Source organism: Podarcis bocagei (genome assembly GCF_964188305.1).
Source record: "Podarcis bocagei genome assembly, chromosome: 11".
Taxonomy (NCBI): Eukaryota; Metazoa; Chordata; class Lepidosauria; order Squamata; family Lacertidae; genus Podarcis; species Podarcis bocagei.
The window spans coordinates 55,593,452-56,746,884 of NC_138136.1; the positions used below are offsets into that span (position 1 = coordinate 55,593,452).

General features: G+C 46.0%; 10 protein-coding genes, 8 long non-coding RNA genes and 1 pseudogene across 41 annotated transcripts; 12 read left to right on the forward strand and 7 right to left on the reverse strand.

The window, feature by feature from the left end:
* Nucleotides 1–20,684: 20,684 nt before the first annotated feature.
* Nucleotides 20,685–373,690, reverse strand: LOC308597447. Its single transcript, XR_014012995.1, has 2 exons — nt 373,651–373,690; nt 20,685–24,235 (listed from the first exon to the last, which is right to left on the reverse strand). It is a non-coding gene; the product is annotated as an uncharacterized lncRNA (long non-coding RNA).
* Nucleotides 27,008–28,181, forward strand: LOC308597499 (E3 ubiquitin-protein ligase TRIM11-like; annotated as a pseudogene). Its single transcript has 2 exons — nt 27,008–27,035; nt 27,098–28,181. The product of its transcript is annotated as an E3 ubiquitin-protein ligase TRIM11-like (transcript).
* Nucleotides 32,391–224,108, reverse strand: CTIF (cap binding complex dependent translation initiation factor). Of its 3 annotated transcripts, none has more exons than XM_081212910.1 (13): nt 223,866–224,108; nt 172,794–173,006; nt 171,114–171,197; nt 165,185–165,307; nt 162,782–162,855; nt 161,609–161,713; nt 155,979–156,054; nt 119,622–119,698; nt 88,234–88,672; nt 84,437–84,736; nt 44,195–44,350; nt 36,692–36,745; nt 32,391–33,924 (listed from the first exon to the last, which is right to left on the reverse strand). In XM_081212910.1, the coding sequence occupies exons 2-13, from the start codon at nt 172,971–172,973 to the stop codon at nt 33,709–33,711; spliced, it is 1,884 nt and encodes a 627-aa protein (XP_081069036.1). In that variant the 5' UTR covers nt 172,974–173,006; nt 223,866–224,108; the 3' UTR covers nt 32,391–33,708. The 3 variants fall into 3 exon arrangements, with proteins under 3 accessions (XP_081069036.1, XP_081069035.1, XP_081069037.1); XM_081212909.1 differs by having other exon boundaries at nt 84,437–84,766; XM_081212911.1 differs by lacking the exon at nt 165,185–165,307 and having other exon boundaries at nt 84,437–84,766.
* Nucleotides 273,725–508,993, forward strand: ZBTB7C (zinc finger and BTB domain containing 7C). 5 transcript variants are annotated; one of them, XM_081212897.1, is made up of 6 exons: nt 273,725–274,094; nt 359,601–359,665; nt 460,743–460,896; nt 488,332–489,510; nt 502,535–503,201; nt 505,186–508,993. In XM_081212897.1, the coding sequence occupies exons 3-5, from the start codon at nt 460,844–460,846 to the stop codon at nt 503,169–503,171; spliced, it is 1,869 nt and encodes a 622-aa protein (XP_081069023.1). In that variant the 5' UTR covers nt 273,725–274,094; nt 359,601–359,665; nt 460,743–460,843; the 3' UTR covers nt 503,172–503,201; nt 505,186–508,993. The 5 variants fall into 5 exon arrangements, 4 of the variants coding, with proteins under 4 accessions (XP_081069023.1, XP_081069020.1, XP_081069021.1 ...); XM_081212896.1 differs by lacking the exons at nt 273,725–274,094; nt 359,601–359,665 and adding exons at nt 410,859–410,937; nt 420,977–421,037; XR_014012872.1 differs by lacking the exons at nt 273,725–274,094; nt 359,601–359,665; nt 460,743–460,896 and adding an exon at nt 410,617–410,937 and having other exon boundaries at nt 505,186–508,345; nt 508,395–508,993.
* On the reverse strand, nt 295,881–296,150 carry LOC308597088. The gene is made up of 2 exons (XR_014012833.1): nt 296,080–296,150; nt 295,881–295,975 (listed from the first exon to the last, which is right to left on the reverse strand). It is a non-coding gene; the product is annotated as an uncharacterized lncRNA (long non-coding RNA).
* LOC308597451 lies at nt 326,070–329,443 on the reverse strand. The gene is made up of 3 exons (XR_014012999.1): nt 329,423–329,443; nt 328,092–328,172; nt 326,070–326,821 (listed from the first exon to the last, which is right to left on the reverse strand). It is a non-coding gene; the product is annotated as an uncharacterized lncRNA (long non-coding RNA).
* Nucleotides 508,994–514,329: 5,336 nt separating the features above from the next.
* Nucleotides 514,330–520,196, reverse strand: LOC308597437. The gene is made up of 3 exons (XR_014012983.1): nt 519,816–520,196; nt 516,630–516,811; nt 514,330–514,497 (listed from the first exon to the last, which is right to left on the reverse strand). It is a non-coding gene; the product is annotated as an uncharacterized lncRNA (long non-coding RNA).
* Nucleotides 520,197–520,556: 360 nt separating this feature from the next.
* SMAD2 (SMAD family member 2) lies at nt 520,557–558,991 on the forward strand. 4 transcript variants are annotated; one of them, XM_081213018.1, is made up of 12 exons: nt 520,606–520,652; nt 521,584–521,652; nt 532,164–532,448; nt 543,801–543,890; nt 544,940–545,133; nt 547,213–547,347; nt 549,488–549,562; nt 551,236–551,289; nt 554,052–554,264; nt 554,695–554,832; nt 555,022–555,166; nt 556,304–558,991. In XM_081213018.1, the coding sequence occupies exons 3-12, from the start codon at nt 532,213–532,215 to the stop codon at nt 556,425–556,427; spliced, it is 1,404 nt and encodes a 467-aa protein (XP_081069144.1). In that variant the 5' UTR covers nt 520,606–520,652; nt 521,584–521,652; nt 532,164–532,212; the 3' UTR covers nt 556,428–558,991. The 4 variants fall into 4 exon arrangements, with proteins under 4 accessions (XP_081069146.1, XP_081069143.1, XP_081069144.1 ...); XM_081213017.1 differs by lacking the exon at nt 521,584–521,652 and having other exon boundaries at nt 520,558–520,652; XM_081213019.1 differs by lacking the exons at nt 520,606–520,652; nt 521,584–521,652 and adding an exon at nt 521,237–521,404.
* Nucleotides 558,992–798,233: 239,242 nt separating this feature from the next.
* Nucleotides 798,234–800,258, forward strand: LOC308597459. Its single transcript, XR_014013006.1, has 3 exons — nt 798,234–798,697; nt 799,600–799,654; nt 799,789–800,258. It is a non-coding gene; the product is annotated as an uncharacterized lncRNA (long non-coding RNA).
* Nucleotides 800,259–936,251: 135,993 nt separating this feature from the next.
* LOC308597455 lies at nt 936,252–955,650 on the forward strand. Its single transcript, XR_014013002.1, has 3 exons — nt 936,252–936,313; nt 953,939–954,039; nt 955,525–955,650. It is a non-coding gene; the product is annotated as an uncharacterized lncRNA (long non-coding RNA).
* On the forward strand, nt 947,838–949,243 carry LOC308597353 (peroxiredoxin-5, mitochondrial-like). Its single transcript, XM_081213270.1, has 2 exons — nt 947,838–948,210; nt 948,797–949,243. The coding sequence occupies exons 1-2, from the start codon at nt 947,929–947,931 to the stop codon at nt 949,004–949,006; spliced, it is 492 nt and encodes a 163-aa protein (XP_081069396.1). The 5' UTR covers nt 947,838–947,928; the 3' UTR covers nt 949,007–949,243.
* Nucleotides 955,651–960,775: 5,125 nt separating the features above from the next.
* Nucleotides 960,776–995,955, forward strand: SKOR2 (SKI family transcriptional corepressor 2; the record flags this gene model as incomplete). 2 transcript variants are annotated; one of them, XM_081212735.1, is made up of 8 exons in its annotated part: nt 960,776–963,052; nt 966,724–966,787; nt 967,246–967,320; nt 979,164–979,229; nt 979,681–979,779; nt 983,624–983,691; nt 987,785–987,855; nt 995,919–995,955. In XM_081212735.1, the coding sequence occupies 7 exons, from the start codon at nt 960,776–960,778 to the stop codon at nt 987,845–987,847; spliced, it is 2,712 nt and encodes a 903-aa protein (XP_081068861.1). In that variant the 3' UTR covers nt 987,848–987,855; nt 995,919–995,955. The 2 variants fall into 2 exon arrangements, with proteins under 2 accessions (XP_081068861.1, XP_081068860.1); XM_081212734.1 differs by lacking the exon at nt 995,919–995,955 and adding an exon at nt 990,132–990,167.
* A 4,005-nt stretch (nt 995,956–999,960) lies between these two features.
* LOC308597413 lies at nt 999,961–1,008,140 on the forward strand. Its single transcript, XR_014012957.1, has 4 exons — nt 999,961–1,000,056; nt 1,003,824–1,003,879; nt 1,006,091–1,006,208; nt 1,008,024–1,008,140. It is a non-coding gene; the product is annotated as an uncharacterized lncRNA (long non-coding RNA).
* An 11,484-nt stretch (nt 1,008,141–1,019,624) lies between these two features.
* Nucleotides 1,019,625–1,024,180, forward strand: IER3IP1 (immediate early response 3 interacting protein 1). Its single transcript, XM_081213288.1, has 3 exons — nt 1,019,625–1,019,821; nt 1,022,765–1,022,866; nt 1,023,996–1,024,180. Exons 1-3 carry the CDS (start codon nt 1,019,731–1,019,733, stop codon nt 1,024,049–1,024,051), a joined length of 249 nt encoding a protein of 82 aa, XP_081069414.1. The 5' UTR covers nt 1,019,625–1,019,730; the 3' UTR covers nt 1,024,052–1,024,180.
* Nucleotides 1,024,181–1,027,261: 3,081 nt separating this feature from the next.
* On the forward strand, nt 1,027,262–1,043,427 carry HDHD2 (haloacid dehalogenase like hydrolase domain containing 2). 3 transcript variants are annotated; one of them, XM_081213214.1, is made up of 8 exons: nt 1,027,263–1,027,593; nt 1,029,379–1,029,469; nt 1,033,004–1,033,112; nt 1,035,272–1,035,480; nt 1,039,051–1,039,135; nt 1,040,737–1,040,953; nt 1,041,044–1,041,107; nt 1,041,993–1,043,427. In XM_081213214.1, the coding sequence occupies exons 3-8, from the start codon at nt 1,033,012–1,033,014 to the stop codon at nt 1,042,094–1,042,096; spliced, it is 780 nt and encodes a 259-aa protein (XP_081069340.1). In that variant the 5' UTR covers nt 1,027,263–1,027,593; nt 1,029,379–1,029,469; nt 1,033,004–1,033,011; the 3' UTR covers nt 1,042,097–1,043,427. The 3 variants fall into 3 exon arrangements, with proteins under 3 accessions (XP_081069342.1, XP_081069340.1, XP_081069341.1); XM_081213215.1 differs by having other exon boundaries at nt 1,029,382–1,029,469; XM_081213216.1 differs by lacking the exon at nt 1,029,379–1,029,469 and having other exon boundaries at nt 1,027,262–1,027,593.
* A 1,111-nt stretch (nt 1,043,428–1,044,538) lies between these two features.
* Nucleotides 1,044,539–1,080,988, reverse strand: KATNAL2 (katanin catalytic subunit A1 like 2). Of its 2 annotated transcripts, XM_081212969.1 has the most exons (16): nt 1,080,792–1,080,988; nt 1,072,279–1,072,349; nt 1,069,473–1,069,639; nt 1,068,121–1,068,157; nt 1,067,248–1,067,371; nt 1,064,934–1,065,029; nt 1,064,561–1,064,659; nt 1,062,816–1,062,893; nt 1,060,576–1,060,674; nt 1,059,521–1,059,584; nt 1,058,591–1,058,709; nt 1,054,879–1,054,970; nt 1,052,737–1,052,847; nt 1,050,831–1,050,993; nt 1,049,466–1,049,568; nt 1,044,539–1,046,920 (listed from the first exon to the last, which is right to left on the reverse strand). In XM_081212969.1, the coding sequence occupies exons 1-16, from the start codon at nt 1,080,840–1,080,842 to the stop codon at nt 1,046,781–1,046,783; spliced, it is 1,614 nt and encodes a 537-aa protein (XP_081069095.1). In that variant the 5' UTR covers nt 1,080,843–1,080,988; the 3' UTR covers nt 1,044,539–1,046,780. The 2 variants fall into 2 exon arrangements, with proteins under 2 accessions (XP_081069095.1, XP_081069096.1); XM_081212970.1 differs by lacking the exon at nt 1,069,473–1,069,639 and having other exon boundaries at nt 1,080,792–1,080,986.
* Nucleotides 1,080,989–1,083,865: 2,877 nt separating this feature from the next.
* On the forward strand, nt 1,083,866–1,126,506 carry PIAS2 (protein inhibitor of activated STAT 2). 10 transcript variants are annotated; one of them, XM_081212901.1, is made up of 15 exons: nt 1,083,889–1,083,991; nt 1,095,682–1,095,785; nt 1,100,388–1,100,862; nt 1,101,259–1,101,343; nt 1,102,113–1,102,163; nt 1,102,258–1,102,348; nt 1,104,361–1,104,495; nt 1,105,658–1,105,763; nt 1,106,980–1,107,053; nt 1,108,542–1,108,702; nt 1,109,621–1,109,754; nt 1,111,533–1,111,701; nt 1,112,890–1,113,029; nt 1,113,294–1,113,331; nt 1,113,898–1,115,159. In XM_081212901.1, the coding sequence occupies exons 3-15, from the start codon at nt 1,100,391–1,100,393 to the stop codon at nt 1,114,087–1,114,089; spliced, it is 1,848 nt and encodes a 615-aa protein (XP_081069027.1). In that variant the 5' UTR covers nt 1,083,889–1,083,991; nt 1,095,682–1,095,785; nt 1,100,388–1,100,390; the 3' UTR covers nt 1,114,090–1,115,159. The 10 variants fall into 10 exon arrangements, 9 of the variants coding, with proteins under 9 accessions (XP_081069028.1, XP_081069027.1, XP_081069025.1 ...); XM_081212900.1 differs by lacking the exon at nt 1,083,889–1,083,991 and adding an exon at nt 1,088,562–1,088,702; XM_081212902.1 differs by lacking the exon at nt 1,095,682–1,095,785 and having other exon boundaries at nt 1,083,866–1,083,991.
* On the reverse strand, nt 1,116,871–1,137,075 carry LOC308597139 (elongation factor 2-like). The gene is given in 16 exon segments (XM_081212726.1): nt 1,116,871–1,117,235; nt 1,117,941–1,118,073; nt 1,118,834–1,119,016; nt 1,119,563–1,119,916; nt 1,121,919–1,122,026; nt 1,124,533–1,124,791; nt 1,125,105–1,125,300; nt 1,125,966–1,126,104; nt 1,126,390–1,126,503; nt 1,127,457–1,127,562; nt 1,127,967–1,128,148; nt 1,129,739–1,129,950; nt 1,131,215–1,131,396; nt 1,133,288–1,133,502; nt 1,136,837–1,136,922; nt 1,136,925–1,137,075. Coding segments are annotated over 16 exon segments (2,799 nt in total). The 5' UTR covers nt 1,137,061–1,137,075; the 3' UTR covers nt 1,116,871–1,117,041.
* LOC308597469 lies at nt 1,119,923–1,121,836 on the forward strand. The gene is made up of 2 exons (XR_014013016.1): nt 1,119,923–1,120,219; nt 1,121,347–1,121,836. It is a non-coding gene; the product is annotated as an uncharacterized lncRNA (long non-coding RNA).
* Nucleotides 1,137,076–1,153,433: the final 16,358 nt, after the last annotated feature.

Genomic DNA, 1,153,433 nt, shown 5'->3' on the forward strand with positions numbered 1-1,153,433 from the left:
AGCCATGATAGAAGTTTAGAACATTATAAAAGGTAAGAAGAGAGTTTTCTTCCTCTCTCATAATTCTAGGACTTGGGGTAGAACTGATTAGCAGAAGGTTCAGGGATGGCAAAGGCAGCATATATTCATATGAGTCTTAGTTTGCTAATGCCAGAAGATGTGACTGTGTTGTGCTACCAGCCAAGTTAGCTAAGAGGAACCTCAGTGTATAAAGTATACCTGAATACCAGGTGTTGGGAGTGGGTGTGGGGCGTGAACGTTTGTGTAAGAAAGGACTATCTAGTGAAGCTCTTTGTTGAAGATGTAATATGGATAATGCTTCTTTGAAACATATGCTTTTGCTGTGCCCCATACTTACTAAGTTTTGGGAGAAACTGCTGGACTATATAAACAAGACACTTTTCAGAGGTGAATAAGCTCTTGAACTATATACCTATTATACGGAAGCTGACAGCAAAAATGGATTCTATGTGCCCTAATAGGGGCCAAGAGACTGATACCTGTGAATTGGAAGAATAGAGATACAATCCCCCTTGATCAATGGCTTGGCAACATTAGCAGCATTTGAACGTACAGCTTATAGACACGGACTGTCTTTGGTTAAATACAATGATATTTGGAATGAGTCTACACAGATTGTATTAGGTTATTTATAACTAAGTGTTTATTAGGATAAGATTATACACATCTGCATGCTAATGTATGGAAATGTAACTTGAGTATTTCCCCCCTCTTTTTCAGTCTCACTCACTTTTTTCTTTTTTTTGTCGCTATCCTTTTTTATAAATGAAATTCTTCCAATAAAGTATATTTTTTTAAGGGAAGTGCCGCCTCTTTGTGCCCTCATGAACTTCCCAGAACAATTGGTCTGGCCCCTAAGAATTCTGGCCTCGATGAGCTAAAAACATCAGAGGAGCCTCTTTGTAATATATTGTTATTGGATTTTCTATTATAGCAGCTATTACATCAAGACAAAACCACAAAACTACAAAAGAAAAACAAAACAAGAGAGTACAGAGTTGAATACAGGAAGAAGACAATGCTACCTCATAAACAAGCATCCTTAGCTAAGGCATAGAGGATAAAATAATTATTTTAGAGAAGGAGGATCAGCATGGTATTATCATGGGTTTTTTGCAGGGGATGGCCTTTCTATTAACACCAGCTGTAGTCACATGGGCAGGGCCCAGGGGGGCACAAATATTACTGAAAAGCATTGAAAGTACTCAGTTATCTTCTTCTTCTTTGGCGATCACTTGTAGCCGAGTAAGATTGTCTTCCATAAACATGGTTTTAACAATGAGTCCGTAAGTGACTGTGGAGGCCAATTCTGGATCCACAAGTCCTTCCACAGTGGGGACATTGGTTCCCAGGCAGGAGTTGATCACGGTGTGGATTTGCCAAGCATGCCTTCCTCTTAACACGTTTCTCCCCTGCGTCCTGAGTTCGAGTGTCTTCAAAGCCCATGACACCTTTGGTAAAGGCTGTTCTCCATCTGGAGCGCTCGCAGGCCAGTGTTTACCAGTTGTCAGTGTTTATACTACATTTTTAAAGATTTGCCTTGAGACAGTCTTTAAACCTATTTTGTTGACCACCAGCATTGCGCTTTCCATTTTTAAGTTTGGAATAGAGTAGTTGCTTTGGAAGACGATCATCAGGTATCTGCACAACATGACCAGTCCATCAAAGTTGATGTTGAAGAATCATTGCTTCAACACTGGGGATCTTTGCTTCATCTGAGGTTCTGCTCCCCCCCCCCCAGCAGAAGCCTGCCCCCCGCAATGTCCTTTTTACAGGGTATTTTTACCCATGATTCCCCAAGAAAAGCTCAACAACTTTGGCTTCCCTTCCTAACAGAAATCCAGCCTATACCCATGCATAGTAAAGGTAAAGGGACCCCTGACCATTAGGTCCAGTCATGGCTGACTCTGGGGTTGCAGCGTTCATCTCGCTTTATTGGGAGAGGGAGCCGGCGTACAGCTTCCAGGTCATGTGGCCAGCATGACTAAGCCGCTTCTGGCGAACCAGAGCAGTGCGCGGAAACGCCATTTACCTTCCCGCCGGAGCGGTACCTATTTATCTACTTGACTTTGACGTGCTTTCGAACTGCTAGGTTGGCAGGAACAGGGACCGAGCAACAGGAGCTCACCCCGTCGCGGGGATTCGAACCGCCGACCTTCTGATCGGCAAGCCCTAGACCCTGTTGTTTAACCCACAGTGCCACCCGCATCCCTTATGTGTTGAATAGAAGGATGCTAATCAATAACAAAGTGGGCTCTATTTGTCCTTCCCTGAGCTTTTTAAACAGCTAGTCCTCTTCTCTGAGTCAGTAGAACCTCTTTGGATTAGACCAAGGGGCCAACTAGTATAGCATCTCATTCTGGCCAACCAGATGTCTCTCCTGGGAAGCCCACAAACTGGACATGGGCACAAGAGGACTCTGACCAACTGTGATGTTCAGAAGCACAGCACTTCTAGCAGTGAAGGCTGAGTGAAGCCACTCTTGGCATGAACCAGGGGGCAGCAAACTTTTCCAGCAGGGGGCCAGTCCACTGTCCCTCAGACCTTGCGGGGGGCCAGACTCTATTTTTTTGGGGGGGGGGATGAATGAATTCATATGCCCCACAAATAACCCAGAGATGCTGCTTGCCTTCTATCACTGTGCCATTGAGAGCGTGCTCACTTATGGCTTATGTGTGTGGTACGGAAGCTGTACTACCCAGGACAGGATGGGGTTGTGCAGGGCTGTTAAGGCAGCAGAGAGCATTGTTGGCTGCCCACTCTCCACCTTGGAGCAGATTTATGCCACAAGGTGCCATAGGAAGGCACTGGACATAGTAAAAGATCCATCGCATCCTGGTCACTGTCTCTTTGAGCTCTTGCCATCAGGACAGAGATACAGGACGATGAAGACAAGAACGAGCCGTCTTAAGAACAGCTTCTTCTCCAGAGCGATCTCGGCCCTGAATGGGAAGCCCGGACTTTGAAAGTCATCTAATCTCCCTTGCTGTATTATACTGTATTGTTTAATTAGTGTTTTTATGGAGCAGTCAAGTAATTTCGTTGTCCCCGAAGGGGGCAATGACAATAAAGATATATTATTATTATTATTATTATTATTATTATTATTATTATTATTATTATTATTACAAAACAAAACCACACACTCTCTACTCATGTAAAAACACCAGGCAAGCCCCACAAATAACCCAGAGATGCATTTTAAATAAAAGGACACATTCTACTCATGTAAAAACATGCTGATTCCCGGACCATTTGCGGGCCAGATTTAGAAGGCGATTGTGCCGGATCCGGCCCCCGGGCCTTAGTTTGCCTACCCATGGCATGGACTGATAGTGGACAAGGCATTTCTTATGCCCAGCCAGTAGACTAGAAATCTTGACACCACTGAGATAATGCGCCATAGTGGGCCCAAGCATTTTTGCCACCTGAAGCAAAGCCCTAGCAGCAAATCCCCACCCACGCTAAGGCCATGCTTTAACGAGCGTTGCTGCACCATTGTCCCGAACCACACAGTACCTGGCAGATGCTAGCGTGTAGCCCAAAGTCCAGTCAGGTCATGTTTCAGCCTCTGCAGCCGATCCAGGGGTCAGGACAGTCCTGCAGAAGGACAGACCCATGGCCTCCACGCCGTGGTCCAACCAACCCAGGAAGTTGAGCAGACACAGCACCTCAGCTCTGCATGCTGATTGCAGCAGCTGGGCTTGATGAGGCCAGTGAGCCTCACCTGTTCAGAGCCTACTCCAGCTAAGGAATCACTCACCTCCTCCCAGAGCTAGCGAGCCCCACCTGGCCAGGTAAGGAGCTGGGCTTTCGGCACTTGCTTACCTCTGCCACCTACAGCATAAACTCTCTATGTCTCAGAGCCTGCCATGTTCATGGAGACAAGGGCCCCTCTGGCTCTGGTGATGGGTCCTGTTGCTCCGGTTCCTGTGCAGTGACCACCATCCCCTTGCCATCTTCTGTCGCCCTGTGAGTAGTTTCTACACCTTCCCCTCCATCTCCAGCCCCAGTTTGCCATGGTGTGTCCTGGTCCCAGCTACACCCCTCGCCAACATCCCCTTCCTCCTCCCTGCCGGTTCATGACAACCATTCAGACATCACTGTCTGCCTTCATCTAGGGCTTGTCCACATTTAAGCATGATTTAGCTGTTAATCCACAGCAATTTGAACTAGATGAAAGCAGTCCAGGGCCCCCACAGATTTGAACCTGTGTACATGCAGCAACTTGGGTCTTTCCCATTCAGACCAGTAGGTATTCCCTTTTGAGTTTGTCCCAACCTTCTATTTTCTATTATTATTCTATTATGCTAATTAAATACTTACAATGCTTTTTTTTTTTTTTTTTTAATAACCAGAACTTTCAGCCCAGGAAGGTGCAAAAGCACATTGTTACACAATTGTAAATTCTCATCACAAAATTGCTTGTAGTTTTGTTTCAATAGTTTTTTATTAAAGTTTTTTTTTGTAACACAAATCAAACAAATAATGAAAAATACATATAGTGTCTCCACTTTCAGTGTAGAGTCTTTTTCACTGTTTGTTTATGTTTGTTATGAGACATTATTGTCATAGACTTTGGGGGAAAAGAGGGGCGAGAGGGAGGGAGGGAGGGAGAGGACTGGTGGCTGGTGATATTTTCATTTTATTACATAGCGTTTATGCAACGTTTGTGTGTCCATGTCCCATGGGTAGTTCCTTTATTTATATAGTTATTTGTTTTTATTGGTGTTGTGAGAGATTGGAGGGTCCAGGTTTTGGTTGGTTGTGTTGTGTTGGTTGTGTTCAGTTGGTTGCGGTGTGGTTTGTTTGTATGTCGGCGGGGTGGATTGTGTCCAGTTAGCCATATTGAGTTGTATGTTGTTGTGGAGCGGGGGTAGGTCATTGTCTTGTTGTGCTGCATATGTGCTAAAGGGGAACCACACTGGGGTTAAGGCGGCTTCCTTTGCTTGTCACCATGCTAGTTTAAGTCTGTTGTACAGTTTTCTGGTTTTGCGCAAATCTGAGGGATTATTTATTGCCTACCCTCCTCTTTCAGGAGCAATGGAAACCAGAAGCACAACTGAAATAGATGAACGGAATTGCAAATTCTTGGCACACACCTTTCATATCAATTTGCTGTGCAATATCCGGTGTAGATTTTTTAAAATGTGGTTTGCATGTGCAGCTTTCTGGTTTTGTGCAAAACTGAGGGTTCAGAAGTAAAATATATATGTTTAGGCGCATGCAGGGAATATTTATCTGCACAGCCAGAAAATAAATGAAAGCATTGAGGAAGTTATGTATATGGAAAGGGGAGTAACAGGAAGTGACGATTGATTCACACACCCTAAAACACCAAAAGAAATAATGTGCGACCACAAGTAGAGCGGTTTGGAGCCTGATTTCCCCAAATTTATTACCGCCGTGTCAGGTAAATCTGAACTTAAAGGGAGAAAGCATCAATACTGGTATGCTTGAAGGTACCAACATGTGGACTACACAGATTAAATAAGAATGGGAAGGCCAACAGCTGCAAGCACACAGTAAACTATGGTTTGCAAAAGCCCCTAGCCTTTGCTCACGAAACCAGTCAGTCCTGAAACAGGTCATTTCACCTCTGCAGGATTTCAGGGCTGCCCCTGATAATATGTGTTATTAGAATCATCACCAGGTCTATGATTTTCACCAGCTCTTGCAAGTTTTGTTCCGCTGGGCCAATACGGCTACCTGTTTGTTTGTTTTTTTCATACTGAGGAACTTTGGCAGCATTCCTGCTAATTAGAATAATGACAGAGCTAGGGGTGCTGACGGAACAGGTTCAGTCAAGGAAGCAAAGAATCGATTACAGGAAGTAACCGTAAAATGTAGCCTTTTGCAAAATTATATTGCAAAAGAATGCAAATCGGTTTGCACAATAATTATGGCTATTCCCCACCTCGGGCAATATATATTGCAAAGATTGTCTTTCTCCAAGCTACCGGTATATGGTATGTGTATAATTACCTTGTAGGCATGGTATTCACATAAGCTTCCTGATCGGTTACAGACACTCAGACAAACACAATCACTCTTAACTTCCTGGTCCCCTCCCACACTTTTATCATGAAACTACATAGACATTAATATTTCTTTTTCCCAGGCCATCCGTTCCGTTTTTTAGGAGTGCAGTGAAGGAAGCTGCCTTATACTGAATCAAACATTTGGTCAATCTCACCCGCTATTGTCTACAGACTTGCAGTAGCTCTTGGTGCCATCAGAGAGGTCTCCCTCAGTCCTGCCAGGAGACACTGGGCACTAAAGCTGCCACCTTTTGCATGCAAAGTGAATGCTGTCCCACTGAGCTAAGCTACCACACAGGCACCGTTAAGGTGTGGTCTGTCCCATTCCAAGGAACTCACACAGGCTGTTCAAAACTGCAAGAAAACACCTGCAACCTATTTTGGTTACCCTAGGTGAACATTTATTTTGCTCCACCCCAAAAACGTCTATAAAGGCATAATAGGGTTTTAGTTTGGGTGGAAGTGCACCTTCTTGCTTCAAAGGTATTCCCACTACTATCCCACATGTCTATCTAGCTGAGTAGTGTCTACTCTGACTGACAGCAGTGCCACAACATTTCAGGCAGAGGCCTTCTCCATCACTAGTGACTAATCCTTTCTCAACTGCAGATGCTACTTGCCCCACACTTCAGACCTTGCTGTTTCAAGGGTCTGGGCAGCGGTTCTCTCTGTGGGGCACTTTCTCTAACCCCCCAAATCCTGCCATTCCAGGCAGCTGCCTGAGCTGCCGATTAAGTTGGGCTGGACCTTTACCTTTGCTGAGAAATCCCAACTCCTACAAAAGCTCAAAGACTTGAGTTCGAAACTGGGTATGAAAATCGAAGGAAGTGAGTAGTTTGCATAAACTTTATTGATTTGCGCAAAAATATCCTGCGGCTGTATTGTTGCCATTTTGAACAAGCCTCCTATGCAAGTTTGGAGGAATGGAACAGATGTTAAGTTGAGAAAAGAGGGAGGGATCCTGATCTGCAAAGATGAGTTTGATGATTAAAATTATTTTTTTGGTTGCTGCAGCTCCCGAACAGTCCTGGGCTTAAGATCCAGACAGCGGTAGCTCCATTTTCTTTCGCCTGACCTCCACATTTATAGAGAGATGACTTATTAATGGTGTTAGTGGCGGATCAAACATTACTAATTGATGCAGCCAATTTGTTTCCTCTGAATCAAAGTTTAATCAGGGAAGCTGGCCTCGAGGATTTCAAACGGGAGAGAGTGTGCCAAAGGTTGAGAGAGAGACAGAGAGAGTGAGGGGCTGCCGAAAACCAGGAGGCTATCTATAATGGAGGATAAATGTTTGCTGCAAATGCAGAGCTTGGCTGCTTCAAGCCTTTCCCCAGGTGGAGACAGGACTGTCTCGGCCTTACATTTGCCAAATGGGGTGAGCTCTGCAGATGCACAAAGGAGGAGACTTTCGCCCATGCTGCTGGCCAATGGCAAGTCTTAAAAAGCTACCTTGGTGCAGAGCAGTGGCCAGGTCTTTGGAGCAAACATGGCGGGCACAGCTGTGGACTTGAAGGCCTCCCATGATGCATACGCTCCAACATTTCTCTGATGAAAATAGGTAGGTCCCATTCCATAACGACAATTTTACTATTTACACACCACACATCTTATTGGGTTGCCGCAGCCACTCTGGGCAGATTCCAACATATATAAAAACATAAATGCACCATTAAACATTTAAAAAACCCTTTCCTATACAGTCATACCTCAGATTACAGACACTTCAGGTTGTGTGTTTTTGGGTTGCACATCGCGCAACCGGAAGGGGTTACTTCCAGGTTTCAGCACTCGCGCATGTGCAGAACCACTAAATCACACTTTGCGCATGCACAGAAGAGCCGAACCGCGACCCATGCATGCGCAGGCGCGGTGCTGCGGGTTGAGAACGCTGCAGGTTGCGAACATGCCTCCCACACGGATCACGTTCGCAACCCGAGCGTCCACTGTGTAGGATTGCCTTCGGACGGCTCAGGGGATCAGATAACTCCATATCTTCCAACATTTATTCAATGAAAATAGGGGCATCCTAAGGAAAAGCAGGACATTCCTGGATCAGATCTAGAAACCTTTTCTAAATCAGGGATCCCCCAGGAAAATAGGGATACTTGGAGGGTCTGCTGGTGCCCATGAAGCCTCTAAGTCTCCTCACTGCCCCCTTGGTCACAAGGTGGTAAGGGCAGGTCTTTCTCAAAGGAGAAATATATCGAGCTGAAGGAAGAAGTTGGAAGAGAGATGCTCTTTCCCACTTCCCCTTTCAGCTGGTCAACACCCTTTCTTATTGCTAGGGACGTGGGTGGTGCTGTGTTCTAAACCACTGAGCCTCTTGGGCTTGCCGATCAGAAGGTGCGCTCTGGTTTCCGTCATGGTGTTCCTTTGCGCCAGAAGCGGTTTAGTCATGCTGGCCACATCACCCGGAAAGCTGTCTGTGGACAAACGCCAGCTCCCTCAGGGCACCACGACCCCATAGTCGCCTTTGACTGGACGTAGCCGTCCAGGGGTTCTTTGCATGTTTATTATTATTATTGCTAGGGGATCTTTCCACTCCATGGATGGGGCAGGACCAAGACCCATTGCGACTTTCTCCCCTTCCTTGGCCTCTGAGGCAAAGGGACAATGGCCCTTTCCTCCCACTTTCGGTGCTCCTCAACTATCAAATCCTCCACATCGTCCTCTGGTAGCAACTGCCACTCTCATCCTGAACCGGACAGGATCGCAGAGCTCATGACACCTTTATTTATTTATTTAATGTGCATTTGTAGCCGATTTCATGGCTTTGATGTATGTTTTGCATGCACTTAGCTGTGTCATGAGGTGATAAATTTGTGCGTGTGGACTGATCCCAATCACTCATACACAATCGCTGTTTGCTGAGGTCTGGAACAGATGTAAATTTTCCCAAGAAATGCTAACAACAATATTAAGTATAATGGCTTCCCATGGTGCCAGCTCTGTAAATAAAGAAGAACGGGTTGTACTATTCCCTCCCCAACCCCAGCTGTTGAGCAAATGATGCAATAGGTGGCCTGAGACCCAGCTGCTTGGCCCTACACCCAATGAACAAAGAAAAAGGGGTGCAACTCCTGGGAATCTCCAGCCTGTGGCCATATATGTTGACATGTGGGTCTTGGTGGGTAAGGAAGGATGGCAAAAAGCTGAGGGAGGAGTCGACTGGAGGCAGAGCCAACATGGTATGTTATTTATATAGGTAAAGGTAAAGGTAAAGGGACCCCTGACCATTAGGTCCAGTTATGGACAACTTTGGGGTTGCGGTGCTCATCTCGCTTTATTGGCCGAGGGAGCTGGCGTACAGCTTCCGGGTCATGTGGCCAGCATGACTAAGCCGCTTCTAGCGAACCACAGCAGCGCACGGAAATGGCGTTTACATTCCCACTGAAGTGGTACCTATTTATCTACTTGCACTGTTGTGCTTTTGAACTGCTAGGTTGGCAGGAGCAGGGACTGAGCAACGGGACCTCACCCAGTTGTGGGGATTTGAACCGCCGACCTTCTGATTGGCAAGCCCTAGGCTCTGTGGTTTAACCCACAGTGCCACCCGCATCCCATGTTAGTTATATAGGGGCTGCCAATATACATGGTATTTTACAATGCGCCAGGTGTAGTAGGTAACCAGTATCGAACTGCAGAGATGAAAGAGGATATCATTAACCTCCCCCAGTGCCCCCCAATATTGAGGGGGCTGCCACCCCTTGCCACTGCCGTGCACCCTCCATGCACCCCAGCCTCCACCCGGCAGCTCGTGAAACAGGAGGCGGCTGTGACAACTGCGGGAGATCTTTGCTTCGCTTGAGCAAGTGCAGACGTTGCCCTCCATGCGTCCCACCCCGGGTGGCATCAGGTGACGCGTGATGTGATGTCACATTACACGTCATGTGACCATGACTGCGCTCACTCCTCAATGTGGGGGCAAGTCAGGACCCCTGGGTGGTGCAATGGGTCAGTACATCTGGCTGTTAACCAGAAAGAAGGCTAGTGGTTGGAGCCCACCCAGAAATAGCTGTGGGCAGGATCCTGAAATGCAGGGAACTAGATGACTCTCATGGTGCCTTCGAACTCAATAATAATAATAATTTATTTATACCCCGCCCATCTGGCTGGGTTTCCCCGGCCACTCTGGGCGTCTTTCAACAGAATATTAAAATACAATAATCTATTAAACATTAAAAGCTTCCCTAAACAGGGCTGCCTTCAAATGTCTTCTAAAAGTTTGGTAGTTATTTTTCTCTTTGACATCTGGTGGGAGGGTGTTCCACAGGGTGGGCGCCACTACCGAGAAGGCCCTCTGCCTGGTTCCCTGTAACTTGACTTCTCGCAGTGAGGGAACTGCCAGAAGGCCCTCAGAGCTGGACCTCAGTGTCCGGGCAGAACGATGGGTGTGGAGACGCTCCTTCGGGTATACAGGACCAAGGCCGTTTAGGGCTTCAAAGGTCAGTACCAACACTTTGAATTGTGCTTGGAAACATACTGGGAGCCAGTGTAGGTCTTTCAGGACTGGCGTTATGTGGTCTCGGCGGCCGCTCCCAGTCACCAGTCTAGCTGCTGCATTCTGGATTAGTTGTAGTTTCCGTGTCACCTTAAAAGGTAGCCCCACATAGAGCGCATTGCAGTAGTCCAAGTGAGAGATAACTAGACCACGCACCACTCTGGCGAGACAGTTTTATGATTCTATGATTCTGGGAGCCCCACAGAGCAGGATCGGCGGGGGGAGGCACAACTTACTTCCCTAGAACTACTCTCTGAGTACCCAAGGAGGAGTAACTCCACCACTTCCAAGGCTGCCACATCATCTCCTTGACTTAGAAACAGGATGGAGTGGGAAACTGAGGTCTGGGAGCTGAATGTGGCCCCCCAGGCCTCACTCTCTGGCCCTCTTTAGACCACACCCCTCACCCACCCTGCTTCCGACTCTCCTTCAGTCTTTTTGCCTGACTGGAATGTGTCCTTGAACTCTGACCATTCCTCTTGTTTGCCTATACAGAGAAGGGTGTGTGTTTCTAGAAACTAGCCTACTGTATAAAGGTAACATGTATAGCCATTGCTCTGCCCACTTTGGCCTCTAGCCTCGCCCATCACTAGTATTTGGCCCCTGGGACATTGCCCAGAAGGGAATGTGGACCTCAGGCTAAAAAGCTTTCCTCACTCCTGATGTCAGGGAGCCAGCCAGCAATAAATCACACAGTGTATGTAATGTTTACTCTTTATTAGAAGAAGCCGGGCCTTCTCAGTAGGTCTTGCTCCTGCGAGGCAGTTGTGGAGGCTTTACACAGCTCCTCCTCTCCCAGGTGCTTCCCAAGCAATCTGAGACTATGCCAACGCACCTCTTCATACCTCTTCTGGTCCAGGGAGGGGAGCTTGTCGCATCAGGAGGAGGACACCCTGGCTTCTTCACCAGCCTGATTCATATCTGCCTCTTGACTCTGCTCCTCTCTCGTTTCAGCTTCTGGTCTCCTTTCTGCCACAGACTCTCCCTGCTCACAGGGTTCTGTACCCTCTGCAGCTTCTGACACCTCCTCCTCCCTGGCTTCTCCCTCTGACAGTAGTCCCACCACCACTCCCTGTGCTCTGAGCCTTCTTCCCTTGGGGATGTCCCCAGCTGGAGCCTCCTACCATCCCTCTGTGTCTAGCAAGTCCTTGACTTGGAGGCAATTTTTTGAAGATGGTAGCCCAAGGCCAATATGACAAAGAAGCAAGCTTGGCCACAGACAACATCTCTATTTCCGTTGTCCTTGGTGGGCAAGAGAGATCTGTCGGAGGCTGAGCTCCTGGCTCATCAGCTGTGACCTCTGGACCGACCAACGGCACACAGCATCTTCCTTCTCCAGGAAGACCTTTCCCTGCAAAGCACTAGCAAGCCCTTTCCAAAGGGAGTGGAGGGAGCCTGCCTTGCTGTGCGTTGCTCCGCAGTGACAGTAATGCACAGGATTACAGAGCAAAGATAGATTTTACTGGAAAGATGAAAGGAAATTGCATCTTTAATAATTTAACTTGGGCAGTTTGGAGGGAGCCGCCAGGTTGTGGTCTCGGTGCCGTCAGAAAAATCCCACCATCTGTTCCTGGAAATCTGGCTGGCTCCACCGCCCAGCCAGAAAGACCACAGGAGGCTCTGCTTTCTCATTAAAAAGGGACAGTGAATACTCCACCGTGTCTAGACCAGGGTGAAAGGTTAAAACGCTCCAATCCCTGGAACATGTTAAAGTGATATCCCTGGCCAAAAGGGAGGTGGGGGAAAGATATGATAGAAAAATGTAAATGAATAAATAAAACTAATCTATAGAGCTGGAACTGACACAGGCAGATAAGAGTGGTTCTTTCTGTCTCCGTTAATAAGCATTGAATCCTGTTTTATCTTCCAGTGCTGCTACTTACGTCTGAATCTGCACGTTGCTTTATGGTCTATGCGTTGTGAGGTTAGTTCTGTTAGATGCCCTTTTCGCCTGTGGAGGTGAGTCTGAATTGGTCACTGGCAAAGGTGGCACCTGATCCTGAGTGAACCACAATTTCTCCACTTGTCTTTTTGAGTTGTTGCGGAAGCCTAGTTAAAACGTCTTCCTTGCATTGCATCAAAAAAGAAGGAAGAAGAAAAAAGCCTACATTTTTTCATAAACCTTCCCTCTGAATAGATGAGTTACAGCGATCGAGGCAATATGAAAACAAGGTTACTAGCGGAAACGGTTTGTAGGCAGCAGCACACATCTCTAGCTCATAAAAGGATGTTTTCAGAAATTGTGGCCACACAAACCAGCTCTTTCTGCATCAAAGACTACAGATGTCTAAAAGCAAAGTGTCTCTGTGATTGAATACAATTTCTCTTGTCAACACCTTTTTGAAAGTCTAAGGCAGGGGTGTCAAACTCAAATTCATCGGGGGCCGCATCAGCAGTTTGGTCACCCTCAAAGGGCCGGTTGTATCTGTAGGACTATGTAAAGGACATGTAAAGTGGAGGTTTCCCGTGTAGAACGGCCGGCGCCGCTAGAGGGCAGACATTCTCTGGCTTGCAGGCTGCCGCACATGCGCTGAAGAGGCGGCTTTCTTGTGTCAAAAAAAAAAAAAAGCGAGAATGAAAGGTGAAGGCTGGCGGCCAGCGGCGGCTACATGGGCCACATGACGAGGTCTGGCGGGCCGGATTCAGCCCGCGGGCCTTGTGTTTGACACCCGTGGTCTAAGGAAACAACATCTCTTGGACCACCCCTATTCACATGCCTGGTGACCCTCTCAAAGAACTCTAAAAGGTCAGTGAGGAAGGATGTATATTTGCAGAAGCCATGCTGATTCTTCTTCAGCAAAATTTATCCTTCTGTGTGCTTGATAGTTTTATCCCTTAATACTTTTCGCCAATTTACCTGAAAATAACATTAATCTGACTAGGCCTGTATTTTTCCTGGATCAATCCCAGATCCCTTTTATAAAATAGGCTGTACGGTAACCATTTCCTAGTCCTTTGGTAGAGATATCGATCTGTTAACTACTTTTGTTACAAGATCAGCAGTGCCATATTTGAGTTCCTGTTGGATGGACGTCATCTGGCCCTTTAATTTCTCCATAAGGTTTGGACCTTCATCTTTTGTCAGTACCTTTTGCTTCAGTTCCCCAGACTCCATTTCTGAAGATATATTTGCCATTCATCTTCTGCAGTGAAGTCAGATGCAAAAAACAAACCAACATTCAGTTTCTTTGCAAACTTATGTGTTTATTCTCTGTTAGCACATCTTTCGCTCTCTTGCTATCCCATGGCCCAACTGCCTCCCTAGCTAATCATCTGCTTTGGATATATTTAAAGATTTTCTTTTTATTGCTGGTCTCAATCAGGAGCAGATGGCGTGGTGGGTTGGCAGTGCTCACCCGAACTCCAGGTAATTCACTGATGCCTACCAGGAGGGACAGTGGGAGGCGCCTGGTGGTGGGAAGAACTGTGCTGTGCAGATGCACTGGGAGGAGCTGGTGGCGCTGTGGTCTAAACCACTGAGCCTCTTGGGCTTGCGGATCAGAAGGTCGGCGGGTTGAATCCCCGTGATGGAGTGAGCTCCCATTGCTGTGTCCCAGCTCCTGCCAACCTAGCAGTTCAAAAGCACACCAGTGCAAGTAGATAAATAGGTACCGCTGTGGTGGGAGGGGAAACAGTGTTTCCATGCGCTCTCGTTTCTGTCACGGTGTTCTGTTGCACCAGAAGCGGTTTAGTCCTGCTGGCCACATGACCTGGAAAGCTGTCTGTGGACAAACACTGTCTCCCTCGGCCTGAAAGTGAGACGAGGGCCGCAACCCCATAGTCGCCTTTGACTGGACTTAACCATTCAGGGGTCCTTTTCCCTTTTTACCTTTACTGGGAGAAGCATAGTATTGGCTGTCCCTGCCACTTAGCTGCTCCCCCTCTCCTCATTTGACAAGACATTCGTTTTTTGAAGGAAGCCTTTTTTTCTCAGATAGCTTTCTTGGTTCTTCTTGTTAACCTCTTGGACTTGGTGGTTACAGTTCCTGACCTGCAATATACATTACAGGTGAGCTTCTAAGATTGTGGTTTTGAGTAACCCCAATGCACTCTACAAAGTTTTGACCCTCTTGAGTTTCCATTTCAACTTTCTTTCCCCCACTTCCCTCATTTACTTGCTCTTCAGAAGTGAAATGAGACTGTGTATTGGACATTTCCAGCAATTTCCCCCTTACCTGTAAATTAAATTTGACTTGGTCATTGTTTCCAGTCTATTTAATACAGTGGTACCTCAGGTTAAGTACTTAATTCATTCCAGAGGTCCGTTCTTAACCTGAAGCACCACTTTAGCTAATGGGGCCTCCCACTGCTGCCGCCATGCCGGAGCACAATTTCTGTTCTCATCCTGAGGCAAAGTTCTTAACCTGAGGTACTATTTCTGGGTTAGTGGAGTCTGTAACCTGAAGCGTATATAACCTGAAGCGTCTGTAACCCGAGGTACCACTGTACTGCTTACATATTGCTCTTGTTCTTGGGTCCCACCTGGAATTAAGTGCAGGGTCGCTTGCAGCCATTTAGAGTATCTAGAAATTTTTCCTTCTTTATTGTAACCAGAATATGCATTTATCTGGCGAGGATAACTGAAGTCACCTTTTACTATTACTTTATTACTTTACTACTTAATTATTTATTATTACTAAAGACACTTCTTTCTTTGGATGTCTCCCTGATTTCATTTTCCATCTGAAAGTCATTCTGAGAACATTCCCGGTGCTAATTATTTTTGGAACTTGGCGTTGTCACACACAATGGGAGTCTGTCACTGTTAAAGGATGATGGCAGACAGCTACCTTCAGCTCCTTCCTTGGACTGCAGTCTTGGATGCTACGCTCTCCTACAAATGGTCCTTTAGCTAGCTAGGAGGTTCTAGCAGAGTAAAGCAGCTGTTGTCTTCCCTTGACTGAAGACCAATATGCACCTTCTATACGGGATGGCAAATCCTCTTCCATTGAACACACAACTTTGGAGGGATGCACATGGAGTTGCGAGGGAGGAAGGGGACATCCAACTAGCCATATCAACCCTGGTGATCGATGGGGTGACAGATGTCGCAGCAAAATCGAGTCTTTCTAGTTTGTTTGGGTGGGTTATTGGTTTGTTTTTATTATGTATTTTGTGTTCTCCTTTTGTGTTTTTATCTTTTGAGCCACCCTCTGATTTTTGGGTGAAAGGCAGTACAGTGGTACCTCGGGTTACAAACGCTTCAGGTTGCAAACTCCGCTAACCCAGAAATAGTACCTCAGGTTAAGAACTTTGCTTCAGGATGAGAACAGAAATCGTGCAGCAGCAGCAGGAGGCCCCATTAGCTAAAGTGGTGCTTCAGGTTAAGAACAGTTTCAGGTTAAGAATGGACCTCCGGAACGAATTAAGTACTTAACCCAAGGTACCACTGTATACAAATTTAAATAACAACAACAACAACAACTTCCCCTTTAAAACAAAGCATATTTGGTTGTTCTTTTAAATATCTGCTTTTATTGTTTGTAAGTCACTTTGAGTTGTTGTTTTTAAAGTGACTAATAAATGTAATTAATAATACTGGCAACTTCAGGGTACTCAATTAAAGTTTGTTTGGCACTCGTGTGCAACAAACCTGTTTCCCCAAAAGACTGGAAATTTTCCGATAAGGAAAGTGATGGGAAAATTCACTTGCTTGATCCAGGAGTCAGCAAACTTTTTCAGCAGGGAGCTGGTCCACTGTCCCTCAGACCTTGGGATGGGGTGGACTATATTTTGGAGGAAAAAAATGAATAAATTCCTGTGCCCCACAAATAACCCAGAGATGCATTTTAAACTAAAGGGCACATTCTACTCATGTAAAAACACACTGATTCCTGGACTGTCTGCGGGTCAGATTGAGAAGACGATTGGGCCGGATCCAGCCACGGGCCTTAGTTTGCCTACCCATGGCTTGATGCATCATCTAATCTCCCTGCAAACGAGTCAATAAACAGGCTGCTGGCAAGTGACCATAGACTTCCTCCTGAAAAGACAAGACCTACCTTTTCACCATGCTGCTGCAACTCCCCTCTTCATGACAGTAACGTGTGGTCCTTCTTCCATGCCTAACAAATGGGGGGGGGGCAGTCTTGCAGTTTGCGGTGTGAGGGGAGCAGCTCTGCTGCTGTTCACCCTCCTTTAAAAAAAATATGAAATAAGGGATTGAGCTAGATATCTGATCCACTTTCAGAAAACATTTGTACTGATTAGCTGATTGGAAGGAATATTGGATGGGCGAGATTAAGTGCTTGTCCACACTTTGTCCCATGACCAGAAAGCGGGGGTCCAACCTTTGCCCTCCTGATTTCCACTGGAAACCCCACACTTTAGTGAGAAATCAGAACAAAGAAAACCCAATTGCTGTGTGCTCCAATTCATCCCTAAACCGTGGGTTTTCTGGGGGTGGAGAGTGGAAGGGCAAATGGTTGTGTGGACATGGGCATAACCAGGATCAATTTTTTTTGGGGGGGGGCAGAACCAAGCCATCTGCAATATGATTGGTTTGTTAGTTAAGTATTTTTATTATTTACTTGACTGGGGGGGAGCAGCTTCCCCCTGCCTCCCTTGGCTATGCCCATGGATGTGAATGAGCCCTAAATCCTGGAGAATTCCAGCTTTGTGTACTCAGTGTTGGCTGCTGAAGCTGGCTGGGTTCATAGGACCCCTTTGGCCCCCAATAAAATATTTGTGGAGTCCCCACAAGGGCATTGCCATTCATATGGTGTATGTGCATCGCATCATGTGATCGTTTATGCTGTGCGGGGCTTATCTCTCCCCCCCCCAAATATTTTATTCAAGTTGGCTGGGCTCTTGCGCGGAGAGCTTCTGTACTGCCCCGGCTTGACTGGGGCGAGTGTGTAGAAAGGGCACAGATTTTTTTACCATGGTTGCAGAGAGAAAGGAGACAAAACATGACAGAGACAAAAAGAATGCGAGCGCTGGATGTTCCTCCTTTGTTGCTTAGAAGGAAAGCAATGCCAAGACTGAAGGACAAACGCATAGGCCATGAATAGGAGTACATTTTTTTCAGAGTCACTACAATGACTGCCTTTTCCTTGAATTCCATCCAACACCAGGTTGAATATAATAGATCACACAGATTAAAGGAAAACACTTCTGAGTAAGAATGATTGGGGTTCTTTTGCACGCAGAAACACTAAGTGCCTTTTTCAAATGCACCTGGGTGCATGTTCAGAGATGCTCAGGCGTGGGAGGGGAACATTATCCCTGCTATTGTACGCCTCTCTATGGCCCAGTTCAGACGTTCCCTGAATCACAAGGCAACACTTTTCCTGGGCTGCACCTGCTCTGTCTTCAGGCATGTTTGAAAGATGTCCTGCAGGAAGAAAAAGCCATCCTGTTAATGGAGACATCCCATGACCAGGACGCTATGTGCTGCCTAGTTCCTTCAAGTTTTCTGTGTGCAGGTTGGGAGAGCATTCAAATGTACAAATGGCCTCCTGTGCCTTGATGTCATGCGGTCCAGGAAGAGGCATATTTGATTCATGGTGTAGTGGTTAAGAGCAGTGGACTCGTAATCTGGTGAACCGGGTTCGCTTCCCCGCTCCTCCACTTGCAGCTGCTGGGTGAACCTTGGGCTAGTCACACTTCTTTGAAGTCTCTCAGCCCCACTCACCTCACAGAGTGTTGGTTGTGGGGGAGGAAGGGAAAGGAGATTGTTAGCCGCTTTGAGACTCCTTCGGGTAGTGATAAAGCGGGTTATCAAATCCAAACTCCTCCTCTTCTTCTTCTGCCTATAACACCCAGCATTTAGCGGTTAAGAGTTTTGGGAGACCAGGGTTCAAATCCCCTCTCAATGGTGAAGCTCAGTAGGTGACCTTGTGCCAATCACTCAGCCGGACCTACCTCACAGTGTTGTTGTGAGAATAAATTGGAAAGTGGGAGAATTATATACACCACCCCTTGAGCTGCTTGGAGTCATGGTGGGATTGATTAATATGTAATAATACTAGCAGTAACAGTAATGAAGTGGGCTGGTTCAGGGAAGCCCACTGCTAAATCAAATCAAATTCAGAGACTGCGCTTGTTAAATAGTGGCACTTCTCCGTCTGCCAGAACACACACCTGTGATAGAATTGGAGAGCTGGAAGGGACCCCAAGGATAATGTAGTCCAGCGGTTCCCAACCTGTGGGTCCCCAGATGTCGTTGGACTACAACTCCCATCATCCCTGAGCTCTGGCCTTGCTAGCTGGGGGTGATGGGCGTTGTAGTCCAACAACATCTGGGGACCCACAGGTTGGGAAAAGCTGATCCAGTCCAACACCTTACAATGTATGAATACGCAGCTGCCCCATACTGGGATCGTACCAGCAACCTTGGCGTTATCAGCGCCACGCTCTAACCCACCAAGCTATGAGTGACTCAATATCTAAGCTGTGAAATTTTGCACCATCCCCACCAAAGGCAATACTGGGGAGTTGTAGTTCATTGAAGGTCTTTCCCCAGAAAAATAAAAAGAGCATTCTCATGTCCCCGGCATAGTGGCTGCTAATGCACAACACAACGTCTTTTGGCCACTCTTAAAAGTGAAAAAAATGGTTCCATCCAGACCCAAGGTAGGGTGCATTCCTACCGCTGCCCAGAAGCCAACAGAACAGCCAGAAGGATTTGGGATAGCACACATGGGTCCTCTGGAGCCCCCACCCCCAGTATACCTGTGGAAAGTTCAGCCATCATAAATGCAATAATGGTGGATTTCCACCAGAAGTGATGAATGGACGAGGAAAGGACATGCTGGGACGCCCTTGAAAACGTAGCTTTCTGGAATTACCAAGGAAGAATGGCAATTGAAGCTAATGGAGTACGCAGAACTGGCCAAAATGACGGGAAGAATCCGAGAACAGCGGGACCCAAAGTTCATCAAGGACTAGACCAAATTGTAAATTATTTGAAAGACAATTGTATTCAATCAAATACATTGGTAGGATTGCAAGCAGCTTTGTAAGGAAAGGTACAAAAACCACTGCAGATAAGAATAAGAATGTATGATGTTTTCATGTTATTGATTTTAAAGCAATGGTCAAATAGTGAAAATGCAGAAATTTGAAATGAAAAGATAGGAAATCATAAGGAAGTCAGGGCCAAAGTGTGTAATATAAGAGGAGACAATGGAAAGTATTATTGTAAAACTAATAAAAATGATATGAAAAAAGAAAATAAAAAAGAAAATGTAGCTTTCAAAGCCACCCACGCTGTTTTGTTTTCTAGCTTAATGGGGCTTACTCTATGGTAAATGGAGATAGGATTGCCGTCGAAGGTTGTTTAATTGTGTGATGGTTTCGGTAGCATGCCCAGCCCTCTCCACTGCAATTGAAAGGGACTGTTGGATGCAACTAATAGACTACATGGAGATGGCGGAAATGACTGGCAGAATCCGAGACCAGGGAGAAGACTCAGTGGAAGAAGATTGGGGGAAATTTAAAATTTATTTGCAGAAATATTGTAAAATTTTTGAATGTTGATGACATTGAAATGAACCGCAGGGGTTCTAGCAACAAGGTAAAATGTAAGATTAGATCAATAATGGATAAATTAATAGGATATGAATTTGTTGAATTAATTCTTAAAAGGGATACAAGAACGGGAGACGTGAGGAAGTCGGGAAAATAAGTTAATTGGAGATGTCAAATTAAGAAAGAGAGAATTTTTGTTTTTTATTATATGTGTTTTTATCTCTTTTTTTCTTTCGTTGTATTTAATGTTCGTACTTTTGTATTGTATTTTGCGACTTTGTATTCTTTTTGTTTTTGTATTTTTTCTTGAATTTTTTCTTTGTTAAAACCCAATAAAATATTTGAAAGGGACTGTTGTAAATGTCTGTGTGTGTTTGCTGTGTGGTGAGCATTTAAAGACCGGAGTCGCTGGGAACAGCATATGGATGCTTCTTGCTGGATCAAGCACACAAATGAACAATACAGTCCGTTCCAGCTGTTCTAAAAGTGAAAAAATGGCTCCATCCAAACCCAGGGGTTTTGTACTTTTTTTTTTTGCTGTAATGGCTTCCTTTCTCCCATTCTTCCTTCCAAGCCAAACAAAATAAGCAAGTCTTTTAAGACCACCAGAACTGATACCACATATCAACAGAGATGGCAAACTGTCGAGCTTGAAACTTTTATTACTCAGATGATGTATTTTATAGCATACAGCGGTTCGGGATGTTCCATAAACAAAACTGAATTGCCATGAAGAATTGTCCTCTCCCTTCCCTTAACAGTCTATTAAATGTTGGAAATGATGGGAGCGTTTTCTCCCCAGCCGCCTTCCTCTTATTACAAACATCTAAGTCTCCCCAGTTCCAGAATGGTTGTTTTTTTTTAAAAAAAATTAACAATATTTTTAAAACAAAAGCACTTAAAAAAACCCAAAATATGATAAATGATTAAATTAAATGTTGGTTTTCAAACAAAATAAATACATTTTTTTTTGCAATTAAAAAAAAATCGTTAACGTAACTCTGTGTTCTAAAGAAAACCACTGTTCCATACTGGGTTTTTTTGACACAGGATTTTGATAGCTTAAATGTTAACTTAATTCTGCAGAGCCTAGATGTGCATCCAGGTTGATAGGAGTATTAATGATTAGCCAGTTTAAGAAAACAATTAGCTTTAAATAAATTAAAAACAACAACACCAGACATATCCACAGGGTGGGGAATAAGAACCAGGGCTGCAATCCAAGGCATACGTTTTCTGGAGGTAGACCCCATTGTGCAAAGGATCGCAACAGAAATGAGTAACTTCAAGGATGCTCACACGATCACTTAACAAGCTACCGTTGTTGTTTTTTTGTCCTTCTCCAACAGGCAGGCTTTGAGGGAGACCTGCAATTTCATCTGGCCTTCGCCGAGCGTCCTGGATTTCGATCAAGACACGGTAAGAACTTTTGCTCAGCACGGCAGCCGAGTGGAAAAGAAACCCCCTGCCCCTAAAGGTTCTGAATTTGGATTTCACGCAAATAGCGTTCCTGCGTTGCTATCTCGTTCTGAAAAGGCAAAGGGCTACGACTGCCCGTCTCTCCTCTTGAGAAGACCTATTTGTTCCTACTCCGTTCCCAGTCAACGACCTCATACCAAACAAGCACATGGGAAACATTTTATTGCTTGAACCAACTGTACTATGGCGCCTGTAGTTTTGTGAGAGGCTGGGCTTCTTCCAGCCCTTGGATCAGGGTGCAGATAGCCTAACGGCTGCCCCCCAAAAGTTAGGAAGTCCTGGTATACAGGACCCAGTGTTGTGAGAGCATAGGAAATAAAAAGGGGACTCACCATCCACTTTTTTAAAAAAAAAAAACCCCATCAAAACCCTGGAGCAGAGAGCAATATTAAACCAGATTAATTTACCCCGGAACTGGCATGATCCACATGAGCGGCTCAGGACTGTGGATCACGCTTCACTAAAATCTTTAGGAAGAGTGGAGGAAACCCCCTTCTCCCTGTTCATGCAAACCCACTTGTCAAACGAAAGGGTAGCTAAAAGCGTTCCGAAGCTTGTCTGGTGTACTTGAGTTCTTCTGAAACGTTGCGGTAATTGTGAGAACAGAACAAGGGGTGGACCTTTCATTCCAGATTAGAATTCAGAGTAAAGAAGACAGTTCCCTTAAGAGTTGCTCTGTATGAGATTCCCAAGGGAGGGTTGCTACATAAGTCTAAGATCCTTCAGTGAAAAAACAAAAAACAAAAAAACTGGGGCTGGATACCACCACAAAGTGTTTACAAAGAAATAAGCTGTTCCGCGCTACCACAATATGCTGAAATATCAATTCATTCCTGGTACAGAAAGGGGAAGGCCAATCACTTAATTTTCTCCAGACTTTTAAATCTCTCCCCCCCAAAAATCACCATGCTGTCACACTCAAGTGTGACCAAGAAACAAGGTTCAGGAAAGAGCTGTGAAGCAGGTTTGATTCTCACTGTCCTGAGTCCCCAGGGACGGAGGCCAACTTTAGCCATCCCCCTTGTGATGTCTCCAAGTGCACTTCTTCCTTGATCCCATAGAAGTCATAGAATTGATTGCCCATCATTCCTATGGGAAAGGTACATCACTGTGCCACCAGCTAAGGGCTCACTATGAAGTGCGCTGCATCTCTGCATCTTAGCACTGCACCGCCTTCCTGGGGCTCTACAGTGAACAGCCCCTCCTGGAACATACTCACATTTTGCTAGGTTCATTTGAACCAAAATCCCCCATGAAAGAACCCAAAACCTTCAGCTCAGAAGAAGGGAAGCCTCTTGAATAAGAAGTGCAGGTGTAAGAAACTCGCAGTTTAGTGGGGTTCAGTCATGGTGTCCCCAATACAGTATGTTAGTGTAGGTGTATGAAATGCTATCTGGCCCTTGATCCGAATGCAGCTAATTTTCACAGAATTGTAACGTTGGAAGGGACCCAGAGGGTCATCCAGTCCAACCCCCCTGCGATGCAGGAATCTCAACTAAAGCATCCATGACAGATGGCCACTCAACCTCTGCTTAAAAACCCCCAAGGAAGGAGAAATCACCAACTCTTCTGGGAGTCTGTTCCACTGTCGAACAGCTCTTACCATCAGAAAGTTCTTCCTAATTTTTTTGCTCCCTCTTCCATGTGATAGCTCTTTAGATATTTCCTCTCAGTCTTCCCTTATCTAGCCTAAACATACCCAACTTCCTCAACCATTCCTCATAAGGCTTGGTTTCCATATCACTGATCATCTTGGTTGCCCTCCTCTGCACATGTTCCAGCTTGGTCATTATCCTTCTTAAATTGTGGTGTTCAGAACCGGACACAGTATTCCAGGTGTGGTCTGGCCAAGGTGGAATAACAGAGTAGTACAATGACTTCCCTTGATCTGGAGATTATACTTCTGTTGATGCAGCCTAGAACAGCACCAGCTTTGCTTTTCTGCTGCTGCATCACACTGTTGACTCATGTTAAGCTTGTAGTCCACCAAGACCATTAGATCCCTTTCAAATTACTGGCAAGGCAGCTACCCCTCACATCTTATATTTTTGCAGCCGGTTCTTCCTGCCTAAGTGCAGAACCTTACATTTGTCCCTGTTGAAATTCATTTTGTTAGCTTGGGCCCAGTTCTCCAATCTGTTAAGGTCATTTGAATTCTGATTCTGTCTTCTGCGGCATTAGCTACCCTTCCAAGTTTGGTGTCATCTGCAAATTTGATGAGCGTCCCCTCCATTCCTTCATCCAAGTCATTTATAAAGACGCTGAACAACAACGGGTCCAGGATAGAACCCTGTGGCACCCCACTGGTCACTTTTTTCCAGGATGACGAGGAACCATTGATGAGTACTCTTTGGGTTCAGTCAGTCAACTGGCCACAAATCCACCAAATAACTACCTTGCCCAGCCCATGTTACCAGCTTCTCTGCAAGAATATCATGGGGAGCTTTGTCAAAAGCCTTACTGGACGGTGATGTAGCTGATTTATTCCATATTGAGCTTGGCAGAGGCATCTCAACTAAATAAGAGATTGTCTTGCTGGATCAGCCCAAAGTTGTTCTACTGCAGGATTCTGTCTATAACAGATACGACAAAGATTCTGTCTCAGAGAAGCTCAGGGAAGGAGGGCATTGAGGTCTAATGCTTTCTCTTTCTGGCTTGCCTACAGCATCTGGCATTTCTGATGTATACTGCAGCTGCAAGTGGAAGTTCCATTTACCTGAGGAAAAGCACCCCCAATCGGAAGCCACTAGTTTGTTGCTGTTGTTATATTTTAAAAGCAACAACACACCAACAATTTGTTGATGTCAAAGGGCTCAGGAGAAGCTGTGTATAATTTTTACCAACATTTAGATTTCCACAGATGAGTGGAACAATCAGAACATCAGGTTAAATAATCAAGACACTGGCTGAAAGAAATTAAATTGGAGGATGCTTACATATAAATTAGTCATGGAAGGGCACTGGGACACACCGCTATCGGGAGATGAACACAGATGTTGCTCACTGGAGGCCGAGGAGGAAACCCAGGACTGCAGAAGGAAGTAATGGGACCGATTCCATTAAGGCTGGGTCCACGGCTGCTATTCAAAAGCAATCTCTATTAAAGGCCATCCCTGACCGGAGCTTTCATGGCTGGCGGCAGCAAAGCACTTTAACAGAATTACCGTCATGTGGCTTTTGCTTTCCCTCTTCATAGTCCAAGAAAATTGCAAGTGATTAAGTGGAAATTTAGGGCTTTCGAAAGGCAGTAAAATATAGGTCTGCGCTGGAGTAGGACCTCCCTTTGCCCTCCATTTAATATTTTTCGTAGGTCAAACTGAAAGCACTGAATGGAACAGAGGAGGAACGCTGCACTTCCATATATGACACCAGGCAGTTTGTGGCCGTATTAATTCTTTGTTGTTTTCTACCTCTTTGCTCCCTTCCAATTACTGCAGGAGAAGAGATTCTTCCATTTGCCTAAACCAGAAAGAGTACACAGGGTTGTGGTTGGTTTTTTTTGCAATAGTGACGGGTGGAAAATAAGTTTGCAAGGGACACACACCAAGTGCCACCGAGGCCGAAATTACCTCTGAAAACTTAGGTGCCACACAGATTAGCAGGCGTTTCGGGACAGGCAGAAGGGAAGTGGCCAAACAACTGGGAAAGTAACCCCAAATTGCAGCTCAGCAAGGGAGATGAAGGCTGATGCCCTTCGCAAAAGCCCCAGGCCTCCTCAGAAAGTCTCACAACAAGGTTTCAAGCTGGGAGCCTACATGTGGCAAATCTTAATTTTAGGGTAACTTGCAGTGAAACAGGACACATAGATAACACACTTCCCCTGTTGTCTGCTCCCAGTTAAGAGTTTCTACAAGGAAGACTGCCTGCTAACAGTTAGCAGTTGCTGGTTTCCTCCCCTCCTCCATGAACTTCTCTTATCCTCCTTCCTAAGCGAATGGCATTTGCAGCATTTTCTGGCAGCAGGAGCTCCCAGACTATCACAGTTTTTGGGTGGGATTCAGTCTCTCACTGTCAAATTCAGGTTGCACAAATGATGCTGATTTGATTCCCTTGTGTGACTAAGCCACTTCTTTCTCACCAGGAAAATGACAAGGAAATGCACTGATGTGTTTTATCAATGGCTGCTACTCCAAGGACTGGCAGGTGTGTGCACGCCTCTGCCAGTCCCTGGGAAGCAGCTGTTGGAGAAAGCCATTGCCCTTTGCCTTCTCCTTGTGGGTTTCACATTCGGGTTTACTGGGTGGCCAATGTGTGAAATCGGCTACTGGACCAGATAGGCCTTGGGGGTGTGAGCAAGCCAGCAGGGCTCTTTCCATACCCTTACGATCCAGAAAATCTGGTTTAAAACCAGATCTGCAGCTTCTTTAATGGTACCCCAAAATGTGCCAACTTAAACTGCACTTCCTCACCTAGTCTAGCAGCAAAGGGGTGGGGGCCCTGCGAGATTCTTTTACAGAACTACTTTTCCCTTGGGATGTTAAGACTAAAGCCCTGACAGTTAAAAACAGGTTTATTAAAGTCTGCAATGGAGATGTGCTCATAGCTAACTTCTAGGTTAGGGCGTCCTCGCTTTAGGTTGCTCCCTATGACGGTGCTTGAAAAATCCCTGAGCTTTTGGTGGAACTGGAAGGATTGGGGGCCCAATCCACTGGATGTCCAGACGATTCCAAGGCAACCAACCCCACAATATAAGGGCCTTCAGGAGGGCCAAGCCCTTGGGCCGGTCCAGGAGGGATGCCTGCCCTAGATCCTGAATACTCAATCCTGTCTGTGCTGTTGAGACAACTCCTGTGCAGTGGAACCAAGGTGGTCTATGGGCATACTTTGTCTGCTACCGACAAATAATGCACGCTTGATTTTTACGTGGGTCCACTTAAAAGTGTTGGTGTGGACCCTTAAAGCATTATATATGTCTAAAGAGACACCTTGACCTTATATGAACCTGCCCAGACCCTGAGATTGTCGACTGATTCTCTGTGTGCCACCTCCGAGGGAGACCTAGAAGGTGACAACGAGAGAATGGGCCTTTTCTGTAGAAACTCCCATTGATGGAATGCTCTCTGCAGCGAGGCCCACCTAACACCAACTTTGCCACCTTCCCGTGCCAGGCAATGGCATTTTTGGTCATATCAGGACAGCCCCAATGACTGGATGTTTGCATTGTTTTCACCACTGTGCTTTATTCTTCTTGTGAATCGCTTCAGGGCTTCTTGTTGCTGGAAGGGATTCACAAATCTAATAAACCGAAACGTAAACCTTAAACACGGTTAACAACACGAAGTGCCGTGACTTGCACCAGGCCTCATCCTGCCTCACAACTAAGTTTGACACTGTTATCGAAAGGCCTGCGGCCATTTCTGGCCCCAACCAAGGACAGAGCTGCTTTTAAAATGAAGCGGGAATTGTGGTGTGAAGTACTCAGAAGGAACCTTGCCGTAGCAGCTGTGCCACCCTTCCTCTGCTCCAGTCTCCATCAACCTTGGTCAAGATGGAGGGATCTCCCTTGATATCCCTGAGTAGCATCTGCAAAGACTAGACGGAAGTCTGTAAGCAAGGGGTGACTAACTGGGTCCCTGAGCCCCACAGGGCTGGCACAGAAAAAAGGGAGAGATCTGTCGCCGCCTGAAGATTCTGAGGAAAGAGAGAGAGGAAATTCTGGCCTATCAAGCAGCCCTGGACAAGGAAAGCAAAGAACAGAAACGGAGAGGCTGAAGGCCGTGGAGAAGTTCAGAGAACTGCGCCAGTTCCTGGAAGAACAAGAAAAGCATCTGCTGACTCATGTGGAAGAAGTGGAGAAGGAGATTGCAGGGAGAAGGGATGAGCAGCTGGCCAGACTCTCCAGGAAACTCTCCTCTCTTGAGAGGATCATCCAGGAGATGGAGGAGAAGAGTCAGCAGCCAGCGAGTGAACTCCTGCAGGATGTGAGAAGGACCCTGCAGAGGTATGAGAAAAGAGAGAGTCCAGAGAAGCCACTGACTTTCCCTCTAGAGCTGAGGAACAGGATCTTGGAATCCTGTGATCTAAATCACCTTGTGGAGGATACAATGAAACAATGGAAAGATGCTGTGTTATACAGAAAACCGATTCAGAAAGCAAATGTCACTCTGGATCCAGACACAGCCCATCCTGTCCGAGGATCAGCAAAGTGTGATATATGGAGACAAACCTCAAGCCCTGCCTGACAATCCTGAGAGATTCAGTGACTGGCCTTCTGTGTTGGGACGTGAGGGATTCACAGCAGGCAGACATTTCTGGGAAGTCACTGTGAGAAGTGGGGAATATTGGACTCTGGGGGTTGCCAGGAAGTCTGTGGAGAGAAAGGGCTATTTCAAATTCAGTCCTGAGAGAGGGATCTGGGCTGTGGGGAAGAGGGGAGATGAGTACTTGGCCTGCACCTCCTCTGTTTCCTCTCCTCTGTCCCTGAGGGAGAAGCCCAGGAGGATCCGGGTGACTCTGGACTATGAAGGGGGACGTGTGTCTTTTTCTGACGCTGACTCAGGATCCGAACTCTACACGTTCTCAGGAGCCTCGTTCTCTGGAGAGACCCTCCTCCCTATCTTTCGTCTATTGGATAACAAAGCCCAGCTCAGTATCTCCTGAGGGGACTAAATCTGCCTCTCAGGCCCAGCAGGAGTTTCTCTCCAGACCAGAGTGACTGACATAAAAACCAAACTGACTAATGTGGGGGAGGGAGACAGTGCTCCTGAAGGTAGGAGTCTATCAATTGATGAAGATGATCATCCAAATGTCATAGACCAAATGGAGCAAACAGCACGCAGACCTAGTGGTGGGAGGAAAAAATCCTTAAATAAGAGACATGGGGGAATGATTAATGGACTTCAATGTCTGTACACTAATGCGCAAAGCATGGGAAATAAACAAGATGAGCTTGAGCTCTTGGTACAGCAAACTAAATATGACATAATAGGCATCACTGAAACCTGGTGGGATAAGTCCCACGATTGGAATGTAATAATGGGGGGATACAATCTATTTCGGAGAAACAGACCAGACAAGAAAGGAGGAGGAGTGGCGTTATATGTCAGGGATGTAGTAGATAGGTAGCCGTGTTGGTCTGCCATAGTCAAAATAAAAAAATTCCTTCCAGTAGCACCTTAAAGACCAACTAAGTTAGTTCTTGGTATGAGCTTTCGTGTGCATGCACACTTCTTCAGATACACTGAAACAGAAATAGAAGGATCTGGCAACTTCTGTTTCAGTGTATCTGAAGAAGTGTGCATGCACACGAAAGCTCATACCAAGAACTAACTTAGTTGGTCTTTAAGGTGCTACTGGAAGGAATTTTTTTTATGTCAGGGATGTGTATACCTGTGAAGAGATCCAAGATTTAGAACCTCAAAGCCAAAGTGAGAGCATTTGGGTCAAAATTAAGGGAGAGAAGAATAACAGAGACCTCATTGTGGGAGTTTACTATAGATCCCCAAGCCAAACGGAGGACATAGATGATGCCTTCCTGGAACAGATGGCCAAGCATGCAAAAGGAAGGGAGATAGTAGTAATGGGGGACTTCAATTACCTGGATATTTGTTGGATGTCAAACTCAGCCAAGAGCATAAGGTCAAACAGATTCCTCACTGGCCTTGCAGACAACTTCATTGTCCAGAAAGTGGGAGAAGCAACAAGAGGAACAGCCATTTTAGATCTGGTCCTAACCAATGTTGATGAGCTGGTTAGTGGGGTAGAAGTGGAAGGATCATTAGGCGCGAGTGATCATGCTCTTCTGAAGTTTACTATGCAGCGGAAAGGAGCAGCCAAGCATACTAGGACTCAATTTCTTGACTTTAAGAAAGCCGACTTCATAAAACTTAGGGAAGTGCTGGGTGAGATCCCATGGACAGTAATACTAAAAGGAAAGGGAGTTCATGATGGCTGGGAGTTTGTTAAGAGGGAGATAGTAAAAGCACAACGTCAGGCAATACCAATGAGACGGAAACATGGAAGGTGCCTAAAGAAGCCAGGGTGGCTATCTAAAGAACTTTTAACTGAGTTAAGATTAAAAAAGGATGTGTACAAAAAATGGAAAAGGGGGGAAACCACCAAAGAGGAATTCAAACAAATAGCCAGCACGTGTAGACACAAAGTCAGAAAAGCTAAAGCACAGAATGAACTCAGGCTTGCTAGAGAGGTTAAAAGCAACAAAAAAGTCTTTTATGGGTATGTTCGTAGCAAAAGGAAGAACAAAGAAACAGTGGAGTCACTCAGAGGAGAAGATGGTGAAATGCAAACAGGGGACACAGAAAGGGCTGAACTCCTCAATGCCTTCTTTGCCTCAGTCTTCTCCAATAAAGAAAACAATGCCCGACCTGAAGAATTTGGAGCAAATGATTCAGCAAAGGAAACACAGCCCAGAATAACTAAGGAGATAGTACAAGAATACTTGGCTAGTTTAGATGTATTCAAGTCTCCAGGGCCAGATGAACTGCATCCAAGAGTATTAAAAGAACTGGCAGATGTGATCTCAGAACCACTGGCAGTCATCTTTGAGAATTCCTGGAGAACAGGCGAAGTCCCGGCAGACTGGAGGAGGGCAAATGTTGTCCCTATTTTCAAAAAGGGGGAAAGAGAGGACCCAAATAATTACCGCCCAGTCAGTCTGACATCAATACCAGGGAAGATTCTGGAGCAGATCATTAAGAAAACAGTCTGTGAGCACCTAGAAAGGAATGCTGTGATCACCAATAGTCAGCATGGATTTCTGAAAAATAAGTCATGTCAGACTAACATGATCTCGTTTTTTGACAGAATTACAAGCCTGGTAGATGAAGGGAACTCAGTGGATATAGCCTACCTTGATTTCAGTAAGGCATTTGACAAGGTGCCCCATGATATTCTTGTAAAGAAGCTGGTAAAATGCGGTCTTGACTATGCTACCACTCAGTGGATTTGTAACTGGCTGACTGACCGAACCCAAAGGGTGCTCATCAATGGTTCCTCTTCATCCTGGAGAAGAGTGACTAGTGGGGTGCCACAGGGTTCTGTCTTGGGCCCGGTCTTATTCAACATCTTTATCAACGACTTGGATGATGGACTCAAGGGCATCCTGATCAAATTTGCAGATGACACCAAACTGGGAGGGGTGGCTAACACCCCAGAGGACAGGATCACACTTCAAAACGACCTTGACAGATTAGAAAACTGGGCCAAAACAAACAAGATGAATTTTAACAGGGAGAAATGTAAAGTATTGTACTTGGGCAAAAAAAATGAGAGGCACAAATACAAGATGGGGGACACCTGGCTTGAGAGCAGTACATGTGAAAAGGATCTAGGAGTCTTGGTTGACCACAAACTTGACATGAGCCAACAGTGTGACGCGGCAGCTAAAAAAGCCAATGCAATTCTGGGCCTCATCAATAGGAGTATAGCATCTAGATCAAGGGAAGTAATAGTGCCACTGTATTCTGCTCTGGTCAGACCTCACCTGGAGTACTATGTCCAGTTCTGGGCACCACAATTCAAGAAGGACACTGACAAACTGGAACGTGTCCAGAGGAGGGCAACCAAAATGGTCAAAGGCCTGGAAACGATGCCTTATGAGGAACGGCTAAGGGAGCTGGGCATGTTTAGCCTGGAGAAGAGGAGGTTAAGGGGTGATATGATAGCCATGTTCAAATATATAAAAGGATGTCACATAGAGGAGGGAGAAAGGTTGTTTTCTGCTGCTCCAGAGAAGCGGACACGGAGCAATGGAGCCAAACTACAAGAAAGAAGATTCCACCTAAACATTAGGAAGAACTTCCTGACAGTAAGAGCTGTTTGACAGTGGAATTTGCTGCCAAGGAGTGTGGTGGAGTCTCCTACTTTGGAGGTCTTTAAGCAGAGGCTTGACAACCATATGTCAGGAGTGCTCTGATGGTGTTTCCTGCTTGGCAGGGGGTTGGACTCGATGGCCCTTGTGGTCTCTTCCAACTCTATGATTCTATGATTCTATGAAGATGCTATTGGGCAACTCAGTGCTGGCAGGGGCTGATGGGAACTGTAGTCCAAAAACATATTGAGGGCATCAGGTTGACGGAGGCCTCACCACCGTAACTCCCTTCTCCCTAACTCCCTACAGACATCTTAAGGCAGCCCTGTTTAGGGAAGCTTTTAATATCTGAAGGAGTATTGTATTTTAATATTTTGTTGGAAGCCACCCAGAGTGTTGGAAGAAACCCAGCCAGATGGGCGGGGTATAAATAATAATTTATTATTATTATTATCAGCTAAAAACTTCATCTCACACAGATAAATAATCCTCTTTGGGTGGCTTATTCACTCAGAAAACTGGCCTTATAGTGGGAGAAATAACCAGATGGCAGGTTTCAGCTAAAACACTATTGCTCTGCAACACAATAAGTACTGGGAAAATAAACATAGGGTTGTATCTAGACCCACTAAAATTAAAGGACATGGCTAACTTAAGTCGATCAGTGTCAATGGGTTTACTCTGAATATGACTCACACTGGATACAACCCATAAAAATGAAACTCTTCTTGTCAGAACACAAAAGCCTTCCTTCCTTTTTTCTCTGTCTCTGTCCAAAACTTCAAATACCACATACATACGTACATATCTCCTCCTATTTACTGACTTCTAAAGAACAACTTCCACTCCCCTCTTCCCACCCCAATTCTCTTTCTCGTTTCTAGGCTTAACTATAAGGGGCCACCGTTCAACTGCGTAATTAGGAATAAGACTGGAATTAAAAAGCCGTTCGTAAGCAGGAAAAGTGTTAACGCACAAACCCCAACTCAAAGGCTGAGCTGCTTCTTGATTAGCTGACAAATGTCATCCCCCACAACCTTCAACTTCAACCGATTAGCTGCAGACTGACTGTTTCTGAAATCATCTGGCGCACTGCTCTGAATTTCATTTAAGATATGCTTTAATTTAATATAATTTAAGTGCATGATTAAGGAACATCAACACATTGCAACTGCTGAGAGAAACACCAGTGTTTCTTGTACTGAACTCTTAACGTGTGGATATCCTCTGTCCCTGTGCATACGCTTCTTTAAACACTTATGTACACGGCAATTAAAAGATTTCAACACTTTTGTATGAAATCACTATGTTAGACGTTCCCTTCAGGAAACTGGTACCAACGCTGGTGTATTCTGACAGCAATTGCAACGTGTGGATTTGACCTTTTATCTGGAAAACAAGTCCCGGTGAAATAGTCATGGAATCAGGCTGTTAATGCGAACCCACCGGCAAAGACGTTTTGTGGCTATAATACTTCTAAAGTGGCTTTGGGGTTGTGCTCCCAGTACTTCGAGGTCCTCAAGCAACCCTCCGTTTGCGTCATAACATTATCTTTGCTTCCCAAAACTGAAGATAGCAATTTGTCCGTTCGTTCGTATATATAAGATATATGCTATACATAATGTGCATAAAATAATACACCAATGAGAAAAGAAAAGGAAAGATACCCAGTGCAATTTTTCTTTTTTGGGAGGGGGGGAAAAAGAGAGTGAAAGAGAGAATTTTATCCCCTCTGAATGTCTAATCTGGAATGGGGGTTTCAGGGTTGGATGAAAGGGGGGTGGAACAGGAGGAAAGCGAAGGAGACAAAACCATGAAGACAAGAGGAGTGGAAGAAAGGAGGGGGGAGGAGGGGGGTGTCTCTTTGCCTGACAAAAGCTGTCAATTACCAGAGTCTGGTGTGGAACGTGTCTGCCTTTGTCCCCCCAAAAGACATCTGCTGCGTTCTGCCTCCCGCCAGTTGGTCACTGCAAGCCAGGAGGCGGCTGCTGAAAGCCATCTCTGCCTGGCTCTCCGCGCTCCCTATTCATATCCGCCGTGTTCTTTCTCGAACCGAAACAATGACCCGGCGGGATGTGGAGCTGAATGAGCGACGGGGGCGGGATGGAGAAAGGGGAGCCTCGAAACAAAAAAAAAGCAGGCACGGAGGGAGTGGGGGGCGGCGACGGCACTTGAGGACAGGGCTGAAAAGAAACATGCTTCGCCCCCAGGAACATATTCGTACGCATGCTGGGAGTTTGTCTTCTTAGGTATCTGGACCACAAAAGGTCGCTCGGTCCTTTCCCTGGTTGCTGTAGCTCAGTTCCTTGCCCAAATCCTTTCTCCTCTCTCTCTCCTGTTGTGTTTTGCTTTTTGTTTTGTTTTTAAAGTGCGTGTCTTCCTCCTCCTCCTGGCTCTCCACCACCAACCCCGCCTCCCTCTCAGGCTGTCAGTTTCTGGATTGTCTTGTTGTAGTATTGCGTGATGGGGGGCGTCAGGGGGTTCCAGCTGTTGGCGTGCAGCTCAATGACCTCCAGGAGGAGGGACCGGGTCAGCATGGACTCCGAGGGGCACAGCATCTTGTCGCGGGCAATCGCCAGGAGCTCCATCATCATCTCGGGCAGCTGCTCCTCCAGGAGCCGGCCGGTGCTTTGCAGCTGTCGAGAAAGAGAGAGAGAGAGAATGAGAACGGGGTCAAGCGCTGGGCATTAAAGAGGGCCCGTCCTGCCCTGTTGCCACCAAGTCCACCTTCTCTCTCCACCTGGGAAGAAAGGAGGTGGAGAAGGAAGTCTCATCTTGTTTTGCTTTTCTTTGGGCAAGCGTACGCATTTCGCTCTGGGGCTGCAGCCGGTGCAAAACACAGCAGTCCAGAGGGGCTCATGGGATCAGACTGCGGCCATCATGCTACGTCTCTGCTTAAAAGGATCGCAGCATCTGCCAGTGAGCGGCCAGGCTAAGTTCAAACGGCTGGTTTTGGTGTACAAAGTCCTATACAGTGGACGCTCGGGTTGCAAATGCGTCTGCGCACGGGCGGGTTGTGATTCAGTGCTTCTGCGCATGTGCAAAGTGCGATTTAGTGCTTCTGCGCATGTGTGACTGCCAAAACCTGGAAATAACCCGTTCCGGTACTTCTGGGTTTCGGCGGTCCGCAACCCAAAAAGACGCAACCTGAAGAGGCTGTAACCCAAGTTATGGCTGTACAGCTTGGGACCAGGATACCTAAAATATCGTCTCATCCCTTATATACTGCGCTCTGCCAGAGACGCCGTCCTGCAGATATTCAGTTTATTAATTTAATTTGTATACCACCCTTCATCCGTTGATCTCAGGGCAGTTTCGCATCATAAAAATGCAAGATAAAAAGACAAAATACATGATGAAACAAGAACAAAGCAGACCAATAACACCCCTCCCTCCCTCATTAGGAGGTCCAGTTCAAATGATACCAGAATCCGGCCTTTAGCATGGTGGCAACTCCTCGCTGGAGGCAGATGCTTTCTCTGTTGTCTATTGAGAATCTGCTAAAGGCCTTTTTTCAACAAGCCTTTTAAATGAGCAGTTTTATCCCATTCTGTATCTGCATTGGTTTAGATTTTTTTTAAATTTTTATTTTTATTTGACTCTAAAACGTATAAACTTACAAAACCCACCCAAACACAATTCAAAATCCAAATATTGAGATTACTCTGAATCTCCTGACCCCCCCCCCATCACTTCCATGGGTCCAAATGATAATATTTACAACCACATGTCAATACTTGTCCAAATGTTATCCTTCCAAATTATCTATACTTTCCGTTACTTTACAAGTGGTCTTTAAAATCCTGCTAATGTTCTAACCTGCTTACAATGGTCTTGTAAATAAATTATAAACTTTCCCCATTCTTTTTTTAAAGTTCTTGTCCTCTTGATTTCTGAGCTTCCCAGTTAATTTTGCCATTTCAGCATAGTCCATCGACTTGGTTTGCCATTCTTCTCTGGTTGGGGTTGTTTCTTCCTTCCACCTTTGAATTTTTTTTCGTACGCAAAACCATTTTAATTGTGCTTATATGTGAGACAGTTTTAGTGGCTGGTGCTTTTATAGTAAGAAATTCGTAAATGGAAATAAATAAACAGTGACATTATTTTGATTCATATCCTGCCTTTCAAACGCAACATCAGGGCGGCTGGACACAGCAACCCTATGGCCCTATTTGGATATTTACTCTTGCAGGATTACAATTTATTTTATTTATGGCAGTAATACCTAGGGCCGTCTTTAGCTTTTGCGCCGCTGGGGTGCTAAGATCCGCCCAGCACCCCCAAATTTAGTTTAGCCGCCCCCAAATTAACTTTCGTTGAGCTTTTTTTTGGGAGGGGGGAAGCCAAAGTTGTTGACCTTTTGGGGAGGGCAACCTCAAAGTTACTGAGCTTTTTTGGGGGGGAGGGCTCGTTTGCCTGTAACAACGGAAAAAACTGTTTTGTTTCTTGACTCGTTGGGACTTTCATAGAATCATAGAGTTGGAAGAGACCACAAGGGCCATCGAGTCCAACCCCCTGCCAAGCAGGAAACACCATCAGAGCACTCCTGACATATGGTTGTCAAGCCTCTGCTTAAAGACCTCCAAAGTAGGAGACGCCACCACACTCCTTGGCAGCAAATTCCACTGTCAAACAGCTCTTACTGTCAGGAAGTTCTTCCTAATGTTTAGGTGGAATCTTCTCTCTTGTAGTTTGGATCCATTGCTCCGTGTCCGCTTCTCTGGAGCAGCAGAAAACAACCTTTCTCCCTCCTCTATGTGACATCCTTTTATATATTTGAACATGGCTATCATATCACCCCTTAACCTCCTTTTCTCCAGGCTAAACATGCCCAGCTCCCTTAGCCGTTCCTCATAAGGCATCGTTTCCAGGCCTTTGACCATTTTGGTTGCCCTCCTCTGGACACGTTCCAGTTTGTCAGTGTCCTTCTTGAACTGTGGTGCCCAGAACTGGACACAGTACTCCAGGTGAGGTCTGACCAGAGCAGAATACAGTGGCACTATTACTTCCCTTGATCTAGATGCTATACTCCTATTGATGCAGCCCTTTCGCTCCATTGCTTTTCACTGCCACCAATCGAGAGGGACCAGTATACAGTAGCTATGCATTTGGAGCCCCCCAGAATTGGGCGCCTGGATGCCCGGCACCCCTTTGCACCCCCCAGGTAAGGACGGCCCTGGTAATACCCCACCTTTTTCTCCAAGCAGCTCAAGATCTCCCAGGTCCCAGTCTATCCACTACACCATGGGAGGCGGGGTGCAAACGATTATTGGCCAAGCTCTCCCCACCCTCTTTCTCATCCACTGACTGATTTTCAACCACAGAGAGACCAACAAGAAAGCAAAAAACGAGGGGATCCATCTCCCGGCCTGTGTCTCAAGATGAAAATGTCAGTATTCGTACCTCCATTGCACAGCAAAGGACAGCATCTTCCTTTATGTCCTGAGACTGCAGCAACTGTAAAAAAATACAAGAAAGCAAAATCACACCGTGAGATGCCACTTCGAAAACCCTTTCATGTACTAGAGATTTTCCATAGCTTCCATATTAATCCATCCATTAGACTGGAGGGTGGGGAGTACCTGCGGCCTTCTGGAGACTGTTGGACTTCAACTCCCATGAGCACCAACTAGAATAGTCAGGGAGGATGAGAGCTTAGTCCAGCAATGTTTGGAGGGCTGCAGGTTCCCCACCCTTACTTTAGATCAGCCTCCCGCAACCTTGCACCCTCCAGTGTGAGCAATAGTTGTCAGGGACTGGCTGGAACCCTGAGGAGTGGGGCACTGGGAGAAGTAGGGGTTGGAGACTGACTTGGAAGAAGTGGGTCAATGATCTGGGGGAGCCTGGAACAGGCAGGAGGCGAGAGGCAGAGGCAGGTGAAGCTGCAGAACTGGAGAGCAAAGAAGGGGTGCAGGAGGAGAGAGAGATCAGGCTGTTGTAGAGTCAAGGTCTTCCACATCTTCACCTCCACTGTCTCCTGGGACCAGGAGAGGATTGGAGCCAGGGGCAGGTTACACACAGGCGCAGTCATGGCCTGCTTGCAGGCGCAGTCATGGCCTGTATCTTGGGTGGGCAAGATACATAAGCTGAGGTCTCCTTTGCAAGTATACCCACAACATAACTGGCTGTGTTTAACTATATGAATTCTTTAAGCATCATATAAACATAACTCTTTTCACATTATCTAATTGAGCAGAAGCAATTAAGGACCAACATTTAGAACAGGAAATACAAATACAGTGGACGCTTGGGTTGCGAACGTGATCCGTGCGGGATGCACGTTCGCAACCTGCGTCTGCGCGGGTTGCGATTCAGTGCTTCTGCGCATAGAGCGATTCTGCGCATGTGCGACTGCTGAAACCTGAAAGTAACCTGTCCCGGTACTTCTGGGTTTCGGCGGTCCGCAACCCGAAAAAACACAACCTGAAACAGCTGTAACCCGAGGTATGACTGTAGATCAGTTCTTATATACGTAATGTCCAAATAGAAGCTTCTGTGTTCCATGTATGTAGAAATGAATCAGTTTTTTTAAATGTAATGTCCAGATAAAAGCTTTTTGTGTTCCACGTATGTCTTAGCAAATACATGTGTCTAACGCAAGAACTTTAAGGAGCAGTACTTTCAGGGTGCATGCCAAGGAGTAGCTGAGAGACGTAGGACGGATGGACACGCCTTCCCCTAACCTATTAAGTGCACTTTTGACAATAAAGAGCTAATTCCACTCTCTGGACATGCCATGACAGTCAGGGATGGTGGGCAAAGATAAAGGTAAAGGGACCCCTGACCATTAGGTCTAGTCGTGATCGACTCTGGGGTTGCGGCGCTCGTCTCGCTTTATTGGCCGAGGGAACCGATGTACAGCTTCCAGGTCACGTGGCCAGCATGACTAAGCCGCTTCTGGCGAACCAGAGCAGTGCACAGAAACACCATTTACCTTCCCGCCAGAGCGGTACCTATTTATCTACTTGCACTTTGACGTGCTTTCGAACTGCTAGGTTGGCAGGAGCAGGGACGGAGCAACGGGAGCTCACCCCGTCGCGGGGATTCGAACCGCTGACCTTCTGATCGGCAAGTCCTAGGCTCTGTGATTTAACCCACAGCGCCACCCACGTCCCTGGGATGGTGGGTATTGTACTGCAAAACATGCTGAGGACACTGGGTTGGGGAAGTTTGCTCCAGACCTTCCCCTCTCCATGGCTGTCTTCTTGGTCCACCAGGGCCACTCAATTGTCTCTGGGAGGACCCCAGGCAGGGCAGGCTGGAGACAGCCATCCTTCACTGCTTGCCTCTTCTGCCTTTGAAGGAAGGAAATGGCGGGAGTCGAGTTAATCTCCTTCGTCAGACGAGGAGCGGCCTTTGCTTTTGGAGCTAGAATAACACACTGCAGAAGATTCCTTGGCATCCCATGTGGGAGAACCACCCAACCGGCAGACAGACCACATTTCCTGGCTGTCTGAAGCTGCACTAACTTTGTGAGAAGAGGATGTGTGACTTCATCTGAAGAACGCTGGGAAACACAAAGCATGAGAAAGACACACACACACACACCGGGTGCAAGAGAAGGCATTCTGAAAGCTCCTCGCCCATCAAGTGATAGGGGGCCCAGTCTGTTTCCACGCATCCCCTATGGGCAGTGCTATGCCATCCATGTTTACATTTCTCAGGAGGACGTCTCTGGCAGGTCACCCCAGAGCAAGGACAAGGAAAGGGAAGTGATGAAAGCAACACCATGTGAGTGACAAAGCCTCTTCCAAGGAGACGGCATTTGGCCTCACTCGCCAACTCTTATTGCTTCCCTCCCACATTTTAACTAGACCTGGAAATGGGAAGAGGGAGGGCATTTCCTCTGCCAGCTGGCACGGCATTCCTCTTCCAGGAGCAGCTTGCTGTGGGTTCACCGGTGGAGCTGAAACAGTAGCTGATCTGCAACGCTTACAGCTGATCTGAAACGCCTTCTGGCACTGCAGAAGGGCCAAGCTGCCATGTCTAGAAGAGGGTCAAATCCTGCCGCTGAGCAAACTACAGAGAGGAGTACTGTATAAAGGTGCTGGAGAACCAGCGTGGTGTAGTGGTTAAGAGCGGTGGACTCGTAATCTGGTGAACCGGGTTCGCTTCCCTGCTCCTCCACTTGCAGCTGCTGGGTGACCTTGGGCTAGCCACACTTCTCTGAAGTCTCTCAGCCTCACTCACCTCACAGAGTGTTTGTTGTGGGGGAGGAAGGGAAAATGAGATTGGTAGCCGCTTTGAGACTCCTTAGGGTAGTGATAAAGCGGGATATCAAATCCAAACAATTCTTCTTCTTCTTCTTCTTCTTCTTCTTCTTCTTCTTCTTCTTCTTCTTCTTCTTCCACACCTTAAGGAGGCAGTGATGTACCTCCTGTTTAAGATGTCCTTCCTTACTCCAGAATTTTAGACAACTATCGGCTAGTTGCAAATGTCTGCTTTGGGGGCAAGTGCTCAAGAAGGCGATGGTGCTTCAACACAAATGGGTGCTGATGATCTGGACCTATTTCAGTCTGTTTCCAGGCCCACTTTTGGCCCTGTGACAGCCTTGGGTGCTTTGCTTGAGGGCCTTTGTCAGGAAAGAGACAGGGAGAGCACATGCTTTTCAATATCTAGGTGAAGCTGCTGAGATGTGTCCTCAGGGGATCTGGAACAAGGAGGAACCAATATGCACTGTTTCTCTGTTGCAGGTGAGGCAGGATAGCGGCTGGATGTAGGCCAAGAAACCCCCCCAAAAAACTGAATCCAGGAAAAACAGGTGCTATGGGCTGCAGGTTCTTGGGTCCACGATTTTGAGAAGATTTTCCAGATGTGATTGCGCTCCCCTTGAAACAGCAGGTACACAGCTTGGGGTTGCTCCTTGATCCAGCTTTGTTGCTTGAAGCTCAGGTGATTTCAGTGGCGAGGAGTGCCTAATTCCAGGCACTTTTGCCTTACCCCCCCCCCCAGCTCCAGAATCAGAAAAGGATGTATTTGGGCAGTGTGGGATTCTGTCCTGAATTCCTGGCCACACAATCCACAGTGTTGAAGGCAAGACAGGTGGCAGTCTGCACCACACGCCGTGAAGTCTCCAGTTCAAATCCTACCTTGACCATGAGTTCACTAGGTGGCTTTAGTCAAGCCATTCTCTCTCTTATCCTCAGCTTTTCCACCTGCACTATGGGGATAATAATACTGGGTTCCTAAAAAGGGCTGTTGCAAGGATTCCTGAGATAATATACATGAAGCGCTTTGGAAAATGTAGCATTTTAAGAATGACAACATTCAGTTTTCTAGTATGAAATGGCCGGGGGGGGGGGATATGAATGTAGGGAACATTTCTGGTTTAATCCTCCAATGCCAAACAGAGCAGGAACCACTTTTGAGTTTTTGAAACTGTTTGGAGGGTGGTTTTTTAAAAATTATTATTCAAGTGGTGTATAAATCTTGTGAAATGAAATAAACGAAATAAATAAATAAATAAAATTCCCAGCCTCTGGGGTACTGTGCCCCCTCCCCCCCCCAAGACATCTCACACGTGGTGGGTGCCTAAGTGACAGAGGGCCTTTTCAGTGGTGGCACCTAAATGGGCGGAAACTTCTTCCCAAGGGAGACTTGCCTGGCCCCATCATTTATAGGAAGTTAAGACTGACCGGCTCAGCTCCTTAGGGAGTAATGGTGGTAACAACTAGGCCACGGGGGTGTGGCCTATACATGGATTGGGAAATCTTATTTTCAGAGGGGAAGGGCCATAGCTCAGGGATGCAACCTCTGCTTTGCATGCAGAAAATCCCAGGTTCAGTCCATTGCATCTTCAGCTAGGACTGGCAACGACTCCTGCCTGAAAGCCACTGTCAGTCACTCAAACAATACTGAGCTAGATAGGCAAATGCATTGATTGGTCTAAGGTGGCTTCCTAAGATACACACAGACACACGAGGCAGTTTCAGGGGGCTTTTGGGAAAGCAGGTAATTAATTTCTCCTATGCCCGACACCTCATTCTTGCAGTCCTCTAAACCGCAGTGAGCTTTTACAGTATTGCTGTTTTGGCTGCGATTTCAAAAAAACAACAACAACCAAACAAACTGAAGTCTCTTGGGTAGCTGTGCTCTTTGCGATAAGTCCTGCTAAGGCTACTTTTCCTTTATTTGAAACACTGCATTGTTGCGGTGCTCAATGGCTGGGATTAAGCACACTCCCAAAGCTTTCTAAGAATGGAAGCAAACATGAATGGGAAAAAAAAGTTAAACAAAACACAGATGAGAATGAAATGACTCAGGGAAACACTTCCTGCGGCTAGATCGCAGTTAAACTGTCTGCCTTTAATAATATAAAACTCATGAGAGCTGAGAGAGTTGGTGCAAATATTCCAAAAAGTGCCTTTTTTTTGCTGCCTCCTGCAAACTTTTAAGAAGACTCTGCAGTGAACTGGTGGCAGCGATGGCCTGAGGGTTAACAAAATGCCTGTCCTCATCCCAGCACAGGGATTCCCTGAGCCCCACATCCAGCCCTGCTTCACCGCTCCTCAGCCGCCTTGCCAATTCTAGCCTGTTTACTCTGTCCAGTATAACGTCACAATACTGCAACCTGGGAGTCATCCCAAGTTAAATTATGGAACCCTTTGCCACAGGATGTGGTGAAGGTCAGCTTAGAGGGCTTCAAAAGTGGATTCGAGAACTTCATAGTGCAGAAAGATCTATCAGTGGCTAACTGTTTCACTTGGCTAAGTGAAACCTTCCAAGTTCAGAAGCAGTAAAGGTAAAGGGTAAAGGGACCCCTGACCATTAGGTCCAGTTGTGACCGACTCTGGGGTTGCGGCACTCATCTCGCTTTATTGGCCGAGGGAGCCGGCGTACAGCTTCCGGGTCATGTGGCCAGCATGACTAAGCCACTTCTGGTGAACCAGAGCAGCGCACGGAAATGACGTTTACCTACCCGCTGGAGCGGTACCTATTTATCTACTTGCACTTTGACGTGCTTTCGAACTGCTAGGTACCGAGCAACGGGAGCTCACCCCGTCGCGGGGATTCGAACTGCCGACCTTCTGATCGGCAAGCCCTAGGCTCTGTGGTTTAACCCACAGCGCCACCCATGTCCCATTCAGAAGCAGCAGATCTCCTGAAATGAGCTGCTGGAGAACATCACCACGGAGGACCTTACGGTCTTCAAACAAAAACATCTTGGAGATCCCGGGCCACAGGGAGGTTCGGCTGGCCTCAACCAGAGCCAGGGGTTTTTCAGCTATGGCTCCGATCTGGTGGAGCGCTCTGTCACAAGAGACTAAGGCCCTGCGGGACTTGACATCTTTCCGCAGGGCCTGAAAGACGGAGCTGTTCCACCAGGCCTTTGGCCAAGACACAGCCTGACCCCCTCCTTTGGTAATCCTCACAGAACTCTAGCTCAATGGTTGCCATTAATTTGATTTGAACTGATTTTATAATGAACTGATTTTAGAATGCTGTATTATTTTACTGTTGTTAGCCGCTCTGAGCCTGGCTTCGGCTGGGGAGGGCGGGATATAAATAAAGTATTATTATTATTATTTTATTATTAAGAGAGCCGCTGCACTTAGGTCCTGTTTCCCATTGGCATCTGCAAGAAGCAGGGTGCTAGGCTAGAAGGCTCTCTGGCCTGATCCAGCCCTATCTTAACGTTCCTAAATGTGTGTGTGAATAACGGTAAGAGTGGAATTCAACCTAGCGCTAAGGTGAAAGTTCCATCGGCACAATAATTTCTCCTTGAGTGACAGAATCTTCTTCCCGTCTCCCAGCCTGCCCCGTAAATCTGTCCTATTGCTTCCAAGAATCCTCCGGAGCAAATTTGGGGACCAGGCTGGGATTCAGGCAGGAATCTCTCCCAATCCTACCTAGAGATGCCAGGGAAGGCAGATGTTCTACCACTGAGCTATGGCCCTTCTTCTCCAAGGCGACGAGGAGAAGGGGAGGAAGTCCTTTGTTTGCGAGTGGAAGTCGTTCTATCCGAGTAATTATTGAGTGGAATCCTGCCCTCAGCCCTGTCTCGGGCTCCTTTCCTTGCTGCGACAGGAGACTGGACTGAATGTTGCGAAACGGCTTTTGCACAGTAAGCCTGCAGGGCAAAGAGATGGCTGGCTTTTGTTTGGACCAATTAGATAACTCTTCCCCCTTCCCTGCCGCTGTTCCTTCGTCTCCTGCTCTCCTTCCTATGGGCTCCCAGGTCGCAGCAATGCTGAAGCAACAGCAGAATTACGGTGGTACAGCCTCTCTGCCTAGCACCCCTATTCCCCTTGAGGGTCCTGAAATATTACGTTGGAATACTAAATCCATTTGCCCATAATGGTTTTCATGTGTATCCCTCCATGATAATCATTCCAAGACAACTCTCGAGAAGGGAGAAGTCGGGACTGGGTGTTTTCCTGTTTTCTTTCCTTCCTTCCTTCCTTCCTTCCTTCCTTCCTTCCTTCCTTCCTTCCTTCCTTTCTTTTCTCTCTCTCTCTCTCTCCCCTTCCTTCTTTCTCCTTCCTTCCTTCCTTCCTTCCTTCCTTCCTTCCTTCCTTCCTTCCTTCCTTCTTTCTTTCTTTCTTTCTTTCTTTCTTTCTTTCTTTCTTTCTTTCTTTCTTTCTTTCTCCCTCCCTCCCTCCCTCCCTCCTTCCTTCCTTCCTTCCTTCCTTCCTTCCTTCCTTCCTTCCTTCCTTCCTTCCTTCCTTCTTCCTTCCCTCCCTCCCTCCCTCTCTCCCTCCCTCTCTCCCTCCCTCCCTCCTTCCTTCTGGTTGGAACAAGCCCTTTGTTCTAAAAATAAAACAAAGGAAACTGGCGGAGAAAGGGTTATCAAGCGCTAATAAGGAAAAGGTGAGGGGGTGGGGCGGCCTGGAAGCTGCAAAACTGGGGCCCTGTTGTCAAACATGTCGTGTGGCTTGTCACTGGCTGACCCCGGAGATGCCTTACCTCCCTGAGGCAGGTATAGATGGGGCAGACGAGGACTCGGAAGGGCTCCGCAGTGCTGCTCCTCATGGTGCCAAAGACCTCGCATAGGAAGGTGATGAAGCCCAGCCAGCGCTCCACGTCGCTCTGCTGCAGCTCTTCCCGCACGGTGAAGTCTTTCTGCAAAAAGAAGAAGAAGAAGGGGAGGAAAATGTGAATGTGGAGAGGCAAATCTCTTCCATTACAAGGTCCCAGGAGCAGGTTGCATTATTAATTCTTCTTCTTATTATTATTATTCAATTCACAATTAATAAATTAAATTTGTATATCTGCAGGCCTCAGGGCTGTTACAACATAAAAACACAAAATGAAAAACAACAACTCCTTGGAAGATTAGCAAAGCACACAACGTGTGGGAACCAAAGCAAAATGCAAAGAGTTGAACCAGGCATAGGCAAGCTCGGCCCCTCCAGATGTTTTGGGACTACAATTCCCATCATCCCTGACCACTGGTCCTGTTAGCTAGGGATCATGGGAGTTGTAGTCCCAAAACATCTGAAAGGCCAAGTTTGCCTATGCCTGAGTTGAACTATGGTCTGTGCATCTTGGTGCCACGTCAAAAGGCATGTTATCTAAGCAAGGTTTTCTGGGGGAGCAAATGGGAGAAGCAGCAAGGTATACTACTTGTTTAATGAAGCAAGATCATCTCTGCAAAGAAATCCAGGAACTGAAGCCTATAAACAGGACAGGTCTGTCTTGTATGTACAGGTGAGTAGGCCCAACACTGGATACAACAACTCCATCTCTCTGGAAGCCTCCTGACCTATCCCTAGTCCTCTTCCTTAGAAATCCAACGGTTGCCGCTGAAACCCCCAGCTTCTGGGGTAAACTGCTTATTTACTCTCTTGCTTCCTGTAACCATGGACCACATCAATGGGTTTTGAAAGCTGCGAAGTGTCCTGCAATTTCCAATGCATGATCTGAGCTGCTTAGGATAACCACATGGATTCTGGATTATGATTCAGGCAGCAAAACGAAACAGCTATGCTAAAGCAAAAATAAAGGGGGGGGGCAGAAGAGCCGTGCATTCATTTGTGCGGGTTTTGACCCCGCCCTGTCTCAAGAACCGCCAGTGGAAGAAACAACGCTTTAAGGCAGAAAAACAGAAGGAAAACTACCCTTGAACCCCAGGCAAATCCCAGGGGATGAAAGCCCGTTCCATGAGAGTTGCTCCCGATGCCTTCATATTCTCCCCCATGGAAATACACGATTGCATTTATATATATAAATATATAATAAATATAAATATATATAAATATATAAATATATATAATATATATATAATATATATAATATATATATATATATATATATATATATATATATATATATATGCAATCGTATATATAAAAGTATATATCGTATATATAAAAGATTATATATATAATCTTGCTAAAAAGTTGACCGCACTCTGATCATATATTATTTATTTATTTATTAGTCACCTCATGAAAATACTTCTCTAGGCGACAAGTTGATGCAAATGAAATTATTTTTTTTTTTATAATAATTTTTATTGCGTCTTTTTCCACATTACAGATATAACAATAACAAGAAGTAAACAAAAAAAAAAGAACACGAAAAGGCAAATAAAAAAAGAAAAGAAAAAAGAAGAAACAAGAACAATAAAACCAGACCATTTCATCAACTTATTTCAAATTTCTATCGAACTTCCCCACGTCTCCCCATAATGCATTCTTGACAATAAAGTTATCAGCAAGTTATAACCTTGTTTCGTGTGTTTTTTGTATTTTCAATTACTATTCAAGTTTAAATCTCTTATATTCCAATTGTTTTAAAAATCTTACAATGTTTCTTTTTTACCCATTTAAACTTTGATTCTTCCATAGATAATTCAACTTTCATAAATAGTCTGCTTATATTGCTGGGGCTGACATTCCGAATCATGCGACATCTTAAGATTCATATAATTTATAATACTTTTGCAAATAGTCCTTAAATTTTTTCCAATCCTCCTCCATCGCTTCTTCTCCCAGGTCTCGGATCCTTGCAGTCATCTCGGCTAATTCCATGTAGTTCATCAATTGCGTCTGCCAGTCCTCCAGTGTGGGCAAATCTTGAGTCTTCCAATGCTTAGCAATAAGAATTCTTGCTGCTGTTGTAGCATACATAAAAAAGGTTCTGTCCTTCTTTAACACCTTCTGGCCGACAATGCCCAGAAGGAAGGCCTCTGGTTTCTTAGGGAAGGTGTATTTAAACACCTTTTTTAACTCATTGTAGATCATTTCCCAGTAGGCCTTCAATCTTGGGCAGGTCCACCAAAGGTGTAAGAATGTCCCCTCAGCTTCCTTACACTTCCAACACTTGTTATCGGACAAATGGTATATCTTAGCCAGCTTGACCGGGGTCATGTACCACCTGTATACCATTTTCATAATGTTTTCTTTCAAAGCATTACATGCAGTAAACTTCATACCGGTGGTCCATAACCTCTCCCAGTCTTCTGACATGATGTTATATCCAATGTCCTGAGCCCATTTTATCATAGCTGATTTAACTGTCTCATCCTGAGTGTTCCATTTAAGCAGCAAGTTGTACATTCTCGATAATAACTTGGTCTTTGGTTCTAACAGCTCTGTCTCAAGTTTCGATTTTTCCACCTGGAATCCTATTTTTTTGTCTAGCTTAAAAACCTCATTAATTTGGGCATAATGTAGCCAACCTTGCACCATACTTTGTAATTTTTCGAAGCTCTGCAGCCTCCATTTACCTCCAATATTTTCTATTATTTCCCAATATTTCGGCCAGTAGGCCTCCATGTTGGGTTTTTTCCGAGCTTTGGCCTCAATTGGTGATACCCACCTCGGAGTTTTGCTTTCTAATAAGTCTTTGTATTTTTTCCAGACCATAAATATTGCTTTTCTGACAATATGGTTTTTAAACATTCCATATGTTTTTGCCTTGTCATACCACAAATACGCATGCCAACCTAACGAGTTATTAAAGCCTTCCAGATCCAGGACATCAGTGTTTTCCAACAAAATCCAATCTTTCATCCAGCAGAAGGCTGCAGCTTCGTAATATAACCTTAAGTCCGGCAGGGCAAATCCCCCTCTCTCCTTTGCATCAGTTAGTATTTTAAACTTTATTCGGGGCTTTTTGCCCTGCCAGACAAATTTAGAGATATCCTTCTGCCACTTTCCAAAACATTCCACTCTGTCCACAATCTGCAAGGCCTGGAACAAAAACAACATCTTTGGCAAAACGTTCATTTTTATAGCTGCAATTCGGCCTAACAAGGATAACTTCAGTCTTGACCAAATTTCTAAATCTTTTTTAACTTCTAACCAACATTTCTCGTAATTATCTTTAAATAAATTCAGGTTCTTGGAAGAGAGATTAACCCCCAGGTATTTCACTTTTTTAACCATGTTTAGTTCTGTTTCCTTCTGAAACCCTTCTGTTTCAGTAGCTGTCAAATTTTTCCCTAACACCTTAGTTTTTTGTTTGTTCAGATGCAAATGAAATTAAAGCAATATTACAATTCCACCCCAATAAAACTCGCCCAGCAATAAAATCAGCACGGCGTAAACAACACGTCAGTCACTCAAAGATGATCGTTAGCGGCAGAGCGTCCCTGCGAAAGATAATACTAATCCGTTGCCACCAGTCTAGGAGGCCACGTAGAACATCCCATGATGTTTAACATATATTAAAAGATATTAGAAAATCTGGGAGGTTCCTGAAAAAGGGCACCGAGGATGAATGACTTGAAATTATTCCACACTTGGTGTGCGTCTTTATGAACTGCTAGCTGGGCCATTTTATAGTGTCAAGATGTCTTACTATTTGTTACATGGTGCCCTCCCAGATGTTGCTGGACTCCAGTTCCCATCAGCCCCGGGCAGAAGGGCCAATGGCTAAGGATGATGGGACTTGTAGTCAGCATCTGGAAGGTGCCATTGTAAGCCACTTGGCTCCTTGCTCTTAAAGCTGATTGTGGCATTTGCCTCCTAGGTGGGTCATAAGGAAAGGGTTAAAATGAGTGTGATGTGATTGGCCAAAGAGAAACTGATAGGAGTTAAGAGTGAGAGTCGGTGTTGTGTGAAAGTCAGTTGAGAGTGGGGAGTTGGAGAAGGTAGAGGGAGGATAAGTCTGTGGGTTGGTCGAGTTGTGTTGTGAGGGAGTGAGAGGAATTGGTAGGTAGAGTCAGATAGTTAGCTGGGATAATCAGTTTGAAGTTGTTAGGAACGTATAGGACATGAAAGGAACTAAGATTAAGAAACTGCCAAGAAAAATTAACTGAAACCATAAGCTTGTTCATGCCTATAAAATAAACTTGATTATTTGTTAATGTTAACAACTCTTTGGACTCTGTGTGTACCCGTGAGAAACAGGTTGGTGGCAGCGAAGAAAGCAATCACAGTGGTGGCACAGGGTCAATAGACCGTCAAACGTCCGGGGACCCTGTGTGATCGCCACACTGATATTTATTTATTTTAAAAAAATTAAAGTAATACGGGTGGTGAACCTTCAGAATCTCAGTCTTTGGGTGTTGCCGTTGAATGTGATGCCTCCGTGAGTAACTCCCCATGACTGCAACCTAAAATGGGAAGGATCTCTTTGGATGAGTCACAGCCTGGCTATGTATGAAACCAGGGTTGGGGAGCCACCAGCCAAGAGGACACATCTGGTCTGTCAAGCCTCTGGCCTGTGAGGCTGTTTCAGCCAAGACATACCCACCTTGGGCAGGTAACAGCAGGGCTTGGGTCGATCTATCAATCGATCTATCTATCCAGAAACATCAAATGTGTGTGTATTTTTATCTGTAAGCTGCCTTGAGTCCCTGTCAGGGAAAAAGGTGGGTTATGAATAAATAACTACAGTGGTACCTCTAGTTATGAACTTAATTTGTTCCGGAGGTCCGTTCTTAACCTGAAACTGTTCTTAACTAGAGGCATGCTTTTGCTAATGGGGCCTCTTGCTGCCGCTGCACCGCCGGCACACGATTTCTGTTCTCATCCTGGGGCAAAGTTCTCAACTCGAGGTAACTCTTCCAGGTTAGCGGAGTTTGTAACCTGAAGCTTTTGTAATCTGAGGTGTTTGTAACTCCAGGTACCACTGTATATCTTCTTCATCATCATCATCATCATCATCATCGCCAAAAGGAGTGTTACACTCCTAAGGTGGTTGGCTGGGGCCCTTATTTCAGACAGGTAGAAGTACTACCTGTCTGTGGCTGCATGTTGACGGCGAGTGGAAAATAAAATAAAAGTGGACATGATTCCGCAAACATGTGTACCTTACACACATACAACATGCACCACAGAAACACATCCCTCTATGAAGATCCACCCCATACATAGTAATTAAGCTTAAGAAAATCTCTGTGGGCTGGGGGCTCTGCATCCCTGTTCTGAACCAACAAGTTGGAGAGAGAGAGAAAGCAAAAGTCTATTGAGTTAATTGGGAACCGATTCCTAGCAAGTCTTGGTAGCACGGCACTTCTGATTGTGAACACTTTGGGCACAGGGGGAGGCAGCCCCGACATTTTGATGGGATTCCTCCAACGCCACCCCTTAGCCCATGGGAAACAGTGGGGCAAAGATATACTACAGAGCTGCATAAAACAATTCATTTGCTAGGGCACACAACTGGCACTTGGGCAATATAGGTTTGCTCCAAAATGTGGAAACGTTACAAACTCGGACAACGCACAAGCATATTTTAGGGCTGCGCTCTATCCATGTGTTTTGACTTTTCAGCTGAAAGCAGCAGGGCTTAGAAACGCCGGACATAGGCAGATTGTGTCCTTGATTTGGTATTTCTTTAAACTCTGCTTCAGAAGGCAAGTCCCTATAGAATATATATATATATATATATATAGAGAGAGAGAGAGAGAGAGAGAGAGAGAGGGAAGCCAAACCTTTAAAAAGTGCAAGGCAGGCACGCTTTTCATCTTAACTAACAAATTCCAGGAGATTTTATGTTTTGACTACGGCCAGAGCAATGGGGTTTGTTGCCAGCTCAAAGGCTTCAAATAGAAAATGCACCTCTCCATATTTATCACTGGCAATGGGCTGCCATTAGCTGTAAGTAGTTCATGCTGGGTGCTTTAAAAGCTGCTGTGAAGCTGGCCAGATAACTAGGAATACGTGAACTATAACACACCGGTGATCCTTGCTGGCTTTCCGTTATTTTAAGCTCTCCTCGATGCCAATAAATCCCTTCAAAGAAAATGTTCCTAATAATACAGTTATAAAACTCCCATTTACCTCGATGGCTATAAGAAGGGTCCAGATAGGACTTTGAGAAACTGCATGTTTAGATGCCGGTATGTGTATATATTAGCAACGAGGAGTTCACGTTTTAAAGCAATCCAACCCAGCTCTCACTTCCGGGACTTTTATGTGGATCAGAATGCCATGATCAATCAAACTACGTACTTCTCAAAATCCTGTGATGTTGTTTTGGTTAAAATAAATGGACAGAAAGAGACGGTAGGTAGGAGCCTGGTTTAATTAGCAGTAGCAATGCCTCACGTTTATATAACACTTCGAGAGTGTACAAAGCACCGTATTTTTCGCTCTATAAGATGCACCAGACCACAAGACACACCTAGTTTTTGGAGGAGGAAAACAAGAAAAAAAATATTCTCAGATTCTCCCAGAATCTCAGAAGCCAGAACAGCAAGAGGATCGCTGCGCAGTGAAAGCAGCAATCCCTCTTGCTGTTCTGGCTTCTGTGATAGCTGCACAGCCTGCATTCGCTCCATAAGATGCACACACATTTCCCCTTACTGTTTGGGAGGGAAAAAGTGAGTCTTGTAGAGCAAAAAATATGGTACTTTACATACGTTGTCTCAATAAACCATACAACAACCTTAAAAGGTAGGTTGGTACTATTACCACTGACATCAGAAGACCCCTGCAGGGTCTGAGCAAAGGTCCCACATCCTGTTTCCAAAAAACAGGCAGCCAGAGGTTTTCTGGGCACCCACAAAATACCGATTGTTATGGCGGAGTATAGTGGCTACTCCAGCCTTGTAAATAAGCCCACCAAATTTACTGGCCTGCATAACTGTCCGCTAGCTTGCTGGAAGCCGGCGGGAAAGGGGCAAAGCACTCTACCAACCTCCTCACTTGCCTGAATGGAATACCGTGCTGCCGGGCTAGAGCTTAAACACAAGGCTAGTTTACTTTTCTCCCCGTTGGGGTTGTGCTGGACCCGGGGGTTAACCCAAGCAACGCGGTGCAGGACCGGTCCTGAATCCAAGGATTCCGCGAGGAGTCAGTCCGACAGGGCCAAGGCAGGAAACCAGGCAGGCTAGGTCAGGCCAGGCACAGGATCTCAGGCAGGGTCTAGCAAACAGCAATGCTGCTCCCGCAACCTGGGACAGGGTCCGACAGCCTTTTATATTTGTCGGGGTAATGGCCGGTCCTGATCCCCTGGTGACTCACCTCCCTGTCTCACCCGAAGGCAAGCACTCCTCCTGTGAGTACTCAAGTCTCTCCTTCTCTCAGACCTTAGTCTCTGTAGCTCAGGAGACGTCGTTGGGTTACTAGACCCAGGGCCTGCCTCACCCTCCCCTGACCCAGCTGGTAGTGGAGCAGCTGTTAGCGATGGCCCAGCTGAAGGCAACGAGGTCATCCCCGCATCTGGAGCCAGGGCAGGATCAGGCCCCTGACTCGGCCCAGCTGGTGTTTGTTGCAGGGGAACCTGTGCAGACTGGGACTCTTCAGGATCAGGCCCCAGACTTGTTTCAGATGCCGCCTGAGGCAAAAGATCCAGTGCGGACTGAGACTCCTCTGGTTCCGAGTCTGAGCCCAAGTCCCAGGCCATCACAGGGGTAAGCACCCATTCACTTAAACAGGAGGAAGGAAAGGGTGCGGTTGGGAGAGATGGGGGTGGGTGGGGGGTGAACCTGCTCTCACTGACCCCATCCATTGAAAACCAAGCCTCATGGAATTTAGCCGGCCTCTCTTCCTGCACAGCCCCATGCACGGTCTCTTAGTCGTGCGGAGAGTGTGACAGAATGCTGGAAACCAGATTGTATATATAGACAGGCAGATATAGATGCCATTCAAGAGAAATTTGTGCATGTCATGAATTCATGCGCGCAGAAATCCGTTCATGGTTCTTATTACTGTGGTTGTTTATGCAGCAGATTCTCCAAGGCCCTACCGGCCACGTCACAAATAGCTCAGCCAGGCAACCTCCGCTTCATGGTGCAAAATCCCCCTTGCTGTTAAGTTCCCCCGCCACCCCCATATTTCCACCCCCTTCCTTAGAAGCCCAAGAGAGGCAGCTGGAACTCCCGGGAGGCCTCTCAGACAAGTTTGCGTTGTGGTGTGAAAAGTCAGCCTGCTGCCAGATGTGAACAGAGCCAGGGCTCGGATGCTTCGAAAGGGGGGCAGGAGGAAGTGGTCTCGGGGCAGGCCTACAAGAGGGCTGCGGGGGCTCCTGGATGGAGACCCGACAGTTTAGCAGCCTGTCTCACATGTACGTGGTAATGTGCTCATGACACCGTCCGAACAGGTTTGCAACGAACTGCGACTTCACAGCAATTTGTCAGACAAAGAAATCAGGGAAGCAAACGCTATTCGGTCATACCTCGGAGGTCGAATGGAATCCATTCCGGAAGTCCGATCGACTTCCAAAACGTTTGAAAACCAAAGCGTGGCTTCTAATAGGCTTCAGGAAGCTCCTGCAGCCAATCGGAAGCCCCGTCGGACGTTTGACTTCCAAAAATAGTTTGCAAACTGGAACACTCACTTCCGGGTTTGCGATGTTCAGGAACCAAAACATTTGAGAACTGAGCTGTTTGAAAACTGAGGTATGACTGTATATAGGTGTGTCTGCCTTCTGTCTTTATTTATCGATCGGGATTGATCTATCTATCCATCCATCCATCCATCTCCATACAAATCCGAAACTCGAACTCAGCCCCATTTTGAGACGAGGTGCCCTTCCACAATGCTGGTTTGTAATTTGCCATGTTGTGTTGTGGGAAGGCATTCCAGCAGAAGCGGAAGGTGGCGATGCAGCAGGGGGACGATTCCATGCCAACGGCGGACAAAACCGTTTCTGGATTGCATCACAGCTGACTGGAGGTGTGGGAACCATGCGCTTGAATGCTCTTTTGTATAGTATAAAACTACCCTCATGTGCCGCTCCTAGGAATTTGCACGGGTCTCATGCAGATGAAGCGCCCAGAGCGTAAGATTCACTTGTGTGTGTAGGGACACCGTTTTCCACAGCAGGCACTAAAATGCCTGAGGCAGGTCCTGGGAGTTGGGGAATCCACCTTGGACGAAGCGCGGGCCATGCTAGAAGAGGAGGAGTTTGGATTTGATATCCCGCTTTATCACTATCCGAAGGAGTCTCAAAGTGGCTCACAATCTCCTTTCCCTTCCTTACCCCCAACAAACACTCTGTGAGGTGAGTGAGGCTGAGAGACTTCAGAGAAGTGTGACTGGCCCAAGGTCACCCAGCGGCTGCATATGGAGGAGCGGGGAAGTGAAACCCGGTTCACCAGATTACAAGTCTACTGCTCTTAACCACTACACCACGCTGGCTCTCAAGCTACTTGCTCCCAAGATGTTCAGACACTCAGCAACAAAGGAGGAATGGGAAGGGGGGAAAGCCCCAACTTTTACCAAAATACTGTAAATATAAGCACATGGGAACAGCTGGATCATGCCAGTGATTCATCGAGTCCAGCATGCTGTTCTCATAGTGGCCAGACCTGAACACAACAGCCCTCCCCCCCCTGCAGTTCCCAGCAGTTCAGGAGCATTGCTGTCACCAATAATGGAGGAAGAAGATTACCACTGGGTTTTCCGTTCCGTCTTAATTGGAGAGCCCATATAATCTCTCTCTCTCCAAAGGGCCCTGGAGAAAACTTACACGCACATCTGCGAAGGAGCAAGCTGGCTGCCGAACATCTCCAACACCCTCTTTCCAAGCTCCTTCCTCTCTCACGCACAAACACGCTCGCTACGTCTTCATTTCAAGGCAGAGGTGCCAAGGAGTCTGGTGGGTGCCTTCGGGTCAGCAAAAACGGAGAGCAAGTAAGGGAGTGGGGCTCTGCGAGTGCCGGCATTTCCCCTCGCAGCCTTCTCGGCAGCCGCTGGTCTTTCACAGAAGAGACATAACCCGATGAGGAATGCGCACAAGGACGCTCCTGTTGAGTGCGTCCACCACACACCGCTTGCACCCACTTTGTATTTCGCATCTCTTCGTCCCGTTTGCCCTCAGCTCAGCCGAGGAAACTGTCCTATAACGACCCAGACCCTTGATCCATGTTAGTAGCTCAGTGCTGTCTGCACCGGAAGTGAGCTGCTTGTGGCCTCCTGGAAGCTCCAGCCAGCATGACCAATGGTCACAAATGGTGGGAGCTGTGCAGCCCAGGAACATTATGACAAGCCCACCCTTGGTCTACACTGGCTAGGCGTGCCTCTCCAGAGTTTCAGACAGGGGACATTTCCAACCCTACCCAGAGACCGGAAAATAGGACCTTCTGCATGCAAAGAACAAAGAATCATATAGTTGGAAGGAATCCACAAGGGTGCTTAGCCCAACTCCCTGCTCTTCCACTGAGCTATGGTAAAGTTAAAGGACCCCTGGACAGTTAAGCCCAGTTGAATTCGACTATGAGGTACAATGCTCATCTTGCTTTTCAGGCCGAGAGAGCCGGCAATTGTCCATAGACAGCTTTCTGGAACTTCTATTTGGCGACTTCCCTGGCTTTTTTCTGGCCCACGTAGGACCAGTCTGGAAAGTTAGCTTTGGTGAAGACTTGACGTTTTCATCCCTCCAAAAGTTTTTGATTTGAGTTTCCATTTGAATGAGGTTGTATTTTAATGTTTATGTTGTATTTTAATCTTGTTTTTAAGTTGCATTTCAATCAACTTGTTTTTATATCGGGTGTTAGCCACCCTGAGCCCGGTCTTGGCTGGGGAGGGCGGGGTATAATAATAATAATAACAATTATTATTATTATTATTATTATTATTATTATTATTATTCCATGATGGAAGCCAGAGAGCACAGAAATGCTGTTTACCTTCCCACCACAGCAGTACCTATTTATCTACTTGCTAGGTTGGCAGGAGCTGCGACAGATCAACAGGAGCTCATCCTGTTGTGGGGATTCGAACTGCTGACCTTCTGATCGGCAAGCCCAAGAGGCTGGGTGGTTTAAACCACCTTTACCATGGGGGAAATTTATAATTCATCTTAAAAACCATTGCAAAAAGTTAAAATCGCTGTAACACTTGTAGTTTAATGGTGAATTTTTGATATAATGGAGATGTAAAAAAATTGGATTATTATAAAAGACACAGGAGGGAATGGTTAACAATAAGGGAAGCCCAGCCAGATGGGCATGGAATAAATTATTATTATAATTATTATATAATAGGAATCCACAAAGGAGAGGAGGGAAGCCCAGGAAATTCTTTGGAGTTTTGTTTTTATGGTGTATTCTGGATATGTGATCGTGCAACTTTGATTCAAAAAACCAAATAAATAAAGGATAAAAAAGAAAACAAGCTGTCAGTGTTGACACCTTAACAAAAAAATAAATAAAAACCACCTTTACCCTTTGTTACTAGAGGTAGGAATGACTACATGGCCAGAGTGGTAATAGCTAAGCATGTCATGAAATCTGAGGTGCTGTGTTAAATGGCAGACTCTGTTTAGCTGCGGTGACAAAATGCTACTGCAGGTCACATCCTCTGTGAATTCATCTAATGCTGTCTTAAAGCCCCTGGCTCCAGTTATTGGCAGGGCAGCTAGCTGTGCAGAATCAGCTGGCAGCTTCGGGTGGGAATGCTGGCAGCGTGGAAAGGACCCCATTTCCAGTTCCAAGTGTGGAGCCCAGAGAAGCATCAGGTAGTGTGGTGCAGTGGTTAGAGTGAAATATAGGGCTGCTGCCTTTAAAAACACTTGTAGCCAACCCCTCATAGAACTACAATTCCTAGCACTCTTAAACTACAGTTCCCAGAATGGGGGGGGGTGTATGTGTGTTAATGTGCTTTAAAAGTATGGTGTGTACACAGCGTAGGTTCAAATCCCCACTCACTTATGAAGCTTCCCAGGAGAACATGGGCTGTTCACTCCCTCCTGGACTAACCTCCCTCACAAGGTTGTTTTGAGGATGAAATGGGGATGCCGGACGCAGCCCTTTGGTAGGATACTTCCAAGATTAGGGCGCATTGTTCCCAACAATATTTGTACATTGCTGCAATCCAATCGCATCTCTGAATTGCAGTGTTCAAAACTCCCATTGTTCCTGGCGCATTTTGCGACAGGGAATTTCATTGTCGCAAGCAGTTTCTGAGCTCTGGGCGCAGGACTCCGCCTAAGATTTCAGATTAAAACTGCAGAGTGGAAGGAAAAACTGGAGAAGAGACCCCTCTTAAGAATATTAGGGGGTGGGCAGGGGAAGGACTAGACCATGTGAAAAATGAACATAGCATCTTAGCTGCAGTTCATTCATTTTCAGCTTTTGTATTCTTGTGATTAAAAAAGCGAGCCTAGACATTCCGTTGTCGCGCCCATAAACCTAGGTTTAAGATTTAGCTCCTAGCTTTCATGTCTCTGTTTCTAACACAGCTGAACTACCTGCGGTGGCTGTAAAATACATATTGCACCAGCGCATTTGACAGGTGTGGAAGATGCATGCATGCAACAGCATTATGAAGCTCTTGTCTTGTCTGTTCACACACTGACGCTTGCACCGAAGGCCGGAAAGTTTTGCAATCCGAAAAAGCAGGAGAGGATGTAACCAGAAGCGGCCGTGTGTCCCCTGTCACATGCAAGCAAGTAGGCCGTGGACACCATGAGCTGGAGTTTGCCAACAGACCGCATTCTTCCTTTAAGCTTCACACTCGCAGGGCGTCCATTTTATAAGGCCGAGGTGCCGAGGAGTCTATGGGGAGCTGCCAAGTTTGGAAAGAGAGATGCGAGAGAATCTAAAAGGGTAGAGGGGAGGGGGAGGGAGGGAGCGAGGGGGTGGGGATGCAAAGGGAAGGTGCCATTCATGTGCACTTATCGGGGGTCTTCTTCCTCTTTCGATACATTTACGATCGATCGTAAGCGCAAAATGCCAGCAATGTCAGCCAGTGTCGGATTTACGTATAAGCTAAGCAAGCTATAGCTTAGGGCCCCCACAAAATATTATAGGAAAACAACAACAACTGGATGTACGTTTCCAAAATATACAATTAAAAACAAATAAACTAAAGCCTACATACAGCAACAGTGTTTTGTGCTGTGTAGGCTCCTATGATGTAAGTAATGGGCCCCCAATCATTTTAAGTTAGAGCTTAATAATTATATCACTATTAAAATACTTCTCTTAATTGTATCTCAGTTCAACAATTACTTTGATAGAATACGTATTTTTGTTATGTGCAAATGGCTTTAGATACCTATTGGGTCCATAAATTGCCATATAGCATATATTCAACACAAAAAAACAGTGACAATTTGTTGTTGACAAAGGACAGCTGGACATATAAAGGGCCCCATTACCTGCAGTAGCTGAGGGCCTCATCAAACCTAAATCCAGCCCTGGGTGTCACAGACAGAATGAATCTAGGTTGCGGTCACCACAGGGGAATAATAAATAAATAAATAATAATAATAATAATAATAATAATAATAATAATAATAATAATAATAATTATACATTGCCCATCTGGCTGGGTTCCCCCAGCCACTCTGGGCGGCTTCCAACAAAATATTAAAAATATAATAAAACATCAGACATTAAAAACTGCCTTCAGCTGTCTTCTAAAAGTCAGATAGTCCAATAACTTAAATTATTATTATTTCTGAAGGCAGCATCCGGCCTGAAATCTCACCTTGGCCATGAACTCAGCAGACGGCTTAGGCAAACTGCAGAATAAGGTGACTTCGTTTCTCACCTGGCGAGTTCTGAGCTCCCCCCCTTTCAAGGGCACTCGAAGAGCCATGGCTGAGTGCCAGGACACCTGCTTGGCATGCAGAAGGTCCCAGTTCAATCCCCAGCAGCTCCAGGTAGGGCTGGCAGGGGGTTGGACTCTAGAGATGGCCCTCGAGGTCCCGTCCAACAGTTCTAAGATTCTGTGACCCCTGCCTAGAACCCCAGAAAGGCACAGCCAAGCAGTGTAGACACTGGTGACCTAGATGGACCAATAGTCTGACTCGGTAAACAGTGGCTTCCTATGTACTGCAATGTGAATCAGAGAAATGTAGAGTTGGAAGGGACCATGGGGGGTCATCCAGACCAACCCCCTGCAATGAAGGCGTACACATACTCATTCAGATGGAGAAAGTGCATTTGGCTCACACACATACACCGAAACACTGCGTTGCTGAAGGATCTGCTGCATTCAGTGTGAGAAACTCAGGTATATAAGCTGGGCACCAAATGGAACCTCGAATCTAGGTTGCAGTCGCCACAAAGGAATATAATACTAATACTATTATTCATTCATTCATACCCCGCTCATCTGGCTGGGTTTCTCCAGTCACCCTGGAGGTATTATAAAAATATAATAAAACACCAGACATTAAAAACTTCCCTAAACAGGGCTGCCTTCAGATGTCTTCTAAAAGTCAGGTAGTTGTTTATTTCCTTGACATCTGATGGGAGAATGTTCCACAGGGCAGGTGCCACTACCAAGAAGGCCCTCTGCCTGGTTCCCTGTAACTTCGCTTCTTGCAGCGAGGGAACCGCCAGAAGGCCCTCGGCGTTGGACCTCAGTGTCCAGGAGAACGATGGGGGTGGAGACGCTCCTTCAAGTATACTGGACCGAGGCCATGTAAAAATATGCTGATTCCCAGACCATCCGCGGGCCGGATTTAGAAGGCGACTGGGCGGATCCGGCCTCCGGGCCTTAGTTTGCCTACCCATGGGCAAGAGATTTAACTTCCTCCCTGAAATCTTTTAAAGCAGAAGCTTACCAAGCTAGAACTGGCCTCTCTGAACTGGCTCCTTCAGATGGAAAATGAATGACACCTTATTAAGAAATCAGGAGATTATTAAGAAGGCCCAAAAGACTTTGAAGGACTATTTTGAAATAAATTTGAACACTGCAGTGGAAAAAAGAGTAATCTGGGACGCAAGTAAAGCGGTTATGAGGGGGTTTCTGATACAACAGAATACAATAAAGAAAAGAGTGCAGAGTGAGAAAAAAGATAAGATTTTGGAGAAAATAAAGGAATGTGAGAAAAAGTTAAGATCGAAACCAAAGTCACAGGAGATTTTGAGAGAAATCAAACTCTATCAAGCACAATATTCTAAACTGATAAATCAGGAAGTTGAGTGGAAAATTAAGTTAATGAAACAAAGGACATTTGAATCGGCAAACAAATGTGGAAAACTGCTAGCATGGCAGTTGAAAAAGAGACAAAAATTGAACACGGTTACTCATCTTGAGATCGATGGGAGAAACATCCAGAACCCCGTGGAGATTAGAAAGTGTTTCCACAGATATTTTAAACAACTTTACACTCAAGGCCGCAAAAAGAGATTGAGATAGACCAATTTTTAAGAAGTAATGGACTACCAAAACTATCCCAAGAAAACAGGACAATATTGAACTACAAAATAACACAACAAGAAATTGAAGGAGCCATTCAGAATATGCAACTGGGCAAATCTCCAGGGCCAGATGGGCTTACCTCCAAGTATTATAAGACATGGAAAGATTATTTGACTCAACCACTAATGGAGGTTTGCAATGAGATTATGGAGGGGAAGAAATCACCGGAATCGTGGAAAGAAGCTTTCATCACATTGATACCTAAATTGGAAACTGAAAAGACACAACTCAAGAACTACCGTCCCATCTCTCTTTTAAATGTGGATTACAAAATTTTTGCAGACATTTTAGCAAATAGATTAAAAAGAGTGCTAAACGACGTGATTCATAAAGATCAGGCAGGTTTTCTCCCAGGTAGACATTTATCTGATAACACAAGGAACATTATTGACATTTTGGAACTTTTGCAAACGAACATAAATACAAAAGCAGTACTGATTTTCATAGATGCGGAGAAGGCCTTTGACAACATCTCATGGAAGTTTATGAAGAAAAATCTCGAAGGGATGGGAGTGGGACGGGGGTTTGAAAATGGTATAGATGCAATTTATTCAGAACAAAAAGCTAAATTGATAGTTAACAATGTGGTGACAGAAGAGTTTAAGATTGAGAAAGGAACACGACAAGGTTGCCCTATTTCTCCATTGTTATTTATTTCAGTCCTGGAGGTGCTCTTGAACATGATTAGAAGGGACCGGTTGGTTGAAGGAATACAGGTCGGAGCCAAACAGTATAAACTTAAAGCTTTCGCAGATGACTTGGTTTTGACATTACAGGAGCCAGAATCTAGTACAAAAAGGGCGTTAGAACTGATTCAAGAGTTTGGTCGGGTGGCGGGATTCAAATTAAATAAGCAAAAAACTAAGGTTCTGGGAAAAAAATTGACAACCTTAGAGTCAGAAAGGTTTCAGAAAGAGACAGACCTAACCGTGGTTAAAAAGGTAAAATACCTAGGGGTAAATATGACAGCCAAAAATTTGAACTTATTTAAGGATAATTACGAAAAGTGCTGGTCAGAAATCAAAAAAGACCTAGAAAGTTGGTCAAGATTGAAACTTTCCTTGTTGGGCCGAATTGCTGCTATAAAAATGAATGTATTGCCAAAAATGCTGTTTTTGTTTCAGACCCTACAGATTGTGGACAAGGTGGAGTGTTTCAGAAGGTGGCAGAGAGACATTTCTAAATTTGTCTGGCAGGGCAAAAAGCCCAGAATAAAATTTAAAATATTAACTGATGCTAAGGAAAGAGGGGGGTTTGCACTGCCAGACTTAAGGTTGTATTATGAATCAGCAGCTTTCTGCTGGATGAAAGATTGGCTGCTTCTGGAGAACACTGATATTTTGGATTTGGAAGGGTTTAACAACGCCTTTGGATAGCATGCATATTTGTGGTATGACAAGGTAAAAGTTCATAGAGCTTTCAAGAACTATATTGTCAGGAAAGCAGTGTTCAATGTCTGGACAAAATACAAAGATTTATTAGAAAACAAGACCCCAAGGTGGCTGTCACCAATGGAAGCTAAGGCTCAGAAAAGACTCAATATGGAGGCCAAATGGCCGAAATATTGGGAAATATTAGAAAAAGATGGAGACATCGGGAGATTGCAGAGTTTTGAGAAATTAAAGGATAAAGTGCGAGATTGGTTACATTATGCTCAGATTAGGGAGAATTTCAATATGGACAAAAAAATAGGTTTCCAGGTGGAGAAATCGAAACTAGAAACAGAACTGTTAGAACCAAAAACTAAGGTACTTTTGAAAATGTACAACTTGCTGTTAAAATGGAACACTCAGGATGAAACGGTTAAATCAGCAATGACAAAATGGGCACAGGACATTGGTTACAACATTATGTTTGCTGACTGGGAAAGGTTATGGACCACTGGTGTGAGGTTCACGGCATGCAGTGCCTTGAAAGAAAATATTATGAAAATGATATATAGGTGGTACATGACCCCAGTCAAGCTTGCAAAAATATACCATTTGCCAGACAATAAATGTTGGAAATGTAAGGAGGCTGAAGGAACATTCTTTCACCTTTGGTGGACTTGCCCAAGGGTTAAGGCCTTCTGGGAAATGATCTATAATGAGTTAAAAAAGGTATTTAAATATACCTTCCCTAAGAAACCAGAGGCCTTCCTTTTGGGCATTGTCGGCCAAAAGGTGTTAAAGAAGGACCGAACTTTCTTTATGTACGCGACTACAGCAGCAAGAATACTTATTGCAAAGCATTGGAAGACCCAAGACTTGCCCAATCTGGAAGAATGGCAGATGCAACTGATAGACTATATGGAATTGGCAGAAATGACTGGCAGAATCCGGGACCTGGGAGAAGAGACGGAGGAAGAGGACTGGAAAAAGTTTAAGGACTATTTGCAAAAACACTGTAAATTGTATGAATGCTAAGATGATGCAGGATAGAAAATAACTTGGTACCACAAACTAGTTGAAAGAAGTATGAAAATAAGCGATTTATAAAAGTAAGGACGTAACTTTATATAATATTATGTCAAAATTAAATACTTAAATATGTGAAAATTAAAATTAAAATTGGAGACATAATATTTGGAAATTACAAAGTAAGATTGAAAGAAGGTGAAGTATTGCTGACTCAACTTTATAATTGGGAACGCAGATAAGGGAGATGTGAGGAAGTCCCAAAGGAAGGCTATGGAAATATGGCTTTTTTGGAAATTAACTATTCTGTTTTTTATCTGGTATGTGTTAAATTTTTGTTTTTCTTTCTTTTTTGTTTGTTTTATGTTGGTGATGGTGTTTTATATGTTTGGTGTTATATTGTCTAAAACCTTTAATAAATATTTTATATATATTAAAAAAAAGAACTGGCCTCTCTGAGGCACCATTTTGGAAGAGGCTTGGGATAAGATATTTTAGCGAGACGGTTCTGGGTGAGAGTCAGCAATGCTCCTAGGTGCATTCCATTCTCAAAAGCAAAAAGCAAAGCTCAAAGCCACCTGTCACAATTCTCCTTTTCAAAAACTACTGCAGTTTTATTGATACAGGAGACCCACTGTTTGTACTGAAGCAAAATAATTCGTGTGCTTTGCACTTATACCTAGTACTGAGGCCCGTTTAATTGGTTGTAGCTACCGTCACTGTTTGTGCAGAATCAATGATCTGGCGACCTATGCAGGTAAGAAATATGAGAGGTGACACCTGCCACTAAAGCCTAATGTCCACACAGGTAGTAAGTCTTGTGCCTGGGCTTGCAGCACATACACACACTTTCGTGACAGACTGTGCTTCCATGCAAGAAATCCCCTGTACATTAGAAAAGTAGTGCATCAGGGAGACAGGGCTTAGCCTAGGTTTGTCCCTGACACACTAGCTTTCTAATTGCGGGGAGCTGTCTCGCATGGAGGAGGCATTCAGTCACGCTGCACTCCTCCTGCCAGCACCCCGAAGTGGCTCAGCCCAGATGCAGAAAACAAAGGGAGTCGACGGAAAGACCGAAGCCGTAGATATTTGAGGCGGTAGGGTTGTGCGAGCAATTGCAGGCTCTTTTCTAAATTCTTTTGGTCGTGAAATGACAGAGGGGAAGAGAACGCGGCAACTGTTTAGTCTGCAAGGGGGGGGGCTGACCCGGGAGCTGGGAATATGCTGCTGTTTGACTGAGGACTTGAGACCAGCCAGTTACACCTCTTTCCATTCTTACCGCTCCGCTTTGCTTCATCCTACTTTTGCTTATCTGCCTCTCTGATGCAAGCCAAAGCCCTGGCCCTGCCATTAGCCCCCTGGGGGAAAGCATGATCCCAGGGCAGGGTTGAGAACCTCTGCAAGGAATCTCAGCTAAGGCATCCATGACAGATATCCATCCAACCTCTGCTTATAAGCCACCAAGGAAGGAAAGTTCCCCACCTCTCCAGGGAGTCTGTTCCACTGTTCCGTAGCTCTTAACATCAGAAAGTTGGAACCTCTTTTCTTGTAACTGGAATCCATTGGTTTGGGCCCTAGCCTCTGGAGCAGGAGAAAACAAGTCCATGCCCTTTAGATACAGTGGTACCTCAGGTTACATACGCTTCAGGTTACATACACTTCAGGGTACAGGCTCCACTAACCCATAAATAGTGCTTCAGGTTAAGAACTTTGCTTGAGGATGAGAACAGTAATTGTGCTCCTGTGGCACGGCAGCAGCAGGAGGCCCCATTAGCCAAAGTGGTGCTTCAGGTTAAGAACAGTTTCAGGTTAAGAACGGACCTCCGGAACAAATTAAGTACTTAACCCGAGGTACCACTGTATTTTCAGATAGCTATCATATCTCCTCTGTCTCCACTTTAGCAGGCTAAACATACCAAATTCCCTCAACTGTTCCTCATAAGGCTTGGTTTCCAGACCCTTGACCCCCCCCGATTTCTTTTTTAATCATATAATTTCAGAGTTGGAAGGTACACCAGTGGTCATCTAGTCCACCCCCTGAAGCGCAGGAATCGTGGCTTAAGAATACCTGACAGATGCTTGACATACAGCAGTGTGCCCACCACAGTAACATCATGCTTTGCTGTGGGCTAGTATATGTATCTTCTTCTTCGAACCCTGGGCAGGTGGGTAGCGGAGGCTGCCCCTTCCAGGCTCCCCTAAACAGTTCATGCCACATGGAAACGCAAAAATTCAAGACAGGGGGGTGTTCCAAGGAGTTGGTAGGGTCCCTGCACCACTGGTATCCTCACCTTGCCATTTGCTGCCTCCCCTGTAGGAGGTCACCTGTTGGTTAGTCCCACTGGGTAATATCAAGAGCAGTTTTATTATCTCCGTGGCGGCTCCGTGGGACACAGTCCAGCTTTCGCTCGCCAGGGTGGCAACAGGCACAGCATGTTTGCGGGTCCTGTGTTTGCAAAGCGATTCCAGGGGGGAACTTAATTAGCCGGCGATTCTGCAGAATGCTTTGAATTATGCAAGCCATCTTCATTACTTTGGGTTAAAAAAGAAACCGTTCGTGCGGTTCAGACCTTGCTTTACATGCCAAAACGTCAAGCTGGATCAAATTATTGCCTCCACCGATATTATACATGCTTCTCCCCCCCCCCTCCTGCCCCCCTTTTAAAGCAAGGTTAATAGAGAAAAATGCTGGATGTTCATTAACAGCAGTCATGCTTCTTAGCTAGGCCAGGAAACACACCCACACAGTGTCCACAATGCATCCACTTCCCCCAAAATGCTTAACTATGACCGGTGCATTTTAATTTCCACTTTATGGAACAAAATTCATTGAGAAAGACACTTGCAAAACACAGCACACATTGAAGTGCTTGCTTCAAGCCTGTAGCAGAGGGACTGAGTGCATTTTGTGTGTATTAAGTACCATATTTTTCGCTCCATAAGACGCACCAGACCACAAGACGCACCCAGTTTTTGGAGGAGGAAAGCAAGAAAAAAAAAATTGTGAATCTCAGAAGCCAGAACAGCAAGAGGGATCGCTGCGCAGTGAAAGCAGCAATCCCTCTTGCTGTTCTGGCTTCTGGGATAGCTGCGCAGCCTGCATTCGCTCCTTAAGACGCACAGACATTTCCCCTTACTTTTTAGGAGGGAAAAAGTGAGTCTTATAGAGCAAAAAATACGGTACCTTGTATTTGTGTCTGACCAGGTCCTAAACAACATAGGCGCCACCTACAGGTGGCTCAGGCCCCTACGAAGCTTCAAAGATGCCACGTTATCAGAGTGTGCACTTGACGGGCAAATCTCGGCTTTAAAGGTTGAAGCAAAAGGAATGCTGGCAGGTAGATGAGCAAAAGGGGAAAGTTAATGCAAGCAACCAATATCTTTAAAAACATCCCACTGCAGATGGATGCACCTAGACCTTCTCAATGCCAAACGATGACAACAAACAGCAAAGTGACTTGTGGCATTGGGCTTGGATGGAGAAAAGGCCACCGGGCTTCAGAACTCCTGGGAAAGTCATTCCCCTCTGCCTCACCAGTTTTGCGGATTTGGTGTAATAAAATAACGCCGGGTTGTATCCAACGCACGTCCAACTCAAGAGCAGACCCACTGAAATTAATGGAGCCAAGTCAGACACGCCCATTAACATCAATGGGTCTACTCCGAGTAGGACTCGCATTGGATACAACCCTATGCTAGTTTATTGAAAGGTAAAAAGGTAAAGGACCCCTGGACGGTTAAGGCCAGTCAAAGGCGACTATGGGGTTGTGGCGCTCATCTCGCTTTCAGGCTGAGGGAGCTGGCATTTGTCCACAGACAGCTTTCCGGGACACGTGGCCAGCATGACTAAACCGCTTCTGGCACAACAGGACACCGTGACGGAAACCAGAGCGCACAGAAATGCCGTTTACCTTCCCGCTGCAGTGGTACCTATTTATCTACTTGCACTGGAGCTTTCAAACTGCTAGGTTGGCAGGAGCTAGCACAGAGCAACAGGAGCTCACCCCTTCGTGGGGATTCAAACTGCCGACCTTCTGATCGACAAGCCCAAGAGGCTCTGTGGTTTGGACCACAGCACCACCCTCGTCTTTTTTTATTCCTTTACATTAGGGAGGCTGGAGAGGGTATAATCCTTAAGAGTGCAGTCCCAACACATACCTGCCCTGGAGCAAGTCTCACTGAACTCATTGGGACTTGTTTATGAGAGCTGGAAGGGACCCCAACGATTCAACCCCCTGAAATGCAGGAATCTCAACTAAAGCATCCACAACACACAGTCATCTAACCTCTGCTTAAAGACCTCCAATACAGGAGACCCCACAAACTCCCGAGGGAGTCTGTCCCACTGTCGAACAGCTCTTACTGTCAGAAAGTTCTTCCTGATGTTTATGTGGGGCTACCGTTGAAGGTGACCCGGAAACTACAACTAATCCAGAATGTGGCAGCTAGACTGGTGACTGGGAGCGGCTGCCGAGACCACATAACATCAGTCTTGAAAGATCTACATTGGTTCCCAGTACGTTTCTGAGCACAATTCAAAGTGTTGGTGCTGACCTTTAAAGCCCTAAATGGCCTCGGTCCAGTATACCTGAAGGAGCGTCTCCACCCCCATCGTTCTACCCGGACACTGAGGTCCAGCTCCGAGGGCCTTCTGGAGGTTCCCTCACTGCGAGAAGCCAAACCATAGGGAACCAGGCAGAGGGCCTTCTCGGTAGTGGCGCCCTCCCTGTGGAACGCCCTCCCACCAGATGTCAAAGAGAAAAACAACTACCAGACTTTTAGAAGACATCTGAAGGCAGCCCTGTTTAGGGAAGTTTTTAATGTTTGATGTATTACTGTATTTTAATATTTGGTTGGAAGCCGCCCAGAGTGGCTGGGGAAACCCAGCCAGATGGGAAGGGTATAAATAATAAATTATTATTATTATTATTATTATTATTATTATTATTATTATTATTCACAGCATCAATTGACAGAATCATCTGAGACCCAACAATGTGATGCCAACAGTGTGACGCGGCAGCTAAAAAAGCCAATGCAATTCTGGGCTGCATCAATAGGAGTATAGCATCTAGATCAAGGGAAGTAATAGTGCCACTGTATTCTGCTCTGGTCAGACCTCACCTGGAGTACTGTGTCCAGTTCTGGGCACCACAGTTCAAGAAGGACACTGACAAACTGGAACGTGTCCAGAGGAGGGCAACCAAAATGGTCAAAGGCCTGGAAACGATGCCTTATGAGGAACGGCTAAGGGAGCTGGGCATGTTTAGCCTGGAGAAGAGGAGGTTAAGGGGTGATATGATAGCCATGTTCAAATATGTAAAAGGATGTCATATAGAGGAGGGAGAAAGGTTGTTTTCTGCTGCTCCAGAGAAGCGGACACGGAGCAATGGATCCAAGCTACAAGAAAGAAGATTCCACCTAAACATTAGGAAGAACTTCCTGGCAGCAAGAGCTGTTCGACAGTGGAATTTGCTGCCAATGAGTGTGGTGGAGTCTCCTTCTTTGGAGGTCTTTAAGCAGAGGCTTGACAACCGTATGTCAGGAGTGCTCTGATGGTGTTTCCTGCTTGGCAGGGGGTTGGACTCGAGGGCCCTTGTGGTCTCTTCCAACTCTATGATTCTATGATTCTAAGAGACCCTTGGCCAGCCTTGGCCATCCCCCCTCCTTCCCAGTGTGCAGATCGGTCCACACATTTTGTGCATGTGTGTGTTAAGATCATGGGATCCCATGTGCTCTATTGCCGATGTCACAGCTTAAGGTACCCCCAAACTGTGGCACTCAAGAGAGCACCTTGGCACCTGAGCCCAGCAAGCTGTGTTTCCATTCCTGGAGAATCCCTGGGTCCTTTTAAGCACCACGGAGACACATTCTCACTGCCCTATTAATGGCTTTCAGAAGGGCACTGATCTTCTTTCCCCTGGGAAAGCTGTAAGTGATGACAGGAGCCCCTCTTGACCGGAGGTGGCAACCGACGCGCTTATCTGAGAATCTATGCTTGTCCTCCACACGAGAGGGGTTTGCAGCTGGAGAAGTGGCTTGAGACGCCACCTTCTCCTTTATACCGCAAGCCGCTGAAAATAGATTGGATGCAAATTGGTCTGGGAAACTTCAGCCTTGCCTTTGTTGATGGAACCGGCTCAAAGGAAGTGGAGCAAAACAGGCCAACAAACTCTGTGGGCTGTCAAAGGTCTTCCCTCTTCTGAGACTTGCAGGCACAAAACAAACCCTGTTGTCTCTGCAAAGGAGAACGACCCATTCTAGGGTGGTTTTCAGATCCACAGGACAGGGGTAGGCCTGCCATAAAGCTATCATTTCCAATGTAGCCCTTTTAAAAGCCTGAGGACCTTGGTGGGAAGGGGCTGGGGGCCACCCATAGGCTGTAGGTGTAGCAGGAACTGGCAAGGGGAAGGACCAACACCCCAAAGTGGGTGGGGATAGGATTTTCTCTTTCTCTGCCATGCTCTCATCTTTTACTCCTTTCCTTCTCTCTCTCTCTCCCACATTCCGCCCCTTCTCAATCTAACCATTCTCACTTTCTTTGCCGTTGTTGAGGGAGGTCAGGGCCACATGAAGCTCATGGGCTGCCTCCTCTGATTTACACGAATGTCCCCACCAATGGTGAGATCACAGCACCCTCACATGAAAAGCAGCCACCTAATATACCTGCTGTTTTTGTCCATGGAATTTTCTTGGCAGGGATACTGGAGTGGCTTGCTGGCAATGACAAACCTAGACAGCATCTTAAAAAGCAGAGATATTACCTTGCTGACAAAGGTCCGTAAAGCTATGGTTTTCCCAGTAGTGATGTATGGAAGTGAGAGCTGGACCATAAAGAAGGCTGATCGCCGAATAATTGATGCTTTTGAATTATGGTGCTGGAGGAGACTCTTGAGAGTCCCATGGACTGCAAGGAGATCAAACCTCTCCATTCTGAAGGAAATCAGCCCTGAGTGCTCACTGGAAGGACAGATCCTGAAGCTGAGGCTCCAATACTTTGGCCACCTCATGAGAAGAGAAGACTCCCTGGAAAAGACCCAGATGTTGGGAAAGAAAGACCCCTTGCTCTCTTAAGATAAGACTTTTTTTGAACAGGAAAAACCAGAGAGGAAATCATTTTGTATCTTATTTATGCAATGTGAAGGGACCATGTAAGGATAGCCGGCTCTTTCCGGCATTAGTTGTCTGGTGCCAGGATCTGGGATTTCCCAACGCTGCAGCCGGTTAACACCGGCAATAAAACTAAAAGGTTCAAGTTCAAGAGATTCTAGCAGACTGACCTGGATTTAAGACGGCCTGTTCGGGAGCAGATGGCCTTGCAGACTTAATGCATTAGACTGGCTGAGTCCTTCAGCTGGCAAGATTCAGGGCTCTTTTCCTGACTTGGGGCAGGATGCCACCCTTTGAATGACAATGCAATCTGCCCCAGGCATAGGAAAAGCCAACTGGACAGTGACCCAGGATTGGGTTTCAATGGGAGGGGGGAAATAGCCTGAATTTTGTGCACCTCTTACAACTATTTCACATCGAATAGGCATCCTTCCTTGCGCAGAAGGCTTGCAGTCCTGCGGTGCATTTGCCAGGGGTCAGCCTGCGATGGTGGGCATGATGTCCAGAACTGGGGACCCAAAGGACACGATGTGAAGCTTCAGAATGACTGCATGCAGCGTTGGGCCGTGAGCTGCCAGCGTCCGGGGAAAGGGAAGTATCCTTGGCACTCCCTGGCGATAGGCTGGAACGACGGGGCAATAGCCCTGAAACCTACCAGAGGTTGCATGCGAGCTTCACAAAGGTTAGCCACAGTGAGATCCTTCTTCCAGGCTTCCCAGAGCAGCTGGTTGGCTGCTGTGCGAACAGGATGCTGGACTTGGGCCTGATCCTGCAGGGCTCTTCTGACCCTCTTCTAAATGGCTGAACTGGCAAATGGAAGCTTGTATCTCACTTTCCTCCTAGCGTGTTGTTGGCCTCCGTCTGTCCCAAGAGACAATGGAGTGCACCTCTGGGAGTGAAGTCAAACCCAAGTAGGCTCCTTGAAGCACAAGCCTGGACAGCGTTTCTGGAGGGCCTGGGCTACCCAGATGAGAAGACCTCACTGATACGGTCCAAAGGAAAGCAGAGCAACACATTTGGCACCAGCTTGGCTGCAGGAGTTGCCGGAAGGAGGAGTTAATAGGCATACAAGGCGCCATCCAACCGACTCCACTTCGGATTTGTGTAGGGTTTACTCCTTAGCATTTTCTTCTCCCAAAGATGTCCCACAGGGCAGTAGAGGTTCAGGATCAGAGTTTTCCTTCTCCTAGATGGGCTCCCTTCCCAGGTGGATGAACTCCATCTGCCCCACACTTCCTGTTTAGGGAAGCTTTTAATGTTTGATGCATTAAAAGGTAAAGGGACCCCTGACCATTAGGTCCAGTCGTGGCCGACTCTGGGGTTGCGGCACTCATCTCTCTTTATTGGCCGAGGGAGCCGGTGTACAGCTTCTGGGTCATGTGGCCAGCAGGACTAAGCCGCTTCTGGCAAACCAGAGCAGCGCACGGAAATGCCGTTTACCTTCCCGCTGGAACGGTACCTATTTATCTACTTGCACTTTGACGTGCTTTCATACTGCTAGGTTGGCAGGAGCAGGGACTGAGCAACGGGAGCTCACCCCGTCACGGGGATTCGAACTGCCAATCTTCTGATCGGCAAGTCCTAGGCTCTGTGGTTTAACCCACAGCGCCACCTGCGTCCCGTTTGATGCATTACTGTATTTTTATATTTTGTTGAAAGCTGCCCAGAGTGGCTGGGGAAGCCCAGCCAGATGGGCAGGGTATAAATAATAAATTATTATTATTACTTCTACAGCACATGAAGAAGCCATATTCTTGACTGTTGGACCCACTCTTGTCTTGTCCGCTTGATCCGCCATAGCCTGTCTTCACATGCAGAGGAAGTCCCTAACTCACAGAGGGTTTAAGACCCATCAGCTACCCTTACCTGGTTATCCTATCACGCAGCAGGACAGCATCCCAGCTATGCTAATCTGGCCATGCCTCCCCTTGCTGGGATCTGTTGCCCTTTCCCTGTTCTGAGCACAATGGTCCTTGCTTATCACAGCCTGCTCCGGACTCCCTCTTTGCTGCCTTATCCCCAGAGGCACCCAAGGGAGAGCATTACATAACACGGCAAGGAAACTTTCCGTGGCTGGACGTTGCCAGGATCCGCCCTCCCTTTAAACCCCCCTCTCTGCCCAAGCCAGCAGGTATAAGCAGCCTGTTCCTGAGAGTGGCTGCCGGGCGTTCTTGCCTTAGGCTGAGATTCAGCACATTGCTAGTTAGCATGGCTGGGATTCTCTTGTCTGCCTGCCTGACTAGGCAGGAATCCGCCCAGCCACCCAGGCTCCCCCCTCCTCCCACGCTGGCTCGGGGTGACGGAAAGGATATTCACATTAGCCGCTCAGACGGGCCCAGCCCGAGAGGTGCCGCTGCTCCGCTTACACACCGGGAAAACTTTGTGGAGCCATGCGGCCGGACACTTAATACGGGCTTCTCCGATAGCTCGCTTTATCTGCATGGGACCCGGCGGAGAGCGGCTCCCGTAACATTAACAAAACACAGTGAGGAAAGCCTATCAGGAGATTAGGGAAGAAAAATATGCAAAGGCGGGCGGCTTGGCCAGACTCACTGGGCCGTGGCGGAACATTCCCAGCTCCGAGCGAAGTCGTGGTGCAGCCGGAGGTGCCTATAGCCCTAATTGATTCCAAGCTTTCATTTTCACCTGCCTCTTTGGGCAGCCGTCCAGAACCCCCTTCTCTTCTCCTCTCTTGGCAACTCCCCCCCTCTCCTCTGCCCCCATATCTCATGTCTCAAGGTGGAATTTGGGTGATTGCAGACGCTTGCACACCCTGGCTACCAAGGAGTGTACGAGATAAACACGTCGCTACAGAATTACCCGGAGACGTTCAAGGGTAAAGGAACAAATCCCTGGTATCAGGCTGAGCCCAGGAACGCAGTAAGCTGCAGGATTTCATCTCAGTTTTTTCCCCTTTTTAACCGTCAATTATATCTATAACACTTTAATGTGCTGGGCACCTGATGATTCTGATTTTGCTCAGTCGCACAACACCCCTGTGAGGGAGGGCAAATAGGAAGTGTTTCTGTTCCATGGCTGGAAAATGAAAAACCAAGGGGTTGTGACTTTCCTAACGCCATCCACAGAATTCAGGGCTAAGCAGGAAGCTGAACCTGCCCCCAATGCTCTGTCCGGGCCACCAGGATGGACTAGATGCCCCCTGGGGGACCCTCCTAATTCTATGGCTTCTTTGTGGCCTCCCAAAAAAAAATAGGGCACAGTCCATTGGGAAGTTCTTCTGTGCAAGCTCCAATGATCCACTTGGAGTGTAGAAAGATGGCCTGGGAAAGACCGATCTAATTCCAATCGGGGAGACTTGGGTTCAAATCACTGGGGACAAGCTACTCAACAGGGTTGTTGTGAGAATAAAGCGAGAAAGGCCCCCACACAGCGCCTGGAGCTTCCTGGAGGGTGAAGAGGATTCAGACAAAAAGAAATAAGTACAGTCATACCTCGGGTTAAATATGCTTCAGGTTGAGCGTTTTCAGGTTACGCTCCGTGGCGACCCAGAAGTAACGGAACGCGTTACTTCCGGGTTTCGTCGCTCGCGCATGTGCAGACGCTCAAAATGATGTCACACGCATTCGCGGAAGCGGCGAAATGCGACCCGCGCATGCGCAGACGCGTGTTACGTTCTACTCAGGACGCGAACGGGGCTCCGGAACGGATCCTCTTTGCATCCAGAGGTACCACTGTAAATGCATTCTTTCTTTCCTGAGGCTAAGAGGCAAGTGGCCAAGGTGATTCAATGGGGTGAATGGCAGAGACTGGGATATTATCAATGTCCAGGGGTCGTCTGCGAGGTATGACCTACCTGGAGGAATACACTGGCTCTGATTATTATTATTGGCTGATTATTATTATCATTAGTAGCAGTAGTAGTAGTATATCACCCTTTATCCGCTGACCTCAGGGTGGTTCACAACATAAAGTACGTTATAAAAACACAAAAAACAGGAACAAAAGACACAAACCCGAAATTCCCCCTCCTCCAAACTCCAAACACATTTAAAAGGGGTTAATCAGCCTGTTTATAAACGGTTTTACCTAGCAGCTAATGGTATATTATGAAGGCAGCAGCCAAATCTCTTTGGGAAGAGTGTTCCACATACAGGGAGCCACTGTAGAAAAGACCCTTTCTCATGTTGCCACCTTCCGGGCCTCTTGCGGAGGGGGCACACAAATATAATAACAATAACAACAACAACAATAATTTATTTATACCCTGCCCATCTGGGTGGGCTTCCCCAGCCAGTCTGGGTGGCTTCCAACAAAATATTAAAATACAGCAATGCACAAAGAAGGGCCTCAGATGATGACTGCAGGTTCCGGGTTGGTTCATATGGGAGACGTGGTCCTGAGCCATTTAAGGCTCTATAGGTCAAAACCAGCCCTTCAAATTGGGCCCATGAACTAACTGGTAGCCAGTGCAGTTGACTCAAGATCTGTGTCATATGCTCAAACTGTCTTGCCCTGGTGAGCAGCCTGGCTGCTGAATTCTGCACCAGCTAAGGTTTCCGAACCATCTCCAGGGGCAGCCCTATGCATAACACATTGCAGTAATCTAACATAGAGGTTACCAGAGCATAGATGCCAGAAGCTAGGCTTTCCTTGTCCAGATTGGGGCGTAGCTGGGCCAATAGCCCAAGCTGATGGAAGGCATTCTGGGCCACCGAGGTCACCTGGATTTGATATCCAGTTTTATCACTACCCGAAGGTGTCTCAAAACGGCTAACAACAGTGGCATAGCGTGGGGGGTGCAGGGGGGCCGGCCGCACCAGGCGCAACATCTGGGGGGGGGCGCTCGCACTCGCAGCTCTCTGCCCCCTGCTAAAATCCACGGGTTAGGGGGTGCAAATTACTTGCCTTGCCGTGCTACGCCACTGACTAACAATCTCCTTTCCCTTCCTCCCTCACAACACACACTCTGTGAGGTGAGTGGGGCTGAGAGACTTCAGAGAAGTGTGACTAGCCCAAGGTCACCCAGCAGCTGCATGTGGAGAAGCAGGGAAGCGAACCCAGTTCACCAGATTACGAGTCTACTGCTCTTAACCACTACACCACACTGGCTCACCTGAGCCTCAAGCGACAGCAAAGGACCCAAAAGTACCCCCAAGCTATGTACCGGCTCCTTGTTTACCATGGTACTACCACATTTTAAATGCATGGTGCAAATGTGGGCAAGGCCGATGATATTTAATGATGAATGAAGCTTTCGAGTTCACAAAAGGAGAGAACTCTTTAAATCGTACTCTTGGTACCTTGCAGGAAAACTGAAACTCTAAAAAAAGAAAAAGAGCATGGGCCATTGAGCAACGGTTTGCGACATGCGATACTTTCACCAAGCGCTGGTGGGTTTTAGCATGGAGGAAGATATGGCCGAAGAGAACATTCTGGATTGTTCTGTGACCTGCTCCTCACATGCCTGGAATTCCAGTGTGACTGGGGCCAGCTCTGATTACAAGGCTGCGCTCCCTACAGGAATTTGCTGCCTGCCACTCAGGTAATGCGGCCGCACACTGAAGCTAAAGCACTATAAGGCATTATGGGATGCCTGGCTAGTCCATGCACATTTGTGCAAAGCGCACGTGGTTGTCAAGGGTCTTTGGGTTAACCCTGGGGCTTGCCATGCCTTTCTCATGTGCTGACAGCAGTAGTCCCCAACCTTGTGCCCTCCAGATATTTTGGAATGCAATTCCCATCAGCCTGACCATAGAGAACTACACCCAGATAAACTAGACCAGCAAGCCAAGATGAGAAGTGTGAACAAGGGCTATATGTGTCTTTACACAACCTATGTGAACTGGTAATCTCAACAACAGCTCTGCAAAGTGAAGTGGTAGTGACCCCATTTTACAAATGGGGAAGAAGCTGAGGAAGGAAGAATAATATATTTGCTGCTGAGGCGAGATATGTCCAATGGTCATGGGGTGGTTTACAATAGAAATTAACAACTAAATGATAGTTTGGGCTGACGATGCTATCAAGAACTATCCTCTTCAGTTTATGACACCTGACCTGCAGGACCATCACAGCAAAGCTGCTAAAATCTCATGGATGTAATGAGGTGATAATAATAAATGATTTCATTGTTACTCCATCCTACACGAAATATAGGCTTTCAGTTAGTTCAGGCTTCCTCAACCTCGACCCTCCAGATTTTTGAGACTACAATTCCCATCATCCCTGACCACTGGTCCTGCTAGCTAGGGATCATGGGAGTTGTAGGCCAAAAACATCTGGAGGGCCAAGGTTGAGGAAGCCTGAGTTAGAGTCAAACCCATCTTTGGTCTGTTGGGTTTCTTTTAAGGTAATCATTTCATTGCATTACAAGAAAATGTAATTCTGTATGCTTCATCTGAAGGAGAGTTCTGGAGAACTGGAAAGCTTGTTCATGTGGTGGCATTTTAGTTGCTTGAGACAAATGTGCCAATCAACTGTGATCTTCTCAAGTGGACAAAGACAACTACCTATTGCTTTTGCACAGCCTGTAAAAGAAGCTTTGACCAAAACTCTGAAAATCTTGAGGTTCCTCTCTGTGAGAATTTCCCAATGGGAAAATCTAGCAAAACCAGGTGGAAAACAACACACTTTGAACCCGCCCCCTCGGTTGGACATCCTGCCTTTGAAGAACAAAGCCTTCCATTCAGGTAGAAAAGTATCCTGGCTCCTTTGCTATAGGTTCGCAGCTTGCAGAATAGCATCAAGGACGGCTGCGCGGAAGCCATTTTGACTTCCTTTGCTGGATTCTGTCTGGCACGTGGTGCATTCGACGGCGCACCTTCCTCCGTAAACTCCCGGGAGATCCAGAGATGAAAAGCATTCTGCGATTGTCGGGTTTTTATTATTATTAATAATGCTACTACAAGCCAATCACCTGCACACAAGCCTCAGGGGAGTGATTCTCAATCTGTTATAGCAGATAACTGTTCACTCACCAAAATAACTCATCAGACCTTGATAAATGAGGGAGACTTCCGCGATTCCACCCCCCCTCTTTTGCGGAGCACAAATCATAAACCATAAAGACCTCGGCACTGAGGGAGAAGGAAGTTGTAAACCCTACACTACAAAGTTAAATGCGTTTGCTTGTCTGGGTCCTTTAATGAAGCCGTTCCATTTCTGTTTTATAGCTTTGCCTTTGTAAATACTGTATTCATATCCACAGGATCCAAGTTCCTGGCAAACGTTTTGGTTCAAGGCCCGATCCAAAGAGAGCTTTTTATAAAATGCCTGAGGCAGGAGACACAAATGTTCTACAACCTCCCAATTCTCATTTTGGAAAGGCATGTTCGGGAAAACCTCTGGTGCACCTATGTCAATTCACAGGAGAAGGAAATAATTCCGTTTTTCATTGCCTCAGGCTTTAAAAACATCAAGCCTCAAAATCACGTCTGTCTACTTTAAGATGAGATTTAGAAACACGTACATTGAGGTAAAATGTGCATTTTAATGCATTTTACGATAAAAATATTTTATGAATTTCTGTGTGGATTTTAAATCAATCACTCAATCACAGTTTGAAGTAGAAACGGGAAGGAACGGACTTAATGAATGAACACACGTGAACTTGACATGGTCCAGAAACAGACCGAGAGGGTATGGCAGAAATTACCGTATTTTTCGCTCTATAAGACGCACTAGACCACAAGACACACCTAGTTTTTGGAGGAGGAAAACAAGAAAAAAAATATTCTGAATCTCAGAAGCCAGAAAAGCAAGAGGGATCGCTACGCAGTGAAAGCAGCAACCCCTCTTTCTGTTCTGGCTTCTGGGATAGCTGCGCAGCCTGCATTCGCTCCATAAGACGCACACACATTTCCCCTTACCTTTTAGGAGGGAAAAAGTGAGTCTTATAGAGCAAAAAATACGGTATATCACATGCTACTGTGGAGGGAAATAACTCAACCCTTGGCTGTCATATTTGGTGATGGCGACTTTGTCTTTCCTCATTTTACATTTAGTTCGTCTCTCCGAGGATATGAAAGCCTGGAGAATGGAACAGATGTTAGAAAACCGGATTCCGTGAGCTGTTCAGTACTAAGTGAAGAGGACTTGGATATCAGATGCTGACCGGCATTATTAATGTTATTACACTTAAATCCCACCTTTCCTCCAGTATGGAACCCAAGTCAGGCGTACACATGATTTTGAGGGGGCCTCCTATCGTTCAGTTGCAACTTCCCAGTCCTCCCTCCAGACCACACCCACTTTTTCAAAGCCACGCCCCTCAGCGGTCCTACTTTACACCCTGAATGTCTTTGAACTCTGGGTGGATGGAGACGGATCTGTGAGATGCCCACAGAAACTCAGCTCTCACCTGTGGCTCCTAGAAGCTGTGCCAATGGCCACACCCTGGGAACGCCTTCGACTGGCCGGCTAGACCAGGTGAGGGTAGCCAATGGGTCTCTCAAACCCTTGTTGAGTTAGGGACTTCCCCTGCATGCAAAGACAGGCTACGACGGATAGAGCAGATGAGACCAATAGTGAGTCCAATGGTCAAAAACAGGGGTCGGCAATTTTTTTTAGCCGTGGCGTGGGCTGGTCCACTGTCCCTCAGACCTTGTGGTGGGCCAGAGAAGCGGTGGCGGCGGGGGAGCTAGAAGAAGAGGCGAGGGGGGCAAGTAGTCTTCCTCCCCACCCCCCGCCGTTGCGCTTACCTTCCCAGGGGCAGCCGCTGCCACCACCACCACTACTTCTCATAGGTAGGAAGAAAAGCTCATCCACTGTGATGTCTGACCCACAGGAGTACCAGGGGGCGGCGTTGGAGGGGAGCTGAGCAGCGCGAAAGGGCTGGCTCCGGAGAGGGGCTGCTTAAAATGGCGCTCAGCCCAGGGGCGAAGGAAGGAGTCGTGACACCCGGGGCAGATGTCACGACATAGGGCACGTGTGTGGCATTGCTTCGTATGACGCATGCGCTGTACATAGTGACGCTGCACATGCGCTGTATAGCGGTTTGCTGCCAGTGCCTCTCCAGCGCCGTACGGATGGTGCCAGGCACCTGCAGCCACGAGCAGAGGATCCTGGCACCAGCTGGCCGGCGCTGGAGTGGCGCCAAGCCACTATACAGTGCATGTGCAGTGCCACACACATGCACTGTACATAGTGACGCTGCACATGTGCTGTATAGCGGTTTGGCGCCGGCGCCTCTCCAGCGCTGTACGGACGGTGCCAGGATCCCTCCGTTGCGGTTGCAGCCACAAGCAGAGGAACCTGGCATTGTCTGTACGGCACTGGAGTTGCGCCGGAGGCAAACTGCTAAGTACAGTGCATGTGCAATGTCACACGCATGGGCTGTATGTAGCGACGCTGCACATGCGCTGTATAGCGGTTTGCCGCTGGTGCCAGGATCCTCTGCTCGTGGCTGCAAACGGGGGATCCTCCAAAGGCAGCTGAGGCGGAGCAATGGCTGCTCGCGCCGCTGCGAGCCCCCGCGGGGTGACTTCTTGTCCCCCCCGCAGGCATGGAACCTGGGGCGTACTGCTCCCCCCACCCCGTTGCGCCGCCACTGGCTCAGCCAGCTTAGCCCAGCCCCCTTCCTCCTCTAGGCAAGGCGGGGAGAAACCAGGAGGAGGGAGGGAGGAGGCAGCGCTGCGGTGTGTGGGAGGGAGAGGGGGGGAAATGGAATGGCACAGGGGGGAAATGGCGCAGCCCAAACTAACAGAATCCCCACGCCGATCCATGGACAGTCCGTAGGCTGGATCCTGAAGGCAATTGAGCCTGATCCGGCCCGTGGGTCTTAGTTTGCCGACCCCTGGTCAAGAAGGTGTAGAGGGAAATGAGGGGTAGATGGGGCTCATCAATCTGGGAAGATAGCCCATCTAGGAGAAGGAAAACTCTGTCCCGCCGTTGCCTTGCGGGACAAGAAAAGGCTAATGAGTGAACCCTACACAAATCTGCAGATGGTTGGATGGCGCCTCCTTCTGGCAGCTCCTGCCAAGCATCTTGCTCTGCTTTCCTCTAGATCAGTGTTTCCCCACCTTTTTTGGGCAAAGGCACACTTGTTTGATGAAAAAAATCTCGAGGCACACCACCATTACAGCCCCGTGACGTCAGCGCGCAGCGTCACGCCGGGAGGGACGCATGAAAGTGTAAGTTTCAATTTTTTTCCCTCCCCCTTGCCGGGGAACCTCCAAGCTTTGGGGGTGGGGGGGGGAGGAGGCAGCAAAGCGAGGCAGGAAGGAGAGCGCGGCTTGGCTGGGTGAGCTTTGGCAGGGGCAGGGAATGAGAGCCGCGAGGCGGGCGCTGCGGACGGAGGCGCTGCCCGCTGAGCTCGCAGGCAGCCAGGCAGGCAGACGGCGAGAGCCCCGCGCTGGGTGGCCTCTCCTCGCCGCCGCCGCCCCGCCTCTCGCCGCCCGACTCGCCCGCCTCCCTCCAGGCAACATCTCGCGGCACATCAGGCAACATCTCGCGGCACACTAGTGTGCTGCGGAACAGTGGTTGGGAAACACTGATCTAGATCACATCAGTGAGAGTGGGGTTGTGCCAGAACCCCCAAACACACTGTCCTGGCCTGCACCCCAGGAAGGTCACTTTGGTGCTGCTAACACAGCCGTTTGACTTCTCCCTCGGAGGCACACTCCATTGTATCTCAAGAAGGACGGATGCCGATAACATTATAAAGCTAAAATTTATATATGTTGCTCCGCCCTCGTTCGCTCCTGGCCCCTCCCAACCCTGGCAATGGTGGCTCCCAGGAAGTTGCTCAGAAGAGAATGTGCCCCTTGGGCTAAGGAAGGTTTCCCCTCTCCAGCTTCAGGCCTTATCTTGGGATGTGTCTCAATCTCCTTTTTCACGCCCTCTTGTCTTGCAACATCCCGGTCGTGTCAATAACTGCATATGGATCTGGCAGTTTTAGTGCCTCTCCCTTGACCCCACCTCCTCTCCCGAAAGGTATCACATCCTTCTGTTTGATGTGTTGTTAGGAACGGTTGCTAAGGAGAGAAGGGTTCTATTACAATCCCAGTGATGCCCTCTCTATTAATACACTTTGCTATGCATACTTCAGAAGCAGACACCTCTCGGTTATAAAGAGCACGCAGATTTCAACAGAGGAATACTTTAACTTAGGTTACATACCCAGAGCTTGCAGGCAAGCCAATTAACGTCCCTCCCTCCCCACCCACAAACACACACTCCGGCCAATGCAACTGCTGGTATTTATAACAATGGTTGCCAGAAGACTCCCAGGGGGAGTATCTTTCCAAACTCCACAATCACAGGTCTCCCTCCCTCACGTTCTTAGAAAATGGAATGGTTTGCCTGTTCTCAATGGGGTTACCTCGAGGAGGTATTTCCACATCCATTGCTGCAGCTGGAGGTGGCCTCAGTGGCGCAGAACGCCTTCCATCAGCTTCGGCTGGTGCCCCAGCTACACCCCTGTCCGCACATAGCCTAGCTTCTGTCACCTAAGCTCTGGCAACCTCTAAGTTAGATTACTGCAACATGTGGGGCCACCTCTGAAGACTGTTTGGAAACTTCAGCCGGTGCAGAATTCAGTGGCCAGGTTGCTCAGATATAATGGATTTGAACATATGGCACCCATCTCGGCCTGAGTGCAGCGATCTCAGAATTCTGGGCCCAATTCTGAGCATAGCACACCATGTATGATGGTCCACTATCATGTGAGTGGGGACACACACACACCCTTCTTCAACCCAAGGGCCGCTTTCCATCATGGCCAACCTTTCTGAGGGCCACATATCATAGGTGACGGACAGACGCCACTCTCCATTCTCCAACCAGGCAAGGAAGAGGCATTTTCACAGTTTAAGGAGGAGTAAACATAAAAGGAGTTACAAGAGCATAGCAGGGCAGTGAAGGTGACAGGAGCCAGCCAGCCATAAATCACACTGGGCAAGTTGGAGTTAACTCTTTATGAGCAAAAGCAGGATCTAATGAGCACAGCATCTCATCTCTGCCAGGCCTTTGCCCAATGAAGCAGTTGCGGAGAGTCTGAAGGTCCCTGCCTTCCCACTGCTGCTGCAATCCCCTCCTCTCCAGGGTCTTTCCCAAGCAATCTGAGACTGCACCTCCATGAAGCTAACTTCTCCGCCCTCTTCATGCCTCTCCTGGTTCTGGGAGACCAGGGGAGAGGGGAGCTTGTTGCAGCAGGAGGGGGAGACACCCTGGCTTCTTCCCCAAACTGGCTTATCTTGGCCTCCCTCTTCCCTTCTCTGCCACCAACTCTCCCAGCTCACTAAGCTCTGTTACCTCTTCAGCTTCTGCCACCTCCTTCTTCCTGTCTTCTCCCACTGACCACTCATTAACATCCCAGCACCAATTCCTGGGCTCTGAGCCTTCTTCCCTTGGGGGCTCCCCAGCTGGTTCCTCCCACCATTCCTCTTCATCCAACCAGTCCGTGGCAGAAGGGTGCAGCCTGCGTAGGATTTAGAGGGCCAGGCAGACAGGTCTGGGGGGCCGCACGTGGCCCCCAGCCCTGCCAGTGCTTGAGTGTGTTAGGCCCTCTGCTGAAGCGTGCTGTGAGACTGCTTCTTGCCAGCCTGCCTAAGCTTTTGCAGCCATTTGCTTCTGAGTCCACAGGGCCTTCTTTAAAAACACGAGCATCTGTTAGGCCCATATGCGAGGGGTTCAGGTCCACCGTTCCTGCTCAGTGGCTGGACTGAGAATTCAGAGGATTTAGCGGTAATGAGGAAAGATGCTTATCCCCTATTTATCACACCCTTGCACAGCCTGGCAACATCAGGCTAAAAAAGGTCCTTCACCCTTCGGGGATAATGCACAAGGCCTCCGCAGAGGCTTTATCTTGAATTCAATTCTGCCTTAATTCCTGGTGAGAAGGAGGTGTGAACTTAACCCCTGCTGCTGGCTCCTCCTAGCCAAAGCCTGTTTCGTGTTTTATCAGGAAGTTGGCAACAACTCACATTGATAACAGTTTTATATTCAATCTGGAAACGCTGGTGATTTGAGGTTCCACCCCCAAAACCCAGATTCCCAGAAATTTTTTAGTTGCCTTGACTTGAGGCACGTTCGGCTTTGTGATAACCTTGCCAGATAGGCTTGGCCAACAGAAGCATTGGCTAGTCGGTCGCCATCTCTCCAGAGCAGGAACTTGAATCGGGGTCCCCTCTGTTCACCTGGCTCTCGCAGTTGCAAAATGACAGCTGTCACAAGTCAGCACTGAGCCCGGCATCCTGTTTTCTATAGGGATCCAGCCCTGTACGGCTTACTCCCGATAGAAATGCAGAGTGTTTGAGGATCGGGACATTCACAGGGAAACCAAAATGCTTGTTTAGAAAGCTATTGTACTACCAATTTTACTGTATGCTTGTGAAACATGGACCACTTATAAACGCCATCTCCAACTCCTCAAAAGATTCCATCAACAGTGTCTCCGAAAATTTTTACACATCACTTGGGAAGATAGGCGAACTAATGCTAGTGTACTAGAAGAAGCAAAGATCACCAGTGTTGAAGCATGGATTCTTCAACAACAACTTTGTTGGCCATGTTGTGCAGATGCCTGATTATCGTATTCCAAAGCAACTACTCTATTCTGAGCTTAAAAATGGAAAGCGTAATGCTGGTGGTCAACAAAAGAGGTTTAAAGACTGTCTCAAGGCAAATCTTAAAAAATGTAGTATAAACACCAACAATTGGGAAACACTTGCCTGCGAGTGCTCCAATTGGAGAATAGCCTTTACCAAAGGTGTCATGGGCTTTGAAGACACTCGAACTCAGGACGCAGGGGAGAAACGTGCTAAGAGGAAGGCACACTTGGCAAATCCACACCGTGATCAACTCCTGCCTGGAAACCAATGTCCCCACTGTGGAAGGACGTGTGGATCCAGAATTGGCCTCACAGTCACTTACGGACTCATGTTAAAACCGTGTTTATGGAAGACAAAGACAATCTTACTTGGCTACGAGTGATCGCCAAAGAAGAAGAAGAACCAACACCAATATTTTTTAGGTGAACTCATTGTTGCTTGATCCTGAGCATGGACAGGACATATATTCACTGTATTGAAGAAACTAGGCTGACCATTCATGGCTTCCTCCAAAGAATTGTGGGAAACGTAGTTGCAGGAGAGTGTTGGGAATCTGGCATTAAGACAAACCCAGTTACGACACAGAGCAACAACCCCGCAGAGGTCTGTGGCTGGGAACCAGGGCAGTTTAAAGGTATTTTAAACTGGTTTAAATTTGTAGTGTGGACACACCTTACTGTGTAGCCACAGAACACCCTCACTTTCTGGGATAGGAAGCAAAGGTCTTACGGGTCTTAAGACATAAACAACATATGATGCAGCTTACTGAGGTTAACCCTGCTCTCTTCCAGGCTTGGAAAAACCTTTTGTTGCCTTGTTCCAGGGCTAATTTCAGCCTGGAGAGAGGGCTGGGGGACATGACCTCTGCAGGCAGATGTCCTCCTGGGTCCAAGTCTGTTCCTCTATGATGGCACAGACACACCAACTGAGTTCCACTGGGGAGGCTCGATTCTGGTGCAGGGCTTACTCTGTGGTGCTTCCATACATGCGACGAAGGTCTGCCTTGCAATGTCTTGTGGGAAAAGCCTTCATGGTCCTGTGAGAGGTTTGACCCCCTCCCTCCCTCCACCTGCCTCTTTTAGCCTCTTCAGGCCACCAGATTCACACGCAATTTCAAAATTCTATGCAAACCACCTTCAGAAGCCACCCGTCTGCTGGGCCCTTCATCCTCAGGGCAGGTATCCAAGGCTACCTATTCTGCCCTGCCTTCCCCAAATCTATGGAAGCCGCCCATCAGTTCAAAACAAAAACAAAGTCCAAAACCAAAGAATCCGTAGTACAGATCCACCTGGTCTTACAGTGAGATGAACATGTGCTTTGGAGAGACCACACAATTGCTAAAGCGGGCATTCAAAATAGAACAGGAGGCGGGCAGCGCCTATAAAATTATATCAGTCCGTCGTAACCATGAAACGCTCATGTAAACAAACACAGAACTGCTGCCCTGGGTTCCCTCTCTCTCGCTCCCCCTTTATGCTTTCATTTTTCTAAAATTAATTGGGTGAGAATGGAACGAAGGAGGCAGCTCAAGCACGGTCAGAACTTACGGACTTCTCTCTCCGTAAGCGACGGCATGCTGGCAGCAGCAGCAAAGGCAGCAAAAGCCGCGGCTGCGATTTGTCTGGTTACCTGTAGCATGTTGAGAAGGAGGCTCCGGAACTTGGTGCCTTCCACCATGAAGAGCGCCATCTTGTCGCAGAGCTTGGCGGCCATGGAGGCAAAGCTGCGGTCCGTCACGGCCTTCTGGTAAATGGTCCTAACAATCTCCCCAAGCATCTCCTCGGAGTTGGTGGAGTTCTGGGCCTCCTCCATGAAGTTGGTGAGCTTGGAGTCCACCCCGCTGCTGTTGTTCCGCATGCTGTTGAGAATTTCAATTAGTTTGTCCATTTTGTTCTTTTGAGGGTTGGTGGACTCCACGGCCACTTCGTCCTGATCCGTGAAAAGGGAAAGACAAGGCATCTGTTATGCAAGGGAAACGTGGAGCCGGGGGGGGGGGGGGGAGAAGAAAAAGGAAGGAAAGAAAAAGAAAAAAGACAGATCAGCACAGTTGCACCAAGCAAACGACAAGTTTGGAAGCATGGAAGGAGGCCTATGCAATTAAAGTATACATTAAGCATGCTGCGAAAAATCCGAACCTGCAGTGAGGAGCAGCTTAAGTTTTAACTGGTACTTGGACACAACATCCGAAGGCATGTCTACACCGCACACTGAATCCCATGTAACTGTCTCAGCTCAGTTGGGGCAGGGGCATATAGCTTAGGGGCTAGATGCAGAAGGTCCCGGGTTCGATCGATCGATCGATAAATAAATAAATAAATAATTTATACCCCGCCCATCTGGCTGGGTTTCCCCAGCCACTCTGGGCAGCTTCCAACAGAACACTAAAATAAAATCACCTATTACCGTATTTTTTGCTCTATAAGATGCACCAGACCACAAGACGCACCTAGTTTTTGGAGGAGGAAAACAAGAAAAAAAATATTCTGAATCTCAGAAGCCAGAACATCAATAGGGATCGCTGCGCAGCGAAAGCAGCAATCCCTCTTGCTGTTCTGACTTCTGGGATAGCTGCGCAGCCTGCATTCGCTCCATAAGACGCACACACATTTCCCCTTACTTTTTAGGAGAGAAAGAGTGAGTCTTATAGAGCAAAAAATATGGTAAACATTAAAAGCTTCCCTAAGCAGTCTTTGGCATCTTCAGGTAGGACTGGGAGCAGGGGCAGAGGAAGGGGGGTGCGGTGGGGGTGGTCCACCCTGGGTGTCACTACTGAGGTGTGGTGACAAAATGGAGGACAAAATGGAGGACGGCACTCAAAATGGACGGGGCCTGCAGCGTGCCCAAGCCACGCGACTCTCCTGGGAGAGACATGGTGGCTTGGGCGCACACAGGCTCCGCAGTGCCCAAACGGTCCGCCCGCTGCCTTCCCCCCCAGCTGTAGGGCAGCTTAGTGGGAGGGTCAGGCAGACTCCTTGGAGGCCCAGCAGAGCGTCTTGCCCTGGCTGGCCCCGCCCCTGGGCACAGGGCACGCACGCCACCCCAGGCGCCCGATCAGCTTGCTCCACCTCTGATTAGGAGACAACCTTGCCTGAAACCCGGGAGAGCGACTGCCAGTCAGAGCAGACAATTTGGAGTTCGATGGACCAATGGCCTGACTCAATATAAACCCTGTGTTCCTATGCTCACCAGGCAACTAACTAGAACAGCTCGGCTCAGATATGCTGAGCTTCAGAAATGGAACTGGATGAAGTGCCTATAGGCTCCTCTTCTGGGAACGAATCTTAAGGAAACCACAGCAATCAAAAGAGAAACCTATTCCAAGCAAACATCTGGATAGGCTTCCAAGTCCAAAACTCTGCAGCCAAATGGGCCACTTTTTAAGGATGGAAGCTCTGTGCTTTTAACAGCCACCTGACAGAAAGAATTGAAGGAACGCAGCTATCCCAAGATCACCATGAGATGCTGTTGAAAAGCCATATGTGTGGAATTTCTGCCGCACGTTGCAGGCTAAGAAAAGCTTTCTGACGGAAAGAGGTGTTCGGCAGGGGAACAGACTCCTTTAGGTGGTGGTATGGACTGATTGTCCTTGGAGGTTTTTAAGCAGAAATTGGATCTCTCATGGGTGCTTTGGTTGAGGGAAATTAGCACAATAAATACTATCTTTCCATAGCTGGTTACTGGGCACATGTCTGTGGCAACGTTTTTAAACAAGAGGTGATAGATAGGGGTGAATGTATATTGTTTTGGGGGTATTAGTCCTCGTAGGCAAAAGCAACAAGCAGCACAGAGTGACACCTAGTGGTAAGACGCGGAATTAGAGGACACTGCGCTGGACCCGTTAAGGCAGAAAACCAATGACATATAGCGACACCTAGTGGCAACAACCTTTCTAATGCAAAGAGAAGACAGAGGGCAAAAGGAAATTCCGCAACAACCACTTTTTCCTATAGGATCAACCTTCCCCGAGTTCCATAGTACTCAACTCTGAACATAAAGCACATACCCTGGAAAAAGCCAACTAAAACATACCAGCGGTGTCCTATATAAATATATATACACATATCTGTGCGTATATCTATATGGGTGGGTTTGAACACAATCCATCACAGACCTTTGTGAAGATGAAAAAATATACCTGCGTGATGAAAACAATACATTATGTTCCCAGTAAGGAGAACTACTAAAATGGACACCCCAGATTGTGGCTCGGAGCCACAGTATTCAGAGATGTCTGTGATGCGGGATGCTTATTGCAAACTCGGGGGAAAGGTTGGCTCTCTGGGGTTTGTGGTTTCTCAATTCCAATCCACACTTTCCCTCTCTTCCGTCTCCCCCCTGCCCATGACTCCCTTCTTACTTAGCAACTGCAGCATGGAATTCCTTCCTCTGCCACTTGGGATAGAAAGACCCAATCTCTGGCTCGTGCCCATGCCAGCATCACATTAGGCTGGCACAACAGAACCCCCACCGCCCACATAAAGGGGCCCATTGTCTGGGTTATGCCAAGGTAAGCCGCCTAGGGAAGGGCTCGGACAGGATTTGTTTGTCTGCTAACCTCCTAGCTGTGTGCGCTTATTTTTAATCTTCTTGGAGAAACAGGAAGTTGCTGCATTCCCACTGCACTACAAGCGACAATGATAATGTCAATGAACACATAGCATTTTTGCAGCTAAGAATCCACAAACGCGACTCTCACTTTGAACTGGCAGGAGCAGAATGGTTCTCTCTAGCTCAGCCTTTCTCGACCTGTGGGTCCCCAGATGTTGTTGGACTACAACTCCCATCAGCCCTAGCTAGCAAGGCCAGAGCTCAGGGACGATGGGAGTTGCAGTCCAACAACATCTGGGGACCCACAGGTTGAGAACCGCTGCTCTAGCTGCTTCCACCCTTCTGCACAAGAAGTGGCTCCCTTTGCCTTTGGGGACTGGAAAGAGCACAGGATATACCTGCAATGTTTCTAGACCTCATGGTGCAGAGCAAAATGTGCATGCTAAGCCAGTTCTAAGAAAGGGTCAGGAACTAGCAAAGGCCTCTCTGAGAGCTCCAGAGATCAGAGGGCAAGGGGTTTTGCCCTGCCCCTTTCTCCAAACAGCTCAGCCCTCCCCTGTGAAAACTGCTGGGCATATAAGTGCACACCCATATAACAGCAGGGGCAGCTTCGTCCCACTTTGCTGCTTGAGCCCAAACAGAAAGTGCCCTGCTGCTGCCACTCCAGGCCGAGAATCGGGAGCCAATTTGGGATGAGACCCTGCCCACTGATGCCGGCGCTGCTTCTCCGCCAGTGGCGGAGGCAGCAGGGCAGCTGCGGCACCCGCAGGAGCGCCACTTCCGGGGCTTCCACCGCCCGAAGCAGTGGCTTCCCCCTACCTAACGTCTGGGCTGGGGGTGCCTGCGTTTCAGCTTGCTTCAAGGGGCAAGGGAGTCACCTTCTCTTTTAGCCTCCTGCGTAGTCTGTCTTTGGAGGACTGGAGCAAGTTGATTTTGGGCCTCTCGCTTATCCGCTCATGGAGACTATCTTTCCGCTTGCTCTCCAGGTCCTGGATGTACTGCGGCGACTGCCTGTCCATGCCTTCGCTGCCACGGTGGACCTCCAGGGGGATGTGCACCGTGCAGACAGAGGCGTCCTCGATTTTCAGGTTCTCAGTCTCTTTGGCATTTCTGTGCGCCTCCTTGTCGTTGGGCGAGTGTTTCTGGTTGTGGTGCCACCGCCGGTTTTGGCTGTAGCCGTGATGGCCGGGCCGGCCTGCGGAGTGCGGCGCTTGGCCTCCCTGCGAGGGCTTCTGGTGTTCCCTGTTGTGTTTGGCAGTGCCCTGTTGGTGCTCCGTGTGTTGCTGAGACTTGTTTCCCCCAGGAGCCCTTTGCCTCCTGCAAAGACAAGCAGAGGGGTTATTGATTTAGTCCTCTTCCTCCTTTTTTTATTTAAAAAAATGCTGAATCTGTTAGCACATTTTTTCCCCATTTGTAATTACATAAATATATTTTCACATTACCAGAACCTCAGTACAGTGGTACCTCGGGTTACATATGCTTCAGGTTACAGACTCCGCTAACCCAGAAATAGTGCTTCAGGTTAAGAACTTTGCTTCAGGATAAGAACAGGAATTGTGCTCCGGCGGCGTGGCAGCAGCAGGAGGCCCCATTAGCTGAAGTGGTGCTTCAGGTTAAGAACAGTTTCAGGTTAAGTACAGACCTCCGGAACGAATTAAGTACTTAACCCAAGGTACCACTGTATAGATACCTTAAAAATATCAAACAAACATACCCCCCCCCCCGGAGCAACAATAAAACTCCCAGAACAGTTGTAAAGCTAAGCAGGGTCCGGTATGGTTTCAAATGGGATGGGGAAGCACATGTTGAGATTTCTGCACTGCAGGGGGTTGGACTAGATCAGGCATAGGCAAAGTTGGCCCTCCAGATGTTTTGGGACTACAACTCCCATTATCCCTGACCGCTGGTCCTGTTAGCTAGGGATGATGGGAGTTGTAGTCCCAAAACATCTGGAGGGCCGAGTTTGCCTATGCCTGGACTAGATGGAACCTGGGGTCCCTCCCAATCCTACGATTGTATGATTCTATAAACTGAAGATAAAGAGCGTAAATAAATAACTATTACAGCAGGTGGAAAGCAGCACAAGCTTGGACATTACCACTGAATTTCTTGCTCTGAGCATTATAAAAAACACCCATTTCCCCATAAACCTGTTCATATGTATTCTTTTATAATAAGGTAGCTTAAGCATAGTTCAATGGACCAAATCTTCTCGATTCATTCAGATATTGTAAGGATATATATTCTTCCCCCGTATCACTTTTTAGCTATTATAATCTTAGCTGCAATTATAAGGTGAACCATTATTTCGTGATCATTTTCCATTATATCATCTTTTAGATAGCCAAGCGGAAATATTTTAGGTTCCAAGGGGATATGGTCCAGGGAGTGCCTGGAGGCGGTTGGAGGTTGGATGGTGGCTAACAGATTGAGGTTGAATCCTGACAAGACAGAAGTACTGTTTTTGGGGGACAGGAGGCGGGCAGGTGTGGAGGATTCCCTGGTCCTGAATGGGGTAACTGTGCCCCTGAAGGACCAGGTGCGCAGCCTGGGAGTCATTTTGGACTCACAGCTGTCCATGGAGGCACAGGTCAAATCTGTATCCAGGGCAGCTCCATCTGGTACGCAGGCTGAGACCCTACCTGCCTGCGGACTGCCTCGCCAGAGTGGTGCATGCTCTGGTTATCTCCCGCTTGGATTACTGCAATGCGCTCTACATGGGGCTACCTTTGAAGGTGACCCGGAAACTACAACTAATCCAGAATGTGGCAGCTAGACTGGTGACTGGGAGCGGCCGCAGAGACCACATAACACCGGTCTTGAAAGACCTACATTGGCTCCCAGTACGTTTCAGAGCACAATTCCAAGTGTTGGTGCTGACCTTTAAAGCCCTAAACGGCCTTGGTCCAGTATACCTGAAGGAGCGTCTCCATCCCCATTGTTCTACCCGGACACTGAGGTCCAGTGCCGAGGGCCTTCTGGCGGTTCCCTCATTGCGAGAAGCAAAGCTACAGGGAACCAGGCAGAGGGCCTTCTCGGTAGTGGCGCCCTCCCTGTGGAACGCCCTCCCACCAGATGTCAAAGAGAACAACAACTACCAGGCTTTTAGAAGACATCTGAAGGCAGCCCTGTTTCGGAAGCTTTTAATGTTTGATGTATTATAGTATTTTAATATTCTTTTGGAAGCCGCCCAGAGTGGCTGGGGAAGCCCAGCCAGATGGGCGGGGTATAAATAAATTATTATTATTATTATTATTATTATTATTATTATTATTATTATTATTATTATTATTATATATCAGCAGTATCAGCCTGAATGGATTTCCAGAATATTTCCAATGGATGATAATTCCGGAAGATATGCACATGATTTGTTTTCCTTTGGTCCTTTTTGTACCTGCACCTGCATTTGGGAACACCCAAGGGCTTTAGGGATGCGGGTGGCGCTGTGGGTTAAGCTACAGAGCCTAGGACTTGCTGATCAGAAGGTTGGTGGTTCGAATCCTAGCAGTTCGAAAGCACGTCAAAGTGCAAGTAGATAAATAGGTACCGCTCCGGAGGGAAGGTAAACGGCGTTTCCGTGCGCTGCTCTGGTTCGCCAGAAGCGGCTTAGTCATGCTGGCCACATGACCCAGAAGCTGTACGCCGGCTCCCTCAGCCAATAAAGCGAGATGAGCGCCGCAACCCCAGAGTCGGCCACGACTGGACCTAATGGTCAGGGGTCCCTTTACCTTTAAGGGCTTTAGAAGATCTTCTGCCTCCCAGACATTAATGACAGAACTCACCAACCGTATCTGACATTATACTGACAAGCAGTGTATGGGCTTTACTCATTTATTTTTTAATAAAATACCATCTACTGCAATTTCACTAATAATAATAATAATAATAATAATAATAATAATAATAATAATAATACTCAGGACAGTGTTTCTCAAACTTCGGTCTTCAGCTGTTATTGGACTACAACTCCCATCTTCTCTGACCACTGGTCCTGTAGCTAGGGATGATGTGTGCTGTAGTCCAATAACAGCTGGGGACCCAAAATTTGAGAAACACTGACATAGGAGGTTGGAAGGCACAGAAGATAGGAGGGTGGCAGGGCTGTTTTCGGTGGTGCAGCCTAGTCTATGGAGCACTGTCCCCCCAAATGTAATCTCAAAATGCCAATTGAAAACGTTCTTGTTCATTTGGGCATCCGGCCTGTGATTTATTCTATCCTGGGTAACACTGCCTCCCTATAGAGATCTGTTTGTTGTGCCTATGCTGTTAGGTGTCGTTGCCGTCCTTGTTGTTTTAAAAACAATTAATTTTGTGGAGGCGTCCTGTACTCCGGATCAGAGGAAGGATGGGGCAGAAAAAACACCCAACGGGCAAACAAAAAGACGAACAAACCAATTGGCACCCCAGAAAATAAGTTATTGCAGCAACAGGTCTTAATGTGGCGGCGGCAGCCCCACTCTGCCAGATATCATTGGTTGCATTTGTGAATCGCTTCCGCCAAAAAATCCTGAAGCGATTTAACAATAAAACGTACCTAAAAACGATTTTGAGCTCAACACATATACAGATTGTATCCTGTTCTCTCTTTCTTTTGGAGTGTGGGGTAGAGGAGGAGGATGTGCTTTAAATGTATGGCGCGTCTACAGCCTGGGACAAAACTCTCCACTCAAGTGGCTTGTTGGAAAAAGGAAAGGCTTTCGTAGGCGCCAAAAGGATAACAGAGACAGAGCCTGTCTGATATGGGCTGATACATGCAGCAGCTATTGTACAGGGAGTCTCCTTATACTCCTTATCAGGAGCACCCTGGGCAAGGAGCTATATCGCCGCCCCTCCTGCCCCCTTGGCAAGGAGCGCGCCCAGATGTCACAGGGGCCCCCTAGCTAAAGAAACGCACACGGCAGATAGTTAACTCTGCATTGTCAAAAGCGGACACTTAACAGTTGTTCCTACGACTCCAAATACAGTGGTACCTCAGGTTACATACGCTTCAGGTTACAGACTCTGCTAACCCAGAAATAGTACCCTGGGCTAAGAACTTTGCTTCAGGATGAGAACAGAAATCGTGCTCCAGAGGCGCGTCGGTAGCGGGAGGCCCCATTAGCTAAAGTGGTGCTTCAGGTTAAGAACAGTTTCAGGTTAAGAACAGGCCTCTGGAATGAATTAAGTCCTTAACCCGAGGTACCACTATACCCACAGACACCAGTCTAGCGTGCTCACCCGAAACCTTCTGGGGCTTTGCCTGCCTGCGCCTTTGCACCTGCAGGCACTTGGAGCCAGCGCAATGTATTACCAGAGCTCAAAATGTCCGAAACCGGTATCACAATCTGAAAGCCATATCGGTTTCTGACCATTTATCAATATATTGCCCAGTTCTACTCAGCCCTAGGGATGCGGGTGGCGCTGTGGGTTAAACCACAGAGCCTAGGACTTGCTGATCAGAAGGTTGGCGGTTCGAATCCCCGCGACGGGGTGAGCTCCCGTTGCTTGGTCCCAGCTCCTGCCAACCTAACAGTTCGAAAGCACGTCAAAGTGCAAGTAGATAAATAGGTACCGCTTCGGCGGGAAGGTAAAACGGTGTTTCCGTGCGCTGCTCTGGTTTGCCAGAAGCGGCTTAGTCATGCTGGCCACATGACCCAGAAGCTGTATGCCGGCTCCCTCAGCCAATAAAGCGAGATGAGAGCCGCAACCCCAGAGTCGGCCACAACTGGCCCTAATGGTCAGGGGTCCCTTTACCTTTACTCAGCCCTATCCGGAGACACTGGGGATTTGAACCCGGGACCTTTGGCATGCAAAGCACGCACCCTCAACTATGATTCAGCAAAGGAAACACAGCCCAGAATAACTAAGGAGATAGTACAAGAATACTTGGCCAGTTTAGATATATTCAAGTCTCCAGGGCCAGATGAACTGCATCCAAGAGTCTTAAAAGAACTGGCAGATGTGATCTCAGAACCACTGGCAGTCATCTTTGAGAATTCCTGGAGAACAGGCGAAGTCCTGGCAGACTGGAGGAGGGCAAATGTTGTCCCTATTTTCAAAAAGGGGAAAAGAGAGGACCCAAATAATTACCGCCCAGTCAGTCTGACATCAATACCAGGGAAGATTCTGGAGCAGATAATTAAGCAAACAGTCTGTGCGCACCTAGAAAGGAATGCTGTGATCACCAATAGTCAGCATGGATTTCTGAAAAATAAGTCATGTCAGACTAACCTGATCTCGTTTTTTGACAGAATTACAAGCCTGGTAGATGAAGGGAACGCAGTGGATGTAGCCTACCTTGATTTCAGCAAGGCATTTGACAAGGTGCCCCATGATATTCTTGTAAAGAAACTGGTAAAATGCGGTCTTGACTATGCTACCACTCAGTGGATTTGTAACTGGCTGACTGACCGAACCCAAAGAGTGCTCATCAATGGTTCCTCTTCATCCTGGAGAAGAGTGACTAGTGGGGTGCCACAGGGTTCTGTCTTGGGCCCGGTCTTATTCAACATCTTTATCAACGACTTGGATGATGGACTCAAGGGCATCCTGATCAAATTTGCAGATGACACCAAACTGGGAGGGGTGGCTAACACCCCAGAGGACAGGATCACACTTCAAAACGACCTTGACAGATTAGAGAACTGGGCAAAAACAAACAAGATGAATTTTAACAGGGAGAAATGTAAAGTATTGCACTTGGGCAAAAAAAATGAGAGGCACAAATACAAGATGGGTGACACCTGGCTTGAGAGCAGTACATGTGAAAAGGATCTAGGAGTCTTGGTTGACCACAAACTTGACATGAGCCAACAGTGTGACGCGGCAGCTAAAAAAGCCAATGCAATTCTGGGCTGCATCAATAGGAGTATAGCGTCTAGATCAAGGGAAGTAATAGTGCCACTGTATTCTGCTCTGGTCAGACCTCACCTGGAGTACTGTGTCCAGTTCTGGGCACCACAGTTCAAGAAGGACACTGACAAACTGGAACGTGTCCAGAGGAGGGCAACCAAAATGGTCAAAGGCCTGGAAACGATGCCTTATGAGGAACGGCTAAGGGAGCTGGGCATGTTTAGCCTGGAGAAGAGGAGGTTAAGGGGTGATATGATAGCCATGTTCAAATATATAAAAGGATGTCACATAGAGGAGGGAGAAAGGTTGTTTTCTGCTGCTCCAGAGAAGCGGACACGGAGCAATGGATCCAAACTACAAGAAAGAAGATTCCACCTAAACATTAGGAAGAACTTCCTGACAGTAAGAGCTGTTCGACAGTGGAATTTGCTGCCAAGGAGTGTGGTGGAGTCTCCTTCTTTGGAGGTCTTTAAGCAGAGGCTTGACAACCATATGTCAGGAGTGCTCTGATGGTGTTTCCTGCTTGGCAGGGGGTTGGACTCGATGGCCCTTGTGGTCTCTTCCAACTCTATGATTCTATGATTCTATGATTCTATGAACTAGACAGCTACAGCCCTTCCCTTCCCTTTCTGCAAAAGCTTGAAGTCGCAGCCGACCCCTAGAGCCTTTTGTTGTCTCCTAGATAAAATCAGGTACAGAAGTCAACAATCCAGTTTTGCCAAACCCTGCGAAGGAGGCAGATCTCTGTCTCGTGTTGTCATAACACAGTAACTACCTCCAAGCACTACACTTCCTTTTACATGCAGAACAGCCCTGGGGTCAGGCCACCGTAATGGCACACCCCTCACCACAAAGATTGCATCTCTTATATTTATTTAAATCTGGGGGAAACCTACAAGCAAGTTATAACCCTAAAGTGACCGTTGGCTTTAGGGCTGTGATCCAAGCTTGCTTACTCGGAAGCAAGTGCCGCTGATGTCAGCGGAAGGGGCTTCCGGTAAAATCTAAGATATTTTGGAAGAGGCTGATTGATGATACAGTAAATCTGCAAAGATGTGGAGTTCTTGCTCTCTTGCAGTACAGTGGTACCTCGGGTTACATACGCTTCAGGTTACAGACTCCGCTAACCCAAAAATAGTGTTTCAGGTTACGAACTTTGTTTCAGAATGAGAACAGAAATCGGGCTCCGGCGGCGCGGTGGCAGCAGGAGGCCCCATTAGCTAAAGTGGTGCATCAGGTTAAGAACAGTTTCAGGTTAAGAACAGACCTCCAGAACGAATTAAGTACTTAACTCGAGGTACCACTGTACACATTTATTCGAGGCCTGAGAATGCCCAAGGACCACGTGGCCATTTCAAATGGGTTTGCAAAAATTCATCCCCTCATCGTTTTTGCATGTGCACCCCTTATCTCTCGCCTGCGCTCCCAGTTTCCCTGCCTCTCCATCTAACGCTTCCCTGTTGGCTATCTCATATCACAACCCCTGCCTTAATTCCCCTTACTAGAAGCGGCCTAAGGGGGCCTGGTTTGTGTAGGCAAACAGGGGCCCATTTATGGTCATAGCCCACTGACCACAGAGACTATGTCCAGAGGAGGGCAACCAAAATGGTCAAAGGCCTGGAAACGATGCCTTATGAGAAACAGCTAAGGGAGCTGGGCATGTTTAGCCTGGAGAAGAGGAGGTTAAGGGGTGATATGATAGCCATGTTCAAATATATAAAAGGATGTCATATAGAGGAGGGAGAAAGGTTGTTTTCTGCTGCTCCAGAGAAGCGGACACGGAGCAATGGATCCAAACTACAAGAAAGAAGATTCCACCTAAACATTAGGAAGAACTTCCTGACAGTAAGAGCTGTTTGACAGTGGAATTTGCTGCCAAGGAGTGTGGTGGAGTCTCCTACTTTGGAGGTCTTTAAGCAGAGGCTTGACAACCATATGTCAGGAGTGCTTGATGGTGTTTCCTGCTTGGCAGGGGGTTGGACTCGATGGCCCTTGTGGTCTATTCCAACTCTATGATTGTATGATTCTATGTTGGTGGAGCAGAAGTACCGCCTTGTAAAAATCCAGCATGGATGCCTTCTCTGACACCCACGGTGCTCGGCCCCGTATACCTGAAGGAGGGTCTCTACCTCCATCGCTCAGCCCGGAAACTGAAGTCCAGCGCCAAGAGCCTTCTGGCGGTTCCCTCACTGGGAAAAGTGAGGTTACAGGGAAGCAGGCAGAGGGCCTTCTCGGTAGTGGCGCCCGCTCTGTGGAACATCAGATGTCAAGGAAATAAATAACTATCTGACTTTTAGAAGACATCTGAAGGCTGCCCTGTTTAGGGAAGTTTTTGATGTTTGAGGTTTTATCGTGTTTTTAATATTCTGTTGGGAGCCGCCCAGAGTGGCTGGCGAAACCCAGCCAGATGGGCAGGGCATAAATAATAAATTATTATTATTATTATTATTATTATTATTATTATTATTATTATTATTAGATGATGATGATGATGATGATGATAATGATGGAAGCCTTACGGTTTTACCAAAGGCTCCCGCATATAACCAAGACATTTGCCAGCATGATACTGTTACATACAGTGGTACCTTGGGTTAAGAACTTAATTCGTTCTGGAGGTCTGTTCTTAACCTGAAACTGTTCTTAATCTGAGGTACCACTTTAGCTAATGGGGCCTCCCGCTGCCGCTGCGTGATTTCTGTTCTCATCCTGAAGCAAAGTTCTTAACCCGTGGTACTATTTCTGGGTTAGCGGAGTCTGTAACCTGAAGCGTCTGTAACCCGAGGTTCCACTGTACTCCTCTTGGTAACAGCCATTGGGGCAGCTTAGCCAGCCCCACCTTTTCCCCATATTCCACTGTATATAGGGGGCACAGTGGACAACACACTGCTGTAGAATAGATGTCCCTGTTTTCATCTGAGGAAGGTTGTGGTGTGTGCAGATGCAGGGACGGAAGGGGGCTGTAGAGTCCACAACATCTGGAGGGTCATCAATTCCCCAAAGCTTCTTTCCTTGAGTCTTCCCCTGTTTTGTCTTGCTACTCTGCTGGGGCTTTGCTTTCTTCTTCCCAAGAGGATCAATGTCTTGTCCTGCTCTCTTAAGATCAAAGCACCATCTCAAGCCCAGCCAGAGGCAGGTAAGATGTAGCTCTGGCCTATGTGACATGAAAACAGCTCGGCCAATAAATTACAGAGCCTGAACTGTCCTCAGCACACAGCAACAAATCCCCACGCACAGTACAGTATAGAATTTGTTGCTGATACATGGTTTCCCAACGCACACAGGATGCTGTCCTATCAGAGGTCAGAGAACTGCGACATCTAGCTCAGTCCTGTCTGTTCCGACGGACAGTGACCGTCTGGGGTCTTAGGCAGAGGTCTTCTCCATTTCCTCTTGCCTAAGCATCTCAACTGAAGTTGCTGGGATTGAAACTTGAACCTTCTGCACACACAGGTGAGAAATTCATGATTTTGAGAGGTTAGTTGAATTGCAGAAGGCAGACTTCCTATTCATTAGAATTGGGGTTTTTTTTGGGGGGGGTCTATTTGGTTTCCGGGATGCGGGTGGCGCTGTGGATTAAACCACAGAGCCTGGGACTTGCCGATCAGAAGGTCGGCGGTTCAAATCCCCGCGATGGGGTGAGCTCCCGTTGCTTGGTCCCTGCTTCTGCCAACCTAGCAGTTCAAAAGCACGTCAAAGTCCAAGTAGATAAATAGGTACCTCTCCAGCGGGAAGGTAAACGACGTTTCCGTGCGCTACTCTGGTTTGCCAGAAGCAGCTTAGTCATGCTGGCCATATGACCCAGAAGCTGTACGTCGGCTCCCTCGGCCAATAAAGCGAGGTGAGCGTCACAACCCCAGAGTCGGCCACGACTGGACCTAATGGTTAGGGGTCCCTTTACCTTTACTACTCATTTTGGATCACAGAGATCTGAAAAGTGAAGGGCATTTTTCTCTTGTCCCTTGCAAAAGGGGGGGGGGTGGATTTCTGCCTGCAAATGCAGCCCAAAAGGGTGTCTTGCATCCTCTCACTGATCTTCAGACACCACAGATTTCCAAAAAGGACACATTATTGTCGGTTGTAACGCAGAAGATTTAAAATAATAATAATAATAAAATTAAGGAAATTGAAGGCCATTTAAGTTACAGAGGAGCCAAGATTTGGTGCATCTTTGAAGTGTCTTCTTTTCCAGAGCTTCCATGTTACATCGTCTGTTTCAAATTGCATTAGATTAGAGCTGTGAGCAAATGGCTTCTCAAAAGTCTCCATCCTATTTGCAAACAGAGAAACCGGGAAGCCCTTTTCAACAAACTTCTTCAGGAATATTTTTTTTAAAAAAAGTTTTCTTGGGAATTGCACAACTTATTTCCTCCCCCCCCCCCATAATGGTGGAGGTTGTTGCCCATTGGAACGGGTAGGGTGGAAAGCTGGGAGGCCAACAGTAGATGGCGCTAGAGCCAATGATAGGTAGAGGCAACTAACTCTGGTTTTGTCCCCAATTTCCTCCCTGCTGAATTCTACAAAGGCAAAGCTGGAACCAGGGAGGAGGAAGCGGACAACCCATGCCACCTCCTAGACTGGATGTAAGTAAGATGCAGTGAGAGGCGATGCCCATCACATGGCTGACAATTTCATGGCATCATGACCTCCTTTTTCCAGGGGAGAAAAATGGAAATTCTCAGTAGTTCTCAAGGCGGGGGGGGGGGGGGAATGTCTCCTGTGAAATTTCAGCTCAGCTCTAATTAAAATAGTATTTCAAAGCTCCAGTGCTTTCTTAAGCGCTCACGCCGTTTTGCACGGGGAAATCCCAATTAAAATCCGATTAAACATTTTTCACCTGCAGCTAATGAGCTGATCACAACATGAGCTGATTCTGTTTTGGCCTCTTTCACTGGAATTCTATGTACACGAATAGGAATTTTAAACACAGACTACTGTATATAGTAGGGCTTGCTGGTCTCATTTGTCATTTAACTCTCCAGACTCTTGAAAGCCAATGATTCCCAAGGCCTGAACGATTACCACGATGCAGAAATTTCCGAAGGAAAGGTCAACAGGAAATGGAGTTGCAGGCCAGCAATAGAAGTTCTAATTTCTTCAGGTCCTTGTAAAACCAGGGGACTCCTCTCTCTGTGTTGACTAGCCAAGCACCCATTGCTGTGAAATGCAAAGTTTTGGGGTAAGGAGCACTGGTATATTTCAAGGGGGCTGAGAAGATGCACAGGATCATCACTAGGAGGCAGGTTACACACTGGGGAAGGGTGATAGTTCAGTGCTTGGCATGCAGGAAGGTTGATGTAAGTAATACTGAGCTGGATGCATCAATGGCTTGACTCAATATAAGGCAGCTTCCCATGTTCCTAGAAGGGAGGTTTTGCCCCTGCAGCAACAGTGACCTCTAGTGGCACCTAGCTGTCATTCATTTCTACAGAACAAAATTAATTTGTGGGTTTATTTATTCGTCTTTTAGAAGGCATAGGTTTGCTTTTCTGTCTATCAAGCCAGCTGCCTGAGGAAAGAGCTGTGTTTGGAAGTAGAAGCCCAGACCTCCTGATCAGGAACACCTGATGTGCTCCAGAATCTGACTTGGTGGTAGAGGTGGCAGTACCCTGACAGGTTGTTGATTGCCAAGGCAGAGTAAGACAATCTCCAGAACCTGACTTAGCCTAAGGTAAGGGGTGAGGCCCACAGTGATTTTTTTCTAAAAATATGTTTAGGGGTACAGTGGTGCCCCGCAAGACGAATGCCTCGCAAGACGGAAAACTCGCTAGACGAAAGAGTTTTCCGTTTTGGAGGTGCTTCACAAAACGAATTTCCTATGGGCTTGCTTCGCAAGACGACAATGTCTTGCGAGTTCCTGCTGGTTTTTTCCCCTCCCCCCTTTTTCTAAGCCGCTAAGCCGCTTATCAGCTGATCCGATCAGCAGATAAGCCGCTAAAAGCCGCTAATAGCGCTAATCCTTCAATGGGCTTGCTTCGCAAGACGAAAAAACCGCTAGACGAAGAGAATCACAGAACGGATTCTTTTCATCTTGCGAGGCACCACTGTACTCTCATTTTCCTAATCATACTGAAATACAGTCATGCCTCATGTTACGTCCGCTTCATGTTACGTTCTTTCAGGTTATGTCCCGCGGTGACCCGGAAGTACCAGAAAGGGTTACTTCCAGGTTTCATCGCTCGCGCACGCGCAGAAGCGCAAAAATGACATCATGCGCATGTGCATAAGTGGCGAATCGCAACCTGCGCGTAAGCAGACGTGCTGCTGCGGGTTGTGCTCTTTTCATGTTGCGAATGGGCCTCCAGAACGGATTCCATTCGCAACCAGACGTACCACTGTACTGGCCTTCAATGAGGCCAAACTTAGATTCACAAAATGTTTAGGGGTATGTGTACCCCTTCACACCACCAGAAAAAAGCACTGGGTGAGGGAGTCCATTCTTTTGTTCTAAACAGAGTTTCATTAAAAAAAATATTTCTCATTTTCAATTTTACAACAAATTCACAACAATATAACCAAACCATCATCATAATTTTGACTTCCCTCCCTCCCCTCCCCTTCCAAGGTTCATTGTTGTCTTATCTTTTACTGCTGCATATTCTAGTTCCTCCTTATTTAATCTTAACCAATTTATAACGCATTTACCATTTCCTCCTGCAATTATTCTAATCCTGCTAACGTTTTTAGCTGTTTGGAATAAATTTTCAAAGAATCCACAATTTCCCCCCATTCTTTCTTTAAAAATTCTTCCTGATCTCAAACTCTGTTAAGTTAGCCATCTCAGAATGTTCCATTAATTTAGTCTGCCAGTCTCCCTTGTAGGGGCTGTATCTTCCTTCCATATCTGGGCATATAACCACCCGGGCCACTGTGGCTGCATACATAAATAAATTCCAAGAGTTTCAAACAAAGATGGGCTCTCCCAAGCCCACATTCCCAACAAGTTCACACTGCTGTCTCAGTGATGTCTAAAAGGTAAAGGTAAAGAACCCCTGGACGGTTAAGTCCAGTCAAAGGCGACTATGGGGTTGCGCCGCTCATCTCGCTTTCAGGCTGAGGGAGCCGCTGTTTGTCCACAGACAGCTTTCCAGGTCATGAGGCTAGCAGGACTAAACTGCTTCTGGTGCAATGGGACACCATGATGGAAGCCAAAGCACATGGAAACGCTGTTTACCTTCCCACCACAGTGGTACCTATTTATCTACTTGCACTGGCGTGCTTTTGAACTGCTAGGTTGGCAGGAGCTGGGACAGAGCAATGGGAGCTCACCCCGTCGCGGGGATTCGAACCACCGACCTTCCGATCGGCAAGCTCGGTGGTTTAGACGTCTATGCTGGCATGGTCATGTCTGCAGATTGGAAGATGTCAGGATCCCTAAGGGTGTGCTCTACAGGAGCTGGTTTCCGGCACCAGATCAACTGGCAGACCAACTCTGCGTTACAAAGATGTTTTCAAACATGACATGAAGGCTGGCAACATTAACTCTGTTGTGAGTTAAATCTGTTGCTGACAACTGCGATGCCTGGGGATGGGCAGTTAGATAATGTATCTGTAGCAGTGACCAGGGGAGGAATGACCTCTGGGAGGAGCGCAGAGAGAAATAACGCCATAGTGCATCTGCAGTAGCACAACCGGACATCCTCATCTGCTCCAGATGCGACAAAACATGTCATAGCAGGTATAGCAGGTGCTAAGTCCAACAGTTTGACTTCACAAAGGCACATTCTTGCATCGCCTCCTGAGACAGACGGTTGCCAACAACTAGACTGCATGTACTACAGGAAACACTTACCGTATTTTTCGCTCTATAAGACACACTTTCCCCCTCCTAAAAAGTAAGGGGAAATGTGTGTGCGTCTTATGGAGTGAATGCAGGCTGTGCAGCTATCGCTGAAGCCAGAAGAGCAAGAGGGATCCCTGCGCAGAGATCCCACTTGCTCTTCTGGCTTCAGGGATACCCACGCAATCCTGCCTCTTCGCTCAAGAGGCTTTGCGGTGCTTTCTTGTTTCCCTCCTCTAAAAACTAGGTGCGTCTTATGGTCGGGTGCGTCTTATAGAGCGAAAAATACGGTGCGTTGTCTCTGTGGGGCAGGGGGCAAGAAAGCTGAACCTCACTGACCACTGGAAACAACATTTGTCTGCCAAACGCAGCCAAAATGTGTGGACCCCTGTTTGGGAGGCTTTGTCACCAGCGGAAGGTCACAAATAGACTAAACGCAGGCAGTCAACTGCTTTCTCTCCCTGAAATGCTTGCCAGTGCCTCTCTCACCGTGGAGAACAGCAGGAGGAGAAGGCAGACAGGCTTATGGGCACAGAACATTCTCTGTAATAATTATCATTAACGGACATAGTGCAGACCTATAGCACTTGTTACACACCAGACCAGACACAACCCATCATCTGTGTACGGAGGCCAGAGAATCTCTCTGTTTGCACAACAACAACAAAAGCAGTCATTATGAAGATGTTTCTTGTCAGGCAGGCAGCAAAACCAGAAGTTCATTAAGCCGTGCCTCAAGGCCATAGCTGAACAAGAAGATCTGTAACTGGAAGCAGGAGCAATGATAGGGGAAGGGCCAGAACTCAGGCACAGAACATCTGCTTTGCATGCAGAAGGTTGCAGGTTCAATCCCTGGCATCTGCAGATAGGGTCAGGAATGCCCTCCTACCTGAAACTATGGGGAACTACTGCCAGTCAGTGCAGACAATACTAGCTAGGTAGGCCAGTGGTTTGACTCAGTACAGTGGTACCTTGGGTTACATACGCTTCAGGTTACAGACTCCGCTAACCCAGAAATAATACCTCAGGTCAAGAACTTTGCTTCAGGATGAGAACAGAAATCGTGCTCCAGCGGCGCAACGGCAGCGGGAGGCCCCATTAGCTAAAGTGGTGCTTCAGGTGAAGAACAGTTTCAGGTTAAGAAAGGACCTCCAGAACGAATTAAGTACTTAACCCGAGGTACCACTGAATACAGCAGCTTCCTGTGTTCTTCTGTTTACCCCTGTCTCCATTTCCCTCCACTTAAAAAACCAAAAACTTTATTTTTAGATATTTAGCCATTGGGGTTTAGGATGTGTCTTCTCAATCTCTGTAAAGTGCCGTGCAAACAAATAAAACAATCACGTCAGCACAGGAGCAGGCAATTTGTGAATACTACTGCGATTCACAAAACTTAGTTCAGCGAAATATTTAACTTATACCCGCCATAAGAACAAGCAATCATCTTTCTGAAGCTCTGCTTTGACGATCCCCACCTGACGATCTCAGGAATAATTCCCCTCTGGAGAAATGTTATTTTAAACATTTATTTTTTTAAAGGCACAGAGATTTGTTTTACTTTGCAAAGAAACAAATTTGCGCTGACCTGCTTAAAATGTGCTTCGCTGGAGGAAGTGGCCATTAGCCTTCGCTGGTCAGTGGCTAAAAGTGTCCCCCGGGCTTGTTTGCCAAACCAACCTTGTCCATCAAAATTGTATTCCTTGGCTCCCCTAGGAGGTCAGACCTCGTTTCTGTGGCCAACTGGCTCTTAACTGTCAAGACTGAGCCCTTGTGTTTGGCTAAACAGAGGAAGAGCTGACCTGTTTTCTGTGGTAATGGAAGGAATTCGTGCTTAAGGTTTTTTTTTTAAAAATGGTTGGCTGAGTTTATGAGACACTGGACCGTCTTTTACCAGAAAGCTGGTTGGAAAATCAGGTGAGGGAGCATTCCTCTCTGACAGCCTAGCAGGAGTGCCTCCGTGTTACAGTGGAGCAGAATGAGTGCAGGTACCACCCTCAAGTCTGCATTTGCAGGAGCAACATGTCTGAGCTCGTAGATCAGAACATCACTACCGCACCACTGTTAATTAACCGAAGGTGACTAATTTTAATGGTACAGTCATACCTCGGGTTACAGATGTTCCAGGTTCGTTTTTTCGGGTTACAAACCGCCAAAACCCGGAGAATGGGTTACTTCCGGGTTTCGGCGGTCGCGCATGCACTGAAGTGCTAAATCACGCTTTGTGCATGCACCAAAACGCAACCGCGCATGCGCAGACATGCCACTGCGGGTTGCGAACGTGCATCCCGCATGGATCACGTTCGCAACCCGAGCATCCACTGTACAGTGGTGCCTCGCAAGACGAAATTAATCCGTTCCACGAGTCTCTTCATCTTGCGGTTTTTTCGTCTTGCGAAGCACGGCTATTAGCGGCTTAGCGGCTATTAATGGCTTAGCGGCTTTAAGAAAAAGGAAACAAACTCGCAAGACGTTTCGTCTTGCGAAGCAAGCCCATAGGGAAATTCGTCTTGCAGAACGACTCAAAAAATGGAAAACTCTTTCGTCTTGCGCATTTTTCGTCTTGCGAGGCATTCGTCTTGTGAGGTACCACTGTATTATCGTTTCTGTCCTTGTGTTTACAGGGTGTGTGTTTTTTGCGCCGGTTGTTTATTGTATTTAATGTATACATTTTTGGTACTTATTTAAAAACAAAGAAACACATGCAGAACACATCTCTGAAATCCTCCCTCCACTCACAGCATCACTATGGCAACTCTGGCCAGCAATGCTTTAAAATGCACATCGAAGATTATGGCGTTTGCTAAGGCTTAGCACCCTCGGGCTACTGTTCCTACGCGATGTGGCTTCTGAGAGTACCGTTGTGGGAGCCTAATTTAAGGCTGCAATCTTACAAGCAGGTTTATATTTCTTTTTTAAAAAACAACTTTTTTTTACTTTATTTTCAACATAGACCACAACAACTCATACACACAAACCCACCACCATTGACAATTTAATTATCAAAATTAAACTCCTATCCCCTTACACAAAGAAAAAATAGCATAAAAATAAAAGACTTCCTTTATCCTATAAATGGCCTCTTTATTTACTTCTTTGTATACTGTTTCTTTTATATGTGATTATTACAATTCTTCCTAATTATGACTTAAAAAACCCACAAAGTCTCCTGTAGAAATTAATCGAAACAAGTCCACGTGTATATTTTGGGCCACGGTTTCATAAAGTATTCTCTGCATTTTCCCCATTCTTTGTGAAATTCTTGTCTAGGTTGTCCCCTAATTGTTTCCGTTAATCTGGCCAATTCCATATAATCTAATAATTTATCCTGCCATTCCTTTTTCATTGGCACAAATTCTTTTTTCCAAGGACTGTATTTCTGAGTAGACACGCAGAGTCTACACAGAGCATGTGAAATTTGCTCTGAAATCGTGTAAAACACGGGGCAAAATAGCATATTAAAAAACTGGAGACCAGATAAGCATAGAATAATTTGTTTCCTCACTTCCTTGCTCTGTTGACGTCCGTTCCGTACAGAATTTTTACATTATTATTCTGTGTCATTGGGCGGCTAAAAGTTCTTGCACTCCTGACGAGTTCACAAAGAGACCTGTCAACTTCTTCCGAGATCAAATGACCAGGCACCGGCTAAGTTTACTTTAAAATTATTCCACTCCTCCCACATGCCCCTGCCTCCCACTTGCTCACATAATCCCAGCTGGAGCCCCACAGAGTCACAACCTGGTCCCCTTTCACCCTTCACAGTTCTAAATAGTCTACGCATTTAAACTATTTCCCTGCCCCTCCTCCTTTTTTGTTACAGCTGTTTTTATTTACATCTCCATGAATCTTTGACCCAGGGCAATGAGCCATTCCTCTGTAGTCTCTTTATTCCACATAAAATATTTTGCAGTAGGACTTGCAGTCAACAAACAATGGCTGTTCCAGCATGAGCCACAGTAAGCTCCTTCAGGGGCTCTCAGGAAGGATGAACTAATCCCAATTTTCCATGGCATTTGGTTACTTCCGAATTGTGGTTTTTGCAAAAATGCACATCAAGCTCAGAAGCATGAACCAAGCCCTTCCAGTGTGAGATCATCATAACTTGTTCCCCCACGTGGATCCATCGCAAGAGATGTGCAGCCGAAGATTCGTCTAGTTGCTACAAGTCACAGTCAAATCCATCTTTCATCGCCCCTTTCCCCCAGGAGCGCACATTTCTTCACTTGCCTTTTGAAAATTTCCCTTCAGACAATCTGCCTTCTGCTTTCCTTACAACCATTGGACTAATGATTCACAGGATTTTATGACTGACCCATCTCTGCTGTTAGAATACTCATGAACATTCTATGACATCACAGCAGCTCAGCCAGTGGGTGAGAGGAGGGGCTTACAGCAGTTTTCAATTTGGACTCACAACTGTCCATGGAGGCACAGGTTAATTCTGTGTCCAGGGCAGCTGTCTACCAGTTCCATTTGGTGTGCCAGCTGAGATCCTACTTGCCTGTGCACTGTCTCGCCAGAGTGGTACATGCTCTGGTTATCTCCCGCTTGGACTGCTGTGATGCGCTCTACGTGGGGCTACCTTTGAAGGTGACCCGGAAACTACAACTAATCCAGAATGCGGCAGCCAGACTGGTGACTGGGGTGGCCGCCGAGACCACATAACACCGGTCTTGAAAGACCTACATTGGCTCTCAGTACATTTCTGAGCACAATTCAAAGTGTTAGTGTTGACCAGGGGTCAGCAAACTTCTTCAGCAGGGGGCCGGTCCACTGTCCCCCAGACCTTGTGGGGGGCCTGGACTATATTTTTTGGGGGGAAATGAATGAACTCCTATGCCCCACAAATAACCCAGAGACGGATTTTAAGGACACATTCTACTCATGTAAAAACATGCTGATTACCGGACCGTCTGTGAGCTGGATTTAGAAGGCAATTGAGCCAGTACCGGGCCCCAGGCCTTAGTTTGCCTACCCATGGTGTTGACCTTTAAAGCCCTAAATGGCCTTGGCCCAGTATACCCGAAGGAGCGTCTCCACCCCCATCGTCCAGCCCAGACACTGAGGTCCAGCTCCAAGGGCCTTCTGGTGGTTCCCTCACTGCGAGAATTGAGGTTACAGGGAACCAGGCAGAGGGCCTTCTCGGTAGTGACGCCCACCCTGTGGAACAGCTGCCCATCAGATATTAAGGAGATAAGTAACTATACAACCTTTACAAGGCATCTGAAGGCAGGCCTTTTATAGGGGAGCAGTTAATGTTTAATCTTTTATTATGTTTTTGTATATGCTGGAAGCTGCCCAGGCTGGCTGGGGCTACCCAGTCAAGATGGGCGGGGTACAAATAATAAAATTATTATTATCTATTATTCAACCATGTAAGTGTTTAGCAGGTACGTGGTTCTGCATGAAGCGGAACATAAAACTGGGATGCTATGGAATTAGGGGGCATCACTAAAACAATGCCACCTTCTGGTAGAAAGGCAGCCATGTTACAACGGAATGGGCTGGCGAGGGGAAAATGAGAGTCAAGAAAATTTGTGCAAGGCAAGCAACTACTTTCAGAAAGGAACAGCCACTAAACACGCTGCCACAATCTGTCACCTCCTTCTCTTTCACTTGAGGCTCTTCTTCTTCTAGCAATGAAAGGGAGGAATGAAACCTGGGCAGATTGCCACTCCACCCACGACATCCCAGGGAAAGATGTCGAAGCGATTTTTCTACACCTTACCAGGCCAGACAGAATCTCATAACTACAAACACCTCACGAGCTCACTGACTACACTACCCTATGTACTGGGGGTGCTGCAAGGCGAAATGGACATTTTCTCAGTACCTCCTCTTCCAGGTACAACCTTGTAACCGTACCCACGCGGCAGGTGAAAAAGCTGAGATTGAGAGAGTGTCTTGTCTAAGGCCACACAGTGAGTTTTGGGCAAAGGTGAGCTTTTTTGGGGGGTGGGGTGGGGTGTTTCTCTGCTCACAGTTCACCCTCTTAACTACAAGGACTCAGCCACAATTCCTCCCAGCTGCATTTGAGGGAAGAATGAGATGGTGAGGCAACCTCCACTGGCCTGACCAGGGGAAACCGCCATTTAGCCCATTGGCTCCCAGAACTGCCTTTGGTCATTATATAGTTTGCTGTTTAACAATATGAAATAAATGAAACTCTGGATATACCGACAGGAGGTATGAAAACACATACTGTTGTTGTTGTTGTTGTTATTACACACCATCTGTAGATTTCAGGGTGGTTCACAGCATAAAAATACAAGATAAATAAACCACAAAATATATAATAAGAACAAGAATAAAAACAAGCCAATAACCGCCCCCACACCTATAATAAACTACCTGAATACACCTATTTTCCTCCTTTTCACCCTATTCCTTTTTTCCTTTTGTGTTGTGTCTCTTAAAGTCACTATTAAGACTGGCCGATATCTGGTTTTCATCCTTGTGATAGATCACTAGCTAAAGGAGTACTGATGGCAGTCAAACGTCTCGCAGCTACAAAAGGCTTCGGAGCAGCCTGTATAAACTTTAGTTTGATGCTCGTGTGATTTGAGGTGATACTGGGCCACTATCCTGTCCCATTTGCTTACTAAGAGCAGGAAGATGAAATGTCCTGAAGTGGTTGTGTTCAAGTGTTTGTCCAGGGCTTTGCATATCAATACAAGAACCTTGAGCCTGACCCACTAGTAGCATATAGGCAACTAGCACAAATGTTACAGGCAAATGTTGCCAGCAATCTGACCCCATGAGCAGTCTAATCTGCACCAGCTGGAGCTTCTGAACCTTGAATTCCATGTGGTGCAATCCTGCGCATGTTTCCTCAGAAGCCCCATGGAGTTATGCCTAAGTAAGTGTGTACACTTTGCAGCTTAAATCAATGAATTAGAAAACAAGCCCTCCAAAGAAACAAAACAGAACAAAAATGGGAGAAAAACAACATCTGGAGGGCCACAGGTTCCCCATCGCGGATCTTACTGAGTTCAAAACAGCCCTGAGCGACGTTCTTTTGTTAAATAACAGGATTACAAACATGTCCCTAACTTTCCAGTTACAGTCTTGCTCAGGTGGGCTTCCTACTGTTAGCTTGGCTTTACACTTAAATGATCAAGTGGAGCTAGCTTGATTTTGGTTTGGTTTTTAAAGATGTTTAATTAACTTCACATCCTGAGAAAATGGCGCCCTACTTTCCACTTAAACCCTTGGAGTAGCAAAAGTGTGTGATTTTGTGTTGTTTTGCTGCGTTTTCTTTAAACAGAAGTGTTTTGTAAGCTGCTGGTGACTCACTTGGTTCATTTCCTCTGTTGATAATTGGGTCACATAGAATCATAGAATCATAGAGTTGGAAGAGACCACAAGGGCCCTCGAGTCCAACCCCCTGCCAAGCAGGAAACACCATCAGAGCACTCCTGACATATGGTTGTCAAGCCTCTGCTTAAAGACCTCAAAGAAGGAGACTCCACCACACTCCTTGGCAGCAAATTCCACTGTCGAACAGCTCTTGCTGCCAGGAAGTTCTTCCTAATGTTTAGGTGGAATCTTCTTTCTTGTAGCTTGGATCCATTGCTCCGTGTCCGCTTCTCTGGAGCAGCAGAAAACAACCTTTCTCCCTCCTCTATGTGACATCCTTTTATATATTTGAACATGGCTATCATATCACCCCTTAACCTCCTCTTCTCCAGGCTAAACATGCCCAGCTCCCTTAGCCGTTCCTCATAAGGCATCGTTTCCAGGCCTTTGACCATTTTGGTTGCCCTCCTCTGGACACGTTCCAGTTTGTCAGTGTCCTTCTTGAATTGTGGTGCCCAGAACTGGACACAGTACTCTAGGTGAGGTCTGACCAGAGCAGAATACAGTGGCACTATTACTTCCCTTGATCTAGATGCTATAATCCTATTGATGCAGCCCAGAATTGCATTGGCTTTTTTAGCTGCCGCGTCACACTGTTGGCTCATGTCACGTTTGTGGTCAACCAAGACTCCTAGATCCTTTTCACATGTACTGCTCTCAAGCCAGGTGTCACCCATCTTGTATTTGTGCCTCTTATTTTTTTTGCCCAAGTGCAATACTTTACATTTCTCCCTGTTAAAATTCATCTTGTTTGTTTTGGCCCAGTTCTCTAATCTGTCAAGGTCGTTTTGAAGTGTGATCCTGTCCTCTGGGGTGTTAGCCACCCCTCCCAGTTTGGTGTCATCTGCAAATTTGATCAGGATGCCCTTGAGTCCATCATCCAAGTCGTTGATAAAGATGTTGAATAAGACCGGGCCCAAGACAGAACCCTGTGGCACCCCACTAGTCACTCTTCTCCAGGATGAAGAGGAACCATTGATGAGCACCCTTTGGGTTCGATCAGTCAGCCAGTTACAAATCCACTGAGTGGTAGCATAGTCAAGACCGCATTTTACCAGCTTCTTTACAAGAATATCATGGGGCACCTTGTCAAATGCCTTGCTGAAATCAAGGTAGGCTACATCCACTGCGTTCCCTTCATCTACCAGGCTTGTAATTCTGTCAAAAAACGAGATCAGGTTAGTCTGACATGACTTATTTTTCAGAAATCTATGCTGACTATTGGTGATCACAGCATTCCTTTCTAGGTGCTCACAGACTGTTTTCTTAATGATCTGCTCCAGAATCTTCCCTGGTATTGATGTCAGACTGACTGGGCGGTAATTATTTGGGTCCTCTCTTTTCCCCTTTTTGAAAATAGGGATAACATTTGCCCTCCTCCAGTCTGCCGGGACTTCGCCTGTTCTCCAGGAATTCTCAAAGATGACTGCCAGTGGTTCTGAGATCACATCTGCCAGTTCTTTTAGTACTCTTGGATGCAGTTCATCTGGCCCTGGAGACTTGAATACATCTAAACTAGCCAAGTATTCTTGTACTATCTCCTTAGTTATTCTGGGCTGTGTTTCCTTTGCTGAATCATTTGCTCCAAATTCTTCAGGTCGGGCATTGTTTTCTTTATCGGAGAAGACTGAGGCAAAGAAGGCATTGAGGAGTTCAGCCCTTTCTGTGTCCCCTGTTTGCATTTCACCATCTTCTCCTCCGAGTGACCCCACTGTTTCTTTGTTCTTCCTTTTGCTACGGACATACCCATAAAAGCCTTTTTTGTTGCTTTTAACCTCTCTAGCAAGCCTGAGTTCATTCTGTGCTTTAGCTTTTCTGACTTTGTGTCTACACGTGCTGGCTATTTGTTTGAATTCCTCTTTGGTGGTTTCCCCCCTTTTCCATTTTTTGTACACATCCTTTTTAAATCTTAACTCAGTTAAAAGTTCTTTAGATAGCCACCCTGGCTTCTTTAGGCACCTTCCATGTTTCCGTCTCATTGGTATTGCCTGACGTTGTGCTTTTACTATCTCCCTCTTAACAAACTCCCAGCCATCATGAACTCCCTTTCCTTTTAGTATTACTGTCCATGGGATCTCACCCAGCACTTCCCTAAGTTTTATGAAGTCGGCTTTCTTAAAGTCAAGAAATTGAATCCTAGTATGCTTGGCTGCTCCTTTCCGCTGTATAGTAAACTTCAGAAGAGCATGATCACTCGCGCCTAATGATCCTTCCACTTCTACCCCACTAACCAGCTCATCAACATTGGTTAGGACCAGATCTAAAATGGCTGTTCCTCTTGTTGCTTCTCCCACTTTCTGGACAATGAAGTTGTCTGCAAGGCCAGTGAGGAATCTGTTTGACCTTATGCTCTTGGCTGAGTTTGACATCCAACAAATATCCGGGTAATTGAAGTCCCCCATTACTACTATCTCCCTTCCTTTTGCATGCTTGGCCATCTGTTCCAGGAAGGCATCATCTATGTCCTCTGTTTGGCTTGGGGATCTATAGTAAACTCCCACAATGAGGTCTCTGTTATTCTTCTCTCCCTTAATTTTGACCCAAATGCTCTCACTTTGGCTTTGAGGTTCTAAATCTTGGATCTCTCCACAGGTATACACATCCCTGACATATAACGCCACTCCTCCTCCTTTCTTGTCCGGTCTGTTTCTCTGAAATAGATTGTATCCCCCCATTATTACATTCCAATCGTGGGACTTATCCCACCAGGTTTCAGTGATGTCTATTATGTCATATTTACTTTGCTGTACCAAGAGCTCAAGCTCATCTTGTTTATTTCCCATGCTTTGCGCATTAGTGTACAGACATTGAAGTCCATTAATCATTCCCCCGTGTCTCTTATTTAAGGATTTTTTCCTCCCACCACTAGGTCTGCGTGCTGTTTGCTCCATTTGGTCTATGACCTGAGATTCTCATGAGCCCACATGGCCAATGGTCAAGGATGATGGGACTCCAGCAACAACGGGAGGGTCAAAGGTTCCCCGATTAAGACAAAATGCTCCCCTCCTTTTCCTACATGGTCTCCAACACTCCTTGCAGGTCTACTGGCCCAGAAAAGCTGTTTTGAGAGACACAAGGAGTTGAACTTTCCCAAATTTTCTTTACTGTTGCCTGGTCTTTCAACCCTGATATTGTTTGGGGGGCTTATAACAATGCTGTTCCAGACATTCTGTTCACCGCCTTTGGCCCTCAAGCCAGAGCTTCCCTCCTTCAACTTTCCTCTTCATCCTTTAGCTCTTGCTCTCCTTTATCCAATGGGACGTGGGTGGCATTGTGGGTTAAACTACAGAGCCTAGGACTTGCCGATCAGAAGGTTGGCGGTTCGAATCCCAGGCGACGGGGTGAGCTCCCATTGCTCGGTCCCTGCTCCTGCCAACCTACAGTTCGAAAGCACGTCAAAGTGCAAGTAGATAAATAGGTACCGCTCTGGCGGGAAAGTAAACAGTGTTACCGTGCGCTGCTCTGGTTCGCCAGAAGAGGCTTAGTCATGCTGGCCACATGACCCGGAAGCTGTACGCCGGCTCCCTCGGCCAATAAAGTGAGATGAGCGCCGCAACCCTGGAGTTGGTCATGACTGGACCTAATGGTCAGGGGTCCCTTTACCATTACCGTACTCCTTTATCCAGTCCTGTCCTACTTAATGGCTTGCTTCGCATGTCATGCTAAGCCAAACCATGAACACGCAAGCCTGTGAGCTCTGGGAAGAGGAGACTGTGGCTACTATGCCTGACAACAAATCCTAATTATTGGATTCTTTTGCCCCATCTTTTTGTGGCTGCCAAACAGCCATGTCATGCTTATGATATTTTATTCTCGTGCTAATTATGCTGTTTTAAATGTGCATTTTATATTTGACTTCACTTTAGCAATGTTTTCTTTTGAAATGTTTTAAGATTTTTTGTTGTTAAATATGTATTCTGTAGTAGACCTCCTTTGTAATGTTTTATTTTGAAACCTTTAAGATAATATTTTAGTTTTCTGTTAATTATGTTGCTTTGATGGTATACTCTATATTTGACTTTCTTCAGATTGGTTTATTGATGTTTTAATATTCTGTAAACCACTTTGAATTTTTTCTTAAAAATATAAAGCGGTATAGAAATGAAATTATTATTAATAATAATAGTACTCTGCCCAACTCTACTTGTTTTGCTGCACTTTGCTAAACCACCACCACCACCACAACAACAACAATTTATTTGTACCCCACCAATTTGGCTGGGTTTCCCCAGCCACTCTGGGCGGCTTCCACAAAGACCAAAAATACACTAAGACGTCACACATTAAAAACTTCCCTGAACAGTGCTGCCTTAAGATGTCTTCTGAATGTCAGATAGATCTATCCAATTACCGCCCGGTCTCGAATCTTCCATTCCTGGGTAAGGTGATTGAGAGAGCGGTTGCTGAACAGCTTGGTAGGTTTCTGGATGAAACATCTGCTCTGGATCCATTCCAGTCCGGCTTCCGCGCTGGTCATGGGACCGAGACAGCTCTGGTCGCCCTAACAGATGATCTCCGCAGGCAGCTGGATCGAGGCGGGTCGGGGCTGCTGATTCTTCTAGATCTGTCAGCAGCCTTTGACATGGTCGATCACGAACTCCTGGACCACCGCCTTGCCGACGTGGGGATCCAGGGCACAGTCCTTCAATGGCTGCGCTCGTTTCTCTCTGGTCGGGGACAGAGGGTGGCGCTTGGGGGGGAATTGTCATCACGCCACTCCTTGGTGTGTGGAGTGCCTCAGGGTGCAATTCTCTCCCCGATGCTTTTTAACATCTTTATGCGCCCCCTCGCCCAGCTTGTCCGGAGTTTTGGGCTGGGTTGCCATCAGTATGCTGATGACACCCAACTCTATCTGTTGATGGATGGCCATCCTGACTCGGCCCCAGACACACTGACCAGATGTCTGGAAGCTGTGGCTGGATGGTTACGTGGGAGCCGGTTGAAGTTAAATCCTTCGAAGACAGAGGTCCTCTGGCTGGGGCGGGACGATATGGGATCGAGGGGGCAACTCCCATCTCTTGCGGGGGTGCAATTAGTGCCAGCACCGGCCGTTAAGAGTTTGGGTGTAATCTTCGATACCTCCCTCTCTATGGAGGCGCAGATTACAGCTATAACAAAGGCGGCATTTTTTCATCTCCGCCAAGCTAAGCAGTTGGCCCCTTATCTCTCTCGTCCTGACCTAGCCACTGTGATCCATGCGACGGTCACCTCCAGACTGGATTATTGTAACTCGCTCTACGTGGGGCTGCCCTTGAGACTGACCCAGAAACTCCAGCGGGTGCAGAATGCCGCGGCGAGACTCCTTATGGGGTCTTCGCTGCGAGAGCACATTCATCCGGTATTATACCAGCTGCACTGGCTCCCGGTGGAGTACAGGATCAGGTTTAAGGTGCTGGTTTTAACCTTTAAAGCCCTATACGGCCTAGGACCCTCGTACCTACGGGACCGCCTCTCCTGGTATGCCCCACAGAGAAACCTACGGTCTGCAAATAATAACATCCTCAAGGTCCCAGGCCTCAGAGAGGTTAGGCTGGCCTCAACTAGAGCCAGGGCCTTCTCGGCTGCGGCTCCAAACTGGTGGAATGCTCTGTCACAAGAGACTAGGGCCCTGCGGGACCTGACATCTTTCCGCAGGGCCTGCAAGACAGAGTTGTTCCGCCAGGCTTTTGGTCAGGGCGCAGCCTGACTCCCTCCTCTGGCAACCTGCTCAGAATTTTGCTTAATTGGTTGCCATCAATTTGATTTAATTAGTTTTTATAATGAAATATTTTTAGGTTGTGTGATTATTTGACTGATTATTTGATTGTTGTTAGCCGCCCTGAGCCCGGCTTCGGCTGGGGAGGGCGGGATATAAATAAAATTTATTATTATTATTATTGTTTATCTCTTTGACATCTGATGGGAGGGCGTTCCACAGGGCGGGCGGCACTACAGAGAAGGCCCTCTGGCTGGTTCCCTGTAGTTTTGTTTCTCGCAATGAGGGAACCACCAGAAGGCCCTCGGTGCTGGACCTCAGCGTCCGGGCAGAATGATGGGGGCGGAGACACTCCTTCAAGTATACTGGACCGAGGCCGTTTAGGGCTTTAAAGGTCAACACCAACACTTTGAATTGTGCTAGGAAACATACTGGGAGCCAATGTAGGTCTTTCAAGACCGGTGTTATGTGGTCTCAGTGGCCATTCCAAGTCACCAGTCTAGCTGCCGCATTCTGTTTTTTTTTTTTAATAAATTTTTATTGGTTTTACAGCATTTTTAAGAAAAACAAACAAACACAAAACAAAACAAACATACAAAATAACTTCAAAGATATTTTCATAAACCTCTTTTCTTGGACTTCCCCATACCCCCCCTCTCTGCATCCCAGTGTCCATATTTGAACTAGCAATTCCCAGTTGTTACTTTCTAATCTCTGTCGTCTTAGTCCTCCTTTATTGTCTAACCTTGTATCCCTGTACCCTGTTACTTCTAGCAACCACAACATTTTAACATTCGTTGAGTTTATAGTAGTCCTTAAGATAGCTTTTAAATTTTTTCCATTCTTCTTCCACCATCTCTTTGCGTTGGTCACGGATTCTGCCTGTCATCTCAGCCAGTGTCATATAGTCCATCACTTTCATCTGCCATTCTTCCAGAGTAGGTAAATCTTGTGTCTTCCAATACTTTGCGATGAGTATTCTTGCTGCTGTTGTGGCATACATAAAGAAATTTCTATCTTTCTTTGTCACCAATTGGCCGACAATGCCCAAGAGAAAGGCCTCTGGTTTTTTAGAAAATGTACATTTAAGTACCTTTTTCATTTCATTATAGATCATTTCCCAGAAGGCCTTTATCTTCGGGCATGTCCACCAAAGGTGATAAAAAGTACCTTCAGTCTCTTTACATTTCCAACATTTATTATCGGGCAAATGGTAGATTTTTGCCAGCTTGACTGGGGTCATGTACCACCTGTATACCATTTTCATAATGTTTTCCTTTAAGGCATTACATGCCGTAAATTTGATACCGGTGTTCCATAACCATTCCCAGTCATCTGACATAATGTTATGTCCAACATCCTGCGCCCACTTAATCATAGCAGATTTAACTGTTTCATCCTGTGTGTTCCATTTCAACAGCAAGTTATACATTCTAGATAAATTCTTAGTATTGGGTTCTAGCAATTCGGTCTCTAGTTTTGATTTCTCCACTTGGAAACCGATTTTCCTATCCTGTTTAAAAAATTCCATTATTTGGCGATATTGAAACCAATTTTCTACTTTGTGCTTCAATTTCTCCTGACTTTGTAGTTTAAACTTGTCTCCATCCTGTTCTAAAATTTCCCAATACTTCGGCCATCCGACCTCCATATTGAGTTTCTTCACTGCTTTAGCCTCCACTGGTGACACCCATCTAGGGGTTTTATTTTCCAATAAGTCTTTGTATCTTATCCAAACATTAAATAATGCTTTTCTAACAATGTGATTTTTAAAGGTACTGTTAACCTTGTCATACCAAAGATATGCATGCCAACCAAAAGCATTATTGAAGCCTTCCAGATCCAAGATGTCCGTGTTCTCGAGGAGCATCCATTCTTTCAGCCAGCAAAACGCTGCTGCCTCATAGTACAATTTTAGGTCCGGCAGGGCAAAACCCCCTCTTTCTTTAGCGTCAGTCAGTATTTTGAATTTAATTCGGGGCTTTTTGCCCTGCCAGACAAATTTCGAAATGTCTTTGTGCCACCTCTTAAAACATTCCATCTTGTCAAGAATCTGCAAGGTCTGAAACAAAAATAACATTCTAGGCAATACATTCATTTTAATTACTGCAATTCGGCCTAACATTGACAGTTTCAGATTTGACCATATTTCTAGATCTTTTTTAATCTCTGACCAACATTTTTCATAATTGTCCTTATACAAATTGACATTCTTAGGTGTTAAATAAACCCCTAGGTATTTGACTTTCTTAACCACTGTCAAACCTGTTTCCTCCTGAAATTTCTCCTTTTCCATATCTGTTAGGTTTTTCCCTAAGACTTTAGTTTTTTGCTTATTCAACTTAAATCCAGCCACCTGGCCAAATTGTTGAATTATTTCTAAAACCCTTTTCGTACTAGTGTTTGGCTCTTGCAAAGTCAATACTAGGTCATCTGCATACGCTCTTAACTTGTAATGTTTAGCTCCGACCTGCACACCTTTGACCTGCTGGTCATTTCTTATCATATTCAGCAACACCTCCAGAACCGAAATGAAAAGTAATGGGGAAATTGGGCACCCCTGCCGAGTTCCTTTTTCTATCTTAAGTTCCTCAGTCACAACATTATTTACAATCAGCTTAGCTTTTTGTTCGGAATATATTGCAGCCATACCATTCTCAAAACCCTAGCCTACCCCCATCCCATGAAGATTCTTCCTCATAAAACTCCAAGAGATATTATCAAAGGCTTTCTCCGCGTCCACAAAGATCAATACTGCTTTAGTGTTTATATTCACCTCCAGCTTTTCCAAAATGTCTATTACATTCCTTACATTGTCTGCTAGGTGTCTTTTAGGGAGAAAGCCTGCTTGGTCTTTATGAATCTTCTCCATCAAAACTCTTTTAAATCTTTTTGCCAAAATGTCTGCAAAAATTTTGTAATCCACATTGAGGAGTGATATCGGGCGGTAGTTCTTGAGTTGAGTCTTTTCAGTCTCTGACTTTGGTATGAGTGAAATATATGCCTCTTTCCACGATTCAGGTGCCCTTTTTCCCTCAAGAATCTCATTACAAACTTCTCTTAGTGGTTGAATCAACCATTCCTTCAGCGATTTGTAGTATCTAGAAGTCAGTCCATCTGGTCCCGGAGATTTGCCCAGTTGCATATTCTGAATGGCAGCCTCTATCTCTTGTTCTGAGATTCTCTGGTTCAAGTCCATCTTACTTTGCTGAGAGATGTTTTGTAATCCATATCTTCCAAGGAATTTGTCTATATCTTCTTCATTTTGCGGGCCTTGGGTGTAAAGTTTTTTGAAATAACTTAAAAAGCAATTTCTAATTTCATTAGGTTTAGATATGTTCTTTCCATCGACCTCTAGGCTTGTAACTGTATTTAGTTTCTGCCTTTTCTTCAATTGCCATGCCAAAAGTTTACCACATTTATTTGCTGATTCAAAAGTCTTTTGTTTCATTTGCTTTATCTTCCATTCAATCTCTTGGTTCATCAATTCCATATATTGAGTTTGATATAACTTAATCTCTCTTAAAATGTCCTGAGACTTTGGTTTTGTTCTTAGTTTCCTCTCTCCTTCCTTTATCATTTCCAAGATCTTCTCTTTTTTCTCATTTTGTTTTTTCCTCTTTATTGAATTTTGTTGGATCAAAAATCCTCTCATAACAGCTTTACTTGCGTCCCAGATCACTCTTTTCTCCACGTCAGTCCTCAAATTTATTTCAAAATAGTCTTTTAGGGTCTTTTGGGCCTTCGTGAGAATCTCCTTGTCTCGAAAGAGGGTGTCATTCATTCTCCATCTAAATTGACCGGTTATTGTGAGTTTCATCTCCATCTTCACGGCGTTATGGTCGGAGCAGGTTTTTGGGCAGATTTCCACTTTCTTAATCTTTGGAGCCAATCCACTAGTAACCCAGATTTGGTCAATTCTGGTCCAGGTCATCATTGCTTGGGAGAAGAAGGTTCCCTCTCTCTCCAGAGGGTTCCTTGTTCTCCAAATGTCTATCAAGTCCATGTTTTCTGTCATTTCGAAAAAAGTCTTAGGGAGTCTCCTGCCGCATTCTGGATTAGTTGTAGTTTCCAGGTCACCTTCAATGGTAGCCCCACGTAGAGCGCGTTGCAGAAGTCCAAGCGGGAGATAACCAGAGCATGCACCACTCTGGCAAGACAGTCCATGGGCAGGTAGGGTCTCAGCCTGCGTACCAGATGGAGCTGGTAGACAGCTGCCCTGGATACAGAATTGACCTGCGCCTCCATAGACAGCTGTGAGTCCAAAATTACTCCCAGACTGCGCATCCGGTCTTTCAGGTGCACAGTTACCCCATTCAGAACCAGGGAGTCCTCCACACCAGCCCGCCCCCTGTCCCCCAAAAACAGTACTTTCACGATGTGAAAACCAGGCCAATAACTCATCTTTCCTTTGGGCACAAGAAAACATGTTGAATACATGCCACTCACAACCCTCCAGGACTTCCATTTTTGGGTTGCTCCCTGCAGATTGAAATCTCAGCGAACACCTGTGATTTTAATGTGTGCAGGATTTTCCTTCTTTAGGTAGATAATAAACACACAAAAAGCATCGCCCGTTCAAAAAGCATTCTCCCTACCTCCGGTCATTCCTCCTCCTCCTGAACAATTTTTTGGTGTGTGCGATTTCAGCTTCGTGTGGCAACGGGTGATAACCCTGGCAGAAAAAGGAAGGGGAGAAATAAGACAGTCATTAATTCAAAAAGAGGAGCCAGTGACACTTAAAGCTCATAAGAGGCAGGATGCTGGCGCTCCCAGGCTCTTACGATGTCCTTGTAACAGACTCAAACGCTGGCTTGAATGAATCATCCATTTCAACTTCCTTTGAGCTGCTGGAACAAAATAAACTTACTGTGACTTGGGGAGGAATCTCACACTGCTCAACACAATCAGCCTCGTTGTTATGCAACTATCAGCACATGAAAAAGGCGTTGCACCAAAAAGGTTTAATATGATCGCCTTCTATGCATCCAAAAAGGCTACTCTTTTGGAATTCACCCAAGAATATTATTTACACAGCACCATCATGGTACTTTGCTAAAACCAAAGAGGACCATGCCTTTTGGATCTTTCAGCTAGTCCTCTGAATGACACAGGTCACCGAACGGGGAGAACTGGACCTCTGTGCTAAAGTTTCAGCACCAAGAAAGAGGAAAATGCAGCCTTAGCAAACTAATGATTTTAGATGCTCCATCAGTCAAGTGTTCACTGTCATGTGACCTTTAGTTGATCATTTATTAATTTTATAAATAGCTCAGTCACTAGAGCAGGCATAGGCAAACTCGGCCCTCCAGATGTTTTGGGACTACAATTCCCATCATCCCTGACCACTGGTCCTGTTAGCTAGGGATCATGGGAGTTGTAGTCCCAAAAAACATCTGGAGGGCCGAGTTTGCCTATGCCTACACTAGAGCATGAGACTCATAATCTCAGAGTTGTGGGTTCAAGCAGCATGTTGGGCAAAAGATTCCCACATTGCAGAGAATTGAACTAAATGACCCCCATAGTCCCTCCCAACTCTACAATCTATGATTCTGTGATCCCATCCTTCTTCCCAATGGGCAGCAAACACGCAAGCAATAAAACATATCAAAACACCTAAGAAGGAACCCCTCAGTTCCAATACAGATGTAGATTGGGAAGGATATCTACTTTAAAAGGCTTGTTGAAAGTTAAGGCTGTATCTGCCGGAGCCCCACTGCTGAACAGAACAGGGATTAGTTGATTTGATTTATATACCGTATTTTTCACCCTATAGGACGCACTTTTTCCCCTCCAAAAATGAAGGGAAAATGTGTGTGCGTCCTATGGGGCGAATGCAGGCTTTCGCTGAAGCCTGGAGAGCGAGAGGGGTTGGTGTGCACCGACCCCTCTCGCTCTCCAGGCTTCAGGAAGCTATCCGCAAGCCTTGGGAGCCCGTGGGAGTTCCCGCCAGGCTCCCACGGCTTGCGGAGAGCTGCCTCTATCCTGAAGCTTGGGCGCGCTGTGCAGTCGCGCCCCGGGCTTCGGGTAGCTCTGCGCAAGCTGTGGGAGGGCTCCCATGGCTTGTGGAGAGCAGCCTGCTCTGGGGGCTGGGGTCGGGGGAAGCTCGGTCTTCCCCCGCCCCAGCCCCACGCCTGGGGGGAAATAAAAGTTTTTTTCTTTATTCCCCCCCCAAAAAAAACTAGGTGCGCCCTATGGGGCGAAAAATAAGGTACTTCGCCGCCGCTTTTCATTCAAAATGAAATGATAAACAACGGCTTGCAAATGATAAACAACAACAACATGATACAAACATCACAAATACAGCATAGGTCATACGGAATAATTAACACGCCATCAGTGAAACAATTACGATCTATAAAGAAACTGTTAACAAAGGAGCAACTAAAAAAAATAACCCAATTAAAGCAAAAGTCAGATTATATTGTTAAGAAATCAATACAGCATTTATAATATATAAAACAGTATCAACATTAACAAAATAGCAACCAAAACAAAAACTAGGTGTTCATACACCTACTCTTCACACCTCCATGACTTGTAAATCTTTCGGTGTATTCAGCTCATTAATATAATATAGGTTTATACAGGGTGAGACAGTATTTAAGGTATCCCAGGTCACAAGATATACAGGGTTTTATGTACACCAAACCAGCACTTTGGACTGAGTTGGGAAAGAAGCACACACACCATTGCAAGTTCTATGACGTGTTTTGCTGCATTAACATGCTGCTCACTGCCTTGGCCTTTGGGCCAAAAAATGCTACATAAACAAACCACAACGTACTTCATGGCAATCCCAAAATGCAGAGACTGGCACTACAAGTTTATCCACTACCAGGGTGTTGCAAGGGATTTAAGAGACTTGAGGCACGGCACAGATTTCCAGATGCAAAAAGGCGCAGATGCAAATGTAGGCCAACTTTTTTTTGGGGGGGGGGGACTCTCGTTCCTGATGCTGGGGCTTACTTCTAGCCACGTACATCCCAATAGGATTTTCTGGTCACAATATTGAATTGGCTAGATTGACAGAGGCAATTGGGGGTCAAACCAAGCAAAAATTCCAAAAAGAATAGGTAAAATATAGAGAACATCTTAAAAAGCGGTGCCCTCAAATTAATACTTGGACCTGTTTCAATTAACTTCCGCAGAATAACTTATGGTACAGTGGTGCCCCGCAAGACGAAATTAATTCGTTCCGCAATTTTTGTCGTCTAGCGAATTTTTCGTCTTGCGAAGCACGAAATCCCATAGGAATGCATTGAAAATCAATTAATGCGTTCCTATGGTCAAAAAAAGTCGAAACAAAGCCAAATTTGGTACAACAACAGTTTATTAACTGCTCTTTAAAGTCACACATACTGTAAAGAGCAGTTCAAAAATTGAAGGGAAAATAAATTAACTTTATAAACAAAACATGTCTTTGTTTTTAGACAAAGGAAACAAAGCCGCGAGACGTTTTCGTCTTGCGAAGCAAGCCCATAGGGAAATTCGTCTTGCGAGGCAAATCGAAAACGGAAAAACCTTTCGTCTAGCGAGTTTTTTGTCTTGCGAGGCATTCGTCTTGCGAGGTACCACTGTACTTAAGTTAAAAATAGAAAGAAAAAGGGGTAATAATGAACTAAAAAGGAGACAGTTTACAAAAAAGAACTGTGTTGAGGATGAAGGAAGTCAATTAGAAGAAAAGAACTGAAATATGGTACATATATATTATTGATTATTTGTTTTGTGTAAGTTTTGTACGTTATCATGTCTTATTTGTATTTTTGTGTGTTTGTGTGTTTTGTTGTTGTTTGTTTTTCTTTTGATTCCGTACTATTATTTTCATGTTTAGTTTGACAAGTGTGTGTGTATGTGTTGTAAATAAAGGGTTTTCTGGTCACAGTTCAGTGTGCGTGGATTGGATCCTCTGCCCCAACGCCTGCAATCACAATTATCCGTGGTCATGGGTTTTCCCCTGTGCCCATTTCATCCTCCTCACCACAACCCCAAGAGGCAGGCAAGGCTGTGAGGGAGTGCCTCACAAACACCCAGTAAGATTCACGGTCACCCAGTTAAGCTCACTCATGGGCTTTTTTCAGATGTTGAGGAGGCTAGAGGAACCAGCAATGCGCTCCACAGGGCCGCGAGCGAGGGCCGCTTTCTTTCATATACAACTTTCTGAGGGCCACAAGGCAGCGGCAGGTGTGCCCAGACAAGCATAAGCAGACAGAGCAGTGGGTATGGCCTTTGTACAATGGCCTTTGTACAGCCATGCAAAAAAAACCAGAGGTTTCTGCGCAGTCGCACGCATCGTCACCCCCTGTCCAGCCAAGCAAGGATGGACTATCACAGTTCAAGGACACATTCTATATAGTCTTTTTTTATATAAATATTTTATTAAGTTTTCACAATAAAAAAGCATACAAAGACAAAGAAAATACAACATCACAAAAAACAGTACAATACAAAAATACAAACATTGAACACATCAAAAGAAGAAGAAAAAAGAGATAAAAACACATATAGTAACAAAAAACAAAAATTCCCTCTTTCTTAGTTTCTCATCTTCAATTAACTTATTTTCCCGACTTCCTCACGTCTCCCGTTCTTGTATCCCTTTTTAGAAATTGATTCAGCAAATTCACATCCTATTAATTTATCTGTTGTTAATCCAATCTTACATTTTACTTTGTTGCTAAAGCCCCTGCAACTCATTTCAGTATCCTTAACATTCAAAAATTTTAGAATATTTCTGCAAATAAATTTTAAATTTCTTCCAATCTTCCTCCACCGACTCCTCTCCCTGGTCTCGGATTCTGCCAGTCATTTCCGCCACAAGGACACATTCTATATAGTCAAAAGCACTCAAGGAGGGCAGAGGGTAAGGCTGTAGAAGGTCACAGCCTGCAGAGAGCTCTGAGGACCGGGTACAGAAGCCTGGGCATTTGGTCTGTGGGTCTGAGGTGACAACACCCACCCCTCCCACTGTAAGCAAAGTCATTTTTTAAAATAAAAAGAGGGGGGAGAGGCAGAAGCTAATAATAATACTAATAATAAATTTTTACATATACTCCGCCCTCATTGGCAAGAGCCGGGCTCAGGGCAGCGAACACCAGTAAAATTACAACAAAAACATAATAGGGAAAAAGAAGAAGAAGAAGAAAAAAACGATTTAAAATACGGGTTAAAATACAATTTAAAATGCATCCTCATTTTAATAGTAGCCCATAGATCAAGACCATAAGGGGAGGGCAACATAAGGGTCAGACTGAGTCCAAACCAAAGGCCAGGCGGAACAGCTCTGTCTTGTAGGCCCTGCGGAAAGATGTCAAGGGCCCTAGTCTCTTGTGACAGAGCGACCACCAAGTCGGGGCCAGTACTGAAAAGGCCCTGGCCCTATTTGAGACCAACCTAACCACCTTGTGACTTGGGACCTCCAAAATGTTGTCATTTGTGGACCTTAAGGTCCTCCGTGGGGCATACCGGGAGAGGCGGTCCCGTAGGTATGTGGGTCCTAGGTCGTGAAGGGCTTTAAAGGTCAAAACCAGCACCTTAAACCTGACCCTGTACTCCACCGGGAGCCAGTGCAGTTGGTAAAAGTTGGTACAGTGGTGCCCTGCAAGACGAATGCCTCGCAAGACGGAAAACTCGCTAGACGAAAGAGTTTTCCATTTTGGAGGTGCTTCGCAAAACGAATCTCCTATGGGCTTGCTTCGCAAGACGAAAATGTCTTGCGAGTTCCTGCGGGTTTTTTCCCCTCCCCCCTTTTTCTAAGCCGCTAATCAGCTGATCCGATAAGACGATAAGCCGCTAATAGCGCTAATCCGTCAATGGGCTTGCTTCGCAAGACGAAAAAACCGCTAGACGAAGAGAATCACAGAACGGATTCTTTTCGTCTTGCGAGGCACCACTGTATTGGCCGTGCTGCAAAAGACAACAGGACACAAGCTTCCTGGACCCCTAATCCAATAGGGTGCTTAAGATCATAGGAAGCTTCCTTACCAAATGTCAAGACTATGGTTCCCTCCTGCCCAGTATTGCCTGCGGTGCTTGTTTAAGCCACTTAGTTAAACTGCGGAACTCGCTGCCACAGGATGCTGGCAATGGCCGCCAATTTGGATGGCTTTAAAAGATCAGACAAATTCATGGAGAAAGGGGCTATCGGTGGCTGCTAGCCAAAAGGGCAGCACTGCTTCTGAAGGCCAGTTACTGGAAACCACAGGAGGAAAGAGGGCTCTTGTGTTTGGGGCCTGCTTGCAGGTTTCCCCCACAGACAACTGGCTGGCCACTGTGAGAAGAGGATGCTGGATTGACTGGGTGACTGGCCTGACCCAGCAACTCAGCTATGGTCTGTGCCACAGTCCAGCAGGCTGCGGTTGGGAGCCCATGAACTCACAAACCATCGCCTGCAAGCTTCAAGAAAAAACCCAGAAGGCAAAACGTCAAACAGCAGGCAGGCAGGAGTGAATTCTCCTCCATTCGGAGTGAATTAGCATCGTCTGTGCGCTGCAAAGGTTTGGCACTGGTGTGTGTTGTTGTTTAGTCGTGTCTGACCCCATGGACCAGAGCACACCAGGTGCTCCTGTCTTCCACTGCCTCCCGCAGTTTGGTCAAACTCATGGTGGTAGCTTCGAGAACGCTGTCCAACCATCTCGTCCTCTGCCGTCCCCTTCTCCTTGGGCCCTCCATCTTTCCCAACATCAGGGTCTTTTCCAGGGAGTCTTCTCTTCTCATGAGGTGGCCAAAGTATTGGAGCCTCAGCTTCACGATCTGTCCTTCCAGTGAGCACTCAGGGCTGATTTCCTTCAGAATGGATAGGTTTGATCTTCTTGCAGTCCATGGGACTCTCAAGAGTCTCCTCCAGCACCAGAATTCAAAAGCATCAATTCTTCAGGGATCAGCCTTCTTTATGGTCCAGCTCTCACTTCCATACATCACTACTGGGAAAACCATGGCTTTAACTATACGGACCTTTGTTCTATTAAACTATTAAACTATTAATGCAAGGAGCCAACTCTTTTTCCAGCTCTGGCACCTGCGTGCTTCCAGTCTTTGTTGTAGTATCGGCCACTGACACTGCTGTTCCAGCTCTCACTTCCATACATCACTACCGGGGAAATCATAACTTTGACTATCAGAGCCTTTGTTGGCAAGGTGATGTCTCTGCTTTTTAAGATGCTGTGTGCTTTGCAATTTTATGGGAGGGTTCTCTGCATCTCCAAGTGTCTAAGCCCCTCCTTATGGTTTCCAGACCATCACACCTCTCCTGTATAACCTGCCGTTGAGTTTCAACTTTCTACACCCATCTTTCCGGCCAGAAGTGACATTCTACAGCCCCCCCCCCCTTAAATACATATATATAAAGCATTCAAATGAAATATATGCTAATCTGCTGAACAGGCGGAAATTTATTCCAGTCACAGAATTTAGAGGGTTTAGTTGGATTGCCAGACCCCTTGAATATGGATTCAGTTTGCACGTTGCCCTGTAGTCTGTGCTGGAATTTCTCTCTCTCTCTCTCTCTCTCTCCCTCTCTCTCTCTCTCTCTCTTTCTGTGTGTGTGTGTGTGTATGACTCTGTCTGAGCCTCAGGGAACGACTGTTATGGTATGTCTGGCCCGGTCCTAGAGATGTTTTGGGGCCTCATTAGTTTGTGTAAAGAGCTCTGTGGTTCTTGGAAGAGGAGACGCAGCTCTCTAAAAATTGCAAAGTATTATTTATTTTCTCAGAACTACAAAGCTGTCGCAACCACTATAGGCATTAAACGTCCTCTTACTTATGAAACGCGGTGCTTTGCAGAGCGGCTGTAAAAGAAGCTTTGTAAAAGCCACTCTTAGGATACCCATAATGATCCATTACCCAGGATTCCTTCGGGAGCCTCCTCTGACACGAAGCCAGTGAATCACAACTGAGGAGGGAGAGAGTATTTCACTCCACTCCAAACCATGATTTGAAACGGGCTCGAAACATCCTGGTTTAGGGGCAGTTCCTGCCTACTGCCAACCATAGTTTGCCCGACTCAGATGTCACAGCAAACCATGGTGATCACAGACCACAGAAGCGAGGAGAGAAAGGAGCCCATGAGCCTAAAGGGCGAAAGGAAAGAGAGTACAAGGTGGGAACTCCATCAAGCCCCCTTCTCTTGTGAGGGGTCCAGCTGCCATCAAGTCTGAGGGAAGAACTGTGTGGTAAGAGAGCTGTCCTGTACTCTTGGCCCACTCTGTTTATGGCTCTGATCTTGGAGGAAGAGAATATGACCTCATAATGAAAGAAGGGCCTGCTGTGCTGGATCAGGGCCAATGGCCCATCTATTATCATATGTGGGACTGTTGTTGTTTAGTCGTGTCCGACTCTTCCTGACCCCCTGGACCAGAGCACGCCAGGCACTCCTGTCTTCCACTGCCTCCTGCAGCTTGGTCAAACTCATGCTGGTAGCTTCGAGAACACTGTCCAACCATCTCGTCCTCTGTCGTCCCCTTCTCCTTGTGCCCTCCATCTTTCCCAACATCACGCTGCAAACTTTCTTTATAGGGGAGCCTCTAAACCTCTCAATCATCTGGGTTGCCTATACTGAGCAGTGTCCTTATATGCAAAACAGAGAGTTTCAGTCACTCCTCCTGCAAAAATTTCTAGAGGGGGAGCATGTTCACCTCCTGCACCAAAAGCAACCAAGAGTTTCGCGGAGGTTTAAAGACTAACAAATTTATTATGGCACGCACTTTTCGTGGGCTCAAGCCCAGCCAGTCAGATGCACGAAGCGAAATCTTATTTGGCAGGTATATACAGAGGGAGGGAGTTGTCAGGTGGGAGATGAATGGCAATGAGGTACAAAAATTACAGGCAGTGATCGTCAGAGCTTCAGAGCATAAAGCCACAGTTGTGGGCTGGCATTCCTTTTCTGCCCTCTAAGCACTCAGCTGAATAAAATGCACTCTGGTCTCTGTGGTGTATTACTGTCTGTTGGGGAAAAGCCATGGCTTTTGTGGGAGAGCATCTGCTTTCCATGCACAAGGTCCCAGACTCAACCCCCAACATCTCTACGTTGGGCTGGGAATGACTGACAGACTGTCTGGAACCCTGCTAACTGCTGCCAGTCTGTGCAGAACAGTCGCTTCCAAATGTTTTTGCGCCACTGTCCCCTTGGTTCCATAAACTCGTCCCCAGTGCCTCCTAATCTACCTTCTAAAACATTATTCCTCAGAACAGAGCCCTGTGCAACCCACTAAGGAAGAGAATAACAAAATTAAATTTGGAGCAGTAACAAATGACTGCGAGTTCGTTCAAAACCCAATTAAAACTAGTCTGATTTGTGCATTAAAACTGGTTATTTATTTGTATACCGCTCTGCATCAGAAGATCGTGAGGCGGTTCACAGCACAGAAATACAAAACAACAACACAAAACACACAATGAAACAAAAGCAAGGCAAAACAATATCAGCCAGATGCCTGGTTGAAGAGAAACATTTTCGCCTGGCACCTAAAAGTTATGTAATGAAGGTGCCAGGTGAGTCTCCCTGGGGAGAGCGCTCCGCAAACGGGGAGCCACCACAGAAAAGGCTGAACTTGCTGCCAGCACTTCACAGTCTGTGATTTACACCTCCAAACCTCCCTGCCTCTTAGAGCAGGGAACCACTGGGCTAGAGAATACAGTTGTACCTTGGAAGTCGAATGGAATCTGTTCCGGAATCCGTTTGACTTCCAAAACATTTGGAAACCAAAGCGTGGCTTCCGATTGGCCGCAGGAAGCTCCTGCAGCCAATCGGAAGCTGCATCAGCTTCTGAAAATCGTTCAAAAACCGGAACACTCACTTCTGGGCAAGGTACGACTGTACTGAGCTCAGTAGACCAGGGGTCGGCAAGGTTTCCCTTGCCTGGGCTGGTTCACTCCAGCAGAGATCCTTTGTGGGCCAGATCGCATGTGCGTGCGTGATTTCTGGCATCTGCGCATGTGTGGTTTCCGGTGCCATGGAAGCGAGTCCCCACGCCATGCCGCTTTAGCGCAGGCACTCACCAAGTGGGTGGCTCAGTTTGGGGGCGGTTCGTGGGCCAGTTAAACAACCCCTGTGGGCCGCTTGTGGGCCATGGGCCTTAGGTTGCTGACCCCTGTTGGTAGACCAATGGTTCAACCTGCTATATGGCAGCCTCCTGTGCCCCTAACAGGAGTGAACAGAGTCAGACGCAATGGACTCCTGAGAGGGTCCTTGCAAACCTTTCCTGCCATTGCTCCATGAGCCAGTGTGGTGTAGTGGTTAAGAGCGGTGGACTCGTAATCTGGGGAACCGGGTTCGCTTCCCTGTTCCTCCACATGCAGCTGCTGGGTGACCTTGGGCTAGTCACACTTCTTTGAAGTCTCTCAGCCTCACTCAACTCACAGAGTGTTTGTTGTGGGGGAGGAAGGGAAAGGAGAATGTTAGCCGCTTTGGGGCTCCTTAGGGTAGTGGTAAAGCGGGATATCAAATCCAAACTCCTCCTCCCCTTCTTCTTCTTCTTCTATCATAATAACAGGCTATTTCAACCATCCCAAACAGCTCTGCGTAAAGGCATTTAACACGCTGGGATGGTGAAATATCTTACGGATTTAGAATACTCCAGGACGTTGCTTTGCAGGAGAGAAGGAGGCGGGGTGGTGGGGGGAATACGCCAGTGGCTACAGCAAATGAGAAACTTTCAGGAACCGGTGTTGCTTGCAGGAAGCTGCCACCTTCCCCACTGTCAGACTCACCGGCACCCTGAACTCAGCTGCCCTTTCAAACATGATCTCAGGTACGAGGGAGCTGCTTTGTACGTGAGCAGAAGCGTTTAAATGACTTGCCTTACCCACACACGGGGGGGGGGGGGTTGGTTGTGTGGGAGAAAATATCTAAAGGGCACCTCAGCACCCAGGTTTCCCTGGATACTAGGCTGAGAGAAACACAGTGAAGTGGGCTGCAGGAGCCCGGAACAAAGCTATTTTTTGCTACCATTCTTGCATGAGAATGCAGCTGTGATAGAATCATAAGAGTTGGGACCTCGAGAGTCATGTAGTCCAACCCAATGCAATGCAGGAATCTCAATGACATTTAAGCTCTAATGATCACCAACTGTGATTTTTATTCAAGTCCCACATTATATAATTTTTATTACTTTTTTAACATACCATTTTCAACAGTAATTAAACATACTTTTACAACTTATTCAATTTTTTTGACTTCCATCAGTCCTGTCTGAAAATTTTCCAATCTAATCTCTTAGTATGCATTTCTTATTTTCTCTATTACATTTCAATCTCATAATCAATATTTCTATCTTTTTCTACTTTGTAACACTTCGTATATTTCAACTTACAAAACTTCCTGTAGTCCTACTAGCATAATTTGTTGATTGCAGTTCATATACTTCTTCCAATCTTCTGTAAATCTCTGGTCCCGCAGGTTTCGAATCCTTCCTGTCATTCTGTCCAATTCTGCATAGTCCATTAATTTCGTATTCAAGACCCACATTGCAATTTTCTCCCTTATACAGTGGAACCTTGGTTTTGGAGCGCCTTGGAAGCCAAACGATTCGGAACCCGAATGCCGAAAACCCAGAAGTAATTGCTTCCGTTTTTGAATGCGCCTCGGAAGTCAAACGGCTTCTGAGTCGCGTTTCTCCATTTTTTTCAATGGAGTTTGCCAACTGCCCATTGATCCTCGGTTGTCTCACGGTCTTCCGGAATGGATTACGTTCAAAAACCAAGGTGCCACTGTATAGCCATCAACAAAGATTTCAAAATATGGTCTGAAGTTCAACATCAAAAAACCTAAGATCATGGCCACCACCTCCTGGCAAATAGAAGGGGAAGAAATGGAGGCAGTGAGAGATTTTACTTTCTTGGGCTCCATGATCACTGCAGATGGTGACAGCAGTCACGAAATTAAAAGACGCCTGCTTCTTGGGAGAAAAGCAATGATAAACCTAGACAGAACATTAAAAAGCAGAGACATCACCTTGCCCACAAAGGTCTGTATAGTTAAAGCTATGGTTTTCCCAGTAGCGATGTATGGAAGTGAGAGCTGGACCATAAAGAAGGCTGATCGCCAAAGAATTGATGCTTTTGAATTATGGTGCTGGAGGAGACTCTTGAGAGTCCCATGGACTGCAAGAAGATCAAACCTATCCATTCTGAAGGAAATCAGCCGTGAGTGCTCACTGGAAGGACAGATCCTGAAGCTGAGGCTCCAATACTTTGGCCACCTCATGAGAAGGGGACGACAGAGGACGAGATGGTTGGACAGTGTTCTCAAAGATACTAATATGAGTTTGACCAAACTGTGGGAGGCAGTGGAAGACAGAAGTGCCTGGCGTGCTCTGGTCCATGGGGTCACGAAGAGTCGGACACGACTAAACAAAACAAGATTTCATTTCAGGAATCTGATGAAGACTGCAGGAGTCCATGACAGCTTACGTTGTAATACATTCGTTAACATTTATTTTGCCACAAGCCTCTTTGTTGCTTTTACACAACGGTATGCATTTTGCTTTGCGGTCTGTGAAAACAAGCATAGCCCTTGATAACTTGATGTATGTTTTCGGTTTATCACCTTCATCATGAGGACTAGAAACATCTCTGTTTTTGTTTTAAACAGAAAGGCAGTCTGTTTCCATTTCTCTGGAAATTCCTCAGTCACAGACGCTGGCTCCCTCGGCCTATAGAGCGAGATGAGGGCGTAACCCCAGAGTCGGTCACGACTGGACCTAATGGTCAGGGGTCCCTTTACCTTTTTTTTTAGAAAGTGAATGAAACCACAGGTTTTTTCATACCAAATACAGAGGCCTGGATTCAAGCCTTCAGCCTCTCTAGGTCACCATTGCTTGCTTTGGTGTACTCAAAATGGCAAAGGTTGCATAACCTACTTTAGGAAGGAGTATAAAAATAACTCACAAAAGAAAATCCCTTTTGTTAGAAGAACCAGCCAGTCAATACAAAAAAATCAGTTACAATCTGATCTAGGAAATCCAGAGTTCTTTTCCCATGTTACGGCTGGGAATGGAACAATACCTTGTGAGTGGATGTGACTGTAATTGTTTTAACTGATGTTATTTTAGTTTTGTTTGGGTTTATTGCTTATTTGTATGCATTTCCTGTACCAGGGGTCACATTTAAAAACAGACTCTAGTATCAGGGTACCTGCACACTGTCCACAAAACAGGAAAGAAACCACGGTTGGCGAAATATTGGGTAAATCAAAATAATGTGCAGCCCGTAAGTCAAATGATTGGGAAAGCCAACAAAAGGCAAAATTTTAGGAAAGAGCGTTACAAAAAGCATAAAAGCACCTCCCTGCGGCAGATAATCTTTACTGAGTCCGCACCAGAAACTTTAGAAGTGCGCAGGAAGGCTCTCAAAGAGAACAAAGCCTCTACAGTGGTACCTCGGGTTACATACGCTTCAGGTTACAGACTCTGCTAACCCAGAAATAGTACCTCGGGTTAAGAACTTTGCTTCAGGATGAGAACAGAAATCGTGCAGCAGCGGCACAGCAGCAGCAGGAGGCCCCATTAGCTAAAGTGGTGCTTCAGGTTAAGAACCGTTTCAGGTTAAGAACAGACCTCCGGAACGAATTAAGTACTTAACCTGAGGTACCACTGTACTGCAAAGGAAGCCCAAGTGAGTCCAATGAGATTTATTCCCAAGCAAAGTGAGCAGAGTCTTGCAGATTTGAAAAAGGTCAGACTCGTACAGGTCAAGTTGCATAAAGAAACTGGCAATGGGTACAGAATACAGCATGTGTAGACTCTTGATAATTTCTTAAAAAGCAAGTTTCCAGTCCTCAGGACTACAAAGATAAACAGAAAGGGAGTTTGGGCAATGCTTTGTGAAACTTGGGAAGTTCTGGAGGAAACAAGAGTGTGAGCGAGCAAGTTGGGTTGGTTGACACCTGTCTGCCTTGGGAGACGTGAGCCTTTGCGGGAGAAGTCAAACTGTTGAAAGGTTGCAGTGGCTGCAGAAACCGATACTGGAGAGACATGTTTTGTTGCAGCTGGGGCAGATGAAGGCGTCCGGTTGTGCTGCTGCGCTGTGATAAGAACACAGCTCAAGTTGCCTTTGTCTGTTCTCGTTCATGCTGCCAGGACCAAATGCGGTTGTCCCACGTGCGATGATCGTTCTCAACTCTGGCATTGAAATCTCCCAGCAGGTATAGGTGTTTTTGAAGTCTGGGAACCTTCTGACAGCCTGGTCTAGTTCCTTGAAAAACTGCTTCTTGGTTTGCATGTCAGAACACACAGTGGGAGCGTAGACGCTCAAGATGCTAACCAGACCAGAGGTGGTTGAGAGGAAGAGGGAATGCAAGCATTCTGAACCCTCGGTTGGTGGATCTATTGCAGGCAGGTGGGAGTTCCTCACTGCAAAGCCTGCGCTGTCAATGTCAAGCGTTTTCAGCTCACGGTCAATTGCATCACAAACACGTTCTCCTCGACCAAGGAAAAACCCCAAGTGTCCTGGAGACATCCAAGGCCAGGCGATGGGAACCAGTTGCACTTGGTTTTCAGCAGACAATTGACACTGAACTGTGTGCGGGTCACACAGGGCTACCACAGTGCCGACTGCGCATGCGCAACTATATACATGCAGATGTGAAAACTGCAGGACTCAGAAGTGCATTAAATGCCAGTTTATCGTGAGCCCAAGGCAGGGTGAATTCTGGATTTCACACTGCGTTGCTCATTACAATGCCAGTCAAGTGCTGATATCTGTTGCCGTCTGTTATTATTTTGTCAGCTGGAATCATTTTTATTCAAAGTGTTGGTGCTGACCTTTAAAATGGCCTCGGCCCAGTATACCTGAAGATGCGTCTCCACCCCCATTGTTCAGCCCAGACACTGAGGTCCAGCTCTAAGGGTCTTCTGCTGGTTCCCTCACTGCGAGAAGCAAAGCTACAGGAAACCAGGCAGAGGGCCTTCTCGGTAGTGGCGCCCAACCTGTGGAACACACTCCCACCAGATATCAAGGAAATAAACAACTATCCGACTTTTAGAAGGCAGACTTTTTCTGAAGGCAGCCCTGTTGAAAGCTGCCCAGATGGGTGGGGTAGAAATAAATTATTATTATTATTATTATTATTATTATTATTATTATCATCATCATCATCATCATCATCATCATTTGAACCACCCCGAGATCTTTTGATGAAGACCGCTATATAAATCCAATAAATAAATAAATCAAAGACGATCTACACCTGTCCTGTGTTGAATTTTAGACAGACTGTTGCATTTCAGGCAGCTTTCAAAATTTATTTTATGATCTGTAACGTTATAGATCAACATTCCCCAACCTGGTGCCCTCCTCACAACATCTTGCTGGGACTGGTGGAAATCCAACAATATAGGGAAGAATGTTATTTACTGCTTCTAAGATGTTGCGAGGAGCCGTCTTGAAAGACATCCTATAACCACATAAAACAATAAATCATAATTATAGCAGCAGACTCCCACTCTACTAAGAGGTCTTCTATATTTGCAACTCTGGTGTTTTGGGATTGTACATTTTCTCTTTGCGTCCCCTCCAAAGCACGTCTGGGTTCCCATGAACTTGTTCTCTTCTCTCTAGACTACACACGTTTCCCCGACTTGACAGCTTAACTGCCCTGGCTTGAATGAGGAACTCTGCTTTGTGGGCATGTAGGAAAACACTTAAAATAAAATAAAAATGAACATTTAAAACAAATGTGTCGGTTTGCTTCGGTGGCGACATCAACGCTTCTCCCATGCCCCAGAAGAGTGACGTTACTGGTTTTTTCTCACCGGTGCGTGAACTATATTAGTTGTCCGCAAGGTTGTGGACAAACCTTGATACTTGCATTGCTCCCCAGCTGAAGTTGGGCTGTGATGGGTCCGTGCATCACCACCAACTGATAAAGCAAAGGGAGATCTCCCACTAGCAAAAGAAGGCTGGAGGTTAATATAAATTCCGTGGGCTTGGCGGGGGAAACGGAGTCAAAGACTCGACAGCAAACCACATTCTCTTTGTCTGGCAGCAGCGAGCTCCGTGGGGCTGAGTTATTGAGGAAGTTCGGCGAGGGTTATATTTGTTCCAGATGCACGTTTCCCTTAACCTCTTGAAGTGGTGCTTCCCAGAGAGTAGTTCGTTCTTCATGGCTTTGCATTTCATTTTCATTTACACAATGCCGGAACAAATAACTTTAATCTTGCTCTTGCTGGGAGAAGTAGAGGGGTTGGGGTGGGGTGGGAGGGTGAAGAGATAAAAAAACCACCACACATGCACCCAGATGCAAAAACCAGAAATAGAAGAGAAGACGTCGCAAAAAAGAAAAGCGTTGAGGCAAAAGGCAGGGGGGAAGAAATGATGGATAAGAACGAACACACACACACACACAGCATTTGCAATCAACCTTCTGTCTTCCTTTTGTCTGAGGTATTGCGTGTGTTTTTGTATTCTGTTGGAAGCTGCCCAGACTGGGGCTGGGGCAACCCAGTCAGATTGGCAGAGTACAAGTAATAAATTATATTATTATTATATCCATAAAAAGAAGGATAAAAAGGAAGAGAAAACCACCTAAATTGCACAAGCAGTATCTAAATGAAAAACAGGTCCAACTCGACCCCATCCCACTAAGAGATACGCAGAAAAATAAGATCCAAAGGCCTGAGGTGAGTAAGACCGTTCTTGTCTGGCACCTACAAAAATGATGGGGAGAGCATTGTATGAGGAGCCACCACCGAAAAGGCCCGTTCTCATGCCTCCATTCTCTGCACCTCCCTTGGACATGGAGAAGGGCCACAGAAGAAGAGGTTTTGTGTTGGTTCATGTGGGGTTGAGGTACTGGGATCCTGAGCCAAGTATGGCTTTACAGCGGACGCTCATGCACACGTCGCGATTTGGCGCATGCGCAAAGTGCGATTTAGTGCTTCTGCGCATGCGCCGAAACATGAAAGTAACCTGTTCTAGTACTTCCAGGTTCAGCGCGGTGCGCAACCCGAAATCGTGCAGCCCGAAGTGTCAGTAACCTGAGGTATGACTGTACAGGCCAAAACCTACACTATGAATTGGGCCCAGAAACTAATGGGCAGCCAGTGCAATCGGGCCAGGATTGGTGACTTCCTTCCCTCTGACTTCCTTGCCTTGGCGGCTGTTTCCGAACAGTCTTCAACAGCAGCCCCACACATAGCGCATTGCAGTAATCTAATCCGGAGTCACGCCTCTCAAATCACACACTGCTTTGCTGGCACCTCCGAACACACTGGCGCCCCCAAGCGGGAGCTTAGATGGCTTTCGCTGCTCAGCCAGCCCTGCGCGAGTGAACAAGCCTTCCTGAAATCCCCACCCAAACAAACCCTGAAGAGAGGAAGCGAAGGAAACGCCTGAGGCTTCCTAGAGGAAAAACTATTCTAACACGCTTTTCAAAAGAACAACATTGCGCTAGGCAAATGACTCCAAGCTCTCTCTCCTCTTACCGAACATGGTCTCCTGTCTGTGGTGATTAAGGAAGGAGTTCTCGCAGAAACACCTAATTTCCTAAGATGGAAACGTCCTCAATATTCATCGCAAATGGAGAAGTTACTCAGAGGCTGGAGCTGAAGGCCATAGCAACAAAACAACATAACACCAACTGGAATTACGTGATAGTACACACATTTATCTGAATTGTCCTATCCTGTACATATTTACTCGGAAGCATGGCACACTCAGTCCCAGGAGTGTTGCTCCTAGGCTAACACGAGGCGACCGAGGTGTTTTTTATTTTATTTATTTCACCCAATTTATAGACTGCTTGATAGTTGTTGTTGTTGTTGTTGTTTTTTAAAAAAATCACACACCCTGAAAGCCGTTTACAAAAAAGATAAAACAATAAAACTATCACTAAGAAAAATTAACAACAGTAATCAAAAATGATAATTTAGTTAAAATAAGTAGACATTATTATCGGAACCTGAATATAGCAGGCACTCTTATGATGTCAGGAAGCAAGTGCGTGGCAGTACAGTGGTGCCCCGCAAGACGAATGCCTCGCAAGACGGAAAACTCGCTAGACGAAAGAGTTTTCCGTTTTGGAGGTGCTTCGCAAAACGAATCTCCTATGGGCTTGCTTCGCAAGACGAAAATGTCTTGCGAGTTCCTGCGGGTTTTTTCCCCTCCCCCCTTTTTCTAAGCCGCTAAGCTGCTTATCAGCTGATCCGATAAGCCGATAAGCCGCTAAAAGCTGCTAATAGCGCTAATCCGTCAATGGGCTTGCTTCGCAAGACGAAAAAACCGCTAGACGAAGAGAATCACAGAACGGATTCTTTTCGTCTTGCGAGGCACCACTGTATTTACCAGTCGTAGAATGGCAGAGTAGGATGGCATCAAGCCCAAGCCCTTGCAATGCAGGAATTTCAACACGCAGTGCCCCTCCAACGTGAAACCATACCGGACCCTGCTTAGCATCGTAAAAACGCTAGCGGTTTTATTCTTCGTTTTAGTATAAGAGCCTTCACATTTCTGATATCCACAACAGCAATATAAAGAAAGTCAGAGAGCAGGGCTCCCCCCCCCCCAAGGGGAACTCCCCAGAACTCAGTTCCAGCACCTCTCAGGCAGGTGGCATTGCCTTTCCAGGAGAAAGAGTGAGGGCATTCGTGATGAGTTCTGGCACCTCTTTTTCTAGAAAAATAGCACTGCCAGAGAGTGTTACAAGGAAGACACGGGCGGCGCTGTGGTCTAAACCACTGAGCCTCTTTGGCTTGCCGATCAGGTCGGCAGTTCGAATCCCCGCCACGGGGTGAATTCCCATTGCTCTGTCCCAGCTCCTTCCAACCTAGCAGTTCGAAAGCACGCCAGTGCAAGTAGATAAATAGGCACTGCTGTGGCAGGAGGGTAAACGTTTCCGTGCACTCTGGTTTCCATCACGGCGTCCTGTTGCACCAGAAGCAGTTTAGTCATGCTGGCCAGATGAAATCGGAAAGCTGTCTGTGGACAAACGCCGGCTCCCTCAGCTTGTAAGCGAGAGGAGCGCCTTCGACTGGACATAACCGTCCAGGGGTCCGTTACCTTTTCCCCTTTACAAGGAAGAATAATGCAAAACCCCAACCAACAAAAAGAGTCTTGTTGCTACAACCCCATCTCACTCTTGCCAACCATTCTACCCGTCCACTTCCTCACATGTTGTCTCTATTAACCAATCCCTCCAACACAAAACCTCTCCTACTCCTTACAACCTGCTCACAAAGAATCGCTCCCCATCTCTGAAGCACTGATGGGCTTCATTTACAGGACCACCTGATACTCCTCTACCATCTCTCACCTGGGAGAGATCTGGAGCAGGCTCTCCCCCTTTTTTGGGCTGTGTGTGTGGAGCCCATAAAACTACTTCCGGTTTTCTCACTTCTAACTACACAAAATCACAGAATTGTAGAGTTGGATGACGCCGCAAGGGTCACCATCCAGTCCAACTCCCTGCAACCCAGGAATCTTTTTGCCCAGAGAGAGATTCATAGAATCATAGAATCATAGAGTTGGAAGAGACCACAAGGGCCATCGAGTCCAACCCCCTGCCAAGCAGGAAACACCATCAGAGCACTCCTGACATATGGTTGTCAAGGCTCTGCTTAAAGACCTCCAAAGAAGGAGACTCCACCACACTCCTTGGCAGCAAATTCTACTGTCAAACAGCTCTTACTGTCAGGAAGTTCTTCCTAATGTTTAGGTGGAATCTTCTTTCTTGTAGTTTGGATCCATTTCTCCATGTCCGCTTCTCTGGAGCAGCAGAAAACAACTTTTCTCCCTCCTCTATGTGACATCCTTTTATATATTTGAACATGGCTATCATATCACCCCTTAACCTCCTCTTCTCCAGCCTAAACATGCCCAGCTCCCTTAGCCATTCCTCATAAGGCATCGTTTCCAGGCCTTTGACCATTTTGGTTGCCCTCCTCTGGACACGTTCCAGTTTGTCAGTGTCCTTCTTGAACTGTGGTGCCCAGAACTGGACACAGTACTCCAGGTGAGGTCTGACCAGAGCAGAATACAGTGGCACTATTACTTCCCTTGATCTAGATGCTATACTCCTATTGATGCAGCCCAGAATTGCATTGGCTTTTTTAGCTGCTGCGTCACACTGTTGGCTCATGTCAAGTTTGTGGTCAACCAAGACTCCTAGATCCTTTTCACATGTACTGCTCTCAAGCCAGATTATCATCCTACAGAAGTCAGATTAGCCTCAACCAGAGCCAGGGCCTTTTTAACACTGGCTCCGGCCTGGTGGAACGCTCTGTCTCATGAGACCAGGGCCCTGCAGGATCTGATTTCTTTCCGCAGGGCCTGTAAGACAGAGTTGTTCCGCCTGGCCTTTGGCTTGGAATCAACTTGATCCCCTTCCCCTCTTTCTTTTTTCCTTTCTCTTTCTGTGATGGAGCTCCTATTTGGGGACTTCCCTGGCTTTTTTCTGGCCCACATAGGACCAGCCTGGATAGTTGGCCTTGGTGAAGATTTGACGTTTTCATCCCCAAAAAGTTTTTGATTTGAGTTTCTACTGAAATTGACTGAAATGAGGCTGCATTTTAATGTGGTATTTTAATCTTGTTTTTATGTTGTATTTTAATCAATTGTTTTTATACCGCCCTGAGCCCGGTCTTGGCTGGGGAGGGTGGGGTATAAATAAAAATTATTATTATTATTATTATTATTATTATTATTATTATTATTATTATTGTAACAGGCATGGTTTTCACTTGGGTAGGCAGGGGAAACTCCTCAGGGTGCGGAAGGCGATTCGGAGCCCAGAACTTGACACAAAAGCGGGCGGCCACCATGTGAGCGCAAAATGGCTCAGCCAAACTCGGGAACGTAAAATCCTTCTTCTTGCCTGGCTGCAGAGCAAACCCTGTCGTGGCGGATCGGCACCGCCTATGTTTGCACTAGGGTGTGAGGCTGTGCGCTCCCAGGTTACTCATTAAACCCAGGTCTGAGGGAACTTGTGTGAGTGTGTGTTTCAAGGGATGTGTGGAGCGGCCCAAGGTGGAGTTTACCTTGCATATCCTGCGATATACAATAGACGCACCCCCCCCCCATTCTGCATTTACAGGATTTCCCAGAGGCCCGCATACACTCCCCACAGAGGAGAGCAGAGGGAGGGGTGGCATTTCCCTCTCGCGCGCCCCCCCCAACCTCTGGATCCCTACAGATTGTGTCAGGCAGCACGTACTTAAGGCCTGGCCGTATAGCTCTGTGAAAAGAGGGAACTTGCCCTTTTTGCGGCAGCTTCCTCTCCTGCGAGAAAGCCTGTCTCCAGGAAAGCCACTCAACCTCTGAGGAAATCCTTGGCTCCAGCAACCTAAAAAGGTTGCGGCAACGTGTTATTGGTGTCCATTTACATGGAGACACTTCCCAAAGGTTGACGTTGGCCCAGGGCCACCTTTTTGTCAGTTCAAGTAAACCCGTTTACGGGGATGGGTTTACGTGCAAAGCACGACGTGGAGAAGGGGGGTGGAATAAAAACCCTTCTGTTTTATGGAGGGAAGCTTGCCGTACGAAATAGGTAGAGTGATGTCCTTGGCCGGGTCAACGTATAGATTGTAGAATAAGGGACACCAAGGGTCATCCAGTCCAACCCCTGCAATGCAGAAATCTCAGCTAAAGCATCCATGACAGATGGCCATTGAACTTCTGCTTAAAAAACTTCAAGGAAGGAGAGTCCACCACCTCCCGAGGGAGTCTATTCCTCTGCCAAACAGCTCTTACTGTCCTCCTGATATTTAGTTGGAATCTCCTTCCTTGTAGCTTGAAGCCACGGGTTCGAATCCTACCCACCAGAGCAGGAGAAAACAAGCTTGCTCCATCTTCCATGGGACATCCCTTGAGATATTTGAAGATGGCTATCATATCTCAGTCTTCTCTTTTCCATGCTAAACATACCCAGCTCCTTCAACCGCTCCTCACAAGGCTTGGTTTCCAGACCACGGATCATCTTGGTTGTCCTCCTCTGCACACGTTCCAGCTTGTCAACATCCTTCTTAAACTGCGGTGTCCAAATGGGTGAAAGGACACACAACCTTTTCCACGACTCAGGGGAGACTCGTGTTTTGAATGCTCCGCTCGATAAAAGAACAGAGAGCTAGCTTCTTAGGGAGAGGCTAGCCGCTAGCCTTCTCCCTGAGCTGCTAGCTTTCTAAGTGCAATGAATTTCACTTCTCCGGTCTCCTTCAGCATGTGGAGCCAATGTGGTAACGGTATTGGACTTCACCATGCCGAACAACTGGCCAAGTTGACAGGGACACCCCTGTCCTACTAGGATAGCAGTCAAAACTTGCCATGCCTTATTTGCAGTCTGAGGCCACACAAGCAGGAGCGAGGAATTGGATCTGTATGGCGGATCAGATTTTTTTCTTCTCCACGCATGCCACAAAATTTGACAGGCGGGTGGAGCCTCTCTGCTAGTTATTATCAGCAGAGAAGAATTAGGGACCAGAGAGCAAGTGGTTGCCCTGACTGATCCAAGCACCTTGCCCACAAATAATAATAATAATAATAATAATAATAATAATAATAATAATAATAATAATAATAATAATTACCCTGCCCATCTGGCTGGGGTTCCCCAGCCACTCTGGGCGGCTCCCAACGGAATATTAAAAGCAAATTAAAATGTCAAACATTAAAAACTTCCCTAAATAGGGCCACCTTCAGATTTCTAAAAGTCAGACAGTTGTTTATTTCCTTGACATCTGATGGGAGGGTGTTCCACAGGGCGGGCGCCACTACCGAGAAGGCCCTCTGCCTGGTTCCCTGTAACCTCACTTCTCTCAGGGATGGAACTGCCAGAAGGCCCTCGGCGCTGGTCCTCAGTGTCCGGGCTGAACAATGGGGGTGGAGGCGCTCCTTCAGGTATACTGGGCTGAGGCCATTTAGGGCTTTAAAGGTCAGAACCGACACTTTGAATTGTGCTCGGAAACGTACTGGGAGCCAATGTAGGCCTTTCAGGACCGGTGTTATGTGGCCTTGGCGGCCACTCCCAATCACCAGTCTGGCTGCCGCATTCTGGATTAATTGCAGTTTCCAGGTCACCTTCAAAGGTAGCCCCAAGTAGAGCACATTGCAGTGGTCCAAGTGGGAGACAACCAGAGCATGCACCACTCTGGCGAGACAGTTCTTGCTTTGCTTGTCTTGGGATGCTGGACTTCCACAACCTTTGATGGCTGTAGGTTATTCCAGCCTCCCAATGCTTAAAACTGGACGCCTTGGGAGACTAGAAGCTCCTGCAGCTTCTAATATCTCTGCTACCAACACCATATGTAGAGGAGAATGCAGAAGGCCCAAGAGACCGACTGGTTTGTTTGGTGTAACCAAGAATAATAATTTTTTAAAATCGCACTGGGCCAGTCCAGACATCCACCCCCGTTATGTTATGTGCCTTTGCTCTATTCTCTTAGGTCTCTAAGGCAGCTTGGATAAATCTCACAATGGAAGGAAAAGGGTGTAGGAGAAAGGATCAAGCCGTTGACCCCTTTATTGTTTTTAGGCCAGAAGATAGCTTCCTCCTGGCTTCTGAACTGCAACACTGAGAATATTTTCCAGCCAAGTCGAGCCACAGAGAGTCACTTTCTGATTCCTCCCCTCGCCGTCGCCTCCCAACCCGGTTTGGCCGAGCCACGGGGAGTCACAGGGTTGAGGCCCATTCACAAATACCTGCCAGATATCACGTACTTTCCCGCCCGCAGCCCCCAACACACGCAGGCAGACACAGCCAGGAAAGGAGCAGAAATCTAAGCAAACGAAAAGAAGTTTTGAATGGGTTAGTGGAGAGAAATTGTGGGGGACGGAAGCGGCAGACTCCCAGACTGGCGTGTCAAGGTTTGAATCTGGGGGGGAAAGGAACGAGTGTGCAGAAGGAGACAGGGGTCTACAAAAAAACCATCAAAAACCCCCACCAAACACGAAAATGAAATCAAATAAGTTTTGTATTTGCTGGTAAAGGAATAGTGAGAGGTATTTTCCCCAAAAACACAGGGCAGAATTGTATAACGATGTTTTTAAACCGAGTGTCACGAGGGTCGCCTTGAGCGGCCGACTGGAAAAACCCAAAGTGCCGTGTCGCCTTTTAATTGCTAAACCAAGCATTAAAAAAAAAAAGCACAGAAAAACGATAATGTGATTGCAAGGAAGGCTGTTCTTCACACACTGATGGGCTTATTTTTGCGCTCGTTTGTTCTTTCCAGCTAAGAGGCCCTTGGGCGCACGTTCGACTTGGTCAGCGATCTATTTAGTCTAGACTCGACTGAGGTCCGTTCTGACCCCCCCTTGCCCTCTAGCTGGACACATGGGAGACAGCTGCTGCAACTTAATAATATGGAGAGTCATAACATTAATAGTAGCCGCCGTAGAGTTAGCAGAAAGGTAGACTGCCCCCAAACCCAAAACTTGCCTCCACCATCTACTCACCAGCCAGCCCAAGGAAAGCCAGCGAACTCTCTGTCCATCAGCCTAGATACAAACACCAGGAGAGTCCTGCTAGATTTGGCCAAAGGACACCTCTAGTCCAGTTCTCTGTTCTCATAGTGGTCAGCCAGACGGGAAGCCAGCACATTACTGGCAATCCAAGTGGCCCCCATCTTATATTTGTGCAGCTGGTTCTTCCTGACTAAGTGCAGAACCTGACATTTGTTCTCCCTGGCCTGAAACGAGATGAGCGCCGCACCCCATAGTTGCCTTTGACTGGACTTAACCGTCCAGGGGTCCTTCACCTTTACCTACTGACATTCATTTTGTTAGTTTGGGCCCCGTCTTCCAATATGTTAAGGTCATTATGAATCCAAATTCTGTCTCCTGCGGCATTAGGTTTCATCCTTCCCAATGGCACAAACCTAAATTCCTGGTATGCCCTTGCCATGCCTGAAAAATGCTGTCAATCTGGAGGCGACCTTAGCAACCAAGTAAGTTTCTGAAGTGGTCCTTTCTTATTACGTTTCTTATACGTTTCTGAGCACAGTTCAAAGTGTTGGTGCTGACCTTTAAAGCCCTAAACGGCCTCGGTCCAGTAAACCTGAAGGATCGTCTCCACCCCCATCGTTCTGCCCGGACACTGAGGTCCAGCTCCGAGGGCATTCTGGTGGTTCCCTCACTGCGAGAAGCCAAGTTACAGGGAACCAGGCAGAGGGCCTTCTTGGTAGTGGCACCCGCCCTGTGGAACGCCCTCCCACCAGAAGTCAAAGAGAAAAACAACTACCAGACTTTTAGAAGACATCTGAAGGCAGCCCTGTTTAGGGAAGCTTTTAATGTTTAATAGGTTGTTGTATTTTAATATTCTGTTGGTCGCCACCCAGAGTGGCTGGGGAAACCCAGCCAGATGCGCGGGGTATAAATAATAAATAATAACAATAATACCGTAGTAATAATGATAATAATTAGAAAGCAAAAAGCTCCTTTCCGCCATCTGCGATGAATAAGGCCCATTATAAAATGCAGGCCGTGTTAAACAACACACACAGGAGAGCAACTTGCTCAAACCAGCTTACTTGCAAGAATACAGAATTAAATTAGCACGTTTACATGGGCCCTGCCCCACATCTCTGGCTCGCTACCAACAAACGTCTTGCGTCTCCTGGTTTGAATGAGGCACGTGGAGCCCCACACGCCACGTTTTTTCTTAGATGTCTGGCGTTTGTTAAAATTGGGCTTTAGTTCCACACACTTGAGAGAGAACACAAGATCCCAGACTGGAAGGGAGCATTTGACAATGGCTCCTAAGTGATTACCTGCCTGCTGCAGACAGGAAGCCAGCATTTTAAGAACTTCTGGTCTCCTATATTGTATTGGTTGCTATTTTCATAACATCAGAGGAAATGCTTAAAGGGGGGATGGGAAGGGGGGGCGCTCGGGGGGGGGGAAACAACAGAGAGGATTCAGTGAGTTACGAACCCATTTTTAGTCTCAACAGGAAACATTAACTGGTTAAGTACCAAACAAAGGATGAAACATTAGCGTAGACTTAGCAAGCAGCCCGAAGTTTAATACGCTAATATTAGGCACCGCCAAAGAGGGAGAACGACTTTGATCGTAGCTTTAAAAAAACAAAACAAAAGAAGTTTCCCCAAACTTTTTCTACTAAAGTTAGATCTAAAGCAAATTTAGAGGGTCCTGATCAGGCATAACGACTGTGTAGAAATGTAAGGAAGTTAAAAATAATTTTGATATAATTTGCAAAACCGTTCAATTTTGTGCTGGTGGCAGCACAGGCGACACGAAAACATGTGTGCATTTATGCATGTACTTACTACCTTTATTACAGTGTTTTTGGTTGCGAAATCAATCCAGGTTAATTTAAATCCCTTTCCTAAGTCAGAGCTGGGGGATGGGGCTAGCCAGGTTTTTTTTTACCCCTGGGTGATGTCTCCAGAGGGGGGGCATTGAGGTTTCCAGCCTGTGTGTGTGTACTGTACACAAATGCGTATGGTTTCTGTCTGTGTGTGTGTGCGAGCGCGCGTGTGCGCACCTGCCAAACTGAGTCTTTGACCCAGGTGAAATAAAGCCTAGTTTCGCCCCTGCCTAAGCTACATTCACATGAGGCAAATGGTTTATGAAGAAGAAGAAGAAGAAGAAGAAGAAGAAGAAGAAGAAGAAGAAGAAGAAGAGTTTGGATTTGATATCCCGCTTTATCACTACCCGAAGGAGTCTCAAAGCGGCTAACATTCTCCTTTCCCTTCCTCCCCCACAACAAACACTCTGTGAGGTGAGTGAGGCTGAGAGACTTCAAAGAAGTGTGACTAGCCCAAGGTCACCCAGCAGCTGCATGTGGAGGAGCGGGGAATCGAACCCAGTTCACCAGATTACGGGTCCACTGCTCTTAACCACTACAGACAAGTACAGTCATACCTCGGGTTACAGATGCTTCAGGTTGCGGTTTTTTTAGGTTACGGGCCACCGAAACCCAGAAGTACCGGAATGGGTTACTTCCAGGTTTCGGCGGTCACACATGCGCAGAAGCGCCAAATCGTGCTTTGCGCATAAGCGCCGAATCGCAACCCGCACGTGCGCAGACGTGCAGCTGCGGGTTGCAAACGTGCATCCCGCACGGATCACATTTGCGATCCACTGTACGGAGAGCCAAACTCTGTCAGAATATTTGTTTGAGGCACCTCAGCAGCTATTTCCCAATCTTAAAAGCCTAAGACAGGGCAAAGCCCTGAGAGCCACCGATGGCCTTGACTTCCACAAATTTGTCTACTTCCATTTTTAGACCATCCGTGTTGGCGACCATCACTATCTCTTCAGTGAGGAAATTCCACACTCTTAATGAAGTAACGAAGTGTCTCTCCCCCCCCCCGCCTGTCCTGGATCTTTCAACATTCGGCTTTATTGGATATTGCCAAGTTTTAGTGTTACAGGAGAGAAAAACTTTCCCTCTGTGTTTGTGTGCAGAGAGCAGCTAAGTCAGTGGTTCTCAAAGCGTGTGGCAGAAGAGGCAGGAAGATTCAAGGGCAATCAAAGAAACATTTAAACATTTCAGTGTAGCATGGCTATACAACCCGAAAGAGTATTCATGTCTGTCTTCAAGAGCATTGGCTGTTCTTCTACAGTTCTCCACAACTTACCATTGTTGATTTTCAACTTTGACAAATATGCAAGATCAGAGAAGAAGAAAAAAGGCTTATTTGTGTTGATGAGATAAGCGGGTTTCTTTGTTTTTTGGTCTCAGATCCAATATAAATGAGATTATCTGGCAAAAGCTAGCTCACCCCTCTCATTGAATGTGTACTTAAACTACATATGTAAGAGATTCGTTTATAATTTTATTTTGGGAATGATTCATGTTCTCATGTAGCTGGATTGTTGTATAGTTTCTGAATGCCCTGTGATCATACACTAAAGTACCGTATTTTTTGCACCATAACACTCACTTTTTTCCTCCTAGAAAGTAAGGGGAAATGTCTGTGCATGTTATGGAGGAAATGCCTACGGGTGGCATGCCTACGGATTTCCCTCCTCTAAAAACTATGTGCGTGTTATGGTCGGGTGCGTGTTATAGAGTGAAAAATACGGTAATTGCGTTCTGTGGAACAATTAAACAAGCACCACTAGGAGTGGTTTCTTTTTTGTTTTCCAGCATATTTCTATTCAATAAGAAATTTGGAGTGGTGCAAGCAAAGGTCCATCTCCAAGGGGATTCTGGCGGTTCCCTTCCTGCCAGAAGTGAGGTTACAGGGAACCAGGCAAAGGGCCTTCTCAGTAGTGGCGTCTGCCCTGTGGAACGCCCTCCCAGCAGATGTCAAGGAAATAAACAACTATCTGACTTTTAGAAGACATCTGAAGGTGGCCCCATTTAGGGAAGTTTTTAATGTTGGATGTTTTGTCGCTTTTTTATATATTCTGTTGAGAGCCGCCCAGAGTGGCTGGGGAAACCCAGCTGGATGGGCAGGGTATAAATAATTATTTTGTTTAATAATAATAATAATAATAATAATAATAATAATAATAATAATAATCTGTAGCCCTCCAGTTATTGCTGAATTGCAATGTTCATCATTCTTGACCACTGGCTATGCTAGGTGATGCTTGTGAGTGATGGAATAATATCAGATCAGATCACAGCCCTGCAGCCCTAAAGATTCACTGTCTCTGCAGCCTAGAGTCAGTCTGTCTGTCTGTCTCTCTCTGGAATCTAAGTTTCCTGATACAGTCACACCTCGGGTTACAGACGCTTCAGGCTGTGCGTTTTCAGTTTACAGACGCGCAGAAACCCGGAAGTACCGGAATGGGTTACTTCTGGTTTTCCGCACTTTGCACATGTGCAGAAGCACTAAATCGCGCTTTGCGCATGTGCAGAAGTGCCAAATTGCAACCCGCGCATGCACAGACGCGGTGCTGCGTGTTGTGAACGTGCCTCCCGCACGGATCACGTTCGCAACCCGGGCACAGGGACGCGGACTTATAAAAAATATTGGGGGGGGCCCGGGAAAGCTCATGAATAATAAATAAGCTCATGAATATGCAAATAAAGTGGCGCCGCCTCCTCGTGAACGAATAGGGGAGAGCGTGCTGCGCCTATTAATCAGCTCTGAAGGAAATTGGGTGGAGCTTTTGCTCGGGAGGGAGGGCAGGAGGCATGCAGCCTGACCCTGTGCATTTTGGGCTGGGGGAGGGGCGGCGATGGCGCTCTGCTGGAGGGGCGCCTGAGATTATTGGGGGGGCAGAGCCCCCCCAAACGAATTTTTGAGGGGGCTCGGGCCCCCTCAAGCCCCATGGAGTCGGCGCCTATGCCCGGGCATCCACTGTATAAGCAATTCACCCACTCCTAGCTGGAAGCAATATGGTCCAAGCACAGTGGCCAGTCATTTCTCTAGAAAGCTTCCCAGAAGGTAGGACAGGCAATGGGAGGAGGGGCAGCCAGCTGCAAAGCTCTCCCTCTCACACATACACATGGATGACAAACGGTGTGAATGCAGGGAAACCCGCAGCGGCTCTCGCTTTCCCCCACCCACCCCCTTTCCCGAGAGCCAGGATCACGGCAGGGCACTCGTGCCAGGCTGGGTCCTGCCTCCGCAGAGCACGGCTCCTTTCGCTTGGGTAAGCCTGAGGTCAGTCTTCGGCGGGAAGAACGTGTGCCCTGACCCTTGTTCAGGATGTTGTATAGAAAGGCTGCTACTAACACATGCTATATTTCACTATTTGGGAAAAGCGACACCGGCAGCTTCCTCTCCAGAGAGCTCTGTTTAGCTTTGCGGGGGGAGAACCTCTCTGCCAGCGTCCAGCTGCCAGCTCACCTTGCATTGGAAAAGCCACATCACCCTCTGCTGCAGCCTGTGGGAGGCGCACCCTTAAAAAAACATCTTTCCCAGAGCATAAATTGCAAGGTGAATCTATGCTTTTGTGGGAAGGGAATAATCAGTGCCGGATTTATCTATAAGCTAAACAAGCTATAGCTTAGGACCCCACTCTCTTGGGAGCCCCCTCCCCCAAATTTTACTATTAATATACTTTTTCTTGTGGGTTAAACCACTGAGCCTCTTGGGTTTGCCGATCAGAAGGTCGGCGGTTCGAATCCCCGCGACGGGGTGAGCTCCCGTTGCTCGGTCCCTGCTCCTGCCCACCTAGCAGTTCTAAAGCACGTCAAAGTTCAAGGAGATAAATAGGTACCGCTCCGGCGGGAAGGTAAACGGCGTTTCCGTGCGTTGCTCTGGTTTCGCCAGAAGCGGCTTAGTCATGCTGGCCACATGACCTGGAAGCTGTACGCTGGCTCCTTCGGCCAATAAAGTGAGATGAGCACCACAACCCCAGAGTCGGTCACGACTGGACCTAATGGTCAGGGGTCCCTTTACCTTTGATACTTCTTCTTAACTGTATTTCAGTTCAACAATTACTTTGATAAAATACATATTTTGTTATGTTCAAATGGCTTTAGATACCTATTAGGTCCATAAATTACCATCTAGCATATATTCAATACAAAAAACCAGCGACAATTTGTTGTTGACAAAGGACAGCTGGACATATAAAGGAGCCCCATTACCTTCAGTAGCTTAGGGCCTCATCAAACCTAAATCTGGCCCTGGGAATAATAACTCAGTCAGATGAGTAGATAGTAATAATAATAATAATAATAATAATTCTTGGAAACACACTGAAACTTGATCAGGCCCTGTCAAATCAGTTCACTAGGGTTTCTCTCTCTCTCTCTCTCTCTCTCTCTCTCTCTCTCTCTCTCACACACACACACACACACACACACACACACACACACACAAACTCATCAGGGCCATTCCACACGTTATCCTTTAAACACAATTTTTTTAAAAAAGGCCCATGAAGTGAAGCTGCTTTGAAGTCCATCTTGAAAGTGCTGCTTAATGAAGTATTCTGCAAATGGTGCAACCTAAAAACTGCATTTATTATTTACTTGAAAGGATTCTGAAGAGATGACCTGTTGCACCCTCCCCATTTGAAAAAAAGAAAGAAAGAAATGCAGTCTTGTAATCTTTGTGTACGATTCCAAGCACACTAATTTTTTTGTCATAGTGTGCATTCTGTAGAACGGAATGCACCCAGGACATTACAGTGGCAGGATAATTCAGAGGGTGGGTATCTGCTGCCGCCTCCTGGTTCCCAATAAGAAATGCATCCAGGTCAGGGTTTCACAAATTCTGTGCGTTCAATGACTCCTTTGACAAGCTTATAAAATTATCATCAACCCCAGCCCAGGTTCTTAGGAATGTAAAGAAAGCAAATTCAAGAAATATCAATATAAAATCAACACAGATTACTCAATCGCCATTATTAGATGCCGTAAAAGGCAAGAAAAGAATTTTGCAGTCTATCTGAGAATATTGTGTTGTGGAATCGTTTTATAAAATACGCTGCCCTTTATTTCTGAGGCTCAGAGTTCCTAAATACATATTTTGTACCTCCTAAACTTCTTTTCCTCCACAGGCCATTTTGAACCTCCTTTTAACCCCCCCCTTCTACTGACCCCAGTGAGTCAACATTTGACCGTTCTGGGAAATGCTGCCTTACTCTAACAGTCTTGGATGGAACTGCGTATTTATCAAAATAACCGCAGGGGTGCCTGAAACAAAGAGGGAAAGACAGAGGACTAGAGGAGATGTGCTTAATACATCTGGTGGAGCTTCTTCCCCTGAAAGATACCCCCTAAGATCTGGAGATATGCCCCAAACCTCAGAATAATGGACAAGGGCTGCAGCTCAGTGCACATGCTTTGAATGGAGTAAAAAAGGTAAAGGTTAAGGACCCCTGACAGTTAGGTCCAGTCGCGGACGACTCTGGGGCACAGCTGTCAACGTTTCCCTTTTTTAAAGAGAAATGCCCCTATTCCGAATAGGATTCCTCACAAGAAAAGGGAAAAATTGACAGCTATGCTCTGGGGTTGCGGCGTGCATCTCGCTTTACAGGCCGAGGGAGCTGGCGTTTGTCCACAGACAGTTATTCCAGGCCATGTGGCCAGCATGACTAAGCCACTTCCGGAGCAATGGAACACTGAAACCAGAGCAGTGCACAGAAACGCCGTTTACCTTCCCGCCAGAGCAGTACCTATTTATCTACTTGCGCTTTGACGTGCTTTTGAACTGCTAGGTTGGCAGGAGCAGGGACCGAGCAAGGGGAGCTCACCCCATCGCGGGGATTCGAACCGCTGACCTTCCGATCGGCAAGCCCTAGGTTCTGCGGTTTAACCCACAGCGCCACCTACATCCCACACATAATCTTTTACACAGACTCTGAATATATCCTACTCTCTGATAATTGCCAAAGGCTGGAAGGGAGAGGATATCCCATCTAAGTCAGACTGGCAAAATAAAATAAGAGAGTACACTGAACTGGTGAGATTATCAGCAAGGCTAAGGGATGTTACAGATGGAAAATTTATCAGAGAGTAGGATATATACAGGGTAGCCCAACAACATCTGGAGGAACAGCAGGTTGGAAAAGGTATGTTGATACAAAACAGAGCAAGATGGACCAAGATGCTCCAAGCTGCTAAAAGCCATCCTCCTCTCCCTCCCTCCCTCCCTCCCTCTCTCTCTCTCTCTCTGTGTGTGTGTGTGTGTGTGTGTGTGTGTGTGTGTGAAGAGAGGTTGCAAAGTGAACACAAATGTTCACCCCAACACCTATTATGTTTCCTCTATCTCAGACTTCCTCAACCTCGGCCCTCCAGATGTTTTTGGCCTACAACTCCCACGATCCCTAGCTAGCAGGGCCAGTGGTCAGGGATGATGGGAATTGTAGTCCCAAAACATCTGGAGGGCCGAGGTTGAGGAAGCCTGCTCTATCTTCCACCACCCCTAGCTAGCAAGGTCAGAGCTCAGGGATGAAGGGAGTTGCAGTCCAACAACATCTGGGGACCCACAGGTTGAGAACCGCTGGTCTAGATCATGAATAGGCAACCTAAGGCCCGGGGCCAAATGAGGCCCAAACGCCTTCTCAATCCGGCCCACGGATGGTCCAGGAATCAGTGTGTTTTTACATGAGTAGAATGTGTCCTTTTACAGTGGTGCCTCGCAAGACGAAAAGAATCCATTCCGCGAGTCTCTTCGTCTTGCGGTTTTTTCGTCTTGCGAAGCAAGCCCATTAGCGGCTTAGCGGGCTTAGCGGATCAGCTGATAAGCGGCTTAGCGGATCAGCTGATAAGCGGCTTAGCTGTTAAGCGGCTTAGCGGATCAGCTGTTAAGCGGCTTAGCGGCTTAGGATCAGCTGATAAGCGGCTTAGCGGCTTGGGAAAAGGGGGGGGGGAGGAAAAAACCCCCGCAGGAACTCGCAAGACATTTTCGTCTTGCGAAGCAAGCCCATAGGAAATTCATTTTGCGAAGCACCTCCAAAACGGAAAACCCTTTCGTCTAGCGGGTTTTCCGTCTTGCGAGGCATTTGTCTTGCGGGGCACCACTGTATTTAAAATGCATCTTTGGGTTATTTGTGGGGCATAGGAATTCATTCACACCCCCCATGGTCTGAGGGACCAGTGGACCAGCCCCCTGCTGAAAACGTTTGCTGACCCCTGATCTAGCCCAAGACACCTGCAATGCAGGAATATGCAACTGTCCCAAACGGGGATCAAACCTGCAACCTTGGTGTCATCAGCACCACGCTCTAAGCGACGGAGGTATCCAACTGAAAAGTCTATGGTGTCTTCCACTAGCTCCTTTGGAAGGAAGGAGGGATATAAGTTGAATAGATAATAATAAAATGCAATGAAAGAAAAGGGAGTTTGGCACTGCTTCAGCACTTCAGGTTTTCAGTCAGATGACTCTGCTACAGGAGCGTGTCCTTCCACCAATGGCCGCCAGATGGCACAACATCCGCTCCAAAACTGCCCGTTCAACTTAAGAGAAGGGCAGTGCAAAACACGTTCTGAGTATAGGCCTCAAGTATGTTCAATGGTCACTCCTGCTCCTCAGGGAACTTTGAAAACTGTACTTCCCTCAGAGAGGGCAGAGGTCTCTGAACCGAGAAGTCACAGCGGTTCCCAACTACAATTCCCAGGATCCTTCGAGGGGCGTCGCGGCAGGAAAACTGGTGCAAAGGAAATGTTAAGGCTGCAGCGTAAATATCATCTTGGATGGTGTGTGTGTGTGTGTGTGTGTGTGTATATATATATATACCCGTGAAAATCTACGAAAGCATATATATATATATATATATATACACACACACACACACATATATATACAGTGGTGCCCCGCAAGACGAATGCCTCGCAAGACAGAAAACTCGCTAGACGAAAGAGTTTTCTGTTTTGGAGGTGCTTCGCAAAACGAATTTCCTATGGGCTTGCTTCGCAAGACGACAATGTCTTGCGAGTTCCTGCTGGTTTTTCCCCTCCCCCCTTTTTCTAAGCCGCTAAGCCGCTTATCAGCTGATCTGATCAGCAGATAAGCCGCTAAAAGCCGCTAATAGCGCTAATCCGTCAATGGGCTTGCTTCGCAAGACGAAAAAACCGCTAGATGAAGAGAATCACAGAACGGATTCTTTTCGTCTTGCGAGGCACCACTGTGTGTGTGTGTGTATATATATATATATGTAAAGGACACCTGGACGGTTAAGTCCAGTCAAAGGCAACTATGGGGTTGTGGCGCTCATCTCGCTTTTTAGGCCAAGGGAGCTGGCGTTTGTCTGCAGACAGCTTTCCAGGTCATGTGGCTGCATGACTAAACCACTAAGCCACTTCTGGTGCAGCAGAACACAGTGATGGAAACCAGAGCGCATGGAAGTGCTGTTTACCTTCCCGCTGGAGCGGTACCTATTTATCTACTTGCACTTTGACGTGCTTTCGAACGGCTAGGTGGGACCGAGCAACGGGAGCTCACCCCGTTGTGCGGATTCGAACCGCCGATCTTCTGAACAGCAAGCCCAAGAGGCTCAGTGGTTTATACAACAGTGCCACCTTCGTCCCATGACAACAGGGGTTGCCAACATTTCTGGGATACTGTGAGCATTTGCAAACTGGAAAAAAACTGTGCTTGGCACCACACACACCCTGCAATCCAGCCCACACCACAATCTGGCCTATTCTCTGCAACTGAATACTTTTTTTCTGAATGTCAGTATTTTTTAGGAGTGGGCTGTTCTTGGCACCAGATGTCTCCGAGGGCACGAGTGGAGCTGCAGGCATCGTGCTTTTATTCGAAGGAGCGCTTGCTCCCCTATTTATCCATCCTATTCAAAGCTTTTGATCTCTGCGGGGCGACGGATACCAAGGAATGAATCCAAGGCGCTAAATGAACATTGGCTACAGGCATCGCCCCCACTGACGCACGTTCTAACTCACCTGCGACCGTGTAGATGCGCGAGAAATAATCGAGCAATTCAATTCGTACCTGGAAATGGCGGGAGGGAGCTGGAAAGTCCTTGTGGCTGGCAAGGGGATTCTCCCCGGAGCCTGAAGAAGTCAGTGAGGGCAGAGGAAGCCCCCAAAGAGACCATAGGCACAGGGGGTTTTGTTTACACTGCTCAGCCTCCCCAGGTAGCAGCCGATTTGTGGGGTAACACAGCAGCAGCCACGGTTTTCCCACACGTCCTCCAGTCTCCTGCCAGCCCCAGTGCTTCAATTCTTGTTGTGGATATTTTTGGACGTGGTAGTTTTGGTATGGATTGAAGAGAGAGCGGCAGAGGGGGTACGTTTAAAGAGCGCTCCCCACTTTATGCGGTTTGTACTTATAATGAAAATACAAAAATCAGAACTCCTATTAGAATAAATGAGTTCCGTTATAAGTACTGAAACACTAAAAAGATGGATAGCAATGTGTAACAGAAAAAGAAGCAGAGAGTTGGTTTAAAAGTGTGTGAAATAAAATAATAGAAGTGGAAAGAAATTGCAATTGAGTAGATTAGAAGTCTAACACAAGGGTGGGGTGAGGGGTGAGGGATGGTGGTGGGAAAAGGAGGTATGTGTGGGATTGAGTGTGGGTATATATGAATATTTTAAAGGATTGTATGAAATGTATGTTTGTCTGTATATTTGTAATATGTATGTATTAATGTTGAATTATTTTAATAAAATAAAATAAAAATACTGAAAACTTTGCGAAGAAACTGCGGCCTCGACACGATTCATTGACAACCGACAATCTTTTGAAACACCACAGCACCGAGAAGCAGATACTGTACATAATCTGACATCCATGTATTCAGAATATCCAGCTGTGCTGGCCGGCTGTACCTGCCAAATTCTGACTGCACCACAGCAAGGAAGCACAAAGATAACAGTTGCCCCAAAACCTTGATATTGTGGAGACTGTTCCTAACAGATGCGCTTAAGAAAACATGCCAGGAGCCTTTCAGTCACGTAACACAGGAAAGGGGCATCTCCTTCTGCATGGGCTCAGAGGACAAATTCTTAAAAATCTATGTAAATAAGAATACTTTTAATCAGTGCTTTTTTTCTACCCCTAAACATTTTGTGAATCTAAGTTTGACCTCATTGAGGGGCAGTATTTCAATATGAGTAGGAAAATGAGAGTACCTCTAAACATTTTTTTAAAGAAAAAAGCACTGCTTTTAATAATATATCATGCCCACACCCCTGTGGAAAATATTGCAGACAGAATATAATTATACAAATCACCTATTTTTAAAAAACACACCAACTTTTATTAAAAAGCATTTACCTCCTTATAATTTGATTTTAACTCACTAATGACTCTCAGTCCTCACTTCTGTGTGAAAAATGACCCTGTGTTCCTCTGAGTCCACAACTCAAGGGTAGTAAAAATATTTATACCCCTTATAACTGATTTCACCCCTGGCCTAAAACGTTGTCCCAGTGATGTGTTTGATGCAACCCTTTACACCGATGTACATGGGCTTCATTCTGCAAATACCCAAAGTGCTGTGTGTATTCTTACATCAAACTCAAAAATCCATAAATGCAACGACAGCAAGGAATGGTTCTTGGCCTGAATGGCCAGAGACCGAGCATATTTCGGACACAGTTGGGAGCTTGGGGGATGAACGGCTCTCCTGTTTGGGTGTCAAGCAGACAGAACAAGTTGTACAAAGGAGATCTGGGGAAAGACTCACCTGCCAGGCTGGGAGAACCTTCCCTATGTCGTTGAGGTTAATTCCATCTCCGTCCTCACTCTTCCCTTTTCCGATCCTGAGTCAGGGACAGACAAAGGGGAGAATGAACACCGTGCGCGAAAATGTGTTCATGCGCAGGCTGGCGGCTCATGGCTTACAAAGGAGTGACAAACACAACAAAACAAAACTCCGGCAGGTGTTTCTCCCAACATGGCAAATGCCGGAAGATCTTTCTTCTTCTCCACGCCCCTCCCCGGCTCCAATTTTCATTTCCATGTCTTAACGATCCACCTTACACGAAAACGTTCCTCTTCCACCAGCCTCTGGCTGACCAACATCCGATACCCTTTTAAATGTGAGGTGGGGGATAGTTCATTTGTGTTCTTATTTTTATTATGCGCTTTGTGGTTTTTATATTGTCTTTCTATGCAGGGCCGGATTTAGGTTTAATGAGGCCCCAAGCTACTGAAGGTAATGGGGCTTTTTATATGTCCAGCTGTCCTTTTTTCAACAACAAACTGTTGCTGTTTTTTTGTGTTGAATATATGCTATATGGTAATTTATGGACCTAATAGGTATCTAAAGCCATTTGCACATGCAGAATGTAGGCACCCTATATATAGAAATGAGCAAACCAGTGTTACAGTGGTACCTCGGAGATCCGTTCTTAACCTGAAACTGTTCTTAACCTGAAGCACCACTTTAGCTAATGGGGCCTCTCACTGCCGCTGCGTCGCCGGAGCACGATTTCTGTTCTCATTCTGAAGCAAAGTTCTTAACCCGAGGTACTATTTCTGGTAACCTGTAAGCATATGTAACCCGAGGTACCACTATATTTTAGGAAGCAGGCTATCAGGCAAGGCCCATTACTTACATCATAGGAGCCTATACAACACAAAACACTGTTGCTGTATGTAGGTTTTATTTTATTTGTTTTTTTATCTTATATTTTGGAAGTGTACATCCAGGCTTTTTTCCTTTAATTTTTTTGGGGGGCTTCCAAGAGAGTGGGGCCCTAAGCTATAGCTTGTTTAGCTTATACGTAAATCTGTGCTGCGAACTGCACCCCTGAGATCTACGGACAAAGGGCAGTATACAGATTTAATAAATTAAATAAATAAACCAACTTGGCTTTCAGCTGCTGAGATGCGTACCATTGTGACACGATAACACATTCCCAAAAGAAATCATGGCAGCTCCAGAGAACAGTAATAAGCTCATTGCAGGTCTGTGGTTGGACACAGAGGCAGCTGCAGTTTGAGTTAAGAGTGCTGGACTAGGACCCGGGAGACAGCGGTTCAAATCCCCAAGGCAGCCACAAAGCTGACTGGGGTGACCTTGGGCCGGTTTACTGCCTCTCAGCCTCACAAAGGTAGGAGAGGGAGAACCATTTATACGATTCCTGAGCTCCTGGGCGAAAAAGGTTGGGGTATGAGTGAAATAAATAACATAGCAGGAAGGGGAGCTTATCGCACGCAGAGGGAGGCCTGTCTGTGGCTCCATTCAACGCACAGAGCCCAGCAAAGGAACACAGAGAAGGGCCTTTTTGGCTGCTTTCCCTGTAAACAGCAGTGACAAAAATATTCCAGGTAAAGTAGAAGTGCAGAAGTGCCAGCATTGAGAAGCACGTACACTTTGGGCACATTTAAAGGTTCATCTGACCACTTCATTACATTTTTTTTAAATAAGAAAAATCTCAGCAAGTTTGGGGAGGAGAAGTGGGGTAAAGAACTGTTAAATGAACTCCTGCGGTTGGATTTTGTATGGAAGTGACTAATAACTTAATGCTGCCTTTCTCCTTTTGTAACTTAAGGAGTTACAGGATTGTATTCAACCTGCTTTACTATTTGCATTGATGTACAGTGGTACCTCGGTTTAAGAACAGCCCTGTTTAGGAACTACAGTGGTACCTCAGGTTAAGAACTTAATTCGTTCCGAGGCCCGATCTTAACCTGAAACTGTTCTTAACCTGAAGCACCACTTTCGCTAATGGGGCCTCCTGCTGCCACAGCCGCGCGATTTCTGTTCTCATCCTGAAGCACAGTTCTTAACCTGAGGTACTGTTTTTGGGTTAGTGGAGTCTGTAACCTGAAGCATATGTCACCTGAAGCGTATGTAACCCGAGGTACCACTGTATTCGGTTTACGAACTCCACAGAACCGGAAGTAGTGTCCCAGTTTGCGAACTTTACCTCAGTTTAAGAACGGAAGCTGAATGGTGAAAGGGCACTAGTGGCAGGAAGCCTCATTAGGGAAAGCACGCCTCGGTTTAAGAACAGTTTCGGTTTAAGAACGGACTGCTGTAACGAATTAAATTCGTAAACCAAGGTATCACAGTACATCACTCTAGGGCCTTGTAAGCAAGCAAATAAATAAGATCTACGCTGCAAGCTTACACAACTTCCCCTGAAATTATCCTGGGAACTATTTGGTGATGCAGTTTCTCTATTAAAGATACTCCCCTCCCAACCAAACTACATTTCCCAGGGGTCATTGTGGAAGTGGGGAGGGGAGAGACTTTTTAGCAAGTCTCTTTAAATCTAGAATGCAGAGGTGCCCGTGGAAACATGTGTACCTATTTGTAGCCTGTACAAAAGGTCAGGAAGGCTTACTGCAATCTCTTTAAACAGCAAGAGTCCAACAAAAATACGACTGCCAGGAGTTTCAATGCCACATGGACCGCATATTTGCAGAAAAGTAAGTTCCACTGTTATTCATCATTAAACAATGGGCAATGTGGATTTCTATGGAACTCGTGGTGAGAATATAACACAAACCAGAAAAACCTAAACCTTTTCCCCTGGTTGCATGCTTACATTTCTTTCGGAACAAAAGCAGAAACTGGATTCAATGGCGTTTCCTCGCAGGATTAACACTTGTTGACCCAATGTCTTGGATGTGAAAGGATTCTAAAAACCCACCCCCAGGATGAGACTTTGAAGCAACCGCCTGCTTAAGCAGTTGTACCTTAAAGTTTCAGTAGCACAAAAGGATTCTATATTCTATACGAAAGGCTGCGTGTTCGCCACAATTCTGCAGAAGGACAGGACAAAACACAAGGTTGTCGTACCGGGTGCGGAATTTAGGTGCTTGAAAAGCTCACACCTTCCATTTCAATAGGATTTTCTAAACAGGCTTCCTAGCTGCTTGGAAACGTGTTGGAACCAATTGCACAGGGCGGCCTAGGGCAGTTCAACATTCGCTTTTCCCTCTATGAAGTGGGATGTTTACTTGTCTTACAAGGCTGTTGCGACAACCCAAGAGAGCAAATGTCGTTCATGCTGCTTCTTTTTTCTTAAAACAAAAGGCACGTAATAATTTACCTCTGCTAATGTTATCATCATCCCCTAATACTGAACTCGGGTGGTCTGGCACCCTACTACCAGTTTGGGTGCAAAAACAAAATTAAGGCAGTGGTTTCTATAGTCAAGGGCTACTTCCCAGGAATGCAGAATTATATTGGCTAGCAAGTTAGAAGACAATTAAAAGAAACTCCACGAAATGAAAACTTCTCAAACGGCCCAATGAGGATCTACGCAAAACAAGTTTGTAGCACCTGTGGATGTCAGTGGGGGCGGGGTAGGAAAATAGAGGGGAGGTTGTATTGTTTGAACCCCAAACAATGCACAGTCTCATGTGTATTGGGTCAGAGGATTAGGGTCAGAGACATGTGTGCCTTGAGTCCTTCTCTGCCCATGATAAAAAGGAGGTTTCAGGAGCAGTGGAAAGTAAAAAAGGATACTTCTTCCCTTTCTGCATCTCCAGAAACCACCCTCCATCAATAATAATAATAATAATAATAATAATAATAATAATAATAATAATAATAATAATTTTTGTTTATACCCCACCCTCCCCAGCCAGAGGTGGGCTCAGGGTGGCTAACACCAGTAAAATTACAGCAAAAATGTAATAGGACAAAAAACCCCAATTTAAAATAAAGGTTAAAATGCAATTTAAAATGCAGGCTCATTTTAAAAGTAGCCCACAGATCAAAACCATAAGGGGCGGGAAACATAAGGGTCAGACTGAGTCCAGGCGGAACAGATCTGTCTTGCAGACCCTGCGGAAAGATGTCAAGGTCTCCAGGGCCCTAGTCTCTTGTGACAGAGTGTTCCACCAAGTCGGGGCCAGTACTGAAAAGGCCCTGGCCCTAGTTGAGACCAATCTAACCACCTTGTGACTTGGGACCTCCAAGGTGTTGTCATTTGTGGACCTTAAGTCCTCCGCGGGGCATACCAAGATAGGCGGTCCCATAGGTATGTGGGTCCTAGACAGCATAGGGCTGGTCAAAACCAGCACCTTAAATTATATGGTTATGTTCAAGCCTGGAAGCACAGCTAGAGAGGACTGGATGGGTGGGGGGAAATAGTGAATTGTCTTTCTCCTGAAACCTCTCCTCCTCCTCTATGAGCTCTAAACAAACTCCTGCCTCAAACTGCGGACACCTCGCGCAGGAGCAGTCCTCTTAGAGGCTGCTGACACACCACAAATGTGGCTTGTTACTGCTACAGGAATCCTTGAAGCAGCCGACCATAACAGCTGCTGGATAGTTCAAGAGGGAAGAGTGATGGTGGACTTCTGTCCTGTCATTGAAGGAGAAGAGGGCTATCGATGGCTACTACCGTATTTTTCGCTCCATAAGACACACCAGACCATAAGGCACACCTAGTTTGGGGAGGAGGAAAACAAGAAAAAATTATTCTGAATCCCAGAAGCCAGAACAGCAAGAGGGATCTGGCTTCTGGGATACCGTGTGGCTTTTCTGGCATCTGGGATAACTGCGCCAAGCCTCTTCAGGGCAGCTGCGCACGGCTAAGGCAGAAGCCAGGACAGGCACGTCACTGAAGGGGCGTTGCGCAGTTCTCCCTCTCTGAGAGGGGAGAACTTCCCTTCAGTGAAGCTGGAGAAGGAACAGAAGTCCCTTCTGTTCTTCCTCTGGCTTCGCATGACAAGCACGTCGCTGAAGGGGCACTGTGCAGTTCTCTCTCTCTCTGCGCAGCGCCTCTCCTTCACAGGAGAGGTGCTGGGCAGAGAGGGAGAACTGCGCAGCACCCCTTCAGCGAAGCCGGAGAAGGAACAGAAGGAGACCCTTCTGTTCCTCCTCTGGCTTCCAGGACAGGCGCTGCGCAGAGAGGGAGAGCTGCGCAGCGCCCCTTCAGCGAAGCGGGAGGAGGAACAGAAGGGTCGCCGTTCCTCCTCCCGATTCACTGAAGGGGCGCTGCGCAGCTCTACCTCTCTGCGCAGCGCCATTCGCTCCATAAGACGCCCTCACATTTCCAATACTTTTTAGGAGGAAAAAAGTGCGTCTTATGGAGCGAAAAATGCGGTCGCTGGAGGCAGAAATGCTTCTGAATTGCTGGAAACCATAGGAGGGGAAGCTGCCATTGCACTCCTGTTCTCCTTCCAACCCCATAGGCGTGTGGTTGGTCATGGTCACAACAAGATGCTGGGCCAAGTGAGCTAGCAGGCTATTTTTATGTCCTTCTCATTTGGGGGCACCTGGTTCGTCACTGTGTGACGCTGGACGAGATGGGCCTTTGGGAAAACCCAGCAGGGCTTCTCTTCCAATGGTCTTTGGGTTTCCTGCCTCCCAACCAGAAAGTAAACAAAGCCCGGTGACCTACTCACCCTTCTCTGTCTATGTGTGGGAGGGGATGCTTGGGGGTGTTGCGGAGCTTTCTGTGGAATTGCGTGAAGTCAAGTTTTTCAGGTTGCAAGTCCCAGGTGGCACCGCTAGGAAGGAGAGAGAGAGCGAAAGAGGGGATGAGACACAGAGCAGTTGAATCGCACACACCACAAAATGATTGTTAAAACTGTGCACGGATCTACTGAACAGGGCACTTGGGAGTTGAATGAACCACCAACCTTGTGCGCTTTTATTAGACTGCTGTGGGCGAATGAGGACTAGATGAGCATAGGCACTCGTTCCTTGGTGCCTATTTATTTTGCAGTAGGTACCACCTTACAGGGACGCAGGTGGCGCTGTGGGTTAAACCACAGAGCCTAGGACTTGCTGATCAGAAGGTCGGCGGTTCAAATCCCTGCAACGGGGTGAGCTCCTGTTGCTCGGTCCCTACTCCTGCCCACCTAGCAGTTCGAAAGAACGCCAGTGCAAGTAGATAAATAGGTACCTCTCCAGCAGGAAAGTAAATGGTGTTTCCGTGTGCTGCTCTGGTTTGCCAGAAGCGGCTTAGTCATGCTGGTCACATGACCCGGAAGCTGTACGCCGGCTCCTTCGGCCAACAAAGCGACATGAGCGCCGCAACCCCAGAGTCGGCCACGACTGGACCTAATGGTCAGGGGTCCCTTTACCTTTACCACCTTACAAGTAGCATTTGCTGTGGTGTGAGAAGTGGAGATTGCTTCTTCTAAAAACCACCAGGTGGCATCTTAGAATAATTTCTATGAACAAAAATAGTGAAGATTTTCCAAAAAGGTATCTTGCCAAATTTTATTAGGGCATCTTATTTTGGTGCCTGCCTCTCTGCAGGGGGAAAAAAAAGCTTTTGAGGCAATCTGACTGATTTTAATAATCAGCTGAAATGTTATATAAAAGCAAAAATCCAGCTTGCAGAACTAAACAGCATTAGGATGCTCGTCAAGGCAGATGGCCTGGAGCTGAGAATTTTACACTTGCTTCCTCCCAGCAATCATCATAAACCAGAATAGATATTGCAACTGTAATGGGTAGAACACTGTACAGAAGTGAGATTAAGGGGTTTAGAAGCAAGCAGAAAAAATTAGCAGGTAACCGAATGGAAATGCGGGGTGGTACGGTGACATTTTAAGAGGTGAACTGACCTGAAGGACTCGAGAGTATTGGCTGCCCAGATATCTGTTCCCAGCATGTCAAGGGAATTGTCTTTGTTGCCGTTCTAAAAAGAAGGTGTAAAATCTTCATTACTTTCAAGCAGAACGACACGTCTACCATGCAACTTTGCCTTAAATAACGGAGAGCGCTTTCAGATTCCCCATTTACTGAGCATTCGGCAATATTTGCTTGCACCAAGTTTGCTTATATACAAATCTAATACATGAAAACAATAATCTTTATTGCTGAGCATTCACCCTGGTCTTCTTGTGAGATGTTTTACACGTCTTCACGCTAGTCATTTCTTCGCTCCACTCTTCTCAATGCGCTTCGCCCCCAAATTGCAAAAAATAAAATAAAAACAGTCTTATTCCTTTCCTTTGCTGGGCTAAAGCGCCAGGCGCACTGATCCAGTTTAGCTGTGCAAACTTGAATCCCTTTCGTAAAATACGGGTGGTCTGGAGGCAATTCTGCCATTGCCGAATCTCAGTTCCAGAGAACAGTGTGAGCCAATGAAACTGAGATGAGTTTGGACAGTGAATCAGGAATAAAACTGATAAATGGGTTGTAACCAAAACCTACCCCAGAGTACATAGACAACATGGCTCAGCACAGATTTAATCAGCCCTTGTTGTTCATGGAGTGAATTGGAAGATGAAGAGAGTTAAAGCACCTAGCGAGATCAGGGATATTTCCCCTTATTCCCCCTCCCCCCAAACCATATAACTGAAGGCCTGTTATTCTCCGGCAGGCGACGCTTAAAACAGATAATCAGCAATAAGTTCTGGCTGAAACAACAGTTGTAGCTGGAAGTTTCTCATTCAGACAATCATCCTTTTGATGGGCTCACAGTTTGGAGGCTAACACAACATCTAGCTTGTCGAAACACTAAAAGCTGGACCGCACAACAACTTGTGACCCTCAACAAACTAAACACAGTCCACAGGCAAAGCACAACTCCTCTTGTGTGTGTGATTTATCAGGTGCTGACAGGCTTCATGACGTGGGAGTGTCACTTAGGGCTGTGCAAATGCTGTACTCAAGTGTTACTCAAATGATACCCACACCTTCCCCTACATTTTGGTCACAGGAGCCGTCCGCATTGCAGTTGTGGCAGCCACATTTCCTCAGGACGCTGAGCACATGTGGACATAGTCAAACTCTCGTGCTGCCCTGGAGAGTATCAAACCATGGGATGCCACCTGTTTGCAAGAGCAAAATCCCCATATAGCAAAATACTGGGCTTAAGAAGTGCACCCTTTATTATCGCTTGGCTTGTTAATGGTTTGGAAATTTTGAAACTGGACTTAACGTAAAAGTAGACTTATGGATTTTTATTTTCAAAAAAGATCCAAATCTGTAAAATTTTGCTATTCACTCAAAAGATTTTGGGGTCTTGCTAGCAACCATTCCAGATCTCTGTTAATTCTATTGAGAAGAAACACATTCATTTTTGTTGGTCAAGTTTTTGTCCTTTACTTTGCAACTTACACCATGTGATGCCGTATGTTTTCTTTTCATGTCCATTTTTTAAAAAACAAAATCAGTAAAAGAGAGAGAGACACAGCCTGGAATTGTAGGACTAATTTTGTTTTTCTGCCTAAAAGGAAGGTGGTTCAGTTGGAGCTTCATTTTTCAGGCATTAAGGAGCTGCCCTTTTTCTCTCCTAACTACCATCCATCAGTCAGCACCCCCAAAATCAATAAGTTCCTTCTCTTGTTTGAATGAGGCAAAACTCGAATTCTTTTTTAAAAAAAAAGGGGGGGAGGAAAACGGAGTTAAATTTTGGGCCAACCCAACAAATTATAGCTTTTCATATAAACGTGTGCAGATGTGTAATTTACTATCAAGTTGTAGGAACGTGAGGTGTTATGGTCACAGGATGTGGGCCCTTTTTGAGGAGCGAGGCCTAGTTCATTCAACCACAGACTCTATGCCACACAGATTACATCCACACCACACATTTAAAGCACTATCATACCACTTTAAACAGTCATTGCTTCCCCCCAAAGAATCCTGGGAGCTGTAGTTTGTTAAGGGCGCCGAGTGTCGCTAGGAGATGCCTGTTCTCTCCTCACAAAACTACACTTCCCAGAGTTTCCTGGGAATAGACGATTTGTTGTATCACTCTAGGAACCGCAGCTCTGCGAGGGGAACGGGTGGAGGGTCTCCTAGCAACGCTCAGCACCCTTAAACTACAGTTCCCAGGATTCTCCGGGAGGAAATGTTTATAAACTGGTGCAGCGGTGCTTCGAATGTGTGGATGTGGCCACACACACACTGAAGACTCATGTCCTTACAGGATGAGGCCTCCAATGAACAGCCATCACCAGACATCTCTTCCAGCTTTCCTAGTCTTGTCTTCCACCACCAGCAAAACCACTAGAGGATACCTTGGTTGAATGACTGAACTGGCTGCTTCTCCCTCGGCCGCCAGACTTTGACACAGACCCATGCCTGGAGCCTGAACTAGGCTGGGATCCTGAGCTGCCACTGCTGCTGTGATCCCACTCTTCCTGGAAACATCAAAAACAACAACTCACTTTAGTTAAGGGCAACTTATCAAAGCTAATAAACGCCTTTTTTTTTTTTGTAGGGCAGGAAGCAGGTGGGAGAGAGTTAAGTCTGGGGTGCCTAGAGACAACTGCTCGCCTTCAATATCTGAAACCTATCTGTTATCCTGAACTAGGAATCCTGACTATTTTGCACCGCATTCTGTCCTGAGAATTCTAAGGTCTCAAATATAGAATATTCATAAATGCACACATATCTAAATATATAACCCATGTGTCTGAAATGGTACAGGAGAGCAATCCTGAAGCCATTTTGACTCTTCCAAGGACCTCAAATATTCCTCTGCAGTAAGCGAGGCAAATAGGGAAAGCCTTCCCATTGTCTTTTCGCTTACAAATCCTATCTTAAGGGCATATTTGTGTATGAATAGGGTGAGCCTGTGACCTGGATTCAGGAACCAAAGTACAGTTGCACCTCGGATCCTGAACGCCTTGAGAGTCAAACCTTTTGGCTTCCGAACGCCGCAAACCCAGAAGCGAGTGTTCTGGTTTGCGAACGTTCTTTGGAACCCGAACGTCTGGTGCGGCTTCTGATTGGCTTCTGATTTATTCCCCCCCCCCCAAAAAAAACGACAACTAGGTGCGCCCTATAGAGCGAAAAATACGGTATATATTTCAGATCTTGTCTGACCAAGATTGAGGTGCTGCTATCTTGAGAGAGCAAAGTACACTGTTCCTCGTCCATCAGGGACACTAAAATTCTTTGCAAGTTAAAACAAAACTGATCTCAGGTGAGCTCAGCTTGGGAAGGAACAGGATAAGCAGGGTTCAACAGCGCTTAAATGCAATGCACACTCAGGAGAAGCACACAAACAGAGACAGACACATGCGCACACTTAGCTGGAAGGGTCGCCCACACTTAAAGCTATCCAGAAGGACTGCAGAGAGGTGCCCTTCATTAAAAAAAGAGTTAAGTCTCCTTAAAAAATGGAATTATGAAGTAAAAGGTGCAGGTACCCTTCTAAGTGATTTCTGTGATGTATGAAATTCTAAATTCACACTAATAAATTAAGAGTTGGCCCCAAGGATGGGAAACTGTACAAATCCCATGATCCCTGCCCATTAGCTATGCCGGCCAGGACTGACGGGAGGCCACTGGTTCTCTGCCTGTGCAGTAGCTTTTGCCAGCCTGGTGCCCACAGCTGTGCTGGCTGAGAACACTGGACGTTGCAGCCCCAAATTTCTGGAGGGCACCAGGTTGGCAAACGCTGCTTTGAAGAGATTATAAACCTTTTCATGTGTGAACATCCCTGAAGGTTCCATAAAAACAGCCTTGATGCCACGGGGAAACACACATCAAGAAGGAATCCTGCCCACGAGCAGAATTGCAAATACTGCAAGTCCTCCCAACGCACATTAATCTATAACACCAGTAAAAATTATTCCACTTTTCAAAGCTCTGCTTGTTCCGATAGGCAACATGATAACGCAGTGTGCATATGCCTTTAAAGAACCCCTTTGCATTCATGAAGCTGAGACCATTTAAAACCATAAAGACATAGCAGAACTCTGCTGTACGTACAGACAGTACTCAGCACATACGTTTTCGAGTTAGAAATGAGACATTTCTAAAACATGGAGACATTTGAGTTTAGGACATGCATGTTGTTATTGTCTTTGTCAATAACAAAGTAGTGTGGTTGCTGACCTTGAGCCAGACATCCTGGAGGGTGAAGTCAAATGGGCCTTAGAAAGTATTGCTAATAACAAGGCCAGTGGAAGTGATAATATTCCAGCTGAACTATTAAAATTTTTAAAAGATGGTGCTCTTAAGGTGCTACACTCAATATGCCAGCAAGTTAGGACTGGAGAAGATCAGTCTACATCCCAATCCCAAAGAAGCGCAGTGCCAAAGAATGCTCCAACTACCGCACAGTTGCACTCATTTCACATGCTAGCAAGGATGTGCTTAAAATTCTACAAGGCAGGCTTAAGCAGTATATGGATCAAGAACTCCCAGAAGTGCAAGCTGGATTTAGAAGAGGCAGAGGAACCAGAGACCAAATTGCAAACATGCGCTGGATTATGGAGAAAGCTAGAGAGTTCCAGAAAGACATCTACTTCTGCTTCATTGACTACGCATTTGACTGTGTCAACCACAGCAAACTATGGCAAGTTCTTAAAGAAATGGGAGTGCCTGATCACCTCATCTGTCTCCTGAGAAATCTCTATGTGGGACAAGAAGCTACAGTTAGAACTGGATATGGAACAACTGATTGGTTCAAAATTGGGAAAGGAGTACGACAAGGCTGTATATTGTCTCCCTGCTTTTATTTAACTTATATGCAGAATTCATCATGTGAAAGGCTGGAATGGATGAATCCCAAACCGGAATTAAGATTTCCGGAAGAAATATAAGCAACCTCAGATATGCAGATGACACAACCTTGATGGCAGAAAGTGAGGAGGAATTAAAGAACTTTTTAATGAGGGTGAAAGAGGAGAGCGCAAAATATGGTCTGAAGCTCAACATCAAAAAAAAACTAAGATCATGGCCACTAGTCCCATCAGCTCCTGGCAAATAGAAAGGGAAGAAATGGAGGCAGTGAGAGATTTTACTTTCTTGGGTTTCATGGTCACTGCAGATGGTGACAGCAGTCACGAAATTAAAATACGCCTGCTTCTTGGGAGAAAAGCAATGACAAACCTAGTCAGCATCTTAAAATGCAGAGATATCACCTTGCTGACAAAGGTCCGTATAGTTAAAGCTATGGTTTCCCAGTAGTGATGTATGGAAGTGAAAGCTGGACCATAAAGAAGGCTGATCGCCGAAGAATTGATGCTGGAGGAGACTCTTGAGAGTCCCATGGACTGCAAGAAGATCAAACCTATCCATTCTGAAGGAAATCAGCCCTGAGTGCTCCCTGGAAGGACAGATCCTGAAGCTGAGGTTCCAATACTTTGGCCACCTCATGAGAAGAGAAGACCAAACTGCGGGAGGCAGTGGAAGACAGAAGTGCCTGGCGTGCTCTGGCCATGGGGTCACGAAGAGTCAGACACTAAACAACAACGTTGTTATTGGACTCCCGTTTCCATTGGCCCCAGCCGGAATGTCTCATGAATTGCAATGATGGGATATGTAGTTAAATGACGTCGGGAGGGTTACTGGTTGCCCAATCCTTGGTTTGGGGGGGGGGGAATGTGACTCAGGTGGAGCATGGTGCTGGTTTTAGAAGTTAGGCATGGTATGAAAAAAGTCAAGAGGATTACAGGAGGTTCTCTGTCTCTCTCTCTCTGCTAGAATACTAGAACTTAGGTCACCCAATGAAAATGGATGGCAGGAGATTCAGGACAGACAAAACAAAATACAGTGGTACCTTGGTTCTCAAACGCCTTGGTTCCCAAACACTGAGAACCCGTCTGTCAGCTTTTGTTTCCGGGGCGCCTGCACCAATCAGAAGCTTCGCCTTGGTTTTCGAACATTTCAGAAGTCAAACGGACTTCTGGAATGGATTAAGTTTGGCGCTTTTGTTTTTGCTATTTATTTTGAGCATTTGTTTTTGAGGCATTTTCGGTTAATTTGTTTTTGTGACTGTGTGGAACCCAGTTCAGCTACTGATTGATTGATTTTGTGACTGCGGAAATGGCTAAAAGCCCCCCATCCAAACAATGACTATCATCAGTGCAGGTAAGAAAAAATAATAAGTTTTATCATCTACAATACTGTCTTATTTATTTTATAGCACAGTGCATTGATTATTGCTTTCATTTTATGGATCAATGGTCTTGTTAGATAGTAAAATTCATGTTAAATTGCTGTTTTAGAGGTTGCGTTTAAAAGTCTGGAACACATTAATCTGTTTTGCATTGCTTTCTATGGGAAATCGCGCCTTGGTTTTGGAACACTTTGGTTTTGGAACGGACGTCCTGAACGGATTAAGTTTGAGAACCAAGGTACCACTGCATTTATTTGTGGAACGTAATATATAGAATTTGCTGCCAAAGGCTTAGATGGCCTAGAAAAAATAATCACAGTAATAGACAAACTGATGGAGGATAGATCTCTCAGAGGTGTTGCACAATCAGAGATTAGCCCAGGGCAAGGAGCCCTGTCTCTCATCTCAAGATGGTGATGGACTACTATTCACATCACCCCTCTTCATTGGCTATGCTGCAGGGGCCAAAGTGAGTCTGAGTCCCACAACAAACGGTACCTCCATGTACCGCCTATTCTTCACATGGAGCTACAATTCTCCATGTGGTTTAACAGTCAAACGCACCTCCCAGGAAACTCTGGGAATTGTAGCCCCATGCGGAGAACAGGGGCCTCCTAACAGCACCCATAACAAAGTGTACTTGCTGCAATTCTTTTCTGGGAAGCTGTGACTGTTCAAAGTGGCATGATATCGCTTTAAATGCATAGGGCAGACGGGTCCCTAGATTGCGTCCTTTCCTATGATCTGTTTCTCCCCTGAAGTAATCATATCTATTACTGTAGCTCTGCCCTTCCCAAATAGCATAGCCTTTATATCCAGCTCCCCGCCCCCAAACTTCCCCAAATTGGAGTAGGGGAGGAGTGGGAGCACTTAACCCTTTCCCCACGGACAGTGGTCCCAGTGCAAATTGCCTTGCTCCCAATAACTGCGGCTGGATGAAGGAGGAGTGATGTTTCGGATGCAGGTTTTCAGATGTCTGGAAAGAGCTGGTTTTCCACTTCCAGCTTAAAGCAGAACAGCAGTGGTCTGGGCACTGCTAAATCTTCCACATCTGGAAACACCTCTGGTTAGGGTGCTTGGCAAAAGAGCTAATGAAGTTGGAGAACTTTGCTAAACCTCAGCAAAACTAAGCAGCTCAAGTTTGTTCATTTAGTTCAGGCATCCCCAAACTCGGCCCTCCAGAGGTTTTTGGACTACAACTCCCACCATCCCTAGCTAACAGGACCAGTGGTCAGGGATGATGGGAATTGTAGTCCCAAAACATCTGGAGGGCCGAGTTTGGGGGTGCCTGATTTTGTTGATAAGATTTATATACCCCTTGACTGCAAAAACCCTAAAAGCGGCTTACAGAGAGTTAGCTTGCAAACAAGCTAAGTTTTATGAAATACTGTTAAGAAAAGGCTGTTTCGCACCGCTGCAAGGTCTTTTGTTTTGATTTAGTTAGCTTGGCTTCTGTAGCATAGTAAGTACAGGTATCAGAGTCCAACAACTTCTCATGATCTAGCAAACAGCTTCGAAAGCAAACTAAGGATAACATAGGCCACGCTGGAAGATCACAACACAGAGGAACAAGCAGCTTTCAAAACTGGCTCCCACCAGTACTATTTTTCTAGGAAAAAAAGGTGCCAGAACTCACCAGGAATGATTCTCTTATAATGGCTATGGTGCCCACCTGAGAGGTGCCGGAACTGAGTTCTGGTGAGTTGTGGCTGGGGGGGGGGGGGGAATCCTGCCTCACACCCAGTTCAAATAGCAGAGCAGTGTAGTTGAAAACGAGACTTTTTCAGAAGCTATCTTCTTCCTTTTTCAGAAGGATCACCCAGGAATAAAATTTCCCAAAGTCGTACATTGCAAGTGAAAATTCAGATGCATTTAAGAGGGAAGGTTTGTGAGCAGTTATCAGCAAGAACCCAAAGTCATGCTTCAAAATCCTTCTGGGGAACATTATTTTATGCTGTCAAGACATCTCAAGTCTTGGGAGGTGAAACCTTGAGGCAAGGAAGAAAGCCACAAAACACAGACAGACAGACAGACAGACAGACAGACAGACAGACAGACAGACATTTCTCGCGGAAGGCTCCTGTTTCCCTTACCTGGTTTTGATTATGAGGTGCTACGTTCTTGCCTCGCGAGGAGGAACGGTTGCCTTCTACCTGTTCATTGCAGTCAGCTGTCCACTGAAACAAAAGAGAATGGGACACAAAGGCGCCATGTGAAACAACTGCTTTGAGGGAGCCCTGGAAAGTCAGTGCTGTAAAACCGGGAGGAGAACAACTTCACAAAGAACTTTGTTTGAGCTTGAAACTGGAGATTGAAGGGGAATCATTTTAAACCAGCCCTGCTGCGAGTCTATGCAGAAAGCTACTGCCCCACAAATTTATTTATTAGCCTGCCTGCCCACAGGTCAGCCACTTGTGGAATATCGACAGCCTAAAATTGATGGAGCTGCAGGGAATGGATAAAATTAAACAAGGGGGTGGATTGGCGCCCCCTCCCAAAAAACCCCCCCTGGTTTCCGTGCTCTAGAGGCAGCAGTGGTTAGTGTTGGACCAGGACGAGGGTTCAAATCCCTACTCAGCCATGAAGCTCACTGAGTGACCTTGGGCCAGTCACTGCCTCCCAGTCTAACCTACCTCACAGGGTTGTCGTTTTGGGGGTTAAATGCTGAGGGGGAGAACCATGCTCACTACCTTGAGCTCCTTGGGAGAAAAAGTTGGGATATAAATGAAATAAATAATATAACTGGAAGAGGAGCTTCACGGGGGGGGGGGAGAGTGAGCTGTAAACCAGCTTGAGAAAAAGGTGGGATATTATTGTTCCTGTTGTTGTTATTTATTAAATGTGTATACCATCCTTCATCTGAAGATAACAGGGCCGTTCACAATACAGTGGTGCCCCGCAAGACGAATGCCTCGCAAGACGGAAAACCCGCTAGACGAAAGGGTTTTCCGTTTTGGAGGTGCTTCGCAAAACGAATTTCCTATGGGCTTGCTTTGCAAGACGACAATGCCTTGCGAGTTCCTGCGGGTTTCCCCCCCTCCCCCCCCTTTTTGCTAAGCCGCTTATCAGCTGATCCGCTAGACGAAGAGAATCACAGAACGGATTCTTTTCGTCTTGCGAGGCACCACTGTACAACATAAAATACAAATACAAACGAGAAGAAAACCCCAAACAAGCCAATAACCTCCTTCCTACAAATACATTTATAAAAGGCATTTAAAGAGGAACGTTTTTGCCTGGCGCCTAAAGGTGTACAGTGGTACCTCAAGTTAAGTACTTAATTCGTTCCGGAGGTCCGTACTTAACCTGAAACTGTTCTTAACCTGAAGCGCCACTTTAGCTAATGGGGTCTCCTGCTGCTGCCGCACCGCCAGAGCACAATTTCTGTTCTCATCCTGAAGCAAAGTTCTTAACCTGAAGCACTATTTGTGGGTTAGCAGAGTCTGTAACTTGAAGCAAATGTAACCTGAAGTGTATGTAACCTGAAGTACCACTGTATAATGAAGGCGCCAGGCAAACCTCCCTGGGGAGCGCATTCCACAAATGGGGAACCCCTGCAGAAAAGGCCCCGTCTTCGTGTTGCTGCCCCTCCGGCGCTCTGGCTGAGGAAGCACACAAAAAGGGGCCTCAGACGATGATCGCAGGGTCTGGGTCAGTTCGTATGGGGAGAGAATACAAATGCCATTCTTCATCATCGCAAATGGCAGCCGATTCGTTGTACTCTCCCCACTGCACCTTACAGCCCCTTGTCCAAGTCGCCCACCTGTACGCACCTGCGAGACATTAGACTGCGTTTTCTCGCTCTCCCCGTCCCCTTCCGTCTTGTCCGTTAGCAAGCCTTGCACCTGATACTCCAAAACGTAGCTGTCGATGAAACGCTCCAGTTCTTCGATTTCCTGCGAACGGTTGCTCCCTGCCTCAGACGAGGCAGAAGCCGCAGAGGAATTTTCCATCACTCTGGATAGGGAGCCAAGAGCGGAAGGGGCCTAAGGGCAGGAGGGGTAGGAGAAGGAGAGAGAAGACATGGTTTTTACCTATGTGCCAATATTCGCATTTAAAAACAGAGAAGTCTGAGGAACTGCTCACTCGCACTCCTCAAGGCCTGTCAGAATTTTAAAGGACATCCCCGCTCCCCTGCCTACGAATATCACAGGGCACTTATTAGACTTTTATCCAACCTTCCTCTGCACCCAAAGGAGCCTACAATACAAAGCAGCAAATACAATACAAAGTTTAGAAAAGGTAACATTTAAAAACGACCAGTCAAATATCCTCACAGCTCAATAGCTGAGAACTAGGAACTGCAGTTTGTTCAGGGCGGATCAATAAGACGCTCCTACCCCCCCCCCCAAATAACCAGCGTTCGAAATTCGTCAGGTGCATTTTTGCACCTATTGGCCACTTGCAATCAAGTGAAGATGCCTGGGCGTTGGGATAGCGCCCGATGTCTCCATCATCTGCCTGGGGATCCTTGGACCTGCGCTGTTTCCACACACCAACAACGCATGCTTTAGAATTTTACCTGTGATATTTCATTTGCAGAAGCAGAACGAATTTCAGGAACGAAAAAACCCATATTGGAAAAATACAACATTTGAGCTGCCCGACCCCAAAATGGCAACGAGGCATTCCGTTTTGGCGATTGTAAAATGGCGGTTTAAGGAGCGGCACATAACTACGATTCCCAGCGTCCTCTGGGAAGAAGGACTGATGGTTAAACCAGTTTAAGTCTGTGGTGCGGATGTGCCCCTCAGGCTTAGATTGGGGGTGGAGGGAGGGATTTTCAGCGGCAACCAGAAACATAAATCTTGTGGGGACACGCCAGACTAGGCCTGGGAGATATATATACCGCTATATCATCCAGGACCGGTATGAGGAGCAGACTGTGATGTTGGTTTCACTCAGCGGTATACCAGTGATGAAACCACTGCGCTCCTGAGTCCCTCTGCCAGCGGCGCAACTTCATCCAAGGGTGATGCTGGCAGAGGGGCTCGGAAACACGGCGGTTTCACCAGCAATGTGATGCTGAGTGAAACCAACATCACAGTCTGCCCTCATACAGCGCAGAGGGAGAAAGAAGCTACAGATGGGGTATTAATAATAATTTATACCTCGGGATAAATGTGCTTCAGGTTGAGCGTTTTCAGGTTACGCTCCGCGGTGACCCGGAAGTAACGGAGCGTGTTACTTCTGGGTTTCACCACTCGCGCATGTGCAGACGCTAAAAAATGACATCACACGCATGCGCTGTTGCGGGTTATGCTCTACTTAGGATGCGAATGGGGCTCCGGAACCTCAGTGTCCGGGCAGAACGATGGGGGTGGAGATGCTCCTTTGGGTACACTGAGCCGAGGCCGTTTAGGGCTTTAAACGTCAACAGCAACACTTTGAATTGTGCTCGGAAACGGTATATCACGGTATATTCTTCAAACCATGTCTGGCTGGTGATGCGCTGCAATGCTGAAAATCTAACATCGCCCAGCCCTGCGCCAGACGCACGTGAAAGAATTAAAATAGCACAGGAGTTCCTCTTTCGCACACCTTCACCACCCTTGAGGGGGGGGGTTCCAAGAAGCAAGCCATTATTAGCTCCTTCCAATCTGTGCGAGCATGTGCTTTGAGCCCCGTGGCAAGCCAAAGATGGCCGAACAAGAGACCCAATTACCAAGGTCAGCTAACAATGGGATATCAAAAGGCTCAGCACCGGGCGAGGCAAAGAAAAGAGGCGACGGCGGGGGTCACATTTAGCTCTTCGAGCGCAGGAAGCCAAGAGATTCTTCCGAGCTCCGCTTTGCAGCGTTGCAGGCGGACCCCCGAAAGAAGTGAAGCTGCGACAAAAGGTTTTGCTTCAACCTCCACATGAAAGCGCAGCCCATTGTAGTCCCTCCTGCAACACGACAATGGAGAGAAGCCGTTAAAGGCCGCCACTCACCAGGGCTCTTATTGCAGAACTGACAGATGGACAATGCCAAGCCAGGCGTGACATATGGGAACATGAATAAACACGGCACAGGGGGTGACGGAAGAGTAAATAATTAACTGGCTCTTAGAGGATAGCGGGACAGAATGAACTGCTGACTCCAGAGTAGGGACTGCAAATGATCCGGATTCAGGTTTTGGCTCATTGGCCCCCTTAAAAAATATATTAAAAATGCTATTAACTGGGGGATAACTCAGCAGACCTGCTGCAATTTCATGCAAGCTATCCATCTCTCGGTGGGACAGAATCAAATCTCTGGAAGTCACTGCCTATTGACGTTTAGGCAGGTGCCTTCATTGCACCGCTTTCAGTGCCCGCTAAAACTTTCCCCTTAAGACAAGCCTACCCAGACATGTAAATTTATTATGTTTCATTGTGAGGGGTTGTTCTTGTTTTTAATCTGCTAGTTTGTTATCTGTTTATTAGGTCTGCCACTTCTAATTGCTACTCTAAGCATTTTACACCATTTCATGAAAAGCGCTGATATTTTAAAAATGACGAAGTGGTATACAAGTCATGCTAAATGTAAGTACAGTGGTACCTCTGGTTACATACGCTTCAGGTTACATACGCTTCAGGTTACAGACTCCGCTAACCCAGAAATATTGCTTCAGGTTAAGAATTTTGCTTCAGGATGAGAACAGAAATCGTGCTCTGGCGGCACGGCAGCAGCAGGAGGCCCCATTAGCTAAAGTGGTGCTTCAGGTTAAGAACAGTTTCAGGTTAAGTACGGACCTCCGGAACGAATTAAGTACTTAACCTGAGGTACCACTTTAGTTAATGGGACCTCCCGCTGCCGCCGTGCCGCCAGAGCACGATTTCTGTTCTCATCCTGAAGCAAAATTCTTAACCTGAAGCAATATTTCTGGGTTAGCGGCGTCTGTAACCTGAAGCGTATGTAACCTGAGGTACCACTGTATCTCAAAATCAAAATCAGGAAACGCCGTTTACCTTCCCGCCAGAGCGGTACCTATTTATCTACTTGCACTTTGACGTGCTTTCGAACTGCTAGGTTGGCAGGAGGAGGGACCGAGCAACGGGAGCAGGGATTTGAACCGCTGACCTTCTGATCGGCAAGTCCTAGGCTCTGTGGTTTAACCCACAGCGCCACCTGCATCCCTTACGTTCTGAACATAAAGGCGGTCAAAAGCATTGTACATGGCAAAATGGTCCTCCTAGCCCAGCTGGCACCCTGAGTCCAGGGACCAATCTGGAGTCCACAAGCACAGAATAAATGGCAAAAGAACTACTGTGCTTTGTCCCCAGTATCTGATAATCCTGGGATGGGGAACCTATGGACCAGCGTTCGAAATTAGCCGGGCGCCAGGCGAATTTTGCAACTGGGGACTGTTAGAGTGAAAGCTCTTCGAGAAGTCTTGTTGCCATGTGTGGCAACTGAGAGAATACAGTAAAAGAATAAAATCCCAACAAGACTATGTTTTTGCACGCAGAACCTAAGTTCTGGGAGCCATGTGACAAATAGCTTTTCTATCCTAGTTTCAAACACTGCTGTAGGCCTCCCATCGCCCCAGACCATTGGCCATGCTGGCTGGGATGGAGTTGGGAGTCGAGGTAATTGTTGTTGTTGTTTAGTTGTGTCCGACTCTTTGTGACCCCATGGACCAGGACACGCCAGGCACTCCTGTCTTCCATAGCCTCCCGCAATTTGGCCAAACTCATGCTGGTAGCTTCGAGAACACTGTCCAATCATCTCGTCCTTTGTCGTCCCCTTCTCCTTGTGCCCTCAATCTTTCCCAACATCAGGGTCTTTTCCAGGGAGTCTTCTCTTCTCATGAGGTGGCCAAAGCATTGGAGCCTCAGCTTCCAGTGAGCACTCAGGGCTATTTCCTTCAAAATGGAGAGGTTTGATCTTCTTGCAGTCCATGGGACTCTCAAGAGTCTCCTCCAGAACCATAATTCAAAAGCATCAATTCTTCGGCGATCAGCCTTCTTTATGGTCCAGCTCTCACTTCCATACAAATCCCTGCTCAGCCAGGAAACTCACTGGGCGACCTTGGGCCAGACACTGCTTCTTGGCCTGCCCTACCTCACAGGGATATTATTGTGAGAAAGTGGAGAGACGGAGAGATGTATGGACACCACACCTTGAGGTCCTTTGAGCAAAGGTGAGCTCTTAAAAGAGTTATGGCCTTTTAAGGCATCCTTGATTTATAACACAAACATGTTGGTTGAAAGAAAGCATAGTTTGCGTCCCTGCTCAATAACCAGCTTGTCACCTGTCAACTACTGCTCTTTAAACTGATCTGTGTTTTCTGCAGGCTCGTGAATGTAGGCTGAAAGTTGACTTGCATACTTGAGGAGAGACTCCTGCCTGAAACCCTGGAAAGCTGCTGCCAGTCTGAGTTGACAACATGGAGGTAGGTGGACCAGTGGTCTGACTCTAAGGCAACTTCCTAAGTACCTCTATGGCAGGGGTCAGCAAACGTTTTCAGCAGGGGGCCGGTTCAGACCTTGTGGGGGGCCAGACTATATTTTGAAAAAATAATAATGAATAAATTCCTATACCCCACAAATAACCCAGAGATGCATTCTAAATAAAGGGACACATTCCACTCATGTAAAAACACCAGGCAGGCCCCACAAATAACCCAGAGATGCATTTTAAATAAAGGGACACATTCCACTCATGTAAAAACACCAGGCAGGCCCCACAAATAACCCAGAGATGCATTTTAAATAAAAGGACACCTTCTACTCATGTAAAAACACGCTGGTTCCCGGACTGTCCGCGGGCCGGATTTGGCCCCCAGGCCTTAGTTTGCTTACTCATGCTCTACGGAGACTCAAAGAAAACATTTTTAAGTAGGTTGTCTTCCGTTTATGAAATCTGAATTCGGGAAAGGCTGGTTGAAAGCTTCTCTGCCGACACACAGAGCTGCCCATTTTTCAGAATTCTCTCTTGAACAGTTAGAAATTGGCAGGACCAGATCTGGCAATGGCAGATCTTCCTGCAGCCTCCCCATGCATAGGAGATCAGGTGGAGGCATACAGAGACAAGATGCAATCAAAGCAGAAAATGAGAAGAGCATCTCTCTCTCTCAAGCGCTTCTGCTCAGGGGCAGTAATAACAGCTGGGGCTAACCTTTGAATAACTGAACTGCGTGGAAAGGAGTTTCCCGGTTAACTTTTAATCCCCTGGAAAACACAGGTTTTTAAAGGGAAAAGCTGGCAGGCCTTTAAAATATACAGTGGTACCTCTGGTTGCGAACGGGATCCATTCCGGAGGACCATTCGCAACATGAGCAGAATGCAACCCACGTCTGTGCATGCGCGGGTCGCCGCTTCTGCGCATGACGTCATTTTGCGCGTCTGTGTATGCAGCGAAATCCAGAAGTAACCCTTTCCGGTACTTCCAGGTCTCCAAGGGACGCAACCTGAAAACGCTCAACCTGAAGCAAACGTAACAAGAGGTATGACTGTACTGTTACGAGCAGGAACCATTCTAATTACTAAAATGTATCTCAGTCTTGCATCAGCTCTATTTGTTCCCCAAAACACACTGCAGATTTAATGCGGCAGCCAGGGACAAACTACACAGTGAGATGCTTTTGTGTAAGCGAATGCCATTCGCCTGCCTCTGGTGTGGAACAGAGTAGAAGAACAGCAGCTCAGAGTCCATCTTTAATCCAGGAAGTGAGGAAAACAAGTAGTGCCGCTTCCTGCCAGCCCATGCAAATGATTTCAGTTTCAAATGTATATCCCAGCGTTCTTGTAAGAAGACAATGCAAGGAGGCCTGCCCCCATTATTTATTAAAGCTGCCAGTAATTCAGTCTCCAACCATTGTTGGACTACAACTCCCATCACCCCTGACCACTGGTCCTGCTAGCTAGGGATGATGGGAGTTGTAGTCCCACAATGTTTGAGGAAACAGTGCTAACTGAACCAGGTAGGGCTGGAAGTTATCCCTGCCTGAAATCTTGCAGGCTTGCTGCCAGTTAATTCGGATGACACTGAGCAACAGAGACCAATGGTCTGACTTGGTAGAAAGACCAATGTTTGAAATTAGCCTGGCACATTTTGCACCTGACTATCTGCCACGCGACCAAGTGAGGATGCCTGGGTGCCAGGAAGTCTTCACCATCTGGAGGTATTTGCCATGAGACCGTTGGATCTTGACTGTTTTCACAAACTAATATCACATCCTGTAGAATTCTATCAGTTATATTTTAGCTGTGCCAACAGAATGAATTTCAGGAACCAAAATGCTTCTTCTGTGTATACTGGGGCAGGAACAGTGAACAACCTTGTACAGTGGTACCTCGGTTGCAGAACAGCCCTGTTTACGAACTATTCAGTTTATGAACTCCACAAAACCAGAGGTAGTGTACCCGTTTGCGAACTTTACCTTGGTCTAAGAATGGAATCTGAACGGTGAAAGGGCACCGGTGGTGGGAGGCCTCATTAGGGAAAGCACACTTCGGTTTAAGAACAGTTTTGGTTTAAGAACGGACTTCCAGAACTGGTTAAGTTCCTAAACCGAGGTACCACTGTAGTTAATTATTGTAGCTTGTCTTCACTTACGCTCCCCCCCCCCCGCCCAGCTGTGAACAATATTCCTGTGTTACAGTCCATGTCGCCATTAAGAAAAAGAGGTAGGAATAGGCCAATATATGGGCACTGTCCCTGGATCAAGTGACTATTCTTCTTTAAAGTTTTCAAAGCTCTTAACCTAGCTCAAGATTGTCATCTGAGCTAGCCAGATGTTTTAACTGAGAATCAACCACAGTCAGACCATCGTTTGAAAAATGAAACTTTGGAGCCACCTTGTCCCAAAATGTCAACTAGACATTCTGTTTTGGCGACTGTAACCTTTGGTTTAAGGAGCCAATTGGCATCTAGCTGATATAAAGATAAAGGAACCCCTGACCATTAGGTCCAGTCATGGCCGACTCTGGGGTTGCACGCTCATCTTGCTTCATTGGCCGAGGGAGCCAGCGTACAGCTTCGGGGTCATGTGGCCAGCATGACTAAGCCGCTTCTGGCGAACCAGAGCAGTGCACGGAAACACCGTTTACCTTCCCGCTGGAGTGGTATCTATTTATCTACTTGCACTTTGACGTGCTTTCGAACTGCTAGGTTGGCAGGAGCAGGGACCGAGCAACGGGAGCTCACCCCGTCGCGGGGATTCGAACCACCGACCTTCTGATCAGCAAGTCCTAGGCTCTGTGGTTTAACCCACAGCGCCACCCGCGTCCCCTAGCTGATATACCCAACGCTGAATTCAAGACACCTTCCTATGCGACGTTCTGAAAACAAGTGCTGTACCCACGAGCTACGGTCTTGTCCTTCATTCTGGAGCTCTCTGGAACAGTACTGAGGGACCTTTGGCCTTCCAGTTGTTCCTGGACATCAGCTCCCATCAGATCCACCAAGCATGGCCAGGAATGGTGGGTGATGATCAACATCTGGAGGTTCTCCACACCTGCTCTAGAAGTTTGGAGGCAGGAGCTATGGTGGGGGGCATACAAGCCAAGAAGTTATCTTTCACATTTAGTGGTCTGTGTGAGAAGCATTGCCCTTGTTGCTCCACAACAATACCTCTGGAGTCACTTCCCCCTTAAGCTCTCCTACCACACTTCAGTCCACGAGAAGAACTTCCAGCAATATCCCGAGCAGCCGCCTTGCTATGCTTTAGCCTCCTGCTCCTGGCTTGTATCGTTAGGCTGTAAGCTCTCCTGCCAAGGTAATGTGATGGGATTTGGCCTTTGTGCACCTGGGCTTGCTGTGAGGTGTCAGATATGCTTAAGAAAGCAGAATGCCAAGATATAATCAGGGTTTGTACATGTTCGATGCCAAAAGAAAGAAAAAGAAACACCCCAAGCTCTGTGTCAAGAAAAAAGCTGAATTCTATAACCAGGAAAGGTTTCCAATTATGCTATGAACAAATGTGATTTGCAGTTTATCCTGAACCAATTCAGCTTTTTAGAACCGGGCTACTAATTTAAACGTACTACGCTAGGAGAGGAGAAGGCAGGGATATTTTTTTTTAATTTCTCTATTAAATTTCCGTCAAATAATGTTGAGCTTAAAAGCAATCGTTGCCTCTGCCTGAAGCTCTTCCCCCAACTCTTACATCAGGTGGTGGTGGCACCAAAAAGTGTTCTCAGTGTCATGTTATGGGTTATGTTTTAAATTTGACTACTCTGGTCTGTATGTCGTCCAGAGAACATGTTTGTTAGGCGACTCCTAAGCTGAATTAATGATGATGATTAGAAGGAAATGAGCCGGTGGAAATTAACACACTGCCAAGCTGAATGGGGATGGAAATATGGAGGCGAAGATTATCCTTTAAAAAATAAAATAATAATCAGACATTTTTGGAAGGCTTTGATCATGAAGGAGGAAGGTCTGAGAAGGGGAGGTAGCTTGGAGGATCTGAGAATGTGCTTCGCACGCAGGAGAGTTCCAGGTTCAGGCCTGGCCTGCGATTTTCCTGGTCTCTGCTGCTGAGAGTCTTCTAAGCACAGATGCCAACCAACATTATGAAATACTGGGCCAGTGTTTAAAAGTACCTTGGCAAGGCGTTTTGAAGCAGTGTTCGAAATTAGCCAGGTGCAATTTCAACCACACGGAGATCTCTGGACACCAGGTTGGCCTCAGACATCTCCACTTGGCTGACCTTAAGCAGGTAAGCTTGTTTATTATTACAGTCATACCTCATGTTACGTTTGTGCGTTTTCAGGTTGCGTCCTGCGGTGACCCGGAAGTACCGGAAAGGGTTACTTCCGGGATTCGCCGCTCACGCATGCACAGATGCACAAAATGACATCATGCGCATGCACAGAAGGGGTGAATCGCGACCCGCATGTGCGCAGACACGGGCTGCGTTCTTTTCAGGTTGCGAATGGGCCTCCGGAATGGATGCTGTTCGCAACCAGAGGTACCACTGTATTAATTATATTTTTTATTTATGTATACCCTGCCCATCTGGCTGGGTTTATTGCATTTATAGCCCACCGTTTTCTCCATGTTCACCCCCCTCCTCAGTTAATCCCTACGACTATCTTGTGAGGTGGGTTAAGGGGGCTGTGACTGACTCCAAGGTCACCTAGTGAGCTCCATGACTGAGTGGGGATTGAACCCTGATCTTCCAGGTCCTGGTCTGGCACTCTAACCACTACACCACCCTGGCTTCCGAGAGTTCTTCTTCCTATGGGGCAGCTCTATAAATTAGGTTGGTAAATAAATATGGGGAAAGCAAAAAGGAGAGAAGGATCTGAAAGCATTTTCCTTGAAGCTTGACTTCCGTTTTGTTCTGCATTGTTTTATTTGATGTTTTAATGTGTTGCAAACCGCTTTGAGATTTTTTCTTTAAATTTTAAAACGGTGCAGAAATGAAATGAATAATGATAATAGACTTCATTGCAAAAGGAAAAGAAAAAAGGCACAGATACATTCCCTTGTGGCGACCGTAACCTAGGTTTAAGGTGCCATTTGGTGATTAGCTTATATATCTAAATTTCTAACAATGTTCACAGCGCCTTGCACCTGATGTCATCGTGATGTCAGGGGGCTGACTATTCACAGAGCCAAAAATGTTCACCACCCCTGCTGTAAAAGGCAGATTCTTCATATGCTCAGACAGCAATGCCAAGAAGAGAGGCATTAACGGTGTAATAGCAACAATCAATCACCCAAAGGCCAGTGGCTCTTTCATTTAATTTAACATTTCTAATCTGCTCATCGCCATAGTCGATTGCAGGACAGGGTATGATAAACTCCAATTAAAACAATAAACTAGTCAATTTGCATCAAGGCAACAAGAAAAGTAAATAAACCACAATTTCAGAAGTACGTCCTTCTAGCCCAGATGTGGGGAGCTATTGGCGCGCCAGGTGTTGCTAAACTACAACTCCCATCAACCCCAGGGTTGACAACAGGAGAACCCCAGGTTCCCCGCATCTGTTCTCACCTGTCCTGGACAACTGACATCCTACAAATCCCCGAGTAAATAAGTGTGTGTACACCATTTTAACGAGGTACATGATTTGGGCAAGAAAAGGGAGGAACCAAAGCAAAGAGTGGCAGCATGCAGCACGAACCATGCTTCTTCCGTGTTGCAAAGAGATCAGAAGGAGACTTCCCGGTGGAAGTGACCGACAGCATGGCTGAATGTCGGAATGAAGGTTGGTGTACAGTGGTACCTTCGGTTACATACGCTTCAGGTTACAGACTCCACTAACCCAGAAATAGTGCTTCAGATTAAGAACTTTGCTTCAGGATGAGAACAGAAATTGTGCTCTGGCGGCGTGGCGGCAGCAGGAGGCCCCATTAGCTAAAGCGGTGCTTCAGGTTAAGAAAAGTTTCAGGTTAAGAACGGACCTCCGGAACGAATTAAGTACTTAACCTGAGGTACCACTGTATTTTGAAAATGGAAAGTGTAATGCTGGTGGTCAACAAAAGAGGTTTAAAACTGTCTCAAGGAAAATCTTTAAAAATGTAGTATAAACACCAACAATTGGGAAACACTGGCCTGCGAGCACTCCAATTGGAGAACAGCCTTTTCCAAAGGTGTCATGGGCTTTGAAGACACTCGAACTCAGGATGCAGGGGAGAAACGTGCTAAGAGGAAGGCACGCTTGGCAAATCCACACCGTGATCAACTCCCACCCAGGAACCAATGTCCCCACTGTGAAAAGACGTGTGGATGCAGAATTGACCTACACAGTCACTTACAGACTCAATTGTTAAAACAGTGTTTATGGAAGACAATCTTACTTGGCTACGAGTGATCGCCAAAGAAGAAGAAGATTTTGCTAGTATTCCAGAAGCACAGAAGCAGCACAAGACCTAGGCTGGCTGTCAGGCAGGCCCTGAGGTTTGGGGGGGGGGGGGGAGACTCGGAAAATGAATGGCCTGTCGGCCATATTGGAAAATGGCATCTATCTCCATCAGGCAGGGGAGCCATTTTGACATGTACCCCAACCAGGAGGAGGCAGGAAAAGTAAGGATGATAAAAAAAAAACCGAGAATGTGAAGGGCATGAGAGGTCAAGGGCTGGCTGAGACCATAAGATAATCCCTATTAGGAGAAGGGGAGAGGACAACATATGGGAATTTAGAAAATCTGTAGGGTCATGGCAAAATACGGCCAATGAAAGTGGGGATGGGGGGGATATACAGGATTTGATGAAATACTTTTCTCTATCCCCTTATCAGAATTCAGATTCTAAGCATCTTTGAAGCAAAGTCTGCTTTTTTTAAATTTTATTTAATTTTATGTACAGTCCTTTCAACAGAAGACTTTACATCCAAAATAAACCAGAATACAAGCAAAAACATGGCTCACATATTTTCATTTGTACCAAATTCTTCTCAAATTCCCTTGTTTTTCTATCCTTTAATGTTAGTCTTCTTTTAACTCCTTGTTCTTAGCCTCTTAAATCACCTAGGCATCCTTATGCCTCCCTCCCCCCGACCCATGGCTTCCCAAAGTCTGCTCTTTTTTATGTCTCTCTGCAAAGCACCCTACACACCGGTGTAATACTGATATTCATATTATCATGTCACCCTAGTACCTGTTCATATATCCAAAATGCTGGTAGCCAAAACAGATGCAACACAGGACAAAACTAGGAGGAACTTTATTAGGCAATCTAAATGAATTCATGAATTCAACAGACTATTAGCAGAAAGAAACACACGCACATACATTCTAAGATGGAATGGTTAATTAAAATATGGCATGTCACCAAACTGAAGAGACTGGCAATGTGTGTTGTTGCTTTTTTTTTTTAACGTAGAGAATAGTTTCTTAATAATACTGTCATTTTGGTATTAGTTGGCAGGAAACTGACGAGCTGGAGGTATCTTTTACACTGCAAACACTGCAATTGTTGTGTAATGCATATTTTATAGGTGCTTGTTTGTATTTTAGCACTATGGCACGAATCTGCTCACATCGAATAGCCTGTGTTTGCATTTGCTTTTACAGTCATACCTCGTGTTACGTCCGCTTCATGTTACGCTTTTAGGTTACGTCCCACGGCGACCCGGAAGTACCGGAAAGGGTTATTTCTGGGTTTCGCCGCTCACGCATGCGCAGAAGCACAAAATGACGTCACGCGCATGTGCAGAAGCGGCGAATCGCAACCCACGCATGCGCGGACACGTTGCTGCGGGTTGGGTTCCTTTCATGTTGCGAATGGGCCTCCGGAACGGATCCCATTCGCAACCAGAGGTACCACAGTACTATGCAAAAAATATTCCATATAAAGAAAGTGATGCGAATTTCCAGACCTGTTCTTCCAGTATCTTATTTTTTAAATGAAAAATGATGAGAGGTAATGAGCTTCAATTTTGATTGCAGCCATGTCACAGAGAAGGGTGGAAGTTGGGGCCATGGTGTCGATAAGAATTTTTGCAGGGTGGTCTGGGTTCAAAGTAAAAACAATGGAAGAGTTGGATTGGGCTAGTTTCTCACAAAAAAGGGAAAAATATAGTGCCTGTAGATTTTGCCTCCTATCTCAATAAATTTATCTACAATAAATTTACTTTTTTTTTTAAAAAGGAATACAGTCGGACCTTGGATCCTGAACGCCTTGGTACTCGGACGTTTTGGCTCCCAAACGCCACAAACGCAGAAGTAAGTGTTTCGGTTTTCAAATGTTATTTGGAACCCAAAGGTCTGATGGGGCTTCCGATTGGCTGCAGGACCTTCCTGCAGCCAATCAGAAGCCACGCTTTGGTTTCCAAACATTTTGGAAGTTGAATGGACTTCCAGAACAGATTCTGTTTGACTTCCGAGGTATGACTGTACAGTGGTGCCTCAGGTTAAGTACTTAATTCATTCCGGAGGTTCGTTCTTAACCTGAAACTGTTCTTAACCTGAAGCACCACTTTAGCTAATGGGGCCTCCTGCTGCTGCCGCGCCGCCGGAGCCCAATTTCTGTTCTCATCCTGAAGCAAAATTCTTAACCTGAAGCAATATTTCTGGGTTAGCGGAGTCTGTAACCTGAAGCGTATGTAACCTGAAGCCTATGTAACCTGAGGTACCACTGTATGGGGATTATGGTTCATGGAGGGGGGCACCTGCCCTCTTAGCCTCCCCTCTGTCAGTGCCCATGGGTAGGGAATTTAACCCCTTCCAAACCTACTATTAGACCTGCTTGGGAGAGCAAACATAATACACACGCCTGCCTTTTTTTTCCTGTGCAGTTAAGAGCTGCTCCTGGGAGGAAAGATGACAAAAATAAGGGGAAATGTGTGTGTTGGGTTGGGGGGACGGCTAAGTTCCCCTCCCCCATATGGTGGCTTTGATTTTTTAAAAAAATATCAGAGCCTTTCACTGCTTTTAAGTTAAAAAACAAAACAAAATAAGAGTAGGGAAGAAATGATCATGGATCTCCAGTGTGACGTCTGTTTTGGCCCCAAGTGATAGTGTTTGCCTCAGCTAATATCAGGATTTTGCCAGTAAAAGTAATGAGATGAAAGCGACTGCTCTTGACAGTGTCATCTAGCTGACTGAGCAAAAGAAAATGGAGAGGGAGGGAGGGGAAAAACAGACTGGGGTGGGATGGGGGATGTCTTTCCGAATCCAGCTGGCAAAATGCTTAGTGCTGCAAACTGGTTCAACTGCAACACAGTCCCTCATTATAGGTATGGTTCTACTTAGTCCTTGAACTCTTTCCCACAACCCACAACCCTGCTCAGAGACCATAGACCTTTCCCCCCAAGATGTAGCCCCAAGGGTTTTAGCCCCGTGTCCAACTCTGCAATTCAATGCTTCAGGAGAAGAGTGCCCACTCTGCGTACAGGAGGACCCAAATTACAGTGGTGCCCCGCAAGACGAATGCCTCGCAAGACGGAAAACTCGCTAGACGAAAGAGTTTTCCGTTTTGGAGGTGCTTCGCAAAACGAATCTCCTATGGGCTTGCTTCGCAAGACGACAATGTCTTGCGAGTTCCTGCTGGTTTTTTCTCCTTCCCCCCCTTTTTCTAAGCCGCTAAGCCGCTTATCAGCTGATCCGATCAGCAGATAAGCCGCTAAAAGCCTCTAAAAGCCTCTAAAAGCCGCTAATCCTTCAATGGGCTTGCTTCGCAAGACGAAAAAACCGCTAGACGAAGAGAATCACAGAACGGATTCTTTTCGTCTTGCGAGGCACCACTGTAAACCCCTGCTATCTCCAGTAGAAAGCACTTGAGATGATAGGAAAGATTTCTATCAAAGGTCTTTCAGAAATACTGCCAGCTACCGATGGTGGTGCCAGACTTGATCAACAGTTTGTCCAATACACAAAAGGGTGAACCAAATGATCAATGCAAGTTGCAGCAGATGGGGAGAGCGTTGTTATGTCCAGGCCTTGCAGGTGGTCTTCTCCTTGGCATCTGCCTGGCCTCTGTGAGAGCCGAGGTAAAGGTAAAGGGTAAAGGGACCCCTGACCATTAGGTCCAGTCGTGACCGACTCTGGGGTTGCAGCGCTCATCTCGCTCTATAGGCCGAGGGAGCCGGTGTTTGTCCGCAGACAACTTCCGGGTCATGTGGCCAGCAGGACTAAGCCGCTTCTGGCGAACCAAAGCAGCACACGGAAAGGCCATTTACCTTCCCTCCGGAGCGGTACCTATTTATCTACTTGCACTTTGACGTGCTTTCGAACTGCTAGGTTGGCAGGAGCAGGGACCGAGCAACGGGAGCTCACCCTGTCGCGGGGATTCGAACCACCGACCTTCTGATCGGCAAGTCCTAGGCTCTGTGGTTTAACCCACAGCGCCACCTGCGTCCCTTGTGAGAGCCGAGCGCTGGACTAAATGGGCCTTTGGACTTCTCTCAAGGTTCGCCAAGCTCATTCCCCTAGAGCAGCGGTTCTCAACCTGTGGGCCCCCAGATGTGGACTACAGTGGTACCTCGGGTTAAGAACTTAATTCATTCCGGAGGTCCGTTCTTAACCTGAAACTGTTCTTAATCTGAGGTACCACTTTAGCTAATGGGGCCTCCCACTGCCGCCGCCACACAATTACTGTTCTCATCCTGAAGCAAAGTTCTTAACCTGAGGTACTATTTCTGGGTTAGCGGAGTCTGTAACCTGAAGCGTCTGTAACCTGAGGTACCACTGTACAACTCCCATCACTCCTAGCTAGCAAGGCCAGAGCTCAGGGATGATGGGAGTTGTAGTCCAACAATATCTGGGGACCCACAGGTTGAGAACCGCTGCCTTAGAGGTTGAGAATAGGCAAACCTAAAAGTGCTTCTGCAACATGTGCCTGTCCAGCCTAGACAAACCTTTGTAAGAGTCAAGCCCTCCTCAAGGGAGAAAAACCCCATTTGGTATACGGGAATTGGATCTTAGTGGCAGAACCTTGAAGTAGCAAAGGAGCTTCCACATACCCCGTCATTAGGTTAGGTCCTCCAGAGAGATGAGGCTGGGAAGAGCAGGCAACGTCACCTCAGACACAGGGATGAGTCAATCTTGTCTCAGCCATTAACGGTCCCTAAAGTGGAGAACTGCTGAATGCTGCTGCATCCATGCCAGACTGTCTCAAAAATCCCTGATCTCTGCATTGCAAGGGACTCCATTTGGCCACAGAGCAGCACTCTGAGACCTTTGACTACCATACAAAGGTAACTCTAGCTGCCCAAGCAAAATGACGACAATTAATTTGCATCTCAAAACCCTTAATTAATTTGCATCTCGAAAGGGACGCGGGTGGCGCTGTGGCTTAAACCACTGCGTCGCTTGGACTTACCATTTGGAAGGTCGGCGGTTTCAATCCCCGTGACGGGATGCGCTCCCGTTGCACTGTTCCTGCTCCGGCCAACCTAGCATTTCGAAAGCACGCCAGTGCAAGTAGATAAATAGGTACCACTGTGGTGGGAAGGTAAGCAACGTTTCCGCGTGCTCTGGTTTCCATCACGTGGTCCCATTGCACCAGAAGCGGCTTAGTCATGCTGGCCACATGAGCCAGAAAGCTGTCTGTGGACAAACGCCGGCTCCCTTGGCCTGAAAGTGAGATGAGCGCCCCAACCCCATAGTTGCCTTTGATTGGACTTAACCGTCCAGGGGTCCTTTACTTTTTTTACCTGTACATGTAGGAACATTTTGCCAGCCCTGGAACAGCAGCGTCAGTGGCCGATACTACAACAAAGACTGGAAGCATGCAGGTGCCAGAGTTGGAAAAAGAGTTGGCTCCTTGCATTAATAGTTTAATAGTTTAATAGAACAAAGGTCCGTATAGTTAAAGCCATGGTTTTCCCAGTAGTGATGTATGGAAGTGAGAGCTGGACCATAAAGAAGGCTGATCGCCGAAGAATTGATGCTTTTGAATTCTGGTGCTGGAGGAGACTCTTGAGAGTCCCATGGACTGCAAGAAGATCAAACTGATCCATTCTGAAGGAAATCAGCCCTGAGTGCTCACTGGAAGGACAGATCCTGAAGCTGAGACTCCAATACTTTGGCCACTTCCTGAGAAGAGAAGACTCCCTGGAAAAGACCCTGATGTTGGGAAAGATGGAAGGCACAAGGAGAAGGGGACGACAGAGGACGAGATGGTTAGACAGTGTTCTCGAAGCTACAAACATGAGTCTGACCAAACTGCGGGAGGCAGTGGAAGACAGGAGTGCCTGGCGTGCTCTGGTCCATGGGGTCACGAAGAGTCGGACACGACTAAACGACTAAACAACAAATTAATAGTTTAGTCCTGCAACTTCACTTCCTTCTGCATCGGCAGATCAGACCTCTCTTAACACATCTTGCCTTCTAGAAACCCGGTGTTATCTGTTTAGAGATGTGGCGTATTCAGAGACCGTAGCAAATCAGCTTCTTATACGATGTGCAGCCAGGCATCTCAGGGTTACCTTCAAAGCCCTCCGGCCAACACCTTTTCTTTCTTTCTAAAGAAAGCAATGAGAAGTGAAATTATCGTCTCCGAGCAAGCAACGCAAGGACCGCTTGGCACCAGCCCCATCTCTCAGAAATGCAGAGAGTTCGGGGAACGAGCAGGGGTATTTCATACACGGAAATAATTCTGCATGAGGCCAGGGGAGCGGGCAAGAAGCCCCGGGTCATGTGACCACCAGGGAGACCTTTTGCAACCTAAGCTAATCCCCCCTTTATAAAGCCAAGCCTACAGCCCCAATAGCAACTAGGTTTTTGTGCTTTCTTTCTTTTGCTGTTGTCCCTGCACACAGACCCGTGGCTGGGATTCAGAACACATTCCAGAGCCGACAGCCAAGCAAAACAGCAACACTGAGTGCAAGTCTCTCTGTATATGTGTGTGTGCTTGCGCACGCCTCACAATATGCATACCAGGGAGACAAAAATAGGCCGCGACAGCCGTGCCAAAGATCCCAGTAACGCTCTGCAAGGTTTCAAGTTGCATTTCTTGCATGCAGCCGTGTTCCCTGTTTAAATAACCGGGTACACCAATTTCCCTCTCTGCATCTTTGGTTTGGAGGTTTTCCCTTTGAACATGCACACCTACACCCACGGTGGGACAGAGAAGAAGCCCAAACGGTGTCTGTTTCAATATATGGTGTGGGGCATATAAAATCATCCATTTTTAAAAAAACTTCCTTTAATTAAAAGTGGTGTCTTTTTCCTTTGAAGTCCCCCAGAATAGATGACCAAGCCAGATACTGTTTTTATTCACCTGCAAATTCTGGTTGATGCCTGTCAAATTTTGCTGATATCATTTCATAGGAATCACAGAAGCAGGTAGATGTAGCTAGGTGGAAAAAAAATACTAGGAAAATAACTCTGCTTTCTTTTGTGTCTTTTTTAAAAAAAAAACCATGGGGCTACAAAACCTTCCAAAGGTTTGACTTCAACCCCAAAGGTGCCTTCCTAAATTGTCTCCCGAAACACACGGATGCCAGCGGCAGAAGCAAAGTCACAAGATCCTCAAAGCACACGGCAAAAAGCCCTTCGGCCTACAGCGGGTGAGGAACCCTTAAGCAAAACTTATTAATGCCAAACTGGTTCTTGGCACACAGAGATTTTGATAGGCAATTGGCTAAGGCCAAGGACTTTGGCAGCCTTTTTATAGATGACTATTAAAGCAAATTCGCGGACGGCAGATTTATCAATGGGTGCATGTTCCAATGCCTAATCCAGGCATCCCCAAACTCGGCCCTCCAGACGTTTTGGGACTACAGTTCCCATCACCCCTGACCACTGGTCCTGTTAGCTAGGGATGATGGGAGTTGTAGTCCCAAAACATCTGGAGGGCCGAGTTTGGGGGTACCTGGCCTAATTAGAAAGGGAAGGTGCCCAACTCAGTGGCAGGGCGTCTGCTTTGCATGCAAACGGCCCCGGGTTCAAATTTGGGCCCCTGCTTCACTTTGCAACCATCTTCGTTTTCTTTCTGGCTCCAGGAGAAGACTTTTCTTTTCACTCTTCCCTTCAGGAGGAAGGGAAAGGAGATTGTGAGCCGCTTTGAGACTCCTTAGGGTAGTGATAAAGCGGGATATCAAATCCAAACTCCTCCTCCTCCTCTTCTTCCTCTTGTCAATAAGTCAAAAACAGCTACGTTTTAACTACATTTCGGTTGTTATCGTTTCACACAGCGTCTAAAATGGTTGCGTTTTATTTGCAAGCCACCAGGAGAATTCGCGCTTTTACACGCCAGCCGTATCATTCAAGCAAATAAATGACTACCTCTCTGCAGAACTTTGCTTTTGCCTTTTGCATTTGACATGGGCACTTGCTCCCAGATTCCTACCGCCATTCCTGCCCTGCTTCCATCAGCTGCCTTGAAAATCAAGCCAATGAAGAATGGGTGGCTACTTGTCCTCTACCGTGTAACGAATCAGGGCCAAAACTGTGTTTACTTTCCAAAGCAGGTGCTCAGCTTCAACTTAAGAAGGAAATCGAAGTGATGCTTCCTTGAAGGACTGAGACTTCAGAGGATGGCAGGATCGGAGCACAAGAAGGGTGGGGGGCGCTTGTACCAGGATCAGACTCATTTGTCCATCCAGTGCCCCTCCCCCTCCCCCCCGCTTGACCAATCGCGGCGAGGAGCTAGGTGGAATCATAGATCTAAAAAAACAGTGTAGACCTGCACACACTGGCCAGCTTCTGTTTTGACTCGAAATGTTCATTTGGGGCTTTCTCAGAATTATGTAAAGGCAAGAAGTTTGGGGGGGGGGAGCGCCGGCCCACAATGACACCAAACTGAGAGGTGACAGAATTGCTCTCCGGCTGAAAAAAACAGCACTGGAGCAAAGACAACTTTGAGTTGCTTCAACACCTGGAGGCATTTAATGAGGAGTTTGATAGCCACCTATCAGGGCCACTGGAGATTCCTGCACTGAGCAGGAGACTGGTCTTTGTGGCCCCTTTAAACTCTAAAATCCTTATGATTCAGTTAACCCAAGAAGAATATTCAAAGAACTGTGGTGGCAAGGCAGAGCCATCACAGCTAGTAGCCGTCAACAGACCTCTCCTCCTATGAATTTGTCTAATCCCTCTTTTAAAGCCACCCAAATTAGTTAGATGTGAGAGCTGGACCATAAAGGAGGCTGATGGCCGAAGAATTGGTGCTTTTGAATTATGGTGCTGGAGGAGACTCTTGAGAGTCCCATGGACTGCAAGAAGATCAAACCTATCCATTCTTAAGGAAATCAGCCCTGAGTGCTCACTGGAAGGGCAGATCCTGAAGCTGAGGCTCCAATACTTTGGCCACCTCTTGAGAAGAGAAGACTCCCTGGAAAAGACTCTGATGTTGGGAAAGATTGAGGGCACAAGGAGAAGGGGCCGACAGAGGACGAGATGGTTGGACAGTGTTCTTGAAGCTACCAGCATGAGTTTGACCAAACTGCGGGAGGCAGTGGAAGACAGGAGTGCCTGGCGTGCTCTGGTCCATGGGGTCACAAAGAGTTGGACATGACCAAACGACTAAACAACAAAGTTAGTTAGTAGCTATCACCACTTCCAGTGGGAGTGAGTTCCACAGATTAACCCGCTGGCGTTCCGTGGCCGTGCAGCTTTGTGGAAGCAGCTCTGTGAAAGGCCTGAAAGCCTCCAAGCCATGCTTTCCAACCCCCGGCTCTTGAATCCAAGCCATTTGGAAACTTCCCACTGTTCCCCTGCCAGCTCTTATCAGCAGAGTTCAGGGAGGAGAGCGGCATTAGCAATCGGAACAAAGCTGTCGTCCCAGGCATGTTTTCAAAACAGCCCTGCTCCTGCCACACGCTCCCCATGCGCGCTTCAGAACTGGGCACTTGTCCCAAGGCTTCCGCAGGGTGACCCACGCTTTGCTTTCCGGCTCTGCCGGCAATTGCAGTTACCACTCTGCCGCAGAGACCTGGCGAAATCACCCCTGCGCCTCCTCCTCTCTATCCGCACAGAGCAGGGAAACGCAGAATCACCTGTTGCCAGCTGTTTCCGACAGCTGTTTAATGCTACCTAGAGCATGGTGAAAGTTTGGAAGGCATCCATAAAAGCAAAACTCTTTTGAGCCTGAATTCCAAGCGCCCCAAGGCATCCGGCGCCACTATCTGCCAGAAAGAAATTAGGTGCAGTTGTTGTACATTAGAAAAAAGAAGCACTTCCCAATTAGGCTGGTTGTGAGATACGGCACTTGCGCCAGAGTTCCTCCTTTTAAAATAAAAGCTGGGAGGGGAAGAGATGCCAAGGGCCTTCGATGCACAACAACACGTTTGTATTGCTGAGTTTCTATCGCTGTCCTGCTACCCAAGACAACACAATTCAAAATGTTCATTTTCTTAACATTTAGGCCTACTTTGATCATGGGATGCGGGTGGTGCTATGGGTTAAACCACAGAGCCTAGGGCTTGCCGATCAGAAGGTCAGCGGTTCAAATCCCCGTGACGGGGTGAGCTCCCATTGCTTGGTCCCTGCTCCTGCCAACCTAGCAGTTGGAAAGCACGTCAAAGTGCAAGTAGATAAATAGGTACCACTCCAGTGGGAAGGTAAACGGTGTTTCCGTGCGCTGCTCTGGTTCGCCAGAAGCGGCTTAGTCATGCTGGCCACATGACCCGGAAGCTGTACGCCGGCTCCCTTGGCCAGTAAAGCGAGATGAGCGCCACAACCACAGAGTCGGCCACGACTGGACCTAATGGTCAGGGGTCCCTTTACCTTTACCTTACCCAAACAATTGGCCGTGTGGGCCTAAATACAAGAGCAGATGACAAGGCTGGGCAATGCAATCAGTCTGCATCATAACAAGGGATGCGGGAGGGAGCGTAATTTGATTTAGTTTGCATTTTGATGACAAACTACAGAATTTGCACTTCTTGAACCAATACGTGAACCCAAACACGGCTAACCTTCAAAATTCGCATTTCTCCCAATTTTGCAAATCAGTTTTCTTACTGAACAATGATTATTAAGAAGGTGTTTATTATGGAGAAATGTGCAAAAAAAAAGATATGCACATATCAGTGGAAATAACTTCAAAATGCATGATGTTAAGAAAAATTGCTTTGAAAAGATGTTCGCATCCGTCAAAACTGGATGCAGAAGTTTATTAGGAGAAATTTGCACTAAAATACCAATGAATTTCCCCAAGGATTTGAAGAAAATTGCAACAGAAAGATGCAGAACTGAATTTAAATTTGGAAAAATGAGAAACAGAGAGGAACCCAAGTTGGCAGATCTTTCCAATCCTAATCAATATTCACTTTTCAAAGTTAGCTAACCGAAGATTCAGGTTGACCAGCTATGCAAAGGCCAGTAGTCATTCTTCCATTAAGCCATGTATGTGTCAGACAAGTGTATCACAAGTGTGCCTAACCTCTGACTGACCACTTCTCCCCTACTGGCCAAACCCCCCCCCCCACGCATTTACTTTTAACCATACCTACCTGCTCTGTCATGGATATATAAATATTTTAATGTACCTACCACCTCCATAGGGATGCAGGTGGCACTGTGGGTTAAACCACCTAGGACTTGCCGATCAGAAGGTCGGCGGTTCAAATCCCCGCGACGGGGTGAGCTCCCGTTGCTTGGTCCCTGCTCCTGCCAACCTAGCAGTTCAAAAGCACGTCAAAGTGCAAGTAGATAAATAGGTCCCGCTCTGGCGGGAAGGTAAACAGCATTTTCATGTGCTGCTCTGGTTCGCCAGAAGCGGCTTAGTCATGCTGGCCACATGACCCGGAAGCTGTACTCTGGCTCCCTCGGCCAATAAAGCAAGATGAGCGCCGCAACCCCAGAGTCGGTCACGAATGGACCTAATGGTCAGGGGTACCTTTACCTTTACCACCTCCACAGCTATAATCTTTTGTAGGCCTGCAATTTTCGCTCCACAGATTATATAGTCCAATCTACTATATCTGTATTTGCTTAAATTAGCAGGCCAACATTAACTGGAAATATTATTTTTTTAAAAACCCCAGAAGAGCTATAAATGAAACTTTGCTCTTGATGCATTACCAGCAGCAGGAAATACAGCCCCCCCCCAAAAAAAATAAGCAGCAACTTTGGATCATTAAAGCACAAGCTACCTTACACTTCCTTTAATATCTCAAAAATGCTGAAGTTTTGGCAATACATAAATTCACCTAAACTTAACTGATTAGCTAGTTAAATGACTAATGATTAATCACCTAAATATTCTTTCATTGGTTGGCAGCCTATTTAGCTCTCTTAACGCCAAAGCCGGCTTCCTTTCCAAACCTCTAATTAACCACTGTTCTCTACACTCATTATCGGTTCCCCACCAGCCTGGAGGAACAGTCGGCTCAGCTTCTCCAACCCATTCAGAGTTGGCGTTTTGCTGCAATGCCTTATTTTAACTGGCTAATCAAACATTTTGTCTCATTTGACATTGCACCCACCTAATCTTTCACTTTAAATAATGCGGTGATTAGGCATTCCTGTGATTCTAGAAAGGCCCAGTGTGTGTGTGTGTATGTGCACAGGCAAAATTCAGAATGCAGAGAAACGAATGACATAAAAACACAGAAGATTGCCAAGCACAGATGATCTCGCACTGGGTAATATTCACCCAGAGCATGGGTAGGCAAACTAAGCCCCAGGGGCCAGATCCGGCCCAATCGCCTTCTAAATCCGGCCCACAGATGGTCCGGGAACCAGCGTGTTTTTACATGAGTAGAATGTGTGCTTTCATTTAAAATGCATCTCTGGGTTATTTGTGGGGCATAGGAATTTGTTCATTTCTTTTCTCCAAAATATAGTCCAGCCCCCCACAAGGTCTAAGGGACAGTGGACTGGCCCCCTGCTGAAAAAGTTTGCTGACCCCTGACCCAGAGGAACATACAACTGTGTAGCTGTACAACACTCACTTATATTTCCCACACATGCTTGCAGGCTCGTGATTTAGCTCACTTGCCTACTCATGAACCATTGACCATTTCTGCTGACCGAGGGCCTCAGTGAGCCCAGAGGGTGAGAACGGGAAACAGCAGGGCACATCTGATATCCCTACAGTCTACCATCTCACAGAAAACTAACCCAAATGTCTATGTCCTCTAGGAACTAAGGAGGTGAAAGCTACAGAATATTGGCTGAGCAGTCTTGAGACGTTTTGATGTGGTCAGCCAATGCACCAGTCATATTACTCATCTCATACCCATCGGCATGATTCCAGCTCTCCAGAATAAGCAACCCCAAATGGGTGGCCTGCATCCCAGCCCGCAGTTCCTAGGTTCTGTAGCAGTTTAAGTAATCACTTGCGTCCTTTAGGTGTGACTTTAAACATTACCAACATATTAAACCGCCTCATACAGACTCAGACATTAAGAGCAGAGAGGAGTGACCAAGACACAGAAACCCAAGAAGTATATGAAAGACTGACTTATTCAAACCAATAATAAATTATGCAAACAACAGCAGCAACAACAACAACCCCAAAGTGTACCACCACATACACACGGAACAGAGGAATTATCATCAAAGATACTCTTATGGCTCAGTTCATTCCACACAGCCAAGATGATGGCTGAATGATGTGGTGAGCTCCTTTTGCTAGAGGGTACAGTCATACCTCATGTTACGTCCGCTTCAGGTTGTGTTTTCGTCCTGCGTCCCATGGCAACCCAGAAGTACCGGAACGGGTTACTTCTGGCTTTCACTGCTCGTGCATGCACAGAAGTGCTAAATCGTGCCTGTGCAGACACGGCGCTTCAAGTTGCGGGCTTTTCACATTATGGGCAGGCCTCTGGAAAGGACTCCGTCCGTAACACAAGGTACCACTGTACTGTAATGTGAGGGAGTCTAGTCCATGCTTTGTGTGTGTGCCCCTATTCACCAGAGTCTGCAGCAGTTCCAGTCTAGGTCTTACAGAAAGCCCTAGAGACCAGTCCCTGAGGCAGCTGAGGCGATGGCTAATGTTGTTATTGGCCAAGGGAGCCGGCATACAGCTTCCAGGTCATGTGGCCAGCATGACTAAGCCACTTCTGGCGAACCAGAGCAGCGCCGTTTACCTTCCTGCTGGAGTGGTACCTATTTATCTACTTGCACTTTGACGTGCTTTCAAACGGCTAGGTGGGCAGGAGCAGGGACCGAGCAACGGGAGCTCACCCCGTTGCGGGGATTCAAACCGCCGACTTTCTGATTGGCAAGCCCTAGGCTCTATGGTTTAACTCACAGCACCACCCGCGTCCCCGCCTAATGTTTAAGTTTCTTCTAAATAAAATTGTTTTGGGTACCATCCATCATGCAAGAGAGTGCATCTTATGGGTACCACTTCCTATTGCTGTGTGAATTTTGTGATGGAGAACGGACTCTAGTTTAGGTGTTGCCTTCTATGTGCAACGAGCATTTCATATGGGGTGCGGCGCATTCAAGCATGCGAGGTCCCCACACTGCAGTCTCAAAGGGTTCAGCTGGGCGATCCTGCACAGCTCACGTCTTACTTCCCTTGTGGGGGGCAAGTCAACAGTTAACATAGGGGTGAAACTTTGTGGGCCTCTGCAGCTAGGCTTTGTGTACTGGATGAGGGACTGATAAGCCGACAAAGCCAGGAAGCCTTTTAAAGGCATGGTTAACAATGCCGGGAATTCTGAGTATGGATTCCAGAGCTGCTGACTCATTATGAGACTCCCTGGATGAATAGCGTAAGGTGATTCAACACCCTCCCCTAAATTTTAGCCAGCTGAGCTTTTCTTAAAATTCACCTGCAGGTAACGTGAATATTCAGCTGGCAGACATCAACAGTTCCGAAAATCTGTTATCTAAATCGAACAGAAACTCTTTCGGAAAGCTATCTGCGGACTGTGCCTGCCCACTGCTAAACTTGTTTGATGCTATCTGGCAGAGAATAGCTTCACTGATTTCAGTCGGTCCGGTCGACCAACTCCCCAGGGACATAATGTGTTGTGTTTTGGAAAACAGGTTATTCTGGGGTGAAATGGAAATCTCTCCGAATATCAAAAAGTCTGTTCAGACATGATACCAGACATGGCACTTTGGGAACATGCCTTGTACTAATAACTAGTGGTCTGGGGTTTCCAGAAAATTTAGAATGATTTGCATTGGGAAATTTGCATCCAAAAAAATTTCAGTTAGCGTAACAAAATATTCTGATGCACTAACATGTTTATTTTACTTGTAAATGCAGCAAAAAACTGCAACACTTGCTTAATACTGTATTTGCAGTTGACATCTTTCACAGACTAATGCACTTATAAAACTGAAAATTTTCTGCAGAAAAAATAAAGCGCTAGAAAAATTTCTATCCCACCTTACTGGCTCACACTTTCCCTCTGATTTAGGAATCAAATCATGGTTTGCAGTGGCATCTGACCCAGGCAAACTATGGTTTGCAAAGATCGAAGTATGCCCAAATCAGATATAACAACAATATTAGAATCATAAAGAGAAACTGGTGTGAAAGGGGGAAAGATGAGCACAAAGCTTGTTCTCAATGCTAAACCATGGTTTAGCCTTACATCTGGCACCACAATTCCAGCACCTTTCTAAAACCTCTGCTAGCTTCTCCCTTCCATCCATTTCCTAGAATTCCACCAACAATTAAGCACCTGTGAGTAACAATTACCACCTGTGTTCTTCCTATTCCAATTTTCTGGTGTGGGTAATACTGGGCTGAATTTGTGTGTGTAGTAATTTTTTATTGGTTTTACAATTTAGATTTACATTCATAAAAAAGAAAAATACAATCCAAAATTATAGAATTTGCCTGAACTTCCACCCTCCCTTTCGTGGGGGGTCTGCTAATAATCATATTCAAGGCACATCATATTATCCTCCATTTACACTGGGCTGAATTTGTGAAACAGCACAAAATAACAGGACTTTGAAAAAGAAGAAGCAAAGAGCCAATTCTGAAACTGGTGGACCAACGGCTGTATCTAGACATGAGCTGAATTTGAGCCATGAGCCATGAGTTGAATTTCCATGAATGCTTTAGCTCAAGGAAACTCCCCACCTAAGTGAGCTTGGGTCCATTGCATAGGTGTTAAATCCTCTCCTAGCCTGTGAGACTAGCATTGAAAGCTCCAGTTGTTCTAGGCCAGCGGTTCTCAACCTGTGGGTCCCCAGATGTTGCTGGACTACAACTCCCTTTATCCCTGAGCTCTGGCCTTGCTAGCTAGGGCTGATGGGAGTTGTAGTTCAACAACATCTGGGGACCCACAGGTTGAGAAAGGCTGTTCTAGGCGCATTTTGCAACAGGGAATTTCGTCAATGTGAGCAGTTTCTGAGCTCTGGGCGCAGTACTGCACCTAAGATTTCAGATTAAAACTGCAGGGGATGGAAAATACCTTTTCCCTGCCTCCCCACTTCCAGCCACTCTCTGAAGACTGGCGAAGGGACCCTCATAAGAATATTAAGGGGGGCAGGCAGGAGAAGTATAGCTTTGTTTTTTGCAGTCTTCAGGTGAGGACTAGACCATGTGAAAAATGAACATAAGAATTTAGCTGCGGTTCATTCATTTTCAGCTTTGTACAGTCATACCTCAATGTTACGTTTGCTTCAGGTTAAGCATTTTCAGGTTGCGTCCGGCGGTGACCCGGAAGTACCGGAAAGGGTTTCTTCCGGGTTTCGCCGCTTACGCATGCGCAGACGCGCAAAATGACAGCATGTACATGCGCAGAAGCAGCAAATCGCGACCCACGCACGCGTAGACACGGGTTGCGTTCCTTTCAGGTTGTGAACGAGCCTCCAGAACGGATCCCATTCACAACCAGAGGTATCACTGTATTCTTTGTTTTTAAAAAGCGCACCTAGAAACTCCATTGCGGCACCTATAGCCTAGGTCTAATATCCCACTTAGCTCCTAGCTCTCATCTCAGTTTCTAACACTGTGTGAGACAGTTAAATGTCCTGCCTTAGTCCAGCCCAAGTCCTGACTACACACAATCACATTAGCTTGTGAGGGTGGGAGCTCACAAGGGAGTATAAAAAGACGCTCTGCCTAAGCTTTGGTTCAGGTGTTGAGGGATCATCCTGCACCGGCAATAATAGCAGTCGACGTTCTGCACCGGCTTCCATTGCATCACCTCCAAGGCAGGCAGACGCAGAGCAGCCTGAAAAGCACAAAGAGATTCTGCTCCAGCCAGCAATTTCCAGTCCATCAATCATCATCTCCCCACAGACACATGTGAACAAAGCACACACACGCGTCCCCCCCCGCCCAACGCACACACCCCAAACTGAAATGTAACGGCGACTCCTCCCGCTTCGAAGAAAGAAATTAATTCCTAGAAGGAGGGCATCTCAAGGAATCTCAAGGTGGAAAGCCGGATTTTGGTAGGGGTGGGAGGACCAGGAGGAAGAGACTGACACTTGGCAATCTTCGTAGGACCAATATGAACGAAGGTTGGCTATTCTTAACACATAAAACTGCCTTACACCAAGTTGGGCTTATTGATTATTGACTGGTTTTTTAATTCCATTTATATACCACCCATCATCTGAAGATCTCAAGGAAGTTCACAATATAGAAAAGTACAGGGTAAAAGCACAAAATAGATAGTTAAAACAAAAACAAACCAGGGCCGAGAAACCTTTCTTAAGCCTCAGGGCCATATGACCTGGTGGGCAACCTTTTGGGGGGCCACATGATAGAGATGGGTGTGGCCAGACACACAGGAGGGTGAAGAGCTGGGCCAGTGAGAATTGCAGCCTGTTGTTTGTGTGTAGAGTCTCAGGGGCCAGACAGGGAGCCCTGAAGGGCCACATTACCTTTCCCAGACCCTGATTCCCTTCCACTGGTGACAGGAACAAGAGTTCATTTCCAGTACTGAAGACAAATTCTAGGCCTAAGAGTCCTTTTATTCTGTGTCTGCCCACAGTTCTAAGCCCCTATTCTGCACTTGGCTCCAACTCGTGGACCTTGAAGCTTTACGAAAGAGCAAAGTAAACCCCATAAATTCGAAGGCCAACCCCTGCTGAGCCAAGATCTCAGAAAGCAAGACTGGGGTGGGGTGGGGTGAAATACCCTCTATCAAGGGTTCTCCCCTAATGTTCAAAACAGATGCTACAGAATACACATGGCAGCAAAGATTTCTACCCGTATTTTCTGCCTTATTTCCTTATATCAAAGGGGGAAGGCCTTGTATTAACCTCCCTTACATACCCAACTTAGGGACGCGGGTGGCGCTGTGGGTTAAACCACAGAGCCTAGGGCTTGCTGATCAGAAGGTTGATGGTTCGAATCCCCGTGACAGGGTGAGCTCCCGTTGCTGCGTCCCAGCTCCTGCCAACCTAGCAGTTTGAAAGCACGTCAAAGTGCAAGTAGATAAATAGGTACCGCTCCGGCAGGAAGGCAAACGGCGTTTCCGTGCGCTGCTCCGGTTCGCCAGAAGCGGCTTAGTCATACTGGCCACATGACCTGGAAGCTGTACCCTCGGCCAGTAAAGCAAGATGAGTGCCGCAACCCCAGAGTCGTCCACGACTGGACCTAATGGTCAGGGGTCCCTTTACCTTTACCTTACATACCCAACTTACAATTACGGCAACAGTTATGGCTCAGTGGTAGAAGGTCCCCAGTATCTCCAGGTATGGCTAGAGAAGATTCCTGATCTGAATCCCCAGAGAGATGCTGCATTGCAAATAGAAGTGAGCTAGATGGACCAATGATGTACTATGTAAATATAAAGGTAAAGGTCCAGTCATGATTGACTCTGGGGTTGCTGCGCTCTATAGGCCGAGGGAGCCGATGTACAGCTTCTGGGTCATGTAGCCAGCATGACTAAGCCACTTCTGGCGAACCAGAGCAGCGCACGGAAACGCTGTTTACCTTCCCGCCAGAGCGGTACCTATTTATCTACTTGCACTTTGACGTGCTTTCGAACTGCTAGGTTGGCAGGAGCAGGGACCGAGCAACGGGAGCTCACCCTGTCATGGGGATTCGAACTGCCGACCTTCTGATCGGCAAGTCCTAGGCTCTGTGATTTAACCCATAGCGCCACCCGTGTCCCCTATGTCAGTATAAAGAAGGTAAAGACTGACCCCATACGGGCCAGTCTTGCCAGACTCTAGGGTTGTGCGCCCATCTCACTCAAGAGGCCGGGGGCCAGCGCTGTCCGAAGACACTTCCGGGTCACGTGGCCAGCGTGACATCGCTGCTCTGGCGAACCAGAGCCGCACACGGAAACGCCGTTTACCTTCCCGCTTGTAAGCGGTCCCTATTTATCTACTTGCACCCGGGGGTGCTTTCGAACTGCTAGGTTGGCAGGCGCTGGGACCGAACGACGGGAGCGCACCCCGCCGCAGGGATTCGAACCGCCGACCTTTCGATCGGCAAGCCCTAGGCACTGAGGCTTTTACCCACAGCGCCACCTGCGTCCCCCTATGTCAGTATACTGCTCCCCAAATTCAAGCTGGGTGCAAACAGCTGGTGTGTGTATGTGTTTGTGTGTAGACCTTTTTTTCCAGGATGCATTAAATTCCATGCACTAAAAAAAAAAGTACAAACCACCACAATCCGGAATGTGCAGTATTGAGATACAGGAGGACATATGGCCCTCAGAGTTCCATTTAGAAATCTGATACAACAGATTTCCTGATCGTTCTCCGCAATGAAAAACAGTGGCTCGCACAGCACAATTCACCCGACGGCTAGATAGTGCATTAAATGCATTTTTTAAAAATTGTTTCCTCCCCTCCAGAGCTCACACAGTAGACAAAACGCTCCCACAAAGCCTATCTCCCACCCCAGATCATGAGCATAGCAGAAGAACACAAAGTGAAGGATCTGTGATGTGTCAGAGGTGTCCTTGCTGTCACCCTTGACTTTTCTGAAGTTGGACATCAGCAATGCCAGGCGATAACCAGGGTTATGTACACTGCCTGTCAAGAAAAAGCACATGCCATGACCCAAAGTAACCCAAAGTCGACACCGAGAAAAGCAAGCTGTTGTAGCATCAATAAAGTTTTCCGGTTTGGCAGGTTTTAAGCTTACTTTGGTGACGGCCGAATGCCCTGATAGAAAAAAGAAAGGGAAAGTGTTCACTGTAGTATTTTATAACGGCCTTATCGCAAGCGCAGAGCCCTATGGGCCTGTGACATATTTGCATATAGATTTTATTTTTGCGAGGCTCCTGCTTTGCAGGGAGTTGGCCGAGATGCTCCTTCCAATGCTATTATTTCGATATTTGCGAGGGCTTCCAGATCAGGCCTCAAACTTTACCTGGGCAACAGCCTTGTGTGTCTCCCTTTCTCAATCCTACACTTGTAAACCTACCTAGTCCCATTCTTTTTCACTCTCTGCTGGCCTCCCTTACACCTGCCCTTCTGTTCCACCAATTTAGATGGGATTCTTTGGGACAGTGGTCCCAAATTAGCTAAGTACTGCAGACCCCGGTTATCAAAAGCCAAGCCATGGACCTCCTACTTTTGAAAACTGTGCTATCTCTATGGCAGTTTTTGGTTATGTGAATGGTGCCACAACCCCCTGGGGTCCACAGACCACCAATTGGGAACCATTGCTTTTTTGGGAGGGGGTCGGTCATGTGCTTTAAGGCCCCATCTGTCCTTACACATTTAAAGGACTGTGATGCCACCTTTAATCATCGTGGCTTCCCCCAAAGTTTAGATGAGGCCCTCAAGAGTCCTGGCAGTTGGGCTATAGAAAGCCTGGGGGTAACATTTGACATCATTTGAAAGTCCCCACCCCAGTCTCATTTATGTACAGTGGATGCTCGGGTCGCGTACGCGATCCGTGCGGGAGGCACATTTGCAACCCGCAGCACCACGTCTGCCCACGCACAGATCGCGATTCGGCGCTTCTGTGCATGCGCAAAGCACGACTTGGTGGTTATGCACATGCGCGAGCACCGAAACCCGGAAATAACCCGTTCCAGTACTTCCAAGTTCGGCACGGTGCGCAACCCGAAAACGCACAACCTGAAGCGTCTGTAACCCGAGGTGTGACTGTATTTAGAAGAGAGAGAGAACCCTTTTCTAATTCTCAACCCCAGGGTTGGTTGCAAACACGTTACAAAACATATTATCCTGCATATTGCAAGGGTGGAGACTGAGGCTTTTCTTACTAAATCCTTACCTTTCCAATCTGCCCAGTGAGCCAAATTTGGCAGGTGCACAGAACCAACCTGCCTGTTAGCCACAATTATCCTGTGATCTATTTTCCCGTGGCCCTGCGGTTTGAAACCAGCCGGTTGTTGGTGCTTGCAAAACTCCCGAGCGCCTCTGAAGCGCCACTGCATTTCGCCAACTAGCGAGTTTATGGCTGAAGAGAGATTTGAACCAGAGATTTCTCAATTGGTAGTTTACACTCTTCGAGTACGATACTATACGCGTCTCCTTAAGAAGCCCCGCTTGATCTCAGTAGGACTTCCTCCCAGGTAAGTGTGTACAGAATTGCAACCAGACTCACTACGCCAGACCTACCACGGGAAGCAAATACACAGAAACTATTTATGACACTAGCAAAGGTCAGAAATGCCCAGGAATCAGGCCCATCACCAAATCTGTTTGTTTTGCTGCAACGGAGAGGAGGAGAGTCCCTGGGATGTCAAACAGGAGATAGATAGGGAAGTTCTGCAATACGTGGACTCCTTGCAGAGATCTATTTGCTTGGATGTCTGAGCATTGGGACGTAAGAGCCTAAGAGTCTTGATAGCACAAGGATGGAAGAATGAGGAAACCCCGACAAAAGAACAGTGGCAAGAGAAATTGATGAACTATGCAGAATTGGCCAAAGTGACATACAAACTGCGAGTTAAGGACAACTGAGACTTTAAAGAAGAATGGGAAATTTTCACAAATTACTTAAAAAGACAACAAAATTATTTGGACTCCTTGGCAGGTTTTGAATAAACATACACAAATTTATTGATTGATAACATGGTAGATATATAATGTGAGGATTTGTATAATTTTATAACATGCAAAGAATAATATGGGTTGAGAAATCAGAGAAAGGAGCCGAGGGAAGTCTCGGGGGGAAGGTTTGAGGATGGCAAGGGGGGAAAATAATGAATATTCTATGTTTTGTTATGTTGAAATTGCTAATAAAAACATTTAAAAACATTTAAAAACAAAACATAAAAGCCTGCCAGATTGAGCAACTGTCCCATTTAGCCTACGACCCTGGTCTTAGAGCGGCCAACCAGTTTTATCTTGCCCAGGGCAAACCAAAGTGACTTAGAACCCAACAAACAGACAATAGCCCCACGTAGATACATTAAAATTAAGAGGAAAAAGAAATGCATTCAAAACATCCCACCCACCTCTGAAAGGCCACAGATAGTTAAAGGTCAAAGGCCTGGTTACAGGCAGGTAGCCGTGTGGGTATCTGAAGAAGTGTGCATGCACACAAAAGCTCATACCAATAACAAACTTACAGTGGTGCCTCGCAAGACGAAATTAATCCGTTCCGCGAGTCTCTTCGTCTTGCGGTTTTTTCGTCTTGCGAAGCACGGCTATTAATGGCTTGGCGGCTATTAACGGTTTAGCGGCTATTAACGGCTTAGCGGCTTTAAGAAAAAGGAAACAAACTCGCAAGAACTCGCAAGACGTTTCGTCTTGCGAATACAGCCCATAGGGAAATTCGTCTTGTGGAACGACTCAAAAAACGGAAAACTCTTTCGTCTTGCGCGTTTTTCGTCTTGCAAGGCATTCGTCTTGCGAGGTACCACTGTAGTTGGTCTCTAACACACTACTGGAAGGAATTTTCTTATTTTGTTTCGTCAAAGGCCTGGTTGCAGACCTAAACGGCCTCGGTCCAGTATATCTGAAGGAGCGTCTCCACCCCCATCGTTCTACCCGGACAGTGAGGTCCAGCACCGAGGGCCTTCTGGCGGTTCCCTCACTGCGAGAAGCCAAGTTACAGGGAACCAGGCAGAGGGCCTTCTCGGTAGTGGCACCCATCCTGTGGAACGTCCTCCCACCAGATGTCAAAGAGAACTACTACTACCAAACTTTTAGAAGACATCTGAAGGCAGCCCTGTTTAGGGAAGCTTTTAATGTTTGATGTATTACTGTATTTTAATATTTGGTTGGAAGCCGCACAGAGTGGCTGGGGAAGCCCATACAGATGGGTGGGGTATAAATAAATTAATAATAATAATAATAATAATAATAATAATAATAATAATAATTACAGAGGAAAGTTTTTGCCTTGTGCCTGAAGATACATTAATAGCATTCCTACCTCTGACCATTGAGGCAGAGGACAGCCATTGTGGCTGGTAGCCATTGATAGCCTTGTTCTACGTGGCTGGTCTGGACCACCAGTCATTCCCCATCTTTCCTCTCAATTTATTATGATTCACTTCATATTGCTTAACTGTGTTTGTTTGTTTCTGGAAAACTCAATTAAAACAACAACTACGAATTAGAATAACAGGAGATAATAGGCACTGAATTCCTCTATATGAGTAGACAAGGTTTTTTGTTTTGTTCTGCTTTAGATTAGCCAATTCTCTTCGTTACATGTCACTGAACTAATTCTTTAAATATCGGTCAGTCAACTGATCACAGGGTTGCAGTTTCTCTAGCGAAACCTGCGCTCCGGGGATTCTCCACCATCTGCAGCTAACACGCAATTTTTTTTCTTCTTAACCTTTACGTGAAATTATATTACAGGACGGGGAGGGCATAGATCCAACTCTTCATCAGAGATTCTTTGTGGAGCTCTGATGGGTCAAGCTGGACTATCCAGATGAAGCAGAAGAGGGTCAAAGTTCAGCAAGCTCATCAGCCACATTTTTTAACTATCCTCAACGAAAGCAAAAAACACACAGAGATAAGTGCTTAATGAAAACCCAGAACAGCGGGAGTGTGGCTTTTAATTAATCCTGCAGACCAACTAGGCTCAAAATCCTGCGTTACAAGAATTTCAGCTACCAGGAAACCAATTTGAGGCTTCCTCCAGTATCCCCCCCACCCAAAAAATCTATTTTTCTTAGCTGCATACCCAGGTTACATACACTTCAGGTTACATACGCTTCAGGTTACAGACTACGCTAACCTAGAAATAGTACGTCAGGTTAAGAACTTTGCTTCAGGATGAGAACAGAAATCGTGCTCCGGTGGCGCGGCAGCAGCAGTGGGGAGGCCCCATTAGCTAAAGTGGTGCTTCAGGTTAAGAACAGTTTCAGGTTAAGAACGGACCTCCGGAACGAATTAAGTACTTAATCCGAGGTACCATTGCATAGATAATCTGATGCAGCAGACTGTATAAAAGCTTGTGCTATGTTAAGTTTTAGTCTTTAAATGGGCCACAAGGCTGTTTTTTTGCTGCAACCAACCCTAAACTGAAATGGAGTTGTCATTCACAATTCCCACAATGTTTTCAGCATGCAAAGTCAGAACTATAAATCCCATTATTTGTGTTATTAAGAAGGGATGGCAATGTCCAGAGCAAAAGAAGTGACCGTCCAGCCTGGAGGCCAAATGCGGCCCTCAAAGCCCCTCAACCTGGCCCTCAGGAGTCTCCCCAGGCCACACACCCTCCTCAGCCTACAGACAGTACTGGCCCTGATCCATGCCTCTTGCTTCCTGGGGTGGAGAATTAGGAGGGGTGTGCACAAAGGTAGCTAGTACACAAAAGTAAAAATTACATTCATTGTTCAACTCGCTTTTGTCCCTGGCCTCGCAAAACCACTGGCATGCGGCCCCTGAAGACTGCCCAGAAGCAAATGCGGCCCCCTCAAGTTCACTGCATATACGGTGTTAAAGGAAAACATTATGAAAATGATGTATAGATGGTACTTAATCCCTGTAAAATTAGCAAAGATGTATCACAATAGTGATAATCTATGCTGGAAATGTAAAGAAAAGGAGGGTACCTTTTATCAAATGTGGTGGACCTGTCCCAAGGTGAAAGACTTCTGGGAGAAGATTTATAATGAATTGGAAAAAATGTTGAAATATACATTTGTTAAGAAACCAGAGGCCTTTCTTCTTGGAATAACAGGTTTGGAACTGCCCAAAAAAGATGTTAGATTGTTTTTGTATGCCACAAATGCAGCTCGAATTTTATTAGCCAAGAATTGGAAAACACAAGAAGTACCAACAGTGGAGGAATGGCAGATGAAGATGATGGATTTTTCGGAGCTAGCCAACCTGACTGGAAGAGTCCATGACCAGAAGGTGGAGGAGCACCAGGAAGAATGGAAGAATTTCAAAGACTATTTACTCAAATATGCTAAGATAAATTAAATAGAAACACTTGCAAAAAAATAGCTAGGCTAAGTATTTAAATATGTGAAGTTATAGAACAACATGTTTAAAGTTAAGATGAAAAGAAACAGAGATGTTAAGAGGACTAAGTAAATGTTATGAGATTTTATTTTGGAAAACCGTTACAATGATATATAATGAAATTCAGTCAAGGGAATTTGAGGAAGTCATTTAACAATGTTACTAAGATTGGACCAAGTTCAGTTATGATTTATGTTTGTTTGTTTAAAATTTTGGAAAACCAATAAAAAAAATTGGAAGAAAAACAAAAACAGAACCAAATGCGTCCCTCAGGCCAAAAGACATCCCCTACCACTGTTTCACGTGCACTCAAAATGTCCAGTCCCCGTTAGCTATTGTAACACCCTGTTTTGGGTTATTCGAAGCTGCCCTGATCATTTTCTTAGGCAGTCGGATTTACAGCGTGTTGCAGGGGTGTTCAGCCTGTGATGGAAGGTGCTGTGCTCAGGATCACAGTTTAGGAATGTTTCTGGATCCAACGCTGTCAACTAGACAGGGACCTAAGTATTTTCCATCAGCATAAGCCAATGTAAAAAGGACTCTGCCATGTGTGTTCATTCTGTGTTGTTTTTAAACCTAGACCACGGTGCTGTTTTTAAAACGGCTTTAGCTGTTCTTAAGGCTAGGTCGCAACTGGACCAGTTGCCAGTCGCAAAGAGTACCTGGCGCCTGGCTAATTTCGAACATGAATTAGATGTGCCAAGTTAAGGACAAGGGTTGGCCACACTGGTGGTGGTCAATCAGACTTGTCCACATCAACAGACCAAAATAATGGGGGGCAGGGGGGGGGAGAGATTCTCTAATAAGCCAGGACCAGGCAGCATTCTGAACACACCCATTGGCAAAGCCACATGACCTTGACCGCTTTGATCTGCGACCATGGGAACCCCATTACACCGGTCTTGAAAGACCTACACTGGCTCCCAGTACATTTCCGAGCACAATTCAAAGTGTTGGTGCTGACCTTGAAAGCCCTAAACAGCCTCGGTCCAGTATACCTGAAGGAGCATCTCCACCCCCATCTTTCTGCCCGGACACTGAGGTCCAGCGCCGAGGGCCTTCTGGCAGTTCCCTCGCTGCAAGAAGCCAAGTTACAGGGAACCAGGCAGAGGGCCTTCTCGGTAGTGGCACCTGCCCTGTGGAACGCCCTCCAACCAGATGTCAAAGAGAAAAACCAACTACCAGGTTTTTAGAAGACATTTGAAGGCAGCCCTGTTTAGGGAAGCTTTGAATGTTTGATGCATTACTGTATTCTAATATTTTGTTGGAAGCCGCCCAGAGTGGCCAGGGAAACCCAGCCAGATGGGCGGGGTATAAATATATTATTATTATTATTATTATTATTATTATTATTATTATTATTATTATTATTATTACTACTACTATTATTATTATTACTATTACTAACACTTTTACAAGTTCCTTATTTTGTTTCTTTGTTCTGCATTGGGGTTGGTGTGCCCATGGATCTACACAAAGATAGATCTCCTTCCAAGGCAATGGGAACCCCAGGCAATGGAAACTGTTTTTTTAATAATATATATATAATTGAGAACTGCACAAATAATGTTTTGTTACAGGGTGGCCCACAAATGCCAAAAATATAAATAACTAAATAAAGCCTGGCTGTGCACCAACAGAAACCTGCAGCAGAATCTAGGAGCTCAGTAAGTCGTGCTTGATGTTGAGAGTGTCTTCACGCATCTGATATTGAATTGCTAGAAGGAGGTCATAGCGTGCAAACCCCCCATTGTAACAGACTGTGTCTAAAAGGACTCATGTGTGCAGCAAAACAAGTTTGGCTACTGCTCCCTAGGAGTCAGCTTGCAACGTCTCTTGCCAAGCTGCTAATCGCAAGAGGATGTGAGTGCGATAATGTACAACTTGCAACCTGAACCTGGTTGCGCTTACTCAGGAGTCAGCTCCATTCAGGCCGACAGAATTTACTTTTGATCTGAGGTTGCAGAGTCGAGAATGCATAACTGCACGCTCTCCAAGATTTGATCCCTTTTATCCAGACATCCAGAGTCCCATGGACTGCAAGAAGATCAAACCAATCCATTCTGAAGGAAATCAGCCCTGAGTGCTCACTGGAAGGACAGATCCTGAAGCTGAGGCTCCAATACTTTGGCCACCTCATGAGAAGAGAAGACTCCCTGGAAAAGACCCTGATGTTGGGAAAGATGGAGGGCACAAGGAGAAGGGGACGACAAAGGACGAGATGATTGGACAGTGTTCTCGAAGCTACCAGCATGAGTTGGACCAAACTGCGGGAGGCAGTGGAAGACAGGAGGGCCTGGCGTGCTCTGGTCACGAAGAGTCGGACACGACTAAACAACTAAACAACATCCAGACATCCCCAGATTGCTAAGTAGCCAACTCACATTTTTTCTAAACCAAAACTGGAAGGATGCCATTTTAACTACAAATTGGAGCCTTTAACAACAACAAAAAAGAGCATGTGTAACTAAAAATTATTTTAGAAGAAGCCTCTTGTTGGAGGATGATTAAACTCTGCAGTAGCTCTCCGAAGAGAGCATCACGACTAACGCTCCAGACAGTGCCAACACATGAAATGTAAATCCAAAATGTCTAGAGCGCACCAACTTGGGGAAGCCTGCTGTGAAATGAACACTGACTGATCAACAACAACAACCTTAATAATCTCAGCACATATGATATTGTTAATGCATGAAGTGCCCTTGTATTGCCAGAGGTCTATTCTGGCTGGCTTCCAGAGTTTTGAGGAATGCACATCTCCCCAGGGATGTGTGTTTGTGTGAGCGCACACATTTTCGAGGAAAGGTATATACACAATGTCAGCACATTTGCCTTTTATTTATGTGCCGTTTATCCTGAGCATTGAGATTTTTCGCCGTTTGTTTTGCACAACTGATGCCCAATCCTACTACAGGCTGCGTCATTTCCCACACAAAGACTTGTACTCGGAGCAGCTTACAATACAATGGTACCTCTGGTTAAGAACTTAATTCGTTCCAGAGGTCTGTTCTTAACCTGAAACTGTTCTTAACCTAAGGTACCACTTTAGCTAATGGGGCCTCCCGCTGCCACCGCAGTGCAATTTCTGTTCTCATCCTGTTCTTAACCTGAGGTACTACTGCCAGGTTAGCGGAGTCTGTAACCTGAAGCGTTTGTAACCTGAAGTGTTTGTAACCCAAGGTACCACTGTACAGTTGTACCTTGAAACCCAGAAGTGAGTGTTCCGGTTTGCGAACGTCCTTTGGAACCCAAACATACGATGTGGCTTCCGATTGGTTGCAGGAGCTTCCTGCAGCCAATCGGAAGCCGCACCTTGGTTTCTGAATGTTTTGGAATGGATTCTGTTCCAAACGGATTCCAGAACGGATTCCGTTCGACTTCCAAGTACGACTGTACACGCAAGAAAGGGCGAACCACAGCTCAGTGGCTGGACTGTCTGCTTTGCATGCAAACGGTTTCAGGTTTGACACCCAACAAGAAGCAGGTATATTGACGCACTTTTGACCTGCTGTAAATGCACAGGAACTTGCCTTACACCAAGTCAGGCCACTGGTCTATCTATAGCTCAGGACTGTCTACACTGACCGCCAGCAGCTCTCCTGGGTTTTAGTCAGGCGACATTCTCAGCCCTACGTGGAGGCGCCAGGGATCGAACCTGGAACCTCCTGCATGCAAAGTATTTGTTCTACCACTGCCCCACTGAACCTTTCCCCATGGAAAAGTCACAGGAAGACAGCTGTGTTTCTAAGAACAGCCTGCAGCAAGAGCAATTTGTTCAAAAGGAAGTACCTCGGTTCTAATCTGTGTAATGATCTACTCCAGCTTTCCCCAACCTGGTGCCCTCCAGATCTTGGGGACTGCAACTCCCATCAGGCCCAGAAGGATGATCCCCAGACAAGGTAAGAATCTCCATCTGATATTTGATGGAGAGTGGCTGGGGAAACCCAGCCAGATGGGCGGGGAATAATAATAATAATAATAATAATAATAATAATAATAATAATAATAATAAGTGGAGCCCACCAATTGTCCAAGCTTCCCAGCATCCTCTGAGAAAGAGACTGTGGCTTGCACCTGGAATGCATGTTTGATGCAAAGTCAGGAAAACCTTTAGCTACCTTTCAAGCAGTATAACTACCGGACAGCACTCTCTGCACAGCAGACAGCATGAGTGTGTGTTTGCTGTTCAGCCAAGGGCAACGTAACTAACCTGATCAGATTGCATGATGCAAGCTTTACCCTTGGACCCATAGTACAAAATCCTGCATGAGCATTTGCATAGCCAGATGGCAGGAACTGCTGCAACTTACAGAGAACTTTAAAAAAAGAAAGGTGGTTGGGAATCAGAAAAATATAGTGGGACAGGACTTTCCTGGACTGTATCCCTTCAAACTGCAGGTGCTGGTTTTAGATTTCTACCCCTCTCCCTGTGAAAGAAATCAACAACACACTACTGTCTGAACCACTGAAAGGCAGCGCCGAATACTGAATACCCGCATGATAAGGACATGCACTAACTTCCCTGGTGGGTGGCTGTTGGCATCCGCTGGTCTTGAGACACAAAGCAGTGTTCCCCCAGGGTGAAGTCAAACCACCACATTAGCATTGTGACCTCTCTGGGGCACAGACCTGGGCAGTGTCCCTGGAGGTCCTGGGCTGCGCAGACAACAAGAACACACACACACGACCTCACTGATGTGGTCCAAAGGAAAGCAGAGCAATGCGTTTGGCACCAGCCTGGCTGCGGGAGTTGCAGGAAGGAGGCATACAAGGCACCATCCAACTGTCTTAGGGACTCCACTCTGGACTTGAGTAGCATTTACTCTAGGGCTCGGTGATGTCAGGTTTTCAACATTGCGATGTATCACCAGCCAAACATCACGATCTGGCGATACATTACAGAGGGAGGAACAAACCAGGCAAGCTTCCCGGATTCGGGTAATCACCTGGGTGATGGGCCATTAGGAGAACAAAGGAAATGGGTGGGACTCCTTCCCCAACTCTTAAAAGATCAAAGCAGGAGTTTGAGAGGGTCAGAATTTGCTGTGATGTGACCTAGAGGGCTGCAGGCTGGGAAGGCAGAGATCAATACAACTTTCCAAGGAATACAGAGAAGTAAATCACAAACTAAATACTTCTGTATGTGGTTTACAAAAATTCATTAACAGTAACGTACAAAAGTTCAATGCCTTCTAATACTTAAAGTCTCAAATGCTATTTACAATGCCAAAATAATAATGACATACACAACTCAATACAGCGGTACCTCAGTTTTCGAACATAATTCTTTCTGGAAGACTGTTTGAGTTCCGAAACGTTTGAAAACCAAAAACTCAAAACGGAAATCTCAATAAGGCAGCCACGTTTCTGGTTTGTCTTCTCAGGTGCGTTTGAAAACCAAAGCATTTGCTTCCAGGTTTACGGCGTTCGAGTTCCAAAACGTTCATCAACAGAGACGTTCAAAAACCGAGGCACCATTGCATTGAGTTGTGTATGTCATTATTATTTTGGCATTGTAAAAAAGAACCCATCCTAATATTCTTGCAATAAGTCCAAGACAATAACTATATGTATACTTGTTGCTGGTGCAATTCCAACAGAACTCCAACAACAAGATAACCAGATTTCAATCTGTTTTGTGAATCTTCTTCTGATCAGCCCGAAATGGAACAATGCAACTGCAATTCAATGCTCAACCAAATAGCTCAGTTCCAACCTTGAAAAAAGGCACATTGCTCTTTTCGAAAAGGCTGCAACTATGGGGGAAGCAAGACCCTCTTGGAGTGTTAATGATGTGAACCCCTCCATCGTAGGCTCAGGTTGTATAAATGTGTAAACCATATATCATAAAGACACCACAGGCTCCGCTCTGCCTCATTGCCAAAAGGAAACACGAATCCTGGGTATGCGCCTGGAACCCCTGGAATCTCGGGAGACTGAGGTGGCGTGCAACACTAGGTAAAGAACCAAAAAGAGTCAGCAGGACAACATGCGTGCACAAAAGTGTGAGAGAAACTCACCTCGCTACAGAAATGAATTGGTTTTGCCACTGTTTTTAACACGCAATTGGGAACCACCCAGAGTGGCTGGGAAAACTCAGCCAGATCATCACATGCATCATCATCAAACCTTTATTGGCATCACTTATAAACATTCAGAATAAATAGGCCAATGCGATCTCGTCGCCATTTCAACAGTAGTCATTTGCCAAAGGGAAGAAGAGGCAAGCAAACTCAGCCAGGTGGGCGGGATATAAATAATAAATTATATTATTATTATTATTAATAATTTAAAGCACCCAACTTTAGTATCCAACTATAGTTTGTTAAGGATGCTGAGGACTGTAAAGAATAAACTACAGTTCCCAGAATACTTTGAGGGGGGGGGAAATGAGCCCTAAATGCACACAGACCAAAGACAAAGAGCAGCCATGTAACTCAGGAAGGCTTTGTGTAGCAGGGCAAGATCCTGACAGGCTGACGTAACCATGCTGACGTCATCGGAGTAACTGCGGATTTAGTGTTGATTGCACCATCATAAGCAGGATCAGAAATCCCTTCCTCTGGGGAAATCCTCAAGGGGCTACTATGGCAACTCGAGAGCCGTTTGATGTCAACTGAGCCAGACCACGGATTCAGCAACACCCAAACAAAAGGATACTGAACTTACCTGCTATTCTTTGCCTGATCTTGTGGTCTATTCCAACTCTATGATTCTATGATCTTACAAAAATGGCAAGATTCAATTTTGCATTCTACACAGCAATGGTGTATCTTGCATGTGCGGGCCAGAGTTTGCTGCAACGTACCGATCCAAGGCGACATAAATTAACTGAACCTGTTAAATCCTTTAAAAAATCCAATCGAGATGTTTCAAGCAACACACTGCTTGAGGGGCACTTACAGAAAACACAACAGGTATTTCAACTTGGGACAAAGGGAAACCATTACATATCGTAATGGATACTGCCTCGTTAAGGTATTAATCTGACTTGCAAACATTTCAGGTCTTCTCAGAGATGGAACGTACTGAGTAACGGGCAAAAGAGGCACAAAAGGATGGTTGGGAACACGGGAGGCAGTGTTCATTTCAATATATAAGGCTTTTCTTTTATCACAAGTTTAAATATCTAATTGCGTTCACACAAGGATCCGTGACGCCACGCGGGTGGTGCTGTGGGTTAAACCACAGAGCCTAGGACTTGCCAATCAGAAGGTTGGCGGTTCGAATCCCCATTACAGGGTGAGCTCCCGTTGCTCGGTCCCTGCTCCTGCCAACCTCACAATCCAAAAGCACGTCAAAGTGCAAGTAGATAAATAGGTACCACTCCAGAGGGAAGGTAAACGGCATTTCCGTGTGCTGCTCTGGTTCGCCAGAAGCGGCTTAGTCATGCTGGCCACATGACCCAGAAGCTGTACCAATAAAGCGAGATGAGTGCCGCAACCCCAGAGTTGGCCATGACTGAACCTAATGGTCAGGGGTCCCTTTACCTTTACCTTTAAGGACCCGTGAAGAATAGGAAGAATGTACACCAGAGTTTCCTAACCTTCAGCCCTTCAGATGATGACAGGAGGGAGTCTTGACAATACCTGGAAATGCATCAGGTGGAGGAAGGAAAACATATTTTCTTCAGAAATATTGGTGTTGGAACAGTGCACCCCATCAGCATCATCTATTTCCACTTATGCAACACGACTCCCCATCCCACCGACACTCCCCCCCAAATTTGCTCCAGAAGGTAGTTGTTTGGGGAACCCCTGGAACATAGCTGTGGAGTAGGAAATATCTGGCTTTCGACTATATGGAACTTGCCGGACTGACTGGGAGACTCAGACCAGAGAGTAGAGACGGTGGAAGAAGATTGGAAGAAGTTTAAAGAATATTTTTTTTTGGGGGGGGGAAATGTTAATATTTAAATCTTAGAATAGCTCTGGAAGTGTATATAGGCTGTAGGGTTAGAAGTAGTGTATTTTAAAATAGTATTATTTGTAAGTGATAAAATGTGAAGATTTTTATGGTAAAAGTGCGATAAAAAATGGCTAGAAATTATGATATATGTAAACTGCTAAAGGTGAGGTAAAATGAAAATCAGACGGGGGGACTTGGGGAAGCTCACCTAAAAATGTTTAGAAAAAATAAGGATAAGACAAGAATTTGTTTGGATTGTCTGTTTTTCTGTTTGTGTTGTTTAGTTGTATTATAAAATGAATAAAAAATTTTTTGGGGAAAAGGAAATATCTGGTTTTCAACATGTTATATCACCAGCTAAACATCATACTAGACTGATATATCACGATGTCTGAAACAAGAATGCAGCTATGGAGAGGAATTGATTAGCTTCACAGTTTTCCCCACATTATAATTTTTTTTACATAGAACAGACGCCACACACCACGTTTCACGATATATTGCCAGGTCAACAATTATGAAACCGATATGGACTTCTAACCAATTTTCGATGATATTTCGCCCAGCCCTACTGGGGGGAATAGAGAAAGAAGGTTCCATTCTGCAAGCAGGAATTCCTCCCGCCGATGGGCTGTTCACTTGGCACTACAAGTAGATACCACTCACTGGTTTTTCCCATATGCAAATCTACACTGATTTATCCGTTGATTCACCCAAGGCTTATTGGCACAGTTGGCTGAGATTTCTGCGATTGTGAGAATGCCACTGCAAGACGTGAGGGCTAGCAAGTGGAATGTGTGACCTGACTCCACTGAAAAGTGTCGGCTTGGAGGAGACATCTGTTAGCTCTGCAAGGCCTATATTTCACATATCAAAGTTGCAACCCCCCTCAACAAGCTGTGAGATCTCTAGAATGCGCATGGCACAAGTGTGTGATATGAAAACGGGTGGAGGGGAACAACACAGGACATTTCCCCCATTCCCCAGAGAGAGAAAGAGAGAGATGAGTTTTTGGCTGATGCTCCCAGCACTGCATCACCACAAATAAACCACCCTGTGATTCTCAGATGAAAGGCAATATAGAAATGTAATAAAATCATTAAATAAAGCAGGGGTCAGCAAACTTTTTCAGCAGGGGGCTGGCCCACTGTCCCTCAGACCTTGTGGGGGGCTGGACTATATTTTGGGGGTGGAAAATGAACGAATTCCTATGCCCCACAAATAACCCAGAGATACATTTTAAATAAAAGCACGCATTCTACTCATGTAAAAACACCAGGCAGGTCCCACAAATAATCCAGAGATGCATTTTAAATAAAAGGACACAATCTACTCATGTCAAAACACGCTGATTCCTGGACCGTCTGCAGGCCAGATTTAGAAGGTGATTGGGCCAGATCCGGCCCCTGGACCTTAGTTTGCCTACCCATGAAATAAACAAACTAGGCCTGCATATTCCACATACTTTCACTATACAGTGGTACCTCGGGTTACAGACGCTTCAGGTTACAGACTCCGCTAACCCTGAAATAGTACCTCGGGTTAAGAACTTTGCTTCAGGATGAGAACAGAAATCGCATGGTGGCGGCGCAGTGGCAGCGGGAGGCCCCATTAGCTAAAGTGGTCCTTCATGTTAAGAACAGTTTCAGGTTAAGAACGGACCTCCAGAACGAATTAAGTACGTAACCAGAGTTACCACTGTATACCCAGTCGATGGGTCTCCTGCAGATACCTCTGTGCATGGCCTCCTCCTGATACCGTATTATCAGGAGGTCTGTCCCCCACACAGTATAGGATCCAGGCCCTTAGAATTCCCTCCCATTGAAAGTTGGGGGCCAGCTCTGTCGTCCTTTCGGCGCCTATTTAAAAACTTCCCTCTTCCTAAGAGCCTTTCCAGGGCAGGGCTTTCCAGGTCTGCATCTGCATTGCAATAGTTTTAAGGATGTTTTTGTTTTAGCACTTATTTGCTAGCCTGAGCTCCTTTGGGAGTAAAAGTGGGATTAAAAATAAAATAAAAATAAAAATAATAGACAGGATTTCAGTGGTCAAACATATGATTCTTCTACAGGAGGTCCCTGGTGCATCACCAGTTAAAAAGGGCCAGGTATATCTGGTGAGCAATGACAAACCTAGACAGCATCTTAAAAAGCAGAGACATCACCTTGCCAACAAAGGTCCGTATGGTTAATGCTATGGTTTTCCCAGTAGTGATGGATGGAAGTGAGAGCTGGACCATAAAGAAGGCTGATCGCCGAAGAATTGATGCTTTTGAATTATGGTGCGGGAGGAGACTCTTGAGAGTCCCATGGACTGCAAGAAGATCAAACCGATCCATTCTGAAGGAAATCAGTCCTGAGTGCTCACTGGAAGGACAGATCATGAAGCTGAGACTCCAATACTTTGGCCACCTCAGGAGAAGAGAAGACTCCCTGGAAAAGACCCTGATGTTGGGAAAGATGGAGGGCACAAGGAGAAGGGGACGACAGAGGATGAGATGGTGGGACAGTGTTCTCGAAGCTACCAGCATGAGTTTGACCAAACTGCGGGAGGCAGTGGAAGACAGGAGTGCCTGGCGTGCTCTGGTCCAGGGGGTCACAAAGAGTTGGACACGACTAAACAACAACATATCTGGTGCACCGGGGGGGGGGGAGCCCTCCTCGCCTTGAGAAACTGGAGAACCACTGCCAGTCAGAACAGGCATCTCTGGGCTAGATGGACAAATGCTCTGACTTTGCGAAAGGCAGATTCATTTACCACCACGCAAAGTGGCCCAGCCCCTAGGCCCATTCCTCTCCCTGCAACAAATAAGGTTGTTTCCATTTCATACAAGGCATTTTGGAAAGAAGTAGTTCCATTGGCTGAACTATGACCTGCCAAGGAAAATTATGCATTCATCCTAGGGGGGCACCAGATATGTGAAATCCCCTCTCCTCCAATGAGTTTTGAGGACCTACTGCTTAGAATTCCTCTAATTCCTAAGGCACTCCTGAGTTGGTCATTCCTAACTTGGTTGCAGTATATTTATTAGCAAGAGTTGCTGAACTTTTATTTTGTTTTTAAATATTTTAAGATCTGGTTCTTATTCCCTTTCCAGATAGGTTCACGCTCAGCCCTCCCCAACCTGGTGCATTCTAGATGTTTTGGACTACAAAAGCCATCATGACAGTGCTGATTGCAGCTGATGGGAATTGTAGTCCAAAACAGCTGGAAGGCACCAGGTTTAAAGGAAGAATGGTACAGAAACAGCAAGGTCTACACTAGCTTTCCCAGTGACATCAGTGTCTGGGGCTACAACTGTAAGACTGCATGCACACTTTACAGTGGTGCCCCGCAAGACGAATGCCTCGCAAGACGGAAAACCCGCTAGACGAAAGGGTTTTCCGTTTTGGAGGTGCTTCGCAAAACAAATTTCCTATGGGCTTGCTTCGCAAGACGAAAATGTCTTGTGAGTTCCTGCGGGGTCCCCCCCCCCTTTTCCCCAAGCCGCTAAGCTGCTTATCAGCTGATCCTAATCCGCTAAGCCGCTTAACAGCTGATCCGCTAAGCCGCTTATCAGCTGATCCGCTAAGCCCGCTAATAGCGCTAATCCGCTAATGGGCTTGCTTCGCAAGACGAAAAAACCGCAAGACGAAGAGACTCGCGGAACGGATTTTTTCCGTCTTGCGAGGTACCACTGTACATTTAAAACACACACAAGCATCATGGGAACTGTAGTTTACCCCTCACAGAGATAGAGTTCCCAGTTCTGGAGTCACACTGAGAGCAATGTGCATAGCTATCTATGCCATCACTTAACCACAGTACTGTATAGATTAGGTGTAAGATGCCGAATATCTTATGATCACTTCTCCACAGGGACCTGACAACAGATGCAAATTCCCCTCTATCCTTCCTAATCATCGTTAAGTGTCACCTTAAGTACTGACCTCACCTACTGTTAAAAGTTTGCCAGGCCATCTTAGCCAAAATTTGCTAACCAGCACCAAAACGCAGCTTCAAACCATGGTTGGTGATGCCAAGGCAGTGATTAACCATCTTTAAACCCATGTGTGAGAGTTTTTTTTTTGGGGGGGGGGATTTGCAAGCTAAAAGGTCTACTTTGAACTCAAAGGTCTGCTTTGAAGAGCAAGCCCCAGTATGGCCTACCAGGACTTCACAAACATGCTGGTTTCAGAGGAGAAAATCACAGGTGTTTTGCTCTTCTCCGGTTTTCTTAGGTCAGTGTGATATGCTTGTTTGGCTTGGTGTGTCATCCGAACCTGGGATTGTGGCCGAAGTCTTACCATGGCTGTAATCAGAGGACAAGCCTTGGCTATGTACCATATTATGATTATATCCTACTGCCAAAATGCAGCAGTTTGCTCTAGAAATAGCAAACACACTGTGCTCTGTGCCGCCCCAAAGATTTGCTAATGACACACAATCCCACTGCACAAGGATTCATAAAGCAAATTCTTCTTGCATGTACTGCAAAGGCACACTAGATAAACCATTTCATTTCACATAGGACAAAATTACTTTTCTGTACAAGTTTCTAGCTCTCATTGAGAGAAAGTGCACTTTGAATGAGAAAAGGGGAAACGGTTTGCTCCTAAAATACAGCACACACTAGTGTATCCAAGCTCCATTCATTTTCCAATTTACCCACCTACAAAAACTTGGATTAAAAGAACAGCAGTTTGTGTTTCCGATTAGAAGCCCACCATTCAAATCCGGCTGCCCACCAGACCTCTGAGAAGCAGCAGTATCCAGCCGTCAAGATATCGGACATTTCGGCGCCTGATTTCACAAACCTGACACCACATTGAGGTGAGCATCCTCTTAAATACAGCAGATAAAAAGCAGAGACAGCTCTTTGCAGAGCTGGTGGTGATTTTGCTAAATGCAAAGATGTGTTTCCCCTGAAGGAAGCTGGAGGAAGGGAAGGACTGTGGCAGAAAGAGAGAGCCTTGCTCTCTGATCTAGCTGCTCCCCCCGCAATCTGTTCTTCCCCTCAATACTGCAGCATAAACTCATGTACAGAAAGCTCTTACGTGGCACAGGCTAGGAGCAAGAGCCCCCACCCCACTCACCTTCCGCTTTCTGGCCTTTGGAAGCATTTATCCTTCCCCATAACTAAGAATGGCAGGAATGATCACCTAGGAGTCGCACCTGGTTACAAGATTGATGAGTTAAGGGCAGCAGGTACAAAAATCACCCCGAAGCACCAGAATAAAAACCACTGCAGGAAAAATATATTATATATATTTAAAAAATGGACCGCACCCATAACGTGCCTGAAAGCTGATCCAGCCTAGGATCGCTCCCCATTATCCATGCAGAGAGGATGGATCTTAAGGCTACAATCCTATGCTCACATGCCTGGGGTAACCACAGCTGGATTCAATGGGACAATGCAGGAAATGTCACCAATGGCAAAGCACTTTAGCCTCTGCTCTATGACAGTACTAGGAGACGATGCTCTGGGATGTTCTGTTCTTATCTATCGCTCAAACCCCTTTCCTTCCCCCTTGGTAACAAGGTAGTGTGAGATTAAAAACGATATCAGGGATTTCGGAATGGAAATGTTCTTGCCACGTCAAGAATTAACACTCAAAATGAGGCCACCGGCTTCCGTGCAAACTAAATCTAATTGTTTTAATGGAAATCTGCTAGATTTTTTTTGATATATGGAAAAGGAATCCAGCTAGGATATGCCCCAAATCACACTGTCACCCAACAGAGCGTTGTGTAGAACTGCACACTGCCTGAACATAATGTGCTGCCTGCACACACACACACAAAGGATACCCTTTGGCTCACTTAAAACCCCAGAACATTGAAAATCCGGATAATCTAAGATCTGCATTTTAATAACACGGCAAACCTGAGTATCTATCAACGCATGACATTTTTAAAAACCCACGGGTGCTTGGACCGTGCTGGCCACGGCTCTCCCTTTCCATAATGCAATCTTGAAACATTCCAGATTTAACCGAAATTGCATGAACCCCACCACCTCTCGGACAGAGCAAAACAATCCAAACCCTTTCCCGGTGTGTGTGGATGTGGAATCGCTCAGAAAAATCTGTGTAAAGCAGCCAGGGCCATTGGGCAGCTGAAAAGGATTACAATAGCCTCTGAACAATTAATCGCGTATTACGGAGGAGGGAGGGATGGAGGGAGATGACCTCAAGATACATCATCAATGGAGGAGGGTTATGATTCTGGAGGACTTTTTAACACAGGAAATACTGGAGAGATCACAAATCTTCCATTCCACCTCTCCTCCCCACCCAAAAAATACCCCTCCAAAAAGACATACGCAGTTGCATAATATACGCTCAAATCAAATTACACACATGCTTTCAAGGATTTATAGGCGAGGGGGTATTAAATAGTGAGTGGCGAGTCTGAATCCTTTTACTACACACAGCGCAGCTTGTGAAAAATTACAACTACGAGTAACATCCATTCTCTATCTCTCCCCGCCCAAATTCGGGCAAGGGAGCCTATCTGCGCGTCTCGGGAGAGATCATGCCGGAATGATGCCTTGCATAAAAGGGCTGAGATAAATGCCACCAGGCCCGGGCTGCAAATCAGAAAAAGACTTTTCCGGACATAAACTGCATTGGTTGGAAACGGAGAGGTGGGGGGAAGAGAAAGCGGGTGGGGGTGGGGGGAGCCGACATGAAGGGGGAGGGAGGAGAAAAGAGGGAGGGGGAGTTGAAGTCTAGACAACATGCAATCGACACGCACATATCCACGCAGAAGGGGGGTGGGGAGAGAATCACATGGGACCGATTTGTGGGGGGAGAAAAGAAAGCAAAATAAACTCCGTTCCAGTTTTGGCCTATGCAGACGCAGGAGAAGAGGAAGCTGGGGGAAGAGAGCAGCTGGCTCTTCCTATTTTGATCCGAAGCAGAGATTCCCTCCTCCCCGCAGCAAAAACGCAGGAACACCTTGCAACTTGGTCCCCCGGTTGCAAAACAAAGGGGAGCCCCGCCTCGCCCCCCGCCTGAGTTACGCGGGTGTCACGCAGCCGCCACAACAACAGGGGAGAGACCCCGAGCGCCCTTCGCCTTCTCTCCCCGCTTTTCCCCGGGAGAAAGGGCTCCACCACCATCACCTGCGCGCGATCCAATGCGTAAAAACGCGTTTGGATCCTATGCGTAAAAAGGAGGATTCCCTCCTCGTCCCTTTTATTGCAACGCCTCCAGGCTGGGGAGGTATTGTGGTGTGTCGGGCGCGTACGCATGGATATAGATCACCACCAGTCATTTGCTGGCAATCGAGGCGCAGCACGGATGCCCACAAAAGGACCCTTGCGCGCGCATTAACACAGCCCTACAGATAACCCCATAGCAGCCCAAACCCACAACAGCGCCGGATGATGATGATTACCTTTCTGGAGAGCCAAGGCTAGGCTGGAGAGGAGGAAAAGGGAGTCTCTGGGTGGATTCCGAGGGAGGAAGGAAAGGGGAAGGGGGTCAAATTCCTTCTTGGAGGTGCATGAGTCCCGACTGGGAAGAGCTTGGGAAGGTGGAGGCAGGAGGAGGGCTTATTTTCGCTCTTATTTTTCCAAGCTGTCCAACGACAGAGAAACCGGGCTCCTGTGACACAGGCTAAGAGAATGCAGGAATGTGACGTTCCCAACTCCTCCCAACGAGCCACGTGCATAGACTTTAAAAAAGAAAGGGACGCGCTAAGCTTCCTGGGAAATGTAGTTCCTCTTCGAGGGGAGGAGAGAGAGAGATGGAGGGATTGTATTTTGGACGTGCGCGATCGGACGCACCTGGGAGAGTCTTTCCCCCCCTCCAGGCGCTGCGATTGCGCAGGGCCGGATTTAAATGGGGCCCTTTATATGTCCAGCTGACCTTTGTCAACAACAAATTGTCGCTGTGTTTTTTGTGTTGAATATATGCTAGATGGTAATTTGTGGACCTAATAGGTATCTAAAGGCATTTGCACATAACAAAATATGCAGAATGTAGGCACCCTATATATAGAAATGAGCAAACCAGTGATATTTTAGGGAGCAGGCTAGCAGGCGGGGCCCAATACTTACACCATAGGAGCCTACACAACACAAAACACTGTTGCTGTATGTAGGTTTTATTTTATTTGTTTTTTATCTTATATTCTGGAAATGTACATCCATTTTTCCCCCCTTAAATTTTCTTGGGGCCCCCAAGAGAGTGGCACCCTAAGCTATAGCTTTAGCTTATACGTGAAATTAATGGAGAATGCAGAATTACATAAGATAAGATGACAGGAAGGATTCAAAACCTGTGCGACCAGAGATTCTTGAAGGACTGGAGTAAATATTTGGATTATTTGAAAAGCAATTGTAATAAACAGATTACGCTGGTAGTATTGCAAGATGCGGTTGATGGAAGTCTAAAGCACTGTATAAGATACGAAAATATGTTCAATTATTGTTAGAAATGATACGTACGTGTGTGTGTGTGTGTGTGTGTGTGTATACAGTGGTGCCTCGCAAGACGAAATGAATTCGTTCCGCAAGTTTTTTCTTCTTGCGAGTTTTTTGTCTTGCGAAGCACGGTTTCCCATAGGAATGCCTTGAAAATCAATCAATGCGTTCCTATGGAGACCGTCCGGGGACAGAGGGGAAACGCCGCTCGCCTTCCCCTCTGTCCCCGGACCTGTTTAAAGCAAGGGGCGGCGGGGAGAAGATTGCTTCTCCCCGTTGCCTGCCCCACAATCTCCGGGGACAGAGGGGAAGGCGCACGCGCCTTCCCCTCTGTCCCCGGACCTGTTTTAAAGCAAGGGAAGGGGCAGCGGGGAGAATCGCTTCTCCCCGTTGCCGCCCCTTGGTTCAAAAGGGGTCCGGGGAGAGAGGGGAAGGTGCGCGCGCCTTCCCCTCTGTCCCCTCTTTTGAAGCAAGGGGCGGAGGGGAGAAGATCACTTCTCCCCGTTGCCGCCCCTTGGTTCAAAAGGGGTCCGGGGAGAGAGGGGAAGGTGTGCGCGCCTTCCTCTCTGTCCCCTCTTTTGAAGCAAGGGGCGGAGGGGAGAAGATCGCTTCTCCCCGTTGCCGCCCCTTGGTTCAAAAGGGGTCCGGGGAGAGAGGGCAAGGCGCGCGCGCCTTCCCCTCTGTCCCCGGAGATTGCGGGGCTGGCAACGGGGAGAAGAGATCTTCTCCCCGCCGCCCCTTGCTTCAAAAGAGGTCCGGGGACAGCGGGGAAGACGCGCTGCGCTTCCCCGCTATCCCCGGAGCTTGCGGGGCAAGCTTCGTTTTGCGAAGCAAGCCCATAGGGAAATGCATCTTGCGAAGCGGCTAAGAAAACGAAAAACTCCTTCGTCTAGCGAGTTTTTCGTCTTCTGAGGCGTTCGTCTTGCGGGGTACCACTGTGTGTGTGTGTGTGTGTGTGTGTGTGTGTGTGTGTGTGTGTGTATATATATATATATATATATATATATATATATATATATATATATGCTTTCGTAGATTTTCACGGGTACAGGAATGCAGGTTTTGTTGTCTTCGGGTGTCTTCCCGTGTAAGAGTTGGGGTGTCTAGGCGACGTTTCGACGAGGTCTCACTCGTCATCTTCAGGCTGGTGCTTTCGGCTTCTTGTTACTGGAACAGAGCAGGATCTCAGTGTTTGAGTTCCTATAAATACTGTTGAGGGGGTGTGGTGTATAGCCTCCAACGTTCTGGGCAGAGAGGAAGTTCCCAGGTTAGTGTGCCTTTTCTTCTTTTGTTCATTAATTACTTGAGGGATATCCTGAGAGATTTCTTGAGTGATATTCTGAGTACCATTTAGGAGGGTCATTAGGAGTGGATTAGTTGCTAAAGCTTTCGTGTCTTGACCTCTTGAGCTTGTGAAGAGTTTTTTTTCCTGAGAAGATGGCTGTACTGCACTTAGTTGTGCTCTGGCTTGGCTTCGTGTATAGGGGCGAGCTGTGGTTTTGTGCCCTGTGCCAGCCAGATCTGTGTAGGGATTGCAGGGGGGTGCAGCATCCGGAGGTGCCACTGTGGTTTGGCTACTGGATGGTGTCTGTAATTTATCTGTGGAGAGGGTCTGGGTTTGGGTCTGGTGAGGTTGATTGGAGATGGCGTTCTGTGTGCCTCTGGTTCTGGTGTCGGTTTTTGTGGGGAGGGCTAATTTCCAGATGTCTGGCATGCGGGACGTGTCGTCACGCTTGTTCATGTTGTGAGGGTGTTTCTCTATCTCTATCTCTATAATCATGGAAGCCATCGAGATAGAGAAACACCCTGCATATATATATATATATATATATATATATATATATATATATATATATATATATAAATATTTTATGGCCTCATGGATTCTTGTGATTGCAGCAGGGAGGGGAGTTTCTTTGCCAACAGAGGTGCATCTAGAATGATCACTCAGAGCACCACCCTCAGAAGGCAGGCCAGAAATGAGAACACATTTAGTTTTTCTGAAGTAATTTTGCAGACGAGGCAGCAGAACGCCATAGGCTGTGGAACTGCCGATTTGTTCGTAAAGGACCAGATGAAAAAGAAAAGAGGACAACGATGTGCCCCATGTTATAGTTGTGTAGGAGATACCTGCTGAAATTTCTCCATCTATGCGGCTATTAAAGGTGCAGGAGCCCTGTCTCCGTTTGCTTCTTGTTGGCCTGGCCTGTTGTGGGACCAAGATTAATATGCTACATCAAACAGTTTAACCCAATCCACTCAGAAGTCGGTCCCACTGGGTTCAATGAGGCTTAAAGGTAAAGGGACCCCTGACCATTAGGTCCAGTTTTGACCGACTCGGGTTGCGGCGCTCATCTCGCTTTATTGGCCGAGGGAGCCAGCGTACAGCTTCCGGGTCATGTGGCCAGCATGCCTAAGCCGCTTCTGGCGAACCAGAGCAGCGCACGGAAAAGCTGTTTATCTTCCCGCCAGAGTGGTACCTATTTATCTACTTGCACTTTGACGTGCTTTCGAACTGCTAGGTTGGCAGGGACCGAGCAACCCCATTGTGGGGATTCGAACCGCTGACCTTTTGATCGGCAAGTCCTAGGCTCTGTGGTTTAACCCACAGCACCACCCGTGTCCCCTCAGTGAGGCTTACTTCTCAGTAAAAAACGTACAGGAGTGCAGCCTGAAGGCATTATTCCATTTTCAGGGCTGGTAATACTTTTGTTTGTTATTTTTACATCTCTTTCCCATACCCCACCCCACTTTCCCCCTAATCATGGTCCCGCAGCAAGTTGCAAAAATACCACAAATAAGGTAAGTACAATTTACATTCCTATAATAAACGAAAACCACAAAAAGCAAAGCATGACAAAGCAACAAAACAGCAGCAAACGGGAAGAGAAAACATCCAGTCATCCAAAGGCCTAGACCAACCTCTCTCAATCTAAGGCCATTAGGATGTTTTGGACTACAACTCCCATCAGCCTCAGCAAGCTCAGCCTGGCTGAGGCTGATGGGGGTTGTAGTCCAAAATAGCCAGAGGCTGACTGAGGTAAAGAGATTTGTCCTAAGCTGTATACTGGAAACAGGTTTGACATTTCACTCCACTGAGCTTCCTCCAGGGCGATCAGAAAGTGACCAGAGTCAGCTCAAAGATGAAAGAAACTTGAAGTATTTATCAAAGCACAGAAAAGATGCTGGCATTTGTAAACAGTGAATGAATTTTCCCCAAAAACCTCAGTCTTTATATACATTATTTACACAATGGGTCCCCTGTGATTGGCTGACTCTGCTTCCCTCCTGCTCCTGCAGGTTGTTGCATTCTAGGATCCTACCAACCTAATAGGCTGATTAACTTCCTCCTGAGACCTGATTGGGCTGCTCCTGCAGGCTTTGTTGCCTTCTATGATCCTACCTGCCTATTGTTCTAGGATCCAAGCTCAGTACATAACACATCTACTCAGAAATAAGTCCTATTGAATTCAACAGAGTTTATTCCCAAATGAGTGGGTTCAAGATTGCAGCCCAACACGGTATTTCTCAAACTTTGGTACCCAGCTGTTGTTGGACTACAACTCCCATTGTTCCTGACCACTGATCCTGCTAGCTAGGGATGATGGGAGTTGTAGTCCAACAATAGTTGGAGACCTAAGCGTACTGGAAATCTAACAAATTTGATTCGGAGTGACTTTGCTGGTCTTTAAATTAAAAAAAGAAAGAAACTTCTGAAACTGTTGGATCCTGCTGTTCTTTATTTCAGGCCTCCTCATACACAGCATTTTGTCAGCATGTTGCCATAGCAACCTCACACCTCTGGTGGGTATCAGTACTTGGGGGAAATGCCCTTTTGTTCTGGGTTTTTCCCTTTCAGACCTTTTGCCCAGATTCTAGCCCTCCAGACCCACCCACACAAAACAGTTACTTCGCTCACCATGGGGTTGCCAGCTTTTTAACAGGCCCCTATAGCTGCATGAAAACTGATGGCAGGAAAATCCTAGGTATAGGAAGACACAACAAGTTACCCCTATTCTAAACTGGTGCCAGCCGACCCATCGAGCCAAGCAGAGAAAAATCAAACCTTTATAACATAACGCCATCTTTTTGCCACTTTTAAGTTCCACATTTGAGCAAGCTGTAGAGACTGCATAACCCACAAGTATCCTGTTATGGCTGCCATGATCTTGTGCGATTTCATGTGGCAATTCCCCCCTCCCTGGAAAAAGCACTTTTCTTGAAGCTGTGATCTCTGTGTTTGGAGGCACCGTGTGCCCCCCCCCCACTTTTTAGGGGAGAAAACCATGGCGTGAAATTGCTCAAGAAGACAGCAACTGAAATGGCTGCTGAAATATACTCGGAGTCGAGTGTGAATTTCATGCTCTTTATTCAGCTCATAGTAGCAATGAATGAATCTTTTCCCAAAATGTCTAGCTATATATACATTATTTACACAATGGGCCCCGCATGATTGGCTAATTCCGGGCTGCTCCTGTAGACCAATCAGGTTGCGGATTCACCTCCTTCAGAAGCCTGATTGGCTGCTCCTGCAGGCCAATCAGGTTGCGGATTCACCTCCTTCAGAAGCCTGATTGGCTGCTCCTGCAGGCCAATCAGGTCGCTGATTCACTTCCACTTGGAGCTGGATTGGGTGGCTCCTGCGGACCAATCAGACTGCTGCATTCTGGATCCTATTGCTCAGTACATAACAGCCGCCTAGTCCCACAATAAAAAAAAATGGGAAGATGGTGTCTGGGAATGTGGTGTGCCAGATTTTGGCTTCCAAGTGTTAGAGGGTATGAGATGGTCTCTGCCCATCCAGCTCTGGCACAAGTCTAACTGCACCCCTTTTGCATCTAAAGGAAATTTGATCTCGCCTTGAGACTAAGCTGGCTCCAGAGAAATCTGAGCGAGGTGGGAGGCAAGACAAGAGCTACTGCCATTTGTTATCCGCAGCATTTCAAACATGTAACTTGGTCCTAGGCAGGGCAGCATTGATTTTCATTAAAGACCAGCACATCAAGGGATGACTCACGCTGTAGAAAGGGTACCATTTATTAGGCTACAGGCTGTCTGTGTTCTTCAGATTTGCACTGACTTGTAGCTTCCGTCGCTCAGCATCGCTACCCCGACACACTCTTTTATTAATGTTCTTGTCAGAGCCAAGGTGAAGCTCTTGCAAGGAAATAGACAGGGATCTGTTAGCAGTCTCCATCTCTGGACACCTTTAGTGAATGACAGATGGCATTGTAAGTGCTTCCAAATGACTGACTATAGCACAGTGGTTCTCAGTTTCCCCCCCTCTGGGCCACACTTTTGGGATGAAAACTAGCTTGCTCCACACCAATTTTTTAATTGATAAGAAATACACTGGAAAACAAAAAGGAACAGCTCCTAGCAGTGCTTGATTTTTAATACAGAACACAACTACTTTATAATATGATCCCGAAACATCCAGAAACAATAAAACAATGCAGCTACATATGGACATGAATAATTCCCAAAATATGATTATAAACAAGCCTCTTGCATATGTACCTTAAACACAATGAGAGGTGTGAGCTACACTGAAATGTTTACCGTATTATTTGCACCATAACACTCACTTTTTTCCTCCTAGAAAGTAAGGGGAAATGTCTGTGCGTGTTATGGAGGGATAGAATATACGGGTGGCATGCCTATGGATTTTCCTCCTCTAAAAACTACGTATGTGTTATGGTCGGGTGCGTGTTATAGAGTGAAAAATACGGTAAATGTTTCTTTGATTGTCCTTGCATCTTCCCAACAAAGTTTCCACTAACTTTCAAAACAAAATACTTGACTTTCGGTTAGCTGCGAGTCCCCTACCTGTATTTTCCAGTATAACCACTTTGAAGCTCCAAAAACATTTCCACTACCTGTGCATTGTGCTATGTTAGCAAGCAACATTAACAATACCTGCTTAACCAAGTTCCTTGTCTCTTAAGCCCCTTTGCTTTTCTCAAGATAGGAATAAAACAGGGGAGTTGCGGGTGAACAAACATCTGGCCATGTTGGCAGATTACAGAATGGTAACAGTTCATAGGTAAAAGGTTAACTCTGCCAAGCTTAATATGTGGAGCTGTCCCTTGCATAGCTGTCAAGTGTCCCTTATTTGAAGGTGAAGGGAGAGGGGAACGGTTAATCATTAATATTATCTACACATAGTAAATTCCTGCACTCTGCTAAGATGGTTACACAGCTAAAAAAAAAATGCAGTTATTTGCAAAAGCCTAAAACAGACAGGTTAGGAGGCCGCTTCCTGCCTAATCAGCTATTTGGAACTGCTGATGTTAGCTACAGGTCAGAAGGTCGCTTCCTGCCCAGCCAGAAACTGCTGTTAACTGAAAAACCACTAGCAAGATGTTTCCTGCTTTGCTTCTGCTTTTAAGTAATGCAAGATAAGAAGAAGATACGAAGGAAATGCTTTGCTAGCAAAAGAAGACACGTGTACAAGGAGGTGGGAGGGGGTGCTTACTGAGCAGAGAAAATGCTTAACCAGCAGAGGAAGTGCTTAGCTAGCAGCCTTAGCCAGCAAATATAGATATGCCCTAAAAGGTAATGAGTTGAAAACTTGCCAGCTGATTGGGGGAGTTTTGGGAGGAGGGTGAATGCTTTCAGGTATAAAAATGCTTGCTGAACATGGTAACAACACAGTCAGATTTCAGAAATTATTCTGCTGACTGTCACTGTGCACAGATTTGCAATAAAACTCTTTTCTCCAAAGAAGAAACTTTCCTGGAATTTTTTTATTCTCTTCTCGGCCCTGGGGACGCGGGTAAGCAATTCTCTGGCAAAGTAAAAGGCATAAGCCTACAGCTTGGTGCGTTGGCCGGGAATTGCCCCACCCCAGGGGCCCCGGGGAGAGCCAGGCTCGACCAGGTGGACAGCTCGGACCGGAGTCAGCAGGCTTTCAGCGCGCACCCTACCAATTCGTGGGGGGAAACCGGCCACACCGCTCCTGAGCAGGAACTTCGGTTGAGGGAGAAAAGACAAGACTGGCCAGGGAAGGGAATCCGCAGCGGAAAGGAAAAGGTAAGCCCGAAGGGAAAAGGGCTAGGGGCCCGAGGGTAAGGGCCAGAGGCCTGATCAGCCTCACCTGGGCATAGCAGTACAGTGCTACCAGGAAGGGAACTGGCCGTGGCAACAGGGGGGGGCCGCCAGTAAGGTTGGGAAAAGAAGGGAAACAGGGGGGAAATTGTATTGGTGTGTTTTGTGTGTTGTATGTTGCATGTTCAGATACTCCTGTGAGTGAATTTTGAGTGTGGGCCGGGGCCTAGCGTTCCCCTTGGCCGGGCGATTGCAGGATTGTGCATTTTCTGGCAGGGAGACCTCGCCCAGATCACAATCTGAATCGTGTGGAGTGTGAAAGAATTTACAGCCCGGTTAGGTGCGGAGTATCTGAAAAAAAAAATGGGGTCTGGGGCAAGCCAATGTAGTCCTCTGGAATGTTTTTTAAACAACTGGAAAGCGGCCACAAAGCATGATGATTGGGGAATCAAATTGCGAAAACAGAGAATGAGGACATTATGTGAAGTTGACTGGCCCGCACAAACTAATTGGCCAACAGGAGGAAGCTTTGATTTGCAACTAATCAGCCCATTATATCAGAACATATTGAATGTCCACCCAGACCAAATCCCCTACATTTCTACTTGGAAAACCAATGTAGAAAAGAATCCACCATGGTTGAAAGCCTGCCGAGGCGACGCCCCACAAAATACAATTTGTGCTGTTCGACCGGCAGGGAAGGCAGAAAAGCCCCCGGTGATACCAGACCCAGAAGATGAGGAGGGGGGAGTCATCAGACCGCCACCACCCTATGCTCCACCAACTGCCCCTCTAGCAAATCCCCCAGGCACAGGTCCCCAAGCACTGGGAGGAACTGGCCCCCAAGCCCAAGCAAGCCCCCCATCAAGCCCAGAACAAAAAGACAGCGACTTGTTAATGAATGATGATTTAGAGGAAAAGAAGGAGGAAGGAGATGATGAGGAATTTATAGAGAAGTTGATGAGATGGACTGAGGAGAATAAGAAGTGGACCAAGGGACAAGAGGAACGCATTACGGCATACGTGAGCCCCTATGCGGAAAAGTTGGATGTGAGCCCCTTGTTAGTTGAGGCAGCAGAATGTTGTACCCCGGACAGGAGAAAGAAATGGCAACGTAAGTGGGGAGAGGCGGCGAAGAGAGTTATGTCTCATAGACAATATGAGAAAACCAGGAAGGGTCAGCCAGCAGGAGTAATGCCCCTCCGAAGGGTTTATGACCCACCGGGACCTCCAGGGCCTAATGGGGTGGAGGTACCACGGACCTACACGGTCCAGCATATACCCTTTTCAAGTGCAGATGTTTGTAATTGGAGAAATCAAAATCCTTCCTTTGAGGAGAATCCAGCAAAAATTATAAAATTGTTTGAAGGGATTTTTAAAACCTATAATCCCACTTTTGATGATGTGCAGTATTTGATGGATGCGCTGCTAACCACAGAAGAAACTAGGCGAATCCATGTTGAAGCCCGAGTACACATGAGAGCACAGGGAACACCGGATGCAGACATTATAACAGGATACCCTGATAGTACACCGAATTGGAATTATCAGACTGCTGATGGCCAGAAAACCCTCACTACCTACCGCCAGAATGTGTTAAATGGTATGAGGAGAGCAGCCAGGAAACCCACCAACTTTGTGAAGGTCAGAGAGGTAGTGCAGGGGAATGAAGAGGCCCCAGGGGCTTACCTGGAACGCCTGAAGGAAGCCTACCGTCAGTATACTCCAGTAGACCCAGATGAGGCTGCCAACGCCCTTATTGTAAAGGCTGCTTTTGTGGCGCAAGCGGCGGCCGATGTCCGTCGAAAGATTCAAAAAAACGAGGGGTTCATGGGCCACACCCTTGAGTGGATGTTAGAACTGGCTCAAACCACTTACAATCAGAGGGAAGAAGAGGAACAAAAGAAAAAGGAGAAGTATCAAGCAAAGAAGTTGATGGCGTTGCAGGCTACCGCACCCATCCCTCAGAAAAGAGGAAGTGCCCGGGGAGGAGGGCAAGGCCGCCTGGGGAGGAATCAGTGCGCCATCTGCCGGCAGGAAGGGCACTGGAAAGGAGAATGCCCACAGGCCCACTTAGGAGGAAGAGGACGAGGAGAACGAGTCTCAGGCCCAATCCCCAGGGGACCTGGACAGGAACTGAGACCTTGGTCATCGACAAATGCCAGCAGGGGTAGAGGACGTGGACAGGGACCTCCCTGGTACCCCTCAGCCCAAAGGCAGCCCGGCATGATGAGCCTGAGAGAGGAGGAAGGATATTAGGACAGACCGGGCCCAGCTGATTTAGGTTCCCGTGAGCCCATGGTCAAAATACAAACAGGGAACCAAACTATCCCCTTTATGGTTGACACAGGAGCCGCCCACTCTGTTTTGCCCGTACCAGTGTCCAAGCCCACCAAGCAAACAATTAACATAATAGGAGCCACAGGGAAATCACAAAGAGCCCCCTTCCTGCAATCTGTTATCTGCCGCCTGGGCGGCCAAGTGGTCCAACACAAGTTTTTGTATATACCGGAGTGTCCGATCCCACTATTGGGCCGAGACCTGCTATCAAAATTGCAAGCCCAGATTTCCTTTCAACCGACAGGAGAAGTGACAATGACTACAGGGCCAACAGGAGAGTTTTCCTTAGAGGTACCCTTGAGGGAACACTGGCGCGTAATGATGGTAAAAGAAGAGGAGGGGATTATTCCAGAGGACCTCCTGCAAGAAGTTAACCCTGGTGTATGGGCAGAAAGCAACCCACCCGGGATGGCAAAGAACATCCCACCTGTAATAGTTAAGCCCAAGCCATTTGCTAACCCTGTGGCCGTGAACCAATACCCTATCCCCCGGCGTGCTGCAGAAGGAGTATGGATACATTTGGAACGGTTGCTTCGCCATGGCATCCTGAGACAGTGTCAATCTCAGTGGAACACCCCACTCTTGCCAGTAAAGAAGGAAGATGGCTCGTACCGTCCGGTCCAAGACCTTAGATTAGTTAACCAGGCTGTGGAAACCCTCCACCCCAATGTGCCCAATCCTTACACACTGTTGAGTTTAATACCTCCTACTGCCTGCTATTTCACGGTACTGGACTTGAAGGATGCATTCTTCTGCTGCCGTCTGGCAGAGGAAAGTCAGCCCCTGTTTGCATTTCAATGGATGGATCCAGGAACAGGCACCAAGGTGCAATATACGTGGACAAGGCTTCCACAAGGTTTCAAGAATTCTCCAACCCTTTTTGGGGTGGCATTGGCCTCGGACCTGTCTAGCTTCCCCACCAGCCCACACAGGGTCTTGTTACAGTACGTAGATGACCTTCTTTTGGCCTGTTCAGACGAGGACACGTGTATGAAAGCCACCAAGGATTTGTTAAATCACTTGGCTGAAGCAGGATACCGAGTATCTAAGAAAAAGGCCCAAATATGCCAACCCACTGTAAAATACCTTGGATTTGATATATCCCATCAGCAACGGACCCTAAGAGAAGAAAGGAAGCAAGCCATTATCCAGATTCCAGAGCCAAAGAATCGCAGAGAACTTCGTGGCTTCTTGGGCTCGGCAGGATTCTGTAGAATATGGATCCCTGACTTCAGCACAATTGCCAAGCCTCTGCACGAGTCAACCAGAGGAACTGAAAAGGACCCCTTTGTGTGGGGAGAGGAGCAACGGCAGGCCTTCAAGGATCTGAAAAGGGCATTGCAGCAAGCACCAGCACTGGGTATCCCAAATCCTGAGAAGCCTTTCTCCCTGTTTGTGGATGAGGACCAGGGAACAGCGAAGGGAGTGCTATGCCAGAAATTGGGGAGCTGGCAACAGCCCGTGGCATACCTATCTGAGCGCCTGACGCCCACAGAACAAGGTTTACCGCCATGTATGAGAGCAGTTGTGGCAGTAGCCACCCTACTGAACAAAGCTGACAAATTTACTTTTGGCCAAGACACTGTTTGTGTGACTCCGCATGCAGTCCCAGCACTGCTTGACATGAAGGGTACCTATTTCCTCTCCCAAGCAAAGATGAGGAAGTGCCAGATGCTATTGTTGCACCCGCGCTTGAAGTTCCAGGTCACCACCGCCCTCAACCCAGCTACCCTGTTGCCGGTAGGAGAAGGTGAGGAGCAGACGCACGATTGCATTGAAGTAATGGACGAAGTATATTCCAGCAGGCCTGATCTCAAAGACGAGGCAAACCCCCACTGGCTTTCATGGTTTGTGGATGGAAGCAGCTTTGTCGAGGCTGGGCAGCGAAAGGCAGGCTATGCAGTGGTAGCCCTGGAAGACCAGGTGGTCGAAGCAAAGTCACTCCCGCCTGGAACGTCAGCCCAGCTGGCAGAACTAACTGCGCTTACCAGAGCCCTGAGCCTGGCGAAGGATCAGAAAATAAACATTTATACAGATTCTAAGTATGCATTCCTGACTTTACATGCCCATGGAGCCTTATGGAAAGAAAGAGGTTTGCTTACCTCCAGAGGAAACCAGGTGGCCCACCCACAAGCTTTGTTGAACCTTCTGGATGCTGTATGGGAGCCTGAAGCGGTAGCAGTTATCCATTGTTATGGACACACAACTGGACCAGGGGAAGTGGCCAGAGGAAATCGATTGGCAGACAAAGTGGCCAAGGAAGCAGCCCGGGAACTGGCCCCAGCTCCGATCATTGGAGCACTGATCCCAGAAGAGATTTTAAGCACCGCTGACAAGCCGGCTTACACAAAACAGGAAAGGGACACTGCAGACGCCCAGGAGTTGACATTGACCAACGAAGGATGGTACCTCACACCTGATGACAGGATATGGATTCCAGAGTCCCTGTCTCGACAGATAACTCAGAGGTACCATGAGTCAACCCACATGGGGCCAGATGCTACCACCAAGCAGCTGGCAAAGTGCTTCTATATAGCCCACCTTTATCAACTGGCAGCCCAGGTTTCCAGGAAATGCCTGCTATGTCAAAAGAATAATCCCAGAACCGGACCACTGGCTCCCCCGGGAGTTCAGCACAGTGGAACTGCACCAATGGAAGATCTTGTGGTAGACTTCACTGAATTACCCCGTTGTGGATTATATCGCTACCTGCTGGTGGCAGTGTGCACCTACACCGGATGGGTCGAGGCATGGCCAACAAAGACTGAAAAGGCAATTGAAGTAACCAGGTGCCTGCTTAAGGAAATCGTCCCTCGCTATGGGTTGCCAAGATCCATAGGATCTGACAATGGACCAGCATTCGTTCATGCAGTCCTACAGGGACTGGCTAAAGCACTCCAGATCAACTGGAAGCTGCATACTGCTTATAGACCCCAGAGTTCTGGAAAGGTTGAAAGAATGAACAGGACTCTAAAGAATCAGCTGTCCAAGCTGACACAGGAAACCAAGTCTAATTGGGTGACCATGTTGCCCTTGGCATTACTCAGGGTCCGCAGTCTTCCGTCAAAACGGACCCACTTGTCACCTTTTGAAGTTCTGTTTGGGAGACCAGTCCCATATGTTAGAATGTTAACTCCGTATGTTAGCCAAGATGTGCAATTGAATAATTATGTACAGTCACTCTCCCGAGTTCTTTCTTATCTCAACAGGTGGACCCAGGCTCGCACCCCATGTGTGTTAACTGAACCGTTCCATCAGTTCGAGCCAGGTGACGAAGTGTGGGTGAAAGACTGGCAGCGAGCCCCCCTACAGCCCTGCTGGAGGGGGCCATACACCGTGCTACTCTCTACCCCTACTGCTGTGAAGGTTGCCGGCATCACCCCGTGGGTCCACCATACTCGAGTGAAGAAAGCCATTTCAGATTGGACAGTAACACCAGATCCAGAGAACTCCCTTCGGCTGACCATCTCCAGACGCCCGGTAGACAACCGCCCTGCTGATATCACTCCGGAGGCTGATATCTCTACGCACGGCTGAAGAATTGGATGGGAGGGGCGCCCGCGGGCAGCGTCCCCAACGTGAAAACCCGTGCCGGACTAATCCAGGAAGTCCACCAGGACATTTACTATTTCCATATGGACTTTCTCTTTTCTTTTTTCTGTTATCTGCTCTATGTCCCACAGCCCTGACCCCACTGAGCCATACCGCCCTTATTGGCCTGCTGGCCTCTGCTACGAGTGGTTCGTCTTGCCGGTGGTAAGAGATGGTGTGCTCTTCGGCTATTGGAAGCTGGGGTTTGATGAGATTGCCGTATTGAGACACCCCACTGCCCCGTTGTGGCTCCTCTCCCACACCACTGTCCAACACGCGTGGATAGTGCTCATACGGGAAGTTGCAGAAACGATCGAACTCTATCGAGTTCTGGACCGCTCTTGCTGCTGTGGGAGGGTAATCAACTGTTATCTGGGAGGTAGAGCACTGTACCAACCTCATTTGATAGACCAGGTCCTACTCTTAATCCAGGTGATAGATGGGACGGAACCTATCTTGATGCAAGTATTGCAGGGGTGGGAGCCTTAACATTGAAATTGCTAAACAAGTGCCAGTAAGAGAGACAGCACGAGAGTTCAATCCACCCAACAGGGTTAGTAGAAAAATTGACCCACATAGTGGGAGCATCAGCTCACCGGTGGGCTCTCATCCTTGAGGCTCAACAGGTAGTCGGGCACAAATATCAGTGGGCTCTTCAACAATGAGCACACCCCCTGAATATTGGTGGGAGGAACCATGGAAGGATTGGGGTTGGTGGATAGGGGTTATCTCAACCGCTCTTGTCATATGGATGTGTGTTTTCTTTTGCTGGCATGAGCGTCACAGACTCTGCGGGAGACGACGGCCAGATCCTTCTATCCCCATGATGATCCTCATAGTATATCTTATGTTAGCTATTGTAGGGGGAGAGGCAAGGACTGGCAAGCAAGGCCAAGGGGGAACAGGTTTGTTAAACAAGACATCCAGGGGAGAAGATTACCATAAGATGTGGGAAGACAATGTTTATATCAAGGATATGTTTAAGTTCGCTACTATGTTACAACTCTCCGATTGTTGGCTGTGTATGCATATACCACCTTATGCACAACGGCCAGGTTTGATGCTACACGGAATTCCCATTGATACCATCTTTAGCATAGAAAATACGTTGAATCCCGAGGAAGCTCAATGGCCACCTGTAAAAATAGCCCTGTCCGAGCCAGCCTTTATTTGTTTAAATTTTTCTGAAGGGCCAAATCTAAGGGGGATTTACCCCAATTGCCAATATGTCTTAAATTTTGTATTCAATAGGACCTGTACCGCCTTCTTTCCTTATGGTAATACCTCCCGGTGTTATCAATCTGATACTAGCTCCAAGTTACTGACAGACATGCACCACCTCCACGAAAGCTCTAGATCCAACTCTTCCGTTATAGCCCTGTTAAACTTCACTGAGGAGCAATGGCACATAAGCCTTCTGTTTTCGCAAGCCTTCCAGTGGTCAGAGCAACGCCGAAACACCAGTCGCCTTCTTCCGAAGGAACTATGGTTGATTTGTGGCGATGCAGCATTCAAAACTATTCCCCGAGACCTTACTGGGGTTTGTACCTTGGGAATGGTGATCCCCCTTTTGTATAAGGTGGAAAAGCTACCAACATCTCTCAGGCTGCGTAACCGCAGGGCAGTTAATACACCTATTAACCACTATATTGGGACCCAGATATCACGAGCCCTGCTACCTTCTTTAGGAGCAGCCATGAATTATAGAGATCTTCATCTGCTGGCCAATTGGACAGAAGGATTATTCAATGATACCATAAAAGCATTGAAGGAGCTCAATCGAGAGGTGACTGCTATGAGGGAGGTTGTCCTACAGAATCGCTATGCTTTGGATGTGATGTTGGCCTCAAAGGGCGGGGTTTGTGCCCTGGTTCATTCTCATTGTTGTATGTTCATCCCAGATAATAATGTCAGTATTTCAGCCACCATCAACCACATGGAAACAATGATAGCTGAAAACCCGCTGAAAGCCACAGGGAGTGATGCATGGGGTTGGTTGTATTCCTGGCTCCCTGATGGCAGTTGGCTCAGGAATGTTATAGTATTATTAGCAGGACCGCTATTAATCCTTTTGCTTCTTTGCCTCTGTATCCCCTGCTTATTGCAATGCTTGCAGCAAATGATGCATAGACTCCTGTCACGAAAGCTAGGACCCACGGTCATCGCTGTGATGAGGGAGTATAGGCCCATACCCCAGAACGAACCTAAGTATTAGGTTGTTCAGAAGAAGAGGAGGGAGTGAAGGGAGAGGGGAACGGTTAATCATTAATATTATCTACACATAGTAAATTCCTGCACTCTGCTAAGATGGTTACACAGCTAAAAAAAAAATGCAGTTATTTGCAAAAGCCTAAAACAGACAGGTTAGGAGGCCGCTTCCTGCCTAATCAGCTATTTGGAACTGCTGATGTTAGCTACAGGTCAGAAGGTCGCTTCCTGCCCAGCCAGAAACTGCTGTTAACTGAAAAACCACTAGCAAGATGTTTCCTGCTTTGCTTCTGCTTTTAAGTAATGCAAGATAAGAAGAAGATACGAAGGAAATGCTTTGCTAGCAAAAGAAGACACGTGTACAAGGAGGTGGGAGGGGGTGCTTACTGAGCAGAGAAAATGCTTAACCAGCAGAGGAAGTGCTTAGCTAGCAGCCTTAGCCAGCAAATATAGATATGCCCTAAAAGGTAATGAGTTGAAAACTTGCCAGCTGATTGGGGGAGTTTTGGGAGGAGGGTGAATGCTTTCAGGTATAAAAATGCTTGCTGAACATGGTAACAACACAGTCAGATTTCAGAAATTATTCTGCTGACTGTCACTGTGCACAGATTTGCAATAAAACTCTTTTCTCCAAAGAAGAAACTTTCCTGGAATTTTTTTATTCTCTTCTCGGCCCTGGGGACGCGGGTAAGCAATTCTCTGGCAAAGTAAAAGGCATAAGCCTACAAAGGGACAGTCCCTTATTCCAGCGCCATGTCCCGCTGCTGTCCCTTATTGATGGATGTCCCTAAAATGTCCCTTAAATGATGTCCCTTAAATTTCAAAGGAAGCAGCTCCCCTCCCTCCCTCCCTCCCTCCCTCCCTCCCTGCCAGCCAGGGAGGAGGGTGGCTCCAACTGTGTTGCTTGGCTGTGTTGCTCACCCAATAAGAAGTCTAAGAACGACTGGGTGGTGGAGCTTGCATGCCTTGTGTGTGGCTAGTTAATGCAAGCTGAGGGGTTTCTTGAATGCTGGACGCCATTTTGTTGCACGTGCTGCTGCAAACTTTGCAGTGCAAAGCCAGGCCGGGGAGCCATCTTAAGTTGAGGCTGCATAGGCCTTGTGGTGCATGTGATTCAGATTCTATTCAGTTGAACCTCTGGTTACAAAGTTGGTTGGACAGTGTTCTCGAAGCTACCAGCATGAGTTTGACCAGACTGCAAGAGGACAGGAAGACTGGAGTGCCTGGAACAGGTGAGGCTTCAGGTCCCTTATTTTGGCTGCTGGTCCCTTATTTTCAAGGCTACTGGTCCCTTATTTTCAAATCTGTAAGTTGACAGCTATGGTCCCTTGAAGACAGCTTAAAAACGTCAATAGGTCCCAGAAGTCGTCAGGTTACTAGCCAGAGTTCCACTTAGAACTCACATAGCCTGAGTTTTAATAAAGTTGCATTTGCCACAGACAATGTGCTTCCATGTCACTCATAACTGCTCATGGAATAGGGAAGGATTCCTCAAACTTGGCCCTCAAGATGTTTTGAGACTACAATTCCCATACTCCCTGATCACTGGTCCTGCTAGCTAGGGATCATGGGAGTTGTAGGCCAAAAAACATCTGGAGGGCCGAGTTTGAGGAAGCCTGGAATAGGGACTGAGCACACAGGAATGTTTGTGTGTTTGTGCTTAATGGTAGAGCTGGGTAATCTTTTGCAGGTCTTAGTTGAAATAAAAATGGCAAATATCAATAGTGAACTGTTTTTTCTCTACTTGCAACCCTAATTATACAGAATCATAACAGCAATTGCCCACAAGAGCTAAGCACACACATTGTTTGTTTAAAACGTGAACAATGCAATTAATAATCCCTCTGAGTCTAAGGAGGGGGGGAAATGAGACAATTCTCTTGCTTGCAAACTTCGCAGTCAGGTGAAGGCGTTGGGCACTTCAGAGATGCTTAGAGGCAATTGCAAAGAAGAAACAGGACAGCCAAAGCAAATGGCAGGTTTAGGCTACTACTAAAGGTAAAGGGAGCCCTGACCATTAGGTCCAATCACAGATGACTCTGGGGTTGCAACGCTCATCTCACTTCACTGGCCGAGGGAGCTTCCGGGTCATGTGGCCAGCATGACTAAGCCGCTTCTGGCGAACCAGAGCAGTGCACGTAAACACTGTTTACCTTCCCGCTGGAGTGGTACCTATTTATCTACTGACACTTTGACGTGCTTTTGAACTGCTAGATTGGCAGGAGCTGGGACTGAGCAATGGGAGCTCACCCCGTTGTGGGGATTTGAACCACCGACCTTCTGATCGGCAAGTCCTTGGCTCTGTGGTTTTAGACCGCAGCGCCACCCGCGTACATATAGGCTACTACAGTGGTACCTCAGGTTTAGTATTTAATTCATTCCGGAGGTCCGTTCTTAACCTGAAACTGTTCTTAACCTTGAAGCACCACTTAACTTGAAGCACCTGAAACTGTTCTTAACCTGAAGCACCACTTTAGCTAATGGGGCCTCCTGCTGCTGCTGCTGCGCTGCTGCACCGCCGGAGCACGATTTCTGTTCTCATCCTGAAGCAAAGTTCTTAACCTGAGGCACAACTTCCAGGTTAGTGGAGTCTGTAACCTGAAGCGTATGTAACCCGAGGTACCACTGTATATGTACATATTAGTGACTTCAAACACAACAAGGTTTTCCCCCTCCCTTCCTGCCATTGTGTTTCAGTTCACATTTATATATAGATGTAAACAGCAGAGGGGACAAGGATGTCTTCACCTGAGACATGTTACCTGATTTGCTTTCACACACCTGCCCCCCTGCATAGGTGCCATCTAGGGGAGGCTGGGGGAGAAGGGCCCCCCAAAATTTTCAAGAAGGGAAAATTTGCAGCGGCTGCCCATGCACTCTGTGTGACATGCTCACCTTAATCACACAGCCCACATGACATGCACACTCTGGCACGTGCGTCACACCTCAACACAGCGCATGGTGTGTGCACGATGTCAGCACATCGCATGGAGCAAGGTGGCGTTCTTGCCCCCTGCACTTATTCAAAGAAGCTATCGTCTGCACATGCCCAACGGCTGTCTCAAATAGACCCACACCAGCTGAACCACAGCTTACTTTTTCAAATCAGATGGAAGCTGGTTTGCTGGAAATCTCATCAATCAACAGTATTTCTTAAGCAACTACAGAGTAAATATGGATTGTGGCTAATGTCAGGGGTACTCGACTTCAAACTCCAGCAATGGGAGCACATTGGAGCTGGAGTAAACAGTAATGTGTACACAATTTTATATATTGCAGTTTGAAGGACACTGCCTTGCAATACAAGACAATGATAACACATAATACCAGATATTCAGAGTTTCTGAGCGCACAAGTAGAGAAGCTCTTCCCCCTGCAGAACTTGACAAATTATTTAATCTGTTTTGTGGCAGCCCCACACATTTTAGCTCCACGGTAGCTGCAAAAAAAGGGAGAGTGTTTTTTGTTTAATTGCCCTGACATGAGGATAACCAGATTTTATTATTTGTAGACTGCGAGAGCCATCCTGCTGCTGCTTATTCATGCCTCTGGAGTTTATTGGTCCCTGGGAAAAATGCTAAATATGGCACTTACTGCTTAAGTGCTTTTTATGTTGGAAACAGAAAAATGCAGCTTTAGTGCATGTCTGCAAACTGCCTCCTCCCTAAAGTGTCTGGCTTCGCAAGCACATCATTTGTTTAAATGAGTGCATATTTTATGAACTTAAAATTGGATTTGGCCATCATACGCTAAAGGAAGTCCAAAGCTGCAATATATCTTGTTTGTATAAAACACAATAATATGGTAAAAATAAACAAATCTCACTCTTTGCTATTTCTTGTACAGTGGTACCTCGGGTTAAGTACTTAATTCGTTCCGGAGGTCCGTACTTAACCTGAAACTGTTCTTAACCTGAAGCACCACTTTAGCTAATGGGGCCTCCTGCTGCCGCCGCGCTGCCGGAGCACGATTTCTGTTCTTATCCTGAAGCAAAGTTCTTAACTTGAAGCACTATTTCTGGGTTAGCGGAGTCTGTAACCTGAAGCGTATGTAACCCGAGGTACTACAGATACTACAAAAATACAGATTTTACTGTATTTTTGGTTTCTATGGAAGCTGCCCAGAGTGGCTGGGGAGGCCCAGCCAGATGGGCGGGGTATAAATAATAAATTATTATTATTATTATTATTATTATTATTATTATTATTATTACTACTGTACTCTCATATGAACGATTGTCTCCATATGTTTTCCAACTGAACACAGGGCAGTCTGCACCTCATCCCAGGCGTAAGCCACAACACATAATTAGTTTATGGGATCCCCTCTGCATTATACATTTAAAGCTGTATCATACCACTTTAAACAGTCATGGTTCCCCTCACAACCAGGAATCCTGAGAGCTGTAGTTTGCTAAGGGTGCTGACGCACCTTCCCCTGAGCCTGAGGAACCAAATGCCTCCCCACTGCTCCCCACTAGTAGTACAGGGCCTCCAGCCGACCAAAGGCCATGAAATCAAGAAGGGAGTGTCACTCTGTCTTCAGGCCTGAGGGCTGGCCCTTTAAGAATCTGAAGTTCCACAAGGGGTGGAGCCTAGAAGAGGTGGCCTGAAGCTTAAAAGCCCCCAGTCTGCTCTCAACCTCCGTGGGATCAGGTTGCTCACGTTGAGCTCTCCGTGGTCCTGAAATGCCTTACCTATGGGCTCCAGCATCAGACCCAAGCATGATAAGATATAAACATAACGAACAAGGACTCATGCAGAAACACAGAGAGGGGCTCCTTGGAGATAGTGTAATTCTAGCTCTTCCTTTTCTGCATATCTCTGGATTTTAATTCAGGGGGGAAATGAGCAACTACAGTTATCAGGAGTACAGGGAACACTGCTCTACAGTATACAGATTATTATAACCCTATTGTGAAATCCCATCATTTGGAGAAGCTCCCATTTAATTTTTAGCAATAACTTGTCTAGACATAATCTACAGCAGAGGCATCTTTATAAGGTCCTGTGTCTTCATAATTTGAAAGATATTACCACTCTGATCCTCCTTTGTTCAGATGTCAGCTGAAGCTCAGTAAATCATTCATAACACATTCCATATCAGATGAATGGAGGTTCTCTTTCTGGGTGCAGTGCACCGTTTACAGTTTTATTGCATTTATTAATATAATATTTCAAAGCTAGACAGCTTTCTTTAAACATGCACACATACGTACAAACACACACATACACCATAGAGCATAGATCAGAATTATCTAGGTACATGTTCCATTTGGCTGGGACTGATTAATGTTTATACAGAGGTTTGACAATATAAAGTATCTTGCACATACTATTTTTTGTCTGAAGGGGAAGGAAATGATACTGAAGATCTGTGAAGCTCAGCAAGCCTTTAATAATTTTGATTTGATCTTACCAAGTATATCCTCTGGACAGTTAGATTCACGGCCACTGTGCTGATGTGGCATTTCCTGTGCCTTATTCAAAACTTAGTTTTACCTGTGCTGTGGTTTATAAGAACTTATAAACTTAACTGGAAGACCCTTGTCTTAAAAGACCCATAATTATGCCCCCCACCAAAAAAATACACAGGGATACCAACAGGATTTCCTGGGTCTGGTACACAGTATGTAGACAGATTACTGTATCCGTTGGCAAGAACTGCTGCTTTATGTGCATGTATTAACTTAGCCTTGCCTACCTCTCAGGGCTGTTACAAATATTAAAGGGTGGGGAGCAGCGGTGTAGCGTGGGTTGTCAGCACCCGGGGCAAGGCAAGTAATTTGCGCCCCCTAACCCGGGGCAAGGCAAGTAATTTGCGCCCCCTAACCCCTAACCTGCCGCCGCTGCCAGCTTCTTCTTGCTGCTGCCTGGGCTGGTCTGGTGTGGTTCTCTCCGGCGCTCAGCGCTGCGCTGGGCGGCCGCTGCACTGTCCCTCCCCCAGATAGTCCCTCGCTCTCTCTCCGCACCGCACGCCTGGCACCCACCCCCTCCACAGTGGGCGCGACCCAGCGGCTTGGATCGGATTCGCACAGCTAGCACTGCAGTGAGAGAGAGTGAGTGAGCCAGGTAGGGGCAGAGAGCTGAGAGTGCAAGCGCGCCCCCCCCAGATGTTGCGCTCGGTGCGGCCGGCCCCCCCGCAACCCCCACGCCACGCCACTGGTGGGGAGGGCGGGGAGTGTAACATACACAATCTTGAAGTCCTGGGAAGAAAGGCAAGATACAAATATGTAATGAAGAAAGATAAAGATGCACAAAACCAAAAGAGCCTCCTCCCTCTACTTTAACTGCAGCATTTCATAGTTCTGATATTTACAGCAAAATACCAAAATGAAATGAAAAACTTGCCAACGCTGGAGATGTATCCACTGCAAATAATATTGCAAATCTAGTTGATTATTGCACAATAATCTCTCCAAACGTTGGGGCCTGTTGCAATTTGTGTGGATGGTGTGCACTGCTACAACACTCGTAATTTTGTGCGTAGGGTATGGCATTACAACCCATTTTCCTGACTGTGTGTGTGTGTGTGTGTGTGTGTGAAAGAGTATCTTTTGTTTGTTGGTGCCATGGTTTTAGAGGGATGAAATCCTCAGAGCTGGACATTTGGCAGCATGGATGCAGAATCTTCTTCTTTGGCCGAGTAAGATTGTCTTCCATAAACACGGTTTTAACAATGAGTCCGTAAGTGACTGTGGAGGCCAATTCTGGATCCACATGTCCTTCCACAATGGGGACATTGATTCCCGGGCAGGAGTTGATCACAGTGTGGATTTGCCAAGCGTGCCTTCTTCTTAGCATGTTTCTCCCTTGCGTGTCTTCAAAACCCATGACACCTTTGGTAAAGGCTTTTCTCCAATAGGAGCACTTGCAGGCCAGTGTTTCCCAATTGTTTGTGTGTTTTTTTACTACATTTTTAAAGATTTGCCTTGAGACAGTCTTTAAACCTCTTTTGTTGACCACCAGCATTAAGCTTTCCATTTTTAAGTTCGGAATAGAGTAGTTGCTTTGGAAGACGATAATCAGGCATTCACACAACATGACCACTCCAACGAAGTTGATGTTGAAGAATCATTGCTTCAGGACTTTGCTTCTTCCAGTACACTGGTATTAGTTTGCCTGTCTTCCCAAGTGACGCGAAATTTTTTTGGAGACACTGTTGATGGAATCGTTCGAGGAGTTGAATAATGTTATATTCAATCGTCACACAAGAAGCAGGATGAGCTCCTACGAAACTTGAAGGATACAACCCAACCCTGCTTTCTCCCCAGCCCCGAAATAATTCTTAGCAACATTGCCATAGTTATTGTGACAAATAATAAAAGTAAATCAATCACAATGAACACTGTCAAAATGCCCCTTTTTTGCTTTTTGCTTTTTTGGCAATATGCAGTCCAATCCTATACATGTTTACTCAGAAGTAAGACCCACAGTGGCCGATGGGACTTAGCCCTGGCGAAGTGTGCATGCAAAATAACTCACTCCCAGGAAAAGCTATGGGGTGGCTTGCAAATTCTCTGAGTGTTTGGCTGCATAATGTCACAGTGGAAAGGCAATAAAGACAGGCGACAGTTCCACATGAGGATCGTAACACCGACCTTCCTCACAAGATTGCTGCACGGATGATTGAGACAATGTATGTGCAATGCTCTGGACACTCAAACATGTCTCTGTAAGTGCTAAGAATTATTAATATCATCCATCACAGCAACCTGGCTTAGGCAATAGTTCAAGTTTCCCTGTGGACCTGTGTGTGCTTGAAGCGAGATGCTTTTGGTTAAGCCAATGCTTAACTGCCCTCTAGTGGATAGTTAAACACAGCCCAACGTAAAGACCTCATATTTAGAATGAGTAGCCTGAACATAAAATCTGCATCAATAATTTTAAAAGTACCGTATTTTTCGCTCTATAACATGCACCAGACCATAACACACAAGTAGTTTTTAGAGGAGGAAAACAAGAAAAAAAAATATTCTAAACGAAATAGTGGATATATGATTTTTGTGGTTCATGCTGTGGCCACAGACATGTGATCTGACAGTGAGTTTGGAGTAGCCCAATGCAAAAATCCTGAGGATCCATGTGGATCCATGCTTTGTAACCACGGAGGAGGGAAGGAAGGGGAACCATGGATCCTCTGCTCACGACTGCAGCAGATCCCCCCCGCCACCTGCAGGCAATCGCTCCATAACACGCACAGACATTTCCCCTTACTTTCTAGGAGGAAAAAAGTGAGTGTTATGGTGCAAAAAAAAAGTGAGTGTTATGGTGCAAAAAATACGGTAAGCCTGTGGAATGGAAGTTCACAGCTAACCGGCCTCCCTGCTCTACAGATCTTTGCATTGGTCCCCCCCCCTTCATTTTGTAGTAGGCAATAAAATTCTTCTACATTTGTGTTTCAGGAACCCTTCCCTAATCTGGAAAAGCTGCTATTTAGACCGATCCTTCAATATTGGATATTCCCCTCATTGCAGAAGCATGCCTGGTGCCTACTGACTATTGTGTGTGTCAGTCGGGGGCGGGTTGTGGAGACAGAAAAAATGTGAATGAAAAGCGGCATAGAAATATAATAAATCAAAACAAAACTGGGAGGGAGAACGGGGCGTAACCCGCTGAAATCCTGAACATGAGTATCCAATCAGAGCTTGATGCTAAAGACATACACTGAAAACAAAAGACTTTTGCATCCACAAATTTGTTCCGAGTACTGAAAATGAACAGAGTTCACAGTCTTCCCCCACAAAAAAACCCATTCCTGGTTACACCCAAACCTGTTACAAATTTTCTTCATTTCCGCAGAAAAAGATAGGTGGGGATGTTCTTGGACCAGGGAAGTCTGGCCATAGCAGTTCATGTGTCGGTTACTTCAAGGCTGGATTACTGCAATGCGCTCTAAGTGGCGTGTCCCTTATGCTTGATCCAGAGGCTACGGTTAGTGCAGAATGCTGCAGCACGGTTGCTGACAGGGGTGAGGCCTTGCCAGCATAGAACACGTGAGCTGCGCATTGAGATCGGCACTGGTTGCAGATCTGCTACCTGGCCAAGTTCAAAGTGTTATTACTGTCACATGCCACCCCAATCTCCTCAAGAAGTGTGTGGTTCCAGGTGTGCTTACCAGGGTTTGTGTTCCCTTTTGAGACAATGAGGCACAGCAGAGACCGTGGTGTCTTTATTATATATGGTTCTATCTACACATATATACAACCAGCACCTGGATGGAGAGATTGCAAAGCCTTCACATCCTATGAGAATAGCATAGGCGTAGCGTAGGCAGTGCCACAGGGGCAGTTGCCCTGGGCACAAAATTCTTAGGGGTACAAAATTTCAAAAGAAAAAAGTAATAAAAAATAGTGTACCTTCCCCCCCACAGAAAATCTCTCAATGTTCGAACATTCTCCACAGTTTTTCAACATGACAGGGCAAATACCATACTTTTCCATCTATTAAAGGTAAAGGTACCCCTGACCGTTAGGTCCAGTCGCGGACGACTCTGGGGTTGTGGGACTCATTTTGTTTTACTGGCTGAGGGAGCCGGCGTACAGCTTCCGGGTCATGTGGCCAGCATGACTAAGCTGCTTCTGGTGAACCAGAGCAGCGCATGGAAACGCCATTTACCTTCCCGCCGGAGCAGTACCTATTTATCTACTTGCACTTTGATGTGCTTTTGAACTGCTAGGTTGGCAGGAGCAGGAACAGAGCAACGGGAGCTCACTCCGTGGCAGAGATTCGAACCGCCAACCTTCTGTTCGGCAAGCCCTAGGCTCTGTGGTTAAACCCACAGCACCACCTGTGTCACGCGTATAAAAGACTACTAACTACCAATTTAGAGAGCACTCTGATGTGAATGTTCATTAAATCTAGTTTGTGGCACAGGTCATCATCCGACGAAGTTAGAGCACTGCTGTGCAGAATCTGGCATCATTGTATGTTGTAGCAGGCTTGGTATCTGAAAGCAGCAGGGAGGTATAGAATTGTTCTGTGCGCCCTGGGTACTTATGGAGTTTAGTTCTCCAGAAGATAGATAGATAGATGATAGATGTCAATTTGTCATGCATTCGTATTCCAGTCTAGAGACTTCTATCAGAATTCTCTAGGCCTCCCTGTTGTTCTGAAATCGGCCACAAGGGGATGCAAGAACTTGACAAATATATTATGGCTGCTATAAAATGCTAGCAATCCGTGCTCATTGCTCTCAGGGGCTGGTTTGCGGCGAGTTCTTGTTATTCCCATGGGCTCACTTTCATTCTGCCTTAATCCAGCCTTTCAGGTCAGTAGGAGAAGGGGAAAATACTCGCATCTGCTCACAAAATATTTTGATAGACCATCTGTTTTACCTGTCTTCATTTGCAACTGACCTGACTTTGGTGACGATGATGATGATGCCATTTATTACCTGCCCTTCACCAGCAGGTCCCAGGGTGGGTAAGGACAAGTTAAAATTCAGAAATAAAAAGGATTAAAAACATCTCACCTTTGCGAGAATGAGAGCCAGTGGGATTTTGGGCCAGCCAACATCTCTTCAGCTGAGCCTACCTGGCAGGGCTGTTGAGGAAAGCATTTTTCTAGAGCCGACCAGAGCAGGTTGTGGTGTTCACATAGTTGGGGCGTTGTACAGTCGCACCAGTAGTGATGCATGGAAGTGAGAGCTGGACCATAAAAAAGGCTGATCGCCAAAGAATTGATGCCTTTGAATTATGGTGCTGGAGGAGACTCTTGAGAGTCCCATGGAGTGCAAGAAGATCAAACGTATCCATTCTGAAGGAAATCAGCCCTGAGTGCTCACTGGAAGGACAGATCATGAAGCTGATGCTCCAATACTTTGGCCACCTCATGAGAAGAGAAGACTCCCTGGAAAAGACCCTGATGTTGGGAAAGATGGAGGGCACAAGGAGAAGGGGACGACAGAGGACGAGATGGTTAGACAGTGTTCTCGAAGCTACCAGCATGAGTTTGACCAAACTGCGGGAGGAAGTGGAAGACAGGAGTGCCTGGCATGCTCTGGTCCATGGGGTCACGAAGAGTCAGACACGACTAAATGACTAAACAACAACAACAACAACAACAGCAGTCACAACAGCTTCTCTGGCATGTAGATGAGCCCAGAGGCTAAAAAAAAGAGTATGGTGACCCCTCTTCTGGGCAGCTGATTCCATGGTTGAGTCACTCTTACTGCCCAGTAGTTTCCCTTAAAGCTGAAACGCAAACCCTTTACAGTTCGCCTGTTTTTAATTGTTTTTAGACATTTTGCTCTTGTTTTCGATTTGATGTGTTTGCTGCCCTGAGCTCCTTTGGGATAATGGGCGGGATAGAAATCCAGTAAATTGGATCCATTTAGTCCTGCTTTCTGGGGTGGTGGGGAGACTTGGATCTGCTCCCACTGATCTCATCCCCTCTCTGTTCCTGGGCTTTGACTTCCAGAACCAGATAACAGGATCTCAATGTCCTGTATTAAGGGACATTTGGCAGCCCTGCCTGCCTGTGCTGTCCTCACTCCCAATTCCTAATGCCTGAGGAATGTTCATTGATCCGTTTAATACGTCTCATAGATTTATTTCTTTTGCATCTCGCCTTGCAGCCTCTCCTGGGGGGCTCTTTCTGTCCATCCTATAAAATGCACCATTTGAAGAGTTTGGATTTGAAGAAGAGTTATAGAATTATAGAATCATAGAGTTGGAAGAGACCACAAGGGCCATCGAGTCCAACCCCCTGCCAAGCAGGAAACACCATCAGAGCACTCCTGACATATGGTTGTCAAGCCTCTGCTTAAAGACCTCCAAAGTAGGAGACTCCACCACACTCCTTGGCAGGAAATTCCACTGTCGAACAGCTCTGACTGTCAGGAAGTTCTTCCTAATGTTTAGGTGGAATCTTCTTTCTTGTAGTTTGGCTCCATTGCTCTGTGTCCGCTTCTCTGGAGCAGCAGAAAACAACCTTTCTCCCTCCTCTATGTGACATCCTTTTATATATTTGAACATGGCTATCATATCACCCCTTAACCTCCTCTTCTCCAGGCTAAACATGCCCAGCTCCCTTAGCCGTTCCTCATAAGGCATCGTTTCCAGGCCTTTGACCATTTTGGTTGCCCTCCTCTGGACACGTTCCAGTTTGTCAGTGTCCTTCTTGAATTGTGGTGCCCAAAACTGGACACAGTACTCCAGGTGAGGTCTGACCAGAGCAGAATACAGTGGCACTATTACTTCCCTTGATCTAGATGCTATACTCCTATTGATGCAGCCCAGAATTGCATTGGCTTTTTTAGCTGCCGCGTCACACTGTTGGCTCATGTCAAGTTTGTGGTCAACCAAGACTCCTAGATCCTTTTCACATGTACTGCTCTCAAGCCAGGTGTCACCCATCTTGTATTTGTGCCTCTCATTTTTTTTGCCCAAGTGCAATACTTTACATTTCTCCCTGTTAAAATTCATCTTGTTTGTTTTGGCCCAGTTTTCTAATCTGTCAAGGTCGTTTTGAAGTGTGATCCTGTCCTCTGGGGTGTTAGCCACCCCTCCCAGTTTGGTGTCATCTGCAAATTTGATCAGGATGCCCTTGAGTCCATCATCCAAGTCGTTGATAAAGATGTTGAATAAGACTGGGCCCAAGACAGAACCCTGTGGCACCCCACTAGTCACTCTTCTCCAGGATGAAGAGGAACCATTGATGAGCACCCTTTGGGTTCGGTCAGTCAGCCAGTTACAAATCCACTGAGTGGTAGCATAGTCAAGACCGCATTTTACCAGCTTCTTTACAAGAATATCATGGGGCACCTTGTCAAATGCCTTACTGAAATCAAGGTAGGCTATATCCACTGAGTTCCCTTCATCTACCAGGCTTGTAATTCTGTCAAAAAACGAGATCAGGTTAGTCTGACATGACTTATTTTTCAGAAATCCATGCTGACTATTGGTGATCACAGCATTCCTTTCTAGGTGCTCACAGACTGTTTGCTTAATGATCTGCTCCAGAATCTTCCCTGGTATTGATGTCAGACTGACTGGGCGATAATTATTTGGGTCCTCTCTTTTCCCCTTTTTGAAAATAGGGACAACATTTGCCCTCCTCCAGTCTGCCGGGACTTCGCCTGTTCTCCAGGAATTCTCAAAGATGACTGCCAGTGGTTCTGAGATCACATCTGCCAGTTCTTTTAATACTCTTGGATGCAGTTCATCTGGCCCTGGAGACTTGAATACATCTAAACTAGCCAAGTATTCTTGTACTATCTCCTTAGTTATTCTGGGCTGTGTTTCCTTTGCTGAATCATTTGCTCCAAATTCTTCAGGTCGGGCATTGTTTTCTTTATCGGAGAAGACTGAGGCAAAGAAGGCATTGAGGAGTTCAGCCCTTTCTGTGTCCCCTGTTTGCATTTCACCATCTTCTCCTCTGAGTGACCCCACTGTTTCTTTGTTCTTCCTTTTGCTACGAACATACCCATAAAAGCCTTTTTTGTTGCTTTTAACCTCTCTAGCAAGCCTGAGTTCATTCTGTGCTTTAGCTTTTCTGACTTTGTGTCTACACGTGCTGGCTATTTGTTTGAATTCCTCTTTGGTGGTTTCCCCCCTTTTCCATTTTTTGTACACATCCTTTTTTAATCTTAACTCAGTTAAAAGTTCTTTAGATAGCCACCCTGGCTTCTTTAAGCACCTTCCATGTTTCCATCTCATTGGTATTGCCTGAAGTTGTGCTTTTACTATCTCCCTCTTAACAAACTCCCAGCCATCATGAACTCCCTTTCCTTTTAGTATTACTGTCCATGGGATCTCACCCAGCACTTCCCTAAGTTTTATGAAGTCGGCTTTCTTAAAGTCAAGAAATTGAGTCCTAGTATGCTTGGCTGCTCCTTTCCGCTGTATAGTAAACTTCAGAAGAGCATGATCACTCGCGCCTAATGATCCTTCCACTTCTACCCCACTAACCAGCTCATCAACATTGGTTAGGACCAGATCTAAAATGGCTGTTCCTCTTGTTGCTTCTCCCACTTTCTGGACAATGAAGTTGTCTGCAAGGCCAGTAAGGAATCTGTTTGACCTTATGCTCTTGGCTGAGTTTGACATCCAACAAATATCTGGGTAATTGAAGTCCCCCATTACTACTATCTCCCTTCCTTTTGCATGCTTGGCCATCTGTTCCAGGAAGGCATTATCTATGTCCTCCGTTTGGCTTGGGGATCTATAGTAAACTCCCACAATGAGGTCTCTGTTATTCTTCTCTCCCTTAATTTTGACCCAAATGCTCTCACTTTGGCTTTGAGGTTCTAAATCTTGGATCTCTTCACAGGTATACACATCCCTGACATATAACGCCACTCCTCCTCCTTTCTTGTCTGGTCTGTTTCTCTGAAATAGATTGTATCCCCCCATTATTACATTCCAATCGTGGGACTTATCCCACCAGGTTTCAGTGATGCCTATTGTGTCATATTTAGTTTGCTGTACCAAGAGCTCAAGCTCATCTTGTTTATTTCCCATGCTTTGCGCATTAGTGTACAGACATTGAAGTCCATTAATCATTCCCCCATGTCTCTTATTTAAGGATTTTTTCCTCCCACCACTAGGTCTGCGTGCTGTTTGCTCCATTTGGTCTATGACATTTGGATGATCATCTTCATCAATTGATAGACTCCTACCTTCAGGAACACTGTCTCCCTCCCCCACATTAGTCAGTTTAAAGCCCTCCTGATGAGGTTTCTGAGATTTTTGGCAAAAACATTTCTCCCAACCGTTGTGAGGTGCAGCCCATCACTTGCCAGAAGTTCATCTTCAAGAAACTGCAGTCCATGATCTAAGAATCCAAACCGTTCCTGTTTACACCATTTGCGAAGCCAGCTGTTCACTTCCACTATTTTCCCCTCTCTCCCTGGGCCACGTCGTTCAACTGGGAGGACAGATGAGATGACAATTTGTGCATTTAATTGCTTCAATTTTCTGCCCAGAGCCTCGTAGTCTTTTTTGATCTTCTGGAGGCTATTGCTTGCAGTGTCATTGGTTCCCACATGAACCAAGAGGAAGGGGTATTTGTCAGTGGGTTTTATGATTCCTTGCAGTCGTTCAGTTACATCTTGGATCTTAGCCCCGGGGAGACAGCACACTTCCCGAGACATCTTGTCAGGCCCACAGATCACTGCTTCTGTTCCCCTCAGTAGGGAATCCCCTATCACCACTACACGCCTCCTCTTAGGTTTGGTCGGGGTTCTTCCATGAGCTGTCCGTTCCAAGGTCGCCTGCACATTCCCTGAGGACTGACTTTGCTGCTCGTCTTCATATACCTGATCGACTGAAATGAGGGAGAGATCCTCAAATGGAGTCTGCTCTTCGTCTTCCATGCTAGGGGAGAGGACCTCAAAGCGATTGTGTATTTCTAAACTATCAGAACGAACCCTGGGCCTCCTATTTCTTTGAGTCACATTTCTCCATATATCTGGCTCCTGTGTTGATGAACTAGCCTCCTTCTCATGGGAGTCCCCTGTCTCCTCCTTGGTGGAGACGGTGTGCTCTGCTGCTTCCAAGAAGAGCTCCAGATCTCTAATTCTTTGGAGCGTAGCTACACGTTCCTCCAGTTGCTGGACTTTGTCTTTTAAGAGGGCAATCAACATGCAATTGCTGCAGGTAATGCTGCCTGCAACCTTTGGCAAGATGGCAAACATTGCGCAGGAACCGCAGGCGACTGCAGCTGTTCCCTCCCCCTCCATCTTGAGAACGTCGTTGGGGTGGCTACAGCGGTCCTCCATCATAAAAAGCGTGAAGAAAGGACAAATAACTCCCCCCACAAAAAACCTAGGTCTCCCCCAACAAACGTTTGAGACTAGCACCCCTAAATCTAAAAGATGGATCAAACTGCGCACGCCGCTAGGCGCGCGCCGCTGCCCTGCTACCTCTGATAAGCTCCTCCCACAGCTAATCACCTTCCTCAACAGAAACCCTGCCCCCTCTGACCTTTGCACAGGGAGAACAGCTAATCAGCCACAAAGAAACACACACACACACACACACACACACACGAAAACCCTTTTGGCTCCTTCTTCAACTGCTGCCCTGCTACCTCTGATAAGCTCCTCCCACAGCTAATCACCTTCCTCAATAGAAACCCTGCCCCCTCTGACCTTTGCACAGGGAGAACAGCTAATCAGCCACAAAGAAACACACACACACACACACACAAGAAAACCCTTTTGGCTCCTTCTTCAACTGCTGCCCTGCTACCTCTGATAGGCTCCTCCCACAGCTAATTGGGAGGAGCTTATCAATCCCAATCGTGGGATAAGTCCCACGATTGGAGGAGCTAATAAGCTCCTCCCACAGCTAGTTTGGATTTGATATCCCGCTTTATCACTACCTTAAGGAATCTCAAAGCAGCTAACATTCTCCTTTCCCTTCCTCCCCCACAACAAACACTCTGTGAGGTGAGTGAGGCTGAGAGACTTCAGAGAAGTGTGACTAGCCCAAGGTCACCCAGCAGCTGCAAGTGGAGGAGCAGGGAAGCGAACCCGGTTCACTGGATTACGAGTCCTCCACTCTTAACCACTACACCACACTGGCTTTCAGTTTTTGTTGTCGCCCCCCCCCCCCGGTGACATCCTCCCCTGCTCGTTTAACACAACCCAAGAAAAAGTTTATGGGGACCTGGAAAGCTTTCTAGGTACTTTGCAACATATTCCCCCCCCCCATATCATTTTTATCAGTTTTACAATAATACTTTCCATTGCAATCTCTCCTCTTATATTACACATTTTGGCTTTGTAGGGCCCTGACTTCCTTCAAACCTTCCTTATGATTTTCTATCTTTTATTTCAAATTTCTGCATTTTCACTATTTAACCATTGCTTTTAAAATCAGAAACATTAAAACATCATACATTCTTATTCTTATCTGCAGTGGTTTTTGTACCTTTCCTTACAAAGCTTCTTGCAATCCTACCAATGTATTTGATTGAATACAATTGTCTTTCAAATAATTTGGTCCATTATATATCATATCCCAGAAGACTTTCACTTTCTTGCATTCCCACCACATATGATAAAAGGTACCTTCTTTTTCTTTGCATTTCAAACATTTGTTATTTACCTTATAAAGTTTGGCTAGCTTCACCTGTGTAATATACCATTTATACATCATTTTCATCACATTTTCTCTTAAAGCATTACATGCTGTAAATATTATTCCTTCTTTCCATAATTTTTCCCAATCTTCTAACTGTATATTTATAACTAAAATCTTTAGCCCAATGAATCATTACCGACTTTACCTCTTCATCCTTCAAATGCCATTCCAACAATAGTTTATACATTTTTGACAATATTTTATACTTATTATTCAATATTTCAATTTCAAATTTCGATTTGATATTTCCAAATCCATTTTTCTTCAGATCATCCTTAAGCATCTCATTAATTTGGTAGTAATGCAGCCAATCATTAACAAATCCTTTCACTTCTTCGTATGGTTTTAATTTACTTGTCCAAATTTATCAATTTCCTCTGATGCTTTCTTAGTACTGACTAATGGTTCTTCTATTGTTAGTATCCTGTCATCAGCAAAGGCTTTAACTTTATGTTCCTTTCTTCTGACTGCAATTCCTTTAACTTCTTGTTTTCCTTATCATCATCAGGAGGACTTCGAGTACCGATATGAATAGTAGTGGTGACAATGGACACCCTTGTCTTGTACCTTTGGTAATTTCAATATTTTCAGTTAAAACATTATTCACTATAAGTTTTGCCTTTTGATCGGAATATATTGCTTTTATACTTCTTATAAACCATTGTTCTAAGTCCATTAACTCCAAATTTTTATTCATAAATTCCCAAGATACGTTATCAAAGGCCTTTTCTGCATCCACAAAAATCAATGCTGCTTGCTTTTCATTCCTGGCCATCAAAGATACAATAATATTTATGACATTTCTTATATTGTCCTTCATCTATCTGCCTGGAAGAAAACCCGCTTGGTCTTCATGAATTACTTCATTTAGAATATTCTTCAACCTATTTGCAAGGATACTAGCAAATATTTTATAATCATTATTTAATAATGAAATCGGCCTATAATTTTTAACTTGTAAAAGATCTGAGTCTGGTTTGGGTATTAATGACTTTGCAACATATTTTAGCTGGTCTTCTTCTTGTCGTTGTTGCTGCTGCTGCTGTTTCCCCCAGTGGACCAACAAGCTATTGGCATAGTTTCCTGATGATCTCCTGATGGTCTCTGCTGACTCTCCAGAGAGGAGGAGGCGTGTCCTGCCTATCTACTTATTCTGCCCAGCAACATATCTGTCTGTGTGTGTGAGAGACAGTCAGTCAGTGTATCAGAGAAAGTGAGAGTGTCAGAGATTCTAGAGATAAGATTGCTGCTAAGTGCAGCTGCAGACTCTCAGTGTAGCATTGATTTATGCTTAGAATATTCAGCTCTGTATATAGTTTTGTATCATAGTTGTAGTTACAGAATAAAAGGAAGATATTCTACAGAGCTGCTCTCCGAGTGGTTTATACTCTGCAAGACTCTACAAAACTCTGCTGCGCAACGACTGTATTATTGAGACAGTGAATCCGGTGCTCTCAGCTCTGAGCTGTGAGTCCACAGCACTGTGACCTGTTCCTGTGAGAAGGAGGTCTCTGGCGGTGCTTCCCAGCTCGCCTAGCCCAGTCGGGGTTGAGGTACATGAGTCCAGTTGGCGCACTGGCTCTAGGGCGATGCTGACATTAATTACCTGTAAAAGGCAAAATAAAATGCGGGAGAAAAACTTAAACAGCAGAGGAAAAGGAAACTACAGGACTCACAGGAAGCATATGACATGTCCACCAAATACCTTTTTAAATAGGAAGATGCTGAACCTTCCTCCTAACCAAAGCGGCTATCCTATCGCATACATCCCTGTAGACAAGGAATTCCATACAGAGAGGCACCACCACTGAAAAGGCCCTCCTCCTCCTCACCTGTGCTACTACTCTAGAAAAGGAGATGCCGGGCAGATGAAGGTGATGGACTACATGGAACTGGCGGAAATGACTGGCAGAATCCGAGACCAGGGAGAAGAGTCGGTGGAAGAAGATTGGAAGAAATTTAAAGATTATCTACAGAAATACTGCAAAATCAATGAATGTTAGAATGATGTTGGATTGAAGTTAAGTGGTTTTTAGCAGCAATATTATAAAGGAATATGTAAAAATGGATTGTTAACAGGTGATAACCTAAAGTTATAATATATTAAGATAAAAGATTAAGATAAAATCAAAGAGGGAAAGGATTTGCTGAATTAACTAATTGAACTGGAATACAAAAAAGGGAGGTGTGAGGAGGTCAGGGAAACAAGCAAATGAAAGATAAGATATGGAAAGACTGATTTGTTTTTAACTGTTTTTACTTTGTATTTTCATTTTTGTTTTTTTTGTTTTACTTTTTTCTCTTATTTTTGTAATATGCTGAAACTTTAATAAATATCTTTTAAAAAAAAAGAAAAGAAAAGAAAAGGAGATGCCAGAACTCACCACGAACCCTTGTTCTCTTAGAATAGCAATGGTACCCACTTGAGAGGTGGCGGAACTGAGTTCCTGTGAGTTCCCCCTGAAAAAAAATGCCCTCGTTCCAGCTGGAAAAAAAGGCCTGCACACAATTTTTAATTGCCTGCTTGTGCACGCACACACACCAACGAACACTTCATATGTGGAAAGAATTCTTTTATCACAAAAAAACTGAATGCAGAGATCACATTCTTCCATGCCTGGGCCTTGTTTTGTTTTTAATATTATTATTATTTATTTATTTTCCAATATTTACCCAATACTGTATTACCAGAGTTCCACCAATTATACAGATTCCAATTAATATCAAAATAATTCCAATTATTTCCAAATTTAAACCAGCATCGTTCTCTCCTCAGATGTATAGCTATGGGGTTGTCATGATGAGCTCTTGTACCACTAAATACATGCTTTTATTAAAATGGGTAAAAATCACAAGATAAACATTCCATCCTTTTCCACAGATGGCCTTAATAATAATAATAATAATAATAATAATAATAATAATAATAATTTATTATTTGTACCCCGCCCATCTGGCTGGGTTTCCACAGCCACTCTGGGCAGCTTCCATAGAAACCAAAAATACAGTAAAATATCACAGATTAAAAACTTCCCTGAACAGGAACATTTATGATGATTATGATGATTCAGTAGGCAGAGTGACGTCTGAAGATCTATTTACTGTGCTATTAGCAGCAGCAAAGTTGACAATTGCAAAGAGAATAATAAAAATAAAAACCTTGGTATGTGAACTTATTAGAACGACGGCAGCAAGACATATGGAGACATGCACAGATGGAAAATTTAACCCGTAGCCTTAAAGAGATGGGGAAAGGAAGCAAATAAGAAAAATGTGTAGAAGTGTATCACTTCCTTGAATATGCCACTAAAAAAGAAAACAATTTTACACCACCAAATACTCACGGTGATCTTTGGGATAATGGTTCTGGATTAAATGTGAACCTCTCTCAAGTCCAATAATGTGTATCTGTTGTATTTTTTGTCATACTGATCCACCTCTCAGTGTAGGGTATAGACTTGTGTTCATTGCTGTCTTTGTTACGCTTTGTTTAAATGTTAAAAAAATCCACAGTACAGTTATTTTTCAAAGAGGACTTCTCCACCACTGCCATTCAACTATTGGTAATACAATGGTACCTTGGTTCTCAAACACCTCGGTTCCCAAATGCCAAAAACCCGGAAGTTAAGTGTTCTGGTTTTTGAACATTTTTCAGAAGCTGAACATTCGATGCTGCTGTTGGGTATTGTTTCTGGGGCGCCTGCACCAATCAGAAGCCACGCCTTGGTTTTTGAACATTTTGGAAGTCAAATGGACTTCCGGAATGGATTCAGTTTGGCGCTTTTGTTTTTGCTATTTATTTTGCACTTTCGTTTTTGGGGCTTTTTTGGTTAATTTGTTTTTGTGACTGTGTGGGACCCAGTTCAGCTACTGATTGATTGATTTTGTGACTGCCGAAATGGATAAAAGCCCCCCCATCCAAAAAATGACTATAATCAGTGCAGCTAAGGGGAATTTTTTTTTAATCATCTACAACACTGTCTTATTTATTTTATAGTATAGTACATTGATTATTGCTTTCATTTTATGGATCAATGGTCTCATTAGATAGAAAAATTCATGTTAAATGGCTGTTTTAGGGGTTGTTTTTAAAAGTCTGGAATGGATTAATCCGTTCTGCATTGCTTCCTATGGGAAAACGCGTCTTGCTTTTTGGAACGGACTTCCAGAACAGATTAAGTTTGAGTACCAAGGTACCACTGTGGTGTAACTGGGATTTGGAAGAAACTAGACGCTAGACTGATTTTTTTGGGTACCCAGAGCTGAAGAAGCGACTTGTAAATGTTATCTTTGACAATAGTTAACTCTCCGCCGTGTGAATTCCTTTGGCTGGGAAGTGTCCTTGACATGGCCTTTCTGAAGGTCTCTGAAGGCTATTGATCTTATCTCCTCCTTGTTCCTCTGTGGATTTCCCCCCAGCCCGCCAATCCAAGGCCATTCTATGTCACTCTGTTGGCCTGTCAACTTTCCAGATCTCTGGCACACCTCTCTCTAGGCTCAGCTAAAGGCAGCCAGTAACAGTTCGGATCCAACCAAGTTGTATGCTGAAAGGAGGAAAGAGGAAGAGGGTGTAGAGTCTTCAGGTGGCACAATTCTCACTCCTGCCCTCTGGTCCGAACCTGCTATGGCAAAGTGCGGAATGGGGTCTGCCTGCAGGAGGTCTAGAGGGTCAGGGTGAGGCAGAGGGACCCCCTCCTCCTCTCCTTTTCAGATGAGAGTCTTATCAAAATGGGGTCATGGCTGTCAACTTTCAGATTTGAAAATAAGAAGAAGAAGAGGAGGAGGAGGAGGAGTTTGGATTTGATATCCCGCCTTTCACTCCCTTTAAGGAGTCTCAAAGTGGCTAACATTCTCCTTTCCCTTCCTCCCCCACAACAAACACTCTGTGAGGTGAGTGGGGCTGAGAGACTTCAGAGAAGTGTGACTGGCCCAAGGTCACCCAGCAGCTGCATGTGGAGGAGCGGAGACGCGAACCCAGTTCCCCAGATTATGAGACTACTGTTCTTAACCACTACACCACACTGACTCTCCATAAGGAGATCAGCAGCCTTAAAAATAAGGGATCAGCAGCCAAAATAAGAGATCAGCAGCCTCACCTGTCCCAAGCACTCCTGTCTTCCACTGCCTCCCACAGTTTGGTCAAGCTCATGCTGGTAGCTTCGAGAACATTGTCCAACCATCTCGTCCTTGTGGTTCAATGTTACTAGGGAGCAAAGTTACCCAGTCAGGATTTGAATCTTGTTCCTAACTTTTGGGGTTAAGTTTCTATTTAGCTGTCCATTAATAATGACAAACTGTATCCCCATTCATCTCTCAGATCCCCTTGTAACTCTAAAGTACTGACCACCTCACCACATCCTGCGGTAAAAAAATTCCCCAAGTTAATTACACATTGTATGAAGGTAAGCACCCGGGGCAAGGCAAGTAATTTGCACCTCCTAACCCGTGGATTTGCGCTCCCTAACCCGTGGATTTGCGCCCCCTAACCCTAACCCCCAGATGTTGCGCCCGGTGCGGCCGGCCCCCCCTGCACCCCCCACGCTACGCCACTGTGAAGCTACAGCATTCCTACTATCAGCTTAAGTGACACATACACATTCATTCTCTCTCTCTCTCTCTCTCTCTCTCTCTCTCTCTCTCTCACACACACACACACACACACACACAGAGTAGAGCCCCTCCGAGCCAAAGGCCCAAAGGCAGAAAGCCCAGCCAGCAGCCAAACGAAGCCTCAAGCAGTGGTTCCCACAGCGCAGCAACCCGGCAAAGGGGGTGCAGCAAGGAAAACCACACCGTCACCTCTCCGCTGGGAAGCGCTGAGCAAAGGCGAGTCCCCAGGCAACGCGACCAATTTGATTGGCTCAAGGCATGCAAGCTCCACCCCCCAGTCATTCTCAGACTCCTTATTGGTGAGCAACACAGCCAAGCAACGCAGTTGAGGAGCCTCCCTGGCCGGCAGGGAGGGAGGGAGAGGAGCTGCTTCCTTTGAAACCCGGGAAATTTACGGGATATCAACAATCCGGGATAGCAGCGGGAAACGGCGCTGGAATAAGGGAGTTTCCCGCCAAATAAGGGACGGTTGGCAGCTATGAATTGTGTGTGTGTGGAAAAGAGGGTCCAGGGAGGCCCCTGAGTAGTTGTGGAGCCTCCCTGGGGAAGGGCCACAGCTCAGTGGTAGAAATCTCCTTTTGCATGTCGCTGGCATCTCCAGGTAAGGCTAATAAGGACATTAGTCCAGATCAGTAGAAGGCAGCTTCCTATGTTCCTGTGTCTCAGAGGGAGCGACTTCCTGGTCCGATCCCTGGGAACCACAAGGACGAGGGTAGCAAATCCTGCCTGATTAATCCGGTTCCTTATGGACACCCTATGTCATTCCTGTTGAAGCACTAGGTTTGAGCATCTTTTGGAGACCACTTTGAGAGCCCCTTTGAGAGCAGGATATAAATATTACGAATGAAGGAATGAATACAATTTAGTAGAGGATTACACTAGCAACAGGCAGGGATCAATGCAAACTGTGTTGCTTAATGAGGCAAAGCAGCCTTTAGGATAAATGTTTGAGGAGACAAAGCAGCCCGGGCTGCTTCAGTGCTTTTTACATGCATCTGCCTTTAAAAACAACTTGGGAATTGGTCCAAAATATGGCTGCTAGATAGTTTTCTGGTTCCTTTGACTGGGCTATGTCATTCCAATTTTGCATCGAAGTAACTGCCTGCCTGTTTGTCTCTAGGCTCCATTTTGAGGGTTTCAGAGCTTATTCTTCCTTTGCTTAAGAGACAGAGCCTTTTCAGTGGTGGCCCCAGAGACTCATAGAATCATAGAATCATAGAATCATAGAGTTGGAAGAGACCACAAGGGCCATCGAGTCCAACCCCCTGCCAAGCAGGAAACACCATCAGAGCACTCCTGACATATGGTTGTCAAGCCTCTGCTTAAAGACCTCCAAAGTAGGAGACTCCACCACACTCCTTGGCAGCAAATTCCACTGTCGAACAGCTCTTACTGTCAGGAAGTTCTTCCTAATGTTTAGGTGGAATCTTCTTTCTTGTAGTTTGGCTCCATTGCTCCGTGTCCGCTTCTCTGGAGCAGCAGAAAACAACCTTTCTCCCTCCTCTATGTGACATCCTTTTATATATTTGAACATGGCTATCATATCACCCCTTAACCTCCTCTTCTCCAGGCTAAACATGCCCAGCTCCCTTAGCCGTTCCTCATAAGGCATCGTTTCCAGGCCTTTGACCATTTTGGTTGCCCTCCTCTGGACACGTTCCAGTTTGTCAGTGTCCTTCTTGAATTGTGGTGCCCAGAACTGGACACAGTACTCCAGGTGAGGTCTGACCAGAGCAGAATACAGTGGCACTATTACTTCCCTTGATCTAGATGCTATACTCCTATTGATGCAGCCCAGAATTGCATTGGCTTTTTTAGCTGCCGCGTCACACTGTTGGCTCATGTCAAGTTTGTGGTCAACCAGGACTCCTAGATCCTTTTCACATGTACTGCTCTCAAGCCAGGTGTCACCCATCTTGTATTTGTGCCTCTCATTTTTTTTGCCCAAGTGCAATACTTTACATTTCTCCCTGTTAAAATTCATCTTGTTTGTTTTGGCCCAGTTTTCTAATCTGTCAAGGTCGTTTTGAAGTGTGATCCTGTCCCCTCAAATATCACCCCTGAGGAGAGCCACCAGATCGCCTCTCTGGACTTGTTTTCACTCTAAGATGAAAAGGCTTTTCTTCTGACAGATTTTTCATGTTCAAAGTTACACTGCTGCTGGCCTTAGAAGCTATGTTTTGTCTTGTTTGTACTGTGCTGTGGCCTGCTCCTTTCAGTTTATTTGTGATAGTTTTTGATTCATACTTTCACTTTCTGAAATATGTTTTCTGTTTTGTAGTTCCTACATGTGAAGCTGCCCAGAGGGCCCTGAGGGCAGAAGAGTTGAGCATACAGTGGTACCTCAGGTTAAGTACTTAATTCGTTCCAGAGGTCCGTACTTAACCTGAAACTGTTCTTAACCTGAAGCACCACTTTAGCTAATGGGGCCTCCTGCTGCTGCCACGTCACCGGAGCACGATTTCTGTTCTCATCCTGAAGCAAAGTTCTTAACCTGAAGCACTATTTCTGGGTTAGCGGAGTCTGTAACCTGAAGTGTATGTAACCTGAGGTACCACTGTATATTTCTTCCTTCCTTCCTTCCTTCCTTCCTTCCTTCCTTCCTTCCTTCCTTAGCCACATTGCATTGTGGCTAAGAGACAGCCACAAAATGTTAAACCTTGGGTTCAGATCTCATCTCTGTGGGATGTAAACACAGGAGCAGTCAATGACAACATTCCTAGAGTGTACATGTTAGAACATGGGGAGGGATGTCTGTCCAGCAAGCAGGTAAACTTCCTGGGGACGGACTTCCTCCGCATGTGACCAGAGGTGGGTGTGGCCTCACCTGTGCAGGTAATGACAAAAGCACAGGGCAGGCAGCCATCTCTCTCTCTCTGCCATCACCTTTCGAAGAAGCAGGATGCCCTCTTGGCTCTCAGCCAAGAGAGGAGAGGGCTATCTTCCTATAAGATAGATTCTAAGTGTATTTTACCTTTTTAAGCCTGTCTGCCGTCTGGGATCATATTGTGAACAGATCGTGAGTAAACTCTTTTATACTTTTATAAAGACTGTGTTGTGTCTTGTATTTTAAGAGGGAACAAAGGGGAAATTACCAGAGTAATTATTATAGAGGTTCTAGCGAACCTGTGCACACGTTACCGTTGCGAACAAAAGGGGAATGTCTATAAACTCTGCTGATATTTTGGGAACTTGTTAGCACAAGTTGGACAAGGATATAATTAGTCAATATATCCTCTCCTGCACCCCAGAACATTCCCACAATCTCAAGCAAGTCTCCCTTTCACTCTCAGCAACCTCATCTGTAATATGGGTATAATAATACTGTCCACCCTTAAGAGGGGTTTTCTCTCTTTTTTCTCTCTCTCTGGTGATCGTTTGTAGCTGAGTAAGGTTGTCTTCCATGAACATGGTCTGAATGGTGTGTGACTGTGGAGCCCAATTCTGGATCCACACGTCCTTCCACAGTGGGGACATTGGTTTCCAGGTGGGAGTTGATCAAGGTGAGGGTTTGCCAAATGTGCCTTCCTCTTAGTGTGTTTCTCCCTTTCCTCCAGAGTTTGAGTGTCTTCAAAGTCCATGACACCTTTGGTGAAGGCAGTTCTCCAATTGGAGTGCTCACAGGCCAGTGTTTCCCAATTGTTGGTGTTTATACTACATTTTTAAAGATTTGCCTTGAAGGAGTCTTTAAACCTTTTTTGTTGACCACCAGCACCACACTTTCCATTTTTAAGTTTGTAATAGAGTAGTTGCTTTGGAAGACAATAATCAAGCATCCGCACAACATGACCAGTCCAACGAAGTTGATGTTGAAGAATCATTGCTTTGACACTGGGGATCTTTGCTTCTTCCAGTACACTGGAACGACTAAATGACTAAACAACAACAACAATTCCTCTTAAAAGAATGGCAACAATGGGATGTATGGGAAATGCTTTGGGTGCTCAATGCTACGTAACATCATGATATGATCGGATATTGTGATATTATCCCCAAGGGGTAAAGTTGGCAGGTCTGATGCATGAGTCAAATTTACCTGCAACGTGATGTACCTGGACAGCCCAAAGCAGCCACCATGTCCTGCCTGTTATATGTCTAATTTTGCATGCAAAGTATTTGATTTTGCATGCAAGTCTGGGAACGTGCAGAGCAGGAGCACATGCAATGTTGTTGTTTTTTGCCCACATGAATATCAGTGTAGCCTGATGGGACGGCTCCTGCTGGGAGGGACAGAGGCTGCAAAGTGGGTGGGGCCATCTGGGCAAAACAGCTTGCAATATTCCCAGATGGCAAATGATGCGTGGAAAACTGTCCACATTCCTAGTTCCTTGGGTTTTATTGCAAGCATCATCATCACATTTTCGGGTTGTTCATAATGACCCTTCCCTTGGTGTCAGGAATTTCCGCTTCAGTTTATGTGCTTTTAAATCCAGCGTTGCATGTTTTTGTGTTTTAACCCTCTTGGTCAAAAGTGAAACCTTCCGGATGGAAGTCTTACTGAAGAACGGGATACTGCAGCCCTTAGAAATAGCACCAACAAGGAGGGGGAAAGCTGCAAGCAGAGGGTGAAAAGCAGGTTGCTGAATATGAAATTCTACTTTGTGACAAGATCCTTTTTTTGCTTAAATTTTTTTAAATGAGTTTTCAAACAATTTAACAAATTCAGTTCAATTTCAGCACAATATTCCCTTATAATTTTGGCTTTCCATCCTTTATTCCGTGATGTTTCAATTCAGATCATTCATCTACTGCCATAAAAGTAATATTTCTCCAAAACATATACCTGTATCCTACATTACACTTCTTTACCATTCCTCAAGTCCTGCCTGTGATTTCATTTGACTATAATATTTTCTCAGATAATCTGAAAAGGGTCCTTTCCCAGGTTGACATGTCCCATCTGCCCCTCACGTCCCTCTACAGCACGTGCAGAAACCTTCTTCTTGGACCCACTATTGGTCTTTTCTGCTCAATCCACCAGAGTCTGACTTCACTTGCAGGTGAAGTCCCTAACTCACCAAGCCTTTGAGACCCATCAGCTTCCCTCACCTGGTTTAGTCAGCCAGTCAAAGCCTTTTCCTGTGGTGTGGCCGCTGTCAGTGTTGCAATGTTGTCATGCTGACAGTTTCTAGGAGCCACAGGTGAGCTCTGAGTGCAGGGTGGACAAACGACCTCAGAAGGAGCACAACGTTTTCCTCACCAGAGGTACTCCTCCTCCACACACCTCTTAGCAGAACTTCCTCCAGGAAAACGTGCAAAGGATTGCAGCCTAATCATCACCTTGGGACAGAGGCTAAAGATCTGAGACTGTTTGCCTGTCAATAAAGTATTCTAGCCAGGAATTAATCTGGAAAAAAAAAGAACATGGCAAGAATGGTCCAGTTCACTCATGCCTAAGTGCTTCACATGAATGTTCAGTGCTTGACGACTCACAGCTGAATGTTCACTGGATGCTTTGAGGCGTCATGAGAATTGCAATTTTGCTGTCGGATCTGTAGCGGCTCATTCACACACATTACTGAACAATCTGTTTCTGTTTTTGCGTATGCACTTATTTATGCAATTCACGATTCGTTCCGGTCTCATTATCTGACTGACTGATTAGGCTTGGCTACTGCTATAAGGGGGAAATAATTTCCTTGGTACTTGTCAATGGCAGCCGGGTAAACTCGCTGACCCTTCAAGATCTCTCAGAATCCTATGATTCCATGACAACCGGTTACCGCTGTTTCACCCTCATTAGAAACACTTTGGCAGATGTTCCTCACCAGCCAGCTGTGCTCTCTAACTTAAGCATATGGCCACCCAAAATTGGAATTCTGCTAAATTTACCCCTTGCAACAGAGATTCGCTTGGTAAGGGTGGGAAATGATTCAGAGTCAGGAAGACATATTTGACCTAGGAATCCCTCCAGACAGGACTGCAATGTCTTGTCAGTGATTGCATGGGGTGTTCCTGGAAATGAAGGCACAAAACTGCTTTGGGGATGGATCTTTGTCAAACCACTGGTGCACCTCGTCCAATATTGTTTCCATTGACTGAGACAATACGGGGCTAGGTAGACTCCAGGGATCTCTGGCGGTGGCGGCACCTCTCCAAATTGCATGGGAAACGGTTTAGAGTCCAGTGTTTCCCAACCTTGCTTCTCCAGCTGGTTTTGGACTACAACTCCCATCATTCCTAGCTACCAAGACCCAGTGGTCAGGGGTGATGGGAATTCCAAAGCAATTGCTCTATTCCGAACTTAAGAATGGAAAGTTTAATGCTGGTGGTCAACTAAAGAGGTTTGAAGACTCTCTCAAGGCAAATTTTAAAAAATGTTGTATAAACACCGACAATTGGGAAACACTGGCCTGTGAGCGCTCCAACTGGAGAACAGCCTTTACCAAAGGTGTCATGGGCTTTGAAGGTGCTTGAACTCAGGACGAAAGGGAGAAGTGTGCTAAGAAGAGAAGAAGAAGAGTTTGGATTTGATATCCCGCCTTTCACTCCCCTTCAGGAGTCTCAAAGCGGCTAACATCCTCCTTTCCCTTCCTCCCCCACAACAAACACTCTGTGAGGTGAGTGGGGCTGAGAGACTTCAAAGAAGTGTGACTGGCCCAAGGTCACCCAGCAGCTGCATGTGGAGGAGCGGAGACACGAACCCGGTTTCCCAGATTACGTGACTACCTCTCTTAACCACTACACCACACTGGCTCTAAGAGGAAGGCACGCTTGGCAAACCCTCAGCATGATCAACTCCCGCCCGGAAACCAATGTCCCCACTGTGGAAGGACGTGTGGATCCAGAATTGGACTCCACAGTCACTTACGGACTCACTGTTAAAACCGTATTCATGGAAGACAATCTTACTCGGCTAAGAGGGATCGCCAAAGAGAGAAGAAGGTGTTTGAAGCCAAGCACACAGATAATAGCCATATAGGTTTCCCGTAGCTGCTTGAGAAATACTCCCCTCTGATGCCCTTTTCCCTCCATTCAGCTTCCATCTGAAGCTGCTGTCGTTGCTAAGATGGCTGCATTTCAGGGAGCTGTTGCACATGCGCAAACAACAGCAGAGACTCGCCAGTCATCTGGTCACACCCGCTGATAAAAGATTCCAGTAGATCCACACCATACCTTTAAAGCCCATCCAATGGGATTCATTCGAATGAAAAGCGGCACAGAAATATAACAAATCAAATCAAATCGATGCACATTTAAAGCGCATGGCTTTCCCAACCTAGAACCCTGGGAACTGTAGTTTTCCCCTCACAGAGCAACATTTCACAGCACCCTTAAGAAACTGCAGTTCCCAGGATGCGGTGGGGGAGCAGCGCCGGATTTAGGGCTGTGCAGGTGGTTCCTCTGTACAGGGCAGCAAGCCAAGGGAGTGCAAAATAAAATAATTAATAATAATAATAATAATAATAATAATAATAATAATAATAATAATAATAATAATAATGTATAAAGAAATTACTGTGGAAAATAAGATGTTTAGGTGGGTGCCAAATTGCTCAGGGTAACATAACCAGGCATCTGCACAGCATGACCAATCCAAAGAAGTTGATGTTGAAGAATCATTGCTTCAAAAACTGGTGATCTTTGCTTCTTCCAGTACACTGGCATTTGTTCGCCTGCCTTCCCAAGTGATGTGTAATTTTTTTCGGAGACACCATTGATGGAATCTTTCCATCAACACCAGCAGTGGGAGCACACCAGCGTTGGAGAAAACAGTACCTTAGCTTTGTTCTAAGCAATGCACAGAAGCTCAGACTGCACTACTGCTTGCTATACTCCAGATGATGAGAATTCTAGCCTGAAAACAGTTGAAGATCCAAGGTTGGGAAACACTGGTTTAGACTAAACTGAAAGAGACCAAAACAGATTGAGACTAAACTGTAGGGAGCACCTCAAGGTGTTTATATTCGCCCCCTGGAACTCTCTCCCAGGCCACACCACTCGCTGGCTCCCACATCTTTGTCTGGTGGGAACGTGTCCTTGAACTCTGATGTTGCCACTTAATTGCCTGAATAGAGGACAGAGGAAGTGTTGGTGTATGTAGAACTGAGCCTACTGTTGTCGTTGGCATCCGTCTGTCTCTAAAGACAATGGAGTGCATCTCCTCAGGCAAAGTCAAACCACTGTGTTAGGAGCACCAAAGTGACCTCCCTGGAGCTGCTCTGTTGAGAAGACCACCGTCTTGGGCTCACTGATGTGTTCCAACAGACCAGCTTGGCTGCAGGAGTTGCCAGAAGGAGGCGTACAAGGCTCCATCCAACCGTCTTAGGGACTCTGGATTTGTGAAGGGTTTATTCCTTAGCCTTTTTTCCTCCTAAAGATATCCCACAAGGCAGCGGAGGTTTAGGATCAGAGTATTCCTTCTCCTAGATGGGCTATTTTCCCAGGTGGGTGAGCCCAGACCCTCCCAGTGTCCCTATTTTCCAGGGACTGTCCCAGATTTACAGAAGCCATCCCGGTTTCTGATTTGACCCCTGAATCTCCCGCTTTTCTTTAGGATGTCCCTATTTTCATCAGAGATATGTTCAAGGGTATGGCACTGGAAAGGGTTACTTCTGGGTTTTGCTGCTCACGCATGCATGGTAGCGCTAAGTTGCGCTTCACGCATGCGCACAAGCGCCAAATCATGCTACGCACCCGCGCAGATATGGCGCTTCAGGTTGTGGGCTTTTCGTGTTGTGAACAGGCCTCCGGAACAGATCCCGTTCGCAACCAGAGGTACCACTGTCTAGGGAAGTTTTTTAAATGCTTAATGTTTTATTACCCTTTTATATATGTTGGAAACTGCCCAGAGTGGCTAGGACAACCCAGTCAGATGGGCGGGGTATAAATATTAAAATTATTATTATGGAATAGGCCATCCTTATTTTCATGGGAGAAATGCTGGAGAGTATGTGAGCCCCGTCTGCCTCTCACTTCCCTCTGCAGCATGCGAAGAAACCGCCTTCTTGACCGCTGGACCCACTATTGGTCTCATCCGATCAATTCACCAGAGCTTGTCTTTAGGGGAAGTCCCTAACTCACCAAGGGCTTGCGATCCATCGGCTACCTCCACCTGGTTTAGCCGGCGAATCAAAGCCATTCCTGGGATTGTGGCTGCTGTTGCATGCTGACAGCTTATTTAGGAAGCCACAGGCAAGAGCTGAGTGCAAGGTGGGAACCAGAGGTGGCCAAACTACCCAAAAAGGGGCACAACAATTTCCTTACCCAATGTGTCACCCCTCTCCTAACACCCCAAGCCTACTGCGCAATGGGAAAGTTTACATTCGCTGCTCTTCCCCACTTCTGCCTCTGGCTTCGGCCACCCCTGGCATGTGGCCTCTGGAAAAGCTGTGCAAATGGGAATGTGTCCCTTAGGCTCACAAAGGTTCCCTTTTCTTTTCCTACCCCTTGCCTTGGAGTTTAGTCCCGGGGCTATGAAGGAAGGCTACTGCGCACACGCCGTCCTGCGCCACCATAACCTTCCTCCGCGCGTTCATTACCACGCCCGCTTGCGCAGGGCTCTCCCGGGTTTCCTTCGGCTGGAGGCGAAAAGGCGTCTCTTTTGTGCGTGCAAGAAAAGCCCGGAAAGTCCAGACGAAGGCGGCACGCCTCCTTTCAGCTAAGCGCGAACACGCCAGCAATGCAAGCAGGAACTCCCCCAGTGCAAACAATCAAAGAGCCCATCCCTGGCAGGCGGTTCTCTCCGCTTCTTTTTCTTTTTTGACAATGAATTACGGGATCTCGATCTCTCTCTCCGGAACGCATTTTCTTAAGGAAACCCAGCGCGCTGCGTCTCAACGAAACGCCTCCCTAGCTACGCCAATGCCCGGTGCGCTGAGAGCTTTCCTTCTTTCCCAAAGGATGCGGCCAATCTTTCAGTCTAGCCTACCTCACAGGGTTGTTGTTGTTGTGAGGATAAATTTAGGGAGGTGCGCCTGCTGAATTAAGAATAGATAGGATTTTATGTGTGTGTAAACAGGGAAATGTTTAATGCCATCCCTGTACATATAGCTCCCTACAAACGAGAAACCAGGCCCCGCCCGACCTAAACGACTGTTAAAATACAATATTTTTTTAAACAGTTCTGCGTAGTTCTGGTGCTCGCTCAAGGGCGCGAAATCTCGCAGTGGTTTAAAAAGTATTTGGAATTAATTGGGGGTTATGCTGAAGGTTGTATTTCTGTGTGTGTTTTGCACAGCATGTCCGCGACTGGACCTAACGGTCAGTGGTACCTTTACCTTTTACGTACATAAATCAGAGACCTTGCTGGACTAGACTGAGCGTTCACTCACCTCTCCGGCTTCTGCCTTCTTAACACTCACCAGTCAAATGCTCCAAGGGGAGCTCACAGAAGGTAACCACACCACTTCTGCCCTTTCTCTCCACCTGCTGGAACTCCGAGGTACACTGCCTCTGGCTATGGAGGTTCCATCTAGCTTACCATGTCTTACAGCCATTGACAGGGCTATCTTGTCTCCCGTGATCTTGCCTGGCCGTGGAAGCCGCACGCTGCTGCGCTCCTGCCGGCGCGCGCCCCTCGAAGAAGCGCTCCCTTCTTTCCTTCTGCTCTGATACCTCACCGGCCGCCACCGGCCGAATATTCTGACAATATACCCGCCTTGCCTTTGCTCCTAGCGACCTGTGCCAGGCTTTTTAGCAAGCTTCGCACGCTGGAAACAGGTGCCAGGGGAGTCTGAGCAAAAAGGACAATGGTTTGCAAAGAGGCGCTTTGGAAAGGCGCGGGGAGCGCTTCAATCTTTGTGTGTGTGCTTATTTCTTTTTAATTAAAAAAAGGGAAAGCTTCCTCCCCGACAGAGACGACTAAAGCTCCTCCTCCTTCTCCTCCTTCGCCTCCAGCAACAGTTTGACTCCCCAAGGAGCGCTGGAGATTCCCCGCCACGCCAAGTGGCTGCGCGTAAAGGGGGCGGCGGAGGAAGGAGGGAGCAGGCTGGAGACACCAGACATCCGGGCCCTTTGCACATTCCTGATCTCTCCCACCACCCCTCCTTTCCTAGCCCCTTTGCAGCAGCCGCCACCTCCACAGCCTGGAGAGAGAGAAAGAGAGAGGGAAGGTGGAGGACGCCAGCCAGTCAGCCAGCAGCTAGCCAGCCAGTCCTTCGAGGCTGCCCAAGTTCGGCGGCAGGTGCTGCCGCGTCCGCCTGCGCCAAGGCGCGCCGAGCCGCCCTGGGTGCCCAGCGGTCGCTGTCACAGCCCGGGGAAGCGGACAGCGGCCGCGGCAACGAGGAGAAGGCGCGCCTCCGCCGCGGCTGCCCAGGAGGAGCCGGGCCGAGAGGATTCTCCCACCTGCAGGCAGCCTCGCCGCCAGGTTGGTGCCGTTCCTTCCTTCTTTTCCATCCATCCATCGAGTCTCCTCTCTCTCTCCGCCCTCCTTTGGTCGGCGGTGGTAGCAACTGCCGCCGGTTTCCCCCGCTGGCGAGGGAGGGTTTCGTCGCAGGTCCGGGAGGGAGGGAGGCAAGGCGAGCCGGGCGCCGGGCGAGCGGACAGCGGACAGTGGCCACTGGCTCTGTGCCAGCCGGATCAGGGTTTGCGCACGGAGCTGTTGCGCGCAACGGTGGCGTGAGCGCACAGGTGGTTGGTGGGTTTTCCCTTCTCCTATTCTCCTTTTCTTTCCTTCTTAAGAAGGAAGTTTTTGGGTGCAGTAGTTTTTCCGAGAGAATCCGAGTGGATTTGAAATGCGCCCGCGTGGAGCGTTTTCCCACAAACCTTCATTCTCCGTTTTTGTTTGAATTTGCAAGGAAGCTGTCTCGTGGTGTGGGGAGCTGGCAAATGGGAAAGCCGTTTCGTTTGCAGCGCTTTTCGATGTGCGGCGCTTCTCGTTTCGATCAGACTTTTCCAGCTTACCCTTTTAATAAAAACACCCCCACCAAATTGACATTTCCCAAATAAAATAAAACCCAGGGTCATTACTTAAAACATACTGCCCAGTAATGAGAGGTCGGTAGATGTATCGCCCTATGCAGCAGGGAAAACCAAGGAAATTTATGGCCTTTCAGGAAAAACGACCCTCCAAAATGAGTGAGGGGAGGCAGGTGGCTGATTGTTCTCGGTACCCGCAGTAGCAAAACATCTCAGCCGGTACCGGATATTGAAAAAACGAGTTGGCTTTCCGACTAGACTTTTTCCTCCCTTCATTTGGAGAGCGATGGCTGACCAGGAGGGGTTTTTCTGACATCGGTGCCTGTTTCCTTGAAAGGGACGACAGCCCTGTAAGGTAGGCTGGCTGGAACAAGAGAGAGGTTGTGTCATGTCTTCGAGGCCTGAGCAAGATTTTGAACGTGGGACTTCTGTGGTCATAACATCACTTCAGGGATGCAGTTCCGTGCACGCTCACTTAGGAGTAAGTGCTACTGAACCCAATGGGACTTTATTTTTGGTAAGCTGCTACAGGGTATCACTGTAAAGGTGGGAGTTCTGTGCACACTTTGGAGTAAGCTGTATGAGACGCAGGTGGGCTTACTTCCGTGTAAACATGGGGTGCATCAAGTTGCAATTATACTGGGACCCTCTTATTTTCCGTTCTTGAATGTTGTAAATTGTCAGATTGCCAGAATAACAGGATTATTATTATTTTTAGCTGCAAGCAAGCTTTTTGTTTGTTGTTTAATAGATGGCAACTTTATGGCCAAGGCTGCAATCCCACACATTCTTCCTTGAGACAAAAGTCCCATTTATCTCCAATGGGCTTACTTCTGAGTAAACATGGTGTAGGATTGCACTGAAGTCTGATTTTGCCTATGAAACAGGTTGTCTAGGAAGTCCTGTGACCTTGTTATCTGGAGGCTTTGTATCAATGCCCCTTAGGGATATTTTATGGAATCTAATTGTAGTGTAGGGAGAACCGGATAACAGGTAGTTCTGGAAGTCTCTCATTACTCCTAACAATGCCATCCTGTGCATGTCTATTCAGAAGTAAGACCCACTGAGTTCAGGTCTGTGAGCAAAGGATTGCAGCCTCAGCGTGTATTCTCTTAATTTCACCCCCAGAGGAATGAAGACAAACAATTGGAACAATTGCTTATTTTCAGTCACTCTCATCTATGAAAAAGTCCCTTTGCAAATAAGGTCAAATGTTATTACAAGTGAATTATTACTGAGAACGTTTGATTTTTTTTTTTTTGAGGGGGGTGCAGGGCTGCAGTCTGAAAAGGACAATTGCTGGGAAGTAGGTTGGATTGGAGGGACACGGATGGCGCTGTGGGTTAAACCACAGAGCCTAGGACTTGCCGATCAGAGGGTCGGTGGTTCGAATCCCTGTGACGGGGTGAGCTCCCGTTGCTCGGTCCCTGCTCCTGCCAACCTAGCAGTTCGAAAGCACGTCAAAGTGCAAGTAGATAAATAGGTACCACTCCGGCGGGAAGGTAAACGTCGTTTCCGCATGCTGCTCTGGTTCGCCAGAAGCGGCTTAGTCATGCTGGCCACATGACCCGGAAGCTGTACGCTGGCTCCCTTGGCCAATAAAGCGAGATGAGTGCCGTAACCCCAGAGTTGGCCACGACTGGACCTTATGGTCAGAGGTCCCTTTACCTTTACCTTTTATGTTGGATTGGGCTCAAACTGGCTTTTAACATATTTAGGCTGCAATCCTGTGCATGCTTATTCAGGAGTGAGCTCCCTTACATTTAATGGGACACAGGATTTGGCTACATGTCATGCCATTTAAGAACATTATTCATTTATCTGGCAGTAACCCACAAGGACATATTCAGTGACTACTGGTCATCATGGCTGCACAGAATCCTATTGCTCAAAGGCTGAAATCTCGTTTTTAGGGTGACACAGCTGGCTTCTCTGCATGACCTGTTTGTTGAGCATCCATCTGGATTTGCTTGTGTGGAGCTTATATATCTTCTGGTCCATGGATCATTTATCCCACACTCAGTGTGCATTTTCTCACCACTTTCCTAACTGCAAAAGACGGAGCGGGTTTTTGGGGTGTGTGCTTTTTTAAACCTTTGGATTTGTTTCACCTGAGTGCCAGAGCACTTTAATAGCACAAACCTACATTCCTGGCCTGCTTTTGAATTCCCACATGATACTGATAGCCTAGGTGTGACTGGCATGAGATTATGATTGGCCATTGAGGGAACAGAATGCTGGACCAGGGGGGCTTTTAGTCTGATCCATCAGGGCTGCTCTTACGTCCTTAATCCCTTGCCTACCAAGAGCATGGTGTAGATTCTGGAACAGAAGCTGGTTTGAGTGCTGGCACTGGGGCGGGGCGGGGTCCAGGTAAGTCCCAGCATCTCCCCACCCCCTTTCTGCTTCTCATTTAATGGCTGCTGGCCTCACAGCCCTCTTGACTCCTTTGGCCAAAGGGAATAGCCGTAGCTCAGTGGCAGAGAAAGCTCCCTGGTAGGAATGACCTGAAGAAGAAGAAGAAGAAGAAGAAGAAGAAGAAGAAGAAGAAGAAGAGTTGTTTGGATTTGATATCCCGCTTTATCCCCCTAAGGAGTCCCAAAGCGGCTAACAATCTCCTTTCCCTTCCTCCCCCACCACAAACATTCTGTGAGATGAGTGAGGCTGAGAGACTTCAGAGAAGTGTGACTAGCCCAAGGTCACCCAGCAGCTGCATGTGGAGGAGTGGGGAAGCGAACCCAGTTCACCAGATTACGAGTCCACTGCTCTTAACCACTACACCACACTGGCTAGAGCTACTGCCAGTTAGTTTAGACAGTACTGAGCTCTGACTTGCTATAAGGATCCTTAAGGCTCGTAAACAGCACCAACAAGAAATACAGTGGTTGAGGCTGGAAGGTAAAGTGAGTAAGCAGTACAGTGGTACCTCGGGTTAAGAACTTAATTTGTTCTGAAGGTCCGTTCTTAACCTGAAACTGTTCTTGACCTGAGGCACCACTTTAGCTAATGTGACCTCCTGCTGCTGCTGTGTGATTTCTGTTCTCATCCTGAAGCAAAGTTCTTAACCTGAGGTACTATTTCTGGGTTAGCGGAGTCTGTAACCTGAAGTGTCTGTAACCCAAGGTACCACTGTGCATGGGATGAATGAAAGCAGTGTGTGTGAATGGGAGTAGCCCCCAAATTTAACTGAATACCAAGGTTGCTTATCCCTAGCTAAGATGATGTGCTGGTACTCCCTTGATCTTCTGCCACAGCCTTTGCCAGCCATATTTCTCTTTAACTTGTTAGCATATTGCGGGAGATGCCCTCGCAAGACCTCAGGTGCTTAACATCAACTTGTCTCAACCTGGATCGCCTTGCTGTCTAGCCCCAAAGCCTAGCCTTATGAAGCCTCCTTTGCCATTGGGATTGAGCTGAATGCATCTTAACCCCCCCGCCCCAGTTTAATGGGTTGCACTTGGGGTGGGGTGGGGGCTCCCTATCGCTCAGCTCGTTCCTCCGTGGGTGGCATTGGCAGGGATGGATAACTGAGGAGGTGGAGGCAATGGCCTCCTCCGTCAGATCATAGCATGGTAGAGTTTGAAGGGTCATCTTCTCTGACCACCGGCAATGTGGGAATCTTTTGCCCAACGTGGGATTTGAACCCATGACCTTGAGATTAAGAGTCTCATGCTCTACCGATTGAGCTACCAAGATGTTGCTGCTGCTGCTGCTGCTACAGTAAGGCATGTTGCAGCAGCAGTATCGCATCTGGCAGGGATACTGAAGGCCCTGCCTCCTTCTGCACAGAGACATACTGATGGCTCCCTGCCTCTTGAACTTTCCAGTCTACAGATGCCCCCTAGAGGACAGCAGAAGCCTAGCACGACTTCAGGTTGCAAACCTGTCATTGGAGTTTATTTACAGTGCTTCTTAAGTTGCTCTCCATTGCAAAAATAAAAAATATCTCTATCCTAGTTGTGGGCCAAATAGCCAGGGCAGGCCATTCAGACTTCATGTTCAGTCTTGGGTTTGGAAAAGTTGGTGTTTCTTTCTTTTTCTTTTCGAAATGAGCAATAAGCCATGATGCTGTTCCGTAGCAATCTCCTTCCCTGGAGGTTCCTTATCACATTTACAGCCTCTCTCTCTCCCCTTCCTTCCTGTGCGCTGCAGGTCCCTAAATTATAGAAAATAAAGACGGGAATGGCCCTATTAGGTCAGCCAGCCTGTCTTCCCTCCTAGCCAGAGAGGAGATGCTCCCCTGCGGTGCTCTTGAGTGCTTTCTCCTGCCAGTCAAAGACTTCAGATCTTTTTTCCTGGAGGGTTTTGGCCAGCTTGCTCTCTTATTCTCCTGGAAGATAGCAACACCATCTCTGCTTAATAGCTTTTGCACAGAGTGAGAAACAATAGTTGAATGAGAACTCCTTTCTCAGTTAAGATAGCCTCCTAGGGTGATTTGTGGAAATTGCAACGTAATTTTTTTTAAAGCAACAACCTCGTTTGCTCAACCTTGTGCATTAAGAACAGGTGTCGCTTTCCAGAGAACTGCTGTTAGGACTGATCACTGCTCTTCCCCTCACTCCTCCATGCTAAATTTCACAGTGTTTCTCTTTAAGACGCAGGACTGCTTGAAATTGATTGCAAAGCTTCCGTAGACGTTACTAGGGGGAAAGGTTCAGGGCACTGCTGTGTGAACGAGAGGCAGACTTTTTTAGCTTATTACGGACATAATTGCAACACCTCTGTAGACCAATTCCTCTGAGCCATGTTAGGCTCAGAGCTGTGGCTGGAACTGTGGAAAAGTTAGAGGAAGGGGGAGAGAGAGGGGAGAGTTTGGCATAATCCATTTCCTAAGCTGAAGAGTTTTCTTGCAAATTTCCCAATTAGCCATGATTACGACCCATCAAGAACAGGAGGGGGAGCTCTCATCGCATTTGCCAATGCAACAATTGGAATGAGGAGGAGGAAAATGATTGGATCAATTCGTTGTGGTTAGGTCTATCAAGGGGTAGTCATCATAATAGGTAAAAATGGAACTTCCATATACGGTGGCAGTCTATCTCTCATTACCAGATAGGTAAAGGGACCCCTGACCATTAGGTCCAGTTGTGGATGACTCTGGGGTTGCGGCGCTCATCTCGCTTTATTGGCCGAGGGAGCCGGCGTACAGCTTCCAGGTCATGTGGCCAACATGACTAAGCCGCTTCTGGCGAACTAGAGCAAGGCACAGAAACGCTGTTTACCTTCCCGCCAGAGCGTTACCTTTTTATCTACTTGCACTGGTGTGCTTTCGAACTGCTAGGTTGGCAGGAGCAGGGACCGAGCAACGGGAGCTCACCCTGTCACGGGGATTCGAACCGCAACCTTCTGATCGGCAAGCCCTAGGCTCTGTGGTTTAACCCACAGCGCCACCTGCGTCCCTCAATACCAGATGCTGGAGTTCAATTGCATCACCTTTATTCCCCTGCCCATACATTTCCTAGCCACTGTTGGAATGGAAAAGGAGTGGCCCCGCTCGGAGAACTTGGAGATATTAATCAGAGAGGCAAATATTTCCCCACTGTGGATCCCTCAATTGACAAGACAAAAACCATCCATGCACAAAAATGAGGTATCTGCAGGCTTGGGGGAGACCCAAGGTTTGCAGAAGCATTTCCCTCCCCAAGTGAGTAAGCTCCCCCGCAAAACAGCCCAGTGAGGTCTGCGCATGCTCAATGTCCCCAGAACGTTGGGTGTTTTTTGGAGGGAGGTGGGAATGGAAAACCTGGGTGTGTGTGGATTGGAGTTGCCTGGAAAAGGGGGGGCTGCCAAAACCCCAAACCTCACATTGCAATATTTTGTGGGAGGTGTTCTAACTCATGGTTGTTGCTGTTTTTGGTTGCTGTTCAACCTGGAGAGTTCACAGGCTATTGGTATTTCCAAAATGGATAGTTTTGCCAGTGTGCCTTCAATGGGTTATTCGCCTGCTATTTTCTTGCTCCCGAACCAAGAGTAGGTTAGCATTGGATTCAATTGGCGCCCCATGGATCCTATGCTGCTGGGATGTCACCACAAAAGGCTTTGTAGGTGGGGGGTCTCCAAAAATGGTTTGGGAATGCTTTCTCCAGGGAAAGTCGCCTAGCTCCACCATGGTCAGTTTTTATTCGACAAGCTAAGACATTTCTGTTTACTCAGGTCTTTGGTAGTTAAGCTAACCTCTAATGTAATGCCCTTCTTTTATTAGTGTGGGGTAGGACTTGTCCTCATTGTGGTTCTGGATGAGCATTTTAGGAAATCTGTACGGTACTGTATTGTACATTAAAAAAAAGAACTATAGCTTTTAATTTATGTGTTTGCATTTTATCTCATAAAGTTGCTTTGAGGCTGCATACACCATACATTTAAGGCACATTATTCCCCCCTGAGAATCCTGGGAACTGTAGTTTGTGGTGGAGTTGGGAATTGTAGCTCTGCTAGGGAGAAACTACGGATCCCAGGATTCTCAGGGGGAACGAATGCGCTTTAAATGTATGGTGTGTGCAGCTTGAGACCTCTTTTGTATAAACAAATGGAAATAATAACGATGATAGTAATAAAGGTAAAGGTAAAGGGACCCCTGACCATTAGGTCCAGTCGTGACCAACTCTGGGGTTGCGGCGCTCATCTCGCTTTATTGGCCGAGGGAGCCGGCGTACAGCTTCCGGGTCATGTCGCCAGCATGACTAAGCCGCTTCTGGCGAACCAGAGCAGCGCACGGAAACGCCGTTTTACCTTCCTGCCAGATTGGTACCTATTTATCTACTTGCACTTTGACGTGCTTTCGAACTGCTAGGTTGGCAGGAGCAGGGACTGAGCAACGGGAGCTCACCTCGTCACGGGGATTCAAACCGCCGACCTTCTGATCGGCAAGCCCTAGGCTCTGTGGTTTAACCCACAGCGCCACCCGCGTTCCTAATGATAGTAATACCTGATGAAATCTTAGTGGGGAAACACAGGAGCACCCAGAAACACAACCTGCCCCCTTCTTTACGTGACCCCCTTCTGTTAGGTTGTGTGTTTGAGGGTGGGAATGATGTAACTTTAAATCTCTATCCCTTATGAGCTACAAAAGAGATGCCGGACAGACAGGAAATATTGAGAGAGAAAAGGAAACACTTCAGCTGTAACAAATGGCGCTTGGCAAGCTGAGAGAAGGAGGATGCGGAAAGCAGGGGAGGGGGAAAGGAAAGGGGAGGCAGGTGTTCCCAGGGAGCAGGGTGTGTCCCGTTTTGTATTTTAAACTCAGCACTTGTGAGTGCTGCTAATTTTACAGCCCACTGGTGCAAAAAGGGATGCGATACTCCCTCTTTGAGTAATGTGATGTTAAGAAAGCAGCTATCTGGTCTGCACTTAAAAAAACCCACAACAACAACTGGCTAAGGGATCCGTGATTCGAAAGAAGTTTCAAAAATGTGCTGCTGTGGGTTTTTTTTTGTTATTTTGGGGGCTTTTGTCGTTTCCTTGCAAGGCATCGAAAGATTTGTTCGACACCGCAGTGCGTCGTATTGCAGCTTGCATTTCTTGTTTTGTAAACGGCTCAGAGACCCATCCAGATGGGCGGGGTAATAATAATAAAATTATTATTATAATTATTATTATTATTATTATTATTATTATTATTATTATTATCATCATCATCATTGAGACTGTTTTTCAGTATATAAATATGTGAAATGAATAATAAGAGCTGAACCAGATTTCCTGTGAAGAGGGGCTTAAGCTGTGCAAACAAACCAGTTTTTCAGGAGTTTGGAGGTAGTATTTCTGGGACATAATTATCCAGGGTACCCAATAGTCCCGGACTCAGTGTGGCCAGAGTTGAGCACCTTTGGGTTCCTTTGCTTTCCCCAAATTATGCTGTAATCGATGTGCATCACGCAAGACAGACTGACCAAAACAACGAGGTTATCCGTCTCGCCCTGCCAAGTGGTAAGGAGAATTTGAAACACACACCAGCTGCCAATGTTCGGTGGAAGAGAAATCAGTCCTGCTTTCAGGGACGGAGCTATTCTCGGTGCACAAATTATTTCAAATATTATTTTTATTGCACTGAAATATATACAGTCCTGAGGTTGTACCACAGATGCACCTGGATTCTCTAACTGGTCTTATCCGTGAAGACAGGGTCAGGTGATCCTTAGGATAGGGTTACCAGACGTCCCCGGTTCCTGGGGACAGTCCCCAGATTTGCAAATCTGTCCCAGGGCAAATTCTGTCCCTGGAATGTCCCCAGATTTGCAAATCTGTGCCCGGGAAATGTGGCAGCGGCAGCCTCAGCAGCCCAGAGCCAGCCTGGTAGCTCAGTTGGCTCTGGCTGGCTTCAGGAGCTGCTCGCTGCCGCCGCCACTGCCAAAGGGGAACCGGGGACGTCCGGTGGTACAGATCTCCTGCCCCCTTCCCCCTTTGTTTTGTAAGACCGGGGGAGGCTCAGGAGTCATGGGCAGGCGGGTGCTGCCCAGAAGGGGCGCAAGGTGCGTGGTTTCTCTGCCAGGCAAGGTGCAAAGCCCTTCTTCTGTACCCTATGAAACATAAATGTGCAGAGGTTTTTTAAAAAAACTGGGCAACAGCCGCCTGCCTGCGGCTCCCAAGCCTCCCCCGATCAGTCAAAACAAAGAAGGGGGCAGGAGATCGGGGGAGGCTTGGGAGTCACGCCATTGCCCAGTTTTTAAAAAACTCTGTGCATTTATGTTCCACAGGGTATGAAAGAAGGGCTTTGCAGCTTTATACAATATGCATGTGTGCTTGGGCCCAGGGTCTTTTGCCTCACTATCCCCACTACCGACTCTCTGTTGCTACTCAGCTTAAAAAACAACACAAAAAACAAAAAAAACAAAAAGTGCCCCCGGTTTCATTGAAAAAAAAAAGTGGCAACCATACCTTAGGATGGCATAACACTTTCTAAAGGGGGAAAGCTCATCTCCAAAGGACTTTCCCTGCTCATCTTTGTGTACAAGACACGGTGGAGCTTTTGCTTTGCTTTGCAATCTCAGAGAGCCAGGACTGTGATCTCACCAGCCAGGGATCTAGCACACACGATATTCTTAAGGTAATTGAACAGGTGCCAGCCTTTGAGGTGGGGGGGGGTCTGCAGAGGTGACGACACTCGCATAGACAGTGAAGCCCTCCACCCGAATACGAACTGGGGAAGAAGCACGATCAGGTTTCAATTTATCTCACCTGGCAGTGGCGTAGCGTGGGTTGTCAGCACCCGGGGCAAGGCAAGTAATTTGCGCCCCCCGCTGCACTGTCCCTCCCCCAGATAGTCCCTCGCTCTCTCTCCGCACCACATGCCTGGCTCCCCCCCACACAGTGGGCGGCGACCCGGCGGCTCGGATCAGATTCGCACAGCCAGCACTGCAGTGAGAGAGAGTGAGTGAGCCAGGTAGGGGCAGAGAGCTGCGAGTGCGAGCGCCCCCCCAGATGTTGCGCCCGGTGCGGCCGCCCCCCCTGCACCCCCACGCTACGCCACTGCCACCTGGGAATGGACCAAAGAGATGCCTATTGGCCAGTTGGGGCTGCCCCCTGGTGAACTCCTGCACCTAAGACTGCCCAAGATTGGTCGATCTGTGGGCACGCTGCAATCCTGCCCAGTCTGTGCCAGATCTCTCATGCCAGGCTGCAAGGTAAAGGTAAAGGGACCCTGACCATTAGGTCCAGTCGTGGCCGACTCTGGGGTTGCGGCTCTCATCTCGCTTTACTGGCTGAAGGAGCTGGCGTACAGCTTCCAGGTCATATGGCCAGCATGACTAAGCCGCTTCTGACGAACCAGAGCAGCTGTGATGGCCTGGGATTCCGATTCAGAGGCTGAACCGGAGGAATCCCAGCCTGCACAGGAGTCCCCGCCTCCAGGGCCGGCTGAACTGGGGCAGGGCCTTGAGTCTGAAGTGCCTGCACCTGTGCCGGATCCTCAGGAGCAGGCACCAGGTGATTCCACTCTGGCTCCGGAGGTGATTGAGGACTCAGTGCCTACAGGTGAGTCTCCCCCTGGGTCCATTAACCCTTCAGCCTCTCCTGAACTGCAGAGGCTCAGGGCAGAGAGGCGAAGGGAACTGGTTTCTCCCAGGAGGAGTGCTCACCTTAAGGCCAGGGGAGGCGGGGCTCCTGGGGGCCGGGACCGCCCCTGGCCTTAGAGAAGATAAAGGGCAGTCAGCCCGGTCCCAGGTTGCGGGAGCAATGTCGTCGTTGAGTACCTGCTCCTACCCGGACCCAGACCTGCCCTTCTAGTGTCCCTGTTCCCCGCCCGGCTTCCTGCTTCTGACCTTCCGGTGTTCCTGTCCCCGCCCGGCTTCCTGCTTCGGACTTCGCCTCGCTCTTTGTGGACTGTTTCCAGGCTAGTGACTCAGGACTGATCTTTGACTATGATAACGGTAACCTACCCCCCGGGACCAGCACAGCAGCGCACGGAAACACCGTTTACCTTCCCACCGGAGCGGTACCTATTTATCTACTTACACTTTGACGTGCTTTCAAGCTGCTAGGCTGGCAGGAGCAGGGACTGAGCAACGGGAGCTCACCCCGTCACATGGATTCGAACTGCCGACCTTCTGATCAGCAAGTCCTAGGCTCTGTGGTACTGCCTCCCTAAGGGTTACCATGCTTTTGTTTCTTGTACAACTGCAGTGGCTTGTTCAACAGGCATAGCTCCCGCTTCCCTGCCAGGCAAATTTGCATGAAATTTTGCATCGTGACACACCCTGTGATCTTTGGATGAAGAGCGGTATACTGATTTAATAAATAAGTTGTAGGCTCCTTGGCGGCAAGGCCCCTGGGCCTCGGGTTTCGGTTTTGGGCCTTGTTAGGTATCCTTTAGTCGGTCTTTGAGTGAAAGGGGGTGGCATCTCATGTACCCCCAGTGCGGCGGCCTTTTTGCAGGGCTTGTTAGAGGGTGTTTGTGGAGTCCCTGGCCCTAGAGCGGCGGCATGAAGGTCAAACTCCCAATTTGGTGCTGTGCGTGGGCACGCTGTGTAAGTTCACGCTTTGCAGTCCCCTCACACGGCAGCTGTCTCCCTGCACATCCTCAACCCCCTGCGTGGTTGAGAAGGATACCTTCCAAGGCCAAGGCCAGGTTGCCTACCTCTGAAATCTGAATTCAATAAAGTTGTGGCCAATTCGAACCCATGCCTTGTTGTCTGGTCTCTTCCTTTGTAGGGGGGGAGGGGCCCCAAGGACAGGGTTGGCATGGGGCCCCGCAAAGTGTTTTTTGAGTGGGTGCCCTTATGCAGCCATCTTTGGAGGCTTGGCGGAGAGTGATAAAACCTTTTCTCCCTACCTCTTTATCTGATCAGCTATTCCTTACACTCTGGCTCCCAGCCCAAGCTGCAATAGCCTGGGAGCCTTCTGTAATCTTTGCGGATGGGGAGGGGAATACTGTGACCTGCTCTCAGCTAGTTAAGGTTGTTTTTCCCTGGCAGGTTGGATGCTGTTTGCCTGAATTTGTACCAAAGGTGTGAAGCAGACTAATTGGGGGTAGGGGCTCCTATTTTCCCCGCTAGTCTGCTTCACATATTTGCTACAGTTTGATATCTCATCTTCCGCACAAGGCGTATAATTCTGGACGTCCTTTTTTATTGTGCATGGCTTGTGACGTTTTGTGCTCATGATGGTATCAGGGCAGTCATACACAATCCCACTTTCAATACCAGTACAGTGGTACCTTGGGTTAAGAACTTAATTCGTTCCGGAGGTCCGTTCTTAACCTGAAACTGTTCTTAACCTGAGGTAGCACTTTAGCTAATGGTGCCTCCCGCTGCCGCTGCACGATTTCTGTTCTCATCCTGAAGCAAAGTTCTTAACCTGAGGTATTATTTCTGGGTTAGTGGAGTCTGTAACCTGAAGCGTCTGTAACCCGAGGTACCACTGTAGTATTGAAATAGCTTCATTTCCAATAGTGCATTTCACATAACACCCTCACAAAATCCTGTACGTTTCTTTACCACGAAGGTTCTGGGGTGTGTGTCCTGCTTTTGTTGCCGTACAGTGCAAGAGTGCCCTTCCAGACACCATCGGTGCTCTAACATTGGGGAAGCATTGTAGAGAAACGCATAAAGCCCAATGGTGTGTGTGGATGGTTCAGCATGAATGCGCCATTAATGAGTCAACGACCTGTTGCAAAACAGCAACAACAACACACACCCTAAGCGTCTTTTCTTTGAAACTGCCAGGAGGAAATTCATTGCCCTGATCTAATTCCCAGTCTGTTTGGGTTCTGGCAGTACCAGCGCATCGTCTCTGGGCAGAGAGAACAGAGAGCCTCTTGGACTGTTGCTTTTGCCTGCTTTGCTTTCTCCTTCTGTTTCCCTGTGCTTTAGGAGCACACGGGGTTAATTCTGTCCAGCAGCAGGAACCTCTTCTCACCCTTCTCCAGCTGTCACTGACACCTCTGTGACTTTGGCCCTCTTCCTTATTATCTCTCATCTCTGCCTCCTGGTTGCCTGGCAACACCCATCACTGTTGACAGGACTTCGTTCTTACACACTACTTTTATATCGCACGCTCCCTCTCTTTTTATTGTTGTAAAAAAAAAAAAAGAAGGAGAAAAAGTTAAAAATGTGCTCATTAACAGAGAGGCTCGGGCTGCCCTTGGTGAGGTCAAAGGGCATTTGGTCCCTGTTTTTTTAGTTTTTTTAAGTTTTTGTCCAAATGAGGGGAATAAACTGTTTCTACACTAATGCTTTGCTACAGAAATAGATATTTGGGGTTTTTTGATTTCTCTGTCCCTGGAGCTCTGGCAGGTCACATTTAAAAATAAAGACGCAACACTGTTTGTCTTTAGATTATTAGATAACGTGACACGTCATCCATCGGTCGATTCAGACGTATCATTTTGCACAGACTTCCCTTGACCTGTAAAATTAGATCCTGTTATTACTGAATTCCTGTTTCTTCCTATGTTTATGATACTGCCTTGTTTTTTTAAATGTCTTATTGCTTTTATGCTGTATTTTTGCATGCCGCTTAGAGAATTGGAAATAGAAAGTGGTTTAGAAATGCTTTTGAATTGATAAATAGGTAAAGCTGTCTTCCAGTTCCATAGTCACCTTAACCACTAGTCAAATCCATGCCTTGTGTCCTTGAACAAGTCACTGCCAGTGACTGTATGTCCTTAATCCTTGAATCCTAAACCCTTGGATCCTAAACCCTAGGATCCAACTCCTAGGGTATGAGGGACCTTTGGCCCACCCCATAAAATATTTGAGGGGCTGGGCCCCCACAAAATTGATGGGCATTGCCATTCAGACAGTGTGTGCATGCTGTGTCTTGTGATCGATTATGTGGGGCAGGGCTTACCTGGCGGCCCCCCACCAATATTTTATTCAAGTTGGCACCTCGACTGGCTGCAGGAATGTCTGTGAGTCTCTTTGCAACAGGGCATCCTGCTCACGTGGGTCTGAGGATCAAGTCTCCCACCCGCAAAGCTGCACAGGAACCTCAAAGTTGTCAATGCAAAACCATATATATATCTAAATATATATATTTATATATTTATATAAATATATATAAATATATATATAAATATATATAAAAATATATAAATATATAAAATATATAAAAATATATAAATATATATATAAATATGTGTATATATATATATATATAAATATATATAAATATAAATATTTATATTTATGAAGGAGGCAGCAGGAGAATCAAGTATCAAGTCTGCATGTGTGCGTTTCTTTATTTATCTTCATTGCTTTCTACAAATCATCTGAAAGCAACTTACAAAATATTAAAATACAGAACAAATGTTATTTGAAACCCCACAAATAAAAAAAACAAACGGACGACAGTCGTACTTCAGAAGTTTAACAGAATCCGTTCCGGAAGTCAGTTCGACTTCCAAAACGTTTGGAAACCAAAGCGCGGCTTCTGATTGGCTGCAGGAAGCTCCTACAGCCAATCGGAAGCCTCACCGGATGTTCGGCTTCCGAAAATCGTTCGAAAACTCTGGAGCACTAACTTCCAGGTTTCGATTGTTTGGGAGCCAAGGCGTTTGAGATCCAAGGTACGACTGTAAATGTTCACCCACAAACAAGCACAAAAAGAACCAATCCTACAGGCCACAATCTTAAGACCCCAAAGCCAGGGTGAACAGGAGTGTTTTTGCCTGGCTGAGAAAACACTGACAAGGTTGGCACCAGGCTAATTTCCCTAGGGAGAGCATCCCATAGCCAGGGAGCCACCACTGAAAAGGCCCACTCTCTTGTTGGTACCTCTGGCACCTCCCTTGAAGGAGACACATGGCAAGGGGCCTCTGATGGCAAGGGGCCTCTGATGAGAAATGTAGAATCTGGGTAGGTTCGTATGGAAAGAGGTGGTTCTTGAGGTATTGGGGTATCACGAGCCACAATACAGGTCCAAACCATTCCTTCAAATTGAGCCCAGAAGCCAGGGGTAGCTAATGCACTCAGGTCATGCTCAGACCACCTGGTCCCAGCCAACAATTTGGCTTCTTAATGCTGGAGTTTCTGAACCATCTTCAAAGGCAGCCCCATGTATAATGCATTGTGGTAATCTAACAGAGAAGTCACCAGGGTACAGTGGTGCCCCGCAAGACGAACGCCTCGTGAGACGAAAAGCTCGCAAAACGAAAGTTTTTTTCGTTTTTGAGTTGCCTCGCAAGACGAATTTCCCTATGGGCTTACTTCGCAAAACGAAGCTTGCCCCGCAAGCTCCGGGGACAGCGGGAAGCGCAGCACGTCTTCCCCGCTGTCCCCGGACCTCTTTTGAAGCAAGGGGCGGCGGGGAGAAGCGACCTTCTCCCCGCAGCCCCTTGCTTCAAAAGAGGGGACAGAGCGGCGCTTCCCCTCTGTCCCCGGACGGTCTCCATAGGAACGCATTGATTGATTTTCAATGCATATTCCTATGGGAAACCGTGCTTCGCAAGACGAAAAACTCGCAAGAAGAAAAAACTTGCGGAACGAATTAATTTTGTCTTGCGAGGCACCACTGTATATGCAACAGAAGCTAGGCTGTCCCCATCCAGATAGGGTTGCAACTATGGCAACTATGTGGAGTGTGTGTTTGGATCAGGTTAACCAGATTGATTCGAATGCTGTTGGGTTTTGTTGTTGTTGTCTTGTTGGGCTGTGTATGTGATAAAGGGTAAGCATACCAGGGTGAAGGCATCATCTTCTGTTTGTCCCATGTCAGTTTCAGTTTGTTGGTTAGTTTTTCTAATAAGGTTGTTTCCCATACTATTTGATACCATTGGCCTATGCTTACTCCTGACAGGTCTCTCCAGTGTCTGGCTATGGGACCGCCTCTCCTGGTATGCCCCACGGAGGACCTTAAGGTCCATAAATAGCAACACCCTAGAGGTCCCGGGCCCCAAGGAAGTTACATTAGCTTCAGCTAGAGCCAGGGCCTTTTCAACACTGGCTCCAGCCTGGTGGAACACTCTGTCTCATGAGACCAGGGCCCTGCAGGATCTAATTTCTTTCTGCAGGGCCTGTAAGACAGAGTTGTTCCGCCTGGCCTTTGCCTTGGAATCAACTTGATCCCCTCCCCCTCTTTCCCTTTCCCTTTCTCCTTCTGTGATGCAACCCCTATTTGGGGACTTCTGTGGCTTTTTTCTGGCCCACGTAGGACCAGTCTGGATAGTTGGCCTTGATGAAGATTGGACGTTTTCATCCCCCAAAAGTTTTGATTTGAGTTTCTACTGAAATGAGGCTGCATTTTAATGTTGTATTTTAATCTTGTTTTTAAGTTGTATTTTAACCAATTGTTTTTATATATGGTGTTAGCTGCCCTGAGCCCGGTCTTGGCTGGGGAGGGCGGGGTATAAATAAAATTTATTATTATCATTATTATGCTTCTGGCTGCTGAGAGTAGGTGGGTTATGAGCTCTTACACAAATCCATGCAGCCTACTTTGTAACCACAAAAAGCAAAAGCAAATGGCTTCGTTGTAACTCTTGAGCAACTAAACAATCATTATTGTATGTCCTACAGCAATGTGTGTTTTTGACTAGCGTTGGTCTTTCTTAGTAGTCTAAGTAAAGTCACAGAGCTCAAATCAGCCAGCACTGATCACTGGCTCCCCAGAATTGAACTCTCCTTCCTCCCTGTTGCTGCTGGTTTTTCAAAAAAACCCTCTAGCAGGCCAGAACAACTCTCCACCCATCCCCAGTGCTGCCAGCTTAAACATCCTGGTCACCCAAGTCTCCTTCTCCAACGACTAAAAGTCATTGCCACCAATCCACACCCTTTCCTCTTGGCTGCAAACATAGGCAAATTGCAAGTTTCGCACTCTGTCTTGTTCACTGCAGTTCACTGCTTTCCACTCTGTTATAATCTCCACTCCCCAATAGCTGCACTTCTCTTTTCAATGGTTGGCTAGCAGAAGTCTCTTCTGCTTGCTCATGGACACCGTTGGATACAAACTCCCACCAGTGGCAGCCAGTGTGCCCAGTGATCAGAGATGATGGGACCGTAGACCAGCAACATCTGTAAGGAAGATGTCTGCCTTAGGAAGACAAAATGTATGTGCTCCTTCTTATCCTTGGAGATTGTGTAGTAGTTTCAGTGAAGGGTTAGGGGTGGTATCTCAGTGTTAGAGAATTTGCTTTGTGTTCCATCCCTGCTATATCCAGCTAGTGCTGGGAGACACATCTGATCAAGCCCTGGGGATTCGCTGCCAATTGCTGTAGCTAGATGGGTGAGTGGCTTGTCTCGGTGCAAGTAACCCTTCCATGTTCAAGGGTTGCTGTGGGTCATGCCTGGGCCTCATTGAGCCCGGGTTCTGTGTTTGACCAAGCTTCACCAATAAACCATGGCTAGCTCCTGTTTTGCTCATGGGATGCCAAGCGAAACTTGGAGGGAACAGACCTTTGGAGGAAATCATCTTGCAGTGGGTAGCAAACCTATGGAAAGGGCCTTCAGGACCAGGGAGAGCTCCCAGGGAAGGCTGATGTTGACCCAACAAGCTCCACAGCTCCGTCAAGCCTTCTGTCTCCAAGAAGGGCTGCATTTCCCTAGCAAGGCAGCTGAATATTTGAATGCAGAGGCAGCAAAAGCGATGCCCTCCAGCGGTTGTTGGACTCCAACTTCTATCCTCCCTGACCATTGGCTTTGCTGTTTCTCTACAGCCGTAGGCTTTCCTTCCCTAACCAGATGCCCTACTGTGCTGGCTGAGGCTGTGGGAAGTTGTACTCCAAAACATGAGCTTGCAGAAGGCTGTCCAGATCTAAGAACTATGCTCTCAGGAAAGACAGAATTTTCTTTTTTACCAGAGAGCAGTGAATGATATACGCCCTGGAAATGATGTTGTTGACTGTTGATGATGCCAAGCAAATGCCCCCCAAAAGGTGTGGGGGAACCTTTGGCCCTCCAGATGTTGTGGAACTCAGTGGTGGAGGAACCCTCTCCAGCACCCAGGGCGGCGCAGCCCGTATGGACTGTGCATGCATGGCATCGTGCGCACTCTGTACAGAATGCTGCACATGTGCACTCCGTATGGGCTGCTGCTCGCGTGTAGCTGTATGAGCTGCCTCTTGCACGGCAACCGTGCAGGCTGTTGTGTGAGTGCCATCTTGTACGGATGGCGCGCGAGTGGCACCTATATGGACTGCACACGCCCTCGGCTGCTCTACAGCTGGGGGGAGGCAGGGGCCATCTTGTCACCCCTCCCAGAGTGGCACCCAGGGTGGCCCGCCCCCTCCTTCCCCCCTTCCTACACCTCTGGTGGAACAACAACTTCCACAACCCCTGGCCATTGGCTTTGTTTGCTGAATGGAGTTGGAGTTTGGCAACATCTGGAAGACCAAAGTATCCCCACCTCTGGTCTAAGCATTTAGTACGTCTTCCGTAGTTCTTTGCATCTTCTGGTTGTAATCCCCAGAAACTCAGTTTGCAAACTGCTGGTTTGCTAGAAATATGTTGATAATTGGGTTGAAACACTTCAAGTTGGAGCAGGGTTTGAAAGAGTACAATGGGTGGGTTGCCTGTGTTGTTCAAGAGGCTATATTGATTTTTGAAAAATGGTCTTTCCCCATGTGTTAGAAATGTATCTGAAATTAATGCTGATTTAATTTTTTTAAAAATGGACAAACACCATTATAATTCTTTCTTTCTTTCTTTCTTTCTTTCTTTCTTTCTTTCTTTCTTTCTTTCTGGCTTTGGGGTGTTGCCCTCTAACCAAGGGAGTGTTATTTATACCTCTCACTTCCTCATCTTCTGGAAACTTCCTGTCTCTTTGGCTTGTAAAGTGCCAAATGTAAAAATAATTGGGCATAAGCCCAATCTGGTGGAGTTTCCTCAGAAGTAAGTCCCATGGAATCAAATGAGGACAATTTCCTTGTAAAAATGCTTAAGGCTGCAGCCTTAATGAAGTTTCATGAGACACAAGACTGGACCTGAGCAGTTTATGTTTAGATCTGTGCAGTTCATCTCCTTAAAAAAGGAAAGGAAACTGCGAGCCCTTTTAAACTGCCTCTGTGATGAAATCAAGAATCGATGTGTGCGCTTATGAGCAGCTGTTTATAACTGGAGCTCTTATTGCGGTGTTTGTGTGTCATGTTCTCTTTAATAGTAATTGCCAGCTTGCTTCAATAGCAGCTCCTTTCTCTGGGCATCAAGGGATTCTGTCCTTATCCCACAAATTAGAAATATTAATTTATTTACATTCTTTTTCATACCACCTTAAAACACTGGTCCAGCGAATGGCTTGTGTGACATATAGACAATCTCTTTGAGCAATACTCATTCCGTTGAAAGCAACAAGTGGAAAAACACATCAGTAATAAAACTGAAATGGTTAATTCAAAATGAAGGGCATCAAAATATAAACATACAGACGTACGGATTTAAAAATGGAGAGCAGAGGGATAAGAATCCATAGAGCTGAACATTATTAGAACAGCAACGTAGTTCGAAAGGCCTGGGGAAATAAAAATTACTTTCTCAGGGGCTGAAAAGATATTGGAGTAGGTATCTTATGGGTCTCCCTGGGGATGGTTTTCCATAACTGGGGAGGGGGAGGCACTACTGCAAAGGCTCTTTGCTCTTCTACTAACCCAGCAAATCTCACTATGGACCCGTCTGCACTATGCATTTAAGTATCATGCCACTTTCAGCAATCATGGTTCCCCCCAAAGAATCCTGGGAAATGTAGTTTAAGGGCTCAGAGAGTTAGAATCATAGAATCATAGAATCATAGAGTTGGAATAGACCACAAGGGCCATCGAGTCCAACCCCCTGCCAAGCAGGAAACACCATCAGAGCACTCCTGACATATGGTTGTGAAGCCTCTGCTTAAAAACCTCCAAAGAAGGAGACTCCACCACACTCCTTGGCAGCAAATTCCACTGTCAAACAGCTCTTACAGTCAGGAAGTTCTTCCTAATGCAGGAGGTCACAGGTTCAATCCCCGGCGTCTCCAGGTAGGGCAGGGAAAGATCCTGGCCTCAAATCTTGCTGTTAGACAGTGTAGGCAATATTGAGCTACATGGAGCAGTGGTCCAGCTCAGCACAAAGCAGCCCCCTGTGCTCTGTGTCCCTCCAGAAGGTGAGTCGGCAGCCTGTGTGCCTCCCATCACAGCGTGCAACTCGGAAAAGGCCTCCTCCCTTGGAAGCTGCGTGTTTGAGGCTGCTTTTGCAGATTATTTCCTCCTGCAGCTGCCGATTTCTCCATGCCTTCCGGGCAGTTGAGTGTGACATTTGGGAACTCGCTGCGCATCTTTCCGCATCAATTCTCAGTGGTGTGCCGCTGACCGTGTTCTCTGTCAATTAAAAACCGAAGAAGGTAAGTGGCTTCTGTGCTGATACGGGAAGAGGAGAAAGGGGAAGGTCACACACACCAGTTGCCATTCATCTCAAAGGAGACAGAAATCAGGTGCCGTTAGCTTCCTGATTGTGTTACACTACCCATTTATACAGGGACACAGGTGGTGCTGTGGGTTAAACCACAGAGCCTAGGACTTGCCGATCAGAAGGTTGGTGGTTCGAATCCCCGCAACGGGGTAAGCTCCCATTGCTCGGTCCCAGCTTCTGCCAACCTAGCAGTTCGAAAAGCACGTCAAAGTGCAAGTAGATAAATAGGTACCACTCTGGCAGGAAGGTAAACGGCGTTTCCGTGCGCTGCTCTGGTTCGCCAGAAGTGTCTTAGTCATGCTGGCCACATGACTCGGAAGCTGTACGCCGGCTCCCTCAGCCAATAAGAAGAAGAAGAAGAAGAGTTTGGATTTGATATCCCGCCTTTCACTCCCTTTAAGGAGTCTCAAAGCGGCTAACATTCTCCTTTCCCTTCCTCCCCCACAACAAACACTCTGTGAGGTGAGTGGGGCTGAGAGACTTCAAGGAAGTGTGACTGGCCCAAGGTCACCCAGCAGCTGCATGTGGAGGAGCGGAGACACGAACCCGGTTCCCCAGATTAGGAGTCTACCGCTCTTAACCACTACACCACACTGAGATATTTTAATATTTGGTTGGAAGCTGGTTGGAAGCTGCCCAGAGTGGCTGGGGAAGCCCAGCCAGATGGGTGGGGTATAAATTATTATTATTATTGAACTGGGTTGGACTTCCTTCCACGTAAACATGGGTAGAATTGGGGCGTGTGGGATCCTGTGAATGGGGGGAACAACCTTCTTGCAGGCAAGGCAAAGCCTGCCTAAAACGGTAAAGTGACCCCTGACCGTTAGGTCCAGTCGCGGACGATTCTGGGGTTGCGCACTCATCTCGCCCTATAGGCCGAGGGAGCTGGCATTTGTCTGCAGACAGCTTCTGGGTTATGTAGCCAGCATGACTAAGCCACTTCTGGCGAACCAGAGCAGTGCACGGAAACGGCGTTTACCTTCCCGCCAGAGCAGTACCTATTTATCTACTTGCACTTTGATGTGCTTTCGAACTGCTAGGTTGGCAGCAGCAGGGACTGAACAACGGGAGCTCACTCCATTGCGGGGATTCGAACCGCTGACCTTCTGATCAGCAAGCCCTAGGCTCTGTGGTTTAGACCACAGTGCCACCCGCATCCCTTCTAAAGCCTGCTTAGTTTATTACTATTTTTTAAAAGTTCCTCCATCCACCCCCTCCCCGAAATTTATTGTTTTCTATACCTAAAGCCCTTTTGACATGGAATTGGCTGCAAATCATTGCTGTCGTCATCTACATTTATATCCTAAATTTAGGACCTCGAGGTGACATGCATTATTTCCCCCATTCTGTCTGTTTTGCTCTCAAGAACCCTGTGAGGTAGGTTAGGCTGAGAGGCTGTGATTGGCCCAAGGTCACTTCTTTTCTTATTTTTAAAAAAGTTTCTATTTATACTTTTCAAATTTATACATTTCATTAATTTTACAATCATTTTAACATTTCAAAGTTTGACTTCCTTCCCCCACTTTCGGCGGTTCCTTACATTTATTTTTAAATATCTACTGCATATCCAAAGTAATTTAATTTGCTCATTTAATTATCTACTTTAGATATATACTGTTAAGAAACTGTATGTTATTACAATAATCCTGCCAGTGTTTTTATCTGTTTGCAATTTATCTGTAAATATTCAATAAACCGTTTCCATTCTTTTATAAAAAGTTTGTTATCTTGATTTCTTCTTCTTCCGGTGAGTTCTGCCATATCTGCATATTCCACAAGTTCCTGTATCCATTCTTCCTTTGCTGGGACTGCTGCTTCTTTCCATTTCTGGGCAAGTCACATTCTTGCTGCTACATAAATAAATTTCTATACAATTTAGGTAGTTCTGTCCCTATAATTCCCAAAAGCTTCATGGCCAAGTAGGGATTCGAACCCAGGACTTCCCAGCTTTAGTCCAACCCTCTAGTAAAGGTAAAGGTAAAGGTAAAGGGATCCCTGACCATTAGGTCCAGTCGTGACCGACTCTGGGGTTGCGGCGCTCATCTTGCTTTATTGGCCGAGGGAGCCGGTGTACAGCTTCCGGGTCATGTGGCCAGCATGACTAAGCTGCTTCTGGCGAACCAGAGCAGCGCATGGAAACACCGTTTACCTTCCCGCTGGAGCGGTACCTATTTATCTACTTGCACTTTTGATGTGCTTTCGAACTGCTAGGTTGGCAGGAGCTGGGACCAAACAACGGGAGCTCACCCCGTCGTGGGGATTCGAACCGCCGACCTTCTGTTCAGCAGGTCCTAGCCTCTGTGGTTTAACCCACAGCGCCACCCGCGTCCCTAACAATAGTAGTTCTCATATAGATTTTCAGGCTGCTCTCTTGAGACCTCCATCTCACAGGACCCGCATTGCAACTGGGTAGTGTGAGGAAAGAATCTTGCGTTTCTCAGCAGAACATTATATTAATTCTGCTTTACGTCTCAAAAATTGCCATGCTATCTTGCCTTTTTATAGAGCCTCTCTGTGTGTGGATGTTTGCTTATTGATGGCAGTTTGCCAATGGAAGCGCTTCAGTTTGGAGACAAGGTTATTGCCTTGTAAATCAGCATGAGGTTATTGCTAATGCCTTTTAATTAAAAACCTAATAATCAGCTGCCTTTGTTTTAACTCTTAAGGAGAACTGTAAGGGGCAAGAGTCTTGTTGGCTTGGGCTGGGGGCAGACATGCACAGCTGGCGCAGACATTAGTACTCATTGTCAGAAGATGAAAATGAAATGTTGTTATTATTCTTTCCCATTCTCCAGTACTGTACACTGACATATCGGAGCCGGAATTAAAGTGTGCCCTTCAGCTCTCTTCCCCTCAGCTTAAAAACGGGCCACTCAACTTATTTCTTTTCCATATTTAGAACACTGATAAACTGTTGGATCAAAAAGATTCGAAACCATTAATTATGCGTTTTCTTTTAAAACAGATTTCGGGTGCTGGATTACTAGCTTGAATTGTGTAACTGTACAAACCTTTACATGCCTGTTTCAGCCAGACTAGGGTAGAGACTTCAGGGTGTAGAGACTCATTCTAATTACAGCGTGAGAAGCCAACTAATTGATGAATTTAAAATGGCCTATCTCTCTCTCTCATCTATATCTATCTATCTATCTATCTATCTATCTATCTATCTATCTATCTAATCATCTATCTATATCTATCTATCTATCATCATCATCTATCTATCTATAACATCTATCTCTCTATCTATCATCTATCTATCATCTATCTATCTATCATCTATATCATCTACAGTGGTGCCTTGCAAGACGAAAATAATCCGTTCCGCGAGTCTCTTCGTCTAGCGGTTTTTTCGTCTTGCGAAGCAACCCGATTAGCGGATTAGCGCTATTAGCGGTTTAGCGGATTAGCGGCTATTAAAGGCTTAGCGGCTTAGCGGCTAAAAGGCTATTAGTGGCTTAGCGGCTTAATTCGTCTTGCGAAGCAGCTCAAAAACGGAAAACCCTTTTGTCTAGCGGGTTTTCCGTCTTGCGAGGCATTTGTCTTGCGGGGCACCACTGTATCTATATCATCTATCTAATCATCTATCTCGCTATCTATCATCTATCTATCTATATCATCTGTCATCTATCCATCATCTATCTATCACATCTATCTCTCTATCCATCATCTATATCTATCTATCATCTATCTATCTGTCTATCATCTATCATCATCTATAGATATATAGATATGTCTACATATGTCACTAACTTAATTTTGCCATTTCCTTTATTAAAATGGGTTTCCTCGGGTTTTCCGGAAGCATTTGATTATGTTGCATATGATTCTCTAAAGTTCTGGTTTTGTTTTTTAAATGCGCATTATGATAAAAATGAATCGCCAGTGTTGCCATAATTTAATCACATTCAGCAAGTGTGGGGGCGGGTGGGGTGGGGAAGGAAGGTGCATCGTGTCTTTTAAACCGTAACCATGAGTGTACCAACGATCCCTTAAAGGTTAAGTTTTCCAGGCAAATCTCATGCCCCTGAACTTCAATTAGGGTTGATATTTCTGTGATTGCCCTTTTCCCATTCCGAAGCCGCTGATTATGGCTTTTAAAGAACTGATTAAGCAGGGACCCACAGGAGTTTATTGCAGTAGTGGGGATGACAGGAGGGGGGCGGAAATCACGTGCGATATTCTCCGTTCTACAGAGGTTTTTTTCCCCAGCGACCTTCTCTTTTGCCCCATGAATACAGATGGCTTCCATCACTGCCTTTGCACCGCAGCTGTCACAACAAACTTTTCTGCCATCGGAAGAACATGGAACGCTTGAGGAAGCGGGCTGGGGCTTTATAGCCACTGGACTCCAGAAAGAAAGAAAGAAAAAACCTCATTCAAATATTCCCTACGAATAGGGGGGAAAATCGCTTGTCTGTATGCTTATAACGGTAGCTTCCAGCAGTGTCAACAATCAGAGCTGTGGCGCGTTCTGTGATTCTCCCTTTACAAGCACATCTTTTGAATGTGGATGCAAAATTTTGCATGCCTTCTGTTACGGAAAAATCTAGGTGCGAGGCTGCTCAGTCCCCCAGCTGGTCGGGCAGAACCCGTGGGTCCCTGTGGAATAAAGGAAGGAGTCCAGCCACCAACCGGAGCAAATAGCTGTAGACCAAAGTTTCTTGTGCAACAGGTTCAAAGAGGAATTTTGAACCCCAAGGATGGGGTGACAAAGACTTTTAAAACTTTCCTACCATATCCCAGAATACAGTTCGTACAGCATCATTGCTACATCATTGCTACATCACTGACATGTCACAAAAGGGGAGGGGTAGACAGGGGTTACACTAGTTTAACCTTGGCAAACATGTCCAGTACAAGATTAGCATAAGCAGACATGGCAGGGCAAGACTCAGGTATAAGATTAGCATAGGCAAACACCTCTGAAGTCCCACCACCCAAAGTACAATAGAACTTCCTTTGCATGTCTGGACCCCTTGGCAAGTTCTGTGATGGGATTAGGCTTTCCTTGGCCAACAATCAGCTCAGCAATTGTCACCTCTGGGAACTTCCTGGAGTTCTTTTTCAAGGAGAAAATAGCTTTGGAATGAAAGAAACTGGCAAAGGAGTTGATTTTATATTATTTTTTAAAGCTAGGTAACTTCCCTGAGCTGTCAAGTTGAAAGGATACATTCAGGCGTAATATTTGTAACATTTAACTTTAAAGATGTGCCCCCCCATAATTTCCATAACGCTTCATAGGAATTGTAGAGTTGGAAGGGACCCCATGTGTCATCCAGTCCAACCCCTTCCAAGTATCCCTATTTTCCAATGGCGGTACTGGATTTACTGAAGCCGTTCCGGTTTCTGATTTGATCCTGGAATGTCCCACTTTTCCTTAGGACGCCCCTCAACTCACCAGAGAAATGTTGGAGGTTGTGGTAGGATGTCCCTGATTTCATTGGAGAAATGTTGGAGGGTTATGTGACACCCCCCCCCCCCGAGCCAAGGAGATAACTAACTCTGTAAGATTTAGAAGACAGCCCTGTATAGGGAAGATTTTTTATGTTTGTTGTTTTATAATGTTTTTATATATGTTGGAAGCCACCCAGAGTGGCTGGGACAACCTAGTCAGATGGATGGGGTAGAACAACAACAACAGCATTTGTTGTTGTTGTTTAGTTGTGTCCGACTCTTTGTGACCCCCTGGACCAGAGCACGCCAGGCACTCCTGTCTTCCACTGCCTCCCGCAGTTTGGTCAAACTTATGCTGGTAGCTTCGAGAACACTGTCCAACCATCTCGCCCTCTGTCGTCCCCTTCTCCTTGTGCCCTCCATCTTTCCCAATATCAGGGTCTTTTCCAGGGAGTCTTCTCTTCTCATGAGGAGGCCAAAGTATTGGAGCCTCAGCTTCAGGATCTGTCCTTCCAGTGTGCACTCAGGGCTGATTTCCTTCAGAATGGAGAGGTTTGATCTTCTTGCAGTCCATGGGACTCTCAAGAATCTCCTCCAGCACCATAATTCAAAAGCATCAATTCTTCGGCGATCAGCCTTCTTTATGGTCCAGCTCTCACTTCCAATAATAGAATAGGACACCCCTATTTTCATCAGAGAAATGTTGGAAGGTATGCACTTTTATTTGGAATGTGTGGGTGGGGAAATCCTCTGCACCTCTAGCCCTTAGCATACTTAGGTTTTCATGTTGGGTATTTGACTTTGGTGGCACCTACACTCACAGAAACGCACCTAGGATTGGAGGTGTTATAGTCCAGAAATATTCTCTCTCTCTCTGTCTCCCCCCCCCGCCACAAATAAAAGGGCACTGAGCAAGAAATAAAACAAAACAAAAAATGTGTCCCGCTTCGCTACGCCCATGATTCTGCTTATTCTGAGTGGCCAGGCACTCTCCCATATTTATAAATTTTAGTCTCAATATTTGGGCCCTGGATTTTAAAACCACTTCCAAATCTGTGTGGGTTCTCCCCTCCTCCGCCTTCCCCACCCCTTAAAAACAAAAAGCATGTGCAAAGGTCAAAAATAACAAACGCGTAGGAGATGGTTAGAAGCGGATCCCTCAAATAAGAGAGAGGCAGCTGTAAAAATCTCTGCAGATTGTTATTATGACCTTTGCGTAAGTGTTTTTATAGTTTCCCTCCCGCTTCACTTTTCTAGCTAGGAAACATGATTATACTTTTGGGTGGGAAGCATGAACTGGGAGTGAGTAACAGAATTACATGGCACAACCAGCTTCCAAACCCAGTTAAGTTATGCAAGTTTTTATTTTATTTTAAGTGCGAATAGAAATTTTGAATTAAAAAAGCAATTGCCCTGATCCAGTAAGGGAGAGCTGTTAAAGGTGTGCAGCATGACTCTTGATATGTTTACTCAGAAGTGATGCACATGGAGGCTTACTACTGGGTGAGTGTGCACCAAATTGCACTCTTAACGTAGTTTAATCCAGGATTCCCCAAACTTGGGTCTCCAGCTGTTTGTGGACTACAGTTCCCATCTTCCCTGACCACTGGTCCTGCTAGCCAGGGATGATGGGAATTGTAGTCCAAAAACTGGTGGAGACCCAGATTTGGAAACCCTGGGTTAATCTTCAATCCCTCTCCACAGGGAACCCTGCGAATTATGGTTCTATGAGGAGCCTAGAGCTCTCTCTTTCTCTCTCTAATAAATAAGAATAAATCTTAGTCTCTTTACCAAATGAGGATTTCCAGGAATTTTTGAAGAGGGAGGAGGAGGGAGCCCCCGGGTTGAGGAGCAGGAGCTGAATGGCCATCTGTCATGGTTGCTTTAGTGGAGATTCCTGCATTTGCCTTTTCTTCTCCCGAAGATATCCCAGGAGAATAACGGGACAGAATAAAACAGTCATCCAGGTAGAGGAGCAACATGGTGATATTTATTAAATTTATACCCTCCCCTTCTTCGTAAAGGAGCCCAGGGCAGCAAATACCTCAGTGATAAAACTGAGCAATTAATAATAAAACAAAAAAATAAATAAATAAAAACATCTAAAAGCCATGTAAAAATGTCTCAAGAGGACCACATACTCTCACAGTTCATAATGTCAGAGTTGCCAGGAACGGAATCTAAGCCATCAAATGCCTGGGTGGACAGGAATGTTTTGAAACCCCTCCTTAAAGTTAATAAAGACGGAGACAGAAATCACCATGGAGGGGATTCTACAAATGGGTAACTTCAAATGACAAGGTCCTGTCAGCGTTGTCAAATGGGCAGACACCTGTAGCCCCTCTTGTTGATTGTAGGGGCCAAAATGGTGGAGATGGCAGAAGGAGCTGTTTTAGGTAACTGGGTCACAAGCCATTTAGGGCTTTGGACACTCGTGCTGACACCTTGAATGACAGCAGCTACAATTTCAGAGTTAGCTTGTTGCTCAGGTTAGCAGCTGGCCTGAAAGTATTTATATACTTTGTATACTATATAAATTTAATAAATAGTAAGGGTGGTGAGCAAGGGACGCGGGTGGCGCTGTGGTCTAAACCACAGAGCCTAGGACTTGCCGATCAGAAGGTCAGCAGTTTGAATCCCCATGACGGGGTGAGCTCCCGTTGCTCGGTCCCTGCTCCTGCCAACCTAGCAGTTCAAAAGCACGTCAAGGTGCAAGTAGATAAATAGGTACCGCTCTGGCGGGAAGGTAAACGGCGTTTCCGTGCGCTGCTCTGGTTTCACCAGAAGTGGCTTAGTTACGCTGGCCACATGACCCGGAAGCTGTATGTCAGCTCCCTTGGCCAATAAAGCGAGATGACCGCCGCAACCCCAGAGTCGTTCGCGACTGGACCTAATGGTCAGGGGCACCTTTACCTTTTGAGGGTGGTGAGCAAGATCAGGAGGAGCCCATCGGAAGAGAAGTGATGTCGCCAAGCTAGGACAAAAGGCAGCTATGCGAATCTTCAAATCTCAGCGAGTGAATGGGGTAAAACCATTTAAACAGGTACATAAAATAAATGACTCCAATGTTCCGGAGTCTTTTCCTCCTTGTAGAGCAGTGACCAAAGAGGCGATCGCTGATCCTGAGGTGGCTGTGGAACATTAATGCTTCTTTCTGCATGTTTTTTGATAGCCCTCGCCAGCAAGTTTCCGATTCCTTGGGAAGCCCATCTCCTTCAAAGCAAGGAGTCAGCTTTGCCAAAAGAAGTATGGAAACAACCTCTGCTCCATTATTTGCTTTAGTGTTTTTACGGTGGTTGTGGTGAACCACCACCAGCGCTTGGTAAAGGCAATGGGACAGTGATTTAAAAAATAATAATGAAATAAATGGTTAAGAAGAAAAGGTTGAGTTTTTTGACGCCAAATTAGGTTTTTATGGTTTTTGGGTGCAGGAAATTTGGAGCCTTGCATGAAATGCTAGATGTTTCATTTCTCCATTATTATTATTTTTTAGCTTTCTTCTGAAACGCCCAGCTCTCCTTAACGAGTTATATTTGCTTGCAAACAGCAGGGGGAAAATATATCACCCATCCATTTGAATGAATTTTTCCAAGGCTCTTGAGTCTGCCCTGATTTCTTCCTGTTGAGGTCAGAGGGAGGACTGGCAGTGACTGCAGCAAAACACAACAGATGCCCAGTGCTGAGTGTTTGGAAAAGTTACCACCTGATGCATGCCTGAAGTTGCTCATCTTTTCCTTTGCTCCCACCACCAAATCGGATTATGAATCAGTGCTACGTAACTTGGGTGCTTTAGAAATATGCAGTGGTGGTGATTTTTGGTGTGGTTTTTTTGGCCTCTTGGAGAAAGGGAAGCAGCTCTTTTTTCAGTAGTGCCTCATGCCAAGATTGCAGCCTAGAATCGGAACGGATGCCAAGGGTCATCTAGTCCAACCCTCTGCAGAGTTGGAATCGCAGCTAAAGAACTCCTGACAGATGGCCATCTAACCTCTCCAATGAAGGAGAGCCCATCACCATCTGAGGAAGCCCATCCCACTGTCAAACAGTTCTTGCTTCCAGAAAGTTCTTCCTGGTGTTTAGCTGGAATCTTCCTTTTTGTCCTTTGAATCCATTGCTTTGGGTCCTGCTGTCTGAAGCACCAAAAAAGCCAAAACAACAACAACAACAACAACAACAACAACAACAACAACAACAACAACAACTTATTATTTATATCCCGCCCATCTGGCTGAGTTTCCCCAGTCACTCTGGGTGGCTTCCAATCAAGTGTTAAAAACAATACAGCATTAAATATTAAAAACTTCCCTAAACAGGGCTGCCTTCAGATGTCTTTTAAAGATAAGATAGCTACTTATTTCCTTCACATCTGGTGGGAGGGCATTCCACAGGGTGGACGCCACTACCGAGAAGGCCCTCTGCCTGGTTCCCTGTAACCTCACTTCTCACAGCAAGGGAACTGCCCTCGGCGCTGGACCTCAGTGTCCAGGCTGAACGATGGCGGTGGAGATGCTCCTTCAGGTATACAGGACCGAGGCCGTTTAGGGCTTTACAGGTCAGCACCAACACTTTGAATTGTGCTTGGAAACGTACTGGGAGCCAATGCAGACCTCTCAGGACCGGTGTTATGTGGTCTCAGCAGCCACTCCCAGTCACCAGTCTGGATTAATTGCAGTTTCCGGGTCACCTTCAAAGGTAGCCCCATGTAGAGCGCATTGCAGTAGTCCAAGCGGGAGATAACCAGAGCATGCACCACTCTGGCAAGACAGTCCATGGGCAGGTAGGGTCTCAGCCTGCGTTCCAGGTGGAGCTGGTAGTCAGCTGCCCTGAACACAGAATTAACCTGTGCCTCCATGGACAGCTGTGAGTCCAAAATGGTCCTTCAGGGGCACAGTTACCCCAAGATTGCTCTATCTTCCATGAGACAGCACTTCAGTTATTTGAAGATGGCTGTCATATCCCCCCAAAGAATGCTGAGAGCTGTAGCCTGTTTAGGGTGCTGAGAGTTGTTAGGAGACCCCTGTTTCCAAACAGTCCCCAGGATTCTTTGGGGGAAGTCATGGCTTTTTAAAGGGGTGTGATAAGGTGAGCCGGACATTTTCCAAGAGACATGTATTAGTGAATAAGAACTCTCTCTGGTAAACAGAGTCAGTTGGCGATGATGTCTCAACCTTCTGACAATAAATATATATATTTTTTAAATAAATTGTCCAATAGCACCTTAGAGACCAACTAAGTTTGTTCTTGGTATAAGCTTTCGTGTGCACGCACACAAAAGTTTATACCAAGAACAAACTTAGTTGGTCGCTAAGGTGCTACTGGACATTTTTAATTTTTTTTTAAAATATATTTCAACTGCGCCAGACCAGCACAGCTACCTACCTGAATCTTCTGACAATAAGCGTCTTAAAAAATATACAGCTTCTATATGCCTCTGAAGGGTATTTTTTGGGTTTAGAAATTCCATTCACCAGTGAGCACAGATAAAAACGCAAATCTGTACCCCTGTGAGTGCTTTTCCATTTCTTTTACTAAAAGGTAAAGGTACAGGACCCCTGGAAGGTTAAGTCCAGTTAAAGGTGGTTAAGTCTAGTTAAAGGGGTTGCTGCGCTCATCTCGCTTTCAGGCCGAGGGAGCTGGCGTTTGTCCACAGACAGCTTTCCAGGTCATGTGGCCAGCATGACTAAACCGCTTCTGGTGCAACAGAACACTGTGACCAGAGCACACGGAAATGCCGTTTACCTTCCCACCGCAGTGGTACCTATTTATCTACTTGCACTGGTGTGCTTTCAAACTGCTAGGTTGGCAGGAGCTGGGACAGAGCAACAGGAGCTCACCCCGTCGTGGGGATTCGAACTGCCGACCTTCCGATCAGCAAGCCCAAGAGGCTCGGTGGTTTAGACCACAGCGCCGGAGTGTGGAATTTTGCCCAACCTGAAATGGCAAAGTGTAGCAACCTAAATACCGGCCGTGGAAGTTTTAGTTTTCTCCTGGGCCTGTGTTTACGATGATGATTCGAGAGACCGGGCCCGGGCGGAAAGCTTAAATGGGCCAGTTCTCATTAGCTATCCCCTCGAGCCACTTTTAAATATAGGCACTGCCTTCTTATCCTTCAGGTCACAGGAGGAACCTGTCTCCATTTCACATTTTGTGTGGGTATTTTTTCCACCCCCTGTCTTTCCGCGCTTTCCGGTATGTCAGGCGGAGATGAACTGACAGCCCCGATTCTCTTCAGCGCGGGGTATGGAGCGGCACTGGCTGCTTGAGCATAAGGTGAAATCTTGATGAGCACCGTGGTGAACCCAAGGGAGGCAAGGCCTGTTTTATTAATGAGATCAGCTGCTGCCAGCTTACTCCTGCTGAGGACTAGGAGGGAGGTCAATCAGGTGAGCTCAGCACCTCGTTCGCCTGCCAAGCTCCGCACTTTAAAAGACCCCCTCAAGCCCCCTTTGGTCCACATATCCATCTAACCTCCTGGTTTTGGAGCAAATGAGCGCAGGTCAGCAGTGAGGCCAGGGAGTGGGAGGGAGGGAAAGGGTCTTTGCAACCAATTTCCCGCTCAGTGCAGAGAGTGTTGCATCTGCCACCGTAATAGGTTCATCTGTGCATTAGCCCGCAAGACTGATGGGAGAATGATTTGTGAAATATACTCGGAGTCGCGTAATGATATCATGCTCCTTATTGCAGCTCTAAAACAGTGAATGAATTCCCACCCCCCCAAAAAAACTGAGGCTTTATATACATTATTTGCACAATGAGTCCCGTCTGATTGGTTGATTCTGTTTCCCTCCTGCCTTTCCTGATATCATCCACAGAAAGGTAAAGTAAAAAGGTAAAGGAACCCTGGACGGTTAAGTCCAGTGAAAGGCGACTATGGGGTTGCGGCGCTCATCTCGCTTTCAGGCCAAGGGAGCCGGCGTTTGTCCACAGACAGCTTTCTGGGTCATGTGGCCAGCAGGACTAAACTGCTTCTGGCACAACGGGACACCGTGACAGAAGTCAGAGCACACAGAAACGCTGTTTATCTTCCTGCCGTAGTGGTACCTATTCATCTACTTGCACTGGTGCACTTTCGAACTGCTAGGTAGGCAGAAGCTGGGACAGAGCAATGGGAGCTCACCCCATTGTGCAGACTCGAACATTCTGTGGCTTTGACCACAGCACCACCTTCTTCCTCCATCAGAGGTGCTACCTCCCTCCTAACACCCATATCTTGAATACACCTGCAGTCTCCTTCTTTGGAGGTCTTTAAGCAGAGGCTTGACAACCATATGTCAGGAGTGCTCTGATGGTGTTTCCTGCTTGGCAGGGGGTTGGACTCGATGGCCCTTGTGGTCTCTTCCAACTCTATGATTCTATGAAATACACACACACTCACAGAACCATTATGGAAGGGCACTAAGCCTCAGCCCTTTCCTTTTTCCTTTCTGCTTCTGTGATGGGACTCCTATTTGGGGACTTCCCTACCTTTTTTCTGGCCCATGTAGGACCAGACTGGATAGTTGGCCTTTGTGAAGATTTGACGTTTTCATCCCCCCAAAAGTTTTTGATTTGAGTTCCTACTGAAATGAGGCTGCATTTTAACGTTGTATTTTAATCTTGTTTTTAAGTTGTATTTTAATCAATTGTTCTTATACCTGGTGTTAGCCGCCCTGAACCCGGTCTTGGCTGGGGAGGGCGGGGTATAAATAAAATTTGTTGTTGTTGTTGTTGTTGTTGTTGTTGTTGTTGTTGTTGTTGTTGTTGTTGTTGTTGTTGTTGTTGTTATTAGCCCCATCTCAGTTATGGTCATGGCAACACTGACAAACCTTTACAGTGGTACCTCAGGTTACATACGCTTCAGGTTACATACGCTTCAGGTTACAGACTCTGCTAACCCAGAAATAGGGCTTCAGGTTAAGAACTTTGCTTCAGGATGAGAACAGAAATTGTGCAGCAGCGGCACAGTGGCAGTGGGAGGCCCCATTAGCTAAAGTGTTGCTTCAGGTTAAGAACAGTTTCAGATTAAGAACAGACCTCCAGAACGAATTAAGTTCTTAACCTGAGGTACCACTGTATTTTATTATTTAAATGAGGATATGAATATGGGAAGCCCTCTGCGTTCTCGGGGAGAGCACCGCACAAATCCTATTACCGTTGCTTCCCTGCTTCCGTTCTTCGTCTTAATTGTCAATACCAATAACAGCAGGACGCGGCTGTTTCTGACTTGCCTGGCCTTTCCCCTTTGCCGCAGTGCAACCACCAGAGATCTCCCATGGCCGCCGGCAACTTCCTCTCTTTCGGTATCCTGGCATGTGAGACAGGGTCAGGAACCCTTGGATGAATCTTCTTCACAGCTTGCCTCTGCAGCTGTCTCGGTCTGCTGCAGAGTTTGGGGAGCTGCTGCCTGAATTCTCATGGCGTCTAATCATCTTCAGCTTTGCAGTCTTTCTGTTTTTGGTGTGTGTGTGTTTTTAAATCACTGGAGGACTAGATTGTGCCCTTTAGATGGAAGGGTGGAGAACTGTGAAGGCGATATTGTCGCCGTCCCCTATCCCCCCAAAAAATCTTTATTAAAAAATCAAGTTGTTCTGCTCAAAGTGCCACATTATGTTTCACGTTGTGTCAAACTCCTCACAGGGCAGGAAAGGAGTTGTTTGTTTTCTTCTTCTAAATTGTCTTCTGTGTTTTCACTCAGCAAAATCGTCTAATAATGGAAATATGGGCGGGTTTCGCAGACAGCTTATGAGCAGTAAACCTGTTTCTCAGACTGTGTATGTTTAAAGGTGCTTTACTGCAAAATACATAAATTCCTGCATGCAGAAAGCTAGCGTGGCAGGGAGCACCATTCTTCTTGACATGCTAGCATTCTGCGTGCAGGGATTTTTAGAATTATTTTTATTTTTGTATGAGGGAACCATTCTAACATGTACCCAGCAGTACCCACCTGCAACTGCATCCTGAAGCAGATTTGCATTCCTCATCTGGAGAGACCGGCAAAATCCTACACTGCTTCGTATGGGACCTCAGGTGCAAACCATCATTTTGAGGTTATTATTATTATTATTATTATTTATTGTAAGCTCTTGGGGCGGCTCGCAGAGTAAAATACAGGATAAAAACAAGTAAATAATTGAAATGAAACAGCAAAGCAATACCACACATTTAAAAGTCTCAAGTCTCAAAGGAGAGAACTCACCATGAAATGATTACAGTAAGTACCAGAGTTTTTAACAGCATAAAAAGAAGTGTTGGCAGGGCTTTTTTTCTAGAAAAAGAGGTGCCAGAACTTGTTGACCTTTGCACCCAAAGTTGGTGAACTTTTTTTAGGGGGACCCCCCTCCCCACATTTAATAGGCTATAAAATACTAATCAGGGATGCGGGTGGCTTTGTGGTTTAACCAATCAGAAGGTCGGCGGTTCGAATCCCCACAATGGGGTGAGCTCCCGTTGCTTGGTCCCTGCTCCTGCCAACCTAGCAGTTCAAAAGCACGTCAAAGTGCAAGTAGATAAATAGGTAGCACTCCGGCGGGAAGGTAAACGGCGTTTCCGTGTGCTGCTCTGGTTCGCCAGAAGCGGCTTAGTCATGCTGGCCACATGACCCAGAAGCTGTACGCCGGCTCCCTCAGCCAATAAAGCGAGATGAGTGCCGCAACCACAGAGTCGTCCGCGACTGGACCTAACGGTCGGGGTGATCCCCTTTACCTTAAGTTCAGCAAAACCCTTGAAATAAATATAGGCAACTAAATTAGATACGGCCCACCAGGAGGAGGAGGAGGAGAAAGAAGATGAGACAAAGCCTCTCTCCCTTCCCTTCCCTTTATACATGCCTTTAGGGACATTTTTAACGTTTGATGTTTTATTGTGTTTATAATATTCTGTTGGGAGCCGCCCAGAGTGGCAGGGGAAACCCAGCCAGATGGGAGGGGTATCAATAATAAAAATTATTAATTATTATCATTATTACTACTACTACTACAGGGAATGAAATTACCTGGCTGCACCACTGACAATAGTTACCAGCATCACAGGGTTGCCGTGAAGGCAAAACCTATCAAATACAGCAAAGCACTTTAAGGTATACATGCTGCCCACCTACCCCAATATATTTTTATTTTTGTGACATTCCAGTCAAGCAAGGCTGATGCCTGGGTCTGCGTAAGAGGTCCCCTGCTCTGTGAGATCCTGGGGAGGGCGAGGAGGGGAGGAACTGAGAAGACCCCCAGCCTGTTACCCAGTTCCCAAAGGATACTGCCTCGATTCCCTGTCAGATACCAAACTGGTTCTGAGATTGCTTTGATGAAATAAGGTGGCGTGTCTTTTGGGGCTGCTTCTGGCGAACCAGAGCAGCACACAGGAGGAGGGCGAAACAGGGAGGTGAGTCGACGGGGGATCAGGACTGGCCGGTACCCCAGCAAAGATAAAAAGCTGTCAGACCCTGCCCCAGGTTGCGGGAGCAACATTGCTGTATGCCAGATCCTGCCTGAGATCCTGTACCTGTCCTTGCCTGGTCTCCTGCCTTGGCCCTGTTGGACTGATTCCTAGCAGAACCTTCGGATTCTGGTCTGGTCCTGGACCGTGTTTCCCAGGTTACCCCCGGGCCCAGCACATGGAGGCCAGGACTGGACGTTTGGTAGTTTGCCAGCAGCCCCTTTCTGTTTGCCAGTAACTTGCAAAGGAAGGGTATTTCTGTAAAATTAATGAATGTTCAAAGAATGTTGGAATGAAGTTATATGGCTTTAGTAGAAATGTTATAAGGAATTAAGTACAAATAGATTAATAGAATATTAAAGGAAAAAATAAGGTTAGAATGTGTTAAGATAATTATAGGATAGAAAACAGATGAAGATGGAAACAGCGGCGTAGCGTGAGTTGTCAGCACCTGGGGCAACGCAAGTAATTTGCGCCCCCTAACCCGGGGCAAGGCAAGTAATTTGCGCCCCCCCTAACCCCTAACCTGCGAGTTGCCGCTGGCGCTGCCGCCCAAATGACGCCGCTTGCCCGGAGGAGGAGGGGGGCAGAGAGGCGAGGAAAATGCAACGGCCCAGCAGCTGCAGCAGCACCGGCGGAGGCGGGGCTGTGAGGAGGGGCTGCCTGGCGCGTCCTCCGTGGCGAGCGCTGAGAGCCGCTGCCTGCCAGGCGCCTTCAGCCCGGACGCGCGCACAGCTCGTCGGTTCTGCGAGACATGCGGCTCCGCTACAGCCTGCGACCGAGGCTCTTCGGCGACTCCGGAGGCAGCGAGCGCGCCCCCCCAGATGTTGCGCCCGGTGCGGCCGGCACCCCTGGCACTCCCCACGCTACGCCACTGGATGGAAAGGAATTGCTGAAACAATTAACAGAAGTGGAATACAAAAAAGGAGGTGTGAGGAGGTCGTTGAAATAAGTGAATGAAAGATAAGATACTGAAATTGTTTGATGTGCTTTAAACTGTTTTTGTTTGGTTTTGTTAGTTTAATGTGTTAGTGTGATGTAGTGTTTTTGTATTGTATTGTATTGTTCTTTTTTGTAGTGTTTAAATTGTTGGAAAAGTAATAAATATTATTTTACAAACTTGCAAAGGAAGGGAATGGGACAATTTCAGAGGAGAGATGACAGGAAGGAGGGACGTGCTAATTAAGCCTCCCACCCACTCACCATTTTCCTCTCTGCACCATCATCCTGCACTGTGCCTGGCCCTTTTTCCAGCACGAAATGGAAATGTATAAATAACGGGGCAAGAGGAAAAAGAGAACACTGGGACTTTTTACAGGAAGTTTAGATGGAAAGACAGTTCCAAGGGAATTTGTCATTTGCAAGGCAGATGCCAGCAGCTAAAATCCCATTATTGGCCTCAATTAAATTTTCTGTTCCAGGTAATTCTAATCAGCATATAACAGAGGGTACCGAATTTGTGGTAGGAGTTGCATCAAGTTGCATGGGGAGTGTAACACAATTCTAGATATGCAATACAAAACAAATGCAAATTTGATGCAAAACAAAATTAGAAAGTCCAGCATTTATTTTTATTTGGCTTTCTACAGCAGGAGGCGGGTATACGAGCCTGATGAACAATGGACACGTTTGCACATAATATTATGCCAAACCGAGGTTTGACCTTGGCTTACAGCTCATGGTCAAGGAAGTGAGAGCTTAACCGCAGCCCCAGATTCAGATGACACACTCAAGTTTCTCTCTTGCAAACCAGCACATTAGCTCAGTCCCAGTAAGCCATAGTTTGGCATACTGTCATGAGTGAACCAGGCCATTATATAGAAGTAGGACATTCACTGTGTGGAAATAGCAAACAATCTGTTTTTGTGAGCTGGTGTCAAATAATTATTTGGTAGCTGAACTGTTGAGAATTGGAGGCAAATGCAAGGTGAGAACATGACGAACAATATTACCTGTTGCTTAAACTTATTGATTACATTGTGTGTAGCTGCTAAGGAGAATTAAGAGTTGGGCAAGCTTTAGATTTTGGAGGAAACATAACACATGAAGGTATATGGACCCAATGGAAGGGAAGGTAAAGGTAAAGGACCCCTGACAGTTAAGTCCAGTTGCAAATGTCTCTGGGGTTGTGGCACTCATCTCACTTTACTGGCCGAGGAAGCCAACGTTTGTCTGCAGACAGTTTTTCCAGGTCATGTGGCCAGTATGACTAAGCTGGTTCTGGCGAACCAGAGCAGCGCACGGAAACGCCGTTTACCTTCCCGCCAGAGTGGTACCTATTTATCTACTTGCACTTTGACGTGCTTTCAAACTGCTAGGTTGGCAGGAGCTGGGACTGAGCAACGGGAGCCCACCCCGTCGTGGGGATTCGAACCGCCGACCTTCTGATCGGCAAGCCCTAGGCTCTGTGGTTTAACCCACAGCGCCATCTGCGTCCCCTATGCAAGGCAGGATGGCCTGCTATCAGTGCAATCCTAGGAATCAGAACTCACTGTAGATAGACTTCTTTCAGCTTTTATCATATTTGAATGATTAATAATTTCTCTCTGCATAACAATTTGAGGGTAATCTGCATCCAAGTGATAACCAGCTGCTCCAGAACTCCTAATAAGTTTCATAAAATAACTAATACCTAAATTCTGGTGTTGGAAACGTAGAATTGTAGGTTAGCTCCATATACCTCCGGGTATAGGACAGTATATAAATGCAACAAAATAAATAAATAAATAAATAAATAAATTCCTTGGGTGGTAGGTAGAACCCAAAGCAAAAATATACTGGGCATAATTTGGAGATGCATTATTATTATTATTATTATTATTATTATTATTATTATTATTATTATATAGAATTGTTCCTTTGTGGTATAAGAAGCTATACATTTATTATTTTTATTTGTGTATAGGCAAAGTTTGAAAAAGTAAGGCTGTGAATTAGTTTCCTAGATGATCACTGGTGCAAGGGTTCTGAAACAATGAGAAACAATGAGAAACCTGTCAGTAAAATAGACCAGAGAAAAAGTTGTTGGATTAGGCGGTATTTGGTCAAACCAACTAATGACGTGAGGGTGAAATAAGAAAGAAGATAGAAATTGGCTGCAATTTGGCTTTTCTTTATTGGTCACAGGGAAAACAGAAAGCAAATCATACATATATATTCAAAAGGGCTTCCCATACGTGTATCCTTATTTAAATAACAAAATAAAGGTTAGTCAGTGTTGCCATCCCATAACCGAGCTGGGGCTGAAGCTTAGTGCTCCTCCATAATGGTTCTCTCTCTCTCTGTGTATTGGGGTGTTAGGGGAGAGGTAGTATCCCTGCTGGAGGGAGCAGATGGCGCTGTGGTCTAAACCACTGAGCCCCTTGGGCTTGCCATTCAGAACGTCGGCGGTTTGAATCCCCACGATGGGGTGAGCTCCCATTGCTCGGTTCCAGCTCCTGCCAACCTAGCCATTCGAAAGCATGCCAGTACAGGTAGATAAATAGGTACCACTCCGGTGGGGAGATAAACGGTGTTTCTGTGCGCTCTGGCTTCTGTCAGAATGTCCCGTTGCACCAGAAGCGGTTTAGTCCTGCTGGCCACATGACCTGGAAAGCTGTCTGTGGATAAACGCCGGCTCCCTCAGCCTGAAAGCGAGATGAGTGCCGCAACCCCATAATCGCCTTTCACTGGACTTAACCATCCAGGGGTCCTTTACCTTTTTACTTTACCTTTCTGTGGATGATATCAGGAAACACAGATTCCCCCCCCCCCGAGTGAAATAATTATATTTAGGAACCAAACAAGCAGACTTCATTTCAGTAGCCCTAGCGGTTGCAAGAAACGTCTGTGGAGATTTTGCTGCACAGTTTCCTCAAAAACCAATTTGCACCTTCTTGGTGCACTTGACTGGCTTGCTTTCAGTTTCACTCAACTCCCCCCGCCAATGTTCCCAATGCCATTTGCGTAGCCCACACTTTTAAGAAGCGTTCATAACATGCAATTGTGTCCCGAGACAAATATAGGGACTGGGATTCTAGGGTAGGCAGCCTGCTTTTCAGACAACAAAGCCATCAGAAAGGGTGTGGTCTGTTCCCAACATCCTCCTGCATAAATACTTGATCTGGTTGCATAGTAACCCAGTGATTGGGCACAATTTAACCTCCCCACCCTCCTCCTTTTTTAAACCCTGGGCCACCACAAATGGCTTGATTTAGCTGACCGGCTCTTTTGCTTATAGGCTGCCCAGTCAACTGCATTCATTTAGTACTCTCCTTGCTTAGTTCAGCAATGAAAGAATGTGTGATCTGTTTAGGGACCGCGGGGGTTAGATATTCGATTCACTTTGCATTTCAAGGAGAATCCTACCTAATCTGAGTAAACCTTCCCGAACTCAGAACGCTTTCAAAGTTTGCACCTCTCTGAATCCAGCAATCTGCACGAAATCTCTACAGATTTTTGGGTGCAAATTTTCCAGTAACCTGCTCAGAACAATGCTCATCGTAGGGGAATCAGCTTTGCAGATATGGGTATAAGAGGGAAAACGGCATGCAAGAAATATGCATCTTAGGAGAAATTAGCTCTCAAATGCTGATGCACTTTCTCAATAACCCCCCCTCCTTTAATTGCAAACTGATGTGGAAATGGAGGGAGCTGCACTGAAGAGTGGAAAAATTTGAAATGGTTCAAATTTGCCCACCCCCTGTAGATCCGACAGAAGAAGTTATTATCTCTTGCTTGGCTGCTCTCCTATCTTGTGTTTCCTTTGCAGAAGTGGAACTCTCACAAACCCTTCCGAGATGCAAATAAAGGGTTTTATGAACTGCTGCTACCTTGACTCATAGAGAATGCATTCCCTGTGCATAAGGAGAACAAGGGGAGGGGCATGGGAAATGTATGTGTCAGTGGGAATGTCTGTCTTGCGCAACATTAATCGATAGGCAGGTGCTCTGATCCAGAGCTCTGTATGTGCCCCAGGGTGCGTGGCATTTCAGCACAACCTAGTTTTGCTTTGTAGGTGGGGAAGGTCCATGTGCACATTGAAGCCCACCTGCCATAGATTCCTATGAACTGAGAGCATGAGCATGGTAGTCACCTCCATGGGATTGCGCTTTGGAAATAATACTTAGCATTTGTACGTGGGTGGTGCTGTGGGTTAAACCACAGAGCCTAGGGCTTGCCGATCAGAAGGTCGGCGGTTTGAATCCCCGCAATGGGGTGAGCTCCTGTTGCTCGGTCCCTGCTCCTGCCAACCTAGTAGTTCGAAAGCATGTCAAAGTGCAAGTAGATAAATAGGTACCACTCCAGCGGGAAGGTAAACAGTGTTTCCGTGCACTGCTCTGGTTCGCCAGAAGCGGCTTAGTCATGCTGGCCACATGACCCGGAAGCTGTATGCCGGCTCCCTTGGCCAATAAAGCGAGATGAGCGCCACAACCCCAGAGTCGGCCACGACTGGACCTAATGGTCAGGGGTCCCTTTACCTTTGCGTATTAAGAGCTCTTTGCCTACACTAGCCCTGTACATTTACTACCTTTATATACCAGGGGTCTCAGGGTAGTGCATATGGTTCTCCTGCTCCACATTTCATCCTCACAACAACCCTGTGAGGTAGGTTAGCCCAAGAGATAGTGACTGGCCCAAGGTCACCCAGTGAGCTCCATGACTGAGTGGGGATTTGAACCCTGGTCTCCCAGTTCTTAGTGTGGCACTCTAACCACTACACCACACTGCCTCTCATGAAACAGCCATGTATGCAGCTGATGCCCTCTCTCTCCTTAAAATTGTCAGGTGACGACAGACCTTCTTCTCTGCTCGGCCCTGGTGTCGGCCTCCATTTGGGATATTTCTCGGTGAATTTAGGCCCCTGGAAATTCAGGCATGAGTCCTCATAATGTTTAAAAATTACGGGAAAAGCCAAGTCTATAGGTGCACCAGAATAATTTATTGTTCTAACGCAACCTATAGCTATCACAAGATTACGACTCTCAAGCCACAATGAGACAAAGGAAAGAGCTATGAAAGCAATCTAATGAAATCGGCTGAGAAAAACAGAGAATACTGTCAACCTGTTACGGGTGCTGACAGACAGATTCATCAGGAAAAAGGATGAAATTTGCTAAGCCGAGACTGGATTTCAAACGGACTCTTTTGGTAGGATGCCAAAGATTTGAGCTGAAGATTCAGTGGAACTGAGTTTTGGCATTCAGCCTTATCTCGCTTGATTGCTGTGAGCTGGAGGGGCTCTGAAGAATCTAACTGAAGGCTATGGATAGAATTGGCCGGAGAGGCAGGTCAATGCCTATTCTCATAAGGTTGTCCCAACAGGGAAGGCAAGTGTGGAGCTGACAGCAAAACCAAGAGTTGTGATTTGCAGGATTTGGACATAGAGGAAAAACCAGCAGAAGGAGAATGTTGGATCCATGCTGAGATTCTAAAATTGTGTTTTAGTGGTATTCCAGTTTTAAAATCAATGCATTGACAATTTTTTGTTTCGTGTGGCATTTTAATACTGCATTTTTGTTTTATTTTGTGAGCTGCCCAGAAAACTCTTATTATTGGACAGCTATAAAGGTAAAGGTAAAGGTACCCCTGACCGTTAGTTCCAGTTAGGTATGTCCTAAGGAAAAGTGGGACATTCCAGGATCAAATCAGAAACCGGGACAGCTTCTGTAAATCGGAGACTGTCCTTGGAAAATAGGGACACTTGCAGCAGCAGAATCCTCTTTACAGATTTTAATCCTTGTTGGGTACAGAACCCCCAAAATTGGAAGGGACTCAAGGCATCATGCAGACTGACCACCCTGAAAAAAACCTCTGCCACCAGTGCTTTTCTCTCTCGAAAAAGAGGTGCAGAAACTCCCACCTTTTGGGGACAGACCCTAAGCTCTATTTTAGGGAGTGCCAAAGTTGTTACACTTTGTTTTAGGGGAACCCTGCCTGCCATAACAACAGAATATTGCTGGGTTGTTGTAGTGTGTGTGTGTGTGTTTTGCAAAGACTTGCAGAGCCAGGCATGTCCAAGGAAGCTCATTGTAATAAAGCAAACCACTGATTCTTTCTTTTCAAATCTAAAGATCTGATGCGATTCATTCCATAGAAAACGGCACAGTTCGCCCGGAGCTTAAATGTACAGGGTGGGGTAGTTCTGCCTCTTTTAAGCTTTGTTAGATATCGGCTCTTTAATTTTTAAAAACTTTTGTTGCTGCTGCTGCTTTTGATCCCTGACAATAGTCGTTGAGAGCGTTCTGCTCGTCTGTCAGACTTCACCCCCCGAAAGCCACCCAACGGGATCCCGACAGAAGCAAATCTTTGTCTTCATATAAGTGCTGTGCTCCTCTTTCATCTGATGCGGTGCTTATAGGACAACAAAGGGATTAACAGACCAAGGAATGCTTTATGTATCAGCTCACGCAGACAACCACGCCCCGGCTTGTCATAATATTGCTGATAATGGTTTTGGGGAGCAATGTTCTTGTGTGGCCGGCTCCCACCTTGCGGGGGAAGTTGGGAGCTGGGGGCATTTTGGGGGCACTCCCTCTGTCCTGGCTGCTGGATGAAGATCTCAAACTTGGGTTCTGGCAAACTCTAGTGCATAAATGTCAGCAAAGACAGTCATACCTCGGGTTGAATGTGCTTTGGGATGAGCGTGTTCGAGTTGCGCTCCGCAGCAACCCGGAAGTAACGGAGCACGTTACTTCCGGGTTTCACCGCTTGCACATGCACAGACGCTCAATGACATCATGCGCATGTGCAGAAGCACGAAACACGACCTGCGCACGCGCAGACGTGCGGACACGGGTTACGTTTGCTTTTAGATGGGAACGGGGCTCTGAACGGATCCCGTTCACATCTAGAGGTACCACTGTACAATGGTACCTCGGGTTAAGAACTTAATTTGTTCTGGAGGTCCATTCTTAACCTGAAACTGTTCTGAACCTGAAGACCACTTTAGCTAATGGGGCCTCCAGCTGCCGCCGTGCTGCTGCTGCGCGATTTCTGTTCTCATCATGAAGCAAAGTTCTTAACCCGATGTAAGGGAACTGACATCAGAGCAGAGGGGGGAGGCGAGGCTTCCAGATTCTGCAGGAGAGGGAACGAGTAAGGGTAGAGAGAGAACGTCATCTGGGGAAGAAAGTCCAGGTGACACCAGGAAGAAGGGAGAGGGAGATAGCATCTCGGAGGTGAGGCTCCGAGACTCTACCAGTGAAGTCAGTGAGGAGGGTGAAGGACCACCACTAGGCACGCCCACTCTGCGCAGAAGGCTTCCGCGCAGAGAGGCGAGGCGAAGGTTGTCCGTTAAGGAATTCTTATGCTGGAGGAAGTTTAGGAGACGCCCACTCACGGATTCTTCTAGCGACTGAGCAGCAGCACCCAAGCTGCTCAGTCAGGGAAAGACACAACCGCCCCTAAGCAGTTTGGAACAGCTAGAGGTTTACACACAAGCAACCCCAATTCCCGTGACACCCGAGGTACTATTTTTGGGTTAGCGGAATCTGTAACCTGAAGCGTCTGTAACCTGAAGCGTCTGTAACCCGAGGTACCACTGTACATGGACAAGGAAAGGGCTAAAGGCGCAGCTGCTGAATTGCGCAACTACGGATGAGCTGAGATGTTGACCCAACAAGCTACACACACCCTGTCTCTTCCTTTTGAAGAGGGCACCAGCTTTAGCATGGCCAACGACTGGTGTCTCTGGTCCAGCACTGTCGTAGGTTAGAGAGGAGAAATCTCTTCCTTATTCTACGGTGCAATGCCCAAGCAACGTCCATCATTAATCATACCAGTGTTTGCGAGCATGGGCTGATGGAACATTGAGGAGGAGGAGAAGATGCAACTTCTTTGTAAGCAGCTTTCATCGCAATTAATTCATAGAATCTTAAGAGGGGGAAGGGACCTAAGAGCCATCTAGTGCAACCCCCTGCAATACAGGAGTCTCAGTTAAAGCAGTTAAGCAACATATAGGTAAAGGTAACGGGATCCCTGCCCATTAGGTCCAGTCGTGGCTGACTCTGGGGTTGCGGCGCTCATCTCGCTTTATTGGCCGAGGGAGCCGGCGTACAGCTTCCAGGTCATGTGGCCAGCATGACTAAGCCGCTTCTGGAGAACCAGAGCAGTGCACGAAAACGCCGTTTACCTTCCCGCCGGAGTGGTACCTATTTATCTACTTGCACTTTTATGTGCTTTCGAACTGCTAGGCTGGCAGGAGCAGGGACCGAACAACAGGAGCTCACCGCATTGTGGGGATTCGAACTGCCGACCTTCTGATCGGCAAGCCCTAGGCTCTGTGGTTTAGACCACAGCGCCACCCGCGTCCCAAGCAATATATAAACACTGTTAAATAAAAATGAATTTAAATCAGCCTTCTTGTTGAAAGGAAGACAACCCTCAGGAAGTGGCCAGCTAATTTTGCCACCTCAAGTTAGATTGACTCCTAGGTCTTATACAGGGATCCTGAAATGTATTCTAAAAGTGCAATCTAATACCTGCCTGCTCAGGAGTAAGCCAGGCTGCATCCAGTTGGACTTATTGTATGGCAGTGATGGGGAAACCTTGGATTGGGGACCAAATACAGCCCCTCAATGCTCTCTGTCTGATCCTTGGGATTATTTTCACTTTCCACAACCACCCCAGGGCACGGCCCTTACCAGCTCTGTTTCATACTGTTTCTGCCTGCCTGGAACGTGTCCTCAAACTCGGATAATGCCTTTCACTTCCCTAAATGGAGAACAGGGAGGGTTCTGTAAAACCCGTGTTGCATACAAAGGTAAAATTTGCATCAATTGCCCCGCCCACCACTGGCCTATGGCCCCCATAAGATTGCCCGGAATGGACTGTGGCCCTCCTTTCCCAGCCCCAACTAAAGTCAATGTTGGTAGATTGTGGCTGTTTGTAAGATCGATCTGTAGGAGTGAGCCATTCTACCATGTCTCTAAGGAGGTGACTAATAATAAATTAAATTATTATTAGTATTATTATTAATTATTATTATTATTATTATTATTATTATTATTATTATTATTATTATTATTATTATTATTTATAACCCACCCATCTGGCTGGGCCTCCCCAGCCACTCTAGGCAGCTTCCAACAAAGATTAAAAATACATTAAAATGTCACACATTAAAAACTTCCCTAAACAGGGCTGCCTTCGGATGTCTTCTAAAAGTCTGGTAATTGTTTTTCTCTTTGATGTCTGGTGGGAGGGCGTTACACAGGGCGGGCGCCACTACCGAGAAGGCCCTCTGCCCGGTTCCCCGTAACTTGGCTTCTCACAGCAAGGGAACCACCAGAAGGCCCTCGGCGCGGGACCTCAGTGTCCGGGCAGAACGATGGGGGTAGAGACGCTCCCTCATGGGGGCTTGGGAGCAGATGAAGATCAGGGGGAGCCATGCAGGTCACCGGAGAGCAGATGAGAAGCCATTTCACATCTCCTTTCCCCTCCACACAGACACTGCAACTGAACGTCGTGGTTTCTCTCTCGTATCCGGCAGATCCCATTACAGAGCATCTCGCAACGGGCTTTTCAATGTTCCTGTTTCCCCCCCCTCTTTCTACACACACACACACACACACACACACACACACAGAGAGAGAGAGAGAGAGAGAGAGAGAGAGAGAGAGAAACCCACACACCTCCTTCCTTCACAAGTCCAGGCTTTTCGTTCCCCCCTTTTTTCTTCTCCCAGGTACCCATTATCTGTGCTTACAAGTCACGCGGGAGGTCAGCTTGGTCTATCAACAGCTGCCGAGAGAGATGCTTGCTCTGTTTGCCTCACGAACATCCACTTCTGTGATCTCCGCATAGGCTTAGCTGAAAGGCAAGGTGAATCCTAGGTCTCCGCTTTTGTTTGGCACGAGGAAAACATCTCCGAGCAGCCTCACATGGGAAAGACGGCTGGTTGCCATTGCTGGTGTGAGTGAGTGAGTGAGTGAGTGAGTGTGTGTGTGTGTAAGTAACGCATAGCAGTTGCTGGAAGCTGCAGGAGGGGCGGGTGCTCCTGTGTTCAGGCCCTGCTTGCTGTGGGGCAGGTGGAGATCCAGTTGGGTCAGACGCACAGCCCAGTTCCCCATGGGGAGCTCAGTGGGGCACACAGTCCCTGCAGAAAGCAGCATTGTCAACCCATAGGCTTGGGACTTTTTAGTGTGTGTGCTGCCAAAGCCTCCTGCATCACGGCTGCCAAGCACTTGACGGCCTGGATAATATTATTATTAATAATAATAATAATAATAATAATAATAATAATAATAATAATAATTTATTCATATCCCGCCTTCCCCAGCCAAAGCCGGGCTCATCAATAAAAGTAACACAGCATTCTAAAATCAATTCATTCTAAAATCAATTCATTATCAAATTAATGGCAACCATTGGGCTAGAGTTCTTTGAAGATTGCCAAAGGAGGGGGTCAGACTGTGCCCTGACCAAAGGCCTGGTGGAACAGCTCTGTCTTGCAGGCCCTGCGGAAAGATGTCAAGTCCCGCAAGGCCCTAGTCTCTTGTGACAGAGCGTTCCACCAGATCGGGGCCACAGCCGAAAAAGACCTGCTCTGGTTGAGGCCAGCCTAACCTCCCTGTGGCCTGGGACCTCCAAGATGTTTTTGTTTGAAGACCGTAAGGTCCTCCGTGGGACATACCAGGAGAGGCGGTGCCATAGGTATGAGGGTCCTAGGCCATATAGAGAACAAGAGCTAGGCTATATAGAGAACCTAGGACCAAGAGAACCAAGAGCTGGGTTGGTTAGAGCGTGGTGCTGATAACACCGAGTCTGCAGGTTCGATCCCTGTATGGGACAGCTGCATATTCCCGCGTGTACAACAAAGGAAATCCCATGTTGCAAAACAGAGAACTCTAAACAACCAAAAGCAACACGCGGCTAATAATGTACTAACAAGTGTTTATGCAAATTCATAAACAAAAAGCATGTCAGAGTCACAAATATAACGTAGAACGGCAGTTTTTCTGGATAATTGAACTGTTTCAATGAGGATTCTTCATCAGCTGACAATATTAGAAATAGAAATCCATTGAATTCAAATATAATACAGAAATTGAAATGACGGACCTGTATGAACAATAATAAATAAAAAATACATACCCAATGAATTGTCCCCTATAGGTACATAAAGTAGCAATGGATCAGGAGTCACTTGATACTGTAGTAAGCTGATACTAAAAGCAAAGCCCTAGCAGCATTATAAAGGCTGCCCACAGGTGTACTGAATCACATATAATTTAAGGAAATTTAAAGATACAGTTCTACGCTCGGAGCACCTATCACCACATACAGGTCTCTGCAGCTTTTTGGCTGTTGAAAGGTGTTTGGTCTCCTTCTTAGTGATACTGAATGTCTACACCTTCTATTTCTGTTCAATGAGCATTTATATGTGTGACTCTGACATACTTTTTGTTTAGGAATTTGCATAAACACTTGTTAGTCCATTATTAGCCATGTGTTGCTTTTGGTTGTTTTGAATATTCCTGCATGGCAGGGGGTTGGACTAAAGTCGGCCCACTGGCTTCCTATGAATTATAAATAAAAATTTAAAACCCTGCATCCCTTTGGCAAGCATCACCCACTCAGAAGGGGCTGCTGTGCTTGCAGTTCTTATCCAATTTAGTCAAAAAGGCAATCCAACAGCCATTTGCTGGTTTCCCTATGATGACCAGTAGAGTGTCACAAAGCTTTGGAAGGAGGTTCTGATTTGAACTTGAGGCAAAATGGCCACCCACCGAAGTGGTCTGAGGAGAATCGACTCACTTTCTGAAATGCTGAAGTGGGGTCTGAATAAAATCTTGTGTTTGGTGCACACCTCTAGCACATAGCTGTCAACGTTTCCCTTTTTTAAAGGGAAATTCCCTTATTCTGAATAGGATTCCTCGCAAGAAAAGGGAAAAGTTGACAGCTATGCTCTAGCGGATAGCTCTCCCTCGTGCTTGAGTGGTTGTGTTTTAGCTTGGAGCAACCCTCAGGGAAAGTGTTTGCTATGATTGCTGGCTGGGCCGGATGGGAATTGTCATCCGAAACATTTTGAGGGCATCAAGTTGGCAAAGGCCCCTAAATCGAACGCACCCCCAAGCAGTGTGACCTGGTAATTCCTGGTAGTTCAGTAGTTCCCTCATAGCTTAAATACCGGTTCTCACCAGGTGAGGGCACAGATTCTCTGTATGGAATTGGCACTGTGGAATCTCTTTGGCAACGTTAGCATACCCAGAACTCAGGTATGAATTGGGTGTCAAACCCCTTTGTCACACCCTAGAGGCCATCACCAAGCCCTGTGTGCAAATCCTTCACTGGAGTCGTCTCAAAGCTTCACCGAGGACTGAGGTGTGTTGGCCCACCATTGGTGGTGGTGAAATCAGAAGTCACAGTAGACTTATACTTTTATTAGGACCTAATAAAGGCGCCGATATGTTATTAAAATGGATTGCAATAAATAATTAGTTGGGCATAACAAAGGTGTTGCCCTACTTTTAGTTTTATGATAAATAGTTTCGCAGAAGAGGCACGGCAGCACATTAATCTCCTTAGAAGGGAGGCCCAGCACCCAAAGGTGCTGTGGGACAATTCATTTTGAACTATTATTTTGGTGCTGCCTTTACTTCACCCGTGTACTAATTTTAAATTGTGCATTTCCTCACCAGCTGGGTTCACATTTTGATGGTTCAGGCAATATTTGGGCCTTGAAATACTGATGCTTTTCAGGCAGCACATTGCGGGGGGGGGGGTCTAAGAGTGTGAATTATGAGCAACTAACTCCTCGGTTCAAATCTCATCCTCACCACGAACCCAGTTAGTTGTTAGGAAAAACCTTGGAGCATTATCCCCCCTGAGGGAACACCTTGCCTAGGGGTATTTAGGGAGTTCATGGCTGAGCTAAGATTTTACCACTCATTCTCTTAGAACTACAGCCAGGAGTGGGTGAGTGCTTTCCTCTGCCCGTAAGGTGGTGGAGGTGCGCCCAATTTTCAAAAATCTACCTCTGGACAAAATGGAGAGTAATTATTATAGAACTGGTGCCACAAAACACCTAATATATCCTATTCTCACCCCCCTCAGGAGTTCAAAATGGCACCCATGGTTCTACAGACCACTGTATTTTAATACTTTGTTGGAAGCCGCCCAGGGTGGCTAGGGAGACCCAGCCAGATGGGCGGGGTATAAATAAATAAATAAATAAATAAATAAATAAATAAATAAATAAATATAATAATTACCCCTATGAGGTAGGTAAGGCTGAGAGGCCATAACTGTGCTCCAAGGTCACCCAGTGATGGTAGTTGTGGGCATCATGTGGACCCACTAAAATCTGGGATCAGGCTACTGAGCCCGTTTCAAGGTCCTTGTATTAATTTGCAAATCCCTGAACAGCTCAGGTCCAGGATCTCTTAGGGACCACCTAGGTATCCCACTGAGATCACCTGTAGGAGTGTTGCTGGTCATCCACCGAGTTGGTGAGGCTCATTGGACATCAGCAAGAAACAAAACCTTTAATATGGATCTTCTGATAGGGATTCAACAGGCATTTTCCATACTGAAACTTTTTTTTACGCTGCTAGGCTTATGCAGGCAATTAAAAAAAACACATTTTGCTGTAAGCGTTCACTGGCCATCAGTAATTTGTGTGTGTTTTATTGTGTATATGTAATTGTACCAAACCACCCTGGATTTGTTATGTTATGAAATTGCAGTATACAAGTCATTTTTATGAAGACATAATGGTTGTCTGTTTAGGTAATGGATTTATAGCTTTCAAGCCACGGTTGTTGCATTTGGAGGCAACCTTCAGGCGGTTGCTATTTTTGGGGTGGGATTCAGTCGCATCCTGACAAATTCAGAGTGTGCAATTTAAGCTGATTGGAGTGCTTGTGCAAGAAGCCCACTTCCGAAAAAGGTTGGATTTTTAAAAATATTTTGGTTTTTTTGCGAAAAGGCAAGTGATGGAAAACTGCCTGGGAAAGTTTGGGGAAATGCTTGCCTGGTGCAATATATCCCAGAAAACAAATAAGTGTAAATGCTCGTTAAATAGCCAACGCCGTCTCACTTCTCTGCAAACAATCTGAGATGAATGCTCAATAAGTAAGGTTTCTGGAATCACCACTGGCTTCCATAGCCCAGCGTTAAAGTCAAGGGGTGGTATTCAACTGTGTTTTGCTCAGCTTAGGTAAAGGTAAAGGGACCCCTGACCATTAGGTCCAGTCGTGACCGACTCTGGGGTTGCGGCGCTGATCTCACTTTATTGGCCGAGGGAGCCGGCGTACAGCTTCCGGGTCATGTGGCCAGCATGACTAAGCCGCTTCTGGCAAACCAGAGCAGCGCACGGAAACGCTGTTTACCTTCCCGCCGGAGTGGTACCTATTTATCTACTTGCACTTTGTCATGCTTTTGAACTGCTAGGTTGGCAGGAGCAGGGACCGAGCAACGGGAGCTCACCCCGTGGCGGGGATTTGAACCACTGACCTTCTGATCGGCAAGCCCTAGGCTCTGTGGTTTAACCCACAGCGCCACCCGCGTCCCTTAGACCCACTTAAATTAATGGACCCAACCTAGCCATGTTCTTTAATTTCAATGCGTCTACTCTGATAATCATCGAACACCATGCTAGGTCTTTGCCGCATTTCCAAACTGCAAGACTAAAGGAGGGTCGCAGATTCCCTTCCCAGCTTTGAAGAACGCTCCCAGTGGGTGATTTGACACCTAAGTACATCCTTTCCCTATTTTGGCCGGCACCAGTTGGAAGAGCTTCCCGAGGCATCCTTAGTTTCTGTGTGCGGAGCTGGAGCAAAAACACGCTCTCTCAGGACCAGCTGAGAAAATGTGTCACAAAGCAGCCATTGTCGCCTTCCGCTGCTGTTCATTGCAGAGGATGTGTGCGGTCTCTGTGCTGGATCCATGCAGGTTGCTGCTTTATAGCCTCCTCCTCCCCAAGAACCAAAGGCATCATTTGTGGTTCGCTTTACGTATTTACGGTGGGAACCTGATGCCAGTCACAGCTTCCCACCGCAAGTACCTGTGGCAACTAAGGATAGATGAATATGTCACTTTCAGTTCCTCAGTTTTTCCAGCCTTACACTCTGTTTGCTTCATTTATGCATCTGTTTTTAAAAGTGCATGAACATTTGTATGTATTTTCTTTTCTTTTTTCCGAAATCTTTTTTATTGAGTCTTACATTGCATATTAAAATTCAAACATTAAACATCATCATCATCATCATTTAAAATTCCCTGAATCCTTTGACTTCCCTCTGTTACCATTATCAAACATTTTCCCCCAAATGCTTCACTTATTTTCTCTATTTTTCTTAAACAATCCATTGTTTACCTTAGTTTTTAATACAAGTGTTACTCAAATCCTGCCAAAGTTTTTAGTTGTTTACAGTGCTCTCTTAAATATATTGTACATTTTTCCCCATTCCTTCTTAAAGTTCTTCTCTTCCTGGTTTCTGATTTTCCTGGTCATTTGCGCCATTTCGGCATAGTCCATCTTCTTCATCAACCATTCGTCTCTGGTCGGGGCTTTATCTTCTTTCCACCTTGGTATGTATTTTCTTCCACATTTCTCCTAAGAGATGCATTTTGATACAGGTTTCTGCCCAGTAGACACACTGGGGGAAATTGTTTGCACAAACTTTGCAGTTCAGGAGGTGTACAAGGCGCCATTCAACCCTCTTAGGGGTTCTGCTCTGGATTGTGTAGGGTTTACTCCTCAGCCTTTTCAAAGATATCCCTCAAGGCAGCAGAGACTTAGGATCAGAGTTTTCCTACTCCAAGATGGGCTACCTTCCCAGGTTGACAAGTCCCACTTGCCCCTCGTTTACCCTCGCTAGATTCAACGTGCTGCCATCTGCCTTATTGCAGGGCAGATTCGAGGGTAAACTATACGCGGAATGAGTCTGCCCCTGAGGCTTGATGGAGGTAGAAACTGTCTCTTCATGCCTTCTTACGCTGTCGTTTCTACGGGGATATACACTCGGCATTTATCATCCCTGCTATACAAAAATCTCCAAATGGGTCGTGAACGTGTGACCTTCAGGTGTGGAGCACACTTCCATCCGCAGATGACCCACAGCTGTCTGAACATCATGCCCTCTTTCTAACCTTTGGCTTTCTCAGTGGTCTGCCGTGTCCTGTCTGTGACCTTTGTCTCCTTTGTTATACATTGTTCAAGGGGAAAGTGACGCGGTGGAAGCAGGTGCCAGAATAACTTTGTACCACCCCACGATCGCATGATTGGCATATATAAAGGGCACAGTCCAAAATGTATCTGACTGGTTTTGCATATTGTGCTAATAAAAAGAGCCTCGGCAGAGCTAGCTGGCAGCTTGCTTGTGTACAGCTCACCTGCATTACCAACTCCTGCCTCATGCCCTTCACTTCAGGCCTGAACTTCAATGTCTAAAATCCCTGGTAGAGGGCAAGGGTCCAGAGATCACACTAAGGGTGGCCAAATTCTGTGTGACTGCCATAAAACTTAGGGAACAAGCTGTGCTACCATAATGACTAAGGCCTTAAATGACAATTTTAGGTTATATTTTAGTGATTAAGATTTAACTTATATATTTTTAACTGCTGCTATATCTGTATTGTCCCTGTTATACCCAATTGCAGATCCAAATGTATCCCTATCGTGTTTTATGACTTCCCTGATATTGTATGTGAGCTGGAACTGGTCTGTGACCGAAATAATAAAGTCATTCATTCATCTGCCCCTCACTTCCCTCTACAGCTTGAGCAGAAATCTCCTTCTTGCCCATTGGACCCACTCTTGGTCTCACCCACTCAATCCTCTGGAGCCTGTCTTTGCATGCAAGAGCAGTCCCTAACTCACTGGGGGTTTGAGACCCATCGGTTACCCTCACCTGGTTTAGCCAGCCAGTCAAAGCCTTTACCTGGGGTGTGGCTGCTGTCCCATGCAGTCAGCTTCTAGCAGTTTCTTTAGGCTGGGTGTTAAAATAAGAGGAGACTAACATGTTGTTGGGAATGGGGCTAAGAACACAAGACAAGCCCTACAGAATCAGGCAGAGGGTCCCTAATGGAATCATCTTGGAAGCCAGCTCAGTTGTGCTAGAACCATTAGAATTACCAGTTTCTTGTGAGCAATCTGACTGCAGAATTCTGCACCAGCCTGAAGTCTTCAGAGGCAGTCCTGTGTGGGATATACAGGGTACATCGGGTTAAGAACTTAATTCGTTCTTAGTCCGTTCTTAACTTGAAACTGTTCTTAACCTGAGGTACCACTTTAGCTAATGGGGCCTCCCGCTGCTGCCACAGCACGATTTCTGTTCTCATCCTGAAGCAAAGTTCTTACCCCGAGGTACTATTTCTGGGTTAGCGGAGTCTGTAACCTGAAGCATCTGTAACCCAAGGTACCACTGTACAGTGATCTACTTCCTGTGAAGATGGAGGCTTTCCTTAGCCATCATGGCAGAAAGCAACTGGCAGTTCCATCTCTCCTGATGGAGGCTGCTCTGCTCCGTGTCTTAAAGACAATGGTTCAGAAATTCTTTGAGGACTAATTAGGTAGTGTGCCAAAAGCACAGCGCCTCAAGTTGCATCAAATGAAGCGGGTCAAAGAAGCAATCGATGTTCTCCCTTTGGAAAAATATAAAAGCCACAAGTTATTTGGATCTGTATCTAGTGTTAACTAGAGCACACGAATCCCTTCCAAGGCAGGGAGCAGCAGCAGAAGAAACAAAATCTTACAATAACAAAGATGGATATTAATTTTAGCTGGTCCACTTGGCTAAGAGTCAATAGAAGCCAAATTGGATAGCTTTACCTGGTGACCGGAGGGCATTTTGCTTCCCCCTCAGGCAAGCCCAAGCTCCTGTGTGTATTTTAGTGTCTATGAATTGTCAACGTCAGAAATGCTAACAAGTGTGTTATAAATTGAATGAGAATAGCTATTTTTAAGTTCTTTTACCTACTTCCTTAAATAGACACTTTGTGCGAAAGGGGCAGGTTTACAAGACGGGGTTCTGCAGCGTAAGTGAAAGTTAAGGGTAATGGAAAATAAATTAGAAACACCTTTGATTAGTCTATGGATATATGTTTTTGTTTCATAGGAATAGCAGGCAATCGCCTTGGATGATCACGATCACCGTTCAGTGTGCCTGGGGAAAAGAAAACTCCAGCATTCAAACACTCATTAGGAACATAACAGAATTGCCTTATAGTGAGTCGGACTCACCGGTACATGTGGGATATCTTCAGGAGAAGAAAAGGGAAAGGAGTAAACCCTACACAAATCTGCCTAAGATGTTTGGATGGCTCCTTGTATGCTGGTGCCAACATCTTGCTCTGCTTTCCTTTAGACCTCATCAGTCTAAGGAAGTCAGATTATCCTCCGCCAGGGCCAGGGCCTTCTCAGTGATGGCACCGACCTGGTGGAATGCTCTGTCCCATGAGACCAGGGCCCTGCAGGAATTAACTTCCTCCCACAGGGCCTGTAAGACAGAGCTATTCCACCTAGCTTTCAATTTGAACGTTTATTCCCCTTCCTTCCCTCCCCCTCCCCTTTTTATGAAGATTGGACTCACCGGTACATGTGGGATATTTTCCCTTTTCATTCCTGGTTGTAGTTCAAAGCATCTGAAGGGCACCAGGTTGGGGAAGGCTGAGCTAGACCCTGGCCAAGTGACATCTCCACTCCTGCTAGTCAGGGATGTTTTGTATCATTTTTAAGACAGACTTCATTTTCAGATCCACAGCATCTTTGATGTCCATTGACTCTGCCCTTTTCAGTTCTGTGTTGCTCCTAGCAATCACGTTAAGTACCTCCATGATCTTTATTTTAGTTTCTTTTTCTGGTCCTAATTAATGACCCCAGGAGGAACGGGGCGGTTAAGTGGTACAGAGTTTTCTCCAGCAACTACCTACCATCAGCCTTGCTCTACATGCAACCACTTTTGAAAACAATAGGGCAATCAGAGCCTCTTCACAAGAGTGCTCATATCTGCCTGGGTGTTTTTTTTTAAGTGGGAGAGAAACAGATTGGGAGAAAGAGGTCAGCCATTTAGGTTAATTGATCCCAAAGAAAGGCTTGGAGAGGTCAGGATTGTAGGAGCTGGGTCCCTGCGGAACAAGTTTGGTCTGCAAGAGTCCAATAACTTGGATTCTACAATTGCCACCAAAATGTTCTATTCATGCGTACGAGCACCTATGTACTGTCAGTCCCAGCATTTCACAGATGAAATTAGGGGTGCTATTGTGCACTTTGCAAAATACACAGTTAGTTGTGTGTTGGTCCACACAGTTGGGCAATTTATTGGGACCAGAATAAATGTCATGAAATATTGGGCGAGCTATAAAAGTCTATAAGGATTGGAGAATCTTTAAAGAATATTTAGAAAACTATGGAATAAAAGGAAACATCTTGGCGGAATTAGACTGATCCCTGTGTTGTATAAATATAAGTTCGTAGGGAGGTAAAAAGAAATTAAATAAGAAATATGTAACTGTGCGGTATAAAGTAATGGATAGACAAAGTACAGTGAGATTAATTGGAAGTCAGTTTTAAATTTGTTTTCTATAAATTTTATAATTGTGTTCAATACCAGGAGTATATATGATGATAATTATATTAATCTTCTTATATCTTAAAAAGAAAGAAAGAAATATTGGGCGAGCTTTGGAGTCCCCTATAAATCTTCATTAGATTGCATGTAAAGTAAAACAGAGGCGAAGGGGAACAGGAGACACAGTGCATTATTCTTTTGGTAAAATCGGAGGAGAACCGTAAGAGTGTTTTCTGTTATTGTCATTGGAAATGAACCTTGCCAGGCTGTTATGTGAGAGCCTAGTCTCCTCACCTCAAAAAGAGTATTGAGGAGATGGAAAAAGTTCAGAAAAGGGCGAAACAAAAGAAAACAACAGTCACAGGAATGGGGTGGCCGTGAAAAATTCACTTGCATTTAGGTTTCTGCACTGATAAGATTCCTTGCAGGAGTGCACTATGGCAGTCACATCCTTGTGTGCTCCCCAGAGGTGTCTGGCTGGTTGCTGTGGCAAGCAGAATGCTGGACCACATAGGCCTTTGGCCTGATCCAGCAGGGCTTTTCTTGCATTCATACCCTCCTCTTCCTTTGCACTAAGTACCACTTAGTTCTCCATTCACCTGTGGCTGCTGAATTTCTGATTTGCTACAGTTTGTTTTCGGGTGGCGCTGTGGGTTAAACCACAGAGCCTAGGACTTGCCGATCAGAAGGTCGGTGGTTTGAATCCCCGTGACGGGTGAGCTCCCGTTGCTTGGTCCCTTCTCCTGTCCCCCTAGCAGTTCGAAAGCACGTCAAAGTGCAAGTAGATAAATAGGTACCGCTTTGGTGGGAAGGTAAACGGCATTTCCATGCACTGCTCTGGTTCACCAGAAGCGGCTTAGTCATGCTAGCCACATGACCCGGAAGTTGTACGCCGGCTCCCTCAGCCAATAAAGCGAGATGAACACTGCAACCCCAGAGTCGGTCACGACTGGACCTAATGGTCAGGGGTCCCTTTACCTTTTTACAGTTTGTTTAACGATTTGATACTATCGCATGTCTTCACACTCCAGGCTTTGCTCCACTTCCTGGATCAGCTACTTCTCTCGCTGGTTTTCTCTTCGGCTCTGCAAACTGCAAAGGTTTTGCAAGTTTAGGCCTTGCTGCTAACACACCACATCCCCATCACCTACTTTTTCTATGCTATTATCCAAGTCCATCCTCTTCTAGTTACATGCACCTATTGGCCAGTGTCAGCTAAGCCTGGCCTGAAGCTATTGAAACGGTGTTGGGGTGAGCATACGCTGACATTCTCCGGTGTTTGTTAAAGCCGTAAAGCTTTTGCGATTTAGGTCAAGAGGGGAGGCTAAAATTCTCTTTGCTTGAGCGGAGAACCAGGAGATGTTCTGTCCCATACAGGCGGGGAGATTTGCTGCGAGACATTCAATGTAATCCTGCATCCCTTTCCTCTCACAAAGTTCACAAAAGCGGAATTCTCGGTGCAATCTTACCTGTGCAAGCCCTGCTGAAACGAAGGGCATTGTGTAAATTTCAGCGGACGGTGCCCTTGGGTCGCCAAGAGAATTGATTGCGCGAAAATGGCCGATAAGCTGCCTGTTGCCCGACTTAATGGGAGAAAGCTTCTCCCTCAAAGGCACACCGTGTTTTCAAAATGGACTGTTTCTTGGCACACTGGTGGGCGGGAGGCCAGAAGGAGTCAATGCTCCGCTTGTGATTCTTCATGGCAGGGAAACTAATTGTTGCAATCAGACGACAGCGAGGAATGTATTCCCTTTCACGTACACTTAAAAGAAAACAAGCCTTTCTTAAGAAACTCAAAGCAAGCAGCCCATGGAGCTGATTGGTCTCCGATTTGTGCTTCCATTAATGCACCAGGTTGGGGGTTGCTCATAATAGATAAAAAATACCCACACTTTCCACCTTAATTAGGCCAACAGTGTTTTGTCTGGTCGCCAGCTGGGCTTCCAGCCATTCTCTTCCCCACCCCCGCTCCACCGTCCCATGTGGAAAAACAGGTCAGAGGTGCAAACTAGGACAGAGAACCCATTTGCCCGAGTGTTTATTTACTTACTGTGTTGCAGTAAGATTTGTTGCCTTAATGTGGAGATCACAGTGCTAAAGCAAAAGAGAAGGTGAATGGAGAAAAAAACTTTAATCAGATATGAAAAAACCAAGACCCTGCCCCCTGTGATTGTGAAAAGGCATAACATTGCTTGCTCCTTTGCGAAGGCTCGTCCTTCCCCGCCCCCCAATTGAAAGTAGGAATGGGCAAATCTGTCAATTTCATTTTCTCTCAGCTTCTCATTTCCCCATCCTTAAGTTCAGTACCACATTTCCACATCAGGTTGTTGTTGTTGTTTTTAAAAAAGAAGTCCTCGTGAAAATTCACCTGCATTTTACTGTTAATTGCTCTTAATACACACAGTTTTCCATGCAACATTGCCTAATACAGTGGTACCTCGGTTTAAGAACAGCCCTGTTTACAAACTATTTGGTTTACGAACGCCGCAAAACCGGAAGTAGTGTCCTGGTTTGCGAACTTTACCTTGGTCTAAAAATGGAAGCTGGATGGTGGAAGGGCACCGGCGGGGGGAGGCCTCATTAGGGAAAGCATGCCTCGGTTTCAGAATGGTTTCAGTTTAAGAACGGACTTCCAGAACGGATTAAGTTCGTAAACCGAGGCACCACTGTATACACGTTTTTGCAAAGCATATTTTCCTTACTATTTATATTTCCCGTAATATAACACATTTCTACCTGTTACACTTATATATGCATGTTAACGTGCACTTTACCCTAGCAGATGTGTTTTTGCATATATTACTTGCCTGCGCTGCAAAATCCAGAGTAGTACAAATTTCGAGGGATGTCTGTTTCGGAAGGTGCAAATCACCACATTTTTCACTCTATAAGACGCACCAGACCACAAGACGCACATAGTTTTTGGAGGAGGAAAACAAGGAAAAAATATTCTGAATCTCAGAAGCCAGAACAGCAAGAGGGATCACTGCGCGGTGAAAGCAGCAATCCCTCTTGCTGTTCTGGCTTCTGGGATAGCTGCGCAGCCTGCATTTGCTCCATAAGACACACACACATTTCCCCTTACTTTTTAGGAGAGAAAAAGTGAGTCTTATAGAGCAAAAAATACGGTAGTGAATGCAACTTCGAATGCCAAACTGAATCAAATTTCTCCTTTGTCCCTAATGCAAGAGCTTTGTCGAAAGAGGGAGAGGAATGGAATTGCAAATCATGCTACAGATCACCTCCCTTAAACTTGAAAAGCGGTGGATCCCATCCCCTTTCTTGTCAATTCGCAAACACTCTGCCTGCTTAGAGGAGAGGTAATGTGCTCCTGATTGGTTAGGGTCACCCACCTGACCAATCCAGGAATCATTGCCCTTGCTAACTTGGCTGGGCTTGATCTTAGTCCTGTCATCACATTGTGGTCTCCGATTGGCTTGGATCACTTCTACACAAGCCCAGGCCTGTTCTTGGCTTGGTTGTGGCTGTTCTTCCCTTCACCATGAAATTACAATTCTCAGATTCTCCCAGGACCAGTCTGTGACTGTAGGGGTGGGGGAGAAATTCAATTCAGTTCATGCTTGAAGGCGGACCTACCTGATATGCACTTTCTGAAAGAATACGAGAACTGAAACACAGCCAAGCTTCAGCATTCACACGACTTCGAATTTTGCCATGCAGTTCTGCTGCCAAGTAATGTATACAAAAAATGCAAGCACTAGGGTGAAATTTGCACAAAAGTGCACATATTTGTAAAACAACAACAACAACAACAACAACAACAACAACAACAACAACAACGTACTAAACTGCAGTGTGTGGGAAATTGCTTTACAAAAAATTGTCTGTTGGACAAAATTGAATACAAACCTGTATATTTATTTGCGGTGGTGGGGTGGGTTAGCCCTAAACCCTATAAATTAATAAACGTTAGGATTTTGGTTATGTGGGATATGAATGAAAATACAAGCTGCAGCACTGTGCCAGACAAAGAATCCCTGGGCTGGCTTCTGCAAACTAGCCTAGGCAGACTAGTGGCGAGCAAAGCCGTTAACGTGACAAAAGGTGTTGATGGCCATCTTAAGACGAATCCTTGGGCCTGGGCAGACAGAGGTTGCCAAGATGACAGTGTCTCTCTGTGTGTGAGGTGACAGGAAAAGTGTCTTTTAGCAAGGTGTGATTGGGCAGGCTGACTGAAAGTAGGCTGGGAGATATGTCTTGGAATCCAGTGCTGCTCTGCTGTGGGAAACAAGCCCCTCTTGAGATGAACCATGCTGTGTGATCTGAACTCCCTTCAACTAAACTCAGGTATAAAAATGTGAACAAATTGTATTTCGCAAGACTGCAACAGTCGCCAAAGCCAAAACCCCTGGAATTACATGTATGGCTTGGCAGGGATTGGGGTGGCCGGTGACAGTGTAATAATTATGCATTAAGATGCTGGTGAGTTTTCGTGGGTACTTTAAAAAACAATAATAATTCACAAACTGAGTAGAGTTGTGAGCCTAAAAAGGGAAAATGGAAAACTGAGAAAAACTGAAATAGAGAAACTTGCCCCTCCCTATCCGTGAACCAGTTTTATGACAGCTGTGATGTGTGTTAGCAGCGCCAGTGGCTGAGGGGGCAGTTGAATGTGACAAATTCGTAAAAGCACAAATGCCCAAATTTCTTTACAACAGGTGCCCAGTATGGCTTGGTCCTTGCTCTGTAGACTCTCCCGATGGTTAACCCTACTCTGATTCAGTCAACTTGCTAATATACTGGTTCCTCACCCAACAATGTCTTTTTGACTTTCCACTGCACTTGCTTCACAACTGGTCATCTAACTCAACGTTGGCTAGGGGGACCAGCCGTGAGGCAACTACGGCGGAATGAGAAATATGGGGAGTAGAACCAACATCCTCTTCCGATTCCCTGCTGGATCAGTCGGGAATCTTGAGTTTGACAGGCCCGTTCAGTCTTTACTCCAGAGGCACTCTCCCCAGGTTTCCACAGAGCTTTGGAGGTGGGTGGGAATTAAGTGAATCAAGACCGGGATAAAACACAGTGTACTCTCTTTCTAGTGAGGAAACCAACACCGTGTGCCAACCCACCCCTTTCATTGGGCTAGCAAGCTACAGCTCGACCCAGAAAGGCTCAAAACCTGGGAGGACTTTGCCCGTCCCTCCCTTCGCTTGCTTCTGCATTTATATCCCAACATTAGTCATAACTTGCAGCTTAGTGCCTGCCCCTGGGCGAAGGTGGGAAGGGGAAAGGATTAGGGGAACAGGCCCTCTACCTTTGTTCCCTTTTTGCAAGCGAATATTACAAGAGAATGTCGGAGGATTTCTTCACCGTATCAAGAAAGCAGGGAAGGAAGAAACTGGTTGAGAGCTGAGCTTCTGGTCTGCATTTTTCAACTTAGGGATGAGAGTATTTTGTGTCTGGAGTACACAGACAGGATTTTTAAGAGAGAAGGAGACAGACAGAGGCCAGCTGGTTCAAGGCTTCTGATCTTTGGGATTGCTGTCTTCCAGTAGTTCCTGCTTCAAGATCTGTCTTGTTTTTCATGGCTCAGGGTGAAAAAATGTCTCCGCAGTTGCCTCCCATACGTCACCCGTGGGTGAGGTAGAATGACCATGAGGCAGGAACCAAATGCAGCCTCCCGTTGGTGAAGTTCTCATCTCTGTGTGCACTAGGCGTGGAGGAGGATTTCAGTTTTGCATTTTAATGAGGAGCCACCCGATTCTGACTTCTCAAACCAATAGATGAACCCAAACACAGCCAACCTTCGAAGTTTGCGCTTCTCCAAATTTTCTGATGCAGTTCACTGACCGAATAGTTTCTACCAAAATGTATGTGTTATGGAAAACTGCGTAAAAATGCATATTGTAGTAAAAAGGACATTTAAAAATGGAAAATTGCTTGCATGTATTAGTATGTATTGGGAAATGGGTGGTGCTGTGGGTTAAACCACAGAGCCTAGGACTTGCCGATCAGAAGGTTGCCGGTTTGAATCCCCGCAATGGGGTGAGCTCCCGTGGCTCAGTCCCTGCTCCTGCCAACCTAGCAGTTCAAAAGCACGTCAAAGTGCAAGTAGATAAATAGGTACCACTGTGGCGGGAAGGTAAACGGCGTTTCCATGTGCTGCTCTGGTTCACCAGAAGCGGCTTAGTCATGCTGGCCACATGACCCGGATGCTGTACCCCGGCTCCCTTGGCCAGTAAAGCGAGATGAGCGCTGCAACCACGACTGGACCTAATGGTCAGGGGTCCCTTTACCTTTATTAGTATGTATTAGTTAAAATGGCATGTTGATCATTTTTTTAATGCATTCTAAGAACAGAAATTTCTGGGCCACCCTTGGAGTGGAATGGATCTCTCTCCCTCTCTCTCTCTCTCTCTCTCTCTCTCTCTCTCTCTCTGGGAGATGGGTCATAGCTTAGTGGTAGAGCATCTGCTTTGCATGCAGAAGGTTCTAAGTTCAATCCCTGGCATCTCCAGGTAAGGCAGGGAGGGACTGTCCCCAAAACCGGGAGAGCTACTTCCACTGAGTTATATAGACCAATGGTCTGACTTGGTATAATACAATTTCCCATGTTCCTATGCCACTATTCCATGGAACAAAGCAACTCACATGTAAGACCGAACGAAGGTCAAAATACAGCATCCTAAAAAAAAACCACTGCAAAACATTCCAAAGTTAAACAGGACAAAGTATTACAAGAAATCTTGAACAGAGTCCTTTCCTGTGCTACTTGCACCATTTTATCCCAATGACGGATCGTCACCTTTCTAGGAGAAAGAGCAGGTCATGGCTTCATCCAATGACGGCAAAATTCTGGGCCATCGCTAGTTCTGCAATGGCCTCTTGTTATGCAGAAAGAAAGGGAGGATTTCTCTAGCTTCTTTTACAAACACCCGAGGAGGTCGATTCTCTCTTTTGATTTATTTGCTTTAATATTCTTGTGCACTGGCTTTGGACCTTTCGACTCCCTTTAAGCCTCAAGAGAACAAAGCCATTCCCAAGTTTGTACTTTTTAATTTCTGCTTTATGGAAATCTTCCCCCCCTTCCCCCTCTCTGGTTTGGAATGAATGTGGCAGTTATGGAACCGGAAAACCTTGTCCATGAACAGGAAGATCTATGGCACCCTTTCTTTTTTTATTAGTCTCCTTTAACCTCCAAGCCCAGAGTCCCAGAAGATTTCACTTCCCACATTTTGCTTCCTTGCCCCCTACCAGGCTCTAGCACCACTGGGCTTCAGGACCTCCTTGGTTGACGAGGGAACACATTTTCTACAAGAATTATGGTGCTGGAGGAGGCTCTTGAGAGTCCCATGGACTGCAAGAAGATCAAACCTCTCCATTCTGAAGGAAATCAGCCCTGAGTGCTCACTGGAAGGACAGATCCTGAAGCTGAGGCTCCAATACTTTGGCCACCTCATGAGAAAGAAGAGAAGACTCCCTGGAAAAGACCCTGATGTAGGGAAAGATGGAGGGCACAAGGAGAAGGGGACGACAGAGGACAAAATGGTTGGACAGTGTTCTTGAAGCTACCAGCATGAGTTTGACAAACTGCGGGAGACAGTGGAAGACAGGAGTGCCTGGCGTGCTCTGGTCCATGGGGTCACGAAGAGTCGGACACAACTAAATGACTAAACAACAACAACAGAAGTGTACTCAACATTTTCATTTTTGCATGCAGACCTTACGAACCATTGGCTCATTTGCACAGCATTCGTTTGTGAAATGGATGCCATCACAGAGCATATGCAGAAATCAGCTGGGATTTAGTCTGTGCTTAGTCATGTGCTACCAGACTGTAATCTGCACCAGTGGGCCACCACTACCTGTTGATGCAGGTGGTAGTAACTAGCTGCAAGGTGGTGCAATTTCCATAGCTGGATTGTGACTCTCAGTGAAGAGTTGTCCGTCAGGACTGGCAAGCACATGGAGCAATGAAGGTGCAAGCCCACAGGCAGGCAACATGTCACAGCAGGCTTGACCCAGGATAGCCAGTATGATGCTTCACAGATGTTTTGGACTACAGCTCCCATAATCCTTGGCGAGTGACCTTGCTGACTATGGCTTATGTTGGTGTTGGAGTCTGCAGCAACTAGAGGTGCCATGATGGCTACCTCTGGATTAAACATGTCATAGGACAAGCAAGGAAGGGTGTGTAGTTGGTCAAGTACCAGGACAGTTTCCACATCTGGAGGAAGTACTGCTTATGAATACCAGTTTGCTGGAAACCACAGGAGGGGGAAGAGAGCTCTGGTGCTCAAGTCCTGCTTGCAGGTTTTCCACAGGTATCTGGTTAGCCACTGTGAGAGCAGGATGCTGGACTAGATGGGTCATTGGCCTGATCCAGCAGGGCTCTTATTAGTCTTGACAGTGAAGGTAGAGTTGCTCCAAAGGAAGAACTGGGAGATATTCTGCAGACTTGCAGGGCAAGGTGGAACATCATTGGTCCTTCATCATTGGAACATCATTGATATAGCTGTTTAGTTAACAAGGTTTAGGCTGTCCAATAGTACTTACTCCTCCCCTCCCAACTGCTGGAGAAGATTTGCTAGGTGAGATAACAGAACCGAAAAGTCAGCTGGCCAACAGCATCTCCTTCCTTCTTGGTATGATTTCACAGAACACCCTTCCAGTTTCCCAAGGCTGTTAGGAGAGAGCCAGAGCATGGTTGCTTCAGCCCTACTGAGGGTAATGTGTAGCCCAGCTACTAAGCATAACATTGAGTTATCCCGTCACACTGAGTTTTTTCCAATGACTTAAGTCAAATAGCAGAAACATTTCAAGTTTGTTCCACCCATCCCATCTGGGCACACTATGTGTTCCCCTCCGCCTCCACGCTTGGGCCTTAGTTGAGATGTGGATCCTGCCAGTCCCTAGCAAATGGTGTCCATCTTTTTCTTTTCCGTTGGCCTGGTCCCAAGAAGTGACTAGCTGGGCTCCAACTGAAGTTGTGGTGTGAGTTGGTGGCGATTATAGATCTGCTTGACAACTGGTGGCCCATCATCTCATAGAATTGGATGGGACCTCAAGGATCATCTAGTCCAATTCAGGAATCTCAACTAAAGCATTCATGACAGTTGGCTTTCCAACCTCTGCTTAGAAACCTCCAAGGAAGGAGAGGTTCACCACCTTCTGATGGTGTCTGTTCCACTGCTGAACAGCTCTCACTGTCCAAAAGTTCTTCCCGATGCTTTGTCAGAATCTTCTTTCTTGTCCTGAGGAAGGACCAGCTACAAAAAATGTGTTCTCCCCCTCCTCCACCAAAGTTGCCCCTGAGTCTAGAAAACGATTGGGGCGTGGACATTTATGTCAAAAGTTCTATTCAACCTTCTGTTCTCCTTCCCTCCGGTCTTCTCTCCCCCTTGCTCACTAATGGAACACTTCTCGGCATCAAAGAGGCAGCTGTATTCAGAACTCTTTATGATTGCCTCTATCTCTTCAAGATTTCAAAACCGCCAACTACTCCTCAATTTGTTATAACCTGAAAATAATGGCAGATAAAGGGAATTTGTACCGGGAAGCATGCCAAGCTAAAGACATTAAATTATTGAGTGATCTGTATCTGGATAATGGATTTATGGCCTTTAACAACTTTTCAGAGAGAGGAGGGGGAATCTAATGTTTTTGTGTGTGCCTAGATTGGGAATTTCTGTACAAATTGTGACCCACTTCTTTTCCCTTCTAATTGTGATAATTTAAAAACTGATGAAACTACATTTGGATGCTATCTGCTGATTTCTTTATATTGGAAATTAACAAAAGGAGCTAATCAGTCATTTTAAGGCACTTTACAAGTCACTGTGTATTGGAAAAGGTACAGCCATTCATCAAGGCAGAGCTTGAGGACAAAATAATTAGAAACCATACAAGCATAGCAAGGGAAGATTAGGCCAGAATTAGAACCTATAAAGTTCGGTTTATTTTGGGTTATGACAAAATCTGAGCAGGGGCTTTTGCTGCCTTGCGTCTTGCTTAAGAAATATTTCATATGCAGGCTGGCTCATTCAAAATGATTTGTGTTGGGATAAAAATGATCTTCTGTTGTTCCCTAGAGGACAGAGTGGTTCTTCAGAGTGTACCTGAAATGTTGCGTGGGTGGGTTTTGACTTTTGATGAGGTTGTGAGAATCTTGCTTTCTCTGAAGTATGGGGATTATTGTTGGACATGGCATGGGGTAATGTGGAAGTTCCGTGGGTCGCTAGCTATTCATAGAATCATAGAATTGGATGGGATCCTGAGGATCATCTAGTCTAACCCCCTGCTATGCAGGAATATTCAGCTGTCCCATTTAGGAATCGAACCCACAATCTTGGCGTTATCTGCATCACACTCTAACCAGCTGGGCTATCCAGTCTTTCAGTGACCTCATCCCACAACATCCCTTAAGGTTGATGAGCATTGGTGCCCAATAGCTTCTGGAGGGATACTGATGCCCCATTCCTCCTCTTTGGTAAAAAGGGACCCCTGACCATTAGGTCCAGTCGTGGCTGACTCCGGGGTTGCGGCGCTCATCTCGCTTTATTGGCCGAGGGAGCCGGCGTAAAGCTTCCAGGTTATGTGGCCAGCATGACTAAGCTGCTTCTGGCGAACCAGAGCAGCGCATGGAAATGCCATTTACCTTCCTGCCAGAGCAGTACCTGTTTATCTACTTTCACTTTGATGTGCTTTCGAGCTGCTAGGTGGGCAGGAGCTGGGACCGAGCAACGGGAGCTCACCCCGTCGTGGGGATTTGAACTGCCAACCTTCTGATCGGCAAGTCCTAGGCTCTGTGGTTTAACCTACAGCACCACCCGCGTCCCTCCTTTGGTAGTTGACCTCTGAAAGTTGTTTGCCATTGCAGGCGAGTGGTATCCTGTATGAGTGAATTTGCTGAAGGAGCAGCCACAAGGGTGTCTTGTCTTGGCAAAACAGCATGTCAGCTGCCACCTACCATAGTGTTTCATAGCAACCCAGATCCAGTTTTGCTACATCTCTAGCTCCAAGCACCCAGGTTTCCAAACGAGAGGAGCAGATTGCCTATTTTGGCAAGCTTAGTTGGCTACCTGTTGCTGTACTGGCTGGTTTGTGGGCTTATCCTACCTTCCCACACCATTTAATTGTGTCTGCATGCTCTTGACTCGGTCCCCCTCCTTAACAGCGCCACACCTTTCTTTCTGGCTCACTTTTCCACCTAGACACACAGTATGACTATTGCTGTCCAAACAGGCACCAAATTTCCATAGGTGGCTGGTGGATACAGTCAGTGGATACCTTCCACAAAAAAGTGGTGTTGGTGTGGTGCTGTGGTCTAAACCACTGAGCCTCTTGGGCTTGCTGATCAAGAGGTCGGCGGTTCAAATCCCTCGGCCAATAAAGCGAGATGAGCGCCGCAACCCCAGAGTCAGCCACGACTGGACCTAATGGTCAGGGGTCCCTTTACCTTTAGCTTACTATAGCTACTACTATGCTATAAGATCCACTGTCCTGTGATATCATATACAGTGGTACCTCGGGTTACAGACGCTTCAGGTTACAGATGCTTCAGGTTACACACAGCCTTTCTCAACCTGTGGGTCCCCAGATGTTGTTGAACTACAACTCCCATCACCCCTAGCTAGCAAGGCCAGAGCTCAGGGATGATGGGAGTTGTAGTCCAACAACATCTGGGGACCCACAGGTTGAGAACCACTGGTACAGACTCCCAGAAATAGAACCTTGGGTTAAGAACTTTGCTTCAGGATGAGAACAGAAATCGTGCGGCGGCAGCGCGGCGGCAGCGGGAGGCCCCATTAGCTGAAGTGGTACCTCAGGTTAAGAACAGTGTCAGGTTAAGAACAGACCTCCAGAACGAATTAAGTTCTTAACCCAAGGTACCACTGTATGAGTTGGTACTACTGATGAAGCACAGGACGGTGAAACAAGGCTAACATTCCGGAAATCCTTGTCTTAGACTCTGTGAAAGGATTCTGCGGAACTGTAACAACCTTTGGTGTGGATTGTTGGACTCTATGAACAGACAGGTGGAATAGACACTTTCACATATATGGACCTTATGCACAAACTGATTAGAGAATGAACTGATCCACTGGGTCTTCTACTTTTTCCGTTGAACTTTATGAGCTACTTCTGTTGAAATCTGCAATTCAATGAATAGTATATCTTATTTGTTCAATCCTCTTTCAAAGCCATTCAAAACCCTCATTCCCACCAGTCCTCACCATCATGAAGAAATCATGAACAAATGGAACCTCACACGCCAAGAGAGAGGAAATATTGGCCGGTGTTGGGGAAGACCAATCTACTACTTGACCCTATGTACAAAGCTTGTTTTCAAACAAAAGCAAGCAGGTAAAAAAACCTCAGGTCTGAGCTGTCATTTTGCATTTAATAGGTGCCCAGTTACATGGTGCTGAATGCCCTCACCTATAAGATTTATAGGTGCCAATCACATGGCACCAATATACACAGCAGACACATAGGCCGGACAGCAGGGATGAGATAGGAAGATTCAGCTGGACAAGCATCTCAGCCACTTGGCTACAGATAAGGTACCCTTCATAATAGTCCCTTGCCTAGTCATTAATGCCTCCTATTTCTTCCCGTCCCTTTGAAAGATAGCCGTAGATAACTCATTAATTTGCCGTTCGTCCATTTCTCAACCCAAATGCCCACACTCGGACAGCCGAGACGTATTCCGTGCCCTGCATGCCTCCCTCGGTCTTCGCAGGGAGGGGATGTTGGATTAAAGGAGGCACGTACAATAGGACTCCTCCGGAGCGTCTCAAACGCCGTCTCGAAAAGATCTGATGGAATGTATCAATCACAACTGCCAGGTCCCCCACAATGCTCCGGCCAATATTTCCTCTCTCTCGGCGTGCGAGGTTGTGCGAGAGCTATTGTTGAGCTCATAATGACTACTCCACTTGGCTACACTCGTGGTATTCAGCTCATTACCTTGCGAAGCACTTTGGGGGAAAAACGCGCGGGAGATGAGAGGTGCCCTGTCGGGCCAAACTCGGCTCCATTTGGTAGTACAATAAGGCGCATTTTATCATGCAACTCTTGACTTTCAGAAGGCAATTGTCTCCCTAATTCAGTATGCTGAGGAGAGTCATTAGCCAGAATTAGCAAAGCCACCGCAGCCCCACACTCTCCCTTTTCGCGGCCGAGATTTCAAAGCCCGACAAGTCAATCTCTGGTACTTTTGCCGTCACTTAAAATCTCTTTCAGGTAGAGTCCGGGGGGGGGTGAAGGGGGGGACAGCCGCAGATACGGCAACTCACTCAACCTCTGCACAAGGAAAGGAGGCAGCCACACGGCTCCAGAATGCTTCTGCAAGTGCAGATTAGCATGCCCGACTGATCGGCAGCACCCTTTGCATGCAAAACAACATGCTGCTAATCTGTTGTCAGCAACCGGAATACCATCCCATTGGAATTTCTTTCAGAGGCACAGTGGGGAGGGAAGGGCCAACTTGAAGGGGGGTCGGCACCTTCAAAAGATGCTCGTTGCGCCACCATGTTTATTTCTGCACTATGGGCATTTCTTATTTCTTAAAGCCCTTTGTGGCTTAGGGCCCTCATATTTACAAGACCGCTTCTCCTGGTATGCCCCGCAGAGGACCTTAAAATCCATGAATAATCATAGTTTAGAGGTCCCGGGCCCTAAGGAAGTCAGACTATCCTCCACCAGGGTCAGGACCTTCTCAGTGATGGCTCCGACCTGGTGGAATGCCCTGTCCCATAAGACTAGGGCCCTTCAGGATTTAACCTCCTTCCGTCGGGCCTGTAAGACAGAGCTATTCCGCCTGGCCTTTAATTTGAATTCAGCCTGATCTTTTATTTCCCTTCTCTTTCCCTCCCCCTCCCCTTTTATGAAGATCACCCACACTCTGAGACCCCACAGCTAATTCTCCCCTGGGCTCCTCGCTGGCCCAAGTAGGACCAATTTCAGCCAGCTAGCCCTGGGGCTTATCTAATGCTTATTAGATGGATTTCCCCTAAATTGATTTCTGAACTTTGAATTTTATTGTTATTCACGTTTTTATACCGTATTTTATGCTGCTTTTACAATTAAGTGTTTTAAATTTGTTGTTAGCCACCCTGAGCCCAGTTTTTGAACCAGGAAGGGTGGGGTATAAATAAATAAATATAATAATAATAATAATAATAATAATAATAATAATAATAATAGGGTGCAAACCTGCTTTAGACTCCTAAATGGTGGCAGGCCATGGGCTGGAACCACAAAAGGCATGGAAGATCCAGACCTTCCAGCCTTCCTCCCATGAGCCTGCACAGGGGTGCCAATCAAAGATCCAAACTGGCCAAATTCAGGTATATTCAGATCTTAACTCACCAGGCAGGTATCAGCACCTGGTATTCTTGGGCAACTGCCCAGGACCCCCCCCCCCAATGTGAGTTGGAAAATTTCTGAAGATTTTCCATTTCATAACTTCATTGGTCAGAGTGAGTCGAAGTCAATTGCAGATGCAACACGAGGCAAGCTTGGCCAGATTAGGTTTTTTTTCCTTTAGCTTTGCTTAAAAGGTAAAGGGACCCCTGACCATTAGGTCCAGTCATGGCTGACTCTGGGGTTGAGGCGCTCATCTCGCTTTACTGGCCGAGGGAGCCGGCATACGGCTTCCGGGTCATGTGGCCAGCATGACTAAGGTGCTTCTGGCGAACCAGAGCAGTGCACGGAAATGCCGTTTACCTTCCCGCTGGAGCGGTACCTATTTATCTACTTGCACTTTGACATGCTTTCGAACTGCTAGGTTGGCAGGAGCAGGGACTGAGCAACGGGAGCTCACCCTGTTGTGGGAATTCGAACCGCCGACCTTCTGATCAGCAAGTCCTAGGCTCTGTGGTTTAACCCACAGTGCCACCTGCATCCCTTATTAGCTTTGCTTACGAAACACAAATAAAACACATGTTCTAAATTAGGTTGCGTTCTAGGGCCCTTCCTTGGGCAGAACAGTTCCTTCCAGACTTTTGATTCCTCGTTGCATCTTCTCAACTTCCTTACTGAACTGTTTCCAGAGGGCCATTTAGTCTGTTAAAATAACCTTGTGGCACGTAAAAGACTAGTGGCTCCATTGTAGTATAAGCTTTTGTGGACAAGAGCCAACAGGTACGTAAGCCTCAGCTGGCAGAGCTGTCAGTCTGCCCATCCATCCATCTGTCTTTACCCACATGAAGGCATAAAGACAGAGAGAAAATATTTAATTATATTTATTTGTTACATTTATATCTGCCCTTTCCTCTTAGGAGCGCAAGTTAGCATGCATAGCCCCTCCTGTTTTTTCCTCACAACAACCCTGAAAGGTAGGTTAGAGGGAGGAACAGTTTCTGGCCCAAAGTCACCCAGCAAACTTCATGGCTGAGTGGAGATTTGAACCCTGATCTCACAGGTCCTGGTGCAACACTCTAACCACTACACCACACATAATGACAAACAAAACAATACCATGCATAGTTTGAAAGGCCATAGATTGTTTAATTAGCCAAAGGCCTGGGAGAAGAGGAAAGCTTTTGCTTGGCGTCAAAAGATATATAATGGTGGTGCCAGATGAATCTCCCTGAGGAGAGCATTCCATAAATGGGGAGCCACTACAAAGAAGGCCCATTTTGTGTTGCCACTCTCCAGACCAGAGGAGGCACATGAAGAAGGGCCTCAGAAAATGATCTCAGGCTCCAGGTAGGTATTGCGGTCCTTGAGGTCTTGAGGTCTTGAGCCATGTAAGGCTTTATAGGTCACAACCAGCACTTTGAATTAGGCCCAGAAACTAATTGGCAACTGGTGCAGTTGGGCCAGAACCGGTGTAATATGCTCAAACAGTCTTTTCTTCAGTAAGCAACCTGCCCGTTCAATTCTGCATTAGCTGAAGTTTCCAAAATGTCTTCAGAGGCAGCTCCACGTATAACATGGTGCAGTAATAATAATAATAATAATAATAATAATAATAATAATAATAATTGTTATTTATAACCTGCCCATCTAGCTGGGTTTCCCCAGCCACTCTGGGCGGCTCCCAACAGAGTATTAAAAACACAATAAAACATCAAACATTAAAAGCTTCCCTAAACAGGGCTGCCTTCAGATGTCCTCAAAAAGTCAGGTAGTTGTTTATTTCCTTGATATCTGATGGGAGGGCGTTCCACAGGGTGGGTGGGTGCCAGTACCGAAAGGGCCCTCTGCTTGGTTCCCTGTATCCTCTCAGTGAGGGAACTGCCAGAAGGCCCTTGGCGCTGGACCTCAGTGTCCGGGCAGAACGATGGGGGTGGCGATGCTCCTTCAGGTACTGAGGCCATTTAGGGCTTTAAAGGTCAGCACCAACTCTTTGAATTGTGCTGGGAAACGTACTGGGAGCCAATGTAGGACTTTCAGGACCTGTGTTAATCCAACCTAGACCACAGACTGCCGAGCATAAACGGCAGAAGCTGATTGCTGTCACAGGACAGGAAATCACCGTCATGATTCAAGCCAAAGTGAATAGAATCGAACTTCCTGGCCAGGCATTTCACACTGCAGTCTCCCGTTGATATTTCCTCCGTTGGAGAATGACAGCATCTGGGTTTGAAGCTAAGGGGATCTCAGTCTGCATGGCAGAATGTGCCATGCTGCCATTTCCAATGCTGGACTTGCGTCTCGTTCTCCTCCTCCTCCTTCCGTTTTACAAAGGTGTGCTATCCAGATCCGAGCACGGCCCTTCGACACGGGCTTGCTGCCTCCGCCGCAAAGGCAGGAGAGTCTTTGCTGACCCTGGACGGACGAGGGTTAAAGCTGGATCACCCTGCTGGGGAGGAAAAGCACCTGCCCCACCCTTTAGGACTCATGCAAATCTGTCAGCCACTGAGGGTGGGAGCTGACAGCTGGGGCCCATCCAGGAATTCGCCCTTTCATGGGGAAGGGCTCGGGGCCTGGGCGAGGCCCCGTTCTCAGGGCGGGGTGTTGGCTGGAGAGCTGCTTGCGGTGCCCTTCCCTGCCTGCCAAGTGCCAAGCAGGGCGGAGGGCGAGATGGGCTGTGCAGAGAGAGGAGGCTGTTTGGCAGCTTCCGGCTGCAAACATCTTCTGACCAGCTAAAGACATTTCCCAGAACAGACGGTCATGGTGAAGCCAGTTTGGCTCGTTCATCTAGGGGCCCCACCAGACGAGCTGTTTATTGGGCGCTCGTCCTGGTTTGCTCCCACAAAGCTTTTCTGGAGGTTAGATTATAGCCAGTCTTTGGCTGTGTACATACTATGCCTTTAAAGCACATTCAATGCACACACCCCCACACAATAATTCTGGTTTAACCCTTGCAGAGTTATGATTCCCAGCAACCCTTAACAAATTATGGTGCCCAGAATTCTTGCCCGGGAAAATGTGCTTCAGTTGTGCTTCAAGCGTACAGTGGTACCTCGGGTTAAGAACTTAATTCGTTCTGGAGGTATTGGCAGTAAAAGCAGGTGATCTGTGATTTTTCCGAGGTGATGCTTGCTCCAAGTCAACAGACCCAGAGAATAAAATTATTGCTGGGCATGTTAATCTTTGGTTCCTGCCATGCCATTGTTACAACCTGACAACAACTGGTACAGAGGCAACTGGTACCTTAGAGCCAGTGTGGTGCAGTGGTTAAGAGCGGTGGACTCATAATCTGGTGAACCGGGTTTGCTTCCCTGCCCGTCCACATGCAGCTGGTGGGTGACCTTGGTCTAGTCACACTTCTTTGAAGTCTCTCCGTCCCACTCACCTCACAGTGTGTTTGTTGTGGGGGAGGAAGGGAAAGGATAGAATCATAGAATCATAGAATCATAGAGTTGGAAGAGACCACAAGGGCCATCGAGTCCAAACCCCTGCCAAGCAGGAAACACCATCAGAGCACTCCTGACATATGGTTGTCAAGCCTCTGCTTAAAGACCTCCAAAGTAGGAGACTCCACCACACTCCTTGGCAGCAAATCCCACTGTCGAACAGCTCTTACTGTCAGGAAGTTCTTCCTAATGTTTAGGTGGAATCTTCTTTCTTGTAGTTTGGATCAATTGCTCCGTGTCTGCTTCTCTGGAGCAGCAGAAAACAACCTTTCTCCCTCCTCTATGTGACATCCTTTTATATATTTGAACATGGCTATCATATCACCCCTTAACCTCCTCTTCTCCAGGCTAAACATGCCCAGCTCCCTTAGCCGTTCCTCATAAGGCATCGTTTCCAGGCTTTTGACCATTTTGGTTGCCCTCCTCTGGACACGTTCCAGTTTGTCAGTGTCCTTCTTGAACTGTGGTGCCCAGAACTGGACACCATACTCCAGGTGAGGTCTGACCAGAGCAGAATACAGTGGCACTATTACTTCCCTTGATCTAGATGCTATACTCCTATTGATGCAGCCCAGAATTGCATTGGCTTTTTTAGCTGCCGCGTCACATTGTTGGCTCATGTCAAGTTTGTGGTCAACCAAGACTCCTAGATCCTTTTCACATGTACTGCTCTCAAGCCAGGTGTCACCCATCTTGTATTTGTGCCTCTCGGTTTTTTTTGCCCAAGTGCAATACTTTACATTTCTCCCTGTTAAAATTCATCTTGTTTGGTTTTGCCCAATTCTCTAATCTGTCAAGGTCGTTTTGAAGTGTGATCCTGTCCTCTGGGGTGTTAGCCACCCCTCCCAGTTTGGTGTCATCTGCAAATTTGATCAGGATGCCCTTGAGTCCATCATCCAAGTCGTTGATAAAGATGTTGAATAAGACCAGGCCCAAGACAGAACCCTGTGGCACCCCACTAGTCACTCTTCTCCAGGATGAAGAGGAATGATTGATGAGCACCCTTTGGGTTCGGTCAGGAGATTGTTAGCTGCTTTGAGACTCCTTCGGGTAGTGACAAAGCGGGATATCAAATCCAAACTCTTCTTCTTCTAAGACATGGCATGGAAGAAGAGCGAAGAGAGAAAGACATGGCAGGAGTCAGTGAATTTTTCACCACTCACCTGTGTTGTGAATCTGACTCAAAAACTGGATCAGCTACTAGCAGTTCAAATGCTGGATCTGCAACCTGCATTGGCCCTGCTTCGTTTCTCTGGGGGCCTGTTGGTTGGGTTTTTTAGCGCAGCTGTACGTATGTTTATACAGTGGTACCTCGGGTTAAGAACTTAATTCGTTCTGGAGGTTCGTTCTTAACCTGAAACTGTTCTTAACCTGAAGCACCACTTTAGCTAATGGAGCATCCTGCCGCCGCCTCGCGATTTCTGTTCTCATCTTGAAGCAAAGTTCTTAACCCAAGGTACCATTTCTTTAGTGGAGTCTGTAACCTGAAGCGTCTGTAACCTGAGGCATATGTAACCGGAGGTACCACTGTATTAGTTTATACAACCACCCTTTGCCGTATGGAAATAAAACATGCAGGTATTTTTTTTTTAAAAAAGGGAACAGCTGCAAAAGTGCTCCAGGGGTTGTAGGCTACTGGATGGAGAAGGTCTGAAAAACTGCAGAATAGGGTGGTATGTCCCCCTCCCTGCTCTTTCACCTCCGGCGCTCACACTGGGAGAGAAATGGTTCTGTTTTGGATTGGAAATGCTCAGGGCGTTTTGATCCAGCTCTTTGCTCCAAGGGTGCTTGTAAAACTGGGTGGAGCAGGGTGAGCGTCGGAAAGTTGTTTCGGCACCGCAATAAAGCCACAGTGTCCTTTTATTCGAAGCCGCCCTTGGGCCTTAGCTATTAGATGATGCACATTTCCTAGCAGGCACCTCCTGGAGGAGTTGGTGGGCTAGTTCAGACAAATGATAAACCATAGTTCAGGATTACAGGAAGAAGCGAGCTTTGGGGAAGGGCAGCGGCTCAGTCGTAGAGATTCTGGTTTGCTTCCAGGTGATCCCAGGGTTCATTCTGCAGCATCTCCCAGTCAGGGTGGGAGAGGTCTCTGTCTGAAACACTGGAGAGCTGCTGCCAATCATTGTTGTCAGTACTGGCTAGATGGACCAATGGTCTGATGTGGCGTAAGGCAGATTCTTATCTTCCTGATGCTCACATTGGACCTCAGTAACTCAGAGAAGCAAAAAGACATTCCTTCTCTCTTCAGTTCAGCTGTGAGGTAGGGCTGGGTGATGACTAGTTTCTAACAATGCGATATATCATCAGCTAAACATTGCGATATACTGATATATCATGATGTCTTAAGTAAGGATGGAGCCACATAGAGACACTGGCTGGCTTCATCATTTTCCCCTACGTTGTGGTTTTTGCACATACATCATGAATCGCAATATAGTGCCAGGTCAAAAATTATGAAACCCATATCGTGATATGGACTTGAAACCAGTTTTGGATGATATATCGCCCAGCCCTACTGTGAGTTGGAATTCAGAAGCTCTTGCATCTTTTTTTGCTTAAGCACAGCTTGCCATGGTGTCTGAACTTGTAGTTAAACCTGGACTGCCTCACTCTGGTCTTCTGGAGCAAGGGAGGTTGGTTCTTGTAGGACCAAGGAGAGCTCCTTGTGAGCCACTTTCTCCAAGGCGAACCAAGGCCTTTTAAGTCACCCCTCTCATGCTCTGCTTCCTTTGTGGGCACAGTCTCTTTTAGGGAGTCTACTGGCCTGAAGATGGACATTCTCCATGTTCTCCCATCTGGTTCACTCCCTAGGTGGTTGTTGTGCAAGAGATGCATGGTTCCTCAAGCTCAAGGGAAGATACTCATAGGGGTCATGGTTCCAGTTCCACAAGTCCTGGTGCAGTTGGACTGCTGCTTGCTATCACCAGGTTCATTGGCCCCTGATTACCAGTTCAGGAAATACAAATCAAGAGATTGTAACAGATGCAGTTGGGTTTTGATGGCCGGCAGTGTTATAGTTAATGATTATTTGCTGTCACCATCTCTCATCCCTTCCCAGTCTTTGAGCAAAACCAGCTGTTAGGACAACTTTCTCTCAAAAGGCACAACCATATATAAAGGTAGTTAGAAGGAGCATACTTGATGTGTGCTATCAAATAATGGCCCAACCAGAATTCGGCAGCGATAGGAAAAGTGAAGCTGGTGGCTGTGGGGAATCCACACCCCACATTTGAGGTATTTTGAGATGTAGATAGCGGCAAGCAATTCCCAGTTACCGGGAGAAATTAAAAACGCAAAGTTATAGCTACTGATAAAGCAGTCACTCGTCTGGATTAGGGCTCGTTCGGCGAAAATTCGTTATCAGCACGCAGAAATAGAAGGAGAGAAGGGTGGAGGCAGGAAAAGAAGAAGGAGACGGCTATCTGACGGAACAAAACCAAGCACAAAAGGTTTTATCTGGCGTTTGTTCAAATGAATAGATTTCTTTTCGAAAGGAGGGGGAATGAATTGGTGGAAAATCTGTATATCTGCCCCGTCATTTTATTATACAAACAAGTGCGCAGCTCTCCAAAAAGAAGATCAGTCAATTTTCAAATAATGAATGTAGAGACTTAAAAGAAAAAGGAAGAAAACCTGCATCTGGATCTGGAGGGTGGGTGGGGGAGAAACACAGCGATAGCCTTGTGGTGAATATAAGTTTTTGTTCCTCAAGTCGATGGGGAGAAATTAGACCGGCCATAGAGCAATTTGAATTAGACAGCCACGTAGGATCCTGAGGTGTGTGTGTCCCCCCCCCCACTTTCTCCAATCTGCTCCTCCCAGCTGGAAAGGGTTGATTGATGTTCTTGGGGTTTCTCAGAGTCCATCCTGTTGATAGTATGAGTAAAAACGACAGTGTCCTTCAGAAGAAGGATGACCAACTTCTTCAGCCTGGGATGGAGGAGGGTGGAGGAGATTATTCTCAGTCAAGCTGCTTGGGAATGAGACTCCGAAGAGCCCTGCTGGATCAGGCCCATCATCCATTTAGTCCAGCATCCTCTGTTTAAGAGGGGCTACCCAGACGCCACAGGTCTCAGGTGCTCAGCAGTGGAGTACGGGCTTTGCATGCAGAATGTCTCCTGTGTTCAGTCCCCTGTGTCTCAAATTAAACAAATGGAGTAGTAGGCTGTTGAAAAGACACTGAGACTCTAGAGCATGGGTAGGCAAACTAAGGCCTGGGGGCTGCATCTGGCCCAATCACCTTCTAAATCTGGCTCGTGGATGGTCCGGGAATCAGTGTGTTTTTACATGAGCAGAGTGTGTCCTTTTATTTTCAGTGCATCACTGGGTTATTTGTGGGGCCTGCCTGGTGTTTTTACATGAGTAGAATGTGTGCTTTTATTTTCAATGCATCTCTGGGTTATTTGTGGGGCATAGGAATTCGTTCATTTTTTCTTCTTCAAAATATAGTCTGGCCCCCCACAAGGTCTGAGGGACAGTAGACCGGCCCCCTGCTGAAAAAGTTTGCTGACCCCTGCTCTAGATCACTAGCGGGCTTTTTCTGGGCAGGAGGGCACATTTGCAAGCTGGAGAAACTGTCACAGACACCACACACACACTCACTGACTACAATAGAAAGCTTCTTTCAGAGCTAACTTCAGCGGTGGGAGGGGACCCTGCAGTCACATATGTATTTGTGGGTGTTGCATTGTCGGCCCTGCCCTAGACAGCCAGTAGGTGCCAAGGGCGCTTCCCAGCCAAAGGAATGCACACAGCAGAGAGTTAACTCTTTACTGTCAAAGATAACACAGTCACTTCTGCAGCTCTAGATACCCACACACACCTGTCTAGCATCTAGGCAGCTGTTCCCAGGTCTGCGCTCTATGGAGCAGTTGCAGCAACAGGGGACCACTTCCCCTCCACCAGTTTATGGGCTGCACACTCGCAAGCAGAGACTACACCTGCATGGAAACTTCCTTCGCTCATCCCTTTTCAGTCCCCTCCTGTGTCACAGTCTGGTTCACGGGCAATCAAAGTCCCAGCTGGGGAAGTCGGGACCAGGGGCAAGAGGGTGGGAGCAAGAACAGGAGTCCAGAAGCCAGGAGTCAGAAAGCCAAGAGTCCGAGGGTCAGAGAGCTGGGAGTCACAAAGTCAGGGGTCCGAGGATCAAGAAGCAAGGAGTCCCGAAGTCAGGGGTCCAAGGATCAAGAAGCAAGGAGTCAAATGCAGGAAGGCAGGGAATGTGTTGCTGTGGTAAAGAGCTGAAGGGAAAATGCTGACGTTATATCCCTTCCTGGCTCTTGCCACCAGGTGCTGTGAGTTACCAATCAGCCTCACTTGTGCGACCGTGCCTTGCCTCTTCAGAACAAACTTAGGAAGGCCCCAGTCCTGCAGAGTCCTATTGGTCACAGGACCTGGCTCCTGCACGCACACCTGACATCCTGGTTCTGGGAGACATTGGTGGGGAAGCACTTGCCTGATCTGCCTCTTCCTTCTCTTCTTCTGGCTCATCCCACACCCGCCAGCTCTGAAGTTTCCCCTGCCTCCAACTCTTGCCTCCTGGCTGGTACAATTCCCCACAAATCACTGGCTCCTCTCTCCTGAGACTCCAGCCCCTCTTTCCCCCGTGCACAATTGTCAGCGTCCTGACAGTCCCTGACAGAAGGAGTAGGAAGATGCCAAGTTAGACCTTTGGTCCATCTAGTTCAGCAATGTCTACCTTGACTGGCAGCTGATCTCCAGGGTTTCAGACAGTGAGTCTCTCCCAGGCTGGACCACTGAGCTACCTTCCTTCCTAGTCAGATTGACTAATAGTCTGACCTGGTGTAAGACAGCTTCTTACATCCAGTGTTCCCATCTCCAACAGATGATGTTCACAGGCACATAGAGAAGCCCTGTAATCTGAGTGAACGAGGACAGGCAGGCAGGAAGAGCATCAAACATCTCCTCCTCCTCTTGTTTTCTCAAGATTGTATCGCTAGTCTAGCAGCCTCCAAATCTCAATTTTTAGTACAATACGAAACAATACGATAATCTTTATTGTCATTGTCCCATACAGAACAACAAAATAGAAAAAAATCTACATCAGACATTCAAAAACCCACAAGCCTGCTATCCCAGCTATCCCAGCCTGGTTAACCCCCTAAAAACTCTGATACCCCATAATTGAATACAATATACTCACATAAAGACTACCTGACCATTAGGTCCAGTTGTGACTGACTCTGGGGTTGCGGCGCTCATCTCGCTTTATTGGCCGAGGGAGCCGGCGTACAGCTTCCGGGTCATGTGGCCAGCATGACTAAGCCGCTTCTGGCGAACCAGAGCAGTGCACGGAAACACCGTTTACCTTCCTGCTGGAGCACTATGACATGCTTTCAAACTGTTAGGTTGGCAGGAGCAGGGATTGAGCAACGGGAGCTCACCCTGTGGCGGGGATTTGAACCACTCACCTTCTGATCAGCAAGCGCTAAGCTCAGTGGTTTAACCCACAGCGCCACCCGCGTCCCTAAAGACTACCTTACACTGCGTTTAAAACCAAAATCGCATTTGGATAGAAACTATTTCTCAGATGGCTAGTCCTAGTCTTTATAACCCTGTACCTTCTTCCAGAAGGCAGAAGCTGAAAGAGATCATTTCCGGGGTGCGCACTATCCTGCACTATCTCTGCAGCTTTCTTATGGCACCTGGAAGCATAGATTTGATCCAAGGTGGGAAGAGTGCACCCAGTTATTCTCTCCGCAGTCTTTACAACCCTGGACAGCATTTTTTCCCCTCTGGCCGTGCAGCTCCCAAACCACACACACAGACCATACGTTAATACACTCTCCACAGTACAATGGTAAAATGCCATCAACAGGTCCTTTGAGAGATTGTTTTTCCGGAGGATTCTCAGAAAATATAACCTCTGCTGTGCTCTCTTCATCAGGTCTTTGCTGTTTTCTCCCCAGGTTAGGTCATCTCTCAACTCCATTCCCAGAAATCGAAACACCAAGACCTGTTCCACACACTTCCCCTCAATAATCAATATCGGAACATAGGAAAGTGCCGAATCAGACCATTGGCTCATCTGCTTTGGTATTGTCTGCACAGTTTCTCCCCGGGATTTCAGCCGGGGTCCTTTCCAGCCCTATCTGGAGATGCCAGAGATTTAACTTGGGACCTTGTGTATGCAAAGCAAGTGGTCTTCCACTAAGCTACAGCCCTTCCCCATAATAAGCTCTGCAGCTCTTTATCAACCAGCTGGTTGGAGAGCAGCTAAAATGGAGATTACAGGGCAAGTGGGCGAGGCTCCTGGGATCCCATAGCCATGAGCCTGCAGGTAATGTTGAGGCTTGGCATGTCGTGAATAGCAGTGGTTCTTCCACACACAGCCCAGGTGTGAGGTTGCGGGTAAGAGTCCCGAACTTGCTGCAAGGGTGTAAATGTTATCAGCAAATCTGTGGCTTATTAATGAATGATGAAAGCGTTCTTTGCGCAATAATGCTATTTGCACACGCAGCGCATGATGGTGATTCAGATCTGCATTTGTGCGGCTGGCTCTGCTTCAGAATGGGAATGGGATGGGGGTTAACTCATGCAGATGGTGATTTCTGTGTTGTCAAAATGGCATTTCTGCCTCTGATTCTGGACTTCTCTCCGCCGCAAACTCCCCCAGCTCACGAAGAAACTGTGATATTAATGCTGTATTCTTAGTTTTAGATTTTGATTTATGTGGAAATTGCTTCCCATGTGGTTGTGTATTTTTTTTGTTATGTACTGAAGTTCTCACCCTGGGCCAGCAGGGGGATACTGTAGATAGTTATGCAAATAAGGGATCGAAAGTGACGTTCAGTGATTGGATAGTTTTAGAAAGTTGCTACAGTTACGTTGTACTGGAGCTCTATATAAGCAGGCTGACTGAACCCTTCAGTTCAGTTCTGTCCTGGCCTGTGAATAAACAATAGTTGTTTGAAGAATCGCTGTGTCGTCTGATATGTTCACCCACAACTTAACATTTTTGGATGTGGTTTATTTATTGTTTATGACTTTTGTAGTTATGTAAATCTTGTCATGCTGTAAGACGCCTTGAGCATTGTATTTTTAACTGGAAAGGTGGCATACAAATAAAAAATGAAAATGAAGCCCTTCAGCTTCCCACACCTCTTCCTCCCAGCCTTTTCCCTCTCACCACTCACTGTCGTCTCACCACCACTTCCTGGGCTCTGAGCCTTCTTCACTTGGTGGTTCCCTAACTGGTTCCCTCTCTGCGAGAAGCCAAGTTACAGGGAACCAGGCAGAGGGCCTTCTCGGTAGTGGCACCCGCCCTGTGGAACGCCCTCCCACCAGATGTCAAAGAGAAAAATAACTACCAAACTTTTAGAAGACATCTGAAGGCAGCCCTGTTTAGGGAAGCTTCTAAAGTTTAATAGGTTATTGTATTTTAGTGTTTTGTTGGAAGCCGCCCAGAGTGGCTGGGGAAACCCAGCCAGATGGGTGGGGTATAAACAATAAATTATTATTATTATTATTACTCCCACCATTCCTCTGCGTCCAACCACTCCACAATATCAGCGTTTGAGGACACATTCCAGGCAGGCCAACACACCAAAAGAGGGTGCAAAGGAAAGCTGGTGAAGGTCATGTCCTGGAGAGAGAGAGAGAGGATTGGTTTGGGGATGGCTGGCGGATGGTGTGGGGAGAATCTCCCTGGCCAAATAGAGAGACCTGAGTTTTCTCACCCCTTGTAGGGAATCAGGACTTCCTGTAAGACCGCTTTTTGAGCTGGCTGCACGAAGCATTCCCCTTTCCCTTCTTGTTGATGGCTTGCTGGTGTTTATCAGCTTTGTGGCCAGGGACCAAACCATTAGCTTTGAGCACAGCCGTTGCACATCAGCCTAATGATCTCGGCTGGCGCGGCAACGAAGGAGAAGCGACAGGCTAAAGGGCAGGAGGTCGGATGCTGTTAAGGGTCTCTGCAGCAGAAGGAATCGTTAGCAGCTTTGGGGAAGGGAGAGCGGGGCGGCGGACGGCGCTTGTTGCTGACCTTAGTGCAAGCCTGTGCTTGCTCTCTGAATTAAAGGATATTGACGAGCGCTCTGCAAACTGTCGCGTGCCTTGCCCGGCACAGTTTGCCTCCTGGGATTGTCGGCTGCATCTCGATTTCCTTATTAGTGTTTTTTTTTTTTAACACCACTGCTTCCTAAAGGGGTGCACCTGTCATGGTGGGGGAGAGATGGTTTTGGAAATACAGCAACTGCAAAGCAGTGGGGGCACGCGTTAAAAAACAATTATTTTTGCAGCTACAGCAGAGAAAAGGGAAATAAATATCTTCATCTGGTACTCACCATGAAAACATTCTGTTGGTCCTGGCTTAACCGTATCCATTAACACAGGCAGTCCATATGTTCAAATGGAACAAGGCTGCCAATTACATCCTGTCCGTTCCAACGTAGAAAGGGGTGTTCAGACCACGGAGGAATGGATAGTGGCTGTTCACCCTTTCTAGCCGTGTAGGATGAATCCCTTTGCAACCGTCAAGGCTTGAAGGGTCCATGCTCATTGCCTATCTGCCAGGAATGAAATTTCAAGAGTGTGTGGACACCTGCAAATATAAAGGATTATGCTTTTTTTTTTGTTTCTTTCCTGTTATTTCTGCTTGAGTCAACTCTGATGAGAGAACCAGCTTCTTAGTAAAAGGAGCCAAAGTGGTGAATGATTAACATTTCCCAACAGTATTCACTGCAGTTGTGCAGCATTCCCCAACCTGAGGGCCTTCAGTTGTTTTGGACCGCAAGCTCTGCCAGCTGCAACCAGAATCACAGCCCAAAGACAGGTGCCCTGCTCTGAGGAGCCTGTACAATCTAACACAGCGAAGGCAGTAAGGGGTAGTGGGAGTTGTAGCCTAATAAATTATGGAGGGCCCCAAGTTTATTTTATTTTTATTTATTAGATTTATATGCTTCCCTTTATCAAAAGGGCGGTTCATAAGATAAAAATACAAGGCAAAAGCACAAATAAATAGCTAAGACAGAAACAACAAAACAATAATGCCCCTTTCCCACAAATACATTTAAAAGGCTGTACAGTGGTACCTCGGGTTACAGACGCTTCAGGTTACAGATGCTTCAGGTTACAGACTCCGCTAACCCAGAAATAGTACCTCGGGTTAAGAACTTTGCTTCAGGATGAGAACAGAAATTGCATGGCGGCGGCAGTGGGAGGTCCCATTAGCTAAAGTGGTACCTCAGGTTAAGAACAATTTCAGGTTAAGAACGGACCTCCAGAACGAATGAAGTTCTTAACCTGAGGTTATAATATTAATCAGCCAAAGGCCTGGTTGAAGAGGAATGTTTTTGCCTGGTGTCTAAAGATATATAATAAAGGCACCAGGCGAACGTCCCTGGGGAGAGCCACTGCAGAAAAGGCCCTGTTCCCATGTTGCCATGCTCCAGACCTCATGTGGAAGAGGCATATGAAGGATGACCTCAGATGATGAACACAGAGTCTGGGTTGGTTTCGATGGGGAGAGGCGGTCCTTGAGGCATTGTGGTCCTGAGCCGTTTTAAGGCTTTATAGGTCAAAACCAGAACTTTGAACTGGGCCCAGAAGTTAGTGCAGTTGGGCCAAGATCGGTGTAATACGATCAAACCGTCTTGTCCCAGTGATCAACATGGCCAAGCTAGGAAAAGCTGTGACTCTTAGCTTGTGATTCCAACATGCACCTACAATAACAATTTCCCCTGTTTATAAAAATCAGCTGGGGTGGGGGCTGCCTATCTAGATTGGGACTGTGGCAGAGGAAGGTGATTTTTTTCCCCTTGCACAATTTCCCTGCCAAGTGTCAACTTGTCATTGGGGGAGGGGAACAGGTGCGACCATATTCTACAGCAGCCTTCCTCAATTTGGCTCCTTCCAGAGATTTTGGACCAAAGGAAATTGTAGTCCAAACATTTGGAGGGGGCACCAGGTTGGGGGAGGCTGTCCCCCTCTCAAGGCTATGGTGCTTGGAAACCTCTGCTAGTTTGAAATAAGGGAGTCTATCACTTACCTGTGTGAACAAGGACATGATCATTATCTCCAATATTCTTCTTTTTGAACTTTCTTCCTTTAGGAAGCGATCAGAGTATCACGGGCGGAAATGCCTTTCTGAAGTTTGACACAGAGGCGAGACAAACAGTGAGTATATAGCAAATTCCTCTTTTACTCCCATAAATGAGCTAGTTAAAGTTGGCTGTTTCTGAGAAATCATAGCCAAGACTATTGACTTAAGGGCACACGCTTATTTCCAAAGAAAGTTAAAGTAAGTGGGATTTGCCTCTGAGCAGACATGCTCAAGAAGGAGAGAATTGCAAAGAATATTTATTTTTGTTGCTTTGTAAAGAAACACTGAAAATAAAGCCAGTCACCTGTACACAAACAATACAACTTGCATTCCGTTTCTAGAAAGTTACGGGAAGAAGCAAATTAAGCAGAAATAGGGAAAACAAGGCATCAGGCTGGACTTTGGTAATCTTTGGTAATATGGCACCCTGAGCGGGGCCAACATTTGCCCCCCTCCCAAATGTTGTTGTTGTTTAGTCGTTTAGTCGTGTCCGACTCTTCGTGACCCCATGGACCAGAGCACGCCAGGCACTCCTGTCTTCCACTGCCTCCCGCAGTTTGGTCAGACTCATGTTTATAGCTTCGAGAACACTGTCCAACCATCTCGTCCTCTGTCGTCCCCTTCTCCTTGTGCCCTCCATCTTTCCCAACATCAGGGTCTTTTCCAGGGAGTCTTCTCTTCTCATGAGGTGGCCAAAGTATGGGAGCCTCAGCTTCACGATCTGTCCTTCTAGTGAGCACTCAGGGCTGATTTCCTTCAGAATGGATAGGTTTGATCTTCTTGCAGTCCATGGGACTCTCAAGAGTCTCCTCCAGCACCATAATTCAAAAGCATCAATTCTTCGGCGATCAGCCTTCTTTATGGTCCAGCTCTCACTTCCATACATCACTACTGGGAAAACCATAGCTTTTACTATAAGGACCTTTGTTGGCAAGGTGATGTCTCTGCTTTTTAAGATGCTGTCTTAAAAATTAGAGACATCACCTTGCCAACAAAGGCCCTCCCAAATAGATCTTCTTTAATTATGGATTTTCTCAGTTTGGCGCCTCCTCGGCTCAGCACCTCTTTCCAGCAACTCCTGCAGCCAAGATGATGCCAAGCATCTTGCTCTGCGTTCCTTTGGACCACATCAGCAAGACCGAGAGGGGGGGTTGTGATAGGAATTTTGAGGTCTTAGATATCTGTTAAATGTTCATAAGTGTACCAACCTAGCACATACATAGATCAGTGCAGGAAGACTGACCTGAAACCATTTTGATTCCCAAACTGAGCAAATGTTTTCTCTGCAAGGTCAAAGGAAAATGGAAAAGCCTCCCCATTGTCTTTTCCTTCACAAATCCTGTCTTAAGGGCACATGTAAGATAGGAATAGGGAGTGAGGCTGTGACCTGGCTCAGGAACTAAGTATTTATCATTACAAAAGACTGGCCAGGCTTCCCAGGCAATCCAATCAAGTGACCATTAAACAGGTAACCTGGCAGACAGGAGGTAAACAAACCACTCAGATTTCTGCTGTAAACCTCCCTTTCTGTGATGTAGGTATGATGTATCGGGGTGTGTGTGTGGTGGTCTTGGGTTACACCCCTTCTGTGATGTATGTATGATGTATGGAGGGGTGGTCTTGAGCTCCAGGGCAGGGAATTTAAAATGTCTTTATAAGCCCTTGCACGGCATTTTGGGGGGTCCTCTTCCTCTCCTGCGTGTGGTGAGTGAGGACCCTATTGCAACAGATCAATAAAGATCAGGCTTACTAGCTGCTTTGCTTCTCAATATTCTCTGGCTGGCCTCTGTTATTTTCTCCTACCAATAGGGAACCTACGTAAGGACTCTATATGGGCTCTTGGATACCCCATAAGGGAAAAGGGCATATTTTTATTTACAACAGGGTCTTGTCATCTGGCCAGCCCAGGACCTCCCTACACACTGTCCAGGCTTGCACCCCGGAGAGGTCACTTTGATGCTGCAGTTTGAGTTCACCCCCCAAGGCACACTCCATTGTCCTTTGAGGCAGACGGATGCCAGTAACAACAACAATTTATATCCCACCCATTTCCGCCATGGAGTCCAAGGTGGTATATATATGTGTTCCTAGCACGGTCACCCATCCAGTTACTGACCAGGCCCAGACCTGCTTAGCTTCAGCAAGGTGGTAGCCTCATGTATTGGGTTGCCATACGGACATAGCTGGTATTCAGCCCTCCTAAACAGCGCCCAAGCAGAAATTGCTGATATGTCCAGGAAAATCTGGGTGTATGGCAGCCCATGTCGGTAGTGTAAGTTTTGGTAAATCTCATTAAAAATAGCTCAAAAGTTCTCTCTCTTTTTTTGAGATTTTGCTCAACAACTTTGCCAAACAACAACAATCCCCAACTTTTGCATCCGGATTTTCACTTTTTGAAATATGGCAACCCTACTCATGTACCTTTAGACTGTAAGCTGGAACAATGAGTGTTACAGATTGATTTTGCTCAGTGCCCTGCAGTATCCCTAATTTTTGCCCCCATACTTTAGCCTTTTGCTCTTCCTCTTTCAAAATAACATTCTTTGTCTGCTTTTTAGTGTTGGTTGTGAGCAAGGGAAGAAAGTTTGCTACGGTGGATGTATACACACATACTGTGGTTATAACGATCCCTCCACCCAAAAGCGAAACTCTAATCTATGGCAAAGTGGTTAGAATCGTTATCTAGGCCTGCATAATTCCCCCTTCCATCCGGGAAACTGATAAAACATCAAATTGGTGCCGTTTTCTTATCAGCACATAGAATTTGGAGGATGCAAAGTAATGACCTGTCAGCTTGCTGCCAGCAAGCCAGTTTTGCAACACGCGGGCCTCCCTTAAAAATACAGAACAAAATACATAAATGCCTCGATTGCCTTTTTAATAAGGGCTTCTAAGACATCTACTTAAACAGAGAGAGAGAGAGACTTGCAACTATATGCATAGCGTGAGTGCAGAGATCGCGCTATAGCTCATTATTTCGGGTATCTTTACGCTGCTGTATTTAGAGTCTGTTGCGTTTAGAGTCAAAAGGTGATGTGAGGTGGGACCCCAATAACAAGGCGACCCACTCGAGGGACTGGAATGAACTTCTTTCAAACCTGGGGTCTGACTGCCTAATGGCAGCCAAGCACGGCAGGGTTGTAGCATAAATTGCTTGCTGAGAAACATACTTCCAAGTGCTGTCAGCAACTCAGCCACAGGCAGTCTTGTCATTATGGGGTTCTGCAAAATGCCAGTGTCCCAAACCTGTCAACAGGAGAGTTCAACTTCCTGGGAAAAGGGAGCATTCGGGTGGCTTGTTCTCAGATTGTTGGTTCTCTGAATGGAAGTGGTGCTTTAAGCAAGTCCAATGGAGCCCTGCATTGTAGGGGTGACCCTCGGCGCTGTGGGAATGTTCAGGGATGCAGGAGAGGATATATTGTTTGATTATAGCCTTTCCAACTTGTGTAAACAAGTTCACAATTTAGCAGAGTAACATTCCCCCTTTTAAACTCACAGTGGATGCGTTTGCTCAGGCTCGCTAAAGCCTCTATAATAACTGTTCTGGTATTTCCCCCTTATTCCCTCATAAAAGATAAGACACGACACAGTCTTCTATAAAAGTATAAAAAGAGTTCTGTTCACAATCAGATCCCAGAAGGCAGACTTAGCTTAGAAAAGTAACATACACCTGGAAACTATCTCATAAGGAGGCAGTCCCTCTGTCCTCTTCTGGCTGGAGGCCAAGAGAGCGTCTTTGGCTAAGCAGATGTTGCTTCTTCGATACATGTAGTCAAAGAGAGAGAGATGGTTACCCTGTGCTTTTGTCATTACCTGCACAGGTGAGGCCATGCCCACCTCTAGTCACATGCAGAGGAAGTCTGTCCCAGCTCAGAAGGAAACAGGAAGTTTACCTGCTGGCTGGACAAACATTCCTCCCCATGTGTAAACATGTTCACTCTAGGAATGTTCTACTTGACTGCTCTTGTGTTTCACATCCCACAGGCGCCCCTTCCAACACTGCAGTTCTGTGATTCGAACCACACCGCACATCTAAAGCCCTAATGGTGCCGGTCATGGCTTCCCCTCAAGAACCCGAGAGCTGCAGTTTGTAAAGGGTGATGAGAGTTGTTAGCAGACCCCCGTTCCCCTTACAGAGCTACAATTCCCAGAGGCATTTAACGGTCAACCCATCTTCCCAGGCAACTCTGGGAATTGTAACTCAGTTTTGGTGCGCCAAATGTCCGCCATGGGTGGCTTGCTATTCCGCACCTGGGGGGGCACCCTCCACACCATGCCCCCTCTCGGGAGCGCACTTGCCCTAGGCAACGCGGACATATGCTCTGCCACTGTTCTTAGGTCTTACTTTCAACAGGAAAGGGGTGTGATTCAGGGTTAGAGTGTTTGCTTTGCACAGAAGGTCCCATCTTCAATTCTTGGCATCTCCAGGTAGGGTTAGGAGGTCCATAGCCTGAAGCTCTGCCAAGAGGGTTGGATTAACCATTAAACAAAATAAGCATGTGCTTAGGGCATAAAGAGGGACGCGGGTGGTGCTGTGGTCTAAACCACTGAGCCTAGGGCTTGCTGATCAGAAGGTCGGTGGTTTGAATCCCCGCAACGGGGTGAGCTCCTGTTGCTCGGTCCCAGCTCCTGCCAACCTAGCAGTTCCTTTACCTTTACCTAGGGCATAAAGGGAAGGGGGCACCGAAGTCATTTTCCATTGCCAGATTTTTAACATTAATGGCTTCAAAATGCTCAGCTGAGTGTTCATTTTCTCAGCTGAAGGGTATTAAGAATCCCAATAGGACAACAGTGCAACAAGGCAGGCTGTGTGCCCCATCTCTACCAAGTATTGAAGCAGATGTGTTACATAAGATTAGTCTTGAGGATCTGATCAAAGACTTTGCAATGAGAAAAAAGATTTTTCAAATATAAATAAAGTGGAAGTGAAAAGATAAACATTGCTTTCCATCTTACTGTAGGTTTCGTTTCATTTTGAAAAAATGAAATTTTATTTTACAGTTTATTATTGTTTCTATTTTGAATTAGATATATATGGGGGCACCAAAATCTTTTAAGTGCTTGGGGGCCTCTGAAGGTCTTAATCCAGACCTGTCTGCCAGTCAGTGTCTATCTAGGGCAGCGGTTCTCAACCTGTGGGTCCCCAGATGTTGTTGGACTACAACTCCCATCATCCCTGACCATTGGTCATGCTGGCTAGGAATGATGGGAATTGTAGTCCAACAACATCTGGGGACCCACAAGTTGAAAAACACTGATCTAGGGTTTCCTAAACTTGGGTCTCAGGCTGTTCTTGGACTACAATTCCCATCATCCCTGACCATCGGTCCTGCTAGCTAGGGAAGAAGGGAGTTATAGTCCAAAAACAGCTGGAGACTTAAGTTTGGGAAACCTTGCTGTAGACAGTACTGTGCTAAATGGACCAATGGTCTGATTCAGTATAAGGAAGTCCATATGGCTCATGGTTCTTGGGGAAGCTGTGCCTGATTTTCGTACATGTAGAAGCTCCCCCTCCTACACTAAGTCTTCTGGCTTCCATCTGAGGGATGCGTTCATAAAACTTCCCTTTTCTATAGTACATCTCCTCCTGAGAGGAAAGGTCTGCTCAACTTCTGGGGATAATAGCAGGACCACTGTTGAGTTGTAGGCATCTGACAAGGCTCTCATGGAGCGGATGCGAAGCAGGGCGCGATAATGGGTAGTTTGCAACATCGCTAACAAAGAGAGAGGGTGTCTTTTCAAAAGGAAATGAATCTAGGTTGGCTTGACTTCCAGCTGTGCTCCACTCCAGCTCTCCCGTCCTCACGCACCCCAAAGAGAGAAAGAGATTGAGCTGAAGAAGGGGTCACTTCTTAGCGCAGACACCCCTTCCTGGGCCAGCCATCTCTGCATCCAATTTCATTGGTTTTCCATGGCTGGGGGGAAGGGAGGGGGCTATAGATAATGTCCTCCTGTTAATAGAGAGCTGTGAGCATTTACACTTCTGTATTGATACGAGCGGCTGTTTCATCCTTGCACGTCTGAGATTTCAGCCCTTTCAGACACAAGGCAGGTCATGGTTTCAACGCCATTGAATGCATTGTGCAGAAGAGAACGGAATTCATTCGATATGAAAGCGTTGGCTCCCCCCCTCCAGCCCCCGGCTTAAAAAAAAAAAGAGTGGGGGAGTCTTCTTCCTTCTTCAGGTGCTGGGCTTTCAAGTCACACAATGCATCAAAGATCCTACGTGCAGGCTTTGAAAAGGGCAGAAGGCGCTCGCTAATATTTGGACGAAATGAATAATCAGTATCCCGAGACCCCGGCAACTAATTTGGAAGTTCTCGACGCACCTCCTGGCAGAATCGCTCCCCTGGAACCCGGAGGCGCAGCTAACGAAACGTTTCAAAAATGCCGCTTGGAGACCAACTTTCTGGCCTCCGCTTGCCCCCTTTCAGAATTGTTCCATGGTTAAGAGCTGCTTGTGAAAAGATAAAACGCTGTCCATCCTGGAAAAAGCACGCTTCAAAGAAAGCCCAGGAGCCAGCGAGGGTCCCCCCCCTTCCTCCCCTTTCTTGTGCCTTGGTATTGAAAGTGTTGCTTGCAGGACTTCGTAATGGGGACCTTACAATGCAAAGGAAAATATATTAGCATGGGGGTCCCGTTTGGCAGCGTTGTATTATACGGAGGGGGTCTAGAAAGATGAAATCTCTCACTGCTGTGGCTTTTGCTTTTAAAAAAGAAAGTTATTTTATTTTTTTTAAAAAAGATGTTTCATTGCATCTTTAGACACAGGCCTGGTTGCTCTCCAAGTAACCTGTTGGTCTTTTACAATGGGAAGAAATGCTTCTTTGCAGAACGCCCGTGGGATCGGTTATTTTTCTGGCGGTGTTGTGGCTTGCCTTAAAAAGATGAAGCAAGCCGTCTCCTCTTCTTAATTAAGCTGGGGGATAAATTAGGCAGGATGAGAGGATGTAGGCACCACCCCTGTGGTTAATTGCCATTTTCTCACCACTTGCGGAACCAGCCCCTTAGAGCTCATCTGGATGTTATAGTTCCAGAGGAATCTCCAGCCCTGTTGTGGCTTCTACCTTCCAGTTTTACTATTTTGGAGTCCTCCTCACTGTGTGAGCTTCCCCACCCACGATCCACCTCAATTGTATTTGCTGGTGACACCAAGGAACTTTTTGAGCTAGATCAAATGAAGGATAGGGTACCTCTGACCTTCCTGGTATTATCACAGTGTGATGAGGTCCACCTGCCCCAAACCTCTCTATGATCTAAAGATTAAGGGCTCGTCCCTCTTGTCCCGTGTCCAGAAAGAATGTCTCTAAGAGCTTTTCCGCTTCTTCCACGCTGCCTAGGCACGGGTGCGAGTGGTTTCACGACCGCCACACAACTATCCCCTGGAAAACATGTTCTTTACTGCTGAATTGGAACAAACAGCAATCTGCAGAAAACCCCATTGGTGTCTGGTCTGATTCAGACCAGCAATCTGCAGAAAACCCCATTGCTGTCTGGTCTGATTCAGCATGACAACACATCATGATATTCAGGGAACATATAGAACGGCAATTTATACCGAGTCAGATCACTGTTCCACCTAGCCAAGGGGTCGGCAATTTTTTTTTAGTTGCGGGCCACTCCACTGTCCCTCAGACCTTGTGGCGGGCTGGAGAAGCAGCATGGGGCGGGGGGAGCTGGAAGAAGAGGTGAGGGGGGCAAGTAGTCCTCTTCCCAGTATGTTTCCGAGCACAATTCAAAGTGTTGGTGCTGATCTAAACGGCCTCTGTCCAGGATACCTGAAGGAGCATCTCCATCCTCATCGTTCTGTCTGGACACTGAGGTCCAGCTCCGAAGGCCTTCTGGCAGTTCCCTCGCTGTGAGAAGCCAAGTTACAGGGAACCAGGCAGAGGGCCTTCTCGGTAGTGGCACTTGCCCTGTGGAACGCCCTCCCACCAGATGTCAAAGAGAAAAACAACTACCAGACTTTTAGAAGACATCTGAAGGCAGCCCTGTTTAGGGAAGCTTTTAATGTTTGATGGACTACTGAATTTTAATATTTTGTTGGAAGCTGCCCAGAGTGACTGGGGAAACCTAGCCAGATGGGCGGGGTATAAATAATAAATTATTATTATTATTGTCAGGGAACTGCCATCAGCTCAGAGGCGAGAGGTGGAAGGGCAGTTGTGTTACAGGGAGCCTCCGAAGATCTTGCGAAGTAGTTCTTCCTCTGGCGAGGAGGGAAGCCCCACCTCCAGTGGGGAGGGAGTGCAAGGATCAGAAGATGCTAGGGAGAGGCTCAACACTGAGCCTGAGCAAAGCGGAGAGGAGGCAAGTCCCCCTTTGCCAGCGCCCATTCTGCGCAGTAGTCTTAGGCGCAGAGAGGGGAGGAGAAGGTTGGGGGTCACATGGCTGTTATGCTGGGGGAAGGTATAAGAATCTGCCACTCCCATATTCTGCTAGCAACTGAGCAGACATGGACTTGCGACACTCTACACTGTAAATAGTTTGTACAGATAATAAAGCCTGGAAAAGACAGGTTGGAGTCTTGCCTGTTTGCTCCAGAGCAACCACATCAGCACCTGACAATTATTATTATTATTATTATTATTATTATTATTATTATTATTATTATTATTATTATTATTATTATTATTCCCCACCCCCAGCCGCTGTGCTTACCTTCCCTGGGGCTGCCGCTTCTCATTGGTAGGCAGAGTGAGCTCATCCGCTTCGCTCTCTGGCCCACAGGAGCACCAGGATGGCAGCGGCAGCGGGAAGGGTTGGCTCTGGAGAGGGGCTGCTTAAAATGGCACTCAGCCAGCTCAGCCCAGCCCCTTTCCTCCTCTAGGCAGGGCAGGGAAAATCCAGGAGGAGGGAGGGAGGAGGTGGCGCAGCGGTGTGTGGGAGGGAGAGGGTGGGAAATGGAATGGCACAGAAAAAAATGGTGCAGCCCGAACGAACAGAATCCCCATGCTGATCCACGGACAGGCTGCGGGCCAGATCCTGAAGGCAGTTGGGCCTGATCCGGCCCATGGACCTTAGTTTGCCAACCCCTGACCTAGCCCAATGTTGTTGACACCGGCTGGCAGCGGCTCCCCAGGGTTTCAGGCAGGGTCTCTCCCAATCTAGGAAATTTTGCCTGCAGGGCACTCTCTGGAAGCTTTCTGGGTTGTGGCCATTCTTGGGTGACGCTTGCAAAAGACCAAAACCCAAACCTCACCCCTCCAAACAATGCAAGTAGACTTTGCACCCAGTTGTGGGATGGTGGAAATAAGCAACACTCAACAAACTTTGCAGTGATTTTAATTTTAATTTTTTTTTTTGGCTCGGCTGCAGAATTTTCTTCCCCAGGCCTTTCCCGGGAGAGACACCTTCCATGGCCTCTTGAAAAAACACGCCATGAATAATATCATTGCTCCAGCAATGGAAACCGAAAGTGCAAAAGTGCCCGACCACAAAAATCATTAAGTGAAACAGAGAACACGCTAATGACTGGGACCAGATTCATTTTATTTTTTTAAGAGCGAGATATTATTACAAAAATCCTCTTTTCTTTTTTTTTAAACAGCAAGTGTCTACTCCGAAACCAGCTCCCTATTCCCCAGGCTGCCCTCGCTTGTCACATCAAACTTTATTTTTACCATCTGTGGAGCTGTAGCTAAAGTTTTAGCACTCACTTATCTCCTTCTCCCCCAGGCCACAATTAATTGAGGCCAGGAGAGAGGCTGGATCTCTCAGGCAATATTTACAAGACGAAGGGAATGTTAATGGCTTGCTTGGGCAGAGGCTATGGGCTTCTTTTTTTTTTGCAAAAAGGTGCTGGGGAGAGCTGGGTGAGGAGGAGAGTTCTGGGAAGAGTCTCTGGGAATTTGACTTCTCGGTAGATAAATAAGATCACTCCCCTCCACCCTCCCACTGCACTTCCCAATTAAACTTATGGCTCGGCGAGTTTTGCATTTCTCAGGGACCCTTTGGGGGATGGAGTCGCTGTGTGAAATGGGCTGCTGCATATTACGTACACACACACACACACACACACACACACACACACACACACACAGCAAATTCACTCTATGCACGCTCTTAGCTTTGCAGTCAACACAACAGCATCCACACACAAGTGGGAAATGCCAGAGCTTTGCGAGAGTCTAAAAAGTCATAGCGGGCGGGCGGGGGGGGGGGCTTAACTGAGGGGAGGGGACCCCAAATCATCAATGATCAAGGGTCTGGAAACCAAGCCTTATGAGGAACAGTTGAAGGATCTGGGTACAGTGGTACCTCGGGTTACATACGCTTCAGGTTACAGACTCCGCTAACCCAGAAATAGTACTTGGGTTAAGAACTTTGCTTCAGGATGAGAACGGAAATCGTGCTCCGGCGGTGCAGTAGCAGTGGGAGGCCCCATTAGCTAAAGTGGCGCTTCAGGTTAAGAACAGTTTCAGCTTAAGAACGGACCTCCAGAACGGATTAAGTACTTAACCTGAGGTACCACTGTATTCTGCATTTCATAATTTCTGTATTGCATTTAATTGTCCTTAACTAATAATTCTCTTCATAGCCTTTCTTGCAATATTTCAAATGATCCACCTTACGAAACTTCTTGCAGTCCTACTAGCGTAATCTGTTCCTCGCAATTACTTTTCAAATAGTTCATATATTTGTACTTAACCCGAGGTACCACTGTATATGTAGCCTAGAAAAGAGGAGACTGAATGGAGAGAGGATAAAGGTAAAGGGACCCCTGACCATTAGGTCCAGTCGTGACCGACTCTGGGGTTGCGGCGCTCATCTCGCTTTATTGGCCAAGGGAGCCGGCATACAGCTTCCGGGTCATGTGGCCAGCAGGACTAAGCCATTTCTGGCGAACCAGAGCAGCGCACGGAAACGCCGTTTACCTTCCCGCCGGAGCGGTACATATTTATCTACTTGCACTCTGACGTGCTTTTGAACTCCTAGGTTGGCAGGAGCAGGGACCGAGCAACGGGAGCTCACCCCGTCGCGGGGATTCGAACCGCCGACCTTCTGATCGGCAAGCCCAAGAGGCTCAGTGGTTTAGACCACAGCACCACCCACGATAACCATCTTCAAATATCTCAAGGGCTGTCCCATGGAAGATGGAGCAAGCTTGTTTTCTCCTGCTCTGGAAGGTAGGACTCGAACTAATGGCTTCAAGTTACAAGAAAGGAGATTCTCATTAAACATCAGGAAAAGTTTTCTGACTGTAAGAGCTGTTCAACGGAGGAACGGTCTCCCTCTGGAGACTGTGGACTCTCCTTCCTTGGAGGTTTATAAGCAGAGGTTGGTCATCTGTCATGGATCCTTTAGCTGAGATTTTTGCATGGCAGGTTGGGACCCTCATGGTCCCATCCAACTCTACGATTCTATAGAATCATAGGATTCTACAACTAGATCAGGAGTCAGCAAACTTTTCCAGCAGTCCACTGTCCCTCAGACCTTGTGGGGGGGGGGGTGCTGGACTATATTTTGAAAAAAATAAAATGTACGAATTCCTATGCCCCACAAATAACCCAGAGATGCATTTTAAATAAAAGCACACATTCTACTCATGTAAAAACACCAGTCAGGCCCCAGAAATAACCCAGAGATGCATTTTAAATAAAAGGACACATTCTACTCATGTAAACTTTTAGAAGACACCTGAAGATAGCCCTGTTTAGGGAAGCTTTTAATGTTTAATAGGCAGGGTATAAATAATAAGTTTTATTATTATTATTATTATTATTATTATTATTATTATTATTATTATTATTATTAAAACATTCTGATTCCTGGACCATCCGCGGGCTGGATTTAGAAGGCGATTCTGGACAGATCTGGCCCCCGGGCCTTAGTTTGCCTAGTTGAACCTTTGACCTAATCCAGCAGGCTCTTCTTATTATCTTAAGTTATTAAGTCAATAAGAACATAAGAATAGCCTCTCTTATTCAGAAGAAATTTCTGGTTTCTGTTTCCATCCATACCTAGCCACCTGCTTCCCGCAGCTTGGGCGAGTCGCACTTTAAAAGCAAGACCTGTAATATATCTAGAAGAGTCAGACTTAAAGCAAAATGTATTCTTCAGCCTAAGGGAGGGGGGGGGGAAACGGTTAACCCGGGTCAGAGAGGTAGCAGAAACCACCTGTGGAGAAATTATCAGCTTGCTGCTTCCTGTGTGTTTTGGAAAGAGAGTGGGCTGTGGGTGGTTTTCTTTCTTGAGGAGTAACTTGAAAGCAGATAAGGTCAGGGCTTTAAGGATTTTGGCTGGGAACAGTTCCCAGTCTTTTTATCAGCACAGAGCAGAAGGTCCCACATTAACCCTCTGCATCCTGGCTTCCCAAACTGCGAGACGAGTGGAGGGTGCAGGCAGGTACAAGTAGTTGCCTGGGTACAATCCTTCCTCTCCAGTCTTCCCCCCTTTTGTGTTTTAATTGACATTGAGTATGTACAATATGGGGACGTGGGTGGCGCTGTGGGTTAAACTAGGACTTGCCGATCAGAAGGTTGGCAGTTTGAATCCCCGTGACGGGGTGAGCTCCCGTTGCTCGGTCCCTGCTCCTGCCAACCTAGCAGTTCGAAAGCACATCAAAGTGCAAGTAGATAAATAGGTACCGTTCCGGCAGGAAGGTAATCGGCGTTTCCGTGCGCTGCTCTGGTTCGCCAGAAGCAGCTTAGTCATGCTGGCCACATGACCCGGAAGCTGTACGCTGGCTCCCTCGGCCAATAAAGCGAGATGAGCGCCGCAACCCCAGAGTCGGCCACGACTCGACCTAATGGTCAGGGGTCCCTTTACCTTTACCTATGTACAATATACCTATCTGCTAACTGAGGACTTGAACTCGGAGTTTCATAGGCCACCTCTAGCCTGTTGAACAGGGCTGGGCGATGGACTGATTATGGATGATTTAATTTCCAGACGACTTAATATATTTTTTAAATTCCCTAAACAGCACACACACAAAAACCCGAAGCAACAAGAGACAACGTAAATTAATATTTTTTTTACACTAAATACGTGTAAAAATGTTACATGAGTACCAAGTTATTAATATATCAGGCATGGCCAAACTTTGCCCTCCAGATGTTTTGGTACTACAATTCCCATGATCCCTAGCTAACAGGACAAGTGGTCAGGTATGATGGGAATTGTAGTCCCAAAACATCTGGAGGGCCAAGTTTAACCATGCCTGTAATATATATGCTGTTTAGTCATTTAGTCGTGTCCGACTCTTCGTGACCCCATGGACCAGAGCACCCCAAGCACATATCCCGCTTTATCACTACCCGAAGGAGTCTCAAAGTGGCTAACATTCTCCTTTCCCTTCCTCCCCCACAACAAACACTCTGTGAAGTAAGTGAGGCTGAGAGACTTCAGAGAAGTGTGACTGGCCCAAGGTCACCCAGCAGCTGCATGTGGAGGAGCAGAGACGCGAACCCGGTTCACCAAATTATGAGTCCACCGCTCTTAACCACTACACCACACTGGCTCCACACTGGAAAGAGCACACTTTTTCCTCGTTGCAGCAACTTTCACATAAGGCTATTAATGCAGAGGCTGTGCCAGGTTGGAAACTCATTTGGGAAGGGGAATAATAAAACCCAGACCTCCCTGAAGACCCACCAGGAATCCAAACACCTGGCCCTCTCTTGGGATGCTAATGACTAGCTCTCTGCAAATGTGATTCAGTGGAGAAAGGAGGAGACCCGCGCCCTGCCTGAATGATACCACAATGTCTCCCTTATTAATACAGCATGTTCTTACATTGTGTATACATTAAATCCGCTTTAATTGTTATTACCGTGGCTTAATTGCCTCTGCGTTGCCCCAAGCACCTGGGTGGAAGGGGCAAGGCTCGATGCTGCCAATATTTTTGGTACAGTTAAACCTATATGTATTATAGAAAAGCCTGTTAGTCTTGCTTCACCCAAGGACATCCTCTCAAAATGGCAGGTGTAAAGGTGAACTAGAAACTAAGAGACATGTGGTGAATGTGGTGGAAGTCTTTTAGAATATTTTAACTAGGATTTATATATTGTAATGTTTGAAGTATAAATTTGGTATTATTGATTATGAAAAGTACTGTATTTTTTGCTCTATAAGACGCACCAGACCACAAGACGCACCTAGTTTTTGGAGGAGGAAAACAAGAAAAAAAAAATATTATGAATCTCAGAAGCCAGAACAGCAAGAGGGATCGCTGCGCAGTGAAAGCAGCAATCCCTCTTGCTGTTCTGGCTTCTGGGATAGCTGCGCAGCCTGCATTCGTTCCATAAAATGTACACACATTTCCCCTTATTTTTTAGGAGGGAAAAAGTGAGTCTTATAGAGCAAAAAATACGGTATTTTTTCTTTTTCCTTTTCATTTATCTTTCATCTCTTTTCTTTTCTAGTCTGCATGTTGGAAAATACGTAGACAAATGTGTTTACAGTGTTATATTGATTGTTGTTTCTATTTCTTTTTTCTTTTTCTTTTCTTGTAATATTTAATAAAAACTAATAAAAACAAATCAAAATGGCTTCCAGCCATGAACGGCATCCTAGTGCATGGGTCCGTGCTCTTGCCCACATAGGGTGGACTTTCCAGAACAATTTAGACCACGTTTTCCCAACCTGGTGCCTTGCGGATGGGGTGTTTCTGTTTTTTTAAAATCACGAATCTTCCAGTCATTTGTTTCACTTGATGCAACTCAGTGCATTTGTTTCAAGCTGTGTAAAAATGCTTCGACTTACAGGAGGAATATTTTAAAATACACCTATCTTGGCGAATGAAAGATATGATTGTTCTTCTTCTTGTTTTCAGCTCTGTGTTTTGTGGCTTTTTAAATAATAATAATAATAATAATAATAATAATAATAATAATAATAATAACAATAATAATTTATTTATACCCCGCCCATCTGGCTGAGTTTCCTCAGCCACTCTGGGCAGTTCCCAATCAAGTGTTAAAAACAGTACAGCGTTAAATATTAAAAACTTCCCTGAACAGGGCTGCCTTCAGATGTCTTCTGAATGTCAGGTAGTTGTTTATCTCTTTGAAATCTGATAGGAGGGCGTTCCACAGGGCGGGCGCCACTACCAAGAAGGCCCTCTGTCTGGTTCCCTGTAGCCTCACTTCTCGCGATGAGGGAACCGCCAGAAGGCCCCTTGGCGCTGGACCTCAGTGTCCGCGCTGAACGATGGGGGTGGAGACGCTCCTTGTGGATTGCATTTGCACTCAGGTATTAATGTAGAGTTCCATAGTTCCGTCGCTGCAGATTCTGGGTGTCTAGGAGAGAAGCAGCTCCCTGGAAACACCCTCCTGATGAGGTCACTGAGCAGAACAGTTTGCAGGTGGCTGCTTTATCTCAGGATCCTAGGTGTGTAACCCGATAGCTCTGTCTGGCACCTGGAAGGGACAACTCAGCCTGCAATCTCCACCTTGCCACAGAGTCTACAAGATGACCTCCAGGTTGCCTTCACTCAGGATTGTGGAGGTGCCAGACTAGTCTTCATCCTTTTCTCTAGAGCAGGGGCCAGCAAACTTTTTCACCTGTGGGCTGGTCCACTGTCCTCAGACCATGTGGTGGGCCGGACTATATTTTTTTGGGAAAAAGAAAATAGAATGAATTCCTATGCCCCACAAATAACCCAGAGATGCATTTTAAATAAAAGCACACATTCTACTCATGTAAAAACACACTGATTCCCAGACCGTCCGTGGGCCGGATTTAGAAGGCCATTGGGCCGCATCCAGCCCCCAGGCCTTAGTTTGCCTGCCCATGCTCTATAGCAGCAGTTCTCAACCTGTGGGTAGCCAGATGTTGTTGGACTACAATTCCCATCGCCCCTAGCTAGCAAGGCCAGAGCTCAGGGATGATGGGAGTTGTAGTCCAACAACATCTGGGGACCCACAGGTTGAGAACCGCTGCTCTAGAGGAACAGTGATCTAAAACCAGTGCTCCTCGCCCCCCAGAAAAATAGGAGCCAGTACTCACCATGAAATTGTTACAGTATGTGCCACACTTTTTAACAACAACAACCAACGAAAGAGGTGCCGGTGTCCCCGGGGGGGGGGGGAGTATGCACTGGCTAAAACCATGTTTAAGTGCAAATGTTTCTGACATTACGTTGTGCGCTCTGCTGCACCCATGAACACAGAGAATGGAGTATCACAGGCTGAGTCAGCAGGCAACTTACAATTTTCCACCTGTGGTGTTCTGATCGAGTACCGAAAGTGCTCGTTTACGGGAGAAGAGAGCCACCCTAATTGTCTCTGACAATCCCAAAGGGGCGTTGCGAGACCAAGCTGCCCTCCACCCGCTTCAGACAGTGCCCTTGTTTTCAGGCTGGCACTTCACATTCCTCCCATGCCGACAGGAGCTGACAGCCTTTGCCCACCTACTGAACCAGCGTTGAAGGCTGCGGTGTATTTTGGGCAGCGAAGCCTCCTTGTAGCGCTTTGGGCAGGGTGGCAAATGGGCTTCCGCACTTGCCTTCAAAAAGCCCGAGAGCATCTCTTTCCCTTCCCTGGCCTGCTTCTGCACTGCCAAGCTGAGGCAGTCTTGTTGCCATGAATGAACCGTGATGACTAGGCTTGTGTTCCACCGAGGCAGCGTGTCGCCCCGCAGGAAAATAGCTGCCTGACACCTCTTCTCATTTGTTTGTTGTTCGTAAATTGCATTTATGCCCCATCCTTTTTCTCCACGGAGATCCAGGTGGCCTAGTTGGTTCCCCCTGCCTCATTTCATCCCACAACAACACTGTGAGGTAGGTTAGGCTGAGAGGCAGTGAGCTGAGAGGCAAGGTTTCCTCAGTGAGCTTTGTGGCCGAGTGGGGATTCGAACCCAGATCTCCCAGATCCGAGTCTGGCACACTAACCACTACACTGTATTGCCTCTCACAAAGGACTTGCACTCGCTTTTGTGTAGAGCCATCACCTCACGCTGTCCTCGGTTTAAGGTTGCTGGTCTGTAGCAGGAACGCCATTCAGGTTCCCTTATTTGTTTTAATTTCTTTATTAAATTTAATAAAGTCCCCTGCCGTGGCAGGAAGCAAGGCAGCCAGTGTGGTGCAGTGGTTAAGAGTAGTGGACTCGTAATCTGGTGAACCGGGTTCGCTTCCCAGCTCCTCTACATGCAGCTGCTGGGTGACCTTGGGCTAGTCACACTTCTCTCTGAAGTCTCTCAGCCCCACTCAACTCACAGAGTGTTTGTTGTGGGGGAGGAAAGGAAAGGAGAATGTTAGCCGCTTTGAGACTCCTTAGGGTAGTGATAAAGCGGGATATCAAATCCAAACTCTTCTTCTTCTTCTAATAAAGGAATCTCAGCTAGGTCATACATGACAGATGTGGGAAGCGATCTGTGGGACTGTATGTGTGTCCTGCACACCTAACAAATTTGGCAGAACAACAACAACAACAATCTCCTTTCCCTTTCCCCCCCACAACAAACACTCTGTAAGGTGAGTGGGGCTGAGAGACTTCAGAGAAGTGTGACTAGCCCAAGGTCACCCAGCAGCTGCATGTGGAGGAGCAGAGACGTGAACCCAGTTCCCCAGATTATGAGACTACTGCTCTTAACCACCACACCATGGTAGGTGTTCTGGCTGAGGTTCATAGAAGCACAGAATTGTAGAGTTGGAAGGGACCATGAGGGTCATCTAATCCAATCCTCTGTGATGCAGGAATCTTAGCTAAAGCGTTTCCTGGGCTTTATTTTGTGCTTTGATTAAACGCATGAATCTACAGCTCCAGATGTAATCTCTCAATCTTGTTAGCATTCCTCAGGGTAGAGAAAGGATGGAAAATGTGGATCCTACCACTCCTCAGGCACGAGGTCTTTTGAAGGTGCTTTATGATCTTTTGTGCTTCTCACAACACCCCTGAGAGGTAGGCCATAATTATTTCCGGTGTGCAGATGGATTTTTAAAATAATAATAATCATCAGATTTTTCTGTTGCAATTCCTCCCGTGCAAAGGGGGTAGGGGTAGGAATTGCGGTAGTGGATGCAAAATTCAGGCCACTGGGATTCTCAGCTGCCACTATTTCCTTAAACAAGTTTCTAGTCCATATGGGTGCAAAGGATTACCTGGAAGTTGCAGCCTCGGAATTGTGAAATGATGCGTTGGCAAGATATCCAGCATCCGAGCGCAGCCCATTCATGCCTTGCGTAACCGCGGGACAAAATTAGCAAATCTGGAGACACGATTATGCAAGTTGGCTCCCTATTTGCATAAGTTATGCAGGTTGCTGCCTTCACTATGTTTGGGGTGTGGGCAGAATTAATTAAAATAATAATGATAATGACGACAACAGCTCGGATTACAGCCTATCCCCGGATATAAATTGCAGGAAGACCTTTCCTCCAGGCTTGGCTTATATCTCCTGCAGGACTTAGCCTTGCTGTGGTCAAGTTAATCCTGTGTCAAAGTCACTTTTCCCTGGAAAAGAGGAACTTTGAATCGGCAGCTGGGGAGAAATTCCCCGATATGGGCGGACTCCTTTCTTTTCCAGTTTTTCCTTTTTACGAGGAACTTAAAATGAGGGAGAATAGAGGAGCTTCTCATTTCAAAACATGTTGTTCAGTCCTAATAGCTTGTAATGAGAGCTGGAGCAGTCTGGGTCTCTGAAGTGGCCGGAAAAGGGCGCCCAAGTGTTGGTGTGTGTGTGTGTGTGTAAAATCTTTAGGAATGAGAAGCGCCATTAATCTTGTTGACGTGCATCCTTGCTACTTCACCGCACTATGCTCCTTCCCTCAATAAACTCATAATAGTCCTTAGTATTTACTGCGAGTGCAAGTGCTGTTATTTTCCATGAAGCCAAAATCGTTTGGCAGGGCTTTTTGGAGCTCTCTTAAGGGAAGGAGAAGATGGGTCTCTGCCCCCAAGGAGCTTCCAATATAGGTTTAGGAGGTAGGGAGAAGAGCAAAGGAAGGGAGGGGAAGGAGGGCTAGACAAGGGGAACCAGGGTTGAGTGTCACACCAGTGGAGTCACACCCCTGCTCAGGCTGGGTTAAAGATGGAGCTGAGGGAGACGTTGTTTATATACTTCACAAAATTTATACGCTGCTTTCTTTCTTTTTGTAGCGAAACCTCAGAGCAGTTTACAAAGGGAATGAAGCAAAAGAATTGCCAGTAAAAAAACACAACCCAACAGTTTAAAACAACTCCGAAATATTAAAAAAAATTATTAAAATTGACGATAAGCTGAAAAGCAAATTAAAACACTGCCTCCAACAGCGAAAGCAGAACATAGCCATTGTGGCTAATAATAATAATAATAATAATAATAATAATAATAATAATAATAATAATTATTATTATTATTATTATTATTATTATTATTATTTATACCCCGCCCTCTCCAGCTAAGACCGGGCTCAGGGCTGCTAACACCAGATATAAAAACCATTGATTGAAATACAACTTAAAAAACAAGATTAAAATACAACATTAAAATGCAGCCTCCTTTCAGTAGAAACTGAAATCAAAAACTTTTGGGGGGATGAAAACGTCAAGTCTTCACCAAGTCGATATTGTCCTCCCCTGTGAATTTGTCTGGCCCCCTTTAAAATCGACCCAAGTTGGTGGCCACCACTGTTTCTTGTGGCAGTGAGTTCCATAGTTTATGAATTGCGTGAAGAAGTACTTTCTTCCTCCCCCCTCCCTGCCCTCTCTTAAGGGCAGCCTGCTGGCTAACCATGGGGAAAAGAAATCTTTTCACAGTGGCAAACATTTGCAGGATTATGCCCTTGGGGAGAGCAGACTGGTGGTCAAAGGCAGCAGAGGAGGTTTGAAGAAGAAAAAAAGGGAGAATTATGGAGAGAGGGAGGAGGAGGAGGAAGTGACTCAGTTGCTTGCAGGGAGGGTGGAGAGGACTGAAGATGGAGGAAAGGGAGGGGAAAGGAAAAGCGTTCCAGAAAGAGGGGGAGTGGTGGAGGACATGAATGAAAGAGAAGTCCCTCCCTGGGCTTTGGAGATGGACAGAGATGGAACCAGGCGTGGGGAAGCCAAAGTGCGTGGGAAGCAGAGAAGGGAGGAGAAGGAGATGTCGTCAGAGCCAAAAAGGCTCTCTGCACAGAAAGCCTTTTCTTAGCAGATGGAATCTGAACAGAAATACCCTCCCTGCCTGTGCCTTAGCAATGATCATCATTATTTTTTTGACGTGTTCGTTGCATTTATATCTTTTTAAAAATTATACATTTTTATTGATTTTTTAACGTATCAGTTCCAACAGTCATACAACATAACTCCTCATCTTATACAATGTTTTAGACTTCCGTCAAAACCTCTGATGCTTTCCCATTCTTTATTCTGCATTTCTTAATTTCTGTATTGCATTTAATTGTCCCTAACTAATAATTCTCTTCATAGACTTTCTTGCAATATTTCAAATGATCCTCCTTACAGAACTTCTTGCAGTCCTACTAGCGTAATCTGTTCCTCACAATTACTTTTCAAATAGTTCATATATTTGCTCCAGTCTTCTAAGAATCTCTGATCCCGCAGGTTTCGAATCCCTCCTGTTAATTTGTCTAATTCTGCGTGGTCCATCAATTTCATCCTCCATTCTCCCCCTCCATTAATCCCCACAAAAACCCTGCCAGGAAGGTTAGGCCATAAGGCAGGAACTGGCCCAAGGTTACTCAGTGACCTTCATGAAGAAGAGTTTGGATTTGATATCCCGCCTTTCACTCCCTTTAAGGAGTCTCAAAGCGGCTAACATTCTCCTTTCCCTTCCTCCCCCACAACAAACACTCTGTGAGGTGAGTGAGGCTGAGAGACTTCAGAGAAGTGTGACTGGCCCAAGGTCACCCAGCAGCTGCATGTGGAGGAGCAGGGAAGCGAACCCGGTTCCCCAGATTACAAGACTACTGCTCTTAACCACTACACCACACTGGCTCTCATGACTCGAACCCTGGTCTCTCCCAGGTCCCAATCCGACACTCTAAACACTACACCACACTGGCAGTGCCCCTGTATACTGCTGTTTCTTGCATTGCTCAGCCCCTTGTCCCTTGACTCTTTCTTTCCAGATCTGAGCAAAAATACCCCCTGAATTTCTCCACCTTATTTACAGACTGCAAAATAGCGGGGGTACGCCATTTTGGCAAAAAGTCTCTTTAACATTTTTTTGGGGGGGTGGGTGGGTAGGAAGGGACTGTCCATCACCACCGGCACAGCTTTCCCCCTCTTCCTCACCTCCAATTTTTATTCTTGGCAACCCTGCTTGCAGCGTATCCGCCATTTTGCACCCCAACAATGTTCCCTAGTCTGAGCATCATCCCATAGGGGGTGGGGGAGGAGGGGGGACGAATGGGAGCTGCCACTCCAAAAAAGCTGGGGCATATTTGGAGAATATTCCATAAAACCCACCTCTTTTTGAGGGAGGAGCTCAAAAAGAAAAATTGGAAGACTCTCAGATGTCTTCTCGGAAAACTCCTTTCGAAGAAATTCCAGCTCGTCTGTTTCCCTTCTCCCTCTTTCTCGTAAGGAGATGAGTCCTGCTGGATCAGACGAAAGGCCCATCAAGTTCAGCATTCTGATATCAGAGCACAATTCAAAGTGTTGGTGCCGACCTTTAAAGCCCTAAACGGCCTTGGTCCAGTATTCCTGAAGGAACATCTCCACCTCCATCCTTCAGCCTGGACACTGAGGTGCAGCACCAAGGACCTTCTGGCGGTTCCCTCACTGCGAGAAGCCAAGTTACAGGGAACCAGGCAGAGGGCCTTCTCAGTGGTGGCACCCGCCCTGTGTAATGCCCTCCCGCCAGATGTCAAAGAGAAAAACAACTACCAGACTTTTAGAAGACATCTGAAGGCAGCCCTGTTTAGGGAAGCTTGTAATGTTTAATAAGTTATTGTATTTTAATCTGTTGGAAGCCACCCAGAGTGGCTGGGGAAACCCAGCTAGATGGGTGGGGTATAAATAATAAAGTATTATTATTATTATTAACCAGATGACATAATGGGAATTCCCCCAAGCTTGAGCTGAGCACAATAACACTCTTCCAACCTGCGATTCCCAGCGACTAGCGCTTAGAGGTGTGCTCCGAATAGCCATAATAGCAGTCTCTTTTGAGTTAAAATGGACCTTCCTGTTTAGGTTCTCGCTTCATGGCTTCGATGCCAGAAGCTCTGCTGCAAGTCATATATGGTGTTATAGATCAGGGGACCTCCCACTAAGCCCTAGAAATTAATGAATGGTAGGATTTGCATTAATTGGGATATGGATGAAAGTACAGGCTGCACAACGCTGCTGGACAAGGAATTCCTGGGCTGGCTCATGCAAACCAGCCTGGCTGGCTGAAATATACTTGGATCAACTCAGTACATAACACTGGCTTAGCGAAGAGCAAATCTGTTAACACGACAAAGGGGCCATCCAAGAGGAAGCCTCTAGCCTGGGGAGACAGGTGCCAGGGTGGGTGTGAAGAGACAGGAAAAGGGAGACTTTTAGCAAGGTGTTCTGGGAAGAAGAAAGAGCAGGAAGAGAGACGGGCATCCATCTTGGGCAGGCTGGCTGAAGGCTGGCTGCACTGCTGTGGGGGGACAAGCCCCTCTTGGAATGACCATGCTGTAAGACATAGGTAGGCAAACTAAGGCCCGGGGGCCGGATCCGGCCCAATCGCCTTCTAAATCCGGCCCGAGGATGATCTGGGAATCAGCGTGTTTTTACATGAGTATGCGTGCTTTTATTTAAAATGCACCTCTGGGTTATTTGTGGGACACAGGAATTCATTCATTCTCCCCCCCCCGATATAGTCCGGCCCCCCACAAGTTCTGAGGGCCCCCTGCTGAAAATTTTTGCTGACCCCTGCTGTAAGATCTGGACTCCCTCCATGCAGACTGAAGGTATAAATAGGTGAATAAACCATATTTCTTAATGCTTAGACACTATCTGCTGTGTCTCAATTCTCCAAAGGAACGCAGACCTGAAGGAGTGCTTGGAACCCCCTGGAATCTTGCAGAGAGTGTGGGGTGTGACACACAACTTTTGTAGCAATATTCTTAGTCTTTAAGCTGTCATGGGACCCTTTGCTGTTTTGCTGGGGGTTGGGGAAGTTGGTTTGCGTCGCTGCAACGGACTAACCCTGCCGAAATATGCCCGCCCTGCATCTGTTAAATGTCCCAGAATCTCCTGGCACCTTATCATTTGCTCAAAGTCAGTAGGATGAAAAGGGAGAGAACTCCCCCACCCTTACGAACCGCTTGTGCGTTAATTGCAAGTTAATAAAAACCCTGGCCGTCTCTGTGCTGAACTCGGGTGCATTCGGAGACTGAAGGGCGAGCTATGCAAAAACGTGTAGGAAGGGATAAGAAAAACATCCCGGCCTCGGGAGCGAGATTGGGCTGGGCCGGAGGGGGAGAGGGAGTTGAGGTCATCTCTCCTTTGGAGAGGCGAGAGGGTGTTTGCGGTTACACTGCATTCCTCAATCTGCCTTCACAGGAATTAAGGCTGTAGCGGCTGGCAGAGGGATTGGAGGTGGGAGAGCCAGGCAAGACCAGCCTGACAGTAAGGAAGATGGCATTTATATTTCCGAGGCGATACGATACAATACGATACAAAACGATACAATATGACGATCTCTATGGTCATTGTCCCATGTTGTTGTTGTGTAGTCGTTTAGTCGTGTCTGACTCTTCGTGATCCCATGGACCAGAGCACGCCAGGCACTCCTGTCTTCCACTGCCTCCCGCAGTTTGGTCAAACTCATGCTGGTAGCTTTGAGAACACTATCCAACTATCTCGTCCTCTGTCGTCCCCTTCTCCTTGTGTCCTCCATCTTTCCCAGCATCAGGGTCTTTTCCAGGGAGTCTTCTCTTCTCATGAGGTGGCCAAAGTGCTGGAGCCTCAGCTTTACGATCTGTCCTTCCAGTGAGCACTCAGGGCTGATTTCCTTCAGAATGGATAGGTTTGATCTTCTTGCAGCCCATGGGACTCTCAAGAGTCTCCTCCAGCACCATAATTCAAACCATCAATTCTTCGGCGATCATTGTCCCATACAGAACAACAAAATTGAAAAATCTACATAAGACATTCAGAAACCAACAAGCCTGCTATCCCAGCCATTAAAATCTGGTTAGCCTCCTAAAAATTCTGATACCCCATTTTTAAATACAGTGGTACCTCGGGTTAAGTACTTAATTCGTTCCGGAGGTCCGTTCTTAACCTGAAACTGTTCTTAACCTGAAGCACCACTTTAGCTATTGGGACCTCCTGCTGCCACCGCGCTGCCGGAGCACGATTTCTGTTCTCATCCTGAAGCAAAGTTCTTAACCCGAGGTACTATTTTCGGGTTTGCGGATTCTGTAACCTGAAGCGTATGTAACCCGAGGTACCACTGTACAATATACTCCCACAGAGACTCCTTATACTCTGTTTAAAACCAAAATCGCATTTGGATAGAAACTGTTTCTCAGGCAGCTGGTCCTAGTCTTTATAACCCTGTACCTTCTTCCAGAAGGCAGAAGCTGAAAGAGATCATTTCCGGGGTGCGCACTATTCTGTGCTATCTCTGCAGGTTTCTTATAGCACCTGGAAGCATAGATTTGATCCAAGGTGGGAAGAGTGCACCCAATTATTCTCTCCGCAGTCTTTACAACCCTGGACAGCATTGTTTTTCCCCTGACCGTGCAGCTCCCAAACCACACACACAGACCATAAGTTAATGCACTCTCCACAGTACAATAGTAAAATGCCATCAACAGGTCCTTTGAGAGATTGTTTCCATTGGTCAAGCAGATGGGAAGCCTATTTGCAGGACACAAGCATCAAACCACTCGTAGAGGAGTAGAGGCTTGATCCTAAGTGTCCCCAGTCTTAGTCTAGCTCTCTAACCATGTGATTGAAACATGTATCACACAGCCAACAGCCTGTAAAGCTGCAAGTTTCGGCAACTTTTTGTGTGTGCACCAGATAATTGACATTATGAGGTAGTTTCTGGATCCAACGGAAAACAAGTAACATGGGAATTTTAACTAGGAACTGTTAAAAGTGGTGCTTCACAGCGCTAAAGAGCTCCCATTACCTTCTCATGTAACCAGCAGAAATCAAATAAATTATGCAAAGTAAGTTGATACATTTTACTGTAAGGGCAATGTGTGTTGCTGTAAGCTCGGTCAATGTTGGCATTTACTGGTCTGTTTTAAGATTAGAACAGGGCCAGGGTTGAAATGTCACAAAAGTTGATGTCGTGACCAACAGAGTGCTCCCGGTTCATGTTCCCAACGATCATTCTAGTGCCAACCCCCACGTTTCCACGGAAAAGAAAATGCTTGGCTTTGGGCATTCTTAAGAACGCCCAAATCCCAACAAAAGTTGTGGCTTAGAAAATAGTAATTGAGAAATTGACTCACCAGCCAGTAGTGTATGAAACTGCTTGGTATTGAAGCAGCTTTAAGGCCTCTTCCAATCCTTATATCTTTTTGACAGGAGATATCATGGACTCAGTCCATGATATGGCACCTCCTACTCAGACTCTTAGGGACGTGGGTGGCACTGTGGGTTAAACCACAGAGCCTAGGACTTGCCGATCAGAAGGTCAGCGGTTCGAATCCCCATGACAGGGTGAGCTCCCATTGCTCGGTCCCTGCTCCTGCCAACCTAGCAGTTCGAAAGCACGTCAGAGTGCAAGTAGATAAATAGGTACCACTCTGGTGGGAAGGTAAATGGCATTTCCATGCACTGCTCTGGTTCTCTAGAAGTGGCTTAGTCATGCTGGCCACATGATCCGGAAGCTATACGCCGACCAATAAAGCGAGATGAGCGCTGCAACCCCAGAGTTGGTCACGACGGGACCTAATGGTCAGGGGTCCCTTTACCTTTTTACTCAGACTCTTGGCCCATCTTGACCACTATTGTCTTAATCAGGTGAGGAGAACCTCCACCTGCAGGTGAAGTTTGGCCAGGCATGGGCCCTAATTTGTCCCACAAGGCCATTCACCTGACCCACACCTGGCACCAGTTGTGATGTCACATGTGGAGCAGGTAGAGTCATGCCTGGACCAGCTGCACAACTGAGATCCCCACGGGGAATTTGATTGCACAGCTAATCCCTGCAGGAAGCAGGGTTGAAATCACCCTCCAGACCTTTGGGGGTTGCCTGCATGACTTCCCCAGTTGCACAGCCCATCCCTGCAGAAAGCAGACTCACCAGCCTGGTGCTTGGGAAACACTGAGCACCAGGCTGGCAAAGGCTGCAGTTCCAACAACCACTGGTGGTTGGTGCTTGGAAAGCATTGCATAAGGGACTTTTGACAACACAGCTGACAGTCATCTGGTCACATGATTGGCAGGAGGGCTGTCACACCCACTTGTCAGAGTTGACCAATGGGGATGGGGACCAATAAGGGTTTGGTCTGCTGGGTCAAAAAGATTTTCCATTCCTGGTTTCAATTCTTGGGCAGGAATCCTTCCCTACCTATCTGCATATATCAGGGCTGGGCATCAGTCCGAGGTGAGTCAGGAACCATGGGAGAGGCCTGTAGTCAAGACCAAAAGGTGGGTCAGAAGTGAATGGAAATGCAGATTAAGGAGGAAGCCAGAATCAAAACCTCAACTGCTTAGGAGCTACTTTGGCAACTAAGCGATATGTACATTAAATGATGGTGATAATGTTGGTAATTTTTTGGAATATTTTTAATTAGAAATTTCAACATAACAATTTATCAAAAACATATCATCCTCATTTCCCCCCTATTTTTCCCTCCCCCCAAAAAGAAAAAAAAAACCACTCCCACCCCCCCAACTTCCCTCAGCTCCCCTCTCTGGTTTTTCAGCACATGTTATTCTCTGCATATAATAAAATTGTAAAGATCCTTAATTTATCTATCTTATCTATTGCCAATACAGTGGTACCTCGGGTTACATACGCTTCAGGTTTCATACGCTTCAGGTTACAGACTCCGCTAACCCAGAAATAGTGCTTCAGGTTAAGTTTGCTTCAGGATGAGAACAGAAATTGTGCTCCGGCGGCGCGATGGCAACAGAAGGCCCCAATAGCTGAAGTGGTGCTTCAGGTTAAGAACAGTTTCAGGTTAAGAACGGACCTCCGGAACAAATTAAATACTTAACCCGAGGTAAACACTGTAATAAATTTGTGTATGTTTATTCAAAACCTGCCAAGGAGTCCAGTTCATTTTGTTGTTTCTTTAAGTACTTTGACAAAGGTTCCCATTCTTCTTTAAAGTCACAGTTGTCCTTATCACGCAGTTTGTGTCTCAATTTCGCCAATTCCGCATAGTCCATCAGTTTTTCTTGCCACAGTTCTTTGGTCGGGATTTCTTCATTCTTCCATCCTTGTGCTATTAAGACTCTTGCCGCCGTTGTCACGTACATGAAGATGTTTTTCAGTTTCCTTGGCAGGTCTTTTCCTACAATCCCTAACAAGAATGCTTCAGGTTTTTTTGTGAATGTTAACTGGAACATTTTCTTCAAATGTTGGTAATTAATAAATGTCTGGTAAGGATACAGGAACACACTAGGGTTCAAGATGGCCTTGCTGTACAAGCAAAGCTCATCTGGAACAGGAGGTCCTTTGATACCCAATACTTTCCAGGCAGCCAATGGGGATGGAGCCAGTTCAGGGTTGTGAAGGTTACTTCATGGAAAAGGGTGCGACTCCCAATTCACTGGCTCACCACATGGGGCAGCTGTCCACAGTTCCCAGCAACTCCTGACCACCCATCTATCGAAATATGCATGTAAATACACGTGGAATCACAGAATTGTAGAGTTGGAAGGCACCCATAGCTGTCAACGTTTCCCTTTTTTAAAGGGAAATTCCCTTATTCCGAATAGGATTCCTCACAAGAAAAGGGAAAAGTTGACAGCTATGAAGGGACCCCGAGGGCCATCTAGTCCAGTGCAATGCAGGAATCTCAACTGAAGCATCCAGTGACAGATGGCTGTCCAACCTCTGCTTAAAAACCTCCAATGGAGAGACCACAGCCTCCCGAGGGAGACCATTCCATTGCTGAACAGCTGTTACTGTCAGAATGTTCTTCCTGATGTTGAGTCGGAATCCCCTTTCTTATAACTTGAAGCTGTCATTTTGGGTCCTCCTTTCCAGAGCAGGAGAAAACAAGCCATGTTCATCTTCCATGTGAAAGCCCTTGAGAAATTTGAAGGTGGCTAGCAGACCTCCTCTCAGTCTCCTACTTTTCATGCTAAGCATTCCTCACTCCCTCAACCATTCCTCATAAGGCTTGGTTGCCACACTCTTGATCATCTTGGTTGCCCTCCTCTGCCCACGTTCTAGCTTGCCAATATGCTTCTTAAATTGTGGCGCCCAGAACTGGACATGGTACTCCAGGTGTGGTCTGCCAAAGGCAGAAAAGAGTGATACCATTTCCCTTGATTGAGACACTATACTTCTGTATATTTCCGTATAGTTAAAGCCATGGTTTTCCCAGTAGTGATGTATGGAAGTGAGACCATAAAGAAGGCTGATCGCTGAAGAATTGATGCTTTTCAATTATGGTGCTGGAGGAGACTCTTGAGAGTCCCATGGACTGCAAGAAGATCAAACCTATCCATTCTGAGGGAAATCAGCCCTGAGTGCTCACTGGAAGGACAGATTCTGAGGCTCCAAGACTTTGGCCACCTCATGAGAAGAGAAGACTCCCTGGAAAAGACTCTGATGTTGGGAAAGATGGAGGGCACAAGGAGAAGGGGACGACAGAGGACGAGATGGTTGGACAGTGTTCTTGACGCTACCAGCATGAGTTTGACCAAACTGCGGGAGGCAGTGGAAGACAGGAATGCCTGGTGTGCTCTGGTCCATGGGGTCACGAAGAGTTGGACATGACTAAACGACTAAACAACAACAACAAAACCTCTGTATACATACATACATATTATATTTTCTTGCTTAACATTGAGTTAGCAGAACTTTGCACATGTACAGCTTCCCAGTTTACATTTCTCGTCTCTCGATTTGCATTGGAGGCCTTTGGGAAAATAGGCTTAGCTCAGGGCTAGCTAACATGCTGCCCTCTTGAAGTTTTGGACTGCAGCTCTGCGGAGCTCTGACCATTGGCCCTGCTGGCCGAGGTGCTAGATCTTGTAGGGTACCATGTTTGCTACCCCTGACTTAGTCACACACTTGCTGTGATCACATGTTTGAGGATCCTGCACCATATGACATACTGCACTTGCACAGTGACCTGGCCTTAGGTAACTATAGGAGAACATCTCTCTGCTTGCCACCAGCCGAAGTCGATAAATGAAGGTTGCTATGGTTAAACACCCCAGGTATTTAATCATTAACACACACTCTCACCCTTTCCCTTTCACTAGCCTCTTGCCCCAGCTTCCTAGAAGGAGCAGCTCTTAGCAGAAGCTACAAGCAAAATTTCAAAAAACGTTTTTGTGTGTGTGAGACCACCCCCCTCTAGTTTTTCCAGACCGTATATCGGGTGGCAAAGTCAAATGCAAATGAAAATCAAGGGGAACAGGCAGCCATTACCCAGAATCCTTTTCCCAAGACATCAGGCCGTTGCCGTATGTTCTTGATGAGTTAATTAATGCTCAAGGACATAATAGGGCAGATTTGTGCAGCCAGTTAAAATGTCGCACAGGTAAAACGAAAATGGATGGGGGAAGGGTCTGCCTGGAGTTGGGTAAAGGGCAGCGGGTGCTCATCTTCTTGTGGAACAACTCCTTAGCAATCTTTGGATGAGTGAGATGCCCTTTGGACGTCACGAGATGATAGGAGTAGCTACTGTGGCATTTTTGTAGGGCTCTCCCCTCCTCCTAATCAGCCGGCTAAGTAACTCTGGCAATTGTGGGTTCGTTGCAGAAGTGGAATTTACGAGGCTCACACCTGACGCCTCTCTTGACAAGTCTCTTCTTCAGGGTTTGGAGATGAGCCGATTCAGAAGTCCCGCTTTGAAACAGACCCCCAAAATCCTGTTGTTTGTAACTCAAACACTGCAAAATAGTGGTCCGGCAAGATCCTCAGCAGTTTTCAAGTCGTCCGTGGGGAGGAAAGGTTTAGGAAGTCCTCTGTATCTCTGTTCCACACGACTTGGAAACAATGGTATTGAATAGCATCTAAATTTAAAAAACCCCAAATAGAATTAGAGTATATACTCCCATCATCCCCAGCCAGCTTTGCCAATGGTCAGGAATGATGGGAGTTGTAATCCAACAGTGTCTGGCGACCCAGGGTTCTTAAACACAGATGTTCACAATACTGAGACGGACCAATGACCTGTGTTGGCGCATGGAAGCATTTTGACTTGCTAAGGTTGTGCTACCATTTGCAGAATGCAATGGGCAAGGCTTGCTTGCTTGCTTGAGCCATTTGGATTGGTTTCAGCATAGATTTCCCACTAAGCAACCAACCCCATGCACCAGAAGCTGGCTTAAAGCAAGCCTTAAAGTTAAGCAGGCATACAATTGCACCGGTTCCAAACTGCAACTAATCCAGAATGCGGCAGCTAGACTGGTGACTGGGAGTGGCCGCCGGGACCACATAACACCGGTCCTGAGAGATCTGCATTGGCTCCCAGTACGTTTCCAAGCACAATTCAAAGTGTTGGTGCTGACCTTTAAAGCCCTAAACGGCCTCAGTCCTGTATACCTGAAGGAGCATCTCCACTCCCATCGTTCAGCCTGGACACTGAGATCCAGTGCCTAGGGCCTTCTGGCGGTTTCCTCATTGCAAGAAGTGAGGTTACAGGGAACCAGGCAGAGGGCCTTCTTCGTAGTGGCGCCCGCCCTGTGGAACACCCTTCAGATGTGAAGGAAATAAGCAGCTATCTTATCTTTAAAAGACATCTGAAGGCAGCCCTGTTTTTAATATTTAATACTGTATAGTTTTTAACACTCAATTGGAAGCCGCCCAGAGTGGCTGGGGAAACTCAGCCAGATGGGCGGGGTATAAATATTATTATTATTATTATTATTATTATTATTATTATTATTATTAACCTGGTTCATCAGAGGGGGTGGTGCTGCTCTGTTTTAGCCTGGAAGAGAGAAAAGAATCCTTTAAAAGTAGTGTTCTGTGCTGGGTTGCCAGGTCGTGTGACCAAGCTGAATGCACTTAAGATTCAGACCAAGTCTCTTCCTCTGCCCCCCCCCAATGGCCCGGGGGGGGGGATTTACACTGACTTTTGGCACAGCTCACCCAAATGTTTCATTGGCTGAGCTACAATTGGAGACTTAACACCGCCTGAGCCCAGTGGACCTTACAATAGGACTGCCCTCCAATTCTCTACCAAGGCAGATCTGATCTCTACCGCATATTTTGAAACAGAATCTATTAGTGATATTTGCGTATGAAGGGTGTTCTCTCGCTGTTTATTCTTACGGCCATGTGTTCTGTCATGATTCCCTGACACTTGGGGCTTATCCACACTTCCCTTTCCTCTGTGCATTCCAAGCGTGGTCCGTGAGCAAAACCTCTGTTTCTGAGCACCCTTTTTCCCCTGCTTTCCCTGTGAAAACCTGCTCTTTAGCACACCGCCGGAGCAAACAGCAATGCACAGAAAACCCCAATTGAAGTTTGCTCCAATTGAGCGCCAAAGAGCAGGTTTTTGCAGGCAGAAAAACTCACGTTTGGACACAGAGCTTTTAGGAAAGGATCTGTGCCTGGAAAGATTGGGGCAAGAGGGATAAGCCCTTAGTCTTGTAGTCAATCTATCGATAATATCCAATCAGCTTTGGGATGTGGAATCTCTGTTACTCCAGGAAGGGGTTCTTGAAGCCAGATACAGTGGTACTTCGGGTTACATACGCTTCAGGTTACATACGCTTCAGGTTACAGACTCCACTAACCCAGAAACAGTACCTCAGGTTAAGAACTTTGCTTCAGGGTGAGAACAGAAATCGTGCTCCGGCGGCGCGGCAGCAGCGGGAGGCCCCATTAGCTAAAGTGGTGCTTCAGGTTGAGAACAGTTTCAAGTTAAGAACGGACCTCCGGAACGAATTAAGTACTTAACCTGAGGTACCACTGTATTGAGAGCCAGAAATCTTTAAGTGGGTCAAGTGAAGATCTGAACCAGGGTGATATAAACTGAACAAGGAAGTTGTTGCAACATCCACCCACTTCCTGCCTCCCCAGCCCAGCTCCCAGCTCCCATTTATCTTTTCTCCATAGGCCAGACCTCTCCGCAGTCATTGTGCTGTGGGCACAAAAAACAGCCCAAGTTCCTTCCTTTGCAGTACAGATGTCCAGTGTGCTGCCCTCCACCCAGGCTGACCCTGACACAGAAGATTGGCTGTGTCATTTCATTTGCTGGGCTTTTGTGCGGGTTTTCCTGATGAAGGCAAACAGATGCTTGACACTATCTGCCCTCTCCATGGTGTCCCCTCCCTGCTTTGAAGAATCACTGTCCCTGCCTCCTCGGGACAGTGGACACTCTGTGGACACGTGGCCTTTGCCATGCATGGCTTATGTCTTCCCAGGGCTTGAGTCCAGATGCCAACCATTGGCTGAAGCCTCTTTGAGGTTACATTATTGCACTTGCCTGGCCAAGCTGCTCTTTCCCCAATTGCTGCCTCTGTGATGGGTCTGATACATCCCAAATTCCTCAAAAGTGCCTTGGTCCCGTATACCTGAAGGAGCGTCTCCACCTCCATCGTCCTGCCTGAATACTGAGGTCCAGTTCCCTCGCTGCGAGAAGCCACATTACAGAGAACCAGGCAAAGGGCCTTCTTGGTGGTGGCACCTGCCCTGTGGAATGCCCTCCCACCAGATGTCAAAGAGAACAACAACTACCAGACTTTTAGAAGACATCTGAAAGCAGCCCTGTTTAGGGAAGCTTTTAATGTCTAATAGGTTATTGTATTTTCTGTTGGAAGCCGCCCAGAGTGGCTGGGGAAACCCAGCCAGATGGGCGGCGTATAAATAATAAATTATCATCATCATCATCATTATTATTATTAAAGTGGGCATAGCCCACCTCTCCCCATTTGAACGAACCTGGACCCTGCGGTCATCAGTTGAGGCCCTTCTTCATGCGCCTCCTTCACAAGACATCCAGAGGGCAGCAATGCAAGAACGGGGCCTTTTCTGCATTGGCTACCTGCTTGTGGACTGATCTCCCCAAGGAGGCTTGCCTGGTGCCTTCATTAAATATCTTTAGGCACCAGGCAAAACATTCCTCTTATCCCAATCTGTGGCTTTTAAAACCGTGTGTGAGGGTTATTGTTATTGTTTGTTATTATGGTATGTATTCTTGTGGGGTTTTTAATTTTAAACTGCTTTAGCATGAAGGGCAGTATAGAAATTTAATGAATAATAGCGATGGTAATAATTGATCAGCCACCTAGTTCTGCATCATAACCGGGCCATGAGAGCACCTGCGTGTTATTCATGTCACTGGCAGATCATGTGCGTAGAACATGAGGCCGGAGGAACATCGCCCGGCTGTGGGGCGTGGAGGCCACACCCCACAAGGCCCTTTCCACCTGGCCTAGGGGACTGGGCACAGACACACCAGTCACCCTGAAGAGGCTCCTTGTGAGGCCGGAGGAACATCACCCAGCTAATGTTTTATTTGTTTATTGATTTTAATACGGTGTACACAGCTTTGAGATTTTTATTAAACATATAAAGCGGTATAGAAATAAAAAAATGGGACGGTTGTACGACAATGAACACTCATCTTGATTCCCTTGTGTGGAGGTAATAAGTCTTCCCATAAATCACTTCTATATCCCACTTTCTTAATGCATTACCCTGTCACTTGCCTAACAGCAAATAGTCATAAAAAGTGGATGTGTTGCTCCAAAGCACTTTACAGTAATTGCATAAACCTGAATGTTATTGAATTCCACCTCCCAAATGTTGGCACCCTATTCCTGCTGTTGTTCCCAAACACCTGGTATTCCGAGCCGCTGGTATACTGAACTGGGAGGGTTCCATGTGGCCACTAACCGTTAATAGCACTACCCTGTATGCATTTAAATCTTAAATGGCAGGCAATTCAGTCCTCTGTGACACTGCCCACTGTCCTGCACAGAGTCGCCCACACAATCCAGATTACTGTGTGATGCAAGTCGGTTTCAGCTGCCTGAAAAGCCACCGGCCCCAGGTGAATCAAGCAATCGAGCCAAGTTGCGCATTGCAGGGGGAAGATGAAAAAGCAGGACAAAAGCGGAAAGGGTGGGGGATAGAAATTAAAACAGGGGTGTGCAGGATCTGACTGACTGGAGTCAGGAAAGATTTTCCTTTGGAGCAGATTGGCCAATGAACTTAAACACACACACACTCACACACACACGTACACACACACATACACACATGATCAGTGGTCATTCTGACCTTGAGAAACTTCCTTCCTGATTCCAGTCAGTCTACATGCAAGCCCAGTCTGTTGTCTGAGGCATCTGAAGGAATCTTTATTAGAGGCAACCTTCCTGCCTCTGGCTGCAACAGTCCCTGGTGTACCTAAGGAAACGACCTGAAAGCCCACCCACAGCTTCCCCTTGGCCAAAATGTCTGGTATACAAAAAGCTAGCTTATCAGGGAGAAGAAGAACCCAGTGTGGTGTAGTGGTTAAGAGCGGTAGTCTTGCAATCTGGGGAACCGGGTTCACTTCCCCGCTCCTCCACTTGCAGCTGCTGGGTGACCTTGGGCCAGTCACACTTCTTTGAAGTCTCTCAGCCTCACTCACCTCACAGAGTGTTTGTTGTAGGGGAGGAAGGGAAAGGAGAATGTTAGCCGCTTTGAGACTCCTTAGGGTAGTGATAAAGCGGGATATAAAATCCAAACTCTTCTTCTTCTTCTTCTTCTTCTTCTTCTTCTTCTTCTTCTTCTTCTTCTTCTTCTTCTTCTTCTTCTTCTCTGTGGCATGCAAGCTTGAGTAGGAAGACAGAGGAGTCTCCCCAACCCCATTCAGCCTCAGTTACCATCCTTGCCACTCTTAGGATGAGAGGCACAGATTCCAGGTTATGGTACTACTACTAATAATAAATTTATACCCCGCCCATCTGGCTGGGTTTCCCCAGCCACTCTGGGCAGCTTCCAACAAAATATTAAAATACAGTAGTCCATCAAACATTAAAAGCGTCCCTAAACAGGACTGCCTTCAGGTGTCTTTTAAAAGTCTGGTAGTAGTTCTTCTCTTTAACATCTGGTGGGAGAACGTTCCACAGGGTGGGTGCCACTACCGAGAAGGCCCTCTGCCTGGTTCCCTGTTATTTGGCTTCTTGCAGTGAGGGAACCGCCAGAAGGCCCTCGGCGCTGGATCTCAGTGTCCAGGCTGAACGATGGGGGGTGGAGACACTCCTTCAGGTATACTGGACCGAGGCCATTTAGGGCTTTAAAGGTCAACACCAACACTTTGAATTGTGCTTGGAAATGTACTTTCCATCTTCCATCCCCTTTCATTACTTGTTGCCTTCCTCTTGTTAGTTCGGGGGTTGCTCAAGTGACTATCCAGTACTCCAGCATAGATTTTTTCAGGTTGAAAACGACAATTTTAGCAATTTGCTTGAAAATTATTTAAACTTTGACATTTTAAACTCCAGTTCAGCTCCCTCCCACTGATTCCCTCCCACTGATTATATGTCATCCCTCCTTTCCTGGTTCTTTCTGAATTAAGTTGTGATCACGTAGGAACATAGGCAGCTGTCTTATACTGTGTCAAAACTTTGGCCCATTTGGTCTACCTGGAACTGTCGCTGGCGATTGAACCTGAGACCTTTTCCATGCAAAAGTGAACGCTCTGCTGCTGAGCTATGGCCCTCGTGAGCAGGAAGTGTCCAACTTGATGGAGCCAACCAATGCTTGCAAAATCAGAAACAGTCAGTGTGCTTCATGATGATGCCATCATGGGGGCAATCAATCTGGGTAAGCAGATATTTTAGAAAGGAGCTACCGAAACTCAAGGGTCGTTGGTGGCGCTGTGGTCTAAACCACTGAGCCTTGCCGATCAGAAGGCCGGCGGTTCGAATCCCTGCGACGGGGTGAGCTCCCATTGCTTGGTCCTAGCTCCTGCCAACCTAGCAGTTCGAAAGCAGGCCAGTGCAAGTATATAAATAGGTACCTCTCCGGCGGGAAGGTAAACGGCGTTTCCATGCATTGCTCTGGTTTCTGCAGTCAAATTCCAGCTCCCTCGGCCTGTAAAGCGAGATGAGTGCCGCAACCCCAGAATTGTTCGCAACTGGACTTAACCGTCAAGGGTCCTTTACCTTTACCAAAACTCAGCAAAAAGGGGTGTGGTTTTTCCCTCTCTCTCTCTCGACACTATTCAAAGTAGCTGCGGAAAAACGGCCAGTAGGGCCGGTGCCTACCATTAATTATGAACAAGTTCAGCTTTGGCTTGTACAAATAACTTATTGCTATTGAGCGCCTAGTATGAATCAGTGTTGTGTTTGGTTCTGCTGCTGGAAACATTAGTAAACACAGAGGTTTTTTTGCATATGCTGCTGCTTTATCGATCCTGTGGGTTTGGCTCAGTCGCCTCTTCTGGAGCGCAAGGACTGAACGTACAAGTTCTTCGTCACGTGAGCCAATGCCATTGATTGCAAAAGGACAGCTCCTGGGGAAGACATCGGCAGGAATGAGATCTGCAGCATGTTTCCTTTATTGCTACATGATTGTGCACAGATAGTGCCCCGCCTGATCCAGGGTGAATTTGTTGCAGAGTTTATCCTTTACAGTGTGATTTCGCTGCCTGATCTTTATCCTCGAGCAGCAAAGAGAAATGCTGGTTTTGGCCTGGGGCTTTGCTTTGCCCTTATCGGGGACTGCAGCTTTACTCATGGGAAAAGGAACAGAATCTATGGGAACCTATTATTATTATTATTATTGTTATTATTATGCCTTGGGGATTCAGGTCTGCTTGAAAGTTGTGTGGTAAAGAAGCAGGTTTTCCTAACTAAGCTAATAGGGGAAATGGGTGAACTGCTCAGATGTATATCTTAAATTTATTTGTCTCAGGATTTCGATCCTACCTTTCCATTTCATGGTTAAGCACTCAAAGGAGCTACCATAGTCAATGAATTATTATTATTTTTAAAGCAAGCAAACAAAAACACCAGACAATTAACAGCAGAAAGTAAAAATAATAATAATCAGTATCAAAAGCGCAGATTGTAAATGTGGGGTAAAAAAAGAAAAAGAAAATAAAAACCTGGCCAAATACCTGTTTAAATGAATAAAGGTCAGAAAGTGAGCCAAAGAGATGTCCTGTTAGATATCCTTGATAAGAAGAGCCCTTTATGTTTGTTAACAACTATGCTTTCCCTCCTTTTTTCTAAATTATTTCTTATTAGAATGTATATTCTGTGCATATCACAATACGGTTAATACGTAGTTCTTTTAACAGAATACAAACATGAAAATACCCTGGCCCTAGTGCAAACAGAATGAGGATTTGTGTTATTTTTCCAATGTTGGTAAACCGCTTTGACACTCCTTTGAAGTATGAAATGGAATACGTGTTATTTGAAAAAGAAAAACTGGTTGTTGGTGTAGTTCGTACAAAAGAGCAGTTAAAAAAAAAATAGCCTGGTTCTAGTTAATAGCCTGACTGCTGTGTTTGGAAATACCCTAAGTTTCTGAACAGTCGTTAAAGACAGCTCCACAGAGTGTGTTACAGCAATCCAGTCTAGATGTTGCTAAGGCTTATATGACCATCGTAGCCAGATTGGGTGAAGGAAGAGGAAATCGCCCCAGACATTGCGTCATACGGAAGAAGCAGGTTGAGGGGCTCAAGCCAAGCTTCTAACAAAGCATTTGGGATTCAGGGCTGATTCTCCATCTATTGGAGAAACAACTTATCTAGAGATTATGCTGCAATTCCCATTAAAGTACCAAAATTTTCTGTGGGTGCGTAATATTTTTCATGCCGGCATCTTCCAATGGAATAGGAGTGGCCAAGTTTTGAAGAGGTGTGTTGAGTCTTCCTTTAGAGTACAGGAACATCTGGTCTTCCAGGTGTTGTTAACTCCCATCAAGCCCAGCCACCATGGCCAATGGATGATGGGAGTGGTAGATCAACATCTCGAGAGCCACAAGTTCTCCATCCACACTAAGGAATGCCAATGGAAGTATCAGTGCTCAAGTATCGGGTTGACGGACCTCCCTACCCCATGCAAGAAAGTGTAGCATTCAATGGCCCTGATGTTGAAAATAGGCTTCAGAGTTGAGCCTTGGGAATCCCTCGCTCAGTTCACGCTCTTGAAGCCAACCAAGAAGACTCGACTGCTGCTGTTAAGACCTTCCTTCCCTCAGGCTTGGCACTTGAACTCCATGTGGGCTGCTTAATTGCAACACAGTGCCGGGAAGAAAAGGTTGGCTTTGGACCAAGAAGTGCTTTGATTCTTTTCAAGGGTATTTCTGGAACCATCTCCTCTTGTGCAGAAACAAGCAAATAACTTGCCGTATTTGATCTGCAGGTCTTAAATTGCTTGCGTTCCAAATTGCTCAGAGGCTCTCCCTTCCCTTGCGCTCTATCACCATCTGTAAGACCGATTAAAAAGTGTTCTCTTTGCTCTCTGTGTCAACGGGCGAGCACAGTAGCTCTCCTTGGACAGTTGCCAAAGGGCTTTTCTGACTTGTATCAAATGATCCGAGAACCTGAGGGGTGCCAGGGACAGTCTGAATGGGGCTTGGCTGCAGCTGGAGTCAGCTGTCACCTCACGGTCCGTATCAGGCAACAGGTATTGGCTTCCAAGGAACTGGATCCAGATTACAAGGGCAGAGAGAGCACAACAGGACCCTGGAGAGCTTCCTGGCAAAGCAGACGTTGCTTTGACCTAAATTGGGGATGAGGAACCTCTATTTCCCCTAACAGAGCTAGAATTACAAGAGTGGTGCGACAATCAATGCCTCTTCCAAGGGAACACAGTGAGGAGAACTGGGGTCTGCTAAACCACAGAGCCTAGGGCTTACCAATCAGAAGGTCGGCGGTTCGAATCCCCGTGACGGGGTGAGCTCCCATTGCTCGGTCCCTGCTCCTGCCAACCTAGCAGTTCTAAAACACATCAAAGTGCAAGTAGATAAATAGGTATCGCTTCAGCGGGAAGGCAAACAGCGTTTCTGTGCTCTGCTCTGGCTTGCCAGAAGCGGCTTGGTCATGCTGGCTACACGACCCAGAAGCTGTATGCTGGCTCCCTCGGCCAATAAAGTGAGATGAGCACCGCAACCCCAGAGTCGTCCACGACTGGACCTAACGGTCAGGGGTCCCTTTACCTTTAATACCCCTCAGCACATTTAACAAACTATACCACCCAGGATTCTTTGGGAAAATTCATGACTGTTGAAGTTGTACAATAGTGATTTAAGTGTGAGCTAGCTGTTGGAACTCCAACTCTCATCAATCTTGACCAGTGACCAAGTTTTCTGGGACTGATGGGAGCTGGAGTCCAGCAACCACTGGAGGAGCACAAATTCCCCTAAATGGTAAAGCAGATGTGCTGAGTGTCTCAAGTACTATAAGCAAAGTGGTGGCCCAAGTATAAATGAGAAGAGCTCTGGCTTGCTGAGCAGCCCAAGTTCCAGCCTTTGTCTTTTCTGCCAGGAGCCTCCAGGAGAAGTTAGATATATTGGGTGGTTAGAGAAGTGGAGGAACCATGCTTTCTTTCTCCTTGCTCCTGGAGCTTGAACTCCTGGACTCCAGCCTTCTCTCAGGAGGTCACAACTGGCGAAACTGTGGCCCTCAACATTTTGTGGGACTGCCTCTCTCGCAAACCCCGGCTATAGCAGGGACTGATGGGAATTGAAGTGAAGCAACATGGAGCGCTGCAGGTTCCCCCTTCCTTGATTTAGGGGGCCAGCAGAGTGCTCTCTCTCTCTCTCTCTCCCTCTCTCTTTCCCCACACACCTTTTTTGGGGGTGTGTGGAAAAAAGGGAAGAAGGCGTATTTTGACATGGCGAGGCATTCAAAATGACATGATGTGAAAGAGCTACGGACATACCTCACAATGGGGCCACAGGCACAATCTAAGACATGGGTAGGCAAACTACGGCCCGGGGGCCGGATCTGGCCCAATTACCTTCTAAATCTGGCCCACAGATGGTCTGGGAATCACCGTGTTTTTACATGAGTAGAATGTATCCTTTTATTTAAAATGCATCTCTGGGTTATTTGTGGGGCATAGGAATTTGTTCATTATTTTTTTCCAAAATATAGTCCGCCCCCCCCCCACAAGCTCTGAGGAACAGTGTACCGGCCCCCTGCTGAAAAAGTTTGCTGACCCCTGATCTAAGAGATGCCTGCATCTTGGGTTGCCACTTCCTCTTTTTGTTTACTGCTCTTCCGCCTATGTCTTGAACGCAACCTGACACACACAGTGCAGGCAGCTGAAGCTTTGACCACCCGTTATCTCCACATTAGGAAAAGCTGATACATTTCTGTGTGTCAGGTTGCTGTTAACTATACAGCGGGAGGGTGATTAAAACAAGCTAGCATCTTTTAAAATTATTATTATTATTTCTGCTTTTCTGGAGATTCCTCATTCCTCTGTCTGCATGCATTATACGACGTAGCATTCGAAAGATAGCAAGCCCCCTCCCCTTCACTCTTGTTGTTTAGTCGTTTAGTCGTGTATGACTCTTCGTGACCCCATGGACTAGAGCACGCCAGGCACTCCTGTCTTCCACTGCCTCCTGCAGTTTGGTCAAACTCATGCTGGTAGCTTCGAGAACACTGTCCAGCCATCTCATCCTCTGTCGTCCCCTTCTCCTTGTGCCCTCCATCTTTCCCAACATTAGGGTCTTTTCCAGGGACCCTTCACTCTAGAATATGCATATTTCACAAAGAATTAATACAGTAGTTGCCTGCTGGATCACACCAAAGGCCTATCTAGTCCACCATCCCATTCTCACAGTGGCCGCATGCAGAAATCGAGTACAAAAGTGCTCTCCCCACTTGTGATTCCTCACAACCGGTATTCAGAGACATATTGCCTCTGACAGTGGAGGTAAAACATATAGTAGTTGTTGTGGCGGCAAGTAGCCATTGATAGCCGTGTCCTCCATGATTTGGCCAAATCCTCTTCTAAAGCCATTCAGGTTGGTAGTGATCACTAGGTGATATCTGGTTTTCAATAGTGCGATATATCACCAGCTAAACATCATAATATACCGATGTATCACAATGTCTGAAATAAGGATGGAGCTATGCAGCTGGTTTGCCGTACATTGCTGGGTCAAAAATTATGAAACCAATATCACAATATGGACTTCAAACCAATTTTGGATGATATATTGATATATCGCCCAGCCTTAGTCATCACCGCACCTTGTGAGAGCAAATTCCACAATTTAGCTATGTAAAGGTAAAGGATAAAGGGACCCCTGACCATTAGGTCCAGTCGTGGCCGACTCTGGGATTGCGGTGCTCATCTCGCTTTATTGGCCGAGGGAGCCAGCGTACAGCTTCCGGGTCATGTGGCCAGCATGACTAAGCCACTTCTGGCTAACCAGAGCAGCGCATGGAAACGCCGTTTACCTTCCTGCTGGAGCAGTACCTATTTATCTACTTGCACTTTGACGTGCTTTTGAACTGCTAGGTTGGCAGGAGCTGGGACTGAGCAACGGGAGCTCACCCCGTCATGGGGATTCGAACCACCAACCTTCTGATCGGCAAGCCCTAGGCTCTGTGGTTTAATCCACAGTGATACATTCTGTCATTAAACACCTCATTTTGTCTGCTCTGAATCATTCAACATTCAGGTTCCTTAGATGGCTCCTGGTATCGTGAGCAAGGGAGAAAAAAATCTCCCTATCTACTTCCTCCAAACCACCCACCATTTTGTACCCCTATATCACACACCGTTTTTTCCTAAACTGAAAATCCCCGAATGTTGTAGCTTTTCTTCACAAAGGACGTTGCTCCAAGCCCTTGATCATTTTTGTTGCCCTTTTCTGAACCCTTACCCTTTTTTGAGTCGAGGTGACCACAGCATTTTTGGGCCACTCGGACTTCCTGCAAGGGGCTGGCTTGCTCGGCTTTCTATTTCTGTTTAACAAAAGCTTGCCCTTTTATATTACTATTATTAAAGCCTGTATTTATTTTGACTCAATGAGGCTTTGCGCTTTTGCCACCTCCACCCATCCCAGGAAGGAGAGGGGAGAGTTCAGGGTGGATATGGGAACGCGAGTTTCTGTCGGGTGATGAATGCAAGACTGGGGTGAGTCTCCCGCTGTGTTTAGACTATATAGCCAAGTTATGGGCTCCGATTGACAGCAGTCTGATGGGGAGAGTGATAGCACAAAGCTGCATATTCCCTGCCGGGTGTTCGCTGCCCATAGGAAGCCGTATTGTGTGACTGAATGTTCCCCAGAAGGTGGGGAGGGAGAAGCGATACGGGTCCGTTCTATATATAATTCATCTGTTTCATTAGCTCTGTGGTACCACGGCAAGTGGGAAGATTATTTCCGCGTTTCCGAGCATTGTCCATCCGAAATGGGCGCCCGGCGTTTTCAAACCCCTTTTATTTAGGACTTCCGAACAATATACCCAAATAAATGAGCTCTCTGTTTATCCAACAGAGATCCTATCTGTCCTGCGCCAGGTCACTTTTGGAGCATGTGAGAAGATTTCTCCAAGTGTGTCTGCCTGGGACTCCCAGCCAGCAGTGCCTGAAGGGGTTTTATTTATTGATGTGTTTTATTTTATTTAATGACATTTATAGGCTGCTTGTGAAAGCAAAACCTGAATGCAATATATATAAAATGCCAATTCAAGAGAGGTTAAAAACAAGTAGCTATAATACAATTATCGAAATATAGGTGGTGGTGAATATTGACCCGCCCTTCCCCTTAAGGTCCCAAGGCGCGTCACAACTGTTTAAAAAGCAAGATTGAGATCTGTTTGAAACAAATAGCAAGAGATGGGTGGGTCCTAGAATGATACATATTAGGCGGCGAAGGCTGAGGTACTTAGAGACTTAGGAGCTGCCACAGAAGCTGCCATCTCCCGGGAAGGAGATGGTCTTTCAGCCTTATAAAATCAATAGTTTAAGGGCAAGTAGACATAACTTTTTAAAAAAATGATTTTGCCTCAACATTGAGCCTTGGGAGTGCAAATAATAATAATAATAATAATAATAATAATAATAATAATAATAATAATTTATTTATATCCCTCCTAGCTGGCTGGGTTTCCCTAGCTACTCTGGGCGGCTTACAACAAAATATCTAAAAATACAACAAATCATCAAACATTAAAAACTTCCCTAAACAGGGCTGTCTGCAGATGTCTTCTAAAAGTCAGATAGCTGCTTATTTCCTTGACATCTGATGGCAGGCGCCACTACTGAGAAGGCCCTCTGCCTGGTTCCCTGCAACCTCACTTCTCGTAATGAGGGAACCGCCAGAAGTCCCTCGGTGCTGGATCTCAGTGTCCGGGCAGAACAATGGAGGTGGAGACGCTCCTTCAGGTATACTGGGCCGAGGCCGTTTAGGGCTTTAAAGGCCAGCACCAACACTTTGAATTGTGCTTGGAAACCTACTGGGAGCCAATGTAGGTCTTTCAAGACCAGTGTTATATGGTCTCGGCGGCCGCTCCCAGTCACCAGTCTAGCTGCTGAATTCTTGATTAGTTGTAGTTTCCGGGGCACCTTCAAAGGTAGCCCCACGTAAAGTTTATAAATGTCCAAACCAACCCTGGTTTATTTAGAGATCTGTTTCTCTCTGTCTCTTGTTTTTCCAACTTTGAATTCAGTTCTCCACAGTTCCTGCAGCAATTTGCAGATTTTCTAACGCTTTGTACGCTTGTGTTATGTGCGCAATGAAAGGTCTCTTAAAGTTTCTCCCTCCTCTTGCCCAAGTTTCCACAGCCACCCTTCCCTGCCTCTTTCCCTCAACGCCCTTTCCTTCTCTGGAGTCAGCATCATCCACCAACCAGTTCCAAAACCAGTTCCTTAAAGCCAAAAGTTCTTCCGTCCCAGCCTCATGCAAATGGGCTGCAGGTTTTCCTTGATGCCAGAGCCAGCCGCCCAATTAAGGAAATTAATTTACTCTTCCCTGCCAATCTTCACAGTTCAGCATCACGCCACATCCCTCACCCCACAAGCAATGTTTCTGTTGTGACAGTGTGATGGAATAACCAAGGGTGGGTGGGTGTTTAAGGGAGGGGGGGAAGATCCTGCAAATAATAGTGATTATAAAGAGAAAAACAATTCTTTTCTTTCTTTCAAAAAATCCCAAAACTTTAGGAGGGTCAACACTGGTTGGGAAGGGCACCACCCCCCACTGCCCAGTGTTTCACCAATGTTGTGTCTGAGGTGTTGTGTGTGGGGGGGAAATGGTGGTCTGTGGCGGCAGCAAAATAAACCATAAACAGTGTTTTAAAAATCTGACTCACATATATCTTTTCTGAACCAACAGAAACTAACCTACTGTATGAAAGTGAACCTTGTACAGTGGTACCTCGGGTTACATACGCTTCAGGTTACAGACTCCACTAACCCAAAAATAGTGCTTCAGGTTAAGAACGTTGCTTCAGGATGAGAACAGAAATCGTGTGGTGGCGGCGTGGCAGCAGCGGGAGGCCCCATTAGCTAAAGTGGTGCATCAGGTTAAGAACAGTTTCAGGTTAAGAACGGCCTCCGGAACGAATTAAGTACTTAACCTGAGGTACCACTGTATTCATCTCTCTCTGTCCGCTGTTGTCTCTGGCCCTGCCACTAGTGTCGTGGGGAATCTCAACTGCAGCTATCAGCAACTTCTACTTAGAAGTGCATAAAACCCACGTCTTTCCGTTTTGAACCTGGAGTGAAAAATGCACCGTTCTGCTGGATTGCTAAGACAGGTCATCTATTAAACAACAGGTGGTGCAATGTGGCCGATTAGAAGAGCTGGCCTTTTGACTGTAGCATATTTTCTTCATGGACATGTATATATTTTTCATTGGATTTGTAGGAAGGCCATAAAGAGTTTAATTTCCAACTGGAACTCGGTCAATACATTCTCAGTCTTGGAGCACTTTTGAGACGTAATACGGAGGATGGCAGCAGAGGGAGGAAATCGGGTCAGCTGGATATTTTAGTTCGGGAGAAGCAATATTAAATGTTTGCCCGAAGCAAAAAGAGGCGGAGGGAAGAAAGAAGGAAGGAAATAAAGTTTTGTGACTATAAGCAGAAGATACATCAGTGGCTCAGTTCAACTCAGGAAAATGATGGGGAGTTTTTTCTTAGCCTGCTGAAATCTTTAAGGCCCTGTCCATACTATACATTTAAAGCAGTATCATATCATTTCCAGCAGTCACGGCTTCCCCCAAATAATTTTGTGAACTGTGCTTTGTTAAGGGTGCTGAGAATTTTTAGGAAGTTCCTATTCCCCCCACAGAGTAACAATTCGCAGAGTGGTGGCAGGACCAGGCATCGGGCTCCCCATATCCAAACCTATATAAATAAGAGACCAATAAGACTGGTTTGGGGTCAAAACAGGCCCGGTTTTATTGAATACAGTGGTACCTCAGGTTAAAGACACCTCAGGTTACAGACACTTCAAGTTACAGACTCCTCTCCTGCCCTGTGGAACACCCTCCCATCAGATGTCAAGGAAATGAACAGCTATATGACTTTTAGAAGACATCTGAAGGCAGCCCTGTTTAGGGAAGTTTTTAATGTTTGATGTTTTATCATGTTTTTAATACAGTGGTACCTCGGGTTACATACGCTTCAGGTTACATACACTTCAGGTTACAGACTCCTCTAACCCAGAAATAGTACCTCGGGTTAAGAACTTTGCTTCAGGATGGGAACAGAAATCATGCGGCGGCAGCAGGAGGCCCCATTAGCTAAAGTGGTACCTCAGGTTCAGAACAGTTTCAGGTTAAGAACGGACCTCCGGAACGAATTAAGTTCTTAACCCGAGGTACCACTGTAAAGACAAAAGAAGCTTGGTTTGGGCATGGGGTAAACTAAATACTTCCAGCCTGCCTGCCGGAAATGATGTGTGGTCATTCCAGACGGGGGATTCATAGGGTGACCCCACAGGGACCACCGTGGGGGGGGGAGCACCTTCGGCCCTGGCCCCCCTGGGCACACGGATATGGTCACTCCCCCCAGATCCCTTTAACGGGATACCCCAGTGTTTAGAGGGGCAGGCGGAGACCACAACCTCCCCTCCGTCCAAAACAAAGGATTTCCCCAATGCCCAACCAGTTGTGACAATTGCTATGAGGTAGGCAAAACCACCGGGTCAGTGCCAATTAGCCCGGTGGGCTAATTCCTACCCGGCCCCATAAAGAACGGCGACCACCGTAGCCACAGCAAAGTCATTGACTGGCAGTGTAAACCATGGGTGGGTGGGCAGGAAAACCCGGCATAGGAACCAACAGGCTGAGCCCCAGGTGTAGGCTGCTTAAATGGGCAAGGGGCAGATCGGAGGGAAGCCCCCTGTCGGCTCCAGCAGCTCTGCCCCCTGGCACAGCCCAGGTCCCAGCCTGCACCCCCATTCGCCAAAGAAGGGTGCAAGCTAGGATCTGGTTCCTGATAGACGGTGGGGCTTATGCCTCCTCTACCCACTAGGAAGGGCACAGCAGTTTGAATTCCTCCATCTGGGCCCAGCAAAGCCTCCTCCGTCCCGCAATGTCACAGCACCAAAAGCGGTGAGTGGACTTCTAAAATAAGTCCCTCTTCCCAGGGAACTCTGGGAGGCGAACAGGGAATCTGCTAGCAACTCTCAGTACCCTTAACAAACTACACTTCCCAGGATTCATTGGGGGAAGCCCAAAGCTGTAGCCACATGTAATAGTATAATTAATGATGTGATTGTTATGTGGTTTGTTTCACATGCTGGAAAAATAATGACGGCGAACTACGGGCTGGAAGAGAAAAGTTGGCAGCGATTACTAGTCCTACTTGCCAGGTTATATGGGCTGCTCCTAAAAAAAGTGGGAGTTCCTGCACCTCCTTTTCTAGAAAAAAAGGAATATCTATTAAAATTTTATTAAATCTCCAAAAAACCCCAAAACATTTACCATCCTATACAAAAAAAACCATCAACATAACTTTCTTCTTGACTTCCCACCCCTCCTTTCCTGATGTTTGTTTTTTACTTCTTTTTATTAGCTGTTTTACAATACATGTGCTTTTACTATCTGAACTTTGCTATTCTGAGTTCTTTCAGTAATCCCCTGCTTCTGTTTCAAATCCTGCCCTCGACTTCATGCATGGGTGATACTTTGATAGATAATCCATCAATGGTCTCTATTCCTCCTTTAACGCCTCGCCATTATGTCCTCTTCGTCTAATAGCTAATTTCGCCATTTCAGTATAAGTTTGCATTCCACTGTCGAACAGCTCTTGCCACCAGAAAGTTCTTACCAACGTTTAATCTGAACCGCCTTCCCTGTGTTTTGATTCTGTTGGTTCGGGCTCTACCCTCTGGGGCCGCAGGAAACACGCTTGCTCCCTAAGGCCTTTAGGGAGGTGTTCTTATATGCAACGGCTGCAGCTCAGACTTCAGTGGCAAAGGGGTGGAAGGAAGGAGAAGTCCCGACAATAACGGATTGGCATAACAAGCTACAAAAATTTGCTGAAATGGTGCAGTTGACAAACAGCCTGAGAGGCAACTCAAAACAAAAAATTATGGAAAAGTTAATAAGGCAAAGGAAGCCAATGAGAGAAGCAGAGGAGATGGAGGGGAAAGGGGAATTCTTGGCAGAGGAATTATGGGTCTCTTAAGAGGGACGCGGGTGGTGCTGTGGGTTAAACCACAGAGCCTAGAACTTGCCGATCAGAAGGTCGGCGGTTCAAATCCCCGCGACGGGGTGAGCTCCCATTGCTCGGTCCCTGCTCCTGCCAACCTAGCAGTTCAAAAGCACGTCAAAGTGCAAGTAGATAAATAGGTACCTCTCCGGTGGGAAGGTAAACGGCGTTTCTGTGCGCTGCTCTGGTTCGCCAGAAGCGGCTTAGTCATGCTGGCCACATGACCCAGAAGCTGTACGCCGGCTCCCTCGGCCAATAAAGTGAGATGAGCGCCGCAACCCCAGAGTCGGTCACGACTGGACCTAATGGTCAGGGGTCCCTTTACCTTTACTATCTTCCATGTGGCAGCCCTTTAAGGGGAGACCTTTACTGCCTTTTGGCTGGTTATGCCAGGGGTTTTGCCCTTCAGCTTGTCTCCTCCCATGGTCAACTTTACAATGCTAGCCTTCTGTTCTTTCTACACTTACTCTCCTCCCAGAAATCATGATCAGTCGGGGCTCAAACTGGGAGGTGGAAGAGCAGATATACACAAGGGTGTATTCCTCCGAGGGCGATATAACCGGAAAAACACTGGGAGGCAATTTTCTTTTTTCTTCTTCATTTCCAAGGCTGGGTAGATTGGCATTTACTGGACATGGCCCAGATTTTGCTAGGACCTTATCTCGGGGCAGGCATATGGTTTGCACTGGCTCTGCTGATTAATGTACCCAGACACTCCTTAGAAAGCCAGTAGCCAGAGAAGTTGCTGATAGCGGGTTGGGTGTGGGATCGTAGGAGAAAGGTGGGAGAGGACGTTCAGAAACCAAAGGATTCCAAAACCTTTAAAAAAACAAAAATTAAAAAAATTCCCCTAAGCATTCAACTTCTGCAATTAAAGTAAAGCCTCACCCAACTTGTCAGCACGCAGATTGCTGCTTGTTCGTCATTTGAATTGGCTGGTCGTATTTTAGGAGTTCTGCCCTTAGCAAGCAGAAAACTTGGGCTGGATAAAGTTTTGGGTGTCGTCGATAAGGGTAATCAAACTTAGCCTTTCCATGGAATTAGAGTATTCCGATCTCGGCAGTCCTTACAGCAACCTCATAAATTTGATTAATATTATCACTCCCATTTGGCAGATGGAAGGACTGAGGCTGGGGGCGGGGAGGAGTAGGGGAGACATGCCTAAAGGCACCCAAAGAATGGTTCATAGTAAAGTCGGGTTTTCAATGGGGATCTTCCAAGTTGATAGCTCAGAAGCTGAAAGCTGGCGGTCCAAGCATGCATAATGAGACGGGAATTAAGAGGTAAATTGCTCCTGAGGTGGTAGAACAGAATATGACAGACTGGAGATTTAGGGTTGCCATATTTTGAAGAGCAACAAAGAGGACACATTTGCCAACTTCAATTTTTAACTGTGGATCGCTATGACGACTTTCATTTTACATACCCATGAAAAAGAGGATGTGTCCTGGAAAAAGAGGTCATATGGCAACCCCTAGATTTAAAAGCAAAGCAAATCACCCTCTTCCCTGGAAGAGGAAGCTAGCACAAGAGGGAAGGAGCTGAGCTAATTTCTCCTTGGTGCAAAAGTTTGTTGCTGCTTTTAAAGGGTATTTAAAATAAAAATAAAAATAAAAATGTGGTAGTGCATTCAAAAGAAAAGACCTCCCAAACATGTAGTGGTACTATCTATTCCATACTATCCAACATTTCTCTGATGAAAATAGGGACGTCCTAAGGAAAAGTGGGATGCGGGTGGCACTGTGGTCAGAGAGCCTAGGGCTTGCCGATCAGAAGGTCGGCGGTTCGAATCCCCGCGACGGGGTGAGCTCCCGTTGCTCAGTCCCTGCTCCTGCCAACCTAGCAGATTGAAAGCACCCCAGAAAGTGCAAGTAGATAAATAGGTACCACTCCGGCGGGAAGGTAAATGGCGTTTCCATGCACTGCTCTGGTTCGCCAGAAGCGGCTTAGTCATGCTGGCTGCATGACCCAGAAAAACTGTATGTGGACAAACGCTGGCTCCCTCGGCCAATAAAGCGAGATGAGCGCTGCAACCCCAGAGTCGTTCGCGACTGGACAGTTGTCAGGGGTCCTTTACCTTTAAGGAAAAGTGGGACATTCCAGGATCAAATCAGAAACCAGGACGGCTTCTGTAAATCCAGGACAGTCCTTGGAAAATAGGGACACTTGGAGGGTCTGTTATTCTACCACCACAGGATTCTACCACTTTTACTGCAGTTGTGCTATATATATTAATAATAGCATGGCATGTGCTATCAAGCTATCAGGCTAGGGGTTCAGTCCCTTACGTGCAGGAATTCAGCCTGGGATGGATGCAGTTAGAACTAGTAATCTCCTACACACATTCCTGCCCAGATAATCGCCTCTACCCTCCTCACCCATTTTTCCTTTCCTTCTTCTAACTGGCTAGATCCCTCCGCAACTGCTGTTTCATACGCTGTCAACGTCCCAAATCTACTACCCTTAAAATGCCCTGTATCTGCCTTCGCTAAACCCTCCAGAAGTTTTGGACTAGCCAGCGTTATGGGAGTTGTAGTCAAAACCTCTGGAAGGCATAATAATAGTAATAATAGTAATAGTAATAATACTAATAATAATTTATTTATTCCCCAGCCACTCTGGGCGGCTTCCAACAGAATATTAAAATACAATAGTCTATTAAACATTAAAAGCTTCCCTAAACAGGGCTGCCTTCAGATGTCTTCTAAAAGTCTGGTAGTTGTTTTCCTCTTTGACATCTGGTGGGAGGGCGTTCCACAGGGCAGGTGCCACTACCAAGAAGGCCCTCTGCCTGGTTCCCTGTAACCAGTACAGTGGTACCTCAGGTTACATATGCTTCAGGTTTCAGACTCCACTAACCCAGAAATAGTGCTTCAGGTTAAGAACTTTGCTTCAGGATGAGAACAGAAATCGTGCTCTGGCGGCGCGGTGGCAGCAGGAGACCCCATTAGCTAAAGTGGTGCTTCAGGTTAAGAACAGACCTCCGGAACAAATTAAGTACTTAACCTGAGGTACCATTGTAATCTGTAACCAGGTTAGCAGAGGCAAACCTACATCAAACAATCTCCTCCCTGCTCCCCTCTAAACACATACCCCAAACACAGTTCACTATATATTGCAGTACAATAGGTTTAAACCTTGCATGGCATAGATATTTTATGGCATATTGCATGTGTGTGTGTAAATTAAGCTCTCTGTGATCCACGGATGTCTTTTAAATTTGCACAGAAGGAATGCATTCTTAATAGTTAAGGTGTTACTGATTGCATTTTCCCCTAATTTAATTATGTTTTAAGTATATCTGCCTTTTAAATCTGCCCTTTGCCTAGTTAGTTATTCGGAGCCTGTGCTCTCGGTTTGCAAAACTGCTGCTTAGATGGCAGAAGCCCGGGCAAGAGCCTGCCTTTCTTTAAGAAGAAAGGAGGGAAGAGAGAGAAAGTCTTTTCAGAAGAAGGCAGTTGCTGAGAAGGGAGCATCCGAAACAGGCGCTAGCTTCCCCCGCGTACTGTTAAGCCTTTCGTACAGGTGGAGAGCCAGGGCTGGCTGCCAAATTCTTTTGGTTTAGAGGGAGTGGTGGGAAGGAATCCTTCAAACCGCTCCTAGAAGGGCTTAACTTTCCTCTTTCAAATGAGGGACAAGCTACTACGTTCTGCTGCAGACGCACGGGGAGAATGCCTTTTTGCAGATGTCTTTCTAAAACAGAACAGCACGTTTTTACGACTGAAGGCTCCAGGGGAAAGGAGGAGGAAAGAGTTGCGGAGGTAGGTCAGGCTAGTCTCCTCTCTCTCTCTCTCTCTCTCTCTCCCCTGCTTCGCTCTTTCCCCGAGAAAGGGTGGTTGGAGTTTATTATTTTCAGTGCTTCCAAGTTTATTTAATCACAAGGAAGCATCCTGTCTTCTCTGTGCAGAGGCTAATTTGGTTAATTAAAAAAATGTTTCCAGTCTGCCTGAAGTGCCATAGCGTGTTTCGGTTTGTTGTTCTCTTTTACAGTCTATCACAGCCAACATGTTTTGTTAATTGCTATTCAAAGGAGAAGCTGTGATTCTCTCTCCTGTCTTTTTAGTGCTTCTTAAATCCTTCCAAAACACACTGGCGTCTTGGCTTGACGTCAACCCAGCAGATAGTAACAGCATCTTCAATTTTTGCATGTTTCCCCCCCATGTTGGATTCAATACATTATTTTTAATCTTCTTTTTCTTTTCTTTTTTGGCTGCTAAAATGTGGCATGGACATAAATTGTTGTTTTAGTGTCTTACTGTGAGTTTGGGCATACTGGATTTTTGTATCCGACAAAATTGTCTCTTTCAGCTTTGTTTGAATCTCCCTTTTTCACGGGGTTTGATTCGTATATCTGACGGTCGCCTTTATGCTCCTTTGTGCCTCTACAAACATGTAGAGTAAAGACTTACCCCGGAATTTAATGTTGCGGATGCTCAGGGCTGTAGTTTAAAAAGCCACTCAGAGCGACTGGTTCCACTGCTCTCAGGGAAGAAGTCTGTCATTATGTACGGAAAACAAGAAACTATCTTATAACCATTGTGTCACTGTGATCCGAAACTCGGGACGGAATATCCTGTGAATAGCTTTGTTCAACTTTTGTGTGGCTTTTCCCTTTTTGCAAATCAGATACTAGGAAACAGATGAGGTACTCATCTTTGTCTTTTCACAGTTCAACCTGTGTGTGTCTACTCAGAAGTAGGCCCCAAGTAAGTGTGTATAGGACTGCAGACATAGGTGTATGTTGGTTTAAAAAAAAATGTTGCAAACATTCTCTGGATCATCATGGTGAAAATAATGTTTTATACCTTATGGTGTGACATAGAAATCGCAGCGATGTGCTTGATCATTAAACTGATAGTTTAACCTCTTGCCTCTCATAGCTGAATGAGCCCTGAATGAGGTCAGGATTCGAGATGAACAAATCTGTCAATCTATGTTTCCCATTTTTCCATTCTTAAGATTTCTACATCTGTTTTCTTTTTCTTTTAAAAGAAAAAATCCCTTGTGAAAGTTCACCATCAAATTACTCCTGAAGTTTTGTGTTCAATTCCCCTGATAAACACGTTTTTGGAAAGCATTCCCCCCCCCCCAAATAACTTATTTTTGTATGCTGTCAATAATAATAGATGCACACAGTCCATTATATGCCTCTTTGTACAGATTACTTGCTTGGAGAAGTACCCTGAAAAATTCAGAGGTGCGAATTTTTTAAATTAAGAAGATGGCTGTTTTTCAGTTTGCGTATTGTTCTGTAAATTACAAATCAGGCAGGTTCACTTTTAAATGTAAATGGAATCAAATTGTTCCCCTTCCTTAGCCAGGATGTATACATTTGCTTTTTTCTTCTTCTGCATAATACGTACCTGAAATCTTCGTGGAAAACTGCTATATGGCCTTTCGTGAATAGTGCGTTGTTCGGTTTCTTTAGTAAAGAGCAGCTTGATATCATCAGTCTTGTAGGAATTGCTTGGACTGGAGTACAGATTATTTAAACAATCCATTGATGGTTGGACTGTGGGTTTCCTTAAATCACACCAAAATTAGGGACACTGAACTTTTTGTCACTCTTGGGATTTCTAAGGCACAATCGTCTCATGGATATCTGTTAAGAAATTGCAAACACACACACACACACAAAACAATGTGTTTATCATGTTTGTACACAAACACCCATTTTCGTCCAAAGACTTCAGAGGCTTAACATTTCCCTCAAACTTTGCTGGAAAACGTTGCTAGCTGTACCGAACATTTCCTTGAAATTTAACTGAGGAAGAAGCTCAAAATTCTCCTCGAATATCTCTTTAGGAAAAATCCAGTGATTGCTTTGTGACATGCAGGAAGTTCAACTGCCACTGCCACCCCATGAATGTTTATTAGTATTTACGGAACCTTTTTTTGCTTTCCTCCCAAATTCCTCACATCTTTTGCATGAGAAACTCTCCGGATTTTGCTTTCACTGTTGCTCTAGGCGAAACGTGGGCGGTAGCTCTAGGTTCTCTGTATTTTCTGACAAAATCGGTTCGCGTCGTAGAAAGATCTTGCGCGAGCCAAACAAGCAAGTCTTTTAGTGTTGCTGTTGACGTTATTAGTAATATTATTTACAGTGCTGCCATTATATGTGCTGCTTTCCTGTGCAACACAGGCAAGCAAGGAGGTTGCTCCTTGTAAAGGGGAGCTAAAAACATAGGGAGAGGGCAGAGGAAGAAGCAGGTGTAGCAAGAGTTAAGTGCAGGAATACACAGGGAATATACACACAGAGGCTTAAGACGGCAGTTGAATGGGTTAGCCCCGAGTCCAGTGGTATTTATTCCCCAAGTTTGACAAAACTGTCGATTTCTGTTTCTCCCAGTTTCTCATTATTTCAGTCTTACGTTAAGTTCACTTTGCCACATTTCCACATTGTTTTGCTTTTTTTGTTTGTTGAAGACTAACGAAAATTCCTAACGAAAATTCGTCAGCATTTTAGAGCAGATGTCTTCTTTTTTGCAAGCGTTTTTGTTTGCAAGCAATTCCCCCTAATATAATGCATTTTAAATGTTTTCTTTTAATAATATGTGTATTTTCATCCATACTTTCCCCTGATATACACAATTTGGGTTGGAGAACTTTGCAAAATTCAGCAAAATGCAGGTTTCAAAAGATGGATCTGTTTTGCTTTGCATATTGTAAAGTACAAACCAAAGCAAAGTTTTCCTTTATCATTACCTGAGAGAGCCTCAATTTCCAAAATATAGATTCCCTTGCAGCCCCCATATTATATTTTTCACATTTCAGGGTAATAAACATGTTCTTAGAGTTGCTCTGATTACATGACATTCACTGGCAGTACTTTTAAGGATTTTCGGAGCCCTGTGCTTGTTTGCAGAGTTAGTTTCAACAGCTAAGCAACAAAACATAACATTGTAGCCCAAATAAGTGCCCAGTAGACAACCCTCTACTGCTAGGCAGAAGACCAGTGTTCACCAGAAATTAGTACAGTTCAGTAGAATGCATGCAAAAAATAAATTAAATGAAATTGAGAACTGGCATAACATAGTGTCTAAAGCATAGTTATCAATTCAGAAGCCATAGAATCAAGGAATTGTAGATTTGGAAAGGACCTCTGTAAGCTTTGGAAAGGCCCACTGGGATGCCTAAATCACAGCTAGGTTGCTGCTTCAAATGTCACCTCTGCCATGAGCTCACCAAGGCGCCTTAAGAAAGTGTCTCTCTTGATTCTTCGGCCCATTTGTCTACAGTAAGTGGACATTACAAGCTCTCGGAGATGATTTTGCAACCCTGGATCCTTTTTTGCAGCCATGCCAGGTTTGGTTCAGTGTGTTGTTTGAACTGGGACTGCCTCTGAACTGGACCAAGCTGCCTCTACAAGCTGTGGCCCAAAAAAGAAATGAGGTTTGGCTTAGCATGTTGTGCGAACCAACTCAATGCATGTGAGGCCCTTTGAACAGTTGTGCTATGAAGATAATAATAATAATAATAATTTATTTATACCCCACCCATCTGGCTGGGTTTCCCCAGCCACTCTGCCACTCTGGGCAGCTTTCAACAAAATATTAAAATACAGTAATGCATCAAACACTAAAAGCTTCCCTAAACAGGGCTGCCTTCAGATGTCTTCTAAAAGTCTGGTAGTTATTTTTCTCTTCGACATCTGGTGGGAGGGTGTTCCACAGGGCGGGTGCCACTACCGAGAAGACCCTCTGCCTGGTTCCCTGTAACTTGGCTTCTTGCAGCGAGGGAACCGCCAGAAGGCCCTTGGCACTGGACCTCAGTGTCTGGGTAGAACGATGGGGGTGGAGACGCTCCTTCAGATATAGTGGACTGAGGCCGTTTAGAGCTTTAAAGGTCAGCACCAACACTTTGAATTGTGACGGTGATGGATGATTGGTGTGAGAAGCAGGGAAGAGAAGATCTCCCAGGATGGGAGGCTAGGAGACGAAAGGGAAGCTCCCAGGTGAGAGCTGGGAGAATTCACCTCTTTCTGAGTGGGGTAAGAGTTAAGATTTACCTGTGAGAGAGGACTTTGTATTCTTCTTTTTCTCTTCTCTTCTTTTCTGTGGTTTTTTTGGTAATGTATTATGAAAAGTCTTAATAAAATCTTATAAAAAGGAAAAAAAGCAGTTGCGCTACAGCAGTATGTCTTTCTGTTGTTAAATCCCTGCAGCTGGGATTGAAATCTGAATTCCGCTCTCTGAAACTGCACTTCGTTCAGGTGTCCAGTTATGTTCCTAGCGAAGCAAGCATGGAAATTCATGTCATTGCCCCAATCCTACAATAGCATTTTAGTTTGTGGTCAAAGTAGTCAATCAGAGCCTCCAAAGAATAGAGCTGTGGTTGTTCGTGATATTTTACCCCACAGAGGGTCTTCATATCTCTCCGTTTCAGCCAAAGGCCCGTTGTGGGACCTAATCACTTTCCCGCTGCGTTCATGCTAGAGTCAGCATTTTCTCTCTCTACACACTGCATGGCTGAAACCACACTGTAGCGATGGATTTCACCACAAAACTATCACACCCCCGAATCCCTTTGTTGTGGGTCTTGTCGATGGCTCAGACTGGTGCTAAAGGATACTTCTTTTAAGTTATTGCTTTTGTTTTGATTGCAAAGGCAATGTGCTCCAGCAAATAGAGCTCAGTTGGAAGAGCATGGGAATTCTTAATCTCTGGGCAGTGGGTTCGAGTCCCATGCTGGGCAAAAAGATTCCTGCATGGCAGGGCTAGATGACCCTCACGGTCCCTTCCAGGTCTACAGTGCTGTGAATCTATTATTCTAAATATGCTGTCAGGGAACTGACATCGGAGCGAGAGGCGAAGGGGAGGCTCTCAGATGATGCTGGCGAAGGACCCAGCAGCAGGGGGAGAAACAGCTCAGTAGAGGGGGAAGCCAATCAGCGCAACACCAGGGATAAAGGGGGGCAGACGGGGGAATTGGAGAGAGGGCTCCAGGACTCTTCACTGGACATCAGTGCGGAGAGCCCAGGTCCTCCGCTACCCACACCTTCCCTGCGCAGAAGACTCCCGCGCAGTGAGAGGAGGAGGAGACTGGGTGTCAAACAACTTTTATGTTGGAAGAGGTTCAAGAAACGCCCACTGACGGATTCTGCCAGTGACTGAGACAGTCACGATGAAAAGGGGCTGTGCAGTCAGAAAGGTTTAACAAGGCAAATTAACCGAGAAAGGCACCAGTTTATGCACGAGTAACTCATACCTATTATATATGCCCTCTTCAAGGGCAGTGGTTCAGACGGACAGCCCTACCTTTTGAGCTCTAGAGCTGAGTGTAGATCTGCTAAAGCAAGGATTTCCATTTGCACAGGAGAACTCCCTCACCCCCTTCCGTTGCTCTATGCTCCCACATCCCCCCCAAAATCTGTTCCAGAGGGTTTGGGGAACCTCCAGAACAGATTTAGGGGTACACAGGGCAAGAAGAAAGGAGGAATATTCCACTGAGCTGTCAAAAGTCCTTACCCTGGCCTATAAAATTGGAGAAAGCGAGAGATACCGTATTTTTCGCCCCATAAGACGCACTTTTTCCCCTCCAAAAATGAAGGGAAAATCTGGGTGCGTCTTATGGGGCGAATGCAGGCTTTCGCTGAAGCTTGAAGAGCGAGAGGGGTCGGTGCGCACCGACCCCTCTCGCTCTCCAGGCTTCAGGAAGATATCCGCCGCCCAGGCAGCCCTGTGGGAGGTCCCGCAGGGTTTCCTAGGCTGCGGATAGCAGCCTGCTTCTCGGAGCGTCGGGCGCCCTGAAGGCAGAGCGCCCGACGCTTCGGGAACCATTCCGCCGCCCAGGCAGCCCTGTGGGAGGTCCCACAGGGTTGCCTAGGCTGCGGATAGCAGCCTGCTTCTCGGAGCGTCGGGCGCCCTGAAGGCAGGGTGCGCAAGGCTTGGGGCGGCAGCGGACTGCTTGCCGGCATGCAGAAGCTTGGGGCGCGCTGACCTCAGCACGCCCCAAGCTTCTGGATTAGCGCAGGGGTCCGCTAGCCCTGGGAGAGGCGCCGGCTCTCCCACGCTAGCGGAGACCTTGCCGGCACGCAGAAGCTTGGGGCGCGCTGAGCTCCGCACGCCCCAAGCTCCTGGTGTAGCGCAGCGCACCTGGGGGGGGAAATAAAATTTTTTTCCTTCATTTCCCCCCCTAAAATCTAGGTGCGTCTTATGGGCCGGTGCATCTTATGGGGCGAAAAATACGGTATATAGCCGCCCCGGCAGCATATCTCTTCTTTCTGGTATCCAAAAATGCAAGAAGGGCCTTTACACTCACCAGAAGCTCGGCTCTGCCCTCGCCAGTCCTGGAAGGAGCCTTTAAAAAAGTCCCATACGCTCAGAGACTTTGCGCCTGTTCATTGGTTGATATAGGAAGCCCAGAGCACTTGTTCTTTAGATGTCCCTTTTATGAAGAGGCACATAGTGAGACCATTGATCCCCTACTGGTGAGGCTCGCTGACCTCCCAGCAAAACAAAAATTCGACCTTTTCCTGTTAGGCAAAGATCAGAAGACCACCCGGATGTTCGCCAGATTCTGTGTACAGATTTGTAGGCGCAGACCATCCCCCAACTCAAACTAGTTTGTTAAGAAAATCCCCAAACTTGGTTTTATGGGTGACTCTGGGTCAGCTCCCTGCGGTAGTTTATTGTTGTACATCGTTTTAAAATTATTGTTGTGCATTGTTTTAAAATTATTGTTGTACATGGTTTTAATTGTTTGTTTTCCTTCTGTGACTGTACCCCCAAGTGTGTTTTATAAGCTGGTATCTGATCTCCATCTATCATCTATCTATCTATCTATCTATCTATCTATCTATCTATCTATCATCTATCATCTATCTATCCTTACCTTGGTGGACCTAATTTGTTGCCTGCCACCCCATATTTGTTGAAAAAGTGCTCAACTGTGCAAGCAACATAGCAAGTGAAATAAGAGGTTGCCCAGTTGAGTGCTCTTGCTCAAGACATCAGGAGGAACATCCTGGAGGTAAGAGCTGTTTGACAGTAGAGCGGACTCCCTCTGAAAGTGATGGACTCTCCTTCACTGGAAGCTTTTAAGCAGAGGTTGGATGGCCAATTCTCATAGATGCCTAAGTTGACATCCCTGCATTGCAGGGGGTTGACTAAATGACCCTTGGGGTCCCTTCAAACTATGATTCTACGACTCAGAGATTATCCATTCCACTCTCTTCCATTCGGGTTAGTTTTCTGTCCGCCTGCTTCCTCCAGTTCAACAGACTCCCAGCATCCTGCCGCCATTGAACATATTCAAGTCCCATTCGGCTTTTCTGTTTTTCTTCTTCTCTTGGACCTTTTGTCATAAAGCATGCTTGTATTCTGACAAACCTTGTGGTTCCCTCAAGCATGACAGTGGCACCTCCATTTTCTTTTTTGGTAGCCCCAATTTGGAGCCACAGCAGTCATAACACAGCACCTGAGCTTGTGGTATTTGTGAGTGTGTACGTGTCTGAACAGGACGCGGGTGGCGCTATGGTCTCAACCATGGAGCCTCTTGGGCTTGCCGATCAGAAGGTTGGCGGTTCGAATCCCTGTGACGGGGTGAGCTCCCATTGCTCTGTCCCAGCTCCTGCCAACCTAGCAGTTCGAAAGCACGCCAGTGCAAGTAGATAAAGAGGTACCGCTCTGGTGGGAAGGTAAACAGTGTTTCCATGCGCTCCTGTAGTCATAACACTCCACCTGAGCTTGTGGTATTTGTGGGTGTACGTGTCTGAACAGGACGTGGGTGGCGCTGTGGTCTAAACCATGGAGCCACTTGGGTTTGCCGATCAGAAGGTCGGCGGTTCAAATCCTTACGACGGGGTGAGCTCCCATTGCTCTGTCCCAGCTGCTGCCAACCTAGCAGTTCGAAAGCACGCCAGTGCAAGTAGATAAATAGGTACCGCTCTGGCGGGAAGGTAAACGGTGTTTCCGTGTGCTGCTCTGGTTTCAGTGTTCCGTTGCGCCAGAAGCAGCTTAGTCCTGCTGGCCACATGACCCGGAAAAACTGCGGTCAAACGCCGGCTCCCTTGGCCAGTAAAGCGAGATGAGCAACGCAACCCCAGAGTCGTCTGCGACTGGACTTAACGGTCAGGGGTCCCTTACCTTTTTTAAACGTGTCTGAATACCCACTTGCTCTCCATCTGACATCAGTTTGAGGATTTCTTCATTCATCTTCCTTGACCAAGCAACCTCTAAGCAAGCCACATGGTTATGCAAATCTGCTTGATTTGAATAATGCATTGGGTGTTGGGGATTACTTCTCGGAACATAATTTATTTCCAGTGTTTCAGTTTAGTATACTAGCTGTGGAACGTGGAGACATCTTTTCGGTTAAGTCTCGTTTCCCCACTTTGCATGGACCCCTCTCAAGAATATCAGCGGACTCTCTGAAGACACATCTTTGCAAAACGCTAGTGCAATGGCATACAGTGGTACCTTTGTTCTCAAACTTAATCGGTTCCAGAAGTCAGTTCCAAAATCAAAGTGTTCTAAAACTAAGGTACCACTGTACTGGGTTTATAAAACCTCCTAGTACTGATTCAGTATTTGTTCATTTTACATTGTGCACAGAAAACCACACTCCTGTTCTAGATTAATGAATCCAGAACAACCACCCACTGTCCTGCTAGTTGCTTTCATAGTGTGGATTTTCAGAGCTTATGAGTTTTTGGTTATTTTTATTTATTTATATAGAGAGGGAGAGCCAAAAAGGTTCCTAGAGCAACAGACTTACAGTCTAGAAGTCATGACACAGAAGGGGGGAGGAACAAGCAGAGAAGAGGGAAAATGCAAACTGGGGTGCTAGTTCTTTAAATTAAACAGAAGTTTTTACAACGACTAATTAAGTAGTTCTTAATTAGAAGCTTTCTTATTGTGGCTCCTGTCCCTATAATTTCTCCTGACCAGTGGGGGATATGGTATTATTGAATTGTCTCTTAATTAGCCTCCCTGTATTCCCCACTTTAGTTATTGTTGTCTGTTGTTAATTTTGCTTTTTCACCATGTAGAGCAATGAAAATAAAAGCAGTGAGAGGAAACAGTAATTAAAGCCCCTGGAACTAAGGAATTAAGTGGGGCAATTCAGGGGCAATTCATCAATAATTTTTGGGCATGGTGAACAGGAAGCAATTACAGCAAGGCACCACGCGGAAGAATCTTTTAATTAAACATGCAGTAGAGTTTTGCTGGGTGGCACATACTTCTCTGTGTTATGTGGTTTTTAATGTGTGCTCTTAGAATCTCCTCACGCCAGTCAAAAACTGTGCATAAATTTGTACTTTACACTGGAATTAAATACATTTTATAAGACTAGGCTATCAATTTACATAAAAATGCAAATAATCACCACTTGAATTAATCTGAATTTTGAATTGTGCTATTGCTTTGGTTACTTCTGCGGCCCTTTTTGATCCAGAGCTTTATTTCCTCATGAACAACAAGAATTCCATGTAATAGTTGTCAAGTCCTCCTGTGTGTGACACACATGTTCACAAATTTCCCAGTTCATTGAAAAGGTTTCTGCTTCAGGTGTTCTTTTTGTGTGTGTTTTCAACCCTTACTCAGTTCTTTTTAAAAAATATTTCAGGTGTTTTTAAGGATTTGCCTGTAAAATTAAAAGGGTAGACGACATGGGCGTAGCCAGGATTTTTGTTGGGGGAGGGCAGAACTCAGTGGGGGAGGCCAGGACTTTTGTTTGGGGCAGAACCAATGTGATTGTTCAGTTAGTTAAGTAACTTAGAAGCCAGAGCGCCGTTTACCTTCCCACCACTGTGGTACCTATTTATCTACTTGTGCTGGTGTGCTTTTGAATTGCTAGGTTGGCAGGAGCTGGGACAGAGCAACAGGAGCTCTCTGGGTCGCGGGGATTTAAACTGCCTGTAAGTCACCCTGGGAAACATATGTGGGAGGCAATTCACGAAACAATGTCAGCATTTGCTTTAGATAAAATCATTTCTAACCCGCTTCCTAGTTCAAAAATCTCTGAGCCGTGTACGGTCTAAGACAAACAAGCAATATATCATTAAAACCAAACTGCAACCTAAAACCAATAGAACAGCAATATAAAAAGACAAGAAAGCATATGGAAGGAACTAAAACAGATATTTGGGGATCCAGGGAAAGCCCGGGCAAAAAGTTATGTCATCATCGCCATCATCAAAACAACAACTGGAAGGGGAACCCAGCATTTATGACATCAGCAAGTTACTGCATGACCCCATATGAACTTCCAATGAAATTCCCAGCACTAGAATTTCCACATTTTCCTGAAACTTGTGAATCATATGAGGAAAGATGGAGATGAAAAACTGGAAGTACTTGGGGTATGACAAAAGAGTGGAGACTTGTCAGGTTTTTCTTCTTTTGAGAATTGGTAATAAGGCTGGGGTAAAGGGGAGGTTTATTTTGTTGGTTTTGTTTGACCCACAATGGAATGTAGACCTCAGGATGAAATGGGGTGACCATTCTGAGTAATTGAAGACTCTCCATCATCAGAGCTTTTAAAGAACTGGGCAGTGTGTTACAGCCACCATGGGGATGTGCTTGAAAATGGCTATCACTGGCGAGTTGTCCGCTCCACTGCTAGGATATCTAGGTTTCCTCATCTTGCACTGCTATCGCGTTGAGTTTGCCCTGCCAGTGGCCTCCACTGGAATGGCACACAGGAACAGGGAAGTCCACAATGTGATCATGTGACAGGAAGCACTCCAGTATGCTATGGAAAGGAGGGGGTGTCAAATCCTGATTGAACCTTGAGCAGAAGCCCTCAGCAAGTGAGGGGCGGCCCTGATCTCATTCACATCCCATTTGTGAGCCCTCAACTGCAGTTGCAGTGGTACATCCCAAAGTAGTGCTGAGAAAAACTTTGTGCAAAATTCAAGAACAGGGCTGTGAACCCCCACCCCCAAATCAGACGGTCAGTTTTGATAGAGAATAAAATACAGTTCAGAGTTTGCATGGAGTGGTCTACTAGCTGCGGCACACTGTGTTTCACTTTTTGTTCTTCGTTGTTTTTTGTCTCTTCCTGATGGCCAGCTGCCGCCGGATGCCATGTCCTCCCCCAATGCCTCTGGAATGATGCTATTCAGGTAGCCACCCATAGAGGCCACCATTTCCTACCCAGAATGCTCCTAGGAACAACGTTGTGTCATGACATAGCTTCCTGCTGGGAGATATATTAAGGAGAATTCAACATGGTGGCTGTCAGCCGTCAAGCGACAGAAGTCATGTTTTGAGTCCTCCCTCTACATGCCCCCTTAGCTGAAAGAGTTCTGCCCCCCATGGTTGTGGGCAGTGAAATTGGAGGGAACATTCCATCATGGTCCTTTCACAAACACAACTAACCCTTCCATGGAGAACCAGGTCTAGGTTTTGTTGACTAGGCATGGATGAATTCAGTCCCTGAGACAGTGAGATCACTTCCAGCCAAGGTCACCCTCTCACACGAGGAAGATCACTGATTAGTCTTTTGAAGTAAGTATTTCTAAGAAAGATTCCTGCTTCTGGGGAGGGGCTGAACCTGATGACTCACGCAGGTGTCCTTGAGATACCACTGACATTTGAGAGAAATATTAGGCTCTGGCATCCTAGACATCTTTGAATGTCACCGTGTAATTTGACGTGGAATGGTAATAATAGTGTAAGAACCAAGAACATGCAGATTGGTCAAGCTGACCCTGAGCTGCAGCGCAACATGCTGAACACACAGAAACTATTAATTCACATCTCCGTGGGTGTAATTATAGGGGAGACTTGTCCCCTCCCAAATTTCAGAATGGGTGTGGGGATATAATTAGTCTATTTCCCCCTCTCCCCTCCTACATCTTTTCAGCCCACAGTCTCCATAAATTCAACGACTTGAGAACATAGTTAAGAGGTAAAAGGAGTGGGAGGGCAGGGCAGGGAATCGCTGCCACCCCGTCTGTCTCCATGGATTGAACAAAGGTTCAGCTGTGAATGCAAGACCATCAACATCTGGTCCTATTTGTTCATAAGTGAAAATGAATATGTCCATATGTTTCGTTGTCCAAAATACTTTAGTACTTTTTTTGGGTGGTGGTAGTTTGTTCCAAAGTAGAAATGTTCTCTACAGCTATGGCCTTCAAGCTGTGTTCTGGTCAACAATGTGGGTTTTCCAGAATCTTTCCTGGGCAAGTTTCAGTAATTTACACTGCAAATGTTCCATGTGCATTGGAAAATTTCCTGGTGCCCTAGAGCAGAACGGGGAAAATCTCTGGTCTGCAAGCATAGTTAGGCCTCCCCATCTGGCTCTCACAAGGTTGCTTTGGCCAAGCCATTTCCACCTGCCCTGTGCCTGGTGTCATATATGGGGCAGGTGAAGTTGTGACTAGGCCCAAGGGGCATGTATAGCTCCGTGCAAGGTGTAGTGCCAGCCCTGAAAATCACTTGGCCATTGGAGTACGTGCAGGACCTGAAGGCCAGCTGATTGCCAAGGCCTGCATTGCTCTCTTCATAGCTGTCACCACCAGGTGATGGACAGGGGTCAACTTTGTTCTCCTGTCTTACTTGGGCCAAAGGATGTCAGAACGATAAGGATCTGGCCTGCCAGCTGGATCCCGTTCCCCACTGCTGCCCTAGACAATTATCTAATTTAGCATTTCAACTTGTATTTAGTAAACAAAGCTAAGAACATGGAAACAGCCACTGACTTTCCTCAGACTCATCACTGAAACTCCCGCCTCTCTAGAAACCGAAGCAGATTTTTTTCTTCCGCATTTTTTTAAAAAAAGATAAATTTGCTCGCTTCTATTTCTTCACCATTGTTGCTCAGCTTCCTCTTCTTTGAAACTAGATTTGGCTACGACTTTACTATGACAGAAAGCGATCCAAGTTCCAGTGGCTTCCTGGCTATTATTGTCAGGTTTTGCATGGAGAGTTTGCAAGGGAAATCAGGGAGCGTTGTTCAAGGCTGTTGCGCAATGTATTCCTAAGGCAGCTAGTGGTCTGAATCCACAGTGGTCTGCACAGAGAGTTTTCGCAAGGATGGCAGGGCTTCTGAGACCTCTTCCCCAGCAACCGCCTGCCTGATTCTAGTTGTAGAACTCTGTCCTTGCAACCAGCCACCCTTGAAGCCTTGGCTAACTTTAGGCAGGCCTGGCCTGAGACAGTACAGGGCAGGAACCCCTTCAACACAGCCAACATGGGCAATGGAAAAAGATGATGGGAGTTGTAGTCTAAAACAGCTGGAGAGCAGCACATCGCAGACTTCTGGTAGTAGGGCTGTCCCAATATATTTTGGCACCTGAGGCAAATCACAAAATGGTGCTCCCCTCCTTTCCAGGGAAGAAAGGGTGACTGAAGATTCCGGTCATGAACAAAGTGGGTGGGAATTTGCATTGGGATTTCTTGCCCCTGTGGATCCTGCCGCCTGAGCCAGTTGCCTCATGGGTGGGACAGCCCTGCCTGGTAGAAAGCACTGTGGCTGGCACCTGAAACCCATGAAATAATCAAAATGTGCCCAGAAGCAGACATGGATCCAGTGGCGTAGCGTGGGGGGTGCAAGGGGGGCAGGCCGCACCGGGCGCAACATCTGGGGGGGCGCGCTCGCTGCCTCCGGAGTCGCCGAAGAGCCTCGGGCGCAGGCTGTAGCAGAGCCGCATGTCTCGTGGCACCCGGCTGAAGGCGCCTGGCAGGCAGCGGCTCTCAGCGCTCGCCGCGGAGGACGCGCCAGGCAGCCCCTCCTCACAGCCCCGCCTCCGCCGCTGCTGCTGCAGCTGCTGGGCCGTTGCATTTTCCTCGCCTCTCTGCCCCCCTCCTCCTCTGGGCAAGCGGCGTCGTTTGGGCAGCAGCGCCAGCGGCAACTCGCAGGTTAGGGGGGGCGCAAATTACGTGCCTTGCCCCGGGTTGGGGGCGCAAATTACTTGCGTTGCCCCGGGTGCTGACAACTCACGCTATGCCGCTGCATGGATCCAAGAACTTCTTAGGATCTTTTGGTGAGTGTTTTTTTAAAGTCTTCAAATGCATGCTAGGACATCTCTGTGGCTGCACCTCTCCTCTCCCTCATTCCTTTATTTAAATTGATTTATATACTGCTGTTTATAAAACAGATCACAGCATAGCTGGCAACGTTTCCCTTTTTTTAAGGGAAATTCCCTTATTCTGAATAGGATTCCTCGCAAGAAAATGGAAAAGTTGACAGCTATGGATCACAGTGTATTGCAAACTTAAATAAAGCAATAAAACAACTGTTTGTGAAAAACAAAAACAAAAAACAAAAACCAAGCGCAGCAAAACAGCTCTAGGACATAGCATAGAACAGTCAACTCTAATTTTCAAAGCTCAGCTGGGATACATTGACTTTTGCTTGTCTGCAAAAAACTAGCAGAGAGGAAGCAGTGGAAACCTGCTTTGGGAGAAAGCTCCCAAGCACTGGGGCTGCAGCAGAGAAGACCCTGCTGCTTGAGGCTGAACTCACCTCCCTATAAGATGTAACCCAGAGTAAGGTGGCAAGATCTGATGTGCCGGAGGGGAGGGTGTTATATGGGAAGAGATGTTCCCCAGAAATAGGGAACTTTTTGTCCTCGAGATATTGTTAGACTCCAACTCCCATCAGCCCCAGCCAGCATACTCAGTGATGATGGCGGCTGTTATGCCAACTTTCCTTTGACCGGCCATACGGGTGTCATACGAATTTCCTTGTTCCTCATAAACAACAGCTAACCAAGTAGGGTAGAGAAAAGGAGGGGGAGATGAGAGCTCCCAGAATGCGTCGTTCCTCTTCTAGGCTCAGAGCTGCTGCTGGCATGTACACAGATCATGAACTGAAAGCCCTAAATGGCCTCAGTCCAGTATATCTGAAGGAGTGTCTCCACCCCCATCGTTCTGCCCGGACACTGAGGTCCAGCTCCGAGGGCCTTCTGCTGGTTCCCTCACTGCGAGAAGCAAAGCTACAGGAAACCAGGCAAAGGGCCTTCTCGGTAGTAGCACCCACCCTGTGGAACGCCCTCCCACCAGATGTCAAAGAGAACAATAACTGCAGTGGTACCTCAGGTTAAGTACTTAATTCGTTCCGGAGGTCCGTTCTTAACCTGAAACTGTTCTTAACCTGAAGCACCACTTTAGCTAATGGGGACTCCCACTGCTGCCACGCCGCCGCTGCACAATTTCTGTTCTCATCCTGAAGCAAAGTTCTTAACCCGAGGTACTATTTCTGGGTTAGCGGAGTCTGTAACCTGAAGAGTATGTAACCTGAAGCGTATGTAACCTGAGGTACCACAGTACCAGACTTTTAGAAGACATCTGAAGGCAGCCCTGTTTAGGGAAGCTTTTAATGTTTGATGCATTGCTGTATTTTAATTATTTGTTGGAAACCACCCAGAGTGGCTGGGGAAGTCCAGCCGGAGGGGCAGGGTATAAATTATTATTATTATTATTATTATTATTATTATTATTATTATTATTATTAACTACCAAGAATGACAGAATATCACCACCCCCAGTCCTGTGCTGATGATAGCTGCACACCCTGTATTTTGCACCAGCAAGCTGACTCCTGTTCCTGCTCAATTTCAAATATACCGTATTTTTCGCTCTATAACACGCACCCAACCATAACACGCACGTAGTTTTTAGAGGAGGAAAACAAGAAAAAAAATATTCTAAACGAAACAGTGGATATATGATTTTTGTGGTTCATTCTGTGGCCACAGACATGTGATCTGACAGTGAGTTTGGAGTAGCCCAATGCAAAAATCCTGAGGATCCATGTGGATCCATGCTTTGTAACCACGTTTTTGCACCACTGCGGCCCCAGGCAACAGTGGGTGCGTGATTTTTTTGGTGCAAGATGTAGCCATGGACATGCTATGTGATCTGATGGTGAATTTGGGGTGACCCAGTGCAAAAATCCTGAGGATCCATGTGGATCTGTGCTTTGTAACCACGTTTTAAGTGGGGAGGGAAGGAAAAGAACTCAAGGGACAAGGAGCACGCGTGGGGTGGGTGGAGAAGGATGCTGCTAATAATGAAGAAGAGGGGTTTAAGGGGAGAAGGCTCCTCTCCTCTCCCACTTTGCTCCTTTAAAGAAGCAGGCTCTCTGTCCCTCTCTCCTCCCCACTCAGCGGCTCTTCTCCCGCTTTGCTCTTTCAAAGTGAGCCACGGAGGAGGGAAGGAAGGGGAACCATGGATCCTCTGCTCACGACTGCTGCAGATCCTCACCACCACCCGTAGGCATTCACTCCATAACACGCACAGACATTTCCCCTTACTTTCTAGGAGGAAAAAAGTGAGTGTTATGGTGCAAAAAATACGGTATATGGGGAAAAACACAGGCTCAGTTGAGGCCACTGGCTCAAATGGCACTTAGTTTCCAGTCTGGCAGAGCCAGCGACCAGGTTTGCTCTTCCCTTTCTGAAAATAAAGATTAGCGCTGGGGATAAGGCTCAGGAGCATGTGGCGGGGTCTGTTCCGCGCTTACAGTAATTACACAGGTGTATAATTGTCCAGAAGTGTTTTGCTTGCCATGTTCCCATTCAGCAGCACGACTGTACAGGTTTGGTCAGTGAGATAGCTGCGTGGTTTATTTTCCTTTGGCAGGGAGCCCCGGAGGATGAATAGAGGGAGGGGATAAGAGGCTGGGGGTTTTTATTTATTTTTCTAATGCCAAGAGCCAATTGGAGACACCCAACACATTAGTCAGGGCTCTTTCACTTCCATTCTTTCTTTTCTCTTTCTTTCTTCCTTGCTTGTTTCAGTGGTGCACCAGGGCTGCCAACACACAGCGTTTAAGAATTGCAAAGCAAATCTCACCAAAAACTCTAGTGTCATTATAAAGAGAGGGGGGGGGGAGGAAAGAATCAGTTATTTCCCCAAAGCCTTGGGGCATTTTGGACTGTGATCATCTGAAGATAAAAATATAAGAATTGTAAAGTTAGAAGGGCCATCTGGTCTAACCCCCTGCAATTCAGCAATCTCAACTAAAGCATCCATGACAGATGTCCATCCAACCTCTGTTTAAAATCCTGCGGTGCTGGATAGTCCATTGAAATATACTCAGAGTCGCAAAGTGATTTCATGCTCTTTATTCAGCTCATAGTGGTGAGGAGGAATGAATGAAAGTCCCCTCAAAGTATCTGCTTTATATACATTATTTACACAATGGGCTGTACATGATTGGTTAATTCTGGAATTCTACTGTAAACCAATCAGGTTGTCGATTCACTTATATCTGGAGCATGATTGGGTGGTTCCTGCCAACCAATCATACTGCTGCATTGTTCTTGGACCAATCAGACTGCTGCATTCTGAATCCTATTGTTCTAGGACCAATCAGACTGCTGCAATTTGGATCCTATTGTTCTAGGACCAATCAGGCTGCTGCAGTTTGGATCCTATTCAACTCAGTACATAACACCCCTCCCCTCTAAGTTCCAGTCCTGCCCGGGAGGTCGCATTCATAGTCCTCAAGGTATGCCGGCGGCCTACGTGTGCGTTGCGGCCTGTGGTGTTCCCTGGTCCGGGGTTCAGGTTCTGGCTCGTGTTCCAAGGATGCTGGCTGTGATGGGCCTGTTTGGTCTGGCGCAACCGGCTCGCTCAGTCGTGGTTCTGGTTCTGGTGTCCTTTCGGCCTCGCGGGTCCTCTCTGTATTTATTGATTCTGCCTCTCCTGCTGGCCCCTGCTGGCCCCTCCTGTCTCAGTCTGAATGCTCAAGATATAGCTAGGTAGCTGGTGGGCTTTACATTTTCGAAAAGGGTGCCAGCAGTCGCTTCCTTGTTGCGGAATCCTAGGCGTCGCATGATGGCAGCAGTACCTGGCAGACTCTTACTTCAATCTGTCTCCAGTCTCCATCTTGAAACTGAGCCTAATTGCACACTTTATGGCTGCATCATCCAGCCAAAGGTTCTTTGCTTTTGTTTTCCACCTCCCTCCGTCTGCACTTTGCATATCATCCACCCCGAATAAAGAGTTCTAGAGAGCGTGAAACGTTTCTCACCATTTTGGATGTTATGTACTGAGTTGAATAGGATCCAAAAGGCAGCAGTCTGATTGGTCCTAGAACCATAGGATTCAGAATGCAGCAGTCTGATTGGTCCTAGAACAACAGGATTCAGAATGCAGCCGTCTGAATGGTCCACAGGAGCCACCCAATCCAGCTCCAAGTGGAAGTGAATCCGCAACCTGATTGGCCTACAGGAGAATCCCAGAATTAGCCAATCACGTGGGGCCCATTGTGTAAATAATGTATATAAAGCAGATATTGTGGGGGAACTTCCATTCCTCCTCCCTACTATGAGCCGAATAAAGAGCATGAAATCCACTCTCGACTCCGAGTATATTTCATTGGGAAATTTTGGCTGGTCCTAATAAATGCATTCTTCAACCGTGGAGTTTTTCTCATAGACCACCGAAGCATCCTTTGCTTTTTTTCATGTTCCAGCTATGGAATTTGCTTCCACAAAGGGTAGTGATGCCTAACACATTGAATGGCTTTGGAAAGGGGTTAGACAAATTAATGGAGGGCAAGGCTATCACTGGCTACTAGCCACAATGGCTTTGTTCTCCCTCCACTGTCAGAGGAAGCGTTCCTTTGAAGATCTGTTCCTGGGAATCCCAGACTTCACATCTTGTTTTCCACTGTGGGAACAGAGTTCTGGGCTAGACACACCTGATCCAGCAGATTCTTCTTAGGGCCTGCTTGATCATGATCTCAATGGGTGCCAGTCATTGGTGGGAACCAAAGTGATCTGCTTTGGGGCTTGTTGTTGTAAGTTGTGCCGGGGTGATGAACCTTTTTCAGCTTGCTGGCTGCATCCATTCATGGACAGCCTTCTGGGGTTCACATGTTGTGGCAGGCAGGGCCACCGGTCATTATTGCAATATACAGCTACCGACTCACACTTGTGTGCATGAAAAGAGTTAACCTGAGCCCAGAGCTCAGGTTGCCAGTGGGTGTAGCTTAGCAGGCATGTGGCCATTGGCTCCCAGCTGCAAGAAAAGCCAAGTGAATGAATATCTCCAAAAAGCAAATTGTGCAGCCTGCGTCTTTGCTAACCCATGATCCTTTTTGTAAGGAAACCAAGCTCTTTTCTTTTTAAAGTCGTTTGGAATCTTTCCCCATTTTTATTTTACTGCCAGCAGATGGAGACTTTGTTTGCTATAACTTCTGGAAACACTGTGGGTAAAATCTCCGCTTATTTGCAAAGCTAAGTGTCTGTGATTTATTCTAGCCTAAGTATTTTCATGGGAAATGTTTGTATAAAGGTGGATGGAGACAGATGCAATAATCACCATTGTGCTTAACTCTGCTAATGGAGAGTAAGCTCTTTCACCCAACCCTCCCTCCCTCTAACAGTTGGCTGATCGAGGGTGCCACCCAAATGTGCCTGTAGGGTGTGAGAGCTATGAATTGTGATTGGCATTTCCAGGGATATTCGAGGAGAGAGAGATTTCAACCCTACCTGGGATAGTAAGCCAAGAGCTACTGTATTGCGGAATCTTGCAGGAGTTTCTTGTTCATGTAGGCAGCTTTTATTGATTCAGGATAACACTGACTCAGCACCCTCTGAAACAATGCCAAGTATCCCTGATCCTAATCATTAAAGGATCATTCCTTTAAAACATGGGGACTCTGGCAGATGGCTCCCTAACTACCACATAAAGTTCTTTTCCCTGAGTCCCGGTTATGTGTTAAATAACGTGCATAACCTTTGCACTGAGAAGGAGAAGCTGTGGTCACATCCCCTGTCCAATAGCTTGTGAATCCCTGCCTCTGTGTCTTTGCACTAAACACCTCTAAAGGGCCACCAGTGTATGAGGAGCTCAATGTGCATTGGTGCGCCATGCAGTCAGGATCCTCGAGCGCATGATGCTCCCCATAAGTGGGCAATCCTTTGTGTGGTGAGTTCCCGCCTCCCCCCAGTGGAAATAAAGACACATGACACAGATATTTAAGGTTAATGGGCTAAATATGGCCACAACTTTATTGGTTACAGGTGATGAGTGGTATTGGCTTAGGCATTGGTCCTAACCGACTATCTGGCTTCAGCCTGTTTGCTTGAAGTCCGGGAAGGGTTAACCACCAGTAGGGGGAGTCCTGCTGATGCACATCAACTAGGAACTCCCCCAGGAGCACTGCTCGGGGGCGTGCCTTAGGCCCTCACCTCCAGAGGCTTTGGACAGGGCCACGCCCCCTGGAATCCTTTATCGGACTACCCTTCAATATGTGGGGCAGGTGATGGCGCTTCCTCCCCACCTTCCATCTACATAACAAACTGGAGCAGCTGGAAGCGGCAAAGAGGGAGATCCCAGGCCTCCCCTGCATTAAATGGAGCAGGCCACGCATCCCAGGCCAGCCAATTGGCTGGCCAGGGGATGATGCAACCAGGGATTCCCTCAATCATGCGGAGGCTGAGAGCCAGCCCCCACGCGCATGGTGGGAGGGTGAAGCCCGCAACCCCACCTCCTTTCTACGTCGTAAGTGGCTTTGCAGATGTTCAGAGCAAATGCACAGACGTGGTAGTACATGGGATAGGAGGTCAGGGCCAACAGTGCTATCTCCCTCCCCCCATTCACACAGAAATGCTGCTCATGACAATGTGAGAATGTTAGACACGCTGCTCACTGGATTGCACCTCCCCAAGAAGAACTAAGGTTTGGAATTGGGTGACTAGTCTCCCTTTTTTCTAGGCCACAGCTGAGGGTTGTCCACACAGACAGATGCGTGCAGAAGGCCATAGCTCTTTCCCCCCCCCCCCGCCCCGAAGGAAAAGGTGAGATATTTTTGATAGCGAATCAAACGGTTCCTAATCTGCATTGTGGGAGGAGCCCTGGGGCCGTTGCAAAATCCAAACAGGCTGTGCTTTCCCAAGATTTTGCCTCGAGTTCACATCATCATCATCCATTTACTTTAATTGCTCCATAATTAATTGCAGCAAAACTGTTCCAGGTTTTGCCTGAACGCACGCACAGCTGAGAAGCTGGAACATCCCCATTGAACCCATGTCCCTTCCTCCCCTGCCTTTATTGCCACGAAAGAAGCTCTTAACCACCACACCACACTGGCAACCCCTCCATTTACAGTCATACCTCGGGTTAAATATGCTTCAGGTTGGGTGTTTTCAGGTTACGCTCCATGGCGACCTGGAAGTAACGGAACGCGTTACTTCTGGGTTTCACTGCTCGCGCAGACGCTCAAGATGACATCATGCACATGCACAGAAGGGACTAATCGTGACCTGCGCATGCGCAGACGCGGGTTGTGTCCTACTCAGGATGCGAACAGGGCTCCGGAATGCATCCAGGGGTACCACTGTACACACGGTCAATATGTGCACGAAATCACGCATCATGCAGAACCCAGGAGTGACCCCAAAGCATCACAAAAAGGGGTGGAATAGGGCAGGGTGAGAACAGGGTGTGCGGGGATGAAATGGGGTGTTTGCAGACTTTTCCAATGGCGTATCAAAAATAAGTGATTTCACATGCGCAGAGCCTGGGAACGTAACCCCCGCATAAATGTGGGGTTTGCCTGTAAAGAAATACATAAACAGTCCAAATCATATTAAAACTCTTTTTGGGCAGAACCTCCTCTACTTCATTATCTAAGTTGCTATACCAAAAAAGAGAAGAAGCCATGAGCAAAGAGATTAACATAAGGGCAAGGGGGGTGGAATATACAAGAAGAATTAGCAGCTGCATAATTCTTTTTCCCTGCTGAACATTATCCAATCTTGTGTTGGCAGAAAGATATATACCATACAATAGGTAGACCCTGTTTGCTGTCTGCCTCCTTTGAAGTTAATACCACAAAAAACACCAACCCACGCTTTAAGTAGCTCGTATATTCTTGCCCTCAGAACAGAGCTTCAGACCTTCAAAATGCAGCGAATGGCTATGAAGGGAAAAATACATATGCCTTTTCTTCCTTAGCAATTCATTTCCTTCTACCATTTCAGCCTCTACCTGTAATAACTAAGCCATTCGCGCATTCACTCCCCGATCACAAGGACTTTCATCACTTTTTTACATTTTGCAGAAAACCCTCTCGTGCAAACAATGGTGGCTGCTTCTTATAAATATCAATCGCGGTGGGTATTCGTTAGAAAGTGGGATGTACTGAGGACCACCTGAAGCCTGTTTAGTTCTGTCACCTGGCGTTGCTCTTGTTTGAACAGATGCACAGATTCCTGCCCTGCCCAAGACTCTCCCCAAATAGTTTTCATAAACAAAGATCGTGCCGTGCTACCCTAAACGCACCTGTGTCCAAACCAATTATGGGTCTCACCAAAATAGTAATCATAGACAAATCTCTCGCTCGGTTATTGGCAAGTTTTCATCCCATTTGGTGATGGGATACGCATGCAATCACCTTCCTGCTTTCTGATGTGGTGATTTCAGCACGCCCATTTTGCATTCTGGATGTTTCCTTTGAATGTGCCATTGTGTGTTGAGAGGCGGTATTTATCACCGCTTCAGTGGGAACCAGTTGCTCTCACTGACGACCCTTCCAGACTGTTTTTTTTTGGGGGGGGCGGTTTATGTGTGGGCATATTCTGCAACCCAGTGATGCAACAATACTGCAATAGTGGTGGATTTATTCTGGACTGTCCATACACCATTCAATTTTATTTATTACTCCATAACTCTGCCCCAGTGTTATCACATTACTGCTACCCGGAGGGGTATATTGATCTACAGTGCAACAAAAGTGAGGCAAAACAACAACAGCCCCCCCCCAACTCTCAGAGCATCTTGTGTTATAAAAGTGACAGCGTTTCAGCAGGAAGTTATGGGATATGCACCGGTCCGAAACAAAGCAGTATATCTGAAATATCTGCAGGTGCAAACCGTATTTAAAGGAGGAAAAACTGCCTCAATACCTCAATTTACCCCAGGGGTACGCAAGGGTACGCAGTACCGGCACCTTTTTTGTTTTGTTTTGTTACTGTTGTTATAAAGTGTGGCCCTTACTGTAATGATGAGTAACCGGCACCTATTTTTCTAGAATATATATATATATATATATATATATATATATATATATATATATATGTATATGTATATGTATGTATATGTATATATAGTTAAATGTCCAGGACAGAGGCTAACAAGAGGGGATGTGAGTCATAAGACACTGAAACATTCCGGAAAAGTATGCTGTTCCCAGGGCCCACCTATAATGTTTGGATGCCCTGTCCTTACTATGGTAAAGGTAAAAGGTAAAGGACCCCTGGACAGTTAAGTCCAGCCAAAGGCAACTATGGGGTTGCTTTCAGGCTGAGGGAGCCAATGCTTGACAGCTTTTTGGGTCATGTGGCCAGCATGACTAAACCGCTTCTGGCGCAACGGGACACCGTGACGGACACTAGAGCGCACGGAAACACCGTTTACCTTCCCGCTGCAGCGGTACCTATTTATCTACTTGCACTGGCGTCCTTTCGAACTGCTAGGTTGGCAGGAGCTGGGATAGAGCAACGGGAGCTCACTCCATCTTGGAGATTTGAGATCATCCCTGACATATCCTGTTAGCTAGGGATGATGTGAGTTGTAGTCCCAAAACATCTGGAGGGCTGGAGTTTGCCTATACCTGGTGTAAGTGTACTTTGGGCAATAAAAGAGTTAATTCCTCGTCTGACAGCACTGTGACAAAGGGCAACTGGGCAGTGGGACCAGAGACGAAATCAAGAATCAGAAGCAAAGAGTAGTCAAGGTTGGACAGCTTCATGGAAGGCAGCAGCAGAGAACTGGACCAAGAAAGGAAATGAGCTTGAGAGTTCAGGTGGACCTTATTGCCCAAGCTGGGATAGAAAGTCCATTATATTCCTCCTTGCCTACGGCAAGATTAGAAGATTAGATTAAAAGATTAGAAGAGGCTGCAATTGCAAGGTTCCCCACAGGGGGCAGTAGGCACTATTTCCTGTCTGAAAGTTGTTCAATGAGACAGTGGCGTAGCGTGGGTTGTCAGCACCCGGGGCAAGGCAAGTAATTTGCGCCCCCTAACCCGTGGATTTGCGCCCCCTAACCCTAACCCCCAGATGTTGCGCCCGGTGCGGCCGGCCCCCCTGCACCCCCCACGCTACGCCACTGCAATGAGAGACTGTGCTTATGCAGTCTTGGCACTCATAGAGGGACGTCTGAATCCAGGTGCATTTCCAACTGAGCTCCTCTCAGTTGGTGCCTGGCTCCTGGAACTGGAAGCTCCAGAGGCAGTTCCCTAGCAGGCCAGATTAACCCTAACCTATCCTTGACCATTTTAGAGAGTCTCCTTTGGGAATTCTGCCGCTTGGCTGTTGCTCCAGTTTGGTGTGGCGCTGCTGAAATATTGGTAGCTCTCTCAGCTGGATTTGAAGCAAACTAAGCTCTTCACCGGGACGCAGGTGGCGCTGTGGGTTAAACCACAGAGCCTAGGGCTTGCTGATCAGAAGGTCGGCGGTTCGAATCCCTGCGACGGGGTGAGCTCCCGTTGCTCGGTCCCCGCACCTGCCAACCTAGCAGTTCGAAAGCGCATCAAAGTACAAGTAGATAAATAGGTACTGCTCCAGCGGGAAGGTAAACGGTGTTTCCGTGCGCTGCTCTGGTTTGCCAGAAGCGGCTTAGTCCTGCTGGCCACATGACCCGGAAGCTGTACGCCAGCTCCTTCAGTCAATAAAGTGAGATGAGCACTGAAAACCCCAGAGTCGTCCGCGACTGGACCTAATGGTCAGGGGTCCCTTTACCTTACCTTTAAGCTCTTCACCTGAAACTTAAATGGGATAGGAGACGGTTCAAAATCATTCAAAAGAAGAGGAGGCGCTGTTGTGCCTGATGGCTCAGGGGGCAGGGATTGATCAGTTGGAGGGCCGGGCTCTGGCACAAGGGCTGCCCCCATCCCCCCTCTTGGACCAGAGAGGTCTATCTGTCCTCCATCGCTCTGCTTGCAAAAAAGGAAAACCTTAGCCCCTCCAGCTGATGACCCTGTACCTGCTATGCATACTAAATCTACTGCCGGGATATAAAACTCTTTACACTGATTAATTTGAGCTCGCTGATGGCTCTTATCCTGGTTTCAGAGTAATTGTTTCTCTTGTCTGCGGTCTTCCCTCCTTACATTTCACTGCATATTTATTAGGTTCTCTGCCGAGGCTATCTGCGGCCACATTAAACCAATTTACTCCTTGAAACGTCTGACCTTCGATCTGCCAGCTGCATCCTTTCTAAACCAGCAGCAGAGAAAGCGGAGCCTTCTTAACAATGGGCTGGCCGAGGATTCTTGTACCTCTGAATTGTCCCCGGGTCCGCAAAGAAATCAAGTTATTGCACCTTAATCACCGAAAGTCATTTTTATGCTAATAGAATTTTCTATTAAGCCCCCTCTGTTTTCCTGGTGACCTGGTGGTGTCATCTTAGTTAAAAATACGAATGCTTAGCCATGTCTGCTCTGAAAGCTCTGTTGATCTTATCAAGGGTGTGCAAGCGAGCAGAGAGTCGGGGTCTCTTGGGACTTTGCACACTGATGCCCTTTGTGGGCCACACAAAGCTGCAGACGGGAGGGGGAAATGTCAGTATAGCCATCCCAGGATTTAACTTGGCTCCTCCCCCTTAGCAGCCCATTGGCTCCTCCTCTCTTGTTGTGCCTATGAGAGCTAGCCAGTAAGGTGTGCATCAATTTTTCCACTTCCTGACCTGTGGTGGCTTCCTGGTCATCTTCAAAGGGGAAATTTGCTAACCTGCTAGATTTCCAGCTTCAGTGTTTTACTGAAGGCTGCTGCCTTCCCTCCGAGTCTTCTTCAGGCAAACATCTCAGCTCAAACTCAACCAGCAAATGACTTAGTCTTCCGTTCAGTTGCTGCCTTTATGTGGCTTTCCCCGCTATTATCTGCCTTGGCTTTCCTATGAGATATCCCCCAGTGCGCCTTCCTAACTCCTGTTTTTGGTGGGGCTAGATTTTGGGCCCTCCTCGTTTGAGCTGGCTTCACAATGAAGGGGACTCTGGGCATATTACACCCTGACAAGACCCCTCCACTTTGTTGAGATTTCCATTCTATCTTAAGGAGCAGACGTGTGGAACTGCTGTGTGTCACATGTCTGTTTACATTCCAGCACAGTATGATGGGAACTTCCGTTGTGTTTTTGTGCTTTTGCTTTTCCCCATTCTCTCTGAGAAAACGAGAGAGAGAGACAACATGTTTCTTTGTCCTGATTTATGATTAATAAATCTGTAGTTGTAGTATGCTTCCACAAGCCTCATGCCTATTCTGTGTGCGCAGTCTGATCTGCTGATAGTGTGCCCTGGCTCTGAAGCCCGGGTCTCTGATTTACATTGGAACAGAGGCCGATGGGTCTTCGCAGCAGACGCCTGGAAGGAGACGGCTCAGCTGGGGCCAGCCAGCTGGCCTCCCAGCCCTCTGCATGTCGACAGATTTATCTCACAGCAATTCTGGGTTGGACTGATGGTTGTGTTGGTTGAAAACTTCTGGAGGGCATTAGGTTGATACCAGCTTGGACTATCTGTCTGTCTATCCCAAGCAGATGGAGAATCAGAGACTGTGCCTGCATATCTGTCTCCTCCCACTTCATGCCTCTTCTGGCCCTGGGAGACCAGGGGAGAGGAAAGCTTGTCACAGCAGGAAGAGGGAGACTCCCATGCCTCTTCACCAGCCTGACCCATCTCTGCCTCTTGGTCTTCCTCCTTTCCAGTTTCAGCTTCTGCCTCTGATTCTGGACTTCTCTCTGGCACAGACTCTGCCCGCTCACAAAGCCCTGTTACCTCTTCAGCTTCTGCCACCTCCTCCTCCCAGTCTTCTCCCTCTGACCACTCATCGTTGTCCTACCACCACTCCCTGGGCTCTAAGCCTTCTTCCCTTGGTGGTTCCCCACCTGCTTCCTTCCAGCATTCTTCCTCATCCAACTAGTCCATGACACTGGCTGGGACTGATGGGTGGGGTGGCCTAAAACTTCTGGAGGGCATTGGTTGATAAAGATTGCTATACCAGCTTGGGCTCTGTGTCCCTCTATCCCAGAAGTGTCTGCTCTGACCAGCAGTGGCTCCATAGGGTCTCAGGTTGTTGTTGTTTAGTCATTTAGTCGTGTCCGACTCTTCGTGACCCCATGGACCAGAGCACGCCAGGCACTCCTGTCTTCCACTGCTTCCCGCAGTTTGGTCAGACTCATGTTCGTAGCTTCCAGAACACTGTCCAACCATCTCGTCCTCTGTCGTCCCCTTCTCCTTGTGCCCTCCATCTTTCCCAACATCAGGGTCTTTTCCAGGGAGTCTTCTCTTCTCATGAGATGGCCAAAGTCTTGGAGCCTCAGCTTCAGGATCTGTCCTTCCAGTGAGCACTCAGGGCTGATTTCCTTAAGAATGGAGAGGTTTGATCTTCTTGCAGTCCATGGGACTTCTCAAGAGTCTCCTCCAGCACCCGAATTCAAAAGCATCAATTCTTCGGCGATCAGCCTTCTTTATGGTCCAGCTCTCACTTCCATACATCACTGCTGGGAAAACCATAGCTTTAACTGTATGGACCTTTGTTGGATCTCAGGTAGAGAAGTCTATTTTCCATTGTCTGCTAAGCTGGCCTCTTTGTTTCCCCAAAGAGTGGAGATGGCAGGGATAAACACTCGGGTTTTCTGCATTCAAAAGGATGTGCTCCACAGCTGAGCTGTGTCCTTCTTCTTGGGACATCTTTGGACTTTTCTGAATCGCCACTCTTGCATTTGCCTGGGCCTTCCCAAATGAACCTGAGAGGACTGTCCGCTCTAACACACACAGCCCCAAATGGCAAATCACAGCAGAGGGAAACATCTGCAAGACCGCATAATGTCGTTTCTGGTCTTGCAGCCCTTGCAAAGGTAGATTTGGTTTCTATTAATAAAGGGATAATAGAATGGGGGAAGCCTGGCACCGGGGCGGCCTTTGGCCGGTTACAGCCGCCTTGCAGTTATAGCAGCAGTTGCTGTGCAATTATCTGACCACACCGTAGAGCCACAGCAGAAACAGAGGCCGCCTGGCTTTTTATTCTTAGTAACGGTATAACGGAGAAGGTGGGTGGGTGGACCTTCATTTGAGCTGCCTTCCTGTGGCTGAGGGGAAAGGCAGAGCCAACGGAAGGTCACATAGACCCCCTTCTGTGTGGCGTGGAAGTGAGTTTAAGGGCTGCGCTTGCGGGCAGAGAAGCAGTGAGCTTGGTTCAAACCCCTTCTTAGCCTTGAGCAATGTGGGTGGCCTTGGTCAAGTTGTTTTCTTGTGACTTTGGGAGCCAGTGTGGTGTAGTGGTTAAGAACGGTGGACTCGTAATCTGGTGAACTGGGTTCGCTTCCCTGCTCCTCCACATGCAGCTGCTGGGTGACCTTGGGCTAGTCACACTTCTCTGAAGTCTCTCGGCCTCACTCACGTCACGTTTGTTGTGGAGAAGGAAGGGAAAAGGAGATTGTTAGCCGCTTGGAGACTCCTTAAGGGGAGTGAAAGGCGGGATTCAAGTCCAAACTCCTCCTCCTCCTCCTTCTTCCCCATCCATTAAAAAAATGAAATTGAAATGGTGTGCACCACAAGGATTAATGGGAGACTGAAAATAGTAAGGACAGTTACCACCACCCCGCCACTTACGTCCATTCCACTCACACACGACCATGTTTACGTGGGTCTACACGATATAAATAAATAGACTGGCCTTCTCTCACTCTGGCTGCTGCCTGGACGTGAGTGAAGGAAGGAACGTCGGAACACTGCCCAAGTGAGGTAAGGCACCCTGGGCAGCAGCCCCAACCGTGGGAAGGCTCGGGACAGGCCGGGCAGTGGCCCCGAACGACTTCCAGGCAGCAGCCCCAGCAGGGCTGGACTAACCATCAAGGAAAAGAAGCACGTGCTTAGGGCATCAGGGGAAGAGGGACACCACAGAAGTTTTCAATTGCTGGATTTTTAACATTGACCGCTACTGATTGCTCAGCTGAGCATTCGTTTTCTCAGTTGAAGCATATTGAAAATCCCAACGGAACAACTATGCAACAAGGCAGGCCGAAGATGCTTTATCTCTGCTAAGTCTTCTTCTTCTTTGGCAATCCCTTATAGCCGAGTAAGATTGTCTTCCATAAACATGGAGTGCTCGCAGGCCAGTGTTTCCCAGTTGTCGGTATTTATACTACATTTTTTTAGCTTTGCCTTGAGAGAGTCTTCAAAGCTCTTTTGTTGACCACCAACATTACGCTTTCCATTTTTAAGTTGGGAGTAGAGTAGTTGGAAGACGATCATCAGGCATCTGCACAACATGACCAGTCCAACGAAGTTGATGTTGAAGAATCATCGCTTCATCACGGGCAATCTTTGCTTGATGTGTTAACGTTGGGTTAATTTTGAGGGTCTGATCAAAGACTTTGCAATTAGAAAAAGAATCCTCCACCCCAAAAATACAAATAAAGAGAGAGTCTACGAAAAGAACAGGATAGCCTGTACTTCCACCTCCCTCCTGCTTACTCCATGGGTGGTTTGTGTGGGTGACATGTGTTGTCCTTGCCTGTTGCTCCAAATTCACAAACCCACTCTCTCATCCCATCCTCATGATGGAGGCACCGACGAGAGTCAGGAGATCTAATCCGCCCACTGAGAAGTCCCTTTGCCGAGTATAATTATTTCTGCTTCCTGAAAGGATTAGAGGATTTAATTAGTGTCCTGTTTGACGTGCTCAGCACAACAGGAGCGGGGGAACGGACAGCCTTCAGAGCACCAAAATACACATTGCAAAAGGCTAAGAAAACGGCAGACATCCAGCGAGCGTGTGTTATGTTTGCGCAGGAGAGAGTGTGGCTGGTTTGGGGCCTTCCATTCAGTCCCCAGTGTCTCTAGGTGGGGCTGGGAGTAGCCCCTGCCTGGTACTCCAAACGCCTGAGGCCGCCACAGAGTCCACCGCCTTCAAATAATTTGTGTGTGGTGATGGAGGAAGCAAAGTATGGTTTAAAATGAAGTTCGCATACCCAGATAGGTAAAGGCACCTTGGAGAAAGAGACAGACAGACGAACAGACAGACAGACAGACAGACAGACAGACAGACAGACAGGGAGAGGTATTGCAGGACACATTAGGGAGGAAGGGAAAATAGCAGAATTGCAACACAGGAGAAAGGATATTGGTTAGAGGTGGTAAATCGTTTCAAAGGTGGGAGTGCTTGCTTGGTGGGGATGCAAAATTGTTTATATATTTTGGACCAGGGTCTTTGGTATTACCTCCTAAATTGTTAAACAACCCCTATTGCCAAACCCAGCCTAAGCCCTGCTTTCCCTAAATAATAATAATAATAATAATAATAATAATAATAATAATAATAATAATAATAATAATAATAATTTATTTATACCCCGCCCATCTGGCTGGGTTTCCCCAGCCACTCTGGGCGGCTTCCAACAGAACACTAAAATACAATAACCTATTAAACATTAAAAGCTTCCCTAAACAGGACTGCCTTCAGATGTCTTCTAAAAGTTTTCCTGTAATTCACATTAATTCTCACAGATTCCAGATTCCAACCCTACTATCCAGCTTAAAGATTTAATTCTTTTTCTACTGGTAGTCGCACATCTAGTGATAGCGTATCACTGGAAATCCCAGGTGGAGCTACCTCTTGAGACCTGGTTCAGTAATTTTTTGGGCATAGCTAGTTCAGAGTGACTAAACGGGCTTAAGAAGAGCTGCAAATGGGGTCATAAAGAAAAATATCGATGAAACCTGGTCTCCCCCCCTTTTTTTTATCCGTAAGGGAAGAAGAAAGTAACGCTCTCCCACCGGCCTCACAAACCTGTCTCTCTTTACCTATGCGCACTGCCAATGTTTTAAGACCATGTAAAATGATGCAATAGCTGTTCTTTGTCTTGCTTTGCTATGACTGTATTGTATAATAAAAATATTTTTTAAAAATTAAAGTGGGAGGGTGGGAGTATAAGGGATGTTAAAGGAGCCTTTCTAGATCAGGCCAAAAGCCCATATAGTTCGGCAGCCTGTCTTCCCAGCGGCCAAGCATATGGTCTAACGCGAAACCCGCAAGCAAGACCCGGGTGCAACAACACTCTCTAGACTCTGTCCTCAGTGGAGGTAGAATGTAGCCATTGTGGCTAGTACCTCTTGATCGCCGTGTCCCCCATGAGTTTGTCCAACAAGCCATCCAAAATGGTGGCCATCTTGTGGGAGTGAATTCTGCAGTTTAGCTAAGAAGGACTACAGTCGTACCTTGGAAGTCGAACGGAATCCATCCCGGAAGTCCTTTTGACTTCCAAAACATTCAAAAACCAAAGGGCGGCTTCTGATTGGCTGCAGGAAGCTCCTGCAGCAGCCAGTTGGAAGCCGTGGAAGCCCCGTCGGACGTTTGGCTTCCAAAAATAGTTCACAAAGTGGAACAGTCACTTCCGGGTTTGCAACATTCAGGAGCCAAAATGTTTGGGAACTAAGCTAAGGTTACCAGACGTCCTCGTTTCCCGGGGACAGTCCCCGGATTTACAAATCAGTCCGCTGCCAAAATCCATCTATTTAGTAGGAAGTTGAAAAGTGTCCCCAGATAGATTGAAAAAAAATTGGTAACCTTAAACTAAGCTGTTTGACTTCCAAGGTATGACTGTAATGTTTTAATGTTGTATTTTAATCTTGTTTTTTAAGTTGCATTTCAATCAACTTGTTTTTTATTTGTTGTTAGCCGCCCTGAGCCCGGTCTTGGCTGGGGACGGTGGGGTATAAATAAAAATTATTATTATTATTATTATTATTATTATTATTATTATTATTATTATTATTACTTTTACTACTTGTTTTGGTCTGTCCTGAATCTTCAATCAGCTTCGCTGGATGACCTTCAAATTATAGTACTGTTGTGGCGGCAGGGCAGGGGGAACACATCCCTCTCTACTTTTTTCACACCCTGCATAACTTCAAAAGACTTTAAAATGTGACATGGTTGATCCCGAATTACATCGCAGGAAACATCTGATAGGTACCTGTCAGGGAACTTCCATCAGAGCTAGAGGCGGAGGGAAGGCTCCAGAAGGATGCCGGAGAGGGTCCCAGTAGGGAGAGAGGCAGCCCATCTGCTGGGGAAGGAAATCAGCGTAACACCAGTGGAGAAGGGGGGCAGATGGGGGAATTGGAGAGGAGGCTCCAAGACTCCTCGCCGGAGACCAGCGGAGAGAGTACGGGTCCTCCGCTGCCCACACCCTCCCTGTGCAGAAGACTTCCGCGCAGGGAGAGTAGGAGGAGACTTGGCGTCAAAGAACTTCTTTGCTGGAAGAAGTTCAAGAAACGCCCACTGACGGATTCTGCCAGCGACTGAGACAGCCACGGGCGAGCGGCTGTCCGGACAGAAAGGGTTCAACCAGGTAACCTAGCCAGGAGTGGCGGCAACTTACGCACGAGCAACCCCTAGAACCATTACAGTACCCATTGTATCCAAGCAGTAACCTTCTGCATGGAAATCACAATAGTCGCGAATGTGCCAGGAACGACTGGCTGCCTATTTTCAGGTACAAACGTGATGCTGTTTTAAACGCTCAGAAAAGCGCTGTATCCGTGCAACAAGAAAGCAGCCTCAGGAGAGAGGATAGGCAAGTTATGGGCAGCAAACAAAAATCAAATATAAAAAGTCGGAAGGCTGTAAGCGGAACCTTGGTAGTCATAAAACATTGTAAGTGCCTCAGGGGCAGCTATCATTTTTACGATAGTCTGTGAAGTGTGAATATTCTTTGTCTTATACAGAACTAACAGCCTCATACCCAGTGTTATTTGGGAACGCTTAAGAAAGAAACAAAAAAAGTCAGTGAAGTGTTGACCAGTGGTTAAAATCAGTCCCGTTTCAATAATAATAATAATAATAATAATAATAATAATAATAATAATAATAATAATAATTTATTTATACCCCGCCCATCTGGCTGGGTTTCCCCAGCCACTCTGGGCGGCTTCCAACAAAACACTAAAATACAATCACTCCACCACCTTGATTCAAAATGGCGCCCAGTTGTATCCAAGCATAGATGGAGAGCTGCTTTGCCTTGTCAGGAACCATGGTGCAAAATTTGGACGCAATGTCTTGAGAGGTGTGCAAACAACTTTCCAAAATATATAGTAGATGCATGAATTAATAATAATAATAACCACTACTCATTATCCATGCAAGGCAAGTACCCGCTTCTCCCTGAAGCATTTCCTCAGAGTGTCTGGAGCCAACATCCTGCCTTTTCTTATGAGGCTGAAATCTCCTCAGGAGCCTTTCCCCACTGCTATCTGCAGATCGTCTCCACTTTTTCGCCGTGAAATACGACACCTGTCTCAAGCCGCTCCACATCCCCTCCATCTTCCCTGAGGATGACAGGAAAGCGGCCGCTTAACAAATGGGCTGCGTCTCTGAATATCCCCGTTTCCGACGCGTCGCTATCATATTTTTAAGGCTGACTCTTTCCCTCCGCACTGTCCGCCCCTTGCGCAGATTGCAAAGAAGCTTTTATTGTTTCCCGAACGATTTCTTGAAGTTTCCCAGCGCGTGATGTCTTTGGGGGGCTCCTTTAAACTTCCCCCTCCAAAGCGCTGCTTATTTTTTTTAGTGCTCTCGCAAAAATGGAAACACTTTCCCAGCTGTTTATACATCGCTATCCAATAGGCTCCCAGGGACGCGGGTGGCGCTGTGGGTTAAACCACAGAGCCTAGGGCTTGCCGATCAGAAGGTCGACAGTTCGAATCCCCGCAACAGGGTGAGCTCCCGTTGCTCGGTCCCTGCTCCTGCCAACCTAGCAGTTTGAAAGCATGTCAAAGTGCAAGTAGATAAATAGGTACCGCTCTGGCGGGAAGGTAAACGGTGTTTCCGTGCGCTGCTCTGGTTCGCCAGAAGCGGCTTAGTCATGCTGACCACATGACCCAGAAGCTGTACGCCGACTCCCTCGGCCAATAAAGTGAGATGAGCGCCACAACCCCAGAGTCGGTCACGACTGGACCTAATGGTCAGGGGTCCCTTTACCTTTTATTTAATAGGCTGAAAATGTATGGGCATAAGGAGCTGGATCAGGCCAATGGCCCATCTAGTCCAGCATCCTTCTCTTAGGTTTAAGGTGCTGGTTTTAACCTTTAAAGCCCTATATGGCCTAGGACCCTCGTACCTACGGGACCGCCTCTCCTGGTATGTCCCACGGAGGACCTTACAGTCTTCAAGCAAAAACATCTTGGAGGTCCCGGGCCACAGGGAGGTTAGGCTGGCCTCAACCAGAGCCAGGGCTTTTTCGGCTATGGCTCCGATCTGGTGGAACGCTCTGTCACAAGAGACTAGGGCCCTGAGGGACTTGACATCTTTCCGCAGGGCCTGTTCCACCAGGCCTTTGGCCAAGGCACAGTCTGACCCCCTCCTTCTGTAATCCTCAAAGAACTCTAGCCCAACTGTTGCCATTAATTTGATTCTGAATTGATTTTAGAATGAACTGATTTTAGATTACTTTCATTGTTGTTAGCCGCTCTGAGCCCGGCTTCGGCTGGAGAGGGCGGGATATAAATAAATTATTACTATTATTATTATTATTATTATTATTATTATTATTAGGCCAACCAGATGTCCATAGGAAGCCTGAAAGCAGCGCCTGAAGGCAACAGCACTCTTTCTTCCTGGCGTTCCAGCAATTCAGTAGCACTGCTGCCTCTAAAAGAGGAAGCGTAGAGCAGGCTTCCTCATCCTCGCCCTCCAGATGTTTTGAGACTACAATTCCCATTATCCCTGACCACTGGTCCTGCTAGCTAGGGATCATCTGGAGGGCCGAGGTTGAGGAAGCCTGGTGTAGCGCATAGGTTTGTAGCCTCTGATAGGTGCTCTATTACTGGGGGGGAAATCACCTCTGGCAACCAAGGCACCCCTCTGATTTCAGATAGTACATGGGCAGACGAGTCTAAAAAGCCCAGGACAGAAATTTTACCAGAAGCAATGTATTTAACGTTAGCTCTGGTAGTGTATGCATGATTCAGACCAAACTAAGCCTCCTGCAGCAAAATACAGTGGTGCCTCGCAAGACGAAAATAATCCGTTCCGCGAGTCTCTTCGTCTAGCGGTTTTTTCGTCTTGCGAAGCAACCCTATTAGCGGCTTAGCGGATTAGTGCTTTTAGCGGTTTAGCGGTTTAGCGGCTATTAAAGGCTTAGCGGCTTAGCGGCTAAAAGGCTATTAGCGGCTTAGCGGCTTAGAAAAAGGGGGGGAAAGCGAAAAAAAATGGCAAGACTCGCAAGACTTTTTCGTCTAGCGAAGCAAGCCCATAGGGAAATTCGTCTAGCGAAGCAACGCAAAAACGGAAAACCCTTTCATCTAGCGGGTTTTTCGTCTTGCGAGGCATTTGTCTTGCGGGGCACCACTGTATACTGCACATCAGGGCAGGGTGCATGGTTGCAATGAAATAATGTGTGCAAAAATGTGTGTATTGTGATAAAGTAATAGATTAAAATGCACAATATTGGAGAATGCAGTAATTTGAAAAAGCATTTCGTTAGGCCAGATCGCTTGCAAAAAATGACCCTATCAGGCAAAACTGTATGCAGAAATGTGTATATCAAGATAATTTTTATCTATAATGCTGACGAATTTTCACGAGGACTTTATTTTTATTTTCATTCAAATTGCTTTGGAAATGTGGAGAAGTGAAGTGAAGTCCAGAAAAACTGAGAGAAATTAAATGGATGGATTTGCCAATCCCTATTGAAGTGAGCTGGGTGAAACTGCCTTCCCTTCGCAATAGGGAGCAGTGTCTGTGGCAGAACGAAACGAAAACCCAAACCCACCCATAAAGGTTCAGGGGTTGGGTGGGAAGTTGCCAGAATGAGATTTTGCCTTGGGCAACAAAATAGCATGAGCCAGCCCTGCATAAACGGTAATTGCAGCAATAGATTTTGGGGTGTGGGTTAATTATATAAATCCCCACACCCTGCAAGGGTGCGGCATTGTCTTTTGACCTCACGGTGCTCTTTAGGGTTGCGTCTTTGTTGTGTGCCTGGTTGTGACTCGTTGGTGTTCTTCCTTTTTTTTTTAATTAAAAGTGGTGTGTCACTTCTAAAACTGGTTTCAGACGCTTCCCGAAGAGTCCTGCTACAGCGTTTCAGGGCTGTTATTTATGTGGAGTTTGGAATTCAGGTGTCTACCGTTAAGTCCTCCACCATGGGCTCTTTCCCTGAAGGGCTACCTTTCTCTGTGCAGGGAGTTTTAACAAATGCAGAGGCCTTAGAAATGCAGACCCACTCAATGGAAGCTGTGAAGGCCTGATAGGACTCTTGCCACGTGATTTTGTATAGATCAGGGGTCAGCACACTTTTTCAGCAGGGAGCTGGTCCACTGTCCCTCAGACCTTGTGGGGGGCCAGACTATATTTGGGGGGGGGAGGAAGAAAGAACGAATTCCCATGCCCCACAAATAACCCAGAGATGCATTTTAAATAAAAGCACACATTCTACTCATGTAAAAATATGGTGATTCCTGGAGCTGGATTTAGAAGGATTTAGATCTGGCCCCCGGGCCTTAGTTTGCCTATCCATGTTGTTGTTGTTTAGTCGTTTAGTCATGTCCGACTCTTCATGACCCCATGGACCAGAGCACGCCAGGCACTCTTGTCTTCCACTGACTCCCGCAGTTTGGTCAAACTCATGTTTGTAGCTTCGAGAACACTGTCCAACCACCTCGTCCTCTGTTGTCTCCTTCTCCTTGTGCCCTCCATCTTTCCCAACATCAGGGTCTTTTCCAGGGAGTCTTCTCTTCTCATGAGGTGGCCAAAGTATTGGAGCCTCAGCTTCACGATCTGTCCTTCCAGTGAGCACTCAGGGCTGGTTACCTTCAGAATGGATCGGTGTGATCTTCTTGCAGTCCATGGGACTCTCAAGAGTCTCCTCCAGCACCATAATTCAAAAGCATCAATTCTTTGGCGATCAGCCTTCTTTATGGTCCAGCTCTAACTTCCATCCATCACTACTGGGAAAACCATAGCTTTAACTATACGGACCTTTGTTGGCAAGGTGATGTCTCTGCTTTTTACCCATGGTATAGATAAATTACAAGACCTATTTTCTTGGCCTGGCTTTTTGTGCTTGGGGCTAGGTTGATAGGCGAACCAGGTATTAACATTTGCTTGATCTCTTTTATTAAATCATTTCACATCTTATTTCATGTGTGGTGTTTCATGGCTGTACCAACTGTAAGCCTCTCTCCATCTACCACACGTTCAGATCAGCCTTCCTCTGAGAAGCTCAGAGAGACATACATGAGCTCTCTTCTTCCACGACACGGCCCATATCACCCCATCAGTTTCCTGGTCAAGTTGGATGGCAAAGCCCAGATCTTACTGGTCCAAGACCTTGAGCAACGAAGTCCAGGCCACTGAGTTCATGCTGTTGGCTCCTGAAACTGGCCTGAGAATATTTTTGTAGCATCTGTTTACAGTGGTACCTCTGGTTGCGAACGGGGTCTGTTCTGGAGGCCTGTTCGCAACATGAAAAGAGCACAACCTGAAGCGCCGTATCTGTGCAGGTGTGTGGCGCGATATAGCACTTCTGTGCATGCAGTGAAACCCGGAAGTAACCCTTTCTAGTACTTCTGGGTCGCCATGGGACGCAACCTGAAAAAACGTAACCTGAAGCAAACATAACATGAGGTATGACTATATTCTAATATTTAGAATTGTAAACGGCGTTGGATTCCTTGGTAAAAAGGTGACATATTTATGAATTCACACGGCACCACATTAGCTTGATGAAGCTGAACAGAAATGCCCACATTTTACAGCATTCTGGTCCCGTGTCCAGAAAGATGCTCCTGAGAAATTTACAAGCATAACACGATGATCATAATAAGCATCCACGTTGAGCCTCAACATTAAGCCTCCATTTGACATTTAGCTGTCATGGTTAATGGTAGTTGGTTAGTCTTCCCTCCATTAAACAGCACAATCTTTTCCATAAAGGCATCTGAGCTTGTAGCCACCTTAGCCAGACAGGGCTTATCAATGTGATGTTGTTGGACTACAACTCCCAGCAAGCATGGCCAAGAATGATGGGAAGTGTAGTCCAACAACATCTGGCTGCCTATCCCTCCTCCAGGAGTTAATCCCATGAATGGATTGTTTCTCTTGTAAGGAAGTATTTCCTTTGTTTTTGCTTCTGAATTGACTTCCTGGCAGCTTTATTGGAAGGAAAGACTAGTCGATCTAGAAGTCAATCTTGCTTAAATGGATATCAATGGCGCTCCCCCCTCCTTTTTCTTTTTGGAACTTTGTTCTCTGAGAAGAACATCAAGCCTGATCTGCTGGGGTTTCAGGATACCGGTGACGGCAATGTCCTCTGCTGGGCTTTAGAGAGGCATTGATCATTTGATTCCTTTGCTCTTCATTTGCTTTGAGTCTGTAATTGCGTTTGGTAGTAGGGGGCTGTTGCTTTTGCGTCGTTTTTACGATGCAAGCTTTTTGACGGGTGTCGAGAATGCAAAATGGAAAACAGGATGTACATTTTAAAAACATATTTTTATTTTTTTAAAAAGGCTAAGTAGTTCTGCATAAGTGTGCTGCTGTAGTAAATTAAGCGAGTCAATCAATCTCTAATGCGATAAATGACCTTGAGTTCACATTGACTCTGCTTCAACCGCTGTCTTGCCTTATGTGAGTAATCTAGGCAGTCTGGCTGTTCATCCAATGTACTCTCTTGCTGTTTAAAGGTGATTTCTTTGTTAGCTCTGGTTAGTTGTCCTTTAGCCTACCATCCAGTGCTATTGACAGTGCAATGTTTTAAAGAGAAAACATGTGGGTATATTATTATTATTATTATTATTATTATTATTATTATTATTATTATTAAATAGCCACGCACAAGGTGGGCATCTGGAAGGGGGGAAACCTTAACCTTTCTCTCTTTTTTTAAAGAAAATCTTTATTAATTTTCACATAGACAAATAAATATATAATACAAAAGACGATACAAATGAATAAAAACAATAAAGTAAGAAAAGTTAGAAAAACAAACAAACAAATACAATATATTACACTTACATAACAAATTAAAATATGTAACTTCCCATAATTCTCATTATACTACTTATGTTATCTGTATTCCTTGCACAGATTCATATTATTTTATTTTGTATATTGATATATAATCCACTATTACATTTTGAATAATTCTTGGTTAACCTTTCTCGTGTTGTTGAAAACAAGGGGTGGCAGAGGCACAGCCCCCTAATTAAAACCACATCCTTCCCACCCAGAATTAGAAGCCAAAATTAAGTTTTAAGGGCTGGGCTTGCTAGAAAGACTTTTCTACTTAAAATGTCTGTTTGGCAATTATAGCTTGGGGTTGGGGGCGGAATCATGACAGACGACCACATCTTCTTGGACTTAATGGTGACTCCAAATACTGCTTCTATTATCTCAGCAATTGAGTCTGCAGTTTTCAAAAAAAAAAAAAAAAGGTGGGGGAAAGGAAGAGAAATAAAGTGCTTAAAATATTCTTTTGAGATTTATGTTCCCATTAGAAAGCTGGCAGAATAAAGTGAGAGAAACATGTAAGGTCATAACCACAGAGAGCCCCAGCTACTGCTAAGGTGTTTGGGAGCACTGCTGTGCAAATTGTTTGATTAATAACCAGGTCCTTGTCATAAAACCATTGGGTGGAGCTGTTTCCCACCATCGCTTGTGGCTTGGCTCACTTGCCCGAGTCATCTAGGCGCTGAAGCATGGTCAAAAGCAAGCAGGAATGGGAGTCACTGAAGTTGCTGGGGGCTTTCCATGACAAGTGGGGGGTGCAAATGTACCGTGACGGAAGCCAAAGCTCACGGAAATGTTGTTTACCTTCCCGCCGCAGTGGTACCTTTTTATCTACTCGCACTGGTGTGCTTTCGAACTGATAGGTTGGCAGGAGCTGGGACAGAGCAACGGGAGCTCACCCCGTTGTGCGGATTTGAACCGCCAACCTTCTGGTTGGCAAGTTCAAGAGGCTCAGTGGTTTAGACCACAGCGCCACTTGTATCCCACATGGTACAATCCCATGTGGGATTGTACCTGCATGGGGAGTGGTAGATGGTTGATGAAGGGACCGTGGGTGGGAGGAAGAGAAATGTCGGTCTCCCAAGGTGAGAAGCTGGAAAGAGAAAGGAAAGGTACCAGATGAGAGCTGAGAGGCTCTGCTACCTTCTGTGGATGATAAGATCTAGGAGCTACCTTTAAGAGAAGGCTCTGTATTTTATTTGTGCTTTTTGTAGCTGGTTTTTATTTACCATATCTGTTATCCATATCTGATTGTATTGTGAAAACCAGGGGTCAGCAAACTTTTTCAGCGGGGGACTGTCCCTCAGACCTTGTGGGGGGCCGGACTATATTTTGAAGAAAAAAATGAACAAATTCCTATGTCCCACAAACAGGGACGCGGACTTAGAAAAAATATTGGGGGGCCCCGGGAAAGCTCATGAATAATAAATAAGCTCATGAATATGCAAATAAAGTGGCTCCGGCCCTAAATAGGGCAAGCCACGCCCCCCAGCCAGCCGATTGGCTGGCTGGGAGGTGTGGCCAGTCGGGATTCCCCTGTTCTCGCGGGATTTCCGGCCGGGGCTCTCCGATTAGGGCGCGCGGCTGGCTGGCTGGCGAAGGAGGAGGCGGGGGACGGCGGCGGCGCTCTGCTGGAAGGGCGCCCGCCTGAGATTATTGGGGGGGCTGAGCCCCCCCAAAATTTTTTTTGAGGGGGCTCGAGCCCCCTCAAGCCCCATGGAGTCGGCGCCTATGCCCACAAATAACCCAGAGATGCATTTTAAATAAAAGCACACATTCTACTCATGTAAAAACACGCTGATTCCCAGACCGTCCACGGGCTGGATTTAGAAGGCGATTGGGCTGCATCCGGCCCCCGGGCCTTAGTTTGCCTACCCATGGTGAAAACCTTTAAGAAGCATCCTCTCTTTGCCCCTCGCTCTAACTTCTGAGATTTTAAGGGACATTACCCACACAGTTTTGACGCTGCTTTCTCAGACATGAAGGCTGGAAACTCCATTTTTTTAAAAAACGGGAAATTCTCACAGTTCCTTAGGAAGCTGAATTCTGCCTGACAATTCTGGACTTTTGCAGTGTTTCTCCAGAACTGCAGCCTAAGCCAGACCCCAGGATACAGCCACATTCCCAATGGCATCGTAGCACAACACTAGCTCCCTTGTGCATTGGAGGGTTTTCGTGTGACATGTCAGGAAAGATCGACTAGATGGACTGCAGACTCTGACTTCGCTCCAACCACCACCACCTCCTCCTCCTTTCAATGCCCAAATTAGGCTGAATGGATTCATCCAGACACTGGGGTTCAAGTTTCATTGCCATAGAAAAGGCTTTTTCTAGGAGTTTGAGGAACAAACCACCTAGTGAGCTGTCTCTCTCTCTCTCTTTTTAAAATTGCAGCTTCAAATTTTAAGTGCAATTGTAAAAATAAATAAATAAGCAGAGAAGAAGCAACCGCAGTCTTTGCCGTGAATTAAATGGAGGAGAGGGTGGAATGGGATACAGTGGGGTAGGGAAAATGTATGTGAAAACCATCCAAATGCATTCTGGAATCTGCATTTAACCAGGCCACAGGTTCTTCTCAGATGCAAAACAGCTTTGGTGGGCCTTGAGGAACGCCATAGAATTACCTAGCATGGTATCTTGAGAAATGGATCTGTTCTCTCCTGAACCAAAGCTTAGCCTGCCTCAAAGCGTTGTTGTGGTGATTGTGTGAGGAGTGTGGAGGACCATGTACGGCACCGCAAGAGAAAAGTAGGGTTTAAATGCAATAAATAAACAAAATAATCAAAGGGCTACATCTTGAATTTTTTTTTTAATCAGTATGGATCCTTAAAGCCTGCCCTTTCAGATTTCATTTTTGATGCCATTTTGGAGTAATAATGCATTTGTTTAATTATTATTCAGTATATATCCTGCCCTTCCTCACAGTCTTTTAGGCACCCTGGTCCCAAACTCTATAGGGCTTTGGATGCCAGAAGCATGAATGGCATGCAAAAAAATGTGGAAGAGATGCACATAAAAACACACAAATTCACACACTGATGCAAAAGTGAGACAAACTGGAGATTATAAAAATGAGAAAATGCAATTGCCAGATTTGTTTATAGCTATACTGAAGTCTTGGGAGGAATGCAAACAATTTGTCAAATCTTAAGTTTTCTCTTCCTAGTTGAGAGTATATACCGTGGGGCTTGCTATAATCACGAGTCTCTGAAAACCTCAGCAGTGATTATATTATGGATGTTGCGTTGAACAAATGTGCTTCTCAGTCTACAGATTGTAATTGGCACAAAACTGATTCTCCTCTGAAAGGCGATCCTGGGTGGGTGAGCTTTGTGCTAGAAGTAAAACAATGTTGAGTAAGTACAGAGCTGTTAGTTTAACATCAGTGATATATGACATGGGTTCACCAAAAGTACGTTGCACCAGATAGACTTTTATTTTTAATATTTTAAGAGAGAGAGAGAGGAGGAGGCGGAGGAGGAGGAAACAAAGAAGAAATTATCTGATTTATTCTGGATGGGAAGTGTGGCTTGATCAAAATGTTTGATTACAGCAACACAGAGTGAGCAGATTATTATTATTATTATTACATTATTATTATTATTATTATTATTATTATTATTATTATTATTATTATTATTATTATTATTATTATTATTATTATTTATATACTGCCTTATACCCTCAGGTCTCAGGGCGGTTCACAGGATAAAATCAGAATATAAAACTACAAAATACATAAATAAAAACAACAACAGCCACCCAATAACACACACCCCAAACACATTTTAAAATGGCATAAGGTGTCGATCAAATCAAATAATGAAATAGAAAGTCAAAGATAGAGGTACTACATACTGGACTAAGAGTGAGTTGAAGGAAAGAAGATTGGAGGATATGCCAAGGAGCGAAGTTTTGAGTCAGCAGAGCTTGGTTCTTCCCTGTTTGTACACGCATTTGGTTGATCCTGCAAGTTACGCATGTGGAGGAGCTGAGTCTTTAGAAGCATCTGTATTGTCAGAGTTGCCAGCCACAGGGACAGCTTTAATGTCTGGGAAAGGATAGCAAGAATTTCCTTTCAAAAACGTCAACTGGACAAATGGGTCTGATCTTAGTGCCTAAGGGCTTCTTCACCCAACACGATACATTAACATGTCTCTGAAAGCCTCTTCCTATGGGTCTCAGAGAGCCTTTGTGCTTATTTCCTTGGAAACTGGGCTACTTGATAAAAGGTGACAGGCAAGTGAGTGGATCATGGCGGGCAAGGGGAGCTCAGGCCTTGGCCTGCCAGCAAATCCCGTTTGCCACCCTTAGGTAAAGGTAAAGGGACCCCTGACCATTAGGCCCAGTCGTGGCCGACTCTGGGGTTGAGGCGCTCATCTCGCTTTATTGGCCGAGGGAGCCGGCGTACAGCTTCTGGGTCATGTGGCCAGCATGACTAAGCCGCTTCTGGCGAACCAGAGCAGCGCACGGAAATTCCGTTTACCTTCCCGCCGGAGTGGTACCTATTTATCTACTTGCACTTTGACGTGCTTTCGAACTGCTAGGTTGGCAGGAGCAGGGACCGAGCAACAGGAGCTCACCCTGTCGCAGGGATTTGAACCACCGACCTTTTGATCGGCAAGTCCTAGGCTCTGTGGTTTAACCCACAGCGCCACCTGTGTCCCGTGCCACCCTTGCCAACTCGACAAGACAAGTTACCCTAATGTTACAGGTGAGGGAGCTGAGGCAGAAAGAGAGGCTTGCTTTGTGAGTTCATGGCAGGCAGTTGTAGCTGGCATCCGTCTGTCTGGGGAGACAATGGAAGAGTGAGCCTTTGGGGGTGAGGTCAAACTGTTGGAAGGTTGCAGCACCTGCTGTGGCTGTAGATGCCAAGATGGGAGAGACATGTTTTGTTACAGCTGGGGCAGATGAAGGTGTCCAGTTGTGCTGCTTCAGATGCCCATGACATTTCTTCTCTCTGCAGTCACTTCTATTATTATTATTATTATTATTATTATTATTATTATTATTATTATTATTATTATATTTATTATATTTATTTATTTATACATACCCCGCCCATCTGGCTGAGTTTCCCCAGCCACTCTGGGGGGCTCCCAATCAAGTGTTAAAACCAGTACAGCGTTAAATATTAAAAACTTCCCTGAACAGGGCTGCCTTCAAATGTCTTCTGAATGTCAGGTAGTTGTTTATCTCTTTGACATCTGATGGGAGGGCATTCCACAGGGCGGTGCCACTACCGAGAAGGCCCTCTGTCTGGTTCCCTGTAGCCTCACTTCTCGCAATGAGGGAACCGCCAGAAGGCCCTCGGCGCTGGATCTCAGTGTCCGGGCTGAACGATGGGGGTGGAGACACTCCTTCAGGTATACAGGACCGAGGCCATTTAAAGGTCAGCACTAACACTTTGAATTTTGCTCGGAAACGTACTGGGAGCCAATGCAGATCTCTAGTCACTGCTATTGGATGCACAACTTGACTGCCTGTCTCCAGGCACTGTGGTCTTCTGCAAGGGATTCCCACAGGGCAGGGTTAATGTTGCCAGCCTTCCTGTCCCGTTTGCAGACATCTTTGTAACGCAGAGTTGGTCTGCCAACGGGCCTGGTGCCTGAAGCCAGCTCCCTGTAGAGCACGTCCTTAGAGATCCTGCCACCTTCTGTTTTGTGGACATGGCCAAGCCAGCGTAGACGTCTCTGAGACAGGAGTGTGAACATGCTGGGAATGTTTGAGACTCATGGCAGGCAACTTGCTGAAAATGAGGATTTCCTGAGTCATCCCTCAGATCTCTTAGCCACAACATTGTACCAGCTTGATCTCCTTTCTAGCAAACCCCTACATTGGCTGGATAAGCATATTGATTTTGTGTGTACGTCTGTTGTTTTTATCCAGTGGTACTCACAGAGCTGAACACAGAAGCCTCAACAGGAGCACATGAGACATGTATTCAAAACGTTGCAATTCATTTAGTCACTGAGGTGAAAGGCAGGTTCATTTATCCTGAATTCTCGTCCCATTAAAGGAGAGCAGCTGGCAGAATCCAACACTATCAGGGCTGCTGAGTTGCAGGTGGAACCTGAGCCCCAGGCAAAGGAAATCTATTTTTGCAGGTCTCTGAGGATTACACGGGAGAGTAACATTTTCTTCCTTTTCCCTGCTTCTCACCCTGCTGAAGAATGAGAACTGTGAAAAGCAGGGGGCATTTTCGTCTCCTCGCTTGTTCACATGGCTTCCTTAACTGTGGTACAGTGTCTGGAATCCTTCAGAACAAAGGCCTCAAACCAAATTCCAAGCTGTTATATAGATTGGCAACATGCCAGACATGCCAGGGGTGTGTTTGGGACGTGAGGCTGAAATCAGTGTGTAGGTAAAAGGTAAAGGTAAAGGACCCCTGGACGGTTCAGTCCAGTCAAAGGCGACTATGAGGTTGTAGCGCTCATCTCGCTTTCAGGCCAAGGGAGCCAGCGTTTGTCTACAGACAGTTTTCTAGGTAATGTGGCCAGCAGGACCAAACCGCTACTGCTGCACGGAACACCGTGACGGAAATCAGAGTGCAAGGAAACGCCGTTTACCTTCCCGCCACAGCGGTACCTATTTATCTACTTGCACTGGTGTGCTTTCGAACTGCCAGGTTGGCAGGAGCTGGGACAGAGTAACGGGAGCTCACCCCGTTGGCGGGGATTCAAACTGCCAACCTTCTGATCAGCAAGCCCAAGAGGCTCAGTGGTTTAGACCACAGCACTATCCATGTCCCTAGGCTAAAGGACACGATCCACTTTAGGAGGCACTGTGCCTCCAAATACAGTGGACTCGTAATCTGGTGAACCGGGTTCACATCTCTGCTCCTCCACATGCAGCTGCTGCGTGACCTTGGGCCAGTCACACTTCTCTGAAGTCTCTCAGCCTCACTCACCTCACAGAGTGTTTGTTGTGGGGGAGGAAGGGAAAGGAGAGTGTTAGCCGCTTTGAGACTCCTTCGGGTAGTGATAAAGCGGGATATCAAATCCAAACTCTTCTTCTTCTTCTTCTTCATCATCATCATTCTGGAGGTCTGTTCTTAACCTGAAACTGTCCTTAACCTGAGGTACCACTTTAGCTAGTGGGGCCCCCTGCTGCTGCTGCCGCACGATTTCTGTTCTCATCCTGAAGCAAAGTTCTATTATTATTATTATTATTATTATTATTATTATTATTATTATTATTATTATTTCTGGGTTAGCGGAGTCTGTAACCTGAAGCGTCTGTAACCCGAGGTATTGGTTGCTGGAAATCACTAATGGGGAGAGGATCTGCTACATTCAGATCCTGCCTGCAGACTTGCCATAGGCTTCTGGTTGGCTACTGTCACCACATTCCCACCATATGTTGAAAGCTGTATCGTTCCACTTTGAACAACGACAGCTTCATCCAACGGATTGTGGGAGCGCTCGTTTATTAAGGCTGCTGAGATGTCAAGGACTGGCTAGACGAGGAGGAATGGTGGGAGGCTACAGCCAGGGAAACCCCCAGGGAAGCATCAGAGCTGGAAGACTCTGAGCCAGGAGACTGGTGGTGGGATACAGGTCAGAGGAAGAATCGTGGGGCAGGTGGGTTGGAGGCTGAGCAAGCGGCAGGTTTGAGTGAGAGTGAGGCAGCTGAGGAGGAGGAGGAGACTGAGGCTCCCACAGATCTTCAGCCCCTGCCAGTTCCACTCTTCTCCTCTCCCTTCCTCCCTGTCTCCAAAAACGAGGAGGGCATTACATGTAGCAGAACAAAAGGCACAGAGAGACCCTCCTTGAAGGGGTTTGCAACTGTTGGGAAGGCAGCCAACTGGGGAGGAGCCTCAGGATGAAGTGAGAGGCTCAGATCCTCTGTATGGCCTCGGTCCAGTATACCTGAAGGAGCGTCTCCACCCTCATTGTTCTACCTGGACACTGAGGTCCAGCGCCGAGGGCCTTCTGGCGGCTCCCTCACTGCGAGAAGCCAATTTACAGGGAATCAGGCAGAGGGCCTTCTTGGTAGTGGTGCCTGCCCTGTGGAATGCCCTCCCACCAGATGTCAAGGAAATAAACAACTATCTGACTTTTAGAAGACATCTGAAGGCAACCCTGTTTAGGGAAGCTTTTAAAGTTTAACAGACTACTGTATTTTAATACTTTGTTGGAAGCCGTCCAGAGTGGCTGGGGAAACCCAGCCAGATGGGTGGGGTATAAATAATAATAATAATAATAATAATAATAATAATAATAATAATAATAATAATAATTGGCAACTGCTTCATCAGGCTAGTCCTGAGTTCTTTGTTTGTATTTTGTCTCTTTGAATAAAGAGTCAACTTACTGCTCATCTTGGAGTCTCTGTGCTGAACCAGCCCTGACATGAGAGTTTGTTAGGCGGCTCCACGTGGAGCTACTGTTCCCAGAGTCCCCTGGAAAGAGGGATTGACGGTTAAACCACTTTTGGATGATGCTCCCTAACTAAACGCCTTGGGAACTTTGGCACGGTCCCTTGGGGCAAAGCAGCTACTTTGGTTCGGTTTGTTTCCCCCCCATTATTAGTGGCTGTCAGTTACACCCTGTTGGCAGAAACCAAACAAAGCCTTATCTTGGGTGTAATAAAGTTCTCAATCATTGGGGGATTATTGTCCCAGAGCATTCTGGGGAATTAAAGATGGCAAGTGGGAGGAACACTGGTGAGTTTCACACACACGCCTGTCCTAAAAACGTGCCACACCTCCTAAATAGGGTGACCCCGTGTCCTGCTGCCAGTGAGCTACCGGGCCCAGCTCAAAGTGTTAGTACTAGCGTACAGATCCTTAAATTGCTTGGGACTTAAGTACCTAAAAAGTATGTTTGTGTAGCTGGCATCCGTCTATCTCGGGAGACAATGGAGGAGTGTGCCTTTGGGGGTGAAGTTGAACTGTTGTGGAGTTACAGCGCCTGCTGTGGCTGTAGAGGCTGACATGGAAGAGACATGTTTTATTGCAGCTGAGGCAAATGAAGGCGTCTGGTTGTGCTGCTTCAGATGCACCATGGATTTTCTTCTCTCTGTGCTCCTTCCGGTGGTCATTCCTCCTCTGGTCAATGCAGTGGAAACACGACTTGACAGCCTGTCTCCAGGCACTGCAGTCGTCTGCAAGGGATTCCCACATGACAGGGTTAATGTCGCCAGCCTTCATGTAATGTTTGCAGACATCTCTATAACACAGAGTTGATCTGCCAACAGGCTTAGTGCCTGAAGCCAGCTCCCCAGAGAGCGTGTTTTGGGGGATCCTGCCATCTTTTAGTATATATTATTATTAATAATAATTTATAATTTATACCCTGCCCATCTGGCTGGATTTCCCCAGCCACTCTGGGTGGCTCCCAACAGAATAAAAAATCAACCATTAAAAACTTCCCTAAACAGGGCAGTCTTCAGATGTCTTTTAAAAGTCAGGTAGTTGTTTATTTCCTTGACATCTGATGGGAGGGCGTTCCACAGGGAGGGCACCACCACCAAGAAGGCCCTCTGCCTGGTTCCCTGTAACCTCACTTCTTGCAGGGAGGGAACTGCCAGAATTGGCTTCTCGCAGTGAGGGAGCCGCCAGAAGGCCCTCGGCGCTGGACCTCAGTGTCCGGGCAGAACGATGGAGGTGGAGGTGCTCCTTCAGGTATACAGAGCCTCGGCCATTTAGGGCTCTAAAGGTCAGCACCAAAACTTTGAATTGTGCTCGGAAACGTACCGGGAGCCAATGTAGATCTTTCAGGACCGGTGTAATATGGTCTCAGCAGCCACCAGTCTAGCTATATACATGATTCTGCTAAAAGTTCTGTGAACTAAGAGAGTGCCTTCCCTAATATTTCACACCCCACAATTGGCAGGTGAGGCCTTTTTGTTGGTGCTACTTGGTTGGCTGCCTAAATGCTGTTGACCCATGACGGGGCCTTTTCAGTGGTGGCTCCCCATTTGCAGAACAAGGTGTGCCCCTCATTGTTGAATTTTTGGAGGAATCTCAATACATTCTTTCTTACCCAGGCATTTGAGGGCTGGAAAATACTTTTGCTGGCTGCTGTTTGAGAGAATACTTAAAACTGTTTTTGCAGTTGTTGTTGTTGTTGTTGTTGTTGTTGTTGTTGTTGTTGTTGTTGTTGTTGTTGTTGTGTTTGCTGTCCTGGGCTTCTTTGGGAGGAAGTGTGGGATATAGACTGATTAATTGAATGAATAGATAGATAAACCTCCCATCTTATACTTGTGCATTTGGTTCTCCTTCACTCTCATCATTTTTTAAAAAATTCATTTGCTTCCTATCGGTTGAACAGTCCAATTTATCCTTTCGAGCGTTCAGCCTTCCCCACAAAGTGTCCTCGTATAAACACAGGCTCTGGCTCTGACATTGGCCCAGGTTGCCAAGAGTTTTGTTGACAGACAGGAAGGCTCACCCAGCTGCGGGTTCGAAATGAGGGACCTTGGGCCGGAGAAGGGGCGTTCATCCTGTCCTCAGTTTTTGACAAAGCTCAGCAAATACTGTGGTCAGCTGGTAGCCGAGGTTCAGGCTGCTCTCACAGAGAATCCTCAGGGAAACTTTGCTAGTTTTGTCAAAAGGGTGTTTTTTTATTTTTTTTGAAGATTGCCAGGTGTTTCTCCTGAGCAGGAACCTCAAAATTCACCTCAGAATTTTCCCTTCAGGTAAAATTCGGCGCCAGCTCAAGCCCCAGGTCCAACAACAGTGGCCGCAGTGTGGAGAATTTATTTACCATCCCGTTAACTCCGATGCTGCTTAGAGATAGATGAGATCCACTGGACAGTTCTCAACTAGCAACCAGTTACCTGAGAGCCCCAGGTAAGACTATGCGAAACTCCCCACCCCCTTTTTTTCAGGGTGGGGGTGTTTAATTTAAATTGAGCAGTAAATGTGCATAAAAATGGACACTGGGCATGTTCAGCAGGCCTCCTGGAGAATGTGCACACCATCTACCCATGAAGAGGGAATTGTGCACATTTCCTAGTCAATGTGCATAATCTCCAAGAGAACTTGAAGAATATGCATTCTCCAGCCAATATGCATCACTACCAACAGACTTTGGGGTAGGCTTGGGAGTTGTGGGTGGGCAGTGCGCCCCCTCAGCGAGGGCACCCAGGGCGGCCCACCCCACCGCCCCCCTTCTTATGCCCCTGGTTACCCCCGAGCTAAGGAGATAAGTAGGCATACAACCTTTAAAAGTCACCTGAAGGCAGTCCTACATAGGGAAGCTTTTAAAAAAATGCTTAATGTTTTATTATGCTTTTATATATGTTGGAAGCTGCCCAGAGTGCCTGGGGCAACACAGCCAGATGGGTGGGGTATAAATATCATCATCATCATGGAATAGGCCGTCCCTATCTTCATTGAAGAAATATTGCGGAGTATGTGTGTGTGTGAAAAGCAGCCTTACTCTGCATCTGTGCTGGGCTGGGGTAACCCGTGAAACGCAGTCCAGGACCGGTCCAGAATCCGAAGGTTCCACGGTTCCACTGGGAGTCAGTCCATCAGGGCCAAAGCAGGACACGAGGCAGGAAACCAGGCAAGGACAGGTACAGGATCTGAGGCAGGATGTAGCAAACAGCAATGTTGCTCCTGCAACCTGGGGCAGGATCCGTCAGCCTTTTATCTTTGTCGGGGTAACGGCTGGTCCTGATCCCACGGCGACTCACCTCCCTGTTTTGCCCGAAGGCGAGCACTCCTCCTTCGAGTACTCAGGTCTCTCCTTCTCTCAGACCTGAGTCTCTGCAGCTCGGGAGACGTCGGTGGGTTACTAGACCCAGAGGCCGCCTCAGCCTCCCTGACCCAACTGGTAGTGGAGCAGCTGTAAGTGATGGCCCAGCTGAAGGCAACGAGGTCATCCCCGCATCTGGAGCCAGGGCAGGATCAGGCCCCTGACTCGGCCCAGCTGGTGTTTGTTGCAGGGGAACCTGTGCAGACTGGGACTCTTCAGGATCGGGCCCTAGCCTTGGTTCAGATGATGCCTGAGGCAAAGGATCTGGTGCAGACTGAGACTCCTCTGGTTCCGAGTCCGAGTCCCAGGCCATCACACCATCCATGGATGTAGTCTTTGGATTGGGGCAAGCATAGGATTGAATGCAAAGTCTCACCCAGATCCATCAAGGGGGCAAAACTGAGGAGGTTGCTTTGGTGATATTGAGGGGGGGGGGAGACTGAGGAGCTCCATTGTCTTTGTAGTTACTAAAGTAAATGAGAGAAAAAAGGAGCAACTTGCCCCAAATGATGTTTTCTGCTGTCCCGAACCTTTCAAAAAATGGTGTGTAATCTCCCTTTCCACACTCCCACCCCCACACCAGTTTATGGGGCCTTCTTTTACTCCTCCTCCCCACCTTACAATTGTTGTTGTTTAGTCGTTTAGTCGGGCCCGACTCTTCATGACCCCATGGACCAGAGCACGCCAGGCCCTCCTGTCTTCCACTGTCTCCTGCAGTTTGGTCAAACTCATGCTGGCAGCTTCAAGAACACTGTCCCACCATCTTGTCCTCTGTCGTCCCCTTCTCCTTGTGCCCTCCATCTTTCCCAACATCAGGGTCTTTTCCAGGGAGTCTTCTCTTCTCATGAGGTGGCCAAAGTATTGGAGCCTCAGCTTCAGGATCTGTCCTTCCAGTGAGCACTCAGGGCTGATTTCCTTCAGAATGGATAGGTTTGATCTTCTTGCAGTCCATGGGACTCTCAAGAGTCTCCTCCAGCACCACAATTCAAAAGCACCACCTTACAATATGAGCCAGTAATTCTCCTCAGGGAACTTTAATTCAGAAAGGAGCAGAGGGAATTGGAAGCAATAAAATCTGGAACCAGCAACAGGGCTGGGCGATGGGATGAAGAGCAAAGGAAGCAAAAAGCTGGACTTGAGGAGGAGTATGTGGGGGAGAGAGAGAAAGAGAAGGGGAAATTGTGGGCTGGACCTCTGGAAAATTTTCTTGCATGGTAAGGTCAATAAAACTTCCCTTCCAAGGGAAGGGGTGTGTGTTCCCTGCAGCTGGAGTGGTTCAGGCGCATCCTTGGAAAAACACAGTGCGGGGAGGAGGGCAATGTTTGAATTTGCAGGGAACAATCCTGTCTTGGCAGGGGACGCACTGGATGTGCTAACAGGTCCCTTCCTTATTATGTATGTGTGTGTGTGTTTATCATTAAATATCTACAATTAAGAAACCCTCTTTCACACTCTTGCCTGGAGACTCTGTCCAGGGCTTGCCTCTACCTGCTTTTAATCCAACCGCAAACCTGCTCAGACGCTCAATGGCTTCCTCGCTTGCATTGTTTCCTGTGCCCCACACCCAGCCCTGATAGAAAGATAACTCCCCTTACACACACACAACACACACACACAGGTCCCACCCTCCTCTCGGTGACTCAGTCCTTCAGGCTGGGAGCTGCAGCCGTGTGGGCACATATGTTTCTGATTTAATGTGCCAACACGCCAACCTCAGCTTCCCCTTCGTTCCTCCCTAAGGGCTCTGCGTTATGATTTCTCCCCCCCACCCCGTTTGTATATATATAATTTGCTTTTGAAAAACACGCCTACGGCCCGTCCCCATCCTCTTTCTCCTCACCTTCTCTCCCCCCCCCCATTCCACTCGTCTCCCTTTCTGTGTTTTTTTCTTTTCTTTTCCTGTGGCGAGTGGCCTATTTTAGGGTTTTCTCGACAAATCCTGACAGCTTCTGAGGACAGGACGCTGTCCAGGTCTGTCCGGCCTGAGGCGCTCTCTGGGCAGCTTTGAGCCAAACCAGTTTTTTGTGGGTAAGCCAGTCTCATATTCTGCAGAGTTTTCAGTCAGGAAGGAAACCCACCCATTGAGTCTGCTGTCAAACAGGGTTTTATATATGTATATTTATATCCTCTTTGGGGACAGGGCAAGAGAGAATTGGCCTGACAGAATGAAATAAAGACCTGCTTAGTTGAAGCTCCTTTCCCAGGAGACAAGTTTAAAGCAGACTTCTCTGACCTGATGCCCTTCACATGTCCTGAATGCCTTGCAGACTGCAACTCACAGAAGCCCCAGCCAGTTTGGCCAGCGGTCAGGGATGATGGGTATTGTGGTCCAAAACAACTGAAGCCTGGGCTAAGAATTTAGTGCCTTTTCAGGTTTTAGGTCCTGTTTCCACTTACCTGGACTCAGTGAGACTTAACGTATTTTTCGTCCTATAGGGCGCACTGGCCCATAGGACGCACCTCATTTTTTGGGGGGGGGGAAATGAATTTTAAAAAAATTATTCCCCCCCCCCGGCTGCCGCCCCAAGCCTTGCGCTCACCTGCTTGAAGCACGGGGCACCCTCCGGAGGGCTCTCTGTGCTTCGGGCGACAGGCTGCCGCCCCAAGCCTCGCGCACCCGGCGGGCCTCCTGCCGGGCGCGCAAGGCTTGCAGACACTCGCCCGAAGCACGGGGAGCCCTCCGGAGGGCTCCCTGTGGTTCGGGCGACAGGCTGCCGCCCCAAGCCTCGCGCGCTCGGCGGAACATCCTGCCGGGCACGCAAGGCTTGCGGACACTCGCGGGGGCTGCAGGCTGCTGCCCGCAAGCCTTGTGAGCCCGCGGGACCTCCCACCGGGCTTGCAAGGCTTGCGGATAGCTTCCTGAAGCCTGGAGAGCGAGAGGGGTCGGTGCGCACCGATGCCTCTCGCTCTCCATGCTTCAGCGAAAGCCTGCATTCGCCCCATAGGACGCACACACATTTCCCCTTCATTTTTGGAGGGGAAAAAATGCATCCTATGGGGCAAAAAATACGGTATATCCGAGTGGATATGTACGGTCATACCTCGGGTTGAAGTAGCTTTGGGATGAGTATTTTTGGGTTGCGCGCTGCGGCAACCTGGAAGTAATGGAGCGTGTTACTTCTGGGTTTTGACGCTCGCGCATGCGCAGACAGTCAAAATGACATCGTGCGCATGCATGGAAGCGGCGAATCATGACCCGCGCATGCGCAGACGTGGGTTGCATTCGCTTTTGGATGCGAACGGGGCTCCGGAATGGATCCCGTTCTTATCCAGAGGTACCGCTGTATAGGATTGGGGAGAAACTTGGTTGAATTCACTTTCGAGGCAAACCTAATTTGCACTTTCTGAAGCAATGCATAAATGGAAAATACAGCCATCCTTTGAAATTTGCGCTGCTCCGAATTTTGCTGAATTTTCACAAGGACTTTTTTTAAAAACAACAGCAAAAAGATAGCAAACTGATGTGTAAATGCAGAGAACCAAACTTAAGACTGGAAAAATGAGAAACTGAGAGAAACCCAGGGCTGGATTAACCATTAAGCAAAATAAGCACAGGCTTAGGGCATCAAGGAAAGGGGGACACCATAGAAATTTTCCATTGCCGGATTTTTGATGTTAACGGCCACAAATTGCTCAGCTGAACATTCGTTTTCTCAGCTAAAGTATATTAAAAATCCCAACAGAACAACTATGCAACAAGGCAAGCTGTGTGCCTCATCTCTACTAAGTATTGAAGCAGATTTGTTTAGAGGATCTGATCAAAGACTTTGCAATTAGAAAAAGTAAGAGAATTTCCCCCCAGATATAAACAAAGTGGAAGTATACACAAACAAACATCGTTTCCCATCTTCTTGTAGGTTTTGTTTCATTTCAAAAAATAAAATTTTATTTTAAGGTTGTTAAACAGTGGTACCTCGGGTTAAGAACTTAATTCGTTCTGGAGGTCCGTTCTTAACCTGAAACTGTTCTTAACCTGAGGTACCACTTTAGCTAATGGGGCCTCCCGCTGCTGCCATGCCACTGCTGTGCAATTTCTGTTCTCATCCTGAAGCAAAGTTCTTAACCTAAGGTACTATTTCTGGGTTAGCGGAGTCTGTCACCTGAAGTGTCTGTAACCTGAAGCATCTGTAACCTGAGGTACCACTGTATTTTGAATTAGATGTATATGGGGGCACCAAAATCCTTTAAGCGCTTGGGGCCTCTAAATGTCTTAATCCGGCCCTGCAGAAACCAAAATTGGTGGATTCATCTGTCTCTGATCTACGGATATAAAATAGGAAGAGGTACTCTTGTTGTTGTCTACAGCTACCCACTGAGCGTACAATCAGCAGCAAACCTGAGTTTGCAATGTGTGGAACAGACCTCCGTGTTCTCACCTTCGGTGGTGAAATGCCCTCCCCTTTTCACACCATGCCAGGCAGGCAGAGCCGCCAGCTTGGGAAGGGCAGCCTCAAAGTCTGAGGGCCATGGAGTCTGATGCCAAGAAAGCCTGAAATCCCAGCTGCGCTCTGTGTTTGCCAAATGAGAAAACGCTGGGCGCTCTGCCATGCTAGAGAGAGCCGCAGCCTGATCCCTGGAAGTTAGCAGCCAGGAAGGTGGAAGCTGGCAAACCGCCTCCCACGCACCGAGTTCTGTCCATAGAGGCTGGAAATTCTGCCGCGGACGTGTTTCCAGGTGAAATCCGAGGAAGGAAGAAAGACATCAGTGGAAAAACCTGGCCCTTGAGGCCTCCAGATGCCAAGGGCCTTTGGAGACAACAAGCGTGTGCCTTTAGAAAAGAAGATCTCTGGACTCACAGGGGAACGTTGCTATTCAAACTGGGTAGAACGCGAGATAATTTAATCCCAAAATATATGACGAGGGCAGCATATGCCCTGAAAGTAAGTTATTACATGAACACTGTTCCACAGCATTTGATATTTTCATTTACATACAGTGGTACCTCGGGTTACATACGCTTCAGGTTACAGACTCCGCTAGCCCAGAAATAGTACCTCAGGTTAAGAACTTTGCTTCAGGATGAGAACAGAAATTGTGCTCCGGCAGTGCAGCAGCAGCGGGAGGCCCCATTAGCTAAAGTGGTGCTTCAGGTTAAGAACTGACCTCCAGAACGAATTCAGTACTTAACCTGAGGTACCACTGTACATTCATTCGAAATAAGATGGGTTTATGAAGCAATTCTATATCCTCCCACCACACTGACGAAGAATTATACGAAACAAGTAGTCTATATCCGGAATCACTGTTCAGTGTTGGACATCATATTTGCTGAATACACAAAGCTTCACAGCTTGTCTGTCATCGTACAAAGTCTGGTTCCTCGCTTCATTTAAAGATTTTCAGAGACTTTGAGACGAAAGATTTCATTTTGGACTTGTTATGGTTTGAAGGAATTCTATAAAAGGTTGCTTATTGCATATGTACATGGTCATCGTGTTGCCTAGACGCTGCTGACGTTCTCTTTGCAACACAGGGGTTTGTTTGGTTACTGAAAGTAAGTGGGACAAACACCACCACCTTTTGCACACAGGTGCAAAAACCACTGCCGCCTGGTGCACAAGAGTGAATAAAGATGCGAAGTCCATGTTGGCTTTTGTTCTAAAGCCATTGCACCAGCCTGCTAGGACAGGGGCTGCCTGTTCCATTTTGTGACTAAATTTTGACTTTGGAGGACTCAGCCAATATTTATGTGAATCTGCCTGCCTGCGGGTCTCCTTCTGTGCCCCTATAATGCCTGCTGGGCTTGAACAGCTTGCAAAGAAAGAATTCAGACTGTTGCAAAGACATTCTAACACTCTGGGACTCTTGCCTTTGAAGGATATTGTCAGGGAACTGCCATCAGCTCAGAGGCGAGAGGTGGAAGGGCAGTTGTGTTACAGGGAGCCTCCAAAGATCTTGCAAAGCAGTTCTTCCTCTGGCGAGGAGGGAAGCCCCACCTCCAGTGGGGAGGAGGTGCAGGGGTCAGAAGATGCTAGGGAGAGGCTCAACACCGAGCCTGAGCAAAGCAGAGGGGAGGCAAGTCCCCCTTTGCCAGCGCCCATTCTGCGCAGTAGTCTTCAGTGCAGAGAGGGGAGGAGAAGGTTGGGGGTCACACGGCTGTTATGCTGGGGAAGGTATAAGGACTGACTGCCCACTCCCAGATTCTGCTAGGGATTGAGCAGACATGGACTTGCAACGCTCTGCACTGTAAATAGTTGTACAGATAATAAAGCCTGGAAAAGACAGGTTGGAGTCTTGCCTGTTTGCTCTCGAGCAACCGCACCAGCACCTGACAGATATGGACCATATAATGTCCGTCCCCCGTTATCTAGGGTAATGAGGAGCTGAAACAATATGATGTGTGGTTTGGAGACATGCAAAATTGCATGTATTGACTTGAAGTTAATAAAGAGCAATGGAGGACATAACCTAGGACGGAAATGACACACAAACCACATTAGTTAGTAAGATTAGTTATCTTCATTTTGCTGGCTGCATCCAAGTAGACACACAACCCATGAAGCGTTGTACCAAACCCAGATTCCCTTTCCATACAGCCACATGAATTTGTATTTATTTGCATGCCCAGAAGTAGCATTGAGTTTTTGGTACTATATTTAAGCCTGGCTTGAATAAAGTTCAGCGGGGAGCACTCTGACTATAGGTGGGCTGTGTGCCTTTTCGGTCTGAGTTCCAGATTGAGTTCCAAATTGTTGTTGCTCTCCTTTTTTAAAGGTCCTTTCAACTAGGACTGAACAGCTCTTCAAAAGGAGGACCATCATCTGTAAAGTAAGAGACACCGCCAGCTTAGCATGGTGCTAGACCTCTTTTCTAGCCACCATGCTAAATCATTTTTGTCTGCTTCCTCCTTCCCTCTCTTACTTCTTCCTTGCGCCTCTTCCTGCGTTTCCCCCAACTCTCTGTCTTCCCATCTTCCTCCCCTTTCTTTGTTAGGAAAAGAAGCAAATAAAATGAGAGTTGAGCCATTGGTATGACCTCCCTTACGTAGAAGCAAGGACAGTAATGGGTCACGATGCAACAGCTGAAGACTCCTGCCCTGGGAGACTCTCCCATATTACAGAATTGTAGAGTTGGAAGGGACCCTGAAAATCAATTACAGTGGTGCCCCGCAAGACGAATGCCTCGCAAGACGAAAAACTCGCTAGACGAAAGGGTTTTGCGGTTTTTGAGCTGCTTCGCAAGACGAATTTCCCTATGGGCTTGCTTCGCAAGACGAAAACGTCTTGCGTTTTTTGCAAGTTTGTTTCCTTTTTCTTAACACCCTTAATACAGTTGCGACTTGACTTCGAGGAGCAACTCATAGAACACGGTGTGGTAGCCTTTTTTGAGGTTTTTGGCAATTTTTGAAGCTTTTCCAAAACTTTTCCGACACCGTGCTTCGCAAGACGAAAAATTTGCTAGACAAAAAAACTCGCGGAACGAATTAATTTCCACTGTATTCCAACCCCCTGCAATGTAGGAATCTCGCTAAAGCATCTAGCCAACCTCTGCTTAAAAACCTCCAAGGAAGGAGAGCCCAATACTTCTGGAGATGTCATACGCCCTCCCATCAGGTGTCAAAGAGAAAAACAACTACCAAACTTTTAGAAGACATCTGAAGGCAGCCCTGTTTAGGGAAGCTTTTAATGTTTAATAGGTTATTGTATTTTAGTGTTTTGTTGGAAACCGCCCAGAGTGGCTGGGGAAACCCAGCCAGATGGGCAGGGTATAAATAATAAATAATAATATATCATCATCATCATCATCATCATCATCATACAGTGCTACAAATACTCGTTTTGTTCTGCCTTGCCCCCCACCCTCTGCAGCTCAGAGCTGTCTCTGCCAGTTTACATGGGGGGAAACTGAGGCAACAAATGAAAGTCAGATGACAAGCCATTAGCAAGTACGGAAGGCAAGGGGCCTCAATTATCTATTAACCAACACAGAGCATGACACAAAGGCAGGAAGGAGCGATTTAAGCTCTAGCAGGAAATCTTTTCTTCAGGACGTCTTCTGTAGTTGGACGGATTAGCGTAATCTTGTGTATGGATCTTAATCCGCTCCTTACTGCCTTGCACAAATCAACATGGAAAAGGGAACCATCTTTTTGTTGTTGTTGCTGCTGCTAGGTTGGTGCTGTTTGAGAGGGCAAGAGAAAGGCAGAGGTTGGGAGCTGGGAGCTTCACCCATGCCGTGGGCCTTGTTGCTGGTGTTTGGGAAGCAGTGAAACCTTCCTCATTACTGTTGTGTGGAATTGTGGTGTGTGGGGGTACTTTTTGGGTGTGTGTGTGTGTTTCAACAGCAGATTTCACGTTGCCTCTTGCGATAGTGAGCATGGTCCCAGAATCATACAGTCTGTATAAGAGATTCTGGGTTTTGTTTGTGTGTTGTTTGGTTACATTTTTATACAGTGGTACGTCGGGTTACAAACACCTTGGGCTACAAACACTTCAGGTTACCAACTCCGCTAACCCAGAAGAAGTAGTACTAGTAGCACCAGGATGAGAACAGAAATCACGCGGTGGCGGTGCGGCGGCAGCGGGAGGCCCCATTAGCTAAAGTGGTACCTCAGGTTAAGAACGTTTTCAGGTTAAGAACGGACCTCTGGAATGAATTAAGTTCTTAACCTGAGGTAAGCCACCCAGAGTGGCTGGGGAAACCCCGCCAAATGGGCTTGATATTAATAATAAAATCATCATCATAAGAGATCATTTAGTTCAACTGCCTGCTAATGAAATAAATAGAGTACTATCTGCGTCCTTTTCAGGGGTGAACGAAAGCTAACCAACACCCAGGGTGGGGCAAACCGCCGACTGTGCATGCATTGCACCTCTACGTATGATGCATGCATGGTGTCGCTACATACAGCGCATGCGTGCAGCACCGTGCACACGTTGTACGTAGTGGTTTGCCGCTGCCGCCACCCGAGCACCGTACGGACGGTGGTAAGATCCTCCACTTTTGGCTGCGGCGGCGGCAGAGGGATCCCAAACTGTACATATGTCGTTTGGGCGGCGCTGATGGCAAACCACTATGTACAGCGCATGTGCAGCGTTGCTACGTACAGTGCGTGCGTTGTACATAGCGGTTTGCTGGCGGTGGCTCTTGAACGCCGTATGGATAGTGGCGGGACCCTCTGCTTATCTAGTCTATCGCCCTTCTCTCACAGGGGAATCTGAATGCCACCCCAGACTGCAACAGTCCCGATAGGTGGGATATTATGTTCTTTGTTTTTGTCTACATGTATAGGATTCTACATGCACAGCCCGTATTTGAATGTCCAGACTGTGTGTGGAGCCATCAGAAGTGGGGTCAGCACCCTTGCTGCCATGGAGGGCATTGTCTTTCTTGTCCCCTGTGCCAGGAGTGGGCTCTCTTCTTGACCAGATTTCAAAAGCGCCCTGTGGGTCATCAGTTCAGCCTCCTGCAAGAGTTGATCTGCCCCTCTTCTGGCATCCCAGGAAGAGACTAGAGCAGGAGTCAGCAAACTTTTTCAGCAGGGGGCCTGTCCACTGTCCCTCAGATCTTGTGGGGGGGGGACTATATTTTGAAGGGGAAAAATGAACGAATTCTTATGCCCCACAAATAACCCAGAGATGCATTTTAAATAAAAGGACACATTCTACTCATGTAAAAACATGCTGATTCCTGGACCATCTGCAGGCAAGATTTAGAAGGCGATTGGACCGGATCCGGCCCCCGGGCCTTAGGTTGCCGACCCATGGACTAGAGATAGAAGGGGTGGCACAAAGAGAGAGAGGGGGGACCCCTGAGAGATTGCTCCCAAGGGAACATAGGTCTTGAGTTAGGACAATGGTTGCCTCCACACACTCAGCATGGTTACAATGGGGACAGGGAGTATCGGCCAATCTTAGATGGTAAAGGAAAAAAACAAACAAAGCCAGCCTTTCACTTCCACTGAACAGGCCCACAGTGCCGCAGAGATTGCTTCCTGAAATTTCTGCTTCCTAAGGCCCGGGAACCTGATGCCACATTGAGTGATTATCCTGGAACTGCACACTAGAAGGATTAAGGAGGCTGTAACACAAACCCTTATTTGTGTGGTCACTATTTAGGGTGGTGCTGAATATTCAAGTTGAAACTGGATATCTCAGCAGAGTTGAATCCTCCCTCCGAAAAATACTTCGATTGTGTGAATGTTCACCTCCCCCGCTCTCTTTTGAATAAAAGCGCTGTTTGGCATCATTTCATCCCCTGGCTCCTGCACCTTCCTAAACTAGTCACATGGGTGATTTTGACGGATTCAACGTGCATGGGTTGAGGAGCACATGTTGTAACAACCTCGCTGGAAGCTGAGCAGGTATTGAGTTTGGTCACTTCCTGGATGAAGTTCCGGAGTTGCGGGGTCAGGGAGTAGCTCCCCCATGTGGTGAACCGCTGAACAGCAGGCAGCACCTCCTTGCGATTTACCCTCAGGCCCTAAATTGGCTCTTCTCTCCTACTGAAGTTCCCATTTGAAGCCAGCAAATGCATCCTCTTTTTTGGTCTTCAAAATATGGCAACCCTAATCTATCTATCTATCTATCTATCTATCTATCTATCTATCTATCTATCTATCTATCATCTATCTATCTATCATCTATCTATCTATCTATCTATCTATCTATCTATCTATCATCTATCATCTATCTCTATCTATATCTATATCTATCATCTATCTATCTATCTATCATCTATCTATCTATCTATCTATCTATCTATCTATCATCTATCATCTATCTATTTCTATCTATCTATCATCTATCTATCTATCTATCTATCTATCTATCTATCTATCATCTATCTATCTATCTATCATCTATCTATCTATCTATCTATCTATCTATCTATCTATCTCTCTATCTACCTTTAAATATATATATGTATTTTTATTAATTTTTACATGAAATTTCCAAAAAACATACAACATATTTTCTCATCTTATTCAGTGTTTTGGACTTCCATCAACCACATCTGAAGATTTTTCAGTCTTTTTCAGTCGATCTGCATTTCATTAATTTCACTATTACTTTTAATAGTCCTTCGCTAAAAATTCTCTTCATACTTTTCTCTGCAATATTTCATGTAGTCCTCCTTGCAAAACTTCTAGCGTAATCTGTTGATTACAATTGCTTTTCAAATAGTTCGCATATTTACTCCGGTCCTCTGAGAATCTCTGATCCCCCAGGTTTAGAATCCTTCCTGCCATCTTGTCTAATTCTGCATAGTCCATTAATTTCATCTGCCATTCCTCTTTCGCCGGTAATTCTTCTTGTTTCCATTTCTTATTTCCATTTCTGTGCCAATATTCTTGCTGCTGTATCTATCTATCTATCATTATCTATCTATCTATCTATCTATCTATCTATCTATCATCTATCTATCTATCTATCTATCTATCATCTATCTATCTATCATCTATCTATCTATCTATCTATCTATCATCTATCTATCTATCTAGTTATCTAGCTATCTAATCTATCTATCTTATCTATCGGCCCAAACATATGCAAATATCCCACCCTACTCCTGTCTGCAAGACGGAAAAACACAAATCCATTGGGGTCAGAAACCGACAGCGACTGGGAGACCCGGCCATCGTCCTTTTCCCCCCCAAAGGAGCTGCCGCTTCTCTCCGGTGCGACCTGCTACGCTCTTGCTCTCTCAACCACATACACAGTTGTTTTCTTAAACAGCTCTCCTGTTTGCTGATGCTGCATTTCCAATTGCAGCTGTGGACTGCCCTGAGTGGTTTGTGGCAAAGGGGAATGACTCAGCAGAGGAAAGGAAGGAGGAGGAGAAGAAGAAGAAGACACAGGGATCATTGTCATTGCTGGAGGCTTGGTTCCCGCCCCCCTTCAAATGAGAGAGTCGGAGGAGGAGGAGGACGGGAACCCTAATAGCCAAGATGGTGGCTTTTGTAGGTGGCTGCTGCCAGATAGAATTTCTGTTTTCACCAGCTTGGAAAAGAGTAGAGTCCTCTTCCCCTTGCCCAGATTTAAAATGCCTTGGTTGTTTTTTTTTAAGAAAAAGCTGTCCCTTAGCTCCATTTTCATTTGTTTCTGGCCCCCAGAAAGCAGGGGAAAAATATTTCAGACATTCCGCGCACCATTTCTGTCTTTCTCATCTGCCCGCTTGAATCGAGGAGGTACTTCAGCTTGCACTTTTGCCTTGTTTTGTGGGTGGCAGCTGTGGACTCTACCCTATCGGTTTCAAGCTTTTGGTTGGTACATTTCCTTTGCCTGCAGTGGTATTCTGTACCAGAGGGTTGAGCATAGCATAGACTTGAGACCTGCTGGCCGATCCCTTGACCATTTGAAGGAAACCAGCAAGGGTTTCTGATCTCCCCTGGCTTGCTTTACTAATGCCAAGAAACTGGACTAGTAGACAGCCGATGATGCAGGACAGGCGAAAGGAAGAACCAAACTCATTCCCACAAGAGGCAGTGAGGGACACCAACCTCTAGAAGGGTTTTAAAGAGGATTGGACAAATTCATGGATGAGGCCTGTTGACGACTGCTAGCCATGTTGGAGCCAATGTTCTTTCTCTTCACAGTTGGAGGCAATACATAATGGTTTCGAAAACCAGTTTCTGGAAACCACCAGAAGGGAGAGTTCTGTTGTTGTGCTTGAATCCTGCTTGTGGGTTTCCCATGGGCATCTAGTTGGCCACTGTGAGAACAGAATGCTGTGCTAGATGGGCCATTGGCCTGAACAGCAGGCACTTCTTATGTTCTTATATGTTCTTATTTCCTGCCCATTCTGGTTGAATTGTTGAAATGAAGAAAGCAGGGTGTGTGTGGGTTGGTGGGGGTGTCCCCCACGAGTGGATTTTCACATATGGCAGGACTGTGATTGTGCTGGGCCTGGGGGGTAACCCGTGAAACACAGTCCAGGACCGGACCAGAATCCGAAGGTTCCACTAGGAGTCAGTCCAACAGGGCCAAGACAGGACACGAGGCAGGAAACCAGGCAAGGACAGGTACAGGATCTCAGGCAGGATCTAGCAAATAGCAATGTTGCTCCCGCAACCTGGGGCGGGGTCCGACAGCCTTTTCTCTTTGTCGGGGTAACGGCCGGTCCTGATCCCACGGTGACTCACTCCCTGTTTTGCCCGAAGGTGAGCACTCCTCCTGCGGGTACTCAGGTCTCTCCTTCTCTCAGACCTTAGTCTCTGCAGCTTGGGAGATGTTGGTGGGTTACTAGACCCAGGGGCGCCTCAGCCTCCCCTGACCCAACCGGTAGTGGAGCATCTGTAAGTAATGGCCCAGCTGAAGGCAACAAGGTCATCCCTGCATCTGGAGCCAGGGCAGGCTCAGGCCCCTGACTCGGCCCAGCTGGTGCTTGTTGCAGGGGAACCTGTGCTGACCGGGACTCTTCAGGATCAGGCCCCAGACCTGGTTCAGATGATGCCTGAGGCAAAGGATCTGGTGCAGATTGAGTCTCCTCTGGTTCCGAGCCCGAGTCCCCGGCCATCACAGTGACCTCCTTTTGGTTCTGGAACTCAGAACAAGTTCCTGGGCTCAGAATTGTTTAATTCGCCGTGGAAGTTTGTTGTGTGAATATCTATAAAGGTAAAGGTAAAGGTACCCCTGCCCGTACGGGCCAGTCTTGCCAGACTCTAGGGTTGTGCGCTCATCTCACTCTAGAGGCCGGGAGCCGGCGCCATCCGCAGACACTTCCGGGTCACGTAGCCAGTGTGACATCGCTGCTCTGGCGAGCCGGCACCAGCGCAGCACACAGAAACGCCGTTTACCTTCCCGCTATAAAGCGGTACCTATTTATCTACTTGCACTTAGGGGTGCTTTCAAACTGCTAGGTGGGCAGGAGCTGGGACCGAATGACGGGAGCTCACCCCGCCGCGGGGATTCGAACCGCCGACCATACGATCGGCAAGTCCTAGGCACTGTGGTTTTACCCACAGCGCCACCCGCGTCCCGTGGATATCTATAGCATGAGCCAAAGCTAGCAGCGAGCAAGTGGAAGCACCTACGTGATAGCTAGCTCCTTCCTCTTTCCCAGATCTGCACCAGCACCAGTAAGTGCTGGGAATGGCAATTCTGAAGCCTGTTTGCTCAGATGCAACTGAATGAGCCAACTCTTCCTGGGTAGCCCCTGCCGGTCTCTGTGGACAGTCGTGAGCTAGATGAACCAATGGTGTGACTCGCTATTGGGCAGCTTCATATGTTCCTATTCTCCCCTACTCTTCAAACAAAATATATTGGGGTGTTAAGGTGAAGCATGCCTCCCATGTTAATTCTGCAAGCCATGTGGAATTGGTGATAAGCTCTTGGTGGGTGCAATGCGGGAAGGCGTGGAGCCCAAGAGAGAGAGGGCCAGTTGATTGATGTCATTGCCTTGGTACACAAAATATATTTCGTTGCAGTGGAGCTCTTGGAGCAGAAGCCACTGGATGAGGAGGGTGGGAGAGGAAATCTCATCTCAGGAAATCAACTCCGCCGATTTGTATTTAATTGCCGTCCCCCTCGATAAGGAACAGTCCCAGAACCCAACAGCTGTCAGCACCCACACGGCCAGAGAGTTAAAATTATGGGCAAAGAGGAGGCCAGGATGTTTAAATATGGAAGAGGGACGGCCTGGACCGAAACTTGAGCAAATCGAACCTGCTTGTTATGATCATGCTATTACATGGAAATGTGCAATTATGTCCGAAAATTGCATGTTTCTGCTGGTGGGTCAGGCAGTCGCCGTTTTACTCATTTCCTCCACAAAGGGATAGAATGGAAATCGCCAGATGCCAACTGCTGAGGGGAGGGAAAGCTCCCCTCCCCTTCCAAGACATTTTGACTCAACTTAAGGTCATTTGGAACGCTATTACGGGGCCCTTGTCAAGGACAGAAAATCCCAGGTTCCCGGTGGCCGTGCACTTAGAATATTGATTCTAGTTCCTAGAGAAGTGGTGGTGACTCCAGGAAAGCTAAACTGTCTTCTTCCAGCTCTACTGGCCCCTACTTGCTTTCTAAGCCTTCATTGGACATTTCTAGAGCTCTCCAGCTTACCTTATGCTGCTTGTTGTGTTTGGGTTTTGGTACTGACATTATGGAAGACTTTCCCAAGGTGCTTGGCGGTGCCCTAAGAGTTTTCCAGATACTTACTCCAGATACTTCAAGATCATCACCCATTGCAAGTCTGTTTCTGGGTTTGATTCAATTTTTAATTTCAAAGTTTTAAGACAATGTATCTGAACAGCAGCCTACTCCCGTAGGTATCTGCCTAGTTGTTGAAATGATCTAAGATCCGACTCTGGGTGCCTTGCACATATCTTCCGAAGGAAGGTGTGTAACTACCAGTGACAGGGTCTTCTAAGTAATGGCACCTTGCTTGTAGAGCCCTTTCTTCTTTCCATTTGTTGATGCCTAATTCATTGACTTTCAGGTTCCGGGTGAAGGCTGAGGCTGCCATCCCAGCTCCTTTCACCTGGGAGTAAGCCCTGCTGGATTCAGGAGGATTTACATCTGAGTAGACCAAGTTAGGGTTGTTTCCCCATGCATTGGGTTCGTGGCAGAAAATCTGCTTCGCTTAGAAAAAGTCGCAGGCAGAATCTGTTGCATTTCCAGACCAGGGTGGGGTTTTTAAGGCACAGAACACCACTCACTGAAGCGAAGTGCTGCGTTGGTCTAGTTCGCGAGCAGGAGACTGGTTGGGAACCTCAGTTCTCTTAGCGTGGACCTTTCTGCAGCCAAAACAGCACCACCAAGGCAGACAAAGAGCTATCAGCAGGCTTGGGGAGACACTAGATCAGCGGTTCTCAACCTGTGGGTCCCCAGATGTTGTTGGACTACAACTCTCATCATCCCTGAGCTCTGGCCTTGCTAGCTAGGGGTGATGGGAGTTGTAGTTCAACAACATCTGGGGACCCACAGGTTGAGAAAGGCTGCACTAGATGAAGATGGAGCACGCTCCTTGGGCACAGAATGCTGTCTGAGGGTGAAAGCGGAGCACCATGGGTGAGGTGGGAATGGAAGGGAGTATTTGGAAAAGGGGCCAGGGCCGTGAACAAGAATATTCCAGAGGGCAACCCCATTTTTACACATATCCCCCCTTTTTTTACTTGCTCTCCCTCCCTTAAAAATAAATTAAATAAATACCGGCTACACTATTGCTTCTCTGTAGTAGGCAATTTTTCACAGCAGAGAATCTGAAGTTGAAAAGAGGGGTGGAGTAGGGACACGACGAACCCCGAGATAAATCTCGAAGCACTGCAGATTGCAAAGCAAAGCCTCTTTCAGAGGCCAGGGTGGGTTTGGCTGCGGTTTCGCAAATATAGTCTCCAGGGTGTGTCCAGGGGAGGTTTGCAATAACAAACTTGGCCTGAGCCCCACATGCCAAAAGGAGAGACAATGGCAGGTTTCCCCCTCCGGCTGTGATCTTGTGGTGTTGTGTGGTTGGGTGTGTGTGTGCGTTGGAGGAGTGGCGGGGGGGGGGCGAAAGAGAGAGCAGAGGGAGGGTTGTTGATTGCTGGTGCTCATAAGGCGGTTCAGGAGATTTATGAGCCAAAGCCTGCCTCGCTTGGAATGCTTCGTGGCTCGGGGGAGTGGGCGTCTCGGCGGATTAATGGATTCTGGTTTTTACCTTGCAAGCTTGAATTTCAAACCCCAACCCTGTACAGACTGGCTTGAAGTTTATTTTCAGCCAGTGATGGCTGCCGTTTTTATATGCAGAACGGAGAAGGCTGCTCCCAACCAAAGCTCTTTCAGGTCATACACACTCTCTCCATGTACAGAGTCCGTTTCTGAACCACTACAAAGACCGGGCTCTCGTTCAACAATTTTTGACCCCTTCCTGCACAAGTGTCTCCCATAAGCCCTGTGCGTAGGCCGTGCCTTTCCTCATCACTCCTCAAAAAGCGAGAACCGTTTTGCATAAAAATGCACATGTGCTAACTTATTTGCAAATTAAGAAACAATTGCAGTCACAGGGCCGTCTTAAGCATATCTGGTGCCGTGGTGCAAAGCTCCCTCTTGCGGCCCCCTCCCCCTGTTTCCCAGAGTTTGCTGCCGGCGGGGCTGGAGGAGGTGGGCAGCAGCTGGAGGGCGGCTCCTCTGGTGGGGAAGAGGCAGAGGCTGGACGCAGGGCCTCACAGTTCAGCTGGCCACTTTGTGCCACGGTGGCCATGGCAGACGGAGGCTCCGGGTGCAGCGCTGCTTCGGCGTGGCATGGCAGAGGCGGGTGAGGGAGGCGAGCTGATGCCGGGAGGTGCCGCGTCCAGCATCTGCCTCTTCCCTGGCACCCTCCAGAACTTGGCGCCCCGGCGCCCCACACCACTAGCCTCTATGGGTAAGGTGCCCCTGTGCAGTCATTTAAATTAGACACGCGTCTCGTCATAGCTGGGAAGATTAGGACTAGGTGAAAGCCTGCTATCCAGTTGCTACTAACTGGGATGGAGAGCTTCAAAGCTCCCTCCTGCTCTCCCTTGTTTAGGTTCTTCATCTTCAAACTGAACCAAGCCGCCTTTCAAATAGAGGACGGTGCTCTGTAACAAGGCCACTCTACCCACGAGGAAGCTTTGCCAGACAGGCTGTACCTCTTCTAGCAGGAGCAAAGTCCCATCTTTTGGGACACGCCATTTGGTTGTAAAGAAGAAATGCATGTGGCATCAACTTAGAGTGTAGGACAGGGGCAGGCAATATAGTGCCCTCCAGATATACTACTACTACTACTACTACTACTACTACTACTACTAATATTATTACTTATACCTTGGCCATGTGGCCAGGCCTCCGCAGCCACTCTGGGCGGTTTCCAACAGAATATTAAAACATGATAAAATATCAAACATTAAAAACTTCCCTAAACAGGGCTGCCTTCAGATGTCTTCTAAATGTCAGGTAGTTGTTTATCTCTTTGACATCTGATGGGAGGGCATTCCACAGGGTGGGCGCCACTACCAAGAAGGCCCTCTGCCTGGTTCCCTGTAACTTGGCTTCTCACAGTGAGGGAACCGCCAGAAGGCCCTCGGCGCTGGACCTCAGTGTCCGGGCAGAACAAAGGTGGTGGAGATGCTCCTTCAGGTATATGGGCCACAGTTTCCATCAGCCTTGGCCAACGTGGCTGATGGTAATGAATTAAGAGAGTTGTGGTCCACAACATTTGAAGGGCACCAGGTGTCTCCTGCTGGTGTAGATCATTATCAGGTTCTACAGAGCGTTGTCCATGTGTAAGGTGGTTTGCACAATTTAAGAGAACAGAGCTGGATTTCGGGGAGCATGGTGGGTTCCCCCATACTGGGCACTGAGCTGCAGAGGTCAGCGTGACTATGATGTACTGAACGCGTACAACAGAAGGCGAGAGGTGGCGGGGGGCACATTTTGACCTTGCATAGGGCGCTGCTGAAATTTGAATTACCAAAGTCTGCCCCTGCCTAAGAGTCATGCAGTCTATAAATCAAGATGCGTGCGGCAACTGAGGAGGAAGAGAGAAATGTGGACACAGCAGTATGCACTTATTGCAGTTGCCTGTACAGTGGTACCTTGGTTGTCAAACTTAATCCATTCCAGGACTCCTGGAAAGATTCAAAAACCAAAGCGTGGCTTCCGATTGGCTGCAGGAGCTTCCTGCACTCAATCGGAAGCCATGGAAGCCACGTCGGATGTTTGGCTTCCCAAAAATGTTTGCAAACCGGAACACTCACTTCCGGGTTTGCGGCGTTCGGGAGCCAAAACATCCGAGTACCAAGGCGTTTGACATCCAAGGTACGACTGTACTTAGGACCCTCCAGCGTCCTTTGTATTGTGCAGTCACAACAATTTGCGCTCATGATGATATCGGGGCAGTCATACGCAATCCTGCTTCTGATACTGTTTGTACCTGGAAAGGTTTCCAGGTGGATGTGCTGTTTTGCTTCCAGTTGGCGCGCATCCTGCAACATACAAAACGAATATGAACAAAAGGAAGACAAAACAATCCTCTGGATCCCACCCCTCTGGGATGTTAACAGCCCATCAGTGGGTACCAGCACACTTGGTACCCATCAGTGGGTACCCATCAGTGGGTACCACACAGACTAGTCCAGGTGTCGGAGGATACAAAAACGGAAAAGGAAAGATTATTAATGGATAAACATGCAGACACATATCCTTCCAAACCCCCATGCCATGTTATTGTTTGTTGCATGTTGACACTAAAGCTTTAATTGTGAGCAAGCTGTGGCTGATGAGGGCTGTGGTTCAAAACATCTGAAGACAACCAGGCCTGTGAAGACTGGGACTGAAACAGTTTGGAAACAGATTATTTGAAGGAACGCCTGCACCCATATAAACCGCTCCCCCCCCCCCCGGCCCAAGACTGGCCTCTGAATCCCCACTTGTAGACTTGCTGTCAACATTAATCAAAATAGTGTGTACTAGAGATGCGGTCTTTTCGTTGGTGGCCCCATATCCCTGGAGCTCTTCCTAGAAGAAGTTCAAATGGCTCCTTCCTCATTAGTTTTCATATGTAACATAAAAACCAAATTGTTCAAATCTCCATTCAGTGAAAAGTATTGCGAGTTGGGTTTTAAGCTGCGGCTTTTAGCTTTTGTCACTGGGATGTGTTATTTGGATTTTAAAAATAAATAAAATTGTTGCAGGGTTTTAATTCTCTGCCGTAAGCCGTCTTGGGTGGTAGCAAGCCCCCAAAGGCATCACTTAATTGCACTCTTAGCAAGGAGTACGCCCGGCAGAACAAAACAGGACTGACTTCTGAGTAGCCTTGGATAGGACTGCCCAGTTAATAAATAAAACAGAAAGGGGCTAGGAAGAGAAATGGCCGGCTTGCTGTTAGGTGTCACCTTCATCCCTCTCTCTCTCTCTCGCTCTGTCTCGGTTTCTGCCAGTTTCACCCTGAAGGGCATGAGATTTTGAAGGTCACTGCAGAGCCGGCTGTTGCATCCTGTCCAGCAGTGCAGAGCAACACAGCTGTCGAATTGTCAGGCTGGCCAAAGGGCGGCTGGGAGAGGCCTTTTCTCCAGACTTATGTCAATGTTGTTTAGAGGGATAGTCGGGATAATTAGCAAATGATCTGAGGGGTGGGGGGTGGAGAGTGCAGTTCTTTTGCTGCAGGTAAACAGGCCTAGCCCTCTAGGTCATTGGAAGACACTGAACTGCGCAGAGACAGAGACAGAGCATTAGGGTTGGGGGATGAATTCGATTCAGTTTGCATTGAAAGGAGAGCCTAACTAAGCCTCTCTTTCCGAAACAATATGTGGACCGAAATGCAGCCATCAAATCTGCCCTTCTCTAAATTTGGCAGTGAAGTTCTTCATCCAAGCAATGTGTACCAAAAATGCATATGCTCGTAATGTACGCTGTGGGTTAAACCACAGAGCCTCGGACAGGCCGATCAGAATGTTGGTGGTTCGAATCCCCTTGACGGGGTGAGCTCCCGTTGCTCGGTCCCTGCTCCTGCCAACCTAGCAGTTTGAAAGCACATCAAAGTGCAAGTAGATAAATAGGTACCACTCCGGTGGGAAGGTAAACGGCATTTCCGTGCTCTGCTCTGGTTCGCCAGAAGCAGCTTAGTCATGCTGGCCACATGACGCGGAAGCTGTACGCCGGCTCCCTCAGCAAATAAAGCAAGATGAGTGCCGCAGCTCCAGAGTCATCCGCGACTGGACCTAACGGTCAGGGGTCCCTTTGCCTTTAACTTATGTGCATTTAACATGTGCACATTCAGCTTTGCAGGCTAGGCAATTTTTTTAAAAAATTAAAAGGCAGGCAGCCATCGGGGGGGGGGGGGAGACAACCTTTGGCAATCCTGCATTTTCACCCAAAGTGTTTTGACTATACACCGTTTTGGCTTTAGGGATATGCCTGGGGTGTATTGGTGAAAATGACATAGAAGTTCCCATTACTGTGTATGAGGGGGAATTGGTTTGCAAAAATGTGTATATTAGGCAATACAGTGGTACCTCAGGTTGCATGTGCTTCAGGTTAAATACGCTTCAGGTTACAGACTCTGCTAACCCAGAAATAGTGCTTCAGGTTAAGAACTTTCCTTCAGGATGAGAACAGAAATTGTGCTCCGGCGACGCAGGGGCAGCAGGAGGCCCATTAGCTAAAGTGGTGCTTCAGGTTAAGATCAGTTTCAGGTTAAGAACGGACCTCTGGAACGAATTAAGTACTTAACCCGAGGTACCACTGTATTGCACATTACATCCCAAGACTGGGAAAATGAGAAACTGAGAGAAACCAAAATGGGTGGCTTTTCCCATTCCTACAGGCTATAGATGAACAGCAACTGTGCTGAAGAGCACACATTTTCACTTAAGATCTAAACAGGGTCAGCCATGGAAGGAGTCAGTGCTAAGCTTTGTATCTGGAATATTTTCTCTTGGGAAGTGAGTGATAACTAGGGATGGACGAATCTCACTTTCACAAGTTTTTGCCCCGTGTTTCAATCCATTTCTACATTAACCTGCAATTAGAAACATAAACTTTCCCTCAAAACATGTATTTTCAGCACTGTTGCTGCTTTTGAGGTGAGCTGTACCACTTGCAAAGTGTACAGACTGCTCCCCTCTGTACAGGTGGAAGGAAGTTCTTTGTACCCAGAAAATTAGCTGTTGAGGAACGAGCTAGGCCAGAAACCTTTCTCCCTGGCATTTTAGCTTTCTGTGTGCAGGAAACCCCTTCGCATGTAGAAGCCCTCAGCCGTGTGAGCTCCTATCCCACAATCTGACACAGCAAAGCCCAAGCGCAGGTCTGCCTGTGAGAACAACATAGCCCAGGTGGGAAAAGGGGTGCCCTCAAAAACAGGTTTCTGCACATAAGGATGTCTTTTGTGCTGAACATAACCAAGGAAGTATCATGAAGGGCATTTACTAGCTGATTTCCCAAGGTTTGAGGTGTCTCGAGTTAATGGTTTAAAACAAAACTTAAATAATACAGAAAACGCGGCTTTAACACCACCAGAAAAACCCAAATAACCAGCCAAGCCAAAAGCTGTTGTTTTGCTTTTAATTATTTGCTTGTTTTTATCCTGTATTTTATTCTGTGACCCGCCCTGAGATCTCAACGATGAAGGGCGGTGTATAAATCCTAATAAATTAAATTAAATTAATTGAGGAAGGTTGGCTTGCAAGAGCAGCTGCTCTCGGTTGCTGCTTTCATCCCATCTCCCAAGGCCGGCCATCCTTCTCCCACACAGTAATTGCCAAGCGAGAGAGGCTGGCTGGCTGGGAGTGTGGGCAGTGGGCATGGCGCAGAGAGATAACCTCAAGGTCTCAGCTGCAGATTGATCTTCTGTGGGCGGGAGGGAAGTGGCACGCTTGAGGAAGCCCACGCCGTAAACATCGGACTGCTCTGCAATCAGAACACATTCCTTTCCCTCTGTACCCTGAGACAAGCTCCCCTGGACTTTTCGAGGTAGAAGAGTTGTTTAAGATGCACCAGCCATCGAAACCGGTTCTAGGTTTCCAGCAGCGGCCGGTCAGAGAGGTCTCCGAATCTCCTTCACGCGTGTCCAACATGTATGTTTGCTGGTGCCTCTGGTCGTTGCTTGGCTACGTTTGGTTTGTTTAAATAAAAAAATTCCTTCCAGTAGCACCTTAAAGACCAACTAAGTTAGTTCTTGGTATGAGCTTTCGTGTGCATGCACACTTCTTCAGATACACTGAAACAGAAGTTGCCAGATCCTTCTATATAGTGAGAAGGTGGGGAGGGGCATTACTCAGAAGGGTGGTGGGAATGGGAGATTGGCAGATAGCTGAGATGAGCCTGTTGACGACTCTTAACGACTGCAATAGGTCTTACAGGAAAAGGCAAGGGGTGAGAAGGTGAAAAATGGCTTAGTCATGTATAATGAGATAAGAATCCAATGTCTCTGTTCAGACCAGGTCTCTCCATGGTTTTGAGTTTGGTAATGAGTTGCAATTCAGCAGCTTCTCTTTCCAGTCTGGTTTGGTTTGTTTGTTTTGCTACATTTCTGAGCAAGGAAGCATAAGCCATCCACAAGACCGGAAAGGAAAAGAAGGTTTCCTCATTCTTAGAGCCAAACAACATGTGATGTTAAGTGCATAGGAAAAAGTAAAGGGACCCCTGACCATTAGGTCCACTTGTGACCGACTCTGGGGTTGCGGCGCTCATCTCGCTTTATTGGCCGAGGGAGCCAGTGTACAGCTTCCGGGTCATATGGCCAGCATGACTAAGCCGCTTCTGGCGAAACCAGAGCAGCGCACGGAAACGCTGTTTACCTTCCCGCTGGAGCGGCACCTATTTATCTACCTGCACTTTGACGTGCTTTCGAACTGCTAGGTTGGCAGGAACAGGGACCGAGCAACGGGAGCTCACCCCGTTGCGGGGATTCGAACTTCCGACCTTCTGATCGGCAAGCCCTAGGCTCTGTGGTTTAACCCACAGCGCCATCCGCGTCCCGTTATGTGCATAGAATCATAGAATTGTAGAGTTGGGAGGGACCTTGAGGGTCATGTAGCCCAACCCCTTGCAATACAGGGATCTCAACTGAAGCATCCATGACAGATGGTCATCCAACATCTGCTTCAAAGCCTCAAAGGAAGGGGAGTCCATAACCTCCCAAGGGTGACCGTTCCACCGCTGAACAACTCTTTCCGCATGTTTAATTGGGATCTCCTTTCTTGGAACTTGAAGCCATTGGTTCTAGCTCTACCCTCCAGAACAGGAGAGAGCAAGCTTGCTCCCTCTTGATTACCAATTGCAGCTTTCTTTCTCCGCTGGCTGGTTGGGTGAGCAGGCAGGCAGATTCTCACTATACAGTGGCATCTCGGGTTACAGATGTTTCATAGAATCATAGAATCATAGAGTTGGAAGAGACCACAAGGGCCATCGAGTCCAACCCCCTGCCAAGCAGGAAACACCATCAGAGCACTCCTGACATATGGTTGTCAAGCCTCTGCTTAAAGACCTCCAAAGAAGGAGACGCCACCACACTCCTTGGCAGCAAATTCCACTGTCAAACAGCTCTTACTGTCAGGAAGTTCTTCCTAATGTTTAGGTGGAATCTTCTTTCTTGTAGTTTGGATCCATTGCTCCGTGTCCGCTTCTCTGGAGCAGCAGAAAACAACCTTTCTCCCTCCTCTATGTGACATCCTTTTATATATTTGAACATGGCTATCATATCACCCCTTAACCTCCTCTTCTCCAGGCTAAACATGCCCAGCTCCCTTAGCCGTTCCTCATAAGGCATCGTTTCCAGGCCTTTGACCATTTTGGTTGCCCTCCTCTGGACACGTTCCAGTTTGTTCCAGTTATTCCAGTTTCAGGTTACAGATGCTTCAGGTTACAGATGCTTCAGGTTACAGACTCCGCTAACCCAGAAATAGTACCTCAGGTTAAGAACTTTGCTTCAGGATGAGAACAGAAATCGCACAGCAGCAGCGGGAGGCCCCATTAGCTAAAGTGGTACCTCAGGTTAAGAACAGTTTCAGGTTAAGAACGGACCTCCGGAACGAATTCAGTTTTTAACCCAAGGTACCACTGTACTTCAATGTATAACAGCAACATGTTTTATTACTGATAACCTTATTATCATCATACACGCTATCAGCAAATTCCAACGTGGATCCGTATGTAGGCAAAATGGTGCCACCAATTCACAAAAAAAGCCCTAAATAGGGAGAACCATAAAAACATTTTATATGGGAGGCTAATAAATAAATTGCTGCTGCTGCTGCTGTTACATTGTGCAATGCCTCTGAAAGCAAGTTCACAGAGGAGTCAGCTTCCCCCTGATGCAGGCAAACAACACGCTCTGTGCTGCCTCCAGCCTCGTGGGGCAACTTTGCTGTGCTGCAATGCTCAGGTGTGTTGCAGCGCCCCGCCCGACCCTCTGCATCCGAGCAAGAGTTGTGCCTATAACACCAAATTTGGACCGGAGCTTGTGCTTCACTCACGCAGTGAAGCTGCACCCTCTGTGCTTGAAAAACCCATGCAGCACAGAACAAGTATTTCAGGGGATGGAAGGATGTGGGAGACACTGCGACCAAGGAGGAGTGCAGCGGCAGGGATAATTAAATGAAGGTGGAGGCCGAAGGCACAGGAGAATAATGGGAGGCGGCTCCATTTGTCGGGAACAGTCTAAATAAAGACCGAGAGCAGACAGAGGAGGGGAGGGAGGGAAGAGTGCAGGGCAGGGTGTGGGATGAGATCACGGAGGGCCTTGAAGGACAGAACAAGGAATTCAATGCCTCGCGCACGGCGAGACGCGATGTGTCTGGGGCACCTGGGAGCAGCCAATGATGTTAATCGTGATTCCCTTAATGTGCTTTCTGAAGGAGCAAAGATGGGGTGGCGATAAGGACTGCAGGAGTAGTGAGATGATAGATGGGCATTTAGGGTGGGGAAGCAGAGACAGGAAGGGCAGGGAGGCACCTTTGTGGGAAGGTGGCTGGGGACGCTTTGTGCTGGGGACGGGAAACAAAAATTCAGTGTCAACGTAAGCTGGAATCTATAGCCTGGGTAATCATGGCAATATTGATGGGGTGGCGCGTGGCGATCAGAGAGGGTCCCCGGACGTTTCACCGTCTATTGATCCCTGTGCCACCACTTTATTTCCCGCTGCCACCACCCAGGCCCTACCTGGTAAAATACTGAGTCCAGTCAGGGTTAAATTGAAACATAAACTTTTGTTTATTTATTGCAGTTTAACAAGCGTGTGGTTTCATAAACAGTATCAGTCAATTACATTCATGGGGGTGCCTATCCAGACCTATAACTTCCGCTCCCTGCTCTCACTCACTAAACCACCTCTCAGATATTTACTTGTCTACCTAGCCCCTAACTGTTCCTGACTCAGCCTATTTTGCTACACCAACTCAAGCTACCCACAGACTCTATCCCAATTCACTCCCACTCCAGCCTACCACCCAACGAACTCCTCACTTCACCCCTCCCAGAGCTGGTTTTATAGTCCCTCTGACTCCACCCCCTGGATTCTGACTGGGCAGCCTGTTTAACTATTTCACCTCCAGCACTCTCTCATATGTTAACGTCACATGGGGAAATAGTAAATTCTGGAGAAACCTTCCAGGGGCCACGTAGCAGGGTGGGCAGGATCAGGAGCAAAACTGGGTGGGCCAATGAATTGACTGGATTCGTGGGCATCCGGCTCTTGCATTGAAAACAGTGAGGTTGATAAGTCCCAGGATCAGAGCATCATTCTCTGAGGTGGCCCTGTTCTGGCATGCCCAGCACAGGAAAATTTGCACAACTCCCTCTCTGTTGGCCTTTAGGAACACTCTAAATGGCCCTTCCATTTCAGAACTGTTTTGTCTGTTGCTTTTATCCTGATGTTTTGCATTGTTTTTACCACTATTTTAAATTTTCAAATGTGAGCGCTGTGTTGGGCTGATTGGTTGCAAGCAATCTTTCTTGGGAGGTTATAAAGCGATTTAGAAATCCCTTAAAAGATGGCGGTGATGGTGATCAATTGCCTGTATCGAAAGGCAGATTGAGTCCCAGGTTTTGAAAGATTTTTCTTTCTGGGGATTTTGTGTCTCTGCTGTCTTCAAGGATAGATACGAATGCGCTAATTCATTTTGTATGTGTGTGTGTGTTTCATCCTAGGGCTCTAAGTGAGAATATGGCCAATGGCATTGAAGACCTTATAGGGATCCCATTCCCAAACCACAGCAGCGAAGTCCTTTGCGGCTTAAACGAGCAGCGGCACAACGGCCTCCTCTGCGATGTCATCCTCATTGTCCAGGACCAGGAATACAGGACCCACAAGTCTGTCCTGGCTGCCTGCAGCCAATATTTTAAGAAACTCTTCACTGCCGGCACTTTAGCAGACCAGCCCTATGTTTACGAGATTGACTTTGTTGAGCCTGAAGCACTTTCGGCAATCCTCGAGTTTGCCTATACCTCGACCCTCACCATCACCACCTCAAACCTCAAGCACATCCTCAACGCGGCCAGGATGCTGGAGATCCAGTGTGTCATCAACGTCTGCCTAGAAATCATGGAGCCCAGTTTGGAGGAGGGAGACGAGAGGGAGGAGGAGGAGGAGGAAGAAGAGGACGATGAGGAAGAAGAGGAGGACGAGGAAGAAGAGGACGTGGGAGACTTCGCAAACCAGAACCTAACAGACGTCCAAGACGTTGGCTGCCACCAAAGTCCTTCCAAATCTGACCTCGCAGAGGAAGCTTACTCAGAGAGACCAAGTGGGTTCTCCAACCATTTTCAGGCGAACAACTCCAATGGCTCCTTGGGCGTGATAAGAGACTTCTCCATTGAGTCCCTCCTAAGAGAGAACTTGTACCCTAAATCTAGCATGCCAGAACGGAGGCCGGCTCTGTCTCCCTTTGTCCCTGACCTCTTCCCGCACTTGTGGAATGGAGACTTTGGCGCCTTTTCCCAGGTGGAGGAGCAGCAGGTGGACAATGGCCCCTTGGATCTGGTCATCCGGAAGAGGAAGATCAAGGAGGAGGAGAAGGAGGAACCTTCTCCCGCCCCGTTCCCCAACGACCTCTTCAAGGACATGTTTGCCAACAACCCGGTGACCCATTTGGGGCACATCAAGGCGGAGAATGATTACGGAGCCTACCTGAACTTCCTCAGCGCTGCCCATTTTGGGGGAGTCTTTCCTCGGTGGCCGGAAGAGAGGAAGATCAAGCCCAAGGCTTCCCAGCAGTGCCCCATCTGCAACAAAATAATCATGGGAGCCGGGAAGCTGCCGCGGCACATGAGGACCCACACGGGGGAAAAGCCATATATGTGCAATATCTGTGAAGTCCGATTTACCAGGTCTGCACACTTTAAAAAAATACTAGGCACCCCAGCAGATATAAGATTTTTTCCTATGTGGTATATAATGAGTGCATGCTTTATCCTGTTCTGTTTACAAAGACTTCAGGCTGTCATATGTACCGTATTTTTTGCTCTATAAGACTCACTTTTTCCCTCCCAAAAAGTAAGGGGAAATGCGTGTGCGTCTTATGGAGCGAACACAGGCTGTGCAGCTATCCCAGAAGCCAGAACAGCAAGAGGGATCACTGCGCAGCGATCCCTCTTGCTGTTCTGGCTTCTGAGATTCAGAATATTATTTTTTCATGTTTTCCTCCTCCAAAAACTAGGTGGGTCTTGTGGTCTGGTGTGTCTTATAGAGCGAAAAATACGGTAGTTATTTTCTCCCCGCCCCTCCATCTTAATCCTCACAGCAACCCTGACAGGTAGGTTGGGAGGAGATGCAGTAGGTGCCATGCGCAGCTGGGGTCTTGAACCATGATCTGCCGGGTCTTAGTCCAATGCCTTGGCCCAAGGATGGAGAAAATGTAGACCCACAGGTGTCGCTGGGCTCCCACTGCCATCAACCCCAATTAAAAGGTTGAAAGGTCAGGGATGATGGAAGCTGAAGTTAAACAGCTTCTGGAGAAAAATATGTTTCTCATCTTTGCATAAAGAATTCTTCAGTGCAAAGAAATCAGTTCGAACAGGAGTCTCCTAAAAACTCTCAGAGCACTTAACAAACACTCTGTACTCCTAACAAACCACAGTTTACAGGATTCTGTTGGGGAAACCGTGGTTGTTTAAAGTGATATAATAGTGCTTTAAATGGATGGTGCAGGTGTGGCCCAAGTCTGTTTTTAATAGCGTCACTTGTACACTATGGGAACTTGGGTAATGGCAATGCTTAGGGCTCACACCTCAGCAGGAGCCCACCAGTCCTTGGGATAGCTCAGTCGGTAGAGCACAGGACTCGTAATTTCAGGGTCGTGGGTTCAAGCTCCAGGTTGAGCAAAAGATTCCTGCATTGCAGGGGGTTGGACTAAATACTAATACTAATAATAATAATAATAATAATAATAACAATAATAATAATAATAATTTATTATTTATACCCCGCCCATCTGGCTGGGCTTCCCCAGCCACTCTGGGTGGCTTCCAACAAAATATTAAAATACAGTAATGCATCAAACATTAAAAGCTTCCCTAAACAGGGCTGCCTTCAGATGTCTTCTAAAAGTCTGGTAGTTGTTTTTCTCTTTGACATCTGGTGGGAGGGTGTTCCACAGGACGGGTGCCACTACTGAGAAGGCCCTCTGCCTGGTTCCCTGTAACTTGGCTTCTCACAGTGATGGAACCGCCAGAAGGCCCTCGGCACTGGACCTCAGTGTCTGGGCAGAACGATGGGGGTGGAGACGCTCCTTCAGATGACCCTCAGGGTCCCTTCCAGCTCTACGATGATTCTATGATTCTTTGACAAGAGCCCTCCCTCTTGCTGCAGTGAGGAGGTAGACTTGGTGAGGAAGGACAGGCATGAGGGAATGAGTTGCCTGAGAGCCCTCTAGGACTGGGAGCTGATGCCGTCTGAGTGCCTTTATTAACAGGCTAAGTCAACCTCATGCCGGCTGGCGATGAGAAAGGGGAGGCAGGGAAGAGAGTCAGAGATGCCCCCAGAAAGCTGCTGGCAAGAATCTGCGTCTCCGTCTCCCAGTTGTAATCTCCAATATCATGTTCTGGTTGAGAGTATTATTATGCTAAAAGACCGTGCTCATTAACCATTAATTATCATCTGCGAGAACAGGCCTGGGAATTGATTTGCCTCTGCAGTCCAATTTCATTCGCCAGGAGGATTTTTGAAAGGGTTCTTTTGCAGAAGAAGGTTAGGCCTGTAGAAGCTGCTGAAAGCCCCTGGTGCTGGGGGCAGGGGCAAACCCCAGTCTCACGCTCCCCTAAGGATATGTGTGGGAACCAATGAGATCAGGCAAGGGAGTGTCCCCCCCCCCAGAGAGTTGCACCAATCCGGTACCAAGGACAAGAAACAGCATCTAAAGCTGCTGTTGAGAATTTTCTTTCATCAAAATGATCACATCCATAACATAGCATGACATTAAGATTCTCACATATTTACATTTTATCTAATGCGCTAGCTAGCTAGCTGGAGATGTTGTGTATAAAAGGTAGGGACCCCTGACCATTAGGTCCAGTCGTGGCCGACTCTGGGGTTGCGGCGCTCATCTTGCTTTATTGGCCGAGGGAGCCAGCGTACAGCTTCCGGGTCATGTGGCCAGCATGACTAAGCCACTTCTGGCAAATCAGAGCAGCACATGGAAACGCCATTTACCTTCCCGCCGGAGCGGTACCTATTTATCTACTTGCACTTTGACGTGCTTTCAAACTGCTAGGTTGGCAGGAGCAGGGACCGAACAATGGGAGCTCACCCCGTCGCAGGGATTCGAACCGCCGACCTTCTGATCGGCAAGCCCTAGGCTCTGTGGTTTAACCCACAGCGCCACCCTTGTCCCTCTCATATTGTGTATATATTGCAGTTAATGTGTAGTTGAATGGAGAGGGTGCATAGGACAATGTGCCTCTTTAGCACTCACATGGTCAGATTTCGGTTCAGTAAGCTGAAATATATACAAGCCTTTTGGCTGTTCCTGCTTCACTCCCTCCTTCTGCAGCCAACTCCCAACCATGGCTTCCTATCCTGGCTTGTTATATTAACCATAGTTTCCTAGTTTGGACGTAACAGGCAACAGTGGTTCACAGAACACATCCTGGTTTGTTTGCTCCCTTTTACAAGGGGTGCAAGCATCTGTGACCCACTCAGAGGTTGGGCATGGTTGCTACTCGAGTGTGTGAAAGATGCACAAACCCCACATCTCTCAACGTTGCTTTCGGGATTACTCACGTTCAGTGTGAGCATTTGGCCTTGAGTTTATCTGGTGCGGTGTAGCCAATCTGCACACCAGCAGCTAAGTAGACATAGGGGACATGAATGTGGCAACCATGGCGGAAAAGGCTTGGGAAACCTCTTGTAGCAGCCTTATAGCAATCTGGTTGTGTGCATTTGGCACCGTGCCTGGGGCGTGGCTTTTGGCACCCCATCGCCAAGGCCCCCAGCAATCAGCAGTTGCCACTTCACATCAAAAACCAATTTCAACAGCAGCCGCTTGTGGCCAACTCTGCCAGTTTGGAAACAAATCGCTGCACGGGCTTTCCCCTTTCCCATCACACATGCAGTTAGTTTTATGACTGTGCTCCAATGCTTGTTTATTTCACTCTAAAGCCAGGTTGGCAAGTTCTGTTGGCAGGAAGGGCCGTAGCTCAGTAGAAGAGTATCTGCTTTGCATGTATAATAATAATAATAATAATAATAATAATAATAATAATAATAATAATAATAATAATAATAATAATAATAAATAATTTATTTGTACCCCGCCCATCTGGCTGGGTTTCCCCAGCCACTCTGGGCAGCTTCCAACAAAGATTAAAAATACATTAAAATGTCACACAATAAAACCTTCCCTGAACAGGAATGCCTTCAGATGTCTTCTAAATGTCAGGTAGTTGTTTATCTCTTGGACATCTGCTGGAAGGGCGTTCCACAGGGCGGGCGCCACCACCGAGAAGACCCTCTACCTGGTTCTCTGTAGCTTTGCTTCTTGTAGTGAGGGAACCGGCAGAAGGCCCTCGGTGCTGGACCTCAACGTCCAGGCTGAACGATGGGGGTAGAGATGCTGGTTCTGGTTCAATTCCTGGCACCCCAGGCAGGACAGGGGAAGATTTCTGCCTGAAATCCTGGACTTTCACAGCCGTTCAGCATAGGCAGGCCTGAACTAGATGAACCGATGTTCTGACTGAGTGAAAGACAGCTTCCTGTTTCTGTGATCGCTGAAGTTTCTCCAGAGGCATTGCCCCTCCTTTGTTGCTGCCTTCAAACAAAATTAGGGAAAGAAAGAAGCTGGGCTTCTGCCACTGCTCCTGAAGACCCTCAACCCCAAGGAACAACTGAAGAATTTCTCTTGCCCTTGGAAAAAATGGTGAAATGGTACCCTGCCCCCCCACCCACCACTATAAAGGTAAAGGGACCCTTGACCATTAGGTCCAGTCGTGGCCAACTCTGGGGTTGCAGCACTCATCTCACTTTATTGGCCAAGGGAGCCGGCGTACAGCTTCCGGGTCATGTGGCCAGCATGACTAAGCCACTTCTGGCGAACCAGAGCAGTGCACGGAAACACCGTTTACCTTCCCGCCAGAGTGGTACCTATTTATCTACTTGCACTTTGATGTGCTTTCGAACTGCTAGGTTGGCAGAAGCTGGGACAGAGCAATAGGAGCTCATCCCGTTGTGGGGATTCGAACCGCCAACCTTCTGATCGGCAAGTCCTAGGCCCTGTAGTTTAACCCACAGCGCCACCCGCATCCCTATAAGAATAGAATAGAATAGAATAGAATAGAATAGAATAGAATAGAATAGAATAGAATAGAATAGAATAGTGGAGCCACCACTATATTGTTCCACAAATAGGGTAGAGAATTTCAAGAAGCCATTGGTACCCAGCAATCATTCACTGTAGCTGCTCTATTTTCCAGGCAGCAGTCTGGGGGCTGGAAGTATATTCTAGCATGCAAATAGACCCCATATTACAGTACCTTCTCTGTTGCTACCACCTGCCATTTCCATTGCAAAAACAAGGGTCTGGTTCTCCTGTTAAAGATGGCAAGGCTCTTTTATACAGCAGGCCTCACCTAGCAAGTAAGGATTTCCTAAGAAGTGCAGGGCATTATATACAAAACTCAAAGAGACACGTGCACATTCAGATCAGAGAATCAGAGTTGTAGAGTTGGAAGAGGGTCATCTGGTCCAACCACTGCAGATGACTAGATGACTCAATGAGATCCAAGAAAGGCGAGTCCACCAGCTCTTGTGGGAGTCTGCTCCATTGTTGAACAGCTCTTACTCCCAGAAAGTTCTTCCTGGGGTTTAGTTGGAATCTCCTTTCTTGTAACTTGAAGCCATTTGTTCAAGTCCTACCCTCCAGAGCAGCAGAAAACATACTTATTCCATCTTCCATATGACAGTCCCTTAGGTATTTGAAGATGGCTATCATATCTCCTCTTCTCCAGGCTCCTTCAACCGTTCCTCATCAGGTTTGGTTTCCAGACCCTTGATCATCTTGGTTGCCCTCCTCTGCACATGTTCCATCTTATCAATATCCTTCTTGAACTGTGTCGCCCTGAACTGGACACAGGTTTCTAAATGCAGTCTGGCCAAGGCAAAATAGAGTGGTACAGTGGACGCTCGTGTTGCAAACATGATCCATGCGGGGTGCACATTCGCAACCTGCAGCGTTCGCAACCCACAGTGGCGCGTCTGCACACGCGCGGGTCGCAATTTGGTGCTTCTGCGCATGCACGATTTAGCGTTCTGTGCATGCGCAACCCCCGAAACCTGGAAGTAACCTGTTCTGGTACTTCCAGGTTTTGGTGGGTCCGTAACCCAAAAAAACGCAACCTGAAGCGCCTGTAACCCGAGGTATGACTGTACTATGGCTTCCCATGATCTGATGTGGAATCTTTCTCACGAGCATGCACACACTTAACTTTAGGGAGGAAGTATATTCACAAGAAGAGCACTAGCAGATCATATCAAAGGTTCACCATCCCATTTCACCCAGTAGCCAACCTGATGCCTATTTAGGAAGACCACCAGCAACAGGGTGGCTTTAACTTCCACCCTTAGCAAGGCGAAGTCTGCCTTTTCGTGCCGGTGAGCACATCTGGAATTTTGAGGAAGCGCTGTGGGCATCAGTCACAATTCACATTTGAAGTAACACTGCTCCTATACTGGGAGGCTCATTTTCCTTATGAACAAAAATGTTTTGACACTTTCCAATTACAGTCTGGCAGGGCTTCCTGGGATCCACTAAGATGGCTTTGTGGCCTTAGAAGTTGGCTCCAAAATCAGACAGAGAACCTATGTCTCTCCAGATAATCAATGATCTCCAATTCCCATCAGCTCCAACCAGCATGAACCCTGGTGATGGATGATGGGGGGTTGTCAGTTCAGCAATCTCCAGAGCGCTACGGGTTCCCCAGTCCATGGTGGCACCAGGTTTGTGCCAAGTGCCCGGGCGTTGCAAAAACAAATGCTAAGATCGTAGCAGTAGTTTAAAGTGCTGCTGCAGTTTTGTGTGGATTTTTAAATTTTTATTTTAAGGACTGCATCATGCCAAGCCATGATTCATGCATCCTTGGGCTGGTATCAACATGCAAGTTGATGACAGGACCATTTGCAAATCCATTGTGCACAGAGGGAGGCAATTGCTCTTTCTTGACCTGCCCAGGTTGCATCACGCTGTTTGCAAACCCTCTGAAGGGCTGGTTCCAAGAGCACAAGCTGTGACCTTGCATGCCGGTACAGCTCACCTTGGAATAAATGGATGGGGCTGAGCTGTGGAACATGGTGGACTTATTGGGCTTATTAGTCTACAGCTTATTAGTTTATGGCAGCTAGACTGGTGACTGGGAGCGGCCGCTGAGACCACATAACGCCGGTCTTGAAAGACCTACATTGGCTCCCAGTACGTTTCTGAGCACAATTCAAAGTGTTGGTGCTGACCTTTAAAGCCCTAAACGGCCTTGCCCAGTATACCTGAAGGAGCGTCTCCACCCCCATCATTCTGCCCGGATGCTGAGGTCCAGCACCGAGGGCCTTCTGGCGGTTACCTCATTGCGAGAAGTAAAGCTACAGGGAACCAGGCAGAGGGCCTTATCGGTAGTGGCGCCCGCCCTGTGGAACGCCCTCCCATCAGATGTCAAAGAGAAAAACAACTATCAGAATTTTAGAAGACATCTGAAGGCAGCCCTGTTTAGGGAAGCTTCTAATGTTTAATAGACTATTGTATTTTAATATTCTGTTGAAAGCTGCCCAGAGTGGCTGGGGAAACCCAGCCAGATGGGTGGGGTATAAATAATAAATGATGATGATGATTATAATGCCATCAGTCGACATGGCACTTTCTCACATAGACAAAAGGGGCACACCCTCTACATGGAGGAGCTTATGGTGTAAAAGTTGAGGGTGATGGAGAATGGATTGCGGGGGGAGAGGGAACAAGGGGTGCACAGTCCTTGGTGCTTCACCTCAAAAAAGACATTGCATTGCTGGGAAACATGCAGAAGGGATAGCCAGCATTGTGTCATCGAGATGTTTTGGCCAGAGCCCAGGAATGATGAGCTTTGTAGTTCCACCCAGAGGGTACCAGATCGGCTACGCACTTTCGTCAGAGTAAGTCCCATTGAATTAGACGCCTCTTACATCTGAGCAGAGAAGCGAACAATTGCTCTGTTAAATGAATGAAGGGTTGGAAAACTAGAAGGACAGATCAAAGGGTTGGAGATCTTTTAGTCTAGAACAAGAAATGGTTCAGCAGGGGGTCGGTGAAGGTTGAGGTGCCACAAAACGGTGACGGGAAAGCTATGGGTAGACAGAAGAAGAAAAAGAAGAGAAGAGGAGTTTGGATTTGATATCCCGCCTTTCACTCCCCTTCAGGAGTCTCAAAGCGGCTAACATTCTCCTTTCCCTTCCTCCCCCACAACAAACACTCTGTGAGGTGAGTGGGGCTGAGAGACTTCAGAGAAGTGTGACTGGCCCAAGGTCACCCAGCAGCTGCGTGTGGAGGAGCAGAGACGCGAACCCGGTTCCTCAGATTATGAGACTGCCGCTCTTAACCACTACACCACACTGGCTCTCAGAAGCTTTTCTTCCAGCTCATCATGCTAGAACTCAGGGAGAGCCGATGAAACTGAATCTTGGAAGATTTAGGATGGGTAAATGGAGGACTTCTTCATACAAACACATACCGTATTTTTCGCTCTATAGGACACTTCAGACCATAAGACGCACCTAGTTTTTGGAGGAGGAAAACAAGAAAAAAAATATTCTGAATCCCAGAAGCCAGAACAGCAAGAGGGATCGCTGCGCAGTTTCTGGGATAGCCGCGCAAAGCCTCTTCAGGGCAGGAATGTTCTTCCCGCTGCCCTGAAGAGGCTTCATGTTGCTATCCCAGAAGCCAGAATAGCAAGAGGGATCACTGCACAGCTAAAGCAGCGATCGCTCTTGCTATTCTGGCTTCTGGGATAGCTGTGCAGCCTGCATTCGCTCCATAAGACGCACACACATTTCCCCTTACTTTTTAGGAGGGAAAAAGTGAGTCTTATAGAGTGACAAATACGGTAATTGAAGCATGGAAGTGGTGACGGTCACTGACTTATGTGTCTTTAAGAAGATGAAAGGCGTGTTTCTGGTGGAAGATCAAAGGCTGTTAGCCAGGATGGCAACATAGAACCTGCATGTTCAGGTGCAGTATACTTCTGAATATCAGTTGATGAGGAGCATCTACAGGAGAGGACCATCACCTCCAAGCCTTGCTTGTGGGCTCTGGTTGGACTTGGACAGCGTACAAAGCAGACCACTGGAGGTTTCTTAGGAGCAGATGCAACAATCAAATTCATTTTCCGGCTTTGTTTCAGCTGGGCATGGGTGGGGTGTCTCAACCTGTGTGCAAGGTAAACAGCAACCCTTGGCTACACCCAGAATACACTGTGCACCAGAGAAGTGTTTGTTGTTGTTGTTTTAAGTGGCAAACCACCCGTATAGAAGCCATGCGGGCTGACTGTGTAACAGGGTGGAGTTTGCACAAAGGACAAAGGCGCTCACAAGAGCCCTCCCTGTGACCCTGTTTCTCAGACTGATCTTGTGACGCCACTGTCAAAAAGTTCAGCGCCTGGCCAATGAAGTGGTGCAGCAAAAGTGGGCATGCGTTGAGAAATTAGAATTAGAAATTTATTATTACGGTCATAGACCAGTTCCAGGTCACTTGCAATATCAGGAAAATCTTAAAACACAACAGGGATACATTGAATTGCAATTGGGTATAACAGAGACAATTCAGATATAGCGGCAGTTAAATACCGTATTTTTTGCTCTATAAGACCCACTTTTTCCCTCCTAAAAAGTAAGGGGAAATGTGTGTGCGTCTTATGGAGCGAATGCAGGCGGCATAGCTATCCCAGAAGCCAGAACAGCGAGAGGGATCGCTGCTTTCGCTGTGCAGTGATCCCTCTTGCTGTTCTGGCTTCTGGGATAGCAACATGAAGCCTCTTCAGGGCAGCGGGAAGAACACTCCTGCCCTGAAGAGGCTTTGCGCGGCTATCCCAGAAACTGTGCAGTGATCCCTCTTGCTGTTCTGGCTTCTGAGATTCAGAATTTTTTTCCCCTTGTTTTCCTCCGCCAAAAACTAGGTGCATCTGGTGGTCTGGTGTGTCTTATAGAGCGAAAAATACGGTGTGTGTGTATATATATGAGTGCTGCAAAGCCAAATATTGGCATGTTTAAGGAAAGGGCCATAGCTTAGTGGCAGAGAACGTGCCTTGGATGCAGAAGGCCTCAGATCAAACCTCTAGCAGCTCCAAGTAGAGCTGGGAGAAACTCCATTTCGGAAACCCTGGAGAGCCAGTCAGCATGGGAGCCATGGGATGAACTTTGCCCAGGGGTCCCTCAATCCTGGAGAGCCGCTGCCAATCAGCATGGGAGCCATGGAATGAGACTTTGCCCAGGGCTCCCTCAACCCTGAAGTCAGCCCTGAATTACAGAATTGCTGGAGGCTGAGCTCTGCATCTAAGGCGTGTTCACTGAGTTATGGCTCCTTCCCAATAGTAGGACCTCCCCTGCCGTCAGCACTATGCTTTAAAGTAGCATCGTGCCCCTTTAAAAGATGCTGGGGCTTCCCCCACAGAATCTTGGGAACAACAGAGCTCCCATTTCCATGGTGGCTTAACCATCAGTCCTTCTTTCCAGGGAACTCTGGGAATTGTAGCTCTCTGAGGAGGACCAGTGTCTCCTAACAACTCTCAGCACCCTTAACTACATTTAAAACAGAATGAAAGATGCGGATTTGAGATGTGGATTTGTGCTGCCACCTGCTGGCTCCAGGAACTTGCTGCTCGCTCAGTTCTTTGTGTGCTAAGCTTTCTGCACAGTGAGGTCCAGTTGTGGCATCTAAGATGGTTTCCAGGAATCATTGTTTGACTTGTGTCTGCATCTACTGTGGCAAAAAGTTGGAGGTTCCTCAGTCTTTTAGTTCTTCTGTTTGATGTGGCCTCTCTTCAGTTGCCTTGATCCAGTTCTTGGAAGTAAAGTCCCCAAATCCCAACTAGATTAGCCCATTTTAGAATCATAGAATTGTCATCTAGTCCAACCCCCTTCAATGCAGGGATCCTGCCCACAGCTGTCCCTGGGTGGTTAACAGCCAGACCCATCAAAAGAACTGTGCGTGCGAATTTGACAATGTAGCACATGTCTTTATGCCGAGTACTGTTGGGGTTTTTTTGCAATTGAATAAATTAAGAAAGTGGGACACGGGTGGCGCTGTGGGTTAAACCACAGAGCCTGGGACTTGCTGATCAGAAGGTCGGTGGTTCAAATCCCCGCGACAGGGTGAGCTCCCGTTGCTCGGTCCCTGCTCCTGCCAACCTAGCAGTTTGAAAGCATGTCAAAGTACAAGTAGATAAATAGGTACCGCTCCGGCGGGAAGGTAAACGGCGTTTCCATGCACTGCTCTGGTTCGCCAGAAGCAGCTTAGTCATGCTGGCCACATGAACCGGAATCTGTACACTGGCTCCCTCGGCCAATAAAGCGAAATGAGCACCGCAATCCCAGAGTCGGCCACGACTGGACCCAGTGGCGTAGCGTGGGGGGTGCAGGGGGGCCAGCCGCACCGGGCGCAACATCTGGGGGTTGGGGTTAGGGGGCGCAAATCCACGGGTTAGGGGGCGCAAATCCACGGGTTAGGGGGCGCAAATTACTTGCCTTGCCCCGGGTGCTGACAACCCACGCTACGCCACTGACTGGACCTAATGGTCAGGGGTCCCTTTACCTTTACCTAAATTAAGAAAAGTAAGTATGAAGGAACAGGTATTGTTCTTTCCATGATTAAGCTACCCAAGGATTCTTGGAGTTGTTGTTGTTTTTTAAAAAAAGGTTAGCCAGTCATCTCTTAGAGATGCTTCAAAACACCTAAAGGAGCCAATGAATGTAATACAGTATAGCAGCTGCCAAGCAATTGCTGAGACACTTTCTGGAACTGCCACCAAGACTGAAATCGTGGGGCCCATGTTTAGTAAGCAGCACCCACCCACCTGGGGATTGTTACAGTTTATTTACATGCCACCAAAAAGGGCCCCCCAAGGCGGCTTCCAGAGAGGAAACACAGGAATTCAAAAATGCAAATTATAATTATTTTTTTGAAAATTCAAAACGGGATCTTAACATTTCAAAAACGTGAAGATCCACGTGAAGGCCACTGCGAAAGGCATCTGGTTGTTGACATTTTTAGGAGCAGAATGTTTAACTGGCAGTGGCCTAGAAGTGCTTTCCTCATATTTATATTCTTTTATGATGTTCATGTGGTATGGTGTAGTGGTTAAGAGCGGTAGTCTCGTAATCTGGGGAACGGGGTTTGCGTCTCCGCTCCTCCACATGCAGCTGCTGGGTGACCTTGGGCCAGTCACACTTCTCTGAAGTCTCTCAGCCCCACTCACCTCACAGAGTGTGTGTTGTGGGGGAGGAAGGGAAAGGAGAACGTTGGCCGCTTTGAGACTCCTTCGGGTAGTGATAAAGCGGGATATCAAATCCAAACTCCTCCTCCTCCTCCTCCTCCTCCTCCTCTTCTTCTTCTTCCTTATGGAGTATTAAAAAGCAATGTTTATACAATTTCTAATTGAACGTTCCCCCTTAACTGTTCTTTTCGAAGTTGTGTTTCTCTTGTGGTTCTTTTCCTTTAGCTATAGTCCATCAACACTGAATGGCCCACAGAGTCTCCATCTGATTCACAGAATCATAAAATTGTTGGGTTCTTCCTGATGTTGAGTCAAAGTCTCATTTTTTGTAATGTGTAGCCATTGGTCATACTTTTCAGAGCAGGAGAAAACAAGCTTCCTGTATCTTCCATGTTCCATAGCCCTTTAGATATTTGATTATGGTTATCATATCTCCTCTCATTCTCCTCTTTTCCAGGCTAAACATATCCAGCTCCCTCAACCATTCCTCATAAGGCTTGGTTTCCAGAACATTCCTGTGTTCCTAAACTAGCCTCCCCCCCCCCCAATCTTGTGACTCCAGGTGGTACTGGATTCCCAACTCCCATCCATCTCAGCTGACCTGGCCAGCCATCAGTGATGTTGCGAATTGTAGTCTGAGGGCCACAGATTCAGAGAGAACCTAATAATAATAATAATAATAATAATAATAATACAGTGGTACCTCGGGTTAAGTACTTAATTTGTTCTGGAGGTCCGTTCTTAACCTGAAACTGTTCTTAACCTGAAGCACCATTTTAGCTAATGGGGCCTCCTGCTGTCACCGCACCGCCGGAGCATGATCTCTGTTCTTATCCTGAAGCAAAGTTCTTAACCTGAGGCACTATTTCTGGGTTAGCGGAGTCTGTAACCTGAAGCGTATGTAACCTGAGGTACCACTGTAATAATAATTATTTATTTATACCCCGCCCATCTGGCTGGGCTTCCCCAGCCACTCTGGGCAGCTTCCAACAAAATATTAAAATACAGTAATGCATCAAACATTAAAAGCTTCCTAAAACAGGGCTGCCTTCAGATGTCTTCTAAAAGTCTGGTAGTTGTTGTTCTCTTTGACATCTGGTGGGAGGGCGTTCCACAGGGCAGGTGCCACTACCGACAAGGCCCTCTGCCTGGTTCCCTGTAACCTCACTTCTCGCAGGGAGGGAACCGCCAGAAGGCCCTTGGCGCTGGACCTCAGTGTCTGGGTAGAACGATGGGGGTGGAGACGTTCCTTCAAGTATACTGGGCCGAGGCCGTTTAGGGCTTTAAAGGTCGGCACCAACACTTTGAATTGTGCTCGGAAACGTACTGGGAGCCAATGTAGGTCTTTCAAGACTGGTGTTATGTGGTCTCGGAGGCGCTGCCCCGAACTAATCATGCTGCTTCTCCTTTTTTGCAGGCAAGACAAGCTGAAGATCCACATGCGGAAGCACACGGGAGAAAGGCCCTACCTCTGCATCCACTGCAACGCCAAATTCGTCCACAACTACGACCTGAAGAACCACATGCGCATCCACACGGGCATCCGCCCTTACCAGTGCAAGTTCTGCTACAAGAGCTTCACCCGCTCGGACCACCTGCACCGCCACATCAAGCGCCAGAGCTGCCGCATCTCCCGGCCCAGGAGGGGGCGCAAGCCGGCCACCTGGAGAGCGGCCAGCTTGTTGTTTGCGCAGAACGGCCAGCCGGACGACAAGAGCTTCCTGGTGCCTCCGGCCCTCCAGGAGATGAGCAGCCATCTTGGTAGCGCGGCCATGTGCCTTCCGGGCCCCAGCCCTAAGCATTTTATGGACGGGGCCAAGAACGCTCTGAATTTGCAAGAGCTGGAGAGCCAGTTTGAGGAAACCCAAATGAAGCTGTTTGGGCGGACGCACCTGGATGTGGAGAGGAACGGAGGCCTATTTGCCTTTGCGCTGGGCCACAACGAAAGCCTCTCGGCCCGGCCGTATTTCTCCCTTCCCGACCCCTGGGGGACGGGGTTCAATGGACTGGCGGGACTCAACCACCTTGCTCCCATTTCCGAAGCGAGCAACTAAGTGCCACCTTCTATCCAATGGATGGTTTTGGTAGGTTGACTGTTGGCTGAGGAGCTAAATTTCAGCTAGGAAGCCAAATCATGTGCAATACTGACTCTTTACTTCTTTCTCTCCCATACAGTACATGTGATTGGTTAACTCTGGTCACATGGGAAGTACAGTGGTACCTTGGTTCTCAAACTTAATCCGTTCTGGAAGTCCGTTCCAAAAGCAAAGTGTTCCAAAACCAAGGTGCACTTTCCCATAGAAAGTAATGCAAAACGGATTAATCCATTCCAGACTTTTACAAACAACCCCTAAAACAGCAATTTAACATGATTTTTACTATCTAATGAGACCATTGATCCATAAAATGAAAGCAATAATCAATGTAAAGGTAAAGGGACCCCTGACCATTAGGTCCAGTCGTGGCCGACTCTGGGGTTGCAGTGCTCATCTCACTTTATTGGCCGAGGGAGCCGGCGTACAGCTTCCGGGTCATGTGGCCAGCATGACTAAGCCGCTTCTGGCGAACCAGAGCAATGCACGGAAATGCCGTTTACCTTCCTGCCAGAGCGGTGCCTATTTATCTACTTGCACTTTGACGTGCTTTCGAACTGCCAGGAGCTCACCCCGTCACAGGGATTTGAACCGCTGACCTTCTGATCGGCAGGTCCTAGGCTCTGTGGTTTAACCCACAGTGCCACCCACATCCCTTCTCCCTCTGACTACTCATCATCAACCCACCGCCAGACCTCAGGCTCTGAGCCTCCTTCCCTTGGGGGTTACCCAGCTGGTACCCCCCCAATTCCTCTGCATCCATCCAGTCCAGGATAGGGGCTAGGGGTTGGTTGTTAAAAGGTAAAGGTACCCCTGACCATTAGGTCCAGTCGTGGACGACTCTGGGGTTGCGGTGCTCATCTCGCTCTATAGGCTGAGGGAGCTGGCTTTTGTCCACAGACAGTCATGGGGAGCTCACCCCGTCATGGGGATTTGAACCGCCAACCTTCTGATCGGCAAGTCCCAGGCTCTGTGGTTTAACCCACAGCGCCACCCGCATCCCTTAATAATCAATGTACAGTACTACAAAATAAGTAAGACAGTATTGTAGATGATAAAAAATAAAATTATTATTTCTTTCTTACCTGCACAGATGATAGTATTTCTTTAGATATGGGGCTTTTATCCATTCCATAGTCACACAATCAGTCAATGAGTAGCTGAACTAGGTTCCACACAGTCACAAAAACAAATTAACCGAAAAAGCCTCAAAAACACAGAAAAACAAAAGCGCCAGACTTAATCCATTTCAGAAGTCCGTTTGACTTCTGAAATGTTCGAAAACCAAGGTGAAGCTTCTGATTGGTGCAGGCGCCCCGGAAGCAATAGCCAACAACCACATCAGATGTTCGGCTTCCGAAAAATGTTCAAAAACCGGAACACTTACATCTGGGTTTTCGGTGTTTGGGAACCAAGGCATTTGAGAACCAAGGTACCACTGGATCTTATTACATTTGCCATTTTGTTTTGTGTGTGAGTGACTTGACTGCAATGGCTGCATCTCCATGAACACTGAAGAAGAGGCAGCGTTAGATAACTGTCTCTCCAATGCAACAGAGGAGAGGAGTGCTAGATCTTAGGACGCAGCCAGTCTGTTATGGGAAGAAACATTGGGGCCCTGAGCTGTTTAGGGCTTTAAAGCACCAGCACCTCGCATTGGGCTTGGAAGCACACAGGCGGCCAATGTTAATTCTTTCAGAATAGGTGTAATATATATCAGTTGAAATTCCAGCAGGCGGTTTCTGCACTCATTGAAGCCTCCAGGTTGTCTGTAAGGGCAGCCCCACAAACTGTGCATTACAGTAGTCTAGCTGGGAGGTTACCAGAGAGCATGGCAAGGTGACCCCCCATTTTTATGTGCAACCTTCCTTCCAAGAATAATGAAAGAAAAACCATAGGACCATGACTTTAAAGAATGGACTACTGAAAGCAAATTTCCCAGTACCTGAAATTTCTTTTCTTTTTCTCTCCGTAGGCCCCCTTCAGGACTGCTTGGCTCCCTCTGGTGAAGGGACCTTTCAAGGATCAAAGACTTTTTTTCTTACTGGAAGACTGTTGAAAATTAAATCACCCCCCCAAAAAAAAACCCTGCCTGCGTTTGTTTAAAACCCACCAAAAGACTTCTCTTATTTGCACCAATGTGGGGAAGGAGAACAGAACCTTTCGAGAACTGCGTCAGACTATTTTTGTTTCTAAATGTACAGACGTCTTTCTGAGCTACTGTTTTGCAGATTATGGCTTCCTTCAGGTTTTGAGGGGTTATTTGAGTGTGGGGAGGGCTTGCGGGGGGGGGTGAGTGTCCTACGATTTGGAGTCCTTGTAAAATATCCAAAGATTCTGAGTACTGTATAATCTACAAGAACTTGAAGCAAAAGGGACACGCTTTTCTTATGTTTCCTGTTTGTTGGGACGGGGTATTGTCAGGAGGGTGGAAGATCCTTTGGAAATTTTCTATTTATAACTATTTTTATGTGACTGCTTTATGTAAAAAGAAGAATGGGGGTGGGATACCATGTCAAACAGATTTGCCTTAGATAATCAAGGGACAATCATCCTTAACTCTTGTGGACGCTCTAGATTCTTGTTTTAAAAGACCGGAAAAGATACTTTTATGTATTTATTAAGCAGTATTAGTTGATTTTCTTTTTCTTAAATTATTGGCAACATGCAGGGTTTTTAAAAAATGCACATCAGTAAAACACGGGGAAGGAAGAGGCTGATTCACACATGACAGGACAGCAAACCTGGGTTTGTCGCCAGGTGTACACTCAGCAGGTGACATAACTGTGGCCGGTCATGGCTTTCTGACAAATGTACTTCGATAATGCACGTGTTTGTAAGCGTATGTCCTTAAGACATCTTCAAGGTACACCGAAGAAACGTAATGTGTGAAAAGATGCTAGCAGGTGTTCCAAAATTTAACCCAGCCTTCCCCCAACCTGGTGCCCTTCAAACGTTTTGAACTACAACACTTAGTTCAAGCCCACCTCTGTACATTTAGTGCCATTCTGTTTGACTCACGGGACCCCCAGACTGGGCTGCTTCCAAAAGCCTTTTCCATGTGACTTTGCACCTTATTAGACTTCTTGATTGTTAAAGGGAACAATGGACGCTGATTGTGTTGCTGTTGTTAACAAGTTAAGGCTGATTGCTCCTGGATGATCTCATTTGGCTTATATGTTAGCTGGCTCGTGGCTGGGCTCATTTTCTGGTGGAAGGGACATTTACAGACCATAATGCTCTCGCAGCTTCTTGACATTTCACTGCAATGCAGGCCCCCTGGCACCCCATAATTGCAGCTGCCTGCTTCGAGGGGGCGAATACCCCATTGTGGGCTGCCCTGCCCTTGACTAATTGTTCCCTGTGATCAAGTACGTGTAGAATTTTCCACAGCACCTGGAACCTAGATTCTGACAACCTTCCACTTTCCTTTGTTTTATTTCTCTTTGTTTTTGTTCTTATAAATAATGCATCCTTCTAGACCCTATGATTTTGGAGATACATTTGAAGTCATGCGACATGGACAGCTGCTCACTTTGGTGCAGTGAGCTCTGGTTGGTGCCCTGGTGAGAGATCTGCTCTACAAAAGGATTTCAGCACACCACACACATAAAGGAATAAGTGAACAGGAAATCTTGCTTCCGCAGAAGCTCTCTCTCTGTGTGTCGGCATCACAGCACAGGTTCTGTACTATAGCAGCTTCTGAAACTTTGGAAATAGGTTTGAAGCTCAGTTATGCATCTGCTGCATTGCTGAGCTTCATCATCTACCCATGCGCCTTGCGTTTCAATTCCCCCGAAGTTATCCACATGTCTGCCATGCAGGTGGAAGCAACTGTGGGCTTTTCTGCCTCCTCTTTCCACTCCAACTGCAGGCAAAAACAGCTGCTGCCAGAGAGGTCTGTGAAAATAGTAGACACAGATGCTCTCTCTCTGGTAAGGAGAAGGTAGACGCAGCTAGCAGGTGCAAATACTCTTCTTCTTGTGGGAACTGGGGAATGGTGTGACCCAGAAGGAATCCCTCCAGCTTCACATCAAGTCCTCCTAGATGAGGGATGAAGAACCAGTGGCTTACCAGTTGTTGGACTTGAACAAACAAGAAAACATGGTCAGGGAAGATGTCCAGCAAGATCTGGAGGGCCACAGATCCACCACCTCTGCCCTAGAAGATGCCGGCACAGGGAGAATGATGTGCTTTAAATGTCTCCCCACATTTAGAGGGTAATACCTGAACTTGCCCATCATATCTGCTAGTACTAAAACAGGAAATTGCCATGCAGACATTCCCAATACGCATCTCCAACGTTATTCTGGTCCAGAATAAAACTGGCATATAACTGAGCAGGGTTTTGTGCAGAAGATATTTGCATGAATTGCAACTGATTTGTTCCATTTATCAGAATTGGAGGGGAGGGTCTCTCACTCATGCAGAATATTATCCTGTAATTCATTCCTCGCAATGTGCAGGATGAATATTCTGATGCACCCGCTTAACCAGGAGGTTCATTCTGATCAAGGGTATCGCTGGAGACAACGCAAAATCTGACAGGCCACAGTCCAGCATAGCTGAGCTGCCCAAAGCCCATAGGAAACAATATTAAAAGTGGGTTGAGCTCCTGAGTATGGGCTGGTTCCCAAGTGACGAATGGACCATCACAGGCATGTCTGAATGGACCGCCACAGATGCAAAACCACAGGCTTGCACTTCCAACACACAGGTCTTCCAGTGGTGTCAGTTCACACCTTCAGCTGCCAATCACAAAGTGCACAGTAATCAAGTTTGAGAGAGAAGGAAGTGGTGGGAAACACTTGAGTAAACCAATCGAAGAACAGATTGCAATAAAATGCCCCAGTCAAATACTCTGCTATAGGCCCCAAAGCTTTGATGCCTGGATTCATCCACTCTTCCCAAAGCCTTCTTTGCAGGCATTGTACAGGTGTCCAGTCCACAGTGACCACCTTTGTTTCGGTAGATGAGGAGAACTGCACGGGGCAGCCCATGGAAGCAGAGAGGGGCATTGGAGATTTGTGTGTGTGTTAACTGAAATTTCAGAAGATGGTTTAAAAATCGTCAGCGGACAGGGATTCAGGGTCCACCATAGCCCTTCCCTGTGACTTGAGAAACCTGAATCAATTGTGCAGAACAGTAGGTGGGGTGAAAACCTGCGGTATAAGTGATGCAAAGTTTTTTTAAAAATGATGTAGCATTGCTCAGTTTGCATAATTTACGCAAGCCACAGGACCCAGCTTTTGTATTGCTCAGGAGAAGACTATTATTATTATTATTATTATTAAGCATTAAGTACACATGACCCCAACTATTTTGATCTTTCCATTACCCTTTCTGCTTCCACATGACTGGATCTCATTACACGCCGATAACGCTTGACATGGGGAATGAAGTGGAAGTCCCAAACCATGGCATTCCCCCTGCTTCAAATGTTACCCATGTGGTCCTGGACATGGGGCAGAGGCAATCATTCTGCAAGCCTTCCTTTTAGTCAAGTGGTTGTTCTGCACAGATGTTTCAAGATACCTTGAGGATGAGCTTGCATGAGCATCTCTGGCCAGGGCAGTAAGCAGTCCATGTGAACATGTCGAGCAAATGTTTTACTTGCACTAATTGTTGTAGAGCAGAATGTGATCAGACTCCTTCCATTTGATTTATTTGGGGGCAGGGAAGAAATTGCAAATCCCATCCACTGACAAGGAGCCGGTCCTGTAAACATACCTATTGCACATTTTTGCAACCCGTGGACAAAATAAAATATTATCTCAAATCAACCAGTGTCCTAAACCTCTCAGAATTATGTGTTGTTATATGATCTGCATCTGTTTCTTAAAAAGGTAAAGGGATCCCGGACCATTAGGTCAAGTCGTGGCCAACTCTGGGGTTGGGGCGCTCATCTCGCTTTACTGGCCAAGGGAGCCAGTGTACAGCTTCCGGGTCATGTGGCCAGCATGACTAAGCCACTTCTGGTGAACCAGAGCAGCGCACGGAAACGCCGTTCACCTTCCCGCTGGAGTGCTACCTATTTATCTACTTGCACTTTGAAGTCCTTTCGAACTGCTAGGTTGGCAGGAGCAGGGACCAAGCAACGGGAGCTCCCTCCATCGCGGGGATTCGAGCCGCTGACCTTCTGATCAGCAAGTCCTAGGCTCTGTGGTTTAACCCACAGCACCACCCACGTCCCTGTTTCTTAAGGCCTCCCTAATCCTCAACCTTCTAAAAGTTCCATCTGGTACGTGTTTGCTCTGAAATAATTCCCCATTAAATTAAACAGGACTTACTGGAATGTGTGCAGGAAGAGGAGAACTAGGATGATCAAGCATCTAGAAGTCAAGCCTTATGAGGAATGGTTGAAGGGTCTGGGTATGTCTAGCCTGGGAAAGAGAAGACTGAGAGGAGAGATGATAGCCATCTTCAGATATCTCAAGGGCTGCCACATGGAAGATGGGACAAGCTTGTTTTCTCCTGCTCTGGAGAGTAGGACTTGAACCAATGGCTTCAAGTTACAGTGGTACCTCGAGTTACATATGCTTCAGGTTACATACGCTTCAGGATACAGACTCCGCTAACCCAGAAATAGTGCTTCAGGTTAAGAACTTTGTTTTAGGATGAGAACAGAAATCGTGCTCCGGCGGCGCGGCAGCAGCAGGAGGCCCCATTAGCTAAAGTGGTGCTTCAGGTTAAGAACAGTTTCAGGTTAAGTACAGACCTCCGGAACGGATTAAGTACTTAACCTGAGGTACCACTGTACAAGAAATGAGATTCTGACTAAACATAGGGAATTTTTTTTCTGACAGTGAGAGCTGTTTGACAGTGGAACAGTCTCCCTCGGGAAGTTGTGAACTTTTCTCCTTTGGAGGTTTATAAGCAGAGGTTGGGCCCCGGGCCTGAGTTCTTTACTCCTTCCAGTGACTGACAGCGATTCTCCAGAATTTCAAATGGGTTTCTCCCAGTCCTACCTGAGTCTATCTGCATGCAGTGCAGATGTTTCACCGCTGAGCTATGGCTTAAGAACAATAATCTCTGCAGCTCTTCAACACCATCTAGTGGCCAAATAATGTGGGAAACTGTCGCAGACAAACTGCACAGTGCTTATTTATTACGAAGATATGAAATTATTTTATCTTCTCAAGGCCTGATAAAGAGTTCTGGCGAAGCGAAACGCCTGCATGCTATTTCGCAACATTCCTCTGGCCTAATAGTGGTATTTATTTCATTTATTTGTCTCATAAAATTTATTCACCACTTGATTGTAAACACACACACACACACACACACACACACACACACCTTAAAGCAGTTTCAAGGAGGTATTGCCCTGCTATGAATTTTAGGGTTTTTTTTAAAAAAAATATGATATTTTTTAAAGTTTACAACACATCCGAAATGAATTGTGTGAAATAAGGTGACAAATAAATGAATATCCCATCAAATAGTTCCCATGATGGAAATCTATTTCTGGGCTGCAGAGAGCTGGAGAGAGTGAACAGACCACAACCAGACTGCGGTGTTTGGGGTGAAGCAAGAGTTCATCCCCAGACCTTCCTGTTCCTCCACATCATGTGACTTCTTCAAAGCAGAAATGGTGGCTGTCAGGGGTTTAGGAGCAGAGGCAAGGGCAAGGGAGGAAACAGAGAGCGAAGGGGAGGAGGCAGAAGAAAAGATGAGTGATGACGACGACCCGAGATCTCCGAGTCTTTCCAGTGAATCAGAGGATTCACAGAAAGGAGCACCAGTGGCCAGGGCAAGGGGGGAGTTTAGGGGGGCACCCCAGGAAGATAGAGCCAGAGGGGACTCAGAGGAGAGCAGTTGGAAATCGGGACCAGCGTCACCGCTAGGGAGCAGGGAGGAGGAAGGGAGCCAGGGGGCAAGCGCTGGCAGCTCACCACAGGAGGGAGGGCATGAGTCAGGAGTGGCCACACCTCCATCGGGGAGCGAAGAAACGGTTAAGCGGAAAGTGGAAGGTTGGGCGCGCGCGCCAAGTTCAAATGCAGAGGAAGTCGGCGCAGTAAGCAGCCCGGAAAGGGAGCCAGGTCCTAAAGCCCGGCGCAAGGAGGCAGGAGGGTCCGGGTCAGCGTCAGAAGAATCCCGGAAGGAAGAAACCCTGGGGGGCAGAGGGACCCAGAGGAGAACAGTCAGGCGGAAAAGGTGGAGCAGGGCTAGGATATTAAGTTGGTGCACAAGGGGTGGAGAATCAGACGGAGCTTCGCCGATCTAGCTACTAGACGTAGAGTTGCACGCAGCAGCTTGAAAATGGAAACTGTAACTCAATAAAGACTTTTACTTAATGATCGCTGGCTAGCGTGATCCTCTGTGAGCTAGGATCTTCGAGCAGCTCTGACAGTGGCCCAACTAAATGAACACAGGAAGCATTAGAAATGCATATTGCATAATCCACTTATGGTTTAGTAAGTTGACTCTGCCTCTCCAGTTACCTGTAGCCAGTTTTAATCTAGATGCAATGCTACCATAGGGAGAATTTTGCCTGATTCAAATGGATCAGTGGTATTGTTAAATAGCCCTTGACGTCAAACTCTATTATTATAAGTGTGTTTACTTCTAACTCCCACTGATGTCAATGGGGAATGTTTGCTAGTGCATTGTATTTTAACTCATGGATAAAAAGGTAAAGGTAAAGGACCCCTGGACGGTTAAGTCCAGTCAAAGGCGGCTATGGAGTTGCAGCGCTCATCTCGCTTTCAGGTCGAGGGAGCCGGCGTTTGTCCACAGACAGCTTTCTGGGTCATGTGGCCAGCATGGCTAAACCGCTTCTGACACAATGGGACACTGTGATGGAAACCAGAGTGATGGAAATGCCATTTACCTTCCCGCCACAGCAGGAACTGTTTATCTACTTGCAATGGCGTGCTTTCGAACTGCTAGGTTGGCAGGAGCTGGGGCCGAGCAACGGGAGCTCACCCCGTCATAGGGATTCAAACCGCCGACCTTCTGATCGGCAAGCCCAAGAATCTCAGTGGTTTAGACCACAGAGCCACCAACGTCCCGTGTATAAGTCATGGACACCCAATGGACACAGCACACAGTTAGACTGAAGGACTTGCTATCACAAGAGGCAGTGACAGCTAACAGCCTAGATGGATTTAAAAGAGGACTAGACAAATTCATGGAGGGGACAGCAACAGATGGCTACTAGCCATGATGCCCGGGCTCTTCGTCCAAGGTCCAAAGTCCTGCTTGCGGATTTCCCACCAGCATCTGATTGGCCACTGTGATAATAGGACGCTGGACTTGATGGGCCATTGGCAGGTTCTTAATAAAGTACTAAGCACCTGTTGCTTGCAGAATTTGGGACCCTGGCTTTCAGCTCCAGCTCCAGATGTCAGAGATCCTGGATTGGACAATACCCAACCCGGGTCAGGAATGGCTCCTGACAGCCCCCGCCCCCCGCCATCTGCTCCGAAGAATGGAAACGTGGATCTCCAATCCGCATGCCATTCTCCATGTCCTTTGAGTACCCTTTTACTCCACAGAGACCAGTTGAGGCCCAAGTGGAAGCCATAAACTTCAAAGTAAGCTGAGATGGGAGCATGTGCTATCTTGTGAAAAGCATTTTAGAGGCAAAGTTTCCAAAAGGTAAAATTGGGGTGGGGTGGGGATTAAATTAATAGAAGAGGAAATTATCCACATGCCTGGCAGGAAACGGTGGAGAGAAGATGATGACATCTTGCAAAAAAAGAAAGGGGTGGGGGAGAGAGACAATTACAAATTACAAAAATATATGAATAATTCAATCATGGGTGACTGACATACAAGAAGTTTTGCATATTGAGTAGATGTGACTTTAGCACTCAAGCAAGCATCTTTGCACATCTGTGAGGCCTGAAGGAGTCATAGAATTGTAGAGTTGGAGGGACTCGGAGCCTCATCTAGTCCAATGTAGGAATCTCAACTAGAGCATCCATGATAGATGGCCATCTAACCTCTGCTTTTAAACCTCCAAGGAAGGAGAGTCCACCACCTTCCACTGTCGAACCGCTCTTACCATCAGAAAGTTATTCTTGATGTTTAGTTGGAATCTCCTTTCTTGTAACTCGAAGCCACTGGTTTGAGTCCTACCCTTCAGAGAAAACGAGCTTCCTCCATCTTCCATGTGACAGCCCTTTTTAGATATTTGAAGATGGCTATCATATCTCCTCTCAGTCTCCTTTCTTCCAGGCTAAACATACCCAGCACTTCAACTCCACATTGTGTGCGTGATTCAGATTGGCTTGGGGGCAGGAGAGAGACATCAATGTCCTCATCGGCTGTAGAACAGGGGTGGGGAACATCATGCCTGGAAGCCAAATGTGGCCCCAGACCTCTCTATCTGGCTCTCAAAACTCCCCATGCCACACCCCCTCTCCATCTCAAGAGACAATGGAGTATGCCTCTGGGGGTGAAGTCAAACTGTATTAGCAGGATTGAAGAGACCTCCCCAGGGCACAAGCCTAGGCAGTGTGTATGAAGGTCCTAGGCTGTCCAAACAACAAGACCCCCCCCCCCCCGGCCTCGCTGATGTGGTCCAAAGAAAAGCAGAGCAAGACGTTTAGCACCAGTTTGGCTGCAGGAATTGCTAGAAGGAGGTGTATAAGGTACCATCCAACTGCTTTGGGGATTCCACTCCAAATTTGCATAGGAGATGATAGATAGATGATAGATAGATAGATAGATAGATAGATGATACATAGATGATACATAGATAGATAGATGATAGATAGATGATAGATATAGATAGATAGATAGATAGATAGATAGATAGATAGATAGATAGATATAGATAGATAGATAGATAGATAGATAGATAGATAGATACCGGTAGATAGATAGATGATAGATAGAGATAGATGATAGATAGATAGATAGATAGATAGATAGATAGATAGATGATAGATAGATAGATAGATGATAGATAGATAGATATAGATAGATGATAGATAGATATATAGATGATAGATAGATAGATAGATAGATGATGATAGATAGATAGATGATAGATATAGATGATAGATATAGATAGATAGATAGATAGATAGATGATAGATAGATATCTCCCTCTCATATGTTTCCAGTGTGCACAGATGGTGTAGAAAATTGGGGTAAATCTCATTTAGGCCCTAATCTGCACAAACATATGCTTAATTAGCCCTAGCCCTTTTTTTACATAGTATAAATCGGAAGCAGACTGTATTGCAATAACTGACTGATCGTACAGTAAATTGGCTTATTCTTATCTTCCTGTCTGTGTCATTCAGATATTGTGCTGAGTATTAACTTCATCCTATTGAAGAGATAAATGAGAAAATAATAAAGGTGAGATCAGGGTTAATCAAACTAAGCCCAAGATTATGGCATGCACTTAATTGGGCTCACATGACTTCCAAAGAACCCTTGGTTTCCTATTACTTCCCCTGCTCTCTTCCAGCATTATGGCTTTATAAATATGGTTTGGGGTGGCCCAAAAACATGCAGAAAGGATTGGCTTAAGTTGTGTGATGCTTTGGACATTGTTGTTTTCACAGGAGGGGTGTGGGTGTAAGCATGAGGGCCAGCTCTGCACCTGCCATCATGAGACATTAGCCAAGGTTCAGACTCCATCAGGTACAACTGCCTTGGTGGCCACCCAAGACCAGCCTTGAAAAGTGGGATGTAAATTTAAGAACAAGGCAATGTTAAGACAGGCCCATTGTCAGGGCTGGGCTGGGAGAGGAATCCCATCTGCACTCCAATCCAGATAAGGAGATCCATGGGTAGAAGGTGGCTCCTGTATGCTTTGCATTTGCTGGGAAGTGGGATGAGACCATAGCTCATTGCAAAAGTCAAATCTTTGGGGGAAGCTGGTTTGCTGTGCAAGACCTCCCAATCTGCTATAATTCTGCAACCTGAATTTGCCACAGTCTGGAAGCAGCCCGAGAGAAATCATTATGCAAGTTTACAAGTGAGACAAATACGTTCACAACCATCATATTCAACCTTAATTTACACAGAATCTGGGTTTACACACTGGGAAAGAGCAAGTTCTCTGTAGAGGAGAACAGATGTATAATAAAAACAAAAACAAAGAATAAAGAGGCTTGTGGCACCTTAAAGACTTAACAAATTTATTATGGCATAAGCTTATGTAGGCAGATGTATGTAGCCTGATGCATAAAGTGAGGTATGATTTATTGATCTATAATGCCCCTTCCGATCGTCAGGAGGGGGGGGTTGCGGGATCACGACCCCGCCCACACTCGCTCTCGCGAGGCTGGCGCCAGCCTCGCGGGAGGCAGGGTTTCCCCCAATTAGCATCCCCTGTGGCGCCAGCCAATCGGCTGGCGGCAGGGGCGGGCCTTAGAAAGGCCACTTAAGGTCGGGGCAGCCCTCGGCTTGCCCCTTTTCACCCTGGAGACGACGCGGTTTCCCACCCACCCGCCCTTTAGGTTTTGCCACTGACCTTGCTATGGGCTTCGGCTGGTCGCCGCAAGGGGCCTGGTAGGAGTTTTTCCATTTGGCTAATTGGCTGGTTTTGTGAGCCACTTGGTTTTTTCGCCTACCTCGTAGCAAATCGTCACAACTCCCTCGGTTTTGGCGGTAGACATTGGCCGGGGTATTGTCATGCAGATGAGGTTGGGGGGGAGGAACGCCATCACCTCCCCCAAGGCTTGAAGGGTAGTTCGTTAAAGGACTCCGAGGGGTGACGCCTCGTCCGAAACCTACGGAGGCTAGGGCCTAAAGCGCGCCCCCGAGCGGTAACCCCTCGGGGAGCACCTAGGGATACGCATCTCGGGTGGCTCCCCCTGTTGGTGTTTAACCCTTCCCGGTCAGACCGGATAGTCGGTTAGGGGCCAATGCCTAAAGCCAATACCCTTCATTTCCTGTAATCAATAAAGTTGTGGCCATTTTCGCCCATTAACCTAAAACGCTGTGTCCGTTGTCTTTATTTATTCCACCTGTGGGGGGGGGAGGGAATAGCCACGCAAAACTTGTTTGCTCCTTCTCTATAAAATGTCTGAGATTATCTATAATAGAACAACAAATTTAGACAACATATATAATTTTTAAAAATGTTTTAAAGCCAGCAGCAATTTAAATATAACAAAAGGAAGACCGCTATTTTTTTAAAAATGCAATTCAGCCTTCCAACAATTCTTTTCTTTTTTAAAAGCTTTTTGGAATTAAAATGCAGGTGTGTCATTTAAATCGTAACGTCTGTAAAGGTAAGTCCATGGAACCAGACTTTAGACACAGATGTGAAAGATGGTGAAGTAATCTTTGGAGGAAACACTTTTTAAATTAGCACGTAGGACCCGGGTTGCGCAGTGTGCAAGGTCAGTACATTGATCTGACAACTAGGTCCCGGCTGCGTAGTATCATAGCAATAATAATCAGAAACGTCTGTTTTGTTTGTTAATTTATTGCATTTTATCTCACCTTCCATCATCTTCAGTTATCTTTGCCAATGCTCAGGGATGAGGAGAGTTGTAGTCTAACAGCTTCTGGAGACCAAAGGTTGAAGAATAGTGCTCTAGAGGACAAGGCCATTTCTATACAAAGGCAGCATTGATGCTTCTCTCAGCTCAGTCTCAAGGTTAAGCAAAGGGCTGTTCTAAGATCTGCATATATTTACATGAAACATAAGGGCAAAAGATATTATAAATAGCCTGTGAAGTCTCTAGGAAACTACCTCACCTTCTGGGAAAAGAAAGAAAGGGGGGAAAGCCACAAAGTGTTATGTGCTAGGGGAAGAGACAGATACACAGTGAGATTGTGACAGATTTAAATCATAACGAGATCAGTCATGAATTAACTGTTCAGCCGAGCCCTGAGAAAGACCTCAAATACATTCCTTCTAAAGTGACCATTAGTCAGCCATTAGGAATTAGTAAGAGGTCTGACCTATAGAACACACTCCCCTTCTCCAATTTGCATCCCAGGGAGAGGCTGACTTTTGTCTGCTTCCACCCCCCCCAACAGCTATCACCCTCGAGGTCCAGCTATTTGTTTTGTAAATTTGAAACATGACTGCATTTTGCAGATTATATAACGATTAAGGCAGAGCTGCTCTGTGTTCACTGATGCCGAGTCTATGCTTCCTTTCAAGAGCAGAAAGAGATCCTTGCAATTCTATAAGAACAGAAGGAAGGCTTGCAGGATCAGGCCTGTGGCCCACCTAGTCCAGCTTCCTGTTCTCACAGTGGCCAAGCAGATGCCCGTGGGAAACCTGCAAGCGGGATCTGAGCATGAGTACTCTCTCCTCATGGAGTTTCCAGCAACTATTATTCAGAAGCATTGCTGCCTCTGCATTACTGGTTGTGAAGGCAGAGCTGCTTCTTCTTCTTTGGCAATCACTCGTAGCCGAGTAAGATGGTCTTCCATAAACACAGTTAGCCATTGTGGCTAATAGCCACAGATTTCTCTCTCTCCTCCATGAATTCATTCAACCCTCTTTTAAAGCCATCCAAGTTGGTGGCCATCACTGCCACATGTGGGAGCAAGTCCCCTAGTCGTCGTCGTCGTCGTCGTCGTCTTCTTCTTCTTCTTCTTCTTCTTCTTCTTCATCTTCTGCTTCTTCTTCCTCCTCCTCCTCTTCTGCGATCACTCGTAGCCAAGTAAGATTGTCTTCCATAAACACGATTTTAAAAGTGAGTCCATAAGAGACTGTGGAGGCCAATTCTGGATCCAACACGTCCTTCCACAGTGGGAACATAGGTTTCTGGGCAGGGGTTGATCACAGTGAAGGTTTGCCAAGCATGCCTTCCTCTTAGCACGTTTATTCCTTTCGTCCTAAGTTTGAGCGTCTTCAAAGTCCACAATACCTTTGGTAAAGGCTGTTCTCCAAACAGCAGTTGGTGGTGTTTATACTACATTTTTAAAGATTTGCCTTTAAGAGAGTCTTTGACCACCAGCATTGCGCCTTCCATTTTTAAGTTCGGAATAGTTGCTTTGGAAGACGATCATCAGGCATCTGCACAACATGACCAGTCCAACGAAGTTGATGTTGAAGAATCATTGCTTCGACACTGGGGATCTTTGCTTCTTCCAGTACACTGGCATTAGTTCACCTGTCTTCTGAACCTTCCAACATTCAGCTTCATTGGATGTCCACGAGGTCTAGTGTTATGAGAGAGGGAGAAAAAAACCTTTTCTCTCTACACTTTCTCCATCCCATGCATAATTTTATAAACTATCGTGTCACCTCTCCCAAATGCTGCAAGCTTTCCTGACAAGAGTGGCTGAATTTTCCCAATCATTTTGGTTGCCCTTTCCTGAACCTTTTCCAATTCTGTAATATCCTTTTTGAGGTGAGGCAACCAGAACTGTACACAGTATTCCAAATTTAGTTGCTACCCTAGCTTCTCAGCAGCTGAGTCGCTGTTGCTTACCAGGAGGGGCAAGGATTGAGCAAAATAGTTCAATCACCAATAAGGCCACATACATATAAAAGATGTGCATTAAATCCCCATAATAGCAATTTGGCATGCACAGAATAGCTAACTTTTCTTGGGTTGCTGAAATAGGAGTGGGAGGACTGTTCATTTGGCCAGTTCTTGATAAAGATCTCATTGGTACTCAGATAAGGTTTATTTTGCAACAGGAGGGATTTCTGTTATCTCTGAACAAATCGGAAAAGTTCTACCCAGCAACTATCTCACTTCAGCTCAGCATAAAAATAATCTATTTCCTGAGGAATTAGAACTTTACAAAGGGATAAGGACTTGATAAAAACTGTATGCAGCTGGAAGCACTTTTTGCTGGTACATTATCACCCGTGAATTGTTGTAGATCAAGCTGGTGTTAAAGACTGTACCTAGGGGCCAGTTAAGGCATTGGCAATCCCAAGGAGCAAAAGACTTGTGATGTTTATTCAGCCATTTCCTTTTCGAATGGTTATCATCAGGGATAGTTTAGCCCTTTATGGACCAAATTATGGCAATGACACTGCCATTTTTTCAGAAATTCTGGCTCCTCAGGAGTAGAGTGCTTCATCTTTGAAGGGTGCCATCTTTGAAAAACACATCTTTTAGAAAGTGAATATCACAGCCAGATACATCTCCTGTCCCCTAATTTCACATCATGTTGTGCTGATAGCTGGCCAGAATACTGACATACAGGTCATACCCACTGGCCATTTTGAGAACCAAATCCATCAGACTTCTGTTCTGTTCTTTTGACCTGAAGTCTAATTTTGAGAGACCTTTGAGCTAGGCCGCACACTTGATCTCCATGACTGCTGTTGTCTCCCTCCCTTCGGTGGGAAACCTGTAGATGTCCAGATGTTGTTGGACTTCAGCTCCAGCTCGACTTGGACCATTTGGGGGATGCTGGCTGAGGCAAAAGAGCGCTGGGAGCCCAACAATGTCCGGAGGAAGCTCTGGCCCTGTGTTATTCCGTTTACAACATCCCTAAGGGATACATTTTGAGGGCGCTTCTTCATCTGCCTCCATCCACACTTTTGCAGACCTGACCGCACACACTGCGATTATGGAAATGGTTCTTCAACAGCCAAGTTTTCCCCTCCCAAAAAAAACAAACAAACCACAGTTCATTCCCTCAGCTACACTCTTAAACCATATTTTGTTCTGAAGGCCTAATTCTGTGCAGTCTCTGAAATTTTACCTCACACACAGGTGTGATGTTGGGCGTGTGCGGGGCCAGGCTGAGGGGGGCGGGAACGGATTGTTTTGTGGCATATTGTGTTTAAAATATGTCTTTATTTTTATTAAGGTGAGCTGAGAAACTGTATGTAACTGTGTTGTTTTGCTCTGCTTTTAGGACGTGGCGGAGCTCGGGGCCTATTTCCCGCTGAGAGAGAGAGAGAGAGAGACAATTCCCGCGCGGAAGGTTACGAAGCGCATCTGGCGGAGGAGTTCTCCGCCGACCTCCTTTCCCTCCACCTCTAGTGCTTTTGCAGCTCAACCCAATTTCTCCCACCCCCACCCGCCTTGGCGCAACCAACCCCCAAATACTGAGAATACGGGGAGGCAGCCCGACAACAGGCGGGAGGGCCAAGCTGACACCCGCCTGGACCAATGCGCCGGCACCTCCCGTCCCTAGCGAGGGCGGTGCCTCTCCCTCTCCTCCCGCCTCCCCTCCGACGCCGCGCGCCCTGCGTGCGAGGCGATTGGCCGGCGCCGCCACTCGCCGCTTTTCCAATGAGAGCTGAGGCAGCAAGAGAGAGCGGGAGGGGAGGAGGGGCCGAGGAGGCGGCGGAGGCGTGGCCGCTCTAAACCCCTCCCCTCCCGTCCCTTCTTACCCACTCGGCGCCGCGGCTTCCCCCGGACGGGCGGCGGAGGCGACCAATGAAGTGCGCCGCGGGAGGGGCCGCTTCCCGGCAGCCAATAGCAGGCGCGGAGCGGCGAGCTCGCGGTGAGGGGGGGGGTGAGAAGAGGGAGAGGGGCCTGCCAGCGAGAGAAGGAGCGAGGGTGGCAGAGGCGCAGCTCGGGGGGCGAGGAGGTTGGTCTCTGAGGGGGACGCGGGGCGGCGGCGGGTCGAGGGGCGGCGGGAGGGGAGGGGGCGCCCAGGCCGGGGGTCCCGGAAGGGCGGGCGGGGGGCGCCCAGCGGCCTAGGCCCCGCGGCCTGGGCTGCGCGAGGGGGGTGGCTCCCTCGCTTTGTTGTGGTGGGAGTAGGCGGTGCTGCGGCGGGGGGAGGGGAGGCCTCCTCCGGGTGGGTGGGGGAGGGGAGAAGGAGGAAGGTGATGGTGTTGCCCCCCAGCCCCTCAAAAGACCCCACTTTCCTTCTGGGGGGGCTTTTGAAGGGAGGAGGATTGTTTGCTGGTACTCTGCGCCCCCCCCTCTCCTCTGACCAAGCTTAGTAGGAGGGAAGCCAGCCAGGCCACACGCACCCCCTTCTATTCAATCAGCTTTGCTCCCCCCCCTCTTTTTCATTACTCCCAAGGTGGGAAACGCGCGTGGGATCGCCGCCCCTTCTCTGCTCCGCTCCCTCCCCCGTTGCGCGCTTGCGCTTCGGAGCCAGCACCCGCCGGGGGTCCTCTCCCAGTTCAAGTGAGGGGTGTGTGTGTGTGTGTATGTGTGTGTGTTTGTGTTCTTTTAACTTTCCGGAGGAGAGGGGTTAACAAGTCCTCGAGCCCCACCACTTCGAAAACAAAGCAAAGCAGCAGCAGCAGCAGCTGAGCGGACGTGCCTGGGAGTTGGTGGACGCGGGGAGTTTGTGCGAGCGCCGACCTCGGAAGGCGTGTTTGCTCGGAAGTAAGCCCCTGTTGCGACTTCAGGCTTTCCCCTCCCCACCCCCTGAGTAATGTGTGCATGAAAGGATTACAGCCCTAGGCGCAGTTACTAAGGAGTCGGTTCCGCCGCAAGTTGATGGGGTTTACCTCTGAGTAAACATGGGTAGGATTACCCACTTATTCTTTATCTCTCTTCCTTAGATGCTGTTAGTTGGGTAAGAGGCAAGCAAATTCAAGCGGCTGCAGAATTCTGTGTTTCCTTACAACCATGTGCGTATTTTAAAAGGTTGCACAGATTGACTTCTCAGTATGCCAAGGATTGCTGTGTACACTTTCTGTTGTTGGGATGGAGGGAAGAGTTAGCAAAAGCCCATCAACATTTTTTTAGCAGTCGTGGGGGTGAAAAGGGTGAAATTCCCCCTCCCACAATTCTTCTTAGTAGAATAAAGTATTTACTTCAAACTTGTGCTACAAAAAGCAGCAATATTAGGAAGGAAATGTCCAAAATAAGATTTTTAGGACAGTCCTTTCTTAATGTTGGTGTTTCTCTGTTCCCTGCACCCTTCTAGCAAACAAGCAATAAGACTGAGAACTGTATTTCTAACATCTCTTCCTAAATAGAGAAAATGAGTTCTATGGCTTTTATCTCCAGGGTTCCATTAAAAACAAGATGAGGACAAGTGTTTATACATTCTGCAAACACAGAAGTTGAGCACTTTGCCATTTGCACTAATCGCAAGTTGTAAAATTGAAAGCTGAGGCTTTCTGAAACAAGGTGTGTTAAAGAACCAACAATATGATGCTGGTCACATCTGCAGGCACACCATATTGTAAAAGGCAGTGTACATCATTTGATGTGTAAAAGATTGGGACTGGGATGCGCAGCACTGTATGCCATGACAGTCAACATGGGAGGCTTCTGGGAATTGTTGGTAATCTTGTCAAGGCTGCTGGGTCATACACAAGTGAGTTTCTTCAGGCTAACTTACTGCTGAGTGGGTTAGATTTGTTCTTGTAATACAGGAAAGGCTGATTCTGATTGTAAAAGGTAATGTACTTGAAGTGCATTTCTGTTGAGCTAAGTTGTGCTCCAGAGTAATTTGTCTGCCTTGTGCAGTACAAAGTCTTGATTATCATACTAAGTATGAGATTAGAGGTGAGTTTGCGGCCGTGTATTGTTGCAGGAACAGCTTGAGTATTATGTGCTGTGAATTTTAAATTTTTATTTTTGTTATTTAACGGCTGTTGTGGTTTTACTTTTACTGTAACCTGCCTTGGAATTGCTGTGTGGTGAAGGGCAGGATATAAATAAATCCAGTAAATAAAATACAGAAGTGCATGCATTAGAAAAACACACTTATGAGCACCTGCTGTGATCAAGGTTGTGAACATGTTATGCACTCATGTGGCAAGCAGCAAACATCTGTTTGAAAGAATTTAATTTAAATAGGCATGCTGGGCAAAGGAGTGAGGGACGCACAGAAGAACTGAATGACTTGCAGTGGAGTGGAAGTAATCTTTTGAAAGTCCTCTGTTGTTTAAAATGAGTTCTAATAGCAAAAAGCAGGTGATGTATTGTGGTTTTACAAGGTTGCCTTAATGTTATTTGTAAGTTGCTATTTGTCTTGTTAAAAGTACTCACTAAGCTGTGAAGCTTTACATTAGTTAAGTTGGAAGTACTGAACTTGGTGAGATCGACTTTGAGCCAACATGGATAGAAATGGACTACCTAGGCCTATTAGGCAATGTGGGCTAGGAAATCTTTGTTTGAGCTCTAACTTTCCTAGGTGTGTTTGCAAGACAGCATTGTCTGAAGATGAGGTGAACTGCTTTCCCCCCAGTCTGTAAAATTTCACAATTTCCTCTGGAAATTTCTGTTCTCACAAGAGTATTGGCTTTGTGCACTCTGAAGGGCAGGAGACTGTTTTTAAAATAGTATTTCACACATTTAAAAGTATTTGACAAATGCTTGCTTGACCTTGCAATAACCCTGTTAAGGTGCATTGCTGATACTTGAAGCCTTAGTAGACTTGCCCCAGGCCATGAGGAGAATCTGTTTTTAATCTGTTGTTAATTTGGGAATTGAGACCAGGTGTCAGCACGCTACCTAATCCTGAGTTGCAGGAGTCAGGTGTTCTGTTTAAATTTTGGGGTGCTCTTACTTAGCTGTCAAAATGTGTAAGATTCTAATTTCAATCTATATGCCTATGTTCACTTATTAGTTTAGATTGAAATGTATTCAGGATTGTTGGAAATGTTTTTTTCCAGGATGTCCTTATGAGTGCCAAAAGGATTATACTGCATGTTCGTATCTGATGCTTTTACAAATGGATTGGGTCAGAGCTTGCAACCTAAGGAGCTGATTACTGCTCTCCATTAGCAAATAATGGATTTAGTAAAATAATGTGGGGAAAACAATTCTTGTTCTTAATTTTGTTCTAACTACAGAGATATCTTCTGCATTTCTTGATTCAAGAGAAATACTGAGCTACCTAGACTTTTGCAAGTTTCATCTTCACTGACTCACTCTCACAAGTAAATGCTCATGTGAGAGGCCTATTTGGCTGAGCAGTATAATGTCAGAGAAGGGGGCATGTGTGAATTTGCACCTCCTCCAAGCAGTTACTCACAAGAGCTTAGCTAAAATGACTCTCACTTCAGTATTTGACACCTGTGTATTTTAAAAAGTGCTGTGGAAAGAGGAGGTTATTAGACTAGACTTCTTACTCTGCACTTGATGGGAAGTCTAAATTTGCAATCTTACCAGTCAATCTTACCAGTACTCTTAAATTCCTCAGATGGCAGTTGTCTATCCAGAGAGCTGCTTCAATGTGAAGTTCAATGTGAAATTCTTAAGATATTACAAACCCATATAGTCAGTACTATTAGAAGAGATTGTTTGGTTCTAAATGAGAGAGAACCATTAAGAGACAATAGTTTGTTCTTACTGATACAGTGAGATTGTCCACATTCCTTTAAATATGTTGTATTTCCAAGGACAAAAAAAGGTAATTGAGCATTACTGTCTGCATCTATGGTGCATTTAGGCACAATACTGAAGAATCTGTATTGGTAGTTACTGTGTTGCATATTTGCCACTAGTCGTTTAATAGCATAGTTCACATTGCCAAGTATCAAAGTGTTTTTTGGTAGGAATATTGGCATGTCTGACTTTGGAAATGTAGTGGTAGTTTAGTTATGTAGCCAAACGCTAGAGGTATTAAACAAATGGTGATGGTACGTCGTCGTCGTCCCCCCCAAAAAAAATTAAAAAAAAATTGGCACTATGTACAGTTACAAATAAATCAAGGGAGTGGCTGTTGCCCTGACACAGCAGTTGATGCATCACCAGTAACAAGGGGGCATTTGTTGTGGCTATCTCTTGTTGGGAAACACAGCCCAAGGCAAGAATGGCAAAGTTCTTCACTTGCAGAGCTGATTTTGCACAGTTAAGCTCTTTGGTGATCCAAGACTTTGTTGTGATGCCCATCACTGCCACCCAGTCCCAGATTTCGGATGAAGAGAATCTGGATCTCCCACTGGCAGAAAGCTAGGGAAGAATTGAACAGTTAGCTTGAACTAATTTTTGCCTGGCTCAACCTATGCTGTTTCCTCAACGAAATTTTGTTAATATGGTGGTTGGACCTTGTCAAATGCTATGGCAGAGGCGTGGCTTCACACCTGGTAGACACTACTTGAAGCAGGAAATGAGACCTCTCCTTTCATTTCCTGCCTGAAGGGGTGGCTGTCAAGTGGGGTAGAAAAGGAGAAGGCTAAAAACAATATCTCCCCCATCTGAGCTGTTGCCACCTGCTTATCCCTTATCTATAGTATATCAATCAATAGACTTTATTTGCCTAGCCGACAGGCCATAGCATCTATAGTATATCAAGTAACTGTTTATGCATATGGATGCACTTTTTTGAGATGAAAGCTCCTTACATCACATAAGGTGCAATTTATAAAAAAAATTCCTTCCAGTAGCACCTTAAAGACCAACTAAGTTAGTTCTTGGTATGAGCTTTCGTGTGCATGCACACTTCTTCAGATACCAACACGGCTACCTATCTACTACTGGTGCAATTTATGTTCCTGTAAGTATTCACTTGGCTGCAAAGAGGCTGTATAAAAGTTGAGACTGTTCTGATAGATCACTCTGGGAAGAAGGGAAGCAGCAGTTTAGGATCTCACTAAGCAAACTTGTCATCTGAGTAGAGTTGGGCTTTTGCCACATTTTCTTTTGGAAGGACAGAACATCTGTGCAACCTGTGCAGTGTAGAGTCTAGAGGAGGTGGTGGTTGTCCTTGCCATGTTAAATGAGGCTTCCTCGCTTCATTGTGAGTAATGACATCCCTGAGCACCTGATAACTGCTTTAATCATGTGTTTAGTGTAGTTTCACAACTGCAGCAGACAGCAAGGTGTGTTCACTACCCACAGTGTTAAGTGTTCACACATTTAGGCCGCCCCTCACATAATACTAGAACTTCAGATCACCAAGGAGATTGATTTGAATTAGTTTTAGGACAAACTAAAGGAAGCACTTTCCCACACAGTTCATTATTAAATTATTGAGTTCCGTACCACGGGATGTAGTGATGGCCCCTAATTCACGTGACTTCTACGAGGATTAAGAGTTATGGTCTTTCAGTAGCTCAGTACTTAAATAGAATCCCCGCTGGTCGTTAGGGTTCCAAAGAATGTTCGCAAACCGGAACACTCACGTCTGGGTTTGCGGCGTTCGGGAGCCAAAATGTTCGACTCGCAAGGCGTTTGAGATCCAAGGTATGACTGCACTGTATATCTCTTATGAGTGTTCTCTTTACATGCATTCTTAAATGTAGGCACTGTAGACAACAGAAATGCAGTGCAAAAGGTCAGACTTGCTGTGCATTGATGTTAGCTGGTGTGTTGACCTGCAGAGGTAATTCCCATCCACCCACCCAGCATGAGGAATAAGCAGTTACGAAGAGAGTTGGTAATCCAACAGCAGTTGCAGGACACCAAGTTAGCTATCCCTGTTATGGACTCTGGGCCTTACTGAGTTGTTCCAGGGCTCTTTTGCCAGCCTATCCTGTGACTACAAGTATATTTAGCATGCCTCTCTATTCCACTTATTTGAGGGGTTTGGAGGAAGATAGAGGCTGTGTTGGGCTGCATTTATCTCTGCCATCTTAGCAGCAGTTGATAAATACTGAATTTCAGGGGTGAAAACCCTCACCCTTCTTGCAAATGGCAATGAACATTTGAGCCTTGTGATGGAGGGGGGGCATCCTCTTGTGTATTGTCACACCAAGAGGCCAGGATGTGTTAATAGTGTGGAAAGAGGATAGGATGCAGCAGGGCCTGTGAATTGTCATTCATGCTGAAGGGAGGAGAGTGAGGAATAAATGTGGATAGGCGAGTGGGGCCATCTATTGCCCTGTGAATAGCATGGTCAGTGCTCTTTGAAAAACTAACCAATTCTTTATTATAGCACTCTGGTTCACAGAGGAAAAAAGTCTTTTAAACTGTAAGAGGTTTGCATACAAATGATCTTGCAATACCAAAAATATAGTTTCTTTACAGTGTGAGTGTCTGGAGTTATAGAATGCTGACCACTTGCACCTTAGAGTGATGCTCATTATTTTGAGCCAAGATTCCACTTATAATATGCACCCTAACCTTCCCCTCTCTTATTACCACTGAGAAGTGACTTGAGTACACCAGCTGCGACTTATCTGCTTCTGTTTTCCCCACTACTTCACTCCTACTTTGCTTTGTTTCTCCACTTCTGAGATAACTGGTTAATGGCCATCCTGGAATTCTTCGCTTTGATAAGAAGTACTGAGAAATATGGGAAATAGACACAAAGTGGTGATAGTATTCTGAAATTGATAATACAGCGTAGTGTAAGTGGATATTCTGTTGGCTAAATGTGAAAAGGCATAAGTTTTACTGTTACACCGTAGGTGAATGATATAATTATTATGATATAATTTTGCTATGTTTTTATATGTGCTGTAAGCTGCCCAGGATGGCTAGGGAAACCAGCCAGATGGGTAAGGTATAAACAATAAAATTATTGTTATTATTACTATTACTATTATTATTTAAAAAAAACTTAATGGCAGTATTGGAATATACAACCATGTCTAGGTTCCCTCCCTTACTTCTGGAAAAGTGGCATCTGGATCAAGTACTGTCCTTTAATCATGTGAACAGTGCCTGTGAATCACGCATAGGTAAACTTGGTCCTCCAGATGTTTTGAGACTACAATTCCCATCATCGCTGACCACTGGTCCTGTTACCTAGGGATGATGGGAGTTGTAGTCCCAAAACATCTAGAGGGCTGAGTTTGCCTATGCCTGCTGTAGATGAATGCAGAAAAGTTTATACCAGGTTTTGTACACTGGGCTATTGTTTAAACAATTTAAGGGTTTTCAGATGTACATTGTATTACCTTATTGGACCATGCATGTAAATTCTGTAATTGGAAGCATCCCTTTAGGGGTTTGACTTGCTAAGTGAGCTGTAAATTCTGCTTTCCAAATTGGATTTAATTACTTCTATTCTAAATCCACAAGACAATACCTAAGCTTACTTTGTTAGAATATTTGTAATTGTTGACCTGTTAAACTGAATTGCTGCAAGTCATGAGATAGGATTAGTTGTTCCATGAAGTAGAAAGTAGTTGTGGTATTTGTGATCTCTGGTCGACTACAAGAAATAGAGGTGCCTAAAAGTTAAAATAATAATCTTTGAAGTCTGTGAATTGATGAGGCAAATTGTTGACTTCAGTTGTTGGTTTGTTCTGGTTTATAGATACTTGATAAGAATGTTGTTCTGCCCCATAAATGACCAAGAAGTAAAAGTGAACAAATGGTTTCTCTTTTTGACGTACATTGAGACTACTATAACAAAGGCAGTTTGAACGCTTTGAGAGCACTAGTGAAACCAGTTCCCTTTTCATGCTACTTTCTATTTATACCCTTCTCTTTCTACATTTTGTGGCCAGGCCCCTTGCTGTGGTCTGAAGATCTGCATGATAGTTTAAGGCCAGCTTTGAAGTACATCAGAAATTATATTTGCTTTATTGTATAAGCCAGAGGTAGCTAACCTGTGACCCTTCAGGTGTTAATTTTAATTTTATTTATTTGTAAAATTTACATTGTTGGTCAGGTCTCAACATACAAAACTACATAAAATGGTATATTAAAAAAATTATCTGCTAACATTCAAAATTTAATTCTGTATCTGACATTCCTCCATCTGTCCTTCTCCAGAATTCAAAGTTCAAAAGTCCTGGTGCCAAAAACTAACTGCTGTCAGTGCCTTCCTCAGGTTGGGGAAGGAGTGAGAGGAGAGGAATCCACAATCAGGGTTCCACCACTGAGAAGTCCAGCTTGGCCAACATCCTGTTTCATTCTTGTGAAAAGTCTATAAACAGGATCTGAAGGACCCAAGGCCTGGAATTCGCATATAATTCTCATGACTTTAACCATTGATGCACATCCTCCAATTCATCGTAACCCCCTTTTAAAAGTAATCTGAGTAAGTGGCAATCAGCACGTTATGTGGCTGCAAATTTCATAAATGGGAGTGCTTTATGAGGAAGTGTTTTCTTTTGTTTGTCCTGAATCTCTGCCCATCAGTTTCATTGAATGAGTCTGTGTTCAAGTATTAATAAGAGGTGAAAAAGGTATCTTTCTCTACACCATGCACAATTTATTAAACCTCTCTGATGTCCACCCTCCAATTGCCTTTTTTTCTAAACTGGGGCTGGGAGGAGGGAGGGACCCTTTTTTTTAGCCAGAGGGCCACAGTTTCTTATGAGGAAGCTTCTGGGGGCCACATGCCAGTGACAAGCTGCTCCGGAAACGAAAAGTAGGTGAAGTAATGGATGTGACTCTTATCTTTGTATAATCATTGAGAATCATACAGCATATGTGAAGTCTGTGTGTGACCAAACTGATGACGGAGGAACGATTTAGTCTTTGAATAAGACAAAGGTTCCATAATCCCAGTTCAAGCCATAGAGAGTCTGAAATGCTTTCCCATTTTATATATACAGCGGTACCTCAGGATGCGAACAGGATCCGTTCCGGAGCCCCGTTCGCATCCTGAATAGAATGTGAGACGCGAGGGCGCGTGCGCTGCTCGCGTTTTGCTGCTTCCGCGCATGCGTGTGACATCGTTTTGAGCTTCTGTGCATGCGCAAGCGGCAAAAACCAGAAGTAACGTGCTCCGTTACTTCCGGGTTGCCGCGGAGCGCAGCCCGAAAGCGCTCAACCTGAAGCACATTCAACCCGATGTATGATTCTATGTTCCTATTAATATCCAACTTATAGATGGAACCTGTTCTTCCACAGCACAGGAATGAATGAAAATAGGTTATTTGAGAATTAATTCCCCAACAGAACCCCTAAATTAGTCTTGACTGGAAAGATAACCATATATTTCCTAATGCTATGGTACTGTTAAACTTGATCCTCATCTTGGTAAAGAATGAATGCAAAGTGCAGTTCCCTTGAAGAAATGAGGTGCTTTGTAGCATTAGCAAGTTGCATCTCACTTTAAAGTGAGCCTCGACCGTTTTGCATGTTCTCAGATGCATTGTAAATCTAGTATATGGTGTTCATTATAGCTGTGTTAAGGCCTTTATAAACATTTTGATTTTATGTTGGAATTTTAACTGCAGGGTGTTTAGTCAGTTCAAGATGCTTTGCATGAGAGCATTTCTTCAGACAGGAAAGCTGTCCCTTTTAATTTTGCTAAGTAGTAGTGTCAGAGCTGAGCTGGTTTTGCTGCTTGGACTTTTTTGCCCCATTTGTCGCCAGTTGAGTAAGTAGTTGGATAGAACTTAGCACAGTGGATGTAGTCGGCAAAAGAACTGGTTACAAGAATGGAGTTTCCAACTAAACATCAGGAAGAATTATGACAGTAAGAGCTGTTCGACAGTGGAATGGATTTCCTTGGGAGGTTGTGGACTTCCCTTTGGAGCATTTTAAGTAGAGGTTGGAAGGCCATCTGGTGTGGATGCTTTAGCTGAGATTCCTGAACAAAGGGGTCCCTTCCGTTCAGCATACTGCTGGTTTCTCCCAACTTCCATTTTTCCTCACCGTGCTTGTGTAGAGAAGTGCAAGCTGGGGCCTTCTGTTTCTGTCTTTCTTTTTCGCCCTATTACTAGAGCACTTGCAGGAGAAATAGGGCACAAGCTTGATTTGGCACTGTTTTGTCTAATACCAAGTTCAAGCTTTTCTAGAGTCACCTGCAGCAGCCGAGTAGAAAGAGTCCATTTCTTCCTCAACGTTAGAAAAACAGATTTCCTTCCACCCACCCCTTCTTTTTTAAAAAGATAAAACAAAATTTATTAGAAATCTGTTATTTAAAGACATTGCTTTCTTTTACTAAAGGGTAAACATCATTTTTACTCTGAATGCACCTACCCCTGTGTAGTTTTGGGTGATGACAGGAGGTTTCATGATACAAATGTTTTTGCAGTCCAATAGAGTGGACGTGCTGGACCCCAATGGCAGGAAGAAAAGAGATGTCGCCACAGATCAGACATTCACAAAATCAGACATTCACAAAAACATGTGGTCTTGATTGTGGGAGAGGTGGGATCTTGTACCTCTCCTTACACTGAGCTTGGGAGACATAGATGCAAGGTCCCTGGGCCAATCCTCTCTCCCCCCCCCCCCCAATTTCAAGAGGAAAACAGGGAATTGCCATGCTTGCCAAAGGAGTGGTGAAGAAGGATGAGCAATTGCATAATTCTCAGTGCTATACAGCAGAGTTCATATTCTGCAGTTAATTAAACCTTAGTCCTCGGGACTGAATTCTGCATTCTATTTTTGTGTGAATAAACCAGATCTCCATGCTCTATTTAAATCCCAATAGCTGAGGTTTCTCCTGAATTTTTTTGGCAAACTAATAAACTCTGAACAGGAGAGATGTGTGAGGAAGGTGTAGAAGCTTGTGGTGTCTTGACGCTGCAACCGTTTGCAAAGATTGCACATAATCAAATGTAACTACAGTCATGAAAACCAGAAACTTGTTTTCAGACTTATCCTCATTGATTGAGCTTTGTAATCAGTAAAATGAATACAGAGACTCTGATAATGGACTTTGCTGAGAGTGGCTAGCACATTGCGCTGTGACAAAGCATTATGCACACATTCAGCACTCTTGTAGTGGCCTTGACACAAAAATGGGCAACCTTTTCCCCCTGTTACTCTTGAGTTTTAGAATTTATTTAAAATGTATAAAAAGAACTTCCCAACATGTATTGGAATGACCAGAAGACACCCTTGCCATACCATTCTAGTATTTTTAACACCAATTCAAAGGAAAAATCTGTCTCCCCTAGTTGCAAAATAGACGTGATAAGCTGAAATTCAGGAAAAGTATTTTTTTTTAATTTCTGCTTAAATCTGTTGCTTGCAGTGATGCATAGGATGTTGCTTGGGAACTTGTTTACAAGGATTGGTGAATTGTAGCAAATCATGCATACATTTTCTAGGCACAACTGAATGATGAGTTATGCCTAATTAATGCTACAGTTCTATGCCCATTTACTGTGGAGTAAGACCCCTCAGAATTGCGTAGACTAAAGCATGCATAGGGCTCTTGCATATCCTCCTGGTTTCAGTTGAAGTTAAGCCTCAGCAAGTAGGTGCAAATGGGAATGTGGGTGCTCATTCTTAAAAGAGAAGTACTGTGGTCAGAACTGTTTAGATTAGATGAAAGATCAGGCAGTGTTCTTCCTTAAACCTTCTAATAGATTTCTTCTTTCCATAGGTTCTAAAGGGCAGCTAAACCATTGCATAAGTTGAGCCACATCTGGGCCATGTCGTCTATATTACCGTTTACTCCACCTGTTGTGAAGAGACTGTTGGGATGGAAGAAGTCTGCCACTGGTTCAGGAGGTGCTGGTGGGGGTGAGCAGAATGGTCAGGAGGAAAAATGGTGTGAGAAAGCAGTGAAAAGTTTGGTGAAGAAGCTCAAGAAGACAGGACAACTGGATGAGCTTGAAAAAGCAATCACCACTCAAAATTGCAATACAAAATGTGTTACAATACCAAGGTAAGAACTCTATAGATCGGAAACAAATCAGTGCCAAAGCAAACAGCAATTTAAGTCTTAAACTAAATAAAAAGTCCTTCAGCAAGGTATTTAATGGTACAAATACCTTTTTACATGGGTTTACTTTCCTTATTTTGCCTGTATTTTAAGCTAACTACATTTTCTTTCTAAGAAGTAGCTGGGATAGTTAAATTGTACTACCTAGATTTCTTGCTGTACCGACATGTGTATTCCTAGAAAGACACATTAACTGACTCTTTCCTTGGTCAACACTTCAGTTCGCTAGCCATGTGTAAATGCCATCCTAAAGTTTTATGCACTGGTCTTCTTTCAGCGGTATAAAACTACGTTTTCATGATATGAATGGGTCTTAGTTTGTCTGTTTCGGTTCCAGAATGTCTGCTTGTCCTGTGTTTGGATTTCTGGAACATCCTTCTGGTGCTCTCAGCATAAGAAAGGAAAGCTTCATGTATGGTGAAGTGGAAAGTATTCTTTGCAGCACAGGTATCCACCAGGATCGGATTCCTTCATGACTTCACACATTTTAAAGTTACGCTCACAGCAGTTGAAGGTCATAAGTATAACTAAGGTGCTAGCATTGTTAGAATGCAAAGTCCATTATAAAAGGAAGTTAAGAAAGTAGAAGAGAAGGAACTGTGTTAGCCCAGATTGAGTAAATTGGTATACAATTTTGTTTAGACAATTGTTCATCTATATATTTATCAGGTATTACTGAGGAAGAGGCACCGTTGTTTCTGCAAAGGAATTGTTTCCTCTTTTATATTACAAATTATTTATGGCTGTTAAAAAATGTAGGCAAGATTAATTCATTGATACGATGTTATTGGATATATAAAAAGCTCTTTGGAAACATTGTTGCCCTTTTTGTTAAAAGGTTACAAATATAGAAACAAGTGGCAAGTATTCTTCATGGTTGAAGGGTAAATGTGCAGGCAATGACTGATTTATGCACTTCCAATTGACGTCTGATTGCGCATGTGCACACAGCACTGAACCTGAAAATGTTACTAAAAGAATGGAACACTTTACTCGGGCCCTACCAACACGCGTGGGGGTCTGGAACATATCCCACGCAAAACGAGGATTGCCTGTTTATCAGAAGGTGTATTCCTCTTCTAGCGACCCACTCAGGATTTAAATAGCACTGGGGGGGGGGGGGTTCAGTAGGCCCAGATGCTCATAAGACTGTTAAATCTGGATGCGCAATATTTTGCATTTTGATGTGATTTATTACAACTGTTATTTACTGGACAAATTATTTAAATAATAATTTTAACCTTCAAAATTTTATAAATAAGTGGAGTGGATGATACTGGAGTATGGTAAAATCATGATGAGTGACATAGAAATTAACTTTAAAACATCCTAGTTTATGGAATTACACGCCATGGAATTATTTATGCTGGGCACAGGTTTTTTAGCCACTACAGGTGGTAAGCCAGAAGCATGGCTTCCTTGAAGAGACACTAGCCCAGGCATAGGCAAACTCGGCCCTCCAGATGTGTGGGGACTACAACTCCCATCATCCCTAGCTCACAGGACCAGTGGTCAGGGATGATGGGAATTGTAGTCCCAAAACATCTGGAGGGCCAAGGTTGCCTATGCCTGGGCTAGACCTATGACTATCCCTAATCAGTTATTTTGTTCTAAATGTAGACAAGTACAATAATAACCACCAATTCTGTTTTCAAAAGACTAATATAATGCTGTAGGATGGCATGTTCTTCAAGCTTTCATTTTTATGTGGTCTTAAGACTCCCAATTTAACATATGGGAGTGATCTTGCTTTTTTAAAATTAGAGTTGGCAAAGTCTCCAAAGTCCATGGTGTAGAAAAAAATGGATTCAGTCCTTGGACCATATGTTTGACAGCTCTATGCTTGAGATCTTAGTCTAATTCCTTTGCAAGCAAGTAACCCAAACATCACAAAGTCAATAAAGCTGCTGGCTCATTTGCTTACTTCTATAGAGTTTCTCTGTGTCACCTTCTTCCATGTTTTGCCCTCCTGTTGACACTAGTGGATCATTTGGTAGCTGCAGTTGGAAATTTAATTAATCTTACTCTTGGTTTTCCATTTCTAAATTTAAAAGACAGATTTATGGGACATAATTAGCAATCAGTCATATGGTTCACATCAAGCCAATTGCAGAACTTCAGTCTAACATGGAAAACAAACCAAGGGTTTCAAATGTGGTCACAAACAAGTCATATGCTGTTGCTCAGTGAAGATAAAACACAAAGTTGCTTATTTATCTCCTGAAGGTTCAAGCTATTTATTGGAAAACTGTTTCCAGAGTTCTTGCAAATTCTCACCCCCCGTTCACTTTCAACTTAGATGGAAACTCCTATCCAGAGCCTTTGAAGAACACAAAAAAGGTTTTAAAATAACTGCATTTTAATTTAAAGGGGAAAGATCAGATAATACTGTACTGTTTTATTGTTGTTAGCCGCCCTGAGCCCAGCTTCAGCTGGGGAGGGCGGGATATAAATAATATTTATTATTATTATTATTATTATTATTAGTATTAGTATTAGTATTATTATTAGTATTATTATTAGTATTATTATTAGTATTATTATTATTATTATTACTATTATTAATACAGGATGCTTCATCAACAGCTGAGATTCTGCCAAACTTTACTCAGAACTATTTTCTTGAACTGACCATCATAGAGCCTAATTAAAATAACCTTGTCTTCATAGCTGAGTTTTTTTAAAAACTCTACTTTATTTAGAGTTCAACAATAACAAAAAAACCTGCAATAACTACTACATAAGTTCATTACAATTGACCATCTTTAACAATAATTGAGCCAGCTAATCTTGATTTTTAATGAATTATAGATATACAAAACAAACTATACCAAGAAAATAATAAATTCATAATATATAACAGTCAAACATAGTAACTATATATATATATATATAGAGAGAGAGAGATTGTTAATCTGGATCTTAACAATATTTCACACCAGTAAGGCAGATACTTGTTATCAGCATTATATTTTAATATAAATAATTGCTATCCAGAGTTGTTCAAATGAACAAAAGTTGTTAACTTAACCACTGAGGCTATATGCCACTATATGGTATCCACTTAGTAGGTATAATTACCTTTGTTGCTGTTAGGAGGTTTCTTACAAACTCCAGATGTTCACATCTTATAACTCCTTTAAAATGCCCAAGTAAAGTACCGTATTTTTTGCTCTATAAGACTCACTTTTTTCCTCCTAAAAACTAAGGGGAAATGTGTGTGCGTCTTATGGAGCGAATGCAGGCTGCGCATCTATCCCAGAAGCCAGAACAGCGATCCTTCTTGCTGTTCTGGCTTCTGAGATTCAGAATATTATTATTATTTTTTACTCCTCCAAAAACTAGGTGCGTCTTGTGGTCTGGTGCGTCTTATAGAGCGAAAAATACGGTATATAAAGGGTTGGTAGTATAGAGTATCAAATCATCTTGTCTGAGCTACAGACTTCTTCCAGATATAGTGTTTGTATAACTCCATGTGTGAAGGAAAAGGAAAAGCAATGCAAGTTTCCCACATTTCCCACAGGTACTACTGACTTCACAGTTTATCTTCTTTTGAGGAGTAATGTCAGCTGTACAAAACCATGTAGAAATTTTATTTTACATTAACACCCTGCTGCAAAAAAATTATTTCATTGTTCATCTGAAATTCCTGTATATTTGGCAATCCTGTTTTAATTTAATTTGATTTCCTTTTAATTTATGTCTGGATATGTTTTTTTTCTGTTACAGCCTGGTCTAAATTTGCTTTTAGAAATGCATTAAATATTTCCAAACTCTCATCCCCATTTCTTAACAGTTTTGCTTTGGCATTTTCCACTGACCGCTCCAAATAATCAGTGCAAGAAACTGAGATATGAAAGCTATGAGCTAAATAGCACCTTAAACCTAGGTGATGAGTGCAACAATGGAACGTCTAGGCGTGCCTTTTTAATAAGAAGAATACAAAGCTGAAAATGAATGAACTGCAGCTAAAATATTTTGTTCATTTTTCACATGATCCAGTCCTTCCCCTGCCCCCCCCCAATATTCTTAAGAGGGTCTGTTCTCCAGTCTTCAGAGAGTAACTGGGAGTGGAGAGGCAGAAAAAGGTCCTTCTTTCCTTCTACTCTGCAGCTTTAATCTGAAATCTTAGGCACAGTACTGCACGCAGAGCTCAGAAACTGCTTGCGCTAATGAAATTCCCTGTTGCAAAATGTGCCTAGAACAATGGGAGTTTCGAACACTGCAAATAATAAACTTTGAATAAACTTCATAAAGCTGTTGGGGTCTTGGGTGCATTTGCACCAGAGTCGAAGGACATTTCCCCTTCTCATTTGTGAATCAACTTGATTCATGCTGTGTGTGTTTGTGTGTGTAGGTATAAGTGCGGTTTCACAAAGAAAAGCAAGCTGTCTCGGCCTCTAGTGACAGATTGGTAAACTGGATGCTCTCTGCTTTCTCTTGTAAGTAATTGCCTTAGATCGCCGGAAAGCACACCTTGTCCAGGAAAAGAGGTATCCTAAGATGTCCTGGCTGCTTTCCAGAGAGCCTCAGGCATGACTCACCCATGCAGACTGACAGTCATGGAAGGACATGAAGCCTTGCAATGTTAAACCAAACCATAACCAAATGTGTGGGCTTTTGGATAGGAGCTTGCACTGCACTGAACATAGTTTGTCTTAGTGCGTTGTCAGAACTTGGTCGAGGGTTAGCTGTCATGGACAAATAATGAGCCTTAAACCATTGGACAAACTATGTCACAGCGGCAAAAAGAACCACTGAAGAGCAACTTGGAGCCTCTACATTTGTGCTAAAGTGGGTTAACATAACCAGTGGATTCAATGTTGCAGCCCTAAAAGCAACTAAAATGGTGTTAAATCCTGATAGCCACGATCCTCTTTATTTAGTAAGGTGATATTAGGTACTTTATCACTTTAGGTGTATATTGTTATGTTGGTACATAAAAATACCTTGTGTCTTTTTATGATATACCATTATCCAGGGAAAGCACCTTTAGTAACCACACAGGCTACTAGTTTGAGAAATGAGGAAGTGGATTACTGGGTCAGTAAGGCATGCAAATTGAATGAATGAATGAATGAATGAAAGTGAAGGCTGAGTGCAGAGCTACTCTTGACTCTTTATCCGGCTAGTAATTTACAGCATGGTTTCTGGATAGTCACAAAAGGTGGGTCTCTCTAATTACTTCATGGTGTTCTGTTGCCCTTCATTGTTCTTCTATGCATAATTTGTTGTACTCCTCCTTGATGCTTTATATGAGAGACATTTGGAGTAGAGATTTGACAATTCTTATCCCTAAGTAGGCTAAGTTTGTAGTACCCCCATTTGAAGTAGGTGTTTGTTAAGCAGAGCAACAACCAGTAATGGTTTAGTGTGCTGAACCACTAGAGAGCACCAGTGTGGTGTAGTGGGTGGAGTGTTGGAGTAGGACTGGGGAGACACAGGCTCAAACCGCCACTTGACCATGAAGTTCACTGTGTGAGCTTGGGCCAGTCCTTATCTCTTGACATAACTTCACAGTGTCCTTGCGATGATAACACGGAGGGAGAAAATCATAGTTTGCTCCTTCAGTCTCTTTGGAGGAAAGGTGAGATACAAATGCAGTTGGCTTTAATGCCCCTTTGGTAATGGATCTGCTTTTAGGGACTGATTAACATTCTATTAACGTTTAAATGTGTTTGTGGGAGGGGGGGTTATTGGTTGGTTTTTGTTTTATAATGCATTTTGCGTTCTCATTTTTTATTTTTATGTTGGGAACTGCCCTGTGATCTTTGGATGAAGGGCAGTATTCAAATTTAATTAATAAATAATACCGTATTTTTCGCTCCATAAGGCGCACCTAGTTTTTAGAGGGGGAATGCAAGAAAAAAAATATGCATCCCAGGCTCTGCTCAGCGCTCCCTTTCACGAGCCGCGTGGAGCATCACTGACAGGTTGCCCTGCTCCCTCCTCGGGGAAAAGCCCCCAAGAGCCGCACACATGCTCTGCGCAGCTCTTTAAAGGGAGCACGGCTCTTGGAGGCTTTTCTGGGAGGTGAAGGAAGGGACAGAGCGCTGCTAAGCCAGAAGCTAGAACAGCGAGAGGGAGTGCAGCGATCCCTCTCGCTGTTCTGGCTTCTGGGATAGCTGCGCAGCCTGCACTCGCTCCATAAGACGCACACACATTTCCCCTTACTTTTTAGGAGGGAAAAAGTGCATCTTATAGAGCAAAAAATGCAGTAATCCCCCTCGCTCATCTGGAACCATTTCTGTATTTGCCGACATTCTGAAACTTCATATGATGAAGTAGACTTTTGTCCATTGGTGGACAGAAGGTGCCTTGTAACCTAATCTTGGACTACTGGCCAGTTTTGGCTTAGTGATGGCATCCTTACAAAGAATGCCTGGATAGCTCAGTTGGTTAGAGTGTGGTGCTGATAACACCAAGGTTGCAGGTTCAATCCCCATAAGGGGCAGTTGCATATTCCTGCATTGCAGAGGGTTGGACTAAATGATCCTCAGGGTCCCTTCCAACTCTACGATTCTATGAATGCTGGACTAAGTGGGCTTAGGTCTGAATCGTGCAAAAGTAATTATGGCTGAACAAGAGCGTTTACTGAAGGTCACTTAACATAGATGAGTTATGTCTTAATTAATAAATCCTGAGTATGCACGCTCAGGGTTGTAAATGTAAAACACATTGGTAGACTATGAGAATTCTAATAAAGGAGACCACACAAGACTTCCAGGCTCGTTCTCGTTGTTGTGGCTCATTCTACAGTAAATGTTAGTCTTGAAATACCACGGGACCTGCTTGGGCTAAGATAGGGAGGGATGCGTACACTTCTGTTCCTATCTTTTGTTTTAGGTCTGCGGTTTCCTACGGAACACAGGTCTGGAACCCTGTTATTGCTGCTTCAGTGTACAGCAAGGAAAAAAGATGCTTGCCTCTGCAATCCCACAGCTGCTTCACATTTGCCACACCAAGTGGAGAAAAATTGTGTGAGAAGGGTTAAGCACACATCCTGCTTGTTCTCCCCCATGCAAATCTCCCTTGGTTTTCTGGGAAGTGATGACCGAGGCTCCTAGAACAGTGAATTCTTAGTTGGACCTAAAGTAATGCTTACTACTTCCTGTTCTTCACCAGCAGGAAAGGAGGCTAGTTCTAAGCAGGCAGTAGCAGCTGCCCAAACTTTATCTGGCGGTTTCCGTGAGTTGCGTTGCATATCTGAAAGGAGGCAAATGTGAAAAACTGTAGCGCACAATCTGATGCTCATCATTGCAGCTTGTCAAGTTCTGCTTAAAAACATCTTTCATCTGCACATCTTTCGTTGTGCACCTTATTATCACCTCTGTACACTCCCAAGAAACTTGCTAAGGCAACCACTGTTGAAGGATTTGCTTCGTGGCAGCTCTGTCAATGCTTCAAGAGCAGTGGATTTTAAAAGTAGCTTCCATTTACTGCAGGCTCTTGAAAACAGCTCCTTATAATTAGCATTCTCAAATTCATATGACACGCGTGGAAGGTCGTAATAGTCCTTTGATGTTTAAAGGAGTGCCCTCATTTTTGCTCTTCTTCCTCCGATGCTTAAACATTTCCCACAGTTACTGCTCTGGGATTTAACCCATTCTGTCTAGTGACCCCAGATATATATGTAATAGACCTTCCAGCTTTGCTTTCCAAGCGTTATGGGTAGAACTGAAACATGTGTCATTCTCCATCATCAGGGCCTTTGTGTGCTCATACTAGAATCCGAAGCATAGAATCGCAACTGAATTTGTGTTTCGTTTCCTGAGACATTTCCCCCAAAATTTTATGGTAGAAAGAAACACTGCCTTTGACCGCTCAACTTTCGTCTTCCTCCCAACGCAGTGGAGTCAGGAGATTCTGGAAACCATTTGAAGCAGAGATAACTGGCTATTAAAGCCTTACTCACAAAGAGTGCACATATATGACCCTCCCATATTAGATTACATATTTGGACCTGCCATAGTAGGGATGTACGTATAAAGAAGCTTTTCAAAATCAGCCCACTCTCTGGGAATATGTATTATCTTTTCTAAAATAGTATTTCTGATTCAGGGTACCAGCATAAATAGCCTTATTAGAGCTTTTAGTAAATACTTACAAAACACAAATGTTTGGGCTAAGTTGTTGTTTTGGCAATGAGTTTGTATTACTTGAACTTTAAATTTTCAGTTAGCCAGGTAGCGTCAGAATAGCAAAAACATACAGTGATTTCTGGCATCCAGAACCTTTGCTCAGTTTTCTTTTAACTGGGTGAGGGGCTTTCTAAAAACTTAGCGAGTCAACAGGAAGTTCTGGTCAACCTTAGCAGGTACTAATTTCCAAAACCATTCCTCTAAAACTGTGCGTGCCAAACGAAAAGCTGCTTTGGAAGCTTCTTCCAAAGGGAGAAAATGGTCTTGTGGGCTTGAGACACTTCAGAGACTGTTTTTCAGAAGTGTCCTTGTGGTCTGCGTACGAAACTTTCCCAGAAAGTTAACTTAATGAAATACAGAAAGTGAATGAAATGCAGCAATAAAGCGCAACAGCCTCATTTTATTTCCAGGGGGCTTCAGTGAGGTTGGAGTCAAGCGCTATGCTTAAATATTTAATTTTCTTACATTATATTATTCCTTTCTTTTGTCACGGAACCAGTGCATATCCAGGCACTAACTAAATCCAGAATTGCTTAGCTTCAACAAATTGTTTTTTTCATGGGCCTTCAGCCCACACCCTGGGACTTCAAGGGTGTAGATTGGCATGTGAGCAACGACAAAACCACACACACACACACACACACACACGGGACTGTTTTGTGGGACCTCCTTGGAATCTGGTGAATTGAACATCTATAGGTCCTAGTGATAGCAGCTAAAATATTTTCTATATTTTAAAAGGTCATTTGTGGCTGCTGTCAATACTAGGGTGAGCCAGTGCCATCTAGAATTCAACCATAATTTAGGAATTGAGGGGCGGCAGCTGCTGCTTGGGTTACTTGGCTGTATGAAGTTTCCCTTCCCTCCTTTAACAGGTTCTTCATTGGAGTTTTAACACTTCTTTTTATTCAGTTTGTGAATGGTATATGCATCGCACCAAGAAGCACTTGGTGGGAACTTCCATGGGGGAATATGCAATCATCTGTGGCCAAGTCCTGGTTCCTCAACTATGGTTAATTGTTCTGAACCACTTGGGATATCTTTAATTTGCAATAAATGAGTGTTGATCAGGGTTATTTATATCTGTTGCACACATGCGGAAAACCTCAGATGAAACATCCATAACACTTGTGCGATTACAATTTATGAGCAGGAGCAGTTTCCAGTTGATAGATCGTTGCTGCAAAACCTTCATAGGTTGAGTACTGAGTTATCTTTTCACATGCAGTGGTGGCTGGAAGAAAAACCATGCATGGGAATTGACTCTGTTTCCTAATTGAAGTCTCTCTAAGACATTGGGGTGTGATGGGAAGTAAGACCAGAAATGGACTTGGTATTTTCAAGAAATTTGTGTATTTTGAAGACTACAAATAACCACTTACTGGTCAGAATCGCATCAGGAATTCCAATTAGGAAAGAATTGTGGAAGTTTTTCATTCTTCTTCTGCATTTCAGCTACAGAAGACTGACACTAGCAAATTGGGCTAGTGTTATATAGCACACATACATGTGGGCTTAGAACCTCAATACCCAAAGGACCACCTTATTTCATAAATCTCTACCTGACCTCCAACATCTACAGAGGCACTGCTCCAAGTTCTTCCTGATTCTGAAGTGTAGAAAGCTACAGAGAAGGCTTTCTCAGCAGTGCCCTCCCACCTCTCAGTTTTGGAACACACTCCTTAGAAAGGCTTGCCTGGCTTAATGTCTTTTTGGTGCTAGACAAGTCCTTTTATTCACTAAAGGTTTTTAGTGTTTTAATTGGTTATTTATTTATTTAGCAAAATTAATAGGCAGTCTGATGGTTAAAACAAACCCTCTAGTTTACAAAAAAAGTCAGTTTAATATAGTGCTAGCATCTTTTATTGATATTGAGTATCTGCTGTCAAGATTGCTGTGTTACATGACAGTGAAGAGGTGTGTTAAGTCTCCTGCGTTGTGGTTCTGATGGATTTCAGTGCTGTGCCATAATTATGTTTTATGACTGTGTATCCATTTAAACTGTGTCACCCAGAGAACCCTCAGTTAAGGGGTGACTCAAATATATTCAAAGAGGTTATTTATTTATTCATTGTACTTGGAAAGTGAATTGAGGAAATCAAAAAAGGGATGTGTTGACCAGTCACTGTTGGGTAACCGCTAGAGTGAAGAAAATTCTAAGCAAACGAAGTTCATACCACTAAGCATGTAAATTGGCTTGCTTCTTTTGACTTGTGACATTTGGCCATCCAGAAATAGGGCATTATTGCCAGAGAGTAAGGTGCATAACTGAGAACTCTTCCAGGAGGTGGAAAGCAAAGTGCAGCGGCTGGTTCCTAAAGAATACAAAACGGTATAGAATAAATAGTCAGTGATATTCCATGTAGGCATTCTGTCACAGGTATAAATCAGGTTTGTTGTAATATTGTACCCATATTGATGACGTTGGTTGCTGGGACATCCATTAAATCTTTGTCTTTTGTGAAATGACTGCCATCTTCATTTGGCAACTTAAAGGTTTTTTGAGTTAATAAATGGCATTTCTTGTACCTTAAGTTGAGCTGTTTGAACTTCTCCTGTTGGATTTCAGCCTGCATAAATGTGTACTTTGCAACAGCATAACATTGGACGTATCCTTTTTCTTATATGGCACTGAAGAAAATGGGAGAGGATTGTCATAAGGCCTTTCCACTACACAGAAAAAAAAAGCCTGCACATTCAAGCTAGTAATAGATCTACATCGCTCTTGTGGTTCCTGATTGCTGTGTTAACAACTTGTGGAAATCTACCATCATACTGACATGGCTTAGTCTGTGACTTTTCATATGCTTGCAAATATACTCCCTAAAGATAGAAGATACTACTGTGTACTGCCACGTTGAGGAGGTTTTGCCTGTTTTAAGGTATATTCAAAGTATGCTGTTTGCTTAAACCCAGCGAACTTGTTCACCTTTTTGGAAACATCATTTTACCTTGAATCACATGTTCCATTTTATTGGCCTTCTTCATATAGAATATACAGCGTTTGAGGCTTAAGAAAAGCTGCATCTTCTATGTGAAAGGAAGCTTTCTGTACATTCCCCCCATGTCTTTACATCATGGTAGTTTGAATAACCATGCTTCCATATTCACATCAACTTTTTTGTTTTTTGTTTTTTTTCAATTTTATACACAGCACTTGCTCTGAAATTTGGGGACTGAGTACACCAAACACGATAGATCAGTGGGATACCACAGGCCTATACAGCTTCTCTGAACAAACCAGGTGAATATTCTGCCCTGTGTCTCATTATAGAGATCTTGTGGGAGGGTTGGCTTTCAAGGGTCTTGTCTAGTGGAAATGCTTCCTAGTCAGCAAAGCATTTTTTTAAAAAAAACTGATTTTGCCTTAAGTGTTCTCAGCTGATGTTTTAACCAATGAAATTCTAATTTTGGAAAAGAAAAAAACCCTCTCTCCACATCAGTGCCGTTCTGAAAAGGGGAAAACTTGGGGTGGGATGGGGGGTGCAACCATATGGTCTGTATTTGTTTAATAAGAATTGGGGGCAAGTGTGTGTGTGTTTAAAACAGATTGCACACTGGGGGGTTTTTTGGCGGGGCGTGGGGTTAGCTGATCAGGTATGTGCATTCAGAGACCTACGGAAGGTGTGGGACACAACTTGGGGAGTGAGCAGCTTGTTTAGGTTTTTGATGGTTTTTTTTCCATGTCACCCTTACTCGCATTGTGTACTGAGGTTTGTCTATCCCATCCCATGAGTCATAAACCATCTGCATTTGTGTAGGCCTAGGCAGTCTATCTTAAAACTAGCAAACCTTTTCAACTGGTAGCAGCAAGGGGTGCGAGGAACCGACCGTGAAACCACAAGCAAGCCCAGTGTATGCCAAACGCAAGCTTCAGGTTGGGAAGTGATGTGGATTGCTTGGAGATCTGACTGCTGTAACCTTACGCGCAATCTTGTATGACAGAGATGTGCTTAAAGCAAGGAGCAGCGTCAACTAAAGTGTAGCATAGTATTCATGGTGAGCAGGCTTAGGTGTAATGTACTGTTTGCTTAGATGTGCAGTCATTGTCACCAGCGCACCCTGTCCCCCAAGGACTCCTTGATTTCAAGTGCCAATAATAGTAGTGTATGCTTTAACGATAACACTACCTCTTACTTGAGAACATCATAAATGTCTTTTGTTGGCTCTCTGGTTTAAAGGGGTGGTGGCAATGAGAGGTGCTGTATATGCCTAATGATACGGAATATCTTGGCTTATATGTGCTTCCTGAGAACTTCCCTAAATGTTCTGGAATACTTTTCCTCCCTTTAGGTCTCTTGATGGCCGCCTGCAAGTATCCCACCGTAAAGGATTGCCACATGTTATTTACTGCCGTTTGTGGCGCTGGCCTGACCTTCACAGTCACCATGAACTTAAGGCAATTGAAAACTGTGAATATGCTTTTAATCTTAAAAAGGATGAAGTATGCGTAAACCCTTACCATTACCAGAGAGTGGAGACTCCAGGTAGGAAGATGGCAAGCTGCTTTTGGCGTATCGGTGTCTGCTGCCCTGGCTTCTTTTGCTAAGAATCTTACTAACAATGTGTGCAAAGCTGAAGTGAAAGGAGTCCATGTTATTGTTTTGGAATTCCAAGAGCTTGAGTGAGAGCTAATCCAAAATTTAATCGGACAATGGTGCTTAAATGTTGAAAGGCATTGTTGTTGTATTGAATGCATGTGTTTGGAGCCTCCCAGGATAGTTTGGAATTGCAAAATGTTAACAAAAATGCTTGCAGCTAGGGCAGCAGAGCGTCTCTTTCAAAACTATTTGTTCTCAGTTGCAGAGACTCGAAGCAAATCACAGTAGTTTTTAACATAAGTTCAATAAATGCACATACAGCTTAAAGGCTCCCCCCCACACACTTTTTTAGTCGTAGCCACTAAGCTGACTTGTATTCTCAGCCTTTTTTTCGTATCTGGGGAGTGGACTCCATAGGTGAGCAGCTACTAGCTGGAGTGCGTCTCCCTTGTGGCTTCCGCCAGTAAAAGTTCAAGCATCAGTAGCAAAAGGAGGTGCATGCATTTAATTTTTTTACTGGCATTTGTACAGGGAGCTTAGAATGTTGCGTCTCCACTCCTGCTTTATCTTCACAACCCAGCCATATGCTGGGAAATAATGTCTGGCTCAAGGCAGCCCTGTGACCTTTGTTGCTCAGTTGGGATTTGCACCCTGGTTGTCCTAGTTGGATTTATGTTCTGTAACAGAATGTTGGACAAAGCTGAGAAAACCAGGGTTCAGATGTTGACCGTAAAACTCAATGGTTGGCCTTGGGCCAGCCTCTGTCTTCCCGCCTGAAACCTGCTTCACAAAGTGGTTATGACTAAAAACAGGGAATGCCATGATATCCAAAACTCCATGGAGGAAGGGGAAATAAATGTGACTGTCCGTCTTAAACTTTTCTGCTTGAGAAAGCACCTAGGGAACGGAGAGCCAAGAGACGAAGGCTGAGCCGAAGACCCTTCGTATATCTGTTGTGGGTAGGGTTGCATTCTCTCTGAAAGGTCAGGTTCATAGTTTGGGGGGGGGGGTGGCTTCACATTTGTTGTTGGCTAGTAGTGTCTTTTATCAACTTAGGGTTGCAGCTAGCAATAAGCCTATCTAGATACAGTGCAGCTTAAATCCAGTCTGGAAAGCTGGAGTCTCCTCTGTCTTGGGCTACATTTTGAAGATTGGAAGCTTCAGCTGGTGCAGAATGCAGTGGCTTGGAGGTTACCCTCAAGGAGCTTCCTGAATGAATAGGGTAGTTGAACCCAGGTCTTTTTTTATTTAAGGAAATGGCTTTTTGCAGGCCTTTCCCACCTGGCCTGGAACGCTGGGGCCCTGATTGACTCCAGCTACAAAAGCTGAGGCTGCTGAACAGCCTTTTGGGTGGGGGTATTGTTTGCTGGCGGGTGAGCCGGGTTTCTCTTTTTGATACTAATTTTTTGTACCCTTATTTTAGAGCTTACCACAATTTATGTCAAAAGTGTTTAATTGGGTTGTGATTTTTTTAATGTTTATTGTTTATGACTGCTTTTGTTATCTTTGTAATTATGTTTATTCATGTTGTAAACCACCTTGAGCATGGTTTTAACTATGTTTTGTTTTCAAAAGTTGCTCATAAAATTTATTAAATAAAATGAATTAAAAAATCAATACATCCTGCTTGATTCCAGGTGAGATAGCACTTGGCATGTTGTCCATACTGGATACTTGTGACTTCTCTCCTACCTAATATTTATCTTGTCTTTTTTTTCTTAGAACAAAACTGATCATTATAACTGATTGAAAATGATATTACCTAACATACTGAGGCTGCAATCCTGTGCATGCTTACCTTTCAGGAAGACCTATTTACCCAAGTCAGTAGCTGTGCAATTCTGTGGTTGTCTGTTGAAGTAAGTCCCAAAATGGGAGTTATTTCCAAGTAAACATCCATAGAACTGCACTGTTAGTCCCACAGATAGGATTGATGCAACTTAGTGTCTGCACTAATCTAGCAAAGCTATAGGAAATCTAGGCAGTCTCTTAACATTTTTTGGGAATTTGTTTCTCCTCTCCCAGTTCTGCCTCCTGTCCTCGTACCACGACATACAGAGATTCTGACTGAACTTCCACAAATTGATGACTATACTCATTCCATTCCCGAAAACACTAACTTTCCAGCAGGAATTGAACCACAGAGCAATTACATACCAGGTATTTATGTGAAAGCAAATGGTGCGACGAGTGGCCTCTTGCCACCTGAAGGACTAATTTCAAGTATAGCAACCAAAGAAAAAGCAAATAATGCAGGGAGGAGGGTGGGGCACCCCAGGATTTGAGTTTCTTTCCAGCGGCTGTGCTGGTGGTAGCTTCTCTGACCCTTTAGAAGCCTGTTCAGCTTTCAAAAGAATCTTTATCAGGATTGATAACCTGCCCAACTCACAATTCAGTTTGGTATCAATGGATTGTTGGGAATGGTCTTGACATTTGATCATCTGCTGACATCCTGGATTTGGGATAAGAGGCACAGTCCACTCGGGCTTCTAGTAGATTTTAATGTGTAGGCAGTAAACGTGCACTAAATCCTTCTTCCTTGTTCTGTTCCTCAAAGCCTAATTCAAGGTGGCTTTATATGTTCCAATCTGTATAGGCTGAGTCCAGGATATCTTTGAGAGTACTTCTTACATAGAAGCCCTCTTGTCCTTTAAGATATGCAGATTGACCCCTGCTTGCTCTCTTGGCTATGGGATGTCAGAGAGCTCTGGCCCAGCATTGTCTGCCTAGAGACACATCGGAATCCTCTTCCTGAAGATTTGTAAACCAAAGAAGTGTTGCATCTTCTTTTTCCAGGGTTTAATCCATTTAACTTCCTATGTGCCTCTAGCCCTGTTTAGCCACAATTTGTTCCCCTACATCAGGGGTCAGCAAACTTTTTCTGCAGGGGGCCGGTCCACTGTCCCTCAGACCTTGTTGGGGGCCGGACTATATTTTTGGGGGAAAAAATGAACGAATTCCTATGCCCCACTAATAACCCAAAGATGCATTTTAAATAAAAGGACACATTCTACTCATGTAAAAACACACTGATTCCTGGACCGTCTGCGGGCTGGATTTAGAAGCCGATTGGGCTGGATCTGGCCCCTGGGCCTTAGTTTGCCTACCCATGCCCTACATTGATTTGGCTTTGTGATTGTTCTGTTCTCTTACATTTTATGTATAAGCCACCTGCAGTTTTGTGGCAGGCAGATAGGATCTACACTATGGAAACAGATCCCGTATGTGTATGAATACACATTGATTCATTTTTCTTAACATCTTTTTTTTTTTTAAGCTATGTAGGTTGCCATATACCTTATTTTTTGCCCTATAGGACGCACTTTTCCCCCTCCAAAAATGAAGGGGAAATGTGTGTGCGTCCTATGGGGCGAATGCAGGCTTTCGGTGAAGCCTGGAGAGCGAGAGGGGTCGGTGCGCACCTGACCCCTCTCGCTCTCCAGGCAGCTACCCGCAAGCCATGGGAGAGCTGTGCGACTTCGCGCAGCTCTCCCACGGCTTGCGGAGAGCTGCCTGCACCCCGAACCCTTGGGTGCGCTGAGCTCAGTGCCCCCAGGCTTTGAGCTTCGCGCGGCTCTCTGCAAGCCGTGGGAGAGCTGTGCAAAGTCACGCAGCTCTCCCACCTCTTGCGGAGAGCTGCCTGCACCCCGAACCCTGGGGCGCACTGAGCTCAGCGCCCCCAGGCTTCGAGCTTCGCGCGGCTCTCCCACGGCTTGCGGATAGCAGCCTGTTCTGGGTACTGGGGTCGGGGGAAGCTTGGGCTTCCCCCGCCCCGCACCTGGGGGGGGGGGAAATATTTTTTTTTCTTTAACACCCCCCAAAAAAACCAACTAGGTGCGCCCTATGTGGCAAAAAATACGGTACTTCATGTTCTACAGTACGTGTTCCGCAAGGGAGGAGGGAAGATGAGAGGTGTTTTTGTTTTCTCCCTGGAAGACTAGAGCCCATTGGCATGTCAGTTGGTATTTGGCTTGCTTCAGACTGGTTATAATCTAGCCCCATTTGTGGTGCACACTGCGTGGCCTCTTTTTCAATCAACTCTGCTAGAAATCCATCCATCCACAGTGTAGAGGGGCATGTAGTGTAGAGAGCAGGGTAAATGGCAGGTGGCTGGTGGGTTTTGTTCCTCTTTACTCACATAACATAGACAGTGACTTAATGAGATCCCCTGCAATTTATAAAATAAAGGCTGTGTGCACTCTTTAATTCTGCAAATTTCGAAAGCTTTAATGTGTTCAGGTTGTACATGACACCGAGAGAACCCTTTCATTTAATGGCTCATTGATTGTACTTTTGGTAGAAACACCACCGCCCGGCTATATCAGTGAAGATGGAGAAACCAGTGACCAGCAGTTGAACCAAAGCATGGATACAGGTAACGGTCTTAATTCTTACTGAAGACTTCAAATATGTAAGGGGGCTTAGCAAACCTCCCTTTGTAATGATGCTTGGCAGGGGGTTGGACTCGATGGCCCTTGTGGTCTCTTCCAACTCTATGATTCTATGATTCTATGAAGATTTATTAAAACATTTCTGTGCCCCCCTTTCCACAGTTCAAGGTGGCTTACATTAACAAAATGAAATCTAATTGTGTCTCAACATGGGGTTCAGCCTTAATTCAGGCTGACTCCAGGTTCACCCCTTGGAATATGACTCCACTTCCAATTGTATCAGCTGATAGGTACATTTCGCACTAGCTGCAGCTTCCAAGTTGCCTTCATGGGTTGTCTTGAGTTGTGCCCCGTGTCTCAAGATCCCTTTCCCCCTAAAGGTGTGACGTTTTTGCAGTAAATGTGGTTGGTAAAGGAGGTTTACCACACCGCACTGCCTTTTTTCAGCCTCAAGGTATGCTTGAAGGCAAGAAGTGGGAATAATGTAACATGTGCAGGCTACCTTTGTCTCCCTCCTTACTATAGAACCAGTAGCTCTGTTAAGAAAGGAAGGGAGTGAGGCAGCTGCACACCTCTTCACAGCAGGAAGGAGGCAGATCTTGGGGCCCAGCTCTGATATAAAAAACCCCGGTTGTTACAAGTACAAACTAGAAACAAGCCTGGCTTTTGATACCCCAATTTGTTAACAGGCTGTAGTTTGAGTGAGCTCCACTTTGCCAAGTTTGGATGCAGCAAAAAACAAGGGCTATCCGTTTTAAACTGTGAACTAGCCCTAGTCCAACAAGCAGTTGTTGTGTCTAAACCAGACCTTTAGTTTCTGCAAGTGGCCAGGCAACCATTTGAGTTTAGTCCAAATCCTCTGACTACTGTACTCTGCCTGAGTTATTTCATGTAAGCAAGGGGCAACATGGCCTTCAGTGTCCAGGGTCAAAATGGGGACGCTGTGGTTGGTGAGAGGTTGAAGTGTTGTGGAGATAAATGCCTGCAAAGATACTCTGCGCTGAATGTGGGTCATTGCTTGGGAAGTCTTGAAATGTGTCAAGAGGCATGAATTGTATTGTGTGCAGATCAAAGAGCAGTGCTTGTCGTAGGACTAACCTTGCAAAGTTTTGTCTTTTTCTTTGCGGAGCACTTATGTAGTGGCGAAAGCACAGGTTATCAGCTTGTTTGATGGTGTTATGTGTATGGGGTTTTTTGTGTGTGCCCGTCCCCCCACCCTGATCCCATAACCTTGGGTTTTTGTTTTGTTTTGCTACTCCTGATAGGGGTAGGCTTAAGTAGTAAGCCAACCGAAGTTAGCCGAGGAAGCGGTTCAGTTTCTGCTCGCCTTCAGTTATGGCAGACGCCCCGTCCCAGGCTGCAAACATGGGTATTTCTCAGTCTTTGTAATACAGGGGCAATATTTGCTGTGCGTATGGCATGAGGTTACTGGCATTTGTTAAGTTAGAAAAAAGCTTGCCTTTGGCTCACTTTCCAAAATATACTTTTGCTGAACAGTAGCAATATTGTAGCATATTCAGAGTAAATCTAACATGGGATTGTGCTAGTGAAAACGGGTCCCAGGACCTCAAAACTGCTGCTGGCACAGCCTCCAAATGGGATTACTAAAGTGATTTTTGTTGTTGTGAACTAGCATTTTTTTGTATTAATTCCTCAGGATCTCCAGCAGAGCTGTCTCCCAGTACACTCTCTCCTGTCAATCACAGCCTGGGTAAGTTGTAAACACTTCTCTATAATAAATGAGGTAAATGTGCTTGCATTTGGTTGATTATATTAGAATCCATTGCAGGTGGAATTAACTTGTGGAGTATGGGGAGAAGCGGTTTATTGAGGTGCGGGGATTAGCAGGGACAGTCTTTTTAATTTTCTTTTAAGCACCTCTCCAGTGTCATGTTTTAAGTATGGGCACCTATGGTTTAATTGCTGTCTTGTGTGTTTTAATCAAGGTGTGTTCTGTGCTTGAACAATGTTGTGCAGGTGGCCTGCTGAGTAGACACACTGGGTAATGTGCTATGCCTAAATAAGCAATATATGGAATATCTTCTGGTCATATACTTGCAGGCTAAAGTAACTACAATATTCAGAACATTGGAATAGTGCTTTTTTAGTGTTGTAGCTGTTTTGTACTCTTCCTCGGCAGTCCTTTTGAGAAGTCCTCCAAGGTAGATTTGTAATGTCAGCTGTATCCTATATGGGAAAGCTGAGGCTTAGAGGGCCTTTTCTGATGGGGTGAGCAAAGTTGGGGGGAGATTTGACCCAGGGCTTTTGTTGTTCATGGCTTGGTTACTTGGCCACTCTGCTACATTGACCCCCCCCCCGGCAAATAAAATCCCTTTCTGTATCTCTGGGGTGTTATTTTTTTAAAAAAGCATATTGTTCTGTTACTGCAACCCTTGTGAGAGGTTACTGGACTGTGCAGTAGTCTGCCCCTTTTTAATAGAAATAGTCAGGCAGACTATTTGGCATAAATGGAAAGGGAAGAATTGCCTGGTTTATTTTTTTGTCCTGGTTGGCAATGTGGAATGGTTTGAGGAGGAGCAAAGAAATATTTGTTGACAGTCGATTTTGGCTGGTAGTTGATCTATAATAGGGACATACTTTGTGGTTACAGTTATATCATATTGTCCTGTAAGAGCTGTTTGTGAAGCAGACTCCCATGAAAGGTAGTGCACTCTCCTTCCTTGGAGTTTTTAAAGCAGAGATTGGATGGCCATCTGTCTTGGATGCTTTAGTTGAGATTCCTGCATTGCAGGGGGTTGGACTAGATGACCCTTGGGGTCCCTGCAGTTCTATGACCTATGATTAAGATTGCCCTTAGAATCTCTTGAAAACTAGACACTGCTGAACTGATATCTAGTTCATTCAGCATCTTCTAGTAATATTTTCTCTGAGGATTGACTCTGTGTTTTGGGCACCTTTAAACTTGAATATTGCTGTGTTAGGTTCCACAGTACAGTGGTGCCTCGCAAGACGAAAAGAATCCGTTCTGTGATTCTCTTCGCCTAGCGGTTTTTTCGTCTTGCGAAGCAAGCCCATTGACGGATTAGCGCTATTAGCGCTATTAGCAGCTTTTAGCAGCTTTTAGCGGCTGATCAGCTGATAAGCGGCTTAGCGGCTTAGAAAAAGGGGGGGAAGGGAAAAAAAACCAGCAGGAACTCGCAAGACATTGTCGTCTTGCAAAGCACCTCCAAAACGGAAAACTCTTTCGTCTAGCGAGTTTTCCGTCTTGCGAGGCATTCGTCTTGCGGGGCACCACTGTACATAATGTAATTGCTTCCTTCTTTTGATCATGGGAAACGTAGAGGTGGTTGACGGTATGTCACGAAGCATGTCTTGTATAGTACAAGGTGTTCTGAATGTGGAGCATTTGGAAAAATCAAGCATTCCAGACAAGAACATGCCTTTAATTTTGTGTGTACGTGTGTGTACACACACACACACACAGAGTGTGTTGAGGCAACTTGAAGAGAACTAGAAGTTTTGGAGACTTGTAAATTGGCATTAAAAATATGTTAAGCTTGTTGGATCTGTCACACAAGATGAAAGAGAAGAAATGCAGAATGCAGAGGTTTCGAAGAAAGTACTGTATTTTTTGCTCTATAAGACACACTTTTCCCCTCCTAAAAAGTAAGGGGAAATGTGTGTGCATCTTATGGAGCGAATGCTGGCTTCGTGGGCTAAGCCTCCGCAGGGCAGCGGGGAGCCTTCATCCCGCTGCCCTGCGGAGGCTTCGCGCGGCTATCCATAGCTTTTGTGGGAGGTGGGGGAATTGAGAAGAACGTGCAACTCTGTCACTTCTCCCACCTCCCGCAAAAGCCCCCAAGAGCAGCGAGGAGTGTGTGTGTGGCTCTTGGGGGCTTTTCCCCGAGGAGGGAGAAAGGCAGCCCATCAGTGACTCCTCAGGGAAAAGCCTGCAAGCACCGCACACACGCTCCACGCAGCTCGTGAAAGGCAGCGCTGAGCAGAGCCTGGGATGCACACAGGCTCTGCTCAGCGCTCCCTTTAAAGAATATTTTTTTTCTTGCATTCCCCCTCTAAAAACTAGGTGTGCCTTGTGGTCAGGTGCGTCTTACGGAGCGAAAAATACGGCATATTATGTCTTTTCTGCTCAAACAATAGTCAATTAAATGTTTATTTAAGCCAGTGAAGGAAACTGCATCAGACACAAAGTGCAGCTAAGAATTCTTTGAGAAGTCTAACAGAAGTCAAGGGAATTTTGTTGTTGTTTAGTCGTGTCCGACTCTTCGTGACCCGATTGGCCAGGCACTCCTGTTTTCCACTGCCTCCCGCAGTTTGGTCAGACTCATGTTTGTAGCTTCGAGAACACTGTCCAACCAAGGGAATAGCCTTGTTTAAGGAGCACAACTAGAGGAGGATTTGGGGAGTATAGCCTTGACTAGCTTCCTATTGCCAAATGATAGCGCAGCATGAATACATGTTAACCACAAGAATTCTTCCTCTTTTCCCTTCCAGACCTGCAGCCAGTTACCTACTCAGAGCCTGCTTTTTGGTGTTCTATAGCATATTATGAATTAAATCAGAGGGTGGGAGAAACCTTCCATGCGTCGCAGCCTTCACTTACTGTAGATGGCTTTACGGATCCATCAAACTCTGAAAGATTCTGCCTAGGCTTGCTCTCCAATGTTAATAGAAATGCCACTGTGGAGATGACAAGAAGGCACATAGGTATGTACTTCTCGCCACATATTCCAGCGGCTCTCCTGCTTCCTCTAACCTTCTTCCCTTGATCTGCTGAAAAAACAGTTCCTTCCATTGCATTCTTCTTTTTAAATTGAACATCGTTTGTTATTTCTTCATCTAAGTAATGGCAGCACAGTAGGTCATTTGTACAGTAGCTGAACGGTATGTTTATATCGCTGCATCTTGGGGCCCCTCAGATCTGCTAGTGATATATATTAAAATATATGAAGAATGGGCAACAGGCAGTAAAACAAAACTAAGCAGCAGAGTAGCAGGTGCTTACTGGAAGAGCACAAACATCCAGAAAATATGTAACCAGAGATTGGCTAAACAAGACCGTTTGCACTTGCAAGTATGTTGGATCTGGCAAATTTTAGCTGCTTCTGTTCGTTTAATGTTCTTTTTCTTTTTCTAGGGAGGGGAGTGCGCCTGTATTACATTGGCGGAGAGGTTTTTGCTGAGTGCCTAAGCGATAGCGCAATCTTTGTTCAGAGCCCCAATTGTAATCAGAGATATGGCTGGCATCCTGCAACCGTGTGCAAAATCCCGCCAGGTAAGAGGTGTATAACCAGCAGAGATCAGTCATCATTTCAGTGTATTGAAATGTATTTATTTGCCTTGCTGTGATTCCTAAGGAAAATATGTTTTGAAAAAAGTTGGGTAGGGCGGTTGAATCACTTAAACGTGTGTAATGTAGTGGTACCGATCATTCATCCTTTTACCGTTTTTCTTTTTTTTGTAGGCTGCAACCTAAAGATCTTTAATAACCAGGAATTTGCTGCTCTTTTGGCTCAGTCTGTAAATCAGGGCTTTGAAGCAGTGTATCAGCTAACCCGAATGTGCACCATAAGGATGAGTTTTGTTAAAGGATGGGGCGCTGAATACAGGTACAGAGTGGCATTCCTCTCCTTGTTGGTAGAACCATCCTGCAGCCGGGATGTTAATGTAGGCCTGACGTTCCCTTTTACAAATTAAGGAAATCGGTATCATCATCATCATTGTCATCTTCAGATGAAGGGTGAAATAGAAATTTAATAAATAAAACCATTGCCCTGATTTTATTTGTATGCCACCTTTCCTATAGTTAAAACCATTCTGGTGGTATATCGCAGTGTTGAAAACCAGATAGCGCCTAGCCCCAAATTGGTGACAGAACTTGCTATTGGATCAGCCGGGGGGGGGGGGTGTTGAGGCACTGGCTCTTTGCCCCCTGTGGTCTTAAAAGTAGCCCTGCAAGCTGATTGTTGAGCGGGGACTCTAACCAGGAGTCAACAAACTTTTTCAGCAGGGGGCCGGTCCACTGTCCCTCAGACCTTGTGGGGGGCTGGACTATATTTTTTTGGGAGGGGGGATAAAGATGCATTTTAAATAAAAGCACACATTCTACTCATGTAAAAACACACTGATTCCCAGACCATCCGCGGGCCGAATATAGAATAGAATAGAATTTATTATTTATACCCTGCCCATCTGGCTGGGTTTCCTTAGCTACTCTGGGTGGCTTCCAACAGAGTACAGTGGTACCTTGGGTTAATTAATTCGTTCCAGAGGTCCGTTCTTAACCTGAAACTGTTCTTAACCTGAAGCACCATTTTAGCTAATGGGGCCTCCTGCTGCCGCCGCGCCGCTGGAGCACGATTTCGGTTCTCATCCTGAAGCAAAGTTCTTAACCCGAGGTACTATTTCTGGGTTAGCAGAGTCTGCAACCTGAAGTGTATGTCACCTGAAGCGTATGTAACCTGAGGTACCGCTGTATTAAAATACAGTGGTCTGTTAAACATTAAAAGCTTCCCTAAAGAGGTCTGCCTTCAGATGTCTTCTAAAAGTCTGGTAGTTGTTCTTCTCTTTGACATCTGGTGGGAGGGTGTTCCACAGGGCGGGTGCCACCACCGAGAAGGCCCTCTGCCTGGTTTAGAAGGAGATTGGCCTGGATCCGGCCCCCGGGCCTTAGTTTGCCTAAACCCTTGGCTTGTATGCTGGCTTCACAGTGTATTTCATCCCCCAACTCTTTCTCCCTTCCTCAGGCGGCAGACGGTAACAAGCACTCCCTGTTGGATTGAGCTTCACCTGAACGGGCCTTTACAGTGGCTGGACAAAGTATTGACTCAGATGGGCTCTCCCTCAGTGCGCTGCTCCAGCATGTCGTAATGCTCCTCGTCTCCACTAGCGCGCTTGAAATGCAAAGTCCAGGCAACAGACTTAAATGTTAACAGCTCGTCTGTCGTAGTAACTCGTGTGTGGTCTCCATGAACTGTTTCCTATCCAAAAAGTTCAGAGAGAGAGAGAGAAAGAGAGAGACAGAAAAGCACTTGAGGGTCTCATCAGTTTCTAAGCACCTTGTGGGTTTTGTTTCCTATACTCTGATGCTCTAGATGAAAAGTTAGTGTATAGAAACGCCTTCTGCCGAAGGAGGGAGGGACATATTAAATACTTTAATGGTGTTTTTTATTGGGTATATATAAATTGAGTGTCCTAAAGGTTTACCAATAACATGAATGGTTCAGTTAATGTATCATGGCATACCCCCCCCCCAATTTTGACACCATTCTGCTGTCCTGAGTTTAAATTCCCATTGATAGATGTGCAGAGCTCCTTGACTTAGGCAGCCATCTCGTAAAAAAGCCCAAGTTCTTGCTTCTCTATATTTTTTTATATTTTTATATATAAATATATATGCAGGCTTTCCGCTGCCCTATAACAGACTTTATGCAGAAAATCTCCTCTCCCCCCCACCCAACCTTTTCCAAGTGTACTAGCTGTCACCTTAAAAAACCCCTCTTTGGAGCGGGAGCGATTCTTGGGTTCCATCTCTTGCGTGTTGAGTATGCTTAGTGGGCCTGAAATAGTCAGTGCCACGTTCAACCTTTCACTCCTTGCCCCACGCCCACCTCCCCCAGGCCAAACCATGCTTTAAAAAATTGATCCTTCCATTGCCCACCTAAAGTAGTGGCATCTGTTGCCGGCGATGGGTGCTGCTGGCCCTGAGGTCCAGCTTGCACCTTAGTTCGAAAATATGGCGGGAGGTCGTTCCTGGGAGATGCACCAACAGGCCACTGCAGCTGTAACGTTGTGTGGTCTTCTGACTAGGGTTAAGAGAGCACAAGGAGGATTACGCTTTCCTGCCTTCTCCTCCCTCCTGCCGTTAGCCATGGTTAATTACCATGGAATCAACATTCATGTGCTAATGGTTTTTCACCTTGACCATGGCTAACAAATGCTACTGGGATCATGCTTAGCTGGGATCAAGGAGGGAGCGGAGGGGTTCAGACCTGGGTGGAAGCGAGGAATCTCTTAACTGCCCTCATCAGCCCTTTGCCTGGAGTGTTGCAATCTCTTAAATTCTAGGTCTGCAGCGCATGCGCACATGCAGCTGTTGCAAAATAAGTTTTTTTTGACAGAATAATCCACATTTTTCTCCCAAGAAAGACTTGTTCACCACCTTCAGATTGGTGAGTGTGTACTTTCAAAGCAGCACCCTTATTTTTCAGTAGTGACAAGCGAGCAGCTGTAAGATGTTGCTGGTCCTTTTGTATCTCGAAACCCTTTATGCGAACTTTCCCTTATCCAGACAGCAGAGATGAGTATGTGAAATGCAGGAGTTGAACTCTATCCCTTTGCACTCGGCAGGGGTTTGTTTGTTTGTTTAAAAGGTTGCCAGGATGCAACCCAGAGTCTCATCTCCGTTGCTCTTAAATCCATTGCTAAAATGCAGGAGAAACAAACTCCAGTTCCTCTCCCTCCTAAGGTGTAGTGGGACTCCAGATACGCAGATTGAAAGGAACGGTTGAGAGCAGCCGCACCATCAATTATCTCCTGCTTCACTGGTAGATTTTTTAAAGATAAAAGTCTAAATCAGATTTAATGTGGCTGCCCTACCAGTTTTCCCCTCTCTCCCACACAGTGAAATGCAACTTCCACAAGGGTTTGAACATAAAACTTAACATTTCTTTGAACGTTTACCGGGCTGGTCCGAACAAAATTGTATGGCTTTGCTTAATGAGCATCCACTGCAGAAGGAGTGGATCTTGCCGAAGTCACTGCTTCTGCAGACTCCCTAGGCTGGGTGTTGCGACCAGCCATAAAAAGAGAAGATTCCCTAGTACATGTTATTGAGAACCCTTGGACACTACATCTGAACCTTGCTTTAAGAAATATTTTGAATTATATTCTACAGATAAGTCTGGGTTGGGTAAGGGTTGGGAAACTGTATAGCAGGGTTATTCTGACTTGAAAAGTATACATCTTACTAACAATCTTGTGATCTAGCCGTCTGTCATTCTCATGTTGTTGTGGCAGTAGCAGGATTGCCTTTTTTTGTCTGTTTTCTTTCCTCCCCCCCCCCACGCCCCACCCCAAATTGTTTATTTGCACTAGTATTGTACTTTGTAAGTACACCTAGTGACAACTTCAGCTTTGAGAACAAACGTGGCCAGTGTTAAGCTTTGCAATCAGCTGACTGAACGGAAGATAAATGATGGATTTTTATGCCTTAAGAGATAGGGCATAGGAGCAATACCAAATATCGAGCCTGAGGGTGGGCAATCAAAGTGGGTCAGACAATTTGAAAATAATTGGCGAAGCCATTACCAATTTGTGTAGTTTTACCAGTAGCCTAATGTATTGGTAGAACTTGTGAACCTAAGAAATAAGCTTTCATGCGTGTTGCATTTGCCTAATATGTGAATACACTAATAAAAAAAATTTAATTCTCACCATGGCTTGTTTGAATGGTTAAGCAGCAACATCCTCTGCTTAGAGGACTGCTTCATATACTATCTGTGAATATAACTGGTCCAGGATCCAAAACACTGTGACTTGTTTTGCATGCCTAAGGGAGTCTGATTGAACTTGTGGAACAACATCCCCAAGAGATTGTAAAGCTCTCTTGAAACTGGAGACGGGGGTGGGATTTGCAATATGGCATGGTTTGATGGGAGCAGGTCTGCCATTCCAAAGCAGAAAAGCATGTGAGGTTTAAAAAATAATAATAATTGGGTATGTCCATGGTTGACATTGTGGGCTTGGAAATTTCGGCTCTTTTGAGCATCTTTTGCTTCCTTGGGGGGACAAAATGCTTTCATTGTCTAGCAGGTGTGAAAGCACAATGGTTTGTGTGTATTGCTGGAGTGATTTCCAGGAACTTGATGCATCAGTATAGAAGACATGGCTGCTGTCAGGCAGTAATCACAAAACATTTGTGGAAAGTGTCTTTCACAGAACTTAAGTTAAAGGAAAAACCAGTTTCTGACCCTCAGTGCCATAATATCAAGTTTGAAAGCAAAACTAGCCAAATTGTCATTTGTTGTGAAAAGTGGGGCAACTGTGGTTGGGCCTTTCTCATTTCCTCAGGATACCTTTGTCCTACTCAGGCTACTCTCCTTCCCTTCCCTTCCCTTCCCTTCCCTTCCCTCCCTCCCTTCCTTCCTTCCTTCCTTCCTTCCTTCCTTCCTTCCTTCCTTCCTCTTGCCATCACATTGCTCCTTGGCAAAAACGACAAAACCCTACAAAATCTCAGCTGTTGGCACTTGATCAGGCTAAAGGGCTTTACACTGTTGTGTTTAGTGGCAATAACCTATTAAAGTTGGTAAACATTGTGATCATCCATGCCTGGTGGTAGTCTTTTTTTTCTTTTTTAGAGAAACAAGTGTATGGCACAAGCGTTTTGCTGGTTGCTGTTCTCTTGAAAAGCTGTTAAAATCTGAGGGATGGGAATTTGTGTTTTAGTGACAACTTTTATTTCCAATCATATTAAGGGGAATTGTGTAATCTGCTGAGCTGTGGTCAGGGTCTGCGCTCTATGCATTGTGTCAGAGAGGCTTTTATAGCCAGCTTGTCTCATATGATACCCTGCAAAAGAGTATGCTGAATTTTGTTCCAATGGCGCCCTATTCATTTATTCCAGTTTGGTTCGAAGGCACCGTCCCCTTCCTGGCAGGTGCTCAAGTTCATTGAACTGTCAATGATAAATATAGAGCTGGTTAATGCAAAACTTGCACAGGCAGGGCGGAACTGTCCAAAGGAAGATGCCTAAAGACATGGAACAATGCAAAACTTGCAAAAATGGACGGAAATTCTTGGCTCTCAGCTGTTCCTCTGGAACAGTGGCCTGTGTTCAATTATGATAGCTGAAAGTGAAGTTGGTGGTGTGCTACTTAGAAGCCATTTAAAAACCTGATAAAACAGAAGAGTTTTTAAATGCTGTTTCCAGTGGACATAAGTCAGGGCTGTAACGTTTTCCTTGGCCTCACCCTTGTTGCAGGGGGATGTGGAGCTTGTGGCCTTCCAGGTATTGAGTAATAAAAGACAGCCAGGCCACAATTTACAGGTATAAATTGGGTCCTGGAAGAAAGCAGGGGGCGAGAGGTCTCGAAAACCAAATTCTCTGCAAAAGGAGACTTTGAGTAAATGGTGCTCTGTCAGTGCCTTGGCTCCCTTCATCATGACCAGTGATCAAAATTAGTTAGGTGCATTTTGCACCTGAATTGTGACCAAGTGAAGGTGCCTGGGTGCCAGGATAGTGCCCGACATCTCCACCGTCTGGAGGTGCACACCTGCGGACCATTGGATTTGGACTGTTTTCACACACTAATACCCCATCCTGTATAATTCTATGGGTTACCGTATTTTTTGCTCTATAAGACTTACTTTCTCCCTTCTAAAAAGTAAGGGGAAATGTGTGTGCGTCTTATGGAGTGAATGCAGGCTGCACAGCTATCCCAGAAGCCAGAACAGCAAGAGGGATGCTGCTTTCACTGCGCAGCGATCCCTCTTGCTGTTCTGGCTTCTGAGATTCAGAATTTTTTTTTTCTTGTTTTCCTCCTCCAAGAACTAGGTGCGTTTTGTGGTCTGGTGCGTCTTATGGAGCGAAAAATACGTATATTTTATCTCTATTATCTGAATGAATTTCTGGCACCAAAATGCTTTTTCCTGTGTCGCCTGAGCAAGAGCAGTCACCATTAAGAAAAAGAGGTCGGAACAGACCAGTATATATGTGGACTGCCCCTCGAGCAGGTGACTTTTCTTCTTTAAGTTCTCAAAGCATTTGACCTAGCTTAAGGTTGTCATCTGAACTCAGCAGATGTTTAACTGATAATCAACCACAGTCAGTCCATCATTTGAAAAATAAGACTTTAGAACCACCTTGCCCCCAAATGGCAAGTAGACATTCCATTTTGGCAACTGTAACCTTTGGTTTAAGGGGCCTTTTGGCACCTAGCTAATATATCTGAGTTTCTAATGCTGATCCAGACCTTACAGAAAGGTAATAATAATAATAATAATAATAATAATAATAATAATAATAATAATAATTATTATTATTATTATTATTATTATTATTATTATTATTATTATTATTATTATTATTTATTTATTTATTTATACCCCGCCCATCTGGCTGGGCCTCCCCAGCCACTCTGGGCGGCTTCCCAAAAAAATATTAAAATACTGTAATACATCAAACATTAAAAGCTTCCCTAAACCAGTGTTTCCCAAACTTTTTTGGGCAACGGCACACCTGTTTACTGAAAAAAAATCTCGCGGCACACCACCATTAAAGCCCCGCCCCGTGACGTCAGCGCGCAGCGTCACGCCGGGAGGGACGCACGAAAGTGAAAGTTTTTTCCCTCCCCCCTCAGTCCCTCGCTCGGAATTCAGCTCGTTTGGGGCATCACTCCGGCTGCTCCCTCTCCCGCCGCGCAGGAGCGATGCCTCTCTCTGGCTCTCCCTCCGCGCAGGCTGAGGGAGGGAGGGAGGTGCGCGTGTGACCCGTCTCTGCTGGGAGACCAAACCCAGCGAGGCAGAGTCGCGCGGAGGCGCCCAGGCAGCGCTGCCGGCTGCGAGGAGGAGCGCCAGGCAGCAGCAGGAGGCGCGGCCTCTCCTCGCCGCCGCCGCCCCGCCTCTCGCCACCCAACTCGCCCGCCTCCCTCCAGGCATCTCGCGGCACACGAGGCAACGTCTCACGGCACACTCGTGTGCCGCGGAACACCGGTTGGGAAACACTGCCCTAAACTAAGGTAAGTTTTGGCGTGAAACGTCAAACGGTACCAAAGTCAAGGATCACTTCACCAGTGAAAGAATGGAGCAGACTGCTTTGACGTTTTGTGAAGTAAGGAAGGATTGCCTGGGAGTGCAAACCTCTCAGGTTTTGAGGCATTTGGTAATGTGGACATAAACGCACGCGTGAGATCTTCAGTATTCTCCTGCCTGTGTGTATCTCACTATTGCAATTTGCAATTGAGGGTTCCCGGTGAGTGTCTCACCATTTGAGGTAAAGGAGATGACTCTGACAGAATGGGCCTTCTTGATGACATCCCAGTTGGTGGAACATTATCCCCAGAAATCTTTGCCTGCTGTTGCCCTTAATTGTTATGAAGACCTTTTTGTTTGTTTCTGAAGTGCAGCTTTGATTCTGCTGACTATTCAATGCTGGTCTTGAGACTTTTTTTTTTTTTTTGCTTAATTGGTTTTTGTATCGTTTTTACTCTTTTTGAAAACTGCCCTGAGAGAACAATTGAAGGGCCCTATGTGAATACAGTGCCACCTCGGTTTTTGAACGTAATCCGTTCCGGAAGACCGTTCGAGTTATGAAACATTCGAAAACTGAAAACTCAATACAGAAGCCACGTGGTATGTTCGACTTCCAAGGTGTGCTCAAAAATTGATGCATTTACTTCCGGGTTTATGGCATTCGAAAACCAAAATGTTCATCAACGGAGGCGTTCAAAAACCGAGGTACCACTGTACTTTCATTTGCAACTTTTTTGTGTGCCAGCCTCCACCCCTCTTTATGCCATCCTCCTTTTTCTCACCCTCCCTTGTTACGAAGCACCCCTAAAAATACCCAGCTTTTGCTATGATAGCCTGCACCTCAGAAGGAAGGAATCCAACCAGTGGCTTCAAGTAACAAGAAAGGAGATTGCGACTCAACATTGGGAAGAACTTTCTGACAGTAAGAGTTGTTTGACAGTGAAGCTGTCTCCCTCGGGACGTGGTGGACTCGAAGGTTTTTAAGCAGAGGTTGGATGGCCATCTATCATGGATGTTTGAGCTGAGATTCCTGCATTGCAGTGGGGGTTGACTAGGTTGCACTACAGTTCTGTGATTCCTTGTGGGGAACTTTCCAGGGGTCTCTTGCCAGGGGTGTCTGGGGTCAGAGGCAAGGATGGGTGGAGCAATAGATGTGTACAACTGAAGTTTCTGCAGGCATCCCAAGCGGAGAAGGACGAGGCATACCTGCTGCTGGAGGACCCATTTGATCCAGGCAAAGACATTCATGGAGGGCACAAAGGAAGGGTGTGGCCTTTTCAGAGTCCCAAGGGCCACAAAGGAAGACCCGGGGGGCCACATTTGGTCCTCTGGGGTGGTAGAGCCTGAATGTGTTCTGACCAGAGTGGAGTTGCACCAGTCACTTGGTGCCAGAGCCTCCGTTTGGCATGAAAATATGTCCCAGGTTCAAGCCTTGGCATGTTCAGTTAAATGGACCAGGTAACAGATTACGGGCTAAGAGCCTTCTTGTGTCAAAAATCCTGGAACCTTAATTAATTCATTCATTTATTGTCTCATTTGTAGATCTTAGCACATGGTTCAGGAAATTATGGTCTGGAGTCAACGTTCCTTGACTGCCAGCAAAAGGCTTGTTGGGCTAATGGGGTAATGATGACACAATATGAAATCATTACTATTTTTTGTTACTTATTAAATTTATATAGTGCCCTTCATCTGAGGATCACAGAGCGGTTTGCAGTCTGAAAATCCAGCGCAACAGTTGCACTAGTGGGAAGTTTGTTGTTCAAATGGGGGTATTGGGGTGACACCAGATCGCTGAACAAGAAGACACAAAAACCGTGCTGGCTTCCTGCGCCTTTTCCTGCCAGGGTAAAGGGGCCCCTGACCATTAGGTCCAGTTGTGGCCGACTCTGGGGTTGCAGTGATTATCTCGCTTTACTGGCCGAGGGAGCCGGCGTACAGCTTCTGGGTCATGTGGCCAGCATGACTAAGCCGCTTCTGGCGAACCAGAGCAGCACAGGAGCGGTACCTATTTATCTACTTGCACTGTTGTGCTTTTGAACTGCTAGGTTGGTGGGAGCAGGGACTGAGCAACGGGAGCTCACCCTGTCACGGGGATTCAAACCACCGACCTTCTGATCGGCAAGCCCTAGGCTCTGTGGTTTAACCCACAGCACCACCCGCTCTCGCTAGCACACCGCTAAAGAACTTCAATTTAGTGCCATATTGAATTTATTCCATTGTCTTCTAAAAGTTGAAACACTGTTTTGTATTCTGCTAAATGGTGTTTTGCCAAAGAGACGCTGGGGAGATAGAATGTTCTAGAAAGCTCACTGGGAGAGACATACACTCTCTCTTTTGGTGATCAAAACCAGAATCGCTTTTATTTGTTTCTGCTGCTCCCACACAAAAAAAGCCATGATTCCACTGAACTTGAAAGAGAAGTTGCACAGGAAATTACTTGCGTTGTATTTTTAAGGTGCTTTTTAAAAAACGTTACTAGAGGCCACCATGATTTCTGGACTTGAATGGAAGGCTTCCATACATCAAAGGCCTCCCTCTTGACCATGAACTGCTAATTTTTATGGTGCATTTGAAATCCCCTCTCCCTTGCCATTTTTAAATTGGATTGTAAAAAATAAAAAGAAATGCAGTCGTAGCCCCTGGTCACAGAAACCTAGAACTGGGAATTATTTTTAAAACACGAGCATATTACTGGCCTTAAAATGAGAAAGGGAAGAAAATGAAATCCATATTTCATGAAAGATGCATGTTGAAATCATGAAAGGAGATATTTATAAGGGAGCCACAGCTCATTTAGGAAGGATGGAATTCTTCCTTTAGTCAAACCACATGGTCGGCAGCTAAGTGATCTGTCAAATGATGTAACTGTGTATCTACACAAAGCAGTATGCCACTACTTTTCTGCTTTCAACCACTGTTGGAAGTGCTCCTACAGCTAGCATGCTCTACAGTAGCAGTCAGCAATTCATGGAGGACCGGCCCTATCGTTAGGTAAAGTGATGTGTCTGCCTAGATGCTTGAGATGGGGAGAGAGTTGCAAGCAAAGAACCAAATACTTGCAGATAAAGTTACATTGTGCAAGGGAATGTATCCAGAAAGGATTCATTCAGGTGTCCTACATGCCAGGAAACAAGATTCCTGCAGCTCTGTTGTCTAATGTTGTTAACAGAGAACAACTTAAGGTTTATGTACAGCGGTTGCAATTGGGTTCAACCACAGGTAATACAGATTACACGGTAAGGGGGAGGATGTTAGGATATTGAATTTCCATTCCACCTTTGGAACAGGCGTGTGGAGTTGTACATCACATGTCTGTTTACTTCCAGCACAGTCTGCTGGGAACTTCTGTTGTGTATAGGTTTTGCCTACGCTTTTTCTTGGACACTAAGGGAAGCAGACATGTTTTTTCCTTTGTCCTGATGCTGAATAAATGTTTGTAAATATGCTTACATGTGCCTCTGTCCGCTACTTCTGTTGCAAAGAGTTCTTATCTGTGCTAGCTGGCGTGCTCAGTCTCTAAAGGTCTCTGAGGCTTGAGTCGCAGTTTTGATGCTGTTCTGAGAACCGGAGTTCGCCCAGCTGCCGGCCGATGGGCTGGAGCCAGCTGGGGGTCTGCCAATTGCCCTCGTCTCCCCAGACACAGGGACGCGGGTGGTGCTGTGGGTAAAACCTCAGCGCCTAGGACTTGCCGATCACATGGTCGGCGGTTCGAATCCCTGCGGCGGGGTGCGCTCCCGTTGCTCGATCCCAGTGCCTGCCAACCTAGCAGTTCGAAAGCACCCCCCGGGTGCAAGTAGATAAATAGGGACCGCTTACTAGCGGGAAGGTAAACGGCGTTTCCGTGTGTGGCTCTGGCTCGCCAGAGTAGCTTCGTCACACTGGCCACGTGACCCGGAAGTGTCTGCGGACAGCGCTGGTTCCCGGCCTCTAGAGTGAGATGAGCGCACAACCCTAGAGTCTGTCAAGACTGGCCCGTACGGGCAGGGGTACCTCTACCTTTACCTTACCCCAGACACATCCCAGCAGTGATGACTGTTCTCCATAAGAAGACCCCCCAAAACCCATCTACTGCAGCATCCTTTTCCCACAGTGGTCAACTTAGATGTCTATGTGAAGCCCACAATCAAGTCCTGGGCACAACAGCACCTTCCCCACTTGAAATTCCCAGAAACTTGTATTCAGAAGCATACGGCTTCCAACAACGGAGGCGAGAGCATAAACGCCACAAATCTATCTAACAAGATTTGTCGACTGTAGAGCAAACCTCTAAACCATTTGCAGAAATTAAAATGGAGCTTTTAAAATTCTCAGCAGAAAAACAGTTAAATACATAAAAGCATTGAAAAGGTGAATTATAATCGACAATAGCTGAAAAGAGAGAGAACGTAACTCAAGATGGTTCCCCCCCCCCCCAGCCGGAACTTGATGGAACTCAGTTCTGGCACCTCTCAGGTGGTTGCCATTGCTATTATAAGAGAACAAGCGAAGTGTTCATGGTGAGTTCTGGAAAAATGGCACTGGTAACTTTTATTATTTTGTTATTTGTTAGATGTGTGTAAAATGTAAAGGGTAAAGGGACCCCTGACCATTAGGTCCAGTCATGACCGACTCTGGGGTTGCGCACTCATCTCACTCTATAGGCCAAGGGAGCCAGCGTTTGTCCGCAGACAGCTTCTGGGTCATGTGGCCAGCATGAGTAAGCCGCTTCTTGGCAAACCAGAGCAGTGCACGGAAACACCTTCCCGCCGGAGTGGTACCTATTTATCTACTTGCACTTTGACGTGCTTTTGAACTGCTAGGTTGGCAGGAGCAGGGACCGAGCAACGGGAGCTCACCCCGTCGCGGGGATTCGAACCACCAACCTTCTGATTGGCAAGCCCTAGACTCTGTGGTTTAACCCACAGCGCCACCCACGTCCCCATTAGATGTGTATACCACCCTTCATTTGCAGATCTCAGGCCAGTTCACAACATGAAAATACAATACGAAAAGGACAAAATGCATAATAAAGATTAGAGCAAAACCAAACCAACAACCCCCCCCCCAAACAACACATTTAAAAGGGTATCTGATGTTAATCAACCTGGTTGAAGAGCAATGTTTTCACCTGGCACCTAAAGGTTTATAAGGAAGGCTCCAGGCAAGCCTCCCTGGGGAAAGCATTCTGCAAATGGGGAGCCAATGCAGAAAAAGGCCTCTTTGGTGTTGCCATCCTCTGCAGCTCTGCATTTCTAGAGAGGCTTGCAAGCAGATAATGAAAAGGCACAGCGAAGCCTTGGGTCAATCGGCAGGGAGTTCCAAAGTGTAGCTGCCGCCACTGGTGATGCCACTGCTGAGCTGGAATATTTGTCACAGTGGTGTTTGTGTGTCTCTGTCTGTGTCTGTCTGCAGGCAGGGCGATCGGGGCATAAAGCCTCCTTACAGAAGGGAGGAGTTGTGAGCGGGAGCCGTTTTCCGTGTTGGCAGGGGGCGTTTTGGCCCCTGCCCAGCTGGCCTGGCTGCCGCGCCACACCCCCAGGTAGCCAACCAGTCAGGTGGAGGCTTGGGGGCGGGGTTTAGCCGCTCAAACACGGCTGCGGCAGCGCTTCCCTTTCATTGTGCTTCTGGTTTTCCATCGGATCGCCCACCCACCCTCCCTTTAGTTCATTGCTTGGTTCTTGACATTGCTATGGACCTGTGGTTGGTCGCCTTGGTTGGCCAAGGGGCCTGGTAGGAATTTTTATCCAACTGGCAAATTGGCACCGGCCGCTTGGTTTTTAGCCTACCTTGTAGCAAATCGTCACAACTTTTTGGGTATTGGCGGTTAGGCATTGGAATATGTTTGTGTATTGCGTATTTTGTGCATACGGCCTAGGACCCTTGTACCTACGGGACCGCCTCTCCCGGTATGCCCCACAGAGAGCCTCAAGATCCATAAATAGCAACACCCTAGTGGTCCCAGACCCTAAGGAAGTTAGATTAGCTTCAACCAGAGCCAGGGCCTTTTCAGCACTGGCTCCGGCCTGGTGGAACGCTCTGCCTCATGAGACCAGGGCCCTGCGGGATCTGATTTCTTTCCGCAGGGCCTGTAAGACAGAGTTGATCCACCTTTGGCTTGGAGCCAATTTGATTCCCTCCCCCTCTTTCTTTTTCCTTTTTCCTTTCTCCTCCTGTGATGAGGCTGCATTTTAATATTTCAATGTTTCAGTATTTTCATCTTGTTTTTAAGTTGTATTCATTCAACTTGTTTTTATTATTGCTTGTTAGCCGGCCTTGGCTGGGGAGGGCGGAGTATAAATAAAAAATATTATTATTTTATTGGAGGGCAGGGTGTGGCCATCGTCTACCCCTCCACTTTATGGGTATTCCGGTAAAGGAATCCGGCGGTCGTGGATCCTGTCCGATGCCCTGCTGGTGGCCAGGGCCATGGCATGACCCCCGGTGACATCAGGGGGAGCTTTCAGTTGTATTTGCCTCAACAGGCTCCTCCCACTGGTGGTTAACCCTTGATAGATTCACCCTTCCCTGAGGGGGTGGAGTCACTCACTGTGGTTTATCCAGTGCCTAAGCCAATAGCTCTCACATGCTGTAATCAATAAATTTGTGGCCTTTTTTAGCCCATTAACCTTATATATGGAAGTGAGAGCTGGACCATAAAGAAGGCTGATCGCCGAAGAATTGATGCTTTTGAATTATGGTGCTGGAGGAGACTCTTGAGAGTCCCATGGACTGCAAGAAGATCAAACCTCTCCATTCTGAAGGAAATCAGCCCTGAGTGCTCATTGGAAGGACAGATCCTGAAGCTGAGGCTCCAATACTTTGGCCACCTCATGAGAAGAGAAGACTCCTTGGAAAAGACCCTGATGTTGGGAAAGATGGAGGGCACAAGGAGACGGGGATGACAGAGGACGAGATGGTGGGACAGTGTTCTCAAAGCTACCAACATGAGTTTGACCAAACTGTGGGAGGCAGTGGAAGACAGGAGTGCCTGGGGTGCTCTGGTCCAAGGGGTCACAAAGAGTCGGACACGACTAAACGACTAAACAACAACAACAACAAACCTTATATACCGTGTCCATGTGTCTTTTTTATCCTCAAGTGGGTGGCAGATCCTCAAATCACAACTCGTGTTGCAGGACAGAACTCATGTTGCAGGACAGGGCCTTCTCTGTACCCCTAAGGCAGCCTCCTGCCCTCCAGACATGGCAAGGGGTTCTGTACTATCGCTTGAAGCTGGAGGTGGTAGGAGTTGACCTTGGGATGTTCTCTGTGCCAAGTGTGTTCTGCAGCTGAGCTGTTACCTGCTGCTGAGGGCCTGGATTAGGCCTTTGCCTGTGTCCTTGTGCAGCTGAACACTTAAACCCATGGGATAAACAGTGACCTTGAAACCAGGATGAGAAGTGCCTGTTTGCGCGGATATCTGAGCCTGTTTTGCCTTGAGATCTGATTGTTCCCCTTCATAAATGTCCCCATCTGTAATACCGAGGGGGGGGGCTTTGAACTGGGAGCAAGAAATTTTCGGCAGGGGAAATAATCCTCCCCCCCCCCTGCTTTGATTTTATTTCTTCCTTTCATGAAACCGATGTGCTGCTTGATTGTAAAAACAAAACAGAACTCAAACTGGTTTGCAAAAGCGTAAAGCAATACAACCATTGCTAAGAACAGTTAAAAGCAACTATTTAAATTGAAACTGAACTGAACAAATGAACTGAAACACGTCATTCTACATATCTGGGTAGAAATGTTTTTAGCAGGTGCTAAAAAGAGTACAGCGAAGACACACGGATGCCAACAAATTCATGAAGGATAAGGCAATCAGTTTGGGACGTGGGTGGCGCTGTGGGTTAAACCACAGAGCCTAGGACTTGCCAATCAGAAGGTCGGTGGTTCGAATCCCCGTGACGGGGTGAGCTCCCGTTGCTCGGTCCCTGCTCCTGCCAACCTAGCAGTTCAAAAGCACGTCAGAGTGCAAGTAGATAAATAGGTACCACTCCGGCGGGAAGGTAAACGGCATTTCCGTGTGCTGCTCTGGTTCGCTAGAAGCGGCTTAGTCATGCTGGCCACATGACCCGGAAGCTGTACGCCGGCTCCCTCGTCCATGGACCTGATCCAGCAGTTGGTTCTTATGTGCAAGACATGCTTAAGAGTTTCACTTATACCCAGCCACACACCCACCCCAAGCTGCACTCATTGGTTTCTCCCTATACAGTGGTACCTCGGGTTAAGAACTTAATTCATTCTGGAGGTCCATTCTTAACCTGAAACTGTTCTTAACCTGAAGCACCACTTTAGCTAATGGGGCCTCCTGCTGTCACCGTGCTGCTGGCATGTGATTTCTGTTCTCATCCTGAAGCAAAGTTCTTAACCTGAGGTACTATTTCTGGGTTAGTGGAGTCTGTAACCTGAAGCGTCTGTAACTTGAAGCGTCTGTAACCCGAGGTACCACTGTATACACCCAATGGGCATCTTTGCCTTTCCTAAACTGTGCCTTTCCCTGTTTTAAGCCAGATAACTTTAGCCCAGTTGAAGGCAAGAAACCACCATCCCCTTTTGACTACGGTTAAGCATTATTGGCAACATCCAGTGTTTTGTGAATGAACCTCCACTTATGTACCAGATCCTTCTCCTTGCAGATTCCCACAGGTCCCCAAATCTGCTCCAGGACATTCTCCAGGTTCTGGGTCTGTTTGGATGGACACCCCTGAATATTTCTACCAGGTCAGGGTTAGAAAAATGCTTCTCTCTGCTAGCATCCCACTTATTTAGGTTTCTGTTGGATGTTTTCTTTCATTTCACAGGGGAAGCAAAACATTCCCAGCAACTGCCGGGATAGTGTACTACAGAGCAGGGCGATAAAGCTTCTAAAGGAACAAACATCATGTCGGCTTAGAAGATAGTGGAAGACGTCAAACGTCACTTAAAAACCAGCTTTTGGGAACTGATTTTTAAAATATCCTTGTCTGCAGAGGCAAAGTTATGTCTGATGGGCTTCTGATGGCCTTGATTGACCACGTCACAGCTCCGAGTGCAAATTCACATGTGACTGTGCATTTAAATAAAATAGAATCCAGCAGCCTTGGATCTTTATCTTTCAAAGGATGGGGGCGGAGTGAAGCTGCCGAAAGAGGCTGGTTAATTAGCACAATTGCATCATGCCAAGGAGATGGAATGATAAGGTATTGTTGGGGTTGCGATTCGACTGGGGGAGCTAATGGACTGCTCCAGGCAACTGCGCAATAAAAATCCAGTTATGAATTTATCAAGAATGCCAAGATAAAGAGCTCTGAAGGCAGTCAACGGGCAAAATTATTGCTTTTTTCACCTTGTCCTCCCCGTCTCCATCGGGATACTGAAACACTATCTGTTTAAGGACATAACCCCTTCTAATTCACCCAGCCTTCTGTTCAGCATTTCAGTTTTGCTGCCCCTTGGGCCACAGGAAGCTGACTTATACTGAGATCATTGGCCCATATAGCTCAGTAATGTCTGCACTGATCGGCAGCTGCTCTCCAGGATTTCAGGCAAGGACCGTTCCTGGTCATACCTGAAGATGCTGGTGATTGAGCCTGAGACCTCCTGTATGTGTAGCAGATGCCCTGTCCCTGAGCTGTGTGGCCCCTTATAGAATCATATATTCATAGACTTCTCCAGCTGGAAGGGACCCTGAGGGTCATCTAGTCCAACCCCATGAAATGCAGGAATTACCGCTAAATTTGAAACTTCATTCACTTTCTCTGCCGTGTATGGAAGCAGACATGCTTCACTGAGTCAGCTTTGATGACCATATTCGGAATTTTGCGATCAGAAGATCTAGAAAGGAGCTTTTTAAATTTCAGCATGCATGGACGTTTTGTGTCATTTTGAAAAATAAAAATAAAAATAATGGTTTAGTATTGCTTTTACAGTGGTACCTCGGGTTAAGAACTTAATTTGTTCTGGAGGTCTGTTCTTACCCTGAAACTGTTCTTAACCTGAGGTACCACTTTAGCTTATAGGGCCTCCTGCTGAAGCAAAGTTCAGAAATTGCCACCGCGCAATTTCTGTTCTCATCCTGAGGTAAAGTTCTTAACCTGAGGTACTATTTCTGGGTTAGTGGGGTCTGTAACCTGAAGCGTCTGTAACCTGAGGTACCACTGTATTTTGAATTACATATGGGTGGGGCACAGTAGCCTTGTAAGTGCCTATGGCCTCTAAAGGCCTTAATCCGGTAGTGCTTTTCATTTTTTTAGCTGGTTAAAAAGAGAGAGGTGCTGGTAGTCATATATTGATAAAAGTCCTGTGGGTGCCAGCACTATATGGCTCTCACAGGCAGCAAAAAAAGTAAGACAGGTGCCAATGTTTACGGTTGCAAAAGAAGTCCCCAAAGCCCTCTCTCTGCCTTACTGTTTTACAATCATCTATGAGATACTCAACCTTGGAGTAGAACCAGCTGGGATGATACGCTAAGTCTGGCCTATGCAATATTCCTCCCCCCCTTTCTTCTGAGCAAAATACATGTATGAGACCAAGACACACTGCTTATGCAACCTGATGAAATGGTGCAGTGTTTCTGCATGTGATACCCATTCATACGCATGCACAAAAGTGCATCTTCAGTTGTAGCCAAGGGCTTTGACACTGTCAGGGGAACAACTGCTGAAACAAAGTCAACTGAAATTGAAATAAGAGGCCAAAAATATTTATCTAGGTCATGTGTGGCCAAACCTGGCCCTCCAGGTGTTTTGGGACTGCAATTCCCACCATCCCTGACCACTGGTCCTGTTAGCTAGGGATGATGGGAGTCCCAAAACAGCTAGAGGGCCAAGTTTGGCCATGCCTGATCTAGATGATCCATTATGTTGTTGGTGAAACTGAAATTACCCCTCCCCACAAAAAAAATTCAGTCTCTTATCCTCACCCAGGTGCTTGAGACAGAAGTTCCCCCTGTTCTCTTCCCTTGGAATATAAGTTTGTGGGAAACCACCTCTGTCTAAAAGATAATTTTTTTGCAGCGGGGCGAAAACCACCCTTTTGCAGGTCCTACAAATTCTGATCCTAGCATGACTTCAGCACCAATTGCATTGCGTTTCACGAAGCGACCACATGATGGTAGCAGAGAATAGGAAACCACAGGTAAGAAGGCGCCATTGACAACCTACTTAGAGTAGAACACTCAGCCCCACCTTCTCCCACGATGGTGAGAGCAGGGCGAGGTTTCAGATCTGCCACTTTGTTGTTGTTGTTTAGTCATTTAGTCGTGTCCGACTCTTCGTGACCCCATGGACCAGAGCACGCCAGGAACTCCTGTATTCCACTGCCTCCCGCAGTTTGGTCAAACTCATGCTGGTAGCTTCAAGAACACTGTCCAACCATCTCATCCTCTGCCGTCCCCTTCTCCTTGGGCCCTCCATCTTTCCCAACATCAGGGTCTTTTCCATGGAGTCTTCTCTTCTCATGAGGTGGCCAAAGTATTGGAGCCTCAGCTTCAGAATCTGTCGTTCTAGTGAGCACTCAGGGCTGATTTCCTTCAGAATGGATACGTTTGATCTTCTTGCAGTCCATGGGACTCTCTGCCACTTAATCACTGCTAAGATTGCTCTGCCTGTTACCAGCCCATGCAATGAGAAGGATGAAGTCCGTTAAGATTCAGCACATCCCATTTGCCTTGCAATGGGTTGTGCTGCCTGCTGGCTTTCCACAAGCATCTGATTGGCCATTGTGGGAGCAGGATGTTGGAGTAGATGGACCACTGATGGGACATCTAGCAGGCACATACTCTGGTTATCTCCCGCTTGGACTACTGCAATGCGCTCTACGTGGGGCTACCTTTGAAGGTGACCCAGAAACTACAACTAATCCAGAATATGGCAGCTAGACTGGTGACTGGGGGCGGCCACCGAGACCACATAATATCGGTCTTGAAAGACCTACACTGGCTCCCAGTACATTTCCGAGCACAATCCAAAGTGTTGGTGCTGACCTTGAAAGCCCTAAATGGCCTCGGTCTTGTATACCTGAAGGAGCGTCTCCACCCCCAGTGTTCTGCCCAGACACTGAGGTCCAGTGCCGAGGGCCTTCTGGTGGTTCCCTCACTGCGAGAAGCAAAGCTACAGGGAATCAGGAAGAGGGCCTTCTTGGTAGTGGCACCTGCCCTGTGGAAATCCCTCCCATCAGATGTCAAAGAGATAAACAACTACCTGACATTTAGAAAACATCTGAAGGCAGCCCTGTTCAGGGAAGTTTTTGATGTGTGACATCTTAGTGTATTTTTAATCTTTGTTGGAAGCCACCCAGAGTGGCTGGAGAAACCCAGCCAGATGGGCGGGGTACGAATAATAAATTCTTCTTCTGCTGCTGCTGTCGTGTTTGTACTCTTCAAACTAACCCACCTGCTAGCAACTGAATGGTCCAACGCCCAATTCTTTTCCTCTGTTTGCTTCAGGGTGGATAAAAATCAATGATTAAAAAAAATCTGATTTTTAAAATTTAAAATGGATTTCTAATAGCATAACCAATCAGTAATTTTTGATATAACTATAAAAACACCTCTGGAAATTTATTATTCCAAAAATGAAACCTTCATTTGGTTGTAAATATTAAGATTATACCAGCAAGAATGAGTATTTCTGTAAAAATAAAAAGGAAAAAGATTTAAATCAAGTCTTACTGGCTAGTGATTTAAATCGTGATTTAAATCAAATCCACCCTGGTTTGCTTCCGCCGCTGCCAGGACCATCCACTGTGCAAGCCAGGCTTTTGGAACCTAGTGCCCTTCAGCCGTGATGGACTACAAGTCCCATCAACCACAGCCAGCACACCTGATGGGACTTGTAGTCCAACATACCTGGAGGGCACCGGGTTGCAAAGGCTGGTCCATATTTCATTCTGTGTCTTCTCTCAGAAGGTGGTGGACTCTCCTTCCTTGGATCTTTTTAAGAAGAAGTTGAATAGCCTCCTGTCATGGTTGCTTTAGTTGAGATTTCTGCATTGCAGGGGATTGGACTAGATGACCCTCAGGGTACCTTCCAACTCTACAGTTCTAAGATATTGCAGTTTCCTAAGTGTACATATGAAAGAAAACAGGTGGTATGGGAAAGGAGACGTACACTACCAACCTCTAACAATAGGTGGTGCTGAATTCTTTGAAATCCCTCTCTCCTACTCTGTATTTGCAACACAACCTTTTCCACCATTGCATCCATGCATGATAAAGGCAGGCCTGATCTCTTCTAATTTGCAATATTTCTTGCAAATCAATCCATAAATATAAACAACAGAATGGAAGGAAAACTAAGCTGGGATTTATACGAGGAGCTTGACAGTTGCATACCAATCCTGGTATTGATTCTGTATCATTATATTACAAACCCCATTATTGCATGGGACTGTATTCTGCTAGATGGAGAAGAGAAAAATAAAAAGAATCTGTTTCAAGGTTATTACACTCTTGTATAGGTATACAAATCTATATTTGCATCAAAGCTGAGGGAAGATGCCCCAGTCCGTTGAAAAGGGCATTGGGCAACCACTCTGCGCTTTCACTGCTCCGGGTTAGCCTGATCTGATAGCGATTTCCTCCTGTGTTAATAACACCCCAGATTCTAGACAAGGGGTGGTTAATCTGTGGCCCTCCTATTGTTGCTGGACATCTGTTGTCTCTGATCCCTGGGCAGTGTGGTGTAGCAGTTAGAGTCTTGGACTAGATCCAGAAATACCCAATAGTATCCGAGAGTCAGGAGCGAGCCAGCAGTAAATCACACAGAGCAGGTGAAGTTAATTCTTTATTAGACGACACAGGATCTGCTCAGGAGTGCCGGGTCTAATGAACACAGAGACTCTTATTTGGTAGATCTTGCCCCTATGAGGCAGCTGCAGAGTCCCACAACTGCCTGTTGCCTCCTCTCCAGGATCTTTCCCAAGCAATTTGAGGCTGCGCCTGTGCATCTGCCTTTCATCCTCCCTCTTCATACCTCTCCTGGTTCTGGGAGGCCAGGGAGGAAGGGAGCTTGTTACAGCAGGAGGGCGAGACTGTTAGCATTTCACTCCTCCGTTGCTGAATGTGTCATTGTTACGTTGCATGTCAGTGTTTACTTTCTAGGCTTGGAAAGTGAGAGAACGGAAGTCAGTCTTATCTCTCTTCCGCTGTACTGTACTTCTGTACTTTCTTGCTCTCTCTCTTTTGGAGAAGATGTGAGAGGAGGCCATGATTGCTTTGTCCTGTGTATATTGCTTAATAAATACTTAGAATGCACACACTCACACTCCACGATTGTTTCTGCTATACAGTGGACGCTCGGGTTGCGAACGTGATCCGTGTGGGATGCACATTCGCAACCCGCAGCATTCGCAACCCGCAGCGGCGTGTCTGCACACTCGCAGGTTGAGATTTGGCGCTTCTGCACATGCGCGACCGCCAAAACCCGGAAGTAACCCATTCCAGTACTTCCGGGTTTCGGCGCGTCCGTAACCTGAAAAAAACGCAACCTGAAGCGTCTGTAACCCGTGGTATAACTGTACAGTGGTACCTTGGGTTACATACGCTTCAGGTTACAGACTCTGCTAACCCAGAAATAGTGCTTCAGGTTAAGAACTTTGCTTCAGGATAAGAACAGAAATCGGGCTCTGGCAGCGTGGCGGCAGCGGGAGGCCCCATTAGCTAAAGTGGTGCTTCAGGTTAAGAACAGTTTCAGGTTAAGAATGGACCTCCGGAATGAATTAAGTACTTAAACCGAGGTACCGCGGTACTCTGCTGATTGAGAGTGCACATAGCTTTGATATGTGTCATGGGTGCGCATTGGGACTGATTTGCAAACGTCCCGGGCAGCGCTTCATCAGGAAGATGCCCGGAGAGGTCTGTCTCATTCCGGGGGGCTGCATGTGCCCCCCCAGGCGTGTTCCGACAGAGACCAGTGGCGTAGCGTGGGTTCTCAGCACCCGGGGCAAGGCAAGTAATTTGCGCCCCCTAACCCGTGGATTTTAGCACTCGAGTCTCTTCCGCGCCCCCCCCAGATGTTGCGCCCGGTGCGGCAGGCCCCCCTGCACCCTCCACGCTACGCCACTTCTCCCACCACAAGTCTTCAGGACAGCCATCCGAAGGCTGGCGCGGGGAGAAGGTCTCGCCGCCCCACCGCCAGGATTCGGAGGAGGTCCGAGGACAGTGGGGTTCCTGCTTCCTCTAGGAGGGCCGGCCAAACGCGCCCCCCCAAATGTTGCGCCCGGTGCGGCCGGCACCCCTGGCACCCCCCACGCTACGCCACTGACAGAGACACCCGTGCCTCTTCACCAGCCAAACTCCTTTCTGCCTCTTGGCCTTCCTCCTCTCCCGCTTCCATTTCTGCTTCTGGACTTCCCTCTGCCACAGCCTCTCCCTGCTCACTAAGCCCTGTTACCTCTTCAGCTTCTGCCACCTCCTCCTCCCTGTCTTCTCCCTCTGACCACTCAACGTTGTCCCACCCCCAATGCCTAGGCTCTGAGCTTCACTTTGCAAATCTGTTTTTTGCTACCTGAGCAGGTGACGCAAAACACAGGAAGTTGTTCTATTATGAGTAACAGGATCAGATTTTATTTGTGCGCGATTCAAAATTACTCATAACCTCTATGTTGTATTGTGCTTGTGGCAGAGAAGCCTCTTACCCTGATTGGTTGAGTTGATGTGATGTCACGGCATGTCGTCCATGAACATTCCTGCTGCTGTTGGAATGTTTGAACTCCAGGTTCTGTGAGGGAAGAGAAGACTGTCAGTTTTGGCTACTATTAAAACATCATATAGACCCTAGAGGTATAAGTAGGTTTGTGGGGATCGTTTGAAGATTAGGAGGAGGTGAAGATAAAGTAAGTGTGTGTGGTTGTTCTGGGAATGTTCAGGGTGGCAGGAGAGGATTTATTGTTTATTAGTATCCTTCCTAACTTGTGCTAGCAAGTTCCTTTATCCAGCAGTTACACCCCCCCCTTTACATGCACAGCAGATAGCTGGTTGCAGGCTCGTGTGAGCCTCTCAATATTATACAAGTCAATCTGTCTCAGATTGAATTGTACGTTCCTGGCAAGTTCCCTTGAATCCCTCTTAAAAGAATAAAAATGCCACAATCTTATTCAAAGTCAATAAAACACCAAACTGGGAGGGGTGGCTAACACCCCAGAGGACAGGATCACACTTCAAAACGACCTTGACAGATTAGAGAACTGGGCCAAAACAAACAAGATGAACTTTAACAGGGAGAAATGTAAAGTATTGCACTTGGGCAAAAAAAAAATATGAGAGGCACAAATACAAGATGGGGGACACCTGGCTTGAGAGCAGTACATGTGAAAAGGATCTAGGAGTCCTGGTTGACCACAAACTTGACATGAGCCAACAGTGTGACGCGGCAGCTAAAAAAGCCAATGCAATTCTGGGATGCATCAATAGGAGTATAGCATCTAGATCAAGGGAAGTAATAGTGCCACTGTATTCTGCTCTGGTCAGACCTCACCTGGAGTACTGTGTCCAGTTCTGGGCACCACAATTCAAGAAGGACACTGACAAACTGGAACGTGTCCAGAGGAGGGCAACCAAAATGGTCAAAGGCCTGGAAACGATGCCTTATGAGGAACAGCTAAGGGAGCTGGGCATGTTTAGCCTGGAGAAGAGGAGGTTAAGGGGTGATATGATAGCCATGTTCAAATATATAAAAGGATGTCACATAGAGGAGGGAGAAAGGTTGTTTTCTGCTGCTCCAGAGAAGCGGACACGGAGCAATGGATCCAAACTACAAGAAAGAAGATTCCACCTAAACATTAGGAAGAACTTCCTGACAGTAAGAGCTGTTCGGCAGTGGAATTTGCTGCCAAGGAGTGTGGTGGAGTCTCCTACTTTGGAGGTCTTTAAGCAGAGGCTTGACAACCATATGTCAGGAGTGCTCTGATGGTGTTTCCTGCTTGGCAGGGGGTTGGACTCGATGGCCCTTGTGGTCTATTCCAACTCTATGATTCTATGAAAAGAACTCACATCAGTTCACAGTTGGAATCCTGAAGGCAGACATAGTTGCAAATATGTACATGTGGAACTACCCCATATGGGGGAATAATCCCAGTGCTTCTGCTAGCTGAGCATTCCTAGCTAGAAGCTGGTCAAATGAAGAAGGAAGTCAAAAAGAGAGAGGTGTGCTGCATGACTCATCCTTTTGTTACCTGGACAGGTAAGGCCACGCCCACCTTCGATCACATGCCAAAGGAAGGATGCTCCAGCCAGGAGGAACAGGAAGTTTCGACTGGCTGGACCAAACCCTCGCATGTCTTCTCTAGCATTATAAGGAATGTTGTACTTGACTGTCTCTCATGAATCACATTCCACAGTTGTGTACCACATATGCTCTCCTAAGTCCCATGGAGGAAGAGCGGGATAAAAATATAGAATCATAGAACTGTCCCCCATCCAATTTGAAGCCATATTGGACCCTGTTTAGCAAGTGTGTTAGCAATTTTATTGCTGCACTGCTAGTAGTTATAGATTCTCTCAAAACGGGAACTGTGTTATTAATGATGGGCGTTCGGCAAAATAAGGCAGATACTTCTGCTGATATAACTCATCTCTTTAAACTGATGTAAAAATAATAACGAACCCTGACACAAGTATTCAACCGAGCTTTGGTGTAAAATAAATAAATAAGAAACTGAAATAAAACCAATTTTGAAATATTCAGTTTGGGCAATCTCAGGACTGGGCATTGGTCCTGAGGGATGGTGAAGCCAGAGGCAAAGAAGAATCCGGAACCAATGCGGAGAAGCCAAGGAGGCTGGAGGGGAAACAACCCGTAGGAAGGGTACAGAATGAGACCCTGCATGAAAATAATGGAGAAACAGGGAACTGAGGGAAGAGAGTTCTCTGACGAAACTTCACAGCACTGAAAATGAAAGAGGCTGTATGTTGGAGCAGGTGAGAGAAAAGAAGGGCAGGTAAAAGAAATGGAAAATATCACAATTTTCCAGGGTGGGGTTAATCTTTGGCAGCAGATACACACCTAAAAGTCCTCTGGCACCGTCTTTGATTTATTTATTTTTTATTTAACAATATTGATATACCACTTAATCAGGAAAAAACAAATCCCACAGACTATAAAACATTGGTCAGAAAATACAGATAAAATCAAACATGAAAGAAACCTAAGTGGACGTAAGAAATCAAAATATGGATTAAAAATCATTTTTTTAAAAAAATGAATACAAAAGAAAAAAGAAATATGCACAATAGAACCACACTTGTTTATTATGGCAGGGTTTAGGGGCCCTGCGACTCTCTGGAGATTGTTGATTTGATTCACCTGGCTTCTGTTTTGCAGGGATGTTTTTCTACGCCCAAGTTATTTATCGCATTATATTCTGTGTTTTCCTCCAAGGAGCTCAAAGCGTCTTTCTCTCCCTCTGAGCCGCTGGTAAAATCCAATAACTAAAAAAAGTAATCGTAAAAAATCGGGAGGGGGGGATCACAGAATAAAGGGTGAAAAAAGCAGAGGTATTACCACAAGTCTGAGTCTATGGTTCTCATTTGGGTGAATGGAAGTTCTGTAAACCGCAAACAAGCAAGTTGCAGTAATACTAGAAAAAAAAAATTCTAATGATTGGTGCATAGCTGCCCTGAGTGCGCAGATGTCATGGAAGCCCCACAAGAACCACGTATATTTTTGGAACTATTTCATACTGTCCCTTTCCTTGAGGGCATCAACAGGTTTGCTCCAAATACAGTCATACCTCGGGTTGAATTGCTTCAGGTTGAGCGTTTTCGGGTTGTGCTCTGTGGCAACCCAGAAGTAACGGAACGTGTTACTTCTGGGTTTCGCCATTCACGCATGCGCAGACGGTCAAAATGATGTCACGTGCATGCGCAGAAGCAGCAAATCGCGACCCGTGCATGCGCAGAAGCGGGTTTCGTTCGCTTCAGGGTACAAACGGGGCTCCAGAACGAATCCCGTTCATATCCAGAGGTACCACTGTAAAGGAAGCAGGTGCGTAAATAATACCGAAGAGAAAGTCCCCCATCATTTTGGCTTTGAGCGGCTCTGTCTAGCCTGTCCACCACCGCAACTCAGGACTCTGGTTTCCGAAGGGGCGTTGGGTCAGAGGTGAAAGTCCTGCCGGCAGTGTGAGGGGAGAATTAGTCCCTTTGTGTTGGCGAGGCCGCCAAGCCAGGGAGCCCACGACCGCTTCCATTCAGGAGTGACCTTTCCGTGACCGAGACTCCATTGAGCGCCCGGGTCCTCCTTAGGTTTCACCTGAAATGTTGTTGACACAAATAGAACCGGCTGTGCAGAGAAGCTCAAAAGTAAGGACCTCGAAGGCCCATGTTGTTTGAAAGTCAAAGAAAAGCGGAACAAGCTGATTGTGCTGATAAGGATTTTTTGGCATGCTAACCAAACCTTTAGCTAATAATACTAAATGCTTACAAAGGCGACCCCTTCGGTCATTTACGGGTAATAAACTATTAATTAGAGCCTTGTCATAAACTACCCTCGACCTCTCAGCCCACACAATAGCCCATCCTGGGTCTTTTGTTCTCTCCCCCTTGATTCCGGCATTGTCAAATGTTGGCTACAGGTGAGCCCTGGGCCTTCTCGCGCTTTGGGAAAGGTGAAGCCTCGTAACTTGAGGATGTTCACCAACTTCAAAGCTAATTAGTTTCAAATTAAATTTTCCACTCTGCCAGGCCAGGCACAATAAGAGAGGTCTCAAGACACAAGAGGGCGTCTGGAAAAGGGGGGGGGGGGCGAAGGAGGGGAGAGAGAGTATGTGTAAAAGAAACAGCAGGCATTTAATATGTATCTACGAGGACTAATTGCGGAGAAAATAAAAAACAGAAGAAGTATCGCTTAGGTTCTTAGGAGCTGCTGCTTCAGCGGAGTGACGCCAGCCTGCATCACCCACTCTCTCAAATGTTCCTCTTTATTGTCAGGGATGAATAGGGGAAGAGGGAATTGCCCTGCTTCTTTCGTTTCCCCCTTTTCTTTCCACCGCCAATGTTATTTGTTAAATTTTGTGATGATCGTATAAAATGAAGGGGAGGAAACCTTTTCAGCCGAAAGAAAAACCCTCCCCAAAGAAAAAAATGCAAGCCACTTTCATGCCTGAAGGGTGTGCAGTCTGCGGCATATTTACTCAGAAGTAAGCCCCGCTGTGTTCAAGGGGCATACTCCCTAACTGGTGTGTTCAGAGAGCAGCAGTCTCTTACATGTTCTGCAGAGAGAAGGGCTGCCATACGTCAGGATTTTCCAGGACATTACCGGGATTTCAAAGGCGGAATTGATGTCCAGGGGGGATTTCCAAAAGGCGACACGCTTTGTCCTGGATCTTAAGCAAGTCAGTCAAAAAATCATGGTTATTTTTGTTTTTGTTTTTAAAAAGGCTCAACAACTTTGGCGTTTGTCTAAAAAAAAGGCCCAACAATTTCGGTGGTTTCATAAAAGAAGTTTTTGAAACATGGTGGCCCTAGCAGAGAAACCACTTCATTGCTATCACATTCCTTTACCCCATAACAGCCTGACCCTGGACTCTGCAGGCAGTGGCGTAGCGTGGGGGGTGCAGGGGGGGCTGGCCGCACCGGGCGCAACATCTGGGGGTTAGGGTTAGGGGGCGCAAATCCACGGGTTAGGAGGCGCAAATCCACGGGTTAGGGGGCGCAAATTACTTGCCTTGCCCCGGGTGCTGACAACCCACGCTACGCCACTGCCTGCAGGAAGTTGGTGGCTGTCCTTACTGCATCTAACATGAGTCAATGCCATGGTCTAACTCTGTGCTGTGTGAAGAAATACTTCATCCGTCCTGGTCTGTATTCAGTTACATTGGATGCCTGTAAGTTCTAGTGTTATAAGACAGAGAGGAAAACTCTCTATCCAATTTCTCCACCCCATGAATAATTATATATGCCTCATACATGTCTCCTCTCACTCCACTGTTCTCTAAACCAGGGGTCAGCAAACTTTTTCAGCAGGGGGCCAGTCCACTGTCCCTCAGACCTTGTGGGGGCCCAGACTATACAGTGGTACCTCGGGTTACATACGCTTCAGGTTACAGACGCTTCAGGTTACAGACTCCGCTAACCCAGAAATATTACCTCGGGTTAAGAACTTTGCTTCAGGATGAGAACAGAAATCGTGCTCTGGCGGCGCGGCGGCAGCTGGAGGCCCCATTAGCTAAAGTCGTGCTTCAGGTTAAGAACAGTTTCAGGTTAAGAACAGACCTCCGGAACGAATAAAGTACTTAACCCGAGGTACCACTGTACTCTGGGGGGGGGGGGAAATGAATACATTCCTATGTCCCACAAATAACCAAGAGATGCATTTTAAATAAAAGGACACATTCTACTCATGTAAAAACACACTGATTCCTGGACCGTCCGCGGGCCGGATTGAGAAGGCGATAGGGTCGGATCCGGCCCCTAGGCCTTAGTTTGCCTACCCATGCTCTAAAACTAATAACTCCCCCCTCCCATTTTTTTTTTTTTGCAACCTTCCTCTACAGGGGAGCTGTGCCACCCCCCCCCCCAGATAAGAGGCTGCCCTTTTCTGAATCTTTCCCAGTCCTACAATACCCATGGTGACTGTGGTTGATGGTACCAAAAGCCCTGACCTATACTTGCACCAAATTCCTTCCCCCTTACTGGCATTTTGTTGTTGTTGTTTAGTCATTTAGTCGTGTCCGACTCTTCGTGACCCCCTGGACCAGAACACGCTGGCACTTCTGTCTTCCACTGCCTCCCGCAGTTTGGTCAAACTCATGCTGGTAGCTTCGAGAACACTGTTCAACCATCTCGTCCTCTGTCGTCCCCTTCTCCTTGTGCCCTCCATCTTTCCCAACATCAGGGTCTTTTCCAGGGAGTCTTCTCTTCTCATGAGGTGGCCAAAGTATTGGAGCCTCAGCTTCACGATCTGTCCTTCCAGTGAAGGACAGATTATTGGCATTGAGCTGGTTTTAACACTGACTTTGTGCTACTGTGTCTCTGGTGGCTTTGAGATGGTTTGATGTGCAGATTTGAATTGTTCATAATATTTCAGAGCACTGTGGGTTGTCTTAATTGGTGGGAGAGGATCGCTGTGTTTCACTGGTCAGCTACCACACACAGTAGCCTCCGGTCAATAAATCAAGTGAAATCCAAGGAATAAACCCTACAAAAAAATCTGGAGTGGAGTCCCTAAGGTGGTTGGATGGCACCTTGTACACTTCCTTGAGGCAACTCCTGCAACCAGCTGGTGCCCAGCCTATTGCTCTGTCTTCCTTTGGGGCACATCAGTGAGACTGAGAGGGGGGTCTTGTCATCTGAGCAGCCCAGGGCCTCCAAACACACTGCCCAAGTTTCTGTTGAGATTTCCATTCCACCTTAAGGAGCTGACATGTAACTGTTGCATGTCACATGTCTGTTTACATTCCGGCACAGTATGCTGGGAACTTTCGTTGTGTCTATAGCTTTTGCTTTTCTCTGTCTCTCTGGGAAGACAACGAGAGAGACGACATGTTTCTTTGTCCTGATTTATGATTAATAAATCCGTAGTTGTTGTATGCTTCCCCAAGCCTCATGCCTATTCTGTGTGCGCAGTTCGCTCTGCTGAAATAGTGTGCCCTGGTTTTGAAGCCCAGGTCGCTGATGTACGTCGGAGCAGAGGCCGATGGGTCTTCGCAGCGGGACGGCTGGAAGGAGACAACCCAGCTGGGGCTAACCAGCTGGCCTTGCAACCCTCTGCATGCTGACAGTTTGCACCCCGGAGAGCTCAAGTCAGTGCTGTAAAATTTATCTTGCACATTGCAAGAATGCTATAAACCACTGGGAGGCCTGAATGGGATATAAATGCAAAAATAATAGTAAAAACAAAGAACAGTTCTGTATGGTAGCAGTAGTAGAAATATTACTACAAGTATTACTTAATCAATGACTTCGAAAGAGGTGGCGTTTCAGAAGATGCCGCCTTCTGGAGGCCCACAGCTCAAAATTTCCTGCTACTGGTGGTCTTGACCAACCAGTGGTTAAATGCAGAGGCCAGTTGTTGTTTTTCCACTCACATTTCTTCTTTGCTCTCTCGTAGCGAGGCTGTAATTGTTCGTAAGTGGTCTTGGCACTTCATGAAGTACAGTATGTGTTTAATGGGTCGTTAAGCCATGATAAATAACCCTGCTACATAGATAGGTGCATCGGAGGCTTATAATTACACAAGGAGATGGTAATCTTGACCGTGTTGTGGAGATTGGCAGAAGGCTCCGGCTGCTAACTGAGCTGCCGTTGGTGCAAGAGCAGTGCAGAAGAATTATTGAAGCACATTTTAGCCTGTTAACATCAGAACCTGACAGACTACTGCTCACCTACTCTGGTCTTGTCTCCTCTGACAAGCAACATCTCAGACAGAGGCCTTTCGCAGACCTGAATCTTTAGAATCAGGATAGAAGAGTTTGGATTTGATACCCCTCTATATCACTACCCGAAGGCGTCTCAAAGCAGCTAACATTCTCCTTTCCCTTCCTCCCTCACAACAAACACTCTGTGAGGTGAGTGGGGCTGAGAGACTTCAAAGAAGTGTGACTAGCCCAAGGTCACCCAGCAGCTGCATGTGGAGGAGCGGAGACGCGAACCCGGTTCCCCAGATTACGAGTCCACCACTCTTAACCACTACACCACACTGGCTCTCAGCCAACTGGTCCTTCCTGAAGTTGTTGGACTACGACTCCCATCATCCCTGACCATCAGCCATGCTGGCTGGGGCTGATGTGAGTTGGAGGCTTACATCCAGAGAGCACCCCCCCACCCTGCAAACTGGAGTCACACACATTCAAACTGGGACTTTCTATAGGCAAAGGATACGCTCCATCATTGAGCTTTGGGCCAAAATCTTGCATGGACAATCATATGATTGGTATTTCTCTCTGGATTCTTTTATCAGCAAAGGCTTGTTTATTTAAGAAAGCATAAACAGCTGCTAAAGGAACATTTCTGATGAGATATGCTATAAAGCAGGGATCAGCAACCTTTTTCTGCCATGGGCCAGTCCACCGTCCCTCAGACCTTGTGGGCGGCCGGACTATATTTTGGAAAAAAAATATGAATGAATTCCTATGCCCCACAAATCACTCAGAGATGCATTTTAAATAAAAGGACACATTCTATTCATGTAAAAACACGCTGATTCCCGGACTGTCCCTGGGCCGGATTTAGAAGGCAATTGGGTCTGGGCCTTAGTTTGCCTACCCATACTATAAAGTTATTAGAAAACAGAGTGTATAATTATATACACCGAGCAAACACAAACATCAAATTATGTTCCTTCATTATAAAATGCCTGAGTCATACTTCAGGGAAGGCTCCCTTTAAAAAGATGTTTTCTGTAGCCTCCTAAAGGTAAGAATGCTAAGCGCTTGCCTAATTTCATTCCAGAAATCCGGAACTGCAGTGCTAAAGGGGGGCAGTTTTTAGTGGGTCGCACGTATCTGTAGGCAAATGGTTCTCCTAGCAATGCCCCATCAGAGGAACACAGTCGCTGGTCAGGGGTCTATGGAGAAAGCAGGGGTGTTGCATGAACTCATAGCGCCTGGAGCGGCTGTGCGCCACTGCTGGCTTCCTCCAAATAATTTTGGGAACTCTAGTTTACCCTTCAAAGAGTTCCCAGCACCCTTGTTGTTGTTGTTGTTTAGTCATTTAGTCGTGTCCAACTCTTCGTGACCCCATGGACCAGAGCACGCCAGGCACTCCTGTCTTCCACTGCCTCCCACAGTTTGGTCAAACTCATGCTGGTAGCTTCGAGAACACTGTCCAACCATCTTGTCCTCTGTCGTCCCCTTCTCCCTGGGCCCTCCATCTTTCCAACATCAGGGTCTTTTCCAGGGAGTCTTCTCTTCTCATGAGGTGGCCAAAATATTGGAACCTCAGCTTCAGGATCTGTCCTTCCAGGGCTGATTTCCTTCAGAATGGAGAGGTTTGATCTTCTTGCAGTCCATGGGACTCTCAAGAGTCTCCTCCAGCACCATAATTGAAAAGCATCCATTCTTCGGCGATCAGCCTTCTTTATGGTCCAGTTCTTACTTCCATACATCACTACTGGGAAAACCATAGCTTTAACAATATGGACCTTTGTTGGTAAGGTGATGTCTCTGCTTTTTAGGATGCTGTCTAGGTTTGTCATTGCTTTTCTCCCAAGAAGCGGGCGTCTTTTAATTTACAAACTACCATTCCCAGGATTCTTTGAGGCAGCCATGTCCTTTAACTGTGTGCTGTGTACGGAGGATCACATAAGAAATGGCTTTATTCTGAGTCAGAACTCTCCTAGTTGAATTTTGATGCTTCCAAATCGTTCTCAATACGGCCGGTTAATTGTTTGACTGATCACTGGCTGCTGGTATTGTATTGTTTGTAATGTGGCCTCTTTCTCTCTCTCTCTCTCCCCCACTCCACCACTTGAAAACCCAACTACATGATACACCCACCAGGTGCCCTCGTGTCAGAATATTTTGTTCCACGTCTAAGGGCTCCCAGGTTTTTCCCCCTCCCAAACACCTCTAGAGGGCAGTCGTGAGAAGTGGAGTCGGCTTTGGCTAGGAGCGAACGCTCTCCTCCAGCAGCTGCGTTTATGGTACCCAAACACACTTCTCTGTTTGGAGGGTAATTTAGAGCAATTACACCGATTATTATTGCTTTTCTAATTAGTGCTTTTCCTACAGAATTAGCTGAGTGTTTATTAGGAACTGCTTGTTGCCAATAGCTTAACTGCTTCGCCGCTGGTTTTTTTTTTTTTTTTTATCAACCGCTAGAAGGATTTGTAAATACGAGTGTACATGTGGGGTTGTTTTGATTGTCTGCCTTAAGACTAAAAAATCAAGCCAATTAGATATTTTGTGTTAACGCGTTGATGAGACGCGTCCACGTTTTCTGACCTTTAACACGAAGGAGGTGTGTGTGATTCAGTCCCTGAAGGTGTTTTTGTGTTTGTGTGGCAAGAGAAGGTTCGAATGCTCTCTACTTTCAGGGTTTTCTTTTAAATCCACAAGTTTCAATCCCTCATGGTTGACTTGATACAGATGTGAGAGTATTGCACATAATTTCCAAGGAAGAATACCTGTGAAATAAGCGCAAGAGTCTGTACACCTAATTATAGCAATGCAGAATATTTCTAAAGGCAAAGTAAAAAAAACAGATAGAAGCTTGCAGACATCTGATACTACCCGTACTCTACAACAGTTATTTGAACAATTGCTGAAAGAACCTCTTTCTCGCGTGCGTGTGTGTGTGAGGAGAGGGAATATTTTATTTTATGTTTTTGTAGAATTTATATCTCACTCATCACTCAAAAACTCACAACATGCCCAATCTTTGGCTGTGTATATGCCATACATTTTCAAAACACATCGATTCCTCCAAAGAATCTTGGGAACTTTAGTTTACCTTTCAACTAGCTAAAGTTCCCAGCACCCTTAACAAACTACAATTCCCAGGATTCTTTGAGGCAGCCATGGCCTTTAAATGTATGCTGTGTGCTCCCCACAAAAGAAGACTGGCAAAATAAATTAATGGAATATGTGGAAATGGCTAAATTAAGGGAGAAACTTTGAAATCAAGACAATAACAAATTTGAAAACGAATGTGAAGCTTTTATTGCATACATATTAAAGCAATGTATACAAGTTTACACATTGGCAGGATTTTAAGAAACATTTGCAATATGATGATAAAAGATACAATGGGATACAATAAGACGAATAATATTACACAGACATGCATGAATTAATGATGAAATAATGGAACCACGGGAAGGGGCAGAGGGAAGCCAAGGGATTTGAGAAATCCCACAGTTGGATGTTTTATTGAATGTGTAAACAGTATTGTAAGGTTTTTAATTTATTTTTATTTTTTAAATGTTTATTTGATGTGATATTGAAAATTAATTAAAAATAGATAAAAAATAAAATAAATGTATGCTGTTTACGAAGGATCACACAAGGAACTGCTTTATTCCGAGTCAGAACTTGGACCCATCTATTCATAGCTTTATCTACTTGGACTGGAGACCATTTTCTAAGAACCAGGTGAAGACACTATGTGAGGAGCAGTTGTTGTTTTACATGAAGATGCCTGGAATTTTAAAATTTATGTTTTATTTTGCCTTTCTCCCAGTGCAAGACTCAAGGAAGCTCACTTTCCTTTGGACCTACTTTCCATTGGACCAAATCAGCGAAGCCAGACAGGGTCTTGTCATCTGGGCAGCCCAGGATCTCCATTCACACTACCCAGGCTTGCGCGCACCCCCCCCCCGGTGCATGCCATTGTCTCTCGAGACAGACGGATGCCAGCAGTTTAAACATGATGCAAGGGAGGATAAATCCACATGCCTAGTCTTCACATTTAAAACTCTGCCCTGAAGCATTTACTGGACTTTTCTGTGTATAAGACAATTTTTTTTACTCTAAAATAATGTTTAAAAAGGGACACGGGTGGTGCTGTGGGTTAAACCACAGAGCCTAGGACTTGCCGATCAGAAGGTCGGCGGTTCGAATCCCCGTGACGGGGTGAACTCCTGTTGCTCGGTCCCTGCTCCTGCCAACCTAGCAGTTCGAAAGCATGAAGTGCAAGTAGATAAATAGGTACCGCTCCGGCGGGAAGGTAAACAGCGTTTCCGTGCTGTCAGGGGTTCAGGAGCAGAGGCGAGGGCAAGGGAGGAAACAGAGAGCGAGGGGGAGGAGGCAGAAGAAAAGATGAGTGATGACGACAACCCGAGATCTCCGAGTCTTTCCAGTGAATCAGAAGATTCACAGAAAGGAGCACCAGTGGCCAGAGCAAGGGGGGAGCCTAGGGGGACACCCCAGGAAGAAGGGTCCAGAGGGGGCTCAGAGGGGAGCAGTTGGAAATCGGGACCAGCGTCACCAACAGAGAGCAGGGGAGAAGAAGGGCGCCAGGTATCGAGCGCTGGCAGCTCGCAACAGGAGGGAGGGCACGAGTCAGGAGTGGCCACACCTCCATCGGGGAGCGAAGAAACGGTCAGGCGGAAAGTGGAAGGTTGGGCGCGCGCGCCAAGTTCAAATGCAGAGGAAGGTGGCGCAGTAAGCAGCCCGGAAAGGGAGCCAGGTCCTAAAGCCCGGCGCAAGGAGACAGGAGGGTCCGGGGGGTCAGCGTCAGAAGAGTCCCGGAAGGAAGAGACCACGGGGGGCAGAGGGACCCAGAGAAGAACGGTCAGGCGGAAAAGGTGGAGTAAGGCTAGGTTAGTAAGCTGGTGCACAGGGGGCGGAGACTCAGACGGAGCTTCGCCGGTCTAACCCATAAGACGTAGAGCTGCGCGCAGCAGCTTGAGAATGGAAACTGTAACTCAATAAAGACTTTTACAAAGTGACCGCTGGCTAGCGTGATCCTCTGTGAGCTAGGATCTGGAAGCAGCTCTGACACGTGCGCTGCTCTTGTTTCATCAGAAGCGGCTTTGTCATGCTGGCCACATGACCCGGAAGCTGTCTGTGGACAAATGCCAGCCTTCTTGGCCAGTAAAGCGAGATGAGCACTGCAGCCCCAGAGTCGCCTGCGACTGGATCTAATGGTCAGGGGCCCCTTTACCTTTAAATGTTAAAAAATGTGTCTCGTCTTATACACGGATAGTGAATGGGGGACGACGATGACGGGTGATTGGCTGCAGCCGCGAGCAGGAGCTTGTCAGTGACAATTTGATGGGTGATTGTTGGCCTGCTACAAGGGCTGCTGTGCCCAGGTCTGGCTTGCTGGCTTCCCATGGACATCTGGTTGGCCTTTGTGAGAATAGGGCACTGGACTAGATGAGTGTTATGTACTGAGTTGAATAGGATCCAAACTGCAGCAGTCTGATTGGTCCTAGAAAAATAGGATCCAAAATGCAGCAGTCTGATTGGTCCTAGAACAATAGGATTCAGAATGCAGCAGTCTGATTGGTCCTAGAACAATGCAGCAGTATGATTGGTTGGCAGGAACCACCCAATCCTGCTCCAGATAGAAGTGAATCCACAACCTGATTGGCTTACAGTAGAATTCCGGAATTAGCCAATCATGTGCAGCCCATTGTGTAAATAATGTATATAAAGCAGATACTGTGAGGGGACTTTCATTCATTCCTCCTCACCACTATGAGCTGAATAAAGAGCATGAAATCACTTTGCGACTCTGAGTATATTTCAATGAGACTAGCCTGATCCAGAGGAGAAGAAGTCAGAGCAGACACAGCGTTGTATCACATGTGTTGTGCATTTGCAGCGCCTAATTTGGTCAGCGGTCTGACCTGCTATGATTCGTTGGTTCGGATGAGCTTTTCATCCATCTCCCCCTCCCTTCTCCGAATGTTGTTACGTATTCTTTCGCCGTCCTTCTGCCTAACCCTCGGTGTCACGGCTTACGGAATGACTACATTGCTAAACATTGACCGGGAGGTAAAAATCCAAAGAATCGCATCATACTTATGAATTTCCGCAAGCTACCTACCTAGTAAATTCCCGGGGATAAGTGGTACGGGAAATAGCGTACACTAATATGTGTATGCACACATACTGGACAAAGCTGTCTTCCTAACTGTTTAACTAGTGAAAGGTGTTGAGATAAATTAAATTCATAGTCAATGGATCAGTCCTTATCCCTCTCTTGGGGCAAGAGGATCTGTCTCACTATAGGAAAAGCTGGTTTCTGCATTGAGAGTTTATACTGTACTTCAACAGGGTGCAAATTAGATCAGCTATGGGACTTTATATTGTGCTCATCCTGCTGGTCTTTTTTGTATTTTGGGAAATTAAGCACACTCCTGTTTCTTTTGTATTTAATCATTTATTCTGTGCTGTTAAGGAATGCTAGAAGAATGTTGGAACGAAGTGATATGGCTTTAGTAGAAAGGTTATAAGGAATTAAGTACAAATAGATTAATAGAGTATTAAAGGAAAAATAAGGTTGAAATGTGTTAAGATAATTAAAGGAAAAGAAACAGGGGAAGATGGAAAGGAATAATTAATAGAAGTGGAATACAAAAAGGGAGGTGTGAGGAGGTCGTGGAAATATGTGAAAGAAAGATAAGATATTGATTTTTTTCTTTTCTTTTTTTTGTTGATGTGTTTTTAAATTGTTTTTGTTTTGTCTTGTTAGTTTAATGTTTTAGTGTAAGGTTGTGTCTTTGTATTGTAATGTATTGCTTTTTCTTTGGGTTTTTTTGTGTAGTGTTTAAATTGTTGTAAAAGTAATAAATATTTTTTAAAAAAATCATTTATTCTGTGCTGTCTAGGATCAATTCACATGTTGTATTATTTTTTGCCCAACTGCTTATTTTGTCTTTGTTTAAATAACATGAGAAAGGACAGAACAGTGTATTTTTCTGGTCAAATACACGAGTTGGGAAGCTGATTCCTGCACCCCCTTAAAACAGTGGTTCCCTCTGGGCCACACTTTCAGAATAAAAATTTGCTCGCACCTCGTTGAATCTTTTATTGATAAGAAATAGATTGGGGGTGGGACACAACTAGCAGGGCTTGATTCATAACACAGAACACAACTACTTTAGAATATGGTCATGGGACATCCGGAAAGTATAAAACAATGCAGCTACATAAGAACATGACGTGGGTGGCGCTGTGGTCTAAACCACAGAGCCTCTTGGGCTTGCCGATCAGAAGGTTGGCGGTTCGAATCCCCGCGACGGGGTAAGCTCCCCTTGCTCGGTCCCTGCTCCTGCCAACCTAGCAGTTCGAAAGCATGCAGTGCAAGTAAATAAATAGGTACCTCCTCTGGCGGGGAGGTAAACGGCGTTTCCGTGCGCTGCTCTGCTTTGCCAGAAGCGGCTTAGTCATGCTGGCCACATGACCGGGAAAAACTGTCTGCGGACACACGTCGGCCCCCTTAGCCAGTAATGTGAGATGAGTGCTGCAACTCCAGAGTTGTCCACAACTGGACTTAACTGTGAGGGGTCCTTTACCTTTTTAAGAACATGAAGCATTCCCAGGATATAAATGAGCCTCTTACATATGCCCCTTAAGTATGTATGCAAACTCAATGAGAGGTGTGTGCTCACTTTTACTGGCGTGCTCTGGCGTTTTCTGGTCCATGGGGTCACGAAGAGTTGTAAATGACTAAACAACTAAACAACAACAAAATTTGAGACAAACAAACTCTCAGCTCCTTATCAACACAAAGAAGCCCCCCTCTTTCTTGATCTTTCATATTTGTCAGAGTTTAAAATCTCTGTTCGCAACCATATGTCGTGGGAAACTGTGGAAGAAAAGTCAGTGTTCTTCAAGAGAGGTGTGGATGCTGTTTCCGGTTGTATATCCCCATGAAAATATATTCTGTACATTTTAGGTGGCCACTGTATACGTAGGGCAGCCATTGGATCGCAGCACTTATGGCTTTCGATCTATCCCCAAACCTAGTCAGTGGGGTCTCAAATTTCAATGGCACCTTGTGTGGTTGGGTTTGTCTTTATTCTTTCTTAGTTACAATTAGTTTTCAAGTTTCAGTATCTTATTTCGTGTTTGTGTGTGTGTGTTTTTCCCCCCTCTCTCCCTTCACTTACAGTGGTACCTCTGGTTACGTACTTAATTCGTTCTGGAGGTCCGTTCTTAACCTGAAACTGTTCTTAACCTGAGGTACCACTTTAGCTAATGGGGCTTCCCGCTGCTGCTGCTGCCGCGCCGCCAGAGAACGATTTCTGTTCTCATCCTGAAGCAAAGTTCTTAACCTGAGGTACTATTTCTGGGTTAGCGGAGTCTGTAACCTGAAGCATCTGTAACCCGAGGTACCACTGTATGCTGCACCTCGTGGGATGACACAATTGCTAAGTATTGTGCCAGACATAAAATCCACTCAGCTACTTCATATTTATGGCTTTCCAAACGCAAGCTTTAAAAGAAATTCTCAGGGATAAGTAGGATCAGAAAGACACCCAATAATATGTGTGTGCACACGATGGTGAGGAAAGCTGTGCTCCTGACGGTTTAAATAGCAGGAGATTGCAAGGAAGATGCATTTTCTGGTTTATTGACATTCTTTTGGGGAGAGTTTGATTTCTGTATGGATTCTGAAGTGGCTTCCTAGTTACAGATACGAAATTATCCCAGTATAGGGCGGGATAACAAAACCTGAGGCACAACTTTTTGGATGTGTAAAATCACCAAGCATGCAGCAAGTTAGCGAGTGGAGGGGGGTATGTTTTGTGGCAACTGGTGTCCATTTCCGTAATGTTGCTTGCCACCCCAAACTCCAAGCGGTGCCAGATTCCAGGCACTTACCCAGGGTTTGGAATGAGGGACAGCAGAGACTGTGGTGTCTGTATGATATATGTATGTATCATACATGCAGCTATGTCTTTATGATTTATTTACACATATACACCACCTAAGCCTACAATTGAAGGGTTCACAGCATTTATACCTTAAGAGGGTATTGGATTCAGATATCAGGCATTGCTCTCCCTTGCAGGCTTCAGCCCACTTCTTCCTCTAGTTTCCAGCTTACATGCACACACAACTTAGCTCTGGCCTTTGTCTTGTCTAACTAACTACCAATGAGCTGAAGGAGGGGAACCCACCCATTTGGCATCTGGCACAGAGCCGCTTCCTTTGTTACCTTCACAACCCATATTTAGAGGACTGTAATCACACCAGGAGGGATGTGGGTGGCGCTGTGGGTTAAACCACAGAGCCTAGGACTTGCCGATCAGAAGGTCAGCGGTTCGAATCCCCGTGACAGGGTGAGCTCCCGTTGCTTGGTCCCTGCTCCTGCCAACCTAGCAGTTCAAAAGCACAACAGTGCAAGTACATAAATAGGTACCGCTCTGGCGGGAAGGTAAACGGCATTTCTGTGCACTGCTCTGGTTCACCAGAAGCGGCGTAGTCCTGCTGGCCACATGACCCGGAAGCTGTACGCCAGCTCCCTTGGCCAATAAAGCGAGATGAGCGCCGCAACCTCAGAGTTGGACACGACTGGACCTAACGGTCAGGGGTCCCTTTACCTTTACCTTTAATCACACCAGGAAGTTAGCCTGGCTATTCCGGGAATTTGAATCCTAGCTTGGATTTTAATGCTTGCTCTATCCAGGAATTAGAAGGGTCTAAGAACACAGACTAACCCACCACCTTTAATCAAAAATACCACAACACTATTATGAATCTGTAGCCCCCCTGCCTTGTCTGCACTGAAGTGCATATTTAACCTGTGTTGTGCTTACTGACATCACCAGGCGATGAGCCTCAGGGTCACACGCATGCTCAGCAAACAATGGCTGCAACGCTGCCGAAGAATTGATGCTTTTGAATTATGGTGCTGGAGGAGACTCTTGAGAGTCCCATTGACTGCAAGAAGATCAAAGCTATCCATTCTGAAGGAAATCAGCCCCGAGTGCTCACTGGAAGGACAGATCCTGAAACTGAGACTTCAATACTTTGGCCACCTCATGAGAAGAGAAGACTCCCTGGAAAAGACCCTGATGTTGGGAAAGATGGAGGGCACAAGGAGAAGGGGACGACAGAGGACGAGATGGTTGGATAGTGTTATCGAAGCTACCAACATGACTTTGACCAAACTGTGGGAGGCAGTGGAAGACAGGAGTGCCTGGCGTGCTCTGGTCCATGCGGTCACGAAGAGTCGGACACGACTAAATGACTAAACAACAAGAACAACACAAGACCTGGAACTATCTAATAGTGTCCTAGAATTCTGCAAATCGACATCAAAACACATAAAAGTTGGGATTTGGGGATTATCTGCAAAGAATGCAGCCTGGTTTTCTTTTGTTTTCTCTCTCAATGCAAAGTAACAGCAGCTCAGCTAGGCTTACGTGAAGAAGGCCTCTCATTCTCTCCCCCACAACCTTCGAAATGGCACCGGGGGAGACTGACAGAGGCAGAAAGCAATTATCGGGGTTGAAATCTTGCCAGGCTAACCGGCAGAGACACCTCTCCTCTTCTTCAAGAGCTGCAGGCACGGAATAATTACAACGGGGCACGATCTCCCATTTTGATATCTGTATCCCAGCCACTGACGTCTTGCCCCGGCTCCATCACCTGTCAGCCGGCCTCCCGCCGTGCAAACGACAGGCCAGGTAACGGTCTCAGAAAAACATCTCCCCGCAGGAGTTATGTTGCACCACCTTTGCCTGTGGAAATCAGAATAGGGGTCTTGGCAGGTGCTGGCCCAGGATGTTGGATACTTGCCAGATCTCTGCAAGGCTGGAGGTGATTAGCTGGTACCTCATTGCTTCCTTCTATGGTTTTCCCATTAGTGATGTATGGAAGTGAGAGCTGGACCGTAAAGAAGGCTGATCGCCAAAGAATTGATGCTTTTGAATTCTGGTACTGGAGGAGACTCTTGAGAGTCCCATGGACTGCAAGAAGATCAAACCTATCCATTCTGAAGCAAATCAGCCCTGAGTGCTCACTGGAAGGACAGATCCTGAAGCTGAGGCTCCAATACTTTGGCCACCTCATGAGAAGAGAAGGCTCCCTGGAAAAGACCCTGATGTTGGGAAAGATGGAGGGCGTAAGGAGAAGGGGATGATGGAGGACGATATGGTTGGACAGTGTTCTCGAAGCTACCAGCATGAGTTTGACCAAACTGTGGGAGGCAGTGGAAGACAGGAGTGCCTGGCGTGCTCTGGTCCATGGGGTCACGAAGAGTCGGACATGACTAAACGACTAGACAACAAGAACAACATTGCTTCCTCGAATGGAAACATCTCCTTGGCTCCATGTTCTTCTCAGTCTTGCAGTAGACGCTGGTCCATTAGGATGAATGGGGCAATACCCCACCAAGCTCAGCTTTACCCTCACTTTACCCCACCCCACATTGATATAGCGCTTGATTGTAATAAACCCTCAAAGCAGTTTGCAAAAAGCCATGCAGTTTCAATGTGGATTTTAAAAAAAACGACTTGGTTTATTTTCACAAGGTTTGTACAACCAGTCCAGCAAAGCGGAGGAGGAAATGATAGCCAGCCTTTTTTTATCAACAGGGAGGAGGATGGACACAACTAGAATAAGTTGACTCACCTGTTTTCACCTCTCTGCTGTGATACATTATTGCAGTCAAACCAACAATTCATGTCTTGCTAGAGAGGAACGTGAAGGTGCTGAGGCTCACAGAGTTTTGCTGTAAAATTTTGCTAGAGTGAACTCTGTCAGATCACTTCCCTTGTCTGCCTTGTCAGGAAGCTGTAACACTACATACATCCTGTCTGGGCAGCCTCCTCTTTCTTCATCATGTCTTCAAGCTGATCACACATGCATCCCTGACCTCTGCAGCTCAGACACCACTTTGAACTTAGATTTTGGACATTAGTAACTTAGATAGTAGTTATAAACCTGCCTTCATTTTACAGCTGTACCTTTGTTTCAAGACCTAGATTATGTAAGTAAATACTACTTTTACTTCTTCACAAAACAATGTGTGTGAGAGATGGTTATTTTTAAGGGGGAGAAAAGGGGTAGGACCAGGAAAACCTAGTCTGCCTTAAAGCATCCTAGACTGTTGTTTCTAGAAGGTTAAATCAATCAATCTTGTATTTGCTTCCACCTTTAAAGGATGGTACTCTGCTGATCTCACTCACATGAGCAAGGAAGGATAATAACAAAATAATATATCCTCTCCTAGTGCCTTAATCTATTCCTACACCCTATTCCACCCAATTAGCAAAGCCAAAGGATGACGTGCATTACTTGACATCTGGTAATCCAGCCCCACTCTACTGAGCCGGGCCCTGGATTTCTGCCCCTGAGTCTTCCCCGGTGTGATGGCCTGGGATTCTGTCTCGGATGCTGAACCTGAGGGATCCCAGCCTGCACAGGATTCTCCGCCTCCAGAACCAGCTGAGCCGGGGCTGGGGAATAAGCCTGAAGGGTCCTCACCTGTGCTGGATCCTCAGGTACAGGCATCAGCTGAGTCTGCTCTGGCTCCTGAGGTGATGGAGGACCCATTGCCTGCAGATGCTCCACTCTCAGCCCTGTCAGGGGAAGCTGAGGTTGCCTCTGGGTCCGGTAACCCTCCAGCCTCTCCTGAGCTGCAGAGGCTCAGGGCAGAGAGGCGGAGGGAACTAAGTTCCCGCAGGAGGAGTGCTTGCCTCCAGGCCAGGAGAGGCGAGTCACCAGAGGATTGGGGCCGCCCTATGCCTTGGGGCAGATAAAAGCCAGCCAGCCCCTGTCCCAAGTTGTGGGAGCAACATTGTTGGTTGCTAGTTCCTGCCTGAACCCTGTCCTGCTTCCTGCCTGAGCTCCTGACCAGCCCTGGCTCCCTGCTTGCTTGCCTGTTCCTGACTTCACCCAACTCCCTGCCCTGCACCCAGCTTCAGCTACTATGGACTGCCTCCACATTGCACCTTTGACCACAGACCAGACTTGGACCTCGCCTCTCGGGTAACCCATAGGACCAGCACACCCTGGTAGTGCTGCTGTGAAATGTTGGAGGGTTTGTTTCCTGTGCTCTCCTTCTTTTTTTACGACTTTTAATTTTTTGTTTTAACAGTCTCTCACCGCTGCTCGTAGTTCAGCCCTTGGGGCATGTGAACTATGGAAATATGCAATTAATACTGCAGCAATCATAATTGCTAATTATTAAATCAATGCAACCTTTGCTCCTCCCCTCCTTTATTATTTTTTGTGTGTGGCCTAGTTCTGTATTGTAACGTGGTCTTAAATAATGGGGGAAGAGTGATTGGTGGCTGAGCAATGTTCCTAGACAGGGGGAGAGCTTAGTGAGCTGTGGATAACAAAGCAAAGGCTCTCTCCATATTTCAGAAATAATCATAAACATTTATTATAACACTAAATTTTATCAGTGTGAAGTGGAGGCAAGGGAGCCAATGGTCCATGTAAGGTCAAGAAAGGTCACTCCAGCTCTCAACCTGGTCAGTGGTCAGGGCTAGAGATAGACAAGACTGTTGATGTCCATTTCTGTCATGTTCTTAATTTCCTCAGGTTAAAATCTGTTCCCTACATCTCCACCTCAGATTGTGAAATTGTTGTTTTCTAAAAACTTCTCATGGAAAATCAACAGCATTTATGTGCGACTTTCTCATATCTGTATGCAATTTTGCCCAATACAATTTTGCAAAAAAGTTTCCCATGCAGAATGCATGTCTGCATATTATTTCCACAGCTATATTTGTGGTTATGCACACTTTGCCCTAGTATATTTCTTGGTTGCAAAATTCAGAGAAGTGCAGATTTCAAAGGATAACTGGGTCTTGGTCCGCTTATTGTTTCAGGAATTATGAACTGGCTTGATTTGCCTGAACCAAACTTCCCCCCCATTCCTAGTTAAGAGATGGTTTTGACACTGAAGTAGTGTTGACTGGATCATAGAATCACAGAACTATAGAATTGGAAGGGGCCAAAAGGGTAAACGAGTACTATAACTCTCTGCAAGTCAGGAATCACAACTAAAAAATCCCCACCCCTTGTCTGAGGGGCAATTTTGTGGGGGTGTTGCCAAGGGTGTGTGTGTTGAAGTTATTTAATATTCCTAAAAATGGTGTATAATTTTAATTTTACTGGTTTTTGTTTTTTTAAGTTACAGTGGTACCTCGGGTTACAGACGCTTCAGATTACATACGCTTCAGGTTACAGACTCCGCTAACCCAGAACTAGTGCTTCAGGTTAAGAACTTTGCTTCAGGATAAGAACAGAAATCGGGCTCCGGCGGCGCGGCAGCAGCAGGAGGCCCCATTAGCTAAAGTGGTGCTTCAGGTTAAGAAGAGTTTCAGGTTAAGAACGGACCTCCGGAATGAATTAAGTACTTAACCCGAGGTACCACTGTACTGTGAAAAATGTGTGAACACATGATGAAGGTTTGTACCGTATTTTTCGCCCTATAGGACGCACCTTTTCCCCTCCAAAAATGAAGGGGAAATGTGTGTGCGTCCTATGGGGCGAATGCAGGCTTTTGCTGAAGCCTGGAAAGCGAGAGGGGTCGGTGCGCACCGACCCCTCTCGCTCTCCAGGCTTCAGGAGAGCTGCAGCACCAGCCCCACAAGGTCGGGGACAGCAGGGAGGCGGAACGCCACCATCCCACTGTCTCCCAATGTGGTTTGGAGGCTGACAGCAGGGAGACGCGTGCTTCTCCCCGCACCAGCCCCGCAAGCTCCGGGGACAGCTGGGAGGTGCAGCGCGTCTTCCCGCTGTCCCCGGACCTGGTCTGCAGGCGGGCGGCGGGGAGAAGAGCGCTTCTCCCTGCTGCCGGCCCCACAAGCGCCTGGGGGTAAAATATTTTTTCCCCTTTATTTCCCCCCAAAAAAACTTGGTGCGTCCTATGGGCCGGTGCGTCCTATGGGGCGAAAAATACGGTATTTTTTTCACTGCGGAGATGGGGTGCACTAGCTTTTGGGACTGAGTCACAGGTCTTTGGATAGAATTTCATAGTGTTTCCTTATGTTAATGAAGCAGCTCAGACTACTCAGAGTCACGAGGTGTTTTGCAAGCAGCCCCAGATCCCTCTGGGCATTGCCCAAGATTCAAGCAAAGCTGGAAACAGAGGGGGACAGAGTTTATTTTGGTTTTTAGCTGAAAAGGCTGGTTTTCAAGAAAGATATGTTGCGGAGCCTTATACTGTGATCAGTATACGTAAGAAGGGAAATATATAACTGAGACAATGCATTATTTATTGTTTTTGTAACACTTAAATCAAGTTTCTGCAAGTGAAGCTTTGAAACTTAATTCTTGTGGTGGAGATTTATTTTTTTCCATACAAGAGACCAGATCAGAGAGAACTTCCGATGCCAATATTAATAACTCGCAAGTGTGTGTGGGAGTTTGGCAAGGGGTAGGAGCCAGTGCGGTTGATAAAGTGTCATGATTGAGGGTACAGCCCCTAGTTTATATCCACACATGCAAATAGCTGAATAGTAATATGTCAGAGATATGAAATCTGTGGCCCTCCAGATGTTGTGGACCAGGCAACATGGCCAGGAAGAAGAAGAAGAGTTTGGATTTGATATCCCGCTTTATCACTACCCGAAGGAGTCTCAAAGCAGCTAACATTCTCCTTTCCCTCCCTCCCTCCTCCACAACAAACACTCTGTGAGGTGAGTGAGGCTGAGAGACTTCAAGAAGTGTGACTGGCCCAAGGTGGACTGCATGTGGAGGAGTGGGGAAGCGAACCCAGTTCACCAGATTATGAGTCCACTGCTCTTAACCACTACACCACACTGGCTCTCAGGAGTCAGAGATGATGGAAGCTGGAGTCTAGCAACATCTGAAGGGCGACACTGACCTAGGTGCTTAATTCTGGAGTTATCCCCTGGATCATAGAATCATAGAATCATAGAATCATAGAGTTGGAAGAGACCACAAGGGCCTGTTCAGTTTCTGTTTCAGTTTCTGTTAATTGGTTCTCGTGGGAAACTTGCAGATTCTAGCTTCACCAATTAACTCAAGCTGGTGTCAATTTACTCTTGGCAGAAAGCCCAGGTCTGCTTGACCTAGAAACTACTCACTCTGATTGGTTAACGAGCAGCACTCAACTCTGTTATCTAGGGATTGCTAGCACAGTTTGATGTGAGGTGTGTTAGGAGTTAGAAGTGCTGTGTATGGTTTTGAGAGAGAGAAAGAAAGAGGATTTATTTGCTTTTATTTGTATGCAGAAAACTCTGCTGGTTTTATTTTTCCTTTTAATAAATCCTGTAAATAGTTATTCTGAGTCTAGCTGAGTAGTCATTACTGCCGCAACTAGCTTCCTCGCTGTGCAGGAAAACTCTGCTACGTTTGGGCTAAAGCCAATAGGGCTATGCCTGACACTCCAAAGTTCCATGAGGTTATGGGCATTGTGCTGCCAGCCTGAGTTGCGGTGGTGTCAGCATCAACGGCGTTGGTTCCAGTAGTTCCAGAAGTTGTTGTTCTCTGGCTGGTTCCTGACCGTGGTGAGCTGGTGACGCAGCGGACACAAGGACAACAGCTGCAGCGTGTGAGTGCTGGGTGCTGTGGTTCCTGTTTTCTCTCTCGGTGGTCGTGAGTAGCTGGTTCCGGGTTCCAGGGACATCGCTCTCAAGATGGCCTCACAACCAGTTCAGATGGCTTTTGAGCGTCTGAATGACTCCAATTACTTGCTGTGGTCGGAACGCATGCAGGCAGTGCTGCAGAGGGATCGTCTCTGGCAAGTGGTGAGTAAGTTTCCTACGAAGCCTGATGATGAAGACCTCGATAAAGACCAAAGAGCAAGGGCCACAATTGTCTTGGGGCTGGAAGATTCCCAGTTGCCATATGTGAGGGGAATCAAGACAGCTAGAGGTGTGTGGCAAGCACTTAAAGAACTCCATGTGCGTGAGACAGCGGTTTCCAAGCTGTTCATTCGCAAGGCATTGTACAAGGCAATGTTACAGCCTGGGGTTACAATGCAGGAACACCTACACAGTTTACAGTTAAAGTTTACTGCGCTACAGGAAAGAGACTGTGCACTAGACCAGCAGGAGAAGGTGGCTATTATTTTGAGTTCTCTCCCGGAAAGCTGGGATAATTTAGTTTTTGTCTCTAGAAGGCATGCAGGAGCATGATTTATCAGTCAGTTACGTTACTGGGCGTTTGATTGAAGAATGGCAGAAGAGGCAAGAAAGGTCGTTGGCTGCAGAGGCTTTTACTGGTGGGCGGTTTGGAAGGAGTTCTCATGCCGTGCCAGAGGTGGAGCAAAAGCAGCGTACTGGTGAGGAGTCAGCGTTTGCTGTTAGGCGTTGTTTCCGATGTGGGTCTTCAGCGCATCTAAAACGACAATGTCCGGAGTTGGTCAAGTCTCAGTTGCCGGTGCAGGAGCAGAGACGAGATCAGCAGCAGCAGCAGCAGCGTAAAAAGAAATTCTTCAAACGAAAACAGTCGGCTCAGCTGGTGACCGGCGAGGTCAAGATTGCTGATGAGAAACAAGCGGTCTGGGTGGTCGATTCGGGAGCGTCTCGCCACATCGTGAATTCAGATGACTTGTTTGTTTCCAAGAACTCAGCACAGCGCAGCCAGGTGGCTTTAGCAGACGGAAGTACTTCCGAAGTGATTTCGGGGGGTGCAGTTTTTGTTCCTTGTCTTCGTGAATGCCTGCAAAATGTACTTTGTGTGCCGTCATTAAGGAGCAATCTGATGTCTGTAGATTGTTTGCTGAAAGCTGGGTTTAAAGTGTATTTTGAAGGAGACAGTTGCATTATTAAGAAGGCTGGTGAGATTTTAGGCACTGCTAAGTCAGAGGGAGGCTTGTTTTGGCTTAAAGCAGGATCTCAAGTTGCAGCAGTAGTCAGTAAATCTCAGCCTGCAGTGAATAACAAAGCTATACATGACAACTGTGTGCACTTATTGCATAGGAAAATGGGGCATGCTTGCTGGAAAAGTGTACTAAAAATGTCTGAATTGGCTGATGGGGGTAATTTAAAGAGTTGTAACAAGTACCTTGATTGTAATGTGTGTAAAAAGGTTAAAACCCACAGAGTCTCTTACCCCAGAAGTGACAGAGTTAGTGAGTCACCGCTACAGCTGGTTCACATGGACGTAATTGGTCCATTTGCTGTAAGCAGGGGTGGATCGCGCTTTTCACTAACAATTGTGGATGACGCCACGCGTTATTCTTGGGTTTTTCCCATGAAGAATAAGGGTGACGTGTTCACTAAGTTTAAAGGCTGGGTGGCATCTGTGGAAAGATTTCTGTCTGTTAAACTCAGAAGGATTCAGACAGACAGAGGTGGCGAATTTATGTCAAATGCCTTTAAAGATTGGTTACAAAAGCGTGGCATTGGGCATAGAAAAACGAACGTTTTTTCCCCAGAGGAGAATGGCGTTGCAGAGCGAAAAAACAGATCTTTACAAGATATGATGTTTGCCATGCTTGAGGATGCTGATTTGCCCATGTCTTATTGGGGGGAGAGCATGCTCACCGCGTGTTATCTCCAAAACAGGCTCTTTCACCAAACAATAGGTACAACCCCGTACTTTAAATTGTTTCAGAAAAAACCCAAAATTGACCACTTGCATGTGTTTGGATCAAAAGCCTGGGTATTAATTCCGAAACAAATGAGAAAGAAGGGAGATCCTAAGACCAAACAGCTAGTGTTTGTGGGTTACCAGGAGCTGGGAAAAGGTTTCCGCTTTGCTGAAGGGACGAATGGCATTGTGATCTCCAGGAATGCCAGTTTTTGTGAACATAGTGGCTGGGAGAGACTACATGCCAATACTGAGGTTTGGTTTGAACCTTCCCAGGAGCTTCATGACTCTGAAAGTAGACACAGAGAATCAGAGTCTGAGGGGGAGGAAAGTTCAGACAAGAGCTCTCAAGAAAGTGGAAGACCAGTGGCTAAGCAACAAAAGAGAGGTCGTAGTTCTGAGGAGGAAAGTGGGTCAGAAGAAAAATTTTCTCCCAGAAGATCTAAAAGACAAAACAAAGGAGTGCCTCCAGTGCGTTTTTCCCCAGATACTGCAAATGTGTTTAGTGTAATTGCAGAACCCAAGAGTTTTCAGGAGGTGTTAAAGTTACCAAAAGAGGAGGCAGAGCTCTGGAAACAGGCAATGGAGGAAGAGATGTCCTCTCTGAATGAGCATAAGGTTTTTACACCAGTGGCAGCGCCTGAGGGGGCAAAGATTGTAGGCTGCAGGTGGGTGTACGAAAGACTTAGGCCCGGTTAGGACATATCTAGGGTTGGAAGTGTGCTGGGCCCAAGATGGCAGCTGCCTAATTAGTCAGCAGAACAAAGTTAAACAACTACTGACTACATACAGGATGCAGGATTGCAAAGGGGCAGCGGTGCCTATGGATCCAGGTTTCATAAAAACACTTCATATAGATGAGAGTCCTGAATTTGAACATCCTGATGTATATCACTCTGTAATTGGAAGTTTATTGTATATAGCACAGTGGTCCAGACCTGATATTAGCTATGCAGTAGGCATATTAAGTAGATTGGTCTCAAAACCCACACTAAATGCCTGGAAAGGGGTAAAACAAGTTCTGAGGTATCTCAAACAGACAATTGGCTATATGTTACAATTAAATTCTTCAGAGGATGAAATGTTGTGTTGCTACTGTGATAGTGACTGGGGAAATTTGCCAGATAGAAAATCTGTCACAGGACTAGTCATAATGGTCGGTGGAGCTTTAATCAGCTGGCGGTCACGCAAGCAAGACGTAGTAAGTGTGTCATCAACGGAATCAGAGTATGCCGCATTGAGTGAATTGTGCAACGAGGTGATTTATTTCAAGCATTTGTTAACAGATTTAAATGTGAATTGTGGAGAACCAGTACAAGTTTACATTGATAATCAAGCTTGTATAACCTTAAGTAAAACAGAGGGCTTCAAATCGCGTTCAAAACATATCTCTGTAAAATACCAAAATGTACGTTGCTGTGTACAAGACAATGTAATCACCTGTACTTATGTGTCAAGTGAAGAAAATGTAGCAGATGTGTTAACTAAACCATTGGCAAAGATAAAGAACAAGCGAATGTGCAAGGGTTTAGGTTTGCTGGAAAAATGATCTCCTACATAGGTGTATTTGGTGTTAATTGTTCAGCAGAATCTGTGAGGGGGTGTTCAGTTTCTGTTTCAGTTTCTGTTAATTGGTTCTCGTGGGAAACTTGCAGATTCTAGCTTCACCAATTAACTCAAGCTGGTGTCAATTTACTCTTGGCAGAAAGCCCAGGTCTGCTTGACCTAGAAACTACTCACTCTGATTGGTTAACGAGCAGCACTCAACTCTGTTATCTAGGGATTGCTAGCACAGTTTGATGTGAGGTGTGTTAGGAGTTAGAAGTGCTGTGTATGGTTATGAGAGAGAAAGAGAGGGTTTATTTTGTTTTATTTGTATGCAGAAACTCTGCTGGTTTTATTTTTCCTTTTAATAAATCCTGTAAATAGTTATTCTGAGTCTAGCTGAGTAGTCATTACTGCCGCAACTAGCTTCCTCGCTGTGCAGGAAAACTCTGCTACGTTTGGGCTAAAGCCAATAGGGCTATGCCTGACACTCCAAAGTTCCATGAGGGCCATCGAGTCCAACCCCCTGCCAAGCAAGAAACACCATCAGAGCACTCCTGACATATGGTTGTCAAGCCTCTGCTTAAAGACCTCCAAAGTAGGAGACTCCACCACACTCCTTGGCAGCAAATTCCACTGTCGAACAGCTCTTACTGTCAGGAAGTTCTTCCTAATGTTTAGGTGGAATCTTCTTTCTTGTAGTTTGGCTCCATTGCTCCGTGTCCGCTTCTCTGGAGCAGCAGAAAACAACCTTTCTCCCTCCTCTATGTGACATCCTTTTATATATTTGAACATGGCTATCATATCACCCCTTAACCTCCTCTTCTCCAGGCTAAACATGCCCAGCTCCCTTAGCCGTTCCTCATAAGGCATCGTTTCCAGGCCTTTGACCATTTTGGTTGCCCTCCTCTGGACACGTTCCAGTTTGTCAGTGTCCTTCTTGAATTGTGGTGCCCAGAACTGGACACAGTACTCCAGGTGAGGTCTGACCAGAGCAGAATACAGTGGCACTATTACTTCCCTTGATCTAGATGCTATACTCCTATTGATGAGGCCCAGAATTGCATTGGCTTTTTTAGCTGCCGCATCACACTGTTGGCTCATGTCAAGTTTGTGGTCAACCAAGACTCCTAGATCCTTTTCACATGTACTGCTCTCAAGCCAGGTGTCACCCATCTTGTATTTGTGCCTCTCATTTTTTTTGCCCAAGTGCAATACTTTACATTTCTCCCTGTTAAAATTCATCTTGTTTGTTTTGGCCCAGTTTTCTAATCTGTCAAGGTCGTTTTGAAGTGTGATCCTGTCCTCTGGGGTGTTAGCCACCCCTCCCAGTTTGGTGTCATCTGCAAATTTGATCAGGATGCCCTTGAGTCCATCATCCAAGTCGTTGATAAAGATGTTGAATAAGACCGGGCCCAAGACAGAACCCTGTGGCACCCCACTAGTCACTCTTCTCCAGGATGAAGAGGAACCATTGATGAGCACCCTTTGGGTTCGGTCAGTCAGCCAGTTACAAATCCACTGAGTGGTAGCATAGTCAAGACCGCATTTTACCAGCTTCTTTACAAGAATATCATGGGGCACCTTGTCAAATGCCTTACTGAAATCAAGGTAGGCTATATCCACTGAGTTCCCTTCATCTACCAGGCTTGTAATTCTGTCAAAAAACGAGATCAGGTTAGTCTGACATGACTTATTTTTCAGAAATCCATGCTGACTATTGGTGATCACAGCATTCCTTTCTAGGTGTTCACAGACTGTTTTCTTAATGATCTGCTCCAGAATCTTCCCTGGTATTGATGTCAGACTGACTGGGCGGTAATTATTTGGGTCCTCTCTTTCCCCCCTTTTGAAAATAGGGACAACATTTGCCCTCCTCCAGTCTGCCGGGACTTCGCCTGTTCTCCAGGAATTCTCAAAGATGACTGCCAGTGGTTCTGAGATCACATCTGCCAGTTCTTTTAATACTCTTGGATGCAGTTCATCTGGCCCTGGAGACTTGAATACATCTAAACTAGCCAAGTATTCTTGTACTATCTCCTTAGTTATTCTGGGCTGTGTTTCCTTTGCTGAATCATTTGCTCCAAATTCTTCAGGTCGGGCATTGTTTTCTTTATCGGAGAAGACTGAGGCAAAGAAGGCATTGAGGAGTTCAGCCCTTTCTGTGTCCCCTGTTTGCATTTCACCATCTTCTCCTCTGAGTGACCCCACTGTTTCTTTGTTCTTCCTTTTGCTACGAACATACCCATAAAAGCCTTTTTTGTTGCTTTTAACCTCTCTAGCAAGCCTGAGTTCATTCTGTGCTTTAGCTTTTCTGACTTTGTGTCTACACGTGCTGGCTATTTGTTTGAATTCCTCTTTGGTGGTTTCCCCCCTTTTCCATTTTTTGTACACATCCTTTTTTAATCTTAACTCAGTTAAAAGTTCTTTAGATAGCCACCCTGGCTTCTTTAGGCCCCTTCCATGTTTCCGTCTCATTGGTATTGCCTGACGTTGTGCTTTTACTATCTCCCTCTTAACAAACTCCCAGCCATCATGAACTCCCTTTCCTTTTAGTATTACTGTCCATGGGATCTCACCCAGCACTTCCCTAAGTTTTATGAAGTCGGCTTTCTTAAAGTCAAGAAATTGAGTCCTAGTATGCTTGGCTGCTCCTTTCCGCTGTATAGTAAACTTCAGAAGAGCATGATCACTCGCGCCTAATGATCCTTCCACTTCTACCCCACTAACCAGCTCATCAACATTGGTTAGGACCAGATCTAAAATGGCTGTTCCTCTTGTTGCTTCTCCCACTTTCTGGACAATGAAGTTGTCTGCAAGGCCAGTGAGGAATCTGTTTGACCTTATGCTCTTGGCTGAGTTTGACATCCAACAAATATCCGGGTAATTGAAGTCCCCCATTACTACTATCTCCCTTCCTTTTGCATGCTTGGCCATCTGTTCCAGGAAGGCATCATCTATGTCCTCCGTTTGGCTTGGGGATCTATAGTAAACTCCCACAATGAGGTCTCTGTTATTCTTCTCTCCCTTAATTTTGACCCAAATGCTCTCACTTTGGCTTTGAGGTTCTAAATCTTGGATCTCTTCACAGGTATACACATCCCTTCAATTTAAAGATAAAATAAAGGGCGTGAGAAAATGTAGTTGGTAAGTACTAAAGAGCAAAGTGTGTCTGCCTGTTCCATCTGCCTTTCCGTTTGATTCTCACAAAGGAGATGCGTAGATGAAAAGCCACAAGGCTCTCTCTCCTATTTAGCAGAGGTGAAAGAAGCGTCCATTTTCCCTGCAAAGGCAATGTGAAAGCAAAATCAAGAGGGCTTATGATAAGATATGAAAGACTTAGATGTGAGCTGGGAAGCTGGCTTTGAATGGTGGCCCCAGGTGGGAGAAGGCACATCTATCATGCGCCGAGCAATTAGGAGCAAGGTTTGTAGTAACTACTTTCTCTTGCTTACTGCTCTGATAAAAGGTGGTCCTGGCAGAACACAATGATAAAGGGCGAAATGACCATCATGAACTGACTGATGCCAACTGGTGCTAAAATACTGCCAGTGCACTACAGAACCCCTAGGCTCTAGGTCAGAGCACGGCCCCTTTAATAGATCAGCTTGCCAGCCAAGAGGGTGATCTTGAGGTGGTCTTTGTTAGGATTCTTGCTCTGTGTTTGCAGTCATGGGATTGTTGTCTATCACATGACTGTGTTTGTTTTCATTCCACCGTGTGGGAAGTGACAGAGACAGGATGTTTGGGTATTACTGTTTTCCGTGAAGTGGGACTATTGCCCTTTGTTCTTTTTCTCTTTGCTGTCTGATGAGAAAGAGGAAGGCGCTAAGGCAGAATGCTCCAAGTGTATTATATGTAAATTGAAATATACTCAGAGTCGAGAGTGGATTCCGCATTCTTTATTCAGCTTATAGTGGTGAGGAGGAATGGAAGTTCCCCCAGAATGTCTGCCTTATATACATTATTTAGACAATGGGCATCATGTGATTGCCTAATTCTGGGATTCTCCTGTAGGCCAATCAGGTTGCAGATTCCCCTCCACCTGGAGCTGGATTGGGTGGCTCCTGTGGACCAATCAGACTGCTGCATTCTGAATCCTATTGTTCTAGGACCAATCAGACTGCTGCCTTTTGAATCCTATTCAACTCAGTACATAACATTTATGTTGTTATTTCATGGGATAAGTCAGTTAATGTACTATATACATAATAGTATTAAGATCTTCAAAATATTATGTTCTTCAGAGGACAAGCCTTCCATTGAGGAGTCATAAGGAGCTCCCTTAAACCGAACCAGCCCATTACCCCATCTCATGCAGTATTGTCTACGCTGATTTGGCAATGGTCCTCCTCCAGACTTTCAGACAGGAGATGCCAGGAATTTAAACTGGGAGTTTTTTTCGTGCAAATCAGATGCTCTACCACTGAGCTGTGGCCTTTGCCCCCTCCATGAGGCTACGAGAGCCAGTTGCCAGAAGGAGTGAAGAAGAAGACCTTGGGCAAAGGTCCCCGAAACACTCCTCCGTACGGATGCTGCCCATGGAACAAAAGCGCCGGCAGGGCCTGGAATTTGCTAGGAACTGACGCCGGTCTTGGAGAGCGGCAGATGGTCTAGGAAACTAGACCGTTAATCCAGCCAAATTATGGCAACAGATGTTTCAAGATGTTTGCATTCAGATTCAAACTGTTAGCCCACTTGGATGTACCACTTTCCTTATTAATTAATAAAAGACACACAGGCGCACAAAATCTGACACCCGCAGTTGCCTGCCAAAACTTCCACGGCTGGGTGTTGATGTGGTTTCTTTTTTTAATAAGCAGCCGCTGAAATTTTAAGGGCCCTTTCCTTCCCATTCTGGCTTCTTGGCGCTTTTTTTTATCCCTTCGGATGGATGAGCCTGAATGTTAGAGCAAAGAAAAGTGTGTGTGTGTGTGCGAGACAGAAATGGCAACAAAGACTGCAGCCGTGCGCCGGCTCGACACATTTTCGCAGGCTACAAAATAGTTAAAAGGAATTGCGGGGGTGGGGTGGGGGTGGGTCGGCTTGAACCCCAGCGCCGCTCCGTGCGCCTGGGTAACAGCGGGATGCACGGCAGGAAAGATTGCTGGACTGTAATGATGTGCCCTTGCCATATGGAAATGCCCACTAGCCCAGCCGCAATGTCCTCTCCGGTGCGCAGAAGGGAGATGTGGCTTCAGTGGCAAGAGGGAGTGTTATTGATGCCTTTGCCTCGGGGATGGAAGCAGATAATGGATGGTGGGACATAGGCTGTGCTTTGTCATCAAACGAGGGGCCTGAATGATGGGGCACGCCGGAATATTATCAGTCATCCCTTGATCAAGATGTAATACCATCAAAGTCCTTTTTCTCCTCTCCCTCCGCACCAGCGAGTGCTTCGCTGTGCAGCAGCAGCTGTAGACTGGACTGTATTAAGGTGCCGTCATTGGCAGGTTTTTCTTTAAGAAAAACCAGCAGCAATTCAGGCACCCAGAAGGCATACTGGATCTCCATTGTCCACACTAGAAAACTGTTCAGGCCTGTGGTTTCATGGGGGTAGCTCTGTATGCAATCTGGGCCAATCCTCTGCCCACAATAGGAAACTCATAGAACTGCTCTGGATTCAGATTCAAGCCCTATCCCTTTAAAGCATTATTATCTCTCTCTAAACAGTCATGGCTTCCCCCAAAGCATTCTGGGAGCTGTAGTTTGTTAAGGGTACGAAGAGTGGTTACAATCCCCATAGTGGTTTATCAATCAATCCCTCTTCCTGGGAAAACGTTGTGGCCCTTGCAAGAGCGCTGGGGCCCTGGAAATCTGCCCAGCATTCTTAGGCGCCAACACCAACTTTGCCTTCGTGTTTAAAATAATGTGAATTTGCGCCACTGCAACCATTTGTGCAACTCACGCTGATCACATTGAAGGTTGGTAAAGATAAAGGGACCCCTGACCATTAGGTCCAGTCATGGCCGGCTCTGGGGTGGCGGCGCTCATCTCGCTTTACTGGCAGAGGGAGCCGGCGTACAGCTTCTGGGTCATGTGGCCAGCATGACTAAGCTGCTTCTGGCGAACCAGAGCAGCACGCGGAAACGCCGTTTACCTTCCCGCCGGAGCGGTACCTATTTATCTACTTGCACTTTGATGTCCTTTCGAACTGCTAGGTTGGCAGGAGCTGGGACTGAGCAACGGGAGCTCACCCCGTCACGGGGATTCGAACTGCCGACCTTCTGATCGGCAAGTCCTAGGCTCTGTGGTTTAACCCACAGCGCCACCCGTGTCCCGTGGAAGGTTGACTTCAATGCAAATAGTGAGTGAATTGCATGCAGCAGGAGCCTGTGTGCATGAAATGGCTTTGCATATGGAATGACTGTTGGATTGGGGGTATAGGGATACCATGGAGTTCTTTTCTGGATGGTGAGAGAAGAGAGAGAGAGAGAGAGTTGAATGCTTTCATTATGTGTTTCTAATTGTTAGTTGCCTTGAGCCTCTGTGGATAAGAGAGGTTATTTTTAATTAAAGATGAGCACCCCAATTCAGCTAAGGAGATACGTACATATAAGCAGGGTTCGGCACACATGTTAATTGCTGCATCAGAAAGTCCCATCCACATTCTAGTGCAGGGCTAGAGCTGTATTGGGTGTGTGTGTGAAATGTTGAGTCAGGCAGTACATACAGTTCAGACCATCTTCCAGTCTGGTTATGACCCCCACTCCCAAGACAGTTAGAGGCCCTAAGCATTGTTACGATTACAGTGCCCCCATATGTAATCCAAAATAAAGACAATGCTAAACCCTAAAATAAAATTTTAAAACCAAACAAAGCATAGATTTATTGCAGCAGATGAGGGAACCTGATTTCCTTGCATTATTTTGATCTTCGTTAGTAGGATGGCCCCCATTTAGGTGGGGATAAGTAATAAAAAGAGAACAGAAAAATGGAGGAAGGGTGTAGAGTGTAAGGCGATGTCACAAAGTTCCGACTTCCCCTGATGACTATTTCAATGCTTAAAAAAACCCCAAAGCTAACATTAAAAAAAAAAATCTCAATTTTTCTATGCACCTGTTTCCTGGTGCCCTAATATGTGCTTAGTCTGCCTGTTTGTTAATCCAGCACTGACCTCACTACCAACTATAAAGGCAGACGGCAACGATGCTGTAATATTGGGGAAACTTTGCAGAACAACTGATAAAGTGCAGGATAAACCCATCACAAATGCACCGTTATTGCACCAATGGCAAGTTCGCTTAAACCCGGGTAAGTTTCTGTTGAAGCTTTTATGTTTTAATTGGATGTCACTGGCTGTTCCTGATAATTGTTTTAGGAAAATTCCATGTAAGCTGCAATACTGCATTTGTGGGGTGGCTGCAAAAGAGACCCTCCCCTATTATTTACTGAATGGTCTCCTTTATAAGCAATGGAAGGGTGATTATCTCTTTGCACTCCCACCACATATGTAGAAAGGTTCCTGTCCTGTTGTTGCATCTCCAACAGACATCACTACAGTTTTTATACATTTTTGCCAGTCTGACCTGGGCTGACCAACTACATTCTTTTTGCAGCACCCCTGTGGGGCTCAGGAGTCCAGTTCTGTCACCCCTTGCCTGCAGAGCTGGCAGCCTCTCACATTTTTCGAACACCCTCCCTTGTGGAGTGTGCCTTCACCCTCCTCTCCTCTCCTCTCTCCTCTCCTTGGGAGTCCTCTGGGCAGCCCCAGAGCCACCATTTGTCTGGAGAGCCAGGGCTGCTGGAACAAACAGCTGTGCAAGCCTTTTGGAGGCAGAGACATGAGAGGGCATCAGAAGAGGGAAGGAAAGAGGGACAGAGGCCAGTGTTGCCCACGGCACCCCTGACCATCATTCAAGGCATCCCAGGGTATCACTGAGTATTACTTATTGGCCGATTCATCCAAACAGCTGGAGTAGCTTTTGCTAGTCTGGGTAGCAAAGTGGGTCCTTTTGTTTTTGTGCTGACATCTGTGTGGCACAAGTTCTTTGAAACGGAAGTGTTTTGATTTGTTTTCAGTGACAAATGGATGTGTGCCGGCATTTGTCACTTCCCCCAAATTGCAATTTTGGTATGACTTACGACCTAAGGGAAAAAGAAATAAATAAACAAGCTTGCTATGCTAATTACTAATGAAGATCAGAGGAACAGGAGGAAAGAAAAGAGAGAAAAAGAGAGGGGGGTAAAGAGGCAGGCTTGTGGTGAGCACATCCTGCTTCTACGTCATCAAGACAAAGTGGATGTGTGAAGAAAATGGACTGATTTGTTATTATACCACTATAAATCTTGCATGGGTGTTTGGGGATTACAGGGTTAACTTGTTAAACCTGGCCTGCTCAGGGGTCAAACCTGAAGGTGGTAGAGTCACTGAGGGTGGTGTGGTTGGCATGGAGTAAGTGCCAGCTGATGAAGAAAGACTATCTAGCTTTTTGGAATTTGTGGAATGGCCACCATGTAGCCATTTGGGTATATATATTAGGGAATCAGATGAAAGGATGAACTGATCAAGGTGTGATGTCAGGTTACAAAGGAAACACTCGCCAGGCTGGAAGGGATGTAAGAAGTGGCAAGTCTTTAACTAGGGAGTATGTCTAGGGGACATACAGGGACACAGGTGGCGCTGTGGTCTAAACCGCAGAGTCAGAAGGTTGGTGGTTCAAATCCCCGCGACGGGGTGAGCTCCCGTTGCTCGGTCCCTGCTCCTGCCAACCTAGCAGTTTGAAAACACATCAAAGTGCAAGTAGATAAATAGGTACCACTCCGGCGGGAAGGTAAACGGCATTTCCGTGTGCTGCTCTGGTTCGCTAGAAGCGGCTTAGTTATGCTGGCCACATGACCTGGAAGCTGTCTGCGGACAAATGCTGGCTCCCTCGGCCTATAGAGCGAGATGAGCACGCAACCTCAGAGTCGTCCGCGACTGGACCTAACAGTCAGGGGTACCTTTACCTTTACCTTTATGTCTATATCGGAGTGATTCAAGAGCTGCATGTGGCTGAACTATGACCCTTCATGTGCAAGAACCAGCACATGAACTTGGGATAACTTTAGGTATTTTCACAGCAATGGCTTCTGCAAGCACACCTAAAATCTCCTGAGCCACTAGTATCGTCTTTGTTGATTATCTAACAGACAATTGTGTTTGACAGAACACCACACAGGCCTTTAACACCAACATAAAATACGAATAGAAATCCAGATTCATGCTTATACAGAAAATTCAGTAAGGGTCTCTCTTTACAGCCCTAAGGATACTCAGGAATTTTGTGTGTTCTGGGTGGTTTGACTGGTCAACTCTTTAATAAAATGTTCTTTATCCATGGAATTCTTTTGATTTTGCAGTGCTCACACAGATCTTCCTCTGCCCGTGAAAACAGACCCATTCATTTCAATGGACGTTGTGCCCTGGTAGGGTTCCGCCTTGGGTTTAACAGAGAAGCCCTTGTCCCGCCTGCATTTCCAATTAAAGATACATTTGCATTCCCAGAAATCATGTGACAAATGCAGAGACGCATTTCCTCCTGATCAGAATAGCTCTGCACTCATCTGAACGGATGTTCTGTGCAGGCAAGATCCCTCCATGGAAGTTAATGGAGATCCCTGCATCTGCACGAGAGGTCCACAGTGTTAAGATGTGCTTGCACCAGGCAGTGGCGTAGCGTGGGTTGTCAGCACCCGGGGCAAGGCAAGTAATTTGCGCCCCCTAACCCGTGGATTTGCGCCCCCTAACCCGTGGATTTGCACCCCGTAACCCTAACCCCCAGATGTTGCGCCCGGCCCCCCCCCACGCTATGCCACTGGCACCAGGTACCGAACCGCAACTGCAGCTGATCCGTTCCAAAAATGCCACTTCCAGACCAAGTTGTTTAGATTTGCTTCTTCCCCTTGATAAGTTGCAATGGCGTTTCCTCTTTTCTCTCGGCGGGGGTGCAATCAGCAGATGTGTCAAATGACTTGCGTGTGCCGCAGTACATCATCTCTTCTGAAGTATGCACATTGAAGGTATCAATAGTAAGATTTACTCGCTCGCGTGGCCCCAAGAGATATATCCCAGGGCTTAGTTAAAGATCATTGCCTCTATTCATCATCTCGTCACCGATTCCAGCATCTCTCTAGACGATTCTATCGGGAGCAAGAGCTCTGGTACCAAGGAGAGAGGATGGGGGAAGAATCAGGGAGGCAGGACTCTGGAGTTGCCCTCTGGAGTTTGGCTGTTGATTTCTGGACTTCACTTTCTGTGGGAATGCTTAAAAATGCACTTGAGTGTAGACAGGAGTGACTATACTTTTTTTATACCCCACCCCCATCTTAAGTGCACTTCTCCACATTTCCACATCAGTTTATGGTGTTTTTCTTTCAGAATTTTGATGCTCACCTCTCCTCCTTTTTTTGAATTTTTTTTTATTAACAATTTCAACATAGCAAATTATCAAAACAAATCATCTTCCTCATTCTCCCCATTTTCTCCCTCCCCCTCCCCAACATACCCTCCCCCCACCTCCCCCCGAGATTTCCCTCAGCTCCTCTCTCTGATTTCTCATCCAATGTTAACTTCTGCATATTATAAAACTGTATGCATCCTTATATTATCTATCTTCTATGTTGTCCCTCAATAAATTTGTGTTTGTTTATTCAAAACCTGCCAGGGAGTCCGATTTATTTTGTTGTATTTTTAGATAATTTGTAAAAGGTTCCCATTCTTCTTTGAAGTCACAGTTGGGCCGTGTTCAGAAAGTGGTGGTGGGGGATGAGTGTTCAGACCCCTGGGCTCTCACTTGTGGGGTGCCTCAGGGTTCTGTCCTCTCCCCCATGCTTTTCAACATCTACATGCAGCCGCTGGGAGAGATCATCAGGAGGTTTGGGCTGGGTGTTCATCAGTATGCGGATGATACCCAGCTCTACCTCTCTTTCAAATCAGAACCAGTGAAGGCAGTGACAGTCCTGTGTGAGTGTCTGGAGGCGGTTGGAGGATGGATGGCGGCAAACAGATTGAGATTGAATCCTGACAAGACAGAAGTACTGTTTCTGGGGGACAGGAGGCGGGCAGGTGTGGAGGATTCCCTGGTCCTGAATGGGGTAACTGTGCCCCTGAAGGACCAGGTGCGCAGCCTGGGAGTCATTTTGGACTCACAGCTGTCCATGGAGGCACAGGTCAAATCTGTGTCCAGGGCAGCTGTTTACCAGCTCCATATGGTACGTAGGCTGAGACCGTATCTGCCCGCGGACTGCCTCGCCAGAGTGGTGCATGCTCTGGTTATCTCCCGCTTGGACTACTGCAATGCGCTCTACGTGGGGCTACCTTTGAAGGTGACCCAGAAACTACAACTAATCCAGAATGCAGCAGCCAGACTGGTGACTGGGAGCGGCCGCCGAGACCATATAACACCGGTCTTGAAAGACCTACATTGGCTCCCAGTACGTTTCCGAGCACAATTCAAAGTGTTGGTGCTGACCTTTAAAGCCCTAAACTGCCTCGGTCCAGTATACCTGAAGGAGCATCTCCACCTCCATCATTCTACCCGGACACTGAGGTCCAGCACCGAGGGCCTTCTGGCGGTTCCCTCACTGCGAGAAGCCAAGTTACAGGGAACCAGGCAGAGGGCCTTCTCGGTAGTGGCGCCCTCCCTGTGGAATGCCCTCCCACCAGATGTCAAAGAGAACAACAACTACCAGACTTTTAGAAGACATCTGAAGGCAGCCCTGTTTAGGGAAGCTTTTAATGTTTGATGTATCACAGTATTTTTATATTCTTTTGGAAGCCGCCCAGAGTGGCTCGGGAAACCTAGCCAGATGGGTGGGGTATAAATGATAAATTATTATTATTATTATTATTTAGTTGTCCTTGTCTCGTAGTTTGCATGTCAATTTCGCCAGTTCTGCATAGTTCATCAATTTCTCTCGCCACTGTTCTTTTGTCGGGGTTTCCTCACTCTTCCATCTATGTGCAATCAAGACTCTTGCCAATGCTCACCTCTCCTAACACGCACATTTTTACATGCAATGTGCACCTTTTTGCAAACCGATTCCCCCTAACGTGATGCAATTTTGCACGTTATTTTTGCCAATGTATTCATTTACACACATACACACACACACACTTTGCCCTATTTATACCCCACCCATCTGACTGGGCTTCCCCAGCCACTCTGGGAAGCTTCCAACATACACCCCTGTGCGAATTATTTGAAACAAAGCATGTTTTCTATCTTACTTGTAATCCTGTACTCAAAACAAACATGAAAAGTCAGTTGATCATTATGGCGTCAGAAGCCTGCAGCCAATGGAATGAATGATGCGCTTGCCACAATATATTGAGGTTCTATGAAACAGAGTTATTCCAGAGCTGGAAAAGAGGTATCCTGATGGTACTGGGATATTGCCCCCTGTCACACATTGAAAGTGGTGAAGAAATTAGTGACAGAGCAGCAAATACAGGTACTTGATTAGCCAGGGAATTCCCCAGACATAAATCCCATTGAGAATTTGTGGGCTATATGCAAAAGCCGCCTCCGTACTGTAGGCTGTACGACTGTGGAGAAGCTCATTCCAGGGGTCCTTTACCTTTAACTTTTACCTGGTTGGCCACTGTGACAACAGATGGACCTTTGGCCTGATCCAGCAGGCCTGATCCTCTTGTGTTGTCAGAGGAGCCCGTCCTTGCTTTCCTGCCCTGGCTTACCCAGCTGTAATTGCAGTAGAAAACCAGGATCACCAAGAGATATTTCTCTACCGATAAGACAGTGGTTTACATTATTGCCGTGGGTTATGTTACTTTACGTTAGAGCAAAAACTCTAACCTTTGGAGGTGACCCTCAGGGAAGAAAGTGTCATATTTAGCTTTTATTGAGAGCTCAGCTTTCATGAATGTTTTATTGCTGGGGGTGGGGTGGGGTGGGGGTAAATATCACTTTCTCTTAACTTATTTACATCCGCCCAGCATATCACAGAGGGCTTGTCAGCATGAAATATTAAACCTTCTCTTGGAGAATCTATGCTTTTGTTAAAAGTGATGCAGCCGCGTGTTTTTGTTTATTTGTTTATTTCTGGTCTCATGTACCCTTCCAACATTTCTCTGATGAAAATAGGGACATCCTATTCCATCATCATAACCAGGCCTCAGGCTGGTAGTGCAAGTGGATCCATACATACTGTGCATGTAAAAATGTGTTTGAGGCGCAACCCTCTCCCAAAGAATCCTGGGACCTGTAGTTTGCTAAGGGTGCTGGGAACGGTACCTCTGTGTGGGGTGAACTACAATTCCCAGAAGTTTTTGGAGGAAGCTATGTGTCTAAATTCTGCCTTAAATTTATGGTACGCCCACAGCCTGCGTTACTGCAGAGTCTCAGCTGAGTGCAGGAACGCAAGCCAAATGCCTCTCTATTCTTTTTTCCAGCTCAGTTTCACTGCCCCATCTCTTTACCAATTTCTTCCATCTCAGAGCTAGGTCCGTATCAAAGCATTTTGCTTTGCTTGGTGTAACAAGAGCACCTCTCATCCACTTTATGTTTTGGGAGGTATCAGAAGCCCGGCACGTTCGCCGGGTGACCGAGTCCCTCTGTATTATTGATTTAGAAACCTTTTGTGTTTTTCCATTTAAAGTAAAAATTGATCTCTCCTGTTGGCCCTTGATCCTGGTGGAGATTAAGGTCAAGGTTTATTCTCTGCGCTTGTGACACAGAAGCGATCCCTCTAGACACCCGGCGGGGAAGGAAAGCATCATAATGGAATTGAGCACATCCACGCCAATCCATTGACAGACCTGCCGAGAGCAGGGAGGACGTCGGGGATGTTGTGTCCCAGGCCTTGCATATCAAGACCTTCCACACCAAGGTCACCAAGTGAGCTGATCTTTCTGCGGAGCATCCGTGTCTTTTGAAAGCCTCTTCCTCTTTTTGTTTCCAGAAATATGCCGGGTTCCTTCATTGCAAACACAGGAAGCTGCCCTTTACTGAGTCGGGCCTTTATTCCATCTGCCTCAGTACCATCTACACCAGGGGTCAGCAAACTTTTTCAGCAGGGGGCCCGTCCACTGTCCCTCAGACCTTGTGGGGGGCTGGACTATATTTGGGGGGGGGGGGATGAACGAATTCCTATGCCCCACAAATAACCCAGAGATGCATTTTAAATAAAAAGGCACATTCTACTCATGTAAAAACATGCTGATTCCTGGACCATCCACAGACCAGATTTAGAAGTCAAGTGGGCAGGATCTGGCCCCTGGGCCTTATTTTGCCTACCCATGGTCTACACTGACTGGCAGAAGCTCTGTGGAGTTTCAAACAGGGCTTTCTCCCAGCTCTACCTGGAGATGCCTGGGACTGGACCCATTGAGATTACAGTGGTACCTTGATTCAGGTAGGTAGCCGTGTTGGTCTGACGCAGTTGAAATAAATTAAAAAATTGTCCAGTAGCACCTTAGAGACCAACTAAGTTTGTTCTGGGTATAAGCTTTCGTGTGCATGCACACTTCTTCAGATACACTGCAACAGAAGCTACCAAGTCCTTATATATAGTGGGAGGGTGGGGTGGGGTTTTTCTCAGAAGGGGTTGTAGGAGATGGGTGATTGAGTGAATCACCCATCTCCTACTACCCTTCTGAGAAAAACAAATTAACCAAAAAAGCCTCAGAAACAAAAATGCAAAAATAAACAGCAAAAGCAAAAGCGCCAAACTTAATCTGTTCTGGAAGTTCGTTTGACTTCCGAAATGTTCAAAAACCAAGGTTCACCTTCTGATTGGTGCAGGCGCCCCGGAAACAATAGCTGACAGCCGCATCGGATGTTCGGCTTCTGAAAAACGTTCAAAAAACTTCTGGGTTTTCGCATTTGAGAACCAAGGAGTTTGAGAACAAAGGTACCACTGTATTAAGGTAGCCCATCTAGGAGTAGGAAAACTCTGGCCCTAAATCTCTGCTTCCTTCTCCGTGAGAACAAAAAGCAAAGGATTAAACCTTGCACAAATTCAGAGTGGAGTCCCTAAGGCGGTTGGATGATGCCTTGTACGTCTCCTTCCAGCAACTCCTGCATCGTCTCCATGTCGAGACAAATGAGCGCCAACCAGAACAACAATTCCTCTATTCTGAGTGAGAGCAGGAAACATTCCCATCACTCTCTGAACCGGGTTGCGTGTAGGCTGTGTTGTGCCATTACATTCGCTACACCAGGGGTCAGCAAACTTTTTCAGAAGGGGGCTGGTCCACTGTCCCTCAGACCTTGTGGGGGGCCAGACTATAATTTGATAAGGAGAAAAAAAAAAGAATTTCTATGCCCCACAAATAACCCAGAGGTGTATTTTAAATAAAAGCACACATTCTACTCATGTAAAAACACACTGATTCCCAGACCATCCGCAGGCCGGATTTAGAAGGCAATTGGGCCGGATCCAGCCCCTGGGCCTTAGTTTGCCTACCCGTGCGCTACAAGATCCCTGATAACTTGGTTCCGTCCCTAGGAAGAAGTCTTCGTTTCAACGGCGTTGAAAGGCAGAAGGGATCAATGAGAATTTAGGGGATATTTTGCCCCTCGCAGGTTCTATTTTCACCCTGAAAATGTTTACGGGTGAACATTCGGCGTCTGCCACTGAGGTAAAAGGTAAAGGTAAAGGGACCCCTGACCATTAGGTCCAGTCATGGACGGCTCTGGGGTTGCGGTGCTCATCTCGCTTTATTGGCCGAGGGAGCTGGACAGCATGACTAAGCCGCTTCTGGCGAACCAGAGCAGCACACGGAAATGCCATTTACCTTCCCGCCAGAGCGGTACCTATTTATCTACTTGGACTTTGACATGCTTTCGAACTGCTAGGTGGGCAGGAGCAGGGACCAAGCAATGGGAGCTCACCCCGTCGCGGGGATTCGAACCGCCGACCTTCTGATCGGCAAGTCCTAGGCTCTGTGGTTTAACCCACAGCGCCACCCGTGTAGGTGGAGATAATTGAATTTCTGTAGGGGCAGAGGTGAGAAAGCTGCTCCTTGCAAAGCTTGACCCAGATTTTTTTGGGAATTTAGTTGTGGAAGTAGTAAGACATGGTTTATCTGTGCATTCTTCACTACTGAGTAGCCATCATTTAACTCTTGGCCTGATTTCCTTCCACTGCATAAGTCTCAAAACCTGGGAGGGGATAATTTATCCACCACGTTGAAGTTTGAATGGACCATCCTGCCATATGAATAGAACAACAAAATAAACTGAGCACCAACATTTACCCAAATCTACTATGCCTTGTAATTCTGGGGGAGCTGAGTACAGACATGCAAATCAAGGGAATTCCATCAAATAAAATAAAATCCTAACCTCTGAAATCTCCTCTTAGGACTCAGTTATGGCGGTAGGATAACCATGCCAGCCGCTAATCTTTCCATTAAAACCACGCTACCTATTTCCTAAACCTTTATTTAGACAAAAGCAGAAGCTTTCAGGACCATTAAAGGCTCAGGCCAAGAGGTAAGGGCAATTTCCTTATTGCTTCAGATGTCTGGTGTTGGGATGGGTGCCACCTGCGATCGTCTTTGGGCAACCTGTTATTTAATGTAACCTATGAGTGCAAGGATTACATCGTAGGGCACAAATTATTGTTCCTTTTCCATATGATTGCCATTAGCAAAACGGTGAGAGCGGATATGAAGGGTGTGATCAGTGGCGTAGCGTGGGTTGTCAGCACCCGGGGCAAGGCAAGTAATTTGCGCCCCCTAACCCGTGGATTTGCGCCCCCTAACCCTAACCCCCAGATGTTGCGCCCGGTGCGGTCGGCCCCCCCTGCACCCCCCACGCTACGCCACTGCGTGTGATAATTGTCCTTCATTGTTCCCTGGCAAATGTGGCGGCTTAGCCTAGTTTCAATTTGCAGGCAGTCCTCAGATGAATCTACTGTGTGTGTGTGCTTGTAAAGTGTTTTGCATTTCTGGGGTCAACACCCGCAACTCTCTTGTCTGTGGCTCTGCGACCCTTTGCCAGCACCTTCCCGATTTAATAATCAGCAAATGATCCTTCTAATTAAAACAAATCTAATCCACTTTCACAGGGTCAAATCAGGTTTTTCATTCAGCCTCTCGAGTGAGGTTTTTAGACAGAAATTCACGAATTAACCAGAGACATTTAAAGTGGATTTGCACTGAGCTATATGGAAATGGCCTCTTCAAATTCTCCACTCTACTTGAGGGGCGCGGGAAAAGAAATTGGGGAGGAGGAGAAAGGCACTTTCATCTAAATTCTCCAGCAGGAAGGAGATAAGACATTTTCTTTTTTTAGAATTTTTTTATTAGGAATTTAGACAGAGCATATTATCTTAAAACGTATCATCCTTAATTCCCCGCCCTTTCCCCCCCTCCTATAAAACAACCCCCCTCCCCACCCCCACCCCGAATTCCCTCAGTTCCAATCTCTGGTTTCTCTATAAATGCTATTTTTCTGCACGTTACAAAATTGTATAAATCCTTAATTTGTCTAACTGGTTATTATCAATAAAAAGTTTGTGAGTGTTTATTTAAAGCCTGCCAAGGAGTCCAATTCACTTTGTTGGATCTTTAGATACTTTGTAAAAGGTTCCCATTCATCTTTAAAGTCACAGTTATCCTTGTACCATAATTTATGTGTCAGTTTTGCCAGTTCTGAATAGTCCATCAATTTCTCTTGCCATAATTCTTTAGTTGGGATTTCCTTGTTCTTCCGAGATAAGACATTTTCAATAGTTTCTCAAGGTGGGAATCACCATTAGATGTGGCAAGAGCACAGCTTGCTTGCTTCCTTCCTGTTGCCACTGGCATTATTATCACTATTAATAATAAATTCCTAGCCCACCAAAGGTGCACAGGGTGTCAATTAAAAACATTTAAAAACATACCCTCACGGCCAAAAATGCCTAGGTTGCCAGGAACAGTATTTTTCAGCCATCGGATGCTTGGGTGAGCAGGAATGTATTTCAGTTCCTCCTGAATGTTAATAATGAGGGAGACAGTAACACTTCACCAGAGAGGGCATTCCACAAATTTATTTATTGCGCTATGGAGAGCCACCACTGAGAAGTCCCTGTCACAAGTCAGGATCCTGGGCATAGAGTTGTTGCAGGAAATGAAATAAAGCAAATTAATTGGCAAAGGTTCTCTTAATAATGCTAAAACAATCTGAGTAAAAGTGTGATGTCCCTACAGCTCTGTTCTGAACCTACAGCTCTTTTCTCTAATTAAGGCCTCTCCCACATACAGTAAAGGATATATTTTTTCTTATGTAAACAAAGAACCCTTCTGATCACTTCTCAGATATGAATGTTTTCACTCTGCCGACCAAAACATAAGCTTTTCATTTTTCACCTGATGAAAATAGTTTGGTCTAGTTTGCTCAGCGACCATAAGATTCTAGCACCTTTTAAAATAATGAGCTTTTCGTTTTTCTTTGCTACTTTGTTTCTTTGAGGGTGGGGCCAGTAGCGGTTGATGGGGCAGCAACACTTCCCTGACTTCTCATCGCTGACATTTCATTGGCTTATCAGCGGGGGCAGCAATGAGCTGGTGGTGAGGTCATCACAGTGCTAACACACCAGCAGAGCCTGTCTAGTATTCCCCCTGCTGCTGCATTCACACTGCGCCACGTCTGCACCTTTTTATTTTATTTTTTTGCTTTGGCTTCATTTCCATTTCCATTTGCTGTCCTCCACCCAGCTCTGATATCAGAAATCCACTATTTTGGGGGAGATGGGGGAAACCTTGTGTTAGCCATGCATTATTGCTTTTTTGGTGAGCAGTGTGACATCTGCAAACAGCTTTCTAATTGCCCCAATAAATCTGTGTGATTGGAAAATTCTTGAGATTTTTATTGGGAAGGATATTTACAGCAATTAAAACTAATTAATTGTGAGTTTCTATATTCATCTGAGGAAGGTTTCTGGTGCCCTGATCTATTTCTGTGCCTCTGAGAATGCAGTCTCAGCAGGAAAACTGAGGAATCCACTGATTTGGGATCAGGGTGGTGCTAATGACCAAGAGTTCTTTGAAAATTAAGGTTTAATTCCCTCCCTTCCTCTTCTAGCAGTTCACATGAGGGTTGGCACATTGTGTGGATAACAATGAAAGACAAATCCTATATCCACCATGAACTCATTAGGTATCCTTGGGCTGGCCGGTATTCTCTGTCTCAAACCCTTCCCTTGAAATGTGGCAATAATAATATTGATCTGCTTACAGGGTTGTTGTAAGACTGGTGGGCATCAAATGCTTCAAACAATAAGTGTTTATATAAGTCCCAATTGATCTATTGATTGATCAATAGATACAATCAATCAAGAGCCATTGTAAGTGGTACTTTGAAAAAGGTTTGGTTTTTTTTCATTTATACGTCACTTTTCTATGATGAAATCAAACCTAAGACAGCTTATAAAAACAGTGGTACCTTAGTTCGCAAACGCCTTGGTACTCAAACAACTTGGAACCCAAACACTGCAAACTTTGAAGTAAGTTTGCGAACTTTGAAGTTTGCGAACTTTTTTCAGAAGCCAAACGTGCTCCATTCTGTGTTACGCTTCCATTTTGAGTGCCACACTTCAGTTTTGAGTGCCACGCTGAGGTCTGTCTGTTTTTCCTATTTATTTCGCGTTTTCGTGGCTCCTTTTTTTGTTTTTGTGACTGTGTGGAACCCAGTTCAGCTACTGATCGATTGAATGATTCTGTGACTGTAGCACATTGTTTATTGCTTTCATCTTATGGATCAATGGTCTTGTTAGATAGTGCAATTCATGTTAAATTGCTGTTTTAGGGGTTGTTTTTAAAAGTCTGGAACGAATTAATCCATTTTGCATTACTTTCTATGGGAAAGCGTGCCTTGGTTTTGGAATGCTTTGGTTTTGGAATGGACTTCTGGAACAGATTAAGTGTGAGAACCAAGGTACCATTGTAAAGAGATACAACAAAATTAAAAACAGTCCTAGCCATCCAAAAAGGATGGCCTTGGGTTAGGTAGACTTGGGCGTAGTTGTCTCTGAGATGATAAAGCCTTGATGAGAGACCCCAGCTGAGGAAGCCCCCAAGGGGAAGATGGCTCAGAGCTAGGGGACTGAAGGTGGGGGGACAATAAGTGGTCAGAGGGAGAGGAGGGAGCAGACTGGGAGGAGGTGGTGTTGGAAGATGAGGAGGCAACAGGGTTTAGTGAGCAGGAAGAGGCTGTGGCAGAAAGCAGTCCAGACTGAGAGGCAGGAGAGGAGGGGGACCAGGAGACAGAGATGAGGCAGACTGGTGAAGAAGCCAGTGTCGGGGACTGGGCAGAGAAGGAATGGTGGAGACCGCCTCCCCAGTCTGATCCTTCCAGAGAAGAAGTAATAATAATAATATAATAATAATATAATAATTATAATTATTTATACCCCACCCATCTGGCTGGGTTTCCGCAGCCACTCTGGGCAGCTTCCAACAAAATATTAAAATACTGTAATGCATCAAACATTAAAAGCTTCCCTAAACAGGGCTGCCATCAGATGTCTTCTAAAAGTCTGGTAGTTTTTTCTCTCTTTGACATCTGGTGGGAGGGTGTTCCACAGGGCAGGGCGCCACCACTGAGAAGGCCCTCTGCCTGGTTCCCTGTAAACAGAAGAAGAAGACACTTCAGAATTACAACAGGGGTTTGAGGGAAGTCACAGCTCAGAGGAAGATAAGGGGGAAATTTGGGAAATAATGGGAGAGGAGGAGGAGGAGGCAGAGTTGGAGCAGCTGGCTAACACTTTATCACTAGAAAGCACTCCAGACCCACCATCTCCCAGAACCCGGCGAGCCTTAAAAGTAGGAGAGCAAATGCTCGGAGGCAGTTGGCCCTCAGGAGCAACCATAAGTGAGGTGGTGCTGTTGACGAATGAAGTTGTGGGAGAAAAGAGGTTTGTGTGGAGATTTGGAATAATGGACTGTTGGGTGATAGCGCCGAGGCCTGGTGCCTCCCCCAAACGCAGCGTCGCCAGGGGTTCATCACTCCAGTCTTCCATCACGCTGATGTGGCCCATATCCAAGGACATGAGCACACGACAAGTAGAGTTCAAACAGAAGCTTAGCCTTGAGGAGTAACATCTAAGCCTAAAGGTAAAGGTAAAGGGACCCCTGACCGTTAGGTCCAGTCGTGACCAACTCTGGTGTTGTGGCGCTCATCTCTCTTTATTGACTGAGGGAGCCGGCGTGCAGCTTCCAGGTCATGTGGCCAGCGTGACTAAGCCGCTTCTGGCGAACCAGAGCAGCGCACAGAAACGCCGTTTACCTTCCCGCCGGAGCAGTACCTATTTATCTACTTGCACTTTGACGTGGTTTCGAACTGCTAGGTTGGCAGGAGCAGGGACCGAGCAACGGGAGCTCACCCCGTCGTGGAGATTCGAACTGCCGACCTTCTGATCGGCAAGTCCTAGGCTCTGTGGTTTAACCCACAGCGCCACCCAAGTCCCTAACGTCTAAGCCTAATTTATTGCAAATTAAATCAAATGCAACAGAACAAAGGAAAACACAGCTCCTCTCTCTGTCTTTCTTCCTAGGAGAGAGAGCTGCAAAAGCAAAAGCTATACAGAGCGGAAATAGCATATTTCCCTTTCCTCTCACAAGACTCCAATCAGTGCTGGAATGTAAACAGAGATGTGACATGTAACAATCCCACACATCAAACTACAGAGTCATGAGAAATTGAAGACTAAAGTACGAGATTGGCTCCATTATTATCAAATAATGGAGGTTTATAAACAAGACAGGAAAATTGGCTTCCAGGTGGAGAAATCAAAATTAGAAACAGAATTGTTAGAGCCCAATGCTAAGAATTTGTCTAGAACGTATAACTTGTTGCTGAAATGGAATACACAAGATGAAACGGTTAAATCAGCTATGATTAAGTGGGCACAGGACATTGGTCATAACATTATGTTTGCTGACTGGGAACAGTTGTGGGCCACCGGGTTGAAATTTACGGCATGTAATGCCTTAAAGGAAAATATTATGAAAATGATTTACAGGTGGTACATGACCCCAGTCAAGCTAGCAAAAATTTACCATTTGCCTGACAATAAGTGTTGGAAATGTAAAGAAACTGAAGGTACTTTCTATCACCTTTGGTGGACGTGCCCCAAGATTAAGGCTTTCTGGGAAATGATATATAATGAAATGAAAAAGGTGCTTAAATGTACTTTCCCTAAGAAACCGGAGGCCTTTCTCTTGGGCATTGTCGGCCAATTGGTGTCAAAGAAAGACAGAATCTTTTTTATGTACGCGACTACAGCAGCAAGAATACTTATCGCAAAGTATTGGAAGACTCAAGATCTACCCACTCTGGAAGAATGGCAGATGAAGGTGATAGACTATATGGGACTGGCTGAAATGACCGGCAGAATTCGTGATCAGGGGAAAGAGACGGCGGAAGAAGATTGGAAGAAATTCAAAGTTTATCTTAAGAAATATTGTAAAATTAATGAGAGCTAAAATGTCCAGATCTTAGGGAAAAAGGGGTTTACAGCTGAAAAAGACCAAGTAAAGAAAAGAATAAGGGAAAAATCTGATAAAATTAAGTGTTAGGATTTGCTGAAATAGTTTTGGAAATTGGGATATAGAAAGGGGAGGTATGGGGAAGTCGACGAAGTAAGTTTTAAGGGAAAAAAGGGTATGAAATTATACATGTTTGTTTGTTTGTTTGTTTGTTTGTGTTTATAAAAATATTGTAAAACCAAAAAAAAAAAAAAAAAACCATCCCACACATCTGCAACTTGGGAGGAATGTAATTCTCAACAAGGACAACACCATTATTCCAAGAGGCTGCATTTTCTATCCCCTCTCTGTAAATATTGAATAAAAAGCAGATGGTAAGAACCTTTCCTTGTCTTATCCGTTCCTGGCCACCTGCCGTGGGGGTTGATTCCTCTGGCGCCAGACATCCATGGAGGCTCCCTGTCCTGCTGCGACCAGCTCCCCTCCCCTCTGGTCTACCAAAACCTACAGAGAAATGAAGAGTAGAGCAACGAGAGACAAGATTGTTATGTCAGTACAAGTTCTCACCCTGGGCCAGCAGGGGGATACTGTAGATAGTTTTCACTCAGGTCCGCATATGCAAATAAGGAATTGAAAGTGACGTTCAGTGATTGGATAGTTACAGAAAGTTGTTACTGTTGCTTTGTAGTTGAGCTCTATATAAGTAGGTTGGCGGAACCCTTCAGCCCAGTTCTGTTCTGGCCTGTGAATAAACAAGAGCTGTCTGAAGAATCGCTGTGTCGTCTGATATGTTCACCCACAACTTAACAAAGACGGTGGAGCCTTAGGCTGCTGGGGAAAGTGGAGCCTTGGAGAACAGTGGGAAGGTGTGGGCCTTCAGCCGCCGCAACTGCCTCATTGGGGCAAGACCTGCTGGCAGGGGTTGCTGAGCTGTCTTGTTTCTTTGAATAAAGAGTTAACTTCATTGACAAACCACGAGCAACTTGGCTGCCAAGTTCTGCACCAGCTGAAGTTGCCAAACTGTCTTCAGAGTTCAGCCCCACATATAATGCATTGCAGTAATCCAGCCTAGTGTTTGGTTGAAGGCGATGGGCTCCATCGAAAGCCATCATAATATGACAATCTAAAGAGCTTTTCTGAACTGATGTGTTTATGTGGGGACCATGTAAAAGCCTTGTTTGTTTGCTTTTCTAAAGGGGGAAAAAATATCTTATCCAAATCTGATAATCATTTTTAAAAATATCTGCCCTGGGACTTAGCATTTGTTTTTTATTCATCACATTTTGTGCTGGGAAGCGGGCGGAGGTGGGAAAAACAAGCCCCTGCTTGCATCAAAGGCAGAAATAATGGTTTGAAAGTACTTAAAAGCTTATGGGTAGGAAAACTTAAAACTGGATGGATTCAACCCAAATCCTATCAGATTTTCTTGGTTCTCATAAACCTTTAATCAGCTCCCGGGGGCCATATTTGCTAAACATAAAGCATGCGATTCAAAAAGCACACAAACTACTAGGATTCTGGGAGTGAGCAGGGAGATTTTGCTTTTCAGCCTGATTTAAGAATGGGACTTTATGAGTGGAGCGAGTTGGTGATAAGAATGCATTGGAAAGGCAGGCCTGTGATCAAGTCCCATCTGGACTGTCCAGCTGAACTCTTCCCATTTATTTTAAATCTTCTGATTTTTAAAAATCTTATTTAAAAATAGTTGTCATATTTTTCCGTTCTTGAAACAAAACAGGGTAAGAATACTAATAACGGTGATAATTATGTAATAATAATAAAAATACCCCTCCCATCTGGCTGGGTTGCAAAAGGTGCCCAAGATTTACAGTTTTGCAAGCCAGATTTTGACTTTGAATAGCAATTTCAATTTTGACTTTTTAATGCAACATTTTTACTCCCAGTTTAAAACGCTCGTGCTTTTCACTTGCTGGGTCATTTTTTTTTCTGCTGGAAAGTGTCAAATATGAAATCTTACTAACGGCCACCTTCAACTACAAAATGCTGTTGCACATCATTTAACAAATATCAGTTCATTGTCAAATATAAAATATCCTAATGTTAGGATGTGATACAGTCAATGAAATTGAATTTCAATAAATATTTACAAGTATGGAAATTTGTCAAAGTTAATTTTTTGCCATTCAATTGTTAAGGTGGAAAATTAGAATTAAGAGTGCCTTGCGGGTTTCTAATTTCGACAGTTGTCCTGTGTTAGATTGTAGAAAATATCTTTCATATACCTTATGAAATTATTTCAAATATGAATGGAACCTATCAGATCCTTCAAATTGCGTTTCACCAATCATATTCTGTCTGATATTGAACACTTTTTGTGAGTCAGGTATTGAATACCAGTGGACAAGATACCAGAGACAAATTCAGAATATTCAGTGGATATGGGAATAGGCAGAGAATATGTTATCATAATCATGAAAATTTTGAGGTGATTTAATTCAGAGCAAATTCATTCCAGTTGTTAAGTTGTGGGTGAACATATCAGACGACACAGCGATTCTCCAAACAGCTCTTGTTATTCACAGGTCAGAACAGAACTGAACTGAAGGGTTCAGCCAGCCTGCTTATATAGAGCTCCAGTACCACGTAACTGTAACAACTTTCTGTAACTGTCCAATCACTGAACGTCACTTTCTATCCCTTATTTGCATATGTGGACCTGAACTATCTACAGTATCCCCCTGCTGGCCCAGGGTGAGAACTTCAGTACATAACACCAGCTCTAAACTGAACCGTCGTGTATTGGAAGCAACTACAGCTGTACCATGGAAGTTGAACGGAATCTGTTCTGGAAGTCCATTCGACTTCCAAAATGTTTGGAAACCAAAGCGAGGCTTCTGATTTGCTGCAGGAAGCTCCTGCAGCCAATCGGAAGCTGCGGAAGCCCCCTCGGACATTCAGGTTCCAAAAATAGTTCGCAAACCAGAACAATCACTTCTGGGTTTGCGGTGTTCTGGAGACAAAACGTTCGAGAACTAAGCTGTTCGAAAACCAAGGTACGAGTCCTGAGTTCAAATTCTGACATCTCCAGGTAGTGCTGGGAAAGGGCCTTGCCTGATGCCCTGGAAAACTGCTGCCAGCCAGTGCTGACAATACTGAGGTAGATAGACCAATGATCTGACTCAGTGTAAGGCAGCTTCTCATTTTCCCAATTCATTTCAGGCCGTTCTAATAACATGATTTTGGAGACAAAGCACTGAATGGTTTATATGAATCTACTGCCTTGCACAGCAGGCTGTCTTCACGAGTGTTTGGTTCAGCATTTGGGGGAATCGTATAGGATTGCCTTACAGCAGCGACTGCTACATTTTCTTTTGCCATAAGATAACCTTTTAATTCCTAATGCCGTACGATTGCTGGAGGATTACTGTGTGCTAATGTAATAGAATCAGATGCAAACCAAGGCGCGAAAGAAGTGGTGGAAGAAACCAGTATTTCAAGTAAAGTAGGTCAGGAAAATGTATTCTGATGGTGGCGGGGGGGGGGGGGGAGGAACGGCGACGACCCAACTCCCTTCAGAAGGGAGGAAAACCCCTCACAGGTATCAAATGCATTAATGGGAGGCTTGCATTCTGTCTTCTTAAAACACCATAAACGAAAACTGCTGTTTATGTAGCTTTAGCGACAACAAAGCCCACAGTACGACATGTAAACACAACGGGTACATGCCAAAGAGCTGCAGCTGCCGTACGAGGCCTTAAAACTACAAAATCCATGATGCAGAGTGACTGTAAAAAAGATAGACATGCACAAGAGCAACTAAGGGGCACAGATGAAGTGAGAAATGAATAATAAGGAGACATGTGGCAGGTATCTTCCCACAGAAATATGTTCAGCTTGGCCACAAAGTGGAATTCCCTTCAGGGAGTGGCCAAATTATACCTCCCTAAACTGACCTTGAGAGGATTATCTGTCAGCTGAATTCTTTCCAACAGACTGCATTTGTTTCCTGTGCTTTAAAGATGCGTCTGAATTCCAAGAGTGTATCTTGATTATATTGTTAAAGTTTCTGGCTGTCCTCAGGCAAATTGCTTGTTAATGGACCAGAATGAATGGTCAATGTCCCTTCGTCCCCCACTTCCAGTGTTTGGGAGATACACAGAGATCTCTGAGGAATGCTTGCAAGGAAAATAACCCACCAAACCTGGGGAAAGTGATATCAGCCTTCTTCCTGTGACTAAGGCCAGGGAATAGGTGTGACGCGGCAGCTAAAAAAGCCAATGCAATTCTGGGCTGCATCAATAGGAGTATAGCATCTAGATCAAGGGAAGTAATAGTGCCACTGTATTCTGCTCTGGTCAGACCACACCTGGAGTACTGTGTCCAGTTCTGGGCACCGCAGTTCAAGAAGGACACTGACAAACTGGAACGTGTCCAGAGGAGGGCAACCAAAATGGTCAAAGGCCTGGAAACGATGCCTTATGAGGAACGGCTAAGGGAGCTGGGCATGTTTAGCCTGGAGAAAAGGAGGTTAAGGGGTGATATGATAGCCATGTTCAAATATATAAAAGGATGTCACATAGAGGAGGGAGAAAGGTTGTTTTCTGCTGCTCCAGAGAAGCGGACACGGAGCAATGGATTCAAACTACAAGAAAGAAGATTCCACCTAAACATTAGGAAGAACTTCCTGACAGTAAGAGCTGTTCGACAGTGGAATTTGCTGCCAAGGAGTGTGGTGGAGTCTCCTTTTTTGGAGGTCTTTAAGCAGAGGCTTGACAACCATATGTCAGGAGTGCTCTGATGGTGTTTCCTGCTTGGCAGGGGGTTGGACTCGATGGCCCTTGTGGTCTCTTCCAACTCTATGATTCTATGATTCTATGATTCTAATAGGTGAGGGTATCCTTGTGTGTCTGAAGAAATAGCTATCGGTGAGCAGAAAGTGGTGGTGGTGATGATGATTTTATTTATACACTGCCTGGGTTGCCATCCTGGGCAGCTATGAACAAGCTACGTACTAAGAGCAGAAAGATCTTGGGGTGTCCAGGATTCGAGAACCAAGGTATTACTGTAAATAAGTAAACAGCCAGGGGCCCCAACCTTTTCGTACCTACCAGCACATTTGCAAATACAGTGGATGCTCGAGTTGCGAACGTGATCCGTGCAGGAAGTACATTCGCAACCCGCAGTGGTGCGTCTGCGCATGCACAGTTCATGATTCTGCGCTTCTGCACATGCGCAAGCGCTGAAACCCAGAAGTAACCCGTTCCGGTACTTCTGTGTTTGGCACAGTGTGCAACCTGAAATCGCGCAACCCGAAGCATCTGTAACCCGAGGTATGACTGTAGAACAATCCATCGTGGGCACCACAAAATACCCATTTCACAGAAGGAAAACTGACAATGCTCAGACTTAGCCAAAACAGGCAAAGCACCTAGACCTTGTCCAAACGAGTAAAACACAGACAAATAAGCAGGCAACTCTTCAAAACTGGCAGTCCACAAACAGTCCCAAATGCTTGATTTTAAAAAGCAACATAGGAGCATCAGGGAGCTTTGGTGGGTACTCAGTTGTCTGTGCATCTGCCGGGACTGTGGCTCCCATGGGTGACATGTTAGAGACCTCCACCCTAGGCATTGGTTTAATCCAGCAAGGGGCTTCCTATGTTCTTAAGCAGGACCCTATGCTTCGGATGGCGTGATGTCATAACCATTAAGAGTTTGTGAGTGTGGACTCTGGCTTTCTACATTTGAAATGTCCTGGACGGCCTTTGCAAAACAGCCGCAACAGCAGTAGAGGATGCAAGGCTGGTGTCCGTCCAGCCTTGATCTAGACTAAAATCTTCAAGCTACAGTAGCTTTTTGCATGCACCATCTGACAGTACCAGAAAGCCCTTTGCAGCCCTGGGTGAAATTATGATAACAAGAGGAGAGAGAGGGAGAAAAGCTATTACTGACACCATGCTTTCATTATGCAAATGATATTAAGATAGGCTGTTCGGATTGCCCGTGGCTATGCTATAATCTCCATGCAGTGATTATAATGTGTCAAACTTAGTCATTTTGATTATGACATGTTAATTACATGCCATCCTCATGCAGACATGAATATTACTCGCAGTCAAACAAAACCACAAATTGGGGGCACTGATTGTTTCGCTTTGTTTGGACTTTTTTGTGGGTGTTGCTGTTGATAAAACGGATCGAAAGATTAGAAGGCTGCATAGTATCAGGCCAAGTCATTAAGGTAAACCAGAGTTTGTGTGGCTGGTTGTCAATGGTTTGCTGTACTGGCATTTGGTGGATGTAGTCTGCCTCCATCCCCAGTTCCTCAGGAGGAACAAAGAACATAACAATTGTTTTGGTGGAGAAGACCATGTTCCACCTAGCCCAACAGTGGCCAGCCACGTAGCTCTGGAAACCAGACTAAGGGGCCATTCCCTCTCGTTTTTCCTTCGTAGGAAGATAGGAAGCTGTCCTGAGTCGAACCACTGGTTCATCTAGTGTGTTGTTGTTGTTCTTTAGTCGTTTAGTCATGTCCGACTCTTCGTGACCCCCTGGACCAGAGCACGCCAGGCACTCCTGTCTTCCACTGCCTCCTGCAGTTTGGTCAAACTCATGCTGGTAGCTTTGAGAACACTGTCCAACCATCTCATCCTCTGTCGTCCCCTTCTCCTTGTGCCCTCCATCTTTCCCAACATCAGGGTGTTTTCCAAGGAGTCTTCTCTTCTCATGAGGTGGCCAAAGTATTGGAGCTTCAGCTTCACAATCTGTCCTTCCAGTGAACACTCAGGGCTGATTTCCTTCAGAATGGAGAGGTTTGATCTTCTTGCAGTCCATGGGACTCTCAAGAATCTCCTCCAGCACCATAATTCAAAAGCATCAATTCTTCGGCAATCAGCTTTCTTTATGGTCCAGCTCTCACTTCCATACATCACTACTGGGAAAACCATAGCTTTAACTATCTAGCGTAGCCTTCCTCAAACTCGGCCCTCCAGATGTTTTTGGCCTACAACTCCCATGATCCCTAGCTAGCAGGACCAGTGGTCAGGGATGATGGGAGAGATATAAAACTTTATTCGCATTAGCCATAGCAACATTACAGTATACGCAGAAAAGGAAATTTGATATAAAAGCACAATTTAAAGTCCTGAATCAGCCGTCAGTTAGTGGCCCTTATTCTGATTGCTCCCGCTATGAATCTAGCAACCTTTGCTCTAATCTGCTCATTTTGATCTGATAGAAGAAAGGACATTGTGGCAGTGGTTGAGCGCCCTGGGATGGTTAGTACGAGTGGGGTGATGCTCTCGTTCCTCTGGTCTTTGTAGAGAGTACAGGACGTGTGCCGCTGTTTCGGTGCTACCATCTCCACAGGGGCAAAGACGTTTCTCAGGCGGGATCTTTTGGAATCGACCCTCAAGTACCCCAGATGGCAAAACATCCAGTCTTGCAAGTGTAAAAGCAGGTCTGCATTTTGGGATAAGACGTTTGTGCAGATATGGGGCCAGAGGATCAAAATGGAGAGGTGGAAACTGAACATACCAAGGACAGAATTTCCTTATAGTGGCCAGCTTGTTCTGATGCTTGATATCTTTTAGACGTTGACCAATTGGACTGTTTGCTTTAGTGGGGCCCATAGTGAGTAGGTGTTGTGGGGACAGGCCACAAGAGTGAAGTTTTTGATAGACGGTTTTAAGCCAGGCACTTTTATGGGAGTCTTGAAATACTAGGGATAGTAAACCTGGGGGATTTGAGTTTAGGCGGAGCCAGAAGTTAAGAGTTCTTTGCCAAGTCTGTACTTCTACTGAAGGGAGACTTGCCTCCAGTCTCAATGATGTGTTTGGGATGCATGGAGGTACAGAAAAATATCTGCCTCAGAAACTTTGATTGAACAGCTTCCAAAGTGCTAAGGTGCTAAGGGATGATGGGAACTGTAGTCTCAAAACATCTGGAGGGCCGAGTTTGAGGAAGCCTGATATAGTGCAACATCTGCACTCACTGGCAGTGGGATTCCCGTGTTTCAGGAGAGAGTCTCTGCTAGCCCTACCTGAAGATGCTGGAGATTAATCACCAAGTAAGGGAGATGCTCTGGGACGCGGGTGGCGCTGTGGGTTAAACCACTGAGCCTCTTGGGCTTGCCAATCAGAAGGTCGGCGGTTTGAATCCCCACGACGGGGTGAGATCCCGTTGCTCGGTCCCTGCTCCTGCCAACCTAGCAGTTCGAAAGCACATCAAAGTGCAAGTAGATAAATAGGTACCGCTCCATCGGGAAGGTAAACAGCATTTCCATGCGCTGCGCTGGTTCACCAGAAGTGGCTTAGTCATGCTGGCCACATGACCCGGAAGCTGTACGCCGGCTCCCTCGGCCAATAAAGCGAGATGAGCACTGCAACCCCAGAGTTGGCCACGACTGGACCTAATGGTCAGGGGTCCCTTTACCATTAAGGGAGATGCTCTATCCCTAAGCAATTGCCCTTCGTCATATTCAGAGGGGTATCATTGAACGCAAAGATTCTGTTTTGCTCCCATGGCTGACAACCATTGAGAGAACCATCCTCCATGTGTGGGGACGATCTTTATAGAAAACCACCTACATTAGTGGCTCCTCCATGTCGCAAGATAGGGAGTTCTGTACGTTAACCATTCATTGTGGGAGATTGCCTTTCGTCTCTGTGGAACCTGCCGGCCATTTTCCTTGAGTGGCTTCTCCTCTCATGAGAGAGGGAGGAAATGATTTCGAAATCGTAAAGACACACGGTAAGTCCTGTTGGATCAGGCCAAAGACTCCTCTGGTCCAGCACAGAGGCCACCCAGAAGTCGCTGGGAAGCTCGCAAGCAGGACCTGAGTTCAGTAATAATAATAATAATAATAATAATAATAATAATAATAATAATAATAATAATAATAATAATAATATAAACCCCGCCCTCACTGGCCAGAGCCAGGCTCAGGGCGGCTAACACCATTAAAATTACAGTAAAAACATAATGATTGTAATTGTAATAATAATAATAATACCAATTTAAAATACAGCTTAAAATGCAATTTAAAATGCAGCCTTATTTTAAAAGTAGCCCATAGATCAAAACCATCAGGGGAGGGAAAACATAAGAGTCAAACTGAGTCCAAACCAAAGGCCAGCTCTGTCTTGCAGGCCCTGCGGAAAGATGTCAAGTCCCACAGGACCCTAGTCTCTTGTGAAAGAGCGTTTCACCAAGTCGGGGCCAGTACTGAAAAGGCCCTGGTCCTAGTTGAGACCAATCTAACCATCTTGTGTCCTGGGACCTCCAAAATATTGTCATTTGTGGACCTTAAGGTCCTCCGTGGGGCATACCAGGAGAGGTGGTCCCGTAGGTACGTTGGTCCTAGGTCGCATAATACCACTCTCCCCAGTTGTAATTTCTTACAACAAGTTTTCAGAGCATAGCTGTCAATGTTTTCCTTTTTTTAAGGGAAATTCCCTTATTCTGAATAGGATTCCTCACAAGAAAAGGGAAGAGTTGACAGCTATGGTTCAGAGGCATGCTTTGTCCAGCAGTGAAGGTAGTACAAAGCCAACATCAAGGCTGTTATCCATTGATATCCCGGTTCTCCGCCAATATGCAGAACTGGCCCACCCATGAGGCAAGGGGAGGTGACTGCCTCAGGCAGCAAGATCCATAAGGTCAGCAGATCCTGATGTAGAACTTTATTCCCTGCTTGTTTCTGATACAGATCTTCACCCAACTCTTCTTCCCTGGTAGGTTTGGGGGCACCATTTTGTGGTTCGCCTCAGGTGCCAACATGTCTTCGGCCGGCCCTGCGACTGTGTCTAGTCCTCTTTGAAAGTTGGCGGCCATGACTGCCTCCTTTCGGAGCAAGTCACTTAGTTAAGCTAGATCTCTGGATCTTTAATAATAATAATAATTTATTATTTATATGCCGCCCATCTGGCTGGGTTGCCTCAGCCGCTCTGGGCGGCTTCCAACATATTAAAATATCAAACACAGCAAAGCGCAAAACATTAAAAACTTCCTTGTACAGAAAAAAAATCTCCCTGTGCACCACGCACAAACTTTTCAAAACTTTTTTGTTGTTGAACAACACAAATAAGCCCACACGCAAAGAGAAAAACAAGCATTAACAACCAATTGATATAAGTTCTACATAAGGAGAAAAATTAAAATACAGGGGAGGAATGAGGAGTATGCTGATTATTATGTTGGCCCTTACTCATTTTTTTTCTATCAACAAAAAAGCCCTTGATTTGATGTTATCTCATATAATATATAAATAAACAAGCCTGCATTTAGAAAACTAGGTGCTAGGGAGAAGGCTTTTCACCTGACTATTCTCCCTGAGATGCTAGATTTCTAAATGCAGGGGTTTTTAAATTAATTTTGTTTTGTTTTGTTTTCAGAGCAGGTGCATGTGAGCCACCAAGGCAATCTGGTCTGGGTATATAGGTTTGCCTCCTAACTCATATCTAGGCCAACGCCTGATTGCTCTCAGCCCCTCACTCCCCTTAATAGGCATTTTTACACTTTCTTTCCCAACCCCCTCCCCCTTTTAAGAACATATAGTTCTTTTGTGGCTTGACGCTGTGAAAAAGTGCAATTTCAGCAGAGATGGTTCAATAAAGTATTCCCTGATGATGAAATGTGTCATTAAATATAGAAATAGATCCAGCACAGCCTGGTCTACAGAGATTCCCTTGAATGGGATATCTAGGTAAGAAAAAAAAGAGGCTGAATTGCCCGTGATACCTTGGTAAATGCTGTTGAGAAGGGGGAGTGCTCTCCGCTAGGGAGAAACACTTAAACCAGACGTATAAAGAGCCGGCATTCTGGCTCAACTGATTAAACTGAAACAAATAAACCTCCATCGAAATAAATCTACAAATACATTGCAGTCTTCCACATCTGTACGGTGCTAGCTAATGTTCCAAATGTATCTAAAGGAGAGCATCATCTTTGACAATTAATTGTGGTGTAGGACTTTTCTAGTGACAGGGATTTGTTTTCTTTACCCCTCCCCCATATGAATACTTGAAAATAAACCGTGGGAGATTGTTCCTGAGCAAACAGCGCTTATTTATTACATTCAGCATGGAGTTTTATTTTGAAATGAAATGTGTTGCATCGCTATGGGCAGCTTGTGTGGTTTTGTCCTCTCCCATATTGTCTTCTTCTTCTTCTTCTTCCCCTCCTCCTCCTCCTCCTCCTCCTCCTCCTCCTCCTCCTCCTCCACCTCCTTCTTCTTCTTCTTCTTCTTCCCCTTCTTTTGTGATCATTCGTAGCTGAGTAACATTGTCTTCCATAAACGCGGTTTTAACAATGAGTCCGTAAGTGACTGTGGAGGCCAATTCTGGATCCACACGTCCTTCCACAGTGGGGACATTGGTTTCCGGGTGGGAATTGATCACGGTGTGGATTTGCCAAGTGTGCCTTCCTCTTAGCACATTTCTCCCTTGCGTCCTGAGTTTGAGCGTTTTCAAAGCCCATGACACAACCCAAGGCTGTTCTCCAATTGGAGCACTCACTAATGGTTAGTGTTTATACTACATTTTTTAGATTTCATAGAATCATAGAATCATAGAGTTGGAAGAGACCACAAGGGCCATCAAGTCCAACCCCCTGCCAAGCAGGAAACACCATCAGAGCACTCCTGACATATGGTTGTCAAGCCTCTGCTTAAAGACCTCCAAAGTAGGAGACTCCACCACACTCCTTGGCAGCAAAATCCACTGTCAAACAGCTCTTACTGTCAGGAAGTTCTTCCTAATGTTTAGGTGGAATCTTCTTTCTTGTAGTTTGGATCCATTGCTCCGTGTCCGCTTCTCTGGAGCAGCAGAAAACAACCTTTCTCCCTCCTCTATGTGACATCCTTTTATATATTTGAACATGGCTATCATATCACCCCTTAACCTCCTCTTCTCCAGGCTAAACATGCCCAGCTCCCTTAGCCGTTCCTCATAAGGCATCGTTTCCAGGCCTTTGACCATTTTGGTTGCCCTCCTCTGGACACGTTCCAGTTTGTCAGTGTCCTTCTTGAACTGTGGTGCCCAGAACTGGACACAGTACTTTAATAATAATAATAAAAAATTATTATTGCCTTGAGACAGTCTTTAAACCTCTTTTATTGACCACCAGCATTACGCTTTCCATTTTAAAATTCAGAATAGAGTAGTTGCTTTGGAAAACGATCATCGGGCATCCGCACAATATGACCAGTCCAACGAAGTTGATGTCAGAGAATCATTGCTTTGACGCTGCTGATCTTTGCTTCTTCCAGTACACTGGTAATAGTTCACCTGTCTTCCCAAGTGATGTGTGAATTTTTTTGGAGACACCGTTGATGGAATCTTTCGAGGAGTTGGAGATGGCCTTTATAAGTGGTCCATGTTTCACAAGCATACAGTAAGGTTGGTAGTACAATAGCTTTCTAAACAAGCATTTGGTTTCCCAGAGAATGTCCTGGTCCTCCAGCACTTCAATCGGGAGAAAGCTGCCCTCACAGAGCTCAGGCGATGCTGGATTTCAGCATCAATTTTGGCCCTTATGGAAATGGCCCCAACTTTACGTCCTGCCCTACCTCATGCACATGTGGCAATCTTGGGTGACCTGCACACCTGACCTAGCGAAAGAGAAGTCCAAGGAAACAGAAGGCCACAGATGTCTGTCTTGAAATGGCCATCCATGACCTATTGGATTGGCTGCATGGGTCTTTTAAATGTCCATCCCCAATCCAGATCTGCCAGTTATTATTATGCAAGGCCTTATCTGTGACTAAAGTACCTGGATGTTATGAAAAGATGCTAATATATCGTGATGGCTATGTACTTCCTTGCATTTTGACTTTGGTGACCTTGACTGTTGGAGAATCGGTCCTAGTGGCTATTTCCCAGCACAAAAGAGGGACCTTAGAACACCCCTTCCACACATCGCTAGACTTCTTTGTAACATTCTAAATGTGTTTCTTCCTGCTGATTCAAATTCAGGCATGTTGTTGTTGTTGTTGACCTTCTACAATCTACACAATTGTCTTGAGGTAAGCTACAAATGAACAGCACGAAACTGTTCACACCCACAAAAGACCCACCCACACCCAGCCAGCACATTGCATTCCCAAGGCACGGGTTAAGTTTTACAATTGTCAAGTTGATGTGCTGAACCACATGGTAGAGTCAAAATGGTGTGCTGAATACCATGGTATAGTCCTTCCTGGACTGTGACTGCGGATGGGCTGAATGATGTGCTTTAATTGTTATTAAGTGTACACAATTTCCTGCACATAGAAAATTAGGATGTAGAAGAGATTCACGTTTAGCCCTCTTATTGGCGTGCTTGTTTTCTATATCACAGGGAGGTGTGTAAATGTGACCAACAGACTTCAGCCTGAAATATAGTTTAGTCCTAGAAGGACTTTGTAAAATGACTGCTCTTTTGGCACTGTAGTTCGACCAGACTGTAACAGGAAGCAGGCTGCTGATAGGCTGGATTTGTACTGTCTTCTGCTTTTTCCTTGCCCCATTCTGCCTTTGCTAAGGGGTGGGGGACTTAACTGGGAAGAAAACGTGGCTCAGAGGTGAAGCTGACTCCTTGCTTAGAAAAGGTCGGCAGTTCCATTCCTGCCACTTAAAGTATCTCAGGGCTGGCAAGACCACATGCTCTGGGTCTTGGAGAATCACTGCCAATCAGAATGAATTATTCTGGCTTAGACGGGGTACTGGTTTCACACAGTGCCTTGTTCGCACATAGCGCTAAGTCAAACTTTGACTGTGCTACTGGGTACTAAGCCCTGGTTTAGCTTAGCATCACGCCCCCAAACAAACCACTAGTCGTAAGACAAGAACAAAGCTTGGTCACAGCTCACAGTTTGTTCTGAAGCGAGACAAACTACAAGCTTGCATGTCAACATAATGCTAAGCCAAACCATAGCTTATTTCCAAGTGGCATGGCAAGAGTGCAACGAGGAACAAGGTGGTTGCAATTTCCCTCCCTGCAGACCAACACACCAGTTCGATCTTGCTAAGCCATAGTTTGTCTTAGCATTGCAGGAGAACCAGGCCAGTGTGACCAGGGCCGGATTTAGGTTTGATGAGGCCCTAAGCTACTGAAGGTCATGGGGCCCTTTATATGTCCAGCTGTCCTTTGTCAACAACAAATTCTCGCTGTTTTTTTGTGTTGAATATATGCTAGATGGTAATTTATGGACCTAATAGGTATCTAAAGCCATTTGCCCATGTTGCCATGCAAGTAGTCTATGCAGAATGTAGGCACCCTATATATAAAAATGAGCAAACCAGTGATATTTTAGGGAGCAGGTTAACAGGCAGGGCCCATTACTTACATCACAGGAGCCTACACAACACAAAACACTTGCTGTAGGTAGGTTTTGTTTTATTTGTTTTTTATCTTATATTTTGGAAATGTACATCCAGTTTCCCCCCTTTAATTTTTTGGGGGCCCCCCAAGAGAGTGGGGCCCTAAACTATAGCTTGTTTAGCTTATACGTAAATCTGGCACTGAATGTGACTATGAAGTCCGATGTTACATTTTATTTTTATTTTTATTTATTTGATCTATTATACAGCCCTTCGCCACAAGTTCTCAGGGCGGTTCACAAGATAAAAACAAAAGGTAAAAGCACAAATAGATAAAATGAAAGCAACAAAATAATAACTCCCACAAACACATTTAATAGGCTATATAATATTAATTAGCCAAAGGTTTGGTTGAAGAGGAACATTGTTGCCTGGTGCCTAAAGATATGTAATGAAGGTGCCAAGCAAGACTTCCTGGGGGAGTGCATTCCACAAATGGGGATCAGCCATAGTATGGTCTCACCTTTGCATCTTGCCTTGTATCAACAAGTCAGACACTAGCTCATCTTTTGGCTGACTGCAAACATCAGTCTTTTTTGTAAAGCTGCTCTGGGGATTGAGGTGGACAGGGAGGAGGGTGTGTCAGTGACGTCCCAGATGCTGGTCAATGGGTGCTGTCCACAGACAGCCTTCTGTAAATTTCAACCGAACCAGTTGATCTAATTTTTCAGAGTTTACCCTAAGACAAGGAGGTACACCACCAGGATGCTTGCCCGCACTGCTCTTAAAAATTACCTCTGTCTTCAGCCTAATTTTCAGTGTCTTCGGGGGCTATGGGTCCCACTCAGTTCTTTCTCCTTTGCTCTCTCCTTAAAGGTAAAGGTAAAGAGACCCCTGACCATTAGGTCCAGTCGCGGACGACTCTGGGGTTGCGGCACTCATCTCGCTTTATTGGCTGAGGGAGCCGGCGTACAGCTTCCGGGTCATGTGGCCAGCATGACTAAGCTGCTTCTGGGGAACCAGAGCAACACACGGAAACACTGCTTACCTTCCCGCCGGAGTGGTACCTATTTATCTACTTGTACTTTTGACGTGCTTTCGAACTGCTAGGTTGGCAGGAGCAGGGACCGAGCAATGGGAGCTCACCCCGTTGTGGGGATTCGAACTGCCAACCTTCTGATCGGCAAGTCCTAAGCTCTGTGGTTTAACCCACAGCACCACCCGCTCTCTCCTTACTTAATGCTTTAATTTCCCTACTCTGTTTCAACCTCAACTTACCTCCCTCCCCTCCAGGCCCAGATGCAATGGCAACTAGATCTTCTATCTCAGCCAATCTCTGTGATAATGCACAGAACAGATTTCTTGTTTGGTTCTGCTCTTCTCCTGCAAGCGACTCCCTAACTAAGCTTACATGACCTCAGTTTTACACCACTGTTGTCGAGGCAGCCGGATCAGCCCCGTCTACTGTACATCAACACCCCCCTCCACCCGCCTCTCCCAAATTCTTCGCCACCTCCACTGACAATTCTAAAGTTGGCTCTTATACAAGTGCAATTTGGGTAGTTCATCTGAGAGTTTGCCGTTTGCTTGTAATGTACAAAATAAATTTTAAATAAAATCAAAGGCATCTCCCCCTAAACATTGTGTTTTTTTTTACAGAGGGACATTTCAAGTCAAGTTTTACACAGGTTTAGCCCAGAGGGAAATTAAACTCTACATTTAAATGGAGATTGCACACACAGGAATCCATTAGTTTCAATATTTCTCAGCAGGAGGGTTCAGAGTTATTTAAATAAGTTTGGATATTAAACCTAAAGTAGCCATTAAAGGAATGTAGATTTGTTTGCTTAGTTTTTATAGAAATCTTTCTGTTTTCCAGCTGACTGGTGGAGGGGGGAGAGAAGAAGGAACCCATTGCTTGCATGATGGCGAATCTTCTTAATGCATTAGCGCATTAGTTGGGGAGGAAATGCCCTTCAATATGGCATTTCCTTTGACTTTTGAAGCAGTAAATTACAGAATACTTAGGAGTTGCAAAATATGTTCTATAGCAGAGACAATTCTCTCCCCCCCCCAACTCCATTGCAAATGTTCATTTTGGGTAACCCTCCACCCTCCTTGTTCTTTATTCCTTCTGAGTAATGCTAATATAACCACGGGCATTAAAGCATATTGGTTATGTTGGGTTCTTTGATTGTCAGCGAGATGATTTTAAAAGTTATTTAGGTCCTTGTGTTACATCTCTGCGACGGCACGGTTTAAAAAACAAAACAAAACGCCAACATTTTGTAATGTTTCTCTTTGTCGGTTTTCTTTGGGGATTCATAAATATTGATTGTACCGTAAAAAATTGATGGAATCTTGAAAGAGACTGCCGCCTGGGCAGCTGGGGAATTCACTCAATTTTTCTCAATAGCTGCAGTCTATAAAAAGAGGAGATTTTTGCAAATTGTTTCTCACCTTGTCTTTTTAGTATTTAATAGCTCTCAATTCTGCAGTCCCGTGAACCATGCATGTGCCTTGTTTTCTATCACAACAGTCTACACACACACACACACACACACACACACACACACACACACACAGGTTCCAAAGGAATTAAAAAGGGAGAGTGGTATCAGAGGGGTTAAACGCCCCTTTTCAGAGGATGCTGGAAGAAGATTCATTAACGTGGCAACAGGCCTCTTCTCCAGCAATTGTTATGTTAACATTCTCCCTCTCCCCCTTACCCCCAAACTCCCGTTCTTTTAGCCAGATTTAGAAATGGACAGGCAGAAAGTGATTTCAGCTTCTTGATGAAAAAGCAGGCTCTGAAATGAATTTGCCACAGTGTCATATCATCCACAAGCTGCCCGGACTCCCCTTATTCCGTCTGTAGATTAAAGGAGTCATTCCCAAACTGTGGGCCGATGCGTCTTTGTGTCCTGTGAGAAAGAGGTTTGAGCACCGGGAGAAATAAATTATTTTCGTCACTAAAGGATCCTGTGCTGCTCAGGGCACACAGCTCTGGAAGAGGGCTCCCTGCAGGATCTGACCCCGCCTGACCCCACCTCCTCCCAATCAGCCTGAGCATGCTCAGTGGCTATGGGGAGGGATGGAAGACTGAACAGGAGCAGTCCACAGGAGAACATTGTGCTGTGGGTCCCACTCACAGTGTCTCAAGAGACAATGGAGTGCGCCTCTGGTGGTGAAATCAAACCAAACAGGACTTCGCCGGGGCTCAAGCCTGGGCAGCGTGTATGGAGGTCCTGGGTTGCCCAGGCAACAAGACTGATGTGGCTTCAAAGGAAAACAGAGCAAGATGTTTGGCTTAGCTGCACGATGTGATGGCCTGGGACTTGGGCTTGGAGTCCCAGAAGATGCCTTTGCATTGGGAAGAAAATCTCACATTGGTGCAAGCAAGGGTTTCCTCCCTCCCAAAGCAAATGTAGTGTGATGGCCTGGGACTCGGGCTCGGACTCGGAGCCAGAGGAGTCTCAGTCTGCACTGTATCCTTTGCCTCAGGTGGCAGCTGAACCAAGTCTGGGGCCTGATTCTGAAGAGTCGCAGTCTGCACAGGTTCCCCTGCAACAAACACCAGCTGGGCTGAGTCAGGGGCCTGATCCTGCCCTGGCTCCAGATGTGGGGATGACCTCGTTGCCTTCAGCTGGGCCATCGCTTACAGCTGCTCCACTACCAGTTGGGTCAGCGGAGGATGAGGTAGCCCCTGGGTCTAGTAACCCACTGACGTCTCCCGAGCTGCAGAGACTAAGGTCTGAGAGAAGGAGAGACACTTGCAGGAGGGGTGCTTGCCTTTGTATGAGACAGGGAGGTGAGTCAGCAGGGGATCAGGACTGGCCGTTACCCCAACAAGGATAAAAGGCTGTCAGACCCCGCCCCAGGTTGTGGGAGCAACATTGCTGTATGCCAGACCCTGCCTGAGATCTTGTACCTGACCTTGCCTGGTTTTCCGCCTCGTGTCCTGCCTTGACCCTGTCGGACTGACTCCTAGCAGAACCTATGGATTCTGGTCTGGACTGGACCTGGACCGCGGTTCTCAGGTACCCCCAGGCCCAGCACACAGGAGTTGCCAGAAGGAGGCATACAAGACGCCATCTAACCACCTTAGGGACTCCGATCCAGATTGGTTTGCTCCTCAGCCTTTTCTTCTACTGAAGATCCATAAGGCAAAGTTTAGGATCAGAGTTCTCCTTCTCCTGGATGGGTTACCTTCCAAGGTTGACAAGCCCCATCTGCCCTTCACTTCCCTCTACAGCACGAGAAGAAACCACCTTCTTGACTGTTGGACCCACTCTTGCTCTTGCCGGCACAATCCACTGGGGCCCTGGAAAGTCCCTAACTCACTGAGGGTTTGACACCCACTGACTACCTTCACTTGGTTTAGCTGGCCAGTCAGAGCCATTCCCAGGGTGTGGCTGTGGTCACATGCTGACAGCTTCTAGAGCAGGGGCCAGCAAACTTTTTCAGCAGGGGGCCAGTCCACTGTACCTCAGACCTTGTGGGGGGCCAGACTATATATATATATATATATGCTTTCGTAGATTTTCACGGGTACAGGAATGCAGGTTTTGGTGTCTTCGGGTGTCTTCCCGTGTAAGAGTTGGGGTGTCTAGGCGACGTTTCGACGAGGTCTCACTCGTCATCTTCAGGCTGGTGCTTTCGGCTTCTTGTTACTGGAACAGAGCAGGATCTCAGTGTTTGAGTTCCTATAAATACTGTTGAGGGGGTGTGGTGTATAGCCTCCAACGTTCTGGGCAGAGAGGAAGTTCCCAGGTTAGTGTGCCTTATCTTCTTTTGTTCATTAATTACTTGAGGGATATCTTGAGTGATTTCTTGAGTGATATTCTGAGTACCACTTAGGAGGGTCATTAGGTGTGGATTAGTTGCTAAAGCTTTCGTGTCTTGACCTCTTGAGCTTGTGAATAGTTTTTCTGAGAAGATGGTTGTACTGCAAATAGTTGTGCTCTGGCTTGGCTTCGTGTATAGGGGCGAGCTGTGGTTTTGTGCCCTGTGCCAGCCAGATCTGTGTAGGGATTGCAGGGGGGTGCAGCATCCGGAGGTGTCACTATGGTTTGGTTACTGGATGGTGTCTGTAATTTATCTGTGGAGAGGGTCTGGGTTTGGGTCTGGTGTGGTTGATTGGAGATGGCGTTCTGTGTGCCTCTGGTTCTGGTGTCGGTTTTTGTGGGGAGGGCTAATTTCCAGATGTCTGGCAGGCGGGACGTGTCGTCACGCTTGTTCATGTTGTGAGGGTGTTTCTCTATCTCGATGGCTTCCATGATTATTCTCTTGTGGTGATGTTCCATGTTAAAGAGCAATTTGGAATCTGCAAAATTAATTTCGTGTCCTGTTTCTTTCATGTGTTGGTAAAGAGAGGAAGTTTTTTCTTCTTTTTTGACGGCATTCTTGTGTTCTGCGATACGTGCATTTATTCGTCTGTTTGTTTGTCCAATGTACGTGGCTGGGCAGACTTTGCAGGGTATTTCATAGACCCCTTGGTTTTCTAGCTGGATTTTATCTTTGGGGTTTCTGAGGATATTGGCTATTTTTTGGTTGGTGCAAAAGGCTGTTTTGATATTGTGTTTATGGAGGATTTTGCTAATTTTATCTGTTAGCTTCGTAACCCTGTTTTGCTGGTATCCGTTGGCGATTAACACATTTGAGAGATTAACACATTTGAGATTAACACCACTTGACAACTGAGTTACAGAATCTCTCAAATGTGTTAATCGCCAACGGATACCAGCAAAACAGGGTTACGAAGCTAATCCAAAAAGAAACACCCCCCAAAAACCAAGACACAGAAGAAAACAATGGCATGGCCCTCCTTCCTTATATCAAGGGCACTACAGATAAAAATGCTGCACCCCCCTGCAATCCCGGCACAGGGCACAAAACCACAGCTCGCCCCTATACACGAAGCCAAGCCAGAGCACAACTAAGTGCAGTACAGCCATCTTCTCAGAAAAACTCTTCTCAGAAAAACTCAGAAAAACTCTTCACAAGCTCAAGAGGTCAAGACACGAAAGCTTTAGCAACTAATCCACACCTAATGACCCTCCTAAGTGGTACTCAGAATATCACTCAAGAAATCACTCAAGATATCCCTCAAGTAATTAATGAACAAAAGAAGAAAAGGCACAATAACCTGGGAACTTCCTCTCTGCCCAGAACGTTGGAGGCTATACACCACACCCCCTCAACAGTATTTATAGGAACTCAAACACTGAGATCCTGCTCTGTTCTAGTAACAAGAAGCCGAAAGCACCAGCCTGAAGATGACGAGTGAGACCTCGTCGAAACGTCGCCTAGACACCCCAACTCTTACACGGGAAGATACCCGAAAACACCAAAACCTGCATTCCTGTACCCGTGAAAATCTACGAAAGCAAATATCTCACCTCTACGGGGAGGAAACCTTCCAGCTGACAAGAACCTACGAGAAACTAGAAATCCGAAGAGCCACCATCTTATGTGATCTCTTGTTCCTACGCAACTGCCGAGACAACAACTTAATTCCCACATGCTTCCAACTTAAATTCCACTCTAAAACCCCAGCTACCGAAAGGATCCTGAAACGAACTGAACTATCCCTAATCAGAAACGAACTACATAAGAAAAGATACCTACTAAACCAAACCAACAAAGATCTGCTCACTCTTCACCTCAAACTCTGTAACAAAATCCACCCTGCACTCTGGGACAAATGCAAACAACTAGCCGTTTGGAGAGCTGAAACAGAGTCCTCACATAAGACAGACACACACACCAACAAACTCCACAAACTAGAGAAACGCCAGAAGCCCAGCCACCCTCCACAACAACCCATGAAACAAACAGTACATAACATATCAGACAGGATCCTCACCTCAACTGAAACCAAAGTACTCTCCAAAGGCTTCAACTTTGCAGTCGCCCCGAGACGCATCCCCACGGAAAACATCATATGCGGAGTCGAAGCTAGCCTAACCAAAATCAACCCAGATGAAGCCAATAAAATCAGACTCGAAGTCACCAACATCCTCTGCTCCAGCAAACCACCCAGAAGCAATTTACACAAAGAAGAACAGAAAGCACTCACCAACCTGAAGAAAGACAACAACATAATCATTCTCCCAGCAGACAAAGGTAATGCCACTGTTGTGATGAACACATCGGACTACCAAGCAAAACTATCAAATCTACTCCAAGACCCTACCTACCAACCTATAAAAACAGATCCCACCACCTATCTGGAAAAAACCACCAAATCCAAAATAAAAGCCTCTCCTATCAGTGAAGAAATCCAGCTAAGAATCATCCCCAGAGAAAAATCATCCAGATGCCCCAAACTCTACGGTCTCCCCAAGATACACAAAGAAGGAACACCACTCAGACCAATAGTCAGCTCCATAGGCTCACCTCTACAAAATCTCGCTAAATTTCTCGCTAAGCAACTTCAGCCCTATGCAGAATCTATCGCTTCACACGTTACAAACTCCTTCCAGTTCATAGAAACAATAAAGAAGCAAAACCTACATCCCGATGACCTACTTGTGAGCTTCGATGTTGTATCTCTCTTCACACAAGTGCCCATTAATGAAGCCTTGACAGCCATTCAAAACAAATACAATCCCCCCGAATACATCCTGGACCTGACCAACCACTGCCTAACCAACACGTACTTCATCCACAATGGACAAAGATACAAACAGATAGAAGGAGCACCTATGGGATCACCCCTCTCACCGGTCATCGCAAATCTGTACATGGAACACTTTGAAACCAATGCTTTAGACAAGTCAGAACACAAACCCAAACTTTGGCTCAGATATGTTGACGACACCTTTGTAATTTGGCCACACGGGAAGGAAAAACTAGATAGCTTCCTCACACATCTCAACAGCCTACACCCCAAAATACAATTCACTATGGAAATAGAAGCCAACAACCAACTTCCCTTCCTTGACGTCCTAATCTACAAAAAACCTGATGGCTCCCTAGGACACACTATCTACCGGAAAAAAACACACACCAACCGCTACTTACATGCACAATCACACCACCACCCTGCACAAATAAACTCCGTAGCCAAGACTCTCATCTCCAGAACCAAACGCCTGGCTGACGAAGACCACTTGACAACTGAGTTACAGAATCTCTCAAATGTGTTAATCGCCAACGGATACCAGCAAAACAGGGTTACGAAGCTAATCCAAAAAGAAACACCCCCCAAAAACCAAGACACAGAAGAAAACAATGGCATGGCCCTCCTTCCTTATATCAAGGGCACCACAGATAAAATTAGCAAAATCCTCCATAAACACAATATCAAAACAGCCTTTTGCACCAACCAAAAAATAGCCAATATCCTCAGAAACCCAAAAGATAAAATCCAGTTAGAAAACCAAGGGGTCTATGAAATACCCTGCAAAGTCTGCCCAGCCACGTACATTGGACAAACAAACAGACGAATAAATGCACGTATCGCAGAACACAAGAATGCCGTCAAAAAAGAAGAAAAAACTTCCTCTCTTTACCAACACATGAAAGAAACAGGACACGAAATTAATTTTGCAGATTCCAAATTGCTCTTTAACATGGAACATCACCACAAGAGAATAATCATGGAAGCCATCGAGATAGAGAAACACCCTCACAACATGAACAAGCGTGACGACACGTCCCGCCTGCCAGACATCTGGAAATTAGCCCTCCCCACAAAAACCGACACCAGAACCAGAGGCACACAGAACGCCATCTCCAATCAACCACACCAGACCCAAACCCAGACCCTCTCCACAGATAAATTACAGATACCATCCAGTAGCCAAACCATAGTGGCACCTCCGGATGCTGCACCCCCCTGCAATCCCGGCACAGGGCACAAAACCACAGCTCGCCCCTATACACGAAGCCAAGCCAGAGCACAACTAAGTGCAGTACAGCCATCTTCTCAGAAAAACTCTTCTCAGAAAAACTCAGAAAAACTCTTCACAAGCTCAAGAGGTCAAGACACGAAAGCTTTAGCAACTAATCCACACCTAATGACCCTCCTAAGTGGTACTCAGAATATCACTCAAGAAATCACTCAAGATATCCCTCAAGTAATCAATGAACAAAAGAAGAAAAGGCACAATAACCTGGGAACTTCCTCTCTGCCCAGAACGTTGGAGGCTATACACCACACCCCCTCCACAGTATTTATAGGAACTCAAACACTGAGATCCTGCTCTGTTCTAGTAACAAGAAGCCGAAAGCACCAGCCTGAAGATGACGAGTGAGACCTCGTCGAAACGTCGCCTAGACACCCCAACTCTTACACGGGAAGATACCCGAAAACACCAAAACCTGCATTCCTGTACCCGTGAAAATCTACGAAAGCATATATATATATATATATATATATATATATATATATATATATATATATATATTGGGGGGGGGTGAATGAATTCCTATGCCCCACAAATAACCCAGAGATCGATTTTGAATAGAAGGACACATTCCACTCATGTAAACACACGCTGATTCCTGGACTGTCCACGGGCCGGATTTAGAAGGCAATTGGGCCGGATCTGGCCCCCGGGCCTTAGTTTGCCTACCCATGTTCTAGAGCAGCCTTCCTCAACCTGTGGGTCCCCAGATGTTGTTGGACTACAATTCCCATCGGCCCTAGCTAGCAAGGAGCTCAGGGATGATGGGAGTTGTAGGAGCCAGAGCTCAGGGATGATGGGAGTTGTAGTCCAACAACATCTGGGGACCCACAGGTTGAGAACTGCTGTTCTAGAGCCACAGATGAGAGCTGAGTGCAGGGTGGGGACCAAAGGTGAAGAAACTACCCAAGAAGCACAACTTACCCCACCTCCACTAGAGATACCACCCCTCCCCTAACATCCCTAACACCCCAATTGTTAACTTCAGTAAAAAGGTAAAGGGACCCCTGACCATTAGGTCCAGTCATGGCCAACTCTGGGGTTGCGGTGCTCATCTCGCTTTACTGGCTGAGGGAGCCGGTGTACAGCTTCTGGGTCATGTGGCCAGCATGACTAAGCCGCTTCTGGCGAACCAGAGCAGTGCACAGAAACGCCGTTTACCTTCCCGCCGGAGCGGTACCTATTTATCTACTTGCACTGTGATGTGCTTTTGAATTGCTAAGTTGGCAGGAGCAGGGACTGAGCAACGGGAGCTCACCCCGTCGTGGGGATTCGAACCATCAACCTTTTGATTGGCAAGTCCTAGGCTCTGTGGTTTAACCCACAGCGCCACCCGTGTCTGTCTAAAGGCAAAAACTTGAGCCAGCACTGGAGGGAATGCTATTCTAGGAAGCAGAGCAGAGGCTCTTCCTTTTTCAGAGAAAGATATCACTCACTTCTTTTAAGAAGGGACCAAATGGCTTTGCATTTCCAAAGGCGATGCTTCACCCTGTAAAAAGAAAGCATCGATGCAGTAAAAGTTCTTCTTCTGGCTTTTGGGCTGAAGAGAACAGGAGTGCAAACTCCCATTAACCTTAATGGAAGAAGCCGAGGGAATAGAGACTGCCAAAAAGGATTGTTGATGGCTTTTGTTGTTGTTTCGGAGCAGGGTGGGAATGGTTTGTACTGCAGGAAAAGTATCTAGAAGATGGTTTATGTGGCCAGAGCTTTAAACCTTTATTACATGCACTCAGAAGAAGAGCATAGGATGGCAAAGGCAAGTAGATATTGGGCAAATGTGTGTGCGGTGCTTAAAAATAAACCCCCCAAAGTCTAAATTCAGCAGCCAGGTAATCCAGATTTTGTAACCAAGGAGAGCTGGATTCACTGAGCTGTATGTGTCATGCAAAGTAAGAAGCTGCATGTTTTTTCCTTGTTTTGGAGTGTGGTGTAGTGGTTCAGAGCGGTAGTCTCGTAATCTGGTGCATATCCTTTGCCTATAGAAAGTCCCAGGTTGAATGTGTGTGACTCCAGTTTGCAGGGTGGGGGATGCTCTCTGGATGTAAGCCTCCAACTCACATCAGCCCCAGCCAGCATGGCTGATGGTCAGGGATGATGGGAGTCGTAGTCCAACAACTTCAGGAAAGACCAGTTGGCTGAGAGCCAGTGTGGTGTAGTGGTTAAGAGTGGTGGACTCGTAATCTGGTGAATCGGGTTTGCTTCCCTGCTCCTCCACATGCAGCTGCTGGGTGACCTTGGGCCAGTCACACTTCCTTGAAGTCTCTCAGCCTCACTCACCTCACAGAGTGTTTGTTGTGGGAAGAGGAAGGGAAAGGAGATTGTGAGCCACTTTGAGACTCCTTCGGGTAGTGATAAAGCGGGATATCAAATCCAAACTCCTCTTCTTCTAAGACATGGCATGGAAGAAGAGCGAAGAGAGACAGACATGGCAGGAGACAGTGAATTTTTCAACACTCACCTGTGTTGCGAATCTGACTCAAAAACTGGATCAGCTACTAGCAGTTCAAACTCTTCTTCTTCTTCTTCTCACACGAGCGATTCCCAGCATCACCTGAAGTGCATCAGACAATGGCAGATGAAGATGATGGACTATATGGAACTTGCCGAACTGACTGGGAGACTCCGAGACCAGAAAGAAGAGACAGTGGAAGAAGTTTGGAAGAAGTTTAAAGAATATTTGAAAAAAATATGTTAATATTTAAATCTTAGAATAGCTTTGGAAGTGGATATAGGCTGTAGGGTTAGAAGTAGAAGATAGTGCATTTTAAAACAGTATTACTTCTAAGGGATAAAATGTCAAGATTTTTATGGTAAAAGTAAGTGTGATAAAAAAAATGGTTAAAAATTATGATACACGTAAACTGCTAAAGATGAGGTAAAATGAAAACCAGACTTGGGGAAGCTCACCTAACAATGTTTAGAAAAAATAAGGATAAGACAAGAATTTGTGTGGATTGTCTGTTTTTCTGTTTGTGTTGTTTAGTTTTGTTATAAAATGAATAAATGAATAATTTTTTTGGGGGGGGGGATGAAGTGCATCAGACACAGCTTTGCTCCTGGGCAAGTGGGGAATGTGAATGGCAGCTCCAGTATGCCAGATGATTGTTGGAAGGCTGTCAAAGGTGCTCCAGGTCAGATGTCAACCACCCAGGAAACTGGAGCCCTGGCAACTGCCCAAGGATCCTGACTTCTGGCAGTGCCCTTGGAAGTGGAGGTGTGCATTGTGTATCTCACTCAGCAACCCTCTTCCTCTGAAGATACGGCAGACCTTTCAAACATACCTCTGCATCCACGGGGACTAGAAGCTTGTCCTTTGGCGGGAGCAGGTGGGAAACAGAGCAAAACTCAGATTCTCAGGATTCCTCATGCATTCTGTGCTTTTCCTATATGCCAGCAGAACTGTGGCATCCACAGTGTCCTGGCGGATAGTAACTCCACAGAAGAGTGTTTTGATCTGGAATGATTTAAATATCATAATGAATGGTGCTGGGGGACAACAAGCTTCCATTTTCAGAACAATACATTTCCAAGCACAATTGAAAGTGTTGGTGCTGACCTTCAAAGCCCAAAACGGCATTGGTCCTGTATACCTGAAGGAGCGTCTCCACCCCCATCGTTCTGCCCGGACACTGAGGTCCAGCTCTGAGGGCCTTCTGGCAGTTCGCTCACTACAAGAAGCCAAGTTACAGGGAACCAGGCAGAGGGCCTTCTTGGGAGTGGCACCCGCCCTGTGGAACGCTCTCCCATCAGATGCCAAAGAGATAAACAACTACAGTGGTGCCCCGCAAGACGAATGCCTCACAAGACGGAAAACTCGCTAGACGAGAGAGTTTTCCGTTTTGGAGGTGCTTCGCAAAACGAATTTCCTATGGGCTTGCTTCGCAAGACGACAATGCCTTTCGAGTTCCTGCGGGTTTTCCCCCTCCCCCCTTTTTCTAAGCTGCTAAGCCGCTTATCAGCTGATCCGATCAGCAGATAAGCCGCTAAAAGTCGCTAATAGCGCTAATAGTGCTAATCCGTCAATGGGCTTGCTTCGCAAGATGAAAAAACCGCTAGACGAAGAGAATCACAGAACGGATTCTTTTCGTCTTGCGAGGCACCACTGTACCTGACATTTAGAAGACATCAGAAGCCAGGCCTGTTTAGGGAAGCTTTTAATGTGTGACATTTTAATATATTTTTAATCTTTGTTGGAAGCTGCCCAGAGTGACTGGGGAAAGCAAGCCAGATGGGCGGGGTACAAATGAATTATTATTATTATTATTATTATTATTATTATTATTATTATTATTATTATTATTATTATTATTATTATTATTATATTACACCCCGTCACACATTTCCAACATTTTCTTGATGCCAGTGAGGACCATATGCTTTTAAGAAACAAGAAAGCATTTAAACAAAGTTGTATTTCTCAGGTCAGACTCTTTGTGTGATTTCTTTTTGCAACTGGGCCATTGTGTTGTAGAATATGCACAGTTCTCCCCTATTAGTGATTTTGATTCTCTCTTTACAGAGGGACTGGCTGCTGTTTCACTTCCCTTCAGTCCTCAGAACAGCCATAAGGAAAAGAGTTTACAAGAACAGAGGGATTCCTCACCACCGCCATATTTTCTGAGATCATACTCCATGAAGAGATGTGTATTTTTTTGAATTAATCACTGCTTAACATGCTGGCTTATTTTAATAATGCCTCTGTGAACACTCCGCAGTCTTCGACACCCATCACTAGGATATGAATTGTCTCATCTTCCTGAAGGTTGAACAATGTTACTCAGGGCTGACGATATATTTGCAGCATTTGCACCCAGCATTTAACAGCACCATCAATGTGTGGAGTTCTTTACAAAGTACGAGAGTGCTGGCTCTCACTCCAAGGAGCTTACAGTCGAAATTTAATGACTCAGGACCGAGAAACCTCAAGGAGCACCACTTATTGGCAAAACCTAGTTGGTGTTTCACAACTTTCCGACTAGTTGCAGGACCTTAGCCAGACCTAGCAGAGTACACGCAGAATCCACGCAGAATCGACTTGGCTGCAGACAGGATAGACGAAGCAGGAACCAGGAACTTGTAGTTAGGTGTTTATTATATACAGTGGACTATTTACAGGAACAGAACACAGATCTTTAGCTAGCTCTCTCTGACACGACTCACAACTCCTATACTCACTGACACACTGAACCACTGAACTCTGAACTAACACATTCCAGTTAGTAGGCCATTAATTATCACTCCCGATAGAGAGCTTGACCAATCAGGGAGTTGTCTCCATGTCTCTGTTATCACCAGGCAGACTTACTCCTTCAGATTGCCTTCTGGCTGGCTGCCAAACCTTAATTGACTCTGTGTGAGTAGCTGCACGTACACAGTTTCCCAACACCACTCCCTATATGAACTGACCCGAACTCTGCGATCATCCTCTGGGTCCTTCTTTGTGTACCTCCTTCACGAGAGGTCCAGAGGGCAACAACGTGAGGGCAGGACTTTTCTGTGGTGGCTCCCGACTTGTAGAATGCCCTCCTCAGAGAGGCTTGCCTGACATCTTCATAACATATCTTTAGGTGTCAGGCGAAAATGTTTCTCTGTAACCAGGTCTTTGTCTAATTAAACAATCTATGGCCTTTTAAAACTGTGGGGTATTGTTTTTGTTTGCTACTATGTTATGTATTTTTGTGTTTTTATATTGTAAGCTGCTCTGTGATCCTTGGATGAAGGCCACTATATAAATGACAACAACTTTTAGTTTCAAAATAAATAAATAAAAATGGATAAATCCTTCCGGTTTCTTAAAATGAGGGGTCCCAGGAATTCCTTGATGTTGGCATCCATCTGTCTCTGGAGTCAATGGAAGAGTGCGCCTTTGGGGGTGAAGTCAAACCATTGGAAGCTTTCAGCGCCTGCTGTGGCTGTAGAGACTGATACGGGAGAGACATGTTTTGTTGCAGTTAGGGCAGATGAAGGCATCTGGTTGTGCTGCTGCAAATGCACCGCAGCAATTTTTTTTCTCTGTGTGGTCCTCTCAGTGGTCATTCCTCCTCTGGTCACCGCCCCATGAAACTTTAGCAGCATTTAGTGCAAATTTATCATAATATCCACCTCTTTATTAACAACCTAACATACACATTTTAGCAAATAAGCTTTCCCTAATGTAAGGCACTTTTGTACGCCATTTTCAGTAATATATGCCTTGCATTTTTGTGCATGTTCCTTGGCTGGAGAAGCCCATTACAAATTTCAAAGCAGGTGGCTGTGTTGTCAGTTCACGTGCTGTTTTTGAAAGTGCAAATTTGGGAGGTTTTGCCTATAAATGAAAACTGACCTGAATTTCTTCCCCGCCTGCACTTGAATATAAAGGTAAAGGTAAAGGGACCCCTGGCCATTAGGTCCAGTCGTGGTCGACTCTGGGCTCATCTCGCTTTATTGGCTGAGGGAGCCGGTGTACAGCTTCCTGGTCATGTGGCCAGCATGACTAAGCCACTTCTGGAGAACCAGAGCAGCGCACGGAAATGCCGTATACTTTCCCGCCGGAGCGGTACCTATTTATCTACTTGCACTTTGACGTGCTTTTGAACTGCTAGGTTGGCAGGAGCTGGGACTGAGCAACGGGAGCTCACCCCGTCGCGGGGATTCGAACCTCCGACCTTCTGATCAGCAAGTCCTAGGCTCTGTGGCTTAACCCACAGTGCCACCCGCGTCCCTCTGTACTTGAATATACCTAGGAGCAAATCTGAGCAGAGCCTGAGCGCTACAAGTGAGTGCAATCACCAAGCTTTCCGGCTCACCTTGATCGTAGCAGATGGGGGAAGGATAGTAATGTGCTCCAGCTGCTGTTAAAACCTCTCCGCCGCCACCCCCTCAAACACTTGAGCACCCAGCTGGCTAAGAGAATTTAGCGCAGCTGTTTAACACCACAAACTTCCTAGATGTGGAGTGGCTTGCTAAATTGCAACTTTCCACTTGTGGCGGATGAATCAGAAGACCTCTTTGCCATTAAGTAGGGGGCCGCCTCAAATGGCAAGCGCAGGCAGACATGTTCAATCATGAGAAGCAAGTTTGTTTACAGTGTCTCTAAAAGGCGGCAGTGGAGATAGCCTAGTGGGAAGGGGCAAAAAGGAGGATTGCTAAGGCTGCTTCTCTTGCTACATTTTGCAGATACTCGATGCCCGTTGATGAGATTGCTTGTGTTTGTGAGGATTATCAGGGTTGTTATACATGATGCTGCTTTCAGCATCTTTTGTGGCTACAAACATTTTGGGGGCAGGCGAGCTGCTTAACTCCCAATCATTGCATGCACTGTTTCCCCCCCTGAAGACGTCCTGTAGCTTTTTACACCCCAGATACCCGAGGGGTATGTGTGTCGTGCTTTCGTTGCGTCCTAGTGCAAAAGGGATGCGGGTGGCGCTGTGAGTTAAACCACAGAGCCTAGGACTTGCCAATCAGAAGGTTGGCGGTTCGAATCCCCGTGACAGGGTGAGCTCCCGTTCCTCGGTCCCTGCTCCTGCCAACCTAGCAGTTTGAAAGCACGTCAAAGTGCAAGTAGATAAATAGGTACCGCTCCAGCGGGAAGGTAAATGGCGTTTCGGTGTGCTGCTCTGATTTGCCAGAAGCGGCTTAGTCATGCTGGCCCCATGACCCGGAAACTGTATGCTGGCTCCTTCGGCCAATAAAGTGAGATGAGCGCCGCAACCCCAGTCGGTCACGACTGGACCTAATGGTCAGGGGTTCTCTTACTAGTGCAAAAGTGCCAATAATATGGACACATTTTGATTATATTTAATGACCACTGTTTTAACAGTGCTTTATGTTTTTGCATCGTAACACCGCCCTGGTGTTTTGTGTATGAGATAGTAGGCAAGTTAAATATATTTAAATAAATGAAATGAAAGTTGCCCCTGCTTCAGATTCTCAGCCCAGAAAGACTTGCTTGTTTGACCCTGTAGGCATGTCCTTCTCTGTGCTTGGGAGCAGCCCAGCTCATTTCCACACAACTCCGCTCATTCCCTCCTTTCCTCAAAGTAGTTTTCAAGTTGCATTAAATAAACAACAGATATAAAGTCCAATTAATTAATGGACACTCCATGCTGCTTAATTTTAAGGCTCCCAATTTGCCGGTATATCTTGTAAGCACAACAAGCCTTGGAGTTCCAGGCTGAAGAGGGGCAATTTACTCTTAAGTATTTCCTTAATTAGATGTTAAAATAAATATGGGGGATTTTTATTTGCCGTGCTGTCTGTAATAGCTCTGTGGATGGCTCTGCAATTTACTCACCTGCAACACAGCATGGTCTGGTTCCTACACCTTGGAGTGGTGGGCTTCTGCACCACTCTGAGAGCCAGTGTGGTGTAGTGGTTAAGAGCGGTAGACTCGTAATCTGGGGAACCGGGTTCGCTTCCCCGCTCCTCCGCCTGCAGCTGCTGGGTGACCTTGGGCTAGTCACACTTCTCTGAAGTCTCTCAGCCCCACTCACCTCACAGTGTTTGTTGTGGGGGAGGAAGGGAAAGGAGAATGTTAGCTGCTTTGAGACTCCTGAAGGGGAGTGAAAGGCGGGATATCAAATCCAAATTCTTCTTCTTCTCCCCCCCCCATGATCTCAGCGAGGGGGATTTGAAGCCAGTGTGACCTCTAAGGTCATGAATTTTAGGGAAACAGGATCTGTTGTCACAGACTGGTTGGATGAGGGGGAATGGTGGGAGGTACCAGCTGGGGAACCCCAAGAGAAGAAGGCTCAGAGTCCAGGGATTAGTGGTGGGACAACAATGAGTGGCCAGAAGGAGATGAGGGAGAAGCCTAGGAAGAGGAGGTGTCAGAAGCTGAAGAGGTAACAGGGTTAAGTGAACAGGGAGAGTCTGTGGCAGAGAGAAGTCCAGAATCAGAGGCAGAAGCTGAAACTGGAGAGGAGGAAGGCCAAGAGACAGAGGTGAGTTTGGCTAGTGAAGAGTCACAGGTGTCTCCCCCTCCTGTTGCGACCAGCTCCCCTTCTGCCTTGCTCCCCAGAACCAGAATAGGGCTGGAATGGGCTGAGCAGCAGCAGGCTGCACACAGACGCATTCTCCAATTGCTTGGGAAAAGCCCTGGAGAGGAGGGGACCTAGATGACTGTGGGAATTTCAGTCTCGGCAACTGATTCATGGGTAAGACATAATGGAGATGAGCTGCTGTGCTCATTAGGCCCGACACTCAGCCAAGTCTGTGAAGGTTGTGTTTTTGCCAGTAAAGAGTTAACTCCAACTTCAAACGGTGTGATTTGCTGCCGGCTCACTCTTGGACAGATGTAGACATAGGCAGAAACATGCCTTATATGGTTTAGAAACTTTAGCTGGTGTAGAATTCAAGAGCCAGGTTGTCCACCAGGACAAGACGGCATTGGTGGTGGGACAACAATGAGTGGCCAGAGGGAGAAGCCTGGGAAGAGGAGGTGTCAGAAGCTGAAGAGGTAACAGGGTTAAGTGAGCAGGGAGACTCTGCGACAGAGAGCAGACCAGAATCAGAGGCAGAGGCTGGACAGGATGGGGGCCAAGAGGCCGAGATGAGTCTGGCTGGTGAAGAGGGGTAGGGGGTCTTCCCTTCCTGCTGCAACAAGCTCCCCTCCCTCCTAGTGGGGTAGGAGATCTGTAAATAATGCCAATATACTTCACATCTGGCAACCAATACCCATTGGCTTTGGATGGTACATGGGTAAAGGTAAAGGTACCCCTGACCATTAGGTCCAGTCGCGGACGACTCTGGGGTTGTAGTGCTCATCTCGCTCTATAGGCCAAGGGAGCTGGCGTTTGTCCACAGACAGCTTCTGGGTCATGTGGCCAGCATGACTAAGTCGCTTCTGGCGAACCGAAGCGGCACACGGAAACACCATTTACCTTCCCGCTGGAGCGGTACCCATTGCACTTTGACATGCTTTCAAACTGCTAGGTTGGCAGGAGCAGGGACCGAGCAACGGGAGCTCACCCCGTTGCGGGGATTCGAACCACCAACCTTCTGATCAGCAAGTCCTAGGCTCTGTGGTTTAGACCACAGCGCCACCTGGGACACAAATTTTCATGGCCCTCCAGTGGCTATGGTAGCTCATTTACCAGGCGTAATGTATTTAGTGTTAACTCTGGAAGTGTAGACTCAATTCTGACCCAATGAAGCCTCCTAACGTACATTGTGCTCTATGATTAATAATTACTAATCAATGAAAATAACACAATGCAGTCACAAGCTGGAAGTGTGCATGGCCAAAAGTGAGTGTAGCCAGTCCTCTCTTGCATGAAAATGCACATTGCCCCCTTCCTGTGTCCCTCTGTCATGGATGCTTCAGTTGAGATCCCTGCATTGCAGGGGGTTGGACTAGATGACCCTTGGGGTCCCTTCCAACTCTTTGATTCTATGATTACTCAGAGGACCTATGAAGGTCCATGGAGGAGTTTGGTTATCACTCATTAACTGATTGATCTGATGGCCAGGGAGCGGACAATTTGCATCCCCATCAGGACAGGACAGTGGGTTTAAATTTCCCTGAAGGGTGCTGGTTCCTCTTTTTTGACCTCCGTGTTATTTGGGGTTGTGTGTGTGTGTGTGTGTGTGTTTTAAAAAAACGACAACAGTGCTGTGCTGATTTTATTATTTTTCTTATCTGTGCTTTGGCAGATCTTTTTATATTGTTTTAATTCTGCTAGAGTTTAATGATTATCTTTTATAAGTATCTTTTTTGTATTTTATCTGTGTTTCAGTTTGTGCCTTGAGACTCATTCTGGGGAAAAGGAGGAATAATAATAATAATAATAATAATAATAATAATAATAATAATAATAATGGGGGGTTTTGTGGAGTGGAGGAAGTTGGAGCATTGTCAGTTTTTCTTCTGGGAAATGGGTCTTTTTTAGGACCCGATTTGTTAGGCTTCGAAAAAGTTTGGAGACCCCTGCTTTGGAGGTACTCCTAAGAGCATCCTTAAGGATCCAGTGGCAAAGAAGAGGTTACTCAGTTCCATACGCCTTTTCTAACACCGCAACTTCTGTCTGGGTCCTGCAAAACAAAAAACTTATTAAGCAGCTGCCTGTCACCTCTCCTTAATAAATAAGAATCTCTTTTGGTCTTTGTGTCTCCTTCACCTCTGGGGTTGGCCTCCTGTAAACACACTGCCAATTAAACCTCGTGTCTAGCAAGGCCAAAACTAATGAAAAGCAATAGAGAATTCACTGCCTTTTAATGAGGAAAGCATTGCTTTTTACTGGGAACAATTTATTGGGCCAATTCCTCCCGTCCATCACCTTGGGGAGCTGTGGCCTTTTCTTCCCTCCCGGTAGCTACTTTGTCAAGCGCCGTGCAAAATTGCACGCCGAACATGGGAAGGTGAAGTCTCTGACTCAATTTATGGTGTGACATCTCTGATCTTGCTCCCTGGATCGGTAAGCGATCCTGGCAATGATATGCATAGAAATTAATTAATGTGCCTGCCGGCTATCCAGCAAGCCCCCATCGCTGATAATAGATCAGTTTACAGGAGTTTGTTAAAGGGTCGGCAGTGTCTGTTTCTGTTTGCAAACGCAGAGACGGTGTCAGCTAAGGGCAAACCTCCAGGATGATTGCCGTCCGTTTAGCCATACAAAGAAAGAGGGATGGCAGAGAAGGATTCAGCATCTGTGGCGGGGAGGGGGGAGTTCATGGTTAAGAGGGAGAGAGAGAGAGGAGAGAGAAAAGAGAGAGATGTGGGTGGAGTAGTCCTGAACTGGTGGAAAGCTTACTGAAATGTCCCTTTTCAGATTGGTGCGGTCAATTTGCATGCACATTGACTTCAAGGGTAACTTAAGTTTGTATCAGGCTTTCCAAGAAGCGATGGTCTCTTCGCTGAATTGATTTCCATTCTTAGACATGGGATGAATACGCAAACATTGCCAATGTCTGTTTCTGCCACAATTCTCTGACATGAAATAATGATAAACTATGTTTTAGCATCAAAGGGACGCGGGTGGCGCTGTGGGGTAAACCACAGAGCCTAGGACTTGCTGATCAGAAGGTCGGCGGTTTGAATCCCCACGACGGGGTGAGCTCCCGTTGCTCGGTCCCTGCTCCTGCCAACCTAGCAGTTTGAAAGCACATCAAAGTGCAAGTAGATAAATAGGTACCGCTCTGGCAGGAAGGTAAATGGCATTTCCGTGCGCTGCTCTGGTTCGCCAGAAGCAGCTTAGTCATGCTGGCCACATGACCCGGAAGCTGTATGCTGGCTCCCTTGGCCAATAAAGCGGGATGAGCGCCGCAACCCCAGAGTCGGTCAAGACTGGACCTAATGGTCGGGGTCCCTTTACCTTTACCTTTATGTTTTAGCATAGAAGGAAATCAGCCCTGAGTGCTCACTGGAGGACAGATCCTGAAGCTGAGGCTCCAATACTTTGGCCACCTCAGGAGAAGAGAAGACTCCCTGGAAAATACCCTGATGTTGGAAAAGATAGAGGGTGCAAGGAGAAGGGGACAACAGAGGACGAGATGGTTGGACAGTGTTCTCGAAGCTACCAGCATGAGTTTGACCAAACTGCAGGAGGCAGTGGAAGACAGGAGTGCCTGGCGTGCTCTGGTCCATGGGGTCACGAAGAGTCGGACACAACTAAACAACTAAACAACAACAAATGTTTTAGCATTATGGGAATGATCCTTGAACACACAAGCTTCCCCCCTGCTCCCTGCTTATATAGTCATAAGACTGGAAACTTTTGCTTTCAGTTTTTACTAACTGCAGTTACTCATTGTGCATGAACCCAGGGGAACTGTGGTTAGACTTACGTATCTTTTAAGGAAACAAGCAAGCTTCAAACCATGGTTTACGATCCAGGCTGTCCCCTGAAGCTGTAGTTAAGAATAACCATGGTTCTGGGTTTAGACATAACGAATAACTGTGTTTCCTCTGAAACAGAATTGGCAGCTTCCAAATCTCTTTCCCAAAGCTATGATGGAGAGGAGGAGTGGGTGGGTGTAGAAATCCAAAGCTCTGGTACAGAACACTACATCTGAATCTGATCAATATGTGACTTTGCTGTAGGATTTGGGTATCTACTTATTTATTTTCCATGCTGATGCCTCACTCTGCACTCTGCATTCCAGTGGAGCAATGCATAACTACAGATAAAACAGCAGTTATCACGGCATCATGAAAAACATCACAGCAGTTAAAAGGTTCAAAAATCAGGGTAAACTAAAAAGCTCTTTGCTGAAGGAACATAAACAACTATCTGACTTTTAGAAGAAATCTGAAGGCAGCCCTGTTTAGGGAAACTTTTGATATTTCATTGTGTTTTTAATATTCTGTTGGGAGCCGTCCAGAGTGGCTGGGGAAACCCAGCCAGATGGGCGGGGTATCAATATATTATTATTATTATTATTATTATTATTATTATTATTATTATTATTATAGCTGTGTGAGAGGCTGGACTTTCTGGGGATGACATTTCAAAGCATGGGCGACATTCCCCACCCCACTTTAGATGTCAGGGACATGTTTCAATTTATTAACTAATCATTCATTTCAACAGTTTTATATACTGCTTAACTACAGTAGTTTCTAAGTGGTGTGCAATAAGCTGAACAAATACAACTGAGAGAAAGCAGTTAAAAACTATAAAATCAGAAAGCTCACTTAACATGCCTGCTGAAATGAAAAGGTCTTTACCAGGCACCAAAAGTTGAATGGGGTTAGGGACCTGTCTAATCTCAGCCACAAGGGGCTCATAATTTTGAATGCATAGCTCCTGGCTGATATCATAGAATTGTAGAATTGTAGAGCTGCAAGGGACTCCAATGCTCATCTCGTCTAACCCCCTGCAAGGCAGGAATCTCAACTAAATCATACGTGACAGAGATGGCCATCCCACCTCTGCTTAAAAACCTCCAAGGAAAAAGAGCCCGCCACCTCTGGTTGGGGTCTGTTCCACTGTTGAACAACTCTTACTGTCAGAAGTTTTTTCCTGATGTTGAGTCGTGATCTCCTTTCGTTTAACTTGTATCCATTGGTCATCTTTAACCTTGATTCTGTCTTCAGCGTCATTGGCTACCCCTCCCAGTTTGGTCTCATTCCTGCAAATTTGATGAGCATCCCCTCAGTTCCTCTGTCCAAGTTGTTTATAAAGATGTTGACCAGCAATGGGCCCAGGACAGAACCGTGCAGCGCCCCACTTGTCACTCCCCCCCCCCAGGATTATGAGGAACTGTTAGTGGGAACTCTATGGTTAGTCAACCACAGGGGTCAGCAAAAGTTTTCAGCAGGAGGCCAGTCCACTGTCCCTCAGACCTTGTGGGGGGCCAGACTATATTGGGGGGGGGAAATGAACCAATTCCTATGCCCCACTAATAACGCAGAGATGCATTTTAAATAAAAGGACACATTCTACTCATGTAAAAACACACTGATTCTCGGACCATCCGTGGGCCGGATTGAGAAGGTGATTGGGCCGGATCCGGCCCCTGGGCCTTAGTTTGCCTATCCATGGTCAACCACCAAACAGCTACCTCGTTCAACCCACATTTTACCAGATTCCTCGCAAGAAAATCGTGGGGACTTTTCCAAAAGCCTTACTAAAATCAAGAAGCAATATGTGTTACGATATAGAAGCAATGCTGCAGCGAGCTGGTGGCTTGAAAGCAAAACATAAATGGGAATGTTGGAACTGTTCCGTGGGAAACAGAGGGACAGTCTATTCACAGTGCGAAGCACCAGAATTAGCTCAGAGTGTAATATGAGCTGTACAGGAAGTACAGGAGGAGTTTGTCTCTCTGCTATTGGAGTTTGAAGAGAGCAGACGTGTTTCTCTGTAACTCTGCAAAGACAGAAATAAAGGCATGTAAATACATTTCTGTCTGTCTCTTTCCCCTGCCCACAGGGGGGGGGGCAGGGAAGAGTGGTGTGTCCTTCTCACGCTGAGGAGGATCGCCGATCGTGACCTCTCCCTGGATCCTGCCAGAGAATGCAGACAGGAAGGTCAACCGGTGATTCATGCTGGGTGCCTGGAGAGTGGCCAGTTTCTCCTGATAATGGCTTGAATCCCAACATCATGTCCACAGCAAGCTTGTAACTCTAACAAAAATAAAAAAATAAAAATAAATGAGATTCATCTGTCATGACTTGTTTTTTGATAAACCCATCCTGGGTCTGAGTAATCGAAGGAAGTGTGCATCTGAGCAAAGGGGGGACTAGCAACAGACACCCACATACACCCTAAAGTCCTCAGTGCTTGGACAGGAATATAAGGAGTCTAAGATATCCTGGACCCAAGTTGCTAAGGGTGTTGTTAAGTAATACAAGAGCTTTGAACCTGGCCTGGTAGCACATGGGCATCCAGTGTGAGCTTCTAAGCAGCCATGTTAAATGCTGGCAATAGTCTGTCCCCATCAACAGCATAGCTGCAAATTTTTGCACCAGCTGGATCTTCCAGAGCAGGTCAAAGGGTATGTATTTAAATTTACAACACATTTCCCCTCACATGGTGGTCAAAGCAGCTTACCATGAGGCTACAACCCTGCAAAATAGCATAAAACATTCTAAAGCAATTCCTTTTAAAGCCACCGAAAGTGTACAAAGGCAGGAGCAATTCACATCTTGCTTCCATTACCAGCTCGGAAGAAAATGAGCTCCCAGGAGCAAGGAAAGCCTGGTGGAACTGAACTGAGAGCAGACATGTTTCGTTCTGCCTTCCATCAATCGAATCTCTCGTCAGCATCACAGTTAGGCAGGTGCAGGCAGTTCCCCTGCACAGGGCACCAAACTGTCCAGGGACAGTAATAATAGCAATAATTTTCCTGTCCCTGTTTTCCAGGGACAGTATTTTTTCCTGTCCCTATTTTCCAGGGACAATAATTTTACTGTCCCTATTTTCCAGGGACAGTAATTATAGCAATATTTTTTTAAAAATAACCCTATATTTATACTGGTACCTACTCAAAGTTGAGACATGGGTGGCACTGTGGGTGGCACAGAGCCTAGGACTTGCCGACCAAAAGGTCGGTGGTTCGAATCCCTGCAACAGGGTGAGCTCCCATTGCTCAGTCCCAGCTCCTGCCAACCTAGCAGTTCGAAAGCACGTCAAAGTGCAAGTAGATAAATAGGTACCGCTCCGGCGGGAAGGTAAACGGCGTTTCCGTGCACTGCTCTGGTTCGCCAGAAGCAGCTTAGTCATGCTGGCCACATGACCCAGAAGCTGTACACTGGCTCCCTCGGCCAGTAAAGCGAGATAAGCGCCGCAACCCCAGAGTTGGCCATGACTGGACCTAATGGTCAGTGGTCCCTTTACCTTTACCTTTAATAGCTACCCCACTAGGGGGCAGAGCGGCAATGGCTCCAGTCTATTTGGCTAGCCAATTCTTCTGGCCTGTTTGAGTCTCGATATTCTTTCCCCGCTTCCTACTCTCTGGTTGCTCACTGGCCCAATCCAGGAGGCTCCTCCTATGCTCTCTCATGCTCAAGCCAAGAAATGCATCGTAAAAATCCAAGTGTAACATCCAAAAGATCAACGTGTTCCAATCCACATATTAATCTAGGAGGTGCAGATCAGAGAGCAGCTCATTTCAGTACAGTGGTACCTCTGGATGCGAACGTGATCCGTTCCAGAGTAGAGCGCAACCTGCGCCTGCACATGCACAGGTTGCGATTCGCCGCTTCTGCGCATGCGCGAGATGCGAAACCCGGAAGTAACGCATTCCGTTACTTCCAGGTCGCTGCGGAGCGCAACCCAAAAATGCTCAACCTGAAGCAACTTCAACCAGAGGTATGACTGTATTCATAGAAGTTTCACCTCCCTCCCTCTTCCATTCCCCAGAATCCTTTGCATTGTGCTGGAGCGTCATGCAAAGCTTGCACCTGGTTCCTTGGCAAAGGAACAAGCACAGCAACGAACAAACAAACCCCCAAAACACCTTTGATGGAACTTTCTACAAAGGATTGCTCTGTGGCCCTAGCTAGAATCTCTACCCAACGGTCAGCATGGTCAAGCGGGAAATCCCCAGGGATTCCCAACAAAAGGGCACGACCTCTGCTTTTAAAAATAAAAGACCAAAGCAGAGCCCAAATACAGGCAAAACGTTTAGCACTGGCAGCCATAACGCTGGCAATGGAAGAAGGCCTCTCTTGCCCCGCCTTCCAGCCCCCCTTCTCCCTCCGCCCTTTCTTCCTCGTCAGAAATTAAACAACTTTTACACACCGCAAAGCCTTCAGTACCGTATGCTAACGATGTCCCTGACGCCCTCTTCATCTGATCAAGCTTAATTGCCTGTGTCAGGCTGCCAATTAACAAAAGGATCTCCTGCATTACCAACTTCCACAGCTACCTGCAAGGTTAATTGAATCATGTATACCCAACGCTCCGGCAGAGGAAACTTTGCGATCCCCTTACAAATCGAGGGCTTAGAAAGGGGAGCAATTAGAGAAAGGGAGGGAGGGGAGGGATGAAAGATTTTCACTTATTTTTAGGACAGTTTTTTTTTTAAAAAATTGTTTCTAACTGGAGTGGTAGACCACTGAGAAAAGTTGGAGCAATTGCCAGGAAATGTCCATTTATGGATGGGGAGGAAATTCAGCTCTGTCTCCAGTCCCATACTGCATGCGTAATATTTGATGGAGATGAAGGAAGAGCGAGAAAGGGCAGCTTTGCTGAATCCCAGTTGCCCAATAAACGGTTGGTCCCAATATGCTTATCAGGCCATCTCTTCCCTTACGTTCCATCTTTATCACTTCAGTGGATGGAGCAGTGGGACTTGATGTGGGGAATTCAGATATAAGGATCTCCTCCTTTCTTTTTTTTAAAGCAGCTGCAAGTAAGGTGGCCAGTTATGTGCCACCCAAAAAGGAGAAAATGCATTGCCAAAAGTGAGGACCAGGCTGGTTTGCATAAAATACGCATATGTTAATGCACTTATTTATTTTAAAGTATTTCTAAGCTGTTTGATATTTAAAGTCTGCGGTAAACCAAAACAGAAACAAGAAAACAGTATCCTTAAAGAAACATAGAAGGGGATGAAATGGAGGCAGTGAGAGATTTCACTTTCTTGGGCTCCATGATGACTGCAGATTGTGACAGTAGTCATGAAATTAAAAGACCCCTGCTTCTTGGGAGAAAAGCAATGACAAACCTAGACAGCATCTTAAAAAGCAGAGACATCACCTTGACAACAAAGGTCCGTATAGTTAAAGCTATGGTTTTCCCAGTAGTGATGTATGGAAGTGAAAGCTGGACCATAAAGAAGGCTAATCATGAGAAGAGAAGACTCCCTGGAAAAGACCCTGATGTTGGGAAAGATGGAGGGCACAAGGAGAAGGGGACGACAGAGGACGAGATGGTTCTCGGGAAGTTCAAACTGGCGGGAACAGAAACAGAAGTAGTTTGTCAGAAAGGGAGGAGGGGGGAGCTGATCCAATTCTTGGACTAAGGGGAGGGCTGTTAGACCGGAAACAAAACAAGAGGCGTAAGACGCGAAAGTTCCCTAACTTCTACAGAACCCGGAAGGCAACTTCAGAAGGGTCATCTTGACTGATGATGTTGGAAGCTGAGTTAGAGCCGTCCTATCTGCTTGTTTTGACAATAAATTATCCTTTTAATTACTATGCTTACTGTGTGATCAAGACGAGGTCTGGGCTCCTGACATCCAGGTTGCTCAAGGTGGTGCATGTGGTTCCTCCTTTCCCCATTTTACTCTCACAACAACACTGTGTGGGGTAGCTTAGGCTGAGAGACTGTGACTGGCCCGAGGTCCACCCAGTGTCCTTTATAGCTGAGTCAGGATTTGAACAGCAGCTTCACCATACTATTGACGTACATGATTGGGTGCCGCCGTTGAGCTTCCCTCACAACACTGATGCTGCTGCTTACCTAAGGGAGAGCTGAACAGTGTGTGTGTGTGTGTGTGTGTGTGTGTGTGTGTGTGTGTGGCAGCAGTACTCCAGCCACACCACCCACACATCCCAGACCTACCCCCTGCAGTGCCATCCCGATAAGCAGTGACACGGCCAGCCTCAGAAGGGCATCTCTGCATCTCACCACCACCAAACTGCTTAACCAGTGACGAAAAGAACCAGATTTTGGTTCTCTACCATCCCTTTGATGCTTTTGAATTGTGGTGCTGGAGGAGACTCTTGAGAGTCCCATGGACTGCAAGAAGATCAAATCTATCCATTCTGAAAGAAATCAGCCCTGAGTGCTCACTGGAAGGACAGATCCTGAAGCTGAGACTCCAATACTTTGGCCACCTCATGAGAAGAGAAGACTCTCTGGAAAAGACCTTGATGTTGGGAAAGATGGAGGGCCCAAGGAGAAGGGGACGACAGAGGACGAGATGGTTGGACCGTGTTCTCGAAGCAACCAGCATGAGTTTGACCAAACTGCGGGAGGCAGTGGAAGACAGGAGTGCCTGGCGTGCTCTGGTCCATGGGGTCATGAAGAGTTGGACACGACTAAACGACACCACCACCCTCCCCTTAATGATGCAAGATCTCAACTGGATTACAGCGTTGTCATATCTTTGCATGCTGTAATGTTAGCATGAGCCTGTTCTCATTTCTGATGGTTTTAATATACAGATGTTGCCATAATCCGTTGCTGTTTTTCTTTTCTTTTTTTAATTTACTTTCCATCTCCCCCATGTACATTTTGCGGCAAGGTACTTTATTCTGCAGCAGCTCATTTATTTTAAAAGTTATTGTCACACATGTCCCTGCTACCACACTAATGTCATTTATGGTGTGCTTTTCAGCTTTTCCTCGGCAGCCTGGTGGGGATTGCATCTTCCATCTCGTTGCCTCCCCCCCCCTTTCATTTTAGAAGTAAGAGCCTGCTTTTTAGTGAAGGTGTGGGGGGAGAGATGCAACTCTGTGCTGTGGCTCACCGACACGCACATGGCTTCATGTACCCTTTTGTTCTGTTAAGTCAGATATGGAAGGAATTTGGCCCATTTCATATTGTAATACAAACCTCTCTGATTTTTGCTTCTCAAAGAAATAGACGAACTGCAACCATCCTTCGAAATTCACGCCTCTCCGGATTTAGCGATGTGGTTCTCTGACGAATCAAAATGTACAAAATTGCGTACGTTTAGGGAATGTGTAGCACAGCGGTTCTCAACCTGTGGGTCCCTAGATGTTGTTGGACTACAACTCCCATCATTCCTAGCCAGCATGACCAGTGGTCAGGGACACTGGTGTAGCAGATGTGTGCATCTTGTTCCAAACTCTTTAATTTGAGGTGCCAGGCATGGATACTGCCCTTCTACATGCAATGCATCCATTCCGCTGTGGAGCTGTCGGCATGTCACATGGACCAAAGCTGGAAGCAGCTAGCAGGAGGGGGCATGAAACCAAAATCCATGAAGTGAAGGCCACGTCTGAACCAGTGACATGTGGTGAATTTTTTCATAGGGGAACAGTTAGGGTCAGAGGCACTAGCTCGCGAGGACATCACGGCCTAGGACCCTCGTACCTACGGGACCGCCTCTCCTGGTATGTCCCACGGAGGACCTTACGGTCTTCAAACAAAAACATCTTGGAGGTCCCGGGCCACAGGGAGGTTAGGCTGGCCTCAACCAGAGCCAGGGGTTTTTCAGCTATGGCTCCGATCTGGTGCAACGCTCTGTCACAAGAGACTAGGGCCCTCTGGGACTTGACATCTTTCCGCAGGGCCTGCAAGACAGAGGTGTTCCACCAGGCCTTTGGCCAAGGCACAGTCTGACCCCCTCCTTTGGTAATCCTCACAGAACTCTAGCCCAATGGTTGCCATTAATTTGATTTGAACTGATTTTATAATGAAATGATTTTAGAATGTTGTATTATTTTACTGTTGTTAGCCACTCTGAGCCTGGCTTCGCCTGGGGAGGGCGGGATATAAATGAATGAATGAATGAATATGTGTAAGCATCATGCCTCCCTCCCAAAGCAGGGCAGAAGCTTCCTGGGCTTTGAGAAGATGCCTGGTCTCTGACAGGATGTGGGAGGCCTCTTGCCTCCTTCCCAGGTGGCAGGAGGGCTCTTGGACCCTGTCAGAGCATCACGCCTCCCTCCCTAAGCCAAACAGAAACCTCCCGGGCCTTGGGAAAGAGGAGCCAGGCTTTAATACTTTAATACTCTAATTTAGTCCCCCTAGTCCATTTGAATAAAAGCACTCTGTTACACCACTCTGGGACTTGTAGCTTTACAGGACAGATAGGGCTCTCCCAACAACTCCCAGAGAGAAAAACTAGGAAGATGGAGCCATGTTGCTTAATCAAGGAGCATGCTTACAGGACTATATCCCTTTTGCCTATTCCAACATACAGAGCAGAACATACATGGGAAATCTTGGATATTTCCCCCATAACCTTGTGGGGCAGCAGATGAGAATCTTCATGGCCGCATCTTTCCAAAATGTATTTGCGATTTGATGATGTGGGTTCTGGGCAGCCTGCTGTTCTCAATTGCCCGTTACGTATTAAGGACAGTTGAAGCCATGAGATTTTTTTTGTTTTGTTAATGTGTTCCTTCTTTTTTTCTAAAAAAAACCACAGTGGATTTTTTTATTATGCATGAGCCACTCAGCGGCGATACTTCCTTTGTTTTACATTTTGCATTCATTAAAAACCAGTCATCTGCATATTTTGTGAGACCTCAGGGGTCTTTTCTCCCCTTGATACTGGCATGCAAGTCCCATTAGTATCAATGGGAATCGAGAACACACTGAGAAAGGAAAATATCATTCAGTGCCCTTTGGTGCCAAGCTGAGATTTTATATATCACGCAACACACACACACACAGGCACACACACAGAGAGACCATAAACTGGGATTTTATGCATAACACTCACATTCCATTGGGGATCATCTTTGCTAAAAGCCACATGTAATGCTAGGCAGGCTGAGATGGTGGAAGTGAAGGACCGGGAACCTGATGCTTTCCAGATGTTGCTGCACTTCAACTCCCAGCAGCCCCAGCCAGCAAAGACAATGGGAGTCTGTAGACCAACCGTATTTGGAGTGCTGCAGGAGCGTCTCCACCCCCATCGTTCTGCCCGGACACTGAGGTCCAGCGCCGAGGGCCTTCTGGCGGTTCCCTCACTGCGAGAGGCCAAGTTACAGGGAAGCAGGCTGAGGGCCTTCTCGGTAATGGCACCCTGTGGAATGCCCTAACACCAGATGTCAAAGAGAACGACAACTACCAGACTTTTAGAAGACATCTGAAGGCAGCCCTGTTTAGGGAAGCTTTTAATGTTTGATGCATTATGGTATTTTACTATTTTGTTGGAAGCCACCCAGAGTGGCTGGGGAAGCCCAGCCAGATGGGCAGGATATAAATAAAAAAAAATATTATTATATCATTACTATTATTTTAACCCCTGATGTATGTCATGAACCTCAGCTGGTTTAACCTGATAACACAAACATACGAAACTGTCCCACCCTCGTTCCAACTGTAGGTCCATCTCTCTTGGCATTGTCTACTTTCATAACTCTCCAGGATTTTGAGCACAGGCCTATCCTAGCATTGCTTCCTGAGATCTTTTAACTGCACATGCGAAGGACTGAGCCTGGGATCTTCTGAGTGTAGAGGATGCTCTGCACCACGAAGCTGCAGCTCCTCCCTGTCGTCATCATCAGTGCGTGTCTCCTATCCTTCTGTGCCTCAATTTCATGAGCTTTGAGCACAGGAACCTCTCACACCATGTTCAAGACTAATATTCACAGAGCAGGAAGCCTCTCGCCAATCTCATTTCACTGAAGCTAACAGAGATTTTGTATTTTTTATCACACCGGCTTTCCTCAACCTTGTGCCCTCCAGATGTTTTGGACAGCAACTCTTATCAGCACCATTCAAAACAACTGCATGGCTAAAACCCTTGTTTGGGGATGTTGTTGTTGGTTGTCTCTGGACTGTGCACCTTTGCAATTACTGCGAAGGCTTCTAAAAACTGCAGGTTGCATCAAATGTGTGTGAGAGAGATAATTATGAGGACTGCAGTAGGGCATAAGGAAGGAAATCTACCCTTTTGCTGATGGCCTAAGGGAAATCCCTAAGAAGAAGATGCCTTTGCATTGGGAAGAAAATCTCCCATTGGTGCAATCAAGGGTTTCCTCCCTCCCAAAGCAAATGTAGTGTGATGGCCTGGGACTCGGACTCAGACTCGGAGCCAGAGGAGTCTCAGTGTGCACCAGATCCTTTCCCTTAGGCATCATCTGAACAAAGTCTGGGGCCTGATCCTGAAGAGTCCCAGTCTGCACAGGTTCCCCTGCTACAAGCACCTGCTGGGCCAAGTCAGGGGCCTGAGCCTGCCCTGGCTCCAGATGCGGGGATGACCTCGTTGCCTTCAGCTGGGCCATCACTTACATCTGCTCCACTACCAGCTGGGTCAGGGGAGGCTGAGGCGGCCCCTGGGTCTAGTAACTCACTGACGTCTCCCGAGCTGATTACTCGCAGGAGGAGTGCTCACCTTCGGGCAAAACAGGGAGGTGAGTCACCGGGGGATCAGGACCGGCCGTTACCCCGACAAAGATAAAAGGCTGTTGGACCCCGCCCCAGGTTGCAGGAGCAACATTGCTGTATGCTACATCCTGCCTGAGATCCTGTACCTGTCCTTGCCTGGTTTCCTGCCTCGTGTCCTGCTTTGGTCCTGTCGGACTGACTCCTAACGGAACCCTTGGATTCGGGACTGGACCTCGACCGCGTTACTCGGGTTACCCCCTGGCCCAGCACATGTAGAATCATAGAATTGGAAGGGACCCTGAGGGTCATCTAGTCCAACCCCCTGCAATGCAGGGATCTCAACTAAAGCATCCATGACAGATGGCCATCCAACCTCTGCTTACAAACCTCCAAGGAAGGGGAGTCCACAACCTCCTGAGGGAGCCTGTTCCACTGTCAAACAGCTCTTACCATCAGTAAGTTCTTCCTGACGTTGAGTCAGAATCTCCTGATTCTCTGCAATGCTTTTGTCACTGTTCAAACAAATGTTTGAAGCTCCTTCAAAGCCTGGAGAGCCTACTTGACCAGAATCCAGAGTGGATCAAGGCAGAAAAGCAAGTTATGTACCATCAGAAATGGTGGCTGTCCCAATCCTCATGATACACACCATATATTTAAAACACACACAAAAAAAGAAACACGAGAACTGTAGTTTGTTTAGGGGTGCTGGGAATTGAAGCTCTCTGGGGGGCTTAACTACACTTCCCAGGATTCGGATTGGGGGCGGGGCGTGCATGCTTTAAAAGTATGATGTACAGTGTAAGTCTAAAGAACTATTATCCTAAATTTGGAACATTATTATTATTATTTTGCTTAGATTTCTTTTCACGGCGGTGGGGGGAACGGAATGTAAATAGCCTAAGAAATTGGACCTGCCGAGTGGGCTTCAGCCTTCCAACTTGGTGTCCTATTACACCACCGACCATTAGCCAGACGTGATGGACTAGCTTCTCTGGACGACTTGTCAAAGCATCCGCAGTGTCTCGAATGTACCATGACCAGTGACAGATGACATGCCGAAGAGTATGCAAAGGCCCCTCTCGACGACAATAGCCCCAACGGTAGGAAAACATTGCAATGGTAAGACGAAATAGATGCTTCGTGGAGCATATAATGCCCTGGCGAGAATGGTAGGTGGAAGTGGGAGGGGTGAAGAATTAATGCCTAATGCAGGCATTAACATACCCTTTCGAGAGGCACCGCGGCTCAGCAGCCACGCACCCTCGTTTGTTTCAATTGTTGGAATGGGGCTGTTGTGTTTAACGCAGCTTTATTCTATTTCTCCAGGCTGCCTCGCGCTCTTATGGGAAACAGTAGGAGATCATTTCTTGAATGGGGAAGCGTGTTTGCTCAGGGGCAAAATGTGCTGTGGAGTGAACTCCTTTGTGTCGGTGTGATTGGGAGGCGGCGGTAGTTTCTAACAATGCAGGAAATAAATGCCTTATGTTCTGTGCACCAAGGGTCCGGAGGACACATTTCTCAACGGAAGAGGCAGAGCAGGGAGCCCTTTGATTTGAAGTGCTAGGAAGCACCAGGCCACCCCACCCTCAGAGTCCTACAACAGCAGCAATGGCTCATTCTGGTACAAGGCTGGTTTAGCTTTAATACAGCAAATTATGAAACTAGGTTGGTGCACAAGGTCTTAGGTCCAAACTTGCACTCTTACTCGCAAGTAGGAATGGAAGAATTTGTCAGTTTTGGTTTCCCCCAGTTTCTCATTCCCCCCCCCACCGTCATTAAGTGTGATATTCTAAATTACAAAATCAGTTTGTAATTTATTTTTATTGTTCTTTTTTTTAAAAAAAACACACACCCCACAATCTGCTAGAAAATTCAGCAGCATTTTAGTGCAAATTTCTCCCAATAAACACTTTTTTGCATTTTCCCCTACTCAAATGCATTTGTGTGCATCATTTTCACAAATATATGCATTTCTATATGCATATTTTACCTCAATATATGCTTTTTTTGGCACACATTAACTGTCCAGAAAGCTGCATTGCAAAATTCAGAGAAGTGCGAATTTTGAAGATTGGCTGTATGTTGGCTGGTGCATTGTTTTGCAATGTGTGAATTGAGTATGTCCACCTTTAAATATGAAACTAAACTGAGTCCCTTCCCCCCCATCGCTGCTTGCAAGTAAGTGCATTCCTTTCCCCTGCTCTACTTTTTGACCACCCGTAACTCTGCTCTTTCTTTCATAGGTGCCAGTCGCTTCGCTGCAAAGCTTTTGCTGAAGATATTGCCAACTAGCAAGATGCTCTCTGAGCGGCAGCACTGGTCATTGTTATTATTAAAAGTAATTTCACTTACATTCTGCTCTTCCTGAAGGAAGCTCAAAGCATGTGGCTCTTGTATTACAGTCATACCTCATGTTACGTCCGCTTCATGTTACGTTCTTTCAGGTTATTTCCCACGGTGACCCGGAAGTACTGGAAAGGATTACTTCCGGGTTTCGCCGCTCGCGCATGCGCAGAAGCGCAAAATGACGTCATGCGCATGCACAGAAGCGGCGAATCGCAACCCAAGCGTGTACAGGCGGCCACTGCTGGTTGCGCTCTTTTCATGTTGCAAACGGGCCTCCGGAATGGATCCCGTTCGCAACCAGAGGTACCACTATATTCCCCAACCAGACAGTTTACAGGGCTTGACTGGACTTCAACACTAGAGGTGACCAAACAGGATGGATGGGTTCTTACTCAGTTCTCCGCTCACTTGTTTTTAAAGGGGGAAAAAAGGAACACACCAAAAGTGACCATGATAACAAAGGAAATAGATTCCATACTGCCTGAACTTGTCTTGCTTTCTAATACTGTATAAAACAAAGCAATTTTCATTCCATCCTCCCTGTTTCACCCACCGAGCCCACACTGGTTCACTTATGACACCTGCATCCCATAATTTTACCGACCGCTCAGTTTAGGTATTTGTGGATTGCAGGGCGGTGAGTTATGGGTTGCTGAATGTGGGGCACATGAGGGCACAGATTTGCATAAAAGTCTAATGTTTACAGATGACAATTTCAGAATGATTCCTATAATTCAAATAGCAATTGCTATTGTGTTCCATGAGCTCCATGTGCACATTTGAAAACTGGGATTGGGTAGGCCAGGAGCAGAAGTCGGAGGAAGTCTCAGCCAGAGTTAAACACTTTTAAGGCCTATTGATTTTACTAAGAAACTTAAACATGTGTTCGGCTCTCCCACTGAAATCAATGCAGGTTGAAAGTACTTAACTTCGGCTGGATTATGCCCAATATTTTTAACATATAAAATTCTGCCAGATCCACTTATTCGGTGCCAGGTGCCTTTGGCCTCAGACACTTTGTGCTTATTCTGAGGATGCTTTTGGAACACAACCGGCAAAAGGAGTCAGCGTTGTCATGCTCCCTGAGCCAACATTGCCATTGCTGTCTATTCACTTGCCATCTCGCAGTGAGCAAGCAGTGAGAGGGGCAAGGATGAAAAACACCAGGTTCCATTGCCTTCTTCCTCTGGGCTGTGGCTCTGATGGGACCGAAAGGAACATGGGGAGCCAATGGGGGAGCAGCCAAAGAAATTTAGTGAGGCTATTCAGGAGGTGCTAAAGGACTTCCCAAAAGCTGGCGCCAATACAGTTTGAGATACTACAGCAGAGCTTTCCAAACTGTGTGTCGCAACACTTCCAGTCCAGACACTGAGGTCCAGCGCCGAGGGCCTTCTGGCGGTTCCCTCACTGCAAGAAGTGAAGTTACAGGGAACCAGGCAGAGGGCCTTCTTGGTGGTGGCGCCCGCCCTGTGGAACGCCCTCCCAGCAGATGTCAAGGAAATAAGCAACTATCTTACTTTTAAAAGACATCTGAAGGCAGCCCTGCTTAGGGAAGTTTTTAATGTTTAATGCTGTATTGTGTTTTTAACATTCGGTTGGGAGCCACCCGGAATGGCTGGGGAGGCCCAACCAGGTGGGCAGGGTATAAATGATTATTATTATTAATAATAATAATTAATTAGTGGTGTGTTGGCTGCAGTGTGTAGGTGTGTCATGCGAACGTTCCCTGCGTTCCTCCCGGGGCTGGAAAGGGGTTAATTTAACCTCCAGTTTGCTAGTAAAACTGAATTAGTGTTGCAAAATGATGCAAGTCTAAAAAGTTTGTCATCTGCATGAAAAGTTGGGAAAGTGCTACAAAGACATTACAAGTTTCTCCTAGTACATCTCCACTGTAATGGCTCCACTAAAGGTAGAATAATGTGAAGCAGGGACCTAGCCTGGAAAGGACAAAGTATAACCTTGAGGATTCACCAGTCTGAATCCTCATGTCTTCAACAGGGCCATCAGTGACCAGTGAGGGAGGCTTGTGGGTTATTGCCAAAGTAACTCAAAGCAACTTACAACAACGAATAAATAAATGACACAAGCACTGAAACTGACAGAAAACAGAACAGAGAAAAATCTAAAACACTCCTTATTTTAAAAGGCAGGATTAAAACAAAGTAAAAGATTAATAGCTGAAACAGATCTAAAAGAGATTTAGTCAGGTGAAAAGGTCTGAACAAATAAAAAGGCAATTGTCTAGAACTAGAAAAACATAACCTGATGCTAAGCAAGACTCTCTAGGGAGAGAAAGTAAGTGTATATAGGATTTTTTCCAAATGGATGAATCTGTCAATTTCAGTTTCTCTCAGTTTCTCATTTTCCTTAAAAAAGGTTTGCATGGAAGTTTGTATGCCTTTTGATGCACGTAGCTCCTATTACATGCAGTTTTGTGTGCAATTTTGCCTAATATGTGTGTTTTTTCAAGCAATTCTCCCTAATATAATCATTTCCCTATGTTGTTTCCACTAACACATGCAAATTTGTGTGCAACCTCCCCACATATTCACATTTTTTTTTGTATGCATATTTTAGTCAGAGAACTTTCACATCACAAAATTTTGAGCAGTGTAAATTTCAAAAGACAGCTGCGCTTCAGGTCACATTTTGGTTTGGAAAGGGGGAATTAGCAGGTTCTCATTAAAACGCGAACAGGACAAATTCGCCACATCCGTAATAGGATTACAGCTGTAGTGCACCTCTATAACTGAAACAACCCTCAATTACACATAATTTCATAATGATTATTTTTTGCATGCCTTACAGTAGTATCTCGTGTTAAGAACTTTTTTTAAAAAAAATAATATTTATTAAAAATTTAAGAATTACAAAACAAAGTAAAGAAGAAAAAGCAAAGGTAAACAATACAAATCAAGACATTACAGTACATATAAAGAAAAAGAAAAGAAAAAAAGACAAAAGCAAAAGCAAAAACAATTAAAAAAACACCTCCAATATTTCCATATCTTTATCTTTCATTGACTTGTTTCATCGACCTCCTCTCACCTCCCTTTTTTGTATTCTAGTTATTAATTATTTCAGCAAATCCTTTCCATCTTTCACTATTTTCTGTCATTTAATTGTCTTAATTTATTTTAACCTTATCTTACCATTAAAATCCTAAAACTTATATATACTTAACTCCTTATAACATTTCTACTAAAGCCGTATAATTTCATTCCAACAATTTTTCTAACACTCATTAATTTAACAATATTTCTCTAAATAAATTTTAAATTTTTTTTTCCAATCTTCTTCCACCGTCTCTTCTCCCTGGACTCGGATTCTGTCAGTCCTTTCTATCAGTTCCATATGGACCATCAACCTGGTGATCTTCTATCCGAGGCTCTTAACTCTTTTCCATGTCCCTTCTGCAGGTCTTCTTCATATCTGTACATGTACTTCACTTTGTCTTCTGCTGATCTTGTTCTTAGTTTCCTTCCTTTGGCACTGAGGAGTAGATCTCGGGGAAACTCCAACCTAGAAATGTCATTGTTCCTTCTCGACAGGTCAGCCCATTCTCCATAGTCAGAACTAAAGTCCAAACAATATTTCAGAGTGTGTTTCAAAGTCCCTCCAAAGCTAAAGGCCCCCACAACTCCAATCTCCCCTTGACCCAAATCCAGATCCCAAACCTGCATAAGGGGATCTATCCAACTTTCCTTCTCCAATCCAAGCGGGACTCCAATCCAAGCGGGACTCCATCCCTCCAAATCTGACTTTCTCTGGATTCAATTGTAAAGGGCAACAGCTTATGTTCATCAATTTGCCTCTGTAAGGCCGAGGCTCTATCCACTTGAATTACTTGAGGTTCAACAACAACTTTCTCCTTCTTCTTCTCCACAGCTTGTAGTGTCAAAACAGATTCCTGAGTCAAATCCTGGGTTATTTCTGTATAGGTATTCACTTTTAGTCCCAACTCAGTCATTTTTTGTCCCATATTGTCAATTTTAATTTCCATGGAGCGGATTCCTCCCGATCAGAGGAAATCCACCATTGCCGGAGGCACTAACCTGGAAGTCCCTCATGTTAAGAACTTAATTCGTTCCGGAGGTCCGTTCTTAACCTGAAACTGTTCTTAACTTGAGGTACCACTTTAGCTAATGGGGCCTCCTGCTGCCGCCATGCCACCGCTGCACGATTTCTGTTCTCATCCTGAAGCAAAGTTCTTAACCTGAGGTACTATTTCTGGGTTAGTAGAGTCTGTAACCTGAAGCGTCTGTAACCTGAAGCATCTGTAACCCAAGGTATCACTGTATTTATAAAGTGTGATACAGTGGTCAGAAGAAGAGCACCACTCATAAGCATTGATGGAAGATATCCCCAAATGCAAGACTGGTCTCATGTCTGTCACCCTAAAAATCTCCTAAAGCCAAAGGGGGATAATGATTTGGTAGGGAGGTGCACAAGAAAACAGGATTGCCTGTAGTGCAGAGGGGTGGCTGCATCCTGTGTCTTAACACAATCAATGAACCCTCTTGTGCAGGTAAGACATTGTTGCCAGAAGCCAAGGTGAACTCAACAACCTGGGGAAAGGTAGGCCAAGGGATTGCAGGTAGGAACAGGATGCCGACCACTTTGCACCAGTCTTAGTGCTGCTGCCAGGACCCTGACGCAGAACGGTTCTTTGATTTACCTGGGGTGATCCCAGCTGGGGTGTTCTGCAGCGAATTTCTTACTGGCCAAACTCCAGTAATAACCACTGGGAGGAGAGCTCCGGTTGAGTTATACTGACCGTCTCTGCAAAGGCAGCCCACCGCTTTCTGCCTAGACATATGCTTGTTCTTGGCAGCCTGGTCTCCAGCTAGCAATGCTGAAGTTGACGGTTGTGCATTCTCTTTTACGAGGTGCCCAGAGCGCCGGTGGGATTGTAAATCTTCCCAATTGCTGCTAGCTGGTTTTCCTTTCTTTACTTTTATACGATCAACGCCAGGGTGAGTTTCTACCTTCGGAAGAACCTAGCGGGAAAGCTGCCCCTGCACTTACGCCATTTCAGGAGGAGGGGTGCCGGTGTCTGCACTTTTGAATGCTCGCCGGGGGGGGGGGGGGGAGAACACATACACAGAGAGAGAGAGCATGTCAGTGAGAAGCCTAGAGTGCCAAGCCTTTCCTGTGATGTGTTCGTCCTGTAGGTGGGCCTCTAGAAATAGGATGATGAATGGCAAGTGTTGATGTTGTTTAGTCGTTTAGTCGTGTCCGACTCTTCGTGACCCCATGGACCAGAGCACGCCAGGCACTTCTGTCTTCCACTGCCTCCTGCAGTTTAGTCAAACTCATGCTGGTAGCTTCGAGAACACTGTCCACCCATCTCGTCCTCTGTCATCCCCTTCTCCTTGTGCCCTCCATCTTTCCCAACAGCAGGGTCTTTTCCAGGGAGTCTTCTCTTCTCATGAGGTGGCCAAAGTATTTGAGCCTCAGCTTCAGGATCTGTCCTTCCAGTGAGCACTCAGGGCTGATTTCCTTTAGAATGGAGAGGTTTGATCTTCTTGCAGTCCATGGGACTCTCAAGAGTCTCCTCCAGCACCAGAATTCAAAAGAATCAATTCTTCGGCGATCAGCCTTCTTTATGGTCCAGCTCTCACTTCCGTACATCACTACTAGGAAAACCATAGCTTTAACTATATGGACCTTTGTTGGCAAGGTGATGTCTCTGCTTTTTAAGATGCTGTCTAGGTTTGTCATTGCTCTTCTCCCAAGAAGCAGGTGTCTTTTAATTTTGTGGCTGCTGTCACCCTCTGCAGTGATCACGGAGCCCAAGAAAGTAAAATCTCGCACTGCCTCCATTTCTTCCCCTTCTTTTTGCCAGGAGGTGATGGGACCAGTGGCCATGATCTTCCTTTTTTTGATGTTGAGCTTCAAACCATATTTTGCGCTCTCCTCTTTCACCCTCATTAAAAGGTTCTTTAATTCCTCCTCACTTTCGTTCCCTAAGGAAACATTTACCCTGTGGACAGGTGTTGGTCATCGTGTTCAAGTTTTGCTCCGCCCAGATGATGAGGCAGGAGGGAAAACGCTTCAGGGGACGTGATTGGCTCCCGATCAGTTTTACGTACTCGCCAAACTCATCGGAGTCAACACAACACAGGGAAGTAAAAATAATAATAGAAAACTCATGTCCCGATAAGGAAAAAACTCGTGAATGATGGTGGCTACAGGGAAATACGTAAACATCTGGATACAAACCATTGCAACGCCCACTAGGGTGAGGTCTCAATAGCCCGGCAAAGCCTCCTAAAATCTACCATTCAGGTAGGTACCAACTGTACTATTTCAGGAGGGTGTCACTGGGCTATCGGGTTGGGATGTACCACAGCATACCCAACTAGGGCAGGATGGAGGGTACTAAGGCAAAAGGACCTGCTGCAGCACCATACTGCCAAAAGCAGCCTCCATCTTATAACAGCTCGATTGCCCTATTTGGAATTAGAAAGAAATCTTCCCTCCTCTGATTGGCTATTGACCTGGAGGAGAAGTGTAACATAGGAAGTAGCTTTATGCCAGGCATAGGCAAACTCCGCCCCTCCAGATGTTTGGGACTACAATTCCCATCATCCCTAGCTAACAGGACCAGTGGTCAGGGATGGTGGGAATTGTAGTCCCAAACATCTGGAGGGCCAGAGTTTGCCTATGCCTACTTTATACTGAGCCAGACCAGGAGAGCAGGGTGGGGAACGTGCAGGCTTCTAGATGTTTGGGACTACCGCTCCCATCAGCAATTGCGATCTGGAGTCCAGAGGGCTCATGACTTGACCTGTTGCAATTTTTAAAAAAGACGGATTTGTGATTAAGCATTTATGAACCCGCCTGGTTGTCTGCCCGCAAAGCACTGCTTAACAAATCTCCTTCTGTCTTTCGTTGTTGTTGTTGCTTTGAGTGGTTAACATGGTAGCTACGTCCCTGAATTACCATTCACCTCTCTTCTCTCCCCCCCCCCGCTTGTGAGAGGGCCAGATGCTACTTTGCGATCTTGGCACTCCTGTAAATGTGTGTTCAAGGAGACCACATATTAATAATGAACATTCGCGACGGGCAGGAGGAAGGCAAGTATGAGGAGAGGGGGAGAGGGACTCTTGGTCAGGAACACGATGCAACTCCCTTCCTTCTATTAGGTTGCCCTTTCATTCATTTTGCTGTGCTAACAATAGAAAAAATAAAATTGACAGGGGGGCTAATTATAAAAACTGCCTGCTCCGCTGAGTAGTTCTGTGGTAGTGGCTGAAATAGACTCACAATTGCTTTTTCCGTGGCCTTGCAGCTTTCTAGCTTGTCCAAAATTGACTCCCTTGCAGATGCGAGCCCTTGCGCACATCTGCCATGGAACCCCTAATACTGCAAAGGATTCTGGGACCACATTCGCACAATGCGTTTAAAGCACCATGATTCTGCTTTAAACAACCATGGCTTCTCCCACCAAAGAATTCTGGGAGCTGTACTTTGTTAAAGGTGCTGAGAGTTGTTAGGAGACACCCTTACCCGCCTCAAAGAGCTACAATTCCCAGAGTTCCCTGGGCAAAGGGCTTAATTGCTAAACCGCAAGAACTGTGGGGTGCTGGGTTAGAAAACCCTTTGGGCTTCCTCCAACAGTTCTATGATTCTGTGAGAACGTCAGAGTGTGGTGAGCCAGTGTGGTGTAGTGGTTAAGAGCGGTAGACTCGTAATCTGGTGAACCGGGTTCGCGTCTCCGCTCCTCCACATGCAGCTGCTGGGTGACCTTGGGCTAGTCACACTTCTCTGAAGTCTCTCAGCCTCACTCATCTCACAGAGTGTTTGTTGGGGGTAAGGAAGGGAAAGGAGATTGTGAGCCACTTTGAGACTCCTTCGGATAGTGATAAAGTGGGATATCAAATCCAAACTCCTCTTCTTCTAAGACATGGCATGGAAGAAGAGCGAAGAGAGACAGACATGGCAGGAGACAGTGACAAACCACAGCACCATTGGACAAACCACTTTGCTTGTATCAGGGCTGGGTGGCTGGAGACCAAGAATCCAGTTCTGGCATGAGCAAACCCAGTCGAATTAGAGCGGTAGAGGCTGGAGTCTGGTCCCAAACAGGAGCTGCTTTCAAGTTCAACCTAGTCTAGCCTGACAGCACAGCATCACACACTAAGGATAGCTGCGGACCGCCTCTCTTCCAGAGGAAACCTAGGAATATAGAGCTAGAAACAGTGTCCATTTCTGAGCTCAGTGGGCCTAGCAAGAGGACTTGCCCTTTGAGGTTTTGAAGGCAAACGTAGGGCAATGGGAAGAGAACTTGCAAATGACCTGCCTGCCTTAACTCCTCTGCCGCTTGCAGGTTGTGGCTCTGTTTAATGGACCATATTCCCTGAAACTGAATGAGAGTTCCTTCCTTCTTTCCCTGTTGATGCTTTAATAACTGGATCATAACTTTCTTTCTTTCTTTCTTTCTTTCTTTCTTTCTTTCTTTCTTTCTTTCTTTCTTTCTTTCTTTCCCCGACACTGATAGGCGAACCCCGTGGATGGGGCCCACGGTATTTTTTTCACAGCGTCTCGGAGCCTCCCTCGTAGCTTAATGTGGGCCTCTGCCGCACCACGCAGCGTACATAATGTGTCCTCCTAGGGAAAATTTGCATAAAGGATAAATAAGAGAATCACAATGTGAAGTTTATTCATTTTTAAATCCTGCAGCGTTTGTGATTGAAGGCCCAAGCTCAGATGTTTTCCTGATGCGTACCATTAAGGCTCAGGGCTTTGCCTAATGCCTCTTCTGGTACTGCGGGGGGACATAAAGCGAGGCTGTTTCCCCACACTGGAGTCTCATTTTCAGCGCGTACCACTTGACTAGGGAGTAGGGAGCCGGCATGCGGCATTATCTTCTAGCAGGCCCGCTCTCTTTAATTTGCTGTAACCGAGCCAGCGCATTAAATACAAAACATATTGATGTTCCCGAAGAACCCTGGAGGGTCTTTACCCTGCCTTGTCAAAGGAGCATTGCGTTCCTTGAGGGAAGGAACAGGCACTTTGCCACGGCGAGAATGGCTTGCGTGAGGCTGGCAAAAGCACAGCTGACAGAGAGGGGCCTGCCCATTTAACTTCCTTAGCGGAGGAAAGCAGAGTTGAAGCCATTTTAGCATCTGACTCAAGATCAGGGTCATAGAATCATAGAATAATAGAATCATAGAATCATAGAGTTGGAAGAGAGCACAAGGGCCATCGAGTCCAACCCCCTGCCAAGCAGGAAACACCATCAGAGCACTCCTGACATATGGTTCTCAAGCCTCTGCTTAAAGACCTCCAAAGTAGGAGACTCCACCACACTCCTTGGCAGCAAATTCCACTGTTGAACAGCTCTTACTGTCAGGAAGTTCTTCCTAATGTTTAGGTGGAATCTTCTTTCTTGTAGTTTGGATCCATTGCTCCGTGTCTGCTTCTCTGGAGCAGCAGAAAACAACCTTTCTCCCTCCTCTATGTGACATCCTTTTATATATTTGAACATGGCTATCATATCACCCCTTAACCTCCTCTTCTCCAGGCTAAACATGCCCTTAGCTCCCTTAGCCGTTCCTCATAAGGCATCGTTTCCAGGCCTTTGACCATTTTGGTTGCCCTCCTCTGGACACGTTCCAGTTTGTCAGTGTCCTTCTTGAACTGTGGTGCCCAGAACTGGACACAGTACTCTAGGTGAGGTCTGACCAGAGCAGAATACAGTGGCACTATTACTTCCCTTGATCTAGATGCTATACTCCTATTGATGCAGCCCAGAATTGCATTGGCTTTTTTAGCTGCCGCGTCACACTGTTGGCTCATGTCAAGTTTGTGGTCAACCAAGACTCCTAGATCCTTTTCACATGTACTGCTCTCAAGCCAGGTGTCACCCATCTTGTATTTGTGCCTCTCATTTTTTTTGCCCAAGTGCAATACTTTACATTTCTCCCTGTTAAAATTCATCTTGTTTGTTTTTGCCCAGTTCTCTAATCTGTCAAGGTCATTTTGAAGTGTGATCCTGTCTTCTGGGGTGTTAGCCACCCCTCCCAATTTGGTGTCATCTGCAAATTTGATCAGGATGCCCTTGAGTCCATCATCCAAGTCGTTGATAAACATGTTGAATAAGACCGGGCCCAAGACAGAACCCTGTGGCACCCCACTAGTCACTCTTCTCCAGTCAACGGAGAAGCTCTGTGTAGGCCTGTGGTCCCAGCTGCGTTTAGGCCAGGAATGTCAAAACTCCGGAACTACCGTATTTTTCGCTCTATAGGACACACCCGACCATAGGACGCACCTAGTTTTAGAGGGGGAGAACAAGAGAAAAAAATCTCCCCCTCTTTGTGCAGCGCCCCTTCAGCGAAGCGGCAGGAGAAACGGAGCCCCTTCCATTTCTCCTTCTGCTTAGCTGAAGGGGCGCAGCGCCTTAGCTGAAGGGGCACCTACCCTTCAGCGAAAGGAACCCAAAGCCTCCAGAGTGCAGCAGGAGCTCCCGCTGCGCTCCAGAGGCTTCAGGCAGCTATCCTTGAAGCCAAGGAGCCTGCATTCGATCCATAAGACGCACACACATTTCCCCTTAATTTTTGGAGGGGAAAATGTGCGTCTTATAGAGCGAAAAATACGGTAGCCCTTTTCAGTATCTTCCAGGCGGTGGCAAAGCTATTTGCTCCAGCACTGGGAGCGGTGTACATCCAGGGGGTGTGGCTGACGCGCATCCTGGGGGCATGGTGCGTGTCCCAGGGGGCATGGCCGTGTCAGTGTTAGAAAACAAAAAGGCTCTGAATTCCTTTGTCTCCTCAGCCTGGTCCTCGGACCCTTGTCAGCATAAAAGAGTCCACGGGAAGAGTGTCCTTGCAGAGTATTTTCTGCTTTTATTCTTAAAAGTCTTTATCTGCAAAACGACCAACTGTACACACATCAACACTACCAGCTTTCACCAACCAACCAACCAACCAACCCACACCCAACACTAACATTGACCACTCTATATACACTGTACCTTGGGTTAAGTACTTAATTCGTTCCGGAGGTCCATTCTTAACCTGAAACTATTCTTAACCCGAAGCACCATTTTAGCTAATTGGGCCTCCTGCTGCTGCCGCGCCGCCAGAGCACGATTTCTGTTCTCATCCTGAAGCAAAGTTCTTAACCCAAGGTACTATTTCTGGGTTAGTGGAGTCTGTAACCTGAAGTGTCTGTAACCTGAAGCATATGTAACCCGAGGTACCACTGTATACAGGTACAATTTGGTGAAAGGGTGCATGAGTCATTGTAGGCCACTGACTCTTGCTGACTCAGTTCTTTTAGCATTAAAGAAACAGCAGCCAATTTTTAGCCGTGATGGGCCCGCGGCCCGCAGGGGGCGTGGCGTGCATTGGGGGTGCGCAGCGAGCGGCATGTGTCCCAGGGTATGTGCAGTGAGCAGCGAGCGGCCCGAGGGGGGGGGCTGCAATGTCACGCCTCTGGGATGGCACCCAGGGTGACCGCTCCCCCCACCCCAACCTTCGTCCACCAGTGCTTGCAGGACAGCGACTACACACACACGAGTAAGGAACTCATAAGTCATTTACTCTCAGCCGCTAGAAATATCGCCACTAGACACTGGAAAGACCTATCAGGAGTGAACATAGACCACTGGTATCAAAATGTATGGGGAAACACCTTAATAGAGAAGTTAGGCATCAAACATAAACTAGCATGGGGACAAGCAAAGGAGGCAGCCGCCTTCATCCCGGTGTGGTTCCCCTTTATCACATGCACAGCGCAACAGGACTATGACCAATCTCCCTCCAACAGCATACAAATCAATATGGCTAACTTGACTCAACAACCGAACGCAACCAAGCGAGCTCCGGACCCCCTAATCTCTTGCAATATCAATAGAAGTAAGTAATTAAATACCGTATTTTTCGCTCTATAGGACGCTCCACAGGAGGGGGAGAACAGGGGAAAAAATTCTCCACCTCTCTGCTCAGCGCCCCTTCAGCGAAGCTGTAGGAGAAACGGAGCCCCTTCCATTTCTCCTCCCGCTTTGCTGAAGGGGCGCTGCGCAGAGAGGGGAAACTGTGCAGCGCCTCTCCAGCGAAGCAAAGCCTGGAGAGCAAGAGTGCACCGACCCCTCTCGCTCTCCAGGCTTCAGGAGGCTATCCGCAAGCCTTCGGTGCGCAGCGGGAGCTCCTCCAGGGGCTTCAGGCGGCTTCAGCGAAAGCAACGCAAAGCCTCCGGAGTGCGGGGGGAGCTCTCCCTCTGTGCTTCGGAGGCTTCGCGTTGCTATCGCTGAAGCCAAGGAGCCTGCATTCGCTCCATAATTTTTAATTTTTGAAGGAGAAAAAGTGCATCTTATAGAGCGAAAAATACAGTATGTAAACAAAGGACCTCCCCACATGATGCTGAGACAAACCCCTACACTAACAATAGGCAATGGGACGAAAGAACAATACCCCCCATCTCTCTCCCTGCTCTCTCCCCGCTCCCTTTCCCCCCAACTGCAAGATGTCTATGAATGAACGATGCGGGTGGAGACGCTTCTCCAGGTATACAGTTATTGGTGGTCGGATCCTGCTTGCTGGCTTTCCACAGGCATCTGATTGGCCACCATGAGATCAGGTTGCTGGGGCTAGATGGGCCATTGGCCTGTTCCAGCAAGCTCGCCCAATGCTTCATTTTTCTATGTGCTCAGTAACAGACGATGCTTCCCATATGGTAGAGGGAATGGCATTATTAGCCAGCCCTTCACCCCAATGTCCCAGGGTGACATTACAACAATGAAAACACAATGCTAAAGCCAGTTTGAAACAACTTACAACCACAGAAACAAGATGAGCCTTAAACATAGAAGTCCTCCTTCCCTCACCCCAGGTGTCAAAAATTAGGGTAAAGCTGCATAATGATTTTCTTTCTATTTTGTACATGCTTTCAGATACTATTGAATACAGTGGTACCTCGGGTTACAGATGCTTCAGGTTACAGACTCAGCTAACCCAGAAATAGTACCTCGGGTTAAGAACTTTGCTTCAGGATGAGAACAGAAATTGCGCGGTAGAGGCAGCAGGAGGCCCCATTAGCTAAAGTGGTACCTCAGGTTAAGAACAGTTTCAGGTTAAGAATGGACCTCCAGAATGAATTAAGTTCTTAACCCGAGGTACCACTGTATAAGGCATTTAAGAAAAATTCTATATTACTCTAGGATTGCACAACAAGGTGGCTAAGTTTGGTTTAAAAAATACTTCCATCCCCAGCAGAAGCAAGTCCTTTAAGAATTGCTGTGTACTTGTACGTATACACACACACACACACACACATATATACCGTATTTTTTGCACCATAACACTCACTTTTTTCCTCCTAGAAAGTAAGGGGAAATGTCTGTGCGTGTTATGGAGGGAATGCCTACGGGTGGCATGCCTACAGACTTTCCTCCTCTAAAAACTACGTGCGTGTTATGGTCGGGTGTGTGTTATAGAGCGAAAAATACGGTGTGGTACCTCGGGTTACATACGCTTCAGGTTACATACGCTTCAGGTTACATACGCTTCAGGTTACAGACTCCGCTAACCCAGAAATAGTACCTCGGGTTAAGAACTTTGCTTCATGATGAGAACAGAAATTGTGTTCCGTCGGCGCGGCAGCAGCAGGAGATCCCATTAGCCAAAGTGGTGCTTCAGGTTAAGAACAGTTTCAGGTTAAGAACGGACCTCCAGAACGAATTAAGTACTTAACCCGAGGTACCACTGTATATATATTTGACTGCTATGGGGCTATAGCAGCATGTGGGGTGGTTGCAGTTTCAAGGAGGTGTTAGATATATCAGACAAATTGCTCAGTATCTTCACATAATTCCGGGGGTGGGGTTGGACAGGGTTGTTAAACTGGCACAAACCAGGTTTAATTTGCAGTGCAGATGCAGAATGTGTTGGCTAGTGTGTCAACGACATCCCAGCTCTTCCTTTTAGTTCTGGACTTGAATTAAAGAGCCTTTAAACTCTTTCCTGGAAATGGCAACTATAGAACAGAGTGTACAGGGACACGTAAAACGAACAAGGAATGTGATTTGCAACTAAATAACTTTGCAAGGGTGGGGTGAGCAGAGCAAAGCACCCCTAACCTGAAGCTGCATTCTTAATCTCACTATTGCTTGGCTCCCTGTTCCCACCCATGGAAAGCTCATGTCAAGCTTATTAAGTTACATGGCAATATGTGCCACAGGTAATGTTTATTCCAAACCATTTGATGCAGCTTTAGCGGCAATCCTTCAGAACCCACGCAATCACTCGCTAGCCTGTGAATCAGAAAACCTTTTGTGCTGAAATACTAACAGTCTATGGAATCACCATATTTCAACTCTTAAGTATGTATTCCATCCCTAGGTGCTGTTTCTTAATACAGGGACAAGGAAATCAGGAATCATCTATCTATTATCTATCTATCTATCATCTATCTATCTATCATCTATCTATCATCTATCTATCTATCTATCTATCATCTATCTATCTATCTATCTATCTATCTATCTATCTATCTATCATCTATCTATCTTATCTATCTATATCTATCTATCTATCTATCATCTATCTATCTATCTATCTATCTATCTATCTATCTATCTATCATCTATCTATCTATCTATCTATCTGTCATCATCTATCTATCTATATCTATCATCTATCTATCATCTATCTATCATCTCCTTTTTTACTTTGCTTTTTTTTTTTGCAAAGGAATTACATGTTCCTTCTTTCGTTTCTTTTTTTGGATAGCAAATCACAGCTTGGAGAGTTTAACAAGGAGCATGGTGTCTGAAATGACTGAGATATTTATTTACACAAAATGGCAGACAGAAAGTTAAAGAAAAGGAAAGAAGGTTTGTTGCTTGAACTGCCAGTACAGTGATACCTCGGGTTAAGAACTTAATTCGTTCCGGAAGTCCATTCTTAACCTGAAACTGTTCTTAACCTGAGGTACCACTTTAGCTAATGGGGCCTCCGGCTGCCACCGCACGATTTCTGTTCTCATCCTGAAGAAAAGTTCTTAACCTGAAGCACTAGTTCTGGGTTAGCGGAGTCTGTAACCTGAAGCATCTGTAACCTGAAGCGTCTGTAACCCGAGGTACCACTGTACAGAAATATAAAAGAGGCAATAGTAGTTAATGCAAATTTACACAGGCTATTTGCTCTTCATTTGGACATACACACAGAGAGAGAGAGAGAGAGAGCGCAACAGCTTCTGACAGATGTTTTCATGGACTGGTTGGACGCAGAGGAATGGTGGGAGGAACCAGCTGGGGATCCCCAAGGGAAAAAGGCTCAGGGCCCGGGCATTGGTGGTGGGACAACAATGGGTGGTCAGAGGGAGAAGAGGGGGAAGACAGGGAAAAGGAGGCATCAGAAGCTGAAGAGGTACAGGGCTTTGTGAGCGGGCAGAGTCTGTGCCAGAGAAAAGTCCAGAATCAGGCAGAATCCGAGACCAGGGAGAAGAGTCGGCGGAAGAAGATTGGAGGAAATTTAAAATTTATCTGCAGAAACATTGTAAAATTTTTGAATGTTGATGACATTGAAATGAATTGAAGGGGCTCTAGCAACAAGGTAAAAAGTATAAGGGGACTAATAATAGATAAACTAATAGATCAGGAATTTGCTGAACTAAATTTAAAAGGGATACAATAATGGGAGACGTGAGGAAGTCAGGAAAATAAGTCAATTTAAAGTGGAGAGATTAAGAAAGAGAGAAATTTTGTTTTTCTTCTATGTGTGTTTTTTTTCTTTTTGTGTTCAATGTCTGTATTTTTGTATTTTGTGTTTTTGTGTTTTTGTATTTTGTATTTGTTTTGCATTTGCCTTTTGTGTTTTTAAAGTTTTCCATTGTTAAAACCTAATAAAATATTATATATATATAAAAAGAAAAGTCCAGAATCAGAGGCAGAAGCTGAAACTGGAAAGGAAGGTCATGAGGCAGAGATGTGTCTGGCTAGTGAAGAGTCACAGGTGTCTCCCCCTCCTGCTGCGACCAGCTCCCCTCCCACCTTGCCTCCCAGAACCAGAATAGGGCTGAAATGGGTGGAGCAACAGGAGGCTGCACACAGGCGCATTCTCCAATTGCCTGGGAAAATCCCTGGAGAGGAGGGGACTTACATGACTGTGGGAATTTCAGTCCCAGCAACTGATTCATGGGTAAGACAGACTGGAGATGAGCTGCTGTGCTCATTAGGCCTGACACTCAGCCAAGTCTGTGAAGGTTGTGTTTTTGCCAATAAAGAGCTAACTCCAACTTTGAACGGTGTGGTTTACTGCCAGCTCACTCTTGGACAGATGTAGAGATAGGCAGAAACATGCCTTATATGGTTTAGAAACTTTAGCTGGTGTAGAATTCAAGGGCCAGGACAAGACGGTTTGGGCATCCTGACTTGACTGCACTGGCTGCCAATTAGTTTCCGTGCCCAATTCAAAGTGCTGGTTTTGACCTATGAAGCCTGAGGACCGCAATAGCTCAAAGACTGTCTCTCCTCATATGAAGTGACCTGGACTCTACAATCATGATCAGAGGCCCTTTTTGTGTGCCTCCTTCACAAGAAGTCCAGAGGGTGGGAACACGAGTACGGGCCTTTTCTGCAGTGGCTCCCTGCTTGTCAAATGCTCCCTGCAGGGAGGTTTCCCTGAGACCTTCGTTACATATCTTTAGGCGCCAGGCAAAAGCATTCCTCTTTTCCCAAGACTTTGGCTGATTAAACAAATCTATGGCCTCTTAAACTGTGTGGTTTTTGTATGTATTTTTTGTGTTTTTATATTGTAAACCGCCCTGTGATATTTGGATGAAGGGTGGTATAGAATGTTAATACAGTGGTACCTCGGGTTAAGAACTTAATTCATTCTGGAGGTCCGTTCTCAACCTGAAATTGTTCTTAACCTGAGGTACTACTTTAGCTAATGGGGCCTCCTGCTGCCGCGAAATTCCTGTTCTCATCCTGAAGCAAAGTTCTTCACCCGAGATATTATTTCTGGGTTAGCGGAGTCTGTAACCTGAGGTACCACTGCAATAATAATAATAATAGCTCCACCCATTTATGCACAATAGCTCCTCTGTTTTCACTGCTGTGTATGACATTTGGATTCCAGACTCATCTGCTGGCTCCATACACTCAAGTGAAACAACATCCTTATTTTCATCTGTGAAACATTCAGGAGTGGCTGGGCATGGTGGGTGATAGTGTAGATTCATCCTACCTGAACAGTGCAAGGATGAGTCAAGGCAACTGTGAGCTTGGGTCTGTGCAGGCGCACCAGTAGGAGGCACCAGATTGGCGCTGACCTCTCTGCCATCCTGCCACTCTAGGAAACATTGCAGCAAGATGGTCACAGATTTGAAAACCGTACTTTGTTTTCAGATGATGCCCCTGTATCTCTCAGGATCCATCTTTGAAGTGGCATCGCCCCTTCTCTCTGACACCTCTTTTATAACGTCGCTTGATTTATGCTGTTGTCACTAGTCTTTCCATTTAAAAACAATCCAACGCTTTTCCAACCAGCTGTCCGTTGAATCGGAAGCACCCTTTCTTTCAGCCTGGCAAAACGTTCTCAATCCAATTCATCTCCTAACAAAATGTTTTCAGTTGATCAAATTTTCTGATCAATTAATCAACAAAACGTTGGAAAACTGGAAAAAAGAAACTGTGACAACAAAAAAGGAACGGCAAGACAAACTGTTATAGAGTATATTGAACTGGCTAGATTAACAGAGGCAATTAGAGATCACACTAGACAAGAGTTTCAAAAAGCATGGGGAAAATGCAGAGAATACAAAACAGTGCCCTAAAATACATACCTGGACTTGTTTCGATTAATGTCTGCAGGAGGCTTTGTGGATATTTAAGTTATAATTGGAAAAATCTGAATAATTATTCATAAAGGAAACAGCTTATAAGAAGTAAATAAGGAGGCCAGATACAGGATAAAGGAAGTCTTTTATTTGGTTGTTTGTATTGTTGTATGTTATGTTCACGTTTAATGAGGGTGGATTTCTGTATTGTGGGGGGTGGGGGGTTATGTTATATTGTAAATAAAATTTCCAATAAAAATTTATAAAACAAAACAAAACAAAACAAAATGTTTTCAGTTGATCAAATATTCTAATCAATTAATCAACAAAATGTTGCTCTTTTACATTATTTTTACCAGTGCCTTTTTTAAAAAAAAACACAACCACACTGTTTTGGTTTTTAATATTTGGTGCCAATCCCATTTGAAATTTTGAAAAGGGGAGGGATTCATGTTTTCAATAAACGAGAGGTGTTTTTAAATAAATGGAAGATGCTGCTCTAAGCGGAGCCTTGGACCAATCTGGCAGGCCTTGTCTTATGTTCTGATGTCTTTAAATAAATATACCTGTGTTTCATAGATATCTCTATCTTCCATTTCTACATGTACCCAGTAGAGTTCAGAGACTCGGGGGATTTATTTGTGTGTTGCGCGCATTTTCTTCCCGTCTCTCTCTCTCTTCACCAGAGTGACTTGTTTGTGCTGTCATCAGCCGTCGTTTTGGTAAATGGCGAGTTAAACAGATATATCCAAGCGTAAAATCTAAAAAATGTTCCCCGTGGGCGCCCGGGGGGTGTTGTTTGAAATCAACTACATATCAATTGAGCGTCAGCAAGCGGATCCGATGATACATTCCAGTCCGCAGACGCCTTATAAATTACATTTTTTTGCTCACGATCTAGCCTCGCCTCTGCTCCCCAGAGGCCCTTCGACGGAGCGCAATGATTGTGTTGGAGAAATGTTTGCTCAGCTTGAGTGTTGCTATTAGCATCGCATGTGCCAGGGCTCCTTCTCCCTCTTCTACCACGCCCTGCCCCCAATTCTCTCTCCCCCCCACCCCACATTAGCGCTCTCCATTCCCTCCCTCCTTCCTCCCCTTCACAAAATGCAATATGTGCCTGGTAATTTTTCTGTTCATTATCTCATTGTTTTCTGTAAGTACAAGGTTAGATTGAATTACCGCTGGCTCTATTGTCTACTTGTAATTCTCCTTCCATGCCGTGCTACTAATGAATGGGCAATTTAGTCAATTCTTTGTAACGGTTTCTTCTGCGCGTCAGCCACTTAATTACTCTGAGCTTTCCTCACTGCTGCTTTATTGCACAGAAGCTCGGGCTGCTTCCAGGCCTGGGCTCGGAGATCTCCGCTGCCACAAACAGAGAATAGGCAGCCATGCTTTCTCGCCACTGACACTGCTGTCGCGGCGCTCAGGCATCATTTATGCCAATAAGCCGGATAATTCCTCATTGCTGTCGAGGCCATCTCAGGTCACATTTGCACCCTGCAGCTTTAAGCATTCACAGCTTCCGTCAAAGATTTCTGGGAGTTCTTTCAGGGTGCCGAGAGCTGCTGGACACCCCCCTATTCCCCTCATGGAGCTACAGTTCCCAAAGTTCTCTGGGAAGAGGGATTGACTGTTGAACCACCCTGAGAAGCACAGCTCTGTGAGGGGCAGAGGAGTCTGCTAACAACGCTCAGCGCCCTTAATAAACTACAGCTCCCAGGATTCACTGGGGGCAAGCAATGAGTGTACAAAGTGGTATCACAGTGCTTTAAACGTGTGGTGTGAATTTGGTCCCAGAATAAGCAACAGGGGAAAAGCAAATCACATTTTATATTTGCAATTCTATTCAACGTACATTTAAGCTATTTAAAAGCACTGACTGTAATGTTTGCACTTCATTGCCACTCATCTCCCACCTTGCAGCCTTCTCCTTTGTATGCCTGCCAACTAAGATTTTTTTTCTACGCTGCTGACGGAGTGGCCCTGAGTCCATGAAACGCTTATGCCATAATGCATTTGTTAGATTCCTTGATGTTTTCGCTGCAAGAGTTTAACATGGGTGCCCCTCTTGAAATGTTATATTTAATTGCCCATTGATTGATTGATTTTTTTAAAAAAGTTTCTAAATCCCTTAATTATTTTATACAAAAAACCTCTGTACGGTATACAAAGATAAAATATAAAAACAGTGGGATAAAAACAGAGGCTCCGCATAAAAACCAGGAAAACGGTGTTATAAAAGATAAAAACAGGAATTCATTAATAATAGGATGCCATCCCAAAATATAATGGCATTATGAGATGTCAAGTGATGGATAGATGATGCCTCGTGTATGGTAGAAGGATATTCCACATTTCAGGAGCAATGGTGGAAAATGCCCATTTTTGGGGTTGATTAAAGGTTGTTGTTATTGCCAATTGATTAAAGATTATCCTTGTCATCATCTGCTGTGTGCATCCAACGACTGTAGTGATAGGGAGAGAGATGCTGTTTCTATACTCTGGCTTAAAAGGTAAAGAGACCCCTGACCATTAGGTCCAGTCGTGGCTGATTCTGGGGTTGTGGCACTCATCTCGCTTTACTGGCCAAGGGAGCCAGCGTACAGCTTCCGGGTCATGTGACAGGCATGACTAAGCCGCTTCTGGTGAACCAGAACAGCGCACGGAAATGCCGTTTACCTTCCCGCCAGAGCGGTACATATTTATCGACTTGCACTTTCGAACCGCTAGGTTGGCAGGAGCAGGGACTGAGCAACGGGAGCTCACCCTGTTGCGGGGATTCGAACCGCCAACCTTTTAATCGGGAAGCCCTAGGCTCTGTGGTTTAACCCACAGCGCCATCCGCGTCCCTATACTCTGGCTTAGATCCTAGCTAATATTCCACTGGAATCCTACCCACCAGCTGAACAGGAGCAGCATTTACCACCTACATCCCGTTCCCTCAGCAGACCCTTCACCCCTTGAAAATCTGCTTCAGGTGGTTGGTGTTTTGGGGACCCATGAGAAGAGGCCTAGGGGGCTGTTGGGCAGGGAGTGACGATAGGCAATAGATTCCACCAGGTCCTTGTATTCCGGAGCAATCGTTAGGACCCAAATTGCTTTGGACTAAAACTTCCACTGGCTCCAGCTGATGGGACTCGCAGTCAAAACATCTCAAAAAGCACCAGGTTGGCAAAGGATTGGTTTAGAGTGTTCCAATCCTGAAAAGATGCCTGCTTCTTGGGAGAAAAGCAATGACAAACCTAGACAGCATCTTAAAAAGCAGAGACATCACCTTGCTGACAAAGGTCCGTATAGTTAAAGCTATGGTTTTCCCAGTAGTGATGTATGGAAGTGAGAGCTGGACCATGAAGAAGGCTGATCGCCAAAGAATTGATGCTTTTGAATTATGGTGCTGGAGGAGACTCTTGAGAGTCCCATGAACTGCAAGAAGATCCAACCTATCCATTCTTAAGGAACTCAGCCCTGAGTGCTCACTGGAAGGACAGATCATGAAGCTGAGGCTCCAATTCTTTGGCCACCTCATGAGAAGACAAGACTGCCTGGAAAAGACCCTGATGTTGGGAAAGATGGAGGGCACAAGGAGAAGGGGACAACAGAGGACGAGATAGTTGGACAGTGTTCTCGAAGCTACCAACATGAGTTTGACCAAACTGCGGGAAGCAGTGGAAGACAAGAGTGCCTGGCGTGCTCTGGTCCATGGGGTCACGAAGAGTCAGTCACGACTAAACAACTAAACAACAACAACAACAATCCTGAAAAGACAGCTCTCTTTCCCCCAAGGAGCTCACAGTCTAAATCTCGACTGTGGTTGAGACCGTGGAGGAATTGGCAGAATCAGGGAGACACACGACAGAAGCCCAGCATCTGATTTTCCTAGAGAAAAGCAAATTCGGGGTTAGGATCTGCAGCAGAGAAGCATAGGACCGCCAACTCAACAGTCTCACCTCTTAGCTGTTCATCTTCTGCTCTGGTTCTGAACAGTTGTTTGCCTCTCCAATGCTTGGGTTGGGGGGGAGCGATTTCTAGTGGTGAAGCTCCTTACCGCCTAATCCCTATCAACAGGTTGTTTTCTCTTGGGAAAAGCAGTTGTGTTTAGGGCTTTTTAAACACATTCACCTAAAGTGTTTCATCAGTGCAAGCCTTGGGTAAGGACTTCCACTTATACAGTGAGACTTTCCCTTCCTCTCTTCTCCCTGTACAGCCCTGGTGCCCCCAATTGGCTTGGGGGAGGTCAGGCGAATCCCCAGATGGAGGAGAGGGGAGATTGCTTCATCTGGTAAGCTGTAATGCTTGTATTGAGAAGATGTTAATCATAGTATAACACTGAATGACACCCACAATAATAATATTGCTGCTGTTGTTAATCTTTTTCAAAGCCACCCAAGGTGACATATTGAAATTCTTTCTATCTATCTACAGTGGTACCTCGGGTTACAAACACTTCAGGTTACAGACTCTGCTAACCTGGAAGTAGTACCTTGGGTTAAGAACTTTGTTCCAGGATGAGAACAGAAATCCCGCAGCAGGAGGCCCTATTAGCTAAAGTGGTGCTTCAGGTTAAGAACGGTTTCAGGTTAAGAATGGACCTCCGGAACGAATTAAGTTCGTAACCAGAGGTACCACCTTTTCTATCTTTCTATCTATCTTTCTATCATCTATCTCACAAAGTTTACAACCAAACAATAATGAATCAATGGATCCATATAATGCTAAAACAACACACTTGCAATATGTCATCATTCCACACTCGGCAAACATTTACAAGGCAGGCAGCCTGATTCACTCATCCAGTTCCTGAACCCAAATATGAGCAGAGAAATATTAATGTTGAATTAAGGCCACCTTTCGCTCTCATTGGCCGAGCTGTGCCTTTGATCACTCAAGGTTCCAATTTCATATAGTTTATGTCATGGATACGACCAGATGCCCGATATGTTCTAAAGAATTACTCAGCTGGGACTCTCCTCTTGGGTGAATTCACACTATGGGCCCAGCCACTGATGAGTTGGACAACATGTAACACAATCCCTCTTCTCTTGAATTAATTTCAAATGAAACTAATTCCCTGTAGCCTCTGTTTACATAGTGGAATACTACTATAGATGAACTCAAGGCCTCAAGGTGAGGCCTCCCGTTTGGTTCCATGGCTGCAAAATTTTTTGAATCTGGGGATAAAACGCTCCCTTAAAAAAGAAAGAAAGAAAAACCTCGTTTGCAATGTCTTCTGATTAAATGCCATTAGAGATATGGAGAGGGATGTGTGTGTGTGTGTGTGTGTGTGTGCGCGCGCGCGCGTGTGCGTGTGCATGTGAATTAAAACCATTTGGCATCCCAATCTTAATTAGCACAATTTGCCGCTGCAAAATTCTGCAATTGGGGTTATGAAATAACAAGCAGGACCTATCGCAAAATGTCACAGTGTTGAGTTCAGGGTTTCGATCATTTAGCCCCTTTAATTTGTTTTCAGGGAGGTTAGATGACACTGTGTCAAAGCAAGCATCCCATTCTTTCCCATTCGTTTTCTTGCCACTTTCCTTATAGCAAAAGCCGTATCTTTTTGGAAAGTAGATGTGTTGCATGAGACTGCTAAACTATCATTGGACAACCTGAATTTATCAGTATGTTACTGAGTTCACATGAAAATAACACATGGAGTTTAAGGCTCTCAGTGGCTACAGTGGTGCCTTGCAAGACGAAAAGAATCCGTTCTGTGATTCTCTTCGTCTAGCGGTTTTTTCGTCTTGCGAAGCAAGCCCATTGAAGGATTAGCGCTATTAGCGCTATTAGCGGCTTTTAGCAGCTTATCTGCTGATCGGATCAGCTGATAAGCGGCTTAGCGGCTTAGAAAAGGGGGGGGGGAGGAAAAAAACCCAGCAGGAACTCGCAAGACATTGTCATCTTGCGAAGCAAGCCCATAGGAAATTCGTTTTGCGAAGCACCTCCAAAACGGAAAACTCTTTCGTCTAGCGAGTTTTCCGTCTTGCGAGGCATTCGTCTTGCAGGGCACCACTGTACTAGCTTCAGCTTTGGCATGCTGAAGTCTTGGTGCCCTCCCACAAGTTATTTTTTAAACAAAACAATATATGTTCTACATCTGCATGCATTTAGAGTGGTGTGGAAATATGACGTTCTGCCCAGAATTATGGACTATCTTTGCAGGTGATGACATTGGTGCATGCGTGAATATGCTAAACATAAAGATGAACTTTCTGACAATAAGAGCTGTTCAACTGTGGAGCAGACTCCCTCGGAAGATTATCTGTCAGGGGTTTCCAGCATTGCAGAGAATTGCACTAGATGACCCTTGGTATCTCTATGATTCTCTGCTCTGAGAGAGGAAGAATTCTCCAACAGTTTGGGAGGAAAGGGGGGTGGAGGGGGTGGAGAGGGAGGCAGAGAGAGAAATGCCAGAAATTTATCTGAAAATTATTTCTGATAAATTTTGGCTCCGCTCCGCTCAAAATTTTTAACATTATATCTCATTCAGGCCCTTTAAGTGAAACACAACATTGATTAAACCTTGCCTGGCATTCAACTTCTAGGTAAAATTAAATTTTAAAAAATTAAAAGGGCTCGCAGGTCTCAGTTAAAAATGGGATGCAACCAATATTGGACCCATTGAAATGAATGGGCCCAAGTTAGTCATGTCTATTAATTTCAGTGGGTCTACTCTGTAAGTAAAACTTAGTTGACTACCACCCACACTATTTTGCCCAAGTTTTCCCTGATCTATAGGATTGGACCCTGTTATCACCGATTGTTGATCATTACTGATTATCATCAATGGGTCTCCTCTCAGTAGAAAATAAAAAGACCAGCATGGGATACAACTCAGTGGTGCTTCCAGATTGAGGGGGGAGGGAATCAATGTTGCAAATGGGTCACTGAGATACCACAAATGAGTAGTTGACAACACCAGAATGTCAAATTCTGGATTAGATGGGTGCAAAATCGGCTGACATCTTGATGTCGACTATTTTGGGTGGGTTCTGCAAGAAAACAAAACAAAATCTAAACCTTGCAGGCATGAGGAGCACAGATCCCACAGTTGACACCCATTTAGTTGCACCCTTTATCTCCCCAATACTAGGCTTGCTGCTACCACCTCCCTTGCAAAATTATTCTGACATCTGCTTTAAGTATAGAAATAAACCTCGTCTCTTCCACATATCTGGGACAGCAGAGCGTTAGGATTCTAAATGGAGCCCACTGGATATCCCCCCTGGAGCAGAAAATTCAGTTTGTCTTTGGAAATGCATGTTATTTAATACCAGTTTATATCTATTTGTCTCCCTCCCAAATAGTTAATGAGAGAGCAAGGAGACGGAGACTCAGCCCAGGAGGGAAGCGAAGTGCTGGCAACCCCCAGATTTGCTTTTCTGCCGCTTGGTTATAATCCTTCATTGGAACTGACACGTTGATAGCCACAGTTTTTTCTCGGAAGTGACCTTCATGTTGTCCATCGATTCCCAGTGGCTATCAACAACTCGCAATTGGAGTGACAGCCCCGGTCAAAGGTCAGTCCTTAAATAAAGCTTCTGGATTACTAAACACCTGAAGTTCAGATGAAAATGGAAATCTGACACCTCGTTTTATGTGACAGGTTACCGCTAATGACACTTTGGGAGCGTTAAACGACTCCTACTCTTTAACTCGAATGCACATTTCTCTGCCTGCCGCTTGATTCTTGCAAGGGCTTCCTTTCCTGCCGCTGGCTGGATTTTGTGGGCTAGACTAGGGCGTGGGGATTTCTCCCTAAAGCCCCTTTCTTATTGTGCTAACCCCCATGTCTTGAAAATTCAGCACAACTCTTTAAGAGGTAATAATAATAATTAATAATAATAAATTTTATTTATATCCCGCCCTCCCCAGCCGAAGCTGGGCTCAGGGTGGCTAACAACAATCAAAATAATCCAACATTCTAAAAACATTCATTATAAAATTAATTAAAATCAAATTGATGGCAACCGTTAAGCAAAATTCTGTGCAGATTGCCAGAGGAGGGGGTCAGGCTGCGCCCTGACCAAAGGCCTGGTGGAACAGCTCTGTCTTGCAGGCCCTGCGGAAAGATGTCAGGTCCCGCAGGGCCCTAGTCTCCTGTGACAGAGCGTTCCACCAGATTGGAGTCGCAGCCGAGAAGGCCCTGGCTCTAGTTGAGGCCAGCCTAACCTCTCTGTGGCCTGGGATCTTCAGGATGTTTTTATTTGCAGACCGTAAATTTCTCTGTGGGACATACCAGGAGAGGCGGTCCCGTAGGTACGAGGGTCCTAGGCCGTATAGGACTTTAAAGGTTAAAACCAGCACCTTAAACCTGATCCTGTACTCCACCGGGAGCCAGTGCAGCTGGTATAGTACCGGATGAATATGATCTTGCAGCGAAGACCCCATAAGGAGTCTCGCCGCGGCATTCTGACCCACTGGAGTTTCTGGGTCAGTCTCAAGCACAGCCGCACGTAGAGCGAGTTACAATAATCCAGTCTGGAGGTGACCGTCGCGTGGATCACAGTGGCTAGGTCAGGGCGAGAGAGATAAGGAGCCAACTGCTTAGCTTGGCGGAGATGAAAAAATGCCGTCTTTGTTATAGCTGTAATCTGCGCCTCCATAGAGAGGGAGGTATCGAAGATTACACCCAAACTCTTAACGGACGGTGCTGGCACTAATTGCACCCCCACAAGAGATGGGAGTTGCCCCCTCAATCCCATATCGCCCCGTCCCAGCCAGAGGACCTCTGTCTTCGAAGGATTTAACTTCAACCGGCTCCCACGTAACCATCCAGCCACAGCTTCCAGACATCTGGTCAGTGTGTCTGGGGCCGAGTCAGGATGGCCATCCATCAACAGATAGAGTTGGGTGTCATCAGCATACTGATGGCAACCCAGCCCAAAACTCCGGACAAGCTGGGCGAGGGGGCGCATAAAGATGTTAAAAAGCATCGGGGAGAGAATTGCACCCTGAGGCACTCCACACACCAAGGAGTGGCGCGATGACAATTCCCCCCCAGGGGAATCACCCAGGGGGGCCTGCACCTCGTCTGGACACGCTCTAATCAGCCAAGACGGGCACGGGTCAAGAGGACAGGTGGTGGGCTTTCCAGCTCGGAGGAGTCTGTCCACATCGGCTGGGGATATCCGCTCAAAGTGGTCCAATACTGGACCCGAGGACAGTCGAGGGGCCTTATTGTATCCAAATTGGCAGGGAGGTCATGGCGGAGCAACAGGACCTTCTCCGCAAAAAAAGCTCGCAAATGCCTCACAGCTGTGTGTCAAATTATTATTTAAATTTGGCTGTCCTTCAAGGGACGTTAAAGACCTAATTATACTAAATAATTGCACCGGGCGAGAGCTAGCGGAGGCAATGGAGGCCGAGAAGTAGGACTTCTTAGCGGCCTTCACTGCCATCTCGTAGGTTTTCATAAAAACCCTATAAGATGTTCTTGAGGCTCCGTCACGGGCACCCCGCCATACTCTCTCTAGCCGTCTGAGGTCCTGTCTGAGGTAAACACATCCAAAGTGATTAAAAATATATATATATATTGGGGGGTATTTGACGTTAACATATGAGAGTGCTGGAGGTGAAATAGTTAAACAGGTTACCCAATCAGAACCCAGGGGGTGGAGTCAGAGGGACTATAAAACCAGCTCTTGGAGGGGCGAAGAGGGAATTTGTTGGGAGTTGGGTGGTTGGTTGGAGTGGGAGTGAATTGGGATAGAGTTTGTGGGTAGGTTGAGTTAGTGTAGCAAAATAAGCTGAGTCACGAACAGTTAGGGGCTAGGAAGACAAGTGAATATCTAAGAGGTGGTTTAGTGAGTGAGAGCAGGTAGCAAAAGTTATAGGTCTGGATAAAGGTTCAATCCTCATAAGCAGGCACCCCCAAACTCAGCCCTCCAGATGTTTTGGGACTACAACTCCCATCATCCCTAGCTAACAGGACCAGTGGTCAGGGATGATGGGAATCGTAGTCTCAAAACATCTGGAAGGCCGAGTTTGGGGGTGCCTGCTCATAAGGAACAGCTATATATTCCTACATTGCAGGAGGATGGTCTAGTATGATTCTTTGGTTCGTATGCATCTGGGGTAGGGATGCGGGTGGCACTGTGGGTTAAACCACAGAGCCTAGGACTTGCCGATCAGAAGGTCGGCGGTTTGAATCCCCGCGACAGGGTGAGCTCCCGTTGCTCGGTCCCTGCTCCTGCCAACCTAGCAGTTCGAAAGCACGTCAAAGTGCAAGGTAAATGGCATTTCCGTGCTCTGCTCTGGTTTGCCATAAGCGGCTTAGTCCTTCTGGCCACATGACCCGGAAGCTGTACGCCGGCTCCCTCGGCCAATAAAGTGAGATGAGTGCTGCAACCCCAGAGTCGGTCACGACTGGACCTAATGGTCAGGGGTCCCTTTACCCTTTACCTATGCATCTGGGGTATACAAGGACCTGAGACTATTTGGATCTTATGTTCATAAGACTCCCTTAGAGTATAAGAAATAAAGTTAGCATGAAGGTGGGAGCAGTGGCGTAGCGTGGGCTGTCAGCACCCGGGGCAAGGCAAGTAATTTGCGCCCCCTAACCCGTGGATTTGCGCCCCCTAACCCTAACCCCCAGATGTTGTGCCCGGTGCGGCCGGCCCCCCCCTGCACCCCCCACGCTACGCCACTGGGTGGGAGAGAAGGTGAAAGAAGGAAGGAAACATGGAATGTCAAATACTTTGACTTCAGCAACGCTGCTCTCCCCTTGGTTTTTTTCTCCTGTAAAGCTAATTTCTTGTCGTTTCTTATTAACCAACATCGTCATCGCTACAAAAACCTGAGAGCTCAATATGTAAGCAGAGCACCCTATTGATCAGATCAGAACAGACTCTTCTCTATTGCAATTGCCTTGTCTTCTTAAACAGTTTTGGACAGACCTTTATTTTAATCACAGTGCGAAAGCTTGGTTTTTTCCCACACCCTCCAGCTGAACTCCAACACTGAAAGCAATAATCAAAGTTTTTTTCTTTTCTTTATGAAGTGACCCTCATGATGTTCATTAATCTGCACTAGCAAGAAAGGGCCACTCCCAACTGGCACAAGGGGCTGGGTCAAAGCCCAGTCAAACCAATGTGTGGATGTGTTGGATGTGTGGATGTACACTACTTAAACAACAAAGCAAACAAAATACCTTGCTGAATGAGTTTTTAAAAACTGGCACAGCGAGGGAGGAAATAGTCTACAACCTCTCTCCCTGACATGTTAGTTTTCTACATGCGAGGAAGTCAGTGGTGGTGGATCTTTCCAAAATGCAGAGGGATGGGTTTGAAAGAAGGAAATTGGTCGAGGAGAAAGACTACTTCTGTCCTCAGTGAAAAGACTTCAGTGAAGGCTGGTTCCCTGCAATGCAAGAAACTCAACTAAAGCCATCCATGAGGGAGACTCTGCTTAAAAACATCCAATGAAGGAGAGTCCACCACCTTCTGAGGGAGACTGTTCCACTGCCAAACAGCTCCCAGTACGTTTCCGAGCACAATTCAAAGTGTTGGTGCTGACCTTTAAAGCCCTAAACGGCCTCGGTCCAGTATATCTGAAGGAGCGTCTCCACCCCCATCGTTCTGCCCGGACACTGAGGTCCAGCTCCGAGGGCCTTCTGGTGGTTCCCTCACTATGAGAAGCAAAGCTACAGGGAACCAGGCAGAGGGCCTTCTCGGTTGTGGCACCTGCCCTGTGGAACGCCCTCCCACCAGATGTCAAAGAGAACAACTACCAGACTTTTAGAAGACATCTGAAGGCAGCCCTGTTCAGGAAAGCTTTTAATGTTTGATGGATTATGGTATTTGAATATTTTGTTGGAAGGCGCCCAGAGTGGCTGGGGAAGCCCAGCCAGATAGGTGGGGTATAAATAATAATAGTAAAGGTAAAGGGACCCCTGACCATTAGGTCCAGTTGTGGACGACTCTGGGGTTGCGGCGCTCATCTCACTTTACTGGCTGAGGGAGCTGGCATACAGCTTCCGGGTCATGTGGCCAGCATGACTAAGCCGCTTCTGGCAAACCAGAGCAGCACACGGAAATGCCGTTTACCTTCCCGCTGGAGCGCTACCTATTTATCTACTTGCACTTTGACGTGCTTTCGAACGGCTAGGTTGGCAGGAGCAGGGACCGAACAACGGGAGCTCACCCCATCATGGGGATTCAAACCACCGACCTTCTGACTGGCAAGTCCTAGGCTCTGTGGTTTAACCCACAGCGCCACCCGCATCCTGCATAAATAATAATAATAATAATAATAATAATATATTATTATTATTATCTTACTGCCAGAAAGTTCTTCCTGATGTTTATTTGGAATCTCCTTTCTTGTAACTTGAAGCCCTTGGTTCGAGTCCTACCCTCTGGAGCAGGAGGAAACAAGCTTGCTCCATCTTCCATGGGAGAGCTCTTGAGATATTTGAAGATGGCTGTCGTATCTTCTCTCAGTCTAAACATACCAAACTCCCTCAACCATTCCTCATGAGGCTTGTCTTCCAGACCATCTTGATCATCTTGGTCTCCGTCCTCTGCACATGTTCCAGCTTGCCAATACCCTTCTTAAATTGTGGCACCCAGAACTGGACAGGCTTGTCCAGGTGTGGTCTGACCATGCTGGAATAGTGGTACCTCGGGTTACATATGCTTCAGGTTACATACGCTTCAGGTTACAGACTCCGCTAACCCAGAAATAGTACCTTGGGCTAAAAACTTTGCTTCAGGATGAGAACAGAAATCGTGCTCCGGTGGCGCGTCAGCAGCAGGAGGCCCCATTAGCTAAAGTGGTGCTTCAGGTTAAGAACAGTTTCAGGTTAAGAACAGACCTCTGGAATGAATTAAGTACTTAACCCGAGGTACCACTGTACTATTACTTCCCTTGATCTGGACACTATGCTTCTACTGAAGTATATGCAGTATATTTTGGGAAAGTGACCGAGAGAAATTGAAATTGAGAGGTCCTCAGATTTAAATCTAGAAGAAAAATCTAGAAGAAAAACCATCCAAAATCTAGACCTATGCTAAGAACATAAGGAGAACCCTTCTGGACCAGGTCAGAGGCTAGTAGGAGTTCTTTCAAGCCAGCATTTTAAACGAACAAAAAATAGAAGAGAAAGAAAGAAAGAGAAAAACAGAAAGCAAATGTTTTCCCTTACTCTAAGACCTTACGCCAAGTTTCAGCCAGGAGCAAATTTTTACAGCCAGGGTGATAAATCAAAACTCAGTTTCTAATGAAAATGCTGACACAGGTTTAACTGTAACGAGACTCGCAGGCACCACTGTAAAGAAATTAGAGCCACAAATTCAGTATTCCCTCGGCACGTCAAGTGGAATGGTTTGCTGCCGGTCTTCAAAAGGAGTTCTGAGTCTCGTGACACCTTAACGATTAACCATTGTATTGTTGCAGAAGTTTTTTTTCTGGGTGGCTTGAAAAAAATAGGATTAGACAAATGGATGGAGAGGGCAGGGTCATCAGAGGCTTCTAGCCATCAATGGCTATGTTCTGCCTACCTTGTTGGAGGCAGAATGCCTCTGAATACCAGGTGCAGAGAATCACAGATGTGAAGACCGGTATTGCTTGCTGGCTTTCCATAGTTATTTGGTCGGCCACTGCGAAAGCAGGATGCTGGACTGAATGGGCCTTTTGTCAGGATCCAGCAAGACTTTCCTCCTTTTCTTCTGAGCCTCAAAGATCAGTTTTCTCTAGTCCACAAAAGCTTGCGCCGCACGTAGCCTTTCACGTATTGCAAGTCCCTCCGCTGTTTTTGCTGTAACTCAGGCATAGGCAAAGTCTGGCCCTGTTTGGGACTACAATTCCCATCATCCCTAGCTAATGGGACCAGTGGTCAGGGATGATGGGAATTGTAGTCCCAAAGATCTGGAGGGCCGGAGTTTGCCCATGCTTGCTGTAACTGGTTAACACTTCTGCTACTCCTGGCTCCCTCGGCCAATAAAGCGAGATGAGCGCCGTAACCCCAGAGTCGGTCACAACTGGACCTAATGGTCAGGCGTCCCTGCAGGGGTCCATGCAGGGATCAGCAAACGTTTTCTGCAGGGGGCTGGTCCACTGTCCCTCAGACCTTCTGGGGGGCCAGACTATATTTTGATAAAAAATAATGAACAAATTCCTATGCCCCACAAATAACCCAGAGATGCATTTTAAATAAAAGGACATATTCTACTCATGTAAAAACACGTTGATTTCTGGACCGTCCGTGGGATGGATTTAGAAGGCGATTAGGCCTTAGTTTGTCTACCCATGATTTAAAGCTCTGGGGGAAGCCATGACTGCTAAAGTGGTAGAAATGTGTTTTAAATGCCTGGGGCAGATGTGACCTTAGTTTTGTTCTGTATGGGAGAGCTTGAAACAGGAAACCCGAAACAAGATCCTAGTCCTGTGTGCTCAGAGTCTGCTGGGTTTTGAGAAGTGGTTTTGTGTTAGGTAAAGGTAAAGGGACCCCTGACCATTAGGTCCAGTCGTGACCGACTCTGGGGTTGCGGCACTCATCTCGCTTTATAGGCAGAGGGAGTTGGCATACAGCTTCCGGGTCATGTGGCCAGCATGACTAAGCCGCTTCTGGTGAACCAGAGCAGCGCACGGAAACGCCGTTTACCTTCCCGCTGGAGTGGTACCTATTTATCTACTTGCACTTTGATGTGCTTTCGAACTGCTAGGTTGGCAGGAGCAGGGACTGAGCAACGGGAGCTTACCCCGTCGCGGGGATTCGAACTGCCGACCTTCTGATCGGCAAGTCCTAGGCTCTGTGGTTTGACCCACAGCGCCACCCGTGTCCCTAGAGCCACCTGTGTTTTGTGTTGCTTCCTCCCTAAATATACTTTCATTTATCTCTCTTAAGACAACAAAGAAGAATAGGTTAGGCAACACATCCTTGGGCATATCCTTTATACAGGCTTCTCTCCAAATCAATCCAGCATCCGAAGAATCAAAGGGCGGGGAGTGGAAGGGAGAGAAAGAGATGCCTTTGTAGCAAAACAAGGCCAGTCAATAGCATGTGAGAAAACAAGTGGAACAGTCCCAAAGGTAATTTGCAAATCTGCTGAAATCCCGAACAAGCTTTGATTTAACCGAAGCTTGAAATGGCTTTTATTTACTGTCTATTGTGGAATAAATGACATCTCATAAACAGGTTTTATCCATTACCCCAGAATGGAGATCACTGTGTTAGGGACATTTTTATCCTCTTGATATAAAACAAGATATGCGATTGCGTGTTATTACAAATGGAAAAATCAATGCCAAGGCACACACCTCTGAAATTTCATTTTCGCCAAACCCCATTTCAAAAAAGAAAAAAAAAGTGAGAAAAACAAACACTCTCTAATAAAAAAGGGGGGCTTTTTTTTAATACAAAACACAGAGCAACAGAGAACAATAACAAAGAATGAATAAAGTTGTTCCATCTCAAGTCCTTCGCTTGTGCATTAGTCACACAGTTGCATATATTTTGGAACATTCCGTTGAGCTCCCACCAGGCAAGGAAACCGAGGGTCGAAATTAGCTTTCCTCTCTCCTTTGCATTTTGTGGAGTGCATTAGCTGTATCTCAGCATCCATAGAGGACCCGTGTCCTCAGTGGCCAAGAGGTAAATAGTTTCGGTTTCAGGAAGACGGATTTAGATTGGTCTCCAAATAAAGCCCCCTTGTCACACGACCAAATATTGTTGTCGGTAAGGGAATAGGAGTGCTGGCATTGCTTATTCAGTAGACACGTAAAGATATAGGAGAGTAAACCTAGGATATCTGAATTCCTTTTGGCACTCGGCCGCATTATCACGACCACAAGGATGCCATGGGTGATAAACAGAAGCCTTGGCTATGAATACCGCACCTCTTAGAGTAGCTAAAACTTTAAACGCTTTGGTTTCAATTGCAGGTGAAGACACGCCTCTTTGCCTAGACCTTTGGGGAAGGGAGATCAGATTGGGGATTCGTATGTTTTGGCTGCCGCAACCTTTCCATCTGTATTTTGCGCTTCTGACCTTTAATGCTGTTTCTAGCTTTAATTTGAAGTTGGATGTTATGTACTGAGTTGAATAGGATCCAAAATGCAGCAGTCTGATTGGTCCTAGAACAATAGGATCCAAAATGCAGCAGTCTGATTGGTCCTAGAACAATAGGATTCAGAATGCAGCAGTCTGATTGGTCCTAGAACAATGCAGCAGTATGATTGGTCTGCAAGAGCCACCCAATCCAGCTCCAGGTGGAAGTGAATCCACAACCTGATTGGCCTACAGGAGAATCCAGGAATTAGCCAATCACGTGCAGCCCATTGTGTAAATAATGTATATAAAGCAGATACTTTGGGGGGACTTTCATTTCTCCTCACCACTATGAGCTGAATAAAGAGCGTGAAATCCACTCTCGACTCTGAGTATATTTCATTGGATCTCTGAAATTATGAATGGTCTCTGATGTTAGTCATACTCCCAGTAGAAGTGCTGACATGAATTTGTCATGGCACAAAGGTCTTTGAGAGCTGAAGCAGTAAAGCGTAGAAAGTGTTGGAAAATGCTGAAAAGTGCAAATTCATTCAGCTAGCTGACTCACCCTCTAGATCAGGCATAGGCAAACTCAGCCCTCCAGATGCTTTGGGACTACAACTCCCATCATCCCTAGCTAACAGGACCAGTGGTCAGGGATGATGGGAGTTGTAGTCCCAAAGCATCTGGAGGGCCGAGTTTGCCTGTGCCTGCTCTAGATCAGTGTTCCCCAACCTTGGGCCTCCAGCTGTTTTTGGACTACAACTCCCATCATCCCTCGCTAGCAAGACCAGTGATCAAGGATGATGGGAATTGTAGTCCAAAAACAGCTGGAGGCCCAAGGTTGGGGAACACTGCTCTAGATGACTCATTCCTTGTACAAATATTGTATTCCCCTTCCTTCCCTCCCCCTCCCCTTTTTATGAAGATTACGCGCTCTGGGATCCCACAGCTAATTCTCCCCTGGTCTCCTCGCTGGCCCAAATAGGACTAATTTAGCCAGCTAGCCCTGGTGATCATCTAATGTTTATTGGATGGATTTTCCCCCTAAATTGATTTTTGAATTCTGAATTTATTGTTATTCACGTTTTATACTGTATTTTGTGCTGTTTTTTGTTGCACCAATTAAGTGTTTTAAATTTGTTGTTAGCTGCCCTGAGCAGGGAAGGGCGGGGTATAAATAAAAATTATTATTATTATTATTATTATTATTATTATTATTATTATTATTATTATCTTTTACAGGAAGACACACGGAGTCAGGAAGGATAAATACAATGAACTCAGTGTGCTTCTCTAGCCTAGTCTAATCTTCTTCTGTTTTACCTTGCTGTCCTACATTATGTGTTTGTAAAGAAGGATGTTTTTGCTTCAGTAAAGTTTTATTCATTTACTGTGAAGACTCTGAGTTTTGACTTCGCTGCGCAACAGAATTGGCATGGCTGAAGTCCTTTCGTATACCAAGTGGTGCTTAGTTGCATACAGCCCGATACATTTCTACTCTGGGACCCTAGAATCATAGAATCATAGAGTTGGAAGGAACCTCAAGGATGATGGGCAGATCACACAGATGCTTTAAAATGAGTAAATATTAGTAAATATCCAGAGGTTGGATGTGAAACCCGTCATGTTTGTTTTGGTGAGATGGAGAATGTTTGACTCTTGTTGCAAACTAGAGCGTCTTCTTTTTCCCTGCTATATTCTTTTCCTCTTTTGGCTCTTGCCCATACTTGCCATTTCCTTCAAATGGCTATAGAAAATCCTTGCTTTTTGCTCTCTATTTTTGGCCAGTGATGTCACAGTGGTACATTGGTCCTGATATTGGAGGTACATACTCAAAGTCATGTGGGCCATTTGGATTAAATGGCAGTTTGGGCAAATGAGGCTAAGGATAGTGAATCATCCTTACGATGGCAAATTAAAAATATTTCAATAATAATAATAATAATATCTTTGATAAGTGACAGAAGCCATGGGGGACTACTCCCCTGAAGACCTCAGAAGCGATAGAAGAGATCAGTCAGTCTCTGAGGCATCCTGGACCCTAGTTGTTAAGGAACTTGTAAATTAATGCAAGATTATTATTTTTATTTAAATAAGATTTTATTAAGACCTTTCATAATACAATATAATAAAAACAAACTAATCTAAACAAAAAGAGAAAAAGAAGAGATCTTTTAAGGACCATGTGTGAGAAGAAGAAGAAGAGTTTGGATTTGATACCCTGCTTTATCACTACCCTAAGGAGTCTCAAAGCAGCTAACATTCTCCTTTCCCTTCCTCCCCCACAACAAACACTCTGTGAGGTGAGTGAGGCTGAGAGACTTCAGAGAAGTGTGGCTAGCCCAAGGTCACCCAGCAGCTGCATGTAGAGAAGCGGAGATGCGAACCAGGTTCACCAGATTACGAGTCTACCGCTCTTAACCACTATACCACGCTGGCTTTCTGAAAAGGAAAGAAAACTCCCAGGTGAGAGATGGAAGGGTTCACCTTTTTCTGTGTGAGATACACAGAAAATGTTCTGTATCCAATGTAAATCTCAACCCTTATCCCACACAGAAAAAGGTGAACCCTCCCAGTTCTCACCTAGGAGCTCCCTTTTCTTCTCCCAGCCCCCCACCTTGGGATATCTTCCCTTCACTGCCTCTCACACAGCTTCATCTCATCCATCATCACCTTCAACTGTATGCAAATCCCTCAAAATTAATGCAACAATCTTGAACTTCGTCCAGTGGCATATGGGCAACCAGTGCCAGCTTTTGACTGCTGAAGTTAGTTGGAGGAGACTCTTCAGAGTCCCATGGACTGCAAGAAGATCAAACCTCTCCATTCTGAAGGAAATCAGCCCTGAGTGCTCACTGGAAGGACAGATCGTGAAGCTGAGGCTCCAATACTTTGGCCACCTCATGAGAAGAGAAGACTCCCTGGAAAAGACCCTGATGTTGGGAAAGATGGAGGGCACAAGGAGAAGGGGACGACAGAGGACGAGATGGTTAGATGGTGTTCTCGAAGCTACGAACATGAGGGAGGCAGTGGAAGACAGGAGTGCCTGGCGTGCTCTGGTCCAGGGGGTCATGAAGAGTTGAACATGACTAAACGACTAAACAACAACAACAGTCTGTCACCATTAATGGGCTGGCTGCAACATTTTGTAGCAGCCTGAGCTTCTGGTCCAGGCCCAAGAATGGTGGCGAGAAGCTGCCCCAGGAACAAAACCACTCCAAACACCGGTGAACTACAGACATGCGTTTTCAAGGTGAGCATTCCACCCCTTCCATTTGCTCAGCTTTGTCAAAGGTGAAATCAGCAAACATTCAGTGCAGTACCACTAAGGATTTAAACAGTGAACTATTCAACTCTGGTACTCAAGACTGACACTGGCTGCCCAAATTCTGCCAGGCCAGGTTCAAGGTTCCCGTTGTTTATCAAGTGTAGGAAAGTAAAAATAAAATTCCAACTAGGGATGGGGAAGAAAATTGATTCAGTTTGCATAAAGCAAGACACAGCCACCCTTTGAAATTTGCATTTTTCTGAATTTTGCAGTATGCCTCTCCAGCCAAGCAGTGTGAAGAAAAATGCATAAACTAGTGTAAAATGTGAATAATAATAATAATAATAATAATAATAATAATAATAATAATGGTTTATTATGTTTTTATATATGTTGGAAGCCACCCAGAGTGGCTGGGACAACCCAGTCAGATGAGCGGGGTACAAATAATTAACTTATGATTTTATTATTATTATTATTATTATTATTATTATTATTATTACCCCACCCATCTGCAAATATTAGTGGAAGTAACATACAAAGTGCATTATTTTATGCAAAATTGCTCTATAAAAATGTGTATATCAGGCAAAATTCTGTACAAATGTATATATTTGAAGAGATTTACCCTAAAATTTTCCTAAGGACTTTTTAAAATCACAAACTGCTATGGAAATGAGATGAACTGAAGGTTATAAAAATGAGAAACTGAGAGTAATGGAAATTGTAAGGTTTGGTGATCCATAATCGCACTCTGTCTTAGTTTTAGTATTTGTTCTGAGTGAAGTCCTGCTGGCAACTTCAGAAATCCAGACAACGTGCAAAATGTTGACGTGTGTTATAATCTGGTTTCTACCTTATCACTGATTTTAATTAATTTTCTTTTTTTTAAAAAAAAAAATCACTTTCTTGAATTGTTTTTACAGATAATTGTATTGCTTTATTCATTCCTGTAAACCGTTTTGAGGTTCTACGGCAATCGAGCAGTACGGAAATCTAAGAAATAAAACAGCGGATGAAATTGGACATCTCACTGAAGACCAAGAAGACAGGAAAGAAAGAAAACCAGCCCGATGAGTCCTTTCTAAAATGAGATTGAATTTTAACCCTGAAACTCGACAAAGGTTTAGGGTCACAAACCGGCTTGTTATAATAGGATCAGAATGAAAATCGCCTTAAGACCCATTGACCTGCTTTTCAAAATGCCAGGTATTTATGGCAGAGCCGGAGTTTCCCACTAGCTGCCCACCTGGGCCAATTGTCCCAGTAAGCCATTTAGGGCAGAAAGCGGTTAGAAATATTTAAGTAGGATTCTGGTAAAGGTAAAGGTAAAAGGACTCCTGACCATTAGGTCCAGTCACGGACGACTCTGTGGTTGCGGCACTCATCTCGCTTTATTGGCAGAGGGAGCCAGTGTACAGCTTCTGGGTCATGTGGCCAGCATGACTAAGCTGCTTCTGGTGAAACAGAGCAGCGCACGGAAACGTCGTTTACCTGCCCGCCAGAGTGGTACCTATTTATCTACTTGCACTTTGACGTGCTTTCGAACTGCTAGGTTGGCAGGAGCAGGGACCGAGCAACAGGAGCTCACCCCATCATGGGGATCCGAACTGCCGACCTTCCGATTGGGAAGTCCTAGGCTCTGTGGTTTAACCCACAGCGCCACCCGCGTCCCGTATAGTATAGTATAGTATAGTATAGTATAGTATAGTATAGTATAGCATAGCATAGCATAGCATAGCATAGCATAGCATAGCATAGCATAGCATAGTATGGGCCTAGATCTACCAAAGGCAGGGACTTGGGTGGCATTGTGGTCTAAACCACTGAGCCTCTTGGGGTTGCTGATCCGAAGGTCGGTGGTTCGAATCCCTGTGACGGTGGTGAGCTCTCGTTGCTCTGTCCCAGCTCCTGCCAACCTAGCAGTTCGAAAGCACACCAGTGCAAGTAGACAAATAGGTACCACTGTGGTGGGAAGGTAACACCGTTTACCTTCCCGCCGGAGCAGTACCTATTTATCTACTTGCACTTTGATGTGCTTTCGAACTGCTAGGTTGGCAGGAGCAGGGACCGAGCAACAGGAGCTCGCCCCGTCACAGGGATTCGAACCGCCGACCTTCTGCTCGGCAAGTCCGTATCCCTCGGCAGATGGACAGAGAGGAAATTGGGGAGAGGAAAGAAAGGAAAGAGAAACCTTTACAAAGTTGGAGGCTGAAGTTTGCCCGAGGCGAATCTCAGCAGTTTTAAGCGACGACTTTTCTATTTCCATGTAAAACTGTCTGTCGAAAGGTCAGGCAACATTTACAATGAGGAAAGTTTTATAGCCTTGCCCATGCATGAGCACCTGCAATCGGAGGTAGTGGGGGAAAAGATTCAATTTACCTTTCCGTTGAAATGCTCAGATTTCCATTTAAAAGTCTAAGGCCCTTGATTATTTATTGATGTCTTTTCTCTTCTTCTTCGCTGTCTGAGTCTTTACTAGGCTGCCGTGTGGCCTAAAGGATTTTTTGAATTAAGTTCTCTCCAAGTCGTTTTCCCCCTTGGGGGATATCCAATGAGACTCCAAGCTGGCCCAAACTCTCCCCCCTCCTCCCCCTGCTTTTTTTTTTTTTTTTTGTCTTTATCCTATATCTATTTACTTATATGTTGGTCTGAAATAAAATTAAGAAACAGCAAAGCAGCCGTCAAACCACTGGTTTATTTGACATTTTATTTTATTTACTTTGGGGTGGGGGGAGAAGGAGACTGAGAACCACATCCTGAGATACATTTTCTGGCAGAACAACTCACATTCGCGAAAAGATGGGCAAATCGTTGGTTTCCCGTTTTTCCCCTAGCCTCAAATTCAGTTTTCCAGCTTTCCACACCAGTTTGCGATTTATTTATTTCTAAAAGACCTCAAGAAAATTCTTCAGTGCTGCGGCGACAGTTTTTCTTAACATAGATGTTTTTGTATGCAATTTCGCAGAAGACACGTCTTTGCAAGCACTTTCCCCTAACACATTGCAATCTTTTTGCTTAATTTCACTAATATACACATTATGCATATTTTCTTCTTCTTCTTCTTTGGCGATCACTCGTAGCCGAGTAAGACTGTCTTCCATGAACACGGTCTTAATGCTGTGTCTGTAGGTGACTGTGTAGGTCAATTCTGGATCCACAAGTCCTTCCACAGTGGGGACATAGGTTTCTGGGCAGGAGTTGATCATGTTGAAGGTTTGCCAAGCGTGCCTTCCTCTTAGCACGTTTCTCCCTTTTGTCCTGAGTTCGAGTGTCTTCAAAGCCCATAACACCTTTGGTAAAGGCTGTTCTCCAACTGGAGTGCTCGCAGGCCAGTGTTTCCCAGTTGTCAGTGTTTATACTACATTTTTTTAAAAAAGATTTGCCTTGAGAGAGTCTTTCAGCCTCTTTTCTTGACCACCAGCATTGCACTTTCCATTTTTAAGTTCGGAATAGAGTAGTTGTTTTGGAAGACGATAATCAGACATGACCAGTCCTTAGTATATGCCTATTTGTAGCACATTAGTTGGCTGGAGAACAGCACTGCAATAATAATAATAATAATAATTTATTATTTGTACCCCGCCCATCTGGCTGGGTTTCCCCAGCCACTCTGGGCGGCTTCCACAGAAACCAAAAAACACTAAAATATCATACATTAAAAGCTTCCCTGAATAGGGCCGCCTTAAGATGTCTTCTGAATGTCAGGTAGTTGTCCATCACCTTGACATCCGATGGGAGGGCATTCCACAGGGCGGGCGCCACTACCGAAAAGGCCCTCTGCCTGGTTCCCTGTGTGGAGAACTCTGAATGCTGATGAAGAGCTACTTTTTGATTCACATATTGTGACGCCAACTAAGAATCATAGAATCGAAGACCTGTAGAGTTGGAAGGGAACCAAAGGGTCAACTAGTCCAAACCACTGCAATGCAGGAATATAAATAAAGACATGTGACACAACTGAAGTTTGGGTGAGACATCGAGTTGTGTTGATTTAATTTTTGGTATATATTTTCTGAAAGTGATCTACAGTGTTGGAACCTAACTGCTAACCAGTTGGGTGAGCCCAACACTGCCACAGGAAAGGGAGAACTATAACCTCCAGAGTTCCCTGGAATGTCAAAAGTAAGACCTATTGAACTCAAAGGGGTTTACTCTCAGGTAAGCAGGATTAGGATTGCAGTCTAAGTCATAGGAATATAGGAGTCTGCCTTATGCCACATCAGGCCATTGCTGCATCTAGCTCAGCAATGTCTACACCAGGGTTTCCCAAACTTGAGTCTCCAGCTGTTGTCGGACTACAACTCCCATCATCCCTAGCTAGCAGGGCCAGTGATCAGGGATGATGGGAATTGTAGTCCACAAGCAGCTGCAGACCCAAATTTGAGAAACCCTGGTCTACACTGACTGGCAGCAGCTATCTAGGGTTTCAGATGAGGGATATTCCCACCCTGGAGACCTGGGACCTTCGCTATGACCCTTCTTGAAGAGCACATCCAGATTGGTGCAATGGCTGTCTCTTGCCCTGCATATCAGATCAGGTGTGGCTCTTTTTCTTCTCCCCCAACCTCCAGCAAACAGGGAATGCTAATAAGTACATGAATTAATGTAGTGACCTCCTTATTGACACACTTTCATTTCACTTCTTCTTAAGCACCATGGGAGGAAAACCCAGAAGAACTGTTAAGAGAAGAGTGACTACATTTAGAAAGAAGAAAACATCTACCATTAAAGAGAGTGCATCCCAGCCTGGTAAGTAGCAGCAAAGTGATGTCATGACGCGGTCCATTATATAGGCAGATATGCACCTCCCAGCCGTGTGCTTTCTCCATAGTCCTCTTGGACAGTTTTCCACCTTAAGTAACTGATAAAATATTTAAAGCAGGATACATCTCTGCATAGACGAGATCTACATTTATAGATCATACAGAGCAAAGTCTCTAAATACCACTCAGTACCACTATATGCTAGCGAAATGCATGTAATTATGGTGGGTTGGGGACATGGATGGAGGAAGGCTTGCGTTATATAGGGAGCTGGTGAGGACCAGACTATATACTGTACTGCATGGATAAGGAGCCTGTTGCCCTCCAGATGTGGTTGGACTTCAACTCCCATCAGCCCCAAGTACCATGGTCATGGTTGATGGAAGCTGTAGTCGTCCACAAGTTCTCCATCTCTGCCTTGCGGGGTGAGTGCATGGCACGAATGTTGTCACCAAGATTGGTGCTCTCTTTTATTCCAGCGGAGTGGGAGAAAGTCAAGGGTTAAGAGGCAAAGCCATCATCCTGCCCTGATTATCTTAACCATTGTGAACCAAACTTCCTTCTGAAGCTTAGCTCCATCCTGATCACACTGGGTGTGTTGGTCACACCAAAGCGCGACAAGAATGTCGGGAGCTATTTATTGCTTCCCCACTTCCATTTTACCTCCGTCGAGCTCAGAGTGTGCTCCTAGTCCCACCGTTCTGCAGCAGAGCATCTCCTTTGCGTACAGAAGGTACCATGTACAAGAGCTGTCATCTCCAGCTAAAAAAGAACACATTATATGGTAATTACAGTGGTACCTCGGGTTAAGAACTTAATTTGTTCCAGAGGTCCGTTCTTAACCTGAAACTGTTCTTAACCTGAAGCACCACTTTAGCTAATGGGGCCTCCCGCTGCTACTGAACCACCAGAGCACGATTTGTGTTCTCATCCTGAAGGAAAGTTCTTAACCCGAGGTACTATTTCTGGGTTAGCAGAGTCTGTAACCTGAAGTGTCTGTAACCTGAAGCGTCTGTAACCCGAGGTACCACTGTAATCAGAAACCCCTGTGCCCGAGATCCTGCAGAGATGCTATTCCATCTAGCGGTCCTGCGCTTGGAGTCACACAGTGGCTAAAGGATGGAGCCACAAAGGATGGAGAAAGTCTCTGGCTTGAATCTCACCTCTGTCATGAACTCACTACATGGCCTTAGGCAAACTTCCCCCTCTCTCTCTCTCGGCTTCAGCTCCCCTAGCTGCAAAATTGTGCAGGGAGGGCATTAATACTGATTTTCCTTGCAGGATTGATTACAATTACTTAATGCATCTGAAGTGCTTTCATAGAATCCTAGACTTGGAAGGGATTTTGAGGACCATCTAGTCCAACCCACCGGTCTAGAAAGACCTACATTGGCTCCCAGTACGTTTCCGAGCACAATTCAAAGTGTTGGTGCTGACCTTTAAAGCCCTAAACAGCCTTGGTCCAGTATACCTGAAGGAGCGTCTCCACCTCCATTGTTCTACCCGGACACTGAGGTCCAGCTCCAAGGGCCTTCTGGTGGTTCCCTCACTGCGAGAAGCCAAGTTACAGGGAACCAGGCAGAGGGCCTTCTCGGTAGTGGCGCCCTCCCTGTGGAACGCCCTCCCACCAGATGTCAAAGAGAACAACAACTACCAGACTTTTAGAAGACATCTGAAGGCAGCCCTGTTTAGGGAAGCTTTTAATGTTTGATGCATTACGGTATTTTAATATTTTGTTGGAAGCCGCCCAGAGTAGCTGGGGAAGCCCAGCCAGATGGGCGGGGTATAAATAATAAATTATTATTATTATTATTATTATTATTAACCCTCTGCAATGCAGGAATATGCAGCTGTCCCATACAGGGATCGAACCTACAACCAACCGAGCTATCCAGGAACACTTGAGTATCCCATACGAATGTTCAAACTTATAATTATTAATTATCTTAACTATAAGACGTACCTATTTGCCCAAACGTTTGGTCTTCAACTTAGACCATACTGTGGTATGATTTATGGCCGGTTTATGCTGTATGTTTTTAGTAGGATGGGGTGGGATTTTTTTTTCCTGTTGATGGATGAACACCTTTAGAATTTTTTCTTTGTTCTGTTGTTTTTTATTCTATGTATTTGGCTTGAAATGATTGACAAGCTGTTTGCTGTTTTAGATATTTGTAAGTTGCTTTGAGACGCTCTCTCCTTTTTTTGGTAGAGAACAACAAATAAGTGCAATCAATAATGACAATAGTAACACTACTACTAATAATAACAATAATTCCAGGATAAATAAAAGCCAATGTAAGTTTATAGAGTCAACTCAATACACCGCTGGAATACAGCGGCATTTATAAATGAGAATTTATGGCTATAATGTTGTGTTGCCCATTTGAAATAACAAGAAGTACAAAACTCTCATAAGATCTTGAAAATGGAAGAAAAATGCATTAAACATTGATTTATATATCAAATCAAACTTGGTGGAGAAATCCTGTGTGTTCATGTACGTATGTGTTGTAGCTGTAGCATATTATCGGGTATGTGAGTTCATTTCTCTTTTTAAAAAATAGTTATAATCATATTAAAGAGGTATCTCTGCATTATTTAAAAGCACATGGCTTAAATTCAGCGGGGGCAAACGATTTGTCCCAGGTTCAAAGTACTGGAAATTCCATTCATCAAAATGAGAAACTCTAAACAATGGCATTTTCCTACCGCCATAATTACTGACATTGATTACATTGTATTATCGAATCTATTCTGATTGGCCTCCCTTTTATTATTTAAGATGCATAAGGAGAAATCTCTTGGAATATTTAAGAGGCTAAGATACTGCAGAAAGAGGAAGGGAGAGAGAGACGGGGGTCTGTTACTAATGAGGTGGAAATTCAGACTAGGCTATTGATGTTTCAAAATGCTATGTTTTGGGAATACGTTCTCCGTTGTAAAATAGATGTTCTAAATGTGGCAAATTATCTCTTACTATAGAGATCCCTGATATTTCACACTGTCTTCCATTTTGATCCATGTTATTGTTCCAGGGCACTAGTAATATGGGTAAGCATAATCACAATAATACTTTGTGGTATCTATATCTGTATTTCGATAAATAGACACTGTGCCTTCAATATATTCTTTCTTTTTAGCACCAGCTAAAATTGCTTTTGTTTAAGCAACCCTTCCAGATACGCAGAATGTTGGCATGTTTCAATAGCTGAATCTGGTTTTCAGCTTAGTGTTGGTTTTCATTGTTTTTGAGTGTTTTAAATAGTTGTTTTAACATGAGGAAAGTCATGGGCCAGTTAGCGAGACCACAGGTCTGAGCTGCCCCACCTTTGCCAACATTTGTTCAATGGAAATAGGAATTCAGTGGAAATAGAGACCACATAACACCGGTCTTGAAAGACCTACATTGGCTCCCAGTACGTTTCCGAGCACAATTCAAAGTGCTGGTGTTGACCTTTAAAGCCCTAAACGGCCTCGGCCCAATATACCTGAAGGAGCGTCTCCACCCCCATCGTTCTGCCCGGACGCTGAGGTCCAGCGCCGAGGGCCTTCTGGCGGTTCCCTCATTGCGAGAAGCAAAGCTACAGGGAACCAGGCAGAGGGCCTTTTCAGTAGTGGCGCCTGCCCTGTAGAATGCCCTCCCATCAGATGTCAAAACGATAAACAACTGACATTCAGAAGACATCTTAAGGCAGCCCTGTTCAGGGAAGTTTTTAATGTATGATATTTTAGTGTTTTTTGGTTTCTATGGAAGCCTCCCAGAGTGGCTGGGGAAACCCAGCCAGATGGGCGGGGTACAAATAATAAATTATTATTATTATTATTATTATTATTATTATTATTATTATTATTATTATTATTATTATTATGTCCTATTTCAGGATAAGAATTACAATTTTATTATTTCTATGTCACCCATTGACATTTTTTTTAAAATCCCTATACAGGGATGCCTTCTGATATCTTCCAAAGGTTGTATAGTTACTTATTTTCTTGGCTCAGGGTCACACCACTCTGTAAACATTTCTCCAATGAAAATAGGGACGTCCTAAGGAAAAGCGGGGCATTCCGGGTTCAAATCAGAAACCAGGATGGTTTCTGTAAATCCAGAAAATAGGGGCACTTGGAGGGTCTGCAAACATTGCATGAATCTTGGGAGCGGAGGGACTGGCCGAAAGAAATATCAGCTTGCCGTAATTAAATGGTTCTAGATTCAGGTAGGTAGCCGTGTTGGTCTGACGCAGTCGAAATATGTAAAAACCTGTATCTGGAGAGGTGGGCATGCACACGAAAGCTTATACCAAGAACAAGCTTAGTTGGTCTTTAAGGTGCTACTGGACAATTTTTTATTTATTTATTTTATATATTACGTAAATAAATGCAGCTGTGTTATGATGCAGCATTATTGACAGGGAGCTGGTTTCCGTTGATTACACGGGCTATTTGAATAGGGAGGCTCATTTTGAGAAAAAGCTATTTATGTGTTTATTATATTGGATGTTGGATTCTCAGCCTTGGTCAAAGGTAACTGGCCATTCTCCAGGCATTCGGCTTGAGATCCTAGTTGACCTCCCCGTCTGCGTCTCCCGGCAGGACACAGGCAAGGTCTCTATCGGCGATCCCACTCAACGTGAGAGGGACACACCCCTCCTCCCTGCTTCCCTCAGGGAGGGGAAAGAGTCAGACAGAAATCTATTTACATGTCTTTATTTCTGTCATTCCAGCAGTACAGAGAAAACACGTCTGCACTCTCCAGACTCCAAGAGTAGAGAGAGAAACTCAACCCCTGTACTTCCAGTACAGGTCAGATGACACTCTGAGCTAACATCCGATGCTCAGTACAGTGAATAGACAGCCCCTTTGTTCCAATAGTACAGTCCCAAACATCAACATCCTGTTTTGCATTCCAGACACCTGCAGCTGGCTCTTGCATTGGTGCTTTTTCCTGACATATCCCACCTTTCTTCCACAGGGCTCAGGGTGTCGCTGAAGGTTCAACAACTCTGCAGGGTAGGTTAGGCTGAGAATTAGGGGCCAGGTAGGGATTTGAACCCTGGTCTCTCAGATTCTAGTCTGACACTCTAAGCCAGGGGTCAGCAGCCTTTTCCAGCAGGGGGCCGGTATACCGTCCATGCGGGGGGCCAGACTATATATTTTTTTGGGTGGGGGGAATGAACGAATTCCTGTGCCCCACCAATAACCCAGAGATGCATTTTAAATAAAAGCACACATTCTACTCATGTAAAAACACCAGGCAGGTCCCACAAATAATCCAGAGATGCATTTTAAATAAAAGGACACAATCTACTCATGTTAAAACATGCTGATTCCTGGACCGTCTACAGGCCAGATTGAGAAGGCGATTGGGCCACATCTGGCACCCAAATTTTTGCCTGTCTGAAAGCCATCTGAGCCGTCCCCTTCATATTTTCTGCTGGTGAATGGCTACCTCAGTTTTTTCCCCTCTCCTCTCCCCGCCCCCCTGCCTGTTCCATGAAACCTTCCCGTTTCTCAGTTTTTCAGCTGGCAAATTCTTCCCTTTTCAAACTGCTTTGGTCAGGCATAATTAACCTAGGTTAGTGAAAGCACATGTAACACTACATGCAAGAGGTCCTAAACTAGAGCCATAAAATTATCGAAGGGAAAATGGAAATCACCCATGTCAACCTGTTATTTTCCCAGCCTGTACCTATAAATTATATTTTACTGGATGTAAGTGCAAAGCAGTTCCATTAATGTGAAATATGAGGCCTCGATGTGTTGACAGAATATTGCAAAAATACTTGGAAAGGAATAATAATAATAAACCACACACACACAGAGAGAGAAAGTGATGGTAAATGGGAAGTTCTGGAGTTTTCCTCCCTCTCTCTTAACACTGGAACTCACTGGGCATCAAATTAAGCTGAATGTTGGAAGATTCAAGACACAGAAAGTGTTGGTTCTGTGGAACAATATCCCTGTCGAGATATGACAGCTGCCCATTATCTTCACTTTCCGAGAACAGTTGAATACAGTGGTACCTCGGGTTACATATGCTTCAGATTACATATGCTTCAGGTTACACACTCCACTAACCCAGAAATAGTGCTTCAAGTTAAGAACTTTGCTTCAGGGTGAGAACAGAAATCGTGCGGCGGCATCAGGAGGCCCCATTAGCTAAAGTGGTGCTTCAGGTTAAGAACAGTTTCAGGTTAAGAACGGACCTCCGGAACGAATTAAATACTTAACCTGAGGTACCACTGTATATTTTTGTTCTGGCAGGCTTTCCAACCTGGATAAATGAGTGTCCAATTGTTAGGATTCTAGTTTTGTTTCAAATGTAAACTTTCAGAGTTTTTAGCTGTTTTTAATTATTTTATGTGTAAATAGCCTTGAGGCACTGGTTTAGAAAGCAAATTGACTGTAGTAGTGGTAGTAGCAGTAGTAATAGTAGTAATAAGGTAGTTATAGCCATCAACTTGCATGGCTTTAAAAGCGGATTACAGGCAGCCCCCCGTTTTTTGTGGGGGTGTTACATTCCGAGGCACACTGCCAATCTGTGAAATTGTGTCTAATTGCTCCTGTTCCACCCTTTTAGTGACTTTCCAGTGATGTCTTTATGGCATAATTGCGCACATATTGAAAGTGCCTAAACAGGGGACTGCCTGTAAGCAGATTCAAAGAGGCGAGGGCTATCAATGGCTACAGGGCATGGTGGCTATGCTCTGCCTCAATGTTCAAAGGCAGTACAGTGGTACCTCAGGTTACATACGCTTCAAGTTACAGACGCTTCAGGTTACACACTCCGCTAACCCAGAAATAGTGCCTCAGGTTAAGAACTTTGCTTCAGGATGAGAACAGAAATCGTGCTCCGGCGACGTGGCAGCAGCAGGAGGCCCCATTGGCTAAAGTGGTGCTTCAGGTTTCAGGTTAAGTACAGACCTCTGAAATGAATTAAGTACTTAACCCGAGGTACCACTGTAATGCTTCTGAATACTGGTAGCTGGGTACTGGAGGAGAAGAGAGTGTTTTTGTGCTTGCTGGTTTCCCACAGTGACCATCAACAGATGATGCTATCTCAAAGGTAGCAACCTCCATCAACCACAGCTAAGATCTGAAGATGTGAAGCTGCCATTGGTAAGGTGAAGATAAAGGTAAAGGACCCCTGGATGGTTAAATCCAGTCAAAGACAACTATGGGGTTGCAGCGCTCATCTCGCTTTCAGGCCGAGGGAGCCGGTGTTTGTCCACAGACAGCTTTCCAGGTCATGTGGCCAGCAGGACTAAACTGTTTCTGGCACAACGGAACACTGTGACGGAAACCAGAGCACACGGAAATGCTGTTTACCTTCCTGCCACAGTGGTACCTATTTATCTACTTGCACCGGCATGCTTTCGAACTGCTAGGTTGGCAGGAGCTGGGACAGAGCAACAGGAGCTCATCCCGTCACAGGGATTCGAACCACTGACCTTCTGATCGGCAAGCCCAAGGCTCAGTGGTTTAGACCATAGTGCCACCCACGTCCCTACCATTGGTAGATCTAGCCCTGTACTATACTATACAGTGGTACCTCGGGTTAAGTACTTAATTCGTTCTGGAGGTCCGTTCTTAACCTGAAACTGTTCTTAACCTGAAGCACCACTTTAGCTAATGGGGTCTCCTGCTGCTGCCGCATTGCTGGAGCATGATTTCTGTTCTCATCCTGAAGCAAAGTTCTTAACCCGAGAGAGAGGTGGGAAAATATTGTTTAAAAAAGGTGTCGTCATAGGTATATCAGTGTATTGAAATCTGAATTGTTAAATTGTGTTATTTTTGATTTTATGGTTTTTGTTGTATGTGTCTTTTGCGGTTGATGTTTGTATCAAAAAAATGATTAAATAAATAATAATCATAAAAAGCTAGCCAAATGGCTAAGTGGCAGCTTGTGCAAATATTTCTGCACCGATGTAACACAACAATGAGCCGCTTCATTTGGCACTAGAATTCCACTCTGGGATGGGAGAGCAGTGGCGGACTTTGGATTTCAGCAGTGTCCTGTTTGACACTAACATTTGGTGCCCCTTGCTCTCTGTTCTAAATCATTGTTGTGGCGCCCCCTGCAGTGCTGGTGCCCAGAGCGTCTAAACCACTCGCACTACCCTAAAACCACCTCTATGGGGAGAGATTTAATTCAGTTGATTTAAAAGCAAATCTGCCTAATTTACATTTTCTGAAACCATATGAGAACTGAGACACTGCCATTCTTCAAAATCCTCATGCCTCCAAATTTTTCAGTGCATCTGTCCAGGAAAGTAACGCCCACAAAAATGCATATACTGGGCCAAAGTGTGAGCAAATGCCTCCATAACAGTGAAGATAACATACAAAAATGTGTTATATTGGGGAAAATTGCTCTTCAGAATTCTGTATTGCTTTGTAAATTGATGCATAACGAGCAAAACTGCTTGGAAATATGTGTATATTTGGAGAAATTTTCCATGAGGACTTTCCAGAAACAAAAGGGACTTGCAAAATGATTTTGTGATCTGAACCCAAAAGGGAAGAAAAAGCAAGAGAAACCCAAAATGGACTGATTTGCCCAGGGGCGAATTTGATACTGCCCAAGCCCCAGCGATATTCAAGCGAGACAGTGAGGAACAAAGAGCTGCAGTTTGCAGCACATTCCTAGCGGATCAAGCCAAGGTCTGCAAGGTCGCAGCAAGTTCCCCCTCTCCTGTCATGTTTGGCCCAGAGTGCAAAGACGTAGCCATGAAGTTTAAGAAAAGTTTGGCATTTATACATAATCTCTTTTGTTGCCACGTCTAAAATAACAACAACAACAACAATAATAATAATAATAAAAGAAGCAGGCCAGGAAGGAAAAGGTTGCATCTACCAGACCTCAGAAAGCAAATACTAATTCAGCAGTCTAGTCACTCTGTCAAACATTTAGTGTATCAGGGTTGATTGTTCCCTGCTAGGTATAGGCCTGGGTATATCTGCCAGGCCTTTTGTCATGTTAACTGCTGCCGATCAATGGATTGAGGTCAGGACTTCTGATGTAGGTGGAAGCTTAGAGGGAAAAAAGTCTCAAAGATTCATTTTTTCTCGTCTGGTAACACTCCGGTCACTTATTTTTTCTCAGTTAGCCTCTGCTGTTCTAAAGTGGATATTGATCAGTGCTTTAATGCAAAGCTGTCAAATTAATTTTGCAGAGCTGGGATATGACTGGCCTAAAATGGCTTCTCCATCTGTTCTCGGCTGCAAACCTATGAATTTTAATCATGACCAGAATGGGCTTCTGGCTTTTTTTTGTTCGAAACTTGAATAGGAAAGGTTTAAACTGTAAATGCCATGGAATGGTGCTGTTTTGTTCTTTTCGAAGGCTCATGTGGCTGAGGTCAAAGAAATTATTATGTCTGCGTATTCTTGTCAGATGCTTGGAATCTTTGTGGGAGATTTCCCTCCCCTCTCCCTCTCTCCTATTCATTTCAACCTTCTTTTGGATCTCTCCCCCCCCCCACCCCCAACTGAGCAAAGGCATGTTGTTAAACATTGGCCGGCCAATCTGAGAGTAGCTGCGCCCATACCTAACACATAAGCATTAATGCTCAATTTCCCCTTACCAGTTCACCATATGATCTTAACTGTTCTTGAGAACGTTATCTCTGCATGCATTCCATGTGGGGCTGCCCCAAGGCTGTTCCAGAAGCCACAGCCAGTGGTGCAAAGGGGGCTTCATTGCTCCATGCGACAGAATATTGCCATTGTGCTATAGATGTCCTCTTTTTTTTCCAGGACACACCCTATTTCTCATGAGCATGTAAAATGAGAGTCATCATAGCGATCCAAAGTTAGAAGTCAGCAAGTACCGTATTTTTTGCTCTATAAGAATCACTTTTCCCCTCCTAAAAAGTAAGGGGAAATGTGTGTGCGTCTTATGGGGCGAATGCAGGCTGCGCAGCTATCACAGAAGCCAGAACAGCAAGAGGGAGGTATGTCCTCCTTTTTTTGCTCTTCAAAATATGGCAACCCTATTTAGGCCACTGCTGGAGGAATTGCGCCACTGGCTGCCAGTTAGCTACTGGGCTATGTTCGAAGTGCTGGTACTGACGAACGAAGCCCAGTAGAATTTGGGACCAGGATATCTAAAAGATAGTCTTGTATACTACCCAACAGATCTCTGCGGTCTGTGTGAGAGCCTTGGGAGGTTTTTATTCCAGTCTGTACCTGTATCTAAAACCATAGTTTCCAATTGGTCACACAGTAGTTTCTAAACTGTCATTAGACGTGTCTTATTGCTTTGCAGTATCTTAAGCAGAGCAATTAACAGGTAAATACATAATATTAGCCTTTTAGTGCCATTGGTTGAATTTTGTGGGATACTCTGCCCATAGAGAATCAGAGGGTGCCTTCTTTTCTGACTTTTAAATGCCTGCTGTAAATTTTTCTATTCCACCAACCCTGTGCAGGCAATTCAGAGCTCATCCTTCCCCAATGGTTTGTTGATGCTCGTTTTTAACTTGTTTGCTTTTAAATTGTTTATAACCTTCTTACACTTTTATTGCACAGTTTTTATGCTTTTGGTGTTGTAAACCGCTTTGATATATTTTTGCAATTTTGCGGTATCTAAATATTCTTATAAGCAAACAAATAAACCATATCTATCAGGGTAAGGCCATAAGCAGCTCAACAGAACACAAGGGAGCCTCAATCTATCTTCTTGTACTGCTGAAACTTCTTACTACAGTAGTACCTTGGGTTACATACGCTTCAGGTTACAGACTCCACTAGCCCAGAAATAGTACCTCAGGTTAAGAACTTTGCTTCAGGATGAAAACAGAAATCGTGCTCCAGTGGCGTGGCAGCAGCAGGAGGCCCCATTAGCTAAAGTGGTGCTTCAGGTTAAGAGCAGTTTCAGGTTAAGAACGGACCTCCGGAATGAATTAAGTACTTAAACCGAGGTACCATTGTATACATATCCCCTTAAGATCAGTTTTAGATTTTATATTCTGTTTTGTTTTAGATTTTGTATTCTACTAAAATGTTTTGTAACTGACTTTGTATATTCTGGATTAAAAGAAAACTAGTAAAAACTGAATTCAGGAGGCTTGCCCTCACTCCCAGTAAACTCAGCTGAACCAACGATGGAAAGGAAAGCAGTCTCCGATCCTCCTCTGGGTAGCTCAGTTTGTCTGGAAGTCTGCACACGCCTTGTAAACTGTGCTGTGATTAGGCTTAGCTCTTAGCAGTGAAGACATCATTGTGGTAAATCAGGGAAAACATCAGATGTGTAATCCAGTACGGGTTTCATCACATACCAGTCACAAGCAGCAGATTGACATTGTCTAATTGATCTACTTTAACCCAGCGTCATATTGAATCCGAGCAATGCCTGTTCCCCGCACAGAGCTATAGTTCCCAGAGTGGTTTAGCAGCCAATCCCTCTTCCCAGGCTCTGTGAGGGGAAATAGGCAGTGCCGGATTTTACGTATAAGCTAAACAAGCTATAGCTTGGGGCCCCACTCTCTTGGGGTCTCACAAAAATTTAAAGGAAAAAAACACCTAGATGTACATTTCCAAAATATAAGATAGAAAACAAATGAAATAAAACCTACATACAGCAACAGTGTTTTGTGTTACATAGGGGACGCGGGTGGCGCTGTGGGTTAAACCACAGAGCCTAGGGCTTGCCAATCTGAAGGTTGGCGGTTCGAATCCCCGCGACGGGGTGAACTCCCGTTGCTCGGTCCCTGCTCCTGCCAACCTCGCAGTTCGAAAGCACGTCAAAGTGCAAGTAGATAAATCGCTACCGGTCCGGCGGGAAGGTAAACGGTGTTTCCGTGTGCTGCTCTGGTTTGCCAGAAGCGGCTTAGTCATGCTGGCCACATGACCCGGAAGCTGTACGCCGGCTCCCTCGGCCAATAAAGCGAGATGAGCGCCGCAACCCCAGAGTCGGTCATGACTGGACCTAATGGTCAGGGTTCCCTTTACCTTTACCTTTAGGCTCCTATGATGTAAGTAATCGGACCTGCCTGCTAGCCTGTTCCCTAAAATATCACTGGTTAGATACCTATTACAGTGGTACCTCAGGTTAAATACTTAATTCGTTCTGGAGGTCTGTTCTTAACCTGAAGCACCACTTTAGCCAATGGGGCCTCCTGTTGCTGCTGCACCGCCGGAGCATGATTTGTGTTCTCATCCTGAAGCAAAGTTCTTAACCCAAGGTAATATTTCTGGGTTAGCGGAGTCTGTAACCTGAAGCATCTGTAACCTGGAGCGTATATAACCCGAGGTACCACTGTAGGTCCATAAATTATCATATAGCATATATTCAACACAAAAAACAGCAACAATTTGTCAGCTGGACATATAAAGGGCCCCATTACCTTCAGTAGCTTAGGGCCTCATAAACCTAAATCCGGCTCTGAGGATAGGAGATCTAACAACTCTCAGCACCCTTAAGAAACTACGCTTCCCAAGATTCTTTGAGGGTGTGATGTTGCTTTAAATGCAGAGCGCAGATGGGTCCTTAGAGTTGACTTCCATTGGGCTAGTAGAAAATGGCACTGGAAACCACCATCCGACCTGGTTTTCATTGTGAACAATTTAATAGTTCCGTAAATGTCAAATGTGTGCGTGATTGATTGATGTGGCGTTACTGCTTCCCCTGCTCCTTGACTGGTGGGACAGGCAGGGGCAAGGGAGCCTCTTAAGTTACCATGGAGCGGGTTTCTTGAACAGCAGCGGCTCTATGATTCCTAAATCAATGCAGGTAGAAGGAAAAAAAGGGGGGAAACTGGAGACACAAAGGAAGAACAAAGTGAGCCCATAAAAAAAAATCAATAACCCTTCCCCATAAAATAAATTAAGATTTGTGAAACTCACTTCCCCTTGACGTCAGAGGTGCCAATTCAGTGATTTCATTTAAAACCAAATTGAAAACTTATCTCAGCCACCGGTTTGTTGTGTCTCTCTCCTGAAGCACACTAAGTTAGAAGAGTCCCACTGCTAATTATTTGCTGTACTGCACACAGGGGCAGTAACCCCCTTACTAGCTATGTAGATGTGCAGCAACAGTTCTACCCCATGGACGGCAGGCAGGGTAGGGTTATGATGTGGGCAGCACTCTGAGATGAGCCAAGAACCGGGATTTGGGAGCCATGGGATTTGGGAGCCATGGGATTTGGGAGCCATGGGATTCGGGAGCCATGGGCATTGTGACAGAAGAGTGATTTGGGACTGAAGAACAAGGAGCCAGGAATGAGGAGCAAGTCAGAAGGCAGTGGCACAAAGTGGGGGTGCGCAACAGCAGGGCGGAGGCCAGGAACCCACAGCAAAAAATAATACCGTAATTGTGGGTGCCCTGCCCCCCCCCCCAGGCCTCCTGAAGTTGGTGCCAGGCTATGGTATATTGTGTAAAGGTAAGTGTGCACATGTACATTAATGCAGCGAGGGAACATGGAGCAATGGCAGTCACTACCTGCAGCAACAGAACATGAAAAATAGCAATGATGGATGTCAAAGTTGCATATCAAGGAGACGGGTTTTGCTTTCCCACAATTAAACTTTGTTGTTTAGTCATGTCCGACTCTTTGTGACCCCGTGGACCAGAGCACGCCAGGCACTCCTGTCTTCCACTGCCTCCCACAGTTTGGTCAAACTCATGTTCATAGCTTCGAGAACACTGTCCAACCATCTCATCCTCTGTCATTCCCTTCTCCTTATGCCCTCAATCTTTCCCAACATTTTCCAGGGAGTCTTCTCTTCTCATGAGGCGGTCAACGTATTGGAGCCTCAGCTTCAGGATCTGTCCTTCCAGTGAGCACTCAGGGCTGATTTCCTTCAGAATGGATAGGTTTGACTGCTGTTTATTCCTTTATGTATTTATTTAGTCAGAAAATGGGTGAGTGTCAGCCACAGGTGGGCCTCATTCAGAAAGGTTTCTGTTGGTAGTGGAGGAGATCACAACCGTAAAGACCCCCACTGCCTTTCTCAAAGGGAGGCATTGGGAGAAGGGTCTCAGATGATGTTCAGAAGGTCCAGCTTTATTCTTGTTAGGAGAGGCAGTCAGTTCAACACATTCCGGAAAGACATCTGTTCCATGGTGTACCCATAGCAAAGGAGAAGTTGTTAAAAAGCTTTGTGAGAAGGTACCGGTCCATGATGCGGGTGGTGCTGTGGGTTAAACCACAGAGCCTAGGACTTGCCAATCAAAAGGTCGGCGGTTCGAATCCCTGTGACGGGGTGAGCTCCCGTTGTTCAGTGCAAGTAGATAAATGGGTACCACTCTGGCGGGAAGGTAAACGGCATTTCCGTGTGTTGCTCTGGTTCGCCAGAAGCGGCTTTGTCATGCTGGCCACATGTGAGCCAGTAAAGTGAGATGAGCACTGCAACCCCAGAGTCGTTCACGACTGGACCTAATGGTCAGAGGTCCCTTTACCTTTACCAGTCCATAAGGAGCTGGTGTTCTTTGATGGTCCAAATGTTTCATGATCTACAAATGGGTATAAACATAGGCAGCTGCCTTATACTGGAGGAGAGCATCAGTTCCTCCAGTTCAGCATGGTCTACACACAAAGCAGCTGTGGTTCCGCAGGGTTTAAGGCAAAGGTCTCCCCCAGTCCTCGTACCTGGAGATGTCAGGAATTGAACCGGGGACCTTTTGCATGCAAAGCAGATGTTCTGCCACTGATCTACAGCCCTTCTCTTGATATAAATGTCTGGGAAAGAGAGAGAGGAAGAAAGGCAAGGGCAGCTTGAGAAGGCACCACAGGGGCAAGCAAATCAGTTGGCAGCGTTGTTATGTTTCTGTTTGGAGGTTAACTCTGACTTGCTCAGCTCAAGTCATTCCATGGCTGAGAGCGGATTCTCGATTTGACCTCCTCAAATTGAATGTTCATTTTAGCCTAGATTTGCAGAGCTATTTGTTAATGCTTGCATACAGGGGCCGTTTTCTCCAGGGTTTTAAAGAAAAAACTCATTTCAATGTAAAATTCACAGCGTCAAATTGAAATTTATTTTGAGAAGAGTTAGCGTTCCTGATTTTCAGGCGCACACAATCACGTCTATGTCAGATGGTAATTACACTTTTTTTTGTGCATCAGCTGCCTGTACAGAGTGGGGGAAAATGGAAGATAATGTTGTTCCATTGAACTATTGAAAGTTCTTTTGTTGCTCTTTGCCCAGGGAGATTCCGGACAGCCAAAGGAAAGAGGGCTCCATTTGAATCAATCTATTGCTGCAAACAAAAACATTATTATTTTTTTAAAAAAACAACTCGGGCTCTTAGACAAAACTCTGGTTTCTTTCTCCAGCCTTTGCTTTTGTTGAAGGGGGTCGTGATACTTACAAGCAAGCCTGCCGTAATGTTCTTCAGGAAAACCTATTGAAAATATTACTGTTACTCTCACTGCCTTTTGACAAGAAACGGAGGCCTGTCCAGCCCCTGTATAGAATTTCCTTAGTTATCTCTTACATGTACATCCTACTGTTCCCCCCAAAAATTCAGGGTCCTGCACACAGTTCTCTCTGCTCTGCTTTTCCCTCACACCAACCCTGTGAGGAAGATCATCTTGCAAAATAGGCAATGGACCAAGGGCATACAGGGAGTAATATTTCTACCCAGTTCACCACATTCAGTTTAACCTCTAACAACTGGACAAAGTACGGACTAGAAGAGGAGAGGTAAGACTTCAGGCTTACAGTGTACTTTACCAGAGATGAATCTGTTGCTTTCAGTTCCTCAGTTTTAAGAACATAAGAGATTGTCGAAACAGGTCAATGGCCTGCCTCGTCCAAAATCCTGTTCTCACACTGCCCCCCCCCCCAGGTGTGTGAAGGAAACCTGCAAGCCAGAACTGAGCAGAAGAGCATTCTCTTCTCCTGTGGTTTCCAGAGACTATACAGTGGTACCTCGGGTTGCATACGCTTCAGGTTACATATACTTCAGGTTACAGACTCCGCTAACCCAGAAATAGTACCTCGGGTTAAGAACTTTGCTTCAGGATGAGAACAGAAATCGTGTTCCGGCGACACGGCAGCAGCAGGAGGCCCCATTAGCTAAAGTGGTGCTTCAGGTTAAGAACAGTTTCAGGTTAAGAACGGACCTCCGGAACGAATTAAGTACTTAACCCAAGGTACCACTGTATTGCCTCCAACCACAAAAGAATAGCACAGTGTCAGTCATGGATAGAAGCTGTTGATCGCCTTGTCCTCTATGAATTTGTCTAGGGACACGGGTGGCGCTGTGGTCTAAACCACTGAGCCTCTTGGGCTTACTGATCAGAAGGTCAGCAGTTCGAATCCCCACGACATGGTGAGCTCCCGTTGCTCGGTCCCAGCTCCTGCCAACCCAGCAGTTCGAAAGCAGACCGGTGCAAGTAGATAAATAGGTACCACTGTGGTGGGAAAGTAAACAGCGTTTCTGTGCGCTCTGATTTCTGTCACGGCGTCCCATTGTACCAGAAGCGGTTTAGTCCTGCTAGCCACATGACCCGGAAAGCTGTCTGTGGACAAACGCCGGCTCCCTTGGCCTGAAAGTGAGATGAGCACCACAACCCCATAGTCGCCTTGCACCATTTACTGTCTCTCAGCCTATCCAACTTCACAGGGTTGTTGTGAGGATAAAATGGAAAAGGGGAAGAACTATGTTTGCAACCTTGCGCAATTTGGGGCAAAAGTGGGGTATAAATCCAATAATAAATAAAAATAAAATAAAATAATCTGTTAAGGAGGGTGGAACTTTTTTCTGTGTTGCTCTGATACATTTGTCTGTGCAGATGGTAAACAAATCCAGATTTTCTTCCTTCTTTGCATGGCATTCCTCATAAGAAAGTGAGTCCTGTGAGCATTTACCAAACATAAAACTTCATGAGTGAATTAGGATTCATAAGATGTGCATCAAACATGAAACACAACCAAGTTGTATACTTATCCTGTCTTCTGTCGTCTTCTTCTTTGGCAATCACTCGTAGCCGAGTAAGATTGTTTTCCATAAACACCGTTTTAACAGTGAGTCTGTAAGTGACTGTGGAGGCCAATTCTGGACCCACACATCCTTCCACAGTGGGGGCCTGTTGGTTTTAATAATCTTTTGAATATGTTTAAATACCTCCTTTAATTGTTTTAAATTGATAATTTTAATGCTTTGTTTTAAATTTTTGTAAACAGCTTACAGGGTTTTTTTATACACATAAATTTTGTTAAAATAAATAAAACACACGCATGCAGATTAGCAAGGAACTCTGCAAAATTGATACTGACAATAACTATTTCTCCTCTAATCCTATTTTCTTGAAGTTTGTGGATAATATTTGCAATGTTACAAAGTGTTCACCTTACAAACAAGATCATTTAGGAATGTCTTCAGCATTTACCAATTCATTTTTGGATATGCTAAACTATTTTTTATCAGTTATTTAAGTTGCAATCATCCACATCCTGAACTCAGTGGCACTTATTATATAGACTATAGTAGACTATATAGGATTGCATTGCTGACATATCTTGAACTTTGCTGGAAGAAGGTATGCATTCACTACCTATGCAGATGAGTATAAAATTCAGATCTTCATACTTTGGATGTGATTTCTTGTGAGAAACTGAGTTGATTAATGTGGATCTCTCTGATGCATTTCCCCCCTCTGTGGAAGGATTTTCTCTGTTTCCTTAGTCTCACTTTCTTTCGCCCTTTGATTCTGTATTGATTTTGACAGCGAAACATCCCTCTCGACTTGCCACACATCTTCTCTCAATATACCTATCTCCTCCATATTTTTGACAAACTGGATTGCCATTTGAGCTCAACCTGTCGGTGGGTCATCAAATTCTCCAGAAGTGGTGCTTCTGAGCCATTCTACAACTGACCCACAGCTTCTGGCTCTCTTGTTACAGTATACAGTGGTACCTCGAGTTAAGTACTTAATTTGTTCCGGAGGTCTGTTCTTAACCTGAAACTGTTCTTAACCTGAAGCACCACTTTAGCTAATGGGGCCTCCTGCTGCCACCGCACCGCCGGAGCACGATTTCTGTTCTCATCCTGAAGCAAAGTGCTTAACCTGAAGCACTATTTCTGGGTTAGCGGAGGCTATAACCTGAAGCGTATGTAACCCGAGGTACCACTGCATATTAGGCTGAACTGCGTTGACGGACCAGAGAAGACTAGGCAAGGATAGCGAATGTGGTGGTCTCCAGATCTATTGAGACTGCAGCTCCTAGGTTATTGGCCATGCCAATTAGGGTTTATGGGAATTCTAGCCCAAGGGCATCTGGATGACACCACATTGGCTATCCCTGAAATATGGGAGAAGAGAAAAGCAGGTTATAGAAAGATAGGACTTTCATTTAGAGTTTACGGTTAGCAGGCAACACTGCGTAGCCCCGGTGCACACATATGACATCACACAGTAGAAGGAGGCACACTGGGGCCCCACACACCCTCTGAAAGGCCCAATGGGGGCCTGCCCCCTCATTGAAATTTTTTTTTGGGCCCCCGGTTGCCATGGCACTGCCTGACTGTTGGTTAATAGTCTCTTTCAAGTGTTCTCTTCACATATTGCTCTCTGGATGTGGAGGAGAAAGAGTGGTGTGGGGCACCCGGGTGCCAGGCTCTCAGGGGTGCCAGGCCGAGAGTCCGGGGCCCGAGAGTTGGAGTCCAGGGAAGAACCCGCCCGTTGGAGTGCCACAGTGGGCTCTTCTGCTGTGGGCGGCTCTGCGCCGCGAGTTTGGGGGCGAGCGAGCCAGCGAGGCACTGAGACAGCTGGCTGGCTCCACCCTCCTGCGTGTCTGGGATTGTCATAGGGCCATGGAGAGGCCTGCCCAGAGTGCGCTGCCCACCTGACGAGGCGTCTGGCCACGCGCTGCCGCCTTGCACTCTGTGCCCTGCACACCCGGGGCCGGGGGAGGTGCTGAGGCAGCCTGCCAGCTCAGCCCTGCCTGTGGGCCTCAGCAGCCAGCCCAGAGCGCACTGCCCCCCCCTAAAAAGGTCAACAACTCTGGGCAACCGGGGGGGCAGCGCTGGGCGGGTTGTTGCACCCCAGTGCTGCATATGCTTAAGATAGCCCTGTATACAGTGAGGTTGGGAAAACTCTTGCTGAGAGCCAGTGTGGTGTAGTGGTTAGGAACGGTAGTCTCGCAATCTGGTGAACTGGGTTCGCGTCTCCGCTCCTCCATATGCAGCTGCTGGGTGACCTTGGGCCAGTCACACTTCTCTGAAGTCTCTCAGCCTCACTCACCTCACAGAGTGTTTGTTGTGGGGGAGGAAGGGAAAGGAGAATGTTAGCCGCTTTGAGACTCGTTCGGGTAGTGATAAAGCGGGATATCGAATCCAAACTCTTCTTCTTCTTTTTAGGGGAGGGTTCATTCCCTTAGGGGTAATCTAACAGGAGCCAAATGTTGATGGTGGGCAGGGCCAGAGCTGGCAGTGGGCAGGGCTAAAGCCAAACATGCAAGTATAGCTCAGTTGGTTAGAGCATGGTGCTGGTAATGCCAAGGCTGCTGGTTCGATTCCTGTAAGGGACAGCTGCATAATCCTGTATCACAGGGGGTTGGAATAGATGATCATCAGGTTCCCTTCCAACTCTGTGATTCTCTGTTTCTGTGGTCAAGGCCAAATTCAGAAGGGGGTGGAGACAACCCGTTTCTCTTTGTCTGCCAATTCCTTCACACCCACACCCCACAAAATTAGCCGGGGGGACACACAGGTTGCTCCCCTGTTTTGCATGCACAAACATTCCAGCAAAATCTGAGGGAGCTGTGAACGAGGCAGAAAACTCCCCAAAATGGCAACCTTAGTCATGCACCCTAACGTTATTTCCAAAAGGCGTCCCTAGAATCTCTCCAAAGGACAAAAATAGGGAGAATGGCAATGTTTCACTAGAGGCAGGTGTCAGAAAAATGGGGAAGGCATTCCTTGTTAAACAGGGACAGATGAAATGTATGCCGCAGTTTGCCTTCTGACAAAATGCTTCAATGACGACCTCAGAGATGAAGACAGGAAGAAGGTCTCACCTCAGATGTTTCCTCGGAAGATAAGGGTTTTCCTTTGCAGCAAAGAACCTCAGACATCTCAAATAATGTATGTAGCTCTGGGGTGGTTTCTGACAGTGCAATATTGTGTATAATAACAATTACCAATGACCTCTATTAGGTTGTCCAGTCGCATTAAAACCAGCACATTTGGAACCTGCCACAGTCAATTTGCCTCAAGAGAGGTTTTATTCGGGGCGATATGATAGAGCTGTAAAGCAATCTTTTTTCATTTAAATAGTTTAATTGAGGAATGCTATCCAGTGTCTCAAAATTTAATGTATACAACAATTTGTTCCCTCTCCTCCTCCTCCTCTTTCCTCTCTCTTTCTCTTTCTCTCTCTCTCTCTCTTTTTCAGAGCTGAGTTGGAAGAAAATGACATCTGATTCTTATAGTAAGAAAGCAATTACATTTTGGCGTCTGCTATGCCCATCTGCATATGTTTTTAAACATAAAAAGAAATTCTTAATATGTAATTGTCAGGTAATAAAAAGGGGGAAATATTTTACTTTGCATTTATGAAGTAATTTTTCAAAAGCATAAGGGAATTGCATCTTAATGCTCTTATGTTTATTACCACCCTGCTAATGCTACAAGTTCAGACATTTGGAAAAAAAGAGGAAAACATCGATAGACAGATAGATGCCAAGCTCACATCTAAGCATGATAATACACTCTAAAGTAATTAGGGAAAGGGAAAATTATAGAAGGAGTTATCTGTATACTGAGGCTCCAAGGGGTGATTCTGATGCTACTGACATCAAGGAGAAAACTTTCGGCTAGTTCCAAGAGGTTGGAATTGAATATGATTAGAAGTGTCATTAACATTTAGGCCATTTGTTTCTCCCAACATAGAGGGCACTGCTCTGCTCCTTTCTCACATTTCCTGACTTCTGATTCATTCCAGACCCATGTAGACATCTGCTTTGCACGCAAAAGGTCCCAATTCAAACCCTGGCATCTCTAGGGCAGACTGGGATCGTCCACTGTCTGAAATCCCAGAGAGCTGCTGCCAGTCAGTGCAGACAATACTGACCTACGTTGAACAATGGTTTGACACAGTAAAGGTGTGGGAATGTTAAGGATAGTAGGGCATAGCTGTCAACTTACAGATTTGAAAATAAGGGACCAGCAGCCTCAAAAATAAGGGATCAGCAGCCAAAATAAGGGATTTTCTGAACACAGGTATGTTCAACTTCTGAGCTCCTCCGAGCCAAAGGCAGAAAGCCCAGCCAGCAGCCAAACAAAGCCTCAAGCGGTGGTTCCCACAGCGCAGCAACCTGGCAAAGGGGATGCAGCAAGGAAAACCACCGTCACCTTTCCGCTGGGAAGCGCTGAGCAAAGGCGAGTCCCCAGGCAACACGGCCAATTTGATCGGCACAAGGCATGCAAGCTCCACCCCCCAGTCGTTCTTAGACTCCTTATTGGGTGAGCAACGCAGCCAAGCAACACAGTTGGAGCCTCCCTCCTCCCTGGCCGGCAGGGAGGGAGGGAGAGGAGCTGCTTCCTTTGAAACCCGGGAAATTTAAGGGACATCATCAATAAGGGACAGCAGCGGGACACGGCACTGGGATAAGGGACTTTCCCACCAAATGAGGGACGGTTGACAGCTATGTAGTAGGGAAGGATATGTTGAACAAGTATTATCCTTCCCTCACTCACGCTAGGAAGTGATGTAGCAGAGCAGATTCCCTGCAATACAGCTGGAGGCTGGTTTGCAGATTCATTTAAATCTCTTAGTTAAGATTATTTCCTGGCATCCCTTTTTATCCCTCCCAAAAGAATAAAGACATGGGTGTCTTTTTGAGTAAAGTAACAAAAAGTTTACTCACATTTCAGTTCACGATACGATTTCTGAAGGGCAGGCTTTGCTTGGTAGTTACACAAAGAAACGGTGAGTTTGTCTCCTATGGATAATGAAGTCATGTGCTGCTGGCTAAGAGCCAGCAGACAGCAAAGTTACATTGAGACAAAGCGGCTGCAGGAGAGCAGCATGGAAGCAAAAAAGAGAACAAGACAACAGAGAGAAGAATGAGAGACGAACTGAGAAGATGGCTGCGTGACTCGGCTCTTTGTGGAATCAGCCGGAACCATGCCCATCTCCCAGGTCACATGCAGGGGAAGGAAGCTCCAGACCAGTGGAACAGGAAGCTACACTGACTGGATGTCCCCCTGCTTGTGCCCAGTCTAGGGAAATAAGGAATGTTGCATTTGACTGTACTGATGGATTGTTGTTGTTTAGTTGTTTAGTCGTGTCTGACTCTTCGTGACCCCATGGACCAGAGCTCGCCAGGCACTCCTGTCTTCCACTGCCTCCCGCAGTTTGGTCAAACTCATGCTGGTAGCTTCGAGAACACTGTCCAACCATCTCGTCCTCCATCGTCCCCTTCTCCTTACGCCCTCCATCTTTCCCAACAGCAGGGTCTTTTCCAGGGAGTCTTCTCTTCTCATGAGGTGGCTAAAGTATTGGAGCCTCAGCTTCAGGATCTGTCCTTCCAGTGAGAACTCAGGGCTGATTTCCTTCAGAATGGATAGGTTTGATCTTCTTGCACTCCATGGGACTCTCAAGAGTCTCCTCCAGCACCATAATTCAAAAGCATCAATTCTTCGGCGATCAGCCTTCTTTATGGTCCAGCTCTCACTTCCATACATCAGTACTGGGAAAACCATAGCTTTAACCATATGGATTACATCCCACAAAAAGTACACCTCCTTGGTTCCATTTTCAGGGGGGCTGGATTTGACCTATAAAGCCCATCTCTGGACACTTTCACGACATATGACACATACCTTCCCAGGGCATTCCTGGAATTACAGAAGCCATCCCGGCTTCTGATTTGATCCCAGAAGATCCTGTTTCCCCCCTCTCCAGTATCATCACCCAGAGGCGGAGCTATCTGCTCTGGCACCTGGAGCAGCGCACTTTCTGTGTACCCATGGGTGGGGCTAGCCATGAGTGGCGAGTGGCCCAGGTGGGCACCATATGTTGCGGCCATCCCAGGGGGTGCTGCCCATGGTGAGCGTCCCAGGGAGGCAGCACGGTGATGTGACCCCCAATCAGGGGTGACACCCGGGGTGGACCGCACCGACCTCACCCCACTTCCTCCATCAGTGTCACTGCCAAGCTCAAAAGTCGAGGATGAGCTAGTGCTTGCAGCCAACTCTGGTGCTTGTGATTGTGCTGCACTCTCACGCCAGTCAGCTGGCTCCCACGAAACCATTGCACCAAAAGCATGGTACGCCCTGATTTTCAAGAAGAAGAAGAAGAGGAGGAGGAGGAGTTTGGATTTGATATCCTGCTTTATCACTACCTGAAGGAGTCTCAAAGCGGCTAACAATCTCCTTTCCCTTCCTCTCCCACAACAAACACTCTGTGAGGTGAGTGGGGCTGAGAGACTTCAGAGAAGTGTGACTAGCCCAAGGTCACCTAGCAGCTGCATGTGGAGGAGCAGGGAATCAAACCCTGTTCACCAGATTACGAGTCTACCGCTCTTAACCACTATACCACACTGGCATGTTGGATGACATCCTGAGCCTTTGTAGGTGGAGTCCCAGGCCAGGTACAATAAACCAGGCAAAGCAGGGAACAGGTTTATTGCAGGACTCACAGCCAGCTCCTACATAAAGCTTAAATAAATAGGCCAAGTTCGAAGGCAACTACTTCTGCCTTACAACTGATGGCTCTGAGAGGAAGATGATGTTCAATTCTATTTGTACCATAAGCAAGGATGGGCTAATGTGTTAATTCTGGTTTTGCTCAGTTTCTCCGCATCAGTTGTGTGTGGGTTTTTTAAAGTCCTAGCGATAATTCATCAGTATTCAAGTACAAATTTACCCTAATATACACATATTTGTATACATTTTTTGACTAATATACACAAAGCAACTTTTCGAAATACAATGTGTTTCTCTGCTATAAGCATTTTTGTGCATGTTGCTCGACTGGAGAACTTTGTCACCGTATTCGGTGAGGTGTGAGTTCTGAAGGATCGCTGTGTTTCAGTTCACATATTGTTTTGGAGTGTCCACATTAGGCAGGTTTGCCTTTACATGTGAATTTCGCCAACATCCTAACGAAAAGACACATCCAGAAATGGTTTGGTAAATCGTTGCGGACGTGTGTTCTCATGTTGCCCATGCAATTTGTGTGTGAACGTAGATATTTGTTGCTGCATTAGGGATTAAGCCCCCTACACAAACACACACACACACTCATAGAATAGTAGTCCAACCCACCTTAAGGCAGGATCCACAGTTTCATAATATCCGTCTTTGACCACATCTCAGCTGAATTAACCAGATCAGACCCTCCAAGCGTCCCTGTTTTCCACGGACAGTCCCGGATTTACAGAAGCTGTGCCAGTTTCTGAATTGATCCTGGAACATCCCTCTTTTCCTTTGGACGTCCCTATTTTCATCGGAGAAATGTTGGAGGGTTTGGAGCTATGCGACCCCCGAGCCATCTGAAGGCAGTCTCATATAGGGAAGTTTCTTAATGTTTAATGTTTTATCATTTATATGTTGGAAGTTGCCCAGAGCGGCTGGGGCAACCCAGGCAGATGGATGGGGTATAAATAGTAAAACTATTGTTATTGTTATTGTTATTGTTAGAAATAGGATGTCCCTATTTTCATTGGAGAAATGTTGGGGGGTATGACAGATGAAACCAAATGGCTCTTCAAACAATTTCCCGTCTTTTTATGAGCTACAGACATGCCCCCATTTGGCTTTTGAACAACTACATAGTTGTTCAAATTTCAGGCATAGGCGCACGCACACACAACACACACACAATGAGTTATATATTCACTGAAGAGGTCTTGTGTGTAGGAATATTATTATTATTATTATTTTAAAGAAGCCCTGCAGAAATTGGAAATGGAATAGCTCGGAGAGAGAAAAATATATATCCTGGTTCAGCTTTTAATCAAATTGTATCAGGCAGTATTCCTAGGCCCTATTTAAAACTAGCACAATAGCAGAATAGCTTCCTCCAGACTCTATACCCACTTAATGCTGCCCTAACAAAAGAGCAAGGAAGAACCTCAAAGGAGCCCTCGGAGATGCAATCTGTACGCCTGGTTTTTTTAAAAACCCTGCTGAATGACTGCTTGAAATGTATTTGCCTTCCGCCTCCAACATACTTAAGATCTCAGTAATAATAACAATAATAAGATGATTCCTGAACCGACAGTGCCTGGCAATTGAACACTCGTCCGGCCCGCGCATTCTTGATAGTAATTTAGAACATTAAGTAATTGCTCGGCTGCGAAACTTTCAGAAATCTACTCCAAAGCGAGAGAGACAAAAGGGAGGCAATGAAATCCAATTGCGCTAGGATGGCAGACAGATGGGGCCTGCTCTCTAATGCCATTGAGTCTATTCACAGCAGGGTCTTTGGAGAAGGCTAAGGGTTCTAGTCCGTACAACATCAGGAGCATCAATGGCAATGGAAGTGGAAATGAAGATCTGTGCTCTGCGGTGGAAGTACGTTTTTGATTCAGGCAGCTGGGGAAAGCATTCAGTCAAGGCTCTAGTTCTCTCTCTCTCTCTGTGTGTGTGTGTGTGTGTGTGTGTGTGTGTGTGTGTGTGTGTTTTAAAAAAACTTATTTAGCAAGATTTACATATACTTAGTTTTTTTAAAAAAAACCCTTCTAAAATGGTAGGAAATATTAATCAATATTAATCAAAATTTTGCCTGTTTTCATTGCTAACTTTTGATTCACATTTGATCATAAAATAATCAAAATACAGATAAAATTAGCAGAATCTGCTGGCTTTATCTGTTTGATAGTTGTATCTATTGCATTTATGTAATAATTTGTTGTTAAACAACAGTATGGATTGCTTCACAGCATAAAGTCATGGAAACAGAGTGCAAGGTTTAAAAAGAATAGAAGACAAAAACAAACAAACCACAAGTTATAAAATATATAAAATAATAGAATTTTAGGGTTGGGAGGAGCTCTTAGCGTCATTTATGCCAACCCCTAGCAATGAAGGAATTCCTGACAAAAACCCCCATCCCGGCAAACTCCAAAACCAGCAAAACAATATTCATCAGGTATAAAATTGATATGGTCTTTATGTAATAATGATGGTGGTGGTGGTGATGATTTAAAACAAAAATAAAACCAACAGATTTGAAAATCAAATTCATGTATTGAATTGTCTGTCGGGGGAGGCTTGCCTAAACAAAACAAAAAATCTTTAGCTGTTGTTTTAATTAGTACAGTGGTACCTTGGGTTAAGAACTTAATTTGTTTTGGAGGTTCGTTCTTAACCTGAAACTGTTCTTAACCTGAGGTACCACTTTAGGTAATTGGGGCCTCCCACTGCCACCGCCACGCGATTTCTGTTCTCATCCTGAAGCAAAGTTCTTAACCTGAGGTACTATTTCTGGGTTAGTAGAGTCTGTAACCTGAAGCATCTGTAACCTGAAGCGTCTGTAACCCAAGGTACCACTGTACAACGAAGGAGGGCTGTGGTAAGGCTAAGGTGGGGGAGATGTTTTCGTGCCACGTTTGAGGGAATGTGCGGTACAAAAATGTAATAAATAAAAGCCAGATTGTGCAGCGACAACACCCAACCATTTGCTTGAAGAGCCATGAAATGAAAAAATAAGAAACTGACAAATGCAGAAGTCAGCGCCACCTCAGAGCTTGGCATAAATCTCTGTTGCCATAATCACTTTCTTGGGCATTTTCTTTCATGGACTATATCAGTACCTTCCCCATCCACAAACTCCTTAACCTATGCAATGCTGAATTTACGTATAAGCTAAACAAGCTATAGCTTAGGGCTCCACTCTCTTGGGGCCCCCAAAAAAATTTAAAGGAAAAAAACACCTGGATGTATATTTCCAAAATATAAGATAGAAAACAAAGCAAATGGCTTTAGATACCTATTAGGTCCATAAATTACCATATAGCATATATTCAACACACAAAAACAGCGGCAATTTGTTGTTGACAAAGGACAGCTGAACATATAAAGGGCCCCATTACCTTCAGTAGCTTAGGGCCTCATCAAATCTAAATCTGGCCCTGGTCACTAGTAATAAGGTTAAAAGGGATGGAGAAAACCAGAGGAAAGACAAATCCATCGATTTTGGTTTTTCTTGGCTAATATTATTATTATTATTATTATTATTATTATTATTATTATTATTATTATTATTAATAATAATAAGGTTTTTTTTCTTTAAAAACATGTTTAGGGGTACTGAATGAATTTATTAATACGGTCACAGACCAGCGTCAACACACACAATATCACAAATCATAAAAAAGAAAAATATCAGAAATACAGAGGACAATATGAATATAACAAGGATTTAAATATAAAAATTAAAATTAATTATTAGCGTGCCCCTTGTAATTAACTTTTAGGGGTTTGGTCATTATAGGATACCACTTGCTTCCTGTGATTAATTGCAGACGCACAGAATTTGGCTACATTTAATGTAGTCTTGCGATTCTTATCCTCTAGCAGTAGTTTTAAACTATGGAGTTCCGAATCTTTCCTGGACTTTTGCAAAACAGGTGTAATAAAAGTCAAGCGTATATCCTCATAAAGACGACAGCGTAATAGTACGTGTGGAGCAGTTTCAACTTCCAACGAGCCACAAGGGCAGACCCGTGCTGTGTATGGTTTACCCTCAAATCTGCCCTGATTATTGAAATACTGCCCCTCAATGAGGCCAAACTTAGATTCAGAAAATGTTTAGGGGTGTGCATCCCCCTGCGTCCCCCTAGGGAAAAAAGCACTGGTAATAATGATCACTTTTATATACCACCCTATACCCACAGGTCTCAGGACAGTTCACAGGATAAAATCAGAATATAACACCTCAAAATACATAATCAAAATAAAAACCAAAACAACCCAATAACCACCACCCCCAATCTTACCTTCAGTTCTCCACATTTCTGCAGCAATTTCCATTTTTTAAAAAATCATCAGAAACTCGTTGCAAATTTCTCTGGATAAACATATTTTGGGTGTGCTTTTGACTAACAAGCGCTTTTTTCCTGCAAACAATTTCCCCGCACATATTTCTCCCTCTTCCCAGTGTTATTTTCAAGAATATATACATTTTTACATACACTTCTCCCACATGGATAGATAAATATGCAGATAAATAGAGAACTGTATTGCGGAATTTGAAGACGTGTAAAGTTTGATGGATAGCAGTGTTGCAGTCCGTGTATTGGTTCAAGAAGTGAGAAGGAGGTACTTTTCTGAATCAAAACCTGAACAAAATCAAACCTCTCCCCCGTCCTTCATGGACGCCTCAAGGGTTGAACATCTCATCCGTTAGAAATAAACATGACATATGTGGTGGACTTGTAATAAGGGGGAAGCATATTGGGAAATTATATATAATGAGCTAAAGAAAATGTATAAGTAAAAAAAGGACTGTTAAGTCCAGTCGCGGACGACTGTGGGGTTGTGGCGCTCATCTCGCTTTACAGGCCGAGGGAGCTGGCGTTTGTCTACAGTTTTTCTGGGTCATGTGGCCAGCATGACTAAATCACTTCTGGCAAAACCGGAGCAGCGTACGGAAACACCATTTACCTTCCCGCTGGAAGGTACCTATTTATCTACTTGCACTTTTTTTAGCGTGCTTTCGAACTGCTAGGTTGGCAGGAGCTGGGACTGAGCAATGGGAGCTCACCCCGTCGCGGGGATTCGAACTGCCAACCTTCCGATCGGCAAGCCCTAGGCTCTGTGGTTTAGACCACAGTGCCACCTGCGTCCCTAATGTATAAGTACACCTTTGTTAAAAAGCCAGAAGCATTTTTATTGGGTATAGTGGGTGAAGAGATACTTAAGGGCAATCAAAAACTGCTTATGTGTGCAACAATTGCAGCAAGAATCCTTTTAGCCCCAAAATGGAAACAACAAGAAATACCAGCAAAAGAAGAGTGGCAGATGAAGATAATCGACTTTGTGGAATTGGCGAATCTGACCAGAAAAATCTGATACCAGCGTGATCAAGCTTTCCCAAAAGACTGGAGTAAATGCATACAATACTTGAAGGACTATTGTAAGCCATTAACAACACTAGCAGGTTTGTAAGAAGACTTGTAATGATAATGGTCACTACCCTTTTATTTTTATTGAAAAAAATGTGATATTCTGAATGAGTGAAACATAAAATGGAAAATGTATAAATGCTATGATACTCAAATTGAAATATACTCGGAGTCGAGAGTGGATTTAATGCTCTTTATTCAGCTCATAGCGGTGAGGAGGAATGGAAGTTCCCCCAGAATGTCTGCTTTATATACATTATTTACACAATGGGCCCCACGTGAGTGGCTAATTCCAGGATTCTCCTGTAGACCAATCAGGTCGCGGATTCACTTCCACCTGGAGCTGGATTGGGTGGCTCCTGTGGACCAATCAGACTGCTGCATTCTGGAGCCTCTTGTTCTAGGACCAATCAGGCTGCTGCATTCTGAATCCTATAGTTCTAGGACCAATCAGACTGCTGCATTCTGAATCCTATTCAACTCAGTACATAACACAAATGAATTCTGAAAACCATGAGGCGGAAAGGAGGGAAGGCGATAGGCTCGTATGAGCAAAAGAAGTGAAGTGGATAATGAAGATGTGTTTAAATATTATAAAATGGAAAATTTATACACACACACACACAAGAAAAAAGCACATGAACATTCCCCAGTCAGGAAAATGACTCTTTTTTCCTAAGCCTTTAGCAACCACATTCAGCAGCCAGCATCCGAGGTTGAGTCGGCGCCCGAGGTACATGAGTCAGCAGAGATGCCCTACATGTTATTGCGGACATGCATCACCTTGATGCGATTTCTGCTTGGTGCTCAGTAGCAGATATTAATGAAGCAATTAATAGAGCTTAAGAGTGATTTCCATTGCCAAATGCTGAATCCAGCTGAGCCATTTTATTACGGCTGCGTCGGAACCGCTCTCCAAGGTCCTGTTTGGTGTAGGCCAGACCCCCCCCCCAAACCCCGCCCTTCATGGAAATCGCCGCTGCTTTCTTTACTTGGTTCTCTTTTGTTCCCTTTGTAGTTACGTGGCAATGCGAGTGGTTGTCAAATCCCAGAATAAACTGGGGTTTTGACGCAGGCTTGAGGGTCTGCCCATAGCTGTCAACTTTTCCCTTTTCTTGCGAGGAATCCTATTCAGAATAAGGGAATTTCCCTTTTAAAAAAGGGAAACATTGACAGCTATGGGTCTGCCCCCTGCTGAGCCACTTTAGATCTGGTTCCAGAAGCCGCTTAATAATTATTATAATAAATATAATTTACTATTTATACCCCATCCTTCTGACTGCGTTTCCACACCTGTCTTGGAGTCCACACCTTGCCCATAAATGGCTTTAATTTGATAGCAGATCAAGCAGCAGGGGATTGGGTTGGTGATGGTGGTGCTTGGATGATGATGATGATGATGATATCCTGCCCATCTGACTCGGTTCCCCCGGGCACTCTTGGTGGCTTCCAACAGAGATAAAAACATAATAAAACACCAACCATTAAAAACTTCCCTATACAGGGCTGCCTTCAGATGTCTTCTGAAAGTTGAGGAGTTGTTTATCTCCTTGACATCTGCTGGGAGGGCGTTCCACAGGAATAATAAATAATCACATTAAGGCTGCAGTCCTACTCAGACTTACCTGGGAGTAAGAGCCATTGAACTGAATCGTGATTGCTTCTGAGTAGGCAGAATTCTGCTCTTCCTAGAATCATCGGATCAGGAGTCCAAAATGACTCCCTCGTAGAAATCTCTCCTGCAAGGAGATCTGCACACGCTCTAAAACACATTTATCAGGAGCTCAGCCCACACTTGAGTAGGACCCTGGCAGAGACACATGCCCGACTGGCATGTTCTCTCCCTCCTGGTCGAGGGTTTGGGAGCTTCAAAAGCTTTCTTCTGCCTGAACATCACAGCGACCGATGCCAACAGACATCGGCACACTTAGGGTTCTGCAGAGTCTTCGCAGCTTGCGTAACAGACCTCAGCAACTCAGCATTTTGGCTAATCTACTTTATTTACATATAAACACACACAGAGCACTGCAACATGGCTCCCTCTCTCTCTAGCATCAGACAGCAAAGAGAAAGAACAAAGGACAATAGTCCCGCTTCACGGCACGCAGTAGCACAAACATCCTGTCTCCGTCACTTCCCACTCTGTGGAGTCAAAACATACACCGTCATGTGAAAGACAGCGATCCCATGACTTCAATCACAGAGCAGGAATTCTAACAGATGATACCCTGCCCATCTGCCCATTTAAGCAGTCTTCTAAGAATTCTTTAAGGAATTGCAGGGCTACAACTCCTTTGCTGAAAGACCAGCAAAGTCTGGGGCTCAGCTATGCAGCTGCAAATAAAAGGTTTTAAGTGTGTTGCAAAGTGCAATATACAAATGCGACACTAGATGGCAACAGTGAGCTATGGCAAATTCAATGTATTCCCCCACCGCCAAAAAACCCCTTTTTTTAAAGAAGCATTTCCACAACGTTTTTGAATGTGTGTGTAGATTCCACCCAGCTCCATCAGGCTCCTCACTAAGCTCTTATCAGCACCCATCACATCAGGAGACCAGAGAGGGACAAAGATGAACCTGTAGGGTTCTGCTCTGTTGAAAGACCAGCAGCTTTTAGCTCCTTCCCTCTTTGACATTGTTCCATTCCAGCTGGTCATTACAAAAACTCTGTAACTAGCGCCTGAGTTCCCCTTATTTCTCTTCCCTCCCAATCCCCTTTCCTTTTGTGTCATTTTTTTCAGATTGTGATTCCAAATGCAGGGCTTGTCTTATTACAGTGGTACCTTGGTTTAAGCTTAGTTTATGAACAACTTGGAATAAGAATGCTGCAAACCCGGAAGGAGGTGTTTTGCTTTGGGAACTTTGCCTTGGAAGCAGAACATGTTCCGCTTCCTGTTGAGTGTGTTCCGTTGAGTCCTGAGCACCCACGCAACACAGAGGTGATTTTTGGAGCTTTTGTATTTGCTATTTTTTTGAGTTTTATTTGTGTGGCCTTTTCATTTTTTTGACTGTGCCTTGTTCTTCGCTTTATGGGACTGACTTGTGGCTGTGGCTTGTGACTTCATTTTTGTGACTTTCTTTTTGTGACTATGTGGAACCCAGTGATGGTGTGACTGCAGAAATGGATAAAAGCCCTCCCTCCAAATAATGACTATCATCAGTGCAAGTAAGGAAAAAATAATAATTTTAATTTTTATCATCTACAGTACTGTCCTATTTATTTTATAGTACAGTACATTGATTGTTGCCTTCATTTTATGGTCTTGTTAGATAGTAAAATTCAGGTTAAATTGCTGTTTTAGGGCTTGTTTTTCATCTTCTGGAACGGATTAATCCATTTTCCATTACTTTCTATGGGAAAGCACGCCTTGGTTTAAGAACGCTTTGGTTTAAGAACGGACTTCCAGAACGGATTAAGTTCGTAAACCAAGGCACCACTGTATTAACATGTGTAAACTGCTCTGGGCATTTTGGGGACAGGGATGTGTGTGTGTGCGCGCGCACGCACGCACACACACTTTACATAAATAACAGGACAGAACTTGAACAAGAGATCCTACCTCCATTCACTTGAGAGGAAGTCCCATTGTCTTCAACAGGACACTTCGAATTAAACATTCTTAGAATTGCAGTGGGGTAAATCCCCTCCCCTTTGAATTGTCACGGATTGGGAGACATAAATAATGATTTTCTGCCTTCACCATCTCCCCAGGTATATTTAGTCAGTCAGCCATTTGAGCGAGAGTCTCCCTTCCTTTCTTCCTTCCTTTATTTTATGTATTTTTAGAATGCTACGTTCCATCCAGCTTGCTGGTAGGGAAGGAGAAATTAAAAGAAGTCTCTGTTTCGGGGATGGGTTATTTATTACCACAATTAGCAGCTAAGTTCTGGTGCGGTGCCAAGAGAACCTTCCTAATTTGTCAACCATGTCACCCGGCACACAAGAAGCTTGAAGGAATGGCGGATTAAGGCGGGTGATTGTGGGTGGTTTATGAAACTTTTTATGGGCATCTGTACAAACAAACCTTTCGAGGATCGTTTTAATGGGCTTGCCTGCCGAACGAGACCGAAAATCAGCGTTCCTCAGTGGTCCACGACACCCGGATTAATCAGAGATTCAGCTGGCAATCAGTGCTGCTGGTTATTTGATTTTTCTGAATAAATAACAAACTGTAAGCGATCGTGTTTATTTATTGACACATTAAAGGCCAGTGATATTTCATTTGCTGCAGAGGGGTGGTTTTCTTCTTCTTCTTCTTGGCAGAGAGAAAAGCATGTGTTTCATTTGATTTCATCCCAGGGGTAGTTTCTGGGTTGTTTGGGGTTAGGCAGTGTGTTAAGAGCACATCTTCCAGACCCTTTAAACGGCTTTCCTACATGGGATCTTTCGCTTAGGCTCACTATAGTCCAAGATATGGAAATCTGGGAAATGCCAATCTCAGATTCCTATATTTGTGACACACACACACACACACACACACACACACACAAAAGAAGGCCCCATCTACACCATACATTTAAAACAGTATCATACCACTTTAATCAATCTCCAAAGAATCCTGGGAAATGTCGTTTTTAAAGGTGCTGAGATTTGCAAGGCGACCTCCTTATTCCCCGTAAAGGTAAAGGGACCCCTGACCATTAGGTCCAGTCGTGGCCGACTCTGGGGTTGCGGCACACATCTCGCTTTATTGGCCGAGGGAGCCGGCGTACAGCTTCCAGGTCATGTGGCCAGCATGACTAAGCCGCTTCTGGCGAACCAGAGCAGCGCACGGAAACGCCGTTCACCTTCCTGCCGGAAGTTGTTTATTGCACAGTTGTTTATTGCAGCAGCCCGGGCTGCAAGCTCCACAAACAAATGGTGGCTTTGGGGCTGGCCGGGGGGTGCTGATTTCCAGGAGCTGAGGCAGCCTCAGAGTAAGCAGAGTAAGCAGCCTCAGAGTCACGACTGGACCTAATGGTCAGGGGTCCCTTTACCTTTACCTATGCTTATGTCTGGAAATTAATTTTGATGGAAAAGTTAACAGAAAGGTTACAGATAGGTAGCCGTGTTGGTCTGCCATAGTCAAAATAAAAAAATTCCTTCCAGTAGCACCTTAAAGACCAACTAAGTTAGTTCTTGGTATGAGCTTTCGTGTGCATGCACACTTCTTCAGATACACAGATGGACTTCCATTTCATGCGGCTCAATGTGGTGCCTTCCATGGTTCCAGTTACAGATAGGTAGCCGTGTTGGTCTGCCATAGTCAAAATAAAAAAATCTGTATCTGAAGAAGTGTGCATGCACACGAAAGCTCATACCAAGAACTAACTTAGTTGGTCTTTAAGGTGCTACTGGAAGGAATTTTTTTATTTTAACAGAAAGGGTATGTGAAAGAAAACAACATGAGAAACTACATAACTTTTACATAACGTGGTCCTCCTTTATTACATAGGCATCAAAGAAAGAACATGCATTTAAGCCACCTAAGACAAATGGGAGCATGTGGAATGATATTTTTTAAACCAACAACTGTAGAAATATTTTTTTATTTGATTATATTACTGAGGTAATTATGAGGATGTAGTTGGGGCTGGTTTTTTGGGGGGAGTAGGGGAAAACTGTATTTGATTGCTTGTATTTGATTATATGTTGTTCTTATATTCAACTATTTTTTTTTTAAATAAAAAAAAAGCTCTTCTGGCCAGCCACTCTGGTGGTACCAAAATGCAACCAGACAGCTCTCCAGGAAAATCCCTGATCTTGTGTATGCGCCGCAGGTCCAGTGAAGTCTGGGGTGCAGAATGTGAGGGGGGAATCAAGGGGAAGTGGAAGGCAGGTGGGGACATCTGAGAGATGGTGAACTGGAGAGAGCAATTGGTGTGTCATGTAAGAATGAAGAAAGAGGGACAACAGCTAATAGACTGAGAAGCCCAGTTGAAGAGAGTTAACTGCTCACATCCAGCAAGTGATGGATAATTGAAACTCTTGCCAAGTCACCAAAAGTGGTTTGGTTTTAGTTCCATTTACAGTCGTACCTTGGAAGTCGAATGGAATCCGTTCTGGAGGTCGGTTCAACTTCCAAAACGTTCGGAAACCAATGTGCAGCTTCTGATTGGCTGCAGGAAACTCCTGCAGCCAATTGGGAACTGTGGTAGCCCCATTGGATGTTTGGCTTCCAAAAATAGTTCGCAAACTGGAACAGTCACTTCCAGGTTTGCAGCGTTTGGGAACCAGAACATACAAGTACCAAGACACTTGACAACCAAGGTACTGTTACAATATGGATGCAATGCGGCAGCGAGCTGCAGCTGGCTGGAAAGCAAAACATGATGGGAATGTTGGGACTGTACCGTGGGAACAAAGGGACAGTCTAATCACAGTGCTGAGCACCGGATTTAGCTCAAAGTGTAATTTGACCTGTACAGGAAGTATGGGAGGTGGTGTTTGTCTCTCTGCTGTTGGAGTTTGAAGAGAGCAGACGCGTTTCTCTGTAATGCTGCAAAGACAGAAATAAAGGCATGTAAATACATTTCTGTCTATCTCTTTCCCCTCCCTGGGGGGAGCAGGGAGCAGGGAAGAGTGGTGTGTCCTTCTCACGCTGAGGAGGATCGCCGATCGCGACCTAGCCTGTATCCTGCCGGGAAACGCAGACAGGGAGGTCAACAAGGAGATCAAGCCGGGTGCCTGGAGAGTGGCCAGATTCTCCTGATAAGGCTTGAATTCCTAACAGGTACGACTGTATTTATTAAGCATTATTGATATGCTGCCCAATAATAAGATTCCCTGGGCGGCTTACAAGAACAAGGAAAATCTTAAAATACAGTTATAACCAAACAACAAGATTGCAATGCTCTGTAAAACTCCAACTGCAGAGAACAAAGCCAATCGATAGCAGAGACTCCCAAGGAACGCCAACAACATTTTAAAGCAATTTTAATACGAAAAATCCAAAGGTGTAAAATAGAAAGGCATTTATGCAGGCCGTGTCCTCCTGTTCCAGCCTATCACTGTGGCACAGAGTAAAATGGCAGGGTCTGGCTGCCAGAGTTCCCTGGTTTGAGAAAATAAGAAGAGCATCAGACTCCTTCTGGAAATATTCAACCAAGAAATGGACACCTGCATGGCACTCCTTCCTCCCTTCCACACAATTGCTAATTAAGAAGTTTCAATAGCCTGAGCCCCCAAATTTATCTTAATCTATTTTCTCCCATCTTACCTGGACAGCAGAATAAGATGCATTTCTAGATGCCATTTCGCAAAACGTTTCCTTTAGACAAATGCTTTCTGGCTGGGACCATTTTAAAACTTTTAACACCCATTCAGGATTTACCGTTTTTGTTTCTATGTTAATTTTCCAGCCCAACTCAGGCATAAGAGGTGACGGTTTTCAGCCTTATTAACTAGGAATCTTTTGGATACCAAGGCGACCTCACCTCTCTATCTGGCAACTCTCCTGTTTGGACTCTCCCCTTCTTTCTCTTTTTTTCTTTCTGCTGCTGAAGATATGCTCTCACCTCCACCTCATATGACTAAACCCCAGCCTCACAGAACAAGTAAAGGTAGCAATCTCTCTCTCAAGCCCATCAGCTGGCCAAACACTCATGTGTCTCTTTCCCCTGTTTCCTGCTTTGAAGCCCAGTCAGGTCCCTCTTTCTGGGGGACACCTGCTCACTTCCTTCCCTATGCATTTCCTTATCTGGTTGCCTCACCCCAGAATCTCAAATACATTTTTATTAAATTTCCACTTTAAAAAACAAACAACAAATTTCAACATTCTTCTACACAACTCCTTTCCGACTGCTCTGCCAAGCAATGACTTCCCTCCCTCCCAGCCACAGGCTTTCTTTCTCAATCTACATCTCACAGTTTCCTGTCCTTTCCAGAAATCCACGTCATAAGATTTATTTCAGTCCTGCTAATGTCTTCAAACTTCTACAGTTATTACTTATATAATCAATAAATTTACTCCAGGCTCTTTGGATTTTTTATTCTTCCTGGTTTCGGATCTTGCAGGTCAGTTTTGCCAGTTCCGCATAATCCATCAGCTTCTCTGCCACTCCTCCAACATTGGTAACTCCTGTAATTTCCAATTTTTGGCTAATAAAGTTCTCACCGCAGTCGTTGCATACCCCAGAATCTCAGATTCCCTCTTTCCTCACGATCCACAACCACCCACTGTAAAATGGACCCTTTCCTCTCAGCCATAGCCCCAGAGTCTCCCACCTGTTTCCTCCTGATTTTTACCTAGAATCACAGAATTGTAGAGTTGGAAGGAACCCTGAAGATCAGCTAATACAACCCCCCGCTCCACTCTCCTGTTAAATGTAATTGATTTAATTGACACTGAAATGGGAATGGCTCTGTGTATTAATGAATGGGGGTTTTCCATGAGGCTAAATTGAAGCCAAGAATCGGACTCTGAGCTCTAGCTGAGTTGATCAACTATTGTTGTTTTCTGCTAGCTAGATACACATGTGATATGTGTATATGAAGAAGTGTGTATCTGAAGATATGTGTATCTGAAGAAGTGTGCATGCACACGAAAGCTCATACCAAGAACTAACTTAGTTGGTCTTTAAGGTGCTACTGGAAGGATGTTTTTTATTTTGATCATGGAAGGAGTTCTTTGTTTCCCAGAATGAGGGTGTAAATGAAGCTCTCCAGGTAAACGGCCTAAGGCAAGATGCAGGCTGTGGAGAGAAACAGACCTCTGCTTCTAGGCCCGTTGGAATTATTTCATATTTTGTAATCCTATGCCTTAGACTGGCATAGGTCTTATGGAACTGTTTGGATGTATCATTTGATGTCTTTGTTCTGTTTTGAAGAAAGTTCCGCAAGTAAGATTTTGAATGATATTTAGTGAGTCTGGACAATGCTTCATTTCCAAAAGGAGTCAGTTTTTATGCATCCAGTCACTTCAAATTGTGCAATATTAATATCTGCAATATCTGCCAGCCCCTTGTTCCTCTGACAACCTCTACTTCTCTTCTACAAACACCTTGGGTCAGCACCCATCTCTCTCCACCTTTCTGGTACAACCTTCACTCCTTCAGCCAACATCCTCCCCCTACTGCCTTTCCTTGACCACATCTTAGTTTCCCTATGTGCTCCCAGGAATGCTTTTTAATGCTTCTGAACGCATCCTAATATAGGCATGCTGTTTATTTGTTTTGTTAATGTCTTTTGTAAGTGTGCTAATTTCCCTTTTGAGACAATACACTAATTCCCTCTTGAGGTAATAAATTCACTTCTGCTTTATCTCTGTGACTGTATTAACTCTTGAGATGCCAAACTCTGGAGTGGGTCAAGGACCCATTGCCAAGAGATCCCTATAACTGAGTGTCAGGACTGCATGTGAGAATTGTAGGTCTGTGTGCAAGCTACACAATTCATAAAAGGTTGGTGTGGAAGGCCAAAACCCGAGGCTTTGTTTTCCAAGATGCAAGGTTTTATATCAATTGCTGCAGGACCCCAGTAGTTCAGCAGATCAGAGAGTGCAAATGTGCTTATTAGAGAATAACTTATTTTGAAACAAACATATGAGAGTCTGGTTAGAATCTTGCAAACAAGTCCAGAAGTAGAGAGTGTGCATTGCCAGAACTCCAACCTCCTCGTAAGCAACACCCAAGGTTTATTTTAACTTACTTTATTTATTTAAACAACTTGTATTCTGCAGTTGTCTCTAGGAGGTGTATAAGAGACCCAATACAATAAGATTTTGAAAATGACTTAAAACTAAAAGATCAGAAGTTCAACAGGGAGGGTGCATGTCTGACCTCAGCATGACTCCATGCGAACATGAGCCATAGATCTGACATCTGGGGTACTACTATCAGTGAGTCCCCCAAAAACCTCAGAGATCAAGCAGAGATAAGGGATAAAGGCAGCCCCTGAAGTATTCGGGAATCAAGTTGTTAAGGGCCTTGGAAATCAATGCAAATTGCATTCTTTCCAAGCACCCCGATTTTCCAGGGGCAGTCCCAGAATTCAGTGGCGTAGCATGGGTGGGGGGCGTCCACAGGGGTGGTTGCCCCGGACGCAAAATTGTTATGGGGCGCAAAATTTCAATACCAGGTGCTGCCTTTATACAGCAGTCTGCTTCCGTTGCTGCGCTCTGTTGAAAACAGTTTCTCCATGCAAACCAGGAAGTGACCTCTCCAGACAACAGAATGACTCTTCTTTTCTTATCTCCATGACTGCGATCTCCTGGGTGATGCAGACGCTGTTAGGCAGTTGAATGCGCATGCGTACTCCATCCATTTCCCTCCTTCCCACCCCCATTCCACACAGCAGAAACCTGTTTGAGTGTGTCACCTGGCTGGGTTGTAGCCTAGTGTACACAGGTAAGAGCCGCATCTATTGCTTCACCTGCTTTTGACTCTGGAACTGCCCACCATTGTCATGTATCCCTCGGGCTGAGAAAGATTTCCTGCCCCTGTTGCAGGGACAAAAAGCTCCAAAGCTGTGGGGCAGTCTTGGCAGGGGGCACGTATTTGAAGGCCCTCTTCTGCTATGGCTGGCAGAACTGAGCAGCCATGCTCATTTGAGTTGTCTCTGTGAACTGGGACGCGAGGGAAGGTGATTGGCAATGCCCAGCACCAACCAAGCCAAAGCTTAGAGCCAAAAGGGGGTGGGGTGTTGGAAAGCACATTTCCGATTTAATACGAAGACCACCTGCAATAGGCAGCAAATTGCTTCGTGAAGATGATTAATTACTATCACGTTTAATTGCGAGATCATAGTTCAAAGCATCTCCGGGGGCCCTTTATTGGACTTTTTTGATGGAATCCCCTTTATCTATCCATTTTTAACATAGTGCGTTTAATTGAGGGTGAAAGGTAGGAATTTGTTAACGGCGCCACTTCTCAGTGGATGCAACACGTGAGTGGCTAATGAAGAAAAATGGAGCGGCGGATGCGTCTGGTAGATCTGATACTTGCTGTGATCAAGAGGAGGAGAATTATCCAGGCTGGTGGAACACAGCAATTCCGCTACAGTTACTCAACCAGCTGGTTTTGCTTCAGTCTACTAAATAAGGGAGCAGGCAGCAAACACCTGAGAGATAGAGGCCTCTACATAGTTCTGCTTTAGAACTGATGGAAGTCCCCATCCATTTTATTGTTGCCTGATTTAGTAAGCCCTTGAAAGTGTGTTTATGTGTGCAGGCAGAGGTGGCGCAACCACTTTATTTATTTGCTTTAGGGTGGCCAGGGTTTTTTTAAAAGAGAAGAAGGAGGAGGAGGAGGAGGGAGTTTGGATTTGATATCCCGCTTTATCACTATCCTAAGGAGTCTCAAAGCGGCTAACATTCTCCTTTCCCTTCCTCCCCCACAACAAACACTCTGTGAGGTGAGTGGGGCTGAGAGACTTCAGAGAAGTGTGACTAGCCCAAGGTCACCCAGCAGCTGCATGTGGAGGAGCGGGGAAGCGAACCCGGTTCACCAGATTACGAGTCTACCGCTCTTAACCACTACACCACACTGGCTGGTGAGAGACAGGATTCCCCCTACATGTGAAGGCAGACTCTGGTGGATTGACGAGGCCAATAGGTCAAGAAGGCACGTGTTGTAGAGGGAAATGAGTGGCAGATGTAAGCTCGTCCACCTGGGAAGGCAGCACATCATGGAGAAGGAAAACTCTGGCCCTAAACCTCCGTGGCCTTGCAGGATATCTTCAGGAGAAGAAAAGGCAAGGGAGTAAACCCTACACAAATCCAAAGTGGAGTCCCTAAGATGGTTTGATGGCACCTTGTACACCTCCTTCCAGCAACTCCTGCAGCCAAGCATATTGCTCTGCTTTCCTTTGGACCACATCAGCCAGGCCAAGAGGATGGTCTCATCATCTGGGCAGACCACATACACTGCCCAGGCTTGCCCCAGAGATTTCACTTTGGTGCTGCAAACTCAGCAAAAACCATTTGGAAGGCAGCAGTTATGCGTTACTGATCTCTGCAGTGGCAGTAGGTGCTATGATTCTCCAGTGGCTTGATTTCAACCACCTGGAGGTGGACACTGTTGCCTCAAGACAGACAAAGGGGGGGATTAATGAATGAATAGGGCTGGGGCTTGCTGCCCTTTCAGAGGATCTCCACTCTTAGCAGCTCATTGGCTGCATGAAAGCCGTGAAACCCTCCAGATGCATTTTCAGACACTCATTGGGTGCAGGACCATGTAAGTTAGTTAGCCACCCTTGACTCCTATTGGCACGCTCCTCTGGCCAGCCCCTTTGATGCATGGGCATTCCATTGAACTGGGGTGACACCAAATGCAAGGCACGCTTGCAATGGGACCATGGGGGGGCACTCTAAGGCTCCCATTGGTTCCTTTGCATATGATGTCAGATGAGTGACAGGTGGGCATAGTTGGAGAAAGACTCCTGGGCCAGATTAGGAATTCTGGGGGGTGGGCCTAATTTGGCCCACGTGGGCTGAAGGTTCTCCATGCCTGTTACAAAGGATATATACTTTTTTTAAAAAAATAATTTTTATTGATTTTAACATATTGATTTTAACATATCAATTATAAAATGTACCACGAAACTTATCACTTATACAATCTTTTTTTTTACTTCCATCAGCACCTCTGATAATCCACCGTTTTATCTACTTCTTATACATTTCTTAACTTTGTATTGCCTTTAAATGTCTTAACAAATTATCCTTCCCCTATCTATTTTTGCAATACTTCCAATAATACTCCTCACAGAACTTATGCAAACCTACAAACGTCGTCTGATCTTCACAAATGCTTTTCAAATAGTCCATAAATTTACTCCAGTCTTCCGTGAATTTCTGGTCCCGCCGGTTTCGAATTCTTCCTGTTAGTTTATCTAATTTGGCGTAGTCCATTAACTTCACCCTCCATTCTTCAGTCGTCGGTAGTTCTTCTTGCTTCCATTTTTGGGCCAATAATATCATTGCTGCTGTTGTTGCATATAAAAAGAGTTTACATTCTTTTCTATTTATCTCACTCCCAACCAAGCATTTAAAGCATTTAAAATGCTTCTGGCTTCTTTATAAATGTATATTTATAAATGTATAAATATAAATGGCTTCTTTATAAATGTATATTTTTACTTATACCCAGTAAAAATGCTTCTGGCTTCTTTATAAATGTATATTTCAACATTTTTTTCAACTCATTATATATCATCTCCCAGAAGCATTTCACCTTACAAAGGATATATACAGTGGTACCTCGGGTTACAGACACTTCAGGTTACAGACTCTCTTTTTTTATTAGAAATTTCAACACAATAATATTAACAAAAATACATCATCCATATTGTTCCCCCCTTCCATTTTTCCCTCCCCCCTAAACAGAAAACCCAACCTCCCACCCCACCCCCGGAGTTCCTTCAGCTCCTTTCTCTGGTTTCTCAACACTTCTTTCTGTCTGCATGTTATAAAATTGTAAATATCCTCAAATTGTCTATCTATATATTACAATAAAAAGATTGCGAATGTTTATTCAAAACCTGCAAAAGAGTCCAGTTCATTTTGTCGCTTCTTCAAATATTCCATAAAAGGTTCCCATTCATCTTTGAAATCACAGTTATCCATGTCACGTAGCTTGTGTGTCAGTTTTGCCAATTCCGCGTAGTCCATCAGTTTTTCTTGCCACAGTTCTTTCATCGGAATTTCCTCGTTCTTCCATCCTTGTGCTATTAAGACTCTTGCCGCCGAGGTTACAGACTCCGCTAACCCAGAAATAGTACCTCGGGTTAAGAACTTTGCTTCAGGATGAGAACAGAAATCGTGCGGCGGTGGCGCGGTGGCAGCGGGAGGCTCCATTAGCTACAGTGGTGCTCCAGGTTAAGAACAGTCTCAGGTTAAGAACAGACCTCCAGAAAGAATTAAGTTCTTAACCTGAGGTACCACCGTACAGCTGTTTGCAAGCAGGATCACAGGGGAGGACAGGACTGGAACTCGCAGCCCAATGAGTACAGTGTTAACTCGAATCCGTAGAGGACCTGAAACAGTGGATCAATAGAATTCAGTTGTACTCATTACTCAGTGGGTTGTTGGATTGGACACTGAAGCTTTGAGGATGTGTGTGTGTGCGTGCTAAAGCATTAAGAGGCACAAGAAACCTCATATGTCTGAGACACCTCCTAGAGAATTTCATCGCTCACACTGTCAAGGTGCGCTTGCAGATCGGGTTGAAATACCCTGTCACACGGATAAGGAAAGCACTATAAACTCGGCCGCAGACGCCTGCTTCAGTCTGCTCAGGTAATCAGCTGGTTTTCACAAAGGCTTTATTCTAGCATCATATCAGAAGGAAATGCACTTTGAAAGCTCCCACAACCAAGGAGAACAAAGGAAACAAATTGATTATGTTATTATTGCACGGATGAGATTGAGGCGGGGGGCACGGAGAGCTCCGCTATTAAACGTTTTGCGGCCCGTTCTCAACCCTCCTCGCTCTGCCTGCGATTGCTAGCGCAGTGCCATGCTATGAGATCGAGAGATTAAACGACCAAGTAACGAGTTTCTGGCCAGTCCTGGTGGTGGAGTGGAGGTAGCAAAAACAGGCAAAAAAAGTTCAACAGCTCAATCGGAACTGCATGGAAGCAAACGGCTGTTTGTTGGCCCTCCTGGCTTGCCATACCTGCCTCACTTGCTGGGGCGGGCCATTCCTTGGTATGCCAGGTGGGCCAACACGCTATGCAAACATCAGGCTTGGCATGTCACTCAAACAGACCACTAGCCAGAGCCAAAGATTGTTAGTTGACTAGTCAGTGGATCACTAATGGTTCAGGCACAGTCAAATACTGTGAAATGTTATTTAGGGGATTTGAATTTAATTCTAAATTATATACCGGAAACGTGGGAGATTACAAGGGGTCAAAAATTGGAAGAGCTGCAAAAAAAATCCCATTGAGCACATGGATTGACAATATGGATAGACTAGTTACATACGAACGAATTGCATATCAAAACAAATTAAGAATGGATAAATATGAAGAAATTTTGAAGGAATACTTAAGCGATAAGGCGGAAAGTGGTGGGAAGTAGGGGGAGGAGCGGTGGGGAAATATTGATAAAAGGGTGTAGTTATAGATATATCAGTACTCAAATCTGAATTATTAAATTGTGTTATTAGTGTTATTGTGGTTTTTGCTGTATGTGTTTTTTGTGGTTGCTGTTTGTATTGAAAAAATGGTTAAATTATTTTTTAAAAAGAAAGAAATGTTTTCGAAGTACTATATTCAGCCGCCCAGTTAGCCTGCGCTGTACTGCTAGCCACTACAAGCAAAAGGGGGCTTCCTTCTCCTCTCCTCTCCTCTCCTCTCCTCTCCTCTCCTCTCCTCTCCTCTCCTCTCCTCTCTCCCTGCATGTCACCAATCCTGGTGATGTTGTGCATCTCATGACACTGACCCACCAAATAGGGCTGCGATCCCATGCAATGGGAGTAGGCTGTGTTGCACATGGGGCTAACTACTGACTCATGCGCAGGACTACCCTATTAGAAGAAGAAGAAGAGGCATTTGGATTTGATATCCCGCTTTATCACTACCCTAAGGAGTCTCAAAGCGGCTGACATTCTCCTTCCCCTTCCTCCCCCACAACAAACACTCTGTGAGGTGAGTGAGGCTGAGAGACTTCAGAGAAGTGTGACTAGCCCAAGGTCACCCAGCAGCTGCATGTGGAGGAGCGGGGAAGCGAACCCAGTTCCGCAGATTACGAGACTACCGCTCTTAACCACTACACCACACTGGCTTCTTCATGGGACAGGAGTTACCATCCCAGCGGAAACTAGACCAATTCAGAGCTGATGACCAAACCGCTATAAAAGACCACACAGAAAGACCACTCACCAAGAACTGGAGCAGATTGTTGTTGTTGTTTAGTCGTTTAGTCATGTCTGACTCTTTGTGACCCCATGGACCAGAGCACGCCAGGCACTCCTGTCTTCCACTGCCTCCCGCAGTTTGCTCAAACTCATGCTGGTAGCTTTGAGAACACTGTCCAACCATCTCGTCCTCTGTCGTCCCCTTCTCCTTGTGTTCTCCATCTTTCCCAACATCAGGGTCTTTTCCAGGGAGTCTTCTCTTCTCATGAGGTGGCCAAAGTATTGGAGCCTCAGCTTCAGGATCTGCCCTTCCAGTGAGCACTCAGGGCTGATTTCCTTCAGAATGGTTAGGTTTGATCTTCTTGCAGTCCATGGGACTCTCATGGAGCAGATTCCGGGTAATTAAATATACAAAGTAATTCTTCCCTTAAGAGATGGCCTTCTCCCATTTATTTTGGTTTGTAAAACCCTTGTAAGGTCTCCAGAGATGTATTGCTGCTTATGCCGTACGCTGTATGTTGTGGGTCTCCCTCCCCACCCCCACCCCACAGCTTCCCCATCAATGTCCAATGCCCGAAGCCGACAATTAAAATAAGTGACATGGATGTGTCTTTAAAAGAGAGATCTATGGAAAACTAAAGGATTGTCTGTCAGAGAGAGGGGTGGAGGGGGGGGGGGCGATGAAAAATGGACGCCTCGCCTCACTGAATGGATGAGTGGGAGAAATTCTTGTCCGTTCCAGCACCCAAAGGGATAAAACCCAATGATAGCCTTCTCAACTGCTTAGTAGATAATGCATGTCCTGTTTGGGAGCGAGTAATGTGTTTTTTACTTCTTTCTATCTGGGAGGAATGAATCAAATATGAGGAGCACTGGAAACATGATTTTCAACCCATTGCTTTTGATTAAGTGCTTGAACATGTGGGTCCTGAGACTTGCAATAATACTAATGGGGCATAAAGCACTCTAAAGAGGACATTCCTACATTTGCCCAAATGCCATTATCCTAGAATCAGAGGGAAGAAAAGGGAACGGCAGATGCAATATGACCACTGTTAACCTTTTCGTCGCCGTCGCCGACAAGAAATCTGCATCGCCCCCGTCCCCACCTCTGGACATGATGCTCCCTTCATAAATTATGCTGTGCATTTCCAGGACACTGTGAGCGATTGCTTAATTTCCAGGAGAAATGGGGTGTGTGTGTGTGCACCTTGCGACGCTTCCTGCGGTGCAATATTTCACTGCGGGAGTCAGATGATCAGCAGAAGGACAGCGCACCTGCAAAGTATGGGACCATCGTCACCCAGCTCTCTTGTCCTGTCTTGGGGGGGGGGGAGGGTTGGGACAGGCAGAGGGAGCCGCCCCTGAACACAGCACGTGATCCAAGTAGGGCATTTGTTGCCTCGCAATGCCTGCTTTGGATGGCTTTTAGGAGAGGATCAGACAGTTTCCTGTCTGTCAAGACATGTAAAGTAAAGGTAAATGGACCCCTGACCATTAGGTCCAGTCGTGGCCGACTCTGGGGTTGTGGCACTCATCTCGCTTTATTGGCCGAGGGAGCCGGTGTACAGCTTCCGGATCATGTGGCCAGCATGACTAAGCCGCTTCTGGCGAACCAGAGCAGCGCACGGAAACGCTGTTTACCTTCCCGCCGGAGCGGTACCTATTTATCTACTTGCACTTTTACATGCTTTTGAACTGCTAGGTTGGCAGGAGCAGGGACTGAGCAACGGGAGCTCACCCCATCACGGGGATTCGAACCGCTGACCTTCTGATCGGCAAGTCCTAGGCTCTCTGGTTTAACCCACAGCGCCACCCGTGTCCCTTGTCAAGACATGTAGTGTCTTGTCAAATCAAAATGAGGCATGTGTGTGTGAGAGAGAGAGAGGGTGAGTGTGTGTGTGTGTAAAAAGGGACTAAACAATGTAATGCAAAGCAAAGCAAAGCAAAACAACAACAACAACAACAACAACAACAACAACAACAACAACAACAACAACAACAAGAAGAAGAAAAAAGGAACCTGCAATGAACTGTTGCATTGTGGCATTCTCCTGCTTAGAGTTCCAGGCAGGCAGTCATGTCCTCTTCTCAGGGCAGTGTACAGCATTAAGAACACATTTTACATTTTATCTCCATCACATTTCTGTTCCTCCTCTGAGGAGTCAGTCAGCTAGATCAGTCAGCTGTTTGGGTTTCCCCTTGCCAACTTAAGTCCCCACCTTAATTTTGGTTTCCCCCTGAAAACTTTTGTCTTTTCTCAAGCCTGCTGATACTTCAGCTTTTTGTGTGCTTTGGCTACAAGGCGGCACTTGGAGACTCGAGTTTGCTGCTAGCTTATAATGGCTGTACAAAGCCTCCATGTTCAGGAGCAGTATACCATGGAATGGCAGGTTCTGGCAAGGGAGGGCTATTGCTTTATTGAGCTGTCACAGGCTCCTTGGAGGCATCTGACTGCCCAATGTGAAAAGCGGACTATACGAGTTCATGGACCATGGACCTGATCTTGCCTTACTTACTTACTTACTTACTTAATTTATTTATTACAAGTCATATACCACTTGATTACAATTTTATTCATTTTGTAAACTGGTTTGAAGTGTTTTTCTTTCTTTTTACAGATAAAAACAGCCATTTAAAACATCCAAGTCATAATTAAAATCAGCGACAAACTAAAAACAAATTTTAGAAAACCTTGCTTGTGTGTTTAGTAATGATGCTTGGGTAGAACACACTGAGGACTAGCTACTTGTCTCGCCAGCTAAGTTCACAATGCTTTTTTAGCAATCCCAGCCAGCAGCAGACCAGCCAGCCAGCTATTTTGCCGTTTCTTGCAAAGTGGGGGGGGGGGGAGAGAATAGGAGGGAGGGTGGAAATTCCACGACGCCTCGGTAACATCGTCCTCAGTGTAAATCAAACATTCCCTGTCATGTTGATGGCTTGTGTTAGTCTAATGTATTTTATATTACTCAAAAGCATTGAAACCCTGCAGCTTTCCTCATATAGGCCGTTATGCGGTTATCATTAAATTGTCTTGCAAAAGAACATTATCGGTAATTATAGCAGACACTAAAATCAAATGATCAGTATGGGACCTTTAACACCAAGAGGAACCATTAGAAGTTAATCAAATAAAAGGATGAGAATAATTATGTTAGGATTAAGCAGTAATATGCCAGAAGTTATACACTTAGCTGACTAGACCTCTTTCTGCCCCAACCTCCCTGCGCTGGCTCCAAAAGTCAACGTCTTGTTTCATATAATAATAGGTCGGTGACAAATGCAAATGACAATCTCATCGGCCGTTTCCCAGATCCATGCCACAAACTGAACTTTCAAGGTTCAGAGGAGGTTCAGATAGAAACGACATCCAGAGTTGCACTCCGATAATGAAGAAGACCAAAATAACAGTGTCGGTTTTTTTAATTTAAAAAGTGCAAAGTTTTTAGAGAGCCAGTGTGGTGTAGTGGTTAAGTGCAGTAGTCTCGTAATCTGGGGAACCGGGTTCGCGTCTCCGCTCCTCCACATGCAGCTGCTGGGTGACCTTGGGCCAGTCACACTTCTCTGACGTCTCTCAGCCCCACTCACCCCACAGAGTGTTTGTTGTGGGGGAGGAAGGGAAAGGAGAATGTTAGCCGCTTTGAGACTCCTGAAGGGGAGTGAAAGGCGGGATATCAAATCCAAACTCTTCTTCTTTAGAATAAAACTCAAATCCATCGGTCAGTGAAGCAGAATGCAAATATGAAAATTGGTTGCAAGCAGGCAAAGGTGGAATTTTAAATGCTTATGGGTTTTGTAATTCCATTCTGGGATTTTCTCAATGCTGTTGCAGGTTGCGGCAAAGCCTGTCTATGCACAAATTCTGTTCACAGTGGCAGAAGCTGAACAGAAGAGCACTCTCTTTTCCTTTCTTTTTTAATAATAATTTTTCTTTATTTTAACATATAAATTATAATACGTACCACAAAACTTTATCACTTATACAATCTTTTTCGAATTCCATCAGCACCTCTGATGATCCACCGTTTTAACCACTTCTTATGCATTTCTTAAATTTATGTTACCTTTAAATATCTTAACTAATCATCCTCCCCCTTATCCATTTTTGCAAAAATTCCAATAATACGCCTCACAAAACTTCTTGCAAACCTACAAACGTTGTTTGATCTTCACAAATACTTTTCAAATAATCCGTAAATTTACTCCAGTCTTCTGTGAATTTCTGGTCCCGCCGATTTCGAATCCTTCCTGTTAGTTTACCCAGTTCTGCATAGTCCATTAATTTCGTCCTCCATTCTTCTTTCGTCGGTAATTCTTCTTGCTTCCATTTTGGGGCCAGTAATATTCTTGCTGCCGTTGTTGCATATAAAAAGAGCTTACATTCCTTTCTGTTTATATCACTCCCAACAATGCCCAGTAAATATGCTTCTGGTTTCTTTATAAATGTATATTTCAACATTTTTTTCCATCTCATTATATATCATCTCCCAGAAGTTTTTCACCTGTCACTCTCTTTTCTTGTGGTTTCCAGCAACTGGTATTCAGAAGCATTGCTGCCTCTGACTGTGGGTGGCTAGTAACTCCAACCATCGTGGCCAGTAACTCTTAATAGCTTTATCCTTGTCCCCAATCTTCTTTCAAAGCCATCCCCATTGGAGGCCATTTCTGCCTCCTGGGGGAACAAGTTCCATAGTCTAACTATGCACTAAGTAAAGGTAAAGGGACCCCTGACCGTTAGGTCCAGTCGCGGACGACTCTGGGGTTGCGGCGCTCATCTCGCTTTATTGGCCAAGGGAGCCGGCATACAGCTTCCGGGTCATGTGGCCAGCATGACCAAGCCGCTTCTGGTGAACCAGAGCAGTGCAAGGAAATGCCGTTTACCTTCCCGCCAGAGCGGTACCTATTTATTTACTTGCACTTGACGTGCTTTCGAACTGCTAGGTTGGCACTGCCGACCTTCTGATTGGCAAGTCCTAGGCTCTGTGGTTTAGACTACAGCGCCACCTGTGTCCCTAAGTATAGGGCTGGATTAACCAAGAAGCGAAAAAAGTGCATGCTTAGGGCATCAAGGGAAAGGGGGCACCCCAGAAATTTCCCTTTGCCAGATTTTTAACATTGATGGCCACAAATGGCCCAGCTGAGCGTTCATTTTCTCATTAAAAATCCCAACGGAACAACTATGCAACAAGGCAGGTTGGGTGCCTTATCTCTACTAAGTATAGAAGCAGATTAGTTCCAAGGATCTGATTAAAAGACTTTGCAATTAGAAAAAGTAGGAGAAACGTTTTAATACAAAAATAAACACTCTTTTCCATCTTACTGTAGGCTTTGTTTCATTATTTTTTTTACAGTTTATTATTGTTAATAAGCAATGAGGTCCAGTCCTTTATGCAGTTCAGTAAACTTTCCCCTCTCTCTCTGGTCCCAGAGAGAGCGCCTAAGCTTTGCATAACTTCTCTGCAGCAACTGCTGCTGCTACTACTAACCATCTCCAAGCAAACACACACTGGCTTCTCAAGTTTTAGCTTCCTGGTCTGAGAGCTCTGCAGCTTGTTTTTCCTGAGCTGAGTCATCAGGTAGCTTATCTCACTCTAATGGAACCACGCTGGCCTTCTCTGCTGCTTTTGCCAGAGTGCAACCTTTTTGCCTAAAGGTTAACTTCCCATTTCAACTTTTTAAACACAATTAAACATTCAAACACAGCATTCCACGTACATTAAACCTATATCTCTAACGTGGAATGTAGCTTATGGTACCTTGACGAGAGTTGCATGCATGGTTTTGTCCATTTTTCCTCTGGTGTCTGTTCCCAGAAAGTTGCTTCCAAGAGAAAATGCTCATCAGACTGAAAGAGGTTCTCTACCCTTGGTGCAAATTCCAGAGAAGATTGTTCAAGAGCATCTTTCATAGCACGGGCAAAGAGGCGACAAATGCTTCCTTTTAAAATCTAGCAATCATAAAAGCAAAGTGGCGTTTCTGCATGAAATAATACCCCTGTTTTACTTCCCTACATTATTTGTTAATGGTAACCACTGCTTATTTTATTTTATTTTAAGCCCTGTCAGGAAAAGGGGAGAAATGTGACTTTTTTTAAAGTGCAATTTTTTGTGGCTGTTTTATTTAGCAATTACTTGGGAAAATTTAGGGCCAAGTCAAAAAGGTTACCCCAGTGTGTAGCTGTTCATAAATTGCAGACATCCTGCGCAATACATATTGTCATCCTGACAAGTCCTTCTAGCTGATTTTCCCCCCCTCTCCCCCTCTGCCTTGTTCCAAAAGTGTATTTTATGAGCCTGTTACTAGCCGATGCTGCAAGGCTTAGCCTAATGAATCTGTCACCAACACTATTGATTGACATGACGGTGTAAGTGAGACATGTGATTCCAATTGACTTCCTAATTACTGCTGCTGTGATGTCTCGCCAACTGGTGAGGTCAGAGGTTAATAGATTTGATGTTCAGTCCTTGCTGCCCCTGGAACCTGGAGTTAAACTAGCTCCTTAGAAGTCGATATCTGAATCAAGTTCTCAAGGCTACTTCAGAAGCTGATCAATTAAGCCTTTCTTGTCTCTTCTTTTGGTTCCCTGACAAGAGGCTGGTGCAGGAGGGGGCGGCGCAGGGAAGGGACACCAAGAGTTCAAAAAAGCAAGAGATTTAAGGTAGTTTATGGATGGTTTTGAAAGAGAGGAACAATTTCTCAAAGCAAAATGCTGTGCATCATGCTTCAGTAGAGGCCAGTATACATCAGTCGGCAAAGCTGTTCAGTGGTTCGTTTCTAAAATGACATGTTCTTGGGGCTGAAGATATCTGCTTGCCACACGAGGTTTCTGGGAAACCTTATCCTCTAATCCCTGATTGATTGATTGATTGATTGATTGATTGACAGCCTTCCTCCTCCTGCACATCTATTAAACCTACAGGAACTCAGCTGCACCTGGTACATTTATTTTATTTCTGATTTGTAAGTTAATTTATACCCCACCTTTCCACACTGCAGAGCCCAAGGTGGCTTGCTAAAAAATATTTTAAAAGTTATCACCATCATCGTTGCTGTTATACAGGGTTATTTGGTGTCTAAATTTTACTAAGCGAAGTGGTACACAGACTGAGAACAAGACAGCCAGTGCCTTACAGAGCAACCCAATAGGAAAGGGGGTAGAATAGGGACAAGTCTCTCCTTCCCCTCTTCTCACCCACGTCAAACCCTCATAGAGTCATACCTCACGTTACATTTGCTTCATGTTACGTTTTTTTAGGTTGCGTCCCGCGGCGACCCGGAAGTACCGGAAAGGGTTACTTCTGGGTTTTGCCGCTCGCGCATGCGCAGAAGCGCTAAATCGTGCTTCGCGCATGTGCACAAGCGCCAAATCACTCCTTGCACCTGCGCAGATATGACGCTTCAGGTTGCGGGCTTTTCATGTTGCGAACGGGCCTCCATAATGGATCCTGTTCACAACCAGAGGTACGACTGTAGTGCTCATTTCAGTGGTCTGAATTACACCAATTTAAGTTTCACTGGCTGAGCCTAGGTGAGAGAGTTATGCCAACATATTTCTGGCTCAGCCAGGGTGATGAACAACAACAACAACAACAACAACAACAACTTCTTCTTCTTCTTCTTCTTCTTCTTCTTCTTCTTCTTCTTCTTCTTCTTCTTCTTCTTCTTCTTCTTCTTCTTTAATTCAACTGATTAGTCACTTGTCACCCAAAGGCCTATAAGCAACTTACGTATATTAAAGAAAAATATATGCACATATTCAACCTCCTAATTATTTTTTGCCCAGCTGAAAGGTGTCCTTGAACTGTAATCACACATTTTGCATTACTGGATGGAGAAATAGGTAAGCAGGTAGATCTGTACCTCCTTCATGTTTGCACAGCTGGAATGTACAAACGTCACATCCATTGCCCTGCCCACTTTGGCCTCTGGCCCCTCCCACCGCTGTCATGAGGCCTCCGGAAGGTTCCTTCCAAGGCAATGCAGGCCTTGAGCTGAGAGAGCTTTCCACTCCTGCCTTACATGCATTGCAAATCTGGGTCCACCGTGCACATATGCATGAAAAATGCAAATTTCTGCCATGCTGTGTTGTGTCTCCATTTCCACCTTTGCTTTCCCCACCGTTAAAGGTAAACTGTACATGAATTGCTCCATCTTCTGGCATGTGCCCCCCCAAAAAAAAATGCCCTGAAGGAAACATGGTCCTTGGACAGAAAAATGGTTCTCCATTCTTGGTCTAAGCTGCAGGTTCATTTGCAATATAGCGTGTCCTCCTTGAAATGAGACCACGTGTTGCAGTGGGGTCTGCCAAGCCAACCCTCTGTTGCCAGGCAGGTTAAAAGTGAGCTGGCCTGGGGCAACGATTGGATGGCCGGGTTGCTGGGGCAAATTGCATGTTGCAATGTGGGTGGGTGGGACCAAAGGCTTTAAATATTGGGGCACTCAGCTTTTGCTTTCTCTTCCGCTGAGTGCGTCGGATCACCCACCTGCCCGCCTTGAGTTCCGGTTGACCTTGCTATGCCTGTCATGGGGTCGTCTGCCATTGGGGCAGGGGCCTAGTACGAATTTTGTCCATTTGGCTGATTGGCTGGTGCCATTTGGTTTTTGCCTAAAAGGTAAAGGTACCCCTGCCCGTACGGGCCAGTCGTGTCCGACTCTAGGGTTGTGCGCCCATCTCACTTAAGAGGCCGGGGGCCAGCGCTGTCCGAGGACACTTCCAGGTCACGTGGCCAGCGTGATGAAGCTGCTCTGGTGAGCCAGCACCAGCGCAGCACACGGAAACGCCGTTTACCTTCCCGCTGTAAAGCGGTACCTATTTATCTACTTGCACTTAGGGGTGCTTTCGAACTGCTAGGTGGGCAGGAGCTGGGACCGAAAGACGGGAGCTCACCCCACCGCGGGGATTCGAACCGCCGACCATGCGATCAGCAAGCCCTAGGCACTGAGGTTTTACCCACAGTGCCACCCGCGTCCCTCGTAGGTTTTTGCCTACTACTTAGCAATTTGTCACAACTTGTAAGGTTGCGGTTAGGCATTGGTTATAAAAATTGGTGGAGGAGGGGTAAGGATAGGCTGGGCCTGCCCCTCCAGTGGTGGTGTGGAAGGGAATTCCGTTAAAGGAATCCAGGGGCTTGCCACGATTTCGTCCAATCCCTGAAATGGGACCAGGGCCGGCAAGCCCTGGGGAGCAGGTTGGGTGAGTGGTGAGAGCCTGGGACCCAGCTCAACTGCTCCCCAATATTGTTTTCCCTTCACTGGCTTCCGAGGGAGTTTGGAAGTCAGTTCTGTCCCAGGCGGGGGGACAGATAGTCTTAACCAATGCCTAAGCAACCACTCAAAGATTTTGTATTTTAATAAAGTTGTGCCCAAAATTATGCCAAAAACCTTAAACAAAAATTATGTGTGAATTGTGAATTATTTTGAGGGGTGGCTTGGGGACCTCGACACGCAACTGTCGGTGAAATAACGCTACTCTTGTTTCAGGACACAATCCTAATGCTTCCTCCAACATCACGTAGAACTCATGGCAGTTACCTTGGAACAAGTGCTGCAGAATGTCAGCAGTTACACAACCTCCCCCAACCCAGAAGTATCGATCCTCTGGGGACCAGGCTGTATTAATTGGGGCCATGTAAGTACCTTAGATAGGATGTTCGGAAGCTAGATTAATTTTCTTTGCAACACCTTTGAGAGACCTGAAGCAGGTTCATAACACACCTGAGGGAAACATTAAAGAAAGCCACCTGAATAACATTAACATTCTCTCGGTGTACTCAATTAGGTCATCCCCCAAACCTGGGAGTTAAGTATGAAATGGGCCCTACTTCATTACTGCTCTCCCTCAAGGCCCAAACGTTTCGCTTCTAAATGTGTGACACCACGAGCTGATCCCTTTCTCTCCAAAGTGCCATTACTGGCGACTGGCATGGGAAGAAGCTTTTTTCTATTATTTCGGAGGAGCTGTTTTATTCTTTCACCTTGGCACATGAGAAATGAAGAGTTTTGCAGACTGAGGTGCCACAGATATTTCCGCCATGTAAATGCTGGGCATCTGACTTGCACAAAAAGTGTGGTTGTTTGTTTGTTTGGGGGAAAATGTACCCCGTGATGTAACTTTACTGATTTCTCTAAAGCCACTTCCGCCCTTCGGAGGAGGTTGAGTTAAGGGCTTCACGGCACCACCACATGCGCGGTGGCTGGAACCCAGCCCCAGCACGATTGGGGGGATTCCCGGCCACATCACTTCCTGGCCAGCCAATCGGCTGGCTCTGAGGGCATGGCCTGCCCTATTTAAGGCAGGATGCGGCCGGGGATCTCCCTCTTTGCCGCCTGCCAGCTGTTCCCCCTTTTCCCACCCTCCCGCCCTATAAGGTTTTCGTTCCTTGACCTTGCTATGGACCTTGGTTGGTCGCCACTGAAGGGCCTGGTAGGAATTTTTCCACTTGGCAAATTGGCACCAGCCACTTGGTTTTCACCTACCTCATAGCAAATCGTCACAACTTTCTTGGTACTGGTGGTTAAGTATTGGTATAGTTCTGTAGATGGAAGAGGGGAGGTAGCGCCATCACCTGCCCCGCATATTGAAGGGTAGTCCGATAAAGGATTATGGGGGCCGTGGCCCTGTCCGAAGCCTGGGAAGGTGAGGGCCTAAGGCACACTCCTGAGCGGTGACCCTGGGGGAGTTCCTAGTTGATGTGCATCAGCAGGACCCCCCCCCTTTACTGGTGGTTAACCCTTCCCGGACTTCAAGCAGACGGGCTGAAGTCGGATATAGTCGGTTAGGACCAATGCCTAAGTCAATACCGCTCATCACCTTTAACCAATAAAGTTGTGGCCTTAATTAGCCCATTAACCTTAATAATTGTGTTATGTGTCATTCTTTCCACTGGGGGGGGCAGGATCTCGCCACGCAACTACTACTACTACTACACAAACACAGTGCTTTTTTGTGATGGTAGTCATTGGTACAGTGTATTATCCTCTCTCTCTTTGCTACCCCTGGCTGCCATTTTGTGCTGGTGCTGTGGTGCTTTTGTCAAAATATGATTCCCTTTTCCCAAACAGCTACATACACACACACACACACACACACACACACACACACACACACACACACGTACCACTCAGGTGAGATTATAATAATAAAAATAAAATACAAAGAATAGATCAGTTAAAATACATATATTGAAAATACACAGCAGATAAAATACGTAACATGAAAATCCATTGAAAATGAATGACAAGAATTACAGAGGAAAATGACAGCTTCCTAGGAATAAATGTTGCAAACTTTAGCAGATTTAAGGGTCAGGGTGCTTAAAGTGGGGACAAATATATGAAGTTCTGGGGCTAACTGACAAATTAACAATTAACAATAAAGGTATGAATACTGTGGAGAAAATGAATTGAGAGAGGCTCAATGCTAGAAGTGGAGGTTAATTAAATGAAATTGGCAGTGGATTTAAGGCATATACATACGATACAATGATGACATAACAATGCAAATACAATGGTGTGTGTGTGTGTGTGTGTGTGTGTGTGTGTGTGTGTGTGTGTGTGTAAACTTCTCAATTGTCAGCCACACTTACAAATCATCCAGTGCATGAAACAATACTTTCACAAAAAGATTTGGAGGACAGAATAGATATTACATATCACCGCCTATTTATTTTCTGACTCACACCCTTGGATCACTCAGACTTTCAGCCTGAGGAAACCCAAAAGCTTCCTTCACAAACATGGAAATTATTGCTATGCACTGTGGTAAAATTGAGTAACTTCTGTAATTAGTTATGTACATGACATAAGTCATATTGCCTTCATGTTTTTCCCACCCCACTCATTGCAATGCAAAGGAAACATGAAAAAATCTAACCAATTATTGTTTGCAGACTGAAAGCAACAACAGCGAATGCTAATCGTATTTGCTGGACAGATTTCCATTCTGGCCCTGAGATGAAGAAGTGAACTTTGGCAATTTCCATTCCCATTTTGTTTTGGGGGTTTTTCAGAATTCTCCTACAGTGAGAATATAATGATCACCTCACCCCAGGAGGGAGACAGGCTGGTTTTTATTCGTCCTTTTCCTGTGATGCAAGTTGGGTGAAGCAGAGGACCAGCTAGTTTTCTTGAGAACTTCTGAATCTACTTTAGAGTCAAGTTTGTAATGGGAATTGATTACATTACCCTGTCAATCAAAGGACAGGGTTTCCCTCCTGCTCTCCCTTTGTGGAAAAGGAAAGAAGATGAGGAAAGCTTGGCCCAAATTCTGATTGATTGCACACCAGGTTGTATTAGACAATCTAGATCATTTTGCCAATATGAATTTTGGAGATGTTAAAATCACAAAGTCTCTTGGAAAAAGAAAGGGGAGGGGAGGAAAGGGGAAACGGGTTTTATGGAAGAGGGAAAGGAAAATCATTAGACACTCAAGAACAGCAATAATTCACCCATATCTGTGTGTTATGTACAAATAATGCCCGCGGGAGTTGCCTACAAACATCATTTTGTCATCTGTCTGTTTTGTCCGACAGCGCTCAGATTCTCATTTATCGCTGCCAGGTTCCTCGCCAGCCATTCCGAGAGCAAAGCAAGCGATGGGAGATTTTGATAACATTTCTTATCTCTCGTCTTTAGTTACAACCAAATCTGGAAGTCCCCTGTGAGTAAATAAACCCGCTAAAAAAGAACGCGCGGGAAACACGTGGTTAGCCAACGCTGCATCTAAATGTCCCACTGTGTCATGAGGAAATGTCCAGGAGAAGCGGGTCAACTCATGAGGAGGGGAAGGAGGAGATGGAGTTGGTTGATCCTGGTAAGGGGCTAGGATGGACCTCATCTGGCCCACAGGAGGTTTTGGAGTCGTCTGAGGAGGAGGCTGCAAGTGCCAAGACCTGGAGAGGGACTCAGTGCATTGTCTGTGGGGGGGGGGGAATTGCCAGACACCCAAAACTAGTCTCCTTCCTTGGAAGTGTCTCCTCCACCACCTTCTTCTGTCAGCAAGCCTCTGTCCGCAGGGGAGGCCCTGGAGAAGAAGCCTGACTTGAGCCAGCAATGTCTCTTGCGTGGTGAGTTCCCAACACTCCCCCCACACACACCAGTAGAAATAATGAAACATGACACAATTATTAAGGTTAATGGGCTTTAAAAAGGCCACAAACGGCCTCAGTCCAGTGTACCTGAAGGAGCGTCTCCACCTCCATCGTTCTGCCCGGACACTGAGGTCCAGCGCCGAGGGCCTTCTGGCGATTCCCTCACTGAGAGAAGCCAAGTTACAGGGAACCAGGCAGAGGGCCTTCTTGGTAGTGGCACCTGCCCTGTGGAATGCCCTCCCACCACATGTCAAAGTGAAAAACAACTACCAAACTTTTAGAAGACATCTGAAGGCAGCCCTGTTTAGGGAAGCTTTTAATGTTTAATAGGTTATTGTAATTTAGTGTTCTGTTGGAAGCTGCCCAGAGTGGCTGGGGAAAACCCAGCCAGATGGGCGGGGTACAAATAAATAAATTATTATTATTATTATTATTATTATTATTATTATTATTATTATTATTATTATTATTATTATTATTTACAAGTAATAAGCGGAATTGGCTTAGACATTGGACCTAACCGACTATATCCGACACCAGCCCGTCTGCTGGAAGTCAGGGAAGGGTTAACCACCAGTAGGGGGAGTCCTGCTGATGCACATCAACTAGGAACTCCCCCGGGGTCACCAATAGGGGACGTGCCTTAGGCCCTCACCTCCCTAGGCTTCGGACAGAGCCACGGCCCCCCGGAATCCTTTACCGGACTACGCTTTGATATGCGGGGCAGGTGATGGCACTACCTCCCCTCTTTCCATCTACAGAACTATTCCAATGCCCACCCCCCTGTGCATGTGGGAGGGTCGTGAAGCCCGCAACTCCACCTCTTCCTCAAGGCAGAAATGGCTTTCCCTCATCACCAAGGACACAGTGCTGTGCAAACAGACGTCTCAGGCCAAGCCCACTCGAAAGAACACTTGTTTGATTGTTCAGTCCAAAGATGCTGCTGCACTGAAGTTGTGTGTCCCCCACTTCCTTAAAGCAGGAGCCCAGCTTATTTTTCAGTCTGATGTGTTGTTTTTAAAGACATCTTTACTGAAAGTTTAAAAAGTACATAATTATATGTGCACTAGACAATAAAGTCTGTGAAATAAATAAAACAAACATGGTTGGTTGGGAATGGTCAGAGTTTTTCCATGGTGTAGCAGTAAATGTTGAAATACAGGTGCTCATGGCGACAACTCCAATAGCCACACTCCCGAGGAGAACCCAAAAGGAGCAGTAACCATATGGATCCCTTATTATGCACACACAAGCCTGCAATTCTATGCATAGCGTCTCCACCCCCATCGTTCTACCCGGACACTGAGGTCCAGCACCAAGGGCCTTCTGGCAGTTCCCTCACTGCGAGAAGCCAAGTTACAGGGAACCAGGCAGAGGGCCTTCTCGGTAGTGGCGCCCTCCCTGTGGAACGCCCTCCCACCAGATGTCAAAGAGAACAACTACCAGACTTTTAGAAGACATCTGAAGGCAGCCCTGTTTCGGGAAGCTTTTAATGTTTGATGTATTATAGTATTTTAATATTCTTTTGGAAGCCGCCCAGAGTGGCTGGGGAAGCCCAGCCAGATGGCCGGGGTATAAATAATAAATTATTATTATTATAGTTCTCTCTGAGAATTTCTGTTGGATAGGTTCATCCTGTAAAACACACTGAAATGTAAGATGAGATCTTCTTCTACCAACAGAAATGTCGCCTTTAATCAGAAACGCAGATGATTATAGTGTTACCAATTAAACAGCTAGCATGAAGTAGCAACTCCATCAAAAAAAGGAGAAGAACACCCCTATCTCTGCTTGCATATTTTCCTCATTATGGTAATCTGTCTCAAACAACTTTGAAAGCCTCATTTTTACTTCCTTCGCTTTGCCAAGAGAGCAAGGTGGGCCCATCGACTATTCAGGTGCTCTGCAGATTGCATCATCACTCGTGATCTGAAAAAAGCCCCCAAACTTAAGCTCCCCTGCATTTTCCAGCCTCTGCTGCATCACAGACATTCTCATAATTATTTGTTCTTTATGAAGTAGATTCATCTCCCTGCCTGAAATCAGAAACTTCAGTCTAAGAATTTGTGGGATGTGATACGTAAGTAGCAGTCAAGTACAACATTCCTTGTTTTCCTAGAGTGGACATGCGGGGGAATGTTTGATCCAGCCAGTCGAAAACTTCCTGTTTCCTCCTGGCTGGGACATACTTCCTTTGTGTGTGGCTAGAGGTGGGTGTGACCTTACCTGTCCAGGAAACAAAAGGACAAGGCACACAACACTCTCTCTCTCTTTGACCTCCTCCATCATTGGAGCAGCTTTTTAGCTAGAAATGCTCTGATGGCTTTTCAGCTTTCAGCCAACAGAGAAGACTGGGATTATCCCCATATGGGATAGAACCATATATATATATACTTTGTAACTAAATCTGCATTCAGGGATCCAACTGTGAATTGATGATGTGAGTAAACTTCTTTTATATACAGTGGTACCTCGGGTTACAAACTTAATTTGTTCCGGCGGTCCGTTCTTAACCTGAAACCATTCTTAACCTGAGGTACCACTTTAGCTAATGGGGCTCCTGCCACCGCCGCCGTGCGATTTTCGTTCTCATCCTGGGGCAAAGTTTGTAACCTGAGGTACTACTTCTGGGGTAGCGGAGTTTGTAACCCGAAGCGTCTGTAACCTGAGGTACCACTGTACTTTAAACAAGATTATGGCGTGTTTATTCTTTTAAGAGGGATATAAGGGAGCTTACCAGGAACCTAATAGGGAGAGGCTTACACAAGCCTGCAACCAGCTATCTGCTGTGTGTTTGAAAGGGGAATGTAAAACTCTAAGCAAAAGATCTTGGTCTGTGTGTGTGGTTTGGGAGCTGCACAGTCAGGAAAAAAACAATGCTGTCCAGGGTTTTAAAGATTGCAGAGAGAATAATTGGGTGCACTCTTCCCACCTTGGATCAAATCTACGCTTCCAGGTGTCATAAGAAAGCTGCAGAGATGGTGCAGGATAATGCGCACCCCGGAAATGATCATAGAGTTGGAAGAGACCACAAGGGCCATCGAGTCCAACCCCCTGCCAAGCAGGAAACACCATCAGAGCACTCCTGACATATGGTTGTCAAGACCTCCGCTTAAAGACCTCCAAAGAAGGAGACTCCACCACACTCCTTGGCAGCAAATTCCACTGTCGAACAGCTCTTACTGTCAGGAAGTTCTTCCTAATGTTTAGGTGGAATCTTCTTTCTTGTAGTTTGGATCCATTGCTCCGTGTCCGCTTCTCTGGAGCAGCAGAAAACAACCTTTCTCCCTCCTCTATATGACATCCTTTTATATATTTGAACATGGCTATCATATCACCCCTTAACCTCCTCTTCTCCAGGCTAAACATGCCCAGCTCCCTTGGCCGTTCCTCATAAGGCATCGTTTCCAAGCCTTTGACCATTTTGGTTGCCCTCCTCTGGACACGTTCCAGTTTGTCAGTGTCCTTCTTGAACTGCGGTGCCCAGAACTGGACACAGTACTCCAGGTGAGGTCTGACCAGAGCAGAATACAGTGGCACTATTACTTCCCTTGATCTAGATGCTATACTCCTATTGATGCAGCCCAGAATTGCATTGGCTTTTTTAGCTGCCGCGTCACACTGTTGGCTCATGTCAAGTTTATGGTCAACCAAGACTCCTAGATCCTTTTCACATGTACTGCTCTCAAGCCAGGTGTCACCCATCTTGTATTTGTGCCTCTCATTTTTTTTGCCCAAGTGCAATACTTTACATTTCTCCCTGTTAAAGTTCATCTTGTTTGTTTTGGCCCAGTTCTCTAATCTGTCAAGGTCGTTTTGAAGTGTGATCCTGTCCTCTGGGGTGTTAGCCACCCCTCCCAGTTTGGTGTCATCTGCAAATTTGATCAGGATGCCCTTGAGTCCATCATCCAAGTTGTTGATAAAGATGTTGAATAAGACCGGCCCCAAGACAGAACCCTGTGGCACCCCACTAGTCACTCTTCTCCAGGATGAAGAGGAACCATTGATGAGCACCCTTTGGGTTCGGTCAGTCAGCCAGTTACAAATCCACTGAGTGGTAGCATAGTCAAGACCGCATTTTACCAGCTTCTTTACAAGAATATCATGGGGCACCTTGTCGAATGCCTTGCTGAAATCAAGGTAGGCTACATCCACTGCGTTCCCTTCATCTACCAGGCTTGTAATTCTGTCAAAAAACGAGATCAGGTTAGTCTGACACGACTTATTGTCAGACTCTTCCGGCTACTGCCTTCTGGAAAATGGTACAGGGTTATTAAGACTAGAACTAGGCGCCTGAGAAACAGTTTCTATCCAAATGCGATTTTGGTTTTAAACACAGTGTAAGGTAGTCTCTGGGAGTATATTGTATTTAATTATGGGGTATCAGAGTTTTTAGGGGGCTAAACAGGCTGGGATAGCAGGCTTGTTGGTTTTGAATATCTGATGCAGATTTTTTCAATTTCGTTGTTCTGTATGGGACAATGACAGTAAAGATTATCGTATCGTAACGCAAGTTGGGAAGGATATTCATAAACAATATAGCCTCTCCTGCCTCCCTGAACATTCCCACAGCATTAAGGAAAAGGAGAACGTACATAGCAACGCTAGCCAAATCTGCTCTAAAATTTAGTGGATCCTGGTTCTGCATCCTGACATGTCACCTGTAGGTGCTGCTTTATTTGAGGCCTAGGTCTCAGGTACCCTAAGTGGCAGGTGGGATTTGACGAACATGAGCCAAAGGTGGAGCTGAAAACCTCCCAGCTGTTCCTCTCCCTAACTGCCTCCCTGCTACAGCAGTCGCTGTCAGGGTGGGAACCTGTTGTAGCATTTTGTTGTAAATTGCTGTGGGAACCAATCTGCAGTCATCCAATAAAATCTTCCTGAGACACTGATGAAATTGTTCAGCTTTTTCTTCCCCCGGCATGAACATCTATCATTCTCAGATATTGCAAAATCAGTAAGGAGAAGTTAGGGCCGGTGCCGGTGAGACAAACATTTATGTAATCCCAGAGAGAAAGAGAGGGAGGGAGAGGGAGAGTGAAATATACCTACTGTAAAATAAAATACAGTTAATTCTGGTGCATAGGAAGGCCTCAAGGGACGCTGTAAGAGATACTCAGATTGGGATCTTTTCTGCAGGTTGGGCAGGGATGTAAATAGCAGGTGGGGAAAGGATAGGAACGTACCTTGCAGATCATTGATCCACCTGGCTTGGTACATAGCTGTCAAGCGTCCCTTATTTGGCGGGACAGTCCCTTATCCCAGCGCCATGTCCCGCTGCTGTCCCAGATTGATGGATGTCCCTTAAATTTCCCGGGTTTCAAAGGAAGCAGCTCCTCTCCCTCCCTCCCTGCCGGCCAGGGAGGAGGGAGGCTCCAACCGTGTTGCTTGGCTGCCCGGCCCGCCCCCCTCCGGCCTCCTCTCACCAGCCTCAGCCTCCGGGAACCCCTCCCCGCTGGGACTGGTGGGAGCCTCGGGCCCTTCTGCCGCCATCCTCCTCGCGGCTGCCGAACTGAGCGTCTCTGCCTGGGGCCTCCCCTCTGCCCATTACCGCTGCTCCCGCTCCCGCTAGGCCGTACTGCGGCTGTGCTGCCGAATGACCCGGATGCGATGGGCAGCCTGGCATGGCCTATGAATTGCTGAGGAGCCTTGAGAGGAGAGCAGGGGCAACCATAGAGAAAGCAGTTCAGAGAGAGGAGGAAGAGGTGGAGGCGTGGGCAGGTGTTCCAAGGGCTACAAGCGCTTCTCCCATAGATTTGTAGTGGTAGACTAGCATAGATGGTCTGATCTGCGGGTTTACTTCGGGTGCTATTTCCCCCCCTTCCTCCCGCCCCGCCTGATGGAACTGAGAGCTGCAGATGGAGCACGAGAGAAAAGATACAGAACTGCAGCAGCATCTTCCTAGCTTGGACTTCGTTTTGCGCAGAAAAGTGGTTGCTGCTTGTAGTTACCATATTTTTCGCTCTATAACACGCACCCAACCATAACGCACACATAGTTTTTAGAGGAGGAAAACAAGAAAAAAAATATTCTAAATGAAACAGTGGATGTATGATTTTTGTGGTTCATGCTGTGGCCACAGACATGTGATCTGACAGTGAGTTTGGAGTAGCCCAATGCAAAAATCCTGAGGATCCATGTGGATCCATGCTTTGTAACCACATTTTTGCACCACTGCGGCCCCAGGCAACAGTGGGTGCGTGATTTTTTTGGTGCAAGATGTAGCCATGGACATGCTATGTGATCTGATGGTGAATTTGGGGTGACCCAGTGCAAAAATCCTGAGGATCCATGTGGATCTGTGCTTTGTAATCACGTTTTAAGTGGGGGGGGAAGGAAAAGCACTCAAGGGACAAGGAGCACATGTGGGATGTGTGTAGAACAGTGTTTCCCAACCTTTTTTGGGCAAAGGCACACTTGTTTGATGAAAAAAATCTCGAGGCACACCACCATTACAGCCCCGTGACGTCAGCGCGCAGCGTCACGCCGGGAGGGATGCACGAAAGTGTAAGTTTCAATTTTCCCCCTCCCCCTTGCCAGGGAACCTCCAAGCTTTGGGGGTGGGGGGGGGAGGAGACAGCAAAGCGAGGCAGGAAGGAGAGCGCGGCTTGGCTGGGTGAGCTTTGGCAGGGGCAGGGAATGAGAGCCGCGAGGCGGGCGCTGCGGACGGAGGCGCTGCCCGCCGAGCTCGCAGGCAGCCAGGCAGGCAGACGGCGAGAGCCCCGCGCTGGGCGGCCTCTCCTCGCCGCCGCCGCCCCGCCTCTCGCCGCCCGACTCGCCCGCCTCCCTCCAGGCAACATCTCGCGGCACACCAGGCAACATCTCGCGGCACACTAGTGTGCCGCGGAACAGTGGTTGGGAAACACTGGTGTAGAAGGATGCTGCTAATAATGCAGAAGAGGGGTATAAGGGGAGAAGGCTCCTCTCCTCTCCCACTTTGCTCCTTTAAAGCAAGCAGGCTCTGCTTTTCTTCCTCCTCCCGCTCATCCCCGGCTTAGCGAGCTGAAAAACTTTGCTGCTATGTAGCGAGCTGAGTGGGGAGGAGAGAGGGACAGAGAGCCTGCTTGCTTTAAAGGAACCAACTGGACAGGAGCCGCTTACACTTGTGTAAGCGGCTCCTCTCCTCTCCCGCTTTGCTCCTTTAAAGCAAGCAGGCTCTCTTTCCCTCTCTCCTCCCCACTCAGCGGCTCTTCTCCCACTTTGCTGTTTCAAAGCAAGCCATGGAGGAGGGAAGGAAGGGGCACCATGGATCCTCTGCTCACGACTGCAGCAGATTCCCCCCCCCCCCCCGCCACCCATAGGCATTCGCTCCATAACACGCACAGACATTTCCCCTTACTTTCTAGGAGGAAAAAAGTGAGTGTTATGGTGCAAAAAATACGGTATTTAATTGCAGTGTTTCATCGGATGCTGTCTTGAGCAGCAACCTCTGGAAATGAAGGGCTAAAAACCAGCGCTTCTCTCCAAAATTAACTGGTCCCTTTTAACTGGGCGACTAAAATCCCTTATTTTGGCTGCTGGTCCCTTATTTTCAAGGCTGCTGGTCCCTTATTTTCAAATCTGTAAGTTGACAGCTATGGCTTGGTATTGTCTACACTGGCTGGCAGCACCTCTCCAGGATTTCAGGCAGGGAGCATCTCCCAGTCCTACTTGGAGATCTACCTCGTTTTGAACCTGGGACCTTCCCATGAATCCCACATGCAAAGCAGATGCTGTACCACTGAGCTAGGCCCGTTCCACAATCTCTTGTGGCCACCACTAAACTTGCCTCTTGAAGTTGACGTTGTTGCTTTTAGCTTCTTCCCTCCTCCATAAACCAGTGCGGTAATTTTATTTATTTATTGGGGAAAAAATGTTTTGTACAAACTTCCATAGACGCTTATAATTTACAGTTAAGACCAGTGCTTTCCCCCCCTTTTTAAAATGATGTTTAGGGGTACAGTGGTACCTCGGGTTACATGCGCTTCAGGTTACATACACTTCAGGTTACAGACTCCACTAACCCAGAAATAGTGCTTCAGGTTAAGAACTTTGCTTCAGGATGAGAACAGAAATTGTGCTCTGGTGGCACGGCAGCAGCAGGAGGCCCCATTAGCTAAAGTGGTGCTTCAGGTTAAGAACAGTTTCAGGTTAAGTATGGACCTTGGAACGAATTAAGTACTTAACCTGAGGTACCACTGTACTCTCATTTTGACTCAAGAAAATCACAATTTTAGAGTTCAAGTCAGGGGAAATAAATACAGTAAATGTACAAAAGTACAAAAATTCACAAAATGTTTAGGGGTATGCCTACCCCTATGTCTCCTTAGAAAAAAAGCACTGGTTAAAACATGTTTTACACACCATACCTGCCAACTGTCCCACTTGGAGTGGGACATCCTGGATTAACAGAAGAGGCCCGGCAAACCCTATAAGACGTTCAAATAAAATATATTTGGGTTGTTTGGGGGTTGGTTGTGGAGAGGTGGTGTTGTTCACTTGATTCCACCCCACTGAATTTATCTTGATTGACACCGGAATGAATATTTATTGCTCGGCTGACATGGTGAATAATTTGACACTGCTACTTGTTATGTATTGCTCATTATGTATTGTGAACCATTAGGAATGGTCTAGTATTGTGCATTATGTATGATAATGCATTGCTTATTATTATGAATTGTATTTGTATAACTGTTTTAACCTTTTGCGTTGTATGTCGGCATGTAAGAAAACACCATTTTCAATTCCGCCTTGGATTTGCTGCATGCAGTGCTGTTTCCGTTCTTCTGCAGTTTCACTTCTGCTAAAAATTACGTTATTCGTCTTGCTGAGTCTGCTGTGGAGAAATTACACAACTTGTGCAATTTACATAATTAATCACATAACTTACACCAGTTACATAAATTGCATTGTCATTTGCATTATTCCACTCCATCCATTTCGGCATAAAAGAAACTTCCTGACAGTAAGAGCTGTTCGACAGTGGAATTTGCTGCCAAGGAGTGTGGTGGAGTCTCCTTCTTTGGAGGTCTTTAAGCAGAGGCTTGACAACCATATGTCAGGAGTGCTCTGATGGTGTTTCCTGCTTGGCAGGGGGTTGGACTCGATGGCCCTTGTGGTCTCTTCCAACTCTATGATTCTATGATTCTATGAAATGTGATGCAAACGGGGGAAATAAGTCATCAGTTACGCATTGTTTGCAGGCAGAAAACAACAACCTCAGCTAACGCCAATCATATTTGTTGGATTGGTTTTTAATCCAGAAATGAGACGGATAAGCCAACATTGGCAATTCCTGCTCCAATTTCCAGTTTCCACATGCAGGAAGCAATGAGATACCCCAGCTTCTGATCATAGTTAGCTTAAATGAGCGGAGGACTCGTGACTTTTAACAATACAGTGGACGTTCGGGTTGCGAACATGATCCGTGCGGGATTCACGTTCGCAACCTGCAGCGTTCGCAACCCACAGCGGTGCATCTGTGCACGCATGGGTTGCGATTCACCGCTTCTACGTATGCGCAAAGTGCGATTTAACGCTTCTGCACATGCGCGGCCGCCAAAACTAGTAAGTAACCTGTTCCGGTACTTCCGGGTTTCGGTGGGTCCGTAACCCAAAAAAACTCAACCTGAAGCTTCTGTAACCCGAGGTATGACTGTAGAGTCAACCCTCTGAGGCACTCTTCCACACAACCCACAGTAAAATAAACATTAGGGTGGTAGGTTGGTTGCCATACCCATTAATTTCAATGGTGGGGTATTATTAATCAATTAAATAAATAAATAACTCGATGCCCTGGATTTACTCCTGGGGCAGCAAACGCAGAAATGACACTTAAAACATCAAAAATACAGAAACCAATTCCAACACAAACACAAACTGTGAAAGATCTCCACTTAAAAGACTTGTGGGCACCTGAAAGACAACAGAGATGTAACTGAACGACTGCAAGGAATCATAAAACCCACTGACAAATACCCCTTCCTCTTGGTTCATGTGGGAACCAATGACACTGCAAGCAATAGCCTCCAGAAGATCAAAAGAGACTACGAGGCTCTCGGCAGGAAATTGAAGCAACTAAATGCACAAATTGTCATCTCATCTCTCCTCCCAGTTGAACGACGTGGCCCAGGGAGAGAGGGGAAAATAGTGGAAGTGAACAGCTGGCTTCGCAGATGGTGTAAACAGGAACGGTTTGGATTCTTAGATCACGGACTGCAGTTTCTTGAAGATGGACTTCTGGCAAGCGATGGGCTGCACCTCACAACAGTTGGGAGAAATGTTTTTGCCAAAAATCTCAGAAACCTCATCAGGAGGGCTTTAAACTGACTAATGTGGGGGAGGGAGACAGTGCTCCTGAAGGTAGGAGCCTATCAATAGATGAAGATGATCATCCAAATGTCATAGACCAAATGGAGCAAACAGCACGCAGACCTAGTGGTGGGAGGAAAAAATCCTTAAATAAGAGACACGGGGGAATGATTAATGGACTTCAATGTCTGTACACTAATGCGCAAAGCATGGGAAATAAACAAGATGAGCTTGAGCTCTTGGTACAGCAAACTAAATATGACATAATAGGCATCACTGAAACCTGGTGGGATAAGTCCCATGATTGGAATGTAATAATGGGGGGATACAATCTATTTCAGAGAAACAGACCAGACAAAAAAGGAGGAGGAGTGGCGTTATATGTCAGGGATGTGTATACCTGTGAAGAGATCCAAGATTTAGAACATCAAAGCCAAAGTGAGAGCATTTGGGTCAAAATTAAGGGAGAGAAGAATAACAGGGACCTCATTGTGGGAGTTTACTATAGATCCCCAAGCCAAACGGAGGACATAGATGATGCCTTCCTGGAACAGATGGCCAAGCATGCAAAAGGAAGGGAGATAGTAGTAATGGGGGACTTCAATTACCCGGATATTTGTTGGATGTCAAACTCAGCCAAGAGCATAAGGTCAAACAGATTCCTCACTGGCCTTGCAGACAACTTCATTGTCCAGAAAGTGGGAGAAGCAACAAGAGGAACAGCCATTTTAGATCTGGTCCTAACCAATGTTGATGACCTGGTTAGTGGGGTAGAAGTGGAAGGATCATTAGGCGCGAGTGATCATGCTCTTCTGAAGTTTACTATACAGCGGAAAGGAGCAACCAAGCATACTAGGACTCAATTTCTTGACTTTAAGAAAGCCGACTTCATAAAACTTAGGGAAGTGCCGGGTGAGATCCCATGGACAGTAATACTAAAAGGAAAGGGAGTTCATGATGGCTGGGAGTTTGTTAAGAGGGAGATACTAAAAGCACAACGTCAGGCAATACCAATGAGAGGGAAACATGGAAGGTGCCTAAAGAAGCCAGGGTGGCTATCTAAAGAACTTTTAACTGAGTTAAGATTAAAAAAGGATGTGTACAAAAAATGGAAAAGGGGGAAACCACCAAAGAGGAATTCAAACAAATAGCCAGCACGTGTAGACACAAAGTCAGAAAAGCTAAAGCACAGAATGAACTCAGGCTTGCTAGAGAGGTTAAAAGCAACAAAAAAGGCTTCTATGGGTATGTTCGTAGCAAAAGGAAGAGCAAAGAAACAGTGGGGTCACTCAGAGGAGAAGATGGTGAAATGCAAACAGGGGACACAGAAAGGGCTGAACTCCTCAATGCCTTCTTTGCCTCAGTCTTCTCCGATAAGGAAAACAATGCCCGACCTGAAGAATTTGGAGCAAATGATTCAGCAAAGGAAACACAGCCCAGAATAACTAAGGAGATAGTACAAGAATACTTGGCCAGTTTAGATGTATTCAAGTCTCCAGGGCCAGATGAACTGCATCCAAGAGTATTAAAAGAACTGGCAGATGTGATCTCAGAACCACTGGCAGTCATCTTTGAGAATTCCTGGAGAACAGGCGAAGTCCCGGCAGACTGGAGGAGGGCAAATGTTGTCCCTATTTTCAAAAAGGGGAAAAGAGAGGACCCAAATAATTACCGCCCAGTCAGTCTGACATCAATACCAGGGAAGATTCTGGAGCAGATCATTAAGCAAACAGTCTGTGCGCACCTAGAAAGGAATGCTGTGATCACCAATAGTCAGCATGGATTTCTGAAAAATAAGTCATGTCAGACTAACCTGATCTCGTTTTTTGACAGAATTACAAGCCTGGTAGATGAAGGGAACGCAGTGGATGTAGCCTACCTTGATTTCAGCAAGGCATTTGACAAGGTGCCCCATGATATTCTTGTAAAGAAACTGGTAAAATGTGGTCTTGACTATGCTACCACTCAGTGGATTTGTAACTGGATGACTGACCGAACCCAAAGAGTGCTCATCAATGGTTCCTCTTCATCCTGGAGAAGAGTGACTAGTGGGGTGCCACAGGGTTCTGTCTTGGGCCCGGTCTTATTCAACATCTTTATCAACGACTTGGATGATGGACTCAAGGGCATCCTGATCAAATTTGCAGATGACACCAAACTGGGAGGGGTGGCTAACACCCCAGAGGACAGGATCACACTTCAAAACGACCTTGACAGATTAGAGAACTGGGCAAAAACAAACAAGATGAATTTTAACAGGGAGAAATGTAAAGTATTGCACTTGGGCAAAAAAAATGAGAGGCACAAATACAAGATGGGGGACACCTGGCTTGAGAGCAGTACATGTGAAAAGGATCTAGGAGTCTTGGTTGACCACAAACTTGACATGAGCCAACAGTGTGACGCGGCAGCTAAAAAAGCCAATGCAATTCTGGGCTGCATCAATAGGAGTATAGCATCTAGATCAAGGGAAGTAATAGTGCCACTGTATTCTGCTCTGGTCAGACCTCACCTGGAGTACTGTGTCCAGTTCTGGGCACCACAGTTCAAGAAGGACACTGACAAACTGGAACGTGTCCAGAGGAGGGCAACCAAAATGGTCAAAGGCCTGGAAACGATGCCTTATGAGGAACGGCTAAGGGAGCTGGGCATGTTTAGCCTGGAGAAGAGGAGGTTAAGGGGTGATATGATAGCCATGTTCAAATATATAAAAGGATGTCATATAGAGGAGGGAGAAAGGTTGTTTTCTGCTGCTCCAGAGAAGCGGACACGGAGCAATGGATCCAAACTACAAGAAAGAAGATTCCACCTAAACATTAGGAAGAACTTCCTGACAGTAAGAGCTGTTCGACAGTGGAATTTGCTGCCAAGGAGTGTGGTGGAGTCTCCTTCTTTGGAGGTCTTTAAGCAGAGGCTTGACAACCATATGTCAGGAGTGCTCTGATGGTGTTTCCTGCTTGGCAGGGGGTTGGACTCGATGGCCCTTGTGGTCTCTTCCAACTCTAGGATTCTATGATTCTATGATTCTATGGCACCTGTCCAATCCTTAGCAGGAGCGATTTCCAAAGATTGGATAGCACAATGCTGAAGGCCCGATTTCTCTCTCCTGCAAAACACAGTGATCATCTGGTTACAATAACGGGTGAAACAGTCTTCTGGGTATCCGGGTCCCAATTTGCACAGGGCCTTGTACACTGTGCCAGCACCCTGAGCTTAGCTCAGTATGTCTCTGCAGGTGGTTTCTGGTGGGGTGTTGGTGTGGCTTTTTAAGTGAACGCTAATAGGATTTTGGGAGGCAGGAAATTTGATAGGGGCGAGCTACACATGAGGTAGGTTGCTTTTGAAGAAGGGAAGAAAAGTCCAGCAAGACTTGGCAGCTGTCAACAAAGGCTTCCTTTGTTTCCTAAGGAGGCAGACGAAATTTTGAAACCGATAATAATTTTTAGTGCTGATGGTTTGTTTGTTTTTTTTAAAAAAACAACCTTGCAACATCCCCCCTTTTTCATGGTGGTACAGAGCTTGTTTTATTGACACTGGGATAACATACCCTCTGCCCTACGATTGTTAAAACTCCGTTGCTTTAAAAAACCTATCATCCTGTTTGTCACCAACGACCTTAACAAACGTGGCCTGCCGTCCTTGAATGTGTAGCCAAGAAAGTTGTCAAATTTCCAAACCCTCTTTTTCCACCTTTCTCCTCCCTCCACCCCCGCTTTTTTGAAGCTTACTACCAAAAAAAAATCAATTTCAATCAACACGGAGTGTAATATTATCAAATGTCAGCTGTTCAGGCCGTGTGCTTCGAAAATTATCCTTGACAGGTTCTTGTCGAGTTAATTAAGTGCTCCAAAAGAAAGGAGGTGTCCGTATGGGAGGGAGAGCAAAAATTCCTCACTTGCCAGCTCCTTGTCTTCGAGACCCCAAAGGTTCTCTTTGGGGTGGGAGGGAGAGAGGGAAGATTACCTTAGGGGGTTTTATTGATAGATCTTTGCCTGATATTGGAATGATTCTGGGGCAGATAAATCACATTTAGATTTGTTAGTAATTGAGTAGAATTGATTGAAGTGTTCGGATAGCCCCAGAGGGAAGGCGGCTAGTCCTTCTCAGTTCTATAGAGGTTGTCATCAGATAAAGGACCTCATTGGGCAAGATGGATAAAGGTCTAATTGTTTATATGATCAGCGACTGTTTCCACCCCAGCCCACCTCCTTTCCTTCTAATTCCCTCCACCCCAAACTTAGGTGTTGCAAAATGTCATTAAAACACATGCACACACAACACAAGCCGTAAATAAAAATTAATGTTGAGTGATTGTGAGCGCAATCAAAAGCGTCGTGACCATTTTAAGAGGATCTATCATGGTTTTCCTATTACATATGAAAAGTATATATATATAATAATGACCGTGGCATTTCCCCTTTTCTCCATCTGTTTTTTTTTAAATTCATGTAAAGGTTTCACGATCATTGCAATAAATTTCTTTCTGGACAGTATCATGTAGTCCAATTTAACAGCACGTTGATCCCGGCTAATATACGCTCATTAAAGTAATATTTTATCAAGGCAAGTTTTGTTTTTCTTCAGGTACCCACACGTTGGAAGCCTTCTGTCAAATGCTCTGTGGCAGCAGTACGGTTTCTCTGTCTGACAAGCGTGATGCTGCTAAACTTATTAGTGCTGTTTTAAAGGAAATGAAAAATAAACGGTGATTTAAAGGCCTTTAGGAAGCAGGTTTTCATCCCTCAAAGGAACAAAGGGAAAGGAAAGGTCCAAAATCTATCCGAGTTGAAGACGCTATTAACTAGTCATTTTGCAGCTCATATTATGGTGCAATCCTATGCATGCATGTCTATTCAGAAAAGGCCCCTTGACTTCAATGGGATTTACTCCCAGGAAAGTACATAGAGGATTGCAGCCTAACAGTGCACGCCTATAGCAGGGTTGGAAGAATTCAGTTTCTGTTTCACATTTCCTAATCTTAAGTTCAGTTTGCCCCATTTGGAGACGTCTGCTTGAAAATTGGTTTGGATTTTTGTGCATATTTCTCACAATATACAGTGGTTAAGAACTCTGGTTAAGAACTTAATTCGTTCTGGAGGTCCGTTCTCAACCTGAAGCTGTTCTTAGCCTGAGGTACCACTTTAGCTAATGGGGCCTCCCACTGCCACTGCACGATTTCTGTTCTCATCCTGAAGCAAAGTTCTTAACCTGAGGTACTACTTCCAGGTTAACAGAGTCTGTAACCTGAAGCGTTTGTAACCCGAAGCGTTTGTAACCAGAGGTACCACTGTACATACCTCGGGTTACAGACGCTTCAGGTTGTGTTTTTTCAGGTTACAGATGCTCCAAAACCTGGAAGTACTGGAGCGGGTTACTTCCAGATTTCAGAGGTCACGCATGCGCAGAAGTGGTAAATCATGGTTTGCGCATGTGCAGAAGCACCGAATTGCAAGCCACACGTGCACAGATGTGCTACTGCGGGTTTCGAATGCTGCAGGTTGTGAACGTGCATCTTGCACGGATCACGTTCACAACCCAAGCGTCCACTATACTCATTTTTGTAAGTGAATAAGAGATCAGAGGACTGGGAAGGCACTGGATCCTTCAATCCATCCCTGGAATGCCTCCCAGTCCACCCCAGGGACTTTGGGGTCTACTGAGGTTACACCTCTGATATCAGTAGGACAAGGGGTGTGGACGTTCTGGTGGGGCAAGGCCCATGGAAGTCTTCGCAGCAGCAGAAAGGATTCCAGTATCATCCTTGAAGAGGGAGACCCATTGCTTCCTGTGGCCCCAGAGATGCCTCCCCAGGGCCCTAGAATTGCCAAGCCCCTCTTCATGTTTGTCAGGTATAAGGACCATGGGTTGAGGACCCATGGGTATAAGGTTGGGTATAAGGACCAAGGTCACCACCATGAGAGCCAGTGTAGTGTAGTGGTTAAGAGCAACAGATTCGTAATCTGGTGAACCGGGTTCGCTTCCCCGCTCCTCCACATGCAGCTGCTGGGTGACCTTGGGCCAGTCACACTTCTTTGAAGTCTCTCAGCCCCACTCACCTCACAGAGTGTTTGTTGTTGGGGAGGAAGGGAAAGGAGATTGTTAGCCGCTTTGAGACTCCTTAGGGTAGTGATAAACTAAAAAACAAAGTGCGTGATTGGCTTCATTATTATCAGATAATGGAGGCATACAATTTGGATAAGAAAATCGGCTTCCAGGTGGAAAAATCAAAATTAGAAACAGAATTCTTAGAACCCAAAACTAAGACTTTTTCAGAGATTTATAACTTGCTGTTGAAATGGAATACGCAGGATGAAACGGTGAAATCTGCGATGATTAAATGGGCACAAGACGTTGGACATAACATAATGGTGGCTGACTGGGAACAGTTATGGACCACAGGTATGAAGTTTACGGCATGCAATGCCTTAAGAGAGAATATTAAGAAAATGAAATATAGGTGGTACATAACCCAGTCAAGCTTGCAAAAATCTGCCATTTGCCCGATAACAAATGTTGGAAATGTAAAGAAACTGAAGGTACATTCTTTCACCTTTGGTGGACGTGCCCAAAGATTAAGGCTTTCTGGGAGATGATATATAATGAATTGAAAAAGGTATTTAAATATACCTTCTTGAAGAAACCAGAGGCCTTTCTTCTGGGCATAGTCGGCCAATCGGTGTTAAAGAAGGACAGAACTTTCTTTATGTATGCTACAACATCAGCAAGAATACTTATTGCAAAGTATTGGAAGACACAAGACTTACCCACTATGGAAGAATGGCAGATGAAAATGATGGACTACATGGAATTGGCGGAAATGACTGGCAGAATCCGAGACCAGGGAGAAGAGTCGGTGGAAGAAGATTGGAAGAAATTTAAAGACTATTTACAGAAATATTGCAAAATTAATGAATGTTAGAATGATGTTTGATTGAAGTTAAGTGGTTTCTAGCTGTAATGGTATAAAAGAATATGGAAAAATTGGATTTTTAATAGGTAAAAATTTAATGCTACAATATATTAAGATTAAAGATCAGGATGATAAGGAGGGAAAGGAATTGCTGAACTAATAAATTGAACTGGAATACAAAAAAGGGAGGTATGAGGAGGTCCGGGAAACAAGTAAATGAAAGATAAGTGACGAAAAGATGGAATTACTTTCAACTGTTTTTTTATTTTGTATTTTGTATTTTTTCTTTTTCATTATGTAATACTGTGAAAACTTTAATAAATATTTATTTTTAAAAAAGAGAGACTCCTTAGGGTAGTGATAAAGCGGGATGTCAAATCCAAACTCCTCTTCTCTTCTTCTTCTTGTATCTAAATTTAGTCCTAGTCAGAGTAGACTCATTGAAATGAATGGGCACATCTAACTTAAGCCCGTGGATTTTAGTGGGTCTGCTCCAAGCGGAATGCAACCCTCAGGGCCAATGGCTTCCCAGAAAAGGTGGATTTGAAATAGGGATTCTAGGAAGAGCATAAAGTGGACCTAGAAAGGGCAACGAGAGATAAATGAGTGGAGTAATCCCTTAAAAGAAAATGGCATCCATTATCTGTGATTGCTAGTGCAATTTTATACATGTTGGGGGGATGGCCATAGCTCAGTGGTAAAGTATCTGCTTTGAGTGCAGAAGGCCCCAGGTGCATTCTCCAGGTTGGGCTAGTGGGAGGAAACCCTGCAGAGCCACTGCCAGTCAGTGTACTATACAGGGTACCTTGGGTTAAGTACTTAATTCGTTCCAGAGGTCCCTTCTTGACCTGAAACTGTTCTTAACCTGAAGCACCACTTTAGCTAACGGGGCCTCCCGCTGCCGCTGCGCCGCCAGAGCACGATTTCTGTTCTCAGCCTGAAGCAAAGTTCTTAACCTGAAGCACTATTTCTGGGTTATCGGAGTCTGTAACCTGAAGCATATGTAACCTGAAGCATATGTAACCCGAGGTACCACTGTATATGTTGCTGAGCCAGATGTGTTTTTTAAAATATTTTTATTCATTTTCCTTTTTCATTCATTACATACATTTCAAATTCTTAACATTTACTATGTATTCCTCCCTCTCTCCCCTCCAAGGCTTCCCCCAATTTCCGCTTCTGGTTTTTTTCTATTTTCACTCACTTTGCTATCTCTCAACAGAAAAAGTTATTAATAACATAACTTCAAGCCTAAAGACATAAAAATAACAGTAAATACACCATCATATTTCACTATCTTCTAAGCATTTTCTAATGCTAATAATGTGAATGTTTATTTAAACCTGCCATCAAATCTATTGACTTTCTTTGTTTCTGCAAATATAATATGAATGGTTCCCAATCTCTGTTGTCTTTTCCTTTTAGTCTATCTGTCATTTTTGCCAGTTCTGCATAGTTCACCAACTTCTCTTGCCATTGTTCTATAGTTGGTATTGGAAGACTGGAGAAATACCAACTAAATGCCAACTACCGTATTTTTCGCCCTATAGGACACACTTTTTCCCCTCCAAAAATGAAGGGGAAATGTGTGTGCGTCCTATGGGGCGAATGCAGGCTTTCGCTGAAGCCTGGAGAGCGAGAGGGGTCGGTGCACACCGACCCCTCATGCTCTCCAGGCTTCGCACACCTCTCCGCAAGCAGCGGGAGCCCAGCGCTGGGCTCCCACTGCTTGCGGAGAGTTGCCTGCATGCTGAAGCCTGCGCGTGCTGAGCTCAGCGTGTCCAGGCTTCGCGGACCTCTCCGCAAGCAGCGGGAGCGCTCCCACTGCTTGCGGAGAGCTGCCTGTTTGGGGGCTGGGGTTGGGGGAAGCTCGAGCTTCCCCCGCCCCAGCCCTGCGCCTGGGGGGGGGGAATAAATTTTTCCCCTTTATTTCCCCCCCCCAAAAAAAAACTAGGTGCACCTTATGGGACAGTGCGTCCTATAGGGCGAAAAATACGGTATATATGATGCTCGGCCAGATGGACCAAATATCAACCTAGCTACAAGACAGCTTCCCTTTATTTTCCTAGACCGATTTGTGGTATTGAGGAGAAGGTGTAGTTCAGTGGTGGAGCACATGTTTTGACGGCAGAAGGTTTTGGGTCTAATTCCTGGCATCTCCAGGTATGACTGGGAACGACTCCTGGTCTGAAACCCCAGAGAGCTGAGTTAGACCGACCAATGGTCTGAATGGTTTTACGGCAACTTCCTATCTTCCTTTGCAAGCCCCGCTGAATTCCATGGGACTTCATCCCAGGTAAACATGTAGAGAGCTGCATCCTCTTACCTTGAAGTTTCAGGAAGCCTTGCGTAGACTTCAATCCTACATGCATTCCCCAAGCTCCACCAGCTGTTGTAAGCTGAATTAATATCACAGCTGACAGAAGAAGTAAAAAGAGGGGATAGGGAAAGAATAATTCATTTCTGCGTTCAGTATTTTTTTATACTGAGCTTTTCACTCCACTAAACGAAGCTGGCAACTGGCAAAGATCACACACGTAAAGATGTCTTAATCTTAAATATAATTAGATATAATACCACACGCGGCGCTGTATGATTAGTAAAATATATGATCATTAGTTATTAGATTAATGTGTCTGCTTGTGTAACGGGGAAGCCATTTGCAGGCAGAAATGAAATAGCTCAATTTGCTGTAATTGACTGATCTCCCATAGAGAGTACGGGTGCATTTGCAACTTCAGGAGATGATTCCATCGGATGTTATGAGCGCAGACACTACCTTTGTGGAGGGGCCTGGAGATACCGGCAGCTGCAGAGTCTATAGCAGGGGTCTCCGACATTTTGCAGTCCAGACGGTCCCCCTCACCAGAGTTGAGCGCTGATTTCAAGTCATCCTTTTCTAACAGGGGGAAATCACCGTTAGACCGGGGTCACCACCACGACACCCACACCTGCCAGCATGTCTAATGGTACCTCCTATAGTGCCCACAAAAAGTCTCAGTACACATTCCCCTCAAAAATCCACAATGCATGAGTGACTCTTCCTGCTCAGTTCCTGTTTGCATAGACTTGGCCTCTCCTATACACCCACACACTCCGTGGCAGCCATTTTGTATTATGCCACACCTCCACAGCAGCCATTTTGTGTCTGGTGCCAACAACACTTTCATAAAATTCCAAATGTGTCCACTGCAGGGCTGTAGCTAGGGGGTGGCGAGGAAGGCCCTCACCAGGGGCACGGGGGGGGCACAAAATCGGCTTTAAAAAATGTCCATAAATATGTCTATAAATAAAAATGTTGATTATTGCCTCATAAGGAAAGGTTTTAAATAGAGGGGTTGGGGGCGCAATCTGGATGCAATCTGGACGCCATGGGAGCAAGATCACCTAGCTACAACTCTGGTCCACTGGTCCAAAAGGTTTTGCCTGAGGTTGGGGGAGCCGCATCTGGTTGGCATCTGGTTGGCAACACATGGGCCTGATCCATCAGGGCTTTCTTACGTTATCTTCTCCAGGTTAAAAATACCCAACTCCCTCAACCATTTCAAATAAGACTTGGTTATTTCAGATGTATAAGAAACAGTGCTTTGTGGAAACTAAATTTGCATGACTCGAGAAGCAAACAAGAATACTGTGTCTTTTTCATAAGTGGGATAATCATCCTTAAAGGCATCCGTCACTGCCAGACAACCTGTTTATTGAGCATAAAGATTTCCCCACCCCGAAGTCATCAGTTGCAATCTTTGTTCTTGGCTCAGGACCGCTCTCTGCAAAGAACTTTGAAAAATCCTCACGTGAGCGAGTAAACACTCACCCGGTGGAAACGTGGTTCCTCATCTTTGCTTGCGACGTGTTTGCAAATCAAGGCGCTGAGGTTGGATCTCTCCATCCGCATTGCGGGTCCCTTGTGCGCGGAGCGCCACCCTCCTGACTCTGACATGCCTGGAGTGTCAAATGGCAGAGGAAAGAGCAATTGAGCATCTCCTTTGGAGCAGCCAAGATCTGCCAGGCCCTTAAATTATCCGCTGACACCTCATAATGTTCCAAGGTGCTGTTGGCACCCCACAACTCTTAACTTCCTTCCCCCTTTTTCTTAAATAGGTTTCCTTATGGTTTTTAATTTAGATTTTTATTTTATTTTATTTTTTATTTTTTTTGAGCCACAGCAAATAAGTGAACCATTCAAATTGAAATGCTGGAATGAACCAAGCTGAACAATAAACTAAAAGACGCCTGGAGCAAGTTGAGCAATAAACAGGTTTTTAATTTTTCCCCTCCTCTCTCTCTCTTTCTCTCTCTGCTCCCACTTCCATCTCTCTGGAGTCTGCCTCTGATGGATGATGTGACAATGGAAGGATCCTCCATAAATTCTAAATTCTGAATACTAAATCAGTGAGCAAGAACCAAACTTGAGAAGACAATCCCTTCTGCCAGCCGCCTTTACTACTTCTCAACGTAGATTAGAATACATCTCACACTACAGATAAATAAAAAGACAGACAGATGGGAATATAAGAAGATAGACCAAACAAAATATGCAGCCATTTCTTTCCATCCTACATTCGGCTTGGTTTTAACTCAGTCAGGATTCCACTGGTGATATATGCTCTGCAGACACACCATAGCATTTCTATGGGACATTCTCAAAAACGTCTTGGAAGATCGAACAGTTGCATGGGTGATGCAGGCCTTTTGGTTTGGTTCTATCCATCTCGATCATCACAGAATTTCATATGGCTATCTTCAGTCAAAGGTAGATATAGCCAGTAATCGGTGGGTGGGGGGAATCTGGAGGATCTAATGCAAAATGCGGGGAGAGAGGTCTTCGGCTTTGTCTATCAACAAAAAATTTAAAACGCATTCACCTTTTAAACAAATATTTCCTTATTTATTTACATTTCTCCCCTTTCAAAGTGTTTGGATGGAGTGTTAAGAGAGATCCAGGGTGATATGTCTACTCAAAAGCAAGCCCCGTTGAGCTCAATGCTACTTACTCCCAAACAAGACTATATAGGACTACGCCCTTAGGTTTGTTTCCAGTGTTAGTCATACTTAGAGTAGGCCCATTGAAATTAGTGGAAATGACCAACTTAGGTCCATTAATTTCAATGGGTTTATGCTGAGTAGAACTTTTGTTGTTGTTTAGTCATTTAGTCGTGTCCAAGTCTTTGTGACCCCATGGACCAGAGCACACCAGGCACTCCTGTCTTCCACTGTCTCTCGCAGTTTGGTCAAACTCATCCTGGTAGCTTCGAGAACACTGTCCAACCATCTCGTCCTCTGTCGTCCCCTTCTCCTTGTGCCCTCCATCTTTGCCTACACCAGGGTCTTTTCCAGGGAGTCTTCTCTTATCATGAAGTGGCCAAAGTACTGGAGCCTCAGCTTCAGGATCTGTCCTTCCAGTGAGCACTCGGGGCTGATTTCCTTCAGAATGGATAGGTTTGATCTTCTTGCAGTCCATGGGACTCTCAAGAATCTCCTCCAACACCATAATTCAAAAGCATCAATTTTTCAAAACTTAGATGGACAGAAACCATTCGGAAAACATGAAACAAGAATAACAATAGATAATGAAACATGCATTGGGTGGAGGGCATTTGGAGGGTGTTTATAGCGGATGCTCCTCACTTTACACTGTTTTATTTATATACACAGGGACCTGGAAAATAACCCCCACATAAGTGGAGGGATGTCTGTATCCTTTTCTGAGGTGAGGCAACCAGAACGTTAAGCAGTATTCCAAACGTGGCCACACCATATATTTGTATATTGGTGTTATGATATCAGCAGTTTTGTTTTCAATTCCTAATGATTCTAGCATTGAATTCTCCTTTTTATTCACAGCTGCCGTCACTGTTCATCCTCAGGGCTTTCCTACTTGAATACGTGCTCCTCTTTTCCTGGACCCATAAGCTCTCACTCCAGAACACCCATTTTTTATTTCATTTTTATTGTGGTGAGCCTCTTTGAGCTCAGCTTGGTTTTGGGGAAAACAGTGTGCCCATATCAAACCAAACCAAATGAAATTAAGTAAAGCCGGGATTTCACCATCCCCTTGAGCATCCTTTTGTATTATGGGATGGATTTGCCGTGCCATTTCCAGCCATTTGATGTTAAGGAGTAAATAATTGTGTCCAATTCTATCCTTGGCTTTGGCCTAGAATATTTTCACCAAAATTGTTGGCAGAGGGAGGGGAAATGCCTGGAAGTGATCCTGTCCCTTTAACAGATGGAGTAAACAGAAATACAGCAAATGAACGTGGATGTAGTCATCAAAAAGCGTCATTTGCTTAATAAAGTCTGCAAAAAAGCAGCGATGTCTGGCCAAAATCGCTAATACAGACCAAAGTTTGCCCTGCTCTATCTGAATAAATATCTGCAAGAGGTGTTGGGCCTTGGAATGGTTCCTTGATTTATGGATACAGCTAAGGAGCTGATATTGCAAATCTTGAGATTTCCTTCTGTTGTTAGATGCCAAATTTATGCACGATGGCTTGGCAATACAGGGAACAACGACGAGGCTGAGCTTTGGAGCAGGGCACAAGCTTCTGTTTAATCAGTTCAGAGAGGCATCAGGTGATTCGAATTAGCATGCGGAAATGTATTAAAAGAATTCATTTTGCTAATAGAAGCTCTTATTAAAAATGCCTGCTTGTATATTAGACACCTTTGCTTATGATTCTTAATATTTCCATATCATCCTGAAAATCAAATTTTATTTTTCCCCCCTCTGTAAATGCCATCAAATTATATTTTCTATTAAAATGTTAATATCAAAGCAAATTAAGCCAGGCTGCAGATTACATATTAGCAATGCTGTTTTTTTGTTTTTTCCCCGCGACCCACACTCTTCCTCTCCTGTTATGAATTGCATCGCTGAAACACAGAAGCTTGGAAAATATTCTGGAACTAGGGGAAAAAATGAATTAAAATATAACATCGTTTGTTATTTATGCAGCTGCACCATTCTCGGATGCCCCAAGGACTCGTCCTTCCTTAAATAGTTCCTTTCATTCGTCTCTCTTCCGAATTCCCTTAAAAAGTCACCTTTTTCATGACGCCGTTCACACAGCCCTTTAATTTACTATAAATTTGAACGCAGTTGGGTTACATTTTCCGGCCTGAGTGCTGTGTTCCCTTCTGAGTACCATTCCGAGGTACACATGCCAGGGGTGGGCGGAGCCAGAGACAAAAGTGGGAGGAGCAATTGATGTAAACATTACCTTTCTACAGGAGTCTACTCATAGCTGTCAACTTACAGATTTGAAAATAAGGGACAAGCAGCCTCAAAGATAAGGGCTCAGCCAGTGGCGTAGCGTGGGTTGTCAGCACCCGGGGCAAGGCAAGTAATTTGCGCCCCCTAACCCATGGATTTGCGCCCCCTAACCCGTGTATTTGCGCACCCTAACCCTAACCCCTAGATGTTGCGCCCGGTGCGGCCGGCCCCCCCTGCACCCCCCACGCTACGCCACTGGGCTCAGCAGCCAAAATAAGGGATTTTTCTATTGTAAAGAGTTACATACATTGGTAGGATTAACAGATGCTGTCAATCCAGCATGAGGTGGTTGCAGTGCTGCCGCGGCCACTGAAGCGCTACCCTTCTGCGTCCCTCCCCATCCCCTCCTCTTCCTCCTCCCTCAGGCCGCCTCCTCAGCTGCCACCACTGCTGCTGCCTCCGGGCTCGCGGGCGGCATGGGCGAGAGTCTCTCTCCCTCCCCCACCTCGGGCGCGGAAGGGCCGATGGAACTCCTCGCGCCAGGACAACGGCGCCAGCGCGTGCTCTCTCTCGTAGAGGACCCCGAGACGCTACTTCCCTCCCGAGCCGGGCGAGCATGTAACCCAGGAAATTTAAGGGGCATCATCAATAAGGGACAGCAGTGGGACACGGCGCTGGGATAAGGAAGTTTCCCACCAAATAAGGGACGGTTGACAGCTATGAGTCTACTTTCCACATGAACCTCTCTTTATCCCCCAGCCAGGCAAACAAGAGCCATTATCAGCTTTCAAAGATGACCTCCTAGCCAGGCAACAAACACAAGGAAGGTGCAAAGTTGGGTCAGCAGGGAAAGCAACTGGGGAGGATGTGTGTGGCTTGGGGAAAGTCCTGGGGGCCAGATACAGAGCATTGGAGGGCCACATTGAGCCCCCAGGCCTGAATTTATCCGCCTCAAACCAGGCCTCTTTCTACCCTGCTCTTGAGCAGGAAAGAGCTCCCTGGGAGCTTATAAAGTGGCTGGTAATAAGGCACTCTTACACCTTTAAAAGACATGGCATAAAAGGAAAGGGGGTAGTACGGGAGGAGGGAAAAACCAGACTCAGGTAAGTGTTCTTAGATAATGTATTTGGTTCGTGCCCAACAGTCAAAATGGTTTCTCAAAGGTGGCTATAAGTACAAATGCAGCTGTGTGATGGCCAAATGGCTTTCTCAGACCTTGGAGAAATCCCCAAATAATTATCCCTAGCTAAACCTCCTTCCTCATAAACAAATGGATCTTCCCCAGATTCTATATTTGGTGGGGGGTTGTTTGTTTGTTTGTTTGTTGCATTTATCGCATGAAGCTCCCTGGGTGACCTTGGGCCAGGTCGCAAGGTGGTTAGATTGGTCTCAACTAGGGCCAGGGCCTTTTCAGTACTGGCCCCGACTTGGTGGAACGCTCTGTCACAAGAGACTAGGGCCCTGCGGGACTTGACACCTTTCCGCAGGGCCTGCAAGACAGAGCTGTTCCGTCTGGCCTTTGGTTTGGACTCAGTCTGACCCTTATGCTTCCCTCCCCTTCTGGTCTTGATTTATCGGCTACTTTTAAAATGAGGCTGCATTTTAAATTGCATTTTCACCTGTATTTTAAATTGTGTCTTTTCCCCCATTATGTTTTTTACTGTGATTTTATTGCTGTTAGCTGCCCTGAGCCCGGCTCTGGCCGGGGAAGGTGGGGTATAAATAAAAAAATTATTATTATTATTATTATTATTATTATTATTATTATTATTATTATTATTATTATTATTATTTAGATTCCACCTCCCCCCCCCACAAGGAGCTCAAGGCTGCACCCATGGGTCCTTTCCCCACCCACTGAGAGCCAGTGTGGTGTAGTGGTTAAGAGCAGTAGTCTTGTAATCTGGTGAACCGGGTTCGCTTCCCCGCTCCTCCACATGCAGCTGCTGGGTGACCTTGGGCCAGTCACACTTCTCTGAAGTCTCTCAGCCCCACTCACCTCACAGAGTGTTTGTTGTGGGGGAGGAAGGGAAAGGAGAATGTTAGCCGCTTGGAGACTCCTTAAAGGGAGTGAAAGGCGGGATATCAAATCCAAACTCTTTTTCTTCTTCTCTCCTCATTTGATCTCGACAACAACCCTGTGAGGTAGGTTAGTCTCAGTCTCAGTCAGTTTTATTGCACATAGCCAAAGGCTGCCGCAATGTACACAGAATTATTTGACAATTAAAAGAAAATATACTGAATTGGTAAAAAAAAAGACTTAAAACATTTATATTATTAAAACATTACATACTCTAAACAAAGCTATAAAAGTACCCCAATGTACAAATAAAAACATTAAACGATAAAATTCATAAGCTAAAATCATCACATGGTCACTAATGTTAAAAACAATATCAATTAATACAGTGTGCAATTTATACTCAGAGTTTGGTGACAAAGATAGAGCATAGCCTGAGGTAGATAGATAGGATCAAATAAATTCACCTCCTTTACAGTTAATGGCTACCTTGGCTATATAATTTGCTCTAATTTTCCTAGCAGCAGTTGCAAAAAGTGCTACCCGCCAGGTCACATACTTATCTGTGTCTGCAAGGAGATATAACATCATATCAAGGGGGTTCTGGCCAGGGGACCCTGTCATTTTCTTGCATCATTGTATAACGGACAGTGCAAGATATAATGCATAAGGTCCTCTACTTCAGAACATCCCCTAATGCAAACACGTTCGTTTTTTGGTATGCCTCTATGTCTCCCATCTCTATAGGCAGAGCTTATTGTATTTAGTCGTAGCTCTGTAAAAGCTTTTTGAAGCTGTGCAAAAGTCAATTCATTAAAATGGTAGGTTAGTCTGAGTGGTTGCGACTGGCCCAAGGTCACCCAGGGAGCCTCATGACCGAGAGAGGATTAGAACCCCAGACTTCCAGTCCGACACCCGAACCACTACACCATGCCGGCTCTCAGCATAGTGTAGTATTTACTCCTAGCCACATAACGGAGAACAGGATGTCCTTTCTAGCTGCACCCGACCCCAGTGAACCATCCTGGCTTCCAGCACCATCCCGGTTGTTTCTCTCTTCAGCTAAGCAGTGCGCGTTGTTAGTTACCCGGCGATGATTATGAAGCTAATTAAAACATACTAAGAGATGCACTATAAACCTGCGCGGCGCATGGAGCAAATTAACCAAGTTCAGCTTGCCTGTTTCATTGTGCTTTTATTATGATGTTTTCAAATGAATTTTGAATAGTTTTCTTAATCTGTTTCATTCTGCTTTGGAGCATCCCACCCTCGCCAAGGCCCCCACAGGGATGATTTCCGAGGAGTGCGACACAATATCTCGGTGTTCTTGCTGCTTACTTATAATTAAGCTGTTTTGAGGTGTGAAATGAGCAACAATTAAAAAAAATGAACACCCTGCTTATTGAGCCAGGTGCAACCCATCCGTGCATCTGAAAATTTGCCTTCAGTGCCATCTTAGCGTCCCACTGGCTGGTTACAGGAGCTGAGTCTTATGAGTGATGCTCTTGCCCTCTTTGGTACTTTGGCCCAGGCAGCCTGTTCAACTTGAAAAGCACAGTCGCCAGGATTTTGGGTGGCCGTGACTGGTTCCCTTGAGAGCTCAGGTGCCCCTTTCAGCAACCCTATTGTCAGGGAACTGACATCGGAGCGAGAGGCGAAGGGGAGGCTCCCAGATGATGCTGGCGAAGGACCCAGCAGCAGGGGGAGAAACAGCTCAGTAGAGGGGGAAGCCAATCAGTGCAACACCGGGGATAAAGGGAGGCAGACGGGGGAAGTGGAGAGAGGGCTCCAGGACTCTTCACTGGACATCAGTGAGGAGAGCCCAGGTCCTCCGCTACCCACGCCTACCCTGCGCAGAAGACTCCCGCGCAGTGAGAGGAGGAGGAGACTGGGTGTCAAACAACTTTTATGCTGGAAGAGGTTCAAGAAACGCCCACTGACGGATTCTGCCAGCGACTGAGGCAGCCACGATGAGATGGGACTGTGCAGTCAGAAAGGTTTAACAAGGCAGATTAACCGAGAAAAGCACCAGTTTACGCACAAGTAACTCATACCTATTACACCTATACTCTGTTTTATATGAAGATTTGGCATAACACTGCTAAGAACAAGGGACAGGTGGATCCATCCATTCTCAGTTTCTCATTCTTGAGTTCAGTTCTCTACATTTCCACATCAGTTGGCGAATTTTTATTTTAGGGAGAGAAAAAAGCCCTCGTGAAAATTCAACTATTTTGTGCAAATTTCTCCTCGTCTGCAGTTCTGCCAGTGTACACATTTTTGCAAGGAAGTTTTCCCTACTATAATTGTGTATGTTATTTATTATTAATATACACATTTTAAAATGCGCATTTCACCCCAGTTGCGTGCATTTTTGTACACGTTATTTGGCATTGCAAAATTCAGAAAAGGGCGAATTTTGAAGGAAGGTCGCCCTTCATCTCTTCTATTGCTGCAGAAAGTGCGCCTTGGGTAAGGTCCGCTTTCAGATGTGTGTTTCATTGTGCTTAGAAGTCAGTTTGCCGTATCAGCTGCATAACAAATTATAACAGGATAATAATAAATGGATATTGAATTGAATCTCTCACATCCCTACTTAGAAGATAAGGTCCCTCTAGCTGGGCATCCTGGGAAGTCCACCAGCAAGGTGCAAAGGCAACAGCACAATCCCACTCACCTGTTATTCATTCTTTCTCTGAGCACAGAGGTTCCATGCAATTGTTACTCTTTCTAACAGCAAACTCACGGGGTGAGCGCTGCCAGGATTGTAGCCAAAACGGAGACACGAAGAAACAACAGCAAAGTAGTACTGTGCTTGGAGGTAGGACTCCAAAGCTTGCAGAAGTACAATTTTTAAAAAAAGAAAAGAAAGAAATTGAAGGGGAAAACAACATAGACAAGAGCTCGGAGACTTGAAATGTAGACAGTGAGTTGGGGGGAGAGAAGAGAATGCAAGGAGGTGGAAAGAGTTGACTGCTAAGCTTGGCAGAAATGGCTGGCTGGAGACCTGAACACCTGTTAGGAGATTCCACCTTTTGTTGCAGCTTCTACTTGTAACCACGAATAGCCATTGACAGACCTCCATGAGAAAGGTCTATGTTAGTATTGGCTACTATCTATTTCGGTATAACTAAGTTAGATCTATATATTATTATTATTTTACTAAAACTATTGCATTGCCTTAGGTGTTTGGGGGCACAGCTTGTGACTCATAAATAGCAGAAAGACAAACCCAGAAGTTGTACATTGACAAATGCTGCTGCAAGTCACCCCTCAAATACTGTCAATCACTGACTTCTGATGAGTTTTGGATGTCCAACAGTGTCAAATGCTGTTGCAAAATGTGCATGTGGAACAACAACAACAAAAATAGTTAGCAAACATTTGTACATTCAAAGAAAATTCAGCAAAGAAATGTTCAGGGGATAAATGTCAAAAATTGTGTGTGTGTGTTTCTTTTGCTGCAGGCACAGGTATTTCAACTCTTTAAAAATAAAAACCCCGATCACATAGACATGCCCTTTGTGGAAGCCGTGCGGGCTGTCGAAATCCCAACAGCCCCTTCCTAGAGATTTTCCAGCCTGCCAAACAATTGAGGTAGCTAAACCCCACAGCAATCAACAAGCCAGATTTCCAATCTGGGATTTTAGCACTTAAAGCAGTCGTTTTAGCACCATTCTATTCCCCTCAACGCGGGCGCTGATGAATATGCAACCTTAATGGCTTATTGTGCATTATGCCCTTCATTACTGCTTAAAAATTTATCAGGCCATTATGTATTTAGTGGCTAGGGAGGGTTAAGGTCAAGCGAGGAGAAGGGGTGGGATGGGGTGGGGCAGGGAAGGCAGACGTGGATTTGGCACTGCCAAGGGGTTAATTACCACCAGCTCTAAATCCCTGCAACATCAAGTAGCGAAAACCCGAAGCACAGAAGTGGAGATTAGAAGAGGAATGTGTTGTTTACTGATAAATAAGCATAACGTAGTGTAATCCCAATTTGTGCTTAGTGCTGGATTTCTCCATCAAACAGGAGGAAGGATTAAAATGTGTCAAAGTCCGTGTTTTGGCTAGCCATGCGATGGTCTTAATTTAAAAGTGGAGAACTGGTGGTGCTTGAACATGGGTGGCAAGATAATTGTGAAGAAACCAATGCCTATCCATTCTTTTGAGACTGGTCAACATCACAGCCAAAGCCAGTTCCAATGTCAGGGAATTGGCAAACGAGGAATGGTGGAGATGGCCTCTCCAGCCTGACCCTTCCAGAGAAGAAGAAGACAGTTCAGAATTACCACAGGGTAATTCTGAAATAATAGTAGAGGAGGAAGAAGCAGGACCAGAAGGGCCAACAGCTGATGGACGCAGCATCTTAAGAAAGCATTCCAGACCCACACACACCCATCTCCCAGAACCCGGCGAGCGTTGAAAGGAGGAGAGCAAAGAGCTCCAAGGCAGAGGCCACTTCCTAAGAAGTCTGTCTTAGGATATTCACATATTCCCATTGCAATGTTCCAAATCTGTAAGAACATAAGAAGAACGCTTCTGGATCAGGCCTGTGGCCCATCTATGTGGGATGTGAAACACAAGAGCAGTCAAGTACAACATTCATAGAGTGAACATGTTTACACATGGGGAGGAATGTTTGTCCAGCCAGCAGGTAAACTTCCTGTTTCCTTCTGGGCTGGGACAGACTTCCTCTGCATGTGACTAGAGGTAGGCGTGGCCTCACCTGTGCAGGTAACGATGAAAGCACAGGGCAGGACAGCCATCTCTCTCTCTTTGACTACATGTATCGAAGAAGCAACATCCGCTTAGCCAAAGATGCTCTCTTGGCCTCCAGCCAAGAGAGGACAAAGGGACTGCCTCCTTATGAGATAGTTTCCAGGTGTATGTTACTTTTCTAAGCTAAGTCTGCCTTCTGGGATCTGATTGTGAACAGAATGTGAGTAAACTCTTTTTCTACTTTTGTAGAAGACTGTGTCGTGTCTTATCTTTTATGAGGGAAGAAGGGGGAAATACCAGAACAGTTATTATAGAGGCTTTAGCGAGCCTGAGCAAACACATCCGCTGTGAGTTTAAAAAGGGGAATGTTACTCTGCTAAATTGTGAACTTGTTTGCACAAGTTGGAAAGGCTATAATCAAACAATATATCCTCTCCTGCATCCCTGAACATTCCCACAATCTGGTCCAGCATTCTGTTCTTACAGTGGCTAACAAGATGCCTCTGGGAAGCCCGCAAGCGGGACCTGAATGAAACAGCTCTCTCCCAACTTGTGGTTCCCAGAAACTGGTATTCAGGTACATACTACCTCTGAGAACGAAGGTACGCGTAGTACATAGCGATCATAGTTAGAGGCCACAGAGAGCTGTATCCTCCATGAACTTGTTTAATCCTCTTATAAAGCCACCCAAATTGTTGGCGTAACTACAGCTGGGGTACTGCTGGGGTACACTAAACTGACAATGACTTGGGCAACGCAACTGGCCAATGCATTGCGCAGGCACCACGAACCTGGCCATTTGGGGTCAAGCAAGAACCACAGGCACAATTTATTAGAGTTTAAACTGGGATACCTTTACATGATACAGATGCAAGTGAGTTGTGGGGTTCTCGCTGCGCTCCGGAGGCTTCGGGTTCATTTCGCTGAAGCCAAGGAGCCTGCATTCGCTCCATAGGACGCACACACATTTCCCCTTAATTTTTGGAGGGGGAAATGTGCGTCTTATAGAGCGAAAAATATGGTATTAGTATTATTATTGGCAGTCTGTCCACAGATCTACACATGCAGCACATAGCTTTCTTGCAATTGATGTACACCTGTTTCACCTTTATTATACAGTGGTACCTTGGGTTCAGAACTTAATTCATTCTAGAGGTCCGTTCTTAACCTGAAACTGTTCTTAACCTGAGGTACCACTTTAGCTAATGGGGCCTCCCTCTGCCGCCACACAATTTCTGTTCTCATCCTGCAGCAAAGTCGTTAACCCGAGGTACTATTTCTGGGTTAGCGGAGTCTGTAACCCGAAGCGTATGTAACCCAAGGTACCACTGTACTGGACTTTGTCAGCCTACAGAAAGATCCGTAAACTCCAGCCATTGGTGAGATCAAGCCAGTGTTTACTCTCTTTCGCTCGTTTTTTTCTTCCTTCCCCAAAAATCAAGTTCTTAAGGTAAACTTATGGCGGCTCCATGAAATATTGTTTGTTATAACAGAGCAGCAGAGATAATGTTGTTTCTAATTTCCCTCTCTCAGTCAGAAATTAAATAAAAAGTCGTGTCTAATTTACAATACTGGATTGAACATAGACAAGGACCCCATGCGGGGAACTTATGATGTATTCTTCCTAGTTTTTATAGCCATTAAAAAAGATTATAGGATTTCTTTCTCCCTCTCCTTCTCTTTGAGGCCATTTACATTTCTTCTGAACTCTCTGTGTTTTATTTGATGCTCTTAAAAGTGCCAATGTACATAATAAGTCAATCAAGAAGTTAAATTAAGAAGAAAAAAATCTCAGCGCGTGGGGTGGGGGAATGACACATTTCTTTGACTATAGCAAACATATGCACTTGGTAATCCGATCCTTACTACCTAATTGCTTTGGTGACATTGTAATAAATATTATTGAGCTGGGGGGTGAAGGCGGGCACCAGACACGCAACAGCAGACCCAAAGCAAAAGGGGGGGTAGAGAAAGAAGCAAATAAGCTACCGCCCATAAAAATATATTTTACAATCTAGTCACAGTTCTACACTTTCCCCTTTGATTTCAGTGCATGTGTGTGTCTATATTTATTTACTACGTTTGTAGGCTGTCCAAGAGTGGGATAGAATTATTATTATTATTATTATTATTATTATTATTATTATTATTATGCGGGTGGCGCTGTGGGTTAAACCACAGAGTCTAGGGCTTGCAAATCTGAAGGTCGGCGGTTTGAATCCCCGCGATGGGGCAAGCTCCCATTGCTTGGTCCCTGCTCCTGCCAACCTAGCAGTTTGAAAACACACAGTGCAAGTAGATAAATAGGTACCGCTCTGGCAGGAAAGTAAACGGCGTTTCCGTGTGCTGCTCTGGTTTTCCAGAAGTGGCTTAGTCATGCTGGCCACATGACCCGGAAGCTGGCCACATGACCCGGAAGCTGCACGCCAGCTCCCTTGGCCAATAAAGCGAGATGAGCACCGCAACCCCAGAGTCGTCTGGGGTCCCTACTGGGGTCCCTACTGGTCGGGGTCCCTTTACCATTATTATTATTATTATTACTACTAGTAGTACTATTATTATTATCATTGCACAGCACCTTCTGATCAAAAGAAGCCAATCTGAGCATTAATAAACAAGAATTTCAGTAGCAAGACCCATTACCATTCTTAAGCGGCCCCAGGATAGAGGGAACATGTGTGGTAGCACCGAAACTCTTTGCTTGTAAGCAACTGTCGAAGCTGCTTGAAGGTCAAGCCGGTGGTCTTCTGAGGGCTGTGCTGTGTTTAAAAATAAATAAAGAGCCTCCCTCGCTGCTCGGAGGCAGGGATTTAAGCAAAAGTTACATCTTCAAGCAACGTAGTCTCCCATGACTCACCCCGTTAATGTCTGCCTGACCGTTTAAGGAGCACTGTCGCCCGCCCCGCCCCCGCCCCCCGTGCCCCTTTCCCTTATCATGTTTAAATCTGTCACGGATGTCGGATATTGCTTTCTTAAGTGGGCTCAACTATATCACAGGCTGCTGTGGTAATGCTGGACCGGAGCATCACTCCATTTTATGTCCTTAAATATTCATAAGAAGATTTGCAGCATTAATATCTTAGAGGGCTTACAAGAACACTTAAATAATGTGTCTTAGCTTCCCTTGCCCCCCACCCTTCCTATTGTCCACTAACCTCTCCCCCCCCCAAATGTCCTAGGCTGTTCTCATTTGCGTAATGCATTGAGCTCTACTTAATAATTGCTCTGGGACCTGGTCAGTGGTTCTTTGCTTCACTGCTACCCAGTTTAATTACAACCTCCATGGCTTTCTCATAGGTGAAGCTTGCTCTGTTTTACAAGAAGGGGGGGGCAGAGAGAGAGAGAGAAGGGAAAACAAGGTTCGTCAAGGCAAGGTTAATGCATGGGAAATAAGTTCCACTCATTTACACACAACCACCCATTTCATCTTTAAGTAGACAAGGGGAGATCATTCATAATGTCACCGACTCTGGGTCCTTCTTATTTATGGAGAAAGGTAGGGGGGAGGTAAGAAGAGTATTGATTCATTGGCGATATTAACAAAATGACTGTTAAAAACAGGCTCAGGAACATTTCTCAATTGGTAAAAGGGATTGATGGATTCTGCCCAGCTAGGATATTGGCACAGGGCGGAGAAGAGATTGCATTAATAGGGGAGGCAAGGGAGAAAAATGGTAGCTCAACTGTAGAGCATCTCTTTTGCAGGGGGTCCCAAGTTCAGTTCTCAACATCTCCAGGTAGGGCTGTGATGAGAGACACCTTTGAAAACCCAGAGAGCCAATCGGTGTGGACAATTATGTGCCGGATGGACCAATGGCTCGATTTGGTTTAATGTAAGCTATGGCTACCAGTAGTGATGTATGGAAGTGAAAGCTGGACCATAAAGAAGGCTGATTGCCGAAGAATTGATGCTTTTGAATTATGGTGCTGGAGGAGACCCTTGAGAGTCCCATGGACTGCAAGAAGATCAAACCGATCCATTCTGAAGGAAATCAGCCCTCAGTGCTCATTGGAAGGGCAGATCATGAAGCTGAGGCTCCAAGACTTTGGCCACCTCATGAGAAGAGAAGACTCCCTGGAAAAAACCCTGATGCTGGGAAAGACTGAGGGCACAAGGAGAAGGGGACGACAGAGGACGAGATGGTTGGATAGTGTTCTCGAAGCTACCAGCATGAGTTTGACCAAACTGTGGGAGGCAGTGGAAGACAGGAGTGCCTGGCGTGCTCTGGTCCATGGGGTCACGAAGAGTCGGACACAACTAAACAACAACAACAATGGCTACCAGACGTCCCTGTTTCCCGGGAACAGTCTCCGGATTTACAAATCTGTCCCCGGACAAAATCCATCCCCGGAATGTCCCCTGATTTCATTTAATATCCCCAGATTTATATTTTAAGTGTTGTAGATTTATTAGTAGGGAATGAATGTTGCGTGATTGGTTCAACGGCACAAGACACATCATATGGGGACTTCCGGTGGGGCAAAATGGCGGGTGCCATGGCAGCGAGCAGCTCCTGAAGCCAGCCAGAGCCAACTGCGCTACCAGGCTGGCTCCGGGCTGCCGAGGCTACCCCTGCTGCCGCCACTGCCAAGGGGGAATCGGGGACACCGGGTGCGTCAACTGGGGGAGCTGCTGCCCCCCATGACCCAAATCGAGCCAGGAGCGAGCACGCCTGGCCACCCAGCTGACTCCCCAGCAGTGCTCCGGGGCCAGGAAAACCCCGGAGCCAACGAGGGGAGAAGAAGGAGAGGAGAAGGAGAAGGAGAAGGAAGAGAGAAAAAGAGGAAGGAGAAAAAAGAGGGAAGCCCTGACCTTGCCACACCACTGCCACCTCCACCACTGAGGAGAAGTATCAGAGCACCGGGAGGGCAAGGACGCATGGCCGAGCCCAGGCCCGACCTGAGCCTATTCCACAGCAGCTAACACTCCAAGAGAGCAGGCCTGGGCCCAAAGGAAGGCTGTGCGACAGAGGAGAGCACAGAAGAGAAGATATTACTTCTTTTTTAAAAAAAAATTGTCCCCGGATTCTTTGGAAAAAAATCTGGTAACCTTAATGTAAGCTTCCAATCTTCCACTTTAGGACCTTGCCATTTCCAGACTCATGCTAATCACATCGGCTCAGAAGTCAGTCTTGAAATCAGAAATGTTCAGATGACATCACCAAATGTGGGGGGATTGCTCTACGGCAGCAGTGTCCAACTTCCAATCTATCAGGATCATGCGATTGACCAGGATCGACCAGTGACGCCCCATGATTGACCAGTAGATCCCGACCAGTAGACCTGCTCTACAGGTCTCCAGCTGTTTCTGGACTACAACTCCCATCATCTCTAGCTAGCAGGACCAGTGGTCATGGGTGATGTGAACTGTAGTCCAAAAATACCTGGAGACCCAAGTTTGGGAAACCCTGCTCTAATGGGAACACTTCCCAAGAACAATGGGCATGCTTCATGCAATTTGACAAGACTGGGCCAATGAGGCAACTTCTTCTGCTCCTTAAGTACATACCTTCAGAGGTCTTCTAGAATTAAATTAAATTAAATTTTTAAAAAAATTAAGCAACAAATGAAATGACCTAGTGATTCTTATAGATGCCTTTGTGGAGCACTTTGTATGCATATAGTTCTGGGTTCAATCTTTAGGATTTCCAGAGCCAGCCCTAATATTAGGCAAAGTGAGGTGGTGGCCTCAGACGGCAGACACTAAGGGACAGCAACGTGAGGTGTTGGAGGACAGAGAATAGCATGTTACAGGAGTGAACCTGGCCACAAACTCCCTTAAGCTGGCCATTTGTTCTCCAGTAAGGGATATGGGTGGTATTGTTTAAACCACCGAACTTCTTGGGCTCAGTGGCGTAGCGGGGGGGTGCCAGGGGTGCCGGCCGCACCGGGCGCAACATCTGGGGGGGGGGCGCGCTCGCTGCCTCCGGAGTCGCCGAAGAGCCTCGGGCGCAGGCTGTAGCGGAGCCGCATGTCTCGCGGAACCGACGAGCTGTGCGCGCGTCCGGGCTGAAGGCGCCCGGCAGGCAGCGGCTCTCAGCGCTCGCCGCGGAGGACGCGCCAGGCAGCCCCTCCTCACAGCCCCGCCTCCGCCGGTGCTGCTGCAGCTGCTGGGCCATTGCATTTTTCTCGCCTCTCTGCCCCCCTCCTCCTCCGGGCAAGCGGCGTCGTTTGGGCGGCAGCGCCAGCGGCAACTCGCAGGTTAGGGGTTAGGGGGGCGCAAATTACTTGCCTTGCCCCGGGTTAGGGGGCACAAATTACTTGCGTTGCCCCGGGTGCTGACAACTCACGCTACGCCGCTGCTTGGGCTTGCCGATTAGAAGGTTGGTAGTTCAAATCCACGCAATGGGGTGAGCTCCCATTGCTCTGTCCCAGCTCCTGACAACCTAGCAGTTCAAAAGCACACCAGTGCAAGTAGATAAATAGTTACCGCTGTGGCAGGAAGGTATGGCTTTTCCATGCGCTCTGGGTTCCATCACGGTGTCCCATTGCACCAGAAGCAGTATCGTCATGCTGGCCAGGTGAACCCGGAAAGCTGTCTGTGGACAAGCACTGGCTCTGTCGGCCTGAAAGCGAGATGAGCACCACAACCACATAGTCGCCTTTGACTGGACTTAACCATCCAGGGGTCCTTTACCTTTACCCTTCAGGTGCCTTGGAGAGTGCTTCCTGCAGGCATGCTAATTCCCTTCGTACTGAACTTTGCAAAGTGTTTGGATTTCTATGAAGGAATTCTTGTTAGTTCCACCACCCATAGAAAGTCAGGGTTCGTGTGGCCTGGGGGAGAACATTCTCCATAGCAGTCCCTAACAGGTGGTTTACCTTCATCGTGTCGCTTTCATTGAGAGACATTGTGGTGTAGTGGTTAGGGAACGCAGGGTTCAAATCCCCACGCAGCAATGAAGCTCCATGGATGACATGAGCCAACAGTGTGACGCGGCAGCTAAAAAAGCCAATGCAATTCTGGGCTGCATCAATAGGAGTATAGCATCTAGATCAAGGGAAGTAATAGTGCCACTGTATTCTGCTCTGGTCAGACCTCACCTGGAGTACTGTGTCCAGTTCTGGGCACCACAGTTCAAGAAGGACACTGACAAACTGGAACGTGTCCAGAGGAGGGCAACCAAAATGGTCAAAGGCCTGGAAACGATGCCTTATGAGGAACGGCTAAGGGAGCTGGGCATGTTTAGCCTGGAGAAGAGGAGGTTAAGGGGTGATATGATAGCCATGTTCAAATATATAAAAGGATGTCACATAGAGGAGGGAGAAAGGTTGTTTTCTGCTGCTCCAGAGAAGCGGACACGGAGCAATGGATCCAAACTACAAGAAAGAAGATTCCACCTAAACATTAGGAAGAACTTCCTGACTGTAAGAGCTGTTTGACAGTGGAATTTGCTGCCAAGGAGTGTGGTGGAGTCTCCTACTTTGGAGGTCTTTAAGCAGAGGCTTGACAACCATATGTCAGGAGTGCTCTGATGGTGTTTCCTGCTTGGCAGGGGGTTGGACTTGATGGCCCTTGTGGTCTCTTCCAACTCTATGATTCTATGATTCTATGACCTTGGGCCGGTCACTGCCTCTCAGCCTAACCTACCTCACAGGGTTGTTGCGTGGGGTTTAAATGAGGAGGAGGAGAACCACGCTCACCACTTTGAGCTCCTTGACAAAAAAGGGTGGGATATAAAGGCAACGGAATCAATTGCATACTGAAGAAGGCACACCTCTGTACCCTGGTCTTTGAAACTTAAGGTTATTGTATTTTAGGACACACCCTATTCTTCCAGTTGTAAGTAGATTTAACATATTTTACAGTGGTACCTCAGTTACAGATAGGTAGCCATGTTGGTCTGCCATAGTCAAAATAAAAAAATTCCTTCCAGTAGCACCTTAAAGACCAACTAAGTTAGTTCTTGGTATGAGCTTTCGTGTGCATGCACACTTCTTCAGATACACTGAAACAGAAGTTGCCAGATCCTTCTGGCAACTCAGGTTACACTTCAGGTTACATACGCTTCAGGTTACAGACTCCGCTAACCCAGAAATAGTACCTCGGGTTAAGAACTTTGCTTCAGGATGAGAACAGAAATTGTGCTCCGGTGGCACGGCGACAGTGGGAGGCCCCATTAGCTAAAGTGGTGCTTCAGGTTAAGAACAGTTTCAGGTTAAGTACGGACCTCCAGAACGAATTAAGTATTTAACCTGAGGTACCACTGTATTCTTGTAATTTTTTTATACTGCTATAACTCATCCTTGGACCTTATTATAAAGGGCAGATGACCTGCTGTTGTGACACTCCCCCCATTCCATGTACAAAAGCTGACCAGAAAGGTCATAAAATTATAGGATTGTAGAGTTGGCAGGGACACCAAGGGTCATCTAGTCCAGCCCTTCAATGCAGGAATATTTTTGCCCAACGTGGGGCTCAAACCCACAACCCTGGGATTAAGAATCTCATGCTGTACTGAGTGAGTGATGGGGCAGGGTCCTCTGCTGAAGGCAGCTGGCCAGCTTGGGGGGGGCACAGAGCAGGTCATGTGATACACAACACTCTTCCCTCCCATCCTTTCACCATTCCTCAGCAACTGCCACCTGAGACAGCTGCCTCCCTCTGCCTAATGATAGGACCTGCTCTGCCTAGCTAGATGGCTCAGTCGGTCCAGTTACCTTCAGACGACGGAACGTGATTTACTCTCCTCGGATCATTCCATAAATGACTGCACATAATGCTGCACATCATCTCTCTGACCAAACTTTGTGGCCTAAATCTGGAAGAGGGAGATGGACCTATTGAAAGCAGCTGGCGTGCTCTGAACAATCAACTTCGCTCCTCGTGCGTTTGTTGCGCAACTTTGGGGTTGTGAAATCCGAATCTGAATAATCCTGCACGCTGCTTCCGCGGCTGATCGCTTGAGCACTAATCACATGCCTGGTTAATTTGATAATGCACATAATGCTTCGGGAGCTCCCCTTCAGGAGATTAATGAGGTGGAGAAAGAGAAGATTGTTACAAACCTGCCGCTTCCTGTACCTCCCAAGAAGACAATGGGAAACAAATGTGCCAAACATCCTCTCCACACCACTGTGTGCTAAGCATCATTATCACGGAGCTGGTGCAGTCCATTATAATTATGCACTGATAAGCAACGATCCAACTGTGCGGTGAATGGCAGAGATGAAGACATTTTCCTTTCATGGGGCACACAGCACACAGATTGTTCAAAGTTTTGAAGAGCATCGCTTGGGGCAGCGTGCAACTTTAGCCCTAGTTCTAGTGGTGTCCCTGGGTGTGCGCCTTTCCTTTACCTCTATGAGAATCGGTAGCAGCCACTGCTACAGGGAGTTGCAGTGAAGGCGAAAACACTTCATCCCGCTTCTGGCACTGAGTAGCCTGACCCAGAGTGGCAATGATCCAACAGAAGGATCGAGAGTAACGTGGCTCCATTAGGGTTGCCATACATCCAGAAGAAGAAGAGGAGGAGGAGGAGGAGGAGGAGGAGGAGGAGGAGTTTGGATTTGATATCCCACCTTTCACTCCCCTTCAGGAGTCTCAAAGCGGCTAACATTCTCCTTTCCCTTCCTCCCCCACAACAAACACTCTGTGAGGTGAGTGAGGCTGAGAGACTTCAGAGAAGTGTGACTAGCCCAAGATCACCCAGCAGCTGCATGTGGAGGAGTGGGGAAGCGAACCTGGTTCACCAGATTACGAGACTACCGCTCTTAACCACTACACCACACTGGCTCTTTCCTGGATAATTTCCGGAATATTGCGGCTGCAAGCAGTAACTGGCAGAAACGTCCAGGAAAATCCGGACGTATGGCAACCCATGTCGGCAGTGTAGTTTTTGCTGATTTCCCTCAGAAATAGCTCAAAAATTCCTTTGTGATTTTGCAAAACAAGCTCAGAAAGAGCCAACGAGGCCACTTAAATACAGGGTCCCATAGAAAGAAGGGGGTCAGACTGGGCCTGGACCAAAGGCCTGGCGGAACAGCTCCGTCTCGCAAGCCCTGCGGAAAGATGACAAAACCCGCAGGGCTTGCGAGACGCAGGGCTTGCGAGATGGTTTGACAACGCCCTGTCACAAGAGATCAGGGCCCTGCGGAAAGATGACAAAACCCGCAGGACCCTGATCTCTTGTGACAGGGCGTTGTCAAACCATGGTTTGGAGTGGTGTTGATGTTGTCTCTGCTCTAATCTGTTACTATTGCTAAGGTAAAGGTAAAGGGACCCCTGACCATTAGGTCCAGTCGTGGCCAACTCTGGGGTTGTGGCGCTCATCTCGCTTTATTGGCCGAGGGAGCTTCCGGGTCATGTGGCCAGCATGACTAAGCCGCTTCTGGAGAACCAGAGCAGTGCACGGAAACGCCGTTTACCTTCCCACCGGAGCGGTACCTCTTTATCTACTTGCACTTTGACGTGCTTTCGAACTGCTAGGTTGGCAGGAGCAGGGACCGAGCAACGGGAGCTCACCCCGAAGCGGGGATTCGAACCGCCAACCTTCTGATCGCCAAGTCCTAGGCTCTGTGGTTTAACCCACAGCGCCACCAGCGTCCCACTAATTGCTAAGATGCTGGTATAATTCTTGGGCCAGGTCTTTGTACATGCCTACAATGAATTTCTTAAGAATACTGGATTCTCCGGAGGGAAACCCAAACCTTGTGGCGATTTTGCATCCGCCGCGCTTGAAAACTTCATCCTGATCAGAGTCAGAAAATAGCCTCTCACCTCTGTTTGAATACAGGAAGCAGAGGGGTTTGCCGTCACCCTTTGATCAACGGCACGGACCAACTTGATTTCCACTTACCAGAATGCCCAAGATAACTCTGCAGACCACATTACAGGACATCTACATCCCCTGTTGGTGAATGAGAGAAGCCAGCCATGTGGTATCTTAGAAGCAAAGTAATTGCATGCCGTGCCGTTGATTACATCATAAATTGACACCTAGCCAAGAGATAAAAACCCTGGTTTTATTTTTGTTTTAGCCCATGGAGGAAGCTGTACTTGAAACGACTGCCCCGGCACTAACTCACGGGCCGTAACGGAGCTATAGATCACATCCATAATCCTGTGGAGTTCATTATCTCCTAATGCTGCCTTCTTTTTCAGATCAGAAACTTGACCTGACCTATGAACTGCGCCATCGATTGCTGCCTCTAAACGGTCAGCAGCCCCATTTTCTAATCGATGCGGTGGAATAATTTTATACATATTTAAATTATATATTACTTTAATGCTTCTTAAATTTATCTATCACTTTCCTCCCGGAGCTCACTTTGCGTCCCACTCTCGAGGGCGGTGGGCGCATGTGGGCTGCTTTGCGGTGGGCGAGGGCGATGGAGGAAGACAAAAGAGGCAGTAAAGGAGAAGATGCAGACAGAAGCAGAAGCAAGGCCAGGTTTTCATCCATCTTTATTAAAGCCCTGTTCAGAATCTCAGCTGGAGCAGGGCAGGGGCTGTGCAGGATTTTTCTTAAAGAATCGAGTAATGAATGAATTAATTAAAGCAAATCAGCACCTACAGCAAAAAAAGTAAAATATCAAATCTAGGCTCATTTGGACATCTTGAAAGACAGAGAAACTATGAAAATAAGAGCAAGGCTTAGAGTCAAACGACATGTGCATAGCTGTCAACTTTTCCCTTTTCTTGCGAGGAATCCTATTCGAAATAAGGGAATTTCCCTTTAAAAAAGGGAAACATTGACAGCTATGCACGTGGTGCAAAGGTAGACCATAGTTAGATCTCCAGATGTTTGTTTTTAAAGCAAGTGGGAAGGGAGAGCAATTTGTTAGTGTAACAGAAGCAGTGGGGAGGGATGTGCACTGTTTTTAATCCTTTCCCACCCTACTCCCCCCCCCCACTAATATTGTTCCATTCCAAATCTGCTAAATCAACCCTACTGCCAGGGCTGGGATATTTCTGTGTTGGGTCTGTATCCTCCCCACCGTTCAGTGGTCTCAGGGCCGAAGTACAGTGGTACCTCGGGTTAAGAACTTAATTTGTTCTGGAGGTCCGTTCTTAGCCTGAAACTGTTCTTAACCTGAAGCACCACTTTAGCTAATGGGGCCTCCTGCTGCTGCCGCCCCGTTGCTGCACAATTTCTGTTCTCATCCTGAAGCAAAGTTCTTAACCCGAGGTACTATTTCTGGGTTAGCGGAGTCTGTACCCTGAAGCGTCTGTAACCTGAAGCGTTTGTAACCCGAGGTACCACTGTATTTCACAGCCTGTAAACTGCAGATGCCAGGGATCAATCCCGGGACTTTAGGCATGCAAAGCAGATGTTTTGCCATTACGCTGTTGCTCTTCCCTCTTCCCAGAGCCTGTACAGTACAGGGCCCCTGGTCTTCTCTTGAGGCAGATGGATGCCAAAAACCTGCGGAAGGGCTGGTCATTCCCTTTCCCTGGGAATCACTAGGAGTTGTAGTTCTGTGAGGGGTAGGTGAACATTCCTAAAAGAGAACCTACAGCAAGCGAATATTTCCAGGATCCTTTGGGGTGGTACCAGGACTATTTAACTGGATTACAACTTAGAATAAGCCCACTCACCCCTTTTGGTCTGGCGGTGTAGCGGGACAAAGGAGGCTTCACTGGGGCCTTGACAAGGGAATTCAAACTGCAGTCCCCTTCCTGATAGGCGGAGGGGGAACAAGCACAACTCGATCCTAGCCTGCTCCCTGCTTTGGCAAATGCAGATGTAGGCAGAGACTTGGGCTGTGCCAGGGGGCAGAGCTGATGGAGCCGATGGTGGGCTTCCCTCGGATCTGCCCCTTGCCCATTTAAGCAGCCTACACAGCAGGTGGCACTGTGGGTTAAACCACAGAGCCTAGGGCTTGCCGATCAGAAGGTCGGCAGTTCGAATCCCGCCGACGGGGTGAGCTCCCGTTGTTCGGTCCCTGCTCCTGCCAACCTAGCAGTTCGAAAGCACGTCAAAGTGCAAGTAGATAAATAGGTACCGCTCTGGCAGGAAGGTAAACGGCGTTTCCGTGCGCTGCTCTGGTTCACCAGAAGCGGCTTAGTCATGCTGGCCACATGACCCAGAAGCTGTACGCTGGCTTCCTCGGCCAGTAAAGCAAGAAGAGCACCGCAACCCCAGAGTTGGCCACGACTGGACCTAATGGTCAGGGGTCCCTTTACCTTTACACCTGGGGCTCAGCCTGTTTGTTCCTGTGCCAGGTTTCCCCACCCGCCCACCCTCAGTTTAAGCTGCTAGTCAATGACTTTGCTGTGGCTATGGTGGTCACCGTTCTTTATGGGGCCAGGTAGGCATTTGCCCACTGGGCTAATTGGCTCTGACCCGATGGTTTTGCCTACCTCATAGCAATCGTCACAACTGGTTGCGCATTGGGGAAATCCTTTGTTTGGGTCGGAGGGAAGGTTGTAGTCTCCGCCTGCCCCTCCAAACGCTGGGGTATCCTGTTAAAGGAATCTGGGGGGAGTGGCCGTGGCCGTGTGCCCAGGGGGTACAGGGCCAAAGGCACTCCCCCCACGGCGGTCCCTGTGGGGGTCACCATATTGGATGTAAGTCTTAGGAACCCCCACCTGGATTGACCACGAGTCACTTCCGGCAAGTGGGCCAAAAGTATTTAGATTGCCCTATGCTGGGTGGCGCTGTAGGTTAAACCACAGAGCCTTGGGCTTGCCGATCAGAAGGTCAGCGGTTCGAATCCCTGTGATAGGGTGAGCTCCCATTGCTCGGTCCCAGCTCCTGCCAACCTAGCAGTTCGAAAGCACATCAAAGTGCAAGTAGATAAATAGGTACCACTCTGGCAGGAAGGTAAATGGTGTTTCCATGCACTGCTCTGGTTCGCCAGAAGCAGCTTAGTCATGCTGGCCACATGACTCGGAAGCTGTACGCCGGCTCCCTCGGCCAATAAAGCGAGATGAGCGCCCCAACCCCAGAATCGTCTGCAACTGGACCTAACTGTCAGGGGTTCCTTTACCTTTTATGCCCAAACCAAACCTCTTTCATCTACATTCAATAAAGTTGTAGCCTAAAACCAGTCTTATCAGTCTCTTATTTATATGAATTGGGTTATGGGAAGTCCATTGCCTGATCCTGCAAGTGTTTGCTATACCACAGAAAAGGACAGCTCCTGAAGATATGAGACTGGACACACATATTCCACAAAATACATGGAAAGGTAGAGGGAGCAGGCTTAAACGGAGTCTGACCCTTTGTCCATCTCTCTCAGTATTGCCTGCATTGACTGGCAGAAGCACTCATAATACTGTCTTCACTGACTGGCAACAGCTTTCCGGAGATTCATACAGGGAGTCGCTCCCAGCTTTACCTTCCATTGTGGATGGAACCTCACATGTTCTGTGTTATGTACTAAGTTGAATAGGATCCAAAAGGCAGCAGTCTGATTGGTCCTAGAACAATAGGATCCAGAATGCAGCAGTCTGATTGGTCCACAGGAGCCATCCAATCCAGCTCCAGGTAGAAGTAAATTCGCAACCTGATTGGCCTACAAGAGAATCCTGGAATTAGCCAGTCACGTGGGGCCCATTGTGTAAATAATGTATATAAGGAAGACATTCTGGGGGAACTTCCATTCCTCCTCACCACTATGAGCTGAATAAAGAGCATGAAATCCACACTCGACTCTGAGTATATTTCATTCTGTATAGAAAGCAGATGTTCCTTTGCTGTGATCTGGTTCTTCTCCCAATTGCTCTCGTTGTGGTTTTGAGCAATGCAATGAGCCACGCATTGCACTGATGAACAATTAAACTGCTTCCGAAAGGAAGGGCCACCACAGGAAGGCTGATTGGCCCTTTGTCTTGCAGAAAGCTGGGTGAAGGGTAGCCGCCCGACGCAGCGGCCGAGGCCCAAGATGCCGGGAATGAAGCGAATTGGAGAATCTCTTCCCTTCGAGTAAGACAAATTTGTGCAGGGTAACCACCAGGCCTTGCCGGGGAAGCCAATTGGAAAAGAATGATAGCAGCCCCAGTGCTGAAGTTCATCAAAGTCATCTCTTTCGGGTAAGCTCATTTTTCACAAGCCAAAGGGATATTTACCTGAAGTACACCTGTAAGGTATAGCCGACAAGATTGAGCAGAACATTGCTTTATTATATTTCACACCCTGATGATTCAATGTGATGGGAGAGAGGGAGAGGGAGATAGAGGGGGAGGCGGGTTACTTTAAAAAAAACCCCAACAACAACCATATTATGTTTTCTCATTTGGCAGAGTCAAATGCATTGCTGAGGTCAGAATACTGACTGCAGAGTTGTATGTGCTTCCAAATACCTGTCCCACGTGAATTTAATCTGAGGGTGAAGACAGGCAGGTTGCAAAGGCTGCCCCACATCCTGGAATAGAGAGAGCCTCAGAGGACATCGCCCCTCTCCTTGGCTTGTGCTGGCTGGCCTTGTAAGAACATAGGCTTACACCAAAACAGGCCATTGGTGCAGCTAGTTCTGTACTGTCTACACTGAGTGGCAACATCTCTCCACAGTTTCAGACTGTGGACATTCCCAGGAGATACCAAGGATCAAACCTGGGACATTCTGCAAGCAAGGCAGATGATGTGCTACTAAGCTGTAGTTCTTTCTCTTTTTTCAATTTTTTTTAATTGATTTTCCAATATTATAACAAACATAACAACAAACAAACAAAAATCTACAATATAAAAAAAGAAACATTAATCTTAACTGTTATAATCCCACTTTTGTTATCATTGTTAGGTAACTTCCTCAAATCCCCCTGGCTGAGTTTCCATATAGTTCATTGTAGCAGTTTTCCAACACTATTTTCATATAAAATTTACTTGTTCAATTAACATCTTTCTTTCTTTTCATTTTGACTTCTATTCATGATATTATACAATTTCACGTATTTAAATAATAAGAATAAGAATAAGAATAAGAATAAGAATAAGAATAAGAATAAGAATAAGAATAAGAATAAGAATAATTTATTATTTATACCCCGCCCATCTGGCTGGGTTTCTCCAGCCACTCTGGGCGGCTTCCAAAAGAATATTAAAATACTGTGATACATCAAACATTAAAAGCTTCCCTAAACAGGGCTGCCTTCAGATGTCTTCTAAAAGTCTGGTAGTTGTTGTTCTCTTTGACATCTGGTGGGAGGGCGTTCCACGGGGAGGGCGCCACTACCGAGAAGGCCCTCTGCCTGGTTCCCTGTAACTTGGCTTCTCGCAGTGAGGGAACCGCCAGAAGGCCCTCGGTGCTGGACCTCAGTGTCCGGGTAGAACAATGGAGGTGGAGACGCTCCTTCAGGTATACTGGACCAAGGCCGTTTACGTATACTGGACCTAGGCCAATCTGTTACTCACAAGTATTCCTATTTAAGTTATCTTAGCATATTTAACTAAATAGTCTTTAAATTTCTTCCATTCCTCTTGATACTTCTCCTCCTTCTGGTTGCAGATTCTTCCGGTCAGGTCAGCTAGCTCCAAAAAGTCCATCATCTTCATCTGCCATTCCTCCGCTGTTGGTACTTCTTGTAATTTCTAATTTTTGGCCACACTGAGCTGTAGTTCTTGTGTTGTTTTTAAGCTGTTTTTAATTGCACATCACCTTGAGTTGCATGTGTACAAGGTGATTGAAAAATAAGTAAACAGCAGGGGAACTTTGCCTGAGCCCTGAGAGAACAGCACATTTGCACATGACCAAGGCATTCCAAGGTGTCCCAAGCTCTTGCCAAACTCCTTGTTCTTGGTCTTCAGCTTGATCCATGATTCGCAACAACATTGCAATGGTGTGTGTGTGTGTTTAATATCCACAGCATTCTTAGCTGGGGAAATATTAATTTGCTCATGAGGCACTGCAGGGTCAGAGACAGAATGCGAGAGAGAGGGAGAGGTTAATGCACCTGGGCAGGAGCCGAGAACATTTGCATCCACAGTGGTCATTAATCCATGGAATAGTAATTTGTGAAAGAGAAATCAATCTGAGACAGGAGGGAGAAAAGGCTTTAGTCCCAAACTAACTGGCTGCCTTCTGCACTGTGTCTTGTTAAGCAAGACCCAGGTACATAATGGCCTCAGTTTCCACATAGGGTTTTCTTCTCTCTCTCTTTTGCTACAATTCTGAGAAACTAATGGCCACCCTAAACAAGAAACGTATCCACATTCTCCTGGCCTCTCTGTGCATCGCTAATAGCATGGCAGATTGGGGGCCTTGACAAAATGTTCTCAAGAGGGGACACAGTAGAAAAGAACTTGGATAAGGACTATCGCATGGAAGATGGAGCAATCTTGTTTTCTCCTGCTCTGGAGGGTAAGACCTAAACCAGGGGTCAGCAAACTTTTTCAGCAGTAGGACAGTCCACCGTCCCTCAGACCTTGTGGGGGGCTGGACTATATTTTGGGGGGAAATATGAAATACCGTATTTTTCGCTCTATGACACGCACCCGACCATAAGACGCACGTAGTTTTTAGAGGAGGAAAATCCATAGGCATGCCGCCCGTAGGCATTGCCTCCATAACACGCACAGACATTTCCCCTTACTTTCTAGGAGGAAAAAAGTGAGTGTTATGGTGCAAAAAGTACGGTAATTCCTATGCCCCACAAATAACCCAGAGATGCATTTTAAATAAATGGACACATTCTACTCATGTAAAAGCATGATTCCTGGACCATCCGCGGGCCGGATTTAGAAGGCGATTGGGCTGGATCCAGCTCCCAGGCCTTAGTTTGCCTACCCATGACCTAAACCAATGGCTTCAAGTTACAAGAAAGGAGATTCTGAATTAACAGCAGGAAGAACTTTCTGGCAGTAAGAGCAGTTCCACAGTGGAACAGTCTTCCTCAGGAGGTTGTGGACTCTCCTTCCCTGGAGATTTTTAAGCAGAGGTTGGATGGTCATCTGTCATGGATGCTTTAGTTGAGATTCCTGCAATGCAGGGGATTTGGACTGAATGACCCTCTGGGTCCCTTCCAACTCTATGATTCTGTGACCTGATATAAGCATCTTACATCCTATGCTCACATCTCCAGCGGATGATGTTCACAGGTGCATAGAGAAGCACTGTAATATGAGCAAACTAGGACAGGCAGGAGGAGCATCGGACATCTCTTCCTCCAGGAGGAAAGGTCTTGTTTTCTGCCCAGACACTGAGGTCCAGCTCCAAGGGCCTTCTGGCGGTTCCCTCCCTGTGAGATGTGAGGTTACAGGGAACCAGGCAGAGGGCCTTCTCGGTGGTGGCGCCCACCCTGTGGAACACCCTTCCATCAGATGTCAAGGAAATAAACAACTATCCGACTTTCAGAAGACCATCTGAAGGCACCCCTGTATCAGGAAGTTTTCAATGTTTTATTGTGTTTTTAATATTCTGTTGTGAGCTGCCCAGAGTGGCTGGGGAAACCCAGCCAGATGGGCAGGTTACAAATAAGTTGTTGTTGTTGTTGTTGTTGTTGTTGTTGTTGTTGTTGTTGTTGTTGTTGTTGTTGTTCTAGACACACACACAACTGCTGAATGTGCACCTTGAGAACTTTGTGTTTACATGGTATTGTTCTCCAACGTTTTATCATAGGGAAGGGTACACTTTTCCAGAGCGTTGTTCCTTTTTGGAATGTAGCACCCTTCGAACAGTAAGTGTATTATTAAAAGGTGATTAGGTCAATGGATGGAGGATAGGATGAAGGGACAGGTCTATCGCTGGCTCTTGCCTGTGATCCTATATGCACTTTCTAGGTTCAGAGACAAGCAGGGGCGTAGGAAGGGGGTGGGGGTGCGGTCCACCCCAGGTGTCATCCCTGAGGGGGTGAGAAAATGGCACACCGTGGGGGGCGGCACTTACTGCGGAGCCTGGCCTGCAGCGTGCCCGAGCCATGCGTCTCTCCTGGGAGTGACGTGGTGACTCGGGGCCCGGTGCTGCCCAAAACGGCAGCGTGGGGCTTGCATCTGTCAGGCGGACTCCGTGGGCAGCTCACTGTGCCACCCCCCTGGGTGAATTGCCCCGCCCCCGTGAGAGGATCGCTCTGCCCCCACCGTTCCGGGTGCCAGAGCAGCTAGCTACACCCCTGGAGCCAAAGATGCCACTGGTTGAGAAGCCACAGTCAAAGAGGGCGTCTTCTGTCTTCATGCCATTCTGCTGGGCTTTCTGGAGGCAACTGGTTGTTGTCAGGAGTTCAGCCTACACTTGAGTAGGACTCTGGCAGAGACACATGCCTGACTGGCATGTTCCCTCCCTCCTGGTCGATCATTCGGGAGCTTCATAAGCTTTCTTCTGCCCGAACATCACAGCGACCGATGCTGTGCACATTTAGGGATCTGCAGAGTTTGTGCACCTTGCATGACAGAACCTCAGCAACAGTATTTTGGCTAATCTACTTTATTTACATATTAACACATACAGAGCACTGCAACATGGCTCCCTCCCTCTCTAGCATCAGACAGCGAAGAGAAAAAGAACAAAGGACAATAGTCCCACTTCACGGAACACAGTAACACAAACATCCTGTCTCCGTCACTTCCCACTCTGTGGAGTCAAAACATACACCGTCATGTGATAGACAAAAATCCCATGACTGCAATCATAGATCAGGAATTCTAACAGTTCACACACATGGTGCTAAATGAGATGGATCTCCAGGAAGGGCCATAGATAAGTGGAAGAACATCTTCTTGCATGTTGAAGGCCCCAGATTCCATCCTAGAAATTGCATGTTGGACCATTGCCTGAAACCCTGGAGAGTTGCCAGTCAGTGTAGAACAAAGGGAAGGAACCTTCCTCAAGTCAAGGGCCACATGAGTGGCCAACCAGATACCCATGGGAAGCCCACAAGAAGGATTCAAGCACAACAAGACACTCTTCCCAGCTTGTATTCAGAAGCATTACTGCCTCCGACCGCAGGTTCGAATGAGGGTTCAAAGCAGGGCTGGTGAGGGTTGTGGCTTGGGAGGTTGTGTGAGCTGGGGAGATGTCCCCTGAATCACATAGGGGCACCTGGAAACCCACATTAGGCTCCCCATCTCTGATGTAAACAATACTGATTGAGATGGCCCAGTGGTCAGACATAGGCAGATTCCTATGTCCCTGTCTTGGGTCTGATCCCGCATATCTCTTCTTATGTTCTTCTAATCAGCCTACCGCAGTTCTACATCTTATGAAAGCTAGCAACTTCTTTAATACCGGCGAAACCTCCCTGTCCTTCAGTGGCCTGACTTACCATACACTGAGCCATCCCGGCTCCCACTGAATTAACATCTGGTGAATTCATCTTGGATCAGCCTCATTGCATCTCATGAGATACACCCAACAGAAGAGTCTCCCAGCTCTCAGAAAGCCTTGTGTCCAGTGGTGGCTGTATCAATAATTCTTGGCACGGATCTCATTCTTGGCATCCATCTTCCGCTTAAATCTCTTTGACTCCCCTCCCCATTTCCACATCTTGACATCCATTAAATTCTCAGCCTTATAGCCAGCACCTCACTTTGTCCAAAGCTTACAGATGCTGCGTGCTAGTTTATCCAGTTCAGTCAGTCCATCAATAAACCTGAGTGTTGAATGTGCCTGCTCTCTCTCTCTCTCTCTCTCTCTCTCTTTCTTTCTTTCTCTCTCTCTCTCTCTTTTCTTTGTGGGAGGATTACTGTAAGTTATGGGGATGTGATACCCAGCACCCAGACCTCTTTCTCTGGCACTGGGAAAACATGAACTGATGCCTCTCATGATACCATGAAGCAAATTCCACACCAGATGTTCAGTCTTCAAGCTGGAACTGATGTGGTCATTTGATGAGGTCAGTTTTGACTAGTTAAGGCAAAGTTCCTGGTGGACCTGGTAGGCTTTCGCAGGAGATCTGGGCGCCAGAGCCCTCTCCTCTCCAGAGACTGGTACTCAGAGACACAATGCCTCTAGCAGTGGGGGTACAATGGGGTACAACATAGCCATCATGGCCAGTGGCCATTGGTATAAAGTGTAGGTTTTTAAAATAAATGGGTGAACTGAGTTTGTTGCAATTCAGAACAGGACAGCTGATTGACAAGTCCAACAGCATAAACCCAGACGAAGGTTCCAAGCTTCTTCATCATGACTGAATCTTAGCGCATGCCTGTCGCCAGAGGGCACTTGGGGAACATGGCACACTTAGCGCAATGTTCCTTTCCCAACCCTGAGCATCAAGCACTTCTCTGATTGACCATTCTCGTGTGTGTTTCATTTGCAAACTGAATAAAGCCAGTGGAATAGAGTAGGTGGAAGCCACTGGCTGTGAAGGGACAGGCACAAAGCACAGGTGCAACAGAGAGCAATTAACGGATCATAAATCTCAGTTCTGATTAGAAATATATTACGATTCAGGTGCATCAGTCAGAGAAGCCTATGTTTGTGGTATGGACCAGATGATGATGGTTTAAGAAGAGTCTGTTGGATCTGGCCCGTGGTCCATATATTCCAGCATTCTGTTCTCACAGTGCCTGTGAGAAACCTGCTCTGGACAAGATAAAGCAACCAACAAATTTAATAAATAATTCAGAAATTTTGTGTGATGCCACCCTTCCTGGACTGCGCCACTTCAGAGTGCAGGATGTTTTTCCTGCTTCTCCATCAACAACGCATGTAGAAAACGGCACGTCAGGGAGAAAGGTTTAAGATAGCCTCCTCCTTCACAACCTAGTTTATTACAAGCATTGAGCTTTTTACACAGTAGAGCATTCGGAGACAAGACCTTCCCTGTGTGTAGGAATCTTAGCACATCACAGCAAAGGCTAGGCTTGTCAGCATTGGGAAGGCATCTGACTGACTTTGGCCAGGAAGGTTGTGGGTAATAATAATAATAATAATAATAATAATAATAATAATTTATTATTTATACCCCGCCTATTTATACCTAAATAGGATTATGTCTAAATAGGATGAGAGTTCGGAGATACGTGCAAATGTATATGTGAACCCGGTCTTTGGGTGGGTGTTTGATTTTCGTTGTTGTGTATACTGTGTATATACGGACAATGACAATAAATTTATCTAAATCTAAATCTAAATCTATCTGACTGGGCTTCCCCAGCCACTCTGGGCGGCTTCCAACAAGATATTAAAATACCGTAATACATCAGACATTAAAAGCTTCCCTAAACAACTGAAGCTGCCTTCAGATGTCTTCAGATGTCTTCTAAAAGTCTGGTAGTTGTTCTTCTCTTTGACATCTGGTGGGAGGGCGTTCCACAGGGCGGGTGCCACTACTGAGAAGGCCCTCTGCCTGGTTCCCTGTAACTTGGCTTCTCACAGTGAGGGAACCACCAGAGGGCCCTTGGTGCTGGACCTCAGTGTCCGGGTAGAACGATGGGGGTGGAGACGCTCCTTCAGATATACTGGACCGAGGCTTTAAAGGTCAGCACCAACATTTTGAATTGTGCTCAGAAACGTACTGGGAGCCAATGCTGGTCTTTCAAGAGTGGTGTTATGTGGTTATGTGGTACTGGAAGCTCCCAGCCACCAGTCTAGCTGCCGCATTCTGGATTAGTTGTAGTTTCTGGGTCACCTTCAAAGGTAGCCCCACGTAGAGCGCATTGCAGTAGTCCAAGTGGGTGGATAGTCTGGGTGGATGCTGAGACCAGTCTTGGAAGGCCATTCTTAAAGTGTTATGTGTTTGTTTCATCCTTGTGGTGATGCTATCTTGCCTCCAAAAATCAATGACTTGCCTTCTTCATCCATAGGGAAACTCTACGGAAAGAACCTCTCAGGCAGGGCAATCCAACAAAATTTGTCATTAACCAACTTACATGTCAAAGATGCTTCTCTGTCTTTGAGGCTACCCAAACCACATTGAATGCTTAATGATGATCATGGTACCATGTTCAGCGCTGTACAATCACCTCATTCAACACAAACATGCACACTTATATGTGCATGTAAGTTTGTGCAATGTGTACTTTGTGCATGTGATGATGATGATGATGGTGAGGATGAATACATTCATTTGATTTCTTTTCCGCTCTTCCTCCCAAAGGAACCCCAAGGCAGCTAAGAGCAAAATGACAAAACACTACAATATATACGTGTGTGTGTGTGTGTGAAAGATGTGTTTGCATAATTTGTTTTCCTGCCGTGTCAAAAATGCAGAGCAAGAAAAATTAAAGGGAAACAAAAGGAATGCCGGGCGATTGAAAATCCCCTTATTTGGGTCTATGAGGGGTAGGAAACATGTTCCCAGCTTTGTTTTATTTGTCATCTAAATGCAGACAGGAAGAAAAATATAAATATGGAAGACGACCTCCGGCACTTGTAGTTTTGTTCTGATATATATATATATATATATCCCCTTAAGGTGCATGTAGAGTTATATTCATGCTTTGGATAAGTTTCATAATAAAGGGGTGAGAGGGAGGGCTGCTTCCTTTTATTATTTCCAGTGTGTTTGTGCATGTGGCGTGTGCGCATGTGTGCCTCCCTTTAAAGCAACTCCATTAGCACCGCGGCAAGCCACCTTAAGCGGCGTCTGACATGTACAAACTGTTGCCTCCAGGTTTCCCCGTTTGTCTGGCTCCCTCGCAGTGTGAAGGTTGACTCGAGTCATTTTGCACCCAATTACTTTGCAGTAAATTCGTCGGATGATTCTTGTCGCGTGGTATTGATCCGACGTGTCACCTTGAACTTGTTTATTGACACATCAAATTCCAAAGGCAGCCCCGGCGCAATTTACCACTTCCCAATTATGGTATTTATATGATGTCACAGAAGATGCTTGCCATGTTCGGATGAGGGCTATTTCTCTCTTCCCGCCGCCCCCCCTTCCCTTCCTCTAGCCACCCCGCTCTCTCTACCAATCACCCGGACGAGGCTTGCCATTTTTCTCTGACCTTTCCCGAGACAGATGGCAGCCCATAAAACACATCATTAACACACATGTCATTTTTAGCTTGCTTGGTTTGCAAGGAGTACTTTACTCAACAGAACATTTTTCAATTTCTCCCTTGATTGTGGCCTTCCTAAACAGCCCATTCTGGCCAAAGAACCGCAGAACTTATGTCAGTTAACCAACAGGATGTTTCTACAGAGGCAATTGACATTTGCTTTCTTAAAGGGTTTGTTTTTATACAGACCTAAGTCAGCCTTTAGGAACTGAATCTCTCTGTGGAAGTATGGATGGGCGAAGATGTCCATTTTTGTTTCTTTCGGTTTCTCATTTTTCTGACCTTAAATTCAGATCTCCGCATCACATTTTTTGCGGTTTATTTTTACTTATTTTTAATAAGCTGCTGCTGATGTCACGGATGCTTTTTCTGATATTCCTGCAATGCAGTGGGTTGGACTAGATGACCCTTGGAGTCCCTTCCAACTCTACAATTCTATGAATCTATGAAAATTCAACAGCATCATAATGCAAATCTCTCCTAATATACTCATTTTTTGTGTGTACCTGATACGCACATTTTTGCAAAGCAATCTCCACAAATAAAACACATTGTCGTCTCGTGATCTACACAAACATCTGCAATTTTTATGCACATTTTACATGCATTTTTGTACACCTTACTTGGCTGGAGTACTGTACTGCACACAAAAAGCGCAAATTTCAAAGGCTGGCCGTGTTTCAGTTCGCTTTAGAAAGTTTCAGAAAGTGTGAATTAAGAAGGTTCACCTTTAACAGTGAGCTCTTCACACTCCTCAGCCTTATAAGTAAATGGATAAATTTGGCATTCTAGAGGAAATCACCTTGACTCACAGGAACTCAGACAGCGTGTACCATTTCTAAATGAATATATCTGCCTCTTTCCCTTTGCATGCTCTGATCATGCCTTCTCCAGATCCCTCAACCCAGAGAAGAATAGCTGGTGCTAGCCTTGCAAAGTAAGGTGTGGCCAGCCTCATCACTGTATTCTTAGTAAAAACAGGGCTCTCATAAAAGACTTTTGTGTGTTCAGACCCAGAAACCTCCCCCCTAAATAAATTCACACTTGACTCAAATTTTAGGTTTGGTTTTTGGCAGAATTTAGGCCACAACTTTATAGATTACAGAAAGTGACTGGCTGCATAGGCTCTGGTTCGACTAGCTCCCTGCCATACAGGTAGCGCTGACCCAGGGCACCAGCATAGATCAGCCAAGGGTGAACACCTGGATAAGCGGAAAGCCAGGAACGGGCTAACTCCACCACCCAAATGTCCCCCTGGACTCAGGCATGGGCACAGCCCCCTCACAGGTGTTGACCAAACCATCAAGTCCCTGGATTCCTTTGACGGAATACCCTTCACATAGGGATGGCGAGAGCGTTCTCCCATCCCTATCGCCTGAACCAGAGCCTATCCGCAACCTTACAAGTTGTGACGATTTGCTACTCGGCAGGCGAAACCCAAATGGCAACAGCCAAGTGGGGGAAATTCCTGCCATGCCCCTGTCCCAACGACAGACAACACACGACGGCATAGCAAGGTCAAGCGCAACAAGCCCTAAAAGTAGAGAGAGGTGGGCGGGTGTTCCGAATGCACACACCGAAAGAGGAAGCTCTGGGTCACATGCATGGATATAAATAGGTCCCTCAAACCATTTAGACTGCATCCCATTGGCCAGATTGTACCCAGCTTCGAGGGACCTACCAATCGGATGTTGGGGCTTACCAGTTGAACCCACCCACAACAGAGGGTGTCGGTTGTCCAGGTCTCACCGCAATACGTGCCCTCTTTAAGGGAGGACCCGATTTACCTGCTCACTCTCGTTTTGCTGCTGTATATTTGCTCTCTCAGTTTAAGAGGGAAAGACTGCAGCTATCCTTTAGCTCTGGGCTGGCCTATTACACCCCTGTTTAAAGATCTGTTCTGGGTGCTGGAATTTGTTACTGGGACAAGCTGGTGGTGTTACTATTAGTCTCTAAAGTCCTGATTAGCTTGGGACCAGTTTACCTGAAGGGTCAGCTTAATCTAACCTGAAGAACTGGCACATTTACAAGCACCATATCATGTTAATTCTGAGCTTGGGAAGAACCAGTCTCTTCACGTGACAGCATGTTTCCTCTGGCACTCCCTGCCTGTTGATATTAGGCAGGGAGGCAGCATGCAGGTGGCGCTGTGGTCTAAACCAGTGTTTTTCAACCACTGTTCCGCGGCACACTAGTGTGCCGCGAGATGTTGCCTGGTGTGCCGTGGGAAAAATTGAAAAATTCGAAAGATTTTTTTTTTAAAAAAAAAAAAGTCAAATTTTCACCCACTAGGTGGGCGCCGGACTATGTCCACCCTATTTTCCATCCGTCCTGGGTGGGGATCAGATCGGATGGGATTGGATGAGAGCGGACAGGAGGTCCGCTATCATCCGATTCCCCATAGAGAGCAGCGGGGCTCTGACATCTACCTCTCCGCACACAGTGGTGGTGTGCCTCGTGATTTTTTTCATGAAACAAGTGCGCCTTTGCCCAAAAAAGGTTGAAAAACACTGGTCTAAACCACTGAGCCTCTTGGGCTTGCCGATCAGAAGGTCGGCGGTTCGAATCCCCGCAATGGGGCGAGCTCCCGTTGCTCGGTCCCAGCGCCTGCCAACCTAGCAGTTCGAAAGCACACCAGTGCAAGTAGATAAATAGGTACTGCTGTGGTGGGAAAGTAAATGGTGTTTCCATGCGCTCTGGTTTCTGTCATGGTGTCTCGTTGCACCAGAAGCGGTTTAGTTCTGCTGGCCACATGACCCGGAAAGCTGTCTGTGGACAAACGCCGGCTCCCTTGGTTTGAGAGCTAGATGAGCACTGCAACCCCATAGTCGCCTTTGACTGGACTTAACCCTCCAGAGATCCTTTACCTTTTACCTATTATGCAGGAGTCTTAATTTCAATATTTTTCACTCCTGCTAGAACATTTTCTGTTCAGCCAAGTGCATACCCAGACATGTAATTTTTTTAACTGTTTATTTTATCTATATTTTGATAATGTGATTACATAATTTTGAACACCTCGTAATTTTAGCTCAACGGGAAACATGTCTAAAATTATGCCTCCCAAATGTTGCAAGCTCTCCTCAAAGGGGAGTTGTTCCACCACTTTGCCCTGATCCATTCCCTATTTGCAAATGCAATAATCAATCACTAGGGTGAGCCGATAATGATGGGTTCCAATGGGATCTCTCCTTTCGTTTTTTTTGTTTTGTTTTTTTTTTGAGAAAGCACACACACAAAACCATACACATTAAATTCAAAGGCGCATCTAAAGTCATTCCAAGACTGGCCCTGTGTTGGGTATGGAATCCTGTGGCAGGTTTCATGGCTGAAATCCAGTCCTGCTCTTAGGCAAAATGCCATTTTAAATATGAGAAACATTTGTATGCAAATGATCCATGCCTTCCCCCTGCCTCCAACTCTGCAGCCCCTCAAAGAAGAGAGGGGGCAACCATTTAATCAGGTTATCTTGTTTGAACCTTCTCTTGTGCTCAGGGCGATGTTAAAGACAAATAGCAGAAATCTGTACTTGTCTGGTAGATAACTTATCATTCCTGTCAACCTCCACTTTGCTGAAATGTACTTGGGAAACAATTGGAGGGGGTGGGGGGGAATGAGAGGGAGAAAGGATGGGGGGGGACACAAATCATGCCTAATTTTTATTTTCTGGGACAATATGTATGGAATTTGGAGCACCGAGAGAAATTCAGAAATGCTTCTTTATCTATATATTTAGGCTTTCTCATGTAAGAAGTTCATAGATGGTGAATTGGGATCTGTTAGTTGATTTCTGGGTGATTTGCAGCTAGCCAGCAAAGGCTGCTGGCTCCCAGTTGTTTAGCAACAGAAACAATAAAAAGGACTTTCTCCACCAAAGGCTGCTAAACTGAAGGAAACTAACTAATAGGGTACCTTTGTGTGAAAGTGCAATTCTCGTCCTGTAAACAAATTCCTGCATTGCAGGGGGTTGGACTACATGACCTCCGGGAGTCCCTTCCAACTCTAGGAGTCTATGAATGTGCTCAGAGTCACCCTATCCATTTATTATGCCATTTATTACGCACAGGGCCCTGGTTCATAGAACATGGGTAGGCAGGGGCAAGAAACTCAATTCAATTTCAATTGAAAGGCAAAAGTTACCTAATTCACACTTTCTGAAACAATACACAAACCGAAACTCAGCCTTCCTTTGAAATCCACACTTGTCTGGGCTTTGTACTGCAGCTCCCCAGCCAATTAATGTGTATGTACAAAAAAAAGTCCATATATTAGGGTACAGTGTGCATATATGTGCATACAGTGGATGCTCAGGTTGCGAACGTGATCCGTGCGGGAAGCACGTTCGCAACCCGCAGCGTTCGCAACCCACAGCACTGCATGTGCACATGGGTGGGTCATGATCCAGCGCTTCTGCGCATGCGCAAAGCGCAATTTAGCCAAAACCCGGAAGTAACCAGTTCCAGTACTTCCAGGTTCGGTGCAGTGCTCAACCCAAAATCACACAAACCAAAGTGTCTGTAACCCGAGGTATGACTGTATATTAGTGAAAAAACATACAATGGTGCATTATATTGAGGGAAATGCAAAAATGTGTACGTTAGGCAAAATTGCACACAAAAATGTGCATATGAGGAGGAATTCACACTAAAATGCTGGTGAATTTTCACGAAGACTTTTATATATACAGAATTGTGGAAATATGGAGAATTGAACCTTAGAATGGAAGAAATGAGCAACTGAAAGAAACAGAAGTTGAAGATTCTCCCATTCCCATTCCCACTCACAGAATCATAGAATTATAGATTTGGAAGGGACCCCAAAGGTGAGATGAGGGCTTGATCCATGCTTGGCTGGGGCTGATGGAAGTTGTAGTCAAAAACATATGAAGGACATCAGGCAACAGCTGGTCTAACCACAGCTTCACCTCCAGTAACTGAACTCAGTGACTCTAGGGTTTGGATTTTAGTACAGCTGTCCACTCTCCTAGGGATGCGGGTGGCGCTGTGGGTTAAACCACAGAGCCTAGGACTTGCCAATCAGAAGGTCGGTGGTTCGAATCCCGGCGATAGGGTGAGCTCCCATTGCTAGGTCCCTGCTCCTGCCAACCTAGCAGTTCAAAAGCACATCAAAGTGCAAGTAGATAAATAGGTACTGCTCCAGCGGGAAGGTAAACGCCGTTTCCGTGTGCTGCTCTGGTTCGCCAGAAGCGGCTTAGTCATGCTGGCCACATGACCCGGAAGTTGTACGCTGGCTCCCTTGGCCAATAAAGCGAGATGAGTGCCATAACCCCAGAATCGTCCGCAACTGGACCTAATGGTCAGGGGTGCCTTTACCTTTACCACTCTCCTGGCCTGGCTTTAAGTTAGTGATTGTGGACAGTGGGGAGCCAGAGCTGGCTGAAGAAGCACCCTGCTTTTCTGGGCTCCCACCTGGCAAAGTGCTCCTTTGGTGACCTGCATTACAGAGTTGGACATGCCCTTAATAAAAACTTAGCAGGGGGCTCGTGGCCACTCGATTTGCTTGTGGCATCACCATCCTTTCCTGGGAGCCAAATAAGAATGGACAGAAAACAAATGCTACCCTGTTTGCCGCTATTGGATTTATGACATGTCAAGTTTAAATAGCATCTACGAGGCTTAAAATGGTCAAGATGGGGGAATTCATTTTTCAAGTCTATCGAACACAACAGGATCCTTCCTCCCGGTGCAAACTGGTGCCATGTCATCAGTTCTACGATCTCCATGTTTTTGGAGGACGTGAACTTCCTATCTTTGTCCCTGTCTCCTTATCTTTGCATGGAATTTTCTTCATGGCTTAAACTGTACCAAAAACAGCATCCGTTCTGCTTAAGCATATTGGCTGGCATGGGGAAGCTATTGGTTGGTTAATTGGCAGGTACCAATTAACCTTGGTGCCTAACTCAATCCAGCGTGTGCCTTCGAGTCGTGGTGGCAACTTCTGAATAATTAATCCCAGAGACAAATCGAACCCGTTGTCAGTTTCCTTTTTGGTTAGTTTTCATGTCGGTAGCTAAGTTTTGCTGCTGGTTGTTCATTTCTTTTGAAAAGAGTCACTCTTGTCTATGAGAAAATACAGTCCCTAGCAAATTAAACCGGTCAGGAACCAGAAAAGGAAGGAAGGAAGGAAGGAAGGAAGGAAGGAAGGAAGGAAGGAAGGAAGGAAGGAAGGAAGGAATATATTTTATACCAGTAAAATTGATTGTTTACTTTTAACACCCACATACCTCTGTAGGCTTTCAGGAACAACAAAAAGTCAGAGAAGAGGGAATTTTGCAAATACCAGGACTTCAGTGAAAAGCTGAAGATGAGTTCATGAGAACAGCGATCAACTTTGCAGCTTGTGAAGACAAACGGGACCTACGACAAAATGTTGCAGTGCATCCTAGCAGGAGCATCCTTGTGGAACAGCCAAGACAACCAGCCATGTCTTCCTCCGGGATACTGCAACCTCTAAGGACCTCAAACAAGCCATTAAACTCACCCCCCCCCCTTCTTGGTTTTCCATTTTCCTGTTCCAACTGACAGGCAGCATTAAGAACACAGGAGCATAAGAAGAGCAGTGCTGGATCAGGCCAGGATCCTGTTCTTACAGTGGCTAACCAGATGCCTCTGTGAAGTCACAAAGAGGACTCGTGCAGCAGTTGGGATTTTCCCCAATTGAGATTCCCAACAAGTGGTGTCCAAGGGCATACTGACTCTAAGAGTGGAGGCAATACATAAGCCTTGGTTTCCCATCCCCTTTTCATCTTGGCTACCCTTCTGTACACCTTCTGTACACAAGGTTGCCTTGTTCATATCCTTCTTTAAATTGTGGTGCCCAGAACCAGACATAGTACTCCCGCTGGGGTCTGACCAAGGCTCAATAGACTGGTACTATTATTTCCCTTGATCTGGACACTATGCTTCTGTGTTGCACCACACTCTTGACTTCTCTCAAGATTGTGGTCCACTAAGACATCTAGATCCTTTTCACATGTACTGCTTGCCTGGCCAGGTGTGCCCCATTCATATAAAGCTCTAGTACAGGGTTTCCCAAACTTGGGTCTCCCGCTGCTTTTGGACTACAACTCCCATCATCCCTAGCTAGCAGGACCAGGAGTCAGGGATGATGGGAACTGTAGTCCAAAACATCTGGAGACCCAAGTTTGAGAAACCCTGCTCTAATAAAAGAGAGGTGAGTCTAGCTAATTTGTGTACCCTGCCTTTCAAGTTGCACTGCCACAAGGTACAAGAATAAGAAACAATGTAGGATGAACTTTATGTTGTAATTAAAATTGCATCTAGTTTCTATCTTTCTTCTTCTTCTTCTTCTTCTTCTTCTTCTTCTTCTTCTTCTTCTTCTTCTTCTTAAGGCACTATGTAAGGGGTCATGGCCTGACCATGGTCAGTCAAACCTTTGGCCCAGCAGTCCCACTATGTTAGAAGTACAAATGCGTTTTTTATTTCATTTCAGCTTGTGATGTGTTGGGTCCCAGCCAAGTTCACACGTCAGGCAGGATCAGGCCTCTAGTACTTACTTTTCATTACCCTTAAAATCAGTAACTTGATATTGAATTCCGTTGAAGCGAATATCAAGATTAATTGACCTGAGTGGTATATATTGATCCAGTAGAAGCCAATTTATTATCAGGGGACAATCAATCTGTATGTTTACTGGAAATAAAGTCTGAAGCAGATTGTAGCAGCAGCTTACACTGGTATAAACTGGTGCAGAAACTACAGTCCACACCCGTTTTGGCTTTACCAATCCAGAGAGCTCTGTTGACATCAGAAGAGCTCCTTCAAAGCCCGTTATGACACCTAGTACAGCTATTGCTCGCACTGACCCCTCATCTGTGCTTCTACCATCAATGGACATTCGCATGGACCGCGAAGCAAGCCTACTCTGATACCTGGTGTGGCTGCTGCATCTACGGTTTGCTTGACCTGGTGACTTCAGCCTATAGGTACCCTCCAACAGAAGTTCATTTGTTTATTGACAAAAATATAAATATGTATGTGCCAGTATTTCATAGAAAAATATGAACAGTACATACAACCGCACAATAAAAGCCATAGGCTGCTCTTTTATGCCTTCAACTTAACTGCAGGTGGTATGCACTTCCATACAAGGACTGGTAAGGGTCTGTTCAAGCTGGCACATCTCTGCACCAAGACAAAAGTGCAGCAGGTCCTTCTCTGAAAGATGCAATTTGCAGATGATTCAGCCTTGATAGTGCACTCAGAGGAAGCTCTACAGAGACTCATCAACTGTTTTGCTCAAGCCTTGTTGGGAGTTTGGCCTTACCATCAGCCTGAAGAAGACCAACATCCTGGGTCACGATGTTGCCAGCACTCCACACATTGGTGACCACACTATTGAGGTGGGAAGTGATTTTGTCTACCTGGGTTCCACCATAAGCAGCAACCTCTCCACTGATGCTGAGCTGGACAAGGGCAAGGCAGCTATGGCAATGGCTTGCCTCTACAGAAGGGTATGGAAGAATGTGATGCTAACGTCCAAACCAAGATGAAGGTTTACCAGGCTTGGGTGTTGAGCACGCTGCTTTAGGAAAGTGAGTTGTGGACAACTTACAACTGCCAAGAGTGACATCTCAATGCCTTCTACATTCCCTGTGTTAGGAAGATGTTGGGCATTGTATGGTGGGACAGAATCTCAAACAAAGATGTGCTCTCCCAAGCCCATACTCCCAGCAAGCTCGCACTCCTGTCTTAGTGACATCTACAATGACTTGGTCATGTCCATGGAATGGAAGATGGCAGGATTCCCCAAGGATGTGCTCTACGGGGAGCTGGCTTCAGACACCTGGCCTGTTGGCAGACCAACCCTGTGTTACTAAGATGTCTGCAGACATGACATGAGGGTGTGCTGGGCCTGGGGGTAAACCCGAGCAATGTGGTCCAGGTCCGGTCCTGAATCCAAGGATTCCACGAGGAGTCGGTCCGACAGGGCCAAGGCAGGAAACCAGGCAGGCAAGGTCAGGCACAGAGTCACAGACAGGTTCTACCAACCTGGGGCGGGGTCCAACAGCCTTTTATCTCTGTTGGGGTAACAGCCGGTCCTGATCCCCTAGTGACTCGCCTCCCTGTCTCACCCGAAGGTGAGCACTCCTCCTGCGAGTACTCAGGTCTCTCCTTCTCTCAGACCTAAGCCTCTGCAGCTCAGGAGATGTCAGTGGGTTACTAAACCCAGAGGCTGCCTCAGCCTCCCCTGACCCAATTTGATAGTGGAGCAGCTGTAAGTGATGGCCCAGCTGATGGCAACGAGGTCATCCCCGCATCTGGAGCCAGGGCAGGCTCAGGACCCTGACTTGGCCCAGCTGATGCTTGTTGCAGGGGAACCTGTGCAGACTGGGGCTCTTCAGAATCAGGCCCCAGACTTGGTTCTGATGCCGCCTGAAGCAGAGGATCTGGTGCGGACCGAGACTCCTCTGGTTCTGAGTCCAAGCCCGAGTCCCAGGCCATCACAGAAGGCTGGCAACTTCAACCCTGCTGTCTGAGAATCCCTTGCAGATGGCTGCAGTGCCTGGAGACAGGCAGTCAAGTTGTGTATCCATAGCAGTGACCAGAGGAGAAATGACCACAGAAAAAAGAAACTCCATGGTGCATCAGCAACTGTACTATCAGATGCCTTCATCTGCCCCAGGTGCAACAAAACATGTCTCTCCTGTATCGGTCTCTATAGCCACAGCAGGCGCTGTAACCTTCCAACAGTTTGACGTCACCTGAGACAGGTAGGTGCCAACAATAGAGAGGGCTTGTATATTCTCAACAGTCTTCTGCTTAGACTGTGAACTTCAGATGTGCAGATGCTTATTCCCCCTTTTAAACTCACATTTTGAAAAGAAGATGCACTTAGAGTCTAGAATATAAAGTATAAAAAAAACCCAAACACAGTTATTTACCTCCCGGGAGGCAAATAATAGCATTCATGGGATGCATCGCAGCCTGTCTGGTTATGCTTGTTTGCATACAGTTTCTGATTTATTAACATTGTTGTAGACCTCAGTTGCTAAAGAAGCAAGCAAGTGAAATGTTCTGATCCAGCTGCAGATCATTTGCAGTCAAGCATGAGCTCAGTATGGTCATTAATAATAGCATCAATAGTTTCGTGGGGGGAGGAGAGAGGGCAACTGTTATTTGGACAGCTCCAGAGGCATGACCTCATCTTTACTTTCAGAACTCCTCTCATTATGAAGAGCCATGCGATGGAGGAGAGAGGGGCTGTATATTGCAGGGGTCCTTGGCAGGCCACAATGCACCCCATAGAACTGAATGGCAGCTGCTGACTCGCTGGAGAGGAAATAACATTGTGTACTAAGGATTTCGAGCAGAGAAGTTGTGTTTATCCTTTGCAAAAAAAAAAAAAGAGGAGGAAAGAAGAAGGAAGAAGGAAAAAGGGGAAGGGGAAGGGGAAGGGGAAGGGGAAGGAAAAGGAATCTCATTGCACTTTGTAGCACCAATCTGAAGCTGCCAGACTGGTGACCGGGAATGGCCGTAAAAGATCTGCATTGGCTCCCAGTATGTTTCTGAGCGCAATTCAAAGTGTTGGTGCCAGTGCCGGATTTACATATAAGCTAAACAAGCTATAGCTTAGGGCCCCACTCTCTTGGGGGCCCCCAAAAAAATTAAAAGAAAAAACACTGCATGTACATTTCCAGAATATTAATATACTTCTTCTTAATTGTATATTCAACACACACAAAACAGTGACAGTTTGTTGTTGACAAAGGACAGCTGGACATATTAAGGGCCCCATTACCTTCAGTAGCTTGGGCCTCATCAAACCTAAATCCAGCCGTGGTTGCTGTTGACCTTTAAAGCCCTAAATGGCTTCGGCCCTGTGTACCTGAAGGAGCTTCTCCACCCCGATTGTTCAAGCTGAGGTCCAGCTCCAAAGGCCTTCTGGTGGATCCCTCACTGCGAGAAGTGAAGTTACAGGGAACCAGGCAGAGGGTCTTCTCTGTAGTGGCACCCACCCTGTGGAATGCCCTCCCATCAGATGTCAAGGAGATAAACAATGAAAAGTCTAAGAAAAAGAGGAGGTGGAGGAGTTTGGATTTGATATCCCGCTTTATCACTAGCCAAAGGAGTCTCAAAGCGGCTAACATTCTCCTTTCCCTTCCTCCCCCACAACAATCACTCTGTGAGGTGAGTGAGGCTGAGAGACTTCAGAGAAGTGTGACTGGCCCAAAGTCACCCAGCAGCTGCATGCGGAGGAGCGGAGACACGAACCCGGTTCCCCAGATTACGAGTCCACCGCTCTTAACCACTACACCACACCCTACACAAATCTGGAGTGGAGTCCCTAAGGTTGTTGGATGGTGCCTTGCACACCTCCTTTCCACAACTCCTGCAGCCAAGCTGGTGCCAAACATAGTGCTCTGCTTTCCTTTGGACCACATCAGCAAGACTGAGAGAGGAGGGTCTTGTTGTCTCGGCATCCCAGGACCTCCGTAGACACTGCAGGTTTGCGCCCCACAAAGGTCCGTTGCTGCTGCTAATGTAGCCATTTGGCTTCACCTCTGGAGATGCACCCATTGTTTCTTGAGACAGTTGGATGCCAACAAGAGTTAGGGTTGTAACCCACCCAAGTCAGATTCAGGTGGGCACAAAGCCTTGCCCCGCTCTCTCACACTGATTCTTTACTTTTCTATGCTGTATAGCTGCAAAGCTAGTTAAGAGGTTTACCGTATTTTTCTCTCCATATGACACACTTTTTTCCTCCTAAAAAGTAAGGGGAAATGTCTTTGCATCTTATGGAGCGAATGCATGGTCCCTGGAGCTGAATTGCCCAGGAGCGAAAAGCAGATCATGCTTTTTTTTTTTTTTTTAGAAAGAGGGAAGTGGGTGTTGAAACAAAGCCGCTGATCGGCAAGCGATCAGAAGTGAGATAAGGCTGCTGGTAAAGGAGACTGCCTGGGAGGGGGGAGGTAAAGACAGCGAACTTGCAAGGAGAGGAGACAGGAATACTAAAACATGCAATGAGGAGAGAAATTAGAAGAAAAGGAGGAGCAAAAAACTGCTCCAGCTAAGGAAAAGACACTAAGGCAAACAAGAGGGAAGGGGGTGTTGAAAGGAAGCAGCTGATCAGCAAGCGATCGGGAGGGAGATAAGGGAGTCTAGCGATAAAGAAGGCTGCCTGGGAGGGGGGAGGTAAAAGCCCATGGATCCTCAGGATTTTTGCATTGGGTCACCCCAAATTTACCATCAGATCACATAGCCTGCACACACAAAAATCACGCATCCACTGTGTCGTGGGGCCGCAATGGCGCAAAAACATGGTTACAAAGCACGGATCCACATGGATCCTCAGGATTTTTGCATTGGGCTACCCCAAACTCACCGTCAAATCACATATCATGTCTGTGGCCACAGCATGAACCACAAAAATCATACACCCACTGTTCCGTTCAGAATTTTTTTTTCTTGTCTTCCTCCTCTAAAAACTAGGTGTGTCTTATTGTCAGGTGCGTCTTACAGAGCAAAAAATTACGGTATTTAGGTTTGTGAAAAATGCTACCTAGCTCTGCTTTAATAAGCAAAAGGTCCTTGATTCAATCCCCATCCTCTCCAGGTAGGGCCTGAAAAACTGAAAAGAGGTTGCTGGCCAGTGTTGACAATATTGATCTAGATGGCTCAACTTGTTGTAAGGCAGTTTCCTATTTCCTAAAGCTAGTTTTCATGTTATAAATAGTCGCCCCTATATTTTCTCCTTGCCTGCTGTCAACCTCTGTACCTGGCTGTATGGTCCTTATCAATGACAGTACAAAACTCTCCAGGCCATTGATAACTCCCCAGTCATATTTTCAAGAATCGAACGCCTCCAATGCATCCTCTTATTGACCGCCCACCATTGAGGAAGTCCGAGCTACTCTTACAGACACTCCAGCTAAATAAAGCCATTAAGATCTCCTCCATCCCTCCCAGGCTGCCTTAGGACTGCGGCCTCTTAATTGCTGCCAATATCTACAGAGCACTGTCCAAATCTCATTTGGAAGAATGATCATATGCTCGGTAATGTGCATGTTAGAATAATAATAATACACTAAAACACCGCAGGGGGGGGGGAAGGCCGATGACTCAGCAAAGTGGGGTGCTATTTTTGGCACGCAGTAATCTTCCCAGATTTGTACGTTGACAATTGTGGACTGGGCCCATTCAAAACATCTCGGAACGGAACTGAAATCAATGATGCACAACCGGCTACTTTAACCAACAGTATATATTTTCTGAAGACAGAGGGTTTCGCTTTGGGGACCGGAATCAATAGCTTCTCTCAATGTGCTTTAAGAATACAAGCGGCGCTAGAGCTGGAATGGAATTGTTTCACAAAGCTCTCCATTGCAAATTCTTAAGCAGAATATTCTGCAGATACTCTCTGAATGGGAAAGAGCACACAGTATCTGCTCTGCATGGAGAAAGTCTCTGGTTACAGCTACGTTCTGGAGGGACTTAATGGAAAAGTTGGTGCACAAATTGAAGTGGGCAAGAGGAGCCAAGCAGAAAGACCCCTTTGCTGGAAAATGATGGGGCTTTGTTTTGTCCACAGATACTCCAGAAAAGCAAAGAGCCCTTCAAAAGGCTTATACTAACTTGTGGGTTACATATTAAGAACATGTTTTAGAGATGAAAACTGTTAGATTTCTTGGTGTACCTACAGGAATGCAGGCTTTCATAATGTACTTTAGGGTGTCTCCGGGCAAAACTTCATCGGGTTCCCAGGATTCTTGGGGGGCAGCAATGGGAACTGAACTTCAACCACTTATGGGGTGGGGGGCAGGCTTCCCACACCTACATTTCTTGCTTAATTACCTATGGTTTGTGGTGGAACACTCTTTCAATTTTCCACTTAAGGTGCCAACATGTTGACATCAAAGCTTTCCCATAATTCCCTTACAGATTCGCAACAGATAGATAGATGATAGCTAGAGATAGAGATAGATAATAGATATAGGTAGGTAGGTAGGTAGATATAGATGATAGATAGATAGATGATACAGTGCTTTTTCTGGGGGGGACGCAGGGGTATGCACACCCCTAAACATTTTGTGAATCTAAGCTTGGCTTCATTGAGGGCTGTATTTCAATATGAGTAGGAAAATGAGAGTACCCCTGAACATTTTTTTAAGAAAAAAAGCACTGGACAAATAGATATCTGAACATATTTTCAAAACACCATTACAAGACAGAGAATATATAGAATTTAAGAATATATAGAACTTCTGAGCAGTCCATCTATACTAACTTGTTGCAGCCTTTACGACAACCCTATAAGGTGTGCCAGTACTATTAATACTCCCTTCCTGCCGATCAGAGAGGCTGAGAGATAAGGAGAGGATGCCTAAGAAAGTCTAGTGAGTTTGTGACAGAGGTAAGATTTGATCTAACCACTCTGCTTTACCACCTCCTAGCCAGAGTGAGGAACAGCACAGTTGCATCCTGTTTATTCTAATAACTGGTTCCTGACAAAATTATCCCTAATTTACACATATCCTCTACCCCATAAATCCACATAAAGCAGGTGATTTCACTGCCAGGTACTTTTCTTTCTTTCTTAATTATAGTTTACAGAGAGAGAAGCTGTCATTAAAACCGCATTTGTCACTCCGCAGAGATAGGAGTACCAGGGTAGCTCCGTCTATAATGAGAAGACAACACGCTATAGTTATTACGAGTGCCTGTGGCAGTCAAGCGCTGAGTTTTTAATGGTACCAACTGTAACTTGAGGGATGTCATAGAAAGGGGGAGAGAGAACTGTTTTACAAATATACACAGCGAGAACAGATTATAGGCAACGCTGAGTGTATTTTGCAACAGCTCCTCACACACACAGAAACGAGGATTGATTCTGGAAATCAGCATCCTGAAATTCTCAACTTTCAGGGTATTGTTTGGTTTTAATGATGCAAGTTTGTAGTCCTTGTTGATGTATGAAGCTGCATCCAATGTTAGCCATACTGAGAGGAGACCCACTGAATTCATTAATTATTGTTATTATTTGTTACATTTATATCACACAGTTAAGGGGGCGCGGGTGGCGCTGTGGGTTAAACCACCGAGCCTAGGACTTGCCGATCAGAAGGTCCGCGGTTCGAATCCCCGCGACAGGGTGAGCTCCCGTTGCTCAGTCCCAGCTGCTGCCAACCTAGCAGTTCGAAAGCACGTCAAAGTGCAAGTAGATAAATAGGTACCACTCCGGTGGGAAGGTAAACGGCATTTCTGTGATCTGCTCTGGTTTGCCAGAAGCAGCTTAGTCATGCTGGCCACATGACCCGGAAGCTGTACGCCGGAATTTGGACTAATATTATGTCTAAATTAAATATCTAAGTATTTGATAAAAATATCTAAAGTTGGAGATATAATAGATGAAAATTAAAAAATAAGAGCTGAAATAAGGTGATAAATTGCTGCTTATAATTTTATAATTGGGAATGCAGGAAAGGGAGATGTGAGGAAGTCCGAAAGGTTATGGAAATATGGTTTTTGGACATTTGATTCTCTTGTATTTTTTCTATTCTGTGTTAATCTTTTTGCTTTTTTCTTTCTCTTTTTGTTTGTTTTATCTTGGTGATGGTATTTTATGTGTTTGGTGATTTACTGTTTTAAAACCTTTAATAAATATCTTTAAAAAAAAGAAGAAGAAGCTGTACGCCGGTTCCCTCAGCCAATAAAGTGAGTTGAGCGCCGCAACCCCAGAGCCGGCCACGACTGGACCTAATGGGCAGGGGTCCCTTTACCTTTACCTTTATAACACAGTTATTTCCTCCCATGAGCTCTGTGAGGTAGGTTAGGCTGAAAGTCTGTGACTGGCACAAGGTCACCCGGTGAGTTGCATGGCTGATTTGAGCCCCTAGGCTCGTGCTCTAACCACTACACCACTCTGGCTAATAATCAACACAACTAACTTCAACCCATCAAAACTTAGTTGGGTACAACTCAGAGATTGGGGGGGAGCGTGAGGAATACCTAGTGAAACCTCTGAGTCTGGTTGAAGGGTGGGGGATGACAAATGTGGGCGGGACTTCCAGAGATCAGGGGCGTGGCTTTCCCCTCTGATCCGCAGAATCAGAACAAATTTTTAGAAAGAGCTGCCTGTATTCTGATCTCCTTTAGGCTGCAACCCTAAACACATTTAGCAGGGATAGGTTGGGGAACCAATGCACTTTCAAATCTGTGCTTTCAAAAAAATACCACCAATGTGAGAAATTAAATCTTGAAGCAAATTTAGAGTTAACTGATCAGGTGAAATACCCGAAGAAATTTGAATACTTTCAAAGTGAATGAATGCTGATAAAACTAGCACAGTGCCATTCCAATTTTTTTCCTTAAATTTTAAGACTTGGCTCTGGGGAAATTGTAGGTTCAGGCTCTGGTGAAACACCCAAGAAATTCTGAGCTGGATTTTAATATGTTTTCATATGACGACCAGAATTTCTCAGGGAGGTATATAATAGCACTTGTAATTTACATTGTGCCTAGATGGGTGATTCCAGTTGATGAGCAACTTTGAAAATCCAGCCTCTGGAGTAATTTGTTTCGGGGTAAGTCACCCTTTAGCCATAGATTTTCCTAAAATGTATTGAAGGGTAACCCGGGGAGGGGGAACCTAATAGCAATTTAATTTTCCATCTAATAAAACAGATTTTATTTACATGATCTGCAAGTCTGCTTACCATATTGAAGCTGACAGACTGTCCAACTTGCTTTGGTCTCTAATTATTGAAATGAGGCAAACATCTCTGTTGAGTGACATACTTTTTTCCCCCTTTTTTGAGATTATAAAATGGAAGAGGCCCCTTGGTGGTTTAATCAGCCTGCCTCCTCTTTTCTGTAAATAACATTTAATCATCTTAACCAGTCACATTTTCATAATAGCCTCTTTCGCCAGCTTTCAGAAATAATATTAATCTGCTAAAAAAGAGAGAGTTGGGGTGGCTGGAGACTGGATCTCAAGGCTTTAAAATCTCACTTACTTAAGGTCATGATTATTGCTTATTTAAGCGGATGGATTGCAAACAAAACAAAGCAAAAAAAAAGACAACAAACAACAACTTAGAAGACGTCTGGCTCATGGGCAGCTTCTCTTGTTTATCCTAATGCCATTGCTTTATTTACCCTGCAGATGCGCTATAGATTATTGCATGCTATACGTGACATTTTTGCTGGGTTCCACTTGCAATTTTCGGGCGATTGCTAGTGCACGATAACCTCTGCTCGTATGTGAAGAAATGCCGGCTACTCTGTGCAAGATTCCTGTCTCGGTGTTTGCCACATCCAGTTGTGCATCCTCATTAGTGGAGTGGATTTAAGTCGTTTGAAGGTCCCAAGTGGTATTGCAGAGCTTAACAAGCGCCTCAACACTGTATCTGCATTATCTACTTAAACTGGTTTAATAGTTATTCCCTCTCCGCAGGAAACCTGTTTGTTTGCTTGCTTGCTTGTTTATTTGTTTTGTATAGTGCCATCAGCGTGCCTGATGTTTGATAGAGTAAAAGAGGGCAGGTCTCTGTGCTGAGGACTTAAAAATTTAAAATTCAACAAAAAGCGAAACCGCAAATGAAGGATGCAAAAGTAAGCCAGGAATGAAAACTAGGTGGTGCTTCTGCTTAGCCCTAGTTATTGGCTTAGTTTCAGGAAGACATTTTTATTCAAACTTTCCCCTAATATATGATGATTATTTTTTTGTACATACCTGTTGGTTTGAGAATTGCATTGCAAAATTCAGAGCAGTGCAAATTTCAGAGGCTAACTGCGCTTCAGTTCACATGTTGTTTCAGAAAGCACAGATTTGGTTGATTCCGCTTTCAATGCAAACTGAAATGACTCCATATCCATATAGCCCTTCCCCTTCCTTTACCTTGAACATGCCCCCTTTCCTCAAGGGAATGAACTTCTGTATGCAATACACATGCTCTCTGCCACTGAGCTACAACCCATAGTGCCATATGCATTGTTACATGCCACCGCAATCTCCATGAGTGCCTGCTGACTATTGTGTGTGCTGGCGGTGGTGGGGACAGAAAAATGTGAATGAAAAGGGGCATAGAAATATACAACAAAACAAAACTGAAGGGGGGGAGAGAATGGGGCATAATTGGCAGCGCTTACCAGATGACAACCACAATTGCTCACTCCAAACCTCCTTGCCCAAGCCCCAACTCTCCACAGAACTCAACAGTCAGTGCAAAGGCTTATGGGATTGCACTTGCAAAGGCTTATGGGATTGCTAGGCGCTGTTTTCGTGTATTTTGTTCCTTCTGGGCTCTTTTAGGGCCGCTTTTGCCATTCTTAAAGTGACTTCTGCCTTTGGTGCAATGCGCCCATGAGCAATCATGAATCAATTGGATGCACATGAATTGGGAGTTGTGTGTGTGTGTGTTTGTGTATACACAGACACACACAAATGTACATACATACATATATGAATAACTCATCCTATTCTTGTGACTGTAATTTATTTCAAACATTGTATTTACTTAATTGCTGTAATCCGCCCTGGAACCTTGTGTTGAAGGAGGGCTAAGAAACTGAATAAATAACAATAGCAATAAATAACAATAAAGGGGATCTTTTTTTGAAACATCCCCTCCTGACCCCCTCGCTCTAATCCCCATAACCATCTTTGTTTATCATCTGTGCTAATGCAGCTGTGCCCTTGTTATAACTTCCTTCCTAAAGCCCTAATCCGTGCAGATCCGTTTAGCGCTGGGAACACCAAGAAGGAGTAAAGCCATTACTGAGCTGACAGGGCAGTGCAAAGAAAATGCAGTGATGGACTAGCCATCACTTGACCTGAATGCAAAACTTATATCCTATTGGATTGACCTTTTCCCAGAGAGTAATGGATGCTCCCACCTGTCATCTCTGCTACGTTGCTAGTCATACTGTCTAGATTGTGTGTGTGTGTGTGTGTGTGAGAGAGAGAGAGAGAGAGAGAGAGAGAGAGAGAGAGAGAGACTTGCTTTGCAATTAAGACAGATCTTCTGCATAATCCACTGGTGCCAATCAATACATACCTTTAAAGAAATATTTCCAGGTTACTGTGCGTCAGTATGAAAGGTTGTGGCTATGACAGTAGGTTCTTAGAACAAACAAGTTAACCAGGAGATTTTTGTTGTGTGTGGTTGTTGTTGTTTTTAATAACGCAGGTGCTAAGTCAGTGAATGAAAAATGCAGCCCTCTTCTGGGTGAGACAGGTAACAGCTGAAGGACAAACTACACATTACGCAGGAAGTCTAAGACTGGGTCTCCTGGCCTTCCCGTCCCCCATCCTGATACCAAAATATAGCTGCAGGAGTAGGGAAAGAGGTGGTGTTTTTCTGTTTTTCTCCCAATCCATTTTCCCAATCAAAATCCCCTGGTGCAAAACCTTGTCTCACAGGGGTGGGAAGCAGGTATCTATATTCCAAATGTGTCCACAGGCTTAAAAAGGCTAGCAAACTCCTGCATGAACCCAAAGACCCAGAGTGCTTTGACATGGCAATTCATTGTGGTAGTGCTCATGGCAACAGCATCTACACGATGTTGTCCTTGTCAAAATGACATCCCTCGACTGGCTCCCTCCTTCTTCTTCCTCCCTCAACCACGCCCTTTTGACAACCTTGGATAACTCTGGCCCGATCCAACGTGGGGTGATTTGGGGCTTCCACAACTCACTCAGATCGAACTCCAGGTTGACCCAAATCAACCCAATTTGGTTCAGGATCCAGGATGTTGAGAGTGTACTAACTTATGGTCTGTGTGTGTGGTTTGGGAGCTACACGGTCAGGGGAAAAACAATGTTGTCCAGGGTTGTAAAGACTGCGGAGAGAATAATTGGGTGCACTCTTCCCACCTTGGATCAAATCTATGCTTCCAGGTGTCATAAGAAAAGTGCAGAGATAGCGCAGGATCGTGCGCACCATAGAAATGATCTCTTTCAGCTTCTGACTTCTGGAAGAAGGTACAGGGTTATAAAGACCAGGACTAGCCACCTGAGAAACAGTTTCTATCCAAATGCGATTTTGGTTTTAAACTCAGTGTAAGGTAGTCTCTGGGGACACGGGTGGCACTGTGGGTTAAACCACAGAGCCTAGGACTTGCTGATCAGAAGGTTGGCGGTGCGAATCCCCACGACAGGGTGAGCTCCCATTGCTCGGTCCCAGCTCCTGCCAACCTAGCAGTTCAAAAGCACGACAAAGTGCAAGTAGATAAATAGGTATCTCTCTGGCGGGAAAGTAAATGGCGTTTCCGTGTGCTGCTCTGATTCGCCAGAAGCGGCTTAGTCATGCTGGCCACATGACCCGGAAGCTGTACGCCAGCTCCCTCGGCCAATAAAGCGAGATGAGCACCGCAACCCCAGAGTCGGCCACGACTGGACCTAATGGTCAGGGGTCCCTTTATCTTTAAGGTAGTCTCTATGGGAGTATATTGTATTTAATTATGGGGTATCAGAGTTTTTAGGGGGTTAACCAGGCTGGGATAGCTGGGATAGCAGGCGTGTTGGTTTTTGAATGTCTGATGTAGATTTTTTCAATTTCATTGTTCTGTATGGGACAATGACAATAAAGATTATCGTATCATATTCGCCGGGGGCCTGTTCGCAGTTCTGATTCCAATGCCTATGAAGTCAGCCTAGAAAGGATATAACCAAGCAGTATCGGTAAGGGGGAGAAGACATGCCGAACATGTCAAAATGTCCTAGCCACAATCCTGCGTACTTTACCGATAATCTAACGGCATACATTGGACGCCTTTCTGGAGAACTACCCAGGGTGTGCTGCAACACGTTAAAAGAGGGTCCCATTTGTAATTGCTTTATTAATATTTATTAAGTGAGCACTAGCTTCAGGTACATTCTTTAATAACTTATTTATAAAGCGTGCTTATGAAATACATTAAAAATACATTCTTTCACAGATAGTGCTTTAACAAGCCACTATAAAGTGTACTATCCAAAGGCAGATAATGACCACATCGGAGAAGCTGGGAACATGCCAGACTTGAAGACAGGGAAAGAGGGAGGGTGATAGTGACTGGGTTGTGGGTTTTTCTTAGCTCGGCAGGTTCCAAATTCTGCAGGCATCCTTCAGGGAAGTCAGGGAGAAAGAGGAAGGAAGTCGACCATTGCCATATCGTGTCTGGAAACTGCATACACACAATACCTGTAAAGAACATTCAAAGCACATTTTCTCCCCCTCAAAGAATTCTGGGCACTGTCGTTTAAGGGTTGCTGGAACTTGTAACTCTGCGAGGGATAAACTACAGCGCCCATCATTCTTTCAGAAAGGAATGTGCTTTGAATGTGCTTAAAGGTATAGTGTGAAGCCAGCCTCGGATTGCACAGAATTGCTTTTGGGTTTCAGTTTTTTAAAATTAGAAAAAGCATTGTTTTGGAAAGCCATGTGAAAAATTATTTGGCTTTCACTTTTGTTTTTTGTACTGTCTTTGGTATTCATAAAATGTTTCCTTCTGCAGTTTTCCAAGTGCCATTTAATTAAGCACATTTAATGTCCATTAAATGAGCAGCTTTCACAAACATTTTATTATCATGTTTTATTAAAAAAAAACCTACCCACTAAAAAATGCTGCCATACACTTAAATATTGATGGGCACCAAAATTAACATGAAGCAACATCTGTGTTTAGCCGATGAGTACTTAAAATGTATTCCAAAACTCTCCGCTTAAAAAATGTTTCAAACGTAAATAATTTCCTTACAGGACTTTGCATTTTAAATTTTAAAGAGATAGATTGGCTGCCTTTTATGAAACGGGGGGAAATCAGAACATCTGTTTGTAACAAATTTTTAGTTTAAAATGTTAATGGTATTGAATTCTTGTGTTGTGGAATTAAAATGCTCTTTTTGGGGAAGGCTAGTTGGGAGCGGAAAACACACACAAAAAATTCAATATGAGCCCATGAAGATGGAGATTTTGAAAAAGGACTGGGTAATATCTACAATATTGAAGAGAGAAGTCACCTAATAAAGTACAGTGATTGTGGGTTTATTATTATTATTATTATTATTATTATTATTATTATTATTATTATTATTACTACTACTACTACTACTACATGGGCACCATAGAACAGAAGTCAGAGCGGGACTTGGACAATTGTTGTCCTGCAGATGTTACAGTGGTACCTCGGGTTACAGACGCTTCAGGTTACGTACGCCTCAGGTTACAGACTCCGCTAACCCAGAAAAAGTGCTTCAGGTTAAGAACTTTGATTCAGGATGAGAACAGAAGTCGTGCTTTGGCAGCGCAGGAGGCCCCATTAGCTAAAGTGGTGCTTCAGGTTAAGAACAATTTCAGATTAAGTACGGAACGAATTAAGTACTTAACCCGAGGTACCACTGTATTTGACAACAATGCCTGTCATCCATATGGAAAGGTTGCAGCATTTGGGACTTTTTAGTTTAGAGAAAAGGTGAGGAAGAGGTGCTGGGATAGACATTATTCTTATTAAAAAATGAAGTGGGTAGAGAAAGTTTTTCCTGCCTTTCCCATAACATGGCAATTCATAGACATTCAATGGAGCTGAATGTTGGAAGATTCAGGACAGATGGAAGTTCTTCTTCTCCCTTCACATTGTGTGTGTGTGTGTGTGTGTGTGTGTGTGTGTTTCTCCCTCATTTTTATTTTACTTTCCATTACAGCACCTTCCCTGTTTTCGTTTCCAAAAGAGCAATACAGTGGTACCTCAGGTTACATATGCTTCAGGTTACATATGCTTCAGGTTACATACTCCACTAACCCAGAAATAGTGCTTCAGATTAAGAACTTTGCTTCAGAATGAGAACAGAAATCTTGCTCCGGCGGCATGGCAGCAGCAGGAGGCCCCATTAGCTAAAGTGGTACCTCAGGTTAAGAACAGTTTCAGGTTAAGAACAGACCTCCAGAATGGACCTCTTAACCTGAGGTACCACTGTATAAGTGTTATCCATATGCATACAGTACATGGTTACTTATAACCTATTAATATATATTTTTATAAACATGTTCCAAATATCATTATACTTGTCCGTACAAAGTTTACATCTAGAAGAAGAAGAAGAAGAAAAAGAAGAAGAAGAAGAAGAAGAAGAGGAGGAGGAGGAGGAGGAGGAGGAGGAGGAGTTTGGATTTGATATCCCACCTTTCACTCCCTTTAAGGAGTCTCAAAGCGGCTAACATTCTCCTTTCCCTTCCTCCCCCACAACAAACACTCTGTGAGGTGAGTGGGGCTGAGAGACTTCAAAGAAGTGTGACTGGCCCAAGGTCACCCAGCAGCTGCATGCGGAGGAGCAGGCACACGAACCCGGTTCCCCAGATTATGTGACTACCGCTCTTAACCACTACACCACACTGGCTCTCATTCATAAGCAACCCATTCATAAGTCGCAAGTGTTATCATATTTTCAATCCATTGACTAAAGAGGGATATGGATTTATTTTTCCAGTGCATCAGTATCAGTCTTTTGGCCATTGTAAAGGCACGAAGAATCCATTTAGGTTGCCCAGTTGTCAAATTCCATATAGTAGGTACGTAATTCAAAAGAATATTTTCCTCTTAGAAATTATACTTTTCCCACACAGTCATGGTCATGCAGTCTAATACTTTCTCCCAAAACTTAGTAAGTGTAGGACATTGTAAAAACATGTGTTCTTTGACTGTTCCTTGACCATTCAACTGACTGGGTGACCATGGGTCAGCCTCCATCTCTCAGCCTAAGATGTCTCATAGGAATTGGCTGCGAGGATAAATGGATGAGCTGGGAGGCACTAGATATGACAGCCCCAGCTCTCTGAAGGAAAGCTGTAATCGGGTTTCTTTGGCTCCCCTGCCATGGCTTTCTCCGTAACTCTCAATGGGATGTGCATATCATTCATCTTTCTCTTCCCCAGGGCTCTGACCTCATGCTGCTGTATTTAGGGAGCTAAGGGGAAAGAAATAAGATATGGAAGTATTGAATTGAGCAAGTTGGCTGTTAATTGCAGGTTCTTCTGGAAGATGCTAAGTCATAGGGGGCCGTGATCTCACCAACTTATATTGGAGCGTCCCACAGAGACTGTTTGCCATGACCCACATGCAGAAAAAGTGGTGGGTTCATGGTGTCCTGCACGACCTTACAGTTGAGAATGATCTTTATGAGATTTCTCTAACTCTTGCTGATAAATGGCAGTTGTTGGGGTCATAGCCTAAGGCTGCCATCCCATACTGCGTTACGTACTGCAGGCTGTAAACGTGCGTCTGAATAAACATACATGCATAGGATCGTTCTGTAGAAGTGCTGCACTGGGCTCCCCTCGATGTCCTGTATATTGAGCATTCATCTTGATTTGCTTGCACAAAGAGCCATTTCCGACTTCAGAGGAGAGGGGGTTGCGGGCAGAAATCCTCCCACATCCTCACGTGGGGGCTAGCCTTTGCCCCCACGAGAGTAGGGAATCCCCGGGCGTGTCGGTGACCCGGCCCGGGGAGGCGTGGTCTAGCCTATTTAAGGCTAGGCACGCCCGGGGACTGCTCTCTTTGCCCCTTCCAGCCGAGCAGGTTTTTGCGATGTCCTGTATATTGAGCATTCATCTTGATTTGCTTGCACAAAGCTTATGCCGATCATATCTGGTCTTTATTGAGCATTGATAGTATTCATTTCTGGGGCAGTTATACAACAATGGGCATTCATCCTGAGTTGCTAGTGGGTGTCTTTATACGTCTTCCTGTCACATTCCTAAATGCAAAAAGTCTGTGGGTGGTATTCAACTAAGTCATACTCAAAGTAAAAGGTAAAGCTAAAGAAACCCCTGACCATTAGGTCCAGTCGTGACCAACTCTGGGGTTGCAGTGCTCATCTCGCTTTATTGGCCGAGGGAGCCGGCGTACAGCTTCCGGGTCATGTGGCCAGCATGACAAGGCCGCTTCTGGCGAACCAGAGCAGCGTACGGAAAAGCTGTTTACCTTCCCACTGGAGCGGTACCTATTTATCTACTTGCACTTTGACATGCTTTCGAACTGCTAGGTTGGCAAGAGCAGAGACCGAGCAACGGGAGCTCACCCCGTCGCAGGGATTCGAACCGCCGACCTTCTGATCGGCATGTCCTAGGCTCTGTGGTTTAACCCACAGCGCCACCCGCATCCCTTCATACTCAAAGTAGACCTACTGTAATCAGTATGCCTAACTTGATCTTCTTGGTCATCTGTTTTCAATGTAAAGTGCAGATGGAACTGCTAACTGAATTTCTTTGGAGCCAAGCACCATTTAGGATCACATCCCTCACAGCATAATGTACCATATTTTGGGATATCTCAGTCAATAAAGCATGGGACTAATACAGTGGTACCTCTAATTACGACCTTAATTCGTTCTGGAGGTCCGTTCTTAACCTGAAACTGTTCTTAACTAGAGGTGTGCTTTCGCTAACAGGGCCTCTTGCTGCTGCTGCGCCGCCGGCAGACGATTTCCATTCTTATCCTGGGGCAAAGTTCTGAACTCGAGGTAACTATTCCAGGTTAGCTGAGTTTGTAATCTGAGGCGTTTGTAACCTGAGGTGTTTGTAACTCGAGGTACTACTGTATCATAATGCTTTAAATGTTTGGAGCGAATGTGGCCAGAGTCTGTACATCTGATTGCATTTGTTCATATTCATCCTTTGTTTACATGGCTTCTCCCTACTGTTTTATCCACACACAAAACATATTAATATAGCACCAAGACTTTAAGACAGACTTGCTTCTTTCCCTTTAACCTTCAGGCAGGACACCACGTGCCACTATGGTGATATATTAATAACGTAATATTTATTTATTTATTCATTCATTCATTTGTTCATTCAATTTATGCAGCCACATGCTTAAGGAAGCCTCGGGGTGGCTCGCAGCAATTAAAAACAGCCATAAAATCTCATCAATACAATAAAATCAGTTTAAAAATAAACGGCATAAATAACAGATGACAACGCAGCAAAGACTGATACGATTGTTAGGTCGTCTGGGATAAAAGCCACACTTCCCCTAATAGTAAAGTCTCAGTCCACTTCTCCCCCAAAATAATCAGAACTGTGGGAGGGAGCTCCAGCGTGGTGTAGTGGTTAAGAGCGGTGGACTCGTAATCTGGTGAACCGGGTTCGCTTCCTCGCTCCTCCACATGCAGCTGCTGGGTGACCTTGGGCTAGTCACACTTCTCTGAAGTCTCTCAGCCTCACTCATCTCACAGAATGTTTGTTGTGGGGGAGGAAGGGAAAGGAGAATGTTAGCCGCTTTGAGACTCCTTCAGGTAGTGATAAAGTGGGATATCAAATCCAAACTCTTCTTCTTCTTCATACCAGTGGCGTAGCGTGGGGGGTGCCAGGGGTGCCAGCCGCACCGGGTGCAACATTTGGGGGGCGCGTTTGGCCGGCCCCCCTCGAGGAAGCGGGAACCTCTCCAAGGCGGGAGAGACCTTCTCCCCGCGCCAGCCTTCGGATGGCTGTCCTGAAGGCTTGTGGTGGGAGCAGTGGCGTAGCCACTGCCGTTTGGAGAAGGGGCAATGCTCGGATCGGTTCCCTCCAGCCCTGATCTGGGCCCGGAAACGCTGCGACGGCAGATGCCTCCTTGAAATCAGCAGCAGCCCCGGCCCGATTCCCTTCTCCGCGCCCGGGCGTCATTCCCCCGTGCCGCCCGCCCCCCGGCAGGGAAAGTTGTGGCGTGATAATGGGGGTCACTATGAAAACCTCTCCCCGCGCCGACGGCTGCCGGCCTCGCAGCGCTTGCTGGCCCGCGGCTGCTCTTCTGGGCAGCACGATTTGCTTCCGATCGGGTTCCCTGTAAAACCCCAAGGCGGATCCAGTGGATCGGCGCCTTCTGCAGCGCCGACTCGCCCCGTCGGTTCCTTGCAGCCGCGACTCCGCCCCGTCACCCAGTCCAAGGATTCAAGGCTCTTTTTTTTGGCGCTGGAGGCAGCGTCCTTTGCTCCCCCCGCCGTCTCCTAGCAACCCAAAATGCACCTGCCCTGAAATCTTCTCGTCCGAGATCAGGTGTTCCTGGAAGCTGCTTTCTGCATCCATCCCGTGAGTAACGATGCTGGCACGTGTGAAGGATAAAGAAGGCTCCTAGCGCAGGCTTCCAGACTGGGTGGGAGGGTTCACACTGTCGCCTATGTAACCAGGGTGAGGCTCCCCCTCAAGTAAATAAAAATAACTGAAATTGTAGAAATATTGTGACAGATTTTACTGAGCACTTGTAAAGGTAAAGATAAAGGGACCCCTGACCATTAGGTCCAGTCGTGACCAACTCTGGGGTTGCGGCGCTCATCTCACTTTATTGGCCGAAGGAGCCGGTGTACAGCTTCCAGGTCATGTGGCCAGCATGACTCAGCCGCTTCTGGCGAACCAGAGCAGCGCACAGAAACGCCGTTTACCTTCCCGCCAGAACGGTACCTATTTATCTACTTGCACTCTGATGTGCTTTCGAACTGCTAGGTTGGCAGGAGCAGGGACCGAGCAACGGGAGCTCACCCCGTCACGGGGATTCGAACCGCCGACCTTCTGATCGGCAAGTCCTAAGCTCTGTGGTTTAACCCACAGCGCCACCAGCGTCCCCTGCTGAGCACTTGAGGTCAACAGAAATTTAAAACAACTGTGATTGAGACATTTCATTCCCAAACTGCTAGACCAGTGGTTTTCAGCCAGTGTGCCATGGCACCCTGGGGTGCCTTGAATGATGGTCATGGGTGCTGCAGGCAATACTGGTCTCTGTCCCTCCTTCCTTCCTTCCCTCCTCCTCGGATGCCCTCTCCTGTCTCTGCCTCCCAAAGGCTTGCACAGCTGTTTGTTGCAGCAGCCCTGCTGGCTATAAGCTCCACAAGAGAATGGTGCCTCTGGGAAGCCCCTCTCTTTGGGGCAGGGTTGGGGGGCAGTTCAGAGACCAGGGGCGGCAGCAGTGACTGGCCAGAGGACTCCCAAGGAGAGGGGAGAGGAGAGGGAGCCGAGGGAACAAGCCACAAGGGAGGGGGGGTTGAAAAAGGGTGAGAGCCTGCAGGTAAGGTGTGATCTAACTGGGCTCCTGAGCCCCACAAGCAGTGCTTTTTTTCTGTGGGGACGCAGGGATACGCATACCCTTAAACATTTTGTGAATCTTTGTACTTCTGTCCATTTACAGTGGTACCTCGGGTTAAGTACTTAATTCATTCCAGAGGTCCATTCTTAACCTAAAACTGTTCTTAATCTGAAGCACCACTTTAGCTAATGGGGCCTCCTGCTGCCGCCGCGCAATATCTGTTCTCATCCTGAAGCAAAGTTCTTAACTCGAGGTACTATTTCTTGGTTAGCAGAGTCTGTAACCTGAAGCGTCTGTAACCCAAGGTACCACTGTACTGTATTTATTTTCCCCAATTTGAACTATAAAATGGTGATTTTCTTGAGTCAAAATGAGACTACCCCTAAACATTTTTTTTAGGAAAAAAGAGCACTGCCCACAGGGGTGCCACAGAAATAATGTAGTTGGCTAAGGGAGCTGTGGACTCAAAAAGGTTGAAAACCTCTGTGCTAGACAGAGCCAAACAGAGGATGATGACTGGCGGTGTCACCAATTGCAGAGGGGGGGGGCTAGGGATTCAGTTGCATAGATCCTAATTCAGATTCCACAAATAAGGTTGGTAAAGATGTAAAAAGAGTTCGCTGGATCATGCCAGAGACCCCTCTAGTCCAGTGTCCTGTTTTCACAGAGGCCAACCAGATGCAGAGCATAGCCTTTGTGGCTAGTAGTCATTGATAGCTTAATAATAATAATAATAATAATAATAATAATAATAATAATAATAATAATTTATTTATTTATACCCCGCCCATCTGGCCAGGTTTCCTCAACCACTCTGGGCGGCTTCCAACAAAACATTAAAATACAATAGTCCGTTAAACATTAAAAGCTTCCCTAAAGATGTCTTCTAAAAGTTTGGTGGTAGTTGTTCTCTTTGACATCTGGTGGGAGGGCGTTCCACGGGGCGGGTGCCACTACTGAGAAGGCCCCCTGCCTGGTTCCCTGTAACTTGGCTTCTCGCAGCGAGGGAACCACCAGAAGGCCCTCCATTAATTTACCTCCTGTGGGACATGTTCCATAGCTCAATTGGGCACTGCATGAAGTACAGGACTTTTTTTACCTGTCCTGAATCTTCCGGCAGCTTCACTTGATGTCCAGGAGTTCTGGTGTTATGAGAGACGGAGGTGGGGAAAATATCCATCCACTTTCCCTGCAAGGCATGTCTTTGCAGACGTCTATCATGCCGCCTCTTATCGGTATGTAAACTAAAACATCCAAAATGCTGCAATCTTTCCTTACAGGGGAGTTACTCCACATCCATGATAATTTTTTATTGCACTTAAAAGCAAAATAAAATTGCACATTTATTTGATATTAAAGCAAATCATAACAATACATTTCACAACACAGAGTACTAACCACTATACGAAACAAAATCAAAAGTTGCACTAAGGCTTTGTCCAATGCCATAATACCACAGAACAAACAGCCACTCCAATTCTCATTCTGCCATCACTGTCATGTTGGCTCCAATCGGCACCCAGCTACTAGACATTTTCAATCATGTCCACAGAAAACTCTGTGACGATGATGGCATTAAATTACCTTGTTCTTCTTCAATAAAAGAGAAAAAGGAGACCAAGTTGTGTCAAACTATCTTTTTACATGATAGTTTTGATTGCCCTTGTTTGTACCTTTTCCAAGTCTGCAAAATCCTGGATTTGAAACTCTTTGCCACAAACTTGCTTACCCAAAAGCAGTAAGGAAAGTGATGGGAAAATTCAGTGGGAAGTGGGATAACCAGTGGCGTAGCGTGGGGGGTGCAGGGGGGGCCGGCCGCACCAGGCGCAACATCTGGGGGTTAGGGTTAGGGGGCGCAAATCCACGGGTTAGGGGGTGCAAATCCACAGGTTAGGGGGCGCAAATTACTTGCCTTGCCCCGGGTGCTGACAACCCACGCTACGCCACTGCTTCATACCAAGGGGGCTGCCAATCAGAATACTCCTGTTCCTTGAGCCATCCAATCAAATGACAGGCATTAGTGACACTTGGAAGAGGACTCTATTTGATGACCTGCACTGAGATTCATTCTAATAATTGTTGTTATTGATGATGATGATGATGATGATGATTTATAAATTGCATTCTAAATAATAATCTCAAGGTGATTTATCTACCTGAGGTGCAAGTCTGGGCAGTGTGTATGGAGGTCTTGGGCTGCCCAGATGGCAAGGAACCCCCTCTCAGCCTCACTGATGTGGTCCAAAGGAAAGCAGAGCAATGTGTTTGGCACCAGCTTGGCTTCAGGAATTGCTAGAAGGAGGCGTACGAGGCGCCACCCAACCATCTGAGGGATTCCACTCTGGATTTGTGTAGGATTTGCTCCTTAGCCTTCCCTTCTCCTGAAGATCTCCCACGAGCAGGTGATTTGCACATCAAATCATTGTAAACAATTAAAAACACAAAAGCAGAAAATACATTTAAAACAGGACTAAACCCGCCATGGGATGTTTTTCCCCTATGTACTGGGAATGCCCAGAGGTAAAGGAATTCAGGAATAAAATCCTAAAGGTTATTAATGGAATTTTTAAAGTGAAGCTTTCAATAAACTTTGATTTCATGTCAATGGGTATACTTGGAAACGCGGCTATAGAGAAAGGGGACCAGTTCACTTTCAAAGCTATGATATTAGCCGGAAAGGCAACGATAGCTTTAGGTTGGAAAGATGGAGAAAAATGGACAGTAGAGGCATGGAATAGTTATTTGTTTGAACTTATTCAGTCAGACATTGTCATAGTCATGTCACAGGAAAGAATGTGGAAGGTCAAGTCCACCACGATAAGGAACAGATGGAACCCCTATCTTCAATGGATAAAAACTACTGGAACAAAAGACATTCGGTGGAAACTAAAGACGCTATGCCCATGGCTGATGATAATTGTTTGAACCCTTCCAAGGGATATGGGGGAGGTGGGAAGGGAGGGGAAGGGGGGAAAATTGTATGGGAAATTTAAAAATTGGAAGGAGATAATATAATGTATGTAAAAATCCCGAACTTGAATAAAACTGGGGGGGGGGTGTTATTATTTTTTTTAAAAAACCAGGACTAAACCCATAACAAAGTAGATACTCAATTTAAAGATCTGCTTATTCAGCTGGGAAAGCCTGTCAGAACAAAAATGTCTTCAGTTGTTATTACTGGAAAGTGCAGATTCTGGGTTCTCAGCAAGAATGCTGTTCCAACAAACAGGGGCAACCACGTTAAAAACCCTCCTCTGTGTTAATGCAGAGCGGATTTCTGAGAGCTTTGGAACTTATTTAAAGTTATAGAGGTCAAGGAAGTCTCTTTAGGGACCTACAGTAAGCAGCCCGGGCTATTTGTCTATCTACCTCAGTATTGCCTTCTTGAGCCTTTCCTGAACTGGGGGTGTTTTGAAACACACCTCTCATCGGTCTCAGCGTTGGCTGGGGCTGATGGAAGCTGTAGCTGAAAATGTATGGAGGGTACCAGGTAGAGGAAGTCTGGCTTACTCTAACTGGTAGCAGTTCTTCAGGGTCTCAAGAACTTGAAGTCGAAGGGGCAGAGAATTGAACTTGAGGTCTCCTGTACGTGAGGCAGGTACTCTACCCACGAAGCCCCTTTCCAGATTGAATCTGCAGTCCTTGGGTTCTAGCCAATGCTAGTCCTACTCAGAGTAGGCCCATTTAAATGAATGGCCATTAACTCCAATGGGTCTACAGGGCTAGCTTTGAGTACAACCCATTAGATTGTTTTCAATGTGGGTTGTGCTCAGAACGGAACCATTGAAACTGGTGGGCGTTCCAAACTTAGATCCATTCGTTCCAGAGGACCTACTCTATGTGAACTTAGCTATACACCCCATTAATTATCCAGTAAGAATAATTGGGTTGTTAGTTGTAATCAGCACAGACCTACTAAAATGGATGGATAGGCCTAACTTAGATCCATTAATTTCAGTGGGTCTACCCTAAGTAGAACTTAGCTATATAACTCATTAATTTTGTTGTTGTTGTTGTTGTTCAGCCATTTAGCTGATTAGTCGTGTCCGACTCTTCGTGACCCCATGGACCAGAGCACGCCAGGCACTCCTGTCTTCCACTGCCTCCCACAGTTTGGTCAAACTCATGCTGGTAGCTTCGAGAACACTGTCCAACCATCTCGTCCTCTGTCGTCCCCTTCTCCTTGTGCCCTCCATCTTTCCCAGCATCAGGGCCTTTTCCAGGGAGTCTTCTCTTCTCATGAGGTAGCCAAAGTATTGGAGCCTCAGCTTCAGGATCTGTCCTTCCAGTGAGCACTCAGGGCTGATTTCCTTCAGAATGGATAGGTTTGATCTTCTTGCAGTCCATGGGCCTCTCAAGAGTCTCCTCCAGCACCAGAATTCAAAAGCATCAATTCTTCGGCCATCAGCCTTCTTTATGGTCCAGCTCTCGCTTCCATACGTCACGACTGGAATTCATTAATAAGTAATAGCAATTTTCCAAATACTGATCCATAGATTACCCTTGAGTGAGCAAGCTGGAGGACCTCAGCTACAAGCCTGGAATGTCCCCCACATTCTCCAATGGGACAACTAGGTTGGAAAACTTTGCCGGGCTTGGGCCCTTCCTCTTCTCCAGTTCCACCTCAGCCTGCTTCCATGATTATTGAAAGCCCCTTGACGGCCCACTCTCCCTTTGCTGCTTTCCCCCCTGCTGGAAACTAAAATGGCACAGCTAATTTCATTTCCTTTTGCTTTCGTTTGTCTATCTGCGGCATCCTTTTTTCCTGATGTGTTTAATCCATTCTCAATTTCTCATCATCAAGCACAAGGTGTCCCCTTAGGTTAGGAGAGAGCTTGTCAAAAAAAAAAAAAAAAAAAAGGAGGGGGGTATAACCGCATAAATTTACAGAGGTAATCACTAATCTATCTCCTCTTTTTTCCCCTTCTTCACAGCCCATGGAACCATTAACTAATATCGCCGTCTAATCTTCTCCCCTGTTCTTTCCCCCTTCCACTTATTTATTTTTGCAACCAGAAACTCCGGTTATAAACACTCCTACTGTCAAAACTTGTCATCCTCATTACCTCAAGGCGGGCGCCCAACTCCGTTCTTCTAATTTCATAGTTTCTCGAATTTACAGCCGCTGGAAATTGAGTACAAAATCCATTATCATTTGTATATTTTAATTATGTAAATGAGGCAGCTCAGCTGTGCTGTCCGAGACCTGCAGGGATGCCTAACTTCAATCTGGGTGATTACAATTTATCCAGTCGAGTCACTTTAATTGTAACAAGCTAATTACATTGTTTCATTTGGCTTTAACAAAAGTCAGAGGCAGGCGGGGGGTGCGGGGGGCAGGGCGAGGGGAAGGAAAGAGGAGCTGGAGCTTATTGGCAAAGGCCTAGGATGACTTCTCTGCATTTGACATTTTTGCGTTGGAACCAGTTAACCCTACAGCTGCAATCCTGCCCAGAGCCAACCTATGGAGGCAAGATAACTCCCGTTCTTAGCACAAGCAGGGATGGAAGGACCTGTCAACTTCACTTCTCTCCATTTCTCATTTTCTCCAACTTTAGTTTCAGTTCCCCACATTTCTCTAGCAATTGGCGAACTTCTGGTCCTTAAATCCTTGTGAAAATTCGCCATCATTTGGCTGCGAATTTCTCCCAATAAATGTGTTTTGACTAATCTACACATTTCGGCAAGCAACTTTCCCTTATGCAATGCATTTTTGTATGTTAATTTCATGAAGGCCTTCATTTTTAGGCGCAGTTGCTCCTAACGTGTGCACTTTTCCTGTAAACATTGTTTGGTTGGAGAACTGAACTGCCTTTCGTTTCAAATGTGCAAACTGAATTTGCAAACTGAATTGAATTTCCTCCCATATATAGAGCCAAGGAAGGCAACAACTGCTGGTGAAACCAAATAACAATTCTCCCTTTGCTGTATTCAGATCCACAAGGATTAGATGGTGATATAAATTCATGATTCCATGTGAGAGGTGAACTGCAGTCACCAGGAAAAGCAGTCTTCTACAAGTTTTGATGGAGAGTACTTGAATTATTAGGGACGCGGGTGGTGCTGTGGGTTAAACCACAGAGCCTAGGACTTGCTGATCAGAAGGTCAGCGGTTTGAATCCCTGCGACGGGGTGAGCTCCTGTTGCTTGGTCCCTGCTCCTGCCAACCTAGCAGTTCGAAAGCACGTCAAAGTGCAAGTAGATAAATTGGTACCACTACAGCGGGAAGGTAAACAGCGTTTCTGTGCGCAGCTCTGGTTTGCCAGAAGCGGCTTTGTCATGCTGGCCACATGACCCAGAAGCTGTACGCCAGCTCCCTTGGCCAATAAAGCGAGATGAGCGCCGCAAACCCAGAGTCGGCCACGACTGGACCTAATGGTCAGGGGTCCCTTTGTTGTAGTTGTTTAGTCGTTTAGTCGTGTCTGACTCTTCGTGACCCCATGGACCAGAGCACTCCAGGCACTCCTGTCTTCCACTGCCTCCCGCAATTTGGTCAGACTCATGTTTGTAGCTTCGAGAACACTGTCCAACCATCTCGTCCTCTGTCGTCCCCTTCTCCATGTCCCTTTACCTTTACCTTTTTACTTGAATTATTTGGCTGGGGGCCGGGGGAGTCTGTTCCCTTTAACTTTGGGGCTCTCCTCTTGGCTTCTGCTTTTAAACAGCTAAATGGAGCCTGATTTGGCTAAAGTAGAAGACAATAGAGTGGCTGCATTGGTTTACTTCAGTGGCAGCTCATGCCATATATGCACTGATAGACTCAGAATAATTTGGCAGCTGTCACATCCATGTCCTTCAGAACAGCCTTTGATAGACAAGGAAATAACGTCAAGGCGGACACGATAAATTCTGAGTTATTGTAAGGATGAGATTATGGGTAAAAGTAAATACATATAGGAAAATTGCAGCAATATATATCCCAAATCCAGGCTATTAGGACATTTAGAAACAAAATAAAGCAGGGCAAATCCTGTTTAGAACCACGGAGTGCGGCCAATAAATATATTTTGTCATCACCATGGCTGCAGAACCAAATACCCACTGCCAAAGATACACACAGGTACATAAATTAGAGCTACAGAGGCTGCAGTTCCAGCGCCATTCGTTTTTCTGTAATCCCACTTTGGCCCTGAGGTAAATTGTGAAGATGACCTCTAATTTTCCTCCGGTGTTCTGTGAATAATCACATTGCTCTGCGCAAACATTGCCTCTTTCCATCCGAGTCCATGCAGCTGCTGTTCGGCATCATGATGTGCGCCAGACTCAAGCTTCTGGTCCTCATCATTAAAGCCTTCCACCTTGACCTGCAGCGCCATTTTGAATTCTTGCTGTCATGTGGTGAAAAGCTCCTCTCGTGCTGACCCATGTCAAAGCATCTCCTCAGAGAGGAGCCAGTGACAGACATCTGTGGTGCTAAATTGTAATGTTGGGTGTGAATTTCAAAACAGTGGCCTCATTTCATTTGTATCAAACTGGAATCCATATATAGACCCATTCAACAACATGTTAAACACTTTCAAATATTTTACCATGCATATATATTTTTCTGTCTCTTTCCTTCTTTCCCCTTCTCTCTCTCTCTTATGCTTAGCCTCTCTCCTTTTCTTCCAAAAAGGACAACCCCCTATCTCTATTTTAAAAAAAAACAACATATTTTTTAATGGCTGAAAAATGCTGTTCCAGGAAATCCCTGAGATCACTATAGTATTTAAGGAATATTCTAAACTGCTTTTAAAATGTTTCTGAGCAGGAACTGATTTACCAATAATAAGGTGAAATATTATAATTTGACAAAAGGTAAATAAGTGTTTATAGAAATGCGAAGAATATGGAAAGTTATGTGGAAGTCAGAAAGAGGGAGGGAAGGAGGTCAGTGCTCTCACAGAGTAATATATTAAGTCATAGAATTATTTAACAAAATGTGAATATGAATTAATTGGAAAACTCAATAAAAAATATTTTTTAAAAAAATTAAAATGTTTCTGAGCTCCTTTGGGAGGAAAGGCGGAATATGAATGGAATTATTAATAATGACAATGGTTATTACAGGAGTGGAGTGACTCTCCAAACATTCTTGGACTCCAGCTCCCATCATCCCTGGTCACTGCCTATCCTGGCTGGGAGGTGATGGCAGTTGTAGTCCAGCAGTATCCGTAGAGCCACTGGACTCCCATGCCCAATAAATGGAACATCCATGGTCAAAGCCAGTATATTGGTGGGTGATAGCAGAGGAAGGTTGTTGCTTTCATGATGGGACTTCCTGTGTTCATCTGGCTGGTCACTGTAAGAAGCAGGGTCCTGGACATGATCAAACGTATTCTGCTCCTACTCTTCATTCATATCTATCTTTCTGCCTTAAATGGCTCTCACCTGCTGTTCCCTAGGCCTGGAATTATCTCTGAAAATGCCCACACGGTGCTACCTCTCTCTCTCTCTCTCTCTCTCTCTCTCTCTCTCTCTCTCTCTCTCTCTCTCTCTCTGCAAGCCCAACCATCTCAAGGAAGCAGTTGGCTTGACACCTTAAACTTCAGACATAGCCTAATCAGAGTGGACCTCTGCAGCTCCCCATAACATTGCTCCTCTGTTCTGCTGTTCTTAACGCTCCTCTTCCATTTTCTGTCTCTGCTATTTAGACTGTAAGCCCATTGGAGCAGGAGCCTACTTTTTTATTCATGTTTACTTATGTTGCTCTATGGGACGCGGGTGGCGCTGTGGGTTAAACCACAGAGCCTAGGGCTTGCCGATCAGAAGGTCGGTGCTTCGAATCCCCAAGGCGGGGTGAGCTCCTGTGGTTCGGTCCCTGCTCCTGCCAACCCAGCAATTCAAAAGCACATCAAAGTGCAAGTACAGTGGTACCTCGGATTAAGTACATAAATCATTTCAGAGGTCCGTTCTTAACCTGAAACTGTTCTTAACCTGAAGCACCACTTCAGCTAATGGGGCCTCCCACTGCCACTGCACCGCCGAAGCATGATTTCTGTTCTCATCCGGAAGCAAAGTTCTTAACCCGAGGTACTATTTCTGGGTTAGCGGAGTCTGTATCCTGAAGCGTATGTAAGCTGAAGCGTATGTAACCCAAGGTACCGCTGTAGATAAATAGGTACTGCTCCGGCGGGAAGGTAAACGGCGTTTCCGTGTGCTGCTCTGGTTTGCCAGAAGCAGCTTAGTCATGCTGGCCACATGACCCGGAAGCTGTACGCTGGCTCCCTTGGCCAATAAAGCGAGATGAGTGCTGCAACCCCAGAGTCGTCCGCGGCTGGACCTAATGGTCAGGGGTCCCTTTACCCTTACTTTATGTTGCTCTACAAGTCCGCCTACACCTAGAGGCGTAGCAAGGTCAGGTGGTACCCGGTGTGGGGGGGAAATTGTAAACCCCCCCCCATACACACACATTGTAATTTTTGGGAACGTTGCCCAGAGTTGTTGAGCTATTATAGGGAGGGTACCGCCCACCACCAGGACTGCCAGCGCTGCCACCCAGGGGGCAGATTCTCACAGTGACGATCACGCCAATCGCCAAAATCTGCCTGCAAGGGGTGTGAGTGCTGCCACGCCGATCCGCCCGGGGGGGATCTTGTCACCCCCCTAGGCATTACACCTGGGGCGTACCGCACCCCCCCCCCCCTTGCGATGCCCCTGCCTCCACCACCTCCTCTCCAGAGAAAAGTGAGAGGAACTCAGCTTATATAATGGAATTCTCCTGGTTCCTTCCCCAACAACACCGCCCCATTGAGGGACCCCCCTGGAACAGCATAGTTTGGGGGCTGCAGCAGAATTCAGAACATGGAAGAATTTGTGCTTGCACAAGATACCTCTGGGCCCAAGACAGACTATGTGCATTGATAGGAAGCAGGCATCTCTTTAAACCTTGAAATCTGAAGCATATTGAAAATGGCTCATTATATCATCACCTTAGAGGTCTTAGCTGACTTCTGCCCTTCCTGTTGAGAAGTGAGATCGTTTTGGGAAAGGATGCAAGAGGGAGACAAGAAGTACTCTAGGTCTATCAGTCCTCCTCCCACTCCTTCATTCCCCCCCCCCCGGGAAAAATTGATGGGAACCACGACATCTCTGTGGGTGCGTTTAATGCACCAATTTCCTTTCCATAATATCATTTTGTAGCTGGTGAGGGAATGCAGGAAGACTGTGGTTACTGCTTCTTCATTGAATGGGGCCTGGAAAATGTTTATCCTGGGAAAATGGGATCCAGACCCATCTTCTCCTTTCAGTAGCATCTGCTTGCATGTGTGCAGTCTGGTTTGCAGGGTTTTGAAATACTTGTGCTACAGTTGCCCCCACTTAAATCTATAGTAAAGGTAAAGGTACCCCTGCCCATACGGGCCAGTCGTGTCCGACTCTATTTGGAATTTGGAATTTGCTGCCAAGGAGTGTGGTGGAGTCTCCTACTTTGGAGGTCTTTAAGCAGAGGCTTGACAACCATATGTCAGGAGTGCTCTGATGGTGTTTCCTGCTTGGCAGGGGGTTGGACTCAATGGCCCTTGTGGTCTCTTCCAACTCTATGATTCTATGATTCTATGATTCTAGGGTTGTGCGCCCATCTCACTTAAGAGGCCGGGGGCTAGCGCTGTCCGGAGACACTTCTGGGTCATGTGGCCAGCGTGACAAAGCTGCTCTGGCGAGCCTGCACCAGAGCAGCACACAGAACACCGTTTACCTTCCCGCTATAAAGCGGTACCTATTTATCTACTTGCACTTAGGGGTGCTTTCGAACTGCTAGGTGGGCAGGAGCTGGGACCGAAAGATGGGAGCTCAACCCGCCGCAAGGATTCGAACCGCCGACCATGCAATCAGCAAGCCCTAGGCGCTGAGGTTTTACCCACAGCGCCACCCGCGTCCCTTACTTAAATCTATAGAAGTGCTCTAAGCAACTTGCTCAGAGAGTAAGCTAATGTTCCGAGGCAGGAAAACACCCACTTACCAGTTGCATCAATTTACTGGATACATTTTTCTCTACCTCCAACTCCTATAGAATCATAGATTTGGAAGGGACCCCAAGGGACATCTAGTCCACACACACACACAATGCAGGAAACTCAACTAGAGCATCCATGATAGATGGCCATCCAACCTCTGCTTAAAAACCTCCAAGGAAGGAGAGTCCACAATCTCCCAAGGGACCCTGTACCACTGTCAAACGCTGTTAGAAAGTTCTTCCTGATATTTAGTCAGAATCTCCTTTCTTGTAACTTGAATGGTTCAGGTACTAACCTCTGAAACAGAAGAAAACAAGCTTACGCCCATCTTCCATGTGACAGCCCTTTAGATATTTGAAGATGGCTATAAAAACTCCTCTCATTCTCCAGTTCTCCTAGCTAAACATACCCAACTCCCTCAACCATTCCTCATAAGGCTTGGTTTCCAGACCCTTGATCATCTTGGTCGCCCTCCTCTGTACACGTTCCAGGTTGTCTATATCCTTATTAAATTGAGGTGCCCCAAACCAGACACAGGACTCCAAGTGTGATCTGACCAAGGCTCTATGGGATGTGGGTAAGGTAAAGGGACCCCTGACCATTAGGTCCAGTTGTGGCCGACTCTGGGTTTGCGGCGCTCATCTCGCTTTATTGGCCGAGGGAGCCAGTGTACAGCTTCCGGTCATGTGGCCAGCATGACTAAGCCGCTTCTGGCGAACCAGAGCAGCGCACGGAAACGCCGTTTACCTTCCCACCGGAGCGGTACCTATTTATCTACTTGCACTTTGACGTGCTTTCGAACTGCTAGGTTAGCAGGAGCAGGGACCGAGCAATGGGAGCTCACCCTGTCGCGGGGATTCGAACCACCGACCTTCTGATCGGCAAGTGCTAGGCTCTGTAGTTTAACCCACAGCGCCACCCAAGGCAGAATAGAGCGGTACTATTACTTCTCATGATCTGGACATTATCATTCTACTGACGCAGCCTCAAGTAGCATTAGCTTTTTCCACTGCTGCCAGTGAATTCATCAGTATTAAAAATAATAATGTTGTGCTTCAATAAATTAAAGGTGCTTGAGGGGAGATCTCACAAGGATATCAAGTGAGGGTTTTTAATTGCTTGACCGGTTAATTAGTAGAACTGAATCTACAAGTTGATGTCTTGCTTATAGCATCCAGCATACTTTTGGTCAAGACCTAATAAAGGTATTGCCCTACAATGGTCCTTGGAGTATTTCTTTTTTTTCCTATGGACTGACACAATTACCTTTACCTGTTATGGTTAGAAGCAGTCAAGGTTAGGCAATGGAATCAATGGAGGCTGATGAGTGTGAGATGACATGTTGAAAGTTGGGGGGATGTTTGCTTTTTCTGGAATGGGATGCTCATCAGTTAAATTACGTGGGGAAAGGGAGAGAAACCATAATAAGCCCACAGGCTATCAGCCCACAATTCCTCACTCTGATGAAAGAACATCTGTTCTTGGGGTTCTTCCTCAAATATTGGGGTGATCAGAGGAGTGGCACCAGCCCCTTTCCTGGAGCAGCAAATACTTGAGGCGGCAGTCCTAACCCAACTTACCTGGGAGTAATCCCCATTGATTCCAATAGGACCAACTTCGGAGCAGACATGGTTAGGATTGTGCTGTGGAACAGAGATGGGGATGCTGTGATTTTCAGCTTTTTAGGAGGACTTGCAAATGGCCACATTTATTATACACTAGTAGAGGATGGACCTTAAATCAGTACCTACTCCACCTGCAGAAGCTCTCAGAGTTAAACCCTGGCACCTCCACCATCCATGGCATCATCGCCACATCTGGACTTTGGGTCTAGGGTCTCACTGCCCACAATGGATGAGAGGACACCAACCAAATTCAGCAGAGGTGGATCTTCAGATTTTGAAGTAAGTAATACACATTACAATCTAAATAGGTGTTTGTGTGTGTGGACCATTAATTCAGGTGGACCCCCAATTAAGCCCAGGGTAAGCACCACTGTTCACTTGTATAGCCGCCGCTGCCAGGATCCCCCAAAAGGGGTGCTGTAGGGTTCACAAATGGGAGTGAGGGAGTCCTTGCAGCAAGTTCAAAGCCTGACAGGCGAGAGATGGAGGCCCTTAAATAATTCAAGAGCATCATTTTGTAATGCACTGACCCCTTGAGCATTGTACATCATTCACTCTGATTCCTCCCTCCTCCCTTCCAGTGCAGTCTGCCCGGGCCTCCCAAGTCCCACCCGCACATCATTAATGACCTTTTATGAGAATTAACAGAGAGAAAAAGCATCAGCTACATCTCTCCTGCATTTTTAAAAAGCACCAGCCTACTTTATCTATTTAGGGTTTTTTGCCCGCACAGATTAGTTTTGTGAAAACAATTAGAGTGATTTAAACAGTTGGTTATGGAAATGGCTATTGAGCTGCGTTGGTAATGCTCGGCTCTATTCATAGAAAGCATTAGGCTCTGTCAGCAACTGAACAGAATGGGAGCACAATTTAGAGGAGAACCACCTTTGGATTTCAGCTGCTTCTGATGCAGTTTTTAAGATGCTTACAAGATGTGCCTTCTGTTCATTATGAAAGAGTGGCTGATTGACCTCTAGGGACGGGGAGAAATTTGATTCACTTCGCATTTAAAGGCGGACCTACCAAATTTGCAGCTTCCTAAACAACACCCCCTTTTGAAATTTGCATTTCTCTGAATTCATCAGTATTAAAAATAATAATGTTGTGCTTCAATAAATTAAAGTTTCTCCAGCCAGGCAATGTGTACCAGAAAAACTGAACTTTTTAAGGTTAAAGTGTCCATAGAAAGGCATATATTAATGAAGATAACATATGAAAACAGATAGCATTATGGGAAACTTAATGTGAAAAGGTATGCATTAGTCAAAACTGAGTTAAAAATGTGTTTTATTAGGAGAAATTCACACTAAAATGCTGGTGAATTTTCAGGAGAGCTGCTTTTTTTTTTAAGAAAAAAAAATTGCAAACTTGATGTGGCAATGTGGAGAATTGAAATTAAGAGAAAACTTGTAGGGCTTAAAGCAGGGAGACCTAAAGTAGGCAGAGCCAGAATCCACAAAAGGCATATCCAACTAATTCTAGGTTTGTCTCCCTCTGAATTGGAGGAGGAAGCTGCCAGGCAGTGCCACCCATGACAATGTTTTAGGTAAGAAGGCAAGGTAGGTGAGGGCTGACTGAAGGCAGAGTGAGGGTGGTAGAGCAGGGCCTCAGTTGCCTATATAGAACAGCCTCCAATGGACACAAGCTACAATTTTGTAGTCTTTTCTTGTCCTCTATTTTTCAGTGCTGTGTAAGTAGCCAACTGTCCTTAACCTGTTGAGTTCCACATTCTGGAAATCACCAGTCCTTTGAGAACTAAGAGGGAGCTTCTGTGTTATGTTATAATAATAATAATATTATAATAATAATTTATTATTTATACCTCGCACATCTGGCTGGGCTTCCCCAGCCACTCTGGGTGGCTTCCAACACAATATTAAAATACCGTAATACATCAAACATTAAAAGCTTCCCTAAACAGGGCTGCCTTCAGATGTCTTCTAAAAGTCTGGTAGTTGTTGTTCTCTTTGACATCTGGTGGGAGGGCATTCCACAGGGCAGGTGCCACTACCGAGAAGGCCCTCTGCCTGGTTCCCTGTAACTTGGCTTCTCGCACTGAGGGAATCGCCAGAAGGCCCTTGGCGCTGGACCTCAGTGTCCAGGCAGAACGATGGGGATGGAGACGCTCCTTCAGATATACTGGACCGAGGCTGTTGGTGTTTGTCCTCAATTTCTTCCCCTGATGGACAGAGGAGGGAGCTTTCACACATACCCCTTGGAGCAGAGATCACCAACATGGTGTTCTCCAGAAGCTATTGGACTCTCCCTCCCATCAGCCCCAGTCATCATGGCCAATAGTCGGGGTGATGGGAGTTGTAGTCAATTCTCCCAATAACAACATCCCTAGAGATGGAGAAAGGATGTATCGCAAGGATGGGGAACCTGTGGTCTCCTATACGTTGGTGGACTACAGCTTCCATTATCCCTGTCCGTTGGCCATGCTGGCTGAAGCTGTTGGGAGCTGGAGACCAACAACATCTGGAGAACCACAGGTTCACCATGCTTGATGTATCAGGATTCCTTGACACAGCCTTTGCTACAGCTGAAATGTTGCAGAGGCAGGAATTCCAGGAGAACATATGAAGAGTCTGATGGATCAGACCAATGTCTCCTCTGGTCCAGCATCTCACAGTGGCAACCCAGGTGCCTTTGGGAGACCTACAAGCACAGGAGCATGTCCCCTCCTGCAGTTTCCAGCAACTGCTATTCAGAAGCATTCGTGTTTCCAGCTGTGGAGCATCGCCATTACCCAGAAAACACCATCCTATCCCTGAGTCCTGGCTGACTGGCCCAAGGGAATGGTGGCCCAACTGGAGGTGTCACCGAAATTTTTTGCACATCACTCGGGAAGACAGGCAAACTAATATCAGTGTACTGGAAGAAGCAAAGATCACCAGTGTTGAAGCAATGATTCTTCAACATCAGCTTTGTTGGACTGGTCATGTTGTGCGGATGCCTGATGATCGTCTTCCAAGGCAACTACTCTACTCCAAACTTAAAAATAGAAAGGGTAATTCTGGTGGTCAACAAAAGAAGTTCAAAGACTCTCTCAAGGCAAATCTTCAAAAATGCAGTATAAACACCAACAATTGGGAAACCCTGGTCTGCGAGCGCTCCAATTGGAGAACAGCCTTTACCAAAGATGTCATGGGCTTTGAAAACAGTCGAACCCAGGATGCAAGGGAGAAACATGCTAAGAGGAAGGCACACTTGGCAAATCCACACCGTGATCAACTCCCGCCCAGAAACCAATGTCCCCACTGTGGAAGGATGTGTGGATCCAGAATTAGCCTCCACAGTCACTTATGGACTCATTGTTAAAACCGTATTTATGAAAGACAATCTTACTCAGCTACGAGTGATCGCCAAAGAAGAAGAAGAAGGTAATAACTGGCCTAACCTGTCCCAGTAAGAAGGATGCCTGCTCACATATTCTAGGAGTTGATGGCGGAACCATACCATTTCTTTGGTGTGGTTTAATCTACAAAAACAAACCCAGTGTCATTTCCTTCCACCCTAGTAGCAAAATAGGGGGAAGCACTGGAATAAATACTTATCGACCTGTTGATCCTATTTAAAACAACAACTAAGAGATATTTTAAAAGGAGGAAATGAAACTATAATTGGTTTATTAAGCATACACACACACACATACCCCACTTAACAGCTTTTTCCCTGCCTAATCTCATTTGCTTTTTTCCCTTCCAGCCATTTGTTTGCATTTACGAACGACACAAATTATCCTAACATTTGTGCACACTTCATCAACATGTTTCCTCCTCGAGGCACTTTACAGTGTTAATTAATGAATTAAGCACTACTAGATAAGTAGGGGACATGATACCAACTTCACAGTTGGGCAAGCCTAGCCCTTTTCAACTCCACTAGGGGGCAGCAGTTGCAGGTCCCTGGGCTAGCCATGCCCACTAAGAGGAGTCATGGGTATCCTCCACTCCCCCGCCTGGCCAGCCATAGCTATCAACAAAAAGAGAATGGAGTCAACGGCATCTGTTGCGGCACCAGAACTTGACATCAAGCCAGACCTCATTGTCTTATCAACATGGTCCTCTAGGGAAACTAGTAATCAATACATGGATTTACATTTACAGCAGTACCTCAGGTTACAGATGCTTCAGGTTACAAACACTTTGGGTTACAGACTCCGCTAACCCAGAAGTAGTACCTCAGGTTAAGAACTTTACCTCAGGATGAGAACAGAAATTGCACGCTGGCGGCACAGCAGCAGCGGGAGGCCCCATTAGCTAAAGTGGTACCTCAGGTTAAGAACAGTTTCAGGTTAAGAATGGACCTCTAAAACGAATTAAGTTCTTAACCTGAGGTACCACCCTACATAATGTTTCTGTTTTATTTTATTTTTCATTTTACTGTTTCACTACTTTGTTGTTTGTTGCCCATGGGTTCTTTGGGAAGGAAGGCTGTGACAGAAGTTAAACAATACAAGGAGAAGGAGCAGGTGGTGGTGGGAAACGTATTTCATTTTTATTATATTTCTCATGGTTTTTTAAAAATATGTTATAGGAATTCTAAGGTCTTATTGTGTGTGTGTGTGTGTGTGTGTGTGTGTGTGTGTGTTCATAAATGTACAAGGCAAACACATACATAAGTATATAAACCACATGTCTGAAATAGTACAGGAGAACAACCCTGAAGCCATTCTGACTCTCCCAAATTGACCTCAAATATTTCTCTGCAAGGAGGAAGGAAATGGGGGGAAAGCTTTCCAATTGTCTTTGGACTGTAGGGGCTTCCACCTCCCTGTAAATACCGTCTGGCAAGTATCTGTTAAGCTGAGCACAATATCAATATGCGTAAGAGATTCAGGAACTAAGTATTTACCATCTCAAAGGAATGGCCAGGCTACCCAGAAAAGGCAATCAGATAAGGCATTATCAGGTATCCTGGCAGACAGGAGAGGAGCAACACACTCAACTTTCTGCTGGGGACCACCTCTTTCCGTGATGTATGCATGATGTTTGGGGTGGGGCGGTCTTGAGCTACAGGGAAGGCAATTTCAAAAGCCTATATAAGAGTTTGCACACCAATGTTCGGGGTTCCTCTCCTCCCTTCATGCGTGGGGGAGTGGGGGACCCTGTTGCAACAGTTCAATAAAGATCAGGCTTACTAGCTGCTTTGCTTCTCAATATTCTCTGGTTGGCCTCTGTTATTTTCTCCTACTGATAGAAAACCTACATAAGGACTCTATATGGGCTCTTGGATACCCATAAGGGATAAAGGCGCAGTTTTCTTCTTATAACAAATATATGTGGACCCCATTTTCTTACTACAAGCAGCCCCCCATTTACACAAGGTCACTCAGAAGCAACCCAGAAACATCATAAAGATGTCACTGAAATGTCTCTAAAAGGGTGGAATGGGGGCAGAATGGGGCATTGGCAGGCTTTTTCAATGGGTTGCAATTATATGCAATTTCACTGATGCACATGGTGCCTCAGAACATAACCCCTGCATAAACAGGAGGCTGCCTGTACATGGTGTGGATGTGTTGATAGTGCGCCACAGTGAGAACATTGGTCTCCAACTGGTCCGGTTCCAAGACCCACCTCTGACTCCCAACCTGCAACATGGCACCCACTTTCACATATTCACTTTTGATTTATGCTTAATAGTGCTCAACTAGGGCCAGGGCCTTTTCAGTACTGGCCCCGACTTGGTGGAACGCTCTGTCACAAGAGACCAGGGCCCTGCGGGACTTGATATATTTCCTCAGGGCCTGCAAGACAGAGCTGTTCTGCCTGGCCTTTGGTTTGGACTCAGTCTCACCCTTATGTTCCCCCCCCCCCTTATGGTTTTGATCTATGGGCTACTTTTAAAATGAGGCTGCATTTTAAATTGCATTTTAACCTGTATTTTAAATTGGTATTTTTTTCCTATTATGTTTTTACTGTAATTTTACTGGTGTTAGCCGCCCTGAGCCCGGCTCTGGCCAGGGAAGGCAGGGTATAAATAAATTTATTATTATTATTATTATTATTATTATTATTATTATTATTATTATAGCACGTGATTAATCATAAAATGGCAAGGGGGGTCACGCACAAGGAAGGTTTCATTCCCAGTGCCTTTTCCCTCCTGTCACACAGCCTGCACAGAAAATCAACTGCAACGGACAGGAGAGGAATTCAATTCAATTCACACTGAAGGGTGAGCCTACCTCGTTCACCCTATCCAAAACCAACGTGCAAACTGAAACGCAGCCATCTTTTGAAATTTGCACCACTCCGAATTTTGCAATGCAGTTCCCTAGCCAAGTAATGTACACTCAAAAAAAATGCATATACAGTGGTACCTCGGAGTACATACGCTTCAGGTTACATACGCTTCAGGTTACAGACTCTGCTAATCCAGAAATAGTACCTCAGGTTAAGAACTTTGCTTCAGGATGAGAACAGAAATCAGGCAGTGATGGCTTGGCGGCAGCAGGAGGCCCCATTAGCTAAAGTGGTGCTTCAGGTTAAGAACAGTTTCAGGTTAAGAACGGACCTCCGGAATGAATTAAATACTTAACCCGAGGTACCACTGTATACTAGGTTAAAGTGTGCATTAAAACTGCACGCGTTCCTGAAAATAACCCAGGGTGGGTTACAACAATTAATCTTACACAACATTAAAAACTATATTAAAAACTTTAACAATCACAAAAAATAAGGTGGGCCTTAAAAATATACATCTCAGTGTCAAAAGTCAGGGTAAAGGGGCACATCTGCAGCATTTTCCTAAAGCTGTGTCATGATAGTGCCAGACACTTCTGTGGGGATGAGATTCCACCATCTAGGGGCTTCCACATGTGGGAATGTTCAGAGATGCAGGAGAGGGTATATTGTTTGATTATAGCCTTTCCAACTTGTGTAAACAAGTTCACAATTTAGCAGAGTAACGTTCCCCTTCTTAAACTTGCAGCGGATACGTTTGCTCAGGATCACTAAAGCCTCTTATAATAACTGTCCTGGTATTTTCCACTTTTTCCCTCATAAAAGATAAGACATGACACAGTCTTCTACAAAAGTATAAAAAGAGTTTACTCACATTCTGTTCACAATCAGATCCCAGAAGGCAGACTTAGCTTAGAAAAGTAACATACACCTGGAAACTATCTCATAAGGAGACAGTCCCTCTGTCCTCTCTTGGCTGGAGGCTGGAGGCCAAGAGAGCATCTTTGGCTAAGCAGATGTTGCTTCTTCGATGAAAGTAGTCATAGAGAGGGAGATGGCTGCCCTGCCCTGTGCTTTTGTCATTACCTGCACAGGTGAGGCCACGCCCACCTCTAGTCACATGCAGAGGAAGTCTGTCCCAGCCCAGAAGGAAACAGGAAGTTTACCTGCTGGCTGGACAAACATTCCTCCCCATGTGTAAACATGTTCGCTCTAGGAATGTTGTACTTGACTGCTCTTATGTTTCACATCCCACACCGCAGAGAGGGCTGTCTCCTGGGCTGCCACTCCATGAGCTTCTGAGAGCAGTGGAACAAGCAAGAGGGCACCTTCCACCAATCTTAGCACCCAAGAAGGTCTGTAGGGAAGGAGTTGGTAGCTCGTGTATTTGGGGCCTCATTCATTTAAGGCTTTAAACACTGCATGGTGTGGCTATTGTGCAAAGTTTGCATGCCTTGGCCACATGGAAGGCCTGGCACTTTGCTGATTTCAATGGGAGCAATCAGTGGGTCTTAAAGGAGCCTACATTTGGTTGGGCCATGCCTAACATGATCTCTGCACCTAATGTGTTTGACCTTGATCAGGATCTGTTTCCAAAAGTTGTCTCCTGTTGGATGTGACCTCCTAGCATTTGTCTCTGCAATAGGTATCCATTTTGTATTGTTTTAAAACTCACAGGACGTTATTTGGGTAACCGTTTTTAGTCTATTTCATGTGTTACCTTATGATCTATGCGGAAGGTGATTATTAATAATTAGAAAATTAATCGTCGTAAACATTTTGCATGAAGATTCAGAAACGGAGTTCTAGGCACACCCATCAACTTTCGCCACCCTCCCTGTATATTCTGATATAAGTAACACAAACCAGTGTGAGCAATTAATCAGTCAGTAATTAGGAGCTGACACGAACATTTACTACCATCAGGCATAATTTGTATTATTACAGATGATTAAATAAAATGTAATTGAGTGAGCCGGCAATTTGTTAAGCACACGGACGTGCAGCCCTGTCACCTCGGGCTCAGGTCTCGTCAGGCCTTATTTAGCTAAGCAAGGTAAGAATAGGTCACAATCTGGATGGGAGACCAGCCAGGCCACGAAACAACACTGGCACATTTATTTGTGGGTGCTGTTTGCAGTGGCCTACTGGATGCCTTTGGTAGCATTAGGCAATTTTAGACCTTGGACACAATGGTCAACAGTATAAAGGGGTGCTCTGTATGTTACTTCACAGGAACATGGGGAGCTTCCATAATGAATCAGGCCATTGGTCAGTCCAGTTCAATATTGTCTGGCAGGCACTCTCCAGAGTTTCAGCAAAGTAAAGGTAAAGGGACCCCTGACCATTAGGTCCAGTCGTGGCCGATTCTGGGGTTGCGGCGCTCATCCCGCTTTATTGGCCAAGGGAGCCGGCGTACAGCTTCTGGGTCATGTGGCCAGCATGACTAAACCGCTTCTGGTGAACCAGAGCAACGCATGGAAACGCCGTTTACCTTCCCGCCGGAGCGGTACCTATTTATCTACTTGCACTTTGACGTGCTTTCGAACTGCTAGGTTGGCAGGAGCAGGGACCGAGCAACGGGAGCTCACCCCATCGCGGGGATTCGAACCGCCAACCTTCTGATTGGCAAGTCCTAGGCTCAGTGGTTTAACCCACAGCGCCACCCGCATCCCTAGCGCCACCCGTGCTTCAGAGCCTCTCCCAATTCTACCAGGGATAGATGCTAGGATATTCTGGCTCCAGTGCAGTTGCTCTACCACTGAGCTTTTGTTGTTGCTTAGTTATTTAGTCATGTCCGCCTCTTTGTGACCCCCTGGACCAGAGCACACCAGGCACTCCTGTCTTCCACTGCCTCCCACAGTTTGGTCAAACTCATGTTCGTAGCCTCGAGAACACCGTCCAACCATCTCATCCTCTGTCGTCCCTTTCTCCTTGTGCCCTCCATCTTTCCCAGCATCAGGGTCTTTTCCAAGGAGTCTTCTCTTCTCATGAGGTGGTCAAAGTATTGGAGCCTCAGCTTCAGGATCTGTCCTTCCAGTGAGCACTCAGGGCTGATTTCCTTCAGAATGGATAGGTTTGATCTTCTCGCAGTCCATGGGACTCTCAAGAGTCTCCTCCAGCACCAGAATTCAAAAGCATCAATTCTTCACTGAGCTACATCCCCCTCAAATGTGGTAAGACCAACCTTGCTCTCTTTCAGGGTGGGCTTTCTGCTCATTCCGTTGCACTTGGACTTTACGCCAAAGCCTTGCTGTGGCAGCAGTAGCAACACTGATGGCAAAGGAAAACAAAGAAGTCCTAGACTTCCTCTTAGACAAGGACCTCAGTATCTCATGAAGTAGTTCTAAAGATTATTTTTCATTCAGTAGAAATCTCTTGCCTGAAGCCATTTTGCCAAATGCCTTTTCCACAACAGAAACAGAAAGGAAGGAGGCCTTTGCAATGTTGCTGAATTTAGTGTTTTTGTTGTTGTTTTCCAAAACCTAAAGCCACTCACCCTTCACTGTTCCTGCTCTACTCGGCTTAATTCTGGGACCCCCAGAAGCAACTTCAGTCAACATTGCTTTAAAACAGGGGTCAGCAACCTTTTTCAGCTGTGGGCCAGTCCACCGTCCCTCAGACCTTGTGGGGGGCCATACTATTTTTTTTGGGGGGGGGATGAACAAATTCCCATGCCCCACAAATAATCCAGAGATGCGTTTTAAATAAAAACACACGTTCAACTCAGGTAAAAACACCAGGCAGGCCCCACAAATAACCCAGAGATGCATTTTAAATAGAAGGACACATTCTACTCATCATCATCATCATCATTTATTATTTATACCCCACCCATCTGGCTGGGTTTCCCCAGCCACTCTGGGCGGCTTCCAACAGAACACTAAAATAAAATAATCTATTAAACATTAAAAGCTTCCCTAAAGAGGGCTGCCTTCAGATGTCTTCTAAAATTTGGTAGTTATTTTTCTCTTTGACACCTGGTGGGAGGGTGTTCCACAGGGCGGGTGCCACTACCGAGAAGGCCCTCTTCCTGATTCCCTGTAACTTGACTTCTTGCAGTGAGGGAACCGCCAGAAGGTCCTCGGCACTGGACCTCAGTGTCCGGGCGGAACGATGGAGGTGGAGACGCTCCTTCAGGTATACTGGGCCGAGGCCGTTTAGGGCTTTAAAGGTCAGCACCAACACTTTGAATTGTGCTCAGAAACGTACTGGGAGCCAGTGAAGGTCTTTCAAGACCAGTGTTATATGGTCTCGGCAGCCACTCCCAGTCACCAATCTAGCGGCCGCATTCTGGATTAGTTGTAGTTTCCGGATCACCTTCAAAGGTAGCCCCACATAGAGCACATTGCAGTAGTCCAAGTGGGAGATAACTAGAGCATGCACCACTCTGGTGAGACAGTCCGCAGGCAGGTAGGGTCTCAGCCTGAGTACCAGATGGAGCTGATAAACAGCTGCCCTGGACACAGAATTGACCTGCGCCTCCATGGACAGCTGTGTAAAAACATGCTGATTCCCGGACTGTCCGTGGGCCGGATTGTGAAGGCGATTGGGCCGCATCCAGCCCAAGGGCCTTAGGTTGCCTACCCCTGCTTTAAAATGTTGCTTTATAAAGTGCATCATGTTGGGATACTGCCAGGGAGACAAAGCCCATCATGGCCCCAAGCCGTCTGCCGGACGATCCATCGATCTCCCGTAGGCACGCAGTATCAGCAATTAGCGACATGAGTTTCTAGAAAATATCTTGCCACATTCTAGAGCTCATGCACACTCTATCAGCAGATAATGCACAGCAAAAGTCGCACTCAGGAGAGCATTATTTACAAGTTTTATTCAGCGTTGATCAGAACAAAGAAAGACATGACTGCCTGCGTCAGTGTCTCCGACACAGAGAGAAAACAAAAGCAATAGAAAACATAAACTTCCTGTGAACAGGAAATACGCAGACTCTGTGACTCACAGCCTGCTCCCTTTTAAGGTGGAACGGAAATATCCTAACACATCATGCATGTATATAACATTTGCCTAATTTTCATCCCCCATCAAATATCCTGAAAACTATAAGGCGTAGGAAATGTTTGTTCTCACCAATGACTTGGACATGTGAAATAATTCAGCACAGCGAATTTAATCAAAATTGAAGATGTAGCTAATTTTAAAAAATATTGTGGTGATCCGTTGTGGAACAACCCCACTGAAGATGATAAGTGGTTACTCAGACCTCGTTGCTGGTTGCAAAGAGGCCCCCATATAAGTTCAAGCTTCAGGGCTCTAAAAATGTTGGTCTGTCATTCACTTTGCATACTTTTGCTGGCCTTCAGTGTGTCCTTGAACTGAGACCATGCCTCTCTCGCTTGTCTGGGTGGCAGATGGAGTGATGTAGAGGCATGGAACCCTCTGGTTTTGGGCTGCCTGGAATGGAACCAGCTGCTCAAGGTAAGAATCACGTTTGTTGCTCCAGCCACTTTCACCTTTCGCCCACCCACCATTGACATGCCACTCCCAGCATGTTCCCAGCAAGGGGATTTATTTATTTAGAGCATTTGCACCCCACTCTTCAGCCAGAGGAGGCTCCCAGAGTAGCTTATGTGCTCTGTAAGGGGACGTGTCCCTCAAAATGAAGAAGGTTCTGTGCCCCCTGCAACCCATCCAGAATGTTAAAAAGTGTGTAAAAATAATGAGCTTGCAACCAACAAAATCATGTGTACTTAAAAGTCGAATCAATTAAAATAAACACTTACCGTGTTTTTTGTTCCATAAGATGCACTTTTTTCTTCCTAAAAAAGTAAGGGGGAATGTCTGTGCGTCTTATGGAGCGGATGTGTGGTCCCTGGAGCCGAATTGCCCAGGGGCGAAAAGCAGATCATGCTTTTTTTTAAAAAAAGAGGGAAGTGGGTGTTGAAACAAAGCCGCTGATCACAAGCAATCGGGAGGGAGATAAGGGACGCTAGCAAAACAGGAGATTGCCTGGGAGGGGGAAGGTAAAGACAGAAAACTTGCAAGGAGAGGAGACAGGAAGACTAAAGCAATGAGGAAAGAAATTAGAAGAAAAGGAGGAGCAAAAAATTGCTCCAACTAAGGAAAAGACAAAATAAAAAAATTCCTTCCAGTAGCACCTTAAAGACCAACTAAGTTAGTTCTTGGTATGAGCTTTCGTGTGCATGCACACTTCTTCAGATACACTCATGTATGCACACGAAAGCTCATACCAAGAACTAACTTAGTTGGTCTTTAAGGTGCTACTGGAAGGATTTTTTTTATTTTGACTATGGCAGACCAACACGGCTACCTATCTGTAAGAAAAAGACAGTAAGGCAAACAAGAGGGAAGGGAGTGTTGAAAGGAAGCAGCTGATCAATAAGCGATCAGGAGGGAGATAAGGGAGGCTAGAGATAAAGGAGGCTGCCTGGCGGGGGGGGAGGTAAAAGCCCATGGATCCTCAGGATTTTTGCATTGGGTCACCCCAAATTCACCGTCAGATCGCATAGCATGTCCACGGCCACAGCCTGCACCAAAAAAATCATCCATCCACTGTTTCCTGGGGCTCGAATGCTGCAAAAATATGGTTACAAAGCACGGATCCACATGGATCCTCAGGATTTTTGCACTGGGCTACCCCAAACTCACCGTCAAATCACATGTCTGTGGCCACAGCATGCACCACAAAAATCATACATCCACTGTTTTGTTCAGATTTTTTTTTTTCTTGTTTTCCTCCTCTAAAAACTAGGCACCTCCTATGGTCAGGTGTGTCTTATGGAGCAATGCCTGAAATTACTTATAACTACAGCCATTCAGAACAAGGGACGCGGGTGGCGCTGTGGGTAAAACCTCAGCGCCTAGGACTTGCCGATCGCATGGTCGGTGGTTCAAATCCCCGCGGCGGGGTGCGCTCCCATTGCTCGGTCCCAGCGCCTGCCAACCTAGCAATTCAAAAGCACCCCCGGGTGCAAGTAGATAAATAGGGACCGCTTACTAGCGGGAAGGTAAACGGCGTTTCCGTGTGCTGCGCTGGCTCGCCAGATGCAGCTTCATCACGCTGGCCACGTGACCCGGAAGTGTCTGCGGACAGCGCTGGCTCCCGGCCTATAGAGTGAGATGAGCGCACAACCCCAGAGTCTGCCAAGACTGGCCCGTACGGGCAGGGGTACCTTTACCTTTTTACAGCCATTCAAAACCACTGGAGTGAAAGAGGTCTTCTTTTGCATTCAGAACTCCAAATAATGGATTTGGATGGATTTTCAGTTGCTGGTGGCCACCAAGAACACCAGCCTCTGCTTCATTTGCTGCTTGCATTTGGCACACAAGGGTATAAACAGGAATTTGGGTGAGCCCACAATTGATGGAAAACAAGTGCAGAGACGCTCTCTAAAATGCACAGGCTGTTTAGGGCTTTTTAGGTCAAATAGAGAGAGACTTGGAAATGGTCTTTGATTATTAAATGGATACTTACGCAGAAGGATAATCGGAGCAGGTTCAGCGGGATAGGACCTATTTGAGAACTGCAGGCGCGCAACGGAAGGATTAAAGGCAGAAAGTAATGTCGGCTTTCTTACATAGACCAATAAACAAAATCACTTTCCTGACATCAGGAGGACCCGCTCATCTATCGCCTTCCTTTCCCGAAGTCTACACCAAGGCTTGGGCACACGATTTGGGTCAGTGTGATGTTTAAACTCTTAAGTGGTGCCACTAATCCTCATTAATCTGACTTTAAAGATGGGATCTAATGCTTAATGCGCAAAGGCTAAGACTGCCTGTTAATGCGCACACCCCTGCCTGGAGCACATTAGCGCACAACTCTTGCCGAAGGAATAACCTCTTTGGGATTAGGTGGGAGCCAGGGTTAAAAATATAAAAAAAATCAGTGTTTTGGAGGGAGTGGGAAAGACATCCTTAGGAAGTCTTCCACTCCCCTCCTAGTCCAAATGTGCAGTATGATTTTCCAGTTTCCGAGGGAGTGTCAATTTTTCCACTCCCCATTGGCAACATTGCATTGTTCTTAGCTCATTTGAGAGACAGTGTGGTTAGAACAGGCGTCCCAAACCTTCGGCCCTCCATATGTTTTGGACTACAATTCCCATCATCCCTGACCACTGGTCCTGTTAGCTAAAGATCATGGGAGTTGTAGACCAAAACATCTGGAGGGCCACAGGTTGGGGGTGCCTGGGTTAGAGTGTCTGACTAGGATCTGGAAGACCAGGGTTCAAATCACTGCTCAGCCATGAAGCTCCTTGGGTGACCTTGTTCCGCTCCATGCCTCTTGGCCTGACCTCCCTCACAGGGTTGTCATGGGGGTTAAACGAGGAGCAGGAAGAACCATCCCTAATTGATAGCAATGGGGGGCTGTGAATGAGGCGGTGACTCCACCACTTCTTCATTCCACACTTCTGACCAGGTCAGGGTTCGGGTTGCCCTGTCGGCAGGGAGCCATCACAAAACCATGCAGCAGTGAGTTCCATTGTTTAACAATGCACTTCCTGCCATCCTACCCTGAGTCTCCCACCATTCAACGGAAGACCCCTCTGTTCTTAGTAGGACGAGAGGGTCTCTCTTTCTCCACAGATTGCATGACTTTGTTTAATAAAAGATGGTAAATGTGCCACGCAGATCTGATGACACACAATCATGCACGGGCACACCATTTGTGAGATAGGCACAGCTATTGTAAATTTCCCTCAAGTATTAAAGGAAGAGAACACATAACGAACTCAGAAGCATAATGGGGGGGGGGTGAGTCCACAAGGGCAGTTGCCCCAGGCGCAAAATTGTTAGGGGGCGCAAAATTTCAACTCCCTGTGCTGCCTCAATACAGCTGTGTGCTTCTGTTGCTAGGCTCCATTGAAAACAGCTTCTCCATGCAAACCAGGAAGTGATCTCTTCAGACAAGAGAACGACTCTCTGTGGCTGCGGTCTCCTGGGTGACGCGGATGCCGTTAGGCAGCTGAATGTGCATGCGTACATTGTCCGTTTCCCTCTGTTATGTACTAAGTTGAATAGGATCCAAAAGGCAGCAGTCTGATTGGTCCTAGAACAATAGGATTCAGAATGCAGCAGTCTGATTGGTCCACAGGAGCCACCCAATCCAGCTCCAGGTGGAAGAGAATCCACAACCTGATTGGCCTACAGGAGAATCCCAGAATTAGCCAATCACGTGCAGCCCATTGTGTAAATAATGTATATAAAGCAGACATTCTGGGGGAACTTCCATTCCTCCTCACCACTATGAGCTGAATAAAGAGCATGAAATCCACTCTCGACTCCAAGTATATTTCACCCTCCCTCTTCCCTGTCCCAGGCACTGTCAACCCATGATAGGCCACTGAACTAGCTCAGCGCTTCCCATGCAGATGAGTCCTGCCAGCTGAGTGAAGATGAGTGGTCTCTGCACTATCTGTTCCAACAACTGACTGGAGAGTTCAACAGTCCAAATCTGCCAACTGCCAGGTATATTGCCCCAGGCAGTCCCCTGGGTCACCTGCCCCTCTTTCTTTCCCAGGGTATGTTCCCTTTGTGCATACATTGAAGGGGAAAGCCACAATTCGTACACATGGGGTGCCTTTGAAAAAACTGATGCGATGCACGCATATTTTGTACTCAGGAATCTGTTTCCAAGTAGAAGGTGCATCATACAAAGTGGCTCTTGCTGGGCATTTGTTTTATCAATGAAACAGTCTTAAGGATTTCTGTGCATTCCAGACTGAAGTGCACACTCAGCGGATGAATTAACCACACATTTCAGAGCCCGCAAGTACTCATTGACACAAGAGGTAAAAATTAGAGTTCCAGCAGAGCTGTAATGAGTTGTTGGCAGCTATTCGCTTTTCCTTAAGCCTCTACAAAACAGGTTGATAAACTGAATCTTAGCAACTAAGAAAAACCCACCTTAAAGCAACTCAGAATGTAGTCCTATACCCACTTACCCAGATGTAATCCCCTTAGAATTCAATGTGGCTTACTTCTGAGTAGACACTATAGGATTTCACTGTTGATATATTTTGGGTTAAAACTGAACCCATTGAGTCCTATAAAGCAGATTTCCAGGCAAGTGGGTGTAGGAACGAAGCCTAAGACAGTTTAAGGTGTTAACAGAACACTGTAAAAATGTACAGACCCACATAGTTCACCAGCAGCAGGCAATTGTCATGGAAATTTTTCTGTGATTTCCCTACAAGGCCGCAGTTCCCCAACGACAATATTGCTTTTTAATATATTAAACGGATTTAGCAGTGCAATCACATCCATGCCTACTCAGAAGTAAGTCATATTATGTTCAAGGGGGTTTACTCCCCAGGTTAGTGGAGTTCGGGTCGCAGCCTAAGTCTAAGGATGCTGGACTCCAGCTCCCATCTGTGGCAAACTCCCTAAAAAAAAATAGAAGCTAGGTAACGTGACTAGGTTGCGGTGTTTTAAACTTAGACACTGCCTCTTAGGAACACTTGAGAAGTCTGAGATTCCCAGCATGTGTTTGTGAGTCAAAGTAAGGATCAATCACATTTGAAACAAAACTGGAATATTATTCAAACATACTCAATGAGGGTAAAAACTTCATGGTTACTCCTATGAGGCACTTTGTCTCCATCAAAAGCACCTTAGAGAAACAATTAAGAACTGTACAGTGGTACTTCAGGTTAAGTACTTAATTCGTTCCAGAGGTCCATACTTAACCTGAAACTGTTCTTAACCTGAAGCACCACTTTAGCTAATGGGGCTTCCTGCTGCTGCCGCATCGCCGGAGCCCGATTTCTGTTCTCATCCTGAAGCAAAGTTCTTAACCTGAAGCACTGTTTCTGGGTTAGCGGAGTCTGTAACCTGAAGCGTATGTAACCTGAGGTACCACTGTACTTAAACTTCCACTTTAACCCTGCTTCCAAGTTAAACTACTTCCACCTAGATTGGCTATTTGTTCTACTAAGCCAGTACAACATTCCCAGACCCTTCTGGGTTCCTTACCTCCCCCTCAGGGCAATAATCTGGACTGCCCTGGCAAGGACACCCCTAACTATCCAGCTAATCCCTTCCTAGCCCTTTTGCAAATCCAATCCAAGCCCTATCTCAGCCCAAGCTGAGCCCTATCTGACAAAGAGTCTGGTTCTAACTTTTAACTCTCCACTCCCTCCTGATTCTCTGCAGGGTCTTCCAGAGGATGTTCTAAGCTCCATCCATCACGCCACCCCAGCCAAAACAGCCAGGAGTGAAGGGAGTTGCAGTTCAATTCTAGTCCCCATCTCTCGTCTAGACCTTTTAGAGATGGCTTTCTACTCATTCTTTCATTTCATTTCTACAGCACTTAATATTTTTAGGGGGGGGGGGCCTCAAAGCGGTTTACAACACATTTAAATGTCAAATGAAACAATCCAGAATAAAACATCGCTGAAGAAAGTCAAATACAAAGTATACATTCCAAGCAACTAAAATATTATCTTAAAGATGTCAAAATAAAACATCACGAAGGAGGTCAGCTACAGAATGCACATTTAGCACTGCAGAGTTAACAGAAATGTGTGTCTTAAACATTTCAAAGGAAAACATTACTAAAGGAAGCCAAATATAAAATGCATACTTAAGACAGTGTAATTAACAAGAGGATAAACTATGATCATAAGAATAAAACATGGTTGCTTGACAAAAAGTACAGCCTCCCAGTTTACTGGCTGTAGTAGGCCAGAGGACTGGTTAGTGTTCAATTTTTTTAATGCTACTGACTGCTAGTCAGGGCAGACAATACTGAACTAGATGGACCAATGGCCTGATTTGGTATAAAGCAGTGCCTTACGTTCCCAGCATCCAACAGACAGTCTCACGATGTAAAACTTCCTCATGTCTTGGAGCACTATAACTTATCTGACACCAGATGTGCTGCCACCTTTCTGAGGTGTCCTGTTGAAGTTTACGTAACTGTGTCTGCAAAGAGTAAATAAGTTTAAATAAATAAAAGTAAAGAGTTGTCGCACTCGCTATTCATCATAGGTCTGAAACGTTTATTAATGCCCCGTCACTGACTAATAGAGACGCTCCCACTCCCTTCTCAGCTGTGTGCAAACAAACAGTGGTGATTAAGCACCAGATTAAACATCCTCATGAATAGTTAAAAGCCTGTTTTTGAAAGTTTCCTGTCCTTTTACACTAATAGCCCCATTAAAACCTGTTTGCAAGCTGGTCATGAGAGTAACTGGGTGCACTTAAAACATGTGAGGCTTCCCCCAAGAGGAACACTCCAGTCATCTTAGGATGGCCTCTGATCAATAGCGTTCTTAAAGTAAGACTGTCTGCCTGAAGCCAATGAAAACAATCCCTGCAAATGAGACTTAAAGAGTTGGCCGAGGCCCAACTGGTTAATTAGCGCATCAAAAATTAGTATTAGCTGCTCAGCGAGGATACTCACCAAGGGAGTCTATAAACCACTTAAAACTAGCAGGGCCTGTGCTTAAAACTGCCCATGCAAAAATCAGGAAGGGAAAGGACTGGTTCACACATGCCTCGAGGACTGCAGCAATGAGGGAGGATCTGCATGTGTGAATGGACATTGCCAGTCCAACATGGCCAACGGAACTTTCACATCAGCCCCAATGCAATGGAATGTTGCATTGGCATCTGTCTGTCTCAAAGACAATGGAGTGTAGTGCAGCTTGGTGTAGTGGTTAAGAGCGGTGGACTCGTAATCTGGTGAATCGGGTTCACTTCCACGCTTCTCCACATGCAGCTGCTGGGTGACCTTGGGCTAGTCACACTTCTCTGAAGTCTCTCAGCCTCACTCACCTCACCGAGTGTTTGTTGTGGGGGAGGAAGGGAAAGGAGAATGTAAGCTGTTTTGAGACTCCTTAGGGTAGTGATAAAGTGGGATATCAAATCCAAACTACTACTACTACTACTACTACTACTACTACTACTATTCTTCTTCTTCTTCTACCTTCCCAAGTGGACAGGCCCCAGCTGCCCCTTACTTCCCTCCACAGCACACGCAGAAACCGCCTTCTTGATGCTTTTGACCCACTATCGCTTTTGCTTTTATGATGTTTGCTGGTTTTCTGCTGGTTTTCAGTTGTCTTGTTAGTATATTGTTTTTAAATTGAAATGCATTGTATTCATTCAATCAATCAATCATTTAATAAATGAATCGGTCTGTCCATCTTGGTCACTGTGGATAGCCAACAGATGAGATGAATGATCAGAGATTTTAACCAATGAACCATAATAGTCATTAATTATGGGGGGATTTTCTTGATAGCTAGGAATCACTCCCCAGCCTTGGGAATGTGATAGCCATCACAACTGAGGAAGATGTCAGATGCAGTGTTCAAAAGTGCTGGCTGGGAAGGAGCCAGGTTGATGAAGTCTGCCCTACAAAGCTTTGATTTCCAGCTAGGAATAAAGGTGGGGTAATAACTGTTTGTTCGACATATACTTATACCAACAAAGGTCCGTATAGTTAAAGCTATGGTTTTCCCAGTAGTGATGTATGGAAGTGAGAGGAGCTGGACCATAAAGAAGGCTGATCGCCAAAGAATTGATGCTTTTGAATTCTGGTGCTGGAGGAGACTCTTGAGAGTCCCAGGGACTGCAAGAAGATCAAACCTATCCATTCTGAAGGAAATCAGCCCTGAGTGCTCACTGGAAGGACAGATCCTGAAGCTGAGACTCCAAGATTTTGGCCACCTCATGAGAAGAGAAGACTCCCTGGAAAAGACCCTGATGTTGGGAAAGATGGAGGGCCCAAGGAGAAGGGGACAACAGAGGACGAGATGGTTGGACAGTGTTCTCGAAGCTACCAGCATGAGTTTGACGAAGCTGCGGGAGGCAGTGGAAGACAGGAGTGCCTGGCGTGCTCTGGTCCAGGGGGTCATGACTAAATGACTAAACAACAACAATACCAATAGATAGATGATAGATTAGATAGATGATAGATAGATATAGATAGATAGATAGATAGATAGATAGATAGATAGATAGATGATAGATAGATGATAGATAGATGATGATGATAGATAGATAGATAGATAGATAGATAGATAGATAGATGATAGATAGATAGATAGATAGATAGATAGATAGATAGATAGATAGATAGATAGATGATAGATAGATAGATAGATAGATAGAGAGATAGAGAGATAGATAGATAGATAGATAGATATAGATGATAGATATAGATAGATAGATAGATAGATAGATAGATAGATAGATAGATGATAGATAGATAGATGATAGATAGATGATAGATGATAGATAGATAGATAGATAGATAGATAGATAGATAGATAGATAGATAGATAGATAGATGATAGATAGATAGATGATAGATAGATAGATAGATAGATAGATGGATAGATAGATAGATAGATGATAGATGATAGATAGATAGATAGATAGATAGATAGATAGATAGATAGATAGATGATAGATAGATGATAGACATATAGTCAAGTGACACAGGGTTGCCAAATTTTTGAATTAACCCTGTGCTTGTGCCCATAAGCGGTGTCTGGAAGGCAGAAAGAAAGCAGATGACTTTCTCTGGCATGGAGATACAGAAGAGCTTCCTAATTTGCAAGTATTGTGCAGATGTTAAAGGCACAGGAGCCACGGGGTGGGGAAGCTTGGCAACCCAATGGAGCACACACTGATGTGAAGCAGCTAGGTTGTCAGCTTCATAGCCAGTAGGTGTAAGCCAGCTGTGCCTTTTACTGCAGTTTGATCCACGACAATTAGCAGGTAATAACATTGTTCTCCATGCTGGGGGGAGAAACATCACCTGCTAATTCCTAAAGATCAAGCAGTTGTTAAGGATGCAGCTACAGAAACCAGGTGGAAAAAGGAGCAACTCTAGAAACAGCCATTGAGTATGCTATTGCTTCCAACAGTTTTTGTTGTCTTTCAAACATGTCACTGTAATACAGGGGTTGGCAAAAAAAAATAGCCGTGGGCCGGTCCACTGTCCCTCAGCCTTATGACGGGCCGGAGAAGAGGCACTGGGGGGGGGGAAGCTGGAAGAAGAAGCAAGGAGGACAAGTAGACCTCCGCCCCAGCCCCAGCCACTGTGCTTACCTTCCCAGGGGCTGCTGCTGCTGCCACTGCCACTGCTTCCCGTGGGTAGGCAGAGGGAGCTTGTCCACTCCGCTCTCTGGACCACAGGAGCACCAGGGAGGTGGCGGCAGTGGCAGAGGGAAGATGAGTGGCGCAAAAGGGCTGGCTCCGGAGAGGGGCTGCTGAAAATGGTGCTGAGCCAGCTCAGCCCAGCCCCCTTCCTCCTCTAGGCAGGGCAGGGAGAAGCCAGGAGGAAGGAGGGAGGGAGGAGGTGCCGCCGTGGTGTGTGTGTTAGAGTGGGGGGGGGGAATGGCACAACCCAAATGAACAGAATCTCCCAGTACGTTTCCGAGCACAATTCAAAGTGTTGGTGCTGAACTGACCTTTAAAGCCCTAAACAGACTCAGTCCAGTGTATCTGAAGGAGCGTCTCCACCCCCATCGTTCTACCCGGACACTGAAGTCCAGTGCTGAGGGCCTTCTGGCGGTTTCCTCGCTGTGAGAAGCCAAGTTACAGGGAAACAGGCAGAGGGCCTTCTTGGTAGTGGCACCTGCCCTGTGGAACACTTTCCCACCAGATGTCAAAGAGATAAACAACTACCAGACTTTTAGAAGACATCTGAAGGCAGCCCTCTTTAGGGAAGCTTTTAATGTTTGATGCATTACTGTATTTTAATATTTTTTTGGAAGCCGCCCAGAGTGGCTGGGGAAGCCCAGCCAGATGGGCGGGGTATAAATAATAAATTATTATATTATTATAATAATCTCCACGCCGATCCATGGACAGTCCGTGGGCCGGATCCTGAAGCCAGTTGGGCCTGATCCAGCTCCCGGGCCTTAGTTTGCCGACTCCGCTGTAATAGCATGTGGGGGGGAGAAAATATTAGACCCCACCCCCCAATAGGTGCATCTTTTATTTAGGTTTAGTTTTCCTACAGTATCTCAAAAAAAAGTCACCAATGTTGCGGCTTTGGTAATACTAAATTTAATCTGGAAGGTGGCCAGATAAAGCAGGTTATTAATCAACAAAACTTTCTTTAATCGTTTGACTATGTCCTTATGCTGTTGTGTGTGGTGATACAAAAGTATTTTTTTTTTCTATAGTGGCTCTTTGAGATGCATGAAGTTATCATTCAGCCAAGGATGAGGAAGCTGTGGTCCTCCAAACACTGTAGAACTACAACTCCCACACATCCCTGGTCAATGGCCAGGGACGCTGGGAGTCCATCAACATTTGGTGGGTAACAAGTTCCCCATTCTTGCAAGTCTCATCCATGCACTGTGTTAGATGGATTTAGATGCGTAGGAGAGGATATTTCGTTTAGCAATTATCCTTCCACTTTCTCACTTGTGTGAGAATGCAAATACCTATTTCAGCGGAGTGATATCACCAACCATGCGCAGCTTATCTCTGGAAGCTATTAGGACAAGGTTGCATAACCTTCTAGAACAATTATGATATTGAATGATGCTTTAGGCAGGCTTGGATTATCTTCTCCTTTTGTATGTTGCCCTCTTAACAAAGAAATCACTCTTGGACTGTTTAGTAAACAAGAAAAAAAAATCAATGTTTACTTGCATCAGAAGTCTTGCCAGGATTCAGCAGATACAGTGATGAAAGTCAAATAATCTGAAATTACAAATATCCATAATCCAGTTCAAAATGGAGACTGCTCCCTGAAGGAGAGCAAAGACAAATCTTCCCCCTTCACAGGTAGGAAAAAGAGTGTGTAATGACAGGGATAGGTAAAGGTAAAGGGACCCCTGACCATTAGGTCCAGTCGTGACCGACTCTGGGGTTGCAGCGCTCATCTTGCTCTATAGGCTGAGGGAGCCGGCGTTTGTCCGCAGACAGCTTCCGGGTAATGTGGCCAGCATGACTAAGCCGCTTCTGGCGAACCAGAGCAGTGCACAGAAACGCCGTTTACCTTCCCGCCGGAGCAGTACCTATTTATCTACTTGCACTTTGACATGCTTTCAAACTGCTAGGTTGGCAGGAGCAGGGACCGAGCAATGGGGGTCAGGGCAATGGGAGCTGACCCCGTCACGGGGATTCGAACTGCCGACCTTCTGATCGGCAAGTCCTAGGCTCTGTGGTTTAACCCACAGAGCCACCCGTGTCCCAATGACAGGGATAATTAGAGATTAAGTTTTTATTGTTCCCCTTCCAATCACGAAAGTTTAGAGGATATGACATCATAGAGTCCTCTGTCTGTGACTATCTAGCAATCATGTATTTGTGATTTTGGCTGCAGATCCTGCCACACACTGTAGAGACTGTGGCCACATGATTCTTATTCTTTCGCACTCACTACAGTATTTTAATTGAAGGAATAAGGGCCCCTCCAAATTTTCTTTATTTATTGAAGACATTTATATACCACTTAAATATTTGCATTTCCAAGCGGTGTACCAAAAAAAACAACAACACAGAAAATGGGAAAAGAAAAAGTCATCCTAAAACCAACTACGTACCTTTAAATGCTATCTTGAACAAGGAAGTCTTAGACCAGGCTTCCACAACCTCAGCCCTCCAGATGTTTTTGGCCTACAACTCCCATGATCCCTAGCTAGCAGGACCAGTGGTCAGGGATGATGGGAATTGTAGTCTCAAAACATCTGGAGGGCTGAGGTTAAGGAAGCCTGTCTTAGACACAAGTGTCTAATCTCAGGTGGGAGGGAGTTCCACAGGCTTGGGCCCACTACAGTGAATGCATGGCGTCTAGTAGTTGCAAGCCGTGCATCTCAGCCATGAGTGACTACCAGAGATTCCTCCAAAGATCTCAGTGATTGGGTGGGAATAGAAGTAATCATGAACCCCTTAAGATGTCCTGGACCCAGCTGTTAAGAGCTTTGTATATGGATACAAGATTCTTGATGTCTTTTTTTAAAAATTAGACATTTATGATGGTTCGTGCTCATGATGATTTCAGGGTGGTTATACACGGCTCCACTTTCAGCACTGCTTGCAGCTGCAAAAGTTTTAGGATAGACATACTGCTTTGTTTCCAATCTGTGCAGGCCATTCCTGATGAAATCCTGTGACTTTATACCACAAAAGTTTCAGGGGATGGAGCGGGGTTGTCCTGCTTCAATTGCACAAGCCGACCTCTCCAGATCTCAATAATGCGGTAACGTTAGGAGAAGCATCATAGAGCAGCTAAGAACATGGAATGATGTGCGGCGTCTCCAGTGTAAATCCACTCACTAATGCACTGCTATTGCATCAGTGACACTTTGCAGAATACACCTGCCAAAAGGAAAAAGGGGGAAATCAGCACTCTGGAGAGCACCAAAGTGTGCCTCGTTTTAATTCCTTTACTCACTATAGAAAAGTGAGTAGCGCTTCATTTTTCAATGCAGTAATGTAGTTTTAGTTATATGATACATTTTTTAAAAATAAATAAGCAATATGTCGTAAGTAGTTTATAAGAATAAAATCATTAAACCATACAATAAAACCATTTAAAAAAATAGGTAGGTATCAATTAAGCATTGTGGAAAGATGTGTTCTTAATTGTCAGCACAGGCCAGGCGGAATAGAGCAGTTTTCAGCGGTCTTTTAAAAGTTGCCACCGAAAGCACTCACTGAATGTTTGCTGTTAGAACATGTATGTATAGCCCTTAATGAACTCTGACTTCTTGGAGGAATAAATCGCTATGTATTTTATTATTATTTATTTATTTGTTATTGCAGTGTATCTCCCTTTTAGGAAAGGTATAAGGACAACTACCACTTTTCCAAATAGGCCATTCAGACGCCCCAGCAGCTCCAAAATTGTTTCTGTGCATACATTGTGGAGTTTGTAGTGATCTTGGTAGGACTGCCAGATCTAGTGTTCCAGGGTATTCCTTCTTCAAGGCGGGTCGCCGGCCTCAGAAACGTTTCCAGGGAGGGGCTTAATCCGCCAGGAAACTGCCCCTTCACACCTCCCTACAGGAAATCAGTGGGAGGTAGGGCAAGACACATATGTCAATAGAACTTGCTCTGGAGGACTTACTGGTAGATTCTGACACCCACCACCACCACAGGCTGGTCGTATTTCCCAGTAAAGGTGCACATCTAGTGCACACACTTAACTGGAAGTCTGGGGCTTACTTCAGAGTAGACATGCATAGGGTCCTGCTGTGTGGCGCCACAGGATGGTGCTAGACTGGACATCGTTCAGATGGATTGACCAGCTGGGGAAATTGCGGGGGGGGGGTCTGCTCCCCATCCAATAGAAAGAGGTTCACAAGTTTTCAATAAAGGACAGGAGGGAGTCCCGCCCGACGAAATCGTGTAAAGAGGTTAGGATCGTGTCCTACTTACATTTCAACGGGGAAAGGACGAACAGCGCGATCTTCTGCACATTTGCTCAGAAGTAAACTCCAGACCGTTCTTCGCCCTCGAGCTAAGTGTACATAGGATCGCTGCCTAAGACTTCGGCTGCGATCCTGTACACACACGGGCTGCAAATCTCCCCTGACGGCTGATTTGGGAGTAAACCGCCCTCAAGGAACACAGCGGGAATTGTACGAGAGTAAAAAAAGTGCACCGGATTGGGTTCGGTGTCTGGAAGCATCTGAAACTCGGGCGTCGACCCCAGTGAAATGAGATGGGATTTTAAAAAAACGGATTAGGGGATCGCCTAACCTAACCTAAACCTAACCACGCACATTATTGGGACGGCCGAGTCCCGCTGAACACAACGGTCCTTACTTCTGAGTAGATTTGGAGTGGACCGGGCTATCAATCCGAGTCCAGTCGCTTTATTCGCTCAAACCTGGATTGCTGAAAGTGTCTGGAGGCTCCGCAACGAAAAGGGAGGTTTGACACAATTTCTAAGCGTAAAGCTCTGAGATGCGCGGGCAGATAGAAAAGGCAGGAAAGCGTCGCTTTCCCTCTGTGACTTCCTCCAAATCTCTTTGATATTTGTTTTTAAATCCTTTTTACCCACCTCAACATACAACTTTCCTGACTTCACACTTTTCAGTGTTGAAAGCGCAGTAAGCAAGAGATAATTAGAGGCGCTTGCTTTTTTGTTTTACATTAATAGGAAATTCAGTTTCTGCTGTCAGTTTACTCTGGCAATCCGGGAGCAAACGGATTTTGGAAGAGCTCACATTTTCTTGATCCCCAGGGGGGAGGTCTATCTGTTACTCCTTCCCAGGTATCTACAAGCAGATATGAAAAGCGGCTGTGAGTGAGGGACAGATCCTCACTGTCATTGACGTGGGATAATATACTTTCTAGTCTCGCTCAGGAAGGAAAAAAGCTACAGCTCCCTGCCCCAAGAAGCTTACAAACCTACGAGGGGTGTTCAGATGCGAAGGGAAATAGGTGTCCTGTTTCCTATTTACAGTTTGCACCCAGGAGATTTTGCAACTGTGTATATCATGCCTGGAAGAGAGGGGGCGGAGCGAAATCCACATCAGTTCCATTCTTTATATACCACTATTAAAAGTGTATAAGACAGACAGACGGACAGACTGACTGACAGACAGACAGACAGACAGACAGACAGACAGACAGACAGACAGACAGAAAGGAAGAAATTCTGAAATTCGAAGGGGGTGATTGGCCGTCGCCCGTACTCAGTGAAAGATCGACAAATCAGGATCCTGCTACAGCCTCGATGCTTGACAGCTGTCCATCTTCTCCTTAAATATCTCCAGCAAAGGAAAGCCACCACCTCTGGGGGCAGGTTGCTTCACAATCTTAACAGCGCCTGTGAAGTTCCTACCAATATTTTTGGCAGCCGTCTCCCCATTGTTGACGCCCTCCTCGCACCTAGGAAACGCAGAGGTAGACTTCCTCTGTTTGGAAAAGTTCCATCTTAGTTGTCGACGATAGACGTGCACTCAACTCCCCATTAAAACGGATAAATTCTTTATCAATCTACCTATGCTGTCGGCACCGTGAGTTCTAGGCATTACTATCTGCCGTGCATTTGACGCACCGTGGCATAGGAACCAACTCCTAGGGCCCGAGGCCCCAATAATTTTTTTAATGGGGCCGGGGCCCCCAAAGCTGATGGGCATTACCATTCAAATGGTATGAATGCCCCTCATCTTGTGATCGATTATGCGGAGCAGGGCTTACTGGGCCCCCAATATTTTATTCAAGTTGGCTCCCCTACATCGTGGACTTGAGAAAACTTTACGCGGCGGTAAGGAGCCCACCGCTGGAGTCCCCCTTACTTCTGGGGAGCGCGCAGCGCCCTCCGGCTCAACAGGCTTGCGGGCCGCGCTCCCGCCCCGCTTCCTGCAGACGTTTTCGCGGTGGCAGCGGAAATCCCCCGGGGTGGGCGCTGTGGTTAATGCAGCTCCCCCAATCTGCGCCTCTTCCCCTCCTCCGCCAGCTAAGGGCTGTTCTCTTAATGAATTACTAATGAGTTAAAATTGGACAGCAGGCTTAATTAAAGCGTAGAGGCAATGTGTTTACCACATTGTAATTGAACTCATTAGGGCTGGGAGGGTTGGTGTTTTGCGTTTTCTTTAGTCTTCCTCTTTTTTCCTCCCTTTCCCTTGTCTGTTTTGTTTGGAATTGGGGTTGGTTTTTTTAAACAGCCGCCTGTTTTGCTTTGGGGTTTTGCTCCCCCCCCTCCCCGCGCACCTCCCCGCACACCCCGTCCCGTAGCAAATCACGGGCAGAAATAGTTTGTAAGGGGAAATTGGGGCGAAAGGAAAGACAGAGGGTCCATTATTTGGATGAAAAACACGACTGGGGTGGAGGGGGAGAGACGGAGAGGGTGAAATTGCAGCCGTTTTCTCCAGGGTAGCCCCTGACCTGGGCTGAGAGACATACAGTATACGTACGTAGGTGGAGAAGGGATATATATTGATTTAAGGGGAAAGGGATATCGAAATGAAAGGGTAGAGACAGGAGGCCTCCAGGGGCGAATACTGAACGTTATGTAACTGGGGTTCTTGCCCTTTAACCACCCCGCCAAAACCGGGGTAAATCCGGGGTACTTTAAGAGGAGTTAATTTCACACATCTGTTCACTCGCTTACTGTGAGTGTCTAGGACACTCTAAGCCCGAAGCTTAGTAAGGAACTAGACTAGGGCAGAGTAAAAGAAAAGAAAGTTGTATTCTTGGGTCTGTACCCCTAAGTAAGACAGCGAAGTTGAGTGCCCAGCGAGTGTCCTTCTTGGCGCCATTTGTAATCCGTGTGTTGATGACGTTTACACGTCTCCACGGTTTCCCAGCACAACAACCTTGGGAGAGACTTGGCTCAGCCCAAGTTAACCAATGAGCTTCGTGGCTAAGGCTGCGATCCTAACCCCCACTTGCCTGGGAGTGGATTCAATAGGGCTTAATTCTGAGTAGGCATGGGTAGACTAGCCAACTGCATAAGCGCTCTATGCCACGCGCATATTTTATTATTTATTATTATTAATAAACGCGGTTCTCCTCCTCCTGGGTCTTTTCCAGAGCATAGTGTGGCGCGGCTTGCGACGCCTTATCATCAAGGCTCCGCTCCCCGATCTTTAGAGCGCAATCCTCATGCACTGACCTACAGGGCTCGTTCCTTAGTGTGTTTAGGATTGCCTATTTAAGCATTTGCCCCTTCAAAGTCAGCCTGGAGACTCCCGGGGGCGGGGGTTCTAACCTTAGGATCACAGGCTTCCATGTCAGCCAACGCAGAAGATGTGACCCTATTAAACAGACCCGGGGGGTGGTATAAACCCGCTTCGGCTGCACTGGCTTTTGGACTGGTCTCCAAACACGATTCTGAGAACTGCCAGGAGGTTAGTGGGACGCAAGGTCCAAATGGGCATTTCTTGTGTGTTTTGGGAAACGATTGGGTTTTGATGGTGTTTCCTGCTTGGCAGGGGGTTGGACTCGATGGCCCTTGTGGTCTCTTCCAACTCTCTGATTCTATGATTCTATGATTCTATGTGCGCGCTGAGTGGGAGTCCCGCTTTCCAAGCTCTTTCCCTCCTTACAGGCCTCGCAGGACGGATCCAGTCCTCGGCTTCCTTTCGGAGCATTGGCTTCGGAGCTTCAGCGCACGGGCTCCAGCTTGGCAGCGGCCTGCCTCCTTCATTTCCGAACACGCTTAGGATGGCGAGGCTCGGGGTGCGGAAGTAAGGCCCGCAAACCTAAGAGCGAAAGGCTCGATTAGGGAAGGTCAATGGCATAAGCAACGCTGTAGTCAGACTGACTCAGGCTGCAGTCCTAACCCCACTTGCCTGGGTGTAAACCTTATTGGACTTACTTCTGAGTAGACGGCGGTTAGGAGTGCGCGCTATGAACTATCCTATTTAATCCTGTGGAATTAAATAGGATTTAGCTCCCGGGTAAGGGTGCCCAGCAGGATTGCATCCTAAATTCCACTGGACTCTGGTGGGGAAAGCCTTAGTTAGGAGGCTTGCAATGCTGAGCCCGCTTAGTGGGGGAATCTGCAAGTTTTACTGGGGGCTGAATGGGTCCCGTTCCACGCTGTGGAGCTAAACTTCAGAGTAAATAGGCAGAGGATCGCCCAACGAGTCATCGCCCTCACCCTGCGACTTCTTAGAGGCTTGCTACAGTGGAGACCAATGCGCTCGTTCGGCCAGCAGATTCTCCAAGCGCATTCCGATTGAACCAGGCGGGGAGAGGAAGAGCTAAGAGGGGGAGGAGGGCAGTTTGGTTGGTTGGTTGGCTGGCTGGCTGGTTCCAGCAGCTACAGAGCCCTCGAGGAGGAGGTGGAGGCGGCGTGCTGGCGTGCCGGCTGGCTGGCTGCTGCTGCTGCTACTGCCGCCTGCCTAGGAGAGGGCAATCGCCGTCCCCCCGCCCCAGCCCACAAGAGGGAGGGCGAGAGCCACGGCCTGCCGCCAAAGTTCCCCAGCGAAGAGAGACGCCTGCGAACTCGCCGCCCGGGAAGGAAGCTCCGTCGAGTCTTCGCGCTAAGGCTCCGCTCGGATGGCCCGAGCCCTGAGAGGCGCTTGGCCCGGCTGCGGGGAGCAGAATCTGCGGGGCTGAGGCAGGTAAGCGCTGGGCTTCGCTCCCTTCGAAAAACCCTCTTGGCAAGGGGTGAGGGTCTTGAGGGGAAAGGGGCACTGAGTTTGAAACGGGCTCTCTGTTTTATGACTGTTATTTTCAGACGACTCTCTGGCGCAGCGGCCACGCACGATCTCTTGGTTCAAGGTGGGTCGGTGATGGAGGTGTCATCTTCCAGTCTTGAGTGCCTTTCTGCCTCTCTGTCTCCACCGCCTCTGGGTTGTCTTTCTTGATGCTTCGCAGTCTTCCATTGTTGTGCTTCTGTTTCTAGGATCTCCCCACCCCCCACTCCAAAACGCCAACCAACCAACTCACTCGCCAGCCAACCGCCCTGCCAATTCCGCGCTATTATAATTGTCCTATAATTTGTTGCTGGCGACGTCTTAATTTGCTGAGGGTGGATCTATTTGATTAAGACAATTAATCTTTGATTACAGGACTCTGATGTCATTTGACAATAAAAACGCTTTCCTGGCGTTTATTTGACGTTGGTGCTTCTTCCTCGACAAGCTTCTTCCCTCACAAAAAAAAGTGAATTTCTTCCCTGCAAATGAAACTTGCCATAATTTAAATCGAACTCCCAAGAAAAAGGTTTTTCTTAAGTGGATGAATTTCTGCTTGGGGAAGTCTGACTGACGAGGAGAGAAAGCAAACTGGAGTTATTTGGTTTTGAAGTTTTATTTGCAAATGGGCTTAGCAAGGTTTGGATACGCTGCAATGACATCTGGTTTGTTTGCGTGTTTGGGAGGTGAGGGTTGTATTTCTAACCCTGAATAATCGGCATTGCTGAATGTCGAATGCTGGGCCCCGAAGGTAACGGAGAGTGTTTCTTTCGTCCTGCCTCAGAAAGGTTCCTACGCTGAGGGATCAGTCTGCTCCTAATATATAAAACGTAGTAGTATTAGTAATAATAATAATAGCGAGGTTCCTCACACCTGGTACTTGCACTCCCTGGCCGAGGACCCCAGGCACTTGAGGACTGGCTGTGGTTACTCGGCGGTGCGGAAATAGCCACTGTACATGCCCAGAGGCGCTCTTATTAACGTTAGGGAACTAAGCCCGGGTCGGCACAAACTAAGCGAAGTTAGGGAGCGAGAAAGGAACCAAAATTTCTCTCTTCTCCTGTTTAGCTAACTCTCAGATAATGCAAGGGAACCCCAAAATATTATTTAAAAAACAAACAAAGTAATTAATTACTTAAAGTAGAGGAGGCGGTGATGCGGGAGAGGGGGAGTTTGCGGAAGGAGCTGTCCGTTCAGCACCACAAGACTCGGCTGCTGTCCGTTCAGCACCATCAGGTCGGCATTGAAAAGGCTTTGAGATTTTCCCCCACTCGCAAAAACGGGGCCGTAATACTGCACCGTCTCAGAAAGAAAACCCTTGATAGTTACCGTGTATATTGGGAATTCTGAACAAGGTTGCTGTAGAGAGCTTGAATGTAGCATATTTCTCAGCCTGTTCCGCAATACCTTTAAACCCTACTAGGTCCTCTTAACCGTGCAGGGACTTCTGGCTCCTAAAAGCGTTTGAGTTGGAAAGCGCCCCGCTGATTTCAGTAGTATTTATTACGCTTAAGATCGCCGCGGTAGGGTTGGAAGCGATTTACGGTCTATTCGGCACAAATATCTATCGCTGAGGCGGGACTCTTCCTAAAGCAGCCGGATCCGTGACAGAAGTATTTTGATTGTTTTTTTCTAGCCCCACGGAATTAGATATAAAGGCCTTTCAGATAAATTTCTGGGTTGCTCTTAAATGAAAGACCGCCCTTATTTCTATCGCATATACTGTTCTGGGTACGGAGTGGTGGTTTGGCTTAAAGAACTACAATCTCTTGCGATTCCCGTTCAGGAAAAATAAGGAATAAAACAGGCAGCCTGTTCTTCTTGCAAATTAAAGCTCCTGTCAATTTTTGGAGCCATGTCATCTTGAGCGGTTACATACCCTTTAAAAATAAAATGAAATTTCTTGAAAGTCCCCTCTCATACAAAAGATTCATGGCTTGCTCCCCGCTCCCCCGCTTTTTAGGAAGGTTACTTTCCGCCTTTAACTTCTGCTGACCCTTGGAACTGCAATTCAACATCCGTGAGCCTTAAGAAACAGGATATGAAAATAGCCCGGACATTTAGAAGATAGGAATCAAGACGGGGTCCACGTTTGAAAAAGAAAAGCCAACGTGCAAAAAAAAGAAAGAAAAATATGAAATTAATCCAGCGCAATAGGCAGACAAGGTGGGGGGCATATCTCCCTTAAATAGGGAGACGGTCCTCGACTTGGGTTTTGGGAGTGGTGACAGGTGGAGAAATGACTGGTGCGATCCCTAAAGACTGGAGGTGGTGGTTCTGACACCACCTTTGGGACAGGATCTCCTTATTCCTTTATTCCCCAACCCAGCCCACGGCTGCACTTTTCACCCAACGTGGCTAGCTTGAATTCACCTCTGCGCCTCTTCTCTCGCCAGGAGCTCGCTGAGGTTTATACCCAATAAAGTTATGCATAAGTTGGCCTCTTGAAAGGGGATGGACACAAAGTCCCATCATGCACCTTTCCTAAAATGCACAAAAGCGGTGCGGCCCCAGCCTTAGACTTTTTCTGCTGCAAACAGGAAGCCAAGAGACTTATACTACGAAAATTCAAGACTGCGATCCTAAAGCGTGACTGGACATGTTCTGTTCTTCAGCGCGTTTAAAACCTTGAAATGAAGGTGAGCAGAACGATCATACCCAAGTTGCGTTTATTTACTCACTTTAAGGGGGTGCATAATTTTTTAAAAAAATTATAATAATATACCGTTTCTTTTTTTGTAAAGAAACAAATCACAACTCAAGGTTGCTTAGAAAATTTAATCTTTAAAACAAATTAAGACAGTGCTGGTTTAGGATGACAGTGTTTAGTTCCACTCACTGGCATCGAGAATAGCGTACCTACTTAAGATGTTTGAGCTCTCCCCGCCCACTTTGACTGTTCTGTCTTCAAACCGCCTGCGCGGAACTTGATGTGGCTTCTGATTAGGGGAGGTTAATTAACCGTTCCTAAACCTTAAAGCTTCCGAGAACAGCCTAATCCACAAATCGGTTAAGCCACGCTCGCTGGATTCGAATATTCCTGATGCCTTCCACGCAAGTATATTGGCACAGAAGTATTTGATCTTTTAAAGAATCGGTTAATAACAAATAATGTTACAGCCTAGGATAGCAAGTTTGCTTAACTCAGAAATAAATCCCGCCGAGTTCAGTGGGGCTTAATCCCGCACCATAAGGTTGCAGTTGTGCGGAGTAAAGCTAACGCTAATATACACTAAGTAGCACACACAAAATAAATTTGGAGATTAAAAATTGCAAATAGCAGTAGGAAGAGAACCCGATCCACAGCTCGTGGAAGGCTGCATGAATCCTATGCATTACAACCTAAGAGTGAGTAGCTCATTGAACGCATACTGCCTTGCATCAACGTGCGTAGGAAATACGACTATTTGGATTTAATCCAGTTCGCACTGCGAATTGCAACTCTTTCTTTAGGGTCCCACGAGGCCTTAATTTATTTTGCAGTTTGCTTTGGTGTATGGACCGGATTTGTAGCCCAAGGGTATCCTAACGATGTTGGTCCAGAGACCCAGGCAAACCGAAACAATTTGATCAGGAAACACATTTGGGTCTGCAGCTGTCTGGGAATCCAGGTGCTCCGGATTAACAGGTTCGTGGGTCCGTTGTGTGCAAGCAGCTTTACCGGAGAAAGAACTGGGTTGGGTTTGTAAGGGAAGCAGAGGCCTTGTTAGTTTATTCATCAGAAAGAAGTAAAAAAAAAAAAGTGTGCGGGGCGGGGACTCTCCCCAAAGCAGGAAGCTACTGCAAACGTTTATCAATAATGAATGAATCTCCTGCAATAAAATACGTGCATCATTGGCTACATTAAACTCCGTGCGTTGCTGCGAGGCCCGCCGCTCCTCCTGTCGGTCTGAAAGGCCCACCGACGTGCGGAACCCTGAACCCGAGAAATCAGGCGAGGCACAAAATTGAACGGGGCTGCGCTTATCCGACGCAGGTAAAAGCCTCAGAAATCTGGAAAGCTCTAGTTAGGGAAGCACAAGAAAGGCAAAAAAAAACCCCTACGTGCTAATTCCCCGGTCTGCCCTGTTCTACTGATATCTATTCCACCTCCTCCTGGGTTTTCCTTGGCCCTTATATAGGTTTGGAATGCCCACAGATACAGCCTAATATTTATAGAGTGCCTTCAATGTGCCTTGCAATTCCTCCCACACACAAACACCCAAAAATGTGCAAACCCCATCACGCAGAATGAGCAAACCCGTGCAAGCCCCTGCCCCGATGAGCTTCCTATTTAGATACTACTGGGGAAGGCAGTGCGGAGGGGAGGTCATTTAACAAGATAGGAGATCCGTGTGTGTGTGTGTGTGTGTGTGTGTGTGTGTGTGTGTGTGTGTGTGTCGGTTAAAGAATTTCGATGACAGCCATTGCTCTTTAAGGATGTTTTATATATTACTGTACACACCTCTCACTCTCTTACACACACACACGGGAACGGGAATAGAACGAGCATAAGGTTACTCTTGTGCGAAGCGCACCCTTCAAAGCCTGATTTTAAGGGTCCTCCTGTGATTATAAAGAGTGGAAAGTTTTCCCTTTCTTAAACCCAGGTTCTCATGGAGCAAAAGTTCAGCGCCAAATTTCCAAATACTCACGGAAGGCACAGTTCCCCAAGGTGCTCTTTGATTTAGCCAGGGAGCGCTCGTAATGGTTTGCAGCTTACACGCTAAAAAGTAGGAGCTGCAACAAAATGTTGCAGTGCGGAGATCTCTTGGGCTGCGTTCTTCTTGTCTGACTGCCACGCTCCTTTCCATTGCCACCTCCCACTCGGTTTTCTCCCCCACCCCGTCAGTCAGTGCTCTTTTAAAGAATTCCAAAAATGGGTGGAAACTTAAAACGTGTGAGAGAATTTAGAATGTAGCAAGCCATGGGTGCTATTTTATCTAAAGCGGCTCTATCATGCCATTTTCTTTTTAATTATCCTGACACGCCTGAATCAAAACAACCTACCCACGTTTGAAAAACTGGACCGTCGTGCCAAAATTAATCTGGTAACGCTTCTATCGAATAATCTGCCGATTAATGGTTGTAGCCACTGGGTGTAAACAGCCGCTGTTCCCTGCCCCGCGGAGCTTACAAGCTAAATGGACGCGCTTGAACATCCCACCGATGTTCAAAAGAACGCAGCGAAATCCACGTCTCCTTAAAATGTTTAACTTGCACAGGATCGCGTCCTAAATGTCGACAGTGCCGGAGACAATGGAAAAGAGAAGATTTTGGCGTGCGTGCGCGTCTGTCTGTTTGTCTATGCCTGTTCTATCACTTCCTGGCGTTGTTTGCTGAGTGACGGTTACCATCTTCAGCAGCGAGTGAGCCCTTTTCAATGGGAATCCAAGCCCTGAGCAAATACCTAACTCGAGATCTAAGTTCAGCTCCGATTTTCTCTATCAGGCAGGGTTCCCACAGCCACCCCTCCTTCTCCGAGCCAAGTTTTCCTGAAATAAACAAAAGAGAAAGTGCGGGCAGGGGGAGAGAGAGAATCGTCAGAAAACTCTCTTTGGTGAATTCCAAAGCATCATTAACATCCCGCTTTAAGTGAATGTTAACAGTAAATAAAGAATTCTCTTGATTGTAATAGTTGGAACAAAGCGACCATAAAGCAGTAGGTGGTCATCAGGCAAGATAGATGCTGCCTTATTATCGCCGTGCGGTTGAGAGAGGGGGTTTTGCCAGAGAGTTTTAAACGGGATTGCGCGGCGCAGGCGGGAAGAGGTTCGGGGTTAATCGACTACTCAAAATGAATCCCTTCCCGGCAGCCCGATCCTACGCCACGTTTACTCAGAAAGGAACCCCACCGTGTCCAATAGGGCTTCCTCGTCAGAAAGCGTGTTGAGGTCTTAAGCATCAGCCGATCGAAAAGGAGGAAAAAATACGCCATTCATCCCAAGAATTGCAAACAGATGGCATTTAAATCGGTTTCTGAGGTTTTAAATTCCCAGGTCGTGAATCAAGTTTGGAACCATATCTCTTCTCCTTTGAGGGCTTCGAAAAGCCAATGTTCTTCAGGAAAAGTACGTTTGGCAGGAAAGCCTATTGAAGTGACATGCCTTACTCCGCAGTAAATGTGTGCAGAGCCAGGGAGCCAATGACCCGTTTTGACTTCGAAGCTTCTTCTTCCCTTTACACACTGACAGAGCAATCCTATGCGTCTACTTGGGAGTAAGACCTATTACGCTTACTTCAGCTTACTTCCAGGTAAGTGTTTATAGGACTGCAGCCTCGGTGGGGAATAACTGTGGAAATTCACTTTTGATCAAACGCGTTCAGAATTGAACGGTTCACTGCGCCAAAAATGCGTTTCGTTTGAGGTAGCGATAAGGCCGGATCCGAGGAACGTCGATACTCAGGAGGAGGTTCCGCTGGCCTCAGTGGGACCCCCAATCTCAAGTGTCCGCAGGAGCATTGGAAGGGGCTAAACCTCTAATCAGAGACACCTTGAACTTGGGAAGGAAGTCTCCTTGGATTCCATGGGGTTGCTTCCGCGCAGACACGCACTTTGTTGAGCCCCACTGAATCCGCCGCGATTCCCCTCCCAATAAACTTGGTTAGGGGTTAGGCTGCCCCTTCGCCAAAAAGTCCGTGCCTCCCTAGAAAGACTGTCACCTCAAATAAGCTTCTGGGACCCAGTGGCGTAGCGTGGGGGGGGGTGCAGGGGGGGCCGGCCGCACCGGGCGCAACATCTGGGGGTTAGGGTTAGGGGGCGCAAATCCACGGGTTAGGGGGCGCAAATTACTTGCCTTGCCCCGGGTGCTGACAACCCACGCTACGCCACTGCTGGGACCCATCCTAGGAGTCAGAAGGAAGAGGTCCTCTCCAGAAACAAAATCAAGCAACTGGGAACGCTCCGGAGTCGGTTCCTGCTGCCGCCCAATGGGTTAAACCTGTCCCTCTTCCTTTTTTCCTTTTTTTTTCTTTAACAGATCGTTCTTCAACATCTCCTCCCCTCCCCCAGTTGATTCTTTCACTCTCCACCTTCCTCACATGCCTACAGACTGAACTGTCTCTCAACAGAAAGAAAACCACCCACAGCACTAGAGAACCAGGGCAGGAGAGCCGCAGTGGCTTTTCTTACAAAGGCATATATTTCCCCCTGCTTTCTTGCAGGCTACTGGAAAGGAAAGGCTATCTCCCTTCGGAGAGAGCTGCCCGCGAGTCCCAGCTGCGTCGTCGGGGCTCCCATTATTTCCTCGGTGTCGATACCTAGTCTTGCAGAAAAAGGCTGGGCCCTTCAGTAAAGGATGCCTTAGGTCATTGGAAGTGGGGGGGGGGTGGCAGAAGATAGTGGGAGGATCTCCAAACATCCACCCTCTCGCCAAAGCGCCAAGTCAATCCCAGCTCGCAACGTTACCGGCTGCTCCGAATCTTCGTCGCCCTTCTCTCTCCCTCGCGTGAAATACAACAAAAGCGCCTTGGAATCGCATCTGTTCTTTGCAGAAATAAGAGTCGCTCGCCTCTAAATGTGGTTCCCTTTTTTTGAAAAGGAGAGAAACGGGGCTGGCGACGGAGGTTCTTTTCCCAGTGTTTTTTTCTGCTCCAAGGCGCCGTCCTTTCCCTTATATTTTCTCTTCTCTTCTCTGTCTTTCTCTTTCTTTCTTTCTTTCTTTCTTTCTTTCTTTCTTTCTTTCTTTCTTTCTTTCTTTCTTTCTTTCTTTCTTTCTCTCTCTCTCTCTCTCTCTCTCTCTCTCTCTCTCTCTCTCTCTCTTTCTCTCTCTCTTTTCCATGGATGCTTCGGCGCTCGCCTGCCGGTTTTTGTGTCGCTTTGCCTGGAAGGTTATTCAGGAGACGAGACGGGGGGACGGCGGCGGGGTGGAGGGGGGGACGGGAGACGAGGACACCCTGAAGTGATGCGATCTAATTGAACGTCGAGCTTTTCCAGATGGGACCTTCTCGTTTTCAAAAGAGTCGCTCTCTCCCTTTCAAATTCAAATCATCATCGGAATTATACGGATGCCTCTGTGTGTGAGAGAGAGAGATAATTTCACTCGCATTTATTTTTTTAAGGTTGAAAGCATGCAAACGATCCTCTTAAAAATACCCCAAAGTTATTCTTGTAAAAAGAAAAAATGGTCATGATCCGAACAAAGTCTAAGCCCCTTAGTTACAGAGTAATCTTTACTTCTCTACTCGGAAGCAAGTCTTACTGAGCTCAGTGAGGTTTACTCCCAAGTATGAGGCTGTAGGATAGCAAATGCTGTTAAGCAATTGCCCTAACTCATCCACTGAAATCAATGGGCTTTTAAAAAAGTACCTACTTTAGCATTGAACCGAGTGAGCATTATCCTTTAAAAAAATGCTTTTCAAAGACCAGTGTTTTGGACAAGCGCCTGACTAAACCAATGAGCTTGTGTGTAGGCCCAATCCGCAAGGCATTTGTGAACATATTACATGTACATGCAACTGTTGACACATAAATCCCTCCTTTTTCATTTGTTTGGGTCGTACCTCTATTTTTTAAGGCTGGAATAAACGCTTGAATTAAAATCGGTGGATCACGGTTACAATGGATGTGGGCTGTAGTAAACTGATCCTCAAAGCCCTCTTCAGTTATGAATATCATTTAGTTGCCTTTGGGCAAGTCCCCCTCCCAAACCTAACCTACTTCACAAGGTCGCTGTGAGGCTGAAACACCTCTAAGACTTTTCGGGTGGTAAAAGGATAAGGAGTGGAGGCGATTTACAACCGATCTACCACCAAAGCTAAGGGGGCAGTGCTAGGCCTATGCACTTGAGAGTAATCCCTATTGACTCGGGTTGGGGCTTGCTCCCAAATAATACAGATAGGACTGGGCTGCAAGCAGGGATACTTGGACTGGGACTTAATCAGGTCATAGTTCATCCTCATTTGATTTGTATCAGGAGCTTCTTCATGTTTCTTCACAAGCACTGGAGTATCCTGTTGCAATTCCATGCCTTCAGAAGCAATCTCAACTTCTCTGGTCACAGATTTGTGCCAAATCGTTAAGAGTCCACCTTCAACCAAATACAATAGGATCAGATGCCATATAACCATTGGGGTCATCTAGTTCAAATCTCAGTGCTCAGTGCAAGGTCTGAGATGCAGGCTACAGCTACAGCAGAGGTCACCAAGCTGGTGCCCACCAGATGTTCTTGGGTTAAAATTCCCATCATCCCATACCATTGGCCTTCCTGGCTGGGACTGATGGGAGCTGTGGTCCAACTGCACCTGTAGGGTGCTGTCTTGAGCTACAACATCACAGATAGGAGGTCATCCAGCCTCCTTAAATACCTGCAGTGAAGGAGATCCCACCACCTGCCCAACAGCTCTTGCCATGGGGATGGTTCTCCTCAAGCAGGCATGGGTAACCTTCCGCCCTCCACATGCAGCTGGACCACAGCTCCCATCAGCCCTAGCAAGCATGACCAATGGCCAGGGATGATGGGACTTGTAGTTCACAACGTCTGGAAGGCCAAAGGTTCTCCACATCTGTCCTACTGCTTAGCTGATACAGTAGCTGCTTCTCTTCTGTTTCCATTGATTTGCCAGTGGTAGTTGTAGGAGATGGATTGAGCGTTCAGTCTGTAGATTAAAATAGAAAGGTGTTTTAACTTGAAAATTAGCTGTTCTAACTTGTGTTTTTAGTTTGTCTATTTGTTAAGTTATAACAGAATGGCTGGGGCAGGTTCCACTAGGGGGGATGCATTGGGACACCAGATCTCAGTGATCATGGGTAGGAGGAGGCAGGGGCGCGGACTTATAAAAAATATTGGGGGGGGGCGGGAAAGCTCATGAATAATAAATAAGCTCATGAATATGCAGATAAAGTGGCGCCGCCTCCTCGTGAGCGAATAGGGGAGAGCGTGCTGCGCCTATTAATCAGCTCCGAAGGAAATTGGGTGGAGCTTTTGCTGGGGAGGGAGGGCAGGAGGCATGCAGCCCGACCCTGTGCATTTTGGTCTGGGGGAGGGGCGGCGGTGGCGCTCTGCTGGAGGGCGCCCGAGATTATTGGGGGGGCGGAGCCCCCCAAACGAATTTTTGAGGGGTCTCGGGCCCCCTCAGGCCCCATGGAGTCGGCGCCTATGGGAGGAGGAAGAGTTATGCTAGGATCAGATCATGTCATTACCGAGGAGGCAGGTTCAGTCGTTGTTTGAAGATCACCCCTGGTCTGGTCCTGACCAGAAGGATACTGGTATCAACAAGGATGACCCACATGACCTTAAGGTGCTGCTGTGCAATGCCAGGTCAACGATTCACAAGACCACTGACTTGACCGTGGATGGAGGAATTGACCTGGTACTTTGTACCTGATAAGTTTTCTTATCTTCACTAGATTCGCTGCCTGCACTGAAGGCTGAATGTGAGAGTGACACTCCATCTGCCCCTCCCAAGGAAAAAAACTGCTGTCTAGGGCAAAATGCTAGTGATTTAAATGTTCTGTGCAAAGAGCTTGATCAGAGATAGCTCATTCGCTCCTGTAAGGCCCTGCCTGCAGTCTCAGGCCACATTAAAAAGTCATGGTTTCCGCCGAAGTATTCCGGGAACTGTAGTTTGTCAAGGGTGCTTAGAGTTGTTAGGAGACCCATATTCCCTTCACAGAGCTACAGTTCTCATTGTGGTTGTATATACCGTATTTTTTGCTCTATAAGACTCACTTTTTTCCTCCTGAAAAGTAAGGGGAAATGTGTGTGTGTCTTATGGAGCGAATGCAGGCTGCGCAGCTATCACAGAAGCCAGAACAGCAAGAGGGATTGCTGCTTTCAGTGCGAAGCGATCCCTCTTGCTGTTCTGGCTTCTGAGATTCAGAATATTTTTCTTCTTGTTTTCCTCCTCCAAAAACTAGGTGCATCTTGTGGTCTGGTGCGTCTTATAGAGCAAAAAATACAGTATATTAAAAAACCACTCTTCCCAGGGAACTCTGAGATTTGTAGCTCTAATGACCTTGGGTCAGGCACTGTTGTTCAGTCTAACCTACCTCACTGGGCTTTAATGATGATAAAATGGGGGGGGCATGAATATGAACTTGTGCTCCTTGTGGGGAGGAGGTGGGATATAAATGTAATAATAAATAAGAGGGCAAATGTGGGCATCGACTTTGTAGGCAGTATGTTTCAGGTCACACAGATTCTTTCATCCATCCATCCATCTAAATTACAGAACAAAAACATAAAACGAGGTGTTCGATGGAAGCTTCCTTGTAACTTGGTTTAAAACTTGGTAGGGATGTCATTCTAGATGAATTACTGCAGTAAAACAAAGGGATTTTGTGCACACAGCAGAGATGACATTCTGTCAAGTTACTGCCAGCTCCCCAAAGGTTGCATTTCAGCATCAATAAGAGCTTTAGGGAAACCTTTGGTGGGATTAGTGGTGAGTTAAACGAGAGAGAGAGAGAGAGAGAGAGAGAGAGAGAGAGAGAGAGAGAGAGAGAACCCCATAGAAATAGAAATAAGATTTCTATAGAAAGATTTGGAACTGGCTGTTTCTGATTATTTAAAATGCATCTTTCCATTTGGAGTGTTTTTGCGATCCTTGATTATCTGTGGCATATTGGTCTTGAAAACAGCACCAGGTTGACATGAGAATATCTATCACATGGTCCTCCATCACAATTGCTTAATATTTGGTGATTAACCCTTAAATCGGGGTTCGGAATTCACAGCCCCCCAGATGTTGTTGGATTCCAATTTCCACCTATTGGATGAATTTTTAAAAAGTAGAAGAGGATATAGTAAACTTAATTTTTCTCCCCAGTCTCAACTGAGTGAGGTTTAGATCTTATTCTGAGTTTAAACATTCCTTTGCAGAATAAAAAGAAATTTGAGACTATGCTGCTTAGCCTTAAATACACTTATCACAATTTCCCTCCTATAAAATTATCAGGCAACAGACTGTGTATTACTACATATATTAGAAAATAAGTTTACTTACATTTAAGTCTTGCCAGGATTCAGCATAGTACAGTGAAGAATATGAGACAGGCAGTGATAAATATTAGTTACTTCCTACATATTAAAATGTGCTAAGATAATGTTTGCTCTCCAACAGAGCAAACAACACACCCATCTCCATCATCAGGCTAATGAAAAATGATCTGAAGCAAGGAGGAAACGCTAAGGATTAAATTCTTCATTTAAGTTTCCCGCTAAAGAAGTTCAAGGGAAATGACATCACAGAAGTTTTCTGTCTAGGAATTCATCTCAATGTGAGTCTTGACCCCTTCATACACTTGTACAGTAAACAAAAAATATCATTTTGGCTGCAGATTTTCCCACAACATCAACCCCAGCCAGCCTGGCCAATGGTCAGGGTTGATGTGGACCATTGTCACACAGTATCTGCAGGGCCACAAATTACCATCCGTACGTGTATGAAATGTATGAATGGACTCATTGAAAAGGCCTTTTCCTGTAGGTGACATGAAACATGATGGAAGTTGTGATGTTAAATCTGTGGTGTCCTGTCCATGGAAGGATGCATGAGCTAGGCCTTCATGGCTGGTGATATCTCAATGTATGAATAAGCAGAATTGAATAGCACTGGGTTTGAGACAATGTGAAGTGATATCCAAGCTTCTCCTGCAATGTCGTTCCTGCAATAACCCATTTATGTTTGCACAGCTTCAGCTGATGTTAAATGATTATCAGGTGGTTATCATATACATCCCAGGGACATGGGTGGCGCTGTGGTCTAAACCACTGAGCCTCTTGGGCTTGCCGATCAGAAGGTCAGTGGTTCAAATCCCCGTGAAGGGGTGAGCTCCCATTGCTCAGTCCCTGCTCCTGCCAACCTAGCAGTTCGAAAGCTCATCAAGTGCAAATAGATAAATAGGTACCGCTCTGGCGGGAAGGTAAACGGCGTTTCCGTGCACTGCTCTGGTTCACCAGAAACGGCTTAAGTCATGCTAGCCTCATGACCAGGAAGCTGTACGCCGGCTGCCTCGGCTAATAAAGCGAGATGAGTGCTACAACCCCAGAGTCGTCCATGACTGGACCTAACAGTCAGGGGTCCCTTTACCTTTTTATCATATATATCTCTGAACCAGCCATAGGGAACTTTTCATACAGTTGGTCAAAGACTGTGTTTGTGTGGTTGGTGGAGGAGATAATACTTAAGAGCCCCATGACGAGCATGTGTGACTGCACCCAAGTCCATAAACAGAATACATCAATACTTTTTTATCTGGACGTAGTCCACACTCCTGCACAACACAGAATACTTATGTTCAATTTGTGCAACACACTCCTTCTGTTTCTGAGAGCAGAAGAAATATACAGATTTGGCCTAACCACATATATTCCCATGCGTGGAATAAGGTTTGCTGTCAACAAGGAGAAAACGATTCCAACCATTATTTTTGGTTTTCAGACCAGGAAAGCAAGGATGAGAATACCTCCCAAATCAGGGCTCGTTGACCTTCGGTTAATAATAATAATAATAATAATAATAATAATAATAATAATACCAATAATAATTTATTTATACCCCACCCATCTGGCTGGGTTTCCCCAGCCACTCTGGGCAGCTCCCAACAGAATATCAAAAACACAATAAAACATCAAACATTAAGAACTTCCCTAAACAGGGCTGTCTTCAGATGTCTTCTAAAAGTCAGATAGTTGCTTGAGGCAAAGGAGAATATGGGAGAAGTACGGGAGATGTCAGAATCCAATTGGATTGACCATTGAATCTTACATGAACACTGACAATGGAACATCTTCCACTGTATTTGAGGACATCAGGCTAGCTATGGGGACTGGGGGTGGGGACTAGGGGCTGCTGCTACCCTTGGTATCTGCAGCCTGAGGCAGCCGACTCACTTTTCCCAAAAGTAGGGCCAGCTCTGTTAAAGAGATAGTGAGAGTTCTCAAACTATTTGATTGCATCCTGGACTTGCCAGAAATGTTTGGGTTCCACCTCTGATTCCACCCTAAGAACTGCTCAGGGCATTGTCCCCAAGCTTCCTGTTTTCTCACCACCTACTGAGGTTTTTCAGCTACATGTTTGCTTGAACGTGTCCTTGATGTCCCTTTTCCAAATGTCTGAATTGCCTCTGTTGAAAAGTGTTGTGTTTTGAGCGGCTGCTTGGACACAGGAAAGCTCTATCCAGGTTAGTTCATACATGCAAGTTATCACTTGATGTTGCAGCGAACAAGTAGTGAACATGCATGTACGAACCAAATCAGATGTGGAAAACTGAACCCCTTTCTACATTATCTGTGGAAGAAACTCTCTTGGTGGTCCCTGTGTTAAATGAGGTGTGTAGTGTGGGGATCCATAGCAGAGCCTTTTTGGTGGTGGCTCCATGTCTGTGGAAGAAGCTTCCGACTGAAGTGCATCTTGTCCCAACCTCTTTTTGATGCCAGGCAAAAGCTCATATTTTTTGCCAGGTTTTTAGGGGCTGATGGGTTGTGTCATTTTTATGATGCTGCTATGCAATATATGAGAATGGTTTTAATCTTTTCATTTATTGCGAACTTTGTTTTACATTTTCTTATTGTTAATAAAATGCCTAGTGACCATTTCAGTGAAAGGAGTCTTTAAAAACTATAAAATTAACAAGAAAGAACAAAGATTCTTCACTGATGGATGCCTTTTCCTTTGCGTTTGTTACCCACCAGATATTGAAATGGAGGTTTGTGGCCAAAATCCAAGACTGGATCAGCCTCAGAACGTGGTAAAATGCATGGTGGGGTCTGCAGTATGACCCATACGTTAGTTGAACCCATACGTTAACTACTAAATTAGCTCTGATCTTAAACAACCTCATGTGGGAATGTTCAGGGTGGCAGGAGAGGATATACTGTTTATTAATATCCTTCCTAACTTGCGCTAGCAAGTTCCTTTACTTAGCAGAGTTTACACTCCCCTTCTCACGCTCTGCCGAAAACTAGCTGCAAACCCATGTGAGTTTCTTAAGAAAATATGCAATTCAATCTGGCTTTTCCAGATTGAAATGTGTTCTAATGTATTCCTGGTAAGACTCCTTGAATCCCTCCTAAAAGAATAAAGACACTACAGTCTTATTCATAAGTAACAAAAAGTAGTTTTACTCGTGATTCCCTGAAGGCAGGTTTTAGGCTTAAAGTTTCAAATATATACAAACAGGTAAACAAGATGAAAGATTTTTTATACAGTAGATATAGATATAGATGATAGATAGATGATAGATAGATAGATAGATAGATAGATAGATAGATGACAGATGATAGATAGATGATAGATAGATGATAGATGATAGATAGATAGATAGATAGATAGATAGATAGATAGATAGATGATAGATAGATATAGAGATAGATAGATAGATAGATAGATAGATAGATAGATAGATGATAGATAGATAGATAGATAGATGATAGATAGATAGATAAGATAGATAGATAGATAGATAGATAGATAGATAGATAGATAGATGATAGATAGATAGATGATAGACAGATTGTTGTTGTTGTTTAGTCGTTTAGTCGTGTCCGACTCTTCGTGACCCCGTGGACCAGAGCACGCCAGACACTCCTGTCTTCCACTGCCTCCCACAGTTTGGTCAAACTCATGCTGGTAGCTTCGAGAACACTGTCCAACCATATCGTCCTCCATCATCCCCTTCTCCTTGTGCCCTCCATCTTTCCCAGCATCAGGGTCTTTTCCAGGGAGTCTTCTCTTCTCATGAGGTGGCCAGAGTATTGGAGCCTCAGCTTCAGGATCTGTCCTTCCAGTGAGCACTCAGGGCTGATTTCCTTCAGAATGGATATGTTTGATCTTCTTGCAGTCCATGGGACTCTCAAAATATATAGATAGATAGATAGATGATAGATATAGATAGATGATAGATAGATAGATAGATAGATAGATAGATAGATAGATAGATATGATCCAAAAAGAACTCCCTTAAGAGAATCAAGTCTTTTTGTCTTAAGACAGTCTTTAAAAGGATCTTTCAAAAAAAAAAAATTCCAGTAGCACCTTAAAGACTAACTAGGTACTGTATAAGCTTTCTAGGTATGAGCTTTCATGTGTATACACACTTCTTCACATAGCTCAACCTCCATGGGAGAAATGCAAAAAATAAATGGGCTGTGTCACCTTTTCAGCAAAGTAAAAACACTTATACATTTTGCAGCTTACTAAAGCAGTTATACCTTTTCACCCCCTTTTTCTGGTCTTCTCCCCCACCCCCAGAACAAACCACACGTTTGCTTACAAAGCAGTATGCAGAAAAATGCCACTAAGTTACAGTAAAATAAAAGTTGGTCGTCTCAAAAGGGGGTGAGTATATCTGGAGCCCCCACCTGCGTAACATGGGAACATGGTGGGAAAAGAGTCTCCTCAGAGGCAGAAGGAATTGTATGAATCCCCTCCCAGAGGAAGGAAAGGAAGTGGCCACACAGAGAGGGTCCTCTCTAGGAACATTAATAACTCTCTGTGTACTAGCCCTGTGCTTGTCTAGCAAAACATTCATTTGTGATTTGGCTGCAAAACCCACAAATTTAGCTAATAGATCCATTAACAGCATGGGGAAATCAACCTGGGTTGCAATTTTCTGCGCATTTCCTTAGAAGTGAGCCATGTTGAACTCAGTGGGACCAGCCACGTTTAAAGGCTGAGCAGTAAGATTTCTCTAATCGAATGACAAGCACTGATTTCAGCGCATTATTATGAGGTCAAGAACTCAAATCCATTTCAGCGACTGTTGGTACAGAAGCTTTTGCTGATTAGATTATTGACTGCAGAGCAGAAATGGGAAGGAGGATAGAATTTGTGAATGAAAAGGAGTTTGCACCTGGATCTCACACAGATCCAACCAAGAAAACTTGGAGAGGATTCCTAAGCATGGGCGTAGCCAAGGGGGACGGGGATGGGCAGCTGTCTCCCCCCCCCCATAATTAAAAATATAAAAAAATATATAGCAAATTGAGGCCTGCTCCCCCAACAAAAATCCTGGCTATGCCCATGTTCCTAAACCAACATTTTCTCCAAGGTTCTATTCATAAAATCATAGAGTTGTAGAGTTGGAAGGGCCCCGGGGGTCATCTAGTCCAACCCCTGCAATGCAGGAATCTCAACTAAAGCATCCATGACAGATGGCCATCCAACCTCTGCTTGGAAACCTCCAGTGAAGGACAGTCCACAACCTCCAGAGGGAGTCCTTTCCAGTGTTTAACTGCTCTTACTGTCAGAAAGTTCTTCCTGCTGTTTAATCATTCTTTAAATCTCCCTTCAGTAGAAGTACGGACTTGGCAAAGAACTCTTAACTTCTGGCTCCACCTTCTCAAATCCCCCAGGTTTACTATCCCTAGTACTTCAAGACTCCCATAAAAGTGCCTGGCTTAAAACAGTTCTATCAAAAACTTCACTCTTGTGGCCTATCCCCACAACACCTTCTCACTATGGGCCCCACCAAAGCAAACAGTCTAATTGGTCAACGTCTAAAAGATATGAGCACCAGAACAACCTGGCCGCTATAAGGAAGTTCTGCCCTTGGTGTGTTCAGTTTCCACCTCTCCATTTTGATCCTCTGGCCCCATATCTGCACAAACTTACTATCCCAAAATGCAGACCTGCTTTTACACTTGCAAGACTGGATGTTTTGCCATCTGGGGTACTTGAGGGTCGATTCCAAAAGATCCCGCCTGAGAAACGTCTTTGCCCCTGTGGAGATGGTAGCACCGAAACAGCAGCACACATCCTCCTGTCCTGTACTCCCTAAAAAGACCTGAGGAACGAGAGCATCACCCCACTCGTACTAACCATCCCAGGGCGCTCAACCACTGCCACAATATCAGATCAAAATGAGCAGATAGCAGCAAAGGTTGCTAGGTTCATAGCAGGGGCAATCAGAATAAGGGCCACTAACTGACGGCTGATTCAGAACTTTAAATTGTGCTCTTATATCAAATTCCCAGTTTTGCTTATACTGCAATGTTTTACTGTTGCTATGGCCATTGGCTAAAGCAAATAAAGTTTTATCTTATCTTATTGTTTAAATCTTCATGTCTGAATCTCCAGACTGCTTTGGTTAGGTCCTGTTAGGTAAGGAAAATATATGATCTTCTTATTTATCGACTGAAATTTTATCCCAACCTTCTGTCAGGGCAACTCTACAGGTCATCCTTCCTTCCACCACCAACCTCTTATCTTCACAACAACCTTGTGAGGTAGATTAACCTAAGACAGGAGCCCCCAATCTTGCGGCACCTGGAGGCACATTTGGTATTGGGTGAATTTTGATAAGTAGGAGGTGGTATATTAAACTTAATTTATCTCCCCAGTCCCACTTGAATGAGGTTTAGATCTTTCCTGAGTTAAAATCCTTTTAAGTTTCCCATCACAGAATTCAAGGGAATGACATCACAGAGGTGTGTTCTCTTTAGGAACTCAGCTCTCTGTGAATCTTAACCCCTTCTTACTCTTCTACAGTGAACGTAAATTGGCATTTTGGCTGCAGATTTTCTCCGCGTTTGGGAAAGCTAATAAACTGTTGTGGGCATCACAAAATATTCATGTCCTGGTGGCAGGAGTGGGAGACGCAACAATCAGGCAAACACACATACTTCTCCAAACAAATAAAACAGGCAAAATGGCAGGGAATACTGCCCCCATAAAATAATAATAATAATAATAATAATAATAATAATAATAATAATAATAATAATAATAATAATAATAGCAATAATCCATACAAACCACCCTCCAAAACTCTCAAGTGCTCTTACTTTTTTAAACAAAAATTAAAATTTGGTGGGATACCAATGGAGACTATAGTCTGGTGGCCAAGAAGACAGAGATGAGGAATCTTTGGCCCGCCAGATGTTGCTGAACCACAACTCCCATCATACACAGCAAGCATGGTCAATGGCAAGGGATGATGGGAGTTGTAGTTCAGCATCACCTGGCGGGCCACAGGTGCCCCACGGCTGATCTAATACCGAAGAGAGAGGAGGGGATATTTGCAACTCTGTGTTCTAACCAGTGGCGTAGCGTGGGTTGTCAGCACCCGGGGCAAGGCAAGTAATTTGCGCCCCCTAATCCGTGGATTTGCGCCCCCTAACCCTAACCTCCAGATGTTGCGACCAGTGCGGCCGGGGCCCCCTGCACCCCCCACGCTACGCCACTGGTTCTAACGCCCTGCGTTTGTTTTTCTTGAATACTGCCAGCACACTCTTACACGTGTTTGCGCAGCATTCAATAGCGCCGTTTCTCCAAAGGTTTTACTCCCGCGTAAGGGTGCACAGGATTCCAGCCCGCTTTGATCCTGTCCGCGCCTGCTTGGCGAAGTAGCTGATTCCTTCCGTACACTGGAGCCCTGCGCGCTTTAATTAAAAGCCAATAGTTGAGATTGCCAGCCGCTTTAGCTTACGACCCTTCTGAGCTCTGTAGCAGGCGAGGATGCTGAAAGCCGGGCAGGAGCCGAGTGGAAAGTACTATTTGTGACTGGCAGAAAGCAGAATGGATCCTCTCCAACCCCAACCCCAGCCCACGCAGGTCACTGTTCCTTCACACCGCAGAGGGGTGAGCAACGCAACCAACAACTTAGTCTGGAATCCTAAGTATAGCTTCTTCCTTGCGAGTAATCCCCATTGAACTCAATCGGATCTTTCTTCCATCGCCATGTCTAGGGTTGCTGCAATCCTAACCGCTCAGCTGAGGAGCAAGTTCCTCTCGATACAGTGGGATTTGCTTCTGAGTAAACTGAATTGCGCAACGCCTTGAACTGAGCAGCGTGACCCTTCTCCGGAAGCAAGTACGTCCCACCCACTTCCATGGGGTATTAAAAGGGCAAAAGGTTTAGGACGTTTACTCCCGCTGAGTTCAGTAGGACTTGTTCCCGAGCAAGTGTGCTTGGGGTTGCAGTTAGTATGTCTGGGGTCCAAGGATAAAAGACGTAAGAGTGAGAAGAAAAGCGATCCGAGCTTTTTGCAACGATGTTTATAGAGCCCTTGTTCAGGATACAGTCTTGCATAGCTCTGTAAATTCTTAATAATAGCAGGAAGGACTGCCACGACCATGGCCCCTCAAAAAAGAATTGTTTCTTGCCTCAGGCCTGCAAAGGGTCTTACGTTGGGTAGGCAGCTCCCAGCAGATCTGCTTTTTGCGCATTCTTCCTGATTTGTTTGCAGAGAGGTTAGATAGAAGCTGGTCATCTACGGAGCACGCCTTCAGATTTGTTTGCAGGGAGCTTGCCTAAGGTGGCATCTCCCACTTTCCTCCACATTTCCCCATCACTTCCCTTACCGCTAGAAGTCAAATCTTTTTGCGGGGGCGGGAAGAGGGTTTGTTGCGCAACAGCTCCGGATCAACTATAATCGAGCGTTATCTGGTGCCACTAGAAAACAGCGACAGCCGGGATGGAACTATTCAGATAGGAGCAAGCTTGGTGTCCAAAGTATGCCCAGTTGAAGGAGGAAGGGCATTGGTGCTCCTTGAAAGACTCCCACTTCTATTATTATTATTATTATTATTATTATTATTATTATTATTATTATTATTATTATTATTATTATTATTATTTGGTGATACCCATGGGAAGATCGGTTTATAGCGAGGGAGCAAATGCAGATGAGACCTGCAGAGATACAAGGACCCAGTGGCGTAGCGTGGGTTGTCAGCACCCGGGGCAAGGCAAGTAATTTGCGCCTCCTAACCCGTGGATTTGCGCCTCCTAACCCGTGGATTTGCGCCCCCTAACCCGTGGATTTGCGCCCCCTAACCCTAACCCGCAGATGTTGCGGCCGGTGCGGCCGGCCCCCCCTGCACCCCCCACGCTACGCCACTACAAGGACCCACTACCTGCCTTGTTCACACGCACACCACTCCCAGAGCAGGGACATTTCTTTAACATACATACACGAAAACATCCACCCAGAGCTTTCCCTTGCATTCATTGCCATTTTTGGGTCGTGATAGGACTCAAGTAGCAAGGAATTGAGGGGGAGGACATTCTTCCCTGCTAATAGATCACGCGAGGAGGGAGGGAGGCCCGCTGCTTTAACCGATAAGCCATTTAAATCAATTAGCTGGAGGAGGAGATCCGATGACGTGCGAGAAATTCACGTCCGCCCGGCTAGAAGCATCGATTAAAGTGCCACGGAGTCCGAGGCACGCCGGGGAGCCCTGCCTTCTCGCTCTCATGCAAACGGCAGGCTCCGTGACAGAAGGGGAAAGGCGGAGTGGAGCGATGGGGCGGGGAGGGGGCTGAGGCACCGTGGGGTTGGGAAAATCAAGAGTATCTGTATATCAGTATATTTGAAGGAGCATCTCCACCTCCATTGTTCTGCCCAGACACTGAGGTCCAGCTCCGAGGGCATTCTGGTGGTTCCCTCACTGCGAGAAGCCAAGTTACAGGGAACCAGGCAGAGGGCCTTCTTGGTAGTTGCACCCACCCTGTGGAATGCCCTCCCACCAGATGTCAAAGAGAAAAACAACTACCAGACTTTTATAAGACATCTGAAGGCAGCCCTGTTTAGGGAAGCTTTTAATGTTTAATGTATTACAGTATTTTAATATTTTTCTGGAAGCCGCCCAGAGTGGCTGGGGAAGCCCAGCCAGATGGGCGGGGTATAAATAAATTATTATTATTATTATTATTATTATTATTATTATTATTATTAATCAAGAGGAAAATCCGTGCCTCTTAACAGATGCGCGCTAGCTCTGTATGAGGAGGGGAGTCACAAAAGGATGACACCGGGCGATCCATACCTCATGTAAGCCGGATCTGAACAGACATGAATGTCCTTCCCAATTCTAATTGGCCTTAGGCAGGCTTCGGGTGCAGCTTCCGCTAAGTTTACTCCAGAGTAAATGCTGCTGCTGTCCCTGCGACATACCGCCTTCTAAAAATTATATGTAGGAATTGTGTTACATGGTTCCATCGGCCTGAATGGGTTGCCATCCTGTGCCCAGACTTAAAAAATAAATAAATAGTGGGATTTACTTCTGAGTAACCGCTGGGGATTTGAGTCTGTCGGGTATCATATTCCGTCCTTCCATCCAGATAAATACAATAATTTGGATACAATCAAGAGGTGAGTTTCTAGAGAACCATGCGTACGTTCTCCGGCTCACCAATAATACGGGGCGGAATGCGTATTAACAACTCCCTAGCTATTTGACGTCTTCGTTCATAGTCTTGGTCCGGGTTGTTTCATAGAGGCAATGGGGTGGAGAGAGGGGAAGGGGTTATGCATTCTCAATGCTTGCCAATTGATGGTCCTAAGTCCTAGAACGATGCTGTAACCATTACACCAGCTGGCCCTTGACTTTGTGGCGCATGTTAAGAATCGGATACCCACGAGGTTTCCCCTTTAGCGCAGATGTAGCTGGGGGTTTAACGTTAGAAAGGGAAACGGGAGACGCCTTTAATTGCCGCGAATATACAAATTCCATTCATATCACTAGGACTCAGTTTGAATTGTCGAGGCTGCAAGATTCCACTATTTCTACTACGTATGTATTCCTGTGTTGCTGGGGAGATCGCCACAGCGTCATTCGGAATAAAAATAACACTTTATGCCAAATTCGGATGGAAATAAACATTTATTTAGTTTTCGACTACATAAGTTCAATACTTTAGTATTCTGGTTCCCCTACCGGTCCCTCTTCCTGGGTCTGCTTATGAAGCGCGTTTTTATTCTAAGCCCTTGAAAGATGCAGTCTTACTCGGACTTTGTTAAATGGGGCTTATTCCCGGGCAATGGATTATAGGATTGGAGCATGATCTGCAACAAGTTGCCCTGAATCTTCTGGTAGGTGGGTGATAAAATCAAAACCCTAATCAAGAACCCCCAAAAGATAGGAGCTTTAAAAAAGAATAATTTTGGAGCTATAAGCACTGCAGCCCTATACACGTCTATGTTCAGTACTAAGTCGTCTTGAGTTCAATGAGACTTATTCACAGGTAAACCTGATGTGTACAGGATTGCAGTTTTTCTCAGGATTAATGTCTCTTACAACTTCATGGGCCTTCCTTCAGAGTAAACCTGCATGCACTGGAATGGGCTACCTTGGAAGACAGTGGACTCTCATCCACTGGAAGTTTTCAAACAGAGCTAGGATGATCATCTGCCAGTAATTTTTTAGTTGTCCTCCTGCTTTGCAAGGGGTGGGCTAGATGGCCACATTTGACCCTTTCAGATCTATGATTCCATGCCTTTTTAACACTGAGTTTGTTGGACTGAGGCCTTTTCTGCTGAAACGTTGGGGAACTATATTCTTGTTATGAGTCCAGAATAGACTGTTTGCCATTCTGCTTTTTAACAGAATGTTTCTATTTAAGTCCACCTTCTTTTTAAAATACAGTGGTACCTCAGGTTACATACGCTTCAGGTTACATACGCTTCAGGTTACATATGCTTCAGGTTACAGATTCCGCTAACCCAGAAATATTACCTCGGGTTAAGAACTTTGCTTCAGGATGAGAACAGAAATTGTGCTCCGGTGGCGTGGCAGCAGCGGGAGGCCCCATTAGCTACAGTGGTGTTTCAGGTTAAGAACAGTTTCAGGTTAAGAACGGACCTCCAGAACGAATTAAGTACTTAACTTGAGGTACCACTGTATGGAGAGGTTATCTGTCTCCATACCAAGCCTACAAGTTCATCTGCATCTGTGCTGGGGCTCAGGGTTCCCTGACCATAAAACATGCAGTTTAAGCTGAAGGACCTTTGAATCTAGGTCAATTGGCATTTTCTTCTTCCATGTTTACATGGAAGAAAAGGCTCCCTCCAGACAGAGGTACACATCCATCAAACATGTGTGCCATTTACTTACTTACTTATACAATATACCACCCTTGTCATAAACCCTAGGGTGGTTTACATCAAATAAGATTCTTTTAATAAAAAAGATCCATAAAGTAACACAAACTTTAAATTCACCAACAAGTTACTAGCATTTACAGTGGTACCTCGGGTTACAGACGCTTCAGGTTACACACAGCCTTTCTCAACCTGTGGGTCCCCAGATGTTGTTGAACTACAACTCCCATCACCCCTAGCTAGCAAGGCCAGAGCTCAGGGATGATGGGAGTTGTAGTCCAACAACATCTGGGGACCCACAAGTTGAGAACCACTGGTACAAACTCCGTTAACCCAGAGGTAGTACCTCGGGTTAAGAACTTTGCTTCAGGATGAGAACAGAAATCGTGCGGCGGCGGCGGCAGGAGGCCCCATTAGCTAAAGTGGTACCTCAGGTTAAGAACGGTTTCAGGTTAAGAACGGACCTCCAAAACAAATAAGTTCTTAACCCAAGGTACCACTGTACTAACAACAACAGGATCCAATCCACTGATCCAATCAGGTCTGTTCTCGAACAACGGCCTGAGGAGGAAAGTGCTCTTCACCAGCCACCTAAAACTATAGAGAGATGGTTCCAGATACACCTCAGTAGGGAGGGAGCTCCACAATGCAGGGGGCCAACACCAAAAAGGCCCTCCCTCAACCTCCCATGCCATGTATCTCATCCTGCATAGAGACCATGAGGAGACAGCCTTGACTCCTAATCCTAAAGATGGGCAGCCCAGCTCCTCTTGCAACTGGAGCTTAGCTGTGTTGGATGGATCTGCCAATAGGACACTTTTGATAGTTGTGGAGAAGATGGAATTCCACCAGGCGCAAATGATATTAAAGGTGAGGCATAACTCAGGGGTAGAGAACCTGTCCTGCATGCAGGAAATCACCCGTTCAATCCCTGAAGGTGGGAGAGATAGATCCCTGCCTGAAACTCTGAAGACCCCCAACCAGTCAATGCAGAAAATGTGCTGCTAGATGGAACAAGGGTCTTACTTAGAATCACAGAGAGGAACCATGAGGGTCATCTAGTCCACCCTCTGTAATATAAGGACCCCTCCAGACTAGGGTGTCATTGCCCGTACAGTAGTACCTCAGGTTAAGTACTTAATTCGTTCCAGAGGTCATTTCTTAACCTGAAACTGTTGTTAACCTGAAGCACCACTTTAGCTAATGGGGCCTCCTGCTGCTGCAACGCTGCTGGAGCACAATTTCTGTTCTCATCCTGAAGCAAAGTTCTTAACCTGAAGCACTATTTCTGGGTTAGCAGAGTGTGTAACCTGAAGTGTATGTAACCTGAAGCATATGTAACCCGAGGTACCACTGTATATACTGCAATATGTTCTCGTCACAAGGATGGTGCATTGGGGTGAATTTATTCTGTGATGGTTCCCCTCTGCTGTCGGGGGGGGGGGCTATAGGGCAGGGATCCGCAAACTTTTTCAGCAGGGGGCCGGTCCACTGTCCCTCAGACCTTGGGGGGGGGGGCAGACTATATTTTGGAAAAAAATAATGAACGAATTCCTATGCCCCACAAATAACCCAGAGATGCATTTTAAATAAAAACACACATTCTACACATGTGAAAACACACTGATTCCTGGACCGTCCACTGACCGGATTTAGAAGGTGATTGGGCCGGATCTGGCCCCTGGGCCTTAGTCTGTCTACCCATGCTGTAGGGCAGGGGTGAGCAACTCCCAAGAGACTGTGATCTACTCACAGAGTTAAAAACTGGCAGTGATCTACCCCCTTTTTTAGGGGTTCAGGTCAAAGTTGTTGAGATTTTTTGAGGCAGGAGGAAAACCTCATTTTGGGGGGGGGGTGAAGAGCTAAAATTTTGAGCCTTTTGGGGCAGAGCCAAAGTTGTTGAACTTCCTTGGGGGGAGCCAGTGATCTACCAGTGATCTACCACAGACGTCCAGTGATCTACTGGTAGATCACGATCTACCTGTTGGACATGCCTGCTATAGGGTAACGAAAGCAGGACAAAAATAAACCGGAAGTTATGAGATTTCAACAGGAAGTTATTGGATATGCACTTTTTGGAAAGGAAGAAGTGTGACCTTTGCAGATACAAAGTGTAGTGAAAGTGGGATGTGTGTAACCACCCCAATAGCACAAACCATCGTGAACAATAAAAGGATGTCTGGATAGGCCTTTAAGGAATCCTTAAAAAACCAAACAAACCTATGCATGGTTTTTTTCAGAAGTCCCACTTATGTTCAGGATTGCAGCCTTACATCAGTGCAAATACCATTTAATGGAGCTTACTTTGGAGTAAATAGGTGCCTAGGATATGTGATAGTGGTGGGCACCATGGAGAAAGCAAACTTTCTGAGTGTCACATGCTGTGTGTGGTGTAAGTAAGCCAGGTCCACAAGCTGCTTAAGCCACTTGACATGCAAGTTGTGTACATGCAGAGAATCTGGTTCCATGATCAGTTGGTGTCAACTTGAGGCCTTCAGACGAAATAAAAGCTGTGTGGATTTCAATAGACTTTCATACCTTGAAACTTGAGTGTTATCATTTAATAATCAGCAATATATTGGAAAGGGATGCGGGTGGCACTGTGGGTTAAACCACAGAGCCTAGGACTTGCCGATCAGAAGGTCGGCGGTTCGGATCCCCACGACAGGGTGAGCTCCCGTTGCTCAGTCCCTGCTCCTGCTAACCTAGCAGTTCGGAAGCACGTCAAAGTGCAAGTAGATAAATATGTACCACTCCGGCGGGAAGGTAAACGGCGTTTCCGTGCGCTGCTCTGGTTTTGCCAGAAGCAGCTTAGTCATGCTGGCCACATGACCTGGAAGCTTTACGTCGGCTCCCTCGGCCAGTAAGGCGAGATGAGCGCCGCAACCCCAGAGTCAGTCACGACTGGACCTAACAGTCAGGGGTCCCTTTACCTTTAATATATTGGAAGCCAGTGCTCTGGATTTCAGTGAAATCTACTTGGAAGGAAGACAATTCCCACAATTGGTGGAACGTTTGCCACCCTTTTCTGAGGACTGACTTCAGAATCAGCCTACATGAGGAGGATGGCACTGTTGTGACTCAGGATCCAACCCCGGTGATTTCAGGGATGTAAAACGGTTGGCATCCTTGCGAGGAAAGACTACTCCCAAGAAAAAGCATATGGGATCGCAGTTTCAATCAAAAGAATGTCTGTGTTCTGAGCAGGAATCACAAATGGATACAGAACCTCTTTGAAGAGGGGATATGCCTAATTTTAATGGCAAATTAGTTTCCCCTCCCTCTTCCGAATTCCTTATCCCTTCCAAAGCCTGGCTTATTTTCATGCTGGGAAATACTATAATTATTCACACACCTCGTCGTTTTACAATTTGCCTGCAGACAAAGACCACCGCCCGGCTTTCATAAACAACGCATCTTGATCACTTTGTACTAGCCAAGCTTTTTCAAACGTTGGGCCCAATCCACTTGGAAATTCTCCGAATGAGGAACAAGCTTGGCACCCGCGGACTGCAAAGGTGCCTGATCCATAAGAGTGGACGGTAGCACCTCACCTGCTGCTGCCAGCCCGATCCTCTCTGCGCGTGCTTACTCGGAAGCAAATCCGGCTGCGTTCAATGGAGCCGAATCCCAAATCAACGCGCGGGAATGAATGCCGCTTTAGACCGTTGAGTGATTGAGATTTAGATTCGGAGGGGCGTGCGAGCAATACAGATTGCCTTCATTTGGGGAGGGCTGAGGGCGGACGGACGAGACCACCAATCCGAATAGGTGCCAATCCGAATCACGTTTACCCCTACCCTCCCCCCATCCAAAAAGAATAAGAATAAATCCTCTTGGATTTTGCCACAGAGCAGGGCTGGAATTTAAATCCTGAAGGCTCCATTCCTAAAACACACTTACTCGCAAGTAAGTCCCATTGGATTCCGTGTGGCTTTCGAGTAAGCATGGATGGGGTTGACGTTCCCTTGGTGCTCTGTTTCTTGAAGGAGGAGGCTGCCTTGATCCTCTGGCTGCCTCCTACACAAAAGTAAGCCCCTTGGAACGATAGAATCATAGAATCGTAGAATTGGGAGAGACCCCGAGGGTCATCTAGTCCAGCCCTCTGCAATGCAATAATCTCAACAAGAGGTCTCTCATCCAGTTTCAAACCATACCGGACCCTGCTTAGCTTTGCAAATGTGCTACCAGTTTCATTGCTGAATGAGCGTCTGTAGAACTACTATGTAATAATTCTTCATGCCAGTTTACCACTATGTCTTCCTACATGGATTAGGAAGGAAGATCCGTCAGATTTACTTCGGAGTCAGAATCACACCATTAATAACTGCACCCTCAATTATTCTGCAGGCTCGGTTACTGTGGCGGAGGGGAGCTTATTTCTTATAGGGACTAATACTGCATTTACTTTGGTCATTTCCACTACCTTCTTACAACTTGCCCCATTAAATGATTAGGCCATGGATTGTGAATTAGGTCAATTTTCTTCTCATAACAAAATTGGGGGCCCTTATTTTTTGGGAGGGAGGGGTGGGTCTTAGATGTTGTGCTTGAGAGCGTTTGCTAGCATGGTATTGTAAATAGATCCACGGTGCTAAATGTTTAGGTATGGTGAATATTAGGATATAGTTAGAACTTGTATGTTATAACTGGGAGATGTTATAAGGTTGGTTAGTGGGGTAGAAGTGGAAGGATCATTAGGCGCGAGTGATCATGCTCTTCTGAAGTTTACTATACAGCGGAAAGGAGCAGCCAAGCATACTAGGACTCAATTTCTTGACTTTAAGAAAGCCGACTTCATAAAACTTAGGGAAGTGCTGGGTGAGATCCCATGGACAGTAATACTAAAAGGAAAGGGAGTTCATGATGGCTGGGAGTTTGTTAAGAGGGAGATAGTAAAAGCACAACTTCAGGCAATACCAATGAGACGGAAACATGGAAGGTGCCTAAAGAAGCCAAGGTGGCTATCTAAAGAACTTTAAACTGAGTTAAGATTAAAAAAGGATGTGTACAAAAAATGGAAAAGGGGGAAACCACCAAAGAGGAATTCAAACAAATAGCCAGCACATGTAGACACAAAGTCAGAAAAGCTAAAGCACAGAATGAACTCAGGCTTGCTAGAGAGGTTAAAAGCAACAAAAAAGGCTTTTATGGGTATGTCCGTAGCAAAAGGAAGAACAAAGAAACAGTGGGGTCACTCAGAGGAGAAGATGGTGAAATGCAAACAGGGGACACAGAAAGGGCTGAACTCCTCAATGCCTTCTTTGCCTCAGTCTTCTCCGATAAAGAAAACAATGCCCGACCTGAAGAATTTGGAGCAAATGATTCAGCAGAGGAAACACAGCCCAGAATAACTAAGGAGATAGTACAAGAATACTTGGCTAGTTTAGATGTATTCAAGTCTCCAGGGCCAGATGACCTGCATCCAAGAGTACGTATTAAAAGAACTGGCAGATGTGATCTCAAAACCTCTGGCAGTCATCTTTGAGAATTCCTGGAGAACAGGCAAAGTCCCGGCAGACTGGAGGAGGGCAAATGTTGTCCCTATTTTCAAAAAGGGGGAAAGAGAGGACCCAAATAATTACCGCCCAGTCAGTCTGACATCAATACCAGGGAAGATTCTGGAGCAGATCATTAAGCAAACAGTCTGTGAGCACCTAGAAAGGAATGCTGTGATCACCAATAGTCAGCATGGATTTCTGAAAAATAAGTCATGTCAGACTAACCTGATCTCGTTTTTTGACAGAATTACAAGCCTGGTAGATGAAGGGAACGCAGTGGATGTAGCCTACCTTGATTTCAGCAAGGCATTCGACAAGGTGCCCCATGATATTCTTGTAAAGAAGCTGGTAAAATGCGGTCTTGACTATGCTACCACTCAGTGGATTTGTAACTGGCTGACTGACCGAACCCAAAGGGTGCTCATCAATGGTTCCTCTTCATCCTGGAGAAGAGTGACTAGTGGGGTGCCACAGGGTTCTGTCTTGGGCCCGGTCTTATTCAACATTTTTATCAACAACTTCGATGATGGACTCAAGGGCATCCTGATCAAATTTGCAGATGACACCAAACTGGGAGGGGTGGCTAACACCCCAGAGGACAGGATCACACTTCAAAACGACCTTGACAGATTAGAGAACTGGGCCAAAACAAACAAGATGAACTTTAACAGGGAGAAATGTAAAGTATTGTACTTGGGCAAAAAAAATGAGAGGCACAAATACAAGAAGGGTGACACCTGGCTTGAGAGCAGTACATGTGAAAAGGATCTAGGAGTCTTGGCTGACCACAAACTTGACATGAGCCAACAGTGTGACTCGGCAGCTAAAAAAGCCAATGCAATTCTGGGCTGCATCAATAGGAGTATAGCATCTAGATCAAGGGAAGTAATAGTGCCACTGTATTCTGCTCTGGTCAGACCTCACCTGGAGTACTGTGTCCAGTTCTGGGCACCACAGTTCAAGAAGGACACTGACAAACTGGAACGTGTCCAGAGGAGGGCAACCAAAATGGTCAAAGGCCTGGAAACTATGCCTTATGAGGAACGGCTAAGGGAGCTGGGCATGTTTAGCCTGGAGAAGAGGAGGTTAAGGGGTGATATGATAGCCATGTTCAAATATATAAAAGGATGTCATATAGAGGAGGGAGAAAGGTTGTTTTCTGCTGCTCCAGAGAAGCGAACACGGAGCAATGGATCCAAACTACAAGAAAGAAGATTCCACCTAAACATTAGGAAGAACTTCCTGACAGTAAGAGCTGTTCAACAGTGGAATTTGCTGCCAAGGAGTGTGGTGGAGTCTCCTTCTTTGGAGGTCTTTAAGCAGAGGCTTGACAACCATATGTCAGGAGTGCTCTGATGGTGTTTCCTGCTTGGCAGGGGGTTGGACTCGATGGCCCTTGTGGTCTATTCCAACTCTATGATTCTATGATTCTATGATTCTAAGGCAGTCTCAATGTGTCTTGGAAAGAGGTTATCCAGTTTTTGTACTGGTACCTACTTCTGAGCACCAGCAATTAATTAGCATTCGAAGAGTTAATTAACCTATGTAAATGTCCTAAGTGTGTACCAGACTTTAATCCTAGTCTATCAACAAGTGCTGATGAAGTCAGGTGAACTCCTTTGTTAGGTGGCACCTGAGGGGATTAGCTATTAGTACTTCAAAGCACAAAAAGAACTGACCCTTAGAATGCAACCGAATAAAGGAGGCTTAGTTTTGAGGAGAGATTGAACCTTGGACTGGAGTGTTGCACTGCTGTGGAGAGCAAACCCCTCTTGAGATGACCATGCTGTAACATCTGCACCCCCTCCATGCAGACTGAAAGTGTAAATAAGTGAATAAATCATCTATCTTCAAGCTAGGACAACTTCCGCCATGTCTTCAATTCTCCAAAGGAGCACCAACCCTGGGTGAGAGCTTGGAAACGCCATGGGTGCATAAGAGTCATTTAAGATGACTCTTTCCAAGGAAAGAGAGTTCATCATCTTAAATGACTCTTATGCACAGTTCCCTGCCTGAGAGTAATAGCCCATGTCCTTCATTTAGGGTAAAACGGGGAGGTTACTGGGCCTTAGAAGGGAATGAGCAGACAACACAAGCCCAATTCAAGCCCAATTCAAAGTGTTGGTGCTGACCTTTATAGCCCTAAACGGCCTCGGTCCAGAATACCAGAAGGAGCGTCTCCACCCCCATCGTTCTGCCCGGACACTGAGGTCCAGCTCCGAGGGCCTTCTGGCAGTTCCCTTGCTCATCCAACCTCTGCTTAAAAAACTCCAATGAAGGAGAGTCCACCACCTTCTGAAGGAGACCGTTCCACCATCGAACAGCTCTTACTGTCAGAAAGTTCTTCCTGATGTTGAGCAGGAATTGCCTTCTTGTAATTTGAAGCCTACCCTCCAGAGCAGGAGAACAGGAGCCTCTTCTCATTGGGTCTAAGCTGCCATCATTCACAGAACACAGACGTGGAACCCGGAATCTGTGCCATACCTGAAGGAGCGTCTCCACCCCCATGGTTCTGCCCGGACACTGAGGTCCAGTGCCAAGGGCCTTCTGGCGGTTCCCTCACTGTGAGAAGCCAAGTTACAGGGAACCAGGCAGAGGGCCTTCTTGCTAGTGGTGCCCGCCCTGTGGAACGCACTCCCACCAGATGTCAAAGAGAAGAACTACTACCAGACTTTTAGAAGACATCTGAAGGCAGCCCTGTTTAGGGAAGCTTCTAATGTTTGATGTATTCCGGTATTTTAACATTTTGTTGGAAGCCGCCCAGAGTGGCTGGGGAAGCCCAGCCAGATGGGCGGGGTATAAATAAAATCATCATCATCATCCTTGGGAACTGAACTCAGTGCAACTGTATTCCCAAAGTTCAGGAAGTAGGGGCAAACCCTGGTCCTCTCCATGTTTACTCATATAAGCAAACGCCGCCGGGTTTGTCTAGGAATGCAATGCCAGGAGACTGAAAGACTTTGACGGACCCTGAACTGGGGAGGAGCCCTCTTCAACCCAGGGGGACAAAAGGAAACCCCGATCCTACAGACACATTAACTCACGAGCATTTAACCAATTCAAAGGGTTCCCAATAAAATGGGACTTCCCAACGTGAAATGAGTCTCCACAGGTGGCGCAATAGATCACTGCGACTGTCTGTTAACCAAAATGTTGGTAGTTCGAGCCTACCTCATGTAACGCAATAGGCAGGATTCCTGCATTGGGGGGTTGGACTAGATGACCCTCGGGGTCCCTACCAGCTCTAGAATTCTATGACTTCCCAGTAATTTGGGATTCACATAGGATCGTGCTCTATGTCTGTTGCCCTCCTGTTTTGATAAAATGGTGTTGTGAATCTCTATTTACCTTGATTATACATTATTATTATTAATAATTTTTATGCCGCCTTTCATCTGAAGATCACAGGGCGGTTTACAATATATAAACACAAACTTGCAAACCTTCTAAATAATAATTTTGTGCTACACTGAATAATGGTTCAGTGATCATTTAACAATGGGGAGCAAGGGATGGGGCTGAAGTTCACCTCCACAGTCGTCCTAGCCTGACTCCGAAGAACAACAGCTGGAGCGCTGTCACGTGTATAATTTTCAAATGGACCACTCTCCTTTAACGCCCAGATATTTCCTTCATCTGTACAGTTATCCCCCCCCCCCATTAAAATGCAATACATTGATATATTGAGTGGGAGGCAGGGAATAAATTATACCATGCCCGCCTCACATAGGCCAGTAACATAAACGGACACCCCTTTACAAGCGTATTCAGTGAAAATCACTGCTGAGGACCTTTTACTTTATTTTTTAAGCTCCACATCTTCAGTGGAGGAAGCTAGACGGGATGAGCTCGCTTGCAGGAACCGGAGAATCCGGAGCCAAAGCGGATTTTCTGCTCAGGGTTGACGCGGAGCCGACTCTTGGAACCGGCCGAGAGAGAGCTAAATGACTTCGGCTCGATCGCTTTGTGGATCGCACCGCTGAATTCTCTCACACACCCCACTTCCACTCCCAATCCTACCCCACCCTTGGACTGCCTTCTTCTCTGCCAGGTTTCCCTTCCTCCTGCGAGGAAGAGTGTGCGGGAGCCGGTGACGTCACCGTGCCCACTGGGTGTTCTCCTCTCGGTCCGCCTGAGAGTTCAGAGGCAGAGAGAGAAAGGGAGAGAGAGAAGCGTTCATCAGAGCGCAGAGATTCAGCCTTTGCTTCTGGCAAAAGCAGGAGGACTGGGCGGACTTGGGGGTTGGAATCTCTCTTCCAGCGGCGGAGGCTAATAATTGACAAGCGCTTCAATCCCGTCCGGGGTCCAGAGCGTCGTTTGGCGTCTGAGCGAAGAGGCTACCTTTTTAATTGCGCTAGAGAGAAGCCGCCCGGGAGAGAGCGCGCGAGCGAGCGAATTCCTGCCCGCCTGGATGTAAATGCCTGATGGTTTCCCGACGCTCAATCTTTCTCCTTACCAGGAGGAGGACCCGCAAGATGTACGCGTGAGGAGGAGCAGCAGCAGCAGCCTGATTTAGGAGGTAAAGCGGGTTAGTGTGGCGCGGGAAGGGAGGGGGGCACTTGTGGGTCCGGCAGGGAGCTCCAAACGCGTGTTGTGAGCGCGCGGATGTTGTAGTCCAGGCAACATTGTCCCTTGCGCGCGCGCAAACACACCCAAACAAAAAGGACCTAACCGAAACGGGTGTGACAATTTTCCGGGATCTCAATGGAGCCTCCATGTTCAGAGGCAGTTGAGTAGAAAATATTGGGGGGGGGGGGGAATCAACCACAGGCAAAGAGGAAAGACCTTCATGCCTTGCTTTTGAACGCTGCGTAAAGATCTGGTTTATCATAAGGACGGTTTGGTTTTGGTTCTTTAATCTATCCCCCCCCCAAAAAAAAATGGTCGTGTGAGTGTGTGTATCCGTGTTTATGTAAAGGCGCAAGGGAGGGTGGCAAGGAATATATGGTAGAGTGGCGCGTAGGAACCGTCTCCAAAGGCCACGATCGTAGGGCATTTATCTCGTAGTCCTTGCCCCTGCCGATTTACTCTTGAGTAAGTCCCTCTCATTTTATGAGGGCTTTCTTCTAAGTATGGGTTCGTGAGATCGCCGGCTTCAGAAGATCCCTCCAGATTAAGACAGAGGGTTGCCTTAGAGGTCAGGATCGGGATAAAAAGAAGCTCAGGGAATACCTAAGAAGGAGAGGGGGGGCCGTGGCGAGGACGTTTCTCAGGACGGGGGAGACGGTTAAACCGCAAGAGGAGGAAGTCAGGAGAAGCCAAATTTTAGCCCCTTCCTTGTGATGGAGAGAGAGGGGTGCCCGCTCTTTCCGCGGGATCCCGGTTCTTCCTTGTCCAAAGTCTCCTAGCGCGGAGGGCTGTGTAAACCGGTTTCAGCACATCGGAGCAACTCGGCTCCCAAGCTGCGTGCTGGATCCAGAGGGAAAGGTCTGCAAAGCGTCGTGTGTATTTCCTGAGAATTATTTCCACCGGCAGCCAGGATTGCTGATCCACTACCACCCGCATCACGTACTTTTCTCATAGCTCCTTTCCTTCGCTTAGTTTCATTCCATTAGGAAGCGGAGGGAGTTGAGCGGTCATGTTGGAGTAGGATTGGAATCCGCTTTGAGGGTTTAAGAAGGGAAGGCGAAGGTAATGAGTTAGGGGGAGATGGATGTCTTTGTAGTCCTAGAGGCGGAGGAGTTGGGATCCCACAGACGCTTTCCCTAAGGCGCTGGAGCTGCCTTTGGGGCGCTTAATCCGAAGCGACTCGCCCTTTGGAACCGATTTCAGGTAGTGTATCGCAGAAGAGCACGTTAACCACGCACCCGCGCCTGAAGTCTAGTTAGATTCTTCTTGGCAGGTTGATGGCCGGCGGCGAGGCTACTCCGGGGTAAGAGAGAGCTCACCCCGGGATAGTTGGCCCACCGCGTGGGGTGAATATGCCCCGACCAAACTTCCAACGCCTCCAGGCTGCGAGTGCGATCTTGGAGACGAGCGAGACAATCCCGAGGTAAACACTTTAAGGACTCTACACAGGAGAAGAAGAAAAAGGTGGATTTAAAAACCTACCAAAAAACGCCAAAGAAGCGATCCACAAAACTGTTGCGCCGGAGATGTTTCGGGGCATTTGAAACCAACACCCGAAGCAACCGGGGAAAGTTGGATATTGGAAGCCGGTTTCGGTCGAAATAGCTCGGCTGTTGGAAGCGGATCGGGCCCCCAAGATGCAACAGGAGTCCCCTCGGCTCAGACCAAGCACATTTTAGGTTGCAGTCCTATACTCTCTTACTCGTGAGTAAGTGACACTGAATTCAACGGGACTTGAGTAGACACGGAGAGCATTGTGGCTTGGAAATCGCGCAATAGAAACATTGTACACCCACATGCACAGCTTCGCTGTTCCTGGATGAGGCTATTTGATTTCCTTCTTTTTCCCATTTAAAAAAAAAATCTGCTTGCCCCGGCCTCGTTTGTCAGGGCTTATTATTTGCAGGCGTGGTCCCTTTTCGGTGCCCGCGTGTCCTATAATTTGGCAGAAAAACTCACTTCTTCTGAAAAGGCCAAGAAACGGTCAGCAAACCCCAAGGGCGCGTAATAGCTAGTAGAAGGGACATTGCAGTAAGATTTAAAAATAAGTAATTATCAATGTGCCCACGAAGAAATATTAGTGTATTGACAATCTCTGACCGACGTTCTTAAATTCCTGAGAATTCAGAATCGAAAGCAAGTTAGGTACTGGACTCGTCTAACAAGCCAGGTTGCAGGAATGTATTCTTCTTTACCTTTCCATTATCTTTGGTCCACTCTCCACTGTAACAAGAGCCGCAGGTTCTTTTAAAACAATAAAGCGATTGGTTCTCAACGTTCACAGTGCAGTTTGGCAGATTTTCCATTGGCAAAAGACTCTTCCTGAAGCTGGATGTTGTTGTTGTTTTTAAAAGGCAATTGTAGCGCTGATGGTTTTAATAATAATAATAATAATAATTAAATCCAAGGTTGTCAGAAGTATGAGTATGGATATTAGAAATCCACGTTATGCAGGTTTCTAATTTCAATGTTCTTCCAGAGAAAGAATTGTGCTTTTCCTTGGCTCTCCAGAATCGTTGCAAAATGCGTTTTCTGCCTCTCTGCATATATTGTAGAGTGAGTCTGGAAAAAAGTTCTGTGTGTTTTAGGAACGTGCACACCCTTTGACTGATACATAGGTTTTAGTACAGACATTATTCTACAGATTTTATGAATCATGTTTGATTGACGTTGCCTCTCTGGACTCTCAACCGTATAAATTAGACTGATAGCCTTAAAGGGCCTTGCTTACGCGTGTTTATAATCATTTGATTTCTATATGCACTTAGATTTGACCCGCTCAGGTATGTTTAACCCCTTGAACGTGTGAATGGCCGGCCACAGAACGTTCATGTTTCCCATCGCCTTAAGTGCAATGCTTCGTCAGTAGAGACGACCAAGTTTCTATTTTATAAATAGCTGAGGAGTTACTGAAGTGTAGAGAAATAGTGACATGCTCGCACCTCCTTTGCACCTGAACGTGTGAACTGTGTCAGTTGCGGGTGGCGGGCGGGGGTTGGGTGGCGGGGACTGAATTTGAAGTCCTTTACTACGATATGGAAAATCCTAGCCCCCTGGACTTAGATCTCTGATTGCCCACGCATGCCACCAAGTCATTCCATAATGGTGCCACGAATAATATGCACGTCTGAATCAATCCGCTCCACATATTCCAACGACGATGCTCGCCAGAATAGATTCTGAGGCTAAGCTCTCCTGAGATCTGACTCAAAGCCTGCTCTTTCTTCTGAATCGGAGTCCACGGGGGCGGGGGGGGAGTATTTCCTCTTGCCGTATCTAGCTTGAAATAGACCAGATACGAGGGAATCGCTTCCTTTTTACTGAATAAAGTGAGCGAACCAACTTCAAAACAACAGGAACCGTCCCTTAGGGATCCAGGAGGAACAGCTGATCTGGCCTGCTAAAGCGATCAATTATTGCAGAGAATATATTGTCCCTTAATGTGGCACCTTCAGGGGAAATGCTTCCCTAATAACCTCCGCCTGAGACGGGTACATTTCCAGAGCAATCCTGCTCGTATCTACTCCGGAGTATTTGCACACTGAGTTCAATGTGACTCACTAGGGCTGCAGCCTCAGTTGGGGAGCCCAACAGACGATTTCTTCTCAAAAAAAGTTATTTAAAAATCGAGATTTATTTATTTTATTTTATAGCCTCACATTTGGATGATTTCACCCTCCCTTCTCCCTCCGCATCCCCAATGACACACGCATTTCGTGCCCTACTTTATCGAGGTAGCCACGTCAAACCGTTTACGCTACTTTTTCAGTCATCTCCATCGGCCATCCCTCCATCGGTGGAGAGGAGAAGAAGGGCGAACCCCGGAGAATTCAGTAGGCGTTGCAATATATACGTGCTCTTAGCTCAAGCTGAATTAAATAAAAAATAAAATAAAATAGGGGATGGATATTTTAGCGGCGAATTACCTATTTTACAAGGTCAGGTGAACGATACAATCCTAGGCTTTAGTATATCAGAATGTAGGTGGAGGGGGGCATATCTTTAAAAATTATTCTCAAATTGTAATTTATAAAATTGAGAAAACCAGGGCATCCTGAAAATGGTTGTGTGCTGACTTTATTAAATGCAGGAAGTTTTCCTTTTGCATGTGGGGAGCCTTCCTTAATACAACTCCCTGTCTGAAGTCTGGAATGGTACACCCTAGAATCCTACCGCCTTATTCTTGCAAAAAGCAAAAGCAGCCATGTTCTTTATTTGTTTGTTTATTGCATTTCTATCCCACCCTGTTCTCCAAGGTACTCAAGGTGGCCTACCTGGCACTCTCCATCCTCAATTAACCCCCACAACAACTCTGCGAGGTAGGTTAGGCTAAGAGGCAATGACTGGCCTAAGGTCACCCAGTGAGGGAAAAAATACAGAATCCACATTTGGGTGGTAGCTTTATTAGGCCAGACAAAATAGCATGCTGCCATTCAAGTTCTCCAGAACTTGAGTTCTACCAGGCTAGAGATGATAAGCAAGGCAAGGCTGCAGATGATTGGCTGGTGGTGAAGCCATGCAGTCTGTATCAGAGACATGGGAGGTTGCTGTCAGTGGCGTAGCATGGGTTGTCAGCACCCGGGGCAAGGCAAGTAATTTGCGCCCCCTAACCCGTGGATTTGCGCCCCCTAACCCTAACCCTAACCCCCAGATGTTGTGCCCGGTGCGGCCGGCCCCCCCTGCACCCCCCACGCTATGCCACTGGTTGCTGTAGGTATTCAAAGGGGGCTCTTTGAGTGCTAGGCAGATTTTTATTCCCCTGTTTTTTGAAAATATGAAATCCAGCTCTTAACCAGGAAGCTGCCTTGTTCCAAGTCAGGCTACTGATTCATCTCAGTACTGTCAACAGTGACTGGCAGCAGGTTTTCTAGGGTTTTTAAAAAAGGTAAAGGACCCCTGACAGTTAAGTCCATTCGCGAACGACTCTGGGGTTGTGGCGCTCATCTCGCTTTACTGGCCGAGAGAGCCGATGTTTGTCTGCAGACAGCTTCCGGGTCATGTGGCCAGCATGACTAAGCTGCTTCTGGCAAAACCAGAGCAGAACATAGAAATGCCGTTTACCTTCCCGCTGGAGTGGTACCTATTTATCTACTTGCACTTTGACGTGCTTTCAAACTGTTAGGTTGGCAGGAGCTGGGATCAAGCAATGGGAGATCACCCCTTCGCTGGGATTCGAACCTCTGACCTTCCGATCGGGAAGCCCTAAGCTCAGTGGTTTAGACCACAGCACCACCCGCACTGAGTGTTTTAGGAGAGGGATATTCCTTCCCTACCTGGAGAGGCCTGGAATTGAACCTGGAATCTTCTACTTGAGAAGCAAGAGCTGTACCGCTGAGTTACAGTCTGCCTCCATCCTTTGGCAAAACACACAGGTTCTTTGTTGTGTGAAGAACAGGAATAAAGACAAACCAGACAGTTTTTAACCCCCCCCCCCAAAAAAAACCTAGATTGTTTTAAACTCTCAAGTTCAGTTCCCAGTATTTCTCATTGGCATCGATCATCTTTCCCCAGATGCCCTCCAGATTTTTTATTTTATTTTTTTACTACAATTCCCACTATCCTTAACTATTGGCCATACTGGTAGGGCTGATGGGAATTGTAGTCCAGAAAAATCCAGAGAGTTTCCGATTGGAGAATACTAAGATGATCCCCTGAGTACCAAGAGGTGGCAATACGTGGGGGTTCTAGAATGGACTGCAGTTAAGAATTGCCAATTTTTCATGCCTCCCTATCCTAAAAGCTCTCTTGAAATAGAGAATTTGCACTGCAGAGAAAAGGGCCGAGTTCAAACTTTTCTCCCTGATGTGCTAGCTTTCTACTTGCAGGAAGCGTGTAATTTTTTAAAAAAATGTGGGGAGTGGCATTCTAATCGTTATGTTTCACTTGCATTGTGAAATGGAGTTTTATCAAGCTTGGCATTTTATAAGCTTATTGCACTGCATATGGAGACCTAGAATTCAGTAGCAGGGCTAGGAAACACTTCAGCCTAAGCCTATAACCCAACCTTCACAAATCTGATGCCCTGTTGGTCCTTTGGACCACCACCAATAACAACCAACATTGCCCGGGGCTGATGGGAGTTGTAGTCCAAAACACTGACAGAGCATCATGTCAGCAAAGTCTGCTATAAGGTTCTATAGGGTAGGTGGGGAAATGTTCTAGCACCATGTAAGGCAGGTGTGAAGAATCTTTGGCCCTCTGGTCCTGTTCCTCAACATCTGCTGCCTGAAGAGGCCCCCTCAGCCTGCCTAATGCCAGGGCCGGTCCCAAATGTTTCAGCCTGAAACAAAGCTCAATGGTGCCACCCCTGCTAAGGCCAACACTATTAAAAGAGTTGTTTGCCGCAATCAGACACCAGTTTCTTACATTTATCTATTTCACACGCACACTCCTCCATGGTACTGCCTGAACCAGGTTGGGTCTCCCTACTGCACAGTTAAGGGATAGAAACTTGCTGAGAAAAGGAAACAGCTGGTAGGCATTGTTGAGATCCTGAATTCAGGCAGCTGTAGTTGAGATTCCTGCATTGCAGGGGGTTGGGCTAGATGACCACTGAGGTCCCTTCCAACTCTACAATCATATGATTCTAAATGCTGGGATGTGCACATGGTTGTTGCGGCTGTTGTTCTTTCTTGTGGTTGTTGTTAAGCTGCAATTGGGACATACTTCAGAATAAAAGCATGCTTAGGACAGTGCTGTCACTAGGTTACTGTAAAAAGAAGGAAAATTGTTTCACAGTTGAGCTGCGAGAATGCGTGTGTGTGTGTGTACCGTATTTTTTGCTCTATAAGACTCACTTTTTCCCTCCTAAAAAGTAAGGGGAAATGTATGTGCATCTTATGGAGCGAATGCAGGCTGCGCAGCTATCACAGAAGCCAGAACAGCAAGAGGGATGGCTGCTTTCACTGCGCTGCAATCCCTCTTGTTGTTCTGGCTTCTGAGATTCAGAATTTTTTTTTTCTTGTTTTCCTCCTCCAAAAACTAGGTGCGTCTTATGGTCTGGTGCATCTTATAGAGTGAAAAATACGGTATATATGCACACATACACAAACACAAACACAAACACAAACACAAACACGGAGAATATATGTATATAATGAGAGGGAGGGACATTTGGGAAAATGATCACCATTCTGTGATCATTTTTTTACCCATCAGTTTTATTCGATATGTTATTAGTATTCTTATGGCTATTATTGCAGTGTTGTGTTTTTTATGTTTTAAACTCCTTTGTTTTGTTTTCTATGAATGTGTGGTTTATAAATATTTAAGTGAGTGACAATAAATAAATAAATAAATAAATAAATAAATAAATAAATAAATCCATCCATCCATCCATCCATCCATCCATCCATCCATCCATCCCCAAAGAAGAATTTCTGTGTTCATTCAGAATGAAGCAGTCGCCACATTCTGAGTCCATGGGGCCTGAGGGGGCCCGAGCCCCCTCAAAAATTCGTTTGGGGGGGCTCAGCCCCCCAATAATCTCGGGTGCCCCTCCAGCAGAGCGCCACTGCCGCCCCTCCCCCAGCCCAAAATGCACGGGGTCGGGCTGCATGCCTCCTGCCCTCCCTCCCGAGCAAAAGCTCCACCCAATTTCCTTCGGAGCTGATTAATAGGCGCAGCACGCTCTCCCCTATTCGCTCACGAGGAGGCGGCACCACTTTATCTGCATATTCATGAGCTTATTTATTATTCATGAGCTTTCGCGGGCTCCCCCAATATTTTTTATAAGTCGGCGCCCCTGGTCCAGGTCCTTTTGAACAGGCAGCATCAGCAAAGGCAGAAATCTGATCTGTTTCCTAGAAGGAAAGGCCTCTCACTTGAGATCTGGAGACAGGGGAGTTCTGCAATTGTTCTCTGGGAAGTGGGACCCACAACTAAATGTTGCAGTTTGGGGCAGTGCCGCCGGAGTTAGAGTGTTGCGAGAGATTCCTCGCAGAGCGATGAGCAAAGGGGGAGCAAAACAACAACAACATGAGTGCCTACTGAAAAGATCCATTTTAAAAGCAGCTGTACCAAAAGGAATTATTGTGAAAATAATTTTCCTCTTTTTTGGGGGGTTGTCAATTTTTGTCCTTGCTCAGGGTGCCACATTACCAAAGTCCACCCTTGATGTGGGCTCCTGTGCAGGGTTGCAGCCAAATGAAACCACCTTCTTTCAGGATAGGTAAAGGGACCCCTGACCATTAGGTCCAGTCGTGACCGACTCTGGGGTTGTGGTGTTCATCTCACTTTACTGGCCGAGGGAGCTGGCATATAGCTTCTGGGTCATGTGGCCAGCATGACTAAGCCGCTTCTGGCGAACCAGAGCAGCACACAGAAACGCCGTTTACCTTCCTGCCGGAGTGGTACCTATTTATCTACTTGCACTTTGATGTGATTTTGGATTGCGAGGTTGGCACGAGCAGGGACCGAGCAACGGGAGCTCACCCCGTCGCGGGGATTCGAACTGCCAACCTTCTGATCGGCAAGTCCTAGGCTCTGTGGTTTAACCCACAGCGCCACCCACGTCCCTATTCTTTCAGGATATTCCATTGCATTCGCCCTCTGCCATATGTTCTTGTTGTTTCCCACTTCTGCATTTAGCCAGCCTTCCATGGGTGCTGAGCATGCTCAGTCATCAACAGGCTGTTTGGGGTTGAGTTGCTCCATGTGGATTTTATCTGCTAAAGCATGCTAACCTCTCCTCTTTGTGTGTGTGTGCGCGCGCATTGCAGAAGCACCTGGGCTGGTGTGGTGAAGCCAGCAAGACAGTCGGGAGGTCGGGTCTTCAGGCACGCCAGCAGATGTTGCTGCTTTGGCTGCATCTACATTGAGATGCAAGTGGCGCTGTGGTCTAAACCACTGAGCCCAGGGCTTGCTGATCGGAAGGTCAGTGGTTTGAATCCCTGCAATGGGGTGAGCTCCTGTTGCTCAGTCCCTGCTCCTGCCAACCTAGCAGTTCGAAAGCATGTCAAAGTGCAAGTAGATAAATAGGTACCGCTCTGGCAGGAAGGTAAATGGTGTGCTCTGCTCTGGTTTGCCAGAAGCGGCTTGGTCATGCTGGCCACATGACCCGGAAGCTGTCTGCGGACAAATGCCGACTCCCTTGGTCTATAGAGCGAAATGAGCGCCGCAACCCCAGAGTCATCCACGACTGGACCTAATGGTCAGGGGTACCTTTACCTTTACATTAAGAGAACTGAGCTTGCTTCTTATATGGCTGGTTCACACGTGCAAGCTACCACTTGATACTACAGCCAGTGAGTTGTTAGCATGTGCCTGTACGTATGAGCTGTGTTTCAATTTAGCATTTGTGTGGGTTTAGCAGTCCCTGTGGTTGGGCAGAGCCACTCACCTGGCACTGGTGTTGCTGCTGGTTACCTGGACGGAGCTGGGGCAGGGAGGTGGCGAGCTCAAGGCTGCGCCAGTGCACCAGTGGAGCCAGTCCAGGACTCCCACTAGGGAGTCACAGCCTTGCCACCCCCTTTCTTCACCCCAGCCTCATCCAGATGAGCTGGTCTTGGGAGGGAAGCCCTATAACTCCACCCCCAACACCATCACTACTGATTTGGTCCATTAGCCTGTTCACACTCCTCCATCTTTTCCGCTTGGTTTTTTTCATCACTTGACAACTTAACGGTTGACAACCTGCAGCTGAACATGTGAATTGACTCATTTTGTGTCTGCTGTGGATATATGGACAGTTATCTGTGGAGATTGGTAATGAAACATTCTCTCTCTCTCTCTCTCTCTCTCACACACACACACACACTCAAGTCATTGGTACTTGACATTCAAGCAATGCACATGCACCGTATTTTTCGCTCCATAAGACGCACCTGACCATAAGACGCATCTAGTATTTAGAGGAGGAAAACAAGAAAAAAAATATTCTGAACAAAACAGTGGATGTATGATTTTTGTGGTTCATGCTGTGGCCACAGACATAATATGTGATTTGACGGTGAGTTTGGGGTAGCCCAATGCAAAAATCCTGAGAATCCATGTGGATCCGTGCTTTGTAACCACGTTTATGAGCCATTGCGGTCCCACGAAACAGTGGGTGCGTGATTTTTTTGGTGCAAGCTATAGCCATGGACATGCTATGTGATTTGATGGTGAATTTGGGGTGACCCAATGCAAAAATCCTGAGGATCCATGTGCTTTTACCTCCCCCCTCCCAGGCAGCCTCCTTTATCTCTAGCGTCCCTTATCTCCCTCCCGATTGCTTGCCGATCAGCTGCTCAGTGGCTTTGTTTCAACACTCCCTTCCCTCTTTCTAAAAATAAAAGCACGATCTGCTTTTTGCCCCTGTGCAATTTGGTTCCAGGGACCATGCATTCGCTCCATAAGACGCACAGACATTTCCCCTTACTTTTTAGGAGGAAAAAAGTGTGTCTTATGGAGCAAAAAATACGGTATGTGTGTAAAGGCCTTAGTGAACTGGTTGGCATCAAAACCTATTCCAGTGTTTTTCAACCTTTTTTGGGCAAAGGCACACTTGTTTCATGAAAAAAATCACGAGGCACACCACCATTAGAAAATGTTTAAAAAATTAACTCTGTGCCTATATTGACTATATATAAAGTAATTCTCTTGAATAGGAATCAAATAAACACAAAGAAAGTATTTTATAATTACTTTATTATGAAATAGTAAGTAAACAGAAATAAGAAAAATTATAAAATACTTTATTCAGTGCGCACCCTGGGCCTGTTTGGCTGAACACAAAGCTGATATTCTGGCTGGAATCAAACATTGCGGACCGTTCTGTGCTCAGCGGGGATCGATTCGCTGATCCCCGCTGAGCCGGCGGATGACAGCTCCGTCTCCGCACTGTGTGCGGAGAGGGAGATGTCAGAGCCCCGCTGCTCTCTATGGGGAATCGGATGAGAGCGGACCGCCTGTCCGCTCTCATCCAATCCCATCCTATTTGATCCCCACCCAGGACGGATGGAAAATAGGGTGGACACAGTCCGGCGCCCGCCTAGTGGGCAAAAATTTGACTTTTTAATTTTTTAAAAATCTTTCGAATTTTTCAATTTTTCCCACGGCACACCAGGCAACATCTCGCGGCACACTAGTGTGCTGCGGAACAGTGGTTGAAAAACACTGACCTATTCTTAGGAATACTCTGTGTGAGAGCCAGTTTGGCAGACCTGGCGTCATTTTGCTGCATGGTGCAAGGGAAAAGGTGACAGGGTTATGGCGACTCGGGGACAGAGAAGCTGCTTCGCATGCAGAAGGTCTTAGGTTCAGCCCCCAGGATCTCTAGGAATGTCCCCTCTCTGAAACCCTGGAGAGCTACTGCCAGTCAGTGTAGATGGCTTTGAGCTTGATGGAGCAATGGTCTAACTTGTATAAGGCAGTTGTCCTGGTTCCACTCAAAACACAGAGGCAGAGGCACGACTTGAAGGAGGAGGACTACAAAGTGCCGGGGTTGCCGTGGCAGCTGTCACTCTCACAATTTCCATGGCAACAAGGAGTCACCGCTGGGGAGCAAGTCCAGGCTCCCCTCTTGGAAAGGGTTGGGCGGTAGCAGGGATTGTTCAGCGGGCCTTTGCAACCGGAGCACCAGCCATGGTGGCCCTCAAGGCTGGAGACAAGTTGCCCAGTGTGGAGGTCTACGAGGGTGACCCCGGCAACAAGGTGAATGTGGTGAGCCTCTTCACAGGCAAGAAGGGGATCTTGTTTGGGGTGCCTGGTGCGTTCACTCCAGGTTGTTCAAAAACCCACCTCCCAGGCTATGTGGAGAAGGCAGGACAGCTGAAGGGCAAAGGAGTGGAGGTCATCACCTGCTTGTCTGTCAACGACGTCTTCGTCATGAGCGAGTGGGGAAAGGCTCACAAAGCCGAGGGAAAGGTCCGGATGTTTTGTTGTTGCTGTTTTTTCCAAAAAAAAATATTGGTTTTCACAATATTATAAATAAACAAACAAACAAACTTAAATCATAGCCTTATTGAAAATTACACTTATTAACTTTGTTAAGTGACTTCCTCGCTTCCCCTTGGTTGAATTTCATTGCATGTCCTTTTAACGGTTTTCCAAATCCCAATTCTTATGAAATTTAACTTAAACATTAACATCCTTAAATCTTCACCTTATGGAATTAAACATATTAATTCATCACTTAACATAAATAAAATCCTAAGCCAATTAAGTATCTGCAAGCTATTTTCAATCAATTTAACTTAACAAATTTAACTAGATAATCATTAAATTTATTTCACTCTTCCTGATTATCCTCCTCCTTCTGGTCGTGGACTCTTCCGGTCAGGTCGGCCAGCTCCGAAAAATCCACCATCTTCATCTGCCATTCTTCTATTGTTGGTAATTCTTGGGCTTTCCACTTTTTAGCAAACAAAATACGAGCAGCAGTTGTAGCATACAAAAATAATTTTACATCTTTCTTGGGCAATTCCAAACCTGGTATTCCAAGAAGGGAAAGGTCCGGATGTTGGCTGATCCCACAGGAGCATATGGGAAGGCTACAAACCTGTTGCTGGACAAAGAGCCACTAAGGGAACTTTTTGGGACCCAACGATCCAAACGGTTCTCTTTGGTAGTCCAAGATGGTGTGGTGAAGGCCCTCAACATAGAAGAAGATGGCACAGGCCTCACCTGCAGTTTGGCCAACAACATCCTATCTCAGCTCTGAGACCTGGGACACCTTGGCTGTTAACCCATCTCCTAAACCCTGACAGCAAGAGATGCACAAAACCACCCACCCTCACCTGATTCTTACTAGGGATGGTGGGCTGATTTATTTCCCCCTCACAGCTTCTAGGATTTGGCCTTTACAAGGGCAGGGATATGTATGTAGCTGCTTTGAATCCCCTCACTGTCTTGACTCCATTATCTTGGACATCATTGCCTGAAATAAAAATTATACTGGGGGGGATGGGGACCCACAGAGGCAGAAGGTGTTGCTTGTAAGAAAGAGATCTTTATTCAGGCAAGTCACGATATAGGCTCAGCAGAGAGGGCACAGGGCTTAGGTGTCACAATCCAGGAGTTTAGGAGCAGAGCGATAAGTTCAGAACTGGACAGAAGCAATGAAGATGTCCCAACAAGTTCACCCAGCCCTCCTGCCTAGCTTCGAAAGATGAAGTATGGCATGCTCAGGTGTGAGACTCTCTTGACATTGTGGGAATGTCAAGCTTACAAGCACACACTTTATTGGGGCAGGTGGTTCTGCTCCCATCTCTGAAAGCAGAGTCTGGTTCTAGCCAACAAGGTTGCATCCTTCTGTTCAGACTCCAGTTCAGTCATTGCTGCTTCCTGTTCAGCCCTTCCCAGCCAGCATTGAGGCTCTCCACTCCACAGGAGGGTTGGAGGGGAGAGCCAGAATCCCTGCTCCCCACTCCAAAGCAACTGAAGCTGGGGTAGAAAAGGGAGATCTTAGAGAGCAAGTGCCGGTCAAATTAGACAATGTTGAGTTAGAGAGACCAATGGCCTGACTCACAATAATGCAACTTTGTGTGTGCTTGTCAGGAATGTCCTGACAATAAGGGACTGGCGTAACAAGCTACAAGAATTTGCTGAAATGGCGCAGTTACAAATAGCCTGAGAGGCAATTCAAAACTAAAATTATGGGAAAGTGGGGTAGATATAAGATATATGTTCAAAAATACAGTAAAGGTTCGCTATCTATGCTAGCATTCAATTGACGTTGGAGAGAGACTGAGTTGAGAAATTAAGACCAAGGGTACATATTGATATAGGAATGTATTAGATAAAATGTAAAGAAATATACAATAAGAGTACATTCATTTGTAAAAAAGGAATATACAAAGGGAAAGACAGGAAGTCTAAAGTGTTGGTACATATGTGATTTTGGAATAGTTTTTTTGTCCTTGTTTCTTTTTCTTTCTTTCTTTCTTTCTGTATATAAACTTTGTATACATGTTGAAAATTTTAGTATAATAAGCCTTGTGATGTAATATGAGAATGTTTACCGAGGTAGCACAAGAACTTTAATAAATAAATAAAATTCAAAAAAAGGAATGTTGATTGGTGGTCCATATCTGCCCCCTCCAAAAAATAACCTTAATCTGGTCTCCAGTAGTAGTAGCCGATTTTATGCACAGCCATTGAAAATTTGGCTCACAAGTCCATTTTCTAAGCAGGGGAAGTGGTGAGTTTCCATTTGTATATCATTCACTTTTTTTAATCATATCACCATCTCATGAGCTGTCTTTGCCCACGGACCAGGGTTCTGCTACTCTGCAAATTGTATGGAAGTGGGAGCTGGACCATAAAGAAGGCTGATCATCGAAGAATTGTTGCTTTTGAATTATGGTGCTGGAGGAGACTCTTGAGAGTCCCATGGAATGCAAGAAGATCAAACCTATCCATTCTGAAGGAAGTCAGCCCTGAGTGCTCACTGGAAGGACAGATCCTGAAACTGAGGCTCCAATACTTTGGCCACCTCATGAGAAGAGAAGACTCCCTGGAAAAGACCCTGATGTTGGGAAAGATGGAGGGCACAAGGAGAAGGGGATGACAGAGGACAAGATGACTGGACAGTGTTCTTGAAGCTAAGAGCATGAGTTTGACCAAACTGCAGGAGGCAGTGGAAGACAGACGTGCCTGGCGTGCTCTGGTCCATGGGGTCATGAAGAGTCGGACACGACTAAATGACTAAACAACAACATTAATTTAGGGATCACCAACATGGTGCTGGTGGTCACAGAGGTACCCCTGAGGCCTCTGAGACCCCCACTTACTGCTCAGTGAAAGTGGTTACCATTTTCTCTCTTGAAAAATACATAGAACTGAAAGAGGAAGTTGGACTCCTGAAACACTTTCCCACTTCCTCTTTTGGTTCTACATGGTTTTCGAGGTTTGGATTAGCTCTGCTAGATTTGACATTTACTCAGATCCCTTGGGGAAATGAAATGCAATTCTGGGCTGCATCAATAGGAGTATAGCATCTAGATCAAGGGAAGTAATAGTGCCACTGTATTCTGCTCTGGTCAGACCTCACCTGGAGTACTGTGTCCAGTTCTGGGCACCACAGTTCAAGAAGGACACTGACAAACTGGAACGTGTCCAGAGGAGGGCAACCAAAATGGTCAAAGGCCTGGAAACGATGCCTTATGAGGAACGGCTAAGGGAGCTGGGCATGTTTAGCCTGGAGAAGAGGAGGTTAAGGGGTGATATGATAGCCATGTTCAAATATATAAAAGGATGTCACATAGAGGAGGGAGAAAGGTTGTTTTCTGCTGCTCCAGAGAAGCGGACACGGAGCAATGGATCCAAACTACAAGAAAGAAGATTCCACCTAAACATTAGGAAGAACTTCCTGACAGTAAGAGCTGTTCGACAGTGGAATTTGCTGCCAAGGAGTGTGGTGGAGTCTCCTTCTTTGGAGGTCTTTAAGCAGAGGCTTGACAACCATATGTCAGGAGTGCTCTGATGGTGTTTCCTGCTTGGCAGGGGGTTGGACTCGATGGCCCTTGTGATCTCTTCCAACTCTAGGATTCTATGATTCTATGATTCTATGAAATGTGTGCATGCCCAATTTCCTCTCCGTGTCTGATCTGGAGAGGGAGAGGGAGAGGGAGAAAAGGACAGCGAGTCCAGAATCAAAGAGGGAAAGTCATTCCGCATGCAGCAATCTGAATGAAAAGAGCAATATCTCCAAGAATATGCATCAATTTCCAAAACTGCCTGGTTAAATTTAAAGAAAGGGGTGTCTGTGTCCCAAGTGAACATGTATTTCCGCAAGAGGGATGTGTTGTGTAGTTTCCTGACGTTGGGTTTGTGCTTTGGTATGGCTGCACAGCAGACAGAAAGAAGAAGAGGAGTTTGGATTTGATATCCCGCTTTATCACTACCCTAAGGAGTCTCAAAGCGGCTAACATTCTCCTTTCCCTTCCTCCGCGACAACAAACACTCTGTGAGGTGAGTGGGGCTGAGAGACTTCAGACTGGCCCAAGGTCACCCAGCAGCTGCATGTGGAGGAGCAGGGAAGCGAACCCGGTTCACCAGATTACGAGTCCACTGCTCTTAACCACTACACCACACTGGCTCTCACACCACACTGGCATCCGATGCCCCTTTCTCCATGCCAGGAAGAGCGGCAGCTGCTGGATTTCTGCCAAGAAAAATAGTATCTAAGGGGAAAGACAGGAATGGAGTGGTAGAGTGATAAGTGCTGTACCAATAAGATCCAGGAAGCCATGAGATATGTATGTCCCCCATCAGTGCCTTGACTTCATTTGATGGTAGTACAGTGGTACCTTGGTTCTCAAGCGCCTTGGTACTCAAACAACTTGGAACCCAAACACTGTAAACCCGGAAGTAAGTGTTCCAGTCTGTGAACTCTTTTCGGAAGCTGAACGTGCTCCGTTTGAATGTTACGCTTCCTTTTTGAGTGCCACACTTCCGTTTTGAGTGTTACGCTGGGGCCTGTTTTTGCTATTTATTTTGCCTTTTTGTTTTCGCAGCTCTTTTTTTGTTTGTTTTTGTGGCTGTATGGAACCCAGTTCAGCTACTGATTGATTGATTCTGCGACTGCAGTACATTGTTTATTGCTTTCATTTTATGGCTCAGTGGTCTGGTTAGATAGTGAAATTCATGTTAAATGGCTCTTTTAGGGGTTGTTTTTAAAAGCCTGGAACGGATTAATCCATTTTGCATTACTTTCTATGGGGAAGTGCGCCTTGGTTCTGGAACGCTTTGGTTTTGGAACGGACTTCCGGAACGGATTAAGTTTGAGAACCAAGGTACCACTGTAATAGTTTTTAAGACTAGCCTTTCCTAGTGCTCAAGGAGTCCCACCAAACAATTTGAGTTGGGGGAGGGGAGAAAAACCAACAATTTCATTTACAAATAAGTATAAATGACAGCGAGACTTCCATATGGGCACATACACTTCCTTCTCCTTTAAGATCATCAAATAGATCCCAGATTACTAGATGGAACTGGGCATTTCTGGCTGTAGAAGAAAGAGTCCACACAATTTGCCTAATGGTAGGGTTGCCCTTTATTGCTCAGTAATCTCCCAGACCTTCAATGTCCATTGCTTTGTACCTTCGGGAGGGGTAGGCAAAACGAGATGAGATAAGTGAAAATTAATGGAACCCAGAGAAAGAGCCTTTAAAGCGTATTCTGGTACTGACTCACTGCACTCAGAAGAGCATGTCCTGAGGTCACTGTTTCCACCCACAATCCCTCTTGTGATGTAAGACCTTTGGTAGTTAATGCATAGCTAGGTTATTGAATTGTTGCTGATGTCAGTATTTTGTATTGCTGCTGTTATCTAGCATTTTATGCAGACCAAACCTACGTATCTGTGTATACGCAGATGTGAGCTGCACTATGTTCTATACTGGGCTACTTTCTACTGGGTAAAAGTGCCTAGGAATTCAGCCTTGGGCTGCAACCCAGCTTCCTGGGAGTAAGCCCTGCTGAACTGGCAGGACTTACGTATTTCTGAGTAAAAATGTGTAGAATTGTGCTCTTGACACATTTACAGTGTTATAGGGTGGTGTTCCTATTTTAAAAATACACACTTTTAAAACACACTTTGTCTGTGTGTGTGTGTGTGTGTGTGTGTGTGTGTGTGTGTTTATTTTTGTAGTGTAACTTGCTTAGAACCCAAGAAGGCAGGATGTGAAGAAAAGGAGTTAGAAATAAAAACTGTCAGCTGTGCAACCAGGCAATTTCAGCACCCAAACGCCTGTAAAAGCACATCATTATTTTTATTGCTATTTATTACTTGTATTCTACTTTTCTCGTCCAGAACACCCAAAGGGCCTTGCAAAAGGATTTTAAAATGGACAGTAAAAATGCACAATTTTTGATTGAGCTACAGCAATTTGGAGAAGGCTGTAGCTTTGTGGCAGAGTGGGTTCAAAAGCTCCCAGGTCCAATCCCTGGCATATCCAGGGAGGGTTGCAAACTTGTAGCGTTCTGCATGTTGTTGGACTCCAACTCCCACAATCCCCAGCCAGCATGGCTCAGTGGTCAAAGAGGCTAGGAGATGAAGGCTAACAGCATCCACAGGTTCCCCATCCCTGCCCCAAAGCCGGTGTTAGTCAGTGTGAAATAATGAGCTAAATAGAGGAGTGACACGACTCAGTACAAATTAGCTTCCTCTATTTTTAAGCAAGGCGGCAAGTTAAAAACATAAAATGGCAGCACTCAAATGTCACATCAATTAAAATGGACCATTTTTTTTAAAAAAGCTATTCAATGGTTAGATACATAGAGCCCAGTGGCGTAGCGTGGGTTGTCAGCACCCGGGGCAAGGCAAGTAATTTGCGCCCCCTCTGCCCTAGGGGCAGAGAGCTGCGAGTGCGAGCGCCCCCCCCAGATGTTGCGCCTGGTGCGGCCGGCCCCCCTGCACCCCCCACGCTACGCCACTGATAGAGCCTCTTGAATTAAAGAGTTTTTTTTCAAATGCATGGGGGGAAAGAGGTCGGAAGATCTTCAATGGAAAGTCACCCTACAAACAGACCTTACATTTTGCTTCTAAAGCTCCACTTTGGGGAGCTGATTCCAAAATCTTAAAACTACTGCAGAAATGTCTCTGCTCCACTCAGTATGGCAGGTGGTAGACTTTGCTATCAGTGTAGAAAGTGCTTGAGAATTCTTGTTTTATTTTCAGCAAATAAATAAACTTGTCCCTTCCTCTCATTGATTTATTTATTTATTTATTGCAAGAAAAGATGTGTAGCAAAAGAGTTGTGCAAACATCAAAATTCTACCCACTTTATCAATGCATGTTTATGTGTGCTGATTATGCTACTACAGCCAGCATCTTATTTACCTGTGATATTTTTATGCCGTCCTTGAATGTGTATTTCTGGGGCAGCGTGGACAGCCAAAAATCTAATCAACCAAGTCAATGTATGAAATATCTATGAAACTTAGGCAATGTGACATAAACATAGAATGAATGAATAAATTATAAGAGAAGAAAACATCTTAAGCTTCAACTTCTGAAAGCATAGCAAAGAAAAAGGTCTTGTTGGGGAGCCTCCAGATGTTGCTTTTGTTGTGCATTTGTGATTATTTGCGCTCATGGTGGTTATATGCAATCCCATTTTCAGCACTGCAGAAGACACCCTCAGCTGATATAACTGCATGAGAAAGGTAGATAGAGATGAACCTTCAAGCTTCCTAGACTGTCCTTCCTGTGCTGACCTATTGATCTTTCTTCAGGGTTAGACTGATACTCTCAGGGTTGCTGGCCTCATTTCCTACTTCCTTCTTCATCCTTACCTCAGGAAATGTGATCTCCTTGTGTGTTTCTCCTATGCACGTGAAAGAGCAAATATAACTCTGAGGCCTTGCCTATCAAGTATTTACTTCCTGCAATAAATGTAGATTTCTTGCTTTCCTTCTCAGAGCCTCAGTGTGAATATATCCGTGCTCCTCCAACAAGGATCCAGTGTTCTTTCTTTTCAGCTTCTCTGTGCATGTTAACTCCAAACACCCAACATGTCCTGCCTCATCTTCAGTCAGTGACTGTCTTGTAACTTCCTGCTGAAATCCTGTAACTTTTTAAATTGCAACTTTGGTTGGTTGGTTTTTCTGCTGCTTTTATATATGGCAAAAGAGTGTCCTTCCAGAGGGCAGTAGCAATGGGGGGAAATCACAGAACATTGAATATGTTAACGGAAAAATCCGAGGGCTCCCTTGGACAAAAACAAAGACACCAACCAGGATAACTTGGAGCAAAACAGCAGCCTGTAGGCTTGGCCTTTATTGAACTGTTGCAACAGGGTGTTCCCCTCACTCGCAGGAGAGAGGAAAGACCCAGAAAGATGGTGTGCAAGACCTTATAAAAACTTTTGAAATTCCCATCCTCTAGGTCAAGCCCACCCCCAGAAACATCATGCATACATTACAGAAAGGAGGGGTTGACATCATGCATACATTACAGAAGGAGTTGACATCATGCATACATTACAGAAAGCATAGGCGCCGACTCCATGGGGCTTGAGGGGGCTCGAGCCCCCTCAAAAAATTTTTTGGGGGGGCTCAGCCCCCCCAATAATCTCAGGCGGGCGCCCTTCCAGCAGAGCGCCGCCGCCGTCCCCCGCCTCCTCCTTCGCCAGCCAGCCAGCCGCGCGCCCTAATCGGAGAGCCCCGGCCGGAAATCCCGCGAGAACAGGGGAATCCCGACTGGCCACACCTCCCAGCCAGCCAATCGGCTGGCTGGGGGGCGTGGCTTGCCCTATTTAGGGCCGGAGCCACTTTATTTGCATATTCATGAGCTTATTTATTATTCATGAGCTTTCCCGGGCCCCCCCAATATTTTTTCTAAGTCCGCGTCCCTGACAGAAAGGAGGGGTTGAGGGACGAGTTGTGGTGGTAACCTGAGTGTCCTGTCACCTGGCTGGTTCTTCCTTTCCCCCTGCCCATGAGTCACTTCCAGGAGACAAAGGGGAGTTTGCAGTTTCCTGCCCCCAGAGGGAAGATCTGATCATTGTCCTTTGTTTCAGTCCATGCTGAATCCACTCCCATATGCAAGTTCTTTGTGATCCTGATTGTCTTCTGTCTGGGATCATCAGGGTTGACATAGCAACTGGGCAGGGCTCCTGTGGATGTGCTGGGATGGTGAAGGGATTATGGCTGACCAGAACCAAGCCACCCCCCTTTGATAGTCCTTGTCACATGGAGTAAAATAAAATGGAACAGTGCAAATCCGATGTATGGTTGATTTTCTATGAATTTATAACAGAAATGTGGCGTATGTAGTGTGTGAGTGTGAGTGTGTGTGAAGTTTGTACAAACAGAATGATTGGGGTGGGGGGGGTTCCTGCTACAAATAAGCAGAATGATCTGTGGGTGGTCCGGTCTACATCTACCACTAATGCACTATTATTGTGTCAATTACATGTCCCAGAACTCACACACACAACAATCTGGAGAGATGTCTCTGGAAGGATGATGGGGAAGGAATCACACAGGTATCATACAGGGGTGTGTTTTAGAATGGTGTAGAGCATGGGCAGGCAAACAAAGGCCCGGGGGTCGAATCCGGCCCAATCGCCTTCTCAATCCGGCCTGCGGACAGTCCGGGAATCAGCGTGTTTTGACATGAGTAGAATGCTTGCTTTTATTTAAAATGCATCTCTGGGTTATTTGTGGGGCATAGGAATTCGTTCAATTTCCCCCCCAAAAAAAAATATAGTCCGGCCCACCACAAGGTCTGAGGGACAGTGGACCGGCCCCCTGCTGAAACAGTTTGCTGACCCCTGGTGTAGAGGCTAGATGGATGTAAATGTTACCCTTGGTTTCTAGGCACACCTCTCCCAAGGGGAATTGTCAGAGTTCAAGGATATGTTTCAAGCTGGCAAAAATGCTCAAGGATGGTTCAAAGCAGGGTGTGTATCTGAAGAAGTGTGCATGCACACGAAAGCTCATACCAAGAACTAACTTAGTTGGTCTTTAAGGTGCTACTGGAAGGAATTTTTTTATTTTGTCAAAGCAGGGTGAGTGAGAAGTGCAGTCTGGGGAGAGGCCTGCGGAGCAGCTAAAAAGTCTGAGGTGTGTGTTGTGCACACATTTGGCCTATGGGCCTGAGGTAACCCATCCCTGGCATAGAAGAAAAAACTGGGCCTGTTCTGACCATAACATACAAAATGTCTTCCCATCTCTGAGAGCCAGTGTGGTGTAGTGGTTAAGAGCAGTGGACTCGTAATCTGGTGAACCGGATTCACGTCTCTGCTCCTCCACATGCAGCTGCTGGGTGACCTTGGGCTAGTCACACTTCCTTGAAGTCTCTCAGCCCCACTCACCTCACAGAGTGTTTGTTGTGGGGGAGGAAGGGAAAGGAGAATGTTAGCCGCTTTGAGATTTCTTCAGGTAGTGATAAAGCAGGATATCAAATCCAAACTCCTCTTCTTCTTCTTCTGGGACTGTGGGGAAGGCATCAGTGATAGATGGCAGGCTTGGAATGCTGTGCTGGTATTCTTTAAAGGCCTTCTGAGGGCACAAAGCACATCCTATAATTTTGCTCCTTGCTCCTTACAACACCCCTGTGAGGCAGGCTTGTGTTATCAGTCCCATATTGCAGATTGAGACTGAGAGTTTGCGCTTTCCTGAGGCTACAAAGTGCATTTGTGGCAGATGTGAGATTTGAGCCAAGGCCTTGCTGATTCATAACTCTGTTGTTTAGCCACAACCCTACCCTAACTCTGCGGCAGCCTCAATAGCTTTTATTTTATTTTTACTTGTAAGGAGAAATTGGTTTCCAGACTTGTTTCTTTGTTCTAGAGCTCAGGCTGGTCAGAAAGCAGATTAGCATCTAACGCTAGATCTCCCTGCGATTTTCAGTAGGTCAGTGAGAGTTTCTGAATCCTAATTGTTTAACTGTAGCAAAAATATGAAAACTCCTTTTCTAAATTAGATTTGCTAAAAGGAAGAAAGCTTGGGGAGCGGGTTGTTTCTGGTGAAAGGACCGTGTGCTCAGTTTAGCTACTAGAAACACGTTCCCGGACTGAGCAGTTTCCCAATAGGTACTTAGTCCCTTAATTCTGTAGCTATTAATCCACTTTCTGGAAAGCGACATGGTTTGTGAGGTGACAACGGAGAAGTCTCAAGCTGGCTGTGGCATCGTGAGATGGTAGGAAGCATCTGTCTGTTTGTCCGATAGATAACATACTGCTAGTTCTGGTAGCTGACATCAGGAACAAGGAGGGAAGTCGCAAGGAATGGGATTTATGAGCTCATCCCTAAAGACATGGTGCGCTAAGCCTGGAGTCAAACATTGGCCTAGTTCTCACTGCAGTGGTAATTCTGGGTTGTACCACTTCACACTGCAGGTGCCAGAATATACCTCTGTACAAAGAAATTCTCTGAGCTAGCTAGAATTCTTCTCCCAGTTTTTTTTTGGGGGGGGAGGGGGGACTGGAGACATATGGTGGAGCATTCAATCTGTGAGTTTTGACTTGTTGCCTGAAGTGGTACAGCCCTGATACAAGTTCATCACCTTGGAGCGAACTGCCGAGCATTGGTGGTCATTATGATCAACTATCCACCCAATGCAAATTACTTATTATAACTTATTAATTGCAGCAATTCTACAATTTTGTGTGAGGTTAGATTTGGTACAGGGGTGTGGGGGGTGTGGGTGTGTTCCTTTTTCAAAGTTATTTTCTAGTCCTTATGATTTTGCGAAAAAGGTTATGGGTAATGGCAAAATGCTTTTTTCACACCGAAAGAACATTTAACAGGCAAAAGCAGTTGCTAAGAGGCCATCTTGAAGATTTTGTTTTCATGCACCATGTTATTACAGGGACGTACCACCTTCAGAAGAACCTCAGAAAAGAACGAAGGGAGTCCCTTGTTTGTCAGACGGGTAGCTGGGTAGATTTTCCAGTGCTAGGGGCAAGGGACAGACTTTCAGGCCCTGCATAATTATTTGCCTGCACCTGGGATTAACAGAAGGAAGGTGGGATTCTCTGCAGTTTGGGTGGGACTTGCACCCTTGGAAACATGCAATACATTTGTTGGTCTTCAATGTGCCTTAAGGCTCTGTGTTGTTTGGTTTCAGCAAGCTAGCAAGACCTCTCTTCTCAAAAGTGTTAGGAGCCTGAAGTTATAGTTTTAGACACACTTGCCTATGAATCAGGCTCCCCGAATAAAGCAATCAGGCTCATTCCTCCTGAGTAAGTGAGCACAGGGTTGGCTGCACATCCATTTCACCAGCAGATTCATCAAGGTGCAAAGTCAGCTTCTGCACATCACACATAAACCCTGCTGAGTTCCATAGGGCTTACTCAGAGGTACCAGAGAGTAAGTCCCATTGAGTTCAGCAGATCCTACTTTTGAGTAAACCTATAGGGTTGCTGATACACGGCTGCATTTATATGCCCATGTGCGCGTGCAAATATGGGAGTAAATCCCATTGAATCTTTTGCATCTTCCTCCTGAGTAGAAGTGCCACAGGGTCCAGCTGTGCAGCCTTAACTGGGAACGGTGGAAAGGCCAACTTTAATGCCATAAGTCGTTTTTTATTCAAAAAACAAGGGACTCTTTCTTTTTTGAGGTTCTTCTGAAGGTGGTACATTCCTGTAATAATATGGTGCATGAAAACGAAATCTTGAAGATGGCCTCTTAAGCAACTGCTTTTGCCTGTTAAATGTTCTTTCAGTGCCAAAAAGGCACCTATATTGAGGTTCTGATCACTTGAACCTTAATTAAAGCACAAGCGATTCTAGAGGGCAGACGGTGCATCCGCTCAGCCGCTTGATGGCGCTAGTTCTCACGGCCTGCTCTCTTTTCTCTCTCTCCCACAGCTTGCTGGGGAGCCTGCCGGGGGCCCAGGACAATGGCCAGCAGCCCTTTGCCAGGCGCCACCGACCTCCTCCTGTCCGCCTCGTCCAACGCCTTCCCGTCGGACTCGCTGAGCCAGGGGCCGCCCCCTCCGCCTCCACGCGGCGGCCCTCCTCACCCGGGCGCCATGAAGCCCAACCAGGTGGGCCAAGTGATCCTCTACGGCATCCCCATCGTGTCTCTGGTGATCGACGGGCAGGAGCGGCTGTGCCTGGCGCAGATCTCCAACACGCTGCTGAAGAACTTCAGCTACAACGAGATCCACAACCGCCGCGTGGCGCTGGGCATCACGTGCGTGCAGTGCACCCCGGTGCAGCTGGAGATCCTGCGCAGGGCGGGCGCCATGCCCATCTCGTCGAGGCGCTGCGGCATGATCACCAAGAGGGAAGCCGAGCGGCTCTGCAAGTCCTTCCTAGGGGAGAACCGGCCGCCCAAGCTGCCCGACAACTTCGCCTTCGACGTGTCGCACGAGTGCGCCTGGGGCTGCCGGGGCAGCTTCATCCCGGCGCGCTACAACAGCTCCCGGGCCAAGTGCATCAAATGCAGCTACTGCAGCATGTACTTCTCGCCCAACAAGTTCATCTTCCACTCGCACCGCACCCCCGACGCCAAGTACACGCAGCCCGATGCCGCCAACTTCAACTCCTGGCGGCGCCACCTCAAGCTGACCGACAAGACCCCGCAGGACGAGCTGGTCTTCGCCTGGGAGGACGTCAAGGCCATGTTCAACGGCGGCAGCCGGAAGAGGGCCCTCCCGCAGGCCTCGCACGCCCACCATCCTGGAGGGGGCGGCGGAGGAGGAGGAGGAGGCTCCGGCCCTCACTGCCACCCTTTGGGCGCCGTCAAGGCGGCGGTGGTGGGCGTCGGAGGAGGCCTGCTCAGCCCGCACCTGCTGGGCGCGCCGCCGCCGCCGCCGCCTGACCTGCACCAGAAGCGCGGCCGCTTCGACGACGACGAGGAGCTGCAGGAAGCGGTGGCGGCGGCCGCGGCGGCAGCTGCGGCCGTTGCGCACGGCGGCGCCGGCAAAGCGCAAAGGAACTACCCGGTCATCCCGGTGCCCAGCAAGGGCTCCTCCTTCGGGGGCGTCCTGCAGAAGTTCCCCGGCTGCGGGGGCCTCTTCCCGCACCCGTACGGCTTCCCCGCGGCCGCCTTCAGCCTCTGCCACAAGAAAGAGGACTCCGAGGGGCTGGGCGTCGGGGCGCAAGGCGGACCCGCGGGACACAAAGCGGCAGGTGCCGCCCCGACGGCAGGAGCGGGCCTGTCGGGGCTCTTCTGGCCCGGGACTAGGAAGGACGCGGCGGCGGCGGCCGCAGCCTTCTACCCGCCTTTCTGCATGTTTTGGCCGCCGCGCACCCCGGGGGCGCTCCCGGGGCTGCCCACGTACTTGCAGCCCGCGCCGCAGCCGCCCACTTGCACCGCCCTGGGCGGGGAGAGCCCCAGCTTGCTGCGCCAAGCCTTCCTGGACCTCGCAGACCCCGGCAGCGAAGGGGGAGCCGCCGGGCTGGGCACGCCGCCCGCCGCTGCCGCCCCACAAGCGAGCGGCGGAGGCGGCAGCGGCAGCAGCAGGGACCCACGGGCTTTCGACGGCAGCGAGGCGGCATGTTCTCCCGCGGCCGAAGGAGGCGGAGGCGGCGGAGGGTCGCGGGGCTCGGCGCCTCACCAGCCCCACCTGCTGGACGGGCAGCCGCGGGGCAAATCCGGCGCGTCGTACCACCACTCCAGCGCCTTCCGTCCAGTGGGGGGCAAAGAGGACTCGGAAAGCCTAGCCAAGCTGCACCACCACCACCCGGCGCCGCGCTCCTCGTCCTCGCCGCAGCCCCTCTTGCTGCTGCCGCCCCCCGAGCGGGAGGCAGGGGGCTGCGAACGCCCCCTCCAGGCCCCCGGCCACCGCCTGCTCTCCCCGGGGGGCACCAGCTGCAGCTACCCCAGCGAGGAGAGCAGCGAGGAGGAAGAGGACGAGGAGGAAGAGGACGAAGAAGAAGAGCCGGAGGTGGACGTGGAGAGCCACAAACTGCCGGAGGAGGAGGAAGCGGAGGAAGAACCGGAGGAGGAAGAGGAAGACGAGCAGGAGGTGGTGGACCCCGTCGGGGGAGCCGGCCGCTACCTGCAGAGCCGCGGGCTGACGGACAAGGGCGCCTCCCGGGACAGGCCGAGCGGGGCAGCCTCTGCAGTGGCCGCCGCCCCGACGGGGCCTTACCCCGCGGCCTCCTGCCGGCCGGCTCCAGAGGAGGAAAAGTCGGGGGCGCCCCACGTCGAGCAGCTGCTGCTGCCGCCTCCCCCTCCCCCTCCTCCGGCTCTTCCTCTGCCCACCTGCCCCCCGAAAGGAGGAGGAAGCAGCGGCGGGAGCAGCCCAGCGCCCCATCCATCAGCGGAGGAGCAGGCGCCGCAGCCCCCTTACAAAGATGTAAATACCCCCCTCTAGGCTCCTTCGAGCCAATTATTTTTATTGAAATGCACCTCTAGGCTGAGTCGCTTCCAGATGCGGGGAGAGGAAGATGGATCGAGGAGGGTCTTTTCGCAGGGCCCCCGCCCCTTTAGAGCCAGGGAAACGGAACTGGCAAGAAATAGGGCGAGCCTCTCCCGCATCTCCAAAGGCAGCGCCTGCCTGCCCGTGACACTTTCAAGCGGTTGTGGGTGGCGCGTGGCTCTTGTCTGGCGCTCCCCCCGCTCTACGCCCCAGCACAGCTTTTCTGGGGGGAGAGGGCATGGGGAAGGGGGCTCAGGAAACGGGGGCCACTATCCGGCCCTTTCCCAGCCTCGTTGATTTCAATGAGACCTTTAAACACCTCCTCAGTCTCGGCTTCTCGCCCAATATTTACTCCAATATTTGCTCGCCCAATATCTGCTTCCAAATAAGGTCTCCCTTAGAAGAAACACCAGTTCCTTCGACCCTAACTGGGCTTCTTCGAAGGAGGCGGGTGCGCGTTGCCATTTTTGAGGGTCTCACACAAAAACCAACTTGGCGGGGGCGTTTTATCACAGGTTTCAGGACCCGCAAGAGCTACAGGCGGACCCGATGCCTCTCCGAGCGCGACGCACAAGCCGCTTCAGTCTCAAAATCCCTTGTCTGTGCCTCACTTCCGTGGACTGGATTCTCACCGCCGGCAGATGAGATGGCAAATCGGTTTCTGGGCTGTGCCATTTCAGGTTGAAGGCGTAAGGGAGTACGGGACTGAATGCTCCTGCATATAAAATAATTAAACCAATGCCTTTCACGCAGAAAGCTAGCATGTCAGGGAGGGAGCTTCTTGAAACGCTAGCTTTCTATGTGCAGGGGCATTACTATCATCATCATTTAGTCATTTTTTTAGTAGTAGTATGAAGAACCACCTGAAATGTCGCGGAGCCCAGAAACTGCTTAACTACCTCGTGTATTGTCTGTGAGAATTAAGTGCTTTAGTGCCAGGACACTAAGTTGGTTGAGTTCCAGCGCACGCCTTGTAACAGGAGCCACTGCAGACTCGCAGACGTTAACGGGCCTGAGTTGGTCCTGTGCATTAACTTCAAGGGGTCTACTCGGAGTAGGACTAACATGAGCTACCGCTCCTTGCCCTTTTACTTACAGCTCAGGACCCGCCCTCATAATAGGTTCTGCGGAGTTCTGATAGCCACACCTCAATTATATATATATATATATATATATATATATTTCTAGGGTTGGGGAAGGAGCAGAAAAGCACAACCAATATGACTAGGGGTCTGGAGCGAGTCCCTTAGGCGGAAAGGGAGCTTTTTGGTTCATAAAATAAGACCCAAGGGTGCGGAGGAAGCACCGAGAGAGAAGCTTTGCTCTCTCTCATAATGCTAGAGTTCTAGAGAAAGGACGTGGATGAGCGGTAGGGCGTCTGCTTCGCAGGCGGGAGGTCCCTGGTTCGATCCCCCGCATCTCCTGCCAGAGCTGGGAGAGACCTCGGTCCGAAAACCTGGAGAGCTTCTCCCAGTCCGTACTTGAGCGAGATCAAACGGCCTGACCCAGTATGTCAGCGATCAAACTGACTAATTAATCTCTGGAACTCGCTGCCACAAGATGTAGCGCTGGCCATTGACTTAAGATGGGAATTTTCTACGGAATCAGGAAAGGACAAGCCTATAAATGAGTCCTAGTTGTACTGGGTACTGTATGCAACTTCCAAGTTTGGGGAAAGTCCTAACGTGTACACGGCCCTGAATAGTGACCCGTGGAAATTAAGGCCACGATCCTCTACTACACACATATCAGGGAGGAAATCCCATGGAACTCAGCGGGGCTTACCTCTGAGTAGATATTATGTAGGATTGCGCTATAAATTGGTTTAAAGGGGACCTCGCCACTTTTTAGTGCAATATGCATGCCCGTTTGTCATAATCAGGTCTTCGGTCGGCATATACACTGTACTGTACCTTTGAAGCAAATTCGCTGCAGCTTCTTTCCCTCAAAGGATTCTGGGCGCTGTAGTTCGTTAAGCGTTGCTGGGCGTTGTCACTCTGTGAGGCGTAAACTACAGCGCCCAGAATCCTTTGAGGGAAAGAAAATGCAGCGAATGTGCCTTAAAAGGTTGATACACAGAGTTGAAGGCAGTTCTTAGCTTGCTCTTCTGTTAAGGAGGACGGATCACCTCTCTGGGAATACTCTGGTTCCATGCACCCATTTCCCTGACATCAAGACCCACTGATTCCAACGGCACTTCTTCCGAGGAAGCGCCTTGAGGAACACAGACTTGGGTACACACCCAGAAGGAAAAGCCCCTGGATCAGTTCCACTGGAGGCCGCGAAGCCCAGCTTTCTGTGGCCAACAGAGATAAATCATGCGGTAGCTCAGCTGGTTGAGCATAAAACTCTTGATCTTAGACTGAAATCCATGGGTTTCAGCCCCACATTGGGCAAAAGATTCCTGCATCGCAGGGGGTTGGACTAAATGACCTTTGCAGTCCCTTCCAAGTTTACAATTCTATAATTCTATAGATGCTTCCCCGGAAGCCCATCACTGACTGAGACAACGTCTCCTCACTTGGTTCGCTCCCGCCCGCTCAGGTAGGCTGCGCAATGAACGACAGTGGCCCGGCTTGGATTCGTTAAACTGGACTTAAACTGGTGGTCGTTGCCTTCAACGGGGGAGGGGGCGGATAATAATAATAGTAATAATAATAATAATAATAATAATAATAATAATAATAATAATAATAATAATAATAAGCACTTCCTTCCACTCTGGGCAGCTTCCACAAAGACAAAAAATACACTAAGATGTCACACATTAAAAACTTCCCTGAACAGGGCTGCCTTCAGATGTCTTCTAAAAGTCTGGTAGTAGTTCTTCTCTTTGACATCTGGTGGGAGGATGTTCCACAGGGCGGGCGCCACTACCGAGAAGGCCCTCTGCCTGGTTCCCTGTAACCTCACTTCTCACAATGAGGGAACCGCCAGAAGGCCCTCGGCGCTGGACCTCAGTGTCCGGGCTGAAAGATGGGGGTGGAGACGCTCCTTCAGGTATACAGGACCGAGGCCGTTTAGGGCAATTGAGGTCCATGATGGACATGTGCGGGATTTACTTCCGAGTAAACAGGGCTCACTATCCCGCTGTGGACGTAAGCCTCCCCTCCCCACACCCAGCCCTGACCTGTTTCAACCACAACACGGGGGGAATTTTCCCTGCGTTGAAGTAGACGAGGCTTTACATTGCTAGAGCGCGCTGGGGACGCGCCCCCGGCTAGGATCCGCGCAACCAGAACTTAGGCACGCTGCTTACTCGAAAGTAAGCCTCAATTGAGTCCAAGGGTTCCTCGCTGAAATCCATGGGGTCTTTATTGCCCCCCCCCCCCAGCAACCATACTTAAATGTGACCCTTTATATAAGACTTGTTTGTGGATGTTATTCATCTGTTGCCCCCCCCCCCACCTCAAATAAAAAAATCTCAGGGACCCGACAAGCGTCGCCGGTCGTCATGTTTGTCCCCCCGGCCCCCGCGTTTGTTTCTCCTGCTCTATTTTCCTTGCTTGCTGCAAACCGTTTACTTTCCCTTTCCTGTTAATTGCTCATCGATTGCATTAGGTTTGGCTTTTAATTCCTGTTTGTCTATTTGTTTCTCGTCGTGCTAGATCCAGAAAGGCAAGGAAGGGAACCATGTTGCCGCGTCGGCGAAGGAAGACAACAGCTTCTCAGGCAAGACACGGAGCCGTTGGCTAATTTCTCACGCCGGGGCAGACCCGGGAGCGCCGTGGAAACGGGCAAATGCGCAATTGGGGGTTCCAGATCCGGATTTGTCCTTAGGAATGTGGCTGCTGAACCGCAGATCCTTTCTCAGACACTGCACGTGTGAGCGTGTGCGTGTCAGATCACGCCGAACTAGATCTCGATCTTCTCGAACATTTAATCAGCCAAGTTAACACGACAATTACCAGCAACGACTAAGAAACACTGGTCGTTAGTATTCCTAGCAAATGCTAGCAGGTTCTCAATGCCACACAACACGTTTTTCTTTCTATATGTCCTTGCATGCTGGCTTGTATCTACTTCCCTCTCGGGTTTGTGGGGTGGCGGTGTTCCTTCCAAAGAGCTTTGCAATATTGCAAAGAATAATAATTAATTCGGGTTTTGTTTTTTGTTTGTTTTACTTTTAGAGAAGAGCAAGGAACACAATTTTTTCATCACAGACGCCGAACATCCAGGAGGGGATTTCTGGAGAAATATTGCAGGTAGGCTCAGAGTGCAGGGGAATCAATGCACACGTTTGCAACCGGACCGGTCCCGTGTTTACTCGGAAGTAAGCCCCGCTGTAAGGCTTCCTCCCAAGTCTGCGTGCGTAAGACTGTGTAGCCTTCAAATTCCTAATCAAATGACTGAATATTTTGTAGAAGGGTAAAAATAAACAACGGTCCCAGATAGATATAATAACTAAGGGAAAAATGCAAAGAGGTGTTAATAGCAATAAGGTTATTAATTGCTGGGCATATTTCAGCAGGAAATTTCGGGAATGGAGCAGGTTACACAATGGAGCCGGCTGGTAGGGAAGAGAAAACATAAAATGACAATAATTGAAATGTTCTCTTTGAAACCTTCCATTAAAAAGGATCACAGCTTATTGCTTTTAATATCTGTCAGAGAGACATTAAAGGTGTTTTATGAGATCCATGGCAACATTTATATTATCTCCGTGATAATGATCTCTACACAAAATGTATAATACATTGACAAAAATTACATTATACAAATTAAATGGAACCACCTTTTACTGATTGCTAAATGTCTCCAAGGGGTTTGGGGGGGCGGAGGGGGGAGGGAAAGACGTGATTAGAAGTTTTGATACTAAGTTGTCTATTGCGAGGGAGGGTTATAAGGAAAAGGGGTTTTTGTTTCTTGGGAGAGGGAGAGAGAGAGAGAAAAGGGAATCTAATTTTCCATTTATGTAATGCAAACTGTCTTGGCTTTGACTATTCACGGTTAATTGACTGTCAAACGAGGTTGTTATCCCGAGGCTATGTCTGCAAATTTGCCTGTCAAATGAGACAGAGAGAGCAAGCCTTGGAGAGAGAGAGAGAGAGAGAGAGAGAGAGAGAGAGAGAGAGAGAAATGCAAGTGTAGTGGGAACTGATGGAGAAAATGGGATCTTCCAGAAACCTTATATAATAGCAGCCAGCACAGTTCTCACTATATATATATATATATATATATATATATATATATATATATGCAGGTTTTGGTGTCTTCGGGTGTCTTCCCGTGTAAGAGTTGGGGTGTCTAGGCGACGTTTCGACGAGGTCTCGTTTCGTGACGACACGTCCCGCCTGCCAGACATCTGGAAATTAGCCCTCCCCACAAAAACCGACACCAGAACCAGAGGCACACAGAACGCCATCTCCAATCAACCACACCAGACCCAAACCCAGACCCTCTCCACAGATAAATTACAGACACCATCCAGTAGCCAAACCATAGTGGCACCTCCGGATGCTGCACCCCCCTGCAATCCCTACACAGATCTGGCTGGCACAGGGCACAGAACCACAGCTCGCCCCTATACACGAAGCCAAGCCAGAGCACAACTAAGTGCAGTACAGCCATCTTCTCAGAAAAACTCTTCACAAGCTCAAGAGGTCAAGACACGAAAGCTTTAGCAACTAATCCACACCTAATGACCCTCCTAAGTGGTACTCAGAATATCACTCAAGTAATCACTCAAGATATCCCTCAAGTAATTAATGAACAAAAGAAGAAAAGGCACATTAACCTGGGAACTTCCTCTCTGCCCAGAACGTTGGAGGCTATACACCACACCCCCTCAACAGTATTTATAGGAACTCAAACACTGAGATCCTGCTCTGTTCTAGTAACAAGAAGCCGAAAGCACCAGCCTGAAGATGACGAGTGAGACCTCGTCGAAACGTCGCCTAGACACCCCAACTCTTACACGGGAAGACACCCGAAGACACCAAAACCTGCATTCCTGTACCCGTGAAAATCTACGAAAGCAAATATATATATATATATATGATCCCTAAATGATCCAACATGGTTATATGCTTGTTCCACTGCAAAAAAGCAAAACAAAAGCAAACCCTACTTTTCTTCAATGGATTTCACATGATTTAAAAGCCCACTCTGAAACGGGTGCTGCGACGAGGGAGGGAAAACAATGGCCTTTTAAATAAAGTGAATAAGAGATGATAAAAAGGGAAATTGATATTAAGAGTGGGACAAGGGATCATCTAGCTTGATTATTTCCAGGGTATTATGAAATGGCCCACCAGGGAGCCCAATACCAGCAGGAATACATTCCGGAGTAAGTTATTAAGAAAGCTTTGTACGATTCTTGGCTTCCTGCGCTGGAGAAAATTTAGATAAACTGAGATGTGTAGATACATAAAAGTAGTCCCACATCCCTGCATTGTGCACGTGTGTGTGTGTGTGTGTGTGTGTGTGTGTGTGTGTGTGTGAAAGAGAGAGGACTCCTGCATGTATACATGCAAATGAATACCTCTCTCCCATTTATCTGATTTCTGGCTCCAAAGTACTACAAAGACTGTTTTCTAGAGAAGCATCTGTGTTGAGTCTGTTGCAGCGAAAACAACAAAGAATCTTGTACTACCTTGAAGCACTAATAAAACATAAGCCTTCAAGAGCCATAGTTCAACTCCATCAACTATTCTTAGCCCACAACAGCTAGGTGAACCCTCCAGAATCAATGGCAGTATATCTTACAATACCAGATATTAGGGACATGCAGTGGGAGGGGGTCTGATGCCTTCCATGGGCCGATCATGGGCCTTCCAGAAGCAGCTTGCTGGCCACTGAGCTAAGCAGACCCCATATCTGATCAGCAGGACTTAAGTTTAGTGTCAGGGTAGCCAACATGGTGCTATCCAACTGCTGTTGGACTTCAGCTCCCATTAGCCCCAGCCAGCCTGGCCAATAGTCAATGGTATGGGAGTTGGACCAACAACATCCACAGGGCAACATGCTGGCTGTCACCATGGACTTGGTGATTTCAGTGAGATAGTCAGTTTTATTCATTATTTGTCACATCCTGGCCCACCTCCCCTCTGTCTGTTGGATGGATCTAGATGAGTAAAGGTAAAGGGACCCCTGACCATTAGGTCCAGTTGTGACCGACTCTGGGGTTGCGGCGCTCATCTCGCTTTATTGGCCAAGGGAGCCGGCACACAGCTTCCAGGTCATGTGGCCAGCATGACTAAGCCGCTTCTGGAGAACCAGAGCAGCACACGGAAACGCTGTTTACCTTCCCACTGGATCTTTACCTATTTATCTACTTGCACTTTGACGTGCTTTCGAACTGCTAGGTTGGCAGGAGCAGGGACCGAGCAACGGGAGCTCACCCCGTCACGGGGATTCGAACCGTTGACCTTCTGATCGGCAAGTCCTAGGCTCTGTGGTTTAACCCACAGCGCCACCCCCATCCCCCCATCTAGATGAGTAGGAGAGGATATTTTATATATGAATGATCCCTCGTATTCTCACTTGTGTGAGAATGCAAATAATTATTTCAGCAGAGTAATATCACCATCCGTGCGCAGCTTATCTCTAGAAGCTATTTGGGACAAGGTTACATAACCTTCTAGAACAATTACGATATCCAAGGATGCTTAGGCAGACTTGGATTATTTTCTCCCTTTTAATGTTTCCCTCTTAACAAATAAACCACTCTCAGGCTACTTAAGTAAACAAGAATATACAAGGTTTACTCACATTAAAAGTCTTGCCAGGATTCAACAGTTACAGTGATGAAAATCAGGCAGGCAATAATCCTTAAATGTTACAAAAGTCCACATTCCATTTCAAAAGGGAGTGTGCTCCCTGGAGGAGAGCTCACAGACAACTTACTCCATTGCAGCTAAGAAGAAGAAGAGTGTGTGCAGTGACAGGAAGAAAAAGATTAAGTTTCTATTGTTCCCCTTCCCATCACACAAGTGTAGAGGATATGCCATCACAGAATCACATGTTTGTGACTATCTAGCAATCATGCATCTAGCAATTCATGACAGACAAAAGAAAATACTTATTTACACAGGGCATAGCTAAAGTGTGGCATATGCTCCCACAGCAGGCCGGAATATCCACCAACTTGGGGGGCCGTAAAAGAGGATTGGGCAAACTCATGGAGGGATTAGCTATGAAAGATAATGTTGTGGCTCCACTGTTGGGTGCTGTGTGCTTCTGACCTGTTCCTGGAAACTGCAGGAGGGGAGAGTTCTGTTGTCTTTCCAAGAACGGAAGTGGCATGAGTAAAAATGGAGACTTTTCAATTAAAATAATAATAATAATAATGAAGGCAGAATCACCTCCCACATTAGCCTCTGGGACTATTTGTCCCTTCCCTCATGTGCCTAGTTGTCAAATTGATTGCCAATAGGAAAGGGGATGTGTTTTCTGTTTTTCCACCCAAAATGGTAACGTCTGCCATTGCACCTATCATTCATAGATAGATAGATAGATAGATAGATAGATAGATAGATAGATAGATAGATATAGATATAGATAGAATGGCACATTCCATCCCCCGAAAGGGGCAACAATGCCTTCAATTTGCCCCCTATTCTGGCAAAAAATAAAACAGAGGTTTCGTTTGCTTGCTTGTTTTTGAAACAGTGATCTTTAAAGGTTCCCTGCAAAAACCACCAAGGTGGATCTGCCTCAGATCTGGCAGGCTTAATTCACTGTGGATCTGGCGGGCCTCTTTTGCCTGCAGGCTTCCTTGACTTATGTGCTAGCATGGATTATGCCATTCTACTAATGGGATGCATTAGGGAAGCAGTCTACTAATGCGTCCCATCAGCGCAAGGTTTTCTGCTTGTGCAATAGGGCTTTGCCCCTCTCCCCCTCCTGTATGCGCTCCAGAACATGAGGGGAACCCCCCAGAATAGATCTAGGGGCTGTGCGAGGAAAGAGAGGGAGAACATTCTTCCTGTGCAATCGGAAATCCTCGCACAGATGGAAGGGTTGCCTTAGCACTATGATGGATTCCACCAATTCTGCAGAAGTATGTACTGAGAAAGGGACGCGGGTGGCACTGTGGGTTAAACCACAGAGCCTAGGACTTGCCGATCAGAAGGACAGCGTTTCAAATCCCCACGATGGGGTGAACTCCCGTTGCTCTGTCCCTGCTCCTGCCAACCTAGCAGTTCGAAAGCACGTCAAAGTGCAAGTAGATAAATAGGTACCGCTCCGGTGGGCAGGTAAACGGCGTTTCCGTGCGCTGCTCTGGTTTGCCAGAAGCGGCTTAGTCATGCTGGCCACATGGCCTGGAAGCTGTACGCCAGCTCCCTCGCCCAATAAAACGAGTCAAAATAAAAAAATTCCTTCCAGTAGCACCTTAAAGACCAACTAAGTTAGTTCTTGGTATGAGCTTTCGTGTGCATGCACACTTCTTCAGATACACTGAAACAGAAGTTGCCAGATCCTTCTATATAGTGAGAAGGTGGGGAGGGGTATTACTCAGAAGGGTGGTGGGAATGGGAGATTGGCAGGTAGCTGAGATGAGCCTGTTGACGGCTCTTAACAACTGCAATAGGTCTTACAGGAAAAGGCAAGGGGTGAGAAGGTGAAAAATGGCTTAGTCATGTATAATGAGATATATAGAAGGATCTGGCAACTATAGAATCTCACTATATAGAAGGATCTGGCAACTTCTGTTTCAGTGTATCTGAAGAAGTGTGCATGCACACGAAAGCTCATACCAAGAGCTAACTTAGTTGGTCTTTAAGGTGCTACTGGAAGGAATTTTTTTATTTTGACTATGGCAGACCAACACGGCTACCTATCTGTAACTGGAACCAATAAAACGAGATGAGTGCCGCAACCCCAGAGTCGGCCACAACTGGACCTAATGGTCAGGGGTCCCTTTACCTTTTTATGTACTGAGAATGAGCAGGTGTCCTTGGTTAATTGTGAGTGGGGAGGAAAAATAGAGACCTAGAGCATCAGATAAAGACCACTGCTCATCCTGCTACTCTAAGTTTCATTCCTAACACTAGAAAGCAAAAAGGTCACCAAGTGACCAGAAGGGGGGTGGTGGAAATACCTGATCTTATGCACTTAACAGCAGTTTTAGCTGCATAAACCAGCAAGCTGTTGCTTTTCACAGATGGTTATCCTTCCTTGCTGTGTGTCAAGCTGCTGCTGGGATACGCAGCAGGAGACATAAAGTGAAGCTGCCAAGTCGAGGTAGACGGAGAAGGTTTTTCCAGGTTGTGGCAGGCCTTGTCATGCACAGGGGCGACTGAAGCTTCGTATGTTATTCCTTAGCCAGTTATTAGAGAACACATGTAATTTCACAGGAACAGCATAGGGCGGTCAGATTAATAGTGATGCCAGATATTTCTGCACCTTTGGTTGCTGCACCCTAAGGAACTATAAAAGGTGTAATAGTGCCTGGTTAGAACAGCAGACAAGACCATTGCAATTTATATTCCTGACTTATTAATACTACAATTCTAGACATGATTACTCAGAAAGTAGGTCTCTTCGAGTGTGTTTTAGTCCCAGTCCTGGTTAAGTGGAAAGAAGACTGTAGCAAGAGGCCTAGCTTTCAATGCAATGGCCAATCTGTCAGAAAGCTCCTAATAAGAAGAATAATGAACTTCCCTGCACACAAACAACTAGTGTGCCAGGGAGAAATGCTTTAACTCAGGCACCCCCAAACTCGGCCCTCCAGATGTTTTGGGACTACAATTCCCATCATCCCTGACCGCTGGTCCTGTTAGCTAGGGATGATGGGAGTTGTAGTCCCAAAACATCTGGAGGGCTGAGTTTGGGGGTGCCTGCTTTAACTTACCCTTCTCCTTGACATCCTAGGGTTGCTGTTTTTTTACATGCGGGGATTTATATGCTGTCCAGCACCAGCCTGCAAGGATCAAGCAACGTATATTCTGGGTCAAGGACACATAAGAGTAGTGTGTTACGGAAAAGCAGCAATGCGAGAGCGAGCTGCAGGTGGCTGCAAAGCAAAACAGGATGTTGATGTTTGGGACTGTACCATGGGAACAAAGGGGCAGTCTATTCACTGTACTGAGCACCGGATGTTAGCTCAGAGTGTCATCTGACCTGTACTGGAAGTACAGGGGTGGAGTTTATCTCTCTGCTGTTTAGAGTCTGAACTGTGCAGACGCATTTCTCTGTACTGCTGCAAGGACAGAAATAAAGCGATGTAAATACATTTCTGTCTGACTCTTTCCCCTCCCTGGGGAGGCAGGGAGGAGGGGAGTGTGGTGTGTTCTTCTCACGCTTGAGGAGGATCGCCGATAGTGACCTTGCCTGTATCCTGCTGGGAGTTGCAGACGGGGAGGTCAACAAGGATCTTAAGCCGAGTGCCTGGAGAGTGGCCAGTTTCCCTCTGATAAGGCTTAAGAATCAGACATAGTGATGTTTTGCAGGACCAAGGACAGCTCCCTATAAGCGCTTCTAGGGGCAAACACTGAGCTCAGATGGTTGAGCAAGGCAGCTGCACTGTAGATTCTGGTTCCCTGCCAGAGAAGTTTGAGTCTACAACCTCAGGGCAAAGTCAGGTGTCCTCTTTGTCAGGGTGATCTTGGCCTTGGCCTGGGTTAGATCCTGGCAATCCTGTGGCAGATCCCTTCTAATCCATATTTAGAATTGTAGAGTCACGAGGGTCATCTAATGCAACTCCCTGCATCGTAGGAATCTTTTGCCCAACACGGGGCTTGAACCCAGGACCCTGTGATTAAGAGTCTCATACGCTACCAGCTGAGCTATTTGAATACCATATTTTCCCAGGTATAACATGCTCCCATGTATAAGATGCCCCCTTTTTAAAGCCTCCAACTGATGGTCCCCTCTCTGGCAGAAGACGCCATGCACCCGCCCAATTGCCCCAGCAACAGCCAGTCAACAACACAGCTTGCCACAGCCACCATTAAAACAACCAGTAGTCACTGACAATCTCCAGCTCACGCCAGCAACCAAACCCAAGTCCCACCCCCCAAGGCACTACTTATGTATAAGACGACCCACAATTTTTCACATTATATTTTAAGAAAAAAAGCTTGTCTTATACACGGAAAAGTACGGTATATTTGTTTTTTGTAAATAGATAAATATTTGTTGATATGGAGAGGGGTGGTTAGGGGGGTGAATGACGGGGTGAACAACGGGGTGAAGTAGTAAGTTATGTTTTCTCTGGGTTTATGATCTTTCCAAAGAGAGAAAAGTTTTTATTTTGCAATCTATAATTGTAATCCAGACATTGCGCATGAATGGGGCGGGGTGAATAACTTTCTTGTACTTGGACCTTGCCCCCCGCCCCCAGTGCTGCTTATGTCTATAGAGGCCCCACACCAACTCAAAATTGCACCTGGGGTCTGCAAGGCACTTTTTGCCATGGGCAAGATGGTCTCTATTTGCAAGCAACATGACAACCTGTAAAACATCCCCCTCTTGCAAGGTTTATTAAATCACTCCCTCTCCCCGTGGAAAGAAACCCTGCAATGTACATCAACGTGATATCTTCCATTGCAAGGCTAGAAACTTTTGGAGAGCAACAGAAGCACAAACAGGGCCCGGGGGTAACCCTTGAAAGGCGGTCCAGGACCAGTCCAGAATCTGGAGGTTCTGCTAGGAGTCAGTCCGACAGGGCCAAGGCAGGGCACGAGGCAGGAAACCAGGCTAGGACAGGTACAGGATCTCAGGCAGGTTCTGGCATACAGCAATGTTGCTCCCGCAACCTGGGGAGGGGTCCGTCAGCCTTTTATCTTTGTCAGGGTAACGGCCGGTCCTGATCCCCCGGCGACTCACCTCTCTGTCTTGCCTGAAGGCGAGCACTCCTCCTGCGAGTACTCAGGCCTCTCCTTCTCTCAGACCTTAGGAGACGTCGGTGGGTTACTAGACCCAGAGGCCGCCTCAGCCTCCCCTGACCCAACCGGTAGTGGAGCAGCTGTAAGTGATGGCCCAGCTGAAGGCAACGAGGTAATCCCTGCATCTGGAGCCAGGGCAGGATCAGGCCCCGGACTCAGCCCAGCTGGTGTTTGTTGCAGGGGAAACTGTGTAGACTGGGACTCTTCAGGATCAGGCCCCAGACTTGGTTCAGATGATGCCTGAGGCAAAGGATCCGGTGCAGACTGAGACTTCTCTGGTTCCGAGTCTGAGCCCGAGTCCCAGGCCATCACACAGCCAATGTGAACAGGCCCAATAGACTGATGCTCTGGTTCTTGTTGAAGGCACCTTCATACACTTCCATGGTCTCAAGCTTTCTGAAACAAGCCCTGATCCAAAGTCCAACCCAATAAAGTGATCCTAAGCATGGCCACTCAGCAGCTCCATAGAGGTCCATGGGTAGAGGCATACTTTAGAACAGGCATCCCCAATCTTGGCCCTCCAGATGCTTTGGGACTACAACTCCCATCACCCCTAGCTAACAGCACCAGTGGTCAGGGATGATGGGAGTTGTAGTCCCAAAACATCTGGAGGGCCGAGTTTGGGGGTGCCTGCTTTAGAACCTGGAGTTCCAGGCCTCCTGTAAATGGAGTTGTTTGATCATGAACATAAGTCAAGGGATCGGGTGGGGTTGCCAGTAATTCCCTTCACCTCTCAGCCAAAAAATAATATACAAGGACCAGCTAAATCCTACTGCTTTTTATAAGCGTCCCTTTTTCTCCTGCAGTATTGAGCTTTTATTTGTATTTGTATTTTGAATTTTTAAAAAAATTGCAGCGGACAGTGACCTTGTGTTCCTCACACAACATCCTGGAATGAAGTTTAGCAACCATGTTTCTGAGCATAATGGAAATGCTGGCACCACGCTGGATACATCTGGTTTTACAATTGCATTACTACAATAAATATCGAGAAGAGATCACAAATGTCACTATTGAATATGCATCATACGCAATAATAGAATTTCTGCAAAGGGCAGATTTAAGTGTACATTGATCAGTGGAAACTAGGAATAAACCATTCCCTGTAAATATATAGAAAAATCAACAAATCTAAAGTTCATGTTTTAATAATATCTCATCATCTAATATTCTCAGATGACATTGGCTTATTTATATATTGTCCTTTCTCTAAAGAGCTCAGAAAGGTGTGTATAGAATCTTCCTATTTTATCCACCCAGCAGCCTAATAATAATAATAATAATAATTTTATTATTTATATGCCATCTATAGACTGGTTAGGTTGAGAGTTGTTGTCTAGCTTCATGGCTAAGCAAGGATTTGAACTCAGGAATTCTCAGCCTACATAGAGCACTCTGATTTCCTCCTACTGCCTTTAATCTCGTACAGAGTTACTTAATACATAGCTAATTTAAGTCTGCATGTTTCAATGAGTTTACTTCATGTTTAACTGTGGCCTGCGGCTCTTCCTGCTTTTGATGAAATGTTTTGCATTTTCCATTTTATCGAGTGAATATCTTGTCAGCAAGCAGGATATAGCTGCCCCCAAAACCCTTGCGGGGCATTTTGACAGATGGGAGGGGGTCACATACCTGGCAATCACCTGATCTCGTTGTGACATCAGGTGAACGATTCTCCTTTACCTGCATGGATTGAAATCAAACCATGCAGGTAAGGGCTCAGGGCTTTGCCGGTACCGTTCAGCGGCTGATTGGTGGTGTCTGCAAACCCCTGTTTCTTTGTCAACACAGCACTGGTGTCTGCAGGCGTAAACCCCACTTTTAGAAGGGATCTGCATCTTTATCTGCTCAAAAGCTCGTGATATATATGAAATCAAGTGTACAACAGGTGGACATGTCTTTGGGGAAATGGCATTGTGCAGTTTAAGACACCGACTGGACTGAATTAAACCTGAATTAAGCTGGTGGTTGCTCATCACTGATCTATACTGTAGGTCATTTGTTGTGATTTTATTTATTTATTTAGACAATTTATCTATTATGATTGTCTCTATATGGTGTACAAGTGACTCAACAATATAATAAAGATAACAATTTATTAACGCTGTAATATCGGAATGCCTGCTGAAATTAGTATCTTTGCTACTAACAGTATATGGGGTATGTACTAAACATATTAGATATACTAGTGTGTACTAAATATATTAGATATACCACTATCTGTATATACACCATCCTGTAAGGTGGGGTTTATACATTTGTTTGACAATTATTGTACAACAATTTTGCGCATGAATAGTGTATATGGTTTATAGAGCTGCCTTGTATTGACAGATGTGATCCATGTGCTGCTTCCCAGATGTTGTTGGACTACAATTCCCAGCATCCCTGACCACTGGCTGGGATGCTAGCTGGGGTTGATGGGTGTTGGAGTCCAACCGTAGTCAACAGGCATCACATTTGCTATCCCTAGTTCAGACAGTACTCAGCCTGTCATCTGCCTCTTATAAGGCAACTTCCTGTGTCCCTGATGTAGTCCCTACGCTCTCTTGGTTGGTTACCCCATGCCTCTGAGTTGGCCTTTACCAGGTATGAAGTCTTTAGTGCAACAGACCCTGTCCTGTGGAACTCCTTGCCAATCATCGCTGGGTGGGAATTATCCCCGTTTCTTTTAGATGTCTTTAAAAAAAACAGTAGCACTCAGACAGGCCTTTGGAATTTGAAATGTCTGTACCAACCAGCGTTTATTGGCAAGACGCTGAGAGTTTTTAACCCATGTTATTACTCTGTGTTTTTTTCCATTGTATGCTGCCTTGATGTATTTCCTATGCAAGTGTTGTTTGTAAATATATTAGTTAGTTAAATATAAAACTGCATTTAAAATTGGGAGGCGAGGCTTCATCAACTTCAAGCGCTGATATTCTTTTCTGCACACCTTCAGAAAAAGGAGAGTGAACAGATACCTTTTTTTAAAAAAGTGGCATTTCTTCACTTTGAGATTTAATATATGTATGTCTTTCTCAAGCCAGATCTCTGGCTAAATTCGAATGAACAAAGGCTGGAGGGTCTAGGCATTTGCTGGTGCCATAAAACCCTTTTTTGTAATATCTCCCCCCCACCCACAGCCATTTGATGAGGATTCAAAATGAACCTCTGCGTCTGATAAGAAGTAGCATACATGTAAATCAATAACTTTATATTCCTCTCTTCATTAGGCGAACCCATACAGGAAACCAATTCACCTCATTCTCTGAAAAAGGATGTCGAAAACATGGGAAAAGGTAAAAGAGAGAGAAATTATATATAGATAAATAGCTCTCGATCTATCGTTGCCATGTGGCCCTTTGTTTTAGCAGCAATACAAAGACAATTGAGGGGATTTTTCTTTTCTTGTCTTTTTTTATTCTCCGCCATATTTTAAGCTTGACAAGTAGCATATGAATAATATATGGACCTTTTGTGTGGCTATAATTGAGATTAATGCATATGTATCAATCAATACATGACACTGTACTATAATACCTTAAAATAATATATTGCATTGATTTATATTCATGGATTTCTGCACAAAATCTATCCTGGGCCTAAGCAAGACTTTCCACCATGGACACCCTTAAATTGCCACCACCAACACAGACAAGTCTTTGTAATAATGGATTGCGTGGATAAGCAGACTCTCAAGATTTATTTCAGCTGATTAGTAGAAAAATATCTCCTTTCCTCTTGGTCTAGAAGAACTTCAGAAGGTCTTGTTTGAGCAGATAGACTTGCGGCGGAGGCTAGAACAGGAATTCCACGTCCTGAAAGGAACTGCCTCGTTCCCTGTATTCAGTAAGACAATCATTTCTATTATTAATTTTTCTTACTTTATCTCTGTATGTTTGAGTGTATGTGAATAACGCTCAAGAGCATCAATTGGTACCAGAGGAGGGTGTTACTTTAGGGGCAAATAGGACCATTGCTGTCAACTTACAGATTTGAAAATAAGGGACCAGCAGCCTCGAAAATAAGGGATCAGCAGCCATAATAAGGGATCAACAATTACTTTGATGAAATACATATTTTGTTGCGTGCAAATGGCTTTAGATACCTATTAGGTCCATAAATTACCATATAGCATATATTTAACACAAAAAACAGCAACAATTTGTTGTTGGCAAAGGACAGCTGGACATAGAAAGGGCCCCATTACCTTCAGTAGCTTATTTAAGGGACATCATCAATAAGGGACAGCAGCGGGACATGGTGCTGGGATAAGGGACTGTCCCGCCAAATAAGGGACACTTGGCAGCTATGAATAGGACACTGCCCCACCAAGCTCATACTGCCCTCAAACAGCCTCCTACCTGCCTCGTGTCTTGCCGAATGCAAGGTGGTTTTTAAAAAAAAGAGATTCAGAGGCAATACAAAACCCAAGTGAGTGAGAAGATATAAGATTTTATTCTAAACGGAAAGCAATATATACATTACCAAGCAAGCACTTCAAGCTGCCACTTGGAAATCCTCAAGAAGTGGCAAAGTAACTCCCCCAAGTAGTCTCAGGTTGCACAGACCCACGGCCGTCAGTCCGTCCACCAGCTTCTCAGAACTCAGCCCAAAGTCATCTGATTTATAGGTAGCTAACCTGTTAGCCTGCGTGGCTTGCCTGACTGGCTAGTGCTACTAGCTACATGCAGATTATTCATTAGCCACCTCTCCCAATGCCTCACTTTCTTCAAACAATGTCCAACATCAAAAGAAGGTACCCAGTAATATCACTTACTTCGCTTCCAACAGATTAGGGCAGGCTTCCTCAAACTTGGCCCTCCAGATGTTTTGAGACTACAGTTCCCATCATCCCTGACCACTGGTCCTGCTAGCTAGGGATCATGGGAGTTATAGGCCATAAACATCTGGAGGGCCGACTTTGAGGAAGCCTGGATTAGAGCAGCTGCTCTCAACCTGTGGGTCCCCAGATGTTGTTGGACTACAACTCCCATCATCCCTGAGCTCTGGCCTTGCTAGCTAGGAGTGATGGGAGCTGTAGTTCAACAACATTTGAGGACCCACAGGTTGAGAAAGGCTGGATTAGAGCATTAAAGGCTGCTCTTCAGCCATCAAAGAGTTTAGAGAGGGGGAAGCAAACAGGAGCGGGAATGATAACCATGTTAGAGCACTAGCTCCTCGAAATACAATTATCTTCCGTATCAATTGCCCATATACCTGGCTTCTTATCTACAGCCAGTCCAGGGGTGGCGATGGTGGTCTCCTTCCTCCTCCTCAGTCTCAGTGTTGCCTCAGTATTATGGACTGGTTGAACGCAGAGGAATGGTGGGAGGAACCAGGTGAGGAACCACCAAAGCAAGAAGGCTTAGAGCACAGGAATTGGTGGTGGGACAACAATGAGTGGTCAGAGAGAGAGGGGGGAGAAGACTAGGAAGAAGAGGGGTTAGAAGCTGAAGAGCTAGCAGGGCTTAAGTGAGCAGGGAGAGTCTGTGGCAGAGAGAAGCCCAGAATCAGAGGGAGAAGCTGAAGCAGGAGAGGAGGGAGGCCAAGATGGGTCAGGCTTGTGAAGAGGCATGGGTGCCTCCTCCTCTTGCTGTGACAAGCTCCCCTCCCCTCTGGTCTCCCAGAACCAGAAGAGGCATGAAAAAAAGCAGAGGAGAGGTTGGCTTCATGCAGGCACAGTCTCCAATTGCTTGGGAAAAGTCTTGGAGACGATGGACTCAAGTGGCTGTGGGGAGGTGGGGACCTTCAGCCTCAGCAACTGATCCATGGGGACAAGACCTGCTGGGGTTGAGCTGCTGTGCTCATGCCACCAGGTCTGTGCAGATCACGTTCTTGCTAATAAAGAGTTAACTCTAGCTTGAACAGTGTGATTTACTGCCGGCTGACTCCTGACACCCTTGTAGTACTCGCCTGGGAAGAGGATGGGGACAAAACTGGAATTGGCCAGCTCCACCTGTGATTAGTAGGGGACACGGGTGGCGCTGTGGGTTAAATCACAGAGCCTAGGACTTGCCAATCAGAAGGTCGGCGGTTCGAATCCCCGTGACGGGGTGAGCTCCTGTTGCTCGGTCCCTGCTCCTGCCAACCTAGCAGTTCGAAAGCACGTCAAAGTGCAAGTAGATAAATAAGTACTGCTCCGGCAAGAAGGTAAACGGCGTTTCCGTACACTGCAATGGTTCGCCAGAAGCGGCTTAGTCATGCTGGCCACATGACCCAGAAGCTGTACGCCGGCTCCCTCGGCCAATAAAGCAAGATGAGCGCCGCAACCCCAGAGTCTGTCCTAATGGTCAGGGGTCCCTTTACCTTTACTTTTTTACCTGTGATTAACTCTGGCTGCACCTACTGTCTGCCTCCCAGCCTTCTCCCCTATCTGTTCCCAGTGGGCACCAGTCACCACCACAATGGGTACAAAAAATGTTACAGGTTGGGGACTTTACCCCAGCTGAGCCAGGAACCTGCTAGCTGAGCTGAAAGTTCACTGCATCCTAAACTGCTCATCCCAGTGAATCTTGCCATAGGATCGCCGCCTTAATTTATACCATACCTTTCTAGTACAAAAAGTACCTAAAAAACCAGAAGGACGTAGTTCAAAAGAGAACGTGCGATTTAGAAAAGCAGCAATGTCAAGTGAACAAAACTGAGAACGGTTTAAGAAATGACAACAACAAACAGCTGCGGTTCAAAGAGCTTGAGGAACAAGGCTGAGTTCCAAAGTGCTGTCGTACATTACCTTACCTGCCAGGTAACGTTATCACGGCAGCTTGGCATTCAGCCATCTGCATTCCCCTATGTTTCCTTTTGGTACCACAGTAAAATTTAAGACTTGCCTCCCCTTCATGTAACTAAAGCCCACAATGAAACCACACAAAACACAATCTGAATGAAAATGGATAGTCATGCGCTGCTGACCAAGGAAGTGGCGGCGATGGCGTTCGCCAGCTTGAAGAATGTGTGGTCTTGCTGCACCACAAAGCAGTGGTCAATTTTGCTCCAGATTAAAATAGAATGTAAATACCAGGCTATAAACAACTATGGAGAACTAAGGAGTGGGAACATTCAATGCCTGCTTTATAGTTTTGCAGCCTGGTCCTAAGAGTATTGACTCGGGTGCAAGTCACATAATTGGTTGGGACCTACTCCCAGATTAGGATCAAGTGTGGATAAATTTGCATGTATTTACAGCCAGATGCTATATGCATTTTCTTGGACAGAGATCCTGCTGCAATTCTAAATTCTTTACACATTTACTTGGAAGTAAACCCTATAGAACTTCATGAGGCTTTGTTCTGGACAGATTGTGTTCCCGGTCCAATTTACTCAGTTTAGTGTACAGAGAATTGTGGGTGAAGATGGGCAGAACATTTTAAGTGCAGCTGAAGTTATTTAATAAAGGCGGTGTTGTCACCCTGATATCACAGTGATATTTTCATGCCCTGGAGTGATGAGCTCTGAATTTTCTGTGAGCTTCCAGCATATCAGGGAAAAGCCATGCATGGTGGTAGGTCTATTGGCTAGCACTTGTAACATCACTCTGCAGATCGTTCCCACTCGTGTAATCCATCAGAATAAGAAACTTTTAATGTTGTGTTTCTAGTCTAATGGTTTTTTGTTTTTAATTATTATTTTTAAAAATCCTCTTGCCCTGTAATGATTCTTAATGGAGCTTCCTTCTTTTGCCCCCATGTAGATAATTTTCAAGACCAGATGAAGCGGGAGTTGGCCTACAGAGAAGAAATGGTTCAACAGTTACAAATTGTAAGAGAGTGTTCCCTGCTAAAAAAATGTTGAGCTCTATGTGCTATTGTGGTTTCTTTTCTCTTCTCTTCTCTTCTCTTCTCTTCTCTTCTCTTCTCTTCTCTTCTCTCACTTCAGTTTTTGAAATCATCATTTTATTCGTATGCCGCCTTTCCATAGTTGAAGCTATGCTCAAGACGGCTCACAACATGACAAGATTTACATAATTACAAACATAACAGAAGTCATAAAAAATAAATAAACACATCAAAAAGTGCACAACCAAATGGAAACAAGTTGCACGTAAACCATAAGATCTAAAACTAAAGATAAAACAATAATATCAATAACAGCAATAAGCTCTCTCAACCTCCCACCCAAGAATCTGTTCAACAGCCTCAGCTTTTGTAGCTGGAGTCAGTCCGCACTCCACTCTCCCTGGCCAGATGGGAAAAGGCCAGTCAGGCAGGGTGCAGGTCTTCCAGGGCTCACAGCCAAGATAGTCTCATTTAAAACAACACAGATAAAAATTAAAAACAATTTAAAAGCAGCTGCAGTCCTTGTGAAGCCTGTCAGGCTCCACCCCAAGGTCCTTCAGGCCCTCAGCAGGCAGTCCTCCTCTTAAATAATCTCTTAAATAAGTTGGAAAGATGGTTAAGAAGGTGGGCGGCAGGTCATTCGTAGAAGAATTTGAGGTGGGCTGAGCATAGGAACCCTGAGACCCCTTCTTTGTGCAAAGCATTCTGATACATGGATAGTGAGCTCCATTCTCCAAGTGTGGAGATCCTTATGTAGGCAAAAGAGCACAAAGCATAAGAGGATGGTTCAAACGAGCTCTAGTGAAACCCAAAGCTTTGCAGAAGTTCCAGATGATAGATAGATAGATAGATGATAGATAGATAGATAGATAGATAGGAGATAGATAGGGGTGGGGTGGGGATTTAAAACCCAAGGAGAACTGAACGAGGCCAATGAGCACAGAATGCTGGTGGACTTTTAGAGTGGGGAAACTGGAAAACACACATCAGAAGGGCCATAGCTCAGGAGTAGAGCATCTGCCTTGAATTCAAAGGTCCCCAGCATTTCCAGAGTAGAGCTAGGAATGTCCCCTGACTGAAACCACAGAGAGTGGCTGCCAATCATTGTAGACAGTGTTGAATCAGTTGGATCACTTGTTTGATCTGTTGCTGAGCTATGGTGCTTCTCAAGTTAAACCAGTAGGTGCAATACTGATTTGGGCTAAGATAGGGTCATCACCAAGTTGGCGCAACTTCCAGGAGAAGTCTTCTGCAACCCAGAAAGCATAATAAAGTTTACCTTGTAATTCCAAACAGTCTGCAGATGTTGATGCGAACACTTAAGAGCTAGAATTTTCTCTTGGCAACATATCAATCTCCCAGCGCCCCCTTCTGCCTCCACCTTATCACTACACCCTCCAGCAGAGGAGGGAGTTTAAAGCTTGCAATTAAAAAAAACAACCCTGGATCAATAAGGTTTCATTTTCAGCTTTTGTCCACCGTGGTCTTGTAAAGATTCTTTTTTACGATTTCCTGAGCAACTGACTTCCTTGGCTTCCCCAATAATTGGGAAATTGGCAAGACAGTCTCTCTTCTCCCCTGTACATCCTTTGCCGCAGGAAATGATATGCTCTCAAACTAAAGCAGGCAATGAACATGAGGTGAGGCTGTATATGAGGATGACTTCTTGCAAGGAACAATCTCTTCCCGTGTGGTGTAGTGGTTAGAGTGTTGGGCTGAGAGCTGGGAGACCAGGGTTCAAATCCCTTCGCAGCCACAAAGTTTCAAGTGTGGCCCTAAGCCCAGATACTGTCTTTCAGCCTTACCTCACAGGGTTGTTGTGAAGACAACATTGGGAAGTGGAGAACCACAGAACACCTTGAGCTCATTGGAGACAAAGGTGGTCTTTATTATCATTTGACTGTGTATGTTTTGGGGAGCATGGATTCCTTGAGGGTGCAGTTCAGAACATGGTTAAAGGTAAAGGGACCCCTGACCATTAGGTCCAGTCGTGGCCGACTCTGGGGTTGTGGCGCTCATCTTGCTTTATTGGCCGAGGGAGCCAGCATAGAGCTTCCAGGTCATGTGGCCAGCATGACTAAGCAGCTTCTGGCGAACCAGAGCAGCGCATGGAAACGCCATTTACCTTCCTGCCGTTGTGGTACCTATTTATCTACTTGCACTCTGACGTGCTTTTGAACTGCTAGGTTGGCAGGAGCAGGGACCGAGCAATGGGAGCTCACCCAGTCACGGGGATTCAAACCACCGATCTTCTGATCAGCAAGCCCTAGGCTCTGTGGTTTAACCCACTGAGCCACCTGCGTCCCTCAGAACATGGTTACGAGGTAGTAAATCCCAGAGGGAGTGGAATAAAGACTGACAACTGGGTGGAGTTAGTGTGAGTGACAGGTAGAAAGTGTAAGATGGAAAAACAGCAGTTGAAAGTGGGGGAGTGGTTGAGAGAGACAGAGAGAGGAGGGAATGAGATCATTGAGAAAAAGAGAATGAAAGTATATGTAAAAGTTAGTTATGAAGGGTCAGAATTCCATATAAAATGACTACTTATTGTGGATGTTAAATATATATCTTTGTTTTAACCACCCAGACCCAAAGTTGCTACTTCCATAGGAAAGAAAGCTCCCAGTGATGCCAATGGGAGCTTTTTCTATATATATATAATCCAAAAAGCAGCTTTGAGGAGGATTTTTCTTCGGAACTGTGGCAGTGGATGTGGAACTTTCCCTTCCCACTCACCACAGTCCCCACCAGGTCCTTCTACACCTGCTAGCTTGGCTCTTAAAAGAAATTAAATACACTAGCGCATACGATGCAACTTGCAGACTGACTGAACATCCGATCACAGGGGAAATAGATATATTGATGATGAAAGTGAAGCAGAGCCCTTTTTTGGCAATGTGGAATAGATGTGGGAGAGACGGGCTTGATCGGGGGCTTTGGTTTACAACAACAATAACAATAATAATAATAATAATAATAATAATTCTGTTCTTTATGCCCTAGCCACTCTGGGCAGCTTCTAAGACATATGAAAACATCATAAAACATTTAATATTGAAAACTTTGCATTTGGTTTTGTCTGTGAAGTATTGGGAGATGCAATAGTCGCAGCAGATTCTGTCTTTCCCCTGACGACTCCACGGGCGAAGTGGAATTTCCCACGGGGATTTTAGGTGTGAACACAGGGAGACACCCTTTCACAAGAACACACAACAGGGTGTGAGATGCTCCACAGGCCACCAGGTGTCCATGCAGACTGTTCTAGAGACATGGGGTGGTATCCAGCTAATGTTTACTGAGAGTAGACCTGCTGAAATTAATGGGCCTAAGCCCTGCCCATTAATCTCAATGAGCTCACTCTGGGTAAAAGGGCACATTCACAGCACACATTGCAAGCACTATGGTAGCACAGTCATGGCTTCCCCCAAGGAATTGTGGGGGCTGAAGTTTATTAAAGGTGCTGTGAGTTGTTAGGAGACCCCTGTTCCTTTCCCACAGCTATAATTCCCCAGAGTGGTTTATCAATCAATCCCTCTTCCTGGGGAACTCTTAATTTTGGAAAGCTGGATTTTTCTACTTCAGAGAACTTTTTCTTTCTTCCCCTGAGGTAGAAGTGACAATTTGGTCTACTAATTCATCCCACACATGTTCCCACTCAATATTGTTAGTTGGTTTTGGTTTTTAGCAATTGCTTCCTTGTAAATTGCTTAGTTCGCTTTCGTTGTGGCAAGCATCTGACAACAAGGAAGAACATGACATGTGAAGCTGATGTCTCTGTGTGGAGTTCAGCTGACCCACCAATTCCCTGGGTCTTCTTTAAGCTGGGAGCAAGCCCCATTGATTCAGTAGGGTTTGCTTCTGAGAAAAGATGCATAGAATTGTGCTGTGAGAAAGCCACTCTTTCCCCCCTTAACATACTCTGTATTACGCTGACGAAAATACTTGCCTGCCTTACAGGGCTCCTGTAAGAATCACCTGAGAAGCATCTGGCTTAGCTTTGATTTAAAGTCCTGTCTCTGATTGATATCTCCTCCTCCGCATCTCATCCTCACATAGAGGCATTTTCTATATCTTTGCAGATCCCCTATGCAGCAAGCTTGATCAGGAAAGAAAAACTCGGCACGCATCTCAGCAAAAGCTAAAGGGCAAGGTGAGTGGTAGTCTAGAGTGGGCTGAGGCTGTGTGCCCAACACACATTTAAGCGGCACACAAAACACTACCAAACCATTCTATGTTCTAAATCTTATATTAATAATCCAAAAATTGAGAGAATGAGGTACAAGATCTACTGCAAAAGCCACAAACAGAAAACTCATTCAAATTGTGTCCAAAAGGAAGATTCAGTCTTTAAAGTTCCTTTAGCCAGACTCCTGTAGATATCAACAAAGGTAAGTTTGATCAAAGTGTCGGCGATGTTACGCTCAAGGCTGACACTTCAATATCTACAGGAGCCTGGCTAAAGGAATTTCAAAGACTGACTCTACATGACATTCCCATTCCATGAAGCCAACTTCATTAGTATAATCCTGAATACCTGAGGAAACATTTAGATCAGGGGTGGGGAAGTTGTGACCTTCCAGATGCTAATGTTCTACATCCTCCAGATGTTGACCGTTCCCACCAACCCTGGCCATGCTGGCTGGGACTGTTGGGAGGTAGGAACCCAACAACATCTGAAGAGCCACAGGTTCCCAACCCTTGTTTTAGGTCTTGTCCCAATCGCTTCTCAGTCTTTCAGCTGAGATCAAGTATAGATTTTGTTTTATGTATCTGTTTATAAATGGATACATGGGAATGTGAGTTATATGACTTCCAGCCATTTGTCCACCTAACGCAATATGTCTACTCTTATTGACAGCAGCTCTCCAAGGTCTCCAGGAGAGGTTCTTCCCATCACCCGATCCTTTTAACTGGAGATACCAGAGTTTGAACTTGGTATCTCCTACAGGCAATGCATAGAATCATCACATTGTAGAGTCGGGAGGGACCGCAAGGCTCATATGGTCCTACGCCTTGCTGTAGCATTCCCAAAGCAAGGAAGGATTGGACTCTGATTAATAAAATACGCACAAGGCTTGACAGCAAGATTCTGAGCGGAGTGCGTATAATAATAATTCCTGTCCACCCCTCGGCCCAGGTCGTTTTATTCACAAAAGAATTTTTTACACAGTGTTCATAAGAACCAATCAGATTTCCTCTGAGCATTTCAAAACCCCCACATGGGGACAAAGTTAAAGTTAGAACTACAAAGAGCTAATTTGAGCATGCATAGTAAAGGTAAAGGTAAAGGGACCCCTGACCATTAGGTCGTCGTGACCGACTCTGTCCAGTCACCGACGACTCTGGGGTTAGGTCCAGTCACGGACGACTCTGGGGTTGCGGCGCTCATCTTGCTTTATTGGCCGAGGGAGCTGGCGTTTGTCCGCAGACAGCTTCCGGGTCATGTGGCCAGCATGACTAAGCCGCTTCTGGCAGAACCAGAGCTGCACACGGAAATGCCGTTTACCTTCCCGCTGGAGCGGTACCTATTTATCTACTTGCACTTTGTGCTTTCAAACTGCTAGGTTGGCAGGAGCTAGGACCAAACAACAGGAGCTCACCCCATTGCAGGGTTTCGAACCGCCAACCTTCTGATCAGCAAGTCCTAGGCTCTGTGGTTTAACCCACAGCGCCACCCGTGTCCCCTGAGCATGCATAGTAGTCCAGAGTAAATAAAAGAGGAAGCAAGGGGGAATGCTTTTAGGAAACCCCGGAGGTCATAAACAGGAGAGGCAGGATTTACCATCTCCTTGTTAACTCTCTTCCTGGCCCTTAGATTAACAAAACTAACAATAGCTACATCAAAGAAGCTACCTACTATCTTTTTGACCCAGGATGCCCAGTGAAGCAACTGGCCTGTGTTTTAGAATGCTTATGCGTGCCTGTCGGGTGTAGAGAAAGCAAATGGTAGAGATGGAGAGGCTTGTGGAATTTGATCAGAAATTATTGTCAATGAATCAAACCCAGTCAACGCAATGCTTTCATCGCGGACACAATGGCACGATGCATATTTTATAATTCCTCATAGCGATCCCACCTGACCCCCACACTCTGGGTATTTGCACCCCTACACCCTGCAAAGCAGGAATCTTTGGCCCAACGTGGGGTTTGAACCCACAACCTGAGATTAAGGGTCTCGTGGTCTACTGACTGAGCATGCGCTCCTCCACTTCGTTAAGACTCCTGCAGCCAATGTACGGAGTCATTTGCATTCTTTTTGTATCGAGAGCCAACAAATGAAAACAAACACCCCACTCTAAATAGATCTATCTATTCTTGGTAATAATCCCAGCGGTTTCTCTGCTTGGATGGTTTAGTTAGCATTTAAGCGAACACTAATCTTTGAAAAGCACTGCTGTCTACTTTTTTATATTAAAAAAAAATCAGGCTGTCTGCAGGGGAGGCATGTCAGCGACAACAGACCCAGCATGGGAAATTTATCTGCTGGGCTGTTCACTCTCTGCATATCTAAGCACGCTGCCTCTCTTAGTTGCTCAAGCGATTCTGCGCAACAGGTAAACCTCCCAGCCAAATGCCGCCTGCCAGCCTTGCATTGTACAGTGGTACCTCGGGTTACCGTATTTTTCGCCCCATAAGACGCACTTTTTCCCCTCCAAAAATGAAGGGGAAATCGGGGTGCGTCTTATGGGGCGAATTCCTGCAAGCCTCGCGCGCCCGGCAGGAGGTCCCATCGGGTGCGCGAGGCTTGGGGCGGCAGCCTGTCGCCCGAAGCACGGGGAGCCCTCTGGAGGGCTCCCCCTGCTTCCGGCGAGTGTCTGCAAGCCTCGCGCACCCGGCAGGAGGTCCCACCGGGTGCGCGAGGCTTGGGGCGGCAGCGGACTGCTTGCCCGCACCTAGAAGCTTGGGGCGCGCTGAGCTCAGCACGCCCCAAGCTTCTAGGTGCGCGCAAGCAGTCCGCTGCCGCCCCAAGCCTCGCGCACCCAGCGGGACCTCCTGCCGGGTGCGGGAGGCTTGGGGCGGCAGCAGACTGCTTGCCGGGATGCAGAAGCTTGGCGCGCGCTGAGCTCAGCACGCCCCAAGCTTCTAGGGGCGCGCAAGCAGTCCGCTGCCGCCCCAAGCCTTGCGCACCCGGCGGGACCTCCTGCCGGGTGCGGGAGGCTTGGGGCGGCAGCGGACTGCTTGCCAGGATGCAGAAGCTTGGCGCGCGCTGAGCTCAGCACGCCCCACGCTTCTAGGGGCGCGCAAGCAGTCCGCTGCCGCCCCAAGCCTTGCGCACCCAGCGGGACCTCCTGCCGGGTGCGGGAGGCTTGGGGCGGCAGCGGACTGCTTGCCGGGATGCAGAAGCTTGGCGCGCGCTGAGCTCAGCACGCCCCAAGCTTCTAGGGGCCCGCAAGCAGTCCGCTGCCGCCCCAAGCCTTGCGCACCCGGCGGGACCTCCTGCCGGGTGCGGGAGGCTTGGGGCGGCAGCGGACTGCTTGCCGGGATGCAGAAGCTTGGCGCGCGCTGAGCTCAGCACGCCCCAAGCTTCTAGGGGCGCGCAAGCAGTCCGCTGCCGCCCCAAGCCTTGCGCACCCGGCGGGACCTCCTGCCGGGTGCGGGAGGCTTGGGGCGGCAGCGGACTGCTTGCCGGGATGCAGAAGCTTGGCGCGCGCTGAGCTCAGCACGCCCCAAGCTTCTAGGGGCGCGCAAGCAGTCCGCTGCCGCCCCAAGCCTTGCGCACCCGGCGGGACCTCCTGCCGGGTGCGGGAGGCTTGGGGCGGCAGCGGACTGCTTGCCGGGATGCAGAAGCTTGGCGCGCGCTGAGCTCAGCACGCCCCAAGCTTCTAGGGGCGCGCAAGCAGTCCGCTGCCGCCCCAAGCCTTGCGCACCCGGCGGGACCTCCTGCCGGGTGCGGGAGGCTTGGGGCGGCAGCGGACTGCTTGCCGGGATGCAGAAGCTTGGCGCGCGCTGAGCTCAGCACGCCCCAAGCTTCTAGGGGCGCGCAAGCAGTCCGCTGCCGCCCCAAGCCTTGCGCACCCAGCGGGACCTCCTGCCGGGTGCGGGAGGCTTGGGGCGGCAGCGGACTGCTTGCCGGGATGCAGAAGCTTGGCGCGCGCTGAGCTCAGCACGCCCCAAGCTTCTAGGGGCGCGCAAGCAGTCCGCTGCCGCCCCAAGCCTTGCGCACCTGGCGGGACCTCCTGCTGGGTGCGGGAGGCTTGGGGCGGCAGCGGACTGCTTGCCGGGATGCAGAAGCTTGGCGCGCGCTGAGCTCAGCACGCCCCAAGCTTCTAGGGGCGCGCAAGCAGTCCGCTGCCGCCCCAAGCCTTGCGCACCCAGCGGGACCTCCTGCCGGGTGCGGGAGGCTTGGGGCGGCAGCGGACTGCTTGCCGGGATGCAGAAGCTTGGCGCGCGCTGAGCTCAGCACGCCCCAAGCTTCTAGGGGCGCGCAAGCAGTCCGCTGCCGCCCCAAGCCTTGCGCACCCGGCGGGACCTCCTGCCGGGTGCGGGAGGCTTGGGGCGGCAGCGGACTGCTTGCCGGGATGCAGAAGCTTGGCGCGCGCTGAGCTCAGCACGCCCCAAGCTTCTAGGGGCGCGCAAGCAGTCCGCTGCCGCCCCAAGCCTTGCGCACCCAGCGGGACCTCCTGCCGGGTGCGGGAGGCTTGGGGCGGCAGCGGACTGCTTGCCGGGATGCAGAAGCTTGGCGCGCGCTGAGCTCAGCACGCCCCAAGCTTCTAGGGGCGCGCAAGCAGTCCGCTGCCGCCCCAAGCCTTGCGCACCCGGCGGGACCTCCTGCTGGGTGCGGGAGGCTTGGGGCGGCAGCGGACTGCTTGCCGGGATGCAGAAGCTTGGCGCGCGCTGAGCTCAGCACGCCCCAAGCTTCTAGGGGCGCGCAAGCAGTCCGCTGCCGCCCCAAGCCTTGCGCACCCAGCGGGACCTCCTGCCGGGTGCGGGAGGCTTGGGGCGGCAGCGGACTGCTTGCCGGGATGCAGAAGCTTGGCGCGCGCTGAGCTCAGCACGCCCCAAGCTTCTAGGGGCGCGCAAGCAGTCCGCTGCCGCCCCAAGCCTTGCGCACCCGGCGGGACCTCCTGCCGGGTGCGCGAGGCTGGGGGCGGCAGCGGACTGCTTGCCGGCATGCAGAAGCTTGGCGCGCGCTGAGCTCAGCAAGCCCCAAGCTTCTAGGTGCGCGCAAGCAGTCCGCTGCCGCCCCAAGCCTCGCGCACCCAGCGGGACCTCCTGCCGGGTGCGGGAGGCTTGGGGCGGCAGCGGACTGCTTGCCGGCACGCAGAAGCTTGGGGCGCGCTGACCTCAGCTTGCCCCAAGCTTCTGGATTAGCGCAGGGGTCCGCTAGCTCTGGGAGAGGCGCCCGGCTCTCCCACGCTAGCGGAGACCTTGCCGGCACGCAGAAGCTTGGGGCGCGCTGAGCTCCGCACGCCCCAAGCTCCTGGTGTAGCGCAGCGCACCTGGGGGGGAAATAAATTTTTTTTCCTTTATTTCCCCCCCTAAAATCTAGGTGCGTCTTATGGGCCGGTGCGTCTTATGGGGCGAAAAATACGGTACATACACTTCAGGTTACAGACGCTTCAGGTTACAGACTCCACTAACCCAGAAATAGTGCTTCAGGTTAAGAACTTTGCTTCAGGATAAGAACAGAAATCGTGCTCCGGCAGCGCAGCAGCAGCAGGAGGCCCCATTAGCTAAAGTGGTGCTTCAGGTTAAGAACAGTTTCAGGTTAAGAACGGACCTCCGGAACGAATTAAGTACTTAACCCAAGGTACCACTGTATAGCCTGGCAGAAGCTGACAGTCCCCTTATTTTTTGCAGTGTTGGGCCCAGCAGGATTTGGCCTGCAAGGGCCAGAGACCAGTTTGGGCACAAGTCAAGGTCTAGATCAGTGAACATAGAAAAAGCGGGCAGAGATTGGGATACAGGTGAGGTCAAGTAGCTGGCCACATTCTCTACAGCAGCTGCTCTGATAAGCTTCTCAGACTAAAGTACTGAGCTCATGTTAACTCAAGCCTCTTTTGGCTCCTCTAATTGCCTGGTCCAGTTGGGCTCATGAGTGCAGTACAACCCTCTCTGACCATTCTCTGGGTGGCATTGCAGAGCAGGGACTATCAGTCTCATCCCTACTTCTGCCTGATTGCACTAACGGAGCAGCAATCAGCTGCACAGAAATGAGAGAGAGAAAGGCTTTCACACAAATTACTTCGCCTTGAATTTGCCTGGAGGGAAACATCAATTCATATGGTGTCAGATTTGCAATTCGAGCACAATTCAAAGTGTTGGTGCTGACCTTTAATGCCCTAAACGGCCTCAGCCCAGTATACCTGAAGGAGCGTCTCCATCCCCATCGTTCTGCCCGGACACTGAGGTCCAGCGCCGAGGGCCTTCTGGCAGTTCCCTCCCTGCGAGAAGCCAAGTTACAGGGAACCAGGCAGAGGGCCTTCTCGGTAGTGGCACCCACCCTGTGGAACGCCCTCCCACCAGATGTCAAAGAGAAAAACAACTACCAGACTTTTAGAAGACATCTGAAGGCAGCCCTTTTTAGGGAAGCTTTTAATGTTTAATAGACTATTATACAGTGGTACCTCAGGTTAAGTACTTAATTCGTTCTGGAGGTCCATTCTTAACCTGAAACTGTTCTTAACCTGAAGCACCACTTTAGCTAATGGAGCCTCCTGCTGCCACTGCGCCGCCGGAGCACGATTTCTGTTCTCATCCTGAAGCAAAGTTCTTAACCTGAAACACTATTTCTGGGTTAGCGGAGTCTGTAACCCGAAGTGTATGTAACCTGAGGTACCACTGTATTTTAATAATCTGTTGAAAGCTGCCCAGAGTGGCTGGGGAAATCCAGCCAGATGGACGGGGTATAAATAATAAATTATTATTATTATTATTATTACCCATTTAAAAAAAGCTGAAATGTTAAATCCTGTCCAATTTTGAATTTGTGTGCATCATTTTTATTTTGGCATGCCGCTCAAGGAACACGTCCAGCTTCAACCCACTCTGGGCAGCACTGGGCTGTGCGGCAAATCAGCGTTACCCTGGAAAATGGGACCCCGTTCTGTGTAGGCTGAATAATCATAATCATAATCATAATCATAATAATCATAATAATCATAATAATTTATTTATACCCCGCCCATCTGGCTGGGCTCCCCCAGCCACTCTGGGCGGCTTCCAACAGAATATTAAAATACAGTCATGCATCAAACATTAAAAGCTTCCCTAAACAGGGCTGCCTTCAGATGTCTTCTAAAAGTCTGGTACAGTGGTACCTCAGGTTAAGTACTTAATTCGTTCCGGAGGTCCGTTCTTAACCTGAAACTGTTCTTAACTTGAAGCACCACTTTAGCTAATGGGGCCTCCTGCTGCTGCCGCACCACCAGAGCCCGATTTCTGTTCTTATCCTGAAGCAAAGTTCCTAACCTGAAGCACTATTTCTGGGTTAGCAGAGTGTGTACCCTGAAGCGTATGTAACCTGAGGTACCACTGTAGTTGTTTTTCTCTTTGACATTTGGTGGGAAGGCGTTCCACAGGGTGGGTGCCACTACCGAGAAGGCCCTCTGCCTGGTTGGCTTCTCGCAGGGAGGGAACCGCCAGAAGGCCCTTGGCGCTGGACCTCAGTGTCCAGGAAGAACGATGGGGGTGGAGACGCTCCTTCAGATATGGTACAGATTCAGGGTTTCCACGTCTGTGTTCTGTGAATGATGGCAGTTTAGACCCAATGAGAAGAGGATACTGTTCTCCCGCTCTGGAGGGTAGGCTTCAAATTACAAGAAAGGAAATTCCTGCTCAACATCAGGAAGAACTTTCTGACACTAAGAGCTGTTCAATGGTGGAACGGTCTCCTTCAGAAGGTGGTGGACTCTCCTTCATTGGAGTTTTTTTAAGCAGAGGTTGGATGAGCATCTGTCATGGATGCTTTAGCTGAGATTCTTGCATTTCAGGGGGTTGTACTAGATGACCCTGGGGTCCCTTCCAACTCTACAATTCTATGATTCTATGACCGTCAGAACAATTTCATTGGTGGATCTGCCTACACTTGCTAAGCCTTGCCAACTTGCTCTAGCCAAGGGAGATAAGGCTTTCTTCTTATTTTTGTTATTGCTGTCAGTGGGAGAGAATTGTTAAATTATGGACGGTCATAGCTAAGATTTATGTAATTAAATCAAATGATGTTATTGACTTATAGCCTGTTCTAATATTTTCTTTTCTCTCGCCTTCTAGCAGGAGCGCTGGATCCTCTGATAAGAAACTACCCACCCATCGCTTTGATTTCGGACTTATTTGAAGACTGAAAATGGAAGGGCTTTGGGTGTTTTTTAAAAAAAATAAGGAAGCAACAAAAATAAATCAGGTTCCATTGAACCCAAGGACAAGTGACCTCAAAGCTTCATGGACAACCATGTAAATTAGAATGTAGCAGACATTTATTAATTTCAAAAGAAGAAGAGGAAGAGGAGGAGGGAGAAGAAGAGTTTTTAAAAAAGGTGGAACAATTCAAGAATGCCTGTCTTGGATCTTTTTGGTGGTACCAGAGTTTGGTTTGGTGTTTTTAGAAGGACTCCTCAACTTGATAGAAACTGTGAAAAGGCTTTCTGACCCAGTCATGTGGTTAAACCCACACAAAAGACCCTTCCAAGGCTTCCCGGTGCAGTGTCACAAAAGCACGTGGAGAGTTCGGCTTGTTTTGCTTTTGAAAAGTGATTCTTTTGTGGAAAGGAATATGATTCAGAAGGGGGTGGAAAGAACAAACTTGGGCTAGCGTGACATTGAGATGTATTGATGGAAGAGCATTAGCCATACCCAGCGCTTTCTGAAAGCAGACTGGGAAATCCAAGGATCCTCATCCGCTCAACCACCTTTTCCCAGACTCTCTCCGTTCTCTCCCAGTATTTTGCCTGCTGTATGAATGAAGATTGTACTCTTCTGGAAATATTTTACAATTTATTATTGAGTGTAATTAAAAATATAACCCCTGAGATTAAAAGGAAAGAAAAGGTATTTAACTCTGTTGTAGTTTCTTTAACATTCATGTGGATAAAAAAAAGTCTATAATAAAAACAGAAAACTATATGACGTAATAGTTGGTGCTTTCCTGCAAGTCACCTGTTTCATTCATTTGCTTAATCTTCCTCCTCGTCCTGTTGTTTGTCATGGCAGGTAATAACTGTGTTGGTTGATAAGCTTGAATATGTGTGCAGATATGAAGCTGCTGCAGGCCATTGTTATATCTGGCTCAGTGTTGTCTACAAGGAGTAGGGTCCATAGCTGTCAACCGTCCCTTATTTGGCGGGACAGTCCCTTATCCCAGCGCCATGTCCCGCTGCTGTCCCTTATTGATGATGTCCCTTAAATTTCCCGGGTTTCAAAAGAAGCAGCTCCTCTCCCTCCCTCCCTGCCGGCCAGGGAGGAGGGAGGCTCCAACCGTGTTGCTTGGCTGCCCGGCCCGCCCCCCTCCGGCCTCCTCTCACCAGCCTCGGCTCCCGGGAGCCCCTCCCCGCCGGGACTTGTGGAAGCCTTGGGCCCTTCTGCCGCCATCCTCCTTGCAGCCGCTGAACTGAGCGTCTCCGCCTGGGGCCTCTCCTCTGCCCGTCACCGCCACTCCCGCTAGGCCGTACTGTGGCTGTGCCCGAATGAGATGGGCAGCCTGGCATGGCCTATGAATTGATGAGGAGCCTTGAAAGGAGAGCGAGGGCAACCATAGAGAAAGCAGTTCAGAGAGAGGAGGAAGAGGAGGAGGCGGAGGCAGTGGCGTAGCGTGGGTTGTCAGCACCCGGGGCAAGGCAAGTAATTTGCGCCCCCTAACCCGTAGATTTGTGCCCCCTAACCCGTGGATTTGCGCCCTCTAACCCATGAATTTGTGCCCCCTAACCCTAACCCCCAGATGTTGCGCCCGGTGCGGCCGGCCCCCCCTGCACCCCCCACGCTACGCCACTGGGCGGAGGTGCGGGCAGGTGTTCCAAGGGCTTTAGGGAAGGACCGCAAGTGCTTCTCCCATGGATTTGTATTGGTAGACTAGCATAGATGGTCTGATCTGCAGGTTTACTTCGGGCGCTATTCCCCCCCCCCACTTCCTCCCGCCCCACCTGATGGAATTGAGAGCTGCAGATGGAGCATGAGAGAAAAGATACAGAACTTTTATTCCTTCTCCCTCCTAAAGGAAAAAGAAAAACTAGCCTGTTCTGGACCCAGCATCTCTTCACAAATTTTCTGAAATTGGTATAATGTTTAAATAGCAGTGTCCCATCAGTTTGTGCATCTTGCCTGCCTTCTCCTCTTGAACTGTTTCTGACAATGGAGAGAGGAGGAAAGTAATAGGTGGTGTTTGGAGAGCCTACAACATTTCACCTGGGAAAAACTCCCTCCCCAAACGCTCCTTCTCTCAATACAGGTATGAGGAACCCGTGGTCCTCCAGATGTTGACGCCTTCTCACTCCTTTCATCCCTACCCAGCCTGGCAAATGGTCAGGCATGATGGGAGTTTTAGTCCAACAATATCTAGGAAGCCACAGGCTCCCCATCCATTGCTTAAGGAACTTGCGGCTTTTGAGTCAGGGGGCACATCCACTGCAAAACATTTTTTCCCCTTCAAAGGAGAAAAGGCCTGCTTTGGTTCAGTAGTCCTTGTGCCCAGTTGTGATGACCATGACATCAAACTGACAACTCGCATACGCGACTGAACCATCACCGACTCAACACCTTGGGGAGGGCTTTACTGTCACCTGATCTCACCACAAGCACAACATTTTCCATCCCAGAGAGGCAGCCGTCTTGTTAGTCTGTTTCACCAAACCAACAGAATCATTTAAGGTGTTCTGTGGTGGCGCTGTGGCCACATGACCCGGAAGCTGTATGCCGGCTCTCTCAGGCAGTAAAGCGAGATGAGCGCCGCAACCCCAGAGTCGTCCACGACTGGACTTAATGGTCAGGGGTCCCTTTACCTTTTCCTAAGATTCTTTTAATATTTTCAGTGGAGTTGATTCAGGAATTTAGCTGACACTTGTCAAGCTTTGAATAGTCAGGTTTTGGATAACCTAGCGCTGCACAGCTTATGGGTCAATTATCCCATAAGACAGCAGAAGTCAGATGGGCACTGGTTGTGCAATGCTGCTCCATACAAGTATGTGCTCTCTGTGTGCAACTCTATGTGCTCTGTGTTCCAGTCAAAGTTGCATGACTTTATGTAATCATTTCCACCTATTGATTGATTGATTGATTGATTGATTGATTGGTTGGTTGATTGATTCAGTGACCATCTAGGCAGAGAAACAATGAGACCAAGTCCATTTTTTTACATCATCAACTGAAATGTGTCTGCTAAAAATTACCTTATGATCACAATATCGTCCTTATCTTTGTACTAAATGATTCCAGTCTTGTGTAAAAAATATGTGGGGGTTTCAAATAATGATATTTAACAGGAATAATGGGTGTAGCTTACTGAATTTCCCATAAATTCCCTTTGGGCAAAGCAGCTGGGTTCTTGCTGCTGTTTTTATATAGTTGCCACCACCTCTACTGCAGCTTATCTTCTGAGGACATTAATGCTTGACCTCTGCAAAGAACCTGTTCAGAACAACTGGCATTCCACAACACTGTGAAGAACCGAGTAGTGGGACACAGAAGAACAGAAGCTACTGGGATTGCCTTTCTCTCTGTGAAGTGCAAGTGATTCTACATCTAAATAGTTCTACTAGTAGTAGTAGTAAAAGGTAAAGGGACCCCTGAGCCCTGACCATTAGGTCCAGTCACGGACAACTCTGGGGTTGCGGCGCTCATCTCGCTTTATTGGCCGAGGGAGCCGGCGTACAGCTTCTGGGTCATGTGGCCAGCATGACTAAGCCGCTTCTGGCGAACCAGAGCAGCACACGGAAATGCCATTTACCTTCCCGCCAGAGTGATACCTATTGATCTACTTGCACTTTGACGCACTTTCGAACTTCTAGGTGGGCAGGAGCAGGGACCGAACAATGGGAGCTCACCCTGTCGCGGGGATTCGAACCGCTGACCTTCTGATTGGCAAACCCTAGGCTCCGTGGTTTAACCCACAGCACCACCCATGTTCCTAATATTAGTAGTAGTGCCATAGTAAAATCAAAAGCTAGCATGCAGAACTAACCCTGTAGGGGGAGCCTTGGTATCTTACAGAAGGCAGTGTGAAAGAAATTACCGGTACATGGGTGAGGCAGGGAATTCCACCTCCCTCTCAATAAAAGGCTAAGAGCAACTAAACTCCTCATACAAACCAGGAGTACGAGAAGGTGACAAGCTGAGAGCTCAGCATGACAAGATCTTCTTCAATCAAGAGACTCAACGAGACCCAGTGAGAGACGAACAGGAAAGAAGACTTGACAGCCACAAGGTAATTAGTCCATAGCTCCTTGTTTTATGTCTAAATGCTGTTCATTCCTCCCTCTCACCCATTTATGGTGTAAATGTCTTCAGTTCAGAGTCTATGGGTACTTTGAGACATCCCCCAAACAGCACCTTTTGACCCAGAACTGGCCAAATGAGACTGTAGTTCAGGGCATTCACTGGGGCTTTTTGGGCTCTGTGGGCAAGATCATTGACAGTACCAAAATGACCTCCTTGGGGCACAAGCCTAGGCAGCGTGTATGGAGGTCCTGGGCTGCCCGGACAAAAATGATGTGGTCCAAACAAAAGGAGAGCAATACGTTTGGCACCAGCTTGGCTGCAGGAGTTGCTGGAAGGAGGCCAACAAGGCTCCCTCCAACCGTCTTAGGGACTCGGCTCCAGAATTGTGTAGAGTTTTCTCCCTAGCCTTTTCTTCTCTCAGCGATATCCCACAAGGCAGCAGAGATTTAGGATCAGAGTTTTCCTTCTCCTAGAGGGGCTCCCTTCTCTGGTTGACAAGCCCCATTAGCCCCTCACTTCCGTGTACAGCACATGCAGAAATCTCCTTCTTGCCCATTGGACCCACTCTTGGTCTCACCAACTCAATCCTCTGGAGCCTGTCTTCGCATGCAAGAGCAGTCCCTAACTCACTGAGGGTTTGAGACCCATTGGTTATCCTCACCTGGTTTAGCCGGCCAGTCAAAGCCTTTACCTGGGGTGTGGCTGCTGTCCCATGCAGACAGCTTCTAGCAGTTTCTTTAGGCTGGGTGTTAAAATAAGAGGAGACTAACATGTTGTTGGGAATGGGGCTAAAACTGTAATACGAGCCCTACAGAATCAGGCAGAGGGTCCCTAATGGAATCATCTTGGAAGCCAGCTCAGTTGTGCTAGAACCGTTAGAACTACCAGTTTCTTGTGAGCAATCTGACTGCAGAATTCTGCACCAGCCTGAAGTCTTCAGAGGAAGCCCCGTGTGGGATATACAGTGATCTACTTCCTGCAAAGATGGAGGCATTCCTTAGCCATCATGGCAGAAAGCAACTGGCAGTTCCATCTCTCCTGATCGCTCTTCTTTTCACATGCAAGGGAAGTCCCTAACTCTCTGAGGGTTTAACACCCATCAACTATCCTCACCCGCTTTAGCCAGCTAGTTGAAGCTGTTCCTGGGGTGTGGCTGCTGTCGCATGCTGACAGCTTCTAGTAGCCACAGGTGAGAGATGAGTGCAGGGTGGAGACCAAAGGTGGACAAACTACCCCAGAAGGAGCACGGTAGGTACCCACAAGAGGTACTACCCCTCTCCTTGATTAAAACCCCCTGGAGAATGTTCCTCCAATTGTTCTCTTTAGTTATGGCCATTGAATGAAGCAGGTGCAATACATTACTAAATAGGAGAGGGCCATTGTGTCCAAGTCCCCATTGGTGGGCTTTCTGGAGGAATCTAGCTGGCCACAGCAGGAAGTTGGAAGCTGAACTAGATGGGTCTTTGGTCTGTTCCTACAGGAGCATCCTACGACCTTATTCCCATGGAGTCCAGGCTCTGTCAAAGGCACATCAAATCACAACAGCGAAGACACAGCCTCACTTACAATACCATTATCTTTCTTTCTTTTTCCGAAGGGGGGGGGGAAGCCACAACATAAATACGAAATGTCTTATCAGGAAAAATAATATACGTGACAACAAAACTCCCGTTAAACATTATAGCACATAATTTCAGAGCCCGATTCCGTTCTGAGCCTCCATTAAAGCCTTGGGATTTAAAGGCCTTCCTTCCCCATAAATTCATCCCAAGGCATTTTCGTTTTGTCACTTGGGCGTTAATATAGTGGCTTCCTTGTGGCATTTATGCACTGACCCCGGCTGCCCCTTATTCCAGATTATAAATGAGGTGTGGAATTACCGAATGCATAGCCCGATAGCACACCTTTAATAAATATGTTAATCAACTGGCTGTGGCATGTCCCCAGGTGCCGGGGAGTTTGTGCCTCGCGTTATGGATGGGGCACTTTAAATTCTATTCTCTTTGCACTGACAACCTTAAGTTAAAACAAATTTATTGGGGTGGGGTGAGGGAACAGGGGGGAATCCATTAGCCACGGGTGGTATATGTGAAGAAGCAAGACAACGAGAGAGAGAGAGAGAGAGAGAGAGAGAGAGAGAGAGAGAGAGAGAGAGAGAGAGAGAGAGAGAGAAGTCCCCAGAAAAAAGGATGTGCAAGTCCTTTTCACGCCTAAGTAAAATCAGAAATGATACCTGAGCTGGAAAGAAATCCTCCCCACACTAGTATATGTGTGCCTTTCCTTAGATCAACTTGGGAAAAACTTAGTTCAGGGGTAGGCAACCTAAGGGCCGGGGGCCGGATGCAGCCCAATTACCTTCTAAATCCGGCCCGCGGACAGTCCGGGAACCAGCGTGTTTTTACATGAGTAGAATGTGTCCTTTTATTTAAAATGCATCTCTGGGTTATTTGTGGGGCATAGGAATTTGTTCATTTTTAATTCCCCCCCCCCCAAATATAGTCTGGCCAAAATAGAAACATTGCCACCCAACTCCAACCCCGCTCATCTTTCCCCCCCCCCTCCACCTCTTTCCCCCTTTTCTTACTAATGTCTCAACAAATGAAACCGATTTGTGTGCACCTCCTTCTGGCAACTCCTGCAGCCAAGCTGGTGCCCAGTGGCGTAGCGTGGGTTGTCAGCACCCGGGGCAAGGCAAGTAATTTGCGCCCCCTAACCCGTGGATTTGCGCCCCCTAACCCCCAGATGTTGCGCCCGGTGCGGCCGGGCCCCCCTGCACCCCCCATGCTACGCCACTGCTGGTGCCAATCATCTTGCTCTGCTTTCCTTTCGACTGCATCAGTGAGGCTGAGAGGAGGGTCTTGTTGTCTGGGCAGCCCACGACCTCCACACACACCGCCCAGGCTTATGCCCGAGGGAGGTCACTTTGGCGCTGCTAGTTCAGCACAAACAATGCAGGAGGTAGCAGTTACGAGTTACCGGTCTCTGCAGCCACAGCAGGCGCCGTGATTCTTCAGCGGTTTGGCCTCACCCCTGGTGGCGTACTCCATTGTCTCTCAAGACAGACGGATGCTGAAAACAACAGTCAGTCACTACAGAGGGATGATGTTAGGAGGAGTCCCAGGACCCTCCAAACCCCCAAGTCTGTTGCTCCAAGCCCCATGTCTCCTACCCCTTTCCCTCCCACTTTAAAACTTTGCTTACAGGGCAATGCAATGGGGAGGTGGGGTGGAGATGCCCTCGCAACTCTGGCCGAGCCAGCAAGCCTGCCCCTGCAATGATATTTAGCACACATTCCCATTTTAATGGTTTAAAACAGGGGTCAGCAAACTTTTTCAGCAGGGGGCCGGTCCACTGTCCCTCAGACCTTGTAGGGGGCCACACTATATTTTGGAAAAAAATATATGAACGAATTCCTATGCCCCACAAATAACCAGAGATGCATTTTAAATAAAAGGACACATTCTACTCATTTAGACACACATTGATTCCCGGACCATCCGCAGGCCGGATTGAGAAGGCGATTTGGCCGAATCCGGCCCCCGGGCCTTAGTTTGCCTACCCATGTTTTCAAACCATGGTGGAATACCTGTGGCCCTTCACACATCATTGGACTCCAACACCCATCAGCAGCAGGTAGCACAGCAAATGATCAGGGATGATGGGAATTGCCTTTAGGAATGTACATCATCCCCAACCTATCACATTAACAACCTTCATCCTTCTTACAGCTCTCTGCTCTGTTTTCCTTTGCAGCATGCTTACTCCTAGGGAGGAGGAATTCTATGGAACGCTTCCCCCCAAAGATCCAGGTACTCCACACTGCAAAGCTATATTCAGCGAAGGTTAATCCCATTCATTTAAAAACAAAACGTTGGAAGGCCAACAAGGTTTCCTCTTGTTCCAAACTGTACAAGCTCACTGGTGAAGATTTTGCCACAGGTCTCAACATCAACCTGAGACATAGGTGTAGCCAGGATTTATGTTAGGGTCGGGCAGGATTTATGTTGGGGAGTGCAAAACAGAGCTTAGTTATGTATTTTTGTTTACTTACTTTATTTGGAGGGAGCAGCTGCCCCGTTTACCTTCCCGCCGGAGCGGTACCTATTTATCTACTTGCACCTTGATGTGCTTTTGAACTGCTAGGTTGGCAGGAGCAGGGACGGAGCAACGGGAGCTTACCCCGTCGCGGGGATTCGAACCGCCGACCTTCTGATCGGCAAGCTCTAGGCTCTGTGGTTTAACCAACAGCGCCACCTGCAAAGCTTTTAATGTTTAATAGGTTATTGTATTTTAATATTCTGTTGGAAGCTGCCCAGAGTTTCTGGGAAAACTCAGCCAGATGGGCTGGGTATAAATTATTATTATTATTATTATTATTATTATTATTATTATTATTATTAAGCCCACCCTCCCCCCAAATACTTCATGCCAGTCAGATTGATTTCTAGACTGAGTCTCTTTCCAATCACAGACCAGAAAATTCAGGTTGTATAACCACAGCTGATTGGGTGGTCTTGTGCAACAAATTCGCTTCCTGAAAAGTTCAGATTTTGTGATAAGGGAAGTGATAGGGAAATGTGCCAGAAGTGTGGGATGAAGAAATCGTCTAAGCTCCCTGCAAGCAAATCAGAATGAATGCTCAATAAGCACATTGTCTGGAAGCACCAAGAATGTCAGTGTCAATAAATGCAATTTCTTTGTAACTATAGCACAGTAACTGGGGCAGGTGCTTATTCCCCTGAGCTCAGAATTTACTAAGCCAGGTCTAGCTGCCCCACCTGTTTGCTCGTGAGCCTGGATCGCCTGCCATGGTGCCAGGTACCATGTGGAAAGAATAATTTTTAGAGATGCTCTTTGCATGTCCTCGCCACAGGATCACATTCACCTGGTGCTATACCAGCTGCACTGGCTCCCGGTGGAGTACAGGATCAGGTTTAAGGTGCTGGTTTTTACCTTTAAAGCCCTATACAGCCTAGGACCCTCGTACCTACAGGACCGCCTCTCCTGGTATGTCGCACGGAGGACCTTACGGTCCTCAAACAAAAACATCTTGGAGGTCCCAGGCCACAGGGAGGTTAGGCTGGCCTCAACCAGAGCCAGGGCTTTTCTGGCTGTGGCCCCGATCTGGTGGAACGCTCTGTCACAAGAGACTAGGGCCCTCTGGGACTTGACATCTTTCTGCAGGGCCTGCAAGACAGAGCTGTTCCACCAGGCCTTTGGCCAAGGCACAGTCTGACCCCCTCCTTTGGTAATCTTCAAAGAACTCTAGCCCAATGGTTGCCATTAATTTGAGTTTGAATTGATTTTAAAATGAATTGATTTTAGAATGTTGTGTTGCTTTTATTGTTGTTAGCTGCTCTGAGCCCAGCTTCAGCTGGGCGGGATATAAATAAAGTAACAACAACAACAACAACAACAACAACAACAACAACAACAACAACAACAACATGCTCTTAGCAGATGTTGATCAACAACCCTGGGAGGAACTTCGTTTTATAAATCTAGTCACCACTCCTCACTATTTGTTGTTTCCCTGCACGGCTTCTCTGCAAAGGTGACGATGGTTTGTTTCCATGAACATATGCAGCTGCCTTGCTCCAAGTCAGACCACTGGTCCATTGGGCTACTCCAGCTTTCACTGACCCGATGCTCTTCAGATGTTGCTGAACTGCAACCTCTGCCAGTTCCAGCTAGCATGGCTCTGATGGCTAGGACTGACTGGCATTATAGTCCAACAAAATCCGGTGGGCACCAGGTTGGTGAATGCTGGCATCATCTTTCCGGGCAGGGGTCCTTCCCATCAACTGCTATGTGGTCCTTCTTAAAGTTAAACTGAATATAGCAAGGGTTGAATCTGGGGTGATTTGCACGCAGATATGCTGAACAATAGACCAAGGTCTATTCACAAGCTTTCATTTTTTTATTTCAAATCCACGTTGTTGAGAAAAGGATTAATGCTAATAACCTAACACCACGGGGTGTGCATTTAAGGAATGGTTGCTTTTGTTCTCTGTGCTTAGATCTTTCCTCTTGGACCTATGAGATCATCATGTTATGTCTTTCTGGGAGCATCTTTCTGGCAGCTCTGATGTTCGTTGCAGTGAAGACAATCCGAACGAGGGTGTTGCATTTTCAGAGGTAGTGCATTTCTGGGGAATCTGTCAGACTCCAGCTCTGGTGAAATATACTCCGAGTCAAGAGTGGATTTAATGCTCTTTATTCAGCTCATAGTGGTGAGGAAGAATGGAAGTTCCTGCAGAATGTCTGCTGTATATACATTATTTACACAATGGGCCCCATCTGATTCGCTAATTCCGGGATTCACCTGTAGGCCAATCAGGTTGCGGATTCACTTCCACCTGGAGCTGGATTGGGTGGCTCCAGTGGACCAATCAGACTGCTGCATTCTGAATCCTATTGTTCTAGGACCAATCAGACTGCTGCATTCTGAATCCTATTGTTCTAGGACCAATCAGACTGCTGCCTTTTGGATCCTATTCAACTCAGTACATAACATCTGCTTTCATGCTTACATTCCAAACAAACTTAGAATATACCCGATACCATATTCCTTCACCAAGCTGGGGACTACAAATCCCATTAGCCCCAGTCAACATAGCCAGAGGTCAAGGCTGATGGGAGTTGTAGTCCAACATTTAGAGGGCACCAGGTTGTAGAAGGCTGCCCTATGGTGTTGCACAAGAAGTATTGTGGGTCTTCAACTCCCTGAATGCGTGTGCAACACAACACAATGCAACCAGGACGGGGCTGGTGTAACTATTGCTATATAAGCAGGTCATATTTTAATCCTTGGGCACCATGTAACCAATGGAGAGGCAGAGGCGCAGCAATTCGTTGCCTGGTCTTGCCATGGTGTAAATCTTTTACCATCTCGTGTCACCCTCCCCCTATTGGCCTGATTTGAAAATTCATTTAGCTTAATTAATTCATTATTAATTAAATTTGTATACCGCCCTTTAGACGAAGATTCGCAGCATAAAAATACAAAACGAAAACGCTGAATACATAATAAAACAAAAGCAAAAGCGATGCAAACCAAGAACCTGCTCCCAAAAGAGCATCAAACACCTAAACTCCTGGATGTTTTGAGCCAGGAGATCATAAGCTAAAATGTTAAAGAAAATTCTCATTCCTTCTTCCCCTGCACCCCACCCCCAACAAAAAGCCAAGACATTTTAGTGGCCTTAGAGGCAGCAAAAGGATGTCCTAAACCAGGGGTCAGCAACCTTTTTCAGCCGTCGGCCAGTCCACCGTCCCTCAGACCATGTGGGGGGCCAGACTATATTTTTTTTGGGGGGGGGGGAATGAACGAATTCCTATGCCCCACAAATAACCCAGAGATGCATTTAAAATAAAAGCACACATTCTACTCATGTAAAAACACCCTGCAGGCCCCACAAATAACCCAGAGATACATTTTAAATAAAAAGACACATTCTACTCATGTAAAAACACGCTGATTCCCGGACCGTCCACGGGCCGGACTGGGAAGGCAATTGGGCCGCATCCAGCCCATGGGCCTTAGGTTGCCTACCGCTGTCCTAAACTCTCCCCTTCCATCCACTTCCTTGGGTAGCAGAAAGAGAGTAATACATTTTGAAGCCATTTCTTAGAGGTTTAGAATGAGATCTTCCTGCCTAGCCCTATTTTTAAAACTTTATCAGGAAGCAGGAACCTCACTTTTGTGATTATTTGTTCTAATGATTAAGCTAAGGTTCGGACATAAAAGCTGCTACAGCTCAGCTCAGGATTTCAGGACTTTGCTCTCCCAAAGATCCTCCTGAAAAGTTGCAATTTGCAAATCTTTCCTCCCCACTGCATTTTATTATTATACTACTACTACTACTAGTAGTCTAGGACAATCTCAGCAGAACATCACACTTGACCAGCCAATTAATTTTGCTATGTTGTATTTTTTTATTCTTGTTTCAGAAGGGGTAAACCAAGCAGCCCCGCCAAAGAGCTTTCTGCAGCTGAAACAGTGGTGGTAAATATTATTGTGAAGCGCAATGAAGCGAAGGATATTTTAACAGCGCAGGTTACTGGACCAGCATATATAATATACGTGTCTGAGACAGAAATGCCACATGAAGTTTGAAGAGGAAAATACTGGGATAACCAACTTCAAATAACCAACATGCTTAAGTCTAGTTAATGCATGAAGGGGTTAAAACCATAGAGTAAGCTGTCCTGCGAAGCTTAGCTATATCACTTCCCCTCACCTTTGGAAGAAACAGGTAATGAAGCTTATAGTTGCATGCAGTCTACCTGATTAACTCAGTGTGTGAAGAGGATTGAGCTGGTTGCTTCAGCGCAGCCGCATGACTTTCACCAGGCATTCCTGTGTTCCTGTACTGTCAGCAATGAGTTGTGAGTGCTAGCGAAGATAAGAGTCCGGGCAGCCAGCCATACAGTGGTGCCCCGCAAGACGAATGCCTCGCAAGACGGAAAACTCGCTAGACGAAAGAGTTTTCTGTTTTGGAGGTGCTTCGTAAAACGAATCTCCTATGGGCTTGCTTCGCAAGACGAAAATGTCTTGCGAGTTCCTGCTGGTTTTTTTCCTCCCCCCCCCCTTTTTCTAAACCGCTAAGCCGCTTATCAGCTGATCCGATAAGCCGCTAAAAGCCGCTAATAGCGCTAATAGCGCTAATCCGCTAATCCATCAATGGGCTTGCTTCGCAAGACGAAAAAACCACTAGACGAAGAGAATCACAGAATGGATTCTTTTTGTCTTGCGAGGCACCACTGTATTTACAGGTTTTATTACGCCTTTGAAGCTATGTTCAAAGTTCGACACTTTCATGGCGGTTCAGTTGTCTCAGCTGATTTTCCTTTCGTTTTTTTTAAATAAAAATTTTATTGGTTTTTCACAATTTATATAAACACAGACAATACACAATACAAACATACAAACACAAAAACAAACATGTATAATTTCATATCCTTTTTTCTCAAAACTTATTTCTCCGACTTCCCCATACCTCCCCTTTCTGCATTCCAATTCCCAAATTTGTTTCAGCAAATCCTCCCCTTGATCTTATCCAATTTTTCCTTTTCTTTTCTTTTACTTAATCTTTTACAGCTGTAATCCCTTACTTTCTATAACCACAACATTTTAACACTCATTAATTTTACAATTCTTCTTAAGATAAATTTTAAATTTCTTCCAATCTTCTTCCGCCGTCTCTTTCCCCTGGTCTCGGATTCTGCCAGTCATTTCAGCCAGTCCCATATAGTCTATCACCTTCATCTGCCATTCTTCCAATGTGGGTAGATCCTGTGTCTTCCAATACTTTGCGATAAGTATTCTTGCTGCTGTTGTAGCATACATAAAGAAAGTTCTGTCCTTCTTTGACACCAATTGGCTGACAATGCCCAAGAGAAAGGCTTCTGGTTTCTTAGGAAAAGTACATTTAAGTACCTTTTTCATTTCATTATATATCATTTCCCAGAAAGCCTTGATCTTCGGGCACGTCCACCAAAGGAGAAAAAAAGTACCTTCAGTTTCTTTACATTTCCAACACTTATTATCAGGCAAATGATAGATTTTTGCAAGCTTGACTGGGGTCATGTACCACCTATAAATCATTTTCATAATATTCTCTCTTAAGGCATTACATGCCGTAAATTTTATACCGGTGGTCCACAACTGTTCCCTTTCGTTTTTGGCCAGCAGAACAACTTCCGAAACCCGGCCCCCCTCCTTCCTCTCTGACGAGAGGTACTTGGCTCCAGAAGTGCTTCCTCCCTCTCAGATTCATTACCTCTTGACAGTCCTTCATCATCTCCCTCGTCCGAAGACGAGCAGCTGCTAATTAAAGGAACTTTCTCCCGATAAGTTCCCATTCTCTTCCCCCTCTCTGGCTCCAGTTCCCTGACATATACCAATAATTTAGGAACTTTCACCAATTTGTAACTAAGCTAAATTTCACTGCCTGTGCAACTTTCCTGAAGCACATGAATCTGACCTTTGGAGAGTTTACTTACAATTTTAACTTACCAAACATATGGTCTTTTCCTATGCTGGGGGAAGAGGGAAATTTTGGAATTCACTTAGAAAGGCATATTTAAAAGTTTAGCCTTTATTTGCATATATATATATATATATATATATCCACCCACAAATATCTATATTTATGTAAAAAGGTCAACTGGAAACTGAATTCACAAGTCTATGCAGTATTCTGCTTGAGTTAGCACTGACAGAGAATGCCTCATTTGATTTCAGGCTCTTCCACACATCTTTTTTACGTTGCATTTGTGATGATTTCTGTGCATGATGGCAACGGGCAGTTGTACGCGATCCCATTTTCAGTATCATTTGTTTGTGCCTTCAAAAAATTCAGCTGAACAATATAATACACAATACACGATGGCCAATAACAATGGCACTAAACACTATTTATAGACTAATAGAAATGATCAGAAAATTACAACAAAAGTCTCTAAATCTTCTTCACCAGTCGCGGTAGAATAATTAAAAAGTTCAATATATACATAATCTGTCACCAAATATTGCCGGAACAGAGTTACTTTGTTGGTCTCTAATGTGCTACTGGACAATTTTTAAATTTTTAAAATATATTTCTATTGTATTAAGGTATTGTTGATGGTGGGACGCGGGTGGCGCTGTGGGTAAAACCTCAGTGCCTAGGACTTGCTGATCATAAGGTCGGCGGTTCGAATCCCTGCGGCAGGGTGAGCTCCCGTCGTTCGGTCCCAACTCCTGCCCACCTAGCAGTTCGAAAGCACCCCTAAGTGCAAGTAGATAAATAGGTACCGCTTTATAGCGGGAAGGTAAACGGCGTTTCTGTGTGCTGCGCTGGTGCTGACTCGCCAGTTGCAGCTTCGTCACGCTGGCCACGTGACTCGGAAGTGTCTTCGGACGGCGCCGGCTCCCGGCCTCTTGAGCGAGATGAGCGCGCAACCCTAGAGTCGATCACGACTGGCCCGTACGGGCAGGGGTACCCTTACCTTTACCTTTATTGTTGATGGAACACCCAAGAGGATTACAAGGCAATTTGTAATCTTGTACTAGAATTTAAGATCCAAATACTGGGGTGCCTGTGACTGCTAAGACACAGCAGCAGAAGGTTCCCCATTATTTCCAAATTCAGATTTACAGCCTGAGCTCTTACTGTGAAGTCTTGCTATTCAGTTCAAAGCCTATGAATTCAAATATGAATTTATTGCGTACCGCAGTGGTGAGGAACCTGACTTTTTCATCATCCGCAATAAAGATTTAGAGGTGCATTTAAATAATTTAGAATGCCAAATCAAAAGCTCTTTTATTGTTCAGGCAACAGATGAAGACTTTTGTTATTGTTGTTCTCCAAGACTCTTTTTAGTGTTGTTTTACTGCTTGAATATTGTTTTTTTTATATATGATCCTGCATGATTTTAAGTTGTTCTGATGCTTTATTGTATAATAATCATTTTATTGTTGTTTATTGAAAGCATTGTGAACCATTGGATACAATTTTAGAGTTTAAAAGTATATATTTTGAAGAAAATAAATAAAAGCATCTGACTGCAGACAGATATGAACTTACCCTCCTGCAAAGTGTTTGCTGAGTCTAAGGCGCTCCACAAATGTTGAAAAGCTGCAGTTACAACTCTCTGCTTGATGGATTTGAAGCTGAGATGGGATAAGGAGAACTCCTTCAGCTATGGGACATTTGGAATTCGAGTTGGCCCTTCTCTACATTCAAACCCCTTATGAGTATAATCTCTGTGGGAACTTCTTAGTTGTGGACTAAAGACTGAGGTTGTGGACAAGGTGTTTGGATCAGTCAGGGCAACCACTTGTGCCCTGGATCCTTGCAGCTCTTGTCTGATGATGATGATGATGAAAATAGTAATAATAATAATTTATTTATACCCCGCCCATCTGGCTGGGCTTCCCCAGCCACTCTGGGCGGCTTCCAAAAAAATATTAAAATACTGTAATGCATCAAACATTAAAAGCTTCCCTAAACAGGGCTGCCTTCAGATGTCTTCTAAAAGTCTGGTAGTTGTTGTTCTCTTTGACATCTGGTGGGAGGGCGTTCCACAGGGAGGGTGCCACTACCAAGAAGGCCCTCTGCCTGGTTCCCTGTAACTTGGCCTCTCGCAGTGAGGGAACCGCCAGAAGGCCCTCGGTGCTGGACCTCAGTGTCCGGGCAGAACGAGGGGGGTGGAGATGCTCCTTCAGATATACTGGACTATATATCTGACTATATAATAACTAGGAGGGAGGGGACAACTGGCCGGGGCAGGGTGGTGATTCATTCCTTGTGAGAGGGGGTGTGCTCCCTGCCTGCCTGAAGGAGGCAGTGGTACAACCACTCCTCAATGAACCCTCTCTGGATTTGGAAAATTTGAGTAATTACCGGCCAGTTGCCAGTCTCCCTTTCTTGGACAAGGTTCTTGAAAGGGTGGTTTGCAGAAGTCACCATACTTTTTAGGTCTGTAGGCAGATTTGAATTTTTGAGTTAATGTCATAGATGTTGCCATCTCTGGTCAACAACTCTCCCAGGTCTCACACATACAGAGAGCGAAAGAGGACGTGCACACACAATTTTTTTTGGCGAAGGATGTGGATAGGACAGATCCACAAGCCTTGGAAAGCACATAGAGCTGAAAGAGAGAGTGGAAAAGGGCGTAACTTTGTCCTTTAGTTTTATGTACTTGTCAAGGGGAAACAAGATAACCACCCTCACCATCTCATGATTAAGGGAAGACCTGCAGAGTGCCACTAGGCCCATGTGTGCCTAAGAATGCCATGTTGGCCAGACACAAACAACAAATGACATATATTAACTGCCCAGGAGCCAAGGTAAAGGGACCCCTGACAGTTAGGTCCAGTTGCGGACGACTCTGGGGTTGCGGCACTCATCTTGCTTTATTGGCCGAGGGAGCCGGCGTACAGCTTCCGGGTCATGTGGCCAGCATGACTAAGCCGCTTCTGGTGAACCAGAGCAGTGCACGGAAACGCTGTTTACCTTCCCTCCAGAGTAGTACATATTTATCTACTTGCACTTTGACGTGCTTTCGAACTGCTAGGTTAGCAGGAGCAGGAACCGAGCAATGGGAGCTCACCCCGTCGCAGGGATTCAAACCACCAACCTTCTGATCAGCAAGCCCTAGGCTCTGTGGTTTAGACCACAGCGCCACCCACGTCCCGTTTTTAAAAGTTGTCACTTCCAGTTTCATTTGAGACCCACATTGTGAGCTTGTGCTACCAGCAGCTACCAAGTTAGGGTGCCTACTTTAGTTAATGTTGACCAGGCAGGCACAAAATGGGCACACACACTCATAATATGCCTGGGTTTTAATTATGAATAAATGAAGAATTTCAGTGGAGCTTGATTCGCAGTACAGTTGAGAACTGCCAGCTGGGAAAATTCTTCCTTCAAGCATGTTAATTTTGGACTTTGGCAGCATCTCAAACCCACCATATGAAGCCACGGGAAAAATCATCTGAAATCTAAGCAGAATGCAACATAACTCAAATACATTGGTAAGCTTGGATAATACTATCTATCCTAATAACAACTGGAGCTTTCTAGCACAAACATTGTTTATCTCTACACGCATGCTCCATCTTCTATTGCTGTGTTTTCCAGATAGGTCTGATACCTGTCCCTCCTTTCTTGTGAGTCTATCTTACTCTCAATATATACACATTTATATCCCATTTACACTAATGGGATTAACACATGTGTATCGAGGAGAGCAAATATAACTTAGCTCTGTGTGTGCCTCTGCCATCTTTTATGGCACTCGGCTGAATTTCTTAAAGTAGGGTCTCCTTGCACTGATGAGCCTGCAAAAGAAGAAGAATGTGCTTATCGGAGGGAATAGTACATAAACACTCCTTTATATTGAGAAAAGAGGCTATACTCTCTGTAATGTCAGGTACGTCTTACCCTTCCTCCAGACATCATTTTGCTGCTCGTTTCTCCACCCTCATTCCATATCATCAGCAGCTGCTGGCAGTGGGAGGAAACCCATAGTATAGTGATGTTAGGACACACTATACGTTGAAAAATGTTACATGGAGGGAGTATTGTAATTTATTGCATTTATATCCTGCCCTGCCTCCAACAAGCAAAGGCAACCAGTATGGTCCTTTGCACATCCCATTTTATCCTCACAGCAGCCGCCTTTTGAAGTAGGTTAAAACTGGGAGAAATGACTGAAATATTGTTCTCCCCATGTTTCTCAATTCTACCTAGTAAGTCTTTAGTGTATCTGTAGAAGCTGGAAAACCACAAATGCATGTCAGGCGGGCAATGTGCATTGGAAACAGAATGAAACAACACACGAAATACTTAACATGAATATTTGTTGTTGTTGTTGTTTAGTTGTTTAGTCATGTCCAACCCCATGGACCAGAGCACGCCAGGCACTCCTGTCTTCCACTGCCTCCCGCAGTTTGGTCAAACTCATGCTGGTAGTTTTGAGAACACTGTCCAACCATCTCGTCCTCTGTCGTCCCCTTCTCCTTGTGCCCTCCATCTTTCCCAACATCAGGGTCTTTTCCAGGGAGCCTTCTCTTCTCATGAGGTGGCCAAAGTATTGGAGCCTCAGCTTCAGGATCTGTCCTTCCAGTGAGCACTCAGGGCTGATTTCCTTCAGAATGGAGAGATTTGATCTTCTTGCAGTCCATGGGACTCTCAAGAGTCTCCTCCAGCACCATAATTCAAAAGCATCAATTCTTCAGCCTTCTTTATGGTCCAGCTCTCACTTCCATACATCACTACTGGGAAAACCATAGCTTGAACTATACGGACCTTTGTCGGCAAGGTGATAATTGATTGAAAATGGGTCTCTGTTATAGAGTCAGAGCCCCTCTAGCTCAGATGTGTACTCTTCATCCTGTTGGAGCGGCATCTGCACAGGTTTTCGGGGCAGTCATCCTGCTTCATTTACAGTCAGTGCAGATCTCATAACATCCTGCTGAAATCCCATGACATTTTGTACAACAAATGTTCTGGTTTATCCCGGCCACCACCACTACCCGCCCCGATTTTGTTACACTATAGCCCCTCTGCATCAATGATAGGGTAGAATTGGAGAAGCAGAACAAACTAAATCAGAAGAAATCCACCACTGGTACAATGCACGTTGCAGAAATCACACATAATAAAACTTGGGTGGTCCTTAATCGTATGACACTGGACCATGCATGCACTTTAATGCTGCAAAACTGGGCAAAAGACATGCTTATTGTCACTTAGGAAAAAACCCTGGGAGCAAAAGTATTATACAGTTCAAGTAGAATACCAAAAACACTTGGAGTACCTTAAAAAAAAAACCCCTAGAAATATGTAATTACCCTGTTCAAGGTACAGGCAACTCTCCATTTACGCTGGGGTTAGTAGTGGAAATGCGGAAGACAATTGTATTTCAAGGAGTTAGGTGGCATGTCCCTTTCCCTTTAACATCCCCAGTTTGATTCTTGTGCTTCGCACACCTGTCGGGAGTTTCTTGGGTTCTTCTGTGTTGCAAGTGATGGCTGGATGCCCGGCTGCAGGTAGCGGGAGACTCTCAGCCGCTCTGTATTAGTTCCATCTCAGGGTCCTGGGCTAATCATGAGTAATGTCAAGTGCACTTGATTACATCAAGGCAGGCTATAAAAGCCATAGGTGGGAGAGAGCTTCTACCCAGATCAAAGAACCTGATGCTGGGAGAACGACAGTCAGGGTCTTTCTCCTACTGCTCTACCTGGGGCTCCGGGCAGCTGAAGGGGAGATTGGGTAGCCCCTGTAGCCCCTGTAGGGTATGTTTTTATGTTATGTTTTGTATGCCTGCTGTTTGTTAATAACTGTTTTGGTTCCCCTTCCTCCTCCTCATTCCTTTTGTGCTGATACCCTTGGAAAGAACTGCTGTATTTGGCAGCACGGGGTTACATTTCAGGGATAGCACCTAAAGCCAAAAATCACATATAGTCAAAACTTCAATGGTTCAAGGGTGGGTGGGATTGCCAAAGTTCCCCCCCCCCATGCCCATCCCATTCTTTTTTATTTTTTAAATTGACAAGCACGTAAAACTGAATGTGCACAAGTTAAGTGCATGCAAGTTGCAAGTTCCCTGTACACAGGAGTCCACTCAACAAAACACAATGCAGCCCATGTTTCACTGTCCTTGTCCTCTGTTTGCACTGCTATACAAGCCTTCCTTTCAAAACAGAAGGATTTCATAGCTGCTATGAAAGCACAGCAATATTGCCAGGCATTGTGCTCTGATAGGGTAATAAAACCTGTCAACCATTCAGAATTAAGGCGTTCATATACTGTATGATTACTGCGAAATAAAATCACAGCGATGATGCAAATCAGAAGCCTGCCACCAATCAAAATGGAAAATATAAGTGAGAAAAAATTGTCTATTTATGCATCACTAGCTGTATAGTATCCCTGAGCTCCAGTTATTATTTGGTTTGTTATCTGTATTACAGTAGTGCCCAGAGGCCACACACAGTTGATATAACACAAAACATAATTGTTTTAGCTTGGAATCAATTATTAATCTTGACACCTGCATTTTAGGTAAATAACAATTAGAACCTGATGAGTTTTTTAATTACTATTTCAAACTCTATTTACATCAGCAGCAAAATGAAAAATATTAAGAGAGACGATGGTGAAATTAACCAGCTACAAAGCTGCAATAGTAAAAGGTAAAGGACCCCTGGACGGTTAAGTCCAGTCAAAGACTATGGGGTGTGGCACTCATCAAGCTTTCGTGTTTGTTCAGAGACAGCTTTTCCGGGTCATGTGTCCAGCACGACTAAACCGCTTCTGGTACAATGTTCCAGAGTGCATGGAAATGCCATATAATTCCCGTCACAGCAATACCTATTTATCTACTTGCACTGGTGTGCTTTTGAACTGCTAGGTTGGCAGGAGCAGGGACAGAGCAACAGGAGCTTACCCCGTCACGCAGATTTGAACCGCCAACCTTCTGATCAGCAAGCCCAAGAGGCTCAGTTTTTTAGACCACAGCGTCCCTAAAAATGAAAAATATTAAGAGAGACAATAGTGAAATTAACCAGCTACAAAGCTATAATAGTAATGCTAGCTACTTAAAGTGAATGTGCGTGTGTTGGTTTGTTTGTTTTAAAAAAACCAACTTACACAGTCATTAAGGAATGCACGCATGCACATTCTAGTTTAAGTACATAGTAAAATGTGCTCACCGGTCTTACACTTTCAAAATAACAATCAATACTGAAAGGACATGTTCTCCGTGCTTTGGAAATCTCACCTGTGGGTAGAGAGCCATGAAAATAAAGATAGAAATCTCATCTCTTACAGAACCAACCAAAATGATCCAAGAATGAGAGTCCCTTCTCTATGACCTGGATCACACCATGTGTGAGTGTTAAACTGTGGTTACATCTCTTCTCTCTTGGTCCTCCTGCTACCATGCAAACAAACAACCCAATGACTAAGGTAAGACACTGAAAACATTTATAAAATTATGAATGGCTTAATGGAGGGAAATATGCTCTGGCTCATAATGCTAGAAACTGAGAAATCTGAAGAAACTGATAGGCAGTTTAATTTCACATTTCCTCCAAGGTATCCAACCTGACTGTATGCTTGTATGCAACCTGACTGCGGCAGGAAGGTAAACGGCGTTTCCATGCACTCTGGCACATTGCACCAGAAACGGTTTAGTGGTGCTGTACACATGACCTGGAAAAGCTATCTCCGCACAAACATGGACCACATAAATGCCATCTCCAACTGATTCCATCAGTGGTGTCTCTGAAAAATTTTACACATCACTTGGGAAGACTAATGCCAGTGTACTGGAAGAAGCAAAGATCACGAGTGTCAATGTGATGATTCTTCAACATGAACTTAATTGGACTGGTCATGTTGTGCGGATGACTGTTTATCGTCTTCCAAAGCAACTACTCTATTCCAAACTTAAAAATGGAAAACGTAATGCTGGTGGTCAACAAAAACAGTTTAAAGACTCTCTCAAGGCAAATCTAAAAAAAAAAAAAATGTAGTATAAACACCGACAACTGGGAAACACTGGCCTGCGAGCGCTCCAGATGGAGAACAGCTTTGACCAAAGGTGTCATGGGCTTTGAAGACGCTTGAACTCAGGATGAAAGGGAGAAACGTGCTAAAAGGAAGGCACATTTAGGTAACCCTCAATTTGATCAACTTCTGCCTGGAAACCTATGTCCCCACTGTGGAAGGATGTGTGCATCCAGAATTGGCCTCCATAGTCACTTACAGACTGTGTTCACGGAAGACAATCTTACAAATGATCGTCAAAGAAGAAGATATGGTTCTCCCCACCCCCCGTTTATCTTCACAATAATCTTGTGATATAAATTAGCCTGATACTGCTGGCCAAAGTTCAGTGTGAGTGCTTCCAATACCGTTGCTCTTCTTGAGTGGGATTCAATCACATGCCAGCAAATTCAAGTTGCAACAATTAAAGCTGATCTGGAGTTCTTGTGCAACAAGCCTAGACCCCTGAAATATCAGACAATTAGGAAAGTGACAAGAAAATGAAAAGTGAAAGTGTGGGGGGTAACACTTCCTTTGACAAACATAATCTAACCTCGCCACAAACAGATCAGGATGAATGTGCAATCAACCGGTCATATATAGAAGCTGACTAGGATTAAAACTCAGGTCCTCGTTCAACCACGAGTGAACATACTGTACCTCTCATCTCAGAAAACCCTCCAAAGCATATGAGAGTTACAGTATGGTTTACTCGTGGCTGAACTGGGACTGAGGGGACCTGAGATTTTAACGCTTACGACCTTAAAAATAAATACACAATTACAAACATAACAGCAATAAATAAAACATCGGAAAGTACACAGCCAAATTAAGCCATTTCCACATAATTAGATCTAATACAAGGGTACCAAAAAAACTAGCAACAAAAGCGAATGAAGGCGATGTTACAGGACACGGCCCAGCACTTGTGAAGGAGTATTAATTTATTTAAATGTGTATATTATTGTTTTGCTTGTTATGTGTTTTTGTGTTTTTGTAACTGTAAAAGCGCCCTATGATCCTCAAACTCATTTTATAAGTACTGTAATGAAATAGTAATAATCTTTATTCGTAGGCTTAACATATCCACGCCCCGCCTCACAGCAAGCGCGAGGTGGCTTGTTAACGTTAACCACCAGTCCCCTCAACGGACGCGTGTGCACGTGTGAACGCGCTCCCCGGGTCCTGAGGCGACGACTCCTCCCCCGCCAGCCGCCTTATAGACCCTCCTCGCCTTTCCTGGCCCCGCCCCCTCCGGAGCGGGAGGGGCGAGGAAAAGGCGGGAAAAGAAAACCAAGCCCTTCCCTTCGACTCCTCCGCGAGGAGCCACCTAACCACGAGACCGCGCCTCTTCTGACGTCACTTCAGGGCGGTTGTCCTCCTTTGGTTGGCGGTGGGACTCCGTCTCCCATCAGCCCCGGCCTGCGTAGGCCAATGAGAGGGGGACGACGGGAGCTGTAGTTCTGTGGGCTCGCTCAGGGTTCGCTTTACGTCCGGCGCCACGTCTCGCGCATGCGCGTGGACGGCGGCGCTCCTGCTGCTGCCGCCGCTGCATCTCCTCACCGTCCTGAGGTAAAAGAAGGAAGGAGCTTCGCCAGGCCGCGTCGGCGGCAGCGATGGCGTTCACGCTGTACTCGCTGCTGCAGGCCGCGCTGCTCTTCGTCAACGCCATCGCGGTGCTGCACGAGGAGCGCTTCCTCCGCAGGAGTGAGTCGGACAGGCCTCGGGAGGGGGGCGGGAGGGTGAGGGGGGGGGTCCTGGCTTCATCCTCATCCTCAGTCTGTGGGGAGGAAGGCGGAGGGCCCGGGCCGAAGTTGGGGCTTCTGGGGCCACGTGGCATCCTTGAGACGTCGCCATAACGTTAATTATAAGGATCAGCGCCGAGTCATTCGTAGGGAGAGGCAGTGTGGGGTAGTGGTTAGAGCGCAGGGCTAGGACCCGGGAGGCACAAGAAGAGCCCGGTTGGATCTGGCCAGTGAGCCCTCCTACCCATCATTCTGGCTTCAGAATCAGTTTGACTCCCTCCCCCTCTTTCCTTTCTCCTCCTGTGAAGAGGCTGCATCCTAATGTTTTAATGTTGTATTTTAATCATGTTTTTAAAATTGTATTTTAATCAACTTGTTTTTATTATTGGCTGTTAGCCGCCCTGACCCCGGTCTTGGCTGGGGAGGGCGGGGTATAAATAAAATTTATTAATTATCATTATTATTATTCTTCACGGGGCCCGGCCAAATGCCCCAAAGACAGAGAAACCTACGGATAGGATTAATTTAACATATCAGGTCCAACAATCATTTAACATAGCTTCTTATCGTACACACTATTTTAGACTTCCGTCAACAACCTCTGAAGATTTTCCGTTCTTTATCACTTATTCTGCATTTCTTAATTTCTCTATTACTTTTAATTGTCCTTAACCACTAATTCTTTTCAAAATCTTCCTTGCAATATTTCACAAAGTCCTCCTTACAGAACTTCTTGCAGTCCTACTAGCATAATATGTTGATTACAATTGTTTTTCAAATAGTTCAAATATTTACTCCAGTCCTCTAAGAATCTCTGATCCCACAGGTTTTGAATCCTTCCTGTGAATTTATCTAATTCTGCCTTGTCCATTAATTTCATTTGCCATTCTTCTTTTGTCGGTAATTCTTCTGGCGCGAATAGGATTATTATTACTATTATTATAATTCTCCTAGTGGGGCAGCAATAAGAGAGATTTCTAGTGCATCTGTAAAGATGAGCAGGGACTGGTATCATTTTCAAAGTGGATCGAGGGAGGGTGCATGTTGAGTTTCCTGCACTGCAGGGGGTTGGACTAGATGACCCTCGTGGATTCCTTCCAGCTCTACGATTCGTAGAATTCCAAAGTTGGAAAGGGATCCCAAGGGTCATATCTTGCAACCTCCTACAATGCAGGAATCTCAGCTAAAGCATCCATGTGTGGGAATTACATGCAGGCGCTGTCTGGAGGAATTTGTAAATAATACTTGTTTGAATGTTGCCAGCCTGACAGGCTATATACAGTGGTGCCTCGCACGACGAAAAGAATCCATTCTGAGAGTCTCTTCGTCTAGCGGTTTTTTCGTCTTGCGAAGCAAGCCCATTGACGGATTAGCGCTATTAGCGCTTTTAGCGGATAAGAGGCTTAGCGGCTTAGAAAAAGGGGGGAGGGGAAAAACCCCGCAGGAACTCGCAAGACATTTTCGTCTTGCGAAGCAAGCCCATAGGAGATTCGTTTTGCGAAGCACCTCCAAAACGGAAAACTCTTTCTAGCGAGTTTTCCGTCTTGCGAGGCACCACTGTGTGTGTGTGTGTGTGTGTGTGTGTGTATGTGTATATATATAACTATTTGTGTAAGGCATTTATTTTCTTTTTTGTATCACAAATAGCATAACAGAGTCATTGGGGAGAGGGGAATCTTCTCCCTTCCCTATCCCAGTGTTTCCCAAACTTGGGTTGCCATCTGATTTTGGACTACAGCTCTCATCATTGCTAGCTAGCAGGCCCAGTGGTCAGGGGTGTTGGGAATTGTAGTCCAAAAACAGCTGGAGACCCAGGTTTGGGAAACCCTGCTCTTTCCAGACTGTATTATGCTTTGGCACCAGAGTGGCTACAGGTGCAGCTGTCTGTGCTGTAGGAGCAGATGTGGGTTGTCAGTATTGCCCTGGGCGCAGCACATTTGCCCTCAGTAAGCAACGTGATAGTAGAGCTGCTACTATAGTTCACCTTGCACTATAGTTATCAAGAAATGGTTCTAGCCTCCCAGTCTCAAAGGTTAATGTAAAAGTAATGCAGAAAAGTAGTGGTAGTGATAGAGTATGAAATGCCATCTGTACCAAATGAGCCAGTGTAGGCTGGAGCTTTTTTTTAGTTAATGATAAAGGTGGCTGAAGTGGAATGATACAGAACTTTTCACATAAAGTTCAATTACAACTTTTATTACCCTCTCCTTACAAGCTCTTTTTGGCTATTTCCCACCCCACCCTACAATTGTTTGAATTGCTTGTCAACTCACTCATTCTAGTTTCAGATCATCTTCATGTGGGTTTGTGGTTGCTCAGATGAAGTCTAATTGTGAGTGCTGGTTTAGATCAGTGGTCCTTGTAATCTCGTTAATTGTGGCAGTGAAGCAGTAAGGAGAGGCATTGGAACAAAATTGGGCAAACTCTGAGCAAATCATTGTGGGGGCAGTACACAAAGCTGAAGTGCTTTGAAGGTTTTGCTTCATATATTTTAGCTGGGATCATTGGTGGAAATACTAGACAATCAGTTTTCTGAAATTCTGGTCTCTACTGGTTTTGCTTCTCTCATGATGCATTAAATTTATTTCATTTATTTATTTAAACGCCACTTAACTACAATAGTCTCTAAAGCGGTATACAAGAAATACAATACAAAGAAGTAAAAATCAATGATAGCTGTAAAATCAAATTGCAGTTAAAATGCCTGCTAGAATATGTATCCAGTTTGAATTATAATTTCAAATGGGCTTTCTGGCATTGAGACACAGGTTAGAAGCCTGCTATTTATCAATATTTGGGCTTAAAATGCTTGCATTTGTAAAATACATTTTTGGTTGATATGACTGATAATTTAGATTATGTATTTGCGTGTTTACTTAACAAAAATAAAATTTCTGAATTATAGTTGGCTGGGGAACAGACCAGGGAATTGGAGGATTTGGAGAAGAGCCAGGAATTAAAGGACAGTTAATGAACCTTATTCGATCTGTACGAACAGTTATGAGAGGTAAGGTGGACAAAATAATGCTATTTTTAGCAATAAGTTGTTGTGAGTTGATTTGTTTTACTGTGTTCCGTACCCCAGATACCTAGTATTACTGTGGCTTTTACACACTGATGGCTAATTTAAATTGTCCTGAGTTGCTTCATCTGGGCATCTTCCTGTTTGGTTGTACTGGTGCAACACCAGGACAAATGATGTTGCAGTAACCAGGATAAAGACCTTTGCATTTAATCCTGCCTAGCAGACTAATAGAATCAGGCTGTTAACTTATTCACTAGCCTTATAAGTTATAACCATGAGAAACTAATGTGGTGGCAACACCAATGTCTCTCTACTCTGCTGCCTCTGTGTCCTGTCAATCCTATGAGCATCATTGCTTCTTTCTGATCCTGCCTCCCCTAACCCATCCACTCAGTGCTGTAGTTTCCCTGAAGCATGTGAGAGTCTCTGACTGCAACCCCCTGCCTTCACTCGCACGCCATTTTGAGCTGAAATGGGAGTGCAGGGGCATCCCAAATTAAAGTGCTTTTTCCTTTAAGCAAATTTGGCCTGAGAGAATCTGGATCTGGCCTGTGGCGCCAAAAAGGTTTCCACCCCTGCTTTATAAAATGCATTGATGAAATTGTTGTTTTGTGTGCTTGCATGCCAGGGATGCGGGTGGTGCTGTGGGTAAAACCTCAGCGCCTAGGACTTGCCGATCGTCAGGTCGGCGGTTCGAATCCCCGCGACGGGGTGTGCTCCCGTTGCTCGGTCCCAGCACCTGCCAACCTAGCAGTTCGAAAGCACCTCCGGGTGCAAGTCGATAAATAGGGACCGCTTACTGGCGGGAAGGTAAACGGCATTTCCGTGTGCTGCGCTGGCTCGCCAGATGCAGCTTGTCACGCTGGCCACGTGACACGGAAGTGTCTTCGGACAGCGCTGGCCCCCGGCCTCTTAAGTGAGATGGGCGCACAAACCTAGAGTCGGACATGACTGGCCCGTACGGGCAGGGGTACCTTTACTTTACCTTTATGCTTGCATGCAGAAAATGATCTTGAATGTCCTTGTTCTTGAAGTTTATTCTCCGCTTAATGCAATATTATGTTTGTCGTTAGTTGAGAAACTGTAATACCCTTTCTGTTTTTCTTTGCAGTGCCATTAATTGGAGTGAACACCGTTACAATTGTGCTGCTCTTGTTGTTCGGTTGAAGTTGGTGTCTTCAAATCAACCTGCCCAGTATCTCTAACATACAGACTGCAGACCAATTTATTCATTAGGATTCAATTTGGCTTTGCTTTGGAAGCAACACATCTGTTTCAATAAAGACACCATTTCTATTTATTGTATTCCTTAATATTCAGCCCACTTCATAACACCAGAGGATTGGAATCACTGCAGTCGTGCTGTACGTATCCTGAACCAGAACCAGATTTTTTCATTTAATAGTATCAAATGTTTACAGTACGCATTGTAACATATTTTAGTAAGTACTTAAAGATTCTGTTTCTTAACTCCTCTGTTGCTCAGGGCTTATTTTTCCAACGGTGTGCTTGAGATGTGTTTGTGTTTTAAGTTGATCTTTCATTCAGTTTCTGAAGAACTGAATGATGTAGACTTTGCAGACCACTAGGTCAGATATGGCCCATGGACTATATCATTGTCACAGAAATGGAAATATTGTTGCTGGCACATAGAGGTTTTTAAATAGACTTTGATAGTTGATCAGTAGTATATGATTTATATCTTTACACAGCAGTGACATTTTAAGCTTAACAGTTCGAAATCTGGTGACATGTTGCAACTGCTGTATAGCCAAACTTAGAAGAATAACACCTAGAAATGGAAACATGTAAAACTTTATTTGGCAAGTACAGTTTATTAGTATGTTTTACAGTGGATCTTTATCCTTTCCCAAGATTTTCATTGTAAATAATTGTGGATACTGTGTGTAATCTGTTTTGGTGAAAGAATTTTTAAATATTGGGGAAAAGAATCTTTTTTTAAAAAAAATGTGGCTGCACTTCCTTTTTTTTCGAAAAAAATGTAAACAGAAATCCTCTTCAGGGGTTGTTTGAGATTAAAATCTGTTCAAAGCAGATATTACTTAAAATTCAGACCATAGAAATGTGCCCAGTAAAATGCACTATTTTCCTGATTCATATATTTAAGACTCTGAATCAGGTTTTTGTTTGTCTCTCTTTTAATTGAAAGATAATCCAAGAGAAAATGGGACTGTGATCAGATCATCTACATTGGAGGGTGGGAGGCAGGCAAGCAAGGGAAACTGGTGAGCAAAATGAAATAATTTCTTCTTTTAAACTTCTGAGCGCTTTTAGCAATCCTCTGCATGTTTACACAAAAATAACCCTGGTGACCTTAAAACTCAACTGACAATTGGTATTTACACTAATAGGGAATCTGTCCATTCATTGTAACAGATACATTTCCTGAAATCTGAGTGTTTTCCCATTAGTCGCAATATGTATGATGGGATTCCACCAGCTCTTGCCCATATGAAAGATGCAGTGAAGGTTGTTGCCGAAGGAAGTAACTCTCCTGAATTAGTACAGTGCATAGGAAAAAAGGGATTGGTTGGTCCTGGGGAAGTAGAACTACATATATAGTTCAATCGTCAATGGTAGATGCACGCAAATCAATAAGCTTAACAATATGGAAAAACAAATTCTACCACATCTTAAGTTAGTTTCAGGACTGCAGATTCTTTGAGAGCATGATCAAGCCAAAGATATGGCACATTGAAATCCATTTATTTAAATGAGAGAGTTAAAATAATAAAAAATCTGCCCCTGAAATTAAAGGGACATAACTGTTCAATTTTGGCTGGATTACAACCATGTCCCGTCCCCCCAATTTTAAGTACAGTATTTGATTTGATTTTTCCAATATTGTATATCTTCCCTCTACTCCCCTTTCTCTTTTTGTGATGTGAGTTGCTTTGGAACACCACAGTAAGTCTGAAAAATGAAATTGAGTTGTGTGATATAAATGGCACAGCTTTCCACATTGGGGAAAGTTGGAAGGCAGATGGCAGTCAGAAACAATTCTCCCTTATGGAAGACGGCAGGACACATAAAAGAGAAAGAGCTATTTCTGCTGCACAAGAAGCTGCACAAATCATCGCATTTCCTCTTAAATTGGTCTATGTCAGCAATCCTAAAGACCAGATGTGGATAACCTCTTTCCGTCGGGCTGCTCCTTGGGTAATCTTTCAGTGGGTGGGATGGGAGTCCTAGCCCAGCTTTACACACTTGGAAATAGTCCGATAACAGCTCATAACTGCTCAAGTTACATGCCAAAATAACATTGTAAGACAAGACTGATGGCAACCTTTCTACTGATGAACAGCATGCCACAAATATAAAAACAAGATGTGTATCCCTATTACTAAAATAACCAATAGTGATAGTTGAGGCGTATGGACTCAATCTATGCGCTGAATCTTGTGCACACACCCTTTATTAAATATTTATCTATATTACAACAATAGGAGCTTCTTAGGGGAACCTGCCTCTTGCTAAAGAATCCTTGTTTTGAGTATAGATCCTGGACCATGGTACTTTTTCAGAAATAAATAAAAAGTTTAGTTTGTGAGAAGCCATCTCTTGCTTGCAAGTATGCAGCTTTTGGAAATACTGTTTGGGGGAGGAAGCAAGATAGGGAGGAGGTAAACTTTGAAACCCACTCACATTTGCTCTCTGCAATAAAGCTTTGGGCACTGGCATTTGCTCCACGCACCCACATAGTGCTGTGCTTTTAGCAGCTGAATGTTAAACAGAAGTTCAACAGGTGAAGCTGAATTCCCACTTCTCTTGTACTGCCTAAGGTGAACTGCTCGTGGGTGTTAGGGTGACCCAATACAAGAGAGCACAGGCTTTCTGTACCCTTTATACGTTTTGGCTAGTCTCTGCGAGTGTTAAAAGTGCAGCATCCCACTTTCCCCTTTGGGAAATTTGGATTGCCACAAAGGCGGACAGAAGTTCAACAGGAACGCATTTTCTGCTGAACTAGAAAGGTGGCTATAGCCTTCATCTTCATTTGCTGCTTGGTCCTTTATCTTCCGCCGCCCCGATCTAGTGCATTCTGACATGCTGGAGTCCCCCTAGTTCATTACATTATGCCAGTTTCAGCAGACTGGCTCTGTCCCATCCGCTTGCAAGACACGGCAAAAATAGGCAAAAGGTGACTATCGGAGTGCCTGCTTGCTAATGTCAAAATCTGACCAAAATGTTAAAAGCGGGAGCGTCCAGTGGGGAGACGTTAACTCTGTTTTTCAGAAATATATGTTGGGGAGGTGCGGAACTGAAACGAAACAAAGGCCCGCAGGCGTTCGTTTTAGTCACCTGCCGGGTCCTTTCTGGGTCCTTACGCAGAGAGATCTTCCGCTTTCCAAGCCCCGCCCTCCACCTCTTGCGGCTGAGCCGCGTCGCTGTAGCGTCAGGTCGTTCGAACAGAGGAAGGGAGCTGTGAACCCCCCCTCCCCGTTTGCCGCCATGGTACGGCCCAACTCCCGTGGCGACTAAGGGCGAGGGCGGTACCAACTGTGCAGCAAAAGGGGGAGGATAGAGACTCACCCTCTCGGCTGGCAATGGACCAACCCGCGATGCGGTCCTCTTAGCTGGAAGGACAGGTCCATCTCATGAGAGAGGGATGGGGACGTTAAAACGTTGGTAAAATCCCCTCTTCTCTCGCTGATTTCCTCACCTTGAGACGTGGGTGTGGGGCAAGCCAGGTGAGGAGCGCTTTTTTCCTGGAGGTGGGGGTGAGTTAGTGGTGGACAATAATGCCCTAAATCACCTTGAATTAAAGTCTCTTGTGAGCCTAGAGCTGCCTTTGTGAGAGGAGGCTGCCTGCTGTACCTCTGGAAGAGTCGCTGTTCTGGCTTCTCCTTCCAAGCTGTGCTGGGAGTGGGGCATTTTCTGCTTTTTCTCTGCATGGGTGTGTAGGATTGCCTCTGTCAGTCACTAAGGTTGCCAATGTCACACCAATTTTCCTTATTTGCTACAGAGTTGTTGTTTAGTTGTGTCCGACTCTTTGTGACCCCCTGGACCAGAGCACGCCAGGCACTCCTGTCTTCCACTGCCTCCCGCAGTTTGGTCAAACTCATGCTGGTAGATTCGAGAATACTATCCAACCATCTCGTCCTCTGTCGTCCCCTTCTCCTTGTGCCCTCCATCTTTCCCAACATCAGGGTCTTTTCCAGGGAGTCTTCTCTTCTCATGAGGTGGCCAAAGTATTGGTGCCTCAGCTTCACGATCTGTCCTTCCAGTGAGCACTCAGGGCTAATTTCCTTAAGAATGGATCGGTTTGATCTTCTTGCAGTCCATGGGACTCTCAAGAGTCTCCTCCAGCACCATAATTCAAAAGCATCAATTCCTCGGCGATCAGCCTGGTGCAAAACGTAGGTCGTTTCACTGCAGAGTTTGGGGTGTTTTGTGTATGTGGATGGGTGGTGTTGGGGTGGAACCTGTCACTCACAGCCTTGACTTTATCACGACTGTGGTTTGGTGAGACACTTCTGCAACAAGGAGCGGATTCTGAAGTATGACATTTGCAAGACTGAAACCTCTGACCTTACTCCCATGACTAACCAATGACACTAAAAAGAAATTCTAATTTATTCTGGCAGCTGCTAGACAGTGGAATGGACTTCCTCAGAAGGTGGTGGGCTCTCCTTCACTGGATGTTTTTAAGCAGAGGTTGAGTGGACATAATAATAATAATAATAATAATAATAATAATAATAATAATAATAATAATAATTTTTATTTATACCCAGCCCTTCCCGGTTCAGAAAACCAGGCTCAAGGTGGCTAACAACAAATTTAAAACACTTAATTGATGCAACAAAAAACAGCATAAACTACAGCATAAAACGTGAATAACAATAAATTCAGAATTAAAAAATCAATTTAGGTGGAAAATACATCCAATAAACATTAGATGATTACCAGGGCTAGCTGGCTAAATTAGTCCTATTTGGGCCGGTGAAAGACCAGGGGAGAATTAGCTGTGGGATCCCAGAGCGGGTAGTCTTCATAAAAAGGGGAGAGGGAGGGAAGGAAGGGGAAAGAAAGATCAAGCTAAGTTCAAATTGAAAGCCAGGCGGAATAGCTCTGTCTTACAGGCCCTGCGGAAGGAAGTTAAATCCTGCAGGGCCCTGATCTCATGGGACAGAGCATTCCACCAGGTCGGAGCCATCACTGAGAAGGCCCTGGCCCTAGTAGAGGATAATCTGACTTCCTTAGGGCCCGGGACCTCTAAACTATGATTATTCATGGACCTTAAGGTCCTCTGCATAGCATAACAGGAGAGGCGGTCCCATAAATACAAGGGCTCTAAGCCACAAAGGGTTTTAAACGTCAAAACCTTGACATCTGTCATGGATGCTTTAGTTCAGATTCCTGCTTTGCAAGGGGGCTGGACTAGATGACCCTCAGGATCCTTTCTAATTCTACAATTCTGTGATTCTATGTATAATCCTTGAACTTAATCAGCTTTTCTTTTCTTTTTACAGCAGATGTGTAACCTTGGTCCACCTGCAGATAAGTTTATATTTCTTCGATAAAAGGAGTTCTTTTGCAGGTGATAAAAAGCAGACTCTGCAGGTATGTACCTTGAAACACCTTTTAGTGGCTGGCTTTATCTCTGGGAAAGAGGAGTGCTCCTTCTTTTCCGATTAGATAAAAACCTGCGATGGCACCTGGTGATCTCAAAACTGCTCGATAGGAAAGTGCTGATAAATGTTTAAAATTCCCGAAGGCTAGTCACGGAGTTTGCAGTCTGGAAAAAGAAATCCCAAAGCTTGTTCCTTTGGGCTGTTGAGAAGGGGGGGAAGCAGTCTGGTGTAGTGATTAGGGTGTTGGCCATAAAGCTTTCTAGATGACCTTGGTGTGAGGATAAGATACCACCATCCGCACTTACTCTTGGAAGGAAGGACAGAACAAAAGTGTAATATAATGTAATATACCAGAGGAACCTCATTGATTCCCGTGGGATTAGAGGAACCGTTCTGTCATTTGCCCTAAAGAGCAGTTTCTTCATTCTAATAGTGCTCCCCTGCATGCAGCTGTAGGAGGAAGCCAAAGATTTCTTTTTCCTAGAGGTGCCATTATCGACAGCTTGTATTGGGTTAATAATAATAATAATAAATTATTATTTATACCCCGCCCATCTGGCTGAGTTTCCCCAGCCACTCTGGGTGGCTCCCAATCAAATGCTAAAAACAGTACAGCATTAAATATTGAAAACTTCCCTGAACAGGGCTGCCTTCAGATGTCTTTTAAAGATAGGATAGCTGCTTATTTCCTTCACATCTGAAGGGAGGGTGTTCCACAGGGCGGGCGCCACTACCGAGAAGGCCCTCTGTCTGGTTCCCTGTAACCTCACTTCTCGCAATCAGGGAACCGCCAGAAGGACCTCGGTGCTGGATCTCAGTGTCTGGGTAGAACGATGGGGGTGGAGACGCTCCTTCAGGTATACTGGACCGAGGCCGTTTAGGGCTTTAAAGGTCAGCACCAACACTTTGAATTGTGCTCGGAAACGTACTGGGAGCCAATGCAGATCTCAGAGCCTCTGATCATTTCCACCACGTAGCAGAGCATCCTACGATTCTCAGCTCCTTTATCACCATCAGGATCCTGCCTAGTTTTCTGGGTAGCAGTCCTTCTCTACAGTGGCCCCCACATTGTCGAATGACCTCCCTTCCAAATTGTGCCCTTTTCCCAGAGGCCTTTGCGAGTGGAGGATGAGATCAGAATATTCCCCCCACCTCCCCAGTGCGTTGCCATTGCTGTTTCTGACTGCTGTTGATTCAGTTTAATTTTTGGTCCAGTAATGAGTATGTTACACATAGTTTACTTCTTGTGTTGAGCTCCTGGAGCCACATGTTTAGGGTAGGGCCATAAATGTGCATAAAAGACCAGCAGCTTCACACCTACTGCAGCTAAGCAGTTTGCAAGAAACCGAAAAATGGGTGCGGTTTTGAAAGGTTCAGTCTGCCATCTTGATTCAAAACAGTTGTATCCAGACATGGATGCGAGCCTGCTCCTTTGTCTCAGGAACCACCATGCAAAATGTGCTCACAATCTCATTAGAACTGTCCGGATGAATAGAGAATAGGCAAGGGAACACAAGGTTGTCCAGGCACAGGCAAACTATGGCCCTCCAGATGTTTGGGACTACAATTCCCATCATCCCTGACCACTGGTCCTGTTAGCTAGTGATGATGGGAATTGTGGTCCCAAACATCTGGAGGGCCGGAGTTTGCCTATGCCTGATCTGGTCTAACCCCCAGCAATGCAGGAATCTTTGGCTCAACGTAGGGCTCGAATCCACAAACCTGAGATTAAGAAATAGTTGGCAGGCTCAAGTCATGGGTTGCATCATTATATTGTAGGTTTTGCTACATGGCAGTGGTTCCTTGAGGAGGAGAAGTCTATCACTGGCTGCTAGCCATGATGGCTGTGCTTGGTCTCCACATCTAGAGGAAGCAATGCTTCTGCATAGCAGCCACCGCAAACCACAGGAGGGGAGAGGGCTCTTGGGCTTACATTCTGCTTGCTGGTTTCCCAGAAGCATTGGATTGGCCACTGTGAGAACAGGATGCCGGACTAGATGGGCCATTGGCCTGATCCAGCACTCTCTGATTACTGTCTTTTTCGCTCCATAGGGCGCACCGGACTATAGGGCGCACCTAGTTTTTTTTTTGGGGGGGAAATAAAGGGGAAAAAATTATTTCCCCTCCCAGCCCCAAAGAGCAAAGAAGGCAAGACAGCCAGCGGGATCCATCCCGCTGGCTGGCTTGGCTTCCTCTTTAGCCATGCGCAACCTCTCCAGCCAGGAGAGGCTGTGCGCGGCTCCGTTTTTAGCCGCGGGGCTGGGGCGGGGGAAGCCCGATCTTCCCCAGCCCCCAGAACATGTCCAGGAGCGGCAGCAAGGTTACACGCAGCCTTGCCGCCACTCCCGGAGCTTGCGGGGCTGGGGGGGCACTCCAAAGGCTTGCGGATACCTGCCTGAAGCCCAGGGAGCGCAGCGGGAGTTGGCGCTGCACTCCCCGGACTTCAGGCTGCAGGCTGCTATCCGCAAGCCTTCGGAGCGTGGGGGGAACTCCTGCTGCGTTCCGAAGGTTTGCGGATAGCTGCCTGAAGCCTGGAGAGCGAAAGGGGTCAGTGCGCACCGACCCCTCTCGCTCTCCAGGCTTCAGCGAAAGCGATGCAAAGCCTCCGGAGCATGGAGGGAACGCTCCCTCTGCGCTTCGGAGGCTTCCCGTTGCTATCGCTGAAGCCAAGGAGCTTGCATTCGCTCCATAGGACGCACACACATTTTCCCTTCATTTTTGGAAGGGGGAAAGTGCGTCCTATAGAGTGAAAAATACGGTACATCCTAAAGTGTGGAACATCCACATTGAGCATGATGCACCCATCTGAAACAGCCCCGCAGTTGCACAGATAAAAGGCATCTCTCCCCCCCCCCCCAATTTCCGGTGCTTTGGGGACAGTTTCTAATATGGGCATTTTGCATTCCCTGAAGCAAGATAGGGACAGCCTTCTGTCCAACACCTGCTGTGTTCAGATTGGACTCTTGGGCCCTATTGCTGGTCCTGTCGCATCGCGTGGCTCTCCCTTCCCCATCTGTGCATCTGACGCTCCACCTACGGAAACAGAACAATATTCGGCTTGGAACGCTTTGCAAAATTCTTCCAATGAAGGGAGGGGGGCATGCGCCTAATTGCTTTTTAATTGTGTCACGCTGCTGCGGTTGGCACCGCACCTCTGTTCCATGCAGCAGGTAAAAATATAAAAACTAAAAAGACTTGAGATAAGATAGCGTGTACTTTTAAATCCAAGCTGGACGTGCCGTTTCTCTCTGGTGCGAGTACGCTTGTGGAATTTAAAAGTTGAAAAAGGTGGTTTCTGTGTGGGCAGCGAATGGGAGAAAAGGCTTGTTCTATCAATTATGTATATATATATTTAATGTTGCCTCTTACTTCCCTGTCCAAAGGGGCTCATTGAACATGCTGGGTAATGCTCTCTAAACATTACTAGGCTTGGCACAAATGGAACAGATAACAGAGTGCCTTTTTAATTGTCCATTGTTATCTAACTCTTTGGTTGTTTAATCTTCCTTCCCTCTCCTGGCAGTGCGAAGGATGGCAGCCCGGCGTGCGCTAAAGGCAGTCCTGGTGGATCTCAGTGGAACGCTTCATATTGAAGACTCGGCTGTTCCAGGAGCCCAGGAAGCTCTTAAAAGGCAAGTTATCCCTTCCAGGCACCCCGAAAAGAACAGAAAACAAACGTGTAAAAAGGCCGTTTTCACAAAGGCTGCTTATTGGGCAAGGAAAAGGCCTTGCGGGCAAGGGTGTTGACGTGCCTCATAGGTGCACAGGGTCAGGTCCCAGATGACAGAATTTGGCTCTTGGCGTTTAACACAGCAGACCCTTAAGAATCCATTTGTGGTGGAGAAAGGCTACCGGTGGCTTTAAGACAGGCATGTTTGGGGACTACAACTCCCATCATCCCCAGCTAACAGGACCAGCAGTCAGGGATGATGGGAATTGTAGTCCCAAAACATCTGGAGGGCCAAGTTTGGGGGTGCCTGCTTTAAGACCATAATAATCAGGCCAGTGGACCATCTGTTAGAATTCCTGCTCTGTGATTGCAGTCATGGGATTGTTGTCTATCACATGATGGTGTATGTTTTGACTCCACAGAGTGGGAAGTGACGGAGACAGGATGTTTGTTTTACTGTGTTCCGTAAAGTGGGACTATTGCTCTTTGCTGTCTGATGCTAGAGAGAGAGAGAGAGAGAGAGAGAGAGAGAGAGAGAGAGAGAGAGAGCGCCACGTTACAGTGCTCTGTGTATGTTTATATGTAAAAAAAATAGATTAGCCAAAATGCTGAGTTGCTGAGGTCTGTTACTCAAGCTGCGAAGACTCTGCAGAACCCTAAGTGTGCCGGTGTCTGTTGGCATGAAGACAGGAGTGCCTGACGTGCTCTGGTCCATGGGGTCACGAAGAGTCGGGCATAACTAAATGACTAAACAACAATCCCGCTTTATCCCTACCCTTGTTGTTTAGTTGTGTCCGACTCTTCGTGACCCCATGGACCAGAGCACGCCAGGCACTCCTGTCTTCCACTGCCTCCTGCAGTTTGGTCCAACTCATGTTGCTAGCTTGAGAACACTGTCCAACCACCTCGTCCTCTGTCATCCCCTTCTCCTTGTGCCCTCCATCTTTCCCAGCATCAGGGTCTTTTCCAGGGAGTCTTCTCTTCTCATGAGGTGGTCATGTAATTCCTACAGCTCCAAATACCCCCCGTCCATAGTCTTATGTCTAGGCAGCTATCCCCAGGTCTGCACCCTATAGAGCAGTTGCAGCAGCAGGGGACCACTCCTCCTTTAGGAACCAGTGAGCACTCAGGGCTGATTTCACTACCCTGAGGAGTCTCAAAGCGGCTAACATTCTCCTTTCCCTTCCTCCCCCACAACAAACACTCCGTGAGGTGAGTGAGGCTGAGAGACTTCAGAGAAGTGTGACTGGCCCAAGGTCACCCAGCAGCTGCATGTGGAGGAGCGGGGAATAATAATTAATAATTTGCCAGGAAACGAACCCGGTTCACCAGATTACGAGTCCAGCACTCTTAACCACTACACCACACAGTAATTCCTACAGCTCCAAATACCCCCCGTCCATAGTCTTATGTCTAGGCAGCTATCCCCAGGTCTGCACCCTATAGAGCAGTTGCAGCAGCAGGGGACCACTCCTCCTCCACCAGTTCCTTCCCCCAAAGGGCTGCATGCATGCCTGCTGGAGACTATGCCTCTGCATGCAAGCTGCCTCTGCTCTTCCCTTTTCAGTCCCTTCCTGGTTCTGGGAGACAGGTGCAGGAGAGGGTAGGGAAGCACCCAGCCTGACCTGCCGCCTCTTCCTTTTCTTCCTATCCATCCTGCACCCCATCTTCCAGCCTCCGACTCTTGCTTCCTGGCTGGCAAAGTTCCCCATAAACCACTGTCCCCCTCTCCTGAACCAGAATCCAGCCCTTACTTTTCCTGGTGCACACTCTGCAGTGTCTTGCCAGTCCCTGGCATGCACCTGGCAACATTAGAATGTCATATGTGTGAAACCAAACTTTCCCTCCTGCCCCACGCCCATTACACTTGGATATTGGATTCAAGCTTGAGTGATCAAAAAGCATAGGGATTGGCCTCAGGTGGGATTTCTCTTTCTGTTAAACTCCAAAGATCCAGGAGTAATCTTAGTACTTCCGCTTGGCACCCCTGCTTGTGATAATGCGCTCATGTTATCTTCTGATGAAGCTGTTCCATGAATGCGAGAACAAAAACATGTTTTTGCCGTGGTTTCCGAAAATGGCAGCGTCCTAAACTGCTTACCCTGTTTTTCACGGGTCAAGGCTGCGCAGTGCTCCTGTTTCCATCCGGTTTGTGACCAATACGACAAAGGAGTGCAAGCGAGATTTGCTGGAGAGGCTGAGGAAACTCGAGTTCGACATCAAGGAAGACGAGATCTTCACGTCTCTGACGGCAGCCAGAAATCTCTTGGAGCAGAAGCAAGTCAGGCCCCTGCTGCTCGTCGAAGACAACGCACTGCACGATTTCAAAGGTATAGTGTCCTGGGGCCAATTTGCTGGGAACTGTAGTTTGCTAAGGGACCTGGGTATCGCAGCTCTGTGAGGTCAGCACCCTTAACACTTTGACAAACTTAAAGTGGCATTATAATGCATCCACTGTGTGGTGTGATTGTGATCCTGTTGGATAAAGGTAAAGTTTATACATTTGTTGCTCCACCCACTTTTGTCTCTGGCCCCGCCCACACCTGGCATGTGGCCCCCGAAATGTTTCCCAGAATGAAATGCGGCCCTCGGACTGAATAGCGTCCCTCATCCCTGATACGTGAACAGTAGGATCTATTGACCGAGGCCAGTGAACTTAGCTCTTTATTCAAGGAAACAAACCAGGGCTCAGGCCTAGTGGTCTCAGCAACGCTTTCTAGGAGGCCTCATCCTGATGAAACTGTTGTGAGGACTGAAGGTCCCTGCCTTGCCCCCAGGACTCCTTCTCTCCAGGGTCTTTCCCACATAGTCACAGGCTGTGTCTACGCGCAACTACCTTGGCTCTGCCTGTTTTATTTCTCGTGAGGGTTCCAGTAGACCAGGGGGAAGGGAGCTGGTTGCAGCAGGAGGGGGAGACTCCCTGGTGTCTTCAGCAGTCTGCCTGATATCTGCCTCTTGGCCCCCTCCTCTCCTGCCTTTGCTCCTGCCTCGCATTCTGAACTGCTCTCTGCCACAGCTGCTTCCTGCTCACTAAACCCTGTCACTCATGGGTAGGCAAACTAAGGCCTGGGGGCCGGATCCGGCTCAATCGCCTTCTAAATCTGACCTGCGGACGGTCCGGGAATCAGTGTGTTTTTACTTTAGTAGAATGTGTCCTTTTATTTAAAATGCATCTCTGGGTTATTTGTGGGGCCTGCCTGGTGTTTTGACATGAGTAGAATGTGTGTTTTTATTTAAAATGCATCTCTGGGTTATTTGTGGGGCATAGGAATTCGTTCATTCCCCCCCCAAAAAAAAAAATATACTCCAGCCCCCACAAGGTCTGAGAGACAGTGGACCAGCCCCCTGCTGAAAAAGTTTGCTGACCCCTGCTGTCACTTCTTCAGCTTCTGCCACTTCCTCTTCTGCCTCTGACCACCCATCGCCGTTCCACCGCCACACCCCAGGCTCTGAGCCTTCTTTCCCTGGGGGTTCCCCGGCTGGTGCCCCCTCTGCATCCAGCCAGTCCATGACATTCCCCGAGTGGTTGTGTGTCGATTGCCAGGAACCGCGCGGACTGGCCCAGAGAAGCCCTTGTTTCACTGGGAGAGTCTTCTGTGTGTCCTGCGAGAGATGCACAGTCGCTTTAGGAATTGCAGCAGACCATTACAAGACTCGAGCAGAATTAGCTTTCTATACTGCAGACTTTAATTAAAGTAGAGCACAGAAAACACGTATACTATATTCTGATCGCTTAATGGACCGTTTGCATCGTTCAGCGAAATCCGTACGACCCATAAACCCTCTATGTCCATGACGAGATGGCTTATATTGTTTGTTTGCTTTATTTAAAGCTTAATTGAGGGTTTCTTCTTCTTTTTCTCCTCCTGCTTTTGCTGCCTGTCTAAAGCTTAATTTGGACTTCATAGTTTGGCAATGCAATAGCTCGACTCCATCTGAAGTTCCAGATCTGTGGGGTTTCTTATGCATCTGCTTTCAGCTGTGGCGGCGCCTGTCTTGGCAGATAGGCTCATAGCTCCTCCTCCTGTGACCCCATTCATCCTTTGGGTGCCAATTAAAGGGTCTTCTCCTACTACAAGCTTAATTTGCTGCACAGGCGGATGGAGGGTGCGGCTAAGGAGGGAAGTGTTAATCCTGCCCAGCTGCAGTATTCACAAAGATCACATCCACCCCACCCCGGCAATTAGGCTTACAAAATGCTTACATGCTTCCCCTCCCAGACTCATCCCTGGGCAGAACACAAGTGTGTGTCAGAGCACAGCTTGGGTACACTTCCTCTTGCATTGGCCCTGCCTACCACCAGCAGGCGGTCTCCAGAAAGCTGGCCAAGGTGGAATGTGGCCCTTGCCCAACCTTCCCAAAAGTCCCTCCCCTCTCTGCTTTTGGTCAGCTCTGATGCACACTTCTGCGGGTTTTCTGCCTCGCTCTTCCCTCCATATCTAGTGGTTGGGGTTTTTTTAAACTCTGGTTTTCGGTAGTTTAAGTACGCTGAAAGATGTTTAAGCTCCTGTTAGTAACTACTATGGAATTATTTTTGGATAATCTTCATATAAGATTGCTCGCAGATGGATGAGTGTAATCCATTCTTTGGTTAATGGACCCAGATGCTCCCAGAGAAAGTTGCAAGCGAAATCCACACCAGCTTGCTTTTCAGTTTCTGCATTTTTGTTTTGTAATAATGTTGGAGAGGGCATTGTGGGGCCATCCGATCAGCAATCAATGCCCTCCTTCCGTTAGCTTCTGCAACAGAACTTTCCCTCTGCTCCCCTTTTATGTGTCCTGCATCTTCCCCACATCTGCTCCAGAGGATTGGGGCAGCCCCCCCAAAAAAGAACAGATTTAAGAGATGTGCAGCTGGAGGTGGGGGGCATTTCATTTCACAGAAACCCTTGTGCTGATGGAACAAGTTAGTTGGATACCACTCATGTTCCCCATGCCCAGTTTGAACAGCTGCCATCTCTAACGCTTGTCCATTGAAGGCATTGTCCCTCTGCTATTCAGCTAAAGAGGCTTGCAGATCCATGACAGCCCCTGCCCTCAGGTCTGCAAACTACAACACATGGCACAAAAGCAAGGAGGGAGGAGAAAGCTCAGGCAACCCGTTCTTAAAGCTGCAAAGTTCTTATAATGCCCAACTTCAGTGGGAAAAGTTCAGAGACAGCAGTGGCAAAGAGGCAAAAAGTTCTAGCAGCAAAGTTCAGCAGAATCAGCACAGCGGCCTTGGGTCCCTTTCTCTTCTGCCACCTGAAGATTTCACGCCAAAGCAATTGTATCAGTAACGATACGATATCTTTATTGTAATTGTCCCATACAGAACAATGAAATTGAAAAATCTACATAAGACATTCAAAAACCCCCCAAAACTCTGAAACCCCATGTTAAAATACAATATACTCCTATAGAGACACCTTATACTGCGTTTAAAACCAGAATTGCATTTGGGTAGAAACTGTTTCTCAGGTGGCTAGTCCTAGTTTTTATAACCACAGAGCCTAGGACTTGCCGATCAGAAGGTTGGCGGTGCGAATCCTCGTGACAGGGTGATCTCCCGTTGCTCGGTCCCTGCTCCTGCCAACCTAGCAGTTCGAAAGCACATCAAACTGCAAGTAGATAAATAGGTACCACTCCTGCGGGAAGGTAAACAGCGTTTCCGTGTGCTGCTCTGGTTCGCCAGAAGCGGCTTAGTCATGCTGGCCACGTGACCTGGAAGCTGTACATCGGCTCCCTCGGCCAATAAAGCAAGATGAGCGCCACAACCCCAGAGTCAGTCACGACTGGACCTAATGGTCAGGGGTCCCTTTACCTTCTTCCAGAAGGCAGAAGCTGAAAGAGATCATTTCCAGGGTGCAGACTAAGTCAATGTAAGGCGAGTTATTTGGCTGTCCTCTTTTCCCCCCCAGGGATCGATACAAGCGAGCCCAATGCTGTGGTGATAGGGCTTGCTCCTGACCACTTCAATTACCAAACGATGAACAAAGCATTTCGGTAAGTCGGAAGGACGTGACAAAGAGTTTCTTTATAAGAAACGACTTCCTTTAGCCCCCAACAGGCAATTAACATTTGGCACAAGCTGTTTCTATTTGTCACATAGCACACCTCCAGATAACTTTATGACGATACTGTCCCAAGGGTTCTTTTTATTACCGGAAGGACAACAACAGGGCTTGGTGGTACCAGGTGGAATTCCTGCGTCTCCAGGGGCTTTCAGAGCACAATGAGTCACACTGTTGTCCTTCAAGTAGGGAAGGACTTTGCTATCTGTTATGGCATTGATGGGGAAACCTGAGGCTTAGAACCTCTCCACCAGGCCCTTAGGGCTTTCTCCAGTCAACACACCCTCCCGGGACATTTTTGCTAATAAACAATATGAAGAGAAGAGGCCAAGTGCTCTCTCAAACCAGGTGGCAAGAACTTTCCCTGCCCTTCTCAAATGACAGATTGTACAAAACAAATGAAATCCCTGAAATGAGAAGTAATCGACTGGAAATATCATCTTGTGGAAATAAACTAAATAATAAAAATCAAAAAGTTTAAGGGAATTTTTTTAGATAAACCTAAAATTGAACAAAGCCTTAACGGGATGCTGGCTATAAACCTCGTTTCACCGAACTATTCAGTTTCCTCAGAAGGAAATAGAAAAATCATAAACCCTAAATGACCAAAATTCAAAAAGGGGTAGAACTCCCAAAAATTCTGAAGTATTATAATCCTAGCTCGACCTACGTAAAGCAAAGTGCAGTAATAAAGGATTGAGGACTCAAAAGGTACAGTTTCTAATACTGAATTAAAAAAAAAAAGTTTGAAAACCTAAATGGCAAGTTTTAGACAAAGCCCAGCTTGAAGAAAGCAAAACACAGTAATAAAGGTTTGAGGATTCAGCTGTGAAAATTCTAGTGTTGCTTTTACAAAAAGGTTTAAAAAACCTAAATGGCACAAATTCAAAGAAAGGAACACAAGATAAGCTGTTTTAGATTTTAAACAAACTCAAGAACAGGGGTGAAACGCTCCCATAGTCTAGATGTTACTGCTGATGTTAAAAATTGATCAAATGACAGGGCATCCTGTTGGCCACTGTGAGAACCATTGGCCTGATCCAGGAGGCTCCACTTGTTACAATATAGAAGCAATGCGGCAGCGAGCTGGTGGCTTAAAAGCAAAACATAAATGGGAATGTTGGGGCTGTTCCGTGGGAAACAAAGGGACAGTCTATTCACAGTGCGAAGCACCGGAATTAGCTCAGAGTGTAATATGAGCTGTACAGGAAGTACAGGAGGAGTTTGTCACTCTGCTTTTGGAGTTTGAAGAGAGCAGACGTGTTTTCTGTAACGCTGCAAAGACAGAAATAAAGGCATGTAAATATGTTTCTGTCTATCTCTTTCCCCTGCCCGGGGGGGCAGGAAAGAGGGGGGGGTGTTCTTCTCACGCTGGGGAGGATTGCCTATCACGACCTAGCCTGTATCCTGCCGGGAAATGCAGACAGGGAGGTCAACCGGAGATTCAAGCCGGGTGCCTGGAGAGTGGCCAGTTTCTCCTGATAATGGCTTGAATCCCATTCTTATTTTCCTCCCACCCCTTCCTTTCTCAAGACTGATCCTCGATGGCGCTCCCCTCATAGCTATACACAAAGCCAGGTATTACAAGAGGAAAGACGGGCTCGCTCTCGGTCCTGGACCTTTCGTCACGGGGCTGGAATACGCAGCCGACGTGGAAGCCACCGTGGTGGGGAAGCCTGAGCAGACGTTCTTCCTGGAAGCCTTGCGTGGTACCGGCTGCAGGCCAGAGGAAGCCGTCATGATTGGCGACGTGAGTTCCTGAGCATGTTAACCCGCCTTCAAGATGGAGTCTCCGGGAACCAAGCAGGCCTAACATTTTTGTTCCCCTCTGCCTTGGCAGGACTGCAGGGATGACGTGGGAGGCGCCCAGAACACTGGGATGCTGGGAATACTGGTGAAGACGGGTAAGCACCATCTCACCGTGCCTCTTGCTTGTCTGGGTGGAGGCCAGAGGGATGCATGCGTGTGCAGGATCTAGCCTACTGCAGAAAGGTAAAAGTTTTAAATGGGGAGATGTAGACACTCATCTTTGGTAGGTGCTAAGCATGTCATAGGTTATCTTGTTATTATCCGTGTCATGGGCTACTTATTTATTTCACAATATTTATATACCACCAGACACCTCAAAGTGGTTTGATTTTTTTTCTTTTTCAAAAAAGTTAAAAGAACCATTTAAAACGTTCAAACAAATACCGTATTTTTCGCTCTATAAGACGCACTTTCCCCCTCCTAAAAAGTAAGGGGAAATGTGTGTGCGTCTTATGGAGCGAATGCAGGCTGCGCAGCTATCGCTGAAGCCACGCAAAGCCTTTTGAGCGTAGCGGGAGCGTTCCTCGCTCTTTGCTCTGGAGGCTTTGCATTGCTTTCTTGTTTCTTGTTTTCCTCCTCTAAAAACTAGGTGCGTCTTATGGTCGGGTGCGTCTTATGGGGCGAAAAATACGGTGATTAAAATCTACAATTGAGCTAAAAATCAGATTAAGACACATGGCAACATTCTACATATCTGGGCAGGCTTGTCTAAACTGTTTTTAGAAGGTGCTGGAAAAAAAGGGGGCCTGCCTGATTTCAATAGTCAAGGAGTTCCGAAGTGTGTGCTGCCACAAGAAAAGACGGATTCCTTACAAATGCAGAGCAAGTATCGCGGCACCTGTAACACCACCAGTTCTGGAGGCCAAAGAGGTCGAGTGGGCATAGTTGGGAACGGTTATAATGCATAGATGTCGGGAATGTGTTATGCCAACGCGAACCAGGCGTTGAGACAGAGCGTTTTCTCTCTGCTTTTGTTACAGGGAAATACCGAGAGGGGGATGAAGGCAAAATTACTCCTCCTCCGTACTTAACTTGTGAGAGCTTTCCCCATGCTGTAGACCACATCCTCCGACATCTCCTGTGAAGAAGCCTGCAAGAGTTACACATGGCCATCACATGCCAAAGGCTGAAACATCCGGCAGCATCCTCAGCAGAGCCCAGACTTGCTTGGGGAGCTCTTGCTGGACGGCACCAAGCGATCACGTTTGAATGCTCTCCCCAGAAGGGTAGCTTCCTGTTCATAGGAATCACAGAGAAGAGTCGTAGCCTAGCCTTCACCCTGCTTGGCATGCCAGTTTTCTTGTTCTTTTCACGGCAGAGAGAGCTCAAATAGATGTCCCCCCTTGTCTGCTGTCTAGCGTGGCACCTTCTGCACTTTTGCAGAAAGCATAGCTCAGTTAGTCCTGCGGCATGACATTTGAACGGAAAAGGAGATAAACGCTAAGCCCAAGCCTTGTTAAAAAACAGTGAGGCATGAGTGGACTGGCCTCTCTCTTCCCTTCCTGTTCCACCCTCTTTCCCGCACTGATGCCATGAGCAGGGGAATTCTCAGGTGTTGTTCCTGAGCTCTGGGTGATAAGTGTGTGTGTCAACAGTACAGTGCTGGTCAATAACTGAGTTTGCATGCTTGCCAGAGTCCAAAAGCAGCCAAGGTTTGCTGTTCACCTAAACAAAGTTTTTGATCAAAACCAACATCACCAACCGCATTTAAACCACTTCATGGTAACGTGTGTGTTTGTTTGTTTTTTAAAGCGACATGGTAAACGGTACCACAAGCTATCATTTACTGGAAGTCTAAATTGCAAAATATCAAGGGATTTTTGTTTAGGTTACTTACCATGGCTAGCCACTTTCCTCCTCCTGATCCAATTAAGTACAGCCGGGCTGCATCTTAATTAGCGATTCTTAATTTAAAGCACTCCTACCATTCATAATCATATTCATGGCTGAACTTCTGCCAGCCCATTAATAGAGGCCAGGGTTGTTTTTCAATTTTTACGCACAAATTAGAGCTACCAGGGCTTTACAGATGTTTTAATTAGGTGGGGTTATTAACAGGAATGGCTTGGAAACAGAGATCTGGTCCATAATGGCTTCTATAGACCATGAATTTCTGATGTTAGACTTCAATGGGGGCCTATTAATTTGACAGTTGCAAGGTTTCATTGGGTTGGGGGAGTCCCCCACCCGTTTCCTTACGGAGAAGGAAAATCCTAGGGAAACCATGGGGACAAATTCCCCACTTTTTATGGGGTTTTGTTAGTACAGCTGTAAAATGAAATTGCAATTTGAAGCAAGTCCCATCCTTCCCGCACATGTTAACAGCACCAAAATGAGCTAACTTTTGTAATGGCAGTAAATGGCTTTTCTGGACCATTTGCAAAACTAAGAATGAAGCCCTTTTTGTTTACTTTATGGTGCTCCTGAGTGTTAAATTATTAGACTGTAATTGTAGCAGCGGCTTTACTGAAAGAGCAGGTTTCTTAATGAGCTACAGCTACAATCTCTTTTGGATGGAAAAGACACCAGGACTGTAACGGAGATGGTAGCTGAGTGGAAACAAGATTAGGAATGCTGATCAGAGATTCATATAACAAAAGACACAACAAAACACAACCGTTTAGGCAAAGTTAAGTGCTGCTTTGTTGCTGCCGATTTCAAGCAGCAGCGCTAAGCACATGTGTAAATCTTTCCTTCACTCTGGCAGGATCCAACCCTAATTGTTGTTTCTTAAATGGAAAATGCTGCCCTGATGAGACTGAGCCCCTCTGGACCAAAAGTAGGCTATAAATTTGGTAACAGCAAAACCGATTTATTTAAAAAAAAAAAAAAACACTGGCCCAAATCCGGTGAGACCTGCACACAGGCAAATAGGGTTAGGACTACAACCCAGATTCCACGGAAAATAACTAGTTAGTTAGAACTGACAAATCTCACTATTTGCTGTGGGATATGCATGCCAATCTTTACGCACATTTACCCAGAAGTTAGTCCAAGTTCCATGGAGCTTACTTCTGATTAACAGTGCACAGGACTGCAGCTGTACTCAAAGCTAACTTTAGCTTGCTCATTAAAAACACTATCTGTGGTCCCAGTTCGAAAGACTGAGCTAGAGTCCTGTGTTATCTCCCCTTATAGTCAGAACTATAAGATCAGAACCCCCATCGTTCAGCCCGGACACTGAGGTCCAGTGCTGAGGGTCTTCTGGTGGTTCCCTCACTGCGAGAAGTGAGATTACAGGGAACCAGGCAGAGGGTCTTCTCGGTGGTGGCGCCTGCCCTGTGGAACGCTCTCCCACCAGATGTCAAGGCAATAAGCAACTATCTGACTTTTAAAGACACCTGAAGGCAGCCCTGTTTAGGGAAGTTTTTAATGTTTAATGCTGTATTATGTTTAAAATATTTGGTTGGGAACAGCCCAGAGTGGCTGGGGAAACCCAGCCAGATGGGTGGGGTATAAATATTATTATTATTATTATTATTATTATTATTATTATTATTATTATTACTACACAGACTCATCCCCAGAAACTTAACAGTGCTTTATTCTGGGACAAGGAAAGTCAGGTGGTGTGAAATGCAACATGTCAGCAATGCTGGCATTGACCTGCCAAAACAGATTAGATGTACAAAACAAGTGGAGTGACCCCCTTTTGTTTTGGTTCTTCCCTTTAACGTGGCTGTGGGGAGCTCCAGATTCAACAACAGAAGGAGTGTTGCAAGTGTGTGCACTTGTGAACACGTCCTTATCCCTTTCATCATGCTCTGCTTCCTGACCAAGTTTCTCCTGCATTTTTCTGACCATCCCGCCTCCCCCCCCCCCCAGTGTTCCTTGATAAACTTTAGTAGCCCTAACCTAGCTAAAGTTACTTGTGGGTATTTATTTAGCTGATCTATTGTTAAAGCGCTTATTAGCCATCTTTCCAGGGCTCAAGGTAGCACATTCATTCATTCATCATCATCATTTTAAAGTAATACAAACTAATAACCACTTGAAAAATCAAACAAAAAACCACAAACATTCAGTGAACAGACCAGACAAGGGAAACACTAAATGGAAAGCAGTTCATCATGTATAGTCTCTGAAAGGTCCACCATATTGTGAGATTGGTTTCATAATTTTTGACCTGGCAAAATATCACAACCATTGTGTGTGTGTGTGTGCTATGCAGAAATCGCAATGTGGCAAACCCCGTGAAGCTAGCCAATGCTTTTCTCGATTCTTGCAGCCCCTGTTAACTCTGCTGGTTCAGCTCTCCCCTACTTCATGCAAGGGGCCATGAATCACAAGAGCAGGCGCCAGCAAAAATAACGTGGAGAAAACTGTGTAGCCAGCCGATGCCTCTACATTGCTCTATCCTTATTTCAGACATCGTGATGTACAGTGGTACCTCGTGTTACATACTGTCCCCCTTACAAATGCTTCAGGTTATGCGCTCCGCCAACCTGGAAGTAGATGACCCTTATTACAAACTTTGCCCCAGGATGTGAGCGGAAGTCGCGCTCCGGCGGCGCGGCAGCAGCAGTGGGAGGCACCATTAGCAAAAGCGCGCCTCATGTTACAAGTGGTTTCCGGTTATGAACAGACCTCCAGAACAGATTAAGTTCGTAACCGGAGATACCACTGTACTGGTATATTGCAACGTTTAGCTGGTTGATATATCATGATGTTGAAAGCCAGATATCGCCCAGCCCTAGTTATCATCCATAAATTTGCTGCTGTTGTTGTTATTACCCACCCTTCATCAGCAGGTCCCCAGAGCAGGTTACAACAATTTAAAATCCCGAATTAAAAGCAGTTCCAGTCGCATCAGTTTAGTGGTTCCACAGCCTAGGGGCAATTTGACATGAAGGCCCTATGTCTAGCTTTAGAAGATCATATGATGTAAAGGAGAGAGACACGAATAGAGGAAGCCTCTGAGTCTCCCACTAAAGCTAACTCCATGGCCCTGGTATCCTCTTCCGAGGAAGAAGCGCCTTTTGCGAGGACAACTTGTCAACTTTCATAGGAAAGCAGCCTGCAGGACAGGGTTAAGTTAAGCACCCCTCCCCACTGCTGCGTCTCCCGCAGCTGCAATATTCAAAACTGTTGGGAAGTTATCCAGCTCTAAGGCTGCGTCATGTTTGGCCCCAAGACAGAAGTGATCCCTTCACTTACAGGAAAATACTCTTTGAAAAGTCTACCTTAGATTCTCAATAAACTCAGGCAAGGGGGTGAAACGGGATCCAGGAATGGATCCCTCAAAGAGGGCCAGTAGTTTATTCTTCATCGTTGCAAGTCCTGCTCAACACCTGTTGCTTTTAATACAAGGATCCCTGAGAAGTCCAACTAACCACCACCTCTTCTGGTATTGCGAATATTGTCCTTCTTCCTCTGAAGAGGGGAGCGCCAGCAGCAAAATACTTGTGGTGTCAGTGTGCCGTGGATCCTAGGTGTCAGCGCAGGGATATGTGTATGTCTGGCGGTGGATGTAAGAGGATATTACAATTAAATGGATTTCAGGCATAAAAGTGCAAAAATGTTTCCCATTGCCTATTAGTAAAGGCAGGAGAGGGAAGAGGGGCTCGATAGCAAACAACCGCCAAGCCCCTTCTCAGTTCTTTAAAAGAAAATATTAGCGTGCACCTTTGAGAATGGATTGTTCTGTTTCTCTTAGAAAGGAAAAATAATATCCATTTTAATGTTAAGTATTCAGTCTCTGGCTCCCATAAATTTGTTGGGATCTGGATGGTTGAAATCTTGACTTGCCGGGGGGTGGGGGGTGGAGTTCAGACAGACTCAAATTCTTTTTGCCACTCAGTGTATTTTTGGCTCAAGTTCTTAGCAGAAGGCTTCGTGTGAGTGATCACATCCAGGAAGTCTTCAGTGGTGACTGTGTCCAGTTCAATTACAGGTAAGCTCCCGCTGTCTGCGGAAAGAAGAGCATGGACCAAAACAAACACACACACACCATTTGTTCATGTTATTGTCCCAGCCGCCCTGTTGATAGCTTATACATTGACAAAAGAAGAATGGGTGGAGATACTACTCAAATCTCCCCTTGAAGACGGAAGAAGGTGTGGGAGGTGGGGGATAGAGTTGGGGGGGGGGATGTACCGTATTTTTCGCTCTATAAGACGCACCAGACCATAAGACACACCTAGTTTTTGGAAGAGGAAAACAAAACAAAAAAAATTCTGAGTCCCAGAAGCCAGGACAGCCAGTGGGATTCTTGCTTAGCCATGCACAGCCTCTCCCCAGCAATGGGAGCCTTCATCCCCTGCCCGGGAGAGGCTGCATGCGGCTAAGGCTCCCCCAAGAGCCGTGCTCCCTTTAAAGAGTGCGTGAAGGGCAGCCCTTCTCCCTCCCGGGGGAAAAGCCCCCAAGAGCCGCACACACGCTCCACACAGCTCTTTAAAGGGAGCGCTGAGCAGAGCCTCCCGCCTGCATTCGCTCCATAAGACGCACACACATTTCCCCTTACTTTTCAGGAGGGGAAAAGTGTGTCTTATAGAGTGAAAAATACGGTAATACCTTGTCTTATTCTGTGAGGGTGGGGTTTGTTGGAGGCACGTGGGGAGAGGTGACAACACCTCTTTAGCAGCAAAAGGGAACAAGGGAGAAGGAAGTGGGGAAGTCCCCAGGAAAGTAGCTGGGCAGAGAGAGATGAGGTGTCTAAAAGATTCCTAGCTATCAAGGCAAGAAGCAGCACTTCTGAAGACTTAGTTGGGTGCAACAGAGACTATCAATCCTATCTCCTTGACACAATGGGTGTTGAAAGTTTTAAAATGGTGCCAGCCTGGAAGCTTGACTAAATAAAATGTCTGCAAAAAGGCTTCTAGAAAAATTTATTCTGCTGCCCAGGTGAGGTGGAGAAGAGATATCACCATTTATCTTGGGCTCCACTGGCAAAACAGCTTTGGGCTGTTGAAACTTCCTGATGAGTAATTGGGAGGGAGGGAGGTGGGACATACAGATGACCACATCCTGACAATACTCCTAGAAAGGGTCTGATGCTCCCTCGTTCACTTTTAAATTTATAAACTGTAGGATATGGGCAGAGCATTTCCAGTAAAAGACTATAGTGAATTCGCCCGTTTCCCTTTCAACTCTGCTTGCTTGGAACGTGAGAGCCTGGCTATCTGTAATGATGACTCTTGTGGTTTCTCCAGGACAGCAGTGAAACTTCCCTCTAAGGTGCCAGGCCATCATATCAAAAGTTGTGATGTTTTTAGGGGTGCTTCATAACAGGAAATAGAACGCCCTGACTGCAGTTCGTCGCTGGAAGATAGCTAGTGCACAGCTCTCTGCAATAGCAGGCGAGTGCCTGTGCAGCTTGAACACTCAGAAAACTTATTTACAGTGGTACCTCAGGATGCGAACGGGATCTGTTCCGGAGCCCCGTTCGCATCCTGAATAGAACGCAAGACGCGATGGCGCGTGATGCGTTTTGCCACTTCCGCGCATGGGCATGACGTCATTTTGAGCGTCTGCGCATGCGTGAGCGGTGAAACCCGGAAGCAACACACTCCGTTACTTCTGGGTTGCTGCAGAGCGCAACCTGAAAGCGCTCAACCTGAAGCACATTCAACCCGAGGTATGACTGTACTTACCGTACTTGTTTTTATTAAATTTCCCTACTGCCCTTCATTTGAGGACCACAGGACAGTTAACAATATCATTGGCATCCATCTGTCTCGAGAGACAATGGAGTTACACCCCCATGGGTGCAATCAAACTGCTGTGTTAGCAGCACTGAAGTGACCTCCCTGGCATGAAAGCCTGGGCAGTGACAAGACCGCCCCCCCTCCCGGCCTTGCAGATGTGGTCCAAAGGAAAGCAGAGCAAGACATTTGGCACCAGCTTGACTGCAGGAGTTGCTGGAAGGAGGTGTACGAGGCGCCATCCAACCATCTTAGGGACTCCACTCCAGATTTGTGTAGGCTCACTCCTTTTCCGAAAGATGTCCCACAAGGCAGTGAGGTTTACAACCACAGTTTTCCTTCTAGATCAGCCTTTCTCAACCTTGGGTTCCCAGATGATTTTGGCCTACAACTCCCAAGATCCCTAGCTAGCAGGACCAGTAGTCAGGGATGATGGGAGTTGTAGTCCAACAACATCTGGGGACCCAAGGTTGAGAAACACTGTCCTAGATGGACTACCTTCCCATGTGGACAAGCCCCACCTGCCCCTCACTTCCCCTTGCAACACGTGCAGAAACTGCCTTCTTGACCGTTGGGCCCACTATTGGTCTCATCCGCTCAATCCACCAGAACTTGTCCTCACATGCAGGTGCAGTCCCTAACCCACCAGGAGTTTGGGACCCATCAGCTACCCTCACCTGGTTGAGTCAAACCAGTCAGTCAAACCTGTTCATAGGGTGTGGCCACTGTCGCATGTAGACAGCTTCTAGGAAGCACAGGTGAGAGCTGAGAGCTGGTTTGCAATATAAAAACACAAATACACAGGTGTACCTGGCTGGTGATTTTCAAGGGCAGTGAAGATTTTTCGCACGGGGCGCATAGCAGCTTCTTTGCAGACCAACTTGATGTCGGAACCAGAGTATCCTTCCATCTCCTAATAAGTAAATTGGAAAGAAACAGTTCAGTCTCCAGGAACTTTCCAATGCAAATGTAGCATTTCAAAGAACATGGGATGTTTCAGAAAGTGATTGAGATCCAGAGGAACACCCCTCCACAAGCATGTCCATTTAGAATATGGCTCCCCCCCCCCCGCAACTATTATTTCCCCCCAATTCCTGCCCTACTGAAGTGAAGGAAGACCAACCATTCCTCAGTACACGCTGCTCTCACTTGCCCAGCTCTTTTGCCTCTCATATGGCAATTGCCCCGCCAGGTGGGTACTTCAGTTTCATCCCAGTACGCTTCTGAGCACAATTCAAAGTGTTGGTGCTGAGCTTTAAAGCCCTAAACGGCCTCGGTCCTGTATACCTGAAGGAGCATCTCTACCCCCATCGTTCAACTCGGACACTGAGGTCCAGAGCCAAGGGCCTTCTGGCAGTTTCCTCCCTGTGAGAAGTGAGGTTACAGGGAACGAGGCAGAGGTTCTTCTCGGTAGTGGCGCCTGCCCTGTGGAACACCCTCCCATCACTCCAAGCACAACTTTGGAATCTGCTCAAGAAATTTCACTTTCTGTTCAGATAAGTGCCTATGACTTCCAATAGTGTCTCAAAACAGTCAGCACTGTTTAGGGAAGTTTTTAATGACTGGTTTTTTAATCTTTTGTTGAAAGCCGCCCAGAGTGGCTGAGAAACCCAGCCAGATGGGTGGGGTAGAAATAATAAATTATTATTATTATTATTATTATTATTATTATTATTATTATTATTATTATTATTATTATTACTAGATGTCAAGGAAATAAACAACTATCTGACTTTTAGAAGACACCTGAAGGCAGCCCTGTTTAGGGAAGTTTTTAATGTTTGATGTTTTATCGTGTTTTTAATATTCTGTTGGGAGCCGCCCAGAGTGGCTGGGGAAACCCAGCCAGAAGGGCGGAGTATAAATATCATCATCATCATCATCATCCTTTGCTTGTGAACCTTGTTCCAAACAACCCAAAAGTAGCAGACATGGAGGTTTCCAGACCAGTCTCCCAGCCGGGAGGAGGCACAACCTCAGAGCCAAAATGGAACTGCGTCAGGTGCCCTCAAGGTTGGCCCCCAAAACATGGCTCTTGGGGCGGTGGGCCTCCTTTCTGTTGAGTCAGCTTGGCACATGCCCAGGTCTACTTACGATGCACTGTGTGTATATGCCTTGCCCTCTGTGAAAGCTCTCTGTGAGGTGCAACCGTTAACAGCAATAGCTTCTCCTCACCTGACTGAGTAAGCTGTAGTCTAGCTCCGTCCTCAGTTCTACTCCGCCGCTGTTGCTCACGGAAGGAAGCCAGTGCTGAACCATCGCCTGCCGTGCCTCTTTATTCGGGAGGTCCACCAGAATCCTCTTCTCGAGCCGGCGCAACATCGCGCAATCCAGTTCCCTAGAGAAGGGAAGAGGAAGGGGAAGAATGACTGCGGCTACAGGGGTCCGTTCACCATTTTCTGAAGCGTGGGCTGCGATCTCTAGGAAATCATGGGAAAGGGTGGAGAGGGATCGCAAGTCCCAGACCTCCGTCAGGGCAGGACTTGTCCACAAGTGCACTTTTATGCTTGAACGGAGATTGCAGGGGGCAGGACTAGATGAGCCTTGGGAGTCCCTTTCCAACTCTATGATTCTCACATGAGGACGGCAGAATCAAGCAAGAATCTGCATGCAGGAATGGGCTATCAGTGACCTAAGATCAGACCATCAGAACTTAGATCTTCAACATACAGTGCTTTACAACAGAGGCTGTTCACCCTTCCATATTTATTTATTTAAATTTATTTAAATAAATAAATAAATCGCATGCCACTCTGGGCAGCTTCCAACAAAATACAAAAATTCAATAAAACATCAGACATTAAAAACTTCCCTAAACAGGGCTGCCTTCAGATGTCTTCTAAAAGCCAAATAGTAATTAGGCTGAGTTTTTATCCTTATTGAACAACTTTCATACTGCTTGATTATATGAAAACCTGTAAGCGTTTTAAAAGAAATATTGAAATCATCAAGAAAAAGCACTTTAAATGTTTAGAATTGGTATTAACAGTAATTAATATTAACAGGCATGCCCATGTCAGGACAGGCCTGCTTAAACAAAAATGTTTTTTGGGGCTACAACTCCCATGATCCCTAGCTAACAGGACCAGTGATCAGGGATGATGGGAATTGTAGTCCCAAAACATCCGGAGGGCCAAGTTTGCCCATGCCTGCCCTAAGCTATAGCTTGTTTAGCTTATACGTAAATCCGGCACTGATCAAAAGCCTTCCATGAGTGCAACAGCACCAACAGGACTTCCACCCAATATGCTAAGAAGAATCTGGATAGTACGTATTTTCAGCTATTCCACTAGATCTAAAGGTAAAGGGACCCCTGACCATTAGGTCCAGCCGTGGCCGATTCTGGGGTTGCGGCGCTCATCTCGCTTTATTGGCTGAGGGAGCCGGTGTACACCTCCCAGGTCATGTGGCCAGCATGACTAAGCCACTTCTGGAGAACCAGAGCAGTGCACGGAAACGCCGTTTACCTTCCCGCCGGAGTGGTACCTATTTATCTACTTGCACTTTGATGTGCTTTCAAACTGCTAGGTTGGCAGGAGCAGGGACCGAGCAACGGGAGCTCACCCCGTCGCGGGGATTCGAACTGCTGGCCTTCTGTTCGGGAAGTCCTAGGCTCTGTGGTTTAACCCACAGCGCCACCCACGTCCCCTCCACTAGATCTACGTGACATTAAAAAATCTGAAGGGTTTTATCCTCAAACTTTTAAAAGTCACCTTTTAATACCAATGAAATCCATCCTTGCCTATTTATAGAGCATATCTTTCCTGAGCACTGGATGTTTTAAGCACCTTAAGCGTTTCTTTGCTGAAACCCTTCTTTAGCTTAGCCATAGTAAATAACTTGGCCATCAAGCCCCTTTTTAAATATTAGCAGCTGGCTTGGGCCGGCATATGCTGCCTTTACGGAGGATTATGCACTCCTGCGGCAAGAACTGCAGGAGCAAAGTAAAAAGCTCCCAATTAATCTTTGAAGGCTTTAACCAAATATCAAGGCTTTTACTGCTCTGGGTCTAAGTAAAATCTTTATCTGTGTTTAGAGGCTCACGCAAATGTATTCAAAGCGTACTCTCCGGATCTCTTACCAGGGCAGGTTGGAAGCCGCTAAAACAAAGACAAGATCATCTGACCGGGCCAGGCCATCCATCTGCACCAGTAATTCCGTTTTCATCCTCCGGCTTCCTTCGTGTTCACCGCTACCAAGATGTGAAGGATGGAGAAAGGGAGGGGCGGAGTCAATGTTATTCCCTGGCCTGCATCAGGACCACTGCCGTTACAGAGACAGGGACAAGCTCAGAAGCACAAGCCCATTCATGGGTTTTGCATCTCCCTGTCACGCCCAACCCCCAGTTCCAAGCGCGGTTAAGTTCCATGAGATAAAACCTAAGCATTATGTCCAAACTTCATGACGATTAATGCCCAGAAGTTAATTCTGCAATGAATCCACTCATGTAAGAGCACTAAAACGAAAGGAAATGCACACTTTGGAGTTTTATCTTTGCACGCAGATTAATGCAAGAGGCACTGAGCAGATCCCAAAGCCAGCATTTAGTGAGAAGGCTATTAAGTCTTAAGTTAGATCAGCTTGGATAATTACAGGGAACAGAAACGGGCCATAGTTCAGTGCCAGTATGCAAGCTTTGTACATTCCCAATAAATACCAGGCAATATGCACTTCTGGTCTGGTTCAGTGTGTCTTACTAATCCTATATATCCTTGTGTTAAACTATGGTGCAAACTACTGAGAAGCTCTCCTGGGAAAGCTCCGCCAAAATAAATGGGAACAGCACAAAAAACACATCTGTAACCGTTCGCTACTCCCGTTTGGCTGAATGTGGGACATGCAGGAGAGCTTCGCAGATTTTGTCATTCTTCGGTACAGGCAAAGTCTGCATTCTGCAACTGGGCGACAGCCAATTTTACAGGTTTCCTTGGCAAGATCTTGCGCTCTGCTTGGAATGTGCTTGATGGTGGAAGTTACTTTATCATTTATTTATAAAAATATTTATCTACCACCACATCATCGAGAATAACAAAACCTTTTACAACAGCATTTGTATATAATAAAAGTACATAAAAAATTTAAGCCCAAGGCCGTCAAGCAACTATTATGGAGAGATGAATTCTGAATTGCCTGAAGAAGCCTGGTGGGATAGAAGGATTTTCAGCAGATGTTTAAAGGTGGGAACAGAAGGCACCTGCTGATTCACTACTGGAAGAGTATTCCACAATACTGGGTCGACGACACACTAAAGGCTCCATTTTGATGCCCAATGAGCCTTGTCAACATGGAAAATAACCAAGAACACTTCTCAGTAATTGAGCTAGGATAAAAGGGTCTAGGCCAGCGTTTCCCAAACTTAGATCTCCAGCTGTTTTTGGACTACAAATCCCATCATCCCTGACCACTGGTCCTGCTACCTAGGGATGATGGGAGTTGTAGTTCGAAAAACATCTGGAGACCCAAGTTTGGGAAACCCTGATCTGGGCGGTCCTTAAGGTACCCTGAATCTAAGTTGCTCAGGGATTCGTAGATTAATGCAGAGACCTTGAACCTGGCTCAGAGGGAGAATGACTGTACAGATGGACGCTGGCTGGGATGTAAAAGCAGGTGGGTGGATTAAAAGAGGGATGTGGAACCTTTAGTCCTTCAGACACTGGGGGACTACAACTCCCATAATTCCTGGCCATTGGCCATGCTGGCTGGGACTGATGGAAGCTACATTGCACCATCATCTGCAGGGCCACAGACCAGGGCTGGAGAAGGGCAAGGCCCAGGGAGAACCCTAAGAGCTGGATAAAGAGACCTAGTGGTTTCATCTGGACTTGGGCCTCAGGTTCCCCACCCTTGACATAAGCTCACATACTTGCTGATTACTCTTATATTCCAGCTTTGGGAGCTCAGAACAAGAGTATACTAGGTAGCCTCCCATTCAGGCAGACATAGATCAGACCCAGGCACGCTTAACCCAGGGGGAAGGCTAAGTAGCTGAAGTCACAGACCACCTGGCACAAACAGATTTGGCTTTCCAAACATACTGCGTTTGTTCCTTTATTTGAACGTAGGGATGTTTAGAGTGAGAAGTGGAAGAGCGAGATATACGGAAGGGAAAACAGATTTTTCTTGCAGTGAGCAAGCTAGGCTTATTTCTAAGCCGTTCGGGAAGAGGACCTGCCTTATGGAAACCAGTCAGCAAAGGGGTATCCCCCACTTGAACGCTTGTTACCCTGGGGCTGTGCCTCGTTGGCTCATGACGGACTCCAGCTCATCCAGGAAGATTGTGGAGGGGGCGTGGTAGCGGGCAAGTTCAAATAACACCTGTCCAAAAAGAAAAGGGGAGGGAGGGAGAGACAGCTCAAGTCAGGAGGGACAAATCTCCCCACTGCCATGCTCTTGCGCACCTTCAGTTGCTGGGGATCAAAAGCGGGGTGAATGCTGTGAAACATGGACCACTTATAAATGCCATCTCCAACTCCTTGAAAGATTCCATCAATGGTGTCTCCGAAAAATTTTACACATCACTTGGGAAGACAGGCGAACTAATGCCAGTACACTGGCAAGAAGCAAAGTTCACCAGTGATGAAGCGATGATTCTTCAACATGAACTTCAATGGACTGGTCATGTTGTTCAGATGGCTGATTATTGTCTTCCAAAGCAACTACTCTACTCTGAACTTAAAAATGGAAAGCGTAATCCTGGTTGGTCAACAAAAGAGGTTGAAAGACTCTCTCAAGGAAAATCTTTAAAAATGTAGTATAAATACTGACAACTGGGAAACGCTGGCCTGTGAGCGCTCCAATTGGAGAACAGCCTTTACCAAAGGTGTCATGGGCTTTGAGGACGTTCAAACTCAGGACGAAAGGGAGGAACGTGCTAAGAGGAAGGCACGCTTGGCAAACCCTCACTGTGATCAACTCCTGCCCGGAAACCCATGTCCCCACTGTGGAAGGACGTGTAGATCCAGAATTGGCCTCCGCAGTCACTTACAGACTTGATGTTAAGACTGTGTTCATGGAAGACAATCTTACTGTACTTGGCTATGAGTGATCGCCAAATAAATAAAGAAGGAAAGTTGCACTCAGGTCCCTTAGGCATCTGACTGGCCACTGTGAGAACAGCCCTTGGAGATCCAGCTCTTTTTACGTTCTTACTTCCTGTTCTTTTCCATAGGGCTTGTAGAACTCAAATTCTGGGGTGGGAGGACAGCAACACCAGGTACACACAGATCTTATGGATGATATATGACAGATGCCCGTCCAACCTCTGCTTAAAAACCTCCAAGTTCATATGATGAACTGCATTGCTATGTTCTTCCTGCACATTCCTCTTTAACCTATATTTACAATTATTCCGTTCACTGCAGGCCGTTTAGATAAATGAGTTTTTACCCAAAACAAAGGTATTAACTTCAAATACATGAAGTCCTTTTACCGGGGCTCAGGCTTCATTTGCTTTCACAGCAGATATATTTTAAAAACACTAAACCATGGGTAGGCAAACTAAGGCCCGGGGGCCGGATCCAGCCCAATTGCCTTCTCAATCCGGCCTGCAGACGGTCCAGGAATCAGCGTGTTTTTACATGAGTAGAATGTGTGATTTTATTTAAAATGCATCTCTGGGTTATTTGTGGGGCATAGGAATTCGTTCATTCCCCCCCCCCCCAAAAAAATATAGTCCGGCCCCCTGCAAGGTCTGAGAGACAGTGGACCGGCCCCCTGCTGAAAAAGTTTGCTGACCCCTGCCTAAACAAATGGCAACTTCCAAGTATGGGCTGGAATAGAGCCAAATGCTGTACATTGTTGGCTTTGATGCAGTTGGACTGCAGTGAATGTTTGTGTTCACTTACTCATATTATATCATTATGATCTTATGATCCATTCAGAGAATTGAGGGTACAGAGTTAATAAAATAAAAGGCTGCACTTGTTTTGTTTTCTGCCATGGGCTCTGGCTGACAGAGGGAGAGAGAAGGAAACGCGGATGCCACAAGGGTAGTTGGAGAAAATATCTGAAACGCTGCCTTGGTTTGGTAGGCCAAACCACTTCTTAAATCTGAACGGCTTATAAAAGAGGAGAGAAAGAGCAAACACACACAAATAATCCTGTCTTTGCATTTTAAATCTTTTCTCCTAAATCCTACCCAAGTATATGGAGAATAATAGGATAGAAGAAAATTATTCCAGAAAGGGATTCTGGGCAAATCCTAAAAGAGCACCAAGGATTAAAACATTCCCCTTTTATGTATTGTTGCTCCATATATATATATTTAAATAAGGGGTTTTTAAAAATATAAATGCAAGTTAGAAGTTGGGTTGGTTGGACTAAATAGCTTCTGTTTTCCTGATCAAAACACAACGTGGATAATCCCACGTATTACACAAAATGAGATTTTTGTTGGCTTTTCTTTTTAAACTAAGGATGATGGCTTATTTTGCTCTACAAACAGAATTCTTAAGAAGATGTAAAACCCAATATCCTGTCACTTTTAGCATCACGTGTTCTTGCTTTCCTTGCTTTAAAAGATGACTGCATTCAAACTCCATTCTGACGCAAACTCCAGCATGTGTCTGAAGTTGCAACTTTAATCTTTGCCGTTAATGGAACCGCATACTGTGAGCCTAATTCACTGCTGCAGCCAGATGATTATAGATGGATTCTGCATTTACACACCAGTACAGAAAGAAAAAGGCCAGATAACTTATCATACTAAGAAACAAAGGTGTCATTTGATAGTAAAAGCACCTAGTCATTAGAACTCCAATGATAGGCTTAGCAGTGTGTGATCAGAGCGCTAGCAAACCCTTGGTAAAATCTCCAAAGACAAAATGGGTAGCATTTCATGTACTTCTTTGGCTTGTCCTTGCCCTCCCCATAACTAGCAAAATTATGCAAAACTAAGAAATTTTATTATAATTTATGTAAGGTTGTAGAAATCTGCCTTCATTTTCTTTTTGATAGCACTGAATATATGTTATCTTGGTAAAATATAGATATCTTGGTAAAATATAGATAAAAGGTAAAGGACCCCTGGACGGCTAAGTCCAGTCGAATTTGACCATGGGGTGCAGCACTCATCTCCACTTTCAGGCCAAGGGAGCAGGCTTTGTCCACAGATAGCTTTCCAGCTCGTGGCCAGTATGACTAAACCGCTTCTGGTGCAACGGGACACCATGACAGAAGCTAGAGTGCATGGAAACACCATTTACCTTCCCACCACAGCCGTACCTATTTATCTACTCGCACTGGCGTGCTTTTGAACTGCTATGTTGGCAAGAGCTGGGACAGAGCAACAGGAGTTCACCCCGTCGCGGGGATTCAAATCACCGACCTTCTGATCGGCAAGCCCAAGAGGCTCAGTGGTTTAGGCCACAGCGCCACCCACGTCCTGATCTAGATGATATAGATATAGATATACAGTGGTACCTCGGGTTACATATGCTTCAGGTTACAGACTCCGCTAACCCAGAAATAGTACTTCGGGTTAAGAATTTAGCTTCAGAATGAGAACAGAAATTGTGCTCCAGCGGCATGGTAGCAGCTGGAGGCCCCATTAGCTAAAGTGGTGCTTCAGGTTAAGAACAGTTTCAGGTTAAGAACGGACCTCCGGAACAAATTAAGTACTTAACCCGAGGTACCACTGTACAGACACAGGTCTAGGTGGACCTTGCCCTGATCCAGAAAGGAAACTCTTGCATCCCTAAGACAAACTGAAGATTTGGGATCACTTAAATTAGGCTAGCTACACCTTCCCTGTTCCAGAAAATGAACTCACGTTTGAATGGTACAAAGCAAGAGTTGGGCCATGGGGCTTCTAGAAAAGAAAGGAGGGAAGGGGGAAGAATATGTCCATTCCTGCGTTAGGCCACCTCACTCAAAGATTCTCTGCCAAACACTGTGGATTTCTGCCAGGGCACGAGGAAAACAGAAGGCACTCTTACTTTCACAAGCTTTTCTGAATCCCCTCTCCATTTGCTGACGATGGTGGATGCCGAGATGTTGAAGAAGGTTGTGTTGCATTCAGTGGCAACAGCTTTGGCTAGCAAAGTCTTCCCAGTACCTACAAGGTGCAGGGAAATAAGTCAGCACTCAGTCTCGACATAGGCGCTCCTCAACATTTCTCCCAACTGAGGAACTGTGCAAGCCTTTATCCCCACAATAAATGATTCCCCTGAGCTATTTGGTCAAAAGAGGCGTACCTCCATTAAAAAATCCCCAATTAACCATCTGAAAGGAGTTTGAAAAAGCAAAACAATTTATCGGCAGTGACGTTTCCGTAACAATCACTCGACCAGCATTCAAGCAAGAGTCAGCTGGGAAGAAAACCTTGTCTTTCTATCTTAACACTATCATTTGGGTTTGGGAGAAATAATATTCTCCCAGGAATGGATCGACTAGAGATAGGAAGAAAGGGTATTATTGAGATTGAATGTAGCAGCTAAGTCTACATACATGCATTCCTTGTGTAAAATAAATCCTCCCAGAACAGATGCAGTGGCCGTTTAGTTAACCATTCTGTCAAAAACACTCCCAGTCTTTGGAGGAGTTTTGCAAGGGATTCACAGGTGGTGGTTGTTTTTATTTTTTAAAGGCAGCATATAGAGACATGTCTCTTTAAAACCTTTTCCTTTTTAAATGGAGAACAGCTACTCTGCAGCAAGAGCACATCTCACAAGATATGCAAGGCTGCAAGAGTATTTATGCGGCCAGGTCCACACCGTGGATGTGAACAATATTGAAAAACGTTATGTTCAGCCAGGAGTAAGAAAGGTGTTTACCCCAAGGGGAGGGGATGCACAAAAAGGTCTCTCAAGCTGTGGTGTAAGGGAATGCGGGAGTTCATTCGTAAACTGTAGTTATGCAGACAGTACCTGGGGGCCCGTAGAGCAATAGTCCTTTCCATGGAGAGAGGATGCCAGTAAACAGTTGTGGATACTAAGCAGAGAAAAACAATATTAGAATTAAATAATAATAATAATTTTCGGGAGTCAAACTGCAATTTCTGCAACACTTTTGAGCACCCAAATGACCACCATCCCATTCTGCAATTAATCCAGAATGCGGCAGCTAGACTGGTGACTGGGAGTGGCCGCCAAGACCATATATCACCGGTCCTGAAAGATCTGCATTGGCTCCCAGTACGTTTCCAAGCACAATTCAAAGTGTTGGTGCTGACCTTTAAAGCTCTAAACGGCCTCAGCCCTTTATACCTGAAAGAGCGTCTCCACCTCCATCGTTCTACCCAGACACTGAGGTCCAGATCCAAGGGCCTTCTGGTGGTTCCCTCACTGCAAGAAGCCAAGTTACAGGGAACCAGGCAGAAGGCCTTCTTGGTAGTGGCATCTGCCCTGTGGAATGCCCTCCCATCAGATGTCAAGGCAATAAACAACTATTTTACTTTTAAAATACAACTGAAGGCAGCCCTGTTTAGGGAAGTTTTTAATGTCTGATGCTGTATTCTTTCTAATATTCGGTTGGAAGCCACCCAGAGTAGCTGGGGAAACCCAGCCAGATGGGCGGGCTATAAACTATAAATTATTATTATTAATATATGTTGATTTTGTAACTTAGACTACATGGATTATGGGGGCAGTTTGCAACTGAACTCCATGTGTAACTGGCACAGGGAAGACACGCAATAAACCCGGGGCAAAATAGCAACTTCTTGCAGATTCTGCTTCGCAGACTTCCAGCTTCACCAAAGCGCGTAAATGAGAGAGAAGGAAGGTCTGTTTTGCAGGCATATCCTTGGGCATGTCTAAAGGTATTGTAAGCAACAGTCGGGTGGGTGGGAGTGGAGACAGGGCAGTCTATCATTCATTACAGTTTTGAATGAGGAGTTTTGAACACTGCTAAGAAGTTGACACTTTCAAGATCAGGAGTGCCAGTCCAGAGAGACAGAAGCTTTCAAAACAGGTTCCCTTACCCTGATTGGATACACGACAGCTTCCTTGACCAACCGCTTGGCTGCATCGAGACCAATGATATCGCCCCACTTTACATTCGGGTTGTGGAGGTAGATATCCTGCAAGACATTGTTTGGTCTTCTTAAAGGCAGGGCTCCAGCTTCCCTGTACAGCCAGGGAAACATCGGTGCAGCAAATTAAGCTCCATTGTGCCAGGGCATAAAAACAAAACAGTGACACAGAAAGAGACAGGTTGCTTTGCAGTGTTTCTCGGTCAGTCCCCAGCCTGTTGTTGGACTACAACTCCCATCATCCCAGTGGTCAGGGATGATGGGAGTTGTAGTCCCAAAACAGCTGGGAAGCCAAGCCTGAGAAACACTGGGAGAGGGAAGCAGCACAAAATTGTTATTGCAACGGAGGACTAAAAATTCTGAACATGCTTACTTAGGGGACAATCCCACTGAAATTGACTGTTCCTGCAGAGCAACTGGGCTTAGGGCTGCAGTGTGGAACCCCAGTTCAGCTACTGATTGATTGACTGACTGATTGATTGAGTGACTGTAGAAATGGATAAAAGCCCCCCATGCAAACAATGACTATCATCAGTGCAGGTAAGGGGGGGATATTTTAATTTTAATCATCTACAATACTGTCTTATTTATTTTATAGTACAGTACATTTATTATTGCTTTCATTTTATGGATTAGATAGTAAAATTCATGTTAAATTGCTGTTTTAGGGGTTGTTTTTAAAAGTCTGGAACGGATTAATCTGTTTTGCATTACTTTCTATGGGAAAGCGTGCCTTGGTTCTGGAACACTGGTTTTGGAACGGACTTCCAGAACGGATTAAGTTTGAGAACCAAGGTACCACTGTACATGTAAAGGTCTGCTCTTCCCTGCCACCCCTCCCAGCAGCTCCTTGCTGTGCATCAGAAGAAACACGTTGAGGAGTGGATGCTTGAACAAGTTTGCTGTAGAAAGTTAAAATTCTCACTTGTTGCTTCACCCATTTTCACCTCTGGCACCACCCCAGCCCCAGAAAGTTGCCCAGATGTGAACGAAGCCCTCAATCTGAAAAGGGTTCCCCACGCCTTCCACAGAGCATCAAGCCTTGCAAGACTGGATGTTTTGCCATCTGGGGTACTTGAGGGTCGATTCCAAAAGATCCCGCCTGAGAAACGTCTTTGCCCCTGTGGAGATGGTAGCACTGAAACAGTGGCACACGTCCTCCTGTCCTGTACTCTCTACAAAGACCTGAGCAACGAAATCATCACCCCACTCGTACTAACCATCCCAGGGCGCTCAACCACTGCCACAATGTCCTTTCTTCTATCAGATCAAAATGAGCAGATAACAGCAAAGGTTGCTAGATTCATAGCAGGAGCAATCAGAATAAGGGCCACTAACTGACGGCTGATTCAGGACTTTAAATTGTACTGTTATATCAAATTTCCTTTTCTGCATATACTGTAATGTTTTACTGTTGCTATGGCCATTGGCTAATGCAAATAAAGTTTTTTCTCTCTCCCATCATCCCTGACCACTGGTCCTGCTAGCTGAGGATCATGGGAGTTTGTAGGCCAAAAAACATCTGGAGGGCTGAGTTTGAGGAAGGATGCGGTAGATGAACCAGTGGTTTGACTCAGGACAAAGCAGCTTCCTATCTTCCCACGAAGGAGAAACAAGAGGGAATGACCTCTTAGTCTGGTTTCCAGAGCTACGTGGCTGGCCACTGTTGGACTAGGTGGAACTTCTCCACCAAAACAATTGTTATGTTCTTTGTTCCTCCTGAGGAACTGGGGATGGAGGCAGACTACGTCCACCAAATGCCACTACAGCAAACCATTGACAACCAGGCCCACCAAGCTCTGATTTACCTTAATGACTTGGCCTGATACTATGCAGCCTTCTAATCTTTCGATCCGTTTTATCAACAGCAACACCCACAAATGCGAATAAAGTTTTATCTTATCTATCTCGCCTCCTGTGCATACACAGAGAGCATCACCCAGCAGGGAACTCTCTTGCGTGGACCCCACTGCAGCGGGTGGAAGCTGTGCTAGAAGAGTGAAGGTTGGGGCTTCCACAGGGGACTCTCCTGCAGGGCTGTGTCCAGAATGTGGTTATTCATAGACTCTCCTCCTGTTCCCCCATCCTGATGTTGGGTACGGAAATGCGGAAAAGCAGAGGATTAATTCCTTGACCAACTAGGCTCAGCATATACTCCAGGACTGAAAAGAAACAAGGTTCGGCCTTACCCTGCTCACAACCGTTGCAAGTTCTCTCATTTCACCAGTCATCCCAATAAAGGCGCCCAGGGGTTTTAATAACCGTTCCTACAAAAAAGACACATGCACATGCAATCTATATACAGTATAGCAGGCATGTCCAATAGGTTGATCGCGAGGGTGTCCCAGATGATCGTGGCATGAAGTACAACAACAACAAAATCAGTAACTTTGGTCAACCCCGCCCCCAAGAAAAGCTAAATAACTTTGGTCAACCCTCCCCTTAAAAAAGCTCAACAACTCCTGGCAATGACAATGGGTAGATCACAGCTGGTCTTTTTATATTGTGAGTAGATCGCCGTCTCTTAGAAGTTGGACGTGCCTGATATATAAAAAGGTAAAGGGACCCTTGACCATTAGGTCCAGTCGTGGCCGACTCTGGGGTTGGGGCGCTCATCTCACTTTATTGGCCGAGGGAGCCGGCGTACAGCTTCTGGGTCATGTGGCCAGCATGACTAAGCCGCTTCTGGTGAACCAGAGCAGCGCACAGAAACACCGTTTACCTTCCCGCCGGAGCGGTACCTATTTATCTAGTTGCACTTTGACGTGCTTTCAAACTGCTAGGTTGGCAGGAGCAGGGACCGAGCAACGGGAGCTCACCCCGTCACGGGGATTCGAACCGTCAACCTTCTGATCGGCAAGTCCTACGCTCTGTGGTTTAGACCACAGCGCTATCCACGTCCCTGCCTGATATATAGCATGCCAAAAAAAAATTGTCTTGGTTATTTTGAGGGGCTGCAAAACTTTAAATTAAGTATGTGAAAGTTTTAAATATGCAACGCCATTTTTGGAATAGGTTTTTTTTCATATTAAGTCCTATTCAAGCTGTCTTCCCCAGACCCAGCTCTATCCCTGTGCATATGCAGCATTTTCTAGTCCTCACGCTCTCCCCACACAATTCCTCCACCAAATATACAAGGTAAAGTCCAAATTGGGAGGTACTGTGGCTAGGTACTGTAGCTATGTGGACAGGAGGAGATACATCCTATCCGGGATCCAAGGTGCTATTGTGTTAAAGACCTTCCAGTTTGGACGTCACCATCTATGCATGTCAAGGAGAGGAGAGAGGATGATACACGCAAGTCCAAAGGCCACTCCAAAAGACTTTTCTTCCCCATTGGATTTACCAGGTACTTATTGTCAGTTTGCATTTCTTAGTGCAGAAAGTATTGATCTGATGTGCAGAGATCTTTTCTATTCAGATTAATACAAGAGGATTCTAGAAGCTAGTAGAAGCTTCTCTGTGTGAGAGAAGTAGGCGGAAGGATTGTTTGGGTTATAGCTTCTGGAAGCTGAGTACAGCTGGTTTGAACTGGTTCTCTTATCTCTATTCTGCAAGGCCATGCTGATTGTAAATACTGGCCAGAAGGAGCCTGGATCTCACTTTCTCTTTCTGATTCTCTTTCGTTCTGTGTGCTGTTCTGTACATAGTATGCTTAGTGTTAAGGTTTTAGACTTATTATAAGTTCTTGTTAAGTTTTATTGTAAGTGCTGCAACTGGATTTCTTATGGACTGTGCCATTCCTAATTGCATTTGGATTCGTGACCATTATGCTCATTTCCCTTCAGCACCAGTAAAAGCTCTGCTGGATGAAGTACTATTGCCTTTGGTCTATTTTGGGGGACTCTGCAACGTGTTTAAGTTTTTCCTCCACACGTATGACGCTTATTACTTCTCAACTTTTATTTTACTAGGCGGAAAGAACACCACTCACTGAAGGATCTGGATTGCAGTTAAGGCTGTGCACGGCAATTTCATTTGATGCTCCTTTGATCGCATCCTGAATCATCCCACGAAAATCAATGATTTGGCCCTACAGGAGAAACAAATAGTGTTTACCTGAAGCACATGGCAGGTCTTCAGCCTGGAACATAAGAGATGTTGGACAGGGAACCAAAATGTAAGAAGCCAGACCAGTAGGGAAGCCACTGGAACAATAACGGGTGGCAGTGGGGCCGCCCCAAACCATCTGTAGGGTACTAATTTAGGAGGGAAGGCTGCTGCAAGACATCCATAAGTTTACACCTTCAGACACCCAAACACTCTTATAATAACAATCCTTGCATCCTGTTAGGCTTTTGACTAACCCTCCTAGGATGAGCGCCTTCTCCACTTCCTTTCTGGATTGCGGACACGTTTAAACCAAACTCAGAGGGCACCCGGGCAAAAGCATCTTCACTCTCCTACAGAAAACAAACATAAACACAGACCAATTTGCTGTAACCTTAGGGAGAACATCATGAAGATGTTATATAGATGGCATCATATCTCCTTGAAACTAGCGAAAATGTATAAAGGAGGGTCACTGATTTGTTGGAGATGTAAAATAGATCTGGGATCATACTACCACATTTGGTGGACCTGTGCAATCATTAGGGAATTCTGGGATAATAGATATAATGAATTTAAGAAATTATTCAGACTTACCTCTAAAAAAAACCCCAGAGATCTTTCTTTTAGGCATTTTACCATTAGAAACTAAAAAAGGCATAAGACCACTGTTCGTGTATGCCACCACAGCAGCAAGAATTCTTGTGGCGAGGATACAGACTGGCAGATACTCATGTTAGAATATTTACAACTAGCAAAACTGACAGGAAGAGTTAGAGGAGTACTGAACCAGAAAATATTTGGAGAATGGAGAATATTTAAGGACTATATAAGATCATATTGTACCAATCACAGCATATTAGCAGAACTTGAGTGATACTTGTAAACACAACAAATACCGTTCGTGGAGTAGACGGGAACAATACTAAAGAATATAAAACTGTGAGGGGGAAAAACGACAGTATAAACAGTACAATGAGAATGATTGGAAGACTCGTTTTGTCAGAAGTCTTTTTTTATGTAAGTGTTCAATTAAGTATTAATTAGGAAGATTAAGGGGTTTTTTATGTACGTAAATTTGCTTTTTCTTCTTTTTTTCTGTATTTTCTTATTTTCTTTTTTCTTAATTGTTTTTTTCTTTAATTTTCTTTTTGTAGTTTGAGATTATAAATTCTTTGTATAAGTGTGTACTGTAATTTAAATTAATAAAGATTATTTTTTTAAAAAATGAAATTATAAGAAGTTTCCAAGCAGGCATGTTTGAGAAACTCCCACAATTCTCTGTGCTTGGCATCCCCAGTGCAACCAATGTGTTCTGTTGGGGTTTGTAACATCCATGATGGCTGCTGCAAGTATACAACAGGGCCGATCTCTGCCTTTGCTTCCTGTTGAGCACAGTGCAGGAAATGTGAAAAAGCAGCAATGCTTAACACTCAACTTTGCTCAGCAAGACACCCCTGAAGAGCAGGGAGGAGCCAGCTGAAAATAATCACTCTGGCTTGTTTTGCCTGTGGCGTGGAAGCAGCAAAGGCAGGGGAACCTTTGGGGCAACGTGGGTCAGCACACTGCTTGTTCACACTGAACCATGGTTTGTTTTCAACTATGGTTTAATGTGACGTGCAAACCAGCCATTATTGCCACAGATAAAAGTTTGGCTGCAGTAACACTTGAAACAGATCCAGTTCCATACATGTTTCTCTCTCTTTTCATCCAAGCCAGGTTAACCAACACTCTCAGAATAGTTTTGGAATACAGAGAGTATATCTATAGTAGAAACACATATTGGTTATAGTCTAGTTTAACTGTAATGGCAATCCCCAAAGAATCTGAGGAATTGTTTCCCTTCCCTTCTAATTATGCAAATATATACACATATTCTCACTCTCTCTGTAAATGAAAATATATCAAGACTCCCTAATCCATAATTGTTTTTTTCAATAAAGAACGAAAAGCTGCCATTTAGAAAACACTGTGTATACAGCTTGTCCATTTCATTTGTGTACACCATCTCTTTTAGCTTACTCATATGAGCCATTTCTAATGATTTAAATAACCATTCCCTAACAGATGGGACAATAGAGCTTTTCCAATATTGGGCAAGAACAACCCTTGTTGCAATTAAGAGATAAATAATCAAGTTTTCACTTCCTTTGTTATGGCATATCTTGTATACAATCCAGCAACATATTTAAGGCATCCATTCTAATCTTACTCCAGTTATCCAGTTGATTATTTGAGATGCTTACACCCAATAAGCTTGGGGGGTTTAATTTGGTGAGGAGACAGGCAATTATCTGTCTACAAAGCTGTTGCCATCCTTCCAGTACTTGTTCCCAAAGTTTGCTGGGGAGACGGAATGTCTATTAAGTAGATTTCAGTCTGTGGTTGTCCCAGGATGTCCAAAGTTTTAATTATTCTTCTACCTCCCCCGATACTTTTACACAAAATCTCCTATAAAGGTTTTAGCAGCCCCAGTAATCTACCGGTTGCTGTATCCTATTGCTAAGCGCACTGCACTCCCTAAATTTACAAAACAGGGGTGGGAGGAGCAAATAAAAAAGGAATCTCAACCTCTTTAGGACTATCCTTGCTGGAATGTTTTGGCTCAATTGTCTTACGAGAAATACTTTTCGAAACTGGCCTCTGACTTGCTGGGTGAATCTTAGGAAGATTCCGACATGTGCTGCTTGTTGCCCTAGAACAACAACAACAAAAAAGAAAGGCTTTCAGGAAGTGTCAGGTTTACAACCTGTCTTGATATGGTGGAGGACTAAGGTAAGGATGGGATTTCCCCACCTAGCTCTTGGCACTCCTGGCAGGCCACGCCTTCTCTCTCAAGCTCCACCCTCTCCCTAGGTGTACATGTACATGGGTAGGGAAACTAAGGCCCAGGGGCCAGATCCAGCCCAATCGCCTTCTCAATCCGGCCCGCAGACCGTCCAGGAATCAGCGTGTTTTTACATGAGTAGAATGCGTGCTTTTATTTTCAATGCATCTCTGGGTTATTTGTGGGACATAGGAATTTGTTCATTATTTTTTTCCAAAATATAGTCCGGCCCCCAACAAGGTCTGAGGGACAGTGGACCGGCCCCCTGCTGAAAAAGTTTGCTGACCCCTGCTCCAGTACATGGGAGACCCTGACAAACTGGGATGGGCTCTTTTCATCCTCAGTGCAACACACTTTGTGATGTGGTTTAAGCAGGAGCTGTGTGTGTTGGTGCTATGACTGTGTGTGCCTCTGCCAAGGGTGTGCTCTATGCCAAAGAGGTGAGATTTTGTGTTTTGCACCACCCACTTTAGGTCTGGCCTGCCCACTCCTGGAATACAGCCATCAGGAATAAATAATGTTGTGGCTGCATTGTTGTTGTGGCTGCATTGTTGTGGCTGCATTGTTGTGGCTACGAAAAACACCAACGGTGTCCTCATGGCAGCCATTTCTCTTACCTTTTTTGTTTTCCTCCAGTTCTTGATTTGTTGTCTGCTGTTTGTGGGGGGAAAGAGAAGAGAGAGAGACCTTGCCTTTCTTTAAAATAAAATAATGTATATAATCAAGGGCCACAATCCAGCCACAAAGTTAAGCACGCTGAAGCTTGCCCTGCAACAGTGATCTACTCTTTGCTCTGACACAAGTTGTTCTTCCCTATAATGGAAGCTGACAACTGGACAACGAAAATGGATTCTACAAGAGACTGGTATTGATGAACTGGAAGAGTAAATACATGATCCCCTTTAATCAGTGGTTGATGACACAAAAACACCCACATCATATGAAAGGATTGCTTACAGATGTAGACTTTGTTTGGATAAATATATTGACACCTGGAATGAGTTTCTACAGAATACAGTCGGTTACTAAGAATCAAATATATATTAGGAAAATAATATTATTCATATATCCATATAATAATGGAGATGTAACTGATTATAGTTACTGTGTTGTATTATATCTTTTTATTGTACTTTAGCACTTTTCATTGCTTTATTTTCTATAACTGAACTTCTTTTAATATAATATTACTATACATATATATTTAAAAGTTGTTCTTCCCTATATCCAAATGTTTTAAACATGCATGCAACAACACGGACCACAATTGACTGGGAGGTTCTGCTCAAACCCCACTGAAACAAAAGGAAACCACACAAGTGCCTGGTAGGACCCTTGCAAAGCATCCCTTCATCTCAGAAAGGTTTGAAAGGACAACTTCCCGGGCAGTGAATTGCGTACATAAATTCCATCCCATTACCGAGAAGGCCCTCTGCCTGGTTCCCTGTAACCTCACTTCTCGCAGTGAGGGAACCGCCAGAAGGCCCTCGGAGCTGGACCTCAGTGTCTGGGCTGAATGATGAGGGTGGAGACACTCCTTCAGGTATACTGGACCGAGGCCATTTAGGACTTTGAAGGTCAGCACCTTTAATGCAGAATGGAGAGCGGCTATCACCATTCCAATTTGCATCCGGTTTGCACCCACAGCTCTGAATCCAGCAAGTGATATGCACACAGAAACCAGCTTCAGAAAGCCAGTGTGGCACAGTGGTTGAGTGTCAGACTGGGGTCTGGGAGTTCAAATCCTTACTCAGCCGTAAAGTTCACTGGGGCGATTTGGGGCCAGCCACATTCTGTCAGTTTAACCTACCTCACAGGCCTGTTATAAGGGTAAAATGAGGAGGAATGCTACCAACACACCAGCACGGTGTTAAAGAAAATTTCAAACACTAGTGGTAATAAGAAAAATCTGAATTTTAAATCTGAAAAAAAACCCCACACACATTTATTCTGGAAATTAGCCACATACTGGTGTCTAAGGCTTTTTTGGTAATCTTTGGGTACTTCTGGAATTTGACATAGTAGTAGCTTTCGTATTCCATCAAAATTGTCTCAAGGTCAACATTGTCGCAAACTTCAAAGCGCCGCAAGCCCAGCTTCGTTTCTTGCTCCAATGCGTTTGCAGCATCGACATAACTGGGAATTACAGATTTGGGGGTTCAGTTTATTCAATTGTTATAACATTGTAGGGGAAAAAACCAAAACGTTTTATACAAAAAGAGGGGGGAAGGGGGAATGGCAACATAAAACAGGACCAGGATCATTGCATAATCACTGAAACTGTTAAGTACATTATCATCATCATCACCACTCTGATGTTGGTCTTTCCAAGTGGCTCCAACCACCAAGCTGCCACTGGACAAACAGCTCTACCCAATAGCCACTATTTTGTGTGCGCCTCCAACTGATGGCATCATAGCCTATTTCTGGAGTTACCAAAATAGTGCCCACAAGGACCATTGACCTCTTGCCTCCTGCTTTCCACCCCATCCTGGAAATATTTATTAGCTATACAGTGGTGCCCCGCAAGACGAATGCCTCGCAAGACGAAAAGCTCGCTAGACGAAAGAGTTTTCCGTTTTTTGAGTCGTTCCGCAAGACGAATTTCCCTATGGGCTTGCTTCGCAAGACGAAACGTCTTGCGAGTTCTTGCGAGTTTGTTTCCTTTTTCTTAAAGCCGCTAAGCCGTTAATAGCCGCTAAGCCGCTAATAGCCGTGCTTCGCAAGACGAAAAAACCGCAAGACGAAGAGACTCGCGGAACAGATTAATTTCGTCTTGCGAGGCACCACTGTACAGTGGTACCTCGGGTTACAAATGCTTCAGGTTACAGACTCCGCTAACCCAGAAATAGTACCTCGGGCTAAGAACTTTGCTTCAGGATGAAAACAGAAATTGTGCTCCAGCGGCGCGGCAGCGGCAGGAGGCCCCATTAGCTAAAGTGGTGCTTCAGGTTAAGAACAGTTTCAGGTTAGGTACAGACCTCCAGAACAAATTAAGTACTTAACCCGAGGTACCAATGTATATATGTTCTTATGGAACACAAGGTCCTTTCAATGACAGTCATCATGTGATAGCAGTCACCCAAACCAATCATCACATGGCAAACACTCCTTCCCTGAGAGTTATATTGTCAAGCAGAAGTATTACTCATTCAATAATAATAATAATGTATTATTTGTACCTTGCCCATCTGACTGGGTTGCCCCAGCCATTCTGGGAGACTTCCAGCATATATAAAAACATTTTAAAAAATTGAAACCTTAAAAAAACACTCAGTTCCACAGAAAGCAGTGACGGACACCAACCTAGATGGCTTAAGAAGAGGATTAGACAAATTCAAGGAGGAGAGGGCTATCAATGGCTGTTAAACATGATGGCTATGCTATGCCGCCACACAGTTGGAGGAAACAATGCTTATGAATACAGTTGTACACCGGGTTAAGAACTTAATTTGTTCTGGAGGTCCATTCTTAACCTGAAACTGTTCTTAACCTGAGGTACCACTTTAGCTAATGGGGCTTCCCACTGCCGCTGTGCCGCTGGAGCACGATTTCTGTTCTCATCCTGAAGCAAAGTTCTTAACCTGAGGTACTATTTCTGGGTTAGCGGAGCCTGTAACCTGAAGCGTCTGTAACCCGAGGTTCCACTGTACCTGTTGGTGGAAAATCATCTCCCACATTTTAACAACCCATCAGTGTGGCGACAGGTTCAACAGGCCAGCCAAACAAAGCATGTAATTAGGTCATTTGCCTGTGGAGTGCAGGAATCCCTTCCAGCTGACTAAGCAGAAAAGCTTTTCAAATATTAAGTCTTTCTTAATATGAGAGGCACAAATACAAGATGGGTGACACCTGGCTTGAGATCAGTACATGTGAAAAGGATCTAGGAGTCTTGGTTGACCACAAACTTGACATGAGCCAACAGTGTGACGCGGCAGCTAAAAAAGCCAATGCAATTCTGGGCTGCATCAATAGGAGTATAGCATCTAGATCAAGGGAAGTAATAGTGCCACTGTATTCTGATCTGGCCAGACCTCACCTGGAGTACTGTGTCCAGTTCTGGGCACCACAATTCAAGAAGGACACTGACAAACTGGAACGTGTCCAGAGGAGGGCAACCAAAATGGTCAAAGGCCTGGAAACGATGCCTTATGAGGAACGGCTAAGGGAGCTGGGCATGTTTAGCCTGGAGAAGAGGAGGTTAAGGGGTGATATGATAGCCATGTTCAAATATATAAAAGGATGTCACACAGAGGAGGGAGAAAGGTTGTTTTCTGCTGCTCCAGAGAAGCGGACACGGAGCAATGGATCCAAACTACAAGAAAGAAGATTCCACCTAAACATTAGGAAGAACTTCCTGACAGTAAGAGCTGTTTGACAGTGGAATTTGCTGCCAAGGAGTGTGGTGGAGTCTCCTACTTTGGAGGTCTTTAAGCAGAGGCTTGACAACCATATGTCAGGAGTGCTCTGATGGTGTTTCCTGCTTGGCAGGGGGTTGGACTCGGTGGCCCTTGTGGTCTATTCCAACTCTATGATTCTATGATTCTATGATTCTCTAGGACACAAATTTACAGAGGATGCCAGCCTATAATATACCTGGAAGAAAGCCCAGTAGAACTCTACAGGTTTTACTATGCAGCCAGAAAGGAAACAAAGTTTGCCATTATTTAGGGTTATATCTTTGCTAACCTTTTTTTTTTTAATTGAACAAGAAAAACAGATCAGGAAAAAACAACAACACATGAATATTTACTGGTAAGCAAAAGAAAACATACCCTTCATCCATTAAATAATGTAAAATCAGAATGAGGAGGTTTTTTCGACGGGCTTCTGATCGCATCTCTTCCTGCAAATAAAAAGAGGAAGTTTTAGAAAATGATCCTCTTGTATAAGTCTATCGCTGTTGAGAAAGAACATAAGAAGAACCTACTGGATGCAGCCAGTCTTCCATCTGGTCCAGCATCCAGTTCTCACAGTGGCCAGCCAGATTGCACAAGAGCAACTCTCCCCTACTGTGGTTTCCAGCAAAGCATAGCCATCAATGAATCTTTCATCAAAGTTTCCTGGAACCAGGGCTCTGTCATGTGTCCATGCAGCTTATGAGACTCTGAAGCAGCAATGGATAACTTTTTTTAGCCTGACAGACACATTCTCTGCTGGGCAACTATGGCAGGTGGGGCAATGGATGTACATTTAACATTTGTACAGTAGACTTCTTTCTGCCCATACTCACACAACCCTCTCTATCTTCCATCCATGCAAGGAAGAGACATTATCAGAGTTCAAGGACACATCCCACCAGTTTTACACATGCAGCTCCCATTTACAATTGATGCGGGTGGCGCTGTGGGTTAAACCACAGAGCCTAGGACTTGCTGATCAGAAGGTCGCCGGTTCGAATCCCCCCCGACGGGGTGAGTTCCCATTGCTCGGTCCCTGCTCCTGCCAACCTAGCAGTTCGAAAGCACATCAAAAATGCAAGTAGATAAATAGGTACCGCTCTGGCGGGAAGGTAAACGGCATTTCCATGCACTGCTGTGGTTCAGGAGAAGTGGCTTAGTCATGCTGGCCACATGACCTGGAAGCTGTATGCCGGCTCCCTCAGCCAATAAAGCAAGATGAGCACCGCAACCCCAGAGTCGTCTGCACCTGGACCTTATTTGTCAGGGGTCCATTTACCTTTTTACACACAAAGTTAGGTTGCAGTCCTATACACCACTACTTGGGAGTAAGCCCATTAAGCGAGCAAATGTGTGTAGGATTCTACTGCAAAAGTGCAAGATTTGCAGTCATTATAGTCTACATGAAGCAAGTGTCAGCAACTATATGACAGTGAAAACTGTTCATCATTTTTTTAAATAATCATTAGCTCATCTACTGGAATCTGGCTTTTCCAGAGGAACCAGAGAGCCATCTGGTGGCCCAGGACAGAAAGTTATTTTTCTGTTTGTGCATTTTTCAAAATGAGTATTCTTCTTGTACTTTATGAAATGTGAGTAATACGGTAGTTCCGAAACTATGCTAGGAGAGCTCACTAGTGTGCTGCAAAAAATGGCTAGCAATAAAGAAATAAGGTACCAGGAGCTCAAAGCACCCAGCCACAGGAAAGGATGAAACACCCCCAATAGTGAGCCCACCCACTCCAACCATCTGGAACTAAGGACCAGGGTTTTCAGAACAGAGGATAGGACTTCAGCTCTGGTTTTCACTCCTGCTCCTTTCTTTCTTTTTTCTTGTTAAAAACAGCATCTTCAGGTATTCCAGTTGTTGGTTGTGGTTCTACAAAACCGACTAAGAATTTCTTTTTAAACAAAGAACTCTGCTTGGAATGTAGGGATAAGTGGAGATGCTTTGAAAGTGAAGCAAAACTCAGCCATTCTCCCAGCACTGAGGCTCATCCACATGGAGACTAATCCTGTACATAAGATTTACGTTGTCTGCTTCATGTTGCATTTGTGATGTTCTATCATGTCATTGTTATTGATTGTTTGTAAGTCGCTTTGCGATGCGTGCGAATGAAAAGCAGCACAGAAATATAATTTCTTGTGCTGCAGAACAAAGAAATAAAATGGGGGAAAGTGCAGAAAGAAAGAAAGAAAGAAAGAAAGAAAGAAAGAAAGAAAGAAAGAAAAGGATGTAACAGAATCACATGCCCTTCAAGGAGGCTGCCCATTCCATCTGTGCATGAATGCGCACAGTTCCACTCATGCAGTGGGACTCTCCTTCCTCTCTTCCCCCTGTGTGCACCCTCAAAATCTGCTCCAGGTGTTGAGGGTGTACAGAGGCAGCAGATGCTGAGGATATATAAAGGAGGCTGCAGGGCAGAGGAGAGGACAGAAAAGCTCCGTTGCGCAAGCAGAGGTCTGCTGCATTAGAGGAACAGCAGCTTTGGATACGACCCAATCTTTTAAATAGCTTTTACATTTAATTGCTTTTATCGTCAACGTTTTTACCGTGAAATCACTTGGAGGTATGTTATGGGAAGTGACCCATAAATAGAATCAAATATATAAAGTTGCACTCCTAGGATTTTGAGATAAATAAGGGGCAGCTACTCCCCATTTAAAGGGACACGGGTGGCACTGAGGGTTAAACCACAGAGCCTAGGACTTGCCGATCAGAAGGTCGGCGGTTCGAATCCCCGCGACGGGGTGAGCTCCCGTTGCTCGGTCCCTGCTCCTGTCCACCTAGCGGTTCGAAAGAACGTCAAAGTACAAGTAGATAAATAGGTACCGCTCTGGCGGGAAGGTAAACGGCGTTTTCGTGTGCTGCTCTGGTTCGCCAGAAGCGGCTTAGTCATGCTGGCCACATGACCCGGAAGCTGTACGCCGGCTCCCTCGGCCAATAAAGCGAGATGAGCACCGCAACCCCAGAGTCGGTCACAACTGGACCTAATGGTCAGGGGTCCCTTTACCCTTTACCTTTGCTCCCCATTTAAGGAAACACACAGCCCGCCTTGTAGCCCAGATCTCTTCCATACGTGATCTGCACAATTCCTATTAATTATTCTGAGCGTCGTGGGCCACTCACTTCCATCAGGATGGTTTGGCAGTCCCAAATAGAGGAGCAGGAGGAGGAGAAGAAGAAGAAGAAGTGGGAGGCTGGCTGCAAGGAATGGAAAATGGAGCTCTGCCCTTCATGACACCAGATGTTGGGGAGAAGCAGCTCTGCCAACCCTCTTGATTCCCCCTCCTGCAAAGTCACATCAGGAATGGGGGGAGAACTGAGCAGGAGAAGGCAGCTGGAGTCTGAGGGGCAGGATACAGCCTTGTTGCCAAGACCCAGATGCCCCCTCTGTCTGTAGTAGAGATCAGATGCACATTTGAAGCACAGCAGATCCGTAAGGCGAGAGAGTCTATCGAGTGAGCTCACTCTGTCTCACCTTTAAAAGCTTTGCAAGCTGGGTATGACAACTGTTGGGATATCTTTGTTGCTTCTGTCTGGCCCTGCATCTCTTGCCATGTTTGTGTACCTTGGACCCACCTATCGCTGCTGAGCCTGTACCGTGAATAAAGACCTCTTCTTTACTCTCAAATAAGAGCTGCCGTCATCAGGCACTGGGACAGGAGCATAACACCGAGAACAATATTTAAGGTGTTTCTTTTTTAAAAGACCAGTGCTAACATAGACCTGCCAAAGACAGACATTGCTAATGGTTACCACAAAAGTGGTAGATCTTGTACATGTGTGAAAGAATAGAAGCACTTAACGAGCAAAACATTACTTAAAATTCAGTTTAGGTTTATAGTGATTTACGCTCGCTTCTTTAATTGGTATGTAGAATGCCACCATCTTTACAGCCATTGGTATTTCAATAGATGTTTAAGTGTTTAAAGTTTAATAAGCTCCCATTCCTAGAACAAAAAAATGGGTGTAATTAAATTTTCAATTACTATAAAGGGTTTTTGGTCCATACAATTAATAAAAGCTTAAGGCACTTAAACAGGAGCTAGTTTTAAATGCTAAAAGTGCTTCCCTAATTAGCTTCAATGCTTACAGAGTACATTATTCATTTCTTAAAATGCCACACATAGTTTTTGCTGCAGCTGCCAAAAGATGAATTAGCATGCAATCAAAGTTTTAATATTACGATCAGATAATTCCTCAAGGTTCTTTTTTTTTCTTTTAGAAGATGCTGATGGTGCTCTGCTTATTTTAAATGAGATGAAGTTGTGATGATCAACCTGCTTTGTTCTGCATTTATCATGGCCCTTGGAGAATTTGGTGCTGCCTCCCCATCTTTAAACAGGGTTCTGGCATCCCATTAAACATCTGATTAGCCAATCCAAAAGAAAATAGCACCACATGCATTAACCATACAGTGATGTGTTAATATTCACCTACATTTTGGATGAATAGGCCCTAAAAGTTGGCCAACCTGTCTTTTACTCAAAGCAGGCGGGAAAACTTTGCTTATTTTAAGGTCCACACTTCTACTTGTGCATCCAAACTGCACATTAGTTTCTTTCTCTTAGACACAGTGCATTCTCTCTTGCTCTCAATTTCATCATGCATATAAGTCTGAGCCAATGCAACCAGACTCATGAATGCACATATCTACTAGAGACTGTGTACAATCACAGGTAGTCCTGAGGAATGCACACAAACTGACTGCATCAATGGGATTTTGCACACTACCCAGTCAATATGGTTAGCCACCAATGTCAGATAATGTGGGCAGGGGGATTCTAGTCATTTCCTAGCTGATTGGGGACTGGGGATAAGGGAAGCCAGCGATTTTCATATTTAACGAACTTCAAAGAACTATTTTCACATACTGTAATTTCATCTGCTGAAAACAATGCAAAAGGTTCCAAGGCATGTTCTAGAGTCTAGGCACTGATGTTGCCAACTTGGGGGGGGGGGGCTATCTGCAAACAGGAGAGAAACGTTCTGGGCACCATACACATACACAGCACATAACCAAGCACACAGCACAACCTATCATACTGGCTACAAGAGAACTAATTTCACTAGGGGGAATGGGCACACGTGCAGCATGTTGGCAATCTGTAGAGTATGCGGATGATACCCAGCTCTACCTCTCTTTTAAATCAGAACCAGTGAAGGCGGTGAAGGTCCTCCTGCGTGAGTGTCTGGAGGCGGTTGGAGGATGGATGGCGGCTAACAGATTGAGGTTGAATCCTGACAAGACAGAAGTACTGTTTTGGGGGGACAGGAGGCGGGCAGGTGTGGAGGATTCCCTACACAAATCGGGAGTGGAGTCCCTAACTAGCAATGTGCTGAATCTTGGCCTAAGGCAAGAACACCCGACAACCACTCTCAGGAACAGGCTGCTTATACCTGCTGGCTTGGGCAGAGAGGGGGGTTTAAAGGGAGGGTGAATCCTGGCAACGTCCAGCCATGGAAAGTTTCCTTGCCGTGTTATGCAATGCTCTCCCTTGGGTGCCTCTGGGAATAAGGCAGCAAACAGGGAGGCTGTGATAAGCAAGGCCCATTGTGCTCAGAACAGGGAAAGGGCACCAGATCCCAGCAATGAGAGGAATGGCCAGATTAGCATGGCTGAGATGTTGTCCTGCTGTGTGGTAGGATAACCAGGTGAGGACTGTAGGGATCTCCGCTTGACCAAGCTGATAAAAGTTCATTTTCCTCCGGCCGAGTCCTTCGGAATCGCCTCCCGACGTGATTAAGAACCTGAGCCTTTGATGAGGCCTCAGGCCCATTCCCATCCAGCAGAGAATCAAAGCAGCACGCGGAAGTGATGAGATTTATGGCTACATGGCTAAAGAGTTTTATTTCTCACTACGCAGACAGAAAAGAAACAGCCTCTCTCTATGAAAGCAGAGAGCAACTGAACAACAAAGGAACAGGAAACCAGTATGTCACATCCACATCCGTCTCCCGTGAGACTTCCAACAGCCTGGACTGTCTCTGGAATGTAAACAGAGTCTTGTGACTCCAAAGCACTGCTCAGTGGCAAACAGAAACTAACAAGGGCAGCTGATGGGTCTTAAACCCTCTGTGAGTTAGGGACTTCCTGTGCATGTGAAGACAGGCTATGGCGGATCAAGCGGATGAGACCAATAGTAGGTCCAATGGTCAAGAAGGTGGTTTCTGCACGTGCTGTAGAGGGAAGTGAGGGGCAGAAGGGGCTCCTCAACCTGGGAAGGTGGCTCACCTTGAAGAAGGAAAACTCTGATCCCGAAACTCCACTGCCTTGTGGGACATCTTTGGGAGAAGGGAGTAAACCCTACACAAATCTGAAGCAGAGTCCCTGAAACGGTTGGATGGCGCCTTATATGCCTGTTAACGCCTCCTTTCAGCAACTCCTGCAGCCAAGGTGGTGCCAAATGTATTGCTCTGCTTTTCTTTAGCCCACATCAGTGAGCCTGAGAGGGAGGTCTTGTTGTCTGGGCAGCCCAGGACCTCCAGAAACACTGTCCAGGCTTATGTCCTGGGGAGGTCCCTTTGGTGCTGCTAACGCAGTGGTTTGGCTTTACCCCTGGAGGCACACTCCGTTGTCTCTTGAGACAGACAGACGCCAATTCTTATTTTGTTACTGATATTACAAGTCACCGGGATTTTCGGGGGGGGGGGAGCTGTAGTTCAATGGCAGAGCATCTGCTCTGCATGCAGAACACCCCAGGTTCAATTTCCAATGGCATCTCCAGGTACAGCTGTCAGTGAAACCTGTCCAAAACCCTGGAGAACTGCTGCCAGCCAGTGTTGACAATGAATTAGATAACTGGACCAACGATCCAATTCACTATAAGGGAGCTTCCTGCGTTGCTGCTTAGGGAAAGGTATTATGTGCTGAAGTTCTCACCCTGGGCCAGCAGGGGGATGCTGTAGATAGTTATGCAAATGAAGGATCGAAAGTGACATTCAGTGATTGGATAGTTTTAGAAAGTTGTTACAGTAACATTGTACTGGAGCTCTATACAGTGGTGCCTCACAAGACGAAATTAATCCGTTCGGCGAGTCTCTTCGTCTTGCGGTTTTTTCGTCTTGCGAAGCACGGCTATTAGCGGCTTAGCGGCTGTTAACGGCTTAGCGGCTTTAAGAAAAAGGAAACAAACTCGCAAGAACTTGCAAGACGTTTTGTCTTGCGAAGCAAGCCCATACGGAAATTTGTCTTGCGGAACGACTCAAAAAATGGAAAACTCTTTTGTCTTGTGCGTTTTTCGTCTTGCGAGGCATTCGTCTTGCGAGGTACCACTGTATAAGCAGGCTGACTGAACCCTTCAGTTCTGTGAATAAACAAGAGCTGTTTGAAGAATCGCTGTGTCGTCTGATATGTTCACCCACAACGTAACACTGGCGACGAGGATGGGATGGATGGACAACAGAGCACAGCCATATGCAGCCACCCTCTGAGCAGAGCTGAATCACTGAGCTGAAACACCGAGCAAAATCACTGAACGTCACTTTCGATCCTTCATTTGCATAACTATCTACAGTATCCCCCTGCTGGCCCAGGGTGAGAACTTCAGTACATAACAAAAGGTAATAACGCACTGGCAGGACATCTGCTTTGCATGCACAAGGCCCCAGATTCAATCCCTGCAACTCTAGGTAGGACTGGGAGGGAACCTTGTCCATAGCTGTAAACGTTTCCCTTTTTTTAAGGGAAATTCCCTTATTCCGAATAGGATTCCTCGCAAGAAATGGGAAAAGTTGACAGCTATGACCCTGTCTGAAATCCTGGTGAGCCACAGTCAGCCAGAGTAAACAATACTGAACTAGGTGCGTCAACGGTCTCACTCAGTGTAAGGCAGCTTCTTATGTTCCTATAGATTTTACCCTGAAAGACAGGAGTGTGAATCAGTAAAGCGAAAGATTTAATGAAGCATACACTCTGCCACAGACATACGATTAAGCTGAATGTTGGAAGATTAAAGAAAGATTAATGAAATAGTTTTTTCACACAGTACATTAAGTTATGGAACTCATTCCTACAGAGGCAGCAACAGCCACCAACTTGGATGGCTTTAAGAAGACAAGACAAATCCATGGAAGAGAGGGCTATTGATAGCTACAAGCCAGAATGGCTACACACTCTGCCCTTCACAATTGGGAGGCAGCAATGCTTCTGAATACCAGTTGCTGGGGACCATAGGATGGGGAGAGTTGCTCATGTGCAACTGGTTCTTGCTGGTTTCCCAAAGGCATCCAGTCGGCCGCTACAAGAACAAGATCTTAGACTAAGTTGGGCCCCTAGCCTGATCCAGCTGTGCTCTTCTTATTTTCTTATGTTCTTACAGCAACGTCCCCTAGGAAAGACCCTCCTGGCTTGGCCTCCCCACCTTGCAAGAATGAAGAAATGATGTTATTTCGATTATTGAGAGCTGCATTGAGCTCAGCATTTGCCATTGGAAAAGCAGAATACCATTTATTAAAACCACTCCTGTTTCATCATCACTTTTTCTCCTCCCATTAACGTTGATTATATTATTATTATTATTATTATTATTATTATTATTATTATTATTATTATTATTATTATTATTATTAAATAATAACCCTTCATCTGAAGATCCTAGGACGGTTTAAAGATTTTATGCATTTATATATACATTTAAACAGCTTGAATAATTATAAGTTTGTTTGTGTGTGTGTGTTTGTATTATTCAGGCTGCTTAAACGTCAATATTGCCAACACCCAAAAACTTTTACTCTCTCTTGAAATTCAAGAAACCATCCATGGGGCAGCGTTACTGCGCGTGCGCGTTCCAGTTCACCTCACGCATGCGCAGAGACAAAGCGCTGGGGGTTACCATAGTAACGGGAGGAAGCGAAACACAACGACGGCTACTCTTCCACTCACCGCCTCTTTGGCCTGATAAGTAGATTTCAACGTTTGGTAGGTTAGCTCCATCTCGTACGCGAGAAAAAATCCCTCCTATTCTCCCTTCGGGGCTTTATGAGGCAACACACGAAGCTCCGCAGCCTTGGCGGCGTCTTTCCCGAGGTGTAAAGAGTACAACCAATCAGTACCCCGGAACATACCACGGTTCAGCCAATAAGAGGCAGGAGGGCGGGATGTAGAGGGCAGGATGGAAAAACTGACCAATCATGAGTTGGGCAAGGTTGGAAGGCAGAGAGGGAGCATTTAAAACCCATGACTTCCCCGCAAAGAATCCTGGGAACTGTAGTTCGTTAAGGGTGCTGAGAATTGTAGCTCTGCGAGGCGGCAAAGCTATAGAAATCCCAGGATTTTCTTTATTTGGGAAGAGAGAGTTGTGTGCTTTTAAATGCACATTTAATGTTCCTTAAATGTAAACTTAAACACAACTCTACAGTGTGATGCAGCAGTAAAAAAAAGAAGTAAAAAAAACTTCAATACTTCTTTTCTAGGCAGCATCGACAGAAGTATAGTGTCCAGATCAAGGGAAGTAATGTTGTTGTTTAGTCGTGTCCGACTCTTCGTGACTCCCTGGACCAGAGAACGCCAGGCACTCCTGTCTTCCACTGCCTCCCGCAGTTTGGTCAAGCCCATGTTGGTAGCTTCAAGAACACCATCCAACCATCTCGTCCTCCGTCGTCCCCTTCTCCTTGGGCCCTCCATCTTTCCCAACATCAGGGTCTTCTCCAGGGAGTCTTCTCTTCTCATGAGGTGGCCAAAATATTGGAGCCTCAGTGTCCTTCCAGTGAGCACTCAGGGCTGATTTCCTTCCGAATGGAGAGGTTTGATCTTCTTGCAGTCCGTGGGACTCTCTCAAGAGTCTCCTCCAGCACCATAATTCAAAAGCATCAATTCTTCGGCTATCAGCCTTCTTTATGGCTCAGCTCTCACTTCCATACATCACTACTGGGAAAACCATAGCTTTAACTATACGGACCTTTATCGGCAAGGTGATGTCCCTGCTTTTTAAATAGTCACACTCTATTCTGCCTTGGTCAGACAACACCTGGAATACTGTGCTGGGCACCACAATTTAAGGAGGATTGGAAATTGGAACATGTGCAGAGAAGGGCAAACAAGGTGATGAAGGGTCTGGAAACTAAGCCTTATGAGGAACAGTTGAAGGCACTGTGTATGTTTAGCCTGGAAAAGAGGAGGCTGAGAGGAGATATGATAGCCATCTTCAAATATCTTAAGGCTGTCACATGGAAAAGGGAGCAAACTTGTTTTATTTCTGCTCTGGAGGGTAGGACCTAAAGCAAGGGCTTCAAGTTAAAGAAAGGAGATTCTAACACAACATCAGGAAAAACTTTCTGACAGTAAGAGCTGTTCAACAGTGGAATGGAATTCCTCGGGAGGTTATAGACTCTCCTTCATTGCAGGTTTTTAAGCAGAAGCCATCAGTCATGTATGATCTAGCTGAAATCATACATGCATGCCAGCTTCCAACTCTACAGTTCTATGATTCTATGCTCTACTCCATGAGTAGGCAAACTAAGGTCCGGGGGACCAGATCCGGCCCAATCGCCTTCTAAATCCTGAGCACACTATCAATATGTGTAAGAGATTCAGGAACTAAGTATTTACCATCTCAAAGGAATGGCCAGGCTACCCAGAAAAGGCAATCAAATAAGGCATTATCAGGCATTATCCTGGCATACAGGTGAGAAGCCAAACACTCAACTTTCTGCTGGGAACCACCTCTTTCCATGATGTACGTACAATGTTTTGGGGGGTGGTCTTGAGCTACAAGGTAGGTAATATCAAAAGTCTATACAGTGGGGTACCTCGGGTTACATACGCTTCAGATTACACACTCTGCTAACTCAGAAACAGTTCAGGTTAAGAACTTTGCTTCAGGATAAGAACAAAAATCGGGCTCCGGCGGCGCGGCGGCAGCAGGAGGCCCCATTAGCTAAAGTGGTGCTTCAGGTTAAGAACAGTTTCAGATTAAGAACGGACCTCCGGAACGAATTAAGTACTTAACCCGAGGTACCACTGGATAAGAGCTTGTGCACCAATGTTCTGGGTTCCTCTCCTCCCTTCATGCGTGGGGGAATGGGGGACCCTGTTGCAACAGTTTAATAAAGATCAGGCTTACTAGCTGCTTTGCTTCTCAATATTCTATGGCTGGCCTCTGTATTTTTCTCCTAGTGATAGAGAACCTACATAAAGACTCTATACGGGCTCTTGGATACCCATAACGGAAAAAGGAGCAGTTTCCCCCCCCCCCCTATAACACCTTTGTACTTACATTATTAAGCAAAAGCAAACATTAGGCAGTAATCCTAAGCATGCTTAGTGGGCGGTGCTCAATTGGCACTTACTTCTGAATATACAAGTTACTTAGGTTTGTACTTAGCTAATCATATGATATCGATAATTTAGGTTGCTGCCCCATTCCAAATAGGACATCATATTGAAAATATGGCAGGCAGTTAATGTTCCCTACAAATTACAGAGTCTCTGAATATACATAATACATTATTTTACTTAATTAAGCCTCATGGCAAGTCATGCCAAATTTTAATCAAGAAGAAGAAGAAGAGTTTGGATTTGATATCCTGCCTTTCACTCCCTTCAGGAGTCTCAAAGCAGCTAACATTCTCCTTTCCCTTCCACTCCCACAACAAACACTCTGTGAGGTGATTGGGACTGTGAGACTTCAAAGAAGTGTGACTGGCCCAAGGTCACCCAGCAGCTGCATGTGGAGGAGCGGAGATGCGAACCCCGGTTCCCCAGGTTATGAGACTCTTAACCACTACATCACACTGGCTCTCTAATCAAGAGCCACCTGAAACAACTCAAGGAATAAAATCTTTAAATAGTTAACACCTGCAAGTGCATATTTAGAGGTCAACAGGCTGGGAAGGTTTGCCTTCAGTTTCCAAAAAATCTGGTCGGAGGTTTTTGAGAAACGAGGTATGTATTCTCTCTTTCCAATGGTAATTCATACCTGCGATGCCTTTTTTAAAACTCTTTTCTTCCAACTCCAGGTCTACTGAAACAAAAAGGACAAGAAGAAAGATAAACGAAGGAATCCCTGGAAGGTTAAGACGGTGTTTCAGAATATTAAAAGGTAGTAGTAGAAGAAAAGGCTGCTAAAGCCACTTACATTTGAGGTGAGCGAAAACAATAGCTACAAAGTCTTATACAGATGTAAAGAAGAGTAATGGAAAACTTGAAATATGTTTGTGTGTAATTGTGGCATGTAACCTTTGAGGGGGGTACTATAAAACTAACTGGGGCTGAATCCTGTGCACTCTTATCTGTGAGTAAACTCTGTTGTGCCCACTCCTGTTTGCTCTGCATCCAGTACAGTCCCAGCTTATTTGGGAAGCAGTGTATGTACAATGTTAGCCAAAATTCCCTATTTCTGCTTTCCTTTCTTATGAAATAATATGCATTGATGCATCAGCCCCCCCCCCAAAAAAAATCAGTTTTGATCTATACTGAGATAAAGTTGCGCTTTAAGCTAGTAATTTGTGCACATGGCACAACCACAGTGGAATTTACTTTGGAGTAATTTCCAAAGAGGGGAAGAGGTTTATGTTGAAAAGTTGGCACAGAAGTAGATAAGGAGGGGTCCTGGGAATTGTTTGTTCATTAAGATATTCTTATTTTATTGGTATTTCAAGGTTTTGCATTGCTTGAGTTTTAGTATTTGCTTGTGGGAGATTGGAAGTCATTTTGGTGTATTATTGGAAAAACAGGACACAGTTTTACTCAGAGTAAACCCATTTAAATGAATGGATTTTAGTCACGTCCATCACTTTCAGTTGGTCTACTCTGAGTATGACAACCAATGGATGCAGCCCTCTGAAGTTACTCAGGGAAAGGGGTTAATGGGGTCAAAGTGCCCTGAAAATTTCAGTTTGCTACTCTGTTGCAATACAAGAAAAAGGGAAATGTTTTGTTAACTAAGTCATTGTATGATGATGTCATTATGAATCAATTATGTGTCCTGATTGAGAAAACTACAGTGTCATAATAAGTCCAGGTTCTTGGAAAACCTGAACTGTGGAAGAATAAATAAATAGTGTAGATCAGGAATATTTATGTGAATGTATGTGATTTTCATATTGCTCTTTATGCATAGTTTAACTGGTATATATAGAGCCTTGCCTGAAGAACTGGTATGGTATACAGTGGTACCTTGGTTCTCAAACTTAATCTGTTCCGGAAGTCCATTCCAGAACCAAAGCATTCCAAAACCAAGGTGCACTTTCCCATAGAAAGTAACATAAAATGGATTAATCCGTTCTAGACTTTTAAAAACAACCCCCAAAACAGCAATTTAACATGAATTTTACTATCTAACGAGACCATTGATCCATAAAACGAAAGCAATAAACAATGTACTGCAGTCACAGAATCAGTAGCTGAACTGGGTTCCACATACAGTCATACCTCGGGTTACAGGCACTTCAGGTTGCGTTTTTTCGGGTTACGGATCCACTGAAACCCAGAAGTACCGGAATGGGTTACTTTCGGGTTTCGGGGGTCGCACATGCGCAGAAGTGCTAAATTGCGCTTTGTGCATGTGCAGAAGCACTGAATTGCAACCCATGTGTGCGTAGACGTGCCGCTGCGGGTTGCGAATGCTGCGGTTTGTGAATGTGCATCCCGCACAGATCACGTTCGCAATCCGAGCGTCCACTGTAGTCACAAAAACAAACAAAAAAGAGCCGCAAAAATACAAAATAAATACAAAAAACAGTCAGACCTCAGTGTGGCACTCAAATCGGAAGCATGGCATTCAAAGTGGAAGCGTGGCACTCAAATTGGAAATGTAACACTCAAAAGTGAGCATGTTCAGCTTCCGGGGGGAAATTGCAAACCAGAACACTTATTTCCAGATTTGCAGTGTTTGGGTTCCAAGTTGTTTGAGTACCAAGGTGTTTGAGAACCAAGGTGTTTGAGAACCAAGGTACCACTGTACTAGATATTGTCAAATCTGGTCCATAATTCCTGTTCAGGAAAGATCACAAGGTGACCTTTAGCCAGTAATATCAGATGGCTGGGTGTGGGAGACACCCAGACTTGTTTACTGGAAAAGTGGGGTTTTAAAGAGAGAGAGAAATGCTTCTTTGCATCTTAATGATGATTTGGAATGAATAATTATCATGTGGCTCCTGTTTCCATGACTATATTTTTCCTATGGCTGTTGTATACTTGCTTCTAAGGAAGTGTGCATAGGACTGCAGTATTCTAGTCTTAATATGTAAAACTGAAAATCTGTTTCCACTTAAAAAAGACCTTGTACAGTAATTAAAAAGATAACAGCTTCAAAATGTGACCTGGCAGTAATTCTGCATTCATTGCCATGAAGAATAAAATGTGTTTTTATTCTTTCTCGTTTAAGCTGAAAAGTGCCTATGTTACGTATTTGGTATATGTGTTTATTCTTCATAGTAATCAATAATAATTACCACCATGCTCCACTGTTTCCTTATTCATTAGAATCCCAGTATCTGAAAACACCCATATGTTTCAACAATATTTGAGGGGCAGGAAATCATTGCCTTTAAAATCCCCGGAATCAGCTTGAGGGCCACTTCAAATAATTTTGATTTTCAGCATACGCAGGATCCCAAAACACAGTGACATCATTGTGGCTCTACACAGCTGCAAGAACAAAAGCTCTTTCCAGCTGGGTCCAAGGACATGAGTGCTATGTCTTCCCAAACTCATGTGGGAATAATAATACTGTAATAATAATAATAATATTTATACCTCGCCCATCTGGCTGGGCCTCCCCAGCCAATCTGGGCGGCTTCCAAAAGAATATTAAAATACTGTGATACATCAAACATTAAAAGCTTCCCTAAACAGGGCTGCCTTCAGATGTCTTCTAAAAGTCTGGTAGTTGTTCTCTTTGACATCTGGTGGGAGGGCGTTCCACAGGGAGGGCGCCACTACCGAGAAGGCCCTCTGCCTGGTTCCCTGTAACTTGGCTTCTCGCAGTGAGGGAACCGCCAGAAGGCCCTCTGTGCTGGACCTCAGTGTCCGGGTAGAACGATGGAGGTGGAGACGCTCCTTCAGGTATACTGGACCGAGGCCGTTTAGGGCTTTAAAGGTCAGCACCAACACTTTGAATTGTGCTCGGAAACGTACTGGGAGCCAATGTAGGTCTTTCAAGACCGGTGTTATATGGTCTCGACGGCCGCTCCCAGTCACCAGTCTGGCTTCTGCATTCTGGATTAGTTGTAGTTTCCGGGTCACCTTCAAAGGTAGCCCCACGTAGAGGGCATTGCAGTAGTCCAAGCGGGAGATAACCAGAGCATGCACCACTCTGGCGAGGCAGTCCGCAGGCAGATAGGGTCTCAGCCTACGTACCAGATAGAGCTGGTACACAGCTGCCCTGGACACGGATTTAACCTGTGCCTCCATGGACAGTTGTGAGTCCAAAATAGCAGTTAAAGCGTTCTTGCCACTGAACAGAGCCCCAGGCATGCGTGGCTGCCCATGGACATGATATTACATAAGTATATGGCTATGTACACATTCGTGGCTAGAAACTCAGCAAGGCAGCATTTCAACTTCCTTTTTTTTATAGAATCGTAAGAGTTGGAAGGGACCCCAGGGGTCATCTGTATGAATTGCATATATTTAAGATTTCCCATATCGGGATGCGGGAGGCGCTGTGGGTTAAACCACAGAGCCTAGGGCTTGCCAATCAGAAGGTCAGTGGTTCGAATCCCCACAAATCCTCCCGTTGCTCGGTCCCTCCTCCTGCCAACCTAGCAGCTCGAAAGCACGTCAAAGTGCAAGTAGATCAATAGGTACCACTCCGGCGGGAAGGTAAACGGCATTTCCGTGCGCTGCTCTGGTTCGCCACTCTTTCGTCTAGTGAGTTTTTCGTCTTGCGAGGCATTTGTCTTGCGAGGCACCACTGTACCAGTGATGAGAGGACAATGGTCCATGTATGCATAGTCTGCCACCTGGCATTGCCCGGAGTAAATGCTTGGCAGAGCGATTTGACAGGATTAGGGTCTTGACACCTTGCTTGAGGGATTATGGAGGACAGGGGAGGTGTCATGGAGTCCTAGAGAAATTGAGCAAATTGGCACGTTGATTTTCTATGAATTTTATAGATTTTAGTCCCTTTTGACATTGACAATTGGAAATAAATGGATATATTGTAGCGAAGAAGAAGGTGAAGAAGACCTGCCCCCCCTTCCGTATCAAGTACATTGATTATTGCTTTCATTTTATGGATCGATGGTCTCGTTAGATAGTAAAATTCATGTTAAAGTGCTGTTTTAGGGGTTGTTTTTAAAAGTCTGTAGCGGATTAATCCATTTTGCATTACTTTCTATGGGAAAGCAAGCCTTGGTTTTGGAACGGACTTCCGGAATGGATTAAGTTTGAGAACCAAGGGACCACTGTAAGAGTTTCGCTGCTGTGAGGGAGGCCCCTCCGTGAGGGGTGAACTACAGCGCCCAGAAACCTTTGCGAGGACGTGCTTCGAACCGGCCTTTTACTCGGCGGGTTCTCCCAACTAGTATCAGAGGGGTTGACTGATAGGCCTTGCGCGCGCCCCCTCCCCACGCAGAGAAGTGGACTCGGCGAAACGGGCGGGAAATCAGCGCCGGCTTGTGTAATAACGCACCGCGATTCCTCCCTCAGAACCTCGCCCCCCTCCCGAACCATCACAGCAGGAGGGGCGTGGCCCTGCCGAGACCCCGCCTCTCACGTCACGCGCCGGCCGTCGTGCCGCCCGAGGAGGAGTGGGGGCCGCTCGGAGCGTGCAGGATGGTGGCGGCGGCGGCGGCGGCCGAGGCTGAGCCAGGCGGCGGGTAGAAAATGGCGGATTTCGAGGAGCTGAGGGTGAGGAGAAGCCGATGGCGGCGGCGCGCTCCCCGCGGCCTTTCTCTCAAGGCCGACACTTCCCGGTCCTTAGGCCGCCCTCCCGGCCGGCAAGCATCCTCCCTCCGTCCCCCGGGACCGCCTCTCTCCCTCCCCTTCCCCACGCGGGAGGAGGAGGTGGCCCTTGGCCCGCGCCGGCCTCCCTTTCCTCGTGTCATTTCCACGCCGCCGCGATAGCAGCGTCCCCGTTAACCGGTCCGTGAGGAGGCGCCTCCCGTCGCCTCAGCGGACAGTTAACGGCTCGCAACCCGCGGCGTGAAAGGGCAGCTGCCGAAGGGCCAGGAGAGCGGGGTCCCGCCGGGCTGAGGAAAGCGTAGTGAGTGAAGGGGCTTGCGGGAGGCTCGCGCCTTTTTCTTCCTCGGAATCCGGTTTCTCTCCCGTTTCTTCCCCTCCCCCAGTTTTTGTAGCCTACATAGCTTTCGCTCCCCCCCTAAAATAAGTCGTTTTTTAACGATCTGCCTCGGTTTTTGTTTCCCCCGTTTTATTTCAAAGCGCCCCCCCCCTCTAATCCTCCCTCTCCTGCTTAAGCCTCTTTGTCTTCTCTGCGAACGACCCCGACTCAAGAGAGCATCCTGCGAGGAGCGGGGTTCGCATGCTTCGCTCGCAGACAACCCCCATCTCTGGGCACAACAAAGCGCGCCTTTGGGTCTCGAAGCCACTCGTGGTTTCCCCCTGATCGCTCATGTGGTTTCATGTTTCTCTCGTCCACCCTTCCCTTCGGCATCTCTTTCTCTCTCTGACACTTTCCAAGGTTTGGTTGGCGCCCGATCGCCGAAATCACGGCCCCCTTCCATCTTTGCATCTATCTCTCCTCCTCCCCAGCTCCTTTGAATGGAGCTCCTCTCCCGCTGCATTTATTTATTTTTTCTTCATGTGACAGGGTTTGCAGTGCCTCTTTCTGCACCCTCTCAGATCTGCTTGTTCTTATCCTTGAATTTTGTCCTTGCAAAGCTGTTCCTCTTCTCCTGTGAATACTGTTTTTCTTCCTCACCTTGACATTTCATGTAGGTACAGTAGATCTTTTTTTTAATCCCACATTTCAGGGTCAGACTATTATATGAACATCCCTCTTTAATTCTCTACTGTATTGCCTTTTTTTCTTTCCTAAATGTCCATTCACCCCTTCAATTCCTTCTAGGTTTGGCAACCACTTGAGCCAAGCTCAAGATCTGTTGCAAGCACTCTAAACCACTGCACTTTCTGCTTTTTCTTTTTCTGTGCCATCCTCCCATTCATCCATTTCCCACCCTTTCCAAATATTTCTTGCCTGCTTTTGTTTTCCTAGAAAAAATGGCTCTGCATACAGCACCAGATCCCATGCAGGTCTTCAGCTACTAAGCTATTATATTTATTAGTGTAAAAGCATCATTACTTCATAAGGACTTACATCTAGGTAAAAATATATAGCACTGGGCTGTTGTGTTTGTTTATGTTTTGGGGACCCATGACCACAATATATTTTTCTCAACAAGTAAGAAAGCCTTCTTCAGTAATTTGCTGCTATTTATATTCATTTATTTTATAAAAAATTATTAATAGTTTCCCATAAAACATCCAGAAGCAATTTAACAATAAAAATATACATATATGTTCAATCCAATACAGCTACAACTGGGAGGAAAAAAACCTTCATTCAAGAGATTTATTGGAAGCGTAAATTACTCAATAGGCAATGAAAAGACAGCAAAGAAGGTAGATGATGGGAGGGAGTTCTAAATGGTATGTGCCACCATACTAAATGTTCTATTCTGACACTGTACAGAATGGTCCTCCTGATTCGATGGTATCTTGAAGAGTCCCTCTCCTACAGAGCAAATTACTGGTTGGGTATATAAGAGGTGAGGTGATCTTTGAAGTATGTTGATCACAAACTGTATAGGACTTGTACACCAGCCTGGTAGCTAACTGTCAGCCAGTGCTTTCAGCAATGACATAAAATGATGGTGATATTCTGCGCCAGGGAGCAGTTGAGCAACCTTGGGGCCAGTCCACATAGGGTACACTGCAGCAGTCCAGTCTCGAGCTTACCAGCACATGGATGGCAACGATCAGGCTGTCCTGCTCCAGAAGCAGTCATAGCTGTCTTCGTCACCTGAAGCTGGTAGAAAGCAGTTCTAGCAACTCAGGTTACCTGGTCTGCTAGTGACAGAGATGGATCCAGGAGTACCCTCCAGACTTTGACCCCGCTCCTTGAGAAGTATTATGACGTTGTCCAAAACAGGCAATTGGTTACCTATAATTTAGGAGTTTGAGGGACAAAATAACACACATGGATTGTGGCAAGATCCTAAGTTAAACCTCATTAAAATGTATTTTGGATCTTATACCACATATGACTGAATAAATTTTATCTGTATTTGTTTCTTGAGCTGGAGTAGACTGAATTGGAGAAACTGTTATTATAAATACTTATTTTGGCATGTGTATTATTTTTTTTAAAGTGTTGAATAAAAAATAGTTTGCACTAAGTTTCTATATATATAAGTGGGGCATGGGGTGGGGGGAGAAAGAAGCATAAAGATGATTTGAAAGACTTGTTTTCTTGCATCAGATAGTTTCCCTGCCCTTGATAATTTTGTTGCCTGTCTTTAAAGTTTGCTAAGATAGACCTGATGAAACGTTAGTATTTGAGGTATAGTGTTTGGAAAGTTTAAGATTAGGCTAATCTAAGAAACTTCAGAAAGAATGTAAAGGCTATAGATACAATACAATTCTGCCTATACGTGCCATTGCTTTTGTTGTCTGAAAATTCTATCAAGTGATTTCTTCCCCTTCTGAAATATGTATCCCACAGAGCTGTAATATGCAAAACATTTCATTGATTCAGATTTATTCTGTTGATTGTGTCAGCTATGTCAGCACCAGTTTATTTTAACAGCAGAAGTTCTTAGAAGCATGGAAGGAGGTGATATATTCTGCACTTCATTCCTTGTGTTTGCCTCTTCATAGTTACTGATTAGCACTCCATTTCATAGTATTTTGTTGAAGTACCACCCTTCCTGTGATATTCTGTATATTTTAATATATATATTATATAAAACATTTTTAATTGTTATAAATGATTCATTTTTTGTGTTTAGCTTGTTTCTATTTTAGCTGTAAGCCGCCTTGAGTTCCTATCAGGGAAGAAGGTGGAATATACTAACAACAATTCCTTACATTGGGGAAATACCTTGCCTCCTCCTCTGTAAATTAAGCTGATTTTTTTACCTAATCAGCAGTAACTGACCATATAAATACCTCACTTATTTTTGGCTGGTGGAGGTCAGAAGAAGGCTGGGCTGCAGAGTGATGTTCTCAGATTGCAGACGTTTTCAGATTCACCCTCTTGTATATTGAAGCAAATTATGTATTCTGTGCGCACTTTGTACATGTTTTAAGACAAAATATAACATCTCTTGTAGAATAGTCAGCATATTTGTACTGATGCACCTGCAGGTTACAGCTGCTAATAACAGTGTTGCTGGGAACCACTGTGTAGCAACAAGTGTCAAATGTTTTGTTGTTGCATAAGGGGAGAATAAAAATTCCTGTTGGAGATAAGTGGTTAATGTTTGCTATCCAAAACTGTGCATCTGTACAAACATGTCTCTGAAAACAGTCTTGTGCTTATCTGAGCATTCCTTGTATCCCACAGGAACTTGCATTAGTGACATTGTACTGTGTACGTAATGCTGAATTATCTTCACTTCAAGGACTTGAGTCTGAGCTCTGTATTTCTTTGTAATCTTAAGGGCTTTAATCTTTGTACAGTAGTGCCTTAGTTTACAAACAGTCTGGTTTGCATACCGTATTTTTCGCCCTATAAGACGCACTTTTTCCCCTCCAAAAATGAAGGGGAAATGTGTGTGCGTCCTATGGGGCGAATGCAGGCTTTCGCTGAAGCCTGGAGAGCGAGGGGGGTCGATGCGCACCGACCCCTCTCGCTCTACAGGCTTCAGGAAGCTATCTGCTAGCCGTGGGAGACCCAGCTCTCCCACGGCTAGCGGAGACCTTGCCGGCACCCAGAAGCTTGGGGCGCGCTGAGCTCCGCACACCCCAAGCTTCGGGCTTAGCACAGCGCACCTGGGGGGAAAATTTTTTTCCTTTATTTCCCCCCCCCAAAAAAAAACTAGGTGCGTCCTATGGGGCGAAAAATACGGTATGTTTTGGATTACAAACACGTCAAACCTGGAAGTGCATGTCCCAGTTTGCAAACTTTTTTTAGATTACAACCCCCCCCCCCCTTTTGGGGGGATTACGAAAAAAGTTGACAGTGAAGAGGAAGGTTGATAGTGACCTACATGTTTCCTCTTGCACCATAGTTTTGTATAGTATTGATCAGTGTTAGAAATGAGCTAGAAGTCCAGCATGTTTTGCAACTGGTGCAGATCCAATTGGGACCACGTGGAGATTTCTAGATGCCAGGTTGGCAACTGACATCTCCATCTGGCTGGTCTCTCTAGCTTTGTAAAACAGGTAAGCAGAAGAGCTTACTGCATTTCTCTCCCAGTTTTTTCTCCAAGGAATATATAGTTCACTCCCCTCCTCCGTTAATCCCTACAACAACCCTGTGAGGTAGGTTAAGAGGTTGTGGCTGGGCCAAGGTCACCCAGTGAGCTTCAGGACTTAGTGGGGATTTGAACCCTGATCTCCCACGTCCTAGTCTGACACTCAACTACTGCACTACCCAGGCTGCCCAGAGTGCTTTTGCTGTGGAGCAGCTCTATATAAATTAAGTGAGTAAATAAATAAATATGGGGAAAGCAAAATGTCGCTTAGAGAAGGATCTGAAATATTTTACTTGAAGCAGTTTAATGTCTTGTAAACTGCTTTGAGATTATTTCTGTAAATTATAAAGTGGTATAGAAATCATATTAATAATAACAAAACACACAGGGAGGGATGGTGTCTGGAATTCTGTTGTGTTGATTTCAGCCTAGGTTTAAGGTGCCATTCAGCAATTCGGTTATATGTATCTGAATTTCTAACACTAGTTTTGATGATGTGGGCATACTCACAGCCTTCCATACGCGTAACTTTTGTTTGGACTTAATATTTACCTCTTGCATGCTAGTGTCTTTCTGTAATGCCTACTTCAGGTTTATTTTTAGTAATGCTTCATTTTATTTTTCTACTAAGTGTTCTGCAACTGTAAGAACTATAATATGGCATGTATATAACATGTATACGATAAGTGTAGCATAGCATGTAAAATTTCCAAATCTTTCTTAAAAGGCATTTCTTTCTTACTCTTCAACTAAAATTGTTCCCTGGGCATCTTATGCAAGAGCTTTACAGTCCCTGCCTGCAGGTTTACAACCTTAAAGGCACAGTTGAAAAGGGGATTGGATTGGAAGCAAAAAGCAAAGCAACTGACTGTGGGTACCAACTCTTAAAGGGTCAAAGATTTTTTGAATGACCATCTTGAAACTGTTCAGGAACAGGAAGACCCAAAAAGCCACCCATTTGCTTGAGCCCTACATGTTACACAGGTCTCTATTATCTTGTCACTCTCCAAAATCAACAGGTGATACACAATGTTTCTGCTGCCCTTGCATTCTCTGCTTCCATCAGTGTCCCTAAATTGACTTGTGTTCTCATGACCACATCCTGGTTTAAGCTATGGGTTAAGTCTTGCTTTTCTATCTATTTAGATACTATTAAGTATAGTCCTGTGGTTTGCACACCTGGAAGCTGTGGTTAACTTCATCTTCCTAGTCTGAAGGGGACTGCATAGAACTTTTGTGCATCCTTGTTTATTAAGCCGCAATTGGATCATGAGGAGTTCTGGGTTGACCATTTGTTGTCAGGATTCCATGTAGCAGAGAATGACTCTATAGCCAGCAGAAGAATACAGTTTTTCCTACTTGTCTTACGCTCTGTTTGCAGGAATTGAACAAAAGTCTTTACAGGGATAGCAAGTGACAACTGCACCAAACATATTTGGATAGTCTGCTGTGTACGTCTCCTGTATTAAGTTGGAATATGTTTAGAAGAAGAAAATATTCTTCTCTGAATTTAAATTCAGATGCAGAGATACTATAATAATAATAATAATTAATAATAATTTATTATTTATACCCCGCCCATCTGGCTGAGTTTCCCCAGCCACTCTGGGCGGCTCCCAATCAAGTGTTAAAAACAGTACTGTGTTACATATTAAAAACTTCCCTAAACAGGGCTGCCTTCAGGTGTCTTCTAAAAGTCGGGTAGTTTTTCTTCTCTTTGACATCTGATGTGAGGGCGTTCCACAGGGCGGGCACCACTACTGAGAAGGCCCTCTGTCTGGTTCCCTGTAGCCTCACTTCTCGCAATGAGGGAACCGCCAGAAGGCCCTTGGCGCTGGATCTCAGTATCCGGGCTGAACGATGGGGGTGGAGACTCTATACTAAAGTATAGAGGGACAGTTCAGTATCATGTTTAGGTTGTAGGGCAAAAATGATAGACAACAGCCTAGCCTTGGTGTTCCCCTTTCTATACTTAAAACACTGAATTTATAGTACAGTACACTCGCAACTTAGGCACTTTTAACATGCACATTCAGCTTTATGCGCTTGGCAATAAAAAAATAAAAAATGGGAAGGCGTCCAGGGGGAGAAAACTTGCAATCCCACCCACCACTGCACCCAATGTGTTTTGACTACACAATTTTGGCTTTAGGTGCTATCCCCAGAACATAATCCCTGCATAAATTGCAGGCTTTCTGTAATTCAAAATGTCACTTGTTTTCCAGTTATTGAGCACTATTTATGATATCAGATCAATCTCATTCTTTTTTTGACTGATCACATAACCAGCCCCTGCTCATCTTGAGTTTGCCTTCCTAGTCTGACCCTGTCCTCTTCAGTTTTGTTTTACCAAAATGTTTGGTAAACATTGGAATAAAAGCCTCAAATAGCAAACCTCCGTAGCCATTCTCCATGCTACTATGTCTTCCTACTATTTTTTTGTTTTACAGACACAAACATGGTGACCCCTTTAAGAAAACATCGCCCTTTAAGATGAACAAGATATATAGCTAAGAAACAACAGAAAGCTATCTCGGCAGCTACTAACTTGCAAGTAAGAGTACCCCAAATTATGAAAAGCACACAACGTTCTTCTAAAAATAAAACCACACACACAGAGCTAGAACCTTAATAGTATTAATTATTTCAGTAATAAAACTAGCTTAATGTGAACAGAATAGGATTCTGAAATCTGTATAGAAGAGGATAATTTCAAACACCATTTACATTTTTAAACTATCCCATGAAGTCCGTCCTCATTTTAAATGTCCCTTGGTTACATCTTTTGTATGAAGTGACTACTTGAAACTAAAAGGCTAAAATAACTGAGCAGGCCAGAAAGAAACAAGTAGAGTATAAAATATTAAAAGGAAGGGAAATTCTTGGATAATTGAGATGGGTTAATTGAGGTTACTGAACGTAGCATTCCTACAGTGTGAAGTTGACAGTTGCACCCTGTGGATTACACTAAAGTAAACAGATCCCTTTTGTTTACCATCACCTTAACCAAGTATTTAATTAATATTAAAAACAAAATGCAACATTTAATGGATCATGGCTGGTTTCTAAAACGAAAACAATGCAAATGTACATAATATACTATGGAATGAGTACATAATAGTTGTATAAACTTTTTAAAAAGTGCCTATTACTGGGTAATAATAGAATATAATGTGATGGGTAGTCAGAATATAATCTCACTTCTTCTGATGCAAATGGGATGAATTTGAAAAGATAAGAGTCCTGTGTTCTACTACTCTTCCTGTACAAGCAGGACACTTGAGAGTGTAATGTGATTCCAACATTTCATTCTTCTTAAGAGTACCAAGTTCTTTTGCAGGCTTGCTTGGAGTAGATTGGGAATCCCCAAACATGGTGTTTGTTTATTTATTTTGAAGCATTTTTACCTTGCTTACCAACTAAAATACTTGAGATGGCTTAATATATTTGAAATACAATAAAACAGAGAAGAGTTATTAGAGTGGGCCAAAGTTAAGTTCTCAGATCTTCCAGTTGCCACTCTGCAGTTGAATGTATTGGTCTGGAAAGAAGTTCCTCAGAGGTTGGTACCTATTGGTGGGCTACTTCAGATGTCTCAGTTTCTGACTCTGGTAGCAAATGCAGGGAGCTATTGGAGAGAGTAAAGGTGTCTGTCTCTATATTTTTTTTAAATAGTGCCCACCTGTTGTCACATGCAACCCTTGGGTGGGGTAGAATAACGAGAGCAGCTGAAACAACCTCTTCAAACTGTAGGGCCATTATTTCTTACTACCTGGGGTCAACAGCTAACATCCTACAAATGCCTGAGCAAAGAAGCTTGTTTTCAGTTTGAGAAAAAGAGAAGTTACTAACCATGCCTCAAAGGAAAGGATTAAGAGCCATCCCTCAGTCCTCAGGTGTGTCCTGGCTTTCCATGCCTGGTAGATGTTGCTACAAATGGAAATTAGGAGTATCTCTTTTTCAAGCAAACTGGTCATGCCAGCTCATTAATTAACATGACACCTACATGACACCAGATTGTCATGTGGAACTCCTGCTATGACTGCCATGTGTGATGACCAGGACAGGTCAGCATGTAACCATCGCAAAATATAGATATCCTGATGGAGTGTTTAGTCCTCAATATTATTATGATAATCGGGAACTCTTCGACAACATTTTCCATTCGGAAGCAAAGTGACTCCCAATTACGCAAGCTACTAAATGCTTTTGCAAAAGCCCAACATACTCATTGCAAGTTGTGGTAATGTTCAGAATCTTCTGTTTTTACATTGTTGTATGTATAAAAGACTTGTAGAAGGCAATAGTTCTTCCTCTTGATGCTAAGCAACCTGCGTAGCTATTGTTAAATCTTTGTTTCATTTGATATTGCTTATTTGCTTAATTCTACAATATAACATCAGAACCTCTGCCAATTCTGAAAATTGCCATAAGCAGCCAATGTCTCTTGCTTTTAAAACTTTTTTTGCATTGAAGAAAATAAAGCACTGCAAGCATCTGTGGGGATGGAATGACTATAAGAACAATACAGTACACAGAAATTGAACTACCATTTTCATCTGCATGTGCTGAACCGGAGAAGTGGGAATGGGGAAATTAGTCTTAAACTACAACTGTTTAGGAATCATACATTCTTAATGTTTCCTGCTGTACAGAAATGAGTATGTAATTATTATTATTTTTTAAGTGTTTGTTGCGCTTGTGCATAGAAATGATCCACCAAGGAAAGCAAAGAATTATGCTCACTTCCTCCAGCTACCCCATATACATGAGAGCTGATGTAGCATAGTGCAGGAGCAGTAAACTATTTCAGACCCAGGACCAATCTTTAACCCAACTGTGTATTTGGGGGCCCATTTATTCCCCCCCCCCATGTATTTGTATGGTGGTAGTGTTGCTGTCATGACTCACTTTGGATCAAGCCTTGGCCCAGTAGTGGGTCCCAATCCACCAGTTAAAGACCAGTAGCATAGTGGATAAGATACTGTGCTACAAACCAGGAAATCCTTGGTTTGAATCTCTGTTCTGCCGTGATAAAATCAATAGGTGGTCTTAGGCAAGCCACTCTAAGACATATGTGTATCCATAGAGTATGGAGAATAATAATAGTGAATTGCTTTGCTGGATTTTTTTAATGTGAAGTATTCTGAACCCTTGAAAGCACTAGAAAAATATTAGTATTCTTACATTGACTTCTGCTACTTGTTTAATTTACATTATGGCCCAAGCTCTCTCTGGTTCACCGGGGCAAGCTTTTCCTCTTCTCTAAGAGTTCACACAGACAGCTTTTTATTGGTAATGCACTACAACTTAACTCATTTCCCGCTGCTTTCTTTTCTTAAATCCCCAAGTCTGTTTTCTCATCCACTGTTCAAACTTGAGAGATGGTAAGTGGGGCAATGACTTGTTGTCTTCTGCTTATGTTAAAACATTATCTACATTGGTGCTGTATAAATAATAAAATTCCTTTGTATGTGCAGCACTGGTTCTGGCTGGTGTTGCCAATATGTTTGTGTCTGTATTTCTTGTGCTTTGTGGCTGAGGCGAGAGTAAAAATGATCAGAAGCAAACTATTGTTTTGTGACTGTAATGATACCTGTGGTTATTGCATCAGTAATGTGGGCAGCTGGTAATACTGTCTAAACATGTTGGCTACAGAACTAAAACGTGTTGATTCTGATTTAGCTTGTTTTAAACACTGAAAGTGCAAAGAGCTTTACTTGAGAGTTTTCTTGGTTGACAGATGGAAAGAAACAATTTTCAAGCATAAAATGAGAAGCTTTATCAAAACATTTGTTACATCTTCTGCACTGTTCTCACTTGTTTGAGGAAGGCAACAGATTTTGAAAAGAGATAACCCAGATAAATATTGTTAATATTTATTAATGTAGTCCCATCCATGTGCATGGTGCTTCTCAGATAATGGGAAGACATTTCACTGTCCCAAGGGGATTGTGATATTGAAACACACACAGCAGAGGTGCATAGAGAAGAATATGTGATATTTTCACATAATCATGCTTAGATTTAGTATAGACACCATACTCCATATCTGCTTAAGACCAGCTGTTAAAAGCAGGCTAGAATAGGAAAGTCATTGAGTGCTTCCAGAAGGCATTTAGAGGTTAGACTTTAATGGATCTTTTACAGAAGGGAAGTTTTACATCAGTGGGGCAGCCACCACAAATGACTCGTCATTTGCTTTTGCTACTGAACTTTGCTTACAGGTAGGAATGGTTTAGATCAGTGTTTCCCAACCTTTTTTGGGCAAAGGCACACTTGTTTGATGAAAAAAATCTCGAGGCACACCACCATTACAGCCCCGTGACGTCAGCGCGCAGCGTCACGCCGGGAGGGACGCACGAAAGTGTAAGTTTCAATTTTTTCCCCTCCCCCTTGCTGGGGAACCTCCAAGCTTTGGGGGTGGGGGGGGAGGAGGCAGCAAAGCGAGGTAGGAAGGAGAGCGCGGCTTGGCTGGGTGAGCTTTGGCAGGGGCAGGGAATGAGAGCCGCAAGGCGGGCGCTGCGGACGGAGCCGCTGCCCGCCGAGCTCGCAGGCAGCCAGGCAGGCAGACGGCGAGAGCCCCGCGCTGGGCGGCCTCTCCTCGCCGCCGCCGCCCCGCCTCTCGCCGCCCAACTCGCCCACCTCCCTCCAGGCAACATCTCGCGGCACACCGGGCAACATCTCGCGGCACACTAGTGTGCCGCGGAACAGTGGTTGGGAAACACTGGTTTAGATGGTTGTGATGGACCAGCGGAAATAAGACCTACCATCTTAACTAGTTTAGATAGAACTTGTATGTTCAGAAAGCTGATCTGACTTGCTTTCCTGAAACTTTTTGGACGTTGACCCTGTATATGAGAGACCCTTATATTCTATCCTTGTGGTTGTAGATTTCACTCAAAGCACAGTTAATGTTCGGTGGCTCATGGTTTTTTTTGGTAATGTTTCCACAATGTGGTGGTCATGTTTCCTGTAAAAAAGACTAAATCATGAAGGCTTTGCTATTGCCGTCTCCATGTACGATATACGATATAGTATCTAAAGAGCCTCTAAAGTGCAATTTGCAACCCCTTTTTCATTTTACATGTTTGTATCTGTATGTTCAGTGCTCTCAGTTCTTGTTTGATACACTGTTTGTCTGTTTCCCCCTTAGAATATGGTATCAAGTTTTCGGGTCTCTGAACTACAAGTGCTGTTGGGCTTTGCTGGACGTAATAAAAGTGGACGCAAACATGACCTCCTAATGAGGGCATTGCACTTGCTGAAGAGTGGCTGCAGCCCAGCAGTTCAGATAAAGATCCGAGAACTCTACAGGCGACGATATCCCAGAACAATAGAAGGTCTTTCTGACTTGTCCTCTTTAAAGCCTTCAGTCTTCAATTTGGACAGCAGCTCATCTCCCGTGGAACCTGATTTAGCTGTTGCTGGTCTGCACCCAATACCATCTACATCAGTCACTCCTCAATCCCCATCCTCACCTCTTAGTTCAGTGCTGCTCCAGGACACAAAGCCTCGCTTTGAGATGCAGCAGCCTTCACCTCCAATTCCACCTGTGCATCCGGATGTTCAACTGAAGAGCCTTCCCTTTTATGATGTACTAGATGTTCTAATCAAACCTACAAGCTTAGGTAAGTGGGATTTTTCAACTGAGCAGTGCAGATCACTTAACTGTGCAGCTGGGGTGCGCCTACCTCAGAAAACACAGCATGCTAACTCTCAAGACACTACAGCCGGCTTTATTGGGGATGACAATAAAGTTATTAGCTTGCCAAGCTGCTGAAATGTATGAAGTATAGCTGCTTGGGGAACTGATGGCACTCGGTGAACTTTTAAATGCATCTAAATTCAAAAGTACGATTTATGCACTTAATCTGGAAGACCTGAAAGCTACACAGTTCCATTACTTAAAAGTCATGTTTTTGTGAAATTGGGAAAGTTATGAGACACCCGTTTCTGTACTGCCTTCTGTGGACTCTGGAGTTTGTCAGTGAATTAAAGCTAAACTTTTCTGTGTCCCTTTGCAGTACAGAGCAGTATTCAGAGGTTCCAGGAGAAGTTCTTTATCTTTGCTTTAACACCGCAGCAAGTCAGAGAAATCTGCATTTCCAGGTAATAGCAGAACGTCTAGCCTGAACTTCCTCATACCAGATTTGGTTAATTTTCTTTGGCAGAATTCCAGACCACTTGATCTACCTCTGGGAATCCCATAAAAATAACTGATGGCTTCTTGGAATCCTGAAAACTACTTCCTAGCAAAATAGTAGTATCTCAGTTAATCTTGTAGAATGAACATATTTTTCCAAGGTTACAGTGAGAGTGGGCAGATTGTTCAAAAATGAGAACCCTGTTGGAAATATGATAGACTTACGACAGCTGCTAACTTTTAAGTTCAGGTGCATGTAATTTTTATGAATATGGTGAGTGCTAATTTGCGATGCGAATTACAGCATTGAGGTTTCAGCCTGTCATCCCCCACAAATACAGTAAATGGATCTAGCGAAGATGACACTTGGAAGTACTGATGAGTTCGGTGGCTGTTCCTCTGATGTTTCAGAGAATATTTGACAGCCCTCCTGTAGGTTTATCTCTGCAACTATGAAAGCTAGCCATATGTTCGCAGAATTTCACTTGTTGTTGTCTATGGGAAATGGATACACTTGATCTTTTGCTGTCCATAGTGTTTTGTGTGTATGTGTATCTCTCCGTATATCTGTATCAATAGTGGACTCTCACTGTGCTTGCAGATACTTATATTCATGAAAGCAAGGTAGAGTTACAAATCAGGATTAGGAAGGTAACCGTTGCATGAGGAGTTGACTTGTTAAGCGATAAAGCAACCTTAGACTTGTCTAAGTAACTTCTGCTTTTGTTGTGACAGGGATTTTTTGCCAGGAGGCAGAAGGGATTACACTGTGCAAGTTCAGCTGAGGTGACCAACTTATTTACATAAATGTATAAATGCCTCTTTTAATGGAGTACATTTCAATGCACTGCCATTCAACAATATTATTTTCTGCAAACAGGTTATGCCTGGCAGAAACCAGCTGCCCCCAAGAAGATAACTACCCTAGTAGCTTGTGCATAAAAGTAAATGGAAAGCTATTTCCATTGCCGGTAAGCTGTTGAAATTTTTGATGGCGCGTCTGTTTTAAACTTCTTGTAATCCTGACTTGCCAGCCCAATGGGTGCTATACCATCCTGATCCACTGGCCATAAGGAGGGCTCACGGGAGTGGTTGGGTGCAGGGATACCAAAGGATGTTAAAAACAGAGTGAGCTGTTCAAGTGCTTTGTTAAAGAAGGCGTAGACTTACAGCAAAGCAGCGTGCTAGTTCTCGTAGCTTTTGCAGACGCATGACAGACTTCGCAGCAAGGAGATGTCTTGTCCGCACCCAAGCAAACATTTATACATTTTTTATGCAACAAAGAAGCATACATCATTTAACCTGACTAGCTGAGGGCATAGGTGGCAAGTATCCAAACCTTACTGATAGCTCCCCTTTCCCGGGCTTCGAGCCCAGCACCCCAAGCCCCACAGATAAGGGTAACATCAAAGCAAGCCAATTAGCCTAGATCAAAGCAAGCGAATATAAACATATACGAGCTCATTGCTGTAACAACTACCATTTAATTGTGGGGTCATCTTGACTACCAATATGGCATTAGCAAAGCTTCCAGAACAGTTCACCTTTGGTTCAACACAAATACCCTCTGCCACACAACTACCCATAAATGTCTCTAGAATGAAAGTTGTGGAACTAAATAACTAGTATTTGGATCTGTGAAAAAATACAGTTACAAAACTTGGTTGATGCTGCATTAGTGTGCATTATTCACAGAGCAGATTTGGAAATCCTTTATTCACAGCTTGGAATTTCCCCTAATTTCCTTCTCTGGCTTAATAATAATAATAATAATAATAATAATAATAATAATAATAATTTTTATTTATACCCCGCCCTTCCCAGCCAAGGTGGCTAACAAGCAGTAATAAAAATAAGTTGAATGAATGCAACTTAAAAACAAAATTAAAATACAACATTAAAAGATTGAAACATTAAAATACAGTGGTGCCCCGCAAGACGAATGCCTCGCAAGACGAATGCCTCGCAAGACGAAAAACCCGCTAGACGAAAGGGTTTTCCGTTTTTTGATGCGCTTCACAAGACGAATTTCCCTATGGGCTTGCTTCGCGAGACGAAAACATCTTGCGAGTCTTGCGATTTTTTTTGCTTTCCCCTCCCCCTTTTTCTAAGCCGCTAATAGCCTTTTAGCCGCTAAGCCTTTAATAGCCGCTAAACCGCTAATAGCGCTAATCCGCTAAGCCGCTAATAGGGTTGCTTTGCAAGACGAAAAAACCGCTAGACGAAGAGATTCGCGGAACGGATTATTTTCGTCTTGCGAGGCACCACTGTATTAAAATGTAGCCTCATCGCAGGAGGAGAAAGGAAAAGAAAAAAGAAAGAAAGGGGGGGAGGGAATCAAATTGGCTCCAAGCCAAAGGCCAGGCGGAACAACTCTGTCTTACAGGCCCTGCGGAAAGAAATCAGATCCTGCAGGGCCCTGGTCTCATGAGGCAGAGCGTTCCACCAGGCCGGAGCCAGAGTTGAAAAGGCCCTGGCTCTGGTTGAAGCTAATTTAACTTCCTTAGGGCCCGTGACCACTAGGGTGTTGCTATTTATGGACCTTGAGGCTCTCCGTGGGGCATACTTAAAGTTACTGGTGTGGTGCTGTAGCCAAGTTTGCTTTCCCGAAGCAAAGCTTCGAGTAAACTAACAAACTAACTTTCTTAAGGAACTTATTTCATAAAGAAGTGATGCAGTCCTTTCTTCCCTCCCTCAAACTTAAGTTACTAAGGCTGCAATCCTATATGCGCATTTGGGAATAAGACCCACTGAACCCATTGAGGCTTACTTCTGAATAAACATGTATAGGATTGTGCTGTAAGGCTCACAAAACAAATGGATGCTTGGCAAATGTTTTAATTTCCATTGAAATCAATGGGACATTAGTGTTTAATTTTAGCTTGCATATACTGTAACTTACTAGAAATTGCAATGTTTTGAGCAGTCTCCAAAGAGAAAATATATATAAATGAAAAAATGATTTTTTGTCTGTGTTTTTTAGGGATATGCTCCACCACCCAAAAATGGAATTGAGCAAAAGAGGCCGGGGCGCCCCTTGAATATTACATCTCTAGTCAGGCTATCCTCTGCAGTGCCAAATCAGATTTCTATTTCCTGGGCATCTGAAATTGGAAAGGTAAATTGAAATCTTTCCCTCTTGCAAAATGACTTCATGTAAAGAAAACAAATGTAGAATTGTTTTGAAGGAAAAGTATAAATCCTTGCCTTGGATTTCTAGTGACCTACGTGCATTGAAACAGGAGGGTTGGCAGCTAGAACACAGGTCCAAACGTGGGTGAGGCTACACCATTGTGCCTACCACATGGTGGTGAAGGAGAAAGCTAGCTTCTCCGCCATCGCTGCATCTGCAAGTAGCTGCCCAGCAGAGCTTTGCCTAGTAGTGAATTGGCTTGTGTCATCTGGCCTAGAGTGCATTGCTCTGACACCCTCAGATGCCTGTTGGGCAGAGATGACTTGGCCACTGTATTCCCTGCTCTGGTAACTTCCAGACTGAGTTATTATAAAGTGCTCTAAGTATCGCTGCCCTTGAAGATGACTTGGAAACTTCTGTTGCCCAGAATGCAGTGGCAAGATAAGGCTGGGGTTACCTTCTGATCTTCCATAAACTGATTTAAAACCACTGCACTGGTTGTTTCCGGGCCCAACTCAAGGTGCTCACGTTAGTGTTTAAAGCCCCAAGTGACTTAGGGCCACAATGCCTGTAAGACTGCCTCCTTGCCTACAGACCCTCTTGGGTGCTAAGCAGGGCGGAGGGTGCCCTCTTGGTTGCTCCTTCACCCACAGAAGCTTTGTGGCACCTCTGTGGCACCTCCTAAATTGAGAAATTCCCTTCCCATAGTGGTGCATCTGGCACTTTCGTTATACGTCTTTCAGTGAATGCTGAAGATGCGCCTCTTTATCCTGGCTTTTGGCATTTGAGAGGTATATTATTAGGACCCACCTTATTTTTGTAATTTTAGATTGTTTTAAACGGTTTTTAATGTTGTGTAATAATGTTTTAATATTAATATTGTGTTTGAATTGTTAATTGTTGTAACTTGCCCTGGGACCTCAGGTGAAGGGCGGATAATAAATTGTAATAGCAATAAATAACTCATTCATGCAACACTATTTCTCTTTTTTAACTTACTATGATCTGATTCTGTGTGTCTGTCTGCTGTAAATGGAGGCTTGCTGCTGCTGTTCTTGTTGATGATGATTTGTATACCACCTTTTATCTGAAGATCATTTGTCTGTGAAAAAGACCTTTTCATTCTTTCACATTTCCTCCCCTGTAGAATTACTCAATGTCTGTGTATCTTGTACGCCAACTCACTTCAGCCATGCTTCTACAGAGGCTAAAAATGAAAGGTATTCGAAACCCTGATCATTCCCGGGCACTGAGTGAGTAGATCATTCTTGTGTTTTTCTTCCTTCGGTTACATGTTTGTAATGGGCTGTAGGTTTCCAATAAAAGCAATTGGGTGGCTTCTCATCAGGGTGGTTCTTGGCATCCCATGTGGCTAAGTGTGAGGAGTAGCAGGGTATTATTGCCAGAGTGCAGAAGAAAATGCTTTTTTTTGGAAGGGCCGCTTTGACATCTAATAGGAATCAAAAGTGTTATTTTTATTTCCTGAAGCATTTTACAATATTGGACCATGAACATGTATACTGACGGGGCAGTAGCTAGAGTGTCAGAGTAGGGTACAGGAGGCCCCATCTTCCGATACTTCTGTAGCCATAAAGCTTACTGAGTGGCTATCTCTCAGCCTTGCCTTCCTTGCTTGCAGGGCTATCACGAGGATAAAATAAGGCGGGAGAGCCATGTATGTCAATTTGTGATTATTGGCATATAACTAATAACTGAAATGCAAAAGAAAGTTGCAAAGTAGCTTCAGCTGCCCTTAAAACAGTGGTATACCCAAGTCCCATTTTTAAAAATACTTTGCTTGTTTAGATTAGTTTTACTGAGTTACCTTTGCCACCAACCTGTTGAAATTTCATTAAGGGCAAAGTACTATTTCGTATTCTACTTTTACAAATTGCCTTACTGAAATCTTGGGAATATGCTGGGTCTAGAATAAACCTTGCAACAATTTCTTAGCCTGGTGTTGAAGTGCAGATTTTTGTTTCTGCATGCAGAGGATTCTGGAGCTGTTCCAAATACCCAGCTGGGCTGTTAGAGTGTCTTGCATCATGTCTCCCATGCTGCTTACGTCTGGTGGCTGCCATTCAGAACTCTGGGGCCCCTCTTCACCTTGCAGCTTCCTCCCTTTCCCTGCAAGAAGAAAAAAGCACCACTTAGATTTGCATAGGCAGCTGATTGGTGTGAGAGCAATGTCCCAGCAACAGGCTCTAAATGCATTCATCTTACAGATTTTATATAGCAATTGCATTATAGATGGGAAACTTCACATTAGGAGTTCTAATGTGCAGCTTTGAAATTTTGTCAGTACCATTATCATTTTATGTTGAATTTACAAATTCTTGAAATAGCTAGGCCATATATTATTCTCTCAAGCTTTTGAGTAATTAAGAATTGCACATTAAAAGTTATAGTCCAGCAAGATATTAAAGCATTTATTTTAAATCTTTCCCCCATTCTTTTTAAAAATAATAGTTAAAGAAAAACTCACCGCTGACCCAGATAGTGAAATTGCGACTACCAGTCTGCGAGTATCATTAATGTGTCCCGTAAGTAGAGTTGGATAATAGCTTGGAATGATGTCTTATAGGGAAATTATTTGCTTTGATTAAAACACTTTTTGTTTCAGCAAGGCTATCCAGAATCCTAACTTGGTCACATTTTTAAATATTTGCTGATTGTATATGAGTATTATTGTCTTAAGTAAACTGTTTAGAAGGTATACATTTTTTCTGAACAAAATAAAGATTAAGAGGTAGACTCTGCAAATAAGTATGTCACTAGTAATACAGTATATGCAAGTTGCTATGGTTTGCATATTTATGTGGAATTTGGGTTCTAGTATGGATTTCAAAGCCCCCTAAACTATAAAGAGAAAGCTGATAAGATGTTACTGCATCTTCTAAAGATGTCTGGTAGAACTGGTTTTATTTTAATTTTAAAGGTTTTACTGTGTTGGGGTTTTTTAGCAGTAGTAGTTGTTGTTTGAACTTGCTATACACAGCTTAGAGATACTTTAATATATTAAGTGGTATATAAATTGCCTGAACACTAAATACACACATACTGTTAGTGGGAGCCCTCCTAAGCCCAAAGAAAAGCCACTTGATCCATTCACATACAGAGCTGGAAAGATTCTGAATCAAGGTGCCCAAATGTCTACACTTCCAACATCATTTCCACTAGCATCTCTGATGGGATCTGTGAAGTGTGCAAGTCTCATGTCCACGACATGCAGTGATGCCAGTGGCATTTGTATGTGGCACTTTACGCAACACGAAAACTTCCTTCCTTGCTTATGGCGTGTCATTTTATGAGGTGAAGCTTAATTTTTTTCTTCAGTGAGGGGTATTAAAAATAGGTTTTTGGGTGTGAGGAATTAAAATTGCTATTTTTGTGATTGGACAATATTTAGTTTGGTGATTCTACGTCTTATGAAGAATTACATAAACTGCTTTTGGAAAAACCAACAAATTTTAATTGTACCTTCTGAAAATGTCAGGTAATGCTTAATAATAATAATAATAATATAGACTATAACTGCAAGTACTTGGTAATCATTTTTAATGATTTCTATGCAGTTTCACACGCATTTTACTTACTACCACATTTTCCCTACCAATCAATTTAATTTAACAAAATAGATTTTGAATTTCCAAGTTATGTTACAACTTTATATCACCCCTCATTTTTGGAATTTGAAAGTTGAAAGATTCAGCATGCCCTACAATGAGTTTGACTGATCAGTTACGGGAGGCAATCTGATGGCTGAGAGGCTGTAACTTGGGGGGGGGGTGGATCAATGAGGAGTTTGCCCCTTACCTAGGGAGTCCCACCCACACTGTAGATTGCTTTCATGTGAGGATCTAGGCTCCAGACTTCCGCAAACAAGCAAGGATTGTCTGGTTTTGTCTTTTTCATAAAGGTACCCAATTCCATTCACTAACAATGGCTCTCTCTCACCTCCCCACCCTTTCCTTCCATCACTGCCTCCCTACCTTTGACGCCTTTCACTTTCTACGTGACCTGGTCTCCAGCTGGGGAAAATGCGGCTGACAATTCCCTGCCGTGCCGTTACTTGTACCCACCTGCAGTGCTTTGATGCTGCTCTCTATCTACAAATGAATGAAAAGAAACCCACCTGGATATGTCCTGTGTGCGACAAGAAAGCTGCATATGAGAGTCTCATCTTAGATGGGTAAGACGAGGAGGCGGTATCTCGCTTTTTCAGGCAGCAGTAGCTGTGCTCTTAGAACTATAAAAGCAGTTTGCTGCATTCAGTGAATTAACAGCAGGAGCTGCCTAGCAAGTAAGCTAGCATTGTGTCTTTCCAGGGGCATGTGCTTGGTTGTGGTAAAGCCATAAAGAATTGGAACTAACCTGCATTTGAAGCTTGGAACTTATAGCCCATGACACACTCCACTTTTTAATCACAACTTGAACGATCACCAGCATTACCCCTTTGGCCTATATAGATCTAATGTGATAAAAGGGTTATAACCTTTTAAATTGACAACCAGCTTCTAGGGCTATAGACCTGGCTTGAGACTTAGTTTGCTCCCACCAGAGGTCTGTGAACGGCTTTATTATAGGATTGAGGTGACAAGCAGTTAATTTATGAATGTGAGTCTCAGGGAATCCTGATCCTGTCAGATGGTTCCAAAGGGTGATTAACTAGCTGTTGTCTCATGATCGGAATCTTTATCGAACCATGTGGAACACAAGGATTGATGTGGGACTTTAAGTAAAGTATTAATCTGATTTATAAATTTACCTTCGAGCTGTTTTGAACAATATCAAATTCAAAATTCTTTGATCTAATATCTCAAACCTATTCTCCACAAAAATTCACCCTGTACGGCTAGAGGCCTCATACCTTGCCAGGCTCAAAACAATTTGTGGTTCATTACCAATCACTCAGTCCCAGAATGAATACTGGTAGGACTCAACAACAGCTAGTTCGCTGTAGCTCACATGGGTAAGAGCCATTGGGTTGGAGTGGAGCTGGGACCTCCTTTTGGAAGGGAAGCTTCACTTTCTAAAGCAGCCGTCACTCAAAGGCACCATCAGAACAGTCAGCGGACACAAACTTGTAATGTTTAATGCTCTTTTCCAGACTCTTTATGGAAATTCTAAACGAATGTTCAGATGTAGATGAGATCAAATTCCAGGAGGATGGTTCCTGGTGCCCTATGAGGCCGAAGAAGGAGGCTCTGAAAGTTGTCAGCCCGCAGTGCACCAAGGTAGAAAGTAAGTAACTTGGAATTCAGGCCATGAAACCCCTGTCCCAGTTGACGTGGGAACCTATCCAGGCTGACTGTTTACTCCTATTTGCAGAAGAGGCAGCAGATACTTTTGCCTCCTTGCAGAAACTGCCTCCCAGTTCCTTCACTATCTGGCTCAGAAGCTGGGCGTGATTTTTTAACGTGTCTCTCCAGAAGACAAATACCTACCTGGCCTATTCTTTCAGATCTCCATTCATCTGTTTATCCTGTTACTTATCTGTTAAGTCTTGCTCAATGCTATTTTTCTAGAAAACTCAGCATGAACATCTCCCTAGTTCTATTATAGTGGCATTGGCACACACCTGAGAGGTGCCGGAACTGAGTTCCGGCTGGAAAAAAGCCCTGGTCTTATTCTTGATTTCTTTTTCTGAGCTTCGTTCTCCCTACATAGGGAAACGAAAACCCCTCAACTTTTGTTTTCTCTCTTCCCTGCTTCTCATGGCCCCAACCGGGAAGTGCTGTAGAATAAAGTTTTCCAAAACAACCCTGCTTCCGAAGAGTTAAACTTCTGAAGCATCTGTCCTCCATGCCCTGCCAAGTCAGAAAGGGAACTCTAGAGGCCCAGCAAAGCACAGCTTAGCTGCAACTCCACGCGGCTCAACAAACAAGGGAAACTGCTGGTGGAAGTCCCTGTCAGTGTGTCTAGACCTTCAAATTCTCAGGTGCAGAACGGAGCAGGGCATATCTATCAGCAGCATCCCAGTTCTGGTCTGCCCTGGTGGACAACTCTGCCCATTTGCAATCCAATGCCAAGCAAAAATGACATTCCTTTCACAGGCCACCAGGTGGCTGCAGAGAGTCATTGGTACAGTCCTAACAGTTCCTGTACAGCCGTGGGAATATATTTGTCAGATAGCAACTGCCCATCATTCCAAATGTCTGCCTCTCTGCAGGGTCCTGGATGCTACCCTTGCGTATCTGGCCAGAATGATGCAATTCTGCACCTTTTTCTGCCTCTATCCTCAATGCTCAGTTCATGAAAGAATTAAAAGAGCCATAATTGTTTATAATTGAGCAGCTGTATAAAAGAAGAGTAAGAAAGCACACCCAAAAAAGGGGAGGCACACGCCGTTCCCCTCTTCCTCCATGGAGTCTCCCTAGCCCAGTGGAAAAAAGTCAACCAGGGCCCCAGCATGAACCATGCCAAGGCTCTCTCATCCTTCTTTTCTAACTCCTCAGCTGAGTTGAGGGTAATCTCCTGATTCACACTCATTGGCATGAGACAGAATTCTATATTTAAAAATCTTAAGGATTCCACAATAGTCAGTTTACTCCACCTCTGGATGTAGTTTCTTCTTAGATTCAACAGCTCTTGTTAGGAGCAGGTCTGGAGAAAGACAGAATCAGTAAGCAAAAGAACCCATAGGCTGCAAAGGACGAGAGTGAAGGGTTCAAACTTTCCTGGATCTTTGAACATGGTATCTGGGATTATTCATCCCCCCCACCCCCTTGGCCTCACTGCAGAGGAAATGGTGAGTCAAGCCTGCAGCCGAATAATGTAGTCATTCCTTTAATGGAGAAAAGCAGAGTAGCAACTCAGTTTAAACAGTTTGGCCACAAGGGGTGTGTGTGTGCGCGCGTGCTTGTTTGCAGGAGGGTAAACATCACCTCTGTTGCACTTTAGACAATTGCTTTGCAATTTACTCCTTTCAGCCTTATCACCAAAAGTGCACATCACCTCCTACTCAAAGACAAGGAGATCCTATAGCCTTCATCTTGAGCAGTTGCACTTTTTCTTTCCAGGTTCCAGCATGGTCAGCAAGCCCTGCTCCACGCCAATCAGTGAGGTCAGCAAAAAGAAAGTTGACGTCATTGACCTCACAGCTGAGAGCTCGTCTGATGAAGAGGAAGATGCGCCTCCCAAAAGGAAGTGCATATATATGTCTGACACACAAGCAAGTCCCACCAAAGGGTTGGTTAATTTTTCACGTGAATAATACTATCTGTCCTGGTTTGCTTGTCTATCAGTTCCCCATCCTGGCAGTTTGGGTTGGGTTTTCTCTTTTCTGCTTGTACATCATTAAGTAGATGTGCTGAGTCCATCTCTCGCCACTCTACCCCTGCTTTCTTGGAATCCTCTTCTCTGATTATTTCCTGTTTGATTAAAGATGCCCAAACGCAGCTAGCTGTGTTAAGGCAAGCAAAATTCATTTTTGAAGAGTCCGTCTGCAGGCAAATCAAATCTCACCCTGGGTTTAGGAGTTTCAGAGTCTGCTTTAGTCTGTTTCAGAGGAAATCTTTCTCTCTACAAAGTGCTCTTCTAGCTCCAGAGTCCAAAATGGTGTGTAAGGTAGTTCATATAGAAATTCTTGACCTTTTCTTCCTCTTCAAGCAGTGTGGATTACACTGGTTTTTGGCCACTGTAGATTGTACACCTTCGCGAAACAAGAACACCCTCAGGTTTCGCCAACTGCTGATATGTGCACTGAGTGATCTCCCTATGGTCCAGTAGGAGGCAGGTTTTTAGAAGCAAGATCTGGCCAGGGCCCCTCCCAATTCCCATTGGGAACCTGTCTCCTAGTTTGCCAATCTGTTTTGCTCTGAGGGAACCAGAGCGTCAGGATACATAGGCTTCTGGTTGGATGAATCAGGAGTGCTTGTTGGCACACAGAGTTGGCACTGGCTGCCGTTTTGGCCAATCTGGTCTTTTCTCGCATTGCAGGAGGATCTCTTTCGATTGCTCTTCCCCACATACTCCAGAACAGAGGGGGTTAATCATTTTTAGGCTGAGGGCAGCATTGACCTATGGGGCTGCATATCAGAGTGGGCGTGGATTTTGCTGTCTACGCAGTTCAGCCTTGGGAGTTTTGCTGTGAAGTAACGTCTTTTATGTGCTTGGTGTGGCTGGATTCTGCTTTGAAAATCCTCTTCGACTGCAGCTCTAAAGAATGCATTTTGTGAATTGTCCTGATGGCCTGCCTTGGGCCATGTTGGCAGGATGAGCATCCAGACAGAGAAAAAGGAAAATGCTTACAATAAAGACCCACACTGGTTGTGTGTATTCTGATGACTGAGTCTAAGAGGGCTCAGCTGTGCACAGCTTACCTTCCTGCTGACTGCTGGGTTGTTTCTGACATTCCACCTTCTGTTTCACCCACAGGGTGCTCATGTATCAGCCGTCTACTGTACGAGTGCCTGGAGTGAGCACAGTGGACCCTTCTGCTATTCCACCCTCATTAACGGACTACTCCGTACCATTCCACCACCCACCAATATCAAGTATTTCATCAGATTTACCTGGTAAGGCTTCTTTTTCTGAACTCAATTCTGTTATCAGTTGGGGCAGACGCGACTTAAGAATCAAATCGGCATAGGATCAGAGGATAAAGGATAAAGAGAGAGAACCATGTCATCTCGTTTTTATGTCTTCTTGAGCAGAGAGAGGTGAAATAAAATTAATCCTGGGTCTTGCCAGTTCTTGTCATCCTTAACCCTTGCACCACAATGTAACATTGAGATTTCTCCTTGATGCCTCTTCTTTCAATGCAATGTTTTTTCTTCTAGGTTTGGATTTTCTTTCTTTAATCCCAGTTGACCCACAGGTAAATATATTCATTACAAATTATTTACTTTGGCTTTTTTTCTTGCTTAAACTGGAATAATGTAGACACGAGTGAAGGGGGGAACCCTTCTGCTATTTGATTGTTAGATTTGGGGCATTTTTAAAAATTACCGTGACTGCTCTCCCATGGTAGCATTCGCATCTAAGATTTGAGACTGAACGTTTTAACATCCTCTGCAAGGTGTGGGTTAAAAACTTGAAGCAGTAGGAATAATTTCTTGAAGGAATGCTTTTATCATTTAATTTCATTGGCTTCTCCTTTCTTTCCCCTCCCACCCCTTTTAAGCAGGCCCATAAGGCAGCACGCAGATGGTTTGTGGTTAGGTTACTTATAAGGATGGCCAATAATGTACTGAGTTGACAGGTTCCTTGTAATCTTAGCATGCCTGTCTAATGGAGAAATTTCAGAGTTGCCCTTTTTGAGCCTTGCGAAACCGTATTAATTGACCTTGTCTTAACTTTGCTTACTCTAGCCTGGATGCTTGCACTTTTTCCCCCTTGTGTGTTTTGTCTCTCTTCCTTATCTGCACCATTGTTTGTTTCAAGCAGTACTGTCCTCCTATGTTTTTGGATAGTCTCACCTCGACGTTGCCAACAAGCACCACCCCCGGCAACATCATCACCTCCACCAGCCACCACGAGAGCAGCACTCGCGTTAGCTCCTCAGGCCGGAGCGAGACGGCAGTTATCACCAGCAGCAGCGGGAGCAACATTCCTGACATCATCTCTCTGGACTAAAAGCTGGCAAAATCTGCCCATCTGCAACTGCACAGGGCTTGTCCATTCACATGCCTAAATCCCTGGACCATCCGCAACTTGGACCTTATTTGGGGTATTTATTTGAAAGGAGCCGGGGGGAGGGAAATGCTTTGGATTTTTTTTTACCCTCTATGTGGATTGACAGTACCACAAAAAGAGGGCCGGAAACTGACTGGAAGGATTATATTTTTGTTGTCTTGGGGCTTTTTCCCCCTGCTCAGCTTGGGTAGAATGTGGTCAGTTTGAGGACGCCAGCCCATCAAGCTTGCTCTGAAGAAACTAACGTGGGTTTACTATGTGGATTCCAGGGCAGATTCCATATTTTGATTTTATTTTCTCGTTACATTTAGCAATAATGTGAACAGTTTTGTTAAAAATCAAAAAGCACTTAATTTCTCTGGAATAACAGATGAAAGGACAAGAGGAAGTTGGCAATTTCTTCAGTGGAGGACAAACTTTTGTGAAAATAATAGGTGTATAAACTATGTTTGCCTCTTTGCTTCTCCAGTTGCTTCACCATCTCCTTCCTAAATCTGGATATATGTTTTTTTCCTATTTGGAAGCTCATGCTGCTTGGAGAATGTTCAGTTAACAACTGCGAAAAAGGCACAGAAATGTGGGGGGAAAGAATGCTATGCAAAGGTCAGCTTCACAAATCGAATCCATGTTCATAAAACAAAGAATTCAAAACCCAGCAATTAGCTTTCAGGACAGGATTATCAGTTCTCCGTGGATGAAGGAAAAGAATTTCTGCTTCTTCAAGTCCTACAAAATGGCCAGTGCTTCAGATTTGCGTGTGGTGCTAAGCCTCTGCTGAGTCAGCTTGTGTTATGCCATATTTTGTAGCCACAGAAAGAATCTATGCCCATCATGAGGTAGAAACTCTTTTTACAACTGTCCAATCCACATTACTTAAGTCAAGTTGCTGCTAGGAAGATTGATCCTCATTCCCTTTAGAATAGTTATGAGAACGATTTACTTGACTGCATAGATGACATAGCCTTTCAGATCTCTACTTTGGAAAAAATAAACCAATTTTGCCATTTGAAGAGGCTAATGAATGCTTTGGGTACTGGGGGTAGGATTATACTTTGATGCAGCTAGTCCTGGTTCAGATGAGGACATCCTGAAATTGCAGGAGGCTACATGTAAAACATGATTTCACTGATGTAAGATTCCGATTGATTTATTTTATGTGTTAGGAAGGAAATCATCCTAGTAATTCCTGCTTTACTGTGCTTGCCAATCCATGTCTCTCCATACAGTCAATCCTCTGTTCCTGAACACCTCCGTTTTGGCTCCTGAATGCCAAAAACTCGGAACTGTTTTCGAACGACTTTCAGAAGCCGAACATGCCACACAGAACATGCCACACAGCTTCCATTTTGAGTTTCCCTATTGTATTGGGGCTTTTGCTTTCGGTTGTCAAACGTTACGGAAGTTGGAACGTATTACGTTCAACAACCAAGGTTTGACTGCATAAAAAGTTCCTGTGCCATTAGTAGTAATAGAGAATTTTAACCAGTGTGTTCTGAAGAGCCACGTACCTCCAAGCCCCTCCTTTAATTTGCAAAACGGTAATGAGCCATAGCATTGAAAGGCTGTTGCTGTTCTTCGCTGCATTCTCACCTTTTCATGCTTAAATTGTTAACACTTTCAGCTGTATGGCTAAATACTACAGTGCTACTTCTGATTCTTTACCACACTGTTGATATTCTGTTGCCATTTTATAGACACATTTGCTTGCAGGAATGAGGAGATATCCAGTAGTGGTTACACTTCAGATGTTTTGAAAACTTAAAACCACTGGGTAGAATTTAGTTTTACAGTGGTACCTTGGTTTACAAACTTAATCCATTCCGGTTCGTTCTTAAACCGAAACCATTCTTAAACAGAATCGCGCTTTCCCTAATGAGGCCTCCAGCCACTGGTGCCCTTCCACCGTTCGGCTTCCATTCTTATACTGAGGTAAAGTTTGCAAACCAGGACACTACTTCCGGTTTTGCAGAGTTCGTAAACCGAATACTTCGTAAACCGAGGTACCACTGTACTCAAGAGTAGACCCACTAAATTAATGGACCTTAACTGTTGAGTTTTGCTCAGGGTAGATTCACTGAAGTGAACAAACTTCAAGCTGAATACAGTCTATTGCTTTCAGTGAGTACTGGTATCATTCATTGTTTTCTTTTTCCATTCTACCTCCAAGCATCCCATTCTGCTAAGTCAATTCTTGGCTCACATGCTGGGTTTTGCATTGTGCCAGTCTTCATGTGTCTGCTAATTTGTAGTTATTAAAAGTAACCTGGTATCCGGGGGTGGGGGTGGGGGTTGACTTTAAAGCCATACCAATTGCTAGTTTGAGACCTCCAGTCCTTGAGCAGCTTGCAGCATTGTAACACTGCAGGTCCCAGGAGGTGAGGCAAATTCGCTAAGTCAGGTACTGTCTTTTATTGGAAGTCTCTCTTACATTTTTCAGGGTTGAAATACAGCTCTTTGCAAAAAAATTCCTGCAAGTAGATGGTTTAGAACTTTACTCAAGTCTCAAACGTGTCTCCAGGGCAGTAGTTCTCATCTGTTAAAGCTACTGTTTGTACGTAATAGGGCAATTGCAAATAAGATTAAAGGCCTTCAAGTGATTTTGGAACAAGAGCTCGTAAGGTCTCTGCAAAATGAATTCTGTTTCAGTATAGGGTCTTAAAATAGATACCAGTGAGAAGTGGGGAAGCCTGCTTACTGCAGAAACAAGAATTTCACCAGATAAGCGGTTCAACACATACTTTTATTTCTCATTAGGTGAACATGACATAATTGCTAGATGTTTGGAGTTTTTCTGTTCAGTTTCCCACTCCTTTGCTGGCTTGGTGAAGCAATCCAATTCTGTGATGAAGCTGAGTGCTAGAATAGGCACCCCTGACCTGGATGAGGTTGTAGTTACAATTTGTCTAGGAAGTTGTCCAGAGGTGGAATACCTTCCTTCAAGCCTTTGCGTTTGCGTGTTTCAGCCACGACTTGGAACGGTCGTGAATTAGCATCATAGGGGTCTCCGGGCAAAATCTGCCAGTGATCAAAGACACATTGTGGGAAAGCCTGGCCACCGGTATTGGATCTCAAATCAGCAGTGAAACCTATGGAGATGAAAAAAATGAGTAACTGGTAAGGCTTAGAACACCCCTTACAGTATCCTCTGTCAGACCTTTCATTCAAACAAAAGTTCTCACTTAGCCACCTTTAGCAAGTTTATCTGACGCAAGATTAATAATGCTAAATTCATACCAACAGGAAAAGCTTGTTCAATCTGGCTTAAATTTCTTTCCTCTTCTACACCTGCCTCTTCCTCGCTGCATTTCTTTAACTCCTAAGAGAGGGTTGTCGCTCAGTAGTAAGAGCATCTGTTTGGTATGCAGGAAGCCCTGGGTTGGATCTCTGACACTTCCAAGTAAGGGTTCAGAATCATCACCAGCCTGAAATCCTGGCAAGCCATTGCCAGTCAGTGAAGGAATTGCTGAGCTTGATGGACGATGGTCTGACTCAGCACAAGTCCGCTTCCTAACTCTGGTATCACTATCCAGAATACAATTTGACTGTTCCTTAACTCTAATGTCCAGCTTCTCATATCTGCTTCTGGGTCATTTTCCCTCCCAGGCTGAGGTACTACTCCATTATGGGCAGCTACTTTTCCTGGCAAAGTTGAAAGCAGGAATACTTGAGCCAAGAATTCTAGTTTTTATTTCATTGTATTCTCCCCCAAAACTAGTGACTTAACTGGAAGAATGGTATGAACCACCCAGTGGGATTTGATAAGGTCATGAAATCAGTAGTCAATCTCTTACCAAAAGACTCATTAACTGGCAGATATGCTTTGACCACAAACATGGGCGTCCCAGCTACTTGGGACTCTTCAAAAACATGACCGCGTTTTCGATTCAGCACACCATAAATGCCTCCAACCACTTGTTCTGGGCACTAGGGAAGAAAAGGCAGCTGTTTATAGATTTTTCCCATCAGCTCAAAGGAAAGTCTGCAGTATCTCCTTTCATCAACAATTAACTATAAGACACAGGACCTCTTGAATTTCATACTACTAAATTATTTTATTTACAATAAAATGCACTAGAGCAGCACTTAAGGATCTTAATACAAAGACAGCTCCATGTGACATCTTGAATAAAAGCATTTTTGCTCTGGTAGTTAATAAATATACATTAATAAACCATTATTCAATTTTATGCTGCAAAAGTCTCACCTGACTAAGGAGCAAATTAGCTGCTTTTTTGGTGGCAGACTAGATTTCTCCACTTAAATGGGAAGACAAAACTAAATGATGAAGGCTGCAATCCATACCACGTCCAGTCTAAACTTGGGGTTACTTCCAGGTACGCAGGGCAAGAATTGCAGCCTTAGTGAGGAATCAGCCAATGCTGCCAAGGTCCAAGATAGTTAATATGAAACATGCTAAAAACTCATGTTCTTTCATAGTATGTCAAATGAGGCTCTTCAGCTGCACATTTGTGCACAAGCAGGGCTAGTAGTAAAAACGAAATCTGTTGGGGGTTGAGAGGAATTTCCTAGAAGCCAGCAATACTGTTCTTGTTCTAACAGGAGTGGGATAAAACAAGAGTGGACCTGAGTCCACTGTGACAGTGAAATCTCAGAACTAAGAACAGGAGTTTTGATTCCTGCTTCAAAGTCTCAGCAGGGACAACCCACCCGTCCAGTGACATACCTGTATCTCTACAAGATAGATGGGTTCCATCAATCGGGGCTGGGCAGTCAGGGCAGAGGCATACAAAACCCTCCTTGCAGTTGGGATGATTTGCCCACCACCCCGGTGGATGGCATCAGCATGGAGAGTAACATCATGGATGTCAAAGCGAACTCCCCGCATGTTCTCCTCACACAGAACACCCTGCAAAAGACAACAGTCAAAAGTGGAAAGGAAAAGACTTCTGACTGCAGTACTATTGGCATCCTAATGCTTAAACTTGTTTTAATTGGCAAAAGAAAAAGAGTTAAGTTGCTACCTGTGCAGAAGAAAAACATTACAGACCATTAAAGTGTTGGGAGGTCTTCCTGCCACTAGAGAGGCTTGCAAATAATAATGAAAAAACTTAGCATCAAACACCTTATGCACAGCAAAGAAAATTAAGATAGTAGGTGACGTTTCACAGAAACATTTAATGTGTTTTAAGTCCGTTTGTATCCAAGTGAAACCATTCATAGTGCAACAGGTGGGGAATTACTTAAAAGCATATGGAACAGCCCTAAACAGAAACATACCACTGAGGTCTGTCAAGCCCAGCACTGGCTGCCTAGGAATCTCTCTTGTTCTACCTCAAATCTTTTTATTTAAAACAAGCCATGAGTTATTAGGGATTGAACCTGACAGCTGTAAAATTTACAGAATAATTTCAAGCATCTTGCGTATCAAATGCTAATTTTATGGCAGACTTGCCTCTTTCGTTGCCCACTGGAATCCGGCGACCACGCTATCCTTTATTTCATTGAGGTACTGGACCCCTTTGGTGATGTCCACCAGGATGTTGGGGCCTGTTCCGTCGGGACCAAAGCACCAGATCTTCCGTGCTTCAGACACATCCCACTCGTACTTCTCGGCCAGGTACCGAGCCCGTTGCTTCAGCTCTTGGCGGGAGCTGACATCCCCTTTGTCTATATCTTCTGCCAACCCGTCAGGGAAAGGGCGGGCTTTCATGTACAACCGGTTGTGCTTGTTGGGGGATTTGGACAAGCACATCTGGATCGATTCTTCAGAGACTGTCTCCCGATAAGATACTACCGGGTCTGATTTCTGTTATGTTGCAAAGGAAGAGTGTCAAATAAATTTGAGTCCACTTTACAAATTCATTCTATGCTGAGATCAACCTTTACTACCCTGTTTCACATGTTCATTTCAAGCTAGAGTGACGGAGCATGTCCCCCACTACACATACCAAAATTGGAGCCTCATTATAACATGTGTGGCCCCTAGATGGGGATACATGGCACACCAGGCCAGATATGGCAGTCAGACATCCTCAACAGAAGCAACATCGAGTGTTTTACAGATTTCATTGCCAGATTTAGGCTCTAGCATGAATTAGTAGAATTAAAGGTAAAGGGAATGGAACCCCTGACCATTAGGTCCAGTTGTGACCGACTCTGGGGTTGCGGCGCTCATCTCGCTTTATTGGCCGAGGGAGCCGGTGTACAGCTTCTGGGTCATGTGGCCAGCATGACTAAGCCGCTTCTGGCGAACCAGAGCAGCGCACAGAAACACCATTTACCTTCCCGCTGGAGCCGTACCTATTTATCTACTTGCACTTTGACGTGCTTTCGAACTGCTAGGTTGGCAGGAGCAGGGACCAAACAACGGGAGCTCAACTCCGTCACGGGGATTCGAACCACCGACCTTCTGATCGGCAAGTCCTAGGCTCTGAGCAATACAGAAGCAGCAACGCGTTTTGACGAGTCATTTAGAAAAAGCTGTGGCTTGAGTTTCCTTGAAATGCTAATGCACACTCACTGTTCCGTTATAAAGTGAAATCCAAATGAATAATCTGATTAAGAAATCTAGGTTCGCCTTGGCAGCTCTAGTTTCTTGCTGTGACCATGTCTCTCACCTCTGCAAGCAAATACGGCACCCTGCACCACTGTGGGAGATGAACCCTTGCCTCCAGAGTTGAGGGGCAGAAGCTTGTCTCCAGTGCACTAACCCTCAAATTCCCAGAAAGCAGCACAAGTCTCTTGGCTCTCCAGGTGTCACCTTTGTTCCGTGTGACATCAAGGAATATGACCACCATTCATCTGTACTTCTGAAGTCAGCCTGGTATTGCAGAGAATCCTCATGCTTCTCCAGGCAGAGAAGAAGGGTGGTGGCCCTCCCTGATTCTGTTATTTTGCCCGAGCAAAAAGATGTGCTCAGCCATGGTGAGCTGGCAAGTACACTGGTTAGATGCTGGTTAATAAGCATTTCCACAAGCCACACTGAAATGACTGGGAGAAGAAGCACAAGAGCACAGCAGCAATCTAGAAGTCAATAGGCATTTGCATCTCGTGCTCAGGGATTTATATGCAGAACAAGTATGTTCAAAACCTAGGACCTAATGTAGAAATTAACCTTATTGAGAATCCCAGGCTTATTTCGCATCTTCTCCCCCAGCCGCATCCGCTACCTTTGCCTGCCAGTCTCCTACCAAAAGAGGTCCAACCATTGGAAGCAAAATTAAGTGTAAGGTAAAGGTAAAGGGACCCCTGACCATTAGGTCCAGTCGTGGCCAACTCTGGGGTTGTGGCGCTCATCTCGCTTTATTGGCCGAGGGAGCCGGTCACGTGGCCCGCATGACTAAGCCGCTTCTGGCGAACCAGAGCAGCGCACGGAAATGCCGTTTACCTTCCCAATGGAGCGGTACCTATTTATCTACTTGCACCTTGACCTGCTTTTGAACTGCGAGGTTAGCAGGAGCAGGGACTGAGCAACGGGAACTCACCCTGTCGCGGGGATTCGACCCACCGACCTTCTGATCGGCAAGTCCTAGGCTCTGTGGTTTAACCCACAGCGCCACCTGCGTCCCTTCAAAATTAAGTGTACGCAGGTCATATAAAGAGACTCAATTTTCATTATTTTCAGGCTACTGTATTGTATTTTATTTATTAACTTTGTATACTGCCCTATACCCACAGGTCTCATTTATTTGGCACAAAACCAAATCCCGATATCTAATTTCCATTTTTTTTAAAAAAAAATCATATTCTCAGTCCATCTGGCATTGACATGTTCTAACCCTGCCCACACAGCAGGTGAGTTTGCATACCTTGATGGGAATACAGGCATGGTCCTCTTCCAGATCTTTCAGGCAAATTTCCAGATGCAGCTCACCAGCTCCAGCAACGATGTGCTCTCCAGATTCCTCAATAATGCACTGGTGAACAGGAAAAGTTGGTTATTAGGTTGTTTCAGGAGGAAAACGTTATGAAAACCTAGCAGTGTTTCCTTATCATGCTGCAGAATGTGCTACAATTCTGCCAAGCCGTTTTCAAAAGATCAAAGCATTGGGCCTTTCCACAACTGTTATGCAGAAATCACCATGGGAAAAGTTGGGCTTAGGTTGTGATGTGCTTTCCACCCCTGACCTCCAAGCATTGCACCTACCTGTGAAATGCAAGGTACTGCCAGGTAAAATGCACCACTTCTAATACTTATGCCATGCTCTATAGCTTGTGAAGCAGTAGGTTCAAACAGAGCCATCCCACCACACAGAAGAAGGGGAGACAAATGCTTCCTAATTTTGAAAACACAAGAAAGAGTACTACCCAAGACCAAGGCCTATCTATAAATATGCCTGTATTTATTTATTTATTTATTAGACTTGTTATCACATCCCTTCCTGAGAGCTTGGAAGGGGGAACATTGTTTCTGATAAAAATGTGTTTTGACAACAAAACATCCTACAATTTCAAAGATTCCTACAGAGCTCAGGGATTGTACAGAAGTCTTTAAAAGCACAGATCAACAGTGCACTAGCAGTATGGATGTTTGTTGCGTTGGAGCTCTGTCTTCTACACAAACACTATAACCTCTCACCAAAGTGACCACATTCAGAAGTCATAACTACAGTGGTACCTCGGTTTAAGAACGATTCTGTTTACAAACTCCGCAAAACCGGAAATAATGTCCCGGTTTGAGAACTTTGCTTTGGTCTAAGAACGGGATCTGAACGGTGGAAGGGCACCAGTGGCGGGAGGTCTCATTAGGGAAAGCGTGCCTCAGTTTAAGAATGGTTTCAGTTTAAGAACGAGCTTCCAGAACAGATTAAGTTCGTAAACTAAGGTACTACTGTACAGCTTGTTGCAACAAACATGCACTGTGGTAAGCCTCAAGCTTGTATGCTTGTCTCCCCATTTCCTTGCGTGTGAGAGATTTCAGTGACATACAACTTTGGTTTGATGTCGTGGCTTGTGAACTGTGGTTTGTAAAAACCAGTTTCTTCATATATGGACAAATCAGGAAGGTACAGTTTGTCATGCCCAGAAGCTTCACATTTTCTTGGGTGAGGGAGAAGCTTACAAACCCGAGGTTCGCTAAGTTATTGCAATGTGAAGGGGTAGGAAACCTTTCTTTTCAGGCCAAGGGCCACATCTGATCAACCTTTTCTGGTGCCAGAGGCAAAAGTGGGCAAAACACCCAATGGTTAATGTTACCTTTGTACAGTAAGCTAGTTTCTACAAACACCCCCCCCCCATTCCGGCAGCCAAGAGACATTGCCAGAGCTCAAAAACACATTCCAGCCAGGCAAAAATATTGAAGGAGGGTATGGAATAGGGCTGTTAAGGGGTATGGCCTGAAAAAAGTCCCAAGGGCCAGATAAAAAGGCTACATTTGGCCTCTGGACTCAAAATGCCCGCCCTGCACCATGGTTTTGCATCACCACTGAATACAGGCATTCACTGCCCTCCCCATCCAGTCAGGACTTTTCTTCCTTAGTCACTGCCTGTCCTGTTTATATTCTTCCAGATGCATCTGTAGTAAAAGGGAGCAGCAATGTCCACCATCCTGTCCTTATCACGTGTTAATGAGAAAGGTAAGAACCAATGACGATAGGAAAGGTTTAGTACCAAGTTGTCCCCAAATTTCCCTAACCATTTCAAAACACAGTTTTCTTCTTTAGCTGAAACTCCACAATAGTTAAAAATTATGGAAACTTTACTCTGATTGAATTCAATCTTCTTCAGCTAAGAGAAGGCAGCTTCCTAAGAGCCAGTAAATCTGAAGAGAAATTTGTTACTCTACAACTGAATCTTCACTTACTCTGGAGCAAGTGAGAGAAGCTTATTTGGGAAAATGTGTTTTATTTCTTCCATTTACATCCTGCTATTTTGGAGCACCTTGGTTCCCAGGCAATCTCCCATCCAGACACTGACCAGACCCGCTTAGCTTAAGCAGGGATGCTGCAAAATGTCCCTTCAGACCACACCCTGCAAAATTAACCTGGTAATAAATCCCTCCTGTATTCATTAGTTTTTGACTTATATGAGGTGGTGAGGCTTTCTTACTGGTTGCAACACTACTACAAGTTCCCCACAGATATCATTTCACCCTTTCACTCTGACAATATCCCCATTCTTGGAAGGTACAGTATTTGTGGACGTGCTAGATCTTACACATTTCCCACCCCACTAATCACAAAGTGGCAGTTTATTCAGTCTTCCGATGGAAGAAACTGAGTGGCCAAATGAATATTAAGACATAGGCTGACTACGAATGTTAAGGGCTGGATTGCTTTATTTTGAAATTTCTGCCCGAGTTCTGAGCAAGTCTATAGCTGCTTCCCTTGAGTGGCATGCTTGCAAATGCTATTAACGAAAAACTCTCTTCCAGCAAAGCTCCACTGCAAACCAATAATTCACAAAGTTACAGCTAACACTCACCTGGACCATAGGGTCAGACTTGGCGAGACGCTTTAGACCTTCCACTAGTTTTGGTAGGTCGGCAGGGTTTTTTGCTTCAACTGCAACCCGCACAACTGGGCTAACACTAAATTTCATCACTCTCATGTTGTGGGCATGTTCAAAGGTGGTAATGGTGCCCGTCTTCACCAAAAACTGGTCAACACCAACTAGGCCAACAATGTTGCCACAAGGTACATCCTCAATGGGCTCAACATAACGACCCATCATCAAAATGGTTCTACAAAGACAGAGGATGGGTAACAATCTATTTTATCATCGGAAGTATTTTTTAAAAATTTTTTAAGGAAAAACCCCAACCTTTTTACATAAAAGGTATTCTCTCTAATTGCCCTTTTAACTGTCTATCATCTCTCTCAGTAACTAAAGTTATATTGGGCATGCCATAAAGAAAAAATTCTCAGAAAAAATAAAAATGCTGCTGCCTCTTATCAGGTTCCCCGCCCCCATAAAACAAAAATATACATATATTATAACATTGATTTTTTTTGCATGCATCGACTTCCAAAAGAAATGACGCCATCACCATCTACCTTTGAATGGGCTTCAGGTAGAGATCTTCCTTCTTTCCTGGGGTATAGTTTGGCCCCATGATTCGTACTTTCTGGCCTGTGGAAACAATGCCAGAGAAGACCCGCCCAAAGGCATAGAAACGACCTTTGTCAGACGTGGGGACCATTTTGGAGATGTACATCATCAAAGGGCCCTTTGGATCACAGTTCTTAACACCTGCAGGAAAACAATGCAAAGATAGTGACTCACAGGCAGTTCTGAACTCAGCTGAGATGATATGATGGGGGATTTGCCTTCCTTTTTAAAAATGAAACGTAAAAATCAGTTATATGTTGCCGATCAATTGGGCACAGGAAACCAATTGGACAAAAGCAAAGTCTATCCAAATACAGTGGTACCTCGGGTTACGAACTTAATTCATTCCGGAGGTCTGTTCTTAACCCGAAACCGTTCTTAACCTGAGGCACGCTTTCGCTAATGGGGCCTCCCGCTGCCCCGGCACGCGATTTCCGTTCTCATCCTGGGGCAAAGTTCTCAACCCAATATACTACTTCCGGGTTAGCAGCGTTTGTAACCCGAGGTACCACTGTAGGTGAAAGAAATGGGAAGCGTGTTTGGTAGAGGGCTGCTTATATAATAGGTCCAAGATAGCTCAGCTGAGGACCTTTGGGAGTGTCAAGCCCTGCTACACCATCAGGTCTCACTCCCTATTCTTAAAAGATTTATACAGTCTTGTAAAGGAGAAGGCCAACATCTGCCAATGAACACAAGAGCCTAGTGCAAATAATGATGGGGAATTAAAAAAAAAAAAGATATAGTCAGGAATTTCAAGGGTTTGGAAAGTAGTCATTTTCTGCCTTGGATTGCGAATGTCATCTTACCCATAGCTGCTTCATCATCAGGCGGCCCCTCATACAGAAGTTCACAGCGATATTTCTGCGCCGTAACAGGGGAAGGCAAGTGGATGGTAATCATCTGAAGTAAGGCATCACCGGCAGGCAGCCAGCGACGCATTACAGCCTGGGAAACAGACATTGAACACAGCTCAAGCTACTGTTTCACCCTTTAGTTTCTTTGTTTGGCTAAACTGAAAGAGCGATGCTCCTCTTCAGAAATGCGATGTCACTCTTCCAGCGCCCATCTCATAAGAATATATAAAGTTGGCCATGCCCCAGTGCCCCAGGCCGTTTCCTGTCGTGCTACCCCAGACTGAACTTGCAACTTTCTGTCTGCAAAGCAGGTGCTGCTTAGCACAGCTGTGCCAAAAGGGACACCGAGACACAGACACACACGGTATCAAAGTACCTTGAGCAGTGGCTTCCCCTCCTTTTCTCGGTCTTCAGCATCCAGCTTGATGTCCAGTTTCTCTATCAGTTTGGACGCTTCTTCCTTCTTAAAGTTCATAATGGCATCGAAGACCTACACAGCGAAAGTATGTTACAGAGATTTTGTTTGCCCAGTCGATCTAGCATGCCATCAATCAGCTGCCGAGAACAGTGTTGAATGAAAGTCAAGCCAAATGAGGATTTCTTTTACGTCACTTTAAGAGACAGGTGTTGTCACATAGTTTAATTAATTAAGGTGTTCTTAATCTGTAACCTGTAATCCAGGGGGGGGGGAATAAGTGGATTCGCTCCACCCCCTTGTTGTCATTCTCTTTGCCCACCAAAAGTTGGAAGGTAACTGCATCAAGCAAGGAGTCTCCTGTACCTTGGAAAATCAGGGTTCAGGAGCCACCATGGCTACAGGAGGCCTCTTCTTCTAACAGTTGCCCTCCAACTCGTACAGGGGGAAGAATGCTAATGAGGAGGAGCCTGCACAACCATCCTCACAGCATCACTACAGCTTGAAGAGGCCTTATGTGCCTGGTTTACTGAATGTGCAGTACTTCCATAGGCTAAACATGATTTCCACCCAAGGCTGCAGAAGAGCTTCCATATCTTATAGCTTGCTACTGATACTCAAGGGCACTTTACATTCTGCAGATCCTGCTAGGTTCATGATTCTGGAAGCTTGACATTTTGTCAGTGGACGAGTCAATAAGCTGGTCCCCTGGCAGTATGCTTTAAGGCACATTCATGTCATTGGTTAAACACTCTATAACTTAACTGATGTGTGTTGCACAGGTGGGGGGAGCGGAATCAGCCTGCTTAGTTAGCTGCTGCAAATACATTTACTCCAGGGATGTTTTATCAAGACTAGGGAAGCCTGTCTGCTGGCAATAAGTGGCTTGAGGTTTCTCATGGATCCTTCACTCTATTCTTCAGCACCCTGAAGAATAGCTTATTCTTGGGAGTTCTCCTAACAGACTGAGGGAGGGAATAATTCTCAAGTTTAGGTGATAATACTATTTTTGTCGAACAGAGTTTCACCTTAAAAATAGGATCCAGGATGAGTTGGGAGAAAGTCCGTGGCAATTTCTTTCCATCGGGGTTGGTTGCTGATTTACTGAACTTTCCATTTGCCGGGTCAAAATACCTAAATTAAAAAGCAAGGCTTATTTTTTTACATACAGTGAAAAGGTTGAGTAACTGAAAAAGAAACAGAAGGTATCTTATTTGGACTTCTCAATTCATCAAGCAAAGCGCCAGTGATCCCGCCATATCCTACTGCCTCTGTTTCTTAATTTACAAAGCAGAAAAAAATCAAATATACATTTACAGTTGTCACAGCCACATTGACATTATTTATAGTTTTTTCAGTACCTAACCACTTTTTAATTATCATAGGTATTTAGTATCTTGATTTTGTAAGCGGAACAACCAAAACCCACAGGTGAGTGCATTGTATATGCAAGTACACACCACAGAATGATTGATTCCTAAACTGACTTATCTGGGTGACACCAACTGCTATGCATAAATATATATTCCCTTACTCACTTGTCTCCCCATAGCTTTTTCATCATGTCTTCTACCTTCTTGGCTCTTTCTGCTGCTGGCAGCTGTGCTTTTTCCCCTTTGGCAGCAAATTTGGCTACATACATCTCAGCAAACTGTTTCAGAGTAAAAGCCCAACCATGCAGGCCAGAGCCAAAGCCAACAGTACCAATGACTGGATCAATCTACAAACAGAAGGAGGGAGGGTCTGTTTTTAATCACAGGAACACATCAAGAATGCAACCCTAAACATACCCACATTCCACTGAAATCTAGGCGGCTTGTATCAAAATGAGCATCATCTGGGGCCAAACCATTTTGGCTAGTATGTACTTCTTGAGTAGCCACCAAAAAGTGCTTAAAGTGCATCCAATAAATTAAAGACACCGTGTTCTGTACCCCACTTATATATTGCCCTTCTCAACATGCCTCCTTCGTGAGAGGTCTGGAGGGTGGCAACCCAAGAATGGGCCTGCAGTTTTGCCTCGACTACTGATCTGTAGAGCACAAGAGGCAGGTTGGACTGTAGCCTGATCTTGTCCAGAAAAGCAATCTGTGGCATCCATATCACAGCTTAATCATCACCTATGCTTTAAAACAGGTGCCCTTCCAGACGCTGTTGGACTTCAATACCCATTAGCCCCAGCCAGATGGCTGATAGTCAGGAATGATGTGATTTGTCCAATGACATCCGCAGGGCCAAAGGTTAGTCATCTCTGCTTAAAAGGGACTCAAGTCAGTTGCAGGGTGTTGATGTGGCTTCTCCACTGAGACAAAAAAATGCCAATAGTGTTATTTTTCATGGCTTTGCCTGCACAAATAACTGCTCAAACAGGAGCTCTGTAGTAGAAGAGACATTCAAAGCTGCTTTATTCTGAGTCAAAGCACCGGCCTATCTAGCTCAGTAGTGTCTCCTCAACTAGCAGTAGCTCTCCAAGGTCTCAGCAGAGGAATAATAATAATAATAATAATAATAATAATAATAATAATAATAATAAATTTTATTTATATCCCACCCTCCCCAGCCGAAGCCTGGCTCAGGGCAGCTAACAACAATCAAATAATCAAACAATCAAATAATCCAATATTCTAAAAATATTTCATTATAAAAATTAATTAAAATCAAATTGATGGCAACCGTTAAGTAAAATTCTGTGCAGATTGCCAGAGGAGGGAGTCAGGCCGCGCCCTGACCAAAGGCCTGGTGGAACAACTCTGTCTTGTAGGCCCTGCGGAAAGATGTCAGGTCCCGCAGGGCCCTAGTCTCTTGTGACAGAGCGTTCCACCAGATTGGAGCCGCAGCCGAGAAAGCCCTGGCTCTAGTTGAGGCCAGCCTAACCTCTCTGTGGCCTGGGACCTTCAGGATGTTTTTATTTGCAGACCGTAGGTTTCTCTGTGGGGCATACCAGGAGAGGCGGTCCCATAGGTACAAGAATGCCTTTCCGAGCTCTGATACCAGATCTCCACCCTCCCTTTTTTTTTTTTTTTTTTTTGCAAATTGGAGGTGCCAAGACCTGATTCTGGGGCCTCTGCTGAATGAAGTGAGTGTGCTCTGACAGTGAGCTATGGTTTCTCCCCAAGGAATAGTATAACCTTGCAAGAGCTACTCAGAGAAACTGCAGCAGCAAATTCCAAAAGCAGGATGCTCTCACGTGAACAGTTTTTGCACAGGTAGGCAAGAAAAATAACTTTTGCGCTAGCTTGGTGTAGCAGGATTTGACCCTTCCAAAAATAGTTTTCAGATCCACTCCAATGTCAACGTAAGTCCTCTTTACCATAATATTACCCATGGGTCCAGTTTCACCCTCTCCGTAAGTGGATATTATAACATTGACGTTTTCTACGATACGCTGGAAGGTCTGGTAAAGTTCTTCCGGCTCCAACTGCAGCTCCAGCAAAGCACGATCCATCTTGTTCATCATCAGCACTGGCTTGATACGCTCAGCAATCGCTTGGCGGAGCACAGTCTCGGTCTGCACACAAACCCCTAGGCGAGAAAGTGGACAGGCAGTGTTTGCTTAGCCTGCTTCCAGAGAAAACCTGTTGCAGCAGAACTGACTGTAGAAAGGTCAGCCCCGGTCTGCCCTGAAAATTTCAACTCAGTGAAAAGAAGGATCAACAAGATGGTTTGCTGCCTAACAACCTGAAGCTATGGGTAACCATTGGTTTTACTTGTTTTCATTTAAAAGGTTTAGCTACCACCTTAGTGAACTGATTTTGTGCCAGTTTACAAAAACAAGACTGTTAAATACTGCTAGAGCATCACCCTTGCATCCCATAGCATTCAGGCTATTGCAGACTGCTGAAATTCCATACACTGTGTACGTTTTGTAAGTCACACAGATTATTCTGAAGCCTTGACCACAGGAAATTTTGTTGAGCTTCCTGAGCTGCAGGGAAGTCACCAAACACATTTTGAAGGTCATTTTCACAATGGTAAGGGCTAAGCATTTCCTTATTTAAAAGGGTGGATGTGTGTCAAATTCTCAAGGCTAAAAGCCTCAACTATAATAAGGTCTCAGCACACTCTATATAAATTATTAGAAGAGGTTTGCTAGCATTATAGCCCACTTCTTTTCCAAGAGCTGAGGACGACATTTTAGTGCCTCACGACACCCCATGATGTACTTTAGATTGATAGTCATTCAGTTACCCAGTGAGTTTCACTACTAAGGAGCAGATAGATACTGGGCTTGTCACATCCATATTGAATCTCCATGCTGTACTTTGTGCACAATGCAGGAACTATGCTTTCAGCTTCCTTTTATATTAACCTGTGGGCTTAACAGACGGCACAAGAAACCGCCACATGTCACATAAGCACCTATTCCAATTTCTAGAATACTTGTGACTGGTACATATTTAAAAGTGCTGCGCAGACATAAACAGGGATCTGCAAATTTTGACCAGCCTTCTTAGCCAACATTTGGTTGCTAGGTCTCTGGTTGCTAGGTCACTCCTCCTCCCCAAGGAGCAGGATCTTGCCCGTGACTTCATGCTATGCCTTTGAAACCTTGTGCTATGCAAGAGACAATGTCCTGTTCCACTCACTTGGTAGAAAGGCTGGGATTGTCACCCTTGGGGTCCCTCCCAACTGTGCAATTTCATTATTCTATGAGCCGAATTGCAAAATACTAAAAACACAGTCACCTGTTCTCAAAGGATTCTTATCCCCTGCTATCTCTTACTGGCTGCCTCACAGACAACAGATTTCTCACAAGCAATTAGTTCCCCAGTTTTAGCACACTTACCTGAAACACAGTCAACAACTACAAGAGCACCATCAGTGACACGAAGTGCTGCTGTGACTTCAGAGGAGAAATCCACATGCCCAGGGGAGTCGATTAAATTAATGAGAAAGCCAGAGCCATCTTTGGATTGTTTGATGAAGGCTAAATCATTTTCTGAGAGCTCATAGTAGAGAGAAATGGCCCTACAAAAGAGATGGGAGGGTTTCTCCAAAATATCTTTACATTTATGCATAATTTCAATAAACACCACAGCTGGGGCTTGAGGCACTCTGAACTTGAGGCATTGAGGTTTGAGGTATGTCCCAAGAAGGGGGAACTTGGAGGCAGTCGTACAGATGGTGTTGGATTCCAACTTGCATCAACCACAAACAAGCGTGGCTAATGGCCCGGGTTGATGGAACTGGAAGTCCAGTTTTAAGAACTATGTTGAATTCCTCATCCTGCCCTACATGCATTAAGACTAGCTAAGGAGGCACTGCATAGGGTCCCTGCATTTGTGGAAGTGCAGGTAGCAGAGACTAGATCTGTCTCTGTGATGGCAGCATCCCCTCATTGGATTCCTTCATTTGGAGAGCTGCATCTGGTCAACTCTCTTGAGAGTTTTCAGAGGGCAATGAAGATTTCCCTTTTTAGTAAAGCATTCAGTTTCCTGGCACAGCCAATGGGATATTGATTTTATGTTTTTAACGTCTTTGTTTTCAGCTGTTTATGAATGAGGTTTAAAAACTCGTTTCATTGTTAATTTTGCAAAAAATATTAAGGCTGCCGCAAGAACAACATCCTGGAGATGTGGGATATAAATATTAATTAGGGCCAAATTAAACCAAGTACAGTAGGACCTTGTGTTACAGACAGGATCCGTTCTGGAGGCCCATCCGTAACACGGAACTGATGCAACCCAAGTGCTGCGTCTGCACACATGCACAAAGCTCGATTCAGCGCTTCTGCACATGCGGCGAAACCCAGAAGTAACCCGTTCCGGTACTTCCAGATTGCCGTAGGACGCAAAACGAAAACACATAACCTGAAGCGGACGCAACATGAGGTATGACTGTATACTGATATTGCTGAGTTGAAGCGGGGGGTACATTGGATAACATATAGATTCAAGGTCAATACAATGAGCCTGAAACTGTAGCCTTCATTTTTCCTATACATTACATACATGTAATTCAGCGCCAAAATCATTATGATTTGTATCAGTAACTCTGGCCCCTTATGTTTATGGTGTGTGTGTGTGGGTGTGTGTGAATACTAAGGATCACACTCCACACATCTTCTGCCACAATAAACCTGTCAATCTTTAAGCTGCCACAAGACTCCTCATGGTATTTGTTTTAACAGGAAGGCAAGGAATCCAACCCTTCTGTAGTTTCTTGATTTTTTTGTTTTTAATAAGAGCAATGATAAGAAAAACCCAGCAACCGTCATTTCAATGTGCACAATTAAATCAGTTAAGAGGAAAACCACTGAACTAGACCCAGTTTAAGCCCATTGTCTTCAAACACACAATTTGCAAATGGCTTGTGTTTTACTGGGGGCGGCCGCAGAGACCACATAACACCAGTCTTGAAAGACCTACACTGGCTCCCAGTACGTTTCCGAGCACAATTCAAAGTGTTGGTGCTGACCTTTAAAGCCCTAAACGGCTTCGGCCCAGTATACCTGAAGGAGCGTCTCCACCCCCATCATTCTGCCCAGACACTGAGGTCCAGCACTGAGGGCCTTCTGGCGGTTCCCTCATTGCGAGAAGCAAAGCTACAGGGAACCAGGCAGAGGGCCTTCTCGGTAGTGGCGCCCGCCCTGTGGAACGCCCTTCCAGCAGATGTCAAAGCGATAAACAACTACCTGACATTCAGAAGACATCTTAAGGCAGCCCTGTTCAGGGAAGTTTTTAATGTGTGATATTTTACTGTATTTTTGGTTTCTATGGAAGCTGCCCAGAGTGGCTGGGGAGGCCCAGCCAGATGGGCGGGGTATAAATAAATTATTATTATTATTATTATTATTATTATTATTATTATTATTATTATTACTGCCAAAGCCATTATGCCCAATGTGAGCAATACTCACGTAGACTTGATTGTGATGCATCTTTCCTGCTCATCTTTCCGTGTGTCAGTAAATCGTGTTTCACCAGCTCTGGCTGAAGCTATGATACCTGCTTTACACACCAGTGAATCTGTAAGCGTGGACTTGCCATGGTCAACATGAGCAATCACAGACATATTCCTGATGTTGGACTTTTTGTCCATGATCGCACGGATCTGGTCTATTGTGAAATTCACCTGAGCGGGAAAAGGAAAGAAAGAAAACAAAACTAAGCCTCTCCCCCCTACAAAGACAGAAAACACATGCCATCGAATTAACAGCAAAGGACAAAGGGGAGGTTTAAGTGCCTTGACTTGTCCTCTACACTGAGCAGAGCTACTAGGATCAGAGGGCAGCCACGGAGGACCAAAAAAGGTGCCCAAGTGACTTTGCTCTTTTCTCTGTTATGAGCATGGTAGGGCAGGCAACAATCCGTATGTACGGTAGTGAGTCGCAGGGGTTGGAACAGCCGCCTGGGGTTCCCCCCCCCCCAGACAAAGACCTACATTGAAGTCTAGCTTTGCTATACAGGACACACTTTTCCTTTCTCATTTTTTTTTCTAAATCCACCCACCCTCTGTTCTGTTCTGATGCTTCTGGGAAACGTTTGGGGCCTGCTGAGTCCTAGGGGTAGTATACCTCCCACAAAACTGTGCCCTGACAGTAGTCTTCACCATGGTTGGTTGAGCACCATACAATTAGTTAGAAGCAAGAAGGAAGGATGAAGCAGTATGGGGACTTCGAGGTACAACCTTTGGACAGTGCCCCCTTGCCCAGTTTGCTGTCTTGGCTAGTAGCAGTCCCTTTGAGGACTGGCAAGCTTGCCCATACCAAATGGCTTGTCAGAATCAGGTGTGCCAAATCAGCATATTTGGCTTTTTTTAAAAAACAACCATATGGGAATGTACCATAATGAAGTCCTGCTAGGAAGCTGTTTTACTAGAAATGAGGAAAATCCTTGGTTATAGCCTCCCAATAAAGATTCTGAAATGGTAGTCTTTTTTATTAATGGCAGCTAGGGTGAGAATTTGCCCCAACTGAAAAAAACCTAAACCACATTTTAAGGTGTGGAAAATGGGCTATATGGTCAAATGATGAACTTAAGAGGAAGAGAAGGCAGATAGAAAGATGCTAAGTTTGTAGAAAATTGGAGTCGGTTTGTTTTTATTGGAATAACAAAACACAAAATTTGATCAATTGGGAATATATGGCAGTGGCGTAGCGTGGGTTGTCAGCACCCGGGGCAAGGCAAGTAATTTGCGCCCCCTAACCCATGGATTTGCGCCCCCTAACCTGTGGATTTGCGCCCCCTAACCCTAACCCCCAGATGTTGCGCCCGGTGCGGCCGGCCCCCCCTGCACCCCCCACGCTACGCCACTAATATATGATATATACGACAAAAAAACTTTTCATTTGGATACGTGATTAGTGTTACTGTTGTATTTGGCATACAATTGTTTATTGTTTCTATTATTCAATGAATGCACATTCACTACGCATCCCAAAAAGAAACCAAAAATCCTGTCTGGAAGAACCCTAACAAATGACGAAGGAATAAATACAACTAAAGTTAATTTGAAGGGTAAACCTTTCCAGACAAAACACCTGGCAAGTCCTGGTGTTGTTTATTGGCTGCAATCCTAAGGACACGTATCTGGGAGGAAGTCCCATTGAACTCACTAGGATTTCCTTAAATACACACACAGGATCAGGCTGCATAAGCACAATCCAGAAATGTCTCTAGGCCAGGTCACCTCAGCCATGACAACTATGTGCCTCAAGGGAGCAACTTTCTCTCAGACACATCTCCCTTCCCTATCAGAGATCAGGCTGGCTTACCTTAAATGATTGTTGTACGGGTGCTTTGAAGCCCTTTAATGCATTATACCAGGAATACACAAGGTGGTGCTCTCCAGATCGAGTGGACTACAACTCCCATCACTCGCAGTCAGCAGGGTCAGTAGCCCAGGTTGACGGGAGTTATAGCACAAAATGTTTTCTATTCTTTTATAGAGGGCACCACACTGGTTACTCCTGCCCTATACAACAAAGGAGTTCCAACAATATACTGGTAGCTGCAGTCCTACAGTCTCCCCACCAATGATGAAAGCTGAATCGTGGTTCTGTTTCCTTAAATATGCTTGCTACATTCTGCTGCTATTTTAAGCCACGGAGGTGGGGGGGTAGGATGAAAGGGAAGCAAGCCAAATAAATAAATAAAAGCACCCCTCAAAACCCATTCTTGCAGTGCCGGCTGCAGTACGTGGGTGCCCACCTGCAAGACACAGCTGATCTTCCCAGGGCACCTTACGGAATGAACACAAAACAGCAGTGATGAAAGGCATTTGTTTTTAAAAACACAGTCTTTTCCTTTCATTATCTCAGATTCTGCCACTCCTTAAACTACCTCGCGCGCTGTTTCACTGCATTCTGGGGCACCAGACAGGGAAAAAAACCACCGCAATGAATATGCAGCACAGTTCTCTATCACGCACACAGGGAAGAAGTGTGTGTATACAAACACACACTCACACAGAGTCCCTTGCTACCTGAACAATGGAGACAGGGAGAAAAACATTTCCAAGGAGAAAGCACAGGGCACCCAGATCTCCAAACAAACATACCCACTTCTCCTTTCCTGTGGCTGTCAAAAAATAATAATGACCAGGACATGAAAATGTAAATAAACCTCCTTTCCTGCTGCTGACAAAAAATGACCCAAACAAAATAAGGTAAATAAACCACCTTTCGTTATATGGGCAGATATAAATAAGCAGGCATGAGGCGGGAGACCCTTCAACCTCTTCCCATTATAAAAGAAAACCTTTATTACTGGTATTATTAATGTTATATACAAGAACGCGAGAGCGAAGGAAACCCTCTTTAGAGGGCATAACAGGACAGTTACACAATAGACCTCTGGCTCTCAGCAAGGGGTGTGTGTGACAATTATTATTATTATTATTATTATTATTATTATTATTATTATTATTATTATTGCAAGTTTTGGGATTTTGCATAAATTCCACCTCTGAGCCAAGGCTCTTGCAAACATAAATAATCTCTACCAGCTATTAGGGCATCCCTGTCTTTATACATTCACCTCCAGAATAAAAAATTACCCCCGGGTAAGCTCCTAAATTCGCATTATAGGCTATAGAGGAGGTGGGGGGGCGAGAGAAGCCACCCCAATGAAGCTTCGGCTCGGCTTGCGAAATATAAGGAGGTCCTACGTGGCCCCTTTTCTGCCCCACGCCTAACCCAGCGCCCCCTTTCTCCCCACCGGCATCAACCCAGCAGGTGCGCCCTGAGGGGGGGGCTTGAGAATGGCGTCACCCCCCCTCCCCTCGCGAGCAGCTGCCCTTAAAAGAAAATGGTCGCCGCTGGTGCGGTGGGGACGGGGGGGGGGCGGTGGGAAGAAGGGCCCGTGGCGGGGACGAAGGGCGCCCGCGTCGCGAAACGGAGCCTGGGGGACGTCCCCGGGCCTCCCCGCTCGGGGTATCGAGCCTTCCCCTCCCGGGAACCGCTCACCATTTCGGCGGATGGCTCCGGATAGTCCCGCTCCCTCCTCCCCCGTCCAAGAATCGCCGCCGCCTCAGCCGAAGACGGTGGTGGGCTGGGGGGGGGGTGAGAAAAGCACAGACTCCTAGAACGGACCCTCCGAGCGGGGCGGCCTTCTTGCCTGCGAAGCGGCGTCTATGACCCGCAGCCTCTCGCGCTCGGTTCTGTGAGGGAGGGGCACCCGGCGTTGCCATGGCGCCGGAGCAGCGCAGTCCTCCAGGGCCTTGTTTTCTTCCCTCGCAAAGCCCACCACCCTTTTCCCGTGGGGATCTTTGCTTAGACCTCAGCCCTAACTTGTCAATGCACGCTCCCCCCTATCGCTGTGCACGTGAAAGCAGGTGCACACCCTGGCGTGCGTTGAAGCATGTGATGTTAGGGACATAGGAAGCTCCCTGTTAATGACTGTTCGTAGCACCATAGAATTGTAAAGTTGGAAGGGACCCTGAATCCCGGGCCCCGGGGGGAGGGGACGCTGGAAGAAGATTGGATTGTTTTTATTCTCTCTTTTTTATCATCAGAAATGTTTTATGAACGTTTCAAAAATGTTGAAATGAAATTACTTGGCTCTTGTAAGAATGTTTAAAGAACTAGGTAAAAAGGTAATGGTTATGAGAAGCTGGTAAAAATAAGATTTAAGTTTTAAGGTTTTTTATAAGATAAGATGAAAATAGAGCAAGGTAATGTAATGACAGAATATTATGAATAATGGAAAGGATTTGCTGTGACAATTATTAATCAAGATACAAGAGATGGGAGGAGGAGGAGGTCATGGAAAGAAGGTAATGAAAGTGGAGAATTTGAAAATGATGGTTTTATTTTTTTCTTTGTAATTTTGTCTTTTTTTTCTTTGTAATTTTAAAAATTCTTTTTTCAATAAATATTATAAAAAAAGGAAGGGACCCTGAGGGTCATCTAGTCCAACCCCCTGCCATGCTGGAATATTTTGCCCACAAGGGGTCTCAAACCCATGACTTGAGATTAAGAGTCTTGCGCTCTGCTGGCTGAGCTACGCCAGCAGAACCATAGAATTGTAAGAGGTTGGAAGGGATCCTGAGGATCGTCGAGATCAACGCCTTGCAATGCAGGAATCTCAACTAGAGCATGCACAACAGATGGCTATTCAACCTCTGCTTAAAAACTTTCAAGGAAGGGGTGTCCACAACCTCCCAAGGGAGACCATTCCACTGTCAAACAGCTGTTACTGTCAGAAAGCTTTTTCCTGTTTTTTGGTCCAAATCTCCTTTCTTGTAACTTGAAGCCATTGGTTCGAATTCTACCCTCCGGAGCAGGAGAAAACAAGCTTGCTCCATCTTCCATGGGACACTGCTTTAGGTATTTGAAGACGGCTATCGTATCTCCTCTTTTCCAGGCTAAACATAACCCAGTGCTTTTTTTCTAGGGGTAATCAAGATTACGCCGTTACAGCACCGTTTTTTCTAGAAGAAAAGCCCTGAACATATCCTCTACCGTTCCTTGTAAGGCCTGGTTTCCAGACCTTTAAACATCTTAGTCACCACCCCCTCTGCACGTGTTCCTGCTTGTCAATACCCTTTTTACATTGTGGTGCCCAGAACTGGACACAGGACTTCAGGTGGGGTCTTACCAAGGCAGAACAGAGCGGTACCATGACTTCCCTTGACTCGGACGCTATACTTCTGTTGCCAGGCAAAAGCATTCCTCTTCTCCCAGGTCTTGGGCTAATTAAACAATCTATGGTCTTTTAAACTTTGGGAAAGGTTATTGTTTTTTGTTACAGTTGCATGCCACTCCAACCTCTTCCTTGGTGCAAGATTCCAGCAATTCCAAGCAGTCATTCAGGGTTTGTGTTTCCATTGGAATGAGGCACAGCGGAGACTTGGGTGTCTTTATGATATATAGTTTATTTACACATATCTACAACCTGAGCCTTTGATGGAGGGGTTCACAGCACTAACACCCTAAGAGGGTCTTGCTTCACCCATAGCCCCAACCTTGGCTTCAAACAGAGATCAGGCATTCGCTCTCCCCCTCACAGGCTTCAGCCTGCTGCTTCTCCAACTTCTAGCTTTCACACACCCAGCTCAGGTCTGGCCTAATTTCAACTGGTAGATGGGACTCAGAAGGTACTATGTGATTGTCAGGAATTATTATCATGATTTCATCTAGGACTTGCTTCCTAAAACACACCTCCAAGTGATTTCACAATGAAGTAAAAACATACATGAAACAATTCCATATATAAAAACAAACTCGGATCCCACACAGGTAGAAGCAGGGATGAAAATACCCACTTAAGAGGCTTGTTGAAAGAGAAGAGTCTTGAACCAGTGGCAAAAAGACTGTAGAGACTTGCAAAACACTATGCAAAACTGGGGCACTTGATGGCCCCTAGTCATGGGAGGTTTTTGAGATAAGTGTCTGACCCAAGGGCTGGATCCAGTTCCCCATCTCTGCTGTAGTTGTTGGACATCTGTGGAGAGCATAAAGAGACTCAGGCTGCATTTACACCATAGATTTAAAGCACCCACCAACCCAAGAATTCTGGAAACTAGTTTGTGTTCACATCTTCAGAGACATCAACTAGCCATGATCAGCAGCTGGAAGGTGTGATAGGAATTTTATGGTCTTAGATATATGGTAATGTTCATAACTGCACATACGCAGATCAACACAGGAAGACCAACCTGGAACCATTTTGATTCCTAAACTGACCAAATCCTTTCTCTGCAAGGTTAAACTGGAAAAGCCTCCCCATTGTCTCTTTCCTCACAAATCCTGTCTCAAGGATATGTCTGTTTGAATAAGGTGTGAGCCTGTGACCTGGCCCAGGAAATAAGTATTTTACCACTACAAAAGAATGGCCAGGCTCCCCAGGCAATCCAATCAAGTAACTTGCCAGACAGGAGATAAACTGTGACAGGAGAAAAACAACATTTAAATTTCTGTGATGTAGGTGGGATGTATCTGAGTGGTGGTCTTAGGTTACACCCCTTCTGTGATGTATGCATAATGTTTCTGGGGGTGGTCTTGATCTAGAGAATGGGAATTTCAAAAGTCTTTATAAGCCCTTGCACGGCATTTTGGGGGGTCCTCTTCCTCTCCTGCGTGTGGTGAGTGAGGACCCTATTGCAACAGATCAATAAAGATCAGGCTTACTAGCTGCTTTGCTTCTCAATATTCTCTGGTTGGCCTCTGTTATTTTCTCCTACCAATAGGGAACCTATGTAAGGACTCTATATGGGCTCTTGGATACCCCATAAGGGAAAAATGCCATATTTTTATTTACAACAAAGGCAAGGCATGCTTGCTGGACCTAGATGTTTGATACTTCTTTCCCAGTGACAATTGGGTGCATAATACTCCCCACCCCCCAGCCCAGTGGCAATAACAAAGATGTTGCAGGAATTTATGTATAGTTTTTGGGGGGTTGCCCCTCCAGCGGATATCATACACATGCAGCCCACTACCAAAACCAGCACAATCACTTTTGTGATTTGTCCCCACAAAACACTTCATCACAGTTTCTTCCTATCTATTCAAAGGGTCTCTGCTGCACGACACCAAATGTAAGAATTCACTGATAAATGTATCTATGTACTGGCTCACAGAGAAAACTTCAGAAATTCATATAGACATGTGAGCTCAGCTACTCAGCAGCCCCTCTGCCTGAGTGATAATTCCTGGCATCCTGATACCTGAGTGCCAGACAGGTAGCCATTCCAGAAATAACAAACCCAGATGAAGACAAAAGGGTGTGATTGACTTGACTGGGAAACAGGGAAATGTAAATATCTCTTTTGTTACATTTGATGGGTGTTTGGTGGAGGGCAAGGAGAACCATGGGGCAGGGTCCAGGATGCTCAGATTACTACCACCAGACCTCCCCTTTCATGATGTAACCATGATGTATTAGTGATGTAGTTTGAGGGGGGTGTAACATGGGGATTAGCAGCTAATAAAAGTATGGGGGCTCTTTTGTTCGGGGCTTCCATCTTGTTCCACCTTGTGGCAGGTGGGAGTCCTGTCGCGACAGTCTTCAATAAAGACCAAGCCTACTGGCTGCTGTTTTGCTCTGGTATTCCTGGCTGGTGTCCTTGTTTTTTGTCCAAGGGAGCCCTCAGATTTCTCCGTTAACAAAGAGGACTAGCTTACCCAGGGGCTTCAGGAACACTGCAGCAATTTTAAAAATCCCATGCATTCATTCTCCATGCGCTGCTTATGGACTGCAGAGGCAAATTCAGAGACAACCTTGCTTTGCGCTCAACTCTTGAAGCATTTTCAAAGACGGCTGCGAAACCAGCAGAGGGTGCACGAGGCACACCAGTCCTTTGATCTACTTTGATCTTGGAGAGTTTGTTTGCTGTATTTACATCACTGTCAACAGATCTGATAACTAAAGATGCAGTTGCCAGTCTAGCAGTAGATAAGTTCTGCAATGCCTATGCAAAAGCTAAGTGAGTTTTCCAGCCCCGCTGTTAGAGATACAACCCCGGTTGCTAACTCTGGACCCATATCTACTCCTGAAGTATTATGGGGGACACCCCCACCCTCATAAATACATTGTTTCTGTGGTTTTTATTTTACAGTAATGCTATATTTTTGGCACTTTGATGGCAATCATGCAAAGCCGAGAGGCTTTTAATTTTAATTCTACTGGATCTAACTTTTATTCAGGCTCCTTAGAAAAGCAAATGATCTATGTGTGTTTTCTATCTGCTGGGGAGCATGGCAACATGATGCTGGACAGTGGGGAGAGAAATAACAATAGGGGGTGATGCCCACAATACTTCCCCCAAATTCTGAAAGTGCCCACAAGTCCCATTAAGTTTGGCAACCCCTTTCACTAACAGAAAACTGGATTCTGTGAGTGCCAGACCTTGGCAAAAATGACACTATCCATGCACAAGTGAGAGGCATGCTCAGGGGAAACCCAAAGGTTTGCTGGTGTACAATTGTGGGTTTTTTTGTTTGTTTGTTACAGAGGGCTTTATGTGAGGCTCACTAGGCACAACATGTTGATTGTTGGGGTGTGTGGAATGGAGTATCCAGGAAGGGAGCATGGCTGGCTGGCTGGCACCCAAATCAGGAATACAGTGGTACCTTGGTTTAAGAACAGCTTAGTTTATGAACAACTTGGATTAAGAACGCTGCAAACTCGGAAGTAGGTGTTTTGGTTTGTGAACCTTGCCTTGGAATAAGAACATGTTCCGCTTCCTGTTGAGTGTGTTCCATTTGTAAACTGAGTCCCCCGCTGCTATGGGAAAGCACGCCTTGGTTTAAGAACACTTTGGTTTAAGAACGGACTTCTGGAACGGATTAAGTTCGTAAACCAAGGTACCACTGTACTCCAAAAGGCAACATTTTGTTGCAGGTTCCAGTCTTCACCATCATTTGCTATTGGGAAGCACTGCTGCCTCCAACAAACTATGGATTTGTCCAATCCTCTTTTAAAGTTGGTGGCATCCTAGCTTTTCTTGCAGAAAATTGGTAGCTCGGACTTAAGCAAAACATTATTTAACCTAGATTTGCCATAGAATCATAGAGCTGGAAAGGACCCAAGGGTCATCTAGTCCAACCCCTGGAGATGCAAGAATCTCCACTAAAGCATCCGTGACAAGTGGCCACCCACCCTCTGCTTAATGACACAACTCAGATCCCCCCCCCCCCGTAAATAACAAACAAAAAAGAGAGCTTTGACTGGTGCCTTCTCCCCAGCCTCTCCATGGTTCGCTTGCATACTGAATCAGCACAAGGGTTCCTTTATTCCAGATCACAGCAGCCCTGTTCTAACATATTTTTTAATTAACATTCCGTGCAGGAATGCACTTTATTTCTTGTAAACAACTATACATCAAGAAGACCCAGAGTGACTAGCACTGGCCGTAGCTTTTCAGTTGCTGCTCAGGCAGCTGGCAGCTGTTCGTCTCCTCCTTCTGTTGGCCTTGTAGGAACACATGCTTCCAGACAGGGAAATGATCCACTGGATAACATGGCTGCATTTGTTCATCAACTATCAGACGTGCCTTTGGCCCTTTCTCCACTATACGTTTAAAGCACTATGATCCCAATTTAAATGTTCGAAATCATTACAGGACTGCCTCTCCTGCTCTGCCCCGCAGAGGACCTTAAGGTCCATGAATAACCATAGTCTAGAGGTCCCGGGCCCTAAGGAAGCCAGACTATCCTCCACCAGGGCCAGGGCCTTCTCAGTGATGGCTCCGACCTGGTGGGATGCTCTGTCCCATGAGACCAGGGCCCTTCAGGATTTAACCTTCCACTGGGCCTATAAGACAGAGCTATTCCACCTGGCCTTTAATTTGAATTCAGCCTATCTTTTATTTCCCTTCTCTTCCCTCCCCTTTTATGATGATTACCCTCTCTGAGACCCCACAGCTAATTCTCCCCTGGCCTCCTCGCTGGCCCAAGTAGGACTAATTCAGCCAGCTAGCCCTGGTGACTATCTAATGCTTATTAGATGGATTTTCCCCAAACTGATTTCTGATTTCATGTTTTTATACTGTTTTTTTAATGCTGCTTTTACAATTAAGTGTTTTAAATTTGTTGTTAGCCGCCCTGAGCCCAGTTTTCTGAACCAGGAAGGGCGGGGTATAAATAAAAAAATATTATTATTTACTATTAATAGGCAGGGCGTTCCAGAGTGTAGATGCTGCCATGATGAAATATCCATTCAGTACAAGGGCAGAACAGATGTTAGGTGGCTCTAGTAATAGTGCCAGTGCTGCAGATCTAAGCAAAACAGAATGACAGAGACCCTAAGCTGCGAACAAGTCTATCATGTTAAGATAGGGCTGGCACATCAGGAGAATCCCAGACCCTAAGATTTTAGGGCCCAAATCAGAGACCTAGGGGTGACCCCTGGTGATATCATAGAATCACAGAATTGTAGAGTTGGAAGGGACCCCAACCCCCTGAAATGTAGGAATCTAAAGATGGCCATCTATTATTTTTTTTATAAATTTTTATTAGATTTTCACAATTAATATTAACACAAACAATACACAATACAAACATACAAACACAAAAAACAAACATGTATAATTTCATATCCAATTTTCTTAAAACTTGTTTCGCTGACTTCCCCATACCTCCCCTTTCTGCATTCCAGTTTCCAAATTTGTTTCAGCAAATCCTCCCCCTTAATTTCATCTAATTGTTTGCTTTCCTTTTCTTTTACTTAAACTTTTTCGGTTGTAATCCCTTACTTTCTATAACCACAACATTTTAACACTCATTAACTTTACAATATTTCTTAAGATAAATTTTAAATTTCTTCCAATCTTCTTCTGCCGTCTCTTTCCCCTGGTCTCGGATTCTGCCAGTCATTTCCGCCAGTCCCATGTAGTCTATCACGATCAAGGCAGAACAGAGTGGTACCATGTCATGTCATGGGGTCAACCCTGGTGATTCTTCCTCTGCACTCCCTCTCACCACTGAGAGCTAAAAAAGCCAATGCAATTCTGGGCTGCATCAATAGGAGTATAGCATCTAGATCAAGGGAAGTAATAGTGCCACTGTATTCTACTCTGGTCAGACCTCACCTGGAGTACTGTGTCTGTGGCATCTGAATATAGACTGCATTTTTAATCAAGGCATATATTGGCTTATATCTTGATCAGGTAAATGGGCTTAGACTTTCAAAAGTTTCATGCCAGGCATAAGACCAGCTGTTTTTAGAGAACCTTGACAGTGTTTTCCTCCTAGACAATGAGACGCCATCCAGATATATTAGTTGTCAAACATTTGTTTAGAAACCTTCAAATGAAGGAGATCTTTCAATGTTTATGTGAACCCAAGGTCTCTGACATCTGTTCAAGATAAAATTTTAAAATTATTAACCATCTGTTTTGGAGGGCAAGGAGGGCAAGAGGTGAGCTGGTAATTAAGATTCTTTGTTGAGACACATGTAAGATATATTACTACTTATTTGTCATTTATAGATGTAACAATATATAGCTCTTTGTGTTCCATATAAGGACAGGAGGATATGAGTGTATCTTAAAATTGGTTATAGCAATCAGCCAATAGGAAATTCAAGCAGGCTGATTGAACAGAGGCAGCCAAAGGAGGAGCAAAGGGGGCTGGATTAAGGAAATATAAGGGCTGGCCATAATGGCAGGAGGCAGGCCAGAGCTTGGTAACCATATACCACTGTGCCTCTCATTTATTTGTCTGACAAATAAATTATTATTTTAATTTCTCTGTTGCTGCGTTGAATATTTCATTCCAGCTAAGTGTTAACCACAAGCAGGGTGCTACATTTTATGGTGCCTGCGACTCGGATAAGTGGTCTGCTGGAACGCAGCGCCTTCGCCTCACTGGACGGGGTACAAGAGAGAGGACAACTGATTGCCTACCCAAGCGCGCACTGGAAAAATTTTTTTCCAGGGGAACGCAGCAGTCTCGTCTGTCTGATACCCTGCCCACCGACGGCGACGGACCGGGGGGGACCAGAGAAATAAACAGGGAACCAGCTAAGGGTAAGTGCACTAAGGGGTTTTGGCCCTCCAATTAATTGGGAGGAAGAGAAGTCCTGATCAAACTTCTGCGTCTCAGTAAAGGGGAACTGAGTACGCTAGGTGGCTGGGTATATCAGATGGTGATCTGGTGGGGGAAAAGGGAAGAATGGGAGGTAGTGTGTGGTGAAGTATCTGGCGCATTGCATGTGTGAGAAAGTACAATGTGTAGCTGACCTAAGTGTGGAGTGAGTACTACTTCGTTTACCAGTAAGGTGTGTGTGTGAGTGACTGAGTGGATACTTCACAGGGCCATACAATGGGAGTTGGGGGTTCAAAGGGGGGAAATACACCTTTTGAATGTATGTTAAATAATTTTAAGAAAGCCTTCTCAGGGGCATATGGAGTCAAACTGACGCCAGAGCGCCTGAGAACGTTATGTGAATTAGAGTGGCCAAATCAAAATATTGAATGGCCATCTCAAGGAACCTTTGATATAAATTTAGTAAGCAAACTTTGGTCTAACTTCGCCAAAGAGACTGGAGGGTGCCCAGAACAATTTTCACATATAGATTCTTGGCTGAGCACATTAAATAAAAATCCTCCATGGATAAGGGAATGCAAAGTCCAACGATGCAAATTATTGGCTGTAAAAGCCAAAGCTAGGAAAGGAATCTTGCCAAATAAATCCAAACACTCCACCAGTTGTAACCCCAAGGCAAGAAAGTGGAATGAATAATGGGGGTGGAGTCACAGAACTTGATTCCTTGATAGATTATGATAAATATCTTCAGGAGGCATTGGAGTTCTATAATGAAGCCCAAGCAGAAGTGGTTATTCCACCTGTGAGTCCCAGTAGAACTCCATCTACAGTCTCCTTTAGTGGAACAACTGATTGCCTACCCCAAACCCCTGTACATCCAAGTCCTAGAGAATTATTACAGAAGTTACAGGGAGACCTTGATCGGTCAGCAAGCAATACAGCCACCTCAGGCTATGATGGACTTGGTGACTTCAATAATAAATACTCACAGTCCTACTTGGACAGATTGCCGCCAGCTCCTGAATACTCTGTTCACCACTGAGGAAAGGAGAGACATAATTGAAAAGGCACAGATATATTTGCGTGAGCAGGCCAGAGTGGGAAATATTTATAATATTGACCGTCATCTCCAGGACAACTTTCCCTTGGAAGATCCTAATTGGGATCCAAACAATGCAATTCACCTGGCCAGGCTTACCACCTACCGCCAGACGCTTGTGCAAGGTATCTGCAGGGCATGCCAGAAGCCCACTAATATGTTTAAAGTCTCAGGAGGGTAGACGTGTTACCCATAACACTGTTTTGTGTTCGGTGCACACCCACAAAAGACTTAAGTTGTCACCTTTTGAGCTCCTGTATGGGAGGCCGCCCTCCTTTGTTCAGGATATTCCAACTGACCTCAAACAAATAAGAGACCATGTGACACAGGGACAAGTGCAATCTCTCTCCCGTGTTTTTGTCTCTCTCTCGTGTTTGTTTGTTTGTTTGTTTTTATCTTAACAGGTGGGCCCTCGAGCGCACGCCGTGCAGCATTGCCGTGCCGATTCATCAGCTTCAGGCTGGCATAGCATATGGGTGAAAGAGTGGAAACGTGATCCACTTGCACCTAAGTGGCGTGGACCTTACACCGTCTTGCTCTCTACTCCAACAGCGGTGAAGGTAGCTGAGGTGACCCCCCTGGATTCATCACTCCCGTTTGAAGAAGTCCGAAGGCAGTTGGACATGCAAAGGTGACCCCTCTAATCCTCTTAAACTGACTCTCTCCAAAAACCCCTGTATCTAGCCCTACCGGGAACGGGCTAGGTCTCGGGCAACATTAGACGACCGGCCTGCTGCAGCCACAAACCTGGAAGCTGGCTGACCTGCGCACGCCTGAAGCTTGAGGAGCGTCTGAACCAGAGACTGTGAGCGGGAAGATTCTCTTATACAATTGATTGACTGCCCCCTTGTGGAACAATTATCAGGGATATTACACATTGGGGATCTTTGGGATATATGTTTTGGTCTTGGTGGTTCCCCATTTCTGTCACTGGGGGAATTATATAGGGACTAATATTTATATGCTATCACAATACGGTAATCTTTTGTGGAAGGAATGCATATGCTAGACATCAACATGATATTATTATTAATCCTGATCCCTTGGGAAGAGGAAGGGTCCTTGAATCTGACCAAATTTGCTAAATATGGATTCCGCTATGACCACAAATGTGGGTAGGTTTAGCTGAAATGGTAAGCCAATGTTGCAAATAGGACCAATTGCCTTGTTTGCTCTCTTGGGCCAGATGATTCAGAGGGAGGTATGCCCTTATTACCGATACCATTAAATGCTATTGGTATGGTAAGCGAAATGCCACACCAAACAGAAGTACAGAATTTCCTCGGATGGAACTCAACTAAACATTACGAGTTATACCTGTACAAGGGGAATTCTGTGTACATAAATCATCAAGATGCAGCTGATTCTACCATGATAGGCTCTTCTCATTGTCACTATACTTGGGATTATATTAAGAATAGTCATACCTGGGCAAACGGTACTACCTATCGAACTCGGAATACCTTGCCCTGTGCAACCCCTTTTATTCATGCATGGAAAGTGGTATGGAACATAACTGTGACAGAGAAAGGCAATCTAACATACTGCACTGTGAACTCTATACCCCTTGTGATATTTCGCCTCATGCACTCCACATACCAAAACCCTCAGACCCATGGTTGTGGTGGATATGTGGAGAATGGGCATACAAGAAACTCCCTTCCAAATGGAGTGGGACTTGTTTCCTGGGATGGGTATTACCACCAATGTGGATTTTGCCCACTAATTTGGCCAAGCGAACACGAAGAAACGCTGATATTTCTCATATAGCAGGAGGAAGTACCCAAAGTTGGAGCGGTACTGATGATTGGCCACCAGAGCGCATTATAGCCTATTATGATCCTGCCTCCTGGAATCCTGGTGAGCTCATACAAGGGGCACAGGATCCTATTTATAATCTAAACAGAATAATTCGATTGCAAGCAGTAGTGGAACTTGTAACCAATGTAACGGCCCAGAGTTTGAGACTTATTGCACAACAGTTGGATGAAAGTAGAGCCGCATTTTGCAGCTGAAAATGGGAATGGATTATGTACTTGCCTATGTGGAGTCTTGAACTTGACAGGGAATGCCTGTTGCTTTAACATTTCTGATAATGGTGAGGCAATCCGTGTGTTGGCCACAAAGATGGAGAGTATAGCACATGTCCCAGTACAAACAAGGGAAGGATGGGATATGGGATGGTTACCTAATGTCACAGGACTCAAAGGGATATTATTGTCTTGCTTGTTTTTCTTGACAGTAGTGGTAATGGTTTTATGTATGATGCCATGTATCATTTCATGTTTTAGAAGTACAATTAGCAAGATGATTTCGAATGAAACTCTACCTCATGTCATGGCCCTATACAGAGCTTTAACTCAGAATATGATGCAGATCAAGCTATCAAGGACGCTTGGTCCTTGAGCTTGAAAGGGGGGAATGTGGCATCTGAATATAGACTGCATTTTTAATCAAGGCATATATTGGCTTATATCTTGATCAGGTAAATGGGCTTAGACTTTCAAAAGTTTCATGCCAGGCATAAGACCAGCTGTTTTTAGAGAACCTTGACAGTGTTTTCCTCCTAGACAATGAGACGCCATCCAGATATATTAGTTGTCAAACATTTGTTTAGAAACCTTCAAATGAAGGAGATCTTTCAATGTTTATGTGAACCCAAGGTCTCTGACATCTGTTCAAGATAAAATTTTAAAATTATTAACCATCTGTTTTGGAGGGCAAGGAGGGCAAGAGGTGAGCTGGTAATTAAGATTCTTTGTTGAGACACATGTAAGATATATTACTACTTATTTGTCATTTATAGATGTAACAATATATAGCTCTTTGTGTTCCATATAAGGACAGGAGGATATGAGTGTATCTTAAAATTGGTTATAGCAATCAGCCAATAGGAAATTCAAGCAGGCTGATTGAACAGAGGCAGCCAAAGGAGGAGCAAAGGGGGCTGGATTAAGGAAATATAAGGGCTGGCCATAATGGCAGGAGGCAGGCCAGAGCTTGGTAACCATATACCACTGTGCCTCTCATTTATTTGTCTGACAAATAAATTATTATTTTAATTTCTCTGTTGCTGCGTTGAATATTTCATTCCAGCTAAGTGTTAACCACAAGCAGGGTGCTACATGTCCAGTTCTGGGCACCACAGTTCAAGAAGGACACTGACAAACTGGAACGTGTCCAGAGGAGGGCAACCAAAATGGTCAAAGGCCTGGAAACGATGCCTTATGAGGAACGGCTAAGGGAGCTGGGCATGTTTAGCCTGGAGAAGAGGAGGTTAAGGGGTGATATGATAGCCATGTTCAAATATATAAAAGGATGTCACATAGAGGAGGGAGAAAGGTTGTTTTCTGCTGCTCCAGAGAAGTGGACATGGAGCAATGGATCCAAACTACAAGAAAGAAGATTCCACCTAAACATTAGGAAGAACGTCCTGACAGTAAGAGCTGTTCGACAGTGGAATTTGCTGCCAAGGAGTGGGGTGGAGTCTCCTACTTTGGAGGTCTTTAAGCAGAGGCTTTACAACCATATGTCAGGAGTGCTCTGATGGTATTTCCTGCTTGGCGGGGGTTGGACTCGATGGCCCTTGTGGTCTCTTCCAACTCTATGATTCTATGATTCTATGAATCTTGGAGATGGAGATCAGTTGGAAGCAGAGGGGAGACTCCCCCCAGAGAGTCTATACAATGATTGGCACCCGACTCCTGCTAGGCTGAAGTTTGCAAGATGCACCCATAGCTCTCTCTCTCCCTCCTTTTTTAATGCACTCTTACCCACCTGGAGATTCAAGCCATCATTGGAGGGGACAGGGCAAACCTTGAAATATTAGGTCAGCCCTGGAGGTCTATGTGCTAAGCTTCCTTGGTTGCAATTCCCCTGTTTCCTCATAGCCTGCATTTCCCCTGCAATTCCGAGGGTCTCTTTCTAGATAGAATATATAGAAAAAATATGTGCCAATACCAGGTGCAAGGAAGGGAGCATGCTAAAGTCTGCAGGGCTTGGGTTGATTTTTCCTCCAGGAACTCTTGTTAATTTGAAACACAAACAGTGCAATACATTTTCTTAATTAGGAACTAGCAATTAGCACTGGAGGAAATTGAGCCTTAATTTTTTGCCTGTGAAACTTTTAATAGGCTCTTAAAATGTGACACCTAGAAACTTTAATTTCCATTTTGGGCAGTAAATAGAGGTTACTCCTATTTTAGGCTCCACCAGAAACTCATTAACAAAAGGGAGTGTGTTTCTGTGCTCCAGAAGCTGTGTCAATGCAAAGTCATACCTTTGGCCTAGAAATGATATTCCTTTAAAGAAATGGCTTTTTTGTTGGGGAGAGAGGTAATGCAACCATTCCGTGGGATTATATTGTTACAAGTTTAGGTTGGTCATTCTGGATGATGCCTTGAGTTCCCCTTCTAGTTCTGCTGCTGCAAGCAATCTTTCCTTCAGCACAGGGATCAAGCAGTCGGCATATTTTACAAAGTGCTCTCAAAGTGATCAGCGGTTTTACAGGTCACAAAATCTTGCTTCACCAGCCTATTTGGTACATTTGTTTTATGTTTATTGAACACTCAGGCTGGGGGAGCGGAAGGGGAATGCCTGCCTGGCAAAATTCCACTGGAATCTGGCACCTCCTGGTTCAATAAGTGCAAATTATCAGACCTTCTGCTTCTGTTGAACTGCACACACAAGAGGGAAGTTTTTATTCTGCAGCAAATGGCACATTGCTTATGAAGCATTCACTTCTGAGAGGAGCTGGCGAGCCTGGCCACTGTAGAAACCTGTACAAGTTAAAAGTCACAATTTTGGGAACCCAGATGTTGGGGAAACTTTTGCACTTGTAATATAAATTTAATATAAATTAAAGAACTTTTGCACTTGTAATATAAATTTAAGAAATGTGAGTAATTGTGATAATATGGAAAATTGCCAGATAGGCTGAGGGAAGTCTAAAAGATGGATATGTTTGAAATGGATGTTAAACATGGATTGAATGTATATTGGAAATTGAATAAAAATTAATTATAACAAAAAACAAAAAACACTATTTTGAGATAACAATGATATTTTCTTAACCAACTCTTTCAAAAATATTAAAGTTCATAATTGACAAAAAAAAGAAGTGCAAATTATCAGACCTTCTGCTTCTGTTGAACTGCACACACAAGAGGGAAATTTTTATTCTGCAGCAAATGGCACATTGCTTATGAAGCAATCATTTCTGATAGGAGCTGGTGAGCCTGGCCACTGTAGAAGCCTGAACAAGTTGAAAGTCACAATTTTGGGAACCCAGACGTTGGGGGAACTTTTGCACTTGTATCGTTATTCCCAGAGCTGTATTGACATCCTTTTACTCAGGAATCAGCAACCTAAGGCCCATGGGCCACAAGCAGCCCATGGGGGTCGTTTAGCCAGCCCATGGACCCCCCCCCGCCTGCTCGGTCGGCTCCTGTGAGTGCAGCAGAGCGGGGACTGCCTTCCGCGAAGCTGGCCGGCTTCCCATTGGCTGCAGGAAGCTTCTGCAGCCAATGGGAAGCTGTGCATGCCTCCTGAGAGCCAGCGTGGTGTAGTGGTTAAGAGCGGTGGACTCGTAATCTGGTGAACCAGGTTCGCTTCCCCCGCTCCTCCACATGCAGCTGCTGGGTGACCTTGGGCCAGTCATACTTCTCTGAAGTCTCTCAGCCTCACTCACCTCACAGAGTGTTTGTTGTGGGGGAGGAAGGGAAAGGAGAAGGTTAGCCGCTTTGAGACTCCTTAGGGTAGTGATAAAGCGGGATATCAAATCCAAACTCTTCTTCTTCTTCCTCCGCGTTTGCGCATATGAGTGCATGTGCGCGTGCACACTCTGGCCCACCACATCGTCTGCAGTACTGTGAACTGGCCCAAGCCACAAAAACTTTGCCAACCTCTGCTTTTATTTAACCGCAAGAGCACCAGTCCTTTCAGTCATGCGGAATTTTCCCACCACGCAGAACGGAAGGCTGTATTTTCTCTCTCTCTTTTACAGTGGTACCTCGGGTTACATATGCTTCAGGTTACAGACTCCACTACCTCGGGTTAAGAACTTTGCTTCAGGATGAGAACAGAAATCGTGCTCTGGCAGCATGGCAGCAGCAGGAGGCCCCATTAGCTAAAGTGGTGCTTCAGGTTAAGAACAGTTTCAGGTTAAGAACTGACCTCCAGAACGGATTAAGTACTTAACCCGAGGTACCACTGTATAGCAAGAAAATGTTGTCAGAACAGCAGCTTGAAAGAAACCCCTCAGGGCGCACCTGACACCAGGGGCAACAAACATGTGGGAGGGAGGGGCAGTGCTGCTCCAACGCCTCAGATGGGCTGCTGTCTGCTTATATGTTGACCACACTTCAGCATGACCAAGAGACAGGTGGGGTGGTACACATCATTACGCACCATTCACATCTCTCGAGTGGTGAGTGGCTCTGGGGTTTCCAAGCGTTCGGTTTCCATGGAATGAAGGTTAGCAGAGACTGCAATGTCTTTAGGGCATTTGGTTCTATTTTTTTTTAGGGTGTTTTTTTTAACTGTTTTATTAAATTTGCTTAGTAACATAACATTATTATATATATTCTGTAAAACAAAGAATACAAAACAAAATTCATTCATACTACAATGCATAACTGCATAACATTAATATATATGGTTTCTGAAAAAAAGGCTTACATAACAAAATCAATTCAAAATACCATCCGGTTTACTTCCCCCCCTCCCCACTCCAGCCCTCCCCCCTCCCTGGTCAGGCTTTCATTCTTCATATCTTTATCCATGTACACAGTCTGTTCATTCGAGCTTGTATGTTAGGGTTGGCTTCCCCTCTTTCTATCCAGTTCCTGTAAAATGCCCATTTATTTGTGATTTTTTGGCATTTATTTCCCCATTTGGTTCTATTTACACATAAAGGCAACCTGGGCAGAGGATGGAGGGGCTCACAGCATCAACACCCCAACCGATCTTGCT

Excerpts from the sequence above, each read along its gene's own strand:
- HDHD2 (XM_081213216.1), top strand. The coding sequence starts at position 1,033,012 with ATGGCAGCCCGGCGTGCGCTAAAGGCAGTCCTGGTGGATCTCAGTGGA. Across the intron at positions 1,035,481-1,039,050 it reads CGCACTGCACGATTTCAAAG|GGATCGATACAAGCGAGCCC; the intron begins GTATAGTGTCCT and ends TTTCCCCCCCAG. Across the intron at positions 1,039,136-1,040,736 it reads ACGATGAACAAAGCATTTCG|ACTGATCCTCGATGGCGCTC; the intron begins GTAAGTCGGAAG and ends TCCTTTCTCAAG.
- PIAS2 (XM_081212899.1), top strand. The coding sequence starts at position 1,088,679 with ATGGCGGATTTCGAGGAGCTGAGG. Across the intron at positions 1,101,344-1,102,112 it reads AGAGAAATCTGCATTTCCAG|GGATTTTTTGCCAGGAGGCA; the intron begins GTAATAGCAGAA and ends TTGTTGTGACAG. Across the intron at positions 1,108,703-1,109,620 it reads GAGAGTCTCATCTTAGATGG|ACTCTTTATGGAAATTCTAA; the intron begins GTAAGACGAGGA and ends GCTCTTTTCCAG.
- IER3IP1 (XM_081213288.1), top strand. The coding sequence starts at position 1,019,731 with ATGGCGTTCACGCTGTACTCGCTGCTGCAGGCCGCGCTGCTCTTCGTC. Across the intron at positions 1,019,822-1,022,764 it reads GGAGCGCTTCCTCCGCAGGA|TTGGCTGGGGAACAGACCAG; the intron begins GTGAGTCGGACA and ends TCTGAATTATAG. Across the intron at positions 1,022,867-1,023,995 it reads TGTACGAACAGTTATGAGAG|TGCCATTAATTGGAGTGAAC; the intron begins GTAAGGTGGACA and ends TTTTCTTTGCAG.
- CTIF (XM_081212909.1), bottom strand. The coding sequence starts at position 172,973 with ATGGAAAATTCCTCTGCGGCTTCTGCCTCGTCTGAGGCAGGGAGCAAC. Across the intron at positions 171,198-172,793 it reads CGCAGTCTAATGTCTCGCAG|TGGACAGCTGACTGCAATGA; the intron begins GTGCGTACAGGT and ends CTTTTGTTTCAG. Across the intron at positions 156,055-161,608 it reads CCACACATAGACAGAGAAGG|GATCGGAAAAGGGAAGAGTG; the intron begins GTGAGTAGGTCA and ends TCCCTGACTCAG.
- ZBTB7C (XM_081212894.1), top strand. The coding sequence starts at position 410,804 with ATGAGGGACAAGCTACTACGTTCTGCTGCAGACGCACGGGGAGAATGC. Across the intron at positions 410,938-488,331 it reads AGGAGGAAAGAGTTGCGGAG|GGCTCTAAGTGAGAATATGG; the intron begins GTAGGTCAGGCT and ends GTTTCATCCTAG. Across the intron at positions 489,511-502,534 it reads TGTGAAGTCCGATTTACCAG|GCAAGACAAGCTGAAGATCC; the intron begins GTCTGCACACTT and ends CCTTTTTTGCAG.
- SMAD2 (XM_081213017.1), top strand. The coding sequence starts at position 532,213 with ATGTCGTCTATATTACCGTTTACTCCACCTGTTGTGAAGAGACTGTTG. Across the intron at positions 532,449-543,800 it reads AAATGTGTTACAATACCAAG|CACTTGCTCTGAAATTTGGG; the intron begins GTAAGAACTCTA and ends TTTTATACACAG. Across the intron at positions 547,348-549,487 it reads ACAGAGCAATTACATACCAG|AAACACCACCGCCCGGCTAT; the intron begins GTATTTATGTGA and ends TACTTTTGGTAG.
- LOC308597353 (XM_081213270.1), top strand. The coding sequence starts at position 947,929 with ATGGTGGCCCTCAAGGCTGGAGACAAGTTGCCCAGTGTGGAGGTCTAC. Across the intron at positions 948,211-948,796 it reads CTCACAAAGCCGAGGGAAAG|GTCCGGATGTTGGCTGATCC; the intron begins GTCCGGATGTTT and ends AAGAAGGGAAAG.
- KATNAL2 (XM_081212969.1), bottom strand. The coding sequence starts at position 1,080,842 with ATGGAGCTAACCTACCAAACGTTGAAATCTACTTATCAGGCCAAAGAG. Across the intron at positions 1,058,710-1,059,520 it reads ATTGCTCTACGGGCCCCCAG|GTACTGGGAAGACTTTGCTA; the intron begins GTACTGTCTGCA and ends TGCACCTTGTAG. Across the intron at positions 1,046,921-1,049,465 it reads CCTTGAAAATCACCAGCCAG|ACAGCGGGAGCTTACCTGTA; the intron begins GTACACCTGTGT and ends TTCTTTCCGCAG.